Raw genomic sequence first — 934,233 nt, 5'->3', positions numbered from 1 at the left:
GAGAGAGGGAAGAGGAGAAGGGGGGGGGAGAGAGAGGGAAGAGGAGAAGGGGGAGAGAGAGGGAAGAGGAGAAGGGGGGAGAGAGAGAGGGAAGAGGAGAAGGGGGGGAGAGGGAAGAGGAGAAGGGGGGGGAGAGAGAGGGAAGAGGAGAAGGGGGGGAGAGAGGGAAGAGGAGAAGGGGGGGAGAGGGAAGAGGAGAAGGGGGGGAGAGAGAGGGAAGAGGAGAAGGGGGGAGAGGGAAGAGGAGAAGGGGGGGGAGAGAGAGGGAAGAGGAGAAGGGGGGGGAGAGAGAGGGAAGAGGAGAAGGGGGGAGAGAGAGGGAAGAGGAGAAGGGGGGAGAGAGGGAAGAGGAAGGGGGGGGAGAGAGGGAAGAGGAGAAGGGGGGGGGGGAGAGAGGGAAGAGGAGAAGGGGGGGGGAGAGAGAGGGAAGAGGAGAAGGGGGGGGAGAGAGGGAAGAGGAGAAGGGGGGGAGAGAGGGAAGAGGAGAAGGGGGGGAGAGAGAGGGAAGAGGAGAAGGGGGGAGAGAGAGGGAAGAGGAGAAGGGGGGAGAGAGAGGGAAGAGGAGAAGGGGGGGGAGAGAGGAAGAGGAGAAGGGGGGGGGAGAGAGGGAAGAGGAGAAGGGGGGGGGAGAGAGAGGGAAGAGGAGAAGGGGGGGGAGAGAGGGAAGAGGAGAAGGGGGGGGAAAGAGGGAAGAGGAGAAGGGGGGGAGAGAGAGGGAAGAGGAGAAGGGGGGGGGAGAGAGAGGGAAGAGGAGAAGGGGGGAGAGAGAGGGAAGAGGAGAAGGGGGGGAGAGAGAGGGAAGAGGAAGGGGGGGAGAGAGAGGGAAGAGGAGAAGGGGGGGGAGAGAGAGGGAAGAGGAGAAGGGGGGGGAGAGAGAGGGAAGAGGAGAAGGGGGGGAGAGAGGGAAGAGGAGAAGGGGGGGAGAGAGAGGGAAGAGGAGAAGGGGGGGAGAGAGGGAAGAGGAGAAGGGGGGGAGAGAGGGAAGAGGAGAAGGGGGGGAGAGAGAGGGAAGAGGAGAAGGGGGGGAGAGAGAGGGAAGAGGAGAAGGGGGGGAGAGAGAGGGAAGAGGAGAAGGGGGGGAGAGAGAGGGAAGAGGAGAAGGGGGGGGAGAGAGGGAAGAGGAGAAGGGGGGAGAGAGAGGGAAGAGGAGAAGGGGGGGAGAGAGAGGGAAGAGGAGAAGGGGGGAGAGAGAGGGAAGAGGAGAAGGGGGGGAGAGAGGGAAGAGGAGAAGGGGGGGAGAGAGAGGGAAGAGGAGAAGGGGGGGAGAGAGAGGGAAGAGGAGAAGGGGGGAGAGAGAGGGAAGAGGAGAAGGGGGGGAGAGAGAGGGAAGAGGAGAAGGGGGGGAGAGAGAGGGAAGAGGAGAAGGGGGGGAGAGAGAGGGAAGAGGAGAAGGGGGGGAGAGAGAGGGAAGAGGAGAAGGGGGGAGAGAGAGGGAAGAGGAGAAGGGGGGGAGAGAGAGGGAAGAGGAGAAGGGGGGGAGAGAGAGGGAAGAGGAGAAGGGGGGGAGAGAGAGGGAAGAGGAGAAGGGGGGGAGAGAGAGGGAAATTTTTTGAGCTTCAGGCCCCGAGTCCCCCTGCGCGAGGGTGAGGAGGAGGGGGGGGTGGGGGTTGCTAAACACAATATAAAACTCAAATAAATTGTTAATTAATTCCCTAACACATAATTCAAATATTTACCTTACTTCCCTAACACACTGAAAGTGTGGGGGAAAAAAAATCGTGAAAAATCAAGATGGCGGCCACTCACCTCGGTTCAGAAGGATAAGGCCTGCCCACACACGCACCGATTGGTCGACCGGCCAGGTCACCGAAGCGTAGGATTGGCCAATCGTCGAGTCACTCGACACTCGACTGTAGGAAGGAACCCGCCGTCCGATTGGTCGACCTCGACGTCACAGTCGCTAATGAGATGCTAATGAGCGGAAGGCTGAACGTTTTTTGGATACCGCGGGCGGGATTTTTGTGCGGCCGAAACGTAAATACGCCTATGACCGGTCCGGAATCGCAAGCTTTCTTTTGAGGCGACGCGCGCGTCGGTACGCTCTAACTTTCAAACGTATAGAGAACAGACAGACAGACAGACATCGGGACAGAAGAGCCGCTTTATATATATATATATTTTGCTTTTATATTTTTCCTACCATAAAATGATGTACCCAAATGTTCTAACGTGCCAATTTAGATAACTCCTGTAGGTTGTTTATAAAATGAAATTCTAGTATGTTTCCTAATCTTTTAGGTCCGTCAATGCTACGTGTTATTCCCAGTCCAATAAAACAGGCATATGCCCTGTTACCAGGCCTGCCTATGGTGCTTGAGTGTTGGTTGCGAGCAGGTGTGTGAAAACAGCTTGGGTTTTCCTCCCTTTTCTGCAAGAAAAAGCCCAGCCACTGGTGTGCAACTCCTCCCTAACAGTATGGCTGGCATCAGGGTCACATTGTGTATGTGAACCCATACCCTTTTCCCCTTTCACCCCTGGTGCAGTATAGTGGGGCACCGCCATTCACTTTTCAGCATATGAAGTATTGTGTATTTTTTGTACTGATTACATTTTTTTCTGACCTAGGTAATGTGGACTGTAGCATTTATAGCCTCCCTTCTTTTGGGATTGGACTATGGACTCATGGTTGCAGTGGCATTTGCTATTGTTACAGTTGTTTACAGAACACAAAGGTTAGATACAGAAAGATGTTCTTTTGGCTTGATGGCTGATAATTGTTTCTTTACCTTTTGAATTGTGTGCTTTAGTAGTGTATCCTTTGATGTAGTTTCCCTTTTAGTGGCAATGCATGGTCATCTAGTTAGAACCCAGTCTTGATTTCTCACTTAAAGTAGGCATACTGTGGACATATTGCCATAATTCTGCTGGGCTATTGGACAGAATGCTTTTGCAGTAGGTGTGCCTCCCATTGCTCCCATCCAGAGGTGTATTGTGAACATAAGAAAATGTTGAATAGGAAAAGACCAGGTAGTCCATTTTAGCCTGTCTCATACAGTTGTGATTCCTTGTGCATCAGGTCAAAAGACTCCCTACCTCCTAGGTGCCATATAGTCTCCTTGGACAGGTACAAAACCAGATCAAAAACCTATGACTAATTGGGTGGGGGGGGTTAGAATCTGGAAACTTCCTCTCTTGTATCTGTAGGCTGTCCAAACTAGTCCAGGAGACCACGTGGACCCTGACTTGTATTAATTGGTATCTACCTCTAGTATGATACGATCTCCATCCCAGCCAGGAACTGGTCCAGCTTTCGTGAAGGTACACAGTGAATCAGCATTCACTGCACGGGTCGTCTATTCTGTTGGAAAAGATGAATTGCCTAAAAACTTACCTATTTCTTCCCTTGTGTAATTTATACGCATGAACCCTGGTCCTCACCAAACTATCAAATGTAAATAATTTCAGCGTGCACACAATCTAGTCACTTCATTATTTTATATACCTTAATCAAATCAGAACTGACTCTACTCTTCTCTGAAGTATATAGACCCAGCTACTTAAGCCTATCTGGGTAGCTAAAGTGTTTAAACTTTGAATCATTCTTGTGAATGAGGCCTACCCAAGGTCTTGTACAAGGACAAAATAGTATGTTTCGTTTTGTAAAGGATAGTCCTGTGACTGCAGCCCAGTATGCTTTTTGCTTTAGCTATAGTTTCTCTGCAGTAGTTATGAACCTTTAGTTATGAACAATGATACCAAGATCTCTTTCTTTCACTACAGTTCTGTTTTTTGTGTGGTGTAAGTGTGCTTAGTGCTGGTCCAGCCCACATGCATAACGCTGCGCTTGTCTAAGTTTAACTACCCTTTTCCCCTAACGCAGCGAGATCTGCTTGCAGTTGGTCTCTTCCACTGGCACAAATCTTTGTCATCCACAAACTTGCGGATCATTCTCCCAATACCTTCATTCAGATCATTAATATAGGTAGTAAGCGCAAAGACCCCAACACCGATCCTTGTGGGATACCACTGATGGGTCATTCACGAGACCATCCATTATTTTAAACTGGGCAGTGCTCTGGTGGGTGGCCGCATAATTTGAGAGCTGTTGTAATGTTCAATAAATGTGAATTGAATATTTAAAAAAGCACATTCAGCACAAGTACTAAATTAGTGTGGCCCTTTTAAGAGCACAGCTGTTTAAACAGTGAAAAACTGTGTCTATTCACTCACCTAACTTCCCTTCCCGGCCCCCATGTTAGCTAATATTGTTAACTGTTCCCTCTCCTCAGGTACCGTTTCCCCTCCTTGAAATTTGCTGTCATCACTCCCTCCACAAAAAAACTCACCCTTGACACCTCTGTCCTTGCAAACTACCACTCCATCTCCAACCTCCCTTTCCTCTTCAAGTCCTTGAATGTGTTGTTGCCTCCCAAATCCGCGCCCATCTTTTCCGCAACTCCATGTTTGAACCCCTCAAATCAGGTTTCCACCCCTACCGTAGCACTGAAATTCCCTTTATCAAAAGTCACAAATTACATCCACTATGACTGGTAAACTATCCCTTCTCGACCTGTCTGCGGCCTTTGACAAGGTTGATCACACCATCCTCATCCAACGCCTCTCCTCTGTTGTTGAGCTGGGACTGCCCTTGCCTGGATCCATTCTTGCTATCCAGTGGTAACCAGAGTATCCCCTGCAATGGCTTCTCTTCCCACTCCTGCACCGTTACCTCCTGGAGTCCCCCAAGGATCCATCCTTGGTCCCCTCCTATTTCTCATCTACATGCTGCCCCACGAACATGATGCAACATCATCTGAAAACGTGTCTGATTCCGCATGTACGTTGACGACACCACAGCTCTATCTCACCACCACCCTTCTCAACCCCTCCACTGCCTCTGATTTATCATGCTGGTTGTCCAATATCCAATACTGGATGAGCAGAAATTTCCTCCAATTAAATATTGGGAAGACCGAAGACATTGTTTTCGGTCCCTGCCACAAATTCCATTTCCTAGCCATCAACTTCGTCCCTCTCCCTGGCTACTGTCTGAAGTTGAGCCACACGGTTCGTAACCTTGGCGTCCGAGTTGAGCTTCCAACCCTCCATCACCAAGACCGTCTACTTCCACCTCTGTAGCATCGCCTGTCTCTGCCCTGCCTCAGCTTATCTGCTGCTGAGACTCTCATCCATGACCTTTGTTACCTGTAGACTCAACTGTTCCAAAGCTCTCCAGGCCGGCCTCCCACTTTGCACGCTCCGTAAACTTGAGCTCATCCAAAACTCTGCTGCCCGCATCCTAACGCACACCAAGTCCCGTTCACCCATTCCCCCGTTCTCACTGACCTACGTTGATTCCTGGTCTGGCAAGGTGCCAATTATAAAAAAAAAAGTCATCCTTGTTTTAAAATCCCTCCCACAGCCTCGCCCCTCCAGCCCTACAACCCTCCGAGATCTCTGCGCTTCTCCAATTCTGGCCTCTTGCGCATCCCTCATTTTCTTCACGCCACCATTGGCGGCCATGCCTTCAGCTGCCTAGCCCTAAGTTCTGGATTTCCTCCCTAAACCTCTCTGCCTCTCTCTCTCTCCTCCTTAAAACCGACCTCTTTGACCAGGCTTTAGGTCACCTGTCCTAATGTCGTCTTATGTGACTCGGTGTCAAATTTTGTTTGATTACTCTCCTGTGATGCACCTTTGGGCGTTTTACTGTGTTAAAGGCACTTTATAAATGCAAGTTGTTGTAACATTGTTTGAGTGCATCTTGTTTACAGGTTAAGAATTAAATTTTTGAACCATATCTTTTATTTGTACATGATAATCCTTACCAACCAAAACATGTTGATATCTATTTTTAACTAGCATAACAGTAAATCCAAATTCTTTTTGCAGTTCTAAATACAGAATTCTTGGTCAGATACCCAATACAGATATCTACTGGGACACAAAGGCTTATGAGGAGGTGAGAACCCAGTGTCTCGCTGGTAGTTTGCTTTTGGATGAATTGTAAAGTAGATTTGAGTTATTGATTTGCTTAGCTATCAGCTGTTTCAAAGCCTTTAATGTGATGGCAAACGTTTATATTCTAGGTACAGGAAATCCCTGGAATAAAGATATTCCAATCAAACGCGCCTCTTTACTTTGCAAACATTGACATGTATGTGAGTGCTTTGCAGAAAATGGTGAGCAATGAGAAGTTTACAATTAAGTCTTTTTCTAAAAATCATAACTGAGTAACATTCAACATTTTGCAAGTGGTTAATATCTTTAAAAAAAAAAAAAAAAAATTCTTAAACTATTTCTTCTGCACACTTTCAGACTGAAATAGATCCAGCTGCAATATTATCGGCAAAGAAAAAACTTGAAGCAAAAAATAAGCGAAAAGCTAAGTTGGCAGAGGGAAGGAAAAAGCAAGCTATCCTAAAATTGGTAAATATAAATGTCATAGTATGACATTTCTTCTGTTTCAAGTATTTAGCTTTGGAAAGGAGGAAAGTAACTGGTAAGAGGTTTAAATGTGAAGTACCTGTGTCTCTCTTCTGTTCCAAATGCTGCCCAGTCCTACTGACTAGCATTTTGTGACAGGGGATGCACTCCCCTTAGAGCCCCCGTGTCTGCTGGGGGCCATTTTACTCCACCCACTGCAGTATGGTATAAATTTAGGTTGCAGCAATGTCATTTATCGCTCCACCATTGGTGGCCCTGCCTTCAGCTGCCTAGGCCCTAAGCTCTGGAATTCCCTTCCTAAATCGCTCTACACCTCATTCCTCCTTGAAGACGCTTCTTAAAACCTACCTCCATCAGCCTTAATATCGCCTTATGTGGCTCAGTGTCAAATTGTGTTTTATAATCTCCTGTGAAGCGCCTTGGGATGCTTTACTACGTTAAAAGCGCTATATCAATACAAGTTGTTCTCGTCGTTCAGATGTATTTATTTTTCTATCTCGATCTCCTCCATGCAGCTGCTATGGGGTGTGTTTGTAGCTGATGCGCACAATTTGTTTCCTCTTCTCTGAAGAAGTGCTTTGCTTCCATTTACTGCCATATCTGGATGGCACAGCTGAGATCTAGATCTATGGGAATCTGCAGCCATGTCATGCAGAGTCGATGTATTGGAGCATCTGTCTTGACCATATTACTTTTAAGGGGGTTGCTACTGAGAAGCACTCTCAATTTTTGGGGGCAAGCAGCAAATTTAGTTAAGCCAAGCATAAGTTGTTTTTGAATGAATGAAGGCCCCACAATCCATTAGATTTTCAGATGTCTAAAATACCAACTTCTACCATCTTCCTGTCACAGCATCTGCCTATTTCTGAAATTAGTCTAATAACTGGCCACAACCAACATTTCTAGAAACCAATTTCCAGCTATTGATCAACCTTGCTCAGGAAAGAGCTACTTTCTGGACATGTGCCCTCTTGTCCTGCTGCCCTGATGTGTAAACACTGATTTAAAATAATGTTTTGCATTTACATGCATCCTCCTATTAAATATCTTGACTCTCTAAGGATCCACTTTTTAAAAAGTCTGAGACTGAAGACCCCTAGCTTATCAAGTTGTCTCATAGCTCTTTCCTCTGACACCAAGGATCAAGCCACTGTTCTCCTCCGCACTGGCTGTTGGGCTGGGCGACCACCTTGTTCCACTATCCTTGTAATCTTCAGTCCTTTTCTTAATGGATATTCATCCAGCCTTTTCAAAATAACTGCTTTTGTTGAACCTTTTCTGCATTGTAAGCATTTCCTCCCAGGAAATATTAACCCTATATTGTGACTGCAAATAGCCAACTCATTGGCTGACAGTGGTGTCAATAGACACTGTATAGGGGATGGTTTCTCAGAACCTTTCTTTGTTTTACAGAGAAAAGATGCAAAAGCAGTTACAAAGCATGAAATCGTGTCTGAAGAAGTTCCAAATGAAGAGATTCAGAATGGAATTTCAAGTGTTCCAGGTACTGTGGAATATGATGCAAACATTGACGAAGAACCAGCAGCGTTTGTCAAATCAGCAGTTGAGACACACTCCATAATTCTGGATTTCAGCGCAGTTAATTTTGTAGACTCTGTTGGAGCAAAAAAACTTAAAATGGTAAGTGTTAATCTTCTTGATGGGACTTGTGCTGATATTCCCTGACTTTGAGGAATTTTTAAATTTATACTGAATCTGAGATTTCCCAGTGATTTAAATCATTAATAATAATTAGTCCATAGTTGTGCATGTATTCAAAATAGTCAATATTCAAAATGAACACAAAATCAAGTGTAGATTTTCCTAAGTGTTGAAATAGCACATTAAGAGGGTGTAGGTGCCTCCTACAGAGTTGGTAGAATGGCCTGTTTCCATGTTGTAATTTCTAGGGTTGTTCTATGTGGTGTGCTCCGCTCAAGCAGTGGGGCTAAAAGCCCATGATCTTCTGACTCCGATGCAAGAGTGCCGTCACTGAGCAAAGCTTAACACAGTATAGACTGGATGCAGTGGGTTTACTTGACGAGCCATTGGTGAAAGCTATGAGCAACTTTATGGTTCATTTTATATTTCAGTAGTTTGCTTTTATGCTCTCCAGCTCACCAAATTCCTGATTTTCAAGAACCTGAAAGATGATGCCCATCATTCCTTCTTCCAGAAATCTTTTCATTGTTTCCACCAGCAGTGGGTGACCTCTAGTATCTAGCTCAGGTGGCTATTTTTCATGAGTGAGCCTTGATGGAATGGCTGTTTTACTGCGAGGAGCATCACATCTGAGCTGATTGTGCACAACAGGAGTTATTGGATAGTTAGCAGAATCCTGCTTGTTTTTGCCCCTCTAACTTAAGGGTGCTCCTATTGCTGACCTGACTTGGTCTGTGCGGAGTTAACTGAACTGGACTTGGGATGGATCTTGGTCTGTATGCTAAGATACTCAGTGAACAAACCATTGGAAGAGCCCAAACTTGGAGCTTTTTAAAATCCTGTTTAATGGATCAGATCTCAACACTCAAGCCAGTATTTGATCCTGATTGACTTGTTTTGTTTCCTTTTAATGTTACTTTTTCAGATCATAAAGAAATGTGAAGAAGTTGGAATTAATGTCGTCTTAGCTGGGTGCAATGGTAAGTGTAATGCTTTCTAGTTAGAGAAGTTGGAATGTCATACTCGTGCTAGCGTGTGGAATACATTTTGGTTCTGGACATTTTGGCTTTCATTTCAACCGTTACCATATCAGGTATACCGTGTCCAGATTACACTGTGCCTTAACCCCAACTCCAGATGAGTAACCCCTACTGCACCAGTGTGCATACATTTCTTGCATCTTATGGATATTTTTTGTTCGGGACCCATTCCTGTTGAGAATTGGTTTGAAACTGATCATTTCAGTTTGGGTTCAAATGGCTAGGAGCGAGACAAGAGACCTTGATCCCATCAGTCTAGGTTGGCCTCAAACCGAAGACCCTGAGAAGGTATAATGTTTCAAAAAATAGCCATTTTTTGAATGATGGATGAGCCAATAATAGATGGTTTTTGTAACAACCACTTTGGAAAGTATGATGGCTGCACAAATAGTAGTGTTTTTTTTCCTTTATAGGAAGAATCCAAGCTAAATTCAACAGCAAAGTTTTTTATTACTTTATTGTAATTCTGTTTATGTTGAATTTTCTAGTGTCTGATGTACTGCTTGGTTTTGTAGTTTTAACATCCAAATATCTCAATTTTTGTGAAATACGAAAAACAAATTAAATTAATAACTTAATTGTTTGCCCAACCCCCAACCCGCCACCTCCTGAAAATGCACTCTCCTCTCCCAAGTTAACACAGCAGTAAAATGGGGTGATAGAATTAGGCTACAAATTGGCTGGTGTTTCCATTTAGAATTGCAACGTCTGTTGTTCAAGATTAGGTTACCCATGTCAAATAACTTAATAGCTAAAATTTGAATCATTGACTAGTGCAGGTCATTGGACTTGATGTATACACGTTCTGCTTTTATCACCAAGCCTATTCTGCTGACAAATTGTGTCATTTATGTTTAGACCCCCTGCATTATTTTGATTTTTTTTTAACTCTAAAATGTAAGGCTTTATAAAAAAAATTCTGTTCTAATGTATGTTGTTTTACTGGCAGGGTCCGTTTTGGCAGATCTGACTAGATTGGAATTTTTTGACACATCAATTACAAGAGACCTTCTGTTTCATAGTGTACACGATGCTGTACTTCATTGCCAGTATAAAGCATCTTCTGGCGAAATCTCCTTGGAAATATCCTCCTCTTGAATTGGCTGTCTTGAAATAAAAGTGTCTATTGCGGTACTTCAATCTTGAAGCAGGCATCCTCTGGCTACTAGAAAAATTGCTGCTGCTGAAAATATCTTCACATTTTCAAGAATGGTACCTTTTTCAAGTATATTAGATTGGAGGAAATTTAACTCATCAAGACTAGTTCAAGCATTTGTGCCAGATTTATGGATTTTAACTTTTATTCAGTATGGTAAGAGTTTATTGAGACTAGAGAAACTTCTGTTGTGCCTGGTAGCTGTGATTAACCAAATTTTCTCTGAACTATTTTCTGAATTTGCTTTTCATATGTATCTATGTATATAAACTTTTCTCTATTCTTGCCCCTTTTTGTGTTTTTGCTCATACGTAAGTCTCCCCCATCATTGCCCAACCTGCTGCTAGGTCTCTACCACCGCTTGAGAAATACTTCAGAGTATCTGAGCTGAGTGGAGTGCCTTACTTTAAAAAAACAAAAGTCCCCCCCAACCACCCTGCTCCTGTTAGTGTGTGGAGAGTCGAGTGGAACCGCCATGCTATCACTCGTGCATATGCTGCCAGTGAGCAGCTTTTACTTTTTTTAAATACAGTTTGAAACTATGGACTTCAATTATTGCACTCCTTTTATAAATACAGCATTCAAAATATAGTGAAACTTGAATGTATATGTTTTAAACATTTAATTGATGAATTTGGCTGCTGTTACTATGCTTTTCTTTGATATGTTACCAGTTGTAAGTGGCATTTCATTTCAAGTTCAGTCCCATAAATATCACTACTCTTGCGGTTAAAGTAAATGAACACTCCTTCAGCTTAGTCTTGTAGGCTTTGACTAGGTGACTCTCTGCCTCTTCAACCCCCTCCCTCCCTCGCTCAATGTCACACCACTAGAACCTATCTGTACTTCTGCCATATTGCACATAATGTAGATTTATAATCCCACTTATTCTCTTCTGTCTCTCCTGCACCCATGCAGACATCTTCATTCTATAAAAAATTTAACATTAACCAGGTAAAAAGTACACTGCACAATAGTTCCAAAATATAATTCTGGCTAAATCATTCTTATTTGCACTATGTAAAATATATTGTAATGTCAGTTTATTTTCATGGAATTGTGGCACTGATCAAAATGTGGGATTATTTACCCAAATATATTTTCTTTCTCCTCTCCTCGCTCTGCATTTTTTAAGTTCTATTTTAGGTACCCCTATATATCGCATCCCATTCTCTGACTCGGAAGATAAGCAAACCGCTTGTTCCCATCCTCCGGCCTATCCTGCTTTTCATCCAGGTGATGACGAGCAGCACTGCTGGACTTTCCATCTCCTCTTTCAACCCCTCTCTTTAGTTTAAAGTAGTATTGTTGGATCTACTTTTGGGCATTAGAAACTTGACTGACTTTTCCCCTCTTGCCTAGTCAAGGGATGCCTATCCCAGCTGAGGTTCGATAACCCGCAGATCATGCATAAAATGCGGGACCTTTCTGATCAGTCTGACTCTGCCAACTCCGATATCAGGAAGCTGCTATACAGGTGGCATCTTGAGTGCAGTAATACATTCACTTTCATTGTGATGGTGTAAATAGAGTTGATGCTCCTGAATGTTATTGATCTTTTTAAAACTATGAAACCTCATTGAAATCTCTGAATTATGACATGGTCTCTTTTTTTAATCAAAGGAGCTATTTTTCATCACCTTGGGATTTCAGAAGTGACCAGTAGCTTTTTTTAATGTTTGAAGGTCACTTTTTACACTTTGATAAATTTTAAATTAGTAGTACACTATTGGTACAAACCATTGGAGTTATTTAAATTGCACTTACAACCAAGAACCAATAAGAATTTTCAGCAGTGATGGGCAGGTGATCCAAAACAAGAGCGCAGTCAATTTTAATTGCTAGAGCTGATTTGCATTCTGCCCACATGCTAAAATATCTTGAGCAATCTGCTTCACTATTTTTTGTTGGCTTCTGTTCTATTGCCATTTATTGCACTTTTGTTTAATGGGCAAAACATTTTCTTCTTGCACGCAACATATATTCAGCCGATCATGGTTACCAGTTTGGTCTGAGGATTGGTAAGACTTTCTTGGAGGGAAGGAATTGTACTAGATGCACTGCATTGATGGTAATGTTTTGAAACCATTGCTAAAAATACGTGCTTTCTTTTGTAAGTAAATATGTGAAGATGTCTCAAATTGAGCAATGTTGAGTCTTTAAAACTAAGTATTTAAATATAACCAGTGTAAGGTTTTTGTCTCTTGTTCAGACTAAGAAGGTCAAGGATCAAGCGAGACACTAGTTATTTTCTAATTAAAGAATTTGATTTAACATTCAGACATGACAGTTTTTACCAGAAAGAAAGTAAGTAACAACTTTTCTATCAAGCTCAACTCAAGAATGAAGGACTGATCAAGTCCTTTTTCTTGGATGATAGGATTCCTCTCCTACGCCGTCTTGTTCCAACTTTACTTATAGTTCTCCTTTATAAAAAAAATTAAAAAAAATCATTAAAAGCCTGTGTTTTTATATCTTTTTCCAGGTTAGCTGCTTGGCAGAACAGCTTGCTGGTGTTTCTCCTAGTTCCCATGGTCCAGCAGACAGCTGTCTTGTCTTTAGCCTTGTTTATCTGTCATACAGTCTTTCTCTGGCAGTCTGAAACAATGACGAGCTCCATGATGCTTTTCTCCAACATCCTGGACAGTAAGCAAAGACCATCATGCAGTCTGATTTTGGCCAGGTTTAGCATAGTCCTTTCCTCCAGTGGTGGTGTTCTGATGTAACTAATGCGTTCCTCAGCAGGCTATTGATCGCAAATTCATCTACCTGTAATTTTGCCTCAATTGTATTGACTGGCACAGGTCATCCTTTCATTTTCTATTCATACTTTTAACTAATTTCTGCCCTTTTTACAATGTCCAATCGAAGTCTGTCTTAAAAGCAAGTATTAAAAGTCCATACTAAAGTCCAAATTCCTTCACCAATTTTGTGAGCTGATGACTTTTCCTTGGTGCCAATCACATTGATTCTCCATTTTAACAATTCTGGAACTGTGTCCTGTTTAATCTGTGTTCTGACATCTGGACACATCGAACAGCATAAAATACAAGAGCATAACTTAAACTCTAAGGTAGTTGTATTGGTTATTAAACAAATTCCTCAAGGTTGTATTACACAATTGGGAATTACATGATTTGAACACAATTTAATGTTTTTTGAAATGTATTTTTGTACCAAGTATAAAGAAAGAGATTAGTATTGCAAGCTGTGCTTCTGTGTGACTTTGTGTTTCTACAATTTTTATTTTGTTAACGGTTAAATTATTTTTGTTGTTGCTACTTCTGGCTACCCTTAATTTCAAATTAAGGATAACCAGAAGTAGCAACTGCTCATGTTCGACGCACACACACGCTCCCTTAAGTCCAAGGGACGCAGACTTGAATGGATATGGCGAACAACTGGTTTAGCCATTCACTGCCAGATCTGGCTGGACCACATAAAGCATTATTGGGTCCTGCTCTCGTATGCCAAAATTGTTCACTATTCCAGGATCATTCTGGAATGCAAAGATAAACCCCGGCTTCTATTCTCCACTGCTAACCGTCTTCTTAAACTCTCAGCTACCCTCCCCTCCGAAAATAAGTGTGAGGAGCTTATGGACTATGTCTCTAAGATTGAGACCATCTATTCAGCTGCCACTTCCCTTCCTTCCCCTAGCCTGCCAGGCCAAACTTCCTCTAAGGTTCTCCCTAGCCCTGAACTCTCATCTTTCTCCAGTTTCTCTCTCAAATCCGTACTCCTTTTGTCTGAGACCCACTTCCTGCTCCCTCAACTCTATTCCCACCAAACTGCTGACCACCCAACTTCCTATTCTGGCTCCCATGTTAGCTGACATTGACAGTTCTCTCTCCTCGGGTACTGTCCCCCTCTCCCTCATCTGCCGTCATCACCCCCCTCAAAAAAACAAAAAAAAAACAACCCTTGACCCCCTCCGTCCTTGCAAACTACTGCCCCATCTCCAACCTCCCTTTCCTCTCAAGTCCTTGAATACATTGTCGCCTCCTAAATCCGTGCCCATCTTCCCTGCAACTCCATGTTTGAATCCCTCCAATCAGGTTTCCACCCCTGCCACAGTACTGAAACAGCTCTACTCAGTCACAAATTACATCCTTTGTGACTGTGACAAAGGTAAACTATCCCTCCTCGTCCTTCTTGACTTGTCTGCAACCTTTGACACTATTGACCACTCCATCCTTCCCCAACGCCTCTCCACCATCGTCCAGCTGGGTGGGACCGCACTCGCCTGGTTCCATTCTTATCTATCCAATCCTGCTCCTGCATCGTTACCTCTGGTGTCCCCCAAGGATCTATCCTTGGCCTCCTCCTATTTCTCCTCTACATGCTGCCCCTTGGCAACATCATCCGAAAACACACGTACGCTGACAACACCCAGCTCTACCTCACCACCACTTCTCTCGACCCCTCAATGGTCTCTTAAGCTGTCAGACTGCTTGTCTGACATCCAGTTCTGGATGAGCAGAAATTTTCTCCAATTAAATATTGGGAAGACCGAAGCCATTGTTTTCAGTCCCAGCTGCAAACTCTGTTCCATAGCCACTGACTCCATCCCTTTCCCTAACATCTGTCTGAGGCTGAACCAGACTGTTCGCAACCTTGGTGTCATATCTAACCCTGAAATGAGCTTCCGACCACACATCCGCAGTATAACTAAGACCGTTTATTTCCACCTCTAACATCGCCTGTCTCCTCCCTTGCCTCAGCTCATCCGCTGCTGAAACCCTCATCCATGCCTTTGTTACCTCTAGACTTGACTATTCCAACACACTCCTGGCTGGCCTCCCACATTCTACCCTACGTAAACTTGAGGTCTGCCCATGACCTAACTCGCACCAAGTGCCGTTCACCCATCACCCCTGTGCTCGCTGACCTACATTGGTTCCTGGTTAAGCAACGCTTTGATTTTCAAAATTCTCATCCTTGTTTTCAAATCCCTCCATGGCCTCTTCCCCTCCCTATCTCTGTAATCTCCTTCAGCCCCACAACCATCCCCCTGCCCCCCCCCCCCCCCCCCCCCCGGAGATATCTGCACTCCTCTAATTCTGCCCTCTTGAGCATCCCTGATTATAATCGCTCAAACATTGGTGGCTGTGCCTTCTGTTACCTAGGCCCTAAGCTCTGGAATTTCCTGCCTGAACCCCTCTGCCTCTACCTCTTTCCACTAAGACGCTCATTAAAACCTACCTCTTTGGTCATCTGCCCTAATTTTTCCTTATGTGGCTCGGTGTCATTTTTTGTCTGATAACACTCCTGTGAAGTGCCTTGGGATGTTTTACTATGTTAATGATGCTATATAAATACAAATTGTTGTTCTTGTGGGTAAGTAATGAACTGTCATTCTCCAATGTCGAGACTTTTGGTACTGACCAATTTTCTTTTGAAGCAGGGGAAGCAATCGGCACAAATATATGGTGCTTGTTTTGTTGGAACCAGTGACTTTTTATCTTGTTAGAGCTGGATAATGCCAATGACCTAGATATCAACATGGGCACTGACTAGTGAAGTTCTAGCAGAGAATTATGACTCACTGTAGAGGGGTTGGCAAATGAGTGCGGCCAATTTAATCCACTGAGGAGGTACCAATAGATGTATAGTGTTCAATGTTAGATCAGGCAGCCTTACAATTTGCAGTACCTGTCTTTGTAGTGGATGATTCCAAAAATTCAAAGTTATGCGTATCTGGCAAGGCAGAACAGGCTGTGGGTCTCTTTCTCTTGGAGAAAAGGCTGAGGGGTGACCTAATGGAGGTCTTTTAACCTTATGAAAGGTTTTAATAGCATAGAAAGAGTGTTTCCACTTGTGGGAAACAGCAAAACTCGAGGCCATCAGTATGAGTCGCCAAGAAATCAAATAGGGAATTCAGAGGAAACTTCTTTACCCTGAGAATGTGGAACTCCAACCACTCTCTGTGGTAGCAAGTGAATAGTATAGATGCATTTAAGGGAAGGCTAGATAAGCATATGAGGGAGAAGGGAATAGAGGGTTATGCTGATAGTTAGACGAGGAAAGACTGGAGGAGGCTCGAGTGGAGCATAAACGCCGCCATGGACTGGTTGAGCCGAATGGCCTGCTTCTGTGCTGTATCTTCTATGTAATTCTATGAATGTACTTTGTGATGCAGCGAAAGTCATTATTAATGGTGACTTTTTTCTGAACCAAACCAGATTCCATTGAGGTTTGTAGCTTACCTTCAGATGTGCAGCAATTTGAATCAGGGTCATTTCTGATCTTGGGAGACTTTTCTAAAGTCCTGACATTTACCAGGTGAGTAGGTACCTATCAGCAGCTACGTAAACCACAGAACATTTTGTACAGTACTTTTAAGCCCAGCGATTTTATTTTTTTTCCAGACAAGTTAATGACTCACATTTGTTCTATGCAATAAGGCAAGAAGTAAAACAATTGCCAGAACTAGCAAGGAAAGAACTTTTCATAAACGATGCAGAAAGAATGCAAGATGTTTGTCTTTTTTTCAATAAATACTTTAGTTCTTCTCTTGGCCCTATGAAACCTGCTTCTGGTGAAGGATCGGATTCTGTGCCAGAGATGTCAATGTCACTTTGCCACACAATGCCAGACAGGTTTTACATGAAGAATGGCTCCAATCCCAGATACTGCAACTGATTTATCAGAAGGATCAAGTTCAGTTTGTTCCAAAGCTTAAAATGTAAATATACTTGATCTGGTCAAGAAAGAAATCACATCTTGTACTTTAATGGGTAACATAAAATTGTAATTAAACTTTTGTTTTTTTTAATGTTTATATCCCCCCAACAAATATAGTCACAAGCATTGCATTAAGCCAGTGCTTCTATTTCCTTTCCCGAGCAATGCCCCAATGGGGTACAGCAGGGTCCTCGACCCCCAGTATCACTCACTTTGCTATTTCAGTTGCAGAAGATGCACCAACCAGAGCAAAATATTTTTTCCAAAGAAAGGAAGGGAGGGCAGATCACAACTTTTGATCATTTACTAAATTGAGTTAGGATGAGGTAAATAATCCCAATCTACTTTGAATGATTCTGACAGAAATGTTCTTGTGAAGGCTAAACTACTGCTACAAAAGAAAAAGAATTCTCAAATGCCCATTTTAAGCTGCAACTGTGCCTCTGAAGATTTAGTGTTACAAATTTGAATTTTCACTAGATATTCTCTTGGGATCTGTGTCACTTGTCTTTCCAGTTACTAGATGCTGCATCTGTTAAGGTCAGGAGTTTAGGTTACTGCCCCATATCTAGACATACTTGACCTGGGCCTCTACCATTGAAATGCGTTGGTATGTGAACTGGATATTGTAATCTTACATGTGCCATCATGTGTGCATCGCCAACCTTCCAAAAGGCAGACTGATCTGCACTACCTTGAGAGTCCACTAATTTCCAGTGTCTGGCTACTTTACTGTTCTTCCAGCCTCACTCAGACCATATGCCAGGGATTGGCCAACTGAGCTGCCAGTCAAACCAGCCAAATGGATTGTACATTCCAACCCCAACTGGGTGAATGTTTACTGGGATTTTTTTTAACAAACCTCTTATTATCTCAAGACTCTGGACAGATGCTTAGCTGAATTCTAATCTGCATTTCCCATAACCTGTGTAGTAACATAGGAATTGCTAGAGGAAGGTGATCCATAGTGCACAAGTGAACAGGTAGAGGTGGGGCCAGAGGAGTGGCAAGCACCTGGTTGGAAGGTACCCGCCAGTCAATGAAGGTAGGGATCCTGATCTTTGGGGCACAGCTCTCTAAAGAAGAGTGCTTATGGAGTTAGAGATGGTTGGAGTCAAACAACCCATGGGGGTCCGTAGCGACTTTCCAGAGGGTCTGCGAAATAATGAGCGAGGAGACAAATCAGCCCAGATCCCTGCTGCATTATCAGACGCAGGGACTGCACTAAACACCATTGATCGTTGGATAGCAGGATGCACAAAATAAGGATAACGGTTACAAAAGGTTTGTTGAATTCATAGCTGGATAGAGAGACTCACCAGGAACACTGATAGCAGCGAGGAAGGGCTAGTAAATCTTTTCTACAGAATAAAATGCGTATAGTATCTTTTGTTCTGTCATTTGACACATTTCTATTAGTTCGGTGTCACTGAGAACCGGTGATCCCAGTTTGTGTGGGAGTCGATGCTTCAACGGACAGAGAGAAGACAGGGAAACATCGCCTTATTGAGAGCAATCCTGAAGTGAGACGGTTCAAATCAGTGGATGCTGACATCACAGTCAGTGAACAAACAGGTACAGTTTTAGCCCAATAATCTTATATAATGAAACCTATTTAACCAAAGATTTCACAGAGCGAAAGTGAAACTCCCCAAAGCTCAATATTGTTTGAACTATGGGGAAGGCACAAAATGTGAGGCCTGCAGTCAGTGCTGATGTGAGAGCAGCTTCATTCACAGATTGTAGATTATTTCTGTGCTCCCGTGTAACGCTGTGTAATTTCACAGAATTTTATCCACGCCTTCATTTCACTAATTAAATCATTAATGTACAAATTGCAGCTAAACCGTATTAAACTTTAAATTACACAACGTTAATCCTATAACACGGAGGATTCCATAACAGGGAGGTTCCCAAACTGGGGGGGACAAGACAAGGTGATCAGACTCTGCAGTGAGAAGCAGGCACACCCATCTCATTGATAGCTGTAAGTAAATACCTGTTTCCTTAAAAGCATTATTAAAACACACTTTACATGCAGCACTTTCATATATAAAGTATTATAATTTAGATGGGGGGGCTGTGATTACTAATCCATTTGAAAAGAGGTCCTTCAACCAAAATGTTTGAGAACCACTGCTAGAAAGTAGGCAGTCAGCCTTGGAAAGAATGGCAGCTGCAGTGCAGCCTGTCATGGGAGTCTTTGCATCAGAATGTGAATAGACAGATCTTTGGCTGAAAAAGCACTTCCTCCTTGGACAGGATGAACGGAGGGAGCAGCTGCTGGGGTCTTAATGTTATTGCTGCTCCTGACTTTAAAGAAAAATAACTTGTAGGATGTCTAACAGCCTAACGACCAGTGAATTACTTTCAACTCTGAAAAGAAACAAAGACTTGCATTTATATAGTGCCTTTTGTGCTTTACTGCCAATGAAGCACTCGGTCATGTTATTCAGACAACTGCAACAGTCAATTTACACACAGCAAGATTCCACACAAAGCAAATGAGATGCATGACCAGTTAATCTGTTTTTACTGATTTTGGCCAAGGGAAAAATATTGGCCAGGAGATGGGGAGACCACATGATCTTTTTTGAGTAATGCCAAAAAAAAACTTTACATCTGCAGGATCTCAGTTTAATGCCTCAGCTGAAAATCAGGTTAACCGTTACCTACTGAATGTTCCTGATTATTGTCAGACTTCTATATATAATAGCCAGTGATTTCAGAAATCATAAAATTCATAGTCTTCTAAACTGTAAAGAAATACAATCTGTTACTTATCATATGTATGCTATTAAAGTTGTTAAAAAAAAGTCAATTATTTACATGTAATAAATTCTAGTTTAATCTCATTGGCCAACACTAATCATGTGATCTTTCCAATTCTTTGTCACTTTCAGGCAATCTCAATTGTGTAATAGCAATTACATTATTGGCCCAGAAATTCGGGTCGGGGGCTTCCCGCGGGTGCAAGCCCCCGACCTACACTTGCATATCGCGCTGACATTTGAAGACTGGGCCTGCGTGGATTTCCGGTCTGTGGCCCGGTTCAGCTCCCGGCGCACTGTGCGTGCGTGATCCAGCGGCGTACTTAGTGTGATGAGCTGGCTGGGATCACGTGAGCACTGGGCAACCAATGGGAGTTTGCAAAAGTCCATTCATGAGTTAGACATGAGACCTGTCAAACTCATGAAAACTCCGGGCGCCCAAAACAGTACTTAAACTTCAAATAAAAGTTTTTAAAAATCTCACTAATTAAATGAACTATTAATAACTGTAAAAAAACTATTTTAAACAATTATTCAAATTTCTGCAAAAAAAATTTTTTTCAAGAAATCGGGTCCAAAAATACACTTACCTTACTGTAAATTCTTTAAAAATAATAAACCTGTGGAAAAAAAATTCTAACTTTAATCATTAGACCACTTACCTTTTTAAAACTAAGTCCTTACGTCTGCTTTTTTTCATTCGTAAAAAGTGGAGGCCTTCACGCACTGACAAACCTGTCAAAAAAACCGAAGTTCAACGCGTACGCGCTGCCTGAAACGTCGCATGGGAACCGCCTCTTAACCCCTTGGTTCAGAGGAGAGGAAATGCCGGTTTTCCGCGCATGCGCTGTGCATGCTGAAATCCGGCACTTCCAACGGGCCCACGCGTGAGTACCCCGTCCATACTCACGCGTTGGGACCCGAATTACTGGGCCATTATTTGTGCTGCTTGTAAGGAATCTCTGACTGCTGGTAAACACCTATCTGTTCTATATTTGCATTGGCTCTGCAACAATGGAAATAAAGTTTGGCAACACCAGACAGGACGGGACAGGAGCAAGAGAAATGTCAGTTTCAGTCTTTCTACAGTATTTGTGACCATCTCCTCCCTTGCCCAAACTGTCAATGCTGTAGACTCTAGCTCCATGAACAACTATGCATAAAGACACAATCCAACCCTGGTATCTCACTACACTCAACCCCCTGTTTCTAAACCCCTCCTCTGGTATCCAGGCACAGACACCGCCCTTGTAGACTACATGGGCCCATCGCTGCTTCCCACCCTGGCTGCAGATCTGGGCTCTTCTGCTACCTGCCCGTGGCTGTCCAGCTTCCCTCCCAGCCCCAACTCCAGGAACCAGTCAGGGGAGCATTGCCAGCATCTGTGTTTTGGACATAGGCTCTGAATCTGGGTGGGAGATGGCTCAGCAGCATAAGGTCCACAGGAGAGCCCTAGCTGGCAACTTAAAGTAGGATAACCTGAACTTCACCTGCAGTTACTGAAACCCGTAGACAGTATTAGTATCATCGCAAATCTGGAGTTAATAAACTGTTCACAACTGTCTGTCTTAAGTGACTGTCTTAAATGTTTTGCAAAATGGTTTGATTTTGTGTACCCTGTATTACTAGCTGGTCTCTATCCATTTAAATAGATAAAATTAAAAATGACATATTTGCAGGGGGTGAGTGCTTGCCCTTAAACTCGAGGGCTAGCAGCAGGAAGTCAATGAACTACAACAGTAGGGACAAGTGCCTTACTGGGACCACAGACGGGATTGCAGTAAACTTTAGAAACCTTATCCAATCCCTAGACTGCCCTTGAGCAATGCCACAAAAGATCGACTAATATAACAAAATGTTCATAACAATGTTACAAAATCTGACTCTTATATTCTTGATTTGACTTGCACAGGTAGAGAATGTCCTTTGAGGGTCTGAACTGGAAGCATTCACTCTGTTTTATTAAAGTGCAAATGTAGTAAAGCATTTAGAATTTCAGCCTTCAGAGAACTTCCATCTTTAGTCTTTGCTCTATTGACTTCACTGAACAACCTTTCAATATTTCCATTTCCATGGGGCAGAACAAGTAATGCCGAAGTTAATTTACCTAACCAGGGAATCCAAGCAGACCTTGGTTTGCAAAACTTTTTATATGACCCCTGCACTTGTCAACAGGCGATGCAATCATTGCCTCTGGAATTATCAACAATTCATATTCTGTAGTTTCAACTTCTAGCTGTTCCTTGATGCTGTGTAACTGTTCAAAAGAATTTATTACATGTAAATAATTGACTTTTCTTACAACTTTAATAGCATACATATGATAGGTAACAGTCTTCTAAACTGTAAAGAAATACAATCAATTTTATGAACTGTTGAAAAAGTGTAACATCCCCACCGCCACCTGGGAATCCTTGGCCTAAGACCGCACAAAGTGGAGGAGAAGCATCCGCGAAGGCGCCGAACACCTCGAGTCTCTTTGCCGGGAGCAAGCGGCAGCCAAGCGCAAGCAGCACAAGGAGCGCACGTCAACCCAAGCCCCCCACCCCTTCAACCACCGTCTGCCCCACCTATGACAGAGACTGTAGGTCCCGCATTGGACTAATCAGTTACCTGTGAACTCATTTTTAATGTGGAAGCAAGTCATCCTCGGTTCCAAGGGACTGCCTAAGAAGGAGGAAGATGATGATATTTGTAGGCTTCTGACTTATATTTTAATCTTTTAAACTACTTACATGATGAGTAAAATGCTGACTTGTATGCTGTGGCAGCTGGTAAGAATTTAGTTAAGTATCTATTTTCACTACCAGTTTTCATCAACGTTCATCCCGGTTTCCTCAAAAGACTTTATGCAAGTTCTGGCCCACTGGTGACACGGTAGTGGTAGCCTCCTACAACACAGTATAAGGCAAATACATGAAATAAATTGCTCAAAAGCATTGCCAAAAAGTGGTTTTAACAATATTTATAAGCCAAGCTCCAGACTGTTATGAGGTTGTAGTGTAATAACATTACAATGCCACTGAATGCTAGAATGTAGGTTCACACAATGTGATGCAGAATAAAGCAAGCCAGCAAAGACTTCTGTAATAACAGAAAATGCTGGAAACACTCAACAGGCCAGGCAACATCCGTGGAGAGAGAAACAGAGTGAACGTTTCAGGGCTGGGACCCTTCATCAGAACTAGAGAAAGCTGGAGATATAACAGATATTAAGCAGGTGCAGAGACAGGGTGAGAGGGGAGGAAGGAACATACTGTGCTGAGGTAAGAGGCAGGAAAGATAAAATGTTGCAAAGGGGGTGGCAAAATCATACAGCATGAAAAATGGGAGCAGGGGTTATAGTTTGAAATTGTTGAATTTAATGTTGAGTCCAGAAGGCTGTAAAGTGCCTAATCGAAAGATATATTCTTTCTCATCCTCGATATAATTACTTTGTGTTTTCTTCAGAATTAGAGCAAACTTCATCCTGCATTTAAATTGAATTTAAACAAAAAACTTTTTTTTTTAAATGGAGTACACTTTTCCTGGGTCATAAAAGTCTGAATGCCTTACACTAGGCACATTGTTTAACCCTACTGACAAAATTCAGTATCTGTCTAGGATCCAGATTATATGATCTCTAAATGTACATTAATTCATGGTATTCTTAGATGCACAACAATTAATAATGAACAGGGCTTTACCTCTCCATGAATAGTTCTTGAAGTCGAGCGTTAAAATCCTAAATATACGACTAGGTATTTGTATTGTCATTAGATCCTCATAGTTCAATCTATTTTTAAAAAAAGTAAACAAATAATAATTTAAAACTACAGTCACATCAGGGATGGGAAAAAGAGGAATAGAAAACATAAATTTACAATTAACATTGGCTGTAAAACCACTAACACATTCAATCTCAGGATTACTAATGTGCATTTTTACAACAATTGGACCTCACCAATCTACCTATTGCAGATGTATCTGTCCATGACAGCATTGGTAGCAGTGACCACCGCACAGTCATTGTGAAGACAAAGTCCCGCCTTCACACTGAGGACACCCTCCATCATTTTGTGTGGCACTACCACCATGCTAAATGGAATAGATTCAGAACAGATCTAGCAGCTCAAAATTTGGCATCCATGAGGCGCTGCGGGCCATTAGAAGCAGCAGAATTTTTTTTTAAATTCGTTTATGGGATATGGGCGTTGCTGCAGTCCCTGTGGTGAAGGTACATCACAATTTGTAACCTCATGGCTCGGCATATCCCTCACTCTACCATTACCATCAAGCCAGGGGACCAACCCTGGTTCAATAAGGAGTGTAGAAGAGCATGCCAGGAGCAGCACCAAGCGTACCTAAAAATGCAGTGCCAACCTGGGGAAGCTGCAACACAGGACTACATGCATGCTAAAAAGCAGAAGCAGCATGCTATAGACAGAGCTAAGCGATCCCACAATCAATGTGTAAGATCTTAATGATCTCTGAGTTCTTAGAATAGACACCAATAGGCAGCAGCTAGTATGTTTGAGCAATAGATCAAGATTTATTAAGCTTACAGCGTAATATAGTTAACAACAGGCGATAGTTTAATGAGTAGCTCACAGCCCTTGGTCTCTGGAGCCTCTTGGACACAGGTGACGTGGTCTTCAGTCTGCTCCTTTGTTCTCACAGTATGTCTGTGTGAAGTTGTTCTTTGAGTATCGAGGTTTTAACCCTTTTCTTATCAAAAGTCAATTTGGCCAGTGTCAATATATGGTCTTTAACAAAATCACCTTTCTTAATTGGTTCTAGTGGTCAAAATACCATTGTTACTCAGACTAAGGGTAGCATCTTGGCCCCAGTATTTTTCCGACAACTTTACCATGTTCATCATTATCTTGTTTATAGCTCTTCACCCCATTGGAATTTACCTTGGAATTGCCTGGGTGAGTACAGCTCCAACAACACTCAAGAAGCTCGACACCATCCAGGACAAAGCCGCCCGCTTGATTAGCACCCCATCCACCACCTTAAACATTCACTCCCTCTACCACTGGTGCACCGTGGCTGCAGTGTGTACCATCTACGCGATGCACTGCAGCAACTCACCAAGGCTTCTTTGGCAGCACCTCCCAAACCTGCGACCTCTTCCACCTAGAAGGTCAAGGGCAGCAGCCGCATGGGAACACCACCACCTCCAAGTCACACACCATCCTGACTTGGAAGTATATCACCGTTCCTTCATTGTTGCTGGGTCAAAATCCTGGAACTCCCTCCCTAACAGCACTGTGGGAGTACCTTCACCACACGGACTGCAGCGCTTCAAGAAGGTGGCTCACCACCACCTTCTCAAGGGCAATTAGGGATGGGCAATAAATGCTGGCCTTGCCAGCAACACCCACATCCTATAAACAAATTAAAAAAAACCTTGTATCTATCATTTCTAGCTTCCCTAGTAAGGAAGGATATTAGCTCTGATGATGTGGAATCTGTATGGGTAGAGCTGAGAAATACCATGGGGCAGAAAACATTAGTGGGAGTTGTATACAGACCCCCAAACAGTAATGCCAAGGTTGGGGATGGCAGTAAATGGGAAATTAGAGACGCGAGCAATAAGGGCACAGCAGTTATCATGGGTGACTTTAATCTACATATAGATTGGGCTAACCAAATTAGTAACAATACTGTGGAGGAGGAATTCTTGGAGTGTATACAGGATGGTTTCCTGGACCAATATGTTGAGGAACCAACTAGAGATCAGGCCATCTTAAGACTGGGTATTATGTAATGAGAAAGGATTAATTAGCAATCTTGTGCGAGGCCCCTTGGGGCGGAGCGATCATAATATGATAGAATTCTTCATTAAGATGGAGAGAAGTATTTGACTCAGAGACTAGTGTCCTGAATTTAAATAAAGGAAACTACGATGGTATGAGGCATGAGTTGGGTAGGATGGATTGGGGAATGTTACTTAAAGGGTTGATGGTGGATAGGCAATGACAAACATTTAAAGATCGCATGGATGAACGACAGAAATTGTTCATCCCTGTCTAGCATAAAAATAAAACAAAAAAGGTGATTCAACATTGGCTAACAAGGGAAATTAGGGATAGCAAGATCCAAGGAGAGGACAAATAAATTGGCCAGAAAAAGCAGCAAACCTGAGGATTGGGAGCAGTTTAGGATTCAGCAAAGGAGGACAAAGGGATTAATTAAGAGGGGGAAAATAGAGTATGAGAGTACACTTTCAGGGAACATAAAAACTGACTCTAAAAGCTTCTATAGATATGTGAAGAGAAAAAGATTGGTGAAGTCAAGTGTAGGTCCCTTGCAGTCAGAATCAGGGGAACTTATATTGAGGAACAAAGAAATGGCAGACCAATTAATACATACTTTGGTTCTGTCTTCACAAAGGAGGACACAAATAACCTCCCAGAGATGTCGGGGTACATAGGGTCTAATGAGAGGGAGGAACTGAATGAAATCAGTCTTTGTAGGGAAATGGTGTTAAGGAAATTGACGGGATTGAAGGCCAATAAATCTCCAGGGTCTGATAATCTACATCCTAGGGTACTTAAGGAAGTGGCCCTAGAAATAGTAGATGCATTGCTTGTCATCTTCCAAAATTCTATAGATTCTGGAACAGTTCCCATGGATTGGAGGGTAGCTAATGTTACCCCACTATTCAAAAAAGGTGGTAGAGAGAAAACAGGGAATTATAGACCGGTAAGCCTGACATCGGTAGTGGGGAAAGTGCTAGAGTCCATTATAAAAGATGTAATAGCAGAGCACTTGGAAAGCAGTGACAGGATCGGACAAAGTCAACATGGATTTACAAAAGGTAAATCGTGCTTGACTAATCTACTGGAATTTTTTGAGGATGTAACTGGTAGAATAGATAAGGGTGAACCAGTGGATATGGTGTATTTGGACTTTCATAAGGCTTTCGATAAGGTCCCGCATAAGAGATTAGCGTGTAAAGTTAAAGCACATGGGATTGGGGGCAAGGTACTGACTTGGATAGAGAACTGGCTGGCAGACAGGAAGCAAAGAGTTGGAATAAACGGGTCTTTTTCCGAGTGACAGGCAGTGATTAGTGGAGTACCGCGGGGATCGGTGCTAGGACTGTTGCCTCACAGCGCCAGGGACCTGGGTTCGAATCCGGCCTCGGGCGACTGTCTGTGTGGAGTTTGCACATTCTCCCCGTGTTTGCGTGGGTTTACTCCGGGTGCTCCGGTTTCCTCCCACAGTCCAAAGATGTGCAGGTTAGGTTGATTGGCTATGATAAATTGACCCTTAGTGTTAGGGGGATTAAATACGTGGGGTTACGGGGATAGGGTGGGATATGTGTTGGTGTAGGGGTTACGGGGATTGGGTGGGATATGTGTCGGTGCAGGCTCGATGGGCCGAAATGGCCTCTATCTGCACTGTGGGGTTTCTGTGATTCTGTGACCCCAGCTATTCACAATATATATTAATGATCTAGACGAGGGAACTAGATGTAATATCTCCAAGTTTGCAGATGACACAAAGCTGGGTGGGTGTGTGTGCTGTGAGGAGGATGCTGAGAAACTCCAGTATGATTTGGACAGGTTGGGTGATTGGGCAGAAGCATAGCAGAAGCAGTAAAATGTGGATGAATGCGAGGTTATCCACTTTGGTGGCAAAAACAGGAAGGCAGATTATTATCTGAACGGCAATAGATTGGGAGTGCAACGAGACCTGGGTGTCCTTGTGCACCAGTCGCTGAAGGTAAGCATGCAGGTGCAGCAGGCGGTTAAGAAGGCAAATGGTATGTTGGCCTTCGTAGCGAGAGGATTCGAGTACAGGATGTCTTGCTGCAGTTGTATAGGGCCTTGGTGAGACCACACCTTGAGTATTGTGTGCAGTATTGGTCGCCTTATCCGAGGAAGGATGTTCTTGCCATGGAGGGAGTTCAGCGAAGATTTCACCAGGCTGATACCTGGGATGGCAGGAATGACGTATGAGGAGAGATTGGGTCGATTGGGCTTATACTCGCTGGAGTTTAGAAGAATGAGAGGGGATCTCATTGAAACTTGTAAAATTCTAACAGGACTAGACAAACTAGATGCAGGAAGGATGTTCCCGATGGCCAGGGAGTCCAGAACCAGGGGTCACAGTCTAAAGATAAGGGGTAAGCCATTTAGGACTGAGATGAGGAGGAATTTCTTCACCCAGAGAGTAGTGAACCTGTGGAATTCTCTACCACACAAGGCAGTTGAGGTCAATTCATTAAATATATTCAAGAAGGAGTTAGATATATTTCTTAAGGCTAAAGGGATCAAGGGATATGGAGAGAAAGCAGGGACAGGGTACTGAGTTTGGATGATCAGCCATGATCTCATTGAATGGCGGAGCAGGCTCGAGGGGCCGAATGGCCTACTCCTGCTCCTATCTTCTATGTTTCTATGTTTCCCTGGTACAAGCAGTACAAGGCCTTTCTATACCAAAGGGCCCATATCAGCGCTGCCTTACTCGTCTTGAGGTATCCAGACTATCACTTCAATCTACCAGATGGATACCTTAACTCCCATGATTGCTCCCATTTTATGTTCCTTATATTAATTAACTTTTAATTATCTTTGCAATTAGTTTTGTTAAGCGAACTCTAATTCCTACTTAGCATTATAATATGGTTATTTAACAATTTAATCTTCACTCACAGCCTGTGGCTGTTTGTTATCAGAGCTTAGTCAAAACTGCTTCTGACTGTCCTTGCGGCTGCATTTTGAACAAGCCTTAATATTTCCATACCCACAGAGAATTATGGGTAAGGTTAGTTGGTCAATGGCTGCAGTTGAATTTATACATATATGATTCTCATCTACTAAGGACCTCTAAATACCAGTCTTTCATACAACAGATCAGATCAAAGCTCTGCAGTCCTGCTACATCCAGTCGTGAATGGTGGTGGACCAGTATACAACGAACAGGAGGAAGAGTCTCCATGAATACCTCCATCCTCAATAATGGTGGAGCCCAGCACGTGAGTGCAAAAGACAAGGCTGAAGCGTTTGCAAACATCTTCAGCCAGAAGTGTCGAGTGGATGATCTATCTCGGCCTCCTCCTGAGGCCCCCACCATCACAGAAGCCAGTCTTCAGGCAGTTCGATTCACTCCACGTAATATCAAGAAATGGCTGAGCATACTGGATACAGCAAAGGCTATGGGCCCCGACAACATCCTGGCTGTCGTGCTGAAGACTTGTGCTCCAGAACTAGCCACGCCTCTAGCTAAGTTGTTCCAGTACAGCAATAACACTGGCATCTATCCGACAATGTGGGAAAATGCCCAGGTATGGCCTGTCCACAAAAAGCAGGACAAATCCAATCTGGCCAATTACTGCCCTATCAGTCTACTCTCAATCATCAGCAAAGTGATGGAAGGGTGTCATCGACAGTACTATCAAGCAGCACTTACTCACCAGTAACCTGCTCACTGATGCCCAGTTTGGGTTCCACCAGGACCACTCAGCTCCAGACCTCATTACAGCCTTGGTCCAAACATAGACAAAAGAGCTGAATTCCAGAGGTGAGGTGAGAGTGACTGCCCTTGATATCAGGGCAGCATTTGACCGAGTGTGGCATGAAGGAGCCCTAGCAAAACTGAAATCAATGGGAATCGGTGGGGGGGAAAACTCTCCACTGGCTGGAGTCATACCTAGCACAAAGGAAGATGGTTGTGGTGGTTGGACGTCAATCATCACAGCCCCAGGACATCGCTGTAGGAGTTCCTTAGGGCAGTGTCCTAGGTCCAACCATCTTCAGCTACTTCATCAGTAACCTTTCCTCCATCATAAGGTCAGAAGTGGGGATGTTTGTTGATGATTGCACTGTGTTCAGTGCCATTCGCAACTCCTCAGATAATGAAGCAGTCCCTGCCCGCATGCTGCAAGACTTGGAGGACATTCAGGCTTGAGCTGATCAGTGGCAGGTAACATTCGTGCCACACAAGTGCCAGGCAATGACCATCTCCAACAAGCGAGAGTCTAACCACTGCCCCTTGACATTCAATAGCATTACCATTGCCGAATCCCCCACCATCAACATCCTGGGGGTCACCACTGACCAGAAGCTTAACTGGACCAGTCACATACTGTGCCAACAAGAGGTCAGCGGCTAGGCATTCTGCGGTGAGTGTCCCACATCCTGACTCCCCAAAGCCTTTCCACCATCTACAAGGTACAAGTCAGGAGTGTGATGGAATATTCTCCACTTGCCTGGATGAGTGAAGTTCCAACAACACTCAAGAAGCTTGACACCATCCAAGACAAAGCAGCCCGCTTGATTGGCACCCCATCCACCACCTTAAACATTTACTCCCTCCACCACTGGTGTACTGTGGCTGCAGGGTGTACCATCTACAAGATGCACTGCAGCAACTCGCCAAGGCTTCTTCGGCAGCACCTCCCAAACCCGCGACCTCTACCCTCTAGAAGGACAAGGGCAGCAGGTGCATGGGAACACCACCACCTCCAAGTTCCCCCGCCAAGTCACACACCATCCTGGCTTCGAAGTATATCACCGTTCCTTCACTGTCGCTGGGTCAAAATCCTGGAACTCCCTAACAGCACTGTGGGAGTACCTTCACCAGAGACGGAGTGCAGCGGTTCAAGAAGGCAGCTCATCACCACCTTCTCAAGGGCAACTAGGGGTGGGCAATAAATGCTGGCCTTGCCAGCGATGCCCATGTCCCATGAACAAAACAAAGACTATCTTTGACCGCTTTGTCATCTCCCTTACCACCATTTCCCTACCCTCCTCCAATCCAAGCACTGTCACTATCTGCTCTTGGAAACTCTCCCTCAGGATCCGATTTCTTACCCTAAATTTCCCAAATCCTGCCTCTGGCCCTCCACTCAACATAATCCCTCTGCCGCTGTTGATTTGCTGAACAGTTCCCTCTATCTTTGATGTCCTTGTTTCAGCAAACTATCAGAACCTCTATCCCTGCCACCACCCCCCCCCCGCGACAGCCTCCAACTTTAATCCCTCAAATTCGAGGGCCCTAAACTTAAGTGTTCCTGCCACACTACTAGCTTAACCATGTGAAGCTTTGTTCTCGGCAACCAAAACCATCCACTATTCCAAGATTGTCCTGAAAGGGAAAAATAACTCTGTCCCTTTTCTCCACAACCACACACCTCCTTAAACCCCTATCCCCTGCACCCACCACTCTCGCCTCACAGGCCAAGTGCCAGGAGCTCATAGATTTCTTTGTTTCCAAGATTGAGACTATCTATGCAGCTGCCTTTGTTGCATCCTCCCCTTCCCCATACCTGCAGACCTCCTGCCTCAACTCTGCTTGTCCCTGCAACTTCTTCATGATCTTTTCCTGTCCTCTCCAAGTTAATTTGATTTCTGAGACCTACCTTCCTCTCCAGTGATCCCCTTCACACTCAACTCCTTTTCCCGGCTCCCATACTAGCAGATAATGTTAACGGCTTCCACTCACCTTCAAACCCATTTTCATCAACCTACCCTTTACCCATCCATCCTTACCATTACTGCCCCGCCTCAAACATCTTTCCTCTTTAAATGTCCTTACGTATATCATCACCTCTCAGTTCTGTGCCCATCTTTTCTATCACACCGTGTTCAAATGCCTTCATTCCAGCTTCCACCCTTTTCATAGCACTGAAATGGCCCTCACAAAAGTCATGAACAAGATCTTCTCTGACTGTGGTGCTTTATCCCACTTTGGTCTCCAGACAGATTTCAACACTGTTGGACCATGCCTTCCTCCAGCAACATTTCTCCTCCTTGTAGCATCATGGAACTATCCTCACTACCATCTTTCCAAAATAGCCAGCGTCCCTCCAGCAAAGGTTTCTCTTCACTCCCCACATCAACTCCAGAGTTCCCCTCCCCCACCCCCCTTTCCTATCTACACGTTACTCTTAGTGACATGAACCACAGGCACAGCTTCCACATGTATGATACCCAGCTTCATCGCTGCACCACCTCCCTGGACAGCTTCTGTGTTGTCAGACTGCTTGCCAATAGTCTTGAACCAACCTCCCCCCCCCCCCCCACGCCCTGCCCCAGGTCACAAACTTTGCTCCCTTACCATGATTTCAACCAGCTGTCTTGGCCACTAAATCAGACTCACCTGGGCTGTTCATAACTTTGGCTCTGTTTGATCACCCTATATGCTCTTCATTACAATACCTCCCTAACATTGTCTACCTCTACCCTGCCTCTGCCCCTTCACAGCTGAAATATTTCTACATGCCTTTGTCATCTCCAGATTCAACCACTTCAATGTTCTGTTTTCTTCCACCTTCCTTAAGCCCCAACTTGTCCAAAACTCTCCTGCACATATCCTGACTTGCACCAAGTCCTGCTCGCCCAACACTCCCAGCCTACGTTGGTTCTCAATCTCACAATGCTTCAAATTTTACATCTTCATCCTCATCTAGAAATCCATCCATGGTCTTGCCTCACACCACTGCAATCTTCACCAGCCTTATACTCTTCTCTCCTGCTATCGACATACTGTTTCTCTGACTCTGGCCTTTTGTGCATCCACCCTTCCTTCACCCCAACACTGGAGTGACAGAACCTTCAGCCACTTCGATCCTACTCTCTAATTCTTTTCTTGAACCTCTCTGCCTTCAAAAATGTTCTCAAAGCCCATTTCTTCGGCCAAGCTTTTGGTCATCCTTCTGATCTCCCTCTTGACTCACCATCTGTTTCCCTGTCTACCTATGAAGCACCTCGGAACATTCTTTGCTAAAAGGTACCGTACTATAAAATGTAAGTTGTTGTTGTAATAATCTTGCAAGCAGTCTTTCCCCACCAGATCTCATTCTATTACAGTATTTGCTGCTTATTGAAATTACATACAAATCTAAGAATTCTGCATGCAACAGAGGGCAAGCAGCCAAAGCTACACAAAAAACTTAAGTTGCAAATAAAAATAGCTTGAATAAAATTATGTTTGCATGTTCTACTTTTGATAGCTTCCCCAAGTACTTTAATTAACAGTGACATCTGCTGGCAAAGACATGTTAATCTCACAAAGCAGTAACTGGCTGTTCTAAGTTGACAACATTCACGAACAGCATTGAATGAATATAAATTTGTCCAAGGAATTAGATATTTAATGAGTGTTTCATATATCAAATTAATTGGTTTTTACATTTAAACCCAGGGTGTATAATTCCACTTTGGTGACAGTCTATTACATCTCAGTGGCATCTATTAATAAGTGCTTTGAACACAACATAATGCTCAACCCAATGAAGAAAGCTTTTGAGAACAATTTACAGAAACTAGTCCCTGAGGTAAAGGTCTACTACATGAAATGTTGGTCATTATAAATGAGATTGAAGTCTTACAGATGAAATGGGTTCAAAATAAATCCCCAGTGATAGATGGCATTTGTCCCAGAGTGGCATCAATAGACATTGGCTAGGTACCAGTCAAAACATGCTGTCAGCATGGATTCAGAAGGGGAAGATGCTGCTTGACCAACCTCCTCAACTTCTTTGAGGAATTAACAACCTAAGTGAACTGTGATAAGCCGCATGACATGGTGTACCTTGACTTCCAAAAGGCTTTTGTAAAATTTCAACATGAAAGGCTATCAATTAAACTCAAAGTAAACCCTGGGAGTAAGTGAGAAACTGGCTGCAGCATAGAAATTCTGTATTAATTAGAGTAGTTATGTTGTAGTAGGAGAAAGTACTGAGTGGGGTACCTCAGGGCTCAGTACTGGGACCACTACTGTTCCTTAATTTACATAAAAAGGCCTGGATTCAGAAACTCAGTGCTAACGTGGTCAAATTTACAAATGATACCAAACTGGGAGGGGCAACGGAATGGTTCAGAAATTACAGGATGAGTTAGACAAAATATGTAAATAGGAAGAGCAATGGCAGATTAAATTTAATGCAGACAAGTGTAAAGTGCTACACATAGGAAGGAAAAAAAATAAACAGATACTCCATGAATGGTGCGGAAATAGCTGAGGATGAAGCTAAGAGAGTAGAAGACTTAGGCCGACGCTCAGGGGGCAGGTTTGGAGGCAGGACATCCGGCAAAAATCGCAAAGATTGACAGCAGGTCGGAAACCCGGTCAACCCACCTCCAATCAATCTTCCCAAGTGTTGGGTCCCCGATTTGCGCATGGACCCAACCCCTAGCGGCAGGAAGAGGATTATAGCCACTTAAATGCTTAACAGGTTAACAGGCAGTTAACAGGCTTTTTCCAATTTTGACACTTCTACTGCAGGCTTCCCGCCGTCCAGACACCATGCCAGGTAAGTGTGGCGTGTTGAGTCTGCTGTAATTTTTATGCATTGATGACAGCTGCAGAAGTGGTGCGAAGGATCCAATGGTGCATTTCAGAGGTAAGAAAATGTTGGGAAATTCATTTTTAATGTATTGACTTTTCTATAGGTAACAAGTTTTGAATTGTATGTGTAGTCCCACTTCATTGGGAGAAACACTCACCAGTGACAGATCACTTCTGTAACCTCACCTGCAGCTGCCATCTGTTCTAGCCTAATGAGTCACTGGAGAGCCTGGGTGCAAGAGCTCACCTGTGAACAGTGATCGTCAGTGTTGGCAGCACCTCAATGTTGTCAAACACTGAAAAAATCAACTGTCAAAAAAATTGCACTTAGTCCCTTTAAGAAAACCAGCAGATGATACATAATCAAATTAAATCATCTGCCACCGGCTTCCTCTTAATTGGCTGGCAAGCTTGCAAGGCAGGCTTAACAAGGCTAATTGATGTCAAATTACATCTGTGGGCCAGATCTGGAACCTGGAAGACAGCTGACCTGCTGCCAAGCTGCCTCGAAGCATAAAATCGCAGCCCTAGACTCTTGTCTAACCTTGTGAAACCAATGCAGAGCAGCAATCAACAATGCTAAAAGGATGTTGAACTATATAATCGCAACAATAGAATACATGTCCAAGAAGGTAATGATCAAAGCGTATAGTGCTCAGCTCAGCCTGCAACTTGATTACTGTGTCCAGTTCTGCTCACCAAGAAACAAAACACAAATCAAACATTGGAGGCTGTGTAGCGAAGAGCCATGAGGCTGATCCCCAGTGTCAGGGGTCCAAAAGATTGGATTGATTTGGGCTTTTTGATCTAGAAATATTACTTTAAACTGCAAGAGTAGAACTGGGTGCCACAAGTTCAAACTACTAAAGGTAGTTTTGGTGCTAATATTGGGAAATAATTCTTCTTACAAAAGAGTTATCAATGTGTGGAAACTTCCAAATAGAAAGTTGTGGAGGCAAAGATCCTGAAACTGCCCCAGGAGCTGCAGTGGGACATCAGGTATGCTTTGTGCCCCAAAAAAAAACATAACACAAATTTCTATGCCAATATGCTTATTCATTCAACTACCATCAGTGGGCCTGGTAATAAATTGTTACATGGCATAACAGATTATCTGGTCATTATCACATTGCTGTTTGTGGGAGCTTGCTGTGCGCAAATTGGCTGCCACGTTTCCTACATTACAACAATGACTACACTTCAAAAGTACTTAATTGGCTGTAAACACTTTGGGCTGGCCTGAGGCTGTGAAAGGCACTATATAAATGCAAGTCATTCTTTCTTTTAGCATTTCATAACCATAGATGTTAATATAAATATACATCAAATGACTACATGTTAGACAGTCAGAAATTTGACTTTTATAGTAGCTGTATTCAAAAGATGCATCTAAGCCAAAGATTATTCAGTCTAATACATGCACCAACATTCCTAGTTTTAGCAAAGATTAATTCTGAATGTAACTTAATAAGAATTTAAACTTATGCATAAGAATTTCAAGGTCAAAATAAATTGGTTATGGTACTGCATTTAAAAGAAAACTTGCCTCATCATGTCCTAATGATGTTTCAAAGTGCTTTGCAACCAATAAATTATTTTGAGGTGAAGTCACTTATAGGTCAACGTGGCAGTCAATCTGTTCACAGCAAGGATCCACAAACAACAAATTAGATGAACGATCAGTTTCTGATTTTGCTATGCGTTGGTTGAGCAAGGAATTCTGATTAGGACAGCAAGAAAACTCACTGCTCTTCTTTGAATAGTGCCATAGGGTAGTTTACATCCATCCGAACAGGAAGCTTGGTTTAACGTCTCATTCAAAAAGGTGACAGCGCAGCACTCCTTCAATCGTACTCAAAAATCGCAGAATGGGGCTCGAGCCCAAATTTAAAGGCAGACCATTACCAATTGACCCAGAATGATGCAGGGATTTCAGTCAAATTTACACACCTTGTACAAAATTCTGCATTTTTTTTTTACAATCAAGTTATACATAGCAGTTACCAGACTGGTGGATTACATTTTTATTTCTACTGGAACTTGAGCAATACAAAGTTGTGAAAACAATTAAAGTTCATCAAAACTATCTTCATCACATTTGTTACAGTTAGTCAAAAGCACAACTGGGTTACAGAATGCAAATATTAGTCACGCACTAGAAACAAACTAAAGGTGAATTAGTTGTAGGTCATGTATCTTGGAGTAGCACTGAACTTGGCGTACGACTTGATAACTTTATTCACAGCTTCCAAGAAATCTTTCTCAGTAGCAATTTTTCGGCGTGCTCGGATAGCGAACATTCCAGCTTCAGTGCAAACACTGCGGATCTCAGCCCCTGCAAAGAAGTAGAGAATAATATCACAAAGCATGAAAAAATTACTTCACTGTGTTGCTCCATCATTGTCACCATGAAGTGCTCTTGCAGAGCGCCGGAACAGGCTCGACGGGCCGAATGGCCTCCTAAGCTGTAACCATTCTATGATTCTATTTGTGCTAAAGACTCAGTTACCAGGCTGGTCAATGTAATTTTATGCAGGACCTGTATAGCCAACAGATAGGGAGATCTTCATCCCATCTGAAATCCCAGCATCATTCTGTATCAGTTGGTAGCACTCAGCTTTTGAATCAGAAGGTTGTGGATCCCAGAAGTAAAAGGACAGTGTGTCATCCTAGTAACCTCAAGACTTTGTTACAGCCAATGGGTACTTAAAACGTCCACTGAAATAGCATCCAAGATCAGCTGCAACAGATTCTTCATCTATTAACACTTGTAAACATTGAGAGAGATCTAAACATAGAAATGAAATAAAGTGCATACTGTGTGTTTTAAATTGATTTAAAAAAAATTTAGTTTAACCCACCTGTACTATTTGGACACAGTCGAGCAAGCAGTTCAAACCTTATGTCCCTTTCCACACTCATGGAACGTGCATGGATTTTGAAAATGTGAGTTCGGCCCTGAAATGAAAGTCACATGCAACTTATTTCATGCAAACTACAAATTTTATATCGACAACAAAATTTCAGATCTTTATACATTCCAGGTAGGAAAGAATAATGTTCAATTTTACACATTTGATGCTTTCAATCTTAGCAGAAACACGTAAAGGGAAAAGTGGTCGTGCTGGAAATCAGGTGACAGGTACATGTAAAGTGCATCAATATTACAACTGTAGTTATGTATATTTTGTATGGGTCCCGCATTAACACAACCTATATGAAGCAACCGGAGCTCTTTGTACAAGGACAATAGACATTCAATATCGTTTCACAAAATTAGTTTCATTAACAAGCAAAGAAGTAAACCAGAATAAATGCAATCCTTGATAAAAAATCTTAATAAATATCTGAAAAATTGCCAAATACATTTGGAATATTGAGTAAAGTATTTCCATACCTCAAGATCTGGCAAACTGAATTCAATTTTCCGGTCTAAACGTCCAGGTCTCATCAGAGCTGGATCCAAGGTATCAGGCCTGTTTGTGGCCATCAGTACTTTAATATTGCCCCTGGGATCAAAACCATCAAGTTGGTTAATAAGCTCCAGCATTGTGCGTTGAACTTCATTGTCACCACCGGCACCATCATCAAAACGAGCACCTTGGAGGAGAGAGAATAAATTGCTTATCAAATGTTAAACACATTACTACAGGTTTGAAATACAGAAAATAGACTATTTAGCCAATTATATTTTTGGACATGGGTGTGCCACATTATAATTGGGGTGGTCCTACACATCTTATGACAAAAGAGTGTTCAAACAGAAGAGAAGTTTAGGCCCCGATATTGACAGGGCGGGTTGGGTGGAGAAGGAGTTTTGACCGGGAAACCTGGAAGCATGCTGTGGAGTTTTTTTTAAAATTAAAGACAGGATCCCCGCCTGGAAGTCAGCCTGGTTGGCAGGCTTGGGTCCCCGTCGGTTGGGGAGCACTCTGGAGGAGGCCGCAGGAGCAGGTAGGGAGCCTGCAGCTGCTAGTGGGAGTCCGATCCTCGTTCCCGGGGTGGGGGGTGGGATCCAATGGCAGGGTAGCAGGTATCTTGGTGGGCTGGGAGGAAGCACTCCTGCCCTGCCTCTGTTAAACCCAGAAGTGGGCAGGTTGTAGTCAGGTTTGAGATTTTAAATGTTTTTACATCTCACCCGACCCCAACTGTTCTGGGTTAACTTTTTCTGGGTTAAAATTACCCCCTTCGTTGCAATGCATTTGCTTAGCTTTTTAATTTTATCCACTTACACAGGAATGTGGAATTTCAAATCAAATGCACTCATTTTGTAAAAACACATCAAAACAAGTTGAACACCAACAAATTACTGAATGAACACAAGTTCAGAAAGAATTTTTTTTCATTTTATAAAGAGGATTAAAAACTTCTCAAATTAGATCATTCTTTCTTACAACTGAATGGTCAGTCATAAACTGATATGCAGAGTACACCAAGACTTGTTCTACCAAATCACAACACTAAATTACTCATTGAAAAGACTAATTAACATACTCAATTAGTTAACATAGAAGATAGGAGCAGGAGTAGGCCATTCGGCCCCTCGAGCCTGCTCCGCCATTCAATGAGATCATGGCTGATCATCCAAATTCAGTACCCTGTCCCTGCCTTCTCCCCATATCCCTTTAGCCTTAAGAAATATATCCAACTCCTTCTTGAATATATTTAATGAATTGGCCTCTACTGCCTTCTGTGGCAGAAAATTCCACAGGTTCACCACTCTCTGGGTGAAGAAATTCCTCCTCATCTCAGTCCTAAATGGCTCACCCCTTATCCTTAGACTATGACCCCTAGTTCTGGACTCCCCGGCCATCGGGAACATCCTTCCTGTATCTAGTCTGTCCAGGCCTGACAGAATTTTATAGGTTTCGATGAGATCCTCTCTCAATCTTCTAAACTCCAGTGAGTACAAGCCCAATCGACCCAATCTCTCCTCATACGTCATTCCTGCCATCCCAGGTATCAGCCTGGTAAATCTTCGCTGCACTCCTTCCATGGCAAGAACATCCTTCCTCAGATAAGGCGACCAAAACTGCACACAATACTCAAGGTGCGGTCTCACCAAGGTCCTGTACAACTGCAGCAAGACATCCTTGTTCCTGTACTCGAACCCTCTTGCTACGAAGGCCAACATACCATTTGCCTTCTTAACCGCCTACTGCACCTGCATGCTTACCTTCAGCGACTGGTGCACAACACCACCCAGGTCTCTCTGCACTTCCCCTTCTCCCAATCTATTGCCATTCAAATAATAATCTGCCTTCCTGTTTTTGCCACCAAAGTGGATAACCTCACATTTATCCACATTATAGTGCATTTGCCATGTTTCTGCCCAATCACCCAACCTGTCCAAATCGTACTGGAGTTTCACAACATCCTCCTCACAGCATACCCTCCCACCCAGCTTTGTGTCGTCTGCAAATTTGGAGATACTACATCCAATTCCCTCATCCAGATCATTAATATATATTGTGAACAGCTGGGGTCCTAGGACCGATCCTTGCGGTACCCCACTAGTCACTGCCTGCCACTCGGAAATGACCCGTTTATTCCAACTCTTTGCTTTCTATCTGCCAACCAGTTCTCTATCCAAGTCAATACCTTGCCCCCAATCCCACGTGCCTTAATTTTACAAGCTAATCTCTTATGCGGGACCTTATCGAAAGCCTTCTGAAAGTCCAAATACACCACATCCACTGGTTCTCCCTTATCTATTTTACCAGTTACATCCTCAAAAAATTCCAGTAGATTAGTCAAGCACGATTTACCTTTTGTAAATCCATGTTGACTTTGTCCGATCCTGTCACTGCTTTCCAAGTGCTCTGCTATTACATCTTTTATAATGGACTCTAGCACTTTCCCCACTACCGATGTCAGGCTTACCGGTCTATAATTCCCTGCTTTTCTCTACCACCTTTTTTGAATAATGGGGTAACATTAGCTACCCTCCAATCCATGGGAACTGTTCCAGAATCTATAGAATTTTGGAAGATGACAAGCAATGCATCTACTATCTCCAGGGCCACTTCCTTAAGTACCCTAGGATGTAGATTATCAGGCCCTGGGTATTTATCGGCCTTCAATCCCATCAACTTCCCCAACACCATTTCCCTACAAATACGGATTTCTTTCAGTTCCTCCCTCTCATTAGTCCCTATGTTCCACGACATCTCTGGGAGGTTATTTGTGTCCTCCTTTGTGAAGACAGAACCAAAATATGTATTTAATTGGTCTGCCATTTCTTTGTTCCCCATTATAAATTCCCCCGATTCTGACTGCAAGGGACCTACGCTTGACTTCACCAGTCTTTTTCTCTTCACATATCTATAAAAGCTTTTACAGTCAGTTTTTAATGTTCCCTGCAAGCTTACTTTCATAATCTATTTTCCCCCTCTTAATTAATCCCTTTGTCCTCCTTTGCTGAATCCTAAACTGCTCCCAATCCTCAGGTTTGCTGCTTTTTTTGGCCAATTTCTATGTCCTCTCTTTGGATCTGATGTTATCCCTAATTTCCCTTGTTAGCCACGGTTGAGTCACCTTTTTTGATTTATTTTTATGCCAAACTGGGATGAACAAATTCTGTAGTTCATCCATGTGATCTCTGAATGTTTGCCATTGCCTATCCACCGTCAACCCTTTGAGTGACATTACCCAATCAATCCTACCCAACTCGCATCTCATACCATCATAGTTCCCTTTATTTAAATTCCTCCATTTGATAAGTTGTCTAGTTATGAGATTTCAGTAAGGAAACACAGTAATTGGCTTCATTTACACTTGTGTTGATAGTACCAAAGTCTGTTGAAGTAAACAGATAGTTTCCAGATTACTGTCTCCATCTAATGTGACATCAGTACAACCCTCTGCTTTCTATTTACTTATTAAATCTCCTTACACATATCAACTATATTCATATATTTTCAAACCATCAGTTAGCACTGAAACACCCCATTGCTTAAAAAAAAAAAAAAAAATATACAAATACCTCCAATTGCATCAATCTCATCAAAGAATATTAAACAAGCCTTCTTTGTTCTGGCCATCTCAAAAAGTTCACGAACCATTCGAGCACCCTAAATACAATAAAAAGTTGTGTTAATTTTATATTATGCATATCCAGAACAATTCTAGCTGTGCAATAATGTGGTAGAGGTCACCTTTAAGTAATATTTTTCATATATGAAATTACATGAAAGGATTCAGCAAACGATTAGGTACTGTAGCCTCCTTCGCATAGGGGCTTCCGTCCTTTCAGAAACTTGCATTTTAAATTTTCACAAAATAATTTAGAGGGGAGCTGAAATGGGTCATCAAAACTGAAAGTATTGTTTCAATGTCTCGTGCAAAGAACACATCCTCAGAGACAACAGCCCTACCCAAATACTGCATTGGAGGGTCAGCATAGATTATCTCTACAACTACTAAAGTTGGGCTCGGATCATCCACGTTCAGGAGAGAGAGTACTACCACATCACTAGAACAGAAATATATTAAGATATTGGTCTTTACCTCTCCAACATACTTCTGCACCAGTTCAGATCCAATCACTCTGATGAAGCAGGCATCCGTCCGATTTGCTACAGCTCGTGCACAGAGAGTTTTGCCTGTTCCAGGTGGCCCAAATAGCAGCACTCCTTTTGGTGGTTCAATACCAAGGTTTACAAAACGCTCTGGCTGAAAAGCAAACCGACAGCAATTTATTATAATTCTGACTTGGTCGGTATAAATATTTCGCTTCGCAGAACTGGAAGACAAAACTGTAGTAACTATGATGTTAAAATAGCATAAGCAATCCAAAGAAAAAACAAGTGCCCATTTTCCCAGTTAACTGGTTGTTTACATCCCCATTTGCTTGGGGGTGGAAATCTCTCTCTCCCCCCCCTCCACCCCCAAAATATGTTGTTCCAACACACAAAAATACTGACATTACAACACAATCAAACTGGATCTTAAAAACGATTAAATCATATGCAATCCATACTATGCGGTTTCACACTGGACATATACTTACGTGCAGCAAAGGGGTTTCCACAACCTCCCTCAATTTCTCAATCTGTTCCTTGCAGCCACCGACATCGCTGTAGGTCACATCTGGCTTTTCTTCCACCTGAAAGTGCAGAATTAGTTACTTAAACGGATTCAAAGTTACAGTGTAAATACAATTTTTTAAAATGTCTATAGTATTGTGGAGAGGAGGAAAGAGGGTCAAATTATTACAGATCTTTGTTAATTAAGTACCTCAAAAAAAGTCACAACCCCAACTAGTGAATAGTAAAGATTCCAGTATAGCGAGGCTAGTTTACAAAATTAAGGTCATCATTTTGCCGAACAATGATAACCTTTAATGGAAATAACAAACTGAAACAAAATGTTGATGTATTACTAGTTATATAATGCATCCCTCTAGCCATAAACACTGTTCACTCAACATTTCAAGTTTGATTCCAAATTACAACGGCAGACCTCAAGATCGTATAGACATATATACTGACTAGATTTGAACAGGTTAATAACTCACCAAGGTGCAATACTAAACTGGAAAGAATGTGGAGGCCAACTAAATAAGTTTAAGAAATAATGTAACCTATTTTAGAGCTCCATTTATGTATTAGTGCTTTTACTTGGAAAACAGAGTAGTCCTTCCTGACAATAATATTTTGTTACGGTGTTTTTAAAATCAAATCAACTTTTATTGTCATTGTTAGTGCACAAGTGCAGTACAACGAAATGTAGACGATGTCTAGTTAATATTCTCACACAAGGTTTTATTAGAGGACCCTGAAGGATTATAAATTTCTCCATGGTAGGTGTCAGCCGTGGCTCAGTGGGTAGCACCCTCAGCTCTGGGTCAGAAGGTTGTAGGTTCAAGTCCCACTCCAGAGACTGGAGCACAGAAATCTAGGCCGACACTCCACTGCAGTACTGAGGGAGCGCTGCACTGTCGGAGGTGCCGTCTTCCGGATGAGATATTAGAGGCCCCGTCTGCTCTTTCAGGTGGACGTAAAAGATCCCATGGCACTATTTCGAAGAATAGCAGGGGAGTTATCTCCAGTGTCCTGGTCAATATTTATCCCTCAATCAACATCACAAAAAAAACAGATTATCTGGTCATCATCACATTGCTGTTTGTGGGAGCTTGCGGTGTGCAAATTGGCTGCTGCGTTTCCTACATTACAATAGTGACTACACTTCAAAACGTACTTAATTGGCTGTAAAGCGCTTTGGGACATCCTGTGGTCGTGAAAGGCGCTATATAAATGCAAGTCTTTCATGATAACCACTAAAACTGTACTGGAATACAACGAAGTTCTCTGGTTTCCTCTCCTCAGGTACTGTCCTCCTTCCTTTCAAATCGGTGTCATCACCCCCTCCTCAAAAAAACATTTCTGCCCCAGTGTCCTTGCAAACTACCACTCCATCTCCAACCTCCCTTTCCTCTCCAAAGTCCCATCTGCCTCACAACTCCAATCAGGTTTCTGCCCCTGCCTAGGACTGAAACAGCCCTCATCAAAGTCACAAGTGGTATTCTACGTGACTGCGACCATGGTGCACTATCCCACATCATCCTTCTCGACTGTCTGCAGCCTTTGACACAGCTGACCACACCATCCTCCTCCAACGCTTCTCCGTTGTCCAGCTGAGTGGGACTGTCCTTGACTGGTTCCATTCTTAATTATCCAGTCATAGCCAGAGAATCCCTGCAATGGCTTTTCTTCCCACCACCGCACAGTTAACCTCTGGAGTCCCCCAAAGATCTATCCTTGACCTCTCCCATTTTTCATCGACATGCTGCCCCTCGGCGACATCATCCGAAAACAAGTCAGGCGCCACATGTACACTGACAACTACCCAAGCTCTACTTCACCACCACCTCACTTGACTACGCCACAGCCTCCGATTTGTCAGACTGCTCGACATCCAGTCCTGGATGAGTTGAAATTTCCTCTAATTAAACACCGAGAAGGTCGAGGCCACAGTCTTTGGCACCTGCTACAAACTCTGTTCCCTAGCCACAGATTCCATCCCACCTTCCTGGCCACCGTCTCAGGCTGAACCAGACGATTTGCAACCTTTGGCATCCTATGTGGCCCCAACCGGAGCTTCCGACCCCATATCCTCTCCTCTCCATCACCAAGACCGCCTACTTCCACCTCCGTAATATCACCCGTCTCTACTCCTACTGAAACTCTCATCCATGCTTTTTTTACTTCCAGACTCGACTATTCCAATGGTCTCCTGCCTGGCCTCTCATCTTTCACCCTCCATAAACTTGAGTTCATCCAAATATCCTAGCTCGCACCAAGTCCCGTTCACTCATCACTCCTGTGCTTGATGGCCTACATTGGCTCCTGGTGCTCGAACGCCTGTGTTTTAAAATTCTCCTCTTCATGTTCAAATTCCTCCATGGCCTCGCCCCTCCCTAACCTCCTCCAGCTCCACAACCCACCAAGTAGTCTGCATTTCTTCAACTCTGGCCTCTGTCCATTCCCTACTTCCTTCACCCCACCATTGACAGCCCCGCCTTCAGCTGCTTAGGTCCTAAGCTCTGGAATTCACTCCCTAAACTTCTGCTCTTCTCTTTTCCTCTGACCGTCCTTAAAGCCTACCTCACACCTGTCCCAATATCTCCTTCGTTGGCTCGGTGTCAATTCCCGTCCGATTACACTGTGATGCCCCTTGGAATGTCTTACTACAGTAAAGGCACTACACAAATGCAAGTTGTTGCTTACCTGCATCATGGTAACTGTGGGATCAATCTTTGGAGGCAGTGGAATATGGATTTGGTACTTGTTTCGATCCACACTGTAGAATTTAAAAAAGTATTTTAAAATGTGGCGTAGTCTGAAGTAAAATAACTTTATATTGATTATTTGTTGATCAGATATAAAATGAATATTAACAAAATCATGAGACTGAAGTTATCTTAAATTGGACTAATTAAAATGTATAAAATTCTGTAATCCAGTATAATAACATAATACAAGTGGTGCATATCAGCTGGCATCTAAGAAAATGAAAGATTTTGTTCATACCCAACTCTCATTCCTTCCTCAATGTCAGTGGGAGCCACTTGGTCACTCAAATCAACCACAAATTTTGCAAACTGCTTCACATTAATGATGTACTTGGGATCTTCTGAATCTGCATTAATGATCTTTGTACATCTACAAAAAGAAAAAATGCAATCTTATTCATCATTTTATTAAGCTTCAGCCAGTGACACTGGCTTGGATTTATATTAGTGGCAATGCTAGACTCCCTTAAACTAGTTAAACAGCCTCAAGACACATCTTCAGAAGCGTAGCAGTCACACCAAGTGACAACTCCTCCATTCATCCTGCTTGGAAGTTAGGGTCACCCAAATACAAGTACCCCAAAATAGGGGTCAATATTAGAAACGTTTGTGCACTAGATTGGAACTAGCACAACTCAAAACCTTTGGCGGGCAACTTACTCTGGAAAGGCATTTTGCATTTTATTGAATTTCATCAAGTACAGTAAGTTCATACATGCATTCTTCACTTGGGTGAGTGATTTGTCATTTGATGTTTACACTAACAAAGTTATGACAATTTAATATTAAAATCATCGCAACCTGTAGGTGTCAATGAAGACATGGCGAGACTAGTTTATGATTAATTAATTGGCATTTACTGAACTTGCTCAAATACGGAGATTGTTGTTATCTGTGAACCAGAGAGGCTGGAGGGACACCTTTTGAAGGCTGATGTTAGCAACAGTAAAAATGTGGAATATAAGCGGGAGAAAAGGCTCACTCGCATCGTTCCTTTTGGAGTATTTTACCAAAGACAATCAAGAGGAAATCAACTTTCTTACCACCAAGTTCAGGAAGAGGTTTTAATCTAAAAGATAATTCCTCCCACAAAGTTACTTTCTCCAGGTTCAAATGGTTTAATTAGAATCTATGGAGTCTCAGAGCTTGGGAGATTATTAGAATGTAGTCATTGTGTGACTAGTGTCACATCAAACACAGACATTTACATGAAGTTTTATTTCTCTTATGGCATGGAAAAGGGAAGGCTGTCTGTCTCCAAAACTCATGTGCATTATCTTCAGTATTGTGAAGACAAAAATCTCTGCCCCCTACACAGCTCTGCTCTATAAAAGAGTAAAACATGCTTTATTAATAGGTGGTCTATGCTGGGGCAATTAAGTGATGAAGATGACACTGAATTGGTAAGGTTTCTCCATTCTTCTTTGCTTCCAGCAACTATTAGGATTCAATTTATCCCCAGCTGCACTGATCCTGCTCCACAGGAGGCCGCCATTTGGTTCTTTGCTAGCGCAATCCTAAACAAATCCCACTGCCCTAGCCTGGATCTTCCTGTTGTTTATCTACTTTCCCTTAAAATGCAACTGTCTCTGTCTCAACTACTCCCAGTCACAAAGCATTCAATTTTCTAACAACTCTGTGTAAACAAAATTTAAAAATTCTCCTAACGTCTCTTCTCACTCTCAATCACAATTTTAATATGACAACACCTCATTAATGAATTCCCAAGCAGAGGCAATTGTCTTTCCCTATTCACCATATCAATACTCTACATGAGTTTAAATAATCCCAGCATCTCAAATTACAACATTTATCGATCAATAACCTACAGCTTACATAATGAAGCAGGACCACACTGTGGGGAACAAAGTTCAAATATACTCCACCACTATCAATTCACAAGGAATGAAAAACAGTTGAATTAAGGATATATACATGAGTTAAGAGTTCCACGTGACAAGAAAAAGGAAAAATCTCAAAAATATTTAGGAAATTCAGAACTTTCTTCTTCAGTTTGAGGTGGAGTACTTTAGAATTCATACCTTGCAACCTGCAAAGGCTGCTCACTTTGAAGAGTCTGTTTGTCTGCTGCCAGATCCCATAGCGCTGGAGGAGCCAGACCAGTGTCAGACTCTTTGATCCCTACACAAAGGAATTCAGGCTTTAAAAATGTATTAACTTGTCACTTTAAGCAAAGTAAAATTGCATAGTACAAAAAATTGCACATGTAAAAATTCACTTCTAAAAAGATATTAAACCATCTCATTCAGATTCTGATTTAAAAATACAAAACAAAATTACTCGCTACAATACAAGTGATCTCAATCCCTGCCAAAGTCAAATATTTGTAAAATAATATGCTATACATACCTTAGGTAATAAGTAACAAAACATACAAGTGAAGTTAAACATGGTTCAGAGTGGGGTTTCTCAGGAAAGTTTTCAACAAGCCACTGGCATATTATGCCCAATGCAAATATTAGCATTCACAATACTTAAAGCACCATTCATTAAGAGCAGGAAATTTCTAACTTTTTTAAACTAGGAGATTTGATACCAGAGGAATCACAAAGTGCCACGTGGAAGATGAACAATTCATTTTCTGAAATCTGGGATTAGTTTCAAGAAAGGTTACCCCTACAGGGCTGGCAATTCAAGTAACTCAGCAACTTCTCATATTTTCTTCTCTAATTAAACCAGAGCAAATATTGTAAAACATTACCAAATTACAGAGGATTGTAGTATAATCAAATCTAATGAGTGAGAAGTTAAGCAAATCTGCCTAAAACAAAGTTACCAGCAATTAAAAGGGCAGAAGTAATAACAAGTGATTGGCCTGTGTAAACTGAGCAAGTTATATATTTATTGATTGTCACTGTAAGCCAACAACTGTTCTATGAAAAGAAACTAAAGCAGTTATAACACACTTTTAAATGTAGGAAAAGTGGCCCATGGTGCAGGGGCATAAGGAAACAATGATGCCGAGCCAAAGGAGAAGATATTAGGAGGGATGACCAAGAGCTTGGTCAAAGAGGTGGGTTTTAAGGATACTCTTAAAAAGGAGGAGCAGGAGGTGGAGGGGCTTAGGGAAGAATTCCAGGGCATGGGACCTGGGTGGCTGAAGGCATATCCTGCAAAAAGTGGGATGCACAAGAGCCAGAGGAACAAAGTTAAGAGGGTGGGGCACTGTAGGAGGTTACAGAGATGGGGGAGGTACAAGGCTATGAAGGGCTTTAGATACTGTACAAGGATTTAAAATATAGGAGACACTGGGCTCCAGGAGTCAATGTAGGTTAGCAAGGACAGGGTAATGGGTGAGCAGACTTGGTGGAAGATACGACACATGCAGCAGAGTTTCGGATGAGCTGAAGTTTATGGAAGACGGGAGGCTGGCCAGGAAAGCATTGGAAGGAGAGGAAGCAGCTGTTTTTTTTTTTAAAGAAATCTTTTTGCATCTTCCCCCATGCATAGGGGGCCCAAAGGGTTATGGCAGGAGTCAGGGAATGTAATGCCCACCCAATGGCAGGCAGGTGGCAGAATTTCTGGCTGCATGGGGCAGGTGGACACCAGAGATGTGCCCACAGGCCCCATACAAATTAGCTGTTCTCCCGCTGACCCTAGCTGACTGGAAGGTATATGGGGACATGATCCCAATGTAACCATGCCCCGTGGATTTTTGGGGCCTGGATATTTAAGCTACAGTAACCCCCATCAACATCATTCTAAGCTATACAAAAGCATATTGTAAAGTGGGAGCTTAATAAGGAAGTTCTTTATATGTGACCTTCATTCGTGACTGAGCCATAGAAGCCTGCACGTATGAAAGCACTAAAAATAAGCTTTAAAATATATAATATTATGGCAAGTTTGATGTGAAGAATCAGCTTAAAAATAATTCAGTCCTTTGATAAGAGAAAGCAAGACGGATGAAATGCATTTTGGCAGTGGGGTTAGAGTGGTTTACAGGGCTGTTTGAGTGTCTCAAGCGATGCCATAAACCACAATACTTAACCCAGTAGTTGTAAATACCAGCTGACCCCAGTTGGCATTACTTTTTTTTTACAATTAATAGCTCATTCTAATTCAACTTAAATGTTGTGATTTGTCGGTCAGATCAGCCCAAATCCATACACTTGAAGATTAATGCAATTTTGTATCCAAATAAACTATTTGGATCAAATACTATTTACAGTGACAACATCTGTTAAAATACTGCCAGCACCAAAATTTCTTTTGTACGCGTTCTCTCCATCTTGGCTGCTTGAATCAAATACTGGATACAGGCACCCGATAAGCTATTTTCAGGATGTCAGATCTAAATCATGCAAGTAGCCTTTAGGGACTTTTATTCAAACATACCGGTCAGCTCATTAATTTTCTTGAGAAGCTGCTGGATATCATCTTCTACCTGCTTGATTTGCCTGGAATATGTACTCTGACCCTACAAAACAGAAAATGGGATGTACGACAGTCATATCTCTGCAACAAAGCCAGGCACGAGGCTGGCATTAACTAGATATTAGTGCAACAGTACTCATTTTGGCAAATTAAATCTGACGCTCTGGTATGCACTGTCATACAATCCGACTAATTGAAAATCAACAAATTAACTTTTCTAATGATTTTAGGGGCCAGAAAAGCCCTACATTGTTCTAAAAGACCATCCTCAATAAAACTACCATACAAAAACAGATAGAGGCATTTACAACTTTGCTATATTGGGGAGACCAAACGCAGATTGGGTGACCGCTTTGCGGAACACCTCCGTTCAGTCCGTAAGGGTGACCCCGAGCTTCCGGTCGCCTGTCATTTCAATTCACCGCTCCATTCCCACTCGGACCTCACCGTCCTTGGCCTCTTGTACTGTTCCACGGAAGCTCAACGTAAACTCGAGGAACAGCACCTCATCTTCCGATTAGGCACTCTGCAGCCTTCCGGTCTCAATATCGAGTTCAACAATTTCAGATCATAACCTCGGCCCCTATTTCATTTTCACTTACATTTTTCCACTCCTTTCCTTTCCCCCCCCCCCTTTCCTTTTGTTTCTCTCTCACACCTGGCAGCTATCTTTTGCCCTGCCAGTACACTTTACACCTAATCACAGCCTATTACCATCTCGTCTAGCTTCTAATCTCTTTTACTTCTTTTGGTTCTTTTATTCTTTTGTCCGATCGCAGCCCTGCCTTCGATCTAGTTCCTTTTCTCTCCAGTTTTGAAGAAGGGTCACACTGCCTTGGCCATTCTTTAAAGCATGGGTTTTTTGTTTTTGTGGATTTTCTCCTGTCCCCATCTCTCTGAAGTTATTGACTCCTTGCTGCGTTCTGGTTCCACAGCCAACATCACCAGCTCACTGTGTAAACCTGCTGATCCATCAGGGAAGATAGCAGGGGCTCCTTTAGGAATAGTTTCATTCAAATAAGGAACTAAAACTATAAACATTATGCATGCACCAACAAGCTATACATGCGCATCATGTGTTGCACTCATATGCAGTTCGCTGCAATAACGATAGAAAACAGTTAAAAATTTACAATTTTGGAAGAATAGCAAATGAACATTAGCACAATACTTACATAGGTCTTCAGGAGGGCAATATCCCCTTCATCTAATGCTGCAATCAACCAAAGGAAAGTATTAGAAATGAAAAACATTACCAGCAACTAAAATTCACTACTTTTTAGCTCAGTAAATCAATCTAATGTATTTGATGATTGTATTGAAATCCACTTTTAAAAATAAAAATAAACACAGAAAATGCTGGAGATATTCAGCAGGTCAGGCAGCATCTGTGAAGAGAGAAACAGAGTTAACGTTTCAGGTCGAGACCTTTCGTCGGAACTGGAAAAAAAAGCAGGAAATGGAACAGATTTTTAAGCAAGTGTAGAGGCTGGGAAAGGGGGGAGGGGATGAAAGAACAAAAAGGGAAGGTCTGTGATAGGATAGAAGGCAGGAGGGGTTAAGAGGCATGGGGGAAAAATTCAGTATCGCCCCATTTGGGGCGCCATTATCGGCCATGCGCAAAGTTTAGTGCCTGGCGCTAATTATCGCCTCAGACAGCAAACTTGGCTTTTATCGCCCCTGGAGGTGATTGGAGCGCTAAATCAGGTGCTTCACACCTGTCTTAAGGTGCAAAGGCCGAGGAGCGAGGCGCTGAGAGCGCTGGCGAAGCAAGGAAGGACAAATCAAAATGAACCTGCAAAGTACTGCTCAGGCGTTGACGCTCTCTCTCTCTCTCTCAATGCGTGGTGCAAAAATGTCACCAACAAAAAAAGGCAGGAAGCGGTCGCCTTTAAATAGCACTCCCCAGTCCCTTCCTGACTGCAAAACGCTCCCCTCAACCTGTCGTTGCTAGCGGCAGGCAGTAAGGCAGGGGGCGCCACTCAATATCTGGTCCGGGGCGTTGCGCACTCGACTGACGTCACGATCTGCAGACGCAGAAGATCGTGCCGGTAGTGTTTAGCACCGCCGCAAAATGTCTGGTCAATTTCGCGAGCGGCGCAAACATCGCTGCGCCCGGGCGCTAGTTGCTTTGTGCCCCATTAAGGCGCTAACGGGAGGCGCAAACAACTGAATTTTTCCATTAAGAGATATTCAAGGCAAAAGGAGATGGTAATGGGACAGGTTAAGAAACAAAGGATGGCTCTAGATGAAGTGTAAATTGCGCTGGCAGAGTGAAAGACAGACAGCTGCCATAGAGAAAAGACAAACAAAAGGTGTGGATAAAAAAAATATATATTTGATAGGGGCCGAGGTTATGATCTGAAATTGTTGAACTCTATGTTGAGTCCAGAAGGCTGTAAAGTGCCTAATCGAAAGATGAGGTGCTGTTCCTCGTGCTTACTCTGAGCTTCAGTGGAACAATGCAAGAGGCCGAGGACGTTGAGGTCCGAGTGGGAGTGGAGCGTAGAATTAAAGTGACAGGCGACCGGAAGCTCGGGTTCCCCCTTACGGACTGAATGGAGGTGTTCCGCAAAGCGGTCACCCAATCTGCGTTTGGTCTCCCCAGTGTAGAGGAGACCACATCGTGAGCAGCGAATACAGTATACTAATGGCAAGAAGTACAAGTAAATTGCTGTTTCACCTGGAAGGGTTGTTTGGGGCCCTGGACAGTGCGTTGGGGGGGGGGGGGGGGGGGGGGGTGGTGGGGAAGGTATAAGGGCATGTGTTGCATCTCCTGCACAGGAAGGTGCTGGGTGAAGGGGTGGAGTGGAGTGGACCAGGGTGTCGCGGAGGGAGCGGTCCCTTCGGAATGCTGAAAGGGGAAGATGTGTTTGGTGGTGGGATCTCACTGAAGGTGGCGGAGGATGATCCGTTGAATGTGGAGGCTGGTGGGGTGAAAGGTGAGGACAAGGGGAACTCTATCGTGGTTCCGAGGGGGGGGGGGGGAGGGGGAGGGGGAGGGAAGGGGTGAGGGCAGAAGTGCGAGAGATAGAACGGACATGGTCGAGGGCCGTGTCAACCACAGTAGAGGGGAATCCTCGGTTGAGGAAAAATGAAGATATGTCGGAAGCACTGGTATGGAAGGTGGCATCATCAGAGCAGATGCGGCGGAGACGGAGAAACTGGGAGAATGGAATAGAGTCCTTACAAATAAAACCCCAGGGAAAATAAGTCAGCAGTTTAAAATGAAAAGGAGATATACCTGAATTTAAATCACACACAGAGGGCATGAGTGGCTATGGAAGAGAAACTAGACAGAGATATTATGGGTTCAGGCCTAGGGCAGGAGTTGTCTGGTTGGGGGGGCGGGGGGAGATTTAGCTTAGTGGGCAAAGGGAAGGGGGAAGAAGCAGAAGCGGCAGCTGAACAGATGATCTCAACTTTAAATCGATATGTCTACTTCTGTGGATATACAAGTCCACAGGAAGTTACACAAAGGCTTTAGAATGCACCAATCAGGTTTGATCACACCAAAAAAAATGCATTAGAAAGGAGCAAGACTGATCACAACTGTAAAAGTGATGAGCTACAAGGCAAGATTAGAAAGAAAAAAGACTGGCAATTATAGAGCACCTCACTGTGACTCAGAAGTGTCCCAAAGACCGTTGTGAAGTAGTTTGCATGCTGCTTCCGCTTTATGAGTTGAACCTTACAGTATTTGTTGTATGAAAGAATGGTGCGATAACTGGTAAATAGTCTTTGCATCCCATCTCCCGGATAGACCAGGAGATAAATGCTGAGATTTGGCCCATGCCTTCTATAGACAAAAAGAGTAAGTATGTACACAACGTGGATACACTTTTACTTGACACTTATTCAGATGCCACTGAAGTTATTACATATTTGCTCCAAGGTATGACTGACTTGGAAGCCTCCATTTGCTTGCTCAGCTACTTCTACCTATCCAACACGGTCTTTAATAGGCAGGAGGCTTTCAGCACCAAAGATGGCCACCTTCTTTGCTGCACTTTCTACATCAAGACTTAAGGACTCATTCCCCACTACACTCATGGAAACAATGGTCCTCCCAACTACTATGCTCAATCGCAGTATCGCTGAAAAGTACTACAGAACCTTGCTTTGATGCAAGCGGCAGCCCGTTTAAAGTTGCTGGCTCACCCCATTTTTAAAGTCCCAGCCAACCAGCATGCAAGCCTGGCTACATATGCATGTTTTTCCATACACAGGGATCAAATTGAAATTAGTGGAGAGTTTCCCTGCAAAATTTGGTGAGGCCTGTCCTCCCCGTTGCACCATAGGAGAGCGCAGCCCCAAATTTGCTGCCCTTGCAAAGCCAGGGCTCAGGCACAGCCACTGCCGAGCATCGCAGAACAATTTCAGACCAACATTTGCTGCAAAAAAATCAGGAGGGCGAGTGGCAGCAGTTTCTTACAGCAAGTTAAGAGAGTTCATATGGAACTGTTGCATTGTTTCTCCTGCTGTCGCAATACTTTTGTATTAACTCTGAAGCTTATTGTAAAAGCAACAGTTAAAAGGGAACCAGAATTTTGTTCTGGGTGATTTGAAACATTTCTATCAGATTCAACAGGTACTTAACACTCGTAATGAAGAGCAGCACAATGTGCTATAAAAAATGCAAATTCTTCAAGTTCGATAGGTTTTAAAAAAAAAAAAAATGAATTGTTCCTCATTTTATTCAGTTATTATATCTCAGTCCTTCCACAGCACTGACAATAACTGGGGGAAGGGAGTTTAAAGATTAGAAAAACAATGAAATAAACAAAAATCAAAATGCAATATACTGATCAGTGCATTTTCAGAAGTCACAAAATCTCAGTGGCCAATAATCGTAAACCCTTTTCCAAATCAAAAAAAGGCAGGATTACTCCCCCTTAACAGACATACGAAACAACTTTACCAGCACTGCTGTCTCTCCCATTTCTGATTCTGGCAGTTAGATCATCCCTCCCCCAAACACACTACTTTCTATGTTACTCAAAATGATTGTAATAACCTTATGTTTTAATTCAATTACCCATAGAACTCTTACCTGACTGGATTTCTCCCCCCACCCATTTTTCATTTACAACAACTCTGTATACACTCATTTTAGCCAACTGCCATGAATTTGTATAGAGATCTCAAATACAACGCAGTTTTCAAATTTTCTCCCAAGCTTCCATACATTAGCTACATTTATTAGTGTGGAACACTTATGCACAAAATTTACTAAATTTCCCTAATTAGTAGACAATGGAGCAGAGAAGGGAGTGTCAGCAAGTATTCAACTACAAGAAAGCTAATTCTGTTATCACACAGCTTCAAGCAGTGGATGCTGAATAGCAATCGGCAGCAGGAATTCTGCCCGATTTGTCCTTTACCTAACCTATCGACAGTTTTAGCATCCTAATTGCTGTCTGACTGGGGACCAAACCTGATGTCTTCTGGTCTGTACCAGGGAAGCACGTACCCACTAAACCAAAACGCCTTGGCTGCGTTATAATTTAGTGAAGACAAATTAACCCCCAAAAGTTTATTTTTTTTAAATCATATTCTGAATCCTGACAAATCTGCACCAATCTCCTAAGAGAACAGAATCCACAAGTCTAAAAAACAAACGTATTCAGAAACACTAAATCTCTTCATTACAAACTACATCTCCACAACTAGGCTGGGTAAAGGCAGCCACACACAACATAGGTGCCAACATTATCTTTATGTTTGGAGAATTTACATTATGTACAAACAGCAGTGAGACTATCACTTAAACAGAAGGAAATAATGAACAAGCTTGCATTTGTATACAAAAGCAAAATACTACAGATCCAATGTTCCCTCCAATTTTTATTTTAGGTGCGCAGTCCCTTTAAATTTGCTGCACGGTATTGTTTCCAGCATTATAGCTGGTGAGCGGGCCCTCCCAATCGCTGCGCGGGACCTCCCAATCGCTGCGCGACCGAGCAGGTGAACGTCCAGATCCAAGGTCGTCCCATCCTCTGTCATCGAATTACAGTATGCAGACGATGCTTGCGTCTGCACTCGCTCGGAGGTCGAACTCCAAACCATCGTCAACACCTTCATCGAAGCGTACAAGAGCATGGGCCTTACAATAAACATCCGTAAGACAGAAGTCCTCTACCAACCTGCCCCCGCCACACAGTGCTGCCCCCCGATTATCAAAATCCACGACAAGGCATTGGACAACGTGGACCACTTTCCATACCTTGGGAGCCTACTGTCAACAAGGGCAGACATTGACGACGAAGTCCAACACCGCCTTCAGTGTGCCAGTGCAGCCTTTGGTCGCCTGAGGAAGAGAGTGTTTGAAGACCAGGACCTCAAACCCGGCACTAAGCTCATGGTCTACAGAGCAGTAGTGATACCTGCCCTGCTGTATGCCTCAGAGACATGGACCATGTACAGCAGGCACCTCAAAGCACTGGAGAGGTACCACCAACGCTGCTGCCGCAAGATCCTGCAAATCCAATGTTCTTGCTCAGGCCAACATCCCCAGCATCGAAACTTTGACCACGCTCGATCAGCTCTGATGGACGGGGCACATTGTCCGCATGCCCAATACGAGACTCCCAAAACAAGCGCTCTACTTGGAGCTCCGGCACGGCAAGAGAGCCCAAGATGGGCAGAGGAAACGCTCAAGGACACCCTCAAAGCCTCCTTGAAAAAGTGCAACATCCCCACCGACACCTGGGAATCCCTGGCCCAAGACCGCACAAAGTGGAGGAGAAGCATCCAGGAAGGCACTGAACACCTCGAGTCTCTTCGCCGGGAGCAAGCGGAAGCCAAGCACAAGGAGCGCAAGTCAACCCAAGCACCCCACCCACCCGCCCTGTCAACCACTGTCTGCCCATCTGTGACAGAGACTGTAGGTCCCGCATTGGACTCATCAGTCACCTGCGAACTCATTTTTAATGTGGCAGCAAGTCATCCTCAGTTCAGAGGGACTGCCTAAGAGGAGAACATTGCTGCGGATGCTGGAAATCTGAAAAATAAAACAGCACCTGTGGAAAGAGAAACTGAGTTAACGTTTCAGGTGTGATGAAAGGTTATCGAGCTACTGAATATTTCCAGCATTCTTTCCCTATGTTTAAGTGGCAGTCTCACTGCTTTTCATACATAAATGTAAATTCTCCCAACAGTCAGATAATGATGGCACCGATGTTGTGTGCAGCCACCTTTACCCAGCCTATTTGTGGAGATGTAGTTTGTAAAGAATAGATTCAGTGGTTCTGAACACATTCGTTCTTTAGACTTGTGGATTCTGCTCCCTCATATTGCCTGACCTGCTGAGTATTTCCAGCATTTTCTGTTTTTTATTGCATTTATGTACCACCTTTCACGACCTCAGGGAGGTTACAAAGGGCTTCAGCGCCACTGAATTATGTTTGAAGTGTAGTAACTGTTGTAATATAGAGAATAGTGGCAGTCAATTATCGCACACCAAAGTCCCACATACAGCAAGTGCTTAAATGGTCAGAAAATCGGTTTTGATGGTGTTGGTTGAAACATGTTGGCCATGACACCAGGAGACCTCCCCTACTCGGAAACGACATTTAAGTGTTTAGATATAAAGTACATCAAAATAAACTGCGCCAAACTCGCTCCTAATCAGCAAGAGTCGGCCAGAGCCTCACACCAACTCTGCTCCCCAAATCCGCCCAGGTCTTCGTCCCCTCCTTTGCCGCAGCCTCAGGCCTCCCACTGCGGCGGCTTCGACGAGCAGACTCCAGGAGCCGGCCGCTTTAATCCACTCACCCCGGATCGGCTTGTCTTCCTCTTTAGTGTCTTCCTTGGCTTTGCGCTGGTCGGTTCCCAGGTAATCGGGCATTGCGGCGGCTCAGGCTCAGCGAGGACTCGGCCGAAACTCCCACCGTTACACAGCACTTTGCCAAGCCCCACCTCCCAACCTGCACTGCACCGCACCGGAAACCAACCCCCGCTTCCGCTCCGTGACTAGTTGGTCCTGGCGCCGCCATCTTTGAAATAGGCAAAGCGGATAAACAAGACTTGCATTTATATAGCGCCTTTCATGACCTCAGGACGCCCCAAAGCACTTTACAGCCAATGAAGTACTTTTTGAAGTGTAGTCACTGTAGTAATGTAGATATTCAGTGAAACATATTTTTCCTACAGTTCCTATCTAAGCACATACTTATGCTACATTAATTAGGATTGATGATAGCATTTTATTGCATTCCAGTGGAGCATTTAGTAGATTTTTTATGCATTACTGTTCCTTCCAAGTGGATAGTCAATTTGCTGTATATGATTACAGTTAGGTAATATAATTCAATCTTATCCGGCGTATCTCCAGAAATGGCTTCTCTTCCCACCCTACATTCCCCAAGCCTATCTGTGGCCCCCCTCTTTTACAACTGCACGCTGCCCTGGATGTCATGATCCAAACAAATGGTATCAGGCTCCACATGTACGCTCACGACATCCAGCTCCATCTCTCGCGACAACCCCACTGCCTCTGCGTTGTCAGCCTGCTTGTTCAGCATCCAGTTTTGGATGAGCTGCAAATTCTTCCAGTTAAACATTGGGAAGACCGAAGCCATCATCTTTGCTCACGCCACAAACTCCTTATCCTTGCCACCGATTCTGTCCCCCTGCCTGGCTACTGTCTCAGGTTGAAGCTGACTGTTTGTAACCTTGGCATCCTATTTGGCCCCTAAATATGCTTTTGACCCCATATCCTCTCTATGATAAAGACCGCTCATTTTCACCACTGCCTCAGCCCATCTGCTGCTCATCTATGCCTTTTACCTCCAGACTTGATTATTTCCAATGCTTGCCTGGCTGGCCTCTCATTTTCCCCTCCATAAACCTGCTCATCCAAAACTCTGCTGCCTGTAGCCTAACCTCCTCCAGCCCTCCGAGAACTCTGCATTCCTCCAACTCTGGCGTCTTGTGCGTCACCCACTCCTTTTGCCCCACCATTGCCCAGCGTGCTTTCAGTCGTCTAGGCCCTAAACCTCTGTACCTCTCTCTCCTCTTTTGACCCACTCCCCTTAAAACCTCTGACCAAGCTATCAGTCACCCCATCCTCCTTTGGTTGGGTGTCAATTTGTGTCTGTGAAGCGCCTTGGGGTGTTATTCTACGTTAAAAGCGCAATTCTGTCATTCCCAGCAGTATTACTGTAGCATGCAGCCGGCGGATTGCTGCCCGGAACGTTTGTTTGCATTCCCCAGTAGTTGGCTAGACTGGTTCAGCTGTTGCACGGGGAGGGGGTGGAGCGTGCCCCGGAAGTGTTTGTGTGAGCGCAGCCGGCCGGTTGTTGCGTCCATGCGGAGCCGGCGGCGGCGGCTGTTCTCAGCGTTACTGAGCCGGAGCGCTGGCGAGCGGGAGGGCGACTCGTTGGGCTGGCGGCGGTTTTCATGGTCCCGCGAACAGTGCTTGTGACCGGGGAGTGTGAGCAAGTTGACGATGCTGTGCGAGGCGCAGCCGGGCCTAGCCACTGCCGTCTGTAAGCCCCTGCCAGGTAAGAGTTTGCGCCGAGAAAGGGGAGAGGGAACACCCGTTCTTGTCTGTCCCCCGAGAGCCGGCAGACCGAGAGATCAAAGTAAAGTCACAATGTAAGGCTGACAGTGCGCACTCCTACCCTTGCATGCTGCCGGATCTGGCGCTCCCGGGGGGCCCGATTCTCTGTAGCTTGGCTTTAATTTTTAACAAGTGATTTAAACTACCAAGTTGTGAAACATGATAAGTTGCTCGACCTTTAGGATGTTCATCCAAGACCGCGGTAATGTAGTTTGCAGATTATTTGTTGGTCTTCATGGGACTGGAAACTCCAACGAGACTGGTGGCGATCAGTGTCTGAAAGGCACTTCATGCCGCCTTGTGATAAATTTTGCAGTACCAAGGGATGGTTAAATGAAACAAAATATTGTTGCTTTCAAAATGCAATGGGAGGAACTAAAGGTGTGTTTCAACCCGGGTATTATAAGAACTCTAGGGGTAAATGTAATAAATTCAAATTATTGATAACATAGAAATAACTTATTAAACTGAACATATTCACTTTTGAGGCATTCTAATTGTTAAAGCTTGCCATTTGTGTGAATATCATTCCAATTTTAATCAATACGGAATAGTTGAACATATTGCTTTAAAATATTGAGAAAATAAGATAAAGTTCCAAGGCCCCTAGTGGAGAAAATCACCACAGTTGGAAAGAGTAAGACAGAAGAGGAAATCGCTTGATGCCAAGCTTGACTTTGAAAAGCTAAAGATTATTGAAGTAAAGAAAGGGAGAGGTGAGAAGTTCCACAATTTTGAGGTTTTGGAAAAGAATGAGTTGGTGTAGGAGACTGTCCAATGAGTCTTGATTTCAATACAGTAAGGATGTGCGGGGGCAGAGAAGCTTGAAAATGAGCATACTTGGAGCTTCAAAGGAACGAGAAAAAATTTCAGAGGAACGCTGATCACAGTAGTGTTGCTAAAGTAGAAAAGAGATGAACGCTTGCGATGATGAGAAGTTGGAGGCTGGAGGCAGGAGAAAGATCAACTATCAGATGACCAGCTTTTCCTTGTATCCTTTCCGGGATTGCGAGAGAGGAACTGGAAGAGTTTTTCATGGATGGGGCCATTATTCAATTCTTGGTTGGACACGGGCTTTATAGAGAGTTGATGTTGACGGGAAAATAGGTTTTACAAAAGAAGCAGTTTCTTAGAAACAGCTTTAGAAAGGGAGCCGATTTGTAAGTGTTCTTTTTGAGATCAGAGAAGATGGGCCAAGAATGGTGATGGATGAAGAAAGACTAAGGGTAAAGCTACTAACTGAATATTAGGAAGACCAAAGTCATTGTCTTGAATTCCTGTTGTAAAGTTTTCTCATTTGCCACAGACTCCACCCCACTTTCTCAGGATGAACCAGACTTTGTGAAATCTTGGAATCCTGCTTGACCCAGAGCTGAGCTTCAAACCCCACATCCTTTCCACCACCAAGACCGCTCACTTCTACATCTGCAACATTGCTCACCTCCTCCCTACACTGCTCACCTCCTCCCTACGCTCGGACTCTCCGCTGTTGAAACCACCATCCATGCTTTTTGTCACCTCTGGGCTTGATTTCTCCAGTATCTGCCTTGCTCTCTCATCCTGCACTGTTCATAAACTCCAATTTGACAGAACCTGAGCTGAAAAATGCAAGAGATGAGATGGGAAAGGGTGGTGAGGGAGATGGAGGAAGGAAGTGCAGAGTAATGGGGGTGACGAAGGCGAAGGTTAGCAGCAGCGGGGACGAGTAGGCGGAGGGAGCAGCAGAGGAGGCTGTACAGATGAACTAAGATGGGCTAAATTATCTTGTGATCTTTGCAATTTATTTCCTTAAATAAATTTGTAAATTGCTTTGCCCCTTGAATAATAGGTTAATTGAGAGAATGTTCACAATGAAAACAATTTAATAACAAGGATTTACAATTGGTATTTTTTTGCATCAAAACTGAGTATGATGTGATGTACACTTAACCTTACAGTAAATATCTGGCTGGTCAATAATTATTATAAATCCTACCCTGTGAATTTCCATTGGGAATATTAAGTACTGTATCATGGATTGGAACAATTAGTAGATAAACAGGAACTGAGCTAATTAAAATGCAGTGACCTAATTTACCACTTTTTTTCGGTCCCCTTGCTGAGCTATGCAGCAAACAGCTTTTCTAATAAGACTATATTAAAAATAGTCTGCACAAGCCTACAGGCACACGGCAGCTACCATTGAAGGTTTCTAAAATTCTTGATCAATAAGGCTACATTAGCAACATGGCAATTGCTTCTTGTAATGGCATCTTCTGTAGAGATTTTTTAATAACTTTTACTAAAAATGTGGGTTATGTTTTGTAGGTTTCATTTTAAATGCTGGTACAGTTTTAATTATCTGCCTTCAGTAATCTTTCTAAAGTAGTTTTAAACACCACTGCTCTTTGCTTCATAGAAAACACTTGGATCAATACGAAAGAGCTCCTTTACACATAAGTCTGCTCACATGGATATCTAATATTCAGGTTTGCCCTTTTCCGATGCTAAGCCCCAGCCGCTCCTGTAACATTCCAACAGGTTATTTAACAATGCTGAGCCTCCTATATCTGTGAAATGCAAAGATTCACTGTCAGGCCATTGAGCTGTAAAGCAGTGAAGAAACAAATAACTTGCATTTATATAGCAGTAGATGAGGATATCCCAAAGCGCTTCACAGTCAATTCATTACTTTAGGAGTGTCGTTATTGTTGTAATGTTGGGAAACGCAGCAGCCAATTTACACACAGCAAGATCCCACAAACTGCAATGAGCTAAATGTCCAATCAAACTGTTTGATACAAAAGCAAAATACTGCGGATGCTGGAAATCTGAAATCTGAACAGAAAATGCTGGAAATACTCAGCAGGTCAGGCAGCATCTTCGGAGAGAGAAACAGAGTTAACGTTTCAGGTCAATGACCCTTCGTCAGACCTTAAAGTTAGAGATGTAACGGGTTTTAAGCAAGGAAAGGGGAAGGAAAGAACAAAAGGGAAGGTCTGTGATAGGGTGGAGGGCAGGAGAGGTTAAATGACAAAAGGTATGATTGTACAAGGCAAAAGGAGGTGGTAATGGGACAAGTAAAGAAACCAAAAGATGGGTCTAGAAGAGGTGTAAATGGGAATGGCAGAAACATCAACAGCTGCCATCTGAAAAATGGGGGCAGAGGTCATGATCTGAAGTTGTTGAACTCGATGTTCTAGTGATGCTTGGTTGAGGGATAACTATTAGTAAGGACACCAGGAAAACCTCCCTGCTCCTCTTCGAAGTGCAAAGGGATCTTTTTACAATATCATCACAAAGGACAGGCATTGGCTTAACATCTCATCTGAAAGATAATACCTCTGGCAGTGCAACACTCCCTCAGTAATACATTGAAGCGTCAGTCTAGATTATGCACTCAAATCTCTGGAGGGGGGCTTGAACCCACAAACATAGAAACATAGAAGATAGGAGCAGGAGTAGGCCATTCGGCCCCTCGAGCCTGCTCCGCCATTCAATGTGATCATGGCTGATCATCCAAATTCAGTACCCTGTCCCTGCCTTCTCCCCATATCCCTTGATCCCTTTAGCCTTAAGAAATATATCTAACTCCTTCTTGAATATATTTAATGATTTGGCCTCCACTGCCTTCTGTGGTAGAGAATTCCACAGGTTCACCACTCTCTGGGTGAAGAAATTCCTCCTCATCTCAGTCCTAAATGGCTTACCCCTTATCCTTAGACTGTGACCCCTGGTTCTGGACTCCCCCGCCATCAGGAACATCCTTCCTGCATCTAGTCTGTCTAGTCCTATTAGAATTTTATAAGTTTCAATGAGATCCCCTCTCATCCTTCTAAACTCCAGTGAGCATAAGCCCAATCGACCCAATCTCTCCTCGTACGTCATTCCTGCCATCCCAGGTATCAGTCTGGTGAGTCTTCGCTGCACTCCCTCCATGGCAAGAACATCCTTCCTCTGATAAGGCGACCAAAACTGCACACAATACTCAAGGTGTGGTTTCACCAAGGCCCTGTACAACTGCAGCAAGACATCCTTGTTCCTGCGCTCGAACCCTCTCGCCATGAAGGCCAACATACCATTTGCCTTCTTAACCGCCTGCTGCACCTGTATGCTTACCTTCAGCGACTGGTGCACAAGGACACCCAGGTCTCGTTGCACTTCCCCTTCTCCCAATCTATTGCCGTTCAGATAATAATCTGCCTTCCTGTTTTTGCTACCAAAGTGGATAACCTCGCATTTATCCACATTATACTGCATCTGCCATGCTTCTGCCCAATCACCCAACCTGTCCAAATCATACTGGAGTTTCTCGGCATCCTCCTCACAGCACACATGCCCACCCAGCTTTGTGTCGTCTGCAAACTTGGAGATGTTACATCTAGTTCCCTCGTCTAGATCATTTATATATATTGTGAATAGCTGGGGTCCTAGGACCGATCCCTGCGGTACCCCACTAGTCACTGCCTGCCACTCGGAAAAAGAGCCGTTTATTCCAACCTTCAGACTCGGTGGCGAAGGTGAGCAGAACACCGAGCCATGGTTGAACAGTAACTGAGAACTTAATTCTGTGAAAATACCAATAAACTACTCCTAAAGTAGTATATAATCATTTGAGCACATCTGTACATAGGAGTTCTGTCATGTTGGTTATACGGACAAAAAAAGTCAAAATATCCATTCATTGTTCAAGTACTGAGAACTTCTGATTGAAAGTACTAACTTTCCACCACCATTGCATATTGTAGCCACTACTACTGAATGCTATGGAACAACTGCTCTCGAGTTTATTACTGGTTAACCTATTGCCAATCTACTGTATCTAAGAAAATAACACGGCTATAGACTAAATTTAGAAATTACACTGGTGTTTGGGGCTCTAGAACTGAAATTTGGGTTCTTTGTCAATGTGCTCTAGTGTGATACCTAAATGAAATGCTAACATTTATTACATTCCCCAAACAGGCGTAAATGTAGTATGCTAATTTGTTTTGTTTTAGAAATTGAAGGAACCCTGATGAAGATTTGGTCTTGGCTACCAAGACTTAGTCTGAAAATACATCTTTCAGAGAGCTAGGTTTCAGTATTCTGTAAAAATGTACCTCCAGCAACAACAAAAAAATCAAGCACAGTCTCTGCACGGAGAAGTTAAGCTACATAACTTGGGAGAGCAGCCGTAACTCCTGTTTGAGTTTTATGCCTGAGATGTTATAGTAGTGTATTTTGTCTTGGGTTCAGTAAACTCCAGTTTAAGTTTAAGAAGTATCTGGTGATGGGGCATTGCAGTAGTGTACTAATTCTTGGGTTAGACATTGGCCCGGATTTTGCGGTCAGTGGTGAAGCAACGGCGCTTGCTACGCTTGGCAGCTGCCCACAGACTTTTCACGGGTTTTTGAGCAGCAATTTGCCATCATCGGGCGCGTGGTCCAGCGCAGCGCCCTCTACAGGGGACCTGTGGTGTGTGTGTGTGTGTGAGCGGGACAAGCAACAGCGTCAGATTGAAGAGTCCTCACTGAGACACACAGAGGCTAAACCAGGAAGTATAAATTAGAATATTTAATTCATTGTAAACTCATGTACAGAAAGCGAAATAAAGAGAGGTAAAGAAAAATGGGATTGAGAGAGAGCGATAAAAGAGAAAGAAAAGGTTTAAAAAAAAAATTTAATTAAAAAAAAAATCTGCTCTAAGTAAAATTTGAAGGAATGAAACTTCACACTTGTGAAATTAAACTTTCAGTGCCAGAGAGGTTGTTTGGCAATAATTAAGACTTACCATGCCTTTAAAAATTCACTTGCATCTGAATGCACCAACCCTAACTTTTTCTGGCGTGTTTAGTGGGTACATTTTCTTGTCGTTCCTGGGATGTGGGCGTCACTGGCAAGGCCAGCATTTATTGCCCATCCCTAATTACCCTTGAGTAGGTGGCAGTGAGCCGCTGCAGTCCGTGTGGTGAAGGTACTCCCACAGTGCTGTTGGGGAGGGAGTTGCAGGATTGTGACCAGCGACAATGAAGGAACGGCAAAATACTTCCAAGTCAGGATGGTGTGTGACTTGGAGGGGAACTTGGAGGTGGTGCTGTTCCCATGCGCCTGCTGCCCTTGTCCTTCTAGATGGTAGAGGTCGTGGGTTTGGAGGCAGTGTCGAAGAAGGCTTGGCGAGTTGCTGCAGTGCATTTTGTAGATGGTACACACTGCAGCTACGATACGCCGGAGGTGGAGGGAGTGAATGTTTAAGGTGGTGGATAGGGTGCCAATCAAGCAGGCTGCTTTGTCCTGTATGGTGTCGAGCTTCTTGAGTGTTGTTGGAGCTGCACTCATCCAGGCAAGTGGAGAGTATTCCATCACACTCCTTACTTGTGCCTTGTAGATGGTGGAAAGGCTTTGGGGAGTCAGGAGGTGAGACACTTGCCACAGAATACCCAGTCTCTGACCTGCTCTTGTAGAGACAGTATTTGTGTGGCTGGTCCAGTTAAGTTCCTGGTCAACGATGACCCCCAGGATGTTGATGTTGGTGGATTCGGCGATGGTAATACCGTTGAATGTCAAGGGATGGTGGTTAGACGCTCTCTTGTTGGAGATAGTCATTGCCTGGCACTTGTGTGGCACAAATGTTACTTGCCACTTATCAGCCCAAGCCTGAATGTCATCCAGGTCTTGCTGCATGCGGGCATGGACTGCTTCATTATCTGAGGCGTTGTGCTGTCATCAGCGAACATCCCCACTTCTGATCATGTGATGGAGGGAAGGTCATTGATGAAGCAGCTGAAGATGGTTGGGCCTAGGACACAGCCCTGAGGAACTCCTGCAGCGATGTCCTGGTCTGAGATGATTGATCTCCAACCACTACAACCATCTTATTTTGTGCTAGGTGTGACTCCAGCCAGTGGAGAGTTTGTCCCCTGATTCCCAGTACAGCAACCTCACGCCCTTACATGGATTTCAATGCCGAGTCTATTGGCGAGGTTACCAGTGTAGTGAAGGTTGCAGAGGAACAGGGTAAAGCAGACGGCAACTTCTGGATTTCTGCCTTTAACTGCGCATGTGTGGATTCTGGAAGTTGCTGTCCAATTTACCCCATGATAATGGTGAGTGCTGTTAGCCTCACCGTTATTCTTAACACAAAATCAGGGCCACTATGTTGACATCATTCACTGTCCCCTACAGTAACTCATTGTTCCTCTGGACTTCAAAACCAGAGAACTCTTGCCTCCCTCAATCTTTGCTTCCTGCATTCATTAGGCTTTAAAAATCCAAGCTTTGGGTAATCACTATTTCCTGATTTAATCTCTATTACTCTATTCAAATTTGGTGGTATCCTACACTATGAACTTTGGTCCTTGACCTTGGATTGACAGTTCCTCATTATAAAGAAAGGCATTTTGTAATATTTGTATGTATAGCTGTTAAATTATGCATAGCACAAAGTTAATTTCCCGAGCTTTCAACTGGAATGTCAGTTTTTAAAGTTTCCTTTGAGATTGGTTGAATAAGAATATATGTAGCAAGACCTTTTCAGGCAAGTTCTTTTTACTTCCAGCTTCTGTGCTATGTCCGGTGGAACCAGTTGGAAGATGGTTTGAAGCACTCTTGAAGCGACAGGCGAGGAATGTGTCGGCCTCCTTTCATGAGCTGGAAGATGAGAAAGAATCATCATCTGAATCAGAAGATGAGGAATTACAAATAGAGGAATATCCATTGCTGAAAACACTTGACCCAAAGGACTGGAAGGTATGCATTGATTTGTTAAACATTGTTCTAATGGTAGTATTTAAAATCTCTGCCTACCAAAGATAATCTTCAAGTTACATAACACATAACTGTAAGAGTGTGAATGTGCTTTTGCATTCCTAATCTATTCAGCTTGCTTCGTATTTCTTGACCCACTCTGACTCTTTGCCTTATAGCCCTGGCTTGGCCAATGCAATCCTTAGCATAAAATACCTCTATATCCATCTTTATTAACTTCTTTCATTCTTTTAAAACCTCAGATTGTACTTTTTTTGTCTCACCCCAAAAGCATACTTGCCAATGAGAATAGATGTAGCTTCCTGAATCTTTGTTGTTACCCCAGCTTTTGTAAGTCTGGTGACCATAACTGGACACTTTACTGCACATAAGAAATAAAAACAGAAAATGCTGGAAACACTCAGCAGGTCAGGCAGCATCTGGAGAGAGAAACTGTACATAAGACCGTACTAATACATTATAAAGTTGTAATTCTATGGATGGTATTTATGTACCCCAAACATGGATGTAGTTTATATGGACTTCCAGAAGGCATTCGATAAGGTTCCACATAAGAGACTGTTAGCTAAAATTGAAGCTCGTGGAATTGAAGGCAAATTATTGACCTGGTTTGGAGATTGGTTCGGCGGTAGAAGACAAAGTAGGAATAATGGGTATGTACTCGAATTGGAAGGAAGTGACTAGTGGTGTCCCACAAGGATCTGTGCTGGGGCCTCAACTATTCACTGTATTTATTAATGACTTAGATAACATAATAGAGAGCCATATATTCAAATTTGCCAAAGACACACAGATTGGTGGCATAGTAAGTAGTGTAGATGGGAGCATAAAATTACAAAGAGATATTGATAGATTAAGTGATTGCGCAAAACTGTGGCAGATGGATTTTAACGTGGGTAAGTGTAAGGTTATCCACTTTGGACCAAAAAAGGATAGATCTGAGTATTTTACAAATAATGTAGTGAAAAGCTAGGAACAGTGGCAGTCCAAAGAGATTTAGGGGTCCATGTAGACAGATTACTCAAATAATAATTAATATAGTGGTCAGGTACAAAAAATAATCAAAAAGGCTAATGGAATGTTCGTCTATATATCTAGAGGGGTAGAATAAAATGGGGAGAAAGATTTGCTACAGCTATACAAAGCCCTGGTTAGACCACAGCTAGAGTACTGTGTACAGTTCTGGGCACTGCACCTTTGATAGGATATATTGGCCATGGAAGGAAAACAGCGCAGATTCACCAGAATGTTACCAGAGCTCCACGGGTTAAATTATGAGGTGAGGTTACATAAACTTGGCTTGTATTCCCCAGAATATAGATGGTTAAGAGGTGAATTGATTGAAGTTTTTAAGATTTTGAAAGGAATTAATAGGGCAGATAGAGAGAAACGTTTTTTACTGGTGGGGAGTCTCGGACAAGGGGACGTAACTTTAAAATCCGAGCCAGGCCATTCAGGAGAGAAGTTAGGAAACACTTCTTCACGCAAAGCGTGGTGGCAGTGTGGAACTCTCGCCCACAAAAAGCTACAAATGCGAGCTCAATTAATCATTTTAAACTTAAGATCAATAGATTTTTCTAGCCAAGGGTATTGAGGGATATGGAGACAAGACCGGTGGATGGGTTAAGATTCAGATCAGTCATGATCTCATTGAATGGTGGAACAGGCCGAGGGGCTGACTGGCCAACTCCTGTTCCTAGGTTCCTATTTGCCTTTGTAACTGCTGCCCTGGGCAATGATAACAATTTGACTGTTTGATCAATTATTACACCTATATAATTTTTTGAACCTCCTTATTAACCTGCCACATACTTTTAAATATTATTTAATGTCAGCTGTGGCTCAGTTGGTAGCACACTCGCCTCTGGGTCTGCAGGTTGTGGCTTCAAGTCCCACTCCAGGGACTTGAGCACATAGATCTAGGCTGACGCTCCAGTGCAGTGCTGAGGCAGTGCTGCACTGTCGGAGGTGCTGTCTTTCGGATGAGACGTTAAACCGAGGCCCCGTCTGCTCTCACAAGTGGTTGTAAAAGATTCCAAGGCACTATTTCAAAGAGCAAGGGAGTTATCCCCGGTGTCCTGGTCAATACTTATCCCTCAATCAACATAACCAAAAAAAACATTATCTGGTCATTATCACATTGTTGTTTGTGGGAGCTTGCTGTGTGCAAATTGGCTGCCGCGTTTCCCACATTACAACAGTGACTACACTCCAAAAGTACTTCATTGGCTGTAAAGTGCTTTGAGATGTCCGGTGGTCATGAAAGGCGCTATAGAAATGCAAGTCTTTTCTTTCTTTATTTTTGCCATTAATATATTATTTTACATATCTCAATCTTGATCTAACACATTGCCTTTTCCTAGCATGATATTTCCAGTTTCTTTCTTCCCTTTATCCCCACTTGCTAGTATGGTTTCTTCTGGATAATTCTCGTACCTACCCAAAGTTGTGACTCCTGTTTTCAGTGGAACCATTCCATGATGCACGGCACGCTCTCTGCGTGGAGCAACCTAGCAGGAAGGGAGAAGGGGCTCTGCAGCAAAGAAAACGCATGTGTTTTATTTATTTAAAAAAATACTCAAACCAGATGTTTGTAAATATATCTATACTTAACTGAATATGATCCCTTCCACTGTTTGGAATAAGCTACTAACAGCACGTGACTTTAAGCACCAATTAGTTTGATAGGACCCAAAAGGATGCAAGATCACTAGGATGGATTGGAGATAGGGAATGCCAATTAGCTTCTACTTAACAAGCTTTTAATAACATAACCATTTGTGAAAGTATGAAATGTGAAGCAATCTGGCTTTTATTTCCTCTGCTGTTAAGATGATAAGGTTTGGTTGAAGACACTTGTACAGTCAAGGCCCTGGAAATGCACAATATCTTGGAGAAATATTTTCAGTATAGCAGCGAAGGTCGTAAAAATTTCTGTTGGCTTGTAAATCATGAGGTAAATAAAAAGCTATTAAATGCCAGCAACTCATCCTGGACTGAGAGTGGAATGGAGTGGCGTGTCATGGTTTATAGTTAATCTGAGCTGTCCCTCTCTCTATTTCTTTCATTGTTAATTTGATAGTTGATTTTTGTACCTTTTTTATAGAATCAAGATCATTATGCAGTTCTTGGGCTAGCACAGTTGAGGTATAAAGCAACACAGAGGCAAATCAAATCTGCACGTAAGTATTTTTCTGATCTGAATAATTCACTCCCTTTGAGTCCCTCTTATTCTTACATCATTATTGATGTATGTTTCAAGGAATTTAGATTTGTCAATCAAAATGTATTTTTTATTGGACTTGGTCTATATGCAAAGACTTGAAATGTGATTATGAAAATGCTTTGTCAACCCTTTGCTATTTCGGGGGAGGGGAGAACAGTCGTACATTCATTTTGATATAACAACATTATGTGAAAGTGACGCAGTAACACATTTTTATGTACTTGATGTTATTGGCCCAAAAATTGCTGTGGCAGGCCAGCGTACGGTGCCCGTTGTTAGACGTTCCAATGTCCGTTTAACGTTGGCGATACCTTTGCATTGCAAGTTGCTGGAAATGCGAGATGAAAACAGCGCCCCTCTACAGGGCATCTGGGATCTAAATGAACAGGGCAAGCAACTGTGTATCTCCTTAACCAATCAGATTGAAGGATTGTGAAATGAACAGCGCATGGTCTGAACAAGGAGGTGTAAGTTAGAGTGGGTGAATTCAATGTCAAATCAGGTACAGAGAAAGAAATAGAGAGAAAGAAAGACTGGATTAAGAGAGAGGAAAAAAGAGACAGAAAGAAAATCAACAACAACATTTAAAATCTTGAAGGAATGAGACTCCACACTTGTAATAGTTAATTTTCAGTGCCAGAGAGGTTGACTGGCAGTAATTAAAGGGTACTTAGACTGAAATGGACAAGCCCTAACTTTCTGTAGCGAGTTTAGTTTGTATCTACCATGCAAGTACAGGAACTTCACGCCACTCAATGCATTTGAATGGTGACACAGACAGTGAGATGCCGTTTTCGCAAAGCTAATGGTAGAGCGGCACATCCCGGACAACAACTTTTGGATTTCCACATTTAATTGCGCATCTGCCCTCGCCAGAAGTTGCTGTGGTATTTGCACATACATAACAGCGAGCGCTGTTATTTAGACAGCAATTTTTGGGTCATTCTGTTGTGGGTTTGGCCTCATTTCATGAAGACAGTAACCTTTCAAGCCTTGCTTTCGAAAACTTTATTGGCTGTAAATAATATCATTTGTAGGCATTATTTATTTCATAATTCTATACGGTAGTCCTTTTTACTTGAAGGCAATTAAGTAAATTTACCTTTGTAGCATTATCTAAAGTGGATGAAACATAAGCAGCCCAGCAACAGCAATTTGAATTAGAGAGAATCTCACCAGCAAGACTTGGGGTAAAAAAAAATATACATTTTAATTTTGTAATTGGTGACCTCACTGGCAGTATCACTTAAAGGAATTTTAGCTCGATCAGGCTTATTGTCATTGGGGATATAGTCATCAACCCAGGAATCATCCAGCATTGATTCTTTCAAGCTAGGATCCCAGTGATGTCATCAGCATTCATGTTTAAACCAGCAGTTTTCAAATTTTATTGTGTGTGCGACTCCCTTTTAAATATTAGCACAAGCCCAAGGGCCTCCCTGACGTAACTGTCAAAACGCAGTGTCAGCTACCTAAAGAAAAACAGTGATATTCAATCATTGCTGCTACTTTTTTTAATGATTAATGTAAAGCAGCAGAAATAGCATGCTAGTAACATGCAGTATGTCTGGCCCTAGGTGGACAAAGGTTTAGCTTTGTGAATCATCCACGTATAGAATCTAGGGGTCCATGGATCGATGTTTGAAAACCCATACTTTAAACAAATATTCCCAAAAGATTACCAATGTGGGACTCTCAATGATTCAAGTACTACAGTAAACTCTTGTTTAAACGGCACTTTATCATCCGGAATACTTTAATAACCGGCAAAATAGATATATCTCAATACAAAACAACACCTCAATAACCGATAATTTTGCCGAATCCATCCAGCACTCGTTTTGCCGAGTCCGAGTCTCCCGCGGTGGCCGAGTTAGTCAGTGGTGATGGTGAGTGGAAAAGCAGCACGGTGGTAGGTATACCTCTCTGTTACCCAGAATTTTTCATCAACCGGCACCACCCTGGTCCCATAGGTGCCGGATAAGAAAGAGTTTACTGTACTTGAAACAAAAATAAATATTTTGTTTCTACATACGCGCATGCACGCACAAGCCCAAATCTGTCAAGTCACTGGTTTGCCAACATTTTAAAACTATAAAAAATACTAGTTATTTCTCGTGGAGATAATATCTAAAAGCTCTGTAAAGAGCTAGCTATGTATGAGTGGTGCCCATGGAGTTAAGATCTCTGCATGCCACTAAGTTGAGGGAGTTAAGAAATGAATAATACATATTAGACTGGAAACCAAACTGAGTACATATAGAAAGGGTACCTAATCCCTCCTGGCGAGTGCATGACTGATCTCATGGCAGCCTTTGTACAGACCATGGGGACTCGATTCATTCAGGATTGTAAATGCACTCTCCACCAAGCTGAATGTTAAAAACAGGACTTGCTCAGAAATGTATTTAAACAGGCGCAACGGAGATCAATTTTAAGCCACCATATTCTCTTTCAGATAAAACGATGGTATTGAAACATCATCCTGACAAAAGGAAAGCGGCAGGAGAACAGATAGGTGAAGGGGACAATGACTACTTTACATGTATTACAAAAGGTGAGAATTGTACTAGTGTGTGAATTGTAAGTAAACTGTGTGCAAATGTCCTTTATTTTATTGTTTAAAATGAATGTGATGTTGATTTTTTTAAACCCCCTGCTGTAATGTAGAAAACTGTTTAATTTGTGAAAAGTTTCAAATTATATTTGAACTTTAAAAGTGATGGGGAGGGATTTAAATGTGGCTAATTTCATTTGTTGGGTGGGTTGTACCTACTGTTGGGAAGGGACGTGCACTATTCCATTCATTAACGGCATTTTTCCTAATATTTCAGCCAATGAAATACTGTCAGATCCCTTGAAACGCCGAGCATTTGACAGCGTAGATCCTACATTTGACAATGCAGTACCTTCTAAAAGTGAGGCAAAAGAGAACTTCATTGAGGTGTTTTTGGCAGCTTTTGAACGGAATGCCAGGTGAGGGGGCAATCTCCAAATACTCTACTGTGGAAAGTTTGAACATGTTGAAATCTCAGCAATGACTTACTTTTCCATGAATAGATCTGTCGCACGAGTAGAGGAGAGCAAGTTGAATTAAACAGTAACAGCCCAAGCCAAAATGTGCACTTCTGAATATCAAAATATATTGCTTTCACAAATCACACATGCGGCTTTTTAAAAATAGGAATTAAATCTTAATGCAATAGCATTAAATCTTAATGCAAGGTAGCTAGCTCCATTTCGGTGAGAACAGTAAATTTCATTTGAAGAGTTACCGTTAGGAAGTTGTGCTCTTGTTACATTGTGACAGATTGTTAGAGCTGTTGGGAGTTGCAGATTGTGTTCACAGTGGAAGGTTTACGTGTTAGTAATTCCTTATCACAATTTCCGAAACATTTATCCAGTTGTCGCACTGATTTATACAATTGGATAAAAGCTACACGGCTGACGAGAGTGTGTTCCAATTTGGTCAAGCTGATTTATGACAATAGCTTTGAACTTTCTCAGTGTATTTTGGCATTTTAATGCCTAGTTTTGCACTATTCCTAATGTAAACAATAATCATTTGAGTGCATTCAGTAGATTAAATGACTCCCGGACTACAGCTCATTAGCCAATTGGATTAATCTATGCACATCTTGACCTAATGGCCTTAATGTTGACCTATCATTTGTGTATTCCTTTTCCTTCTAATATAGTTAATGAGAGAACTTGGAATCTTCTAGGAAGTGAGCAAATTTATTTAAAGGAGCATGAAAAAAATCACGCTTCTGCTCCTATTTGGTATATGCAATTACGCTGCGTTTGACATCTTTGAAAAGCAATCTCTTTGGAGTTCTAGTGAGAACACTGTCGTGGCTTTGTGCCTGCACCATATTCACAACTCTCCTTATTTTAGCTGCGACTGGTTGGATAACAGATGTCGTTTTAAATCCTGCAATGCACAGCTCAATATCAGACGTGAAAATTCATAATTCGGAGCCAGCCAGCAGCAACTTTATAACTGAGACAGCAATATGTCCAGAAGGACCTTCTGACTGGCAATCTGCTCTTGAGCAGATGTGATTATATTGCACTGTAATTTGATCATGTCTGTAGATTCAAACAGCTTTGTTGCATTCACATAAACATGGATAAAACTGAAATGGTGTAAATGTAATGTTGCAAAAATAGAACTAGTATTACAAGATTTGCTGGTTTGTGGAGGGTGGGGTGGAAAGAGCGTGCTAATTGATCCATTTACCTAGACTCTCAATCTCGGCTCCATCCTTTCAATTTGGGGTAATTTGCTCTTCACCCCTCCGCCCCCCCCCCCCCCCCCCCCCCCAAAATGTAAAAGCCAAACTCCCGCCTTGGGCCTCTACTGATATTAAACTCACTGGTTTATAGTTAATTTGTTTGTCCCTTCCTCTATTTTTGGATAAGGTTATAACATTTGATACCATACATTGACCAGTCAGCATTCCCATTTCAAAATCCAGGTTTACTGCACACCAGACAGTTTTCTGAACTCTGTCCATGTATTCTAGAGATGTTTTTGTAATCCTAATGATTCACGTACCTTATTCAGTGTATTTTTCTCATTTTGGATTTAGCTTCTAGTTGTTCAATTGCACATTGCTGAATGTGGTTTAATACTGCTTCCTTATAATACCAATATTTATTTTTGTTTCTTTTGTAGTATATGAGATTTGTCTTGCATTGTGTTTTGCCTACAATTGATTAAGAAAAATACAAATGTTACTCTTAGGTGGTCCAAAAAGAAACATGTCCCAAAACTGGGCAATTTGAATTCTTCCATCGAAGAAGTAGACTCTTTTTATTCATTCTGGTGAGTTTATTTTGCCTCCTAGTGCACTGTATTTTAGAGGTCAATTAGTGTTTATCCACAAGATGTATGATCTACTGCTACAACAATAACAACAACTTGCATTTATATAGTGCCTTTAAGGTACAAAATGTTCCACGGCATTTGACAGTGTTTTAACAAAGGGAATGAGAAGGTTTTCAAGGGGGTTGAAGACAGTTAGCGAGTGAGATGCAGGGTCTAGGAAGGGAGTTCAACAGAGCAAAGCGTAGGTTGCTGAAAGATTTGCCTCCAATGATGGGATGCCCAGGAGCCCAGCATAGGTAGATTACAACCTTCTCATAGTCATTTCACTATTTAATTTAAGTCTCACTAACCTACCTTCAACCCATAGGTCTGCACTTTTTTTTTCTCGCCCATTATCTCCTCTCCCTCTTCTGATGTATTAGCAGGTTACAGCTCATAGGTTCGAGTTGTCCTTCATTACCTAGGCGGTCCTTATTCCTGCTTGAAGTTTGACCGTGAGCAATACCAGTTACTAGAGTCTACTCTTGATAATTCAAACATTATTTGCTCTAGAAAAGTTTGGGCCTGTAAATGTCCTCATCTAACATCCACACATGTACTTCTGGCTGCACGGCCCATGGGGGTGGTCACTCTGGCTGCCTGCCTGCCTCTCTTCCCGCGGCCCTGTGAGGAGCACACAGTGTCCGTCGGTACACTTGAGGCCTTCCACGACTGGTGGGCACCACAGCGACTGAAGGGTTTGGTGAACACGGGCAATAATATTGTTTAAGTTGGAAGTTTCCTTTGTTTTAGGATTTAGTTTTCTATTAGTTGTGCCCCTTTAAAAGGGGACACTTTTGTTTGATGACACTGGAGCAACCCAGTATCTCCTTATCATTGATTTAAGAAAAGGCATACTTCTGGCTGGAATTGTGACCGGGAACCTTATCTGATTTTCCATGCAGCTGAGGTCAGTTTACTCAGCACAGACCAGCACCTGGGACTTTCCTGATCTTTATTGCTAAACTTACTTACCGGGTAAGCTTGCTGCATTATCAAGAGACACTTCTCTTCTCTTTTAAGCAGTCAACCAGATAATTGTCATGCACTTTGTCTTTCAAGCTTAGTTATTACCAAGGGAAATTATCCATACCTAGATGGATTCTAATCAATTTTTGGCGTTAATTAACAAAAACATACACCTGACATTAAAAATACTGGATGACAAAAGAATAATTTAATAAATTATCAAATCTACACGCCTTATTTCAGTGCAGATGTCTTGAAAATTACTCTCTTAGTCTAGATGTCAGGTTTGACTCCGTGTGGTAGCACTCTCGCCTCTGAGTCAGAAAGTTGTGGGTTAAAGCCCCACTCCAGAAACTTGAGCACATAATCTAGATTGACACTTCAGTGCAGTGCTGAGAGAGTGCTGCAATGTCAGAGGTGCCATCTATCAGATAAGATGTTAAAACTGAGACGCTGTCTGCTCTCTCAGGTGGATGTAAAAGATCCATTGCACTATTTGAAGAAGGGTGGGATGTTCTCCCGGTGTCCTGGTAAACATTTCTCCCTCAACTAACGTCACTAAAAACAGATTACCTAGTCATTTACCTTATTGCAATAAGCAGCAGGGTGCTGTGTGCAAATTGGCTGCTGTGTTTTCCTAGATTAGAACAGTGACTATACTTCACAATTACTCCATTGGCTATGAAGCACTCTGGGGTGTCCTGAGATCATGAAAGGCACTATATACATGCAAGTTTTTATTTATTTCATTGTTTCATAGATTCATACAATAGTACAACACAGAAGGAGGCCATTTGGCCCATCGAGTCTGCGCTGGCTCTTGCGAAGAGCAATCCATTTAGTCTCACTCCCCCCGGCTCTTTCCCCATATCCCTGCAATTTATTCTCCTTCAAGTATTTATCCAATTCCCTTTTGAAAGCTATTATTGAATCTGTTTCCACCACCCTATCGAGCAGTGCATTCTAAATCCTAACCACTCGTTGAGTAAAAAAGTTTTTCCTCATGTCACCTCTGGTTCTTTAGCCAATCACCTTAAATCTGTGCCCTCTGGTTATCGACCCTTCAGCCATTGGGAACACTTTCTCTTTATTTAATCTATCTAAATCCTTCATGATTTTAAAAACCCTCTGTCAAATTTCCTCTTAGCCTTTTCTGCTCCAAGGAGAACAACCCCAGCTTCTCCAGTCTATCCACGTAACTGTAATCCCTCATCCTGGGAACCATTCTAATTTCTCCAAAGCCTTCACGTCCTTCCTAAAGTGTGGACAAAATTCCAAATGCTTCCGAGTGATGTTTTGTAAATTGTGGCAGCCATTTGAGCAACGAGCTCATCTGGCCATCACATGCTAATCACACAATCACAACATTGACTTGTAGCATGACATCATGGACAGTAATCACTGGATGGCATTTTAAGGTTGGCAGCATAATGCGGAAATACATGAAATCAAAAACAAACCCAAAATAGTAAGTTTGAGGCTAGTACATTTCAATGGAATCTGGAAAACTTAAAAATGTTCAAAATGCTATGGTTCCACTGACCGTGCAGTAACATTATATAGAGGGCCAATGTGTAAGTTTAGCTTTTAGGTGAGATACTAGATTACTGCTGTAGTTCTCCGAGTTAAATCTCTGGTACTTGCAAGAATGAGCTCCTCAGCAGCAATTAATGACAATAACTGAATGTGTTGAATCTTGAATATTGCAAATGCAGGGACTTGGGCAATTTCCCCCCCCAACAAATTCTGATAATTTTAAAGGAAAATTGATTCCCAAACAAATATTGCAATGATTTCCTCTCTCTTTTTAATGCAAGAATAATTGAATTCTTCTGCATGTTCTGAAGCTATTGTGTTTCTGTTAATAAGAGGTGTGCTTGTTGTAGGGGTAAGATTATAGATAAGGAGCTTAGTATCTGTCTTTCTTTCTCCCTTCCTCCCCCAGAAAGAACTCTTTCTCCACATGGTATATCAAGTGCTGTTGATCTAGTGGGTAGCACTATTGCCTTCCAGTCAGAAGGTTGTGGTTTCAAGCACTACTCCAGCATGTAATTTGGCTGAGGCTTCGGTGTAATACTCCGTGAGTGTTGCATTGTCGAAGGTGCTATCTTTTGGACGTAACTTTAGACTGAGGCCCCCCAGCTGTTCAGTTAGTCATAAAAGATGCCATGGCATTGTCCAAAGAAGAATAGTGCCCTGACCAACATCCTTCCTGGGACCTTGTGTGCAAACTGGCTTCTGCATTTGCCTATGTAATAAGTAACTGCACTTCATAAAGTCATTCATTAGTTGTGAAATGCTTTAGGACATCCTGCAGACGTGTTAAGCTGCCATATAGATGCAAGTTTGTTTTTTTGTTCTCCTGACTGCAAATGTGCCAGGTGAAATTCAGAGAGTGTTGTCATTGGTACTTGAATGTGCAGCTGTGGGTATTCAGCATCCTAATTGCTATGGTACTGGTTGAGCTTCTAGTTGTACAACATATGATCTCGTCATTTTGCAATATCTTGTCATGTATTTGCTGGATTTGTTTTTCGTCTGCTTCATTGTTAATGCTCAAGTCCGTTATGTTTAGGTATAACTTTGACTCTTGGCGGGAATTTTCTTACTTGGACGAAGAAGAAAAAGAAAAAGCGGAGTGGTATGTAATCTTTCACTCATATCCTTTGGTTTTATTCAATATTTTTTGAAAGCCTTTGGCATAATTCTTCTTCTTGTAGAAACATTGCATGTGAATCCTCCTCTGGACAGATCCATTTGTTCACCAAAAATGCAACTCTGACAATTGAAGCTTCAATGCTGACAATTCATACAAATGAAACAGTTAGAATATTTTTAAAATGAGATGGAACAGTATTTGTCCACATTGAAGGAGGCAATATCCCGGATAGACTTGTTCCCTCCCCCCTCCCCTCCTTTCCCCCCCCCCCCCCCCCCCACTCCCACCCGCCCAACCGAAAAAAACCTGTAGGCAGTGGCCCAAACTGGGATAGGGTTTTCTTTGTCGCATAAGTGCATGTTCTTCCCAAATGGCCAATCTTTGTGTGTGACCTTGGATAGCAAGTTTAGCAGGCTGGTTGACTGTGGGATCATCTGAGCAAGATCCAGTCAGCTGCAGAGCTGGCATCCACGTACCCTCGCTTGTAGTAGGAATTGCTGGGTACAGATCAAGAGCATTAATCCTAGCTGCCCGTGTGTGGGTTTCTTCTCCTCCTCTCCCTGCCTGTCTCTGCGGAGGCCGAGTCCAACTCTGGAGCCTCTGCCAAAGTTTCGGCTCTGTTCAACTAATTTCGCATGGACTAGGGTTTGAAACGTTGATCTTCTCATCTGTACATAATACGCAGCAGATATACCTACTAGGTGAGGTCATGCAGCTTTTATAAATTATTATTTCAGTTTCAACTTTTACCATAGTGATGCAATTATAGATGACACATTATTGCCAACATTGACTTTTGAAAAGATTGGGAACTTGCCAAGTTAGAATTGTACGCATAAGCAGGAGTCATTCCAATCCATGGCACTGTGCGTTAGAGCACCATTATGCCACCCCAAGCCTGATTTAGACTTTTAGCTCAATCCCATTCCTTGCAAAATAATGGCCTGGAATTTGCGGACAGCAGTGAAGCGAAGGCGTTCACCACGGGCCCAGAAGTAAGCTTCACACAAGGATCTTGTGATCTCTGAGTCGAGAACTTCGGGTTTTCGACATTCAATTCAGATCAACAGAGGTTAGTGGGGATCCCCTTGTGCGAGCTGCTGTGACCTCAACAAGCTGTCTAAGCAGCCAATCAAAACGCAGAATTCTCACACAGCTAATAAGGAAGTGAGTAAGCTTTTAAAATTCTAACTTTTTAAATATGTTAGAGAAAAACAAAGATTGGGGTTCTCACATGGGGAAAAGGCAAACCTAAAATAAAGATGAACACTTCTTAATTTTAAATTTTATTAAAATGGATAAATTTGACGCTGCACAAAATTAAAATTGTTTTTTCAGGCCCTTAACCTTTGTTTAGCAGTCAATACGCTGTTAAAACCCCAGTTACAGCTAATCCCTTTGGGTCTAACTTTTAATGGGGAATTTAATAGTGTAATTACTGTGGAAGAGCCAAAGTTTTCATCAGATTCCCTGTCCGAATTCACTCAAGGATCAATGAGCATTAGCAATCTAGTCTTAATGCTTTTCGTGATTTTCTCTCTGCAGCCGAGATGAGAGAAGGTGGATTGAGAAGCAGAACAGAGCAGCTCGGGCACAAAGGAAAAAAGAAGAAATGAATAGGATAAGGACACTAGTTGGTAAGTTGAGATGATTTTTGAAAACTTCTCTACAAGCTCCTGTTAATTTGAAGTTACATTGAAATTGAACTACCTGTTAATTCAATTTTTTCAAGCGTAAAATGTTTCCTGTGCTGTTTATTTAAATTGCTTCATTTGAATTACAATTTCTGCCCCCTTCTGTTCGCTATCATACTCTCAGTTGCACTACCGTGGAGATGTGCTGAGTGGAGGCCAGATAGGACAGAAGGAAAAATTAGTGACTTGGCAATTAGTGCATGTGCGTCTCAGCAACAAGGTCCTGAAATAAGAATGGTGTGGAAATGCCGGTGTTGGACTGGGGTGGACAAATGTAAGAAGTCACACAACACCAGGTTATAGTCCAACAGTTTTATTTGAAATCACAAGCTTTCGGAGCGCTGCTCCTTCGTCAGGTGAAGTGGAGAGATGCCTATAGACACAGATTATATAGTCAGAGAATAAAGAATCTGGCATTATTCTCTGACTATATAATCTGTGTCTATAGGCATCTCTCCACTTCACCTGATGAAGGAGCAGCGCTCCGAAAGCTTTGTGATTTCAAATAAAACTGTTGGACTATAACCTGGTGTTGTGTGACTTCTCACATCTGAAATAAGAAATGGGTGAATATTAAGAGCCTTCATCTTATCCACATGCTGAAGAGCTTTTCAGTAATCTATAATATGACTCTTTGCGAGCCTCATCATCAAGGCAGCCTTTGACCGAGTGTGGCATCAAGGAGCCCTAGTAAAATTGAAGTCATTGGGAATCGGTGAGGACTTGCCACTGACTGGAGTCATACCTAGCACAAAGGAAGATAGTTGTTGGAGGCCAAGCATCTCAGCCCCAGGTCATCGTTGCAGGAGTTCCTTAGGGCAGTGTCCTAGGCCCAACCATCTTCAGCTGCTTTATCAATGATCTTCCCTCCATCATAAGGTCAGAAGTGGGGATGTTACTGATGACTGCAGTGTTCAGTTCCATTCACAACTCCTCAGATAATGAAGCAGTCAGTGCCTGCATGCAGCAAGACCTGGACAGCATTCAGGTTTGGGCTGGTAAGTGGCAAGTAACATTTGCACCACACATTGCCAGGCAATGACCATCTCCAAGAGAGTCTAACCACCTCCCTTTGACATTCAACGGCATTACCATCATTGAATCCCCCACCATCAATATCCTGGGGTCACCATTGACCAGAAACTTAATTGGACCAGCCACATGTAGCCACTGTATTTAAGAGCAGGTCAGAGGCTGGGTATTCTGCATCGAGTGACTCACCGTCTGACACCACAAAGCCTTTACACAACCTACAAGACACAAATCAGGAGTGTGATGGAATACTCTCCACTCGCCTGGCTGAGTGCAGCTCCCCAACACTCAAGAAGCTTGATACCATCCAGGACAAAGCAGCCTGCTTGATCGGCACCCCATCCAGCACCTTAAATAGTTACTCCCTCCACCACCGGCATACCGTGGCTGCAGTGTGTACCCTCTACAAGATGCACTGCAGCAACTCGCCATGGCTTCTTCGACACCACCTCCCAAACCCGTGATCTCTACCACCTAGAAGGACAGGGGCAGCAGGCGCATGGGGACACCACCACCTACAAGTTCCCCTCTAAGTCACACACCATCCTGACTTGGAAATATATCGTCGTTCCTTCATCATCACTGGGTCAAAATCCTGGAACTTCCTCCCTAACAGCACTGTGGGAGTACCTTCACCACACGGACTGTAGCGGTTCAAGAAGTCGACTCATTATCACCTCTCGAGGTCAATTAGGGATGGGCAATAAATGCTGGCTGTGCCAGTGATGCCCAGATCCCGTGAATGAATAAATAAGAAAAAAAAACAAGTAATGTGAATAAGTATAGTGAAGTACGGCATGGTTTGCTCTAGATTGAGAAAGACTAGAACTAGTCAAACACTAATCTATAGATAAACCTTTGTACGTATGTGTGTATGTACTAACGGTGAATATCAGATTTTGGGTATCAGATCAGCTCTTCAGCAACTGGGGTATTGTTTGTATTGCACCAGTCGCGGGGACCTGTCCTTCGGTGTTCAACAAATCTATGATTGAACATAAATAAAGAGCAAGGATAGTTTTGTAGTCTCTGGCGGGTCAATTATTTGTTTAGTCCTCAGAATGATAAATATAATACTAGAAAGACCTGCAGTATATAAGCTGTTTCTAAAGGGATTTTTTCTTATACTAATAAGGTAGGGAAGGACAGGCTTCAGGGAACCTACGTACAATAGGTCTGGGTGTCGGCTTGACTTAGTTGGTAGTACTTTTGTCTCCGAGTCAGAAATTTGTATGTTCAAACCCTGCTCCAGGACTTTAGCACATCTAGGCTGATACTTCAGTGCAGTACTGAGAGTCTGCTATGTTGTTGGAGGTGCCTTCCTTCATCCTTCATATGAGACATTAAATGGCCTGTTCAAGTAGACGTAAAAGGTACCATGGCATTATTCGATGAAGAATAGGGAGTTCTGTGCTAAAGTCCTGGAGCAGGGTTTGAATCTACAAATTTCTGACTCGGACAAATGTAGGTCCCTTACAGTCAGAAACGGGAGACGTTATAATGGGGAACAAGGAAATGACAGAGTAATTAAACAAATACTATGGTTCTGTCTTCACGGAAGAGGACACAGATAACTTCCCAGAAATGCTAGGGAACCAAGGGTCTAGTGAGAAGGAGGAATTAAAGTAAATTAGTATTAGTAAAAAAATAGTACTGGAGAAATTAATGGGACTGAAAGCTGATAAATCCCCAGGGCCAGAGTACTAAAAGAGGTAGCCATGGAAATAGTGGATGCATTGGTTGTCATCTTCCAAAATTCTATAGATTATGGAACAGTTCCTGCAGATTGGAGGGTGGCAAATGTAACCTCACTATTTAAAAAAGGAGGGAGAGAGAAAACAGGGAACTAACATCAGTAGTAGGGAAAATGCTAGAGTCTATTATAAAGGATGTGATAACAGGACACTTAGTATATATCATCGGGATTAGACAAAGTCAACATGGATTTTTGAACGGGAAATCGTGTTTGACAAACCTACTGGAGTTTTTTGAGGATGTAACTGGTAGAATAGATAAGGGAGAACCAGTGGATGTGGTGTATTTGGATTTTCAGAAGGCCTATAATAAAGTCCCACATAAGAGGTTAGTGTGCAAAGTTAAAGCACATGGGATTGGGGGTAATATACTGGCATGGATTGAAAATTGGTTAACAGACAGGAAACAGAGAGTAGGAATAAATGGGTCTTTTTTGAGGTGGCAGGCGGTGACTAGTGGAGTACCGCAGGGATCAGTGCTTGGGCCCCAGCTATTCACAATATACATCAATGATTTGGATGAGGGAACCAAAAGTAATATTTCCAAGTTTGCTAATGACACAAAACTAGGTAGAGTTGTGAGGAGGGTGCAAAGAGGCTTCAAGGTGATTTAGACAAGTTGAGTGAGTGGGCAAATACATGGCAGATGCAGTATAACGTGGATAAATGTGAAGTTATCCACTTCGGTAGGAAAAACAGAAAGGTAGAGTATTATTTAAATGGTGATCGATTGGGAAATGCTGATGTACAAAGGGACCTGGGTGTCCTTGTACACCAGTCACTGAAAGCAAACATGCAGGTGCAGCAAGCATTTAGGAAGGCAAATGGTATGTTGGCCTTCATTGCAAGAGGATTTGAGTACAGGAGCAAGGATGTCTTACTGCAATTGTACAGGGCCTTGGTGAGACCACACCTGGAGTACTGTGTGCAGTTTTGGTCTCCTTACCTAAGAAAGGATATACTCGCCATAGAGGGAGTGCAGTGAAGGTTCACCAGACTGATTCCTGGGATGGCAGGACTGTCGTATGAGGAGCGATTGGGTCGACTAGGCCTGTATTCACTAGAGTTTAGAAGAATGAGAAGGGATCTCATTGAAACGTATAAAATTCTGACAGGGCTAGACAGACTGGATGCAGGGAGGATGTTTCCCCTGGCTGGGGGGTCTAGAATGAGGGGTCACAGTCTCAGGATACGGGGTAGGACATTTAGGACTGAGATGAGGAGAAATTTCTTCACTCAGAGGATGGTGAACCTGTGGAATTCTCTACCACAGAAGGCTGTGGAGGCCATGAATATATTTAAGAAGGAGATAGATAGATTTCTAGACACAAAAGGCATCCAGGGGTATGGGGAGAGAGCAGGAATATGGTATTGAGATAGAGGATCAGCCATGATCATATTGAATGGCGGAGCAGGCTCGAAGGGCCGAATGGCCTACTCTTGGTCCTATTTTTCTATGTTTCTCCTGGTGTCTGGGTCATCAACATTCCTACCTCAACTAGTGTCACCCAAAACAGTTTAGCTGATCATAGGACCTTAGCTGTTGCGTTTACACTGCAGTTAAAAATATTCATGATTGTGAAGCGTTTCAGGACGTGATGTGCTGTGCAAAAGTCCCTTCTTACTAATATTACATATTCATTTCAGTACCATTATTATTTCTGTTTGACAGCCATTTACTGCAGTCCGTACACTTGATATCTCATGTAACAAATGTGTTAACTTGATGGCTAAAAGGAACTGGACAGCCATATAACAATTTCACCCATTTTAGCATCAGATTGGTACAGCACCGAGAGGGGTCATTGAACCCATGAAGTCTGTGTCCTCACATGGCCCAGCCTAAACACACTGCTGCACACTACCTAATATTCTTCAAATAACTAATTCCCTTTTAAAAGAATTTATAGACTCCTGCCTGTTTCTTGCCTTTGTTGTATGTAATTCTGTTGGTCAGTACATCTCTCACACGGAAAGGTACATTGTCAATATATGCCAATGAATTTCTGTCGCATAAAACCTCTTGCAATACTGAAACACAGGATTTTATGTGGTGCTTTGCTTGACAGACACTGCATACAGCTGTGACCCTAGAATAAAAAAGTTTAAAGAAGAAGAAAAGGCAAGGAAAGAAGCAGAAAAGAAGGCAAAGGCTGAAGCAAAAAGAAAAGAACAAGAACAAAAAGAGAAAGTAAGGATTAAAAACTGGTAATGTCTATCCGGTTTAATTCTGAATGTATTACAACTTGATTTCTGCTGGAATGATTTAAAAAGAGATGTCATGTGGGAACAACACGCCACACCAGAACTGTCCGCTGCAGAAAGGCATTTCCTCCACTGGTGCCATCCTACAGGCCGTGGTGCAATATTATGTGGGTTATGCCAAAGATTGCAAATTGGATCAGAAAATGTCTTGAAACTACAGCTCCCCTTTGTGGCCCAAAAAATGCCCTAGGTTTGTCTAGGAACCTTTATACTTCACCTACCAAGACAGCTGAGAAATATATCGGAAGGCAGGGGGAACCATTTTAACAAACTACCAACATTGTTTTCACAGAGATCCAAGACAATATTAGCACCGGATGTTTTGTTTGCTATTTTCTACAGCAATAGCAACTTGCACATAACATTATGTGCCAAAGGTTTTTAATTAAATCCAAAATGAGAGACTCCAGTGAAATATCTCATGGTGCTGGCAGAAGTAGTTTGGATCTTGGAGAGAGCTGTGGCCAGGCAAAGGGGTTTAGAAGGAGAATTCCAGAGTGTAGGACCACAATGGCTGAAGGCTCTGCCACTGCTGATTGAGAAGAGGGAGGAGAACATACACAGAAGCCCAGACTCCAAAACATTGAGACATGGGGCAGGAGGAAATTGCAGAGGTGGGTTGAAGCAAGGCCATGGAGGGATTTGTAAACCAGGATTAGGATTATAAAATAAAAACAGAAAATGCTGGAAAACACTCAGCAGGTCAGGCAGCATTTGTGGAGAGAGAAACAGAGTTAACGTTTCATGTCGATGACCTCTCGTCAGAACAGAATTAAGATTATAGTGTGGAGAAGGAAAAGCAGGAAATTGGATTATAAAATTGATGGAAGAATGCTGAAGAATGGATAGGAACAAGAGAACAAGGCGTGCAAATACATTATTCTCTGAAGGTGTGGGTGAAGGTTGATAGTCATAAAAAAAGCCAACAGCATTTTAGGTTTATAAATAGGGGCATAGCATACAGGGTAAAGAAGCAATAAATTTGTACAAAATCTTGGTTAGCTCGCAGAGTACTGAGTAGTTTTGGATGTCTCATTATTAGAAAGGATATTAATCTCATAGGACATACAACATCGATTCACTAGAATATCACAGATAAACTCTAATTACGAGGAGGGATTGACGCAGAGAAGGCTAAGAAAGGATTTGAGGTTTTTAAGATTATAAAGCATTTGATCAGGTGAATAGGGAAAACTATTTCTTCTGGTTAGAGAATCAGTGACAAGGGGTTATCAATTTAAAATAGTCAGTGAGACTGAAGGGAGAGGTTTTAAATCAGAGATTTGTTGGAGCATGGGATGCTTTGCCACAGGGAGTAGTTGAAGCAGAGATCATTGACCTCTTTCACAGGAAAATTAGATCATCATTTGAAGCGGAGGAAGATGCAGGGCTGTGGGGTGAGAGCAGGGTAGCAGGATTAATTTTGGATTGCTGTAACAAAGAGCCAGCGCAACACGATGGGCTAAAGGACTACCTCCTGTGCCATAAATTTGTATAGTTCTAACTCTGAATGCAGTAAGAACACTGAGGTAGTCCAGACCCAGCCCCTTTCAGTTTTCAATATAAACTGCCAAGCTGCAGTTGCAGAGAGCCTTTGAATGAATAAATGGTTTAATTTTGCAGATAACTACTGGAACCCAAACTAAGATAACACCTGTCTATTATACTACGCCTCCAAACTGGCCACTAGTTGGTTCATTGTCATTTGGCATTGAAGAGTATTTATAGACTTTTGTGGCTCAGGCCATTTGAGCCATGAAACCAAATGGGTTCCCTTTCTTGTTAAAAACATGTACTCGGGAGAGTTGGCACATCATTATCCAGACTTGCAAACCAGTCAGAAAAAGTCTCCTACAACCAACAACTTTGTTGCTCTATCTTCTGGTGGCACATCTAGCTCTCCGAACCAGGAAGGTTGAGCACATAATCTAGGCTGAGGGAATGCTGCACCTTTTGGAGGCACCGTCTTTCAGATGAGATATTAAACCGAGACGTCTGCCCTGTCTCGTGGATGTAAAAGATCCTATAGCACTATTTGAAGTAGGGAGTTCTCCAAGGTGACTTGGTCAATACGCATCCCTCAACCAGCATCACTTAAAACAGATGATCTGGTCATTATCTCATTGCTGTTTGTAGGCCCCTGCAGTCCACAAATGGGCTGCCATGCTTCCCTACATTACAACAGTGACTACATTTCAAAAGTACTTCATTGGCTGTAATGTGCTTTGGGACATCTTGGTCATGAAATGCACTATATAAATGCAAGTCTTTTTCATTCTTTAGTGCTGATCAATATTGTAAATCGGTGAATTTGACCTACACCATCACAAATGTATGGGTGAAGGATATCATGTAAAAACATAGTAATTTTGCTTGAAATGGCCCTCTACAGGCTCAGGAGTATTATGTCACTGGTTGCATTGTGAGAGAACTGAGTAGAGTAGGAAACTGGTTCCAGTCATTGCACCTGAATAAATGATGCAAATAAAAAATGCTGAACAACAAATAATATCTAGCACTCTTGTAAACTTAAGAGTACAAGAAACTTTGTGATAATCCGGCACCGATGGGACCGAGCTGTTGCCGTCCCATCAAAACTGCCGGACAAACCAGCGCTAATGTTAAAACATACGGAAGCTTTTGAGCTCCGTATCTAGCAACAAATCCTGTTGCTTAGCAACAGTTTCTGAACAGTCGGCTGTAGCTTGCAAGCGTCTCTGTAGCTAAGCAACAGCTTTAGCTAGACCTTGCAGAGCCTGACTGGTGAAAAAAAGCAACAAAAAGAAAAAAAACTTACTGAACTGACTCCTGAATTTTGCCGGTGGCTCGAGCATTCCGGACAGTTAACCTCCGGGTAAACCAAAGTTTCCTGTAGTTTTAAATTATTTTTTTATCCTATAACACTTACAAAATTAGAAATTTTAAGACAAGTAATATTGGAATATTGCAAAATACATGATTTAATTCCCTGTGTTATTTAATTTGGGCTTTTATATTGTGATATCCTGTACAGGAATCCAAAATGCACCAGTAAATTTTACTTACACAAACCACTTTACCTCAGCATTAATTTAATGTTCTATTTTAGAACGAAGTTCAAAATATTTCCTTTTTTTATAAAAAAAAAGCAAAAACAGGCTGAATTAGAAGTTGCCCGATTGGCCAAAGAGAAAGAAGAAGAAGAAGCCAGACAGCAAGCCTTGCAAACAAAGAAGGAAAAGGAAATACAGAAGAAAGCAATCAAGAAAGAAAGGCAGAAGCTGCGTACCGTCTGTAAGGTGTGATGAACTATTATTTTAGTTGGCGTGGCTGGTCATTTCTGGGAATTTCGCCATGAATATAAAGATAAATATTCTGACTGAAGCGATTGCCTTTGGCTCCCGCTACAAACTCTACTCTCATCACTGACTCCGTCCCCCTCTCCCGCTGCGCTCTGGGCTAAACCAGAGTGTTCAAAATCTTGGTGTCCTGTAAAGACATGAGCTGAGCTTTAAACCTCACGCCCTTGATCGTCACGAAGGCTGCAATAATGTCCACCTCCACCCCTAGCTCAGCCTCCTGCCACTGAAACCCTTCTACGTGCCTTTGTCATGTGTGGATTTGACTACAGCAACACCCCCTTTTCTGGCCTCCGACTCCCTGCCCTCCATATACTCCAACTTGTCCAAAACTACTGTCTGTGCTCGCCCATCTCCCTGCCCTCGACACAACTCAAGTGTCATCCCCATCTATAAGACCCTTCATGGCCTTGCTGGACTCGGGTGGAGTATAAACACCAGCACAGACTAGCTGGGCCGAATGGCCTGTTTCTGTGCTGTATATTCTATATAATCTTTGCAATCTGCTCCAGCTCTATATTACCTCTTGAAAGCTCTAACTCCCGCCTTCTGTACATCTCCCTCCATCTTCCCTTCACCTGATCATCCTTCTGCCGCTTTATTCCTACTCTTTGAAACTCCCTCGCTGCCTCTGCAGCTCTCTCTTTTAAAACCTTCTCAAAATCTATCTCCAACATAGCCTTCAGTCACCCCTTCTGATCTCTTCCTTCATTGCTCAGCATCTATTTTAGTTGTATGTATTTGTGAATTGTCTTGGTCATGTCTTTATGCTATATAAATGCAAGTCGTAGTTGTTGTGGATTAGAAAAGCCTTTCATTTACAGTTCTGTCTTGTCAAAAATTCCCATCTAAGAAAAGACAACAGCAAAAGGTTGTTTGTCCAAACATGTTCAACCCCTCCCAGTCACTTTCTCATCAAATCACCATATTTCAATCTCTGTTCTCTCCAGACATGCATTTACTTTTCTCTTGAGCTCATTTATACTGTCCGCTTCAATACCTCCCCTGCTAACTATTACACAACTCTTGCCCTAGTGTAAAAAAAAGTGACTTCTCTTCCTTATTTTTTTTTAATTGTGTTTACGCCCTTCGCCATAATGAACAATTTGCTTCTACCAACTTTGTTGATTTCCCCCTTCATGAATCTGAAAACCTTAATTAGGCCACCTCAGAGATTTCTCTTTTCTATAGAAAGCAAGCCCAACTTTAAACCTTTTTATGAATTTAATCTCAAACCTAGATTTATCTTTGTCTCCCCTTTCTCTGTACTATTTCAAAAGCAATGATCACCTTCCCATAATTAGGTGACCAGAACTGCACACTGGACTCCATATGGAACACTATAATGGATACTGGATATGAAGTTGTTTTTCAATAAATCACCACATTTGTTCACCAAACTTCCAGTAATGTCACACATGTGTACTCCTCACCTGAGTGTTGTACTTCTCTGATCTCAGCTGCCAGCTTACAACAGAAAATTGCAATGGATAACAAACTCTAAAGCATAAAGTAATCACTGGCTCAGCTTATGTCGACCCTTTTTTTCGCCTTTACTATAAGGAGATATATATATATATTGTCCACCTACAAGCTTTTAAAAATAAATAAACTGATGACATTAAACATCCACAGCTTGCAGAGTGATCGCAACTAAAGTAAGGCTTTTAAAAACTTATTGACACAAGCAAGAATGTCTGAAGTTTATTATAAAGAGGGCAGTGTCTTTGGGGTTTTAAATCAGTACGTCACGTCAAGCCATCTTTCACCTTAGTTTTCTGTTATGAAGATGCTGCCTCATACTGGGGGTAAAGTTCCTAGGGTGTCAGCAGCTCTAGCTACCCTACTCAAGAGGTCATTCTTTGTCGGAAGCTCAGAAATGTCAGCTGGCTGTTTAGGGCCAGAATTACTAAGCCTGACCCTATCCACACCTGTATACGTTCTAGCAAGGAATAGCAATTAGGAGTGGGAACCAACTGATTTCCCCCCCCCCCCCTCTCCTGCCCCCTTTAGAGATGAAGCACTCAAGACCACCCATAGCATCCTCACCACTGCCTTGGCTATCAGCTAATAACCAGGGATTGAAATTTGGGCCTTCCTGATTTCTTTGTCTCAGCGTTGCACCAGCCAGTGCACTTACCATCTCTGCTTTTGGTCTTGAAATCGCACCCTGCTATCCACGTTCTAGCTATACTGCTGCCACCCCTGTACAAGTAGTTCTGAGAATTGTACAGCATCAACATTGGCATAATGCAGTCATTATCATCACTGCTGACTTAAACCATTGGACTTTCCAGTCTGATTATTGTACTGTAAGAGTGAATCATTCTTTTATTTTTTAAAGAATTGGAATTACTTCACTGATAATCATACTGAAAATGTGAAAATGATGGAAGATGTGGAGAAACTCTGTGACCGACTTGAACTAATGAGGTAAATATTTTTTTTATTTTAAAATTCCTTATCTGCATAAATCCAGGTGAATGATTTGCTATTAATTTATTTAAGTTTATACCTGTGCTCTGTGTCTCTATGAAGTATCCTTGGGAGAGATACAATTCAGGAATTCCCTCAATTTTTCCTTGATGGAAACAAAAACTACAAATAAAAGAAAATAATGCAAATACTGGAAACCTGAACTTAAAACATAAAATGGTGTTTTTAATTACAGGAAACTTTGTGATATCCGGCACTGACGGGCGGCGTGTTGCCGATCTATCAAAACTGCTGGACATACAAAGTTAATGTTGAAGCATACGGAGGTTTTCATCTCCGTATCTGACAACAAACACTGTTGCTTAGCAACACCTTCTAAAGAGTCGGCTGCAGCTGCAAGCGTCTCTAGCTGAAGCTGTTGCTATAGCTACAGACCTTGCAGTGCCTGATTGGGGGAAAAAAAAAGAACGAGAACTAAAAAAACTTATAGAAAACGGCTCCTGATTTTTGCCGTTAGATCGAGTATTCCAGACATACAACCTCCGGATAAACCAAAGTTTCCTGTACTCGGCCTATGCCACAAACTCCGTACCCTCACCACCGATTCCATCCCCCTCCCTGGCCTTTGTCTCGGGTTGAACCAGACTGTCCGCAGCCTCAGCATTCTAATTGACCCCAAGCTGAGCTCCTCGCCCCATATCCTCTCCATTACAAAGACTTCCTCTAACATCACCCGCCTCCCTCCTTCACTCAGTCCATGAAACCCTCATCCATGTTTTTGTGCATTCCCCCTTCTCTTTGCCCCATCATACGAATTCTATCCCCTTCTAACATTCTCCTTGAAACCCATCTCTTTGACCAAGCCTTTGGTCACCCCTCCGAATAGCTTCTTCTTTGGCTTGGAGTCCATTTTGTTTGATTACGCCTCTGTGAGGCACATAGGGAATGATTTTCTACTTTAAAGATGTTATATAAATGCAAGTTGCAGTTTGAAAACCAGAGCAGCAATCTGCTTCACATTAAGTGTGGTTTAACATATGCATAAACTTTAAAATTGTGGCCCCTGGGAACAGAACTGCTGAGTAGGTGCTAACTTTGTTCTTTTATACTTGTGTCCATTAAAGGACTGGATTAACTCTACCCAAAAGTATTTATGTATAATCAATGCTCTAACAATAGCACAATCGGCCCACCGTGGCATTTTGTTTAGTAGGTTTCAATGTGTTTTCATGTTTTCCTTCTTTCCAGCCTACAAGCCTTAAATGAAGTACTTGCATCAAGTACAAGGGATGAAGGCCAAACTGAGATAGAGAAACAGGTATGACGTATAATGTTTTCTGGGGTGGCGTGGGGGTGTGAAAGAGAGCAACCTTTTGCTGCTAACATACTATTTTGACGCATGGATTTTATTTAGGTTAAAGTTATGGATTCTGAACCCTTAAGTCAGGAAGGATTAATAGAATTTTACACTGTGCAGGAAAAAATCTTGCTGATCAAGCTCATGTCCTTTAGAGACTGATGAGGGATAACTGGTACATATGTCTGCATGAAACCTTTCTGATGAAAGTCAATTATGATAGGTAGGACAAGGACATGGAACTGTGTGCAAGAAAAGCTTGGAGAAACTTTCCTTAATATATCTAGATGCTGAGATTCTGCTGTTCCGCCCCATCCTGACGTGCTGTAAATGCAACAATTCACCAGTGTTGGTTAGGTTTTTGCTAAAATATAAAGGCGTGTATGTGAATTTTCAGACTTTGCCCACTTGAACTGCAAAAAAAAATGCTTGTAGAAACAGGAGTAGACTATTCAACCCCTCAAGCCTGTTCTGCCATTCAAACAAATCATGCCTGATCTGTACTTCAACTCATTGCAATGTTACATTATAGTTCCAGATTTGGATTTGAAGAGAGCTTTGTTACACGAGGGGGGAAATACTGCTGGTGATACTGGTGGGAGCAGTTCAGTGTGACAAATTAAGAACATCACAACAGAAATACAGTATATTGATTTGAGTACGTTTTTTTTCTCCACCAGCCCCCAACATATTATTAGTACACGAACTGTACCTAGTGCTAGCACTGATTTACTAACTTGAGGTTGCTAAAGTAAACAAAGTTCAACACATTTTTCCTTGGTCTGTTCTGCTATCTTAACAGTTGGTTTTATTTACATACGAAGTAACTTAATTAGCTGAGCTTGACACTTTTGGGGCATCAATAATTATTGGGCTGGATTTTCCTACCCCCCACGGGTGCGTACGAGGTGTGTACGCATCCATAGGGGCCTCGCAAGTGCCGGTTTCAGGCATGGGAAGCACATGCACTGAAAACCGGCACTTGACAGATCATCCGCCTGCCTGGGAAAAGGGCCTCCGTGGGCAGAGAGTTCCGCTTTCTGCACAACCTCCGCCTGCTGAAATCCTTTCAAAATCTGTATGGCCTGCTTTTACCAGTGTAAGAGTTTTAAAAAATTTATAATTTAAATTTTTTTAGCCCATTAAACTTTTTTTTCAAAAAATTAAATATTTGTTTAAAATACAATAATGTAATTTTAACTCATTTTAAATAGGTGATTTAAATTTTTTTTTTAATGTTTAACTTTTTTAAGTGATCCCCATTCATACTTTTGACAGATCTGTGCGGAGAGACCTGTCAAAAGTATGAAGGGGGATTCCCTTCTTTGATTGGTTCCCCATGGCCCACGTGATCCATGGGGTGCTTGCGATCCGCATGCACCCCTGGGATACCTGGGCCTCTGTGCATTTCGTAATGGAGAGGCCCACGATTGGAAGTCTTGGGACCTACGGAGCCAGCAGGTAAGTGCGTAGATATTTTCCGATTGGAGGCATCCGCACGCAGGAAGCCTCCGATTAGAAATTCAGGGCCATTATTGCCAGTGTGCCTTGGAATTGTTCTGTTTATACAAGTTTAAAATATAGTGAAGTTCAATCAGTAAATTTATAAATATGTAATTTCAGCAATCATAGGCTGCATATGTTTTTTAAGAGTTTATTTTCAGTGTCTGGTCCCTGAGTTTGGTCAATGTATGTATGCCTTCCACTTACTTTCCTTTGGTGGTATCAGGCAATAAAATCATTTGGTGGTAGTTGAACAGGCTACTTTTACAAGTACTTGCATATTGCAGTGCCTTTTGTGTTGCTATGCTATGGTGCCTATTTTTTTAAATGGCAACTATGAACAAAACTTGAACAATACATACTTGTCTTCTGTTCCTGCTTCTCTACTTTGTTTCAAAAGCTGATTCCAACACAAGTGCTGGGTGATAGCACCCGTAGCGGATATAGGAGAGGAAAAGTTGATACTGAACAATTGTATTTGAAAAATAAGAATTTGAGGAAATCCTGACATTGAATGACCATCAATCTAATTCAATTTTAACTTCTTTTAAAGATCCAAGAGGTGAATGCACAGTTAGCAAAAGAGAAGGAGGAAGCTGAGGCGCGAATGCGCCAGGCTACTAAAAGCTCCGATCATGCCGCAGGATGTGGAGGAGGAGGTAAAGCCTGGCTGGAGGATGATTTGCAGCTCTTGATAAAAGGCGTAAATATCTTTCCTGCTGGAACTAATGCAAGGTAATACACGGTGAAAAATGCTGAATAAATAACTATTCTTGTAAGAATGCGTGCCTTGCTGGCTGCAGCTCTGCAACTGTGAAAATCCAGCCTAAGGATTTGTGAGGAAATGAAAATGCTTTTAGAAGCACTGATTTCTAAATGTAAAATTGCAAGTTAAAAGCATGAATCCTTAGCTCTGTACATTTGTTGCACACATTTCTTATGTATGAGGGGGGAATGGTGAATAAAAATACTCCATGTAGCAGCAATACAAGATTAACTTAAAGATTTCCAAAAATTAGGGAATGCAAGTAGTTTGATTCATTGACCCTCTTAACCACCACACATCTTGCTAGCCCTGCTGAACGGTGTGTAGGCATAGACGCTCTAATCATTCCTAGTTGAGGCAAATATTTGTTTTTACTTCTGACTCTTTCTTCCCAACCCACCTAATTTTCTCTCTAACTCAACCTTCAGGAGATGAAAGGTATTATTCCATGGGTGCTGGCACTTCTCTGGAACCTTGTTCACATGACCATTTTTATGTAAGGGTTTGTGAGTGGTGCCATTGCAGCCAAACACTGTCATGTATTCGCCTGATATTCCATGTGTGCATTTGCAGCAGGGAGCACCATAGCGAGACTGCAGACTTGTCAGCATATGAAAGTGAAAGGTTAACATTTTGGTTGGGTCACTTCATCAGAAATGTCCTGTTTAGATAATTGGATGCACAAACACTCCTCATCCCCCATTTAAAAAAAAGTAACACATACTGCATCAAATTTGTTAAATGTTTTTAAAAACCAAAAGTGGAATGCTATCTAGTAATTAATTCCAGTATCATATAGAACTGTTCTTTTTCAGATGGGAAGTAATTGCTAATTTTATTAATTCACACTCAACAAGTGGAATCAAAAGGACAGCTAAGGATGTAATCAACAAAGCCAAGAATTTACAAAAACTTGGTAAGTACTGGACCACCTTTTATTCAATCTTCAGTATAACCTGTTCCACCCATTTGGAAAAAGTAGGAAAGTGGCGATAGGAAAATTGAAAAGCTTTAATCAGTGTTTACAAGGTAAAACATCGTAAGTTGTAGGAGGGGAGAGAGTTATCAAGCAAATGTTGACTAGCGTCTGAGGATAACATTCATGTTATTACCTTTGGATAGTCAGTATTGCTTTGATCAGTTGCAGAGCTGGGCAGTGGTGCAGCATGAAGCCCCAGTGCATTGCAGGTTCATTCCTGAGATTTCTAACTATCTGTACCTCTACTTTGAAAGTAATGAATAGTGTTTCCATGTAGAGACACTCGGGAAGGAATATCAAAAACGCATATGATAGTTAAGAGTTCAGCCGTCAGTTCAGCTTTCTTATTTGGACCATCTTCTATCCATTATAGATTAACAAAAGTGGGTAGCTTGTTAATCATTTCTATTTGTCCTTCAGATCCTCTACAAAAAGATGAAATAAACAAAAAAGCATTTGAAAAATTCAATAAAGAGCACAGTACAGCAGTTGCAGCAGTGGATAAGGTAACTCCTTCAGAGAGATTTGAGGGTAAGAAATTGGCTTTGTTACCTTTTCTTAATTATATCAATCTGCACTGTGTTGACTTCTCAGCATTTATGCGAGTCCACTCATTTACAAACATTCAAAGCTGATGTATACGTTTGGGAGATGAGCAAGTGGAAAGCATAGAGTTTAGATTTAGTTTTTATTTTTGAGGGCAGGAGCGTAAAACAGGATTTGAGATACTATGGATGAGTTTGTAAAAAAAAAACTTCACTTAATTTACAAAATCTTGTTGCACCCGCCCATAACTTGTGTGATCTGCTTCATGGACACAAACAGCTGCTATCCTTTGAATATGTTAATGACATGGAAGCAGTCTCAAGTTTCCTAATGCTGTTCATGATTTTGTACACTGCAGATGCAATTTTCAACATCAGAATCATTGCTATAAAAACTTTAATAACCCATATATTGTGAAATTATGTAGAGAATCAGTGGTAGTAATTTCCTCAACAGACTTCAATTGACTGCTTGAACCACAAGAGTGCAGTGTTGCCATTAAACTATTTAGTACCAGTATGTTACAGGAAAAAAGTCATTTAAGCCAATACGTTATAATGTTGTACAGTACTTTTGACTGACTGATTGCATTGTTGCTCCCAGTGCTACCACCACTACTTCACCCTGGCATTCTATAGCAAAAAATATTCAAATCATAAAATTACCCATTTGGAACGTTAAGTATCTGCAGTTGTACTTCTGGGTGTCTTTCAGTTTAAGTGAACATAGTAAAAAGTTTAATATGTTTGCCATTATACTGTACGGGTCTTCAGGATTCAACAGTGGACTGTTTTTTAACTGAAGGAAAATAAGTTCATTTTTATTATAAAAAAGGAGCCACTCCAATTTTATTTTTTTTGATCAAATATGGCATTGAGTTCAACACACCGGTTTTATGTGCCACCCTCTCCTGAAGGCATCAATTCCCATTGAGATATAAGTTCACGGGCACCCCACAGCCCCTCACCCAAGTAGCCATTCTTCAGGTTGCATCCAACAGTACTGACAAGCTATTTAACTGCAGTTGATACCATGGCTGAGCCGGTTTCTGATTTCACCTTGTAGTCTGCACGTGCACTCGATAATGATCTGACTGATTTCTGCATCCCCCCCACCCACCTATTACCTATCCTGAGCGACGAGGCCAACCTCTGCCACCACAATGGCTGACTTCATCTAATTTAGCACAGATTGGGGATTGAATTTAGTACCATCCTGGTTTGTATGACTCAGTATGCACATGGCAGAGCACGAGCTATTGGAGATTTTTGGCATATCATTTAGCTACCTATACCCAGTGTGCTCTTTGATGTGAGAACATGCACACTGAATTTCAGGCAACTTAGAGCAATTAGGTTACAGCCAATTGCCTACTGAGAATTTGTTTTAAAAAATGAAACCTCATCCTATCAAATTAAAAATGCACAAAGCTATAAGAGAAAAAGGCACTTTCTGCAATGTCTGTTGGTTTCCTTTATGGCCAAAATGTTGTATTGCAATAGCAGAGGTAACCATTGAGCACTTATAATTTGAAAGTTTGGAATGGTTCCTGGCTGGTGGGCCATTAGTATTTTTTCTTTCTCCTTTTAGGGGAATTGGGTTAAGTTCAATTTAGAACAGGTAGTGAAATTCCAATACCTTTCATAATTATGGGAGTTAATCTGGTATGTCCTTTAGTTACATAACCTCAGAGCATACATTGGCTTCTGTGCTCCTGAACCTGGAAGGGAGGGGAAAAAATTCCTGCTCACTACCACTGCTGCAAAGTGCATGGTGGTGGAATAAGTCTTGGTTTGATTGCTACCCTGCACTGGAGTAAGCTGGTGATATTTATGGCCTGGGCTTGCACAAGTATGATCACTTAAGCAGGAACCTGGCATTAAAATGAATCAGCACCTTTAGGAGAGAAAAGGGGTACAAAATTGTGACATCTTGGTTGTTCCATGCTGTTTATTATACCACCCAAAATGCAAATATAGAGATGACTACAAGGACCAAACCCTCACTTTACTGGTTGTAAAACCTTTACAGATGTGAAGAGATGATTTTGTTTTGTGTCATAGTGCCTGGTTGTGACATTAACCCTTGGACAGCAGAAGAACAGAAACTTCTGGAACAAGCACTAAAAACCTATCCAGTAAACACCCCTGAACGATGGGAAAAGATAGCAGCAACTGTTCCAGGAAGAACCAAGAAAGATTGCATGAAGAGATACAAGGTAAGGAAAAATCTAAGCCTGCTCCTTTTAAAAACCACAGAAATTTGCAGCCTTAAATGTATGCTGAGTTAACATATATATTGAAGTACAGGTAGACTACCCTTTATCCAAACTTCCGAAAACCGAAACCCTCTAAAAACCGAAGGTTTTTTCGTTCAGCGCAAGTCGTGCGCACGACTTACGCTGAACGAAAAAACCTTCGGTTTTTAGAGGGTTCCGGAAGTTCGGATAAAGGGTAAGTTGTGCGCGCGGACCCCCGCCAGCCCCGACGACTTACGCTGAGCATCAGCGTAAGTCGTGCACACGACCCCCCGGCCGACTTACACTGAGCGTCAGCGTAAGTCGTGCGTACGACCCCCGCCGCCGACCCACCTTCCGAAATCCGAAATTCTCCAAAAACCGAAACACAGCTGGTCCCGAGGTTTTCGGATAAAGGATAGTCTACCTGTATAATAAAACTTAGACTTGAGAAAGTACCTGCCTTTTTAGATAACTGATTCAAAGGTTTTTAAATCAAGTCTAATGCAACTGATATATACAAAGCATTTTAATTAATCTTGAGTTTAAGTGTAGCTTTGGTCTAAACCTTGCTTCAAGGATCCTATACTATATGCTATGCCTGATTTCAAAGTTGACTTTAAGCTGCCCTATAAAAATTTCTGCATTTTGAACTCTCTGCTCCTACTTAACAGGAACTTGTTGAAATGGTCAAAGCAAAGAAAGCCGCCCAAGACCAAGTTAACACTGCTAGACCGAAGAAATGAGCTGTTCCCACTCCCTTTTATCATTGTGCATGTGATTATTTGATAATAAAATGACAAAACCAAGTATAAATGTCTCACTTTATTTTATAATTAATATAACTTTTATAAACATTTATAGCTGGTGGTATTTATGATCTCAACCAGTACATTGCACTGCAAATTCTGTTGTAATCTGGAAGCTGTTCAATAGGACCTGGAGAAACGAAAAAAAGTTACAAGACATTGAAACCAGCTGCATGCAAATTATTACATAGGTTATCATGTTCACTTACCAACCGCAGCAACTGCAGGGCACTTATCGTAGATATACTTAGTGCATACATCCCTTACTGTTTTGGCATCAACAGCCTGGATCAAAATGCAAAACACTAGTTAGTTTAGTTTAAAACCAAGTGAAGTTATCACACTTTTATACCACATAAAAGTACAGTTGATTGATTAAAAACAATTGCACAAAGGTAGGCCTTAAACTTTTTTTTTGTAAACTTTCTCTTTAAACCCCAGTTAAACATCTGCCCTCTTTAACTCCCCCAACAGCATATGGACCTTTAGTATGTAGACATAATGTTCACTTACATCGATCCTAGCTTCAAGCTCCGGGAGTGGAATCCTTCGATTGTAACACAACATTTGTCTCCCAATATCTTCACAGATTGGTGTTGAACCTGCAAATATTGAAATTCCAAATGAAAACTTTAAACAAACCTAGATAATAAACTCTACAACTAGATAAACCTTGTTTTTACCATCAAGCTGCAGCAGCATGTTTGTTTTTAAGAGATTTTTGGCTCTAGCAACTTCACTCTCAGTAACACTGGTACACAATCTCATCCTGAAATAGAAAAACATCTGAATTAGTGGTTTTTGAAAATCATATAATCTCAATGGCCTATATAGTCGTTGTAGTAGCTCAGTTGACCCCCCAATACTGCTTTCAACATGTATATAAAAACATCCAAAGGCGATATTAGGAGGGGTGATCAAAGAGAAGGGCCTTAAAAGGCAGTGGTTTAGGGAGGAGATTCCACAGTGTGAGGCCTAAGCACTTGAAGGTACAGCCACTAATAATAGGGGGATACACAAGAGGCCAAAGTGTTTTTGGGATGGTGTAGTCATGGTAAGTTTGAGGAGTGAATGCTGTTCCCACAGTAATTTGTAGCTGCCACTTTCAGCACATGACGCACTGATTTTAGTCTACTGTAGTATATTGTGACTACTGTAGGGATCAAAATGGTTGATAGGTGGTGCTGAATATTGCAGCACTTGCTTAAAACACCGTATTACCTCCTGCAGCACTTGTGTAGTGATGACAAAGCCTCAGTATCATTGTAGCAGTCATTTTAATTGATTCCTCACTTTAGGAATGAGAACACTTAGAATAGAAAGAGTAAATAGAATACCTGCCATTTAACTAACCTTATGATCAACATGTTATGCATTAGAGGGATACTTGTTTAAAGCTGAAATTTAGCTTGCTCTGAACTATTTGCTATGCTATCACGAGACAGCAAGTGCTTTAGAAGACATCAAAAAGTTTTGTGTAAATACTATATGGAAGAGTACAAAATCTTACAAAATATTTTAAAGGTTGTGGAGATATTCTATTTATTTAAGACAGCTTTACTTCCACAAAATAAACTCAAAAGTGCAATTTTCAATAAAAGCAGTAGCTTGATATCACCAAGATCACATGAAGATAGTCACCCATGTATACAGTGTATATATAAAGACTTGTGATGCACTACACACACTTACTTACCACTCTCTTTGAACAAAATGCAGCATGTCGTTGATCGTGTTAGACTCACAAACCATGTAAAGCCCCCAAAGACCAGTGTCTGTATAGCAGGTGTTGAATGATTGGAAACTGTGGCAGAGGTTACCCTGGCAAGTGATCTGTGCCATCTTACTGGACAAGTTCTGTTTTTAAAAAAAAAAAAAAAAAAAAATTATTCAGCGAGCCAACTTAATTTTAAACAATATGTAAAGCATTTTTTTTTTTTTTTTTTTTTTTTAAATAGTGGCAATGGAATAGAACAGTTAGGTTATTTTACTCTTCTTTATAGGAAACGCTCTTAACCGGCACCAGAAATCTCTGTTAACCGGCAAAATTCAGGAGTAGGTTCAGGTAAGTTTTACTTCATATTAGTGGCAGTTCCTGGATCTGTGGCTGTGTAACTGGGGTTCGTGCACTTGTTGCTAAGCAACAGGGACGCTTGGTCTGTGGCCGGAGTTCCTGCACATGTTGCTAAGCAACAGGGAAGCCTGGATTTGTTGCTGTGTACGGAGCTCTCGTACCTTTTAACTATACCTCTCTCTAATCCGGACTTCTTGATAAACCGGCACCACGCCGGTCCCGTTGGTGCCGGATAATAAAGAGTTTCCAATTTGGAAGGAGGCAAGGTGTTTAGAACTCGTTAAATACTGACTAAATGGCCCAGGGTGGTGTGGTCTTGATTGCCTGTATACACGCAACAGCCCAAAACTAATGTGATAAATGACCGTGAAATAGATAGAAAAAAAGCTAACTGGTTTGCAAACTGGCTACATAATAGAAAGCAGAAAATGACAACAAATGAAAGATTGTGTTGAGATTGGTAGGATTCTACCAGTCTATTTTGTGCTACCTGCACAGTCAACACTTTCAGGAAGGGAGCTAACTAAATTTGAGAGAAAATTCTTGATGCAGCCTGACATAGTGATAAGACTAGAGAGGTTTAGTTCCCAGTTTCAGGTGTTGGGATTTATCACAATCCATGGAATTCTCATTTTACAGGATGCTCTCATTTAAACAGCACCTAAATATCCAGAATTCTCTATTAACCGGCAAAATTCATACTCCGAAAACACCTCAATAACCGGAAATGTTGCAGAGTCCGAGTCTCCCATGGTGGCCGAGTTAGTCAGCGGGGGTAGTTCTCCAAACTGCCACTACTCAGCTTCTTGGCACTGTCAGAAGTCCGAACACCTCACTAACAGGAGTCTGACTCTGTTTGTTAAAAATAGCCTCGGTAGATAACCCTCTCCGTCATCCGGAATTTTTAATCAACCGGCACCATCCTGGTCCCGTTGGTGCCGGATACCAGAGAGTTTCCTGTAGCTTGATCAGCACTGAAAGCACATTGTATTTTATTGGCCACAATCTTCCTGAAAGCATAAACCTGGAGCCAGTAGATATTCACAAGTTTAAAAGGAGGGTACAAATTATTAATAGGCTCTATAAATCAAAACTATTTTGTGATGAGGTTTTCCTGCTTACTTACCACACCACCACCCAAAGAACGATCCCAGTTACCAATCAGGGTGTTTGCCACCATCAGCGGAATGGTGTCTGCATGTGACCAGCCAACAGCTTCAATAGCAATTGCAATATGAGCCAATGGCATCTTGTCATCTCTTACACGAATCTGTTAAACAAAATCAGTTATCACTTTAATGCAAGTCTGATGCAATTATCTCAGTACAAGAACTGTCCCTAGACCAACTTGACAATCAGTCCATCAAAGACTTGTAAATTTAAATACACTATCTGAATTAAAATCTAAATGTGTTGGAGTTGAGAAAATTGTGCATTTTAACACCGTACAACATAACAGACTAGACTTTTTTGTATATTTTGTATGAATATATACCAAAGGCCCAGTAATTGAAGCAATTGGAAATTCACAGCTATCATCAAGGAATAAGGAGTCCCCAGAGCCAGCAGTCACTCAAACCTACTCTGTTCAATACTTCTCAATCAAAATTCTTAGACAACATGGTTATACTTTCCAATAGGGTGATCCATACAATTCTACAAACTTTAAACACAAAGTATCTAAGTAGTTATTATCAAATAACAGAGGTAGATTTTCTTTGCTTCTTTTCTCTCCCCTCCCACTGGTTGACATTCAGAGTACAAGCTTATACAATGTTGTGCAATCAAGTAAAGATTTCTGTCCATTCATGACTAATAAATTAACTCATTCAGTCCTCCTCCCCAAAATTGCCCTCGCAACGCAGGGCTCCCCAGCTAGTGACTAATAAATTAACTCATTCAGTCCTCCTTTTCCTCGTTCAGTCCTTTGCTTTCCCTATTCTATATCACAATAATACATACATGTGTTTTGCTACATGGGGATAAACAAGACACATTTAAGATTCTGAAGGGGCTTGACAGGGTAGATGCAGAGAGGATGTTTCCCCTTGTGGGGGAATCTACAACTGGGGGCATAATTTCAGAAAAGGGGGCACCCTTTTAAATCGGAAATGAGGAGGAGTTTCTTCTCTTGAGAGTCGTGAATCTTTGGAATTCTCTTCCCCAGAGAGCTGTGGAGGCTGGGTCATTGAATATATTTAAGGTGGAGATAGACAGATTTTTGAATGGTAAGGGAGTCAAGGGTTATGGGGAGCAGGCAGGGAAGTGGAGTTGAGGCCAAGATCAGATCAGTCATGATCTTATTGAATGGCGGAGCAGGCTCGAGGGGCCAAATGACCTACTCCTGTTCCTACGTCTTATGTTCTTATGAGGATAAAGAAGAAAAGACACACTAACGGTTGGGGAAAAAAAACAAAGAGAGGTAGACAACAGCCAGCCAGGTGGCACATCAGCTAGTGAACCACCATGCTACATCATCTTCAAATGGATGCTGCAGATCTGTGCAAGATCACAAGAGTGCAAAGTTATGGTCAGGTATTTCTATATAGAAAGGGAAGAGACAAAGATTGAGCTCATAGCATCAACTTGTCGAGACATAATTGTATAGAGGGGAGCAGGTCACCTGCCTACGTGCTCAGTCTAGCAATAGCATGCAACCTTTGTGAAGTGATTAGATCTTTATGCACATACCTCACTTCCTGTGAACTTACAGGGAGGCAAATCTGGTGTGGAATTACCGTCATAGGTTGTTAATAGATTACCAAAGTGATGCTTTGCCAATTCAACCAATTCATCATGTCCCACTCCTGCAAGAAGGCATTCAAACATCAGTGTTGAAGAAAATGCGCAACTACACTGGCAGACATACAAAAAAAGACATTCAACTTCATCTAAAAATCCAATTAATTTCTGCACACAGAGTACTTTTTACTTTGTAAAGATCATTTGGACAAAAGAAATCTAAGCAAAATGCATGCAACTTAAATACCTGTACCTCAAGTCATTTATTTCTTCCCTCCCTCCTGAAGCTGTTGACTCCTAGTTTGGGTGTGCTTCTGTGCATGCTGATCACCTTCCAGTACCTTACCCAACTGGCTATTATTATGTGAACATGGACAGTGTCAGCAGGCTAATGAATTGCAGGGGGCATTACAATAAAGCCCAATCCTATCCTCAATTGATGTTCACATACGTGCATTTCTAGCAGGGGCCAATAATGATTGGAGTGGGAACCATGGCTGATGTTTCCTCTCCTTAAACCTGGAATACTAATTGTAGCAGCCCTACAGTGCAAATCAGGGATTGAATCTGGGACCTTCCTCGTCTGTATAACAGAATTACACACAGGATAAACCCAACCACTTGGGATGCATCATTTGTGGCAAGTTTAAAAAAAAAGCTACAATGCACTAAAATACTTCAATGAAATTTTGAGTGCACAGATCAGTCACAAGCATTGATGGACAATTCAAACAGTTGCTTTATGTTAAGTCTTCAACAAACAAAAGTCAATCCGATAGCACAATTACTTTAATATAAAACATCAACACGTTTTTCTACAATGATCATAAAAGATGTATTTTTAAGCTTCATATTACTGTCCTTAGTTTATGCTCAAAGAGCTGTATTTCCCAACAAATTGTCTTCTTTATATCCAATAACATTCCCTCCTCTAAGAAAATGTTCATATCAATAACAAAATAAATAAAAATTACCAAATGCACCAAAACCATATTCTCTGTTGCCTGAAAGCACTGTGACTCGTGGGCATTAGAATGAAGCTCATTACTTATTAGAAGAATTGACTGAAAATGTAATAACCTCCAGCAGCAGCCAATACAATCCTCGGTCCTTTGTAGTGTGTTGTGATATATTCCACCAGGTCATTCCGAGTTATAGATCTGTTACAAAGATTATTCCAGTGAGTTTAAAATTAGGAAAAAATTCAAGATGACTATTAAAAAGGAAACAAGTATACATACTTGATGTTTTCTGTAGGGCCCAGGATGGTGCGGCCTAATGCCGTGGTTTGATAGGCCGTTGCATGCAGATAGTCAAAGACTACTTCCTGAAGATTGGTTTCAACTTCTTGCATTTCCCTTAGAATAACTCCTCGCTCACGCTCAATCTCAGCCGCTCCCAAGGTGCTGTTCTGGATAATGTCTGCGAGTATTTCTACAGCTGCATGCAAAACACCAAACAGAACATGGTTTACAAACATAGATTTATTGTTTTAATTAGAGGTTTTTAATGACCAAGTTCTCTTCACTGAATCCTGTAATATTATACAGCTTATCATGTTTTGAGGGCAGAAAAATGATTATAGTTTCTGGAAAACACAACACTGATTACATTCACAATGAATGCAGATTAAAGAGCACATTATTCTTTGTGTGGGAGGGAAAAGGCATCTCTTCCAGTTACTAGTGACAAGGCCTCAAAAGAAATGTAATTTACAGAACTATAGCTCTCTTCAAAATAAGAGAACCTTTATGTTCTATAGCATTCAGGTTCAAAAGCTAATTAAACATTAATTGAATCACCTCTGGGCAGATCTTTAGAAAACGCTTTAGCATAATACACTGTTTGTTCTCTAGATGTGTATGCATTTAAATGGGCTCCCATGTTCTCGATCTCAAGTTCCAGGTCCAGCTGAGAGCGTTTCTTTGTGCCCTGTGGGGGAAGGAGGAAGAATAGGTTTACTGGAAATGTATTGAATTGCGATGAAAGAACAGGTACATACTTTTTCTGGCATTGATGCTGTGTTTGACCCTGACCGGAGCTTCAAACCTAACACCTAGTCCATCGACTGCTTACTTCCACCTCCAAGATATCGTCCTTCTCCAGTCCTCAATCCACCTCAACTGAAACCTTCAACCATCTCTTGATCACCTCCACACTCAACTTCTCCAATGCTCTCCTCACCAGTATTCCAAGTTCCATTCCTCATAAACTACAACTATCCCATATTAAGTCCCACTATCCATTATCCCCGAACTTGGTGAATACTATTGGGCCCCTGCCCCGGCACAAGTTTTTCCACTCCCTCACTCCACTCTCCCTTCTGCAAACCCCCACCCCCCGCCACTCCAGCTTGCTACATCTCTCCCTACCATCAAAAGCCTCCTTAAAACTACCCCTTCGGCCTACTCCCCCTAATTCTTCTCCCTACTCCTACTCAGGTCTGATCCCCACGTAATAAAGCTCCTTTGACATTTTATTACATTAAAGGCACTATATGAGTAAAAGTTGCTGTTGTTGAAGTACTTCATGAAAACAAGCTGAATACACCGATGGTAGGTGTTGTCTTACTTTGAAAGCCATGTGCTCCAAGAAATGAGCCGTTCCATTGTTCTTCTCATTCTCATAGCGGCTCCCTGCGTCAATCCACAGTCCAACCTACAGAAAACAACAAGCTGTACTTCAGGAGGCAACATATAAATTTGAATCAAAGCTAAACAATTTCCACACATCAATACCTAAAGATAAAAATAATCTAGGTTCCCCTAAAAAATAAATTACATAGCCTTTTATTCCAATTGAAAACCCAGTCCAGATGCATTCGCATTACATCCGTGATGTCAGTACGGCACGTGCAACATGCAAGCTGACATCACAGATGTGACACAAGTGTATCTCTGGACCTGATTTTTGGTAAGAAAACAATGGGAAATTGCAATGGGGAGGGTTGCTCTCAAATTTGAGGCGCTATTTTTTTTTATTTTTTATAAACTGATTCACCACACAAAATCTGGGACTTTATCAGTGAAAATAGTTTTGTTTTTGCCAGCGATGCCCACATCCCATAAACAAATTAAAAAAAAAAAAATCATAGTATGGGATAACTATTAGAAAGGTACAGCTGGTTATTGGCATTGATTGAATGATAGCTAAAGGACAGAAAGCTGAGTAAGAGTTAGAGTACATGGATGTTTCTTAGGTTGGCATGGTACAGCTAGTGACATTCTGTGTTGGGGCCTCCCTCATTCAGCATTTATATGAATGATCTGAACATGGGCACAAAATCTGCTGACAATTAGGGAACATGGCAAACTGTCAGGAAGAATGAGACAATAGGAGAAATCAACAGGTTAAGCAGGTAGATATGTGGCAAATATAGTTCTACACCGATAAATGTGTAGTATATTTTGAAAAAAATTGAGAATGGAAAAATACCCTGAACAGTAAAATCTAAACAAGGAACAGTGTGATATTAGGGTACAGATACACAGATCTTTAATGGCAGACTGTAAATGGTAAAAGCCAAAATATGGCAAATGGGACTCTGCTGCAACATAGATTCACTAGGAAGATACCAGCGATTAGATGATATATGTAGGCGAGACACTAAAAGAGACTTGGGCTGAATTCACTGAAGCAGAATAGGTTATAGAGAGATGTAGCAGAAGTGTTCAAAATTATGAATCTGTCTGAGAGGGTAAAAGATTATTTCTATTGGCATTAAAATCAAAATCAGTATTAGAAAAATAGAACAGTGGTTAGACAATTTTTTTCCCCATACAGACTTATTAGGATATGAATATTTTAACACAAATGTCTATTGAAGCTGTCAGTCATGATATCCAATTATATAAATAGTGAAGTGATGCATGGAAATGGAACTAGAGTGGATAGTTTCAATAAGAAAGCTTGCACAGGCACAATGGACCAAATTGCCGCCTCCTATACCAAAATGCATATGATTATTATATATATGAACGAGAGAGAGATAGTTAGATAAAATATACAGTGGAGAAGATGGTTAACGCAAGACAGCAATTTCTGCTCCAGAGTCCAAAGTCCCTGAACGTGCTGTCGCCTCCCAAATCCAAGCCCATCTTTCCCAGAACTCCATGTTTGAATCCCTCCAATTAGGTTTCCGACCCGCCACAGTACCGAAACGCCTCTTAGCAAAGTCACAAAGGACATCCTATGTGACTGTGACCATGGTAAACTATCCCTCCTCATCCTTCTCGACCTGTCTGCAGCCTTTAACGCACTTGTCCACACTGTCCTCGTCCAATGCCTCTCCTCCGTCAGCCAGCTGGGTGGGACTGCACTCGCCTGGTTCCATTCTTAGCTATCCAGTCGTAGCCAGAGAATCACCTGCAATGGTTACTCTTCCCGCTCCTGCACCATTACCTCTGGGGTTCCCCTAGGATCTATTGGCCTCCTCTTATTTCTCATCTACATGCTGGCCCTCCGCCACATTATCGAAAATACAGCGTCAGGTTCCACATGTATGCTGACAACACCCAGCTCTACCTCACCACCACCTCTCTTGACCCCTCCACTGTGTCTAAATTGTCAGATTGCTTATCGGATAACCAGTACTGGATGAGCAGAAATTTTCTCCAACTAAATATTGGGAAAGTCGAAGCCATTGTCTTCGGTCCCCGCCACAAACTCCGTTCCCTAGCCACCGACTTCACCCCTTTCCCTGGCAAAAGACTGTTCGCAACCTTGGTTGCGTATTTGACCCCGAGGTGAGCTTCCGACCACATATCCGTGTCATCACTAAGACCGCCTTTTTCCACCATAACATCGCCCCTTCCTCAGCTCATCTGCTGCTCAAACCCTCATCCATACCTTTAGACAACGCACTCCCGGTTGGCTTCCCATCTTCCATAAACTTAAGCTCATCCAGAGCTCTGCTGCCCATATCCTAACTCGCACCAAGTCCTGTTCACCCATCACCCCTGTTAAGCAAGGCCTCGATTTTAAAATTCTCATCCTTGTTTTCAAATCCCTCCATATCTCTAACCTCCTCCAGACCTACAAGCCTTCGCGATATCTGCGCTCCTCCAGCTCTGGCTTCTTGAGCAACCCCGATTTTAATCGCTCCACCATTGCCGGCCGTGCCTTCAGCTGCGAGGCCCTCCGCCTCTCTAACCCCCTTTAAGACGCTCCTTAAAACCTACTCTGTCATCTGCCCTAATTTCTCCTTATGTGGCTCGGTGTCAGATTTTTGTCTTATAACACTCCTGTGAAACGCCTTGGGACGTTTTACTACATTAAAAGCGCTATATAAATACAAGTTGTTGCTGTTGTTTGAACATTGTGGATATCATTCCTGGATATTCCCAGCTTCGCAGGTAAAAAGAGAATTCTATGTAGCCAAAGACTGGGTCACATCCAGGAGCACTGGAACAAGCAAAATGTGACTATTTTTAAAAAGGAAGCTAAAGATGAAACAGTTAAATTATACACCTGTATATCTTACCTTGACTGCAGGGAAATTATTTGAAACTACGATGACGGAAAGGATAATGGATCATATGGAGAGATAGGAGTTAATTAGAAATAGCAAGCATAGTTTTGGGAGCAGACAGTGATGCTTAACCTATTTACTGAATTTCTTTGAGGAGGTTAAATATCTAGTGGATTGAGTGAGACAGTGAAATGAGAGCGCATTGAATTGGAGCCAACCTATTGGCTTGGATAGGGAATTGGTTAGGGGACAGAGAGTGGGTATGTACTCAAGTTGGCAGGATGTGACTAGTGGTGTCCCCTAGGGATCTGTACTGGGGCCGCAGCTTTTCATTAGATTTATAAATGACTTGGATGAAGGAATAGTGTGCCGTATATCTAAGTTTGCTAATGACACTAAGTTAGGTGGCACAGTAAATAGTGTAGATGGGAGCAGAAAGTTGTAAAGGGACAGTGATAGATTAAGTGAGTGAACTCCATCTGCCATAGTTTTGCTCAATGTGGGAAAGTATGAAGTCATCCACTTTGGACCCAAGAAAGATAGACCAGAGTATTTTCTAAATGGCGAGAAGCTAGGAACTGTGGAGGAGCAGAGAGAAATCACTAAAAGCTGGTGTACAGGTACAAAAAAAATAATAAAAAGGCCAATAGAATGTGAATGGATTATTGTGATGTAAAGCTAGAGCTGTCATTTATAAGTCAGGAGATATAATCCTAAAGTTATATCTGGTCTTGGTTGAGACCAAACTGCACACAATACTCCAGATGTGGTCTTACCAAGGCCAGATATAATTTTAAGATGCTATCTTTTGACATACAAACAACACCCCTAGGCAAGGTATTGACTTGGATAGAGAACTGGTTGGCGGACAGAAAGCAAAGAGTTGGAATAAACGGGTCGTTTTCCGAGTGGCAGGCAGTGACTAGTGGGGTACCGCAAGGATCGGTCCTAGGACCCCAGCTGTTCACAATATATATTAATGATTTGGACGAGGGAATTGGATGTAATATCTCCAAATTTGCAGATGACACAAAGCTGGGTGGGAGGGTAAGCTGTGAGGAGGATGTCGTGAAACTCCAGTACGATTTGGACAGGTTGGGTGATTGGGCAGAAACATGGCAAATGCACTATAATGTGGATAAATGTGAGGTTATCCACTTTGGTGGCAAAAACAGGAAGGCAGATTATTATTTGAATGGCAATAGATTGGGAGAAGGGGAAGTGCAGAGAGACCTGGGTGTTCTTGTGCACCAGTCGCTGAAGGTAAGCATGCAGGTGCAGCAGGCGGTTAAGAAGGCAAATGGTATGTTGGCCTTCGTAGCAAGAGGGTTCGAGTACAGGAACAAGGATGTCATGCTACAGTTGTACAGGGCCTTGGTGAGACCGCACCTTGAGTATTGTGTGCAGTTTTGGTCGCCTTACCTGAGGAAGGACGATCTTGCCATGGAAGGAGTGCAGCGAAGATTCACCAGGCTGATATCTGGGATGGCAGGAATAACGTATGAGGAGAGATTGTGTCGATTGGGCTTATACTCACTGGAGTTTAGAAGATTGAGGGGATCTCATCGAAACCTATAAAATTCTGTCAGGCCTGGACAGACTAGATGCAGGAAGGATGCTTCTGATGGCCGGGAAGTCCAGAACCAGGGGTCATAGTCTAAGGATAAGGGGTAAGCCATTTAGGACTGAAATGAGGAGGAATTTCTTCACCCAGAGAGTGGTGAACCTGTGGAATTCTCTGCCACAGAGGGCGGTGGAGGCCAGTTCATTAAATATATTCAAAAAAGAGTTGGATATATTTCTTAAGGCTAAAGGGATCAAGGGATATGGGGAGAAGGCAGGGACAGGGTACTGAATTTGGATGATCAGCCATGATCTCATTGAATGGCGGAGCAGGCTCGAGGGGCCGAATGGCCTACTCCTGCTCCTATCTTCTATGTTTCTATGTACATCACAATATAAGGATTGATTAAATAGTTTTTTAAAATCGTTTTTACCCCACCCCCCCGAATCATCCACTCTCCGAACAAGCTTCAACATCCCAAGGATTTTGGGGGGGGGGGGGGGGGGAAGAAATTCTTCAGAGAATCCACCACCAACCTCAGTATTGGCAACAGTCAGAGACAGCTACTGTCAAGCTAGAACTCTCTCACACAAACCCTCCTTAGGGAGAGGCAGAGAAAAGCTACACAGAAGATAAAATACATCCCATGGAGCTTCCAGGCTCAATGATCAAGCAGCTCTAATGAACCCATATCAATTCTATCAGACAGCAACTCAACAAGAGCAAAGCTCTTTGCTGGGTTGATCAACCATAACAATTTTTAGGTTGCAGCAAGGCCAATTAATAGTTTCTTTTTAATCTGTAAAGCAACATCATAGGAAATGATGTAATATGATATTATTACATTAGCCAATGTAGAGAAGGAATGAGGATCTGGGGAAATAAACCAAGGGCAGGGATGCAAATAAATTCTTCATTTCATCAGATGAGAGATTCAAGGAGATAGATGCAGCTTTAAAAGACAGAAAGGCACAGAGAGTAAAATCAAGTAAAGTCAAAATGACAGAGCTCATAATAGGTAAGACAGGGCTATGTTCAGCCCATACTTGAAATACCAGTTCAAACCACGATCACTGAACAATTTCAAAACTGTTGTTGTGGATGCGTGGCAAATCTCAGAGAGAGCAGGAAGTTGCCGAAGGCAGAGATGATCTCTAAGAATTTGGAAGCTCAGCTAGATCTAGAAAAACATCTCACGAACTACACTGCACCCCTTTCTCTCCTTGTAGGCTCCTTGAAACTCAGCCACAGGGTAAAGGGCAATCAGCATAAGCCAGGACAAAGACCTCCAGACAACCAGAATCTGAGCCAACATGACAAACTAACTGAAAAGCAAGTACCAAAGTGACAATATTTATGACTTTTTCTTTACATTTTACAGAAATATTTTACTTATTTTCTTGTTATCTTATTGATTGGTTTTAACTTTCCAAAGAAACTTGGCGTTGACAGTGATATGCTCACAGCAATGAAATTTACTTTTGATCTTAATGACGATGATGATGGTTTGTCCATTGTTGTCGATGATGACAGCCTATGATTCACCTCCATTTAATACAGGTTGTGGGTTTTCATATGACTATAAAGTTTGATTTTTGTGAGGAATCTTTTCCCACACACAGGACATCAAATGTCAGAGTGATTTACGGGCTGACCGTTCCTTGATTTCCTTTGGGTTCTCTTTCCTTTGAGCTGGATAGGACTTGTTTCAAGCTTTGTCATGCCATCGTGAATTATCTTTTGCCACTTTTTCCTGTCACAAGCATCATGCACCCATGTGTCAGTTAAGATCCCACAAGTGCAGCCTTGTTGGTAGGGGAGGAGGAGGAAGCCTGCTCTCTATATAGGATACAAGTTGGAGAATCACATTGCTATGTTGGGCAAGTGGTTCCAGGAGGAGGAAGAGTTTGGATGAAGATAACAAGCATTTAGTCAGTGCCTTCAATGCAAGAAATGCCACAAAGTGTTTCACAAATAGATGCAAGGGAAACAGACACAGAGTCCGGAAGGGACAGATTAGGATGGGCGATGGTCACGGAGATGGGTCTTGAAGAAGTTTTTAAAAGTTGAGAGGCAGAATGGCTTAAGGAGGGAGTTCCAAAGCGGCGAACTAGATGGCTGAAAGTTTTGTCACCAGTCATGGGATGAAGGGGGAAATGCACAGAAGACAGGAGTCAAAGGAATGGAACATTCAGGATGGGATACAAGGCTGGAGGAGATTGCAGAGATAGGGTGGGGCAAGGCCATGGAGGGATTTACAGACAAGAACAGAATTTTAAACCTAATGTTCTGGGGGTCGAGGAGCCAATGTAGGTCAATGAGGATGTGGATAATAGCCAAATGGAACTTGGTGTGGGATAGAAAACGTTTGGTAGCGTTTTAGGCAAGCTAGAGTTTATGGAGGATGGGAAACCAGCAACAACAGCCTTATAGTCATTGAGGTTGTCGGTGATACAGGCACGAATAAGGGTTTCAGCAGTGGAAAGTCTTAGAGGTGGAGTCACACAATGTAGATCAGACATCTGGGTCTGCAGACAGTACTATATAAACTGGAACTTTTGAATGTAATCATTTTGTATTTAGTCAAAATGCTCAACGTACTGTTCTTTTAGCAAAATTTTGCTGATTATTTGGCTTTTGATGCCAAATCATTTACATATGGCATTACCATGTCCATAGGTGGTCTGTGGCTCCCAAGGTACACCAACCAAATTGCCACCGAGAAAACATTTGGACATCCTTAATACAGATAATGCAATAAGGTAGAAACATGCATACACTAACCGGCAATTAAATCTCTGGTTACCATAATGCACATACAAAAAAATATTATATAAAGGACAAATACAAAGTACACAAATCAGCTTAGTACCCACTGTACATGTTGGAAGACCAGAGTCTTCAGAGGTCACTCGTAGTCCATTTTCCAGATAAGTGACTTTTGTTTCTGGAATATTCAGAACAATGTGTGCAGCTGTTGCTTGAGTGGCCTGGAATCGATTCCAGTTGTGTAGGATGGGCTGAAATAATGAAGCAAAATGATAATTTGTAGAGAAGCAATATAATTTTAGCAAAATACCATTACAAGAAAGATTTGTAATTGATAATTTCCCTAATTACTTCTAATATACATGATGCCTGTAAAGTCAATTCTTTAAGCCTTCCATCAATTATAACTTCTGTAGAGTCATGCAATACAGTCACATGTATAAATCTAATTGAACCTCATATTTGCAGTTATCTATCTGCATTTCTAAACTATTTACCACAGGAAAATGAGTTGCTTTTTAATCAACCATTGTCATTCTATTACTGTGACCTGCAGCAATACTGAATTACATTTGCGACTTGACCTTACCCTTCTTCCTCACTAACTTGTCAAAATAGCAGAACATGCGTCTGTCCACATAGTCTTCAGTTTTCATTTTAATGAGAAGCCTCTAATAGAGAACATCCTAAGCATGGGAGGTGTTGTCCTAATAAAAATCCACAAATATAGGCTACATAGTGAAGGGTATCAGATTGTTCCCTTTTGCCAACATACAGACATCCAAGAATTAGATTCAGATGTACCGTATTACAGTTTTATATACAATGCTTAAATTAACTCACCGGACAATACTTAACCCAGTTCTAAAGAGATTATTGACCAAACCTGATGAGACACAGCAGGGCCACAGCCCAACAATGAACTGTAACTTAATTTGTACTTGTTGGAGACATCAAAGACTGAGGTAGACACAGATAAAGAAAAAAAGAACTTGCATTTATATAGCACCTTTCACGACTTCAGGACGTCTCAAAGCACGTTACAGCCAATGAAGTACTTTTTGAAGTGCAATGACTGTTATAATGTAGAGAACCTAATTTGCATGCAGCAAGGTCCCACAAACAGTAATGAAATAAATGACCAGATAATTGGCCGGGACACCAGAAGAACTCTCCTGCTTATCTTCGAAAAGTGACAATGGGATCTTTTATGCTCACCAAAGAGATGATAAATATCCAAAAGACAGCACCTCTTAACAGTGCAGCACTCCTTCAGTACTGCACTGGAGTGTCAGCCTAGATTTTGTCCTCAAATTACTGGAGTGGAGCTTGAACCCAAAACTCAGAGGTGAGAGCGTGACTGTCTCACTCCTAGGACTTTATAATCGAGACACAAAACCAAATATTCAAAACAAAGAAGATATTAACCTGTCACCATAGTAGAACTTCAATCTACAATTTGAGCTCAGTCATTGTTACCTCACCGTGTCACTGTAACAGCCCGTTACCCGACCAACCAGTGATTAGGGCCCGAAATAACATGATTTTATGGCACTAAAAACCAAACCTTCCCGTTCCCCGCAACAAATAAATCACTAAATCACCGCCTCGCCTTGGGTGGCTCATATTAACCCCAGGGATGGGGGATCTTAGCTACAAGGACAGGTTGGAGAAGCTGGATTTGTTTTCATTAGAGCAAAGGAGGTTGAGGAGTGATTTGATAGAGGTGTACAAGATTATGACAGGTTTGGATAGGCTACAGGGAAAGGCTGTTCCCACTAGTTGATGGTACAAGGACTAGGGGATACAGATTTAAGGTTTTGGACAAGAGATACAGAGGGCATGTGAGGAAAAACTTTTTTACGCAGCGAGTGGTGATGACCTAGAATTCGTTGCCGACAGAAGTGGTGGAAGCGGAGACACTCAATGTTTTCAAGGAGAGACTGGATAGGCACTTGAGGGAAATAAACTTGCAGGGTTACGGGATAGAGCGGGGAATGGGACTGACTGGATTGCTCCACAGAGTGTCGGCACGGACTCGATGGGCTGAATGGCCGCCTTCTGTGCCGTTATGTCTCTGCTGCACCAATGGCCCCAGATTAAAGCCATCCGCGCGGTCCAAATCTCCAGCTTATCGATGAAAGCAGTTTCCCATCTCCGGGAGCTGTGCGGGTCTGATCTGCTGTGCCAGGCCGAACCTACCTGTCGCTTGCCGCCGCCGGCCCAGTCCCTCCTGAGGAGCCTCTGCCCGGCAATGCGAGCGAGCCGCTGTAGACACGCCGCCATCTTACCGCCGCCAGCCCAGCACGCGCACGTACGGGGGCCACGCACAGGCCGTTCCAATCGATCCAAGGCCCCTTTTCTTCCCCTTCATGGATGGCCAGCCCTGCTTGCGAACTCCGAGTTGCAGCGGTGTGAAGTAGTTCTACCTCTCGTACTCTTCATGTCTGTTCTTCTGGATATACTTATAAAGTTCAAAATAAATAATTTTATTTGAGAGCTGAATAAATTATGCTACTTTAAAAAGTGCACGATAATTTTGTAATAGTTGAGTTTTATTTAATTGGGGGAATAATGTGCCTTTTGTGCATAATGAAAACATTTATATCACAAATATAAATTTGCATTCTGTGGGCAGTATTGTATTTAATTTTTTGCCAGTGCAATACACTGGCCCTGAACTCGCATCTTTCTCCAGTTTCTCTCCGATCTCTCCTCATGACCTCTCCGCATTCATTTTGTCCATGAGACCCACTTCCTGCTCCCTCAACCCTATTCCTGTAGTGTATGTACCTTTAAGAGCCCCTGTATACTGTAATACCGGTAGTGACCACTCGGGTATATAAGCCTGTATAGCGTCTTGTATCTTTTAGTTCACCTCCAGACTTTGTTCAGTAAACACCTGTTAAACCAACTCCTGCATTCCGTGTCTCCATTAACACACGGATACAACAGTGGCGACGAATTGGAAACGGACTTACCTGCAATTCGGTAGCACCTCAAGGAGATCGATTCCTCAGACGAAGGTCGAAGAAGAAAAAAAAACTGGTTTCACCAGCTAGCCGGGCTGGTGGCAGGTACTGCACTAATCCTTCCTGGGCGGTGGGCTGGGGCTCGATCGGGTGGCTCTGCAGCGGGGCCGAGCAGCGAGTCGGAAGGCGGAGGCAAACAGAGACGGAGGGTGGAGCACTCGGGAGACGGCCGGCGCTGCAAAGCAGGTCGGCGTTCGGACCAAGCAGAGGGAGGGAAAAGTCCCAGAGAGTCCGGCGGGAACGAGTCTCCAACTATTAAAAATATCTGTGTAAATAAAAACCACGGAGAACAACGTTGTCAGCGGCAGGAAAGCGCGGGAGGCGCCATTTTTTCTCGGCAGGGAAGAAAGGAAAGCGCGGGAGGCGCCATTTTTGATTTTCAGGATGCCTAAGACTGGCAATATTACTGCTTTCGATAGTAATATAGAGGATTGGACCACATATGTGGAAAGAGTGGAGGTATATTGCACAGCAAATGAAGTAGAGGATGATAAAAAGGCATCGGTACTTCTAAATCTGATGGGCACAAGGACATACGGGCTGTTACGAAACTTAATCACTCCAGCCAAACCGATGGACAAGAATTTTAAGGAGATTGTTGATACCCTACAGGAGCACTTAAACCCAACACCGCTGCTGATAGCGGAACGATTCAAATTCTTCAGGAGGAATCAGCACAAGAATGAAAGTAACGCTGATTACCTCACCGAATTAAGAAAGCTGTCAAAGCACTGCCAATTCGGGGCAGGATTGGCAGATTCTCTACGAGACAAATTCGTCTGTGGTCTCCTAAGTGAAGGAACACAGAAAAGGCTACTTTCTGAGAAAGATTTGACACTGGACAAGGCTTTCAGTGTGGCTGTATCATACGAAGCAGCAGCAAGAGGAGAGATACAGCAAAAGCCACAGGACTTCGGCACCCATGAAATGACACGGGGTTTCGAGAGATGTTATCGCTGCGGCAGATCCACCCATGACCAGAGGGACTGCTGGTTCAAGGACAAAGCATGCAGGCAATGCGGAAAGATGGGACACATTGCACGTGTATGCCGATCTGGAAACAAAAAAATCCACTGACAGAAAAAAAATCAATAAGGAAAAGTACAGAAAGGTACAAATGATGACGGACAGTAGCTCCGAAGACCAGAAGAGCGATAGCGACTCCGGAAACAAGAGACTAAGCTGTCTCAAATTACATAATGTAATTGCCAAAGAAGATTACCAGACCATTTGGGTTACCCTCACGATAGCGGGGTCCCCAGTTAAAATGGAGCTAGATACAGGATCAGCTCTGACCATCATAAGTCGACGGGATTACGAGCGGCTATTTCCGCATATACCTTTGAAAGACACATCCATTATCTTGAAGACATATACGGGGCAGAAAGTATACCCCAGAGGGAAAATAAGGGTGCCTGTTGTATACAACGGCAAGGAAATACAGAAGTTGTATTTATACGTTCTGCAAAATGGTGGTCCACCGCTGTTGGGACGTGAATGGATCAGAAAGATACGTTTAGACTGGCACTCCATTCAAGCACTGACGGTGACCAGTAAGAAAAAAATGATGATGACGTCATACCTGAACGATTAAAAGACATCTTGGCCAACGCCAAAGAAGTGTTTCAACAGGAACTAGGAACCTTGAAAGGCGTCACCGCCTCAATAAAAGTGGAAGATGCGGCAATTCCCAAGTTTTTTAAGGCAAGGCCGGTGCCATAAGCAATTCGTCCAGCAGTCGAAGCAGAGCTGGAGAATTTGGAAAAGGCAGGCGTGTTATCCAAGGTAGATTGGAGCGAGTGGGCAACACCCATCGTCCCGGTCATGAAGAAAACGTTGAATAATGATAAATCTGAAGAACAGAGAAAAATTTGCATCTGTGGGGACTTCAAGGTGACTGTAAACCCGGTCCTTCACACGGTACAGTATTCTCTTCCGAGGATAGAAGATATTTTTGCCTCACTATCCGGAGGGAAACGTTTCACCAAAATTGACTTGGCACAGGCATATCTACAGATGGAGGTTGAGGAGGCCTCTAAAAAGTATCTCACGATAAACACACACAAAGGCCTGTACCAGTACAATCGACTGGTTTTCGGAGTAGCATCAGCTCCAGCTATCTGGCAAAGAGCTATGGAGCAAGTCCTGCAAGGGATTCCGGGGACTCAATGCTACCTAGACGACATCCTTGTAACAGGAGAAAACGACAACGAGCACCTTGCCAATTTGGAGCAGGTGCTCACTAGGCTGAGAGAACGGGGCCTACGAGCAAATTGCCCCAAGTGCGAATTTTTCCAGAAACAAATATCATATTGTGGCCATATAATTAACGAAGAAGGGTTGCATAAGTCACCTGAAAAGATTGAAGCGGTCATAAAAGCCCCAGCACCTGAAAATGTCTCACAATTAAGGTCGTTCCTGGGATTGATAAATTACTATCATAAATTTTTACCGAACTTGTCAACTGTTCTGCACCCTCTTAATGCACTGCTACAAACGGGAGTAATTTGGAAATGGAGCGAAGACTGTAAACGTGCCTTCCATAAATGCAAAGGCTTGATCACGTCCAAGGAAGTGTTGGCTCATTACAACCCATCACTGCCAATCAGACTGGCGTGCGATGCATCCCCTTACGGCGTAGGAGCGGTATTATTGCATAGATTCCCTGATGGCTCGGAGCGGCCGATAGCTTTTGCGTCACGCTCATTGAACTCAGCTGAGCGTAACTATGCCCAGATCGACAGGGAAGCACTCAGCCTGGTGTGGGGAGTGAAGAAATTCAACCATTACCTACACGGACAAAAATTTACCTTGTTGACTGACCATCAACCCCTCATCTCCATATTCAACCCTAAAAAGGGCGTTCCCATTATGACAGCACAAAGGCTACAGAGGTGGTCCCTTTTCCTAGGGGCACACCAATATGACATAGAATACAAAGGATCAAAACAGCATGGGAATGCTGACGGTTTATCGCGCCTACCGTTGCCAACGGTAGAAGAGGCATCTACAGTGGACCCAGTGGAGATGTTCCACTCAACCATAGTGGAATGTCTACCAGTAACAAATTCTACCATTTGAAAAGGAAACGAGAAATGACCCGACTCTCTCACGAGTCTACGATTTAACGGTGAAGGGATGGCCAGCACATGGCGAACCACTGTTGCCAGCCTTCTTGCAAAGAAGAGAACAGCTGTCAGTGTGCCGAGGAACCTTGATGTGTGGATCTAGAGTGGTGATTCCACCCAAACTCCAGGATAAAGTGCTAAAGGAGCTTCACAAGGGGCATCTGGGTGGAGTGAAAATGAAGAACCTAGCCAGAGCATTTGTGTGGTGGCCAGGAATCGATGGAGACATCGAAGAAATGACCAAGAGCTTTCTAGGATGCCAGAAGGTCCAAAACGCCCCACCACAAGCCCCTCTACATCCATGGGAGTGGCCCTCATCTCCATGGCAAAGGGTACACATCGACTTTGCTGGTCCATTTATGGACTCAATGTTCTTAATCGCGGTTGATGCACACTCCAAGTGGCCGGAGGTAATAAAGATGTCCTCCACCACCATGGAAAAAACCATCACAGTATTAAGGACCATATTTGCCAGGAATGGGCTGCCTGAACAGATCTGTTCTGATAATGGACCGCAATTTGTGTCCGAAGAATTCAGGAAGTTCTTAAAAAACAATGGGGTTAAGCACTACACATCCGCCCCATACCATCCCGCCACCAATGGATTAGCTGAAAGGTTTGTCCAGACCTTCAAGAAGGCCATAAAGGCCATGGGTAATGAAGACATAAAACTACAACATAAGGTAGATAACTTCTTGTTTGCATACAGGAATGCAACACATGTGGTTACAAACCAAACTCCCGCCATGATGTTTTTCAATAGAAGACGAAGATGCCGGCTGGATTTGATCAAGCCAAACATCAGAAGGGACGTAGAGAACCGGCAATTTCAAGGCATGAATGAAAGGCCAACTAGAACCTTCCAGATAGGTCAACAAGATTTGGCCCGGGACTACTGTACTGAGAAATGGCAGCCTGGAACTATTTGCACACGACTAGGACCGCTGATGTATACCGTGGACATTGGAGAAAGCATAATAAGGCGCCATGCTGACCAGATCATAGAATCATCCGAAAAGGGACAACCGACACCACAACTCTATACGCCTAATGATGAAGCAGAGATACCCATAGTATCTACCTCCGATCCGGTGATACTGGAACCAGATAACCCGACACTGGCATTCAAGCCGAATCGACCTTGCCAAAAGAACCTACTACACCACCGAAAACTACAACACCACCGAGGCGTTATCCAGACCGAGTCAGGAAGCCTCCAGAGAGACTGACTTATAATTGATTAACTGCAGCAAATGTGTAGATTATTGTTCTTGTAAACATGTTAATTAATGATTACTTAAAATGTTATGTACTAATTATCTAAAAGGGGAGGAATTGTAGTGTATGTACCTTTAAGAGCCCCTGTGTACTGTAATACCGGTAGTGACCACTCGGGTATATAAGCCTGTATAGCGTCTTGTATCTTTTAGTTCACCTCCAGACTTTGTTCAGTAAACACCTGTTAAACCAACTCCTGCATTCCGTGTCTCCATTAACACACGGATACAACAATTCCCTTCTTCTCTTCTTAGGCAGTCCCTCGGGAACTGAGGATGACTTGCTTCCACGTTAAAAATGAGTTCGCAGGTGACTGATGAGTCCAATGCGGGACCTACAGTCTCTGTCACAGATGGGGCAGACGGTGGTTGAAGGGGCGGGTGGGTGGGGTGTTTGGGTTGACGTGTGCTCCTTGCGCTGTCTGCGCTTGGCTTCCGCTTGCTCCCTGCGAAGAGACTCGAGGTGTTCGCCGCCTTTCCGGATGCTTCTCCCCCACTTTGTGCGGTCTTGGGCCAGGGATTCCCAGGTGTCGATGGGGATGTTACACTTTTTCAAGGAGGCTTTGAGGGTGTCCTTGAAGCGTTTCCTCTGCCCACCTGGGGCTCTCTTGCCGTGTCGGAGCTCTGAGTAGAGCGCTTGTTTTGGGAGTCTCGTATCGGGCATGCGGACGATGTGACCCGTCCATCGGAGCTGATCAAGCATGGTCAAAGCTTCGATGCTGGGGATGTTGGCCTGAGCGAGAACACTGACATTGGTGCACCTATCCTGCCAATGGATTTGCAGGATCTTGCGGAGGCAGCATTGGTGGTACCTCTCCAGTGCTTTGAGGTGCCTGCTGTACATGGTCCATGTCTCTGAGGCATAAAGCAGGGCGGGTATCATTGCTGCTCTGTAGACCATGAGCTTAGTGCCGGGTTTGAGGTCCTGGTCTTCAAACACTCTCTTCCTCAGGCGACCGAAGGCTGCACTGGCACACTGAAGGCGGTGATGGACTTCGTCATCGACGTCTGCCCTTGTTGACAGAAGGCTCCCGAGGTATGGAAAGTGGTCCACGTCGTAGACGAGGCCTTGTCGTGGATTTTGATAATCGGGGGGGCAGCACTGTGTGGTGGGGGCAGGTTGGTAGAGGACCTTTGTCTTACGGATGTTAATGTAAGGCCCATGCTCTCGTACCCTTCAGTGAAGGTGTTGATGATGGTTTGGAGTTTGACTTCCGACTAAATTGCTAACCACCCAACTTCCTTTTCTGGCTCCCATGTTATCTGAAATTGTTAACGGCTCTCTCCTCAGGTACTGTCCCCCTCCTTAAAATCTGCCATCATCACCCCTCTCTTCGAAAAACCAACCCTTGACCCCTCCGTCTTGCAAACCACCACCCCATGTCCAACCTACCTTTCCTCCCCAAAGTCCTTGAACATGTTGTCGCCTCCCAAATCTGTACCCACCTTTCCTGCAACTCCATGTTTGAATCCTTCCGATCAGGTTTCCAACCCTGCCAAAGTACCGAAACGGCTTTTATCAAAGTCATAAATGACATCCTATTGTGACTGTGACAAAGGTAAACTATCCCTCCTCATCCTTCTCAACCTGTCTGCAGCCTTTGATATGGTTGATCACTCCATCCTCCTCCAACGCCTCTCCACCATCGTCCAGCTGGGTGGGACTGCACTCGCCTGGTTCCATTCTTATCTATCTAATCGTAACCAGAGAATGACCTGCAATGGCTTCTCTTCCCGCTCCCACATGGTTACCTCTGGTGTCCCCCAAGGATCTATCCTTGGTCCCCTCCTATTTCTCATCTACATGCTGCCCCTTGGCGACATCATCCAAAAACACAGCATCAGTTACCACATGTACGCTGACGACAGCCAGCTCTACCTCAGCACCACTTCTCTCGACCCCTCCACGGTCTCTAAATTGTCAGACTGCTTGTCTGACATCCAGTACTGGATGAGCAGAAATTATTGTCTTCGGTCCCGCCACAAACTCGGTTCCCTAGACACCGACTCCATCCCTCTCCCTAACATCTGTCTGAGGCTGAACCAGACTGTTCACAACCTTCGCTGCTCACAATGCGGTCTCCTCTACATTGAGGAGACCAAACGCAGATTGGGTGACCGCTTTGCGGAACACCTCCGTTCAGTCCGTAAGGGTGACCCCGAGCTTCCGGTCGCCTGTCATTTTAATTCACCGCTCCATTCCCACTCGAACCTCACTGTCCTTGGCCTCTTGCATTGTTCCACGGAAGCTCAACGTAAACTCGAGGTACAGCACCTCATCTTCCGATTAGGCACTTTGCAGCCTTCCGGACTCCATATCGAGTTCAACAATTTCAGATCATAGCCTCGGCCCCTATTACATTTTTACTTATATTTTTTTTCCACCCCTTTGTTTTGGGTCTTCCCTTTTTCCCCCCCCCCTCCTTTTTTTTCCCTCTCTCTCCCACATGGCAGCTGTCTCTCATCCTGCCAGTACACTTCACACCTAATCTGAGCCATCTTTTGTCTCCACTGTCCTATTACCATCTCGTCTGGTTTTGAATACCTCTACTTCTTTTGTTCTATCGCAGCCCTGCCTTCGATCTATTTTATTTCCTTTCCAGTTTTGAAAAAGGGTTTTGACCCGAAACGTTGACTCTAATTTCTCTCCACGGATGTTGCCTGACCTGCTGAGTTTTTCCAGCATTTTCTGTTGTCATATTTGACCCTGAAATGGGCTTCTGACCACATATCGGCAGCATAACTAAGATCGCCTATTTCCACCTCCATAATATTGCCCGTCTCTGCCCCTGCCTCAGCTCGTCTGCTGCTGAAACTTTCATTCATGCCTTTATTACCACTAGACTTGACTATTCTTGGCCGGCCTCCCACGTTCTACCCTACGTAAACTTGAGGTCATCCAAAACTCGGCTGCCCGTGTCCTAATTCGCACCAAGTCCAATTCACCCATCAGCCCTGTGCTCGCTGACCTACAATGGCTCCCGGTTAAGCAATGCCTCCATTTTAAAATTCTCATCCTTGTTTTCAAATTCCTACATGGCCTTTCCCTCCCTATTTCTGTAATCTCCTCCAGTCCCACAACCTCCTGAGCGCCTTGGGACATTTTACTACATTAAATGTGCTATATAAATACAAGTTGTTGTTGTTTATACAGACACCATTAGATTGTCACTAGTAGCACTGCCTATATGGCCATGTCCTTAAATATAACATGTTATGAAATATTAAAGTATTCTCAATTATAAATTAAAGGCATGATTAATTTGGAAGTGTGAAATACAAAATTAAATAATCATTGCATTCTGATAGCATTGATTTAGACACTGGCGTTTAAGTTACGCCGACATGAGTGAGTTTTTTTGGAAGCTCTAGCTTAAGGTAAACAAATTTCGGCAACTTCCTACAAAAGCAAAATACTGCGGATGCTGGAAATCTGAAGTAAAAACAGAAAATGCTGGAAATACTCGGCAGGTCAGGCAGCATCTGTGGAGAGAGAAACAGAGTTAATGTTTCAGGTCGATCATTGACCTGAAACATTAACTGTTTCTCTCTCCACAGATGCTGCCTGACCTGCTGAGTATTTCCAGCATTTTCTGTTTTTATTGGCAACTTCCTAGTAATATTTCAGTGAACCAACCCTGACTGCTATTGCCTGAGGCGCTAAAATCGTGGTTTATGTGATTTTAGCAATTAAGTTGGAATTTTTTGAGGATGTAACTGGTAAAATAGATAAGGGAGAACCAGTGGATGGTGTATTTGGACTTTCAGAAGGCTTTCGATAATGCCCCGCATAAGAGATTAGCGTGTAAAGTTAAGGCACATGGGATTGGGGGGCAAGGTATTGACTTGGATAGAGAACTGGTTGGCAGACGGGAAGCAAAGAGTTGGAATAAACTGGTCTTTTTCCGAGTAGCAGGCAGTGACTAGTAGGATACTGCAGGGATCGGTCCTAGGACTCCAGCTATTCACAATATATATTAATGATCTAGACGAGGGAACTAGATGTAATATCTCCAAGTTTGCAGACGACACAAAGCTGGGTGGGCGTGTGTGCTGTGAGGAGGATGCCGAGAAACTCCAGTATGATTTGGACAGGTTGGGTGATTGGGCAGAAGCATGGCAGATGCAATATAATGTGGATAAATGTGAGGTTATCCACTTTGGTGTCAAAAACAGGAAGGCAGATTATTATCTGAATGGCAATAGATTGGGAGAAGGGGAAGTGCAACGAGACCTGGGTGTCCTTGTGCACCAGTCACTGAAGGTAAGCATGCAGGTGCAGCAGGCGGATAAGAAGGCAAATGGTATGTTGGCCTTCGTAGCGAGAGGGTTCGAGTACAGGAACAAGGATGTCTTGCTGCAGTTGTACAGGGCCTTGGTGAGACCACATCTTGAGTATTGTGTGCAGTTTTGGTCGCCTTATCTGAGGAAGTATGTACTTGCCATGGAGGGAGTGCAGCGAAGATTCACCAGGCTGATACCTGGGATGGCAGGAATGACGTAAGAGGAGAGATTGGGTCGATTGGGCTTATACTCGCAAGAGTTTAGAAGAATGAGGGGATCACATTGAAACTTATAAAATTCTAACAGGACTAGACAGACTGGATGCAGGAAGGATGTTCCCAATGGCCGGGGAGTCCAGAACCAGGGGACACAGTCTAAGGATAAGGGGTAAGCCATTTAGGACAGAGATGAGGAGGAATTTCTTCACCCAGAGAGTGGTGAACCTGTGGAATTCTCTACTACAGAAGGCAGTCAAGGACAATTCATTAAATATATTCAAGAAGGAGTTAGATATATTTCTTAAGGATAAAGGGATATGGAGTGAAGGCAGGGACAGGGTACTGAATTTGGATGATCAGCCATGATCTCATTGAATGGCGGAGCAGGCTCGAGGGGCCGAATGGCCTACTCCTGCTCCTATCTTCTATGTTTCTATGTCAGGACTGCATGCTTTTTGTATTTATTATAGAAGCTATAAATTTGGAACTACAAAATGTATCCAAGCACAAAACGTGCATTACCACAGATTTAAGAACGTTTTTAAAAAATATATATTTTCAATAGAGGTTATGAAAACAGCCTATAAGCACGGAAACTTCCCGCAAATCTTGGGATTTGGCATATCTGTCCGTAGAATAATAATTCATCATAATTTTAAAAAGAGAACTTGGAAGCGTGGGGAATCTCAAACAGATCGGCCGAATTGGTTGGGCAGAATTATAATCTAACCGCTGAACAATGTAACATGTAAGTGCAGGGCAGGGGGTGCAGTCGGCTTGATTCAATGAACAGCTGGATGCAGCACACGTGGCTTGTGGTTTCCGGGTGTCTGCAGAAGCACGTAGAGTGGGGACCTGATCTGGAGAAATTTGCGGATTGCTCTGGCTTTGACTTGCATCTCGTCTTTATGAAGTTACCGTACTCATTTTTTTTAAAGATGGATGTGGAGAACGTGTCGAGGCTTGCGATATGAGAGGCGATGGTCAGAGCGAGGGCTTTGACTGCGTGCCTGGAGATCTGTCGGCCTCCCTCGGCTGCCTGTGTCACAGCAGCGGCTGAAGCCCTGAGTTTCACCCACAGCTACTCGGCGAAGTGCGGCGACGAGAGTGAGCCAGGAGGCGGCATGGCAGAGACAAAGTCCCACTGCCACCCCAGGTGAATCTCTAACCTTCAGCTCCTTTTACTGATCCGATCCATATTTTGTGGCCGTGCCCGGGGGCACCGATTCTCACCCTGAATGCCGCTTTTTAATTTCAGAAATGATCGCATTCTCGCCCACTTTTTTTTTATTACAGCGGCCACAGAAAATTCTGTAGTCATCGAATCGCATAGATCCTGGGTTAATGACATAAACCGGGGATAAAAAGTTGTTCAGAAAAAAGTACTGCAAAAGACATAACCGAATTTTTAAGTACTAAACACATATTCTCTTTCACGGATTTCGTTTTACACTGGCAACTGGTTTAATTTAATTTGTTAAGTTTTATTTAAAGTTATTTTAGTTACAGTCTATTTGTTTATGTACCCATCAGAAGAGTACACTTGCAACCTGTTAAAATATTTTTTTTATCCTGTGCAACTCAGATTTCGGTGCTTAATCCCCGTGAAGGTTTTGACACCGCGTGCAACCTTTTGGGAGGAGTTTCAACAAAGGAATCGACTGTAATTCAGGCTTTCTCTGAGCAATCTGACTAGCAGCCAAGCTGATCCGTCTACCGCACTGTCTTGAGGAATCATTGAAGAAAGTTTGTTTTTTTCAAATCGGGACGATCTAAAACTCAAGTTCGGACTTTGTGTTCCTTAAACGGATCGATTCCTTTCCATTTCCACTGGTTTTTGTTGGAGCGGCTGTAGCCAGTCGCTAGTGTACAACTTTTACCAAAAATAGAGGTGGTGCCGAGACGGAAGGGTGGGGGGAGTTCAGCAATCCCCGAAGAGGCTGGGACGGGGGAGGAATTGCATGTATCTAAACTCCCGGGGAGGGGGGAGCTTTTACAGAGAGTGTTTTATATTTTAATATTCACCTTTTAATTGGATTTGGTTCTAACTGCCTTTAAATCCAACGCAATCAGCAATAATCGTGTCCTTGCAAAATAAAGTTTAAAAAAAAAAGTTACCGGCAAATTTCTCCTGATTAATTCTTCAGTCGTGTCCATCGCGCGATTTTCGACCCAATGTCAAACTTTGCCTAAGTCTGTCCTATTGCATATGGAAACTCAACGAGAGAAGCGTTTTTTGTAACAAAAACAAAGTAACTTTATAGTCTTGTTTCCCAACTAATCTGGGTGCACTTCTTAAAATGCCAAAACGGAGCTGCAGAATCTCATAAGCAACAAAAAATCGCTTGTTTGCTGCTGTTGTAAAGGTGCCTGGAATGCAAATGAAAGCGAGTGATATTGAGGGGGTTAGTTCTATGCTGTTGTTTATTTTTGTAATGGAAGTTGTTGGATGCAGAAAGAATCTCCCTTTGTGCCTCGCACTTTTTTGGGGACTAATTGGACTCGAGCGCTGAATGGTTGATGGGCCGGAGAGTGCGGCGATCACGTGCTGGAGGAGCTGGGCTGAGATCAGAGCTCCGACTCGCTCGTCTGTCACATCATCTGCGGGCGGGAACCACAAGGGGCAAAAAAAAAATACATACAATATATATACACAGTAAGTGGATCAAGTGGGAGAGACTGCGGCGCTGCCCCCTCCTCGACCCGCTCCAGCCCAGCACATCACCCCAGCCGTCGCTCTCACTCGGCAAGGTCCACAATGTTTTCCCTCTCTTTTCTGTGTTCTGCCTTCGCTTCTCTGCTGCTTTTGGAGCTCACCGCTCCTTTTTCGCTTGATGCAACGACGTAAGCTGAGAAAACCATTCCTAGCTTTTGCGGCGAACTTTAATGTTATTGATCGGCTTCCGCGAGAATTAACCGAGTATTTTTTTTATTATGTATACGAGTGTTTTTTTTAACCAATTGGAAAGTTTGTGTCTTCCCCCCCCCCACCCCCACACACATAGCTTCACGTTGTTAATGGCACCAGCGTTATTTACAGCGTGGAGTCGTGGGCTCTCTCTCACACACAGGACGCTGCTTCAGGAGGGAAGCCGGTCTGCCGTGAAGATCTACTCGATAGTGAACACCTAGCATAGCTCAGTGTTACAGTCGCACCACTGGCAAATTAAAGGACGTTTTGTTTTTATTTGTTTGTATTTCTGTTAAATAAATCTCTCTCAAATTGGCCAGTTGATCAAGCGACTCTTGATCGCTCATCTTCTAGGTGGTTGTTTTTTAAAAAAAATCCCCGAGTTGCTAAGCAAGGTTTCCGCAATGCCATTTAAAGTGCAGTTATTGGTCGCCGATTAGTATTGGTGGAGTGTGATTCGTAGCTGCTAGACCGAGTTATACTACCGACTGCGTGGGTTGCAGGTCCCACTGAGGCGCTTGGACCCATGGGCAAAGGCCATGGGGGAGGTTAATTTGCAACATTAGGAGAACGTGGGTAGGAGAGTGTTCGTTTCCTAGAATAAGAATCCAAAGTCTATAAAGCCCCCAGAAGGTCAAGTGGATCACCTGGGCACTTTTAAAATATGGCTTTTGTGCTGGCTGCATTTATATTGCACCTGGTGCAAGGTGCAAGCTTGAAAGTGTTGTTAGATGGCTTCCTGGAGGGGGGTGCCTCATCATTTGGCCATATTGCACCAGTTAGATTGAGATCTGACTTTAACTTTGGAGTTATACTGCCATTTGACATCAATCCGCATCTGAAACTACATATAGACCTTAAAGTGCTAATTAACATTAAATCATTATATGGATAACACAATGAGAGAAATGCGAAGCTGGGATTTTGTATTTTGCACACAATTTAATATATGTTTATAGACGTTTTAGGAATCTTGAACTGCATTCTTAGTAATTATAATGTATCCAATTTTTTTTAGACTGCACTATAGAGCTGAAGGAAACATGGACGTGAAGCTTGAAGAACAGGTTCCTATTGCCAGCAGTCATTATCCTAAGGAAGCCGTGAAGAAACGATCGGGAAATGTGAGCCGAGACTCGAGAGGGAGCACTTCATCCCGATCCTCCAGGAAAAGCTTCAGGTTGGATTACCGCCTGGAAGAGGATGTAACAAAATCCAAGAAAGGCAAAGATGGCAGATTTGTCAATCCCTGGCCAACCTGGAGTGCCCCTGCTTTCACTAACGTGCTGAAGTTTGCTGTGATGGAGAAGGACCACACCAACATCCCAAGTTCAAAAGCGGTGAGTGGTTGGTCCAAATCTAAGTTTGTAAGTTTTTCAACTGTTAGATTTATTAATCGTTTGAATTTTGTAATTGTATTATTATTTGTATTGTATCCTCAAAGAATGATCATTTGAAACAATTAGGTGCAGCATTTTAAAGCAGCACTTTGGTAATGTGCATAATACATAATTTATTTCATAAGCAGGTATTAATTATCTCGGAGTGAGTTACAATCCTCGTGAGTGAAAATGTTAACATTATATGGTAGTCTGGTGGCACTGTTTGTTGGAGGTCTAACATTTAGTCCAGAGAGTGGGAGGTGGGCCTGTTTCGATCCATCTGCTCCGCACAGTTCCTAGTCTGGGTGAGTAGACGGAAGAGAAATCCAAGTTCAGTGGTTAGGTGATGCCAAGCTGAGTTTTCAAAACCTGCAGATCGTAGGAGGAAATGAAGACTGAGGGAGGTAGTGAGTTCCAGTTTTGAATTTGGTGGAAAAAATTGAGTTAAAGTCGGCAACAGAGCGATGAGTTTTGCTTTCAACAGAGCAAAAAAAGAAAGACTAGCATTTATATAGCGCCTTTCATGACCACCGGGCATCCCAAAGCACTTTACAGCCAATGAAGTACTTTTTGAAGTGCAGTCACTGTTGTAATGTAGGAAACGTGGCAGCCAATTTGCGCACAGCAAGCTCCCACAAAGAGCAATGTGGTAATGACCAGATAATCTGTTTTTAGTGCTGTTGTTTGAGGGATAAATATTGGCCCAGGACATCGGGGAGAACTCCCCTGGTCTTCTTTTGAAATAGTGCCATAGGATCTTTTACGTCCACCTGAGAGAGCAGACGTGGCTTCGGTTTAACTTCTCATCCAAAAGACGGCACCTCCAACAGTACAGCACTCCCTCAGCACTGCACTGGAGTGTCAGCCTAGATTTTTGTGCTTGAGTCTCTGGAGTGGATCTTGAACCCACAACCTTCTGACTCCAAGGCAAGGGTGCTACCAACAGAGCCATGGCTGACAATGTTTCTGCCTGGTTTCAAACCAGGAACCTCTGCGTGTTAAGCAAATGTGATGACCACTACACTACAGAAGCATGCCCGGATGTAGGGGGAAGCAACCATGCATATGTTAATGTATTGGAGCTTAGGAGGAAAGAAGAAAATAAAGTTCAGAGAAGCAATAACCATATCCGTATAGATAACAAAGATAAAAAGACAAAAATGCTAGTCGTGGGAGGAGACAAGCTGAAGACTTTACCCTTAATAATTAATCAGATCTGTATTACTCTGTACAGCTTTCCTGTTCAGTAAGTGAATAGCTGTGAAACTGAGTGACTTGTTCTTTTTATAAATAAAAAAAAAAAAATGTTTATTTGTAATAGTTTCCATCTCAAACCTACACCATATCTTTGGATTGGTGGTTTACCTAAAATTAAACTACCCTTTGAGATCATGCTACATGCAGTGACTCATGCTGATTTGCAGGTCGATGTCAAGTTGCCATTTATTTTTGGCCAGAATAGTTCAAAACCAGGAATAAGAAATGAGTATTTCCTCAGTGAACACTATTACTGTATTTATTTCCTGCACATAACCGTTGCTGCTTGAGGCACTGCGCACCACCCGTACCAGTGAAACATAATTCTTTCATTTCACTGTTCAAGTCTTAGAAAAGCCACCTCCGATATAGGAATTGTAATCAAGTTTTGGACAGACCTGGGCTTTATAGAAAGTTCAGAGACATTGAGGAGGTGTTTACATGAAAAAAGAAATTAAGCTTATTGGAGGCAACTTTATCAGTGGAGGAGATATGAGAGTTTCATTTGAGGTTAGAGAAGATAGAGAGGGTAAGAATCCTGCACACTCTAGCAGCCCTGGACACCTCTTTTATACATGTTATATCGGCATAAACACATAGTGCTGTACTGGCATAAACACTTGGAAATTACATGTTCATACAAAAGCACCAATTTTAATACAGTATAATTAACTGTAAACTGATGGGCACATCTAGGTCCAGTACAAAACCATATCCAATTGAAACATCTAGTCTCTTGTGTTTCATGTAGAATTATTTTCTAGTGTAAAAACAGTTGTAAATGCTAATGGCAATCGCATGCACTAGTTTGGAATAATAGAATTTGGATGCTTTATATATACAGGAAACTTTTTTTTATCCGGGACTGGCGTGGTGCCGGCTGATCAAAAAGTCCGGATTACAGAGAGGTATACTTGCTAAGGTATGAGAGCCCCGTACACGGCCACAGATCCAGGCGTCCCTGTTGCATGGCAACAGGTGCAGGAACCCCAGTTACACGGCCACAGATCCAGGAACCCCGGTTACACGGCCACTAATATGAAGTAAAACTTACCTGAACCTACTCCTGAATTTTGCCGGTTAAGAGAGATTTCCAGTTTTTTAGGTGCCGGTAAAAAGAGAATTTCCTGTACTTGGCTGTGCCTTCAGCCGTCTAGACCCTAAACTCTAGAATTCTCTCCCCAAACCTCTTCGCCTCTCCACTTCTCTCTCCCCCCTTTAAAACCCTGCTTAAAACCTACATTTGGTCACCTGTCCTAATGTCTCCTTCTTTGGCTTTGTGTCAAATTTTGTCTGCTAGCAGTCCTGTGAAGCGCCTCGAGATATTTTACTACGTTAAAGGTGCTATATAAATGCAAGTTGTCGTTGATAACATTTTCATTTTAACACAGTACTGCTGCAGGTCATTAAAAGAATTAAAGGCCAAAGAAAATTAAGTATGACCATTGAAGGAAACTTTTCCAAAAAATATAAAAATAGGTGTTTTGCAATTGTTTAGTTATAGCACGTTGACACGCATAGCATACATAGTATAGAATGCATACACTGTGGTGGTGAGTGAGCTTTACATGGTGAGCGGGGCTGACCTCTAGTCATTCCCCTAGCCAATTTATTCCAGTATAGCTATGACATTGGCATCTGCTCGACAATGTGAAAAATTGCCCAAGTACGCTCAGCCCTCAAATAGCAGGACAAATCTAGCCTGGCCAATTACCATCCTATCCGCGTCGTCCCAATCATCAGCAAAGTGACGGAAGCAGACATCAACAGTGCCAGCAAGTCAACCCATTCACCAGTGACTTGTTCACTGATGTTCAGTTTAAGTTCTGCCTGAAAACGTAGCTCCCAAATTCCTAACCGCCTTGATCCAAGGATGGATACAAGAGCAGACTGCCAGAAAAGTCTTTGGCTGACAAGTGGCAGGTAGTATTTGTGTCATATAATTGCCAGGTAATGAGATCTCCAGCAAGAAAATACTAAACCACCCTCCCTGACCTTCAGCCCCACCACCATTGCTGAGTCCCCATCATCAACATCTTGGGGAGAAGCTTTAAGAGTATCAGCCATATCAATAACTTGCTACAAGAACAGAACAGAGGCTGGGTACTCTGCAATGAGTGGCTCATTTCCTCATCCCTAAAATACTCTCCACCATCTACAGGAAACTTTCTGATATCCGGCACTGACGGGACCGAGCTGGTGCCGTAACATCAAACGTGCCGGACATACCAGAGTTAATGTTTAAACATACGAAACTGAGAAGCTCCGTGTGAATCAACAAATCCTGTTGCTTAGCAACAGCTTCAAAACAGTCGGCTGCAGCTGCAAGCGTCTGTAGCTGAAGCTGTTGCTATAGCTACAGACCTTGCAGTGTTTGACTGGGGGGAGAAAAAAAGCAACGAGAACTAAAAAAACATATAGAAAACAGCTCCTGATTTTTGCCGTTCGATCAAGTGTTCCGGACATATAACCTCCGGATAAACCAAAGTTTCCTGTACAAGGTTCAAGTCAGAAGTGTGATAGAAGATTCACCACTTGCCTGGATGGGTGCAGCTGCAAAAACACTGAAGAAGCTCCACACCATTTAGGGCAGAGCAGCCTACTTAATCAGCACCCCTGCTACTGAACCCAATATCCACCCTCTCCACCACTGGCACACTGTGGCTGCAGTGTGTACAATATGCAGTATGCATTGCAGCATCTAGTCAAGCTTATTTTAACAACAGCTCCCAACCCCATAATCTCTGCCACCAAGAAGGACAAGAACAGCAAGATCATGGGAGCACCATCACCTCCAAGCCACAAACCACTCTGACTTGGACATAAACTGCCATTTCTTCATCATGGCTGTGTCAGTATCCTGGAATTCCCTTCTCTTAGAAGCTGTTGAATCCTTATTTGGGTACAGCTTCACAAGTACCAGCTATCCTCCAATATCTCTCCCAAGAGGCCATTATTCATGTGTGAGCTTTGACCAGTAAGTTTCAGCAGGTTATTTAATGGGGAAGTAGAAAAATTAAATTTCTAATGTACAGGAAACATTCCTGAAGTCTACTTGGCAGCAGTGACCATCCTAACAGTCCAATTTGTGATTTAGACGTCAACCTGGATTAAGGGTCCGCCTGTCTGTAAAGACTATCTAAAGTCAACTTCAGAGGTGGTTATTATGGATGGCTTTTGCTGCACTGCATCTCTGTAAAAGGTTTAGTTGGCTCAGTTAAACATGTCAGGTGACAACAATTTGTACAAACAGGCTTTAGAGCAAAGTTATATTTTTTTATCTTGTCCTCTCTGCCTCTAGGAGCTTGATGAAGGATTGCCGATAATAGAACCGTACTTTGTCAAAAACCCGGAGCTGGTAGGAAGTACAGGGAATGGAATCCGAGTGACCTGGTTGGGACACGCGTCACTGTTGGTGGAAATGGAAGGACTGACTTTTCTGACCGATCCCATCTTCAGCCAGCGAGCTTCACCTGTGCAATTCTTTGGACCAAAACGTTTCCGAAACCCACCCTGCACAGTGGCACAGTTGCCCAAAATTGATGCCGTGGTTATTAGTCACACCCACTATGATCATTTGGATTACAATACAGTGCTAAGTCTTAATGAGCGATTTGGGGGTGACTTGAGGTGGTTTGTACCATTGGGTCTCTTAGACTGGATGCAGAAGTGTGGCTGTGAGAACGTAATCGAGTTGGACTGGTGGGAAGAGAACTGTGTCCCTGGACATGATGAGGTCACGTTTGTGTTTACACCTGTGCAACACTGGAGCAAACGGACTGTAACAGATGACAACAAGGTGCTGTGGGGCAGTTGGTGTGTCCTGGGACCCTGGAATAGATTTTTTTTTGCCGGAGATACGGGTTACTGTGTGGCTTTTGAACAAATAGGGAAACGATATGGACCATTTGACCTTGCTGCCATTCCTATTGGAGCCTATGAGCCAAGGTATGTAGATCTTGCATCATTTCCAATTTCTACTTATTAAAAAATGGTGTGTATTAGGTGCTGACTGACATTGAATGGATGGAGAATAATTTTTTTCCTGATTTTTGTCAGAATAAAGTACTTCCAGGTTAGTTCATTTGATCCAGCCCAATAATTAGCTAAATTGATGATTTTACTCCACCAGTGTGAACAATTTGCCACGTAAATGCATATCAGTGTCAAAAAATATCAGCCAAGTATGACTGATTACTGAAAATGCCATTTTCCACAAGGCAGGATGTCACCCTTTCTGTTTCTACAGCACGGCGACAGAGTGTAAAGCCAAAAAATGACTTGTGAGGAGACATTTCCCAAAAAGAAAACATTCCTGGCATCGTGGGCTGAGTACTTCTGAGGTGCCTTTTGGCTTATGTTTTACTAAGTCACATATGTGAGACATGCCTCCTCACTGTCGTCTCCAGCGCCGCCTTATTGTACCACCCAGTATACAGAAATGGCCACCATTCCCTATTGTACCACCCAGTATACAGAAATGGCCACCATTCCCTATTGTACCACCCAGTATACAGAAATGGCCACCATTCCCTATTGTACCACACAGTATACAGAAATGGCCACCATTCCCTATTGTACCACACAGTATACAGAAATGGCCACCATTCCCTATTGTACCACCTAGTATACAGAAATGGCCACCATTCCCTATTGTACCACACAGTATACAGAAATGGCCACCATTCCCTATTGTACCACCTAGTATACAGAAATGGCCACCATTCCCTATTGTACCACCTAGTATACAGAAATGGTCACCGTTCCCTATTGTACCACCTAGTATACAGAAATGGCCACCGTTCCCTATTGTACCACCCAGTATACAGAAATGGCCACCGTTCCCTATTGTACCACCCAGTATACAGAAATGGTCACCGTTCCCTATTGTACCACCTAGTATACAGAAATGGCCACCATTCCCTATTATACCACCCAGTATACAGAAATGGCCACCGTTCCCTATTGTACCACCCAGTATACAGAAATGGCCACCGTTCCCTATTGTACCACCCAGTATACAGAAATGGTCACCGTTCCCTATTATACCACCCAGTATACAGAAATGGCCACCGTTCCCTATTGTACCACCCAGTATACAGAAATGGCCACCATTCCCTATTGTACCACCTAGTATACAGAAATGGCCACCATTCCCTATTATACCACCCAGTATACAGAAATGGCCACCATTCCCTAGAAATACATTTTTTGTGTGGGTGACCATGGGTGTTACCACCCCTTGAAATAAAATGTTTTTTTTAAAATGTAGTAAGCTATGATTTAGTTAGTAAGTGCAGTGCCTAGTGTGGAACTGAAACATATAGAACAGGAAGTCCCCCTGGTCTGATTCTCAGTTTGCTGATCTTGGGTGGCAGCCTACGTGCCCCTTGGATTTGTGGGGATGGGGGTGGCGGGAGGAATTAGCTCACGATTGCTATCTACGGACCTCTGCATAGTGGATAGAAACATAGAAGATAGGAGCAGGAGTAGGCCATTCGGCCCTTCGAGCCTGCTCCGCCATTTCAACGAGATCATGGCTGATCATCCAAACCCTAGCACCCGGTCCCTACACCGACAGCCATCCCACCCAAGCCCTATCCCCGTAACCCCACATATTTAATCCCCCCCTAACACTAAGGGCCAATTTTTATCATGGCCAATCAACCTAACCCGCACATCTTTGGACTATGGGAGGAAACCGGAGCACCCGGAGGAAACCCACGCAAACACGGGGAGAATGTCTGTGTGGAGTTTGCACAGTCACCCGAGGCCGGATTTGAACCCGGGTCCCTGGCGCTGTGAGGCAACAGTGCTAACCACTATGCCACTGTGCTGGGTAAGGACAAGATTGGGCTCAACTGTGATGTTGCAACAGTTCAATCTCCTGCTGACACTCGCTGTGCATGCCCAGTATTTGGAGTGACCTCTTGGGCAAGATATTAGAAAGTCTGTGATGCCAGTAGAATCGTAAATACATATCGGCACCTTCAGCAGAAGAGAACGGGAAAAATCATATTGGATGTTGCTGGTATATAAACCTGCTGCAGGTTTCCCGGCTTCACTCGAGTTTGTCAAATAAGCAGCAAGTAAGGAGGAAGGGAAGCTGGGATACCAGCTGTGGGAATTTCATTCAGTGCCTTTATCAGTTCATTATCTTTCCACAAAATCTCTTGTCACTACACTGAATCGTGCCATTTAAAGAGCAGCAGCCTTGACCTGTGTATAAAGCAAACTGTTGCAAAGAATTATCATTAACTTTAACATTCATTTTTTTTTTTTGCGTTGGTATCAAATTGTAGTACTGATTTGTGAAGTGGTAGGACGGGGAAATCGGCCCTCTTCACCCTCCACTCACTAAGTTGCCAATCACAGCTGTTTTGCTATGAAGGTAACTCGCTTCCCCACAGGGGAGACCGATCAGAGCATGTTCGCCTTGGGCTGGTGTTACATTCCACTTTCTGGCTGGCCCTAAAGTGACATTGGCAAAGGCCTGATTGTAAGTTGTCTGCTTCTTTCTCTGGGGATCGGGTGTGCTGCATGGAGACCAAATTGTGAGAAAAGGGCAGAAAACTAACACTCACCAAAAACATTGTTTTTCTTCAAGTCAAAAGAGTCAGTTTTGACATCATCGAGGGAACTAAAGGGAGAAGCTCAGCAGGATGAGAGTGGAATAGTATGAGTGCTCCAGTGTTCATGTACTTTCCTCTTATCCCTTCTCTTTTTTTTAGATTTACAGCACAGAAACAGGCCATTCGACCCGACTGGTCTGGCCGGTGTTTATTCTCCACACAAGCCTCCTCTAGCTTCCCCTTAACTGTATCTGTACTGGTCATCTCAACTACTCCTTGTGGTAGCAGGTTCCGCATTCTAACCACTCTCTGGTTAAAGAAGTTTCTCCTCCTAAATTCCTTATTGGATTTATTAGAGACTATCTTATATTCATGGCTCCTAGTTTTGGACTGCCCGACAAGTGGAAGCATCTTCTCTACGTCTACCCTATCAAACCCCATCATAATTTTAAAGACTTCTCTCGGGTCACCCCTCTGCAATCATTTCCATTGACTTCAGTGGAAATTCAAATTGGAGAGATGTAGAACGGGGGGCTGATCCGATATCGCCCAAAGTCAAAATGACCCCCATTGACCCTTTGCAGAACCACAATCACATCGGTGCCGGGTGTGAGGAAAGCAAAGTATTTATTCTCTAGCAAAATAAAAACCTGTGAACTATATATTTTGTGAGTTTGGATAGACAGGATAAATGTGATTTAAAAGTTGGCTTCTCCAGTGGCCTCCGCTAGAAGAGAGTTTCTTTGGCCGCGATTTCCTCTACCTCAGCAGGTCTGGTGCGGCCGGGGTCGATGGCGGGTCCCGACCTCGCTGCTGGCTCCAGCCTGCTGCCCAAAGTGATTTTACGTTGATTGGGCTTGTTAAGCCTGCCCAGCGCGTTTGCCGGCCAATTGAAAGAAGCTGGTCTGATGACATCATTTGATGACACGTCATAAGCTGGTTTCCTGAAAGGGACCACGTGCAAATTGATTGACAGTTGTGCTGTCAGTGTCCTACAGCATTGAGGTACTGCAAACAATGACGAGCACTGCATAGAGGTGCACGGCTGCACCCAGGCTCTCCCATGACTCCCTCCATATGCTTATGGACAGAGTCACAGCACGCAGGAAGGTTCTCTTCCCTTCCAAGGGCGGAAGACACCTCCCCAGGACACCAACGCAGCCTGGTTGCACATTGCACAGGAGGACGCAAGCAGGATGTCGCTAGGAGGACCTGGCTGCAGTGACGCAAACCTTTCAATGATCTCAGTAGATCACAAAATGTTACTGCCAAGCCACACCCAACCTCATCCTGCTGTGCCACTCATCACATCCCCATCACTCTGCCTTCCCTTCCACACCAACTTACCTTGCACCTCCACCCATTCCTCTCTATCTACACTATCACTTCCCCCACCTCACTAGCCACCCCTCACACTCACCCTCATCCTAGTCCAATCATACCAACTAACAACACACCAGGGTAGGCACTTGGGTGTTTTAGCCAATGTTCATGTGAAGTTTCTGTTAATGTGCTGTCAAACATTGAAATCTTTATTTTCAACACTTTGCGTTCTTGGACTTATTTGTGTGCACCTTTGGAAGTGGCTTAGTAAGTTCCAGTGAATGGTGAGATATAATGGTACCCCCCACAATAGTCATGAGTGTGAAAGGAATGGCTTGGGCATTGTAGGGATGCTTTATGGTGTTGGTGTGGGGTGGTGCCAAACTGGCACATCATGTGGCAGCCAGGGTGTACAGCGTCAAGTAAAGTAAATCTAGCTATGGTGAAGCAATCCCTGGCGTCCCGGGCAGCAATGTGGCCGGGTGCTGATGTCATGTGCACCGTTAGTTGATTGTGGAGAAGGTTGGTGTTGTTGTTGGTGCTGCTGGTGTGCCTGGTGCTGCTGGTGTTGGGGGCTGATCGTGGTGGGATTCTGAGGTGAGATAGTTTCAAGGGCAGTGATGTGATAGATGGCAGGCAAACTTGAGATGACAGAAGCGATCTGTCATTGGTGAGAGAGGTTGTTCCAATGAGGTGACACTGGATACAGAGTTTACTCCAAACACTTGCAACCTGTATAAAGCTCAATCTGTCTTCCAAATGCAGTAAGCAACAGCTTCTGAGTTTGGAAAGTGAACAGCTATGAAATGGGAGCTTTTATACCACATTTGCAGCTGTCAAGTAGAGATCATTTCATGGTGACACAACCCCCAACCTCATTACCTGACGTGATCCCCGAGCAGCGTGGAACCTGTGGACGACCTCGTAAAATGTTGAGGTGAGCTCAAAATCCTCTTTAACAGGTTGTTAACATGCTCTTAATCACCTAAATTGCCTCCCCTGCCGCTTTGTGTCGGGTCTGTTCAGCGCTGACAGACCCGACATCTGGGAAACTAGCATGGCGGCCGGTTGAGAGCGAGTATGCTACCTGCTGTCCAAAAAAATTTTTCCCACCCGACCTGCCACCAAACTCGCCCGCTGACCCCCCGAAAACTTCCCCCCCTTTGTCTCCATGTCAGAGTAGTGACAAAGACAAAAAACTGTCCTGGTTCATCCTACATATTCTATAAGAGTCGAGGGATGGCAGGAATGACGTATGAGGAGAGATTGGGCTTGTACTCGCTGGAGTTTAGAAGAATGAGAGGGGATCTCATCAAAACTTATAACATTCTAACAGGACTAGACAGACTAGATGCTGGAAGGATGTTCCCGATGGTCGGGGAGTCCAGAACCAGGGGTCACAGTCTAAGGATAAGGGGTAAGCCATTTAGGACAGAGATGAGGAGGAATTTCTTCACCCAGAGAGTGGTGAACCTGTGGAATTCTCTACCACAGAAGGCAGTAGAGGCCAATTCATTAAATATATTCAAGAAGGAGTTGGATATATTTCTTAAGGCTAAAGGGATCAAGGGATATGGAGAGCAGGCAGGGACAGGGTACTGAATTTGGATGATCAGCCATGATCTCATTGAATGGCGGAGCAGGCTCGAGGGGCCAAATGGCCTACTCCTGCTCCTATCTTCTATGTTTCTAAGGGCCGGGATTCTGCTCCTAGTTGTGGTCCCTCCGACATCGCTGGATTCCCCAACCCAGTTTGGGGGGGGGGGGGGTTGTCATTGAGGTTGCAGGGCAAGCTTGCAGCTGAGTTCCTGACTCCAAGCCAGAGCCTATTCCTGCCGCAACAGCAGCCAGAGTTGAGAGAAAAACAGGAACTGATCAAATTTGGCCTTTTTTTTTTAATGCAACATTTGTGACTGGAAGTTTAACTCTCAATCTGTCTAATTTGATCATTTTTCTTGATCACGTGCTAAAAAAGAAAAATGTTCTTTTTGAAAGAGTCCTGTAACAGTGCACTTTACAGTCCCTGCCCCCCATTTCTCCTCCGTGCTTGTAATGATATTCCCAGCAGCTGCCGGTTTATTTTCCTCTCTGCATCCTGGTATGCTTTGGTACATTTTTATTTTTATGTACCTTGCAGATTACTTGCATGCTATGGGATAGGAATTTCAAATGATGGCATGCAGTCGTGCAAACGTAATCCTAGGTTTTGTTCAGTCCTCAGTGGAGCATTTTGATAATAAAAAGGTTCTCATCAGTTGGATCTTTATACTAAACAGCAAGCTGTGAATTCTGAACAGTCGTACAAAATGATTTGCAGTGCGCTGACTAATCTCTCTTTTATAGTCTAGCATTTCTAATCTCTCTTGTTTTATAGTCTAGCCATTCAGACTAGTAAACGGTCTGGTAAATTCAGATAACTGTATTCGTAGTGGCCTCACTATAATACCATGGTTATCATAGAAATTTCAGCACAAAAGGAGGCTCATCATGCTTACGTCAGTGCCAGCTTCAGCTTGGAGCTATCTCCTCCAATCCCATTTACCTGCTCTTTCTCTGTGCCTTTTAATAGTTTTCTTTTCAAGTGTGAGGGACGCTGTTTCATCAACTGCGGTGTCAGCTGTGGCTCAATTGGTAGCACTCTTGCATCTGAGTCAGATGGTTGTAGGTTCAAATCCCACTCCAGAGACTTGAGCATGAATTCTAGGCTGATACTGCAGCACTCTCTCAGTATTGCACTGTCAGAGGTGCTGTCTTTCGGATGAGACGTTAAACCAAGACCCTGTCTGCCCTCTCAGGTGGATGTAAAAGATCCCATGGCCCTATTTCAAAGATGAGCAGGGACATTCTCTGGTGTCCTGGCCAACATTTATCTCTCAAATTCTGCACATATTGGCTGCTGTGTTTCCTACATTACAGCATTACACTTCAAAAGTATTTAATTGGCTGTAAAGCACTTTGGGACATCCTGAGGTTGTGAAAAGCACAATATAAATAATGCATTCCATATTCTAATCCTTTATGCGTAAAAACAATCTTTCAACTTCTCCCTTCGTACTAATCCTTGATACAAATTCACCAGCCAGTCAAGATAATTTTTCACTTTTTTTAAACCTTTCAGAATTTTGAGCATGTCTATTGGGTCTCTTGACCTTACTCCAGCAGTGAATACAGCTCTGTTTTTCAAGTCTCTCATCATAACTATATTCCTCTTATCTTGGCTATTAACCTAGCGAATCAATTCTGCACATTTTTATGGCTTCATTATTCTTTCTACAACGGGGTGTGCAAAACTACACAATTTGCCAACAGTGGCCTAATTAGTGTTTTGTACAGATTCATCATCATCTCGCTTGCATCTGTATTCAAAATAGGTTTGCTTAACATATTTTGTTTATGGTTCCTTCATTACCATTGAAACCATATCTATATCTATCTATATAAATCGGTACTTCTGTCTATCTGTCTATCTGTCATCGCGTGTGCGTTGCGGGTATGCACTCGAAAGTTACAGGGCGTACCTACGCGCGCGTTACCTCCAAAGAAAGCTTACGCTTCCGAGACGGTTTTAAGCGTATTTACGTTTCGGCTGGGCTAAAATTGCGCCTGCGGTATCCCAAAAACCTTCAACATTCCACTCATTAGCATCTCATTATCCGCTCATTAGCGACAGAGTGACCTCGAGCTCGACCAATCGTACGCCGGGTTGCTGGCGTGTGCCGCCGGGCCAATCGGTGCGCGTGTGGCCGGGCTTTATCGTTCTGAACCGAGGTGAGTCGCCGCCATCTTGATTCCAAACTTTTCCTTTCTTTTTCCCGCTTTCTGCGTCTTAAAAAAAAACGTTGCTTTTAAATCACATTGTTTTTTTAAAAAATGATTTAGAAAGTAATTAACTTATCTAATCTCATTAATTTTCCTACCTTTCCCCGTTTTTCCAGGTAGGCCTAGAAGCCTCGGCGTCTCCTCCGCACCCACGCCCGAGCTAGGCACCTCCCGGCCCCACTCGAAGGCTGGAGGGCCGAGCCTCAGCCCAGCGCCGCTAGGGTGCGCGCGCAGCAGGAGCTGAGACGTCTCTCTCTGCCGGGGCTTGCTGAGCGTCCAGCGTTACCCTGGCAACCGGGCCCGCCGGACGTCTCGCACAGCCGCAATCGGCGGTCTTCACCTCGGGGGGAGGGGGGGGGGGTCAGGCCGCGACCCTTGGGGGGGGGGGGGGGGGGGCCGCGCGCGCAGCAGGAGCAGCTGAGACGCGGCATCTCTCTCTCTGGCTTGGTCAGCGTCACGGTTGCCCTGGCAACCGGGCCCGCCGGCCGAGAGAGACGCTGCGTCTCAGCTCCTGCTGCGCGCGCAATCGGCGGTCTTCACCTCGGGGGGGGGGGGGGCGCGACCCTCGGGGGGGGGGGGGGGGGGTCGCGACCCTCGGGGGGGGGGTGCCCGCCGCCCTCCATCCCGCCCTCCCTCCCTTCCCCGCCCTCCCTTCCCCTCCCCTGCCCTCCCTTCCCCCCCCTCCCTCCCTTCCTTCCCCCCTCCCCTCCCCCCGCCCTCCCTTCCTCCTCCCTCCCTTCCCCTCCCCCTCCCCCTCCCCCTCCCCTCCCTCTCTTCCCCCCAGTCGCTCTCTCTCTTCCCCCCAGTCGCTCTCTCTCTTCCCCCCCAGTCGCTCTCTCTCTTCCCCCCAGTCGCTCTCTCTCTTCCCCCCAGTCGCTCTCTCTCTTCCCCCCAGTCGCTCTCTCTCTTCCCCCCAGTCGCTCTCTCTCTTCCCCCCCAGTCGCTCTCTCTCTTCCCCCCCAGTCGCTCTCTCTCTTCCCCCCCAGTCGCTCTCTCTCTTCCCCCCCAGTCGCTCTCTCTCTTCCCCCCCAGTCGCTCTCTCTCTTCCCCCCCAGTCGCTCTCTCTCTTCCCCCCCAGTCGCTCTCTCTCTTCCCCCCCAGTCGCTCTCTCTCTTCCCCCCCAGTCGCTCTCTCTCTTCCCCCCCAGTCGCTCTCTCTCTTCCCCCCCAGTCGCTCTCTCTCTTCCCCCCCAGTCGCTCTCTCTCTTCCCCCCCAGTCGCTCTCTCTCTTCCCCCCCAGTCGCTCTCTCTCTTCCCCCCCAGTCGCTCTCTCTCTTCCCCCCCAGTCGCTCTCTCTCTTCCCCCCCAGTCGCTCTCTCTCTTCCCCCCAGTCGCTCTCTCTCTTCCCCCCAGTCGCTCTCTCTCTTCCCCCCAGTCGCTCTCTCTCTTCCCCCCAGTCGCTCTCTCTCTTCCCCCCAGTCGCTCTCTCTCTTCCCCCCAGTCGCTCTCTCTCTTCCCCCCAGTCGCTCTCTCTCTTCCCCCCAGTCGCTCTCTCTCTTCCCCCCAGTCGCTCTCTCTCTTCCCCCCAGTCGCTCTCTCTCTTCCCCCCAGTCGCTCTCTCTCTTCCCCCCCAGTCGCTCTCTCTCTTCCCCCCCAGTCGCTCTCTCTCTTCCCCCCAGTCGCTCTCTCTCTTCCCCCCAGTCGCTCTCTCTCTTCCCCCCAGTCGCTCTCTCTCTTCCCCCCAGTCGCTCTCTCTCTTCCCCCCCAGTCGCTCTCTCTCTTCCCCCCCAGTCGCTCTCTCTCTTCCCCCCCAGTCGCTCTCTCTCTTCCCCCCCAGTCGCTCTCTCTCTTCCCCCCCAGTCGCTCTCTCTCTTCCCCCCCAGTCGCTCTCTCTCTTCCCCCCCAGTCGCTCTCTCTCTTCCCCCCCAGTCGCTCTCTCTCTTCCCCCCCAGTCGCTCTCTCTCTTCCCCCCCAGTCGCTCTCTCTCTTCCCCCCCAGTCGCTCTCTCTCTTCCCCCCCAGTCGCTCTCTCTCTTCCCCCCCAGTCGCTCTCTCTCTTCCCCCCCAGTCGCTCTCTCTCTTCCCCCCCAGTCGCTCTCTCTCTTCCCCCCCAGTCGCTCTCTCTCTTCCCCCCCAGTCGCTCTCTCTCTTCCCCCCCAGTCGCTCTCTCTCTTCCCCCCCAGTCGCTCTCTCTCTTCCCCCCCAGTCGCTCTCTCTCTTCCCCCCCAGTCGCTCTCTCTCTTCCCCCCCAGTCGCTCTCTCTCTTCCCCCCCAGTCGCTCTCTCTCTTCCCCCCCAGTCGCTCTCTCTCTTCCCCCCCAGTCGCTCTCTCTCTTCCCCCCCAGTCGCTCTCTCTCTTCCCCCCCAGTCGCTCTCTCTCTTCCCCCCCAGTCGCTCTCTCTCTTCCCCCCCAGTCGCTCTCTCTCTTCCCCCCAGTCGCTCTCTCTCTTCCCCCCAGTCGCGCTCTCTCTTCCCCCCCAGTCGCGCTCTCTCTTCCCCCCCAGTCGCTCTCTCTCTTCCCCCCCAGTCGCTCTCTCTCTTCCCCCCCAGTCGCTCTCTCTCTTCCCCCCCAGTCGCTCTCTCTCTTCCCCCCCAGTCGCTCTCTCTCTTCCCCCCCAGTCGCTCTCTCTCTTCCCCCCCAGTCGCTCTCTCTCTTCCCCCCCAGTCGCTCTCTCTCTTCCCCCCCAGTCGCTCTCTCTCTTCCCCCCCAGTCGCTCTCTCTCTTCCCCCCCAGTCGCTCTCTCTCTTCCCCCCCAGTCGCTCTCTCTCTTCCCCCCCAGTCGCTCTCTCTCTTCCCCCCCAGTCGCTCTCTCTCTTCCCCCCCAGTCGCTCTCTCTCTTCCCCCCCAGTCGCTCTCTCTCTTCCCCCCCAGTCGCTCTCTCTCTTCCCCCCCAGTCGCTCTCTCTCTTCCCCCCCAGTCGCTCTCTCTCTTCCCCCCCAGTCGCTCTCTCTCTTCCCCCCCAGTCGCTCTCTCTCTTCCCCCCCAGTCGCTCTCTCTCTTCCCCCCCAGTCGCTCTCTCTCTTCCCCCCCAGTCGCTCTCTCTCTTCCCCCCCAGTCGCTCTCTCTCTTCCCCCCCAGTCGCTCTCTCTCTTCCCCCCCAGTCGCTCTCTCTCTTCCCCCCCAGTCGCTCTCTCTCTTCCCCCCCAGTCGCTCTCTCTCTTCCCCCCCAGTCGCTCTCTCTCTTCCCCCCCAGTCGCTCTCTCTCTTCCCCCCCAGTCGCTCTCTCTCTTCCCCCCCAGTCGCTCTCTCTCTTCCCCCCCAGTCGCTCTCTCTCTTCCCCCCCAGTCGCTCTCTCTCTTCCCCCCCAGTCGCTCTCTCTCTTCCCCCCCAGTCGCTCTCTCTCTTCCCCCCCAGTCGCTCTCTCTCTTCCCCCCCAGTCGCTCTCTCTCTTCCCCCCCAGTCGCTCTCTCTCTTCCCCCCCAGTCGCTCTCTCTCTTCCCCCCCAGTCGCTCTCTCTCTTCCCCCCCAGTCGCTCTCTCTCTTCCCCCCCAGTCGCTCTCTCTCTTCCCCCCCAGTCGCGCTCTCTCTTCCCCCCCAGTCGCGCTCTCTCTCCCCCCCAGTCGCGCTCTCTCTCCCCCCCAGTCGCTCTCTCTCTCCCCCCCAGTCGCTCTCTCTCTCCCCCCCCAGTCGCTCGCTCTCTCCCCCCCAGTCGCTCGCTCTCTCCCCCCCAGTCGCTCGCTCTCTCCCCCCCAGTCGCTCGCTCTCTCCCCCCCAGTCGCTCGCTCTCTTCCCCCCAGTCGCTCGCTCTCTTCCCCCCAGTCGCTCTCTCTCCTTCCAACAACAACATGCCCCCTCAAAAGCCTCGGCACCGCCGGGCACTTCAGCTAGTAAAATATATTTTCTGTAGTACGCTGGTTGCGATGGAAGGTCCCTTAGGATCCAGTTACCTACAGGATTTAATAGATATCAAAACGTGTGATACTCTGTGTTGGATACTTTATCAGTAAGGCCATGTGTGGACCTTTCTATGATTACTTCAATTGCGAAAAACAGCCAATTAATAGATTTTGTCCTAAATGTGAGTTATGCCTGGAGAGAGCATTTTGTGCTACATAACACTAGTGTAAATTGCTGCTGGTATGGTCTGTCACTGGCAATGGTAATGGTGAGCGCAGTTTGAAGTGATGAACACAAGAAACATAGTGGCACAACACTAAAGTGTACTGGTTTGTACACAAATGTTGCCAATGTGCGAGATAAGTCTAATAACAAAACTGGCGTTTCCTCTCCTATTTAGTGATGACCAGATACAGTAATTGACATGAATCTTGTCATTCATGTGGAAATGACTTATGAAATGATACTGGGCGGCCTGCTGGTGGCGCTGTCCAGGGAGAGTATAAATACTCAGGCATGGGCCCAGCTTGCTCAGGACATTCTTTAACAGGAACTAGTGAAGGACACAACTAGATCTCCATGTTGAAAAGCAGTTGATTAAAGCCTTGTTTAATACTTGGACCAAGTGCCTAGTAGTTTTCTTACGTCAGTAATGTTTAATGCTGCCCGTGCAGTTATCAAGTGGAATATCAGTTCATCTCTCCAAAGCCTGGTAAACCCATTAGAAAATCAGGTAGTACTAATATCCCTGGAAAAATGTTTTAAGTTTTATCCCTTCCCTTTCTCTCCGAAAGATGCTGGCTAATGCTGGAGTATGGCTCCACATGAACCCGCAGCCCTCTGGTATCTCTCCCAACTGGCTATTCTTCATGGGCAAGCTTGGACAGTGAGTGTCCGCAAGCTATTTGACTGTGGGAGGCATCTCGGTTAAGTCCAATTCTGTCCTTGCTCAAGGTCCACACGTATTTCAACACGTGTATTTAAAGCAAGGGTTGAGGAATACGAATGAGATTATCCTTTTCTAATCCAGGATGCTAAAGCTAATTGTAGTACTTGTAGCGCTACCTCTGCTAACTCAGCACAGACCAGGGATCAAACCTGGGACATTAATGCTATTTATGGCTCAGCTTCTCACTACTTCAAGCTCACTGAGCGATTGAAGAGCTCCCCCCACCACCACATATATCCCCATGCATGTATATAAAGAATTAATAATGTGTGTTGAACACGTCTAGTGACCGTTGAACACATCTAGTGACCGAAAATCTATCAATGCAGAAAATATTACTCGTTTCTTTTCAAATACAATGGCAGATTTCTGAAAGTTCTGCACAGGAGTCTGAGTGGACTTCTAGAGCACAAGTGTACCAGTTTATAGTTACGTAACTCCGACTGTCCCAATCACTGCAAGAGTATCTCCTGCTTTTGAGCCCCCACTACAGGATTCAAGCACATAATCTAAGGTGACACGCCAGTGAGGAATTGCTGCATTTTTTTTTAAAGAGATGCCATCCATTGAATGAGAAGCTAAAATGAGGTCACGTCTGGCTGTTCCAGTGGTTCGGGTGGGCCTTTAGAATACCACGGCCTTTTTGGAAGAAAAGCAGGGAGCTCTCCCAGTATCCTGGCCAACGTTCCCTCCTCAACAAAGTCCACCCAAAAAACAGTTTATTCCTTTTTGTGGGATGTTGCTGCATTTGCCTACATAACGACAATCATTCTCTTCAAAAATAATTATCAAAAAATGTTATGAGATGTTTTGATGTGACAATGTACTATATAAATGCAAGTATTATTATTTACCACACAGGTCATTTTGTGTGGTCATAGTTTGCATGCTTGCTTTGGTGGTGTTCTTTATTGATGGTAGCTGGGATAGCACACGTTCATTGATTTACTTCATGGGGCCACAAAGTGGACAAGTATGTTCTCGGCTCATATCAGAGTGATGCTTTAAGAACTTAAGGAAGTATGGAGCAAGACAAGCATATTTGGGCCCTTATTCGGACAGCAGTGAACTTTCCTGGAATCCCCTAGAATTCTGGGACTATCAAGCAGATCAACCAAAGTAATGCTGAGGCCAGGAGTGTAGCTAATAATTTGAAGTTTGTGCATGCACTGGCCAACCTGTTACTGATTTCCTCTGTTTCTGTCTCTCTCTGTTTCTTTCTCTGTTGCTATCTCACTCTCTCTAATGAAAGCGATCAAGTCTAACAGAAAAAGGGGAAGTAGTACATCATTATATTCAGTACAGAAATATGCAGCTCCTGCTCCTATTCAATTCGAGGCTCCTAGTTTACCTGTCTTATGTTTTTGTCTCTGCTCCAGATGGTTTATGAAATATAACCACGTGAACCCAGAGGAGGCTGTGAGGATCCACATAGATGTTCAAGCAAAAAGGTCTGTAGGAATACACTGGGGAACATTTGCTTTAGCCAATGAGGTAAGTACTTTGCCTATCAAAGTGACGATTTGTAGACACTATAAACTTCTAACTTAGTGGCTCAAAGTTTATTTTGGTGTTTGATATTCATGTATATTGATTTTTATGTAATTTACCTGAATAGATCGGAGGTAAAACTTGTAAACAGCAGTTGCAATCTCCACCATCTCATCCAAGCAACCATTCCTCAGGTGTGAACCTGGGGCAGTGTGTGTTGACAGAAACATAGAAACATAGGATAGATAGGAGCAGGAGTCGGCCATTCGGCCCCTCGAGCCTGCTCCACCATTTAATGAGATCATGGCTGATCATCCAAATTCAGTACGATAGCAAAATACTGCAGATGCTGGAAATCCAAAATAACAACAGAGAATGCTGGAAAAACTCAGCAGGTCAGGCAACATCCGTGGAGAGAAATTTGAGTTGACGTTTCAGGTTGAAACCCTTCTTCAAAACTGGAAAGAAAATAAAAAGATCGAAGGCAAAGCTGCGATCGAACAAAAGAAGAAAAGGAGACAAAAGGTATCAGAAGCCAGATGAGATGGTAATGGGCCCGTGGAGACAAAAGGCAGCTGAGATTAGGTGTGAAGTGTACTGGCAGGATAAGGACAGCTGCCAGGTGAGAGAGAGAAACAAAAGGAAAGGAGGGGGTGGGGTGGGTGGGAAAGGAGGACCCAAAACAAAGAGGTGGAAAAAATTAAAAGGAAAAAAGTAATAGAGGCCAAGGTTGTGATCTGAAATTATTGAACTCGATATTGAGCCCGGAAGGCTGCAAAGTGCCTCCGATTAGGCACTTTAACCAGCAAAATTCAGGAGTAGGTTCAGGTAACTTTTATTACTTGCCTTCCTCCATTTGTTGCTGTGCAAGCGTATGGCGGCAGCTGTTGCTAAGCTACAGAGACGCTTGCAACTTGTGGCCATTGTTCTAAAGCTGTTGCTAAGCAACAGGGTTTGTTGCTCTCAGCTCCGTATCTTTTACTATAGCGTTCGGTTATCCGGAATTTTTGATGAACCGGCACCACGTTGGTCCCGTCCGTGCCGGATAAAAAAAAGTTTCCTGTATCTTGGAACTAGAGAGCGGTCATCCTTGACTATATCTATTGCAATGCTGAAAGCAGAATAATTTCCACAGGATATTGTAGATGCAATAAATTGGCAGGGTTCATCATCAATTAAGTCAACATCCTCTTTATTATGGGTCTCAGTGTATATTTAAAATTTGATGTGTTATTAGAATTGCTGAGGTGGCAGAGGAATTTAGTTCGATCATTTCCTGATTAGCACCTCCTGTTTCCTGAGCATTTATTAATGTAGCCTCTTCATTTTGAGAGAGAGTAATAAATCAACAGTCTTTGTCTATAATTAAATAATCCTAAGAGCAAGGGACATTCTTCATCAAAATAGCTTCATCTGGAGCTTAATACTCAACCCTTATAATTGTCTGACTCATTCTGTCGTGGGTGTATCTCTTGCAATTACTTATTATTGAATCCAAATCTGAGCAGATTTTTCACTGTCTTCAAAAGGGTTATTTACACTAGGCATGTTCCAAGTTGCTATAGTCACTGTCCCTGTGGTGGATCACATTCACATTTTAATAGGCCTTATCCTCTTCCTACCTTGAGGGAATCTCCAAATTACCCCTCTCCCTCCGCATTGCCTATAAGATTATGGAGCTCCCAAAACCTAAGAAGAGTATAATTTCTTCCTCCAGAATAAACATAAAAATACTGTACCTTTTTAAAAATGCTTCCACTTTGCTGTCATTTCTCCTCTATTTCCCTGAAGGCAATAACTAGGATGTGGTTTCTGAAGGCATTGACTTAGGGTGTGGTTCCTGAATCATTGACTACGATGTGGTTTCTGAAGGCATTGACTAGGGTGTGGCTCCCAAGGTATTCTAGTACAGCTACAACACTGGCATCTATCCAACAAAGTGAAAAATTGCCCAGGTATGTCCTGTCCACCAAAAGCAGGACGAATCCAATCCGGCCAATGAACGCCCCATCAGTCTACTCTCAATCATCAGCAAAGTGATGGAAGGTGGGGGTCAACAGTGCTATCAAGCGGCACTTACTCATCCATAATCTGCTCACCGATGCTCAGTTTGGGTTCCACCAGGACCCCTAGGCTCCATACAGCCTTCTATCCAAACACGGATAAAAGAGCTGAATTCCAGAGGTGAAGTGTGAGTAACTGCCCTTGACATCAAGGCAACATTTGACCAAGTGTGGCATCAAGGAGCCCTAGTAAAATTGAAGTCAATGGGGATCGGGTGGAAAACTCTCCACTGGCTGGAGTCATACCTAGCACAAAGGAAGATGGTTGTGGTTGTTGGAAGCCAATCATTTCAGCCCCAGGACATCGCTACAGGAGTTCTTCGGGGCAGTGTCCAAGGCCAAACATCTTCAGCTGCTTCATCAATGACCTTCCCTCCATCATAAGGTCAGAACTGAGGATGTTTGCCAATGAAGTTCAATTTGCAACTCCTCAGATAATGAAACAGTCTGTGCCTGCATACAGCAAGAGCTGGACAACATTTGGGCTTGGGCTGATAAGTGGCAAGTAACATTCTCGCCACACAAGTGACAGGCAATGACTATCTCCAACAAGGGAGAGTCTAGCCATCTCCCCTTGACATTCAATGGCATTAGCATCGCCGAATCCCCCACCATCAACATCCTGGGGGTCACCATTAACCAGAAACTTAATTGGACCAGCCATATAAATACTGTGGCTACAAGAGCAGGTCAGCGGCTGGGTATTCTGCGGCGAGTGACTCTCCAAGGCCTCTCTACCACCTACAAGACTCAAGTTAGGAGTCTGATGAAATACTCTTCACTTGCCTGGCTGGGTGCAGCTCCAATAACACTCAAGAAGCTCAACATCATCCAGGACAAAGCAGCCCACTTGATTGGCACTCCATCCACCACCTTAAACATTCACTCCCTCCACCACCGGCGTACCGTGGCTGCAGTGTGTACCATCTACAAGATGCACTGCAGCAACTCGCCAAGGCTTCTTCGGCAGCACCTCCCAAACCCGCGACCTCTTCCACCTAAAAGGACAAGGGCAGCAGGTGCATGGGAACACCACCACCTCCAAGTTCCCCTCCAAGTCACACACCATCCTGACTTGGAAATATATTGCTATTCCTTCATCATTCCTGATTCAAACTCCCTCCCAAACATCACTGTGAGGGTACCTTCACCAACTGCAGTGGTTCAAGAAGGCAGCTCACCACCACCTTCTCAAGGGCAATCACGGTTGGGCAATAAATGCTGCCCTAGCCAGCGACGCCCATGAATAAATTTAAAAAAATCATTGATTAGGGTGTGTTTCCTGACGACATTGACTAGGGTGTGTTTCCTGAAGGTATTGACTCGGGTGTGTTTCCTGACGACATTGACTAAGGTGTGTTTCCTGAAGGCATTGACTAGAGTGTGGTTTCAAAGATGCGAGCAGCTCTTTGGTACCTCGCCCAACTGGCTATTCTTCTTCCTCGATAGTGAGTGCTGGCAAGGAATTTGACTGTACAGGGCATCACAGCCAAGTCAGATTCTATCCTCAGCCAATGTTTACACGCACACTTTTCAAGAGAGGTCAATAGATGGCGATTATGCACAGGAATCCTGACTGATGATTTTTTTTCTCCCTCAACCTCCCCCAAGGATAGAGGCACTAAAGCCAACTGCAACGCCTTCACTATTGCTCTGCTGATAGTATTTAATTCAGTATAGCTGTCTGTTTTCCTTCTTTTAAAAAGGTTTCTTTAAATAAGTTGAAGGATGTCGATAGACAAATATTTATGAATCTGATCTAATAGAAATACCCAGGGCATTAGTTCCCTTACACATCTTTACTAAAATGACCATATTTGTTCTGAGTTCCATTTGAGAAAGGAGAGAAACTAAAAAGAGAAGTAAAAATTAATTGGTCAAAAACGCAGAAATAACAAAGTTCCTGTTAATATACATTAAATAGCCACTAGGTTTACAGAATGGATCTGGCAAGTTCAATGCGAGTATCAGTTGCACATTGATGCGCTATCAATTACTCATAAAAGACGGAGAGTTAGGAGAGTAACTAAAAGGCTTTTATTAACAAAGAACAGAGCATGCCTCTCGTGGTTGACTGGTTTCCAAGAAGGCAGGGGGCTGCAGAGCAGTCACCTTTATACCCGGGCGTGTGGGTGGAGCCAGGGGCGGAGCCAGCTGAGGCATGTATAGATACAACAGTGTGCAACAACCACAACAACGGTGAGCAACAATAACAGTGGTTTACCACATTCACCCCTTGTTTAAATTTGAGTCCGGCGGGGTGAAGTGTACTAAAGGTTCGTGTAAGTAAGTCTATCAGGTGGCCTTGTATGCCGTCCTGATCGTCGTGGTGGCGGCGGTGATGGTGCAGCATCCAACGTTGAATCTGGCGTCTCATTGAGTGGTTGGGTGGTCAATGACGGGTCCTGGGGCTGCGGCATGCCGTCTACAGGGGTTGGGTTGTGGGTAGTGGTGGATGGCAATGGTAGTGTTTCAGGGGCACCCGAAGGTGCGAGGTCTCGTATGGAGACTGTGTCTTCCTGCCCGTCCGGGTACGCCACGTAAGCATACTGGGGGTTGGCGTGGAGGAGGCTCACCCTCTCGACCAGGGGGTCCGTTTTATGGCACCTCACGTGCTTCCGCAGTAGGACGGGTCCTGGAGACGTCAGCCATGTCGGTAGCGAGGTCCCCTATGTGGACTTCCTGGGGAAAGTGAACATTTTTTCATGGGGGGTGGCATTGGTGGCCGTACAAAGCAGTGACCGAATGGAGTGGAGCGCCGCAGGGAGGACCTCCTGCCAGTGAGAGGTCGGAAGGCCCTTAGATTTTAAGTTTAAGAGGACGGCCTTCCAAACCGTCGCGTTCTCTCTTTCCACCTGGCCGTTCCCCCGGGGGTTGTAGCTGGTGGTTCTGCTTGTAGCAATACCTCTCGTGAGCAGGTACTGACGGAGTTCGTTGCTCATAAAGGATGAGCCCCGGTCGCTATGGGTGTAGCTAGGAAAGCCGAGCAAGGCGAAAAGGTCATTCAGACATTTAATGACTGTGGTACTGGTCATGTCTGGGCAGGGGATGGCAAACGGGAAACGGGAGTACTCATCAATTATGTTGAGGAAGTACACGTTGCGGTTAGAGGAGGGGGAGGGGGCCCTTTAAAATCGACGCTCAGGCGCTCGAAGGGGCGAGTGGCCTTGATCAGGCTTGCTCTGTCTGGCCTATAAAAATGCGGTTTGCACTCGGCACAGATTTGGCAGTTCCTGGTCATGGTCCTGACCTCCTCGATGGAGTAGGGCAGGTTACGGGATTTGATGAAATGGAAGAACCTGGTGACCCCCGGGTGGCAGAGGTCATTGTGGAGGGTCTGCAGTCTATCAACCTGCGCGTTGGCGCATGTACCACGTGATAGGGCATCTGGGGGCTCATTGAGTTTCCCGGGCCGGTACAAGATATCGTAATTGTAGGTGGAGAGTTCAATTCTCCACCTCAAGATCTTGTCGTTCTTGATTTTGCCCCTCTGCTTATTATTAAACATAAAAGCCACTGAACGCTGGTCAGTGAGCAGGGTAAATCGTTTTCCGGCCAGGTAATGCCTCCAATGTCGCACCGCTTCCACAATGGCCTGGGCCTCCTTTTCGACAGAGGAGTGTCGAATCTCGGGGCCCTGGAGGGTCCTTGAGAAAAAGGCCACGGGTCTCCCCGCCTGGTTAAGGGTTGCAGCTAGGGCGAAGTCGGATGCGTCGCTCTCCACTTGGAAAGGGATGGACTCATCCACTGCGTGCATTGTGGCCTTCGCAATATCTCTTTTTATGAGAGTGAAGGCTGCACATGCCTCTGCTGTCAGGGGGAAGGAGGTGGACTTGATGAGGGGTCTGGCTTTGTCCGCATAGTTGGGCACCCACTGAGCATAGTAAGAGAAAAACCCTAGGCATCTCTTCAGTGCTTTTTGGCAGTGGGGGAGGGGGAGCTCCATAAGGGGGCGCATTCTGTCGGGGTCGGGGCCGATGACTTCGTTCTCCACTACGCAGCCAAGAATGGCGAGGCGCGTGGTGCGAAACATACATTTGTCCTTGTTGTATGTTAGATTCAGCCGCTGGGCCGTACGGAGGAATTTCTCTAGGTTAACGTCATGGTCCTGCTGGTCGTGGCCGCAGATGGTGACGTTGTCTAGATAGGGGAAGGTGGCCTGCAGCGCGTTCTGGTCAACCATTCGGTCCATCTCCCTTTGGAAAACCGAAACCCCGTTGGTGACGCCGAAGGGGACTCGGAGGAAGTGGTAGAGACGACCGTCAGCTTCAAAAGCTGTGTACTGGCGGTCCTCAGCCCTGATGGGGAGCTGGTGGTATGCCGACTTCAGATCAATCGTCGAGAATACCCGGTATTGTGCTATCTGATTGACCATGTCAGATATGCGGGGGAGTGGGTATGCATCTAACTGGGTGTAGCGATTGATCGTCTGGCTGTAGTCAATAACTAGGCGCTGTTTTTCGCCAGTCTTCACTACCACCACTTGTGCTCGCCATGGGCTGGTGCTACCCTCAATAATCCCTTCCTTCAGGAGTCTTGCTACTTCGGATTTAATGAAACTCCTATCCCCGGCACTGTACCGCCTGCTTTTGGTAGCGATGGGCTTACAGTCGCGGGTGAGGTTAGCGAACAAGGTGGGGGGGGAGACTTTAAGCGTGGAGAGGCTGCAAATGGTGCGCGGCGGGCGATTTAAAAGCTGCTGGCTGCAGACTGTGAGTGGGGGGAGGGGTCCGCCGTACGCTAATGTGACACTGTTAAGGTGGCACTGAAAATCCAACCCCAGTAGAACGGCAGCGCAGAGATGGGGCAGGACAAGAAGTTTAAAATTTTTGTATTCTGTGCCCCTTACTGAAAGGGTCACTACACAGTAGCCACCGACGTCTGCTGAATGAAATTTGGAAGCCATAGAGATCCGATGGCGCGTTGGCAGGACCGGGAGAGAGTAACTGCGCACCGTGTCGGGGTGGATAAAGCTCTCCGTGCTCCCGCTGTCGAAAAGGCAGGTAGTGGCGTGGCCGTTTACCGTAATGTCCATCATGGACTTGGACAGTTGGTGAGGGAGAGATTGGTCCAGCGTCACGGAGGCCAGCGTATAGTCGAGCGAGTCGCTGTGGTCGTCAGACGAGGCGGTGGTTGAGTCCGGGTCACCCGCGATTGGAGTTGGAGGCGTCCAAGATGGCGGACAAAATGGCTGCGCCCATGATCCCGATCCCCACGCGGCTGGAGGTGTCCAAGATGGCGGACAAGATGGCTGCCCCCACGGTTCACACGCGGCACTGCTGGCGTTAGCGGTTTTACCTTTGCAGGCGCTGACGTAGTGTCCTTTCTTCCCGCAGCCAGAGCAGGTAGCGTTTTTCGCCGGGCAGCGTGCTCTGGGGTGTTTTGCCTGGCCACAAAAGTAACATTTCGGGCCCTTGGACATCGCTGCAGCAGTTGGTGCCGGGGGTGGCGGTCCCATGACCCAAGGTTGCGGCGTCCATGGTGCGGAGCGTTAGGGGAGAATGCGTCCATATTCCGGTGGGCCGCGTCTAGCGAGAGCGCGAGGGACACTGCCTTCTTCAGGTCGATTTTGCCCTTCTCCAACAGTCTCTGCCGGGAGTAGTCGGACTTGAGGCCCGCAACGAAAGCATCTCGGATAAGTCCCTCCGTGTGTGTCGCGGCCGATACCTCTTTACAATCGCAGGCTCAGCCGAGTATCTGTAGTGCCCGTAGGAATGCCTCCACCGGTTCCCCGGACTGCTGTTTGCGGGATCTCAAGAGGTGTCTGGCATAAACCGTATTTACCGGGCGTGTGTATTGTCCTTTTAGCAGATCGATAGCCGTCGCGTAGGTAGCCGCGTCCTGGATGAGCGTGTAGACTTGGTGGCCCACCTTGGAGGCCAGGATTTTTAGTTTGTTTCCATCTAGTGTCACGGCTGAGGCTTCCAGGTAAGCTTCGAAGCAACGCAGCCATTGTGCGAACTTGGTAGACGAACCCGCCTCTTGAGGGTCTAGGTCCAGGCATGTTGGTCTGAGGGCATGCAGCAGCGCCTGCTGCTCAGCGTTTGGTGCCGTCATTTGCTGCAGCGCCTGCTGCTCAGCGTTTCGTGCCGACATTTTGTTTTTGTTAATAAAATTGATGCGCTATCAATTACTCATAAAAGACGGCGAGTTAGGAGAGTAACTAAAAGGCTTTTATTAACAAAGAACAGAGCATGCCTCTCGTGGTTGACTGGTTTCCAAGAAGGCAGGGGGCTGCAGAGCAGTCACCTTTATACCTGGGCGTGTGGGTGGAGCCAGGGGCGGAGCCAGCTGAGGCATGCATAGATACAACAGTGTGCAACAACCACAACAACGGTGAGCAACAATAACAGTGGTTTACCACACACATCAGTTCCAAGCAGTACAAGGGAACGAGCACCTTAAATAGAGGAGCCCAAAGAAGAACTTCCTACGTTCCTATTAGGTAAAGTATCTGTAGGCCTTGGCCCAGACTGAGGCAAACAAAGGTAGATGTTTGGGGCCTATTAGGAGGCCATTACTAGGCCCCCTTCCTCCGTCCTGGGGCTTTAGAGCCTTCCTACCACAACCCCAGGAATAGGCTTCTTCTGGCAGTCCCAAGGAGCGCCAGCCAGTAAGAGGTGCAACTGTAGGGAAATGGGCCGGAAACCTAGGGCTCACCTCTATACCGGAATTTGCATGCAGCAAGCGTGGAAGGGAAAGCTATGAGCAATCCTGGCGGGGAGGGGAGAAGAAAATTAAAGTCAGTCGGTCGGCCGGCCAGCGCATACTGTCGGTCGGCTGGCCAGAAGTCAAAATCGACCCCACTGTATCTACACTGCGTTTGTCATAGAAAAACCTGGGAAAGGTCTGCTGGGACAGAGCCAGAATATTAGGAAATTCCCACATTAATTCTTGAACTGCAGACCTCTTCCCCCCCAGAGCAAATGTAATCTAATTGATCTATTTCAGTTTCAAAAAAAGCTCTGATTATTTCACTAAAATGCACATTGCACCTATTACAGTTCGTGCCTTTTGAACCTTATTTCCCTAGACAGTGAAGTCCAGAATATTTGTGGACCAAGGCTTTCGGCAATTACGCAGAAATCAAGCCTGCAGTTCTATAAATCAAAACAAAATTTAGATTCATGGCGGGGCCTGATCCCGGGCTGGATGTCTAGACGGGGCCCACTTCTGCCCTTCAGCTGGTTGGTACGCCTGGTCTGACCAGGTGTACTGCCGGCAATTGTGCGACAGGTCTCTCCAAGGGCAGGGGATATGGGTACTCTCTGTCCCTGCCAAGGCCCACGGGAACTCCCGTGCAATGCGCCACTCCGCAAATCCAGGCCCCAGTTTATTTTCCGGCCCTTCTGCTTCATTCCTGCCAGAAGGGTCAAGGATTTTTAGCTTCTGGTTGTTTTGATGATGTATGTGGTAAAGAGTGGAGAAGGGGTGAAAGAGAATGATGTGGAGGAGTTATTGAACCTAACGGTGTCAGAGAGGTGAATTAGCAATGACGGATGCAGCCATTAGCCCAGGATGCTTCAGAAAGCTTGTCAGTTCAACTGTGTTTATGTAAATCCAGCTCCCTCATGGTTTTTATACTCAGCAGCTCTTCACAGCCAGCTGCCCTGATTATGTTATAAGACCTCACTGTTAAAAAGAAAAATCCTGAAAATATACAGAGACGTAAAATATTAAAATGAACTTCTTGATGGAGGCACTGACAGTAAGACTCCCGTTGTGCGGCAGGATGAAAGCATAGAATGCTGACTCTTTCAGAATTATCTGCAGACAACCACCGCTTGGCGATCCAGTGTAGAAATGAAGATTAAAAAGTCTTGTGCCACTCTGCTGACAGCGCACTCACTCAGCTCTGCAGTGATCTCTGTGAAAACAGCGAAACCCGCATCATCGGGTCTCAGGTTCGATCGACACTGGTCACTCTGACTCGAACCTCACCGATAAATTCAGTCTGCTTTCAATTTGGTTGTGAGACAAAGCTCTTGTCCAAGATGAGTTGGTCTATCATGGGCAGGTAGGAAATATTGGCACAAGCAATGTTGCTGCGCTGAATCACTTCTACTGAAGATTACATACTGGGAAGTTACCAATTTCCTTTGGTGGCCTTTGTTGATCTCTACTGGACAGCAGTTGAGTGCAACAGATGACCGCAGTACCCTGACTTGGTGGATGAATTAACCTAATTTCCTATTTGATTGCTATCCAGTGACCCATTCTGGAAAATATATTGACTTCAGGTAAGGAGGCAAACCGGTTTGTCTGTGATGTCTCTGACATAAGGAAACTACTAGGCACTTGGTCTAAGCGTTAAACAAAGCTTTAATCAACTGTTTTACAACATGGAGGTCTAGTTGTGTCCTTCACTAGTTCCTATTAAGAATGTCCTGCGCAAGCTGGGCCCGTGCCAGAGTATTTATACTCTCCCTGGACAGCGCCACCCGTAGGTCGCTCAGTATTATTTCATAAGTCAGCCTTTCATGAATGACTGACTGATTTCAGTGAAAGAAAAATGAAAGGGGAGGCGATGAAGTTAGGGAACCTGTAGAGATTTTGCCAGATAAAGGGGGATTCATGTCAGCTGATTATGTCTTTGGTAAATTTTCATGGGTTTTTAACCAGAGCAATGATTCTCAGTCTGTTGGTGTGGGAGTGGTGCCCCATTGAAAAGTCTGACCTTTCCAGTTCAGAGAGCCCTTACTCCAAATCAGCCGACTCCCACTTGATTCCCCTGATCTGCCACTGTCTCTCACCCACAGACGCTGCCTGACCAGCTGAGTATTTCCAGCATTTTCAGTTTTTGTCTCGCCCAACTCTGCTTGTCTGATAGCACTTGTGCTCCCACACAGCTGGTGCCGGTTTCACTCCTACTCCCCATTCAGCTGCCTCCACTGTGCTCCCATTGCCCGCTCATTCCCATCGAGCTACCACCAGTCCCACTCCCTCTTCTCGTTCAGCTGCTGCACATCCCACTCCTGTTCTTAACAGTAGGCAAGGTGAAAAAGGAAAAATGAAGCTAGAAAGAAAAGATTAAAAAAAATAAAGTGGCATGAATAGAAAAAAGATTAAACAGTTGGGGCTGAGATCAGTAACTTGGCATGTGAGGAACTGTGGCTATGAGCCTGTGTCCTCAGACTCTTACAGCGTATTAAACCTTCTTTGTGCCACATTACTGTCGCCCCTTCTCCAGGACATCAATCAAAACTTATGAAAGGCCAATAGAGCTTTTAATAAAGTCAGTGTGAAGGATTGAAAGAACATTGTCCTTGAAGTGTTTGCATGATTTCAAACAATTTTCTGTAGCTGTAAAGACGGAAAGTTCAGTACGTCAACAACTGCATTCTACTGTAATTACAACTGATTTCTACTCTGTGGGTTTTAAGGCATTTTTGTCAAAAGAAAAGAAAGACTTGCATTTATATAACGCCTTTCACGACCACCGGACGGATGTCTTTACAGCCAATGAAGGACGATTTGAAGCGGAGTCACTGTTGTAATGTGGCAAACGCGTCAAGTAAATATTGTTTGTTTAGTCATAGGGGAAATGAGCCAACTTCTAACGAACATTTATCCACTAAAGTTAATAATGACCACTGGCAGAGGGAAGTGGTTACACAATCTGTACATCTTGGCTTCCAGAAACAGATTAGTACATGTACAGTACGGTATTGCATTTTTAAATCCAGGGCATCCGTTAGTAACTTATCTGTGTTGTAAGGGTGGGGTTAACTGCAAACAACACCATTGTACAAACCTATTATGTCTACAAGTGAAGAATGATGAGAGAATTTAAGTATCAGTTAATACCACTTAGTGTATGTTTGTGGGAAATTGAGTAATTATCTATAGTACAGTCCTGGCAGTAATAAGGGAGTGCACTTTACTTGTTGACGTTTATCTTTGAAGTTATTCCAGTAAGAGGCTGATTTTGAAGGTGTTTGTAACTTCAGATGATGTGTGTTTCTGATACCTCTTGTAATTAGCATTTGGGATGTGCATTTGGTCTGTAAAAAAATTGCATAAATTTTCAGCCCAAACCATAACCAAAAACATGTGAAGACAGTATTTTCCAAATCTCTGGGAGCATTTAAATGGAAACCTGATGCATCGCCATCTCCTCCTCCCTGCGGGTTACTTTCAAACCAATTATTTTTTGCACCGACTTGAAATAAATTGTAGTCTTTGATCGGCTAACACTGCTGGAAGAGTAAATCAAAAATGCTACCTCACAGATTTAATATATTCCCAAGTCTCAGCTCTGCAGTGAAAATCATTCGCAGTGATATAATTTATACAGTTCCCAACAACTTTCTCCTCTGCTTTCTAGATCTGGTGCATGTTAATATGTGATGGCGGAAGCTTTTGCTATATTCGGACTTTTAATTCTTGTACGATAACTTTGTTTAAGGTGGAGGAGGATGTTGGGAAAGAAAGTAGGGTACAGTGACAGGATGGGGGAGGGGAAAAGAAAACATTGGCTAGAAGGATGCTTGTTGCAAGTCTGCTTCTGCTAAAAACCATCAGAATTGGGGATTCCTTATGGCTCGCTGGGTAAAGGACACTGTGGAGTGTGGTATTGAGTCATGTAGACAAGGAAGGTCTCCGGTTTGATCCTTGGTCTGTGCTGTGTTAGCTGATCTCAGGCAAAGAAACCGTCCTCGGCACCCATAAGCAAGGTAGGGATAAAATCAGTCTCGCTCATAGTCATAGAGGACACTGAGCAATCCTGTGTGCGTGTGTGTTTCTGTGCGCGTGTTTGTGTGTGTGTGTGTTTCTGTGCACGTGTGCGTGTGTTTGTTTCTGTGTGTGTTTGTGTGTGTGTGTGTGTGTGTTTCTGTGCACGTGTGCGTGTGTTTGTTTCTGTGTGTGTGTGTGTGTGTGTGTGTGTGTGTGTGTGTTTCTGTGCGTGTGTTTGTTTCTGTGCGTGTGTGTGTGTTTCTGTGCGTGTGTTTCTGTGCGTGTGTGTGTGTATGTTTCTGTGTGCGTGTGTTTGTTTCTGTGTGTGTTTCTGTGCGTGTGTGTTTCTGTGCGTGTGTTTGTTTCTGTGCGTGTGTTTGTTTCTGTGCGTGTGTGTGTTTCTGTGTGTGTGTGTTTCTGTGCACGTGTGCGTGTGTTTGTTTCTGTGCATGTGTTTCTGTGTGTGTGTGTGTGTTTCTGTGCACGTGTGCGTGTGTTTGTTTCTGTGTGTGCGTGCGTGCGTGCGTACAGCGGTCTTCCTGGGATTTCTGCTGGAGCTACAGCAGGAGACTGGCAGAAACTCCAAACTAATTTCAGGCCCTTACTGTTTAAGCTGACACAGGAAGAATGGCTCATTGGGGGAGGCCATTAAATTCCACAATAGCCAATTTCTTCTTCATCTGGTGGATCTGGTACATTTCCAGTCAATTAAATATCATATTTGTTCCTATATTTACTTTAATTTCCTTCCTTTTGGGATGTTTTTGCTTCAAATTGTTATGCAGTTCAGTTGCAGCAGCTTTTAAAGTGGTAATGAATCATATTGCCATCTATTTCAATTAGATCGCGCACTTTTTCCATGCATGAATCCAAATTTCGCAAATCCATCGCATTGCAACTCATAATAAGGGCAATTCTATTTTTTTTTAAATATTCTGGTTTTGAGAATTTGGATATTACCAGTTACTATAGCACTTCTGCACATGGTGGTTCCTAAGGAGTTGGTGCAGTTTTGTTGAGTCTGATTCAATGCCACATAGGAGATTGGTCCACAGGATTGGACGGCATGGCATAGGCGGAGTGCTTCCGCGATGGATCAAAAAATGGCGAAAGCACAGTCAGCATCAACGGTAAAGGGAGTAACTATGTGGAGCTGGAGCAGCTCTGGAAGGAGGTAATTTAGTGAGGTCCTTCGGGGATCTGTGCTGGGACTGTTCCTGTTTATAATGTACTGTATATAAATAACTTGAAAGTGGGAACAGAAATAAAATTTCCCAAGTTTGCAGATGATATCAAACTGGGAGGGGCTGCAAACTGGAAGCAGACTAATCAAATACAGAAGGCCTGGGTAGACTAGGGAGCTAGGCTGAAAAATGGCACATGCATTTATCGTGGACAAATGCAAAGTCATGAGATTGGGAAAGGATAATTAATAGTGTCAATATAAGTGATATATAGGAGACAGTATTGCAGAGGGGTTTATTGGTACTGGTGGTTAGATCTCTGAAACCATAAATGATCCCTCCATGGCCTTGCCCCTCCCTATCTCTGTAATCTCCTCCAGCCCTACAACCCTTCGAGAACTCTGCTGTCCTCCAATTCTGACCTCTTTAGCATCCCCGATTTTAATCACTTCACCAGTGGTGGCCGTGCCTTCAGCTGCCTGGGCCCAAGCTCTGGAATTATCTCCCTAAATCTCTCCACCTCTCCTTTTAAGATACTCCTTAAAACATACCTCTTTGACCAAGCTTTTAGTCACCTGTCCTAATATCTCCTTATGTGGCTTGGTGTCAAATTTTGTTTGATAACGCTCCTGTGAAGCACCTTGGGTCATTTTACTACTTTAAAATGTGCTATATAAATGCAAGTTGTTGTTGTTGTAGAGAGAGCACATGGGATCTTGGGCTGTATAGCCAGAGGAGGAGAACACAAATCTCAGGCAGGGATTTTGAGTTTGTAGAAAGTGCTAGGTCCAGTACAACCTGGAGTACTGCATAAAATGTTGGTCACTGTTTTATGAATAAAACATATTGAACAGGTATTGAAGAAATTGCAGCAATGGGTAACTAAATTGATAGTTGGGTTTAGTCATCTTGAGTTATTAGGAGTGGCAGCAGAACCTGAGAATGTTTGCTTTGGGGAAGAGAAGGCTCAGAGGTGATCTGACTGAAGTATTCAAGATCCTAAAAGGTATAGAAAAGATAAATGTTTAACAGTCACAGATACTACAGCAAGCTTTAAATTTAGAAGATGGAGGTTGAAAGACAGTTTAGGTTTAACTACTTTTACGCTGAGGGTGGTGAATGTATGGAGCAGACTGCTGAGGGAGGCAGTCTGAGCTGATTGTATCAGCAAATTCAAGAAAGAGTTGGATGAGTATCTGGAGAAAAATTAAGAGGGGCATGAGAGCAATCGTGAGATGTGCTATTTCTTAGACACTGGGATCAACCAGATGGACTACATTGTCTTTGTCTTTTTTGGTCCTATACATTCCTATGATGAATTGTAAGTTTTAGAAATCTTTTTCCCAGACTAGCATATTTAGCATTTTCCTTAACTTTCCTTAACTGCACCATTAAAACACAGAAAATTCTCAGAAGTCATATTGGCTGTGATCCATTGTTAGTAACTTCACCTTAATGTCATTAGAAGTTTCTAATTTTTTTTAAATTCATTCATGAGATGTGGGTGTTGCTGGCAAGGCCAGCATTTATTGCCCATCCCTAGTTGCCATTGAGAAGGCGGTGGTGAGCCACCTTCTTGAACCGCTGCAGTCAGTGTGGCGAAGGTACTCCCACAGTGCTGTTAAGTAGGAAGTTCCAGGATTTTGACCCAGCGACAATGAAAGATCGGCGATATATTTCCAAGTCAGGATGGTGTGACTTGGAGGTGGTGGTGTTCCCATGCGCCTGCTGACCTTATCCTTTTAGGTGGCAGAGGTCGCAGGTTTGGGAGGTGCTGCCAAAGAAGCCTTGGCGAGTTGCTGCAGTGCATCTTGTAGATGGTACACACTGCAGACACGGTGTGCTGGTGGTGGAGGGAGTGAATGTTTAAGGTGGTGGATGGGGTGCCAATCAATCCGGCTGCTTTGTCCTGGATGGTGTCGAGCTTCTTGAGTGTTGTTGGAGCTGCACTCAACCAAGCAAGTGGAGAATATTTCATCACACTCCTGACTTGTGCCTTGTAGATGGTGGAAAGGCTTTGGGGAGTCAGGAGGTGAGACACTCACTGCAGAATACCCAGCCTCTGACCTGCTCTTGTAGCCACAGTATTTATGTGGCTGGTCCAGCTAAGTTTCTGGTCAATGGTGACCCCTCAGGATGTTGATGGTGGGGGATTCGACGATGGTAATGCCATTGAATGTCAAGACTTTCTCTTGTTGGAAATGGTCATTGCCTGGCACTTGTGTGGTGCGGATGTGATATACCTATCAATTCCTCCAATAAAAGGCGAAGAGTTACGAAGGTGACTAAAGGTTTTTATTGACTAAATAACAGAGCCCACTCTCGTGGGTGATCCGATCCAAGCAGGAGGAATACCAGCCAGTCGCTCACCTTTATACCTGGCCTGGTGGGTGGAGCCAAGGCGGAGTCGGCAGTGGTCATCCCAGGTATAGCAGTGTGGCAAGAGGCGACCTCGTACCGTGATACAATAGTGGTCAGTGATACAGTTATAACGAACAGTGGTGAACAGTGCTAACTACTAACAGTGATACGATAGTGAACGTGGTTTACCACATTCACCCCTTGTTTAGAATTAAGTCCGGCGGGGTGAAGTGTACTACCAATTCTGGTAGGTCAGTCTGTCCGGAGGCTTCGTAAGCCTCTCTGATCGCCGCAGCGGTGGTGTTGCCTTATCCGGTGCTGGTGCCTTATCCGGTGTTGATGCTGGTGTTTGCGTGGTCGGTGAGGGCTCGTGGGTCCGGCATGCCGTCTACCTGGGCTGAGGTTGGGGGGGGTGGTGGCGGTGTTTCCGGATCGGCTGAGGGTGCGAGGTCTCGTAGGGAGACAGTGTCCTCCCGCCCGTCTGGGTACGCCACGTAGGCGTACTGGGGGTTGGCGTGCAGGAGGTTCACCCTCTCGACCAGGGGGTCCGTTTTATGGGCCCTCACGTGTTTCCGCAGCCAGACCGGCCCCAGGGCGGTCAGCCAGGTTGGTAGAGTGGTTCCCGTAGTCGACTTCCTGGGGAAAACGAACATTCGTTCATGGGGGGTGGTAGTGGCCGTGCAAAGTAATGACCGGATGGAGTGCAGCGCTGTCGGGAGGACTTCTTGCCAGCGGGAGGTTGGGAGGCCCTTAGACTTTAAGGCTAAGAGGACGGCCTTCCATACCGTCGCGTTCTCTCTTTCCACCTGACCGTTACCTCTGGGGTTGTAGCTGGTGGTCCTGCTTGCTGCAATACCTCTCTCTAGGAGGAATTGCCGGAGTTCCTCGCTCATGAAGGAGGAGCCCCGGTCGCTGTGTATATAGTTCGGGAACCCGAACAAGGCGAAGAGGGCATTCAGGCACTTAATGACCGTGCTACTGGTCATGTCGGGGCAGGGGAAGGCAAAGGGGAAACGGGAGTACTCATCAACGATGTTGAGGAAGTACACATTACGGTCAGAGGACGGGAGGGGCCCCTTAAAGTCGATGCTCAGGCGCTCGAAGGGGCGGGTGGCCTTGATCAGGCTTGCTCGGTCCGGCCTATAGAAGTGCGGTTTGCACTCCGCACAGGTCTGGCAGTTCCTGGTCATGGTCCTGACCTCCTCGATGGAGTAGGTCAGGTTGCGGGCCTTAATGAAATGGTAGAGTCTGGTGACTCCGGGGTGGCAGAGCTGGTCGTGGAGGGTCTGAAGCCTATCGATATGCGCGCTGGCGCATGTCATTCGTGAAAGGGCATCAGGGGATTCGTTCAGCTTGCCTGGCCGGTACAAGATCTCATAATCGTAGGTGGAGAGCTCGATTCTCCATCTCAAAATCTTGTCATTCTTGATTTTGCCCTTCAGCTTGTTATTAAACATGAAAGCCACCGAACGCTGGTCGGTGAGGAGGGTAAATCGTTTGCCTGCCAGGTAGTGCCTCCAGCGCCGTACTGCCTCCACGATCGCCTGGGCCTCTTTCTCGACCGACGAATGTCGGATCTCGGGGCCCTGTAGGGTCCTTGAGAAGAAGGCCACTGGCCTCCCCTCCTGGTTTAGGGTGGCGGCTAAGGCGAAGTCGGAGGCGTCGCTCTCCACCTGAAAGGGGATGGACTCGTCCACTGCGTGCATCGTGGCCTTGGCTATGTCTCCCTTAATGAGGGAGAAGGCCGCGCACGCCTCCTCCGTGAGGGGGAAGGAAGTGGCTTTCAGGAGGGGTCTGGCTTTGTCCGCGTAATTGGGTACCCATTGGGCATAGTAGGCGAAAAGCCCCAGGGTTCTCCTAAGTGCTTTAGGGCAGTGGGGGAGGGGTAGCTCCATGAGGGGGCGCATTCTTTCTGGGTCGGGGCCGATGATTCCGTTCTCCACTACGCAGCCGAGGATGGCAAGGCGCGTGGTGTTAAACACGCATTTCTCCTTATTGTAGGTGAGGTTCAGCCGTTGGGCCGTACGGAGGAATTTCTCCAGATTCGCGTCATGTTCCTGCCGGTCGCGGCCGCAGATAGTGACGTTATCTAGGTAGGGGAATGTAGCCTGCAGTTCGTTCTGGTCAACCATCTGGTCCATCTCCCTTTGGAAGACCGAGACCCCATTAGTGACACCGAAGGGGACCCTAAGGAAGTGGTATAGGCGCCCATTCGCCTCGAAGGCGGTATACTGGCGGTCCTCAGGGTGGATAGGGAGTTGGTGGTAGGCCGACTTCAGGTCGATGGTCGAGAATACTTTATACTGTGCAATCTGATTGACCATGTCAGATATGCGGGGGAGGGGGTATGCGTCCAGCTGGGTATATCTGTTTATGGTCTGGCTGTAGTCGATGACCAGGCGGTTTTTATCGCCGGTCTTTACGACTACGACCTGGGCACGCCAGGGGCTGCTGCTCCCCTCGATAATGCCCTCTTTCAGGAGGCGCCGCACCTCAGAGCTAATGAAGGCTCTGTCCCCGGCGCTATACCGCCTGCTCTTGGTAGCGACGGGTTTGCAGTCAGGGGTAAGGTTAGCAAACAGAGAGGGTGGCGGGACCTTGAGGGTGGAGAGGCTGCAGGTGTTACGCGGTGGGCGGTTTAACGTTTGCTGGTTGTTGACTGTGAGTGGGGGGAGGGGTCCACCGTATACTAGGGTTACGCTTTGGAGGTGGGATTGGAAGTCCAGCCCTAGTAGGACGGCAGCGCAGAGATGGGGGAGGACGAGGAGTTTAAAGTTTTTATACTCCGTGCCCTTAACCGACAGGGTCACGACACAGTAGCCGCTGATGTCCGTGGCGTGGGACCTCGATGCCATCGAGATTCGGCTGCGCGTTGGTAGGACAGAGAGGGAGTAGTGGCTCACCGTGTCTGGGTGGATGAAGCTCTCCGTGCTTCCGCTGTCGAACAGGCAGGTCGTGGCGTGGCCGTTCACTTTGATGTCCATCATTGACTTGGACAGATGGTGCGGGCGGGCTTGGTCCAGGGTGACGGAAGCTAGTGTGTAGCTGAGCGAGTCGTTGTCATCTGCGGGCGAGGCGGTCGGGCGTGGTGAGTAAAATGGCGTCTCCCACGAGGTAGGGCAAAATGACGGAGAAGATGGCTGCCCCCGTAGCTCACATGAGGCACTATTGGGGTCGGTTGCCTTAATCAAAGATGGCCGCCCCCATGACTCATGTGTGGGGATGCTGGCCTCAGTTGCCCTAAACAAAGATGGCCACCCCCATGACTCATGTGTGGGGATGCTGGCCTCAGTTGCCCTAAACGAAGATGGCCGCCCCCATAGTTCGCATGCGGCACTGCTGGCCTCTGAGGATCCGCTCCTGCAGGCCTTGGAGAAGTGGCCTTTCTTCAGGCAGGTTTTGCATATGGAGTTCTTGGCTGGGCAGCGCGACCTCGGGTGCTTCTCCTGGCCACAAAAAAAACAGCCGGCGGCCCGATCGCGGATGCCCGATGTCGGTGCCGGGGGTGGCGGGGCCGGTCGGGTCCGGGACGCCGACGCAGAGGTAGGTCCTGGGGGCGGCGCTGGGAAGGGTGCTGTGGTAGGGGTCGGGCCCGAGTCCCAGGGTCGCGAGCAGTACCTGGTGAATGCTTCCTGATCTTGGTGGGCCACTTCCAGGGAGATAGCGAGGGCTTCAGCTTTTTCCATGCTGAGGTCTTTAGCTTCCAGCAGTCTTTGCCGTGAGTACTCGGACCGTAGGCCTTTCAGGAATGCATCGCGGATATTATCTTCAGTATTTTCGGCTGCCGACACCGATTTAAAGTCACAGTTCCTGGCAAGTGCATATAGCGCCTGTGAGAATTCGGCTACTGATTCTCCTGGCTGTTGCGGCCGTGATCTTAGGAGGTGCCTAGCGTACATGTAGTTTACCGGGGTCCGGTACTTCTGTTTCAGCAGGTTGATGGCGGTCTCGTAGGTAGTCATGTCCTCGATGAGAGTGTATACTCTCGGGCTCAGTTGTGCCTGCAGGACACGTAGTTTGGATGCCTGAGGGACGCTGGATTCTCTCAGGTATGATTCGAAGCAGACCAGCCAGTGTTTAAAGTCTGCGGCTGAGTTTGCTGCTCGTGGGTTCAGGTCCAGGTACGGCGGTCTGAGGGCTCGCAGCCAAGCTGGCTGGTGTGGCTGTGCTCCTGGGAGCTGCGCTGGTGGCTCCTCCGCCGGTTGTGACTCGTTGTCGGACATCATTAAATTTAGTCAATAAAATTGATATACTTATCAATTCCTCCAATAAAAGGCGAAGAGTTACGAAGGTGACTAAAGGTTTTTATTGACTAAATAACAGAGCCCACTCTCGTGGGTGATCCGATCCAAGCAGGAGGAATACCAGCCAGTTGCTCACCTTTATACCTGGCCTGGTGGGTGGAGCCAAGGCGGAGTCGGCAGTGGTCATCCCAGGTATAGCAGTGTGGCAAGAGGCGACCTCGTACCGTGATACAATAGTGGTCAGTGATACAGTTATAACGAACAGTGGTGAACAGTGCTAACTACTAACAGTGATACGATAGTGAACGTGGTTTACCACAGGATGTTACTTGCCACTTATCAGCCCAATAAATTCCAGAGCTTTGCCAACAGCCTTAGCAACCCAAGGTTGGCGAGGGGAAAATAACTGGGGTTCTTGCTCCAGATTGCTGTACTGCAACCCTTGCTGTATTGTGGATCTGTGTGGATGTAGGCTGAGGACAGGACCAGACTACACTACGATGCCTTCCCCTTATCGTCTTTCCTGTCTTGGCCTACTCGTGATGAGTGACCATTTGGGGAAGATATTGGAGAGTTGCTGCTACCCATGGAGCTGTTCCCAAGCATGTGTGGAGAAGATTGGTAACTGCAGAAAATTCAGGAAGAAATTAAAGCACAAGGTCATGAATTCCTAGGGAGATTATTCCTATTTAATGCTAAATTTTTATACAGATTCTTTAAAATATGCTTTAATTTCCACTCATGAGACTCGCCACAACTCAAGTGACTTCATGCTCACTTCATTTAGAAACAAAATTCCTACCACAGAGCCCTCCACTTAAATAAAATTATCCCTCCAATTAACGTTCTTACTTGGAAATAACCAGAAGAGACACGCCATAAAAAGTAAAAGCTATTTTTTTGAATTTCTGAACTTTTGACCATGTTCTGGGGATCTGTGTTAAGGAGCAGTTTCACTCCACAAGTTTAATGTTGCTGTAAATGGGAAAGCGCTTGACAACAATATTAAACTTGGAGTGTAAATTGAATGTAAGAGCCCCAATTGACAGCAAAACAGAGGCAGAACCTGTCCTCCAGGGAGTCTCGCCCCATATCACATTGGGGCCTAATGCCAGATTGAGTCTGTGTTTACATCATCATTGCGGTGTTGGCGGGAAGCAATGCTACAGCTACGGTATAATTGCACCCTTCACTGATCACGCTGGTGGTTGGGGCAGTGTGGAGACTCACTTTACACCACTCTTGTTCTAGGCTGTAGTTTTAATTGCAATCTGGCCAGTGTGTGTGTAATAAGAGAATAGTTGCCATATTTATTCATGGGATATTCTTACCCAGTACCCTGCTTACTTTAAATGAGTTTATGACTCTCCAAAACAGTAATTAAAGCTTTTGCAAAATTGCCTGTTTGCAATCACTTCGCTTTCTGTTTAAGCCTGTGGATTTAAAATCATTTTCAGCCTCAACTGAAGCTGCTTTTGGGCCTGGGTAACTGGAGTAATGTAATTATTTTAATTAGCAGGTAGCCTGATGGATTTTGACTCGACCCCACCCAGAGGAGTCAAAAATTGGCCATGAGACATCTATCTATACTTATAGATCACTCCCCTAGCATTAAAAAGCTGCAGGGAATTGTGTATGTATTTTTAAAATAATTTAACTAAATTGAGCCTTCCTAAAGTTCAACTTTATTACAGTTTGCAAGGTCAAATATTTTGGGCGATTTGATTTGCTGTGGAGTGGCACTGAAATGACTGTTTTTGCAGGAAGACTGAGTGAATGTATGCTGCAATATATGGCCGAGGCTTCAGTAGTCCCACAGTCAGTTTGTTTTTTGAAACTGATTGCTGAGTTTCAATGAATTCATCTACTGCGCATCATAACTGATTTATTACTGCTTTAATCTAAGCCTATCCTTCAAATAAATGTTTTAATTTTAATTTAAAAATTGCAAAGGGGAAAGTTTCCTAATATTTCAGGCTGGCTTATGACCCCTGTTGATCATTTTCTGCAGGAGGATCCAGTGGCTCCACAAACCTCTGTGGTTTGAATATTCTTCTTTCGACTAGTTGTAAATTCCTGAATCCACAATTGTAGTTAATCTTTTGACCCTCCTCTGACCACACATCAAAATGCCACTCCAGTCTGCTTTCTTTGTTGGGTAACTTGTCGGTTTCACCTAATACAGACAATGTGCTGTTTTGTAAACCCCTGCTCTCAATCTCCCAGTCTCTTGTCAACCCACTTTATTTCCTTAACCATTTTCTATGGTTTTGCCTTGCTATCAGTTACAGACTACAAAGGTTCTTCTGCAATGAGTAAAAACCACTGACGACACTACCCACACACTGTCACTTGGATACTCCTCAACTATTTTAATAGAATCTCTATCCTTTCATCTCACTGGCACTGAGATGGTTTTTAAATTTTTTTATTTTATTTTCTGTTCCCCTTTCCTTGCCGTTAGTCTTCCCTAAGCTGTTCCTGAGCTATGTAACCAGTCCAAGTATTCTGCCGGTGTCACTTTGCGCAGCCGCTGAGAACTGCAGTAGAGTGTGACTTTGAGAATGACCCCCCCCCCCCCCGGTCCTGTAGAGAGGAGCCTGGCATTTGTTCCATGCCTCCCTCTGATGACAGAGCTGAGTTTGACCCTGCATCCCATCCCCCCGACATCAAAATTACAGATTCATTTTTCAGCCTTTTACCCTGGAAGCCAGCCCAAAACAAATTGGGCCTGAATTTCCGGTAGGAGGCCTCTGAACGGCAAAAAATCTACGAACCTACCTGATGATCCTGGATCCACGGCGACTCGTGCTCCTGGGACTGCAGGCATACACCTGCAGAAAGGCCCAGGTATCCCAGGGGTGCTTGTGGTTTGCAAGTGTCCCTGGGATCACGTGGGCCGGCCCAACCAATCAGAAGGGGGATTCTCATTATGCTTATGGGGATTCCATTTACGTACAGAATCCCCATAAGCTTAATAGGAATCACCCAAAAAATACATGTACACATCACTGAAATAAAAAAAATCATTACATGTTTAAGATTAATTAAAATACAATTTCATTAAACATTTAAAACAAAAATTTAATTTTTTGAAAAATAAAATTTTTTAAGGGCCCAAAAATAACACAAACTTACTTTACAGGTTTTTGAATGTTAAAATGATTTAAACATTTTTATTTTAATATATTCATGCTTACGCTGGTAAAAGAAGGCCCTACACCTGCTTTTACCAGGCGTAATAGTTTCATGGCCATTTGCTGGGCAGTAGTTGGACAAGACGGATCGCAAGTTAAGGATTTTTGTGCATGCACAGCTCGTGCGTAAACCCAGAACTTGTAAGACACTTATGGCTGCGTACACGGTCATAGGCCACGGAAAATCCGGGCCATTATTTCTTCATAAACTCATCCAAAAATGATGTTTTGTCCACTGCCTTTAGACCTTTTGGGGGCCATTTGGGGGAAAAAAAAACAATGAAAAGTGGCTTCCAAGAGGTTTAGGATGACAGCTCATGTGACCTTTCTAGCCAACCCCTCTGATGCAGAGAGCCAGGATACAGGACCAGGCTGCTGTCACACCTGCAATGGTTACATAGCCTGCTGAAGAGTTTTCCTGGGACTCAGAAGCCACCTAAGTTCCAACAGGATCATGATACCATAGCACAGCCAAGCAGCACTGGCGCTCCTTGCCCTCTGTTATCACCTCGGTGCATCTCCAGGATACGTTTAAAAACAGCACAGAGAGGCACCAAGGGTAGGCACAGTGAGAATAAGAATTATCCATTGTAAATATGTGTGCACATCAAAACCACTTTGTGATATGAAATATCGTGTTCTGAACTTAGTCAGCTCTCTGTTTTTTTGTGTTTGAGAGGATGTTCAAGGTTTGTTTGCCACATGCACTTTCCTGCAGGGGTCATTGGATGGCTGTTAGGAGTGGAAATTGTGAATGATTTTCCCCTTCGTAGCCCAGGGGTGCAAGGACTAATTGTAGCAGCCCTATTGCTGCCTTCACCGAGATCAGCTAACTAGGGGATTGAACCGGGGATCTTCCTGCTCTCTATGGCTCATTAACATATGGTGTGTTCATCTGATAACCCATTAGGGGAATATGTTGTAGAAAGTAGATTAAGTAATGGGGTGTATCTGCCTGTACTGACCTTTCTGGGAGGTTTGTTTAAGTGATGTCCGTGCACATCTGCTGTGAGCTATATAATGTAATTTGTGGGTGAGCCGTGCGGCACAGGTGAGCGAGTTTTCTTGTACTGTCCAGAATGCTTGGAGGCAATCATAGCGAGGAGGTTGCTGTGGCTCCAGCTAGAATTCCTGATGGGGAGAGTGAATATTTAGCAGCTTATGTGCCACAATTTTAAAATATTGTCAGTGGCTTGCAAGAAGCTGGTTCTGGTTGGGTAAATAGACTAAATACTGCATTTGACATTTGTGCGATAACAAGTATGTATGTATTGCTGCTCTTGGCCACTCATGTTGTATTGATACTATTAGAGTTGCTGTATAAAGCTAGATGCACAGCTCGAACAAAGGGTTGAGGCAGCAGTTGGTGTAAAAATGTGTAATGCAAAGGGAGATTCTGAGCCAAAGATCATCTTTCCCTTCCTCCCCTCTATTTTCTTCATAGAAATTTGTTCAGCGACGTTGTGCCAAAAAAAAGCTTTTTTTTTCCAAACCTATTTTACTGCTCAAATCAAATATTTTTCAATAAATAAAGAAGACTTCCATATATATATATATATATATATATAGAACCTTCCACGACCATGGGCGTCTCAAAGCGTTACAACCAATGAAGTACTTTTGAAGTGTAGTCACTGTTGTAATGTAGGAAATAATAGTTACAATGGTTACTGATTTTTAGACAGTGCTGAGTGTTGGAACACTGGTGCTTAGTGCCAAAGAGTGAGAGAATGTGGATTCTACACTCCCGTCACCACCAACACGCACAATGCTCAAGGTGATCTGGGATGTCTTTTAATGCACCCTTCCAAACAGTGGTCAAAGGAGGGCATTGGTAAAGAGGTCAGGAATCAAGTTAGTAGGAATCCTTCTTATGGCAGCAAAAACAGGAATTGGGAGAATTACCTTGAAAAAACAAACTGAATACAGCAAAAATGACTTGCCAGTGGAAATTGTAATAGACGGTATATTGAATATTTTTTTTAATTGTAAATGGGGGTGGGGATTTTATCTAATCCTGCAAACTGATCATTAGCGAAAGCAATAAAAGAGTTCCTCTCAGTGGAATTTCTGTGCATGGAATGTGATTGTTTCAAAGCATGTGCTAAACTGCCTGAGCTCTAGCCTTGTACACGGGCAAGAGCCACTGTTGTCTGTGAGCCAAATTTGCCGTAAAGTCTGGCTATAGACACGTTTTTGTAGTTTTAATTCATTGATTCCTGGATCGGGCAACTGCTGTTTGATACAGAGACGCTGGAATTAGACCCTCGCATCAGGAACCATTTATTCAATTTAAGGGCAACAAAGAATTAGCTGCACATTATTGGTCAATAAAGGAGCCTACTATTCTTCAGGAACAATCCTAAAGTCTAAATCTGGGAACAAAATAAGTGAAATTGCATTGTTCACAAAGAGCACAAGCCTTTAAGCTTCTTAACAAACCAGTCATTGTTCCTGAAGGTGGGGCAGGAATTGTAGTAATATACAGTTTTAGTGAGTCATGTTTTATTGCACTGCATAGCATGATGTGCCTTAATTACCATAAAATTAAGACTGTTTAACAAATTGAGCTGTGGACTGTTTAAAAAAGTACACTGTACCTACATAATAATTATTAAAATTACTATTTCCTTATCTGCTCCAGAATTTAATAATATAATCCAGAGAAATATAATTTCTGCACTGTTATTAAGCAATTGCTGTTGTAAAATCATTTCACTGTAATTGTATGTTGCATACAATGCAAGCATGTACAGTAAAATATGATTTTTATTTGTTAATGTATCTATTATAGATTCCCTCATTTCTTCTGATTCTTATTCATTTTCCTGTTTATTAATTCACAATTGAACCTTTTCCTTGACGAAACAGTTAGTTTCAGAGTTGCATGTTTTGTTCTACAGCACCATACACTCGCAGCCCCAGAAATAAACCGCTCCCTACATTGTCTGGACTGGCTTATAAATTTGTTGGCGCCTCGCAGGTATAAAACGGGCGCCTAAGCGTCCAACATCGCGGGCGGCGCGCACTCATTCCGTGCCAGATGTGTGGTGCCCGCCATGTTGGATCGACCTCCTCTGTAGGGGTCCAGGGTGCGTGCCGGCAGTATTTAAAGCGCCTGTTAATATATTTAAATAAAGATCCTACACTTGTAGGACCCTTTTGTGAAATTGGTTTGCCCCAGCACCTGCCTCGCCACATGATAAACTCACTCAGCAATCCATGGCGCTAACAGACAGCAAGGACCCTTCAGCAGCACTATTTAAAAGGCTCATCCACTACATACAATTTAGTTGCCGGTTTGTCCTTGCAGGCTACTAGCTAACTTTTGAGTGTGTTCTGGCCTATTTTCTGACTTCGACAACTGATTTCTGACTTCTAGTGACTGAATGAAATAGAAATTCACATACAGCTGAATAACTGGCTTAAAAACAGTAATTTTGTGGCTCACCGTGCTATTATACCCCATGCTAGAACACCTGCACACTGCACCATGGAGTGAAGAGGTTCTTATTATATTGAGATTTCATCATATTTCAACATCAGGAAGGACTTCAATTGGCCAATAATGTTTGAGTTTGTGTATTAAAACAGCAAATTAGAATATCAGCTACAGTATGAGCTCGTACCAAGCGGGTTATAATAACCAGTGCCTGGTTGAGGAAACAGATTTCTGTAGTATGGGTGATAATTACAACCTAAACAAAATTGTACTTGAATGTGTGAAGAAAAAATAATAAAACCGGTATAGCCAACATGTTGAAACCTGACTAACCTCGTAAGGGGTGACTTCTTTGTGCAATTTTGTTCAATTGGATTTCCTAACAATTTCCAGTATGCAACAGAATACTAAAACGGGGATTTTTACGCTCCTTGGGGTGAGTGAAGATGTCAGTTATGTCAGCCTCGGAGCACAGCTGGATGTAAGAATAAAACTGCTGTTACTCTGCCCCAACAATAAGGGAACATTTCCCCTGTGTATATTGTGTAACAAAATAATAAACCCATTCTTCATAAATCCCTAGAGAGTAGAACAGATTGGACAGTTTTTTTTTATTTCCACATTAATCATCCTTACAGCCTTTTCTGAATCACATTGTCAATTTGTGCTGAAATGTAGGCAACTTTATGCTGTGGACCCACGCTGATTGTGTGAAGCTCAGTTCAAATGGGCCTTTTACAGCCAGCTGAGAGGGAGTTTTTCAGCCCATCGATGTGGACTGGATTTACACCCAGGTTCTGAAGGTGAAAGTGCAGTGTAGTAACTCTATTTGAATAAGCAAAACTTGATCAAATTAATTTTGTTGCTGAAAATGCTTTAGTGTTCTTATGCTGTGGTTATCTGTACCGGCTTTAACACTGGTACCTGCTTTGAGAGCAGTTCCTACAGTCAGCATCAAATTTTACTCCCACCCCCCACACACACGCACAGCACTCTCCACCAAGGGAAAGCAGAAATTAACTGTAAACCCAGAGCTCCCCTCACTGATATCCCAATGCTGGTGATTTTTTTTTTAATATGAGAAGCTTATAGCAAGTGATTCTGGCTCTGTGATCAGATGAGCCATACAGACCTAGGGGTGCAACAGTTGGCCTCAGTGGAAAGGGAAAGTCAGCCAGGATCTTGTTCCTGATCACTCTTCAGTGACTCTTGGTGGAAGTGTGTGTGAATGTCAAGACAGGATCAGACTTGGCTGTGGTGCCTCCCACGTCGATGTGAGTACTAGTGATTTAGGGGAGGTGCGGGAAGGGAACCAGTGCTGATGGAAACATGAACCAAGCAGTTGTGCCATCAGGAGAGGAATGGAGAAACCTGGCAGAGAAAATTGTTAGAACATAAGATTTGAGGCATTTCTAAACATAATGGCCCAGGTTTCGCAGTGATGTCAGCGATCGCCATCATTGCCCCTCTGAAACTGACCGCAACTTCAGGATTTAGTGCATGCACATCTAGACGTGGAAATCCTGAAGTTGCGGTCAGTCATTCACTGCTCTAACACTGGCTGCGCTATGGACCCGCGCCCCCCGCCCCCCCCCCCCCCCCAAAGCCGGCAATCAATGGAACCGACGGAAACTTGAGCTTTTCCACGCTAATATATCACTGTTAAACACCCCATTAAATGTTAAGCCTTGTTGGAATAGGTGTAACTGGGGTTTTAACAGCGTATTGACTGCTAAACAAACATTATGGCCCTGAAAAACTTTTTTTTGTATTTGTGGAATGCTAAATTTCTCCATTATGATAAAAATTACAATTAAAAAAAACTTTTTTTTAAAAAGTTTGTTCACAATATTTGAAATTCTACTTTAACCCCATGTGTATGTCCCAATCTTTATTACTCTGTAACATTTTTTTTTAAAGTGCAGATAATCAGTGCTTTTCATTTCCTGGTTTGCTGCCTGTGTGAATTCTTCAATGTGATTGGCTGCTTAGACAGCTTGATGATGTCACTACTGCATTGCGCTAGGAATCCCCTATTGACAGCGCTACAATCAATTACACGTTGAGAAACCTAAAAGTTTTCGCCACAGAGACTGCGAGATCTCTGTGGGCCGCTTCCTTTGAAGTCAGCGCCGATCGCCATCGCGTCGCTGCTGACCGCAAATTACAGGCCAATAAAATTTAGCCAAAAATAAGTAACAAAATGGTTCTACAGGAAACTTTCTGGTATCCGGCACTGACGGGACCGAGCTGGTGCCGGTCGATCAACACTGCCGGAGAAACCAGCGCTAATGTTAAAACATACGGAGCTTCTGAGCTCCGTATCTAGCAACAAACCCTGTTGCTTAAACAGCTTCAAAACAGTCGGCGCAGCTTGCAAGCGTCTCTAGCTAAGCAACAGCTTCAGCTAGACGCTTGCAGAGCCAGGAATGGAGAAAAAAAGCAACGAAAAGTTAAAAAAAGTTATCTGAACCGACTCCTGAATTTTGCCGGTGGATAGAGCATTCCGGAGATTTAACCTCCGTTTAAACGAAAGTTTCCTGTATGTAACAAAATGGTTACGTGTTTCTTTCCCACATTGTATTTTGATCAGAACGTAAGTACCCAGCTCTTACAATCTGAATGCAAATGTTAAATGATAAACAGTAGAGTGCGAGGTTGATTGTGTGCCTGCACTGTCGTAATATAAATTTGCTGACCGCCTGAGTGATATCCCAATTTGTATCTGATTTGGAAAAATCAGGGCAATCACCCAATGAGAGTACTTTATTTTTGTGAATAAACCACAGGTATTTTTTGTTTTGTGATATCCAAAAGAAGGGTTCTCAACTATGTATCTTGTAATCCCTCCTTGGAATAATATTGGAAAAGTATTGTTATACTAGATGGTTGCTAGGCCAAGGTTTAATGTTAAGCAGTACAGGCTGAGTGAGATATTGGGCCAGAATTTGCTGCCAAAATAATGGCGAGTTTAATGCGCATGCCGCTACTAATGTGTAAATCATCCAGCAACTTGTGGCGAGGAAGAGCTAATTCGTGAATTGCGAATCGCCATAAGTTGCTGGACGATCTGCGCCGCTCCACCGTTAGCCTCATGAAAACGGCAGCTCACCCTCACCGTGAGTTTCATGAAGTTTCTGTATTTGCACATTAATTGCCAATTAAACTCGCTGTAGAAAGTTAGGGCTGCTACTTAACAGCGTAAGTACCTTTTTTTTAATGAGATTTATGTTCCTATAATGCCGCTCAACCTCTCCGGCCCAGAAAGGGAACAATTTAAACTGTGGAGTCGCATTCCTACAGGTAGTAAAAATAGTTGTTAGAGGTTTTTAAAAGAAAAATCATATTTTTCCTTGGTCTCATTTTTCTCTCAATCCAATCTTTATTTCTCTTTCTGTACCTGATTTTACTCTAATTCACTATTTCCTCCTCCATTATTTTTTTTTCTCAATCCTTAAATTAGTTAAGGAGATAGACTGTTGGTCCCGTCATTCATTAAGGTCCCAGATTCTCCGCTGGCCTCGCCGCGCCGTTATCTGCTCACACTTACAGCAACTTACAGGGCTAAAGGGTGAGGGAACGAATCTAACTAACTGGGCACGCCACGAGATGCCCTGCCCCAGCAAAATCTGGGCTATTCTGGTATATCTGAGTGCAATAGTGTGCTGGAGGAGGGAAGAGGGCTTGTGTATAAACTTTGAGAACTGCAAGAATTCTACAGCTCCATAACACACTATGTGCTATAATACATTTTTAATATAGCTCCATAAGGAAGTTGTATTGCAGTAAATGAGCACACAGGCAAACTATGCACTTTTAAAAATATCGCGTGTGTGTATGTTATGCAGTTTGGCCCATGACCTAATTTATGGTTATTACCACTTCATAAATAGCAATTTCAAGAAATCTCTGGTTCATACCTTAGAATAGTCTTGTGGAGAGCTATATTTTCCTTCATACTGAGTATGTTGTAATTAGACAATAATTAATTAGATGTGCATACATCCAGGTGATTATTTTGGCTTGAAGCAAAGAATGATCAACAGTGCTGTCAACACCCTAGAACTGGAACTGATTATTGCCATTAGATTTCAGTTGGAACAGAGACTTTTAGCGTTTGAGAGAAAATAAATTCTACTGAATTATTTCATAATCCACAAACGGAGTGGTGGCAGAGTATCTTGGAGCACCTACATGTAGGCTAAGAGACAGAGATTGATTTTCTCCATTTAAAAAAAATCTCAATTGCGTTGCTGCTGGAAGACACTGAGCGAAGACTAAGGATCTCCCAGTAAGGGTGAGTAAAAATTGGAGGGACATCTCCATGAAACCAGTCACCTATGTCCTGGGTACTGATTAATATTTGTATTGACGGTGTCCTGGAACGAGGCTGCCCACCCAGACGTCTAAGATCCAGGAGGTGTGTGACTCAGAGGGGCCAGCGAGGGGGAAAAAAACTTGGGGTATGGGCAGGGGGACATAAAGAAGGCTCATGTCTTCACTGTAGATTAACGTGCCCTAAAAGAAATTAAGAGCTATTTGTACAGTTTCTGTCTTCAGTTACTGGTGTCACGTTTTGTTTCATTATGCCCTATAAAGTGACATACTCAGGTAGAGATCCATAATGCCAGATCTCTGCCTACTGTCTGCATTCCACATATTTCCACTTGCCGAAGAGATGGGGAGAAACTAGGAGGGAAGGATGTAATTTTTTCCTTCATGCTATTCTACAATGTTCATGCCTGCAGGACGCTCAATGTAATTCACCCCTTTTTATATAGTGAATATCCAGGGTTGCTAGGAGGTCAGCTGAATATGGAAGTTAATTTTAAGGGCATTGTAAGAAGATTCAGTGGAAAGTTCTATGGTCATTTCTGTGCCATTTTCCCGCTTTTGTTACTACTAAGGTTTTCATGAGCCTCTTTGGCAATTGTTCTACTTCCTCCCCACACCCCCCCCCTCCCCAAATAGCTTCATTAGTGCCACCAACGGGATTTCCAAAGGGAACCTTCCAATGTATGATTTTTTTTTGAAGAGGAGGGCTGTGCCAGAGCTGTTCTGTGCCCAATGCCATATTTTAAAATTTTTCTTTGTAATACATGGAGATAATTTATACATTTTTTTCCTAGATTTTTAATTTGTAATCTACAAAGAATAACTTAAAGGGTTAACAAATTTTGAGAGCAACTTTTCAAATTCCTGATCTCTAGACTGCTGGAAGTTTGTCAGAGCAGCAAATGTATTTATTGTTAAAGTTGTGACGCACTTTATATTGTGAAAACAGGAGTATTTGGTTTTGGTGGAATGTTTGTGTTGCAGTGTTGGGGATTACAGTCTGGGAGTTAGAATTAATATCTCCAGAAAATTCTTGTAAAATGTAATATATAATTTTATGGTTTCATAAACAATTGAAATAATTCAGTTCTGAAGTGCATTGTTGGACCAAATGGTGGTGCACCAGATTGGTGTTCCAACGCATTGTGCCACGAAGTGGTAGGACAGAGTTGGCCCCAATAATATCCCATATGGCCAATTGCCAATATCGGCATCAAGGTAGGTAAAGTGTGAAAGCTGGTTATTTCCCCCTTGGAGGGAAAAATCAGCAAGTCAGTGACTCCAGGTTGTTCTTTGTACCTCCTGTCATTTGTCTTAATAATACTATTGGGAAATGGCTTCTTGACCTCTCAAGTGGGGAGTAGAGTGGATCTTAAACCTGAAAGGCCAGAGAGAAAATAAAATTGTAAAAAATGAAGTGTGTATCTTTTAAAAGGTGGCAGTCTATTGCTCATACTGAAATGATAAAATATTTATTGGCATTAATTTCCTTTGTTTAATTGTATGTCTCCATTCTTGACATGACTTTAAAGCTATAATACGAATCATTAAGGAATTGTTTCAATTTCAGTACTACTTGGAACCTCGAAGAAAACTTGAGGAAGCTCGAGAAAGATACGGCTTGAAACCGGAGGATTTCTTTGTTTTGAAGCACGGAGAATCAAAGAATTTGAGTGAGAACGAAGGTTTTCAATGAAAATGCAAACTGATTATAAACGAAGTGTGGCTATCTCACACAGAGCAAGTAGAACTTGGCTCGCCTTTCTGTCAATCATTGTTTTTAATTTTGGGCTGAGCTTTCATTGAAGTGCCATTAGTTTATGAATTGTCACAGTTCTTTAATCCTACTGCACACGTTCTAAAAACAAGCATCACGTATGCTTGCTTTACAAAGTAAATTTCTCTTTCCACCCAAAACTTATGGTTGAAGCTTTGGGTATATCAGAAAACTCTTTACTTCACAAAGTAAGCATATACTGGGTTTGGCTTGCATAATTAAAACTGTTGTACATAATGTTTTTGGTTTTGTGTTTATTAATCAAACTCCAGATAGTGTTTGTTTTTATCAAACTACCAAAACATGCCATTTGGTTGCTGAATGCTTTAGATAAATGTGGGTTTTTGCAGTGTGTCAGCTGCCTAAAGTGAATCCGTGATTGTCTTCCATTGTAGATGCACTCAACCTGCCACCTGCACGTTTGCCAAAAAACTTTTACGATTGCACACTTTTAAATAAATGGATATTTTGAGCATGTGAAATGCATAAAACATTACTGTAACTAAATACAATATATATAAGCAGCTATTTCAGTGCAGCTTGAGTTATGACCTTGAATTTGAAATGGAACGTTGGCCTTAAGCCAAGTGCCTTTTTAATAAGCAGGAATTGTACTGACACTATGATGGATGCATTGGTGGTCAGGCAGATTATCAGTGTGTTTTCTAAACGAACGATCTTGTGGGCCTAAGTCATATGATTGGTAATCATTGTGAAAATAAGAGTATGCTACGAGTCAGGGGAAGATCCAGGACTGGAGGGAGGGGTAAGAGTAGTGTTACCGAGGTGGGTTTTTTTCTTACCCAGTTAATTCAAAGGTGCTTTGCTGTAACCCTGGCTCTGTCTGCTATGCTAATTAACCCTTACATTTGTATTCTTGGCTGTTTTATAAATACCTTGTGTCTCCTCTCGGGCAGGAGATATTTTAAATGATTTTAATCAATTTTCTCGGGGTGGGGGGGTGCTATTTTCCCATTTAAAAAATATATATTAACAGAAGTTTGAATGGCAAATAGTTACATATTTAGTAGCTATTGTAATACTACTTTCCAGTTGATTAACACTTGAGGATTGTGCGGGTGCAAGTATACGCACCATTAGAACTGAGTAGCCACTTTGTCTTTACAAATATTAAATTGAGGCGAAATCTTTTTAATTTATGTAAAAATGTGATGTAAAAATTGAAAAAACTCTAGTTGGTCTCCCAATGACATTGCTCACAGACAAAAATTAAAAAGTCTCTATTTTCCTGTTACTGTGTCTTTGCTTGTCTCCCATTCTGATTCTTTAAGAGATTAAGATTTATTTCTTTACATAAATACAAAGGGAGTAGATTTCCGTGGGGGTTCTCCCGCTCATCCACCGTAACAAAAGTCCACACCACCAAATAACTGGTGCATTATCTGGGCATTCATCCTGTTAGCTGTTTGTGGAAGCTTGCTATACACAAAATGACTGCTGCACTTGCCTACATAACAACAATGACTGCACTTCAAAAGTAATTGCATGGACGTGAAGCATTTTAGGATGTCCAGATAATGTGATAAGGTGCTAAAGAAGAAGAAATTAGAAGGGGTGACCTAAGTACAATGACAGCTCTAATTGCTGCTTTTTATTTGACCCCAAATTTATTTGTAAAGTTGTACTGAAGATATTCTGTTGACTACCAAGATGAACACGCATCATACTGCTGATGTCATCACCAATGTTCCTGTAAAGTCTGTGGGTTGTTTAGTTAATTAATACACAGACTACCAGAGTAACTTAAAACAGGACTTTACTATTCGAAGGTCAGGGCGAATCTGCCCAATAAATCCTGACACAACACTTATATACTGGTGTGGTCACCGTCGGTATTACAGTATACAGAAGCCAAACAAAGTAGTGCCACACCTAAAATAGTTCTCTTAAAGGTGAACGGTTACATACAATAGTTCTCTTAAAGGTAGACGGGTACATACACTACAATCCTCCCTTTTTAGCTTACAACATACTTATTCCCCATTAAACATAACATATAATCAACTTCATGTAAAACAATTCACAGATATAGTCTCTGCGGGAAACAGTTCACAGATTCAGTCTCTGCGGGAACAGTTCACAGATTCAGTCTCTGGTCTTGACTCGGTCCGAACAACATCTCTGTGGTGTAGCCGGTTCACATTTCTAGCGTGACTCATCCAATAGTCTTTCCCTTGGCTTAACAGCTTGAACTTCCGTCCTGCTGAACCAGCAGTGCTGACTTTTACAAACAGCTGGACTGCCTTGGTAATTTTTTCTACTTTCCAACTGATTTGGCCCCCTTCGTAGGGCCCACGTGCATGATCTGATAGAAGTGATAATGATTTAGATGGTTATCGTCTTCTGCTTCGTCTTTTTCTTTTCTGCTTCTTGGAGACTCTCGGGGCTCCCTTATCCGCTGCCAGCTGTAGCGCCACCATCTCCCTATGTTCCTTAGACTTTAAGTGCTTCATCCTGATTTCTGCACTTTGGGAGTTTTCATCACAAGCTGGGCAGACCAAGTCATCGTAATATTCCGTGTCACTCAACAGGTCATGGTAATATTCGGTGTCGTCCTGAGCTAGTCTAGCGAGAGGGCCTGCTACTTCTTCCTTACCCAACTGGACGTTAGCCGACTGTTGTTCCCTCCCTAGACATCTTTCCTGAAGAGACTTCTTCATGCGTTCATATTCATCCCGCTCTTCCTGGGTTTCCTGCCAATCCTTCACTAATGACCTCCCTAGACATCTTTCCTGAAGAGACTTCTTCATGCGTTCATATTCATCCCGCTCTTCCTGGGTTTCCTGCCAATCCTTCACTAATGACCTCATTTGTGATTCCAATACTTCCCCTTCCATCGGGGATTGATTGATCGGGCTATTCAATCCTTCTACTGGAGCAGCTGTTTCAACATTCTGTAGTTCACATTGACGTGATTCAGCGTACTTTCGGCAGCCCCGTAAAATCTGTGTTGCAACCTCAACTATTCCCCAAACTTTTGAGAGCTCCGAACCCCTTCCCTTTGAAGATTGAAGCTCGTGTTCAAATGGTTCCCATTGCAGAGTCTTGTCTCTCAACATATGAAGGAGTTGGCTGACCGTTAACTCTTCCACGGGGACCCTGTGGATCAGAGTCTTCTCCATTTCATCCACCTTTTCCTCCAATGCTTTCACCTTTTTTTCCTCTTGTACTTTGGCTTTAAGCGCTCGGAGAAGTTGCGCCTTGATGCTCTCTAGCTCATGTTCAGGGGCCATTCTTACAGTCTCTGTGTTTCTTACAGTTGCCTTTTCTTTCACTGAAAGAATTCCCAGTTGAATCTGTTCTTCAAGTTGTTGAACCTCGGTCATTGCCGCCTCATATTTGTCTTGGGTTTCCTTCAATATTTTTATGAGTTCTTGGACATCTTGACTTTCATGTTCTGCCATGTCTTTCACCTCTAATTTCTCATCTATGGATGGAACTTCTACCGATGAGTCTGTCTTGGCCTTGAGCTCATCAAGAATTTCCTGCAGCCTTTGGACTTCTTGCTCATGTTCAACCTTTAGTTGCTCATAAGCTTCCACTGAAACTAGCTTTTCGGAGGTTGCCGAGTTAACCCCCTCCAGGATTGTAGCCTGGGCCTGTTCATACTGTTCCTTCAACTTCTCAAACTCTGCTTGTAAGGAGTCGTAGAGAAGAACTGGAATAAAATCCTGGCTTCCTGAAGATTCCTCTTCATTTGCTTCTTTCTGCAAATATTCTAACTCCTGAACATCATAAGGGAGATGTGATCGGTGATTGGTCACGATGGCTCTATGGTCGCTCTCTGCTTGAGCTAGCTGCTTCTGTTGTCTTTCCAGATTCTCCCATTCGGTGTCATAGAACTTTTTCATTGTTTTCATCTCTTGTACGAGACGGTAACTCAATTGTTCTAATTGTTGTCGTAATTTGAAATAAAGCTGAGTCCGAGCTCGGTGTTCTTCCGTCATGGATATGTCCTTAAACTGAACAGACTCAGAATTCTCTGTCAAACTATGTTGTCGTTGTTCGGTGGAGATCTGTTCTGAAACTTTGTTCTTCTCTGGAGCATAAGCCTTTCTGCATGCCTTCGTTTTTCCAACCTTAGTCGGCAAGTCCATTTTAGCCTTGTCTTTCACATTTGGGTTGGTCTTATCGTCATCCGATTCAGAATCTGAGCTGATTGTCTGCACCGAGTCCTCACTCGTTATGGCTTTTAGATAGTGCCATTCCATGTCTATTTTCTTGATCCACTCCCGTCCTAGAAGTGGTGGTCCTCCCTCAGGTAGTACGTATAAGTTCATTCTTGGGTGTTCTTTACCCCTATCTCTCACCTTGACTCTTATCTTTCCCATGGGGTATACTTTATGCCCCGTGTATGTCTGCAATACGAACTTGGTATCTCTTAAGGGTATATGTGAGAATAGCTGGTGGTAATCCCTTCGAGATGTGCAGGTTAGGTTGATTGGCTATGATAAATTGACCCTTAGTGTTAGGGGGATTAAATACGTGGGGTTACAGGGATAGGGTGGGATATGTGTTGGTGTAGGGGATCGGGTGGGATATGTGTCGGTGCAGGCTCGATGGGCCGAAATGGCCTCTATCTGCACTGTGGGGTTTCTGTGGATTTATGACTGATAGAGCTGATCCAGTGTCCAACTCCATTTTCACTTGGACTCCAGCTATTTTTAGCATGACCCAGATAGTTTGTAGGTCAGCTTCCTTACTCACATTGTGAATTCTCAGACTACCCAGCTCCTGGCCGTTTGGGTCTGAGTCCGAATTCTGTTCGTCTGAACTCTTCTAAGCCACCTTGTGTACCTTGTACTTTTCCTGTGATGGCTTCCTTTGGTTGTTGGTCTTCTTCCCTGACCGGCATACCTTAGCTATGTGACCCAGTTTGCCACATTTCCTACATTCCTGGTTCTTAAACCAGCATTGGTTCTGGTCGTGTGTTGTCTTCCCACAACGATAACATTTTGTTGTTGTCGAGGTAATTTGATCCACACTGAGTGCCGCTGTCTTTAGCTGCATTTCCGCAGTTCCCTTCGCTGCGGCTTCGTGCGATGCTGCAATAAGGACAGCCCTGTCAAGTGTAAGGTCGTTCTCTTCGAGTAGTCGCTTTTGCGTTCCTTCCTTTGCCAATCCGCACACGAACTTGTCTCGCAATGCCTCTCAGATTCCCTCCAAACTGGCAGTATTTCGCTAGTCTACGCAGTTCGACCAAGTATTCTGCGTTGCTTTCGTCTTTCCGTTGCGTTCTCGCATAGAATTTGAATCGTTCTGCCAACATCAACGGTGTGGGGTTCAAGTGATCCTTCAGAACAGCCACAATATCATCGAAAGTCTGATCCGCCGGTTTAGCTGGTGATAGTAGATGCTTCAAGAGCCCGTATGTCTTCGCGCCCATCGAGTTTAGCAAGGTTATAGGTTTGTCCTCTTCTATTTTATTGGCCTCACAATAGATCTCAATGCGTTCCACGTACGTGGCCCAGTCTTCTACCTCGGAATTAAAATCGTTGATGTTACCACGCTTAGGCATCTTCCTCTCTTCCTGATAAACACCACGAATTATTGCTTTAAAAATTTTTTTTTTTCAAGATGGCGGTTCCCGCGAAAATGGCGGTTTCCCGCGCTTATCTTCTCTCCCCGCCCACTTCAATGGCAGTTTCCCGCTTCTGTCTTCTTCCCCGCCTAATGGCGGCTTCCCGTGTTTCTTCCCTGGCGGGAGGGGTACACTTTCCCCACGGGCGACGGCCGCTGGCTTTCAGGTTCACAGCCTGCGCGTCGGCTTCAGTGCTTTCCCTTTTCTCGGCAGGGCAACCGGCGCTGGGTACACCCCGTTGACGGCGAACAGTTTCAGCCGCTGGGCTGGCTCTCGCTCAGTTCCCCTTTCTCGGGCTCTGTCTCGCTCCCTCGGCTCTACCGGCGCTGGGTACACCCCGTTGACAGAGAACAGTTTCAGCCGCTGGACTGGCTCTCGCTCAGTCTCCCTTGCTCGGGCTCTGTCTCTCTCCCGCTCGCTTGGCTCTCAATCGCGCCTCCCAGCCCTCTCGCAGTCCGGTGCTTCCCTCCCCGGCTGCGGCTGAGTTTATCTCTTCCCGCGCCTACGTTCCCGGTCGCAGCGCTTCGTGGCTTCGGTCGCTGCCCGGCCTTTTTCGCCGGTCGCGGTCTAGCTGTCTCACGACGCCGTTGCATCCCCCAGCCTGTCTGTACCGCGGCTTCCTTGCTCCACGCTGCCCCAGTCTCAGCGCCTCTGGACCCGACCTCTGTCCGGCTCCTTTCCCCCTCGACCGTGGTCGAGCGCACCGCCCTTATCCTCCAGTTATTCTTTTTACTTTCCCTTACTCACAGTCACCGTGGCCGCCTTGCTTCTCGTGCTGATCGGCTCACTCCTCACCGTGGCAGAAGGGACAGTCAGTGCCCGTTGCTGATGGAAGTCTTTGTCTCTAAATTCTTCCTCCTTTCTAGTTCTGCAGCCTCGAGTTTTCTCCCAGCAGAACGACGAGGGCGGTTGCCTCTTCTCGACGCTCGTTAACTGCTTCGGAAGTATTGTTGCCGCAGGGTATGATCGGACTCGTCGCCACTGTAAAGTCTGTGGGTTGTTTAGTTAATTAATACACAGACTACCAGAGTAACTTAAAACAGGACTTTACTATTTGAAGGTCAGGGCGAATCTGCCCAATAAATCCTGACACAACACTTATATACTGGTGTGGTCACCGTCGGTATTACAGTATACAGAAGCCAAACAAAGTAGTGCCACACCTAAAATAGTTCTCTTAAAGGTGAACGGTTACATACAATAGTTCTCTTAAAGGTAGACGGGTACATACACTACAGTTCCCTCGAATAATTTTTGGATACGCGGCCCATTCAAATTTACACGCATGCAGTTTTTCTATTTAAAAGCTGGTGAGTGGCCACTGTGCGGCTGCGGAGCTTCATGGGAACATTGGTCATCACATAGTTGCATGATGACTTATGCCTGCAACGTGTGATGACTTTAGTGCATACATCCCAGCACTGACTTTCAGTGCAAATTCTGAAGTGAAGCCAGCTTAAGTAAGTTCATTTATTGAAATTGCTCGTCATATTGCTTAAAATCTGTTTAACAAGCTTCTGTCTTGCTGCTTAATGCCGGCTCAAGTAGCTGAGAACAGAAACAAAGTTGCCTCCAAGGTAGAGATGCCAACTCTGTTTGGACATATTCCTGGAGGTTTGATCACATGACATCACGTGATGTCTGATCACATGATGTTCAATCACAAGACACTTTGCAAATATTATTACATTTACTTTATGAAGTAAATGCTAAACATGTTCCACTCTCTCATCCCACTGGGCAAGTAAAACTAATGCCAAATGATAGTGTTTAAGATATAAAATGTGATTTGGGCATGGCATCCAATGTGTGTGTAATATTGTCACCACAGAGAGCACAAGAACCCCCGTTGTAGGTACACCTCGTCTAGACCAGTTGCAAGAGTGAGGGACAGCTTATCTCCACATAGTGGGATGTGGAATTAAGTGTATTACTGTAGCCTTTTTGCTGTCCTTGATTAGTTCTAGAAGCTAGGTTAAATTTTCAGAAGAACTAATTTTCTCCGTAGTTGCCAGGATACAGGGGACAACAGCAAATTGGGAGCAGTGGTAAATGATGAATATCAATGTGCACAAATTCAAAAGGATCTTGACAAGCTCAATCAGTGGGCGGAGAAATGGCAGTTGCAATTTAATACAGGGAACTGTAAGGTTATGAGATTTGGCAGAGGGAAGGTTGATGTGGATTATTTGCTTGCAGTATCAGGAGTAGGAGATTGATCTTGAGGTTTTAGCGGACAAGTCACTACAATCATCAGCACAATGCTTTTTAACAGTCTGGGACCAAACAGAATGTTGGGATGTATAGCAAAGGATATACTGTAACATATAAATCCAGTTACAATCATTTTAAAACTATTTAGCTCCAAGATAACATCTGGAGTACTGCATGCAGTTTTGGCTCCAATATTTCAAAAAAGGATATAGTTATTGGAGGGGGTACAGAGAAGGGCTACTTGGTTGATCAGAACTTAAGGAAATGATGTATGAGGAAACAATAACTACTCGGTCTTTTCTCTCTTGGAAAGAGGAGACTGAAAGGGAATATGATACTGTAGATGGACTGAAGGTTTTCTCCTGCCTGAAAGTTATGATGTTTTTAAATAAGATTGTGTAGATGGGAGAAAAGCCGCTAAACGATTTGGACTTCATGATAACTGCATTACAATTTACAATTAAGTATTTTTAGCTGTGGTTTTGTCTTTTCAAATCCACTCAGAATATCTCAACAAAACAATATATGATGATCAACACTTAGCAGCTTTTGAGCTCCTGCTTCAGTCAGTCTTACTGTGGGTTTCAACAGGGATGAGTTCTAGGATCTACAGTTCATTATTATACAAAGTCTGCATGTTGATTATAGTAGCTTAAAAACTTGTACAAATCAATGCAAACTCAGCACATTAGGTATATAGCATATTTTGACCAGAAGACTTACACCATTACTAAAATATAGCATATTTTTGAAGTATCAATAGTTTCTGCAATACACTGCTTTGATCCATTATTGAAAACTGAATTTTCACATATACCAAAATTACTTGTTCCTTAATAGTTTGCAGTATTTTGGGTCTAGAGGAAGGAAACTAAAAAAAAAGTGTTGTTATACATTGCATCTCTGATAGGCTAATTTATTGTACAAACTCCAGATAGCCTCCCCAAATACCAATATGTTTGAAAGCTATTTGTTCTATTCCAGCTGCGTGTTCCTGCTGGGAACCTACTTATGAGCTTCAAAATGTGGTGGTTCTACTTGAGAATCAGTGTTCTTTTCAGTTACAGCACTTATATTATTTTCTGGGAAGAAACATATAGAAGATAGGAGCAGGAGTAGGCCATTCGGTCCCTCGAGCCTGCTCCGCCATTCAATGAGATCATGGCTGATCATCCAAATTCAGTACCCTGTCCCTGCTTTCTCCCCATATCCCTTGATCCCTTTAGCCTTAAGAAATATATCCAACTCCTTCTTGAATATATTTAATGAATTGGCCTCTACTGCCTTCTGTGGTAGAGAATTCCACAGGTTCACCACTGTGGGTGAAGAAATTCCTCCTCATTTCTGTCCTAAATGGCTTACCCCTTATCCTTAGACTGTGACCCCTGGTTCTGGACACCCTGACCATCGGGAACATCCTTCCTGCATCTAGTCTGTCCAGTCCTGTCAGAATTTTATAAGTTTCAATGAGATCCCCTCTCATTCTTCTAAACTCCAGCGAGTATAAGCTGGTAAAAAAGGCATATGGGATACTTGCCTTCATTAGCCGAGGCATAGAATATAAGAGCAAGGAGGTTATGATGGAGCTGTATAAAACACTGGTTAGGCCACAGCTGGAATACTGTGTGCAGTTCTGGTCGCCACACTACAGGAAGGATGTGATCACTTTGGAGAGGGTGCAGAGGAGATTCACCAGGATGTTACCAGGGCTGGAGCGCTTCAGCTATGAAGAAAGACTGGGCAGATTGGGTTTGTTTTCCTTGGAGCAGAGGAGGCTGAGGGGGGACATGATTGAGGTGTACAAAATTATGAGGGGCATAGATAGGATGGATACTGAGGAGCTTTTTCCCTTAGTAGAAGGGTCAATAACTAGGGGGCATAGATTCAAGGTAAAGGGCGGGAGGTTTAGAGGGGATTTGAGAAAGAACTTTTTCACCCAGAGGGTGGTTGGAGTCTGGAACTCACTGCCTGAAAGGGTTGTGGAGGCAGGAACCCTCACAACATTGAAGAAGCATTTGGATGAGCACTTGAAATGCCATAACATACAAGGCTATGGACCAAATGCTGGAATATGGGATTAGACAGGGCTTGATGGCCGGCACGGACACGATGGGCCGAAGGGCCTCTATCCTTGCTGTATAACTCTATGCCTCTATAATTGACCCAATCTCTCCTCATACATCATTCCTGCCATCCCAGGTATCAGCCTGGTGAATCTTAACTGCACTCCCTCCATGGCAAGAACATCCTTTCTCAGATAAGGCGACCAAAACTGCACACAATACTCAAGATGTGGTCTCGCCAAGGCCCTGTACAACTGCAGCAAGACATCCTTGTTCCTGTACTCAAACCCTCTCGCTACGAAGGCCAACATACCATTTGCCTTCTTAACCGCCTGCTGCACCTGCATGCTTACCTTCAGCGACTGGTGCACAAGGACACCCAGGTCTCTTTGCACTTCCCCTTCTCCCAATCTATTGCCATTCAGATAATAATCTGCCTTCCTGTTTTTGACACCAAAGTGGATAACCTCGCATTTATCCACATTATATTGCATCTGCCATGCTTCTGCCCAATCACCCAACCTGTCCAAATCATCCTGGAGTTTCTCAGCATCCTCCTCACAGCACACACATCCACCCAGCTTTGTGTCGTCTGCAAACTTGGAGATATTACATCTAGTTCCCTCGTCTAGATCATTAATATATATTGTGAATAGCTGGGGTCCAAGGACCGATCCCTGCGGTACCCCACTAGTCACTGCCTGCCACTCGGAAAAAGACCCGTTTATTCCAACTCTTTGCTTTCTGTCTGCCAACCAGTTCTCTATCCAAGTCAATACCTTGCCCCCAATCCCATGTGCCTTAACTTTACACACTAATCTCTTATGCGGGACCTTATCGAAAGCCTTTTGAAAGTCCAAATACACCACAGCCACTGGTTCTCCCTTATCTATTTTACCAGTTACATCCTCAAAAAATTCCAGTAGATTAGTCAAGCACGATTTACCTTTTGTAAATCCATGTTGACTTTGTCTGATCCTGTCACTGTTTTCCAAGTGCTCTGCTATTACATCTTTTATAATGGACTCTAGCATTTTCCCCACTACCGATGTCAGGCTTACCGGTCTGTAATTCCCCGTTTTCTCTCTACCACCTTTTTTGAATAGTGGGGTAACATTAGCTACCTTCCAATCCATGGGTACTGTTCCAGATTCCATCAAATGTTGGATGATGATTAGCAATGCATCTACTATTTCTAGGGCCACTTCCTTAAGTACCCTAGGATGCAGATCACCAGGCCCTGGGGATTTATCGGCTTTCAATCCCGTCAATTTTCCTAACACCATTTCCCTACAAATACTGATTTCTTTCAGTTCCTCCCTTTCATCAGACCCTATGTTCCCCAACATCTCTGGCAGGTTATTTGTGTCCTCCCTTTGTGAAGACAGAACTAAAATGTGTATTTAATTGGTCTGCCATTTCTTTGTTCCCCATTATAAATTCCCCTGATACTGACTGCAAGGGACCTACGCTTGACTTCACCAATCTTTTTCTCTTCACATATCTATAAAAGCTTTTACAGTCCGTTTTTATGTTCCCTGCAAGCTTACTCTCATACTCTATTTTCCCCTTCTTAATTAATCCCTTTGTCCTCCTTTGTTGAATCCTAAACTGCTCCCAATCCTCAGGTTTACTGCTTTTTCTGGCCAATTTATATGTCCTCTCCTTGGATCTTATGCTATCCCTAATTTCCCTTGTTAGCTACAGGTAAGTCACCTTTTTTGTTTTATTTTTATGCCAAACTGGGATGAACAAATTCTGTAGCTCATCCATTCGGTCTTTAAATGTTTGCCATTGCCTATCCACTGTCAACCCTTTGAGTGACATTCCCCAATCAATCCTACCCAACTCACGTCTCATACCATCGTAGTTTCCTTTATTTAAATTCAGGACCCTAGTCTCTGAGTCAACTACTTCACTCTCCATCTTAATGAAGAATTCGATCATATTATGATTGCTCTGACCCAAGGGGCCTCGTACAACAAGATTGCTAATTAATCCTTTCTTATTACATAATACCCAGTCTAAGATGGCCTGATCTCTTGTTGGTTCCTCGACATATTGGTCCAGGAAACCATCCCGTAAACAGTCCAGGAATTCCTCCTCCACAGTATTGTTACTAATTTGGTTAGCCCAATCTATATGTAGATTAAAGTCACCCATGATAACTGCTGTGCCCTTATTGCACGCTTCTCTAATTTCCCTTTTAATGCCATCCCCAACCTCCACATTACTGCTGGAGGCCTATATACCACTCCCACTAACGTTTTCTGCCCCTTGGTATTTCTCAGTTCTACCCATACTGATTCCACATCATCAGAGCTAATATCCTTCCTTACAATTGTGTTAATCCCCTCTTTAACCAGCAAGGCTACCCCTCCTCCCTTTCCTTTTTGCCTATCTTTCCTGAATATTGAATACCCCTGGATGTTGAGTTCCCAGCCTTGGCCACCTTGGAGCCATGTTTCCGTAATCCCAATCAAATCATATTCTTTTACCTCTATTTGCGCAGCTAATTCATCCACCTTATTACGAATGCTCCTCGCATTAAGACACAAAGCCTTCAGGCTTGTTTTTTAACGCTTAGACCTATCAGAATTATTATTTACTGTGGCCATGTTTGATTTAAACCGTTGATTTCTCTGACTGCCACTTTTGTTTTTCTCCTTCCTATCATTTGCTTTTATCCTTGTTGCCCTTTCCTCTGTCTCCCTGCTCAGGTTCCCAACCCCCTGCCATTTTAGTTTAAACCCTCCCCCAGAGCACTAGCAAACACTCCCCCTAGGAAATCGGTCCCGGTCCTGCCCAGGTGCAAACCGTCCAGTTTGTACTGGTCCCACCTCCCCCAGAACCGGTTCCAATGTCCCAGGAATTTGCACCCTCTAGCCACGTATTCATCTGAAATATCCTTCTATTTCTACTCTGACTAGCACGTGGCACTGGTAGCAATCCTGAGATTACTACCTTTGAGGTCCTCTATTTTTTAATTTACCTCCTAACTCCCTATATTCAGCTTTTAAGACCTCATCCCGTTTTTTACCTATATCGTTGGTACCTATATGCACCACGACAACTGGCTGTTCACCCTCCCCTTCCAAAATGTTCTGCAGCCGCTCCGAGACATCCTTGACCCTTGCACCAGGGAGGCAACACACCATCCTGGAGTCTCGTTTGCGGCCGCAGAAATGCCTATCTATTCTCCTTACAATAGAATCCCCTATTACTATAGCTCTACCCCTCTTTTTCCTCCCGTCCTGTGCAGCAGAACCACCCCTGGTGCCAGGAAGTTGGCTGCTGCTGCTTTCCCCTGATAAGTCATCCCCCTCAACAGTATTCAAAGTGGTATATCTGTTTGAGAGGGGGATGTCCACAGTGGACTCCTGCACTACCTGCCTGCGCCACCTACTATGCCTGTTGGTCACCCATTCCCTTTCTGCCTGTGCAACCTTTACCTGCGGTGTGACCAACTGCTTAAACTGTATCCAATCTCAGCTCCAGCGCCACAATGTGGTCTGCCAGTAGCTGCAGCTGGATACACTTCCTGCACACATGGTCGTCAGGGACACAGGAAGTGTCCAAGTTCCCACATAGCGCAGGAGGAGCATACCACGGGGCCGAGCTCTCCTGCCATGACTTACCCTTTAATTAATTCAAATTAAATTAAATCAAATCAATCCCACCAATTACACTACAGTTAAATGATATACTTATGCGCCCTGGTTTACCAACAGTCCCCGCTACACCACAGAGAGAAACCAGTTCTATAGCAGTGACTACATTTTGCTACAAACTTTGTTTGGATAAATAGACACACACAGATAATATCTTCTTAATTCCCAAATTTAAGTAAACTTTTCCAAATGTCTCATGAACATAAATGATCAGCAGATGGATTTCTCTTGTCCAAAGATTAGATATTAAACTTCAATCCATCTCCATTGTTGCTACAGATCTAAAAAGAGCTAGTTCAGTCATATCTGAAAAAAATCTTTATCTTGCTTATTATATATTGTTCAATCATAACCATTCAAAAAAAAAGCAAGAATTCAAGAGTACAGCCTTAACGTTGAAATTCAAATAACGCTTTTAAATCCGCTTCAGCAAGGGCCCTTTCTTGCCTGGATACACTTAAGCGCCTCTCCAAGCAGGTAGTGTGTTCAGTTAGCGTGGTTTTGGTACTTTTTTTTACATTTTAAGATGCAAGTTGAGTTTTTAAACAATGGGAACTGTTTTTTTTTTAAGTTTTCTTCAGTTCAATTTACATCTGTAACTCAATTTGTATGTAACTTTTCTCTGTTCTTGTAGGGACCCAATGGCATGCAGCATCCAAACATCATCTTCAGTTTGTCACAAAGAAAGTATGGGTTCACGAGTTCCATTTGCCCCCTCTACCCATTCCCTGGCCAGGCTGGCTAAAACTTATTATCCAGTTCAGGGAACTATACAGGAGAATGTTTATCACTTACATGTCTTTGCAGGTTATTACAATTAATCATCACCTCTAGCCTCCCACATCAAAAAGGGAATGAGGGCAGCGTTACAGCTTAAATAATTAGACAAAAATGAGAGCATAATCAATCATATTACATCAGTTTACAGTGATTCATAAAAATATTTCAGAAATCCTGATCAGTCACTATACATATTTTAAAATATTGAAATAATTTTCAACCAATATACACAATGGATTTTTAACCTTTCTCTACACCACTAGTTTTTTTGGACTAATGCCTCGGAAAAGGCTATTTGCATTTAAGAAACCATTCGTCCTCTCCTACAGATAATATAGTAACAGCGTTGGCACAAGACCAATTTACATGAGTATTGGAAATGTCTCCTTCAGCATTACCAAAAACAATATATACACACTGAATATAACTTGGTTTGCTAAATTACTGTAACACTTGAGTATTTATAGTCAAATTGACACATTTAGCTTGTATAGTTATCAAAACATAGAATTCTTAGTAACTAATGAAAACAGGTATCTAAGACCGTTTGGTAATAATTCTAGCAACTTGCTGTTTCACTTCATTATCTTGGTGCAACATGAGCGTTACAAGTTTATGAGAAAACGGTGTTGGATTCCCAAGTAGTACAGAATGGAGCGACTCCACTTCATATTCATACTGAACAGAGGCCTGCAACAGATTCAAATTTTCCTTTAGATTTGCCACGAATATCAGCAGTCGTAGAAGAACTTCTTTGTTTACGCAGCTGTCAAACAACAAATGGAGCGACGATGGTGCCTGGAACAAAGTGTAAACGAGTTCACTGCATAGTTTACAAATCACATTTTCAAATAGGGGTCTGGAAAATAGACTTCTGTGTATATTTCCTCTTGGTAAAACACACATGCTAAGTTATTTTATTGTTACTAATTTTATTTATGACACCAGTCATTGAAATGGTTGTTTATTTAATGCAAAAAAGATGTACAAAATGACTACAAATATTATAAAAGCAGAGTTGCAAAGTGTTTTTGAATATTTGCATTTTACAGTGCAATTAGTGCCCATTATCAAAGGTTAAAAATAAAATACAACAGCCAACTAAGAACCTAAATTCACAAATAGGAAGGCTTAGATGGTTCAGCAAGTTTAAACACTAACCCTTTATCTCTAGGATCTGGATTGGGAATGTCCTCTCTTGGACATCTGTAAATGTCCCAAATGCAAGTCGTTTCGGCAGCTAGTCTTTTCTAGACTGTTTGTGGTCAGGGAATCTTGCGCCAGCATTTAATATCCTAATAACTGGCAATCTCACTCAGAACAACCACAATAGGTGTGGCATGAGGGTAAGTTGTGGAGGTTGAGATTAGGATTCATTTTTGGATCAGTTTAAAGGGAACTTTAGCCTACATCTAACCTATTTCAACCAGGGCTATTTCATACACTTTGGATACAAATACATTCCTCATAATGAACAAAAGTAAACAGAATTTTTTTTAACTGTCCTTTTAAGAAACAATTTGGGAAGTTGTCCCAACAATGAAGATGCCATTTGAATTCCTATTTGATTAGGAAACAAGATGGGAAAAGATTCTGTGGATGAAGCCCATTACAAATATATTGCAAGATGCCTGAAATTGGGACCTCTCTGGTTCCAGCTGTCTTTGTTAGTTATGGTAGCTGACGCCAAACCACAGTTATACTTAATTAACTTTGTTGAGTAAGTCCTAACACCCTGAACCAACATTCATAACATGCCTCAAATTTTGACAGGAACCATCCCTCATGCATATACACAGAGTTTCAGGATAAAATATATTACTCTGAGATTCAGTGGAAGCCAGACACCAATGTGCGTGTGGCCAATATTACCAGGCCCAAAACTGGAATAGTCTGTCGACCCAAGATAATTTTGAGATGGTTCATCTTTACAACTCACAGGTTCCCCAAAGCTGTGATCTCTTTTCTACTCTGTCCCTTCTCCATATTAATGAAGCTCCATTTATCATCCAACCCTATCCAATCTTCTCGTAATGATTTCAGTCCATACACATCAACTTCCTTTAGATTTCACCCTTTCAGTGCACACTACCTTCACTCTTAAGTACAACGGCTTAATCACTGTACCGTGGTCTCCTCCATGCCTTCGATGGGGCAATGAAAATCTTGTTTCTTTCATTTCTTCAAAAATACAGGTTTTTCACATCTCCCAAGTGTAACTAATGAGTACACCTGTTACCTTTGATGGTTCAATTGAAATTCTTGGCCTCATCTCAGATTTCAGGAACTTCCACAACTCTTCCCACTTCAAGTTGCCTTCAAGAACCTTTGCTTTCTCTTTCATACTAAACACTTAATTTCCCCTCAACATCTTGCAATTCTCTCTAAAGCTCAAGTGTGTCTGAGACTTCAAATTATTCCCATACCTAGATAGAATTTTCTAACATCTCTCTTGAACTCCTGGACAGGATACAACAAAGAGCCCAGCGTCGGACAGTGGATCCTTCACTCACTTCTCGTCTCCAAGCTCTCTCTTCCCATTGCAATGTTTCTTGCCTTTCTCTATTTAATCAATACTACTTTGATTTTAACACAAAGGTGCTGGGAGGAGGAAAAATTAAAGACAGTATATTTGAAGCTTAGAATGAACAAGAGAAGAAATTTCAGAGCAGCAATAACTATGGTTTGGGGAGGGGGGGGGGGGGCGGGGAATTAAAAACAAAACACACCCATACAAAAATCACAAAAAATATACCTTCATCACTGATCTAGGGGTCAGGGGGGATTGGGGCTTGGGCAGGGAGAGGGGGGAACTGGGGAATGAGGTAGAAGTGGGGCCCGGCATTCCCTGCAGAGCTGGGAGCCAATGGTTTCCCTTCTTCAACTGCCAGTTCTTACACAACAGCTGGTGGCGCAAAACCACAAGCAAAGATACTCAACCACAGGGGACGCAATCTTTATTAGGTAAATGAAAGAACATTTGCAGACGTTACATGATCAAACCTCCAAGAATACCTCCAACCAGAGTTGGCAACCCTACTCACCGCAGGCATGCCTCTTTGCCAAAACCCCTACATGAGCATCTGTATTAAGCAGCTGGTATGTGAAAATGGAATTTGATGTCCTGCACATCACAAGCTCTTCTGCTAAGGTCCTTCCACCAAGCTGAAGACAGATGTCCATCATATATACAAACTCTGAAACTTGTGCTGACAGCTAGAAGGCCTCATCAGCAGGCCAGGTAGGAGAACACTCATATATCCAGGTTTCAATGCCTACCATGATTGGCAACAGCCGCTTACCTCTCTGCAACCCAAAGTCCTGTATTCCAATTATTTGACAGGATATGTTGTGTGAGGAGGATGGTGGCAACAAACTCACATTTTACATGCAACCTTCAGGAAGTTTACTGGCACGTGCTTGTTAGTTGGCTGGTTTTAACTGGTTAATATCCATCAGTAAACTTGTGCACACTTAGAGGTCCCTACACCTTGGTTCTCACCCACCTGCACCTGAGCACCCTGCACATAGGTAAGTGAAGTGAAGGTGCACTCTACTGAGTAAACAGAATCTATACCTGCGTGGCCTTCTCAGAAGACTGGGTTTCCACGCAACTAATCAAAAAGAAACAGTGGTACTAAATCCTACACCCCAATTTTCAGTTTCTCATGCTACATTTTCACTACACTTTAGTATCAATCATTTGGGATGCCAAATCAATATCGGAATTGTAGCATAAACTCAAAATCAACACCGGTAGCAAGACTGCCTAAAACTGTATGTACTTCAGCTGGGCATGTGCTCAACTTTATATATGCAGAACTCTGGAAATGCTGATCTTCACCCCACCAAACCTGAAACAATGTGATTGGACAACATAAGTGAAGATCATTGTGAACAAAGCGTCACATTAGTACCGACGGTACATGTGGACTATTAGATAAGTAGTAAAAGATTTCTATTCAAGTGTCCAGTTTAAAATCAAGCATTCAACTGCAAAATAGCTCTAATTAATAGCATCAGCTTGGATCTTACCTGAGCACAGAGAAGGTCATGAGTTAAGTCTGGGTTTGCAGACAAATTTACCAGGACTTTTAATACCTGAACCTGTTTTTTAAACAAATAAAAATCCATTAAAAGGGCAGTTTATGGAAACACAACTTGTTAACTGTCCATTTACTTTCACCACACTGGATCCCTTGCCCATCATTTCTCCTGATGGGGTGTAGTTCATCAGACATCAGTCACCCTCTGGTACCTTGCCATTATTCATGTGTGAGTCTTCACAGTAAGAGTGAGCAGGTTATTTGAATTGAGGGGACATCACAACCAAGCTGAATCGTGTCCTCACACAACTTCAAACTTCCAGCAGGGGCAATTGGAAAGCTATCAGAACTGGGACCCTGATCAATTTACCTCTCCCTAACCCAGGAATGCTATGACCAATCCTTGCATCCCTACCACTGCCCCAGCTGAGATAAGTGAACTCAACACACACCAGGTACCAAACCTGAGGCCTTCCTGGTCTGTATGGCTTAGCAACTCACGAATAACTCACTGATCATCAGGGGAGGCTCAGCTTACAATGAAACCAAAATATGTTCATCTAAATTTTCATAATTATGCTACTGCTCATCAAGCATTTGCTTCTTCTAAGTTGCATGAACCTTTAATAGAACAGTGTGCAGACATAATTCAGTACCCATCTTAAAGTTATACATTGTATTATTTTAATATAATTTGATTTTATATTGCTTTTTATAGTTAAATAGCCAAATTTTACAGCAATCTGGATACAATTTGATTTTATATTGCTTTTTATAGTTAAATAGCCAAGTTTTACAGCAATCTGGAAGCACAGAAGTAGAATCAGTTGGAGTATAGAAGTTTATCGGGAGCACTCCTACATATCGCCAATCCTTCATCATCGCTGGGTCAAAATCCTGGAACTCCCTACCTAACAGCACTGTGGGAGTACCTTCACCACACAGACTGCAGCAGTTCAAGAAGACGGCTCACCACCACCTTCTCGAGGGCAATTAGGGATGGGCAATAAATGCTGGCCTTGCCAGTGACGCCCACATCCCATAAACAAATTTTAAAAAGCTCCATCAACAGGTGCACTGACTGGTTGACATTTGTTCACAAAAATACAAGACCAGCTACTGATTTTTTCTTTTTCAAATTTAAACTGAAACTTATTGTCGTCAGCAAGATGAAGGGATGTCAGTATTGAGGAATAGAATTATTCCTATTTCAGACATCCAACACCAACATAAAAGTACTCCAAGGTCAGGCCTAGGACAGACAGATGCAGAATTAAGCCCTCTCCACTCTGCCCCAACAATGTGCCTCAGCCTGAAAAGAATCACCCCATCTGCCCCAGAGTGACTTTGTTTTCCATTTTCCACATCAACCATCATGTTGACCTTGATGCCAAAAATAGGACAGTTTTGTGCTCACTAGGAACTAGACTGGAACTGCCCAAATTCACTTAACATAGGACTCTTACAGCCATAAGACAGAGGATACTTTCATCTCATCAGTCTGGGCTCAATTTGAATTCAAGTTCCTGAGTTGGGGGTCAATTTGAACTCAAGTTCCTGAGGTGAAAAGGTCATTGTTCAATTTACTGCACCAACCTGTTTGCCTTAGCTGTCAATTCTAATCAGCTCTGTGCACTGAGTTTCTGATTCCAAGTCCACAGACTTTGTCTAGCTGTTCTTTGGTGGACTTCTCATCTCTTTATGGCCACTATCATTAACTGATGATGGAGGATACATCCTCCAAGCACATTCCAGTTTACTGAGTCCATCACTCTAATGGCAGGTGGAATTCAGATTGATTTGTACTCAGCACATGGATTGTAATGTAGAGGAACACTGATTCAACAATACATAACTGCACAAGTCTCAAACAATTGTTGTCATGCACTGCTGAAATGGCTGCAGGCCTAAGGCCAAGAACTTGAAAATACTATCAAGACTCACACATAATAAATGGCAAGATACCAAATAGCTGCTGGCATATGGAGTATTATATCCCAACTTGAGTTAACACCTTCTGGGAAGATGGTAAATTGGGGCATAAGGGAAAATATTATTCAATGCAGTCCTTCTCCCAGAGTGATTGTGGCACCTAAGTACTGGAGGTTGCAAGACTATCTTTTCAGTTTTCAGTTGAGGCATAGGGCTTAGCAAACCCATAAGAGAAGGCTTATGTCCAGCCAGATATAAAAGTCTGTTAAATAATTTTGGCTAGTCATAACCCAATTTCTAATGGGCGCAAGTATACAGCACATAACTCCCTATAAATATGCAGCCTCACTGACAGAGGCCACAGGATGGCTTGTGTAGAAATGGATAAGTTCAAACAGGTGCAGTAGATGTCTAGGGAGTGTCCTTCTGAAGATAAGAATTGAGAAATGTTACTCGGGCACAGTAGGAGTATCTTTATTCTGCATTTGGCCATGTTATTCCTGGGTACCCAAAGTGGAAGAATGCTACATTCTGGCATTCACCTTGTTAAATCTCCTACACCACTTTGAAGTGTACAAATTATAATCAATGAAACAATGCTGTTCCTTAGAATGCATCATACATATTTTATGAAAGCCAAAATTGCTGCAGTCAGCAAATCATACCTTTACGCTTTCAGTTCCTTCTACCAAGAGCTTAAGAAAGTGAGGAATGGAGTTGGTCATCATGTGATGATAATTATTGGTAACAGAGATATTAGTCAGCACTCGAAGACCAGCTACTTGCAACTCCGAGTTTAACGTGGTGGCCTCTAGGATCTCCAATATTTGAGGGATCCAAATCTATAACAAATATAGTTTTTTAGAATACATTAAGAAAACCATTATCTGCACATTTAATTCACAAGTGAAAAGATGAAACCATTAAAAATGCACATCTTTGTACAATAGTCACTAGATCAACTGCCTGAGATAATCAACTTTCTCTAATCCATACATGTAGGTAGAGCTAGCATCTGAATTCCTACCCTCATTAAGTCCATTAGGCAGCATATAGTTAATGTTCAATACCTTATTTCTCAAAATAACACAAGTATACAGCTCAAAACTCCCTTTATTAAAGCATTAAATATGCAGCCTCACTGACAGAGACCACAGGATAGCTTGTTTGGAAATGGATAAGTCCATACTGGTGTAGTCGGAGAAAGGAACCTTTAATATCTTCCAGTGTATTCTCAAAAACTATAAATTCAGCACAGAAATGTATGGAAACACTACAATTGTACTATTATAGTAAATCATAAATATGGTCCATCTGAAATGGAGTTGTTACTCAGTCATAGTATTATATTTTGAAAAATATCATCCTTCCAGACTCTGAGCAGCCCACCCTTCCCAAATTGGAGTACTTAAATCTGCTGAAAGGGGATTGATTTGACCCAGTGGTGGTGCCGAGCTGATTTTAAGCAGGGATTTTCTAGTCTCGGTGTTATCTGTGAGCTTCAAGCACCATAAAACATAACACAACCTAGGAGCTCCTTGCTGAATAGGTAAATGCACCCCATGATGTGGTACTAAGCCACAAAAACCAGGCAGGCCGCTAGTTCAATACTGCTCTGTGCTGAGTTCACAAGTTTCAACTAGAGCAGCGATGAGGCATAACAAAATTGGCTTCAGTGCAGCAAGGCTAGGGATTAAAAAGCTCACACGCACATTACAGCGGCTGTGGCCAACTTGTAGCTTGCGAGGCACACGGAGGTCTTCTATTCGTCTTGTATTCAAATTGGCAATAGTGCACTCTCTCTGATTAGCTGAAACACTGCAATTATGGCCTGCTTCTGGCTGGGAAGTCACAGAAGTAGTTTATGCAACACTGAGGAGTAACAGCTAGAAGCAACAACATAGCCAGAGGAACGGTGGGGAACAGGAGATGCCATCCAGTAAGGAGCGCTGAGCGGGGTGCAACCGAGAGCAGTGGGGAGTGTGGTCCATCAATGGAGAACTAAGTGGGTCAGACATAGACCATAAAAAAAATTCCATGATAAGTGTTAGAATCATAGAATGATACAGCACAGAAGGAGGCCATTCTGCCCCTCATACCTGTGCCAGCTCTTTGGTAGAGCTAGCCAATTAATTCCACTCCCCTGCTCTTTCCCCATAGCTCTGTATTTTTTTCTCTTCAAGTATTTATCCAATTCTCTTGTGTGGGGAAAGGCCATTATTATGGACAATAATTTGAACAGTAATTAAAATGGAGAACAGATCAAAAGGGTAATGGAAGAGGAAGACTGAAAACAGCAAAAAAAACATTTTTGTGTTTGAGTTCTAGGTGGGAGCCCAGGCAGTGACACACAGGTGTTTAAATAAAAGCTTTTCTTTGAAAACATGAGTTTTTCTGCTAGCTTGGAGATTCTGAAGCAAGATTTCTCTCCCTTTGGTATTATGAATTATGGATAGCTGTTCAATTGTAAGCAGCAAAACTTAAAACTAGCCTGAAAATCTCTCTGGAGCCAAGAGGCCCTTGGAAACTGTGATACAGGCTGGAACATATGAAATTCTTTTAACTTGATAAGTGTGGCAACGGCTGCAAACCTACAGTTCTCACATTAAAGACAATGGCACTCCTGAACTTAAATGACCCAACAACCTCTGTAATCTCAGCAGTAAGTAGCTCTTTGTCAGATGCAATTTATTTTTCTTGTTCTTGAGATTGAAAAGTTGGCCACCCTTACACTATGGCCAAGATTCCCACTCCTGATTCCGACCCTTGATCACTGTTGAAAATAAACATAGTGCAGGAGAAATGGCCTTAAAATGGTGTTTTAAACCACATGAATGAGCTCTGGGGAAAAAAACAGTTAATGCTAAGCATTTTGTAAAGTTCATACAAGCACTTATAGAACAAAAGACACAGCTAGCAGCTGGTTCCAATTAATGATTGGAGCTGATAATCCTAGGTTGTCAAGGTTACACGCCTAGCGATAATGCAGGAGTTCTGTCTAGTTAAGATAAGCAGTACCTGGGAGCAACCCAAAGGAAAGGCAATTTTATCTGGTGCTGTCTGGTTTAACAGGCAAAGTTAAAAGAATTTAACAGCTAACGAACAAATCTTGTTTTCATTGAATAATTAAAATATGCTCATTAGAAGTGCTTGACATGACTGTTTAAGGTGATTGGCACTTATAATGATTCTTTGTGATAAAATGAGTCATCTTGATCGGCCAAACTTTGAAACAGCTGGAAAAGTGTGTGTGTGTGTGTGTGTAAGAGAGAAAAAAAAACAATGAACAAATACCAAGGTGCCTATACCCAGTAAATCATCATGGAATCCAGTTAGACCAGGGATGTGTACTATCACCCACTGAACCCACAGAGGGAGACTCACTTTAAAAAAAAAGAAAATACTTGCATTTATATAGTGCCTTTCACAACCTCAGAACATCCCAAAGCACTTTACAGTCAATGAAGTACTTTGAAGTGTAGTCACTGTTGTAATGTAGGAAACGCGGCAGCCAATTTGCACACAGCAAGCTCCCACAAACAGCTGTGGGTGACTTATCCTCCAAGTTTCTCTTTATTCCTGTCGAAAGTGTCTGTCCTCTGCTCTACTACTTTCAACTACAGTGGATAGATTGATTAGACACTGTGTGGCTCTTTACAGACATGAAACGTCCTACCACCGTGCAGTGGTGTACTGGAGCTCTCCAGGGCACTGTCCACCATAAAGCCCGTCGTGTCTTATTGTTGATATGATAAACCGTCATCTGTATGCTGTTCCATCCCTCTTCCGTAGTCAGTGTAGGGGTGGGAAGAGAAGCCATTGCTGGCGATGCTCTGGATATGATTGGATAGGTAAGGATGGAACCAAGCGAGGGCAATCTTCGTGAGCTGGACAACAGAGGAAAGGTGGTTGACTGTGTCAAAGCCGGAACAGAGGACAAGAAGGGATGATGTAGTACAGTCGCAATCATAAAGGATGTCATTTGTGGCTTAGATTAGGCTTGTTTCATTGCTGTTGCAGAGACTGAGACCTCATTGGAGAGATTCAAACATGCAGATGGGCATGGATTTGTATAGCAACAACATGTTCAAGGAACATTGGAGAGGAAGAGAAAGTTGGAGATGAAGGTGGTAGTTTGCAAGGACAGAGGGGTCAAGCGTGGGATTTTTCAGGAGGGGGATGATAACGACGATTTTGAAAGTGATAGGTACAGTGCCTGAGGAGAGGGAACCATTTACAATGACGAGGGTCAGGAAAGGAAGTTGAGTGGTCAGCAGTTTAGTGAGAATGGGATCAAGAAAGCAGGAGGTAGATAAGATGAGCTTAGAGAGGGCATGAAGGATGTAGGAGAGAAACTGGACAAAGACACGGGTCCAAGCTTAGAGTAGGGGGCAGTGTGGTGGGAGGTTTGACTTGATGGGCAAGCAGAACAGGAGGAAGTAGCAGAGGCAGCTGAATGGATTTCTATGAGCTCCTCGCACATTTTTTGAAGCAAGAGTGGAAGGGGCATGGGAAAGGAATTTAAGGAGGCTGTTCATAGTGGAGAAAAGGAACTGGGCTTTCTTTGCTCTCCAGGATGATCCTGGAATAGTGTGCAGTAGGGGAAGAGTGTGGTCCAATAGTGTTTGATGTGATCCAGCCAGATCTGGTGATGGATAGCTAAACCAGTTGTGCATAGTCTGCGTGAGTGCTAAACAAAACAACAACTTGCATTTATATAGAATTTTGAACATAGTAAAACATCCCAAGGTGCTTCACAGGAGTGTTTTCAAACAAAATATGACACCGACTATCCTTTGGCCCTTCACCATGATACTTCAACCGCCATCGATATGTTTAACCACACCTTCGACCCCTCTGCTGCCCTTATCCCTAGCAGAACCTCTACTCTCCTAGCTAGGTCAATCCTCCTGATCTTCTGTGAACTTGAGCTCATCCAAAACTCTGCTGCCCATATCCTAACTCGCACCAAGACCAGTTCACCCATCACCCTAGTGCTCGCTGACCGACATTAGCTCCTGGTCCGACAATGCCTTGATTTTAAAATTCTCAGCCTTTTTTTCCAAATCACTCTATAGCTTCGCCCCTCCATATTCCTGTAACCTCCTCCAGCACTACAACCCTCCGAGATCTCTGCGCTCTTCCAATTCTTGCGCATGCCCGATTTTCATTGCTCCATCATTGGCGGCTGTGCCTTCAGTTGTCTAGGCCCTAAGCACTGGTATTCCCTCCCTAAACCTCTCCGCCTCTCTCCTCCTTTAAGATGCTCCTTAAAACCTACCTCCTTGACCAAGCTTTTCCTGTCCTAATATCTCCTTATGTGGTTCAGTGTCATATTTTGTTTGAAAACGCTGTGAAGCACCTTGGGATGTTTTACTATGTTCAAAATTCTATATAAATGCAAGTTGTTGTTTTGTTTAGCACTCATCTTCACTCCCTCAAGTCCAAAAATGCAGACTATGCACAACTGGTTTAACTATCCATCACCAGATCTGGCTGGATCACATCAAACACTGTTGGACCACACTCTCCCCTACAGGACCAAGTATGTCCTGTCTACAAAAAGCAGGACAAATCCGACCCGGCCAATTACCGTCCCATCAGTCTACTCTCAATCATCAGCAAAGTGATGGAATGTGTCGTCGACAGTGCTATCAAGCGGCACTTACTCAGCAATAACCTGCTAACTGACACCCAGTTTGGGTTCCGCCAGGGCCACTCAGCTCCTGACCTCATTACAGCCTTGGTCCAAACATGGGACAAAAGAGCTGAACTCAAGAGGTGAGGTGAGAGTGACTGCCCTTGACATCAAGGCAGCATTTGATCGAGTGTGGCATCAAGGAGCCCTAGCAAAACTGAAGTCAATGGGAATCATGGGGAAAACTCTCCATTGGTTGGAATCATACCTAGCACAAAGGAAGTTGGCTGTGGTTGTTGGAGGTCATTCATCTCAATCACATGACACTGCAGGAGTTCCTCAGGGCAGTGTCCTAGGCCCAACCATCTTCAGCTGTTTCATCAATGACCTTCCCTCCATCATAAGGTCAGAAGTGGGGATGTTCGCTGATGATTGCACACTGTTCAGCACCATTCGAGACTCGTCAGATACTGACGCAGTCCGTGTCCATATGCAGCAAGACCTGGACAACATTCAGACTTGGGCTGACAAGTGGCAAGTAACATTCGCACCACACAAGTGCCAGGCAATGACCTTCTCCAACAAGCGAGACTCTAACCATCTCCCCTTGACATTCAATGGCATTACCATCGCTGAATCCCCCACTATCAACATCCTGGGGGTTACCATTGATCAGAAACTGAACTGGACCAGCCATATAAATACTGTGGCTACAAGAGCAGGCCAGAGGCTGGGAATTCTGCGGCGAGTGTCTCACCTCCTGACTCCCCAAAGCCTTTCCACCATCTACAAGCCACAAGTCAGGAGTGTGATGGAATACTCTCCACTTGCCTGGATGAGTGCAGCTCCAACAACACTCAAGAAGCTCGACACCATTCAGGATAAAGCAGCCCGCTTGATTGGCACTCCATCCACCTTCAACATTCACTCCCTCCACCACCGGCGCACTGTGGCTGCAGTGTGTACCATCTACAAGATGCACTGCAGCAACTCGCCAAAGCTCCTTCAACAGCACCTTCCAACCCGCGACCTCTACCACTTAGAAGGACAAGGGCAGCAGACGCATGGGAACATCACCACCTACAAGTTCCCCTCCAAGCCACACACCATCCTGACTTGGACCTGTATCGCCGTTCCTTCACTGTCGCTGGGCCAAAATCCTGGAACTCCCTTCCTAACAGCATTGTGGGTGTACCTACACCATATGGACTGCAGCGGTTCAAGAAGGCGGCTCACCACCATCTTCTCAAGGGCAATTAGGGATGGGCACTAAATGCAGGCCTAGCCAGCCAGCGATGCCCACATCCCATCAATGAATAAAAAAAAAATCCTGGAGAGCAAAGAAAGCCCAGTTTCTTTTCTCCACTATGAACAGTCTCCTTAAAACTCCTCTCCCATGCCCCTTCCACTCTTGCTTCAAAAAATGTGCAAGGAGCTCATAGACATCATTTAAGCTTGAGACCATCCATTCAGCTGCCTCTGCTACTTCCTCCTGTTCCGCTTGCCCATCAAGTCAAACCTCCCACCACACTGCCCCCTACTCTAAGCTTGGACCCGTATCTTTGTCCAGTTTCTCTCCTACATCCTTCATGCCCTCTCTAAGCTCATCTTATCTACCTCCTGCTTTCTTGATCCCATTCCCACTAAACTGCTGACCACTCAACTTCCTTTCCTGACCTTAGTCATTGTAAATGGTTCCCTCTCCTCAGGCACTGTACCTATCACTTTCAAAATCGTCGTTATCATCCCCCTCCTGAAAAGTCCCACACTTGACCCCTCTGTCCTTGCAAACTACCACCTTCATCTCCAACTTTCTCTTCCTCTCCAATGTTCCTTGAACATGTTGTTGCTATACAAATCCATGCCCATCTGCATGTTTGAATCTCTCCAGAGGTCTCAGTCTCTGCAACAGCAATGAAACAAGCCTAATCTAAGCCACAAATGACATCCTTTATGATTGCGACTGTACTACATCATCCCTTCTTGTCCTCTGTTCCGGCTTTGACACAGTCAACCACCTTTCCTCTGTTGTCCAGCTCACGGAGATTGCCCTCGCTTGGTTCCATTCTTACCTATCCAATCATATCCAGAGCATTGCCAGCAATGGCTTCTCTTCCCACCCCTACACTGACTACGGAAGCGGGATGGAACAGCATACAGATGACAGTTTAGCATATCAACAATACGACATGACGGCTTTATGGTGGACAGTGCCCTGGAGAGCTCCAGTACACCACTGCACGGTGGTAGGACGTTTCATGTCTGTAAACAGCCACACAGTGTCTAATCAATCTATCCATTGTAGTTGAAAGTAGTAGAGCAGAGGACAGACACTTTCCACAGGAATAGAGAGAAACTTGGAGGATAAGTCACCCACAGCTGCTTATGTGCATTTCCTGGCAGTTGTCCAAAAAGCAGAATTGAGAGATGTCGGAGCAGATTTCATGCCTTTTTTGTCCTTTAGAAAAGGTATGCAGAGGGACGTACTTATTTATGTAACTTTTCTATTTAATTCATTCATGAATTGGATTAAATCTAGAGGCTCTCAAGCCAACAGCACAGATGTAAAACACATTGAGTGCCTATACACTGTCCAATTTCTAAATATTTTGGAGTTAGTGTCAGCTTAACTCCATTAGTAGAATTCTTGCCTGAGTCACAATGTTATGGGTTCAAACCCACTATGACTTGATCACATAATCTAGGCTGACACTTCAGTGCAGTACTAGGGAGTGCTGTGATGTTAGAGGAGCTGTCTTTCAGATGCCACTTTAAACCACGACCCCACCTGCCTGCTCCAATGGATGTAAAAGATCTCATGGTACCATTTGAAGAGGAGCAGTGGCTTCTTCCAGTGTCCTGGCCAACATTCCTCCCACAACCAACATCATCAAAAGCAGATTATGCGATGACTGATTCATTTGCTGTTTGTGAGACCTTGTATGCAAATTGGGCTGCCACATTTGCCTACATAAAAAAATGACTGCCCTTCAAAAGTAATCCATTGGTTGTAAAGCATCTTGGGACGTCATGAGGTGAAAGGCGCTACGTAAATGCATGTTCTTCTATTCATTACAGTGAGCAGTGGGATACAGAAAATGAGGAAGCAGTTCTACTGTTGAGTTACCACATTGTGAGAGTAGATTTTCCTAGCTCAAACACTGTAATGTCTCATTACCTTCAGCTCTTCTTGGTTAGCAACGTTCATGGAGAGATTATTCAGGACATTCATTGCCTTAACTTTGACTGATGTGACTTCATCAAACAAGCAATTTACAATGACACTGAGACCACCTAGATTGCGAATAAGATCCTGAAAATATAAAGAGAGCAGTCAATTTAAGAATTCGTACTTACAATATATTTTTAGGAAAATCAATGTAGCCTTTGTGTTTTAATATACTATTAAACAAGTAAAGAATGTAAGATCATTTGAAATTCACATCAGCTCAGAAAAATAGTGAATTTTGTTTGAGCAGATGGAAAATTTCTCCAAAATCTGGTATTCCAAGAACAAATATATATACACTAAGTACAGCTATATGATTGTAACAACTTTGTTCTACTTTTTTTTCTCTTCATATCAGAACTGATCCTTAAAATGTGTTTCACTCTTTTTTTTTAAATGGATGGCAAATGCAATTGGGTTTACCTGATTAACAGTGAATGCAGCACTGTTACCTACAGTCACCAGTGCAAGTTCTCGAGTGGAAGCATCAGAGGTCCCCTGAAGTAGGCCCAGAACCACTTGTAAATGTTGCTGTTCCAGGCCGGCAGGAGATTTTGCAAGCAGACCCCCTGGGAGGAGAGGAGGAAACAACACATCAATGCTTTTAAAACAAAAAGACTCCAATCAGTCCCTCATTGTCTTTTACTGCTGAGAAGAGTTATCTCAGTTCTTGGACAAGTATGTAAAAAAAACACAAAAGCTTCTGCCAAAAGCTGGTATGGGTCAAAAAAGCAACCTAAACCGAAGGCTAAAGAAAAATACAATGGTAATGGACATTATAGGAAAGAATTGACCTAACGACCCTAGGGTTAACGCTCTGTACTGTACTGCGTTTAGCTGATAAACTCCAAGCTGATTTACACACCTGGGATGGGGCAAGACAGGATAAAAGGCCGTGAAAGAACTGGCTCAGCAAAGAGTCAGCTCAGCCACATTGCAGCTTTTTTTTTTTGAAAGGCCAGCCTGAGAGTAATATTGGCCCAGAATTTGCTGAAATTTTGTGCTATAGTAAAAGTGCATCTACGTGATTCTTCTTGGAATACCAGATTTTTTCCCCTCTCTTTCTTTCTTTCTGTCCCTGATTTGACATTGAATTCACCTACTCTAATTTACACTTCCTTCTCAGTCCTCGCACTGTTAATTTCACAATCCTTCAATCTGATTGGTTAAGGAGATACAAAGTTGCTTGGCTTCTTCACTCAGGTCACAAACGCCTCATTTCCCTCGCTGCACTGTTATCAACTCGCACTTTCAGCAGCTTGCAAGGGCAAGTCTAACTAACGGTAGATGCTGTTTAATTGTTGTTGGAGATTTTAAAAATGTAAAAAATTAATTTTTTACGTTTCCTTTCTGTCTCTTTTTTCTCTCTCAATCCTTTTTTTTTTTGCACAGCAAAATTTGGCCCATTATGTTGAAGAAACCAGAGACTTCTGATATCTGATTTGTAGCTTTACAGATGTTGAATACTGTAGCAATATCTTAAACTTAATTAAGGACAAATGTATGTATCTTACAAGAACTGTAGAGAGAGAACCAGTGAAGAGTGACGGCAAACTTTAGCCATGTGAAGGAGGGTTTAAAACTGTTATTTTGGAACAGACCTATGAAATGTAAAAGTATCGAATTAAAGTATCTAATCCTCTTATCAACAGGATAAAATGAATACAGTTTAAGTTCTCTTCTCCTCATCAGTTTTCTCCACTTGTTGATGACTCCTTACTGAGGTACAATTTCACAAGTGACAGGACACTTCTGTACTGCATCCAAACAGCCAAAGCCATTATTATGTCAGTGATGATGGCGAGGTCAGCAGGCTACTGAATTTTGTGGAGCAACACGGCTAAGTCCACCAATATCTATACATGCACATCCAGCAGGGGTCACTGGATAGCAGTCCAGAGCTGAAACCTTGGTGGATTTTCTCCTCTTCCCCTGCCTCCCTCATAGTCTGAATTTAAAAATCAATTCCATTCCCCACACAGAAAAATGAAGCTATGTTGGTCCCCATAGCAGCAGTGTATGGCGAGGTCATTTCACAAATTGACACCAGCCACTCCATCCCAACAAAGAGTTAGCTGACCATGATGGGAGACGAGAAATGGCATAAGAATTCCACTGCACTACACATTCATTCAGATTTAGAACTACAAAGCAAAAACAGACTTGTGCCCCACGTCTAAATTTAGTTTCAGCTCCCATATTAATCAAACGGATGTTCAGGAACAGTACCATTTTCTCAACGTACTACTGGATTGAATTACAACTTCCAGGATGCTTCTTCATTGGAAATTTGGAATGGCCCCCCAGATTCTCACCAACTTCTACCGGTGCACCATCGAGAGTATCCTGTCCGGCTGCATCACTACCTGGTATGGCAACTGCACCGCCATAGACCGCAAGGCTCTACAGATGGTGGTGAAAGCTGCACAACATACTACAGTATAGGAATTAAACTACCTGCTGTGCAGGATATCTACCCCGAGAGGTGCTGGGGGAAGGCCCTAAGAATCATCAAAGACGCGAGCCACCCCAGCCACAACCTCTTCGCCCTGCTCCCGTCTGGCAAGAGATATCGAAGCATACGGTCTCGTACCAGCAGGTTTCGAAACAGCTTCTACCCCCAGGCCATAAGACTCAGGAACGAATAATTTATTATTTATTACTGTTGTTTTATTTATTATTACTGTATTTCTATTAGTATTTTTATTATTGCTATGCAATATTTATTCCAATGTTGGGAGGACTCGTAAAAATCAACATTTCATTGTGCAGTACACATGTTTGCTACATATATGACAAATAAAAATTGAATTTTCATTGCTAAAATATGCCAATGTCTGCCTCTCGGGCGTTAAAACGATGTAATTCATGCAAGGCATGTCTTTTTGCTTTTGTATTTCCAGCATTGTTTTTATTTCACATTTACAAACTTTACTTTAACCTGTAATTTATGTTAATGTACAGCCTATGTATTTGGTGATATATGTATTAATCAAATGTAATGAAAACAAAAAATGACGTTACACACTGCTGCTGCAAAAACCACCAGCATATACTGCAGAACAAATTCCACAGCAGAAAAAAGACTGCACAAGACTTTGTTTCAATCCACTGTATCTTCTCCAAAGGCTGCATGTACTTTCCACAGCCATTAGGGTATAACATCTTTCTGTAACTGTGACCATTGAGCATTATCTCTCCTTTCCCTCCTCAAGCTCTTTGCAGTGTCCAATGTGGCTGACCACAGCATTCTCCTCCATTTTCCTCTCCTCCACTGACCAACCTGGACTGGTCAGGTGAGGTTCTACTCCTACCTGTCTGAAAGCAGCTAGCACATCTCCAGCAATGGCTTCTCTTCTCACCTCTGCACTTTACTTCTGGAATTCCATCCCCTCCACCTTCCTCATCTACATGCTGCTCCTTGATACCATCTACAGGCACAGTCTAAGCTTCAAAATGTATGCTGATGATAACCATCTCTCCATCACTTCCCTTGACTTCTAGACCACCTCTATGCTGTTAGACTGACATTAAGTTGTGGTTGAGTCAATATTTCCTTCAACTGATCATCACAGTCATTATTTTAGGCCTCCACAATAAACCATGTCCTGGCCATTCACGCCAGCCACCTACTCAAGCTGAATCAGATTGTATGAATCTATGGTATCCTGTTTGACCCGGAGCCGAGCTTCAAACCTCACATCCGATACACCACTTCAGTCATATCACCTGCCTCTTCCCCAACTAACCTCACTGCTGCTAAAACTACTATCCATGGCTGTGTCATTTCTGGACTCAACTTATTCAATCTCTTCCTATCCTCCATAAACTCCAATTTGTTCAAAACTCTGCTGCCCATATCCTGTGCACTGACTCACTCATCCAAACATCACCCCAATCTTCAGTGATCTTTATTTGCCTACCCCCAACAAATTAATGTTAAAATCCCTCCATGGCTTTGCCCCACCTCATTTCTACAATCTCTTCCCGCCTTATATCACTCTCCCTCAATCTCTGCTGCGCCCCGCTGACCTTTGTAGTTGGCCCACCATTAATGGAACTTCTGGCCTAAATCCCTCCGTCTCTATACTCTTGCCACTTTTTAAAAAAACCTCTCAAAACGCATCTTTTCGACCAAGCTTTTGGTCACCTTTCCTTACTTTTGCACCATGGCTCATCAACCACTGTTTTTACTTTTTCTTCTTCCACCTCACGTGACTTTTTCTGCATTTAAGATGCTATCCAAATGTGAGTTAGTTATGCCTTGCTAGTGTATACAAGCAGGTTTAGTGCCTTAATGCAGGCACCCAGAAAACCATGCTGCCTTCATCTCCAACTAAGTACAAAAACAATTAAGTTTATGCTGCTTCCTCTTCTGCTTGTTTCCTTCCTTGTAAGATGTTCAAATACCCTACAGGACAATGGGGGATGCTGTAGTCAAACGCAACAGGTCAGGATTGAATAATGCAGATGTGAGTGTGGATGAATAATCTGCAATAACAACAGAAAATGCTGTAAAAACTCAGCAGGCCAGGCAACATCCGTGGAGAGAGAAATGGAGTCAACTTTTCAGGTCAAAAACCTTCGTCAGGACTGAAAAAACACAGGAAATGAAACAAGAGTAAAAGGCCAGTTTGGGGGCTGGGAAATGGGGATAAAAGAACACTTCTCTCTCCACGGATGTTGCCTAGCCTGCTGAGCTTTTCCAGCATTTTCTATTATTTCGGATTTCCTGCATCCGCAGTATTTTGCTATCGTACTGAACAATCTGCAGTTCTCCCCTGATTTGAGGATCTTGGAAGTTGCACTTTCCTTCAGGGGGTTTAATGGGATGAGGTAATAGTCCATTATACTGTGAAAGGAGTAAGTTTGATAGGCTGAATGCCCTTTTTTCCTTTCATACTTTATGTAATTCTGCCTCATGTACCCTGTTGAGTGCCCGCAGTACCTTCGTTGTCACCCACTACCTTCAGGCCGGACACTCGGTGTAGTAAGTTCTGCTTCTTCGACTCACAGTCACCGCCGCCTCGCTCCTCCTCCTGGTGCCGGTTTAATGCTGCCAGTTTATACAGCGCGTACAGTCCGCCTGCTGCCGCCAACAGCCCCATGGCCAGCCTCAGTGGCCACTTCCCCCCAGCCACAGCGCCCATTCCAATGTCCGGCAGAGGACTCGCAAACCCACTTCTTGAAGTCAAACTACCACCACACACTCATGCCCCGCCGACAAGGGCCAGTGCGAGAACAACCCTCAATAATCGCCTGGTGCCTGAGCTCGATCATTTTCTCAGCGAGATGTGAAGCCTGAGGCGGCCCGGCTACACCGCGAGTGTGGAAATGGGAGGGACGCGATCTCGGCCAACTGCAAGTGTATCCGGGGTTTATCACACCGACCCACACACACTAACTTGGGAGTTGGAGGACTCGGCAGGTCCTTGAAAGTAGCTGGTCTTTGACACCGAATTAACGAGTGATCACTCGGGCCCGACACATGTCGAGAAGTTCCGTACCAGTTAGCTGAGGTCTTCGCCCCCCTGTGGATCCTGACGGTCCCACCGCCAGCACTCCTGTCTCTGGAGGAGTTGCTCCTGGATCCTCCTGCTATATTAACATAATAACAAGCACAACATTTTAATCTGTAAGATTAAGGTCAGAACATCACACTGACTCAAATTACTTGAAAGTCTCTCAGTTTTCAAACCAACATCCCATTCCTGACCCTACTTATTTTCACAACAAATGCACTAGATACTTCAGAGTCTATCCTTCTGATTCAAGCTGCTGTTGGGCAATCTCTTAAACTGCTATCTAAACCTATTTTCACATCTCAAAAACCAAGCTGCAACCATCTGTAAAAGGGAGACAAAGTTTAATTTCAGTCTTTAACTATGATGGAGACGAGACAAGCTTCTGCCTTTATAAGCTGATGGAAACACGATTAGACCTTTCCATCTCGTATATCTCTTCATGGATGACGAAGGCAAATGGTATGTTGGCTTTCATTGCAAGAGGATTTGAGTACAGGAGCAAGGATGTCTTACTACAGTTGTACAGGGCCTTGGTGAGACCACACCTGGAGTAGTGTGTGCAGTTTTGGTCTCCTTACCCAAGAAAGGATATACTTGCCATAGAGGGAGTGCAGCGAAGGTTCACCAGACTGATTCCTGGGATGACAGGACTGTTGTATGAGGAGAGATTAGGTCGACTAGGCCTGTATTCGCTAGAGTTTAGAAGAATGAGAGGGGATCTCATTGAAACGTATAAAATTCTGAAAGGGCTAGACAGACTGGATGCAGGGTGGATGTTTCCCCTGGCTTGGGGGGGGGGTCTAGAACAAGGGGTCACAGTCTCAGGATATGGGGTAGGACATTGAGGACTGAGATGAGGAGAAATTTCTTCACTCAGAGGGTGGTGAACCTGTGGAATTCTCTACCACAGAAGGCTGTGGAGGCCAAGTCACTGAATATATTTAAGAAGGAGATAGAAAGAAAGATTTTAAGAGAAGGGAGCACCATCTGTGGCTAACTAAGAAAGTAAAGGATGGTATCAAATTGAAAACAAAGGCATACAATGTTGCCAAGATTGGCGGGAGGCCAGAGAATAGGGAAATTTTTAAAAACCAGCAAAGGATGACTAAAAAAATAATAGAGAGAAGATGAATTATGAGCGTAAACTGGCAAGAAATATTAAAACAGATTGTAAGAGCTTCTACAGGTGTATAAAAAGGAAGAGAGTAGCTAAAGTAAACATTGGTCCCTTAGAGGATGAGACTGGGGAATTAATAATGGGGGATGGGGAAATGGCAGAGACTCTGAACAAATATTTTGTATCTGTCTTCACTAACAACATCCCAATAATGTATAATCAAGGGGCCACAGGGAGGGGGGAACTAAAGACAATCACTATCACTAAGGAAAAAGTACTTGATAAAATAATGGGACTAAAAGACGACAAGTCCCCTGGACCAGATGGCCTGCATCCCAGGGTCTTAAAAGAAGTGGCTGCAGAGATAGTGGATGCATTGGTTGCAATATACCAAAATTCCCTGGACTCTGGAGAGGTCCCAGCGGACTAGAAAACAGCAAATATAACACCCCTATTTAAGAAAGGAGGGAGACAAAAAGCAGGAAATTATAGATCAGTTAGCCTAACATCTGTCGTTGGGAAAATACTGGAATCCTTCATTAAGGAAGCAAGTAGCAGGGCATTTGGAAAATCATAATGCAGTCATAAAAGGTTACTGCATAAGATAAGAGCTCACAGAGTTGGGGGTAATATATTAGCATATAGATAGAGAATTGGTTAACTAACAGAAAGCAGAGAGTTGGGATAAATGGTTCATTTTCCAGTTGGCAAATGGTAACTAGTGGGGTGCCACAGGGATCGGTGCTGGGGCCTCAACTATTTACAACCTACATTAATGACTTGGATGAAGGGACCGAGTGTAATGTAGCCAAGTTTGCAGATGATACAAAGATGAGTGGGAAAGCAAGTTGTGAAGAGGACTCAAAGAATCTGCAAAGGGATATAGACAGGCTAAGTGAGTGGGCAAACATTTGGCAGATGGAGTATAATGTGGGAAAGTGTGAGGTTATCCACTTTGGCAGGAAAAATAAAAAAGTAAATTATTTAAATGGAGAGAGATTACAAAATGCTACAGTTCAGAGGGACCTGGGGGTCCTTGTGCATGAAACACAAAAAGTTAGCATGCAGGTACAGCAAGTAATCAAAAAGGCAAATGGAATGTTGGTCTTTATTGCAAGGGGATTGGAGTATAAAAGCAGGGAAGTCCTGCTACAACTGTAGAGTATTGGTGAGACCACACCTGGAGTACTGTGTAGTTTTGGTCTCCTTATTTAAGGAAGGTTATACTTGCATTGGAGGCAGTTCAGAGACGATTCACTCAGTTGATTCCTGAGATGAGGGGGTCGACTTATGAAGAAAGGTTGAGCAGGTTGGGCCTATACTCATTGGAATTTAGAAGAATGAGAGGTGATCTTATTGAAACATATAAGATACTGAGGGGGCTCGACAAGGTAGATGCAGGGAGGATGTTTCCCCTCATGGGAAAATCTAGAACTCGGGGGCATAGTTTCAGAATATAGGGTCGCCCTTTTAGAACTGAGATGAGGAAGAATTTCTTCTCTCAGAGGGTCGCAAATCTGTGGAATTCTCTGCCCCAGAGAGCCATGGAGGCTGGATCATTAAATATATTTAAGGTGGAGATAGACAGATTTTGGCAAGATAAGGGAGTGAAGGGTTAGGGGGAGCGGGCAGGGAAGTGGCTTTGAGCCCAAGATCAGCCATGATCTTATTGAATGGCGGAGCAGGCTTGAGGAGCCAAGTGGCCTATTCCTGCTCCTATTTCTTATGTTCTTATAGATTTCTAGATGCAAAAGGCATCAAGGGGTATGGGGAAGAGAGCGAGAATATGGTATTGAGATAGAGGATCAACCATGATCATATTGAATGGCGGAGCAGACTCGAAGGGCCGAATGGCCTACTCCTGCTCCTATTTTTCTATGTTTCTAAGTGTCGTTGAGACCTAAACCAATTCAGCTGCTCAATCTGTACAGCAGGCAGAAAGTGAGCATTGAGGAAATAAAATCACCTTTTCTTTAGCCAAGGATACACCTGGCAATTAGCATGAAGGCTTTTTTGCCTGCAATCATCATCGTTGATGTGATGATTCTCAAAAATGCTTAAAAATATTTAATTGAAATGATATGTCATATAATCAGACATAATTATTCAGTCATTATTGCAATCTTTCGAATTGTATCTTTGGATTGGAAAATTGCAAATGTCACTCCATTATTTAAGAAGGAAAGGAGAGAGAAACCAACTACAGACTCGTCAGCTTAATTATCAGTTGTGGAGAAGTTACTGGAATCTATCATCAGCAACAGAGTGACTGAGCCCTTGGATAAGTAAAAGCTGATTAAGAACATAAGAAATAGGAGCAGGAATAGGCCATACGGCCCCTCAAGCCTGCTCCACCATTCAATAAGATTATGGCTGATCATCGACCTCAACTCCACTTTCCTGCCCGATCTCCATATCCCTTGATTCCTCTAGAGTCCAAAAATCTCTCTATCTCAGCCTTGAATATGCTCAGAGACTCAGCATCCACAGCCCTCTGGGGCAGAGAATTCCAAATATTGACAACCCTCTGAGTGAAGAAATTCCTTATCATCTCAGTCTTAAATGGCCTACCCCTTATCCTGAGACTATGCCCCCTGGCTAGACACTCCAGCCAGGGGAAACAACCTTTCAGCATCTACCCTGTCAATCCCCCTCAGAATCTTCTATGTTTCAATGAGATCACCTCTCATTCTTCTAAACTCCAGAGAGTATAGGCCCATTCTACACAATCTCTCATCATAGGACAGCCCTCTCATCCCAGGAATCAATCTAGTGAACCTTTGTTGCACCGCCTCTAAGGCAAGTATATCCTTCCTTAGATAAGAGACCAAAACTGTGCACGGTACTCCAGGTGTGGTCTCACCAAGGCCCTGTACAATTATAGCAAGACTTCCTTACTCTTATACTCCAACCCCCTTGCAATAAAGGCCAACATACCATTTGCCTTCCTTATTGCTTGCTGTACCTGCATGCTAGTTTTCTGTGTTTCTTGCATGAGGACACCCAAATCTCTCTGAACACCAACATTTGAAAGTTTCTCACCATTTAAAAAAGATTCTGTTTTTCTATTCTTCCTACCAAAGTGAATAACCTCACATTTCCCTACATTAAACTCCATCTGCTACCTTACTGCCCACTCACTTAATCTATCTATATCCCTTTGCAGACTGTTTGTGTTCTCCTCACAGCTTACTGTTCCACTTAACTTTGTATCATCAGCAAACTTGGATACATTACACTCGGCCCCTTCATCTAGGTCATTAACATAGATTGTAAATAGCTGAGGCCCCAACACTGATTCTTGCGGCACCCCACTAGTTACAGCCTGCCAACCTGAAAAAGATCCGTTTATCCCTACTCTCTGTTTTCTGTCCATTAACTAATCCTCTATCCATGCTACTATATTACCCCCAATTAAAGAGAGTCAGCATGGATGTGAAGGGTAGGTCATGTCTGACTAATCTAGTTGCACTTTTGAGGAGGTCACTAGCATGGCAGATAGGACAGTGTATATGGATGTTGTCTATATGGATATTGATAAGGTTCCATACAATAAATTGTTAGCAAAAATGAAAGTGCACAGAATTGGAGGCAAGCTTGTGACCTGTGTTGGTAATTGCTGGGAGGTTGGAGACAGAGGGCCAGATTTTCAGTGTGCCGTGAGGCAGGCTTTCAGGCATGTAGGGGGCAAAAATCCTGAATTTGGGGGTCCCGACACCATCCCGCCCAAAACCCGCCTCCACGTAAGTTTCAAGGGAGGTGGGTACCCGCCCCGCACTGGGACCCGCTGACCCGAGGCGGGAAGGGATTAGTGCCAATTAACTGCCTGTTAACAGGTAGTTAACAGGCAGTTTTTGGCCTAATCCCTATTTTGAGGGGTGGCATGTGGGATTCCCGACGGCTCCAAACCACGCCAGGTTAGAGCAGGCGGGCCGTCGGGTTGAAGGACTTGGAGGGGTCGCGATGTCGGTGTTCAGGTGAATGATGGGTGCATGGGTGCAAAGGTAAGTGTGTTTGGTGTGTCTAAAGTGTGTAAAGAAGTTTAAATTACCTGTACTTACTTTTACAGCCTTTCTTCCTCTAGGCTTCGGGAATCCATCATTCAGCCGGAACTGAAAGCTGAATGGCTGCGATCTGTCAAAAGTGACAGCCTTCAACTTTGAGTGCCGGTGAGAGTTCTAACTGAGTCTGCATAGAAGAACTCATGTTAGAAGTCAGACTGTCAGTGTTTGACAGCTTCAAACAGCTGTGAAACACTGATATTTCATCTGTCAAAAACTCTTGACAGATGAAATTTCAGTCTGTGACATCACCTGTTGCCGGGTGGCCCTTAATTGGCCTGCTGAGCCCGCTGGGCGGGCTCAACAAGGTCAATCAAGGGAAAATCGCGTCGATTGGCCGGACGTCGATGGAGGCGGGACTAAAACCCGAAAGTTGTAGTCCCGCCTCCTTCCCAACAGCTTAATGAAAATCCAACCCAGAGAGTCAGGATAAAAGGAACATTCTCTGATTGATGGGATGTGACAAGTGGTGTTCCCCAGGAATCTGTATTGGGGCCTTTGCTTTTCACCATATATATTAATGACTTGGAATAAAGGAACCGAGAGCTGTATATCAAAGTTTACAGATTACACTAAGTTAGGAGGTCAAGTATGTTGTGCAGGAAGTTACAAAAGGGCATGGACGGACTGAGTGGACAAAACGATGGCAGATGGCGATCAATGTGGGGAAGTGTGAGGTCATCCACTTTGGATCCAAGAAAGACAAATCAGAGTGTTTTCTTAATGGTGAGAGACTAGGGGCTATACAGGAGTAAAGAGATTTAGGTGTCCATGTACACAAATCACTAAAAGTTAGTGCGTAAGTAATCAAAAAAGCTAATGGAATGTTGGCCTTTATTGCAAAGGGGTTGGGATACAAAAGTGAGGAAGTGATGCTTCATTTGTAGAGAGTCTTGGTCAGACCCCATCTGGAGCACTGCGTTCAGTTTTCGGCACTGAACCTCAAGAAATATATATTGGCCTTGGAGGGAGTACAATGCAGATTCACCAGAATGGTACCAGGGCTTAAAGGGTTAAATTATGAGGACAGATTACATAAACTTGCCTTGTATTCCCTTGAATCAAGATATTAAAAATGATAAAGGGATTTGATAGCAACAGGTAAACTATTTCCTCTGGTGGGGGAATCCAGAACCTGGGGCATAATCTTAAAATGAGTGCTAGGTCATTTAGGAGTGAAATCAGGATACTGGGTCTGTGTCATTAATAAAAGCAGATTGTACTACACTTGAACTTCTACATGTATGTGTATGAAAGTTAGTAACTGGTTAACTAACCCTACTCAAACTTCAAGTTGTTTTGAACAGAATTTTGGTCCTGCACAATGCTTTTTTGGTGCTTGATTTTCTGTGGTGCATAGTAGTATAGGTGTGCTACTGTTACAATGCTGTGTTCGAAGCCTGATCTCTGATGTGTTCAGCTTCATAGGAAGAATTGGCTGAAAAATCCCAAAAGATGTCCACAATCATATTAAACTGGGATTTACAATTTGTGTATTGGGTTTTGTATGTGATGGTGTTTGACTCAATCCTACACAAACTAACTCAAATAAGAAACTGCCACAGCCAATGGTTAACGCGAGTGTAATGCAGTATGGCAAACATTTACTATTAACTCAACATACCTGGAAGACCTCAAGGACTTGACATCAACACATTATTTAACAACTACTTTATTTAATTACATCTATAACATTACACAACTCAGTATCATGTACCATTATACGGTGCAATAGCGGTGATCATAATAAAAGTAACTGATACTTAGTATAAGATAACAGAATCTACATCATTAGTTAAGTTCAACCCAATACGAGTAAGATTCAGTTTCCAAGATTACCGCATGTGTTCAGCAGAGTTCAAAATAGCAATAATATGATTTCAAGTTAACTTTCTAACTTTGATGCGAAAAATATTTATTTCATGTAGAGCAGATTAAATGGAGTGCTGAACAACTCAGTTAGTTTCGATAATGTGCTGAAGAATTTTGATAGAGTGAATAGGGAAAGACTATTTCCTTTGATTGTGGAGTCAGTGATGAGAGGTTATCAATTCAGAGTTATTACTAAGAGAGTGAGGAATTAATTTAGCAAGAATTTATTTAGAGGGTTGTTGAAGCATAAAATGCTTTTCCACAGGTTGTGTCAGAGACCTTGCATCTTTTAAGGAAAAATTGATAAATATTTGAAGCAGAGGAAGATACAAGACTATGGGACGAGAACGGGGCAGTGGAGTTTGCTTCGGATTGCTTTAGCAAACAGCTGGCACAGGCACAATAGGCCTAATGACTTCCTCCTATGAGGTAAACTTCTATGGTTCTATGAAGTTGCTAACATAGATACAACATGTGCAGCTGGTTTATACTCACCATATATATATATATACTGGTGTTAAATAAAAACAGAAAATGCTGGAAATACTCAGCAGGTCACACAGCATCTGTAGAGACAGAAACAGAGTTAACGTTTCAGGTCGATGACCTTTCGTCAGAACTGGACAAAGTTGGAGATGTAACAGGTTTTTAAGCAAGTGTAGGAGCAGGGAGAGGGGGAGGGGAGGAAAGAACAAAAGGGAAGGTCTGTGATAAGATGAAAGGCAGGAGAGATTAAGAGACAAAAGGGATGATGGTGCAATGCAAAAGGAGATGGTATTGGGACAAGTTAAGAAACAAAAGATGAAGTGTAAATGGCAATGGCAGGATGATCAACAGAACGGACACAGTCAAGGGCTATGTTAACCATGGTAGAGGGGAATCCTCGGTTGAGGAAAAAGGAAGACATGTCGGAAGCACTAGTATGGAAGGTGAAATCGTCAGAGCAGATGTCCTCACCTTTCACCCCGCCAGCCTCCACATTCACCGGATCATCCTCTGCCATCTCCAGTGCGACCCCACCACCAAACACATCTTCCCCTCACCTCCCCTTTCAGCATTCCGAAGGAACCACTCCCTCTGCAACACCCTGGTCCACTCCTCTATCACCCCCAACACACCTTCCCCTTCGCCCAGCACCTTCCTGTGCAAGCGCAGGAGATGCAACACCTGCTCTTTTACCTCCTCCCTTCCCACTGTCCAGAACCCCAAACACTCCTTCCAGGTGAAACAGCGATTTACTTGTACTTCTTGCAATTTAGTATACTGTATTCGCTGCTCACGATGCGGTCTCCTCTATACTGGGGAGACCAAACGCAGATTGGGTGACCGCTTTGCGGAACACCTCCGTTCAGTCTGTAAGGGTGACCCCGAGCTTCCGGTCGCCTGTCACTTTAATTCTCCGCTCCACTCCCACTCTGGCCTTTCCATCCTCAGCCTCTTACACTGTTCCAATGAAGCTCAACATAAGCTCGAGGAACAGCACCTCATCTTTTGATTAGACACTTTACAGCCTTCTGGACTCAACATCGAGTTCAACAATTTCAGACCATAACCTCTGCCCCATCATTTTTGTTCTCTCTCTCACATGGCAGCTGTTAATCATCCTGCCATTGCCATTTACACTTCATCTAGAGTCATCTTTTGTTTCTTAAATTGTCCCATTATCATCTCCTTTTGCCTTGCACCATCATCCCTTTTGTCTGTTATTCTTTCCTGCCTTCCATCCTATCACAGACCTTCCCTTTTGTTCTTTCCTCCCCTCTCCCCTCTCCCTGCCCCTACACTTGCTTAAAAACCTGTTACATCTCCAACTTTTTCCGGTTCTGACGAAGGGTCATCGACCTGAAACGTTAACTCTGTTTCTCTCTCTACAGATGCTGCCTGAGCTGCTGAGTATTTCCAGCATTTTCTGTTTTTATTTCAGATTTCCAGCATCCACAGTATTTTGCTTTTATATAGACTGGTGTTTCTGGTTTTCTTTCAAAACTCAGTATCATGTACAGACCAGAGCAACCAAGTACAGACCAGAGCAACCAAGTATATACAATGAAGATATTTTGACAGGTGTGAAGGAAGCAGCATTTTCACTGGACTGCTCTGGCTCACTTCTTAGTGGCTGGCGCCAATGGCGTTGGCAATAATCTGAGAGTAGCATATGTTTTTAGCTATAGCAGGTACATGGCCTTGAAGCATATAAAAGGAGAAAGGTTAGGGAGATTTATAGGGTACATATTACCAACTGGTTCACTAATTTCCTTCCGGGAAGGCTAGAGAACTTGCCACCCGCTGCCTAGCACCATTTTCTCATTAGAAGGCCTCCTCAGGCCAACTAGGGATGGACAATAAATGTAGCCTTACTAGCATCGCCCACATCCCAAGAACAAATTTAAAAAACTCAATTGGATGGGAGGGGGCAGTACAATTAAATTGGACAGAAATTCAATGGTTCCATGCTAACATTTTCATGTAAAGATTTTGGAACTATGGGTACAAATTTGGTGTAAATTGTAATGTAATACATACTTGAAATTATTCTAGAAGTGCAGACATCCTATAAAACCCTCACCATCTGTTATTTTATATAATATAAATAAGATAATATAATTGGCAATGAATCACAAGTTGGTAATTTATAAGCATCATGAACCAAGCTAAGGCTTTTGGATTTGAAGATCAATATGTGAAAAGAATGAGAAACAAAATTAATATTTCAGGTTTCCTACCAACAAAATATGTATGCCACAATTTAAAGTAGGTTGAGTAAGCATTAAAATCAAAAGCTGGAAACCACAATGATAAGCTATGCTTGTGCACACATATGCCTCAGCTGCAACACACTTACCCAAGCAGTGAGGCTAAAATAATTTTCACAGCAGCCTGTTCCAGGAACTAAGGCAGCCTAAAAATCTACATGATGTAACAGTAATAATAGTAAGGCACCTGGGTGTCCTTGTACACAAATCACTGAAAGTTAACACGCAGGTACAGCAAGCAATTAGGAAAGCAAATAGTATGTTAGTCTTTATTACAAAAGGATTGGAGTATTAGAGTAAAGAAGTCTTACTGCAATTATATAGGGCCTTGGTGAGACCACACCTGGAGTACTGTGTACAGTTTTGGTCTCCTTACCTAAGGAAGGATATACTTGCCATAGAGGTAGTGCAACAAAGGTTCACCAGACTGATTCCTGGGATGGGGGGATTATCCTATGAGGAGACTTGGCCTATGTTCCCTAGAATTTGGAGGAATGAGAGGTGATCTCATTGAAACATAAAATTCTTACAGGGCTTGACAGGGTAGATGCTGGGAGGATGATTCCCCTGGTTGGGGAGTTTAGAACTAGGGGGGTCACAGTCTCAGAATAAGGAGTCCGCCAAATTGGACTGAGATTAGGAGAAGTTTCTTCACTCAAAGGGTTGTGAATCTTATGACTGTTCTACCCCAGAGAGCTGTGGAGGCTCAGTTGTTGTGTATATTCAAAACAGAGATCGATAGATTTTTGGATTTTAAGGGAATCAAGGGATAATGGGATAGTGCGGGAAGGTGGAGTCGAGGTAGAAGATCAGCCATGATGTTACTGAACAGTTGTGCTGAGGATGTGGAAAATAAATTGAGTAACGGACCACTCCCTCCCCACCCCTATAACCCAAGTTTGGTGTTTAATTACATTGCCCTGCACTGTATCACACAGACCAGAAAGGTTCCATGTAAGATCAATTTGTGCTGAGGTAGCTTCTCTCATTCAGTCTAGTGTTAGTGCACTATAATTGGCCTCAGCACCATGGCTAAAATCAGACATTAATTCCTACTGGAAAAGTACACAACCATAGAATTATGCTTAGCTGTAATATTCTCAATGATCAAATAGCCAGCCCATACATTGTCTAGACTGACATATGAAGAATGGCTTTTTGGATGAGTTACATGGGGGTTACTGGCAACTGTGAAACCATACCTAGTATAAGTCCATGCCATGAGGAGTGAAATGGGAGGTAAATCTGACATCAGTGGATGAAAAAGTATACTGTGGTTTAACAGTAACTTATGCAAAAATTCAAAAGAAGATGAATCTATTAGCGAATTAATTATATACATTTCTGTCAAATATAATGAAAGTGAAGCTAGGTCAAAGCAATGACGCCAAATGATTTTAAATTCTTTTGGGAGAAAATAAATCGATAACAAAATCATACTGAATTACTTGGTGACGGGGCATTTATTAGGATTAATTTTCTTTAGGAAAGGTCAAACTGAGATTGTTATTTATTAAAGAAGTTATGGGAATTCATGTCTGAGAGGGTCAAACAACTTTTTTTAATTAAAAGAGTATGTAATAATAATTAAGGAGAACTGAGAGTGTGTTTTTCATGTATTTATAAGACATAAAAACATAAGAATTAGGAGCAAGAGTACGCCATACGGCCTATGAAGCCTGCCCCGCCATTCAATAAGGTCATGGCTGATCTTCGACCTCAACTCCACTTTCCCGCCCGATCCCCATATCCCTTGATTCCCCTAGAGTCCAAAAATCTATCTATCCACAGCCCTTTGGAGCATAGAATTCCAAAGATTCGCAATTTATTTATCTAATGATGATTGTCACATAAGATACAAGCAAGAACCATAGGTAAAAGAGCATCCAATAGTAAGTTAAACTATTAAGTGGATCGCTTGTGTCCCAAGTTACCTATCATGCTGGATAGGAATTACAGATAAGTCAAGGCAGAGGCCATTGAGTCCTACTTAATGCTGAAGGCCTGCCATTGTAGACCAAGACATGTTGGACCCTAAATGTAGTTACTATTTAGCTTACTAATGTACTTTGGAACATGCAGCACTCTACCTATTGGTGCTAATCACCTCACTACTATACAATGTTGAACGACGCCATTGGCTTCAATTATACTTACAGGAACTTTGGACATTATTCATGGTTACTATTATACTGTGGGATATGTTGAATCACATCTACAGTTGCATTCCAAAGTATGGTAGAAGGGGAATAACAACCACAAGTAAGGAGCTGTATTCTTTGCATAAGTAGCACCAAGTGGAACAGAGCTAGAGAGCTTTAGAACTTTGCTGGATGAGTGCAGCTAGAAAACAGGGAGGTTTCAGGCAATGAACTAGTGTAGTCCTGTTGGATATACTACAAGACTGTGTGGCGGGGGCAGGTTGGTAGAGGACCTTTGTCTTACAGATGTTTAGTGTAAGGCCTATGCTCTCGTATGCTTCGGTGAAGGTGTTTACGATGGTTTGGAGTTCGACCGCCGAGTGAGTGCAGACGCAAGCATCGTCTGCATACTGTAATTCGATGACAGAGGATGGGACAACCTTGGATTTGGACTGGAAGCGACGGAGGTTGAACAGTTTCCTGTTTGTTCTGTAAATTAGCTCCATTCCAGTGGGGAGCTTACTGAGGGTGAGATGGAGCATTGCAGCAAGGAAGATTGAGAAGAGTGTTGGTGCGATGACACAGCCTTGCTTGACCCCGGTTCGTACGTGAATTAGGTCTGTGGTGGAACCGTTGGTCAGGATCACGGCTTGCATGTCGTTATGAAGCAGGCGAAGGATAGTGACAAACTTTTGAGGGCAGCCGAATTTGAGGAGGACACTCCATAATCCCTCACGGTTGACGGTGTCGAAGGCCTTTGTGAGATCAAAGAAGGCCATGTACAGTGGTTGGTGCTGTTCCCTGCATTTCTCTTGTAATTGACGCGCGGTGAAGATCATGTCCATTGTGCCCCTTAGTGGGCGGAATCCGCATTGCGACTCTGGGAGGAGCTCTTCGGCCACTGGGAGAAGGCAATTGAGGATTCTTGCGATGACTTTCCCTGTGTCAGATAGCAGGGAAACTCCTCTGTAATTACCGCAATCGGACTTGTCACCTTTCTTGAAGATGGTCACAATTACACTAAACATCCGTAAGACAAAGGTCCTGTACCAACCTGCCCCCGCCACACAGTGCTGCCCCCCGATTATCAAAATCCACGACAAGGCCTTGGACAACGTGGACCACTTTCCATACCTCGGGAGCCTACTGTCAACAAGGGCAGACGTCGACGACGAAGTCCAACACCACCTTCAGTGTGCCAGTGCAGCCTTCAGTCACCTGAGGAAGAGAATGTTTGAAGACCAGGACCTCAAACCCGGCACTAAGCTCATGGTCTACAGGGCAGCAGTGATACCTGCCCTGCTGTATGCCTCAGAGACATGGACCATGTACAGCAGGCACCTCAAAGCACTGGAGAGGTACCACCAACGCTGCCTCCGCAAGATCCTGCAAATCCATTGGCAGGATAGGCGCACCAACGTCAGTGTTCTTGCTCAGGCCAACATCCCCAGCATCGAAGCTCTGACCATGCTCAATCAGCTCCGATGGACGGGTCACATTGTCCGCATGCCCGATACGAGACTCCCAAAACAAGCGCTCTACTCGGAGCTCCGGCACGGCAAGAGAGCCCCAGGTGGGCAGAGGAAATGCTTCAAGGACACCCTCAAAGCCTCATTGAAAAAGTGTAACATCCCCACCGACACCTGGGAATCCCTGGCCCAAGACCACACAAAGTGGAGGAGAAGCATCCGGGAAGGTGCCAAACACCTCGAGTCTCTTCGCTGGGAGCAAGCGGAAGCCAAGCGCAGGCAGCGCAAGGAGCGCACGTCAACCCAAGCACCCCACCCACCCGCCCCTTCAACCACCGTCTGCCCCACCTGTGACAGAGACTGTAGGTCCCGCATTGGACTCATCAGTCACCTGCGAACTCATTTTTAATGTGGAAGCAAGTCATCCTCGGTTCCAAGGGACTGCTTAAGAAGAAGAAGACTACCAGACAGAGTTCCAGGAAAACATTTGGTGTGTACTAAAGAGCATCATAAGAGCCAGGACTCCAGACAGAGGGACCAAAACCACCTACTTCTACTTCAGTAATATTGCTGGTCTCTGCTCCTGCTTCAGTTCATCTGCTGCTGAAAACTGCATCTATGCTTTAGTTTCCTCCAGAATGGACTATTCCAAAGCTCTCCTGGCTGGCCTACCATCTTCCACCCTGCATAAATTTAAGCTAATCCAAAACCCTGCTGCCAGTAATTTAACTCACACCATCCCATTCATACATAATCCCTGTGGCTACTGACCTACATTGGCTCCCTATCTAACAACATCTCAATTTTAAAATCCTGATCCTCGTGTTCAAATCTCTCCATGGCCTCACCCCTCCCTATCTCTGTAACCTCTTCCAACCCTATAACCCTCCAAGAACTGTGTTCCTCCAACTCTGGCCTCTTCTGCATCTCCCACTTTCTTCCCTCCAGCATTGGCAACCATGCCTTCAGCTGTCTAGGAATTCCCTCCCTAAAACTCCCCACCTCTCCTTTAAGACCCTCCTTAAAACCTCTTTGACCAGTCACCTGTCCTAATGTTTCCTTCTTTGGCTTCTGTCAATTTTTGTCTGGTTATACGCCTTGGGGCGTTTAACCATGTTAAAGGCGCTATATAAATGCAAGTTGTTCTTGTTATCCAAGCTCCATTTACCGGATTTAAATTAATACAGAAATGCTTAAAAGATTAAACAGTTCCGTCACCATCTGCAAGAGAAAACACAGATTAACCTTCGGATCTAATACCAATTTGAAACGTAACCTTTTTTTTAAAAACTCTAGATGCTTATGGAGCTGCTGTGATTTAACAGCGCTCCTGATTTTATTTCGGACAGGAGCGGGGGTTTGATTTAATTATAGCGCTCTTTATTTATCCCAAAGGAACCGGTCGGATCACTCAGCATGCCTGGCACACGGAATGATTTCAGCCAGTTGTAGATAAGCTTTACGGGCATTGAGGTTCTTTAATGAAAGCACAACACTGAAAACTAATATCCACCCGCACACCTGAACCAAGTGGGCGTGTTTTCAAACTGATCGCATAAACTGCCAAAACCTCTGCCAAATTTCCGGTGGATTTTTTACTTATCACAGAATCACAGAAACCCCACAGGGCAGATAGAGGCCATTTCGGCCCATCGAGCCTGCACCGACACATATCCCACCCGATCCCCGTAACCCCTACACCAACACATGTCCCTATAACCCCACGTATTTAATCCCCCTAACACGAAGGGTCAATTTATCATAGCCAATCAACCTAACCCGCACATCTTTGGACTGTGGGAGGAAACTGGAGCACCCTGAGAAAACCCACGCAAACACGGGGAGAATGTGCAAACTCCACACAGTCGCCCGAGGCCGGATTCAAACCCGGGTCTCTGGCGCTGTGAGGCAACAGTGCTAACCACTATGCCACCGTGCTGCCCCTTATGAGTTGATGTTTTTCAAAAAGTGGACTGTGAATTTAAGAAAAAAATTCTGGTACAATTCATCAGAAGGGCAACAGGGGCCCGTCATAAAGATGAGATTAGAAATCTCTTGGCGCTGAATTCCGGGCAGTCGGACCGCCGCCGCCCTTACGGTTGGTCTCGGCGGTTCAAAGCTTGTTACCATGGCGACAGTATAGGCGCGCTTGCTCAGGGGCGCCTTCCAACCATTGAGGGAGCAGACATGGCCTTCATACCGCACGCAGATCCCGAGTTGAAAGATTACATCAAATCACACTCACTCCCACAGATCTATGAGGTAATTCGCTGGCATTTAAAAACAAATCTGCTTTGTATTTGATACTTGTATTGAAAATAGTGTTTCTCTTGTGTTTTGGCAAATAGAAAACAAATACAAGCCAAACCGAAATTCAATGAAATCACGGCAGAGCATATCTAACCCGTTAAATACAACGTTCAAATTATATTGCTGCCATCCGCCCGTCCCCAGTACAAGTTTCTATCATTCTTGTAGTTTTAATTATAGTTGTATACCTAGAAAGAAAAGACTTTCATTTATATCGCACCTTTCACGACCTCCGGTCGTCCCAAAGCGCTTTACAGCCAATGAAGTACCTTTTGAAGTGCAATCACTGTTGTAATGTAGGAAAGGGTAGCCGATTTATGTACAGCAAGATCCCACAAACAGTAATGTGATAATGACCAGATAATCCATTTTTTTCAGTGATGTTGGTTGAGGAATAAGTATTGGCTATAACACGAGAAGAAATCCCAGGTTCTTCTTGGAATACTGCTATGAAATCTTTTACATCTACTTGAGAGGGCAGATGGGGCCTCCGTTTAACGTCTCATCTGAAAGATGCACCTCTGACAGTGCAGCACTCCCACAGGAGTGACAGCCTAGATTTGGTATTCAAGCCCAAGTGGGATTTGAACCCTCAACCTTTACATTAAAAAAAAATTTGTATATGGGATGTGGGCGTTGCTGGCAAGGCCAGCATTTATTGCCCTTGAGAAGGTGGTGGTGAGCTGCCTTCTTGAACTGCTGCAGTCCGTGTGGTGAAGGTGCTCCCATAGTGCTGTTAGGGAGGGAGTTCCAGGATTTTGACCCAGCGATGATGAAGGATCGGTGATATACTTCTAAGTCAGGATGGTGTGTGACTTGGAGGGGGAACTTGGAGGTGGTGGTATTCCCATGCGCCTGCTGCCCTTGTCCTTCTAGGTGGTAGAGGTCACGGGTTTGGGAGGTGCTGCCGAAGAAGCCTTGGCGAGTTGCTGCAGTGCATCTTGTAGATGGTACACACTGCAGCCACAGTACGCCAGTGGTGGAGGGAGTGAATGTTTAAGGTGGTGGATGGGGTGCCAATCAAGCGGGCTGCTTTGTTCTGGATGGAGTCGAGTTTCTTGAGTGTTTTTGGAGCTGCACTCATCCAGGCAAGTGCGGAGTATTCCATCACACTCCTTACTTGTGCCTTGTAGATGGTGGAAAGGCTTTGGGGAGTCAGGAGGTGAGACACACGCTGCAGAATACTTAGCCTCTGACCTGCTCTTGTTGATACAGTATTTATGTGGCTGGTCCAGTTAAGTTTCTGGTCAATGGTGACCCCCAGGATGTTGATGGTGGAGGATTCAGCGATAGTAATACCGTTGAATGTCAAGGGGAGGTGGTTAGACTCTCGCTTGTTGGAGATAGTCATTGCCTGGCACTTCTGTGGCGCGAATGTTACCTGCCACTTATCAGCCCAAGCCTGAACGTCGTCTAGGTCTTGTTGCATGCGGGCATAGACTGCTTCATTATCTGAGGAGTTGTGCATGACGCTGAACACTGTAGTCATCAGTGAACATCCCCATTTCTGACCTTATGTTGGAGGAAAGGTCATTGATGAAGCAGCTGAAGATGGTTGGGCCTAGGACACTGCCCTGACCGGTGGGCGCCGCGGGGACTGGAGTGCATAATTAATTTGGATAACCAAATTCTAATTTGATTTATTAACGTTTTTGTAAAGGTTTATTAGTTAAAGTTTACTTGTTTATTTTCTGGTCCTACCAAAAGAGGGACACTGCCCTGAGGAATTCCTGCAGCGATGTCCTGGGGCTGTGATGATTGAACTTCAACCACCACAACCATCTTCCTTTGTTAAATTAATTAAATTAATTGAAGTGTTTACTTAGCAGCTGTTCAAAATTAAAGTAGTCATTGAATAAGCATGACATAACAGTGATGGTCAGAATAATCCAGCCAGGCAGCTTAATTCCCCACGCCCCCAACCCCTGGACAAAGGAGGAGAAAGAGAGGGCGTTAGAGACAGGAATTTAATTCACCCTACTTCCTCCGGACACCCCACTTGGCTCCAGTGCACAGGCGAGCTCTTTGGTCAACTGCTCCCCTGCGCCAGGTTGTAGTCTTCTTAGGATTGGAAAGGTAGGACGTGGTGAGCTGATAAGTCGTGGAAGTGTGGTGAGTCCATGCTGACAGTTATGTGCTCCTGGACCATGGGGTGAAGGAGGGTGATCCTTGGCTGCATCATGCAGCTTGCCATGTATAGGTGGCACAGATTCCTGCTGTTGGAAGGCTTGCACCCTGGCTGGTGCAGCCACAATAAACGTTGGCACTAGCATGGACTTGACCGCACCTGGATCTGCGGCCCTAGTCATCAGCTTGATGGCTGGAATGCTGGCAGCTGTCAGACCCAGCAAGGCCTCCGTAAGAGATTGGAAGCCATCATAGAGCCCTCCCGTATGTCGCCCAAAGCCTCGAGCAGAAATTTGTGCTTCCATTAGGGTGAAAAGCCTGACTGCTCCCCGTGACCCTACCTGGGGACCTGCTGCAAATCCTAATGCAGCCGCCACCTGCTGCATTCGTTCTCACAGCTCTAACATTTCCAGCTCCAACATCCCTCAGCATCACTTGGAAGACAGACCTGTGAGAAGCTCCAGGTTCCTGCTGATGGACCTCAGAGTCCTCATGCCCCTCTGATGCGCCACCAGCAGGCATCTCGTCATCCCTCAGCTGTTAGATCAGAGTCCCATGGCTCATCCCTGGCCATCTTCTAACCAGTCTCACCGGAAAGGTGGTGACACCCTACACCTCTTCAGAATCTCCCTTGTTCCCGGAACTGGCTTGCAACATTGAAGAGCTCACCCAGCTTTGATTTGCACACTTTACCTGATGGAACGTGTCTGTGCTCGTCCCTGGAGGAGGAGAGCTGGGTGATGCTGACTCTGCTTGGGGATGGCCTGAAGGTGGAGAGAAGTGTACACTCCCATGCAAGAAGTGAAGTGTACAGCTCTGGCCTAGCATTGCCCTGTTGTGTGCCAGCTCAGTGAGGATAAGCTACACAAAAGGGTTAGAGTCCACGTCCTCCAGCTCCTCTGGATCCTGCTCCCCCTCCCTGTCCACCCCCTTCTCCCCCAAAGTGACTGGCTTCCAGCCCATTAAATGACCTGTGGAAAGAAAAACAAAGGGTTAGAATAGTTACCCTTGTCCCTGTTGGGATGTTGCATAAGGGGTGGGGAGGGGAAGCATTGAGAGATAGCACCTGCATCTGGACTCTGTTCTCTCCCTCTGCCGCCCCCCCCCCCCCACCCAATCCTTGGCCTTCACCACAGAGACAGTGGTGCAACAGCCCAAAATTCCACCGGCTTCTCATGGAGGGTTAGAGAATGGAGGTTTGGGGCTTCTTCTCTTCCCCTCCCCTCCACACCCCCACCCCCCCGAAACCCTGGGTGTTGTGCACAGCCTTGTCTGTAAAGACAAAAAGGGAGAAAAATTAGACTTGCAGCCCATCAGTTTGCAACTGGTCTGCATCATTCTGGGGCCTTTGGCTGCGAGGTTACTGATCAACGAAAGACTTGGGCATAGACACTCCACTGAGCAATTTAAATTAAATTAAATCTTTCTGCCTCTCTACCTCTCTCTCCTTAAGATGCTCCTTAAAACCTACTCGACCAAGCTTTTGGTCACCTGTCCTAATATCTCTTTATTTGGCTCGGGATCAAATTTTGTCAGATAATGCTCCTGTGAAGCAGCTTGGAATGTTTTACTACGTTAAATGTGCTATATAGATGCAAGGTGTTGTTGAATTACTGAAATCTCTTAAAAATGTGAAGATATAGTATAAATATGTTGACTGACTACAGTCATAGAGTTATACAGCACAGAAAGAGGCCCTTTGGCCCATCGTGTCCACGCCGGCCATCAAGCCCTGTCTAATCTAATCCCATTTTCCAGCATTTGGTCCGTAGCCTTGTATGCTATGGCATTTCAAGTGCTCATCCAAATGCTTCTTGAATGTTGTGAGGGTTCCTGCCTCTACCACCCTTTCAGGCAGTGAGTTCCAGATTCCAACCACCCTCTGGGTGAAAAAGTTCTTCCTCAAATCCCCTCTAAACTTCCTGCCCCTTACCATGAATCTATGCCCCCTTGTTATTGACCCCTCTACTAAGGGAAAAAGTTCCTTTCTATCTACCCTATCTATGCCCCTCATAATTTTGTACACCTCAATCAGGTCCCCCCTCAGCCTTCTCTGCTCCAAGGAAAACAACCCCAGCCTGTCCAGTCTTCATAGCTGAAGCGCTCCAGCCCAGGTAACATCCTGGTGAATCTCCTCTGCACCCTCTCCAAAGCGATCACATCCTTCCTATAGTGTGGCGACCAGAACTGCACACAGTATTCCAGCTGTGGCCTAACCAGCGTTTTGTACAGCTCCATCATAACCTCCCTGCTCTTATATTCTATGCCTTGGCTAATGAAGGCAAGTATCCCATATGCTTTTTTAACCACCTTATCCACCTGTTCTGCTGCCTTCAGGGATCTATGTACATGCACACCAAGGTCCCTCTGATCCTCTGTCTTTCCTAGGGTCTTACCATTCATTGTGTATTCCCTTGCCTTGTTAGTCCCTCCAAAATGCATCACCTCACACTTTTCAGGGTTAAATTCCATTTGCCACTGTTCCGCCCATCTGATCAACCCATCTATATCGTCCTGCAGACTGAGGCTACCCTCCTCGCTATTTACCACCCCACCAATTTTCGTGTCATCTGCGAACTTACTGATCATACCTTTTACATTCACATTCTTAATTTAAGAGTCTACTCTTAATTTGAATTATGTTAATTTTGAATTAAAATTGTGCAGAAAAAAAGCACTGGCACTTTTTTTATTGCATAAATTGAATTACTGGATGATTCAACATTTCATGAGCAAAAAACAAAAATTAATGGGCAGACTGTATTGACCTCTGTACCATCATGGGTGGAGAACCAAGCCGAATTTTTCTGATTTCTAAATTACTTCAGTCAGGAATCTACATAATGCACAACTAATTATGCTGTTTGTAGTTTTTTTTTAAACTTCCTTACATTTACAAAAAATTGGCTGGCTTGTTTTGAGTTCACCCAAATAGGTGGATGGTTCACATCATGCAGCAATAATTCTATAAAATTGCTGTTCTAATTACAATCAAATCCAAATAGTTTCTTGTACTCTAATTTTATAAATCCAGTGAAAATCTCTCTGACTTTCAGCTGACTGGCACTATAAAATGGCAGCAGTTTAGATAACTCGTGGTGTCCAGGCCAGTGGCCTGACAGGGTTCCCCTTACCTTGAAGAAGAATGTTTGTGTTAGTTGGCGAGCCCACTTGCCATTTTTCCTTGTATCTTGATGGGTCAGTATGCCCCTGGGCTACTTCCAAGATACACTCTGCATCCCGACAACTTGAAAACATAAGCTGCTATAAATTAATGAACCAAAGGACAAGTCCATTGCTTTTGTTGAAGGGTATATTTTGTTGTAATAAACCCGCAGAATCCAATTCTATTATGAAAAATAGATTTAATACAAGACTCCTAGGTCGTTAAAGTTTAACTGCAAATGGAAGTAAGTTTTCAATTGCAAATGTCAAATTCACTGATCTCATTTAAATGATTTGTGTTGTTGACTGTACACAGTTTAAGAAATAATTAGGATTATTATACTGTATATAGTTGCGGTTAATCAATCTTTTCAAAATTTTGATGAATTACAAAAAATTGAAAATCCTGTAGTAGAAAGTTCATGTCTTTACAGAAATTGCCCCCAAGATGTAAAATGTAAATATATGAATATACCTCATCAGTTCCCAAACTAGTAAGTGAATTTGGATATTTGTTTTTTAATGTATAAGTTTAACAAAGCCCAAACCTTATTAATTAACTGATAAAAATACATATATAGACTGAAGTTTTCAAATTTCACCATTGATGCAATGGGAGAAAGGTGAGGAGTGTGATGATTATGGGACAATTAGCTATGAAAATTACAATTAAGTGAAAGATGGAATTTCTTCATACAAAGAAAACGTACCAACATGTCTGATTGCACTGTTTTTGAGACATGGGGATCTAAGATATAAATAATAAGTTGCTTTGGTGGTAGTTATCGAATGTTGGAGTGAAGACAGTGGTGACAACTTTGTTCGTGTTAGGATGATTAAAAAAAGCTGATTCATTTAGAGATTTTAAAAAAAAATCTGAAATAAAAAGAACATTAGAAATAGATTCAAAGCATATTAACTTTATATGCTTACAGAAATTTCCCTTTCACTGTAAAACACTGCCACCACATTTTTCCTTTGGGAGCCACTAAATGCATTTTAAGACTTTGGCAATAACTGACAAGACTTAGGCTTTCTGTTTTGGGCATTCGCCGGAAGTGCGCCGAAAGTTATGTGCCCGAAAATGGGCAATAACAAATTTCTGCCCCTATAGCTGTAATTGGCTACTAGATGGAAATGCCAAATACCTTCAGAATACTTGGTTGGGATTCTGATGCAATAGGAGAACTAAAAATTCAGGGAAACACATTTTTTCCAGCACCCAGTGAAAATATTTAAAGAATGTTTAAAGCTAGGAAAGTATTACAATAAGATGAAGACCAAATCTGTGCTGTGCCTAAATTCTGTGGCTGATTTTTAAAAAATTACTTTTTATTCCTCAGTAACTGCAGAATCGCAGAAAAATAGAAGCTTTGTCTATTGGGCAAATTGGGATTCCCACTTCTCCCCCTCAAGTGGATGGTTGCCCATTTCCCGACATTTGCCTCACTATTCCCCTCAAACTGCAGGGTGACCACCTCCTGTAGCTCATTCTCTTTCCTTGTGTAGTGTGTGGCGTGGAATGCCTCCAACTGCTCCTCAAGTTCAGTAACTTTGAGCTTGAGTGAGTCTACCTGAAACCCTTCTTACAACTGTGGCTGTTCTGGACACTCGCAGTTTCTAGAACCTCCCACATCATGTAAGTTCCACACAAAACAGTTTTGCACTGTCTTGCTATGATCAAAGGGCTCAAAAACTTAAATAGTTGAATATAGCTTCAAGCCACTAAACTTCAGCGACTCACTCTAGATCAGGGCAACTCCATTTACTCAATCAGCTAGCCTCTTGTAACTTCACTACCTTGCTTGTACGATCTACTTAAATTCACTCAGAACAACAGTCAGGAAAAACTACCAAATCAAAATGGGTATCACTTTCAAACTAGCCAATCAATGAAAAATTGAACCAGTACTTTTGACACTTACTAGCTAGCTTCTCTAATAAACTAGCCCAGTCATTTTCATCACAATTTGCATAAGTCAACCCTATTTAACAACTAATAGTGAAAAATTGTAATTTAATAATTACTGCACCCAGTTCAGGCCAACTCACTCTACTCATTCAGTTGCCTCTCACTGCTGGCTTTTTGCAGCTCCTGTTGACAGATTTTGTATGTGTGTGCGCTGCATCATTAGAGTGGTAGTTTCCACCCATCTTCTATGGAATTACCCAGATGCACTGTGACAACCTGCCCTTTTGAGGTAAAAACAGCAGAGAAAAGTACGAGAAGGATTTTTTTAGTGGTCTATATAGCATATATAGTTGGAATAATTTTTTTGTGTTGCACTGGAGTCATGGAGGATACTTATGAAGAACTTTGATTCTGAACTTGGGCATGGGAGTGGCATCTGCCAGTCAGTCAGGCATGGGTAATGGTGAACAACTACCTATTCAGGGTGCTGGTCATTGGGGTTTGGTGGTGTTGTGTATGTACCTTTAAGGGAATAACTGGTCTCAGACTGCAGTACCGGCAGTGACCACCCCTGTATAAAAGGCGCTAGCAGCCTTCTGTAGTTTCAGTTCCCGATTGTCTCCATTCAGTAAAGACTTGTTATAATCAACTCCTGCTGTCCGTGTCTCAATTATACACGGACATAATATTGGCGACGAGCAGATACAAACTTACCTACAGTCTGCACCACCTCATGGGATCCATTCCTGAAGCGAAGTGAGCAGAGGTCGAGGCCAGAAGGAAGAAAGAAGCAGTAGAAACGGGCGTCGACCGTGGGCATCCGCCCCTGAGTCAGCGGAGTTGAAGATTTGCAGGAGAGGCTGTCGAGAGCGGGGCTTGGTTCCTGTCGACGGTGCTTCAGCTAATCGGGCTGGTGGCAGGTAGTACACTGATCCTTCCTGGGCTGCGGCGGTCTAGAACTCGAGCGGGTGGCTTGCAACGGGGCCGAGCAGCGTTGTCGGGAAGAGGAGAGAGAGAGAGGGTGGAGCACACAGGGCGCGGCCGGTGCTATGAAGCCGGGCAGCGTACAGACCCGAGAAGAGGGAGGCAAGAGTCCCACAGGGTTGTTCCACGATGGGAAAATAATAAAATTAAAAAAAATATTAAACGTGCAGAAAGCCGCGAGGAGCTGCAGGTTGCCACGGAAACCGCGGAAAGCAGCGCTAGCAACAGCGGGGAAGAAGGCAAAGCGCGGGAGGCGCCATCTTAATCCAGCGGGGAAGAAGGCAAAGCACGGGAGGCGCCATTTTGTTAAACCGGGGAAGAAGGCAAAGCGCGGGAGGCGCCATTTTAGATTTCCAAGATGCCGAAGACTGGCTATATCACTGCCTTTGATAATGCAATAGAAGACTGGACCACGTATGTGGAAAGAGTCGAGGTATATTGCGAGGCAAACGGAATAGCCGATGAGAAAAAGGCATCGGTACTGCTAAACTTAATGGGCGCAAGAACGTACGGCCTATTGCGGGACCTGATTACTCCAGCCAAACCGAAGGCGAAGAGTTTTAACGAAGTTGTTGCTACCCTACAGGAACACCTAAACCCTGCACCGCTTCTGATAGCAGAAAGATTTAAATTCCACAGGAGAACTCAGCATAAAGATGAGAGCAATGCTGATTACCTTACGGAACTACGCAAGCTATCAAAGCACTGCCAGTTCGGAGCAGGACTGGCAGATACCCTACGGGACAAATTTGTCTGTGGACTCCTGAGTGAAGGAACCCAGAAGAAGTTACTCTCCGAGAAAGAGCTGACGCTAGATAAGGCTTTCAGCGTGGCAGTATCGTACGAAGCAGCAGCCAGGGGAGCTGCGGAAATACAACAAAAGCCACAGGAATACGGCACCCACGAAATGACACGGGGATTTGCAAAATGTTATCGCTGCGGCAGAACAACCCATGACCAGAAGGACTGCTGGTCCAAGGACAAAATATGCAGGCAATGCGGAAAGATGGGACACATTGCACGAGTTTGCAGGTCTGGGAAGAAGACCAACGACAACAAAAAGGCTACTAAGGAACCGTACAAGAAAGTACAAAAGATGACGGACAGTAGTTCCGAAGACCAGATGAGCGATAGTGAATCCGGGAACAAGAGACTAAGCTGTCTCAAACTTCACAATGTAATCGCAAAACAGGATCACCGAACCATTTGGGTCACCCTCACGATAGCAGGGTCCCAAGTTAAAATGGAATTGGATACAGGATCAGCGCTAACCGTCATGAATCGACGAGACTACGAGCGGCTATTCTCACACATACCCTTGAGGGAGACATCCATCGTCTTGACGACGTATACGGGGCAAAAAGTATACCCCAGAGGAAAAATAAGGGTGCCTGTTGAATACAACGGCAAGAAAATACGGAAATTGTATCTCTACATACTGCAAGATGGTGGACCACCGTTATTGGGTCGTGAATGGATCAGAAAGATAAGCTTAGACTGGCACTCCATTCAGGCAATGACGGTGACTGGTAAAAAAGATGACGATGTCACTCCTGGACGATTGTCAACAATCTTAGCTAACGCCAAAGAGGTATTTCAACAAGAACTGGGCACTCTTAAAGGCGTAACCGCCTCGATGAAAATAGAAGAGAATGCAATTCCCAAGTTTTTCAAAGCAAGACCGGTACCATATGCAATTCGCCCAGCCGTGGAGGCAGAGCTGGAGAATCTGGAGAATGCAGGCGTGTTATCTAAGGTAGACTGGAGCGAGTGGGCGACACCCATCATTCCTGTCATGAAGAAAACGTTAAACAATAAGTCTGAGGAGCCAAGGAAGGTTCGCATCTGTGGGGACTTCAAGGTGACGGTGAACCCAGTCCTTCACACAGTACAATATCCTCTTCCAAGGATAGAAGACATCTTCGCCTCACTATCTGGAGGGAAGCGTTTTACAAAAATTGACCTAGCACAGGCGTATTTGCAGATGGAGGTTGAAGAATCCTCTAGGAAGTATCTCACGATAAACACTCACAAAGGTCTTTACCAGTATCATCGATTGGTATTCGGAGTAGCATCAGCTCCGGCGATATGGCAAAGAGCGATGGAACAAGTCCTGCAAGGGATTCCGGGGACTCAGTGTTACTTGGACGACATCCTAGTGACAGGTGAAGATGACAGTGAACACCTTAACAACCTAGAACAGGTGCTCACTAGACTACGTGAACATGGGCTACGAGCCAACCGCCCCAAGTGCGAGTTTTTTAAGAAACAGATATCGTATTGTGGCCACGTGATTGATGAAGAGGGGTTACATAAGTCCCCTGACAAAATTGAAGCGGTTGTTAAGGCCCCAGTGCCTGAAAATGTGTCGCAACTGAGGTCATTCCTCGGATTGGTGAATTACTACCATAGGTTTTTACCGAATTTGTCCACAATTCTGCACCCACTGAACGCCCTACTACGAACGGGAGTAGCATGGAAATGGAGCAATGACTGTAAGCGGGCCTTTCAGAAGAGTAAGGACTTAATCACTTCAAGAGAAGTATTGGCTCACTACAACCCATCACTACCGATAAGACTGGCGTGTGATGCGTCTCCCGACGGCATTGGGGCGGTACTGTCACATAAATTCCTTGATGGTTTAGAGAGGCCGATAGCTTTTGCGTCACGCTCGTTAACTTCAGCCGAGCGTAACTACGCCCAGATTGACAGAGAGGCCCTCAGCCTAGTGTGGGGGGTGAAGAAGTTCAATCACTACCTGCACGGTCAAAAATTTACTCTCCTAACTGATCATCAACCTCTTGTCTCCATTTTCAACCCTCAGAAGGGCGTACCGATAATGACAGCACAACGGCTACAGAGGTGGTCCCTTTTCCTAGGGGCACACCAATATGACATCGAGTACAAAGGAACTAAACAGCATGGGAATGCTGATGGATTGTCGCGCCTACCGTTGCCGACGGTGGAAGAAGAACTTGCAGTGGATCCAATGGAGTTATTCCACTCGACCATAGTCGAATGTCTCCCTGTGACGAATGCAAACATAGAAAAGGAAACTCGAGATGACCCGACACTGTCCCAGGTCTATGATTTAAAGGTGAAGGGATGGCCAGCACATGGCGAACCACTGCTGCCAGCATTCTCGCCGAGAAGAGAACAGCTGTCAGTGTGCAGAGGAACCTTGATGTGTGGATCCAGAGTAGTAATTCCACCCAAATTGAAGGATAGAGTGCTCAATGAGCTTCATGAGGGTCATCTGGGAGGGGTAAAAATGAAGAACTTAGCCAGAGCGTTTGTGTGGTGGCCGGGAATCGATAGAGAAATCGAAGAGATGACCAAGAGCTGTACAGGATGCCAGAAGGTCCAAAACGCCCCACCACAAGCCCCTCTACATCCATGGGAGTGGCCCTCATCTCCATGGCAAAGGGTGCACATTGATTTTGCTGGTCCCTTCATGGACTCGATGTTTTTAATTGCGGTGGATGCACATTCAAAGTGGCCAGAGGTAATAAAAATGTCCTCAACCACCACAGAAAAAACTATCTGTCTTATGAACCATATTCGCCAGGAATGGGCTGCCTGAACAGATTTGCTCTGACAATGGACCACAGTTTGTGTCTGAAGAGTTCCGGAGGTTCTTAAAGAACAATGGTGTTAAGCATTACACATCTGCCCCATATCATCCAGCCACTAATGGATTGGCCGAGAGGTTTGTTCAAACATTCAAGAAGGCTATCAAGAAGGCTATCAAGGCAATGTGTAATGAAGATATACCCCTACAACACAAGGTGGACAACTTCTTGTTTGCCTACCGGAATGCGACACATGCGGTTACCAACCAAACTCCTGCCATGATGTTCTTCAATCGAAGACTACGATGCCGCTTGGATTTGGTTAAGCCGAACATCAGAAGAGATGTGGAGAACAGGCAGTTTAAGAATATGAATGAAAGACCGACCAGGAGTTTTAAGATAGGTCAACCAGTTTTGGCCCGGGACTACCGCACAGAGAAATGGCAGCCAGGAACGATTTGTACACGGCAAGGACCTCTCATGTATACCGTGGACGTTGGAGAGAGCATTGTAAGACGCCATGCTGACCAGATTCTAGAGTCACTGGAAAACGTCAACGCCACACCACGATCTGATACACCTGGCGATGAAACCGACGTACCAATTGCATCTACCGCAGAATCGGTGATATTGGAAGCAGATGAACCAAACAACGACATTGATCCCGACTCAATCTTGCCAGAAAAACCTGATACCCCAAAGAGGCGTTATCCAGACAGAATCAGGAAGCCTCCTCAAAGACTGAACTTATAATTGCTTAACCTCAACCAATGTATCTAGCAACCGTAATTGTGATTGTAATTAGTTATCATTTAGTTGTTAAATGAATGTTATGTACTGTTTATCTAAAAGGGGAGGAATTGTTGTGTATGTACCTTTAAGAGAATAACTGGTCTCAGACTGCAGTACCGGCAGTGACCACCCCTGTATAAAAGGCGCTAGCAGCCTTCTGTAGTTTCAGTCCCTGATTGTCTCCATTCAGTAAAGATTTGTTATAATCAACTCCTGCTGTCCGTGTCTCAATTATACACGGACATAATAGGTGGGAACAATCTTCTTGGTGCAGTTATGTCAAGAACTACAAGTCTACCATGGGAAGTAAGGGGGAGAAAAAATGACTTTTAAAATGCATATGTAAATAACTGAGAAAAAGAAGGAAGATTTTGGGAAAGGGAGAATAAACAAATAAAGTACTTCCACCTTAAGCAAATACTATAAATCCACCATAGGGAGGAAGGCAAAATATTTATTGTAAATATCCTGAGAATAAGCAGTTGTGGAGAGGGAAGAACAAAGTTAATTGTATCTTAAGTTTTGTAAAATGATAGATAAACAATATTTTGTGCCTGTGAATCTAAGACCTATAGTATGAGAGATCGATTGGTTTATTAAAGCTTGATACAAAACTGTTTTCCCGATTAGCATCATGCCCAGCTGGTTTCTAACAGTCATGTCTACAATGTGACTATTAGGTGAGTATTGCAGTAAAGCTCAAACAGCAATGAGGCTTGTGCTGCAGTGGTCTAGGAGGAGATTTTGTAGTTCTGGTTCATCACCAGTAGTGTTGCACAAGTTGGCAATAGTACCAGCAGTGAACAGGTTCTTTGTTTATAATTTTCGATACTTGGAAATAATGCTCTCAATAGCAACATACTTATTTTCATTCTTAAACAGATTAGGAACAGTATTCAAAGCTTCACCAGCTTGTTAAATCATGCCTCCACCTCATCCAGACACATAGAATAAACAGATTCATGAGATTCACAGTTATCTGGTGTAACTGCTGGTGGATTAGAATTGCTTTGTGAAAGAATTTCATGTGCTTCTTGAAACTGGAGATTGTATTTGCTGAAATGTAATCCCAGGCATGCCTTTCATGACAACTTGATTGGTAAAAACATGATGTAGTGACAATTGTTTAAAAAACTAACACTAGCATCACGTATTACATTATTGTGATGAAAATGATGCACAGATCTTCAGTATCTTTCTCTTGAACAAAAAAAAAGTTTGCCAAACTCTGGTCCAAGATAGCCCAGCTGCAGCTGCTATACTTCGCCGCTGAAGGTGCAGCCTGGTCCTGTTCACTTCCTGGCAGATGTGAAATCACAGGAAGGGAGTGGTAGAAGGGGGTAGGTGTGTTATTGGAGAGACAGCAGCATCATCCATTGCCAGTTCATGCCTGTCCCTGCTCCTGGGTTCAGTGCCACTGTGCCTGCTGATCTGTGGGTGATCAGACCCTATGGCACCAATGACATTGAAGCCCCTATGAATGGTTCTATGTAATTGCTTGGGCATCCTGTCTAAGGAGGAGGTGACATTATGTCCAAGACCTGTACATAGCAATCTGAGCATTCTTAAGCGATGTAACAATTGACATTAGGGTTTCTTCCATGGGTGCCTACACTGCATATTTCTCTGGAGTCACAACATCCTCCAAGGTGGACTGCAGAGTTTCTATTCTGTGCATCAGAACACCACACATGCAGGTTGTAGAATCCACCACATTAGCTCTCCTGTGATGAAAGTTGTGAGGCACTTTCCTCATTGAGTCCAACAACCTATCATGCTCAAAGAACATCCGTCTTTTAAATGCTGGGCCCCAGAGATCAGGATCCTTGCCCTCATCGGCTGTGGATAGTTGTGATGTGACCCTTCGGTCAGCTGCACCATGCTCTTTCTGTGCTACCTCCACCTGCTCCTGTTCACTTGCATTTCATCCTGTGTACTTTGCTCTGTGTTGCTTTCTATATCTCCTAATATGATGTTCTTGCATTTGCCAGGGTGATACTTATTGACTAAGTGTGCTGTAATATGCATAGTGGTTCCTGGTCATTGACCAGCGCCCTAACTTTTTCTGTCACACATAAAGAAACAGGGAGAACAAGTGTCACCAACATCTACTCGCTATAGTTTAGTGCATGATTCTTTGCCTACAATACTGGCTTGACCTGCTACTCAGTGTATGCTTTGATAACAATGAACACATGAATGAATAGAATGACTAAACAACACCTGCATTTATATAGCGCCTTTAATGTAGAAAAGCATCCTAAGGTATAAGGAAAATGGATGCCGAGCCAAAGTAGGAGAGATTAGAAGAGATCATCAAAAGTTTGATCAAAGAAGTGGGTCTTAAGGGTGGTCTTAAAGGAGCGAGGAGAGATGTAGAAGGGGTTGGGGAGGAAATTCTAGAGATGGAAATGGCTGATGGTATGCCACCAAGCTAAAAGATAAGGGGGATGCATAAGAGACTAGAATTGGGGGACAGGAGCTATAGAGTTGGAGAAGGTTATGGAAATAGGGGCCAAGGCCATGGAGGGATTTAAAGGTAAGGACAAGAATTCTTTGATGAGACATTTGAGGGACTAGGTGCCAAAGTAGGTCAGCAAAGATGGAAGAGATGGGAGTCATGGCAAGGCTGGTGCGCCATAGGATACAAGCAGCAGAGTTTTGCACAAGTTGGAGTTTGTGGAGAGTGGAGGATTAAGTGTGGTACAAACCCTCAGCTGGGCAGCCAGGCCTCCTCCTTCATCTCCTGCTTTCTCTTCAAATTCCTATCCCTGATCTTAGAGGGCCTGCTCTTCAATAGTGGAAAGAATGCAGTTTGGCTGAGCTTCCTTCCATTCTCCTTCTTGTTATGCACTCTTTTGTTCTATAAAAGCAGGGGCATGTATACGTAATTGACATTTGCTGACATGATATATATTGAAAGTCATGTATCAGGGTGCTATCCATAGGTAATGGATAAACAGAAACATACATCATGGAGATGCTGTATATGGAATGAGTTGTACCATTTCAGGATCCTACTGAAGGAAGTGGTGTTGGGCAAAGGAGATGATGGGAAGTATAGAGTATGGCCTAATGACTTTCTGGTGAATCTGCACTGTACTCCTCCCAAGGCCAATATATCCTTTCTAAGGTGTGGTTCTCAGAACTGTATACAGTACTCCAGATCTGGTTTAACCAGGGCTTTGTATAGCTGTAGCAAAACTTCCTCCCCTTTATATTCTAGTCCTCTAGCCATAAAGGCTAACATTTCATTAGCCTTTCTGATTTTTTTTGTACCTGACCACTAAATTTTAGTGATCTGTGCACATGGACCACTAAATCTCTTTGGACCTTCACTGTTCCTAGCTTTTTGCCATTTAAAAATAGTTGGATCTATCCTTTTTTGGTCCAAAATGGATGACCTCCCACTTACCTTCGTTGAAATCCATCTGCCACAGTTTTGCCCACTCACTTAATCTATCAATAGCTCTTTTGCAATTTTATGCTCCTGTCTACACTACTTGCTATGCCACCTATCTTTGTCTCATCGACATACTTGGATGTATGGTTCTCTACTATGTTATCTAAGTCATTAATAAATATAGTGACGGTGCTGGAATTGATTTCAATGGTCTCCACCTTGAAGTGGCGTACCCTGCTGCAGTCACGACTGCTCCGAATTTCTTTTCAGCTGCTGTCCTTGTATCAGTAGATGTCATTTAAAAAATAAATGCTTGCCTCTTTTAAGACCTGCAGTATCACACAAATCACCTGCCCCATATTAGGCGAGCACTGATTAGGAGAAGGTAGGCCCACCTGGTATTCACCTTCTTCACATGCAAATGAGCTTAGTCCAGAAATGCAGTGGGATTCAGTGGATTCAAGCCTATTCAAGCCACAAACTACCTAACTTATTTAGGGCTAATAGGGCCATATGAAAATCGGTCCCATAGTGTCTTTGTGACTTGAGATGTGATTGATTTCTTAAAGATAAGTCTCTGTGCGTGGAAACAAAAACATTGGTAGCCTTTGCAAAGGAATGTTGACTTGGCATAAATGCTGGAAAATTTTGTGCATCTCCAAATGAAGTAATCGGGGCCGAGTTTTAATATACCAAATTGGAAACTGATAAGCACTTCCAGTGCCAGTATAAAATCTGATTGCAAAATTAGTCGGGGCATCAAATGGACAGAAACCAAACATTATAGATCTCTACCTAGTTTCCTGACTTTTTTGTTCCAGCTCATAAATGGGCATGAAGTGCAAATAATTAATCAGGAAATCTACCCTCATGTCAAAATACAATGATGATTATCCAGATTATCTTGTAGGAGGTTAGATCAATTCATGTCTGTGTCAGACATGTGCGTCTTCACACTGAACAAACCAGTTAGTTTTCAGAGCAATGATGCTGCAAATTAAATCAAGGAAATGGCCAATTTGATCTATTGGCCAAAGATGCAATCTGATCTTTATGTAAATCAAACAAGCAATTTAAACTTTGCTGCAAGTGTTTTAGTAACCCATACTGTTGTGTCCGTGTATAATAAGACACAGACTGCAGGAGAACGGTACAACAGGTGTTTACTCAACGTGGCTCACACTGGAACTGATCTGTACAGATTACTACTGAGGGCTATATACAGGTGTGGTCACTGCCGGTACTGCAGTATACATGAGCTGTAAAAGATAGTTCCCCCCTTAAAGGTATATACATTACACATACCACGGACCATTTTCTGGCCAGTGGTATGAACAAGGCAATCTGCTCCCAGCCTCTAACCTGTTGTGAAGCTAGGTGTTGGAAGGTGCAAAACCAAGGATTACAATGACTCAATCTTTGATTTTTATTTTACTCTTCCTATCTGTAGGGAGGAAGCTTCTGCAAGCTATCTTCCCTGCTGACCAGGAAAAGACTGGGAAATTGCCATGGAGCAATTATGGGCAAGATCCATATCCAACAACTGCTTGGTACAATGAGTTGGTCCGCCACCATACCCTTATTGGTTGAAGAGATGGACTTGTGGACGGACAATTAACGGAATCGTTCTTAAAATTAACTCGGATGTGAGTGGATACAAGACAAATTTTGCTCCAGTGTAAGATAATCAAGCATCAGAAGCTCAGAATATTCTTTTGTGTTCCAAAATTAAATGGCTATGTAAGGTGGGGGGGGGGGGAAGGTTTTAGTTGTAATCTTATCAAACGTGTTAATATTGTAAACATTTACTTATTGCTGTTTAACTCCATGCTTACATAAATTATTGCAAAGTATCAAGAATATATTATTACAGAAGACAAAAAACTATTCTTTTGTTGTTAGCTGCAGAATTTGATTTTGTCTGTGAACAAGACATTTGCTGTTTTTGAGAGGCTGCATCGTTAGTTATCTAGATACTACTCATAATTTGACCACTAGGTGGAACTGTAAGTCTAACATTGAGCGTTATCAAATGAGCAAGTCAAATTAAAGTTTGTGTATTATAGCTCTTTTTTATGTTGTTGAGTCAAACTATCTTAACCACTGTAAGCCATAACACCTTATATATATGTCTTGATGCAGTAAGAGTGAGATCTCTACGCTACTCCAAGTCTGGCCTCTTGTGCGTCCCCGATTTTAATCGCTCCACCACTGGCGCCTGTGCCTTCAGCTGCCTGGCCCCTAAGGCCTGGAATTCCCTCCCTAAGCCTCTCCACCTCCCTAACTCTCTCTCCTCCTTTAAGACGCTCCTTAAAACCTACCTCTTTGATCAAGGTTTTAGTCACCTGTCCTAATAGCTCCTTATGTGGCTTGGTGTCAAATGTTGTTTGATAATCGCTCCTGTGAAGCGCCTTGGGACATTTTACTACATTAAAGGCACTATCTAAATACAAGTTGTTGTTGGGACAATATGATACACCTTCACTAGAGGTGTTGGTCTCCTAACATAAAAATAACAAAGTTACAAAACAAAATTTATGCTTTTATGCCATTGCAAGTATCGAAACAGTTTGTTGGTGACTTTATACTGCTTTCTTTGAGTGTTAAAGTGCCATAAAGTATAAATGCTGTAATGAATAAATGGCAGAAACCAAATTTGTGGCCCCTATCACAAACTGCGCACCCTTTCCGCCAGTTCCATACCCTTCCTCGGCCACTGTCTCAGGCTGTCTGCAACCTTGGCGTGGTATTTGACCATGAGCTGAGCTTCCGATCGCGAAGACCACCTACTTGCCCAACACCACCCCAGCCTCATTCTATATGCAACTGAAACCCTCATCTATGCTGTTGTCTCCTCCAGAGTTGATTAGTCCAATGTTTCTCTTGCCAGCCTCCCACCCTCCAACCTCTGTAAACTTCAGCTCATCCAAAACTTTGTTGGCCATATGATATCCTGCATCAAGTTCTGCTCACTGAACACCCCTGTCCTTGCTGACCTACATTGGCTCCTAGTTCCCCAGTGCCTCCAATTTAAAATTCTTGTGTTTAAATACCTTAATGGCCTCACCCCTCACTTGTGCATCCCCTTGTCCTTTTGCTCCATCATTGGTGGCCGTGCCGTCAGCGGTCTATGCCCCTATGCGCTGAAATTTCCTCCCTAAATCTCTACCTTCCTTTGCTACTTTAAAACGTCTTTAAAAGCCAACTCATTGACCAAGTTTTGTCAACCCTCTTTATAGCTTGTTCTTTGGACTGGTGTAAATTTTTGTCTCATTACTCCTCTGTGAAGCACCTTGGGATGTTTTTATACATTAAATGCACTATATAAATGCAAGTAGTAGTACTCTAGTGGCTGATCAGAGCCAGTATCAGACAACGTCTTGGTGTTGAGTGATCTTTCCTGGCATGAGTGGGGTCAGGACTGCTAATGGCATTATGAGTTCTGTCCAGTATTACATTTTAAGTGGTACCTGTTACAGATACCCCTCTGTTTGGTTATATTCTTCGGCTCTTATCAATTGGTTCCAAAGTTTGGAGCAAAGCATTGACAGTACATTTAGATCGTGAGATCCCAGATTTTGGGACTTTATATGCCTCATCCCTCACAAAAACAGCAGTGACTTTTCTTCTCAAGAGTGCTGCTTATGTAGTTCAAGCAGCTGCCCAGATGACCATTAAAATCCCTCCTTTACCAGCCAGAATGGAGAATTGGTAGAGTCCTCAAATACATATAATTCCCAGCATTTTCTTCTCAGTGAGTTGGGAAGTCTGTCCAATCTTGGATCTGTGACATTTGAATAAGCTCCACAAAAAAATAATACTGAAGATGCTCACACTACCATTCAGGCAGTGTAAATTCAAATCATTCAGCATCATTTCCACATAAACCATCCTAGTGATAAATAAACAATTGTTTATCTTTAGGAGCCGGGAATGTTTTGGAGACAATATAATACACTATCATTTGCTATTACAGTAGTTGGCTAGTTTTCTGAAGTTATGAGTCGAAGCCGTTATCAAAATACTTGGGTGCTTACTATTGCCAGGGACCCATGCAATTGCGGACATTTCATTAAACGGTCCCACCTGAAACATTAACATTGTTTCTTTCAGATGCTACGTGTTTCCAGAATTCATCTTTTTTTTGTTATCAAAATGTTTCTATATCAACAACCACAAACTTGTAAAACAATCCAAAAAATAATGAATCTTTTCAAAATCGTGCTGCAGGACAAACTAAGTGATGCCAGATATTGTGCAGTAACCTTGCAGGGTCACTAAATACTTGGATTTGTGCAAATTGCTGAACTTCCTTTGGGTGGGTTACAAACCATTTGGAATTCACCCAATTGAAAATATTCCATACTGTAAGACCAAGAGAACCTTATCCAGAAGAGCAACAAGCAAATTAATTACAGAAAGCCTGCAATACTCTTATTAATTCATCAGCCTATCTAATATTTTTATCTTTTAATAGGCGTTGCTTGCAGGGTTATTTGTTCAGTGTCCAGATGATCCATTAATATTTTTGGAGGAGAAAATTAAAGAACTGATAAACCAAAAGAAAGATCAAGCTTTGCTTTTGTGAGTATAAAATCAAATTCAGAATTACCGTTTGCTTCAACCCGTAAGACATTTTTATCGCTACGAGCACCACACCAAGCTAATTGAGGGCAGTTTGGCCTTAGAATGTAACATAGCTCTATTCGGTGCACGCGACTTGTTACTGATTATTCTAGGAAGCCTTCGATCGCGGTGCATTTGCCAAAATAATTAGAATTTGCCAAAATAATTCGAAATTATATTTGACATGTACTCTTCTGCCTATTGCTAAGAAAATAATGTTGAGCCCTTAAAAAATGTCTATGTCCTTTTCCACTGGATTGCTGGAATGACTTTCTCCTGGACACTTTAGCTCGTGAATGAATGTAACAATATCACAGAATCAAGAAGAAATAGTCCTCAATAATTATTTGGAAATGTATATTTTATTTTAAATAATTGCATCAAATAACTTAAATTTTAATAAACTAACTTTTTCTTTTGTTACAGGACAAAGGAAAGCTATCTAGAATTGAGCTGGTAGGTTCTTCAACATTTACAATGTCTACTTGCAGATTTGAGGACAGCTAACATTCAACCATGATCCAGTTTGCAATTTAATTCTGATCAAAGTGTAAAATTTACATTGAACATTGTTTCTTTCAGATGCTATGCGTTTCCAGCATTCCTCTGGGTTTTTTGTAATCAAAATGTTTCTATATCAACAACCACAAACTTGTAAAACAATAAAAAAAATAATGAATCTTTTCAAAATCATGCTGCAGGACAAATGAAGTGATGCCAAATATTGTGCAGTAACCTTGCAGGGTCACTAAATACATGCTTTCAATTAAAACTACAAGTTTTAATTGAAAGCAGTTAAAGCAGTAATTTTGGCTTGAAAAGATCCAAATGTGATTATTGTGAAGGAGCCAAATTCTGTAAAGTGGCTAAATAACTGAAAAGTGCCTGTCTCCACAATTACAACAAGTATAACATTTCTTAGACTTTGCTGTATCTCATAATGGCCCTGAATTTGCGGTCGGTATGACAGCGTATGCGGAAAACCCGAAGTTGAGATCTGTCAATGACGGCTCCGAACCTGGCTGCGCTGTGCCCTCTCCCACAGAGCCAGCAATTAGTGAAATCTCGTAAATCATTGAAACTGACGAAAACTTTGGTTCTTCCGCAGTAAGTACGCTGTTAAATTCCCCACGTATTGACTGCTAAACAAATGTTAAGAGCATGGAAAACTAATCTTAAATTTGTGCAGTGTGAAAGTTGTTCATAACATTTTTCAGAAACATTTCTAAAATTTTTTTTCAAGTTTGTGCATCTTTATTTTAGGTTTGCTTTTTCCCCATGTGAGAACCCCAATCTTTCTTTTGCTCTCTCTAACTATTTTAAATAGTTAGAATTTTAAGGGCTTACCCACTTCCTTGTTTGCTCTCTGTGAGAATGCTGCCTTTTGATTGGCTGCTTAGACAGCCTGTTGACGTCACAGCAGTTCACACAAGTGGGATCCCCATTAAGTTCTGTTGAATTGAATTCAAGGTCGGAAAACCCAAAGTTCTCGACACGGGGATTGCAAGATCCCTGTGTGGCGTGTACTTCGGGGCCAACAGCGAATGCCTTTGCTTCGCTGCTGGCCGCAAATTCCGGGCCAAATTGTTTATTACATTCGTTACAAACCTATTCGGTAAGAGGGCGCCATAACTTCAAATTTATCGTGCCTCCTTGACTATTAATATTATCTGGAATATGGATAGTCATGTGGTATGAACATGAAGAGAAAAAAAGATAAACTTTTCTTTAAGTTTTAGCAGTTATAAGAATGTCAACACCATATGGCATATCCCCAATATAAGATGTTTTAACACTTTTCTTTATTACTCAGACCAAAGGGGGTGATTTTATCAATGGCGACGTGATGGAGGCGGGAAAGCTGCTTGTCGGGTTTTGGTCCCGCCTCCATCGACGTCTGGCCAACCCACGCTATTTTCCCTTGATTGGCCCAGCGGGTTTAGCCAGCCAATTAAGGGAAAGCCGGTGACAGATGACATCAGCGAATGACGTTTCATCTGTCAAGATTCTTGACAGATGAAACGTTACAATGTCAATTCTCCACCCCACAGATATATTGATTTCATTCTTTAGCAATTCCAATCACACCACAGGTCAAACATCCTCCAGCATTTCCTGTTCGAATGCTCTCCTCATTTCCACCTTTGCCCAAGTCATCTTCCTTCTCATGAACCACAAGTGTACGTCCAATAATGGACCTTTCCCTCAATAGATGGAGCATTGTGATGGAGCTCTGTGAAGTCAAACACCGAATCTGTCTTCTAAGGTGAGACATTGGACACAGGCTCACTTAGAAAGCTTTCCTGAGCAGAAAGCAGAAGGCTGCTGCATTTAAGAATGCAGCGGCCATTCTGCTTTCTCTGCGGTGAGATGAGGCAGCTCCGCAGCCTAAAGGGATGAAGTCTGGAGGAAGAAGCAAAGGTAAGTAATATCTTAATAAAACACTTTAGACTCACCTCACACACTTACCTCTCCACACTTGCACTCATCACTCACCTGCACACCGGACATTTCGGCCCCTCCGACCCCCGCAGACCCAAGGCTCGCCTCGCTGACCTTGGCGAGGTTCGGAGCTGTCGGGAAGCCCACACTTTAGGGCTCAAAATAGGGATTAGCCAAAAAACTGCCCGTTAACTACCTGGTAACAGGCAGTTAATTGGCACTAATCCCCTTCCCGCTCGAGGAGACGGGACCCGGCGCGGGTCGGATAGCCGCCTCCGGAGGCGGTTTGGGGTGGGATGGGTACCCAGATTCTGCCATTTTCCCGGCAGTCCTGCCTCCCCAGGGCTGGGAATATCACCCCCAAAATCTCTGAATGTTTAAACAAAAAGAGCAGTAATGTATATTTGCCTTCATTTGCTAATGTTAGTGAAAAACTAGCTTTGAACTCATGTTGACTTTTTTGCTAACATTAGGGTGGAGTATCTCCCCCATAGTATTTGTACTACTTAAAGGAGCAACATTTCCCAACTAAAGAAGTTAGACCAAGTATGAACATACATTCTAGCCTTTTTTTGTCCGTAAAGAAATGTAGTCCACTAAGCTAGGTTAAATATAATGTAAGCCAGATATAGAGTAAAGTTCCCTCTTTATCCCAACAATGCTAATGTGTTACACTAGCATGAATTTTTCCATTTCTACTCTAGCTGTTCTGCATCCCTGTCAAGTGAGACTGCCAATTAGTGCTAAATAAATGCACTCTTGTGCTATGGGCCCATGTCACTAGGAACTGGGTTGAGACAGCCGAACTCATTTCATATAAGTTATTACAGCCAACAAACAAAGAAAACCTTTGTCATGTTTCGAGATTTTTGACTTTTTGGCCTTGTAGAGATTTCAGATTAATTTACATTGATGTTATTAAGGAAAATTCAGCTCACAAGGGATTAAATCTATACAATACACGCTACTGCTAGCAACATGGATCAGATCCAGACAAAGTGATTAGAGCAATGGTATTACATACTACATCAATTTGGGAAAATGAGTTTCAGTAACACATTCCAGCAAGGAAATAGGGTGTGATATTGGAAAAAGGCCACTCCTCACAGAGTGCACTATGGGGTCTTGGCTGAAGAGGCTATGTACATAAGAACATATTAATTGTTAGATGAAAAAAGACCAAAGGTCCGCCTAGTTTGCCTTCCACCATCCTGGTAGTCGCATAATGCAATGATAATGAGTTGTTGACTAATGATAACAATCAGTCTCTATCAGTTAGTCTACAACAGACCCAGACTTGACGCGAGGATATCCCCAGCAGTAGAGAGCTTTGAGAACCATAGGTCCAAAGTCACCTTTTCCTGCCAAGCATGCTACACTTTACCACAAGTCATGTCTCAAATATCTCCTATATGTATTCCAAAATGGTATGTGCCATGTAGGATTCGAGGTGACAAGTTTGAAAGTTTGAACTGACAAATCCCAGGGCATGGTGGTGGGAGGGATGGGTTTTCAGAGGTCTAGTAGTGTTTGGCTTGGACATGGAGGTCCCAAAGAGAAGTGGCCAATAAGTTGGTGGGGTGGGGGGGAAGTATGACTTGGAAGGGGAAAATTAGTTAACTACATCTGTATACTTAGCCAAATATTAAATACTAAAACACAAATCATGGTGGACAAAGACCTGCCTGAGGGAGAAATTGCCAGCCTACAGTGCCATCAGTTGGCCAAAGCCTGCAGTTATATACAGATTCAAAGCAGTTGTTCTTGTATTTGAATCATACAATGCTACATTAACCTTAGAAACTGGTGCTCCAATAAAATGCACCATTGTGGTGTCTTGACACTGCCCATTTCGCCACAGTTAAATCATGCTAATTAATTCTGTACTTGTAGGCCAAGGATAAGGCTATGCTTTGGGTTGTCTTATCCTCATTAGCTGCAGGATATATGGTGGTGAGAGCTTGTAAAGGAGTAAAAATATGGATAGAAATAATTATTTTAAATGTTTTGCTACTTAATATTGGTCAATTTTTACACCCAGTGCTGCATCTTACAACATGCATTGTTTTTTATGTAGATTGTTATTCTTTTAATTGTACTTTTAATATTTTACTCCTTTCTTATGTAGGGATATGTTTATCAATGCTGAATTCAGACAGAGCATGAAAAAAATGATGGGCAGTTATCTAAGCTTTCTCTTTGATCTGGAGTCGGGTGAGGTGGTAAGCAGCTGGTCTTTTTCCTAGAACCATATATAAGACAATAATAGGGTAAGTGTCAAATTAATAATATTTATAATTCACAAGTAAATATAACTTTTAACTTGTCAGCAGCAAAGTCACAAGTCAGTTGTATACATAAATGCAGTCTTTTTAACTAGTCTGAACTGCAAAAGTCACGCCATTTTAACAGACAAGTTTTAAGCAAAGTCCAAGGCCCTTGCCTCAGGCCGGTGAAGGCCTCACTGACGTGCAAAAGTCATGGTCTGATGACGGGAACCCCAACATTATTTTAACCCAGGGCCATAGGACTCGAGCACAGTGCCAGTTGTACCCAGGAAAGCTGGCATAAGAAGGCAAGACGAAGCCCAGGTAAATAAGAAATTAATTTTTTTTAAGGTTTCCCCATGGGCCAGGAAGAATAGGAGTCCTCCTCTGGACCCCACAAGGAGTCCTTGGACCTCTCCTATCCCAGGTTTCTCCCCACGCCACCTCTCTCTTAGCCTAGATTTCTGATTTTTATATTTTTAAAATAAAATCACTGTAGAAATATAGACCTCTTCCTCATTCAGTGTCTGGGCCCCTCCACCGATCCACTCAGCAGCTCACCGTTCCCGTGAGTCTCTGATGGTGGCCACCTGCTGTGCTTGCCTGCCAGCCTCATATCATTTCCATCGGGTTTGGGGCTGTATTATGTATTGAGGCGCAGGAGTTAAAATGGCTCGGGTCTCATGCAGGCAGTTCGAGGTGAGCCTGCAGCTAATCCCGTAAGCACCACGCTCGCCTCGCTCCAGTTAAAATCGGGGCTATGGTCTTTAATAAAGTAGCATGTTTTGAGACCAGAATCAAAATGTTAATTATATACCTTTTCAATATATTTTTGCAGCTTGCTCCAGAATTGTATGAGAAAGCATATTGGTTTTATTCAAACTTTTTATTGAAGAAATGCTTTTGGTGAGTACATTTGTAGGAGCTGTTTGGTGGAAATAAATAAAATCATCAGGCTTGATTTCTGATTTTTATATTTTATATATTTCATAAAGTCACTGGAAAAGATAGACCTCTTCCTTATTTAGCATATAATACACATGCTTCAGGAATACTTCCAGGTTGCCAACATAGAGAATCACCATGGATACATTTGCTTTAAGATGTTTTTGAAATTGATAGTGTTGATATGATTCTCCCTTCAGAGTGCTTTATGAAGGCTGGCTTATCTGTGTGGCATTCATTTATTGTAGTTCCACATAGTTAAGTTTGTTGATGAGGACAACAAGACAAATCACACAGCTTCATTAGGTGTAGGTTATACTTGTTGCCATTTGTCAATCTTCAATTCTCAGTAATTTGACCAGCATCTCCCTTCCCATCTGTGATTTAAAAAAAAAAGTGTGAAGTTCCAATGGATATCCCACTGGCAACAGCAAGCGCTGACAAAATATTCATCATTGGCTGGTCTTAAGAACAAGAACTTGCATTTACATAGCACCTGTAATGTAGAGAAACAACTCAAGATGCTTCACAGAGATGTGAGGAGAAACAGAAACTAAGACAAAGAAGGAAAGGTTAGGAGGGGTGAGCAAAAGAAAAAGTCAGAGGTTTTAGGGAGGGTCTGAAAGGAGGAGAGAAGGGGAGGGGTTTAGGGATAGAATTCTAGAGAGTAGGACCCAGGCAGCTGAAGGCATGAGCACTAATGATGAGATGGGAGAGGGAATGCACAAGACCTGAGTCCTTGCTTGCTGTTCCCACTGAGGCTGCTCCCATTAGGGGCCATAAATATAAGATAGTCACTAATAAATCCGATAAGGAATTCAAGAGAAACTTCTTTACTCCGAGAGTGATGAAAATGTGATACTCGCTCGCTACCACATGGAATGGTTAAGGCGAATAGCATAAATGTATTTAATTGGACATTGGATAAGTACATGAGGGAGAAAGGAATAGAAGATATGTTGATAGGTTGAGATGAAGTGGGTGGGAGGAGGCTTATGTGGAGCATAGACCTGTTGGACAGAATGGCCTATTTCTGTGCTGTAAAATTCTATTTAATCACATGTAATTCTAGTTCTATGTAACTTAGACTTGAAAATCCACAGCTGTTCTGGTATACTCCCGTCATAACTTCAGCAGGAATCCGTCGGAACAGCTGAAAACTAGGTCAGGATCCGGATACGCCAGGTCCCAGACTTGCACTGAAGTTCCTCAGTGGCTTGTTGAGAAGGGCAGAGCCTCTGTCCACCCCAAACATGCCCACTGTCATGCGGTGGGAACAGGGATTCCCTATGTTAGAACGTCCTGGGCCCTTAGTGGGACATCAGAAGGACTAAATTGGCATGGCCTTCCCAATGGGCATACCACTGATTTGCATGATAAAGGAAGAGGAATAGCAGAAGCAGGATACTCTTTGGCCTCAATATTAACCCCCACCACAAGGAATGGGAGAGCGTTGTGGGGGGGTTTTAAAAATGTTAAAACGGGGGTTGTGCCCCAACCCTTCGTGTCGTGCGAGTGTCCCGCTGTTGAGAGGTGGGACACTTCATTAACATATTTAAATCAGGCTCCCACAGTGCAACTGGGAATGTAATTTAAATTTAACAGTTGCCACGCGGGTTTCCCAGAGCTCCGAAAACCTGGCAGTAAAAGGGTTCGACGGCTGCCCGCTCAAGAAGGGAAGTACCTTTTACAGCACCCCCTGCCATGATTGGCAAACCCCAACCCCACTTCAGCCCCAATCTCTGACATTCCTCCCTCTCGCAATGGCGTCTTCCTCCATCCCCCCAAGCCCCGATCTCTCACTCCGTCCCTCCCACAATGGCCTCTCTCTTCCCCCTGCCGGCAGGAAATGGAAAAGAAATCCTAATGAGGTCCTGCCGTTAAATTCAGCAGGACCCTGACCTAACTGGGTTTTCCCCGCACTACTCCGCACCCTCCCCACCTCCCAGTAAATGTTGGGGCCTTAGAGTAAGGAGCCATGGCAGAAGACAGCACACATCTTTTTATACTCGTGCTATTACCCCTATTGATGTCACTGCATCTGCACTTGTTTTATGCCTGTTATTACCTTCAGATGTAGGCAAATGTGCGCCACAGGAAAGTTAGGTGCAAGTTCTGATGGGCAAGATCGGCCTGCAAACCAGCGTAAATTTTGGCATAATTTCCATGTAAATGGGATTGAGTAAATTCCGTGCCTATACAATGGAGCTCAACAAATGTTACATGACAGCTCCACTGCACTGACAGTAAAATCCCCCCTCATGGATTGGAGCAACTAATTTCTTCAAATCTTTTTTCAACAAAATCGCTTTCTCTGTTGGTACTATGACATTTTTGCAATGAGGTTGAAGTTAACACATGGAATAAAGTAATACTGCTCTTCAGTTTTGAGTTGGGATGTTGAAGATCGCGGAGCGGATTTCTCCTTTGGGCGATCGGTGGGCAGAGCAATGATCGGCCACCCGATCACATGGATGCAAGGCCCAGCCCATTTTGAGACCTTAGCCTTATTTGCATTTCATTGCTGGGTTTCTCAGGCATTGGGATTGCTGACAGGCAGCCTACCCAACTGGGGGTGGGATTTCTGCCTGAGATCTGCAATATTTAAAGGCTGAATGCACCTCTTTGTGAGATGCCAAGTCTCCCTAAGAAGAGTTTGTCCTGCTGATTTTCTGTGATTTCTCAGCAATTACTATTTGTTCAGTGTCTCCAAGAGTAAGTTCTGCTGGGTAGGTCTTGCTGCAGCTTCTCCTGCTTCCTCCTTTCTGGGGCTCTTCTTTCTCTGATAATAACTCCTCTGCAGCTGCTGCTGGATCAATATCTTGCCTCAATTAAAGACAACGCTATGTAGGATGCAGCAGACAACCACGTTATGGGAGTTGTGATGGGGGTCTGTATTGAAGGAAACCCCCAGATTTATCCAGGCACCCTAAATGCTCTTTCAACATGCCAATGGCTTGCTCGATTATTGGCCTGGTGCTCCCATGGCTATCATTGTACCGACTTTCAGTTGTCGTTTGTGGGTGATGGATGGGTGTCAGCAGCAATGGGTAGGCCTTTTCACTTAGTAGCCCTTTTCCTCTAATAGCCCATCCTTGGACCTGGTGCTCTTGGTCAAAAATGGCAGAGATGTTGGCCTGATACAGAATGAATGCATCATGGCTGCTACCACGGTACCATGCACACACCTGCATAATTCATAGACTATTATGTGGTGGTGCCTTAATCACCACATGAGTGCAGTCGATAGCAGCGTGGACTTATGGGAGCCCGGCAGCTGCAAATCCCACTGCTCTGTCATGTTGACTGGTGGCATCTATGGGGAACTTGATATATTGACTTGCCTTCGTGAACAAAGCATCCGTCACTTGTTTTATGCAGGTACGTGAAGCCAACTGGCTAACATGTGCCATATTCCCCATTGCAGCCTGGAATGACCATGAAGCCAAAAAATTGAGGGAGACTGTCACTTTGACTGCCACTGGCAGAGAGTGACCAGATGGCACAGAAGGCTGCAGTTTGTTCTGTAGGAGGCTACACAGGTCTGTTACTGTTTGCTGCGAGAACCTGTTCCTCCTTACACATTACTCCTTGGTGAGCTTCTGGTAACTCTGGTCTATTGGCACTATGTGAAGAGTAGGGGCTGCGCAACCCCTATTCTATGTGGTGCTCTGACAGGACCTGATGCTGTCCTTGCTGCTGGTGCTCCTCTTGCCCCACTTTGTCCTCCACTGCCCACATTCGGGTTGCTTCAATCACTCCCATTCATCCTATCCTCAATCACCCTCCTTGAAGGCTAAGAAATTCTGCCAAGAATTTTCAAAAAGCTCTGTTATACTCCGTATTGAAGTTGCAAATCTTTCCACACCATCCAACTAAGAATTTGAGCAGAAGTACTCACCATTTTTTTGTCTGCAGGTGCTTGCCTCTTTAAAGCAGGTTCTTAAATGCCGATTCCAACCTTTACCACCAAGGATTACTGAGTGGTCCTACCAATCCGTACAACAGTTTTAGCCACCAAAAATAACACCCGAGTCCTAATCGTGTCATAGGACCCCAATTTGCATAAATGTATTAGTCTACCACTAGTATTCAGGCAGCCACCTAAGCTGTGGACCCAAGAAAATGATGCCGACAGAAACAGGGCAATAAGTCTTTCCCCATGATTTTTGCAGCACTATCACATTGTTTCCATGATGCGGGAGGCCTCAAAATTCGCCCCGATAGGAGATGCAGTGCTGAGAACCTAAGCATATTGTTTTGGGACAGAAACTGAAACCAGCAGCACTCCAAAGCAGCATCTATTAAAATAGGGCAGAAATCTTAAGTCAACCAGTTCTATTCTCTCCCCCCTCTTGTCGACAGAAATTTGCACTCCTGGCTGATTTTGAAGATCTGTCCCACCCCCTGTTAGCTTCTCCATTTCCATGAGTAGAATTCCAGTGGCCCATTCCTGCATTGTGGTTTAATTTCTACTCCACCCATTAAGAACGTTTTTGCCAGGCTCCTTCCTCTGGCTGACGAGAGTCATCACATAGGTAAGCTGGCATCAAGAAGAATAAAATGCGCACCAACTGACTTGACAATTCTCTGCTCACCTTGCCATGTCTGCTTTCAGGGAACGCCCCTGTTGCTTTTGAGACTTTTTCTCTAAGCACCCCGTTGTGCCTTACACATGTTCGTTCGGTGTAGAGTCCCACTGGGCAACATTGCAACAAGACTTCTGAGACAACATCCATTGCCATCGAGTTTAAACTGCCCCCACTCCGCTAGTAGTCTTTCGCCAGGCCCACCCACCAACTGAGATGATTTTCCTGCACCAGACCGCCTGATTGATTTTCTGACCCTTGATTACCACCATTCCTCTCTCCTTGTCCCCTTCTCCACTCCCCCATCTCCACCCCCCTTTCCTTTCACATCCGCTCCCCTGCCCTCTATCTTCATCTCTCCTTCCCTTCCCTGCCCTTCCGCAGATTCTGTTTCACTTATTTCTTTGGGAATTCTGTTGTGTCAAACTGTCCTAATAAAGTCATAAAACAGATGGTAATTGCATAGGTTCAGTAGAAGCTAGAATTAATATACTGTAATGCTGCAACAATATTCTTTTACCATAAATAATGTATGATGCAGAGTTTCAGCACAAAAACTTACAAAAGGTGCTTTGCTAATGTTACATTGTCCTTGTATATCCTCTGGAACAAAGAATAATTGATTCCCTTTCTCGGGAGATGGTTTGAAACCAGTCCTTGCAGTCCAGAGTTAAAGCAAAAATCTATTTTAATGTGTTTATTGTTTTCTCCACTTCCCCTCTTTTTGTGCCACTCTCCACTGCTGAAAAAGCAGGTGACAAGCAGAGCTGGAAATTCCAGAGTTTTGGGGCACAAATCCAGTAGGAGCAGAGGGGCAAGAATTTGGGGAGTGGAGAGGAAGGGAGTGGGAATGGGGAGTAGGAGGAGGGAAGAGGCAGACAGGAGAAGGAGGGTGGAGAAAGGAGGAGTCATGGATAACAATCAGGACCAGGAATACTGGCTGACTTTATCTCCCTAACCCAGGAGATACTGAGACCAATTGTTATGTTCTTCCTGGAACGTATAAGAGATCATGATCAAACCTGGACCGTGCTGGTCTGTACGGCTTAGTTACTGATCAGAAAATTTGATGAACCATTGGGAAAGCTCTTTGGCATTTTTACTCAAGGCCACTTCTGATCTGAAGATATGCTGAAATCACGCAGTAAGCATCTGTGCACTGAAGGAAGAGAAGGAATGCATTTGTGTTAGATCCTTTTTGATTTCTCTTTGAATTCTTGATGTCCACTGCTGTACGCAACGATTGTGCTGTAATTAACCTTTCAGTGTCCATAAGTAATAGGACGCCAAAACCAATGGGAATTTTTGGTGGGGCTTGGCTGAAAACAGTTAGAGAACTACTGCTTTAAAGCTAAACAATAGAGGTTACATCATGCTAGATTCAGTATTACTGTGCTGTGTATTGTATGCGTACTCTTATTCATTGCTAGGTAAGTCCTTTGCAAGCAATTTTTTTATTTTTCTGCCCTTTTTACTTACAGTGCGTGGAAGGCGTATCTCAGAAATGTAAGAAGGCAACAGATGAAAAAGTTACATAATCTACTAAAGGCTATGAATAAGTATGCACAGAACAAATTAAAAGCGGCATTTAATACATGGGTGAAATGGGTGCAGTTCCGAAAGCAACGACAAGCCTGTGAGTTGAAATGCATTTTATATGATAAAGAACTGGAATTAATACTTCTGTCTGCACATATGTGCTGTATTTTTTGTTTAAATACTGTGTAGTTTTTGAATTCTGCTATCTAACTGTTTACTTAAAGTAAATCCTTAAATGAAAAGTATCTTTGATGCAAGTAAGGCATTGATTCCCAGGAGTGGCAGTGTAAGGTCAGGAAAAACCTAAAGTATTTTTTTCTATTACTAATTTTGTCCTTGCCCTTCTGTCCAGAGGGCTTGCTGAGATATGGCTACATGGGTGCAGACACCCTCCAATGCTTTGATGATGATTTGATCGCCCTCGTATGACCATGTGTGAGCCTAGATAGCAGGCCATTCCACAGTGAGAGATTACACAGGATATACAGTTCAGAAACAGCCATTCAGCCCAACCATTCCATGGCAGCGTTTATGCTCCACTCGAGCCTCCTCCCATCTTTCCTCATCTAATGCTATCAGCATAACCCTCAATTCCCTTCTCCCTCATATGCTTAGCTAGCCTCCCCTTAAATGCAACTATACTATTCGTTCAACCACTCTTTGTGGTAGAGGGTTCCACATTCTCACCACTCTCTGGTTAAAGAAGTTTCTTCTGAGTTCCCCATTTGATTTCTTGATGACTATCTTATATTGATGGCCTCTAGTTTTGCTCTTCCCCACAAGTGGAAACACTCTCTGTGTCTACTCTATCAAAACCTTTCATAATTTTAAAGACCTCTATTCGGTCACCCCCTCAACATTTTTTCAAGAGAAAAGAGACCCACCCAGCCTGTTCATCCTTTCCTGATAGGTATAACCTCGCATTTCTGGTATCATCCTTGTAAATCTTTTTTGCACCCTCTCCAGTGCTTCTCTATCCTTTTTATAATATGGCGACCATATCACAACTAAGCTGATCCTGTCCTCATCTGGCATCCAAACGTGCACTTCCAGCAGGACAAAATGATGTTTCACAATCTATTTACACGCGTACACAAAATTAAATTGATCTATTTCCTACACCGGTGACACCCCTTGATGACTGTGTAAGTTATGTTAGATTTACTTTGCAAGCATGCTCTGTGACAAAATGCTTTCTGAGTGGAAGGTGCAGCTGTGGTGGCAGGAAGATCTGGGGTGCTGCAAGCTTTTCGGTAGTTATGGCCATGATCCTCTGAGTGCAGACATTGCAGTGACAGCCAGCATCTGCTCTCACTCAATCCTTTATGAGGGATGTGCAGCCACCATGAGAGGCAGCATTTCTCAGCATGGTTCTGAGTACTGAAGCAGAGCAAGTAAGCAACCTAACACGAGGGAAGATTTGGGAAACAGTGACCACCGTATTACAAGAGTCATTGTAAGAATAGGAAAAACAAGTCGAGGAAAGAGGTACTTGACTGGGGGAAAGCAAATCATCATAGCGATATAAAAAGACACGTTGCCCAAATAAAATGGAGAGAGAAATTGTCAAATAGAACTGTAAATTACCAGTGGGAAATACTTAAACAGGAGGTGAAAACATAAACATAAGAACATAAGAAATAGGAGCAGAAGCAGGCCATTCGGCCCCTCGAGCCTGTTCCGCTATTTAATGAAATCATGTCTGATCTGATTTTGGCCTCAACTCCACTTTCCTCCCCAGTCCCCATAACCCTTGACTTCCCTGTTGCTCAAAAATCTGTCTATCTCAGCCTTGAATATATTCAATGACTCAGCCTCCGCAGCTCTCTGGGGTAAAGAATTCCAAAGATTCAAGATCCTCTGAGAGAAGAAATTCCTCCTCATCTCCATCTTAAATGGGCGACCCCTTATTCTGAGACTATGCCCCCTCGCTCTAGATTCCCTGACGAGGGGAAACATCCTCTCTGCATCTACCTTGTCCAACCCCCTCAGAATCTTACATGTTTCAAAAAGATCACCTCTCATTCTTCTAAACGCCAATGAGTATAGGCCCAACCTGCTCAACCTTTCCTCATAAGACAACCCTTCCATCCCAGGAATCAACCTAGTGAACCTTCTCTGAACTGCCTCCAATGCAAGTATATTCCTTCTTAAATAAGGGGACCAAACCTGTACGCAGTACTCTAGGTACGCAGTGGTCTCACCAGAGCCCTATACAGTTGTAGCAAGACTTCCCTACTTTTATACTCTATCCCCCTTGAAATAAAGGCCAACATTCCATTTGCCTTCCTAATTACTTGCTGCACCTAAGAACATAAGAAATAGGAGCAAGAATAGGCCACTTGGCCCCTCGAGCCTGCTCCGCCATTCAATAAGATCATGGCTGATCTTGGGGTCAAAGCCACTTCCCTGCCCGTTCCCCATAACCCTTCACTCCCTTATCTTGCAAAAATCTGTCCATCTCCACCTTAAATATATTTAATGACCCAGCCTCCACGGCTCTCTGGGGCAGAGAATTCCACAGATTTATGACCCTCAGAGAAGAAATTCCTCCTCATCTCAGTTCTAAAAGGGCGACTCTTTATTCTGAAACTGTGCCCCGAGTTCTAGATTTCCCCACGAGGGGAAACATCCTCTGCATCTACCTTGTTGAGCCCCTTCAGTACCTTATATGTTTCAATAAGATCACCTCTTAATCTTCTAAATTCCAATGAGTATAGGCCCAGCCTGCGCAACCTTTCTTCATAAGTCGACCCCCTCATCTCTGGAATTAACCTAGTGAATCATCTCTGAACTGCCTCCAATGCAAGTATATCCTTCCTTAAATAAGGAGACCAAAACTGTACGCAGTACTCCAGGTGTGGTCTCACCAATACCCTGTACAGTGGATAATCTCGCACTTTCCCACATTATACTCCATCTGCCAAATGTTTGCCCACTCGCTTAGCCTGTCTATATCCCTTTGCAGATTCTTTGGGCTCGATTTTCATTGAGCTGTGGAGTCGGGCTTGGAGGCGTGCGGGGGTTTAAAATCGCAAAAACTGGCGGGCAGGACCCGCCCCCCCCCTGGCCTGGTTCCCGACTCCGAGCAATTTTAACTCGGGCGCGTCTGATGGTCCCGACTCCGTCCCGCATCCAACAGGCTGGACTGGTCTTTAAGGCCTTTAATAACCACGAAATAGCCTCTATAATCCTATTTTAACAGGTCCTTGCAAATTTAACCCTTTTCCCACGCTGGTGGGAAACACGAATGTGAAACCTGGCGGGAGCACTATTGGATTGCTGACTATCAACTGCAGGTCAACCATTAAAGAGGAGATTTGATCAGCCATCATTTGCAGGTTGCAGGACTTAGTGGTCTCAGGTCTGGGGCAACTTTTAGAAGGCTTAACCACTCCTGTGGAAGGCTGGAGCCTCACACCCATCTCCAGTGTGACCTCCTGGGAAACCCCTCTCTCCACCTTCACTCAGCGCTTCCTCAACGGAGGCATATACCAGAAGCATGGGAGCCATTTATTTCCTTCTGATCTGGGCATTAGAGGAGCTCGAGCACCAGCCGCGGCACCAGCAGAACCAGGAACAACAGCAGCACCTAAAACATCAGCATCAGCAGGAGCGCCAGGCTGCTGCTCACCCACCTGAAGCTGCACAGGCCAGAAGGGGCCAGCGCCTGGAAGTGGCTGGAGAGCATCTTGCTGCACATCAGGGGGGCCATGGGGACCCGTATCTGCAATGGCAGTCCTACTCAGAAGGACTTCCATGAAGGTCTGGTTTCTTTGTTCAATAGATGCCCATCGCTCCTCAAGAGATGTCATTCGATTCTGAACAATGACCATGTTTTCCATACCCTGGCGAATAAGCTCCTCCATGGCCGTAGCCATCCTCTCCTCTACCGTAGCTATCCTTTCCACGGAGGTTGCTATCCTTTCCGCGGTGATGCGTTCATGTGCCAATGACTCCACAAAGGCTCTGCTCATGTTCGCTATGGACTCCTCCATTCGCTCCACACTCGCAGCGACCCTAGAGACAAAACCTGCCAGAGACTCCTGCATCTGTGCCTGGAGTTCCATCACCTCTGATCTTATGGATGGACCCAGAGGCAGAGGGTCGACATGCTGCTGAGCCGAGCTGGCAGAGTCCTGCGCCCTCCCGACTAGGACTCTCCACTGCTGTCCCTTTCTCCACAATCTGCTGATGCTCACTTGTGAGCTGTGATACACCAGGTGACAACACTACTATGTCCCAAAAGTCCCACTGAGATGTGAGTGTCTGCGCTGGTGCTGGGTGCGCTTACTTCTGCTGACGCTGCGCCCTCAGAGGTTGCAGCTTCCTCTGAGGAGTCTGGCTGCTCAGCCTCTTCTTCCTGGCTAGGGGGAACGGATGCTTGTGATGGTCCTGTGGGGGAGTAAAGGAAAGAGTCAGAGATGTGATGCAAAGGCTACATGCACATAGCTTTTTGCAGATGCTCATAAGTCCATCTGTTACAGCTTCACAATCATTATCAGCGACTCATGCAATGTCAAAGAGAGAGATGGGAAACTTTTCTGTCACCAGCTTGCTGTGTTACACCCATCTGTCTGTCCCCCACGCGCGAATCATCCTCTATTCCCATAATTTCCAGGACAGCCTCCTCCCAGGGGGTCAGGTGGGCTATTGAGGCTGTCCCTCCTCCTGTCCTGGCTCGCTCTCTTTTGTTGTGAGCTCTCTTTTCCTGCAATGAGGGAGACAAGTGGAGGTTGAGTGAGAATGAAGGAGTGAGTGTAGAGATGCATAGCATAGATACTTAGAAGGAGACAAAGATGGAGTGAGGTTGCAACACCAAGGGCCCTCCCTGTGTGTTGTCAGTTGTGTTCAAAGCATCAGAGTGATAGGGAGTGTGAGGGCTGCATGGTCGAATAGTTATGTGAATGTGAGCACAGAGAGAGAGGGAATGGGTAAGGGTGCATGGATGTCAGTGTCAAGTGGGATGTGGAGGAAGAGATTGCTAAAGCTGAGTGCTGGTGAGGAAAGGCAATGGGGATCAGATTGAGGGTGATGGGAAATTCATTCTCACTTTTCCAGTGCGCTGAAGGTCATGAAATCTTTTCCTGCACTGTAGCCAGGTTCTGCGGGTGACTCCCAAGGCGTTGACCTCCTCCGCCACCTGCATCCACACTGCCTTGGTCTGAGTGGGAGGCCTCTTCCTCCCTGATGAAGGGAACAGCACCTTCCTGTTGGCCCTAGCCCCATCCACTAATGCCTGCAGTGCCACCTCGTCAAAGCGAGGAGCTGATCTGGCCCTCCCGCTTGTCATATTTGCTGCAGCTCCCTCACACTGCACAGTCAAGAAGCTTGGCAGTCTGTAGAAGAAGCAAGGCTTGCTGTGGACCTTAAATGCAGCAGCAACGATGATGTCATTGGAGGGGACTTTCAGTCATGAAAAACCCATTTGCAAAGGCTTCCCACACGTTGGAAATCAATTGGCCAATTCAGTTAAAATTGCAGCAATCTCCCACATCCATTTAGATTCGTGTGGGAAACACGAAATTCGGATAACACGACATCATCCCGCACCTGAATTAAAATCCCCCCCTTTGAGTCCGCTGCACAACTTGCTTTCCCACCCATCTTTGTATCATCTGCAAACTTGGCTACATTACACTCGGTCCCTTCATCCAAGTCATTAATGTAGATTGTAAATAGTTGAGGCCCCAGCACCAATCCCTGTGGCACCCCACCAGTTACCGTTTGCTAACCAGAAAATGACCCATTTATCCTGACTCTCTGCTTTCTGTTAGTTAGCCAATTCTCTATCCATGCTAATATATTGCCCCCAACTCTGTGAGCTCTTATCTTATGCAGTAACTTTTTATGTGGCACATTATCAAATACCTTCTGGAAATCCAAATACACCACATCTACTGGTTCCCCTTTATCAACCCATCCCAGGAACCAAAAAAAAAAAAAATAACAACAGAAAACGCTGGAAAAACTCAGCAGGCCAGGCAGCATCCGTGGAGAGAGAAACAGAGTTAACGTTTCAGGTCTGGGACCCTTCATCAGAACAGGAAAAAGCTGGAGATGTAACAGATATAAGCAGGTGCAGAGATAGGAGGGGATGAAGGAACATACTGTGCTTTTGTAAGAGGCAGGAAAAATAAAATGTTGCAAATGGGAACGGCAAAATCATACAGCATGAAAAATGGGGGTAAGGGTTATAGTTTGAAATTGTTGAACTCAATGTTGAGGCCAGAAGGCTTTAAAGTGCCTAATCGAAAGATGAGGTGCTGTTCTTCGAGCTTACGTTGAGCTACATTGGAACAATGTAATAGGCCGAGGACAGAGAGATCAGAGTGGGAGTGAAGCGGTGAATTAAAGTGACAGGCGACCGGAAGCTCAGGGTCACTCTTACGGACTGAACGGAGGTGTTCCGCAAAGCGGTCGCCCAATCTGCGTTTGGTCTCCCCAATGTAGAGGAGACCGCATCGTGAGCAGCGAATACAGTATACTAAATTGCAAGAAGTACAAGTAAATCGCTGTTTCACCTGGAAGGGGTGTTTGGGGCCCTGGACAGTGGGAAGGAAGGAGGTAAAAGGGCATGTGTTGCATCTCCTGCGCTTGCACGGGAAGGTGCCAGGAACCAGTCTGGTGAACCTTCGTTACACTGTCTAAGGCAAGTATGTCCTTCCTTAGGTAAGGAGACCAAAACTGTACACAATACTCCAGATGTGGTCTCACCAAGGCCCTATATAATTGCAGTAAGACATTTTTACTCTTATACTCAAATCCTTTTGTAATGAAGGCCAGCATACCATTTGCTTTCCTAATTACTTGCTGTACCTGCATATTAATTTTCAGCAATTCGTGTACAAGGACACCCAGATCCCTCTGAGCACCAACATTTCACAATCTCTCACCATTTAAAAAATACTCTGATTTTCTATTTTTCCTACCAAAGTGGATAACTTCACATTTCTCCACATTATATTCCATTTGCCATGTTCTTGCCCACTCGCTTAACCTGTCTATATCCCCTTGCAGCCTCTTTGCATCCTCCTCACAACTTACATTCCCACCTAGCTTTGTATCATCAGCAAACTTGGATACATTGGGGCAGAAATTCGGGTCAGGGGCTTGCCGCGCGTGCAAGCCCCCGATCTGCACTTACCCGACGCGCCTGCCGTTCACCTCCAGGAACGCCTGGAATTCCTGTTTGAAAGAGAAGAATCCCGGGCAGCGTCTGACGTCACGCCGCCCAGGAGTGCAGCCAGCGCGAAGCCTGTAGCGCGCAGTGCAAGTGAGACACGCCCCTTGAGGTCTCAGTTTAATAGGACACGCCCCCCAATGTTTCTCACAAACTGAAAAGCATTTTTACATGCAGAGCAGCATTTCAAATAGGTTTTTGGTATTTTTATGAAGCTTTTGGTAACTTTTATAAACTTTAAAAAACGTTTACATTATTTTGAAGAATCTGAAGTAGTTTTAAACAGAATTAAAGCAATTTAAAGACTTTTAAAAGCCCTGAAAGAATTTTTTTCATTCCATTTATTTATTTAGCAACGTCGTCATCATACGTGTCTTCACACTGTTCCCTTTGGGGAACTGTATGAAGTGGTGGAAGGACTTATGGCCGTGATTAACGCTCATTCCGTGACCGTAACCATCTTTGAACCAGCCATTAGGGTGGTTAGTCCTATGGCGGGAGGGTTTTACGGGCTCCCACAAGCTATACGAGGAGGGGGGGCCACCCACACCCACGGACGCAAATATCCCACTGGATGTCAACCCAGAATTTAGAGCCGGAGCTCCGACTCCACTTGCCGGGACTGTCTGGAGCGGGGTTCGAAACCCTACCCCGTCTGGCCCAGCGGCGGGGATCCTACTGCTACGCCAAAGGCCCACTCCGATTAGCAACGTGAAATGGCTGGAATGAGCACAATTCACGGCATTAAAAGAACTCACAATTGAACTGATGATGACCTCAGCAATCTCCTCAACGAGGTGGAGGCGCAGCGCCTGCTCATCATTGGTAATGAGAAGTCAAAGGCGCCGCAAAAAGGACAGATGATAGCTTGGTCTTTCAAGTGGCAGCATAGGGCTCCAGTCACGGGGAGGGAAAAGGTGCAGGAAACGTATGGGTGTCACCTTTTGCGCGGAGTGGGCCTTTTGCGTAGCGGTAAGCATCCCCGCCGCTGGGCCAGAAGGAGTAGGGTTTTGAACCCCGCTCCAGACAGTCCCGGCAAGTGGAGTCGGAGCTCCAACTATAAATTCTGGGTGGACATCCAGCGGGATACTTGCGTCCGCGGGTGTGGGTAGCCCCCCCCCCCCTCAGATGGGTTGTGGGAGCCCGTAAAACCCTCACGCCATAGGACTAACCACCCTAATGGCTGGTATGAAGATGGTTATGGTCACGGAAGGAGTGTTAACGTGGCCAGAAATCCTTCCACCACTTCATACAGTTCCCGAAAGGGAACAGTGTGAGGATACGTACGACGATGACCTCTTGCGCAATGCACCTCCTTGGACCCTCAGTCGCAGATGCGAGGGGGCAAATCGTGCAATTGTTAAATTTTTCATTTTATTGACATGTAAAATGTTGGCCCAGTAATTCCGTTCCAAACGCGTGAGTACGGTCGGGGTACTCACGCGTCTGGCCGGAGGAAATGCCGGTTTTCAGCATGCACAGCGCATGCGGGGAAAACCGGCATTTCCTGTCCTCTGAACGAAGGGGTTCAGAGGCAGAACGCGTGCGACTGCACAGGCAGTGCGTGCGCAGTAAAATTCGCCGGTTTCATTCATGCTTTCAGTGAGGTTAAGTCCTTACAACTTACACATGAAAAAAGCATGAGTACAGTTGCTCCAGAGGCTGCGGAGGAAGATATATTTTATCGTGGAGCTTCTGAAAGGCAATATTTTTGTTTGGGAAAGGGAGGAAAGTTATTTTAAGAAATGCTGAGGTAAGTTTTAAAGTTTATTTTTGTTTTTTAAAACGGGTTTTCAGTACTGTAGGTAGAAGGAGCAATTGTGGCTATGTGAATTGAATTTGCTGTGTTTATTAAATGTGAAAATGACTCCAACATTTTTAAGAAAGAAACTTTTCATCAGTAATATATTCTTTTAAGTAATATGTATGTCTGTATATATTCCTTTGCGTATATGTATGTATGTATATATTCCTTTACTTATGTGTATGAATGTATGTATTTAATTATGACTTTCAGAGAAAGTAACTTATTGGAAAATCATAATTAAATACATACATTCATACACAAGTAAAGGAATATATACATATATGTAAAGGAATATATACGGACATACATACATAATTACTTAAAAGAATATATTACTGATGAAAAGTCTCTTTCTTAAAAATGTTGGAAATGTTACATTACTCATTTTAGAACAGTCATATTCACATTTAATAAACACAGCAAATTCAATTCACACAGCCACAATTGCTCCTTCTACCTATAGTACTGAAAACCCGTTTAAAAAAAAAAAATTAAACTTTAAAACTTACCTCATCATTTCTTAAAATAACTTTCCTCCCTTTCCCAAACAAAAATATTGCCTTTCAGAAGCTCCACGATAAAATATATCTTCCTCCGCAGCCTCTGGAGCAACTTTACACATGCTTTTTTCATGTGTAAGTTGTAAGGACTTAACCTCACTGAATCCATGAATGAAATCGACGAAGTTCACTGTGCACGCGCTGCCTGTGCAGTCGCACGCGCTGTGCCTCTGAACCCCTTCGTTCAGAGGACAGGAAATACCTGTTTTCTCCGCATGCGATGTGCATGCTGAAAACCGGCATTTCCTCCGGCCAGACGCGTGAGTACCCCAACCGTACTCACGCGTTTGGAATGGAATTACTGGGCCATTACATTTGGTCCCCTCATCCAAATCATTGATATAGATTGTGAATAGCTGAGGCCCAAGCTCTGATCCTTGTGGTACCCCACTCGTTACAGCCTGCCAACCCGAAAATGATCCGTTTATTGCTACTCTCTGTTTTTTGTCCGTTTACCAATCCTCAATCCATGTTAGTACATTACCCCCAATCCCATGAGCCCTAATTTTGTTTAATGACCTCTTGTGTGGCACCTTATTGAATGCCTTCTGAAAATCCAAATACACTACATCCACTGGTTCCCCCTTATCTATCCTGCTAGTTACAACCTCAAAAAACTAACAGATTTGTCAAACACGATTTCCCTTTCATAAATCCGTGTTGACTCTGCCCAGTCCTATTATTACTTTCTAAGTGCACTGTGATGCGCTATCAATTACTCATAAAAGACTGAGAGTTAAGAGAGTAACTAAAGGCTTTTATTAACAAAAGAATGAAGGTCTGCCTCGAGTGGTCGACCGGTCCAGAATACAAAGGGGGCTGGGGAGCAGTCACCTTTATACTAGGACTTGTGGGAGGAGTCAGCCGAGGCATGTCCAGGCATGTACACAGTGGAATACAAACAGTGGTTTACCACATTCACCCCTTGTTTAAAATTGAGTCCGGCGGGGTGAAGTGTATTAAAAGTTAGTGTATTGGAGTCTCTCCGGAGGTCTTGTCTGCCGCTGTGATCGGCGTGGAGACGGCAGGGGTAGTGGAGCTTCCGGCGTCGAGTCCCGCGTAGGCTGTGGCACAGGCGTGTCGTCCTCGTAGGTGTCGAGCGGGTCGCTGGGCCCAGGCCTGCCGTCTGCTGGGGCTGGATATCGGATCGTGGGGGGGGGTGGTAGTGAGTAGTGGGTTACTGCGGCCCCCGAGGGTGCAAGGTCTCTTATGGAGACTGTGTCCTCCCGCCCGTCCGGGTATGCAATGTAAGCATACTGGGGGTTGGCGTGGAGGAGGTCGACCCTCTCGACCAGGGGGTCCGTTTTATGGGTCCTCACGTGCCTTCTCAGTAGGACCGGCCCTGGGGACGTCAGCCATGGCGGTAGCGATGTCCCCGATGTGGACTTCCTTGGGAAGACAAACATTTTCTCATGAGGGGTGGCGTTAGTGGCAGTGCAGAGCAGTGACCGAATAGAGTGGAGCGCATCGGGGAGCACATCCTGCCAGCGGGAGGTTGGAAGGCCCCTAGACTTTAAGGCTAGCAGGGCGGCCTTCCAAACTGTCGCATTTTCTCTTTCCACCTGTCCGTTCCCCCGGGGGTTGTAACTGGTGGTCCTGCTTGTGGCAATACCCCTAGTTAGCAGGTACTGACGGAGTTCGTCGCTCATAAACGATGAGCCCCGGTCACTATGGATATAGCTGGGGAAACCGAACAGGGTGAAGAGGTCGTTCAGACATTTAATGACCGTGGCACTGGTCATGTCCGGGCAGGGGATGGCGAACGGGAAACGGGAGTACTCATCAATAATATTGAGGAAGTACACATTGCGGTCGGAGGAGGGGAGAGGCCCTTTAAAATCAACGCTCAGGCGCTCGAAGGGGCGAGTGGCTTTTATCAGGTGGGCCCTGTCTGGTCTATAAAAGTGCGGTTTGCACTCAGCGCAGACTTGGCAGTTCCTGGTCATGGTCCTGACCTCCTCAATAGAGTAAGGCAGGTTGCGGGCCTTGATGAAGTGGAAGAACCTGGTGACCCCCGGGTGGCAGAGGTCATTGTGGAGGGCCCGCAGTCTATCGATCTGCGCGCTGGCGCAGGTGCCACGCGATAGCGCATCCGGGGGTTCATTGAGCTTCCCGGGCCGGTACAAGATCTCGTAATTGTAGGTGGAAAGTTCGATTCTCCACCTCAAGATCTTGTCATTTTTGATTTTGCCCCTCTGCTTGTTGTTAAACATGAAAGCAACTGAACGTTGGACAGTGAGCAGGGTAAATCGTTTTCCGGCCAGGTAGTGCCTCCAATGACGCACAGCCTCCACAATCGCCTGGGCCTCCTTCTCAACAGCGGAGTGTCTGGTCTCCGGGCCTTGGAGGGTTCGTGAAAAGAAGGCCACGGGTCTCCCCGCCTGATTGAGGGTAGCGGCCAGGGCAAAGTCGGACGCGTCGCTTTCCACCTGGAAGGGGATGGATTCGTCCACTGCGTGCATGGTGGCTTTGGCAATGTCTTCCTTGATACGGTGGAAGGCTAAGCGGGCCTCTGCCGTCAAGGGAAAAGAGGTGGACTTGATCAGCGGATGGGCCTTGTCCGCATAGTAGGGGACCCACTGGGCATAATAGGAGAAAAACCCCTAGGCACCTCTTCAGGGCCTTGAGGCAGTGGGGCAGTGGGAGTTCCATAAGGGGACGCATCCGGTCGGGGTCGGGGCCGATGACTCCGTGTTCCACAACACAGCCAAGGATGGCGAGGCGGTTTGTGCGGAATATGCACTTCTCCTTGTTATATGTCAGGTTCAGGAGTTGGGCGGTGCGGAGGAATTTTTCGAGGTTTGCGTCATGGTCCTGCAAGTCACGGCCGCAGATGGTCACATTGTCCAGATATGGGAAAGTGGCCTGCAACGCATTTTGATCTACCATCCGGTCCATCTCCCTTTGGAAGACGGAGACCCCGTTGGTGACGCCAAAGGGAACCCTAAGGAAGTGGTAGAGGCGGCCGTTTGCCTCAAAGGCAGTATACTGGTGGTCCTCAGGGCGGATAGGGAGCTGGTGGTACGCTGATTTCAGGTCAATGGTCGAGAAGACGCGGTACTGCGCGATCTGGTTGACCATATCAGCTATGCGGGGGAGTGGGTAGGCGTCCAGCAGGGTGTAGCGATTTATTGTCTGGCTGTAGTCGATGACCAGGCGCTGCTTCTCGCCGGTCTTAACGACCACAACCTGGGCTCGCAGGGGCTGGTGCTGCCCTCAATAATCCCTTCCTTCAGGAGCCGCTCCACTTCGGTTTTAATGAAAACCCTGTCCCCGGCACTGTATCGCCTGCTCTTTGTGGCGATGGGCTTACAGTCGGGGGTGAGGTTAGCAAACAGTGGTGGGGGGGTGACTCTGAGTGTGGAGAGGTTGCACCTGGTGCGCGGCGGGCAATTTGGGAGCTGCTGGCTGCGGACTGTGAGTGGGGGTAGGGGTCCACCGTACGCCATCGTAACACTTTTAAGGTGGCACTGAAAATCTAACCCCAGCAGGACGGCAGCGCAGAGGTCGGGCAGGACCAGAAGTTTAAAATGATCGTACACGGTCCCGTCTACTACGAGTGTCACTACGCAGTAGCCGCCGATGTCCGCCGACTGGGACTCGGAGGCCATAGAAATCCGCTGGTGCGCAGGCAGGACTGGGAGAGAGCAACGCCGCACCGTGTCGGGGTGGATGAAGCTCTCCGTGCTCCCAGAGTCAAAAAGGCAGATTGTATCGTGGCCATTTACCTTAATGTCCATTGTGGAGCTGGCCAGCTGGTGCGGCCTCGCTTGGTCCAGTGTAACGGATGCCAGCGTAGGGGTCGGTGTGTCGCTGCGGGTATCAGATGAGGCGGTGTTGGGGGCCTGCTGCGTTCCGGCTGTCGTCCAAGATGGCGGCGTCCATGATCCCCATGTGGCTGGAGGCGTCCAAAATGGCTGCTGTACCGGTGGTTCGCACATGGCCGGGGAGGCCCAAGATGGCGGCCCGCATGGCCCACACGTGGCGCTGCTGGGGTTCGGGGTGGCTTTGGCCCTGCAGACGTTAGCGTAGTGTCCCTTCTTCCCGCAGCCCGAGCAGATCGCGTTTTTCGCCGGGCAGCGCGCTCTGGGGTGTTTTGCCTGGCCACAGAAGTAGCATTTCTGGCCTTGGGGCACTGCTGTCTGGCCTTGGGACACTGCTGCGGTAGTTGGGCCGTTGCTGGGGTGTGGCTGGGGTGGCACGGCGCTATGAGGCGGTCCTACCGTCTCCCAGGCTGTCATTCCCCGCGGCGTCCACGGTGCAGAGGAGTAGGCATCCATGCCCCGGTAGGCTGCATCCAGTGATAGTGCGAGTTCAGAGGCCTTGTTGAGGTCGAGGTCACTCTGCTCCAACAGTCGCTGTCGGGTGTAATTGGATCTGTGGCCCGCTACAAAAGCGTCCCGGATAAGTTCCTCTGTGTACACGGCGGCCTTTACATCCTTACAACCACAGGCCCGGCCAAGCACAGACAGTGCCTGAAGGTATTCCACGGCCGATTCCCCAGGTTGTTGTTTACGACTCCCCAGAAGGTGCCTGGCGTACACTTCGTTCACTGGGCGCGTGTACTGGTCCTTGAGGAGCTTGATAGCGTCCGCGTACGAGGTCGCGTCTTGGATGACCGAGTACACTCGGTGGTTCACTTTGGAGGTCAGGACATCCAGTTTGTCCTCGTCCGATTTGATTGCTGCGGAGGCGGTCAGGAATTTTTCGAAACACTTAAGCCAGTGAGTAAACTTGGTGGATGAGTCCGCCTCCCGATGATCTAAGTCCAGGCATGCTGGTGTGAGGATCTTCTCCATTATAAAAGTTTGTTAATAAAATTGATGCGCTATCAATTACTCATAAAAGACTGAGAGTTAAGAGAGTAACTAAAGGCTTTTATTAACAAAAGAATGAAGGTCTGCCTCGAGTGGTCGACCGGTCCAGAATACAAAGGGGGCTGGGGAGCAGTCACCTTTATACTAGGACTTGTGGGAGGAGTCAGCCGAGGCATGTCCAGGCATGTACACAGTGGAATACAAACAGTGGTTTACCACACACTGTTACCATGTCCTTAATAATAGATTCTAACATTTTCCCTACTACTGATGTCAAGCTAACTGGTCTGTAGTTCTCCGTTTTCTCTCTCCCTCCTTTCTTAAATAGTGGGGTTACATTTGCTACCTTCCAATCCGTGGGAACCGTTCCAGAATCTATGGAATTTTGGAAAATGCCAACCAAATGCATCCACTATCTCTATAGCCACCTCTTTTAAAACCCTAGGATATATGCCAGTAGGTCCAGGGGATTTATTGGCTTTCAGTCCCATTAATTTCTCCAGTACTATTTCCTTACTAATACTAATTTCTTTCAGTTCCTCATCCTTACTAGACCCTTAGTTCTCCATTATTTCCGGAATTTTTTTGCTTCTTCTTCCGTGAAGACAGACACAAAGGGCTGGATTTTACTCACCGAGACGAGTTGGGGGCTGCCTTCTGGGTTCTAGTCCCGCCCCCAACGACGTCCGACGCACAGACGCTATTTTCCCCTGACTGGCCTTGTTAAGCCTGCCCTGCGGGCTTGCTGGCCAATTAAGGGAAAGCCGGTGTCAGATGACGTCAGTTGATGATGCTTCATACGGGAACGGTAGCGTAGTGGTAATGTCACTGGGCTAGTAATCCAGAGGCCTGGACTAATGATCCAGAGACGTGAGTTCAAATCCCACCATGGCAGCTGTGGAATTTAAATTCAGTTAATTAAATAAATCTGGAATAAAAAGCTAGTATCAGTAATGGTAACCATGAAACTATCAGATTGTCGTAAAAGCCCATCTGGTTCACTAATATTCTTTAGGGAAGGAAATCTGCCGTCCTTGCCTGGTCTGGCCTATATGTGACTCCAGACCCACAGCAACGTGGTTGACTCTTAACTGCCCTCTGAAATGGCCTAGCAAGTCACTCAGTTGTAACTAACCGCTACGAAACAAAATAATAAGAATGAAACCGGACGGACCACCCAGCATAGACCTTGGCACCGGCTACGGACACGGCAACAGCACACCCAGCCCAGTCAACCATGCAAAGTCCTCCTCACCAACATCTGGGGAATTGTGCCAAAATTGGGAGAGCTGTCCCACAGACTAGTCAAACATAGTCATAGAGTTATACAGCACAGAAAGAGGCCCATCGGCCCATTCTTAGGCAGTCCCTCGAAACCGAGGATGACTTGCTTCCAGATTAAAAATGAGTTTGCAGGTGACTGATGAGTCCAATGTGGGACCTACAGTCTCTGTCACAGGTGGGGCAGACGGTGGTTGAAGGGGCAGGTGCGTGGGGTGCTTGGGTTGACTTGCGCTGCCTGTGCTTGGCTTCCGCTTGCTCCCGGCGAAGAGACTCGAGGTGTTCGGTGCTTTCCCGGATGCTTCTCCTCCACTTTGTGCGGTCTTGGGTCAGGGATTCCCAGGTGTCGGTGGGGATGTTACACTTTTTCAAGGAGGCTTTGAGGGTGTCCTTGAAGCGTTTCCTCTGCCCACCTGTGGCTCTCTTGCCTTGCCGGAGCTCCGAATAGAGTGCTTGTTTTGGGAGTCTCGTATCTGGCATGCGGACAATGTGACCCGTCCATCGGAGCTGATTGAGCGTGGTCAGAGCTTCGATGCTGGGGATGTTGGCCTGAGCAAAAACACTGACGTTGGTGCACCTATCCTGCCAATGGATTTGCAGGATCTTGCGGAGGCAGCGTTGGTGGTACCTCTCCAGTGCTTTGAGGTGCCTGCTGTACATGGTCCATGTCTCTGAGGCATACAGGCAGGGCAGATATCACTGCTGCCCTGTAGACCATGAGCTTAGTGCTGGGTTTGAGGTCCTGGTCTTCAAACACACTCTTCCTCAGGCGACCGAAGGCTGCACTGGCACACTGACGGCGGTGTTGGACTTCGTCGTCGACATCTGCCCTGGTTGACAGTAGGCTCCCGAGGTATGGAAAGTGGTCCACGTTGTCCAAGGCCTTGTCGTGGATTTTGTGGCGGGGGCAGGTTGGTAGAGGACCTTTGTCTTACGGATGTTTAGTGTAAGGCCCATGCTCTCGTATGCTTCGGTGAAGGTGTTTACGATGGTTTGGAGTTCAACCTCCGATGCCTGTGCCGGCCATCAAGTCCTATCTATTCGAATCCCATTTTCCAGCATTTGGTCCGTAGCCTTGTATGCTATGGCGTTTCAAGTGCTCATCTAAATGCTTCTTGAATGTTGTGAGGGTTCCTGCCTCTACCACCCTTTCAGACAGTGAGTTCCAGATTCCAACCACCCTCTGGGTGAAAAAGTTTCCCCTCAAATCCCCTCTAAACCTCCTGCCCCTTACCTTGAAACTATGCCCCCTGGTTATTGACCCCTCTACTAAGGGGAAAAGTTCCTTTCTATCTACCCTATCTATGCCCCTCATAATTTTGTACACCTCAATCAGGTCCCCCCTCAACCTTCTCTGCTCTAAGGAAAACAACCCCAGCCTGTCCAGTCTCTCTTCATAGCTGAAACACTCCAACAACAGCCTGACATAGTCATACTCACAGAATCATACCTTTCAGCCAATGTCCCAAACTCCTCCATCACCATTTCTGGGTATGTCCTGTCCCACCAGCAGGACAGACTCACCAGGGGTGCTGGCACAGTGGTATACAGTCGGGAAGGAGTGGCCCTGGGAGTCCTCAACATTGACTCCAGACCCCATGAAGTCTCATGGCTTCAGGTCAAGCATGGGCAAGGAAACCTCCTGCTGATTACCACCTACTGCCCTCCCTCAGCTGATGAATCAGTACTCCTCCATGTTGAACACCACTTGGAAGAAGCACTGAGAGTAGCAAGGGCACAGAATGTACTCTGGATGGAGGACTTCAATGTCCATCACCAAGAGTGGCTCGGTAGCACACTACTGACCGAGCTGGACGAGTCCTGAAGGACATAACTGCCAGTCTGGGCCTGCGACAGGTGGTGAGTGAACCAACCCTCATGAAAAACCTACTTGACCTCGTCTTCACCAAGCTACCTGTCGCAGATGCATCTGTCTATGACAGCATTGGCAGCAGTGACCACCGGACAGTCATTTTGGAGACCAAGTCCCGTTTTCACACTGAGAACACCTTCCATTGTGTTGTGTGGCACTAACACCGTGCTAAATGGGATAGATTCAGAACAGATCTAGCAGCTCAAAACTGGGCTTCCATGAGGCACTGTGGGCCATCAGCAGCAGAATTGTATTCCACCACAATCTGTAACCTCATGGCCCAGCATATCCCTCACTCTACCATTACCACCAAGCCAGGGGACCAACCCTGGTTCAACAAGGAGTGCAGAAGAGCGTGCCAGGAGCAGCACCAGGCGTGCCTAAAAATGAGGTGCCAACCTGGAGAAGCTGCAACATAGGACTACATGCATGCTAAAAAGCAGAAGCAGCATGCTGTAGACAGGGCTAAGTGATCCCACAATCAACGGATCAGATCAAAGCTCTGCAGTCCTGCCGCATCCAGTCGTGAATGGTGGTGGACCATTAAACAACTAACTGGAGGAGGAGGCTCCAAGAATATTCCCATCCTTAATGATGGTGGAGCCCAGCACGTGAGTGCAAAAGACAAGGCTGAAGCGTTTGGAACCAACTTCTGCCAGAAGTGCCAAGTGGATGATCCATATCGGCCAACTCCCGAGGTCCCCACCATCACAGAAGCCATTCTTCAACCAATTCGATTCACTCCACGTGATATCAAGAAACGGCTGAGCGCACTGGATACAGCAAAGGCTATGGGCCCCAACAACATCCCGGCTATCGTGCTGAAGACTTGTGCTCCAGAACTAGCCGCATCTCTAGCCAAGCTGTTCCAGTACAGCTACAACACTGGCATCTATCCGACAATGTGGAAAACTGCCTAGGTATGTCCTGTCCACAAAAAGCAGGACAAATCATTACAGCCTTGGTCCAAACATGGACAAAGGAGCTGAATTCCAGAGGTGAGGTGAGAGTGACTGCCCTTGACATCAAGGCAGCATTTGACCGAGTCTGGCATCAAGGAGCCCTAGTAAAACTGAAGTCAATGGGAATCGGGGAAAACGCTCCACTGGCTGGAGTCATACCTAGCACAAAGGAAGATGGTTGTGGTGGTTGAAGGTCAATCATCACAGCCCCAGGACATCGCTGCAAGAGTTCCTCAGGGCAGTGTCCTAGGCCCAACCATCTTCAGCTGCTTCATCAATGACCTTCCCTCCAACATAAGGTCAGAAATGGGGATCTTCGCTGATGACTGCACAGTGTTCAGCGCCATTCGCAACTCCACAGATAATGAAGCAGTCCATGCCCGCATGCAACAAGACCTGGACGACGTTCAGGCTTGGGCTGATAAGTGGTAGGTAACATTCGCGCCACAGAAGTGCCAGACAATGACTATCTCCAATAAGCGAGAGTCTAACCACCTCCCCTTGACATTCAGTGGCATTACCATCGCCGAATCCCCCACTATCAACATCTTGGGGGTCACCATTAACCAGAAACTTAACTGGACAAGCCACATAAATACCGTGGCAACGAGAGTAGGTCAGAGGCTAGGTATTCTGTGGCGAGTGTCTCACCTCCTGACTCCCAAAGCCTTTCCACCATCTACAAGGCACAAGTAAGGAGTTTGATGGAATACTCTCCACTTGCCTGGATGAGTGCAGCTTCAACAACACTCAAGAAGCTCGACACCATCCCGGACAAAGCAGCTTGCTTGATTGGCACCCCATCCACCACCCTAAACATTCACTCCCTCCACCACCGGCATACCGTGGCTGCAGTGTGTACCATCTACAAGATGCACTGCAGCAACTCGCCAAAGCTTCTTTGGCAGCAGCTCCCAATCCCGCGACCTCTTCCACCTAGAAGGACAAGGGCAGCAGGCGCATGGGAACACCACCACCTCCAAGTTCCCCTCCAAGTCACACACCATCCTGACTTAGAAGTATATCGCCGATCCTTCATCGTCGCTGGGCCAAAATCCTGGAACTCCCTACCTAACAGCACTGTGGGAGTACCATCGCCACACGGACTACAGCGGTTCAAGAAGGCGGCTCACCACCACCTTCTCAAGGGCAACTAGGGATGGGCAATAAATGTTGGCATTGCCAGCGACGCCCTGATCCCATAAACGAATTTTTTAAAAATCTACCGGTTTTCTTGAAGGCACATGAACCACAAATTCTTGACAGATGATTTGACAGTGTTTGACAGCATTGCGGTGCTGTGTCAAACACTGACAATCACAGTTCAAATGTGAGCCCTTGCACCCAGGCTCTCGAATGACTCTCTCCTTTTGATGAAACAGATGGTAGCTGCAGGTGAGGGTACAGAAGCGATCTGTCACTTCTCCCATTGAGGTGAGGCCACACAAACACTTCAAAGCTTGTCACCTACAGAAAAATCTAAACACATTAAAAATGACTTTCCCAACATTTCCTTACCTCTGATACTCACCAGTGTCCCATTGCATCCATCACACCACTTCTGCAGCTGTCATCTGTACACCACCAGTACAACAGACCCACAGCACGCCTCACTTACCCTGGCTGGGTTCTCCGGCATCGGGAAGCCCGCAGCAGAAGTCTAAAAATTGGAAAAAGCCTCTTAACTGCCTGTTAACTACCTGTGTAGCTATAATCCTCTTCCCGCTGCTAGGAGTCAGGTCCCTGTGCAAATCGGGGACCCGACTCCCGGGACGATTGATTGGAGGTGGGTTGGGAATGGGTTTGGGACCCGCTCCCATTCTTTTGACTTTCCCAGCAGCCCCGCCTCCAAATCCGCCTCCTCAGGGCTGGTAAAATCCAGCCCAATGTATTTGTTTAATTTCTCTGCCATTTCCTTATTCCCCATTATTATTTCTCCTGTCTCAGCCTGTAAGGGACCTACGTTTACTTTCGCTAATCTTTTTCTTTTTACATACCTATAGAAGCTTTTACAGTCTGTTTTTATGTCTCTCGCTAGTTTACTCATTCTATTTTCCGTTTCTTTATCAATTTCTTGGTCCTCCTTTGCTGAATTCTAAAATCCTCCCAATCCTCAAGCTTACTACTCTTTTTGGCAACATTATAGGCCTCTTCCTTTAATCTATGTTTAATTTCTCTTGTTAGTCATGGGTAGACCATTTTTTCCGTGGTGTTTTTATTCCTTCAAGAAATGCATATTCGTTGTGAATTATGAATTATTTCTTTAAATGTTTGCCATTGCTTTTCTTTTGATAATATCTTTTAATCTAGTTTCCCAACCTACCTTAGCCAACTCGCCTCTCATATTTACGTAGTTTGCTTTGTTCAGATTTAGGACCCTAGTTTCGAACTTAACTAAATCATTCGAACACAACATAAAATTCTATCATATTATGATCACTGCTCCCAGAGGCTCCTTTACTACAAGGTTATTAATTAACCCTGTCTCATTGCACAATACTAGATCTAAAATAGCCAATTCCCTAGTAGGTTCCTTGACATACTGATCTAGAAAACTATCTTGAATGCATTCCATGAACTCTTTCTCTGCGCTATTACTGCAAATTTGGTTTGCCCAGTCTATATGAAAGTTAAAATCCCCCATGATTACTGTATTACTCCTGTTACATGCATCTATAATTTCCTGATTTATACTCTGCTCGACACTACAACTACTGTTAGGGGTCCTATAAACTACACACACTAGTGTTTTCTGCCTCTTGTTGTTTCTTAGCTCCACCCAAACTGATTCTACATTTTGTTTTTCTGAGCCAAGATCCTTTCTCTCTACTGTCGTTATCCCCTCCTTTATTATTAGGGCCACTCTCTCCTTTTCCATTTGGTCTTGATGTGGAGATGCCGGTGTTGGACTGGGGTGGACAAATGTAAGAAGTCACACAACACCAGGTTATAGTCCAACAGCTTTATTTGAAATCACAAGCTTTTGGAGCGCTGCTCCTTCGTCAGGTGAAGTGAAGAGATGCATATAGGCACAGCATATATAGTCAGAGAATACTGCCAGATGATTACAGGTAATCTTTCTAACTGCCCTTTATCACACCTCGGCAGAGAGACAATCGCAGCAATCAAAGGTGTGAATGGTGTCCAAACAGGTCAGTCAGGAAAACATTACATCAAAGAACAATGAGGTGGGGTCACAAGGGGTCCAATGTTGCAGATGCTGGGGTCTGTATGAAAAACAATTTAAAAAAAAAAAAAAAAAATTTTTTTGCTGGAAATCACAGCAGGTCCAGCCGCATCTGTGTAGAGAGAACAAGCCAATGACGACTTGAGTCTGGATGACTCTACGTCAGGTGGGGTTACATGTAGCATGACATGAACCCAAGATCCCGGTTGAGGCCGTCCTCATGAGTGCGGAACTTGGCTATCAGTTCCTGCTCTACGATTTTGCGTTGTGTGTCTCGAAGGCCGCCTTGGAGAATGCTTACCCGAAGATCAGAGGCTGAATGTCTTGACTGCTGAAGTGTTCCCCGACTGGGAGGGAACACTCCTGCCTGGCGATTGTTGTGCGGTGTCCGTTCATCTGTTGTCGCAGTGTCTGCATGGTCTCGCCGATGTACCATGCTCCGGGGCATCCTTTCCTGCAACGTATGAGGTAGACAACGTTGGCCGAGTCACATGAGTATGTACCATGTATCTGGTGGGTGGTGTCCTCACGTGTGATGATGGTATCTGTGTTGATGATCTGGCATGTCTTGCAGAGGTTGCTGTGGCAGGGTTGTGTGGTGGTGTGGTCGCTGTTCTCCTGAAAGCTGGGTAATTTGCTGCGAATGATGGTCTGCTTGAGGTTAGGCGGCTGTTTGAAGGCGAGTAGTGGAGGCGTGGGGATGGCCTTAGCGAGGTGTTCGTCATCATCGATGACGTGTTGAAGGCTGCGAAGAACATGGCGTAGTTTCTCCGCTCCGGGGAAGTACTGGACGACGAAGGGTACACTGTTGGTTGTGTCCCGTGTTTGTCTTCTGAGGAGGTCTATGCGATTTTTCGCTGTGGCCCGTCGGAACTGTCGATCGACGAGTCGAGCGTCATTTCCCGTTCTTACGAGGGCGTCTTTCAGCGTCTGTAGGTGTCCATCGCGTTCCTCCTTGTCTGAGCAGATCCTGTGTATTCGCAGGGCTTGTCCATAGGGGATGACTTCTTTAACGTGGTTAGGGTGGAAGCTGGAGAAGTGGAGCATCATGAGGTTGTCCGTGGGCTTGCGGTAGAGTGAAGTGCTGAGGTGTCCATCTTTGATGGAGATTCGTGTGTCCAAGAATGAAACCGATTCTGAGTAGTCCATGGTGAGTTTGATGGTGGGATGGAACTTGTTGATGTTATCGTGTAGTCTTTTCAGTGATTCTTCGCCGTGGGTCCATAGGAGGAAAATGTCGTCAATGTATCTGGTGTATAGCGTTGGTTGGAGGTCCTGTGCAGCGAAGAAGTCTTGCTCGAACTTGTGCATGAAGATGTTGGCGTATTGGGGTGCGAATTTGGTCCCCATGGCTGTTCCGTGTGTTTGGGTAAAGAACTGGTTGTCGAAGGTGAAGACATTGTGGTCAAGGATGAAGCGGATGAGTTGTAGGATGGCGTCTGGAGATTGGCTGTTGGTGTTGAGTACTGAGGCTGTCGCAGTGATGCCGTCATCGTGGGGGATACTGGTGTAGAGAGCCTAGACGTCCATCGTGGCGAGGAGTGTTCCTGGTTCAACTGGTCCGTGGGTGCTGAGTTTCTGTAAGAAGTCTGTAGTGTCGTGACAGAAGCTGGGGGTTCCCTGTACGATGGGTTTCAGAATGCCCTCGACGTATCCAGAGAGGTTCTCACACAGGGTTCCGTTGCCTGATACGATAGGACGTCCGGGTGTGTTGGCTTGGTGTATCTTTGGGAGGCAGTAGAAATCGTCGAGCAGAAACTGATAGCCAAGTTCTGCACTCATGAGGATGGCCTCAACCGGGATCTTGGGTTCATGTCACGCTACATGTAACCCCACCTGACGTAGAGTCATCCAGACTCGAGTCGTCATTGGCTTGTTCTCTCTACACGGATGTGGCTGGACCTGCTGTGATTTGCAGCAAAAATTTTTTTTATTTTTTTTTATTGTTTTTTGTTTTTCATACAGACCCCAGCATCTGCAACATTTGACCCCTTGTGACCCCACCTCATTGTTCTTTGATGTAATGTTTTCCTGACTGACCTGTTTGGACATCATTCACACCTTTGATTGCTGTGATTATCCCTCTGCCGAGGTGTGATAAAGGGCAGTTAGAAAGATTACCTGTAATCATCTGGCAGTATTCTCTGACTATATATGCTGTGCCTATATGCATCTCTTCACTTCACCTGACGAAGGAGCAGCGCTCCGAAAGCTTGTGATTTCAAATAAAGCTGTTGGACTATAACCTGGTGTTGTGTGACTTCTTACATTTGTCCTTTTGGCCTGTCTCTTCTAAAAGTCAAATATCCTGGAATATTTAGTTCCCAACCTTGGTCACTCTGCAACCACGTCTCTGTAATAGCTATTAAATCAAAGCCCCCATTTATTTCTATCTGTGCTATTAATTCATCTATTTTGTTGCGAATGCTTCGTGCATTCAGATATAGTACCTTTAGCTTTAACTTTTTTCCCTGATGTTACTTTATTCACTGGTGCCCTATTACCTTTATTCATTTCTCTGTCCCTTCCTGACCCACTCTGCTTATCTTCACCCAGATCACTACTCTGCTCTACAGCTTGATATTTCTCTTACTGCTTTTGAATTTACCCTTTTCTGAATCCTCCCACCACCACCCCCCCTTCGTTAGTTTAAAGCCCTATCTACTGCCCTAGTTATTTGATTCACCAGGACACTGGGCCCAACCCGGTTTAAGTGTAGCCCGTCCCAATGGAACAGCTCCCTCTTTCCCCAGTACTGATGCCAGTGTCCCATGAATCGAAACCCCTTCCTCCCATACCACTCTTTGAGCCACGCATTTAACTCTCTGATCTGTCTGCCCCTATGCCAATTTGCACGTGGCTCAGGTAACAATCCAGAGATTATAACCTTTGAGGTTCTGCGTTTTAATTTCGACCCTATCTGCTCAAACTCCCTCAGCAGAGCCTCATTCCCAGTTCTACCTATGTCATTGGTTCCTACATAGACCACGACCACTGGATCCTCCCCCTCTCACTCCAAGTTCTTCTCCAGCTGCGACGAGATATCCTTAACCCTGGCACTGGGCAGGCAACACAACCTTCGGAACTCCCGGTCGCGGCTGCAGAGAACAGTATCTATCCCCCTGACTATACTGTCCCCTACCACAACTACATTCCTTTTTACTCCCCCCACTTGAATGGCCTCCTACACCATGGTACCATGGTCAGTTTGCTCATCCACCTGGAAGTTCTTGTTCTCATCCACACAGGTAGCAAGTACCTAATACCTGTTGGTCAAAGACAAGGGCCGAGGTTCATCCATCACTACACCCTGACTTGCAGTCACACCCTCCTGTCCCTGACCATTGACAAACTCTAAAGTACTACTTAACCTAAGGGGTGTGACTGCCTCCTGGAACAAAATATCCAGGTATCGCTCCCCCTCCCTGATGCCCCGCAATGTCTACACCTCGTACTCCAGCTCAACAACTCTGAGCCCAAGTTCCTCGAGCTGCAGACACTTACCGCAGATGTGGTTGCTCGGGATTTCGCTGGTCTCCACAAACTCCCACATGCTGCAGTTACAGCACACCACCTGCCTTGCCATGTCTATCTAACATTCTTTATTTATTTGATTAGTTGATTTTTTTTAAACAAATTTTTTAATCAATTATTTTAGTTTTATTACTTAATTTGTTTATCTAGTTTTAGTTACTAATTTAATAAAATAAAGTTCTAGCAGTTTAGTTTCTTAGCTAGCTTAGAAACTAAAAAGAACTGTAATACTCACCAACCATACTCACCAACCAATCACTTACCTGCTGCCCTGTGCTGTCACTCCTTGATTTTCCTGTTTGAAGGCTCTTTATATTGCCGCTGATCCCGCTCCTCTCACTACTGCTCTCGCGCTCTTTATAGCGCCGCTGAGCCTGCTCTTCATGCTGCTGCTCTCGTGCATTTTATAGCACAGCTGATCCCACTCCTCTCGCTGATGTCAACAAATTGGGACGGGTAATAGAAACTGAGGAAGTAAATCAAAAATTACAGAATGAGTTGGACAAAATAAGTATGCGGGCAGAACAGTGGCAGATAAAATTTAATATGGATACGTGCACAGAGGTGAATATAGGAAGGAAAAATAAGTGACACAAGTACTCAATGAATGGTGGTGAAATAGCTAAGGATGCAGCTGCAGAGACTTAGGAGCCTTAGTAGACTTGTCGCCAAACCTGTCCAACCAATATAGAGCAGCAAACAGAGCCCACAGAATGTATAGCCAAAACATTGGAAATAATTCATAGGAAATGCTGATAAACATGTACAGTACTCTGGTCAGATCACACCTCGAGTACTACATCCAATTCGGGACATACGAGAGGCATTCAAGCACTGGAGGCAGTGCTGAGAAGAGCCACAAAACCTATCATCATTGTTAGAGGTCTGATGTATGAGGAAAGATTGGAAAAACGTGGGAGTTTCAGCCTGGAAAGGAGGCATCTGAGAGGTCATCTTATAGAAGTATACAAGGTAGTTGAGGTATGGAAAGTGTAAATCCATAATATTCGTTTAAATTAAACGGTGAGAGTAGGCCAAAGGGACACTGGTTAAATTTAGGGCTGATGTCAGGAAATTCTTCCTCACACAAGGAGTGATCAACAGATATACTACTGGAAGTGAAAACCTTCAACTAATTTAAGATACAATTGAATGTTGCAACGGGAGCACAGTAGGGTGGTTCTTAATGGCTTCTTAATGAATGAAGTTGGGCTGAATGACCATCCTTATCCGTAATTACCTTATGATCTTGTGAACCACGCAGCACCACCTCAATTTAGTAGCCATCAAAGAGAGGTTGGCAATGGGTGTTGGACTTCTCCATTACTTGCCTGCAGACTCATGACTGCACCATGGTTTTCTTTCCGTTCATTTTTCCTTGTCTCTTATTAGTTTCTTCAGCTTTGAGATGCTTTTTGATCTCCAAAGGCTTCCAGAATTTTTTATCATTTTTTTACCATTCCCCTTTATTTGTCTCCATCCTTTTCCATTTTAGTTAGACAACATTTTCTGCTCCGCCACTAGTGTGCATGCTATTAAAATCAGCACCTGAAGTTGTACTAATGGGCTAAATAAAGGGAATTAGGTGCAAAAATATTCATTTGAGTCTGCCTAAAATCTGCCAATAGCTCTTTGGATCCAAATTATGCTGTTAAAAGAAAATCTGGGCTTGAGTGTCAGCAGGCGAATTGACTGAGAGTATCTAGGCTGAGCCTGTCCCTGAGCCTGTCCTTACCCGACATCCAAGTGTGCTCTTTCAGCAGGGGCATTGGATAGTGATGAGCAAGTCTTGGTTGATTTTCCCTTCCTAATCTAAGAAGTTGAATCCAACCGCGGCAACCATATGGCCAGGTCAAGTGCATATTGGGGATCTTCCTGATCCATAAATAACTCACCATTTTAACTTGCTGAAGCATTGGGGAGCCCAATTTATTTTAATCTTGTGGAGGGACTTATTGTAGTCATGGATGCTTGCTGATAATGAGTTAGTGCATAGCTATTTGATCTGTTTTTAAATGATCAGTTTCAACATTGACTTGTGTGGATCTTTGGGGCAACAGAAGTGAGGAGGTACAGCATTCATTATTTCGGAAGCTAACACTGCTGATTGGTTTTCACAGATGTAATTTTGATTAATTATTTAGATTTCTGATCAGTGCCTGGAATATTTCAAATTTTTTACAATGAGAACATCCAGATGATGCTAGGATCTGTTAATCTAATTACAATTATTCTACAATATCTATAGAGCAAATTCCTATGTTGGTACCAGCGTAGGAGTTAAAATACATAGGCTTTGGACATCACGTTCATCACCGGTTCTTTTTCTTTTACACCTTCAGTACTAGATAAGTTTATTGCATGCACAATTTGGCAGGTACCTTTTAACTCGAGGACATTAATTTCTGAATTCAGTAAGGCAGGTTGCTCCAAGCCCATGCCTGCCTGCCTTCCACCGTTGTTATGCAGGTTCATGGCAGTTTTAGCTACTGTTTTCCTCCGATATTGCTAGGCAGACTTTTGTTGGTCGAGTCAACAAATATTCTGCTGTACTGTATTCATCAGAACAGCTGTGCTCGGTTGCTGAGCTCCCACCCTTAGATTTAGGATACACTTCCTCCTATTTCCCACAGCGTACATGCACATGACCGAATGTGCGAACATCCACTGCCATTATCATTTGGATGACGGGGCTCACCTTAGTATATGCTTGGGACTCAAAGGAAGACAACTGTTACTGTGGAAAGTGACCGTAAAAATGCTGTGCCATGCAGTGGGCATCTCCAAGTGAGGCAGTTATCAGTTTGACAGTTTGGGATCTACAAATGCACTCAGATTAGGATGCAGTGCACCCTCAAAATTACCACTTGGAGAGTAGTTGCGCTTTGCCTGCTCCTAAAATGGTGCTTATGAGATTAGAGACTTGTAACCTCCCATAAATGTGGTCTTGTATATATGTGACATTATGAACCCTGCAGTCGCATGTTGTTTTGGGTCACAGCGTTTAAAGCATTTTACTATGTGGCAATCTTATTGTAGGCTGAAATATTGCAAAAATAACCAGTCAGCATCACATTCTTATAATTTAGTAATTTTTTTTTCTAGTGGCAATGAAGCACCTACAGCATGTTAATGATCAGCTTTTGTGCAAGGCCATTTTAAGAGAGTGGAATGCTGTGGCAAAAGAGACTAGAAGAACTCGAGAGTACTTTGAGGTAAATAATACTCAATTACAGCATGCGTTTACAATGTATTTAAATATGTATCCATCATATTTGCAAGCATTCAGTAATACGAATTATCGTTTAAGTCATCTAAACATGCACAATGGCTAGCACAACCAAAGCAAATTGAAAACCACGCAGTGAACATCACGACCTAGAAAGTTGATCGTGCAGTGCTAGTTTGTCAGGCGCTAAACGGACTCCTAAGCCTCCAATAGGTAGGAAGCGAACGTTTATTAAGAGCTGGAAGTACGTGTCCCGCCACACTGTTATCGTCAAGGAAGCAGGTATCCAGGGCCCATGACTGAATGCTTGAAACAGGCGTTGGGCTCTTTGCATATGGACATAAGGAGCCTAACACCTGTTTGAGGCACTCTCTGCAATATTGGGTCGCCCTGAGGCAGCCAATGCTGGCGTCTACTGCATTCAGGAAAATGTAGTTTACATGAGGCCATCAGGCGGTTCTTAAAGGGCCACCGCCAAAAAGGTAAGATTTAAAAATATAGTTATCTGAAACCACATGGCCCGCTGCCGGCCACCACTTCCCACCCCTCCCTCATTGTGACCTCGACCCCCTCCGATCACCACTGCTATCCTCGCCAATCACCAACGCCACCCTCCATCCTCTCCCGATTGCCGCCCCCTCTTCTGGTCACCCTTAATGACTTAGCTGAGAATCGCAGCATCTGACACAGCGGCCTGATCTACCAGTCCTCTTCTCTAGTGAGCTGCATAGGGATGCCCATTAGGTGTTTGCAGCTCACCGGCTCGATGAGGCACGAGGCTCATTATTAGTTGCACCTCGAGATTGTTCCCTGTGTCCCCTTTGCGCCCGTTTTAGGGTGCGCTCGAATTTATAGGCCTATGACTTGACCTTACTTTCACTCATTTGGCCTGCAGCAACCTGTAAACAAAAAGCCTCAACCTTGCCTATGTGTAATGCAACCTAATTGTACACAACTATACAAACAGAAAATACTGCAGATGCTGGAAATCTGATATAAAAACAGAAAATGCTGGAGATACTCAGCAGGTCAGGCAGCATCTGTGAAGAGAGAAACAGAGTTAACGTTTCAGGTCGATGACCTTTCATCAGAACTGGAAAAAAGCAGGAAATGAAACGGATTTTTAAGCAAGTGAAGAGGCTGGGAAAGTGGGGAGGGGATGAAAGAACAAAAGGGAAGGTCTGTGATGGGATGGAAGGCGGGAGAGATTAAGAGACATTAAGAGATATTCAAGGCAAAAGGAGATGGTAATGAACAGGTTAAGAAACAAAGGATGGCTCTAGATGAAGTGTAAATTGTGCTGGCAGAATGAGAGACAGCTGCCGTGTGGGGGAGAAGAAAAAAAGACACAGACAAAATATCTATATATATAAGAGGTGAGGGAGGGGACCTGAGTAGGACTGGAACAAAGAGTGTTCCACATATCCCATGCGGGTTCCCATAGCAACACCTTTGATTTGGAGGAAGTGAGTGGAATCAAAGGAGAAGTTGTTCAATGTGAGAACAAGTTCAGCCAGGCGGAGGAGGGTGGTGGTGGATGGGGACTGGTTGGGCCTCTGTTCAAGGAAGAAGTGGATCGTCCTCAGGCCATCCTGGTGGGGGGATGGAGGTGTAGAAGGATTGGACGTCCATAGTGAAAAGGGGCCGGGAAACTGGAAACTGTTAAAGTGGCGGAGGGTGTCGGAAGAGTCGCGGTGTAGGTGGGAAGAGACTGGACAAGGGGAGAAAAAATAGAGTCGAGATAGGAAGAGATAAGTTCTGTGGGGCAAGAACAGGCTGAAACGATGTGTCTACCAGGGCAGTCCTGTTTGTGGATCTTGGGAAGGAGGTAGAAGCGGGCTGTGCAGGGTTGGGGAACTATAAGGTTGGTGGCCGTGGGGGGGATGATCTCCAGAGGAGATGAGGTCAGTGACAGTCTTGGAAACGGTGGCTTGATGTTCGGTAGTGGGGTCATGGTCCAGGGGGAGGTAGGAGGAGGTGTCGGAGAGTTGGCGTTCAGCTTCCGCTAGGTAGAGGTCGGTTCGCCAAACAACAACAGCACCACCCTTGTCAGTGGGTTTAATGACAATATCGGGGTTGGATCTGAGAGAATGGAGTGCTGCAAGTTCAGAGGGAGGTAGGTTGGAGTGAGTGAGGGAGCAGAGAAATGGAGACGGCCGATGTCACGCCGGCAGTTTGCAATGAAAAGATCTAGAGAGGGTAAGAGGCCAGAAGGAGGGGTCCAGGTGGAACGAGAATTCCGAAAGCGGGAGAAAGGGTCAGCCGTGCGGGGGGAAGACTCCTGGCCAAAGAAGTGGGCACGGAGACGAAGGCGGCGGAAAAAGAGCTCAGCATCGCACCAAGCTCGAAATTCATTTGAGGTGGGGGCGTAAGGGGATGAAGTGCAGGCCTTTGCTAAGGACTGATCGTTTGGGGTCAGAGAAGGGAAGGTCAGAGGGGATAGTGAAAACGCGGCGGGGGTGAGATTGGAAGATGGGATGGGGTCAGAGGAAAGTGAAGGGGAAGAAGGTTCCGGAGGGGCGTTGGTGTCCAAGAGTTGTTGAATTGTGCGCTCCTTGACACCTGAAAGGAAGACAAAAAGTTTTTTGTTAAAGCGCTGGATGAGGCGAAGGATGAAATGGAACTACGGACCAGGACAGCTTTGAGATAGTGAGTCTGTGCTGCTGAAGAGAGAGGTCGAGGGTGTGCATGTGGCGTCGCATTGCATTCAGTGTGGATCTCAGGATGCGGCGAGAGCAGTGATTCGAGGATCGCTGAATATCTTGGAGATATCTGTAGTCCTGGGTAGATCCAAAACATGAAGGGTGGAATTTCAGTTGGAATCCACGTTGAGTAAGTCGGAGCCGGAGACAGTTGCTGAGAAAAGATATGTGGCTGTGAAAGCGAGCTTTGGTAGATACCTGATTAAACACGAGAAGGGAGACAGAAAGCAATGAAGATGAACAAGGTAAAAGAGACAAATGGAACTCCCGTCGGAGAGAAGAGCAGAACTTCTTCAAGGTGGGCATTCCTGGAAGAGAAGTGGCAGTGAATTAAACACTAATACAAACAGAAAATACTGCAGATGCTGGAAATCTGAAACAAAAACAGAAAATGCTGGAGATACTCAGCAGGTCAGGCAGCATCTGTGAAGAGAGAAACAGAGTTAACGTTTCAGGTCGATGACCTTTCGTCATCGTTAATTTGTACACAACTATATATGTTACTGTGTATTTGTAAGTGCAACTTATAAGTACAATCACTCATCTGGATATATAAAATGTATTTATACGAGAGAATCATCAGTGGCATTCCTCACGGATTTCAACAATGAGCATATATAAATAGTGTGCTCCTCACCCAAATAAGAAATAAAATTGTGCTGCTCGAGTATCACAATTGGGTAAATAAGTCAGTGAAGTTAATTTAGTTACATTAATGTGTTAGATAATAGTGTTAGATAAATAAATCCGTGCATTTTAAGTAATTAGAAATGGAATAGATGAGTATGGGATCACTCACAATAAATAATATGTGAAATTATGTACATAAATAGAATGCATATTATATAAAATGTGCTAGTTGATCACCATGGCATTGTTCACAGGTAAGACAAGTTTGAATTTTTGTGCGGGGATGGGAGATCTTCTTCGGGGGTGGGTGGGGAGTGGGGGGGGAGAAGGAGATGGTTGAAAGCTTGCTCATTGGGTGTGAGGGAGATGGGGACCAAAAGTTTGTTCAGCAGTGCGTTACATTTCAGTTTCCAGCTCACTACAAATTAATTTTGGGTCCATCATATCATATTTTATTTATGCATGCCTGTCCTTGGATTTGCTTACTTCATTTCACAGAAATCTGGGGAATTGAAAACTTGGTCAGCATTGGGTGCGAGGCAGGGTCTCCGTGTGGAAGAGGCACAAAACGGGGTCCAAAAAATTCCTTCGCAGAATGTTTTTGGCTCACTGAAAATCTATTTTTCATCCACCATTTAATATTATTTCCTCCATTCGCAGCCGTCCTTACTGGACTTAATGTCAAAGCAAGGCTTTTTGTTTCCAATTTTAATTCATAATGGGTCAAGCAAGTTACGCTTGCTAAAGCTGCTTTATTTCATGCTGTCTTACGTGGACATTTTATGTCTGGTCACTTTCTCTTCCCAGAAATAGATACACGCTCCTTTAACGCCACTCCTGCAACAGAACCTCCAACTCTTCAGCATCAAAGGGAGCAGCATTGTCCACATGTCTCCTCTGTGCCATTGTGAGCATGTAGTCTTCTTCTCTGCCACCACCACAATTTAATGGCACATTGTAGGCCATTAAGAGTTTCTGCCTCACAGGATATTACACTCCTCAATCAACTACGCTACAGGCCAAAGTCTCAATACAAGCTTTTCATATATCACTAGCCTAATCAAATTATGGGCAGGGACTCCTATAGATAAGTATGGCACGGCCCACCTGTTGCAAACTGAGCCATGTGCCAGCTTAATTATTCTCCTAAAATTGTGGCTTAAAGGTCAAACTGCAAATTATTGAGGCAGACTACCATGAATATGTTTCACACAAGACATCAGAACAGCAGCCACAAGATATTATGTTGCTTTGTATAGCTTCATGATTCGACATTTTCTCAAATCTTCAAAATCATTTGCTGCAATTCTCTGGCTATAACTTGTTTTGGACCAGTTTGAGACTAGCATGAAGAAGCAGGCAGTTCCAGGGATGGCGTGATTTGCATTATGGCAATATTTTATTTCCTATTATGACCTTATTGCCTATACTACACACTGCCCTTCAACCCTTTGGTGAATCAATTGTCATTGCCCTGCACATCTCCAAAACTGTTGAAAATGCTTGGAACTGTGCACTTTTAAACAGTTTCTCACCTCCTACCAAATCTATACGAATGTATGAATGTATTAAAACAGCTATCGCCACTCATACCTCACAATCATTGCTTCACTTCACCCTCACAACCTTGCCACTGCTACGACACTCGCATGCACATCTCACGCCTTGCACACACTGACAACTATTCAACTATGGCAGACATATCGCCCAGATACATTGCTCTACACTCACGGACACACTTCCCTTTTTCTTGCAGGCAAATGTGGCACATAATAGGAGGGAGCAATGGCAGACGGGAGGTGGCCAAGCTGCAATACAGAACCTCACTGACCTGGAGGAATCGGTGCTTGACATTATTGGAGCGGCAGTGACGGAGTCCATGGCCGCCAGAGAAGTTGAAGCCGTTGCTGATGATGACGGTATGGTCATACCTAATCCTTCTTTTCACATCCCACTTCCCCCTCATCCCACAATCTGTTCTCACTTACAAGCTGCTGATGGTGTATGCGTGGATATCTTGCTTTCCCCCCCTCCTCTCACCACAACTTGACCCTTGTGCCTTTCTGCTTTCAGATACCCAAGAACTGCCAGCAGGCTAGCCTGTGCCTCATGTTGACCAAAGTGAAGGAGGAGACAAACAAGAAGAAGAAGAAGAGACACTGGCACTGCATTTGACACTCGCAGATGCCAGCTCAGAAAATGGCACTACGTGGAATTTAGAGGGTAATATAGAGGCGGGATCTGCACACACTGAGGCACCCGACATGAATGGGCTGCAGTCAGGCCAGGGGGAAAGGGTAGCTCGGTGCCAGCTCCCTGGAGGGTGAGTTCGTACACGAGTTCTGCTACACACGACTCAGATGATGACCTTGATGGGGTGATCTTCAGAAGAAGGGTGATGGGCATGCACACAGAAATGCTAGGTGCAATGGCAAGCCTGCCAGAGAGCATCTTGTCAGTGTCAAGGAGCATGGAGGAGTCTGGCTCCAATATTAGATGGGGCTTTGCGCAGAGCTTGGAGCCCATGATTTCCAGGATGGAAATGATGGACAACTCCAGGAGAGACCTTGTAGACCCAGCCATGATGCTGCGTGTGATGGGCAATGTCGCGGCTTCCATTGCAGCACAGGCGGAAGCAACCCAAAGTCTTTGTGCTGCAGTGGAAGCACAGATTGCTCTCCTGCAGGCTCAACTTGCTGCCACGCAAGCTTAGACTGCTGCCATCATCGCTGGGTTTATGAGTGTTGAAAGGGGCTTTCAGGGTGTTGCAGCAGGCCAGCAATCTGTCCTCCAACAGATTGCCAGGATTGCTGAGGCGTGCCCCTGGGGGAGTGGCAGTGGGTCTGTGGAGCAAGAACCTGCTGTCCTCTCTCAAGAGGACAGCATTCCTACTCCCATTGCCACTCCGCCATGCCCTTGCCGCTGCCTATCAGCCAGCCAGCCCGCCCAGACTGCTGCCACCCATGCCAAGATGGTGCACTCTACAGCCGGGCCTTCTAGGTCCACAGCTGGTCAAGGTCGTCGTGCAAGGCCATCTGTAGTCTCCCCCACTGAGAGTCAGCAGTCTTCCACCAGCCATGCTACAGCCACTGGGGGAGCACTGCATAGGAGCTACTAGAGTAGGTAAAGGAACACGAATGACAGACAATAAGGGAATGCACAAATATGATTAGTTCATATCTCTTCCTATCTCTGTAATCTCCTTCAGCCCCACAAACCCCCGAGATATTTGCGCTCCTCTAATTCTGCCCTCTTGAGCATCCCTGATTATAATTGCTCAACCTTTGGTGGCAGTGTCTTCTGTTGCCTAGGCCCCAAGCTCTGCAATTCCCTGCCTAAACTTGTCTGCCTCGCTTACCTCTCTTTCCTCCTTTAAGACGCTTCTTAAAACCTACCTCTTTGACCAAGCTTTTGGTCACCTGCCCAAATTTATCCTTATGTGGATCGGTGTCACATTTTTTTGTCTTAAAATACTCCTGTGCAGCGCCTTGAGACGTTTAACTACGTTAAAGGCACAACATAAGTACAAGTTGTTGTTGTTATTGATACTATAATTTTGATTGCATTCGGATAAATTTATGATTTTTGTTTGGAATGTGTATTTTATGGTGGCTCTCATTTCGGCTTTGTGCCCAGGAGGACGCTGTGATGTTCTGTGACAGAGGTATGGTATGATGGGGAAGTGGTGAGCAATGGGGATCTGGGGTTTCATTCACTGGAATCGGAGTCTGATGAGCCGTTCCCGGACAGTCTGTCTGGAACGAGGATTTGCTGCCTGCCTCCTCCCTCCCTCCTCTTTCTCTTTCTCCTCCTCGTCCTCTTCCTCCTTCTCCTTCTCCTCCTCCTCCTCTCCCTTCTCCTCTTAAGGTGGTCCCACAATCCCTGGTGGCAAGAGCTGCGCCCTCATGTTGGCCAGTTTTGGAGCATGCAGCAGACCACCACGAAATGGGACACCCACTCCGGCAAGTACAGGAGGGCTCTGCCCGAGTGTTCAAAGACGTGGAACTGTTGCTTGAGCAACCCGATGGTATGCTCGATGATGTTCCTGGTGGAAGCATGGCTGTTATTATGAGTGCTGGGCACAAGTGGTGGGGTTACAGGAGGGAGTCATCGGCCAGGTGCAGAGCGGATAGCCCTCGTTTCCAAACAGCCACCCTTGGGTTTGACATAGTGGCTGGCATTCTGGACTGGCACAGGATGAAGGCATCATGACTGCTGCCAGGATAGCAGGTATTCACCATCATGATGCGCTGGGCGTGGTCACACCACAACTGCACATCAAGTGAGTGGTAGCTTTTGCGTTACGGAACATCTCAGGATTGGTATACAGTGCCCACAAAGCTATGTGTGTGCAGTCGATGGCGCCTTGTACCATGGGTAAGCCCACTATCCTGGCAAAGCCACATGCATGTTCATCCTGCTTCTCTGTTCAGAGAGAAGACAATGTAGTCCCTTCTCATGGAGTAGAGAGCCTCTATGACCTCCCGGCAGCAGCGATGGACAGTGAACTGTGAGTTGTTAGCTAAGTCTCCCACTGCAGACTGGAAGGATCCACTGGCGAAGAAATTGAGGGCCACTGGGAGAGCCGAGGTCGCTGTTCTGAGGCTGCAGGTCTGGTTGCAGGAGGTGGCAGAGTTCTGTGACCACCTTCTTGGTGAAGCGGAGCCTCCTAACACAGTGCTCCTTGTTTAAGTGGAGATAAGAGAAGTGCTCTTGGATGATCCTAGGTGGGTAAGGCCTCCTGCTGAAAGCCCTCCTGCCCCTCCTCCCTCTGTGAGCATCTCTTCTTCTTTGCTGCCTCCGCTCCCTCTCCCGAAGATACTCGAGCGCAAGGGGGACTGCAAGTAGAGCCCCCATGACTGTGAGCAAGTGGTGTGAGCAGAAGCCTTTAAATGAGAATCAAGGCATTCTCCATTTGCAGCAACACAGCCTGTGGCCTCAGCAACTTTAAACAAGTTTAGAAAGCTGCAAGAGTTGCAAAAACTTAGACAGAGCCAGTCAAACCGAGAAACCATGTCAGGTGCAAGTTGTTGATGATGATCACTGACATGAATCAGTCATTCATGAAAGAAAGACTTATGAAATAATATTGAGCGGCCTGCAGGTGGCGCTGTCCAGGGAGAGTATAAATATTCGGGCACGGCCCCAGCTTGCGCAGGACATTCTTAACAGGAACTAGTGAAGGACACAACTCGACCTTCATGTTGTAAAACAGTTGATTAAAGCTTTGTTTAACATTTAGACCAAGTGCCTAGTAGTTTTCTTACGTCAATCACTTTAAATAGTGCTACTGGGGGCTTCTTCCTGCTGCTGAACGCTTGGTCAGCTGGTCGTGATTAAGAGAAGATGGTAAGTGGAGTGGCGACGTTGAAAATGGCAGATCGTGCATCAAATGGGCATTGCACACTCATTGACGTCACGATTTGTCTCATTTCCATTTCTGCAGCGAGTGCTGGCAACGGCAACACTGCCGACCTGCCGAAAATGATGGCCACCGCGGAAGCAAGCGGAAATGAGTCGGCTGTTATTTTTTCATCAAAACGGGCCTCAATGACTGTGCTAAAACCCCGAATTTCTAGGCCTCCTTATTCCCTAGGTGCCATGTAGACTCCTGGAAGAGGCGAAAGAAAAGATAAAATACCCAAGGCCAATTGAGGAAAATTATCTGGAAAATTCATCTGTGATCCCTACAGGCAATTGAAGCTAGTCCAGGAAACCACATCAACCATGACTTATACTATTTTGTACCTAGCTCTTGTATGGTGTGCTCTCTGCCCCAGTCAAGAACTGATCCAGCTCTTTCTTGAAGGTATACAGTGAATCAGCACTCACTATACAAGCCAACAACTTGTTCTATAAGTCTACTTCTCTGGGAAAAGAAGACCCATGTAACATCTAACCCGTCTTTCAAATGAGACGTTAAACCCAGGCTCCGTCTACACTTTCAGGTAAACTTAAAAGATCCCATGGCACTATTCGAAAGAGAGCAGGGTAGTTTCCTCCAGGTTTCCTGGTTAATATTTATCCCTCAACCAACATCATTAAAATAAGATTATCTGGTCATGTACGTCATTGCTGTTTGTGGGACCTCGCTGTTTGCAAATTGGCTGCAGCGTTTCCCTACATTACAACAGTAACTACGCGTCAAAAGTACTTCATTGGCTATAAAGCACTTTGGGACGTCCTGAGGTCATGAAAGGTGCTATATAAATGTAAGTCGTAGAATCATTGAATAGTACGCACTGAAGGAAGCCGTTCGGCCCATCGTGCCTGCGCCGCCTCTTTCGAAGAGCAATCCAGTTAGCCCCACACCCCCACTCTTTCTCCATATCCCTGCAATTTTTTCTCCTTCGAATATTTATACAATTTCCTTTTGAAGGCTACTATTAAATCTCTATCCACCACCCTCTCGGGCAGTGCATTCCAAATCCTAACCACTCATTGCGTAAAAAAGTTTTTCCTCGTGGCACCTCTAGTTCTTTTGCCAATCACCTTAAATCTGTGCCTTCTGGTTATTGACCCTTCAGCCATTGGAAACAGTTTCTCTTTATTTACTCTATCTAAACCCTTCATGATTTTAAACACCTCTATCAAGTCTCCTCTTAGCCTTCTCTGCTCCAAGGAGAACAACCCCAGCTTCTCTAGTCTATCTACGTAACTGTAATCGCTCATCCCTGGAATAATTCTCGTAAAGTCCTTTTCTTTTATTATTCCCTTGCATAAATTTATACACCTCGTCCTCTCCAACCTATCTAACTGAAATAATTTGTCAGAGTGCACACAATCTAGTCCCTTCATTATTTTATAGAATTAATCAAATCACCCCTAAGTCTATGCTTTTCTAATGTATATAGACCCAGCTCTTTCAGCCTATCTGGGTAGCTAACATGCTTTAAACTGAGAATCTTTTCTGTGGCCCTCCTCTGAACCTATTCCAAAGCCTCAATATCACCCACGCTAGTTTTTTCCCCCAAATTGCTCTGTATGTGTCTAAATTGATGGATAATCCTCTATTGTTTTTCATTATTTCAGAAATCCCACAGAGCTCTGACCTCTCAATTTTTTCCTTCATTTGAATAACCTTTTCTTCTGATCCACCTCGCATCCAACCTTATCTATTATTTTCCTGATGATTTCATACAACATTCATTAGCAAAGCCTATATTACTTCAGTTTCATTTACATTATTTTCAATAAAAGGCAGTGGCAGCTATTTTGACAAAGATGAAAAGTAGTATACTTCTAGTGTTCTGGTAACAATCCCCATCAAAACAACAAAAAGAGTAATTATTTTAATCAAAATAAATTGCCCAATGTGCATTTGAAAATTTTCAGTTAATTCTACCTGTGAGGAGGCCACCAAAACTTGCAAATAATTGTCAGTCATGAATTCTTGGACCTTCCTCCTGTATAGAAAAAATTATGAATTCCACTGTTCCCAAATGTGTATCTGCAGGAATCCTTGGGTTATCTGAGTTTTGTTTTGATGATCATGCCCATTAAGTGAATGGTAAAGCCTTGCAGACTGAATTCCCATCTGCTACAAACTGCTAAGAAAGTAGAAACAGCTGGCCTAGGACTCCGGTTTTAGTTTTTAGTAGCGTTGTTCTTGAAGGTAACACATGAGAGGGAAAGCCCTCAAATAGTCTTCCTTCTTTAAGTGGGACAGAGACTGAAGGAGGAATTGGATCAGCCCTCTACATTGGACAATGTTAAATGGGTTTAATGTCTAAAAGTAAATCACCATGGAAGATTGAAGAGGTGGCTGCAGATATTTTAAAACCATGTAAGCTGCATTGCTTCTCTAATTTTGGAGAGTTGCATCCTTGCTTTTCCGTCTGTTGAGGAGAAAATCTGCAGCCCTTTTGCTGCATTCCTGCTGTAACTCTGGTAAGAATGCACCAGAAGGGCTGGAAATTAACCTAGATATGCTTAGCTCCTGGCCTTGAACAGGAGTTCCTGCTCGGCCTTGTGCAGGAGTTCCTACTCAGCCTTGGCGGGGGTGAAGCCTCCACCTGCCTCGGTCTGCCCAAACAAGGTCAGGGGGGTATGAGGGGGCAGGGATCCCAACACTGGAAGTTCAATTTCACCCCAGCCTCTCAGAGGACAGTGGATTATCAGTGGCCAGTACATTGTTTGAACCTCAAAGGTGCTTATTTTTTGATTTAGTATTAGCCCCCTTACAGTATATGGCCTAACTGGTGGGCAGGCACTCCAGTTGTACTCCCAGTGGCATGGGTGCCTGGCATTTGGATGCAAATCAAGGGATATCCTCCCCCTGAGCTGTGAAATTCTGTAGGGTAAGCAGGTCCCAGGCAGGCACTTGTACTAAAATGCACCTCTCATGGATTTTCGACCCCAGTATCTCTGCATATTTTAATTATTATTCCTTGACCAACCGGTGAATGAAATGGATAATTATGAATTATTATCTAGTTGTGCAATTAATTGGTCAGAATGCTACCATAATCTCTTTTAAGTGGACTGCAAATAGGTTTCCACTAGCATTGTTGTTTTTGCAGGAACTTCAGTGTCAAGGGTCATAGCATTTATAAATATACTAGCTGGGGGAGCCCGGCTTTGCCAGGGCTGTTTTGGGCCGGGCGGTTTAAATCGAGTCCCAGGCTTTGGGGCCTCTCTGTGTCCCTCTGTGAATCTGCTGCCGGGCAACATTTTAAATCGAGTCCCAGGCTTTTGGGCCCTGTCTCTGTCCCTCTCTCAATCTGCTGCCGGGCAACATTTCTACCTTTTAATACCTTGAAAGATGAAAGTGAAAGTACTTATAAAACATTTTTGGTCAATCTTATGTTATTTTTAAAAGAGATACTAACTTTTTCGAAGCTGGATTAGTAGAGTAGTTTGAGCTGGAAGTAGTGAAGCAATGGCTGCCCGATGCCTGAGTTGAAAAGCATTAGTCCCGCCCACAGACGCAGCGATTGGCCAACCATCAGGCGACTGAACTGTAGGATTGGCCAATCGTGCCGGCACAGGATTGGTTGACCTTGACGTCAGTCAATGCTACTTAGCAGATAATGAGTTTAATTTTGAAGGTTTTTTGCATAACGCGCGAACAATTTTTGTCCGGCCAAAACATAAATACGCTTAGGACGGTTCTGGAATCGTCAGCTTTCTTTCGACGTAATGCACGTGTAGGTACGCTCTATAACTTTCGAGTTAATTCAATACAGACAGACAGATGGAATGACAGACAGACAGATGTATCCTTTTATATATATAGATGATCCTCCAGTTGAAAAGTAATCCTTTCCAGATTCAAGTGTATTACTGGCCAAGATGTAATACTAGGCCCAACTATATTCTTCCATTTATGGAAAGTGATTTTTCTGACCCCTAGTATTGCAATTCTAATAGCCTAGCACTAATCCTCATGGATCTGCAGCTCAGACTCGAGGATTGCCAAAGTAAGCTAGTTCAGAAGTCTCAATTTATATTACATAGCAAAGCATTGTCGAATTATTTCCAGGAAAAGAACAATAATTGAGCATCCAAAAAAGCACCTTTACCAAATTACCCTCTGTGCCACATATTCATAGATTAGGCTGCGTTTTAGCTGTTGTGCCTATGAAGTAAGGTGTACAGGCACTTCTCCCTACCCTTGAAATTGATCCCCACCTCCGACCATTTAGGTGGTCTCTGGCTGCCTGAAATACCAGTCCTGCTCACTGGCCAGGTAGTGAAGCTTGCTGGGTTCGGGTGGGCATCCGACCCTTCAAATAGAAATGAGACTCGGGATTTAAAATTGTCCGGGCCTTCCACTGACGACTTCACGGAGTTTTCCCTCCCACTCCAGCCCCCAGACCTGGCACTCCTGTCCCGAATAAAAATTGGTGCTTACCTCCGTCAAAGAGATTGGAGCCTACTGAATGGTCAGCTGTGGGATGATGATTACACACTGAAACCTATGACTCTCTTGCACTTTTAAAATCTCAGAACACTGGTGCAACTAGCTTACCCAAAGCTCTGCTGCCCATATCCTAAGTGACAACAAATTCCGTTCACCCGTCACCCGTGTTCGCTAACCTACAGTGGCTCCCGGTCCACTAATGCTTTAATTTTAAAATTCTCACCCTCATGTTTAAATCCCAACAAGGCCTATCTCTGTAACATCCTCCAGTCCTACAACTCTCTGAGAACTCTGTGCTCCTCCAGTTCTGGCCATTTGTGCATCCTCCAGTTCTTTTGCCACACCATTGGCGGCCATGCCTTTAGCTGTCTAGGCCCTAAGCTCTCGAATTCCCCCTCCACCTTTCTCTCCTCCTTTAAGACTCTCCTTAAAACCTATCTCTGACCTCCCCTATTGTCTTATTCTTTGGCTTGGTGTCAATTTCTGTCTGATTACACTCTTATGATGCGCCTTGGGATGTTTTACTAAGTTTAAGGCATTATATAATGCAACTTTTTGTTGTTGTTGTTCGCTTCCACATGGAGGTAATGACACCCAGCTCTATCTTTGCACCACCTCTCTCAATCTCCCCACTGCCTCTATGCTGTCAGACTGCATGTCTGAAATCCAGTCTCGGCTGAGCCATAATTTTCTTCAGCTAAACATTGTGAAGACCAAAGCCATTGGGGGGAATTTTAACCCCCAAAAATGGGTAGGTTTCAGTCAGGTGGGAAGTAAAAATGAAAAAAATTTCAAACCAAACCCAACCGCCCACTTCCGGTTTTAACAGAGCCCAGTTTTAATCGGGCCCCGGGAAACCCGGCAGTTAAAGGGAGGCAAAGATTGTTGCATGGAAGAGGTAAGTGCCTTTCCAGCACTGCTTGAGGGCCAACAGGATCAGGATTGCTTTCCCCAGCCCACCAAGCAAACTGTTAACCTCCCCAGCGATCTGATGCCCCCACCACCCCTCCCCACCCCACCCCCGTCGAGATCCGATGTCCTCCATGGGCCCCCTGTAATCTTTTTGCCTCCTCCCCAATCTCTCTGGACTCTTCCATGACCTCCCCCTGCTCCCCAATCTCTCCTGCCCCCCCCCCCCCATTGATGTCACTATGATCTCTCCAAGCCCCCTATCGATATCCCCCTCCCGACCCCTGATCTCTCCCGGTCCCCCCATCAATGTCCCCTCCCGGCACCCCAATCGATACTGACCCCCGATCTCTCCCTCCCACATCTCGTCTCTTCCCTTCCTCTTCTCCACTCCCTGGCTGCAGCCTGGTGCCAAAGGCCTACCTGTCCAACAGCCAGCCTGAACAGGATGGCAAAGCTGTACAGTCTTGTTTAACCTGAGGCAATGCCTTGGAATGGGAGTGGAATCACTAGTGAGGATACAGAGCTTTAGGTGGGGGTCAAAGAAGAGGATAGCATGCCGGAAATCCCAAGGAAACTAATATTGAAAATATTGAATCCGGGACAGGGACTCAATAAAATTAACATAAGTAAAATAACAGTAACGAAGAAAATAATGGCACTAAAGAGTGACAAATCCCCACGGTCAGATGGTTTCCACCCAGGGTTTTAAAGGAAGTAGGTGATCACATTGCATATTGCTAGATTGGAAAATTGTACATCACTCCACTTCTTAAGAACGGCGAGAGAGGGAAACCAGTGAATTATAGACCAGTTCACCTAACTTCTATTGTCGGGAAATTGCGAGAGTCTATAATTAAGGATAGGGTGACTGAACACCTTGAAAATTTTCAGTTGATCAGAGAGCCAGCATGGATTTGTGAAAGGTAGGTCATGCCTGACGAACCTGATTGAATTTTTTAAGAGGTGACTAAAGTAGTGGACAGGGGAATGTCTATGGATGTTGTTTCATAGAATGGTTACAGCACAGAAGGAGGCCATTTGGCTCGTCGAGCCCGTGCCAGCTCTCTGCAAGAGAACTTCAGCTAGTCCCACTCCCCCGCCCTTTCCCCATGGCCCTGCAAATTTTCCTACAGGTACTTATCCAATTCCCTTTTGAAAGCCACAATTGAGTGTGCCTCCACCACCCTTTCAGGCAGTGCATTCTAGAACCTAACCACTCACTGCATAACATTTTTTTCCTCATGTTGCCTTTGGTTCTTTTGCCAATCACCTTAAATCTGTGTCCTCTGGTTCTTGACCCTTCCGCCAAAGGGAACAGTTTCTATCTACTCTGTCTAGGCCCCTCATGATTTTGAACATCTCTATCAAATCTCCTCTCAACCTTCTCTGCTCTAAGGAGAACAACTCCAGCTTCTCTAGTCTATCCACGTAACTGAAGTCCCTCATCCCTGGAATCATTGTCAGAAATCTTTTCTGCACCATCTCTAAGCCCTTCACATCCTTCCTAAAATGCGATGCCCAGAATTGGACACACTACTCCAGTTGAGGCCGAACCAGTGTTTCATATAGGTTTAGTATGACTTCCTTGCTTTTGTACTCTATGCCTCTATTTATGAAACCAGGATCACATATGCTTTTTTAACCACTTTCTCAACCTGCCCTGCCTGTCACGTTCAATGATTTGTGCACATATACCCCTAGGTCTCTCTGTTCATGCACCCCCTTTAGGATTGTACCCTTTAGTTTATATTGCCTCTCCTCATTCTTCCTACCAAAATGTATCACTTCACACTTTTCTGCTTTAAATTTCATCTGCCACGTGTCCGCCCATTTCCCCAGCCTGTCTATGTCTTCTTAAAGTCTATCACTATCCTCGTCACTGTTCACTGTACTTCCAAGTTTTGTGTCCTCTGCAAATTTTGAAACTGTGCCCTGTATCCCCAAGCCCAAGTCATTAATATATATCAAGAAAAGCAGTGGTTCTAGTACCGACCCATTGGGAACACCACTGTATACCTTCCTCCAGTCCGAAAAACAACCGTTCACCACTACTCTGCTTCCTGTCACTTAGCCAATTTTGTATCCATGCTGCCACTGTCTGTTTTATTCCATGGGCTTCAACTTTGCTGCCAAGCCTATTATGTGGCACTTTATCAAACACCTTTTGGAAGTCCATGTACACCATGTCAACTGCATTGCCTTCATCAACCCTCTCTTACCTCATCAAAAACCTCAATCAAGTTAGTTAAACACGATTTGCCTTTAACAAATCTGTGCTGGTTTTCCTTAATTAATCCACACTTGTCCAAGTGACTGTTAACTTTGTCCCTGATTATAATTTCTAAAAGCTTCCCCACAAGGTACAGCAAGCAATTAAGAAAGCAAATGGTATGTTAGCTTTTGTTACAAAGGGATTAGAGTATAAGTGTAAAGAAGTCTTACTACAATTATACAGGGCATTGGTGAGGCCACACCTGGAGTACTGTGTACAGTTCTGGTCGCCACACCTAAGGAAAGACATACTTGCCTTAGAGGGAGTACAACGAAGGTTCACTAGACTGGTTCCTGGGATGAGGGGATTGCCCTATGAGGAGAGACTGAGTAGACTAGGTCTATATTCCCTAGAGTTTAGAAGAATGAGAGATGATCTAATTGAAACATCTAAAATTCTTAAGGGGCTTGACAGGGTTAATGCTGGGAAAATGTTTCCTCTGGCTGTGGAATCTAGTCTCAGAATTAGGACTGAGATGAGGAGAAATGTCTTCACTCAAAAGGTTGTGAATCTTTGGAATTCTCTACCCCAGAGAGCTGTGAATGCTCAGTCGTTGAGTATATTCAAGACAGAGGTCGATAAATTTTTGGGAATTAAGGGATATGGGGAAAGTGCAGTTGAGGTAGAAAATCAGCCATGATCTTGTTGAATGGCAGGGCAGGCTCAAAGGCCAAATGGCCTACTCCAGCTCCTATTCCTTATGTTCTTATATGACATCAACTCATCACCCTTATGTATTCCCTTAATGTGTGTCTTTGCCTATTCTACTGATTGGCAGCTATGACTTCAGCTGCCTAGGCCCCATGCTCTGAACGTCCCTCCCTAAACCTTCTACCTCCACCTCCCCCTCCTGAAAATCTACCTGTTTGACCAAGATTTTGGCCACTCCTAATCTATCCTTCGGCTCGGTATCCATTTTTCCCTTGTGACTCTGTGAAATGCCTTCGGACACTTTTTATGTTAAAGGTGTTAGAGAAATGCAAGTTTTTTTTTTATTAGTCCCATGAATGTGGGCGTCGCTGGCAAAGCCAGCATTTATTGCCCATCCCTAATTGCCCTTGAGAAGGTGGTGGTGAGCCCCCTTCTTGAACCACTGCAGTCTGTGTGGTGAAGTTACACCCATAGTGCTGTTTGGGAGGGAGTTCCAGGATTTTGACCCAGCGACTATGAAGGAATGGTGATATATTTCCAAGTCAGGATGGTGTGTAACTTGGACGGTAACTTGCAGGTGATGGTGTTCCCAAGCGCCTGCTGCCCTTGTCCTTCTAGGTGGTAGAGGTTGTGGGTTTGGGAGGTGCTGTCGAAGGAGTCTTGGCGAGTTGATGCAGTGCATCTTGTAGATGATACACACTGCAGCCAAGGTGCGCCAGTGGTGGAGGGAGTGAATGTTTAAGGTGGTGGATTGGGTGCCAATTAAGCAGGCTGTTTTGTCCTGGATGGTGTCGAGCTTCTTGAGTGTTGGAGCTGCACTCATCCAGGCAAGTTATCCATCACACTACTGACTTGTGCCTTGTAGATGGAGGAACGGTTTTGGGGAGTTAGGAGGTGAGATACCTGTCGCAGAATACCCAGCCTCTGACCTGCTCTTGTTGCCACAGTGTTTATGTGGCTGGTCCAGTTAAGTTTCTGGTCAATAGTGACTCCCACAATGTTGATTTTGGAGGATTCAGCGATGGTAATGCTGTTGAACGTCAAGGGTTGGTGGTTAGATTCTCTCCTTTTGGAGATAGTCATTGCCTGACACTTGTGTGGTGCAAATGTTACTTGCCACTTATCAGCCCAAGCCTGAATGTTGTCCAGGTCTTTCTGCATGCTGGCATGGACGGCTTCATTATCTGAGGAGTTGCAAATGGAACTGAACACAATGCAATCATCAGCGAACATCCCCACTGCTGACCTTATGATGGAGGGAAGGTCATTGATGAAGCAGCTGAAGATGGTTGGGCCTAGGCCTGAGGAACTCCTGCAGCAATGTCCTGTTGCTGAGCTGGTTGACCTCCAACAACCACAACCATCTTCCTTTGTGCTAGGTATGACTCCAGCCAGTGGAGAGTTTTCCCCCTGATTCCCATTGACTTCAGTTTTACTAGGGCTCCTTGATGCCACACTCGGTCAAATGCTGCCTTGATGTCGAGGTCAGTCATTCTTACCTCACTGCTGGAATTCAGCTCTTTGTCCATGTTTAGACCAAGGCTGTAATGAGGTCTGGAGCTGAGTGGTCTTGGCGGAACCCAAACTGAGCAATTGTGAGCAGGTCATTGGTGAGTAAGTGCCTCTTGATAACACTGTTGACGACACCTTCCATCACTTTGCTGATAATTGAGATTGATGGGACGGTAATTGGCCAGATTGGATTTGTCCTGCTTTTTGTGGACAGGACATACCTGGGCAGTTTTCCACATTGTTGGGTAGATGCCAGTGTTGTAGCTGTTGTGGAACAGCTTGGCTAGAGGTGCGGCTAGTTCTGGAGCACAAGTCTTCAGCACTACAGCCAGGATGTTGTCGGGGCCCATAGCCTTTGCTCTGTATCCAGTGCACTCAGCCATTTCTTGATATCACATGGAGTGAATCGAATTGGCTGAACTGGTTTCTGTGATGATGTGGACCTCAGGAGGAGGCTGATATGGATCATCCGCTCGGCACTTCTGGCTGAAGATGGTTGCAAATGCTTCAGCCTTGTCTTTTGCACTTGCGTGCTGAGCTCCGCCATCATTGAAGATGGGGATATTCATGGAGCCTCCTCCTCACATTAGTTGTTTAATGGTCCATCACCATTCACGACTGGATGTGGAAGGACTGAAGAGCTTTGATCTGATCTGTTGATTGTGGGATCACTTAGCTCTGTCTTAGCATGCTGCTTCCGCTGTTTATCATGCATGTAGTCCTATGTTGCAGCATCCCCAGGATGACACCTCATTTTTAGGTACGCCTGGTGCTGCTCCTGGCATGCTCTTCTGCACTCCTCATTGAATCAGGGTTGGTCCCTTGGCTTGATGGTAATTCCAGGCCATGAGGTTACAGATTATGGTGGAATACAATTCTGCTGCTGCTGATGGCCTGCAACACTGCATGGATGCCCAGTTTGATGCTGCTAGATCTGTTCTGAATCTATTCCATTTAGCATGGTGGTAGTGCCACACAACACAATGGAGGGTGTCCTTAGTGTGAAGACGGGACTTCGTCTCCACAAGGATTGTGCGATGATCACTGCTACCACTGCTGTCATGGACAGATGCATCTGCAACAGGTAGATTGGTGAGGACAAGGGCAAGTGCGTTTTTCCCTCATGTTGGTTCTCACCACCTGCCGCAGGCCCAGGAAGCTTGGTCAGTAGTGGTGCTACCAAGCCAATCTTGGCGATGGACATTGAAGTCCCCCACCCAGAGTATATTCTGTGCCCTTGCTATCCTCAGTGCTTCTTCCAAGTGGTGTACAACATGGAGGAGTACTGATTCATCAGCTGAGGGAGGGGGATATTAGGTGGTAATCAGCAGGAGGTTTCCTTGCCCATGCTTGTCCTGAAGCCATGAGTCTTCATGGGGTCCGGAGTCAATGTTGAGAACACCCAGGACCACTCCCTCCCGACTGTATACCACTATGCCACCACCTCTGGTGGGTCTGTCCGTTGGGACAGGACAGGACATACCCAGGGATATGTTCAAATGTTACTTGCTACTTCTCAGCCCAAGCCTGAATGTTGTCCAAGTCTTGCTGCATGCGCGCACCGTTTGCTTCATTATTTGAGGAGTTGCAAATGGAACTGAACACTATGCAATCAGCAGCGAACATACCCATTTCTGACCTTTTGATGGAGGGCAGGTCATTGATGAAGCAGTGGTTGGGCCTAGGACACTGCCCTGAGGAACCCCTGCAGCAACATCCTGGGGCTGAGATCATTGGCCTCCAACACCCACAACCATCTTCCTTTGTGCTAGGTATGGCTCCAGTCTAGCGTGGAGTCATCCCAATCATAAGCAAAATTAACATGCTGGATTTTTCACTGCCTTATGCTTACAACAGTAGAATAAAGTCAGTATTGGGCCACCATATTATGGCAACACAATTTCCCTACTCATTTCATGCTGCCCAACTGTGAAAGACGATCTTATCAAAACTGGCTGGAGGCTAATTTTAATGTGAATGTACAAATACGTGTATATGGCAGCACATATGCTCCCATGTTTTATGCTGGGGTGGATCAGTGTTCCGAATGATCATTGAAAACAGGCATCCAAGAAACATTAAAACTTAATTGGTTAAATACCTGAAGGAAAAAAAAATTCAGGGCTACGGAGAAAGGGCGGGGGAGTGGGACTAGATGAAGTGCCCTTGCAGAGAGCCAGCATGGGCGCAACGGGCCGAATGGCCTCCTTCTATGCTGTATCCATTCTATATAACGGGAGTGCAAATTCTCTTAACGTGTTCTCCCCATTTTGATAGCCATGAATTTTAAAGCGTAAAATGGCATTTTAGAATGGACATTCCAAACAGACCTTTTTCTGAACTAGTTGATCTCCATGGTGTTACATATGGGGAGTCAAGACCATTTGTATGTAGTCTTCAGGTGAAGTGGGATTAAAAGGCAGGACCAGGGCTACCCTACTAATTGGATCAGGGCTGCAAACATAATTCAGTCCCTACAAAGGCTTAGATTTTGTCATTTTTATATTCCATCATAAATTCCTATGGCCACATTTATAATGAAAACTGCCACATTAGGCTGTATTTACACCTTCCCAGCAATGGTGGTGGTGCAGCGTCTTCACTGGTGGGAGAGTGTGATTACAGTGTGACAAGATTATGTTGGTTTCTATTATATGTGGAGATAGGAATCTATAATAGAAAAAGTTGACATGTATGATTTTTAATATATTACTAGCATCAATCACGGTCAGAAAATACAGTTTCATAGCAATAGGGATATTTATAGCATGTATGGGATAAATTGGGGCCATTCATTAACCATAACGGAGTCAAATTTCATTTTTATTAAAATGTATTCTGATATTTTTACTGGTGCTTTGGGTGTTAGATTTCACAACTCTGTCCATTATTCTGTGAAAACTGTAAATGAGTGGCCTTTATAATTTATATATAACTGTTTTTAATTTTTATCCTTTACCATTTTTAAAGCGGAGAATACATAGCAGGGTGGTGGACAATATGCACTAACTGGAGATCGATATTATGGGGTAAAATTTCCTCAGAGGTTTCTCCTGAACGGCTGACAAAACTTCGGCCGAATATTGGCAGAAACCCTGGAGAAATGTCATAAACAGGGTTTCTGCCGATCTGCTAAGAGATTGGGAGGATCCCCAAGAAACTTTTACCCGCTGGTAGTTAGCAGTTCTGGGAAGGGGAATTGGGTTTAGCTGCACTTGAGAGCTTTGTTAGCAGTCTATGCTTTGGTAGCACTGGGGGATGACGTGGGCTTTGGTAGCACTGAGGAATGCTTCAGGAGTTTGCAGCATGGGAGATCCTTTGATCTGGCATTACTGAGGAGATGAAGCTGAGGTTTGACACAGCTGGAGGTTGAATGTGAGGTTTAGCTCACTGGTGGATTCCTAGTGTTTTGTCGGCAGTGAAGGGAGAGGCAGAGGGCTGGATTTTTCCAACTTTGGTGGGTCCGTGGCGGGCGATGTCCATGGCGTGTGGGGACCTCGCATCTGTCTCGATCCTGGCCTCCAATAGGATTTTACGTTAAAGGGGGTTCTTAAGCCCGCCCTGCAAGGTTCCTGGCCAATTAATAGGAAGCGAGTCTGATGACGTCATTTGATGACGCGTCATCAGCCGGTTTCCTTAAAGGGGCCATGTCCAAATTGATTTTGACAGTTCTGCTCTCAGTGTTCTGCAGCATTGAGGTGCTGCAAACACTGACAAGCACTGCACAAAGGTGCATGGCTGCACCCAGGCTCTCCCATGACTCCCTCCATATGCTTATGGAGGGAGTCACAGCACACAGAGAGGTTCTCTTCCCTTCCAATGGGCAGAAGACACCTCCCCAAGAGACCAACGCATCCTGGTTGCACATTGTACAGGAGGACACAAGCAGGGATGTCGACAGGAGGAGCAGGCCGCAGTGGCGCAAACCTTTCAGTGATCTCAGTAGATCATGAAACGTTACTGCCGAGCCACACTCAACCTCCTCCTGCTCTGCCACTCATCACATCCCCATCAATCTGCCTTCCCTACCCTACTCCTTCACATCTTTACTCACACCAACTTACCTTGCACCTCCATCCATCCCTCTCTATCTACATTATCACTTCCCCATCTCACTAGCCATCCCTCATACTCATCCTCATCCTACTGCAAGCATACCAACTAACAACACACACGGGCAGGCACTTGTGTGTTTTAGCCAATGTTCATGTGACGTTTCTGGTGATGTGCTGTCAAACATTGAAATCTTTATTTTGAACACTTTGCATTCTTGGACCGATTTGTGTGCACCTTTGGAAATGGCTTAGTGAGTTGCAGTGAATGGTGAGACATAATGGTACCCCGTTCAATGGTGAGGAGTGTGAAAGGAATGGCTTGGGCATTGTAGGGATGCTTTATGGTGTTGGTGTGGGATGGTGCCAACCTGGTGCATCATGTGGCAGCCAGAGTGTACAGTGTTAAGTGAAGCAAACCTGGACATGGTGAAGCCATCCCTGGCCTCCCGGGCAGCAATGTGGTCGGGTGCTGATGCCCTCTGTCCTGTGCAGCATCAGGTGATTGCGGAGAAGGCTGGTGTTGTTGTTGGTGCTGCTGGTGTTGGGGCTGATTGTGGTGGGATTCTGAGGACCAAGGTGAGACAGTAAAAACCATACCCATTCTGATGGCAGGTGAACGTGAGATGACAGAAGCAATCTGTCAATGTTTAGATAGGTTGTTCCAAGGAGGTGACAGTGGATAGAGAGATTACTCCAAACACTTCAAAAGTGCATAAAGCTCAAAAGTGGGTTCCAAATCATTAATACTCCAGCTTCTAAGATTGGGAAGTGAACAGCTGTGAAATGGTAGGTTTTATACCACTTCTGCAGCTTTCACCTATTCACAGCAATCCACAGTCATTAAGAACCCGACACACTTACCTGATGCGATAGCCGCTCTCCGGGAACCTCGTTGAAAACCTTGCAAAATGGTAAGTACATGGGAAAATGGTTCATAACTACCTTTTAATAAGCTTTTAACTATCTAAATTGGCTGACCCGTTGCTTGGTGTCAGGTCTGTTCAGAGATGACAGACTCGACACTTGGGAAACTGACAAGGAGGCGGGTTTACAGCGGACCTGCCTCCAAACCTGCACTCTGAGCACCGGCAAAATTCAGCTGTGTGGGGCTGACAACACTAGTTGTTGGGGGGGGGTGGTTGGCGGGGACGGTTGGCGGGTGCGGTTGGCGGGGATCCCATGTCTGCCAACAGAAGGCCAGATAACGACAGGGGAGCCCAGAAAATACAACAACAGCAACAACTTGCTATAGTTCCTTTAATGTAGAAAACATCCGGAGGAACTTCACAGAAGCATAATCAGAAAAAAATGGATGCCGAGCCAAAGAAAAAAATATTTATTAGGAGTGACTAAAAGCTTTGTTAAAGAGGTCAGTTTTAAGGAGGGTCATAGTAGGAGAGGTGGCGGGGTTTAGGGGGGGGGGGAATTCCAGTGCTTTGGGCCTCAACAGCTTAAGGCATGGCTACTAATGATGGGGCAAAGGGAGTGAAGGATGCACAAGAGGCCAGAGCTGGGGGAGGTTACAAAGCTAGGGAGGGGTGGGGTCATGAAGGGATTTAAACACAGAAATTAAAATTTTAAATTTGAAGCGTTTGGGAACTGAGAGTTGATATAGGTCTCCGCGGACAGGAATTGTCTTGGTGCAGGATAGGATACGGGCAGCAGAGTTTTGGATGAGGTGAAGTTTATGGAGGATAGGAGGCCATCCAGAAGAGCAAAGGAACTCTCAAATATGGAAGTGACAGAGGCATGGATGAAGGTTTCAGCAGCAGATGGTCTAACACTGGATTGGTGGGGACAACACTCAAGAAGCTTAACACCATCCAGAACAAAGCAGTCCGCTTGTTTTGCACTTCATCCACTAGCCTAAACATCCACTCCCTCTTTCATTGGCGTACCATGGCTGCAATGTGTACTATCTGCAAAAATGCGCAACTCACTAAGGCTTTCTTTGGCAGCACCAACTAAACCCGTGACCTGCGTCACCAGGAAGGACAAGGGCAGCACGCCATCGTGTCCAAGTTGCCCTCCAAGTCACACACCAGTCTGACTTGGAAAATTATCACTGTTTTTTCATCGTTATTGCGTCAAAACCCTGTAACTCCCTATCTAACAGCATCGTGAGAGCACCTTCATCACATGGACAGCAGCGTTTCAAGAAGAAAACTCACCACCACCTTCTCAAAGGCAACTAGGGATCTGCAAAAAATGTCGGCCTTGCCAGTGACACCTACATCCCGAGAATAGATTTTTAAAAAGTATTATGGAGGTGGAAGTAGGTGGTCTTTGTGATGGAGAGGATATGGGGTTGGAAGTTCAGCTTGGGTCAGAAAAGATGCTGAAGTTGTGAACAGTCTGGTTCAACCTGAGACTGTGGCTGGGGAGGAGGATGGAATTGATGGCGCGAATAAGGAGTCTATGATGGGGGCTGAAAATGATGGCTTTGGTCTTCCCAGGAAGGGATGGAGAAAGGTTGCAACTTAAGCGGCTGTGAGTGGAAGCTCCATAACCCCAAGAGCCCCCTTGCAGTGCTGGAAAATGTTTAATGACTTCGCTAGGTCAGCAAAGGTAAGAGTGTTTTCAAATGAATAACGGAACAGAGAGCTCACAAAGAAGCACATGGGTATTCCGTGGAGCAGTAGTCAAATATTTCCCTTTAGGGTATCACATTCCACTCACACTGTCCTTTGTCATGGAAGCAAAGTAATTTAGCAGTACTCGTGTTAAATGTCTCACATTCTGTAATGCATGCTAGCAGAATGAGTCTCACAACCTTGCTCCCTGACACCTACAATTATTACCATGCATTCCATGAATCCTAACTAATTGTGACTGCAGAATCCGGAAACTGCAGCAGCCAATCAACATTATGCATTCCTTGCAGAAGAATATAGTACACAATGCCAGGGAACGCCAGGCTACTGGAAGAGAACATAGCGAAATCGGGTATTTGATACCACATGAAGTTGAAGCAATGGCCATAATTGGCTTCCTCTCGACTTCCTGACAGTTGAAGATGGAGATATGGGAGTTTCTGTGCCTTCAGTGTCTTTTTTAATGTTTCTGTGCATTCTTCCATCTCTTCGCCAGCTACCACTTTCCTGATAAGAAATCCACAAAGTAGTTAGAATTCTACTTAAGCACGCCAATGTTAACTACTGTATTTTCCTCCAGAGGCTGCAAGGTAAGACAGCAGAGAACACTGCTGAAGAGTAAGACACCATCCCCAGAGGTCAGCATTGGAACATGCCGTCAAGGAGGCGGAGCCATATTTCAGGCCACGTTGAGAACTCCTGTCACTTGATTTGACAGCCCTATGCGGCATGGTAGTTGTATTTGGCTCTCTGCTGACCCTGACTCTCTGAAGACCATTCCTCATGATCATTGTCAGCTAGTTATATAGAGTTCTGCAAAAATGGTTGGTGGCATCTTGGTGGAAGTGGCCAATCGGGCTACTCTGACTATTAATGATCTTAATATGCCTTATTTCATGCAGTGCTGCTATAGTGTGATTCACTGTGATCCATACAATAGGCAAAGATTCACATATCTGAGTGATGCCATTGGGTGTGCTGCCCCAACTTCCTTTGGGATAAGAGTCTCCATTAACACTTATTGTTTGCCAGAGTACCTGTGTCTTAAGAAACAGGTATACAGGTACCAGTAGTTGGGCATAGAACATCTCCCATGCAGCCAAACTTGCCTGGCATTCCTCCATTGATGCTCTTCCTCTTCTAAACATGATGTCAGATAGGGAGATTCCCATTGGGGGAATCCATTGCTGCCAATAATGGTGTTGGAGGGAGAAAAAATTAAAACAACAGAACGGCTTGTGAGAACCTAGGTGCTAGTAGAAGAAAAATTCAAAAAGTGAATAAAGTATGAAAGATAATCGTTAACTTACTTGGGCCCTTTAAATCACCTATTCCCACAGCTGATTTCCTGGAAATCCAGGATGCCCATTTCAAATGAGTGTGCTTTATACTTGAAATCCTGCATGATAAAATGATGGGAAATAGTTTGCAGGATGATATGCCACTAAATACATAATTAAGTGAAGTGCATGCCTGTTTGATGCAGTCACTTCCAATGCCACTGGTCCCACCCCACTTCGGAAACTATGCTATTGTACAAAGTGTCGGAGTTCCCAAATTTGTTTACCAGATATCCAATTTATGCTGCAAAAAATGGCTGACAATGGAAAATCCAGGCTATTTTGTTTTAATGTAAAGGACACTTTGCTTAAATTCATGATGTTGGTCTAATGCCAGATTTCACTGTGTCTTCCACGTCCTGCTATTTTCTCTCCTTATAGCGCCTGGAACAAGGGAAATTGGATGATGAGAGTGATATGCAAATGGTAACCACGGAAGAGATGAAAGATAATATTTCCCACTTACCTTGGTCAGCAGCACTAAAGGTTGTGTATATATATATTCCTACTTTGTTTGCTTTAATTTTGGTATGTTACATTAAGAGAGTACTTCAAATGCTTTAACAGATACTTTGGGGGAATCAGGTTCTAATGGAAGCGGAGTGGGGGGTGGGGGGCGGGCAGCCAACCCACTGCCAGGAGTCGAGTCGTCCATTTAAATATTATTATGAGGCTGGCGTGCCTCCTTGGTGATCCAGCATTACAAATTTAACTCTGGCTGGTCAGGTTTCCCAGGCCTCGAGGAACCTGCCAGCTAAAGTAAGGCGAGGACTGCTGGATCCAGGAGGTAAGTGCCTTTCCATTTACCTGCTTGATCCAGCGTCCCTGCCTCACCACCACCCCCCCCCCCCCCCACAATCGGACATCCCCTCCCGAGCCCTCCAATTTCCCCCCCCCCCCAGACCTCCCCTCCCCAAGACTTCCGATCCCCTCCCTCTGGCCTCTGACCTTCCTGCTTCGGCCTCTGATCACCTTCCCGGCCTTCCCCCTCTGGCCTTGATGCTCCTCCAGCCCCTGACCACCCCCCGCCCCCGATCCTCCTCCGGTCCCGATTCACACCTCCCGATTCACACCCCCCGATGCACCTCCGGCCCCCAACGCCCTTCCCCCCCCACCCCCCCCAGCCTCCAACCCCCCCAGCCTCTCCAGCTGGCTGGTTGCGGGTGGGAAACAGAGCTTTGAAATGTTAATCAGGCCCTGCCATTAAATTTGACAGGGCCTGCGGGAAACCCGCCCTCCCAGGTTTCCCGACCGCCTTCTAGCCTCCCCTCCCCACTCCCAACTCACCTTAGATTAAAATTTTGGCCTTTATGTCCATAAAATAAACATATATGTAAGTAATCAAAGTCGAGAAATTTTGACCTATTTTGGAAATGGAAATGACACAGTCTGGGTAGTGGGAGGAATTTCAAGTCGAAACCGTTTCTAATACATTCTAGCCACATTGTAAAATTCTAATGGGGAAGGGAGGCATTTGTTCCACCCCACTACCCCCGTTGCAGTGGAGCTCCTCCCAGTGATCAGGCAACAGAAAGTACACCTGCATGATGCAGGTATACACGCCATACGAGTGTCATAAGTGGACCCACAATGTCATTTCCTAATTGCAATGGGAATTAATATCCAAGAGATCAATTGGCATTGGAGAAAGCATTTCAAGTGAAAGAATTTGGAAATGAGAGACAATGAAATAAGTGATTTTGATTGGTTATGGAAAATAGGGGGCTGTAGGAATAGGTGTATTCCTAACCAAATCACTGAGGTCGACTCAGGAGAAACAATCCAACAGGTCTTTAATGAAGGATTTGACGAAGTACAGAAAACAACGAGGATCGATGCAGGAGAGCCTTGGAACAGGTCTTACCCGAACGGGGACACCACGAGGACTGCCTGCAGTCCCGAGGATCGCGTCGTGACGTCATTGCGTTTTCCCGCGCTTGGGGCGGTCACGTGATGTGCGACGTGATGTCATCGTGTTTGCCCGCGCTTAGGGCGGTCACGTGATGTGCGACGTGACGGCATCGCGTTTGCCCGCGCTTAGGGCGGTCACGTGATGTGCGACGTGACGTCATCGCGTTTGCCCGCGCTTAGGGGTCACGTGATGTGCGACGTGACGTCATCGCGTTAGGTCGTGTTCTTAAAGGGGCAACGCCCGTACACATTCTTAAAGGGGCAACGCCCCGTGTATGCAAACTCTATACAAACATAGTTAAAGGGAATTATGTACAGTAAGTAAGAGACACATGGTGGTACTGCTACATACGCCCCCCCAGAATTCGCTTTAACAGGCAACGTCAAATGATGAGATGGTCTGACGAGCCTGTCCGAACGACTCCTGTAATCTCGAGACGGAGACTGTTGGGTGGCTGGCGGGTGGTCGCACTTGGGCTACCATAACGACGATGGGTGGTCTCGGCGGTCGTGCTGTCTCGACTTGGTGGGCGAGGTCCAAATATGTGGTCCGGTAGATGGGGTCTTGAGCGGATCCCAACGTGTGTAAGGGTGAATAAAACGTATTCAGCCCTGCGAAGGACCGTGGAAGCGTGTGACCTCTGCAGCCCGTGGTTCAAAGCGGGCGCCGGGGCGAAACAGCTGGCCGCGTCATAGTGACTGGCAGGTTGGGCAGACTCGGACCATGGCGCTGTCATTGTTGGAAGAAGGTCCCCAGTCTGACGAAATCTGCAGGAACGCCGAACGGGCAATCCAGGAGGAAATGAACATGGGTCTAGGCAGGTTGGTGAACTCGCCGACAGGCAAACGAACTCTTCAGCAGTCGGGAACGCACGGAACGGTGCGTGCCGTAGTGCTACTACGGTAACACAGAAGAGAGTGAACCGTTGCTGTGTTGATCAGCGAACTCTTCGGCAGTCGGGAACGCAGACGAGAGTGACCCGATGCTGTGTTGATCGGTGATCAGTGGTGACAGCAATGTTCGCGTGGCTGATCGCGGCCGCGGGATGCCCGTTGGACCCATCCTCGATGGTCGCAGCGTCAGTAGATGTTTGCTTTTGTTAAGGGGAAAACTGTAGAGAGGGCAGCAACGCTTCTAGTTGTTGATTTAGGGGGAAAACTGCCAGGAGGGCGGCAACGTTTCGCCTTCGCGCCGAAAAGCGTGGTAGAAGAAACAGACCAGCAGGCTGACGGGCTGGTGCGGCGTCGGCGGGGGATGGGTCCTCGTGGTTTGCGAGGGGCGAATCTTCATGGTTTGCGAGGGATGGGTCCTCGTGGTTTGCGAGGGTGGAATCCTCGTGGTTTGCGAGGGAGGAATCCTCGTGGGTTGCGAGGAGCGAATCCTCGTGGATTGCGAGGGGCAAATTCTCGTGGATTGCGAGGGGCGAGTCCTCGTGGGTTGTGAGGGGTGAGGCCTCGTGGGTTGCGAGGGGTGGTTTGCGAGGACTGAGTCCTCGTGGCCTCTCCGCCGGGGCGTGCTCCGATCTTGTGGGCCCGAAAACCTGCAGAACCTGCGCTTGGAAGGGTCTCATACTTGCTGTTCCGTTGGGAGATGTCGAGAAGGCGGACGATCCGTGAGGCGGTAGAGCTGTCGAATACGGAGACCTCGTTGGTCTGTGCCGCATCGATGTTCTTGGCAAACGGGGCTTCTACCTGAATAAAGCACGAGGGCGGTTGCTGCTTCCTGAATTGCGGTAGCGACAGCGAAACGGCTGGTGCTTCCATGGCGTGCTGCTTTTGTGAAAATCGTTCACAAAAATTGGAGTCCGGCTGCGCTTCTTTCGTGAAAAACGTTCACGAAACTCGGGGTCACCAATGTAGGAATTGGTGTTCGTCGGTTGTTGTTCGGCGTGCTCTTCTTCTGTGAAACCGTTCACAGAGACGGGGTTCAGGCTGTGCGCTTCTTCCGTGAAAAACGTTCACAGAGACGGGGTCACCAATGTAAGTATTGATGAATTCCCGTCCTCACGTCGTTGGGTCACCAATGTAGGAATAGGTGTATTCCTAACCAAATCACTGAGGTCGACTCAGGAGAAACAATCCAGCAGGTCTTTAATGAAGGATTTGACGAAGTACAGAAAACAACAAGGATCGATGCAGGAGAGCCTTGGAACAGGTCTTACCCGAACGGGGACGCCACGAGGACTGCCTGGGCAGTCCCGAGGATCGCGTCGTGACGTCATCGCGTTTTCCCGCGCTTGGGGCGGTCACGTGATGTGTGACGTGACGTCATCGCGTTTGCCCGCGCTTAGGGCGGTCACATGATGTGCGACGTGACGTCATCGCGTTAGGTTGCGTTCTTAAAGGGGCAACGCCCCGTACACATTCTTAAAGGGGCAACGCCCTGTGTATGCAAACTCTATACAAACATAGTTAAAGGGAATTATGTACCGCTACAGGGCAATTTTCATATCCCTGCTGCCTCATGTCACAAACAGGCAGGTGCTGCACAAATATATGATAATCAAAATCAGATAACCCCCAAAGCCATTTTGCTACTGTGCACCAGACTACAACCAGTTGCTGCTCCCATCCACCAAACATTGGCAGTAGAAGTTGGGAGGCATACGTTAACAGTCAGGAAAAGTTGGAAGCAGGACTGACGCACTTTTTTTGTAGTTGCGTGTGTGTCTTGAGGCTTAAATGCTTCCACAATTAATGTCCTTGCTGCTATAGGTGCTCGGAAAAATGTTGCCTCCACTTCAAGATCAGTGCTTCCTTTCAGTCTTGACCTTCCAACCCCTCCCTTTAAGATGCTGTAGTGGGGCCATCAAAATCAGCCCTACCAAATCTCCTTCCCCCAGATCGGCGAGCTGCCTATAGGGAGCGCATTTCATGCTGGCAGCTCACCAAATTTATGTAAATGAGGCCTGGCCATGAAAATGACACAAGCCCCAAGCCGATTCCTTCAGGCAGGCACAACGCACACCCAATCCCCACCTGCTGATTTACATTCAAATAAAAAAAATGCCCCCATAGCATTTTCCTTACCTTCTGCAGGTAGATAATAACAAATAAATAGATAATATAGTTACGTAAATAAACCTCTTCAGGTAATGGGGGAAAAAGCTGTTTATTGTTCAGGTACAGAATACAGTCGAAAACCAGGCAGAATACAGAGTGTGTAGGGGAAAATTGAAAAAGAATATAAGAAGGGCAAAGAGAATATGAGAAAAAATTAGCGGGTAACATAAAAGGGAACCCTAAAATCTTTTATAAACATATAAAAAGTATTAGGATAGTTAAAGAAATGGTGGGGCCAATTATGAACAAAAAAGGAAATCTTGTGGAGGCAGAGGGCATAACTGGTGCACTGAATGACTACTTTGAATCTGTCTTCACAAAAGAAGACGATGAAGATAACATTGCAGAAGAGGAGGGGGGGAGTAGACATATTGGATAGGATAAAAATAGATAGAAAGGAGGTGCTAAATAGGTTGGCATTACTCAAAGTTAACAAGTCATCTGATCCAGTTGAGATGCATCCTAGGTTGCTGAGGGAAGCTAGGGTGGAGATAGCAGAAGCTCTGACCATAATCTTTCAATCCTCCTTGGATATAGGAGTGGTGCCAAAAGACTGGAGAATTGCAAATGTTACACCCCTGTTCAAAAAAGCAGAAGGAGAAACCTGGTAACTACAGGCCAATCAGTCTAATGTCAGTGACAGGGAAAATACACCATTGTCAAGAACAAAATTAATTCTCACTTGGAGAAGCATGGGTTAATAAGAGACAGTCAGCACAGATTTGTTATAGTTAAATCGTGTCTGACTAACCTGATTGAGTTCTTTGATGAAGTAACAGAGAGGGTTGATGATGGTAGTGCAGTAGATGTATATATGGATTTTCAAAAGGCATTTAATAAAATGCCACATAACAGACTTATTCAGAAAATAGAAGCACATGCTATTAAAGGGACAGTAGTAACTTGGATACATAATTGGCTAAGGGATAGGAGGCAGAGAGTCATGGTGAATGGATGTTTTTCTGACTGGAGAGAAGTATGCAGTGGGGTCCCCCAGGGATCGGTATTAGGACCATTTTTTGTTATATATAAATGTCCTGGATTTAGCGAGTGCAATTTTGAAGTTTATGGATGATACAAAACTTGGCAACCTAGTAAATAGTGAGCAGGATAGCAGACTTCAGGAGGACATAGTCAGACCAACGAAATGGGCAGACACATGGTAGATACAATTTAATGCAGATAAATATGAAATGATACACTTTGGGAGAAACAACACGCAGAGGCAGTATAATTTAAATGCTACGATTTTGAGGGGGGGTGCGTGAGCAGAGGGACCTGGGGTGGCAGGGCAAGTTGCGAAGGTAGTTAAGAAAGCATATGCAATACTTGGCTTTGTAAATAGCGGCATTGAATACAAAAACAGAGGTCATGCTAAACCTTTACAAATCATTGGTTAGGCCTCAGCTGGAGTATTGTCTACATTTCTGGGCACCACACTTTAGGAAGGATGTCAAGGCCTTGGAGGTTTACCAGGATGATACTAGGGATGAGGGAGTTCAGTTATATGGAGAGATTGGAGAAGCTGGGATTGTTCTCCTTTGAGCAGAGAAGGTTAAGAGGAGATCTAGTAGAGATCACAGAAATACGATCATGTAATTCTATGTCTGTTTTCTTACTTGCAAGTGGGCAAGATTCTGGATATCTAATTCAAAGATCCGATTTAGGAACAGTTTTGTTTAGATCTGCAAATCCCAAATTCAGATTGAAGGAGTAGTACTTTTAAGAGTGTAGCTTCAGGGTTGCGTTATCTGATACTTTACTTGTGGAGAATGGGCAGGGTTACCATCGTCACGCTAAATAGATTATATTTGAGTAAATTAGATTTTTTTAAACCCTGATTTGGATACAAGTTTGAAGTTAACTATTACTTGCAAGTAAGAAAAACGTAACTTGAGAGCTTTAGCTTGCTTCATCAAGCCATCTCCAAGGCTTGATAATGTTGCATTAAAAGATCATGGAAAACACTTACTGAAGATTGCCAAGTGCATTTAATAGTTAAATGTACTGAAGTTGTGTTTGAATAACCATTTTCTAAATATTATTTGCTCCATCCTAGATTTTCAATCAGCTTGGTGTTAGGGAGCTGGCACGATGTGCACAAGTTTGTCAATCCTGGAAAATTATTACACAGACAAGTTCTCTTTGGAGCAAGGTATGTTTAGTGATTGAGAACGGAAATCATTACTAAGAAAAGAAGAAACATCCATTTATATTGCACCTTGTCAGATATCTCAGAAATCTCCTGAAGCGTTTCACATGCTGTGGATGGAGGGACAATTGGAGCTTTCAAAACTGAGATTGATAGATTTTTGTGAGGTAAGTGTATCAAGGGATATAGAGCTAAGGCGGGTAAATAGAGTTAAGGTACAGACCAGCCATTATCTAATTGAATGGTGGAGCAGGTTCGAAGGGCTGAATGGCCTACTCATGTTCCTATGTCACTAGGGCCAATTTTGACTGACTCCGTTCGACATCAATGCAACGGTAGCAACCCAAAATTGGAATTGGGACATTTACCACCCCGTGTATGCTGGCACTCTGACCACTGCCATCTTGGATAGGGTTCTGAGATGGTCGGTATCTGCCTGCCTGTTTTGGGTGGGTTACCACTTATAATATACAGATTGGAATCATATGACATACATAGGATCCCGATTGCAATTTGAAGGTACAAATGAGTGGATTCCGCCATTTGGATCAGGTATTGAGTGGAGTAACCAGCAATCCTTAAAGGGACCGCTGGGAAATGCTCAGAAAACGACCCAGTAAATGTTCAATTCTTTTTTGGTGGGGCCAGGAGGGGCACTCCTGCTCCTCCTGGATTCACAAAAAACTTGGCCCACTGCCAGCCCATCCGAGGCTTCCTCTCCCCACCCCTCACCAGATTGCCTCCCTCCCCCCAAGCTCCAATTGTAAACTGGCTCAGATTGGGAGCCGGCGATTTCCTACCCTCCTACTACCGGCGAGCTGCAGCAAAGTGTCTGCTTGGCACCTCAAGCTCACCAGTGGCATGTAAGTGAGGTCCAGGCCTCAAAATGGCTCGGGCTTCATGGCAGCAATGATGGGTGAGCATGGGTATGCTCTACCCTCCCACCCATGGTGCGCCTCAAGTTAAAACCCCCCCTACTGTTTTAACATGGTTAAAATATGGGAAGACATAACTTTTTAGCAGAGTTCGAGAAACAAATTTTCTTCTAGATGCAAAGAAGGAGGCTTTTTTAACAACGTGAAAAATAGGCATCATGCCAGGTAGATAGAGACAGAAAACAGAGCATCTTCCTGTTCTCCTTTAAGACCCTCCTTAATACCCAGCTCTTTGACCAGAATTTTGGTCACCCATCCTAATATCATCTTCTTTGGTTGAGTGTTAATTTTTTCCTGATTACACCTTGAATAAAGGCACTATATAGGTGCAAGATGTTGTTGTTGAATGGAATAAGACATTTGGAAACCTGTAAAAAATATGTTATCTCATGAGATTAATGTGGATTGTATGATATGATATTGCTATAATTTGAAACATATTAGCTGACTGAAAACAGCCTGATTTTGAATATAATTTCTTTACACAAATCTGTTGGCAACTTTTATATAATGTAAAATTGCTAACCTTTGTGACCTTTGTACAAGCTAAAAATATAAACAAAATTAATTATTTTTCCATTTACTCCAGATATTAGAAATAAAATAATAGGCACAATCGCAAAAGCAATACAATTTTAAGAAATGTTTGACTTTAATGACATTCAATATGGGGGCATTGCCCATGTGATTGATTTTCTCTTCCCACTCTGTATATAAATATGAAAGGAAACATTTTCTGAATCCTAACACAAGTACGCATCAGAGAATTGTGGGGGTGCCCACTGTAACTCGCTGTACATTAATTTCAACAGACAGAAATTGGAGGCAGTTTGTCTGCAATTTTTCCGATATGTACTCATAGCATGTGCGATACCTTGCTATGTGTGAGGACTTTGAAAATCTACCCTGACAAGCAACAGAAACAAAAACTGACACCGTCCATACAAGTCATTCTTTGTGTGATATTGTGATCATAAGGTAGTAGATCATAGCGTAATATATAAAACTGCTGCCTAATGCAAGATGATTTGAAGGCCTGATGATATTATGAAGAAAGAAGACTTGCCTTTATATAGCGCCTTTCATGTCCCAAAGCGCTTCACAGCCAGTGAAGTACTTTTGAAGTGTAGTCAACTGTTGTAATGTAGGAAACGGGGCAGTCAATTTGCGTAGAGCAAGATCCCACAAACAGCAATATGATACTGACCAGATAATTTATTTTAAACATACGAACATATGAACAATGAACAGACAGGAAAAGACCCTCTGGTCCATCCAGCTTGTCCCACTATTTCTGTTGGTTGAGGGATAACTATTGGTCAGGTCACTGGAAGAACTCCCTTGCTCTTCTTCAAATAGTGTCATTTTTTATGTCCACCTGAGAGGGCAAACGGGGCCTCATTTAGCATCTTATCCAAAAGACACCTACGAGAATGCAGCACTCCCTCAGTACTGCACCAAAGTGTTATCTTAGATTGTACTCTAAAAGGGGACACCTTTGTCAGTTTTGTTTGATAACACTGGGGCAACAGGTAGTAATTGTGTTCATCAAAAAGGTAACACATGTGAGGGCTTGGGACACACATAAGAGAAGACATGAGGGGGGACAGATGTAAAGAATGAGATAAGGAGTGGTAAAAACAGTCATTGACAAAATGTTTGCATCAAAATGAGAAAAGTGTTTGACAAGCATACTGAAAGAAAGTGAAGAAATGAGTGGAAGACAAACAGAAAGATAGAGAGGGGAACAAATAATAAGAGTGGAAAAAAATGAAAGGTAGTTACAAGAAGAAATGCAATTTTATTTTTACATTTTTGTCCCTAACCAATGCCGTGGGAGATCAACTAGTAGTAGGAATAAAGGGCATTTCTGTCTCTAGCATACGTAAGGGGTCATTTTCCAACTTTGTGCTCCCAGTGGGGAGCCTCGCCCTCCAGAAGCGCATGTCAGAAATTTCAGGTGCACACTGCATATGCTTATCTGACCATTTGAGTTAATGGTCAGAAAATTGTGCATATGCACACCATGACTTTCCTCCGGCTTCTCTTCTCCACTAGAAACCATCTTTTTAGACCCCTCTCCCCTACCTCCTCTACCCTCACCTCCAACAACAAGTGCGAGGAACTCATGGACTTCTTTGTCACAAAGATTGAGACTATCCGATCAGCTGCCTCTGCTGCTTACCTCTCTCCCTCTAGCCCACCGGACCAAACTTCTCCTAAGATTCCCCTCTGCCCCAGCCCCGAACGTGCATCTTTCTCTAGTTTCTCTCATCTCCCAGCATGCCCTCTCTGAGCTCAGCTTGTCCATGAGACCCACCCCCTGCTCCCTTAACCCTATTCCCACCAAACTGCTGACCACCCAACTTTTCCTTCTGGCCCCCATGTCAGCTGATATTGTTAATGATTACCTCTCCTCAGGTATTGTTCCCCTCCCCTTCAAATCTGCTGTCATCACACCTCTCCTCAAAAAAGCCACCCTTGACCCCTCTCCAAAGTCCTTGACTGTGTTGTCGCTTCCCAAATCCATGCCCACCTTTTCCGCAATTCCATGTTGAATCCCTCCAATCAGGTTTCCGCCCCTGCCACAATACTGAAAATGGCCCTCATCAAAGTCGCATATTACATCCTATGTGACTGTCACCATGGTAAACCATCCCTCCTCATCTTTCTTGACCTGTTTGCATCCTTTAACATAGTTGGCCACACCATCCTCCTCCAAAGCCTCATGTCCATCGTCCAGCTAGCTGGGTCTGCCCTCACCTGGTTCCATTCTTATCTATACTGTCATAGCCAGAGAATCACCTGCAACAGCTTCTCTTCCTGCTCCCGCACCACTACCTCCGGCATTCCCCAAGGACCTATCCTTGGCCCCTTCGTTTTTCTCATCTACACGCTGCCGCTCGGCGACATCACCCAAAAACACGTCAGATTCCACATGTTCCCCAATGACACCCAGCTCTACCTCACCACCACCTCTCTCGACCCCTCCGCTGTCTCTGATTTGTCACACTGCTTGTCCGACATCCAGTACTAGTTGAACAAAAATTTCCTCCAACTAAATATTGGGAAGACCGAAGCCATTGTCTTTGGTCCCCACCACAAACTTCGTTCCCTAGTCACCGACTCCATCCCTCTCCCTGGCAACTGTCTGAGGCTGAACCAGACTGTTCGCAACCTTGGTGTTGTATTTGACACCGAGATGAGCTTCCGACCACATATCTGCTCCATCACCAAGACCGTCTATTTCCACCTTCGTAACATCGCCAGACTCCGCCCCTGCCTCAGCTCATCTGCTGTTGAAACCCTCATCCATGCCTTTGTTACCTCTAGACTTGACTATTCCAATGCCTCCCATCTTCCACCCTACATAAACCAAAACTCTGTTGCCCATATCCTATCTTTCATGAAGTCCCATTCACCCTTCGCCCTATGCTTGCTGACCTACATTGGCTCGCGGTCCTACAACACCTCAGTTTTAAAATTCTCATCCTTGTTTTCAAATCCCTCCATGGCCTCGCCCCTGCTTATCTCTGTAGCCTCCTCCTACAAGCCTTCGAGATCTCTGTGCTCCTCCAATTGTGGCCTCTTGCGCATCCCCGATTTTAATCGCTCCACCATTGGCGGCCATACTTTCAGCTGTCCTGGCCCTAAGCTCTGGAATTTCCTTCCTAAACCCCTCTGCGCCTCTCCTCCATTAAGTCATCCTTAAAACTTACCTTTTTGTTCAAGCTTTTGGTCAGCTGTCCTAATATCTCCTTAAATAAAAACAGAAAATGCTGGAAATACTCAACATGTCAGGCAGCATTTGTGGAGAGAGAAACAGAGTTAATGTTTCAGGTCGATGACTTTTCGTCATAACTGGAGAACTTAAAACCTGCTATATCTCTAACCTTCTCCAGTTCTGACGAAAGGTCATTGACCTGAAACGTTAACTGTTTCTCTCTCCACAGATGCTGTCTGACCTGCTGAGTATTTTCTGTTTTTATTTCAGATTTCCAACATCTGCAGTATTTTGCTTTTGTGCTAATATCTCCATATGTGGCTCAGTGTCAAATTTTGTCTGATAACACTCCTGTGAAGTGCCTTGGGACATTTCACTACATTAAAGGCGCTATATAAATGCAAGTTGTTGTTATATCTGCTCCCCGCAAGTAAGACTACATGCTGGGAGCACAAAGTCAGAAATTGACCCCAATAGAGTACTTTTTCTGCCCTGTTTTTTGTTATTTCACTGATTGAAGCTGATGCCTTTTGTTCTGTACGTCTCATTACCACACTATAACACACTGCATTACTTACTGAGGTAGCAGCTGTCAGAAATCTAATCATTAAGTATGCTCGTTAAAAACAAATTGATAGATGATTGTCAGTAAGGTGATGGCCATTTAGTGGTAGGAAAATGAAAATGTTGGTGTATAGTGTCTGCTTTGAGCACTCTCAGATCAGGTGGCAAAGGTTAGATGCAGAGTAAAGTTTCCCCTAGTCTACCTCAACAATATGCCTTAACCTCAACCTTACTGCACCAATGTGAATTTTTCTATTTCCTCTGCCAGTTATCCTTATGACCTATTTGAATGAGGCAGAAAGTTTACTGCCAATTAGGGCAGCATTGTGCTAGTATCTCAAACTCAGTTGGAACTTAGTGACAACAACCCATATTCACTTGACAAAAGGATTTTTACAGTGAGCAGAGAGAAATATACTCATTTTGTCAGTTCATGCTAGACTTCAACCCAGATTCTATAGGTGAAAGAACCAGTGGGGATAATTTTGACTTTGTGTGATGGTGTAAAATGGGTGATAGCGAATCGGCCGGTGATTGAATTCAACAGAAATAAAAATCGGGAGAAATGTAAAACTGGCTGCTGATTCGCTATCACCTGTTTTACATTATCACACAAAATCAAAATTACCTCCAGTATGTTTTAACTCCCAGTCCCTAATTCTCAATAACCCTAATAAGAAACATACATTTTTTTCTGTTGTACTTACATGTGATAGTGGTAGAGCTCTCACTCTGGGTAAGAAGATGGTGGCTTTCCAGTCCTTGACCGGGACTTAAGTGCATAATCCAGGCTGATACTTGTAGTACTGAGGGAGTGCTGCAGTGGTGTAGATGCTGTACTTTGCATGAGACATTAAACTGAGATCCCACTTGCCTATTTCAGCTGTTCAGGTAGATGTTAAAGATCCTATACCACCATTCAAAGAAGAGCAAGGAGTTCTTGCAGTCTCCTGCTCAAGATTCCTTTATCAACTGATATACCACCTAAAAACAGATTAACTGGTTATTCACCTCATTACCTGGTGCAGAATGACCACTATATTTGCCTACATAATAACAGTTATTGTGTTCAAAAATTAAAGTAATTAATTGTATAAAGCCCTTTGACATAAGATATGAAAGACCCTCTTTAGATTATTGTAATATAAAAATTTGATTATCTTTATGTCTACATGACAATTTACTGTGTCTTGATTCTGAAACGTTTCATTCCAGATGAACTTTTACCCAGTAAGAAAATGTATCGAAGACAATGACGTAGCATATATTCTGCGAAGATACCGCCCTTCTGTCATCCATTTGAGCCTTCGTGGATGCAGCAACATTAGTTGGGCAACCTTCAAAGGCATTAGTGAGTACATTTGCCAGTTTTCATCTCTGCACATTCATTTTTGTTCATGCTTGACGAAGAGATGCCTTCTGGTTAAAGAAAGACCTGCATTTTTATAGCACTTTTCATGACCTCAGGGTGTCCCAAAACATTTTCTCGCCAATGAAGTACTTTTTGAAGTGTAGTCACTGGTGTAATGTAAGAAACGCAGCAGCCAATTTGTGCACAGCAAGCACCCCCAAACAGCAATGTGATAGTGACCAGATAATCTGTTTTAGTGATGTTGGTTGAGGGATAAATATTGGCCAGGGAGAACTCCCCTTCTCCGCTTCGGAATAGTGCTATGGGATTTTTCGCGTCCAACTGAGCAGGCAGATTGGACCTCGATTTAACATCGGTATAAAAGACGGCATCTCCGACAGTGCAGCATTCCCTCAGTGCTGCACTGGAGTGTCAGCCTGGATTTTGTGCCCAAGTCTCTGGAGTGGGGCTTGAACCCACAACCTTCTGACTCAGAGGCAAGAGTGCTATCAACTGAGCCACAGCTGACACCCTTTAACTTCACATTTATCTTCAATAACAATTAATCAAACATGTTTAGACATTGTGGCTCAAATTTTCATCTTCAGTGCCTGGGCTGAACAGCTTCCTTTGCCAGAAACACCTATAAATATTCATAATTTCTGACCCGTAATTGTGCCTGAATTTGGGATGAGCATTCATAACAGGTGAAGCTCTTGCATCCAAGTGCTGAAAATAAAAATGGGACATAATTGTACGGCATCAGGTACAAAGTATTTCCTCCATGATTGCAAAGAAATGGGAGAATCAGTTCTGGAAGTTCAGTTAAAGGTTAAACCCAAAAATGAAAGAGCTCTAAAGCCTATGTAATTGGATCGCAGGGCAATCAATTGCATAGTTGTATAATGCGTCGACCCAAATATAGGCAGCCATATTATAATTAGGCACAAATGATGGGAAATACATCATATGAAGACGGCAACTCCCGGTCAACCCTTCCCTCCTGATTGCTTCCCCCACACCCCTTCCAGACCTATCTAAGGGCTGTTGCTGGTGACACATCGGCCCTAAACTGCAATCCCCTTTGTTGGCAAGCTGTCAGGAGATGCCCATTTGATGTCTGCAGCTCATGTCAGTCTCATGTAAATGAGGCCCAAGGCCCAATATCAGCTGGGCCTAGGGCCTACATGTTCTGGCTCTGGGACCGTTCCCTGAGCCCAGTTCACACCACCAAAGGCCATTGTTCTCAAGATTACTGCTAGTGACACACAGTTAAGGAGAGGAAGGATAGAGGCATCAATGCATGGTTTAAGAAATGATGCAGAAGGGAGGGTTTTAGATTTCTGGGGCATTGGGGCAAATTCTGGGAAAGGTAGAAACCATTCAGGAGAGACGGTCCACCTGAACAGAAATGGTATTATTAGATTGGAGAGGAGGATTTAAACTTGTAGAGAATAATTGTCACCTTCACCGCTTGTGGGTAAACCAGCAGATTGGAAATTAAAATTGGGCGAGTTCTATAACAAGTAGGCAATCCGCTCTGCCAGTTTACAGCCCAAGCAACAAAGGTAAAAATTATCCCTGTATGGTGGGACAAGGAAGAGTGAAGGTAGTTGATGAGCATTGAGGTTCCCAAAATGTTAACTATAGATAAAATAGGCATCATGAATAGCAAAGAGAGGGAAAATAACACAAACCAGACAACACTAGAAAGGTAAAGAAGGAGGAAAAGTGAGACAAAAACAAAAAGTTAGTAAGAGACGAAAAGTAGTGAAGGTTACTAATAACAAGTAAAAGGGCTAAATGTATGTACATTAATGCAAGATGCGTAAGGAACAAAGCTGGGGAACTGGAAGCGATGATTGCTGTAGAAAATATGAAATCATTGTTTTACAGAAACTTGGCTTCACCCAGTGCTTGACAGGAAACTAAGGGGTCGATTGTAACTTGTTTCACATAGCGTTAACGGGCATTAATGGCCTTAAAATGGGGTCGGTGGTCTTGTAAACCCCGATGATGCAGCAGCCACTTTGTTTCCCCTGGTTGGAGAGTCTAGAACTAGGGGGCATAGTCTCAGGATAAGGGATCAGCCTTTTAAGACTGAGATGAGGAGGAATTTCTTCACTCAGAGGGTTGTGAATCTTTGGAATTTTCTGCCCCAAAGTGCTGTGGATGCTCAGTCGTTGAGTATATTCAAGGCTGAGATAGATAGATTTTTGAACCCTAGGGGAATCAAGGGATATGTAGATTGGGCGGGAAAGTGGAGTTGAGGTCGAAGATCAGCCATGATCTTATTGAATGGCGGAGCAGGTGCGAGGGGCCGTATGGCCTACTCCTAATGTTCTTATATGGGTGAGTCTACAGAGGATTATTGACATGGGCTTCTGGCAAACCCATTGAATTCATGGGTGTAGCTCTTGGAATGCCATTGTGGCAGAAAGAAGAGAAGGGCGTGGAAAGAAAGAAAGATTTGCATTTATATAGCGCCTTTCACGACCACCGGATGTCTCAAAGTGTTCTACAGCCAATGAAGTACTTTTGGAGTGTAGTCACTGTTGTAATGTGGGAAACGCGGCAGCCAATTTGCGCACAGCAAGCTCTCACAAACAGCAATGTGATAATGACCAGATAATCTGTTTTTGTTATGTTGATTGAGGGATAAATATTGGCCAGGACACCGGGGATAACTCCCCTACTCTTCTTTGAAATAGTGCCATGGGATCTTTTACGTTCACCTGAGAGAGCAAATGGGGCCTCGGTCTCATCCGAAAGACAGCACCTCTGACAGTGCAGCACTTCCTCAGTACTGCACTGGAATGTCAGCCTAGATTTATGTGCTCAAGTCCCTGGAGTGGGACTTGAACCCACAACCTTCTGACTTAGAGGCGAGTGTGCTACCAACTGAGCCACAGCTGACAGCTGGAGAAGCAGCAGGCTAGAGTCCAGTGACCTGCAGCTGCAGAGAGAAGAGGCAGAAGGAGGGAAGATTCCAGGAGGCCTTCGTCCACTCGAGTGTACAGGTCCAGAACTACACACCTGCAGCTCAGCAGTGTGAGGAAGCTCCGCTTTACTAGGGAAGCCATCGCACTGCTATGTCACCTGGTGCAGTACCAACTGCAATGCAGCACAAGATCACATATGTCCTTGCTTGTGTCTGAAAGTCACTATGGTCCTGAGTATTTATGCCAGGTTTCCTGGCAGCTGCCATGATGCCTTCATCCTGTGCCAGTCCTCAATTCACCCTCTCTTTCGTGCATACTTTTGGGTCAGATGCTGGCTGTTAGAGGACAAAGACTATCCCCTGCAGACTTGGCTCATGACATCTCACAGAATCACAGAAACCCCACAGTGCAGATAGAGGCCATTTCGGCCCATCGAGCCTGCACCGACACATATCCCACCCGATCCCCGTAACCCCTACACCAACACATATCCCACCCTATCCCCGTAACCCCACATATTTAATCCCCCTAACACTAAGGGTCAATTTATCATAGCCAATCAACCTAACCCGCCCATCTTTGGACATCTCTAAGGAACCTGAGCACAGATCCAGAGATGAGGTATAATCAGTGCCATGCCTCCACCCGAGCCCTGATAAAGGCAGACCATAGGCATTTTCAAGCAGTGCTTCCATTGCCCGCATAAGTCTGTAGGCTGCCCCCAGAGAGTCTCCAGGATTGTCAATGTCTGCTGCATGAGGTCTCCATAACTTTATCATCCAGAGGGGCCACCCCATTGAGCCACCTGCGGAGGAAGATGTGGTGGCAGAGGAGCATGAACAACAGGAACACCCAGAAGATGATGTGGAAGAGCAAGACGCACCTATCCTGCCAACCACAAGAGCAGTTTGACAGCAGCTCACTGAGGAGCACTTCAGCTGACTACCTCCTATTCCCCTGCACCATCATTTCCTCCCAACATCAGTCCCAGTCCTACCACCATCCTTGGAGCACCTCTCAACCCAAATACCAGTAGAATCATACAAATTTACAGCACGGAAGGAGGCCATTCGGCCCATCGTGTCCGCGTCAGTCGCCAAAGAGCTATCCAGCCTAATCCCACTTGCCAGCTCTTGGTCCGTAGCCTTGTAGGTTACGGCACTTCAAGTGCACATCCAAGTTCTTTTTGAATGTGGTGAGAGTTTCTGCCTCTACCACCCTTTCAGGCAGTGAGTTCCAGACCCCCACCACCCTCTGGGTGAAACAATTTCCCCTCAAATCCCCTCTAAACCTCCTACCTTTTACTTTAAATCTATGCCCCCTGGCTGTTGACCCCTCTGCCAAGGGAAACAGTTCCTTCCTATCCACTCTATCTAGGCCCCTCATAATTTTATATACCTCAATTATGTCTCCCCTCAGCCTCCTCTGTTCCAAAGAAAACAACCCCAGCCTATCCAATCTTTCCTCATGGCTAAAATTCTCCAGTCCAGGCAACATCCTCGTAAATCTCCTCTGTACCCTCCCTAGCGCAATCACATCTTTCCTGTAATCTGGTGACCAGAACTGCACACAGTACTCTAGCTGAGACCTAACTAGTGTTTTATACAGTTCAAGCATAACCTCCCTGCTCTTGCCTTTATTAGCTGAGGCATAGAATGTAAGTATCCCAATATATATTAATGATCTAGACAAGGGAACTAGATGTAATATCTCCAAGTTTGCAGACGACACAAAGCTGGGTGGGCGTGTGTGCTGTGAGGAGGATGCAGAGAAACTCCAGTATGATTTGGACAGGTTGGGTAATTGGGCAGATGCATGGCAGATGCAGTATAATGTGGATAAATACAAGGTTATCCACTTTGGTGGCAAAAACAGGAAGACAGATTATTATCTGAACGGCAATAGATTGAGAAAAGGGGAAGTGCAACGAGACCTGGATGTCCTTGTGCACCAGTCGCTGAAGGTAAGCATGCAGGTGCAGCAGGTGGTTAAGAAGGCAAATGGTATGTTGGCCTTCATAGCGAGAGGATTCGAGTACAGGAGCAAGGATGTCTTGCTGCAGTTGTACAGGGCCTTGGTGAGACCACACCTTGAGTATTGTGTGCAGTTTTGGTTACCTTATCTGAGAAAGGATGTTCTTGCCATGGAGGGAGTGCAGCGAAGATTCACTAGACTGATACCTGGGATGGCAGGAATGATGTATGAAGAGAGATTGGGTCGATTAGGCTTATATTCGCTAGAGTTTAGAAGAATGAGAGGGGATCACATTGAAACTTATAAAATTCTAACAAGACTAGACAGACTAGATGCAGGAAGGATGTTCCCGATGGTCGGGGAGTCCAGAACCAGGGGGTCACAGTCTAAGGATAAGGGGTAAGCCACTTAGGACTGAGATGAGGAGGAATTTGTTCACCCAGAGAGTGGTGAACCTGTGGAATTCTCTACCACAGAAGGCAGTTGAGGCCAACTTATTAAATATATTCAAGAAGGAGTTAGATATATTTCTTAAGGCTAAATGGATCAAGGGATATGGGGAGAAAGCAGGGACAGGGTACTGAATTTGGATGATCAGCCATGGTCTCATTAAATGGTGGAACAGGCTCGAGGGGCCAAATGGCCTACTCCTGCTCCTATCTTCTATGTATGTTTCTATGTCCTGTAACAGGAAAGGGAGTGTGTTAGTGAGTAGCGGGCTGAACATAAAAACATAAGAAATAAGAGCAGGAGTAGGCCATACAGCCCCTCGAGCCTGCTCTGTCATTCAATAAGATCGTGGCTGATCATTGACCTCAACTCCACTTTCCCGCCCGATCTCCATATCCCTTGATTCCCATAGAGTACAAAAATCTCTCTATCTCAGCCTTGAATATACTGAAAGACTCAGCATTCACAGCCCTCTGGGGCAGAGAATTCCAAAGATTCACAACCCTCTGAGTGAAGAAATTCCTTATCATGTCAGTCTTAAATGGCCTACCCCTTATCCTGAGACTATGCCCCCTGGCTAGACACTCCAGCCAGGGGAAGTAACCTCTCAGCATCTACCCTGTCGATCCCCTTCAGAATCTTGTATATTTCAATGAGATCACCTCTCATTCTTCTGAACTCCAGAGAGTATAGGCCCATTCTACACAATCTCTCATCATAGGACAGCCCTCTCGTCCCAGGAATCAATCTAGTGAACCTTCGTTGCACCGCCTCCAAGGCAAGTATACCCTTCCTTAGATAAGGAGACCAAAACTGTGCACAGTACTCCAGGTGTGGTCTCACCAAGGCCCTGTACAATTATAGCAAGACTTCCTTACTCTTATACTCCAACCCCCTTGCAATAAAGGCCAACATGCCATTTGCCTTCCTTATTGCTTGCTGTACCTGCATGCTAGCTTTCTGTGTTTTTTGCACGAGGACACCCAAATCTCTCTCAACACCAACATTTGAAAGTTTCTCACCATTTAAAAAATATTCTGTTTTTCTATTCTTCCTACCAAAGTGAATACCCTCACATTTCCCTACATTATACTCCATCTGCCACCTTACTGCCCACTCACTGAGTCTATATCCCTTTGCAGACTCTTTGGCCACGATTTTGCCAGCGCTGAGAGGGCGGGTTTGGAGGCAGGTCAGAGGTTAAAATCTTTTTGATTGACGGCAGGTTGTGATCCCGTCAATCCGCCTCCACGCTACTTTACCAAGTGCCGGCTCTGGGAATTCCAATCGGTCCCGTCACCAAGGGAGAGGCACTTAAGGCAGTTAACAGCTTGCACATTGTTGCCCATGATGCAAGGGATGCACTAATCTATGCCAGATTCGCTCAAGTTTATGAAGCAAACACACGTGGCTGCCACCTTCTTAACACACCATACACAATGTACAATAAAGTGTGGGTTCCTATCACTCTCACCACCATCATTACAGATGAAAGGCACCCTGGCACCTCACTGTGACACTTCCATTTCTGGGCACACATAGGCCAACACTTTGAATGTTTGCCATCGCATTTCTTTATTGAAATTGAAATGGTGATGTTTATATTAAAGATGTATTACATCAAAACATCCTTGTGACTATAGATGCTTAATCTTTCTCTTATGCGTGCTTCTACGTGGTGCTTCCCCTGTGGCTTCAGCAGATGTGGAGGCACCTTGCTCACTTTCATGCTGCTCCTGCTTTGACACCTTTTGTAGGCGTCCTTTGGGTTTGCGAGCCTGGGTGGGCTTGGCAACAGTCTGCTCCTCCTGTGGCTGTGCAGGGCCTGAGACGGCCATCTCAGTTGGGTGAGGACTCTGGTGGGGCTCTGACTGAGGGCTCCGCAGTGACATGGTCGTGTGAGCTCTTAGTAAAGATAAATCTTCAATATTTTTTAAATAATACGTATGCAGATCGGGGAGTACTTTGTACCTAAAGTAATGTCCGTTGAGCTATCCTCTTTTAATGCTAATTAAACTCTTAATATTGTACTGAATAGTAATAACACTTGAATAACAGAAACTGCATTATTACATGACCTCAAATTGAATGCCCAAACAGTACACCTTTTGTCATACCTCTTAACCTACCTCTGCACTATAGGACACAGACCTCTAAAATATCAGTCAATATGGGGACACTGAGGAGTTAATTTTAATCTAACTAGGCGGAAAACGGGCAGGTTCGGGTTAGTCACCCATTTTATACCCTGCTCAATTTTACTCTCCATTGAAGTTAATAGAAAGTAAAATTGGGAGGGGGGTAAAGCAGGTGTCTGGTGCAATCCCATCAGTCTCCCACCTGGCGAGTTAGGTTAAAATTACGCCATGACACTCAAAATATGGGACACCACCTTTTCCCAGCATGTATAACATTTTATTGATATTTTTTATTGTAACAAAATGTTTACAAAGCTTTAAAAATAAGACTATAAAATGCAAAACTGAATAAAACATTAAGTTAGATGGAATAAAAACAACAAAGATAAAAATCCAAAACAATGCAAAAATTCACCATCAACAAATTAAGTTTGAGTTAACACAATAGACTGGTTATACACACATAAAAACTCCAGAAGCAATACGGTGACGGGCAGGTAACGAGCGGCAACTGTGCAGTGAGTCCACTGCTGCGATTTTTCACCACCACCTCATTTCCGTCCGGTAGCAGGAATTAAAATTACCCCTATTATGTTTATATAGAAAAATTACTTGAAGCTAAGTTTACATGTTTGAGGTGAAGTGTGCTGGTGAATCTAAAGAAATTGTAGTAACTTGACGGCTGGGATGGACTGTGCCAATCAAGTATCTGCACTATGCCTGATTTTAATTTGGTGATCCTGGGGAGCCTGGAGTGAATAATTGCATATAGAGGGGTAAACTGGCCTAGGACAGAAATGGAGCAGATCAATCCCCTAGTAGTGGTATCTCATCTATGGGGAAATAAGCTGAAAATCGGGATCAGAGTGGATTAGGAGGAGCCCAACATCAAGAATAGAGTGGAATAGGAGGTAACATACCATTGGGACCTGCAATGGGACTGTACAGGACTTTGACACTTGTGCTGGTCACCAGTGCAGTGCAAACAACTCCTGTGACAGTTCAATCAAGCCAGAATAGCAGCAGGTTACTGGTTCAGCGAGTGAATGATAAGCTATACTACAGTCAATTAGAGAAACTGGAAACAGCTGCACTTCCTTTGAAGGAGTTTTGAGACCTTAGCAGGACAGATTGTTGCCCGTTGTTAAAATGCAAGACATTCCATTCAATTCAGGACATTTAAGAGATACAATACAGTCCACTCTCACATTAAGACTTTTAGCTGCAAGCCTAGCTTAGGTATAGCATGCTAATTTGTTAGCTCCTGAATGCTTCTATTGATTACAACAAGGTTTGAAACGTGATCCTCATAAGTTCTTATGTAAGAGTTGAAACATCCATTGCAGCTTTTGACCTTTACTTTATCTCCTTCACACAACTTTTCTGTGACTGTCCCAGCTTTGCTCTCACTTTTCCACTCCGACCTGTGCAATATTTGAGCCAAAATAGCAGTGGTGATTACCATGTTCATTAGCACTGGAAAAATTCTATAGCTTTACAGCTTTTCTATAACTTCTTCCATATTCAGGAGCATGGTTAAACATTTGTTTCATTTTGGCTGACATGCTACATGGGACTGATGCTGGGGCAGCATGAGATGAGCTAAGGCAATCAGAGAAAAGCTGGGACAGTTACAGAGAGGAAGACCAATACATTAAAATACTTGGCTAACAGATCTGAAATGATTGATTATATGGCAATTAAATAAGGGTTTGCTATTTGGTTGCTTCATATGCATACACAAAGAAAAAAATGTTGCAAAAATTCTCAATGCATGGCATAATCACAATTTAGCACATGGCAGGAAGAGTGTATAAGATGCATCGCAAAGTAACAAGGCATTCAAGGTGCTAATTGGTTAGAAAGCCTGATGTCATTTGGTGGTATATTTCGTACTGCTACTGACTGTATGTTTTCTAGATTATTACAAAGAATAAGATACATTAAAAGGTTTCGTTAAAAAAATGAAGCGATACAATAAAATATAGGTATAATTTTTCTCAGTACTAATATGATGCAGTTGTCTTACAAAAAACCTGTGTGAAATTCCTTGAACAATTTGGAATATGCATAATCTGAAGCTTTCATTTTTCATAATGCTGTAATATAACCAAGGCAGGCTAGAAACAAATGATTCTGACATATATAAATGTCTGTGTGAATTATGGTTACATATTCCTTCTATGTGTAGTTCTATTTCATATGTAAAAGGCAAGCATGAAATATTTATACTTCAACGAGTCAGGGTATCCTTCTGATTTCTTCCTCTTCTAACTTATCAGAATCATATGTATCAAAATCTGCTATCGCCTTTTCCTTGGGGCAACCCTCATAATATTTTTTGATGTAGTTCTGCACAGTCCAGCCCTTATACTCATTGGGCGTTGTACACGCAAGGCCTTCAAACTGTACAGTGTAGTGAACCTGCAGCCAGTAGGCCAAGTAGTGGATTTGATAATCACACCTCCATACATTTCCACTAAGAACTAGCCTCTCTATAAAGTACAGGTGCTCCAAGACGCCATATTCAAAGTTGTATAAATTATTCCAAGATAGATCCAGCTTCTTCAGGCGCAAAAGACCAGCAAATGCAGCTGAAATTGAAAAAAAATACAATAACTTTTTCTTGGAAATTACTTCATGTGGAGTTTTTAAAATTTTAAATAAAAACAGAAAATGCTGGAAATACTCAGCAGGTCAGGTAGCATCTGTGGAGAGAGAAACAGAGTTAACATTTCAGGTCGGTGACCCTTCGTCAGAGCTTTTTTTTAATTTAAGTTATTTTGATGGCCTCATCTAATGGAAAAAAGTGCTGTCTTTTTTTTAAATTGCCCCTACATGGCACAAAGTTTGCAAGAGTAGATCCAAACAATTGTTTTCAGTTTATGTTACATCAGGTTATGTTTTATTAATTAACTATTTTCAAAATTTATCAAGTGATTCAAAAATGTCAATGGTATTTCTGAATCAATGCAGCCTAGTTAGGAAAATTCTATACAGACGGAGAATTGTATCTGGATAAATATTTGCACATCCATACTCTGAACGTAGTTGTGATTTGGTTGTTTGCAAACTATGCAGTTTCACCCTCTGTATTTGTTTTAAACCTACATTATAACAATTGCATGTTAAGGCATATGGGAATATTCTTACCAGGATTTATGTATTCAATTGCATTGCTGCTGAGGTTTAATATTTCTAATTCCTTAATGTTCATGAAGTTTTTGGCATTCAATTGCTTGATTTTGTTTCTGGAGAGATCAACTTCCAGAACTTCAGCAGGAATATCGATGGGAACTTTCGCCAGGTCTGTGAAAATAAGAAAATTATGTTAAGCCAGTCAATGTTAAGCCATGATGTTGCACGTAGGAAGTCAAGACCAAGAGCACTTTCAGGTCAAGCAGGTTCGGAGGGTGGGTAATTGGACCAAAGCAGGAGAGGAGGCAGTTGGGAGGTGGTAGGAGGGGAAGTGGGGAGCATAAAAGGGTACAGGAACGGAGAGGGAGTGGAGCGGGGACAGAGGGATGCAGAAAGGATAGGAAAGACAAAGCAGGAGGGGGATGGTAAAAGGTTAGGGAGAGGGACAGGAAGAGGGGTGATGGAGAGGGGAAGGGGAGGGGAAGGAGAGAGGAGGAGAGGGGGAAGGAGAGAGGAGGAAAGGGGGAAGGAGAGAGGAAGGAGAGAGGAGGAAAGGGTGAAGGAGAGAGGAGGATGAGAGAGGTAAGGAGCGAGGGGTGTGCGAGGGCGATGGGTAGCAGAGGACAAAACACTGTTCTGTAGGCAGAAGGGCTCTAGGGCCAAAAAGCGGCTCAGGAAATAGACCAGAAATTTCAGCCATTGTTGGATGTCGGTGGAGAGGAAGGAAAATATAGCCAGCAAGGTTGGGAGGCAGGAGGGCGGGAAGAAGAAAAATGCTGCCAGTGAGGGGAAGGAAAAAGGTGCCAGTAAGGGTGGGCGGGGGGGGAGGTGTGGAGTGAGAGAGAGACAAAAGGAAAGATGCAACCATGGGGGGGGAAGGCAGGAAAGTGCAGCTAGCAATAACAACAGAAAACACTGGAAAAACTCAGCAGGCCAGGGCAGCATCCGAGGAGAGAGAAACGGAGTTAACGTTTCAGGTCGAAGACCCTTCGTCAGCTGCTGCTGGGGGAAATCTATTATATATTTAAAATGTTGACTGGGTGGCAGCATTCCATTTCAAACTGCGTTGAAGATTCTCTAACGGAATACCATTTAAAAGTGTTAACATTTACCTGCAGCGCCACTTAGGCCTGTAGGTGGTGCTATGATAGGCATTGGCCCAGAAATTCGGGCCGGGGGCTTCCCGCGGGTGCAAGCCCCCGATCTGCACTTACCTTGCGCGCCGGCCGTTGAGCTCTGGGCCCCCGCAGTTAGTTCAGTGCATCCCCTGGGATCACGTGGGCCATGGGGAGCCAATCGGAGCAGGGAATGCTCCATTCATAAGTCTGACAGGAAGTGCTGTTAAGACTTATAAATACTACAGCCCCAAAATAGCACTAAATCTTCAAATACATTTTTTTAAAATCACATTTTTTAAATAAACTATAAATTACATGAAATAACTATTTTAAACAATAATTTAAATTTTTGAAAAAAATCATTTTATTTTCTAACGGGGCTAAAAATAAACTTACCTTGCTTTAAAGTATTTAAAAATAATAAACCTGTGGAAAAAATGTTTTAATTTTAATTAATTCACCACTTAACTTGTAAAAAGCAGGCCTTACGCCTGCTTTTTACATTTCTAAATTCTGCAGGCTTACGTTCCCGGGAAAACCTGTAAAAAAGACCGAAGTTCGCTGCGCACGCGCAGCCCCTCCTGCGCACGCGTTCGACCTCTGAACCCCTTCGTTCAGAGGAACGGAAGTGCCGGTTTCCCACGCATGCACAGTGCATGCAGGAAACCGGCACTTCCATTGGGCCTACGGGTGAGTACCCCGTGCGTACTCACCCGTGGAGACCCGAATTTCTGGGCCCAAGGTAAAAAGCAATTGCGTAACACAAGTTATCACAGAAGACCTATATTAACCAAGTAATTCACCATGCCTTTCCTCACAGAAGCCACAGGGTGGCTCAGCATCAGAAAGGTATCCATATATGGCTAGGTGGTAGCCCCTTCACCTCCAGTCAGCAGGTCATGTGTTCATGCCCTGATCCAGAGACTTGAGTACATAATCTAGGCTAACACTTCAGTGCAGTACTGAGGGAGTGTTGCACTGTTAGAGGTGGGATCTTTCAGATGAAAGAAATCCCAAGTCTGCATTCTGGTGGATGTAAAAGATCCCATGGTACTATTAGCAGAAGAGCAGGAGAGCTTTCATGGTAGCCTGGCCAACATTTATCCCTTAACCAACACCACCAAAAACAGATTTGGTCAGTTATCTCATTGCTGTTTATTTGACTTTGCTGTGTACAAGTTGGCTGCTGCGTTTCCCTACATTATGGCAGTGACTACATTTCAAAATTACTTAATTGGCTGTGAAACACTTTGGGATGTCTTGAAGTCGTGAAAGGTGCTAAGTAAATGCAAGTTATTTTCTTCTACATAAAAATCATCTCTTTCTGAGAACTGTTCCTTCTGCAGATGTCCTTCATAATGATTTCTTCTGTTGATGTAAAATGCTATCAACTTTCTTCTTTTGAGGTACCACCCTACACTTGCAGACTTCAGACCTTTCTACACACTCTGTATGAGTAGCGCTCCTCATAAGTTGTTAAGGCTGTTTCAAAGTACATAATTCCAGATCAAAAATTAAATCTCGCACTTTATTGCAGTAGTCTATCTTGATATAGATGAAACCTTGCTATTTACTGACGTCCTCAAGCATTGTCTCTCCAATGATACCCCAAACCAACTAATGCCTACCCCCACCTCCCCATCAAGAATCTTTGCTGGCCCACTGAGTAGACATTCTATTAGCCAGTATTCCCTTTAATGAGAATTAAAAACAACAAATAGAAAGAAACAGCTGGAGGTCTACAGCAACAGTATAATCTATGGGGGAATTTTAACCTTAAAAAACTGGTGGGTTTGGAGCGTGGGGGTAGTTAAATTGTTAAAAATCGGATTCCCGACCTGAACCCGCCCACTTCGGGTTTTAACGGAGGCGGGACGGGGGGGTGGATGGGGTGGGCGACCAACCTGCTCCCAGGGGACGGGGCGTCAATTTAAGTATTGTAATGAGGCTGGAAGCCTCTTTTTTAACCTCCACTTTGCTTTTAACTGCATGTGGACGGGTTTCACACAATTCGTGAAACCTGGTAGTTACAGAAAGGCAAGGACTGCTGGACCCAGGAGGTTAGTGCCTTTACACCTATCTCCTGGATCCAAGGTCCCTGCCTAACTCACCCTCTTCGTGATCGGAGACCCCCTCACGAGACCCCCCAATCACTTCCCCCCCCCCCCCCCCCCTCCCTCCAGCTGATGCTGAGGCCGGCCCCGATTCTCTGGTGGTCGGCCACGATCTTCCCTTCACTCATTCCCCCCCAATCATCCGGCCCCAATCCTCTCTTTCTCCCCCACCTCCCGCACCCCCCCACCTCCCAATCCTCTACCCCCCCCACCAGATCCATTTGACAGCCCAGCCCGACCCGATCCTCAACCCCTCCCCCAATTCAATTAATGGCCCGGCCCCCAATCCTCTACTACCCCCCGCCCCTGCCCTTGTCACCGAGCCATTTAACGGCCCGGCATACCCTCCCACTCTCCTCTTTGCGGCCACAGGCCTACCCGCCCGCAGCCAGCCAGCCTCTCAATCTGACTGGCTGTGGGCAGGAAACTGAGGCGTTGCATGCAAATCAGGCCCTGCCATTAAAGTCGGCAGGGCCTGCAGGAAACCTGGCCTCCCAGAGTTACTCGACCGCCTCGAAGCCAACCCGCCTTCCTCCTTAAAATTCCGGCCTATGAAACTAGAATTTGAATATGAAAGACAGCAGAGATTTTTGGTAGTGATTCATAACTATCTAACATTCATGATCAAAATGATTTAAAATCAAAAACTATAACAGATGAATATTGTTGAGAGGTTTGGATAATCCCCTGCAGTGTCACTGGACCATAAAATAGGCTAAATGTAGCTTCTAGATCATGCGCTGATTCAGCAATTCAAGAAAATAGATAATTAAAGATTATTTCTTTTGTTGGCATAAGTAAGCTATTATACCAAACCATAAACAAAATGAAAGCCATTTGAATATTTTTTTAACCACATGTAAGCCTTTTCAAAGTACAGTACTCTTTCCAATAATATGCTCTGAAGTACCAAAATAGATAACACATTTTTGCTTTGTCCTCAAATGCAGATACTGTAAAAAGCAACATTTACTGCGCCCATATTAAACTACTTAAATATTTGAAATAACAACAGAAAATGCTGGAAATACTCAGCAGGCCAGGCAGCATCCGTGGAGAGAGAAACAGAGTTAACGTTTCAGGTCTGGGACCCTTCATCAGAACTGGAAAAAGCTGGAGATGTAACATATTAAGCAGGTGCAGAGACAGTGGGGGGGGGGGGCGGTGGTTAGGAGGGGAGGAAGAAATAGAAAGAACATCCTGTACTTTTGTAAGAGGCAGGAAAGATAAAATGTTGCAAATGGGAATGGCAAAAATCATACTGCATGAAAAATGGGGGCAGGGATAATTATCTGAAATTGTTGAACTCAATGTTGAGTCCGGCAGGCTGCAAAGTGCCCAATCGAAAGACGAGGTGCTGTTCCTCGAGCTTACGTTGAGCTTCATTGGAACAATGCAATAGCCCGAGGACAGAGAGATCAGAGTGGGAGTGAAGCGGTGAATTAAAGTGACAGGCGACCGGAAGCTCAGGGTCACCCTTACAGACTGAACGGAGGTGTTCCGCAAAGCGGTCGCCCAATCTGCGTTTGGTCTCCCCAATGTAGAGGAGACCGCATCATGAGTAGCGAATACAGTATATTAAATTGCAAGAAGTACAAGTAAATCGCTGTTTCACCTGGAAGGGGTGTTTGGGGCCCTGGACAATGGGAAGGGAGGAGGTAAAAGGGCATGTGTTGCATCTCCTGTGCTTGCACGGGAAGGTGCCAGGTGAAGGAGCAGGGCCGTTGGGGGTGATTGAGGAGTGGACCAGGGTGTCGCGGAGGGAGCGGTCCCTTCGGAATGCTGAAAGGGGAGGTGAGGGGAAGATGTGTTTGGTGGTGGGATCACGTTGGAGGTGGCGGAAATGGCGGAGGATGATCCGTTGAATGTGGAGGCTGGTGGTGTGAAAGGTGAGGACAAGGGGAACCCTATCGTGGTTCTGGGAGGGAGGGGCAGGGGTGAGAGCAGAAGTGCGGGAAATAGAACGGACACGGTCAAGGGCCGTGTCAACCACAGTAGAGGGGAATCCTCGGTTGAGGAAAAAGGAAGACATGAAAGAGATACTGAACAACAATACAGTAAAGTAATTCAAAATTGCAGATTACGTTGTCAAATTATTGGCTTTAGTGCCTCTATGATGGGATACTCCTGGTTGCTTTTCATTGTCTCTTGCTGGAATATACTGGTGTGTGAACATCATGTAAGAACATGAATACCTTGGTATGATGGTCTCCACAGTTTAAGCGCTGCCTAAGGCTCACACATGAAGAGCATCTGGGGATTTGTGCCAAAATTGGGAGAGCTGTCGCACAGACTAGTCAAACAACAGCCTGACATAGTCATACTCACGGAATCATAACCTTCAGCCAATGTCCCAAACTCCTCCATCACCATCCCTGGGTATCTCCTGTCCCACCGGTAGGACAGACTCACCAGGAGTGGTGGCACAGTGGTATACAGTCGGGAAGAGTGGCCCTGGGAGTCCTCAACATTGATTCCGGACCCCATGAAGTCTCATGGCTTCAGGTCAAGCATGGGCAAGGAAACCTCCTGCTGCCCTCCCTCAGCTGATGAATCAGTACTCCTCCATCTTGAACACCACTTGGAAGAAGCACTGAGAGTAGCAAGGGCACAGAATGTACTCTGGGTGGGGGACTTCATTGTCCATCATCAAGAGTGGCTCGGTAGCACCACTACTGACCGAGCTGGCCGTGTCCTGAAGGACATAGCTGCCAGTCTGGGCCTGCGACAGGTGGTGAGAGAACCAACACAAGGGAAAAACCTACTTGACCTCGTCCTCACCAATCTACATGTTGCAGATGCATCTGTCATGACAGCGTTGTTAGCAGTGACCACCGCACAGTCATTGTGGAGATGAAGTCCTGTCTTCACACTGAGGACTCCCTCCATTGTGTTGTATGGCACTACCACCATGCTAAATAGGATAGATTCAGAACAGATCTGCCAGCTCAAAACTGGGCATCCATGAGGCGCTGTGGGCCATCAGCAGCAACAGAATTGTATTGCACCACAATCTGCAACCTCATGGCCTGCCATATCCCTCACTCTACCATTACCATCAAACCAGGGGACCAGAAGAGCATGCCAGGAGCAGCACCAGGCGTACCTAAAAATGCGGTGCCAACCTGGGGGAAACTGCAACACAGGACTACATACATGCTAAACAGCGGAAGCAGCATGCTGTAGACAGAGCTAAGCGATCCCACAATCAGCGGATCAGATCAAAGCTCTGCAGTTCTCCCACATCCAGTCATGAATGGTGGTGGACCATTAAACAACTAACGGGAGAGGGTGGCTCCATGAATATCCCCATCCTCAACGATGGTGAAGCCCAGCATGTGAGTGCAAAAGACAAAGCTGAAGCATTTGCAACCATCTTCAGCCAGATGTGCCAAGTGGATGATCCATATCAGCCTCCTCCTGAGGCCCCCACCATCACAGAAGCCAGTCTTCAGCCAATTCGATTCACTCCACGTGATATCAAGAAACGGCTGAGCACACTGGATACAGCAAAGGCTGTGGGCCCCGACAACAACCCGGCTATCGTGCTGAAGACTTGTGCTCCAGAACTAGCCGCGCCTCTAGCCAAGCTGTTCCAGTAGAGCTATAACACTGGCATCTATCCGACAATGTGGAAAACTGCCCAGGTATGTTCCGTCCACAAAAAGCAGGACAAATCCAATCCAGCCAATTACCGCCCTATCAGTCTACTCTCAATCATCAGCAAAGTGATGGAAGGTGTCGTCGACAGTGCTATCAATCATAATCATAATAATCATCATCAACTTTATTGTCATTGTTAGTGCATAAGTGCAGTACAACGAAATGTAGGCTTGCGGCTCCCGAGAGTGTACATTTGGAGACATTTAAACATACAACATTCATTTGGCTTGTAATACATTAACATAAACATAATAAAGTGCATTGGCAGATGTGCAGGCTTTAGAGTTTATTTGTGGAGTTCAGTAGGATGACAGGCCTGGGAAAGAAGCTGTTCCTAAATCTGGTCGTTCGGGTGCGAATGCATCTGTAGCATCTCCCAGATGGCAGGAGGGCGAACAGACTGTGGCTGGGGTGGGTAGGATCTTTGATGATGGTCCGTGACCTCCGTAAACAGCGTTTCTGGTATATGTGCTCTATGGCCGGTAGCCGGGTGCCGGTAATGCGTTGGGCAGTTTTGACTACCCGCTGCAGGGCTTTTCCGGTCATAGTAGCTACAGCTGCCATACCATACTGTGATACAGTTCGTCAGGATGCTCTCTATTGTGCAGCGGTAAAAGTTAGAGAGGATCAGGGGTGATAGGTTACATCCCTTCAGTCTCCTTAGGAAGTATAGGCGCTGTTGGGCCTTCTTCACCAGAGAGGAGGTATTGAGGGACCAGGAGAGGTCTTCCGTGATGTGGACTCCGAGGAACTTAAAGCTGTCCACCCTTTCCACCACAGCCCCATGGATGTGGATGGGGGTGTGACTTCCGCCTTTGGACTTCCTGAAGTCCACAATGATTTCTTTGGTTTTCTTGATGTTAAGGGCCAGGTTGTTATCGGTGCACCACTTCACGAGATGCTGGACCTCCTCTCTATAGGCTGACTCATCATTGTTGGTGATCTGGCCTACCACCGTGGTATCATCCGCAAACTTGACGATGGTGTTGGAACCATGAACAGCCACACAGTCGTGGGTGAAGAGGGAGTAGAGGAGGGGGCTCAGCACACATCCTTGTGGGGCCCCCGTGTTCAGGGTCAGGGGAGGGGAGGTGTGGTTACCTAATTTGACAGACTGGGGCCTGTTTGTTAGGAAGTCCAGGGTCCAGTTGCAGAGGGAAGTGTTCAGGCCAAGAGTGTGGAGTTTGGTGGCCAGCTTGTTGGGGACGATAGTGTTGAATGTTGAGCTGTAGTCTATGAACAGCATTGTGATGTAGGTCTCTTTACCGTCTAAGTGATTCAGTGCAGAGTGTAGAGCAGTTGTGATTGCATCCTCCATTGATCTGTTTGCACGGTAGGCAAACTGGTGTTGGTCAAGAGAGGCGGGAACACTGGCTTTGATGTGAGCCAGGACCAGTCTCTCGAAACACTTCATTATGATGAGTGTGACAGGTCAATAGTCGTTCAGACACGTCACAGCCGTTTGCTTTGGCACAGGAATAATGGTAGCGGTCTTGAAGCATGTAAGGACTACTGCCTGGGCCAATGACAGATTGAAGATGGCGGTGAAGACATCAGCCAGCTGATCAGCACATTCCTTGAGTACCCGTCCAGGGATGCTATCAGGTCCAGCAGCCTTACGTGTGTAAGCAGAACTTACTCACCAATAACCTGCTCACTGATGCCCAGTTTGGGTTCCACCAGGACTACTCAGCTCCCGGCCTCATTACAGTCTTAGTCCAAACATAGACAAAATAGAGCTGAATTCCAGAGGTGAGGTGAGAGTGACTGCCCTTGACATCAAGGCAGCATTTGACCAAGTATGGCATCAAGGAGCCCTAGTAAAACTGAAGCCAATGGGAATCAGGGGGAAAACTCTCTACTGGCTGGAGTCATACCGAGCACAAAGGAAGATGGCTGTGGTGGTTGGAGGTAAATCATCATAGCCCCAGGACATCGCTGCAGAAGTTCCTCAGGGCAGTGTCCTATGTCCAACCATCTTCAGCTGCTTCATCAATGACCTTCCCTCCATCATAAGGTCAGAAGTGGGGATGTTTGCTGATGACTGCACAGTGTTCAGTGCCATTTGCAACTCCTCAGATAATGAAGCAGTCCATACCTGCATGCAGCAAGACCTGGATGACATTCAGGCTTGGGCTGATGTGTGGCGCGAATGTTACCTGCCACTTAAGTGCCAGGCAATGACTATCTCTAACAAGCGAGCTTTTAACCATCGTCCCTTGACATTCAACGGCATTACCATTGCCAAATCCCCCACTATCAACATCCTGGGGGGTCACCATTGACCAGAAATTTAATTGGACCAGCCACATAAATACTATGGCAACAAGAGCAGGTCAGAGGCTGGGTATTCTGCGGCGAGTGTCTCGCCTCCTGACTCCCCAAAGCCTTTCCACCATCTACAAGGCACAAGTCAGGAGTGTGATGGAATATTCTCCAGTTGCCTGGATGAGTGCAGCTCCAACAACACTCAAGAAGCTCGACACCATCCAAGCCAAAGCAGCCCGCTTGATTGGCACCCCATCCACCACCTTAAACATTCACTCCCTCCGCCACCGGCGTACCGTGGCTGCAGTGTGTACCATCTACAAGATGCACTGCAGCAACTCGCCAAGGCTTCTTCGGCAGCACTTCCCAAATCCGCGACCTCTACCACCTAGAAGGACAAGGGCAGCAGGCGCATGGGAATACCACCACCTCCAAGTTCTTCTCCAAGTCACACACCATCCTGACTTGGAAATATATCGCTATTCCTTCATCGTCACTGGGTCAAAATCCTGGCACTCCGTCCCTAACAGCACTGTGGGAGTACCTTCACCACACGGACTGCAGCGGTTCAAGAAGGCGGCTCACCACCACCTTCTCAATGGCTACTAGGGATGGGCAATAAATGCTGGCCTTGCCAGCAACGCCCACATCCCATGAACGAATAAAAAAAAGAGGTGCAATGGGGCTGTTGGACTCTGAGCACCCTGGCAAGAGAGACAAGTTCAGGAAAGGGAGGAAAAAACTGGCTGAAAAAGATTGTCTAAAAAGATCATCTGGATTTAACTTTTGCTAATTTGGTCATAGCTCAGATTTTGCTAATTGTTTCAATAACTTATCCAGCATTAATTTACATTTAGGGTATTTACAGTAACATTTCATATTAAACATTGTAAATCCTCTATTTAGAAATTCGAGATGCAGGACAAAGGTGAATTTGTGGCAAAAAGGGGATACTGGTTACAGAACAGGAGAGTCCCATCTACAGCAACCTGCTACTGAATACCCTGGAGGGAAAGTCAGCCTTACGGTTGGGATGCCTCACGTAAGGGCCTGAATTAAGCAGTTGGTGATGAATAAGCCCAGACTAAAATCATCAAAGTTGCTGGCACATCAGAAGTTTCTTTATATAGGTCTTTCCATCCAGAAGGCAGATATGTCAGCTGATGAGGAAACTGAGCATTACTTGGAGGCTGGGTATGAGAATACTTGTTCAAATATCCATAGTTTGGTGCCTACCACGATTTGGGTTCCAGAGAGGCAAGCAGATACAACTGAAGCTCCACTGATCTAACTGGTGGGAACACCGTTCAGTGAGGTATACAGTGTCCACAGTGTCAGGAGGATGGTAGAAATGCACACACACGTCTTAAGAGGACTTGTGCTGCTCACCATACCACTCATGCGGAGTTTCTAGTACCTGCTGCCTTTCTAGCAAGGCTCAAACCTGTGCTTATCAATTGTCTAATTACCAGCTAGTGACGAAGACCCTTGGAGGGCGGGTAAGTGGGGTTCTTTGGAGTTGAGGTGGCTCCAAGATGATTTGCCGGATGATGGAAGTTTGGATCTAAGTCGATCCTTCATGGCAGACTCTAATCCAATATTTAAGCCAAGCAGGTATGTCGTACTCCAGTTGTCTGTTGTTAATTGATCGGCCAGCCTGGGTCACAATGGAACCCAATAGGAAAGAGTTGCCACTTGGGGTTGGGATTCTTTCCACTTGGTTCCAGATGACCCTGTTAGTCAATGCTCTAATGGATAGAATGATCCTTGATGAACAAGTAGTACAACACATTTTTTTCTTAAATTTATTCTGAATATTTTAATTAAACCAAGAATAATTGAACTAACGTCAGTTAGGAACATGAAAAGGCTATTTGGCCGATTAAATCATGTAGGCACCCTCATAATCACAAAACAATACCGTTAAGTGCTCTCCTATACCATTGTTTCTTTTGTGCCAGTATGTTCTTTTCCAGTACACTGGCTGGCCATTTTCCATCCTGCAAAATGTAGACATAATACAGTATTGATAAAATTACATGCTAATAAAAACCAGCTGTTGGATTATTTTTCAAGTCGCTGCCTTTCAAGTTTACTTTGGGAGACTGCACATATTGTGTTGTTCAGCAGTTCTCTTTGCAGTGATACAAATAGTGCAATATAACTATATCCAAAATAGGGTCCAGTCCATGTTCAGCATTTGAGCAAGCAAGCATAGATGCCCACAGCCTTCTAACGAGTTCAAAAGCTGCACCACACAAAGACAAAGTGGCACGACTGGTTCTTGCATGATTTTAACCCTATTTATTAGTGGTTATAGTGTTTTCAGAATTTTATGAATATTATCCCTATATTTTGAAGGCTGTAGGAGGTAGGCTCTCACTACTTAGACTGTACTGATTGCAACACAACAGCAATTGATGCAAAGTCATCTTTAAGTTTTTTAAATTAAAGTTTAAAAAATGGCCCGGTGGTCTTCTGAAGTACTATCCTGTCAACAAGCACCTGACAGAATACAGTAGTCAGTTCAAAAATGTCACCAGCATCTGGATGCTGGCATGCAGAGCTCTGTGTTTCCATTTAAGTACCACATACACAGAGCTCTACTTTTTGCCCAATTGGAGAGCAGTACAAAATGGGCAGTACCGTATAACTCAGAGCTGCAGTTTGCAAATTCATATTAGTATGAAGCCATATTGCATCATCAGAGAACTGCAGTAATATTTCTGTATCAATGTAGCAAGCTTGCAGTTTTCTTAATTTATTCCAAGAATTCGATGAATTAATAAATGTACTTTGGCCTCATACATTTTATTAATTCTGCATCGTGCTAGAAATGTTTTAATCTATTTTGAAGATGTTACATGAAAGGAAAGTGATTGTTATTTTTAGTGGACAATAGCTGATCACATTGTGCTGAAAGGATGTAGTCACCAGCTATTAGCAAGTGGACTTTTTAATGTAGAGCTTTATTTTATTCATCTTTAATTGCTGGCCATGAGCCTAATTCAATTTCCTGATTACTAGAAAATTGAAATTATAGCAACTAAATGATAGCTACATGACAAATTGACATTACAATAATAATGAATTATAAAATTAGTTAATTTGTGATCCCATCAGCTTTATGTATTCCTACCACTGTTTTCTTCATGTGCTTGGCCCGGCCATGATGCACTCAGATTCCAATCCCTTCATTAAAGAAAATTGTTTACTGATACAACATCCAAAATACAGATGGTTTTCTTGTGGTTGGAGGAAAATATATGAATGAAGGAAAGAGATAAGTAAGGTGCTTCAGATGATTAAAGGAATTGATGAGGTAAATAGAGAGAAACTATTTCCTCTGGTGGGAGTTTCCAGAACAAGGTGGCATAAAAAAGTTAGAGTTAGGCCTTTCAGGGGTGATGTCAGGAAGCACTTCTGCACACAAAGGGGAGTGGAAATCCGGAGTACTCGCCTCAAAAAGCTGTTGAGACTAGGTCAATTGAAAATTTCAAAAATCAGATTGATAGATTTTTGTTAGGAAAGGGTATTGAGGGTTACGGAGCCAAAATGTGTAGATGGAGTCAAGAGATAGGTCAGCCGCGATCTAATTGAATGGTGGAACAGGCTAGAGGAGCTGAATGACCTACACCTCTTCCTATGTTCCTATGGAGATATGCAGTTCCTGTTCCTTCTCAGCTTGATACCAGAAATTCTTATGTTTTATTTGTTGCACAAAATAAATTTCATACATTTTGCTTAATATTTTAATTATGTAAAGCAAGTATATAATAATGTTAAATAACAACAGAAAATGCTGGAAACACTCAGCAGGCCAGGCAGCATCCGTGGAGAGAGAAACAGAGTTAACGTTTCAGGTCTGGGACCCTTCATCAGAGCTGGAAAAAGCTGGAGATGTAACAGATATTACGCAGGTGCAGAGACAGGGTGGGTGGGAGGGGAGGAAGTAATTGAAGGAACATACTGTGCTGAGGTAAGAGGCAGGAAAGATAAAATGTAACATGGTTGAAGAGACAAGCGGGAATCCTGTCGGAGAGAAGAGCAGAAGTTCAAGGTGGGCATTCCTAGAAGAGAGGTGGCAGTGAACCAAACACTAATACAATAGCAAAATACTGCGGATGCTAGAAATCTGAAATAACAACAGAAAATGCTGGAAACACTCAGCAGGCCAGGCAGCATCTGTGGAGAGAGAAACAGAGTTAACGTTAACGAAAAAGCTGGAGATGTAACCGATATTAAGCAGGTGCAGAGACCGGGGGGGGGGGGGGTGCTTGTTATTTCAGTTTTCCAGCATCCGCTAATGCCTCAGTAGCGGCCCGCCAAATTTCTCGGCAGGCAGTATTAGCGCCCCGCCCAGGCGATAAGCCCTTTGTGCCCCATTAGCGCCCCATTGGAGGTGATAACGGCGGGCACAAAGGAGGCAAATTTCACCCCCTAATGTTTGTGCTACAAATAACTAGAAACCACTTAAGCTTTGCTAGTATAGTTTTTTGATGTAATCTGAACCTCTGAACTGTGTTGCTGTTTTGCATTTGTTATTATCTTTACAATGCTAAATTATTTTAGCCTGAAGTTGAAAAATAAAATACAGCTTTTAATATTTGGAAAAAATGAGAAGGAATTGCTACAATGATTAAAACGTCCACTATCTGAACATTTAAGTAGGATACAAAAAAGCTAGTAAAAATACCATTAATCCCAACTCACATACGATACAAGCTTTAATGACCGAGAGGATTACTCCCTTACATTTTGTTCATGTTGCTGGGTGAGCTCACGTGGTGAATCAGGGACTGGGGTATACCAAACTCGAAAAAGGATCCTGCAAGAAGTGCAGAACCTATAACCAACAGATCAGATCAAAGCGATCCCATAACCAACGGATCAAATCAAAGCTCTGCAGTCCTGCCACATCCAGTCATAAATGGTGGTGGACAATTAATCAACTAACTGGAGGAGGAGGCTCCATGAACATCTCCATCCTCAATGATAGCGGAGACCAGCACATGAATGCAAAAGATAAGGCTGAAGCATTCGCAATCATCTTCAGCCAGAAGTGCCGTGTGTATGAACCATCTTGGCCGCCTCCTGAGATCAAGGCAGCATTTGACCAAGCGTAGCACCAAGGAGCCCGGATAAAATTGAAGTCAATGGGGATCAGGGGGAAAACTCTCCACTGGCTGGGGTCATTCCTAGCACAAAAGGTTGTGGTTGTTGGAGGCCAATAATCTCAGCCCACGACATCACTGCAGGAGTTCCGCAGGGCAGTGTCCTAGGTCCAACCATCTTCAGCTGCTTCATCAATGATTTTCCCTCCATCTTAGGCCAGAATTTACACCTTGGAGTCGGGTCAGGTGCTTGCGGGCTGTGTAGCAGGTCGGAAACGCGATGTTCTGCTCAGCACGTTTTTCAGGGTGACTTTAACTTAATGTCCTCACTTAAAGCAGTCATGCGCATTTCCTGGCCCAGTTAAATGGAGTGGGTCTGATGACATCATCGATGACTTGTTTCCAGCACCGATATTTAAAGCAGCCTTGCATTCAACTCATTTGAAGGTTGCTAGAGGAGTGTGGAAGGTGAAATAGTAAGGTCTGAGTACTGTTCCAAACTATCAATGATGGATACTCAAAGGCAGCATGCTGCACCCCGATTTTCTGATGGATCCCTGCATACTCTGGTGGAGGCAGTGAGAGCACGCAGGGAGGTCCTGTTCCCTGCAGATAGGAACAAAAGACCTCCCAAAGACACCAAAAGGGCCTGGCTGGAGATAGTAGAGGAGGTCAGCAGCAGGGATGTGGTCAGGAGGACCTGGATCCAATGCAAGAAACGATTCAATGGTCTCATGAGGTCAAGAAAAGTGAGTGCAATGCCACACTCATCCTGATGTGCCTGCCACCACATTCCCAAGCCTACTCCTGCACATCATTCCTCACACCAACATACCTTGCACGTCCAGCCATCCCTCTCTCTTTATGTACATACTCACATCCCCACCTGATTAACCACCCCTAACACTCACAATCATCCTAATGCAAACATAGCACGTAACAACACAGAAGGAGGCCATTTGGCATTGTCACCCCACTTTCTCATAGCTACCCTCTACAGATATAACCCATCCATTCCTTACACTCATTCCATCACTCTCACTCAAACTTCTCTTCGTTCCCTCCTTGCAGGAAAAAAGAGCCCCGAACAAGTGGGAGAGACAGTGAACCGGAGGTGGCCCTCCAGTATTCACCCAACTGACACCAGCAGAGGAGTTGCAGAGCTGCTGGCGGTGGGAGACGGAGAGAGGGGGACATCCCAGCAACCTGGTGACAGAATTACATCTCATACAGCCACATGGCACAAAGCAGTCACTCATATGGTGACGGATGTCAGCAGCCAGTGAAATGCCATCATATGCATAATGGTAACGTTATCCATTTTTATTATAACACTTCTAATTAATCTTTACTCTCCCACAGGTCCATCAAGTGGCCTCCCCCTCCCACTGTCCAGCCAGAGGAGGAAGACGACTCCTCAAAGGAACCTCCAGCCTCTGAGGGTGCACTGTCAGCAGACCCAAGTGCAGCCAGTATCAGCGCAGATACGCACACCTTGATGGGTCCTGTGCGAGATACGAGATCGAGTAATGTTGTCACCTGGTGTCTCACACTTCACAAGTGAGCAATAGCAGATGGTGTTGACAGAGACAGCATTGGAGACTCCTCGCCGGAGGGCGCAGGACACTCCAAGCTCTGCTGAGCTGCATGCAGACGTTGAGCCTCGGGGGCCATCGAGAAAGAGGGTGATCTTGAAGGGGCAGCAACAATTGCATGAGGCTCTGGCAGCTTTTGCAGTCGCGATGTCTGCAAATGTGCAGAGAATGGAGGAGTCCATCTCCAACATGAGCACCACCATGTCACAGGCGATGGCAGCGATGTGCTGTTCCATGGAAAGATGGCCACCTGCATGGAGCAGCAAATGCGCCAGTCACATGAGCACATGCTAGCTGTGGACAACAGATGGTAGGTGCTCACAGATCTCATCTCTAGGAGGGATATAAACATAGACTTGGGCGTTCATCACCCCACTGCTGTGCAGCAAGCTGCTCTCCAGCTCCTTGCTGGCAGGGAAGTACGGGTGGCCCATGAGAGGGATGATGGTGAGAGGGGAAATGGAAGTGGGGGTTCTTCTCAAAGCGCTCCCACTTCTCCCCTGTTGCCTCCCTCTCAGTCAGAGCCCCACATGCTTCCTCGGATCCCGATGGCCTAGTCTGCCCCTGTACAGTTGCAGGAGGAGCAGACTTTGGCGGGGCCATCACAGGCTCCAAAACCCAGAAGCCATCTGCCAAGTGTCTAACCAGTCGCAGCAGTGAATTAAGCAGCCTTCCTCTACCTCTGTTGAAGGCACAGGGTTTGCACCTCGTAGAAGCACTTGGAGAAGAAAAAAGACACAAAAGTAGATGCACATGGGTATATGAAAAAATGTTGGTGTTGTGTCATCAAAAAAACTGAAACTTATGTATTTTTTTGCGCCACCTGTCCATTTTTGCCTGGTACCTTGGAAGTGGCTTTGTCACTTGGAGTGAATGGTGAGACATTACTTAACCTTAATCATTGGGGGTTTTTGTGAGAGGAATGGCTTGTTCATTGTAAGGATGCTTTATGTGTTGGTGGGGGTGGGGAAACTTAGTACAGCATGTGGCAGCCATATTGGTGCATTGGAGCAAATTAAGTAAATCTGGCCATGTTGAGGCCATTCCGGGCATCAATGTGTGCCGCTGCTGGTGCCATCTCCACCTCCGGTTCCTCCTCCTCATCCTTCGAAGAGGCGGTGTGCTCTGTGCCTTGCTGCTCCTGCAGCTGCAATCCTCGCTGCTGCGCTATGTTGTGCAGCGCGCTGCAAATGACGATGATTCTGGAGACCTTGGCTGGTGTGTACTGAAGGGCTCCTCCAGATCTGTCAAGGCAATCGAAGCGCATCTTTAGCATGCCTATAGTTTGCTCTATGACACATCTGGTGGACATGTGGCTCTCAGTATAATGCTTCTCGGCCTCAGGCATCCTCAAGGGTGTCATGACCACATCTTCAGTGGATAGTTCTTGTCTTCAAGCAGCCAGCCGGTAAGTCTGTTTGGAGGAGCGAAGAGCTGAGGGAGGGTGGACTGGCGCAGCATGGAAGAGTCATGACAGTTGCTGGCGCACACATGCATAATAATCTTTTTATGGTTGCAGACAAGCTGCATATTGAGGGAGTGGAAGCCCTTGCGGTTCACAAACACTCTTGGGTGATGAGGGGGTGCCTTCATGGCCACACGTATGCAGTCGTTGATGCCCTGCACTTGTGGGAAGTCAGCCAGAGCTGCAAAGCTGAGCGCCCGCTCAGTAACACTGGCATCATCAGTGGCAAAGTTGATATAAGAGGAAATAGTTCAGATACAGTTGAGATACATTCCCACTAGGGGGAAAGGCAGGGCAACTAAAGTCAGGGCTCCCTGGATGACGAAAGAGATGGAGAATATGATGAAGCAGAAAAAGAGCGCGTATGATAGATGTCAGGTTGCAAATACATCCGAGAATCAGGCTATATAGAGAAAGGTCAGAGGAGAAGTGAAAAAGAAAATAAGAGGGGCAAAGAGAGGGTATGAGAATAGAATGGCAGCCAACATAAAAGATAATCCAAAAGTCTTCTATAGGCATATAAATAGTAAACGGGCAGTAAGAGGAAAGGTGGGGCTGATTAAGGACCAAAAAGGAGACCTATGCATGGAGGCAGAGGGTATGGTTGAGGTACTAAACGAGTACTTTGTATCTGTCTTCACCAAGGAAGAGGATTCTGCCATAGACATAGTGAAGGAGGAGGTAGTGGAGATATTTGATAGGTTAAAAATTGATAAAGAGGTATTAGAAAGGCTGGCTGTACTTAAAGTAGATAAATCACCAGGAACGGATGAGATGCATCCTAGGATGCTGAGGGAATTGAGGGAGGAATCGCGGAGGTACTAGGCATAATATTCCAATCCTCCTTAGATACAGGGGTGGTGCCAGAGGACTGGAGAATTGAAAATGTTACACCATTGTTCAAAAAAGGGTGTAAAGATAAACCCAGCAACTACAGGCCAGTCAGTTTCACCTCGGTAGTGGGGAAGCTTTTAGAAACAGTAATCGGGGACAAAATTAACAGTCACTTGGATAGGTGTGGATTAATTAAGGAAAGCCAGCATGGATTTGTTAAAGGCAAATTGTGTTTAACTAACTTGATTGAGTTTTTTGATGAGGTAACAGAGAGGGTTGATGAGGGTAATGCGGTTGATGTAGTGTACATGGATTTCCAAAAGGCGTTGGACAAAGTGCCACATAATAGGCTTGCCAGCAAAGTTGAAGCCCATGGAATAAAAGGGACAGTGGCAGCATGGATACGAAATTAGCTAAGTGATAGGAAACAGAGTAGTAGTGAAGTTTTTCAGACTGGAGGAAGGTATACAGTGGTGTTCCCCAGGGGTCGGTTCTAGGACCACTGCTTTTCTTGATATATATTAATGACTTGGACATGGGTGTACAGGGCACAATTTCAAAATTTACAGATGACACAAAACTTGGAGTATAGTGAACAGTGAGGAGGAGTGATAGACTTCAGGAAGACATAGACAGGCTGGTGAAATGGGCGGACACGTGGCAGATGAAATTTAACACAGAAAAGTGTGAAGTGATACATTTTGGTAGAAAAAATGAGGAGAGTTCATATAAACTAAATGGTACAATCCTGAAGGGGGTGCATGAACAGAGAGACCTGGGGTTATGTGTGCACAAATCGTTGAAGGTGGCAGGGCAGGTTGAGAAAGCAGTTAAAAAGGCTTACAGGAACCTGGGCTTCATAAATAGAGGTATAGAGTACAAAAGTGTGGAAATTGTGATGAACCTGTATAAAACACTGTTTCAGTCCCAACTGGAGTACTGTGTCCAATTCTGGGCAACACACTTTAGGAAGGATGTGAAGGCCTTAGAGAGGGTGCAGAAAAGATTAACAAGAATGATTCCAGGAATGAGAGACATCAGTTACGTTGATAGACTGGAGAAGGTGGGGTTGTTCTCCTTTATAGCAGAGAAGATTGAGAGGAGATTTAATAGAGGTGTCCAAAATCATGAGGGGTCTAGACAGAGTAGATAGAGAGAAACTGTTCCCATTGGTGGAAGGGTCGAGAACCAGAGGTCACAGATTCAAGGTGATTGGCAAAAGAACCAAAGGTGACATAAGAAAAAACTTTTTTATGCAGCAAGTGGTTAAGATCTGGAATGCACTGCCTGAAAGGGTGGTGGAGGCAGATTCAATCACGGCTTTCAAAAGGGAGTTGGCTAAGTGTCTGAAGGAGAAGAAATTTGCAGAGCTATGGGGAAAGGGCGGAGAAGTGGGACTAGCTGAAGTGCTCTTGCAGAGAGCCGGGACGGGCCGAATGGCCGCCTTCTGTGCTGTAACCATTCTATTCTATGATTCTATAATTGGCTGACTTGTGAAACATGGCATTGGTCATCTGGATGATGCATCTGTGGGTGGCTGACTGTGAGATCCTGCAAATGTCTGCTGCAGATCCCTGGAAGGAGCCTGATGTGAAAAAGTTGAGGGCGGTGGTGACTTTGACAGCCACTGGTGAGGCATTTCCACCAGGTCCTCTGGGCTGCAGGTCTTGTTTCAGCAAGCTACAGATGTCTGCAACAACCTGGCGTGATAGCCTGAGCCTCCTGAAACACTGCTGCTGAGTCATGTTGAGGAAGCTCATCCCCTGCCTGTACACCCTGTGTTGGGGGTATCGCCTCCAGCACATTGCAATCCTGTGGTGCCCCCCCCCCCCCCTCTCCTGTAGAGCATCATGTCGTTGAGGAGAAGGCTGCTGTTGTGGTTGCTGGTGTGGCTGCTGTTGGTGGTGGGGCTCATCTTGGTCCGATTCTGAGGACCAAGCTGAGACAGTATAAGCGGCACCCATGCTGATATAGTAGATGGCAGGTAAAGTGGTGATCAGAGGACCAATCCCGCAATGGTCTGATACTGAGTAACAATGTGGTGAGTGGCTTCCGAGGTTTTAGAAATGACCTGCAAACTGCTGACACCTAAATCTGTGGACAAAATGGAGTCAGCAAGAGCCTTTCCATGAGGCAAGTAATGAGGTGTAATGTTGGGAGTATTTATGTGCTTTTCCCAGCTCTCAATGAATGGACTTGCCAATGGCCACTGAGCTTCCACCTCCCCATCACAGGCGAGGTACCCGAGCTGCGTGAATCCCGTGATGCTGCAGTAAAAGTCAAAAGTTGGTGTTAAAAACCCTCTTAAGGGTCTCTCAACAGGCAGTTAATGACTTGAATGAGATCGCATGCCTCTGCCGATCGGGTCGGTGTCGCGCTGTCAAAGCCACCAGAGTTAAATGCGCGAGGTGGCGGAATGATGGTGGGTTCCCAACGCACTCATAATATCCGGGATTTTTACTGCCGACTTGCTCCCAAACCCGCACGCTCGGCAACGGGAGAATTCCGGCCATAAAGTCAGAAGTAGGGATGTTCGCTGATGATTGCACAGTGTTCAGTTCCATTCGTGATTCCTCAGACAATGAAGCAGTCCGTGTCCACATGCAGCAAGACCTGGACAACATCCAGGCTTGGGCTGGTAAGTGGCAAGTAACTTTCGCACCACACAAGTGTCAGGCAATGACCATCTCCAACAAGAGAGAGTCTAACCACCTTCCCTTGACATTCAATGGCATTATCATCGCCAGATCCCACACCATCAAAATCCTGGGGGTCACCATTGACCAGAAACTTAACTGGACCAGCCACACAAATACAGTGGCTACAAAAAAGGTCAGCGGCTGGGTATTCTGTGGCGAATGAATCACCTCCTGACTTCTCAAACCCTTTCCACCACCCACAGTGCACAAGTCAGGTGTGTTATGGAATACTCTCCACTTGCGTGGATGGGTGCAGCTCCAACAATACTCAAAAAGCTCACTACCATCCAGGACAAAGCAGTCCACTTGATTGGCACCCCATCCACCACCTTACACATTCACCCCCTCAACCACTGGTGCAGTGTGTACCATCTACAAGATACACTGCAGCAACTCGCCAAAGCTTCATCGACAGCATCTCCCAAACTCACGACCCTACCACCTAGAAGGACAAGGGCAGTGTGCACATAGGAACACCACCACTTCAAGTTCCCCTCCAAGTCACACACCATCCTGACTTGGACTCGCTGCTGGCTCAAAATCCTGGAACTCCCTACCTAACAGCACTGTGGGAGTACCTTCACCACAAGGACTGCAGCAGTTCAAGAAGGCGGCTCACCACCACCTTCTCAAGAGCAATTAGTGATGGGCAATAAATGCTGGCCTTGCCAGCGACGCCCACATCCTGTGAATGAATAAATTTTAAAAAAACGTAATTTAAATAACGTATTCATGTTTTAAATACATCTGGCATGAGCTCCTGACACCAGTGGGGAAGCTCGATCCAATATGGTGGGTTGCACACCTCCGGCTAGAAACGTGCATGCACTTCCTGCCCGCCATATTGGAGGCTTAGGCACCAGTTAAGCGCCTGAAAAACAGGCCATCAAATTTCTAGGCCATAATCCCCTGTGAGAGGCAAAACAACAGATTAAAAAAAAAACCTTGGTCAATTCATGGAAAATAAATCTGGAATTTTCTCTCTGACCCGTCAAGGGGATCAAAATGAGTTCCAGGTGACCACAGTGACCATGAGGCACATCAACCAATACCCAACCTACTTTTTGTATGCAGTGATATCAGGTACAGTCAGGAACTTGTCCAACGCCCTGTTATGGGGTAGACTGGAAGGAGCATGATGCTGACACTAAAATAAAAAAGTTCCATTTCCTTATACTAATACAGTATAATGTAACATAATATAACAACAATGTGCACAAAAAGAAAGAACTTCTCATTACTCTGCTGCAACAACTGGTAATGATACCAAACTAGGGACATGACAAACTGTGAGAAATAATGTGAGTGACTGCGGGAGAACATAGGTTGAGAGAGTGGACAGATATGTGGCAAATGCAGTTCACCATATATGAATATGAAATAGTACATTTTGGGAAAAGGAACAAAGAATAAAAATATACCCTCAATACTGCATAGGATTTTGGTTTGCAGATACACAATCTTTAAAAAGAGGATTGTAGCCAAGAAAGCCATGCATAGGTAAATAGATTTCCCAATGACGGGTCTGTCAGCGCTGAGCAGACCCAACACGCAGCGGCGGGGCACCCAATTCAGGTAATTAGTGGCTTGTTTAGAGCCACTTAAGAATGATTTTCAGCTTACCTTTTGCATTTGACAGCTCGCCCATGGGGTCCATGCTGGTCTTGGACCACGCCTGTCAAGCTGAGGCGGGAATTCAGTGGCCACTGAATCAGCTGTTGAGTTGACAGCTTCAAATGTAAAGTAAAAGCTCTCACCTTAGAGATATCTTCCCTCAGCCACAAGCTCTTCCTCAGTGCCTTTGCACAACAGATTCACTGTGTTGCAAGTCTTTACACAAGTCTCCATCCAGTCTGACCTCATTACCTCTCTCACCATTGACAGATCGCGTCTGTCATCTCTACTTCACCTGCCATCTATTCCATCAGCATGGGTGCTCTTTATACTCTCTCACCTTGGTCCCCAGAATCCCACCACGATCAGCCCCAACACCAGCAGCACCAACAACAACCTTCTCCGCAATCAACTGATGCTACACAGGACACAGGGCATCAGCACCCGAGCACATTGCTGCCCAGGAGGCCAGGGATAGCCTCTATTTACTTCACTTGATGCTGTACACCCTGGCTGCCACATGATGCGCCAGGTTGGCACCACCCCACACCAATACCATAAAGCATCCCTATAATGCCCAAGCCATTCCTTTCACACTCATGACCATTATGGATGGTACCGTTATGTCTCACCATTCACTGCAACTCACTAAGCCACTTCGAAAGGTGCACACAAATCTATCCAAGAACACATTGGCTGTGATTTCGCTAGCGGAGGCGGAATTGCAGCGGGAGAGGTGGCTGGCGGGTTCCAGTTCCGCTCCCGGCTGCAGCCACTCTAAAAAGAATTTCCCATTAATAGGGCTTATTAATCCCGCCCTGCAGGGTTCCTGGCCAATTAAAAGGAAGCAGGACTGATTGAGGTGCTGCAAACACTGACAAGCACTGCACAAAGGTGCACGGCTGCACCCAGGCTCTCGCATGACTCCCTCCATATACTTCTGGAGGGTGTCACAGCATGCAGGGAGGTTCTCTTCCCTTCCAAGGGCAGAAGACACCTCCGCAGGACACCAACACAGCCTGGTTGCACATTGCACAGGAGGGCAAAAGCAGGGATGTCGTCAGGAGTACCTGGCTGCAGTGGCGCAAACCTTTCAATGATCTCAGTAGATCACGAAACGTTACTGCAAAGCCACACACAACCTCATCCTGCTGTGCCACTCATCACTCTCCGTAACTCTGCCTTCCCTACCCTACTGCACATCCTTACTCACACCAACTTACCTTGCACCTCCACCCATCCCTCTCTATCTACATTATCACTTCCCCATCTCACTAGCCACTACTCACACTCAACCTAGTCCAATCATACCAACTAACAACACACAAGGGTAGGCACTTGGGTGTTTTATGCAATGTTCAAGTAAATTTTCTGTTAATGTGTTGTCAAACATTGAAATCTTTATTTTCAACACCGTGCCTTATTGTACAGATCTGTGCCTACCTTTGGAAGTGTCTTAGTGAGTTGCAGTGAATGGTGAGACATAACGGTATCCCCCACAATGGTAATGAGTGTGAAAGGAATGGCTTGGTCATTGTAGGAACGCTTTGTGGTGATGGTGTGTGGTGGTGTTAACCTGGCGCATCATGTGGCAGCCAGGGTGTACAGCATTAAGTGAAGTAAATCTGGCCATGGTGATGCCATCGCTGGCCTCCCAGGCAGCAGTGTTGTTGAGTGCTGATGCCCTGTGTCCTGTGCAGCATCAGGTGATTGCGGAGAAGGTATTGTTGGTGATGTTGGTGTGCCTGGTGATGTTGGGGCTGATCATGGGGAGATTCAGAGGACTAAGTTGAGATTTTTTCAAGGGCACCGATGTTGCTGGAACAGATGAAGTAGAGATGACAGAAGCGATCTGTCAATGGTGAGAGAGCTTGCTACAAGGAGGTGACAGTGGATAGAGAGTTTACTCCAAACACTTCCAAACTGCATACAGCTCAAAAGTGTCTTTCAATTCCTGAAGAATGCTCAAGCTTCTGACATTGGAAAGTGACCAGCTGTGAAATGGTAGCTTTCATACCACTTTTGCAGCTGTCACCTATTCACAGCAATGGGGAGACATAGAGAACCCGACCTACTTACCTGACGTGATCTCCGAACGATGTGGACCACATTAAAAAAGTGGTAAAATAGAAATAGGCTGGCAAAATGCCATTCGTTTGTCGCTGACCGCAAATTCGGGGCAATGTAATATTATGAAATCCATCATAATAACTTGCACTATATAAATCTAAGAAAAAGTGTGATTATTTTTAATTTAACATCATAATCTATATAGATACATATGTCAATTTATTTGTTTGCATAACCGTCACTAAAATGTGAAAAAAATCAACATAATTTGGAAACAATTTTTTTTCGTATTTTCAACATAGAGTTGCTCAAGTAAATCCTGACTAAATTACAAGGCTTTATTTTGTGGTTATTCACTTTATAAACCTGCAGTTCTTGAACATTTTTTTTTGGATGGGTTACTAATGAAAAAGAACAAACCTAGGTTGGGGTGGTTCCAAAAGTGCAAGACAAAGAATAGTTTTATGTCATTGTATGACAGACTTCTGGAAGATACCAAGTTCCAGGTAATTGTCTTAAGAGCTTGCATTGTATTTAAAGCCACTATTAAGTCACAAATGAAGTGCTGACAGTTCAGCTCAATACTGTTTATAATTTGAAAGTCATACTAACCTTTATTTTGACAATCTATTCTTGACTTTGGGAAAAGGTAGATATTGCATTTTGTGGAATCAACAGCTTTCTGGATAGGTGCCAGGCCCACAGCCTCGCCTGGTCTAAGGTCACCCTCAGCTTCAGGGCAGAGCAAGTTCACATTGATTGTCTTCAACTTATGACCAGCAAAACCTTTTGGAGCTTCACATTTGGCCAGGCTGCCTAAATGTCGTTGGCCAGGGATCTGCAGCTTCCTGATCATTTCGTCTAGTTTACAATTGCAATTCCAGGGGTTGCCATAGATACGCAGGTATTTTAGTTTAGGAATAGGAATAAAAACCTCCTCTGACAAAAATTGTAATTGATTATGTTGAAGTAATAAAGTATTGAGTTCATCCAACCCCTCAAAAGCACCTGGTTCAATACTTGCTATGGCATTTCGTTGTAAGTCGAGGCTCTTCAAATTCTTTAATGTTGAAAACATTGAGTCCTTTAACCTTTTTATCTTATTTCCTGCTAATTGTAAATGAACAACATCCTCTGGCAAATTAGGAGGAATTGTAAGGAGTTGCTTATCTTGACAAATCAGTAATTTCTCATTCTCGTACAGACTCTCAGTGCATATGGTGCTTAGGAACTCGGCAAAGCTTTCGACATGAGTGGATCTCTTTCTGAGGCAATTCTCGCCACAGTTCTTCATTCTGTTTCTGTGCCTGCCATTTCTTGTTTTCATGAACTCTCCTGCTCTACAAAGAAGAAGCAACAAAATAATCCTAACCATTTGCATCCTGACATCCAGCTGGTCCCAATAACCCAGTGATGACTTGATAATATACAAGAATCCAATGAAATTTGAGAGCTAAATAGCCTTAAGTGATTCGGGTTTTAGACTGATTTAAACCAGTTGTTCCATGCGAGGCAGTCTGTAAAAGGAGAAAAAATACACAGTTACAAGATCATTACAGCAATGTAGAAAAACACTGAAGTTCAACAAGTGTCAGAAGTCACATTACACAACACACAAAGTGATAAAGCATCATATTCTCATCAATACATTGAAAACAACGGGTGACATTATCGTCTTGGGCGATAGTGCAAAATAGGCGATAGCAAATCGACAGCCAGTTTTACACTCTTTTCTATTGACTTCAAGAAAACCATACCTTTCTGTTAGCGTCTGTTTGTTGGGCCACATCTACTCCTGGAAACGCTGAGTGGAGCAGGTCTAGTACCTGCTCCGCTCAGGGCAGCCCAATTTCAGGAAGGGGACCTTAAATAGTCATTAGGCCCCTCATCAGCATATACAAGGGGCCTAATGCCCATGTCAGACTGACGACAGGGACGCCTCTAGAGCACCCGAACCAAAATGACGTTGGACATGTTTCTGATGCTGTTTGGGCACGGGACGTTGGCCCCTTAAATTGGACCTCTGGTGCCCCCTTTTCCACCCGGAAAATGGGCACAATGAGATCCAACTTCTACCCCAATATATTGTATTAGTAATATACTTATGCAGTATACTGACTAAAGAAAATGTTGCACTCTAGAAGCCAAAATGTAAAATTTTAATTTGTTATCTAAATGAAAGATTTTGTTAAAAGTAGCTTTTTTTTAAATATAAATTATTGGTCCGGAATTTCCTATAGACTTGCAGCATTGTAAAGGTGCATCTATGTTTTACAATGCAAAAGTTCCAGAAAATTATACTGATAGGAGCTCATTATCATTTGAGGTCAGGAAATTGTGCACAGCTGCATTCTGCAAAGATGTGTGACTGCTATTCAAAGAGCCAGTACAGTTACTTGGCTGATGAGGAAACCACTTGCAGAAAACCTCCCTTTCCAGATTCTACATAGGAATTGATTCTGCAGGAAAGTCCTTTTTAAGTCTCCAGGCCCTCCTTGCCTCCCACAGGAGAATTGTGCAGTCAGCTTGGAAGCAGATGACCTAACTTGCAGAAAACCTCCCCTTCCAGATTCTGTTTTGGAATTGATTCTGCAGGAAAGGCCGCAGTTGTATCAAACTGCTAGGAAAAACAGTAAGAATAAAACTGGACGGACCACCCGGCATCGACCTAGGCACCGGATTCAGACACGGCAAAGGCACACCCAGCCCAGTCAACCCTGCAAAGTCCTCCTCACTAACATCTGGGGACTTATGCCAAAATTGGGAGAGCTGTCCCACAGACTAGTAAAGCAACAGCCTGACATAGTCATACTCACAGAATCATACCTTTCAGCCAACTTCCCAGACTCCTCCATCACTATCCCTGGTTATGTCCTGTCCCACCGGCAGGGCAGACCCACCAGAGGTGGCGACACAGTGGTATACAATCGGGAAGGAGTGGCCCTGGGAGTCCGCAACATTGACTCTGGACCCCATGAAGTCTCATGGCATCAGGTCAAATCTGGGCAAGGAAATCTCCTGCTGATTACCACCTATAACCCTCCTGCAGCTGATAAATCAGTACTCCTCCATGTTGAACACCACTTGGAAGAAGCACTGAGGGTAGCAAGGGCACATCAATGTCCATTACCAAGAGTGCCTTGGTAGCACCACTACTGACCGAGCTGGCTGAGTCCTGAAGGACATAACTGCCAGATGGTGAGAGAACCAACACGAGGGAAAAATCTACTTGACCTCGTCCTCACCAATCCACCTGTTGCAGATGCATCTGTCCAGTATGGTAGGAGTGACCACCGCACAGTCCTTGTGGAGACGAAGTCCCGTCTTCACACTGAGGACACTCTCCATTGTGTTGTGTGACACTACCGCCGTGCTAAATGGGATAGATTCAGAACAGATCTAGCAGCTCAAAACTGGGCATCCATGAGGTGCTGTGGGCCATCAGCAACCTCATGGCCCAGCATATCCCCAACGCTATAGAAAGGAAGAAAGACTTGCATTTATATAGCGCCTTTCACGACCACCGGACGTCTCAAAGCGCTTTACAGCCAATGAAGTACTTTTGAAGTGTAGTCACTGTTGTAATGTGGTAAACGCGGCAGCCAATTTGCACACAGCAAGCTCCCACAAACAGCAATGTGAAAATGTTGATTGAGATTGAGGGAGAAATATTGGCCAGGACACCAGGGATAACTCCCCTACTCTTCTTCGAAATAGTGCCATGGGATCTTTTACGTCCACCTGAGAGAACAGATGGGGCCTCGGTTTAACCTCTCATCCGAAAGACGGCACCTCCGACAGCACTGCACTGGAGTGTCAGCCTAGCTTTATGTGCTCAAGTCCCTGGAGTGGGATTTGAACCCATATCCTTGTGACTCAGAGGGGAGTGTGCTACCAACTGAGCCACAGCTGACTACTACTGACTACTATGATTACCATCAAGCCAGGGGACCAACCCTCGTTCAATGAGAAGTGTAGAAGAACATGCCAGTAGCAGCACCAGGCGTACCTTAAAATGAGGAGCCAACCTGGTGAAGCTACAACACAGGTCTCCTCTTCTTTGGCTGTCCCTCGGAACCGAGGATGACTTGCTTCCGCACTAAAAATGAGTTCTCAGGTGACTAATGAGTCCAATGCGGGACCTACAGTCTCTGTCACAGGTGGGGCAGATGATGGTTGAAGGGGCGGGTGGGTGGGGTGCTTGGGTTGACGTGTGCTCCTTCCGCTGTTTGCGCTTGGCTTCCGCTTGCTACTGGCAAAGAGACTAGATGTTCAGTGCCTTCCCGGATGCATCTCCTCCACTTTGTGCGGTCCTGGGCCAGGGATTCCCAGGTGTCGGTGGGGATGTTGCACTTTTTCAAGGAGGCTTTGAGGGTGTCCTTGAAGCGTTTCCTCTGTCCGCCTGGGGCTTTCTTGCCGTGTCGGAGCTCCGAGTAGAGCGCTTGTTTTGGGAGTCTCGTATTGGGCATGCGGATGATGTGGCCCGTCCATCGGAGCTGATCAAGCATGGTCAAAGCTTCGATGCTGGGGATGTTGGCCTGAGCGAGAACACTGCCAATGGATTTGCAGGATCTTGCGGAGGCAGCGTTGGTGGTACCTCTCCAGTGCTTTGAGGTGCCTGCTATATATGGTCTACACAGGACTACATGCATGCTAAACAGCGGAAGCAGCATGCTATAGACAGAGCTAAGGAATCCCACAACCAACGGATCAGGTCAAAAGCTCTGCAGTCCTGCACCATCCAGTCGTGAATGGTGGTGAACAATTAAAGTACTAAAAGGAAGAGGAGGCTCCAAGAACATCCCCATCCTCAATGATGGCTGAGCCCAGCACGTGAGTGCAAAAGACAAGGCTGAAGCGTTTGCAACCACCTTCAGTCAAAAGTGGCAAGTGGATGATCCATCTCGGCCTCCTCCTGAGGTCCCCACCATCAAAGAAGCCAGTCTTTAGCCAATTCGATTCACTCCACGCGATACCAAAAAACGGCTGACCGCATTGGATACAGCAAAGGCTATGGGCTCCGACAACATCCCAGCTGTAGTGTTGAAGATTTGTGCTCCAGAACTAGCCGCGCTTCTAGCCAAGCTGTTCCAGTACAGTTACAACCCTGGCATCTACCCAACAAAGTGGAAAATTGCCCAGGTTTGTCCTGTCTACAAAAAGCAGGAAAAATCCAATCTGGCCAATTACCGCCCCATCAGCCTACTCTCAATCATCAGCAAAGTGATGGAAGGTGTCGTCAACAGTCCTTTTAAGTGGCACTGACTCAGTTTAGGTTTCGCCAGGACCACTCGGCTCCAGATCTCATTACAGCCTTGGTCCAAACATGGACAAAAGAGCTGAATTCCAGAGGTGAGGTGAGAGTGGCTGCCCTTGACATCAAGGCAGCATTTGACCGAGTGTGGCATCTAGGAGCCCTAGTAAAATTGAAGTCAATGGGAATCAGGGGAAAAACTATCCACTGGCTTGAGCCATACCTAGCACAAAGGAAGATGGTTATGGTTGTTGGAGGCCAATCATCTCAGACCCAGGACATCACTGCAGGAGTTCCTCAGGGCAGTGTGCAAGACCCAACCATCTTCAGCTGCTTCATCAATGACCTTCCCTACATCACAAAGCCAGAAGTGGGGATGTTCGCTGATGATTGCATAGCGTTCAGTTCCATTTGCAACTCTTCAGATAATGAAGCATTCTGTGCCTGCATGCAGCAAGACCTGGACAGCATTCAGGCTTGGGCTGATAAGTGAAAGTAACAGTTCCACCACACAAGTGCCAGGCAATGATCATTTCCAACAAGAGAGAGTCTAGCCACCTCCCCTAGACATGCAACGGGATTATCATCGCCATATCCCCCACCATCATCATCCTGAGTGTCACCATTGACCAGAAACTTAACTGGACTAGCTACATAAATACTGTGGCTACAAGAGCAGGTCAGAGGCTGGGTATTCTGCGGCGAGTGACTCACCTCCTGACTCCCTAAAGCCTTTCCACCATCTACAAGGCAGAAGTGATGGAATACTCTCCACTTGCCTGGATGAGTGCAGTGCATACCATCTAAAAGATGCACTGCAGCAACTCGCCAATGCTTCTTCGACAGCACCTCCCAAACCCGCGACCTCTACCACCTAGAAGAACAAGGGCAGCAGGCGCAATGGGAATACCACCACCTGCAAGTTCCCCTCCAAACTGCACACCATCCTGACTTGGAAATATATCGCCGATCCTTCACTGCTGTTGGGTCAAAATTCTGGAACTCCCTCCCTAACAGCACTGTGGAAGTACAGGTAGACTACCTTTTATCCGAACTTCCGAAAACTGAAACCCTCTAAAAACCGAAGGTTTTTTCGTTCAGCATAAGTCGTGCGCACGACATGACCAGAGTGGCGCACGACTTACGCTGAGCAGAGGGTCAGCGTAAGTCGTGCGCACGACCCCGACCCCCACCGACGACCCCCCGCGGACCCCCCCCCCCCCGCCGACCCCGACTCCCGCCGACGACCCCCGCCGACCCACCCCCGACAAATTTCCCAGTCTTATAAAATACCTTCCGAAATCCGAAATTTTCCGAAAACCGAAACACGGCTGGTCCCGAGGTTTTCGGATAAAGGATAGTCTACCTGTACTTTCACCTCACAGACTGCAGTGGTTGAAGAAGGCGGCTCACCACCACCTTCTCGAGGGCAATTAGGGAGGGGCAATAAATGCTGGCCTTGCCAATGATGCCCACAGCCCATGAATGAATTTTTAAAAATCACTCGATTGAGGGCAGGCCACATCACCAGCTTTTTTGGCACCCTTGCACTGAGGCACCAACCAGTGCAGGAGCTGCAAAATGAAGCAGGAGGCCTGGGATACCCCCTGCTGCCTCATTAAACTACTTTGTTTGAACCTATGTCGTTTGCAGGTCCAGACCAAGCTGTGCGCCACATCCCCAGAAAAGCACAAGAAATCCAGGGCAACATTGAAGGGTCAGAAACCTAGCAATCTGAATGTCAACCCATTTATCCTGATCTTTGCTTCTGGGGAATTGAACGTTTAAATCAGCCCTTTTATGGCAATGTTTATAATGGAAACCCTATCTAAACATGTTAAAATTTATGATAGCAATATAACCTATATCAACACGTTAACACTTTGCACTGATGGATTTTTGATGAACCATTTAAGTCGCTCAAAGTGCATTTTGAACAAAATTCAATTGCTATTTTTTCTTAGAACTTTCTAATGTATAAAATAAAGTCAAAACAAAAGAAAAACTTCAAATAATTACTTATTGCATAATTAAGTTTATCCATTAAATTTTCTTTTGCTTCTTCTGGAACCTTCATTAAAGTTTTACTTGTAGGTCTCAAACTCTCTCAAATGCCTGGGCTTGAACTTGATATTTTTGCCCAGAGCAGTCACACTGAAGGCAGATCCTACAGTCTGAGAATGTACAGTCTGTACAATTTCCCACAATACACAAATGGATTTTAACTTGTTCAGTTGTTGGTGGTAGATTATTGTAGGCCCTGATGCTATTAATTACATGGCATAAACACTCCTATTGTTATAAGACAGCATATCCTCCATCTCTCCATGCGCAACACCAAGAGAGATCTGCTAGTATAAACGGGTCGTTTTCCGAGTGGCAGGCAGTAACTAGTGGGGTACCGCAAGGATCGGTCCTAGGACCCCAGCTGTTCACAATATATATTAATGATCTGGACGAGGGAATTGGATGTAATATCTCCAAATTTGCAGACGCACAAAGCTGGGTGGGAGGGTACGCTGTGAGGAGGATGTCGTGAAACTCCAGTACGATTTGGACTGGTTGGGTGATTGGGCAGAAACATGGCAAATGCACTATAATGTGGATAAATGTGAGGTTATCCACTTTGGTGGCAAAAACAGGAAGGCAGATTATTATTTGAATGGCAATAGATTGGGAGAAGGGGAAGTGCAAAGAGACCTGGGTGTTCTTGTGCACCAGTCACTGAAGGTAAGCATGCAGGTGCAGCAGGCGGTTAAGAAGGCAAATGGTATGTTGGCCTTCGTAGCAAGAGGGTTCGAGTACAGGAACAAGGATGTCTTGCTACAGTTGTACAGGGCCTTGGTGAGACTGCACCTTGAGTATTGTGTGCAGTTTTGGTCGCCTTATCTGAGGAAGGACGTTCTTGCCATGGAAGGAGTGCAGCGAAGATTCACCAGGCTGTTACCTGGGATGGCAGGAATGACGTATGAGGAGAGATTGTGTCGATTGGGCTTATACTCACTGGAGTTTAGAAGATTGAGAGGGGATCTCATCGAAACCTATAAAATTCTGTCAGGCCTGGACAGACTAGATGCAGGAAGGATGTTTCTGATGGCCGGGGAGTCCAGAACCAGGGGTCATAGTCTAAGGATAAGGGGTAAGCCATTTAGGACTGAAATTGAGGAAGAATTTCTTCACCCAGAGAGTGGTGAACCTGTGGAATTCTCTGCCACAGAGGACGGTGGAGGCCAGTTCATTAAATATATTCAAGAAAGAGTTGGATATATTTCTTAAGGCTAAAGGGATCAAGGGATATGGGGAGAAGGCAGGGACAGGGTACTGAATTTGGATGATCAGCCATGATCTTATTGAATGGCAGAGCAGGCTCGAAGGGCCGAATGGCCTACTCCTGCTCCAATCTTCTATGTTTCTATATACACTTTTTCATGCAAAATGAACATTTGCAGTGTATTGTAAAATTCTTTATTATGTATTTCAGGTGACTGTCGAAATCTGCAGGATCTAAATTTATCTGAATGTGCAAATTTAACCGTAAGTCTAAAACTTCTTGCTCAAGCTTCTTAAGGTGGTGATCCATGCTGGGGTATAGCTGCACAACCTCCAGTACCTAGCCCAAGTGGCCATTCTTCATGTATGGAGGGAATTTTAACACTCTCTCCACTCAGTGGGAATGATGCGAGTGAACAATTTAAATGGAAAAGCTCTATTTCCTGCTCTGTTTCCGCTGGTTTTAGATTTTAATGCTGGTGGTTTGGTAGTGGTTGAGGCAACCGCTAGATTCAGGCAATTTTAATGCAATTGGGGCCCCATGAGATCAATGGGAACCTGATTGCATTTTAACCCGGACCTGAGTGGGGAAGCTGCTGTGGCTTTCCCACAAAACCAGGTTGGCCACTGTCAGGAGGAAAAAGAGGCCATCTAAGGTAAGGTTAAAAACTTTCCTCTGTGGAGCCAGAAGGAGCACAAGTTTCCACTCCGGCCCACTGGCTGGCTGCTGCTTTCCATCCATTTGGGCAACTTGACTGCCAGCATAAAGATAAGGCCCGGGCGTTATGAAAGGGAAATCATGTTTGACAAATTTGCTGGAGTTCTTTGAGGATGTAACGAGCAGTAGATGTCGTGTATTTGGATATCCAGAAGGCACTCGATAAGGTGCCACATAAAAGGTTACGACACAAGATAAGAGCTCACGGGGTTGGGGGTAATATATTAGCATGGATAGAGGATTGGCTAACTAACAGAAAACAGAGAGTCGGGACAAATGGGTCATTTTCAGGTTGGCAAACTGTAACTAGTGGGGTGCTGCAGGGATCAGTGCTGGGGCCTCAACTATTTATAATCTATATTAATGACATGGATGAAGGGACCGAATGTAATGTAGCCAAATTTGCTGCTGATACAAAGATATGTGGGAAAGCAATTTGTGTGGAGGACGCAAAGAATCTCCAAAGGGATATAGATAGGCTAAATGAGTGGGCAAAAATCTGGCAGATGGAGTTTAATGTGGGAAAATGTGAGGTTATCCACTTTGGTAGGAAAAATAAAAAAGCAAATTATTATTTAAATAGGGAGAGATTACAAAATGCTGAGGTACAGAGGGATCTGGGGGTCCTTGTATATGAATCACAAAAAGTTAGCATGCAGGTAATAGAAACATAGAAGATAGGAGCAGGAGTAGGCCATTCGGCCCCTCGAGCCTGCTCCGCCATTCAATGAGACCATGGCTGATCATCCAAATTCAGTACCCTGTCCCTGCTTTCTCCCCATATCCCTTGATCCCTTTAGCCTTAAGAAATATATCCAACTCCTTCTTGAATATATTTAATGAATTGGCCTCTACTGCCTTCTGTGGTAGAGAATTCCACAGGTTCACCACTCTCTGGGTGAAGAAATTCCTCCTCATTTCAGTCCTAAATGGCTTACCCCTTATCCTTATACTGTGACCCCTGGTTTTGGACTCCCTGACCATCGGGAACATCCTTCCTGCATCTAGTCTGTCTAGCCCTGTTAGAATTTTATAAGTTTCAATGAGATGCCCTCTTATTCTTCTAAACTCCAGCGAGTATAAGCCCAATCGACCCAATCTCTCCTCATACGTCATTCCTGCCATCCCAGGTATCAGCCTGGTGAATCTTCGCTGCACTCCCTCCATGGCAAGAACATCCTTCCTCAGATAAGGCGACCAAAACTGCACACAATACTCAAGATGTGGTCTCACAACTGCACAACTGCAGCAAAACATCCTTGTTCCTGTACTCAAACCCTCTCGCTACGAAGGCCAACATACCATTTGCCTTCTTAACCGCCTGCTGCACCTGCATGCTTACCTTCAGCGACTGGTGCACAAGGACACCCAGGTCTCGTTGCGCTTCCCCTTCTCCCAATCTATTGCCATTCAGATAATAATTTGCCTTCCTTTTTTTGACACCAAAGTGGATAACCTCGCATTTATCCACGTTATATTGCATCTGCCATGCTTCTGCCCAATCACCCAACCTGTCCAAATCATACTGGAGTTCCTCGGCATCCTCCTCACAGCACACACGCCCACCCAGCTTTGTGTCGTTTGCAAACTTGGAGATATTACATCTAGTTCCCTCGTCTAGATCATTAATATATATTGTGAATAGCTGGGGTCCAAGGACCGATCCCTGCAGTACCCCACTAGTCACTGCCTGCCACTCGGAAAAAGACCCATTTATTCCAACTCTTTGCTTTCTGTCTGCCAACCAGTTCTCTATCCAAGTCAATACCTTGCCCCCAAGCCCATGTGCCTTAACTTTACACGCTAATCTCTTATGCGGGACCTTATCGAAAGCCTTTTGAAAGTCCAAATACACCACATCCACTGTACAGCAAGTAATTAGGAAGGCAAATGGAGTGTTGGCCTTTATTGCAAAGGGAATGGAGTATAAAAGTAGGGAAGTCCTGTTACAACTGTACAGGGCGCTGGTGAGACCACACCTGGAGTATTGCGTACAGTTTTGCTCTCCTTATTTAAGCAAGGATATACTTGCATTGGAGGCAGTTCAGTGAAGGTTCACGAGGTTGATTCTGGAGATGAAGGGGTTGTCTTATGAAGAAAGGTTGAGCAGGTTGGGCCTATACTCATTGGAGTTTAGAAGAATGAGCGGTGATCTTATTGAAACATATAAGATTCTGAAGGGGCTTGGCAAGGTAGATGCAAAGAGGATGTTTCCCCTCGTGGGGAAATCTAGAACCAGGGGGCATAATTGCAGAATTAGTGGGTATCCATTTAAATCGGAAATGAGGAGGAATTTCTTCTCTCAGAGGGTTGTGAATCTTTAGAATTCTCTTCCCCAGAGAGCTGTGGAGGCTGGGTCATTGAATATATTTAAGTGGAGATAGACAGATTTTTGAACGATAAGGGAGTCAAGGGTTATGGGGAGCGGGCAGGGAAGTGGAGTTGAGTCCAAGATCAGATCAGCCATGATACTGAATGGCGGAGCAGGTTCGGGGCGCCAAATGACCTACTCCTGCTCCTATGTCTTATGTTCTTATGTTAAAGTACTCCAGGCCTCAAACTTAGCCTGCGAGTGCCCAAAACTAGCTGGGGGTTAAAATCTTCCCCAGTGTGTTACCATCTTATCTGACCAAATGGCAGCCATTACAGCTTAGCTCAGTCCTATTATTCAGCCAATAGCTGTACACATACACTTTCCAACAGGGGACACTGGATACCAAACAGGAGAAAGGGACTTGGTTGATTTTCTCATACCTAATCCAGGAATACGTAGGCCAATTGTATTGCCCACCAGTATCCCAGCTGAGATCAGATAATTCAGCATAGACCAGGTATTGAAACTGAGACGTTCCTGTTCTACTACCATATCACATTCACCCACTGAGCCATCAGGGGAGCTCTATGCTATTACTTTGTGTATTAAAAAAAGGGATGAAATAGTAACTACAATACAAGTCTGAATTACTGGAGCCATATTTCCTCGGCCATTCTGCCCAACTTCTGCCATAACTCTGGTAGGAGTGTGGCAGAATGGCTCAGAAACAGGTTCAGACTTAGATGCACCAGATCCTGACCTCATTTTGGAAATCCCGCTTGGGCTTGTAAGGGGCCTCCACTTGCCTCTTAGAAAGCCAGTTGTGTTAAAAGGGTGTGAGGCTGGGCATTCCCAATTCCCTGACTCAGATGGACTGGCGTAAGATCTGAGGCTTTTTACCAAGTTAGATGAGACATACTGCTTTCAAAAAGGTGGAAGTGGCCTGGACCCTTGAAATGCGCAAGTTAAAAAATATATATTTGCCCCTTTACACAGGAAGCTGATAGGGATACAAAACAGGCTTTTTTGGAGGTGGGGGTGTCTGGCTTCCCCCACCCCCCACTCAAGATAGCTGGTGGCTGCTGGAGTTTCCAGCAGCATGGGGCAGCCAGGTGCATAAAAAATGCTCATCATGACAGTGTCCATCAATCCCACTGACCCCACAAACTGTGGCACAATTGGGTCTCCACTATTTTCCTGGGGCTATAAGGCAAGTGACCAAAGGAACGCCAGAGGAATTTTGGGCCATCGTTTTGAATTTAAGATAATCATTTTTAACAGCTACTGGGATGTATTGAATTATAATAAGGCTTCTGTTATTCTTCTGTTGTCATCCCTGCCTTGAACCCCCCTGGGTTGAGCCCACAACTACCCTTTGTGCATCTCTCGGCATTCTCCGACAGGTCCATCAAGAAACCCTTCGCTCTCTCCTTATTAGCAGCAACCCCAACTGCCCATCCTCCTCCCTCTCCGACCTTCCCACCCATCATGCCCACAAAGGCTAATTTCTGCAACCGATTTCCTGTCCCACTCACCCTACCCACCATAGAATTACATAGAATCTACAGCGCAGTAACAGGTCATTTGGCACAACTGGTCTATGTTGTAGAACACACTATTTGCTGTAAAAGTTGACCAAATTTTACCATCGTGCTTCACGAGGACAAAGATTGGTTGCTGTGAGAACTTTGCAAAATAAACTGTTTGACTTGTAAGCTGTAAAAGCTGCCAATTGTCTGCTCTGAACAGATATGGAAAACAAGCTTATTGAAGTTCTGTGGGAGCAGACTATTGACTGTGAAATCAGTGGAATAACAGAAACATCTTCAAACTATGGAATGTACCTAGCCTTGCGACTCACAGTTGCCTAATGGACTAGTGATAAGAGGGTCTGAGAAAATATTAATGACCATTATGCCATATAGTTAGGAACACATACGCAGTGGGCGAGTTGCCAAGTTTTGGGTATAAGTGTTATTGCACACTGACATTCAGGGCTATAGTCAATGGTGACCTGGTCAGTTGCCAGTTAAAGTTAGTCACACGTCTAGTCATCGTTGAGTTGACCTCTCATCTGGTGAATAGTATGTATGTGGTTTTGCTTAAAATCACCTGAGCTTAAAGTAAATGATTTTAGATGCTTGCTTGTAATAAGTACATGAATTGAGTACAGTTTGTATTCTGGTAATTACATGTAACCTCTTGTTGATTTTTAAGTAAAAGAAGTTTCACAGATTCATTGGGTTTTGTGTTGTCTGTTCTTCGGGTCTGAACTCTATAAACTGTCAGACAATCAGAACGTTTTACAATGTCAGTGTTTATAGTCCATACGATCTTCTTCCTATTCTAATTACCTCTTCCCACCCTGCCCCGTATTCCTCTAACCCCTTCTCACTCAAGTGTGCATCAAGGCCAAAAAAGCCAACTGCTTCAACCACTCCATGTGACAGCGAGTTCCATTTCTCACCACTTTGTGCAAATAAATTCTTCCTAAATTCTTTATTTGATCTGTTAGCGACTATCTTACATTTATGCCTCCTTTTTCTGAACTCACCCAAAAGTGGAAACAGTCTCTCCACATTGACCTCATTGATTTTCTTCATAATTCTAAAAAACTATATCAGGTCTCCTCTTTTTTCAGAGAAAGCCTGCTCAATTTTCCTTATAATTACAGCCTCTCAATTCTGGTAACATCTTTGTAAATCTTTTCTGCAATTTCTCCAGCACTTCAATATCCTTTTTGTAGTATGGAAACCAGAACTGCACACATTATTCCAAATGTGGTCTATCTATATAAATTAAACATGACCTCCCTGCTTTTATAATCTATATCTCTAGAAATAAACCCCAGTACTTTGTTAGCACTTTTTAATAGACTAACAAATTTTTATGGCTGCAGCGAAAATGCTGCTTGCCCAAATAAAGTAGTGGAAAGTGGCCCTGTTTGAGTTTGAATAGAGGAGGCCTTCAAAAGTACTGTCTAGGCACAGTGAAAGGAAGTAGCCAAGGCAGTTGGTGTCAACTCCGTTATCCCACATATGGCAACTCAGTGTCACAAGATGTTTAGTGACCGTACTAGGTCAGGCAACGGAAGAGGAGCTAGCCACTTAATGCACTTTTACCACTCGAATAACATCTAGAGAAGCACTATTCGGATGCAGCCCTTAAGTGCGCTTTCAGCAATTAGCTGTTGAAGCCAGATAAAAGCAAGAAGAGGGTCATCCAGGAGCAAATTGTAATTCTTTTGTGCAGACCTCCTCTGAAGCATCTGTTAACCTGGGCACTCAGGCACTACAGCTGCATTATGAAAAGGCCCCCTAATTTACATTGAAATTAGGACCTCAATGCACCTAGCACACAGTAGGTGCTCCAACTCGGAATATCAGAGAAGTTTGGCGGGATTTATAGCTGGGCAAACAGATATTTAGCCGACCAAAGCCTTCAGTAGCCCATAATGCAGGGAGCTATTGCCAATGCCCATCATTGCTACAGGTGCTGAGCATTGCATTATTTCCCCAAAGCTCCACATAACAAGACATTCCAATGTCTTGCACTGAAATGCTGCACTGTCAGACTGTGTGTGAGGGAATGGATGTGGCGCTGTAAAAATAGCTGACGTGTCCCTACGGGGAGTAAGCATTCCATTGTACTTGTACTTGTACTGGTTACATATGGCAAATAAAAATTGAATTGAATTGAGTGAATATGGAAAGCTTCTCATCTCATCCTTTCCTCCCAGAATTTCCAAGGCACTATCCTCATAGGAGTAAAGGGTTGCAGCTTTGGTGACCCTCCTTCTGTTTGCATGTGCTGCCTCTTGTTATGTGCAGCCTCCTCCTACAAGCAAATAGAATAAGGACATATGTTGGAAAGATGTGAGAGAAGATTTGTGCCACCCAGGGCCCCAGCCATCTTCTGTGAGTATGTGGATACACAGCATCTGGGTACCTTGTGCTGGCAGTGTAGTTGGTGCTTGTCGCTTGCAACATTTAATGCCACAGGGTCAACACATTGATATGGCAATGTTAGTGTCCAGGAACAACACGAGCATTCCTTTGTATTTAAAAAGATGAACAGTTGGCAAAGTGTAGTGCATTCTTTCTCTTGTGAAGGTGATGATTGGAGTAAAGTGCAGTTCAAATTCAATATACAGCAACATTGTAAAAGTTAGTCACATGTTACTGCACTTATCTTGGCAATCTTGCATAGCCCAGCAAATTTCTTCCTCACCCACTCCTAGGTTTGGGCCACAGATGAGACAGTATTCATTCTCTCTGACACTTCCGTCCCATGCGGGTGGCCCTCCCCTTCAAAAAGAACCACTCTTCTATGCAAAATCTCCAAAGGTTGTGTCACCAAGTGGGGTTGTCCTCACACCTTGTCTGCCTCCAGCTATTTACATCCTGAATCACAGCACTGTTTTAAGGCCAACCAACAACCCTTTAAACCTGTTATGCCTAACAATGTGCTCCTTGACCCAATAACACTCCCAATGCATCATGCACTGGTGCCAGGAGCATCAAATATTTATTGTTACTGAGCTGCCTTTGCATTGTACCACAAGGTCAGCTTCTTGTTCCATTGCACCTACAATGCCTGATGCATAGCAGCCTGAAAGCTGCTGCACTGGGACTGCATTATTCACCTGTTGTGTATGTACCTTTAAGAGAAGAACTGATTCTATACTGCAGTAACGGCAGTGGCCACCCCTGTATATAAAGCCATAGCAGGCTTCTGTACTTCAGTCTTAAGTTACCCTCTGTTCAGTAAATACCTGTTATTATTGTTCTCCTGCAGTCCGTGTATTATTGATACTCGGACACTACACTGGCGACGAACAGGTTCGAACTCACCTGCAGTACTGCATCACCTCACGGGGCTCTTTCCCTGAGAAGAAGCTTCTTGGAGGTCGAAGTCAGAGCAACGGGCGTCGACCGCGGGCAACCGCCCAAGGATCCATCGGAGTTCGGAGAGTTGCAGGAGAGGCTGTGGAGAGCTGGGCTTGGCTCCCCAGTCAAGGTGTTCCAGCAAATCGTGCTGGTAGCAGGTAGTGCGCTGACCCTTCCGGACTGCGGCGGGCTCGTGCTCGATCGAGCGGCTCTGTAAAGGGGCCGTGCAGCGTCGTCGGGATGAAAAGAGAGAGAGAGAGAGGGTGGAGCGCACAGGGCGCGGTCGGTGCTCAAGAACCGGGCAGCGTAGCAAAAACAAACGAGGGGAAGGAAAAGTGAGACGCGCCGAAGCCACGGGTCGCCACCATTACCCTGTAGAACGCTAGGAGCGGCGTGGCAGCAAGGGGAAGAAGGAAAAGCGCGGGAGGCGCCATTTTATTCCATTGGGGAAGAAGGAAAAGCGCGGGAGGCGTCATTTTAATCCATTGGGGAAGAAGAAAAAGCGCGGGAGGCGCCATTTTAAATCACCCAAGATGCCGAAAAGTGGCAGTATCACTGCTTTCGACAACGAGGTAGAAGACTGGACCACGTATGTGGAAAGAATTGAAGTGTACTGCAAGGCAAATGAGGTGGCCGATGGAAAGAAGGCGTCGGTATTATTAAATTTGATGGGCGCGAGAACGTACGGCCTATTGCGGAATTTAATTATCCCAGCTAAACCAATGGACAAAAGTTTTGAAGAGATTGTCAATATCTTACAGGAACACCTAAACCCTACACCGCTGCTGATAGCAGAAAGATTCAAGTTCCATAAAAGAAACCAGCACAAGGATGAGAGCAATGCTGACTATCTTACGGAACTACACAAGTTATCGAAGCACTGCCAGTTCGGAGCAGGACTGGCAGACACCTTACGGGATAAGTTTGTCTGCGGGCTCCAGAGTGAAGGAACCCAGGAACGACTACTTTCGGAAAAGGACCTGACGCTAGAACAGGCTTTCAGCGTGGCAGTATCCTACGAAGCAGCAGCACGGGGAGCTGCGGAAATACAACAGAAACCACAAGAATACAGCGCTAACGAAATGGCGTACGGAGCAGAAAAGTGCTATCGCTGCGGCAGAACATCCCATGATCAGAAGGACTGCTGGTTTAAGGACAAAGTATGCAGACAATGTGGGAAAATGGGACACATAGCAAGAGTCTGCAGGTCGGGAAAGAAAACCAACACTACAAGAACTACTAAGGAAAAGCACAAGAAAGTAAAGAAATTGACAGACAGTAGTTCGGAAGATCAGGAGAGTGATAATGGCTCCGGGAGCAGGAGACTAAGTTGTCTAAAGTTACACAACGTGATCGCAAAGGAGAATCACCGAACCATTTGGGTCACCCTCATAATAGCAGGGTCCCCAGTAAAGATGGAATTGGATACAGGATCAGCCCTAACTGTCATGAATCGACGAGACTATGAGCGGCTATTCTCACACATACCCTTGAAGGACACGTCCATTGTATTGAAGACATACACGGGGCAAAAAGTTTACCCCAGAGGAAAAATAAGGGTGCCAGTTGAATACAACGGCAAGGAAACACAGAAACTGTATCTATATATACTACAAGGTGGAGGACCACCATTATTGGGACGTGAATGGAGCCGAAAAATACAATTGGATTGGCATTCCATTCAGGCGCTAACTGTGACTGACAAAAAGGATGATGACGTCACACCTGGACGACTGTCAAAAATTCTAACTGACGCAAAAGAGGTTTTCCAACAAGGACTTGGGACGCTAAAAGGAGTAACGGCAACGATAAAAATTGAAGATAACGCAAACCCAAAATTTTTTAACGCCAGATCTTGCGCGATCCGCCCAGCTGTTGAAGCAGAGCTGGAGAGTCTGGAGCGTTCGGGTGTGCTGTCCAAGGTGGACTGGAGCGACTGGGCCACACCCATCGTTCCTGTAATGAAGAAATCATTGAGCAGCACGCCTGGGGAGCCGAAGAAGGTTCGCATCTGTGGGGACTTCAAGGTAACTGTGAACCCAGTCCTGCACACAGTACAATATCCACTTCCACGGATAGAAGATATTTTCGCCTCACTATCTGGAGGGAAACGCTTTACAAAGATTGATCTGGCCCAAGCGTATCTACAAATGGAGGTGGAAGAAGCATCTAGGAAATACCTCACGATTAACACTCACAAAGGCCTTTACCAGTACAATCGACTGGTATTCGGGGTTGCATCAGCCCCGGCTATTTGGCAGAGGGCGATGGAACAAGTCCTGCAAGGGATCCCGGGGACCCAGTGTTATTTGGACGACATCCTGGTTACGGGCGAAAATGACAGTGAGCACCTTGCCAACCTGGAGCAGGTGCTCACTAGATTACAGGAATATGGGCTACAAGCCAACCGCCCCAAATGCGAGTTCTTCAGGAGACAAATCTCGTATTGTGGCCACATGATTAATGAGGAAGGGTTGCATAAGTCGCCGGACAAGATTGAGGCTGTAGTCAAGGCTCCAGCACCGGAAAATGTGTCGCAACTGAGGTCGTTCCTCGGGTTGGTGAACTACTACCATAAGTTCTTGCCGAATTTATCTACAATTCTGCACCCACTGAACGCCCTGCTGCAAACTGGAGTAACATGGAAATGGAGTGATGAGTGTAAGCGTGCCTTTCAGAAATGTAAATGCCTAATCACTTCAAAAGAAGTATTGGCCCACTACAATCCAACACTACCAATTCGGTTAGCATGTGATGCGTCTCCCTACGGCATCGGAGCGGTGCTGTCACACAAATTCCTTGACGGTTCAGAGAGGCCAATAGCCTTTGCGTCGCGCTCGTTAACCTCAGCCGAGCATAACTACGCCCAGATTGACAGGGAGGCCCTCAGCCTGGTGTGGGGGGTGAAGAAGTTCAATCACTATCTGCACGGGCAGAAATTCACCCTACTGACTGATCATCAGCCCCTGGTCTCCATTTTTAACCCAAAGAAGGGCGTTCCGGTGATGACGGCGCAACGGCTGCAAAGATGATCACTTTTTCTAGGGGCACATCAGTACGAGATAGAGTACAAGGGTACGAAACAGCATGGAAACGCTGATGGGCTGTCGCGCCTATGGTAGAGGAAGCACCTGCAGTGGACCCTGTTGAGATATTCCATGCGACCATAGTCGAATGTCTACCTGTTACAAACTCAAGTATAGAGAAGGAAACCCGAAATGACCCGACACACTCTCGGGTCTATGATTTGACGGTGAAGGGATGGCCAGCACATGGCGACTCACTGTTGCCAGCATTCTCGCCAAGGAGAGAACAGCTGTCAGTGTGCCGGGGGACCTTGATGTGTGGATCCCGAGTGGTAATTCCACCCAAGTTGAGAGATAGAGTGCTCAATGAGCTTCATGAGGGTCATCTGGGAGGGGTGAAAATGAAGAGCCTAGCCAGGGCGTTTGTGTGGTGGCCGGGAATCGATAAAGAAATCGAGGATATGACCAAGAGATGCACAGGATGCCAGAAGGTCCAAAACGCTCCACCACAGGCCCCGCTACATCCATGGGAGTGGCCCTCATCTCCATGGCAACGGGTACACATTGATTTTGCTGGTCCATTTATGGACTCAATGTTCCTAATCGCCGTGGACGCCCATTCGAAATGGCCAGAGGTCATCAAAATGTCCTCCACCACCACGGAGAAAACTATTGCAGTCCTACGGACCATCTTCGCCAGGAATGGCTTGCCAGAACAGATTTGCTCCGACAATGGGCCACAGTTTGTGTCCAAGGATTTCAGGAGGTTTCTGAGGAATAATGGGGTGAAGCATTACACATCTGCCCCATATCATCCAGCCACAAATGGATTGGCTGAGAGGTTTGTTCAGACCTTTAAAACGGCAATAACGACGACATACCACTACAACACAAGGTGGATAATTTCTTGTTTGCTTACCGGAATGCGACACATGCAGTCACCAACCAAGCTCCAGCCATAATGTTCTTCAACCGAAGGCTAAGATGTCGCCTGGATTTGCTCAAACCAAACATAAGACGAGATGTTGAGGATAAGCAATTCCAGCACATAAATGAGAAGCCAACCAGGAGCTTCAAGATAGGGCAACCAGTCTTGGCCCACGACTACCGAACAGAAAAATGGCAGCCAGGAACGATATGCACACAGCAGGGACCACTAATGTACACGGTGGACGTTGGAGAGAGCATAGTGAGACGCCATGCTGACCAGATTCTAGAGTCACAGGAACAAGCCAAACTCATACGAGCAGGTGCACCTGATAATAAACCCGAAGGACAGATTGCGTCTGCCTCAGAAGCAGTGGTATTGGAAGCTGATGAACCAACCAATGACAATGAGCCAGAATCAACTCCGCCGCAAGAACAGGATACTTGAGAAAGGCGCTATCCAGTCAGGATCAGGAAGCCTCCTCAAAGACTGAACTTATAAATGATTATTTCAGTTGATGTATATAGTACAGCGAAAATTGTAATTGTAATTAGTTATTATTTAGTTGTTAAATGAATGTTATGTACTATTTATCTAAAAGGGGAGGAATTGTTGTGTATGTACCTTTAAGAGAAGAACTGATTCTATACTGCAGTACCGGCAGTGGCCACCCCTGTATATAAAGCCATAGCAGGCTTCTGTACTTCAGTCTTAAGTTACCCTCTGTTCAGCTGCAAGCACGAGCAGAGGGAGCAGCCAGACTTTGGAGAGTGGATTAAAGTGGTGGTCCCCTGACCAGGAAGAGGAGGAGAACGTTGGACCACCACCACCAACTCCACCATCATTACATCAACTGAGGTGCCTGGAGAGAGAGGACAGAGGAGGAGAAGGAGAAAGGAGGCCTACATCAACATCAACCAGGGGAGAGGCCTTTCTATCACTGCCTCCCCAATTTGGCCTTCACTTCAGGAGAGGGAGAGAGGGGAGAGAAACCAACTGCTTGAAAGGAGGGAAGAAAACTTCATCCGGAACATCTACAGGTGGGTGTTATTTGGGGCACTCTCCCAAGACTTTGTATTTTAGGTGGGGGGAGAAAAGAAGAAGCAAGGCCGGATCATCAAGGGGTGTAGTGTGTGTGTGTGTGTGCTCTTGTTAAAAGCTAGGCCACACACACCACTAATTAGCATCCCTTCTATTGCCTGCCCTGGGAGAGCTTGGAGCTGCCCAAGGTGAAGTCCTTAATTTAATTTAATTACATCGTTAAGACCTGTTGCAGGACTAAGCCTGGGCTTCTCCAGCTTTTCCAGGTGAAGACGTCTTCTCCCCCTGCCAGAAGACCACCATCACCAAAGACTTTTTCCATCGGAGAGTGCAACCCTGCCTACACCCACCCACCATCCTGAGTGGCAACACTGCCCTTTGCGGCCTCCCTCCTTCCCACCCCCCCACCTCTCTCTCTCTCTCTTTGTCTCTCTCTGCCTGTCTTTCTAAGGCACCTTAGTTTCATCTATTTTATTAATTGCCAATTGAGCAGAGGGGCGAGGGCTCCTCCCAATTTAAATCAATAAGGAGAGAGGTGTGTCCTCATTTTAATCAGCTCCCTCTGCTCAATAGAGGACAAAAAAATATATATATACACCGAGGCCATTAACACCTTCAGGCCTGTGACTTGGGGTGAGTGTAGCCCTTAAAAAAAGCACCCCAGAATGGCGACTGCATCTTCGCCGGTGGCGGGGCCAGCCGGGACCTATGCGAGAGTGGTAGCCACAGCCACAGCTGCTCCCGCTGTTCCTGCTGCCCCGTCACCTTTTCGATTAATAACAAAAAAGCTTGGGGTGAAGAGCTACACTCACCCCACTATGACCATCGAGGCCTGCGTCAAGGCCATGGCTGGGGTTGTCGGCCCCTCAGCCATCGTCGCGGCCTCGAAAATGTATGGGAAGGCTGTGTTCTTCCTGGGGTCGGAGCGGGCGGTATCCCTGGCTGTCGCCAAGGGGCTCACCGTGGGCGGGACCTTCCTGCCGGTGGATCCTCTCGAGGCCACCGCGCAGAGGATCATTATTTCCAACGTCCCGCCCTATGTTCCTGGTGAGCTCCTCCTTCCCCATTTGCGACAACTTGGGGAGGTGAGGTCGGGGATCACGCCCATCCCGCTCGGCTTCCGGGAGGCCAGCCTTCGCCACGTCTTCTCCTTCCGGCGCCAGCTGTTTATCCAGCTGGCGCGGGAGGAGGACACTGAAGGGGCGTTCGTCGTCCTCCACGAGGGGACCGCCTACCGCGCCTTTTGGACGTCGGACGGTGTGAGGTGCCATGCCTGCAGGGAGGTGGGGCACATCAGGAGGAACTGCCCTGCCTCCAAGGCCGCCGGATCATCTCGTGCGGCCGAGGCTGGCGCCGCCGCCGCCGCCCTTCCCCCCGGATCTGCCCGCGCGTCAAGTACGTCTGATGCGCGGTTGACGTCGGGGGCCGATGCCACCAAGGCCTCCGGCGGGGGGGAGGGAGCGTGTCCGGCCGGAAAGAAGGCGCGGGGAAAAAAGAAGCACCTTAGGGCAGGTCCCCCCGTGGATGGTGAGCCCTTGCCCCTTGAGCCCCTTACACCCGCGCTCCTCGCGGAGTTGATCAGGGCAGATGTGAGCGGGAGGGGCCCCGTGCCCGAGCCTGTGGCCGCAACCGCCGCAGCGGTAATGCCAATACCTGCGGCCGGGCTCGGGCCCGAGGAACCCGACAAACCTGCTCCGCCGGAGGGAGTCGAGGAGGAGGCCTTTGCAGACATGGAGGTCTCCCTCGCTCCCTCCGTGCTAAAAAGAAGGCGCGACCCCCTGGATGAGGAGGAGGACCGGGAGGAGGAAGGTCCCTCCGAGCAGGGGGAGTCGTCGCCCGCCGCGGGTACTGCGCCCCCCCGCCCCCCCAGCGCTGTCGTCATCACCAGTGATCGGCAGGGGTCGCCTGTCCCTCGGGAGGCTGAGGCAAATGTGTCTGTCCAGCACGTGCCTCCCGGGGATGGGGATGAGACCCTGCCCGTGGGGGGGGTTGCGGAACAACCCGCGGCACTAATTGAAGTTGACCTTTTATCGGTGTCGTTACCCCTCGCCGGGTCGGGCAGCCTGGGGGCTGGGTCGGGCGAGCTCGAGGTTAATGAGCTCGCCCAATGCGACCCGGACGTCTCCCAGGGGATGCTCGTCCTGGTAGAGCTTTTAATTCAAAACCCCCCGTCCGCTGGGTCGGAGGTTGGTGGCGGGGAGGAGGATGGCCCCCTGGCTGCGTCTCTGGTGCCGGACGTACTGGAGGAGCTGGAAATTGTTCTCTCCCCAGTTTCTCCGGTCGTTCCGGCGTCTGAGGCGGAGGGGAGCTCTGAACCGCCGCCGTCTTCTGGCCCGGCACCCCTAGAGGAGCCCAGGGAGAAATCCTCTGCCGCCGATCCTGGGGGTGGGATCCGGGCGGAGGCGGGGCTGGCTGGCGCGGCCGAGTCGTTCGCTTCGCACTGCGCGGCGGACGGGTCGGCCGCTGGTGACGACCCCCTGGAGGAGGATGGGGACTCGGTGATGGGCACGGAGGACGATTCGGACTCCAGCGCCGACGTGGCGATGGATGACCTCGTGCCCCTTGCCGAGTCTCCCCTCATTTCCGTAAGGGAACTCCGGGATTTTATGGCCACGTGCCTGGGTCAGCGCAATAAGGTCCGGCTGGCCCTCGACAGGTGGTCGGAGCTGGCGCTGCTCATCGATTCCGTCCGCGCCGCCGTTAAGATCTTGGGCGCGGACGAGGGTGTGAACCCGCTCGAGCTGCGTCGGCTCACAACGTTTCTCACTGGGCTGCTGAGGAAGTGGCGGCGGACCAGCGGCTGCGCTTCCTCGCCCCGTTAGGTGTAGGTAGAGGTTGCACTATGCTTCTGACATGAAGATAACCATAGCCAGCCTCAACATCAACGGCAGCAGGGAGGCGCGCCGCAGATTCAATAACTTCTCGGTCCTTCGGGACGGGAAGTATGCGGTGTGCTTCCTGCAAGAAACCCACACCGTTCCGGGAGACGAAGCCACGTGGCTCCTGGAGTGGCAAGGAGGGGTCAGCATGAGTCACCTCTCCAACAATTCCAGCGGGGTGGCTATCTTGCTGGCCCCGCATTTTCAGCCGGAGATCTTGGGGGTCAAGGAGCACGTGCCGGGCCGCTTGCTCCATGTCACTGTTCGCCTGGGGGGCGTGCCGCTCCATCTAGTGAACGTGTACGCCCCTCAGACCAGTGCGCAGCAAGTGCGCTTCTTCGAAGAAGTGTCCGCTCTCTTGGGCTCCATCGACGTGGGCGAGTGCGTCATCCTCGGGGGGGATTTTAACTGCACCCTCGAGGCGAGGGACCTTTCGGGTCCCCCGCGAAGCCCGACGGCGATGGAGAAGTTGAGGGACCTGGTTGGGTCCTTCGACTTGGTGGACGTCTGGCGAAATCTCCACCCCGACTCCAGCGCCTTCACTAGCGTGAGGTCTGGGGGAGGAAGGTCCAGAATCGACCGCCTCTACATTTCCCGGGCGTTCGTCTCCTGCGTTCCGGCAGCTTCCATGCGGCCGGTGCCGTGCACGGACCACCACCTGGTGTGGGCGGAGCTCGCTCCGCTGCGCGCGCGGGGGGGTCCGTGTACTGGCATTTTAACAACCTGCTGCTGGAGGACGCGCGGTTCCGGGATTCGTTTCGTCGATTCTGGGCCGACTGGAGAAGGAAGCAGGGGGGCTTCCCCTCCTTGAGGCTATGGTGGGATGTGGGCAAGGCTCACATCCGTCTCTTCTGTCAGGAGTACGCGAAGGGGTCGACCAAGAGGCGGGAGGCCCGGGTCGGGCGGTTGGAGAAGGAGGTGCTCGACCTGGAGTCCCGTCTCGGTCAGGTCGTCGAGGACCCGGCCCTGCGGAAGGTGTACGAAGAGAAGAAGGGCGCGCTGAAGGACCTGCAGCTCGTCGGGTCCCGAGGCGCGTACGTGAGGTCGCGGATCCAGCTCCTGCGGGACCTGGACCGCGGCTCCCCCTTCTTCTACTCGCTGGAAAAAAGACGGGGGGTCCGTAAGCAGCTCTTGGGGCTGCTGGCCGACGACGGATCTCTGGTCTCGGATCCGGAGGGAATCAGCGCGGAGACCCACGCCTATTACGGGGCTCTGTTCTCTCCGGATCCGTCCAGCGAGGATGCGCGCAGAGTTTTGTGGGAGGACCTGACGAAGGTTGGCCCGGAGGGCGCCGAAAAATTGGACGCTCCGCTAAGTCTGGCGGAGCTGACCGGCGCCCTCCGCCAGCTCTCTAGGGGAAAGTCCCCGGGGCTGGACGGGCTGACCGTGGAGTTCCACAGGGCGTTCTGGGACGTCTTTGGGGGCGACTACGCGCGGGTCCTGGGGGAAAGTTTGGCGACCGGGGAGATGCCCCTCTCTTGGCGCAGGGCGGTCATTGTCCTGCTGCCTAAGAAGGGCGATCTCCGCCTCCTTAAGAACTGGCGCCCGGTCTCCCTCCTCAGCACGGACTATAAAATATTTGCCAGGGCCATGTCTGCTCGCCTTGGCACCGTGCTGGCCCACATGATCCACCCCGACCAGTCCTACACGGTCCCGGGCCGGACCATCCACGATAACATCCATCTGGTCCGGGACCTGGTCCACCACTCCCAGAGGGCTGGTCTGTCGGTCGCCTTCCTTTCCCTGGATCAGGAGAAGGCGTTCGACAGGGTGGATCACGAGTATCTCTTCGGGACTCTGCGCGCATTCGGGTTCGGGACGCATTTCGTCGCCCGGATCCGACTTCTGTACGCCGCCGCGGAGTGTCTGATTAAAGTTAACGGGTCCTTGACGGCGCCCCTTCGCTTCGGGAGGGGGGTGCGTCAGGGATGCCCCATGTCCGGTCAGTTATATGCCATTTGCGTGGAGCCTTTCCTGCGCCTCTTGCGGAAGAGGTTGACGAGACTGGCTCTGCAAGGGCCGGGCGTGGAGGTGGTCCTCTCGGCTTACGCCGATGACGTGCTCCTCACGGTCACGGATCCCGCTGACTTGCGGAGGATGCGGGAATGCCAGCAGATTTACTCGGACACATCCTCCGCCAAGATCAACTGGGAGAAATGTTCCGGACTCCTGGTGGGTCAGTGGCGGGTGGACTCCCTGCCGGAGGAGTTCAGGCCTTTCGCCTGGAGCACCACGCACCTCCTCTATTTGGGAGTCTACCTTAGCCCTGCCGAGGACGCTTGGCCGGCGAACTGGCAAGAGCTGGAGGCCAAAGTCACCGCTCGCCTAGGACGCTGGACAGGACTGCTCCGAGTGTTGTCCTACAGGGGTCGAGCGCTGGTCATAAACCAGCTGGTGGCCGCCATGTTGTGGTACCGGTTGGTCACTTTGATCCCTCCCCCTGCGTTTGTCGCCAAGATTCAGAAGAAGCTCATCGACTTCTTCTGGGACAAAAGGAAGCACTGGGTCTCTGCCGCGGTTCTGTGTCTCCCGCTTAGGGAGGGCGGTCAGGCGCTGGTGTGCCTTCGCACCCAGGCTGCGACTTTCCGTCTTCAGACGCTGCAGAGATACCTGTACGTCGAGAATCCTCCGAGATGGTGTGCGCTGGCGACGTTTTTCTTCCGCCAGCTGCATGGCCTCAATTACGACACGCAGCTCCTGTTTGCGAAAGTGGGCAGCAGGCGTGCCGGCCTGCGGGAGCTGCCTGTCTTCTACCAGGAACTACTATGGGTTTGGAACTACGTCGCTTCCAGGCGGAGCTCTCCCCCGTCAGGAGCGGCGGCTCTCCTTCGGGAGCCGCTGCTCAGGAATCCGCACCTCCACGAACACGGGTTCGGGCGGCTGGCGGAGGGTAGGGCTGTGGCTGGCAAGGTGACCAGAGTCGGGGACCTGCTCGATGGCGGAGGAGCGGGCTGGATGGCGCCGGAGGAGCTGGCGCGGCGCCTGTCCTGGGCCAACGTCCAGCTCGCGGTCGAAACCATCGAATCGGTAAAAGCGGCACTGGGCCCCGACTCCACTAGGTGTATCGAGGCGGCTCAAGCACGTGGGGTGATCCCGTCCGAGCTTACCCCCGTTCGGACGGAATTCCTCATCGGCGCCCGGCCCCGAAACTCCCCTCGGGAACCGGCGCCTCACAACTTGAGCCGTCTCGAGGAAATACCCTCCGTGCCTTTTCATTCCGCGCGGAGGGGTTTCCTGTACGGGCTGCTCCTGCACACTCTCCACTTTGCCATCTTCGTCTACCGTCCGGACACGCCTTGGCGTGGCGTTTTGCCGACCGGCGGTAGCGGAGGTCCCCAATGGAGGGCTCTCTATGCGGGAGTCCTCCCTTGTTCCATCGGGGATTTGGCCTGGAGGGTGTTGCACGGAGCGGTCCCGTGCAATAAGGTTTTAAGTAGGTTCACGGACTCCCAGGCCGCCTGCATTTTTTGCGGCCTGGAGGAGTCCGTGTTTCACGTTTATATGGATTGTGAGAGGTTGCAGCCCCTCTTTCACTACTTGAAGGGGCTGCTCCTCGATTTTTGGTTGCACTTCAGTCCCACGCTCTTGATCTACGGTCACCCGGTGCGGAGGGGAGCGGACAGGTTGGAGGACCTCCTTGTGGGCCTGCTCCTGGGCCTGGCTAAAAGAGCCATCAATTGGTCCAGGCAGCGGGCGGTCGAGGGGGTCGTCCAGCCGGATTGCCTGCATCTCTTCCGCGGCCATGTTCGCGCCCGGGTGGCCCTGGAGATGGAGCACGCGGTGTCCGCCGGTGCGCTTGAGTATTTCCGCGACCGGTGGGCGCCGCGGGGACTGGAGTGCATCATCAACACGGAAAACCAAATTTTAATTTGATTTGTTAAGCTTTAGTTGAACTTTTGTTTATTTACAGTCGAATTGGGTTTTTTTGGGTCCAAATAAAAGAGTACCCTCTGTTCAGTAAATACCTGTTATTATTGTTCTCCTGCAGTCCGTGTGTTATTGATACTCGGACACTACACCACCCTCCCACCCATTATCACATTTCACTTTAAACTTGGACTGTCTGCAGCCTGGAATTCTGTGTGGCCCTTTGCAGTGCTGCTCTAGAGTCTAATTAGACAAAAAAAGACTGCTCCTGCCAAGTTTCCCTTCTCCATTTCGCTTGCTTGCTTTATTTCTCTACATGTCTCTGTCTCTGATTGCCTTCCATTCCTCGTTTCTCAACACCTATAGAGCTTTTATTTATTCTCTTCTTCATTCTATCTATCTCTCTTGACCTGCTGACCACACAGTGAAAACAATCACAACTAGCCCTTAATTTCCTTAAAGACTGCAACCCTAAAGTTTCCCTACCTGATGGGAGGAAATAAATTTTGGTTCTAATCTCAGTGTCTCCAAATCTGTCTTCTTGATTTTCTCTGATTGTTTGCCAAGGCATCAACCCAGTCAGAATCACAATTTTCTTTTCCCACTGTGCATTCCTTAATTTTTAGCATGTTGCAAACCTACAAACCTGGGACTAGGGTTGATGTCTGGACGAAGTGAATTTAACTTCTGGATTATTTAAAAAGAGATTCTATGAATGATGTTACAATCATTCGTTTATGTTTGTAGGATCATCCATTTCCTTGAATAATCTTAGAAGCCATTTTAAAAGCTGACAGATGAAACACCAGCAATACTCTGGAAATAACATTTGCATTTTCCTACCGGTACCGGGGTGATCATTTCTTTCAACTAGGTACCATAGTTTCCTTAGGTAAAAGAGCACTTAAGTAGAGTGCAAACACTAAGATGACATCAGCATTTTGTACCATAATCCACATATTAATATATGCCATGATGCAAATTATCCTTTCTTGAATGTTTTACATTTGTGTGCAGCATTAGTAACCTGAGCTGTCCCGTTAAGAAAGTAGTATAGATTTTCATCAGTTCTATGTGACAGCTGAAACTTACAAAGCAGGAAACCAGAGTAGCTCTTATCTGGAAATACTGGATTTACTCAAAGGAACTGTAAGTAACATAAGTATATGCATAATAACAGAAAATGCTGGAAATACTCAGCAAGCCAAGCAGCACCCTCCCAGACCTGAAACGTTAACTCTGTTTCTCTCTCCCCAGATGCTGCCTGGCCTGCTGAGTATTTCCAGCATTTTCTGTTATTATTTCAGATTTCCAGCATCTGCAGTATTTTGCTATTGTATAAGTATATGCATATTTACTTTGGAATACTCTTTAAAATTTCCACCTATTTGATTTTTCCCCCCCATTATTTAGGATGAATTTGTGTCTACGGTGTTGGAAATGTGTACTTCACTTCTGTACCTGAACCTGGCTTACACTGCTGTTAGTGATGGTACACTAAGGTCATTATCAAAGTAAGTTGCACCATTACAATTCTCTCATAGCTACTGTACCAGACCTTTACAGCCATATCTAGCTTATCTCAGATAGTGCCATAACCTCTTTATTTCACACTTCACCTCCTGCATTTCCCCATTTTCTTTCTTCTGTCCAATTTAACTATCACATTTATCTAGTAGAAATCCGTGTTGCTCTTTTGGTGCGATCAATAAACAAAAACTGTAACTTAACAAAAATACATCAAATGAAACTTAACAAATTAAATTAAAATTTGGTTGCCAGGGGTGATGATGCACTCCAGTCCCTGTGGTGCCCACTGGTCGCGGAAGTAGAAATCCGTGTTAATGCCATCAATGAACTAATTGGTTAATCTGTCAATATGTACACTTGAATGATGAGGGAGGGGATCCACAGTAATTTTTTCCTCATACTGGCAAAAATTTAACAGTCACGTCACATCAAAAGTAATACATTATGTAAAGGTGCTTTAAGATATTTTGACATACGGGGCAATATATAAATGCTAGTCTTATTTATTGTTATAATTTGGCCTTTAGAGGATGCCAAAATACAAATGACAATTGAGAATAGTATTTGGCCTTGTGTCCCTAATTTTAAGCTTTAGCATTGTGATTACACAGCTCCCACTTTCATTTCAATAGTGAAGTATGCCAGATTGGGTAATTAATATGCACACTGAAAATAATTCAACATTTATCATATTAACAAGCTTTGTTTTACAAAACAGTTGCATCAATGCTGAACAAAATAATACTTTAAAGTAAATCTAATATAACTCCTTATTAATAGATGCCCTAGGAACTTCCATTATTTTCAATTGGACTCTATATTGAAGGCTTTCCTGGCAGGGAATTGGAAATAAACATTCTATAAATAACACTGGATGGCATTAGGTTCAGTAGTTACCAGACTAGCTCTGTTCCAGAAGCACAAGCTCTGCGCTTGGGCTAATTAAAAACTAATGTAAGACTATGATAGTACATTTGTTACAAGACAGAAAACTCGTGTCTCAGACTATTTTTAAATCAAGTTATTCTGCTTCATAAATGTAAATTTTACATTTCTATTGCACTTTTATTTTTGTCACTTTTTTCTTGCCTTTAGTTTGCTCTCCCATTCTACTACTGACTAATAAACTCGAAAGAAAAATCAATGATCTGTAAATCTGCTGAATGGCTGTTTATTGTAAGTTTAAGTGAACAATTTCAAAATACTTGCAATGGAAATGTAACTGCATGTTTCACTCTTCATACATGGCAGTTACATCACTCAATAGTGTTCCGTTTCTGTTTTAATGCTGCCAAAAGCTACAGTTTGTAAAATTCCAACAAGAAAGTTTTGCATGGTAGATGCCTATATTAACTTTCCTATTCTGTGCCTTAATTGTGATGTGACTGAAACTCCCCTACTTCTTTCTTTCCTTTCTTTTAAGGTTCGGTCTGAATCTACAGTATCTGAGCTTAGCATACTCAAAGAAATTCACAAATAAAGGTTTGAATTACCTTGCCTCAGGGAAGGGCTGCCACAGGCTCGTCTACCTAGACATTTCAGGTTGTACTCAGGTTGGTCTACAGAACTTTTTGCTGTTACTAGAAATGATACTCTTCGAGCATCTGTGTGGTTTACGATCCCACCCCAGAGCAGCAGACTGAGTAATGCAGGAAGGGGGAAGGGTATTGAGCTGGTGTGGAGTTACAGAATCCCAGCTGCCTAAAAAAATTGTTTCCTCAGGGTTTTGGCAGAATTCCAGATGGTTTTCAGGCCAGAAATATCCAGTTCCCTCAGACAAAAATCCAGTCTGGTTCTTAAAGCCATATATCCCCTTTTATTCTATCTCATGTTAGTAGTGGTTGTTTGCAAATTTAGGAGCCGAAAATCCATGGCCCTTCTGGTACACTCCCACCGTAAGTCCGGACACTGAGGGTCTGGTTTGGTCCACCCCAAACAGGTTTTCCGATGCCAGGGAGGAACAGCTTGGAGGAACAGCAGCAGCTTGTCTGTCCAGTGAAAGAAGGTGGACCACCCACTCCAGGGGTGTAAGTTGAGCACGCTTTTGGGTCCAGGGCTGAGTCGTGGCCTGGACCCCCAAAGAAATGTTTTCTAAAAATTATTTTGTTTAGCCACACCCACCTCCTCCCCCTCCAAAAGTAGGCAGGCTCCGTCTCAAGCAGGCACTTGTGTGCCCACTGGCATTAATGACCCGTAATTTGCGGTCAGTGGCGAAGCAAACCAATCGCTGCTGGCCCCGAAGAAAGCTGCCCACAAAGATCTCGCGAGAAGTTTGGCTTTTTTGACGTGCAATTGAGATCACTGCAGTTTAGTGGAATTCCATAGCCCGAGCTGCTATGATGTCAACATGCTGTCTAAGCAGCCAATCACAATGCAGAATTCTCAGACAGGGAACCAGAAAGTGAAGAAGCTCCTTTTATTCTGACTTTTTAAAATGTTAGAGAGCAAGACGAAGATTGAGGCTCTCACATGGGGAAAAGGTAAACCTGAAATAAATATGAACAAACTTTAAAAAAAAATGTATTTTTAAAGTTTCTTAAAAATTGTAATTTTCATCATTATGGAGAAACTTGACACTCCACAAAATTAAAATCAGTTTTTCAGGGCCATAACATTTGTTTAGCAGTCAATATGCTGTTAAAACCACAGTTACACCTAACCAACAAGGTCTAACTTTTAATGGGGTATTTAACAGCGATATTACCACAGAAAAGCCCAAGCTTTTGTCAGTTTCACTGATTTCCCTGATTATACTGATTGCCGGCTGGGGGGGTGGGGGCGCAGCCAGTGTTGGAGTAGTGAATGACTGACCGCAACTTCAGCATTTCTGCATTAGGATGCGCATGCGCTACATCCTGAAGTTGTGGTCAGTTTCAAAGGGGTAATAACAGCAAACGAACAGCCCGCAGATTCCGGCCAAAATTAAGTAACCTCCTCCTGACCCTGCATACTCTGGAGAGATCAAGAGTAAAGGTTACCAATAGGCGCAACCCAGATCTTATACTGGGTTACAAAAGCAAAATACTGCGGATGCTGAAAATCTGAAATAAAAACAGAAAATGCTGGAAATACTCAGCAGGTCAGGCAGCATCTGTGGAGAGAGAAACAGAGTTAACGTTTCAGGTCTTTCGTCAGAACTGGAAAAAGTTAGAGATATAACAGGTTTTAAGCAAGTGTAGAGGCAGGGAAAGGGGGGAGAGGAGGAAAGAACAAAAGGGAAGGTCTGTGATAGGGTGGAAGGCAGGAAAGCTTAAATGACAAAAGGGATGCACCCTCCTTTTTGTTCTTTCCTCCCCTCCCCCTTTCCCTGCCTCTGCACTTGCTTAAAACCTGTTATATCTCTAACTTTTTCCAGTTCTGATGAAAGTTCATCGACCTGAAACGTTAACTCTGTTTCTCTCACCACTTATACTGGGATGTTGATCCTGTGGGGATTAGTATCCAGCTCAAATGCTTTAAATGATTCTGATTTCATATTGTGGAGAATGGTTGTGTTTAGCCCCCCTCCCATTTCTCTATACACGACATAGAAACAGATTCTACTTCACTGCTTTGACTGGCTATGATTGTTACTTAGCTACATTTATGTTCTGAAATTGTATGCTTCTTTTAACGGAATGATGTTGGGTTTAAAATCTTGGATCTATCAAGTACGGTTATTTTGCTTCAGTTTATGAATCTCAGTAAATGGTGTGCATAGTATTTTGCCTTATAATCGCCTATGAAGACTGAAAGAAAATGTGCTTGGAAGAAAAATATAATTCCCCAAAACCCAGTCTCCATGGCTTTGGTTTGCAACATGCTAATAATGTGTATTCATAAATATATTTTATGCCAGAGGGAAGAGCTGAATGCTTTTTTTTAATGTGAGCTCTACTATTCTAGCACAAGAAATTGAGGAAGCCAGTTTCCAGGTTTTGTTCATTACAGCCCTCGCAAAAACTTTCAAACACTTGGGACTCAGTCGTTTCTGCTTAGCAGTGTGATGCAAACCTCTCAGGAATTCAAATCACCCAATTAGAGCTCACTTATCACAACAGGCATAGGCAGGAAATAAGCTTCTTGACCCCTAAAACATATTCAAAGATCTGCTGACTGGAAATTTGTGAACTCGAAAAGCAAGATGTGTTTTACAAATACTACTCCAGATAATGGCAGACAGGATATGACAAAGCAATGTTATTCTCTTGCTGCGTTTGCTGAATTATATACCCTGTTAACAAGTTGTAAGGTAAAACGAGGTAGTGTGTGCTTCAATATTTGGAACTACAGTACTTGAGTATTTGGAAACTGCAGTGTGGCTGTAGTTAATTGGATTCACTCTCCCCCTGCCCCCATGTTCTGAATTGCTGGTTTTGCACAACTTTAAGGAAACTGCCTTAACCTTTCAGGAAACTGCCTTAACCTATGTCAGAAACTTGGAACCTTTGAATACATTACATACATGCCAACTTAGAGACTTAGCAAGAGCTGACCAACAGCTTGAAAAAAGCTGACGTGTTAAGAATTCTTAGCTTATGATGTGCGAAAACAAGTAGTTACACAGGCTTTGGAACAAGCCATAATTATACACAATGGTCATGAATTTCCATGGGGTGAGTCTTTGGCATAGTAGTAGCATTCTTGCCTTCGAGTCAGACGGTGTAAGGTTTGAACCCTGGTCCGGAAAGTCCCTGTCCATCTCTAAATTTTGAGTTGATGGAATACTCGCAGGACCATCCCCAGAGCCATTATTTCACAGAGGTGGCTGACATGGTTAATGCTACCAAAATCACCCCAGGACCTGACTTCAGTATAGGAAGAGTTTCATGCATTGGGAGGGCAGGGACCAATGTAGGTTAACAAAGGCTGGGGCAATTGTCAAGTGAGACTTCGTAGGCTCCTACATTTTGGGTAAGTTGGAATTTATAGAGGGTGGAGGATAGAATGCCAGCACTAGAATAATCAACTCTAGCGGTAATAAAAGCATAAATAACAATTTTAGTAACACAGGGGCTGAGGTATGATTGGAGGCTGCAAATGTAGAGGTGGGAGTAAGCAGTCTTTAGTAATGGACAGGATATGAATTTTGAAGCTCAGTTCTGGGTTGAACAGGATGCTGAGGTTTCATATGGCGTAGTTCAACCTGAGTGAGTAACCAGGGAGGGGGTGGAGTCTGTGGCAAGGGAATACAGTTTATGGGGCACACCGATAACAATGGCCTTGGACTTCCCAATGTTGAGTTGAAGGAAATCAAAGCTCATGCTTGACTGGAACAGCTGTTACATTGACTGTGAAGGTCACTATGGCATTAGTTTCTATGAAACAGCATTCTTCCAGGCCACTGTATGGAACATCTGTCAGATAAACAAGTCTGCAGTCATAACTGTATGAAACAGGTAACTGATGCTATGTTCAAACAACTTTATCACTTTCCCAGTGTAAAGGAGTTATCAGCCTTATCTCTGCAATCTCCACTAGCCCTCTGTCCACTCCCAAACACTAAGCTCTTCTGACTCCTGCCTTTTGTGCATTCCCTCTCTCTCTTACTTTTAAACACACCATATAGATGTTAAAGCAATAGTTGTCTTGTTTACAGTCCAGCCAAAGGCTCTGATTTTAACACCGGCTGAGTTTTGGGTGGGTGGGTGGCAGGGTGAGTTAGAAACTCACCCATTGCAGCAAAAAACTGGCCCGGGATATTTTAACTCCCAGGCCTCATTATAATCTCGTGGGTATAATCTCGTGGGTGGGTTTCCCACCCAATTGGCTGACACAACATGCAATAATCCATCATTGCAGCCCTCATGGCTCAAGGCCATAGAATCATAGAATGATACAGCACAGAAGGAGGCCATACAGCCCATTGTGCCTGTGCTGGCTCTTTGAAAGATCTATCCAATTAGTCCCACTCTCCTGTCCTCTCCCCATAGCCCAGCAAGTTATTATTTAATCTTCTTCCACCGCCCTTTCAAGCAGTGCAATCCAGATCATAACAACTTGCTGCGTAAATGTTTTTTTCCTCATGTTGCCTCTGGTTCTTTGGCCAATTACCTTAAATCTGTGTCCTCTGGTTACAGACCTTTCTGCCACTGTAAAGAGTTTCTCCTTATCAAAGTCCTTCAAGATTTTGAACACTCTATCAAATCTCCCCTTAACCATCTCTGCTCCAAGGAGAACAACCCCAGTTTCTCTAGTCTCTCCATGTAACTGAAGTCCCTCATCCCTGGTACCATTCTAGTAAATCTCCTCTGCACCCTCTCTAAGGCCTTGACATCCTTCCTAAAATCTGGTGCCCAGAATTGGCCACAATCCTCCAGCTGGGACCTAACCAGTGTTTTATAAAGGTTTAGTATACCTGCCTTGCTTTTGTACTCTTACGTCTCTATTTATAAAGCCAATCCCCTGGTACCACTCCCATATCTAAGGAGGATTGTGGCCAGATGCTCTGCAATTTCCACCCTCACTTCCCTTAGCATCCTAAGAAGCATCCCATCCAGACCGGGTGACTTTTCTACTTTGAGTACTGCCAACCTTTTAAGTACTTCTTCTTTATCTATTTTTAGCCTGTCCAATTTCTCTACTATCTCCTCCTTTACTGCAACATTATCTTCTTTAGTGAAGACAGTTGTAAAGTACTCATTTAGTACCTCAGCTATGCCTGCTGCCTCCACAAGAAGATGTCCTTTTTGGTCCTAATCGGCCCCACCCTTCCTTTCGCTACCCTTTTACTATTTATATGTTTATAAAAGACTTTTGGGTTTCCTTTTATGTTACCTGCTAATCTATTCTCATGCACTCTCTTTGCCCCTTTTATTTCCTTTAACAGTTCTCCCCTGTACATTTTGTATTCAGCTTGGTTCTCTACTGAATTATGAGCCTGACATCTATCATAAGCTTCCTTTTCCTGTTTCAGTTTAATCTCTATTAGTCATCCAGGTAGCTCTATCTTTAGATGCCTTTCCTTTCCCCCTCGTGGGAATGTGTATAGACTGTACCTGAACTTTCTCCTCTTTGAAGGCCTCCCATTGCTCATTTACTGTTTTACCTACCAATCTTTAATTTCAAGCCACCTTGGCCAGGTCCCTTTTCAACTCACTGAAATTAGCCCTCCTCCAGTTGAAAATGTTCTCATTTGATTTTTCCTTGTCCTTTTTCATAATTACTCTAGATCTAATGATATTATGATCACAGTTTCCCAAATACTATTCTGTTGAAACATGCTCCACTTCATTCCTCAGAACTAGATCCAGCACGGCTTCCTTCCTCATTGGGCTGGAAACATACTGATCAAGAAAGTTCTTGTACACATTTCAGGATTCCTTCCCTCTTTGCTCTTTACACTGTTATTTTCCCAGTCTATATTAGGATAATTGAAGTCCCCCATTATCACTATTCTAAAATTCTTGCATCTTTCTGCAATTTGCCTGCAAATTTGCTCCTCTATCTCCTTTTCCACTATTTGGTGGCCTTTAGTATACACCCAGCAGCATACTAGCTCCGCTATTGTTCCTTAATTCTAACCAAATCGATTCTGTCTTTGAACCCTCAAGTACATTATCCCTTTCTAGTGCTGTAAAAGTGGCGATGATTTCCACGGGTCGGGTGCGGCCAGGGTTGGTGGCAGGTCCCGACCTCGTTGCTGGCTCCAGCCCACTCTAGAATGATTTTACCCTGATTGGTCTGCCCAGCGCGTTTGCCGGCCAATTGAAGGAAGCGGGTCTGATGACGTCACTTGATGACGTGTCATCAGCCAGTTTCCTTAAAGGGACCATGCGCAAATTGATTTTGACAGTTGTCTGTTGGTGTTCTACAGCATTGAGGTGTATCAAACACTGACGAGCACTGCACAGAGGTGCAGGGCTGCACCCAGGCTCTTCCATGACTCCCTCCATATGTTTATGGAGGGAGTCACAGCATGCAAGGAGGTCCTCTTCCCTTTCAATGGGCGGAAGAGACCTCCCTAGGAGATCAACGCAGGAGGACCAGGCCGCCGTGGCGCAAACCTTTCAATGATCTCAGTAGATCACGAAATGTTACTGCAAAGCCATACTCAACCTCATCCTGCTGTGACACTCATCATATCCCCAACACTCTGCCTTCCTTACCCTACTCCTGCACATCCTTACGCACACCAGCTTACCTTGCACCTCCACCCATCCCTCTCTATCGACATTATCACTTCCCCATCTCACTAGGCACCCCTCACACTCACCCTCAACCTAGTCCAATCATGCCAACTAACAACAGACAAGGGTAGCCACTTGTGTGTTTTAGCCAATGTTCATGTGAAGTTTCTGTTAATGTGCTGTCAAACATTGAAATCTTTATTTTCAACATTTTGCGTTCTTAGACAGATTTGTGTGCACCTTTGGAAGTGGCTTAGTGAGTTGCAATGAATGGTGAGACATAACGTTACCCCCCGCAATGGTCATGAGTGTGAAAGGAATGGCTTGGGCATTGTAGGAATGCTTTATGGTGTTGTTGTGGGGTGGTGCCACCCTGGCGCATCATGTGGCAGCCAGGGTGTAAAGCGTCAATTGATGTAAATCTGGCTATGGTGAGGCCATCCCTGGCATCCCAGGCAGCAATGTGGTCAGGTGCTGATGCCCTGTGTCCGGTGCAGCACCAGTTGATTGTGGAGAAGGTTGGTGTTGTTGTTGGTGCTGCTGGTGTGCCTGGTGCTGCTGGTGTTGGGGCTGATCGTGGTGGGATTCTGAGGACCAAGGTGAGATCATTTCAAGGGCACCGATGCTGATGTAATAGATGGCAGGTGAACTTGAGATGACAGAAGCGATCTGTCAGTGATGAGAGAGGTTGTTCCAATGAGGTGAAACTGGATACAGAGTTTACTCCAAACACTTGCAACCTGCATACAGCTCAATCTGTCTTCCAAATGCAGTAAGCAACAGCTTCTGGGCTTGGAAAGTGAACAGCTGTGAGATGGAAGCTTTTATAGCACATTTGCAACTGTCAAGTAAAGAGATCATTTCATGGTAACACATCTCCCGACCTCCTTATCTGACATGATCCCCAAGCAGTGTGGACCCCGTGGGTGACCTCTTAAAATTAAAGGTGAGCTCAAAATACTTTTTAAGTGGTTCTTAACAAGGTCATAATGATCCAAATTGCCTCCCCCACTACGGTGTGTTGGGTCTGTTCAGTGTTAGCAGACCCGACATCTGGGAAATTTGCATGGTAGTGGGTTGACAGCGGGTTCCCGACCCGCTGTCAAAAAATGTTTTTTCACACCCGACCTGCCACCAGACACGCCCGCTGACCCCCCGAAAAATTCCCCCCAGTATCTTTGACCCTTCCCAGTCTTTCCTGAATACTCTGTAGCCAGGGATATTAAGTTCCCATTCCTCAACTTGTTTGAGCCAGGTCTCTGTTATTGCCACGATATCATAATCCCATGTGGCTACTTGAGCCAGCAGCTCACCAACCTTATTTACCATGCTCCAAGCATTGATGCACATGCACTCTAAACCCATCTTAATCTGCCTCGCATTTCCCCTGTCTGATCCCTCCAATTTCTGAACTACTTTTTATTCAAATACTGTTTGTCTCTCCCAGTCCTCTGTGCACTTTATATCTCCTCTCTAATGCTTCATTCTGGTGCCTCTCCCAAATTAATTTAAACCCTCCCCCACAGCACCAGTTAACCTCCCTGTAAGGACATTAGTGTTGTTGAAGTGCAACCCGTCGATCTTGAACAGGTCCCTCTTGCCCCAAAACCGGTCCCAATGCCTCAGGAATCTGAAACCCTCCCTCCTGCACCATTTCCCCAGCCACACATTAGCCTGTCTTATCTTTCTGCTCCTACTCACTAGCACGTGGCATTGGATGTCATCCAGAGATTACTACCTTTGAGGCCCTGCTCTTTAATTTCCTCCCTAGCTCCTGAAACTCTGTCTGTAGGACCTCAACCCTTTTCCTATCTACGTCATTGGTTCCAGCATGGACCATGACTTCTGGCTGATCCCCTTCTCCCCACAAAATGTTCTGCATTTTTTCACTGATGTTCTTTACCCTGGAACCAGGGAGGCAACACACCATCCGAAATTCACGTTGGCGGTTGTAAAAATGTCTGTCTATCCCCCGACCATCTAATCTCCTACGACCACTGCATTTCTGCACTTTGCCCCCCATACAGTCATTTGCCCTACAGTGCCATTGATGTGCTCTAGTCTGCACTTCCCCCGATGTACTGTCACCCTCACATTAAGAGTGCCATATTCCCAGAGGATTCCTGCATTGCTTGCCTCTTCCTACCCTGCCGGATGGCCACCCATTTACTATCCTCCTGAACTGTCTGTATCTGCGGGATGACCACCTCCTGAAATGTGCACTCCAGGAAATTCTCAGCCTCCCATATGCCCTGCCATAACGCTAAACGCTCCTCAAACTCAGAAAGCCTGAGCTTGAGTTTAAGCAGCTGGAGGCACTTCCTGCACATGCTGTTATCCAGGACACATGAAGCATCCTGGAGTTCCCAAATGGCACAGGAATTGCAGGCAACAGGTCTCAGCTGTCCCATCACTTTGCTCAAAAGTCTATCTACTGATGTTATATATATGTTTTTAGTTTAGTATCTCCTTACTCCTAGTTATTATTTCATTATTTTGGTATACCAGATTTTTATTTAATGCAATTCGGATCCCTTTAATGTTGGTATCCTCTTAGTTAATTTTAATCTTGTTCCCTTAGATCTAATTAATGACTGATTATTTACTGTTGTCCCTTGGTTTAAATTACTTAGCATCTCCTTCCCACTCTCACCAAATTCCCATCGCCACTCTGTTTCGTAGATTCACCCAGCTCTGTGCTTCAGCAGATATCCCTCTTATATACACCTTTTAGAAACACTCTAGTTACAACTGGTCAACTACCAGCCACAATAATTAACACCTAGCCAGGGACCCACTTAACTACCACTGACTTGCAGTTTTAAATTAAGAAAATTAGGTTAAATTTCAGTTTGATAACACACTATCTGTACTACTCATCCACTATTTACCACACTCACCAAATTCCCATCGCCACTCTGTTTAACAAGCCACTCCGTTTAGCAAATTCATCCAGCTCTGTGTTCACAGCTGCAATTCCTGTAGCAACACCTCCAATTACTCATTACTAATGAGAAATTACAACTTTGGCGCCATCCACATAGCATACAATACTGCCAACTTTGTCCTTTCAATCTCCAGCAGAATAATTGCAGACAACTCTCTCTCAGGGCAAGCAGCAGCTGTTTAAGAGCTGTTGGCTCGTCCAATTTTTATTGACATACAGCCAACCATTTTTCAGGCCAGTCTTCCTGCTTAGGTATTCCAAGTGCTGGGAGCCTACTTAAATGAAGGGGAGGAGCATGCCCCACAAAATTCAGTGAGGCCAGCTCTTCCTGCTTTCATGAGTAAGTGTATCTGCATATGGCGACTGTAGTCCTGATTTTGCTGGACTCGCAAAATCAGAGATATGAAGTGGAACGGAATAGATAAAATAAGACAAACAGGCAGCAATGTTAAGAAAAGACACAACACAAAGAGAAAGAGACATACTTTTTGTTTTTTCTCCATGAGCAGTATACTGGAGATCAACTAGTATTTTATAAATTATCAACAGCATTCTTTTATTGATTGTTGATTCTCAGTTCATTTTTTTAAATTACATTTTTAACATTGAATACTGGGTTCTTCAGTCTCTACATCTGGGATTTTTCTTTTTTTAGGACTGTAGTGACAGCGGCTGCAGGGCATTCTGGAGGGGGAGGGTGAACAGGCAATGGTCGTGGTCCACATTGGTACCAACGACATAGGTAAAAAGAGGGATGAGGTCCTGCATCAAGAATTTAGGGAGCTAGGTAACAGATTAAAGAGCAGGACCTCAAAGGTTGTAATCTCTGGATTACTCCCAGTGCCACGTGCTAGTAAGTATAGGAATGGGAGGATAGAGCAGATGAATGCGTGGCTAAAGAGTTGGTGTAGGGGGGAGGGTTTTACTTTCCTGGATCACTGGGCCTGCTTCTGGGAAAGGTGGGACTTGTACAAGTCGGACGGGTTACACCTGAACCAGAGCGGGACAAATATCCTTGCGGGGAGGTTTGCTAGCACTGTTGGGGGGGGTTTAAACTAACTTGGCAGGGGGATGGGATACAGAGGGGAGCTGAAATAGGGGGGGATGTGCTGCCAATTATAGAGAAAAAAACAAGTCAGCTTGGTAGACAGGGCAAATATATAAGGGCAAGGCTGGATGGCATCTATTTTAATGCAAGGAGTCTTGCGAATAAGGTGGATGAACTGAAGGTGTTGATAAACACATGGGAGTATGATATTGTTGCTATCACGGAGACATGGTTGAGGGAAGGGCAAGACTGGCAGCTCAATATTCCGGGGTACAGAATCTTCAGGCGAGACAGAGGGGGAGGTATAAGAGGAGGGGGTGTCGCAATATTAATTAAGGAGTCAATTACTGCAGTAAGGAGGGATGATATATTAGCAGGGTCCTCCAATGAGGCCATATGGGTGGAGCTTAAAAACAAAAAGGGAGCAAGCACTTTGCTGGGAGTGTACTATAGGCCTCCAAACAGTCAGGGGGAGATAGAGGAACAGATATGTAGGCAAATCTCAGAGAAATGTGCAAATAATAGGGTAATAATAATGGGGGATTTCAACTTCCCCAATATTAACTGGGATAGTCAGAGTGTGAAAGGCTCAGAGGGTGTAGAATTCTTAAAGTGCATCCAGGAGAGCTTTTTGAGCCAGCATGTAGAAAGTCCTACAAGAGAGGGGGCGGTACTGGACCTAATTCTAGGGAATGTGGCCGGCCAAGTGGAAGAAGTGCTAGTAGGTGAGCACTTTGGTGATAGTGACCATAATATGGTAAGATTTAAGGTGGCCATGGAAAAGGACAGGGATGGGCCGGAAATAAAGGTTCTAAATTGGGGGAAGGCCGATTTTAATAGGATAAGGCAGGATCTGGCCAAAATGGACTGGGATCAGCTACTTGTAGGAAAATCCGCATCGGAGCAATGGGAGGCTTTCAGAAGGGAGATTGAGATCATACAATGGCAACATGTTCCCGTAAAGGTCAAGGGTGGTTCCAAAAACCACAGGGAACCTTGGATGTCAGGGGATATACGGGAATGGATTAGGAAAAAAAGGAGGGCTTTTGGTAGATACAAAAGGCTAAAGACGGAGGAAGCCCTAGAGGAGTACAAAAAGTGCAGGGGGATACTTAAAAAAGAAATTAGGAGATCAAGGAGGGGCCATGAAATAACACTGGCAAGCAAAATAAAGGAAAATCCGAAGATGTTTTATAAGTATATTAAGGGTAAGAGGATAACTAGGGAAAAAATAGGGCCCATTAGGGACAAAAGTGGCAATCTGTGTGTGGAGCCGGAAGATGTAGGAGGGGTTCTGAATGAATTTTTTGCGTCTGTTTTCACTATGGAGAAGGACGATGTAGACATAGAAATAGGGCGGGGGGACTGTGATATGCTCGAACATATTAACATCGAGCGGGGGGAGGTATTGGCGGTTTTAGCTGGCCTAAAAATGGATAAATCCCCAGGCCCCGATGAAATGTATCCCAGGCTGCTGTGTGAGGCAAAGGAGGAGATTGCGGGGGCTCTAACACATATATTCAGGACCTCTCTGGCCACAGGGGATGTGCCAGAGGACTGGAGAACCGCTAATGTAGTACCATTATTCAAGAAGGGAAGTAGGGAAAAACCGGGGAACTACAGGCCAGTGAGCCTAACATCAGTGGTAGGAAAATTATTGGAAAAAATCCTGAGGGACAAAATTTGTCTCCACTTGGAGAGGCAAGGATTAATCAGGGATAGTCAACATGGCTTTGTCAAGGGAAGATCATGTCTGACTAATTTGATTGAATTTTTTGAGGGGGTGACTAGGTGTGTGGATGAGGGTAACGCAGTGGATGTGGTATACATGGATTTCAGTAAGGCCTTCGATAAAGTCCCGCACAGGAGACTGGTCAAGAAGGTAAGAGCCCATGGAATCCAGGGTGCCTTGGCACATTGGATACAAAACTGGCTTAGTGGCAGAAGGCAGAGGGTGATGGTCGAAGGTTGTTTTTGTGACTGGAAGCCTGTGGCCAGTGGGGTACCACAGGGATCGGTGCTGGGTCCCTTGCTGTTTGTGGTCTACATTAATGACTTGGATATGAATGTAAAGGGTATGATCAGTAAGTTCGCGGATGATACAAAAATTGGTAGGGTGGTAAATAGCGAGGAGGGTAGCCTCAGTCTGCAGGACGATATAGATGGATTGGTCAGATGGGCGGAACAGTGGCAAATGGAATTTAACCCGGAAAAGTGCGAGGTGATGCACTTTGGGGGGACTAACAAGGCAAAGGAATACACAATGAATGGAAAGACCCTAGGCAAGACGGAGGGTCAGAGGGATCTGGGTGTGCAAGTACACAGATCCCTGAAGGCGGCGGAACAGGTGGATAAGGTGGTAAAAAAGGCATATGGGATACTTGCCTTCATTAGCCGAGGCATTGAATATAAGAGCAAGGAGGTTATGATGGAGCTGTATAAAACACTGGTTAGGCCACAGCTGGAATATTGTGTGCAGTTCTGGTCGCCACACTACAGGAAGGATGTGATCGTGTTAGAGAGGGTGCAGAGGAGGTTCACCAGGATGTTACCAGGGCTGGAGCGCTTCAGCTATGAAGAGAGACTGGGCAGGTTGGGTTTGTTTTCCTTGGAGCTGAGGAGGCTGAGGGGGGACATGATTGAGGTGTACAAAATTATGAGGGGCATAGATAGGATGGATGCTGAGGAGCTTTTTCCCTTAGTAGAGGGGTCGATAACTAGGGGGCATAGATTCAAGGTAAAGGGCGGGAGGTTTAGAGGGGATTTGAGAAAGAACTTTTTCACCCAGAGGGTGGTTGGAGTCTGGAACTCACTGCCTGAAAGGGTTGTGGAGGCAGAAACCCTCACAACATTTAAGAAGCATTTGGATGTGCACTTGAAATGCCATAGCATACAAGGCTACGGGCCAAATGCTGGAATATGGGATTAGATTAGACAGGGCTTGATGGCCGGCGCGGACACGATGGGCCGAAGGGCCTCTATCCGTGCTGTATTACTCTATGACTCTAAGGTAGCAAAGATTGGGATTGATTGTGCATGCATAATCGCACTGAATTTGAAAAGCTGGAATTAATAAGTTGCAAATGAAATGTGAAAATATTGGAACAAGGGCCTGAAAAATATTGTGCTGGTGAAGCGAATAGGGCCCCAAGCATGCATATGTAATTAAGCTCATCTGTTTGATCAAGCCCAATTGAACTCCCTCATCGTCTTAGACCCAGTGATTCCTCCAACAGAATTCCCTTGTTGATCCCATCAACACTCAAGAGTTTAAACAAAAATCCTCAAAAAAATCAAAAGCAAGGCAGAAATAAATAAAACAAATGTAAACATAGATAATTTTTTGCAACTCTGCCATTTCTCAAAGGCACACACCTCATTTAACTTTTATGCTCATTTCAAGCCTGCAGTGGAGACATTGACATATCAGTCAGAATTCAATTTGTTCCTTAAAATACTATTAAAAACAGTAAGGCCTAGAAATTCAGTTGCGTTCGCCAGCCGTTAGCGCCATAAGAGGGGTAGATTTCGAGCGCTAGGCACTTAGCGTCCGGGCGCAGACCGATCTGCGCCTACGCCCAACTTCAGTTGACATTTAGCGCCGGCGCAAAGTGTTTGCGCGCGCTCAGCTGCGCGCGCAGCTTATGACGTCATTTCGTCGTGCAACGCCGTTTGTGTGCCCCAAACCGGAACTTCAGTGGCGCCCGCCCAATGTGGGCGTGGCGCTGTTAAGAACTGTGAAGTGGAACGCAGCAGAGGCCCTGCGGGCCTCGGGGAGTGCTAATTAAAGGGCACTTACACTGAACTATAAAGGCCAGCCATTTTGCTGCAATGACTTTAGTGCTACGGATTTCTGGACAGAGACCAAGGAAGAGACCTTACTGAATTGGGCCAACATAGGAGAGGTATTTTTGGCTTCTGGCCAGAGCTTGCAAATTTGTCTCATTGTGATTTCACTGTTTGCAAGTATATTATGGGGGCTGCATGGGGTTCCAACCCTCAGTTCCAGCATTATGTGCGAAGGGCTCGCAGACGCTGTGTGAGAGGGGCAGCCATGCCTAGACGCAGAGGGGCCATCAGGCGTTGGCAACGTAGGCCTTACCCACTCAGGGAATACCGCCAGCAGGTGTCCTATCTCACCATGACTGCCGCGCAGTGTGTTAAGAGGCTGCGCTTCAGAAGGGAGGTGGTTGCAGAGATCTGCCAGCTGCTTCACAGAGATCTGCGTCCACAGCTGATGTGCAGGACGTCTCTGTCGGTGGAAGTGAAGGTCACGGTGGCTCTGAACTTTTATGCAAGCGGCTCCTTCCAAGCCGCTGCTGGGGACATAGCGAACATCTCCCAGTTCGCCGTGCATCGCTGCATCCGGCAGGTCACCGATGCCCTTTTCGCAAGGAGACACCAATTCATCTCCTTCCCCATGACCCTAGAGAGGCAGGAGCAGCGTGCAGTCGGATTTGCGAGGATCGCCGACTTCCCCATGGTGCAGGGCGCCATTGACTGCACGCATGTGGCTATGCAGGCACCTATCGACAATGCCGAGGATTGCCGCAACCGGAAGGGCTACCATTCCCTCAATGTACAGCTGGTGTGTGACCACAGGCAGCGCATCCTAGCTGTCAATGCCCGCTTTCCAGGAAGCAGCCACGATGCATTTATCCTGCGCCAGACTACTGTGGCTGACATGTTCCAGGCACAGCCTCCCCCAAGAGGATGGCTTATCGGGGACAAAGGCTATCCTTTGTGTACATGGCTCATGACCGCGCGCCCAGGACCCCTGCTGAGGAGGCATACAACGAAAGCCATTAAGCCACAAGGAACATCATAGAGCAAACGATTGGCGTCCTCAAGCAACGGTTCCGCTGCCTGGATCGTTCCGGCGGATCTCTACAGTATTCGCCGGATAGAATCTCCCAGTTCGTCGTCGTTTGCTGCATGCTGCACAACCTGGCTATCCGCAGGACTCAGGCACTGCCACCTCACGTTGGACCAACACCTCAGGAGGACGAGCAGGAGGAGGAGGAGGAGTACCAGCCCAGGAGGGAGCCACAAGGTCCAAGGGCCGTCCGTCGGCGGCTTATTGAACGACACTTCTAGGCCCCCTGTCAGGGAATGGCTTGTGGCAATGAACGCACCTGAATGCAGCCGCTCCGCAAGCCCTCAGCCGGTTAACGCAACAACCACTTGAAACATCACACATGGACAAGCTGAATAAATAAAAAGCTTTATTGAACAAACTCGGGGCCCTTCCCACATGAAACCCAAAAACAGACAAGACTCCCAAAAAACAGTCAAAAACATATCTCACTCCCACAACCTGGGGAGGAATAACAAAACTTGTCCATCCAAATGGCCTTCATCCTCGGCCTTACCAAGACAAACCCCCCCATAGAGAACACAAACACCCCCATATAAAAAAACATTTGCCTTCATCTTCGGCCTTACCAAAATAAACCCGCCCCCATAGAGAACACAAACACCCCCATATAAAAAAACATTTGGCAACACACTCTACTTTGTGTGCCGAGAGGGCGAGTCCTTGTCCAGGCTTTTCCGGCCCCTGGCCGACCTGCTGCTCCGCCTCAACCTGGGCCCTGTGGGTGTTGCAAGGCTGGGGGAAGGCTCCTGAGGGGCACAATGCGTGACAGCAGATGCCCTTGGGGGTCGGCCTAGACGAGATCCGGCCCTGGAGGGGCCGGCTGCTGACTGCTGCAGCTGTGGCTGGGCAGCATCAGTCTCTCCAGCAGCTCGTCGCAGCTTTGCTGGGGGAGTGACAGTGGCGGCTGCAGCAATGGGGGCAAGCTGGCTGATGCCAGGCGCTCGCTGGTCGCCAGAGACACTGGCAGTCGGCCGGGCTGGCACTGCAGCAAGCGCAGCAATCTGGTGAAGCCCAGACCGCTGTGCTGCAGCAGCGCAGCGGGTGCCCTGGCGATGCGTGCGTGACACAGCGAGTGTGGCAGCAGTGAGTGCCCGTACTGCCCTGGTCTGTGCCCGCATCAGACCAGCCAGTGACTGCACGGCACCACTCATCAACTCTGCACTCGCTGCCTGTGCTACCCTGAAATCGGCCCGACTCGCGTCCTGTGATGCCCTGAATTCTTCGTGACCCCTGGCCTGTGCTGCCCCGAATTGTTCGTGACCCCTGGCCTGTGCTGCCGCAAGTTCTTCTAAACCCCTGGCCTGTGAGGCCCCGAAATCGGCCACACTATGAGCCAGGGACTCAATGGCCTCAGGCAACCGTCCCACAACCCCCATGAACTCGGTGTGCCGACGATCCGAGTCCGCGGACATTTGATCAAGGAGGCGCACCTCCTGGGCGAGGACTGGAGGCCGGACTCTCCCTCTGGGGAGAAGGCCGCCGAGCTGCCCGACCCTTCCCGCGTGGCTGGACGCCACTGGGCCCAGCAACTGCACTCCCCTGCAACACTTCCCCCCCCTGGGGAGAAGGCCGCCGAACTGGCCGACCCTTCCCGCGTGGCAGGATGCCACTGGGCACAGGAGCTACACTCCCCTGCAACACTTCCCCCCTCTGGGGAGAAGGCAGCCGTGCTGCCCGACCCTTCCCGCGTGGCTGGACGCCACTGGGCACAGGAGCTACACCCCCCTGCAACACTTCCCCCTGGCTCTCCTCCAGGCAAGACGTGTCCCCTCCATTGCCATCCCCTGGCGCGGATGAAGGTTCCCCCGATGTGCCGCCTTCCTCTTGCTCCTCGTCGTCCTCCTCTTCCGAGGGACTGACACTCGCAGCCTCAGGGACCTCCTCCTCACCAGCTGAAAGCAGGAAGGCACAAGAGTAGCTTTAGAGTGAGGACAGGGCGTCAGCGAGGGAGGCATGAGTGGTGGCATTATGCGCATTGGTCGGACAGTGGCAAAGGATGTAGATCTGAAGCGCAAGGGGAACGAGAGAGGTCCAAACGCTCATGTCCTTACCATTGGGGCCCAGCACAGGGTCGGCATCTCCAATTGCAATGGGGCCAATCACCCGGGCACCCATGAGTCGACCCACGCGCTCCTCCAGGTCACTGAGCTCCTGGAACTGGGCACGGCCTCCCCCGGTGACAGTCCGGCTCTTCAGATTCTGGGCCAGCTTGGCCTGCAAGAGAAAGGACGGCCTCTAAGTACAGTATGGTGCCCTGTTGTTGTGTGCACTGCCTCCCATGGTCGAATAGCTTGGCCAGTGTGGTGCCCTGTTGTTGTGTGCACTGCCTCCCATGGTCGAATAGCTTGGCCAGTGTGTAAAGTGCAGAAAGTGCTACTGATGTTCATGCCAGTGCCATAGCTGCTGGAGGAGGGCTGGCCATTAGGCCTTTGAGGTCCCTTTGCCCATAATGTGAGGTGCACATGCAAGGATGAGGAGGACAATGGAAAGGGTACTCACCCTGACCAACCGAGTGAGGTCATTAAACTTTTTCCGGCATTGGTCACCAGTCCTGGGGACATCGCTGTTGGCTGTGACCCTCTGGGCGATTTCCCTCCAGGCTCTCCTGTACAGCCTCTTGGGAGCCTTCTTGCCACTGTCCGGGCACAAGATATCTCTTCTCTTCTCCAAACCCCTAAGCAGCACCTTCAAATCATGGGCAGAGAAGCGCTGCGCTCGCTCACGGGCCCTCTGCATCGTTGCTGGCGCTATTTCTCTCCAGCAGCAGTGTTTAGGCCTAGCTGGAGGGCTGCAGTATCCAGGGCATGGCAGCAGACCAAGTCGACCCTTCCCCCTTTAAGAGCTGGCCGGCGCCAGGGTGTCTGCTGTCAATCAAAACATGACTGCACCTGCACTGCGCCCGGCCTCGGCGGTATCAGTCTGCACCGCCGGCTTAGCGCCTAAAGATAGGGGTGCAACGCCAGTTTTAGCGCTCGAGCAAACTCCTTGGCCAAAGCTACTGAATATCGGCGAAGTGGCCTCCACTTTCCGGCGGGCGCAAACTTTAGCGCCCGCCCGACTTTACCGCCCCAAAAGTGGCTATACTGAATTTCTAGGCCTAAGTGTATTTGTTTTGGAAACCTAACTACAAGATTAGACTCTGACTCTGAAAATTGATATTTGAATACAGACATTCAAAAGCAACTCAATAATTATCCCAGGCAGGCAATTTCTGACATATAAGTATCTATGTTTAGTCAAATTAACATTCTTCTGTAATATCTAATCACTTTTTTCCAGAGCTGACCAAGAGCTTCCCAGTGGTTTGAATTTTTGAATAACAGTTTCCATGCATATGGAAAGCTCAGAATAAATTATAGCATCAAGAAATTTATGGCACCCTTCTAGGGAAAATGTAGTGAGGAAGTGAAATCCCTTTTGATAGTCAATCAACTACTAACTGTCTGGTATTTGACAAATCCCAGTAAAGAAGCTGATATCTCTTATCTATAAAAACATTCCACTTAGTTTCTTTTAGCTTGTATGAGTTGTAGCTGCTCCACTTAAACATGTTAGTTTGATTTGTGATTTTTGGATTTTTCATGCTGTTTTTGACCAGCCAAACTGAACTTTGAGCATTATAGCTAATGCATTTCTTTTTTTCTGCTGCTCGGGAGATGGTGAGGTGAGCAGTATTTTGATGACGCCAGGTTAAATGAATGAGCAACTACGCCATCACTCTGGCATCCAGGTGAAGCACCACACAGATGTAGCATCAGTCTCACTGATTTGCGAGAGAGCAGACTGCAGAAGATTAGTAACGCCTTGAAAGCCCCTATCTATTCAGTCCACCAGTCTCCAAGGAAGAGTCTGGATGGTAGCCATTTAAGCTTCAACCAAATCTGCTAACATCGACTCCTGTTATGAGGGTCCAGCTGAAATGTCCTTGGAACTGGCCACACGCTCCAAGGTAGACTGCAGGGGGATGATTCCATAAAGAAAGAAAAGAAAGACTTGCATTTCATGACCACCAGACGTCTCAAAGCACTTTACTTTTGGAGGACATCGGGGATAACTCCCTTGCTCTTCTTCGAAATAGTGCCATGGGATCTTTTATGTCTACCTGAGAGAGCAGATGAGACCTCGGTTTAACCTCTCATCTGAAAGACAGCACCTCCAACAGTGCAGCACTCCCTCAGTACTGCACTGGAGTGTCAGCCTAGATTTTTGTGCTCAAGATTCTGGAGTGGGACTTGAACCCACAACCTTCTGACTCAGAGGTGAGAGTGCTACGCACTGAGCCACGGCTGACACAAGGTGATGCCACACATGCGAGGTGATGCCACACAAGCTGGAAGCAAACTCCTCCATACTCTCAGCCATGGTGCAAACCTTCCAATACCTGGTATAACTGCTTTTGTGAGGCAAGTTGTTTTCTATTCATAGCTGGGCCCGTGAAGTCCGCATTTCTGTCCTCAGCAGAGCTGGGAGAAGCCCTTGCCCTCTGGTGAGCTGTCTCCTGGGCTGTCCCTGCCACCACTATAATTCCTGCTTATTCATGCTGGGTGCATCACCATGTGCAGACTCCTTTAACTCACTCTCTATCCCACTTGGGGTGCCAATCTCTGTGCTAGTGCTTTGATATGCGTGACACTGCATACTCAGGAGGATTTTGTTCCTCTGATGTGTCTTCATGGTCTTGCTGTTGAGAAGGACATGGAAGAAAGAGAAAAAGGACAATAGTTAGGATGGTTCTGAGAGGCTGGGCAGTTGTAGGTGACACACATCACAAGGCAGCTTGATGTAGTCAAATTGGCTGAATGTGTGTTTTTCTGTGCTTCATGAAGAGGTACAAGTAATAGTCAGAGAAGCTGTTCAGATATGCCCCAGCCTCAAAAGCCCCGATGTGCACAGCTCTTGTAGGCCACTTATTTCAAGAACGTGCTGCTCTATCTCTGATGTGACCAAGTGGTTTGCTGGTCCTCCATCAGTCTTACTCCTCTCCATGGTGTTGTTTGCTATTTTCTCCTGCAGAGAGAGAGGGCCAGTGCCTCCCACAAAAGAGAGTGTACATGTGTGGGCTTCTGCTTGCATTGCACATGCTCAGAGAGAGAAGAAGTAAGATACAAGCAGGGTGGGAAGGAGCTGAATGGAAAGCAAGTGGCTGAAGTGTGCAGTAAGGAAGGAGTAATGAGAGCAGCTGCTAATTCTACAAAAGCTACCATGTGAGGCTGCATGTTGAGGGAGGAAGGAAGAAGTGAGTGTGTGTTTGGAATGATTGCGAGAGATGGTGTAGTGCGCACTTGTGATGGGTGGTGACGGAAGTGATGGGGGGAGAATAGTTTTGAATGCCAAAGGAGAGATTATTATCTGAATGGCAATAGATTGGGAGAAGGGGAAGTGCAACGAGACCTGGGTGTCCTTGTGCACCAGTCGCTGAAGGTAAGCATGCAGGTGCAGCAGGCGGTTAAGAAGGCAAATGGTATGTTGGCCTTCATAGCGAGAGGGTTTGAGTACAGGAACAAGGATGTCTTGCTACAGTTGTACAGGGCATTGGTGAGACCACATCTTGAGTATTGTGTGCCGTTTTGGTCACCTTATCTGAGGAAGGATATTCTTGCCATGGAAGGAGTTCAGCGAAGATTCACCAGGCTGATACCTGGGATGGTAGGAATGACGTATGAGGAGAGATTGAGTCGATTGGGCTTGTACTCGCTGGAGTTTGGAAGAATGAGAGGGGATCTCATTGAAACTTATAAAATTCTGGCAGGACTGGACAGACTAGATGCAGGGAGGATGCTCCCGATGGTCGGGGAATCCAGAACCAGGGGTCATAGTCTAAGGATAAGGGGTAGGCCTTTTAGGACAGAAATGAGGAGGAATTTCTTCACCCAGAGAGTGGTGAACCTGTGGAATTCTCTACCACAGAAGGCAGTAGAGGCCAATTCATTAAATATATTCAAGAAGGAGTTGGATATATTTCTTAAGGCTAAAGGAATCAAGGAGTATGGGGAGAAAGCAGGTACCGGGTACTGAACTTGGATGATCAGCCATGATCGCATTGAATGGCGGAGCAGGCTCGAGGAGCCGAATGGCCTACTCCTGCTCCTATCTTCTATGTTTCTATGAGAGGGTGAAGGACTGCTGCCATGTGTTTTTGAGAGAGATGGAGAAATTAAAAGCTTTATTCACCATTGCTACTCTTGTGAGGTAATTGAAGTGCTTCTAGCACTGGATCCAGGTCCTGGGGGTTACACTCCTGAAGCTTATAACCTCTGCCACCTCTCTCCATGTCTGGTGAACATCATATTTGGGAACCCTGCTTCCACTGCTGGGATACAGAGTTTCCCTCCTCACCCTCACCACTTCTAACAGCACCTCGGGTGGCTTTTGAGAATCTGGGGGCTTACCTGCGATTCATTCTTCCCACTACTCCTTTCAAACAGTTTCAAGACAGAACCATTTAGAAGTGAATGACACCTTCATTCAAATAAGAGATGTATTCCCACTTTAATTAGGCCTCTGGAGGGCCCGCCAAAAATTGTGCTAAAGAAGTAGGCAGTTTTCCGTTCATCTACAAATCGGGTGGGAAAACCACTTGTCAGATTTAAATGAAGCCTGGGAGTTAAAATACTCCGGGCCTGAAATTTTCTGCACCAAACGTAGTTTGCGCCTGCCCACCCGAAACCTACCTGGGGTTAATTTCGACCCCAGTAAGTTACTGATTAGCTTAATTATGTGAATTCTGAGAGTTGCCCTTATCAAATCATGTCCCTCCCCAATGGAATTTAATTATGCACACTAAAAAAAAAGGGAAATAAATATAGAGTCTTGAAAATACTGCCACAAGTTATTTTAGTCTGGAAGAAATTAATCTAAAACCAATCTATGCTGAGATTGTCCAGAATCCTTCCCAGAATCAAAATATAAAATTAAACAAAGTTACTTTATCTTAGTATAGTTAACTTGGAATTCATATCAGTCTGTAGGTCTAAGTGGTCTCCTATCGGGTTTAGGGTACATGCTTTTATGTCTGAAAATTTTATGCTTGTTTTTTATCAAAGATTATTTTGGTTAGAATTCAGTAAAGCCAAACTCTTTGTATAAAAGAACCTCAAGTAATGTTTATGTTGTAGGAATAGTATTCCACCGGGATCTATGGAACCAAGCGATAGAGAGCCAAATAATACAACACAACAGATTGGTAAACTAAATTGCTGTTTTATTTCATAAAAATAGAACATACAACCTGTTCCTTTGAGAGTTCTGCATCAAGGCAGTGGAGTGGTCAGTTCCGTGGCGCTTGAGCTCTTTCTTTCTTGGCCCTCCTCCGAGATGAGTCTTCTGTCTTCCCCACCGACTGTAGTGCTGAGAGTCCAGACAAGAGCCTTTTTATGTCTTTCTGATACAGGCAGGCATCAATTGATTTACATGTCTTGTTGCAAATTCCTTTTGTAAGTTGTGCAAAGTCCCTTTGTAACGTGTGCAACAACCAGACATTGCCTCCAGTGGTCTCAAACCGCATGGTTATCTAGGTCCCAGACATTGGCCTGGATTTAGTGGTAAAAATAACGGTGCAGCTATCAGCGTGTGAACATGGAAGGCGTGTAGTTGCGGTACTTATGAGGTAGATACCCACTAAACAAGCCAGAAAAATTTAGGGCTTGTCCATTCCAGTCTAAGTTAACAGTGTGACAACTTTAAATTACTGCCAAACAACCTCACCGGCACTGAAAATTAACTTTTAAAAGTGTGGACTCTCTTTCCTTCAGATTTTAATTGTTGGAGATTTTAAAAACTTAAAACATTTAAATTAATTTCTTAACTTTTTCTTTCTCTTTAATCTCGCTTTCTTAATCCCATCTTTAATTCCCTCTCTTTTTTCGCTTTCTGTACATGATTTGACATTGAATTAACTATTCTAACTTACACTTCCTGGTTCAGACTCTGCGTGCCTCAGTAAGGATTCTTCAGTCTGATTGGTTAAGGAGATACACAGTTCACACAGGTCCCAGTTCCCCTGTAAAGGGAACTGCGCTGCTTTGGAATTCTAATCACCGCAAGTTCTAGTGCAAAAGCCCATAGAAAGTCTGTGGGCAAGTGTAAGTGTAATGAACGGCGTTTGTTCACCGCTGACTGCAAAATCTGGGCTGTTGTGTCTCTGGTAGTTTAGTTGCAAAGTTCTTGAGCAAAGTCTTTTTGCAACAATGGCCACAGGTCCATCTATGACCCATACATTGAGGAGGTAATTTTAACCCCCAAAAACAGGTGGGATTGGGTCGAGTGGGAGGTTAAAAAGTAAAAAATCTGAAACAGGATCGTAATCGGCCACAAACCCACCCACTTGCGGTTTTAACGGAGGCGGGACGGGGCGCGTGACCAATCCGCTCTCAGGAGGCAGGTCAGTCATTGAAACCTTTTAAGGAGGCTGTGTGCCTTAATTTTAAGAGCCTCGGAACTCAGCAGGTAAAAGATGTGAGAAGGGCTGGATCCATAAGTTACGTGCCTTTACAGCACTGCTTGTGGGTCAGGAGGAGCAGGAGTGTCTCCTCCTGGCCTAACAAGCTACCTTGTTAACTCCCCCTGGTGATCTGTTTGCTCCACCCCCCCACGATCGGAACCCAGACCACCATCTCCACTCCACCGTGATCTCTTCCCCCGCCCCCCGACAATGATCTCGCTCCCTGACCACCATCTCGCTCCTTGCTCCCTCTGACCACCATTTTGCTCCCACCTGACCTCCATCTCTCTCCCCTGACTGCCATCTCCATTCCGCGACATCTACCCACCCCTCCCCCACAACTAGACTCCCCCGACCACAATCTCCCTACCTACTCCTGTGCTGTGTCCTTCTGCTGCAGGCTTTCTCAATCAGGCTGGCTGCCTGACTAGAAACCTGGAGAAAAAATTTAAAGGATGTTCAAGAAACCCGTACTACTGGGTTTCCCGTCCATAACTCTTCCGCCCCCCCCCTCCCTCCCCCGCTCTAAACGCGCAGCCCCGTATGTATCGGGACTTGTGTCTCCAGTGGTATTTGAGGTCACAATAATCTGTTCCAGTCAATGCAGTCCAAGTCACATGGTTCCCAAGAAATGTTGAAAAATTTCCCATCGTTGTTAAATAGACGCCAGTGAGACTGTGCGCAAAGATTTGACACAGATGATATGATTAAAGTAGTGAAATGAATTGACCACTATATGTGCAAATTTGGTTGCTAGAAAAATTACCCACTACCTATATTAATTTTAAAAGGACAGAATAAACTCAGGCAGGCATTGTTTTGTTTATGAAATGCATTGCTGCAAACAGAAGCCTAGATGTTTGGGCACTATTTGGGCTATGGGCCCCGACAATATCCCAGCTATTGTGCTGAAGACTTGTGCTCCAGAACTAGCCGAGCCTCTAGCCAAGCTGTTCCAGTACAGCTACAACACTGATATCTATCCGACAATGTGGAAAACTACCCAGGTATGCCCTGTCCACAAAAAGCAGGACAAATCCAACCCGGCCAATTACCACCCCATCAGTCTACTCTCAATCATCAGCAAAGTGATGGAAGGTGTCGTCGACAGTGCTATCAAGCGGCACTTACTCACCAATAACCTGCTCACGGATGCCCAGTTTGGGTTCTGCCAAGACCACTCGGTTTCCGACCTCATTGTAGCCTTGGTCCAAACATGGACAAAGGAGCTTAATTCCAGAGGTGAGGTGAGAGTGACTGCCCTTGACATCAAGGCAGCATTTGACCGAGTGTGGCGTCAAGGAGCCCTAGTAAAACTGAAGTCAATGGGAATCGGGGGGAAAATGCTCCACTGGCTGAAGTCATACCTAGCACAAAGGAAGATGGTTGTGGTGGTTGAAGGTCAATCATCGCAGCCCCAGGACATCACTGCAGGAGTTCCTCAGGACAGTGTCCTAGGCCCAACCATCTTCAGCTGCTTCATCAATGACCTTCCCTCCAACATAAGGTCAGAAATGGGGTTGTTCGCTGATGACTGCACAGTGTTCAGTGCCATTCACGACTCCTCAGATAATGAAGCAGTCCATGCCCACATGCAACAAGACCTGGACGACGTTCAGGCTTGGGCTGATAAGTGGCAGGTAACATTTGCGCCACAGAAGTGCCAGGCAATGACTATCTCCAACAAGCGAGAGTCTAACCACCTTCCCTTGACATTCAACTACACTACCATTGCCAAATCCCCGACCATGAACATCCTGGGGGTCACCACTGACCAGAAACTTAACTGGACCAGCCACATAAATACTGTGGCAACAAGAGCAGCTCAGAGGCTAGGTATTCTGCGGCGAGTGTCTCACCTCCTGACTCCCCAAAGCCTTTCCACCATCTACAAGGCACAAGTAAGGAGTGTGATGGAATACGCTCCACTTGCCTGGATGAGTGCAGCTCCAACAACACTCAAGAAGCTTGACACCATCCAGGACAACGCAGCCCGCTTGATTGGCACCCCATCCACCACCTTAAACATTCACTCGCTCCACCACCGGCATACCGTGGCTGCAGTGTGTACCATTTACAAGATGCACTGCAGCAACTCAACAAGGCTTCTTCGGCAGCACCTCCCAAACCCTCTTCCACCTAGAAGGACAAGGGCAGCAAGCGCATGGGAACACCACCACCTCCAAGTTCCCCGCCAAGTCATATGCCTGACTTAGAAGTATATTGCCGATCCTTCGTCGTTGCTGGATCAAAATCCTGGAACTCCCTCCCTAACAGCACTGTGGGAGTACCTTCACCACATGGACAGCAGCGATTCAAGAAGGCGGCTCACCACCACCTTCTCAAGGGCAATTGGGGATGGGCAATAAATGCTGGTGTTGCCAGCGACGCCCAAATCCCATAAACTAATTTTAAAAAACTATTTGGGTGGGAAGGGGATTCCCTGCAGTCGCAGCAGGGAAGTGAGCAGGCTGTCTCTACCTCTGCTGAAGCCACAGGGGTAGCACCTCATAGAAGCATGCATAAGAGAAAGATGTGGTGTGGAGATGCCGGAGTTGGACTGGGGTGGACAAATGTAAGAAATCACACAACACCAGGTTATAGTCCAACAGCTTTATTTGAAATCACAAGCTTTCGGAGCGCTGCTCCTTCTTCAGGTGAAGTGGAGAAATGCATAAAGACATAGCTTATATAGTCAGAGAATCATGTCAGATGTTTACAGGTAACCTTTCCAACTGCCATTTATCGCACCTCGGCAGAGAGATAATCACAGCAGTCAAAGGTGTGAATGGTGTCCAAACAGGTCAGTCAGGGAAACATTACATCAAAGAACAATGAGGTGGGGTCACAAGGGGTCAAATATTGCAGATGCTGGGGTCTGTATGAAAAACAAAAAAACAGACAAAAAACATTTTTTTTGGCTGGAAATCACAGCAGGTCCAGCCGCATCTGTGTAGAGAGAACAAGCCAATGTCGACTTGAGTCTGGATGACCCTGCATCAGGTGGGGTTACATGTAGCGTGACATGAACCCAAGATCTCGGTTAAGGCCGTCCTCATGGGTGCGGAACTTGGCTATCAGTTTCTGCTCGACGATTTTGCGTTGTGTGTCTCGAAGGCCACCTTGGAGAATGCTTACCCGAAGATCGGAGGCTGAATGTCCTTGACTGCTGAAGTGTTCCCCGACTGGGAGGGAACACTCCTGCCTGGTGATTGTTGCGCGGTGTCCGTTCATCCGTTGTCGCAGTGTCTGCATGGTCTTGCCGATGTACCATGCTCCGGGGCATCCTTTCCTGCAACGTATGAGGCAGACAACGTTGGCCGAGTCACATGAGTATGTACCATGTACCTGGTGGGTGGTGTCCTCACGTGTGATGATGGTATCTGTGTTGATGATCTGGCATGTCTTGCAGAGGTTGCTGTGGCAGGGTTGTGTGGTGTCGTGGTCGCTGTTCTCCTGGAAGCTGGGTAATTTGCTGCGAACGATGGTCTGTTTGAGGTTAGGCGGCTGTTTGAAAGCGAGTAGTGGAGGCGTGGGGATGGCCTTAGCGAGGTGTTCGTCGTCATCGATGACATGTTGAAGGCTGCGAAGAACATGGCGTAGTTTCTCCGCTCCGGGGAAGTACTGAACGACGAAGGGTACTCTGTTGGTTGTGTCCCGTGTTTGTCTTCTGAGGAGGTCTATGCGATTTTTCGCTGTGGCCCGTCGGAACTGTCGATCGACGAGTCGAGCGTCATATCCCGTTCTTACAAGGGCGTCTTTCAGTGTCTGTAGGTGTCCATCGCGTTCCTCCTCGTCTGAGCAGATCCTGTGTATTCGCAGGGCTTGTCCATAGGAGATGGCTTCTTTAACGTGGTTAGGGTGGAAGCTGGAGAAGTGAAGCATCGTGAGGTTGTCCGTGGGCTTGCGGTAGAGTGAAGTGCTGAGGTGTCCGTCTTTGATGGAGATTCGTGTGTCCAGGAATGAGACTGATTCTGAGGAGTAGTCCATGGTGAGTTTGATGGTGGGATGGAACTTGTTGATGTTATCGTGTAGTCTTTTCAGTGATTCTTCGCCGTGGATCCATAGGAAGAAAATGTCGTCGATGTATCTGGTGTATAGCGTTGGTTGGAGATCCTGTGCAGCGAAGAAGTCTTGCTCGAACTTGTGCATGAAGATGTTTGCGTATTGGGGTGCGAATTTGGTCCCCATGGCTGTTCTGTGTGTTTGGGTAAAGAACTGGTTGTCGAAGGTGAAGACATTGTGGTCAAGGATGAAGCGGATGAGTTGTAGGATGGCATCTGGAGATTGGCTGTTGTTGGTGTTGAGTACTGAGGCTGTCGCAGCGATGCCGTCATCGTGGGGGATACTGGTGTAGAGTGCCGAGACGTCCATCGTGGCGAGGAGTGTTCCTGGTTCAACTGGTCCGTGGGTGCTGAGCTTCTGTAAGAAGTCTGTAGTGTCGCGACAGAAGCTGGGGGTTCCCTGTACGATGGGTTTCAGGATGCCCTCGACATATCCAGAGAGGTTCTCACACAGGGTTCCGTTGCCTGATGCGATAGGACGTCCAGGTGTGTTGGCTTTGTGTATCTTTGGGAGGCAGTAGAAGTCACCCACACGGGGAGTACGTGGGATGAGAGCATGTAGGATGCTTTGAAGGTCTGGATCGAAGGTTTTGATCAGTCTGTTGAGTTGGCGGGTGTGTTCTTTGGTCGGATCTGCGGGTAACTGTCTGTAGTGTTCCTGGTTGTCCAGTTGTCGGTATACTTCTTTGCAATAGTCCATTATGTTCTGTATGACGATGGCACCTCCTTTGTCTGCTGGTTTGATGACGATGTTGCGGTTGGTCTTGAGAGCGTGGATGGCGTTGCGTTGTGCTCGGGTGACATTCTGGACTGTCTTGTGAGTGCGGCTGATGAATCTGGCATTGATGCATCTCCTGACAGCTTGAGCATACATGTCAAGCTTAGGGCAGCGACCCTCCGGAGGGGTCCAATTTGACTCTTTCTTCTTCGGTCGCTGCACTGCGGATCCCTCTGTCTGCTGTTCCGGATCATTGATTGTCTCATTGGGTTCGCTGCTGACATCTTGGGATTTGTGGAAGAATTCCCGGAGCCTCATTCTCCTGATGAATTCCTCTGTGTCTGCCGCGAGACCGATGGGGTCCATTTTGGTGGTGGGGCAGAAATTGAGACCTCGGCTGAGAACTTCAATTTCGTCTGGTTGAAGGGTGTGGTCGGATAGGTTGACGATGGATTTCCCTGTGGTTTCAACCGTGGTACCGGGGGAGGCTTGGTTGCTGCTGCTGGTGATGCCAAGTTTCTCAAGCTTCCTGTTCTTGGTGTGCATGTAGGTAGCGTAGTTCCGTTGCCTTGTTTGTTTCGCGGTGTCTCGTAGCTGGTCTGCTGCGTCCTGAGCACAGGCTAAGAACATGGACTCCATCTCGGTTTCGAGGTTGCGGCGTCTGCTGTAGAGCTGGTGTACGAGATGGTTGAGGAGTGTGCGAGAGGTACGACGGCAGAGTCTCTCAGCGTAGTCTGTGTTGTAGGTCGACTTGAGTGGGTTAGTGATCTGCAGTCCTTTCGGGATCTTGTCTGCTTTCTTGCATCTCTGTAGAAACTTGATGTCTGTGTCGATATGCGCGATCTTCTTGGAGATCCTCTCCACTTTGAGCCGGCAGTTTGTGGTGTCGATAGTAGCCATGGTGTGGAGATGCCGGAGTTGGACTGGGGTGGACAAATGTAAGAAATCACACAACACCAGGTTATAGTCCAACAGCTTTATTTGAAATCACAAGCTTTCGGAACGCTGCTCCTTCTTCAGGAGAGTGACTGCGAGATGCCACAAATGTCTGCTGCAGATCCCTGGAAGGAGTCTGAGGCGAAGAAGTTGAGGGCGCTGGTGACTTGACAGTCTTGCGTTTGACAAAGACTCCTGGGTGATGATGGGGTGCCCTGATGGATGCAGTCGATGACGCCCTGCACACATGGGAAGCCAGCCAGAGTGGCAAAGGCCAGCGTCCGCTCAGTAACACTGGTAAGGTGTGTCCACCCGCTCCTCTGGGCTGCAGGTCTTGCTCCAGCAATCTGCAAATGTCTGTGATGACCTTGCGCGATAGCCTGAGCCTCCTTTGGCACTGCTGCTCCATCATGTTGAAAAAGCACATCCTCTGCCTCTATACCCTGTGTGGGGTATCGCCTCCGGCGTGGTGCAGCCCTGCGCTGATGGCCTCTGAAGGTTGGTGTTGTTGGTGCTTCTGGTGTGCCTGCTGGTGTTGGGACTCATTTGTGGTCCGATTCTGAGGACCAAGGTGAGACAGTATAAATGGCACCCATTCTGATGTAATGGATGGCAGGTCAAGTAGAGATGACAGAAGCAATCTGTCAATGGTATGATAGGTTCTACCAATGAGGTGACAGTGGATCCTGACTTTGCTGGAAACACTTGCAACCTCTAGAAAGCTAAATCTGTGCTGACAATGCACTCAGCAACAGCATTTGCTTTAGGAAAGTGACCAGCTGTCAGGTGGGCGTTTTTATTGTACTTTTCATGCTGTGCACTAATGAGGTGGATCAGTGGCCACTCAACTTCAGGTTCACAGATGTGGTTCCCGAGCTGCATGATACCTGTGCTCATCCAGGGAAATTTGAAAGGTAGGGTTGAAAAGACTCTTAAGAGTCTGACAAGTACCATCACCACACGGACTGCAGCGGTTCAAGAAGGCAGCTGACCACCACCTTCTCAAGGCCAACTAGGGATGGGCAATAAATGCTGGCCTTGCCAGCAATGCCCAGATCCCATAAACGAATAAAAAAAAATGTACCTCATAATGATCTCAATTACCTTGACCACCTCTGCCGTTCGGGTTGCTGCTGCGCTGGCAAATGCGCCCGAGGGAAAGGCATGTGGGGGCGGGATGACGGTGGGTTCCCGACCTGTTCCAAGGTTTTTCAAATTTCCCTCCTGACCCACCTCCAATCGCGCCCGCATGGACCCCAGAAAATTCTGGCCTCGGAATGGAAAAAGTAAATTTAAAAATTTGGAAATTCCTTATTTCTCCACCAATTTTGGAATTCCTTTTGTTGTTTTGTTCCTGACAACTACTTTATCATCTGCCTTTCAGTGGGTGCAGATCTCCCTCCCCCACTGCCGCCACAAATAAGGATGTTTCCCATTGAGGGTCCCCTCTCTCTTTCCTTCCTGGAAGACGGTGAAGAGCGATGGAAAGAGGCCATGCTGGTGAGAATTAAACAGTAAAGGATGACACCCACATGCAAGCCACATTCACGTCACACTTATACAGGAACCTTTTCTTGCCTACCACATCTGGCAACTGTATGAATACATCTTCCCCATTTATACATTACTAACATATCATCAACTGAACCTTCCCAGTGCACTGAAAATCGCATCGTTCCCATTCATTCCACCAGATGAAAGCAATTTTCAAAGCTTGTAAAGAACAATGCCTGCATGCACAACAAATTTAGTGCAACCAAAATTTTAATGTAATCTGTTTTTAAGTGAGTGCCTACTAGTTTTGTTCCACTGTACTTCTTCTTGGTGCCAGTGCTTGATATGTGACTTCTTAAACCTAATCTCGTGCTTCTAATATATGCTACCTGAGTGACAAATTGATGCGCTATCAATTACTCATAAAAGACTGAGAGTTAGAAGAGTAACTAAAGGCTTTTATTAACAAAAGAATGGAGGTCTGCCTCGAGTGGTCGACCGGTCCAGAAATACAAAGGGCTGGGGAGCAGCCACCTTTATACTAGGACTTGTGGGAGGAGTCAGCCGAGGCATGTCCAGGCATGTACACAATGGAATGCAAACAGTATACAAACAGTGGTTTACCACACAAATATGCGTTAGCAGTGGTAGTAGAGGAACCTCTTCAGACTAAGATGGCCCTCATTTCAAGGCAGCTAAGATCCAAGATGGACAAACTGCAAGCTGCAACTCTTACTCTGAAGCATGCACAGCCAGGCCCTGCCTCCTTTCTACCACATGAGACAAAGCACTAAAATCTAAGTGCATTCACATGCCACTAGTACTGGGCAATGATTCTGCATGACCTCTGATCTGTGGGAAAGCAGACCTACTGGTATGAATGAGATTAGTGAAGCCCTTGCGAAAGAAAGAACTTGCATTTATATAGCATTTTTCATGACACCCCAAAGCACTTCAAGCCTAGGAATTGTCTTTTGAAGTGTAAACTCTCTTGTTTCATAGGCAAATATGGCCGCCAGTTTTTCACACAACAAGATACCACAAACAGCAGTAAGATAAATGACTAGTTCATCTGTTTTTGTAGGTGTTGATTGAGGAAAACATTGGCAAGGCCACTGGGGGAACTCCCCTGCTCTTCTTTAAATAGTGCCATGGGATCTTTTACATCCACCTGAACAGTTGCACAGAACCTTTGTTTATCGTCTTGTGGGAATTGCCAAATTCCTATCTGAAGTACTGAGACCAGGCAACTCTGGTAATTAAACGATGTTTAATACAAACTGGTGGAAGTAACAGTTAAAACGCAAGAGAACTAAACAACAGGTGTTTGCTTAAGGCTGACTCCACGAGGACTGAGTCTAGAAGCTTCCCCGCTGATGGCACGTCATCACGTTTCCCGCCATTGGGAATGTCACGTGACCTGCGTGATGACGTCATCGCGTTCGGTCTACATCTTAAAGGGACTGCGTTATTTACATACAGCAAACAAATACAGGTACCGATTCACTCTGTTAAAGGCAATTATGTACATCCATATAAGAGTCCCTTGGTGGCTCTGCCACATGCGCCCCCCCAGAATTGTCCTTAACAGTGAAAGTCAATCGAAGAGGAGGTCGGACGAGCCTGTTCGAACGACTCCTATATTCCCGGAGTCGCCAATCGCCATCGCAGCCGTGGGGCATACTGCAGGTTCGGTCTTCCTTTCGCGCAGCTGGTGCTGGTGTTTTTTGGTTGCCTTGGGCATGAAACCGCAGGGCGGGCAGCAGCATCTGGCCTTCGCGCCGAAATGGGCGTGGTAATAACACAAGGCAGATGGTGGAGGCATCGGGGCGGGGTCCCGTGGGGAAGGATGCCTCGAGGCGGCGCAATGTTGCTGCATGACCGCGTAAATAGTATCAGCTTCGGCCGCAAGCGCCACACAATCCGCAGTGTCCGACCGTGCGAGGGCCGCCTGTACCTGCTCAGGCAACTGGCTCAGGAACAACTCCCGAAAGAGGAAACATTGCGGTTCGGACCCGAGGAGTGTGAGCATCTGGCTCATTAACTCCGACGGCTTGGAGTCGCCTAGCCCGGGCAGCGTGAGCAATCGTCGTGCGCGCTCTGCCTTCGTGAGGCCAAAAACCTGAAGTAGCCGCGCCTTAAGGGTATCATACTTACTGTCGGCCGGGGGGGTTTTCCAGCAGGTTGATGATCCTCGAAGCCATGGAGCTGTTGAGTGCGGAGACCACGTAGAGATACCGGGTCTGATCCACCACGATATTCCGAAGCTCGAACTGAGCCTCCGCTTGCACAAACCAGGAGGCCGCCTGTTGTTCCCAAAACCGAGGGAGCTTCAAAGCCACTGCGTTCGCATCCATCGTGTCACTGCGTCTCGCTTCCTCCGCGAAGATTCGGGGTAACCACTGTAGGAATTGCCAAATTCCTAACTGAAGTACTGAGACCAGGCAACTCTGGTAATTAAACGATGTTTAATACAATCTGGTGGAAGTAACAGTTAAAACACAAGAGAACTAAACAACAGGTGTTTGCTTAAGGCTGACTCCACGAGGACTGAGTCTGGAAGCTTCCCCGCTGACGTCATCACGTTTCCCACCGTTGGGAACGTCACGTGACCTGCGTGATGACGTCATCGCGTTCGGTCTACATCTTAAAGGGACCGCGTTATTTACATACAGCAAACAAATACAGGTACCGATTCACTCTGTTAAAGGCAATTATGTACATCCATATAAGAGTCCCTTGGTGGCTCTGCCACAGTCTTATCTGAAAGATAGCACCTCCAACAGTGCAGCACTCCTTTAGTACTGCATGAAGATTCAGCCTAGGTTACATGCTCAAAAACTTGGAGTGGGGCTTAAACTCACGATCGTCTGACTCAAAGGCAAGCATGCTATCATTGGGCAAAGCTCGAGATGCTCGTTTGCAGCCCACCCCCATTAGTTTTAAGGCCATAAGTGTTGGTCCTCTCCAATCTGGTATGCTAGAAGACTATGGCAGTAGTCTAAGCATCCATGGCAGAATTATAGATTGTCTTTAGGGCCTTTGTCAAATGAACATACTAACAATAATGCATAGGAAAAGACGCACTGGTCTATCCCTGTCCCACACAACGGCGATGCCTTGTGCATCACAATACATACACTCCCCACCCCACCCGAAAGCCAGGTAATCTGTGGGAGAGGCGTTAAAACAAATAAAAACCCAGGCCAATTAAGGAAAAAAATCTGGAAAATTACTCTCCAACGTCCTTGGTGATTGAAACTAGTCCAGGAGACCACTCTGGCTCTGATTAATGTTATACAGTACCTACCTTTTATATGAGGTAATCGCCACCTAGCCACAAACAGGTATAATGATGTGATTGAAGGGACACTTCCAGGTGAAGGGACTGTAAAGGGCACTATATTACCTCCTGGGCAACTATGTCAAGCTTTTGAAGTGAAGCACTTCAACATAATGAAAGGAAGGTCATTGTAAGCAGCAGAAGTGCTTACTACAGTGTATATTTAGATGGAATAACTGACTCTTACCTGCCTGAGCTGGTATAGTCATTAAACATGTTGCAGGATACAGCAGCTGTGTGACTGAAATTTTAAATTAGCACTCACTGCCCTATCCATCTCCTACCACTTATCTGCTGCAGCTCTCTTTGAGATCAGCCTTCTGTCCCTTTCAAAGATGGCCTCCCGCCTGTTTCTTACCTCCTGAAGCAGCACTTCAGCACAAGCATCTGCAAAGCAGAGGGCTCTGTACCATACAGCAGTCCTTCCAGATGTTTTTAAGATGAAGAAAATTCTTTACATGCATGCTTGGTGAGAATTGGGTGAATCTGCTAAATGGAGTAGCTTACTAAACAGAGAGACAACAGGAATTTGGGGAGAGTGAGAATTTGGTGAAGAGGAGGAAGGAAGTGCTAAGTAATTTAAACCAAGGGGCAACAGTAAATAAGTAAATAGATAAATAATCAGAATAATTAATTAGACCCAAGGGGTTAAATTATCTAAGTAGAGGATACCAACATTAAAAGATTCTGAATTGCATTAAATAAAAAACTGGTATACATAAATAAAAAATAAATAATAAATAGGAGTAAGGGGATACAAAACTAAAAAATATATATGTAACACAAGTAGATAGACTTTTAAGCAAAATGATGGGACCTATGACACCCATTTTCTGCCATGTGGGAACTCCAGGACACTTCATATGTCCTGGATAACAACGTGTGCAAGAAGTGCCTCCCGTTGCTCAAACTCAAGCTCAGGATTTCTGAGCTGGAGGAGCAGCTGGAGTCAGTGCAGGTCATGTGGGAGGCTGAGAATTTCCTGAAGCGCACATTCCAGGAGGTGGTTAGCCCGCAGCTACATAGAGTTCAGGAGGGTAATGAGTGGGTGGCCATCCAACAGGGTAGGAAGAGGCAGGCAGTGCAGGAATCCTGCGGGAGTGTGGCACTCTCAAACCGATCTTCAGTGCTGAATACCGGTGAGGGTGACGACATTTCGGGGGAGTGCAGTCTTGAGCGCATCCACAGCGCCATGGGACAAATGACTGCACAGGGGGATAAAGTAGTCATAGGGGATTTGATACTCAGGGGGATAGGCAAGCATTTCTGCAGCCACCAAGGTGTTTTTTTTAAAATTTGATCCTGGGATGTGGGCGTTGCTGGCAAGGCCAGCATTTATTGCCCATCACTAATTGCCCTTGAGAAGGTGGTGGTGAGCCACCTTCTTGAACCGCTGCAGTCCGTGTGGTGAAGGTACTCCCACAGTGCTGTTAGGGAGGGAGTTCCAGGATTTTGACCTAGCGACGATAAAGGAATGATGATATATTTCCAAGTCAGGATGGTGTGTAACTTGGAAGGGAACTTGCAGGTGATGGTGTTCCCAGGCACCTGCTGCCCTTGTCCTTCTAGGTGGTAGAGGTCAAGGGTTTGGGAGGTGCTGTCTCAGAAGCCTTGGTGAGTTGCTGCAGTGCACCTTGTAGATGGTACAAGGTTAGTGAGCTGCAGGCACAAGTAGCCACATGGGATTAGTGGCAATAATGGAGATCTGGCTCAAACAAAGGGAGGAATGAGAACTTAATATTCCTGACTACAGAGAATTCAGGAAAGACTGGGAAGGAAAAAAGGGACGGGGTGACGGTATTGATCAAGGTGCACAGAGAACTGGGAGAGACAATGAGCACTAGATTAAAGAATAGTTCATAAATAGAAAGGATCAGACGGGGGCAAATGCAAAGCAGTCTAAGATAGGTTTGGAGTGCAAGTGCGTAAATGACATAGCATGGTAAATAAGGTTAGTGAGCTGCAGTCACAAGTTGCCACATGGGACTATGACATAATGGCAATAACAGAGCTAAAAACAGAAAATGCTAGAAATACTCAGCAGGTCAGGCAGCATCTGTGGAGAGAGAAACAGAGTTAACGTTTTGGGTCGATGACCCTTCGTCAGAACTGGAAAAAGTTGGAGATGGAACAGGTTTTTAAGCAAGAGTAGGGGCAGGGAAAGGAAAGAACAAAAGGGAAGGTCTGTGATAGGATGGAAGGCAGGAGAGATTAAGAGATAAAAGGGATGACGGTGTAAGGCAAAAGGAGATGGTAATGGGACAAGTTAAGAAACAGAAGGTGACTCTAGATGAAGTGTGAATGGCAATGGCAGAATAATCGACAGCTGCCATGTGAGAGAGAGAGAAAAAAAAGATAGGAGCAGAGGTTATGGTCTGAAATTGTTGAACTCAACGTTAAGTCCAGAAGACTATAAAGTGCCTAATCGAAAGATGAGGTGCTGTTCCTCGAGCTTGAGTGTAAGAGGCCGAGGATGGAGAGGCCAGAGTGGGAGTGGAGCGGAGAATTAAAATGACAGGCGACCAGAAGCTCGGGGTCACCCTTACGGACTGAATGGAGGTATTCCGCAAAGTGGTCACCCAATCTGCGTTTGGTCTCCCCAATGTAGAGGAGACCGCATCGTGAGCAGCGAATACAGTATACTAAATTGCAAGAAGTACAAGTAAATCGCTGTTTCACCTGGAAAGGAGTGTTTGGGGCCCTGGATAGTGGGAAGAGAGGAGGTAAAAGGGCATGTGTTGCATCTCCTGTGAATGCACATGAAGGTGCTGGGTGAAGGGGAAAGGGTGTTGGGGGTGATAGAGGAGTGGACCAGGGTGTCGCAGAGGGAGCAGTCCCTTTGGAATGCTGAAAGGGGAGGTGAGGGGAAGATGTGTTTGGTGGTGGGATCATGCTGGAAGTGGCGGAAATGGCAGAGGATGATCCGTTGAATGTGGAGGCTGGTGGGGTGAAAGATGAGGACAAGGGGAACCCTATCGTGGTTCCGGGAGGGAGGGGAAGGGGTGAGATCAGAAGTGCAGGAAATAGAACGGATACGGTCAAGGGCCGTGTCAACCACAATAGAGGGGAATCCTCAGTTGAGGAAAAAGGAAGACATGTCGGAAGCACTGATATGGAAGGTGGCATCGCCAGAGCAGATGTGGCGGAGACGGAGAAACTGGGAGAATGGAATAGAGTCCTTGCAGGAAGCGGGGTGGGAGGAAGTGTAGTTCAGGTAGCTGTGGGAGTCAGTGGGCTTATAGTGAATGTTTGTCAATAGCCTATCCCCAGAGATGGAGACAGAGAAGTCGGGGAAGGGAAGAGTCGGAGATGGACCATGTGAAGGTGAGGGAAGTGTGGAAATTTGAAGCAAAGTGAGTGAAATTTTCTAGTTCAGGTTGAGAGCAGGAAACGGCACCGATACAGTCATCAATGTAACGGAAAAAGAGGTGAGGGAGGTGACCTGAGTAGGATTGGAACAAAGAATATTCCACATATCCCACAAAAAGGCAGGCATAGCTAGGACCCATGCAGGTTCCCATAGCAACATCTTTAATTTGGAGGAAGTGAGTGGAGTCAGAGGAGAAGTTGTTCAATGTGAGAACAAGTTCAGCCAGGCGGAGGAGAGTGGTGGTGTATGGGGATTGGTTGGGCCTCTGTTCAGGGAAGAAGCGGAGCACCCTCAGGCTGTCCTGGTGGGGGATGGAGGTGTAGAAGGATTGGATGTCCATAGTGAAAAGGAGATGGTTGGGGCCAGGAAACTGGAACCTGTTAAAGTGGCAGAGGGTGTCAGAAGAGTCGCGGATGTAGGTGGGAACAGACTGGACAAGTGGAGAAATAATAGAGTCGAGATAGAAAGAGAGAAGTTCTGTGGGGCAAGAACAGGCTTAAATGATGGGTCTACCAGGGCAGTCCTGTTTGTGGATCTTGGGAAGGAGGTAGAAGCAGGCTGTGTTGAGTTGGGGAACTATGAGGTTGGCGGCCGTGGAGGGACGATCTTCAGAGGAGATGAGGTCAGTGACAGTCTTGGAAACGGTGGCTTGATGTTCGGTAGTGGGGTCATGGTCCAGGGGGAGGTAGGAGGAGGTGTCGGAGAGTTGGCATTCAGCCTCCGCTCGGTAGAGGTCGGTTCGCCAAACAACAACAGCAACACCCTTGTCAGCAGGTTTAATGACAATGTTGGGATTGGATCTGAGAGAATGGAGTGCTGCAAGTTCAGAGGGAGATAGGTTGGAGTGGGTAAGGGGAACAGAGAAATTGAGATGGCCGATGTCACGCCGGCAGTTTGCAATAAAAAGATCTAGAGAGGTTAAGAGGCCAGAGGGAGGGGTCCAGGTAGAACGAGAATCCTGAAAGCAGGAGAAAGGGTCAGCTGTGCGGGGGGAAGACTCCTGGCCAAAGAAGCGGGCACGGAGACTTAGGTGATGGAAAAAGAGCTCAGCGCCGTGCCGAGCTCGAAATTCATTGGTGTCCAAGAGTTGTTGAAGCATACAATCCTTGACACCTGAAATGAAGAAAAAAAGTTTTTTGTTAAAGCACCAGATGAGGTGAAGGATGAAATGGAACTGTGGACCAGGACCGCTTTGAGATAGTGAGTCGGTGCTGCTGAAGAGAGAGGTTGAGAGTGTTCATGTGGCGGCGCATAGCATTCAGCGTGGATCTCAGGATACGGAGAGAGCAGTGATTCGAGGAATGCTGAATATCTCGAAGATACCTGTAATCCTGGGTAGATCCAAAACATGAAGGGTGGAATTTCAGTTGGAATCCACGTGGAGTAAGTCGGAACCGGAGACAATTGCTGAGGAAAGATATGTGGCTGTGAAAGCGAGTTTTGGTAGATACCTGATCAAACACGAGAAGGGAAACAGAAAGCAATGAAGATGAACAAGGTAAAAGAGACAAACAGAAATCCCGTCGGAGAGAAGAGCAGAACTCCTTCAAGGTGGGCATTCCTGGAAGAGAAGTGGCAGTGAATTAAACACTAATACAAAATAACAGAGACCTGTTTCCAAAGGCGGGGAGGATTGGGATTTACTAGAATGGTACCAGGGATGAGAGACTTCAGTTGTGTGGAGACTGGAGAAGCTCCAAGTTCCCTTCCAAGTCACACACCATCCTGACTTACAAGTATATCGCCGATTCTTCATCGTCACTGGGTCAAAATCCTGGAACTCCCTACCTAACAGCACTGTGGGAGTACCTTCACCACATGGACTGCTGCGGTTAAAGAAGGCGGCTCACCACCATCTTCTCGAGGGCAATTGGGGATGGGCAATAAATGCTGGCCTTGCCAGCGACGCCCACATCCCATAAACAAATAAAAATAAAAACTGGGGTTGTTCTCCTTAGAGCAGAGAAGAGTAAGAGGAACTTTGATAGAGGTGTTCAAAATCATGAACGGTTTTGATAGAGTAAATAAAGAGAATCTGTTTCCAATAGCAGAAGAGGACACATATTTAAGGTGATTGAAGAACTGGCTTGCCCAGCTTTTTCCAAGAATAATAATTTACACTTTAACAATCTAAAAAGTCTGCACAGAGTATCACCAATGAAACTTCACATGCCACATCTCCTGTCCGTTCAATGATCTCCCAAGCAATGTTGCAAACTGCAACTCTCCGGGCAAGATTATTTACCAGATATATGCTGGTTTTCCAGCGGTACTGAGGCAGGCGGGTCTGGAAAGTCAGGTGGGCTTCATATCGCTGGCTTCCCACCCATTTCTGTGCCCATAGCAACCTTCTGGCAACACTTTCACTGGATGCTGGAAGGTCCCATGCAAATGTAGAAGGGCCTATTCAAATAAGGCAATAAAATTGGAGTGGCGTCATACGTCACATTTTCATTCATTACCACCTTAGCAAGGCTGTGTGCTAGTCATGGCAGCATTTTACTGCGTCCGCTATTGCTAGGGCCAGTGAGTGCAATCGATCGTGCGATAATTGATGCATTCTCTGCTATCAATAGATTTTGCCAGTGTGTTCATAGGCCCCACATTTCATTAGCCCAGCTGGCAGCGGGCCCCTTTTAAAACTGCTGTAGGTGTCTTGAGCCATGCAACAGCAGCGATCTTCGGGCTCCCTCTACCACGGCTTCCATGGCGCCAGTGGAACCACTGCCAACAGCCCACTAAGAAAATTAGCATATGGTTGACCCCAGAAAGTTTGTTGGAGTCAGCAGCTGGTCACCAGCGCAGATGGCTATCCCACCCCACCACACTTTTAATGGCATTGTTGCCAAAACAGAGCATTCTGTCTATTTATGCAGAAGATCAAATGTAGAGTTAATCCTTGTTTGCTGCTTCACAGTTTAAGGAGCATTAATTATAACAAAGAAAAGTGTGTTCCAATTTGCTTGTGGTCAGTACAAATTTTCCAGATTTTCTGTGCTCTCCGCAATCACCAGGCTTAATTTGTTACAGTTGGTACCATAAAAATCATGTTGTTGCTCCACCTGATATGCACAGGTATGATGTGTTCAAGATGATTTATGTCTAGGTTATGTTTCCTATATATTTTTTCTTTTAGATCTCAGTGAAAGGCTTTAAGTCATTAGGATTTTCCTGCAATCAAATTGAGAATCTTGTAATCGACAACATGGCAACTCTTACGAACAGCTGCATCACAGTAAGTGCAGTTTTATTAAATCAACCATATAATGTTAACAGTAATTTAACAGTTTGCTATTTTTACCAAAATTTCAAATAATGCTTTGAAAAAAAGGTATTTACTTACAGATATCAGTGAGATGGATGTGCCTGCTTCTCACACCAATTCTGGGTACTCTGCAGCAACAAATGGCCACTATTAGTCACTTAGTTGGACAATTTTTAAAGGCATCAGCTGGCTGGCCAAGGTGAGTGAGGGCATGAGCCCCGTGCACATGCTGGGATGACCCACCGCCATACTGTCCCACTGGCATGTTCTGTAACAGCTGCACTGTGGGATTGTACGTGTTTGCGTGAACACGTTCAGGCACATGTTTGAAGGGCCCCGCAGGCGCTCTGATCACGTATCAGGAGGATGGCACTGGGTAACAGTGCCAGGGAGAGGAATCAGCTCAACCGGCCGGGAGCGCTCTTTGCAAAGTGAGCGAGAGCTGTGGGCCTCTGTGAGGAGACGGGCCCAGCTGTTGAGAATAATTCGCAAGGACTGAATCGGCGTCCGCTTTATAAAGAGGAGCAGGCTTGTAATCACAGCCAGTCGCGGAACCCCTGGAAAGTCTCCATGGACCCTTAGGGGTCTGTGGACACCAGTTTGAGAACCACTGAAATAGCCAACTGAGGCACTTTTGCTTCCCAAATTAGCTTATTGGCAGCTGCTTTGTTCTTCTCAGCCTGTCTTATTTATTGCCTTATCACTCAATTCTGCAGCAGATTAGATTTTGTTATAATGCTGTGTATGTTGCTTATGGGATGAACATGTAGGACTGTCATCTCCTTTAGTTACTTATGTTGGTTGTCTAATAAGATATATGCAACCAACATCTCTAATTTAGGTATTTATTAGAAACCTTCTCTTAACCCATGGTACAATAACTTACTCTGTTGGCACAGAGGTATTCAGTTAATTGAAGGCGCTGAACACTCATCTTTTGCATAAACATGAGGTTCATTTACTGGGAGATTGTGGGTGCAAAATTGTTTTTTCTCTGGTTTCCAACACCAAATGGGCTGAGGGAACAATCTCTACACCCGATGAGGTCAGCCCGAGGACCGATCGAAATTGGGCCGCATCTGAATGATTGGGGCGAGTTGCTGCTGACGGTCATGCCTCCAGAGGCAGCTCGCCCATGTCAACAGAGTCAATTTGGGCTGGCTGCCTCTCTGGCAGCGACCCTTGGGTAAGTACAGGGAGTTGGGGAGAACGAGAATGGAAGGAAGGTGATTGTGGGCTGGCGGCAGCCCTCAGGAATGCTGTATAACTGGGAGGAGCACTCCTGCTCCTCCTGGCTTCACATGAAGGATTTTTAGAAAAGAAAACCATACCTTTGGTAGCGGCCGGATGTTAGGCTGCATCTACTCCTGGAAAAGCTGAGCGAGACAGGCCAGGTGCTGGCTACGCTCAGGGCAGCCCAATATCAGGAAAGGGCCCTTAAACAGGTGCCAGGTCCCTCATTAGTATGCACAAGAACCCCACTATGGGGGTCCGGGTATTTTTCAGGTGTCCTTGGGGCGTGGGATGTAACATTGCAAAATTGGTCCTTTTTGCCCCATTTTCCACCCAGAAAACGGGCGCAATGAGGATCAATTTCTACCCACTGTATACCTTATATGTTAATATTTGAAACCTGTTGGACCTGACCTAACACTAGTAGACCACTGTTTACAAATGTTTATTGAAAGATTTAAAAAGATGTTTTAAAGACCCTTTCATATTTCCATAATGAATGATTAATTACAAATTACAAAATTTGTTTAAAGAGAATAGCCCCAAATTTTCTTGCGGGCTTTAATGCATTGAGGCACAATGGCATGGGGAAACTCATAAATAGCATACAAATTCAGGCAGAACCCATTTCTACCGCTTTTGTTGACCATTAAAATTTGGGTGGGTTGGCTGATTGCTCCAGCTGCCCTTTCAGCATTGCAGGCATTTAAATAGTACAGAAATGATGGAATGACATCATAAATCCAAATGTCTATAAATTTCCACACCACATGCACTCAGTGTAACTTGCAATCCGATAAATAAGACATAGTAGCTTGCCAGCTGACCCTGTAGGAAGAGCTGCATTTAAAGGTACTGAATTAAAGGATCAGCCATGATCTCATCGAATGGCGGAGCAGGCACGAAGGGCCGAATGGCCTACTCCTGCTCCTATCTTCTATGTATCTATGTATCTATGATTGCTTGGATAACTTACACCCATATCTCATGCATATTTGAGGAATATTTTTGATTTGCAGAGCTACTTAAGTGGACTTCAAAGTGACAGTGAAGAATTCTGGGCACCAATACATTTACGAGCCCCCCACCCATAGTAAAGAATGTATACAACCTGGATGGAGGAGGAGAGGATGAGAAAGAGAAAAACAGAGGGCTAGATTTTCAGTTGCTTGCGCCAGCAGTTAGCGCCTTAAGAGAAGTGATTTTCGGGCGCAGCGCAGTTTGCGCCCCGCCCCAAATTAAGTTGCCTGTTAGCGCCGGCGCAAAGTTTAGCGGCCGCCCGGATGCGCGCGCAGAAAATGACGTCACATCCTCGTGCAACACCCTTTGGCCGCCCCGAATCCAAACTTCAGTCGGACCGCCCCATTCTGCGGCTGGCGTCCAGAGCGTTTGTAAAATGGAACGCAACACTCCCTGGGGAGCGCAAATTAAAGGGCACTCCTCCTGCACTATAAACGGCAGTCTGCATGTGTTGTGTGGAAGGATCCAGTGTGTTGTTGTGAACGGTGTATTTACCACCACCACCTCCTAAAATAAAACACATGCACCCTTCCCCTTTAAGAGCTCACTGGCACCAGAGTGTCTGCCGTGCGCTGCGCCCGAGCTCGGGCGCTGCGCTCTGCACCGCCGGCTTAGCGCCTAAATATAGTAGTGGAACGCCTCTTTTAGCGCTCCACCAACCTCTTAGGGCGAAGCCACTGAATTTCCGGCAACGGGGCGCTACTTTGGGGCGGGCGCTAACTTCAGGCGGGCGCTAAGGTTAGCGCCCCAAAACTGTCTATACTGAAAATCTAGCCCAGAGTGTGGTAGCATTGAAGAAGGATCAGGACAACGCATAACTATTCTCCCTTGACAAATCTATAGGCGCAGGAGATCTTATGAGGAAAGAGTGAGGAGCTGTGCCTATGCAGACTTTAACTCACAAAGGAACCTGTGCCAGTTTCTACACACTGTCCTGCAGCACAGATCAACTACCCGCTCGAACCCCCCCCCCATCGTCTTCCCCCCCTCACAATCATCCCCCACCCTCCCTCCTCCCGATCATCACCTCCTTCCTGATCACCTTTCTCCCAATTCCCCCCCTCCCTCTGTCCCGATCGCCCCTTCTCTCTACTGCCAAGGATGCAGCCGACCCAAATTTATTCTTGTGGAATCAGCGAGTTGCCTCTGGATGCCCAATTGGCATCTACAGCATGCCGGGAATATGCTGATGAGGCCCAATTTCGGGTGAGCCTCAGGCTTCTGGTTTCTGCCACATGCTCCTATTTGAGCACATGCTGCCTATTTCAGGTCCAAAAACTTGCTGAAGCTGATTTCCATCCTTGATAGATCAGCAGGAACCTCCTAAGCAGGTCTCATATTCTGGTTGCTTATACAACTTTTCTATTTGGAATGGAATGGAAATGGCATCCCTAGAGGTGGTAGGCTCAGCTGCTGTAGAGGAGCCTGGAAATCAGCATCATGAGGATCCTGACTCAAAGGAGGCTACCATCCCAACTACCAGGGAAATTCAGAGGCAGATTACTTAGATTAAAGAATTCCCCTGACTAAACTATTATCACTACATCTCCCCAGCCTTCATGTCTACACCAAACCTTTTCCTTTGTATCTCGTTAAACAAACATGCCACTCCCAACCAAACCTCAGAGACTTCATGAACAATAGAGCCAATAGAAACATCAATTTCTGATTTTATTATTATTCCACATAGTTGTACTTCAATGTAAGGCCATGTTTCCTCTGGATTCCTAGATGTATGACCTATTTTGGTGTCTCTAATAGGGACTACTTGAGGGCTAGTGTTGTGGAAACTGATTGGCCGCTCACCTAGAACAAGAGCCTCTTGGTACTGAGTTAGCATTCATCTCATGGCAGCTGAATCCTGAGAAATTCCCAATGTGGGCTGCATCTTGTGTGATTTCCCGGGCAGTCTGGATCTGCCTCCTGCACACTCTTTGAGTCAGCCGAAAGCCTGGCATGTACTATTTGTTGTGTATGTACCTTTAAGAGAATAACTGGCCTCAGACTGCAGTACCGACAGTGACCACCCCTGTATAAAAGGCGCTAGTAAGCCTCTGTAGTTTCAGTTTCCCGATTGACTCCTTTCAGTAAAGACTTGTTTTGTTCAACTCCTGCTGTCCGTGTCTCAATCATACACGGACATAATACTGGCGATGAGCAGATACGAACTTACCTACAGTCTGCACCACCTCCTGGGATCCATTCCTGCAGCGAAGTGAGCAGAGGTCGAGGCCAGAAGGAAGAAAGAAGCAGTAGAAACGGGTGTCGACCGTGGGCATCCGCCCCTGTGTTAGCGGAGTTGAAGATTGCTGGAGAAGCCGTCGAAAGCGGGGCCTGGTTCCTGTCGACGGTGCTTCAGCTAATCGGGCTGGTGGCAGGTAGTACACTGATCCTTCCTGGGCTGCGGCGGTCGCGAACTCGAGCGGGTGGCTTGCAACGGGGCCGAGCAGCGTTGTCGGGAAGAGGAGAGAGAGAGGGTGGAGCACACAGGGCGCGGCCGGTGCTACGAAGCCGGGCTGCATATAGACCCGAGAAGAGGGAGGCAAGAGTTCCACAGGGTTGTTCCACGACGGGAAAATAATAAAAAAAAGAAATATTAAATGCGCAGGAAACCGCGAGGAGCTGCAGGTTGCAACGGAAACCGCGGAAAGCAGCGCTAGCAACAGCGGGGAAGAAGGCAAAAGCGCGGGAGGCGCCATCTTAATCAGCAGGGGAAGAAGGCAAAGCGCGGGAGGCGCCATTTTGTTAAATCGGGGAAGAAGGCAAAGCGCGCGAGGCGCCATTTTAGATTTCCAAGATGCCGAAGACTGGCTGTATCACTGCCTTTGATAATACAATAGAGGACTGGACCACGTATGTGGAAAGAGTCGAGGTATATTGCGAGGCAAACGAAATAGCCGATGAGAAAAAGGCATCGGTATTGCTAAACTTAATGGGCGCTAGAACGTACGGCCTATTGCGGGACCTGATTACTCCAGCCAAACCGAAGGCGAAGAGTTTTAACGAAATTGTTGCTGTCCTACAGGAACACCTAAACCCTGCACTGCTGTTGATAGCCGAAAGATTTAAATTCCACAGGAGAACTCAGCATAAAGATGAGAGCAATGCTGAGTACCTTATGGAACTACGCAAGCTATCAAAGCACTGCCAGTTCGGAGCAGGACTGGCAGATACACTACGGGACAAATTTGTCTGTGGACTCCTGAGTGAAGGAACACAGAAGAAGTTACTCTCAGAGAAAGAGCTGACGCTAGATAAGGCTTTCAGCGTGGCAGTATCATACGAAGCAGCAGCCAGGGGAGCTGCGGAAATTCAACAAAAGCCACAGGAATACAGCACCCACGAAATGACACGGGGATTTGCAAAATGTTATCGCTGCGGCAGAACTAACCATGACCAGAAGGACTGCTGGTCCAAGGACAAAATATGCAGGCAATGCGGAAAGATGGGACACATTGCACGAGTTTGCAGGTCTGGGAAGAAGACCAGCGACAACAAAAAGGCTACTAAGGAACCGTACAAGAAAGTACAAAAGATGACGGACAGTAGTTCCGAAGACCAGATGAGCGATAGTGAATCCGGGAACAGGAGACTAAGCTGTCTCAAACTTCACAATGTAATCGCAAAAGAGGATCACCGAACCATTTGGGTCAACCTCACGATAGCAGGGTCCCAAGTTAAAATGGAATTGGATACAGGATCAGCGCTAACCGTCATGAATCGACGAGACTACGAGCGGCTATTCTCACACATACCCTTGAGAGAGACATCCATTGTCTTGAGGACGTATACGGGGCAAAAAGTATACCCCAGAGGAAAAATAAGGGTGCCTGTCGAATACAACGGCAAGAAAATACGGAAATTGTATCTCTACATACTGCAAAATGGTGGACCACCGTTATTGGGACGTGAATGGATCAGGAAGATGAGCTTAGATTGGCACTCCATGCAATGACGGTGGACGGTAAAAAAGATGAAGACGTCACTCCTGGACGATTGTCAACAATCTTAGCTAACGCCAAAGAGGTATTTCAACAAGAACTGGGCACTCTTAAAGGCGTAACCGCCTCGATAAAAATAGAAGAGAATGCAATTCCCAAGTTTTTCAAAGCAAGACCGGTACCATATGCAATTCGCCCAGCCATGGAGGCAGAGCTGGAGAAGGCAGGCGTGTTGTCTAAGGTCGACTGGAGTGAGTGGGCGACACCCATCGTTCCTGTCATGAAGAAAACGTTAAGCAATAAGTCTGAGGAGCCAAGGAAGGTTCGCATCTGTGGGGATTTCAAGGTGACGGTGAACCCAGTCCTCCACACAGTACAATATCCTCTTCCAAGGATAGAAGACATCTTCGCCTCACTGTCTGGAGGGAAGCGTTTTACAAAAATTGACCTAGCACAAGCATATTTGCAGATGGAGGTTGAAGAATCCTCTAGGAAGTATCTCACGATAAACACTCACAAAGGTCTTTACCAGTATCATCGATTGGTATTCGGAGTAGCATCGGCTCCGGCGATATGGCAAAGAGCGATGGAACAAGTCCTGCAAGGGATTCCGGGGACTCAGTGTTACTTGGACGACATCCTTGTGACAGGTGAAGATGACAGTGAACACCTTAACAACCTAGAACAGGTGCTCACTAGACTACGGGAACATGGGCTACGAGCCAACCGCCCCAAGTGCGAGTTTTTTAAGAAACAGATATCGTATTGTGGCCACATGATTGATGAAGAGGGGTTACATAAGTCCCCTGACAAAATTGAAGCGGTTGTTAAGGCCCCAGCGCCTGAAAATGTGTCGCAACTGAGGTCATTCCTCGGATTGGTGAATTACTACCATAAGTTTTTGCCAAATTTGTCGACAATCCTGCACCCACTGTACGCCCTGCTTCGAACGGGAGTAGCATGGAAATGGAGCAATGACTGTAAGCGGGCCTTTCAGAAGAGTAAGGACTTAATCACTTCAAGAGAAGTATTGGCTCACTACAACCCAGCACTGCCGATCAGACTGGCGTGTGATGCGTCTCCCTACGGCATTGGGGTGGCACTGTCACATAAATTCCTTGATGGTTTAGAGAGGCCGATAGCTTTTGCGTCACACTCGTTAACTTCTGCCGAGCTTAACTACGCCCAGATTGACAGAGAGGCCCTCAGCCTAGTGTGGGGGGTGAAGAAGTTCAATCACTACCTGCATGGTCAAAAATTTACTCTACTAACCGATCATCAACCTCTTGTCTCCATTTTCAACCCTCAGAAGGGCGTACCGATAATGACAGCGCAACGGCTGCAGAGGTGGTCCCTTTTCCTAGGGGCACACCAATATGACATTGAGTACAAAGGAACTAAACAGCATGGGAATGCTGATGGATTGTCACGCCTACCGTTGCCGACGGTGGAAGAAGAAGACCTTGCAGTGGATCCAATGGAGTTATTCCACTCGACCATAGTCGAATGTCTCCCTGTGACGAATGCAAACATAGAAAAGGAAACACGGAATGACCCGACACTATCACGGGTCTATGATTTAACGGTGAAGGGATGGTCAGCACATGGCGAACCACTGCTGCCAGCATTCTCGCCGAGAAGAGAACAGCTGTCAGTGTGCAGAGGAACCTTGATGTGTGGATCCAGAGTAGTAATTCCACCTAAGTTGACAGATAGAGTGCTCAATGAGCTTCATGAGGGTCATCTGGGTGGAGTAAAAATGAAGAACTTAGCCAGAGCGTTAGTGTGGTGGCCGGGAATCGATAGAGAAATCGAAGAGATGACCAAGAGCTGTGCAGGATGCCAGAAGGTCCAAAACGCCCCACCACAAGCTCCTCTACATCCATGGGAGTGGCCCTCATCTCCATGGCAAAGGGTGCACATTGATTTTGCTGGTCCCTTCATGGACTCGATGTTTTTAATTGCGGTGGATGCACATTCAAAGTGGCCAGAGGTAATAAAAATGTCCTCAACCACCACGGAAAAAACTATCACAGTTTTACGAACCATATTCGCCAGGAATGGGCTGCCTGAACAGATTTGCTCTGACAATGGACCACAGTTTGTGTCTGAAGAGTTCCGGAGGTTCTTAAAGAACAATGGTGTTAAGCATTACACATCTGCCCCATATCATCCAGCCACTAATGGATTGGCCGAGAGGTTTGTTCAAACATTCAAGAAGGCTATCAAGGCAATGTGTAATGAAGATATACTCCTACAACACAAGGTGGACAACTTCTTGTTTGCCTACCGGAATGCGACACATGCGGCTACCAACCAAACTCCAGCCATGATGTTCTTCAATCGAAGACTACGATGCCGCTTGGATTTGGTTAAGCCAAACGTCCGAAGAGATGTGGAGAACAGGCAGTTTCAGAATATGAATGAAAGGCCGACCAGGAGTTTTAAGATAGGTCAACCAGTTTTGGCCCGGGACTACCGCACTGAGAAATGGCAGCCAGGAACGATTTGTACACGGCAAGGACCTCTCATGTATACCGTGGACGTTGGAGAGAGCATTGTAAGACGCCATGCTGACCAGATTCTAGAGTCACTGGAAAACGTCAACTCCACACCACGATCTGATACACCTGGTAATGAAATCGACGTACCAATTGCAGCTACCGCAGAATCGGTGATATTGGAAGCAGATGAACCAAACAACGACATTGATCCCGACTCAACCTTGCCAGAGGAACCTGATACCCCAAAGAGGCGTTATCCAGACAGAATCAGGAAGCCTCCTCAAAGACTGAACTTATAATTGCTTAAACTTAACCAATGTATCTAGCAACCGTAATTGTGATTGTAATTAGTTATCATTTAATTGTTAAATGAATGTTATGTACTGTTTATCTAAAAGGGGAGGAATTGTTGTGTATGTACCTTTAAGAGAATAACTGGTCTCAGACTGCAGTACCGGCAGTGACCACCCCTGTATAAAAGGCGCTAGTAAGCCTCTGTAGTTTCAGTGTCGCGATTGACTCCTTTCAGTGAAGACTTGTTTTGTTCAACTCCTGCTGTCCGTGTCTCAATCATACACGGACATAATACTATTAGTCTGAGAAAGCCATGCCACTGGTACTGAGCCCATGTTCAGGGTGGCTCCGATCAACAGGAGGGTAGATCAAATGGCGCCCACCAGAGCCTGAAAACTCTGCAAGCTGTCCCCATGTCTGAAGATGGGAATGTAGTACTATCTCAAGTATGTTCCTCAGGGCCTTAAAAGCTGCAGTCTGTGCTTTGAAGGAGACACTGACTTATCATAGGCCGCATGCTTCACTGATGTCTGCAACAAGGAAAGTGCATCCCTGATGTTGCTGTATGTGTTGACAGTGAACTCCACCATAACCTCTCCCATCTGCTGCACATCCTGGGTTAGGACCTCAGTGTCTCCACATAGGGGTGATATTCTTTTGAACATCCTTCTTTCATAGCAGGACCCACGAGATCTGAACCTGCAGACTCCTCAGCCAAGTGCAGCTGACTCCACGACCTCCACTGGCTCCACTCCATTTCCCATTCTTCCAGTTCCCTCATGCTCTGCAAATCCCAGTACTACTGAATTACTTATTATTTAATCTTTAGAGAAAACAAATTACATTAGCAGAAAACAAATTATATTAGCATATTAACTACCTTTCCTATTTTTCTTTAAACGTGTGAATATACTGGGGTTGATACTGGGGTTGAACTGGCCAGTTCTGATGAAGGGTCATCGACCTGTAACGTGAACTCTGTTTCTCTCTCCACAGATGCTGCCTGACCTGCTGAGCATTTCCAGCATTTTCTGGGGTTTTTTCCAATTTCTTTTTCTGGAATATCCTGAAACAATTAAAAAATTAAGTCAAAACTTTTAAAAAGAGGGATTCACAGGATTGAAGAGCAGATAAAGGGGCGAATGAGAGGAAATATGATCTAGCATTATAAATCGCTCCAAGGAATGGATAATGTAGATAGAAACAATTATTTAACTTGGACTATGAGCACAGAAATAGCAAACGTAAGTGTAAAATTAACAAGTCTCAGGTAGGAATTGATTTTAGGAGGGTTCCACTCCCCACAGAGTAGTCAATGTGTAAAATAGATTTTCAAGTAATGCAGCTCATGCTTTGTCAATCAACACTTATTTAAAAGAGATAATTAGAAACAGGATTGTCGGTTACTAGGATATAATTAATTCTGAGCTGTAAGAATCCTGCAAACATCATGTCAAGGAAAGACATGACCAATGTAGGAATTAAGTGCAACAAAATTGAAGCAGTTCTGTCTTGCTCCAGCTTTGTACAGGTTCCTTTAATTCAGTCACTAGTCGTAAATTCCCAAAAGTTCCACACTGTTTTCGTTGTAATTTCAGGTAATTTCTTAGGCAAAATAGAGCGAAAGCTATTTTTGCTGGTTTTCTGTCCCAAAATTGACTCCCCACCCCCAAAATCATAAATTATGAGTGCGAGTGGAGCTACAGCTCTAAGTTTCTTCCTTTTACACTCACAATGCACACAGGGTATATTATACTGAAAATTACGAGGCACAGCTGTTGCCAGATAGCTGAGGCAGGCAGAAATGAGTAGATTGTGAGGCTCAAGAGTGTAGAGTTTCAACAGCAACTTTTGCACCTGGGAATTACTTTTTCCAGTGATTTTTTCTTAGCATTTGAAAGGATTCGCAAATTTCATGTCTCCCCTGAAGATTTACTGGAGAAACCCTGGCTGGACTGAGTTTAAAATCCAGGGCTCCAGGGCCCAACAAGATGGCTACAGTCAACCTCATGGCCAAGGCCTGCAAAGTTCAGGTTTGGACTGACAAAGAAGGAATGTTCCAGAAATTAGAAGGCAGACAGGCCTTCTGCATTTATGTATGAGAAGCAAACAGTGGCATTCAGGCCTCTGATTAAAACCCATCAAGGCCGTTTGCGCAGATAATCAACGGGTAATAGCTGCATTCAGACCTTCGTTAGCTGACTTCAACACTGTTTGGAAACGATCAACGGGGCATTAAAACTGGAATGGCCCCATCACAAGACCAGTTACACAAAGGAAAACACTTTTGGGTGTCAGGAATGACCCAGGTTCTGCCTCGCCTCGCCACCAGAGGGCACCATGAACTCTTAATTGTGTCCTTCTTTATTCCTAATTGTACTCACCTGTGCATGGTTATATGCCTACTATTTAAGTGGTGCTTAGTTTATGTTCATTGCTCAGTCTTGAGTTTCACTGCCTTGTGATTCCTCTTGCCGGCCTGCTAGCCTGTATCTGTGCTGTTGTTATTTTGTTTATTTCAAGTAAAGTCTATCTTTGTTTTTGCAACCTAACATCTGCCTCAGTTTGCCTTCCTGCAGTTGGGTTCACCAAGTTCCATTTCTCACAGCAAGACTGAGCCAAAACATGGACCCAGCAGAGAAGGACCAATGGCTACGACAAGTCTTTGAACATCTACAACTGATCTTGGTTGAACTGCGGTGCCTCGCCACGTCATTCTCCCGAAGCCAGAAACAGCTGGAGGCCCTCGTCATTGCTTTCCATCAGAGCCAGAGTCAGGTGACCCAAGCTACTCCAGCACCGTTACCCGCTCCTCCGGTTTCGCCTCCCCCTCTGAAAGAACCCCGATTACCTGCACCCGAGCGCTACGACGGTAACCCAGGAGGATGTCGAGGCTTTCTAACCCAGTGTTCCCTGGCTTTCCAACTGCAAGGTTCATTATTTCCCAGTGACCGTTCCCGAGTAGCCTACATCATTTCGCTACTCACCGGCAAAGCACTTACCTGGGCTACGGCCGTCTGGGAACAGCAAACTCCGGCATGTTCAAACTACCAAATTTTCTCTCAGGAAATGAGAAGGGTCTTTGATCATCCTGTCAGTGGGAGAGAGGCATCTAACAAACTGCTTCGGCTTCGCCAGGGGGCTCGTAGCATTGCGGACTACGCTATTGAGTTTCGCACTCTCGCTGCAGAGAGCCAATGGAATTCGGAGGCGCTCATCGCCACTTTTCGCCACGGTCTCACGGATGAAATCAAGGACGAACTGGCTTCCAGAGTGAGTGATTTGGAGTCTCTCTTTGATATCTCCATTCGAGTGGATAATCGTCTCCGTGAGAGGCGAAGAGAACGCCACTCCTTTTTCACCCCGCTTCTGGAGACAAGAGCCTTCCCTGCTTCGAAGCCATCCGAGAACCTCCGAGCCATCTTTGACTGATCCAGAGGAGCCCATGCAGTTGGGAGTAACTCATCTCTTGCAGCCTGAACATGATCGCCGAATGAGAGAGGGATCTTGCCTCTATTGTGGGGAACCGGGCCACTTTCGCTCTTCTTGCCCAAAGTTGGTGGGAAAAGCCAGGGTTCATCCAGGACGGAGGGACCTGAGATGAGCGTAGCCATCCCTCCCGGCCCCACTGTTTCTAGAGTCCTGCTGGCATCCTCCCTTTTCTGGGGCAATCAACAACATGATCTTAAGGCCCTGGTGGATTCTGGGTCCGATGGTAACTTCATGGATCTGGGTTTAGCTAAACAGCTCAAGATTCCCCTGACCCATCCTGATCACCCCCTCACTGTTGTCGCCCTGGATGGAAGACCCCTGGGCTCCGGAACTATTCACCATCTTACTGGCCCCCCTGTGTTTGGGCGTGGAAGGACAACATTTCGAGACCATCCAATTCTTCCTTATCCACTCTCCCGTGTTTCCATTAGTTCTGGGTTACCCTTGGTTGGCCTGCCATAATCCTCGCATGGATTGGGCCGCCGGCCGGCTTACGGAATGGGGCTCCGCCTGCCATACCACCTGTCTTCGCTCCAAGTCTCCTTCCCAGCCCCAGGAGTCCCCATCGCACTCTGACTTGTCCCGAGTGCCTCCTGAGTATGAGGATTTAAAAGAGGTCTTCAGTAAGGTTCGAGCCACACCACTTCCCCCTCATAGGCCATATGACTGTGCCATTGACCTCCTGCCTGAGACATGCCCACCTAGGGGTAGGATCTTCTCCCTTTCTGCTCCAGAGACCACTGCCATGGAGGATTACATCCGTGACACCCTCGCCGCTGGCTTCATCCGTCCGTCCACCTCTCCTGCTGGTGCCGGTTTTTTCTTCGTGAGTAAGAAAGATGGAGGTCTCCGCCCCTGCATCGACTACCGTGGCCTTAACAGGATTACTATAAAAAATCGTTATCCTCTTCCGCTCATGTCGACAGCCTTCGAGCTACTACAGGGAGCCACAGTCTTCACAAAATTGGATCTCCGCAACGCCTACAACCTCAACTGCGTCCGCGAAGGGGACGAGTGGAAGACGGCATTCAACATACCTACTGGGCACTATGAGAACCTGGTCATGCCCTTTGGATTGACCAACGCCCCTGCTGTGTTCCAGGCGCTCATCAACGACGTCCTCCGAGACATGCTGAATCGCTTTGTCTTTGTCTACCTGGATGACATTCTCATTTTCTCCAAAACTCTTCACGATCATGTCCAGCATGTAAGGCAAGTCCTGCAATGTCTGCTTAACAACCTCTTGTTTGTCAAGGCTGAGAAGTGTGAGTTTCACGTTTCCATGGTTTCATTTCTGGGTTTCATCATCTCCAGCGGCAACATCCAAATGGACCCTGGCAAGACCCAAGCTGTCCGAGATTGGCCACCACCCACCTCTCTCAAACAGGTGCAACGTTTCTTGGGGTTTGCTAATTTCTATCGGAGATTCATCAGGAACTTCGGCACCATTGCTGCCCCTCTCAACGCCCTCACCAAAACCGCTTCCACCCGGTTCAGTTGGTCTGCTGAGGCTGCGCAGGCTTTCGAGGATCTCAAGCGGCGCTTCACGTCTGCTCCTGTCCTCGTGATTCCGGATCCCTCACTCCCCTTCATTGTCGAGGTGGATGCCTCTGATATAGGAGTGGGTGCCGTTTTGTCCCAGCGGTCTAACGACAACAAACTGCACCCTTGCATCTTCTTTTCTCGCCGACTCACTCCTGCAGAACGAAACTACGATATTGGAAACAGGGAACTACTAGCAGTTAAGTTGGCACTGGAGGAGTGGAGACATTGGTTGGAGGAGTCTAAACACCCGTTCATTGTCTGGACAGACCATAAGAATCTGGCCTATATCCAGGAGGCCAAACGGCTTAACTCTCGTCAAGCTCGCTGGGCACTGTTTTTCAATCGTTTTGACTTTGTCCTGTCATATCGTCCAGGATCCAAGAATCTCAAGCCTGATGCTCTCTCCAGGCAATTTGATCCACCCGAGCGGGAGAGACAACCAGAACCTATTCTTCCAACTTCTCGAATTGTAGCACCGGTTCGCTGGGGGATCGAGACGCTGGTCAGAAAGGCGCAACAGAGGGAGGCAGACCCTGGCAATGGCCCACCAGGTCGCCTTTTTGTTCCCAACACGGCACGCTCACAAGTCCTGCAGTGGGGGCATTCGTCGCGACTCACCGGTCATCCAGGATGCTGGAGTTCCTTCGCAGAAGGTTCTGGTGGCCCACCATGGAGAAGGACATAAAGGCGTTCATGGCAGCTTGTGCCATTTGTGCACGAAACAAGAACCCTCGATCTCGCCCCCAGAGTTTGCTGCATCCTCTCTCCATTCCCACCCGCCCCTGGCCACACCTCTCTGTGGATTTCATCACAGGCCTTCCACCATCTCAAGGCAACACTGTCATTCTGGTCATCGTGGATCGCTTCTCCAAAGCCTGTCGCTTTCTGCCCTTGCCCAAGCTTCCCTCAGCCCAAGAGACAGCCGAGCTCATGGTCCAGCATGTTTTCAGGTTGTTCGGTTTGCCTCTTGACATCGTCTCTGACTGTCGTCCACAATTCGCCTCCCGGTTTTGGAGAGCTTTCTATAAGCTCATTGGTGCTACTGTCAGCCTTTCCTTGGGTTTCCACCCTCAGTCTAACGGTCAAACGGAACGGATCAATCAAGACCTGGAGACGACCCTGAGGTGTCTCGTGTCCGCTAACCCTGCGACCTGGAGTCGTCACTTCGTCTGGGCTGAGTACGCGCACAACACCTTGCGCTGCTCCCCCACAGGAATGTCGCCATTCGAGTGCCAGTTCGGGTTTCAGCCTCCACTGTTCCAGGAGCGGGAGCTCGAGGTGGGGGTTCCCTCCGCGGAGAAGTTTGGCCAGCGCTGTCGACGGACCTGGAGGAGAGCGCGGCTGGCCGAGCTTCTCGGCAACGACAGATCCAGGCCAACAAGCGGCGCAGACCGGCTCCTTCATTCCGTCCTGGTCAGAAGGTCTGGCTTTCTACGCAGGATCTCCCGCTGCGAGTGGAGTCCCGCAAGCTGGCGCCCCGTTTCATCGGTCCCTTCACGGTGTTGAGGAAGGTCAACCCGGTGTCCTACCGTCTCCAGCTGCCCCGCTCCATGCGGATTCATCCTACCTTCCATGTCTCCCGGCTCCAGCCAGTGGCCATCAGTTCCCTGGCGCCCGCCACGAGGCCTCCTCCTGCTCCCCGCATCATCGAAGGCCAGCCTGCCTACACGGTCCGTCGCCTGGTGGACTCTCGCCGGGTTCGCGGGGGCCTCCAGTTCCTGGTGGACTGGAAGGGATATGGTCCGGAGGAACACTCCTGGGTCCCGGACCGGAACATCCTGGATCGCGATTTAGTGCAGAACTTTCTTCGTCGTCGCCATGGACCTTCTGGGCGAACGTCAGGGGCCGTTCCTAGGGGGGGGGGGTCCTGTCAGGAATGACCCAGGTTCTGCCTCGCCTCGCCACCAGCGGGCACCATGAACTCTTAATTGTGTCCTTCTTTATTCCTAATTGTACTCACCTGTGCATGGTTATATGCCTACTATTTAAGTGGTGCTTAGTTTATGTTCATTGCTCAGTCTTGAGTTTCACTGCCTTGAGATTCCTCTTGCCGGCCTGCTAGCCTGTATCTGTGCTGTTGTTATTTTGTTTATTTCAAGTAAAGGCTATCTTTGTTTTTGCAACCTAACCTCTGCCTCAGTTTGCCTTCCTGCAGTTGGGTTCACCAAGTTCCATTTCTCACAATGGGACGTTTAAAAACCGATTAACCGGCCATCCAGGTGGATGGGCCCAGAACGGTTTCCTTTGTATAGACTTCAACACGTCCAGGTCAGACAAAGAAACAAGCTGATCTGGCGAGTGATAAGGGCTCCCAGAAAGGGGTATAAGTAGTCCCTCGGGAAGCCATCTCTCTCTCTCGCCTGGACTCCGGTGCCCTGCCTTACCATCAAGAAGATAAAGACATCGGCAGGCAACGGGGCATGGAACAGGCGTTCTAACATCCGAGACTGGTGAGCATAAACTTTCTGGCCCATCGCAAGACAACTTAGATAGGTGTAAAGGGTGGGAGTTAAGGGGATTGCTAAAATTGTCATTTTAATCATTTTCCCTCGATGTGTCCGTTTCTCCTCCCCCGCTAAGTGTAATTGTGTTACATACATAGTGATTTTTCTCTGTATAATGTTTATTTTTCTCTATTTTTAATAAACATTGGTTTTCTTTGCACCAAACCACTGGTCTCGTTTTGTTTATATCGCTGCTCGTAATAAGTCCGGTGGTCAGAACCAGAGGGGAAGCGATTCGAACCGCACGGGGCTGGAGCAGCTCAGATACGCCTGACTGGCCAGACACAAACCCCAAATCAAAACCCCCTACACATTCTGCCTACACAAACCTGTGAAACTACTGGGTGATTTTTGACCCCCCCCAATCTCAGAAGCACATATGGCATGTGTTATAATGTTACCCTTGTTGCTATTATGGAGGAGGAGGTGGAGCACAAGATGGAGCAGTCAGGCAGCATTTAAGGATTTTCAGCCGCACCAGAGATTACCTTCTCCATTGAATATATTACATAGGATTATATAGAATATACAGCACAGAAACAGGCCATTTGGCCCAACCAGTCTATGCCAGTGTTTATGCTCCACAATATACAAGCAGCACAGGTCATATGAAGAGCGGTCATATCCCTGCATTGCTCTCTTTATGGCTATGTAGGTGACTACTGCAAAGGGGTGCAAAGTTTCCGGTAAATTTCCGGAAATTTTCCACGGGAAGTTTAGCTTGGGAATTTTGCCCAAAAAAGCACATGCTAGCATAATATTGTTTTTTTTTGTATTTCTTTTTTTCCCCACAGGTCCTCTTAAAATTACTAACAGAGATGGAATCTTAATTATTAAGGAATTTCTTAATCAATATATGTTTATCTTCTTACTTGGCTTGTTTTAATAATTACAAGTTTTGTGTGTGACTGTGAACAAATGTGTCCTGATTGGTTGGATGAGCGATTAGCTCCCTCTATTTGTAATATTTGCATATCGAATTGTGATTGGCCTGCAGGCATCTGTAAGACTGCTATAGTTTTTTTAAGATCCAGGTTAGGGGTCCTGAGGGAAGTCATTTTGTTTTCTGCTGATGTGATGATGCAGTAAGTAAATCAGACTTTATACCAAATAAACCAGTTACTTGTTGAACTCTGTTGTCCTTCAATTTAAAATATACAAAATAATACACTATTGGTGATGTAGCGTCGTGTGTGTACAGGTCATGCTTCCATCACATGGAGCATCAGCAAAAATGTACTCACCCTGTTGCAATCGCGCTGATCGACCGCAGTTCGACACAGAGATGAATGCCCTTTATTTCTCTGCATAGAACAATGCCACATTTACCATCGGATGTGTGGAAGCATTTTACCCCAGGCATTAAAGATGGAAAGACTGCGTACATGTGCAAACACTGTAGAAAGCCATATGTAAAGAATGCCACCAAGATGCAGCAGCATTTATCCAAATGCAACAACTTCACTCAAAGCTCACAGCAGTCAGCCCAGAGTTCCTCTGCTTCCATTCAAGAAGATGATGGTTCTCATTCAGCATCAGGCTCCTTATCATCAGCAACTCCTGGCCCACTTGGAAGGTTCTTTGATACAATGGATAACCATAGCCAGAAGAATGCAGATGAGTGCCTTGCTTGAGCTGTATATGCAACAGGCTCACCCCTCATGCTCACAGCCAATGTGTACTGGAAGAGATTTTTCAATGTTATTCGCCCTGCATACTGTCCTCCCACCAGACATGCTTTGTCTACTTATTTGCTGGAGGCTGAAAGCTCAAAGAAATGATAGCGATGGCAGACTGTGTTGCAGTTATCTCAGATGGGTGGTCAAATGTACGAGGGGAGGGCATCATAAACTACATCGTCTCCACTCCTCTCCCAGTGTTCTTCAAGAGCACAGACACGAAGGACAACAGACACACAGGCACATACATTGCTGATGAGCTGAAAGCGGTCATCAACGATCTTGGATCACAAAAGGTCTTTGCAGTAGTTACTGACAATGCTGCGAATATGAAGGCTGCTTGAGCTCAAGTGGAGGAGGCCTACCCTCATATTACGTCTATTGGGTGCGCAGCTCATGGGCTTAACCTGCTCCTCAAGGACATCATGGGTTTGAGAACCATGGAAGCACTGTACAAGAGAGCCAAGCAAGTTGTTAAGTATGTCAGGGGAAAACAGGTAGTTGCAGCAACCTACAACTCCAAGCAAATGACAAAGAACAAGAACACCACACTGAAGCTGCCCAACAACACTAGATGGGGTGGTGATGTCATAATGTACAACAGCCTTCTGGAGGGTAAGGAGTCGCTGCAAGAAATGGCAATATCCCAGTCTGGGGATATGGAAACCACCATCAAGAAAATACTGCTGGATGATGTGTTTTGGGAGAGAGTGGTTAGCAGCCTTAAACTACTCTCACCAGCAGCATCTGCAATTGCTCAGATTGAAGGAGATGACGCTGTCTTGTCAGATGTTCTCAGGCTTTTTACTGATTTAAAAGAACAAATCAGCATTGCCCTACCCACATCCCTGCTGCTCAAAGCAGAGGAGAAGGCAATTGTTCAATTCATACAGACGCGTCAAGAATTTTGTGTCAAGCCGATTCATGCTGCAGCATACATGCTGGACCCAAAGCATGTTGGGAGACCAATACTTTCTGGAGAACAGATCAACAGCGCTTACAGTGTGATTTCTACCCTCTCACACCATCTCAATCTGGATGTGGGCAAAGTGCTGGGAAGTCTGGCAAAGTTCTCTACCAAGCAAGGTCTTTGGAATGGGGATGGGATATGGGAATCATGCAAGCATATCAGTGCACATACCTGGTGGAAGGGACTTTGTGCATCTGAGGCCCTGTCACCTATTGCATCAGTGATACTCCAAATCCCACCTTCATCAGCAGCCTCTGAACGAAACTGGTCACTTTTTGGGAATACGCATACAAAGGTGCGCAACAGGCTGACTAACAAGAGAGTGGAGAAACTGGTGGCTATCCGGGTGAACCTACAACTTATTGAGCCAGATACAGAAGTGTCCACCACACAGCTAGACACTGACACAGAGGAGGAAATGGACACGTCAGAGCCAGAGTCAGAGAATCAGGAGGAGCAATGAGGAGTAGAAGACTCAGAAGACTCATAAGTAGAAGACTCAAAGGGACAAAATAAGGACAAATTACAGGCTAAATAAGCTGACGCTCTTTTTATTTTATTTTAGATGGGTCTTTTTTGTGGGGGTTCAATAAAGTTCAAAATTATAACCTAAATAAAGTTTTGAAAGCCTGTTTTTATTTGTATGGAACAGTATGTCTATTTTGACGACAAAGATAATATAAGGGTCAGAGACAAAAACCATCAGTGTGCAAAAAAACTCAAAATTCCCAAAAATTCCCATGGAAAGTTTCCTCTTTTAAAAATTCCCAGAATTTTGCAACCCTACTACTGCACTCTATTTTTATGGCACAGGCTCGTTTCAGGCAGCCATGGGGATTCTACCTAATATCAGCCAGCATGCAGTACAGGTACACATTCATCAGATGATTGACACACTTTACAAGGGAGCTGGGGTGCTCATCGCCATTGGTATCATAGCAAGGTAATGGCGAGATTTAGGGTCATCCAGTTTTACAGAGTTGCTGGCTATCCCAAGGTCCAGAGTGCAATCGATGGTACCCACGTTGCTTTCTGACTCCTACAGAAAACCCCCTCAACTTGCTTGACAGGAAAAGCTTCTATTCCTTAAATGTATATTGTGTTTGACAACATGCAGAGAATCCTCTTCTCTTTTTCTTCTTAGGCAGTCCCTTGGAACCGAGGATGACTTGCTTTCACACTAAAAATGAGTTCTCAGGTGACTGATGAGTCCAATGCGGGACCTACAGTCTCTGTCACAGGTGGGGCAGACGGTGGTAGAAGGGGCAGGTGGGTGGGGTGCCTGGGTTGACGTGCGCGCCTTCCGCTGTTTGCGCTTGGCTTCCGCTTGCTCCTGGCGAAGAGACTCGAGGTGTTCGGCACCTTCCCGGATGCTTCTCCTCCACTTTGTGCGGTCTTGGGCCAGGGATTCCCAGGTGTCGGTGGGGATGTTGCAATTTTTCAAGGAAGCTTTGAGGGTGTCCTTGAAGTCTACAAGTCAATATGAGATATGTTGTGTCACAATGCTTTCATACTTCAAAATTTGGCCTCCCTTGACCTTTTCACAGAAGAAAATCATGTCAACGTCTGTTTTTGGGTGAAAGGGCCTACCCACTGCTCACATTAAAAAAAATTGTTCATGGGATGTGAACATCGCTGGTAAGGCCAGCATTTATTGCCAATCCCTAATTGCCCTTTAGAAGATGGTGGTGAGCCGCCGCCTTGTATTGCTGCAGTCCGTGTGGTGAAGGTACTCCCATAGTGCTGTTAGGGGTGGAGATCCAGGATTTTGAACGAGCGACTATGAAGGAACAGTGATATACTTCCATGTCAGGATGGTGTGTGAATTGGAGGGGAACTTGGTGGTGATGGTGTTCGCATGCATCTGCTGCCCTTGTCCTTCTAGGTGGTAGAGGTCGTGGGTTTGGGAGATGTTGTCGAAGAAGCCTTGGCGAATTGCTGCAGTGCATCTTGTAGATGGTACACACTGCAGCCACGGTGCGCCAGTGGTGGAGGGAGTGAATGTTTAAGGTGGTGGATGGGGTGTCCTGGATGGTGTGGAGCTTCTTGAGTGTTGTTGGAGTTGAACTCATCCAGGCAAGTGGAGAGTATTCCATTACACTCCTGCCTTGTGCGATGTAGATGTGGAAAGGCTTTGTGGAGTCAAGAGGTGAGTCACTTGGCACAGAATACCCAGCCTTTGACCTGCTCTTGTAGCCACAGTATTTATGTGGCTGGTCCAGTTAAGTTTCTGATCAGTGTTGATTCCCAGGATGTTGATGGTAATGCCATTGAATGTCAAGGAGAGGTGGCTAGAGTGTCTCTAGTTGGAGATGGTCATTGCCTGGCACTTGTGTGGTGCAAATGCTACTTGCTACTTATCAGCCCAGCCTAAATGTTGTCCAGGTCTTGCTGCATGCGGGCACGACTGCTTCATTATCTGAGGAATGGAACTGAACACTGTGCAATCATCAGCGAACATCCCCATTTCTGACCTTATGGAGGGAAGGTCATTGATGAAGCAGCTGAAAATGGTTGGACCTAGGATACTGCCCTGCAGAACTGCAACGATGTTGTGGGGCAGAGATTATTGGCCTCCAACAATCACAACCATCTCCCTTTGTGCTAGGTATGACTCCAGCCACTGAAGACTTTTCCCCCTGATCCCCATTGTCTTCAATCTTGCTAAGGCTCCTTGATGCCACACTATCACGAGATAGGCTGGTCATGTTCTACAAAAGGGTCGTGAGACTGAGCTGGCCCTCCTCTCATGGCAGCTTGCTTCTGGGCATCTAAGTGTCACCTGTGGAATTCTGGGGAGGATTTTATGCCACCTATTCAAATCAAGTATTTGTTTTCTGTTTGTTTTCATTGAGAAACTCAAAGCAATAGCGCTGACTGACTTTTATTATGCTTTTTTAAAGGCCATGGTTTCTTACTTTTACAACCTCACTGCAGTTTCGCTTCTTGCTACTCCTCACATATCTGATGCAGCGATTAAAGCACTTGTCCATGGGAAGAGGATTACCAAGATTAAAATTGAAGGTTTGACAAATTATGTAATTTCTTACTTGCATTAAAATCTCTTACAAATTGCTTCTTAATCAGAAAAGGAGCATCTTGGACTATAATTCTGCTGTTTTGCCACAATAGGTAATAAACATATTGGTGATATATCCTTCAAAATCTTCAGCAAAGCTTGCCCAAACTTGAATCACATCTATGTGACAGACTGCCCGAGGATTACAGATATCAGCTTGAAATGCATATCAACACTGAAAAATGTCGTTGTGTTGAATATTTCAGACTGTATAAGGTAATAATGTTTAAGAAATTGTCATTTATTTATGTCCTGTCAATAACATACTAAATTCTGTCTTTCTATTCATAAAATGCCTTTTAATCATAGTCTTTTATATATAGTTTTGTGTTAAAGAGCGAGAACCATGGCACCTCCTAACATTTCAGAGTTTATATAGATTAGCCTTTCTAGCGCCAGCATATTCTCGGAACTCTTGAGTGTACCGCTTCCATTTTTCATTGGATTGCTGACCTCGCAGAATTAGCTAATCAGCACATTTCTTGTGAGTGCCCCATGCAAGTTTGGACAAATATGGGAGCTTGTTGGTTGCATGGCTGTGATATCCAGCACAGCGGCAGCTCTTGAAAGCTGCTGCCATTTATGCATGATGTACAGATGTTTCAAACTCAATTTGTACAACATTGAGGAGAGAACACTGAGGACTGCATCATTTACAGATACTGACCTAGAGGTGCTATGCAGCAAATAGCAGTTGTCCTTTTTGAGGCTGTGGGGAATCTCCTGCAATCAGGACAGCTGTGTGTAATGCATGGATGGAGACAGAGTGAGTTAACAGACACCCACATTGTACGAGCAAATGAGGAAGAAGGCCTCAGGGAAGTAAGAGTACCGAGCATTTGCTCACTCAAACTATATGGTCACAATATACATGCCACACAGCATTTATTACCAACCTGGTGCAGCATCACTATGGCCCATTTACAACGCACTCAGGTCACAAATCCGACAAATCCCCAGTACCTGATGGCCTACATCCTAGGGTTTTAAAAGAGGTGGCTGCAGAGATAGTGGATGCATTGATTTTGATCTTCCAGAATTCCCTAGATTCTAGAACAGTCCCCGTGGATTGGAAGGTAGCAAATGTAACCCTGGTATTCAAGAAAGGAGGGAGAGAGAAAACAGGGAACTATAGGCCAGTTAGCTTGATATCAGTAGTAGGGGAAATGCTAGAATCTATTATGAAGGATGTGGTGAAAGGGCACTTGGAAAATCACAATATGATTAGGCAGAGTCAACAGTTTTATGAAGGGGAAATTGTGTTTGACAAATCTATTAGAGTATTTTGAGGGTGTAACTAGCAGGGTAAATAAGGGGGAACCAGTGGATGTAGTATATTTGGATCTTCAGAAGGCATTTGATAAGGTACCACACAAGAGGTTGTTACACAAGATTAGGGATCATGGGATTGGGGATAATATATTAGCATAGATTGAGGACTGGCTAACGGACAGAAAATTGAGAGTAGGAATAAATGAGTCATTTTTGGGATGGCAGGGTGTAACTAGTTTCTTCCCTACTCATTCACTGGCTGACACAAAGTATGCGCTGCAGTATGCTGTTTGAAGGAAACTGGAAAGGAACATATGTTAGAATACTGCTTGTATTCTAACATACGTTCCTTTCCAGTTTCTATAGATGTCTACAAAGAGGCTGACCCAGAGATCGATGCCCACGATGTATCCAGGACCTCAAAGTACCCTATGTCAATCACTCCAACTGTGGCAAGCAGCAGCACAGATACATCCACTCCACGAGGTTCAATCAATGAATTGCAGGAGGGAGCAGTGAATGAATCAAAGAACATGAGTGAGGTCAAGGAAGTGGAGGTAGCAGTGGAGGAACAGGAACCTAACCCTTCAGCTGCAAAACCCAAAGATTATAATCTCTCAGGGCCTGCATACAAAAAATTCTGCTAATCAGTGCCAGCATTTTGTGAAGTAATTGTTCCAAGCATCCTGCAATGTCTGGCAGTAACTGCACCTCCACTTGCTTCTCTGCTCATTGAGTGGTTTCCCATTCACATCTGTACAGTGGGCCACAGCGTTTGCTTTGATTTGAACTCTGGGGCAGAATTTGGGTAGGCGGGGTAGTGAGGTGAGTGCCAAAATGCAGACAATTTGAGACCCAGGCTATTTTAACTCCCAGGCCTCGTTTTAATTTGACGTAGGTTTCCCACCCAATTCGGTGATACAGTGGGAACCTGCCCTCTTTCAGGGAGCAATTTCCAGAGAGCTTGCAGAGGTCTATTTAAAGCGAGAATCACTTAAGACGAGGTTGAATTCCCTTCTGGCTGATTACGCAGTTTTATTGCTGGAAAAGAAAATTGCTCAGAAATGAGTTGCAGGCAAGCTCCTAGGTTTTCTGAAGTCTCCCTGGAGGTCTACGTAGATGAGATGAGAAGGAAAGTTCTACCTCCAGCCAATGGGAGGAGAATCTCTAAACATGATGTGCACCAACCTTGGAGAGTGATTGCAGAGATCGTCAGCTCAGGAGCACCATCCCTAGAATGCAGTGCATGAAGCACTTCAATGACCTCATAAGAGTATCGTGGTGAGTACAGCTCTTCCTTTCTCCTTATCTGTCAGTAACACATGGCAAGAGTCCTTTCCCCCCTCTCCAGCACTGAACAATTCTATCCCCCTCTATCACATCCTTCACCACCTCTCACTCTCATTCCAAACACACTTCACCTCTTCCTTGCTCACTTCACAGCAGCCACTAGCAGCATTCTCTTCTGACCTGGTAGTCTTTGCACAGTCATCCGCTTCTCTCATGGCTCCTTCCTTACTTCACACTCCAAACATGTGCTTTCCATTCAACACCTCCTCATCTTGCTTGAATCTTGCTTCATCACCCTCTCAGCATTTGCACAACAAGCAGAAACTTCACACATCTACAGTCCTTTGTAGGAGACATTCACCAACTCTCACCCTCTCTTTCTGCAAGAAAAAACAGTGCACAACACAAGGGATAGGAATAAGATGGGGGGAGGACCAACTAATATCATGAACGTCCCTGAGCACTGGAAATCAGTGGCTCCACCAGAGCTGTCAGAATAGGAGATTTCAAGTCCGTGTGCTTATCTCTGACAATTATTTGCACGCCTTCATAAACCTCAGAAAAACGCACAATCTGACAGCTTTAGTACATCAAGTTGCATTGTGATGCCTGTCATCTGCTATTGTCTAGCCTTTCAGTGCTATATTATCGCTTTTCTCTTTCCTCTAGGTCCTTCTCAGTAGCCACAGCCCACAGACGAAGACACCTCAGAGGAGTGCAGTCCTTCTGAGGAGGTACCATCACGTGCTGCATCATTCTTAAGCACCAGCACAGAGACTGGCATCCCGGCTAGGTTAGAAAGTGAGTTAGAGGAGTCTGCACATGGTGATACACTCATACACTCAGCATTAATGAGCAGCAGCAGGTACTGGTGGTAGAGATAGTCCAAGAGACCGCTCACTGGAGGACATGGTCCTCTACCAGCTCTGCTGAGGAGGACAGAGATGAGGACCTCAGGGGCCCAGCTATGAAAAGAAAATTGCTTGCTTCACACAAACAGTTACATCAGGTATTAGAAATCCTGCCAAGTATTTTGGCACCATGGCTAAAAGTGTGGAGGAGTCTGCTTCCAGCCTGTATGGTCATCTTACATGACATTAACATTCTGCAGGCTACCTTGAAGTGTATGGACACCTCCAAGGATGCTGCAGTTGAGCCCTTTTGACATCTATTGTAAAAGTAATGTACTGGATTGCTCTGGCAAATGGCATTGGTGACCACCTTAATGCAGCTATGCACTGCAGAATAGCAGATGCAGGTGATGCCCTTGCAGCAGCCTGGAAGGATCCTGTGGCGAACGAAGTTAAGGGCATTGGTAACTTTGACAGCCACTGGCAAAGCATAGCCTCCTGGTCCAGTAGGCAGTGGGTCCTGCTGCAACATGCTGCATAGATCAGCAACAGCCTGCCTGGTGAAGCACCGCATCCGCATGCACTGCTCTTCAGAGATATCCAAGAAATAGACTCTGGCCTATATACCCTGTGGGATGGTTAAGGCCTTCTATGATCAGCTCTGCTCACATGCTGTCTTTTAACAGGCCTAACTGCTACTTATCCTGGTTGCTGAGGCAGCGGCTACTGCTCCTCTTCCTCCAACTGTTCTTCCATCAAAAGAAATAAAGCAAAAATAGCACCCACGATAAGCAGTGAGTGATTAATCAGTGTAAATAAGGGGGAAAAATCTGAAATAAGCAAATCCCAACACACATATCCTAATGATCTGACTGCCTGCAGGTGAGTGCCCCTTTAAATACTCCTTCCAATAATGTCAGTCAGTTTACTGAAGCTAATCCCGTTAGGTTTTACTTACAGTAATAGGTTTGCTGCTGGGTCTGAGCTGCCCAGTTAAAATTGCATGGGGGTCCTAATAACGTCATAGAGAAACATAGGAACAGGAGTAGGCCATTCAGTAGGACCCCAATTTGCATTTATTCATAAGGCACTCGCCTATTTCCGGTGGGTGCGTTTGTCACCTGAGTTAGCTCCTGAATTAAAATGACGACCGGTGGGTTTTTGGCAGGAACAGGGTGGTAAATTGATTTTTGCGATTTTAACCGCTCATCTACCCCATTCCCACGAGACAGTTGGGTTAAAATGAGCGCCTTTATATACATTTGGATAGGACTGCTTGTGCATTGGTGGATCAAACATTTAATTGAAGGTTTCGTCGATTAGATGTAACCAGATAATTACACACATTATTTAGAAGTGTTTCATGTGAGATCTCTCAGTACAACAATTTTCTCAGATTGAGAGAACTAATTGGATAAGAAACAAGCCTAAGTCCTACTTTCCCAATTTTCTGACCCTAGAAGATAATGCTGCCAATGTAGCAGTAAAGGAGGAGGCAGTAGCGATATTGGATAGGATAAAAATAAAGAGGAGGTTCTTAAAAGTTTGGCAATCCTCAAAGTAGAAATGTCGCCCTATCCAGATGGGATGTATCCTAGGTTAACGAGAGAATTAAAGGTAGAAATTGCAGAGGTTCTGGCCACAATCTTCCAATCCTCTTTGGATATGGGGGTGGTGTCAGAGGACTGCAAATGTTACACCCCTATTTAAAAAAGGGAAGAGGGATAAACCTGGCAACTATAGGCCAGTCAGCCTAACGTCGGTGGTAGGGAAACCTTTAGAGACAATAATCCGGGACAAAATTAATTGGCATTTTGAAAAGTATGGGCTAATAAATGAAAGTCTGCATGGATTTGTTAAAGGCAAATCATGTTTGACTAACTTGATCAAGTTCTTTGATGAAATAACGGAGAGGGTTGATGAGGGTAGTATGGTTGATGTATATATGGACTTTCAAAAGGCATTTGACAAAGTACCACATAATAGACTTGTTAGCAAAATTAAAGCCCATGGTACTAAAGGGACAGTGGCAACTTGGATACAAAATTGGCTCAGGGACAGAAAGCAGAGAGTAGTGGTGAATGGTTGTTTTTCAGACTGGAGGGGGTTACATAGGATATACAGCACAGAAACAGGCCATTCGGCCCAACCTGTCCATGCCGGCGTTTATGCTCCACTTGAGCCTCCTCCCGTCTTTCCTCATCTAACTCTATCAGCATAACCCTCTATTCCTTTCTCCATCATATGCTTATTTAACTGCCCCTTAAATGCATCTATACTATTCGCTTCAACCACTCCCTGTGGTAATGAGTTCCATATTCTCACCACTGTCTGGGTAAAGAAGTTTCTTCTGAATTTCCTATTTGATTTTTTGGTGATTATCTTATATTGATGGCCTCTGGTTATGCTCTTCCCCACAAGTGAAAACCTTCTCTCTCTATCTACTCTATCAAAATCTTTCATAATTTTAAAGACCCCTATTAGGTCACCCTTCAGCCTTCTGTTTTCAAGAGAAAAGAGACCCAGCCTGTTTTTTTCTTTCTTGATAGATATAACCTCGCATTTCTGGTATCATCTTTATAAATCTTCTCTGCACCCTCTCCAGTGTCTCTATATCCTTTTTATAATATGACGACCAGAATTGTACACGGTACTCTAAGTGTGGTCTAACTAAGGTTCGATACAAATTTAGCATAACTTAACTACTTTTCAATTCTATTCCTCTAGAAATAAACCCTAGTGCTTGGTTTGCTTTTTTTATGGCCTTGTTAACCTGTGTCGCTACTTTTAGTGATTTGTGGATTTGTACTCCGAGATCCCTTTGCTCCTCTACTCCACCCAGACTCGCACGCTTCAAGTAATAAGTGACCTCCCTATTCTTCGTACCAAAATGTAATACCTCACATTTATCTGTGTTGAAATTAATTTGCCAATTATATGCTCATTCTGCAAGTTTATTAATGTCTTCCTGTAATTTGTTGCAGCCCTCCTCAATATTGACTATCTCCACCCACCCAATTTGGTGCCATCCGCAAATTTAGAAATTGTGTTTTTGATTCCAAAGTCTAAATCGTTAATATAAATTGTGAACAACACTGATCCTTGTGGAACACCACTTACCACCTTCTGCCACTCTGAATAGCTACCCTTTACCCCTATTCACTGCTTTCTGTCTTGAAGCCAGCTAGCTATCCATGCAGCTACTTGTCCCCTGACTCCGCATTCTCTGACCTTATTCATTGGTCTATTATGTGGTACCTTATCGAATGCCTTTTGGAAATCTAGATAAATTACATCTACTACATTAACCTTGTCTACTCTCTCTGTTACCTCTTCAAAAGTGAGAGGTAACAGTGGTGTTCCCCAGGGGTCAGTATTAGGACCTCTGCTCCTTTTGATATACAGGACATAATTTCAAAGTTTGCAGATGATACCGAACTCAGAAATGTAGTAAACAATGAGAGGATAATAACAGACCTCAGGAGAACATAGACAGACTGGTGAAATGGGCAAGACACATGGCAGATGAAATGTAATGTGGAGAAGTGTGAAGTGATACATCATAGTAGGAAGAATGAGGAGAGGCAATGTGAACTTAATGATAACATTTTACAGGGGGTGCAGGAACAGAGAGACCTTGGGATGTATGTACACAAATCTTTGAAGGTGGCAGGATAAGTTGAGAAGGATGTTAAAAAGGCATATGGGACCCTTGGCTTTATTAATAGAGGAATAGAGTACAAAATCAAGGAAGTTATGCTAAATTTTTATAAAACACTGGTTAGACCTCAGTTGGAGTATTTATTGTGTTCAAATCTGGGCACCAAATTTTAGGAAGTATGTCAAGGCCTTGGAGAGGGTTCATAAGAGAGACTGGAGAAGCTGGGGTTGTTCTCCTTAGAGCAGAGAAGGTTAAGAGGAGACTTGATAGAGGTGTTCAAAATCATGAATGGTTTTGATAGAGTAAATAAGGAGAAACTGTTTCCAGTGGCAGAAGGGTCAGTAACCAGAGTACATAGATTTAAGATGAATGGCAAAAGAACCAGAGGCGACATGAGGAAACATTTTTTTGCACAACGAATCTGGATGATCTGGAATGCATTGCCTGAAAGGGTGGTGGAAGCAGATTTAATGAAGTATCATTCAAAAGAGAATTGGATAAATACTTGAAGGAAAAAAAAATTACAAGACTATGGGGAAAGAGCAGGGGAGTGGGATTAATTGGATAGCTCTACCAAAGAGCCGGCACAGGCACGATAGGCCAAACTCCTGTGCTGTATCATTCTGTAGGAATTAACACTGCGGGGTTGGGGTTATTGTCTCTGGCCAGTCAGAAGCCTCTGAGCTGCTCCAGGGACCCCCGTGCAGTTTCGAAGCGCTCCCCTATTCCTGGTTCTGACCGCCGAACTTATTCGGTAGCAATGTAGACAGAAAACGTGACTCATGGTTTGGGTGCAAAACAGACCAGTATTTAGTGAAACAAAAAGAAAGAAACAACTTAAAATAATCGATACAGCACTTATGCCTGGTACAGCACTTTTACTTAACGCAGTACACTCAGTGTCCACTAGAGCGCTCCTTGCTCAGTGCAACACTCCTTTAAATACAGTACTTTAAAACAGCTACACAGTGTTCACCACAGCATTTCTCTGCTTGGTGCAACACCCCTTTTAAATACAGTACTTTAAAAACAGCTACACAGTGTTCACCACAGCATTTCTCTGCTTGGTGCAACACCCCTTTTAAATACAGTACTTTAAAAACAGAACTCAGTGTTCACTATAGCGCTTTTCTGCTAGTGCAACACCGTCTTACTTAAATACAGTTTCAATACAGAACTCAGTGTTCACTATAGCACTTTCCTGCTAGTGCAACACTGTCTTACTTAAAATGGGGGGGGGGGGGGAGAAACGGACATAACGAGGGAAAATCGACTAAAATCACAGTTCTAACAAAATTCCCACTTAATTCCCACCCCTATACCTATTCTAAGTTGCCTTGTAAAAGGCCAGAAAAATATATGCTCACCAATGAAAACGCCTTCTCCGTGGCCTGCGATCTTTGATCTTCACTGCCCCGAAGTAAAAACACCCCAGTATTTTAAAAGTAAACTGCTGGTGTTCCACTTTTTCAGGCAGACTCCCACGTTGTAGAGGGCACAGAGGCGAGGCCACCGAGAGAGAGATGGCTTCTGAGAAGCTATCTTTTATACCCCAATTTGGGGCCGAAATGTTCCTGCCCAGATCCGGATGTATCTGGGCTAAAACAAAAAGAGATCCAAGCTGCCCCATTATCTAGGATGGGTTTGGATGAATTACCCATTCGTTTAAACTGTTCCTTTTCTCAGTTTAAATGTGTCAGTCGTTGTCTGTGAATGGGCTTTCGAATAAAGCTGCAGTGGTTTGAATGTGTCTTCATTGTCTGTGATGGGCCATTGAATAAAGCTATTTCCTTGATTGCTTGAGTAAATAGCCTTGAAGGTATTGTAAACAGAAAGTCATTGTCCTTGTGGTCAGACTGAAACCAGTCTCAAGTGGTTAATCCTTTGTGTAGCAGTTTCTGTAAACACATTGATTGTCTCTGCAGGGAGGGGGAAACTCCCTGAACTGCCTTTGATTGGCAGTCTAGTCAGCCATCTTTGATCTTCACCTTTTTCACAGACACACACACAAGCTGCCTTTTCAAGTCCTTTGTCTTTTGCCATGCGGTCTGGCGGCCATTTTGATCCCCTGGATTTTTTAAAGGTATATTACCCAGGTATTCTTTAATCAAAAATTAATCTTCAGAACTGTAGAAAATTTCAAAATTATTGCGAAATCCTACAATTCTATTCGCATGATCGTCATGTGATATTGGTGAGGACCATTGGAAGATCTACCCTAGCAATTCATAAAAGATAGTAAAAAACTGATATTATTTTGCAATTGTTATTGCTGTAGTCATTCTAACATCCATACCAATTGCAATGTAGTTTATGTCAAATCTCACAACAAAATGAAGATATTAATAGGTGGAAAATTAGAGCAGCGTGTTTCCAATTTCTCAATAGCTTCACTTCTGTTAGGGTAGATTTGTAAAATCAGCCCTCTTAATTCTTAACCTGTTACAAGCAATTTTTGAACATACTTGTGTTTAGCAGAGCTCTGCGTCAGTAATGGAACCTCACATTTTCTTTCCGTAAGAGAGAAAGACTTGCATTTATATAGCGCCTCTCATGACCCCATGATGTCACAAAGCACTTTACAACTAATGAAGTACTTCTGAAGTGTAATGTAGGAAATGTGGCAGCTAATTTGCACACAGCAAGCTCTCACAATCAGCAATACAATAATTACCAGATATTCATTTTTATGATGTTGGTCAAGGGATAAATATTGGCTAGGACACTGGGGAGAACACCCCTCTTTTCTTCAAAATAGTGCCATGGGATCTTTTACGTCTACCTGAGAGGTCAGACGTCATTTAAGTGTATAAACGATATATGTCCAAAATGCACATACAATGTCTGAGAACCTATATAACCACTTTCAAATCAGAGCCTGAATGCTATCAATAATTGTTCTTCTCTTTTTTTCTTATGGCGTTAAAGGAAGTTCTAATTCCTGGAGCAATGGTACTGCTGATTTTTGTGTAATAATTGTAATAAAGAGACTAGTAAAATTCTCACGTTCAGATCTCCTGTCCACACCCCCCCCCCCAACCCAATCCACCCCCAAACATGGTAATAGGGCAATTCAACAGGTCTACTACCCTGTAAGTTGTAGCATTAGTAGAGGCCTGTGCTGCCCTATCAGTTTGTGAATAGTAGATTACATGAAGGGAATCTAATGGGGGGAGCAGAACTTAAAGTGGAAGTGAAGAAACAGGGATAAAAATACAAAGGTGATAAAGGGGAAACTTATTCAAAAGTTAAAAACAACAGATTTTTAAAAACATATTCTTCATTATTTCTTTACTGGGGGATGGGGAATGTTAATCATTTATTTCCTTCCATGTGGGAAGCACCTGATTTTGTGCTTCCTGCTTCAGAAACAGCAAGAAAATTATGGCTCCAATTGACCATCAATTGCATTGTAAGTTTTCCTTTAAAAAAATAGTCTAAGTTTTTTAAGATAGTTTGTTTTTGCACAAATACTTCAGGATATTGTGAAGACTTATAATTAATTATTTCAAGTTGTGTTAATTTGTAAAATCATGAACTTAGAAGACTTATATTTTGCTTCACTCTCTAGGAAGTATTTTATACTAAATGTATTGTAAAAGCCTTTGGTACAATGATTGGTCCTTGTGCCTCACTCTATAAATACTACTGATTTCGAGGAACAGCACCTCATCTTCCGATTAGGCACTCTGCAGCCTTCCGGACTCAATATCGAGTTCAACAATTTCAGATCATAAGCTCGGCCCCCATTTCATTTTTTCTTGTAATTTTTCCACTCCTTTTCCCCCCCCCCCTTTCCTTTTGTTTCTCTCTCACACCTGGCAGCTATCTTTTGCCCTGCCAGTACACTTTACACCTAATCTCAGCCTATTACCATCTCGTCTAGCTTCTAATCTCTTTTACTTCTTTTGTTTCTTTTATTCTTTTGTCCGATCGCAGCCCTGCCTTCGATCTTGTTTCTTTTCTTTCCAGTTTTGAAGAAGGGTTCGACCCAAAACGTCAACTCAAATTTCTCTCCACGGATGTTGCCTGACCTGCTGAGTTTTTCCAGCATTTTCTGTTGTTATTTCGGATTTCCAACATCTGCAGTATTTTGCTATCGTACTGATTTCCCATCAGTGTTTTCAATATCCTTTACCAGGCTTGCCACCTCAGAAGCACAGGGCTGGATTTTGTGATTGGAGGTGAGTTGGAGGCGGGACTGCTGCTTGTCGTGTCAATGTCCCGCCTCCATCCTCACCTGACCATTCAGAGAGATTTTCCCCTGATTGAGCTTGTTAAGCCCCGCCCTGCGGGCTCAGCAGGTCAATTAGGGAAGAAGTCACTGACAGATCCGTCAAAGTTAGACGTGCTATCTGTCAAGACTTCTTGAAAGAAGAAATGACAGCATTTGACAGCTCTGTGAAGCTGTCAAACACTGACATTCTCTTTAGTTTGATGAGTCTTTGAGGTGAGGACTCATCAAACATTGCAAATTTGTAAATTTCAGATGTCTGATGGATCGGAGGGTCCATCAGCCATTACCTGTAATTGACAAGGAGGATGTCCGCTTTTCCCATCCAGCGCGGCTAAAGGCTATGGAAGGAAAACAAGGTAAGTGAACACTTTTTTAAACTTATCACTCACCTTGCATATTTACCACTCCACACTTGCACACATCACTCACCTCTACACCTTACTTCCAGGTGCCTCTGACCACCGCAGACCTCCCTCCTCCAACCCAGTGGGGTTCTCCGAGGTCGGGAAGCCTTCACCTGTGAAGGTAAAATTACTGTACACTAATCCTTTTTTCTGCCTGTTAACTACCTGTTAACAGGCAGTTAAAAGGATTAAATGCCTTTCCCACCTCCAGGAGACGGGACCCGAAGCTGCACATCTTCCCGCCTCCTGGCAAATGGGCACGGAGGCGGGATGGGGGCAGGTTTGCCATCCGCCCCCAATTTCCCCGATTTTACCGGCTGTCCCGCCTCCATGCCCGCCTCCTCAGGGCTTGGAAAATCCAGCCCACAATGTCCCAAGGCTAGGGCCATTGCAGCAGTACCTTCACACCATTCTCACCATCCTCATTTTTGCTGATAATTATGTCATAATAAACTCAATTTTTTTCATCTTTTCTTACAGCTTGATATGGTTATTTAAAAATGTTTACAAACAAATGTGAAGACTATGGGCCCCAAATCACATAGGCTAGCGATCTCAGGAGTAACGCTGGAATGCGCCTGCCAGTGATTTCCACCACCTGAGTATACAGGGTCAGTGGTAGGTCACCCAATTTAAATAGGACGCAGACCTTTATTTCCCTCCCCCACATCCACAAGAACTGTCACTGGCTACCCATTCCCCGCCTACTGCATGCAAATGCCGGCGTAGTGGTGGAGCATGGGTTCTTGGCCCATAGCCCTTCTGTCTGCCCCTCTTACCACCCTTTACCAGGTGAAACTTTGCGAAGATCCCTGGGATTAGATGTAGGAAGGCCCCAAGGTCTTCTAATGGAGAGAGAGGGCTTAGTACTGGTTCCCTATCACCGCAACCTCTCACCTACTGAAGGCCTCAGTCTTGGCTGATGCCTTTAGTAGAAGTAAGCTGGGGTAGTGGGTGGAAGTCCCGCCTAACCCTGTTGAGGAAGATTAAGGGAAATCCAGTCCATAGTCTCAACTCTGGATTGTAGTTGTGATGTTTAGCTGCTAACCTAGCCTGTGCCTTTAAGCAAATCCAGGTAATGATAACTACTTACAAACTGTGGAGGGCAGTTTATAACTGCTTGTAAATTTCAGGCTCTTCATGTCTTAAGCTTTTTTTTAAGATTGCTTTGCACCTACAGCAATTTGTGACGTGTGATGGATACTTTATATAAATAGTAGATGTATGTGTACATGAATAACATAAATATGTTTTGTGTTGTAGTATCACTGATGCAGGCATAAGATACTTTGTGGAAGGACCTTCAGGTTCAAAGCTCAGAGAACTAAATCTGAGCAACTGCATCTATATTACTGATTTATCTGTGCTGAAAATCATACAGAGGTAAGGAAATACAATATTTTGGTTATCAATATGAATAAGCAATTCATGTTTCCATTTACCTTTACAGCAAATTGATAACTGTGAGCATTTAGCATGTATGATTTGCAAGAACTCCGTTTTTACATGCAAAAGCTAAGAAACCAGTCAATAATTGCATTACAATCATTTTATAATAACATTTTAGGGACTCTATCATGGCTTGAAAAATAATAAATCTAAAATTGCAGACGGAGGCTTCCTGTGGCCGAATGCCTCCGATCTGCAAGAAAAGTACGTGCCTACCTGGTGCCTCCATATCTTCGGACTCTTGCGCTCCTGGGCCTCCAGGTGTACGCCTACGTAAAGGCCCACGTATCCCAGGAGCACATGTGGTTCGCAAGCGTCCCTGGGATCACGTGGGCCGGCCCAACCAATCAAAAAGGGGGATTCCCATTATGCGTATGGGGATTCTATTTACGTACAGAATCTCCATAAGCATAATAGAAATGACATAAACACACACTTTCAAGCAACCTAAATAAAAATAAATCATCACATGTTTAAAATTAATTCAAATACAATTTAATTAAACATTTAAAATAAATGTAGTTTTTTGAAAAATAAGTTTAAACATTTTTAAAGGGGCCAAAAATAACCTAAACTAATTTTAAAGGTTTTTAAATGTTTAAATGAATTAAAAAATGTATTTCAAGATTTATTTAAACCCTTACGCTGATGAAAGAAGACCTTACGCCTGCTTTTACCAGATGTAAGAGTCTCGTGGGCATTCCCTGGGCAGTAGTTGGGCTCTTTGCCAGCGAATGTCCATTTCCTGCGCATGCGGATGATCTGTCAAGCTGAAACTTGACATCGCAAGTTCCGCATTTTCGTGCATGCACATCGCATCCAGAAACCCGGAACTTGCAGCATACACGGTCATAGACCCAGTAAAATCTGGGCCATTATCTTGTCAGATCCAGGATAATATCATTGGTTTTGATATCCTTCTCATTGCACACAATGCAAGTGACACTGAGATAAAAGTTGCATACCTGTTCCTAGCATCATTTGATACTGGCGGAAATGCTTCCTGTTTGCAGTCTGCAGCCTGGCGAAGCCATTTAGGGTTATATCTGGACTTAGGAGTAATATTTTGAGTTTTTTCTGTTTTGGTGATATACAGAGATGGACTTGCATCTGACGGCCTGAAGGATGATCAGGCTCATGAGAAATTTTTACCCCTACCCATATTAAGGAATTCTTATTCATCAATATGGACTCCCCTATGGAGATTCCTTTGTTCGACATATTAATGGAAGAGGAGGAAAACAGCAGGGAGGAAAGGAATGTGATGCACATCTGAGGAGGATTCATCCCACCAGGTATTACTCCACGCAGAGTTTGTAGACCATGCAGGTCTTATCAAGGTCTAAATGAAGAGCTCTGCATGAGAAGAGTAAGGTTCACTAAAGAGCCAGTAATTGCTGCAAAAAGACCGGCAGTCAAGATCATCCCATGTAGAGTCAACTGGCCTCCTTCTGTGCTGTATCATCCTATGATTCTACGATCTGCCCAAGCAGCTCTGCCAGTGGCTGTGAAAGTTACCACTACACTCAGGCCTAGAAATTCGTGAACGCCACAAAAGCTGCCACTACGGGCTGGTTTTAACGGCCGTCGAAAATGGTGGCATTGGCAGAACTGAAAAATTGGCGCTGAGGACTAATTAACATTAGCCCAGTGCTAAACCCACTGTGCAACGGCGTCTTGGTGGCGCTCGTGGTCGTAGCATCATTGCAGCAAGAACAGCCTGCTCTGAAAGCGACATCAGTAGGATAGGCAAAGGCACACACAAGACGGTCACTAAGGGAATGCATAAGGCTGATTAGTTGATTTCTTGATGTCATATTGGATGGATAGATGTATAAAGTTGGATTCGAAAGTTTGTTTTGTGGTGGCTTTTATTTCAGCATTGTGGCCAAGAGGTGCTGTGATGGTCAGTATCAGAGGGAAGGTAAGGTGTGGGATAAATGTTGAAAGGGGAATTGGGTTGTGGTCACTGGTACCGCAGGCAGATGATTCCATCCCAGATATTCCAGCCAGAAAGGGGCTGTGTCTGGGTTGTATACTTCCTCCTCATCTGCTTCCACCTCTTCTGCGTCTTCCTCTTCTGCGTCTTCCTCTTCCCTCTGCGATCAGATGCTGGAAATCTGAAATAAAAGTCTGTCTGCTGAATGCTCGCTTTTCAGAGCAAACCTAGGACCCAGCACTGAACTCAGTGCTACGGTCGAAGTTCGCAGACGTGGCGTCAAGTCGGCATTGCACGCCGACTGACGTCCCGTTCTCTTCATTTATATCTCCAGGGCCAGCGCTGCTATTGGCAGTGCTAAGGCCCTCACCAGAATAGCGGCCACTGAGTCCCACGCCGGAGAAACCACTAGAGTGGCGACCGCCATTTTTCGACCGGATCGCAGAGAAAACTCATAGGGGTAAATGGCCCAATTTCTAGGCCTTTGTACTCAACTTTATCCTGGTCTGTGGAAGCTGCAGTAATGTTTAGCCATAATACCAGGTTCTGCTTGTGGGTGGCAGACAGTTTGCCCAAGATTAGGTTGTCATGACTTTCCCTGTACTTTAATAGAAAGTCTATTAAGGGCTAATGAATGTCATATTCTCTTTCTTTTATACCTCTTAAAGTCTCTTGATTTATCTGGCAAGTTCCAAGATCACTAGTGCAAGCTATGACATCTCCTGATGCCTGATGTTGTCCTATTTGGACAAATTTGCCTGCAACAAGTTGTACTGAACATTGGAGCACAGGTGATCTGCAATCCATTTGGACAACTTGTTGTAGTATGTCCATTACTACTGCAGCTGAGATCAACTAAATTTGGAACCAGGAACTTTCTTTTACAATACCACACCACTTGGAACATTTGTCCACCGAGTCATTGAAGGACTCAACTCAGATTCATTAATAGGCTCTAATTTGGTCTCTTGAAGAATCACTTCCACCTTGTCATCAAGCAATCTCAGTAAAAGACATCAGGCCTCTTCATGTCTGGATCTCAAGGCTTCTTCCATTTGGCCTATTGAGAGCTTCCAAGAGTTATTTTCTCAAGTTCTTATGCATGTTGCTTTTCTTGGCCCTGAGAAGCCCAGGACAACATGAAACCTACTTTTAAAAGTTCAGAAGCTAATAGAGATAGATGCAATGAAAAATGTTCTCCAACATCAAAAAGATCAGAGGGCTGTACTCAAAATATTTCCTGATTCAAAAATGAAGAGTTGCTTCTTGATCCTTAGTCAGGTCAACTTGTAAAATTATATATTTATAATTACCTACATTTGGGCAGGAGTTTCCACTAGGTTGTGTTGTTTTTTTCAGCGCAATTCACCCAAAATCAGTCAAATCAGCGCAAAAGGTTGAGGTATTTTAAGCGCAAATTACGCCCAGCGCAAATCGAGTTTCTGTGAACTTTTGTGCTAGTTTAAAAACATTGCACTAGCAGCCGGGCCCGCCCACAAAACTGGTCACGCCATCAGATAGAATTAGAATCAATCACCATTGCTAGTTTCTGTAATGTATGTACCTTTAAGGGAGAGAACTACTTTTTACAGCTCCTGTATACTGTAGTACCGGCAGTGACCACACCTGTATATAAACCCTGAGTAGTGATCTGTAGAGTTAGTTCTAGAGTAACCCTCATTCAGTAAACACCTGTTGAATCGTTCCTGCAGTCTTTTGTCTGATTATTGAAGGACAAACATTAAGATACACGGATCTAACAGTTTCCGCTAATTGTGCCCATTTGCGGGCCTTTGAGGAGGCTCTTAAAATTAAGCTGTTTTTTAGGTGCAAGTACACTAATTTTAAAAGCTTTAAAATATTTTTTTTAATTTACTAAGAAACTGACTACTGTCTGCTAATGTAACTAGTAAATGGTTCTGTATAGTTTTTAACGTCATTTTCAGCTATTTAAAATTGGGTTACTCACAAGTGGTGGACGAGACACACTGATTAAAAATAGTTATTTTTTTGTGATAAACCCATTTTCAGCTGTATTAATAAAACTGCACCAGGTTACCACTCTTAAATATATCAAGGAATATTTTTTATGCAAAAATTCTATAACACTGCCCGATTACGGTGTTTCATGGAAAATTTTACATTTGGCAATATGCAAATGAGTGAGCGGAAACTTGAGCAAAATAAACTTCTTAAAACTAGCGCAATTTTGAGTGTAATTTAAGTCTGAATTGCTGATTGTATCCAAAGCGGAAATTCTTGGCCATAATATAGATAAATATCTCCTAGTATTATGATATCCAATCATATGCTATAATTCCTCATGTTGACTATCATAGTAATTTTTGGCCCATATCATGGTACCCTCAATGTGAAACCATGCTCAGGATGATTGAAGTATAATGGTAAGCACATGGACACAGCATTTTAAAAAAACTATTCCGGAGACAGTACTTATGCAGATGCTCATAAACTGCTCTATGATAATAAAAACAGAAAATGCTGGAAATACTCAGCAGGTCAGGCAGCATCTGTGGATAGAGAAACAGAGTTAACATTTCAGGTCTGTGTCCTTTTGTCAGAACTGGAAAAAGTTAGAGACATAACAGATTTTAACCAGGTCTATGGTGTTAGAGGAGCAGAACCTTTCAATTTAATTATAGCCTTATAGTCATTCTTTCTGTGTGTAATATATATATGGAATCGAAAACCTGAATTACTATTCAAGCAACAAATTTCTGTGTTAACTTCTGCTGATCTCTTTTATATTATTAATTGTTTCCTAATTGGTTTACTCGTAAAGCATGGTATATTACAGAATATATTTGGTAAATATTATTTTGATAACTTAGTCGTGAAATCTCAATATTTCTCTCAAATGTTCCAGATGTATTCAACAAAATGTTGAAAAGTAAAGAACAGTTTAACCTCAGGACTATGTTAAATCAGTTTTAGTTCTTACCATGAATTAAAGAGCAAAATTTCAGTTGAAGATATATTATACTGTAGTATCCAACCTTGTATCCATTTTACTGCAACTTTTTCTTTCAGGTGCTACAGTTTAACTCATCTGAGACTACGTTACTGTGTACGCTTAACTGACAGTGGGATGGAGTGGCTAGGAGGCTTACCTGCTCTGACCAACATTGACCTAACAGGAGCCAATGTACAAGAACAGGTTAAAAACATTTTTCTAAAATAACAGTATTTATCTAAAAATCCATGTGGCATCATACTCAAAACAGCAACCTTTATTATAATATATAAAGGTCTAGAAAGGCCTAGAAATTCGGGGGATTAGCGCTGGCCGTTAAGGAAAAATGGCGACTGCCTCGCTTCCACCCACTTCCGATGGGTCCTGCAGCGGCTGCCATTTTGGGCAGGACAGCAGCACTGCCGATGCCTGCGCTCGCTGCAGATACTTAGATTAGGCAGATCATGAGGTCAGTGAGTGTGCGACGCTCACTTGACGCCCGATCAGCCATTTTCACTGTCCCCACTCCTCTTAATCATGACCAGCTGACTAAGCGTTCAGTAACAGGAAGGAGCCTCCAGCAGCGCTATTTAAAGGGATCATCATCACCAACTTGCAGCTGACACGGTTTTTCAGTTTGACTGGCTCTGTGTAATTTTCTGCAACTCTTGCAGCTTTCTAAACTTGTTTCAAGCTCCTGAGGCCACAGGGAGTGTTGGTGCAAGTGGAGAATGCCTTGATTCTCATTTAAAGGCTTATGCTCACACCATTTGCTCAAGGTCAATGATGGTGAATGTATGCTATCCTGGCACCAGTCATGATGCCTTCATCCTACGCCAGTCCGGTGTGTCTGCAATCTTCCAGCCGCCACATCAAACCCGAGGGTGGCTGCTTGGAGACAAGGACTATCCACTCCGCAACCCCACCACTCCTACCCAGCACTCATATAAGGACAGCCATGCTGCCACCAGGAACATCATCGAGCAGACCATTGGGGTGCTCAAGCAACAGTCCTGCTCCCTTGACCGATCAGTAGGAGCCCTCCAGTACGCGCCGGAGCAGGTGTTCCATTTCGTGGTGGTCTGCTGCATGCTTCACAACTTGGCCATCATGGCCCTTACCACAGTGATTGTGGGATCACCTTAGGAGGAGGAAGAGGATGAGGACGAGGAGGAAGGGAGCAGGCAGGCAGCAGATCCCCGTTCTGGATGGGCTGTCCGTGAAGGCCTCATCAGACTCCGATTCCAGTGAATGAAACCCCAGATCCCCGTTGCTCACCACTTCCCCATCATACCATCCCTCTGTCACGGAACATCACAGCGTCCTCCTGCCACCACAAAACAAACATTCCAAACAAAATTAATACATTTATCACAGTCCAATCAACATTACAATATCAACTAATCACGCTTGTGCAATCCCTTAGTGCCTGTCGTTCGTGTGCCTTTTCCTACTCTAATGCTGCAATGCAGTCCTCCCCTAGTGGCTGCAGAATGGCTGGTGGAAGGCTGCTGACTCTAGTGGGAGAGACTACAGATGGCCTTGCAGGATGACCTCAACCAGCTGTGGGCCTAGAAGGCCCGGCTGTAGAGTGTAGCACCTTGGCATGGGCAGCAGCAGTCTGGGTTGGCTGGCTGATAGGTAGCGGCAAAGGCAATGGCGGAGTGGCGGTGGTGGGAGTAGGAATGTGGTCATCCTGAGAGAGAACAGCAGGTTCTTCCTCCACAGACCCACTGCCACTCTAGTGGGGTGGCGCCTCAGCATTCCTAGCAATCTGTTGGAGGACAGATTGCTGGACTGCTGCGACACCCTGAAAGCCAATTTCAACACTAGTAAACCCAGCCACGATGGCAGCAGTCTGAGCTTGCATGGCAGCAAGCTAAGCCTGCAGGTGAGTAGTCTGCACTTCCACTGCAGCACTGAGACCTTAGGTTGCTTCCGCCTGTGCTGCAATGGAAGCTGCGACATCGCCCATCACACTCTGAATGTCGTCCAGCATCATGGCTGGTTCGGCAAGGTCTCTCCTGGAGTTGTCCATCATTTCCATCCTGGAAATCATGGGCTGCAAGCTCTGCGCAAAGCCCCGTCCAATGTTGGAGCCAAACTCCTCCATGCTCCTTGACATTGACTAGAGGATCTCTGGCTGGCTTGCCATTGGACCTAGCATTTCCATGTGCATGGCTATCACCCTTCTTCTGAATGCTGTCCCATCGAGGTCATCATCTGAGTCCTGTGCAGCAGAGCTCATGTATGAACTCGCCGTTCGGGGAGCTGGCCCCTGATCTACCCTCTCCCCCTGGCCTTGCTGCAGCCCACTCATGCCTGGTGACTCACCGTGTGCAGACCCCCCCTCTATAATACCCTCTACATTCAATGCAGTGCCATTTTTGGAGCTGGTGTCTGCGAGTGTTCGATGCAGTGACGGTGTGTCTTCTCCTGCATCACTCTCCTTCACAACATGAGGGACAGGCTGGCCTGCTGGCAGTGCTTGGGTATCTGAAGGCAGAAAGGCACAAGGGTCGGGTTGCGGTGAGGGGAGTGGGGGGGGAAGCAAGATATCCATGCATAAACCATCAGCAGCTTCTAAGTGAGAAGAGATTGTGGGATTAGGGGGAAGTGGGATGTGAAAGAAGGATTAGGAATGACCATATCATCATTATCAGCAAGGGCTTCAACTTATCCTGTTGCCACGGCCTTGGTCACTGCCCCTCCAATGATGTCGAGCACGTCATCCTCCAGGTGACTGAGGGTCTGTATAGCGGCTTAGCCACCTCCTGTCTGCCACTGCTCTCTCCGATTGTGTGCCACCTTGGCCTGCAAGAGAAAGGGAAGTGTGTCAGTGAGTGTAGTGCAATGTGTTTGGATGATGTGCCTGCCATAGTTGAATAGCTGTCAGTGTGTGCAAGGTGTGATATGTGGGTGTGAGTGTTGCAGCAGTGGTAAGTTTGTGAGGGTGAAGTGAAGCCATGCTTGTGAGGTATGAGTGGTGATAGCTAGAGATTGTTGGTAGGTGAGTGATGGGGGTGTGGTGCATTGAGCAGTGTGTGAGGCTTGTGGTGCAGATGGTGAGATATGGCATTTGCTGAAGCCTTCACTCACCTTGACTTGCTGTGTGAGATCATTAAACTTCTTTCGGCACTGGATGGCCGAATTTGGGACCACAGTGCTGGCTGTCGCATAAGCGGCTATCACCTGCCAGAGCCTTCGAGAGGTGTGTGGTGAGTGCTTCCTGCCAGTTTGTGGGAAGAGGACAGCCCACCTCCTCTTCACGGCCACAACCAGTGCCTCAAGAGCCACGTCGGAGAATCTGTGGGCTCTCTCCCTGTGCTGAGGCTCCGCCATGTTTTCCCACTGAAGTCTTCTAGCTGAAGTTGTGAGTGGCTTGACAGTGCGGTGCTGTAGCATCAATGCACCTCCCCTTTAAGTATTGAATAACGCCTGTGCCAAACCTAACAGGGAATTAGATTGGACCCAATAGTGGCCCACCTGTTGAGCGGTAAGCCAATGAGCAGCGGTTTTAGCGTTGAGATCAAGACTGCAATCATGTTAATGAGGACTGAGCATGAATTTTGCATGCTACCTAAACCATTTTGACCTACCTGATTCGATGATGGTAATGCTGTTGAATGTCAAGGGGCGGTGGTTAGACTTGCGCTTGTTGGAGATAGTCATTGCCTGGCACTTCTGTGGTGTGAATGTTACCTGCCACTTATCAGCTCAAGCCTGAACGTCGTCCAGGTCTTGTTGCATGCGGGCATGGACTGCTTCATTATCTGAGGAGTTGTGAATGGCGCTGAACACTGTGCAGTCATCAGCGAACATCCCCATTTCTGACCTTATGTTGGAGGGAAGGTCATTGATGAAGCAGCTGAAGATGGTTGGGCTTAGGACACTGTCCTGAGGAACTCCTGCAGTGATGTCCTGGGCTGTGATAATTAACCTTCAACCACCACAACCATCTTCCTTTGTGCTAGGTATGACTCCAGCCAGTGGGGAGTTTTCCCCCCGATTCCCATTGACTTCAGTTTTACTCGGGCTCCTTGATGCCACACAATCGGTCAAATGCTGCCTTGATGTCAAAGGCAGTCACTCTCACCTCATCTCTGGAATTCAGCTCCTTTGTTTGGACCAAGGATGTAATGAGGCCGGGAGCCAAGTGGTCTTGGCGGAACCCAAACTGGGCATCCGTGAGCAGGTTATCGGTGAATAAGTGCCGCTTGATAGCACTGTTGATGACACCTTCCATCACTTTGCTGATGATTGAGAGTAGCCTGATGGGGCGGTAATTGGCCGGGTTGGATTTGTCCTGCTTTTTGTGGACAGGACATACCTGGGCAGAAAACCACATTGTCGGATAGATGCCAGTGTTGTAGCTGTACTGGAACAGCTTGGCTAGAGTCACGGCTAGTTCTGGAGCACAAGTCTTCAGCACAATAGCTGGGATGTTGTCGGGGCCCATAGCCTTTGCTGTATCCAGTGCGCTGAGCCGTTTCTTGATATCACGTGGAGTGAATCGAATTGGCTGAAGACTGTTTTCTTTGATGGTGGGGACCTCAGGAGGAGGCCCGAAATGGATCATCCACTCAACACTTCTGGCTGTAGATGGTTGCACATGCTTCAGCCTTGTCTTTTGCACTCAAGTGCTGGGCTCCACCATCATTGAGGCTGGGGATTTTCATGGAGTTTCCTCCTTCCGTTAGTTGTTTAGATCTGTTCTGAATCTATCCCATTTAGCACGGTGGTAGTGCCACACAACATGATGGAGGGTGTCCTCGGTGTGAAGATGGGACTTCGTCTCCACAATGACTGTGCGGTGGTCACTGCTACCAATACTGTCATGGACAAATGCATCTGCGACAGGTAGATTGGTGAGGATGAGGTCAAGTAGGCTTTTCCCTCGTGGTGGTGGTTCTCACCACCTGTCGCAGGCCCAGACTGGCAGTTATGTCCTTCAGGACTCAGCCAGCTCGGTCAGTAGTGGTGCTACTGAGCCCACTCCCCCCACCCAGAGTAAATTCTGTGCCTTTGCTACTCTCAGTGCTTATTCCAAGTGGTGTTCAATATGGAGGAGTACTGATTCATCAGCTGAGGGAGGGCGGTCGGTGGTAATCAGCAGGATGTTTCCTTGCCCATGCTTAACCTGGAGCCATGAGACTTCATGGGGTCTGGAGTCAATGTTGAGGACTCCCAGGGCCACTCCTTCCCGATTGTATACCACTGTGCCACCACCCCTGGTAGGCCTGTCCTGACGGTGGGACAGGACATACCCAGGGATGGTGATGGAGGAGTTTGGGACATTGGCTGAAAGGTATGATTCTGTGAGTATGACTATGTCCGGCTGTTGCTTGACCAGTCTGTGGGACAGCTCTCCCAATTTTGGCACAAGTTCCCAGATGTTGGTGAGGAGGACTTTGCAGGATCGACTGGGCTGGGTGTGCCGTTGCCGTGTCCATAGCCGGTGCCGAGGTCGATGCCGGATGGTCGGCCCGTTTCATTCTTATTATTGTTTTTCGTAGCGGTTGTATACAATTGAGTGGCTTGCTAGGCCATTTCAGAGGGCAGTTAAGAGTCAACCACATTGCTGTGGGTCTGGAGTGACATTGGCCATATCCAATTTCTAGGCCAATGTTCTGCACAGCAACTTAACCAGCTCCTTCGGCATTGATAGCCTCCCTCATCCACTTCCTCCTGCTGCCTCTCACAACTTTCACCTCCCCTCCCGCCAATTACCATGCCATCTCCAAGTAAACCTTATCACTGTTATTTGTCAGCAGCACCCCGCAACCACCCACCTCTCTTAACTCCAACACCAAGCAATTCCTCCTCCCAAAGCGTTCACAACCTGCCACAAGTCAAGTTTATGGTCCCACTGTTGCCATAACCAGCACCATCCTCGAAGTGCTTCCACATCTCTTGACCCTTGTTCCACATCTCATGACTCCCCAATTCAACCATACCCCAACACCCCATCTCACTTCTACCAGATTCTGATATCCACTTCCCAGTGCTCCAACAACCACATCTGGCAATGCTGCCACATCCCACACCCTTGTATTCTTCCCGAGAGCTTCCATAATACCTCTTGCTCACAAAATCTAGGGCCACCCTCCCAACCCTAATAGATCCTCCAACTGCCACTACTGCTGCACACAGTTCCTACAAGCTACCTCCTCTCTGCAACCTGGAACATCTTCCATACCATTTTCCACTGTATTTCATGCTTTAAAGAAAAATGAGACAACTCTTACTTAATGGAACATTTTATTGTTTGTTACATAGCATACAAGTGTATATCCTCTTGCTCACTTTGAGCAATACCATGAGCGATCCACTCGTAATATAATAAAGAATACAATATACAGGTGTACTTTTAAAAAGCCATGGAACACGATCCCAGTGTAACTGGCGAGATCGCACCTGCCAGTGCCCTCCAGCGCTGACTCTGCTGGAGTTTGCAGGGTCAGCGGGAAGGCACCTAACTTGCATCGGGCGAGCGGGTACACATCCCACTATAATCGCATTTCTGGCATCTGAGTTTGGGGATGAGGGTTGCACAACCCCTTCTGCCCCAGGTCCCATGCCATGCTCTTTTGCCCTGTGTGCACACAGGGACCCAACCTCATTTTTTAAAAAAATCAGGCCATTCTGCAGGGTTCCAAGTGCAGATGGAGCTTCTGCCCTTTCCAAGCCAGGCCAGAAAATCTCTGAAATGGCAGAGACCCGGTGGAACCGTCTCCCTACAGATTTCTTGCAAATTTTACCAGACTCATACTGGAGTTAAGGTGGAAATCCAACAGAACTCAAATGGTTTTTCAGGGCCATAGACTTAAAGATTAATTCAGCAACTGATGACCCTATTCACCGTACAAAGCAACTAATGGTACTTTCAGCTTCTAGTTTAAAGCAGAATTGAGCCTTCTTGTAAAAGGCTTGATCAGTAGCTTAATAAAAGTATGTAACCAGTTGTAAACTTACAAAGAGGCAAAACTGTTGGATGAAAAGAGAGAATTGGTAGGAAATTCTCTCATTATATGCAATATTTCATTTTATTATGTACTAACATTTTTGCTTTTTAACAGTTTTAGCCTGTAGTGAGCACTTTTATTGAGCAACTGGCTACAAGCTGCTTTAACTTTAAGTGTTCCACTGACTCATTACTTTTGGAGACCTTGTTTATTCTGTGGTGTAGCTGAGGCTTTGGAATTTGCAGCATTGATGTTGGATGGCAAATCTGCTTCTCTAATTGTGTGCCTGTAATACCAGGATATTAGGCAAAATATGCATTACTTTCCATTAACTTTCTATTTAAACTTAAACCTGCAACTTAACTTGAAACACCAAACCACATGAATAGTAAATTAAACTTAAGCAAAAAAAAAACTACTGAGATGCCAGTCAAACTTTTTAAGTCACCGTGGAGAGCTGGTTTCTTTGTACTGACACATTGTACAAAATATACAAACAACACATTTTCAATCAATCCCAAAGTGCAGAATGCTAGCTTCAATATTCAGAGGTCACAAAAATTCTTCCACTTCTTATAGCTTCAATGAAATGTTCTGTAGAAGAGGTGTAATTGAAGCTTATTTTATTGTGTCAAATTTTGGAAACTTAACAATCACTACTGTAAGACATACAGGCCTAGGGGGGAAAATTCATGTGGTTTGCACCACATTAGCACCAGGAGATGGCGCTGAAATGCAGTTGACAGGTGTAATGACAGCTGATGCCAGTCCCGGCGCGGCATGCCATGTCAGTGGTGCCGGTAGCATTGCCGGTAACCTCGATCGGCAGGGAAATTGCTATGATGGAGATTGTGACGTCAGTGAGTGTGCAGTGCTCACTGGACGCCCGATCTCCAACATTGGATTTAGCTACTTACCTTAACGGAAGCGCAGAACAACAACAGGGAGAGCAGAAAGAAGGCTGCAGCAGAGATATTTAAAAGCACCATCCCCAATCAGCTGGACCTGGCAGGGTTTTGAATTTTCAGTCCGTTTGCTACTTCCTGCAACTAAAACAGTTCTCTTTAGTTATTTCAAGTTTTTTTGATGCCAGGGAGTGTTCATTCAAGTGCAGAAGTCACTCATTATTTGTTAAAGGCTTCTGCTCACAACACTTCCTCACAGTCATGGGGGCTGCGGGATTACCTCAGGAGGACGACAAGGCAGAGGAGGACGAGAAGGAAGAGGGCGAGGACGAGGAGGAGGAGGAGATCGAGGAGGAAGAGGACAAGAGGAGGAACAGGAGGGAGGGCGGAGGCAGCGAGACAATTGGCCTTCTGGACGGGCTGTCGATGACTGACTCATCAGACTCCAATTCACATGAATGAAATCCCAGATCCCTGTAGCTCACCACACCCCCATCATACAATCCCTGTCTCATGGCGTATCACAGCATCCTCCTGGGCACAAAGGTGAAATGAATGAGACCACAAAATATTCCAAACACCATTAATAAACATATCTATAAACATATCACACATATGACATGAATTCTAATAACTAATGATCCTTGTGCCTGCCATAGTTGAATAGCTGTCATTGTGTGCAAGGTGTGAGTGTTGCTAGGTAGAGATTGTTAGTGGGTGAGTGCTGGGGGTGTGGTACTTTAAGCAGTGTGTGAAGCTTGTACAGATGGTGGTATGTAGCATTTGTTAAGGTCTTCAATCACCCTGCCCACCTGTGTGAGCTCGTTAAACTTCCTCCTGCACTGGGTATGGGACCTGGGGACCACAGTGTTGCCCGTGATGTGGTGTGCCATTTCCCTCCACATAGTCCGGCAGACTTGTGGCAAGGGCCTCTGCCAGTTGGTACAGGACCACCTGCCTTCTATCCACCGCTAAAACCAGTGCATTCAAAGCTTCCTCAGAAAACCCCAGGGCTCTCTCCCTGGGGCAGCGATCTGCCATCAGCATTTGTAAATAAGTGCTCCTTCTCTTTGTCCCGCTTCTTATTGTTGTTGAAGCAGCTGTATACCCAACAATGCTGAGAATGAGGTGCTGCCACATCAATGGACCTCCCCTTTAAGCAGTGAAAAAAGCCTGTGGCAATCATTATTTGCTTTTAGACTACACCTGATATTGGTCCATCTTTTCAGTGTAATGCCAATGAGCTTGGGTTTTTAGACTAGATTTATGACTGCAATCATTTTAATGAGGAGTGAAGACGAATTTTGCGTGCAGTCTAGACGATTTTCACCTAGTGCTGCTTAACCATTTTTAGTCTAAACACTGCCCATCCCTTGGTTATAATGAATTTCTAGCCCTATAAATTCAATCATACTGCCCCCGTTTTACATGGCGGGCGGCACGTGGTGCCTATCCCATGCCGTAAGTGCACCGCCCACCATATTAGATCGGGCTGCTCCATAGGCATCCAGGACATGTGTTGCAAGTATTAAAAAGCCTCATTATAATGTTAAAATAAGGGCCCTAAGTTTGTTGTAGCACCCCTTTGGGAAATTGGTTTGCCCCAGCGCCTGACTCACTACGTGATAAACTCACCCAACAAATCATGGCGCTAATAGGCAGCTCATCCCGTTTATATAGGTTAGTTGCTGGTTTGTCCTCTTACACTGCTGGTTAACTTCTGAGATCTGCTTTGGAAAGAGTTTATTCCAGTCATGGATGGCCTGGTAGGTCTGCCTTTAGGACTGGAGGGGAAGCAATGAAGAAGATAGGGGAGAGCAGAAGTATCTGGGAGAAGAGGGAGGAGGAGGGCACTGAGCAAGAGACCATATCCACAGCGATGAGGCTGTAACAATGGGGAAAATTTTAACCCCAAAAAATGTGTAGGTTTGGGTCAGGTGGGAGATTAAAGTGTAAAAAATCTGAATCCCGACTCCAACCTGCCCACATCCAGTTTTAACGGAGGCAGGATGGGGGTGACGGGCAACCAACCCGCCCCCAGGAGATGGGTTTGCAATTTAAATATTATTATGAGACTGTGTGCCTCATATTGATCTATGATTTCAAAGTTAACTCTGGCCAGCCAGGTATCCTGGGTTTTGGGAAATCCGCTGGCTCAAGGGAAGCAAGGACTGCTGGATCCAGGAGGTAAGTGCCTTTTCACTTACCTGCTGGATCCAGTGTACCTGCCTCGCCAATCCCCCGCGATTGGACCCTTCCAATTGCACCCCGACCTCACCCACGAGGCCTCCAACCTCATCCTCGAGACCTCTGACCACCAGCCTCCCCCCCCCCCCCCCCCCCCCCCCGGCCTCTGATCTCCAACTCCAACCCCCCCCCCTCAGTCTCTGGTCCTGCAGACCCCCGGCCTCCGAGCCCCTCCACCCCCACTCCCGGCTGCGGCCTGGTGCCAAAGGCCTACCTGCCCAACAGCCAGCCAGCCTCTCAATCGAAGAAAAAAATCAGATCCTGCTCCTAAATTCGGCAGGGCTGGTGGGAAACCCATTCTTCCCGACCTCAATCCAGACCCCCCACTCCCTCCCTGCCTCCGAGTAAAAAGCCAGCCCAATGAGTTATCTGCTGCAGCCACAGCTAGAGCCCTAAACTAATGCATGGACAGCACTGTCTGTGGCTATCAAGGTGACTGTGGCCCTTAACTTTTACGCCACAGGTTCATTTCAGGCTGCAGCAGGTGACACCAATGACATATCACAGTGTGCTGTGCAGCGCGGTATCGGAGGAGATTGAGACTTTCTATACCAGGAGGAACAATACATAACATTCACTATAGACAGAACAAAGCAGGACGAGGGAGCACTAGGCTTCTCCTGCATTACAAGCTTCCCCAGGGTGCAAGGTACCATTCAGGCAGCTTTCCGAATAGAAACCGATACCACTCCCACAACGTCCAGCTTGTTTGCGATCATAAGCAGCGCATCATGCAGGTCTGTGCCCGGATTCCTGGCAGCTGTCATGACTCATTCATCTTGCGCCAGTCCTGTGCCACCTTTATTAAGAACATAAGAAATATGAGCAGGAGTAGGCCATTTGGCCCTTCGAGCCTGCTCCGCCATGGCTGATCTTCTACCTCATCTCCACTTTCCTGAACTATCCCCATATCCCTTGATTCCCTTAATATTCAAAAATCTATCGATCTCTGTCTTGAATATACTCAATGACTGAGCCTCCACAGCCCGCTGGGGTAGAGAATTCCAAAGATTCACCACCCTCTGAGTGAAGAGATTTCTCCTCATCTCAGTCCTAAATGGCCGACCCCTTATTCTGAGACTGTGACTCCTGGTTCTAGACTCCCCAGCCAGGGGAAACATCCTCCCTGCATCTACCCTGTCAAGCCCTGTAAGAATTTTGTATCTTTCAATGAGATCACCTCTCATTCTTCTAAACTCTAGAGAATATAGGCCTAGTCTACTCAATCTGTCCTCGTAGGACAATCCCCCCCATCCCAGGAACCAGTCTGGTGAACCTTCGTTGCACTCCCTCTATGGCAAGAATATCCTTCCTTAGGTAAGGAGACCAAACCTATACACAATACTCCAGGTGTGGTCTCACCAGGGCCCTGTATAATTGCAGTAAGATGTCTTTACTCTTATACTCAAATCCTCTTGTAATAAAGGCCAACATACCATTTGCTTTCCTAATTGTTTGCTGTACCTGCATGTTAACTTTCAGTGATTCGCGTACAAGGACACCCAGGTCCTTCTGAACACAATATTTCCCAATCTCTCACCATTTAAAAATACTCTGCTTTTCTATTTTTCCTACTAAAGTAGATAACTTCACATTTCTCCACATTATATTCCATTTGCCATGTTCTTTCCCACTCACTTAACTTGTCTATATCCCCTTGAAGCCTCCTTGCATCCTCCTCACAACTTACATTCCCACCCAGCTTTGTATTATCAGCAAACTTGGATATATTACATTTGGTCCCCTCATCCAAATCATTGATGTAGATTGTGAATAGGTGAGGTCCAAGCACTGATCCTTGCAGTACCCCACTAGTTACAGCCTGCCAACCTGAAAATGATCCGTTTATTCCTATTCTCTGTTTTCTGTCCGTTAACCAATCCTCAATCCATGCTAATATATTACCCCCAATCCCATGAGCCCTAATTTTGTTTAATAACCTCTTGTGTGGCACCTTATCAAATGCCTTCTGAAAATCCAAATACACCACATCCACTGGTTCCCCCTTATCTATTCTGCTAGTTACAATCTCAAAAAACCCTAATAGATTTGTCAAACACGATTTCCCTTTCATAAATCCGTGTTGACTCTGCCCAATCCTGTTATTATTTTCTAAGTGCCCTGTTACCACATCCTTAATAATAGATTCTAGCATTTTCCCTACTACTGATGTCAGGCTAACTGGTCTGTAGTTCCCCGTTGACTCTCTCCCTCCTTTCTTAAATAGCGGGGTTACATTTACTACCTTCCAATCCGCAGGAACCGTTCTAGAATCTATGGAATTTTGGAAAATGACAACCAATGCATCCGCTAGCTCTATAGCCAACTCTTTCAAAACCCTAGGATGTAGGCCATCAGGTCCAGGGGATTTATCGGCTTTCAGTCCCATTAATTTCTCCAGTACTACTTTTTTACTAATAATATCTTTCAGTTCCTCATTCTCGATAGACCCTTGGTTGTCCATTATTTCCAGGAAGTTTTTTGCATCTTCTTCCGTGAAGACAGACATTTGGCTGCAATTTTCTTAGCGGTGTCAGGATGGGGGCGGGTCAGCTGGTTTCCGGGTTCCAGTCCCGCCCCCAGCAGCCTCCGCTCTGCAGACATGATTTTCCCTTGATTGGCCTTGTGGGCTTAACGGACCAATTAACAGGAAGCGGGTCTGATTACATCATTTGATGACACGTCATCTGCTGATTTCCTTAAAGGGACCAGCACAATTTTATTTTGACAGTTGATTTTTCAGTGTTTGACAGCATTGAGGTGCTGAAAACACTGACAATCACTGCACAAAGGTGAACACTTGCACCCAGGCTCTCCAATGACTCCCTCCACATGCTTATGGAGGGAGTCACAGTACCCAGGGAGGTTCTCTTCCCTTCCAAGGGTGGAAGAGATCTCCCCAGGGCACCAACTTACTGTGCACCTCCACCCAACCCTTTCTATCTACTTTATCACTTTCCCATCTCACTAGCCACCCCTCACACTTACCCTCATCCTAGTGCAAGCATACCAACTAACAACACACAAGGGTGGGCACTTGAGAGGTTTAGCCAATGTCCATGTGAAGTTTCTGGTAATGTGTTATCATACAGTGAAATCTCTTTTTCAAAAAGTGCCCCTTATTGGACAGATCTGAGTGTTTATTGTGAAGGGTCTTACTGAGTTCCAGTGATTGATCAGTCATAATTCTCCGCCACCCCCCCCCTCCCCACTATAGTGATGTGTGTGCATGGAATGGCTTGGACATTAAAGGGATGCTTCATGGTGCTGATGGGGGATGGTGTCAACCTGGCGCATTATGTGGCAGCCAGGGTTTACAGCATCAAGTGAAGAAAGTCTGGCCATGGTGATGCCATCGTTGGCCTTCCGGCTAACAATTTTGTCAGGGGCTGATGCCCTGTGTCCAGTGCAGCATCAGATGATGGTGGTGATGTTGGTGTTGGGGCTGATTGTGGAAGGATTCGGAGGACCAAGGTCTGATTGTTTCATTGACTCCAATGTTACTGGAACAGATGGCAGCTGCAGGTGAGATGACAGAAGCGATCTGTCAATGGTGAGAGAGGTTCTCCCAATGAGGTGGCACTGGACATACAGTTGGATTTAAAAACTTGTAAGCTAAAGAAATCTGTATATGTATTAAAAATGCAGTAACCAACATTTTCTTTGCTCTGAAACTCACCATGTGCAACATGGCATCCTTGACACCACTTCTGCAGCTGTCATCTTTTCACAAACATCAGACCAAACTCACAACATACCAGGTTGAGCTGGCTTGTTCCCCGAACAGCGGGTAACCAGTGGGGGAGAAGATAAAATTACAAATAAGTCTCAAAAGACTCTTAAATTGGCTCTTAACAAGCCATTTAAGTACCAGAATTGTCTCCCCCACCGCTTGGTCAGTTCTGCGCTGACAGACCCGACACCTGGGAGACTCGCGTGGAGGCGGATTGACAGTGGGTTTCCTACCCGCTGTCAATCTTTGCGATTTTGACAGCGGTCCCACCTCCAAACCCGCACTCTGAGTGCTGGCAAAATTCTGGCCATAGTATTTGTTTAATTTCTCTGCCATTTCCTTATTCCCCTTTATAATTTATCATGTCTCAGCCTGTAAGGGACCCACATTTACTTTCGCTTATCTTTTCCTTTTTACATACCTATAGAAGCTTTTGCAGTCTGTTTTTATGTCTCTCACTAGTTTACTCTCATATTCTATTTTCCCTTTCTTTATCAATTTCTTGGTCCTCCTTTGCTGAATTTTAAAACCCTCCCAATCCTCAGGCTTACTACTCTTTTTGGCAGCATTATAAGCCTCTTCCTTTGATCTAATATTATCTTTAACTTCTCTTGTTAGCCACGGTTGGACCACTTTTCCTGTGGGATTTTTGTGCCTTAAAGGAATGTATATTTGTTGTAAATTATGTATTCATTATTTAAATGCTAGCCATTGCTCGTCCACTGTCATACCTTTTAATGTAGTTTCCCAATCTACCTTAGCCAACTCACCCCACATACCTATGTAGTTTGCTTTGTTTAGATTTAAGAACCTAGTTTTGGATTTAACTAAGTCACTTTCAAACTCAATATAAAATTCTACCATATTATGGTCACTCTTCACTAAAGGCCCATTTACTACAAGGTTATTAATTAACCCTTTTTTGTTGCACAATACTAGATCTAAAAAGCCTGTCCCCTAGCTGGTTCCTCAACATACTGATCTAGAAAACTATCTTGCATACATTCCATGAATTCGTCCTCACACTATTACTGCAAATTTGGTTTCCCAGTCTATATGTAGATTAAACTCCCCCATGATTACTGTAATACCCATGTTACTTGTGTCTCTAATTTCCTGATTTATACTTTGCCCTACATTACAACTACTGTTTGGGGGCCTATATAAACAACTCCCACCAATATTTTCTGCCCCTTGCTGTTTCTTAGCTCCACCCAAACTGATTCCAATAATCTAGGCTAAATGCAACTCAAAAGTCTTTGATATCTTGCTACATGTATTGCAACCATTCTTTTCATTTTTATTGCTTTTGTTTGTCAGAGTTTGTCAGGTCTTGGTAACAACAACAAGTTAAGGGAACTCACAGTGGCAGAGTGCTCAGGAGTCATTGATATGGGATTACAGGTAAATATCATTCCTGTTGTCAGAAATGTATTATTATTTAGATTTAATCTATGCCTGATAGGAAGATTTGTTAATATTGTTCTACTTTGTTATCCTACTTGTCTGATTGCATATTGTAACCTACTTTATTTGCAATTTGTTGCATCAAATGGTTTGCTAATTTGTGAAATAAGGTGAACCTAGAGTAGTGAACACTGAATCCATAGATTCTTCCAAAAAGGAACTCAACAATTTTTTTGTTGCTGTGGAGGTAAAGGGCTATAAGCCTAAAAGGCCGATTTTAACCATACCTGCTTGGCAGAAACCAGGCGGGCAGCCAGCTAAAATTGTCCAGGAAATTTACCTGCTGACATCCAGCTTTGTTGTCGCTGTCTTCTATTTTAACTTGCTCTTCTGAGCAGGTGGCAAGGAGCCACGGCGGAAACCAGCGGGATCCTTCTTTAAATATGTAGATCGGTGTCCGATTACGTCATTGGGGTCTGACTGCAATTTTAACTGATGGCCATGAGTGGGGAAGCCATTCTGGCTTTCCTGCCATGTGAAAATAATTGGACACAGTACAGTTTCTGTTTGCTTCTCTCTCTCTGGAAATGCCCCATTCAGAAGCTAGGAAGTACAAAAAGTTACCTTGGAACAAAATCAAATACAAATATAGCTATCAGCCAGGATTCAAAGTTCAGGCACCTGATAGAGACCTTAATACATTACAGCCACTTATTCAAACGATGGCCTAGAAATTCATCTCAGGCGGCGGTGCGAAATGGATGCTATCGGATTGGCCACCCATTATATGCAGCACCTGATATTTAGTTCCATTGACTGCAATAGAACTGAATATCAGGCGCTTCGTATAATGGGCGGCCGATCCAATACTGCCCTTTGTGTGCCACCGCCCGAGACGAATTTCTATTTTTACTGATGGTCTTTAGTCATATCTATGCAACCCAGCAATTGTGAGAATACTTGCAGTAAGCAAAATATAATGACATTTTTAAACTTTAAAAAAAATGTCTTGGGTTTTAGTCTTTTCGCAGTTAATTGGAAATTGTCCACATTATTCAACCAAATGAAAAACAAATGAATGCTATTACATTCTTCACAGTGAGACTGTTGGTATTCATGCTGTTAATACCTACCTACAGTAAAGTTCAGATTAAAGTCTGGATAGCCGACAACTGTAACAAGAAATAACAACAGAAAATGCTGGAAAAACTCAGCAGGTCAGGCAACATCCGTGGAGAGAAATTTGAGTTGACGTTTTGGATCGAACCCTTCTTCAAAACTGGAAAGAAAAGAAAATAGATCAAAGGCAGGGCTGCGATCGGACAAAAGAAGTGAAAGAAACAAAAGAAGTGAAAGAGCTAGACGAGATGGTAATAGGCTGAGATTAGGTGTAAAGTGTACTGGCAGGGCAAGAGATAGCTGCCAGGTGTGAGAGAGAAACAAAAGGAAAGGGGGGGGGAAAGGAGTGGAAAAATTACAAGAAAAAATGTGTAATAGGGGCCGAGGTTATGATCTGAGTCTGGGGGCAAGAGATTGGGCTTGGTAACACCTGTTTTTTGGGCGCGACGAGTGCCGTTAGGGATTCAAAATGGAGTCCTTGGCATGTGTGCACACTTCTGACGCGAAGCGCGCCGGATGCCATCTTGGTAAAGACGATAGTGCACGTGCAGTTAATGTCCGCTAGAAGTATACAGAGCAGGCAGATCATGACGTCAATCAACAGCATGCTGATTTGACGCTTACACTGCCATTTTGGTGCACTAGTAGGCGTTCCACTTGAAATCGAGCATGACTGGGAGAATAAGCAGAGGCAACGCAGAACAGGACAAGCTACTAGAAGAGGTTGGACGGGGAAAAGGGCTGTTAGGGCCTCCTGCTATCTGTCCAGGGTGTTCAGGGAGTAATTATCCTGCTTGAACCTCAGCAACAACCAATGTTTGAGACACCTGCGCTTCACTAAGAAGATAATCACGAAATCTGCCAACTACTGCAGCCATAATTCCAACCTCAGAGCAGGGCAAGGGCCGCATTGCCAGTGGCTGTGACGGTGACCGTGGCTATGAACTTCTATGCGTAGGCTCTCTATTCAAAGAGAGATAACTTCATTTAATTCCCTCTTGCCAGAGACAAGCAGGCAGAGCAAGTTCGAAGGTTTGCAGGCTTCCCCATGATGCAGGGTGCCATTGACTGCGTGCACATTACTTTGCGGGCATCGCATGTCAACTCTGCCATGTACTGGAATCGAAAGGGATTACACTTCCTAACATGCAGCTGGTGTGTGACCATAGGCAGTGGATCATGCAAGTCATTGCCCAGTATCCTGACAGCAGTCATGGTGGCTTCATTCTGCGGCAGTGGGCTGTGCCAGCTGTATTTCAGCCACCTTGGCAAACCAAAGGGTGGCTACTGGGTGACAAGGGCTAACCGCTGATGACGTGGCTCATGACTCCGGTTTGCAACCCATGCACATGTGCGTTGCATGCATACGATGAGAGCCATGCTGCCACAAGAAATGTGATAGAGCAGACCATTGGCATGCTGAAGCAACGATTCCGCTGCCTGGACCACTCTGAAGGAGCCCTGCAGTACTTGGCTACGAGGAGGAGGAGGAATAGGCAGACGTGGAAGAGGAGGAAACGGAACAGGAAGAAGAAGAGGAAGGGAGGCAGCAACCTATACAGCCCCTTTCTGCCCAAGCTGTACATGAAGAACTAATTCAAGTGCGATACCGGTAACCTCAACCCCAATTCCCCATTCACAAACAGTCCCACACTCCTTACCTTCCCTCTGTCACTGACCATCATATCATCCTCTTGGCCACGATGCCAACACAAAATAAACCAAATTTATAAATGAAATCATGCCATATCGCATACAAACTTAAACTCATCACCCTTGTGCATTCCCTTAGTGCCTGTCTTCTGTGTGCCTTTGCCTGTCGTAGTGCTCATACACAGTGCTACTCCAGTGGCTGCAGCATGGCTGGTGGAAGGCTGCTAACTTTCAGTGGCAAAGACTGCAGATGGCCTTGCAGGACGACCTCGAGCAGCACTGGGCCTCGAAGGCCCAGCTTCAGACTGCACCATCTCAGCATGGGCGGGAGCTGGCAGACAGGCAACTGCAAGGGCACTGGTGGAGTGGCAGGGGTGGGAACAGGAATGCTGACATCCTGAGAGTGGACAGCAGGCCACTCCATGGAGCTACTGCCACTCCCCCTAGTAATCTGTTGGAGGAAAGATTGCTGGACTGTTATGACACCCTGCAAGCCCCTTTGAACACTGGTATGCACAGCCATGATGGCAGCAGGCTGAGCTTACATGGCAGCAAGCTAAGCTTGAATGAAAGTTGTCTGAGCTTGAATGGCAGCAAGCTGACCTTGCATGACTTCAGTGTGAGCTTCCACTGCAGCACTCAGACTTTTCGTGGAAGCTTGTGCTGCAATGGAAGCTGAGACATCGGTCATCACATGCTGCATTATGATTGGGTCCACAAGTGTGTTGATGGAGTTGGCTACCAGTTCCATGCTGGAAAGGATGGGCTCCAAGCTCTGCGCAAAGCCTTGTGCCAAGTTGATGCCGGATGCCTCCATGCTCCTTGACATTGAGCGCAGGCTTTCTGGCAGGCTTCCCTATGCACCAATCATTTTGTTGTGTACACCCATTGGCCTTCTTCTGTAGCCTGGCCCATTGAAGTCCTCATCTGAGTCCTCTGCAGCAGAGCCCTCCTGCACTCTCCTTGCCTTCTGCCCTGGCTGCTAAGCACTTGTGCCCGGTATCTCACCACGTGCAGATCCTGCCTCTAATCTATCCTCTAAGATACGTGCAGTGTCAGTATCTGAGCTGGCAGCTATGAGTGTGAAATCAAGTGAGGGTGTGTCTTCATCATCACTTTCTTCTTGGTTTTCCTCCACTGCCTGGCCAGGTTGCACTTCTTGGGTATCTGAAAGGAAAAAGGCACAAGGGTAAGTTTGTGGTGAGGCGAGGGGGGAAAGTAAGATGTGCATGCTTACACCATCTGCAGCTTGTAAGTCAGAAGAGATTGTGGGATGAGGGGGAAGTGGGATGTGAGAAGGAGCATTAGGTATGAGGATACCGTCATCTTCAATGGATTCAGCTCCAACGCTGGCCACGGCCTCAGCAGTGGCCCTTCCAATAATGGCCAGCACTGTCTCCTCCATGGGGATTAGAGCATGCAGGTGCGCCTCTCCTCATCCAGTTAGTTCCTGCTGCCTCCGGTTGTGCACCACCTTCTCCTGCAAGAGAGAAGGAAGTGTGGCAGTGAGTGTCATGTAGTATGTTTAAGTGATGTGGCTGTCATGGTTGAATAGCTGGCAGTGTGTGCAAGCTGTGAGATGTGGGTGTGAGGCTTGCAACAGTGCTAAGTGTGTGAAGGTGAGGTGAAGCATACAAAATTATTACAGGGCTTGATAGGGTGGATGCTGGGAGAATGTTTCCCTTGGCTGGGGAGTCTAGAACCAGGAGCCACAGCCTCAGGATAAAGGGTAGGCCATTCAGAACTGAGATGAGAAGAAATTTCTTCACACAGAGGGTGGCGAATCTTTGGAATTCTTTACCCCAGAGGGCTGTGGAGGCTCAGTCATTGAGTATATTCAAAACAGAAGTCGATAGATTTCTGACTAGTAAGGGCATCAAGGGATATGGCAATAGGGCCGATGAATGGAGTTGAGGCAGAAGATCAGCCATGATCTCATTAAATGGCGGAGCAGGCTCGAAGGGCCGAATGGCCTACTCCTGCTCCTATTTCTTATGTTCTTATGAATGTTAGTTATGAGTCCTGATTGATAGAGATTGTTGGTAGGTGAGTGATGGGTTGTGGTGAATTGAGCAGTGGCTGAGGGTAGTGGTGCAGTTGGTAGGATATGGCATTTGAAGATGCATTCACTGATCTTGACCACTTGTGTGAGGTCATTAAATTTTTTTTGACATTGCATCCAGGTCCTTGGGGTTGCACTCCTGACATTAACCTCTGCGGCTATCTGCTCCCACTGCCTTCTCACCATGAGTCTGGAGGGTCTCCTGGCCCCCTGCGGATCCAGGACATCTCTACTCCTTTCCACCTCCTCCACCAAGACCTCCAGTGCAACGTCAGAAAACCTGGGTGCCCGTTTTCTCCCACGTTCAGCCATTTTTCTCCCTTTCCCAGGTCAGATTCAGTTCACAAAGGACTCCCAATTGCGGCGGGGGGGGGGGGGGGGGCGGTGGGGAGTGGTCCGATGGAGATTTTGGGGTCCCAATCGAGGGGGTTTTCCAATTCTGGTCGGGTCCTTTTCACGGTTTCCCGATCGTGGGGTGGGGTCCTGATCACGAAGGTTGTCCCAATCGTTTGGGGGGGGGGGGGGTCCTCGATCGCGGGGAGGTTTACAATTGCGGAGGGGGACCCGATTGCGGTGGGGGGATGGTCCCGATTGTGGGGGGGTCCAATGGCGGTCAGGGGAGTCCCGAAGTTGGGGAGGGGGGGTCTGATGGTGGTCAGGGAGGGAGCAGATGGTGGGGTGTAGCAGACAGATCGTGGTATTTACTGGGTAGCTTGTTGAGCCTGGAGGAAGAGTGAGCTAGAAGAAACGTCTTTACACAGAGGGTTGTGGGAACGTGCACTGTTTTGCCGCAGGGAATGTCTGAGGCAGAAATCATTGCATGCTTTAAGGGAACATTGGATAAATATTTGAAGCAGATGTGAGTACAGGGCTATGAGGAGGGGGTGGGGTACTGCTATTAATGTTTACTGTTAGAATCATTGTTCATGTAGAATAATTTCAAGCACTTTCAATAATATATAATTTCCCAAGTAAGGAAGCAGGAAATTTCCTGGACCCAATCCAAAGCTAAAAATTGCTTCAGTACTTGTAAAGTCTCAATCCAAATTAATGCTGCTTTCTTTAGAGATTCAGATCAACATGGCTTGCTGTAATTAGAATGGAAAAACAATCCATCATATTAACCTCCATCGCTTAAAAAGCTGAACTGGGCATACTGATACAGTATGTGATGTGATAAGTAGACTACCACATACACCCAACTACTTCAGTTGATGAAACTTTATCAGGCACTTTTACATTGAAAGGCTGCACTGATTAACAGGAACTGTAGGACACTACCAGTGTTTTGGGCGCATATTAGAAAATGACATTCTAGGCTTAAGCCTAACGCAACCATAAAATGGGACAAAAAACTGAAAGTTCTCCCCTACTTTACCCTGCATATTTTAGTTTGTGCCTTAGCACTAAGATCAGACAGCATAAATATTTTTACTTGCAGTAAATCCTGCTCATAATTCCCCTCAAATAATTTGCACTTATTTTCAACCGATAGGTCAACATACAATGCTTGATCTTTTTCTTGTAAACCACCATTTATTTTAGTAAAATATATTGTCTGTTGCAGGAAAGAAAAGGGCATAATATTTGTTTCTTTAGTACATTTACACTGCAACAATAGCAACAGTGCAGTTTTGCTTTGCACTAACATTACAGTGTCAATGAAGTTTGAATCTGCAGTCAGGACTTGACCTGGCATTGGAGTGAAATGAAATGAAATTCACTTGAGGGACAGTTTGGGCCTTACCACCCAATTTACACTACACAAGTTTAACATTGATATGAAGCCGAAAGTGCATTGCATTGATGCGAAACTTGTAGTGCAAATGTACCTTTTGTTTACTCGTGTAAACGTATATGGATGAAATGGCATCTTTAGGTTGTTACTTTAGATTATTGCTTTCAATTTAAAAATAAGTTTCCAAACATGTATAAATTTTAGTACAGGTCAACTATCCCTTATCCGCAATTCCGAAATTCGAAAAGCTCTGAAAACCGAAAGTTTTTTCGTGGAGCGTCTCTCGGTATTTCCAGTGTAAAAGCTTGAGCAGCTTGCACGGGAGTTTGCAGATTACTGCGTGGCCGTGTGCAACTTTGAGGAAACATTGCTGTTGACTATTTCTTTACCTAGCCAGGTTCCATCACTAGTGGTGTAGTTGTAGGGTAAACCCGACGGCTGCCTCTTGTCCATTTATAAACATTATTATCCGTTCTGAAATCCGAAAAATTCCGAATTCCGAAACACATCTGGCCCCAAGGGTTTCGGATAAGGGATAGTGCACCTGTACTAGCAAACTGCTGATAGCAAAAGATAGACAACCTGTAATTTACAGAACCTTCAGAAAGCTAACTTTTTTTTTAAATACTGCTAATTTAATCAACTAGCAATCTGGATATCAAACAGTTACTTGTAGAAAGTATTGTATAAGTGTTAAGTTTATTTTTTTAAACTATCTCTTGCATGAGTTTGTCTAGAACCTGATCTTTAATTTTGAATTGTTACAACTGTTCATATGGTGCGAAATTACATTGTATCGCAAAATCTCAGAAGAGTCTAAATAAGTATAGTCTAGACAAACCTATCTATAGAAATAGTTAAGAAAGGGAGAGAGAGATTCTTGAGCAGTTCTCATTCAAATTTACTAAAATTATTGTAGAACATTGACAGTTCCCATGGGGAATACATAGGAACAGGAGTAGGCCATTTAGCCCCTCGAGACTGTTCCACCATTCAATGAGATCATGGCTGATCTGTGACTTAACTCCATACACCCGCCTTTGCCCCATAACCCTTAATACCTTTGGCTAACAAAAATCTATCAATGTCAGATTTAAAATTAACAATTAACCTAGCATCAACTACCATTTGCGGAAGAGAGTTCCAAACTTTTACTACCCTTTGCGTGTAGAAGTGTTTCCTAATTTCACTCCTGAAAGGTCTGGCTCTAATTTTTAGACTATGAGGGAAAAAATCGGTACCTTAGTGCCTCCCGTCAGAGCCGGCAGATGGCGCTAACAGGGCGAGGCGAATCCAACACCGCACGCCAAATCCCACCCTCCACAGCACCGCCACTAATAGTTAACGACGGGAGCCTCAACGCCAGGTGGATCGTGACATCAGTGAGTGTGCAACGTTCACTGGCCGCCCGATCTGCAAAATTGATTGTTGCCACCTACCTTAGCGCCTGGTGTAAACAGCGACAGGCAGCCACTCAATCGGCCTTCCGGAAGGGCGGTCCGTGACCGCCTCATCAGACTGCGGATCGAATGAATTAAACCCAGAACCCCGTTGCTCACCACATCCCCATCATTCCATCCCTTTTGCAGGCCATATCACAGCGCAAAGCTGAAATGAGACACACCACAAAAAAATCCAAACTGAATTAATAAATTTATCAAAAATCAGTGAACACATATTTACAACAACAATATTAACTATTCACCCTTGTGCAATCCCTTAGTGCCTCTCGTTACTGTGCCTTTGCCTACTCTAGTGCTCCTACGAAGTGTTGACCCAGTGGCTGCAGCAGGGCTGGTGGAAGGCTGCTGAGTGTCCATGCGGGAGACTTCAGATGGCCTTGCAGGACGCCCTCGACCAGCTCTGGGCCTGGAAGGCCCGGCTGTAGACTGCACCACCTCAGCATGGGCGGCAGCAGTCTGGGCTGGCTGGATGACAGGCAGTGGCAAGGGCAATGAAGGAATGGCAGTGGTGGGAGCAGGAATGCTGACATCCTGAGAGAGGACAGCAGGTTCCTGCTCCACTGACCCACTGCCACTCCCCCAGGGCAGCACCTCAGCATCTCTACCAATCTGTTGGAACACAGATTGCTGGCCTGCTGCGACACCTTGAAAGCCCCAATAAATGGTGGTAGACCCAGCCACGATGGCAGCAGTCAGAGCTTGCGTGGCATCAAGCTGAGATTGCATGAGAGCAGTCTGAGATTGGATGCCGCCAAGCATAGACTGCATTACAGCATGTGGTAAACCACTTTTATCGTTCACTATCGTTACACTATGGTTATCACTGTTTATATCGTTACACTATGGTTATCACTGTTTACACTGTTGTATCACTACACAAGGTCACCTCTTGTCACGCTGTTATACCTGGGCTGACCACAGCTGACTCCGCCCATGGCTCCGCCTGCTTGCCCAGGTATAAAGGTGGTCGACTGGCTGGTATTCCTCCTTGTTGGACCCGATCACCCACGAGGGTGGGCTCTGTTATTTAGCCAATAAAAACCTATAGTTACTATCTTAACTCGTCGCTTTTCATTGGATGAATTGATAGGTATATCACAGCACTAAAACGTTGTGTCGCTTCTGCCTGTGCTGCAATGGAAGCTGCCAGATTGCCCATCACATGCAGCATCAGGTCTGGGCCACCACTGTCTCTCTTGGAGTCTACCATCCTTTGCAGACTGGAAATGATGGGTTCCATGGTGTGTGCAGAGCCATGTGCAATGTTGGAGGCGGACTCCTCCACGCTCCTCATCATTGCTGAGAGGCTCTCGGGCACCCTCGCCATTGCACCTGTCATCTCCGTGTGCATGCTCATCACCCTTCTTCTAAACGCCTCCCCATTGAGGTCCTCATCTGAGTCCGGTGCAGCAGAACTCGCCCTCTGGGGAGCTGGCCCCCGAGTTACCCTTTCCCCCTGGTCTTGCTGCAGCCCATTCGTCCCCAGTGCATCACCCTGTGTAGATCCCGCTACTAAACTAGCCTCTAAAGAACGCGTAATGCCAGTATCTGAGCTGGTGCCTGTGGGTGAAACATGTAGTTTGTTCTTCCTCCTCCACTTCTCCCGCCTCGCTCTCTAAGATGTCCTCAGGGACAGGCTGCTCAGGTGCTTGCTCATTACCCGAAGGCATAAAGGCACAGTAGTTGGGTTAAGGTGAGGGGAGGGGGGCAGGAAGGGAGAAATGCAAGCATACAGCATGATTAACTGGAAAGTGCGAAACGCTTGTGGGGTGAGGGGGAAGTGGGTTGTGAGAAGAAGGAGCGGGAATGAATATACTGTTGTTGTCCCCAAGGGGGTCAACGTCGCCGGTGACCACAGCGCCCACCACCTGGCGCCCGATAATCTGCAGCACTCTAATTTCCAGCGCAGACAGTAGTTGTGTGTCAGCTTGTCCCCCGCCTGTGCGCTCCTGCTCCCTCCTGTTGTGAGCCACCTTGGCCTGCAAGAGAAAGGAAAGTGTGTGAGTGAGTGTGGAGCAATGTGTTTGGGTGATGTGCCTGCCATAGTTGAATAGCTGTCATTGTGTGCAAGGTGTGAGATGTGGGTGTGAGTGTTGGTAGGTGTAGAGATTGTTGGTGGGTGAGTGCTGGGGGCGTGGTGCTTTGGGAAGTGTGTGAAGACTGTGGTTCAGATGGTGGTATGTAGCATTTGTTGAAGCATTCACTCACCCTGACCACCCAAGTGAGGTTGTTAAATTTCTTCCTGCACTGTGTGTGGGTCCTGGGGACCACAGTGCTGCCCAAGATGTGCTGCGCTACCTCCCTCCACATGGTGTGGATGACTTGCAGCGATGGCCTCCTACCACTTGCTGGGTAGAGCACTGCCCTCCATTTCTCCAACACCAACGCATCCAGTGCTTGATCACTGAATCTGCGGGCTCTCTCCTTGGGGCGTGGATCTGCCATGAGTACACCTGCTTTAGTCCTTGACCTGCTGCTGCTTGCTGAGGCAGCTGCACAGCCAGCAATGCTGAGAATGAGGTTCTACAGCATCAGTGAACCTCCCCTTTAAGAACTGGAAAAAGTCTGTGGCAATCATAATTTGCGATTAGACGGCACCTGATATTGGTCCACCCTTTGATAAAACATTAAATGAAACTTAACAATTTAATTTAAAATTTGGTTGGCCGGGGTGATGATGCACTCCAGTCCCCGCGGTGCCCACCGGTCGCGGAAGGCCTCGAGCGTGCCGGTGGACACCGCATGCTCCATCTCCAGGGTCACCCAGGCGCAAACGTGGCCGCGGAAGAGAGATAGCACCCTTTGAGTGTAATGCCAATGAGCTCAAAGATTTACATTGGCGCTCCAATCATTTCTTTGAGCAGTGAGCATGAATTTTGCGTGCAGTCTAAAGGATTAGCGCTTGGCGCTAATTCTCCAACTTTTCTAATTTGACCGCCCATTCCCGGGCTATAATGAATTTCTAGCCCTCTGTCCCTAGTCCTAGACTCCCCAACCAATGGAAATAGTTTCTCTCTATCTACCCTGTCAGTTCCCCTTAATATCTTGACAATTTTGATCAAATCACCCTTTAACCTTCTAAATTCCAACAAATACAACTCTACTTTGTGTAATCTCACCTTGTAATTTAATCCTTGGAGTCCAGGTCTCATTTTGCACTCCCTCCAAGGCCAATATATCCTTCCTAAGGTGTGGTGCCCAGAACTGAACACAGTCTTCTCGGTGTGGTCTAACCAGGGATTTATATAGCTGTAGCATAACTTCTACCCCCTTATATGCTAGTCCTCTAGATATAAAGGCCAGCATTCCACTAGCCTTTTTGATTATTTTCTGTAACTATCCATGACATTTTAATGATTTATGTACATGGACCCCTAAGTCTCTTTGGACCTCCACTGTTTCTAGCTTTTCATCATTTACAAAGTACTCTGATCTATCTTTTTTAGGTCCAAAGTAAAGATAGGGTGACTGAACACCTTGAACATTTTCAGCTGATCAGAGAGAGCCAACATGGATTTGTAAAGGGTAGGTCATGCCTCACAAACCTGATTGAATGTTTTGAAGAGGTGACTAAAGTCCTCACACTTGCCTACATTGAAATGTATTTTTTTCCAGTGTTGTCCATTCACTTAATCTATCAATATCTCTTCGTAATTATATGTTTCCCTCTACACTGCCTACAATGCTGCTTATTTTTGGGTTATCGGCAAACTTGGATATGTGGCTCCCTATTCCATCATCTAAGTCGTTAATAAATACTGTGAATAGTTGAGGCCCCAACACAGAGCCCTGCAGGACACCCCTCGTCACATCCTGCCAATTAGACTACATACCTATTATTCCTACTCTCTTCTGCCACTCAGCCAATTTCCTAACCAGGTCAATAATTTGCCTTCAATTCTATGAGCTTCAACTTTAGCTAACAGTCTCTTATAAGGGACTTTATCGAATGCCTTCTGGAAGTCCATATAAATAACATCCATAGACATTCCCCTATCCACTACTTTAGTCACCTCTTCAAAACATTCAATCAGGTTTGTGAGGCATGACCTACCCTTTACAAATCCATGTTGGCTCTCTCTGATCAGCTGAAAATGTTCAAGGTGTTCAGTCACCCTATCTTTAATTATAGACTTGTAATTTCCCAACAACAGGCTAACTGGTCTATAATTCCCTGGTTTCCCTCTTTCACCTTTCTTAAATAGTGGAGTGACACGCACAATTTTGCAATCTAAAGAAATGGTTCCTGAATCGAGAGAACTTTGGAAGATTACAGTTAGGGCATCTCCAATGTTCCCACCAACTTTCTTTAAAACCCTGGGATAGAAACCATCTGGTCCTGGGGATTTGTCACTCTTTAGTGCCATTATTTTCTTCATTACTGTTATTTTACAGTGCAACAAGCTACTGATCCACCAGTTACTGATTGATCCTGTGATATCACTGGAGCACTGCACATGGCAGTAACTTTTTGTTGCTATTTTCACATAAACATGGTTTTCATTTTCTACTGTGAAATATTACTGTGAAGATTGTGAAAATAAAATAAATCTCCATGGGACCATTTATTTCACCGATTAGACTTCAAGTATATAACCTACTAAAAGTAAACATTTATAACATATATAAAATGTGGAAGTTATAAGTTACTCTTAAAGCCTAAGAACTTTTCATACTAAGAACAGAAAACTATAAGAATTGATGCAGTCAGCTGAAAGTAATTTAGAGGACAGAACCACAGTTCCGATTCAGAATGAAAAGCAAACATTTCCATATAAACCATCAAGGGATAGTATTTTACACTATGTATTAATAGAGTATGGCATTTTCCAGAATTTGAGGTTTCCTTAGTCATAGAGTTATACAGCACGGATAGAGGCCCTTCGGCCCATCGTGTCCGCGCCGGCCATCAAGCCCTGTCTAATCTAATCCCATATTCCAGCATTTGGTCCGTAGCCTTGTATGTTATGGCATTTCAAGTGCTCATCCAAATGCTTCTTAAATGTTGTGAGGGTTCCTGCCTCCACAACCCTTTCAGGCAGTGAGTTCCAGACTCCAACCACCCTCTGGGTGAAAAAGTTATTTCTCAAATCCCCTCTAAACCTCCCGCCCTTTACCTTGAATCTATGCCCCCTAGTTATTGACCCTTCTACTAAGGGAAAAAGCTCCTTAGTATCCATCCTATCTATGCCCCTCATAATTTTGTACACCTCAATCATGTCCCCCCTCAGCCTCCTCTGCTCCAAGGAAAACAAACCCAATCTGCCCAGTCTCTCTTCATAGCTGAAGCGCTCCAGCCCTGGTAACATCCTGGTGAATCTCCTCTGCACCCTCTCCAAAGCGATCACATCCTTCCTGTAGTGTGGCGACCAGAACTGCACACAGTATTCCAGCTGTGGCCTAACCAGTGTTTTATACAGCTCCATCATAACCTCCTTGCTCTTATATTCTATGCCTCGGCTAATGAAGGCAAGTATCCCATATGCCTTTTTTACCACCTTATCCACCTGTTCCGCCGCCTTCAGGGATCTGTGTACTTGCACACCCAGATCCCTCTGACCCTCCGTCTTGCCTAGGGTCTTACCATTCATTGTGTATTCCCTTGCCTTGTTAGTCCCCCCAAAGTGCATCACCTCGCACTTTTCCGGGTTAAATTCCATTTGCCACTGTTCCGCCCATCTGACCAACCCATCTATACCGTCCTGCAGACTGAGACTACCCTCCTCGCTATTTACCACCCTACCAATTTTTGTATCATCCGCGAACTTACTGATCATACCTTTTACATTCATATCCAAGTCATTAATGTAGACCACAAACAGCAAGGGACCCAGCACCGATCCCTGTGGTACCCCACTGGCCACAGGCTTCCAGTCACAAAAACAACCTTCGACCATCACCCTCTGCCTTCTGCCACTAAGCCAGTTTTGTATCCAATGTGCCAAGGCACCCTGGATTCCATGGGCTCTTACCTTCTTGACCAGTCTCCTGTGTGGGACTTTATCGAAGGCCTTACTGAAATCCATGTATACCACATCCACTGCGTTACCCTCATCCACACACCTAGTCACCCCCTCAAAAAATTCAATCAAATTAGTCAGACATGATCTTCCCTTGACAAAGCCATGTTGACTATCCCTGATTAATCCTTGCCTCTCCAAGTGGAGACTAATTTTGTCCCTCAGAATTTTTTCCAATAATTTTCCTACCACTGATGTTAGGCTCACTGGCCTGTAGTTCCCCGGTTTTTCCCTACTCCCCTTCTTGAATAATGGTACTACATTAGCGGTTCTCCAGTCCTCTGGCACATCCCCTGTGGCCAGAGAGGTTCTGAATATATGTGTTAGAGCCCCCGCAATCTCTTCCTTTGCCTCACACAGCAGCCTGGGATACATTTCGTCCGGGCCTGGGGATTTATCCATTTTTAGGCCTGCTAAAACCGCCAATACCTCCTCCCTCTCGATGTTAATATGTTCGAGCATATCACAATCCCCCCGCCCTATTTCTATGTCTACATCGTCCTTCTCCATAGTGAAAACAGATGCAAAATATTCATTTAGAACCCCTCCTACATCTTCCAGCTCCACACACAGATTGCCACTTTTGTCCCTAATGGGCCCTATTTTTTCCCTAGTTATCCTCTTACCCTTAATATACTTATAAAACATCTTAGGGTTTTCCTTTATTTTGCTTGCCAGTGTTATTTCATGGCCCCTCCTTGATCTCCTAATTTCTTTTTTAAGTATCCCCCTGCATTTTTGTACTCCTCTAGGGCTTCCTCCGTCTTTAGCCTTTTGTATCTGCCAAAAGCCCTCCTTTTTTTCCTAATCCATTCTCGTATATCCCCTGACATCCAAGGTTCCCTGTGGTTTTTGGAACCACCCTTGACCTTTACGGGAACATGTTGCCATTGTATGATCTCAATCTCCCTTCTGAAAGCCTCCCATTGCTCCGATGCGGATTTTCCTACAAGTAGCTGATCCCAGTCCATTTTGGCCAGATCCTGCCTTATCCTATTAAAATCGGCCTTCCCCCAATTTAGAACCTTTATTTTCGGCCCATCCCTGTCCTTTTCCATGACCACCTTAAATCTCACCATATTATGGTCACTGTCACCAAAGTGCTCACCTACTAGCACTTCTTCCACTTGGCCGGCCACATTCCCTAGAATTAGGTCCAGTACCGCCCCCTCTCTTGTAGGACTTTCTACATGCTGGCTCAAGAAGCTCTCCTGGATGCACTAAGAATTCTACACCCTCTGAGCCTTTCACACTCTGACTATCCCAGTTAATATTGGGGAAGTTGAAATCCCCCATTATTATTACCCTATTATTTGCACATTTCTCTGAGATTTGCCTACATATCTGTTCCTCCATCTCCCCCTGACTGTTTGGGGGCCTATAGTACACTCCCAGCAAAGTGCTTGCCCCCTTTTTGTTTTTAAGCTCCACCCATATGGCCTCATTAGAGGAACCTGCTAATATATCATCCCTCCTTATGGCAGTAATTGATTCCTTAATTAATATTGCGACACCCCCTCCTCTTATCCCTCCCCCTCAAGATTCTGTACCCCGGAATATTGAGCTGTCAGTCTTGCCCCTCCCTCAACCATGTCTCCGTGATAGCAACAATATCGTACTCCCATGTGTTTATCAACACCTTCAGTTCATCCACCTTATTTGCAAGACTCCTTGCATTAAAATAGATGCCATCCAGCCTTGCCCTTATATATTTGCCCTGTCTACCAAGCTGACTTGTTTTTTTCTCTATAATTGGCAGCACATCACCCCCTATTTCAGCTCCCCTCTGTATCCCATCCCCCTGCCAAGTTAGTTTAAACCCCCCCCCAACAGTGCTAGCAAACCTCCCCGCAAGGATATTTGTCCCGCTCTGGTTCAGGTGCAACCCGTCCGACTTGTACAAGTCCCACCTTTCCCAGAAGCAGGCCCAGTGATCCAGGAAACTAAAACCCTCCCTCCTGCACCAACTCTTTAGCCACGCATTCATCTGTTCTATCCTCCTATTCCTATACTCACTAGCACATGGCACTGGGAGTAATCCAGAGATTACAACCTTTGAGGTCCTGCTCTTTAATCTGCTACCTAGCTCCCTAAATTCTTGATGCAGGACCTCATCCCCCTTCCTACCTATGTCGTTGGTCCCAATGTGGACCACGACCTTTGCCTGCTCACCCTCCCCCTTAAGAATGCCCTGTAGCCGCTCAGTGACATCCATGACCCTGGCCCCAGGGAGGCAACAAACCATCCTGGAGTCACGTTTGCGGCCACAGAAACGCCTATCTGTTCCCCTTACGATAGAATCCCCTACCACTATTGCTCTCCCACTCTTTTTCCTCCCTTTCTGAGCAGCAGAAGCGTCCCTGGTGCCAGGAAGTTGGCTGCTGCTGCTTTCCCCTGGTGAGTCATCCCCCTCAACAGTATTCAACTTGGTATACCTGTTTGAAAGGGGGATGACCGCAGGGGTCCCCTGCACTTCCTGCCTGCCTCTGTTGCTCCGCCTGATGGTCACCCAGTTTCTTTCTGCCTGTGCAGCCCTACCCTGCGGCGTGAACAACTCGCTAAACGTGCTATCCACGACCCTCTCAGCATCGCGCATGCTCCAAAACTCATCCACCCGCAGCTTGAGCGCCGCAATGCGGTCTACAAGTAGCTGCAGCTGGATGCATTTCTTGCACACATGGTCATCAGGGACACTGGCAGCGTCCCTGACTTCCCACATGGAGCAAGAGGAGCAGAACACGGGGCTGAGCTCTCCTGCCATGACTTACTCCTTTAATTAATTAAAAAATTTATTCAATACCCCAGTTACAGGTATACTCTAGGGCACTTTATTTACCAACTGTCCCCACTACACCACAGAGACCCTAGAAATTTAACACCACAGAATTCAAGCTTGTATTGAAAAGAGAGAAATACTCACCAACCAATCACTTACCTGCTTCCTGCTGACGTCACACTTGGATTACTTTTTACCTCTCTCCCAGAACCTGGATTGGTATGCCTCGCTGCCTCGGGCTGCTCTTTATGTAGCTCTCCCGCCTCTGGTGATCCCGCTCAGGTCCGCTGCCTCTCGGGGCTCTGGGCCTCGCTGCCTCGGGCTGCTCTTTATGTAGCTCTCCCGCCTCTGGTGATCCCGCTCAGGTTCGCTGCCTCTCCGGTCTCGGGGCTCTGGGCCTCGCTGCCTCGGGCTGCTCTTTATGTAGCTCTCCCGCCTCTGGTGATCCCGCTCAGGTCCGCTGCCTCTCCGGTCTCGGGGCTCTGGGCCTCACTGCCTCGGGCTGCTCTTTATGTAGCTCTCCCGCCTCTGGTGATCCCGCTCAGGTCCGCTGCCTCTCCGGTCTCGGGGCTCTGGGCCTCGCTGCCCCGGGCTGCTCTTTATGTAGCTCTCCCGCCTCTGGTGATCCCACTCAGGTCCGCTGCCTCTCCGGTCTCGGGGCACTGTGAAATAGCGAAACAAAATCCTGGTTGGGTGGGGTGTTTATGAACTAAAGTGAAATTATGTGTGTATAAAAATGCTAAGCCACAATTATCATCTATTCATAAACTTACCAAAAGTTGGATAAAAGTAGTTCCAAATCTTTAGGGTTCTTTCTACCAATCTTTGATTCCCCACCATATGTTGTTAGGAGAAGTGTGTAGAAGGAGAGAGAATTATGCTATAAAGCTATTCATCTGCCAGCTGAAAGAAATATTAAATTTAGTGGATTTAACTAAACTTCCTATAATCACACAATGGTTTTTTTTCATAAATATTTATGTACAGGAAAGAAAAAGCCATAATATTTATTTCTTTAGTGCATTTATTTTAATAAATATGTGCCATTTTGGGTATCCTACTTTCAAAAGTTAATTGAAGCATTGGAGAGGGTTTGGAGAAGAACAGGGCTTAAGATTAAGTTAAGGAGACCGATGGAGCTGAACTTTTTTATTGGAGAAAAAAGATAGAAAGATGATGATGTAGTTCTGTACAATACGGAATGATATTTGAATTTGAAAGCAATAATATAAAGTAACAACCTAAAGATGCCATTTCATCCACATACATGTAAACAGGTCTTTTAGCTCGGACTGTGCAGAAATAGAGAACACCGGCTCAAAATCAACAAGTTTCAAGTGAAACAGAAAGTTATCAGAACAAAACCCCAGAGTAGTGGATATATGAAGCGGACTACCAGCAAAAGCAATTGATGCTGTGTCCATTAATTTCCAAATAAGTTCTAGATAATAAGGCCTGGATTTTAGCCCGGAGTCATGTTCCATGTGGGAGTGCTGTTTTGAGGTTGGGAAAACTGGAAGAAAGAGTTTCCTGAAAATCCAGCAGTTTTTAACTGCAGAGCTCCTTTAAAAATGTTTTTGTCGGTTTCCCGCCCACAGGTAGCCTGATTGACAGGCTAGAGGCCTGTCAGGCAGGGACGCCTGCAACACAAGGCCGCAGTTAAGGAGAGCAGGTAGATCTAGTGTGGGGGAGATAGGTTGATCGCAGGGGGGGTCCAGATCAGTGGGGTGTCCCAATTACGGCGGGTGGGTTGGTCCGATGGTGGTCGGGGATGGTTTTAAACACAGTTTAGGTATGTGCAGCATGCTGAGAGAGCAAGAGACAGGCTGAAGAGTCCAGGACAGCAAGACTTGGTCAGGACGGGTGAGTGCAGCCAGAAAATCTCTTTGATATATCGAAATCAATTTCAGTACAGTTTTATGCTAGGAAGTGGATCAAGCCAAATCTTTGATATATTGAGATATTGGATAACAATTTGATAAATCAAGACTTCACTGTAATTGGGAATGCAATAAAATGTTACAGGAATAGGTATAGACTGAAATAATCAAAGCATGGAACAAAATGCTTCCTGTGCTGCTGGTGAGGAGATATTATATATGGAACTAGCTGGGGAGCCCCGCGTTGCGAGGGAAATCTTGGGGCGCTTGGTCTCCCTGCCCCTGTGTCCCCCCTCTCCCTGTCATGTCCTCTCCCTGTCCTATCCCTCCCTCCCCTCCTCTCCCTCCCCTCCCCTCCTCTCCCTCCCCTCCCCTCCCCTGTCTCCCTCCCTCCCCTCCCCCACCCACACAACTACCCTCCCGCTCCCCCACTCCCCTCTGTCCCTCTCTCCGGCCCCTCCCCCTGCCTAGCGCCTGAGGTCCGGTGCGGTTGCGTCCCCCCCGCGATTTCCCGAGGCTCTCCCCCCCCCCCCCCCCCCCCGCGAATTCCCGAGGCTCGCCCCCCCCCGCGATCTCCCGAGGCTGTGCTGGCATCACGGGGGCCGTGCGCATGCGTGCCGGCGTCAAGGCGGCTGCGCAACTGTCGTGATGGGGTGGCGGGCCGTGCGCATGCGTGGTTTCAAGACCGCCGGCGTGCCCCGTTGCCGGGGTAACGGGGGCCGTGCGAATGCGTGCCGTCGTCAAGGCGGCCGCGCAACTGGCGGCCTCTTTTTTTTAAACTCATCAGCTCTCCCCCCCCCCCCCGCGATTTCCCAAGGCGCTCCCCCCCCCCGCGATTTCCCGAGGCTCTCCCTCCCCCCCCCCCCCCCCGCGATTTCCCGAGGCTCTCCTCCCCCCCGCGATTTCCCAAGGCTCTCCCCCCCCCCCCCCCCCCGGCGATTTCCCGAGGCTCTCCCCCCCCCCCCGCGATTTCCCGAGGCTCTCCCCCCCCCCCCCTGCGATTTCCCGAGGCTCTCCCCCTCCCCGCGATTTCCCGAGGCTCTCCCCCCCCCCGTGATTTCCCGAGGCTCTCCCCCCCCCCCCCTATTAAATTGTTATTTAATTCCCTAACACATCATTAAAATATTTACCTTAGTTCCCTAACACACAGAAAGTGTGGGGGAAAAAATTGTGAAAAATCAAGATGGCGGCCACTCACCTCGGTTCAGAAGGATAAGGCCCGCCCACACACGCACCGGTCAGGTCACCGAAGCGTAGGATTGGTCAATCGTCGAGTCACTCGACACTCAACTGTAGGATGGCACGCGCCCGTCCGATTGGTCGACCTCGACGTCACACGGTCGCTAATGAGATGCTAATGAGCGGAACGCTGAACGTTTTTGGGATACCGCGGGCGGGATTTTTGTCCGGCCGAAACGTAAATACGCCTATGACCGGTCCGGAATCGCAAGCTTTCTTTTGAGGCGACGCGCGCGTCGGTACGCTCTCTAACTTTCAAACGTATAGAGAACAGACAGACAGACATCGGGACAGACAGAAGAGCTCTTTTATATATATATAGATATAGCAGGCGAAGGATGAATAGTAGAGACATTGGATGATTAAATAATGTAGGTGGGATGGAGCCTATGCTATGTAGATTCTACTTGGTCTGTGGAAAGAGTACGCTTCATGGGCTGAATAACCTTTCCACTTTGCGATTTTTATGTTATGTCATTGAGATCTGCTAAACACTAAGGAGCTTGTATCAATCACATAATATTATTGATCTGGTCTGAAGACTACTCCACCATGCCCTGATTTCACAATAAATCTGTTTACAATAGAAAAAATAAAAAAAACAACTGGCTATGGATTCAGCAACAAACAGTTTTGTAGTGCATTCAGGTGGTGTCTGGTACATGGTGCAGGTTCCTAAGGGATTGGGAAAATAATTTAGAAAACAAAAGGGGGCACAATATACAAAATTAGGATGGAGGCTGTAGGATTTTGCAATAATTTCAAAATTTCCTACAGTTCTGAAGATTAAGTTTGATTAAAGAATACCTGGGTAATACCTTAAAAAATCCAGGGGTATCAAAATGGCTGTCAGACCGCATGGCAGAAGACAAAGGACTTGAAAGAGCAGCCTGGGTCTGTGGAAAAAGGTTCCAATCTGCCAATCAAAGGGGAGTTCCCACCTCCCTGCAGAGACAATTGATGTGTAGACTGCAGTTTCAGTTGACCACAGGACAATGGCTTTGTTTACACTAGCCTCCAAAGCTGTTTACTCAGCAATCACAGAAAGACATGTTTTTTTCAAACCAAGACAGCTCCATTCAAACCCATCATTGATTAATGGAAACACATTCAAAGCCAATCCCAGACAATTGAAGAGACATTTAAACTGAGAAAAGGAACAGTTTAAACGAATGGATAATTCATCAAAACCCATTACAGACACTGGGCAGTTTGGATCCCTTTTGTTTAGCCCAGATACATCCGGATCTGGGCGGGCTCCAAATGGGGTATAAAAGATAGCTTCCCAGAAGCTCTCTCTCTCTCTGGCCTCGCCTCCGTGTCCCTCTACAGCGTGGGAGCCTGCCTGAAGAGGTGAAACACCAGCAGTTTACTTTTAAAACACTGGGGTGTTTTTCATTTCGGGGCAGTGAAGCGCAGGGCATGGAGCAGGCATTTCCAGTGGTGAGCATATATTTTTCTGGCCTTCCACAAGGCAACTTAGGATAGATATCGGGGTGGGAGTAAAGTGGGAATTTTGTTAAGAACTGTGATTTTAGTCGATCTTCCCTCGTTGTGTCCGTTTCTCCTCCCCTATTTAAGTAAGACGGTGTTGCACTGAGCAGAGGAAGTGCTTCAGTTGGACACAGTTCTGTATTTAAAACTATTAAAAGTGAGTAGCTGTTTTAAAGTACTGTATTTAAAACTGTATTAAAAGGAGTGTTGCATCAAGCTGAAGTGCTGTGGTGAACACTGTGTAGCTGTTTTAAAGTACTGTATTTAAAACTGTATTAAGAGGGGTGTTGCATCAAGCTGAAGTGCTGTGGTGAACACTGTGTAGCTGTTTTAAAGTACTGTATTTAAAACTGTATTAAAAGGGATGTTGCACCTAGCAGAGAAGTGCTGTGGTGAACGCTGTGTAGCTATTTTTAAAGTAACTGTATTAAAAGGGAGTGTTGTACCAAGCAGAGAAGTGCTGTGGTGAACGCTGTGTTTCGATATTAAAGTATTGTATTTAAAGGAGTGTTGCGCTAAGCACAGAAGTGCTTCAGTGAACACTGTTCAGCTGTATTAAAGTGCGGTTTTTAAGTAAAAGCCACTAAGCTAAGGTGCTGTAGTGCGCAAAGGGTTTTTAAGTAAAAAGTGCTGGATTTAAAATAAAGGAGTGTTGCACTGAGCAGGGGGCACTCTAGTGGACACTGAGGGTATTGCGTTAAGCAAAAGTGTTATACCAGGCACAAGCTGTGCTGTATCGATTTTTAAGTTGTTTCTTTTTGTTTCAATAAATACTGATCTGTTTTGCACCCAAACCACGAGTCACGTTTTTCTGTCTACATCGCTACCGAATAAGTCCGGCGGTCAGAACCAGGAGGAATAGGGGAGCGCTTCGAAACCGCAAAGGGGGTCCCTGGAGCAGCTCAGAGGCTTCTGACTGGCCAGAAACAAATAACCCCAACCCTGTTAGCATGTGCTAATTCCTGACAAGGCTTACTTTTTAATTTTTGATACATAATATTAGCATTTATTGTTTTATTTTGTGTTCAAGAAATTCTACAATAAGATGGTCGATCTGGAATACTTGGATATCTCTCATTGCCTCTTAGTGTCTGATCTGAGCATGAAGACGCTGGCTTTCTGTTGCAGAAGGCTTATTTTACTGAAAATCGCTGGATGTCCAAAGGTAAATTCAAAGAGCTTCAACTAATGGAAATGTTTTTTTTATTAGGGTATCTTACCCTCCCTTTTTCCTGTTTTCTCCCCTTATTAGTCCGTCTTGAGTTATACAAATGCTTCCAAGAGGGCTACATGGTTAACCTGATCCCAGACCCTTATCAATGCTATTCTTGGCCAGCACAGATTTCATCTTCTGACCTCCAACAAGGCAGCTGATCTCCATTTGGAGCAGGTGGCAAACATGTGGCTGAAATGCAACTCTATGCAATAGTTAAATGCAATAGTTAGTTTCTTTCCGTGCAGGCTTCTCGTCCCTATCCACGAGGTTTCTACCTTATCGACACCTAGACCAGATAGCTTCATGTTTCCTTCACATAAAAGGCTACAGCCCCTCCCAGTTTGTCTTTTCTATCTCTACAAAGTAAAGTGTGTTCCTGTAAATTTACTCAACCCATGTCATTGTTGAACCAAGTCTCTGTGATGCCTATGATATTATAGTCTCTCTGTCCAGCAGGGACCTTCAGTTCTCCAATTTTATTCCTAATATACAATTAAATAATGCTACATTTGGGAGTGGCCTTGCATACACTGTACAGGCCTGGTATCCCATCACCTCTTGGATAAGAATATATTCCAACATTAAATGGTGAGCTGAAGTGAGAGTGCGAGGTTCATGCGTGGGATTAGAAGACGACTAATAAGGAAATAAACAAACCAGCTAAATGGCACGATTAGAGCACAGAAAAATTGAGCAATTTATGCCAGAAATTTACAAAAATATAGTATTTCGGTGAACCAAATAAGGGTAATGTTTCCCTTGGCTGAGAATTGTTTCAGCAATATTCATCTGGAAAATGGTAAAATGTACTGGTTTTATGGTAGCAAGATAAAGCCACAGCCAGGAATTTCCTCTAAGCTGGTCCTGCTCCACCACCGTAACTTCACTGAATCTACAACAGAAATCCCATTTAAGTGGGGTATCTGCTGCTCTTCTGGTAAAGTTAAGGCGCCGGGGTAGGAGTAGCTCTGAGGAAAATTCCCAGCCTATGTCCTCTAATCTAAAACAAAAAGCAAAATACTGTGGTGCTGGAAATCTGAAATACAAACAGAAAATGCTAGAAACATTCAGCAGGCCAGGCAGCATTTGTAGAGAGAGGAACAGATTTAATGGGCTAAACTTTAACACCTAAAAACGGGTATGTTGGGATCGGGTCAGTTGTTAAAATGTTAAAAATCTGAACCCCAACCCTCCTCCAACCCGCTCACTTCTGGGTTTAACGGGAGGCAGGTTGGCAATTTAAATATTTTAATGAGGCTGGCAGCCTCTGATTTAACTTGCTTTGCAGGTATTACAGTGACTGGCTGAGTTTCCCAGGCCTCGGGAAACCCGGCAGCTGAAGGGAGGTGAGGACAGCTTTGGGGAGAAGATAAGTGCATTTACAGCACTGCTTGTTGGCCAGGAGGAGCAGGAGTGCTTCCCCCAGGCCACCAAACTCCACCCCCCACCCCCCCCCCCCCCATCAGACCACCCCCGCCGTACAAAGACCACCAGGATCGGACCCCCCCTCCAGGTCAAGGATCGGAATCCCCCAACACCAGGATTGGAGCCCACTCGCAGATCGGACCCTGCTCCCCGGGTCGTGGATTGGACCGGCCTGATCCGCACCTGTTAATATACTGGCTAATGTCTCAGGTTCATTGTCCTCTACTCGGAATCAAGCATTATAGGATCACTTAGTAACAAATGATTATTTTAAAAAACACATAGGCCCCGATTTTAAATGGGAGGCGAGAACAGTGTGTGCAAGCACCAAAGTGGACGGTGCACCCGGAGAGTCTGAGGCTCTGGAAGCCCGGCTGATCTTAACGGCAGGGCATCATTTACATAAATGTTCCCAAGTCCCGCCCTAATCCGGCCTCCTCTATCTGGCCAGCGGGTGGAGTGGCAATTTGATGGCAAGAGGCCGCAGCCGGGGATCGTGGAAATCGTTCCTGGCATTTAGCGGGAGGTAGGGTCTGAAGGTGATCAGGTGGGAGATGGTGCAGAGGCAATTGAGAATGGGGAGGTGGGGGGGGAGTTCCACCGTGATTAGGGGGAGGCCTGAGCTGGGGAGGCCCAAGGACACCTTGTGGTCCCTGGGGGAAGCATTCCTGAACCTTCTGGTCCACAAGGAGTTCTGACAAAAGTAATTTTTTTTAACTTACCTTGGCCTCTTCAGTACCTCCCACCGTGGTTTTGCCGTCAGGCTCCAGACAGTGCGGGACTCCCCCCCCCCCCCCCCCCCCCCCCCCCCCCCAAATCGCAGTGAAACTCCCTTTTCGTTAAGATCACCTCACAGCACCGATGACATCATCAGGCCGTGAATTTTGAATTTAAAGTAAACCCCCGCCTGCCCTTAGCGGGAGCCTTGGCCAACTTGATAGTTGGCGAAATTAAAATGGTGTCAGGTGGGAATGGAGCGACCTCAGGCCAGTAAGTCAACTTGGCCTAATATTAACCCCTCCCACGCAACATTCTCGCTGGGTGACGGGGGGTTAAAATTGAGGCCATTATTTCAAAATTCTGACAAAAGGTCATCGACCTGAAACGTTAACTCTGTTTCTCTCTCCACATATGCTGCCTGGCCTCCTGAGTATTTCCAGCATTTTCTGCTTTTATTTCAGAGTTCCAGTGTCCACAGTATTTTGCTTTTGTATAAAATAAATAATTTACATTTGTATAGCGCATTCACAACCTCAGGAGTGGTAGTGACTCATAATACAGGGAAAGGCAGCAGTCAATTTACGCACAGCAAGCTTCCACATACAGCAATGAGATGAATGACCAGATAATCTGTTTTATTGATGTTGGCTGAGGGATAACTGTTGGCCAGGACACCAGAACTCCCCTGCTTTTCTTTGAATAGTGGCATGGGATCTTTTGTGTCCATCTGAGAGGGCAGACGGGGCCTCGGTTTAACATCTCATCCAATAGACAGCACCTCTGACAGTGTAGCACTCCCTCAGTACTGCACTGAAGTGTCAGCCTTAGAGCATTATGATGATTGTTTTAATAAAATGTTGTATTTACAAAATGAGTTTTTATTTTTTGTTTTGTTTTCATCGATCCATCAGATTACTGACTTAAGCATCCAGTACCTAGCTGGGGTTTGCCATTATATTTGCTCCTTGGACATCTCAGGTTGCGTCAATCTTACTGATTCAATATTTACATTCCTAAAGAAAGGCTGCAAAAAGCTACGGATTCTTAAGATGCTGTACTGCACAAAGATCACTAAGTAAGTATAATACACCCTAGTATGATTATTATAGGCCTGAAGAGGTCTCCTGCATTTTCTTGTGTTTATGCAGAGAGAGAGAACAAAATCAGAGTAAACAGAGAGAATATAAATACCCAGACTGAAAATAGAAGAATAGGAGTTTGACCAATTGCTTTTAACCTGAGAACGAGCCTTTAAGAACAGACAGTGCCAACAGCAGTACATATCTCCGTGGCACTTCTGAAATAAAATAAACATCTCAGAGCACTTCAGAAGGGGAGAAATGGACACCAAGAAGGAGGAGGAAAGGTGGAGGAAGAGGGAAAGAGCAAAGAGATTTTTTTCAGGTTTTTGAAAGCAGGGCGAGTGGTAGTAAGGCAAATTGGCTTTGTGATAGAGTTATAGAAGTGACGTACTGACTTAAGAAATGTCTTTCTGTGATGTAGTAAAGTAGTAGTAATTGGCACTAACCATAGACTATATGGTGGGTCTTAATTTTTCTCTGGATCTGGTACCTCATTAAAAAATATATCTAATTTTATAAATATGTTGGTATCCTAACTGGCAGTCCAGATACATACATTTTCATAAATTAAATACCAGATGTAGCATTGAAGTCTAGTGGAGAGGAGGGGAGGGGGTAATGACACAGTATTCAGTACTTCTATATTATTCTTGAGCACCATAATACTCTGAAAAATCAGGGCAAGAGGACACTAATGGCATCATGTGTACAAGTACGTGGAATAACTTTTGAGGAGAGAAAGAAATGTCAACGGGTGGGGGTGCAGGCGGGAGGGAAATCCCCACGGAGAGCTCAGTGCGAGTCTGGGCCACTTTAACTCCCAGGTCACTTTTAAATATTGCAGCACTGTCTCCTGCCCTAAACTGGCAGGATTGATGTCAGGGCCAGCAGGCGGAAACGGGAAATTGGGTCTAGAGCCTTAAGAGGCCAGGGACTCAATATAATGTCAGTGCTAGGCAAAGGCTTTGGCAGCCGATAGAGAGGCATGGCCAGGACTGCGGGGGCCCAAGCACTCCTTGCGGGGCCTGGGGGTAGCACTCCTGGTCCACAAGGAGTTCTCACAAAAGTAATTTTGCAATGCTTACCATGGCCAACTCTGGCTAGCCAGCCAGCGCCTCCCGCCGTGGTTTGGCTGTTGGGTTGTACACTATGCAGGGCTCCCCCGATTCAACATTAAAATCACGTTGTGGTACCGATGACGTCATTGGGGTGCGACTTTTGAACTTAAAGTAGGCCCCTGCCTACCTGAAATGGCGTTGGCGGGAACGGAGCAACCACAGGCCGATAAGTCAACTCGGCCTAATCCTAACCCTTCTTGCTAGGCAAGGGAGGTTACGATCGAGGCCTTAGTGTCAGTCTGATCAGTTTGAAGAGAAGAACTGCTGAATACATTAGTTTTACCCCCACCCAAAATTAGAGGGTCCTGCAATGTAGCATTCTCTCCATTCACTCCACTAAGGGCTGTAGAGACTTGCTAAAAATAGTGATAGGTTGGCACTCCCACCTGAGCTACCAAGCCATTAACTAAAAGGAGATTTTCCTCCAGTCTCCTACAGCAGTGCAAATTCAATAGGGCAGGATTTTGCCTGGTCCATTCCTGGGTGTCTGACCCTGGAAGTAACAGTGGCTTGCCAAAGGGTGCTACACTTGGTGTACCTTCCAGTTAGATGCAGTGGAACTCCTTTAGGTGGTATGAATGCTGCTATTATGGGAGACACTTTACAGATCCCATCTTTTGGTTTGAATAGTTTTACATACAAACATACTGAACAACATATATAGAAATATTAAAAAGATGGGAAGAAACCATCCAATCCATCAAACCCACCCCTTTCAGGCATGGTGCATACATGTACACCATTTGTCCATTTATCTGCTGGTTTTCCTCTCTCTAACATATTCTCTTTGGAGAGACAACAAAACCTGAAGCCAATTTAGGGAAAAACTCTTGAGAAATTCCTTTCTGACCTATCACAATCAAGCAATCCAGGAGACCACAAAACCCATAAATCCTTCTAATCCTAGCTAACTTTCATATTACCATCTCTAATTATAAATCTCTTCCTCCCTCAGGAAATTGCTGAACCATTTTTGAAGGACTGCAGGAAATTCATACCCACCGCATGATTCAGTAATCTGTTCCAGAGGATGATGACTCTCTGAAAGGAAACACTTCCTAACTTCTAATCTAACTCCCTGCTCATGTGTTTTATATGCATGCCCATAGTTCTCCCATTCCTAGCCAACTCAAATATTCTATCCAACTGGACAGAATCTAATGCCTTCTTCATTTTGATTAATTGTATCAATGCCCAGGTGCTTCCCCACATGATCAGATAATATCCCAGGGTCACTGCTAAAGACTAAATCTAACATTTTCCTTAGTATGCTCCCCAACATGTTAAAAAGTAGTTGCTGACAGTATCAACAAATATTTCTGCCTTGCCTCCCATTAAACTTGGCTGCCCCCGCTCCCCCATCCATCAGTCCATTTAATAGATAGGCAATTGAAATCCCCCATAACACTACCAGATGTTTTCTAATTTGTTCATTGTTCCCTGTCCTGCTGGGCATATTTACTTGGAGACCAATAACAGGTGCCAAGGTTCAACTTGGACCAATTTTCCGATCCCAAACTGCATCAGCTCCTTTCTGTCGTGAGCTATTTAGGAGAGTTGGGCTTTACTTTTTCCATATGCTGTACTCATAGGGTTGAGGAGGTTATTACAGGGGAACTACTGGTTTTGCTATTTTCATTCGGAGACAGCTAAACAAGAAAGAGAGAGAGAGAAAGAGGTCAAGGAAACGAGATAACAACAGAGGAGTTGAAAGCAAAGATAGACAAGAATAAATTACAAAGCTTCTAGAGAGTTAGCAACAGAGTACACTTAAAAGTTTAAACTAATTTGGCAGGGGATGGGGAACCCGGAAATAGCAGAGAGGGGCAGAAATGAGATCGGAGGGCAGAGAGATATAAACAGCAGTAAAATTAGGAATATCCCAAAAATTGCAGGGACCAGATTGGGGGGAAATAGCAAAAGTGACGAAGGAGGTATTAAATTGTATGTACGTCAAGGTCCGTGGTGTAACTAATAAGGTTGGTGAGCTGCAGCGCAAATTGCTACATGGGATTATTGCATTAACAGAGACATGGCTCAACAAGGCCAGGAATGGGTTCTTAATATTCCTGGTTACCAAGTATTCAGGAATGATAGATAAAGAAAAAGAGGAGGGGGCGTGGCAGTATTGATTAAGGATGATGTTACTGTTCTAAGTAGAAAGGATTTGCTAGATGATTTGAGGACTGAATCTATTTGGCTTGAGTTGAGGAACAGAGGCTAGGGCTGTTACATTGTTGGAAGTTTTTTTTATAGAGCTCCAAACAGTGAGAAGGAGATAGATGAGCAAATTTGTAGGCATGTAACAAAAAAAGAGTAGTAATATTAGGAGACTTTAATTACCCTAAATAGACTGGGATAAAACATAGTGCTAAGGGTAGGGAAGGAGAGGAATTTCTGATATGTGCATGGGAGAACTTCCTCGATCAATACGTCTCCAGTCTAACTAGGAAAGAAGCAGTGTTGGATCTGGTTCTGGGAAATGAAGTAGGATTAGTGGAGTGTGTTACAGTAGGAGATCATCTAGCTAACGGTGATTAAAGTAATTATAGAAAGAGATGGTAAAAATGCTAAATGGAGAAGAGCTAATTTCAGTGATTTAAGAAGGGACCTAGCACAGATAGATTGGAAAAGGTGATTGCGGGTAAAGCAATAATGGAGCAATGGAGGGCATTTAGGGAAGAGATAATTCAGGTACAAACTAGGCATATTCCTTTGAAGGGAAAGGGTAGAGCACCCAAAGCTAATGCGCCCTGGATGACAAAAGAAATAAAAGTTAAAAAGTTAAAATAAAACAAAAGGGAGGCTTATGGCAAATGTCAAGAGCAAGATTCAGTTAATAACCAGGAAGATTATAGAAAGTACAGGAAGGAATTGAAAAGGTTAATGCAGGAGGCAGAGAGGTTACGAGAAAAGATTAACAAGCAACATTAAATTGAACCCTAAAACTTTTTATAAATATACTGTATAAAGCGTAAGCGGTTTGTTAGGGAAAAAGTTGGGCCTAATAAGGACACAAGGGGAAATCTTCATGTGGAGGCAGAGGACATGCAAAAGTATTAAATGAGTACGTTGCATCTGTCTTCACAAAAGAAGTGGATGATGTGAAGGTTACAGTAAAAGATAGGGAAGTTATGGACAGGATAATAATAGATAGAGAAGACGTACTGAAAAGATTAACATTACTGAAAGTTGATTAAGTCACCTGGTCCAGATGGAATGTCCTAGGTTGCTGTAGCTAGAGAAGATTGGAAAATGATGGTCAGAGCCTCCTCTATTTCCTCCCTTGCTTCTCTTAACAGCCTGGGATACATTTCATCTGGGCCTGGCAATTTATCAACTTTCAACGATGCTAAACCTCTTAATATTTCCTCTCTCACTATGTTTATCTCATCTAATATTTCACAATCCTCTTCCTTAACTACAATATCTGCTTTGTCCCTCTCTTTTGTGAAGACAGATGCAAACTATTAATTCAGAACCATACGCACATCTTCCGCCTCCTTACCTTTTTGGTCTCTATTAGGCCCTACTCTTTCTTTAGTTATCCTCTTGCTCTTCATGAATTTATAAAACATCATTGGGTTTTCCTTGATTTTACTTGCCAATATTTTTTCATACCCTCTCTTTGCTTTCCTAATTTCCTTTTTCATTTCACCCTGCACTTTCTATACAGATCTAGGCTTTCTACAGTATTTAGCTCTCGGTATCTGACATAAGCTTCCCTTTTTTGTCTTATCCTACCCTGTATGCCCCTTGACATCCAGGGGGCTCTAGATTTGGGAGTCCCACACTTTTTCATTGTGGGAACATATTTGCTCTGAACCCTCACAATCTCCTCCTTGAATGCCTCCCATTGCTCTGACACTGATTTACCTTCAAGTAGCTGTTTCCAGTCCACTTTTGCTAAATCACATCTCAGCTTAGTAAAATCGGCCTTTCCCCTATTGAGAACTTTTACTCCTGATTTATCTTTGTCCATTTTGCATAACTACGCTAAATCTAACTGAATTATGATCACTACCACCAAAATGCTCTCCCACTGATGCCCCTTCTGCCTGCCCAGCTTCATTCCCTAAAACTAAGACCAGAACCACCCCCTCTCTTGTTGGGCTTGCTACGTACTGGCTAAAAAAGTTCTCTTGAATGTATTTTAAGAATTCTGTGCCTTCTATACCTTTTATACTGATTCTATCTCAGTTAATATTAGGGTCGTTGAAATCCCCTACTATTACTGCCCAATTGTTTTTGCACTTCTCAGAAATGTTCCTACATATTTGCTCTTCTATCTCCCTCTGACTGTTTGGCGGTCTATAATACACTCCCAGCAGTGTGATTTCCCCTTTTTTGTTCTCCAGTTCAACCCATATGGCCTCATTGGATGATCTGTCTAACATATCATCCCTCCTCACAGCTGTAATTGTTTCTTGAACTAATATTGCAAACCCCCCTCCTTTTTTGTCCTCCTATCTCGTCTGAAAACCCTGTAACCAGGAATGTTGAGCTGGCGTTCCTGCCCTTCTTTCAGCCATGTTTCAATAATAGCTATGATATCATACTTCCACGTGTCTATCTGGGCCCTCAGCTCATCTGCCTTATTCACTGGACTCCTTGCATTGAAGTACTGCCATTAAACACTGCCAAACTCCTTTGTTTCCTCTGCCTTCCAAACTCACTTTCTAATTTTCTGCCTTCTATTTCCAGCTTTGCTTCTCTCCCTTCTGAATCTACGCTCAGGTTCCCATCCCCTGTCAAGCTAGTTTAAACCCTCCCCAACAGCACTAGTAACCCTACCCCCACCACCACCCGCGAGGTTATTGGTTCCGGCCCTGTTGAGGTGCGACCACTTTCCCCAGAACCAGTCCCAATGCCTCAGGAATCTAAAGCCCTCCCTCCTGCACTATCTCTCCAGTCACACATTCATCTGCTCTATCCTCGTATTTCTGTACTCACTAGCACGTGGCACCGGGAGTAATCCGGAGATTACAACCTTTGAGGTCCTGCTTATTAATCTCTTTCCTAGCTCCCTAAAATCTGCCTGCAGGATCTCTTTCCTCTTTCTACCTATATCGTTGGTACCGATATGGACCACGACCTCTGGCTGTCCACCCTCCCCCCTCAGAATGTCCTGCAGCCGCTCCGTGACATCCTTGACCCTGGCACCAGGGAGGCAACATACCATCCTGGAATCACGTCTGTGGCCGCAGAAATTCCTGTCTGTTCCTCTAACTATTGAATCCCCTATCACTATTTCTTTTCTCATCTTCCTCCTCCTCCTCCCCCACATCCCCACCCCCCGCATACAGCAGAGCCACCCATGGTGCCGTGGACTTGGCTCTGGCTGTATTCCCCAGAGAAACCATCGCCCTCACCAGTATTCAGATCTGTTAGAGAGCGAGATGCAGTCAGGGGATGCCAGCACTACCTGCCTGGTCCTCCTGGTCTGTCTGGCAGTCACCCATTCCCCCTCTGCCTGCAAACTCTTAAGCAGTGGGGTGACCACCTCCTGAAACGTGCTATACACGTAGCTCTCAGCCTCACGGATGCACTGCAGTGATGCCAGCTGCTGCTCAAGCTCCAAAACTCGGAGCTCGAGCTCCTCCAGCTGACGACACTTCCTGCACATGTGGTTATCCAGGACACGAGAAGCATCCTGGACTTCCCACATGGCACAGGATGTGCATTCGACGGGACTGAGGTGCCTTGCTATGCCTCTATTTATTAGACTACTAACTAAACTTCTTAGTTAAACACACTATCCTAACTTAGAGAGAAAAAAAACAAAATTATTTACTCAAATTTAACAAGAACCACTGAGATACTTTTTTTTTATTCGTTCGTGGGATGTGGGCATTGCTGGCAAGGCCAGCATTTATTGCCCATCCCTAATTGCCCTTGAGAATGTGATGGTGAGCCGCCTTCTTGAACTGCTGCATTCCGTGTGGTGAAGGTACTCCCACAGTGCTGCTAGGGAGGGAGTTCCAGGATTTTGACCCAGCGACGATGAAGGAACGGCGATATACTTCCAAGTCAGGATGTTGTGAGACTTGGAGGGGAACTTGGAGGTGGTGGTGTTCCCATGCGCCTGCTGCCCTTGTCCTAGGTGGAAGAGGTTGTGGGTTTGGGAGGTGCTGCCGAAGAAGCCTTGGCGAGTTGCTGCAGTGCATCTTGTAGATGATACACACTGCAACCACGGTACGTCGGTGGTGGAGGGAGTGAATGTTTAAGGTGGTGGATGGGGTGCCAATCAAGCAGGCTGCTTTGTCCTGGATGGTGTCGAGCTTCTTGAGTGTTGTTGGAGCTGCACTCATCCAGGCAAGTGGAGAGCATTCCATCACACTCCTTACTTGTGCCTTGTAGATGGTGGAAAGGCTTTGGGGAGTCAGGAGGTGAGACAGTCGCCGCGGAATACTCAGCCTCAGACCTGCTCTTGTTGCCACAGTATTTATGTGGCTGGTCCAGTTAAGTTTCTGCTCAATGGTGACCCCCCAGGATGTGGGGGATTTGGCGATGGTAATGCAGTTGAATGTCAAGGGGCGGTGGTTAGACTCTCGCTTGTTGGAGATAATCATTGCCTGGCACTTCTGTGGCGCGAATGTTACCTGCCACTTATCAGCCCAAGCCTGAACGTCGTCCAGGTCTTGTTGCATGCGGGCATGGACTGCTTCATTATCTGAGGAGTTGTGAATGGCGCTGAGCACTGTGCAATCATCAGCGAACATCCCCATTTCTGACCTTATGTTGGAGGGAAGGTCATTGATGAAGCAGCTGAAGATGGTTGGGCTTAGGACATTGCCCTGAGGAACTCCTGCAGCGATGTCCTAGGGCTGTGATGATTGACCTCCAACCACCACAATTATTGTGCTCGGTATGACTCCAGCCAGTGGGGAGTTTTTCCCCCCGATTCCCATTGACTTCAGTTTTACTAGGGCTCCTTGATGCCACACTCGGTCAAATGCTGCCTTGATGACAAGAACAGTCACTCTCACCTCACCACTGGAATCCAGCTCCTTTGTCCATGTTTGGACCAAGGCTATAATGAGGTCGAGAGCCGAGTGGTTTTGGCGGATCCCAAACTGGGCATCAGTGAGCAGGTTATTGGTGAGTAAGTCGCGCTTGATAGCACAGTCGATGACACCTTCCATCACTTTGCTGATGATTGAGAGTAGACTGATGGGGCGGTAATTGCCCGGATTGGAGTTGTCCAGCTTTTTGTGGACAGGACATACCTGGGCAGTTTTCCACATTGTCGGATAGATGCCAGTGTTGTAGCTGTACTGGAACAGCTTGGCTAGAGGCACGGCTAGTTCTGGAGCACAAAGAAACTAAATATTAGATATCTCGATACTTAACTTAGAAATCTCGGATTCTGTGACTCCACTCCTTCTTTTGAGTTGGACGTGAGAAACCGTCTTCCTCCTCGCCACCGAATTCCTAGTAACACCAAATTCTTCCACTCTGTTTGGATTCACCCAGCTCTGTCTCCAAGCTCTGTGCTCAAGCTTTATTCAGATTGGGACCCTAGCACACTAAGCAGTTACCACGGCAATCCTACCAGGATTGCCCTGGCAACTGTGCCGACCTACGTGAAACACGTGCTGCACTCGTTAAAATTAAATCGAGGTTCTAATTGCAGTTTAGGACCCTGGTTTACATGTAGTCATGAGCCCCCCACCTTTCTACAGCGGGAGATTCGTCGACCTCGATACTCATTAATATCACAGCCGCCAGGATCGCTATTTCATTTTTTAACCCCTTGCCTGACCCATTCTGCCCGTTGGAAGGCTGTGGTGGGGCTTAAAATCTAGGCCATTGAATTAGCATTTCATCTCTGGGACGTGGGTTCCAAAACAGCCATGATTTGTGCTGCAAGGGCTTCATTTGAAATAAATCTGGACAGTCTCAAACCAGTTCCTGGTGGGTGCAGGTCCACAGGACAAAACTGTTCACTATTTGGCACTAACCCAGCAGTCTCAACAAAGATGATTTGTGCAAGAAATAGTTTAAGCTAAGGTTATTGGGGGAGGGGTGGAAAGAGAACAGCAAATGTAGCTTTTCTCTGCATCTGGTTTCACTATATCTTAACCAGAAAATGTAAAAAGGCTTTCCCCATCTAGAATGAATATCCCTCACTGCAATAAACACAAATAATTCTGTACTGAACATTGAAACAGATAAGGTACCACCCAATCCCGCCAGGGTTCCCTTGGCAACAGTGCCAACCTGCATGAAGCACATGCTGCACTAGTTAAAATTCTCTTCCATCCTCCCTCCCTCCATCCTTTAATTTGTACTACGCATTTCACTAGAGCATTTGTTTACTGCATCTAATAAGTGTTTTGTTTTTCTAATTTAGACAAGCTGTCAAAGCAGTAAGTAATATTCCGCAATTGGAATACAGTGACGAAAATCCACCTATTTGGTTTGGATACGACAGCCAAGGGAACCTTCTGGTCACCAACAAGGAGGAAGATGAAAATACACAAAAGGCTTAATCATTAGATTGCTATGAATGCCAGAAATCCACATATATATAACTTATATATTTTTAATTTAATAATTTGTAGGCAGAACCTTTAACTATGACCTATTGATTACCTGGGCAGCAAAAAATAAACTTCACAATGAAAAGTCCAAGATAGCACTGTATTTATTGTTGTGGGAAGACCTGACTAATTTAAAGAAACCAAAATCATCTTAAATAGTATACACATAAATTATTATAATCAAAGCTATGTCAACATAGAAGATAGGAGCAGGAGTAGGCCATTCGGCCCCTCGAGCCTGCTTCGCCATTCAATGAGATTATGGCTGATCATCCAAATTCAGTACCCTGTCCCTGCCTTCTCCCCATATCCCTTGATCCATTTAGCCTTAAGAAATATATCCAACTCATTCTTGAATATATTTAATTAATTGGCCTCCACTGCCTTCTGTGGCAGAGAATTCCACAGGTTCACCACTCTCTGGGTGAAGAAATTCCTCCTCATCTCAGTCCTAAATGGCTTACCCCTTATCCTTAGGCTATGACCCCTAGTTCTGGACTCCCCGGCCATCGGGAACATCCTTCCTGCATCTAGTCTGTCCAGGCCTGACAGAATTTTATAGGTTTCGATGAGATCCCCTCTCAATCTTCTAAACTCCAGTGAGTACAAGCCCAATCGACCCAATCTCTCCTCATACGTCATTCCTGCCACCCCAGGTATCAGCCTGGTGAATCTTCGCTGCACTCCTTCCATGGCAAGAACATCCTTCCTCAGATAAGGCAACCAAAACTGCACACAATACTCAAGGTGCGGTCTCACCAAGGCCCTGTACAACTGCAGCAAGACATCCTTGTTCCTGTACTCGAACCCTCTTACTACGAAGGCCAACATACCATTTGCCTTCTTAACCACCTGCTGCACCTGCATGCTTACCTTCAGCGACTGGTGCACAAGAACACCCAGGTCTCTTTGCACTTCCTCTTCTCCCAATCTATTGCCATTCAAATAATAATCTGCCTTCCTGTTTTTGCCACCAAAGTGGATAACCTCACATTTATCCACATTATAGTGCATTTGCCATGTTTCTGCCCAATCACCCAACCTGTCCAAATCGTACTGGAGTTTCACGACATCCTCCTCACAGTACACGTGCCCACCCAGCTTTGTGTCGTCTGCAAATTTGGAGATACTACATCCAGTTCCCTCATCCAGATCATTAATATATATTGTGAACAGTTGGGGTCCTAGGACCGATCCTTGCGGTACCCCACTAGTCACTGCCTGCCACTCGGAAAACGACCCGTTTATTCCAACTCTTTGCTTTCTATCTGCCAACCAGTTCTCTATCCAAGTCAATACCTTGCCCCCAATCCCATGTACCTTAATTTTGCAAGCTAATCTCTTATGCGGGACCTTATCGAAAGCCTTCTGAAAGTCCAAATACACCACATCCACTGGTTCTCCCTTATCTATTTTACCAGTTACATCCTCAAAAAATTCCAGTAGATTAGTCACGCAGTCAAGTAAGTTTCTAACATTTAACCCTGGTATTTGTTCCTTTGTAACATGTAAAAATAACAAAATAGTATACTAGTCCTTCAATTATAATCTAATGACCATTGCAAAAAAAGCATACTTGCATACTCTGCAGCATTCACTATTTTGAGAGTTCAATGGGTAATGGTTAAAATGGGGGCAGGAGTGGTGAAAGATAGGGAAGAAAACTCTGGATACAGTAACGAACTGTGTATGGCAAGCATTCCATATTAAACTGATCATAAGGTTGAACATTATAGATTTCCAATTGTTGTATTTTTTAATTATATACGTGTGCACATAAGCTAGAATTTAAATTGTGCAACACTGGATTTTCTTCTGCTACACACATCGTTTATTAGTCATTGAGCTATTAAAGTAGTTCTAGTAATGAAACATCCAAAAATTATATTGCTGCAACACTATGTTCAAAGTATTGCTTGTCAGTTTTGAAAAGATTTGTTTAAACTACTTTTGTAGAATGTACACATTTCAAAACAAACTGACAAATAAAGGACATGAATTATTCAATAACAAGGTTTGCGTATGAAATTTCATTGCATGCTTTTAAATTAGAAAGATAGTAATAAAAGTAAAGAAATACTTGCATTTTTATATAGCACCTTTCACAACCTCAAGACGTCCCAAAGCGCTTTACAACCAATAATCAAATGCATAGTCTGTCATAAGTTTAAACAGATAGAAGAAATCATTTTCTTTTCAATAGGTACACTGTGGTTTAAGTTCAGGGCAACTCTCAAAAGATACAAGATTAAAATTGGATCTTACTTATGTTAATACTACATATTTTGTAGCTATATTATATAGTATAGTGAAACCTGTAAACTAGGGACGCCCAAGGGATTTGCATCAGGTGTCCTTTATTTGCAGGTGTCTTTATTTTCAAAATGGTCAATGTATGTACAGTAAACTGGATGAGCCAAATATCCCGAGATTGGCTGTAACTCCTGCAGCGTTCCTTCTTTCTTTCGGGCTCACCTGGGATTGTGCCTAATTCTGGAGCCCTGCCAATGGGATGTAATTTCAGTTCTATTTTCTGTTTGTTGTGTATTCCAGTTCATTGCCATCCTGGGGTCCTTTTCCATTGAGGGAGGGATGTCCTGATCCTGGGATCTGCTACGTTGGCAGCCTGCACAAGGCAAGCTGGCTGGTGTAGGGCCGGAGTGCCTGGGAGATCCCAGCCGAATTAGGGGCTTAATGGGCTGCAGACCCCAGTCTGGGACCCCCTCCCTCCGTGTGCTGCTGATGTTTGAAGTGCTGGGGGATGGGTAGGGGGCTGTTAGCAACTCATCAGTACCTGACATTGGTGGATTAAGAGGTGATCCTCCACTCGCAGCTTTACATTCTCCCGCTCTCTCCAGCCACTCGCACGTTTTCGATTGGGTTTTGAGTGCTGCACTTCGCTCAGCTTGTGCATCGCATCCGTTGCTCGCTGTCTGACTGGAGCTTACCTCCTCCACGGCCACTTTCACACTCTGCACCCATGCTCCCCTGCTCTGCACTTAATACTGTCTTAAATTAGAAATGTCCGCTAACATTTGAGAGGAATGGAAAAAAATGAATACCATCACCTGAAGGTGGATGGCGCACTGCTCGACAGACTGAAGCTTGAAGGATTTCCCAGTTAGGGTTGCCAACTCCAGCATGAGGCATTCCTGGAGGTTTGATCATGATGTTCTGACCACAAGACATCTGACCATGCAACAACGCATGATCACGTGACATTTAATCACATGACTATTACAATGTAATTGCATTTACTTTAGAGGTTGGGTCTCCTGTACTTGAGTACCTTTGCTCGTGGTTTCGTGCCAGCAGCTGTGGTGGGAGAAGTTCCAAGAACCAGGAGGCCTTCCATGAGCAGGTGAAGAGGGAAAACCGAGAAATTACAGCTCAGGAGGCCTTCAGCCCTGGTGCTCTCTCCTTTAATGTCCAGATCCTTTTCAGATATTTATCCCCTTCCCTTTTATATTAAATATTAGCCTGTACCTCAATGGCTACATGGTAAAGGATCCCACAGTCCAATAGTCCTCACTTTAAGAACTTTCCCCCTCCCTTCCCAGTGTTCTTCCACTTTACTGGCTGCTCCTCTTTCAATTCTGCTCCCACTCCATGTTGTTGCTGCTGCAGTAACAACAGAAAATGCTGGAAAGACTCAGCAGGCCAGGCAGCATCCGTGGAGAGAGAAACAGAGTTAACGTTTCAGGTCTGGGAGATTTCCAGCATCCGCAGTATTTTGCAATTATATTGTTGCTGCTGCACCTGGCTCTGCAAACAATGATGGTGCCCCACCACTTTCTCCCCTCCCAACTCCTAGTCTCCTTCATTCCCCTAGACCCCAGTCTCCATCTCCCGGAGCCCCCATTCCCTAATTTCCATCTATTCCCACCCCCCAATTTCAGAGACACTCCCATTTCAGACCCTCTCCTGAATGTCGATCCCCGCGATTCTCGACTCTCCATCCTCCTCCCGACTGCGTTCCATGCGGGCATGGTCGGGTGATGTCACAGAGCCGGGGTGGGGGGGTGTGGTGCACTGCAACAGGAAATTTAATGCATTGATCAGCACGTAAATAACCTTCATTAAAAACTCCAGTGATCACCAGGGGCTTCCATGTTCCATGTCGGGAGATGACCGGTCACTCCGGGAGGGTTGGGAGCCCCATGTCTGGTGCAGTTCCGGCTTTTGTGGAATGGGAGATCTTTACCCAGCATCCATAGCAGCAGAGAAATCGCTCTATCCCTGGGTTAGAGCCGTGCAAGCATTCAATCCCAAAGATAGAGTGGTTTCTCTGCCGCTAAAGACATCCCCATTTCACACAAGCCATTTTTTCCCCACTTGTTGCCAACTTGCACTTATCTGCGTGTCCCATGTTTTAAGTTGCAAACAGACTTGGTGCCTTGAAGGCTGTCTGTTGTTTGTAATTTGCGAATGTCCATGGTTTCAAGTTCTTTGGGACGGTCAATAAGTGTACGTTTTTTGCAGGTATCCAGTTTGTATAGGTTTCACTGTAATTCGAATACATTCTTCATATATTTACTGATGCTTAACCCAAGTGTTATCTGTAGCTTTTGTAAAAGATCAAACAAGTTTGCAGCAACATAAATTTTAATAATGAATCTGCAATATGGCAAAAGCCGTTCTTTAAAAAGTATATTTGTGGGTACATATTTAGTAAAGTTAAAATCACAGTATAGGTCTAGGATTGTGATTATACAAAAAGGTGACCGTGACCAGTACATTCACTGAACAATATTATCAGCTTAAGATTTTATTCCATGTTTATTTCAAGAAATTAAACATTGTAAAGTTGAAACACAAAAATCTGACAAACATTTGACAATTAATAATTCAGTTCTAGACAATTTTTTGAAGAGTTTAAGATATTAAGGTTACACAACAAACATGATTACTTCAACTGCAACAAAATGATGTTAAAGTATCACAAGTGAATCTGTAACAATTATACATGGACACAAAATTGAGACTCATCGATAATGAAAAAAAATCCACAAGTTGTATAGTAAGGACTCATTACAATGACTTTAGTTTGAGAGATTCAATCCAACTATGACTTTTTATGTTCAGCATGCCACGCACTGCATGAGCCTTGATTAAATGTGCACCTTCTCCTCTACCATTCAGAAAAGCTGAAATCCCAGAGGAAAAATGCATTATTTATTGAAGCATGTAGAACAGTACTTTTTCTACTTCACCTTACAAATAACGTTTGTATTGACTGGGTTCATTCTTTCTGTAACACAAGCACAGATCTGTCAAGTCTCATTTGTTCCAAGTAACAGTCACTTTTTTGCAAACCTCTTTCCTGCTGTTTTGCTGTATATTAAAGTATAGATGTCATTGCTTCGCTTAAATAACCTATTTTCAATAGTTTCATTTTTGGACTATTATTTTAAGCCTGATGCGTTTTTTAGAAATAACACAAAATGTGGCTTGTATATATTTATTTGTAGGGTTTGTGTTGTAGAAATAAAGTTAATTTTGACAGGAACAGAATAAACTTGAAACATTTCAAACACTAGTTCAGTTATAAACAAATTAAAGCAATATTTTATATGTCTATCTTGCAGCTGGATAATTAGTAACACTTTAGAATTTTTTTTTTTTAACATTACTGCCCATATTAAGAACATAAGAATTAGGAGCAGGAGTAGGCCATACGGCCCCTCGAGCCATTCAATAAGATCATGGCTGATCATCAACCTCAACTCCGCTTTCCTGTCCGATCTCCATATCCATTGATTCCCCATGAGTCCAAAAATCTATCTATCTCAGCCTTGAATATGCTCGACTCAGCATCCACAGCCCTCTGGGGTAGAGAATTCCAAAAATTCACAACCCTCTGAGTGAAGAAGTTCCTCCTCGTCTCAGTCTTTAATTACTGACGCCTTATCCTGAGACTATGCCCCCTAGTTCTGGGCTCTCCAGCCAGGGGAAATAACCTCTCAGCATCTACCTTGTCAATCCACCTCAGGATCTTATATTTCAATGAGATCACCTCTCATTCTTCTAAACTCCAGAGAGTATAGGCCCATTCTACACAATCTCTCATCATAGGACAGCCCTCTCATCCCAGGAATCAATCTAGTGAACCTTCGTCGCACCGCCTCCAAGGCAAGTGTATCCTTCCTCAGATAAGGAGACCAAAACTGTGCACGGTACCCCAGGTGTGGTCTCACCAAAGCCCTGTACAATTGTAGCAAGACTTCCTTACTCTTATACTCCAACCCCCTTGCAATAAAGGCCAACATGCCATTTGCCTTCCTTACTGCTTGCTGTACCTGCATGCTAACTCTGTTTCTTGTACAAGGACACCCAAATCTCTCTGAACTTCAACATTTAATAGTTTCTCGCCATTTAAAAAATATAGGCCTAGAAATTGGGTATAGCCCCGCTTGAGGCGTTAGAACTGGCGATGCGCAAAGTTTATAGCCAGACGAGAGTTATCCGCGCCTGGCGCGATATTGGGTTGCATCGCCCCCAAAGGGGATTGAGGCGCTAAATCAGCCGTTGCACGGTGCTCTTAAGGCGCAAAGGGTCAGGCGCTACTCAATTTCGACGCGGACGGGCGCAGCGCAGGTGAACTCAATTACGGCAAAGCACGAGACCTGCAGGCGCCGGCCGGCTCTTAAAGGGGCGGGTCAGTCAGACTGAGCTTCAACACCCAACGCCCTGTAGGCCTCAGATTCGGCGCTCGCCCTTGTCTGGTGGTATAAAGTTGTTCATTATGGAGAAGGTTAGGCAGAGAGCAGAGCGCTTCAGCACTGAGGCTCTGGACCACTTGGTGGCTGCAGTTGAACACCGGCGACAGGTCCTGTACCCGGATAATGGCAAGAGGCCAAATCAGAAGGCTTATCGACGATCTTGGAGGGAGGTTGCTGTGAGGGTCAACTCCAGCAGCATGGCGACCAGGACCCCTGTTCAGTGCAGGAAGAAATTCAACGACCTCACACGGATCGTTAGGGTGAGTGATGGTTTACCAAACTTGTGCTTCCCTCCATCTGCAGCTGACTTCGGGCACCCTGCTGCAATAATGCGCCACTGGCCATCTGTCAGTATGCACCCATGGCCCTTTCTGGGCAGACACATGGACAGATGTCTCAAGGCCTCATGTAAGGGCTGTTGCAACATGGGGGGCATGCGATGATGTCTCAAGGCCTCATGTAACAGAACCTCCCCTTCTTTCCCCTGCAGTCCAAGATGGCGCAGATTAGAAAAGAACAGCGTCGAACCGGTGGCGGACCTGCACAAGTGGTCACTCTCACGGATCTGGAGGAGAGAGTGCACCAGATACTTGGAGGACGTCTGTCTGGTCTAGTGACCACTGCATCTGCCGACCCCATTACCGACAGCGAGGGTAAGACTCTCACCTTTTCCACCTGTTGCCTTCCACTTGGTCCCCCCGCCAGCATGCATCCTCAGTGTGCAGCCATGTCAGAGCCATGCCGAAATCTGGCATGCCTTTCAGCAAACCTGTCCTTTTGCTAAAGCCACTCTTCCACCTCCCTCTTTCAGATGAAGCAGCACCAACTCGGGCTCAACGCGCTGAAGCTGCCAGTGCCAGTGCCACCGGAGGCGAGGACCAGGAGGAATCCGGACCAGCCGTTGCAGAATCCGGGGAGCTGAGACATCTGCAGACTGGGGATAGTAGTCCCCTGGAGGGGAGGGGGGAGGGGGTGGCTCTGAGGATGAACCAGTTGCCGGACCAAGCGGCATGGAGCAACGCAGGGGGGATAGGCAAGTTCGGCCACCGTCTCCCCGCAGGGCAAGGCAGGTCGTCATGACTGCTGCACAGAGTGCAGATGAGGTCCGTCGCCTGGCAGAGATGAGCAAACAGGCCTGGGTCAGACACACGGAGCTGATGGCTGCAGTGGAGAAGATGCCTGAGTCAATAGATTCATTGGCTAGTAGTATGTTGGACTTTGGGGCAACAATGGAGAGGACTCTGCAGGGCTTTGGCGCGACAATGGAGAGGACTCTCCAGGTGTTCGGGGAAACAATGGACAGGTCTATCCAGGGCTTCGGGGCCACAATGGACAGGACTATCCAGGGCTTCGGCCCAACAATGGAGAGGACTGTCCACGGCTTTGAGTTGGCAATGGAAAGGACTGTTCAGGGCTTCGGACAATCCCTGGAAAGGTCTGTGCAGGGCTTGTCCGAGGCAGTGGAGCGGTCGGCTCCTGCCTTGTCCGAAGCCATGGGAAGAACTGTCCAGGCCTTCTCCGAAGCACTGGCACCTGGCACACAGGTCCTCACTGTTGCCACGCAGTCAGTTGCTGGGCTCCTCCACAGCCAGATTGACGCAACGCGATGTCTCACTGCAGCCACCCTCTCTGCATCAGATAGGATCACCCCGGGCCCTTCCACTCCCGTACAAGGCCAGGAATCCGTGGAGCCTGCGATTGTGGCGGATGAGCCGAGCCGCTCCCCTCAGATAGCCAGTGTGTCGTCCGACCATGGTGCAAGTGTCCTCTCTCGTCAGGAGACCATTGCACATGCCAGCGCTGGGACGCCTGCATTGCAGCTGCCACCACCTGCAGCCCACACTGCTTCCAGCCATGCTCAAAGCAAGCATCCTGCGTCCGCACCCTCCAAGCCCAGAGGTCGGCCAGGCCGTACCTCAGGGGCTTCTGCGCTTCCAGTCGGCAAGCGTCCCCCAGCCTTGAGCCCGCCACTGGGATGCAATTACGTAGGAGCAGCAGGGAGGGAAGGGGCCGGGCGCGAAAGAGAAGTCGTTCTCCCTCAAGGGGCCAGTTGTAGAGGGAGGTGCTGAGACGTTTGTTTGTCCAAATTCAAGGACACCCTCACCTGCTGTTATAGTTGCGGATTTTTGTTGAGTTTTGCTGCTTTGCCGAACAGGTCACATTTATTTTTGGAAGTTATGGTTTCTGCTCACGTTACGTTGTTTAGCTGTAATGAAAGACTTTTGTGTCAATAAACAGAAGTTTCAATGTTGCTTGGTGCATGTGACTACTTTCAGTGATGCTGGCATGCAGAGGCCCTCAAACATCCAAAGTGCGCATGAGGTAAGACTCTCATCATTCCGCCACAGGGGTGTCGAGACGAGTCCAGAGGAGCCTCTGACGTATGGACCTTCCACTTTCAGCAGCCCTTCCATCTTCCTCCTCCTCCGCCTGCTCTTCCTCCTCCTCCTCCTCATACTCCGCCTGCTTGCGCAGGGTCCAAGGGAAGGTAATGAATGGACGCGTTCGCCTATAAAGGGCATCTGTCACTTGCCGGATGCAACAGCGGACTGCAGCCTGAGCGGCAGTCGCATTGTCCCCAATGGCTGACTGAAAGGATCCGTTGGCATAAAAATGGAGGCCTTCAGTCAGTGTAGCCATCACGGACAGAGAGGTTCTGCAGCGTTCACGCGGCTGCAGATCCTGACCAAGCAGGTGGCACAGATCAGTAACAATGTCCCTCCAGATTCGGAGCCTTCGCAAACACTGCTCCTCCGACGTGTCAAGGCTTGTCACCTGCTGCCTAAAGACCCTCGCAGCATCCCGTCGGATTGGCCGACCTCCATTGCCCCTCCTCCTTCTGGCCAATCCCGGCCCTCTCTCCCGCCGTCTCTCTGCCCCTTCACAGTGTTGGGCGATGAGGCCGTCGCCCTCCAAACAAGCTCCCATTCCGATGCCAGTTGGTCAAAAGGCTTTTAGGTGTAGTGCTGCAAGTGCTTGGGACAGGGTTGAAGGTCCCAAGTACTGTAAAGCTAAATTCCCAGAACTCCGCTCCACATTAGCTCGCCAACTCTCTCTAGCAGCGATCGCAATGAGCAGGCCAAGTGGCAGAAGATTCTGCACTAGAGCTGTCCCCTTTAAATAGCGCCGCCCTACTCCGAGAAGGGCCTGTTAGCCCTCCCTCGAACTGTCACTAATAGCGCTGGGCGCTAAGGCTCCGGGTGCCACCCAATATGCGCTCAGGCGCTCCTAAAAGGCGTTGCACACTGAAATGACGTCATGAGCTGCTTGCGCTCGCGGGCGCGCGCAAACACTTAGCGCAGGCGCTAAATGTAAGTCAATTTCTGAGTCGGCGCTATCCTCATAGCGTTCGCCCCAACATAGGGCTTCGCCCCAATTCTAGGTCTCTTTAGGCGCTCAGCGCCGGCGCTACCAACCCAATTTCTAGGCCGTACTGTTTTTCTATTCTTCCTACCAAAGTGAATATCCTCACATTTCCTCACATTATGCTCCATCTGCCACCTTATTGCCCACTCACTTAACCTGCCTATAGCCCTTTGCAAGTTCGTGTCCTCCTCACAGGTTACTTTCCCACCTAGCTTTATCGTCAAAAAAACTTAGATACATTGCGCTCGGTCCTTTTATCTTAAGTCATTAATATAGATTGTAAATAGCTGAGGCCCAAGCACTGATCCTTGTGGCACCCCACTAGTTAGAGCCTACCAACCTGAAAATGACCCGTTTATCCCTACTCTCTGTTTTCTATCCGTTAACCAATCCTCTATCCATGCTAATATATTACCCCCAACCCCATGAGCCCTTATCTTGCGTAGCAACCTTTTATGTGGCACCTTATCGAATGCCTTTTGGAAATCCAAATATACATCATCTACTGGTTCCCCTTTATCTACCCTGCTAGTTACCTCCTCAAAAAATTCTAATAAATTTGTTAAACACGATTTCCCTTTCATAAAACCATGTTGACTCTGCCTAATCATATCACGATTTCCAAGTGCTCTGTTACCACTTCCTTAGTAATGGATTCCAGCATTTTCCCGATGACTGATGTCAGGCTAATTGGCCTGTAGTTCCCTGTTTTCTCTTTCGCTCCTTTCCTGAATAGCGGGGTTACATTTGCTACCTTCCAAACTGCTGGGACCATTCTAGAATCTAGAGAATTTTGGAAGATCACAGTCAATGCATCCATTATCTCTGCAGCCACCTCTTTTAGAACCCTAGGGTGTAGGCCATCGGGTCCAGGGGATCTGTCGGCTTTTAGTCCCATTAGTTTCCCCAAGTACTTTTTCTCTGCTGATATTAATTACTTTAAGTTCCTCACTCTTATTAGCCCCTTGGTTTCCCACTATATTTGGTATGCTTTTTTGTCTTCTGCTGTGACGACAGATACAAAATATTTGTTTGAAGTCTCTGCCATTTCCTTATTCCCCATTATAATTTCACCTGCATCAGCCTCTAAGGGACCAATGTTTACTTTTGCTACTCTCTTCCTTTTTACGTATTTGTAGAATCTCTTAGTCTGTTTTTATATTTCTTGCTAGTTTTCTCTCGTATTCTATTTTCTCCCTTTTTATCAATTTTACTTAAAAGGAATGGAGGTTGCATCCAAGACTGTCCATGGAAATAACATTTTATTTACAAGCTATTTGAATATTTACTCAAAGGTGAAAAAGGATTAAGGATGTTTTGGAAAGAGTGCAATGCTCAATGCTCTTCAAGACACACTAAGCAGGTATGAAATAAGTTTAAAGATCAAAAATAGGATTTGATATGAAGGATGGCGATGTGACACAACACACTGCAATACAAAATCAGTGGGGCATAAGTTAGCGCCTGCTGTCCACTAGTTTCTGATCAGGTGAAAATTATCTCTGATAAATTAGGATTGGAGAAAAATTGATGAGAATATATATTTCAAATTACTCAAAAATACATTATTCTAAAACTTAAGTGATCAGCACCCTTTGAAAAAATCAGTTACAGAATCATGATTAATTTTGAAGCTGAAACAAAAACAATAAATGCTGGAAATTTAGATAAAACTTTATTTTTTTATTTTTTACACAATTTATTTTTTCAAATAAATGATTTTAAATTATTTTTAGCAAACCTTCATTTTATTTCCAAAGGTAAAAATAGCAACTAAATAATATTCTGCATTATGTTGTATTTACTTAACTGTGGTACAAAGGGCACACATTTATTTCTTCATATAGTTAGCTACAGTGGGTGAGAATGGTTATAATGCATTTTTAAAAGTTTTCTTTGTGACCAACAATATGGAACATCCCAGTGAAACAAATACACTTTTATTTGCTTGATTATTCCCCTTTATTGTTCAAGAAAGGTTGGTTCAGCAAAAGAAGAAACAATATCTTATTACAGTTAGCCACTATGTTGAACTGAATTGTTTAAGAATTTTTCAAACGGAGCAGCATTGACAATACATTACAGTTTCAACTGTGAGAAAGACTGTTGTAAGCCACTCAATACCTGTGCTATTTGTTGAAACAACATAATGTACCAAAATTAATGAATAGTTTCTACTTGTTGCATGACATTGGTTTCACATATTTCCTTGTGGAATGGGGCAGTTTTTTTACATGTTGGTCTTACAAAAGATGGAAGATAACAATTCAAACTAAATTAATGTTTGTTCTATATGGAGAGTTTTTTTCACACCTAACTTTAGGTTTATTCTTGTAAAGGTTCATCTTACCACAAATAGTTTGGTGACCTTGTTCTGTGCTGCTGTCAATATCCTGCAAGTGAATCTCAGGACTGACCTCTACCATGGCCCCTGATAACTGCAGCTCAGCTCTTAGGGCTTTGGGCACTTTTAATGTGATAGAACCTGCCAAGATAAAGAAGACTTTTAGAAAGCACGAGAAATCTCATACATACACTCCATGGAGGTAAAAACATAAGTAAACACATCTTAAAAAAGTCAATACCCTAGTCCACGTGAAATGATACATATTAGTGCAAATAGTTTGTACACATGTCTGTCCAAAAATAGTGTCACAGGTTAAAATACTGCTTTGAACCAACAATTGCAGTATCTTCCTTCAAGCAGTAAGTTGCAAAATATATTCTAAGGATGATATCATGAGGGAACTGGTTTCTAGCAATGAACATATATTATTAAAGGAGCAGTATGTCTTAACTGAAATGTAAATTTTAGAAATTAACAGAGAAATATTCCTTAATACGCATCTAACAGAAAAACAACCACCATATACATTGGGATCCCCCAGATGAATTGCTGGTCTGTGCCATGTTAGCTGGTGGAAGGACAGATACACTCCAACCCTGGGGTACTGCAGCCAATTGTAAGAGTCACTTTCACGTTAACTCTGTTTCTCTCTCCTCGATGCTGCCTGACCTGCTGAGTGTTTCCAGCATTTTCTGTTATTTCAGATTTCCAGCATCCGCACTATTTTGCTATTGTATTGGAGAGTAAGAGATCAGGTTCTCATGCAAAAAGCATTTTTGGCTCTAGTCCAGTGCTTAAAATATAATTCTTGTTGACATTATGATGCCCACTCAAAGCAAGCGGATGGCTGGATTAATCATGCACCAAGCACTCAGCCCAAAGTATGCTGCCACATCTGCAATGCAGCCTGTAAAGCACGGACTCCACCACTTACTTTTTAAACCTCTTAAATCCCTAAAAACAGCACCTCCACCTAGGTAGTTACCATGGGGATAGGCTTCGCTTCACTCACATAACTCTGGCATGTTTTCTCACCAACTCACTCCCAGAACTATTTTCTTACTTCCTGCTCATCCTTTCACAACAAGTAGATTGTAGGCTTCTCTTTAGGGTGCTCTTATGTTACCTCCTTGTGCTCAAAGGGTCTCTTCATTTTCAAGTGAGAAGGCTGCATATAACCATCAGCAGTGATCCTGTATGGGTGGCATCTCAGCCAACCTATGACACCTCATCCACAATGAGGAATAGATTCTCCAAATAATTGGGGTGGATGAAGCCCATTGAGGGAATGGGCAAGGGAGGTCTTAGCGGTTTTATATCAGTCCACCAAGATAAGTATTCAGTTCAACATCATATTCTTGGAGGCACCTAACATTCAATGAATGACTCGGGCAGCCATTTTCTCTTTCTGTAAGTAGTCTCCTAAGATGAAGAAGCTGGCACCAAGGAGGATCAGGAAAAAGTCCCATTAAGACTTCAGACCCAACCAGCACCAGCCCAGACACATCCACTTTGGGGGAAAACATAAGAGTGTCATCAGGGAGTACTGGGTGAGGGACTGAGCATCAGTGAGGAGGAGCAAGTCAACATGGCAGCAGATAAGCAGCAACTAGAGGAGTGAAGGGAGAGGGGGTCAGACAGGAAGCTGGTGTGGGACCCATGAATTTGTAACTTACAGGGGCTGCATAGTGTGCTACACTGATTAATCAACAGAAGTCCCTTGAGGATCTTCAGACCTCCCTACATGGAATGGCAGACAACATACAGCACTCCTGCTCAAATATGTGTAAGCATGCCAGAACATTTCAGGAACCTACTGAGTACCATGGACTGAATGGCAACTCCAGGGCACCTTGTTGAGCACTTTATTTGCAATTTTGCTTTCAGAGCCATGCACCAAAGGAATGCTGAAAAACAAGCAGCAGCAGAAAAAAATAAATGCAGTAGGTAGAACACACAAAGTTCAGTTTGGCAGGTCAATAACAGCAAGAAAAGCACAGCAGCCTAAAATTCCTGGGGTCAGAAAGCAGCACATTGCCCGTCCTAAGGGCAGAAATTTGGGGCAAAATCTAGTTCCGCAGGTTTCCACCCAGTTTAACTTCCATCTGGGGAGGGGAGGGAGCGAATAAGTCTATCACATGTCTCCTCCCTCCACATCAAGGGGACACACTGGGCTACCTCAGGTATTCCATCCATTACACCTTTGTTTGGCCTCTACAGAACTCTCGTCAGCTGAGAGCTGGCATGAGTTCCTTTAAAGTCCCAGGAAAAGCCCCAAGGTAATTGATCCTGGAAGCGATTAATGGCCTTTATTATGGTGGCATTTAGATTCCTAGCAGAATAAATATTAGACTTTATCTTTCGCCCTCGTTCTTCCACTAGCAAAGCACCATTTTGCTGCTCTGACTTGCACCAGTTGTTGCGGACGGGCACTTCTTTCAGGCGTGGGTCACACCACCACCCGCCCCCGCCCCGAATATCTTAATGACCCCATACCAGCAATTTGAGACATGGTCAGTGTCTACGGGTGGCTGGGAGTTCCGTTCTGCCGCACTGCTGTTGCTGGAGCGGGACTCCCAGAACTTCAGGGCCCAAGTGACAAAAATCAGTCATGATCGCTTGTAATTATGGGCTTTTGGAACAAACAGTTCGGAGACCTTCCAACACCGGTTTTCTATGGGCACTCAGTGAATCAGATGCTGCATGAAGAAGAACACAGAATATTAATTGTGGGAGTTACAATGAATTAACAACATTTGGCGCCACGAATGAGGCCAGCACATGCTAGAAGCACTGCCTCAAAAACTGCCAAAACTTTTCCTCCTGTGGAACCTGGAGTTCAGTGTCAAGTGCACTGAGGCCTGCCTGCTCAATTCACAAGCCTAGCTCACTGCCAGAAGCCTAGCATGCTGCCAAGCGCAACATTGGAGAATTGGCCCTTAGGTTCATTCTGTTACATATGCATGTTGAACATTCATACTGCTTCATTGTAACTACCCAAGTGGTACAAATGTACATTTTAGGAGATTTTTTAAAAATACCACCCTTTTCCACCCCATCAGAAAACAAAATTAACAAAGGTTTCTCAGCTAACTTTAAAGTCTACTGGGAATTAGAGTCCAGTTACATTCTTAAGTCTAGGGATCTAAGATTAGGCTTAACCTCTTCAAAAATAACAGGACCTCCAACAATACATTCCTTGCTGCTATAACAACACTCAGCTGCTGTCAGATCCTACATTGCCAGACCAGACTGCAGAGTCTCAGCAATGGGTAACCAAACATATCGCTTAATTTAGCGCTGCCATGACAAAATGGTAAGAAAATAAAATGTTCCGAGGCTACGTAATGATGAATATCTGTGAGGAGTTAAGCTATGGGATGCTTTATTCAACATATAATTGACAACAAGAAATTAACTGGATTATTCTTGAGCCGCTTTAAAAGGAGGCTCACTTACTAAAACTGGAATATATATCACAGAATCTTTCAGCACAGAAAAACACCATGGGGGTCATTTTAATTCCAAAAAACGGGCGGGTTTGGGTCGGGCGGGAGGTTAAAGCGTTAAAAATCCGAATCCCAACCCCAACCCGCCTACTTTCAGTTTTAACGGAGGCGGGATTGGGCGGGGAGCCAACCGGGTTTAACTGTGGCCGGCTCGGGTTCACGGGCCTTGGGATTCCCGGCAGCTGCAGCAAGGCGAGGACGGTCTCGGGGGAGCACTCCTTGTGGGCCTGGAGGAGGAGTGATTCCCCCTGGCACCCCAAGCTCCACGACCATTAGCCCCACCCACCCTTTACAAACTCCCCCAGGATGGAACACCACTGGGGTCGGGGATCGGCACTCCCCCCACGTCGGGGATCTGACCTACCTGGTTTTGCGGCCAGTCAGGCCGATTTCCGGACGGGGAACTTGTCAATGACATCAGACGCACGCTGTGGCGTTCAATCTCCACAGCGTGTGGGGAAACCCAGACTTCCGGTTTTCCCGCACGCTACCGAACCCCCTCAGCTCCCAGCGGGACTGCAGGTAAAAATTCCGGCCCATGTGTCCCATCAAGTGTTTTTCTCCACATGAGCCATCTAGCCTAATTCCACTCTCCTGCTTTTAATATTTCTCTTTTTCAAACAACTAATTTTAAGAATTCATGGATTCTGCTTCAGCAACAATTTGTGACAAACTTTCCAAATTCTAACCATTCTGTGTAAAGAATTTTTCTATCTCCCCCCCCCCCCTTTAATTCTTTCTTTGATGATCTTAAAGTTGTGTCCTCTCGTTACTGTTTCGCTGACTTATGGGAGCAAACTTGAAAAGTTCCATCAAGTCCCCCTTAACCTTCTCAGCTCTCGTGAAAAAAGCTGCAACTTCTGAAGTCTCTCTTCATAACTACGGCCATTAATTAATCGCAGTTAACTTCTGCGATTAACATGTTCTTTTTTTAAAGATTTATTTGATTTAACAAGCATTAATCACGGAAGTTACATGGAGAGTACCGGCATTAATGAATCGTGCTGATTTGACGTTTGGGGTGCAGCCAGGTGCATATGACCAGGTGCACGTCACCAGCATGGGTCTTGGCACAAGATAAAAAATTAAGGCACTTTTCTGTTGCCTCAGTCACTATGTAATGCTCGGAGGGACAGTAATCTTTCTATAGTCCAGAGCAGATAGCAGTCAGAAACTTCAACTTCACTGTTTCATCTTTACCATAAACCTTCCCACCTTTCACCAAGTTTGGATGCAGTCGAGGAGACCGTGTAGAACAAACAAAGGGAGGCTTTTCACTTGGGGAAATTCTTCTCATTGAGAATTTTAGCACAGAAGCAATAACACTACGGCCACTTCTCCTGTCTTGCGAGATCAGATTACTCATTTGCGGACGAGCATTTCCTGCAGTCAGTTTATTTCCAAAGGCAAATGCCTTACTTCTTGTATTGTGCGCCAGATTCTAGATTTATAACCACAAGGTCATGTACTGTAGACACACATTGGGGAATAGTGCTTAAACTCTGCTTTACATTTGATTGATAGTGTACTGTATCACTAGCAAAATGTGCCTTACAGATAATCACCCTCAACATCATGACTAACAAAAATAAAAGTGAATTTTAACAATAAGATCACATTTTATTTCAGTGACACCCTTTGTAGTGGAGGGAACAGCCCTGATGACTAATTGACCCAAAACCAACAGTCCCAAACACTGACTGCTCCGCCCACCTCGGGTCTCTCCATTAACCTTCACCTGGAATAGCTTAGATCTGAACATCAAAAAAGCCCAAATCAAAAGTTTAATTATCTGACTGGACAACAACAACTTGTATTTATATAGTGCCTTTAACGTCCCAAGGCGTTTCACAGGAGTTTATAAGACACAAAAATTGACACCGAGCCACATAAGAAATTAGAGCAGATGAGGTAGGTTTTTAGGAACGTCTTAAAAGGAGGAAAGAGAGGTAGAGCGGTTTAGGGAGGGAATTCCAGAGCTTAGGGCCTAGGCAGCTGAAGACACAGCCACCAATGGTTGAGCGATTATAGCCAAGGATGTTCAAGAGGGCAGAATGTGAGGAGTGCCGATATCTTGAGGGGTTGTGGGGCTGAAGGAGATTACAGAGATAGGGAGGGGTGAGGCCATGGAGGAATTTGAAAACAAGGATGAGAATTTTGAAATCAAGGCATTGCTTAACCAGGAGCCAATGTAGGTCAGCGAGCACAGGGGTGATGGGTGAATGGGACTTGGTGCGAGTTAGACACGGGCAGCCGAGTTTTGGATGACCTCACGTTTACGTAGGGTAGAACGTGGGAGGCCAGCCAGGAGTGCATTGGAATAGTCAAGTCTAGAGGTAACAAAGGCATGGATAAGGGGTTCAGCAGCAGATGAGCTGAGGCAGGGGCAGAGACGGGCAATGTTACGGAGGTAGAAATAGGCAGTCTTAGTTATGCCACGGATATGTGGTTGGAAGCTCATTTCAGGGTCAAATATGACACCAAGGTTGCGAACAGTCTGGTTCCGCCTCAGACAGACGCTAGGGAGAGGGATGGAGTCAGTGGCTAGGGAACGGAGTTTGTGGTGGGGCCCAAAAATAATGGCTTTGGTCTTCCCAATATTTAATTGGAGAAAATTTCTGCTCATCCAGTACTGGATGTCAGACAAGTAGTCTGACAATTTAGAGACCGTGGAGGGGTCGAGAGAAGTGGTGCTGAGGTAGAGCTGGGTGTCGTCAGCGTACATGTGGTAACTGATGCTGTGTTTTCGGATGATGTCACCAAGGGGCAGCATATAGATGAGAAATAGGAGGGGGCCTAGGATAGATCCTTGGGGGACCCAGAGGTAACGATGTGGGAGTGGAAAGAGAAGCCATTGCAGGTGATTTTCTGGCTACGATTAGATAGATAAGAATGGAACCAGGCAAGTGCAGTCCCACCCAGCTAGACGATGGTGGAGAGGCGTTGAAGGAGGATGGAGCGGTCAACCGTGTCAAAGGCTGCAAACTAGTCGAGAAGGACGAGGAGGGACAGTTTACCTTTGTCACAGTCACAAAGGATGTCATTTGTGACTTTGATGAGAGCAGTTTTGGTACTGTGGCGGGCGGAAACCGGATTGGAGGGAGTCAAACATGGAGCTTTGGGAAAGATGGGCATGGATTTGGGAGGCGACAACACAACAACAACAGCAACAATGTGTATTTATATAGCGCCTTTAACATAGTAAAACATCCCACGGCGCTGCACAGGAGTATTTTAAGACAAAAAATTTGACACCGATCCACATAAGGATAAATTAGGGCAGGTGACAATAAGCTTGGTCAAAGAGGTAGGTTTTAAGGAGCGTCTTAAAGGAGGAAAGAGAGGAAGCGAGGCGGACAGGTTTAGGCAGGGAATTCCAGAGCTTAGGGCCTAGGCAACAGAAAGCACGGCCACCAAAGGTTGAGCGATTATAATCAGGAATGCTCAAGAGGGCAGAATTAGAGGAGCGCAGATATCTCTGGGGTGTTGTGGGGCTGAAAGAGATTACAGAGATAGGGAGGGGCGAGGCCATGGAGGGATTTGAAAACAAGGATGAGAATTTTGAAATCGAGGCGTTGCTTAACCGGGAGCTAATGTAGGTCAGTGAGCACAGGGGTGATGGCGAACGGGACTTGGTGCGGGTCAGGACACGGGCAGCTGAGGTTTGGATCACCTCAAGTTTACGTAGGGTGGAATGTGGGAGGCCAGCCAGGAGTGCGTTGGAATAGTCAAGTCTAGAGGTAACAAAGGCATGGATGAGGGTTTCAGCAACAGAGGAGCTGAGGCAGGGGCAGAGACGCACGATGTTACGGAGGTGGAAATAGGTGGTCTTAGTTATGCTGCAGATATGTGGTCGGCAGCTCATTTCAGGGTCAAATATGACACCAAGGTTGCGAACAGTCTGGTTCAGCCTCAGACAGACGCTAGGGAGAGGGATGGAGTCAGTGGCTAGGGAACGGAGTTTGTGGTGGGGACCGAAAACAATGGCTTTGGTCTTCCCAACATTTAATTGGAGAAAATTTTTGCTCATCCAGAACTGTATGTCGGACAAGCAGTCTGACAATTTAGACACGTTCAAGGACTTGAGAGGAAAGGGAGGTTGGAAATAGGGAGGTAGTTTGCAAGGACGGAAGGGTCAAGGGTTGGTTTTTTTGAGGAGTGGGGTGATGACGGCAGATTTGAGGGAGAGGGGGACAGTACCTGAGGAGAGAGAACCGTTAACAATGTCAGCTAACATGGGAGCCAAAAAAGGAAGTTCGGTAGTCAGCAGTTTAATGGGAATAGGGTCGAGGGAGCAAGAAGTGGGTCTCATGGACAGGATGAGCATGGAGAGGTCAAGAGGGGAGATCGGAGAGAAATTGGAGAAAGATACGAGTTTAGGGCTAGGGCAGGGGAGAACCTTAGAGGAAGTTTGGCCCAGTAGGCAAGGGGAAGGAAGGGAAGTGGCAGAGGCAGCTGATCAGATGGTCTCAATCTTAGAGACAAAGAAGTCCATGAGCTCCTCGCACTTGTTGTTGGAGGTGAGTGTGGAGGAGATGGGGAAGAGGGGTTTAAGAAGACGGTTAGCAGTAGAAAATAGTAGCCGGGGGTTATCTTTGCATTCCAGAATGATCCTGGAATAGTGAGCAGTTTTGGCAGACAAGAGTAGGACCTGATAATGCTTTATGTGGTCCAGCCAGATCTGGCGGTGAATGGCTAAACCAGTTGTCTGCCATATTCATTCAAGCCGGAGTCCCTTGCACTTGAGGGAGCGAAGATGTGGGCCATACCAGGGGGAACGGCCAGGGTGAGAGAGAGAGAGAGAGAGAGTGTAAGAGTAATTGTTTTAATAGGGACTAGGGCAGCAAAGGTGGTGGTGAGGGTGTGGTTGAGCAGATCGGTAGCTGCAGAAATGTTGTGGTGAATGGAGGGCCAAAGGCTGGACAGTTGGGATATCGTAAGTGCAGCTGTAAGGGAGTTGGGAAGAGAGTTTTTTCCAGACACAGAAGGAAGTAGGGTCGGGTGGGGGAAGGGGGATGTGGGTGGAAAGCGATACAAGGAGATGGCTTTATCTTCGATTGACACGATGGGAGTAGCGAGGCCATGAGGGATGGCGAGGTCAAGGGGGTGGCCGTGAATATGGGTTTGGGAGTTCACACGGAGGGCGAGATTAAGGGAGAATAGTGAACTCAGAGGAAAGAGAGCATGATGAATTAAGATGGAGGTTGAAATCACCGAGGATGAGAAGTCGTTCGGTGCAGAGGCTGAGGGAGGAAAGCAGTGAAGATATCTTGGTGATAATATTTTTATCATACTTGGATGGGCGGTAAAGAACGACAACTTTAAGTGAGAGGGGTGGAACAAGGAGAGATGCTCAAAAGGAGGAGAAAGTTCCGGAGGAGTAGGGGGACAGACCAAGGTGTGATTTGGTGAGGAGAGCCACACCGCCACCATGGCGGTCTGGGCGGGGCAAGTGGTGGAAGGTATAGCCAGGCGGGGAGGCTTCATTTAAGCACAAGATGTCATCACCCCTCAGCCAAATTTCTGTCAGAGCCATAATGTCAATGCAATCATCCACGATAAGCTCATAGATGGCAAGGGCCTTGTTTGCAAGTGAACGGACATTCTGCAGGGAGGGTCGGTGATGGCCGATCCACTGCCAAACTCAAGTTACATAGGCCTGGTTATGTAGCAATTATAGGGATGTGTATTTCCTGGTAGTAGCAAGAAATAGGTTGGTGACAATAGTAGGGAGTCCAGAGTTAAAGTCGGAGGTCCCGTGGACAGAAAAAGTTGACAGTTCAAATCCAAGCTGCAGATTCCCCATTAGGTAGTTGTGACTTCTTTGCAGCATCTCACCTTCTTGGGTTAGCAAATTCACAATTCCCAGCTGGCTGATGTAAATATCTAAGTCACCCTGTTGTGTGGAAGCCTTTAGACTGCCATCTGAGGAATCTACAAGTAAACAATTAAGCACTTTAGTTGTTGGCATTTCATTTGTACTTGACAATTCCTTAGAAAAATAACTGGGCTTGTATCAGAGGTTCTTCTGATATTCAAACTCCCCTAGCACCTTTAGTAGAATGCTAGCTGGAGTTCGTCAATGCTTGACTAGCAAATCATCTCAGGGGAAGGGAAGAAAGAGAGTAAAAGGGCAGGGACGGAAATCAGCAAGATGACACATTGAGCCCTGCAAAATGCATCATGCTCAGCAAGCTGGTGGCTGCAAGAAAGTCTAACGTGCAGACTATCTGTACTCGCCAATGAAGGAAAACAGTAAGACGGCAAATATGGAAGAAAGATCGTTTATTTTTGGCACTAAATTTATTTTCCATGGGGCTGCGACATAACTCCCGGAAAATTTAGATTTTTAACACTTTATTTTGTGAATTTTCCAGTATTCTGAATTTACAATAATTTTAACAAGTACATTACTCAATATTTTTGAAAATGAGAGAATATTGGGAATAAATTACTTTTTCTTAGTATTTTAGAAATTCTCTCTCCCATTAGCAGTAGGCAATCTATTGCTGGAAGAAAGTTTTAATTCATTTTCTTTCTTTAAAACAAAAATTGCCTAATATGAACCCCATGATCATCAGATCATTTTAGTCAGGACCTCGGGCCACAGGCAGCAAGTTTAAAACTGTAGAACACTCCTTTCAAATGTGCCCCCTCCTCACCCCATCAATTAGCAATACATTGTATTTCTATGGGGATCCAGCAGCATGCTCCCATTGAAAAGTTTTTAATTTTTACATAAAATTATGCATTCTGGTTAACTATAAAAAAAAACGTTTATACTGTACTTCAGAATTGGGTTAAAATGTAAGTGGCATTTGGATTTTCAAACAACTAAGCAGGCCACCACTTCCCCAGACCCTAACTCACCAATCACTCCCACGTTCAACACGCCAGATATATCCAGTGAGACACCACAAACCCTCAAACTCTTTACTCAGTTGACAGACAATCCTCCTAGTTCATAAGGACACTCTTCTGTTCAAGCTGACACTTCTATTTCTTCAATTAAACTTGGCATTCTTCTTCCACTGCCCTTATTCACACCAATAGTCTTCTTTCACCCACCAGCTCATTCTGGCCCTTTCCCCCCTCTTCAATCCAGTTCCAGCTGGTACATTTCTTCCACCTCCTCCATTTGGGGCAGCATTTGACCAAGTGTGGCATCAAGGAGCCCGAATAAAATTGAAGTCAATGGGAATCAGGGGGAAAACTCTCCACTGGCTGGAGTCATACCGAGCACAAAGGAAGATGGTTGTAATTGTTGGACGTCAATCATCACAGCCCCAGGCCATCGCTGCTGGAGTTGCTCCGGGCAGTGTCCTAGGCACAACCATCTTCAGCTGCTTCATCAATGACCTTCCCTCCATCATAAGGTCAGAAGTGCGGATGTTCGCTGATGACTGCACAGTGTTCAGTTCCATTCACAACTCCTCAGATAATGAAGCAGTCCATGCCCGAATGCAGCAAGACCTGCATGACATTCAGGCTTGTGCTGATAAGTGGCAAGCAACATTCGCGCCACAAAAATGACAGGCAATGACTATCTCCAACAAGCGAGAGTCTAACCGCCACCCCTTGACATTCAACGGCATTACCATCGCTGAATCCCCCACCATCAACATCCTGGGGGGTCACCATTGACCAGAAAACTTAACTGGACCAGCCACATAAATACTGTGGTTACAAGAGCAGGTCAGAGGCTGAGTACAGGAAACTCTCGTTTAAACGGCACCTAAATATCCGGAATTCTCTAATAACCGGCAAAATGCATACTCCGAAAGCAACACCTCAATAACCGGAAATGTTGCCGAGTCCGAGTCTCCCGTGGTGGCCGAGTTAGTCAGTGGGGGTAGTTCTCCAAACTGCCACTACTCAGCTTCTTGGCACTGTCGGAAGTCTCTGTAGGTGAGTACCCAATTATACTGCACATTTCTTGATTTTTAAATTTTTGTTTGTTAAAAAATATTCTCAGTAGATATACCTCTCCGTTATCCGGAATTTTTAATCAACTGGCACCATCCCGGTCCCGTCGGTGCCGGATACGAAAGAGTTTCCTGTATTCTGCGGCGAGTGTCTCACCTCCTGACTTACCAAAGCCTTTCCACCATCTACAAGGCACAAGTCAGGAGTGTGATGGAATACTCTCCACTTGCCTGGATAAGTGCAGCTCCAACAACACTCAAGAAGCTCGACACCATTCAGGACAAAGCAGCCCGCTTGATTGGCACCCCCTCTACCACCTTAAACATCCACTCCCTCCACCACCGGCGCACTGTGGCTGCAGTGTGTACCATCTACAAGATGCACTGCAGCAACTCGCCAAGGCTTCTTCGGCAGCACCTCCCAAACCCGCGACCTCTACCACCTAGAAGGACATGGGCAGCAGGCGCATGGGAACACCATCACCTGCAAGTTCCCCTCCAAGTTACACACCACCCTGACTTGAAAATATATCGCCGTTCCTTCATTGTCGCTGGGTCAAAATCCTGGAACTCCCTCCCTAACAGCACTGTGGGAGTACCTTCACCACACGGACTGCAGCGGTTTAAGGCGGCGGCTCACCGCCACCTTCTCAAGGGCAATAAATGCTGGCCTTGCCAGCGACGCCCACATCCCAGGAACAAATTTTAAAAAACTCTTCTCCCTTTCCCCACCACCCCAGTGCAATCTAACATTCTTTTCCCCATAACCCCCTCAGTTCAAGTCAGCACTTTCTTCCATACCCGCTTCAGTTTTTACTATAATTTTCTTGCCATAAGTATAGTAACTGCAGTCAGAGTCTCACCAAAATATCGGTCGGGATGGGAATAGGGCCACTAACGGATAGACAGGATAAAATCACAGGCAGTGATAGTGAAATGGCAGAAATATTTAATAATTACTTTGTTTCTGTATTTACTAGGAAGATAGATCAGGTGAATGTGACATCAGTAGCTGAGATTAGAAATGGTATAACCAATTTTAAAATAAAGAGGATAAATATTAAATAAACTAATCAAACTCAAAGAAGATAAAACCCTCTGGACGGATTGCATCCACGCATTTTGAAAGAATCTAGAGAAGTGATAGCAGAGGCACCATTACACATATTTAATAATTCGTTAGAAAAAGGTGTAGTGCCAGAGGACTGGCAGATAGCCAACATTATTATACCTATATTTAAGGAAGATAGAACATGTCCAGGGAACTATAGAACTGTCAGCTTAAATCGGTGGTGGGAAAAGTAATGGAATCCCTACTAAAGGAAAAAATAGAAAAACATCTAGAAACCAAAAATATAATAATAAATAGCATGGATTTCAAAAGGGAAAGTCTTGTTTGACCAACCTCATTGAAGTCTTTGAAGAGGTAACAAAGAGAGTAGACAAGAGTAATGCAGTAGATGTAATTTATCTATATTTCCAAAAGGCCTTCGATAAGGTGCCACACAACAGACTAATGAATAAGGTCAGAACATGTGGAGTCAGGGGACAAGTAGCAGAATGGATAGTTAGCTGGTTGCAAGACAGAAAGCAGAGAGTAGGGGTAAAGGGTAGCTATTCACAGTGGCAGAAGGTGGAAGTGGGGTTCCTCAAGGATCAGTGCTGGGACCACTGCTGTTCACAATTTATATCAACGATTTAGACTTTGGAATCAAAAACAAAATTTCTAAATTTGCAGATGACACCAAATTGGGGGGAAATAATCAATACTGAGGGGGACCATTGTTCCCCATAATTTTTGGGGGGGCCACGCAGCCCCTTTAACAGGCTGCGCGACCTATTCAAAAGTCCGTGCATGTGTGGTTTTTTTCAATTTAAAAGCTGGCTCACCGGCTGTGTGGGACCCCTGGAGTGCTGCGCAGTCTTAAAGGGAACATTGAGGGGGACTGCAACAAATTACAAGAAGACATTCATAAACTTGCAGAATGGGCATATTATTTGCAGATAAGTTTCAACACAGATGGGTGTGAGGAATTACATTTTGATAAGAAAAATCAGGAGGTCACATATTACAGGAAACTTTGTGTTATCCAGAGGCTAAATGTCTGGCAAGCTCGAGCCACCGGCAAAAATCAGGAGCCGTTTCGTTAGGTTTTTTTTCTTTTCGTTGCTTTTTTCTCAACAGTCAAGCTCTGCAAGGTCTGTAGCTAAGCAACAGCTTCAGCTAGAGACGCTACAGAGATGCTTGCCGACTGTTTAGAAGCTGTAGGGTTTGTTGATTCACACGGAGCTGAAAATCTCCATATGCTTCAACATCAGCGCTGGTGTGTCCGGCAGTTTTGAGGGAACGGCAACAGCTCGGTCCCGTCAGTGCCGGATAGCACAAAGTTTCCTGTACTTGGAATCTAAATGGGGTAGAGGAGCACAAATACACAAATCACTTAAAGTAGCAATGCAAGTTAATAAGGCCATTAAAAAGGCAAACCAAGCACTAGGGTTTATTTCTAGAGGGATAGAATTAGAACCTTGGTTAGACCACACTTGGAGTACAGGAAACTTTTTAAAAATCCGGCACGGATGGGACCGACGTGGTGCCGGTTCATCAAAAATTCCGGATAACCGAACGCTATAGTAAAAGATACGGAGCTGAGAGCTCCGTATAAAGCAACAAACCCTGTTGCTTAACAGCTTCAAAACAATGGCCACAAGTTGCAAGCGTCTCTGTAGCTTAGCAACAGCTGCAGCCACACCCTTGCACAGCAACACATGGAGGAAGGCAAGTAATAAAAGTTACCTGAACCTACTCCTGAATTTTGCCGGTTAACCGACATTTCCGGTCATTTAGGTGCCGGTTAATCGAAAGTTTCCTTACTGTGTACAGTTCTGGCCGGCATATTATAAAAGGATATAGAGACACTGGAGAGGGTGCAAAAAAGACTTTGAATCAAATAAATTTATGGCACTGAAGAAGGCCAGTTGGCCCATCGTGTCTGTGCCAGCCGAAAAATAGCTATCCAGCCTAATCCCACTTTCCAGCTCTTGGTCCATAGCCTTGTAGGTTATAGCACTTCACATTTAAAAAGTACTTGGATATGCACTTGATGAGGGTTTCTGCCTCTACCACCCTTTTAGGTAGTGAGTACCAGACCCCACCACTCTCTGGGTGAAAAAAGTTCTTCTCAACTCCCCTCTATTCCTTCTACCAATTACTTTAAATCTATGCCCCCTGGTTACTGACCTCTCTGCTAAGGGAAATAGATCCTTGCTATCCACTAGACCCCTCATAATTTTATACACCTCAATTAAGCCTCCCCACAGCCTTCTCTGTTCCCAAGAAAACAACCCCAGCCTATCAAATCTTTCCTCAGAGCTAAAATAACTTACAAGATTAATACCAGAAATGCGAGGGTAAACCCGTCAGGAAAGGATGAACAGTCTGTGTCTCTTTTCTCTTGAAAAGAGAAGGCTGAGGGTTGACCTAAAAGAGGTCTTTAAAATTATGAAAGGTTTTGATAGACACAGAGAGAGTGTTTCCACTTGTGGGGAAGAGTAAAACTAGAGGCCATCAATATAAGATATTTAAGATTGAAATCAAATAGGGAATTCAGAAGAATCTTCTTTACCCAGAGAGTGGTGAGAATGTGGAACTCGCTACCGCAGCGAGTGGTTGAGGTGAATAGTAAAGATGCATTTAAGGGGAGGCGAGATAAGCGTACGCGGGAGAAGGGAATAGATGGTTATGCTGCTAGAGTTAGATGAGGAAGGATGGAAGGAGGCTCGAGTGGAGCATAATCGCCAGCATGGACTGGTTGGCCGAATGGCCTACTTCTATGTAATTCTATAATAAAAACATGAAGTCAATACTTATAGCTTATGTCTGTAGTGTACCCTAGATAATATCAAAATTTATTTGATCTTAGCCTACACAGCTTTTCCATTGTATGACCTTTTCTTTAATACCTTCCTTCTCTGTGCTTATAACATTTGTTCATCTTACCCTCCAACTCCAGTGCATTCCCCCCTCCCTCCAGTCTACAATCAATGACGGTCTTCAGCAGCCTCACCCCTACTCTGTAGAAGTCCCTCCCTAAACCCCTCTGCTCTGTTACTTCATCTGCCTTTAAAAGCCTCTTCAAAACCTTTTCCCCCCAACCACACTTTGTCATCTTTCCTATCCTATTACTGCTTGGCACCTGCTCCTCCTTTACGTAGCACCTTGGGGAATTTTATCATGTTAAAGGTGTTATATAAATGTAAATAAAAAGAAACAAAACTGCTACCGGTTGTGTCTTTCACCATTTTCTGTTTTAGTTTTATATAAATGTAAGTTGTTATTATTGTGGAGAAATGACTGGTCACTAATAGAACAACGTTACTGTCATCTATTGAATGCAGCTGATCATAACTTGACCAAAACTAGTGTCATCTCCTGATGCTTAGAAACATCCAGCAGCAAAAAAGTTGATTCCTGTCGTACTTTTTAAGCTACAAGCGGAGCAGCTGGAATTACGGAGAGTCTCACCAAACCTGAAGCCAATATTTGTAACAGATCTCTTGCATCCCTAGACTGCTTCAGTTAATAATGCCAAAATGTATTCAGCCTTGGTCTGGCCAATCGTTCACATTGATATGACCTTCTCCTCAGTACCTTGCTTCTCTACACTTATCCTTCCTGCCCTCCTCAGAAAGAAGAATGGCTACTGGAGGAAACGCAGTCTGCAAAGTTGTAGCAGCACTTTTTTTAAAAATTCTTTCATGGGATGTGGGCGTCGCTGGCAAAGTCAGCATTTATTCCCCATCCCTAAGTGTCCTCGAAAAGGTGATGGTGAGCTGCCTTCTTGAACCACTGCGGTCTGTGTGGTGAAGGTAATCTCACAGTGCTATTAGGTGGTGAGTTCCAGGATTTTGACCCAGTGACGATGAAGGAACAGCGATATATTTCCAAGTCAGGATGATATGTGACTTTGATGAGAACTTGGAGGTGGTGGTGTTCCCATGCGCCTGCTGCCCTTGTCCTTCTAGGTGGTAGAGGTCTCGGGTTTGGGAGGTGCTGCCGAAGGCGGCTTGGCGAGATGCTACAGTGCATCTTGTAGATGGTACACACTGCAGCTATGGTACGCCAGTGGTGAAGGGTGTGAATGCTTAAAGTGGTGGATGGGGTGCCAATCAAGCGGGCTGCATTGTCCTGGATGATGTCGAGCTTCTTGAGTGCTGTTGGAACTGCACTCATCCAAGCAAGTGGAGTATATTCCATTACACTCCCGACTTGTGCCTTGTAGATGGTGGAAAGGCTTTGGGGAGTCAGGAGGTGAGCCACTCGCCGCAGGAGATGGTCATTGCCTGGCGCAAATGTTACCTGCCACTTAACAGCCCAAGTCTGGATGTTATCCAAGTCTTGCGGCATGTGTGCACACAACTGCTTCATTATCTGAGGAGTTGCGAATGGAACTGAACACTGTGCAATCATCAGCGAACATCCCCACTTCTGACCTTATGATGGAGGGAAGGACATTGATGAAGCAACTGAAGATGGTTGGGCCTTGGACACTGCCCTGAGGAACTCCTGCAGTGATGTACTGGGGCGGAGATGATTGGCCTCCAACAACCACAACCATCTTCCTTTGTGCGAGGTATGACTCCAGCCAGTGGAGAGTTTTCCCCAATTCCCACTGATTTCAATTTTATTAGGGGTCCTTGATGCCACACTCGGTGAAATGCTGCCTTGATGTCACTCTCACCTCACCTCTGGAATTCAGCTTTTTTGTCCATGTTTGGACTAAGGCTGTATTGAGGACTGGAGCGGAGTGGTCTTGGCGGGGAACCCAAACTCAGCAGGTTATTGGTGAGTAAGTGCCGCTTGATAGCACTGTCAATGACCCCTTCCATCACTTTGCTGATGATTTAGAGAGTAGACTGATGGAGCGGTAATTGGCCAGATTGGATTTATCTTGCTTTTTGTGGACAGGACATACCTGGGCAATTTTTCACTTTGTCGGTTAGATGCCAGTGCTGTTGCTGTACTGGAACAGCTTGGCTAGAGGCATGGCTAGTTCTGGAGCACAAGTCTTCAGCACTACAAGCTGGGACGTTGTCGGGGCCCATAGCCTTTGCTGTATCCAGTGCGCTCAGCCGTTTCTTGATATCACGTGGAGTGAATCGAACTGGCTGAAGACTGGCTTCTGTGATGGTGGAGACCACAGGAGAAGGCAGAGATGGATCGTCCACTCAGCATTTCAGGCTAAAGATGGTTGCAAACGTATCAGCCTTGTCTTTTGCACTGACGTGCTTTGATCTGATCCTTTGGTTGTGGGTTCGCTTAGCTCGGTCTATAGCATGCTGTTTCCGCTGTTTAACATGCATGTAGTCCTGTGTTGTAGCTTCACAAGGTTGGCACCTCATTTTTAGGTACACCTGGTGCTGCTCCTGGCATTCTCTTCTACACTCCTCATTGAACCAGGGTTGGTCCCCTGGCTTGATGGTAGTGGTAGAGTGAGGGATGTGCCAGGCCATGAGGTTACAGATTGTGGTAGAATACAATTATGCTGCTGCTGATGGCCCACAGCTCCTCATGGATGCCCAGTTTTGAACTGCTAGATCTGTTCTGAATCAATCCCATTTAGCGGTGATAGTGCCACACAACACAATGGAGGGTGTCCTCAGTTTGAAGACGGGACTTTGTCTCCACAAGGACTGGCGCTGATTACTCCCACCAATATCATCATGGACAGATGCATCAGCGACAGGTAGATTGGCGAGGACGAGGTCAAGGAGGTTTTTCCCTACTTGACCTTGTTGCTTTTCTCACCACCTGCCGCAGGCCCAGTCTAGCAGCATATATCCTTCAAGACTCGGTCAGTAGTGGTGCTACCGAGCCACTCTTGGTGATGGACATTAAAGTCCCCCACCTAGAGTACATTCTGTGCCCTTGCAGTCCTCAGTGCGCCTTCAAAGTGACGTTCAACATGGAGGAGTACGGATTCATCAGCTGAGGGAGGGCGGTAGGTGGTAATCAGGAGGTTTCCTTGCCTATGTCTGACCTGATGCCATGAGACTTCATGGAGTCCGGAGTCAATGTTGAGGATGCCTAGGGTCACTCCCTCCCGACTGTATGCCATTGTGCCATCAGCTCTGGTGACTCTGTCCTGCCGGTGGGACAAGACATATCCATGGCTGGTGATGGAGGAATCTGGCACGTGGCTGAAAGGTATGATTCTGTGAGTACGACTATGTCAGGGTGTTGCTTGACTAGTCTGTGGGACAGCTCTCCCAATTTGACAGGGTAGATACCGAGAGGATGTTTCCCCTCGTGGGGGAATCTAGAACTAGGGGGCATAATTTCAGAATAAGGGGTCGCCCATTTAAAACGGAGATTCGGAGGAATTTCCTCTCTCAGAGGGTCGTGAATCTTTGGAATTCTCTACCCCAGAGAGCTGTGGAGGCGGAGTCATTGAATATATTCAAGGCGGAGGGGGACAGATTTTTGAAAAACAGGGGAGTCAAGGGTTATGGGGAGCGGGCAGGAAAGTGGAGTTGAGGCCAAGATCAGATCAGCATGATCTTATTGAATGGCGGAGCAGGCTTGAGGGGCCAAATGGCCTACTCCTGCTCCTATTTCTTATGTTCTTATTTTGGCACAAGTCCCCAGATATTAATAAGGAGGACTTTTCAGGGTTGAGTGGGCTGGGTGTGACTCTGTTGTTTTGAATCCCATGCCTAGATCGATGCTGGGTGGGCCGTTCGGTTTTATTCTTATTATCCTTTGTCACAGTGGTTTGGTACAACTGAGTGGCTTGCTAGGCCATTTCAGAGGGCAGTTAAGAATCAACCACATTGCTGTGGGTCTGGAGTAATATAGACCAGACAAGGACGGCAGATTTCCTTCCCTAAAAAGGACATTACTGAACCAGATGGGTTTTTACGACAATCCAGTAGCTTCATGGTCACCATTACGGATACTAACTTTTTATTCCAGATTTATTTAATTAACTGAATTCAAATTCCACAGCTGCCATGGTGGGATTATATATTCACATCTATATGAACCACTATATTGCCGTACTTGTTACTTGGAGATATACTGCCATTCCTTCATTCTGGCTGGGTCAGAAATCTTGGAATTCCCTACCTAACACTATTGTGGGAGCACCAATCGCCACAAGCCCTGTAGCGATCCCAGGGCAATTAGGACTAGACAGTAAATGACACCATAGCAATATTCTTCAAATCTTAACAGAATAAAAAATGCTGGTGCTGTTACAGTCAATCATTTTAGCATATGCACCAGGCTTAATCCGAACATGGTGATCTCCATTTCACAACCCCATATCTATGCAAACTGGATAGTATTGTACAACACTTCACCCAATCCCACTGTAATACCACCACCAAATTCTTAATAGCAGTATGGAAACCTGATGTGAGCAATGCAAATCTATATGGAAATCCGAAAGTAAATAGCAGCATAATGCTTTATTTTGTAACGTCATACAAGAGAACAGTGTATACTATCTGAATTTTAATTTTAGTATGTGACCATTTTTGAGCAGAGTGGTATCAAGCATAGCCTAACAAATGTTGACAGGCCCAAACTGTTGAGCTAAAATTCTTCATGGGTCAGATATGATTTAATATGTATTAAAAAAATGTGCTGGTAACACTTCCTCCTCCAACACCACAAAAAAAATCAACTCCACTTGATTTGAAGTCTATCTTTTCGTTGCCGAAGATGTAACTCAACAACATTTATAAATCAGCCCCAGGGCAGAAAAAGATTAGACATCCCAAGGTTCAACCTACATTAGAAGTTTAGCCAAAGTAATAGATCAATGACAATGTCAAGTTTTACCATCACCATACAGTAAAGCAGTTTCAAACTTTTAAAAAGGTTTTTAGAAATTACAATGAATATTTGTGAAACGGAACTTTGGAAATGTGATGGGTACATTTGTATGATCAAAGAAACAACATTTACTACTACTGTCTCCCTCCATTTTCTGTATGCATATCCAACACGTGATCAATGGCACAAGAAAGTCCATGCATTTTTTCTAAACCATAAGGCTATTATCATATTGGTTTCTTACAATGGGAGTGTATTCTCCATGTGCTGTTTTAGTGTGATGCACCACAATGTGTATAGTGCAATCCCCACCACCTTTCTCAGAAGAGTGCCAAACTTCCTCTACTGAGAGAAAGAAATGTCTCACCAGTTATTTTCCTTTTATGGAACACTAACAACACAGAAAGCATATCGTTTTGTTTATAAAGAACTCATTGCTTCTCAGTATTTTTAGATTAGAACCATGCATATACCTTCAGTAGCAAGAGTCACCAGGAGGCACTAATTGAAACCGTTGCCTTTCATGTTTGAGCGTGTAACTTGCCCACAGCGGCTCAGAGATCTGACCGCTGCAGCAAATGTTCTCTATAGTTCAACCATAATTAAAGTTATGGTGGAATTATTCTCTTATATATAAACTGGAACTAGTATGAGCAAAGTGGGAGAGCTTCTTACCTACAGTAACAGCACCTGCATCAGTCTGAATAGTAACATTTCCTGTACATGGAAGAATACAAAAAAAATTGTAATAGAAAGTCTTTTGAAGAAAAAATATTACTATAAGTTTATAGCTTAGTAACAGCATGAGAATTCTGATTAGTAAAACAGAAAACCGGTGTTAACTTGGCTGTATTCCTTTGAAACTCGCAATAGAACAAAAATGTAGAAACTCTGCTACATAGATTAACAATGACTCCACAAAGGCTCTGCTCATGTTCGCTATGGACTCCTCCATTCGCTCCACACTCGCAGCGACCATGGAGACAAAACCTGCCAGAGACTCCTGCATCTGTTTCTGGAGTTCCAGCACCGATGGCTTGCCTTCTGAGTACCCATTTTATTCTCAATCTTTCTTTATTAGTAGTTAGACAGAGATAATCTTACAAGAAAGCTGCACTTCAAATAATTGGCTCAAGAAACAGGTGTGATTTGTAGTTTAAAAGGTTGCTCAGTGCTAGTCTAATGTCTACTGATCGATAACTACTAGAGTATATTTGTAAGATTATAAAGAACTATTTGTTGGTAATCAATTTAGAAAGTTTGTTCCATGTTGGGAGCATTACTAGAACTATTTTTCCCATAGAAAACTAAAAATAAACTGTGTATCTACAAAAAAAAAGGTTGCTTCATGTGTAACAGCAACGAGTATCACTAGATAGAGAGAAAAAGAAACAGACAGTTTAAATAAAGGAACAACTATTATGTCCGTACTTCATTTCTGTCTGGAAAATGTATTAGTTAAAAGACATTATACAATGGAAATTTGTGTTTAATCTCAAATAATAGTTTTACATTTGCAAGATCTTTTTTTTTGGTATCTGGCAAAGGTCCAAAACCATTAAAGCACCATCTGAATTGTTTAAGACTTTACATTTGGGTATTCTGAAAGCTTCTCAACAGAAGTTTTAATATTTAAAATCACAGGAAGTCCTGTTGATTTATCTTGCATGTTGGATACACAAGTCAAAAATCTATAAATGGTTTTATAAACAAAAACTTCGGAATATGGCAAATTCGAAACCATGTAATTTCCAGACCAAAATTAATGGGCGTTTCATTTTTAAGTGTATCCGATTGGTTACAAAGACCACAAATAGCTAGACTGTTAATAATATTAGATTCCTTCTGGAGAAAGTATGGCCCACAAAGATGAAAATTTGGTTAAGCAAATGGTTAAGGCAGCCATTTAAAAAAAGTGCATGATAGCAAAGTCTTGAGTTTGATTAAATTCTGCAAATTATAACATTCACTATTTTGCCTTTTTAAATGCTGCATGTCTACCAGATTAGAAAAAGTAAAGTTCAACTAAAAAAAAAAATTGACTACATAAAAGAGAATTTAAATAAAATATATTTTTTTAAAGAGAGTCCCTCAGGACTCCAATAGGTTAAATCAGTGATTCTCAAACTATGGGACGTACCTTCTGGAGCCATGGGTCCTTCCAACGGGAAGCACAAGTATAAACAAACTGAAAAAAGTATTGCCATTTGCATTTTTCTTATGCGTCCGAATGTGACTTTTACACAATATTTTGTATGGATCTAGGTGTATGGGAAAGTGCACAAAATGAATACCGCAATGTGAGTGACCCATGATGAATAATGTCAAATGTTCTGCTCGAAGATGCCTTCAACTTCATGCATGAACAAAATGACGTGTCTCTGTGAGTGTACTCAGCCACAATGTGACCCAATAGTGGCCGGGCTGTGGACTGAACCAAATGGGAGCACTGCACTAGGATTGACAAAACATAGCAAACTTTCTTCAGCATAAATTTCCAATAGAGTATTAAAAAAAGACTTTCTGCTGTGACCTTCTTGAGAAACTGTGAAGCTGACACAAAGTTTTTCCTCAGAGGGTAGGGGTAAGTAGCAATGCTTAGAGTGAAACAAAATATTTTAATTCTGACATTTTGCCTTGCATTGTTTTTATGAAATGTCATATCAACTGTAATGCAAGACAGACCAGTACTTATTTCAGTGGGACATCACTATTCGATTTACATTATTGCATTCTTGAGTAGCCTGAACGGTTCTCAAATGCACAGGAACTTTCAGCTCAGATCTCAATGAACAAATCAGGTCTGAATAGTCTTCTTCTTAGGCAGTCCCTCGGAACCGAAGATGATTTAACTCTGAATAGTAAACCTACACTTGCACTGCAAAAAATACAGTTTGTATACAGGGAATAATATGATTTGACTAAGATTTTACATAACTAAAGGATTGCATTTTCACCATGAAGTTATACCTAGATAAAGAAATGTGTGCAAGTGCAAGGTCTCTGATTTTAGGTCCCTCACATCATCAGAGAGCAGCAATGCTTTCCTCCAGAATGTAGTGAGGAAAAAAAACAAATGTGTGTGAACACAAAAGATTAAACACTTTAAAAAAAAGCAAAATATTGCAGATGCTGGAAACACTCAGCAGGTCAGGCAGCATCTGTGGAGAGAGAAAAACGTAGGGTTAATGTTTCAAGTCAATGATATTTTGTTAGAACTGATGAAAGGTCATCGACCTGAAACATTAACCCTACGTTTCTCTCTCCACAGATGCTGCCTGACCTGCTGAGTGTTACCAGCATTTTCTGTTTTTATTAAAGATTAAACGCTAACAGATTAATACCAGATGATTTTCTCCCACACTCTTGACAACATTTTTATGGGAGAACACAGCTGAAGACATTCAAACAAATCATCAGTGTTCAATACCAGAATAAAAGTGTACAGTTCAGTGTAGTAAGTCTGCTATAAAAAATCACTTCAAACACAGATTTTTATCTTGCAATCAGAGATTACTAGATACACTCCAGTAACAATCTCAGTGAGGAATTCATATGTTGGAGGAGGCTCTTAATTTCATGAGTGTAGTCTCAAAATTTTCAAGACATACTACAATGCATCACTTGAGCAGCTCTTTAATACACAAGTCAAGGAGCTAGGTTTAAAAACTAAGGGGGAAAAATTCAGTTGTTTGCGCCTCCCGTTAGCGCCTTAAGAGGGCACTAATGGGGCGCAAAGCAACTAGCGCCCGGGCGCAGCGATGTTTGCGCCGCTCGCGAAATTAACTAGATATTTTCGGGGCCGCTAAACACTACCGCCACGATCCCCTGCGCCGGCAGATTGTGACGTCAGTCGAGTGCGCAATGCCCCATTAGTGCCCCGGACCAGATATTGAGTGGCGGCCCCTGCCTTATTGCCTGACGCTAGCAACGACAGGTTGAGGGGAGCGTTATGCTGTCAGAAAGTGACTAGGGGAGCCCTATTTAAAGGTGACCGCTTCCTGCCTTTTTTTGTCGGTGACATTTTTGCACCATGCATTCTGAGAGAGAGAGAGAGAGAGAGACTTCTGGAGAGATTCAACGCTGTGTGAAGGAGTTTTGAGTACTGAGCAGCACCTTGCAGGTTTATTTTGATTGGCCCTTCCTTGCTTCGCCAGCGCTCTGATGTAGCGCCTCGCTCCTCGGCCTTTGCGCCTTAAGGCAGGTGTGAAGCACCTGATTTAACGCTCCAATCACCTCCAAGGGCGATAAAAGCCAAGTTTGCTGTCGGAGGTGATAATTAGCGCCAGGCGCTACATTTTGCGCACGGCCGATAACGGCGCCCCAAATGGGGCGATACTGAATTTCTCCCCCTAAGAACTCTAGAACAACTGAGCACATTACTATCCCAAGCACTATTACACTGAACAACAGAATGTGAGGTCAGATCTCAGCTGTGACAAAAAGCAACTTTTTCACACAAGAGGCAGATAGGAGGATAAGTCACTCAGAGTCACTACAAATGCCTACTGGGTTCTCCCATCTCAGACACTTCCCAATCCAGGATCAGCCTGAATGCAATCTATTAAATTTCCTATGAAGCTGCTTGCTAGTACTCCCATAGCTGACCTCAGTGTAGCAGATCCATGGTGAGAGGGAGCTTCCAAAATGGTGGGACTCAATAGGCTGGAAAAGAAATTGCTACATTAACAGTACATCTTGCAAGCAAGATTTTGTTTTCAGAATATCTGAATGGGCAAAGTATGTTCCCTCGCATCATTCATGTCCTTTAAAGCCAAGAGAGACCTGGTGCTCCTGCCAAATGCTTACCAAAAACTCAGATTCTGGTTTTATTTAGAAATCTAGTAATTTCTTTCATATGGGTATGAGTGGGATGTTTACCAAGCTGACGCACAAAGTTAACTAACCCCTTCACTCTCTGCTCTGCAAGATAAAGTGCTGTAAATTCTGAATTCCAGTCAGATGCAGTTGAGATTGCTATATGGATTATGTTCAAAATGTGTAGTTAATGGAAAAATGTAAAGGCATAGAAAATTTGTTGACTTGACCAAATAATGTAACACTAGAATCCTGCAGAATATAACTAGCAACGAAACCCTTGTCTCAAATGTGTGACCAGCGCAGTCTGGTTGACTATAATTTGTTCTTTTCTAATTTATGTAGCCTGAGTAACCAACTTAGTTTTGAGCAAAATTTGTGCTGCCTGTTCATTTACATGATTGCAGTGCTGATCTCAGCGCTAAACGCGCTGCTGTTTGGCTTAGCGTTCAACGGGGGAGGGGGGGGGGGCAATATCATGTGCAGTTTACTGGCAAATAAAGTTTGGCCTAGGCTCTCTGCACTACTTAAAGGGGAGGTGCTTTGCTGCAGAAGCACCGGTCAGTCTAAAAGAAGCCATGACCCAACAGCAGAAGGAAAGGGCAAAAAGATTCTCTGATGCGGCACTGGAAGCCTAGGTCCTGGGGGTTCGAAGATGCCGTGAGGGCCTCTACCCACACGGGAGCTGGAGGCCTTCAAGGCTGAACACAAGGAGGATCTGGGAGGAGAATGCTCAAGCCGTCACTGCAACGAGTATTGTCCCCAGAACCTGGATCCAGTGCCACAAAAAGTTTAATGACCTACGAGTGGTCAAGGTGTGTGAATGCATCATCAAATGCCATATCCCACCATCTGCACCACAAGCCTCACACACTGCTCATTGCACCTCACCCCCATCATTCACCTACCAACAATCTCTAGCTATCACCAGTCATACCTCACAATCATAGCTTCACTTCGCCCTCACACACTTACCACTGCTGCAACATTCACAACCACATCTCACACCTTGTGCACACTGCCAGCTATTCAACCATGGAAGGCACATCACCCAAACACATTGCACCACACTCACTGACACACTTCACCCAAACACATTGCACCACACTCACTGACACACTTCACCCAAACACATCGCACCACACTCACTGACACACTTCCTTTCTCTTGCAGGCCAAGGTGGCGCACAACTGCCGGGAGCACCAGCAGACGGGTGGAGGGCAAGCCACAATTAAGAACCTCATGGACCTGGAGGAAGCAGTGCTCACAATAATTGGAGGGGCAGTGACAGAGTCCGTGGCGAGTGGGGAAGTGGGAAGCATTGCTGATGATGACAGTATGCTCATACCTGATTCTTTTTCTCACATCCCACAATCTCTTCTCACTTACAAGCTGTTGCTGATGTATGAATGGATGTCTTGCTTTACCCCCTCCCTCACCACAACCCGACCCTTGTGCATTTCTCCTCTCAGATACCCAAGAACTGCCAGCAGACCGGCCTGTCCCTGAAGTTCTAGAGGAGTGGAGCGATGGAGGAAAAGACACATGGTGAGTCACCGGGCAAGAGTGGGCTGCAGCCAGGCCAGGGAGAAAGGGTAGCTCAGGTGCCAGCTCCCCGGAGGGCAAGTTCGCGCACGAGTTCCGCAGCACAGGACTCAGATGATGATCTCGATGGGGCGACCTTCAGAAGAAGGGTGATGGGCATGCACACAGAAATGCTTGGTGCAATGGAAGGCCTGCCAGAGAGTCTCTTGTCAGGGTCAAGGAGCATGGAGGAGTCTGGCTCCAACATTGTACGGAGCTTTGGCAAAGCTTGGAGCCCATGATTTCCAGGATGGAAACGATGAGCAAATCCATTAGAGAACTTGTGGACCCAAACATGATGCTGGGTGTGATGGGCAATCTTGCAGCTTCCATTGCGGAAGTGACCCAACGTCTCAGTGCTGCAGTGGAAAGCGCAGACTACTCTCCTGCAGTCTCAGCTTGCTGCCACGCAAGCTCAGACTGCTGCCATTGTGGCTGGGTTTATGAGTGTGGAAAGGGGCTTGCAAGGTGTCACAGAAGTCCAACAATCGGTGCCCCAACAGATGACTAGGAATGCTGAGGCACTGCCCCAGGGGGATTGGCAGTGGCTCCGTGGAGCAATAACCTGCTGTCCTCTCTCAGGATACCAGCATTCCTACTCTTACCACTGCCACTCCGCCAGTGCCCTTACTGCTGCCTGTTATCCAGCCAGCCCAGACTGCTGCCGCCCATGCTGAGGCGGTACAGTCTACAGCCGGACCTTCTAGGTCTAGAGCTGCTTGAGGTCGTCATGCAAGACCATCTCTAGTCTCCCTAACCGAAAGTCAGCAGTCTTCCGCTAGCCATGCTGCAGCCATTGGGGGAGCAATTCATAGGAGTACTGGAGTAGGAAAAGACACACAAAAGACAGGCACTGAGGAAATGCACATGGGCGATTAGTTGACTTGGTGCTTTTGATTTGAATTTGATAAATTTATAAATTATGTTTGCAATGTGTGTTTTGTGGTGGCTCTTATTTCAGCTTTGTACCCCGGAAGACACTGTGATTATCCGTGACTGAGGGATGGTAAGATGGGGAAGTGGTAAGCAACGGGGATCGGGGGTTTTGTTCACTGGAACCGAAGTCTGATGAGGCGCTCACGGACAGCCCATCCGGAATGGGGATGTGCGGCCTGCCTCCTCCAGTCCTCTTCGAGGTGGTCCTGGAACCCGGGTGGCAAGAGCTGCGTGTTCATGACAGCCAAGTTGTGGAGCATGCAGCCGACCACCATGAAATACCCGCTCTGGTATGTACTGGAGGACTTCCCCCGAGCAGTCAAGGCAGCAGAACCATTGCTTGAGCACCTCGATGGGTCTGCTCGATGACATTCCTCGTGGCAGTATGGCTGTCGTTATGCGAGTGCTGGCCCCGAGTGGTGGGGTTGCGGAGGGGCAGATGCAGAGCAGATAGCCATTGTCTCCGAGCAGCCACCCTTGGGTTTAATGTGGTGGCTGGAAAATTGATGGCACACCAGACTGGCACAGGATGAAGGAATCATGACTGCTACCAGGATAGCAGGCATTCATCATCATGATGCATTGGGTGTGGTCACACAACAACTGCACATTAAGTGAGAGGTTGCCTTTGCACTTAGGGAACATCTCCGGATTGGTATGCAGTGCCCCCAAAGCCACGAGTGTGCAGTTGTGCAGTCGATGCTGCCCGGCACCATGGGGAAGTGCGCTATCCTGGCAAAGCCACATGTGCGCTTGTTCTGCTTCTCTCTGTTCAGAGAGAAGACAATGAAGTCCCTTCTCCTGGAGTAGAGAGCCTCTATGACCTCCCTGGACAGCGAACTGCAAGATGTTAGCTATGTCTCCTGCTCCAGACTGGAAGAATTTGGTGGCGAAAAAATTGAGGGCCATGGTGACCTTGAGGTCCACTGGGAGAGCCCTCGTCACCCTGTTCGGAGGCTGCAGGTCTGGTCCAGGAGGTGGCAGAGTTCTGTGACCACCTCTTTGGTGAAGCGGAGCCTCCGAATACACTGCTCCTAGCTTAGGTGCAGGTAGAAGAAGTACTCCCTGAAGACCCTAGGTGGGTAATGCCTCCTGCTGAGACCCCTCCTCCTCCCTCTGTGAGCCTCTTGTCCTCTTCTTCGCTGCCTCCACTCCATCTCCATGTTATACTCGAGCGCGAGGGGGACTGCAACTAGAGCCCCCATGACTGAGAGCAAGTGGTGTGAGCAGAATCCTTTAAATGAGAAGCAAGGCATTCTCCACTTGCAGCAACACTCCCCGTCACCTCAGCAACTTTAAATAACTTTAGAAAGCTCCAAACAGTTGCACAGCAGCAATCAAAAAGCATGTCAGCTTGAAGTTGTTAATGATCCCTTTAAATAGTGCTGCTGGGGGGTCCCTCCTGCTGCTGAACGCATGGTCAACTGGTCGTGATTAGGAGAGGGCTTTAAATGGAGCAGCGACACCGAAAATGGCAGAACCGCGTCAAATCAGTGCTACACATTGATTGACGCCACCATCTGTCTCACCTAAATTTCTGGAGCGAGCGCAAGCAACGGCAGCGCTACTGACCTCCGCAAAATGGTAGCCGCCACAGGACCCGCCAGAAGTGAGGCGGCCACCATTTTTTCAGCAAAGCCAGCCTTAACGGCTGACGCTAAAACTCTGAATTTCGTGGTCATTATGTTTTAAATATCAAAGAACAAAGAGCCATGCTTCTCAGTGAAAAACTGTAGCCTGCTTTGATTTGCAGCGTAAATGGTTCAATATGTAATTTCATTCTGTAGTGATTTCTTATCAGCAGTGGTAAAGCTGCATGTTAAAAATTCACTACATATTTCGTTCACCCATGGTCACGAACGTATGTCAGAGGAAAACTTTACATCTGATACACTTAACTCTCACCCTGCTGAATGAACAAGAATTTCATAGAGTTAGCATTGCAAATGCAGTAACTAGTACTTTAAAAGAATGATTTTCTTTTCTTTTGCAAGTTTACATATAGCTGCAAGTTTTCTTTTGTCTAAACATGGACTGTCATGGAATACAGCGAGAACTGTTTTCTTTTATTTGCATCCCAGAAAAGAGAGTCAATCTACATGATTTTTCCAGCAATGCACTGTTTCCCAATTTATCAGCATCTGTGATAATGCTTTAAAGAGGTAGGAGGGCCGACTTTTCACTGCATTATGCCCCACGTGCATCTATTTCCAAAGCATAGCAAAGTGGTGGAGATCCTTTGTATTGATCTCCGCCTACTTCATGTGCACTTCCGGAAGTGGGTACAGGCCTTCCAATGTTCCAGTTTAAGCAGCATGACGTCATTGGGGCCTGCATGCGGATTTCCTCCATTTCCGTCGGCTGCAGGTCATGTGCTGAGAGTGGCTGGAATTGGGTTATCTGCTTAGCAACGCTGCATTTCAATTGCTCAGTAGTTTAAACGGAGAGGCAGCAACTTCAATATAAAATGAGAAATTGGCTACTGAGGTGAGAAAACGTTAAAATTTGCTGATGCAGTGGAGCTGCACTGTGTGCAGGAGCTGCCAAAAAGAGATGTACTCCCAGCCCCCTTAGCACTATGAATATCCCATTGGGAATCCCTTTATACATACGCTACTTGGAGGAAGAGGAGGAAGGTTTGGATGGCAGGGAACTGAGCCCTCAAATTAGGGTTGACAACTCTGGTTGGAGGCATATATATGGAGGTTTGATCATGTCACACCCTGACCATATGACGTCTGACCCGAACTACCATTTCACAATCTCCCTGATCCCCCAACCCCAAGTCTCCCTCTCTCCCCAAAGCCCGACTCCTGAGCTCCCCCGCCCTGCCGGTTCTCTACTCCCAGGGCCCCGGTTTCCCGGCTTTCCAATGTTCCCGATACACCAGCCTGTCACGGCTCTCTGCGGAGGCGGGATATTTAAATCACAAAGATCTCCTGGGCTGCGAGCAGGATCACTGCTCACTCTCATTCATACTGAACAAATATAATCCGATCACTTTTCGTGGGCAAATAAAAAAATCATGCAGCGCCTTTTATCTTTGTATCTGAAACATTACATTCAGAAAATATAAATACAATTTGAAACCCTGGCAAGTGATGCTCCAAAATGAAACTACTACAGGGTTTCAAAAGGCAAGGTGTACCTGCGCAAAATGAATTAAATGTTAAGTAATGCAGCCATTCATTTCGAAACAATTGCTTGTGTTTAGACACAAACCTGAATTGCTTACCCGAGCCACAACAGCTCCACCACGTGCTGCAACTGCTCCTGGCCTTGCGCACTCAGTACACTCAGGCAGTAGCTCCCTCCAATACAATGTAACTTCCGGAAATGCAGCAAGCAGTGGTGGGGGGATGAATTGGCTGCAGCGCCAACACACATTCGTTAGTTAGCTTTGATTTACCAGGAGGCAGCAGCAGTGCTGTGCAACATGCTGCTGGATTCCAGGAGTGGCACGAAGCCGATAAAGGCTTTGATTTTGTTTTTGCCTTGGGCTCTTTCCAGAGGGCCAGTGGGGACATTGGCAAAATCAACCAGTCTGTTACATATAATAGGTTTGCCAGAGCAAACAACTTCACCACCCATGGATACCAGGGACCAACATACCCAAGTCCTAGCTTTCAATCGAACGGCAGGATTCCCAAGAGTCCACAGTGTTCAGCTTGTGTGTGACCATCTCCATCAGACACTGCAGGTCAATGCTCAATTCCCAAGCAGTAGTCATGATTCATTCGTCTTAGATCAGTTCACTGTGCCACATTATTTGCTGATACCCAGCAAGTTAAAGGTTGGATCCTGGGGGGACCAAAGATACCTGCTGATTGGTTCACTTGACCCCCTCAAACATCCCTGCACACTAGATGAGCAGATATAATAATATGTATGCCTCCAACTGATGCATTATCTAGTACACCGTAGGTAAGCTGAAAGAGTATACACGGTGCTTTGAACCAATGTCTGCTGAATTCTCCATAACATTGCAATTGAAAGAGGCATCCATATGCAGCAGCTGCATAAGAACAAGTGAAGGAAGTGGATGAGGAGCCAGAGGAGCTACAGGAGGCAACAGCATAAAACACTTCTGGCAGCTAAAAGACCAATTCACCATATGGGTGCTGGGAAAGCACAGGAGTGAGATCCCCCAGCCAGCTTCTTCTGCTGTAGCTGTAGAGATAGAAAGAAGAAAAGCGATGTGAGCAAGTCCTCATAACTTATTGACAAACATCTTCACTGAAAAGCTGGCATGGAGCTGCTGATATATGGAAACTTGCAGATCAGTGATTGTGTGACTGAATAAAGATGGAATGTAAAGGAAAAATACTGCACAGAGCCTCAGCTGGGACCATGTCTTCTCCATCTCCTGCCTTCTCCAAGTCCCATCCCTGAATTAGGAGGACCTGCTCCTCAAATGGGGTCGAAGGATGCAAGGTTACTGTTCCCCCTCCACTTGTGAGCATCTGTCTCCTGTTTTGTGTTGCCTTTTTCTACAGAAGCAGAAGCATACATTGATTATGTGACATTGGTGACATGGATTCTCCTTACCCAACTTGTGAAGATGCTCTCCATAGGTATATTGAAGACAGAAAGCATGCAGATGCTGCTCAATGGAAGTAGTTGGCACTGGTTGTGTGAGGCAGCCTTATGCTTAAGGCAGTGCTGTGCAAGGAAGGTGCTGAGCAAGTGAAGGAATGCATAGGTAAAGAAAAGGAGATTATGATATGAACTAATTGCTGGATACTACCTTGCCCCTCCTGGTGAGGTCAATGGTTTTTTTGCAACACTGCAGCAACATCCTCTGAATAGTCCAACTAGCATTGATGCTGTTCACCACTTTCTGTCATGCTCTTCACCCCATTGTCTTAGAGATCCTATGGCCATCATGGGGAAAGATTAGTGTAAGAATATGGGCTTTTGAGGGTATTTTGAAGGACTATTCATTGCAAGAGTTAAATGACCCTAAGCTTTTCAGAGAAAAACTTCTTTCTGCAAAAAACACATGTATTATGGCTAGAAGAGAACATGGGAGACTCAAAGCTGTCTCATTTTTAACTCATCTCTCTTCTCTGAATCTGGGAATACACAAAGCTTTTGTAAACTGTTAAAATATAAATCAGAGAAATGTTGAAATAATGGCCCTGATTTTGCAGTGGTAATGATGCCAAAACTGTCAGCGTTCGCCATCATTACCCCTCTGAAACTGACCGTAACTTCAGGATTTAGTGCATGCGCAGATAAACGCGGAAATCCTGAAGTTGCGGTTAATCATTCCCTGCTTCACCACAGGCTGCGCTGTGGAATTCCCCATAGCTGGCAATCAGTGAAATCACTTGAACTGCCGAAGACTTCCCCTTTTCCGCTCTAATAGCGCTGTTAAACACCCCATAAAATGTTAAGCCTTGTAGAAAGAGGTGTGACTGCTGGATAACCGCTCTGGCCCTGAAAAACTAACTCTATTTGTGGAATGTCAAATTTCTCCATTACGATAAAAATTACTAGAAGTAAAAAAAATAAAAAATATATCTTTAAATTTTTATTTAAAGTTTGTTTATGATATTTCAACTTTTACATTAGCCCCATGTGTGTGCCCCAATCTTTATTTTGCTCTCTGTAAAATTTTTAAAAAGTGAATGATAAAAGCTGTTTTTCATTTCCTGGTTTGCTCTCTGAGAATTCTTCAATGTGATTGGCTGCTTAGACAGCTTGATGACATCACTGCTGCTGTACTCTGGGGATCCCCTTTTGACAGTGCTACAATCAAATTAAGGTCAAGAAAGCTGAAGTTTTCGCCACAGAGATTGAGATATCTTTGTGGGCAGCTTTCTTTGAGGGCAGCGGTGATCGCTGCCGCTTCATTGCTGACCGCAAATTCTGGGCCATAATCAATTATAAAACCTTGTTACTAATTTTTAGCATCAAGCTTTGCTATAGTTAGAACACTTTATTATCAAGGCTTGGGTGCGTCATCATCATGGATACGGAAACCAAGAATATAAAAAGCTTGTGCTAAGGCTAAAAAAAGCAGACATTGGAGGCACAAGGCCTTTGCCTCAAAACAGAACTTGCGGGGATCATGATTGGGTAGAATGAGGTGTCCGGAAGATACATGATTGGATGGATCTTTCTGTAGTTCCGGTTCTTGGGGTATATCCTAGAAGGTTTGGGTCATTCTCAGTATAGAAGGGTCAGGAAGGGCACTGATCTGGTCAGGCTAATATAATTTGAATTTGTAGTTTGTAAACTGCTGCTCAAATACTGTAAGGTATTATGTCTCACTTAGGCTTAAATAAAATCATAACTGTTACCAATATGGAGTCAGCTTTGAACCATTGAACAGACAGTCCAAAAGGGACTTCCAATTTTCTTACAGATTAGGTCGAACACCTTTTGGAAATCCATGTACACTATGTCAACTGCATTACCCTCATCAACCCTCTCTGTTACCTCATCAAAGAACTCAACAGAGATGGTTGATGAGGGTAATGCAGTTGATGTAGTGTACATGGATTTCCAAAAGGCGTTTGGCAAAGTGCCACATAATAGGCTTGCCAGCAAAGTTGAAGCCCATGGAATAAAAGGGACAATGGATACAGAATTGGCTAAGTGAGATAAACAGAGAGTAGTGGTGAACGGTTGTTTTTTGGACTGGAGGAAGGTATACAGTGGTGCTCCCCAGGGGGTGGTTCTAGGACTGCTTTTTTTGATATATATTAATGGCTTAGACGTGGGTGTACAGGGCACAATTTCAAAATTTGCAGATGACACAAAACTTGGAAGTAGAGTGAACAGTGAGGAGGAGAGTGATAGACTTCAAGAAGACATAGACAGGCTGGTGAAATGGGCGGACACATGGCAGAAAAGTGTGAAGTGATACATTTTGGTAGAAAGAATGAGGAGCGGTCATATAAGCTAAATGGTACAATCCTAAAGGGGGTGCACAAACAGAGAGACCTGGGGGTATGTGTGCACAAATCGTTGAAGGTGGCAGGGCAGGTTGAGGAAGCAGTTAAAAAGGCTTACGGAATCCTGGGCTTCATAAATAGAGGTATAGAGTACAAAGGTGTGGAAATTATGATGAACCTGTACAAAACAGTGGTTCGACCCCGACTGGAGTTTTGTGTCCAATTCTGGGCACCGCACTTTTGGAAGGATGTGAAAGCCTTAGAGAGGGTGCAGAAAAGATTTACGAGAATGATTCCAGGAATGAGGGACTTCAGTTACGTTGATAGACTGGAGAAGCTGGGGTTGTTCTCCTTAAAGCAGAGAAGATTAAGAGGAGATTTGATAGATCATGAGGGGTCTGGACAGAGTAGAGGGAAACTGTTTCCATTGGCAGAAAGGTCAAGAACCAGAGGGCACAGATTTAAAGGTGATTGGCAAAAGAACCAAAGGCTACGTAACAAAAAACTTTTTTATGCAGCGAGTGGTTAAGATCTGGAATGCATTGCTTGAAAGGGTGGTGGAGGCAGATTCAATCATGGCTTTCAAAAGGGAGTTGGATCAGTATCAGAAATTTGCAGGGCTACGGGGAAAGGGACTAGCCGAAGTGCTCTTGCAGAGAGCCAGCATGGGCTCGACGGGCCGAATCACCTTCTTCCATGCTGTAACCATTCTATGATTCTAGGTCACTTCTTAGCTGCACTTCCTGCAGCAAGATTTGAATAGCTCCAACATTAAAACAGGAGGCCCTCTTTCTCCCCAGATACCTCAGGCAATTTTACAAATATCCAGTACAGCATTAAACTGTTACAGGCCTTTAAGAAACAGAATTTCTTGGATATTTCCTCCAATAAATTTGCAAAACAGCAACAATGATCAAATCTTGGCTGTAGAGTTGTTGTACCCATGAGTTCTAATGATACTAAAAACAGTAGCCTGCACATTCAGTTTGCTAGAATCAACACATTTATGGATATGGTTAGCTGAATCTTGTATCCCTATTGCATGACTAAATTCATATACCATGCCACAGCTAATTAGGAATGGTTTGCAATTCCAGCATTATATATGAATCACTGCTCCACAGCTGCAACACATATGTTTTTCTCAACAGGCATAACAGTAAGCTCATAGATAGCAAGCTATTAAGGAAATTCCCCATTCCAGCCTCTTCTTGGAAACTCTACAGTTTACATCTTTTATTTCCACAAGGCTTGTATAATTTGCTTATGTCTGTGGAACACCTGATCTACCTTCTTTCCATCTGTGAAGTAAAATACTACAAAAATGCTACTTCAGTACTCAAAAGGTTATCCTATGAGCACTAGCTATTTGTGACACCATTTACGACTTAATATATAAAATCCTTACCGTGAATGTTTCCAAGTTCAATATTACCACTGGAAGAAGACAGATGTGAAGATTCAGCATAAATGTACTTTGTTTTTAGTGCACCATCAGTGGTGGAAATATTCATGGTTGTTCCTTGAAGTTTTTCAATTTCCACAATCTGGAGAGAATGCAAAGGGTTTGATCAGATACAAATGCTATTCACTAGGAACACTATTCCTCTCCTAATTAAGCAAGGTCTTTTATTTGGGTCTTCACTCTGTTAATGCCATAAACATCCATGCATTTGTGCAGTGGCAGGATAGGGATATAATGCACTTGTGCACCAATGAGCTGCTTCACGTAGTAGTAAAATGCAGACTAAAGCCTCTTATTTTGTAACGGAATTCACAATGTTGATCAGGTTATTAAAAGACACTGAAAAGGGAAGGTTAATTCTCCAGAGAGAGAGAATAACAATAAATAAATATCAGAAGGCGAGTCAGACCAGGTTACACTTGTCTGCGTCCCAACACCTGCTAATATTGGGAGTTGGAGACTTGTCTGCTCTCTTAATAGTGAATGGGTGAGTGGAGAGAAAGCTGTTCACTAAAAGCAAGAGGTGAAGCAGTTAAAAATATTTATATCAATTCTCCATGTGATTACTTCCATCTTTAAGCTGAAGCTAGCTTTGTTTGGGTTGTAACACTTTTGTATATTCCTGGGTCAAGTATGTGACCATACCAATGGGGTCCACAGTGTGGAATGAAAGGGTATTGTCCCTTGATGGCAAAGAAGCTACTGTAGTTGCATAGCTCATCCTCATTAGTGGTGTGATCTATGCCAAGCAGTCCAGTAAATAAAACACTGGAGTGAATCCTAGTATCTATTTTCATATAAATTTTGTTGGCCAGGAATGGATTGTTTATCTTACATTTCAAGCCTGACTCCAGTGCATTGTGAAACCTGCTGCTTAATAAAAAAGGATTAATTTAACTTACACCTTTATTAGAGGTCTGTATATCTACATTTCCATAGATTGTTCCCAGGCAGATCACTTTCCCACCTCTGCTATGCACTTGGACTTTATGGGCCTGGATAGCATAATGGACAAAAGGAGAAAATTATACATTCACCCAGGAACAAAGACTTCAAATATACATCAATATTCCCAATGCAATGCAGCAAGCTAATATTTATTATAATCCCAAATTTTCCTATCAGATTTTCTTCAATTTTAATGTTTATAACCCGATATCCTTAAGATTCAACAGTTTAAAAAAAAGTAATTGAGCATTACTGAAAATTAACCAGATGCAGCCATGGCCACAATATATGATGTCCAATGTCTTCCCAACACAGAGCAGCAGATCGGTCTGATCTGCTGTACTGTAATCCTAACATTTAATTTAATATGGAGCATGGCATTGTTAAAATGTCAGTGCCTCCACATTACAACTCCAGCTTCCCATGGGGTACAAGGAGTTTAGGTGCTGCTACTCCATGCAATTTTGATTTGTTTTCTGTGAGATCAGTGTATTGGGGGTCTGGGAGGATATTGACAGGCCAAAAAAAAGTGTTCAAATCAGAGAAACAAACTAAAACAAGGAAAAGAAAAACACAAACGGTTAAGAATTAAATATGAGTCTCAGAACCAGAAACCTGAGAACATGAAATGTTAAGATCAGTAAATCAACATCCTGCTAGTCAGGAGCATAAGGAAGATTGATTGTGACAGAGCGTGAAAACAGCTGAAAAATAAAACAGCACACTCAAGTTTCAGTCAGCAGGCACTAGGGTTGATGCGGGTAGGAAGAAAACGTGGATTAAGTAAAGCACGGGTACAGATAATTTGGCAAAATATTTTTTTAAATATAAAAATTGTGAGGGGGAGGGGAGAGAGTGCATGAGGTGGAGAGAGAGGAGAATATAGGAGAGGAAAAAGGGCAACGAGCCAGAATTAGTTAACAATCTTATGGTAAGGGAAACTCTTGCAAATAGTGACAAAAATATGATTACATTTATTATTACAGGTAGACTATCCTTTATCCGCACTTCTGAAAACCGAAAACCACTGAAAACCGAAAGCTTTTTTTGTGGAGCGTAAGTTGTGCGCACGACATAACCCGAGTGGCGCCAAACATGACCCGACGCAGCCGATGCTTTTCTGACCTGATTTGCGGGCCAGCTTAGCGTAGGAGTCAGCCGATATCCGGCTTTCCCACAACTGGCGGCGGCAGTCGAGCCCCAGACCCCCGCTAAGGCAAGGAATTCAGATATGGAACAGGGGAAGCTGTAAACAGACTGGGAGCGGAAGCACAGAGAAGCAGGAAGGGGAATGAGACATGGAGCAGGGGGAGCTGTAAACATAAGAACATAAGAAATAGGAGCAGGAGTAGGCCAATCGGCCCCTCGAGCCTGCTCCGCCATTCAATAAGATCATGGCTGATCTGATCCTAACCGCCAATCCACTATCACAGAACCATCTCCTGAATCTAACAGAATTAGACACACGAAATAGGAGCAGGATCAGGCTACACGGCCCCTGGGCCCGCTCCGCTACCTACAGGGCCATGACCGATCCGAACCTAGACTCATGTCCAAATTCCTGCCCGCTCCCCGTAACCCTTAATTCCCTTTACTTCTAGGAAACTGTCTATTTCTGTTTTAAATTTATGTAATGATGTAGCTTCTACAGCTTTTTGGGGCAGCATATTCCATGGACCTACCACCCTCTGAGTGAAGTAGTTCCTCCTCATCTCAGTTTTGAAAGAGCAGCCCCTTATTCTAAGACTATGCCCCCTAGTTCTAGTTTCACCCATCATCGGGAACATCTTCCCTGCATCCACCCGATCGAACCCCTTCACAATCTTATATGTTTCAATAAGATCGCCTCTCATTCTTCTGAACTCCAATGAGTAGAGTCCCAATCTACTCAACCTCTCCTCATATGTCCATCCCCTCATCCCCGGGATTAACCGAGTGAACCTTCTTTGTACTGACTCGAGAGCAAGTATGTCCTTTCTTAAGTATGGACACCAAAACTGTACGCAGTATTCCAGGTGCGGTCTCACCAATACCTTGTACAACTGAAGCAATACCTCCCTATTTTTATATTCTATCCCCCTAGCAATGAAAGCCAACATTCCATTGGCCTTCTTAATCACTTGCTGCACCTGCATACTAACCTTTTGAGTTTCGTGCACCAGGACCCCCAGATCCCTTTGTACTTCAGTACTTTCCAGTTTCTTGCCATTAAGATAATAACTTGCTCTACGATTTTTCCTGCCAAAGTGCATAACCTCACACTTTCCAGTATTGTATTCCATCTGCCAAATCTCTGCCCACTTACTTAGCCTGTCGATGTCCCCTTGCAGGTTTTTTATGTCCTCCTCACTCACTACTTTCCCTCCCATCTTAGTATCATCTGCAAACTTTGATACGTTACACTCGGTCCCCTCCTCCAAATCGTTAATATAGATTGTAAAGAGTTGGGGACCCAGCACTGACCCCTGCGGAACACCACTAGTTACTGATTGCCAGTCTGAGAATGAACCATTTATCCCAACTCTCTGCCTTCTGTTAGATAGCCAATCCTCTATCCATGTCAGAATATTACCCCCAATCCCGTGATTTTTTATCTTAAGCAATAATCTTTTGTGTGGCACCTTGTCAAATGCCTTTTGGAAGTCTAAATACACTACGTCCACTGGTTCCCCTTTATCCACCGTATACGTTACTTCCTCAAAGAACTCCAGCAAATTTGTCAAACATGACTTCCCCTTCATAAAACCATGCTGACTTTGTCCTATTAAATTATGATTATCCAAATGTCCTGTTACTGTCTCCTTAATAATGGACTCCAAAATTTTACCTACCACAGATGTTAGGCTAACCGGTCTATAGTTTCCAGCCTTCTGTCTACTGCCCTTTTTAAATAAGGGTGTTACATTAGCAGTTTTCCAGTCTGCCGGGACCTTTGCCGAGTCCAGGGAGTTTTGGAAAATTACCAATGCATCCACAATCCCTACCGCCACTTCCCTCAAGACCCTAGGATGTAAGCCATCAGGTCCAGGTGATTTATCCGCCTTGAGTCCCATTATTTTACCGAGTACCACTTCCTTAGTGATTTTGATCGTGTTTAGCTCCTCCCCCCCCCTTTAGCCCCCTGTTTGTCCAGTGGGAGTGGCAGCACAGAGAAGCAGGAAGGGGAATGAGACACGGAGCAGTCGCAAGAGGTAGCCTGAACTTTTAAAATTTATATTAAATACAAATACTAATTACCAAATTAATTTAATGTTCAGAGTTTCCCAGTCTGAAATAATACCTTCTGAAATCTGAAAATTTCCGAAAACCGAAACACAGCTGGTCCCAAGGTTTTCGGATAAGGGATAGTCAACCTGTATTTATGAGAGGGAGAGTAAGGCAAACTTTGAAGGGATAACAAATGAATTGACCACAGTAAACTGGGCCGAGCTGTTAATGGCTAGACCGGCAGACAAACAGTGGAAGATAGTCAAAGAAGTATTTGATACGATACAAAACCAGTACATACCCCTAAAAGGCAAAGGCTTCAATTATGTAGTTCAGCAACCATGATCAACAAATCTGGCAAGAGGCAGCATCAAGTTAAAAGAAAGTGCTTAAACAAATGAAAGGAAAAGTGGAATTCCAGCAGACTGGGGGGAGCTATAAAAAGCAACAAAGGGATACAAAGAAAGTAATAACAAGTGCAAAAAGGAAGCAGGAAAAAAAACTTATAAAGGACATAAAAGCTAACAGCAATTTTTTTATAAATTTATTAAGAGAAAGAGTGGTAATGGGGAATGTGGACCTATTTAAAGACAGATGTAAGCGTGACTATAATGGGCAATAAGGAAATGGCAGACTTGTTAAAGGAGCATTTTGCATCCATTTTCAAAGTTGAAGAGGACAAAATACTAGCATTACAAAATGAACCTAAAAATAAGTTAAGGAGTGGAATTTGGTGAATTTAATATAAGTAACAAATGGTATTTTAGAAAATAATGGGAATTAAGATAGACAAATCTTCAGTATCAGATGGCTTCCACCCCAGAATAGGTGAGGAAATTGCAGATGCTTTAATCATTAATTTTCCAAAGCTCTCTAGATTTACCTTTGGATTAAAAAACTCTCCATTATTTAAGATGGGAGGGAGGGAGAAACTAGGTAACTACAGTCCCAGCAGTTATGGGGAAGTTATTGGAAGCAGAGACAGAGTGACTGAGCACTTGGACAAGTACAAGCTGATCAAAGAAAGTCAGCATGGATTTGTGAAAGGTAGGTCATGTCTGACTAATCTAGTTGGATTTTTTGAAGCGGTCACTAGCATGGTGGATAGGGGAGTGTCTATGGATGCTGTCCATACAGACTTACAGAAGGCATTTGATATATTTCTGCACAAGATATTGTTAGCCAAAAATAAAAGTGCACGGAATTAGAGGGAACTTTGTGACATGGGTTGATAAGTGGTTTTGAGGTAGAACAGAGACAGCAGGGATAAAGGGCACATTCTTTGATTGGTGGGATGTGAGAAATGGTATTCCCCAGGGATCTGTACTGGTATCTCAACTTTTTAAGCATATATATTAATGACTTTGATGAAGGAATATATCCAAGTTTGCAGAAGTCGCGAAGTTAGGAGACACAGTAAGTTGTGCAGATGGGAGCAGCAAGTTACAAAGGGTCATAGGCAGTCTAAGTGAGTGGGCAAACCTATGACAAAGATGAGAGAAGCAAGAGATAGATCATATTTGCCAACTTACCATAAGTAATGCTGTAGGTTATTCACTCATAGCACACACATGCACATTTATAAAATCAGTAATCAGTGCCTTTTGTCCCTGTGTGGGGGGTGGCTCTGGCATCTTGAGGCTTGGTTGTGGTTGTCTGATTGCAGTGAGTGGGCAGCAACAACAACGTTAAAAGACAATAAGGGGTCGGATAACACGTGCTGGATGTTAGGAGCTCCAAAGTGGGGAAGGAGCACTATTGATAAAACTATCACATATCTTGGAAGCAACAGCGGAACCTACCTTGGAGATCAAACTTGAAAGATTCAATCAGAGGCAAGTAATATTAATAGGTAGATTTAATTATGGTACAAAAACATGATGGCAATAGTGTTACAGGAGGAAGTAATTGTTACTTGACAGGAATTGCACACAAGGAACCAAGACCAAGTGTAGTCTTTTGGTGAAGAGGAGTTAGAGGTTGGGAATATTTGGACTAGGACATACAGATGTAACCCATTCCCAATTCTAAGGTCATACGTTCTGTCCTTATGTTCATATTTCCATTGTAACTTCCTATGTTCACAATAAAACTTATCACATTGTAATCACACCATCCCAGCAGTGGTAGCACTGCAGCCCCACTGCTGAGGAGCAGGGTGTACTTACATTGTAACAAGTTTACATAGACAGTTTCCATTATAAATCTGGACGTAAGAATATATAAATGGAAAAAAGTTGACAGGAAAGACATGCACACAAGAGCCTGGAATGTGCGATCAGCGGCGAAGCGAAGGCGGTCAGTTTCAAAGGCGGAATGACAGCGAACACTGCCAGTCCGCCAGCATCCTGACTACAAATTCTGGGCCAAGATTTTTAATAGTTTATAGACAGATTGGTAGAACAGGTATATATAGCCACAATTCTATGTTGCTAATCATGCACTTCGCCACCAAGAGTTTAAGTTTTGCCTTCCACTACTTTTTCCCATTAAAAACAAACCCCTAAAAGCGTCCTGTAATCGGTCCATCTATATTTGAGTAATTAGCTCATGAGCAACACAGTTGAGAGTTGTGCATGTGAGCTTTATTAGTGAAATAGAAATGGATTTTATTTTAATAAACATCCAATTAAATGCATGATCCATGGAGTTTCAGTTCTGAAACAGAAGCCTGCTAGTAGTGTTATATTTTATTGACCTGCTGTTTCCTTTTTTTGTAATTACACTCAAAATCTAAATACAGAAGTTTCATGCATTGTCCAGACAGGTTAAAATTATACCTTATTTAAATAATTACATAAATTAAATGCTTTGTGAGCTCACAAGGATGGCGGTGATATCAGTACAGGTATTATGACATTGTGAAGACAGAATGGAGAGTTTATGTTTCATTGACGAACAGCATCACTAGTGGTCTATAAAAGGTTATTCTTCTGCCCTCATCTGTACAATAAAGGACTTGGAAAAAGTAAGTTAAAACACTGAATGAATTTTTGAAAAAGTTGTCACTGACTCTCAGGACATTTTCTGCTAAAAACAAAATATTTCAAACTAGAACCAAATATCTTCAATTGGTATGGCTTAATTTTCTAAAATGATTATATTAAAACCAGCATCAAATTCATTTTCATGATGGCAGTCTAGGTTTTTCAAAACTATTTTTAAAAATGGCAGCAAGGGCCTAAAAAAAAATACACTGACTGAGTTACAGCACTGGACCCCTTTGCTGGGACCCAGGTTGGAATCCCAACCTAAACCAATGTCTGATCTCAATAGCTAAAAAAATTAAGTTTTGCCTGCTCTTCGTGGCACCGGCAGTTGGAGCATCTTGGCGCAGAGGAGCACTCCACCTCACAAGCAGAAAAAAGAAAAAACTATTAATCATCAGTCAGACCCCTCATACTACAGGAAACTTTTTTTTATCCGGCACCGACGGGACCGACGTGGTGCCGGTTCATCAACAATTCCGGATAACTGAAAGCTATAGTAAAAGATATGGAGCCGAGAGCTCCGTATAAAGCAACAAACCCCGTTGCTTAGCAACAGGTTCAGAACAATGGCCACAAGTTCCAAGCGTCTCTGTAGCTTAGCAACAGCTGCAGCCACACCCTTGCACAGCAACAGATGGAGGAAGGCAAGTAATAAAACTTACCTGAACCTACTCCTGAATTTTGCCAGTTAACCGAGATTTCCGGTTATTTAGGTGCCGGTAAATCGAAAGTTTCCTGTAATCCACCAGACTAGATGAGTTTAGTTAAGGTTACATCAGAAAAGGATGTGTTTTCACTCCTGATCCCCATTATGGAGTCAAGGATTCTGTTGAGAGATACTGGGCTTCCTTCTGTTTCATTTTTCAATGTTACAACTAGGATCGCAGTGAAGCATAATGGTGTACGTGTGCTCAGTGAAGTATAATGGTGTACGTGTGCTCAGTGAAGTATAATGGTGTACGTGTGCTCAGTGAAGTATAATGGTGTACGTGTGAACTTTTTGGATTGATTTCACTACAATTGTGAAAAACATCAAACAATACAACTATACATTGTGTCCTTCCTAACTTTGGCTATATCTAAAGAGATCATTTTGAACTATATAACATTAAGCTGTAATATTTGTGGTTACTGAGGGTGGTGTTAGTGGGAGCAATTTAAGAGAACCATGTCAGAACTTGAAAACTTGTTTGATTTTTCCTATTGTGTACTGGTAACAACACATTAAATAAGTCTAGTGACAACACTGTTTAATGATAAATGAACCTACAACTCTCTCACCAGAATAAATATTGATGTAGTTGAAAAATATTAGAACAATAAATTCTTGTAGAAGATATTGGATTGAAAGCCCTGCCTCCCATCAGCAAACATAAAGCGGCACTGATGCTGAAGAATTCCATGGCCCAGATTGGCTTCCCTCCCAGCTGAACAGCAGAGTTGTGGAAAACTAGCAGAGGACAGGACAAACAGCAATGGTATTAGTATTTTAACTTGCAGTTAAAACATAAACAAAAATCATGACTCTAGTCCCTGGGTACTGCATGCTATAAGTCACAAGTTTATTGCAAAAATCCTAAAACTAAGTGGAGCAAACACCCTTTTTTTTGGTTATCCCACATAATTATCAGCCAAAAATATGATTTTCAAACACAGTTTCTGATGCAAATTTTGTATCTATTCTCATTTGTATGTAAACCATGCCCCCTCGTGGTAAATTCCTGTAATTTAGGTTTAACTCAACAAGTCAGTCCTGTATGAATGTACTGTGGTACGTTGTTTAATCAACAGGTGACTTAATTCAGCTCACATTTGAAGTATTCCTGACAAATTGGAACATCATTTCAAGATTTACAAAGGGGTGCTTTCAGTATCAAATACATCCCCATAATAGTTTATATATATATATATTTATTTATTTATTTTTAATTGTCCGCCATTCTCCTATGAGGAGAAATTCTTGGGGTAGAATTTTCTGCAGCGGCAACATCGGCAATGTACGCTGTACATTTTGCCGTTTTGTGCACCAATCTCACCGTTGCTAACTTATTCCAAAATTTTCTGGTTTTCTAATTAGAATAAATGAGCTTAAGGACAAATCAGCAGTGGCTCAGCCAATGGCCAATTCTCTAACATGTCTCCTTCACATCTGCACATCCAGCACAAACTTCAGGCAATTTCAGACAGTGCATAACTGACCTGTTTGGTTATTATTTAAATACAAAAGGATTTGATTTCCAAAATCAATTTGTTTTGTGAACATTGTGTATTGCTTAGGTAATGACGCAAGTCACTTTTGTCACTTCATAAATTTTCCTGGGACTTTTGTGCCCTAAACCAGGCCCTATGACCATTACAATGAGACATCTTCAGGCAATTCCCCCACCCCCCGCCACTAATTTCCTTTACCCACTAGCAGCCTGCTGGAGACCTGCCATGTGAATTCTAAAAACCATTCAGCTGGAGTATGCAGTAGGTCCGTTAGCAAACAGCTCTCATTGTGGTAAGAGGCATCAGCATCTTGTTCAGTTCTCAATAGCAACCCAGCTTTAGTAATACAATATCAGCCAAGGATTGTTCTGCACACAGACAGGTACTGAATTTTTATATTACGAATATCTCCAGTTCAGCAAGTGGGATGTCCTGTTATACTATCACAACAATTTGCTGCTCCAACACAAGTCAGTTAAGCATCTCTTTTCAGCCTTACAACCCAACAATTTAAATTGCTCTACCATTGGCAGCCGTGCCTTCAGCTGCCGAGGCCCCAAGCTCCGGAATTCCCTCCTTAAACCTCTCTGCCTCTCTCCTCCTTTAAGACGCTCCTTAAAATCTACCTCTTTGACTATCACCTGTCCTAATATCACCTTCTGTGGCTAGGTGTCAAATTTTGTTTGGTAACGTTCCTGTGAAGCGCCTTGGGACTTTTACTACATTAAAGGCGCTATATAAATGCAAGTTGTTGCTGTTTTTGGTGGGTGAGGAGAGAAAGACAGACTTCTCCTAACTAATAAAAGATCTTTAGTAACTTTTCCTTCAAATTTTGGAGGTCCTTTACATTGAAAGTACACTCTCCCTTTTAAAAGGAATATTCTACATTAGCCCAAGGTATTTTGGCAACCTTGTCAATTAAACTCTAAGCTAATTCAGCTCCTTGAAGTTGAAAAGCTCAGTAACCTTGAGCCCTTCGTTGCCAGAGAATCACCTGCAACAAGGCTTCTCTTCCCGCTCCCACACATTACCTCTGGTGTCCCCCAAAGATCTATCCTTGGCCCCCTCCTATTTCTCATCTACATGCTGCCCCTTGACGACATCATCCGAAAACACAGCGTCGGTTTCCATATGTACGACACCCAGCTCTACCTCGCCGCCACCTCTCTTGACCCCTCCACCATTTCTAAATTGTCACACTGCTTGTCCAACATCCAGTACCGGATGAGTAGAAACTTCCTCCAACTAAACATTGGGAAGACCGAAGCCATTGTCTTCAGTCCACACCATGAACTCCGTTCCCTAGCCACCGACTCCATCCCTCTCCCTGGCAACTGTCTGAGGCTAAACCAGACTGTTCACAACCTTGGTGTCATATCTGACCCCGAGAGGAGCTAGATCAGCTCCCAACCACATATCCACGCAATCACCAAGACCGCCTATTTCTATCACCATAACATCACCTAACTCCGCCCCTGCTTCAGCTCATCTGCTGCTGAAACACTCATCAATGCCTTTGTTACCTCTAGACTTGACTATTCCAATGCACTCCTGGCCGGCCTCCCATTTTCTACCCTCCGTAAACTTGAGGTCATCTAAAACTCTGCTGCCTGTGTCCTAACTCGCCCCAAGTCCCGCTCACCCATCACCCCTGTGCTGGCTGACCTACAATGGCTCCCGGTTAAGCAGCACGTTGTTTTTAAAATTCTCATCCTGGTTTTCAAATCCCTCCATGGCCTTGCCCCTCCCTATCTCTATAATCTCCTCCAGCCCCACAACCCTCCGAGATCTCTGCGCTCCTCCAATTCTGGCCTCTTGCGCATCCCTGATTATAATCGCTCAACCATTGGTGGCCGTACCTTCAGCTGCGAAGGCCCCAAGCTCTGGAATTCCCTCCCTAAACCTCTTTGCCTCTCTATCCTCCTTTAAGACGCTCCTTAAAAGCGATCGCCCATCTGCCCAATATCTCCTTAGGTGGCTCGGTGTCAAATTTTGTTTGATAACACTCCTGTGAAGCACCTTGGGACGTTTTACTACATTAAAAGGTGCTATATAAATGCAAGTTGTTGTTGTTGACGATGTCATCATTACTTGCCTTCTAAATTAAAATGCTCGACAAATGAAAAAAACTCTCAAATAAACAGTTCTTTGAGAAAAATTGTTTGTACCTTTAATGAATTCAGGATACTGTGCCCCTTCTCAGTTTCCACATAGCAGTTATCACACTCCATTTTTTTAATTTTAACACATCCTTGATGAAAGGTGCTAATGTCCAGGTCTGAAAACAGAAACATAAAAGTTTCATTGAATATTTTTTGTCAACCAAGTCACAACATACTAAACCAGATATTTACTTATCCTAAATGGATGGCACATTATGTAATTATAGTGCATTTTATAAAAAAGATCAAATATTTTCCATAGTGCAGGACTAGTAATATCTACTTGAATAAGGATCCCTACAGTGTTAATAGAAATATTCTCTGTCAGAGACCCAGAATGGCTTAAAAAGGAAAGGGTACAGATAATTTGGTCCATCCCTTTTAAAGGCAATGTACTGCTTATCGTATCATCTACTCTAAGCTACCCATTTAAATTTGAGGGAACGTTCTGCCTAAATACACTATGATTGACAAATTTAATCAACCAAAGCTCAAATTCCACAATCAACATTAAAAGCTGCATGAGAACCATGGTGTACTTTTTAACTATCCCTAAACATCATGCATGTAAGCATACTATTTAACTTGAACCATGAATCCCTAACTAGAGGACACAAATACAAATTAACAAGCAACAAACAAAATTGAGCCAAAATGTTCCGTCCTCCTCATAAAAATGTAATGGACCTGGGTCAGCTTGGCCCTATAGTAGAACCTTCATCCGAGTCAGGTCATGGGTTCAAGCCCCACCCCAGCGACTTGAGCATATAAACAAAAAGCACTAGATGCTGAAAATCTGAAACAAAAACAGAAAATGCTGGAAACACTCAGCAAGTCAGTCAGCAGCAGCGAAGCGGTTCTGACAAAGGGTCTACAATAAAATGTTAATTTATCTGTCCTCTCCACAGATACTGAATGACTTACTTGATCACATAATCTAGGCTCACAATTCAGTGCATTATTGAGGGAGTAGTGAATTGTCAGAGGTACTTTCTTTCAGATGAGACTTTAAACTGAGGCCCCAGCCGCCTGTTCAGGTAGACATAAAAGATCCCATGGCACAATTTGAAGGAGAGCAGGGGATTTCTCCAGGTGTCCTGGCCAATATTTATCCTGCAGCTAAAACAGATTATCTGGTCATTTATCTCTGCTGTTTTTAGAACCTTGCTGTGTGCAAATTGGCTGCCATATTTCCTGCATAACAACAGTGACTACACTTCAAAACTACTTAAATAAAAACAGAAAACGCTGGAAACGCTCAGCAGGTCAGGCAGCATCTGTGGAAAGAGAAATAGAGATAACGGCCACGATTTTCCCTACCTTGGCGGGTCGGTGGCAGGTCTCAGACCCGCTGTTAGCTCCATCCCAGTCTCCAACATGACTTTCCCCTAATTGGTCTTGTTAAGCCCACCCAGCAGGTTTCCCGGCCAATTGAAGGAAGTGGGTCTGATGACATCATTTATGACGCCTCATCAGCCGGTTTCCTTAAAGGGACCATGCGCAAATTTACTTTGACATTTGTGCTGTCAGTGTTATACAGCATTGAGGTACTGCAAGCACAACGAGCATGGCTACACCCAGGCTCTCCCATGACTCCCTCCATATGCTTATGGAGGGAGTCACAGCATGCAGGGAGGTCCTCTTCCCTTCCCATGGGCGGAGGAGACCTCCCCAGGAGACCAATGCAGCCTGGTCGCACATTGCACAGGAGGGCACCAGCAGGGATGTCGTCAGGAGGACCTGGCTGCAGTGGCGCAAACCTTTCAATGACCTCAGTAGATCACAAAACGTTACTGCATAGCCATACTCAACCTCATCCTGCTGTGCCACTCATCACATCCCCATCACTCTGTCTTCCCTACCCCTACACATCCTTACTTACACCAACTTACCTTGCACCTCCACCCCCTCTCTATTTACATTATCGCTTCCCCATCTCACTAGCCACCCCTCACCCTCACCCTCATCCTAGTCCAATCATACCAACTAACAACACACAAGGGTAGCCACTTGTGTGTTTTATGCAATGTTCATGTGAAGTTTCTGTTAATGTGCTGTCAAACATTGAAACCTTTATTTTCAACACTTTGCCTTCTTGGACAGATTTGTGTGCACCTTTGGAAGTGGCTTAGTGAGTTGCATTGAATGGTGAGACATAACGGTATCCCTGCAATGCTGATGAGTGTGAAAGGAATAGCTTGAGCATTGCAGGGATGTTGTTGTTGGTGTGGGGTGGTGCCAACCTGCCGCATCATGTGGCAGCCAGGGTGTGCAGCGTCAAGTGGCAGCCAGGGTGTGCAGCGTCAAGTGAAGTAATGGTGAGGCCATCCCTGGAGTCCCGGGCAGCAATGGGGTCGGGTGCTAATGCCCTCTGTCCTGTGCAGCATCAGGTGATTGCGGAGAAGGTTGGTGTGGTTGTTGGTGCTGATGTGCCTGGTGATGCTGGTGTTGGGGCTGATCGTGGTCAGATTCTGAGGACCAAGGTGAGAGAGTATGAAGTGCACCCATGCTGATGGAATAGATGGCAGGTGCAGTAGAGATGACAGAAGCGCTCTGTCAATGGTGGGAAAGGTAACGAGTTCGGACTGCATGGAGACTTGTGTAAGGACTTGCAGCATCCTGAATCTGTAGTGGAAATGTAGTTTAGAGATGCAAGTGCTTAAGGGAAGATATCTGAATCAGCTGGGCGCTTTGAGTTGATATTTGAAGCTGTCAACTCATCAGCTGATTCAATGGCATTGACCTCCTGCCTCAGCTTCATTGACAAGGTCTAGGCACAGCGGGAAAACCGTAGGAGACCTGTGAAAGTTAAAAAGCTGAGGGAAAAAGCATTGTTCAGTGGCTGTAAACAAGCCACTAATGATTTGAATCGGGTCCCCCGCTGCTGCCTGTTGGGTCTGCTCAGTGCAGGCAGACCCGACATCGGGAAATACAGGTGTGCGCATTTTGACAGTGGGTGCCTGACCCGCTGTCAATCATTTTATATTTCACAGCTGACCCGCCACCAATCGGGTCCGCTGAGCTCCGGCAATATCGCAGCCAACATTTCAGTTCGATGACCTTTCATCAGAACTACTTCAGCTACTTCAAAACTACTTCACTGATTGAGCATCATTGAGGATGTGAAAGGCGTTATATAAATACAAGTAGTTTCATTTATTTCCACTGGTGTTTTTTATTAGCTCTTAAAATTTCTCTGTGGTACCGTTCCAAAAAAATCATAAACAACTAACACACTTTTTTTATATACACATGGAAATAATTAAAAGATCTATGAAAGAAAACAAGAGAGGCAACACAAACAGCAATAATCTGAGAGTAGTGCACTTTTTCCTGTATTGTGTGCAGTTTTGGTTGCCTTATCTGAGGAAGGATATTCTTGCCATGGAGGGAGTGCAGTGAAGATTCACCAGACTGATACCTGGGATGGCAGGAATGACGTATGAAGAGAGATTGGGTCAATTAGGCTTATATTCGCTAGAGTTTAGAAGAATGAGAGGGGATCTCATTGAAACTTATAAAATTCTAACAGTACTAGACAGACTAGATGCAGGAAGGATGTTCCCGATGGCGGGGGGAGTCCAGAACCAGGGGTCACAGTCTAAGGATAAGGGGTAAGCCATTTAAGACAGAGATGAGGAGGAATTTCTTCACCCAGAGAGTGGTGAACCTGTGGAAGTCTCTACCACAGAAGGCAGTTGAGGCCAATTCATTAAATATATTCAAGAAGGAGTTAGATATATTTCTTAAGGCTAAGGGGATCAAGGGATATGGGGAGAAAGCAGGGACAGGGTACTGAATTTGGATGATCAGCCATGATCTCATTGAATGGCGGAACAGGCTCGAGGGGCCGAATGGCCTACTCCTGCTCCTATCTTCTATGTTTCTATGTTTGCAGTAATCGCTTTTGGATTACAAAACAGAAAACAAAACAGAATTTTACTGAAAAGATTCGACTCCCCCCTTCAAAAAAAAATCAGTGCAGTTCAGATAGTTTCACAAAATGCAGATAATTACTCACCAAACTTCAGTGGAGTTACCAGATCAATGCGAGTATCGCTGCTAACGTTCTCTGAACTCACTACCATCTGTTTGAGAGCCTTGTCATATTTGACCAGAACATCGTCCAAGTTCTCCCCTCGGTTGGGGGAACTGACCTCCACGAAAGCGCGGTCAGCCGCAGGATAGCCGTGCGGGTCGAGCGGTTTCACCGTCACGTCGCAGGGCAGGCGAACCTTTAAAGAGCCGAAAGGATCGACCAGCAGGGTCCAGCGTCTCAGCGTGCTGCCCTTCGGCTTGGAGCCCAGGCGTCGAGTGGCGGACACCGACCTCCTGGGCGTCAAATGCAGAAAACACCGGCTGCTCGTCCCGCCGCTCTCCGGCAGTAAAACCACTCGACAGGCCCTGCTGCAAAACACAACCAAGGAAGTCATGCTGCAGCCCGAGGAAAAGAGGAATAATCTACGGCCCAAATCATCCGCCTTCCCTCGTCCTCGCTCTCCCCTGTCGTCTGTCAAACTGCTGTTGTTGTTGTTGTTGTCGTCGTCGAGGACAGGGAGAGAGGGGGCTGCTGGGAGTTGGAGTCTGCGCACTGGCGCTCTCACCGCGTTCCGCGGGTTAGTGACCCGACTGCAGACGACAAATCCCACAATGCAGTGCACGCCCTCGCAGCTGGCCAACCATGACACTGAGCAGTGAAGGCGCTGATAGACGACTAAACCCCCACATAATTCAAGCCAATCTATGGAAAATAAACTTGATTTTTTTTTTAATCAACTTTTTAGCAGTGTAAAATTCTGTGGAAGGGTCTACACCGAAATGTTTTATTTTTCAAAATACTGACCCACCTCAGAATGTTCTGTTTTAATAGTATAAGGGATAGTTGGAGAGAGGTTAATGCTTACATATATATATGTAAAATATGTATTCATGTAAAATTAATTCGTCTTTAAAAGTGCACATGAGGGGCGGTTTTATACTCGATGGAATCGTTATTGTTGGCCATGTCTCCAGGAGGGGTTGTTTATTCTAGTGGCTTGCTATTGGTCCAAAGTCACCTCTTATTAACCAATGGATGGGCAGGGATAAAGAGAGGTGTTGCCATGGTAATGGCGATTGCTGGATGCAAACTGGGAGAGATTGTGGATCGAGACACCGACCGCCCTCGCCTGAGGCAACGCGGCTCCTGAGGTACACCTGAAGGGCCAGGGCTGGAAATGTCGAAGGCGAATAACAAGCGACAGTAGGCCCTCATTACATGTTTACAGTGCCAGCAAATCTCTGCTGCTGCCTCCTAACTCGCACCAAGTCCCCTTCACCCGTCACCTACATTGGCTCCCCTGCCGGCGACGCCTGGATTTTAAAATACTCATCCTTGCTTTGAAAACCCACCATCGCATCGCCCCATCCTATCTCTGTAACCTCCTCCAGCCCTACAACCGATGTTCCCTCTTAATTTATTTTTGGGTGCTCGGCCCATTCAAATTTCCGCACATGCGTGGTTTTTCCATTTAAAAGCCGGTGTGCGGCCTGCGCGGGACTGCGGCCGTGCAGCTTAACGGGATCAGGAGGCCCATCGTGTCTGTGCCTACAAACCCTCTTGGATATCTGCGTTCCTCCAATTCTGGCCTCTTGTGCTTCCCCCACTCCCTTCACCCCACCATTGGCGGCCGTGCCTTCAGCCCTCTATGCCCTAAACTCTGGAATTCCTTCCGCCGCTCCACCTCCTCCTTTAAGGCTGCGCTTAAAACCTACTTGCTTGACCAAGCATCTGGTCACCTGCCCTAATGTCTCCTTCTTTGGCTCAGTGGCAATTTTTTTGTCTGATTGTCTGTGAAGCACCTTGGGACATTTTACCATGTGAAAGGCGCTATCTAAATGCAAGTTGTTGTCCATCCCATTCACTGCAAGTAGGATAAGTGAAAACTAGGTGGCAAAAATTCAGACTCTCCCCCTTTGGGGCGCTAACTTCACCGGGGTGCTAAACATTAGCGCACCATGCCCAAAATTCACTGGTAGCGCCCCAAGAGGGAGGAGAGGCGCTACTGTAAGCACTCCCCCATCCCTCTTGGGGCACTACCAGGGAATATCGCGGTGCAACGTGCCGTCTCGCCACGGTACTGCAGGCCTCCCTCCCCTTATTAAAGGGGAGGGGGGCCTAGTGCAGCGCGACCCGGGGCCCAGCACTCAAGAGGAGTGCGGCTGGCACCCCACAGGGGGGGGTGAAGAGGAGGCCGGGGATGGCAGAGGGGACAAGCGCTGGCAGGCGGCCAGCAACAGAAATGGCTTCCCGGCACCTCCCCTTTAATTATCGCTGTCCCTGCCGCACGTATGCCCCCCTGACCCAGTCGGACGTAGCGTCCGGTGGTAAGTCGGGGCGCTACCGAAGTTCGCAGCTGGGGTGCGAGCAGGGCACTGCGCACGGCGATGACGTCATCATCAGAGGTGCAGCACCATGGGGCGCTTACCAGTTACCGCTGCTGCTAACCTCCTGCTGAATTTTGCGGGAGCCAGCAGTGGTGCTGCGCCCGGGCGCTAGTTGCTTTGTGCCCCATTAGCGCCCTCTTAGGGCACTAACGGGAGGCGCAAAGCAACCGAATTTTGCCCCCTATATCTCTTGACTGTTGTCCGCTTTTACTCATTGTCCCTAGCTATCCTGGGGTTTGTATATTATCAAATGTCTGCACGTGTTAATTTATGTAAGAGGCTCAGGTTTACAAGATAAGAAACTAACTAGAAAATTGTGTTGAGGTTATAACCAATGCAGTTTTGAGGGATTGAGCATCTAGGATTGGGCCAGCGGATATTAGGACTAGAGTTATGGGTTACTGGTTGGCATTAGAAGTTGTGGTTAGGGTTAGTGGTTCGGGTTAGGATTAGGGCGTTCGGGTTAGTGATTGGGATTAGGGTTTGGGGTCAAGATTAGGGTGGTAGGGTTAGAAACCGCTATTAACATCGCCGTTGTTTACTAGACGTGTCATTTTTAAATTTAAGAAATAACCATGGGGGGTGGACCAGGAAATTACACTGCTGAAAACTGGTTTTCTTCCAGTTAGAGAACGGCTGACTGGTGTCATATGACAATGAGGCAGCTCGGTGTGAATTGTAACAAGAAGTGGGGGTCCATGCCTTGGATGCAAAATTGCCCAGCTCCTCCAGGCAGAGTTAAGAACATAAGAACATAAGAATTAGGAGCAGGAGTAGGTCATTTGGCTCCTCGAGCCTGCTCCACCATTCAATAAGATCATGGCTGATCTGATCTTGGCCTCAATTCCACTTCCCTGCCCGCTCCCCATAACCCTTGCCTCCCTTACCATTCAAAAATCTGTCTATCTCCACCTTAAATATATTCAATGACCCAGCCTCCACAGCTCTCTGGAAAAGAGAATTCCAAAGATTCACGACCCTCAGAGAAGAAATTCCTCCCTCATTTCCATTTTAAATGGGTGCCTCCTTATTCTAAAATTATGCCTCCTAGTTCTAGATTCCCCCACGAGGGGAAACATCATCTCTGCCCCTTAAGAATCTTATATGTTTCAATAAGATTCCCTCTCATTCTTCTAAACTCCAATGACTATAGGCCCAACCTGCTTAACCTTTCTTCATAAGACAACCCCTTCATCTCCGGAATCAACCTCGTGAACCTTCTCTGAACTGCCTCCAATGCAAGTATATCCTTCCTTAAATAAGGAGACCAAAACTGTACGCAGTACTCCAGGTGTGGTCTCACCAACGCCCTGTACAGTTGTAACAGGACTTCCCTACTTTTATACTCCATTCCCTTTGCAATAAAGGCCAAGGATCTAGTACCGAACCCTGGGAAAACACCACTGTATACTTTCCTCAGTCCAAAAAACAACCGTTCACCACTATTCCCTGTTTTCTGTCACTTAGCCAATGTCGTATCCATGCTGCCACTGTACCTTTTATTCCATGGGCTTCAACTTTGCTGGCAAGCCTATTGTGGCACTTTGTCGAACGCCTTTTGGAAATCCATGTACACTACGTCAACCGCATTACCCTCATCAACCCTCTCTGTTACCTCATCAAAAAAACTCGGATCAAGTTGGTTCAACATGATTTACTTTTAACAAATTGGCCTGCCAGGGCTTGCCCTCCAAATACTGACCAATCCTTGCCCTCCAAATACTGACCAATCCTTGCCCTCCAAATACTGACCAACCCTTGCCCTCCAAATACTGACCAATCCTTGCCCTCCAAATACTGACCAACCCGTGCCTTCCAAATACTGACCTATCCTTGCCCTCCAATACTGACCAATCCTTGCCATCCAAATACTGACAGATCCTTGCCCTCCAAATACTGACCAATCCTTGCCCTCCAAATACTGACAGATCCTGTCCCCAATACTGCCAAAGACTCCGGCCCCATAATAAATGCAGAATTATGGCCTTATCCATTACAGTACTTCCAAATCCTGCCTACAATTCACTTGGATCCCTCACCATCCTTTTTGAACCCTTCAATCTGTTTCCCCAATGTTCCCTCACCTCAGAACCATCATTCCTACTCCCATATCCTACAACCCCTTCTCCTTGATGCCAGAACCAGAGACTTTGCTTCTCAATACTCCCACATTGTAAGACCCTCTCTGTTACTTCCAAATCTCAAAACTTGCCCCATCACCCAAGCCCTCAGACTCCCAGTCTCCCCTATCAGGCCCTAGAATACCACTGACACTCCAGGATGCCTGTCCCACATTTCCCATACCTATGCTGCCCCTCCCCCATACTTTCATCTTTACCATCATTAATAATGATAGAGATGACTGGAGCCAACACCTCATTCTCTGGTTCTAGTTAACTATGTTTATTCTCCTTCTTGTCTCCAGATCGGTCTTCTAAAGGATGAAAGGATGAGGTTCTGCTGAGGGAGTTTGAGGAGCTAGGGTCTAAATTAATAAGCAGAACCACAAGGGTACTAATCTCTGGATTACTACCTGAGCCACGTGCAAATTGACATAGCGTCAAGCAGATCAGGGAGTTAAATGCATGGCTCAAAGAGTGGTGTGTGAAAAATGGGTTTCAATTCATGGGGCACTGGCACTAGTACTGGGGAAAGAGGGAGCTGTTCCAGCGGGACAGGCTCCAATTAAACCGGGCTGGGACCAGCGTCCTGGCAAATCGAATAACTAGGGCTGTAGATCGGGATTTAAACTAAAAAAAAGGGGGGGTCAGGTGAGGGGAAATTTAGAAATCTAAAGAGAACGGTCAAGGCAAACAGCTGTTACAAGTATTGCTGAAGAGGGGGCACAAATAGAGATAAATGGGTTTGATTTAATAGCCATTACAGAGATGTGGTTGCAAGGTGACCAAGGTTGGGAACTAAATATTCCAGGGTACTTGACGTTTCAAAAAGACAGGCAGAATGGTAAAGGAGGGGGAGTAGCCCTGATAATAAAGGATGACATAAGGACAGTAGCGAGAAAGCATCTCGGCTTGGAAGATCAGGAAGTAGAATCAGAAAACACTGGTAGGAGTAGTATATAGGCCCCTAACAGTAGCTATACCGTTGGACAGAATATTAATCAAGAAATAGTAGGAGTTTGCAATAAGGTAATGCAATAATCTTGGGGGACTTAATCTTCATATAAACTGGACAAATCAAATTGGCAAAGGTAGTCCGGAGGACGAGTTCATGGAATGCATTCGGGACAGTTTCCCAGAACAATATGTCATGGAACCAACCAGGGAGCAGGCTATTTTAGATCTTGTATTGTGTAATGAGACAGGGTTAATTAGCAATCTCATAGTAAAGGATCCTCTGGGGCAGAGTGATCATAATATGATAGAATTTCACATTAATTTTGAGAGTGACTTGCCTAAGTCCGAAACTAGAGTCTTAAACTTAAATAAAGCCAATTACATGGGTAAGAGGGACAAGTTGGCTATGATAGATTGGAAAAATAGATTAAAAGGTATGGCAGTAGATAAGCAGTGGCTAGCATTTAAAGAAATATTTCATAATTCTCAACAAAAATACATTCCATTGAGAAACAAACTCCACGGGAAAAGTGATCCAACCGTGGCTAACTAAAGAAGTTAAGGATAGCATTACATTGAAAGAAGAAGCTTATAATGCAGCACGGTGGCATAGTGGTTAGCACTGTTGCCTCACAGCGCCAGGGACCCGGGTTCGAATCCAGCCTCGGGCGACTGTCTGTGTGGAGTTTGCACATTCTCCCCGTGTTTGCGTGGGTTTACTCCGGGTGCTCCGGTTTCCTCCCACAGTCCAAAGATGTGCGGGTTAGGTTGATTGGCTATGATAAATTGACCCTTAGTGTTGGGGGGATTAAATACGTGGGGTTACGGGGATAGGGTGGGATATGTGTTGGTGCAGGCTCGATGGGCCGAAATGGCCTCTATCTGCACTGTGTGGTTTCTGTGAAAAAAAAAAAAAAAAAGAATAATAGTAAGCCTGAGGATTGGGAGAGTTTCAGAAACCAGCAAAGGTTGACCAAAAAATTGATAAAAAGGGAAAAAATAGAATATGAGAGAAAACTAGCAAGAAATGTAGAAACTCTTACAATCTGCTTTTATAAGTATGTAAAAAGGAAAAGAGCAGCAAAAGTAAACGCTGGTCCCTTAGAGGCTGAGACAAGAGAAATTATTACGGGGAATAAGGAAATGGCAGAAACGTTAAACAAATATTTTGTATCTGTCTTCACAGTAGAAGACACAAAAAGCATACCAAAAATGGTGGGAAACCAAGGGTCTAATGAGGGTGAGGTAATTAATATAAGTAGAGAAAAAGTACTAGAGAAACTAATGGGACTAAAAGCTGACAAATCCCCTGGACCTGACGGCCTACATCCTAGGGTTCTAAAAGAGGTGGCTGAAGAGATAGTGGATGCATTGGTTTTGATCTTCCAAAATTCCCTACATTCTAGAATGGTCCCAGCAGATTGGAAGGTTGCAAATGTAACACCGCTATTCAAGAAAGGAGGGAGAGAGAAAACAGGGAACTACAGGCCAGTTAGCCTGATATCAGTCATCGGGAAAATGCTGGAATCCATTGTTAAGGAAGTGGTATCAAGTCACTTAGAAAATTATAACATGATTAGGCAGTCAACGTGGTTTTATGAAAGGGAAATCGTGTTTGACAAATTTATTAGAGTTTTTTGAGGATGTAACTAGCAGGGTAGATAAAGGGTAACCAGTGGATGTAGTATATTTGGATTTCCAAAAGGCTTTCGATAAGGTGCCACATAAAAGATTATTACACAAGATTAGGGCTCGTGGGGTTGGGGGTAATATAGTAGCATGGATAGAGGATTGGTTAACAGACAGAAAGCAGAGAGTAGGGATAAACTGATCTTTTTCAGGTTGGCAGGCTGTAACTAGTGGGGTGCCGCAAGGATCAGTGTTGGGGCCTCAGCTATTTACAATCTATATTAATGACCTAGATGAAGGGACCAAGTGTAATGTATCCAAGTTTGCTGACGATACAAAGCTAGGTGGGATAGTAAGCTGTGAGGAGGACACCGAGTCTGCAAAGGGATATAGATAGACTGAGTGAGTGGGCAGTAAGGTGGCAGATGGAGTATAATGTAGGGAAATGTGAGGTTATTCACTTTGGTAGGAAGAATAGAAAAACAGAATATTTTTTAAATGGTGAGAAACTTTCAAATGTTGGTGTTCAGAGAGATTTGGGTGTCCTTGTGCAAGAAACACAGAAAGCTAGCATGCAGGTACAGCAAGCAATAAGGAAGGCAAATGGCATGTTGGCCTTTATTGCAAGGGAGTTGGAGTATGAGAGTAAGGACGTCTTGCTACAATTGTACAGGGCCTTGGTGAGACCACACCTGGGGTACTGTGCACAGTTTTGGTCTCCTTATCTAAGGAAAGATATACTTGCCTTGGAGGCGGTGCAACGAAGGTTCACTAGATTGATTCCTGGGCTGAGGGCTGTCCTATGATGAGAGATTGTGTAGAATGGGCCTATACTCTCTGGAGTTTAGAAGAATGAGAGGTGATCTCATTGAAACATACAAGATTTTGAAGGGGATTGACAGGGTAGATGCTGAGAGGTTGTTTCCCCTGGTTGGAGTGTCTAGAACTAGGGGGCATAGTCTCAGGATAAGGGGTAGGCCATTTTAGACTGAGTTGAGGAGGAATTTCTTCACTCAGAGGGTTGTGAATCTTTGGAATTCTCTGCCCCAGAGGGCTGTGAATGCTGAGTCTTTGAGTATATTCAAGGCTGAGATCGATAGATTTTTGGACTCTCGGGGAATCAAGGGATATGGAGATCGGGCGGGAAAGTGGAGTTGAGGTCGATGATCAGCCATGATCTTATTGAATGGCGGAGCAGGCTCGAGGGGCCGTATGGCCGACTCCTGCTCTTATTTCTTATGTTCTTATTCCCAGCACCCTTTTCATCCTCACCCATTCACCTTTGAAATTTAAAGCCAACTCTAACTGAAACTCCGACCTGTACAATATCTGTGCTCACTGTATGGCTATCATTCAGATTCCACTACCTTGCCAGCAGCAACATTGATCTCTGGTACCACACTGCTGCTTCCTTTATACTGTAATCTCTTTTTTTTCACAATTTTTAATACCTCCCCACTGATACATTAACCACACTCCTGTTCACCCCCTTTCTTTGTTTCAATGTAAATCTTCCTTCTTTAATCTGCATGCCACGAACACACCACCAAGCCCTATCCACTCCCCTCATCACCCTGTCACGACACCACCCGTTTCACTTCACCACTGGCACTTTCTGACTCTCCAGGGTCGCATAACTGTTTGACCTGGCTCCAAATTTATCTGAATGACAACATACATTTTAATTTTATTTATTTCCAAAAGTTATTGCCAAAACCTCTTCATCTCCCAGTCCCTGAACCCCAATATCCGAATCTCCCAATCCCCCATTCTATGCTTGCCATATCTCCAACCCCCACCCCACACTCTCCGGCTGGAATTCTGCCGCCGCTCAGAGTGCAGCTTCGGAGGCGGGTCTGCTGTCAAAATCTAAAAGATTGACAGCGGGGCGGTTTCCCGCTCTGAACCCGCCTCCTTGTAAGTTTCCAAAGTGCCGGGTCTGTCTTCACAGACCCGACACCAAGCAGCGGGCCAGCCAATTAACATCATTAAGAGGTAGTTTAAAGGTATTTAAAAAGAATTTTACCAGGTACTTACCATTTTTCCAACTTTTCCAAGAGGTTCCCGTCGCTCGGGGATCACGACAGTGTGTCGGGTTCTCAATGACTCTCCATTGCTGTGAATAGGTGACAGCTGCAAAAGTGGTATGATCAGTAAGTTCGCAGATGACACGAAAATTGGTGGAGTGGTAAATAGCGAGGAGGGAAGCCTCAGGCTACAGGACAATATAGATGGGTTGGTCAGATGGGCAGAACAGTGGCAAATGGAATTTAACCCTGAAAAGTGTGAGGTGATGCATTTTGGGAGGACTAACAAGGCAAGGGAATACACAATGAATGGTAGGACCTTAGGAAGGACAGAGGATCAGAGGGACCTTGGTGTGCATGTACATAGATCCCTGAAGGCAGCAGGACAGGTAGATAAGGTGGTTAAGAAGGCATATGGGATACCTGCCTTCATTAGCCGAGGCATAGAATATAAGAGCAGGGAGGTTATGATGGAGCTGTACAAAACGCTGGTTAGGCCACAGCTGGAATACTGTGTGCAGTTCTGCTCGCCACACTATAGGAAGGATGTGATTGCATTGGAGATGGTGCAGAGGAGATTCACCAGGATGTTACCTGGGCTGGAGCGCTTCAGCTATGAAGAGAGACTGGACAGACTGGAATTGTTTTCCTTAGAGCAGAGAAGGCTGAGGGGGGACCTGATTGAGGTGTACAAAATTATGAGGGGCATAGATAGGGTAGATAGAAAGGAACTTTTCCCCTTAGTAGTGGGGTTAATAAACAGGAGGCATAGTTTCAAGGTAAGGAGCAGGAGGTTTAGAGGGGATTTGAGGAAAAGCTTTTTCACCCAGAGGGTGGTTGGAATCTGGAACTCACTGCCTGAAAGGGTGGTAGAGGCAGGAACCCTCACAACATTCAAGAAGCTTTTAGATGAGCACTTGAAATGCCATAGCAGGCTACGGACCAAGTGCTGGAAAATGGGATTAGAATAGACAGGGCTTGATGGCCGGCACAGACACGATGGGCCGAAGGGCCTCTTTCTGTACTGTATAACTCTATGGGGGAAAAATTCAGTTGTTTGCACCTCCCGTTCGTGCCTTAAGAGGGCGCTAAGTGGGGCGCAAACCAACTAGCGCCCGGGCGCAGCGATGTTTGCGCTGCTTGCGAAATTAACTAGACATTTTGCGGCGGCGCTAAACACTGCCGCCACAATCTCCTGCGCCGGCAGATCGAGATGTCAGTCGAGTGCGCAATGCCCTGGTAGCGCCCCGGACTGGAAATTGAGTGGCGCCCCCTGCCTTACCACCTGCCGCTAGCAACGACCGGTTGAGGGGAGCGTTTTGCAGTCGGGAAGGGACTGGGGGAGCGCTATTTAAAGGCGACCGCTTCCTGCCTTTTTTTGTTGGTGACATTTTTGCACCACGCATTCTGAGAGAGAGAGAGACTTCTGGAGAGATTCAATACTGTGTGAAGGAGTTTTGCATACTGAGCAGCACTTGGCAGGTTCATCTTGATTTGCCCTTGTATCGATTTAGAAGAGACTGTGGGGGCTGCACTCTGAGCTCTTTCCCTGGGTCTCTCCATTGTTCTTTCCAGCAGATTTGATGTACAGGTCTCTCCAGGCTGAGATTCAAGGCTGCAATGAGCAGGATGTGGATGGAGACCAAGATCAACCCTCCCCTTTAAGATAAAAACAGAAAATGCTGGAGAAACTCAGCAGGTCAAGCAGCATCTGTGAAGAGAGAAACAGATTTAACGTTTCAGGTCGATGACCATTCATCAGAACTCCCCTTTAAGAATTGGCCGGTGCCAGTGTGTCTGTGTTCCATTGCTGACTGACATCACATGAGCTTCACCAGCGCTCTGAGGTAGCGCCTCGCTCCTTGGCCTTTGTGCCTTAAGACAGATGTGAAGCGCCTGATTTAGCACTCCAATCACCTCCAGGGGTGAAAAAAGCCAAGTTTGCTGTCGGAGGCGATAATTAGCGCCAGGCGCTAAACTTTGCGCACAGCCGATAATGGCGCCCCAAACGAGGCGATACTGAATTTTTCCCCCCTATGACTCTAAAAGCTACCATTTCACAGCTGTTCACTTTCCAATGTCAGAAGCTGGAGTCTTCAGGATTTGGAAGACACTTTTGAGCTGTATGCAGTTTGGAAGTGTTTGGCGTAAACTCTCTATCCACTGTCACCTCCTTGGAGCAACCTCTCTCACCATTGACAGATCGCTTCTGTCATCTCTACTTCACATGCCATCTATTCCAGCAGCATCGGTACCCTTGAAAAAATCTCTCCTTGGTCCTCAGAATCCTACCACGATCAGCCCCAACACCAACATCACTAGGCACACCAGCATCACCAGGCACACCAGCAGCAGCAACAACAACACCAACCTTCTCCGCAATCACCTGACAGGACACACGGCATCAGCACCTGACCACATTGCTGCCAGCGATGGCCTCACCATGGCCATATTTACTTCACTTGACGCTGTACACCCTGGCTGCTACATGATGCGCCAGGTTGGCACCACCCCACACCAGCACCACAAAGCATCCCTACAATGTCCAAGCCATTCCCTTCACACTCATCACCGTTTGGGGGGGAACGTTATGTCTCACCATTCACTGGAACTCACTAAGCCACTTCCAAAGGTGCACACAAATCTGTCCAAGAAGGCAAAGTGTTGAAAATAAAGGTTTCAATGTTTGACAACACATTAACAGAAACTTAACATGAACAGTGCCTACCCTTGTGTGTTGTTAGTTGGTATGATTGGACAAGGATGAGGGTGAGCATGAGGGGTCGATAGTGAGATGGGGAAGTGATAATATAGAGAGGGATGGGTGGAGGTGCAAGGTCAGTTGGTGTGAGTAAGGATGTGCAGGAGTAGGGTAGGGAAGGCAGAGTGATGGGGATGTGATGAGTGGCACAGCAGGATGAGGTTGAGTGTGGCTTTGCAGTAACGTTTCGTGATCGATTGAGATCATTGAAAGGTTTGTGCCACTGCAGCCTGGTCCTCCTGACCATATCCCTGCTTGTGCCCTCCTGTGCAATGTGCGACCAGGCTGCGTTGGTGTCCTAGGGAGGTCCCTTCCGCCCATTGGAAGGGAAGAGAACCTCCTAGCGTGCTGTGAGTCCCTCCATAAGCATATGGAGGCAGTCATTGGAAAGCCTGGGTGCAGCCGTGCACCTTTGTGCAGTGTTTGTCAGTGTTTGCAGCACCTCAATGCTGTAGAACACTGACAGCACAACTGTCAAAATGAATGTGGCCATGGCCCTTTTAAGGAAACCGGCTGATGACGCGTCATTAGATGACATCATCAGACCTGCTTCCTTTTAAGTGGTTGGGAACCTCGCAGGGCGGGCTTAACAAACCCCACCAGGGTAAAATCATTTCGGAGGCCGGGATCGACACAGCTGTGTGGCCGGGACCCACCACGGGCGTGGCAAGCCACAGACCCGCTGAGGTTGGTAAAATCCAGCCCTCCACGTCCAGATCCCCCGCTCCATTGCCCATTTAACCATTATTAACCCCTCATTTACCCCAGCTTCATCGTGCATCTCTCCACCATTGTGGAAAACTTCCATTGTGCACCATCTTGAATATTTTACCAGCAAGTATCCGTGAGTGATATAATAATACCAATAATGGAATTAAATGTAAATTATAATACTGCACTTCATTAAAATACCACCAGGTGGCAGTAAGTGCTTAGGGTAATAAATGACTTCTGCATTTATGTAAGCAATGGGGCTGATGATGCAAAGTTCAGCAACCATTGTGTTGGTGCACCAGGTGCTAGCATCTGACATTATGTGGTGCTTAGGCCTGCTAAGCAGCTGGTGCACAGGGAATGTGAGAATGTCATCATACACGATGCTGATTAAGACCCCAATGTTTACTTAGATAAGTGGATGCCCCCACAGTGGGACTATACTGCAGAAGAACAGGGCCGTTCTACCTGGTGTCCTGGCCAATATTTACTCAACCATCATCACTAAAACAGATTATCTGGTCATTATCACATTGTTGTTTGTGAACGTCCTGAGGAAGTCTTTCTTTCTTTTCAATGTGCCGAAACAGCACTCCAGAGACTTGGCGCCCTTATGAAATGGCACAGCATGGCATGCCACTTCCCATATGTTTGGTCCTTCATCTTAAGTGGGATGACTTGCAACCCGTAGTTGCTCAGTTTTCACCTGTTTCAATGCTTCGACGTTCTTTCACTGTTAACCTTTTATAGAATCATAGAAATTTACGACACAGAAGGGGGCCATTCAGCCCATCGTGTCTATGCCAGCCGGAAAAGAACTGTCCAGCCTAATCCCACTTTCCAGCTTTTTGGTCCGAAGCCTTGTAGATTACAACACTTCAAGTGCGTATCCAACTACTTTTTAAATGCGATGAGGGTTTTTGGCTCTACCATCCTTTCAGGCAGTGAGTCCCAGGCGCCCATCACCCTCTGGGTGAAGTTCTCCTCAACTCCCCTCTAATCCTTCTACCAATTACTTTAAAACTATGCCCCCTGGTTATTAACCTCTCTGCTAAGTGAAATAGGTGCTTCCTGTCCACTCTATCTAGGCCCCTCATAATTCTATACACCTCAATTAAGTCTCCCCTCAGCCTCCTCTGTTCCAAAGAAGACAACCGCTTTTTTACTGTTTTGCAAGAAATGAACTGAATGAGAGCTTCTTAAAGCTACACCCCATCTGATCTGTTCCTGTTTCCCTGCGAATATTTCTCTAATAGCTACTGGTACTATATAGAAAGAACACATCCCTTTTTATTTTAACAGTTTGTGCTTTTTTTTAGTTAGAGCAAGTTTTAATTTAAAGAACTGCTAGTGGCAGATAATTCCCCGCCCTGATCTCTGTGTGCTCCCAGCACTCAATGAGCTGTATGTTGGGAATGTATTTAAGTTAATGGGGTGTTTTATTGCAAGAAGTCAGTGCAATATGCTACAAGCACGCACAACACCCAAGGAGCAGATGGCCCTGGTACAGAGAGACCACATTATTGGACCCAATATTCCAAAGACAAGGCGTTGGTCAAACCATGCAGTACTTTTAGCAACTCTCAACCATAGAGGTTTAATCCTTTAAAGACTGAATGAAAGAAAGAAAGATAGAAAGTCTTGCATTTCTATAGATTCTCTCACAACCTCAGGACGTCCCAAAGCGCTTTAGAGCCAATAAAGTACTTTTAAAATGTTTACTGTTGTAATGCAGGACTGTAGTAGACTTTCAGCGCCAACTTTTGTCAGTTTAATCCAAAAACTTTCTGTAATATTAAACATTTTTATTGTATATGTTTCTTTAGATTTGGCATACATTGCAGTTTAAAAAAATTAATTTTTGTTGATGAAAGTAGATTGTGAAAGTTGATAAGAAAGTTTCATATTCAGAAGAATTGTAGAAAATTGTTGTGGATCATTGGTTGGCCATCGGGACATGAAATTCGATTTGAGGGGGGAATTCAAGCCTGTGGATCAGGCCTCGCAGCCGGGTCAAGCTGATTTCAGTTTCGGGCAAAAGCGAGTACTAACTTCACTTAAAAAATATATACTTTTAGGTTTTTTTTCAACTATTTTTCAGTTCAAGGCAACACTTACTTTTCATCCACAAATTGTGATAGTGTGAGAACTGCTCACATATGTGCTGCTACCCAGTGTCTTTGTACTGGGTCTGCATGCTGACTCTCACAGGCAAAGCACAGCATCACTGATGTGCTTTGCACTTAATGTTACTGTACCAAGCATTTAGCACTGTAAATGCCAATTACAGTGCTACCTACAGACACAACAGGTACTGCAAATAAACATTGACATTTTTATTAATGGATTTTGCATAGACAGCCTGACATTCAAGTTTTCAATACATTTTAATATATAATATAGTTTTTGCCCCTATTCGGATTGAGATGTTCTTTGTGGAATGGGTAACAAGAACAACCTAAGCCATTACTTATGATTAAAATTTTCATTTATAGTTTATTTTTAAATTTCCTGGAAACATGTTTCGTTTTTGTTTTAAAAACCTAGTAAGAATCATGAGAATAAAATGAATTAAATGTTTTCCGGTGAAAACTGGAGAAGTTCTATGTTACCAAAGGCCTGCAGAGAGCCAACACCACAGCATTTAAGTGGTGTGGCTAACCCCTCTGACCCATTTTTCGCAAACCTGCTGCTGCCTAGGTGGTGATATGCGCACCACTAAGGTATGTATCACTGATGCAGATACTGCTTGGATTTTTGCTGCAATTTTTAGTCATCTCAGCAAGCAGACAGTTTCTTTGCCACTGAATCCTTCCAGGCACTATTTGGATGCCTTTGCTATATTAGTTAGGCCACAGCTCATATAAGCACTGTAGTCAGCCACTAGGAGGATATAAGAAAGAAAGAAAGAACTTGCATATATGTAGCGCCTTTCACGACCTTAGGACATCCCAAAGTGCTTTATAGCCGATTAAGTACTTTTTGAACTGTTGTAATGTAGTGAAATATAAGGATGATTAGGGTCTGACCCTATTGATTTTATTCTTAGCTGGTTTATTTGTTTTGGGATTTTTTTCCCCTTCCTATGGGAAAACCACTGATATTTTCCCTCCTACCCAAAAACCTTGAAACATGAACACGTTAATCAAAAACATATTTGCGAAGTATTACTAAATATTTTTTATGGCCTTATTAACCTGCATCGCTACTTTTAGTGATTTGTGGATCTGTATCCTCAGATCCCTCTGTTCCTCTACCCCATTTAGACACTTATTTTACATAAGAACATAAGAACCTAAGGTGTAGGAGCAGGAGTAGGCCATTTGGCCCCTCGAGCCTGCCCCGCCATTCAATAAGATCATGGCTGATCTGATCTTGGCCCCAACTCCACTTCCCTGCCCGCTCCCCATAACCCTTGAATGCCTTATCGTTCAAAAATCTGTCTATCACCACCTTAAATATATTCAGTGACCTAGCTCTCTGGGGAAGAGAATTACAAAGATTCACGACCCTCTGAGAGAAGAAATTCCTCCTCATTTCCGATTTAAATGGGTGCCCCCTTATTCTGAAATTATGCCCCCTAGTTCTAGATTCCCCCACGAGGGGAAACATCCTCTCTGCATCTACCCTGTCAAGCCCCTTCAGAATCTTATATGTTTCAATAAGATCCCCTCTCATTCTTCTAAACTCCAATGAGTATAGGCCTAGCCTGCTCAACCTTTCTTCATAAGACAACCCCTTCATCTCCGGAATCAACCTCGTGAACCTTCACTGAACTGGAGAGGGTTCCAAGGAGTATGTGACCTCCTTATTCTTCCCACCAAACTGTATTACCTCGCACTTATCTGTGTTGAAGTTCATTTGCCGATTACACGCCCATTCTGCAAGTTTATTAATGTCTTCCTGTATTTTGTCGCAGTCCTCTGTATTAACTAGAGCACCGAATTTGAGAGTATTTCACTTGAAAAATATAGATTGTAGATAATGTCAGACCCTTTTAGAAGTTTCAATAATTATACAATAATTTAGCAACTCCAATGCATTTAAATTGATGTATTACAACACATTCTGTTATATTTCTCACTGCATTTATAAATAAAAACACAAAATATTGAAATTATACAAGATTAACCAGCATCAGAAAGGGAAAAAAAAGTTGGGGGGAAAAATTCAGTTGTTTTGCGCCTCCCGTCAGCGCCTGAAGAGGGCACTAACCGGGCACAAAGCAACTAGAGCCCGGGCACGGTGCCGCCAACGCCTCCAGTGAAATTCAGCGGGAGGTTAGCGGCGGTGCTAACCGTTAGCGCCCTGTGGTGCTGCACCGCCAGCGATGACGTCATCTCCATGCGCAGCGCCCCGCTCGTGCCCTGGCTGCAATCTTCGGTAGCGCCCCCTGATTTACCACCGGACGCTATGTCTGACGGGGTCAAGGGGGCCTACCTGCGGCCAGGGCGGCGCCATTTAAAGGCGAGGTGCCGGGCAGCCATTTTTGTTGCTGGCCGCCTGCCAGCACCTGCCTCCACTGCCGTCCCCGGCCTCCTGACCCACCCCCCGCGGAGTGTCGGCTGCGCTCCATGAGCCCAGCATTTCTCTTGAGTGCCGGGTTCTTTCGCCGGCACTCCGATCCCCAGTGGCCCAGCTGGGCCCCGGGTCTCACTGCGCAAGACCCCTCCCCTTTAAGAAGGGGAGGAAGGCCTGCAATACTGCGGCACATAGCGCCGTGATATTCCCTCACAGCGCCCCAAGTGGGAGGCGGGACGCTTCCAGTAGCTATGGGGACGCTAATTTTTCCGGGGCGCTAAAAGTTAGCACCCCAAAGAGGGCACAACTCAATTTTTCCCCCCTAGATGTTTCATATGTTATTCTTCACACTCATTATGATGAAGGGTTGCACTCAAACTGTTAATCATTCTTTCTCATTCAATGCTGATCAACCTGCAATGTATACTGTATCTGGCATTTTCTATTTTTGCTTCAGACTTTTTAAAACCCCTGTTAAGTGCATTCTGAACTGGCCAAATCAGATAAATTGCATGGAATTATAGGCTTGTTAGTTTAAATAGTTTAATACCTATTTAGATTGGCCAAATCAGATAAGCAATTCACGTGCCTTTTATTCAGACATCGGTATGGTAGAACAATATCAAACTCTAATTATGTGAGGCCATTCAAAAGCATCGAATGAGAGCAAAGATAATAGCCCTGAACTTGCGGTCGGAGGCATACCTCTGGAGTATGCCTCCGACCCGTGAAACATCTACAAACTTACCTCCTGGCTCCATAGCTACGGAGAGTTCGGGTTCTGGGCCTCCAGGCGCACACCTGCATAAAGGCCCATGGATCCCAGGGACGCAGGTGGTTCGGAAGCGTTCCTGGGATCACGTGGGCCAGGTCCTCCAATGAGAAAGGAGGATTCCATTGCAGTCATTTCCGAACGGAATCCACTAATGACATGCAATGGAATCCTCAAATAATTAAACAATTTAGACAACTCTAATAAATATAAATGTTACAATTTTAAAAGTCCCTTCATTACACCAAATACAATAAAAATTTAATTTTTTGAAAAATAATTTTAATCTGGGCCAATATTTGCATAAACTAATTTTAAGTGTTTGTGCATCATTTTTAATTGTTAAATTTTTAATTTAAGATTTATAATAACCCTTAAGCTGGTGAAAGCAGGCCCTACGCCTGCTTTTACCAGCCGTAAGAGTTTCGTGGGCAGTACAGGAAACTTTGGTTTATCCAGAGGTTAAAAGTCCGGAAAGCTCTATCTACCGGCAAAATTCAGGAGCCGTTTCCTATAAGTTTTTTTAGTTCTTGTTGCTTTTTTTTTCTCAGTCAGGCTCTGCAAGGTCTGTAGCTAAGCAACAGCTTCAGCTAGAGACGCTTTTAAGCTGCAGCCGACTGTTTTGAAGCTGTTGCTAAGCAACAGGGTTTGTTGATTCACACGGAGCTGAAAATCTCCGTATGTTTCAACATTAGCGCTGGTTTGTCTGGCAGTTTTGATGGGACGGCAACAGCTCGTTCCTGTCGGTGCCGGATATCACAAAGTTTCCTGTAATTGGGCAAATAGCAAAACTCTGCACCAGCGAAAGTGATTTTTCCAGTCGGTTTGTATGATCTGTCAAGGCGTACCTTGACAGATCGCAAGTTCCGGGTTTTCGCGCATGCGGAATTCTGAAAGTTGCGGGGCCTTTCAGAAGGATTATGATGGCGTACGTTGAGCACACGCCGGCAAAGACACCACAAATTTTGGCCCATGAAATCAGAGCCATGATGAGCTACAAGAATATAATTTATAACCTAATCAAACCATGACTTCAATAAAAACTTTGGCCCGTATTTTCCGATGCCTACAGGTGTGTATGCGCTGTGTACACACCCGTAGGGACATCGGAAATGCTGGTTTCAGGCATGTGAAGCACATGCGTTGAAAACTGGCATTTCCGGGAATCTGTCAAGAATCCTCACAGATCGGATGCCTGCCCTGGAGAAGGGCCTCTGCGGGGGGGAGAGTTCTGCTTTCTGCAGAACCTCCGCCCGCTGAAATCACTTAAAAATCTTACGTCTGGTAAAAGCAGGCGTAAGGCCTGCTTTTACCAGCATAAGAGTTTAAAAAAGTAAAAACAAAAGTTTCACTCATTTATAATTTTAAAATACTTTTAAAAATGCTAAGTTTATTTTTAGCCCCATAAAAAACTTTAATTATTTTTTTCAAAAAATTAAATTTTTGTTTAAAATCTTTAATTTAATGTAATTTTAACTCATTTTAAAAACGTGATTTAAAAAAAATGTTTTTAATGTTTTAGTGTCTTTTTTCAGTGATCCCCATTCATACTTTTGACAGGTCTATCTGTCAAAAGTATGAAGGGTGATTCCCTTCTTTCATTGGCTGACCTGGCCCAGGTGATCCCAAGGATGCTTGCGAACCACATGCACCCCTGGGATACCTGGGCCCTGTGCATTTCGACTGTGGAGAGGTCCAGGATCGGAGATGGCCGGACCTCGGGAGCCCTCAGGTAAGGGCGTAGATTTTTTCCCGATAGGAGGCCTCCGCACGCAGGAAGCCTCCTATCGGAAATTACGGGCCATTAGAAGTCATAGACATTCTGCCCATTAATACCACTCCTTCTACAAATATGTATAATCTATCCTATCATAGTAATACTCCACCTGTTTAATTTAATTTACTCTGCACAAATACTCTTCTGATCACCAAAGGTTATCAAGCAAAATCGTTTCCACCCTATACTCCTCTCTTCAACACTGGCCTGCTGTCTTCCACAGATAATTTGCTGACCCACCACATATATCTTAAAGTGGAGTTGTTAACTTATGGGATAAACTGTCAGTGTATGGTGAATTCTGTGGAAAGTTTTGAAAAAGAAATGGGTACTTTACTGAGAAATTAGTGGGATACAAACGGCATCAAAGCAGGAGAAAGATAAAAGTTGTTAGTATGGGTCCTAAATGAAGAGGCCACAGGCATTTGGGAGTAATTTTAACTTTCGGCGATGGCGTAAAGAGAGGATATTGGATCAGGCACCTGTTATACCCCCCCGCCCGATTTTCCTTTCCATATTTTATATATTGCACTTTTTAATATTCATATTCCAGGAGAAATGAGTGAAGAGGAAAATCCTTTTTCTAATGTATCTGAAGACGAGATTGATGAAGATGAGGAGGAAACCATCACAGCTGTACCTCCACCAGTAGTCCTTCAAGAGGAGGAACCTGTAGATGTGACTACAAGTCCTGCCTTTCAGTGCCTGGATGAAGTAAGTTCTCTTCTATATTTACACTCGTTGATGTCCTGTGGCGTTGTACATAAGGGGGGTAATTTTGCTTGTCCTGAATACTGCACTTGGCCCAGACTCCCTGGGGGTAATTTTGACTTTGGGCAATTGTGTAAAATGGGTGATAGTGAATTGGTAGCCCCTTTTACATAATCTCTCGACTTTTATTCCTAATGACTTCAATGGAAATAAAAATCAGGAGAAATGTAAAATGGGGTACCGATTCGCTATCACCCATTTTACACTATCGCACAAAGTCAAAACTACCCCCAGGGAGAATAGACCATGGGCAGTATTCAGGTCAAGCAAGGTTAGAGGGTGGGGGTATTATTAGACCCAAGTAGGGAAGCGTACGGAGATGGCGGCGGGGAGATGTGGCGTGGATAAAAGTAAGATGGGGAAGGAGGAGCAGGAGACAGGGAATGGGAGGGGAGGATGGGTAAATGGAGGAGGGAAAATGGTAAGTAAAGTCGGGAAACGATCATGGCGGGGGTAAGAGGATGATGCCGGTAAATTATCTCTGGGGTGTCAGCAAGCAAACTCAGTGGGAGGTAACCGACAAGCATTCTCAGTTCATGGGAGTGGGATCAACAAACAATCTCATCGGGCGTGGGGGTTGGGGGTGGGTGGGGGGGGCGGTTGAGAAAGCAAACAATGTTAGTGGAGGAGAGGCAGCCAACACTCTCTTCAGGAAGCGGATTTGAAAACAAATGCTGCAGTAGAAGGGGCTGAACATCAAGTTATGTAACTCTTGGCCGGCTCCACCAAAGAAAGTCAAAGGCGGCTGGACAGGGGAAATCCAGTAAACTTAGTTGCCGATCTCTCTGCTGGAGGGAGGACCTTGTCCTATCTCTGCCATAGCCAGTTTATTACTGGGAGTAAGGGCTATACTTTGTTTATCAATGTGGGGGGACAGCATTACAGTTTATTGCAGATGAGAAAAAGTTACAGGAAATTGCTGTGTAGCCACCTCCTTGACCTTGCCTTCTCTTGCGGCTTCTCTACTGCAGTGGTCTTAATCATTGACAAGACCATCTCCAACCACTTCATTTTATCCCTCGCCCCTACATCTCCCTACCCCTTTCCAAATTCACTTACTTTTGCATCTACCCCTTTGTGCTTTAAATACGTTAATTACTTTTCAATGTAATGACTTATGTAGGCAAATACAACACCCATTTTGCACACATCACGATCCCACAGACAACGAGACAAAAGACCAGTTAATGTATTTTGATGGTATTGGTTGAGGGAGTAATTTTGGCCCGGATGATGGGAGAATTCCCTGCTCTTAAATGACATATATGTAAATGGAATAAACCACACACAATTAACCATATATTGTTTGCTTTATTATAGAAATATTTGTTTTGGCAGCTTTACAGTGTTTGTAACAGGTCTCAGTGCTTATAGTAAATGCATCATAATGAGAAGAGTTAATATCCAAGTTCAGCTTTTTAATACATCTTTCAAAAACAGTATTGTACAGTACAGTTAGTTTGATTCTTTCAGTGGCACTCCTCTAATAATTAGCCAGATTTACACCAGATACAACTCTCTGGCCTTACTATTAAACTGCTGAGTACTTAGTAGCAAATTAATATGTTAACATTGGATGAGCATTCTAATAACAGAACATATTGAGTGTAACTAGTAGAAAAAATACTTGAAGCTAAAAGAACCTTTTTGAATATTTATTAGTATAGCACAAAGTTACTAATTACATTCCTATTGTCCGCTATAATGAGAATGCTGTTGAAGTCATGAAATGATTAATCAGTATTTACAGTTTAACCGCTGAAGCTAATTTTTGCTAAATTTCTTTCATATTTATTTTTCACTGAAAAGCCTATTTGATTTACTTAAGTATTTACCTGAAATTCCCTAAAAAAGGATTAGAAAATAGATGCATTCGAATTGTCTCCATCCAGCTTTTTAAAAGATGAGGGGTAGAAATGAATTTGTGTCCATTTATGGGCTCAAATTTGAAGCTGCATAGGCAGCCCGCACCGTGACTGGGAGGTCCAAGGCATGCCCAAAATTGGGCCTTGGGCCTCATTTCAATGTATCGCATGTTGCCAGTGCCTGTTGCACCTCAACTACACTCATTAATAATCAGTAGAAATACTTTACACCCACATATACATATACTTCTTTTACATAGTCTCTTTTCTGTCTACAACAACTTGCATTGATATCACAGTTTAATGTCCCAAGGCGGTTTACATAGATATAATAAGGAACAGATGCTGAGCCCTGGAGAGATGACCAAAAGCTTGGTTGAAAAGATGGGTTTTGAGAAGGTTTTTAAAGGTGCAGAGAGAAGTGGAAAGACAGTGGGGCTTACGGAGTAAGTTCCAGAGAATACAGATGAGACAGCTGAAGAACCTGCCATCGATGTTAGGGAAAAGAGACAGGGGAAGGCACAGGAGGCCAGGGTCAGAAGACTGAAAGGTGTGGGAGAGTGTATAAGGCAAAGATGGGGCAGAGCAAGACCTTGGAGGGATCTGAAGGTGAGTGCGAGGATATAAAATTTAATACATTGGAGAATCAACAAGAACAGGATGATGGGTGATTGGGATTTAATGTGGAACAGAATATGAATGGCTGGCATTTTGACAAGTTGGAGTTAATGTAAAGTGGATGATAGGAAATCAGCCAGGAGCCATTGGAGAACTCAACTCTAGAGGTGACAAAAGTATGCAAGAGGTTTTAGGAGCTGTAGGTAGGGGCAGAAGTGGAAGTAAGCAGACTCGGGGATGAAAAGGACATGGGGCTTGAAGTTTAGCTCTGGGTCAAGCGGGACACTAAGATTTTGCACGATCTGGTTCACCCTGAGTCAGTGGCTGGGGATATGGTTGGAGTTGGTGGTAAAGGAACAGAGTTTATAGTGGGGTTGAAAATGATGGCTTCAATCTTCCCAGTGTTTGGCTGGAGGAAACTTTGACTCACCCATGACTTGATTTCAGAGAGGCAGTTTGACAGCATGGAAGTAGTCGTGGGGTCGAGGGAAGTGGTAGAGAATTAGAGCTGGGAGGCACCAGTATTATAGATTATGTTTTAAAATAAAGCTCTTAAAAGAAGTTGCATAGAGAAAGTTTTCCAATAGTATTTTTATAATCTTTTGGACACTTTTATTGTTGGCACGTACCTATGGTACAAATGCTTTAGGCCTGATGAGCATTCTTACTGACTTAAAAGCATGGCGGTAGCCATTCAGAGATTCACTTGGTGTATTGTACCAAGTGCCCCAAAAAATCCCATTTCGTATGCCCTTGTAGTTCTTTTTATAATATTTGCCATTGAGGTTGGCAGACATGCAAGCATCAAACCACCAGCCAGAGCTGTAATAGGCCCCGCAGTTACCCGAAGGGTACTTGTCATTATCTTTGTCTTTGGTGGTGAAGTATTTTTGATCATGGTTGTAATTCTTGTTGTAATGCATTGCATCACCAGCTGTGCCAGAGTAACCATTAACTGTCAGGCGATAATGGTGATCTTCATCTGCAATGGAGAATTGATCGTATTTGGCATATTCTTGGATGCCATCCCAGTCTTCAATTTCAATTCTCAAGATCATGTCCCTGGATTTTGTCAAAAAATGTATTTTGTCATTTCCCAGCCAAAATTCTGCTGATAGGTTCCCGAAACCGTTTTTGTACTCTGCCCAGGTGCGATTAAAATTGACGCTACCATCTTTGCGAGACTGCAGTACTGTCCAGCCGCCATCCAGAGTTTTCATATCACAATAAACTGAAAAGCTTTTGTCAGAGCCTCTGGGCATTTCATAGATGCCATTTTTTCGATATCCCAGTTTGTAATGATCTGAGCAATCTTGAGCTATCCATTGTACCGCTGAAAGAAAATATGGAAATAGGTTATTAACCTCACCTTTTGTACCAAAAAATGAGTTCAGCTTGAACTGTTTGCTATTAATTGGTATATATTACTGTTAATCTTTCACAACATTAAATACAATGCAGCTTGAAAAGGGAAAAGTTTTATTATGAATGCTTTTTAAACAAGCAGATCTCAGTCAGATGTTAGAAAATAATATATATTCTTAATTGACAGTGATCTATGTTTTAGCTGTGTTTCAAATTGTAGGAATTCTACTTTCCAAACAGTGAAATGATTTGGAAAGCAAGCAAGGTTGAATTACACATTGGGGCCAAATTTTAAAACATTTTTTCAATTTTTTACTAACAATTAATACTGTGCCAAGAATGGCCCTTTAACACGGGCATAACTGAACTCCTGCATTTAGGGAAAAACAATAAAGGCTATTTCCACAATTAAATATTAACAGAATGTGATGGAAGCACTTTGATGGTTTCTGTGCCTCAAGATATTATTTAATACTAATAGTTTCATTTCATAGTTAATCTAAAAAGGAAGCATTTCTTTTGTAAAGAAAAACTGTTATGATCATGCTTCATAGTAAAAGTTTGAACATTACAGTACTACTAGAACAGATATGTTTAGCAAAAGCAATATGCATGTCTAGCCCTTCTCAGTCATTTGTTTCTTTTTAAGTGCTTTTTTTCATATTAACTATATTTTTTTCTCTTACCGCCCTACAATCTGATCCTGCCCGCTGCTTTTGGTCAGAAGATGATGGAGCCAATGCAAATGAAGCCCCTTGTCCACACAAATCCCCCCCCCCCCCCCAAGTTGAAATTGTGTCTTAAGATCAGCTAGTCTTTTACACTTTACTGACATTATGACTGTTGGGTGAAAATAAATTCACATCTAATCTGGGAGAAGAGTCTCAGACCCCGCGGTCTGTGCGAGCACCTTCTCCCCGATCAACAAAATTCACAAGCTTATATACAGTACAAGACTGGAGCACACTGATAGCCGTTATTACATTACTTATTCCTTGGCCAATCCGGCCCAATTATATTCCTTCAAAAACAACCTAATTATAACTTTACATCGTTAGCTAAGCCCCTTCTTTCAGTTCTGTCTTTTATCTAAGTTTGTCCAGTTATCTGGATCGCAGGGTCCATTCTTGCTTCATCGTGGCTTCGGCCGGTCTGAGTCAGTGACTCGTGATTGGACATGGCTCAAAGGTTAATCAAATATACCCTACATACATCCGCGTGACAGTTGTTACTTCGTAACCCGATTGTTCTGCAAATGTTAACCTTGTTATTGCAGCTTCTCATATCTCCACATGCTTAATCACTTTTGTAGTTCAGTTTCTGACCATCTGTTCCATTTGTGGTTTCAACCGAAACTAGGTTGTCATGCTGTGTCGTTTGACTGCAACATTCAACTGGCTCAAATCCCAACCCTTCAATGACATAGAGCATTGTAACCACCCTCAAGATCACAATATTGCCAAAACATTCTGTATGAAAATTAGCAATTAGAGCAAGGCAATTACATAGAATTTTTTTATAAGAAAACCTGTCTCAGCGTCTCTTCAGAAATGCAATTTTTAATTTTAATGTAAAAATGAATAACATGCTAATATAATGTGCAAACTGTTTACGTTCAAAAATATTTAAATTTGTACATGCTTTGATGAAAGTCACAAAAAATGTCTGAGTTTGTGATAAAACTGACATTAAAATTAATCAAGTTGATGAAATTTTTAGATAAGGCCAATACATGCATTATTGAAATATTTAATTTTCCATCAGTTCACTGTTTTAAGATTAGCAGGAAACTTCCTACTGCTTAGCAGGAGTCCAGCTTATCGTTGTTTTATGATTAAAGAAATTGTGAGCATAAAGAGTTCAATCTTCCTATGGTATTTTCTGTTGTAATATTACATTTGCTTTAACCGTTCTTTCAAATCTATGGCTCCAATTACCAGTGTAAGTGATCAGAGAGAATCTTAAAGATTGGTAGCGGTACTCAGTGCAGATGTAAATCATGGAACTCCCAGCCCTGGTTATGATAATTGGCTTGACTCGAATGCCCTGGTTTGTTGCGAGTTCAAATATAGCTTAAAATAATATTCTGCTGGAAGGTGGGTTATAGCAAAGGAAATCTATCCGCTATAGTTGCACTTAATTTAACAAAGTGTTTTAATTTTCCTGCTCCCATAACTGAAGAGTTTACCATTCTGTCTACATGCTTCTATGATGATGCTTTGTCATAGAATCACGAAGCAGTACTTTAATTTTATGCTTTTCCAACAGCCTTGGGAATAGAATTCCTGACTGCTCTAAATTTTGTTACCAAAATAAGCTCGGCAATGCTTTCCAAGTTATTCCGAAAGAACAACCAGCCAAACTAACTTTACTTAAAAATTGAAAGGGAGTAAGGATTGGAAAATATGTCACACTAGACTTTTTAATCTATGGACAACATTGTAATAACTACTTAATAAACACAAAATGCAGTGATAAGTATTTTACATACATTTCTCCTATTACTGTAAAACCTAGTGGTATTTTAACCTGAAGTAACCTTCAAGTTGTGAACTCTTACTACTGACTTTATTAGGTAACAAAGCTTTACAATTTATAGTACATATAAGCTCCTTGATTCAAAATATTGCATTGTTTAATATGTCCATTCTAAAATGCTAAAATTTCAAGTTTATATCTATTTGGAATGGAAAAAGTAATTTAAATGCTTGAATAATCTTGGAAACTAATTTTGACTTTATGATAGCAGAATTGATAAAGGTGGAAAAATTACTCCTGCTTTAATAGCATAAAAAATGGTATTATTTATAATTCTGTACTCTATATTCCACACACTGATTAACTTACCTGGCGGTTGACCTAGAGCTGCACAAGTCGTATAGCACTTGTTGTTCAATGTATTCACGGTGTAGTTAATATTTGAAAGCTCATTGTTAATGTAGTGCAAAACAGTGTCCATATTCAGAATACTCCTCTCTTCCAAACGACCCTGAAGCACATTGATCTGGTTTCTGGCATTCCGTAATGAAGCTACCAGCTTGGTAACTTTCTCCTCCAACACCATTATCCTGTTGTCATCGTCCTTCCCATCTTCTATGCTTTCAATAGCTTGATCACGACTGGTAGGCTTTTTCTGTTTTTCTTCCAGCCACCTATTCTTCATCTTATTTACTGTTGCTGTTAGACTTCTTACCTCTTTGACCGTCTTTTTGAGGAGTTTTGCCTCCTTGGGCAGCTGAATGGTGAGAGGCGGAAGGTTTATCTGATAACCACAGACTTCACCTTCATCGCAGTCTGCGGGTTTCAGCTTGATGGAACAGGCTCCATTTCTTTTTGTTGGATTCTTGAATCTGCTGGTTTTGTTGTATCCCACAGGAACCTCCAAACATAGTAAAAATCCAACATTCAGGAGAAAGAGTGCAGCTGCAGTCTTCATTATTTCTACAAAACTTTCACAAACAGTGAAATATGTGAATGCTTTATAACGATTGTAAAATAATGCTGTGTTGTGGTCAGTACTGCAGCACTGACTAACAGGGAAGTTAGTGCTCAAGCTGCTAGGGTTACTAATACTGAACAATAGGTGGGCAGTTCAGTTGTGAAATCATATCCGTCAGTCTTTAATACTGACAGTAATTTAGCCTGCCTACGCAGATTGGAAATGCATTACCTCAGTTACATACAGTATGGTGTAACATTTTATATTTACGAGCAAGCTCGCTGTTGTTTTTCTGCTTTAAATGTGCATAATACACATTTCTGTTGCAGACAAATACTTTAAGAAATGCATAACATTACAGGCATGTTCCATTTTTAGCAGCAGCATTCTTTAACTCTTGTCAATCCAGAGATTTTTGGGGGTGGATAAGAAAAAAGTGTGCAAGCTATTTAGTATTTTCCCTCTCGAATACTTGCAGACCTAACTGTTGAGAGGGTGGGAAGCTGCCATACTCCCAAGAGTCTGCCAATGTAGCTCTGTAACTGCTTACTTGGACATGCATGAGAGCAGCCTGAGGTGACACCACTCCAAAACATATATTTTTTTAATTAACCATTTTTCTGTTTGTGTGACAAAAACTCCTAACCTCAGCTTGGTACAACCCTCAGTGAAGCGACTGAGGTCTCACTAGCGTTCTTGTTGGCACAGTAAGCAACAGACCAAGCTAGGGGTGCAGGTACTTAAAGGTAGATTTTATAAATTTGCTCTCCCAGCATTGAGCTTCACGCACTTCGAGCATATATCAGGAATTGAGGCGCTGAGGTCAGCAAGCCCTGCAGAATTTCCATCGGTTAATTTTAATGGTTGAAACATTCTGTGAGGCCTCCGAACCTCCGTGCCCAAATTCTTGAAATGCATTTCCAGTGCAAAAGCTATGCACTAGTGTACGATTTGGTAAGTTCGACCCTTTAGATCATTAAAGTGGAGAGTGCAGATAGGAAGGACATAAAAAGATAAATGTGCTTCTGGGTGTTATATATAGGGGCACAATACAAAAGCAAGAAAGTGGTGTTGCATTTGTTCAAGACTTTGGGTGAGCCACAGTTGAAGTATTGGGGTCGATTTTCATTGACCCGTGGAGTCGGGATTGGAGGCGTGCGGGGGGTTAAAGTCCCGAATTCGGGGGTCCCGACACCTCCATGTAAGTTTCAAAGGAGGCGGGTACCCGCCCCGTACTGGGACCCGCCTGCCCGAGGCGGGAAGGGATTAGTGCCAATTAACTGCCTGTTAACAGGTAGCTAACAGGCAGTTTTTAGCCTAATCCCTATTTTAAAGCTTGAAGTGTGGGATTCCCGACGGCTCCAAACCACGCCAAGTTAGAGGAGTCGGGCCGTCGGGTTGAAGGACTTGGAGGGGTCGAGATGTCGGTGTTCAGGTGAGTGATGGGTGCATGAGTGCAAAGGTAAGTGTGTTTGGTGTGTCTAAAGTGTGTAAAGAAGTTTAAATTACCTGTACTTACCTTTTCAGCCTTCCTTCCTCTAGGTTTCGGGAGTCCATCATCTAACCGACACAGAAAACAGAATGGCTGCGAACTGTCAAAAGTGACAGCCTGCAGCTTTCTGTGCCGGTGAGATTTCTAACTGAGTCTGTGTAGAAGGACTCAGGTTAGAAGTAAGACTGTCAGTGTTTGACAGCTTCAAACAGCTGTGAAACACTGATATTTCATCTGTCAAAACGTCTTGACAGATGAAATTTCAGTCTGTGACGTCACCTGTTGCTGGGTGGCCCTTAATTGGCCCGCTGAGCCCGCTGGGCGGGCTCAACAAGGTCAATCAAGTTAAAATCGCGTGGATTGGCCGCATCTCGATGGAGGCGGGACTACAACCCCGAAAGTTGTAGTCCCGCCTCCTTCCTGACGTCTGAATGAAAATCACCCCCATTGTGTGCAGTTCTGGATACCACATTGTACAAAGAATATTAGATCCCTAGAAATGGTACAACAAAGATTCGCTAGAACAATACCAGGAATAACAACAACTTGCATTTATAAGTGCCTTTACCGCAGTAAAACATCCCATGGCGTTTCACAGGAGTGTAATCAGAGAAAAATTGACATTAAGCCAAAGAAGGAGATAATAGGATGGTTCGCTCAAAGCTTGGTCAAAGAGGTAGGTTTTAAGAAGCATCTTTAAAGGAGGAGGGAGATGGAAAGGTTTAGCAATGAATTCCAGAGCTTAGGGCCTAGATGGCTGAAGGCACTGACTCCAATGGTGGGGCGAAGGAAGTGGGTGATGCACAATAGGCCAGAGTTGGGTTAGGGTTAGGGTTCTTAGAGGGTTGTAGGGCTGGAGAAGGTTACATAGATAGGGAGGGGTGATGCCATGGACGGATTTGAACATGAAGATGAGAATTTTAAAATTGGGCATTGATTGACTGGGTGGCACTGTAGCCAAGTGATCACAGGATAGATGGGTGAACAGGACTTAGTGAGAGTTAAGATACGGGCAACAGTGTTTACTTAAGAAGAAAAACATGAAAAATTGTTTTATTTTAACTGCGACAGTAATGGTTAAAAGGATCCTAAGAAAGGTTTTAAAAATTATGAAAGGTCTTGAGAGGGTAAATAGTGAAAGATTGGGCTGAATTTCCAATCGGAGGCTTCCTGCGGGCGGATGCCTCCAATCAGCAAAAAATCTACGAACCTACCTGCTGGTCCCAGATATACGGAGGCTTCCGATCCTGGGCCTCTCCTCTTGGAAATGCGCGGAGGCCCATGTATCCCAGGGGTGCATGCGGTTCGCCAGCGCCCCGGGATCACATGGGCCAGCTCAACCAATGGAAAAAGGGAATCCCCATTCATACTTTTGACAGTTCCGTATGCACAGAACTGTCAAAAGTATGAATGGGGATGACTACAAAAATGCACCAACACACTGAAATAAATAAATAAAAACCATTACATATATAAAATTAATTAAAATGGCATTTAATTAAATAGTTAAACAAAAATGTAATTTTTTGAATTTTTTAATATGTTTAAACGGGGTTTAATATAAACTTATTGGATAAGGTTTTTAATTTATAAGTGAGTGATAAAATCTTATTTTTCTATTTTTTTAAACTCTTATGCTTTATGCTGGTAAAAGCAGGTCTTACGCCTGCTTTTACCAGGCGTAAGAATTCTATGGCTTTTCAGCGGGCGGAAGTTGAGCAAATAGCGCAACTCTCCACCCGCAGAGGCACTTTTCTTGGGCATGCGTTGGATTGCTTCGTATGCCTAAACCCGGAACTTGCGCGGTCTCTATGGGCGCGTACACACCCGTGGGGGTCGGAAAATATGGGCCATTGTTTCTACTGGATGCCAAATCAGTAACAAATTCAGAGTTATCACTAGAAGACAGAGGGAAGGCAGAAGGAATTTTTCATTCAAAAGGGAATTGGATAAGGATTGGAAAGGAAGAATACAAAATATAGAGAATGGGCAGGAAAATATAATTAGAGGCACAATAGGTCAAATGGTCTCCTTTTGTATCGTAATTTCTATGATATGAATTTGACCAATTTATGTAAAGTGCACTGAAACATTGGCCCCGATTTTAAGTTTGGGACACATTGGGAGCGGGGATGATCCAATAGCGCACAAGAAACCTGGAAGTAAGTTCAGCGCGTCTGCCAGTGGCTTTTTAACTCAGCCACCTCATTATCATTTTACTTCCGGGTTTCCTTTCCAATCAGCGGCAGTGGGCTTCGACCAGCAGGCTGCGGGTGCTGTTGCTGGTGATATTGCTGGTCATCTTGGTCCTCATCTGAAGTCCAATCTAAGGCAGCATAAGTGGCACCCATCCTGATGTGATAGAGCAAACCTCCAAAGTGTAGAAAGTAACCTCTCAGCCAAAGTACTGTGAACAAAGCACTAGCAGGTAAGGAAGCAGCTGTGAGGACTCAGTATTTATTGGCATATTTGCATATGTTGGCATATATGAGATCCCTTGCTTTCACTGGCGAGTTTCAGGGAGGCCGGGAAACCCGTGGACCTGACATTAAACTCAAAAGTGTGTTGACATATTGCTCTAATTGAGCGATTAACATATGGTAATTGACAACTTGCTCTCCTGAGGGGGTTGCGCGCACGCAGCCTAATGCATTTGAGTGAAATGCAGAAGTCAGCGGTTGGAGTCGGCTTCCCTTTGCGCTATCAATTTCACCGGTTTTAACCCCTCACCCGCGCCCAAACCCACCCGTTCCTGCAGATTAATATTCAGCCCATAGACCCTGTACAGTTGTGCAATATAACAAAATCAATCATAATATTAGCAGCTTTGTTGCAAATTTAACTTAATACACCATGTGAATATTCTATGGGAAATGCTGTTGAAGTTAAAAGTGATCAATTCACACTTGTTAGGCTGCCTAAGGTAGCTCGTGTTGATTTCTCAATACACTAACCACTTGCATGCTATGATCTCTGATAAGACGCATGTTACTAATGGACAAATCCTATGACATATCACATTAGTTTGACACCCACTGCTACAACACATTTTCGTACAGATTCCAAAGCTAACCTTTTAAAAAGGTTCTGTTGGATTAATAAAACCACACTGTCATTTGCTTTTTGTATTTGGGGGGGGGGGCGCGGGGGCTGAGAAATGTCATCTTATACTATCTGAAAGATTTGTACTTTTTCATTCCTTCTTTCCAGGTGCTATGCAATATTTCTATAACTGAAAGGGCAGACAAGTAACTTGGATCCCAGGCCCTTACTGTTACCATGTGTAACTGACTGCTGAGAAATGCACAAGAGTGATCTGAATTGACAGAACAGTTTGCTTAATTTCTTCTTGTATCTGCTCGTTACCTCCTTCAAGGGAGTTTCCAAGTGCGACTAGAAACTTGGAGAAACCTAGGTCCAAACGTGCAATTTAGCAATCCCAGCACAAACTAAACTAATTATATAATGGGTCAAGTTCCACCGTCATAAAGTCACTAAACCACATTTAGAATTTTTTCCCATACTCTTTCAAACTGAGAAAATATATGAGGAACTATCAACTTCCAGGCATTCAAATATTTATTGAAACAAGCATTTTTCTGACTTGTGGTTAGAACGACAACGAAAAATGGTGACATTCATTTAAGGAAGAAAGCCTCCCTCCCCCACCCCACCCCACCCCCCTGGCCCCCCATGATTTACTGAAGGATCTCGAAACAGAAACTTCTAAGCATCTGGAACAATTAACAGAACAAATACAAACCATCTGATACAAATTCTCTGGCTTGAAGAAAATGTTGCTATGGTTTTCTGTACAAACAAAGCAATTTAATATTGCCTGATTTTAACTATAATCTGAAAATGTTTATTGACATAATGGAGTAGATTTTCAAAACTGGGGTTACAGATCGCACCGGCCATTGAATCATGGAAATGAAATCAGGTAGTTTACATAACAGGCAGCTGATCTACAACACCAGGTTTACGCACAGCGGCAGGTTGAAAATCTACCCCAATGTGTTACTTCATTGAACCTTTTAAGCACAGTACTTTAAATCTCATAACTGAATACAAAGTAATTGATATTGCATCCTGAAATGCATCAGAATCTCATGTGCATTAAGTTGATTGAATTACCACATTTATCATCCATTGACTGCAGGTGTAAATTAAACCTCAAAATGGCCTATTTACTTCACCCTCTTTGTAAGGACATTGCAGCAATAGATTCAAACTTCACCTTTATTTAGGAGCCATCCACCGCTGTTTGTTTTTAAAATAATTCAGTGCTGTTTTATTTACACATTTTTCCATCCTCCCCGCACACTTTTGTAAAACACATTTTAGATTCTCTCTTTTCCACTCTTTCTCGCCCCCTCCCCATCAGAGAACTCTTTGTACTCTTTTGAAAACGATGACAATTTAAAGAGAACTCCTTATTAACTGGCATTTGTCTCAGCAATTTTGCTGAACCCTTTTATGGAAATATATCTGCTTCACTCAAAATGTTATTCATTACACAAAGAACTGAAAATAGCTCAAGTACAAGTCTAAATATTTAGATTTATGGCCATTAAAGGATTGAACTGGCATTATTCCAGAATTAGGTCTTCACTCCAGAAACATACCTTCCCAAAACTTCTGGCTCTGTGATTGATGGGAAATAAAAAGGTAAAGAGTCAGCCTGGATGATTCCCAACACATTTCAAAAATGACCATATTTGTATAGGCCTGGTTCTTGAATTAATATTTCTGGGTACAATCAAATAACTTTAAGTGGGAATTGTTACCCTGTTTGAACTTTGGGATAACAAAAACTTGCATTTATATAGTGCTCTTATGATAAAGAAATGTTTCAAGGCCCTTCACAAAGTGGCACAGGGAACTAACACTGAGCCAAGAAGGAAGAGATTAGGAGATAAAAATTCGATTAGGCCCGAAAACGGGCGCAAATATCGTGATGCGCGATCGGCCCGCGCCCGTTGAAAGTAATGCAGGCAGCACGTGGCCTTTGTGGTGCCTGCTAATTGGCATGATTGATGCGTGTAGCCCAGCGTGGCTGAGTGCTCAGTGGGGGGCTGAAGTTTGTGCGAGGCTAGCTCTATTTAAAGCTAGCTTAAAGCTCCACTTTTAAAGGCAGTCTGCACCTCTTAAAGGTGAGGTGTATTCTGCATTCAGCAGCTGCTGGGAGTGCTTGTCAAGCCAACTGGTACTCAGTAATGGCTCAACAGATGGAGAAAGGCACAAAGGTTCTTGGACACAGCACTAGAGGCCTTAGTGCAGGGGGTAGAAAGGAGGAGACAGATCCTCTACTTGCAAGGGACCAGAATGCCCTCCAGACACACAGTCAGAAGGCTGTGGGAGCAGATAGCCGAAGCGGTCACTGCCAGCAGTCTTGCCCCAAGGACCTGGATCCAGTGCCAAAAGAAGTTCAATGACCTCACACAAGTGGTCAAGGTCAGTGAATGCATCTTCAAAAGCCGTCTCCCACCAACTGCACCACTAGCCTCACACACTGCTCAATGCACCACACCCCCATCACTCACCTACCAGCAATCTCAATCAATCACGACTCATACCTCACATTCATAGCTTCACCTTGCCCTCACACACTTACCGCTGCTGCAAGCCTCACATTCACATCTCACACCTTGCACACACTGCCAGCTATTCAACCATGACAGGCACATCACCCAAACACATTGCACCACACTCACTGACACACATCCCTTTTTCTTGCAGGACAAGGTGGTTCATAACCACAGGCAGTAGCAGCTAACCGGTGGGGGAAGAGGAAGCCTGCATATCCTGACCCAGCTGGAGGAGACTGTGCTCGACATTATTAGAGGGGCTGTCACTAAGACCGTGGTGATCGGCAAGGTTGAAACTATTGAAGAAGACGATCTGCTCATATCTAACCCTCTTTCTCACATACCACTTTCCCCTCATCCCACAATCTCTTCTCACTTACAAGCTGCTGATGGTGTAAGCATGGATATGTTGCTTTCACCCCTCCCCTCACCACAACTTTGTGCCTTTCTCCTTTCAGATACCCAAGAACTCCAGCCTAGCTAGCCAGTGCAGGAAGAGCAAGAGGAGAGTGATGGAGAAGAAGAGACACCGTAACTCGATCTCACACTCGCAGGCATCAGCTCAGAAACTGGCACTGCACATACTTTAGAAGGTAGCATAGAGGTGGAATCTGGACATGACACAGAAATGCTTGGTACATTTTTGGCTAGCCTGCCAGAGAGCCTGCTATCACTGTCAAGAAGCATGGAGGAGTCCGGCTCCAACTTTGTACAGGGCTTTGCGCAGAGTTTAGAGCCCATGATTTGCAGGATGGTAGTGATGGGTAACTCCATTGTGGACCCAACCATGATGCAGAGCCTGATGGGCGATGTCTCAGCTTCCATTGCAGCACAAGCGGAAGTGACCCAACGTCTGAGTGCTGCTATGGAAGCTCAGACTTCTGTCATGTAAGCTCAGTTTGCTGCCATGCAAGCTCAGACTGCTGCTATCGTGGCTGCATTTACCAGTGTGGAAAGGGGCTTGCAGGTTGTCACAGCAGTCCAGCAATCTGTCCTCCAACTAGGATTGCTGAGGCGGCACCCTGGGGGAGTGGCAGTAGCTCCGTGGAGCACGAACCTGCTGTCCTCTCTCAGAATGACAGCATTCATACTCCCATCACTGCCACTCCGCCAGTGGCCTTGCTGCTGCCTGTCAGCCAGCCAGCCCAGGCTGCTGCCACCCATGCCGAGATGGTGCAGTCTACTGCCAGGCCTTCTAGGCCCAGAGCTGCTCGAGGTTGACCTGCAAGGCCATCTGCAGTCTCCCCCACTGAAAGTCAGCAGCCTTCCATTAGCCATGCTGCAGCCACTGGGGTAACACTGCGTAGGAGCACGAGGACAGGCAAAGTGCATTTCCAGCTGGAGGAGATCACAAAAACAGGGTGGAGCAAAGATACGGAGAGATTTATAGACGAGGACAAGCGTTTTTAATGTATTGTGTTGGGAGACTGGGCGCCAGTGTAGATCAGCGAGGACAGGGGTGGTGGGACTTAGTATGAGACAGGATACAAGCACTAGAATTATGAACGTTGGATTTAATGGAAGGTGGAGAATAACAGACCAGCAAAGAGAGTTTTGAAATAGTCAAGTGTGAAGGTGACATAGTAACCCCAATTTTAACTAGGGGTAGGAATCGGGTAGGCAGGAGCTAAGGCGGGCGGCAAATCGTCCTGACCTCGGCTTCGTGAGGCCTGTGCAATTTTAACTGTTAGGCCTCATCTGCATGCCCCAGGGAGTTTCCCGCCTGAAACTGGCAGGAAGTGGCAGCTGGCCGACGGGCAGGAGCACAATTCGGATGGCAGGAGGCTGCCGCCAAACTAGATTGGGGGTGGGGGGCACATCAAGGGAGGCCTAAACTTTCCTTGTGAGACTCGGAGGAGCACTATGCTTCCCCAGCCTCACAAGGAAAAAAAGTATAAAAACCCTTTTGGTCCTTTTCGGGCCCCGACTCCTCTTCCTGCTAAGTTGCCCTGGTGGGTAAGCCACAGCTGCTTCTCCGCTCAGGCCCAAGGTTAAAGTAGCAGTCGGAGTCCGATCTGCATATTTAAAGAAGGACTGCGAGTGTCCTTACCTACTCAAAAGAGCAGTTTAAAATCATACCCTATAGGACCCAATGGGGAAACATCAGCGGGTGAGCCCCACAGGCAATTTTAAATGCCCAGTTTACACCAGGCAGACAGGGTTAAAATCACTCCAAGTGTTTCAGCTGTGCAAGGCTGAGTTAGGGGTGGAGGCGGACAATGTTGCAGAGGTGGAAATAAGTGATCTTCATGATGGATAGGATGTGGAGTTTAATGCTGAGCTCAGAGTCAAACAAGATGCTAAGATTGCAAACAGTCTGATTCAGTCAGAGAGTGGCCAGGAGTAGTAAGAGATTGGAGTTTTGTGATGCGGGCTGACGAAGATGGCTACAATTTTCCCAATGTTGAGCGGCAGGAAATTATGACTTACCTGGGACTTGATGACAGATAAACACTGAGGGGTCAAGAAAAGTAGTGGAGAGGTAGACCTGGTTTCATCAGTGTACACGTCGCAGTTAATGTCACCGAGCGGCCGCATGTAGATCAAGAAGGGGAGAGGCCAAGGATAGATCCTTAGTGGCAGAACAGTGGAGGAAAGAGAAGCTATTGCTGGAAATGCACTGGCTGCGTTTGGATGGATAGAAATCCAACCATTTAAGGGTCATCCTGCAGAGCTGGACAATGGAGGATAGGTATAGGAAGAAGATTGGGGAGGATAACGCACCGCAGTCACAGAGGGTAGTCTAAGGGGGTGATTTTAACCTAACTCATGTAAACAGGCGACCGATCTGATTGTGTCAGTTTCCCACCGGGGTGCTAGGTTTAACATTACCCCTTAGGTTTCTGAAATGCCAAAGCTGCTTAAAAATTCTGCACACTGGTCCTCAAAGCAGTTGCATGCTGCATTGTTTTCCAGCGTGTTTGAATACCAAAAGTGAATGCCTGATACTTTTGAGGGTTTTCTAAGAGTAGAGGTCATTGAGGTCATTTTAGTTTATAAAGAAGGAACTGATCTTAAGATTGTTTCAGCCGACCACAACAAGAAAAAAAACCAAGTGCGTCAGCTGCCTAGGACCTAATCTCTGGAATTCCCTCCCAAAATCTCTCCGCCTCGCTACCTTTCTTTCCTCCTTTTTATGTGGCTCGGTGTCAACTTTTGTCTGATAATCCCATGAAGCACCTTGGGACGTTTTACTACGTTAAAGGCATTATATAAATGCAAGTTGTTGTTGTTGTTGCCTTCTGTAAAATTAAATCCCAGAATAGTGCATAGTTGACTGTTTTGAATTTGAAGTATTTTATTGCCAGAAATGACTTCATCATGCAAACAATCTTGCACTAGAACAACATACTAAAATATATTTTGGAAGACAGAAAACTAAATAAAAATTGATGACACATTTTAGTTTTCAAGTGGATCCTATATTTCCAACTAGTTCAGAACAGACCAAGAGACCATTTGTCACTTTCTCCAAAACAACTGTTTCTTGGGAAAATCTAGTCATCCTGGATGTCAGGGTATAAACATTAATTCCAAACGCCTGCAAGCAATAATTCCTAGGACAGCAGTATGTACATCAGGTCACGCTGTTATTTCCTGTAAAGCAATGATGGAGCTTTTTTTTTTCTTAAAATACTCCTAACAGTTTCTTTTGTACTAAAAGTTAAAAAAAATTCATGAAAACAAATTTGCTCTTTGCGCTCGTATGCCAAAGCAATGTTATGAACTTTTGACATTTTCAAGCTGAACAAATGGAATTTTCTGCTCTAGGACAGACTTGTATTTGAGGAACTGCAGTACTTCAAAATGTGCTGATCCTTCAGGAGACAAATGTACAAAATAGTACAAATCCTAGCACTTCAGACACATTAACCTTTGGTAGAAAATTAATAATGAGGTCTGCCTTTTTGTATTATTATTCAAAATTAGCTGTCAATGATCTTAATCCATATAGAGGCTTAAGATTTCCAGGCCCCTCCCCCTGGTTCTTGGCACATCTGGGCACAGTGCTGAAGAACTGTTTGGGAATGCACTCTGCAGCATGCCCTCCTTTACCCCCACCTGTATGGGGGCAGAGCGGACCCATAAAATGATATTTAAATCAGAGAAATATAGCTTCCGCTGTGCCTGCTGATATTTGCCTTGCAGATACCAAACACAAGGACTGCCTGTTAAGTCTTGGCTCCCAGCGTTCAAAGGTCAGCCGAGGGGGACTCAGAGGTTTTTTTGAAGATGGACCCTCGCAATTGCACTCAGAGCATGATCATGAAGAGGCCCCAGAAGCAGCAGCAAGACTTTAAATTTAAAAATTAACCATTTTCCAGGTAGCTTGGAGGCTGCCTTCTTCCTTTTCCTGAAGCAGACTCCAAGCTCTGCCTCAACAAGTTTCCAGTCCCAGTTCAGTGCAAGTGCCTGGTGGATGCTGGGAACTCTGTTACCAGCATGCAGATAACTTAGGATCGAAAGTTGGTCAGAGTCAGGGAGCATCTCTGTGGTGGGAGGATGTCACCCCAATTGGAAAGCCCTTTCCTATTGTCTATCTGTCTGCAATTGAAACTGAGCACAATACCAAATGAAATTTGGAGAAATGTTTATATTGTTGGAAAATTAACCGTGTATTGAGTTTCATTCTGCTCCATCATTAGGACTCTCACAAACCCAAGAACAACATACATTCTGCACTGTGGGCATTGAATATTAATGCTTAAATTTCTGATGAAAAAACTCACTACCCACCAACATGGTGATGGACTGTGACTGTGCTGCAGTCTTTTCAATAATACTAAATGGATTTTGTCCTTTGTTGTAACAGGACTATACATTTTTGGCAGTTCTGAATTTCCCTTAATTTTTTACTGTCAGCTATAACAGCTGCAGCCCATTGTGTCAATAGCCTCTACAACTAAGCCATGACCACAATTCCATGGTTGACTGGGTTGTACTAGTGCACATGGCAATACTTGAAATTTGTGTGTAAATTTGCAGGAATAACAATACAGATGGAATGGCCAATTACTCACCAAAACATCAGACTAATCTGTTTTCACTCCCTTAAATTATTATTGTTCCTAATATGACTATTTTAAATCTGGTTATTTGTACAAATTTAACATTTGGCATAGGGACAAACAGATTAGAGGATTAAATTCGTGGCTCAAACAGTGATGTGGGAGGAAGAGGTTTCAGTTCATGGGGCACTGGCACCAGTACTTGGGAAAGAGGGAGCTGTTCCGTTGGGACTGACTCCACTGAAAACCGGGCTGGGACCGGTGTCCTGGCGAACCGAATAACTAGAGCAGTAGACAGAGCTTTAAACTAATGATGTTAAGGTGGACAAATGTAAGAAGTCACACAACACCAGGTTATAGTCCAACAGTTTTATTTGAAATCACAAGCTTTTGGAGCGCTGCTCCTTCATCAGGTGAAGTGGAGAGATGCATAAAGACACAGCTTATATAGTCAGAGAATCATGCCAGATGATTACAGGTAATCTTTCTAACTGCCATTTATCACACCTAGGCAGAGAGATAATCACAGCAATCAAAGGTGTGAATGGTGTCCAAACAGGTTAGTCAGGAAAACATTACATCAAAGAACAATGAGGTGGGGTCACAAGGGGTCAAATGTTGCAGATGCTGGGGTCTGTATGAAAAACAAAAAAACATTTTTTTTGCTGGAAATCACAGCAGGTCCGGCCGCATCTGTGTAGAGAGAACAAGCCAACGACGACTCGAGTCTGGATGACCCTACATCAGGTGGGGTTACATGTAGCGTGACATGAACCCAAGATCCCGGTTGAGGCCGTCCTCATGAGTGCGGAACTTGGCTATCAGTTTCTGCTCTACGATTTTGCGTTGTCGTGTGTCTCGAAGGCCGCCTTGGAGAATGCTTACCCAAAGATCAGAGGCTGAATGTCCTTGACTGCTGAAGTGTTCCCCGACTTGACAGATCAGGTGGAGCCCTACAGTACTCACCAGCCAGGGTCTCCAGAATCATCGTGGTCTGCTGTGCACTGCACAACATCGCACTGCAACATGGCTTACAACTACCTGAGGAACACGTGGTTCAGTGCACAGCCTCCTCAGAAGAGGAAGAGGAGGCGGCAGATGAGGGACACCTTGCAGAGGCGAATGTGCCAGTTCCACCAGCATGCGAGCACATTGCTGGCCGTGAGGCAAGGGATGCACTAATCCATGCCAGATTCAAACACATGTGGCTGGCACGTGGAAATCAGTGTCTGGCCGACCTTCTTAACACACCATACACCCTCTGTACAATAAACTGTGGGTTCCTATCACTCTCACCACCATCATTACAGATGAAAGGCGCCCTGACACCTCACTGTGACACTTCCATTTCTGAGTACACATAGGCCAACTCTTTGAATCTTTGCCATTGCATTTCTTTATTACAATTCAAATAACGATGATAATCTTCACTTTGTATTACATCACAACTCCCAAGTGAATACCCTTGTGACTATTTGTGTGTTAGCTTTCTCTTATGCATGCTTCTACGTGGTGCTTCCCCTGTGGCTTCAGCAGATGTTGAGGCACCTTGCTCACTTTCATGCTGCTCCTGCTTCAACAACTTTGGCAGGTGTCCTCTGGGTTTGGCAGCCTGGGAGTGCTCGGCAACAGTCTGCTCCTCCTGCGGCTGTGAAGGGGCTGAGACAGCCATCTCAGTTGGGTGAGGAATCTGGGGTTCTGACCGAGGGCTCCGCAGTGGCATAGGAGTGTGAGCGCTTGGAGAGCAGCCCACACTTCCTTGTTGTCGACCACCAACATCCCTCTCATGGGTCGCCCGCACTTCACTGCTAGCAAGTAGCTGGAGAGCACCTTGCTGCACATCAGTGGGGCCATGAGGACCCGTCTCTGTGCTGATAGTCCTCATAACGGGGACGTCCATGTACCTCTGGTGTCTCTCCTCAATAGATGCCCATCTATCCTCCATAGCAGACCATTATTTAGAAGAGTCACCATGCTCTATTGAGTCTGGCGAGTTATGTCCTCCAAGGAGGTTGCCACCCTCTCCATGATGGAACGTTCATGCGCCATTGCTGCCAGCACGACATTGCTCATGTTAGAGATGGACTCCTCCATTCTCTGCACACTCGCAGTTACAGTGGTTGCAAACCATGTCAGAGACTCCTGCACTTGTTGCTGAAGTTCCAACACTGCTCTCTTTCTGGATGGCCCCAGCGGCACAGGGTCCACATGCAGCTGAGCAGAGCTAGGAGCGCCCTGCGGCCTCCGATGAGGACTCTCCACTGCTGTCCCTGTCTCCACCATCTGCTGATGCTCACTTGTGAGCTGTGATACACCAGGTGACAACACTAATCTATCTCGCGAATAACCCACCGAGGTCCGCGTCTCTGCGCTGGTGCTGGCTGTGCTCAATTTTGCTGACACTGCGCCCTCAGAGGTTGCAGCTTCCTCTGAGGAGTCATCCTGCTCTTCCTCCTGGACAGTGGGGAGGGGGCTCTCGATGGTCCTGTGGGGGAGTAAAGGCATGCATTAGACATGTGATATTAACGTTGCAGGCACATTGAATTGTGCAGATGATCAGGACTCAATCTGTATGAACATGAGATGCCATATCAGTCACTCATGCAATCTAAATGAGAGGGTTGCAAATCTATTCTGTCACCAGCTTACTCTACTGTGCCCATCTCTCCGTCCCCCACTTCCAGCTCCTCAGCACCTCCGACGATGTCGATAGCAGCCTCCTCAGCGGTGGTCAAATGTGCAATGGAAGGTGGCCCTCCTCCTGTCCTGCCCCTCTCCCTCTTATTGTGGGCTCTCTTTTCCTGCAATGAGGGACACAAGTGGAGTTTGAGTGAGAATGTTGGAGTGAGTGTAGAGAATCCCTAGCATAGATGCTTAGAGGGAGACAAAGATGGAGTGAGATGCCAATACCAAGGGCCCTTCCTGTGCGTTGTTAGTTGTTGTCACTGCCATAACAGTGATGTCGAGTGTGAGGGGTGCATAGTAAAATGGTGAAGTGATTGTGTACCTAGAGAGAGAGGGATGGTTAAGGGTGCAAGGGATGTAAGGGTAAAGTGGGATGTGCAAGAGTAGGTTGACAATGCAGAGTGCTGGTGATGAGAGGAGATGGGGAGCAGATTGAAGTTAAGCATGATGTTATACTCATTTTTGCTGTGCGTAGCAGGTCATTCAACCTTTTGCGGCACTGAACCCAGGTGCGTGCACACAAAGCCCTGGCGCTAACCTCCTCAGCAATTTGCAACCAGGCTGCCTCGGTTTGCTGAGGAGGCTTCCTCCGTCCATTTGAGGGGAACAGTACCTCTTGACGCCCTCTCACTCCCTCGGCAAGAGCATGGAGGGAGTCATCATCGAATCTTGGAGAGACCTTTGGTCTTGAAGCAGTCATTTCGCTATGTGCCGCACGGAGAAACATCAGAATAGGAATGAAAAACAAGGCTGCAAGGGCCCCTTAAATGCAGCTGGATGGAAGACGTCAGCAGAGGCGAGCAGCAGACCTGAACCCACTGATTGGGCTGGGTAGTGCACTCAATGGGCTTAATCAGCCCAATTAAGGCAAAATCATTATTTCAGAGCGGATTAAACCGGCAGCAGGACCGGAACCCGCCGAACAGCCAACCCAACTCCAACCCGCCGCCGAGGGTAAAATCGCGGCCCTTGTGTCTGTCTTCATGGCAGAAGACGCAAAAACCTTCCCGGAAATAGTGAAGAACCAAGGCTCTAGCAAGAATGAGGAACTGAAAGAAATTGGTATTAGTACAAAAAATAGTACTGGAGAAATTAATGGGACTGAAAGCTGATAAATCCCTTGGACCTGATGGCCTACATCCTAGGGTTTTGAAAAAGGTGGCTATAGAGATAATGGGGTCGATTTTCATTGACCCGTGGAGTCGGGATTGGAGGTGGCGGGGGGGTTGAAGTCCAGAATTCGGGGGTCCTGACACCATCCCGCCCCAAACCCACCTCCATGTAAATTTCAAAGGAGGCGGGTACCCGCCCTGCACTGGGACCCACCTACCCGAGGCAGGAAGGGATTAGTGCCAATTAACTGCCTGTTAACAGGCAGTTTTTAGCCTAATCCCTATTTTAAAGCTTGAAGTGTGGGATTCCCGATGGCTCCAAACCACGCCAAGTTAGAGGAGTCGGGCCGTCAGGTTGAAGGACTTGGAGGGGTCGAGATGTCGGTGTTCAGATGAGTGATGTGTGCATGAGTGCAAAGGTAAGTGTGTTTGGTGTGTCTAAAGTGTGTAAAGAAGTTTAAATTACTTGTACTTACCTTTACAGCCTTCCTTCCTTTAGGTTCGGGGAGTCCCTCATCTAACCGGCACAGAAAGCAGAACGGCTGCAAACTGTCAAAAGTGACAGCCTGCAGCTTTCTGTGCCGGTGAGATTTCTAACTGAGTCTGTGTAGAAGGACTCAGGTTAGAAGTAAGACTGTCAGTGTTTGACAGCTTCAAACAGCTGTGAAACACTGATGTTTCATCTGTCAAAACGTCTTGACAGATGAAATTTCAGTCTGTGACATCACCTGTTGCCGGGTGGCCCTTAATTGGCCTGCTGAGACCGCTGGGCGGGCTCAACAAGGTCAAACAAGGGAAAATTGCGTGGATTGGCCATATCTCGATGGAGGTGGGACTACAACCCCGAAAGTTGTAGTCCCGCCTCCTTCCCGACTTCGGAATGAAAATCACCCCCAATGGATGCATTGGTTGTCATTTTCCAAAGTTCCATAGATTCTGGAATGGTTTCTGTGGATTGGAAGGTAGCAAATGTAACCCCACTATTTAAGAAAGGAAGGAGAGATAAAATGGGAAACTACAGACCAGTTAGCCTGACATCAGTAGTAGGGAAAATGCGAGAATCTATTATTAAGGACGTGGTAACAGGGCACTTAGAAAATAATAATAGGATTGGGCAGAGTCAACACGGATTTATGAAAGGGAAATCGTGTTTGACAAATCTGTTAAGAGTTTTTTGAGGTTGTAACTAGCAGAATAGATAAAGGGGAAGGAACCATTAGATGTGGTGTATTTGGATTTTCAGAAGGCATTCGATAAGGTGCCATATAAGAGGTTATTAAACAAAATTAGGGTTCATGGGATTGGGGGTAATATACTAGCATGGATTGAGAATTGGTTAACGGACAGAAAACAGAGAGTAGGAATAAATGGGTTACTTTCGAGTTGGCAGGCTGTAACTAGTGGGGTACTGCAAGGATCAGTGCTTGGGCCTCAGCTATTCACAATCTACATCAATCATTTGGATGAGGGGACCAAATGTAATATATCCAAGTTTGCTGCTGATACAAAGCTGGGTGGGAATGCAAGTTGTGAGGAGGATGCAAGGAGGCTTCAAGGGGATATAGACAGGCTAAGTGAGTGGGCAAGAACATGGCAAATGGAATATAATGTGGAGAAATGTGAAGTTATTCACTTTGGTAGGAAACATAGAAAAGCAGAGTATTTTTTAAATGGTGAGAGATTGGGAAATGTTTGTGTTCAGAGGGACCTGGGTGTCCTTGTACACGGATCACTGAAAGTTAATATGCAGGTACAGCAAGCAATTAGGAAGGCAATTGGTATGTTGGCCTTTATTACAAGAGGATTTGAGTATAAGAGTAAAGATGCCTTACTGCAATTATATAGGGCCCTGGTGAGAACACGCCTGGAGTATTGTGTACAGTTTTGGTCTCCTTACCTAAGGAAGGATATACTTGCCATAGAGGGAGTGCAACGAAGGTTCACCAGACTGGTTCCTGGGATGGGGGGATTGTCCTATGAGGACAGATTGAGTAGACTAGGCCTATATTCTCTAGAGTTTAGAAGAATGAGAGGTGATCTCATTGAAACATACAAAATTCTTACAGAGCTTGACAGGGTAGATGCAGGGAGGATGTTTCCCCTGGCTGGGGAGTCTCTAACCAAGGGTCACAGTCTCAGAATAAGGGGTCAGCCATTTAGGACTGAGATAAGGAGAAATTTCTTCACTCAGAGGATGGTGAATCTTTGGAATTCTCTACCCCAGAGGGCTGTGGAGGCTCAGTCGTTGAGTATATTCAAGACGGAGATCGATAGATTTTTGAATATTAAGGGAATCAAGGGATATGGGAATAGTGCTGGAAAGTGGAGATGAGGAAGAAGATCAGCCATGATTTTATTGAATGGCGGAGCAGGCTCGATGGGCCAAATGGCCTACTCCTGCAATATTTCTTATGTTCTTATGTCAGCACAGTTACTTTACCTGCAATAGTATAATTAAAACTATTGCAAGCTCTGATACAGATTTAAGCCTCTTGTTTTGCAGCATGATAGTTGACAATTAAAGGATTGTACATGAATTGATTGGGTCTAGCAACCAGTCAATAATCATTTTAAAACCAATTACACAAGCAATTAACAACAACAATAACAACAAGTTGCATTTATATAACCCCTTTAATGTAGAAAAATGCCCCACTATGCTTCATAAAAGTGTAATCAGAAAATGGATGCCAAGCATTGTGTTTTAAAGAGGGTTTTAAAGGAGAAGATTTTGATGGAGAATCGGAAGAGTTTATGGTGGGAATTACGGAGTGTGGGACATAAGTGACTGAAGGCATTGCCACCAATGGTCGGACAAAGAGAGGCTGGGATTCACAAGGCTACAGTTGGAGGAATAGAGGGGATTGTAGGTCTAGAGATGGGGGTGGAGGGGGTTGGTTGAGGCCATAAAGGCATTTAAACATGAGAATGGGAATTTTAAATTTGAAGCATGAGCCAACGTAGGTCAATGAGGATAGAGGTAATGGGTGAGCAGGACTTGGTATGGGTAGAATACAGGCAGAGAATTTTGGATGAGCTGAAGTTTATGGAGGGTAGAGTACAGGAGGCTGCTCAGGAGAACAATTAAATAGTCAGGTCTGGAAGCGACAAAGGGATGTATGAGGGTCTCATCGGCCAATGGGTTGAGGTAGAGGTAGAGGTGGGCAATATTACAGAGGTGGAAGTAGTTGGTGTATATGATGGAGAGAATATGGGGTCTGAAGCTCAACTGGAGGTTGAGTAGGAAATGCAAATGACTCCGTTTTATGTGGAACATATTTGGCTTGAAATATCAGGTAGTTGGTTTATTTAGGGGATGTTTACCAGTTTTAGTATTGTTTTAGATAATATGCGGTCAGATTTACTTGGCTTTTCTGCCTGTATCCCTCGATAACTCTTGCAGGAGTCCATTAGAAGTGCTCGGCAAAAGGACAAGGCCTGGATACGCCAAGTGCTGAACTTAATTAGGAAATCTTGGTCAGCCTTATAAGGGACGGAGCCTCTTCCCACCCCTAACAATCATGTCAGGGTGGTGGGGCCAGAGGCAGGAAGTCTCTACGCTGGGAGGTCCTACTTCCTGAGCCATAACGGGCCAGATGTAAGACCAGAGGAAGGTTCATGTAGTCAGATGAGACATACTTCCTCCAGAAGAACCCGTCAGGGGGGGTGGGGTGAGGTCCAGGCAAGGGAAGTGGCCTGAAAGTCGGTTGATTTTTTAAGTTTAGTCCCCTTAACCAAAGGCCTGAGGGGAGGACTGCATGAGGTCTCTTTGGCGAACACAGAACTTTCTGTCAGCAGGGAGGGGGAGTGTCTTCAGGATTCACCCATAGTGACGTGGGCATTCATCAACCCCATGCAAGAGAGATATTATCTCACTGACCCCACAAAATTTATCAAGATCAGGGCTGGAGGGCATCATCAGACACGATCCCAGCATAACTGCTAGGATTGCAGCATACAGATTTCCGAGGCCTGTATGTTTGCCAGTATTACAAGCACAAAAATTTGATTTTATTGTGTATGACATTGTGACAAGCTATTAAAGATGGAAATATTAATAATTTTCTTTCTCCACTAATACTGATTAGATTGGGTAAGAAGCAACAATCATGAGATGTGATTTTTTTAATATAATGCAATACACTATTACTCAAACATAACTTTCTTTTCTAACTTTCAGTTGTTTTCTGCTGGAAAACTCCCGGGAACTCAAGTTGGCCAATTGAAATCCAAATACATATTATTACATGAGGCTTTGAAAAGGTACAGCATTATTTAACTGATTATTGCTAATCAATAACTAATTGTTGCATTGATCATTATTTTATGTTGAAAGCCTTTCTGTATGTCCTTGGGGGAATTCTCTTTACAGGCCAGTATCCAAAGCTTGATCACCATCAAATGCTTGAATTATAAATGTTACTGGGACTTGATTTTTCCTGTGGTCAGTGGGTAAGCAACTCCACAGATCTTTTTGCGGGTGGAACTTCCATCTGCTGCTATGCTTGCCACTGACCCATCCCAAATCCTGGGAATCGGGTCATTTGATTAATCGGAGTGGCACAGTAGTGGCTCCTGCCTCCCTGTAGAGGTAGAAGTCAGAGCCATACCATGCCGTTCCAGAACAGGGTTCCTGAGGCCCAAAGAAAAAGGGACGAAAATGTATTCCTTTAAGGGAATGGAAAGGGACCCGGGTCTTTGCCAGGGTATTCATCTGTTAGTTACATGGAGTGGAAATTCAGTCTCCACCCCACTGAGATCAATTAATTAGATTTACTGTAGCAATTGGGCCTTCCTAAAACTAGAATATTACATTCTGCTGAACCTATCAGGGTGATCTGGGCAGAAGATTTTGCGTAGCGCTGTTGTCTTGCAACATAAACCGGCGGGGATAAGATGCACCTGACCCCTCTGGCTTGTTCCAAACTACTTCTGGTGACATCAACAACATTAGTCAGTTTGCTGTGCACACTGCGATCTGACAGGTCACTAATGCACTGTTTGCAAGGCGTCAACAGTTCGTTCACCTTCCCATAGAGGCTGACAAGCAGGAAGAAAGAGCACTGGGATTTGCCCACATTGCTGGATTCCTGCAGGTGCAGGGCATCATAGACTGCACACATAGCCAAGCGTGCTCCCCATCACGAACCAGCACTGTTTCTCAACAGGAAGGACTTCCATTCGCTCAATGTTCAACTTGTTTGTGACTACAGGTCGTGAGTCATGCAGGTCTGTTCCTGGTTTCCTGGGAATTGTCATGACGCTTTCATACAGCGCCAGTCCTCAATACCCCCTCTGTTGTACCCACAACATCGGGTGGTAGGCTGGCTGCTGGGAGACAAAGGCTATCCCCTCGCCAACTGGCTCGTGACTTCTGTCGGGAACTCGGGCACAGATGCAGAGTGCTGATATAGTGAGAGACATGCAGCAACATGGGTTCTGATTGAGCAAATCATTAGTGTCCTGAATCAGCGGTTACAACTGGACAGCTTGGGAGGGGTCCTTCACCGCAGCCTAGAGTGAGTGTCAAGATTAATAATAATTTGCTGCATGCTCCACAATCCTGCTATACAAAGGGGAGTTGCCTTGAAGAGGAAGAAGTGGAGCAGGAAGATGAAGAATAGGATGAGGAACCGGAAGATGCCGAGGAAGAACATAGGGCACCAGTATTGTGAGCTGCCAGAGCTGTAAGGCAGCGTATTATTGAGGAGATATTGGGGTGGAAATTGCGGTCGGAGGCTTGCTGTGGACAACCGCCTCCGAACTGCAAAAAAAGTACGCACCTACCTGATTGCTCCAGACCTTCGAAGACTTGCGCTCCTGGGCCTGCAGGCATACACCTGCATAAAGGCCCACGTATCCCAGGGGCGCATGCGGTTCGCAAGCGTCCCTGGGATCACGAGGGTTGGCCCAACCAATCACAAAGGTGGATTCCCATTATGCTTATTCGGATTCAATTTACGTACAGAATCCCCATTAGCATAATAGGAATCCCCTAAAAAAAACACTTTCACAGCATTTAGAAAAAATCATTACATGTTCAAAATTAATTAAAATACAATGTAATTAAATATTTAAAACAAAAATTTAATTTTTTGAAAAATAAATTTAGACATTTTTAAAGGGGCCAAAAATAACCTAAACTAATTTTAAAGGTTTTTGAATATTTAAATCATTTAAAAAATGTTAGTTTAATATTTATTTTAAACCCTTATGCTGGTAAAAGAAGGCCTTACGCCTGCTTTTACCAGGCGTAAGAGTTTCATGGGCATTCGCTGGGCAGTAGTTGGGCAAATAGCCCATACCCTGTGCCAGCGAATATCCATTTCCTGCGGATGGGTACGATCTGTCAAGCTGAATCTTGACAGATCGCAAGTTCCGGGTTTTCGCACATGCGCATCGCATGTGGAAACCCGGAACTTGCGGGGCACTTACAACCGTATACGCTGTGTGTATGCTGTCACAGGCCCTGGAAAATCCAGGCCATTATCCTGAACCATGTCCCCTTGGCCTGAGCACCAACACTGCCTCCTTCCATTTGACCCAGTCCTGACATCTACCATATCAATGCCCTCAAACAGAAGAATTTCTGAGTTTATGTATGCTCACTTTTGGAAAACTCTAAAAATGATCTCTGTGGCAATTACTTTTGCCAGTACAGGTAGACTATCCTTTATCCGAACTTCCGAAAACCGAAAACCTCTAAAAACCGAAAGTTTTTTCGTTCAGCGTAAGTCGTGCGCACGACATGACCAGAGTGGCGCACGACTTACGCTGAGCAGGGCAGAGGGTCACAGAGTTCCCTCCTGGGTAGGAGATTGCAGGCCGAGCCGGGCAGTGTGAAGGAGGTACCGGGAGAGTGAACCCAACAATACAGCGGCCGGTCCGATAGCTGCAGCGGCCCGTCCGATATTCTTTTCTCCCCCCGACCCGACCCGCGGCCCGTCCGATATTCTTTTCTCCCCCCCCCCGACCCGACCCGACCCCCGACCCGTCCGATATTCTTTTCTCCCGACCCGACCCGAACCGCGGCCCGTCCGATATTCTTTTCTCCCCCCTGACCACCCCCCCCCGACCCCGACCCCCCCCCACCCCCGGACCCCCCCGACCCCGACCTGAACCGCGGCCCGTCCGATATTCTTTTCTCCCCCGCCACCCGACCTGATTTGCGGGCCAGCTTAGTAGGAGTCAGTCGATATCCGGCTTTCCAGAGAAGCAGGAAGGGGAATGAGACACGGAACAGTCGCAAGAGGTAGCCTGAACTTTAAAAATTTATATTAAATACAAATTTCCCAGTCTTATAATAATACCTTCTGAAATCTGAAAAACTCTGAAAACCGAAACTCAGCTGGTCCCAAGGCTTTCGGATAAGGGATAGTGTACCTGTAATATCCTTGGGGATTCTCCCGATTACCGTAACTTTGGCAGAACACCTGTGGAAATCCCGTTTACATGTCCGTCTGGGGTTTCTGTGATCTTCTGCTGAAGTTATGCCCACCAAACGGGAGAATCCCCAAGGAAATTCCGGCATATCTCTTGTAAGGGAGAAACCATACTATGAACGGCAAGAAGCTGTTTGTTTGCCAAACACCATATGCATGTTCTGAATTTTTGCGATACTGGATTCAAGACACTTGCAGCTAAATCGTGTCCTCATGATATAGTTAGATATAGTTTTCTAGACCAATCAGCATCGTGCTGTGCAAACAACACCACATGTTGGGTGTCATTGCTGGGAATTAATTAAAATGCCTCAGAATTTGCAGCGTTTCCATCTGGGCAATTTCTGTCTAAGTGCTTATAGTGTCATTTGCAAAACAGGTATGGAGGAAGCACTCTGCTTTGCAACAGATTCATGATCATTTCTGACACACAATCATAATGGCCCGTATTTTGCAATCGCAGGCCTCCCGCGTGTGGAGGCCTGCGATCTGGAAAAATCTACGCCTTTACCTGAGGGCTCCCGGGAACCACACACTTCTGACCCTGGGCCTCTCCAAACTCCAAGTACACAGGGCCCACGTATCCCAGAGACACATGCAGTTCGCAGCATCCCTGGGATCACGTGGGCCATGGGGAGCCAATAGAAGAAGCGAATCTCCCTTCATACACTTGACAAGAAGACCTGTCAAATATATAAATGAAGATCACCCCAAAAACATTGTAAAACTTTAAATACTTTTTTTTTTAAATCACATGTTTAAAATGACTTGAAATTACAATAAATTAAATATTTTAAACAAAAATTTAATTTTTTGAAAAACATAATTAAAATTTTTTACGGGGCTAAAAATAAAATTTTTTTAAAGTTTTTTTTTTAATGATAAATCAGTGAAAATTAAAAAAATTTTGTTTTACTTTTTTCAACTCTTATCCTGGTAAAAGCAAGCCTAACGCCTGCTTTTACCAGGCGTAAGAATTGTAAGGGTTTTCTGTGGGCGGAGGGTCTCCAAAAAGCGGAACTCTCCGCCCGCAGAGGCCCTTCTCCAGGGCAGGCGGAGGATCTGTCAAGACCATTCTTGACAGATCGGAAATGTCGGTTTTCAGCGCATGCGCAGTGCATGCCTAAAACCGGCATTTCCGATGTCCCTACGGGTGGGTTCACAGTGTGTACACACCCGTAGGGATCGGAATATCTGGGCCAATAAGTTTACTTATAGTGCATGGGGATCATTTGTTGTCTTGTACCATATACTTTGACAGTTCAAACATACCTGTACTTTCTTTCTTAATGCAAATCATTTGATTTTCTAAATAGCAGCTGTTGTCTTACAATTTATATTTTAAATCATTTTACTCTTTTCCAGTTAGAACTTTTGAAAGATTCTGTGCAACATTCCAGATAGTTAACTATATCCTGTAGTTTGTTTTCATTTTATGCCTTTCTATATTCTTTTTGTAATATAAATTACTTTCATGTAATAGCTTTATAACTGGAAAAACTTATTTTATATGTTCAGGAAGCAGGAGTCCGAGATCAACTTATTGCAGGATATTAAGGTCTTTACTGTTGAATTGGAGCACCAAAGGCAGGAGCTGGAAAAAGCTGACCAGTTTCCTGAGAGCTATGATACAGAGGTCAACAAACTGAGGCAGCGGCTGCTTCATTTTCAGAATGAACTGAACCAGACAGAAGAGCGCAATTCTCAGCAGAAGCACAGAGCTATATAGTAAGAAGCTATATTGTCCTGTCCCATTTTATTTGGTGATATTAAGCTCATACTTTGCTGCGTTACATGTGGTGGGATCTTCCACATACAAAACTGATAAAAGGTCTGTCGTCATCAAAAAAACCCATTTACAACTGTGCTAATCTATGTATTTGTAAACATGGAGATAGACTGGCATTAACCAAATATTTTTTTGGATTAAAGAGGGAATGGCACCATTATGACCTCTGCTATCAATCAGATAGTTGCAGACAACTAAATATTGGCATCCGCTGTTTATTTGTGCAGATTTTTTGCGTTGTTGAAAGTGACATTGATGACATTATGGAAACAGTAGCTTGTACTTTCTGAGCTGGACAGTGTGAAGAATATAAATAACTTCAGTGGGAATGCATCATCAATTTGGTGTGTTTCACCTTCAATTGTACATGTTAATCTAGTTACCTGGCAACATATGGCTCAATTACTTCTCGAATGTCATTCTTTGTTGAAATAAATATGCAGGAAAGTCTGCAGAACTACATAGGAGAGACATAAGGATATTAAAGTTATTCAATATTCTTTATAACTATCTCTTTTTAAGAGTATTCACTCCTTTCGAAAATCAAAGAACATGAAGCAATGCTCTTATCCACTTGAGGCGCTGCTTTTAATGTCATGTAAACCTGAACTCCCAAATACTTCTACTCTTCCACATTGCCCAGCCTTCCTCCAGTCAAAGCATAATTACGTCCAGGAATTTCCTCAGAGCAGCTTTACTAACTTCTCTAATAAGTTCTTTTTATTTATTACAATATCTCCCATCTTGCTTGTAATCAATTCAGGATTTACCTCCTCCCCAATATCTTTCTCTTTTGTAAACACTGATGCAAATTACTTGTTAATTATCCCTGCCAATTTCCATTTATCCTCTAATAACTCATTATCCACTCCTCTCAGGGGGTCCCACCTCGCAGATAATAAATTTCTTTTTATTGATACGTTTGCAGAATACTGTTCTTTTTAATATTTTGTTAAGATTCTCCCCATATACTCCCTATTTTCTTTCCTTATCCCTCGCTTAGGGTAGATTATCATATGGGCAGAAAATCCTCTCCATTGTGTTGTGGTTAGATTTGTTTTTCCAGCAACATGGAACTAGGCAATAAATCAACAAATGAATCTTTTAAGAACTGACATGCATAGGAATGAACAAAAGGGAATTTCTTCCAACAGTACAAAACACATTTGTTAAAAAGTGTAATGAACGGTCAAGGAAAGGTCAAAAAATTGGACTGATTTCAAACTACAGATTTAAGTCAATGTGCAACTTTTAAAATGTTCCATGCTTGAAGGCAGCAAATGTTATGACTTGGATTGTAAAATGTTTTAGTTCACAGTGAATAGACAGCAATTGCTGAAGTAATACTGGTGAAAATTATAGATGTTTCCCCCAATGTGGAACTGAATCATAGGGTGAAACATTCAACTTGTACTGAAAACAGGCACACAATGGGCATAGCAACCACTCCGCATGCCTAATAACATCAGCGAGAGGCACGAGCCAAATTGGTGTTGTGCCTCAGTTGATTATGATTGGCGAGCTTACAGTACTACTCGTGCTGTGTATTGGCAGCTCACCGACAAGGGGGGGGAGGGGAAAATTGGGTGGATGCGACGCCAATTAATGGCAGTCTGCACCTCTTAAAGTGGAGGTCCACTTTGTGAATCATTTCTTTGAGTCATTGTTGTAAGGTTAAGATGGTGGCTAGAACATGTTCTACACGGGCACCCCGATTTTCAGACATTGCTCTGGAAGTCCTTGCGAAGGTGGTGATAACGAGGAGGGAGGTGCTGTTTCCAGCCAACAGGAGAAGAGTGCTGCGGCAAATAGCCTCGCTGCAGTGGTCAGAGGTGGCACAGCAGGTTAATGCGAGAAGCATTGCGATCAGGACCTGGCTGCAGTGCAGCAAAAAATTCAGTGATCTGACCAGAACTTTTAAGGTAAGACTCCACCTCACATCTCTCTTACTCTCTTCCTAGCCCTGCGACACCTGTAGCCTCAGCACTCCCAAGGCTTCTCTCCCCCACTTCTCATCACTCTCCTACAATCACAGCAACATATTTCACTGAACTTCCTTCTGCTGCTATTTGTACACTCTGCACCTGCTACTGTCCTCATGATTATCTCCCTCATTTTCCCACAACTGTGGCTTTCACGCTTCATCCACACTATTCTACCCTGACACACACATCTTCACAACCTTTCAGCAGACGACACACTAACACAATCCCTTTTTTCTTCCAGGCAAGTTGGCACACAATACCAGGGAGCAGACGAGAACAGGAGGAGGGCCACCATCCCTTAAGGTACTGTGCCCATTGGAACAGGCTACAATGACACTAGTGGGAAGAGGATGTGTCTGGAGCATTGCAACTGGTGAGGCTGGAGGATAGGTTCCGCAGAGCATTTGTCCACTTTACCCTTTGTTTCTCTGCTCACTGAACTCTCTCCCTCACACACTCTGCATGACAAAGTGGTGTTGCTTTGAGCTTACACTCATCTGTCTCTGCTAAACTTTGCCACTAACTGATAACCCTTAACCCTCTCTGCTCTTTCTAGGTCCATCAGAAGTAGAGGGCCCAGTTGCAGAAGATTAGAAAAGGACAGCTCTCTTGAAGACACACAGTCATGCAACCTTACCCTTGCAGGCACCAACTCAGAAACCGGCACCACGCCGAGTTTAGAGAGTCCATTAGAGGGGTCTGCACTGGTAGATTCACTGAACATGTGTGCAGGATTAAGGGCAGGGTTATAGGTTGACCCAGAAACCTGCCCTGGATGAATAAAAGTCAGCCAAGTCAATATGCCGTCCAGCGCATTTCCGATGCAGCTTGGACGTGGTGAATGGTGGTCGACCATTAAACAACTAACAGGAGGAGGAGGCGGCTTCATGAACATCCCCATCCTCAAAGATGGCGGAGCCCAGCACGTGAGTGCAAAAGACAAGGCTGAAGTGTTTGCAACCATCTTCAACTAGAAGTGACGAGTCGGCCTCCTCCTGAAGTCCCCACCATCACAGAAGCCAGTCTTCAGCCAATTCAATTCATTTCACGTGATATCAAGAAATGGTTGCGCGCACCGGATACAGCAAAGGCTATGGGCCCCAACAACATCCCAGCTGTAGTGCTGAAGGCTTGTGCTCCAGAACTAGCCGCGCCTCTAGCCAAGCTGTTCCAGTACAGCTGCAACACTGGCACCTATCTACCTGACAAAGTGGAAAACTTCCCAGGTATGTCCTGTCCACAAAAAGCAGGACAAATCCAATCCAGCCAATTACCGCTCCACCAGCCTACTCTCAATCATCAGCAAAATGATGGAAGGTGTCGTCGACAGTGCTATTAGGTGACATTTACTCACCAATAACCTGCTCACCAATGCTTGGTTTGGGTTCCGCCAGGACCACTTAGCTCCAGACCTCATTACAACCTTGGTCCAAACATAGACAAAAGAGCTGAATTCTAGAGGTGAGGTGAGAGTGACTGCCCTTGACATCAAGGCAGCATTTGACTGAGTGTAGCATCAAGGAGCTCTAGTAAAATTGAAGTCAATGGGAATCAGGGGGAAAACTCTCCACTGGCTGGAGTCATACCTAGCAAAAAGGAAGATGGGTTGTGGTTATTGGAGGCCAATCATCTCAGCCCCAAGATATCACTGCAGGAGTTCCTCAGTGTGTCCTAGGCCCAACCATCTTCAGCTGCTTCATCAGTGACATTCCCTCCATCTTAAGGTCAGAAGTGGGGATGTTTGCTGATGATTGCACAGTGTTCAGTTCCATTCACAACTCCTCAGATAATGAAGCAGTCCGTGCCCGCATGCAGCAAGACCTGGACAACATTCAAGCTTAGCAAGTAACATTCGCGCCACACAGGTGTTAGGCAAGGAACATCTCCAACAAGAGAGAATCTATCCATCTCCCCTTGACATTCAATGGCATTACCATCACCGAATCCCCTACCATCAACATCCTGGGGGGTTACCATTGGCCAGAAACTTAACTGGATTGGCCACATAAATACTGTGGCTGCAAGAGCAGGTCAGAGGCTGGATATTCTGTGGCGACTGTCTCACCTCCTGACTCCCCAAAACCTTCCCACCATCTACAAGGAACAAGTCAGGAATGTGATGGAATGCTCTCCACATGCCTGGCTGAGTGCAGCTCCAACAACACTCAAGAAGCTCACCATCCAGGACAAAGCAGCCCAATTGGCTGGCACCCCATCCACCACCTTAAACATTCACTCCCTCCACCACCGGCATACCATGGCTGCAGTGTGTACCATCTACAAGATGCACTGCAGCAACTCGCCAAGGGTTCTTCGACAGCACCTCCCAAACCCACATGGGAACACTGTTTACAATCAGCGGTCTAATGACCTTTTTAAAATGGTGCACACAGAAATTTGACTTGGACATTACATAGTATTTACAGCATAGAAACAGGCCATTAGGCCCAACAGGTCCATGCCGGTGTTTATGCTCCACAAAAGCCTCCTCCCATCCATTAACATCTCCCTCTATTCCTTTCAATCTCGTGTGTTTATCTAGCTTCCTCTTAAATGCATCTATGCTAGTCACCTCAACTACTCCTTCTGGTAGTGAGTTCCATATTCTAACCACTCTCTGGGTAAAGAAGTTTCTCCTGAATTCCCTATTGGATTTATTAGTGACTATCTTATAGTTATGGTCCCTAGTTCTGGTCTCCCCCACAAGTGGAAACATTGGGGGTAATTTTAACACCAAAACAGGTGGTTGGGGTCGGGTGAGATGTGAGATAAAAACTTCCGGTTTTAACGGAGGCACAACAGGGGACAGGCGACCAACCTGCCCGCAGGAGGCAGGTTGGCCATTTAAATATTATAAAGAGGCTGCTTGCCTCAGATTTAACCTCTTCCAGGTTTAACCCTGGCCGGCCGGGTTTCCCAGGCCTCAAGAAACCTGGCAGACAAAGGGAGGCGTGGACTACTTTGTAGAAAAGGTAAGTGCCTTCATAGCACTGTGCCAAGGGAATCCTGTGCGCATGGGCACAGAACCAGAAAATCTCCCCTCTTTGCCAAAGAGTTTAATTGCTTCATTGTTCAATGTTGATGTGGTTAGAAGAAGAAGGGTGGGAGGAGGCTCGTGTGGAACTTAAACACCAGCATGGATCTGTTGGGCTGAATGGCCTGTTTCTGTGCTGTAAATACTATGTAATACCAGTACTTTATTAGACTCACTCTTCTTTGTGCCATGGCTCAGTTGGTAGCACTCTTGCCTCTGTAGGTTGTGGGTTCAAGTCCCATTCCAGAGACTTGAGCCCAAAAATCTAGGCTGACACTCCAGTGCAGTACTGAGGGAGTGCTGCACTGTTGGAGCTGCCGTCTTTTGGATGAGATGTTAAACCAAGTCTGCTCTCTCAGGCAGACGCAAAAGATCTCGGCCTAGAAATTGGGTATAGCCCCGCTTGAGGCGTTAGAACTGGCGATGTGCAAAGTTTATAGCCAGACGAAATTTATCGCCGCCTGGCGCGATATTGGGTTGCATCGCCCCCAAAGGGGATTGAGGCGCTAAATCAGCCGTTGCACGGTGCTCTTAAGGCGCAAAAGGTCAGGCACTACTCAATATCGACGCGGACGGGCGCAGCGCAGGTGAACTCAATTACGGGAAAGCACAAGACCTACAGGCGCCGGCCAGCTCTTAAAGGGGCGGGTCAGTCAGACTGAGCTTAAACACCCAACGCCCTGTAGGCCTCAGATTCGGCGCTCGCCCTTGTCTGGCGTTAGAAACTTGTGCATTATGGAGAAGGTTAGGCAGAGAGCAGAGCGCTTCAGCACTGAGGCTCTGGACCACTTGGTGGCTGCAGTTGAACACCGTCGAGAGGTCCTGTATCCGGATAATGGCAAGAGGCCAAATCAGAAGGCTTGTCGACGATCTTGGACGGAGGTTGCTGTGAGGGTGAATTCCAGCAGCATGGCGACCAGGACCCCTGTTCAGTGCAGGAAGAAATTCAACGACCTCACACGGATCGTTAGGTTGAGTGATGGTTTACCAAACTTGTGCTTCCCTCCATCTGCAGCTGACTTCGGGCACCCTGCTGCAATGATGCGCCAATGGCCATCTGTCATTATGCACCCATGGCCCTTTCTGGCCACACACATGGACAGATGTCTCAAGGCCTCATGTAAGGGCTCTTGCACCATGGGGGGCATGCGATGAGGTCTCAAGGCCTCATGTAAGGGCTCTTGCACCATGGGGGGCATGCGATGAGGTCTCAAGGCCTCATGTAACAGAACCTCCCCTTCTTTCCCCTGCAGTCCAAGATGGCACAGATTAGAAAGGAGCAGCGTCGAACCGGTGGCGGACCTGCACAAGTGGTCACTCTCACGGATCTGGAGGAGAGAGTGCACCAGATACTTGGAGGACGTCTGTCTGGTCCAGTGACCACTGCATCTGCCGACCCCATTACTGACAGCGAGGGTAAGACTCTCACCTTTTCCACCTGTTGCCTTCCACTTGGTCCCCCCGCCAGCATGCATCCTCAGTGTGCAGCCATGTCAGAGCCTTGCCGCAATCTGGCATGCCTTTCAGCAAACCTGTCCTTTTGCTAAAGCCACTCTTCCACCTCCCACTTTCAGATGAAGCAGCACCAACTCGGGCTCAACGCGCTGAAGCTGCCAGTGCCAGTGCCACCGGAGGCGAGGACCAGGAGGAATCCGGACCAGCCGTTGCAGAATCCGGGGAGCAGAGACATCTGCAGACTGGGGATAGTAGTCCGCTGGAGGGGAGGGGGGGTGGCTCTGAGGATGAACCAGTTGCCGGACCAAGCGGCATGGAGCAACGCAGGGGGGATAGGCAAGTTCGGCCACCGTCTCCCCGCAGGGCAAGGCAGGTCGTCATGACTGCTGCACAGAGTGCAGATGAGGTCCGTCGCCCTCCAAACAAGCTCCCATTCCGATGCCAGTTGGTCAAAAGGCTTTTAGGTGTAGTGGTGCAAGTGCTTCGGACAGGGTTGAAGGTACCAAGTACTGTAAAGCTCAAATCCCAGAACTCCGCTCCACATTAGCTCGCCAACTCTCTCTAGCAGCGAGCGCAATGAGCAGGCCAAGTGGCAGAAGATTCTGCAGTGGAGCTGTCCCCTTTAAATAGCGCCCCCCTACTCCGAGAAGGGCCTGTTAGCCCTCCCTCGAACTGTCACTAATAGCGCTGGGCGCTAAGGCTCCGGGCGCCACCCAATATGCGCTCAGGCGCTCCTAAAAGGCGTTGCACACTGAAATGACGTCATGAGCTGCTTGCACTCGCGGGCGCGCGCAAACACTTAGCGCAGGCGCTAAATGTATAGTCAATATCTGAGTTGGCGCTATCTTCATAGCGTCCGCCCCAACATAGCGCTTCGCCCCAATTCTAGGTCTCTTTAGGCGCTCAGCGCCGGCGCTACCAACCCAATTTCTAGGCCCTCATGTTATTATTTCAAAGAAGAGCAGGGGAGTTATCCCCAGTGTCCTGGCCAATATTTATCCCTCAATTAACATCACTAAAACAGATTATCTGGTCATTATCACATTGCTGTTTGTGGGAGCTTGTGTGTGCAAATTGGCTGCCGTGTTTCCTACATTACAATAGTGACTACACTTCAAAAGTACTTAATTGGCTGTAAAGCGTTTTGGGATGTCCTAAGGTCATGAAAGGCACTATATAAATGCAAGTCTGTCTTTCTTTCTTACTTTCAGTCTCATAGGAACATAAAGTATGGCGTGAGAAAAGATCAGTTGGCCAATTAGATCTTTACTTCCATGGATCATGTGCAATTTGCTTGTTCATGGAGGTGCAGAAAGCAGTCCAGACAGGACTGCTGTACTTCGGGCATGGAGCAAACCTGTAGTGTACCCTGCGGACCTTATGCTATAATACAAGGTCAACCCATAATAAATATTTGATGCTCAGCACATGATGTGCCGGGAGTGCCACTGGGTTAGGGAACAGATTATAATATGCTCTTAAAGGGCTGCTGGTTACCCTTAAAGCTGTTCTGTAGCTCAGGAGGAAAAGAGAGGAGGCAGACAAGGGTGGGAGGGAGAGAACTTCCAATTTAGTGACAAAGTTTAGGAGGTCCTGCAGAGCAGGATGGCTCTTTTAGGTAAGGGTCACAAGTCCACAATTTGTACCTCTGTAGTGCTGCATGATTGCTGACTGAGCTGTGGACCAACATACACAACATGGCACTCTAAGGCCCCCTGAAATGGAGCCATCATTGGTCGGGGTTGAAGAGTAGGATAAGGGATTAACTTGGGATTGATGAAGAGCGTCAAGGAAATTTATATTTGCGAATCTTCAGCATGGCAAGATGTTCATTATATGCAGGGTTGACTATATAACTCAATTTCCCCTCCCCATTATATACTTAACATGGTTGGCTTCCACAGAAATGAATGGAGGGTGGTTTACACTAAAAATATTACACTTAAATTACATATACTTAAAAAAATGAGATGATATTACTTTGGCTGACTGGAGCTCTGATTAGAAGCCTGATGAACAGACTGTCATTCTTATTTTGCTTTACACATGGGTCTTGCACCAAAGTTAACCCTGAGAAGTCTGCAGGGTTACATTTGGCTACATTTTAGAATTGTGGTGCATAGATTTATGCATTTTAATTATTGGAGCAAAAGTAGGTTTTTGTTTTCTTACAGAACGATAACTATGGTCAGCAAGGGCTTAGTGATAATGCTGTCTACAAGTTTATATCTATATATATAAATAAGTATGTCTCTCTGTCTGTCTCTCTGTATGTCTCTCTGTCTGTCTCTCTGTCCGGCTATGCAATCAAAAGTTATAGAGCGTACCTACACATATGTTATATCAAAAGAAAGCTTATCATTAGGGGACTCTCATAGGCATATTTACTTTTTGGTCGGACAAAAATTGTGCCGACGGTATCCAAATAACGTTCAAAATTCCGCTCATTATCCGCTCATTAGCATCGAGTGACGTGAAGGTTGACCAATCGTACAGTTGAGCGACCCGACGGTCGACCAATCGCTGCGTCACGGGGGCGGGTTCATTGCGTGTGCGGGTGAGCCATCCTGGAGTCGAGTGACGTGACGATTGACCAATCCTACAGTTCAGTGACCTGACGTGTATGGGTGGGCCTAATGCTTCTGAGTTGAGGTGAGTGGCTGCCATCTTGATTCCAAACTCTTCATTTCTTTTTCCCACTTTCTGCATGTTTCTTTTCAAATCTAGATTTCCAGCAAAAAAAAAGTTGCTTTTAAAACACAAATTGTTTTTTAAAAAAGTTAATTAATTTGTAAATCTTTTCTCTAACCTCTATAATTTTCCTACCTTTCACCGTTTTTGCAGGCGGGCCTCGAAGCCTGGGCCTCTGTTGCCCAGCCATGCCCGAGCTACGCACCTCCCGTCCCGCTCAACAAGCGGCCCGCGATCGCCGCCATCTTTCTAAAGGCTGGTGGCGCGGGACTGAGGCGAGCGTAGCCATCGCCACCATCTTAGTAAAGGTGGGCGGGGCGGGAGTCAGCGCGCGTGTCAACGTCGGCCCAGAGCGCGAGCGAATCGGCGGTCTTGAAGCCGGCTCGGGCGGGTGGCGGGGCTCGGGAGGGCGGGAAGGGTTACCCCGGCAACCGGGCCCGGCCCTCTCTCACAGCCTCAAGCCGGCTCACGCCCGTTCCCGGGGCTTGGCTCCAGCGCAGACCCAGCCGCAATCGGTGGTCTTGAAGCCGGCTCAGGAGGGCGGGGCTCGGGAGGGCGGAGAGTGGGGCTCGGGAGGGCGGGGGGCGGGTCTCGGGAAGGGGGGGAAGGGTTACCCCGGCAACTGGGCCCGGCCGTCTCTCACAGCCTCAAGCCGGCTCACGCCCGTACCCGGGGCTTGGCTCCATTTGCAGCCGCGGGCCACTCACCCTCTCTCTCTCCTCCCCTCTCGCCTCTCCCCCTCTCTCTCCCCCCTGCCTCACCCTCTCTCTCCCCCTCTCTCTCCCCCCTGCCTCACCCTCTCTCTCTCTCCCCCCCTCCCCCTCTCTCCCCCTCCCTCCCCCTCTCTCCCCGCCCCCTCCATCCCCCTCTCTCTCTCCCCCTCCCTCCCTCCCCCTCCCCTCCCTCCCCCCTCCCCTCCCTCCCTCCCTCCCTCCATCCCCCCTCCCTCCCTCCCCACCTCCCTCCCTCCCCTCCCTCCCTCCCTCCCTCCCTCTCTCTCTGCCCCCTCCCTCCCCCCCTCTCTCCCCCCTCTCTCTCCCCCAGTCTCTCTCCCCCCTCTCTCTCCCCCAGTCTCTCTCTCCCCTCAGTCTCTCTCTCCCCCCAGTCTCTCTCTCCCCCGTCTCTCTCTCTCCCCCAGTCTCTCTCTCTCTCCCCCAGTCTCTCTCTCTCTCCCCCAGTCTCTCTCTCTCTCTCTCTCTCTCTCCCAGTCTCTCTCCCTCTCCCCCAGTCTCTCTCTCTCTCTCCCCCCAGTCTCTCTCTCCCCCAGTCTCTCTCTCTCCCCCAGTCTCTCTCTCTCTCTCTCCCCCAGTCTCTCTCTCTCTCTCTCTCCCCAGTCTCTCTCTCTCCCCCCAGTCTCTCTCTCTCTCTCTTCTCCCCCCAGTCTCTCGCTCTCTCTTCTCCCCCCAGTCGCTCTCTCTCTCTTACCCCCAGTCGCTCTCTCTCTTCTCCCAGTCGCGCTCTCTCTCTTCCCCCCAGTCGCTCTCTCTCTTCCCCCCCAGTCGCTCTCTCTCTTCCCCCCAGTCGCTCTCTCTCTTCCCCCCAGTCGCTCTCTCTCTTCCCCCCGTCGCTCTCTCCCTTCCCCCCAGTCGCTCTCTCTCTTCCCCCCAGTCGCTCTCTCTCTTCCCCCCCAGTCGCTCTCTCTCTTCCCCCCAGTCGCTCTCTCTCTCTCTTCCAACAACAACATGCCCTCAAAAAAGCCTCGGCACCGCCGGGCACTCCAGCTAGTATATATATAGATATATATACAACTTTTCATATAATTGGGTGCAGTTTTAAAATTGTGTAGCTCGCAGAAAATGTTTTCTAAATACTTTTTAAAGCACATTTTAATTTAAATTCAGTTGTGCTGGAAATATTTCACATTGTGACATTTATTTTTGGTGCAAAATATGTTGCCTTGCTACAGAATAACAAAACATCAGTCTTGAGGGATCAAAAGTTCCTCCCCTCTGTTCCTGAAAAAATGTAACTGAATTGCTTCAATATGTCTAATAAATAACTTCATGGCAAGGCAGATTGACACCATGATATCCAGATTTCAGTGCAATTAGTCTGCAAGAATCTTTTTATGTATTTTAGGCATTTTAGGCTCATAGCTATTTGAAAAGCAGCAATACAGCCTGATTTGCCCTCCTATTTATATATCAGAGTCCATTATCCTATTCCAACTAAACCATCCTGGAAGGTTGAAGTATGCTTAGAGGCATTCTCAGCCTACGGTAGAGTGGGCCAAAGTTTTATTTTAAATAGAAAAGTAATTACCAACATTCATATGTGACGTTCAGTCAGCTTTTCTATAGAAGATAATTTAAATTTGAATGGTTTGCAAATTATGGAAAATAATAATGCGAGTCACCATTTTTGTTGAATCTGATTCCACTCCATTCAGAAGAATTTAGTTACAAAGTTTGTTTACAGTATGGAAGAGATCATATTTTACCCCCACTTTTTAAAAAAAACCAAAATGTTTTTAATGTGGTTACAAAAGAACTTTCCCATTGGTGGGAGGACTTTAGAATCAAAAGCATACTGTTCCTCATATCCACTGTTCCTCGTCCTTATGACTCATTTGAGCTTTTGTAACATTGTAAGTTTACACATGCTTGAAAGACTTTTCCACTTATTTGCAGAGTCAACCCAATTTAAACACTAGAGCCCCCAATGAATGACTCTATTCCACCAGGGAAGGATTTTAGCCAGCAATGGTTCACAAGATGCTCCATGGTTTAGATAGCTTCTCCACAGTCGCATGCCGTGCTAACCTTCACTTCCCAATTAATTTTTAGTAATGAACAGTGATCTGTAGCACAGTTAGAAATAAAGAAATAACTTGCATTTATATAGTGCCATTCATGGTCTCAGGACAGCCAAAAGCGCTCTAAAGCCAAGTACTTTTGAAGTGTAGTCACTGTTGTAATGTAGGGAAACAGAGCAGCCAATTTGCACACAGCAAGGTCCCACAAACTTCAATGAGATAATGACCAGATAATCTGTTTTTTAGTGATTTTGGTTGAGGGATAAATACTGGCCAGGATACCGAGCTGAAGTGTCCTGCTTTTCATCAAATAGTACCATGGAATTTTTACCTGAGACAGCTGATTAAATTTGTCTGCTTATTGCAGAAAAGTCCCGTTTCAATAGTACAATCATTATGATGGGATTGCGATGGAAGGAGCACAAACCAGGCCAGGACCCGTATACACCAGGTTCTGACGTTGCCCAGGAGTTTTTTTGCACTTTGTTGGAGGCGAAGATTCCATCCAACCCAAACAAGGCCACGGAGAGTGCGGGGTCAGTGACTCCCAAGTCCATGAGTATAAACAGTGCTGGCCTGGGTAATGCCAGTCAGGAATTGGCAGCTGGTATACCTAGAAGGAGGAGGCCTACCAGTCCCTGAGTAGCTGTTGTGGGGTCCACATTGAGGTTCCAGGCCTGGGTCATGACCTGGACCCCTAAAGAGGCGAAAGAGTCACAACATTTTTAGAGTGGCCCCCTTGGCTATGGGGCTACTGGAGACACAGTCAGGAAATTTACAGGGTGAGGTGGGGGAGGGAAAAGAGTGCAAGGGTGCCCAATACCAGTGCTGCATTTTGTGGCCTTCTCAGGCCCACTGCCTTTATTTAAATTGGGTAATCTCCTCCTGAGCCTACACACTCTGGCAGAGTCAGCAGCAGAAATTATTGGGAAGAATGATCCTGGTGTAACTATTAGGATTGCTTGTCCACATATTTTTGGGCCCTGTATTTTATACGTATAATCATGAAGGAAACAGAAGGAACTGTAAGGCAAATTATGAATGTTGAAAAGCTTGGATTAGAAACATTGTTGGTTAAACATGGAGCTATAATCTGGTTTGAGTGTTTTAGTTTATGTGATATACATACATACATATATATTGTCATATTGTAATTTTTTTTGCCAATGTATTATTGTTGTTGGCAATGGTGCACTGGCTATGCTGAAACTGCCTCCGTGGCTGAATAAATGTAGTTGTTTTAACCACATCCAGCCAACTCCTGTGCCTAATTGTGAGAGGAAGAAATAGAAAGACTTGCATGTCTACTGAAAAAAATATAAGCTAGCTACATAAAGACAAACCCTATGCTGTGGAGTACCTAGACCTCCAAAAGGCATTTGACAAAGTTCCACACAAAAGGCTGTCAGTCAAACTAAAACTATAGGGATTTAGTGTAAATACTGGAAATAGATCAAAAATTGGCTGAGAGGTAGAAACCAATGAGTACTCATTAGGAGAGTTATTTTGGGGTGGAGGGAGTACTAAATGGTATGCCCCAGGGTTTGGTGTAGGACCACTACCATTTCTAGTTTATATAAATGACTTGGATTCAGAAACTCAAAGCAACATGCGAGCTACAAGAAGTCTGTGGATTGTGGGAGACCAGAAGAGTGTGAAGTTTAACATCAATGGTGTTGTGTATGTCCCTTTAAGGGAATAACTGGTCTCAGACTGCAGTACCGGCAGTGACCACCCCTGTATAAAAGGCCCTAGCAGGCTTCTGTAGTTTCAGGTTCCAGGTTGTCTCCATTCAGTAAAGACTTGTTAAACCAACTCCTGCATTCCGTGTCTCCATTAACACACGGATCTAATACTGGCGACGAGTAAGAAACGAACTTACCTGCAACTCGGCAGCACCTCAGACAACGTTGTTGAAGGTCGAGACCAGAGAAAAGTAAAAAAAAAAATCCAGAGAGAGTCGAGAAACGGGCGTCGACCGTGGGCAACCGCCCTCCAAATCAAAAATATTGAGGGGTGCAGGAGAGACTGTCATGAGCCAGGCTTGGTTCTTCAGTCTGTGGTTTCCCAGCTAATCGGGCTGGTGGCAGGTAGTGCACTGATCCTTCCTGGGCTGCGGCAGGCTAGAGCTCGATCGGGTGGCTCTGCAACGGGGCCGGGCAGCGAGTCGGGAAGCAAAGAAAGAGAGAGAGGGTGGAGCACACAGGGCGCGGCCGGTGCTTCGAAGCTGGGCAGCGTTCGGACCTAAGAAGAGGGAGGGAAGTGTCCCAGAGGGTCCGCTCCGCGACGGGAACGGTTCTTTAATTAACGGAGCAAGTATTGAAGCGCGATAGAGAAGTGAAGATACCGCGGAGAGCGGCGTTGGCGGCAGCGGCGGGAAAGCGCGGGAGGCGCCATCTTAACTCGGTGGGGAAGAAGGAAAAGAGCGGGAGGCGCCATTTTGATCCATCGGGGACGAAGGCAAAGCGCGGGAGGCGCCATTTTAGATTTTTAAGATGCCAAAGACTGGCGATAGCACTGCCTTCGATAATGCAATAGAAGACTGGACCACGTATGTGGAAAGAGTCGAGGTATATTGCGAGGCAAACGAAATAGCCGATGAGAAAAAGGCATCGGTATTGCTAAATTTAATGGGCGCAAGAACGTACGGCCTATTGCGGGACCTGATTACTCCAGCCAAACCGAAGGCGAAGAGTTTTAACGAAATTGTTGCTATCCTACAGGAACACCTAAATCCTACACCGCTGCTGATAGCAGAAAGATTTAAATTCCACAGGAGAAATCAGCATAAAAATGAGAGCAATGCTGATTACCTTACGGAACTACGCAAGCTATCAAAGCACTGCCAGTTCGGAGCAAGACTGGCAGATACCTTACGGGACAAATTTGTCTGTGGACTCCTGAGTGAAGGAACCCAGAAGAGGTTACTCTCAGAGAAAGAGCTGACGCTAGATAAGGCTTTCAGCGTGGCAGTATCGTACGAAGCAGCAGCAAGGGGAGCTGCGGAAATAGAACAAAAGCCACAGGAATACGGCACCCACGAAATGACACGGGGATTTGCAAAATGTTATCGCTGCGGCAGAACAAACCATGACCAGAAGGACTGCTGGTCCAAGGACAAAATATGCAGGCAATGCGGAAAGATGGGACACATTGCACGAGTTTGCAGGTCTGGGAAGAAGACCAACGACAACAAAAAGGCTACTAAGGAACCGTACAGGAAAGTACAAAAGATGACGGACAGTAGTTCCGAAGACCAGATGAGCGATAGTGAATCCGGGAACAAGAGACTAAGCTGTCTCAAACTTCACAACGTAATCGCAAAAGAGGATCACCGAACCATTTGGGTCACCCTCACGATAGCAGGGTCCCAAGTCAAAATGGAATTGGATACAGGATCAGCTCTAACCGTCATGAATCGACGAGACTACGAGCGGCTATTCTCACACATACCCTTGAGAGAGACATCCATTGTCTTGAGGACGTATACGGGGCAAAAAGTATACCCCAGAGGAAAAATAAGGGTGCCTGTCGAATACAACGGCAAGAAAATACGGAAATTGTATCTCTACATTCTGCAAGATGGTGGACCACCGTTATTGGGACGTGAATGGATCAGAAAGATAAGTTTAGACTGGCACTCCATTCAGGCACTGACGGTGGCTGGTAAAAAGGATGACGACGTCACTCCTGGACGATTGTCAACAATCTTAGCTGAGCCAAAGAGGTATTTCAACAAGAACTGGGCACTCTTAAAGGCGTAACCGCCTCGATAAAAATAGAGGAGAATGCAATTCCCAAGTTTTTCAAAGCAAGACCGGTACCATATGCAATTCGCCCAGCCGTCAAGGCAGAGCTGGAGAATCTGGAGAATGCAGGCGTGTTATCTAAGGTAGACTGGAGCGAGTGGGCGACACCCATCGTTCCTGTCATGAAGAAAACGTTAAACAATAAGTCTGAGGAGCCAAGGAAGGTTCGCATCTGTGGGGACTTCAAGGTGACAGTGAACCCAGTCCTTCACACAGTACAATATCCTCTTCCAAGGATAGAAGATATCTTCGCCTCACTATCTGGAGGGAAGCGTTTTACAAAAATTGACCTAGCACAGGCATATTTGCAGATGGAGGTTGAAGAATCCTCTAGGAAGTATCTCACGATAAACACTCACAAAGGTCTTTACCAGTATAATCGACTGGTATTCGGAGTAGCATCAGCTACGATATGGCAAAGAGCGATGGAACAAGTCCTGCAAGGGATTCCGGGGACTCAGTGTTACTTGGACGACATCCTAGTGACAGGTGAAGATGACAGTGAACACCTTGCCAACCTAGAGCAGGTGCTCACTAGATTACGTGAACATGGGCTACAAGCCAATCGCCCCAAGTGCGAGTTTTTTAAGAAACGGATATCGTATTGTGGCCACGTGATTGATGAAGAGGGGTTGCATAAGTCCCCTGACAAAATTGAAGCGGTAGTTAAGGCTCCAGCGCCTGAAAATGTGTCGCAACTGAGGTCATTCCTCGGATTGGTGAATTACTACCATAAGTTTTTGCTGAATTTGTCCACAATTCTGCATCCACTGAACGCCCTACTACGAACGGGAGTAGCATGGAAATGGAGCGATGAATGTAAGTGGGCCTTTCAGAAGAGTAAGGACCTAATCACTTCAAGAGAAGTATTGGCTCACTACAACCCATCACTACCGATAAGACTGGCGTGTGATGCGTCTCCCTACGGCATTGGGGCGGTACTGTCACATAAATTCCTTGATGGTTCTGAGAGGCCGATAGCTTTTGCGTCACGCTCGTTAACTTCAGCCGAGCGTAACTACACCCAGATTGACAGAGAGGCCCTCAGCCTGGTGTGGGGGGTGAAGAAGTTCAATCACTACCTGCACGGTCAGAAATTTACTCTACTAACTGATCATCAACCTCTCGTCTCCATTTTCAACCCTCAGAAGGGCGTACCGATAATGACGGCACAACGGCTACAGAGGTGGTCCCTTTTCCTAGGGGCACACCAATATGACATCGAGTACAAAGGAACTAAACAGCATGGGAATGCTGATGGATTGTCGCGCCTACCGTTGCTGACGGTGGAAGAAGAACTGGCAGTGGATCCAGTGGAGTTATTCCACTCGACTATAGTCGAATGTCTCCCTGTGACGAATGCAAACATAGAAAAGGAAACACGAAATGACCCGACACTCTCCTGGGTCTATGATTTAACGGTGAAGGGATGGCCAGCACATGGCGAACCACTGCTGCCAGCATTCTCGCCGAGAAGAGAACAGCTGTCAGTGTGCAGAGGAACCTTGATGTGTGGATCCAGAGTAGTAATTCCACCCAAATTGAAGGATAGAGTGCTCAATGAGCTTCATGAGGGTCATCTGGGAGGGGTAAAAATGAAGAACTTAGCCAGAGCGTTTGTGTGGTGGCCGGGAATCGATAGAGAAATCGAAGAGATGACCAAGAGCTGTACAGGATGCCAGAAGGTCCAAAACGCCCCACCACAAGCCCCTCTACATCCATGGGAGTGGCCCTCATCTCCATGGCAAAGGGTGCACATTGATTTTGCTGGTCCCTTTATGGACTCGATGTTTTTAATTGCGGTGGATGCACATTCAAAGTGGCCAGAGGTAATAAAAATGTCCTCAACCACCACAGAAAAAACTATCACAGTCTTACGAACCATATTCGCCAGGAATGGGCTGCCTGAACAGATTTGCTCTGACAATGGACCACAGTTTGTGTCTGAAGAGTTCTGGAGGTTCTTAAAGAACAATGGTGTTAAGCATTACACATCCGCCCCATATCATCCAGCCACTAATGGATTGGCCGAGAGGTTTGTTCAAACATTCAAGAAGGCTATCAAGGCAATGTGTAATGAAGATATACCCCTACAACACAAGGTGGATAACTTCTTGTTTGCCTACCGGAATGCGACACATGCGGTTACCAACCAAACTCCAGCCATGATGTTCTTCAATCGAAGACTACGATGCCACTTGCATTTGGTTAAGCCAAACGTCCGAAGAGATGTGGAGAACAGGCAGTTTCAGAATATGAATGAAAGGCCGACCAGGAGTTTTAAGATAGGTCAACCAGTTTTGGCCTGGGACTACCGCACAGAGAAATGGCAGCCAGGAACGATCTGTACATGGCAAGGACCTCTAATGTATACCGTGGACATTGGAGAGAGCATTGGAAGACGCCATGCTGACCAGATTCTAGAGTCACTGGAAAACATCAACTCCACACCACGATCTGATACACCTGGCGATGAAACCGAATCGGCGATATTGGAAGCAGACGAACCAAACAACGACATTGATCCCGACTCAACCTTGCCAGAAGAACCTGATATCCCAAAGAGGCGTTATCCAGACAGAATCAGGAAGCCTCCTCAAAGACTGAACTTATAATTGCTTAACTTCAACCAATGTATCTAGCAACCGTAATTGTAATTGTAATTAGTTATTATTTAGTTGTTAAATGAATGTTATGTACTGTTTATCTAAAAGGGGAGGAATTGTTGTGTATGTCCCTTTAAGGGAATAACTGGTCTCAGACTGCAGTACCGGCAGTGACCACCCCTGTATAAAAGGCCCTAGCAGGCTTCTGTAGTTTCAGTTTCCAGGTTGTCTCCATTCAGTAAAGACTTGTTAAACCAACTCCTGCACACGGATCTAATAAATGGGTGTTCAGCCTTAGAGGGAGTTCAGCCTTGAGGTGCCATTGTACAGGAGAGTGGTTCTAAACAACACCTTTTCACTGTGGAGCAAGAGACTGTTATGAATCTTATGATCCATGAAGAAAGACTGGATGGCCAGCTGGTGGCGCCGTCCAAGGAGTATAAATACTCGGGCGTGGGCCCAGCTTGCCCAGGACATTGTGTAAACAGGAACTAGTGAAAGATAACTAGACCTCCTTGTTTTGAAACAAGTTGATTAAAGCCTTGCTTTATACTCGAACCAAGTGCGTAGTGAGTTTTTATTACATCAGGGACTATCCATGGGGCTGAGAGGGAGGTAGACTGCAATAATAGGAGAGTAGTAGGTGTGGGGGATTTTATAGTCAGGGGCTCATCCGCTACATAGTTGCTGGTTTGTTCTTTTAGGCTGCTGGTTTAATTCTGGGAATTTTTTTGCCTATTTTTTGCGTTCTACAACTGAGAGTATTTTTTTAGTTCCATTCCTGTGGAACCAGGAGGACCAGATGTGTTACTCCCACCTCCACAGCACTGCTGCAGGCCCACGTCCACCCACCTCCTCCTGGAATTTCCTCCACCCCCCTCTCCCAAGACTTACCTGCCAACAGCAGAGCCAAATTCTCCCCCTTACACCAGGCCAGCTGCCTCAGGAGGCACAGCAGTGCCAGTAGCTGGCCTCTGTTATTAAAATGGCGCCCGAGGCCCAATTTCGAGTGAGGTTCTGGCTATTGGCTTTTCGCATATGCTTCCAACATTTTGCCTAATTTAGGCCAGCAACTGCACCAAAAGCAATTTCTACATATAAAAGCTTTGAAGCATGGAACACATCCCATTTGAAGCCTTTACCCTGTAGCCGAATTATTCAGCCCATCTATTACTGATCAATCAAGTTGGGTTTTTTTGCACTAAAAAATTTGCATTATTGAATAATTTGAGTTAAACAACATAAATAAAACAGCAAAGTAATAATTAGTACTATTATCAGATAATTCAAATTAAGTGACTTTGCATTAAGTGTAGACTGTATTTCCTTTTTGTGATTAATAATGTTGCTATTATTTAACCAGATTGAATATTATGTCTGTTTTGTTACAGTTTAAAAGATGAACTGATAATGTTTAGAAAAGACTTTGAGAGACTACCAAAAGCTGCAGTGAGTTTTTAAGCCTACAACTCATTCTCTTCAAAGAACATGCTTAAAATTTTGTGTTGGGATAAGTATAATGAATAATTTTACTTGATCCATATATTAGTTCTGTGTTGTTACAAGGTCCCCTTGTGTCAGGGGCGCTCGGCCCTAGGTTACTCTGTCAATGATTCGGCTTGGCAATCCCAATTGGTTATAACAAGGCTTTATTGTAACATGGTGTGTATCAATCATATACACCATATTCAAGCAACAATTAACAGGAATCAAGGTTGGTATTACCGGGTCCGAGTCTCTGGACAACGGTGCAGAGGTCTTGTTCAAATCTGCTGTGTTTTGTTCTGTTTGTGCTCTTTCATTTATACCCCTTTCCTTAGGGCATGCATGCCCTTGCATCAGCCATAACTCATTGACTCCACTCTATCTAGTTTCAATCAACCATTATCTTACACAGACTATGGTGTCCTTGTTTGTCTGGAATTGTGACCTCCCTCTAATCAATTGTCAAAGCATGCAATTAAGCTGTTGTTAACGAAGTTAAGGCCATCGAATGCCATCTAACAGTTAACAAGATTATCTAACAATAATTTACAAGAGTTAATTAATTATATTTCAATTGTATAAAAATGGTTACGTATTCATATTTCAACACTCCCAACTTGAGGGAGAAGAACTTCTTCTGATACATCACTATTATTCCTTCCAGGTGAAACAGCGATTTACTTGTACTTCTTGCAATCTAGTATACTGTATTCGCTGCTCACGATGCGATCTCCTCTACATTGGGGAGACCAAACGCAGATTGGGTGACCGTTTTGCGGAACACCTCCGTTCAGTCCGTAAGGGTGACCCCGAGCTTCCGGTCACCTGTCATTTTAATTCACCGCTCCATTCCCACTCGGACCTCCCCGTTCTTGGCCTCTTGCATTGTTCCACGGAAGCTCAACGTAAACTCGAGGTACAGCACCTCATCTTCCAATTAGGCACTTTGCAGCCTTCCGGACTCAATATCGAGTTCAACAATTTCAGATCATAACCTCGGCCCCTATTACATTTTTACTTATATATATTTTTTTTCTTTCCACCCCTTTGTTTTGGGTCTTCCTTCCCCCCCCCCTTTCCTTTTTTTTTCTCTCTCCCACATGGCAGCTGTTTCTCATCCTGCCAGTACACTTCACACCTAACCTGAGCCGTCTTTTGTCTCCTCTGTCCTATTACCATCTCGTCTGGTTTTGAATACCTCTTAATGTCTCTTTACTTCTCTTTTGTTCTATCGCAGCCCTGCCTTCGATCTATTTTATTTCCTTTCCAGTTTTGAAAAAGGGTTCACCCGAAACGTCGACTTTTAATTTCTCTCCACGGATGTTGCCTGGCCTGCTGAGTTTTTCCAGCATTTTCTGTTATTTCGGATTTCCAGCATCTGCAGTATTTTGCTATCGTACATCACTATTATCGTTCCCTTAATAAAGCTACCATTTCATGTCTATCTACTTTCTTATTTAAGCATTTTATAACACCTCTAAGCCAACAGACTAAAATGAGTAAAACCCCCAATACCACAATCTGGGCGACAATTAAAGATTCAGATAACAAGCGGTACCACGGATGCTGGCCTGTATTATATACTGTCTCCCATCCTGCGTGTTTTCCTACTTGTTGGATTTGTCTCTCAGCTGCCTCATTTGTCCTAAAGCATGTATAGGCCTTCTAGGCTATATCTTAAAAGAAAATAATACGGAAAGATAGTCACTCAGCCCACCAAGCCCATTCCCTGTAAGGACATGTACAGTCTGTCTATTATAAATTGTCCAAGTCAGTCAACAAAGGGTTTCAAACAAAAGTTTTTTTCTGATGGTCTAGTTGCAAGTTCAGTGTTACTCCACTGTAGAGGATCATGTAATGCCAAATGTTAGCCAGAATGCATGTGTAGAAGTAATTTTAAAACTGACAACAGTTCTCTGTAAACAGTTCTCTGTAAAGGATTTATTGTCTGTAACTAATTAATTTTGTTTGGAAAAACAATCGCTAGTACACAAATACAGTATTCAGATCACTGCCAATTTACATGATACACAAATTATACTGAGTCACATTAGTCAGTGGGAATACAGAGGAGAGAGAATCAAGCCTGAAATTCCTGCCATTTAAATATAACTTAAATACCCTTGATAGCCAACAAAATATAGCCTTTAGAATAGACTAGATAGCCTCCTCCTCCAATATATTGTTCATTTTATTGCAGCAGAGGCTCCCTCTGGCAAGCTTGGTTCCTCTCTGACTCTCATTGTTATCAGTGATATACTGGATCTCATCAAAAGTGACAGTTCTCTTTGGTTAATGGCATCATTCTTTACAAAACAGTTAACTTGCCATCTGAAGGACGTGCAGCAACCAAATCACTGACTGCAGATGGAAATAGAATTAGACAGTGGGCTGACAAATGTTTTATCATCTTCAATGCTGAGAAGAGTAGTTCATTAACTCTCTGAAGAAAGCTTGATCATGATGTTAACCAACCACTTCCATTCTATGAGGTTATCACGCTCTGCTCAGTTACAAACATTCGTTCCTTGGTGTGTAATCATATCTAGTCCAGGCTAAGGTAACAAGAAACAAAGACAGGTAGAACTACTGGTAGAAAAGTGGGAGTACTCAAGAAAGATTGGCTGTGCTCATTACTGTTAGCAATTTCAGTGCAGTACAAAGAGAATATCCCACCAGTGATTCATTACCATAGCCCTGTTTTTCAACCTGAGGAAGATCCAGGCCTCAGACATGGCATAATTCCAAGTCATACACATAGGTAGTCTTAATGAGGACTTCCTACATATTGTCGGTAGCTCAATTGGTTGAGTGCTAGTCTTGGGCCAAGAAGGTTTCAGGTTTGAATTTTATCAAGTGGATAAAGTGATATGGAGAGAAAGCAAGAGACTAGGCAATACTTTCCACACTGTTGCAGTGTCTCTTCACTGTTTGGCAATAAAATGGAAAGTTGCATATTCCCTAATGTCTAATAAAGTCAAGTATCTGCTGGTAATCAATAAATATTATTAATCAATATCTATATTGTTAATGGTTTTCAAAAGCTTTTAATTGTGTTAAAGACATATTTTATTCCTGGAGCTATGTTTTACTTTTTTGACTTTGTTTTTGTTTTGTTTTTTGCAGGATTTTGAAAGGAAGACTAAAGCTCTGAGAGAAAATTGTATTGAACTAAAGAGAGAGGTTTCACAGAGGAAACGTGAAATCAAAACATCAAAAGAAGAGGTGGAAAACAAAATTGAAGAAGTGAAAAATGTGCAAAAAGAACGGGAAAAGAAAGAAGAAAATGAAGAACGCCTGAAGGTAAGAATGCCACAAGTTGCTCTTTTAACATATGCATATTTCTTGCCTTTATTGGATTATCTGTGTTACACTTCAGAACCATTATAGCTATTTGCCTTATCGTGTATTGCTAAACATAAGTATCGCCACATTAAACCTCTTGGCTAATGTTAAAACATAAATTTTACAATCACTTAAATCTGACAAGTAGGTCAGCTAACTATTTACAATTATTCTACTGCTTAGATGGTGATTTTTTTTTTCTAACCTACAATAGCCCTGATTTTAACTCGGGGTGGGAACTGGGTGGGAGAGGGCCGAGGCGTGCGGTAAACCATCTTGACCTCAGCAGTGTGAGGCCTGGACGATTTTAACTCCTAGGCCTCATCTGCCCTTATCTTAGAAATACATCCAAAGATGCTTCTCAGAGGCATAATCAAAAAATGAAATATTAGCAAAGGTGACCAAAATCTTGATCAAAGAGATGCATTTTAAAGAAGGTTTTAAAGAAAGAGGGAGGCAGGAGGCAGATGGGTTTAGAGAGGGAGTTCCAAAGTATGGTGGCGTGAAGGGAGGAGGGGGATGCACAAGAGGCCAGAGTCAGAGAAACAGAAAGTTTGGTGAGGGGTTTACAGAGATAGGGAAGGGCGAGGCCATGAAGGGATTTAAACTCAAAGACAAGAGTTTTAAACTGGAGGTGTTGGGAGATTGGGAGTCAATGTAGGTCAGCAAGCCAAGAACGACAAGTGAGCAGGACTTGGTACGGGATATGATATGTAGTGGAGTTTTGGATGAGCTTAAGTTTACATAGCATGGAGGAGTTGAGGCTGGCCAGGAGAGTATCGGAATTGTTGAGTCCTGAGGCTTCAGTAAGGAGCAAAATGTCACCATCCATGAGCCAACTTTCAGTCAAAGCCAGGATGTCAATGCAATCATCCACAAATAGATAGTAGATGGCAAGAGCCTTATCCGTGAGTGAATGGGCATTCTGGAGGTAAATGTGGAGAGAGCCGGGAATTGTTGATCCGCTGGCAGAGTCCAAGCGGACAGTGGTGAGTGGGGTGAGCAGGGTGGAGGTTGCTGAGGTCAGCCTCCAAAGGACACGTTCTGTGAGAAGATCAACGAGAGAGGAGCATTGGGAAGTTGGAGTTGCTGTTCATAAGGAAGCAGTGACAGGTATCTCGAGGGCCTTTCAGAGTATGCCAAAAGAGGACGTGTCTATACCTCAAACATCAACTGATTTGTGTTCTCTCGACAGATGATGCCTGACCTACAGTGTTTCTAATGTTTGCAGTTTTTATTTCAGAAATATTTTGCTTTTTTATATATACAATGAAATAACCCTGGGGAAACAGGCAGGGTTAGCAGAAGGGGTGGAGCTTTAAGAAGCTCTCAGTAAGCTTGCTTCTGCAAAATAGCCATGCAGTTAAACAGCTAAAGATCAAGTAAGCACTGAAATAATTGGAAACAAACACAGCAATTCTAAACGTCCAAACAAATAAATTCACTTTAAGAGAAAAGATCCAACATGACAAAAGCCTTTTTATATGGGTGTGTGGCGCAATGCTCAAACCTCCAAGTGCCTTAATAATTGCCAGGGCCTTAATGAGCCTTGTGAAACACTGGATGCATAGACTGTCAGTTTCAGGGCCACATTATGGAATACCCTGCACACTGGGCGCTGACCAGGCCTCAGTGTCCCATAAAGCGGGACATAGACACCTGATGCACATGAGCATTATGGGCACTGAGCTTTGCATTATTGGCCCTGCATTGTTTCAAACATCAATAATAAATTTAAAAGGTGGCATTCAGCCTGCAGATAAAGATCTCAGCCTCAATTTTAACTCGATGTGGGAATCGAGTGGATGGGATCAGGGCAGGTGGCAAACCATACTGACATTGGCAGCGTGAGATCCGGGCAGTTTTAACTTCCGGGCTTCATCTGCATGCCCCCAGTGAGTTGCCTACCTGAAACTGGTGGGAAGCACCAGCTGGCTGGCAGGTTGGAGCAAGGTGCAAGGTGAAGTTTTCAGGACGGCCTCGGAGTCGGGTGAGGGGTTACCCGGGACAGGGGACGCCTAAACTTTCCTTGTGGGGTGTTGAGCAGCACTTCTGCTCATCCTGGCCCCACAAAGAAAGTAAAAAAAAAAAGTTTAAAACTTTTGTCTTTGAGCTTCTTCTGGTCGAGTCTCCTCTTCCCGCTATGTTGACCTGGCGGGGAAGCCGCAATGGCTTCCCCGCCCAATCCCATGGTAACAATAGTAGTCGGAGCCCAGTCTACATATTTAAAGAATGGCCCCATCGGTTTCCAGCAGTTGTCCTTCCTGCTTGCAGAAGAGCAGGTTCAAATCGAAGACATCAGGAAGAGAACAGGATATCAGTGGATAAGACCCCAGGGTGATTTTAACTGTCCACCTGCCACTGGACAGGCAGGGTTAAAATTGCCTCATTCATTTTTGTATTAATAAAATAATAGGCTAGTTGACGTTAATCTAAACCAGTTCTTTTTAATGTGACCAAAACTTCCTTTCTAAGTAAGGCAATATTTCTAAAAGAATATTGATAGAAACATATAAGATCCTGAGGGGTCTAGACAGGGTGGATGTGCAGAGAATGTTTCCTCTTGTGGGAGAATCTAGAACTAGGGGTCACTGTTTAAAAATAAGGGGTCGCCCATTTAAGACAGAGATGAGGAGAAATTTTTTCTCACAGAGGGTCGTGAGTCTTTGGAACTCTCTTCCTCAGAGGGTGGTGGAAGCAGAGTCTTTGAATATTTTTAAGGCAGAGGTAGATAGATTCTTGGTAAGCAAGGGGGTGAAAGGTTATCGCGGGTAGGCGGGAATGTGGAGTAATCAGATCAGCCATGATCTTATTGAAAGGCGGAGCAGACTCGCGGGGCCGAGTGGCCTACTCCTGCTCCTAATTCGTATGTACGTATGTAGAACATAGTTTAGCCACAGGTCGATGTTGATGCACTGTGTTCTTCTAACTACAGTAATTTCAGTAATCTGCGGAAATCACATAAACTGTTTCCCAATACGTAACAACTTTAATCCATTTTTTTCCCTATCTATAGATCGATCTGGTCCAACTGCATACTATTCCTGGCCAGCTGGCCAAAGATATACAGAAAATAAACCGCAAAAAAAAGTATGTTTTCTTTAGGAAATTGCAAGCAAATGGTTACAATTTGCACTTAAGTGATGATGAGCTAATTTGCAAGAGGGTAGCAAAGGATACAATTATTTATCATTGACCACATGTATTTCTTGAATCATGCTCGTTTTCTGAAAACTGACGTGTTTACAGGAAGTTTTTAATGTTGTAATCAGCATACTTTGCTAACATTTTGCAACATCTTGTTTGTAACAGAGGAAACGATTTGCAATTTTAACTCCTAATGCCAGATACAACAACGTGGACAAAAATTGCAGCAACTTAAAATTTGAGTTCAGTAATTAGCAACACAGAATAGTACATTCTACTCATTTTAATTTTTTTTTAAATGTACCCTTATTCTGCCAGCAGCTCCAGAGAATTCCAGACTCTCTGGACCAGCCACCTTTGAGATTTTAGCTCACTCATGGTGATACAGGTAGACTATCCTTTATCCGAACTTCCGAAAACCTCTAAAAACCGAAAGTTTTTTTGTTCAGCGTAAGTCGTGCGCACGACATGACCAGAGTGGTGCACGACTTACACTGAGCAGGGCAGAGGGTCACAGAGTTCCCTCCTGGGTAGGAGATTGCAGGCCGAGCCGGGCAGTGTGAAGGAGGTACTGGGAGAGTGAACCCAACAATACAGCGGCCCGTCCGATAGCTGCAGCGGCCCGTCCGATATTCTTTTCTCCCCCCGATCCGACCCGACCCGAACAGAACCGCGGCCCGTCCGATATTCTTTTCTCCCGACCCGAACCGCGGCCCGTCCGATATTCTTTTCTCCCCCCCCGGACCCCCCCAACCCCCCCCCGACCCCGACCCCCCCCCCCGGCGCCCCCCTCGGACCCGACCCCGACCCCCCCCGACCCCGACCCCCCCTCCCGACCCCGACACCCCCCCCGGACCCGACCCCGACCCCCCCCCCCCGGACCCCCCTGACCTGAACCGCGGCCCGTCCGATATTCTTTTCTCCCCCCCCAACCCCCGACCTGATTTGCGGGCCAGCTTAGTCGGAGCCAGCCGATATCCGGCTTTCCAGAGAAGCAGGAAGGGGAATGAGACACGGAACAGTCGCAAGAGGTAGCCTGAACTTTTACAATTTATATTAAATACAAATTTCCCAGTCTTATAATAATACCTTCTGAAATCCGAAAAATTCCGAAAACCGAAACTCAGCTGGTCCCAAGGCTTTCGGATAAGGGATAGTGTACCTGTATTAAAAAATATGGGGTATTGCTCTGGCTCTGTGCTCAGTGTAGCCATTACAGAGACCTGGCTACAAGCTGGGCCTGTCTGGCAGCTAAAGGCTATAGGATCTTTAGAAAGGAGAGGGAAATTGGGAAAGTAGGAGTAGCAATATTGATAGGGGAATTTTCACATGACAAAACGGGTGGGTTGGAGGTGGGGAAGGGGGGTGGCGGAGAAGTTAAAGTTTTAAAAATCTAAATCCCGACCGCAACCCGCCCACTCACCTTTTATTCAGGCGAGGCGGGGGGCGGGCAGCCAACCCGCTGCCAGGGGAAGGGTTGGCATTTTAAAAATTATAATGAGGCCTGAAGACTTTGCTTTAACCTGCTGTGCAGGTTTAATTGCAGGCGGCCGGGGATCCCAGGGCTCAGGATTCCCAGCAGCTGCAGCAAGGCGAACACAGCCTCGGCAAGCAATCCTGGTGGGCAGAGGGGAGCAGGAATGCTTCCTCCAAGCCCCCAAAGCTCACCCACCAGCAACCCACCCCTCCCTGGGGGTGGGGATCAGACCCCCTTCCTGGGGATCAAACTCAGCCCCGGGGTTGGGGATCTGACCCCCACCCCCGGATCGAACTCAGCCTCGAGGTCAGGGATCCTCCCGGGGATCGCAACCCAGCCCCGGGGTGAGGAATCAGACCCCCCCCCACCCCCCTGGAGTCAAACTCAGCCCCAGGGTCCCCCTGGGGATCAAGATTTCCCCCGGGGCCGTCGATCGGTCCCCACACCGGGTATCAAACTCAGCCCCGGGGTTGGGGATCGGACCCCGCCCCCCCCCCCAGGGATCGCAACTCAGCCCCGGGGTCGGGGATCATCCCCCCGCCAACCCCCAGAATCGCAACTCACCTCCGGAGTCGAGGATCGGACACCCCTCCTCCTCCGGGGATCGGGTCTTCCCCCCTGGGTTGTGGATCGGACCGCCCTAGGTTCGGAACCGCACCCCCCTCCCCCTTGGACCCAGCACCTATCTGTTGATGTGGCATTCTGGTAAGCCATGTTGCCCACCCGACTGGAAGCCAGCCTGTCAATCATGTTGATTACCGGGCGGGCAACCCGCCCATTATGTCATACACACGCTGTGTTTTAGGAAACCTGGGCTTCCCAGTTTCCCACGGTCTACCGGCCCCCCCCCCAACAGCAGTGGAAAGAAAGGATTTCCGTAAGGGTAAACAGGCAGTGGAACCAGTATGGGTAGAGCTAAGGAGCAGTAATGGATGCATGTTTCTGGTTGAAATTGTCTACAGACCTCCTGACTGTAGTGATGTATAAATACAGAGAGTTTAATTTTCACATAAACTGGGAGGAGTAGAATAGCTCAAGTCGTAAAGACGACAAATTTCTAGAGCATATTTGAGCCAGTTTTCTGGAATATTGGGCTCAATTTTCATTGGGCTGTTGAGGCGGGATTGGAGGCGTGTGGGGGGTTAAAATCGCGCAATCGGGGGGCACGAACCCATCCCACCCCCAACCCGCCTCCATGCCAGTTTCAAAGAAGGCGGATACCCGACCTGTGCTGGGACCCGCCTCTCTGAGGCGGGAAGGGGATTAGTGCCAATTAACTGCCTGTTAACAGGTAGTTAACAAGTAGTTTTTAGCCTGATCCCTATTTTTATCCCTGAAGTGTGGGATTCCTGATGGCTCCAAACCACGCCAAGTTAGCGAGGTGGACCGTTGGGCTAAAGGGCTTGGAGGGTTCAAGATATCAGTGTTCAGGTGAGTGATGGGTGCATGAGTGCAGAGGTAAGTGTGTTTGGTGTGTGTAAAGTGTTTAAGTAAGTTTTACTTACCTTTACTTACCTTTACAGCCTTCCATCCTTCAGGTCTCGGGAGTCCCTCATCTCACTGGCACAGAAAGCAGAATGGCCGCGAGCTGTCAAAAGTTGCAGCATTCAGCTTTCTGTTCTGGAGAGATCTCTAAATCAGCCTGAGAGGAAGGAATTAACTTAGGGCTAGATTTTCGTGGAGCCGTCAGGTGGGGTTTCAGGCGTGTGGCGGGGGGGGGGGGGTAATCCCGAGTTTGGGGGTCCCGACACCATCCCGCCCAAAACCCCGCCCCACGTAAGTTTCAGGGGCGGCGGGTACCCGCCCCGCACTGGGACCCGCCGAAACCAGGCGGGAAGGGATTAGTGCCAATTAACTGCCTGTTAACAGGTAGTTAACAGGCAGTTTTTAGCCTAATCCCTATTTTGAGGGGTTTCGTGTGGGTTTCCCGATAGCTCCAAACCACGCCAGGTTAGAGCAGGCAGGCCGTCAGGTTGAAGGAGTTGGAGGGGTCGCGATGTTGGCGCTCAGGTGAGTGATGGGTGCATGAGTATAAAGGTAAGTGTGTTTGGTGTGTCTAAAGTGTGTAAAGAACTTTTACTTACCTGTACTTACCTTCACAGCCTTTCTTCCTGTAGCCACCGGGAGCGCATCACTCAGCCGGTACTTAAAGCTGAACGGCTGCGATCTGTGAAAAGTGACAGCCTTCAGCTTTGAGTGCCGGTAAGAGTTCTAACTGAGTCTGTGCAGAGTGACTCATGTCAGAACTCAGACTGTCAGTGTTTCACAGCTTCAAACAGCTATGAAACACTGATATTTCATCTGTCAAGAACTCTTGACATGAAATTTTAGTCTGTGACGTCACCTGTTGCCGGGTGGCCCTTAATTGGCCTGCTGAGCCCGCTGGGCGGGCTCAACAAGGTCAATCAAGGGAAAATCGCGCGGATTGGCTGGACGTCGAAGTAGGCGGGTCAAAAACCCGAAAGGGGAAGTCCCGCCTTCTTCCCGACAGGTTTGGGAAAATCTACCCCTTAGTGTACAGATTGTCAGTGTTTGACAGCTTCAAAGAGCTGTCAAGCGCTGATATTTCATCTGTCAAAAGCTCTTGACAGATGAAATGTCAATCTGTGACGTCACCTGTTGCCGGGTGGCCCTTAATTGGCTGGGCGGGGCTCAACAAGATCAATCAAGTGAAAATCACGTGGGTTGGCCACAACTCGATGGAAGCGGGACTACAGCCCCAAAAGTTGTAGTCCCACCTCCTACATGCCTCCAGTATCAAAATCCAGCCCATTATGTTTTAGAACAGACAAGGGAGCAGGGCATACTAGATTTAGTAATGAGTAACAAACCAGAATTAGTTAACAATCTGACGGTAAGGGAACATCTTACAAATAGTGGCCATAATATGATTGCATTTGATGTTAGGTTTGAGAGTAAGAAGCGAGAGTCACAAACCATGTTTTTAAATTTAAGGAAGGCAAATCTCAAAGGGATGAGAAATAGATTGAACACAGTAAACTGTTAATAGGTAAACCTACAGACAAACAGTGGGAAGTATTCAAAGATATTTTTGGTACAATATAAAACCAGTACATGCTCCGAAAAGGCAAAAGCTCCACTTGTGCGGCTAACTTGGTCCGATCCCCAAGCTATTCCAGTACAGCTACAACTCTGGCATCTATCCGACAATGTGGAAAACTGCCCAGGTATGTCCCGTCCACAAAAAGCAGGACAAATCCAATCCAGCCAATTACTGCCCCATCAGTCTACTCTCAATCATCAGAAAAGTGATGGAAGGTGTCATTGACAGTGCTATCAAGCAGCACTTATTCACCAATAACCTGCTCACTGATGCCCAGTTTGGGTTCTGCCAAGACCACTCGGCTCCAGACCTCATTACAGCCTTGGTCCAAACATGGGCAAGGGAGCTGAATTCCAGAGGTGAGGTGAGAGTGACTGCCCTTGACATCAAGGCAGCATTTGACTGAGTGTGACATCAAGGAGCCCTAGTAAAACTGAAGTCAATGGGAATCGGGGGAAAGCTGGAGTTATACCTAGCACAAAGGAAGATGGTTGTGGTGGTTGGAGGCCAATCATCACAGCCCCAGGACATTGCTGCAGGAGTTCCTCAGGGCAGTGTCCTAGGCACAGCCATCTTTAGCTGCTTCATCAATGACCTTCCCTCCAGCATAAGGTCAGAAATGGGGATGTTCGCCGATGACTGCACAGTGTTCAGCACCATTCACAACTCCTCAGATAATGAAGCAGTCCCTGCCCGCATGCAACAAGACCTGAATGATATTCAGGCTTGAGCTGATAAGTAGCAAGTAACCTTTGCGCCACACAAATCCCAGGCAACGACTATCTCCAACAAACGAGCATCTAACCACCGCCCCTTGACATTCAACGGCATTACCATCGCCGAATCCCCCGCCATCAACATCCTGGGGGTCATCATTGACCAGAAACTTAACTGGACCAGCCACATAAATAGTGTGGCAACAAGAGCAGGTCAGAGGTTAGGTATTCTGTGGCGAGTGTCTCACCTCCTGACTCCCTAAAGCCTTTCCACCATCTACAAGGCACAAGTAAGGAGTGTGATGGAATACTCTCCACTTGCCTGGATGAGTGCAGCTCCAACAGTACTCAAGAAGCTCAACATCATCCAGGACAAAGCAGCCCACTTGATTGGCACCCCATCCACCACCTTAAACGTCACTCCCTTCACCACCAGCGCATCATGGCTGCAGTGCGTACCATCTACAGGATGCACTGCAGCAACTCGCCAAGGCTTCTTCGGCAGCACCTCCCAAACCCACGACCTCTGCCACTTAGAAGGACAAGGGCAGCAGGAGGATGTTGTGAAACTCCAGTACGATTTGGACAGGTTGGGTGATTGGGCAGAAACATGGCAAATGCACTATAATGTGGATAAATGTGAGGTTATCCACTTTGGTGGCAAAAACAGGAAGGCAGATTATTATTTGAATGGCAATAGATTGGGAGAAGGGGAAGTGCAAAGAGACCTGGGTGTTCTTGTGCACCAGTCACTGAAGGTAAGCATGCAGGTGCAGCAGGCAGTTAAGAAGGCAAATGGTATGTTGGCCTTCGTAGCAAGAGGGTTCGAGTACAGGAACAAGGATGTCTTGCTACAGTTGTACAGGGCCTTGGTGAGACCGCACCTTGAGCATTGTGTGCAGTTTTGGTCGCCTTACCTGAGGAAGGACGTTCTTGCCATGGAAGGAGTGCAGTGAAGATTCACCAGGCTGATACCTGGGATGGCAGGAATGACGTATGAGGAGAGATTGTGTCGATTGGGCTTATACTCACTGGAGTTTAGAAGATTGAGAGGGGATCTCATCCAAACCTATAAAATTCTGTCAGGCCTGGACAGACTAGATGCAGGATGGATGTTTCTGATGGCCAGGGAGCCCAGAACCAGGGGTCATAGTCTAAGGATAAGGGGTAAGCCATTTAGGACTGAAATGAGGAGGAATTTCTTCACCCAGAGAGTGGTGAACCTGTGGAATTCTCTGCCACAGAGGGCGGTGGAGGCCAGTTCATTAAATATATTCAAGAAAGAGTTGGATATATTTCTTAAGGCTAAAGGGATCAAGGGATATGGGGAGAAGGCAGGGACAGGGTACTGAATTTGGACGATCAGCCATGATCTCATTGAATGGCGGAGCAGGCTCGAAGGGCCGAATGGCCTACTCCTGTCCCTATCTTCTATGTTTCTATGCAGGGCAACACCACCACCTCCAAGTTCCCCTCCAAGTCACACACCATCGTGACTTGGAAGTAAATCACTGTTCCTTCATTGTCGCTGGTTCAAAATCCTGGAACTCCCTCCCTAACAGCACTGTGGGAGAACCATCACCACACAGACTGCAGCGGTTCAAGAAGGTGGCTCACCACCACCTTCTCAAGGGCAATTAGGGAGGGGCAATAAATACTGACCTTGCCAGCGACACCCAGATCCCATGAACGAATAAAAAAAAAACCATGGTCAACAAATGAGGTAAGAGACAGTATTGAGTGCAAAGAAAAGGCTTACACAAATGCAAGAAAAGTGTCAAATTCATCGGGCTGGGAGAGCTATAGAAATCAACAAAGAGATACAAAGAAAGTGATTACAGGTTCAAAAAAGGAATATCTTTAAAAAAGCCTGCACAGGATATGAAATCTAAAAATAAATGTTTTTAGAAATATATTAAGAGAAAGAGAGTAATAAGGGGGAACATGGGCCCATTAAAGACAAATGTAGTGAGAGTATAATGGATAATAAGGAAATGGCAGACTTTTTAAATTAATACTTTGTATCCGTTTTCACAGTAGAGGAAGAGGAAAAAATACCAGTGGTACAAGGAAGCTAAAAATGTCAAGGGGAGGAACTTGGTGGATTTAATATAAGTTAAAAAATTGTAATGGAGAAAATGATGAGATTTAAGATAGATAAATCTCAAGGACCTGATGATTTCCGCCTTAGGGAATTAAAAGAATCGTGAGGAAATTGCAGATGTGTTGGTCATAATTTTGCAAAGCTCTCTAGATTTGGGAATTGTGCCTTTGGATTGAAAAATTGCAAATGTCACTCCATTATTTAAACTGGAGGGAGGGAGAAGCCAGGAAACTAAAGACCTGTCAGTTTAATGTCAGTTTTTGGGTAGTTCTATTCAATTTCTCAAACTGCCATGGTGGAATTTGAATTCAAGTTCTTATTGGATACTAGTCCAGTAACATAACCACTAAACTACTGTACCTAGTTACTGGTCCGAAAGTGCCAAACAGGACAGCCCCCATCACACCCAGCAATTCCAATCATCAAAGGGTTCAGTTATGAGCCTCCAACACATGCCCACAGTCTCCTTTTCTTGTCTCCACATTTTTTTGCTAGACAAAAGTTTTCTTCCATCCAAAATTTTATGTGCTTCAGACTCAACCAGTCATCTTTAAGTAGCTGATTTCCTGTTAAATAGTTGCTGAAACCCTTTCTTGCAGTCCTTTATATGTAGCAGCAGCAACCATTCTGAAAACTCAGCTGGAAGTTCACACTGCATACCTAATTTGACCAAACCTGGATGTCACCAATACCTTTGTAGCCTGTTGCCATGAGGTGCCGGGGAAAACCCAGGCATGAATCTAGTTTTCCTTTTCTCCTACAGGAAGATGATAAAGACTCTGCTCGATGCTTCCACTCTTAATACAGGCCAGATCAGGAACTCAAAAGAGTTAAAAAGTAAACAAAATGAGTTTGTTAGATGAAACAGTAGTTGGTTGCACTTGTGTGGGTTCCTCACATTAAAATCAGTGGCAATTGCAAGAGCTTATGCGTAACCCATCTTGTTTGGCACAAGATTTGTTTTTATCGTTCTCTTTTTCTTCCATTGCTTGTGAATGAAATCTTGCGTAGGGATATGTTAAAGTATCTATTTATTTATCCTGGTAATTTATTAAGATGATATAAAATGGCAGAATAAATGATTGCATTTATAGTGAAAATTCTAAAACTTTGCAGTTGCAGTTTGTTAAAATGCGAATGTTCTTTTTTACCTCAGCAATTTGGAGAAGGCAAAAGCTGAAATAGATGTGGAATACAATGAACTTCTTAATTCTATACAACAAATAGAAAATAAATGCAGAATGATAGAAGATGAGAAATTGGAGGTAATGAAAGAGTTGGATGAAAAAAGGGTTTCACTGGACAGCAAGGAGCAAGACTACAACCAGTTAGTTAAGCTGACTGAGTTGGGTAAAGAGAATGAATCTGCATTAATGGGAGAAAGGTTTGTAGTGAACACTGAACATTATTGTCCCTCCTACCATAATAATGATAATGGACTATGTGTTTATCTGTATTTACAAAAATAAAATGTGAATGGTAATTCCTTGCTGGGGTAGAACTGGAGCTCCATGTGATGGAGAGGACAGGTCTCATCTGTTTTTTCTGCATGTCATTTCCTAAGCTGGTGCAGTTGGGAGAAACTGCTCAGCAAGTTATGTCTTACTTTTTCATCTTTATTATCATTCCCTTTTATGCACAATTCAGTTTTCTCTTGCTACATCTAAGATCTGATGAAGCAATCTTTCTACAAAAGAAGGATGCTCATTGTTTAAACCTGTCACTTGAAGAGGGGGCTAAAAATCCTCGACCCATCCAGAAGGGCTGAAAATTGACACCAGCATCACCAGGAGTTTCCTGTGACCTTTGTTGGGAAAGAGTTTCTGCCCGCCCCAAACAAGGCCATGGACATTGAGAGGGTGGGGATGGGACTCCCAAACCCGAGATTGCTACATTGCTGGCCTCTCAGGCATGGTGGATCCTTGGCATCCAGTATGCCCAATGAAAGGAGGCATACCAGCTGGTAAGTTTTTTTTTTAATAGTTCTTAATGTGGCCTCCTTACAAAGGGCACTGCACAATATGGAACTGAGCCAGTCTCCAGATTATCCTAGAACAATGACATGTGAATACAACAGGCAGGAAAACTCCACATGGTCCATCAAGCCTGCCCCATACTCATGCTTCCAGCCTCATTATAATATTTAAATTGACGTTCTGCCCCCTGGGAGCGGATTGGTCACTTGTCCCCGCTCTCCCCGCTCCACCTCCATTAAAACCGGAAGTGGGCGGGTTGGAGGCGGGATCAGGTCAGGAATCCCATTTTTAACAATTTAAATGTCCCCACGCTCCAAACCCACCCGTTTTTTTAGGGGAAAATTCTGGCCTATGTTTTTATAGTAAAAACTGGAATTTCTAAACATTTTTGTAAATTAGTTTACTTGCATTTGAGTACAATGGGGATCTTTTGAGAGAGTGATAACATTTCTGCCTCATTAATTCATTTACATCTTGGTAACATGAATTCTTCTTGTTGGAGTTTGATTACAACAATCAACAAATGCATCCAGTCAACCCCTTTTTCAATCTCAACAGAGCTTCCCTGGACTTGCACCTGCGTTACATCCAAACAGAGAAGAAAATATTGTCTGACACAGTGATACTGAAACAAAGAGAGAAGGATCGAGAGCTCCGAAAGATGAAGAAAAAAGATCAACAGTTGAAGATTTCACTTGATTCACTGGCATATGTTGAACTCATCAATGAAAGGGTCAAATCACAGGTAAGTTTCAGTTAGATCTTTGCAATCTGTGCATTTACCTACCAGCTTAAAACTATTTGGTTAGTACATCTCATGGATACATAAAAATAGAGGTTATAACATGGAAACAGACTATTTGGCCCAACTAGTTTATGTCCACGGATGCTGCCTGACCTGCTGAGTGTTTCCAGCATTTTCTGTTGTTATTTTAGTTTATGTCACTGTTTAGCCTCCATACGAGCAAATATTTCTAATCACATTTATCCACCCTGATTCCATATGACTTCAATTGTCCTTCATCCACCTATCCAATCTCATCTTGAATGTTGACATAGTTTCTGCCTCAACGACTAATGCTGGTAGTGAATTCCACAGCCTCACCACTCAGTGTAAAGAGGTTTCTCTTGTGTTCTGTTCTAAAACTCTTACATTTAATTTTGTATCCATAGCCCCTTGTTCTAGACCTCCCACAACCACTGGAATCAGTTATTTCTATCTGCCCTGTCTCATCCTTTCATAATTTTACATAGTATTACATAGGCTGGAATTTTCTGGGGTCCGTGCGGACACAATTGGAGGCAGGTCGGGTAGGAAAGTTGAAATAAGTTGGAGCGGGTCGGGAAGCACCCCCACGCGCCTTTCCCTCGGGCGCATTTGCCGGTGCGGCAGCGACCCGAACGGCAGCAGCGAGCAACCTAATTCAAATCATTATCAGCTTGTTGTTAGACCTTTAAGCGCCTTTTTTAGTCTACCTTTCAAATTTCCCTGGATGAGCACGGGATTCACGCAACTCGGGAACCACGTCTGTCAACCTGAGGCGGGAATTGAGTGGCCATTGATCTAGTTGACAGCATGAAATGTACTATAAAAGCTCCCACCTCACAGCTGATCACTTTCTTCAGGCAGAAGCTGTTGCTGACTGCATTCCCAGCACAGATTTAGCTTTCTACAGGGTGCAAGTGTTTGTAGCAAAGTCGTGATCCAGTCTCATCTTATTTGTAGAACCTATCACACCATTGACAGATTGCTTCTCTCATCTCTACTTGACCTGCCATCTATTCCATCAGCATGGGTGCCGTTTATACTGTCTCACCTTGGTCCTCAGAATTGGACCACGATGAGCCCCAACACCAGCAGCACCAACAACACCACCGCCAACCTTCTCAACCACCTGATGCTGCACAGGACAGAGGGCATCAGCGCAGGGCTGCACCTCACCGCAGGTGGTACCCCCAACACAGGGTATACAGGCAGAGGATGAGCTTCCTCAACATGACTGAGCACCAGTGTCAAAGGAGGCTCAGGCTATCGCACCAGGTCATCGCAGACATTTGCACATTGCTGGAGCAAGACCTGCAGCCCAAAGGAGCGGGTGGATACGCCTTACCAGTGGCTGTCAAAGTCACCAGCACCCTCAACTTCTTCACCTCAGGCTCCTTCTAGGGATCTGCAGCTGACATTTGCGGCATCTCAGTCAGCCGCTGACAGATGCATCACACAGGTCACCGATGCCCTCTTTGACAAATCAGCCAATTATATCAACTTTGCCACTGATGAAGCCAGTGTTACTGAGCGGGCGCTCAACTTTGCCACTCTGGCTGGCTTCCCACGGGTGCAGGGCATCATCGACTGCACACGTGGCCATCAGGGCACCCCATCATAACCCAGGAGTCTTTGGCAACCGCAAGGGCTTCCACTCCCTCAATTTGCAGCTGGTTTGCAGCCATAGGAAGATCATCATGCATGTGTGTGCCAAATTCCCTAGCAGCTGCCATGACTCTTTCGTCCTTCGCCAGTCCACCCTCCCTCAGCTCTTTGCTCCTCTAAGACTTTCCGGCTGGCTGCTTGGAGACAAGGGCTATCCACTGAAGACGTGGCTCATAACACCCTTGAGGAGGTCAAGTACTGAGGCCGAGGAGAGATCTAATGAAAGCCACATTTCCACCAGATGTGTCACAGAGCAGACAATAGGCATGCTCAAAATGCGCTTCAGATGCCTTGACAGATCTGGAGGAGCCCTTCAGTACGCATCAGCCAGGGTCTCCAGAATTGTCGTGGTCTGCTGCGCCCTGCACAACATAGTGCAGCAGCGAGGATTAGCGCTGCATGAGGAGCAAGGCATTGAGCACACAGCCTCTTCAGAGGAGGAGGAGGAGGAGGAGCATCAGCTGGAAGACGCGGAGGAGCAGGAGCTAGAGGAACCTGCGGCCCAGATCTCTCCAGCAGCCGAGCACATTGCTGCCCGGGAAGTCAGGGATGGCCTCATTCCTATGTTCCTGTCATGGCCAGATTTACTTAACTTTACGCAGTACACCCATATGGCTGCCACATGCTGCACCAGATTGGCACCACCCCACAGCAACACCATAAAGGATCCCTACAATGACCAAGCCATTCCTTTCACACTGACCACCATTGCTGGAGGTACTGTATGTCTCACCATTCACTGCAACTCACTAAGCCACTTCCAAAGGTGCACACCAATTTGTCCACATCTGGAACGTGGTGAAAATAAAGATTTTTATGGTTGAGATCACATTAACGGAAACTTGACATTAACATTGAATAAAACACCCAAGTGGCTACCCTTGTGAATCTACTTGTGTGTCATCTTTCTCTTACGTGTGCTTCTACGAGGTGCTACCCCTGTGGCTTCAGCAGAGGTAGAGGCAGCGGCAGCCTGCTCACTTCCCTGCTGCGACTGGACCTGCCCAGGTAAAGAAAATTCTGGCCATAATATTTACAGCACAGAAAAAGGTCATTCGGCCCAACATGTCTATGCCAGAGTTCATGCTCCACTTGAGCCTACTCTCATTTTTCTTCATCTAACCCCATCAACATATCCTTCTATTCCTTTCTCCTTCATGTTTTTATCTAGCTTCCCCTTAACTACATCTATGCTTTTCGCCTCAACTGCTCCTTGTGGTTGTGAGTTCCACATTCTAACCACTCTCTGGGCAAAGAAGTTTCTCCTGAATTCCCTATTGGATTTGTTAGTGACTATCTTATAATTATGGCCCCTAGTTCTGGTCTCCCCCGCAAGTGGAAACTCCTCTGTGTCTACCCTATTAAATCATTTTATAATCTTAAAGACCTCTATCAGGTCATCCTTCAGTCTTCTATTTTCGAGAGAAAAGAGCCTCAGCCTGTTGAATCTTTCCCGATAGTCAGTTCTGGTATCATTCTGGTAAATCTTTTTTACACCTTCTCCTTCTTTGCATCTTTATCCTTTTTATAATATGGAAACCGGAACTGTTCACAGTACTCCAAGTGTGGTCTAACCAAGGTTCTATATAAGTATAAAATAACTTCTGTGCTTTTCAATTCTATCCCTCTAGAAATGATCCCCAGTGCTTTGTTTGCTTTTTTTTATGGCTTTATTAACCTGCGTCGCTATGTTTAGTGATTTGTGAATCTGTACCCTCAGATCCCTCTGTTCCTCTACCCCATTTAGAAACTTAGGGCTGGATTTACCCGGGTCTCACCCGGGTCTCCACAGTGTGTGTGCAACGTCAGGGGTGGGTTCCCTGCCAGGAAGTCAGCCTGATTGACAGACTGGTTTCCAGCCGTGCGGGGAACTCGGAGAACGAGGCCGCAGGACAAGGTAAGTGCTGGGCCCAAGATGATTGGGAGCCGTCCTATCCCCCGGGGGTGGGGAGCCCCGGGATCCCCAGCCACCTGCAGTAAAACCTGCAAAGCAGGTTAAAGTAGAGGCTTCAGGCCTTATTATAATATGTAAATTGCCAACCCGCCTCTTGGCAGCGGGTTGGCAGCCCAGCCCCTCCCCTTTCCTCCTGAGTTAAAGGCGAAAGTGGGCGGGTTGGGGTCGGTGTTCACATTTTTTCAACTTTCACTTCCTCCCCCCCACGCCTCCAACCCACCCGTTCTTACCTCTGAAAATTCCGGCTTTTCCAGGGAGTAGATGGCCTCCTTATTCTTCCTACCAAAATGTACACCTCGCACTTTTCTATATTGATGTTCATTTGTCAATTATTGCCCATTCAGCAAGTTTATTAATGTCTTCTTGTATTTTGCCGCAGTCCTTCTCTGTATTAACTACACCCCCCAATTTTATGTCATCTGTAAATTTTGAAATTGTACTTCCGATTCCCAAGACCAAATCATTTATGTAAACAGTGAACAATGGTGGTCCCAGCACTGATCCTTGTGAAACACCGCTTCCCATCTTTTGCCAATCTGAGTAACTACCTTTAACCCCCTCCTCTCTGTTTTGTAGTCAGCTTGCTATCCATTCTGTTACGTCCCGATTCCACATGTTCTGACGTTAATCATGAGTCTGCTATGCAGTACCTTACCGAAGGCCTTTTGCAAATCCAAATATATTACATCATTTAGATATCGTCCATATCTCATTGGACATTTTTTAATTTGTTGATCCACATTTTCATATTTTACAGAAAAGCACAGTTTAGAAAAATTAAAAATTCGGTATGTGTCACCTTCAGGCAGGTTTTATCACCTGCAACTTGAGCACTGGTATGACCAATCTTTTGCCTAGGTGTAAAAGTCATTGCTATGACTTTTATAGTAAACAATCAGTGCACAGAATGAAATAATTAAAATCTAGCAAGAATTGCTGGAGAGCCAGAAACATTTTGAGGTGTAGCTGATCTGTGGAAAGAGAACTCTTCTTTCAACAATGAGTTAGCATAAATCCAAGCTATTGTAGTATAATAGATGGCATTTCCAAGCTTACCCAGCCACTCTGCTCAGTCAACCAGTCGCCAGTTATTTAGGTACTCAACTTTTTAAAAAATTCATTCATGGGTTGTGGGTGTCGCTGGCAAGACCAGCATTTATTCCTCATCCCTAATTGCCCTTGAGATGGTGGTGGTGAGCTGCCTTCTTGAACCACTGCAGTCCGTGAGTTGAAGGTGAGTGCGGTTCTATTCTGCTTATAACCTAAACAATAATGTTATTTCATGCAATTTATGATTGGCTGTGTTTTGTACACACTTTAATTTTTTTCAATTTCTTTTACTGCAGGTGGAATCTTTGCCTAATGATGGGGCATTGTTGGAAAGGAGAAATGAACTGGAAAATGAAGTTAAAAGTCTCAAGCGAAAACTAGCAGACCAGGTAAGCTGTCATTTTTTAAATTTGTTCTTGCGATGGGAGTGTGCTGGCAAGTCCACATTTATTGCCAATCCCTATTTGCCCCGAGTAGGTGGTGGTGAGCCTTTACCTTGAAACCTTGCAGTCTTTGTGGTGATGATAGCCCCAGGATGGTGGTAGGTAGGAAATTCCAGGATTTTGACCCAGTAATAAGGAAGGAATGAGGGTGAATTTTCACAAGAGTTCTCCCAAACATCTGCCATAATTTCAGCAGAAGAACAGTGGAAACGTTGGATCATGCTGCTGTTGTCCTTGGTGGTAGAGGTCATGGGGCTGGGAGGTCCTGTTGAAACAAACTTAGTTAAGTTGCTGTAGTGCATGTTGTAGGTATTACATACTGCACCCACTGCACTGGTGGTGGAAGGAATGGACATTGAGTCCATTTACAGGGGCGCCGATCAACAGAACTGCTCTGTCTTGGATGGTAGAACTGCTCTGTCTTGGATGTTGTTGAGCTGCTTGAGTGTTATTGGACTGCATCCATCCAGATTAGTGATGACCATTCCATCACACTCTTTACCTGACCTTTGTAGATGGTGGAGAATTTTTGAGGGGTCAGGAGGTGCGCCACTCATCTCAGAATACACTGTCGCTGTCCTCCTCTCATAGCCATGGTGTTGACATGGCTGATCCAGTTAGGCTTCTGGCTATTGATGATCCCTAGGATGTTGGTTGTTGTAGACTCAGCAATGGTGGTGCTATTGAAGGTGAAGAGGAGGTGGTGGTATTTTCTGCTGTGTACATATTTAATATTTCTGGAAACATCACACATAGTGGTAGCCAAACTTTATTTTCTTTTTCTCATCAATTTTCTCTGTTCCCTTCCTCTCCTTACCGGGGTACAGTTCCACGAGCATCAATGCCCCTCCAACAACTTCCTCTAACTTGCCAATTATCATGTGTGACTCTCATCAGTGTCAGCAAGCTATTTGACCATGGAGGGTTCTGGCACCACAATCAAGCCTGATCCTGTGCTCAGCTGCTGTGTATACAGACTCACTTCCAAATTGGATCACTTAGATAGCAGTCAGGTTTGGGAACCTTTTTTTTCCCCCCCTTCCTAACCAAGAGACATTCTCGCAGTTGTGCTACTGTACCAGCTGAGATCAGCTCAGCACAGACTTGCGATTTAACATGGGACTTTCCTGATCTGTATGGTTCAGCTGCGCAATGAGCTTGTGGGTTTGTAGAGCAAAAATGTTGATGTTGAATTATCATTTGATTACTTAGAAAATGTGCATATATGATCTGCAAGAATCATTTTCTAACCTTTTGCAATGATTAAGTCCGATTAGTAGAATGCACTGACCCAGTAAAAATTTCTAACAATGCCCACGTAATAATCTGAAATAATAAAGCGAAAGTTACGCAGCACTGCGCCCAGAGCACTAAAGGTGAAAATTTACCCTACACCATCTTGTTGTTTACAGATAATGTACAGAAAAATGATAGCAAACTTCTAAGGAATAACACAAGAATAAATTTCAGTTGTATTAGTTCTATTAATTGGACTTAATCATTGCAAAATTATAGAAAATGATTATATCATTATTCTTGCATCGGTATTATTGTTGCCACCCAGATTTCCCCACGTTTTTATTCTTTTCTTTTCTAAATTGGATTCTGTAAAGGGTATTTGAAAATCCAGAATTTGAAGGGTTCCTAGAAAGTGACGAATGCGTTTATTTTCCATGTATCTTTGTTATTACAGCAGGTGAGCTAGCATAACTATTGTGGAGTTGAAAAAACTATAATCTGGATATGCTGAGTCCTGGCCTTGCACTGAATTCCTGCTTGGCCTTGTGGGGACGAATTTTTTACCCGGCCCAAACACAGCCATCCGTGTGGGAAGGTGGGATCAGGGGCTCTCAATGCCAGGTGTTTCCGCAACCCCAGCCTCTCAGAGGACCAGCAGCAGAATACCCAGCGAAATCAGGCATACCAGGCTGCCAGATGGTGGTTGTGGATCAAGGCATGGATCCCTAAAGATTCGAGAAGATTTTTAAAAATAATTTTTAAACCTGTCCCCTTACAAAGGGGACACAGAGTGGGGAGGGAATAGAGGTTTAAGGAGATGGTTGGTAGTGGAGAAAAGAGCCCAGGGGTTATCGTTTCTGTCCAGGATAATCCTGTAGTAGTGGGCGGTTTTGGCAGAAATGAGTGAGGCCTGATAATGCTTGATGTGGTCCAGCCAGATCTGGTGATGGATGGTTAAACCAGTTATGCACCATATACACTCTCGTCTGCACCCGTTGGACTTGAGGGAGCAAAGATGGCGGCCAGATGGCAACGACTGGGATGGGAGAGAGTAAAGATTTTGCTGGAGACAAGGATATCAAAGAAGAAAATGATGCAATGGTTGAGCAAATCAAGAGCGGCAGAAGAATTGCGGCTAATGGATGGCCAGTGGCTAGGGAACTAATAGTTTGAAAGTGTAACTGTAAGTGACTTGGGGGAGCGTTTTCCCATGGTCGGAGGAAGTGGGTAGGGGCTGTGGGATACAATAAAGTGATCGAAGATAGTGTTGGCTGTGATCGAGACCAATGGAGTAGAGAGGCCACGGAAAATGCAAGGTCGAGAGTGTGGCAGTGAATATGGGTAGGAGTGTTAAGTTAAGGGAGAGGTTAAGGGAGTACAGGATGGAAATTAATTCAGAGGAGAAAGGGCAAGGGGCCAAATCCACCCACCTGCCAGTGTTCTTGTTATATCCCTCAATCCTTTCTCCCTGCAGAAATACATCCACTTTTCATCTTCAGCCTTGTCATACATTTTGAGTTTATAGGCTAGAAATTTTCTTAGGTTGACCACCACTAGTCACTCCTATAAGTTGACCTCATGTCCCCTACTATCTAGAGTGTGCCGTTTTCCCTCTAATATCTAGAAAAACAATAACATCACCCAGGGAACATAACAGAAATTTTTAATTCCATACATCACCTATTGGAATCTGTAGCATCATCACATGAATTCTCCTTTCTCTACACAGGTCTGACTGAAAAAATGTTTCTTATTAAATTAAGAGACAGGCTTCAAACCAACCAATGGTTTTAGTTACATAAGGTAGATGAGCGAATAGTACGCAGTTTCACTAGACTCCTCAATATATAAAATAGGATACAACTCCCTTTCTCTCTAAACATGGATCCTAAAACACAACCAATTAATGGGCCAGTATTTCCGGTCCCAACGCGTGAGTACGGACGGGGTACTCACGCGTGGGCCCGTTGGAAGTGCCGGATTTCAGCATGCACAGCGCATGCGCGGGAAACCGGCATTTCCTCCAAGGGTTTCAGAGGTCCAACGCGTGCGTGCAGGACTCTGCGCGCACGCGTTGAACTTCCTTCTTTTTGACAGGTTTGCCCGTGTGCAAGGGCCTGAACTTTTTACACATATAAAAAGGAGGCGTAAGGACTGGATTCTTGAAGGTAACTGGTCTATTATTTAAAATTATTACATTTTTTCCACAGCTTCATTGTTTTTAAGGACTTTACAGTAAGGTAAGTTTATTTTTAGACCCGATTTCTTAAAAAATTATTTTTTTCAAAAATTTTATTAATTGTTTAAAATAGTTTTTTAAAGTTATTTATAGTTTATTTAACTATTGGGATGTTTTTTAAAATTTTATTTAAAGTTAAACTAGTCTTTTGGGCGCCCGTACTTTTCATGAGTTTGACAGTCCTTACTATCAAACTCATGAATGAAGTTTCCCCTCCCCTGATTGGCTGCCCAGTGCTCACCTGATCCCAGCCGGCACATCGCACTAACTACGTCGCTGGATCAGGCAAGCACATCGCGCCGACATCTGAACCGGGCCAGTGACAGGAATTCCAAGCAGGCCCAGGCTTCAGATGTCGGCACGCCGGGTGAGTGCATATCGGGGGCTTGCACGCGCGGCAAGCACCCGACCCTAATTTCTGGCCCATTAGCTTAACTCTTCCTGGCTAAGTCGGTTCAGGCTTTTAAACCACGGGCAGCCTAATAGGTAGGCATTTTCAAGAGTTGATGAAGCTTGCGATCCTTGACATCGGAAAGGAAGAAAAAAAGTTTTTTGTTGAAGCGTCGGATGAGTTGAAGGATGAAATGGAAGGGTCCTGATGAAGGGCTCGACCTGAAACATTGACCCTATTTCTCTCTCCACGGATGTTGCCTGGTCTGCTGAATTTTTCCAGCATTTTCTGTTGTTATTTCGGGCAGCCTAATAGGTGCTGGCTATGACATTCACAAATACTCTGACTGCCTTGACTTTTTCTGAGAACTGCCAATATCAGTCTGAGGTGAAGTCTCAGCCCATTAAGCTGTCAATTGCAGAACGCTCCAGATGTTCAGGGCCTTTTCAAAGGATGCAGAAACACTTGTCCATCAAAACCATGTCACGGTTGAGGGTTTATCCTTTAATACGTGATTAGGGAGCCTCCAGAAACCTACCTGGCTGCATGCCACGCTGTTTGAACTGAATAGACTGAAACCTCAAACAGCAAGATGTTGCAAAGTTACTTCTGTGAGGCAATAACTTATTCCTCTCCCAGGCAACTGCTTGGAGCTGATAGTTTTTGCTGACAAGATGCTCTGTGTCATCTTGGCAATGAATGCTTTATGTGCTGGTTCTAGTACAGTAATACCAAAATGCATGTTTTAAAAAAAAACAAGACAGGCAAAGATATAACTTTTTGCTTCAATGACCTTCCCTGGGAACCTGTTCCATAAGTGTAAAAAGTTCTGCTTGATTTCTCTTCTTTCTCTTAACTTTTTAATTTTTAACCTGCATCCCTGGTATTTTAAATCTTTGCAACAACTTGCCTGGATCAGCATCGTCATCCCCCTTCCTTAACTTTTCTTCATAATTTAAATCTCTGTTTCTCTTCTTGGTTTCTGGCTTCTCTAAAAGACAATACTCCAGATAGAATCTGACACTTATGCAGCAATGGCATGACCTTGTACTCTGTCCCTCTGCTAATTCAGCCCTGCAACCTATTTACCTTTGTTATGACAGTCAACAGCTGTGCTCAAAATTTCATTTATTCACAATAGCATAGAAACCTCTTTCCTGATCAGCACATTTCCATTAAATGCATACTTTTGGATTTTGTTCTCAGAAAATATGGAACTCTTTAACTGAGAAATTGTGACTTTTCATCAAGTTTCATTTACTTCTTCTTAGGCAGCCTCTCGGAACCAAGGATGACTCGCTTCCACATTAAAAATGAGTTCTTAGGTGGCTGATGAGTCCAATGCGGGACCTACAGTCTCTGTCACAGGTGGGGCAGACGGTGGTTGAACGGGTGGGTGGGTGGGGTGCTTGGGTTCACGTGCGCTGCTTGCGCTGCCTGTGCTTGGCTTCCGCTTGCTCCCGGTGAAGAGACTCAAGGTGTTCGGCGCCTTCCCGGATGCTTCTCCTCCTATTTGTGCGGTCTTGGGCCAGGGATTCCCAGGTGTCGGTGGGGATGTTGCACTTTTTCAAGGAGGCTTTGAGGGTGTCCTTGAAGCGTTTCCTCTGCCCACCTGGGGCTCTCTTGCCGTGTCAGAGCTCCAAGTAGAGCGCTTGTTTTGGGAGTCTTGTATTGGGCATGCAGACGATGTGACCCATCCATCGGAGCTGATCGAGCGTGGTCAAAGCTTCGATGCTGGGGATGTTGGCCTGAGCAAGAACACTGATGTTGGTGCTCCTATCCTGCCAGTGGATTTGCAGGATCTTGCGGAGGCAGCGTTGGTGGTACCTCTCCAGTGCTTTGAGGTGCCTGCTGTATATGGTCCATGTCGCTGAGGCATACAGCAGGGCAGGTATCACTACTGCTCTGTAGACCATGAGCTTGGTGCTGGGTTTGAGGTCCTGGTCTTCAAACACTCTCTTCCTCAGGCGACCGAATGCTGCACTGGCACACTGAAGGCGGTGCTGGACTTTGTCATCGACGTCTGCCCTTGTTGACAGTAGGCTCCCGAGGTGTGGAAAGTCGTCCACGTTGTCCGAGGCTTTGTCGTGGATTTTGATAATCGGTGGGCAGTACGGTGTGGCGGGGGCATGTTGGTAGAGGACCTTTGTCTTACGGATGTTTAGTGGAGCACAGGGGTGATGGGTGAACAGGACTTGGTACGAGTTAGGATGCGGGTTGCAGTGTTTGGATGAGCTTAAGTTTATGGAAAGTAGAAGATGGGAGTCCAGCCAGCAGAGCATTGGAATAGTCAAGTCTGCAGGTAACAAAAGCATGGATTAGGGTTTCAGCAGGAAATGGGCTGAGGCAGAGGCGGAGACAGGCGATATTATGGAGGTGGAAGTAGACGGTCTTAGTGATGGAGAGGATATGGGGTTGGAAGCTCAGCTCAGGGTTTAATAGTACGCCAAGGTTGCAAACAGTCTGGTTCAACCTCAGTGGCCAGGGAAAGGGATGGAGTCGATGGCTAGGGAACGGAGTTTGTGGCAGGGGCCAAAGACAATGGCTTCAGTCTTTCCAATGTTTAATTCAAAGAAATTTTTGCTCATCTAGTACTGAAAAGCAACCTGACAACACAGAGGTAGTGGAGTGGTCGAGAGAGGTGATGGAGAGGTGCAGCTGGGTGTTGTCAGTTTACATGTGGAACCTGACGTGTGTTCGGATGATGCTGCTGAGGGGCAGCATCTAGTTGAGAAATAGGAGGGGCCAAGGATAGAGCCTAGGGGGACTGCAGAGGTAACAGTGCTGGGGTGGGAAAAGAAGCCATTGCAGGAGATTCTCTGGCTACCACTGGATAGATAAGAATTGAACCAGGCAAGGGCAGTCCCAAATCAGCTGGACAATGAAGAAGAGGCGTTGGAGAATGATGGTGTGGTCAACCGTATCAAAGGCTGGGAGGTTGGAGATGGGGCGATTATAGTATAACTATAACTTACTTCAACTCATTACAAAACAGACAGAAAAAATAAGACTAACTATAGTACTTCCTAATCTGAATTTTTGTTAACAAATGAGTTTCCATTGTTAACAGCTAAAATGATTGGTAATGAGATGAGTGCTTCACAAAAAGATATCTGCAGCAAAGGGTTCTAACTATTGTAAAAAAATCTTTTATTGTTTTCTGAAATGTGACTGTTATACAATTTTATACCAAATACCAGTTTTATTTTATGTGTGCAGCTTTCGCTAACTGAGCTAGAGGTTCATTTGTTACATAAGCGTATGCTTGAAGAAGATAATCTCATCACAGAACAAAGACGTGCCCGTGAAGAGGTTGTAAATCTAACTCGTCTAGCCCAGATCAGGTCTGATGAGAGAGATCAAAAAGCAAGGGATCTTATGAATATTCAGGTGCCTCTGAATTGCTAATTTCTCATTCTCATTTTATAAATGATATTTAAAAGTATTGGGAATATGGGTACCGCAGCAGCATTTCTTTGTTTTATCTTTATATAAATTAGCCGGAAATACAAGATATATATTATTCAAAAAAAAATTGGTGTACGCTCCTTTTGAAGAAGACAAGCAGGGCAAAAAACATCAGAGGGCAAATTCAGCAGCGAAGGTTTAACGTTTCTGAAACCATGGAATATTAAGGCCCAATATCTATATTTTTTACAGAATTATAAGGATTAATTTTAATCCTGCCCACCTGACAGAAACTGGGTGGGTGGGCAGTTAAAACCGCCCAGGGGCCTAACCTGCTGAAGTCTCACCGTCTTCCCCCGGGTTCTCCTATTAACCTACTCATCTGAGCAGGTGAGAGGAACATCTGTCGGAAGCCAGTGGGATTCTTCTTTAAATATGCAGAACAGGCACCGATGACGTCAATGGGGTCCAATGGTAATTTTAACTGGAGGCCTGTGTGGGTAGAGGAACCGAGGTCAGAAGAGGTTCAAAAAGGTAAGCCAGTGCTCCTCCAGACTCCACAAGAAAATTTTAAGCCTTCCCTGCCCCGGACTTTACCCCCCCACCACCGCCCCCATCCCAACCTTGAGGCCCTCCCAACCACTTATCTGAGTTCCGGGGACCATGCCGAGGAACCATAGAGCTTCTCCAAGCCCGAAGTTTTCATGTGGGGCCTGGTCCACAAGAAAAAATGACTTACCTTTTCCGCCCTCTTCTGGGCCTGCTGATATGAGCGAGGCAGGCACCAGGCGCCTACTTTACGACACAAAATTAAAGGTCTGATTGATGTCATCACTGAGGCCTTCCCCTGCCTGTGGTGATGGCCTCCCGAAACCCGGGGGTATAAATTCCAGCCAGCATGAGTGCGCCATCAAACCCCCGCACACACCATTCTCGTCAGGTGCGAAGGATTAAAATTGGCTCCAGAAAAAGAGAGACAGAGTGGGGAAACAACAAAAAGACAAAGAAATGCAGACAGAAAGAATTATAGCTTGGTAAACAAATAAATTACAGGAAGAAACTTTTTTTAAATGCTGTTTGTTCACAATATCACAAGATTAATTTGTTATTTTATATTGTTTTTAAAATAGCAAAAGCGTGATCGAACTATAGAAGAGCTGAAAGAAGAGAAACTGGCCTTACAGGATTCTAAGAAGAAACATAGACACTTGCTGATTAGGTAAGGATTTTTTTTTTGTATGAGTCATTTTATCAACGATTTCATCTGTTCTTAAAATCTACCCTTCAAGCGTACCTGCTTTAAGAGAAAAGAATGTCAGTGTGTCAACACTTCCTTTTAAAAATGAGTTAACAAATTAAATCCAGTTATTTTTTTATCATTCTTATCAATAATTTCAAATAAACAATTAAATGTGGAAGCACAAAATATATATTTATAACACTTACGTGTCTGTCATCTATATCAGTTACATTTTTTGTCCATCTATTAAAATTGTTTTTCTCCTTTCTAATTGATTACTTTCCACTTTTGTTATTTATGCAGCATATTACACAAAATCTTTCTGCCCAACTTTAGTTTTCTCACCAATCAAATTACACCCAAAAAATATCTATACAATCATATTGCAGCAAAATAATATTATCGAAGATAATTTTGGCGTAATACTTCCCACCCAGACAGACTAAGAAAAAAACTTTCGTAATACTAGTGCTTGAGTTCTGAGATCAATTCGGAGTCAAATGGAAGGCAGATAACTTATACTTACATTTAAAGCACACTGATGGAGTTCACCTCCCCAAGCCTTGGATTTAAAATCAAGAGGTCTGCACCCTGCCTCACACCCACCTCTTGCCTATACCTGTATTCCACTCCTATACTCCCCTGCCACATGCCCCAAACCTCAGTCTGCATCTATCCTTACCCTAAACCTCAGTGCCAGCCTTCACTCTGACTCATCTCCCTCAAACCTGGTTCCAAAAGACAAACAGCCCAGCTCCATCTTGAGCCTTTGATCAATGCACAGAAGATAGGCTAGTGCCAGTTACATTTCTCATACCATAGTCATATTTTAGCTAAGTTTGTATCCTGGCTATGATATATGTATCTGTAGCTTTTAACGGATCTCAAATATATTGCAACTATATAGCTCACAGTAATTTCCATGTTTTTATATTAGATCTATTAAAATAAAGAATTGTGTTCCAGACTGTCTCAGACATAGCTGCAATGCAATAACCTGAGGGATGGAATACTGAACGATCTCAAATAGAGTAAAAAATTAGAAATATTATGAAATATCTTTTCATATGTATAAATATTACATAATTGACCCTGATTACTGAAAAATAAACCAAGTAATGTCAGAACCCACAGTCACAATTGTGATATATGAAATTTGGCTCAAGAGTGCTTGATAATATATTGAATGACTCGCCATGCTAGAAAAATATTTAAATACAATGATAATGATCTAAGTGCACACCAATATATATATTGGATGAATAGTCTTACAAGTATTGACTCACATAGACTGTCACTGCCACATTCAACCAAATATTCCTAAAGTCAACTAGGAAACAGATCAAGGGTGCAAATAACTTTCTGCATATATTTTCTCTAAAGAAAATTATGGTTGTCACGTGCCATTTTAGCCAAAGGAAAACGTTAATGTTCTGCTTTGTGTTGTAGCCTAAAAAATTTTGTTAAAGTGTATCAGATCATCAAAAATGAGAGAAACAAGTACGTCAATCTCATACAAACTGCAGCACAGATATCTGCAGAAATGCGGGAAAAGATCAAGATTCTACAGAATGAAATGGAAATTCTCAGGACCACTACACTGCTCAAAGACAGGTAAATTCAAAATATAGGATCTAAACAAAGGGAAACTGTATTGTGTGAACAAGGTACACAACTGTGTTTTGAAATAGAAACAAGAATATATTGTCATTTAACAGACAAAGGCTAAATGTGAATAATTTGTGGTCGTTACCTCTCGTGCCATGCACTGACAGTTTCTATTTTATTTGTAAGGTTACAATTTTGATAACATTGTATATCAGTACAAAAAGTAAAAAGTAAATTATTTTCATCATATTGCCACACCTAAAAATGCCTTCAAATGTTATTCAGTGTTCTTCACTGATGTGAATCTTCCATATATGAACTGCATGAGATAATCAGTTCTTAAAGTTTAATTAAAGGGGCCTCCGGGAGGGCCTATATGCTATTTAATGATTATCTTAAAGGAAAAAAATCTAGCACTTTTTCACATATCTAAAAAGCATCGCAAAGCATTTCACATACAATTAATTGCTTTGAAATGTAGCAGCCATTTTGCGCATAGCAAGAACACATAAACATCAATTAATCTGTTTTTGGCGATGTTGTTGGAGGGAGGAATGTTGGCTAGGACATCAGGAGAACTCCCTGCTCTTCTTCAAATAGTGTCATAGGACCCTTAACTTCCATCTTTTAGAGCAAGCAGTCATGGCTAAAAATTCGACGGCGCACGTTTTTCAGACACAAAACGGGTACCAAAGCATCCAATATGGTGGGCAGGATGCGCATGCTCATTACGAGCCGGAAGTGTGCAGCTCGCCATATTGGATCGGGCTTCTCCGTGGATGTCTAGGGCGCATATCGGAACTATTTAAACCAATGAAAATGTTGGTCTTACACTTGTTGTAGTGACATCAGCGACATCTCACCATTTTCAGTCCACCGCTGTGTGATAGAAGTCATCATGGCTCCCCACACCAAATGGAACAGTTACATTTCCCCATGGACAGAGTGAATCAGGACAAGAGAACACTAGGCTTCGCCCACATGGCAAGTTTCCCCAGGGGCCAAGGTGCCATTGACTGCACCCACTTTGACTTGCATGCTCCCCATAACCAGCCTGGCATCTTTATCAATTGAAAGGGATTCCACACCCTTAACATTCCGCTGGTTTGCACCCACGGGCAGCGGGGATGTCTCTATGCCGGTGCTTGTGCAAGCAAGGTGCCGTGACACAGTTGGTGAAGAAGTGGCAGCAGTTGAGGCTGTGGTTTTTTTATTTTATTTATTCATTCATGGGATGTGGGTGTCACTGGCAAGGCCAGCATTTATTGCCCATCCCTAATTGCCCTTGAGAAGGTTCTGGCAGCTAATTCTTCAGTAGGAGAGCCTAGGTGGTCATCAATGTGGTCAGCTTCATCCCACCTATTGTATCAGAGTTCCCCATACACTTTCTCTTCTAGAGATGAAAAAACAGCTGTAATAAATCTAGTTTAATTCACTTTGAGCAGGCGTGAATTAAGAAAATTATAGAAATTTAAGAGAAGAATTTAGATTTTAGATAAGCATTTTTGACATTGCCAGTCATACCTAAAGTAATTAGTTTGAGGTATGTATGGGATACTTGCCTTTATTAGCCAAGGCATAGAATATAAGAGCAGGGATGTTATACTTGAACTGTATAAAACACTAGTTAGGCCTCAGCTAGAGTACTGCTTGCAGTTCTGGTCACCACATTACGGGAAAGATGTGATTGCACTAGGGAGGGTACAGAGGAGATTTACGAGGATGTTGCCAGGACTGGAGAATTTTAGCTATGAGAAAAGATTGGATAGGCTGGGGTTGTTTTCTTTGGATCAGAGGAGGCTGAGGGGAGACCTAATTGAAGTATATAAAATTATGAGGGGCCTAGATAGAGTGGATAGGAAGGAACTGTTTCCCTTGGCAGAGGGGTCAACAACCAGGGGGCATAGATTTAAAGTAATTATTGCTGCAGGAGTTCCTCAGGGCAATATCCTAGGCCCAACCATCTTCAGCTGCTTCATCAATGACCTTCACTCCATTAAAAAGTCAGAAGTGGAGAAGTTCGCTGATGATTGCACAGTGTTCAGTTCCATTCACAACTCCTCAGATAATGAAGCAGTCCGTGCACGCATGCAGCGAGACCTGGACAACATTCAAGCTTGGGCTGATAAGTGCCAAGTAACATTCGCGCCACACAAGTGCCAAGCAATGACTATCTCCAACAAGAGAGAGTCTAACCACCTCCCCTTGACATTCAATAGCATTACCATTGTCGAATCCCCCACCATCAACATCCTGTGGGGGGTCACCATTAACCAGAAGCTTAACTGGACCAGCCACATAATTACTGTGGCTACAAGACCAGGTCAGAAGTTGGGTATACTGCAGCGAGTTACTCACCTCCTGACTCCCCAAAGCCTTTTCACCATCTACAAGGCACAAATCAGGAGTGTGATGGAATACTCTCCACTTGCCTGGATGAGTGTAGCTCCAACAACCCTCAAGAAGCTCAACACCATCTAAGACAAAGCAGCCCGCTTGATTGGCACCCCATCCACCACCTTAAACATTCACTCCCTCTACCACCGGCATACCGTTGCTGCAGTGTGTACCATCTACAAGATGCACTGCAGCAACTCGCCAAGGCTTCTTCGGCAGCACCACCCAAACCCGCGACCTCTACCACCTAGAAGGACAAGGGCAGCAGGCGCATGGGAATACCACCACCTCCAAGTTCCCCTCCAAGTCACACACCATCCTGACTTGGAAATATATCGCCATTCCTGCATCGTCGGAGGATCAAAATCCTGGAACTCCCTCCCTAACAGCACTGTGGGAGCACCTTCACCACACGGACTGCAGCAGTTCAAGCCGGCGGCTCACCACCACCTTCTCGAGGGCAATTAGGGATGGGCAATAAATGCTGCCCTTGCCTGCGATGCCCACATCCTGTGAATGAATTTAAAAAACGCTCCATATGAAATCAATGGAAATGAAAGTTAGGCAGTTTCAATAACGGGTGGCCAATCCACAATGGCAGTGTTATGGCTATGCTGTAAATTGAAAATCTACTTCCATATGCCTGTACTCGAGGATTACTATGGCTATTTTCTGTGAATGTCAATGTTTTAATATTGAGTTGTGTTTCATATCTAGCCCAGAAGCTTCAATTTTCTTAAAATTTGGAAATGTAAACTTAAAACTCATCTGTTCCGGGAGAGAATAAAAGGCCTCTTCATTTTTATATGTACAATTTTGACACTGATTTAGCTTTTGTGGTACAACCCCAGTTCTACAGTCCCTTTTTTGAACTTTTACTAAAGTGGACACAAATGCCATCTTGCTACTTTGAGAATAAATGCAATTATTTTACTCTTAACAATGCTGCTGATACATACCTTAGTCATGGCAATGCTCAGCTACACCCCCATTGCCAGTGCCAAAAATGAATTACCCGAATGATATTACTTTTTGTGCGCCAAAACATAATTTCAGAAGCATCTGGAACTGAGCTGATTTTTTTCCACTGATATAAAATTGGCCTCACTATATTACATAGCACCCTAATTGCTCATGTATACATTATATGTGACTCAAAATAGATTATGTTATTCATCTGTGCAATTTAATCTGATATCCATCACAGCCAGCTGCAAAAATACAAGCTAAAGCACTCCAACAGCTACGTCATCAGAGATAGCCTGCGGAGGGCTATTTGCAAAATCGACCAAGTGGCTCGAGAAATGGGAGAAAAGAGAGAAGGACAAAAGATAAAAATTATCAAACTTAGTGCTATGATTAACCAGTCTGAAGAGGAAATGATAAAGCTACGAAAAAAATATGAGACTGTTGTTCAGAGTCGCAATGAAAGGTAATCTGTCAAAATAGTTGTCAACTATATATGAATATTTTTAATTATTTAACCTGAGATAGATCATAAAAAGGAGGAAACCTAGTTGACTTGGTAATGTAGTGTGAGAGATACTTGCTGCATTTTGGCCCGACTCTGCCGAAAGATCAAGAAATGTCTTTGAATAACTGACAAGCACTAGGAGTGCTCTGTGAGGTCTGAAGTCGGATACCACATCCTAGGTAAAATTGAGAGTTCTGGATAGAAAAGCAAAAAGGGTTAACAAAACAGGAGCAAAGGGGGAATTTTAAAAAGGAAATTATGTAGAAATGTACTATTGTAATACACATACCACTCATTTCCTTCCCCTTTCTCACTACTGTAACTACTACTTTCCACTAACTATAGCATGTATTTTCTTTATTACTACTTGTAGCAAAAAGTAGCTGCGAGTATAAAGTGGTTTACTTTTCCACTAAAATAACAAGTACAAAAAAATACACCTGCACATTACAAGCTACATGCTTACATCATATGACAGTTTCAAACCTTTCAGGTTGGGGAATATTACAGATGTCCCAATATCTTGATAACAACAACAACAACTTGTATTTATATCACGCCTTTAATGTAATAAAACGTCTCAAGGCGCTTCACAGGAGTATTTTAAGACAAAAGATTTGACACCAACCCACATAAGGAGAAATTAGGGCAGGTGACCAAAAGCTTGGTCAAAGAAGTAGGTTTTCAAGGAGGAAAGAGAGCTAGAGAGGTGGAGAGGTTTAGGCCCGGAATTAGGGCCTAGGCAACAGAAGGCACGACCAGCAACGGTTAAGCGATTATAATCAGGAATGCTCAAGAGGGCAGAATTAGAGGAGCGCAAATATCTCGGGGGGTGGGGGGAGGGTTTGTGGGGCTGGAGAAGATTACAGAGATGGGGAGGGGCGAGGCCATGGAGGGATTCGAACACAGGGATGAGAATTTTAAAATCGAGGCGTTGCTTAACCGGGAGCCAATGTAGGTCAGCGAGCACGGGGAAGATGGGTGAATGGGACTTGGTGCGAGTCAGGACACGGGCAGCCGAGTTTTGGATGACCTCAAGTTTACGTAGGGTAGAATGTGGGAGGCCAGCCAGGAGTGCGTTGGAATAGTCAAGTCTAGAGGTAACAAAGGCATTGATGAGGGTTTCAGCAGCAGATGAACTGAGGCAAGGCGGAGACGGACGATGTTACGGAGGTGGAAATAGGCAGTCTTAGTTATGCCGCGGAAAATCACAATGAGAGTTCCTCAATTAACGTCATACTGGAGACTGCCCATTCTCCTCCATTATTAACAATGTGCTAACAAGATCACATTCTCAGAAATCGCACATTTCAAAGCTGCATTTGCTGCAATTTCATTAGCAGGTAGTTATTGTAGAGAAAACAGGCAGTTTCCTGTTTTTCATTACAAGAGAAATTCCCGCCCCCCCATATATTACTGAACAATTTTAAATGTAAAAAATGTTATTTAACTTCACCCCCAAGTCTTGGCTGCCATTGCATTACCTCCAATAAACTCAATCATATTAATCTTGAAACAGTATCAGGGTGACATCAACATCAGAAACAGGAAATTATCTGAGATTATTAATAAACAACAGAGCATAAAACACCATGTGGGCATTAACAAATTATATATTTTGCTGAATTCTGCAGCTGAACCTTTTTCTAAATCAATCACTAAGTAAGTTAGGATTTGTAATGCAATATCCAGGACCTTTATTCTGATTAAAGATTCAATATTTTTAACGATACATTTTTTCAGTCTATGACTTTTATCATGATTGGTGTGATTATCCTTAAAATAATATTTTTTAAATGTTGTTATATATCCTAATTAGAACTAATTGTAATACGAAACCGCATGACTAAATTGTATGGGTTATTCAATAAGACACTGAAACATTAAATATTCTCCTTTAGTATAAATTAGTCTCGTTTGTAATCTGTGTTTAGCTCACAGTGCATGAGTGCAAGTTGGAGGCAGAAGCCGGCGTGCCCAATTCACTGTCCTCTGGATTTAAACATTTTTACATGTTTTTAGAAGCCATGCTACAAGTCTCATTACTTCTCAAATAATACAATGGAATTGCATGGTAATAGCTTCCATGCTGAATCTTACGATTTGGGTGAGGTCCTCACTGCTCACATGTGAAACGGGTACAAGATTGTCCAAATGGCCCGGCTTTTAAGTGTTGGCTTCTTATAAATGTATAGGGGGAAAAATGTGGTTGCTTTGTGCCTCCTGATAACGCCCTAAGAGGGCGCAAAGCAACTTAGCACCCGGGTGCAGCGCTGCACACGCCTCCTGCGAAATTCAGCAGGAGGTTAGCGGCGGTGGTAACCGGTAGCGCCCTGCTGTGCCGCGATCTTTGGGAGCGCCCCCTGAATTACCGCCGGACGATATGTCCGATGGGGTCAGGGGGCCCTACCTGCGGCCGTGAAGGCGCTATTTAAAGGCGAGATGCGGGGCAGCCATTTTTGTTGCTGGCCGCCTGCCAGCACCTGCCTATGCTCCCATCCCCGGCCTACTGAACTGCGCCCCCTCCCCCCCGCCCCCCCCCCCCCCGCGGAGGGCCGGCTGCGTTCCAAGAGCCCGGCTCTTCTCTTGATTGCCGGGCTCTTTTGCCGGCACTCCCGATCCCCAGGGGCCCAGCTGGGCCCCGGGTCGTGCTGCGCAAGGCCCCTCCACTTTAAGAAGGGGAGGAAGGCCTGTAATACTGCGGCGCATAGCACCGCGATATTCCCTCGCAGTGCCCCAAGAGGGATGCGGGGCAATTCCAGTAGCGCCTCGCTTCCCTCAATTTCCGTCACAGGAGTGCTAATTTTTCCGGGGTGCTAAAAGTAGCGCCCCGGCGAAGTTAGCGCCCCAAAGGGGGCATTATTCAATTTTTAGCCCATAGTATTTTCAGTGTTGTTTGGAAAAGTTTGTATTATTCTTTATTTATACAGTGAAACCTGTATAAACGGACACCTGTTAAAAATGGACACTTACTGAGAGACCCAAATAACTTAAAAGGTAACATATACAAAAGGCACTCTGAAACTACAGACAGCCTTCAATGCACTAAGCCCATTTACAACTTAAAACACAGGACACGAAAATCAGCGCAAGGCGGCAGCAGGTTTTGTGAAAAAACAGCTTTTGTGGAATGGGGAGCTCTTTACCCAGCATCCGTAGCAGCAGAGAAACTGCTCTATCTCTGGGATTGAATGCTTGTACAGCTCTATCCCAGGGATAGAGTGGTTTCTCTGCCGCTATGGATGCTGGGTAAAGAACTCCCATTTGACAAAAGATGTTTCTTTCAGAAAGCCCGCTGCCACCTTGCGCAGACCTGCATGCACTGGCCTCACCAACCTTCTGAATCAAAGAAAATACATGCGAACAGCGAGAGGGGCCATCCTTTCCTGCTCCAACACCACGCCCATGCACCCTTTCAGCAGCTGCTGACAGTTCCTCTCCCCCTGACTCTGCCATATTCTTCTTTCCCTTGGCTTCTGATGATGGATCTGCTTCTTTGAGGAGCTTTAGCTTTGGGAGTGAAGGTGGATGGCTGTCCCGAGTCTCTGCTGCTCTATAGAGTGATGGACAGGCCTGTGAGTCCCAGTTATCAGTCAATGTTCCTGCAGACTCACTACTCAACCAGAAAACTGCAGTTTCACTGCTGCACTTAATGTGACCTGTTGTGTTTTCCCTCCCAAATGTTCTCAATCCACTCTAAGACTTGCCTTTGGAAACTTCAATATACCGGCACAAACTGCCATCACATTTCCCCCTTTTTTTGTTCTGTGACTGCCCTAATGCTGGCAAGTAGAAATGAGAAACACAGTTCATTACTGAAGTTACACTCTGCTCCAAGTGAGAGTGGTTTGAAATGAAATGGGAATTTAGACTGCAAAACTGTTAAGTGAACAGAGCTGAAGGTGGTAGGGGATTCTTAGCATTGTTGCAGCTGATTAGGTGCTGATCATAATCTCAGCTGGTTCTTCAAGATTGTGGAGAAACTGTTTACAGTACATACAATGGCAATTTTGAAAATAAGGATAACTGCAAAAAAAGGACTCATGATGCCAGTCCCTAAGTTGTCCGTAATTTACAGTTTCACTATATTGCCTTATCAGGATTTTCATTGGTGCATTACTTTTTCTTGCTATTTAGGATTGATATTTTGTACTGCATGACCTACTTACAACTTATTTGCCTACAGCAGTCTTACTTTCAGCTGCTATTTCACTTGCAGGAAGAAAACTGGGTAGGATTTTAGGGTTCCAATACTGCTCCTTAGGAGGAGAAAGAGCAGTACTTGAAGGGACAAGAAAAGCAGGGGCAAATTTACCTCAGGCACTTACCCAAACTTACCCCAAAACTGCCATTGTTAGTCCAACCATAGCTAACAAGATAAGTTAAAGATAGTATTAGATTAAAGGAAGAGGCTTATAATGTTGCCAAAAAGAGTAGTAAGCCTGAGCATTTGGAGAATTCTGGAATTCAGCAAAGGAGGACCAAGAAATTGATAAAGAAAGAGAAAATAGAATATGAGAGTAAACTAGCAAGAGACATAAAAACAGATTGTACATCTTCTATAGGTATGTAAAAGGGAAGAGATTAGCGAAAGTAAACGTAGGTCCCTTACAGGCAGAGACAGGAGAAATTATAATGTGGAATAAGGAAATGGCAGAGACATTAAACAAATACTTTGTATCTGTTTTCACGGAAGAACATACAAAAAACATTCTGGAAATAGTGGGGAACCAAGGGTCTAGTGAGAATGAGGAACTTAAAGAAATTAGTATTAGTAAAGAAATAGTACTGGAGAAATTAATGGACTAAAAGTCAACAAATCCCCAGGACCTGATGGCCTACATCCTAGAGTTTTAGAAGAGGTGGCTACAGAGATAGTGAACGCATTGGTTTTGATCTTCCAGAATTCCCTAGAGTCTAGAACGGTCCCCGCGGATTGGAAGGTAGCAAATGCAACTATTCAAAAAATGAGGGAGAGAGAAAAAAGGGAACTATAGACTAGTTAGCCTGCCATCAGTAGTAGAGAAATTGCTAGAATCTATTATTAGGGACGTGGTAACAGGGCACTTAGAAAATCATAATATGATTGGACAGAGTCAACACGGATTTATGAAAGGGAAATCGTATTTGACAAATCTGTTTGTTTTTTGAGGTTGTAACTACCAGGGTAAATAAGGGGGAACCAGGGGATGTAGTGTATTTAGATTTTCAGAAAGGATTCAATAAGGTGCCACACAAGAGGTTATTACACAAAATTAGGGCTTATGGGATGGGGGTAATATATTAGCATGGACTGAGGATTGATTAACGGACAGAAAACAGAGAGTAGGAATAAACGTGTCATTTTCGGGTTGGCAGGCTGTAACTAGTGGGGTCAGTGTTTGGGCCTGATGTATTTACAATCTATATCAATGACTTAGATGAGGGGACCGAGTTTAATGAATCCAAGTTTGCTGATGATACAAAGCTAGGTAGGAAAGTAAGTTGTGAGGAGGGTGCAAAGAGGCTGCAAAAGGTTATAGACAGGTTAAGTGAGTGGGCAAGAACATGGCAGATGGAATACAATGTGGAGAAATGTGAGGTTATCCACTTTGGCAGGAAAAATAGAAAAGCAAAATATTTTTAAAATGGTGACAGATTGGGAAATGTTGGTATTCAGAGGGACCTGGGTTTCCTTGTACACAAATCACTAAAAGTTAACATGCAGGTACAACAAGCAATTAGGAAAGCAAATGATATGTTAGCCTTTATTACAAAAGAATTGGAGTATAAAAGTAAAGAAGTCTTACTGCAATTATATAGGGCCTTCGTGAGACCACAGCTGGAGTATTGTGTACAGTTTTGGTCTCCTTACCTAGAGGGAGTGCAACAAAGGTTCACCAGACTGATTCCTGGGATGGGAGGATTGTCCTATGAGGAGAGACTGAGGAGACTAGGCCTGTATTCCCTAGAATTTAGAAGAATGAGAGGTGATCTCATTGAAACATATAACATTTTAAGGGCTTGAAAGGGTAGATGCTGAGAGGATGTTTCCCCTGGCTGGGAAGTCTAGAACTAGGGAGTCACAGTCTCAAAATAAGGGGTCGGCCATTTAGGACTGAGATGAGGAGAATCTTCTTCACTCAAAGGGTTGTGAATCTTTGGAATTCTCTACCCCAGAGGGCTGTGGATGCTCAGTTGTTGAGTATATTCAAGGCAGAGATCGATAAATCTTTGGCTATTAAGGGAATCAAAGGATACGGGCATAGTGCGGGAAGGTGGGTTTGAGGTAGAAGATCAGCCATGATCTTATTGAATGGCAGAGCAGGCTCGAAGGGCTGGATGGCCTACTCCTACTCCTATTTCTTATGTTCTTATATTCTAATTAAATCATAGCTGATCTGAACCTCAACTTCATCTACCTGCCTTAGCTCCATATTCCTTGATACCCTTACCTAACAAAAATCTATCAACCTCGGTTAAAAGCTCCAAATCTCCCAGCATCCACATTCTTTTGAGGGAGAAGATTCCCAATTTCTACTACCCTTTGTGTGAAAAAGTGCTTCCTGATTTTAAGATTCTTGATTCCCCCAAATAGTATCTACCCTATTGGATCGTTTTAACATTTCAAACAACTTAATCAAATCGCCCCTCAATCTTCTATAGTAAAGGGAAAGAAAGTAAGTTTATGCAACCTGTCCTCATAATCTAACCCTCAAAGACCGGTATCATTCTAACGAATCTGCACTACACCCCCTGCAAGGTCAATATATCCTTCCTGAGGTGCGGTGCCCAAAACTGAATGCAGTGCTCCAGGTGGGGTCTGACCATGGCTCTGTACAGCTGAAGCATCACTTCCTCCCCTTTGTATTCCAGATGAAGACCAACATTTCATTAGCCTTTTTGAACCTCTCTACCAGCTTTTAATGATGTGTACTTGGATTCCCAAATCTCTTTGCTCTTCTACAGTTCCTAGTTTTCCACCATTTAGAAAATACTCTGATATTAGTTATTATAGATTTCATCCTGTGCTTATATGGTAATATATTACCCAGACTGAACCACGACAAGCCATGTCACATGAGAACTAAGCAGAAAAGAACCAGCGAGTTCTAGTTCCTCTGGTGAAAATGTAAGTGTTCAAGTGAGAAAGAAAAAGTTACAGTTTTCACCATACTCCTCTAGAACTTAAGTATCTAGAATGTTGTAGGACAAACCAGGCAGAAGATTTTAAATATTAATAAGTAGCTGACTGTACTGTTTGGGATGAGTTTTTTGTTTTCACGTAGCTGAGTGACACTGATGTTTCTGCCAGGATCAGAGAGGATGTCTATGAGGTGCTTTGATGTTAACATTGAACACTTTAGCTACAGTCAGTCCATTGGTCATTCACAGACCACAACGAGTGTTCAGGTGCTGGCCATTGAACCCACAAAATTAGGAATAACTTCCATGGGCAGTGTTACACCAATGATAGCTTCAACAAGCACTACGAATCTGCCATGGGAAATACAGGCAAAAATTTTTTATAATTACATAAATTAATAAGAAAAAGAAGGAAAGTTTGAGGAGGGAAGAAGGAAGAACAAACAAATAAAGTGCATAAATACAGCCTATTATGTTAATTTTAATTACTGGTTAATTTAAATCTTTTTAGTGCTGTGATATATCCATTGCTAAATTTGAAATACTGGATAATTCAAATTTTCCAGCACAATGAAAAATTACATCTTTTATACTGTAACTAAATGGGAATAAGAGGTTTTGGGAAGGAAAGAACACAGTTACTTGAATCTAAAGGCAGTTTTGTGAAGTGGAAGGTAAATGTGAAGCCAACAGGAGTACTCCTGTTTCTAAGCCTCTAAACATCACAACGTTCAAGTTGGCTAAAAGACCTGTAACAAAGAACTGAACAAATGAGAGTCAGGAAACAAGAAAACAATAATCTGATGCAGTGTTTGTGTCTTTTTTGTTTATAGAGGAATACATTTGATTGAAAGAGAAGAGGAAGTTTGTATTTTCTATGAGAAGCTAAGCATTCAGGACTCATTGATTGGTAATGGAGATGTGGAATTACACAGTATGGAGGAGGAACTACGATTCTTGAATATTCAGCTGGCAGAGGAAAAGAGACAGATTGAAAAGGTTTGCAAAGATGTGCCAAGTAAACATGAACTGGAGTCAAACTTGACCACGTTACTGGCACAGGTAAGAAAAGGATAAATTCAGTAGTTTTTTTGTTACTGAAAAGGACAAACTTGTTTGAGGATATTTATAAATAAAGTAGATAGTGAAACGTGGATAGTGAAATATTTGGATTTTTATAAAGGCCTTTGACAAAGTCCAAACTGAATGACTACTAATAAAAACCATGGGAATTCAAGATAGAAGATAGATTTAGAAAAATAGGAAACAGAGTACTCAGGAAGATGTAGTATAAGATTGGGGGAGGCTAGAAATCAGAGGGCTGTATCCTCTGATGTGAGCGATCTGGTGGTCTCACCCCATTAAAGTGGATTAAAGGGTTTTAGGGTTCTACATGGCAACACATACAGTGAGAACCCTAATTAGTGTCTCCTTTAACCAGAGTGCAGTGTGAAGAGTTTGTTCTTCATTGCAATAGTGACTACAATTCATAGAAACATAGAAGATAGGAGCAGGAGTAGGCCATTCGGCCCTTCGAGCCTGCTCTGCCATTCAACGAGATCATGGCTGATCATCCAAACCCTAGCATCTGGTCCCTACACCGACAGCCATCCCACCCAAGCCCTATCCCTGTAACCCCGTAACCCCACATATTTAATCCCCCCTAACACTAAGGGCCAATTTTTTATCATGGCCAATCAACCTAACCCACACATCTTTGGACTGTGGGAGGAAACCGGAGCACCCGGAGAAAACCCACGCAAACACGGGGAGAATGTGCAAACTCCACACAGACAGTCACCCGAGGCCGGATTTGAACCCGGGTCCCTGGCGCTGTGAGGCAACAGTGCTAACCACTATGCCACCGTGCTTCATTGGCTGTGAAACACTTTGGGTTGTCCTGAGGTCAAGAAAGCCACTATATAAATGCAAGTTCATTCATTGTAGTTTTAGTTGTATAGCTCTTAATTTTAGGGGATGAAAAGTGTGCAAATTGCCGGGGTGCCCAAAGAAGAAAAGGGAGAGTGGCCAGTGTATTACCTCACCTGCGCTGCTCAGTTCACTGAACTTCTTGTGACACTAGTCTGCATTTCTGTGGGTGAAAGTTAGCACTCCGTGTCATCGTGCAATACTCATATACAGCATCATGGATTACAGTAAAGCATTACACATCATAAATGTGGCACTTTGAACTGTCTGTCTAATTATATTTGACATTTTCTTTTGCCCTTTCTGCCACAATGTGATTCTGTTCTATAGACCTTATGTCAGTACTACAATTTCTATGTGTGTGTGTGTCACCATTGTTTCATTGCTGAAGTTCCAACATAGCAAAAAATGTGCATTACTTTGCCAGGCTCGGTCTGGAAGCTATAATGTAGTAGCAGAATCTCAGAGTGAGTACTTGTAGAATGATGAGAAGCTAAATTACTTTGCTCTCCTTGAAGTAAAATAGTTTGCCAAATTGCAAAATTTTCACACTAATTTGAAATGGAACAATTTTAATTAATTTTGTAAAAATAATTTCACCTGGAATTTCTCCAGGCTTTCTATCAATCTTGTGCCATAGTTCCAGTGGGAGATTGGGAACAACCTACGGAAATTTTACCCATCTGTAAAATCACTGTTGAAGAAACATGCTCATTTGTGAGTAATAATTCGATACGTAAAGTCAATGTCCAGACAGAATGGCCAATCAAAGCCTTACCTGCCCGATGGGAACAGAGTGGACAGGTGGTTAAAATAGCGGTAGAGTTCTTACTGCTGTGTTCCTGATGCACTTCTGCCTGCCGCCATCTTAATCGCACAGTTTTCAGAGTCAGGCGGCGGTCTTGTAAATACATGTAAATCTGGGTCCTATGATACAATTAGGGCCCCAACGCCATTTTTACGTGAAATCGAGGAATTCTTGTCTCATGTCCAATCGGCCAGTAAAACCAAGTGAGATTAGTCTCTCTGACCTACTATTTATTGGGGCACTTACCTGCAGGTCCTTGGGTCACAGGATATGTGTTCCATTGTGCTGTTTGGATTGCCAGAAGAGTTTCCAGCTCCCGGATTACTTCATTTTTTGCCTTGCTTAGTCTCTGTAAGCTTTATCTGCTTATCATGTGTGCTATTATTGCCAGTTTCATTTGGATGGATGAACAGTTGGAGGATTAGGAGCAAGCAGCACCAGTTGTGCCTATTAGAAGACAATGGGTGAGGGAGGCTGCTCGTAGGAGGCTATAATCAGCACACATGGTGTACAGACTAAGATTCACTCTTGGACCTATCCAAGGAATAGTGCATCAGGAGGCTGTGCTTCTCCAGGCAAGCAGTTGCAGACCTCTGTATCCTCCAGCAACAGGACCTGCTTGCTGCCTGATGGAACAGGTGACCATACTTTGCAAGTGGCCGTCAAATTCACCACAGCCCTTAACTTCTTTGCTTCTGGCTCTTTCCAATCTGTTACAGGGACATCAGCCACATCCCCCAGTCTGCCATACACATAAGCGGATCACCAATACCTTGTTTGCCAGGACTGACCTGAACGTCACCTTCTCCATTGACCTCAACAGTTAACAGGAGAGCGCTCGGGGATTTGCTGCCGTGGCTGGCATCCCTCACATCCATAGCGTCACTGCTGCACACATACTGCCCTCAGGGCACTGGAATACCAGCCAACAGCCTTTGTAAATAGAATAGGCTACCACACCATTCATTTCCAGGTAGTGTCCGATCACAGAAACAGGATCATACAAGTTTGTGCAGGGTATCCAAGCAGCTGTCACGATGCATTTATCCTGCGACAGTGTACCATTCCCACAATATTCAACCCTTCCAGCAGAACTGCTGGGGCACAAGGGATACTCCCGACACATGTGGCTCATGGCACTCCTCCGGAACCCTGCCACACATGCAACACAGATATAATCAAAGCCAGGGCACCACCAGGATCATTACTGAGCACAACATAGGGCTGCTCAAGTAGACATTCAGGTGTCTTGACAGATCTGGGGGCCCCCTACAATATGCCCGTATCATAGTGTTCTGCTGCATCCTGCACAACCTATTGATACAGAGAGGCCTACATTTGGAGGAGGAACAGCAGCAGCAGTCCTCATCAGACGAGCAAGACCAGGGTGAAGGCAAAGAAGCAGCAGAAGGAGGGCCACCTCATAACATTGTAGCAAGAGACGAGGAGTGTGAATTGCTCAGCGATTCCAGTGACCTGCTCACCCCTGCCCTGCAAATTATACAAAGTCCTTTTGCATTAACTGTCCCTGTTACATCTTTCACCACCCCCTTAATCATGCATCACATAACATTAAAACCATTCTGCCAGCTTCCACATCAATGACATACTGACAATGCAGACTCAGAAACTGCTGTAAAACCACACAGCAGACCAAAGTGCCAAATATGATAAAGGTGATGAATTTAATTCCCAACACAATGGCCCAGTAATTCCTCTCTGAACGCGTGAGTACGGTCGGGGTACTCACGCGTCTGGCCGGAGGAAATGCCCGTGTTCAGCATGCACAGCGCATGCGGGGAAAACCGGCATTTCCAGTCCTCTGAACGAAGGGGTTCAGAGGCACAGCGCGTGCGACTGCACAGGCAGCGCTTGCGCAGTGAACTTCGTCGATTTCATTCATGGATTCAGTGAGGGTAAGTCCTTACAAGTTACACTTGAAAAAAGCATGTGCAAAGTTGCTCCAAGGCTGCGGAGGAAGATATATTTTATCGTGGAGCTTCTGAAAGGCAATATTTTTGTTTGGGAAAGGGAGGAAAGTTATTTTAAGAAATGCTGAGGTAAGTTTTAAAGTTTAAATTTTTTTTTTTAAACGGGTTTTCAGTACGGTAGGTAGAAGGAGCAATTGTGGCTGTGTGAATTGAATGTGAGAATGAGTGTTCTAAAATGAGTAATGTAACATTTCCAACACTTTTAAGAAAGAAACATTTCATCAGTAATTATGTATGTATGTCCGCATATATTCCTTTACGTATATGTATGTATGTTTTATATTCCTTTACTTATGTGTATGAATGTATGTTTTTAATTATGATTTTCCAATAAGTTACTTTCTCTGAAAGTCATAATTAAATACATACATTCATACACATAAGTAAAGGAATATATACATACACGCAAAGGAATATATACAGACATAAAAGAATATATTACTGATGAAAAGTTTCTTTCTTAAAAATGTTGGAGTCATTTTCACATTTAATAAACACAGCAAATTCAATTCACATAGCCACAATTGATCCTTCTACCTACAGTACTGAAAACCCGTTTTAAAAAACAAAAATAAACTTTAAAACTTACCTCAGCATTTCTTAAAATAACTTTCCTCCCTTTCCCAAACAAAAATATTGCCTTTCAGAAGCTCCACAATAAGAAATATCTTCCTCCGCAGCCTCTGGAGCAACTGTACTCATGCTTTTTTCATGTGTAAGTTGTAAGGACTTGACCTCACTGAAAGCATGAATGAAAGCGGCGAATTTTACTGCGCACGCGCTGCCTGTACAGTCGCACGCGTTCTGCCTCTGAACCCCTTCGTTCAGAGGACAGGAAATGCCGGTTTTCCCCACATGCGCTGTGCATGCTGAAAACTGGCATTTCCTCCGGCCAGACGCATAAGTACCCCGACCGTACTCGCGCGTTTGGAAGGGAATTACTGGGCCAACATTTTACATGTCAATAAAATGAAAAATTTAACAATTGCACGATTTGCCCCCTCGCATCTGCGACTGAGGGTCCAAGGAGGTGCATTGCGCAAGAGGTCATCGTCGTACGTATCCTCACACTGTTCCCTTTCGGGAACTGTATGAAGTGGTGGAAGGATTTCTGGCCACGTTAACACTCCTTCTGTGACCATAACCATCTTCATACCAGCCATTAGTGTGGTTAGTCCTATGGCGTGAGGGTTTTACGGGCTCCCACAACCCATCTGAGGGGGGGGGGCCACCCACACCCGCGGACGCAAGTATCCCGCTGGATGTCCACCCAGAATTTATAGTTGGAGCTCCGACTCCACTTGCCGGGACTGTCTGGAGCGGGGTTCGAAACCCTACTCCTTCTGGCCCAGCGGCGGGGATGCTTACCGCTACGCAAAAGGCCCACTCCGCGCAAAAGGTGACACCCATACGTTTCCTGCGCCTTTTCCCTCCCCGTGACTGGAGCCCTATGCTGCCACTTGAAAGACCAAGCTATCTGTCCTTTTTGTGGCGCCTTTGACTTCTCATTACCAATGATGAGCAAGTGCTGCGCCTCCACCTCGTTGAGGAGATTGCTGAGGTCATCATCAGTTCAATTGTGAGTTCTTTTAATGCCGTGAATTGTGCTCATTCCAGCCATTTCATGTTGCTAATCGGATTGGGCCTTTGGCGTAGCGGTAGGATCCCCGCCGCTGGGCCAGACGGGGTAGGGTTTCGTAACCCTGCTCCAGACAGTCCCGGCAAGTGGAGTCGGAGCTCCGGCTCTAAATTCTGGGTTGACATCCAGTGGGATATTTGCGTCTGTGGGTGTGGGTGGCCCCCCCTCCTTGTATAGCTTGTGGGAGCCTGTAAAACCCTCCCGCCATAGGACTAACCACCCTAATGGCTGGTTCAAAGATGGTTACGGTCACGGAATGAGCGTTAATCACGGCCATAAATCCTTCCACCACTTCATACAGTTCCCCAAAGGGAACAGTGTGAAGACACGTATGACGACGACATTGCTAAATAAATAAATGGAATTAAAAAAAATCTTTTAGGGCTTTTAAAAGTCTTTAAATTGCTTTAATTCTGTTTAAAACTACTTCAGATTCTTCAAAATAATGTAAACGTTTTTAAAAGTTTATAAAAGTTACCAAAAGCTTCATAAAAATACCAGAAACCTATTTAAAATGCTGCTTTGCATGTAAAAATGCTTAGCAGCTTGTGAGAAACATTGGGGGCGTGTCCTATTAAACTGAGACCTCAAGGGGTGTGTCTCAGTTGCACAGCGCGCTACAGGCTTCGCGCTGGCTGCACCCCTGGGCGGCGTGACGTCAGACGCTGCCCGGGAGTCAACATTTTAAAACAGCAATTCCAGGCGTCCCTGAAGCTCAACGGCCGGCGCGTCGGGTAAGTGCATATCGGGGGCTTACACGCGCGTCAAGCCCCCGACCCGAATTTCTGGGCCATTAATTGATCTATTCATTTCTCACCCAAGTGTCAACCCATAGTACCTTTCTTATAAGAAGGTTACCTAACTCTACTATACCTACGAAGTGGTCCCCTATTGCCCTCAAAGAAACTGGTGGAATGTTGCTGTTGCTCATGTGGGGGCCTTCAAGATGCTCGTGACTGGTAACTTCTGGGTGCTTGCGCCTGTGAGGCCCCGGCTGGAGACTGCTGCACCTCGACTGCAGCCAGGACAGTCTGGTTCAGCTGACATGCTGTCACCATGGCTGGTATTTGTTGAGGGGGTGGTGAAGGAGCAGACATACTGACATTCTGAGAGGAGGCAACACATACTGCTCCCTCGCGTCACTGCCATTCCCGTGGGGCTGAGGCTCATCACTTCCACTGATCTGCAGGAGAGCAGACTGCAGAGGATGAGTGACCTTGAAAGACCATATCCATTTGCTCCACCAGTTTCTCCAAGGTGGACATCTGCCTCTCCAAGATGGAGCACAGGTTTGAGCTCAGAGTCTGCACGGCAGCCATTTGATCTTCCACCAAAGCTAGCATCAGTAATGGTGACCACGAAACTATTGAATTGTCATAAAACCCCATCTGGTTCACGAATGTCCTTACCTGGTCTGGCCTCCAGACCCACAGCAATGTGGTTGGCCCTTAACTGCCCTCTGAAATGGCAAGCCACTCAGTTGTAACAAACCACTACGAAAAACAATAATAAGAATAAAACTGGACGGACCACTTGGCATTGACCTAGGCACGGGCTTCAGACACGGCACACCCAGCCCAGTCGATCCTGCAAAGTCCTCCTCACTAGCATCTGGGGACTTGTGCCAAAATTGGGAGCGTTGACCCACAGACTAGTCAAGCAACAGCCTGACATAGTCATACTCACAGAATCAGCCAATGACTCAGACTCCCCCATCACCATCCCTGGGTATTTCCTGTCCCACCGGCAGGACATACCCACCAGAGGTGGCGGCACAGTGGTGTACAGTCGGGAGGGGGTGGCCCTGGGAGTCCTCAACATTGACTCTGGACCCCATGAAGTCTCATGGCTTCAGGTCAAACATGCAGCAAGGAAACCTCCTGCTGATTACTACCTACAGTCCTCCCTCAGCTGATGAATTAATACTCCTCCATGTTGAACACCACTTGGAAGAAGCATTGAGGGTAGCAAGGGCTTAGAATGTGCTCTGGGTGGTGGACTTTAATGTCCATCACCAAGAGCGACTTGGTAGCACCACTACTGACCGAGCTGGCCGAGTCCTGAAGGACATAGCTGTCAGTCTGGGCCTGCAGTAGGTGGTGAGAGAACCAACACAAGAGAAAAACCTACTTGACCTCGTCCTCTTCAATCTACCTGTCACAGATGTATCTATCCATGACAGCATTGGTGGCAGTACCGCACAGTCCTTGTAGAGATGAAGTCCTGTCTTCACACTGAGGACACCTTCCATTGGATTGTGTGGCACTACCACTGTGTAAATGAGAGAGATTCATAACAGATCTAGCAGCTCAAAGCTGGGCATCCATGAGGCGCGGTGGGCCATCAGCAGCAGAATTGTATTCCAACACAATCTGTAAACTCATGGTCTGGCATATCCCTCACTCTACCATTACCATCAAGCCAGGGGACCAACCCTGGTTCAATGAAGAGTGCAGGAGCATGCTAGGAGGAGCACCAGGCATACCTCAAAATGAGGTGCCAACCTAAGGAAGCTGTAACACAGGACTATATGCATGCTAAACAGTGGAAGCAGCATGCTATTGGCAGAGCTAAGCAATCCCACAATCAACAAATCAGATCAAAGCTCTGCAGTCCTGCTACATCCAGTCGTGAATGGTGGTGGACAATTAAACAACTAACGCCAGGAGGAGGCTCCATGAATATCCTTATCCTCAATGCTGGCAGAGCCCAGCACGCGAGTGCAATATACAAGGCTGAAATGTTTGCAACCACCTTCAGGCAGAAGTGCCAAGTGGATGATCCATATCGGCTTCCTCCTGAGATCCCCACCATCACAGAAGCCAGTCTTCAGCCAATTCGATTCACTCCACGTGTTATCAGGAAATGGCTGAGTGCACTGGATACAACAAAGGCTATGGGCGTCGACAACATCCCAGCTGTCATGCTGAAGACTTGTGCTCCAGAACTAGCCACGCCTCTAGCCAAGCTGTTCCAGTACAGCTACAACACTGGCACCTACCCAACAATGTGTAAATTGCTCAGGTATGTCCTGTCCACAAAAAACAGGACAAATCCAATCCGGCCAATTACCGCCCCATCAGTCTACTCTCAATCATCAGCAAAGTGATGGAAGGTGTCATCGACAGTGCTATCAAGTGGCACTTACTCACCAATAACCTGCTCACCGATGCTCAGTTTGGGTTCCGCCAGGACCACTCTGCTCCAGACCTCATTATATCCTTGGTCCAAACATGGACAAAAGAGCTGAATTCCAGAGGTGAGGTAAGAGTGACTGCCCTTGACATCAAGGCAGCATTTGACCGAGTGTGGCACCAAGGAGCCCTAGTAAAATTGAAGTCAGTGGGAATCGGGGAAAACTATTCATTGGCTGGAGTCATACCTAGCACAAAGCAAGATGATTGTGGTTGTTGGAGGTCAATTATCTCAACCCCAGGACATCGCTGCAGGAGTTCATCAAGGCAGTGTTCTAGGCCCATCCATTTTCAGCTGCTTCATCAATGACCTTCCCTCCATCATAAGGTCGGAAGTGGGGATGTTCACTGATGATTGCACTGTGTTCAGTTCCATTCGCAACTCCTCAGATGATGAAGCAGTCCATGCCCACATGTAGCAAGACCTGGATGACATTGAGGCTTGGGCTGATAAGTGGCAAATAACAGTCACGCCACACAAGTGCCAGGCAATGACTATCTTCAACAAGCGAGAGTCTAACCATCGGCCCTTGACATTCAATAACATTACCATCGCCGATTCCCCCACCATCAACATCCTGGGGGTCACCGTTGACCAGAAGCTTAATTGGACCAGCCACATAAATACTGTGGCAACAAGAGTGGGTCAGAGGCTGGGTATTCTGTGGCAAGTGTCTCACCTCCTGACTCCCCAAAGCCTTTCCACCATCTACAAGGCACAAGTTAGGAGTGTGATGGAATACTCTCCACTTGCCTGGATGAGTGCAGCTCCAACAACACTCAAGAAGCTTGACACCATCCAGGACAAAGCAGCCCATTTGATTGGCACCCCATCCACTACCTTAAACATTCTCTCCCTCCACCACCAGCACACCGTGGCTGCAGTGTGTACCATCTACAAGATGCACTGCAGCAACTCGCCAAGGCTTCTTCGGTAGCACCTCCCAAACCCGCGACCTCTACCACCTAGAAGGACAAGGGCAGTAGCCACATGGGAACACCATCACCTGCAAGTTCCCCACCATCCTGACTTGGAAGTATATCGCCGTTCTGTCATCATCGCTGGGGCAAAATCCTTGAATTCCCTCCCTAACAGCACTGTGGGAGTACCTTCACCACAGGACTGCAGCGGTTCAAGAAGGCGGCTAACCACCACCTTCTCAAGGGCAATTAGGGATGGGCAATAAATGCTGGCCTTGCCAGTGACGCCCACATCCTGTGAACGAATAAAAAAAAACAGCTCGGATAAGCCTTCCCCAATGGTCATGGCTTTTCCCAGGCCGATAATCACCAGGGCTTACTGCTCTCTTTGTGTCTGGGCTCTGAAGTCTAGTACTCCTTCCCTGGCATTACTTCTCGCATTTGCATTATGTGCTGTATTGTCCTGCAGGCAGTGAGGGCGAGAGTTATTGAGTGGTTGTTGAAATGTTAAGTGGAAGTGTAGGGCTTGTGCATATAGTGCATGTGTTGAGGACTGAGAAAAAGCAAGATGGAATGAGGATGGCGAGATTATGAATGTTATAAATGTAAAGCCAAATGTGTGAAGTGAGAAAGGTGTCCTAGGAGGAGTTGTTGGTTGTGCAAATGGTAGGACATGAAAAGCACAGGCTGTCTAAAAAAGCTTCGGTGGCCAGAGCTGGAGCTGGCCAAGAAATCAGTTCTTTTGAATCCCGCTGAAAAAAATTACACGAGCCAAGCAGGTCTCCAGCAAGTCTCTGTCAGCATCTTGAAGGAAAATGGTGTTAGTGTGTGGTGTGAAGTGAGCAAAGGTGTAGGGGGTGGTGTGGGGTGGCGCGTACGCCCAGTCAGTTATGCCTCTGACTGTTTATGAGCGGTTTGAATCGTTCCCACGCCCCTGGGTTCTAGACACCGGACTTAGGTACAGGCGGTGATACAGAAAAGACTCGAGTAGACAGGTGGTTGGATTTAAGCAAAACCAAGATTTTTATTGAAGAAGAAATTAACACAATCTTGTGAAAAGTTACTAGTATAAACTTTACAAGCAAAATACAAAATAACTATACTTATACAGGGAATGGGGAACACACGGCACATCGAGGGTAAACAAACTATCTTAACAATCCCCTTCTCCTTATCCCACCCCCTATACCTAACCAGATTAAGCTATGAGGGGTCAGAATTCATGCTCACCAATCAAAAGATCTGCTGAATTCAAACCAGCGGTGGGGTTTGGGGTTCGCTCTTTGTGCTCTCTGGAGCCTGCCGTCGTCACGTGGTCTCGGGGTGCTGCAAGGGCGTTGTCCAGGTACAAGTACCCCAAAGTTAAAGTCTCTGCTTGGGTACTTTACCTCGCAGGGATGATGGTTCCTCTTCCTCGGCCGGCAGTTGGAGTTTGCATGAAGATAGTCGCAGGTCAGCTGGACTGAAGGCCCGATTATTCGAAGCTTTTCTTCAATCGTCTTTCCATTCATCTTCTTCACCACCTCGCCTCAGCGCATCCCGCCTCGCCTGGCCTGGTTTGTCCACCGGGCGTCCCTGATGGAATGGGGAAGGCACAGGCAGTGGCCGGGCGGTAAGCACGGCACGGGGGAAGAGCAGTAGCCACGAGGGCGAGGGGCCGGAGCAGGAGCCAGGAGCAAGGGCAGAGAGCAGAGAGAGAAGGTTGCCAGTGGGCCTACAATTATACTCCTTCGGATGGCCCTTATCTGCGCACCAAATCAAGTTAGTTCTTTGTCCCAATCTTGGCGGGCTATTTTAAATAACGGTAGCAATCTACACTAACTGGTTTAGATGGCCGGTAATCGCATCTACTGGCCTGATAATTGACTTGTTTTATTATTAATACATCTTAATGGGCCTGTCCAGCCTCGCTGGCTTCCTTAAGCTGTTCCCGATTATTTATGCAAACTGCATGATGGCCTTAACCATAGGCCTAACTGGGTTTTGATCTGTCTCCGATTTGGTCTAATACATAATTCAAAGTCCTGTCTGGTTTTCAAAAATGCAACGTCTCTCTTCGCAGAAACTGCAGCTTTGGTTTCGATTTCTCCACAAGCTGCCTGTGCCGCAGAGTCCAAGTTTTTAAAATCTCACAGGCTTTCTGCCACGAGGCGCGGATGCCATCTTGGGTACCCTTTTTAATAAAATGTCCACGCAGAGTCCCTTTTGTTAAAATAACCTTTGGGGAAATGTAGAAATTTTGCAAATCTTACACTCCCCCCTGTGATACTAAAACTTGCTTGAAGTATCATTCTTACCAGGTGAGCAAAATTTTTCTGACCCTCCATAGTCAACCTTCCCCTGTAATTACCTATCTAATATACCCACGACACATGCACTTCCCATTCCGCGAAAATGTAGTGTACATCAGCATACAGAGAGCAAACTGCAGACTTTACACACATCCAAGCATGGAGGGGGTCCAACACCCCTGCACCACTTGGTATACATACAACTTTATTAAACGCGTCGCAAAAAAAACCAACAGAAAAACCTTTTATTAAAAACAACAAACACAAAAAAAAACAACCTTTAATCAAAATACAAGGAAAAGACTCAAACAGGCATATCTCCCTCCACCTTTACATAATGTTACTTCCAGATCTTCTGGTTACGGAATTCTAACAACTGACCTTTTCCCTTACATTGAATGCAAACTAGATACAACACTATCCCTAACTGGCAAACCACGAGAATGTGGGAAGCCAGTCTGATCCAGGAAGGGACCTCTATGTGATTGAAAATGTCCCACCAGGGTGGAATCACAATATCCAATATCTTTTTTTTTATTCATTGATGGGATGTGGGTGTCGCTGGCTAGGCCTGCATTTAGTGCCCATCCCTAATTGCCCTTGAGAAGATGGTGGTGAGCCGCCTTCTTGAACCGCTGCAGTCCATATGGTGTAGGTACACCCACAATGCTGTTAGGAAGGGAGTTCCAGGATTTTGGCTCTGCGACAGTGAAGGCACGGCGATACAGGTCCAAGTCAGGATGGTGTGTAGCTTGGAGGGGAACTTGTAGGTGGTGATGTTCCCATGTGTCTGCTGCCCTTGTCCTTCTAAGTGGTAGAGGTCACGGGTTTGGAAGGTGCTGTTGAAGGAGCTTTGGCGAGTTGCTGCAGTGCATCTTGTAGATGGTACACACTGCAGCCACAGTGCGCCGGTGGTGGAGGGAGTGAATGTTGAAGGTGGTGGATGGAGTGCCAATCAAGCGGGATGCTTTATCCTGAATGGTGTCAAGCTTCTTGAGTGTTGTTGGAGCTGCACTCATCCAGGCAAGTGGAGAGTATTCCATCACACTCCTGACTTGTGCCTTGTAGATGGTGGAAAGGCTTTGGGGAGTCAGGAGGTGAGACACTCACCGCAGAATTCCCAGCCTCTGGCTTGCTCTTATAGCCACAGTATTTATATGGCTGGTCCAGTTCAGTTTCTGATCAATGGTAACCCCCAGGATGTTGATAGTGGGGGATTCAGCGATGGTAATGCCACTACAGGTGTCACTCACCCTGTCAATACAGGTGTCACTTGACCTGTCACTACAGGTGTCACTCGCCCTGCCACTACAGGTGTCACTCGCTCTATCACATATGTACTGACAGGGCGAGTGATACCTGTAGTGACAGGGTGACTGACACCTGTATGTGATAGGGTGAGTGACACCTGTAGTGACAGATCGAGTGACACCTGTCATGACAGGGTGAGCGACACCTGTAGTGACAGGGCGAGTGACACCTGTCATGACAGGGCGAGTGACACCTGTAGTGACAGGGCGAGTGACACCTGTAGTGACATGGCAAGTGACACCTGTAGTGACAGGGCGAGTGACACCTGTAGTGACAGATCGAGTGACACCTGTCATGACCGGGCGAGTGACACCTGTAGTAACAGGGCGAGTGACACCTGTAGTGACAGATCGAGTGACACCTGTCATGACAGGGCGAGTGACACCTGTAGTGACAGGGCGAGTGACACCTGTAGTGACAGATCGAGTGACACCTGTCATGACAGGGCGAGTGACACCTGTAGTGACAGGTCGAGTGACACCTGTAGTGACAGGTCGAGTGACACCTGTAGTGACAGGGCGAGTGTCACCTGCAGTAACATGGTCAGTGACACCTGTAGTGACAGGTCGAGTGACACCTTAGTCCCTATCTCTACTGTTTTCTGCTCTAGTGTAAAAATGTTTCTGCGAAACTATAACGGCTTTGAGTATTTTGGTAAGGTGTTCAGGGAGAGGGGGAATTTCGTAGCCAAAATGAGCTACGTACTTTTGCAAATCCGTAAAATTCTCCTTCACAGTGAGGTGAACAGTGGAGGGTTCAGGAATGGGGACAATTCGCTCCTGGGCCACTTGAACTTCTGCCTCGGGTTTAAAACAGAAGCTGCTTTCACTGACCGGACACCAGCTATGCTGTCCATGCTGGTAGTGGGACGAGCCGGTGGTGACACAATATGTCCCACCTCCTATATATGCAACCTACAGGGGAACATGGCCTTGTGCCATTGCCTCCATGGTACAATTTATAGGCTTCGTGCCAGCAGCTCTGAACCCACACTGCGGTTTGGAATAGGCATTCAAGTGCTGGGGACACAGGATTATGTGTGCTCCCCGGCTCCGACACCCTGAGAGGTCAGTACCTGTCATAGCGTGCTCCCACTTAATGACGTACGGCGGGACCGCTGTGAAACTAATGTGTGCACCCCCTTGAATGACTCCAATGTTCTCAACCCTGTATACCGGCGTGGGTCAGGCTGTCCTACCCATGACCGGCATCCTAACTACTACTCCCATGATTGTGTGGTTGGACCGCCCACAATCCACGGGGACTGGATAGGCTTCGGAGGCTAGCCGGAGTTGGCATGGGCTTAATGCATTCTCAAAAGTGTGGAGGGCTGCGTGGTGCTTGTTGCTAATCCAGGAGGGGACCAAACCCTGTTTTAAATCCTCCAGATTACTGCGGCCCTTGCCCAGTAACCACGCCCCGTATAACACGCACACCTCATTCTGCGCAGCCTGGTCAGAAGCATTTCTGTCCTCCCTTATGAGAGCATTTACCGTCTTTGCGTGCTTTTCCAACTTGGCTATGATCTCCTTTAAATGGACCGTCATGGCCTGGTCCTCATGCAACTCCGAGCCCACTACCTTGTTCTCATCCAGTAATATCTTCTTTAATTGTGTTTTTAAACCGTTTATCTGGGTCTGCAGCTCTATGTCATCCAGACTGTCGATGACAGAGGACCCAGTATTAAACGCAGTAAAAACATCATTCCATACTCCCCTTCTTTGCCTCCCTGCATTACCCAAAAACTCTCGGTGTGTGGTGTAGAGTTCGGTTTTGTCCACGTGGGCGAAATCGAACTCGTAAAACTTCTTGAACATGTCCTTTAATAGGGCCTGGTATAGCTGCTCTGTTTCTTTGGGACACCACTCCGGCAAATGTACCTCAGTGAGATTTAAAATCACGGAGGCTACCGTGTAGTGTACCCCCTGGTACAGCATCTGATTGGTGGGGACTAGTACCAACCCATTCCCTGGTCCCTTGGTGGTGGCGGGGCAACCTTCCCTGGGTAACCTCGCCGCCTGCACCGTGGGCGGGGGCGGGTTACTGTAGTGTATGTAACCTGTACTACCTTAAGAGGATACCTTAAGGTGATGGACTACTTTTTGATGGCTCCTGTACATTGTAGTACCGGTGGTGACCACACCGGTATATAAACCCTGCGGAGCAAAGTGTATCTCAGTTCAGCCCTGACCCTCAATCACTAAAGACCTGTTTACTTACTTCTGTAGTCTGTGTCCTGTTATTCAGTATAACTGCATTTGAAAACACAGACTCAACAGTTACCAGCTCAGTGGCATTGACTGGGATCGGGGAGTATGGGACCGCACACGCCTTCAGGCTGGTATCCCACTTGATCCCCTCCCCGGCGTCTTGCCACTGTCGGTGGAAAAAGATGGATATGCCTGCAGGGCAGACCTCCTCTGACCCCCACATACAGATATAAATCCCTTGGTCCGGTTCCCACCACTTGTCCCAACACACACTTAATCCTCTATGAGTCCCTGTAATCATCCGGTGGGTGTTGTTCCCCAACCGTTCCCACTCGACTTCGGGGTTCCTCATATCCTTGCTCAGCTTCCTGAGCCACCACCACCTATCCAGTGGAATGTGTCCTTTACACGTTAAACATATTCGCTTTCCAACAGTGACCCTGACCCTCGTGGTAACGACCCGTACCCTGGGGCACAGGAGGGAGGTCTTCCCGTACGTGAATCCGGTTTGGCTGGAGTACTGAGACGAATTGGACCCCAGCCATCCTGGCCACCTTCCCTCGTGGAAGTAGACGGCGGTCTCCTCCGCATCCCGTTCACCGCTTCCATCGATCGCTGTGGGCGCCTTGTCTCCCGAGCACCCGTAGATGTGGGAGTCCTGGACGTCGCCTCGTCTTCCTACGCTCATCCCAATCAGGGCGAATAGGATCACGACACCCTTCATCCTGAAAATCTTTCTGCAAAAGATACAAAAACACGCAGCCAGGTCCCCAAGAGATTCTCTGGCTTGGTGAAGCATGGTCGGGTCCCGCGACCTCGACCCCAAATATACACACGCTTAGCAGATTGCTTACTTAAAACTACCCATCACCTTATTTAACTTAAACTAAAACACCCAAGCTTAAGCTAAATAATTAAACTTAACAATAAACACTAACCAAAACTTAAACTAAAACTATATACATCCGCCGCCCGCCTCCGGGCGGCCAGGCTAATCCCTGGTCAGACTGCGGCTCACGGCCACCTCCGGCGTGACCGCACCGTCCTTCACTGTTGGTCCCTCGCAGCCTGTGGCTGCTGGCTGAGGACCTCTGTCCTTGGACCTTTCCCTGGCTTGAGGGGCGGCCCTTGGTAACTGGAGGGCTGGTGACCATGGCTTTCTCGGCTGGGGCGTCCCTGGGGACGTTCTGGGGGCCTTGACGGGTGGGTCTTTCTTGGCTGCTGGGCCTTTAACCCGAACCGTTGCTCCCTCAGGCTTGACCCCTCCCGAACCTGGGCTGGGGGCAGGTAACTTTTCGCAGCCTGCTGCTGCGAGCTGAGAGTCTCCGCACCCAGGTCCTGTGGCTGGGTCCGGGGCAGGGTTTTCGACCTCAGGTCCCTCCCTCGCTATACCTGGGTTAGGGGCGGGGTTTTCGCCCTCAGGTCCCTCCCCCTCATCTGGATCCCAGAAGAGTGGGGGAGTGTCCCAATCGATGAGCGGGATGGTCCCTCCCTTTAAGCAAGCCACAGCGCCTGCCTGTGCAGTCTGTGAACTCGCTCCTGCTGCAGGCTGAGGATCTTTATCCTTAGCCCCTTTCCCAAATGGCTGTTTTCCCCTTTCAGGAGTAAACAGCTTACACTGGTTGATATGAAACCATTTTGTACGCCGGGGCATCTTCACGTCGTATACCATGGGGCTGGCTTTATCTACAATGCTGTAGGGCCCCATGTACAATGGCTCCAAACTCCCCACTCGGGCATAGTTTCTCACCATGACCTGATCTCCAACCTCCCACTCGTGGTGCTTTCTGGGTTCGAGCAGCAATTGGTTACTCCAATGCTGCCTTCCCATGTTCCCAGCCGTCTGCTCATGGACCTGCTTCAGGTGCTCAAAGAGGTTTCGGGCGAACCCGGTTGACCTCTCTGAGCTGACCCTCCGTGAGCACCGGGGCTAGTACATGGGCGGGGGTCCGCATAACCCTGCCAGTCATAAGCTCGTACGGGGAATACCCCGTGCTTTTAGACTGGCTGGCCCGGATCCCCAGCAACACCAACGGTAGGACTTCGGCCCATTTACGGGGCGAGTCCACCGTCTCCTTCCTTAACCTTTCCTTCAAGGTCCGATTCATACATTCCACAATCCCCGATGACTGCGGGTTGTGGGCCACGTGCCATTTCCCCTCAATGCCTAACAGCATAAGGGTGTTCTGCATCACCTGCCCAGTGAAGTGGCTCCCTTGGTCGGACTCCACAAACTGCGGTAGTCCCCACCGCGAGAACACTTCCCGGACCAGGATCCTGGCAGTACCCAGAGCTGTGGCTGTTCTGCAGGGAAAGGCCTCTACCCACTTGGTAAACACGTCCACTAGGACTAGGCAGTACTTATAGCCTCCCTGGGCGGTGGGCAGGGGCCCGATGTAGTCGACCTGTATCGACTGCCATGGTCCCATAGGTACCTTCCTTTTGTGGGGGTCAGGGTTGTTCGCAGCGCACACAAGACAGCCTGCACAGAACTCGCAGACATCGTCCCTGAGTCCCGGCCACCATCCCGCCTGTTCCACCCGCTGCCAGGTGGTCTCAGGCCCGGGGTGTCCCGCTCCTGGACCCTCATGGGCCAGTTGAAGGAATTCCCTCCGGTGCTGCTGCGGCACCACCCACTGTTCCCCCCGGAACAGCATACCCTCTTTAACGGAGAGGGTCGCTGTGCCGTATGGACCTTCTATTCCCTTTCCCTCAGCAACTGCGCTGAGGACGGGGTCTTGGGCTTGGACCGTCTTAAGGCCCGGGGCTAACGCTACCCCTACACTCCCTTGGGTCCCGTCCCTACCTGTGACCGATGCCATGGGTCTGGACCCAAATGGGTCCCAGAAAGTGCCTGTGCGGGCACCCTCCTTGGCGAGCAAGTCAGCCTGCTGGTTGCCTTGGCCGCAGGGTTCTGTGGAGGAATGGGCCTTCACCTTGTGAATGAAAACCTCCCCTTCCTCCCCTACTGCTGCCAGGATCTTTTCCAGCAGGGTCAGCGGAAGTGTATCCGCGGCAGGACCAGATGGCCAGGTACTCCGTACACGAATTGCACATGAACATGCTGTCCGAGCAAATCGTGTAGGGGGTGGGGAAGATTTTGGGGTGTGTAACAATGTACACCACCACGGACAGTTCAGCCTGCTGGGCGCTCATGGTGCTGGGGAGCTTGATCGCCAGGGCAATGTTTGCCACTGGGTTGTAAACTCCACACCCCGTGAGACGCTCGCCAGCAGATACTGTGCTGGAACCGTCTACATAGATCTCGCGGCCTGTGGGATGTATCCCGGCCCGTAAACCTATGTTTACTTCCCAAACCCCTTCAATGGAACACCGATGGGCTGTTCCAGGATATACCAGGTTGGCTGCGAGCTTTGGCTCACAGAGACCCTTCACCTTCAGATCCATCTGCGAGAGGAGCAAGGTCCAGCGGGCAATGCGGGCACTGCTCACTGTTCCATCCTTGATCCTCCCGTCCAGAAGCATCTGGGTGGGTGAGGAGGGTGATGGGAGAGGTGCCTGTGAAGATCAATGATCTTTTCACAGCCCAATGTGTGGCCAAAAGGTGCCGCTGACAGTTGGAATAGCTCCTTTCCACATCAGTGAGTATCCTGGAGGAGTAGACCACCGGCCGCAGCCAGCCATGCCGCTCTTGGAGCAGCACAGCGCTCAGGCTGTCCCCGCTGGCTGCTACCTCCAGGAAAAACTCTTTCCCCCCATCTATGGCCCCTAGAGCTGGCGTGGTCTGCAAGTCTTTCTTGAGCCTGACAAATGCTGCCTGGCAACCCTCATCCCAAAGCCACTCCACTCCCTTGTGTAGGAGTCGGAGCAGAGGGGCTACGGTGGCTGCATAGTCCTCAATGAAATCTCTACAGTACCCGGTTATCCCTAGAAACGACCTCACACCCGTTACTGTGTTAGGGACCAGTAGTTCTTGTACCGCCTGCCTCCTAGCCTCATCTATGGCCCTTTCTCCAGCGCGCACGGTCAGGCCGAGGAATTTCACCTCCTGCTGGCCGATCTGCGCTTTCTTGGGATTTACCTTGAAACCCTTCCGCCCTAACAGCTCCAGCAGTTCGGCCAATAGCGGGCCATGCTCCTCTTTCGAATCAGTGAACAGGAGCAGGTCATCCACATATTGAACCAACTGTCTGGGCTGGCTAAAATCCTTCAAACTGTTGGCCATGCACTGATGGAAAATGCTGGGGCTGTTGTGGAAGCCCTGAGGCAAACAGTTCCACGTGTACTGTTGCCCTTTAAACATAAAAGCAAACTTGTACTGATCCCCCCTCCTTACAGGGATAGACCAAAACCCATTTGAAATATCCAGCACCGTGAAAGTGGTCGCGGATGCTGGAATACTCCCGATGAGGTCGGCAACTGCTGCTACTGTGGGTGCGCAGGCTGGGATGTTACTATTGAGCACTCGATAGTCCACCGTGGCCCTCCAGGAATTGTCCGGCTTTCTGACCGGCCATAATGGAGAATTCACGTGGGTAGCTATCGGTCTCAGAACTCCCTGCTGCACTAACGAGGACATGGCTGCTTCCATGTCCGGTTCTGCTTCCCTGGGGAAGTTATACTGTTTCTGTGGTCGGGCCATGGGGTCCCCGTCTATGCTGACCTCAAACCCTGTGACCCTCCCGCAGTCGTGCTTGTGAGTGGCAAATGTGGCCAGGTGGGCCTGCATAAATGCCTGGAACTCTGGTGGGGTGTTGCTCACCATGAGCCTGAGGTTGGAAAGATAACAAGGGAAAGCATCCCACAGCCCCAGCCCCAGCCCAAAAGGCCCCTCGCCCTCGTGTTTACTGCTCTTCCCCCGTCCCGCGCTTACCGCCCGGCCACTGCCTGTGCCTTCCCCATTCCAAGGGTTTTTGCACTCCTTCCGCCAGTGACCGTCCTTCCCACACCCGTAACAATTGGTCTTGGTGTTGGGAGGGTTACTCCCTTCCTGGTGCCACTCTTTCCTACCCGGTCCGGGTTTTACCTCATGCAGCTTTCCCTTGGGTGGGTGTGCATCGGCTCCCTTACCGTTTTGTAAGCCAGAGTGAGCTGCCTAATTACCGTAAGTTCGGTGGTCTGGGGAAGTCGTTTCTCCTGTGTGGAGAAGACGATCCAGCTCTCAGGGGAAACCCCGCAGACTTTTGTGGACCGGCTGTGGCCGGTGTACCGGAGGGCCTGTCCGGGGACGTCGGACCGGGCGTTCCTTAACAGGGATTCCCTGGCCCATTGGCTCCGTTTTTGGGGTCGAACCAGGCTTCTGCCTTGGCCCGGACCTGTGGCAAGCTGTTTGCCACCAGGCAACGGAGCCAATGGGCCAGGGAATCCCTGTTCAGGAACACCCGGTCCGGCGTCCCCGGACAGGCCCTCCGGTACACCAGCCACAGCCGGTCCGCAAAAGCCTGCGGGGTTTCCCCTGAGAGCTGGATCGTCTTCTCCACACGGGAGAAACGACTTCCCTCATCCATCCCCATGGCCTCCAGAACCGCATCTCTAAGCTCCTCATACCCTCACTGCCCCCTTTTGCACTCGTCAGAGAGGGATTGGAGGAGACTACTCGCCAGGGAGAATAGCAGCATTTTGGCCTTCTCAGCGTCATCGCAGTCGTTGACGCTGGCTGTTTGCTCTACTTCCCTGAAGTGGATCGAGGGGTCTCCCTTTTCGGAGAGCCTCGGGAGATGGTTGACCATGGCCCTAAGCTGTTGGGTGTTAAAGGGTAATACGAACTGGTTTTGGAGGGGTCCCTCAATGTCGCCATTGGCGGGTGGGCCGAACCTCCGATGCCGTGTTGGACACATCGGTCCCGGCTCCGACCTCTCTGGCGGGGGTTGCTCTACCTCCGCCTCCACCCCCCCTTGCTGCCAAACCTCGCTGAAACTTGGCGCTACGGGTGGTGGTTGTGAGGTCTCCTCTCTCTCAACTGGGTTGTCCCTAGACACTACCGGTGATGTTAGAACTGCCCTCCCCTCATTCCCTATAAAATCTGCCTGGCCTGCCTTTGGGCTTATGAGGCACACCATGCCTTTTGCCTTCCGGAGGGCCCGGCTCAGATTTTCTATCCTCTCTTTACAGGGGCCGTGGTCTGCCTCCTCAAACCCCTGTTCGCTCGCTAGCTTATACGCTGCCTTTACCTCCTGTACTTTCTCTTCCTATTCCCTAATCTGCCTTGCCAAGCGGGTGTTCTTCTCCTGCAACCTTAACTCATTTCCCTTGGCCTCGGTGACTTGGCACCGTAGGTATTCCAACTGGGCCTTGTGTTCTCCCACTAAATGCACTCTCTCCTGATTCAGAGCCTGCAAAGTTACTAATAACTTTCCCCCTGCAAGAGCCTTATCCTGGATCTCCAGGGCTGACTCCCTTAATTCGACTGCCTGTGCTGCAACGAGCCTGTCCAAAAGCTGGACCTGCTTTTTAAAACACATCAGCCAAACTGCCTTCTCTAAGGACTTCTTGTGTTCCTTTCCCTCTGTCCTGGTTCGCTCATCCGAACCATTGTCTACAGCATCGCAACCTTGTTGCCGGTGTCCTGCCGCGGTCGCCATTTCTGTAGGGGGTGGTGTGGGGTGGCGCGTATGCCCAGTCAGTTATGCCTCTGACTGTTTATGAGCGGTTCGAATCGCTCCCACGCCCCTGGGTTCTAGACACCGGACTTAGGTACAGGCGGCGATACAGAAAAGACTCGAGTAGACAGGTGGTTGGATGTAAGCAAAACCAAGATTTTTATTGAAGAAGAAATTAACACAATCTTGTGAAAAGTTACTAGTATAAACTTTACAGGCAAAATACAAAATAACTATACTTATACAGGGAATGGGGAACACACGGCACATCGAGGGTAAACAAACTATCTTAACAATCCCCTTCTCCTTATCCCACCCCCTATACCTAACCAGATTAAGCTATGAGGGGTCAGAATTCATGCTCACCAATCAAAAGATCTGCTGAATTCAAAACAGCGGTGGGGTTTGGGGTTCGCTCTTTGTGCTCTCTGGAGCCTGCCGTCATCACGTGGTCTCGGGGTGCTGCAAGGGCGTTGTCCAGGTACAAGTACCCCAAAGTTAAAGTCTCTGCTTGGGTACTTTACCTCGCAGGGATGATGGTTCCTCTTCCTCGGCCGGCAGTTGGAGTTTGCATGAAGATAGTCGCAGGTCAGCTGGACTGAAGGCCCGATTATTCGAAGCTTTTCTTCAATCGTCTTTCCATTCGTCTTCTTCACCACCTTGCCTCATCGTGTCCCGCCTCGCCTGGCCTGGTTTGTCCGTGTCCGCCTGGCGCAATGCCGGGCGTCCCTGATGGAATGGGGAAGGCACAGGCAGTGGCCGGGTGGTAAGCGCGGGACGGGGGAAGAGCAGTAAACACGAGGGCGAGGGGCCGGAGCAGGAGCCGGGAGCAAGGGCAGAGAGCAGAGAGAGAAGGTTGCTAGTGGGCCTACAATTATACTCCTTCGGATGGCCCTTATCTGCGCGCCAAATCAGGTTAATTCTTTGTCCCAATCTTGGCGGGCTATTTTAAATAACGGTAGCAATCTACACTAACTGGTTTAGACGGCTGGTAATCGCATCTACTGGCCTGATAATTGACTTGTTTTGTTATTAATACATCTTAATGGGCCTATCCAGCCTCGTTGGCTTCCTTAAGCTGTTCCCGATTATTTATGCAAACTGCATGATGGCCTTAACTATAGGCCTAACTGGGTTTTGATCTGTCTCCGATTTGGTCTAATACATAATTCAAAGTCCTGTCTGGTTTTCAAAAATGCAAAGTCTCTTCACAGAAACTGCAGCTTTGGTTTCGATTTCTCCACAAGCTGCCTGTGCCGCAGAGTCCAAGTTATTAAAATCTCACAGGCTTTCTGACACGAGGCGCGGACATCATCTTGGGTACCCTTTTTAATAAAATGTCCACGCAGGGTCCCTTTTGTTAAAATAACCTTTGGGGAAATGTAGAAATTTTGCAAATCTTACAAAGGAAGAGGTGAGTGTGCCTGGAATAAGAAAAAGGTGTTGCAGTGTGCTGAAGAATGTGATGGAGGGGAGCACATTGAGCCGTGGTTGAAAGGAGTACGTCAGTGAATTAGCACTACAAACCCTATCTCTGAGTCACACTCAGTGTTGGACCATGGGAGTGCTGAATTTACCTGACATTGACAGTCAAGTAAGTGAAAATTCAGCATGCAGCTAAGTTATATTGTAAGCTTCTTTTGTAGGGTCACCTTTCTAAATGCAAATGCAACAAAAAAAAAATCCAGTTTTAAGTCGCAATAATAAATTGTGCCTTACTGCAGAGTGGGCACGCTTGTTGTAGCTCTGAAAGAGTTTGTTTGTCTGAAAGAGTTTGAGAGCATGCAGCCTTAGTCACGGTGTCACAGGTTCAGAAGAGATTAAGTGGCACGCATACTTTACTGATTACTCTGCAGAAGGAAAAAACTAGCGAACCTTATCTTGGCAGGCTTCTTCGGGCTATTAAACAGTTTTCTCATCTGCTCCCTTGACCTTATGATTTACTGCTATATCCAAGGGCCTCCTCCCAAATTGAGTACGTATCTCTGGAGAAGTTCCCCTGGAAACCCAAACAGGACAACCCTTTTTTTTTTAAAATTTGTGTGGGACAAAATATATTTTTGAATGTAGCCGATTTCACAATTGATTGCATGTTTCTCTACTGTTGTACTTGGAAAGCCCCTTAAAATACAGATGGCACCCAGACTGTCACTTGTGATGAAAGAACCAGCTTTTCCCCACACATGGTCAGAATTTTTCAATATATTTCTTTGTCACGTCTGTTTTTCCAGAATTGAGAGAGAAATAAATGTTTGCCTTGTTTTTTTCCCTGAAGATAAAACATATTGACGCTGAAATTCCAACAGAATAATGGTGCCATTGAAACTAAGGTGGGTCTTCCACCCACCATAACGCCGTAGTCTTGACGCTGCAATTTAAGATGGGGTCAAGTAATTAGAATATGGAGAAGCGTGCAAAGTGTGTAACTTCAGCCTGCAACACCTCAGATACACTGGGGCAATGGTAGAAAATAATGAAGGAGCTGGAGCTAGGCCCCTGAATGGCTGGCATGGGGTGGGGTAGTGGGGGCATAAAATAGAGATGGGAAAGACCTGTGCATCATCAAAATATAAAACCTACTACTGCTTAAAGAGGAAATGACAGCATGGGAGAAAGCAGGCATCCTGGCAGAGAAGGATGACAGCCATATTGAGGAAACAAGCAGCAAATCTAAGGGAGTCTGACCTACAAGCCCTCCTTAAATATGGTGTGGAGAGAGGGGCTGTTTGGAGTCAGGGACAGGAAACCTGCCAAAAATGTGGCATGCACTTTGTGGCAGGATGTGACTGTAGCAGTGCTTACTGCTTCCTTGACCGTGTTGCAAGAAGTTCAATTACATCACCAGAGTGGCCAAGATAAGCCCCTGACCTTTCCTAGCAGTCTCTTTATATGTGTAGCACTCCTCCTTTCATTACCCACTTGGTGCTCTAGGATTGTACTCTGAACCTTCGATCCCTTCTCCCGTTCTGTTTCACTTACTACCTTCAAATTCTACCTTCCCTCTTGGTGTGCCATGCATGATCAAGCCTCTCTAACTGACCATTCACAATCCTTGATTTTTTGCCCCTCAAATATCCTGATGTGTCAAACTGTTCTTACAAAATCCCAGCCTTCACCGCAATACCCGTGTCGTCTCCTCTCTTTCCCAGGAGAAGTTGGCCCATAACTGGCAGAATCTCAAGAATAGATTTCTGATCCTAGGTGAGGAGATCCTGGGGAGCCATGTGGGTGAACCTATTGGGGAAGGAGCTGTAGAATGCTATTGGCAGCTGCAGGTTCATCTGGACCACCTGCAGTTTGCCTGTATAATGGTTTGGGTGCACAAACACAGCAGCAAGATACATGAATGGGCACTTCAAAAGCTAGAGGAACTGTCACGGTAGCTGAATAACAGTACGATATCTCTACATTTTCACTTCTTCTAAATAGTCCAACGCAAGTAGCCTTTGAGCAGAAGGAGGAGGAAGAAAGAAGCAAGTGATCTTCCGCCTCTGCCCAACCAGGCGCATCGTCTGCCCACTCACTGTTTGTCACTCACCAGTTCAGAAAAATCCACATGGGGGGGGGGGGGGGGGGTGCAGATAGTTCTGTTGAGGCTTTTTCACTGGGTGAGACACAACACACGAGAGTGCCAGAGAAGTCAGAGGTGAAAGGAGGATCTGACATTGGGAGAGGAGGCTCTGTATCAGACAGTTGCTGACTCCAAAGCCTGAAGATTCAGAACTCTGGGGATCTGTTCTGAAAAAAAGGATGTTGGATGAGCATCACAATCACATGGAGATGCTGAGGACCACAGACAGATCTCAGGGGTCACTGCGGAGTCCTATGTCATTCTCAGTGCCCATATCCAAGATGGATATGACACAATGTAGAGCTACCTGGAGCAAATGGTGCTACCAGGGACATCTGCATCTGTCTCCCCTGACAGAGAAGCTCCAGACCAATCAGTGCATCCAAATTAGATGCTCTTATCACTAGCCGTCAGATTGAGGGACCAGTTGGAGAGAACAATGGCAACCATCTTCTGGGGGATTCAGAGCACCATCTTTCACAGTCTGCAGGATCTAACTACTACTAGCTCTGCCCTCCCACTGATCAGTGGGCATTTAGATCCAGCTATTGCCCAACTCTGTGATGTCGTCCTCTCTCCTGATAAGAGTTCATGTTACTTTTTCAGCCAGCCTCCTCAGGTGCCTGCTCAGGTTGGTGGCATGATACAGAACCAGGCTCCCCATGCACCTGCTGAATAGTCCCACGGCACTATTTGAAGAAATGAAGGGGAGTTCTTTTGGTATCCCTCAACCAACACCACCAGAGACTGATTAACTGGTCATTCGGCTCATTGGTGTTCGCAGAACCTTGTTGTGCATAAATTAGGTGCCTACTAAACAACAGTGACTACAGCCAATTAATTACTTTTGAAGTGTAAAGTACATTGGGACGTCCTGAGGACATGAAATGCATGATTTTCCACTGTGCGTGAAACCCTTCTGGGGGCAAGGAGACTCAGAAAATTTTGTTCAGTGAGTTGGTAAGGAGGAGGTATAAATTTAGGATCAGTAATAAAAGCATAATGGAGGAACTTAATTGATTTTTTTTCAAGTAAAGGACTATTAAAATATGAGATGCATTACTGCTTTTGAAGTCAAATTAATCACGGCACTTAAGAGGGAATTAGGTGAGCACGTGAGTAAAAAGAAAGGGTACAGGGAAAGAGCAAGAAATAGGATTAGAGCAAATAGCTCTGATACAAGCATGATGGGTTAAATGGCTGATTCTTGATTCAGCAGGAAGTAGAGAAATAGAGGCAAAATTTATCACTTCTCTATAAGGGGTAACAATTCCACTCTGTCACTCCTGGGGAGAGGGGGGTGCTTGCCATTAAATTGTGCAGTTCCAAATGATGATTTTCCATCTGTTAACAGATGGAAAATCTTGGGCTAGAAGTGCACAATTTTACGACTTACTCTCCCAGTGCATGACAGGAGTGGTGCAATGAAATCTTTTCACTTGCACATCCACGTCAATAGATACTAATTAGGCAATAAAGAGTCACGTCACTAATATACGTGGTTAGCTGGATGAGCAGATGTATTATTAAAAATCAGACATCAAACAATGACATGATTGCAATAAGCATGATTATAAATCATGAAGGGATGTTTGAAAAATCAAGACTGCTTGATAGGACTTCCATGTACAGGGACACTCTCCAGTGTGTTATGGTTAATGATTGTGTTTGAATTTTCCTAACCTAATTAAGTTAGTGCCAGTTCAAAAATGGGCTGGACATTTTGATCGTTGTCTACTGACCGTTACGTGCTGTATATACTTTGATCTTTTGTTGGTGTCCTAATTTTACAATCTTTTCTCTAACTATTTCCACTGCAGCTTGCACAGTGTCAGGACAAAGTCCAAAGTCTTGAGAAGACCTTAGTGGACCCTTCAAGTGAGAACAGAGCGCGATTATTGGGAGGAGATGATCCATCATTTGATGAACTTAGCAAAAGAGTCGATGAGGTAACAAGCAAGTCCTTGAAGATTATGTCACGCAAGCTGTGGTGCACAAAACATCATCACCTCTTGAACTCATAAAAAATTCTAAATGGGAGCAATTCAAAGCACACACTGTTGGTATGGGAAACGAGGATGAGTTTGTTCAATGCAACAAAAATTTCAAGTGGGTTATATTTACAATCAGATAAACTAAGACCAATTCTGCAATCCTGGAGAAAAGGGTCCTGAGCTTGCATTGTGCACAATCATATTATAGTGTCATCAAGTGTCAAAGATTTATTTCAGACAAAAAAGTAACTGAAAAGGTATAAGAGATAGAACTGTATTGAACTTTGGCACTTTTGGACTGCAATCATCTTTTTCGATCCTGTGCATTCCTATGTAAAAATGGTATGTACCATAAGAAATAATATTGGCATTTACGTTAGAGAGTTATTAATTGTACACTTAATTTATTTAAAAACTAATTTGCCCAAAAATACTAATTGGAATATCCTGCTTGAAACTTTTAAAATAATCACCTAATTAGAAAAGACTGTGCTGAAAGAGCTTTTAGATCTGCAAAACTGCTTTCACAATTATACTGTGGAGCAACTGATAAGTTATGAAAAAGACAGAAATAACACGTTTTCTTATTTTGTCCCTGAATTCTGTCCATACAACATACCCTTCCAATTTGGAAGTTACTGTCAACACTGCCTTAACAGCAGCTGCGAGACTTTCCCACCACTCAGTGAAGAACTAGGCGTTCTGCCCGTCTTCGTAAGGACCATCTTAGATGGGGAAAATAGCATGTTGGAAATCATAGGCACGGACTTGCATCCCAAAGCCCTGTGGTGCGGCATGTTGGAGCGTCAAAGCATTGAACCACCATGTTTTTAAAAGATCTTAAAAAGGCACTTGTACTGTAATTGTGGCATTCTGTAAAAGCTTTTGTACAATGTCTATTTTGCAATTGTATAAACAGCTGAGGTTAAGGTGGATGGATAATTTAATGGTTTGTATTATACTGGAAACAGAATTGCAATGCCCATCGATAGCCTAATCTTGTTAATAAAGTCCAGCTGTTGACTAAAGTATGAAAAAGATCACAAAAGTTATTCTGGCAACTTTAAGCCTGGTCACAAATTACAGATTGCTTATTGAAAACAATGCCAATTTTTTTTTGTATGCTTTCTAAAACATTTTCCCATAGTGTTACATGAATACGGACACCGATGGCATATGTTTGGCAAATGTTATAGCATTATTACTTAGGGAAATGTCTCCGCATGGAGCTGATCACATGAAGAGGATCCAGCTTAGCATACCATGCTGCCAAGACACTCTTCCCCAATTAAGGAAATTGCTCAATCACCAGCTGTCCATTTCCTTTATGTAAAACAAAACTGTAAAAATACAGACAACAAGAATATGTTAACATCCATGTCAACCTACAAAACTACATAGAATTTACAACACTGAAACAGGCCATTCAGCCCAACAGGTCTATGCTGGTGTTTATTCTCCACATTAGTCTCATCCAACCTTACTTCATCTAACCCTATCAACGTATCCTTCTATTCCTTCTCCCTCAAACCTATCTAGCTTCTCCTTAAATGCATCTATGCTATTTGCCTCAACCACTCCATATGGTAGCGACTTCCACATTCTCTCTGAGTAAAGAAGTTTCTTCTGAATTCCTTATTGGGTTTATCAGTGACTATCTTATAGCCCCTAGTTTGGGATTCACCCACAAGGGGAAACATCTCTTCAAATCTACCCTGTCAACCCCCCTCATAATTTTAAAGACCTCTATCAGCTCACCTCTTAGTTTTCTCTTTTCTAGAGAACTGAGGCCCAGACAGTCTTTCCTGATAGTTGTACAATCAGATAAACTAAGACCAATTCTGCAATCCTGGAGAAAAAGGTCCCGAGCTTGCAATGTGCATTCTGGTATTCTCCTTGTAAACCTTTTTTGCACTTTCTCCAGTGTTTGTATATCCTTTTAAACTAGCAAAAGCTGGTCAACAGTGTTAAAAATGCTGATAACTCAAAAACTGCCATTTTGAACTTTAAAATTTTTTTTGGTTACAGGATGCATTTTGCAATATTTATAATTTTTCCTGTTTTATTATTTCGTTTGCTCTTCACAATCATTCGGTTAATTCAACCCTTATCTCCATCACTGCAGTTGGAATTGAAACTGACAGGAAAAGAGGAGCAATTATTGGAAAAGGATCTTATCGCTGAACATGTGACCCGCCTTTCTGAACGAATTAGCGTCAAGTCGATGAATGGGAAACAGGACACACTGACCTTAGCAAAAAAGGTACATTGAAACACTAAACTTGTACAGTGCTAAATCTTGCTCAGAAAAAATAACGCAGCTTTTGAAAATGTTGGTGTGTTTGCAACAGTCATTGTAATAGAAACATAGAAGATAGGAGCAGGAGTAGGCCATTCGGCCCCTCGAGCCTGCTCCGCCATTCAATGAGATCATGGCTGATCATCCAAATTCAGTACCCGGTCCCTGCTTTCTCCCCATACCCCTTGATCCCTTTAGCCTTAAGAAATATATCCAACTCCTTCTTGAATATATTTAATGAATTGGTCTCTACTGCCTTCCGTGGCAGAGAATTCCACAGGTTCACCACTCTCTGGGTGAAGAAATTCCTCCTCATCTCAGTCCTAAATGGCTTACCCCTTATCCTTAGACTATGACCCCTAGTTCTGGACTCCCCGGCCATCGGGAACATCCTTCCTGCATCTAGTCTGTCCAGGCCTGACAGAATTTTATAGGTTTCGATGAGATCCCCTCTCAATCTTCTAAACTCCAGTGAGTACAAGCCCAATCGACCCAATCTCTCCTCATACGTCATGCCTGCCATCCCAGGTATCAGCCTGGTGAATCTTCGCTGCACTCCTTCCATGGCAAGAACATCCTTCCTCAGATAAGGCGACCAAAACTGCACACAATACTCAAGGTGCGGTCTCACTAAGGCCCTGTACAACTGCAGCAAGACATCCTTGTTCCTGTACTCGAACCCTCTTGCTACAAAGGCCAACATACCATTTGCCTTCTTAACCGCCTGCTGCACCTGCATGCTTACCTTCAGCGACTGGTGCACAAGAACACCCAGGTCTCTTTGCACTTCCCCTTCTCCCAATCTATTGCCATGCAAATAATAATCTGCCTTCCTGTTTTTGCCACCAAAGTGGATAACCTCACATTTATCCACATTATAGTGCATTTGCCATGTTTCTGCCCAATCACCCAACCTGTCCAAATCGTACTGGAGTTTCATGACATCCTCCTCACAGCATACCCTCCCACCCAGCTTTGTGTCGTCTGCAAATTTGGAGATACTACATCCAATTCCCTCGTCCAGATCATTAATATATATTGTGAACAGCTGGGGTCCTAGGACCGATCCTTGCGGTACCCCACGAGTCACTGCCTGCCACTCGGAAAACGACCCGTTTATTCCAACTCTTTGCTTTCTATCTGCCAACCAGTTCTCTATCCAAGTCAATACCTTGCCCCCAATCCCATGTGCCTTAATTTTACAAGCTAATCTCTTATGCGGGACCTTATCGAAAGCTTTCTGAAAGTCCAAATACACCATATCCACTGGTTCGCCCTTATCTATTTTACCAGTTACATCCTCAAAAAATTCCAGTAGATTAGTCAAGCACAATTTACCTTTTGTAAATCCATGTTGACTTTGTCCGATCCTGTCACTGCTTTCCAAGTGCTGTGCTATTACATCTTTTATAATGGACTCTAGCATTTTCCCCACTACTGATGTCAGGCTTACTGGTCTATAATTCCCCGCTTTTTCTCTACCACCTTTTTTGAATAGTGGGGTAACATTAGCTACCCTCCAATCCATGGGTACTGTTCCAGAGTCTATCGAGTTCTGGAAGATGACCAGCAATGCATCTACTATTTCCAGGGCCACTTCCTTAAGTACCCTAGGATGTAGATTATCAGGCCCTGGGGATTTATCGGCCTTCAATCCCGTCAACTTCCCCAACACCATTTCCCTACAAATACTGATTTCTTTCAGTTCCTCCCCCTCATTAGTCCCTATGTTCCCCGACATCTCTGGGAGGTTATTTGTGTCCTCTTTTGTGAAGACAGAACCAAAATATGTATTTAATTGTTCTGCCATTTCTTTGTTCCCCATTATAAATTCCCCTGATTCTGACTGCAAGGGACCTACGCTTGACTGCACTAATCTTTTTCTCTTCACATATCTATAAAAGCTTTTAGTCAGTTTTTATGTTTCCTGCAAGCTTACTTTCATAATCTATTTTCCCCCTCTTAATTAATCCCTTTGTCCTCCTTTGCTGAATCCTAAACTGCTCCCAATCCTCAGGTTTGCTGCTTTTTTTGGCCAATTTATATGCCCTCTCTTTGGATCTTATGTTATCCCTAATTTCCCTTGTTAGCTACGGTTGAGTCATCTTGGTGAGCATTTTGCGGCTACTTATCAATCATGTTGGTTACATTAAGAATTTTACAATTAAATATCACTATTTTGGCACTATCTTGTAATATGCATATTTTTATGGGAATCAAAGTTTATGAACTATATTAATCACTGTCCTTACATCTACAGAGTTCAAATGTAGCTGAGACTGGTGGGATGCAAGCCTCCTCTAGCATCTGGCTATAAGGATCCTAAATTAAATGAATAGTCTCAATCAAGCCAAAAACTGTGCTTAATTTAGCAACAATTGGCATTCAGTTAGCAAGCTCAGAGATGATATAGGATGCCTGGTGTGAAAATATAAAAATGTCATAATGGTGCAGCGTTCTGCATCTAGCCATACTATAACTCACTGAAAGAGTATTTAATGCGAACACTGGGTGCCTGAAATGGAAAGTGTTCCATCACCCAACGCCCATAGGACTCAATTTGATGAGCACCAAATTGGCACAGAAGGTTTTTTAAAGGCAGAAAAAACAACACAACAGTGGCATTTGTGTACCAGTGTACTGAAATGTTTGGTAGTTACCACCCATGATTCATCACCGTGGTTTTCAATCTTAGAAAAACAGATTTTTAAAAACTGCCATCTGAACTCTTGCTAAAACCAAACCACATGCTAATTGGCATAGGGAGAAACAGATCTAGAAAGTGAATGCATGGCTGAAAGAGTGGTGTCAGAAGGAGGGATTCCAGTTCATGGGACACTGGCACCAGTACTAGGATTGGAAGGAGCTATACAGGCTGCGCCTGAACCAGGCTAGGACCCAGGCCCGACCAGAAAAGATAAATAGCACTGTGGATACAATAGTACCCCAAAGTTAAGGGGGGGAAAAAGGGATGAGAGCAAAGGTCACCATACAAAATAGAACAGAAAAGGTTATAGGAAGTAATAAAATGCCTGATTAAAATAAAACAGCAGTAATAAAAAATAAGAACATATTAAATTGCCTGTACAGCAGAGCATCAGCAACAAAACGGGCATTTGGAGCCAATAATTAGAAATGAGGATATAGATGTACAGGAAACTTTCTGGTATCCGGCACTGACGGGACCGAGCTGGTGCCGGTCGATCAAAACTGCCGTAGAAACCAGCGCTAATGTTAAAACATACGGAGCTTCTGAGCTCCGTGTGAAGCAACAAACCCTACAGCTTCAAAACAGTCAGCTGCAGCTTGCAAGCGTCTCTGTAGCTAAGCAACAGCTTCAGCTAGACCTTGCAGAGCCACGACTGCAGAAAAAAAGCAACGAAAAGAAAAAAAACTTATCTGAACCGACTCCTGAATTTTGCCGGTGGATAGAGCTTTCCGGACATTTAACCTCCGGATAACCGAAAGTTTCCTGTAATAGGAATAGTGGAAACATGGCTGCAGACAGGACAGGATCGCCAGTTAAATATTTCAGTCTATAATGTATTTAGTAATGATAGGGAAGGATTCGTGGGGTAGCTGTGTTGACTAGATGTAACATGATGGCAGTAGCAAGAAAGGACATTTTTAACAGAGATAAAAACTGAATCCATATGGATTGAGATTAAGGATAGCAAGGGATCGGTCACACTATTAGGGGTAGAGTACAGAGCACCATATAGTGGAAAGGAATTGGAGAGAAATATGTAGCCAAATATCGAAAATGAATAAAAATTATGGGGGGTTTCAACCACCCCCAAATATACTGGCAGGGAGAGGGAGTGAAAAGGGAGGAGCTGGTGTTTTTACAGTGTGTACAAGACTCCTTTCTAAGCTAATATGTAAAAAAAAGGGAGGAAGCAATGCTAGACCTAGTAATGGGAAATGAACTGGAACAGATAGAAGTATGCGTGGGAGAACACCTAGGGAGTAGTGACACAGTATAATAAGGTTTAAGATAATGATTGAGAAAGATATAGCTAGTGCAAAGTAATAGATTGGAAAAAAGCCAACTATGAAGATGGAGCTAAGGAAGGTAAACTGAAGAAAAATGTTGACAAAGAAGTAGAACAACAATGGCCAACATTTAAAGGAGAGATCAATAGAATTCAAAAGAAACATATTCCACTAAAAAATAAGAACAAGTTAGCCAAGAATGGATAAATAAAGCGGTGAAGATAAAGAATATAAGTACATAAGAAATAGGAGCAGGAGGCGGCCATTCGGCCCACTCCACCATTCAGTAAGATCATGGCTGATCTTTTACCTCAGTTCCATCTTCCCGCACTATCCCCATATCCCTTGATTCCCATAATATCCAAAAATCTATCGATCTCTGTCTTGAATATACTCAACGGCTGAGCATCCATAGCCTTCTGGGATTGAGAATTCCAAAGATTCACAACCCTTTGAGTGAAGAAATTTCTCCTCATCTCAGTCCTAAATGGATGACCCCTTATTCTGAAATTGTGACCCCTAGTTCTAGATTCCCCAGCCAGGGGAAACATCCTCCCAGCATCTACCCTGTCAAGCCCTGTAAGAATTTTATATGTTTCAATGCGATCACCTCTCATTCTTCTAAATTCTAGGGATTGGCCTAGTCTCCTCAATCTCTCCTCATAGGACAATCCCCCCATCCCAGGAATCAGTCTGGTGAACCTTCAATGCACTCCCTCTAAAGTATATCCTCCCTTAGGTAAGGAAACCAAAACTGTACACAGTACTCCAGGTCTGATCTCACAAAACTAAATCAATGGTGAACCCGAGAATGTTGATGGTGGGGGATTCGACAATGGTAATGCCATTGAATGTGAAGGGGAGGTGGTTAGTCTCTCTTGTTGGAGATAGTCATTAAATTCTTGTGTGGTGTAAATATTACTTGTCATTTATCAGCCCAAACTTGTATGTTGTCCAGGTCTTGCTACATGCATGCATGGACTGCTTCATTATCTGAGGGTTATTATTTATATGGAACTGTAGGAACGGAAGTTCCTATCCAAATAACGAATTCCAACGCAGATAAACGAAGTAATCAACTTTTAATAAACTCAATACTTTAACTTTTAAACTACAGGAGCAAAGGTCAGCAGGTCTGTTAAGGTCTCCAGCCTTTCTCAGACTGCCTTTAAATACTGGAACCTGACGTCATCACGTTTTCTGCGCCAACTGGGGGTCACGTGATTGGCGTCATCACGTGAAAATACAAGAAGCTGCATACAGCTTAAAGGTGCAGTCCACAACTGCACTACAGAGTGTTTAAAGGAATTATTACAGGTTGTTCAGTGTCTCTTGGTGGTTCTGCCACAGGCGCCCCCCCAGAATTCTCTTTAACAGACAGCATCAAACGTGCAGGAGGTTTAATTATTCTGCCCGAACGACTGCGAACTTCAGACGCTGGATCGATAGCAGATGGACCAACATTTGGCTGTGTCTGAAGAGGTACATCTGGGGTGGAGGAAACCGTAGCAGAAGGTGTAGATGAGGATGAAGCCGAAGCAGGCAATTTAATAGTAGGCCGCTTCAGGATTGGTCTAGTAGCCAATGGCGGTCGTCCACGGCGAGGCGGCTGAGCAACAACCACCGGTTCACTCCGATCCAGATGGGCTGGTTTAAGTCGGTCGATGGAGATGGTATCCGATTTACCTCCTATTTCGATCGTAAAATATTTCTCTCCCGTTGCAATAACCCGAAACGGTCCCTCATAAGGTGGTCTGAGTGTATCTCCATGAGCATCCCGCCGAATAAAAACATAATCGGAACTCATAAGTTCTGCCGGTACATGAGGCTGATGTAGATCGTGATGTGAAGTTGGAATAGGCAGAAAATTCTTTGCCGCCTCTTGATGCAGAAGAAGCTGCTGCGCAGGCGACCATGATTCTGTATGTGGAGGGAGGAAATCCCCGGGTACTCGAAGCACCTGACCGTATACTAATTCAGCCGATGAAGCCTGGAGGTCTTCTTTAGGGGCTGTACGGAGGCCTAGCATCACCCAAGGGAGTCTATCCACCCAATTGGAACAACGCAAACTGGCACGGAGGGACGCCTTTAAAGAACGATGAAATCTTTCACATAAGCCATTTGCTTGCGGATGGTAAGCGGTGGTACGATGCAGCTTGGTACCCAAGCCCTGTGCAACTGCATTCCATAATTCTGACGTAAATTGAGGACCACGGTCAGAGGAGATATCAGATAGCACACCAAACCGGGCCACCCACGCTGAAATAAATGCCCTGGATACGTCTGCTGTGGTAGTAGCAACTAAGGGAATCGCCTCTGGCCACCTGGTAGTACGGTCTACTATTGTCAGGAGATGCATAAAACCCCGCGAAATGGGGAGGGGGCCCACCAAGTCCACATGTACATGGTCGAAACGGCGTTCAGGCACTGGAAAGATGGCCCTTGGAGCCTTCACATGACGATGAACCTTTGACTTTTGACAGTCCACGCAATTGTTTGTCCAGTCACGAACATCTAAATGTATCCCCTTCCAAACAAACTTACGGGACATAAGTCGTTGTGAAGCTCGCATCCCCGGGTGTGATAAGCCATGTATAATATTAAATATCTTCTTACGCCATTCGCCTGGCACAATTGGTCGGGGCACTCCCATGGATATGTCACACAACAGCGTGGTTCCTGCTGATTGGAACATAACATCGGCTACCTGCAAGCTAGAAGGCATGGTCCGATACGCCTGAACTTCAGGGTCCGTCTGTTGTTCTTTCGCCAACCCGACGTAATCAATTCCCAGGTGAATTGTCTGGACTGGGGCACGTGACAGGCAATCAGCCACAAGATTATCTTTGCCAGACACGTGTCGCAAATCCGTTGTAAATTCAGATATGAATGTGAGAGGACGCTGTTGTCGGGCTGACCACGGCTCCGCCGTTTTGGCCATTGCAAAAGTAAGTGGTTTATGGTCCACAAATGCTGTAAAAGGACATCCTTCTAACAGAAAACGAAAATGCCGGATGGCCAAAAACAAGGCCAGCAACTCTCTATCAAAAGTACTATATTTTCGTTCATTTTTACGTAATTGGCGGCTAAAAAAGGCCAATGGCTGCCACGTACCATCCACCCATTGTTCCTGCACTGCCCCGATGGCGTAATCGGAGGCGTCGGTAGTGAGGGCGATGGTTGCGCCCGGAAGTGGGTGTGCAAGCATAGTTGCAGCTGCCAATGCCGCCTTGATTAGACCCCACTTGGAGTACTGTGTGCAGTTCAGGTCTCCATACTACAGGAAGGATATTGTAGAACTGGAGAAAGTGCAGAAAAGATTTACAACGATGTTACCAGAATTGAGAGGATACAACTATCAGGATAGATTGAGCAGACGGAGGCTTTTTCCTCTGGAAAAGAGACTTGGAGGAGACCCAATACATGTCTTTAAAATTGCTAAGGGGTTTGATAGAGTGGATGTGGAGAAACTATTTCCACTTGTAGGCGAGTCCACAACAAAGGGGCACTAAAAGTGAAGAATTTAGGAGGAATTTCTTTACACGGAGTGGTGAGAACATGGAACTCAGTGCCTCGTGGCATGGTTGAGGCAGATAGCTTTGATGCATTTAAAAGAAGGCTTAATGCACACATGGGGGAAAAGGGAATAGATGGATTTGGAGATAGGGTTGGAAAAGGTAATTGGAGTGGGAGGAAGCTCGTGTGGAATATAAATACCAGCATAGGCCAGTTGGGCTGAATGGCCTGTTTCTGTGCTGGGTCCTGTGCAATTCTATATAATTCTATAAGATTACTATTTTGAAGTCATTAAAAGTATCTGTTGCTTTTAAAGAATACATTTTTCCAGCTACACAAAATGGAGGCCACAGTGCATTATGGAATTTATTTTTCCATGAATTCCTTATCAGGGCTTTTGTTATGACATATAGTAATCTTGTGGTTAAAATTTGTTGCCTTTTTGAAACTATCTAGCCTGCACAGCTTAAACCCGGGTTCCCCAGGATGTAAACTGTGCATGGGTGACAAACAAAACTTTGCAATAGAAATTCTGTATTACTTGGAGGTGAATCATAGAATGATACAGCACAGAAGGTCATTCAGCCCACCGTGCCTGTGCCGGCTCTTTGAAAGAGCTTTCCAATTAGTCCCACTTCCCTGCTCTTTCCCCATAGCCCTGCAATTTTTTCCACTTCAAGTATTTATCCAATTCCCTTTTTAAAGTTATTATTGAATCTGCTTCCACCACCCTTTCAGGTAGTGCATTTCAGAGCTTAACTCGCATCGTAAAAAACATTTTTTCTTAAGTTGCCTCTGGTTCTTTTGCCAGTTACCTTAAATCTGTGTCCTCTGGTTACCGACCCTTTTGCCACTGTAAACAGTTTCTCCTTATTTACTCTATCAAAACCCTTCATGATTTTGAACTTCTCAATCAAATTTCCCCTTAACCTTCTCCGCTCAGAGGAGAACAACCCCAGTTTCTCTAGTCTCTCCTCGTAACTGAAGTCTTTCATCCCTGGTTCCTTCTCAAAGGCCTTGACATCTTCCTAAAATGTGGTGCCTATAACTGGCCACAATACTCCAGCTGGGACCTAACCAGTGTTTTATAAAGGTTTAGCATAACATACTCACTTTTCTACTTTATGCCTCTATTTATAAAGCCAAGGATCCTGTATGCCTTTTTAACAGTCTTCTCAATGTGTTCTGTCACCTTCAAAGACTTGTGTATGTACACCTCCAGATCTCTCTGTTCCTGCATCCCCATTAAAATTATATTAAAGTTTATATTGTCTCTCATCATTCTTCCTACCAATCACTTCACACTTCTGTTAAATTTCATCTGCCATGTGTCTGCCCATTTCACCAGTCTGTCTCTGTCCTCCTGAAGCCTATTACTATACTCTTCATTGTTTACTACATTTCCAAGTTACATGTGATTTGCAAAATTTAAAATATTGCCCTGTATACCCAAGTCCAGGTCATTAATATATATCAAAAGGAGCAGTGGTCCTAATACCAACTCCTGGGGAACACCATTGCACACTTCCCTCCAGTCTGAAAAACAACCGTTCACCGCTACTCTTTACTTTCTGTCCCTTAGCCAGTTTTGTATCCACAGAACCACTGTCCCTTTAATCCCATGGGCTTCAATTTTGCTAACAAGTCTATTATGTGGTACTTTATCAAACGTCATTTGAAAGTCCACATAAACAGCATCAACTGCACGACTCTCATCAACCCTCTCCGTTACTTCATCCAAGAACTCAATCAAGTTAGTCAACCGCGATTTGCCATTCTGGCTTTAATTTATTAACCCATATTTTTCCAAGTGCCAATTAATTTTGTACCGGATTAATGTCACCAAAAGTTTCCCCATCAGCAACTTTATGCGGACTAGCCTGTAGTTGCCGGGTTTATCCCTCTCCCTTGTTTTGAACAGGGGTGTAACATTGCAATCCTCCAGTCCTCTGGCAACACTCCCATATCAAAGGAGGATTGGAAGATTGTGGCCAGAGTCTCCGCAATTTCCACTCTTACTTCCCTTAGCATCCTAGGATGCATCCCATCCGGACTGGGTGACTTTACTACTTTGGGCATGGTTGAATATTTTATCTGTGTGTATCTGAAAGAGAACACAAAACAAGATCAGCAGAGAAAATTAACTTAAAGGAGGAAAGTCCTAGTAGGACTAATACCATAAACGTTTACAGCACAAAAGGAAGCCATTCATGTCTGTGCCAGCTCTTTGCTCGAGCAATCCAAAACTAATCCCACTGCTCTGCTTTCTCCCAATAACCCTGTACCTTCCCTGTGCTTCAAATATTTATTACATTTTCCCTCAGAAAATCCAATAATCTCTGCCTCCACCATTGCCTGTGCCAAAGCATTCCATGCTCCAACAACCCTCTGGGTAAAGAAATTTCTCTTAAGCTCTCTCCTCACTCTCAGTAACAAATTTAAATTGATGACCCCTCATCACTGACTCCCCAACCAGAGGAAACAGTCTTTCCTTATCAACTCTATCGAAACCCTTCATGATTTAAAAAAATCTATGAAAATTCCTCAGCCTTCTCTGTTCTGTTAGAAATAGTTCTAGTATCTCATGCCTCTCCTCATAACTACAGTTTCTCATCCCTGGTATGGTCCTATTGAATCAATGCTGTATGCTCTCTATGGCTTTAATGTCCTTTCTAAAATGGGGTACCCAAAACTGGACACAGTACTCTTTTGTACAAAGTTATCATTTTTACTTTACTCTTATATTCTATGCCCCTATTTATATAACTTGAAATGCTGTTGGCCTTTCCCATGGCTTTATTTCCCTGCTCTTGTACTTTCAAGGAATTATGTATCTGATCCCCTAGCTTTCTCTGGTCATTCAGCATCTTTTCATTGAGTGTATACTTCCATTCCTTGTTTTTCCTCCTAAAATGTAGTACCTCACACTAATCCACATTAAATTGCATCTGCCACCTGTCTGCTCACTCCACTAACCTGTCTATGTCTTTTACAGTCTTTCTTACTGCCAAATCCCCCCACTTTTGTATCAGGCAAATTTTGAGGTTGTGTTCACTATACCTAAATCCAAATTATCTAGATGGTATACCGAGAACAAAAGTGGATCCAACACTGATCTCTGGGATATACACCTTCTCCAATCTGACCAACACCCATTTACCTTAACTCGATGGCCGAGAAATTTGATCACACTGCATCCGTAAAACAGGAGCCTAAGGGTCCAATATGCTGGGCAGCGGCATGCGCTCATTTAGCGCCACCCAACATATTGGATTGGGCTCCTCCATAAATGTCCAGAGCACAGGCCAGGAATATTAAAAAAGCCGCATTATAATATTTAAATAAGGATCCTAAACTTATTGTCCCAGTGCCCGACTCACCATTACTCAGCAACTTGTAGCGTCAACAAGCAGAAAGGACCCTGCTGCAGTGCTATTTAAACCGCTTATCCGCTCCATACAGGTTAGTTGCTGGTTTGTCCTGAACACTGCTGGTTAACTTCTGGGTGTTTTTTTTGCCTTCTGCTAATAACTTTTTGCTGGTGCTGAACAGCTTTGCCTGCCTTCAAAGCAGCTTTATGGCAGTCATGGGTGGTCCGGTAGGTCTGCCTTTGGGGCTGAAGGATGAGGGGGAGCAGCCAAGCAGACTGGAGCTAACAAGAGCAGCTAGGAGAAGAGGGAGGAAGGGGGCACTGCGCAGGAGACCATACCCACAGCAGTCATCCAGGGAGCACTTCTCATACCTTAACTTCACTGAGGAGCAATGTGTCAGGCACCTTCGCTTCACCAAGGAGGCTATCACCGAGCTATGTCATTTGCTGCAGCCACAAGAAGTTTCCAATCCGGGCATGGACAGCCCTTCATTTTTATACTGCAGCAGGTGACAGCAGCGACATCTGCCAGCTTGCTGAGGTGATTGAGGCGTTCTGCGCCAGGTGGAACAGCCACATTGCTATACCTATTTACAGAGCAAGGCAGGATGAGAGCAAACGAGGCTTCACCATGGCATGGGTTGCACCCACATTGTCTTGTGTGCTTCCTATCACCAGCCTAGCACCTTTATCAATTGGAAAGGATTTCACTCCCTCAACGCACAGCTGGTTTGTAACCACAGGCAGCGCATCCTACAGGTCCGTGCCCGGTATACTGGCAGCAGTCATGACTCGTTCATCCTCTGTCAGTCCTTTGTGTCACTTTAATTTCAACCAGGCTGGCAAGTTACAGGCCGGCTACTGAGCGACAAAACATGGAAAGCCCTGCATTTAGATATTATACAAGCAGGAGCTCTTTGGTAGCAAGGACAGATTTTTTGATCAGTTTCACATTGCTCCTTGACTTTTGTCCAGTACACTCGCATTTGTCTTTGTCGGAGGTTAAACAGGTTAACTCTCTCTCTTTATCCAAGTCTTTCTGAACTCTTGTAGATATTTTTTAAAATACTACTGTTCAAATTACTTTGCACCACTTATAGCCAGCAGCAATTTCAAATATCCATCTGAGCCAGTGAAAAACTGACCAGGCGACATCTCTGGTTTCAACAAGTTTTTAAAATGGCCTTTTATTTTAGTGAATTTGTCTGTATTGGAAGGATTCTCATGCGATTTATAATCCAAATTTGCAGGTGAATGAAATACAAGGAAAGGTCAAGGGTGTTACACGAAAGATGATGGCTGTGGTCTCTGAGCTGTCTATGCAACAGGCCAATGCTATGCAACTCCAACAGGATGTCAGGGATAAGCAGAAGTTCCTGGAGTCATGCCACCTACGGCTGGAGCAGGGTATGGCACCGAGTGAAGAGTGTGAATATGAGTGGCAGAAAATAGTGCACAAAGACTGCAGACACAAATTGGAGAGTAAGGCGAAATCCAAGGTATGAATCCAGCTGGTCGTGTCAGCTATCAGGAAAAAAAAATTGTTATGGGAAGAGTAGATGCTATTTAAGGTACAGTGGCCTAGAAATTCGGGTGCATCCATTTATGGGTACACGGGGCGGTGGGGGGCACAGAGTATGATTCCTGCTCCTGAATAGTAGGCCGCGATTTTGCCGGCGCTCAGCGGACCAGATTGGTGGTGGGTCAGCTGTGAAATTTAAAATGATTGACAGCGGGTCAGGAACCCGCTGTCAAAACGCACACACTTGCATTTCCCAATATCGGGTCCGCCAGCGCTGAGCAGACCCGACAGGCAGCGGCGGGGGACCCAATTCAAATCATTAGTGGCTTGTTTACAGCCACTTAATGCTCTTTTCCCAGTTTTTTAACTTTCACAGGTCTCCTACGGGTTTCCTGCTGTGCCTAGACCTTGTCAGTGAAGCTGAGGTGGGAGGTCAGTGGCCATTGAATCAGCTGATGAGTTGACAACTTCAAATGTCAACTCAAAGCTCCCAGCTAATTCAGATATCTTCCCTTAAGCACTTGCATCTCTAAACTGCATTTCCACTACAGATTCAGGATACTGCAAGTCCTTACACAAGTCTCCATGCAGACTGACCTATTATCTCTCCCAACATTGACAGATCACTTCTGTCATCTCTACTTTACCTGCCATCTATTCCATCAGCATGGGTGCACTTCATACTCTCTCACCTTGGTCCTCAGAATCTGACCACGATCAGCCCCAACACCAGCATCACCAGGCACCAAACAACCACACCAATCTTCTCAGCAATCACCTGATGCTGCACATCACCATGGCCACATTTACGACACTTGATGCTGTACACCCTGGCTGCCACATGATGCGCCAGGTTGGTACCACCCCACACCAACAACATAAAGCATCCCTGCAATGCCGAAGCCATTCCTTTCACACTCATCAGCATTGCGGGGGGTACCGGTATGTCTCACCATTCACTGCAACTCACTAAGCCACTTCTAAAGGAGCCAAGAAAACAGTGTTGAAAATAAAGATTTCAATGTTGGTGATAGGAACATTGGCTAAAACACACAAGTGCCTACCCTTGTGTGTTGTTAGTTGGTATGATTGGACTATATGAGGGTGAGTGGGAGGGGTGGCTAGTGAGATGGGGAAGTGATAATGTAGATAGAGAGGGATGGGTGGAGGTGCAAGGTAAATTAGTGTGAATAAGGATGTGCAGGAGTAGGGTAGGGAAAGCAGAATGATGGGGATGTGATGAGTGGCACAGCAGGATGAGGTTGAGTGTGGCTTTGCAGTAACTTTTCCTGATCTATTGAGATCATTGAAAGGTTTACACCACTGCAGCCTGGTCCTCCTGATGACATCCCTGCTGGTGCCCTCCTCTGCAATGTGCAACCAGGCTGTGTTGGTCGCCTGGGGAGGTCTCTTCCACCCATGGGAAGGGAAGAGGACTTCCCTGCGTGCTGTGACTCCCTCCACAAGCATATGGAGGGAGTCATGGGAGAGCCTGGGTTCAGCCGTGCACCTCTGTGCAGTGCTGGTCAGTGTTTGCAGCACCTGTGCTGTAGAACACTGACAGCACAAATGTCAAAGTAAATTTGCGCATGGTCCCTTTAAGTAAACCGGTTGATGATGCGTCATAAATAACATCATCAGACCCGCTTCCTTCAAATGGCCTGAAAGCTCGCTGGGCGGGCTTAACAAACCCAATCAAGGGAAAGTTATGTCAGAGCCGGAATGGAGCCAACAGCAGGGCCGAGACCCGCCACTGACGCGCCCGCATAGGACCCGCCTTGGTAGGAAAAATTGCAACCGTATAGTTCGAGGAGCCCCAGATATTGGGCCTCGTGCCTCATTAACATCAAGCTGGGGTGGAGGAAGTAACCCTCATGTAAGTGTAGACCCCGTGGTGGAGGGAGGGGGGAGGGGGTGAAGAGATTTCAGGTCGGGGATAGAGTTTGCGTGTCTCGGGGGGTGGGCAGGTGGAAGGGGGCGGCGGCGGAAAAGAGATTGCAAGTCTCGGGGGCGTGATCGGAGGCCACAGGGGCTTTGTTGCCTGGAGGGGGGAGCAGGGGTAGTGGCAATTATCGGGACGGGTTAGCGACGGCAAAGGGGTAGCAACAGCCGGCAGTGGCCCGGGGAGCGCTCCTGCTCCTCCTGGCTCCACATTTAGGTTATGTATGAAGTCCTTCCTGCCGGTTAGCGCCACATTCTGCAATATGTGTTCAGCACGTGACGAGTGTCGCGCTGGGGTGTTCGAAGATCGTAAATGGGTCCTTATTCAAAATGGCGGGTGGTGCATTTCTGGCTGGAAATGTGTGCGCTTCCTGCCCACAATATTGGAAGCTTCGGAAGCTGTTTCGCGCCCGAATATCTAGGCTGTTATTCTGCTTTTACTGCGTATGGCCATGACATCACTTTTATAAAATCCTAGCATTTATTTAAATCGAGAGATGTGTTAATACTGTTCATTATATTATTAGACTAGAAAATCAATAATAACTATAATAGTAGCTGGTTTGGAATAATCAGCTTAATTATACTACAGGTAGACTATCCTTTATCCGAACTTCCGAAAACCGATAACCTCTAAAAACCGAAAGTTTTTTCGTTCAGCGTAAGTCGTGCGCACGACATGACCAGAGTGACGCACGACTTACGCTGAGCAGGGCAGAGGGTCACAGAGTTCCCTCCTGGATAGGAGATTGCAGGCTGAGCCGGGCAGTGTGAAGGAGGTACCGGGAGAGTGAACCCAACAATACAGCGGCCCGTCCGATATTCTTTTCTCCCCCTGACCCGACCCGAACCGCGGCCCGTCCGATATTCTTTTCTCCTCCCCCCCGCCCCCCCCCCCCCCCCGACCGATATTCTTTTCTCCTGACCCGACCTGACCCCAACCACGGCCCGTCCGATAATCTTTTCTCCCCCCCCCCACCCGACCCCCGACCTGATTTGCGGGCCAGCTTAGTAGGAGTCAGCCGATATCCGGCTTTCCAGAGAAGCAGGAAGGGGAATGAGACACGGAACAGTCGCAAGAGGTCGCCTGAACTTTTAAAATTTATATTAAATACAAATTTCCCAGTCTTATAATACCTTCTGAAATCTGAAAAATTCCAAAAACCGAAACTCAGCTGGTCCCAAGGCTTTCGGATAAGGGATAGTGTACCTGTAGTAATAGAGGTGAGAGATCCATTGCTAGGATATTTTTACTATCAGTAAATCCGATGGCCTATGTCTAAGAACCATCTCCCAGAATTCAACACAATGTCAGAATAACTTATTAAATACCCACTAGATGCAACCGAGTGCACCACCAATCCACAATAAAGTATTTTTACATCATTCAGTATTCAGCAATTGCATTAAAAGTAAACAATGAAGACACTTTTCCCCATTTTGTTCCTAAATTAGGAAGCTGAAGAGGAAAAGCATTTATTGCCAGGTGGAGTCTTTACAACAGCTGAACCACGACCTAATGCATATATCCCAGATGGTGACTGTGGACTGCCTATTCCACACCCTTATGGAAAAATGGTTCCATTTAAACCCAGTGAGCCCAGTGCACACATGCGACATTATAGAAAACCAGTCAACAAACCCATTGAAATATGATATTGATGTTACCTGTATCCTAAAAAGCATTACATTAATACTGTAACAAAGTCCACCTACAAGGAGACATATTTTTCAGTGCTGAATAATCAAAGCATCTAAAAAATTAAATTGTTTACAAATTGCTAACTGTTTTTGAAAGTTTTTGATTTGTTGGTAAAGTATAATTTTCACAAATAGTTTTATTTTAAGTTAAGATAGATTTGCATATCTAAGCCAGTTTATATTGATTAAACTCTGACACTTATTATACTGAAATTAGATTGTTTCCCAAGATACTTTTATTTTCTTTGGTAAAATATACCGAATTGTAAATGCTGCAAACAGATGCAAGATGCCAATAAACTAAACCTAATTATTTTGCTACAAGTATGTCATCGCTGTGGAAGGTGGTCAATTATAACTCAAGTGCTGTTTTCTGAAGCTACTGTGCCATGTTTTGGAAGATTGTCAGTGAAAAGGATGTGTTAACCCGTTATCTTATTAAGCAAACAATTAAACCACAACATACAAAATTAGCACAATAAGTGTGGTGAGTTTTGCAGTTCTTCAGTGTTCCATTTTCTGTCTTCATCTAATTCAATGTTATAAAATAAAGGGACTGTAATCAGGGAAATTTTACCCATTCCTTGATGGTCCTCTTTAATTATTAAAAAAAACTTCCAATAAAATATGCATTGTTTTCAAGAGATCAACTATAGAGAAGATTTTTTTAAATTCTGAATACCTGAAGAAACACTCCTACTACATAATGAATGATTGCAGTTGTTGCAAAAGTCATCCAGGCAAATTTTCTGACCTAAACGACGACATCAACTAGTATTTATATTGTGCCTTTAATGTAGAAAATGACCCAAAGCGCTACACAGAGGTGCAACCAAAATGAATTCAGATGCGCGCCCCTACTGTACCAGTTCAATATTTTATATTTCACCCTAATTAGCAGGGCCACCTGGAAATAGTACATTGCATCTGGTGGGAGACAGAGGGGAAAAACAAAGATAGAGAGAGAAACAGCCATAGAGATGGAGGACCAGACATAGAGAAAGGAACTGACATACATTGAGAGAAACAGACAGACAGAAAGAGAGGGATATGAAAAAAGGAGATTTCACTCCATCAATCAGCTGGATTTTAACTACAACCTCCTCCACAGAAAAAATAAATATCTAAATCAGTACAATGGACAAGCACAGTACATGAAAGCACTTTTATAGGTCTACATTGGAGTGGCAGCCAGCGGCATCTCACCTATACAGTATTATTTTTGAAAGACTCTTACAAGTATTTTTGAATCTGTTGCCATCAATGTTTAAAAAATATATAATTTTGTTCTCGTTTATCACCTGTACGTTGGCAAAAAAAATACTTTTTGTTGTTCATTGCCTATCTGTGGCTCTCCTGAAGCATTTGCTCTTTTTCTGCTACTCCTGACTTCTGGAGCTAGACGTCAAGTTTTTTCTTTCATATTTTAAATACATAATTAATTGTGTGATAAAATTATCAGAACTTAATGGTTGAGGCACCAATTGGTCCAATGTCCCGCACTCGAGGGAAAAGGAAAGAAACTGCGTAGAAAGGGAAGAATCCTGTAATGAAATAAGAGAATTTGCACAAGAGTCCTGGAATGCATTTGTAAAAATGGTGATTTGTGAGGCTTCTGCTGGTTCTCTGGCGTAACCATCAATCTGAACCCACAGACAGTTTGATGTGAACAGTCTGGGCAAAGAAATACTCCCTCACAAAGCCTCCAACACCTTCCGAACACCGAGTAAAGCTATGGGAAACAAAGCAGGGAAAAATGCACGAGAGGCAAACTTCCAAGGGCTCTGTGACCTGCCAGCATTGGCTCAGTAGATCTTATTCCTCCTTCAGACTGAGTCCTGGTTCTTAAATAACTATAAAGATTATTAAAAACTGCATAAACAAGGAGCACGGGGCAAAACAGAAATTGGCTGTGTTTCAGCAGGAATTGACCAAAATTAGAGCTGGGGTTGCATTGTTAGAGGAGATTTTGTCCAGGGTAGAACAATGAGAGTCTGCCTTGAAAAATGCCAGCAGTGAATAATAGTCTGGATGATTTGGAAAAATCACATCAAGACAAATAATTTCCATTTTACAGCTCTACTGGAGCAATTGGAAGGATGCAATACCACAGCCTATCTCAAGGATACATTACTCAGGCTTCTAGGGTTAAAGAATGTCTAAATATGAAAATTTGAGTGTGCACGTCATTCACTGCAATCACAACCAAACCCACAACATGATCAAAATGCTCGAGTTTCAAGACAAGCTGCAAGTTGTTACCATTCACAGAAGATATCTTAACCATGAAGAAAGCAAGATACTAGCAAAGGATTTCCCCCCCCCCCCCAAAAACAGCTTGAAGATGTTAGCCCATCAGCACAAGAGACATGATACTCTACATCATTTGTTGTTTTGAGCTTTGGGCTTGGGGGATTATTAGCTTGAGGAAAGAAAGGAAGCAAGCCTGGGTAGCTGGTTGATGAAGCCATAACAATCAATCTGTAGATGGTTCCTATATAAAAAGGAAAGACATACACGTGTCTAGGCATGCATCAAGAATAATGATGTTTGTGCCTAAAGGTTTGAGTGCTTTGGTCCACAGGATAAAATCCTAGAGCAATTTTCCTGAACAGGAATTGGGGTTTGTCCCTATGAGATGTTGAGGAACCAATTTGAAGTCAAAAGGTAGACATACAAGGGATAGGTTTTGAATAGGCAATGTAGTTGGAAGGATCCACAGCAAGACTAGGATAAAATTGATTCTATATGAAGAAGGGAAAATTTGTGTTTTGAGAAGAGACTAGTTCACTGTCTACCTCAGATGAGAATGTCAGAGATGGGGGGTGAATCCTCCTCAATCGCCTTCTCCCAGTGGCCGAAGAGCTCCTCTCAGAGTCACAATGCAAATTCTGCCCACTAAGGGGCACAATGATCTTCACTGCGCGTCAATTACAAGAGAAATGCAGGGAACAGCACCAACCATTGTACATGGCCTTCTTTGATCTCACAAAGGCCTTCGACACGGTCAACCGTGAGGGATTATGGAGTGTCCTCCTCAAATTTGGCTGCCCTCAAAAGTTTGTCACCATCCTCCACCTGCTTCACGACGACATGCAAGCCGTGATCCTGACCAACGGATCCACCACAGACCCAATTCACGTACGGACCGGGGTCAAGCAAGGCTGCGTCATCGTACCAACGCTCTTCTCGGTCTTCCTGGCTGCAATGCTCCATCACACCCTCAGAAAGCTCCCGCCCTGGCGACAAGGCCTTGGACAACGTGGACCGCTTTCCATACCTCGGGAGCCTACTGTCAACAAGGGCAGACGTCGATGACGAAGTCCAACGCCGCCTTCAGTGTGCCAATACAGCCTTCGGTCGCCTGAGGAAGAGTGTGTTTGAAGACCAGGACCTCAAACCTGGCACTAAGCTCATGGTCTACAGAGCAGCAGTGATACCCGCCCTGCTGTATGCCTCAGAGACATGGACCATGTACAGCAGGCACCTCAAAGCATTGGAGAGGTACCACCGCTGCCTCCGCAAGATCCTGCAAATCCATTGGCAGGATAGGCGCACCAACGTCAGTGTTCTCGCTCAGGCCAACATCCCCAGCATCGAAGCTTTGACCACGCTCAATCAGCTCCGATGGACGGGTCACATTGTCCGCATGCCTGATACGAGACTCCCAAAACAAGCGCACTACTCGGAGCTCTGACACGGCAAGTGAGCCCCAGGTGGGCAGAGGAAACGCTTCAAGGACACCCTCAAAGCCTCCTTGGAAAAGTGCAACATTCCCACTGACACCTGGGAATCCCTGGCCCAAGACCACACAAAGTGGAGGAGAAGCATTCGGGAAGGCGCTGAACACCTCGAGTCTCTTCGCCGGGAGCAAGCGGAAGCCAAGCACAGGCAGCGCACGTCAACCCAAGCACCCCACCCACCCGCCCCTTCAACCTCCATCTGCCCCACCTGTGACAAGAGACTGTAGGTCCCGCATTGGACTCATCAGTCACCTGCAATCTCATTTTTAATGTGAAAGCACGTCATCCTTGGTTCCGAGAGACTGCCTAAGAAGAAGGAGTTTACTGTCTACCTCAGATGAGAATGTCAGAGATAGGGGGTGGGAGTGCGTGGGGGGCTCGTAACTCGCCATAGTAGCCCTTTTGAGCAGTTCACAGGCTGGGATTGCCAATGGGGAAAAATGAATTTGGAGGGAAGGACAAAAATTCTGGGGGGAAAAAATCTTTGTTGGTGGTTGAGATTTTGGGGTGGTGTTACTTTTAATTTTCCCTATTATTTAATGTATATGGTGCTTTTGCTCTGTTCAGGAGGGGCTACAGGTAGTTCTCATGGTTAAATATAACCTCACATAGATCAAGGAATGGAAAACTGAGGATTTTAGCTTTAAAATACAGAATTATGGCAATCATTAATACATGTGTTAAGCTAATCCCTTGGAATGTGAAGCAAAATCTGATTAACGTATATGTCCCTACTATTGATCAGGCACAATTCTTGATGTGGTTTCCTCTAAAAGTTGGACAGTTACCCAACTTCCATTGACTATAGATGAGATTTTTAATCTTATACCAGATCAGCTACTGGTCCATTCCTGAAGAAGTGTAAGGATTCTGGTGAGAAGCCTAAAGAAATCTATCAGTATTTGGCAGTGAGCTGGGCCTGTCATGTGTAATCCCAAGTGATGTGATGGTATAGACTATGAGGTAGATTTTGCCAAACCCGTCGGGAAGGTGGGACTTCCCCTTTCGGGTTTTTGACCCGCCTACTTAGACGTCCGGCCAATCTGCGCGATTTTCCCTTGATTGACCTTGTTGAGCCCGCCCAGCGGGCTCAGCAGGCCAATTAAGGGCCACCCCGCAACAGGTGATGTCACAGACTGAAATTTCATGTCAAGAGTTCTTGACAGATGAAATATCAGTGTTTCATAGCTGTTTGAAGCTGTGAAACACTGACAGTCTGAGTTCTAAGCTGAGTCATTCTGCACAGACTCAGTTAGAACTCACACCGGCACTCAAAGCTGAAGGCTGTCACTTTTGACAGATCGCAGCCGTTCAGCTTTCAGTTCCGGCTGTGTGATGCGCTCCCGACGACTACAGGAAGAAAGGCTGCTAAGGTAAGTAAAAGTTCTTTACACACTTTAGACACACCAAACACACTTACCTTTGCACTCATGCACCCATCACTCACCTGAGCGCCGACATCGCGACCCCTCCAACTCCTTCAACCCGACGGCCCGCCTGCTCTAACCTGGAGTGGTTTGGAGCCGTCGGGAATCCCACACGAAACCCCTCAAAATAGGGATTAGGCTAAAAACTGCCTGTTAACAGGCAGTTAATTGGCACTAATCCCTTCCCGCCTGGTTTCGGCAGGTCCCAGTGCGGGGCAGGTACCCGCTGCCCCTGAAACTTACGTGGGGTGGGGTTTTGGGCAGGATGGTGTCGGGACCCCCAAATTCGGGATTCCCCCACCCCCCCCACGCCTGAAACCCCGCCAGACGGCTCCCCAAAAATCTAGCCCTATATATCCATTATTGTCCATACCACAATGTTTATTCAATAGTTGTATTCAACTAGATCATGGCCAGTGGTCAATTACTAATTAGTTGAGAAGAGATACAGAATCAAGGCAATGGAGCAGAGTAGCGATGTTAGAAACTAGGGGTGCCTAAAAATGTAGATAGCCCAAGCAGCTACAAGTTGCTATGTATTTTTGAAAGGGAAAAAAGGTATAAAGCAACAGCTATTGAACACTGAAAGCAGCGCAAAATCATAATTCATGGGAATGTAAAAGTTCTGAGAGAAAAGTTCACAGTAGAAAAAGGGAGTAAATCATAGACCTTACTTGTGAAGGTCAGAATGGTGAGATAGCGACTGGTTAATGTGCGACAGCTTTGACTGGGGCCTTGTACTTGCTGGGTTAAGGGGGAAGAGAGTAAAAAGAGATAAGATGGATTCCAATGGAGGAACCTTCAAAATGTAAAAAACAAGGATGAAGTAGAGACCCTCTGTTGGGAGGGCTTTCATCCTAACACCAAGACAAAGAACTTAAGCTGTCATTGGTTGATGAAGTTTTGGAGGAACCTCTATAGGTTAAATGGTCTTGTCAATAACTTGGCCTCAGGCCCACCCCTAAAAAGAGAATAAAAAGTGACACCCCAAGGGCTTGCACACAGACTGCGGAAGGGAGAGCCGAACAGCTGGTCGAACACTCTCGAGTGATCCCATGCTCACCATCGAAGGCCCTAGAGAGAGAGGCCAGAAGCCAGAGAACTGTTCACGCATCCCAGCCATCTGTTTGATTGGGTGCGGTACAAGCTGCTGGTCACGGTCGTATGTTTTTGCTGTATTACTGGTGTGTTATATTCCATCCTAAACTCTGATTAAACACAATATAACCACCATATTGGTTTGCACTCGATCCTGTTTACCAGAGATACGTGAATCTCGACAGCGATTTGGGTAAAGTTAAGCAGAGTGTGACAGGAAGGGACAGAGAATTTAACGGTAAAAGTGCATCAGTGAATAAGGTGAAAGCAGGGAATAATGGTAAACAAATTAAATTGAAGGCTCTTTATCTGAATGCACAAAGCATTTGTAACAAGATAGATGAATTAGTGGCACAAATAGAGATAAATGGCTTTGATCGAATAGCCATTACAGAGACATGTTTGCAAGGTGACCAAGGTTGGGAGCTAAATATTCCAGGGTACTTGACATTTAGAATAGACAGGCAGAATGGAAAAGGAAGTGGGGGGGAGGGGGTAGCCCTGATAATAAAGGATGACATAAGGACAGTTGTGAGAAAGGATCTTAGCTCAGAAGATCAGGAAGTAGAATCAGTATGGGTGGAGATAAAAAATAACAAGGGGCAGAAAACACTGGTGGGAGTAGTTTAGAGGCCTCCAAACAGTAGCTATACCGTTAGGGTATTAATCAAGAAATAATAGGAGCTTGTAACAAAAGGTAATACAATAATCATGGGGGACATTAACCTTCATTTAGACTGGGCAAATCAAATTGGCAAAGATAGTCTGGAGGACGAGTTCATGGAATGCATTCCAGTTTTCTAGAACAATATGTCATGGAACCAACCAGGGAACAGGCTATTTTAGATCTTGTGTTGTGTAATGACACAGGGTTAATTAGTAATCTCATAGTAAACTATCCTCTGGGGAAGAGTGATCATAATATGATAAAATTTCAGTGAGTTTGAGGGTGAAATACTTCAGTTGGAAACGAGAGTCTTAAACTTAAATAAAGCCAATTACATAGCTATGAGGGGAGAGTTAGCTAAGGTAGATTGGGAAATTAGATTAAAACGTATGACAGTAGGTAAGCAGTAGCAAACATTTAAAGAAATATTCCAAAGTTCTCAACGAATATACATTCCATTGAGAAATAAAAACTCCACGGGAAAAGTGATACATCCGTGGCTAACTGAAGAAGTTAAGGATAGTATTAGATTAACAGAAGAGGCTTATAATGTTGCAAAGAATAGTAGTAAGCCTGAGGATTGCGCGATATTAGAAACCAGCAAAGGATGACCAAAAAATTGATAAAAAGGGAGAAAATAGAATGAGAATAAACTAGCAAGAAATATAAAGAGATTGTAAGAGTTCCTACAAGTATGTAAAAAGAGAGTAGCTAAAGAAAGCGTTGGTCCCTTAGAGGCTGAGACAGGTGAAATTATTATGGGGAATAAGGAAATGGCAGAGACTTTAAACAAATATTTTGTATGTGTCTGCAGAGTAGACGACACAAAAAGCATACCAAAAATAGTGGGGAACCAAGGGGCTAATAAGAGTGAGGAACTTAAAGTAATTAATACTCGAGAAACTAATGGGACTAAAAGCTGACAAATCCCCTGGACCAGATGGCCTACATCCTAGGGTTCTAAAAGAGGTGGCTACAGAGAATGTGGATGCATTGGTTGTGATAAATGTTCCCTCAAATTTTTTTTTGTACTGAGCGGGCCACGAACTCCTTTGAACGCGACCTTTTCGTCAGTGAGCATATTTTACAACAACTAGTTACAACAACAATGTTTACAACAGCCACTTAAAAGCATATACGTAGTAATGCCATATTGCCACCCCACTGTCTCAAATCATGAGACAATCAGACATGGTTCTATACAAGTTTAATATAACTTCTCTGCTTTCAAAATGAACCCCAATGCTTTATTTGCACTTTTATGGCTTTAACCTGCGTTGCTACTTTTAATGATTTGTGAATCTATACCCCGAGATCCCTTTGCACCTCTACCCCATTTAGACGCTTATTTTCCAAGGATTAGGTAGCTTCCTTATTCCTCCTACCAAAATGCACCACCTCACACTTATCTATTATTGAAATTCATTTGTCATTTACGTGCCCATTCTGCAAGTTTGTTTATGGCAGAATTAATTAAAAGCTTTTAGTTCATCGTGTACAAACACTATTTAAAAAAAACTCGTCAGAAATGACTGGGATATAAAAGAACTGCATAATAATGCAATAATGCTTCAGAAACGTCACTCAGTTACACAGTTACGTATCGACAAACAATCCTAAAGCCCAAGGTGAGCTGAAAGAGGCATATCTATTCGTGCAATTTGTATTAATTTTAAAGTTTTCAATGTATTAGCCAATCCCTCATGTCACTATAGCAGTGGCTGCACAGGCAAGCAGGAGCAGCGGCTTTCCTATTGCGTTGACGTGCTGTACGTCCACACAAGTAATTTGAATATTAATCACAATGCAATCAGACAACTAACAAATATAAAATGCTGCAGTTCTTTAGTTCACAGTATTAAAAAGAATTGATCAAAAACAGGTATCCATATTTTCAACTTCAATCACTTCCATTAATAAACGTTGTCTTCTTGAACCAGCACCCCCCCATGTAACATGTCAGAAATGCAGCACTTACTCAGAAGTGCAAAAAAACCATACACAATTTGTGACACCAAATTAAAAACAAAAAGCAGGAAAAGCTATGATTTAACAGAAATAAACATGTATTTTTCTTCCTGGACAGGAGATCCAATCAGACTGACTTGGAAACTAATATGGTGATGTAACGATGTTAATTTACAAATTTCGCTTTGAATATTTTTCTCTCATTCTCCACAATATTAATCCCCGTTATTGAATTATTTTAGGTACTTCACAATTAAATAGCAGGAAACAAACTTCATTATACTCTCAATTTTTAATCTCCTATTTCAAACATTTATAGCAAATCGAAATTGTACATTATCAGTTTAATCAAAGTATTTTCTGTGTCTTTCTCAATAAACAAATAATAGTTTTTTCTAAAGTAGCTTCTTGCAATTTTTATACATCATTACATAACTCTTGTTTCTATTAACACTCCACTAAATGTTTAAGAGGAAATCTATATTTACATTATTCCTGGGACTTGTTCGGACTATAGAACAGACAAAATTAAATGGTTTGTGTTTTTCCCTTTTTTTGGTTCTCTTCCTAAACGTCTTACTGATTTTTTTTTTAAAGTCAATAAAAAGTCATTTGTAACTCCTACAAATCCTCCCCTGACCTTCCCGTCCTCAACAGCGTGGTTGCATGTTTGTATAAAGCTACTCACTTCAGTTGATTGTTCAAAATCAAATATTGAGAAATTTCAATTTTAAAATGTTTTAAGCAATTCAGAGCCTCTTTAAAAGTGTTTGGACTTCAAGACCTGGTTGAAACTCATTTAGATGAGGGGGAAAATTGATTTTTGCTTGTTTCTTCCAAAATCATATTCGAAACTTAGAAGGGGGAGAAAGTGTTTTTAGCACTCATTTTTTGTGAAAAGTTTATTAAAAATCTTTAAATTCTTTCAAGTCTCATTGCAGCGTTGACAGAAGAAGTTGCTCCAAGTTTTTCTTTCCTTCTTCAATGCTGTCGTTAAACATACAACCAAAAATAATAAACTCCAATACCAAATGGAGCTCAAAGAAGAAAGTGAATAAAGTGGTTAAACTTCCTAAGCAGGCGGTAAGGTTATCTATCCCCAACCTTGGCGATGAGTTGGGATCAATTTAGGAGAAGTTGTTTCCTCTTTTTCTGCTGCCGTTCCCTCCGTCTCTCAGACTCTGAGGTACAAACTGGGCACAGACTTTTCCCCTCTCGCGTAACGTGATTTAAATAACCCTGAAACTCTTTCAAAAAGGGGACAACACCTGGCAAAATTTAACTGGAACTTAGCCAATCAATCCCTAAAAAGCCTTAGTTGATGCATTTGAAAAAGTTATTCCTTAAAATAAACAAGGTTGCTTAGTGAAAAGCCATCATCCAGGGGATCTCCCAGTCATCCAAATAGCATTAACCCACAATTTGAAAAACCATTAAAAAAAACACTAATAGAAACGGTAGAAAGTGTCAATGCAAATACAAAGATTATTTCCGCTTGGAAAATTCTGCACACTATAACTATCTCCAAATGCAAGTCACAGAATCAGCAGTCCTTTGAAACTGACAATCCATATATACTAGGGTCTATCTCTAACAGACACATTGTTTAAACCAAGAATATGTATGTAAATAGTGACCAAATATCTTGTACTAACGGAATAAACAATCTACTAAACTTGACATTTCCTGTACAATGATCAGTCTTGTAAGAAAGCATGAAATAAGAGAGACCATTTTGCCCATCAAACCCATTCCTTCGCTTACCATGTAATATTCCACTCTACTGTACTCTCTACCCAACCTATTTAATCTGAATGGTCTGCAAAGTTTCTCCTTATCCCAAAGTAAATCAAGCAAAACTGCAGAATATCTCACTAACCTACCTTCCTGCAGGTGACATGGTATGACATTTCCAAATAGCCAAAAGCTCAGGAACCATTATATTCCACAAAGCATAAGATTACTGTTATCATTTTTAAAAAATTCATTCACAAGATGTGGGTGTTGCTGGTAAGACCTTATTTACCCTCATCAACCCGTCAACATTCCTAACCAGATATTAAGATCAACTAAAATAGTTACATGACATAGCTTAACTGCTTTATCTGGTAGTCTATTCCATGTGCTCAGAGCTCAGGGTGGAGGAGACAGTCCTTGTAATCTGAAGATTAGTTAGAGGTTGGTTAATTTTACACTCAAATTCTCTAGCTTCTGAGCTCATACTCCAAGTTAAGAAAGTTAAATTTACATTATATATTGCTCTGAGCATTTTTAAACCTGAATCACCGCTGGAGAGTCGACGGATCTCAAACATCGGCAACTTTTTATGTTTTACAGAGTCATGAAGTCGCAGAACTGTAGTAGAAATCGACTCCTCGAAGTACAGTCTCAGGTGCGCAAACCTGTGCATCCTGTTCATGTGCAATAACATGAGAGTTAATATTTTGCCAATAATTCAGCAACGGTAAACAAATACAAACACACAAGGATATTTCATTGGACTGCACTTGTATTTTAAAAGTCTGGAGCAAAACTTGTAATTGGGGAAAGGGATAAAAGCCAGGACACCAGTAGGGTGCTACAATTGGCCTTTGTAGGGCTGGGTTCAGAAGGAGAAAAATGGGCAGGGTTCCAAATCCTGATCGCTCTCTAGTGTTGCTGGAAGCGTATGTGCATGGTGTTGGGTGAGGACAGGATTAGGTTGAGCAGCATACCGACTCTCATTGCCAAGGCTAACACATGAATAATGGTCACTTGGGTGTGGTACCAGAGGGCAAACAGAATCCATGGAACCATACCCCACAAGTTATCAACAGTTTTAGGAGGGAAGAAAATTGGTATGAAAGAAGAAAAAAATATGGTCATGAGAAAATGTCATTGTCATGTTAAAAATATGAGGCACATTTTTTCCCAGATTTGCTGCGCTACCTAGGTATTTAAATCAGATTACTGATTCTGTGATGAATGGACAGATGACAATTGTGGTCTATATATTTGTGGGGAAATTTGATTTTCTGCAACAGGAGAAAGTAATACTCATGAGTAATGTAGATTATTTGGGAAAAACCTTTCAGAAAGCATGTTTTACTCCATTCTCTTGTGATTGAGCAAGCTGGCAAAACCATCTTCCTACATTAGAAGTGGCAAATGGTAACAGCTTTACACATTTTTGACAGACGGATGATTTAATTTTATGAATGAGTTACATAAACAATAAACTTAAGTGAGAAAAACAGGGGGAAAAAATGGACAAATTTATTTGATTCAATAGAAATCATCAGGCAAATAACTGCTGCCTTAAATTCAGCTAAAAAGACAAGTGTGTGCAACATACTGGCATTGTAAAAAAAACGCACATCAAAACGCAACAGTGCATCAATGTTAAAAACATATCAATTCCTATAGTTCCGTACATTCCTTTTCAAATCAAACTTCACACAAGTTTACATGCTGAAATAAGATGTAGCTTTGTTATCATGGGAAATCACTTTCACAAATGGGAAAAAACAAAAACTCAAGCACTGGAAGTACAAGTGAAAGAATCCATCGTCACTAGTGAAGTACTGTATTTATTCTGTAACTGCTCAACTCCTAGGGGAACTTCTAGTCTTTAAATTGCTACCAGAATGATGCATTCTTTCCAACCAGCACGGAAGACTGAATCTTAGAAATTAATTGCCAATTTCTCTCACTGATTAGATTCACTGTGAACTGGCAGTTATATACTATGTACTGAAGCAGACAGTAGAATATCAACTGCACGCATTCAAGATTGTGTTCACTAGAGATTTTGTTTCTACTACATTAGATGCAATGTTTTCTTGTTATTCCTAAAGCATTTCAAAGTAAATAATACTTTTCGTCTCATCAATACATCACCCATTAGAACAAGGACCTTATGCAGAATCATGTTTCAAACACTGTAGATACTACACCATCCACTGTTAAATATTTCAAACGACAGCCATCTATGGACGTATATTTAATCAGTAAATACATAATAGCATTATTGCAAATTTTAATTTTTTTTAAATGAGAAGTTGAACCTGCATTAAGGTGGGTGAGCTAAAATTGCACTTATTAATGGCAAATACTACGGGCAGGATTTTCATTGGGCCGTGGAGGCGGGTTTGGAGGCGTGTGGGGGGTTAAAATCCCGAAATTGGGGGCCCCCGACACCATCCCGCACCCAACCCGTCTCCATGCCAGTTTCAAAGGAGGTGGGTACCCGTCCTGCACTGGGACCTGCCTCCCTGAGGCGGGAAGGTGATTAGTGCTATTTAACTGCTTGTTAACAGGTAGTTAACAGGCAGTTTTTAGTCTAATCCCTATTTTTAATGTTGAAGTGTGGGATTCCTGACGGCTCCAAACCATGCCAAGTTAGAGGAGGCGGACCGTCGGGATGAAGGGCTTGGAGGGTTCGAGATGTCCGGTGTTCAGGTGAGTGATGGGTGCATGAGTGCAAAGGTAAGTGTGTTTGGTGTGTGTAAAGTGTTTAAAGAAGTTTTATATACCTTTACACACATTTACAGCCTTCCTTCCTTCAGGTCTCGGGAGTCCCTTATCTCACCGGCACTGAAAGTAGAATGGCTGCGAGCGGTCAAAAATTGCAGCATTCAGCTTTCTGTTCTGGGGAGATCTCTAAATCATCCTGACAGGAAGGAATTAACTTGGAGTACAGATTGTCAGTGTTTAACAGCTTCAAACAGCTGTGAAACGCTGATATTTCATCTGTCAAAAGGTCTTGATAGATGAAATAACAATCTGTTGCCGGGTGGCCCTTAATTGGCCTGCTGAGCGGGCTCAACAAGGTCAATCAAGTCAAAATCACGTGGGTTGGCTAGAACTCGATGGAGGTAGGACTACAACCCCGAAAGTTGTAGTCCCACCTCCAACCCGACTCCTCAATGAAAATCCAGCCCTACACGTTATGAACATTTTATGTTTATTTTTTTCCATTCCTACCACTGCACATATTCTTTCATTTGGGAACACAGAATGGACTCAGCCACAGATTCCTCCATGTCCACCGTAATAAGCTGGCAGGTGGTTTGAACATAGTCGTTCTCTTTGAAATTCATCGCTCTAAATAGTACGTTGGAGCAGCTTAACATAGAATCTGAAAAATCTCAAGTCAAGTCAAGAATTGCAAGTAGAATTAACACTTGCAATTAAGTGGAATCCATACCTACATGGTTGAGAGACAACCTGCCCTCTGTCTTCACTAACATGTCATGTTGCATGTTATCTTAGTCACTTTTACAATTTTACATATAGCCTTAAACAAAACCAAAAAAATCATAATAACTCGATAGTTATTGTCAGTATTGAAGATTTCCCCTTTAATGTATCTTCACAGCTTCAAACTTTATCATTCTATTTATTTTCAAGACCAAGAAGAATTAATGTTTGCTTCAGTGCTACTTCCTCCACAAACTTTGCATCCACATTCTCCTGCTCTTCAAAAGGATTTAATGCTGCAAAGAGAAATAAAATCCGTATTTATTAAGCGTACAACTAGTGAAGGAAAGGTGGTGCAGCCTGCTGGACTCCAGCATGCAGTGCCATAAAGTGGTGGGATGTGGGTTTACATCGACAGTTCCTCAGTGTGGGTTACCCATCATGTCATTGCGGCAAGTAGCTCAGAGAAACCAGGCATGTCCTTACAGGTAGAGAGTCATAAAATAAGAAATAGGAGGAGTAGGCCATACGGCCCCTCGAGCCTGCTCCGCCATTCAATAAGATCATGGCTGAACTTCTACATCAGCTCCACTTTCCCGCCCTATCCCCAAATCCCTCAATTCCCTTAGTGCCCAAAAATCTATCGCTCTCAGTCTTGAATATACTCAATTACTGAGCATCCATGGCCCTCTGGCGTAGAGAATTCCAAAGATTCACCACCCTCTGAGTGAAGAAATTTCTCCTCATCTCAGTCCTAAATGGCCGACCCCTTATCCTGAGACTATGACCCGTAGTTCTAGACTCTCTAGCCAGGGGAAACAGCCTCTCAGCATCTACCCTGTCAAGCCCTCTAAGAATTTTATACGTTTCAATGAGATCACCTCTCATTCTTCTAAACTCGAGAATATAAGCCCATTCTACTCAATTACTCCTCATAGGACAGTCCTCTCATCCCAGGAATCAATCTAGTGAACCTTCGTTACACCTCCTCCAAGGAAAGTATATCCTTCCTTAAGTAGAGAGACCAAAAACTGTACACAGTACTCCACGTGTGCTCTCACCAAACTCTTCTCTTTACGCTTCGACTCCAACCCTCTTGCAATAAAGGCGAACATACTTTGGATTAAGTAGACAAAGATACACCAAAGGCAGGCAATCATACTTGCCTTGATCTTCCACTTCTGTTAAGATTCTTGCTAGGTAAGTCAGTGGCAAAAATTCAGACTCAAATGGAGACCGTTCCCTTATGCAAAAATCTTTTGATTTCTAAAGAGAAATGACAAAAATCACTAGTTTAATCTAACTGTATGGAAAGATTGTACTGTAGCATAATTGTAAAGAAATATTAAAATAATTGCTCCAATTAAGCCAATGCCAAAGTATATTGCTTTCACACACCAGGACCTCTTAACAAGCATTATTACAGTTGTATTTCATTGAAAATAAATTACATCCCATGTATGCATCAACTCGATTGTGGTACAAATTACACTGCCATCCAATAAACTTGACAACCCATGCAGCCACACTTACAAGTATAAAGTCAAATCAGGCATCAGAAATCAGTTCCTAATTATTCTAACTGTTCATTTTAAAGGACTGAACATTTTTTGGACTACAGTACAAATAGAACAAAGAGCAAATACATTAAACTAAGAAATACTTAGATTTGCACTAGCTGCAAATTTAAAAACATCTCTGCACACAAATATATACACAGTATAATATCCACATATACAAAACTCATTATATATAGTTCACTGCAAGGCACGTACTCTCTTTGATTACGTGACATTATCTGTATGTTACTTCACTTTGGATGAAAACATTAAGCACTTCCAAGTCAGTGGTCAAATACATACTGAACCTCTTTTACTCTATCCCAAATTATGCCTCAGTCCCAGCCTCAACCTCAGAAAATCATCACATAAGACCCACTGTTTAGCCATTCCTAATAAGCTTTAGGTCAAACCACAAAACTTTCTGTAATTTGCCACTAATTAGCAATTAGTCAGAAAAGCTAAATGAATGAATAATATTGGAATCAGAAAAAAATCACTCTGGTGCAGTAACAGTTGCTTTTCTAAGGATAAGGTTAAGGAAGCTTTGTCCTACATGTAGCCAGCGCTGTAACCTATCTGGGGAATGCTGCAACTGGGCGACAAGAGTAAGAAAGATATCCCGTCCCTCATCTTAAATCCATAAATATACCTCCCACCGAAGAGCTTCTCCCAGAGTCGCAATGCGGATTCCGCCCACTAAGGGGCACAATGGACATGATCTTCACCGCGCGTCAATTACAAGAGAAATGCAGGGAACAGCACCAACCGCTGTACATGGCCTTCTTTGATCTCACAAAGGTCTTCGACACCGTCAACCGTGAGGGATTACGGAGTGTCCTCCTCAAATTCGGCTGCCCTCAAAAGTTTGTCACCATCCTCCGCCTGCTTCACGACAACATGCAAGCCATGATCCTGACCAACGGATCCACCACAGACCCAATTCACATATGGATCAGGGTTAAGCAAGGCTGTGTCATCACACCAACGCTCTTCTCGATCTTCCTTGCTGCAATGCTCCATCTCACCCTCAATAAGCTCCCCGCTGGAGTGGAGCTAATTTACAGAACAAACGGGAAACTGTTCAACCTCTGTCGCCTCCAGTCCAGATCCAAGGTTGTCCCATCCTCTGTCATCGAATTACAGTATGCAGACGATACTTGCGTCTGCGCTCACTCGGAGTTCGAACTCCAAACCATCGTCAACACCTTCACCGAAGCGTACGAGAGCATGGGCCTTACACTAAACATCCGTAAGACAAAGGTCCTCTACCAACCTGCCCCCGCCACACAGTACTGCCTCCCAATTATCAAAATCCACGACAAGGCCTTGGACAACGTGGACCACTTTCCATACCTCGGGAGCCTACTGTCAACAAGAGCAGACGTCGATGATTAAGTCGAACACCACCTTCAGTGTGCCAGTGCAGACTTCAGTCGCTTGAGGAAGAGAGTGTTTGAAGACCAGGACCTCAAACCCAGCACTAAGCTCATGGTCTACAGAGCAGCAGTGATACCCGCCCTGCTGTATGCCTCAGAGACATGGACCATGTACAGCAGGCACCTCAAAGCACCGGAGAGGTACCACCAACGCTGCCTCCGCAAGATCCTGCAGGATAGGCGCACCGACGTCAGTGTTGTTGCTCGGGCCAATATCCCCAGCATCGAAGTTTTGACCACGCTCGATCAGCTCCGATGGACGGGTCACATCGTCCTCTTGCCCGATACGAGATTCCCAAAACAAGCGCTCTACTCAGAGCTCTGACACGGCAAGAGAGCCCCAGGTGGGCAGAGGAAATGCTTCAAGGACACCCTCAAAGCCTCCTTGAAAAAGTGCAACATCCCCACTGACACCTGGGAATCCCTGGCCCAAGACTGCACAAAGTGGAGGAGAAGCATCCAGGAAGGCGCCGAACACCAAGTCTCTTCACCGGGAGCAAGTGGAAGCCAAGCGCAAGGAGCGCACGTCAACCCAAGCACCCCACCCACCCGCCCCTTCAACCTCCGTCTGCCCTATCTGTGACAGAGGCTGTAGGTCCCGCATTGGACTCATCAGTCACCCAAGAACTCATTTTTAGTGTGGAAGCAAGTCATCCTCAGTTCCGAGGGACTGCCTAAGAATAAGAATAAATTCACCTCCCACCAAAAAAACAAGAAAATGTAAGTGTGACCAACTAGTGACTATTCCTTTGGTGGGGTTAGTGTAGGCAAGCAGGATCTCGGGCTCCAAGTTGACAACTGCAAAAGAAGACGGGAACCTTCTTCACAGATTTGGTAATCCAATATAATCCTTAGCCAAACAGGACTGCAGTAATCCAGGACACTGCAGCTGGATGACATGCCAGCCTGGCTGGAGCGAGAACCTGGCGAGATGAGTAAGTCACCGGGGGCTCGGATTCTTCTCTTACTTAGCTCCATATAACCCAGCAAGCAAAAGATAGGGTGATCCTAGCTGAACAGGCAGCAGCATGCTTACTGAGTCCAGTGCTCTGTGTAATCTGCCCTGTTGTCAAGTTATTCCTAAGCTTTCTGGATTTAGGTAAGTGGAATGTATCCCTACACGCAGAGTGTGTGTGCATGCAGTCCATATCTGGAAAACAAGCTTTGCCCACAGTAGCTTGATTTGGAGACCAATCATGGTGGTGCGCGCATCCTGGGAGGACAGAACACACTGAACAAGAGGACAAGCAGTGGGTTCTTATGTATGCATTAACAAACTTTACTGCTCACCTGTTGGGTGCAAAGTTTTTTCAGGAGGGATTCCACGTAGTTCCTAGCAATGCAGGATGAACAGACTGGATGATCCCAGAGGTGACAGATCTTCTGTCCAATAATCTATAATACAGAACATACCATTGGTTCAAAGTCCAATATTAATCCAATAGCTTTTGCAGCATTTTTACAAAATTTCACTTAAAATTTAAACAAAACTTTTGCAAGTGGCAACCATCAAGATTTGCCAAATTAGTTCAGAAATCCTTTCACTGAGCTTTTAACTCAAGTGTTAACCAAACAATTAGACTGGTAGAGGTTGCTCCCCATCTCTCTTTTTATTGCAGAAGGCACTTACTCTCCGGTTCTACAAACTTAGCTCAGTTGGTAGCATTCTTGTGTCAAAGTCAGAGGTCTGAGTGTTCAAGATCCAATCTAGAACATGACTGCAGAATCTAGGCTGATGCTTGTAGTTGTGCTAACATTAAAGATCAAGTTGAGTTTAGGTAGAATGTTACCTCATAGATTGAGCAGATGGGTTAAAGTAGATTGTATATGGCTAGTAATAGGAATGGGTTTCATTGACTGAAAAGCCTTTTCTCATTTCATGTTTTATAAAAATAGTGACTTGAGGAGTTAGAAAGAAGTGAAGTGAAGAGAACACACCATCTTTGAGATGATCACGTACCTCTGGAATTCTTGTCACAATGCTAAACTTGAACCTTTCATTTGTCTCAGAATTATCAAGTTCTGGAAAGTAAGAAAAATATATACAATCAAAAGTAGTCCTAATTGCATTTGTAATTTTTTTTTTTTTTTTTTTTTTTAAAGCAACAAGTTCCATTTACCAAGAAACACCAAAAATAAAATAAAAGGTGCCGATATCAAGAATTGCATTTCTTTAGGAATTTAATTCCCTATTATTACTAATGGTCCCAGAACTGATGCATGCTAAAGTGAACTGTGAAGCAGAAAAGTGCACAAGGGAATAGAAGCATTAAGCAACAGAACAATGGCAGCTGAAATATAAAATAACAAAAAAAGTGTTAGATATAGGAATGGTAGATAGTAATTTAAAAATTTGAAGGAGAAATAATGCAGGGATATGGGAAAAGAGCGGGGGAGTGGGACTAACTGGATTGCTCTTCGAAAGAGCCGGCGCAGACTCAATGGACTGAATGACCTCCTTCTGTGCTGTACTATTCTATGATTCTATGGAAATACAGTCCAAATGGAGGAACATGAATAAAAGAATTTAGTGATCCAGGTAAACGCCATTAAAATTCAACTTGCAGGTATATAAAAAAAATCAAATCAAAAAGGTTAATGATTCACTTTACATCCATCCAGTGTGCACCAATGACCTCAGCTCCCCTGTATATCCACCCTACTGAGGTACCAGAGAAGGAGGCTTCCCATTTGCCCTGGCCATAGAACCCTTGACAAAATACGTCAGTGTGAACCAGGCATCCAGAGTATTAACAGGAGGGACAACAGGAGGGACTGAACAGAAAATATCCCTGTACACTGATGACATACGATACGTTACCAACCCAATTATCTCACTCCTTAGCATCTTTCAAAGCATTAAAAAAATTGGGATAGGGCCCACTGTGTGAATGAAACTTTTACCAATTAGATACACACTGGCATTAAAGGTGGATTACCACCGTAAGCTCCTGATTTCACTGACTGATGGTCAAATAGCAACCTGATAGATCATATATCTCAAGCTTCAAAATACAAGTCAGGTTTATTAAGAAGTAAAATTAAACAAAAGAGCAAACACAAACCCCCAGTGATTACACTACAGAAATATTTTATTTCTTGTCACTTCTTTTAAAGTAATAAAACGTCTCAAAGTTCCAGTAATTCTCATAACTTTGCACATCTGGGAGAATCAAGTAGTGTTCCAGCTGCAGCTCATCAACTGCTTGACAAAGCAGAGATTCACGACAGAACTTTCATACTGAATTTCAGAAATACACCCCATTTTGTTTTGAAATCCAAACTGGGACAAAAGGAATATTCAAAAGGTAACTTTCACAATTTGTCAAAAACCGTGATTATACAAAGATAGTTAATGCTCACTATTAATCAGAGCTGACCCACTTTGAAATGTTTCTTAGTGACAGAGCTCGCAACCAAATTTGGTTTCAAAGGCACGGAGACAGCCTGATAAATATTAGCTAAACAATCCACTCCTCCTCAGGACAAAGCAGTGCTGAGCATCTGGTAAACAGGACCCCCTTGTTGGGACAATCACAGTTAATAAACTGGCTCTTTGTCATGTTTAATGTAACCAGCCAACCATTCTAGACCAAACAAGGAACTATTTAGGAGAAAACCATATACTGTAAATCAACATGAAAATAACTCCCTTTCAAGCAATACCATTACATTAAACACTAGCAGGGGAGCCCGGCGTTGCCAGGGCAATTTTGGGCCGCGCGGTCTCCGTGCCCGTGTGCTCCCCCTCTCTGTCCCTCTCCCTGTGCTGTCCTCTCCCTGCCTCCCTCCCTCCCCCACTCACCTCCCCCCTCCCTGCCTAGCGCCGGAGGCCCAGTGCCGTTCTGATAGCGGCCGTGCGGGGCCTAGCGCTTGAGGCACGGCCGGGCTGTCGGGCCGAGACGGACCCGTGCCGAGCTCCCTCGCGGATCGCACGGCTGACGGGCGGCCGCTGCCACTCCCCCGACCGCTGTGTGTGTCGGGCCGAGCAGTTGCGAGGCACAGCCAGAGTGAGCCCAACTTACCTGCCGGTGTGGCGGGGCGGGAGCGGGATCAGGAGCCGCAATGTGGGGGTTCCTGTGGGGATGGAGCTCCCCCGCGGGAGGCGCGGTTGACGGTCGGTCGCTGCCAATGACCCGCCCGCTGCGTGGAAACTCACCTGCCGCTGCCGGAGTCGGAATGTGGGGGTTTCTTTGGCTGGTGGTGTCCCTGTGGGGATGAAAAAAATGGCGGCGAAGTTTAGGGAGACTGGAGCATTAGGTCCCGCCTGTGACGCACCGATTGGTCAAGCATCAGGTGAGTGAACTGCAGGATTGGTCAAGCAGCACGTCACTCAACGCAGGAAGGAAGGGGAGGTGGGGTGGCTATGTTAATAAAGGAAGGCATCACTGTAATACAGAGAAATGATATTGGGTCAAAAGATCAGGATAATGAAACAGTTTGGGTGGAGATAAGGAATAATAAGGGGAAAAAAACTAGTGGGCGTAGTCTATAGGCCTCTGAACAGTTGCAACTCGGTTGGACGGAGTATCAATCAGGAAATAGTTGAGGCTTGTAATAAGGGAACATCTATAATTATGGGGGATTTTAACTATCATATTAATTGGACAAATCAAATTGGGCAGGGCTGCCTTGAGGATGAGTTCATTGAGTGTATTAGGGATGGGTTTCTTGAGCAGTATGTAACTGAACCGACCAGGGGGCAAGCAACCTTAGATCTGGTCCTGTGTAACGAGACAGGATTAATTAAAAATGTCCCAGTAAAGGATCCCCTTGGAATGAGTGACCATAACATGGTTGAATTCCATATTCAATTAGAGGGTGAGGGGGTTGGATCTCAAACAAGCATGCTAAGCTTGAATAAAGGAGACTATGAAGGTATGAGAGCAGAATTGAGTAAAGTTGATTGGGAAAATAGATTAAAGGGTAAGACGATACATGATCAGTGGTGTACATTTAAGGAGTTATTTCACAACTTCCAAAAAAAATATATTCCACTGAGAAGAAAAGGGTGTAAGAGAAAAGACAGCCATCCGTGGCTAAGTAAAGAAATTAAGGATAGTATTAGACTAAAAACAAGGGCATATAAGGTAGCCAAATCTAGTGGGAGGATTGGGGAAACTTTAAAAGACAGCAAAAAATAACAAAAAGATTGATTAAGAAAGGGAAGATAGATTATGAAAGTAAATTAGCAAAAAATATAAAAACAGGTAGTAAGAGTTTTTATAGTTATGTAAAAAGAAAAAGGGTGGCTAAAGTAAATGTTGGTCCCTTAGAGGATGAGACCGGGAAATTAATGGTGGGAAATATGGAGATGGCAAAAACACTGAATGAATATTTTGTATCAGTCTTTACAGTAGAGGACACTAAGAATATCCCAACACTGGACAAACAGGGGGCTATGGGGGGGGGGGGGGGGAGAAGCTTAACACGATCAAAATCACTAAGGAAGTGGTACTCGGTAAAATAATGGGACTCAAGGCGGATAAATCACCTGGACCTGATGGCTTACATCCTAGGGTCTTGAGGGAAGTGGCGGTAGGGATTGTGGATGCATTGGTAATAATCTTCCAAAACTCCCTGGACTCAGCAAAGGTCCCGGCAGACTGGAAAACTGCTAATGTAACACCCTTATTTAAAAAGGGCAGTAGACAGAAGGCTGGAAACTATAGACCGGTTAGCCTAACATCTGTGGTAGGTAAAATTTTGGAGTCCATTATTAAGGAGACAGTAACAGGACATTTGGATAATCATAATTTAATAAGACAAAGTCAGCATGGTTTTATGAAGGGGAAGTTATGTTTGACAAATTTGCTGGAGTTCTTTGAGGAAGTAACATATAGGGTGGTGGATAAAGGGGAACCAGTGGACGCAGTGTATTTAGACTTCCAAAAGGCATTTGACAAGGTGCCACACAAAAGATTATTGCTTAAGATAAAAAATCACGTGATTGGGGGTAATATTCTGGCATGGATAGAGGATTGGCTATCTAACAGAAGGCAGAGAGTTGGGATAAATGGTTCATTCTCAGACTGGTAATCAGTAATCAGTGGTGTTCCGCAGGGGTCAGTGCTGGGTCCCCAACTCTTTACAATCTATATTAACGATTTGGAGGAGGGGACCGAGTGTAACATATCAAAATTTGCAGATGATACTAAGATGGGAGGGAAAGTAGTGAGTGAGGAGGACATAAAAAAACCTGCAAGGGGACATCGACAGGCTAAGTAAGTGGGCAGAGATTTGGCAGATGGAATACAATACTGGAAAGTGTGAGGTTATGCACTTTGGCAGGAAAAATCATAGAGCAAGTTATTATCTTAATGGCAAGAAACTGGAAAGTACTGAAGTACAAAGGGATCTGGGGGTCCTGGTGCACAAAACTCAAAAGGTTAGTATGCAGGTGCAGCAAGTGATTAAGAAGGCCAATGGAATGTTGGCTTTCATTGCTAGGGGGATAGAATATAAAAATAGGGAGGTATTGCTTCAGTTGTACAAGGTATTGGTGAGACCGCACCTGGAATACTGCATACAGTTTTGGTGTCCATACTTAAGAAAAGACATACTTGCTCTCGAGTCAGTACAAAGAAGGTTCACTCGGTTAATCCCGGGGATGAGGGGATGGACATATGAGGAGAGGTTGAGTAGATTGGGACTCTACTCATTGGAGTTCAGAAGAATGAGAGGCGATCTTATTGAAACATACAAGATTGTGAAGGGGTTGGATCGGGTGGATGCGGGGAGGATGTTCCCAATGATGGGTGAAACTAGAACTAGGGGGCATAGTCTTAGAATAAGGGGCTGCTCTTTCAAAACTGAGATGAGGAGGAACTACTTCACTCACAGGGTGGTAGGTCCATGGAATATGCTGCCCCAAAAAGCTGTCGAAGCTACATCATTACATAAATTTAAAACAGAAATAGACAGTTTCCTAGAAAAAAAGGGAATTAAGGGTTACGGGGAGCGGGCAGGAATTTGGACATGAGTCTAGGTTCGGATTGGTCATGGCCCTGTGGGTAGCGGAGCGGGCCCAGGGGCCGTGTAGCCTGATCCTGCTCCTGTTTCGTGTGTCTAATTCTGTTAGATTCAGGAGATAGTCCTGTGATAGTGGATTGGCGGTTAGGATCTGATCAGCCATGATCTTATTGAATGACGGAGCAGGCTCGAGGAGCCGATTGGCCTACTCCTGCTCCTATTTCTTATGTTCTAATGAGAGGTAGGATTGGTCAAGCGCTAATGAGTGGATTTTTGAGTAATTTTGAACGTTTTTTGTACACTGTCCAAACAATTTTTGTGTGACTAAAAAGTAAATACGCCTACAAGAGTCCCCTAACGATAAGCTTTCTTTTGATATAACAGATGTGTAGGTACGCTCTATAACTTTTGATTGTATAGCCGGACAGACAGAGACAGAGGCCTAGAAATTGGCCTGAGGCGCCCAAGCGGCGCAAAGTTCGCTTGTGCATTGGAATTTGCGCCACGATCGCCACAAATTCAGTTGAAGTGCCCCTAGAGGGACACGGGGCGAGGCTTAAGGCGCTCCGCGTCCCTCTTAGGGCGCTGAAACTGAATATCGCAGCGCAACGCACTGCAGCACCACACGCTGTGGTACTGCAGGCCTTCCTCCCACTGTTAAGGGGGAGGGGCCTGCAACAGCGCGATCCCCGCTCGCGAGTGCCGGCAAACGAGCCCGGCACTGAGAAGTGCCAGGCTCTCGGGAAACAGCCGGCAATGCCACACGGGGGGGGGGGGGGGGGGGGCGGTTTAGGAGGCCGGGGACGGAGGTGCTGGCAGGCGGCCGCCCCGCACCTCCACTTTAACTTGCGCCGCTGCCGGCACAGTAAGGCCCCGTGAACCGGGCGCGGGTAGCGAACGGCGCAACTGCGCCGTTCGCTACCAAATATCGCAAACGGGGCGCAAATGGGGCACTGCGCACACCGATGACGTCATCGGTGGCGGCGCAGCACAAATGGCTAACGCCACCATTAGCGCCCCTGCTGATTATCGCGGGAGGCGCAGCCAGTGGCGCTACAGCCACTGGCTGCCTCTTTAGGCGCTAAGAGATGGCGCTACTCACCCAATTTTTCCCCCATACTGTTAAAATATATATCTCCCGATACAGACACTTGGGACTCTTGAATTAGATGTCATTTCACCTCCACTATCCTGCTCAGAAGAACAATACTAGTATTAAGCATTGTGAAGAACTTATATCGTTCATATAACTTAATAACAGTGGTGGTATAATTTGCTGACAGTGCTCAGGATTAATTATTTTTATTTCACTTCGTATATTGTACAGCTCTATAAGGTGCTCTCTTATTCACCTCCTTTCAAGACTGAAGAGTCCAAATTATTTTAACTTTACCTCATTACTTAATTTGGAGTACTGCGGACCTGCTTGGCCAAGCATTAGATTATCAAGGCTACCACAGAGAATTCATTTGGTTCCAAACTTCCATCAAGTCTGCCATCTCGTAGCCACTTTTACCACAAAGAAATTCTGGTTACTTCTCCTGAGTATAATCACCAGTTGGTCATTAGACAAAGGGCAAGTGCAGGTTTGAGCCCTGGCTAGCTGAACGACAGGTACAGCGATTTCCTCATCAAGTGGCATGGCAGGCAGCAAAACTCACCATAAAACTTGGGAGTCCATTGCCGCCTTACCACAGCATGGAGTCACACCACACCCATGAAGCAATGCTTTCACCAGTTGGCAGTAAACAGCTCCAGCAGCTGTGGATTGCCTCGCCACCACTGCTGAGAGGGGGCAATTACAACATGGCAAGTTTAGTTAGCAAGTTTCCATTATAAAAGGGCAGAATGTATGACTTTAAAATGGCAACTAAAATACATCCGAGCACCTTGGTCCAATTAACTGCGCCCCCCGCCACTTCACCTGAAAGCTACACTTGGGGCTGGATTTTACCAGCCCTGAGGAGGCGGGTTTGGAGGCAGGAACCCGCTCCCAACACGCCTCCACCCAATCTTCCCAGGTCGGGTCCCTGATTTGCGCAGGGACCCAACTCCTAGCGGCGGGAAGAGGATTATAGCCACCACAGGTAGTTAACAGGCAGTGAAGAGGCTTTTCCCAATTTTTTGACTTCTGCTGCAGGCTTCCCGATGTTGGGGAACCCCGCCAGGGTTAGTGAGGAGTGCTGTGGGTCTGTTATGTTGGTGTTTGGATGACAGCTGCAGAAGTGGTGTGAAGGATGCGATGGGACAATGGTTCGTATCAGAGGCAAGGAAATGTTTGGAAAGTAATTTTTAATGTGATTAGATGTTTCTGCAGGTGACAAGCTGTGAAGTGTTTGTGTAGCCTCATCTCATCGGGAGAAGTGACAGATGGCTTCTGCAATCTCAGCTGCAGCTGCCATCTGTTTTATCCTAAGGAGAGAGTAATTGGAGAGACTGGATGAAAGGGCTCACCTGTGTACAATGATTGTCAGTGTTTGACAGCACCTCAATGCCGTCAAACACTGACAATTCATCTGTCAAACAATTGTGCTGCATGTGCCTTTAAGAAAACCGGCAGATGAAGCGTCATCAACTGACGGCATCGGACACCAGCTTTTCCTTAATTGGCTGGCAAGCCCGCAGGGCGGGCTTAACTCGGCCAATCAGGGCAAAATACTGTCTGTTCGTCAGATGTCGCTGGGGGTGGGACTACAACCTGGAAGGCAGCAGTCCCGCCCCCAACTCGTCTCGGTAAGTAAAATCCAGCCCATGGTCTCAACTCCCCGGAGGTAATTTTGACTTTGGGCAATAGTGCAAAATGGACGATGTTGGATCAGCTGCCCATTCTACATCACTCTCGTTTTTCATTTCCATTGAAGTCAATAAACTTAAATATGGAGCGTAGACTGATCAGAAATCCCACAATTAAATGCTTTGGGGTCCAGCAATTGCTCAAACTATAAGATAAAAGAGGACGATTGTAGTAACTTTTAGGCTCAGAAAAGTGTAGCATAGCAAGAAACAAGAGTCAGAAAGTAAGTATATTTTGTTAATGACAGACTGTTACAAATTAGACTTTATATTCCAGCGGAGTAGGGTAAATTCTCTCATTTGACGTAGCATACAGATCAACAAATATTTATGTACAAATAAAAATGTTACTCCAAAATGCAACAAAGTGCCAAAAATCAAAATCAATCCTCCCCTTCTCAAGTCTATGACTATGAATTTATGTTACAGATACTTGCTTTTATTTGGTATAGAGCAAACCACAATTTAAGCAGCAAGCATACGGAAAACTCGAACAACCAAAGGCAGCAAGGTCAGAAAGCTTGATGTCATTGTGGCTGGATACCAGCCCAGCTTTCCTTTCAGTTAACTTCCAGATGTCAGGAAGTATGGAGTTGTAACTGGAAACAATTTTTTTTTTTTTTTTTTTAATAAATGAAAATATACTGCAGATTGTTTGATTAAAATCACTGCACAAGCTTTCCAGTAAAACTGTACTACTTCTGGCTAAGCAAATTGGGGAGAAAATACATTCAAAACAAAATTAACATTCTCCCCCAAGCCACTTCTCAGGCTGCGAGGATGTGCAGGTAATCTTCTCATGACTCTTTCTCAATGTGGCCATCAGAATTGTGCAATTGAAAATTTGTTTGAAGAAATGTTTAAAGTACAAGCATTTTAAATCCCCTTTATGCTAGTGAGCCAAGGTGTGCGAGGTCACCAACTCTCATGACTACATTTTTTTTTTTAAAAGTATGAACTACAGTATATTATATCTCCAATAAACATTCTGGATATTGCAATCTCTGATTGAATGCTGTTTATGTCTCTCTCACTATAAAACATATAATTTGAAAGTTTTATTTTGTAATCCCCAAAATGGATTTCTGGTTTTCAAAGGGCTGACATCTTTACTTTAAAGCTCATACAATACACAGGTTCTTTGCAAAGCATTATACCAGCTGATGTTAAGAAAAGTACTAGGCACTTGGTCTAAGCGTTAAACAAAGTTTTAATCAACTGTTTTACAAATTGGAGGTCTAGTTGTGTCCTTCACTAGTTCCTGTTAAGAATGTCCTGTGCAAGCTGGGCCCATACCTGAGTATTTATACTCTCCCTGGACAGCGCCACCAGCAGGCCACCCAGTATTATTTCATAAATCATTTCCACATGAATGACGAGATTCATGTCACCAGCCATATGCTAAAGTTATAGAATCATAGAAATTTATGGCACAGAAGGAGGCCATTCAGCCTAATCTCACTTTCCAGCTCTTGGTCCGTAGCCCTGTAGGTTACAGCACTTCAAGTGCATATCCAAGTACTTCTTAAATGCGATGAGTGGTTTCTGCCTCTACCACCCTTTCAGGCAGTGAGTTCCAGACCCTCCACCATCCTCTGGGTGAAAAAAGTTCTCAACTCCCCTCTAATCCTTTTACCAATTATTTTAAATCTATGCCCCCTGGTTATTGACTTCTCTGCTAAGGGAAGTATGTCCTTCCTATCCACTCTATTTAGGCTCCTCAATTTTATACACCTCAATTAAATCTCGCCTCAGCCTCCTCAATTCCAAAGAAAACAAAGCCAGCCTATCCAATCTTTCCTCATAGCTAAAATTTTCCAGTCCTGGCAACATCGTCATAAATCTCCTCTGTACCCTCTCTAGTGCAATCACATCTTTCCTGTAATGTGGTGACCAGAACTGCACACAGTACTCTAGCTGTGGCCTAACTCGTGTTTTATACAGTTCAAGCACAACCTCCCTGCTCTTATATTCTATGCCTTAGCTAATAAAGGAAAGTATCCCATATGCCTTCTTAACCACCTTATCTAGCTGTCCTACTACTTTCAGGGATCTGTGGACATACACTCCAAGGTCCCTCTGTTTCTCTACAACTGTCAGTATCCTACCATTTATTATGTATTCACTTGCCTTGTTAGCCCTCCCCAAATGCATTACCTCACACTTCTCCGGATTGAATTCCATTTGCCACTTTTCTGTCCACCTGACCAGCCCATTGATATCTTCCTGTAGTCTACAGCTTTCTTCCTCGCTATCAGTCACACGGCCAATTTTTGAATCATCTGCAAACTTCTTAATCATGCCCTCTACATTGAAATCCAATTCTCAATGATACTTCGTTGGTAGCTCTGTGCTGCTCACCGGCTCCATGGAAATGAGGCTCCAGTCCAAATATCAGGGGTGCCTCGGGCTTCACCATTCAGGCGCAGGGGTCAAACCCTGCGACCACCAATAAGTGCACCCAAATTTCTAGGCCAATGTGATCACCTTAACTACACAATCAGACCACAAGACCCTTGTGAATAGAAAAACGGATACTTTGTTGAATGACAAACATTTGTTTTCACTATTAACCAAATATACTTGGCATTCTAAATTCTTTTTAGTTACATTTTGCAACATAGCTGGCTCAAAATATTTGAATCTTGCAAAAATAAAATGTTTTTCCATTTTCCTTGGATCGATCTGTCTGTCTGTCTGTCTGTCTGTCCTTCTGTCCTCTGGTGTGCGTCTGTCCGGCTATGCGCTCGAAAGTTATAGAGCGTACCTGCGCGCGCGTTACCTCCAAAGAAAGCTTACTGTTCCGGGACGGTCGTAAGCGTATTTACTTTTCGGTCGGACGAAAATTGTTCGCGCCTTATGCAAAAAACCTTCAAAATTAAACTCATTATCTGCTACTTAGCATTGATTGACTGACGTCAAGGTTCCACCAATCCTGTGCCGTCACGATTGACCAATCCTACAGTTCGGTCGCCTGATGGTTGGCCAATCGCTGCGTCTGTGGGCAGGACTAATCATTTTCATCTCAGGGATGTGGCAGCCATTGCCGCAAGCTAAAAACCCCATTTACTTCCAGCTCAAAATCTGCTGATCCGGCTTCAAAAAAGTTAGTATCTCTTATGTTATTTTTAAAAGATTTACCAAAAACATTTTATAAGTACTTTCACTTTCATCTTTCAAGGTATTAAAAGGTAGAAATGTTGCCCGGCAGCAGATTGAGAGAGGGACACAGAGACAGGGCCCAAAAGCCTGGGACTCGATTTAAAATGTTGCCCGGCACCATATTCACAGAGGGACACAGAGGCCCCAAAGCTTGGCACTCGATTTAAACCGCCCGGCCCAAAACAGCCTTGGCAAAGCTGGGCTCCCCCAGCTAGTACTGTATAAAGAGACATCTCAGTAACAGACTTCGCTCTGATACCAAATTTGTGAGTGAGGTGCATTCTCTTACTATTTCAGCTAATCACACCTCTCTCCCCCTAACTCAGCAGGTTGCTTATTAATTGATCAGCGGATATATTCTTCTCCTTCTCACTATCCCACTCTCAGTATCAGATCACTATAAGCTGCACTTTTTTTTTTTGATTAGGATCAGTCTACGATATGGCCATCAATGTTGTTCCATGAGCTGTCAACAGAGGTGTCGGGACAGATGTGTGTACGTGTCTCTTCTGGCCCCCATGCTCTCCCACACACAGACAGGAGATTCTAATATGAAGTGCTTTCAAGACTAGGATTTCAATCTATAATCCTCTGAAAGGGAGTCTGCATCCTGTTAGCAAATCAATTACCCCTCACCAGTCCAAATTTCTCTTTAGGACTGCAGTCTAGAAATGTGATTAGTATTCTTTAAAACTAGCGTTACATTTTGTGCCAGCAAGGTCAATGAAGATATTTGTACAACTTGGACCCACGCGAAAGGAAGCACGCAAAGACACGTTGAATGTGTTTATATATCTTTAAACAGGATATCCCTTTATCACATTTGGTATTGCATTATTCAACTCCTGGAAAAATAACCAAATGTGCAAAGTGGAACAAACAGTGTCAGATGATTTATTAAGATCACCTCTTAACTCAAACATGTGGCGTTAGAAAGCTATATCATGTTTGTCATTCAACAAAGCATCAGTTTTGCTATTCACAAGTGTCTTGTGGTCGGATTGTGTAGTTAAGATGAACACATTGGCCCAGAAATTCAGGCGCGCCTACTGGTGGTTGCAGGGTTCGATCCCTGCGCCTCAAATGGTGAAGCCCGAGTCGCTCCCGATATTTGGACTCGAGCCTCAGTTCCATGGAGCCGGTGAGCGGCACAGAGCTGCCAACGAAGTATAATTGAGAATTGGGCTGCTGCACTGTAAGTGAGGAAGGGTGGGCAATCAGGGCGGGAGGTAGTAAGTGAGGAAGGGTGGGCAATCAGGGCGGGAGGTAGTGAGTGAGGAAGGGTGGGCAATCAGGGCGGGAGGTAGTGAGTGAGGAAGGGTGGGCAATCAGGGCGGGAGGTAGTAAGTGAGGAAGGGTGGGCAATCAGGGCGGGAGGTAGTGAGTGAGGAAGGGTGGGCAATCAGGGCGGGAGGTAGTAGCGACCAGTTGGTGGGTGTTGAGTGGTCTGCATTCTTTTAATGTGTGGTCAGGAGGGGCCTTCTTGGACCACTAAATTCCGTATGGTGAAGCTACTCCCACAATGGTGTTAGGTAGAGAAGCCCTGGATTTTGACTAAGTGACAAGGAAGGAATGGCGATATATGTCTAAGTCGGGATGGTGTGTGACTTGGGAGGGGTACTTGTAGGTGATGGGGTTCTCATGCACCTGCTGCCCTTGTCTTTCAGTGCAGGTTGCGGGTTTAGATGGTGTTGCCGTAGAAGCCTTGGTGAGTTGCTGCAGTGCATCCTGTAGATAGTACACACTGCTCCCACGGCACACTGGTGGTGGAGGAAGTGGATGTTTAATCTGGCAGATGGGGTGCTGATAAAGAGAATTGCTTGGTTTTGAATGGCATTGAGTTTTTTGATTTGACAGTATTCCATCACCCTCCTGACTTGTGCTTTGTAGGTGCTGGAGAGGCTTTGGGGAGTTAGGAGATGAGCTACTCGCCGTAGAATACCCAACCTCTGACCTGCTCTAATAGCCTTGCGATTATGTAGCTGGCCCCACCTAGAAAGTTCACCTTACGCTACAAACAAACCACACATTTTAATTGCTTTCTGTGAATTCACAACCAGAGTTCCTTTAGCACAAAATGTGAAATGTTCACAACCAATGTTTCTGCAGTGCAACTAAAAGGGGTGGGACATTAAGAGACAGACACCTGGGGTCAAATGAAGATCTTACATCAAACTTTGCTTTCAGTTTATGGTGCTAGGTTAGCCTGGTACTTGGATTATTAACTTGTAAATCTTTCAAAGGTATACATCATCCTATATACACTGCACTGGCAGACAAAACAGTGCTGTTATTTTTATAGCAAAGGTTAGTAATTCTTGTATGTTGTCAAACACAAGGCAGGCTTTTCATCATATCAATAATGTTCATATATTGTATTTTGTATGAGGAACAACTGTTATAATGTATGAATGTTACAATTACTGCTGTGTAACGAGTAAAATTTCCAGAGTGTTTCAATGGAAACCACTTCATGAGTATTGACAATGAAATACCACTTTCACAATTGAGATAATGCAAAAAATAATCTATTGTTTGGGCACTTACAGAACAGTTCAGAAGTTGTTTTTTTCTGGACAAACCCTTCTGAAAGCTTCTTGCAGCTTCTGTGAAGAGTCATGTCAGAGACGTGCACAGCCGGCTTCTTAAAAGCATTTGAAAAAACTCTAGGATATTTGCACACCTCAGTAGATGGTAGAACCATAGAAACTTACAGCACAGAAGGAGGCCATTCGGCCCGTCCTGCCTATGCTGGCACTTAGAAAGAGCCATCGTGCTCAGTCCCACTTCCCTGTTTTTTTGCCCGTAACCCTGTACGTTCCTCATCCTCAAGTATCTGTCGAACTTCCTTTTAAAATTATTTATGGATTCAGCTTCCACCATCTTTTCAGGTACATCGTTCCAGATCCCGACAACTCAGTGAAAAGATTTCTCCTCATCTCCCCTCTAGATTTTTTGCCAATGATTTTAAATCAATGACCTCTGGTTATTGACACACGCGCCAGAGGAAATAGTTATTCTCTATCTACGCTATCAAAACCTCTCATCATCTTGAAAAACTCTAATAGGTCACCTCTTAACCTTCTCTGTTCCAAGGATAAAAGGCCTAACTTTTCCATTCTCTCCTCATAACTGAAGTCCCTTATCCCTGGTTAAATTATGGTAAACCTCCTCTGTACCCTTTCTAAGCATCTTTCCTGAAGTGTGGTGCCCACAATACTCCAGCTGAGGCCTAACCAGTGATTTACAAAGTTCTAACATGATCTCTTTGCTTTTATATTCAATGCCTCTATTTATAAACTCAAGTAACCTATATGCTTTTTAAACCACCTTATCAACTTGCCCTGCCACCTTTGTGTATATGGACACTCATCTACACTTTGCCAGTTATAGTTTACTGTCTTTCCAGATTAGTCATCCCAAAGAGCAGCACTTCACACTTCTCAGCATTGAACTTCCATTTGCCATGGTTCTGCCCCTTTCACCATCCTGTCTCTGTCATCCTGAAGTCTACAACTATCCTCATCATTATCTACTACGTTGCCAAGTTTCAAATCACCTGCAAACTTTATAATGCTGCTCCCTACATCAGTGTCTAGGTCGTTTAAAAAAAGTGAAAAGAGTATTGGACCCAAAACTAACCTTTGGGGGACACCACTGCAAACCACCTCCCAGTCTGAAAAACATCCATCCACCACCACTCTGCTTCTTGTCACTGAGCAATTCCATGTCCATACCGTCACTTTCCCCTCAATTCCATGGGTTTCCTCTCCTTAACAAGCCTCCTGTATGGCACTTTGTCGAATGTCTTCCGAAAGTCCATATATGCATCTACTGCACTACCTTGATCAACCTTCTCTGTTGCCTCATCAAACAATTTAATCAAGTTAGTCAGACACAATTTTCCTTTAGCAAATGCATGCTGGCTCTTCTTGATTAACCCATGGCTTTCCAAATGAAAGTTTATTTTCTCCCTGATAATGGTTTCCAATAACTTCCCCACCACTGACGTTAGGCTAACCGGCCTGTAGTTTCCCGGTTTATCTCTCTCCCCTTTCTTGAATAGTGGTATAACATTAGCAACCCTCCAGTCCTCCGGCATTACTCCTGCATCCAATGAAGATTGAAAGATTGTGACCAATGCCTCTGCTATTTCGACCTTTGCTTCTTTCAGCAACCGAGGATGCATTCCATCCGGACCAGGTGACTTACCAACTTTCAGTAATGCTAATCTTTTCTATCTATTACTATCCTGTCCATAACTTCCCTTTCCTCTTTTAGTGTAACCTTCACATCATCCACTTCCTTTGTGAAGACAGATGCAAAGTGCTCATTTAATACTTTAGCCATGCCTTCTGCCTCTACATGGGTCCTTAATAGGCCCAACATTTTCCCTAGCTAACCTCTTACACGTTATTTATGTTTATAAAATGTTTTAGGGTTCAATTTAATGTTGCCTAGTAATCATTTCTTGTAACCTCTCTGCCTTCTGTATTAACTTTTTCAATTCCCTCCTCTACTTTCCATAATCTTCCTGGTTATTAACTGAACCTCGCTCCTGACATTTGTCATAAGCCCCCTTTTTTCAGTTTTGTTTTAACTTTTATTTCCTTTGTTATCCAGGGCGCATTCGCTTTGGATGCTCTACCATTTCCCTTCAAAAGGAATATGCCGAGTTTGTACCTGAACTATCTCTTCCCTGAATGCCCTCCATTGCTCCATTATTGCTTTACCTGCAATCACCTTTTCCAATCTACCTATGCTAGGTCCCTTCTCAAACCACTGAAATTAGCTCTTCTCCAGTTGAGCATTTTTACCTTTGATATTTTCTGATCTCTTTCCATAATTACTCTAAACTAAATTATGTTGTGGTCACTGTTAGCTCGATGATCTCCTAATGTAACACATTCCACTTGCCGTACTTCATTTCCCAGCACCAGATCCAACACTGCTTCCTTCCTTGTTGGACTGGAGACATATTGGCCCCGAATTTCCGATCGGAGGCTTCCTGCGAGCGGATGCCTCCGATCGGGGGGGGGGAAAAAAAAAAAAAAAAAAAAATGGGCCTCTCCTCTTCGAAATGCGCAGAGGCCCAGGTGTCCCAGGGGCACATGCGATTCAAAAGCGCCCCTGGGATCACGTGGGCCAGGCAAACCAATGGAAGAAGGGAATCCCCCTTCATACTTTTGACAGGTCCGTACACACAGAGCTGTCAAAAGTATGAATGGGGATGACTGCAAAAATGCACCAACACACTGAAATAAATAAATAAAAACCATTACATATATAAAATTAATTAAAATGCCATTTAGTTAAATATTTTAAATGAGAATTTAATTTTTTGAAAAATAAATGTAAATGTTTTAAAGGGGCTAAAAATAACCTTACCTTATTGCACAGGTTTTTTAATGTTTAAATTATTATGATGTTATTTTAAACTCTTATGCTGGTAAAAGCAAGCCTTATGCCTGCTTTTACCAAGCATAAGAATTTGATAGTCATTCAGCGGGTGGAAGTTGTGCAAATAGCGCAGCTCTCCACCCGCAGAGGCACTTTTCTTGGGCATGCGGGCGATCTGTCAAGAATGAAACTGGCACTTGCGCGTCCCCTACGGATGTGTACACATCTCGTACGCACCCGTGGGGGGTCGGAAAATCCAGGCCAATGATTGAGAAAGTTCTCGTGTACACATCAGAAATTCCTCTCCTTCCCTACCCTTAGCACTATGTTTTTCCCAGTCTATATTAGGGTAATTAAAGTCTCCTAATATTACTACTTAATTTTTGTTACATGCCTTTGAAATTTGCTAACACATTTGCTCATCTATCTCCTTTTCACGGTTTGGATCTCTATAAAAAAATCTCCCAGCAATGTAACAGCTCCCCCCCTCTGTTCCCCAACTCAAGCCAAATAGATTCAGTCCTAGAACCATCTAGTGTATCCTTTCTAGTTAGAACTGTATCATCCTTAAATCAATAGTGCCATGCCCCCTCCTCTTTCAGTTATTCATTCCTGAGTACTTGGTAACCAGGAATATTAAGAACCCATTTCTGGCCTTGTTTGAGCCATGTCTCTGTTAATGCAACCATGTCATAATCCCATGTGGCAATTTGTACCTGCAGCTCACCAACCTTATTAGCTACACCACGGACATTGATGTACATACAAGTTAATACCTCCTTCGTCACTTTTGCTATTTTCCTCAATCTTTGGAATATTTCTATTTTTACTGCTGTTTATATCCGTGTCCTCGGACATAATTGCTGCTCCTTTCTGCTATTTTCGGGTTCCCCTCCCCCATGCAAATTAGTTTAAACCCTCCCCAACACTAGGTCACAGAGCAGCAGAGAGGTCTGGGAACAGGCTCAAAAAATGAATAGAGGAATAAAGAGAAATCTGAACTAGTAAAATGGCAGAAAATCATTTTATATTAGCAAAAAAGCTGTTATTTAACAATATTATAATTAAGTGATAGAAACACTTGAAAACGAAGCTGGTAGTCATTTCATGCTTCACAAGAAATAAGTAATGGCTCCTTTAAAAATATAATTTTGCCTGTGTAGAACAGTTTCCTTACAGCAAATCAATTTGTATTTAGATATTTAAAAAAAGGATTTAAATTATTTTACCTTTGAGTAGCCTGGTAACAAATCGTTCTGTTGGATGCAACACTCCAAGATCAATATAATGCAGTAGGGTGTGTAAAGGAAGGCATCGTACACCAAGGATTATGTGAATTGTATGATAACCTGTATTAAAACCAGAGGGGAAAAATTCTATATTTATTTAAACCAAAAAGACAGGATTTACAATCAAGCACATTTTTTATGTTTTTTCACAAAGCCCAGTATGGTAAAATACTTATTTCCTTTAAAGAAATAATTCATAATTCTCAACGAATATACATTCCCTTGAGGGAGCTGGAAAAGTTGTAAAACCGTTACGAAACACAATAATAAGAATGAAATCGGCATTGACCTCGGCACCGGCTACAGACATGGCAACGGCACACCCAGCCCAGTCAACCCTGCAAAGTCCTCCTCACCAACATCTGGGGATTTGTGCCAAAATCGGGAGCTCTGTCCCACAGACTAGTCAAGCAACAGCCGGACATAGTCATACTCACTGAATCATACCTTTCAGCCAATGTCCCAAACTCCTCCATCACCATCCCTGGGTATGTCCTTCCCACCGGCAGGACAGACCCACCAGGGGTGGTGGCACAGTGGTATACAGTCAGGAAGGAGTGGCCCTGGGAGTCTTCAACATTGACTCTGGATCCCATGAAGTCTCATGGCTTCAGGTCAAGCATGGGCAAGGAAACCTCCTGCTGATTACCACCTACCACCCTCCCTCAGCTGATGAATCAGTACTCCTCCATGTTGAACACCACTTGGAAGAAGCACTGAGAGTAGCAAGGGCATAGAATGTACTCTGGGTGGCTCGGAGGCAGAGCTACTGACCGAGCTGGCCGAGTCCTGAAGGACATAGCTGCCAGTCTGGGCCTGCGACAGGCGGCGAGAGAATCAACATGAGGGGAAAAAACTACTTGACCTCGTCCTCACCAATCTACCTGTCGCAGGTGCATCTGTCCATGACAGCATTGGTAGCAGTGACCACCGCACAGTCATTGTGGAGACGAAGTCCCATTTTCACACTGAGGACACCCTCCATCATGTTGTGTGGCACTACCACCGTGCTAAATGGGATAGATTCAAAACAGATCTAGCAGTTCAAAACTGGGCATCCATGAGGCATTGTGGGCCAGCAGCAGCAGCAGAATTGTATTCCACCACAATCTGTAACCTCATGGCCCAGCATATCCCTCACTCTACCATTACCAACAAGCCAGGAGACCTGGTTCAATAAGGAGTGTAGAAGAGCATGCCAGGAGCAGCACCAGGCGTACCTAAAAATGAGGTGTCAACCTGGGGAAGCTGCAACACAGGACTACATGCAAGCTAAAAAGCGGAAGCAGCATGCTATAGACAGGGCTAAGCAATCCCACAATCAACAGATCAAATCAAAGCTCTGCAGTCCTGCCACATCCAGTCGTGAATGGTGATGCACCATTAAACAACTAACGGGAGGAGGAGGCTCCATGAAAATCCCCATCCTCAATGATGGCGGAGCCCAGCACGTGTGTGCAAAAGACAAGGCTGAAGTGCTTGCAACCATTTTCAGCCAGAAGTGACGAGCGGATGATCCATCTTGGCCTACTCCCGAGGTCCCCTCCATCACAGAAGCCAGTCTTCAGCCAATTCAATTCACTCCTCGTGATATCAAGTAACGGCTGAGCACACTGGATACAGCAAAGGCTATGGGCCCCGACAACATCCCGGCTATCATGCTGAAGACTTGTGCTCCAGAACTAGCCGCGCCTCTAGCCAGTACAGCTACAACACTGGCATCTATCCAACAATGTGGAAAACTGCCTGTCCACAAAAAGCAGGACAAATCCAATCCGGCCAATTGCCACCCCATCAGTCTACTCTCAATCATCAGCAAAGTGATGAAAGGTGTCATCAACAGTGCTATCAAGCGGCACTTACTCACCAATAAGGTGAGAGTGACTGCTCTTGACATCAAGGCAGCATTCGACGGAGTGTGGCATCTAGTAAAACTGAAGTCAATGGGAATCAGGGGGAAAACTCTCCCCTAGCTGGAGTCATACCTAGCACAAAGGAAGAAATAGTTGTGGTGGTTGCCCCAGGACATTGCTGCAGGAGTTCCTCAGGGCAGTGTCCTAGGCCCAACCATCTTCAGCTGCTTCATCAATGGCCTTCCCTCCAACATAAGGTCAGAAACGGGGATGTTTGCTGATGACTGCACAGTGTTCAGCGCCATTCACAACTCCTCAGATAATGAAGCAGTCCGTGCCCGCATGCAACAAGACCTGGACGATGTTCAGGCTTGGGCCGAGAAGTGGCAGGTAACATTCGTGCCACAGAAGTGCCGGGCAATGACTATCTCCAACAAGCGAGAGTCTACCATCACCAAATCCCCCATCAACAACTTCCTGGGGGTCACCATTAACCAGAAACTTAACTTGACCAGCCACATAAATACTGTGGCAACAAGAGCAGGTCAGAGGCTAGGTATTCTGTGGCGAGTGTCTCACCTCCTGACTCCCCAAAGCCTTTCCACCATCTACAAGGCACAAGTAAGGAGTGTGATGGAATACTCTCCACTTGCCTGGATGAGTGCAGCTCCAACAACACTCAAGAAGCTCAATACCATCCAGGACAAAGCAGCCTGCTTGATTGGCACCCCATCCACTACCTTAAACATTCACTCCCTCCGCCACTAGTGTATCGTGGCTGCAGTGTATACCATCTACAACATGTACTGCAGCAACTCGCTAAGGCTTCTTAAGTAGCACCTCCCAAAGCCCGCGACCTCTTCCACCTAGAAGGACAAGGGCAGTAGGCGCATTGGAACACCACCACGTCCAAGTTCCCACCAAGTCACACGCCATCCTGATTTAGAAGTATATCGTCGATCCTTCATCGTCGCTGGGTCAAAATCCTGGAACTCCCTCCCTAACAGCACTGTGGGAGTACCTTCACCACACGGACTGCAGCGGTTCAAGGCGGCGGCTCACCACCACCTTCTTAAGGGCAATTCGAGATGGGCAATAAATGCTGGCCACATCCCATAAACGAATAAAAAAGGTAACAAAAGGTATGGATGAGGGTTTCAGCAGCAGATGAGCAGAGGCAAGAGCAGAGTCAGTGATGTTACGGAGGTGGAAGTAAGCGGTCTTGGCGATGGAGCGGATATGTGGTTGGAAGCTTATCTCGGGGTCAAATATGACACCAAGGTCGCGAACCATCTAATTCAGCCTCAGACAGCTGCCAGGAAGAGTGATGAAGTCAGTGGCTAGGGAACGGAGCTCGTGGTGGGGACGGAAGACAATGGCTTTGGTCTTCCCTACATACAGTTGGAGGAAATTTCTGGTCATCCAATACTGGATATCGGACAAGCAGCGTGACAAATCAGAGACAGTGGCGGGGTCGAGAGAGATGGTGGTGAGGTAGAAGTGGGTGTCGTCGGCGTACATGTGGAACCTGACGTCGTATTTTCTGATTAGGTCACCGAGGGGCAGCATGTAGATGAGAAATAGGAGTGGGCCAAGGATAGATATGAAGAATTCAACAAAAAGCTGCATGAGTATATGCATTTAAAGACAATGTAAAATGTTATAAAAATAAAAGAGTGAACTCTGAGTGCAGAGGCAGTACTACAAAAATGTATTATAGGGGAAGAAATGCAATCATACATATTTTTTCCATTTGTTGTGGGAAAGATTCCAATTCTGCCACCGTGCAGTAGTGTCCTTATAGCCACACCAAGAGACTTACTCCTCTGATCGAGGCCTCCATCTGAGATAATACCCTTTTCAGATGATTATGAACTTGCTGTGTATTTCCAGCTATTTCTGTTCTTTTATTTCAGATTTCTAACTTCTTTCAGGATGATGGATAGGCTGTGTAGTGGGGACTCAGAGTTGCTGGCTTCAATGCCCAGCAATGTGTTATCTGGAAAGACCAAATTCTACATCACCATGTGTGGTGGTTAAGATGGGAAGGAGAGGTTTTTTTTAGGTCAGAGTTTGAAAGCTTCTTTATGCCCCAGAATCTGCAAGAGGTCCATGCTAGGAGCTAAGGAAAGGTGATGTGAAAGATTACTTATGCGTAATAAGAGGACAATTTCAAATTAAATTTATTCCAGCTCCGATTGAAAACTGGCTCCAAAAACTGTTTGAGCCAATCAAGGTTCATGGGGCTATGTAAGTTGTTACTGTTATTTACTCCAATAAAAATGTAATTCAAACCCATTAAATGTCCTGAACAGTCATTTATGTGCGCTAAAAATTCTAAAGCAGATCAATGGATCTCATCATTTACTGACAGGAGGATGTAATTATAGTGTGACAAGTTTCCATAGGCAGTTTCCATAAGAAATATGGACACAGATAATTTTATAATGGAAAAATATATAAAATAAGGACAGAAAAGGAGTTTAAAATGGAGACAGAATTGCTTCTGCACACCCTATTCCAATCATCAACCTTCCTTTCACCTGGCTTCATTTGAAGACTACCACAGAGGATTGACTAGTCTTTCTAAACTAGCTCGAGAGTTCTACTTATTAATTAACACACGTTACCTGGTGGAAGAGGTAAAGAAAGTCCTTCAGCAGCTTCCAAAACACGAGCCATCATGTGGAACACAACAGACTCTGCAGAATTTACTTTCCCTCTGCTGGACCTACATAAGTGTTAAAAAAAAAAATTGCATTTAACAGTTTTCTCAATTTACAAAGAACATTAAAGGCAATGGGGTGAAATTTAACTTTGACGGTGGGCAGTAGCACATCGGCCGCCCGTTATACACACCGCCCAACTTCCGATGAAAAGGAAAAATCAGGCCTGGGTGTATAATGGGCGGCTGATCCAATATCACCTGTTTTGTGCCCCCGCCAGAGTTGAAATTAACCCCCAGTATGTGATTCTAGTAACGCACAAGGATTCCATGCATTAAATTTAGTTTGTATGGCTTTTTGTTGGACAGAAGTTATTTTACTCTGCTAGGGCCATCTTCTAAAGTTTATGCAACAAAATTATCCAACACTTCTCCCCCACCACCTCAAAATAAAATCAATGAAGCTAAAACTACTGGGCAAAGAAACCATGAACAATGCTAGAATTTTACTAATTCTCTAATCCTCTTCTTACTATTAGAGAATTTGTAAAATTAGAGAATCCTCTACTCTTGTTGACCTTCCTACCCACTGGGGGCTAATCTTGCGAATTTCCACCACAAAGATCACCTACTTCCACCTCATAACATTGGCCATCTCTGCCTTAGCCCATCTGCTGCTGAAATCCTAATCTATACTTTTGTTACCTCCAGACTCAACTATTCCAATGCTCGCCTGGCCCACTCCCATCTTTCACCCTCCATAAATTTGAGCTTTTCAAACTCTGCTGCCCATATTCTAACTCGCCGAGTCCCACTCACCCATCACCCCTGTGCTCACTGACCTAAATTGCATTCCGGTCCACCAACGCCTCAAATTTAAAATTCTCATCCTCGTGTCCAAATCCCTCCATGGCCTCACCCCTCACTATCGCTGTAACCTCCTCCAGCCCAACAACCCTCAGACGAGGACTCTGCATTGCTCCAGCTCTGGCCTCTTAAGCATCTCCCCACACCCTTCGCCCCATTATTGATGGCCATGCCCTCAGCCATCCACACCCCAAGATGTAGAATTCCTTCCCTAAACCTGTCCATCTCTCTCCTCCTTTAAACCTCTCTCTTTGACCAAGCTTTTAGTCATCCCTTCTTTGAATAGAGTAATTTTTGTCTGATGATGCTCCTCTGAAGTACCTTGGGACATTTTCCTACATTAATGGTGCTACATAAATGCACGTTGTTGTTGTAATTAGACATGCAAGATTAAAATAAGGTGACTCACATCTGTGTACCAGCGTTAAATGAGCATCTTATTTTATTCCACATAAACTTATAAATTGAGGTATTGTGGCTACAAAATGTTTAGGTCTATTCTGGTACTTTTTAAAAAAAATAAAGTTTGTTTTAAATTAACATTCCTACAAACAAAATGAAAGTGAGCCCTTACTGGTCATCTTCTGCTCCCATCTTCCTTCAAATGTGGTTTTAATGTAACAGGAGCCACAGGAGGAAACTTCTACTAACCCTATCTGACACACACATATTCTCGATGGTCTGCATACCTACGTCCACGTTCCAATTTTAGCACCTCAAGTTTCAAATTCCACTTTTTAAAAAACGTTATATTATAACTATTATAGAAAAGACTTGACCTACAATTTTAATAGCCAACTATTAGTTTTCTCAGAATTTTTACTATGAATAAAATGAATATTCTTAGTCTTCACTTGATAATGTGCCACATTTGGTGCTACAAATTGTTCTGCTTTAAAATGACCATCACTTACAAGCACAGGATGTGGGTGCCGAGGCCGTATTTTTTCCATATCGTATCTGCAATCTGCCGGATGCATTCAAGCTAAAGGAAAGGACAATTTATCACAAAATTATTCAACGTCATGACATGAACACAAGTTTTATGATCCTGCAATTTTTCATTAAGATTGGTGCACAGTGGGTTTTGCAACTGCACAAACATCGCACAGCCAACCCCATCAGATCTTCCAAAGCCAGCCCTCACTGCATATACACAGCGAGCTTCTGGCCTGGCCTAAACTTCACACTGGAAGCTCACCAAATGGAGGAGGTGGAATGTCCATCGCATTAGCTCTACAAGGATTGCAGCTGGCATTTAAAGGCAATGTGGGATCAATAATTTTTGGTTGACTGACCAAAGAGAGTGTGTGGAGCAAAAAGGAGTTGCTGGCCAAATCCAGTGGATCATAAAAGAAAGGTGGAGTCAGGAAACTGAATCTGTGACCAAGCAATGGAGGGATGCAGCACCCAAACCCTGTTTGATGATTGGAGAAGTAAAGCTGTTACTACATGATGCAGGAGGATTAAACATACAAAAACAAAAAAGGTGTAAAAAATAAAACCATCAGGTCCATGAAACTGCCCATGCAGCAGACCGTAACCTCAAACCCCAATCACCCACACCCAAGCAAGGTGGTCTCAGTAGAGGCAATCGCCAATTCAGGAAATTCCTCACTGACCACCTAAGGCAATCAAGCAACCTCCATACCATGATTGCCCATGTCGTATCACAATCTAAACTAGCGAGTTACCCCTTTTTCTAGCAATGATTTCTTATCTCAGAAACCTGGCAATTTCTTTTTTTTTTTTTTCCCAAATATAAAAAGGACCAGTCATCCTCTACCTCGTGTTGTGGAAATTTGTTCCAGAGAGTAAGGATTCTCAGTGAAAAGGCATGTTTGCTTAAATCAAACCTAACTCTGCGTATGATTTTATAGGCATTACCTCTCGTCCTGCCATCCCTATCCATTTCAGTGTCCACTTGGGACCCGAGAAAGATAGATCAGAGTATTTTTTTAAATGGGGAGAAGCTAGGAACTACGGAGGAGCAGAGAGATTTATGGCTCACTAAAAGCTATTGGACAAGTACAAATAAATAATTCAAAAGGCTAATGGAATATTGGCCTTTATCTCAGGAGGGCTGGAAATGGAAGTTCTGGTGCAGTTATATAAAGCTCTGGTTAGACCCCAGTTAGAGTAGTGTGTTCAGTTCTGGGCACCGCACCTTGGAATGGGTGCAGCGCAGATTCACCAGAAGTGATACGTGGGCTAAAAGCTGTGGTAAACCACTAATCTGCCTGTACAGAACATGTCTGGGCATGCCTCAGCTGGCTCCGCCCCTGGCTCCACCCCTAAGCCCAGGTATAAAGGTGATTGACCTCCAGTCCCCCTGGCTTTAAGGATCGGTCTACCAGCAGAGGCATGCTCGTATTCTTTTGTTAATAAAAGCCTACTTGTTATAAGTTTATCTCTTAGTCTTCTGGAGTTATTGATGGCGCATCAAAAGTGTTACATTATGAGGACAGGTTATATAGATTAGGCTTGTATTTCCTTGAGTACAGAAGATTAAGGGGTAATCTAATTGAGGTTTTGAAGATGATTAAAGGATTTGATAAGGTAGATAGAGAGAAACTAATTTCCTCTGGTGGGAGAGTCCAGAACAAGGGGGCATAACCTTAAAATTAGAGCCAGGCCATTCAGGGATAACATCAGGAAACAAATCTTCACACAAATGATAGTGGAAATCTGGAACTCCCCCCACCCCCCCCCCCTAAAAAAGCTATTGCAGTTAAGTCAATTGAAAATTTCAAACCTGAGATTGATCGACTTTTGTTAGGCAAGAGTATTAAGGGTTACGGAACCAAGGAGTTAAAATACAGATCAGCTAACTGAATGGAGGAACAGGCTTGAGGGGTTGAATGGCCTACTCCTGTTCCTATGGAAGTTGCTGCTGTTGTTGATATTACGGATGATCTCCGTTAGCCTGGAAGGCGGCACAGGAAGAAAAGTTGATAGAGGAGATGACCCAGAAATATAGGACTGCCAGTGGCTATGTCTCAGGTTGGCTGCAGTTGTCCTTAAAGCAGATCACACAGCTCTGTACCTTCCACCTTACTCACCTGGAGCATGTGGAGTCAGCTGTCCTCGATCACTGCCAGGTAGGTGAATCAAGGCTTGCCGATATGGAGAGTGGTATAACAGCAGATGCAGCCTGGTGCCAGCTATCTCCCTGGCATATTTTATTTCATCTTGTACAACTTCAACCATAAAATACTGTATTTGGGGCACTCCAAAAGCAACCCCCGACTTCCCAACCTCTTTAGCATGCAGTTAAGTGACTAGTCACTCCCTATGTTGCAATGAAAGTTTGTATTTTAATAGCCTCAGTTTATATATTTCTTCTTTTACTCCCTCTGCTTAGCCCTTATAAATGCTTCTATTATATCAGCTTTCTAGAGATTTTCCAGCCAATATTCAGTTGTTTTCATTTCTACATAAACGCTCACTTCTCTGATGCCACAAAATATTCAACATAAAAGAGCCTCTGCCCTTTTAGGGCCTTCTTAATAGACTAAGCTTCTCTTTTCACCCACTTCATAGAGTGGTAAAGCTTATTGTGCAATTCTATTTTAACAAATGGTGAAATTATGTAAATTTAAATGTGTCAAGAGCACTTCAGCTTGGTGCAATTGTTGGTCCTTGTAAGACCATTTCACATCTGGACAAGTTCAGAAAATTTGTCGTGAATGCTCTTTACATTGTATCTTTCTGTTCCTGATTCCCCCTTCAAAATAACCTGAACACAGTTTAGCTGTGCTAAAATACCAAACTGTGACATGGCAGGAAAATATCCAAGTGCTTTATAACTTATAACTGTCTAATTAGTATTCAACCACTTAGCGTTAAAAGTAAAGAAAGCATCACAAACCAAGTTCACCACATAGCTGTTAACTATCAGGTCAATCTTCTTCTTTCCTATACAATGAAGATATTTCAGTAGATGTTCCTTCAGTTTCTCAACCATCTATAGGAATGAAGATATTTATGACAATTAACTCAGGCATTAAATTTTTTTCACTATTTACCAAGTACTAGCAACAAAAATTGCAATGAAATAATCTGTCATTTTGCAACCAAAACAGTGAGCAGCTCGACACTGGTTTTTAACAACAGTACTGTCCCCACCGCTTATAAGAAGGCACGTTCGTGCAAACCCGATTTGCCTGTTATATGCGATGGCCGGTATAACGTGGTAGCGCTATACTGCATTTTGAAGAATGTAGAGAGATGCTCATCATTAGACATGTAATACTGAAGGTCACAGAGTGCAATATAAACTGGATCTATGACGAAGCTGTGCAGCCTGGGCAAAAGGTATTAAGGGTAGCATTCAGCCAAACTGATGCACGTATTTGACCAAGGACACCGAGCTCCGCAGCATCAACTCACCCTGGCTGCGGTCATCAGGAAACTGAAGGGAACAGGACCCGTCATTCAGAAACAAGTCATTCCCCATGGAATTCTCCTTCACCGATCAACCAGTTAAACAACCCAAATATCTAATGAATTTCACTTACACATCTGCCATGGAAGATTAACCCACTTAACGAGGAGCGAACTAGTGAGTAGGCAAAGCTGTTTCTGCTTAAAATAAACAGAACACTTACGACACCATAACCGTCAACTTTGAAACTGATGTTAATGCAAATGGCTAATGCTTAACGCTTTTTGGCCGATATAAGCGACTGCCCGTTTTAAATGTGGGCATTAAGTGGTGGGGGCCGTACTTAGTGACGCACACAATAATTTTTTTCAATGAATCATTCAATGTCTAAAATACTACAGTAACTAGTCAATGGTCCATCAGTTTTGTGCACATTAGTCTATATGAGGAAAGCTAATAACTTTCGTTGTTTCACAAGAAAAATCAAGAGAGATTGTACCAGTCAAACCCTTTTTGATATACCCCCTTGTACCTGTATTATCTCAGTAATAGTGCATGACTAGCTGTACTGGTCCAGGGAATTAAGGATAAGCAGATCAACCTGATGGTTAAGACTCAGGCAAAATCTATTACTATATAATCAAGAATTTCTACCGTTTCAGTCACAACCATGATTTTTCTGGTCTTTTGTAACCTTAGTTTAAAAAAATCCCACAAACTTTGAAGGGGAGGGGGAGGGATCTCGAAACTGCCTGATGTTGTTACAGGTTAACTGTTTTACAGGCATATGCTCAACCAAGTTGTAATGTATTAGTGAGTGAAAGGAGAGCTGTGTTTTCAAGGCATAAATTGTAGTGCCAGCATATGCATCATATTTTATACAGAATGGCAGGTTACATGTGCCCCAGGCAACAAATCTGTGGGCATCGATGAGGATTAAGTGTGAACTCCATCTACTATAAATTACTTCATAAAAGAATTTTTCAGTACAGGTTTGTTGTTTAAATGAAAAGCTTGAATCAATTTTTATTACTTTTTCCTTCTGTATTCCAGCATACAATATACAGAGTACACCACCACCTGGGCCCCTTACCAGTCCTATTAGCACCATCTGCTGGCAGTCTTCTTCCTGAAACAAGGGAACCGCTGGCTGTTCTGTTATTAAAAGAAAAGTTGATGCACTCGTTAACCTTTATTCAGCTACACACACCCCTAGTTATAAAGGAAAACTGCTACACGTTTTTTTTCCCTAAATTAATTGCCAAGGCAAAACACCTGTTCCTGTTCAAATAACCTCTGTGTTCTAGGGTGTGATTGCCTGCAAAGCAAATATTTTGCATGTGTGAAAATTCAAAAGGAAAAATGTACATGTGAAATATCACTTAACAACTGCAAGAAGTGTTTCAAAAATAATGCAAAACATATGATTAAGGATCTTATACCCATAGTATAAAATCAACATCTCATTTGTGATGGAAAGTTTGACTCATTTATCCATTGTAAAAAGACGGACAGTCATTGCTTACTTAAGCCTTACGAGCAGTTACGCTAGAAGTATAGCACTGCAAATCCATCATCAGTGAGGGATATAATCTCTATACAAGCAAAATCAATCCATCTTTTCCTACCTGAGGGCCATGTATCCACTTTTGAAAGAATCCTGCACAAATTAAACCAGAACTTAAGCATCCTCAAATAACCAGCAGACTGGTCAATAAGATAAAATTAAAATCTAGGCCATCAATTTCCGTGGAAGCTCTCCCACTCGTTTACTGTAACTTCAGTGGAAGAGCCGGAAACCCTGGGAAAACTAATTTTTCCGGGGTTTCTGCGATTCGTCTGCTAAATTTACAGCGGGTGAGCAGAAAAATCCCTGTGGAAATTAATACCCCATCAATATTCTTAAAAAGTTAGAAAATTTCACTTACGTTTTGGCATTTTCTAAGATATTTCTGAAGTGCCTGCTTGCCCTTTCATCTACTTTCTGAAATAATTGAAAAAGCACTTTTAGAAATCAAATTCAAACTGTTAATTTTACAACAAAGTAAGAGCGCTGTTATAACTTGGGTTATAAGGCTCTGGCAGGTCCACACATGGAGTATTGGTTTGGATTCCCACATCTGGTGATAGATATTGAGGATCTGGAGGGGATGCAGTGGACACCAGCAAGAATTATAACTAAAGTTAGATTTCTTATTTACTTGGATAGGCTTAAACAGTTTGCCCAAGATGAATAACCTGAGGAGATATGACTGAGGTTTTCAAAATTATGAAAGGATTGAATGTAGTGGATTTGGATAAGATATTCAAAGTGGATAGTAACATTTGCAGATGACATGAAACTTGCAAATGTAGTAAACAATGAGGAGGATAGTAACAGACTTCAGGAGGACATAGGCAGACACATGGCAGATGAAATTTAATGCAGAGAAGTGTGAAGTGATACATTTTGGTAGGAAGAATGAAGAGAGGCAATATGAACTAAATGGTACAATTTTAAAAAGGGGTGCAGGAACAGAGAGACCTAGGGGTGTATGTAAATCTTTGAAGGTGACAGGACAAGTTGAGAAGGCTGTTAAAATAGCATATGGGATCCTTGGCTTTATTAACCTGCTCACTGATGGTTCCGTCAAGACCACTTGGCTCCCGACCTCATTACAGCCTTGGTCCAAACATGGACAAAGGAGCTGAATTCCAGAGGTGAGGTGAGTGTGACTGCCCTTCACATCAAGGCAGCATTTGACCGAGTATAGCATCAAGGAGCCCTAGTAAAACTGAAGACAATGGGAATCAGGGGGAAAACTCTCTACTGGCTGGAGTCATACCTAGCACAAAGGAAGATGGTTGCGGTGGTTGAAGGTCAATCATCACAGCCCCAGGACACGCTGCAGGAGTTCCTCAGAGCAGTGTCCTAGGCCCAACCATCTTCAGCTGCTTCATCAATGACCTTCCCTCCAACATAAGGTCAGAAATGGGGATGTTTGCCGATGACTGCACAGTGTTCAGCGCCATTCACAACTCCTCAGATAATGCAGTCCATGCCCACATGCAACAAGACCTGGACGACATTCAGGCTTGGGCTGATAAGTGGCAGGTAACATTCGCGCCACACAAGTGCCAAGCAATGACTATCTCCAACAAGCGAGACCGCCTACCCTTGACATTCAACGGCATTACCATAACCAAATCCCCCACTATCAACATCCTGGGGGGGGGTCACCATTGACCAGAAACTTAACTGGACCAGCCACAAATACTGTGGCAACAAGAGTGGGTCAGAGACTAGGTATTCTGCAGCGAGTGTCTCACCTCCTGACTCCCCAAAGCCTTTCCACCATCTACAAGACACAAGTAAGGAGTGTGATGGAATACTCTCCACTTGCCTGGATGAGTACAGCTCCAACAACACTCAAGAAGCTCGACACCATCCAGGACAAAGCAGCCCGCTTGATTGGCACCCCATCCACCACCTTAAACATTCACTCCCTCCACCACCGGCGTACCGTGGCTGCAGTGTGTACCATCTACAAGATGCACTGCAGCAACTCGCCAAGGCCTCTTCGGCAGCATGTCCCAAACCCGCAACCTCTTCCACCTAGAAGGACAAGGGCAGCAGGTGCATGGGAACACCACCACCATCCTGACTTAGAAGTATGTCGCTGATCCTTCATCGTCGCTGGGTCAAAATCCTGGAATTCCCTACCTAACAGCACTGTGGGAGTACCTTCACCACACGGACTGCAGCGGTTCAAGAATGCGGCTCACCACCACCTTCTCGAGGGCAATTAGGGATGGGCAATAAACGCTGGCCTTGCCAGCAATGCCCACATCCCATAAAAACGAATTTTAAAAAGTACAAAAGCAAGGAAGTTATGCTAAACCTTTATAAAACATTGATTAGGCCTCAGCTGGAGTATCGTGTTCAATTCTGGGCACCACACTTTAGGAAAGATGTAAAGGCCTTAGAGAGGGTGCAGAAGGGATTTACTAGAATGGTACCAGCGATGAGGGACTTCAGTTATGTGGAGAGACTCGAGAAGCTGGGGTTGTTCTCCTTAGAGCAGAGAAGGCTAAGGGGAGATTTGAGAGGTGTTCAAAATCATGTTTCCAGTGGCAGAAGGGTCAGTAATCAGAGGACACAGATTTAAGGTGATTGGCAAAAGAACCAGAAGCAACATGAAGAAACATTTTTTTGTTTTTTTACCTTTTTAACCCTTATGCACCACCCCTCCCCACGGCAAACTCTCAATGCCAAGTCCAATATGACCCAAAAGTTCAAACAATGAAGCAGAGATCACACAGACAGGATTCACACCAAATGGTCAGGTGGGTACTAACAACACATTACTCGAGTAACACCCGATGAGAGGATACATGAGAAAAATCTATCCCCCTGCACTAAAGTACATTGGACTTGCTTAATATTCCAGCAGAAACAATTAAAATGAGTACCTTCTATTCAGAGAATCATACAAATAAGCAATTCATTTAAAATATACATACGGAGGCCAGAAAGCTGTTCCTCAATAAAAAGCTACCAGCTATGACATGACCAGACTTGCAAATACATTTTCTGAAGTCAGGAAATACTAAAAACACTCAATAAAATTAGTATATAGAAGTTACAATATGGAAATAGTCTATGTTGGGGACATACATATGTAGCCATAGAACCAAGTTAGCTGCAAGAAGATTTTCCTTCCCAGAGGATTATTGATCCTTGGAATAGGTTACCAGCTCATGCAGTCGGTGCAGATTTGCTGCAAACATTCAAAAGGCAGCTGGATAAGTTCCTGGAGAAAGCAGCCATCACAGCATACAAAGGGTAGGTAGGATGTTGGGTGATGTACCTCATGGTCATGGTTATCTCCTGGAACTCGTTTATCACCTCCTTTGGGGGTCGGAGAGGAAGTTCCCAGAATTCTTTTTTCCGTAAATTGGTCCAGGGTTTGTTTTGTTAAAGAAAAAGCTTTTTTTAGCTTCTTACAGGAGATTGCATGGCTATTGGTGGCTGGGGAGTGTTGGGGAGTCATGTTGTTCAGTAACTACACGATTGAATGGGACACACTCGATGGACTAGCTGGTCTTTTTACCGTCCATCTTTTTCGGATGTTTATCCTTCACACAAGCAGTGCTCCTAATCCACGTGCCCACCCTATTCCTATATCTCTTTACCCACCACCTACCCAATTCATTCTTAAATATTGACATGGTCTCTGCTTCAAACACTAGCTCCAGTAGTGCATTCCACAATCCTCACAACCCCCCCTCGGTATAAAAGGTTTCTCCTGATCTCTCCTCTAAATCTCTCATGTTTAATCTTGATGTTTTTGTTCCACCTGCTGTCCACCTTTATGATTCAGTTAATTTTGTTAACAATGCAATTTTACTTTTCACATGCACCATCTGACAGAACACACTAGGAGATAAGTTAGCTACACAAAATTAAAAGTGATCAAGAAAAAAATTGTCCTGGTCTTCCAGAAGTTGAGACAATGCCCCTAGAAATCCACAGGGTCCGAATAATCAGCCAGGTCCCAGCCCAGACCTTGAATTTCCATCAGTGTGTTTTTGGGACAAAACTCCATATAAAAGGAAGCAGTTTGGGAAGCAAAGGAAACCTTTACATGGACAACTCAAAAGAGCTCCACGTAAGCTCGAGGAACAGCATCTCATCTTTCTATTAGACACTTTACAGCCATCTGGACTCATTGAGTTAACAATTTCAGACCATAACCTCTACCCCTATTTTTTCAGGTGGCAGCTGTGGATGATTCTGCCATCCCCATCTGCAACATTTAAACCACTCCTGCCTTTCACCCTATCACAGACCGTCCCTTTTGTTCTTTCCTCCCCTCCCCCCTTTCCCTGCCTCTGCACCTGCTTAAAATCTGTTACATCTCTAACTTTTTCCAGTTCTGACAAAAGGATCACAGACCTGAAACATTAACTCTGTTTCTCTCTCCACGGATGCTGCCTGACCTGCTGAGTGTGTTTCCAGCATTTTCTGTTGCTATTCCAAAGAATGGCTTACCTGCACTGTTTTTCCTGCTCCTCCTTCCCCCACCAGGCACCCAAGAAGCACCCAAAGGTGTCCACCGTTTCAATTCAAATTAGGTGACCACCAACTTACAGAATATTTACAGCACAGAAACAGGCCATTTGGCCCAACAGGTCTATGCCGGTGTTTATGCTCCACATGAGCCTCCACACCTCTTCATCTATAACACTATTGCATGTAACTCAGCTATTTAAAAATGGTGAGAGAAGGAAACCAGGGAATTATAGATCAGTTAGCCTAACATCGGTTGTTGGGAAATGGCTAGTCTATAATTAAAGATAGGGTGACTGAATGCCTCAAAAATTTTCAGTTGATCAGTGAGATTTGTGAAAGGTAGGTCATGCCTGACAAACCTGACTGAATTTTTTAAAGATGTGACTAAAGCAGTGGACAGGGGAATGTCCATCGACGTTATTTATATGGATTTCCAGAAGGCATTTGATAAAATCCCACATAAGATACTTTTAACTAAGGTAGAAGCTCATGAAATTGAGGGCAAATTATTGACCTGGTTAGGAAATTGGCTGAGTGGCAGGAGACAGGCAGTAGGGATAATGGGTAGGTACTCAAATTGGCAGGTGGTGACTAGTGGTGTCCTGCAGGATCTGTGTTGGGGCCTCAACTATTCACAGTATTTATTAATGACTTAGATGATGACACAGAAAGTCATATATCCAAATTTGCCAATGACACAAAGGTAGGTGGAATTGTAGGCAGTTGGATGGAAGCATAAAATTACAAAGGGATATCGACAGATTAAGTGAATTTGGGTAAAACTGTGGCAAATGGATTTCAATGTAGGCAAATGTGAGGTCATCCACTTTGGACCTAAAAAGGATAGAAACAGGGTACTTTCTAAATGGTGAAAGGCTAAAAATAGTGAAAGTCCAAAGAGACTTGGAGAGTCCAGGTACATCGATCATTAAAATGTCATGAACAGGTACAGAAAATAATCAAAAAGGCTAATGGGATGCTGGCCTTTATATCTAGAGGACTAGAATACAAGGGGGTAGAATTTATGCTGCAGCTATACTAGACCACACCTGGAGTACTGTGAGCAGTTCTGGGCACTACACCTTAGGACGGATATATTGGCCTTGGAGGGAGTGCAGCGTAGGTTTACCAGAATGATACCCGGACTTCAAGGGTTAAGTTACGAGGAGAGATTACACAAATTAGGGTTGTATTCCCTAGATTTTAGCAGGTTAAGGGGTGATCGGATCAAAGTTTTCAAGCTATTAAGGGGAACAGATTGGATAGATAGAAACTACTTCCACTGGTTGGGGATTCTAGGACAAGGGGGCATAGTCTAAAAAATTAGAGCCAGACCTTTCAGGAGTGAAATTAGGAAACACTTCTACACGCAGAGGGTGGTAGAAGTTTGGAACTCTCTTCCGCAAACAGCAATTGATGCTAGGTCGTTATTTTTAAACCAAAGCTATTAAGGGATATGGGTCAATGGCAGGTATATGGAGTTAGGTTGCAGATCAGCCATGATCTCATTGAATGGCAGAACAGGCTCGAGGGGCTGAATGGCCTACTCCTATGTTCCCATCAACATACCCTTCTATACCTTTCTCCCTCATGTGCTTATCTAGCTTCCCCTTGAATGCATCTATGCATTCATGAGGAGTGGAGGTTCCCAACACCCACACTGCCACCTGCAAGCTGTGTGTATTTATGGAGCCAATACTTTCTTTCCTAAAACCATTAACCTCGCTTTACAGATTCAATAAAATTATTCAAGATCAATATATGCTCCTGATTTTAAAATAGTTTTATTAAAATTAAATGGCACCTACAAGCCACTTTCAAAGGTTTCCAAAAAGTGTTAAATTGCTTACTGGTTACATTAAAAACTATGAATGCTCACTAAAATTGTCTTACCATTTCTGAAAATAGCTTTGCTTTGATTCTTCTCAAGGAACTATTATTGTACCGTGGGCTATGTAAATTTTCTAAATTCTTCACAGATTCCACATTCCTGTTCAGCTCTTCCCAAAAACCTTTAAGATTTTGAATCTGGAAAGGGAATGCATACACTAGTAAAAATATTGACAAGCAAATAATCAAATACTGTATAATATAACAACTCCAGAGTGGCAAACAACTTGCATTTATATAGCACCTTTAACTAGGTGCTTCACAGGAGCGTTATCAAACAAAATTTGACAGCCACATAAGGAGATATTAGGGCAGGTGACCAAAAGCTTGGTCAAAAAGGTAGGTTTTAAGGAGTGTCTTAAAAGGAGGAAATACATTACATCACTTAAGTCACAAATAATAGTCATACCAACATCTGACCCTCAAACTGCTAAGCTGTACGCTTAGAGGATCTGGTTAGTTTTCAGTGAAGCAAAGAGATTTGCCTTTGTGTGTGTTGGGGGGGGGGGGGGGGGGAGGTGGAGAAAGAGGAAACAGGGGAGAACTGTCAGTCTAACAGACAATATGTGCGACTGAATCACAGTATAGTACTGTGAACCAGAAGTCACAAGAGAGTCTTTAGCACTAACTAATTGGTTTTCAAACTGTGGTCCACAAACCCTAGAAGTCTACAATGTCATATTTCAATTCATCAGAGGCCAGGCGTACTGCACACCATGAGCACCATCTCAAGAATTCTGTATTTTTCTTGATTTGTTGATACACTAGCTGCCATGTATTTTAATAAAAACGCTTTCTCCAATGGTGGCACCGTTATCCTATAGTTAAGGGACAGTCTTTCGGAAGTTATGGCAGATCTTTTGGGAGCACTTCAATATTTACCATGGGTCACCAGGAGTGTTAAATGGCTTACCGGGAGACGCAAAGTCATTAAAATAGTGAAAACAATGTTTACAGTTTTATTGTGAACAGTCGTTGAATGCTTAAAACTATATCTGCATTATACAGTAGTCTCACCTTTTTTCTAACAGGTTGTGAAATATTTTCTGTACTGTAGGTTACTCCAGGAATTTCCTATTGATAATTGGAAAGAAATGATTAGCTTCCTATATTTAAACATAACAAAAGGTACAGTATCTGCATATTTTCAAAAACAGTTTCAATTTTGTTTTATTATATGCAAGATGTCTTACCCCATCCCAGTTAAATAAGGATGAATATGGTAGCAGTTTATCAATGGTGTTTGTCTCTGAGATAGCTTTCCTGTACAAAGTACCTGAAACAAATTCATTTTGAACACAGATAAAAGTTTTACCAGAGAACCAAAACATTTGTACAATTTAAGAAAAAATAATCAACATGAAGTGAAATATGGAGACAAGTTTTTTCTGATCTGCAGCATTATTTACCATAATATAACTATTCATACAAACTTAAGTAACACTGGAAAGTAGTTAGTCATTGACTGTGGTGTCTACTTAAGTATGAAAATGCATGTGGATTTTACTGAAGTGAAAACATCGATCCAGAGTGATGACACACTTCTCATTTACTGGTCTCACATCATTTACAATAGAAAATATGAAGAAGGAACATTTGATAGGTGGAAGTGAATTATGATCAAATCAAACAACAAAGGACTCAAGCAGGCTTATTTAGCGACTGGAAGTAGATTGAAGGACAGCAACAGTCTCTCATCCGAGCGGGAAACTATGTCGCTGTCCTTAAATCTGCTCCCAGTCTATTATTTTTTTAAATCTCTACCACTGCCATTGGGCTATAATGCAAAATGATTCAGGACCTTTTAGAGTAACTAGGTTCTTCTGGGCAGTGAATTACAACAAAATGCTCTCCTTAACTGTATATACAGGAATTGTTACATATTCACATGAGTGCATTAGCGGGTGGACTGAGGAATGATATGTCCTGTTCTCAGTCATTGGATTCAGCTTGCTTCTTGCATTACACTCAGAAAACGTGCCTCTGTCATGTGGAGCATTAGGAAAGTGTGCACACTTGTTCAGCATTACATACCTGACCCAGTTTACAAGTATTAGAAAATTAACATTTTGGAAGCCACGTATCACAGAACCATCGATTAAATTTCTTGATATTGTCTCTGCTTTTCAACCAACATGCTTTATATCAATAATATTTTTATTAAAGACAGATTACAATCTATGATCCCTCAAAACCATTCTGGGGTTAGTTGGTAATAGGTTTTAGCACCAAAATAACAATTCTTAGAATTTACTCTTACCAAGGATGAATTCCTGGATAAGATCACAAGAGCCAGAGACAGACAAACCACACAGCCAGTGAATAATCTGATGGAGGAAAAGTCAAATCAAAAATTAAAGGCAGGACAAATTTTCAATGTTTTATTTTCCTAACATTCAAATATATAATTGACCTTTTTATATTAAAAACATATTTACATACACTAGCTGATCTTCCTTGGCATTGCTCACATCTAAAATATTGAATGGAATTGAAAGTGATCTACGTAATCCCTTATTTGTACTTTGCTCTCTTTGCTATTTATATTTTTTTAAATGTCTTCTCTAATATTTGATTATCCTCAGTTTACTTTTGTACTCAATGTATTCATGCTTCTCTGAGGATTCTTTCTGTTGCTTTGAAAAGGTTTCCTACTGCAAAATTGCATTTATCTTTATATGTAACAAACTGCATAGGCTTCTAAATGATGTGCTCATCTATTTGCAGCATACATGATGATTGTTCCTTTTGTTTTTAATTAAAGCAATTAGTATGTCCAATGCATTTGAAAAAGTGAGGGTTTGAGCAGTGAAATCTAGGGAGTGTCTGGGCACAGGAGTGAGGGGAGGGAGCAAGTAGTAAAATCTGGGGCTAGAGGAGGTTGTGGTGCTCCAGGCAGAAATGCTCTTATCAGGGGAGAGAAGAAGGAGGAATGGAGTTTATATATGCAGCGAGAGTGGATTGAACACAATTTGTAGATTGGGAGAGAAGATGACGGAGAGGGAGTAGCAAAGTGTGGTGCTCGGGGCTGCTGTATATAGGATGGAGGAAGCAGGAAGTTTATAGCAAGCAATGGCTTCCGGTAGTTGTAGTCTGGTTCCTTGGCATGTTGCATCAACCTTGCAGTGCAATTGTGCTCGTGGTATGAAAGATATTGGGCCGCTTGGCGACTTGTCAATGCTGTAGCGCAACAGTGTGTCTCAGAACATCAATCTTAAGCATAGCAGCCCGAGTCGTTAATTATCGAGAAAGAGTACCGCAGGCCCATAATGTTCATAGGTGCAAGGTGGGCAGTGGGGAGAAGGGGGAGTTGTTGGAGCAATTGGAATATAGGATGGGTACATTTCGGAGTTTGCAATTTTTTTCCCTCTGAATTGTTGAATTTTGTGTGTTTGTTATAAGTGTTATTTTTAGGGTTATATAATGGGTGGGAGTCTGTTATGGCAACTTTCTTAAAGTTTCTAGTTGCTGGAAGGTGTTTAGATAAGATTGCACATTTATTATGCTTTATTCACCAAAATAGAAAATAATTATAATGAATCATAGAATCATAGCACAGAAGGAGGCCATTCGGCCCATCGTGCCTGCACCAGCACTTTCAAAGAGCGATCCAGCCAGTCCCACTCCGCGGCTCTTTCCCCATATCCCTGCAATTTTTCTCCTTCAGGTATTTATCAAGTTAGCCGCCAATCTATTCTCGTACTGTCTCTGCCCCTCTTACTGCCTTTTTCACTTCTCTGCACTTTCTGTATTCAGCCCGATTTTTCCTTGTATTATCAAGCTGACATCGGTCATAAGTCCCCATTTTCTGCTTCATCCTACTCTCTAAATCCTTCAGCATCCAGGGAGCTCTGGCTTTGGTGGCCTTCCCTTTCCCATGCGTGGGATTGTACCTGGACTGTAACCAAATCATGTCCTCTTTAAAGGCCGCCTATTACTCCATTACATTCTGCTTGCCAGTCCTCGACTCCAATTTACCTGGGCCAAATTCCTCCTCAATTCACTGAAATTATCCCTCTTCCAGTTAAGTATTTTTAATTCTAGATTGCTCCTTGTCCTTCTCCATAACTAATCTAAACCTCATGATACTATGATCACTATTCCCAAGATGCTTTCCCACTGTGACATTCTACTTGACCCACTTCATTCCCCAGGACTAGATCCAGCAATGCCTCCTTCCTCGTTGGGCAGGAAATATACTGATCTGCCTCTTCCTACTCTTCCGAGTGGCCACCCACTTGCTATTCTGAACTCTATCTGGCTGTGGGATGACCACCTCCTGGAACCTGTGATCCAGGAAACATTCAGCCACCCGTATGCCCTGTAGTGAATCCAGCTGCCCCTCATGCTCAGAAACCCTCAGCTTGTATTTGAGCAGCTGAAGGCACTTCCTGTACACATGGGCCTCCGGGACACATGAAGCATCCTGAAATTCCCACATGGCGCAGCTGTCCCTCCATTCTAATTTGAAACTTAAAAAAAAAACTCCCTAGATACAAGGTGATTATTTATATAATTGCTGTTAACTAGGTCTAAACTATTTTAATATATTAAATTACACTGTTATTTTTCTATTTGTTCCTCAAAGCAAACAAAAAAAGGCTTAAAACACTTAGCTAATAAGAAAATTGACCAATGGCTCAATGTGGACAAAGATTTAAAGTAGTCAATACAAGCAAGAAATATTATAAAGATATCGTTTTCAAAGTTTCAACTATTTTGTTTTAAGAACAGAGCCAAACCAACCGCCATTTGAATGGCAGATGCACTTACCTACATGGGTGCATCAATTTAAAAAAATCATAAGGCCTGGGAGAAACTCGAATAAATCAACACTAATCCAAACATGATAGAGTAAACATTACAAATTCACACATCCAGCATGGAGCTTTCCCTAATGTGGAACATTCGGGCCTAGAAATTCATCTCGGGCAGTGGCACAAAGCGGGCGGTATCGGATCAGCCGCCCGTTATACGCAGCACCTGCTATTCAGGTCTATTGCAGTCAATGCAACTGAATATCAGGCGCTGCGTATAACAGGCAGCCGATCCGATAACGCCTGTTTTGCGCCATCGCCAGTGACTAATTTCTAGGCCTAGCTGTTTGGGCAATGAAGTTAATGAGACCCACAGAATTAGCTGTCCATTTTAAGCTGCTCACCAAGAGCACAAATTCATAACATTTACCCTTGTTGTATACCTCAGTGCACCCTGCATAAACCAGACCCTTGCTCAAAAGTGACTTCTGGCTAAAAGCAAAGGGATGCTACGATTAATTTGTAAACCAAAGAATACAACTGCAGTTTGCAAATATTCAGTAATATTATTAAACAGAGCAACATTTTATATTTTGTTCCAATGAGGTGTGTATATCGGATTAGATCAAGACTGTAGTCCAGTACTGTACCTGCGTTTCGGTTTCTGAATTGCTCTGGAGATACAAGACTGCACAATGCATCGCTGCGAGTTGATGGCAATCCAGTTTACTGCTGTGCATGAACAACATCAATAACAGTGGGTCGAGGTCAGCTTTATACATTTTCCCCAACTGGCAGTCCAGTAGCGAGTCAGACAATGACAATATATAGCGTTGGCGATTCCAGGGCTTCACTTTGGCATCTTTGCCTAGTAAACATAGAGCTTATTATTCTGGTTTAATAAAATCATGGTCATTCAGGAAGAGGAGGAGGCCATTCAGCCCCTCAAGCCTGCTCTGTCATTCAATTAGATCATGGCTGATCTGCACCTCAACTCCATTTTTCCACCTTTGCTCCATATCCCTAGCCCTAGATATCCAGATTTCTACTACCGTGTGGAAAAAGTGCTTCCTGATTTTGTTCATGGCTCTAACTTTAAGATCGCGTCCCCTTGTTCTTGATTCCCCCATCAGAGGAAATAGTTTCTCTTTATCTACCCTATCAAATCCTTTAACATTTTAAACACCTCGATCAGATCACCCTGAAATTTTAACAAAATTGAATCCTCCCTTAAAATAATTACAAACATCATGAACAGATCATTGAATACATTCCTGCAAAATGTATGGCCCATCATTAGGCCAACTGAAACTCACAATTGATCCTATTCAGTCACTTACTCAAGTAAGCAACAACCAGATTTAATGGTAGGATGAACCTTATCCTTTGCGTCCACTGTAGCTTTAAATGACGCATAGAACCAAACTCTTTGGGCTGGATTTTACCAACCACGGCGTGTCCATGGCAAGTGACGTCGGTGGCGGGTCCCGGTCTTGCTGCCAGCTCCAGCCCGCTGTCCAAAATGATTTTCCCCTAATTGGGCTTATTAAGCCCATTTGCCAGCCAACTGAAGGAAGCGGGTCTGATACCCGTCATCAGTCGGTTTCCTTAAAGGGACCATGCACAAATTAATTTTGACATTTGTGCGGTCAGTGTTCTACAGCATTGAGGTGCTGTAAACACTGACGAGCACGGCACAGAGGTTCATGGTTGTACCCAGGCTCTCCCATGACTCCTTCCATATGTTTATGGAGGGAGTCACAGCACACAGGGAGGTTCTCTTCCCTTCCAATGGGCGGAAGAGTTCTCCCCAGGAGACCAACGCAGCCTGGTTGCACATTGCACAGGAGGGCACAAGCAGGGATGTCATCAGGAGGACCTGGCTGCAGTGCCGCAAACCTTTCAATGATCTCAGTAGATCACGAAAAGTTACTGCAAAGCCACACTCAATCTCATCCTGCTGTGCCACTTATCACATCCCTATCACTCTGCCTTCCATACCCTACTCCTGCACATCCTTACTCACACCAACTTACCTTAGACCTCCACCAATCCCTCTATCTACATTATTAATTTTCCATTTCACGAGCCACCCCTCACACTCACCTCATCCCAGTCCAATCATACCAACTAACAACACACAAGGGTAGGCACTTGTGTGTTTTAGCCAATGTTCATGTAAAGTTTTTGTTAATGTGGTGTCAAACATTGAAATCTTTATTTTCAACACTTGTGATCTTGAACAGATTTGTGTGAACCTTTGGAAGTGGCTTCGTGAGTTGCAGTGAATGGTGAGACATAACGGTACCCCTCCCCCTCAATGGTGATGAGTGTGAAACGAATGGCCTGGACATTGTAGGGATGCTTTATGGTGTTGGTGTGGAGTGGTGCCAACCTGGCGCATCATGTGGCAGCCAGGGTGTACAGCGTCAAGTGAAGTAAATCTGGCCATGGCGAGGCCATCCCTGGCCTCCCGGGCAGCAATGTGGTCGGGTGCTGATGCCCTGTGCAGCATCAGGTGATTGCGGAGAAGGTTGGTGTTGTTGTTGGTGCTGCTGGTGTGCCTGGTGCTGCTGGTGTTGGAGCTGATCGTGGTAGGATTCTGTGGACCAAGGTGAGATAGTTTTAAGGGCACCAATGTGGATGTAATAGATGGCAGGTGAACTCGAGATGACAGAAGCGATCTGTCAATGGTGAGAGAGGTTGTTCCAATGAGGGGACACTGGTTAGAGTTTACTCCAAACACTTGCAACCTGCATAAAATTCAATCTGTCTTCCAAATGCAATAAAGCAACAGCTTCTGAGCTTGGAAAGTGAACAGCTGTGAGATGGGAGCTTTTATAGCACCTTTGCAGCTGTCAAGTAATGAGATGCTGCCATGGTCATACAACTCCCAACCTGCTTACCTGATGAGATCCCCGAGCAGCGTGGACCCCATGGGTGACCTCATAAAATGTAACGGTGAGCTCAAAATACTTCTTAATGGGCTGTTAACAAGGTCATAATGACCTGAATTGCCTCCCCCGCCGCTGCGTGTCAAGTTTGGATAAACAAGACCACCAGCAAGTAGAAAGGATGAATTTGCCAAAAATAAATACTTTGCTGAACACTACCACAGGAATGACAGTTTATAACTTTATTGCCTCAGCAATCCCAAAAAGAACTTTAACATGTTTTGACCCAGCAATCTCTCAAAGTGATTTTATTTTATTGAAGAAAAGTTCAACAACATTACAACTAACCTGGGCTCTATGGTGCGGCACAGCCGAACAATTAAAAAAGTGCCAGGTTTAATTCCTGTCTGCCGAGCTGCCCCCAGGAATCCGGGTGTTACAATTGCCCTCAGCTATTTCAGGTTATTTCCTCCCCATTGCCACCACCACCACCCCCCCCTCCAAAACCACCATCAGCTAAGAGAGTAGGAAGGCACTTGGCTCCCAGACTTCAGGCAAACCTCAAAAGTGTAACCCATTAATCACCAGGAGGTCCTGCATGAGCAGCTCAAGGGAGACTTGCTTACCATTCAGCACCCGCCTGAACCAACGAGACTGCGAGTAATGCCTACAATTCTCCACATGAAAGAGTTCAAAGTCCTACCACTATCGTACAGTGCCGCACTGTAATCACAATGCCAATCCACCCAACAATGTGACTGTTGAGAAATGTCTTTAAGTTTAAAATTTTTTTACGAGGCATACTTAAGGTTATATAAAACATTCTTACCTGACAAAAACAAACTATGACAAGCCAAATAAGGGTGTGGTGTATTAATGAGGTGTAAAAAATATCCAGGCATGTAAACGGCTATATAATAACCTATAAAGAAAATAAATGCATTATAATCATTTTACAAGGTTATTTCAATTTATACCATGGGCTAAGTTAAATGCTTTAGTGTCCAATTATTAAATTACAGCGTACTCCACTTAAACCTGACATGGTTTGTCCAGACAATTGGGGAGCCACATCAGAAACAGGTTTCCCAAACCAAACACATTTAAAGCAATGCATACTTCATTGACCATAATGGACAGGGACGTCAATTTATCTGGTCATTTGGAACTTGAATTAACTGTAATAACATGTAGGCAACTAAGCCAAGATTTGATTGCATCTGGAATCATTTAACTCTCTCTGCTGCTAATGAAATGGTACATGTTACTTCTTCTGGAGTTTGACCACTTAATAGCAGAGTTTCACCAAAAATCTGCAGTTTGCACACACATGTATTCTACATCAGAAGTTATTTGGATGATTGATTAAAATAAAGATAAGCATTATATGGATGCATTTTTAAAGATACAGAATAGCTATCATTCCTTTCCTCCAAGACCCCAATGGTGCTCGCGATGACCCATCTTGTAGGGGCATGTCCCTCATTGTAGCGCTGCTGCTGCTCAGCCACTCTTATTCAGATCATTATCCACTGGAGCACGGAGTAGCTTTCATCATCTGGAAGCCATCGCAGAAGTGATTTTCTTCCTTGAAGAGGTCAGGGAAGGCCAAATTTCAACGGGTGATGACAACTTCCAGCATAGGATCCGCTGCATGTTGCCACACACAATCTATGCATGGCGGGAATGGAAGCCCTTCCTGTTGGGAGGTAGGGGTGTTCTGTGGAAACTCGCAAAGCAATGTGGGTACCAGAGATTGCACCTGGACTGCCCTATCTCGGCGCCTTTCTGTGATGCCAGAAGGTGATGAATTCCCCAGCTCTCCTGTAAAGTTAGTCAGTCACCTAGCAAATGCATGCCCATATTACAGCCTGGCTAATATTAAACATCACATGTGGCTGCCTGAGAAAGAGCCTGTGCCATAAAAGTTGAGCGTAGAAAACACATTCTTAGCCAGAAAGAGCACAGGCAGATAAGCATGGCTACAGGTCCCGATGCAGGTGACAGACCTGCCCTATTGCCTCTTTGGTGAAGTACACTCATACACATTGCCTCATGTTGGCCTGGGCGAGAACACAGATGTTGGTGCGCCTATCCTGCCAATGGATTTGCAGGATCTTGCGGAGGCAGCGTTGGTGGTACCTCTCCATTGTTTTGAGGTGCCAGCTGTCCATGTCTCTGAGGCATACAGCAGGGCGGGTATCACTACTGCTCTGTAGACCATGAGCTTGGTGCTGGGTTTGAGGTCCTGGTCTTCAAACACTCCCTTCCTCAGGCGACCAAATTCTTCGCCGGGAGCAAGCGGAAGCCAAGCGCAAGGAGCGCACGTCAACCCAAGCACCCCACCCACCAGCCCCTTCAACCACCGTCTGCCCCACCTGTGACAGAGACTGTAGGTCCCGCATTGGACTCATCAGTAACCTTTGAACTCATTTTTAATGTGGAAGCAAATCATCCTCGGTTCCGAGGGACTGCCCAAGAAGAAAAGACACATCGCCTCAGTAAGGTCTTCATATGACTTGCACTGCAGGTATATTCTATAGGGAATGGCCTACTCCTATCTTCTATGTTTCTATGTAATATCCGATGGTCTGCATCCTACTAAATGCTGCCCGACTCCCCTTTCCTCCATCCTGTGCAACTCCTCCACGATAATGGCACAGGAGGGTATGCCTATAGAAAATGCCATGCCTACTCCCAAGCCCTGACTGTGGGTAGGATGTGGGGTGAAAGTCTGCTTGTGGTCTTACCCAGTCAGAAGCACTGAGGAGCAAGTCCCGGTCTGCGTAGGCTCTACAAATATAAAATCACTGCAATAAGTGTTTCCCAGCTGCCGATATTACGACTGAAACTCTCCAGACTCAGAACTCCTCACTTTTGCCCGCCTCAGACAATCCTGGCAACAGCTGCATCTTATAATTCTTGGTCTAAGTTATCCTGAATGCATGGTGAGTGTAAAAGCAGGAAATTCTCTTTAATATAATTAAACGAGGGCACTCACGACTCGACATGTGGATTGTGGGAAGAGTCAAATTGCAAGGGAATGGGGTGGGGGTGGGGGGAGAGAAAGGAGGAGTAATTTTATGTTAGAAAACTGGCGGAAATGGTTTTGCCTAATCTTCCTGGCACAAAAATGTACTTGCCCTAATCAGACACAGAAAATATGCAGAGAAAGGCAAGGAAATGTAGCCCTTGTATGTTTAAATAAATCTACATAATGTGCAGATTCTCTGATCTATAAATATACCATCAGCGTACCAATGTTTATGAAGGTTGGTTCACTTATATGGGCACATTCGGAAGCCTCCAAGGAAACAATAAATGTTTTTCTCCAACCTGTAAAAAAAAGTTTAAAAAAATTAAAATGTGACCAGTTCTGCACTCTCGAGATCCATTCAGGTTGTTTAGTGACCCAACTCTTTATTTATGCTAGGGTCATATACAAATGCAAATCAAAACTTTTCAATTTGCAGGTTAAGGCTGCTATGCATTTCATAACACTGCATCAAACCATTCTCATTAAAAGAAAATTCCACTTAACTTGATCACAACTCTTTTAAAGTATGGAGGGTCAAAATACCCAAATATTTGAAACATCAAAAGGAATAGTCTGCACTTTTAATTTTAGAAAAAAAAGGCCTTCCAGGAAATGAATACTGTAGGTTCAAGTAACATTATATATTTTAAACAAGGCTAGTCAATCCTGACTTGGGAAAAAAAAGTTCCAAAATTATCTCAAATAAAAACTGAAAATGCTGGAAACACTCAGCAGGCCAGGCAGCATCTGTGGAGAGAGAAACAGAGTTAACGGTTCAGGTCAGTGACCCTTCGTCAGAACTATCTGTTCCAAAATGATCTGTTCTGTAACTGGTTTACAATCCCTTTAAACATGTTGAAAAGACTAGGCAGCCCAATCAATAGCAAACGCAACAGAGCACTTGCTGCAAGTCTGATGACCATTGCCTCAAATACCAGAATGCTCCAATATTGAGAGACAGTTTCAGACCAGCTTTCCAGGTGGAATACCACTTTAAGGCAAGAGAAACCGATGGCCTTACTTTAAGGGGGCATCCTGCAGGTCGACAGTAGAGCAGCTATGCTGGTGTTTATAAAAAATCTGCCTCAGTCTATCCTGCCCTCCCGAAAATGAAGAAAAAGACTGGCCGAGTGCCGTATAGTCAAAAAGGAGAGAGAATTGTTGGGTGGTAAAAATTTACAGTAAAAAAAATTGAAACCAGATTTACCATGAGGCAGAAGAATCACCGAATAAGTGAATTCCTGCTCATTTCGTACAGGATGGCTGTAGCACACAGACATGGTACCTACAACAACAACAAATAAATGATAGAAGTCATGCTTTCTACCCTTGATTTTAACCTGCATACATACAAACCCCCATTCATAAAAATGAGATTCTCCATACACAGAAAAAGCTAAATCCCCACATACAGATTATGCTAGATTTTCATGCAAAAAAAAGGCTCCCGCACATTTGCAAAAAGATTCAAGGCCTGCCCCCTCCCAGTGTAATGCTGGACTGAGGCAGGGTTTGCAGAACATTACAATTGCTGACAATGAGCAAGACTGAACTTTCTTAAAAGCTCTCTTTTCCAGTTTCTCCATTAATTTTAATTTGTTTGCCCACTTCTGTTCAGATAGGATTTCTGCATTTCTCTGCAAAAGACAAATGTTAATATTTAGTCGACACAGGCCAAAAAGTGCAATATCTCCACCTGGTGGTATGCAGATGGTACTGCAGATAGTCCTTATTTTTCATCTGCAAAATTATTCTGAGAGCCAAAACTTTAAGTTAATGCTATGACCAGTGATGAATTCATGAGACTACAGCAACTGTTTGCCTTCTAACATAAGTCAACATTTGGGAGAGTTTTGAATCAGCAATGGAAAGAAGTGAAAGTTGCCTCATGTGACTATGGGAGCATTAAAGGTCATCACAATCTTCTGAGTTACAGTTAGCGTCACTCGTAACGGAGCAGTTAGTCTATCCACACCCACCTCAGATTACTCTACGTAAATCTAAACTAAATAATTTTGTATCCCCCCTATTTTGGGAGGGGAGAATGAATAAAGAGGGCATGGGAATTACCTTGTTACCCAAAGTGATGGATTGCACTGTTTTAGATCACTCGCTAATCAGGAAACTCTTAAGTAACATTGTTGGAACACGTGTATTTCACGACATACAAAAAAGTTAAAACAAATCGACCTGCTTATACTTGCTACCTGTATGATTTGTGAAAACTTGCAGATTCAACGATGCAGAAGATTCCTCTTCCTCTTGAAAATGATTGTACCCAAAATTTACAAGGCTGAAAAAAGACAACACAATGTAGTTAAATGGAGGAGACAGTCACAGAACATTACAAATTAAATTTACTCATCTATTTACAACGTATCTAACAAGACAATCGTGATCCTCTTTTTGTGCAACAGGCATTATATACACAGTTCCTCCCAGGGGACGTGCAGTGCGTAAAAGGTACGTTACATCTAAGATTTGTACAGGATCGAGAACCTATGCTTGCTCCTCCCTTAACCCGACACATTTATAAACAACAGAAAATGTGGGAAATACTCAGCAGGTCAGGCAGCATCTGTGGAGAGAGAAACAGAGTTAACGTTTCAGGTCTGGGACCCTTCGTCAGAACTGGAAAAAGTTAAAGAATCAACAGATTTTTAAGCAGGTGTAGAGGCAGGGAGAGGGGGGGGGAGAGGAGGAAGGAACAAAAGGGAAGGTCTGTGATAGGGTGGAAGGCAGGAGAGATTAAAGGACAGAAGGGATGATGGTGCAAGGCATAAGGAGATGGTAAGGGGACAAGTAAAAAAAACAAAAGATGAGTCTAGATGAGGTGTAAATGGCAATGACAGAATCATCAACACCTGCCATGTCAAGAAAAATAGGGGCCGAGGTTATGGTCTGAAATTGTTGAACTCAATGTTGAGTCCAGAAGGCTGTAAAGTGCCTGATCGAAAGATGAGGTGCTGTTCCTCGAGCTTACGTTGAGCTTCATTGGAACAGTGTAAGAGGCCGAGATCAGAGAGGCCAGAGTGGGAGTGGAGTGGAGAATTAAAGTGACAGGCGACCGGAAGCTCGGGGTCACACTTACGGACTGAACGGAGGTGTTCCGCAAAGCGGTCGCCCAATCTGCATTTGGTCTCTCCAATGTAGAGGAGACCGCATCGTGAACAGCAAATACAGTATATTAAATTGCAAGAAATAAAAGTAAATCACTTTCACCTGGAAGGGGTGTTTGGGGCCCTGGACAGTGGGAAGGCAGGAGGTAAAAGGGCAGGTGTTGCATCTCCTGCGTTTGCACGGAAGGTGCCGTGGGAAAGGGTGTTGGGGGTGATTGAGGAGTGGACCAGGGTGTCACGGGGGGAGTGGTCCCTTCAGAATGCTGAAAGGGGCAGGGAAGATGTATTTGGTGGTGGGATCACGCTGGAGGTGGCGGAGGATATGTTGAATGTGGAGGCTGGTGGGGTGAAAGGGGAGGACAAGGGGAACCCTATCATGGTTCTGGGAGGGGAAGGGGTGAGAGCAGATGTGTGGGAAATAGAATGGACACAGTCGAGGGCCATGTCAACCATGGTAGAGGGGAATCCTCAGTTAAGGAAAAAGGAAGACATATCGGAAGCACTAATATGGAAGGTGGCATCGTCAGAGCAGATGCGACGGAGACACTGAGAGAATGGAATAGATTCCTTACAGGAAGCAGGGTGGGAGGAAGTGTAATCCAGGTGGCTGTGGGAGCTAGTGAGCTTATAGTGAATGTTTGTCAATAGCCAATCCCCAGAAATAGAGACAGAGAAGTCGAGGGAGGGAAGGGAAGACTCAGAGATGGACCATGTGAAGGCGAGGGAAGGGTGGAAATTGGAAGCAAAAAGTGAATGAAATTTTCTAGTTCAGGGAGAGAGCAGGAAACAGCACCGATAGTCATGAAAAGGAGGTGAGAGAGGGGCCCAAGTAGGACTGGAACAAAGAATGTTCCAGATATCCCACGAAAAGGCAGGCATAGCTAGGGCCCATGCGGGTTCCCATAGCAACACCTTTTATTTGGAGGAAGTGAGTGGAGACAAAGGAGAAGTTGTTCAATGTTCAATAGAGAACAAGTTCAGCCAGGCGGAGGAGGGTGGTGGTGGATGGGGACTGGTTGGGCCTCTGTTCAAGGAAGAAGCGGAGCATCCTCAGGCCATCCTGGTGGGGGATGGAGGTGTAGAGGGATTGGACATCCATAGTGAAAAGACAACATTTGGGACCAGGAAACTTTAAACTGTTAAAGTGGCAGAGAGCGTCAGAAGAGTCGCGGATGTAGATGGGAAGAGACTGGAAAAGGGGAGAAGAAAATAGAGTCGAGATAGAAAGAAATCAGTTCCGTGGAGAAAGAACAGGCTGAAACGATGGGTCTACTAGGGCTGTCCGGTTTGTGGATCCTTCCAGGTGAAACAGCAATTTACTTGTTTTTTTGCAATTTAGTATACGGTATTTGCTGCTCACGATGCGGTCTCCTCTACACTGGGGAGACCAAACACAGATTGGGTGACCGCTTTGCGGAGCACCTCTGTTCAGTCCGTAAGCGTGACCCCGAGCTTCCGGTCGCCTGTCACTAATTCTCCGCTCCACTCCCACTCTGTCCTCGGCCTCTTGCACTGCTCCAACGAAGCTCAATGTAAGCTCGAGGAACAACAGCTCATCTTTCGATTAGGCACTTTACAGCCTTTGGGACTCAACATTGAGTTCAACAATTTCAGACCATAACCTCAGCCCCTAATACTTTTTCCACATGGCAGCTGTTGATGATTCTGCCATTGCCATTTACACTTCATCTAGACTCCTCTTCTGTTTCTTTACTTGTTCTATTACCATCTCCTTTTGCCTTGCAGCATCATCCCTTTTGTCTTTTAAGCTCTCCTGCCTTCCATCCTATCACAGACCTTCCCTTTTGTTCTTTCCTCCCCTCCCCTCCCCGCTTTCCCTGCCCCTGCTTAAAAATCTGTTATATCTCTAACTTTTTCCAGTTCTGATGAAGGGTCATCGAACCGAAACGTTAACTCTGTTTCTCTCTCCACAGATGCTGCCTGACCTGCTGAGCATTTCCAGCATTTTTGTTTTTATTTCAGATTTCCAGCATCTGCAGTATTTTGCTTTTGTACATTTATAACCAAGATCGCTGGTATTATAATTGGAAGAATGCACATCGGTAGCAATTGTGCCAGGTTTGTGCCAGAGCCCATTAACAAGAACATAGGACAACTGTTACAGATTTTGTTCTTTAACAATTAATTCACTGAGAAAAAACAAAATATAACAAATATAGCCTACTGAAGCATGCTGCTGAAAGAGTTCAAAGAAAATGTTAAAAGTACCTGTTGTAGGTATGATCTTCCTTATTCTTTAAAACATGTTTAACCCCCACATACAAACAAGATACATCACCCCACTAGGAAAATTACCTATGGGCCATGTCTAAGAATGTTACACCCTGAATAGTCAGTAATTAGGTGATGCCAAGCTTGACTTTTAAAAGTCTGTAAGAAGAAAAGAACAAAAGGTAAGGAGTTTTGAAGTCCTGAGAATAAGTCAAGAATTAGAAACAGTGCAATGATTCTTGATTTTAACATAGCGGTGGCAGGGGGGGGGGGCAGGGAGAGACTATAGCAGGACAAATCCAATATGGCCAATTACCGCCCCATCAGCCTATTCTCAAGGTGTAGTCAACAGTCCTATTAAGCAGCACTTACTCACCAATAACCTGCTCACCGATGCTCAGTTTGGATTCTACCAGGACCACTCAGCTCCAGACCTCATTACAGCCTTGGTCCAAACATGGACAAAAGAGCTGAATTCCAGAGGTGAGGGAAGAGTGACTGCCCTTGACATCAAGACAGCATTTGACCGAGTGTGGCATCAAGGAGCCCTAATGAAATTGAAGTCAATGGGAATCAAGGGGAAAACACTCCACTGGCTGGAGTCATACCTAGCACAAAGGAAGATGGTTGTGGTTGTTAGAGGACAATCATCTCAGCCCCAAGACATCACTGCAGGAGTTCCTCAGGGCAGTGTCCTAGGCCCAACCATCTTCAGCTGCTTTATCAATGAACTTCCCTCCATCAGAAGGTCAGGAGTGGGGATGTTCGCTACGATTGCACACAGTTCAGTTCCATTCGTAATTCCTCAGATAATGAAGCAGTCCATTCCCGCATGCAACAAGACCTGGGCAACATTCAGGCTTGGGCTGATAAGTGACAAGTAACATTCGCACCATACAAGTGCCAGGCAATGACCATCTCCAAAAAGGAAGAATCTAACCACTGCCCCTTGACATTTAATGGGATTACCATTGTCAAATCCCCCATCAACATCCTGGGGGAGGGTCACCATTGACCAGAAGCTTAACTGGACCAGCCACATTAATACTGTGGCGACAAGAGCAGGTCAGAGGCTAGGTATTCTGTGGCGAGTGATTCACCTCCTGACTCCCCAAAGCCTTTCCACCATCTACAAGGCACAAGTCAGGAGTGTGATGGAATACTCTCCACTTGCCTGGATGAGTGCAGCTCCAACAACACTCAAGAAGCTCGACACCATCCAGGACAAAGCAATCTGCTTGATTGGCACCCCATCCACCACCTTAAACATTCACTCCCTCCACCAACGGCGTACAGTGGCTGCAGTGTGTACCATCTACAAGATGCACTGCAGCAACTCACCGAGGCTTCTTTGACAGCACCTCCTAAACCCGCGACCTCTGCCACCTAGAACAAGGGCAGCAGGTGCATGGAAACACCACCACCTCCAAGTCACACACCATCCTGAGTTGTGAAATATAATCGCTGTTCCTTCATCGTCGCTGGGTCAACATCCTGGAACTCCCTACCCAACTGCACTGAGGGAGTACTTTCACCACACGGACTGCAGCAGTTCAAGAAGGCAGCTCACCACCACCTTTTCAAGGGCAACTAGAGATGGGCAATAAATGCTGGCTTTGCCAGCAGCAAAAATCCCAAGAATGAAGACATTTTTTTTTGAATATTTAAAAATATAGGACAGCACATTTACATCTTGAGGAACAAGACAGAAAAGTTCAGAAGAGCACTGACCATAACTATATGGACAAAATAGACAACTATGATTGCCCGTCATTTATTTTAGCCCTCATCTACTGACATACAAAACAAAATGTGGGTTTACAACCAGCAAGCTCTCTAATCTTTAGTGCCAAGATAAGAGCTTGTGAAGTAATTGTTTTGAGTGAAATTAATCGAAGCTTAAAAGACCACCTAGACTCATAGGGTTGAGATATCAATTTAATTAGAAATAACAACAGAAAACGCTGGAAAAACTCAGCAGGCCAGGGCAACATCCGTGGAGAGAGAAACAGAGTTAACGTTTCAGGTCGAAACCCAGCTTCAGAACGGAGAAAAAAAAGCAGGAAATGAAACAGATTAAAAGGCCAGTTTGGGGTCTGGGAAATAGGGGAGGGGAATGAAAGAACAAAAGGGAAGGTCTGTGGGGGTGAAGAGACATTAAGAGATATTCAAGGCGAGACGAGATGGTAATAGGACAGGTAAAGAGACAAAGGATGGCTCTAGATGAAGTGTGAAATGCACTGGCAGAATGAGAGACAGCTGCCATGTGGGAGAGAAAAAAGGGGAAAAGGCACAAACCAAAGGTGTGGATAATAAAAAATATATAATATAATAGGGGCCGAGATTACGACCTGAAATTGTTGAACCCGATATCCAGTCCAGAAAGCTGTAAAGTGCCTAATCAGAAGATGAGGTGCTGTTCCTCGAGCTTACGCTGAGCTTCCGTGGAACAGTGCAAGAGGCCACGGACAGTGAGGTCTGAGTGGGAATGGAGCGGTGAATTGAAATGACAGGCGACCGGAAGCTCGGGGTCCCCCCTTACGGACTGAACGGAGGTGTTCCGCAAAGCGGTCACCCAATTAGAATAAAATTCAAATCCCAAATAAGAGCAATTAGAGAAACAAAACATGCTTTGCAGGCACGTTTTGTAAGACTCCACACCTTGGAGTGCTCTGCTCCCAACTGCTGGCCCCCAGAGGTTGACAATAGCCAGAAGCTAGAGAAGGTTGACTCTCAGGGAACTTGGGGAGTTGCTGATTTAGTATTCCATCTAGACATAGGTCACTGGCACAGAACATTTTAACAGGTTGGAGATGTGGCACATGATGGACAAACTGCTTTCAAATGGCATAATAAGCCTTCATAGAGAATTTCTTAGGTTGCAAGCGAGGGGAACCTGTCCATTAGAGTCAGAATCCTGATGTGCCTCAAAGACTAGAAGATTCAAGATCCAGGTCTTCATTGTGATGTCTCACTAACCAAGGATGATTTTCATCAGGCAATTCGATATGACCAATATGGTTATCGTGGGCTCAGAAACAAGACAGCACCAGCCACTTGAATTGTGTGTGATCTTGTCTCGAGTAGCTGATGCATCTCTCTCCAAATATTTTCTGTCTCTAATATGAAGGGGAGTAAAGGAAATGCATAAAAGGAACCTCCCCTCCCCTGTATGTAGAGGTTAAACAAATGAGAAATAATTATAATTGATAAAAACAAACATTAGTGGCCGGTTTTAAAAAATCTCATCCGATAACTTTACAGGGTATAAACTACATGTAAAATTATATGTACTAAATTTTTATAAGTAAATTCATATAGCCCAAGATCATGCTTGTATTCTCAGTATTGGTGGGAATATTTGGATAAAAATGGTAACTACAGGTTATATGTAAAGCAAATAGTAATCACAGCCTACCGTAATCTTGTAACTGTTAAAGAGAATCCAAGAGGAAATGAAAGCTACCATGGAAGAAAGAAAGAAATGTCATTATAACCAGTTTCATAAAGATAATTTATCACTAACTGGATGTGCAGCAGATAACAACTACAAAGAAAAAAATGGGAAGAACTTCCATCGTTAAATACTCAATGACGTTCATTTATTCAGTTATAAAGCAACATAAACAAATCTTCCAAAAGCGAAACATAGGCACATTGCTTAATGCAGCTTCGTGACAGGCCACTTCTACAGAACTAAAGAAGAACTCTCAAGATTAGTGTAACTTCCTTAAAAATCAGTTCCTGAAAATAAACACCAAGTAATTTCTCTTGCCTCTGCTTTTCTCCCTCCCACCCCCAAGTCCATTTCCGAAATATTTCTGATTAAATAGAAGTAATTTTCAGAAGTATTGACCCCTCCTGTACAGGGCCTTGGTGAGATCACACCTGGAGTACTGTGCACAGTTTTGGTCTCCTTATCTAAGGAATGATATACTTGCTGTGGAGGCGGTGCAACGAAGGTTCACTAGATTGATTCCTGGGATGGGAGGGCTGTCCTATGAGGAGAGATTGTGTAGAATGGGCCTATACTCTCTGGAGTTTAGAAGAATGAGAGGTGATCTCATTGAAACATACAAGATTCTGAAGGGGATTGACAGGGTAGATGCTGAGAGGTTGTTTCCCCTGGCTGGAGTGTCTAGAACTAGGGGGCATAGTCTCAGGATAAGGGGTAGGTTATTTAAGACTGAGATGAAGAGGAATTTCTTCACTCAGAGGGTTGTGAATCTTGGGAATTCTCTGCCCCAGAGGGCTGTGGATGCTGAGTCTTTGAGTATATTCAAGGCAGGGATAGACTGATTTTTGGACTCTAGGGGAATCAAGGGATATGGAGATTGGGCGAGAAAGTGGAGATGAGGTCGATGATCAGCCACGATCTTATTGAATGACGGAGCAGGCTCGAGGGGCCGTATGGCCTACTCCTGCTCTTATTTCTTATGTTCCACTGTGAGGGACTAAAATTAACAGGAGTACAGATACAATGGCTATGAGGTTATTGACCAGTCTGCATTTGGGGAACCAAGATACAGTACGATTTCCACACTAGAAACACCAGCTGTTTGTTTCATTCTACATCCTTTACATTTCTTCACTCACTTTCAGAACTCATTAAGGAGCTCTCAGTTCTTCTTACATAATGAACATCTCCTTCTGATCTGTTCCCATGGCTTAGTCAGAAGATAAATACAGATGAGGGAGGCCATCACACAAAACAAACAATGCCCTTCACAATGTTATCGAACTGTATCCTAAACAAATTTAAAAGTACCCAGGTAGCGATCATTCTGAATAAGTTCTTCCTGGCATCAGTCTTAAATTGCCCTTTCAGTGGTTTTAGTTTTTGCTTGTTCTGGTGACCTACCGAGTGCAAAACAACGCTCTCTCTATATCACACATCTTGTATATTCCTATAAGAAGATTCCCTTTCAGTCACTTCTTTCAAAGGTTGAAGAGCCAGTTTCATATACTTCAATCCTTTGATGCCTGGGACCTATCTAGTCATGCAGATTGGCACTTCACACACACCCTCCTGATTAAAATTAACAAGTCAGGTGAATGGCGAAAATGTTGAATGACACCTTCCTACTCTTACAGCTATTAAAATCAAGTCCACATACACCTTACAGCAAATATTCACTCCAGGCAATTAAACGCGGTGGTGTTTAAATTCTCAATTTTCTGTTGCAAGATAAGTTGTGCCCCAAAGAACTAACAAAGTATTTTTAGAAATAACAACAGAAAATGCTGGAAAAACTCAGCAGGCCAGGGCAGCATCCTTGGAGAGAGAAACAGAGTTAACGTTTCAGGTCGAAGACCCTTCGTCAGAACTGGAAAAAAGCAGGAAGAGGGATAGATTTTAAAGCAAGTGGGGGCTGCGAAAAGGGGGAGGGGATGAAAGAACAAAAGGGAAGGTCAATGATAGGATAGAAAGCAGGAGAGGTTAAGAGACATTAAGAGATATTCAAGGAACAAAGGATGGCTCTAGATGAAGTGTGAATGGCCCTGACAGGATGAAGGACAGCTGCCATGTGGGAGGGAAGAAAAAGCCCAGACGAAAGTGTGGATTAAAAAATAAATAAATAAATAAAAAGGGAAAAGAAAAAAAAAATATATAGGGGCTGAGGTTATGATCTGAAATTGTTGAACTCTATGTTGAGTCCAGAGGGCTGTACCTCGGGAGCCTACTGTCAACAAGGGCAGACGTCGACGACGAAGTCCAACACCGCCTTCAGTGTGCCAGTGCAGCCTTCGGTCGCCTGAGGAAGAGTGTGTTTGAAGACCAGGACCTCAAACCCAGCACTAAGCTCATGGTCTACAGGGCAGCAGTGATACCTGCCCTGCTGTATGCCTCAGAGACATGGACCATGTACAGCAGGCACCTCAAAGCACTGGAGAGGTACCACCAACGCTGCCTCCGCAAGATCCTGCAAATCCATTGGCAGGATAGGCGCACCAACGTCAGTGTTCTTGCTCAGGCCAACATCCCCAGCATCGAAGCTCTGACCACGCTCGATCAGCTCCAATGGACGGGTCACATTGTCCGCATGCCCGATACGAGACTCTCAAAACAAGCGCTCTATTCGGAGCTCCGGTACGGCAAGAGAGCCCCAGGTGGGCAGAGGAAACGCTTCAAGGACACCCTCAAAGCCTCCTTGAAAAAGTGCAACATCCCCACCGACACCTGGGAATCCCTGGCCCAAGACTGCACAAAGTGGAGGAGAAGCATCCGGGAAGGCGCCGAACACCTCGAGTCTCTTCGCCGGGAGCAAGCAGAAGCCAAGCACAGGCAGCGCAAGGAGCGCACATCAACCCAAGCACCCCACCCACCCGCCCCCTCAACCACCGTCTGCCCCACCTGTGACAGAGACTGTAGGTCCCGCACTGGACTCATCAGTCACCTGCGAACTCATTTTTAATGTGGAAGCAAGTCATCCTCGGTTCCGAGGGACTGCCTAAGAAGAAGTAGTAGTAGAGTGCCTAATCGAAAGATGAGGTGCTGTTCCCCGAGCTTACGCTGAGCTTCAGTGGAACAGTGCAAGAGGTCGAGGACGGTGAGGTCGGAGTGGGAATGGAGCGGTGAATTAAAAAGTGACAGGTCACCGGGAGCTCGGGGTCCCCCTTACGGACTGAACGGAGGTGTTCCGCAAAGCGGTCACCCAATCTGCATTTGGTCTCCCCAATGTAGAGGAGACCACATCGTGAGCAGCGAATACAGTATATTAAATTGCAGGAAGTACAAGTAAATCGCTGTTTCACCTGGAAGGGGTGTTTGGGGCCCTGGACATTGGAAAGGGGGGAGGTATAAGGGCGTGTGTTGCATCTCCTGCGCTTGCACGGGAAGGTGCCGGGCAAAGGGGAAGGGGTGCTGGGGGTGGTAGAGGAGTGGGCTAGGGTGTCGCGGAGGGAGCGGTCCCTACGGATGCTAAAAGGGGAGGTGAGGGGGAAGATGTGTTTGGTGGTGGGATCACGCTGAAGGTGGCAGAGGATGATCCGTTGAATGTGGAGGCTGATGGGGTGAAAGGTGAGGACAAGGGGAACTCTATCGTGGTTCCGGGAGGGAGGGGCAGGGGTGAGGGTAGAAGTGCGAGAGATAGAACGGACATGGTCGAGGGCCGTGTCAACCACAGTAGAGGGGAATCCTCGGTTGAGGAAAAAGGAAGACATGTCGGAAGCACTGATATGGAAGGTGACATCGTCAGAGCAGATGCGGCGGAGACGGAGAAACTGGGAGAATGGAATAGAGTCCTTACAGGAGGCGGGGTGGAAGTGTAGTCCAGGTAGCTGTGGGAGTCAGTGGGCTTGTAGTGAATGCTTGTCAATAACCTATCCCCAGAGTTGGAGACGGAGAAGTCGAGGAAGGGAAGAGTTGGAGATGGACCATGTGAAGGTGAGGGAAGGGTGGAAATTGGAAGCAAAGTGAATGAAATTATCTCGTTCAGGGTGAGAGCAGGAGACGGCACCGATACAGTCATCAATGTACCGGAAAAAAGAGGTGAGGGAGGGGACCCAAGTAGGATTGGAACGGAGTGTTCCACATATCCCGCGAAAAGGATATGTTTCGCAGAAACCCACGAATTTCAGATTTCCAGCATCCGCAGTATTTTGCTATTGTAAAAGTATTTTTAGAACACAGTATATGGTTTATTCTGGTAGCGAGCTGCTCGTGAGCATGGATTGCACCCAGAGGCGTGTCTGATGGGTCCTTACCTATACAGAAATAAGACTGTTATGTCTTAACATTGCTGTAAAATAATTTTACAGACTTACTTACACCACATATATTTTAGTGGAAAAAAAACACAAAATGAATTAGCCATTTACAATAGTGGGCAGTTCAAAAATGCTAGAAAGGGCATAGATGGCAGATATAAAGTACACAACTGACTTACCAACATTTCATAGTTCCTGTCGGGGTAAAACTGGATGCACATCAGAACTGCATTGCTTTCCTAATTAAAATAAACAAGTCATTATCGTCAAGGATGTCTCTGGGTTGTGGAAAATAAAACATGCTACTGGAGTCTAATTTTACATGCAAACCATGAAACACTTGCTATACATAGCAAAAGGACATTTTCATAACTACAGCTGTAGATCGACTGGCCTCAGTACTTTAACATTAATACAATAATGCAAACTGTTGCAGTGTACATTTTATCCAATTTACTAGATGTAGTGAAGCCATTCAACTGCAAAACTACCTAATGCTCTACAAGTGCCTTTCTGTCATGAAGCTGTTAAATAGTCCATTTAAACTTCTCTAGTAAAAAATGCCATACCTGTACAATATTACCTCGGTTACAGGTTCAAACACAAGCAAAGAATATACAAAATCACACTATTGGGTTGGTCATATTTTGTTACCAGCAGAGAAATTCATGGCTCATTTATATTATGAAATCCCCGAGCAGTTTTCGTTGAGCCATACAAGTCAGGTGGTCCCATTGGCAACACAAGTGCTATAATTAGCCTCATGTACCCATTGAAACAGCTGGATTTCTCTCGCTATTGTTATCCAGTGACGTATGTTGGAAAGTGTACATGGACAGAATAACCTGCTAATGTTCAATGTCTGTGCACATGCACAAACAGCCACGAACATGAAAGGCTGCTGGTACCAATGGAATTGTGCACCAGCACATTAAATGGAAGGGAAGGGGAAAATATTTTTTTCTTCCCTTTGAATCTAGGGGCGCGATCTTGCCAGCCCTGGGGAGGCTGGTATGCCAGGAAAATGGCAGAAACTGGGGGTGGGTGCCCATCCCGCCCCCGTGCCATCTTGCCAGGAGGCAGGTAGCCAACCCGCGCCGGGTCCCGTCTCCTAGAGGCGGGAAGGGGATTACAGCCACTTAACTGCCTGTTAATAGGTAGTTACCAGACAGGTAAGAGGATTATCCCCATTTTTCCAACAGAGGCGCGGGCTTTCCGACGTCGGGAAACCCCGCCAGGGTCACCGAGGCGAGCAGTGGGTCTGCAGGGGTCAGAGGGGTGCAAAAGTGCGCTGTGAAGGTAAGTGATGGGTGCAAGTGTGGAGAGGTAAGTGTGTGAGGTGAGTGAAAAGTGATAGAAAATGTTTACTTACCTTTGTTTCTTCCTGCAGGCTTCAACAGTTGGGGATGCGGAGAGTCTCACATCTCACCGGCAGAGATGACAGATGGCTGTTGCATTCTCAGATGCAACAACCATCTAATTTCTGCTCACAAAAGAGGTTTGATGAGTCTTGAATACAAGAACTCATCAAACAACAGAGAATGTCAGTGTTTGACAGCTTCACAGAGCTGTCAAACGATGACAATTCATCTGTCAAACATTTTTGACAGATGAAACGTCATACGCTGACGTTCTCTGTAACCGGCTTTCCCTTAATTGGGCGGGCTTAACGAGGTCAATCAAGGGAAAATAGCGTGGGTTGGCCAGAAGTCGATGGAGGCGGGACTAAAACCCGACAAGCAGCAGTCCCGCCTCCAACGCGCCCCCATTGGCAAAAATCGCCCCCTAGGTGTCAGCACCCTCACCTCAGAGTCAGAAGGTTGTGGGATTCGAGCCCTACTCCAGAGACTAGAGCACATAAGATAGGCTGACACTCCAGTGCAGCCCTAAGGGAGTGCTGCACTGCTGGAGGTGCTGTTTTTTGGATAAGACATTAAACCTAGGCCCAATCTGCCTTCGCAGGGGGATGTAAAAGGATCCCATGACACTTTTGGAAGAAGAGCAGAGTTCATCACGGTGTCCTGGTCATTAATTATCCCTCAAATAACACGGTCAAAAACAGATTATCTGCTCATTTCGCTCACTGCTGCTTGTGGGACCCTGGGTCAAATTGCAACAATTAGTTACATTCTATCCCTTCATTTAATCAAATATTTTATTTTTTTATTCCAACAAAACATAGACACTTGGGTCAAATCATTTTTATTTTACCTTTTCAACAATACAGAACAGCCTCTGTCCCTGTGTATCCCACTGTGCCCACAAAAAATCTTCAGCCATAATATCTTTGGGAAGTCGATCAGGATTCTGAACAATCTAAAATAAATTTAAAACAAATGCATGTTGCCAGAAAACAGATTTAACTGCATCAATATGGCAGATGATTTAACTATATCAAAATTATTCACACTCTGATGCGTTTTATTCCCTGGGAAAGGTTTCTTTTTGCTCAGAAGCTATCATTGGCTGGTGCAGGAGGGAGGATATTCACAGAATTACAAGTCTCACAACTGTCTAGCAATTTTTTTTTTTAAATTGATAAATTATAGCTATATGTTGCAATACCATGATCATAGCAATGAACTTGAACTAGGATGTGAAGTTGCAAAGTACTTTTTGATCGTGGTCAGCTCAGCCCCTGATAAAAGCCTGCAGAATAGTTTCTAAATCCAAACAGATCTCAAGGGGTGTAGTTCACTTTGATCTTTCCACACAAGTATATTATAATGTGTGAAGACAGGTAACATCTGAAGCAGGCTATAAAACTGTAGGCAGATACAATTCCCAAGCAGCATTTTCCAAGAAGCTAAATACCAGACTCCACAATTAAATAACGGCTGGCTTTGCCCAACTTTCTTCCTGAAGCATGTTTCCGCTCCACTGCGCAGTATCCTTGCAACCTCATACTACAGTTCCAAAACATCTCGCTTACCACTCGGTAACCTTCTTCAACAGCCACTCTTATGTGAATATGCTCAATGCCTAAACAAGAAAAAAAAATTTAAATCAATTTTAGGGTGCTCAGTTTTTGACGGACATGCAAAATTGAGTTTAAAAAGACAACAAAATGGAGCTTGGACAGGATTCGATATTTAAGCGTGAAAGTGTTCAAGGGCAACAAAATTAAAAATGCAGGTACATGAATGGGGACACTGTAGTTACGGTGATGTTACATAAAACACTCACTACTCTCCCTTGGCGTTATGGTAAGTCAAAAGATAACATGTTTCTTTAATTACAGGGGCACTATACTATATAATGCATAATGTATCATTCTATTAAGGTCGAGCAGCGTTTAACTGGCTACAAAGCAAGCATATTAGGAGGTGAATCGGAGACCACTCCGGCTGGTGATGGAAGAGGCTTCAAGGCGATTTAGACAAGTTGAGTGAGTGGGCAAATACATGGCAGATGCAGTATAACGTGGATAAATGTGAAGTTATCCACTTCAGTAGGAAAAACAGAAAGGCAGAGTATTATTTAAATGGTGATAGATTGGGAAATGTTGATGTACAAAGGGACCTGGGTGTCCCGGTACACCAGTCACTGAAAGCAAACATGCAGGTGCAGCAAGCAGTTAGGAAGGCAAATGGTATGTTGGCCTTCATTGCAAGAGGATTTGAGTACAGGAGCAAGGATGTCTTACTACAGTTATACAGGGCCTTGGTGAGACCACACCTGGAGTACTGTGTGCAGTTTTGGTCTCCTTACCGAAGAAAGGATATACTTGCCATAGAGGGAATGCAGCGGAGGTTCACCAGACTGATTCCTGGGATGGCAGGACTGTCGTATGAGGAGAGATTGGGTCGACTAGGCCTGTATTCACTAGAGTTTAGAAAAATGAGAGGGGATCTCATTGAAACATATAAAATTCTGACAGGGCTAGACAGACTGGATGCAGGGAGGATGTTTCCCCTGGCTGGGGGGTCTAGAATGAGGGGTCAGAGTCTCAGGATATGGGGTAGGACATTTAGGACTGAGATGAGCAGAAATTTCTTCACTCAGAGGGTGGTAACCTGTGGAATTCTCTACCACAGAAGGCTGTGGAGGCCAAGTCACTGAATATATTTAAGGAGATAGATAGATTTCTAGACACAAAAGGCATCAAGGGGTATGGGGAGAGAGCAGGAATATGGTATTGAGATAGAGGATCAGCCATGATCATATTGAATGTTGGAGCAGGCTCGAAGGGCCGAATGGCCTACTCCTGCTCCTATTTTTCTATGTTTCTAGATTGGCAGCTGCTCGTAGATGCCCAGCTCCAGGTCAAGCTGCAAATGACTGACTTTCTTTCTCTGTATCTTTTTAAAGATAACTGTTCATCATTAGGTTCCCCATCTTTTCAGTTGCGATTTATTACTGTTTTAGGAATGCAATATTTGAACCAATCAGGTGCAGACTTTGAAAATAGCACTTTAAAAGTGTGTCAAACATGCTAGAGGTACAACTTTTGTGGTATAGAAAAATGACACACCAGCATACAAACCAAAACAGAAATAATAACAAAAATAACAACAGAAAATGCTGGAAACACTCAGCAGGTCAGGCAACATCCGTGGAGAGAGAAAAACAGAGTTAATGTTTCAGGTCGATGACCCTTCGTCAGAACTGGAAAATGTTTAGAAATGAAAGAGATCTTTAAGCAGGTGCAGAGGCAGGGAAAGGGAGAGGGGAGGCAAGAACAGAAGGGATGGTCTGTGATAGGGTGGAAGTGGAAGGCAGGAGAGATTAAAAGACAAAAAGGATGATGGCGCAAGGCAAAAGGAGATGGTAATGGGACAAGTTAAGAAACAAAAGTTGGCTCTAGATGTGGTGTAAAAATGGCAATGACAGAATCATCATCAGCTGCCATGTGAGAGAATTAATTTTTTAATTTTTTTTTAATAAAAGGGGCCGAGGTCATGGTCTGCAATTGTTGAATAAAGCTAGGTGGGACAGTAAGCTGTGAGGAGAACAGAGTCTGCAAAGGGATATAGATAGACTGAGTGAGTATAATGTAGGGAAATGTGAGGTTAGTCACTTTGGTAGGAAGAATAGAAAAACAGAATATTTTTTTAAATGGTGAGAAACTTTCAAGTGTTGGTGTTCAGAGAGATTTGGGTGTCCTCGTGCAAGAAACACAGAAAGCTAGCATGCAGGTACAGCAAGCAATAAGGGAGGCAAATGGCATGTTGGCCTTTATTGCAAGGGGGTTGGAGTATAAGAGTAAGGAAGTCTTGCTACAATTGTACAGGGCCTTGGTGAGACCACACCTGGAGTACTGCGCACAGTTTTGGTCTCCTTATCTAAGGAAGGATATACTTGTCTTGGAGGCGGTGCAACGAAGGTTCACCAGATTGATTCCTGGGATGAGAGGGCTGTCCTATGATGAGAGATTGTGTAGAATGGGCCTATACTCTCTGGAGTTTAGAAGAATGAGAGGTGATCTCATTGAAACATACAAGATTCTGAAGGGGATTGACAGGGTAGATGCTGAGAGGTTGTTTCCCCTGGCTGGAGTGTCTAGAACTAGGGGGCATAGTTTCAGGATAAGGGGTAGGCCATTTAAGACTGAGTTGAGGAGGAATTTCTTCACTCAGGGTTGTGAATCTTTGGAATTCTCTGCCTCAGAGGGCTGTGCATGCTGAGTCTTTGAGTATATTCAACGCTGAGATCGATAGATTTTTGGACTCTAGGGGAATCAAGGGATATGGAGATCGGGCGGGAAAGCGGAGTTGAGGTCGATGATCAGCCATGATCTTATTAAATGGCGGAGCAGGCTCAAGGGCCACATGGCCTACTCCTGCTCTTATTTCTTATGTTCTTAACTCGATGTTGCGTTCAGAAGGCTGTAATGTGCCTAATCGAAAGATGAGGTGCTGTTCCTCGAGCTTACGTTGAGCTTCATTGGAACAGTGCAAGAGTCCGAGGATGGACAGATCAGAGTTGGAGTGGAGCGGAGAATTAGAGCGACAGGCGACCGGAAGCTCAGGGTCACGCTTACGGACTGAACGGAGGTGTTCCGCAAAGCGGTCACCCGATCTGTGTTTGGTCTCCACAATGTAGAGGAGACCGCATTGTGAGCAGCAAATACAGTATACTAGATTGCAAGTACAAGTAAATCGCTGTTTCACCTGGAAGGAGTGTTTGGGGCCCTGGACAGTGGGAAGGGAGGAGGTAAAAGGGCAGGTGTTGCATCTCCTGCGCTTGCACGGGAAGGTGCTGGGCGAAGGGGAAGGGGTGTTGGGGGTGATAGAGGAGTGGACCAGGATGTCACAAAGAAATAATGACATTTGGAGAAGAAATACAATAGGATTGGGAGACAATTGTGTTACATTGCACAACTGGAGGAACACAGGTGCCTAAATTATCCCCATGTTTTCAATCAAATGTGCCTTCTATTATTGTACACTTTTCTATGCACACTATTAGGAACATTCTCAGCAAATTCAAATTATCAATTGTAGCTGAGCAAAGCTTCAACTTCAAAGTCATTAGTAAATGATCCTAATAAAATGAAAAGCATATATCTACTGATCAATTTACATACCAAATGCAATAAATTTATTCAAAAATAATGGGACCAATATTTGTCTCTCATAAACAAACAGAATAAATCTTGCGCTAAAATTGGCTTTTCTTGCCCTCAGAAGTCCCCCATGTCACACAGGATATTCCAAATCCACGCCAGTCTATAAACACCCATTAAAATAAATGAGTGTTCCAGAGTGACTAATTTGCCTCCCCACCCCACCCCTCTCATTAGGAAAGGCACTTGGGCCTTAATTTTCAGCCTTCTCACAACTGAGATCAGTAACTCTATGGGGTTAATTTTACTATAACCGCGGCAGTTTTCAGGGTGTCCAAATAACCCACTCTGGAGAGGCGAGTCTGTAATTATAATATTCAAATGATGCTCAGTTTGTGATATTTTCACAGCAGTTTGAATTCAACGCCTGCTCCATGGATTTCCCAGGACTCAGGAAACCCAGCAGCTAAAGGGAGGCAGGAACAGTGGGATCCAGCAGGTAAGTGTTTTTATATCACTGCTTGTGGACCAGGAGGAGCAAGAGTGTTTCCCCCCACCCCCTCTGCTGCGATTGGCTGACTTGGCCACACCCCCCCCCCCGCAAACCAACAATCTCGCCCAGGTCCCTCTCACCAACCGCGTAATGTTTCTCGGTCACCCCTCCCTCCCAACTTCCAGTCTAACCCCCCTCACCAACATGCGGCAATCTTGCCCAGTTGCCGGAGACTGACCCAATTGCGGCCTTCTACTGCTGGCTTTCCCGCCTGGTAGTTGACCAGCCTGTTGATATGGCCGGCTGCTGGGTGGGAAACAGAGTAAAAGAAATGATGACAAGGTCCTGCCGTTAAATTCAGCAGGATCTCCGCGGTCCCAGCATTTCTGGGTATCCCCCCCGCAAACACGCTCCCGTGCTTCCCTCCCCGTAAATATCGGGGCCCGTGTGCGGAGAAAATTGCACAAAACTACATCGTACCACTCGGTGATACGAGCACACCTTGGTGCATTCGACTCAGCGTGGTCCCACAACTTACATCGGTCCTCTGAAACTACCAGCAAGTGGCTTTCAGGAAATGGCCTCGTATCTGAAGCAGGATAGAGGAACTGCAAAAATAAAAAATTTTTAAAAGAGACATTGTGAAACTTACAAGCATGAATATCTTTTTTTAAAACTAGTACAGTTTGATATACAAGTTAGTGGCAGTGGCAGGCAAACATTGCCTCAGATGTGCAAATGTACAGCTCTCCAAATAACATATTAAACAGAACAAAATAAGGTCCATCTTTTCAACAACAAATGGAGAGCCATCGAATTCTTCACGTGAGCATAAACAGCGAGTCTTCCCAGGTTATTTTTCTACATTACAACACAGTGACTACGCTTCAAAAGTACTTCACTGGCTGTAAAGCACTTTGGGACGACTAGTGGTCGTAAAAGACGCTATAGAAATGCAAGTCTTTCTTTTCATTTTTTTAAAATTTGACCAAGTTCTACAATTGAGAAACAAACTTCTTCTAAAACTTTATTATAGGTGCTCCAACATAGATTTGCGACTAATCAAATGCTTTATTACATCTCAAACCTCTCAAAGTGGTTCACATACTCCGAATTACTTTGAAGCGTAGTAATTGCTGTTAGGTATGTAAAGTTATACAAATACCATCATTCCTCATTTATGCGTAGTTAGCTGAGGCTTTTCCCAAGATACAAGAGCTGTATCTAGCTTTCTATTCAAATCACACACAAAAGCAATACATGGGATCAACCAGAAAAGGGCCAACTAAAATAAAGAAAAAATCTCCAAAATTCCTTTTTGGTGAAGGTAATTAGGGAATGAAACATCTTTGCACTCTTGACGCCCACTGTCAACACCAAACACTGCAGTCAGTGACAGCAGAGTAAAACCGATTCTACACTGCCCCAAAAATTCCAGTCTTTGAAGAGCATCCTTTACTTCAGTAGGGCAATTTCAAATTCCCCACACCAGCCATCCTTTCACGAAGGGGGATTTTGGTTAAATTATGAACAGTTTGCTCCCCCACTCACCTTGTGTATCACCCATTGTAGTATGAAGTCATCCAGACTAGAATTTTTTGCTCCCAATTCCTCCCGAGTTTGTTTATCTCAGCCAGGACAACATTTTGGGTACAACAATTGGCCTCAGTGACCCTGGGCTAGTGGGAGGAGAGGAAAAAGGGGGGGGGGGGGGCGGAGAAATGAGTGAGGGTTCCTATTGCTGACTACTACTATCCAGTGACGTCTGTTAGAGTGTGCATGTGTGTGGGCCTCAGGCAAGGGCTGATTAGGTTTATTCAGTATCCAAGATCACACAAAAGTAAGCTTGGGGAAAGTATCAAAGGACTGCTGGTGCCCATGGAACCATAGCATGGCATGACTCAGTGCTTTCAGCTGGAAAAATAAAAAGCAGTTTTCATGTTCTGTTCAGTAAAGGAGGAGCAGCTTATACGTTTACGTCTCTGTACCGAAGGTCCATTCTCAGCTCCCAATCCCACTGACCAACAAAACTCTAGCCACCAGCATAAAGACCCTGATACCAGGAAAAACAGAGTGTGTAAATCCCCAGACCAATCGCTCGCATCCCCTTTCATGCAAGCTGGATCAGCAAGTACAGCCTCAGCTAATCTGCCAGTTTCTGGAATAATTCTTGGCAGTGTCAGCAGGAGCACTCATTAAAGTACTAACTCGGTCAGCAGACCTGATTATTGTAGCTGTGACCCAGAACAGGAGTCTCACATAGAAAGAGGTGAGCACTAATGCTGAAATTCACTCAAATGGAATATATATATGCAAATTCTCCTTCACTGGAATAACAGGGATCCCACTCCTGAACAGTGGAAGCAGCATACCGCACACCCAGAGGAAACAGGAAAACAATAAACTTGCCAGCAAATGCAACAGCTTCCCCTAGAGGGGGCAATGAGCCCCAACACAAGTTCAGAGTGCCCCCCCCCCCCCCCCGCCACGGGCCGCTTCAACATACTTGACCTCAACAACAGCATCCTTCCGCTGCAACGAGCCATTAACATTCTTAGCTGCCCAACACCCATGCCAGGACCCGCAGCCCAATGCCACCCATAGGTGCCCAGGCCCTACAACCCTCAAGCGTGCCAAGCCCCAAAGCAAAGATATAACAAGCACGACACAGCTCTCCACTACACAAAAGGATGTTTCAGACAAAATTGGACATTCAAAGCCTGTGAATTCAACCGCTTCCTGGTTCGACAAGTCACACAAGTAACTGTGCCCTTTTTTTCCCCCCACAAACTTAACTTAAATCAGGTGCAATTCTGGTGTAAATGGCAGAATTTCTGGATCAGCAGCTTTTGCCCTCATTACCTTGTCATGTATGCACCACCTAGGAGGCAGGCACATATTTTGGCAGCAGGCAGTTCTACTGGAATTTAGCGGGTCTGTTAAGATGTGAAACCCTGGCATATCTGACTAACACCCAAAATTCCAGGCCCCTATGCCAGAATTACACCAGTTTTGTACCAAAAGTGACAGAATTTTGGGCCCTGTATCTGTAGATATATCTCTACCCATCTCAACATCGATCGCAATCTGGCACACTTACCAACCAGATGCCACAGCAAAACCCTGTGCATGTATATTGGCACCACAAGGCATGATTCAACTTTAAATCCTAATAGTTTTATCTCAACAGGTCAGATGAAGAACATTGGGGTAAGGCTATAATGTGTGTATATAGAGACTGTACCATAGTTAAACAATGAGCAAGACTAAACCTACAATGAGTAATCTAACATTCTTCTTTGCTCGGCCATCTCCAGATACAAATAAGAGTACATTAAAACAGTCTGACAAAACTTAAGATGGACCCCTGGTAAGTTTTTTTTTTTTTTAAATCGCTTATGGGATCTGGGCGTCGCTGGCAAGGCCAGCATTTATTGCCCATCCCTAATTGCCCTTGAGAAGGTGGTGGTGAGCCGCCTTCTTGAACTGCTGCAGTCCGTGTGGTGAAGGTATTCCCACAGTGCTGTTAGGTAGGGAGTTCCAGGATTTTGACCCAGCGACGATGAAGGAACAGCGATATACTTCCAAGTCAGGATGGTGTGTGACTTGGAGGGGAACTTGGAGGTGGTGGTATTCCCATGCGCCTGCTGCCCTTGTCCTTCTAGGTGGAAGAGGTCGCGGGTTTGGGAGGTGCTGCCGAAGAAGCCTTGGCGACTTGCTGCAGTGCATCTTGTAGATGGTACTCACTGCAGCCACATTACACCGGTGGTGGAGGAAGTGAATATTTAAGGTAGTGGATGGGGTGCCAATCAAGCAGGCTGCTTTGTCCTGGATGGTATTGAGCTTCTTGAGTGTTGTTGGAGCTGCACTCATCCAGGCAAGTGGAGAGTATTCCATCACACTCCTTACTTGTGCCTTGTAGGTGGTGGAAAGGCTTTGGGGAGTCAGGAGGTGAGACACTTGCCACAGAATACCCAGCCTCTGACCTGCTCTTGTAGCCACAGTATTTATGTGGCTGGTCCAGTTAAGTTTCTGGTCAACCCCCAGGATGTTGGTGGTGGGGGATTCGATGATGGTAATGCCACTGAATGTCAAGGGGCCGTGGTTAGACTCTCGCTTGTTGGAGTTGGAGTTACAATAACTCAAAGCTAAACATCAAAATGAAGCCTGAAATAAACACAGAAATTGCTGGAATCACTCAGGTCAGGCAGCATCTGTGGAATGAAGCCATCTTCTCTCTCAATTTAAAGAAAAACTTGTGCTTTATCCTAAAAAAAAATTATTTCCCATTCACTTTTGCAAAGTAAAAGATGATGCAGAATCCTCCATGATGTTGAATATGCCTGGCCGTTGTGACCCAGACAGAAATCTGCCTTTTGTCTGAAATAGCTATCACCTTAGCTGGTCAGATCCTGCTCGGGAGGAACACTGCCTCTGCATCTTGTGATTAATGCCAGCAGTGGCACTAAAACAGTTGGCACTTATAAAGACAAGGATAGCCATCACCATAACTATAACCAGAGCCTGCTGCTGAAACAGAGGCCCCACCCACTGTGCAAAGTGGAGACCCAATAATAAGTTACGGAATTTATGTGGAAACCTTGAATTCCTGAACTAGGTCAGCCTCCACAGTAAAAAGTCTTGAGCCCTTGTAGCCAAAGTATACATGCTAACTGCAGCAGTAATCTAGGTTTGCACAATTCCATTCAACCCAGCTTGGGTTAGCAAGCATTAGGGCTGTACTGGCATCAATCTGGGCCTCAGTGGTCAGAATGGAAATGAAATTCACCCATTGCATACAGTGTATTCCCCACCGTGACTCACATGGAAGACAGTAATTATGGGATGAGACCTAAACATTCTCGTTGGAGAGGCTTCCTGGACATAGGTTTAACAGGCTAAGCAGCCAGAAACAAACCGAGAACGATGCAATAACTTGCATCTGATAGAACCACTTACCCAACAGAGAAGGGATTCATATTTTATTCAAACCCACATAAAACAGAAATTCTACAAAACTGACCATCTCTTCTGAATCAAGCACACCTAGCATGAGTGGCGATCTGCCGAATAAGGCCTATAACCAGCTATCTCTGACCATGTTCTAGTCACCCTGCAACTCAATCACAAAAAAAACTATTCCAAAGCTGGACCTAAGCCACAATCTCCTCTGTGACCCAGAGTCCATGTCCTTCCTGCAGGTGAAGCTCACCCACTATATACTGGAGAATGGTTAAACCCACACCTCCCCAAAGCTAACTTTGTGAAACACAGAGACCATGTTCAGTGTTCACATTATTGTCTTCTCCTCTACCAAAAAGGAGAACATCACAAACCCATAAAGATAGGAGATCTATACTGCCATGAAAGTCACCACTAAGACAAAAATGAGACCCGACATAAACCAAAGGAGTTCCTAGATACACTGACCACAAGTGGATTCTGAACCTGGCACTAGTCAAGAAGCCAAGCTAACTCTTCAACAAGGCCAGATTATGTCCTTCCAATACTGGTAGAAAAATACCAGCTAATCTAACATGACATATTCTGCCACATCAAATTAAACATTTCCTCCAAGATCTGGTCACGTTCAAAAACATTCCAATGTGGGCCAACTCTCCTGTGACTGCATCTCCACTCCCCAACAGACCCACGCAAAACATTTTGATCCTCTGTACCATGTCTCCCTCCCAGCCAAAGAACAACAAAGAAGCTTGAAAAAGGCCAAGAATCCCAGATAACATGAGGAATGGAATCACAACTACCACATTCCATAGAATGTGCAACGGCCAGCTCAGGATAAAATAACAGGGCATATCAATTCTTCATTGATAGTCCCTCCATCAGTTATCGTGCAGAGAAAGGTACAGTGTCCAGAAATGCACATTAATAAACACATTCTGATCATGTTCCCACAACCAACCATTCCGGGAAGAGAAGCCACAGAAAGCAGGCCAGGCCTGTGCCAACCTACTGGACTGCAAGCCCGCCTGCAACACTCAGGATACTGAAATTGTCACTGCTAGTTGTGGTGGAGAGGAGCCAGGCAGCCTGCAGTCTTTCTCTCGAAACCAACAGAACTCAAAACACTTCCCATTCATATCCTAAAGTCAGAATGGGGCCACAGACTATTCATTTATACTTAAGAATTATAAAGGCATGCTTAAAGAAATCTTAATCTCTCTCAGCAACTGACGAGTGCACACAATTTTACAGGAGACAGACTTTCTACAAACACAGTCAGACAAATTTAATAACAACAGAAAATGCTGGAAATACTCAGCAGGCCAGGCAGCATCCGTGGAGAGAGAAACAGAGTTAACGTTTCAGGTCTGGGACCCTTCATCAGAACTGGAAAAAGCTGGAGATGTAACAGATATTAAGCAGGTGCAGAGACAGGGGGGGGGGGTTAGGAGGGGAGGAAGGAAGGAATAGAAAGAACATCCTGTACTTTTGTAAGAGGCAGGAAAGATAAAATGTTGCAAATGGGAATGGCAAAAATCATACTGCATGAAAAATGGGGGCAGGGATAATTATCTGAAATTGTTGAACTCAATGTTGCGTCCGGCAGACGTTGAGCTTCATTGGAACAATGCAATAGCCCGAGGACAGAGAGATCAGAGTGGGAGTGAAGCGGTGAATTAAAGTGACAGGCGACCGGAAGCTCAGGGTCATGCTTACGGACTGAATGGAGGTGTTCCGCAAAGTGGTCGCCCAATCTGCGTTTGGTCTCCCCAATGTAGAGGAGACCACATCGTGAGCAGCGAATACAGTATATTAAATTACAAGAAGTACAAGTAAATCGCTGTTTCACCTGGAAGGGATGTTTGGGGCCCTGGACAGTGGGAAGGGAGGAGGTAAAAGGGCAGGTGTTGCATCTCCGGCGCTTGCACGGGAAGGTGCCGACTACCTGTACCACACTATCAACTGTCTTTGCAAGTCTGCTCTTATGTTCACAATACACCAGTGTTAAAATGCTTAAGTCACGAGGTGCGCTGTTAGCCATTACACAAATGTTGATTCCAGAATTGCAGACTATGATATGGTAGTCTTTCATTACTGCACCCTTTGTGCATACAGTGTCTAAATGCACCCGCTGCCAAGATAATTAGAATAACTGCTTTCAAACACAATGGCTGAGTTAAGGAAATTAAAGGCGGGGTTTGCCAAGGTTAAACCTATTAAAACTCAAATATAGACACAATAATAATGAAAAGCCGCTGGAAAATCAAAGTACAACATCCAAAGTATATATCACTAAAGCTAAACATCCATGCCCACTAAACGCTATTCCTTTTTTTTTTTGACTGGTCACACAAGTATCCCCAAGATTTGAACCTGAAAATTTAGAAAAAGCATTAACAAGTGCTACATTTCACACCACTCCCTCTGGTACTCTTTCCCCCAACAAACATCGAGACCAGAAAAAAAAAAGTTGTAAACTTTTTAACATGCTTCATTAATTTTAAAAATATAAATCAAACCTACTGCAGGCTAATATGTTTGTTATTACTTAAAGAATATCAAAAGACACAGGTTTCCCTCTTGTATTACTACTATCCCAACTAGGTCACAAGAGGTTTGAGAGATTTAATCGTAAGGTCCTTTTTATCCTAAATCCTATAACTGTTCTTCACTGTACACACATTTGCTGATCACTGGCTTTCGTTATATTATCCTCTTACTGAACACTCAATTTTTAAAGAAGTTACTTTCTCACCCTCTTTATATCATGAATAATTTCCAGGGGAAGTCGCTGGGCAGTCCAGTTCACAGGCCTCTACCAATGCTGCTCAGTAACGAATCACGCAAGACCACTGACCCACTAGGACTCTCCCAACAGTTTTGGAAGGAGCACTTCTGGTTCTGCTTTTCACCTTTGACCTGGCTAATGGACTGAAAAAAGTATCTGAGATTTGTAGGTGAAAATCTACCTCCCATCACTGAGGCCCAAAACAAACAGCAAGGGACACTGCTTAAAATGCCACCCGGCCTGCTAACTGCCAAACATTTATTATAAAGCTTAATAAAAACAAAATTAAGGGAACAATTAGTGATAAATACCTGAACTCTGACATGAGAGTCAACGGCTTTTAAGACTTTTGTATTATTTACTGGATGAATTTCAATCAACAAGGTCAAACATCTAGATACTGCAACAAAAGTTAACAAAGGAAAACAGTACAATAACATTAGTACTTTCTCAATACGTGTCCTACTGTTTAAAAACTGTAATTTGTTTTCTACAAAAGGCATTTATGTAGTATTGCAATACAGTATAATTTCACATAAAAATCAAATAGGTCACACATTTAAAATACTTCCAAGACATATTTTCAAGTAAGCAGCATAACTGACCAAAAAACATTCTTTGATGTCCCCACACCATGCACCATTCCCTATCCGAGATAGGAGCTTCCATGCCTCACTGCTCATGAACAGTCCACGGTGAAATCTATACCTAATATTTGATTTTTAACTGCAATCCCTATTTATGGAGATTTCCAATAGGCAGGTAGCTCTGGAAAAGAAAAATCCACTGCGCATAAAGCAGTGGTGAGATTTAAAGTGTCTCTGCACCTAATATAACTACAGTAAAAAAAAATAAAGTTAGTAACTAATTTTAATCTTTTAGATCTTATTTGTGATACAAATGCAAAACTTGGAGTTTGACTTTTAAATGTGGAATTTCTACTCAAAACCAGAGAGTGACTTGTGTAATATATTCATTATTACTGTTGCTAAGGACCCACTTCAAAGTTAAATACTAAATACCATCTACAAAACCACTTGCCTTTCACAAAACATTAAATAAGGAAAATTCATACTAATCATGAGAATAGTTACTGCAAATTGCAAAAAAAAAGCCCAACTAGTAGCATTTTTGCATAGAAACAACACAACTACCAATCAACAGTCTGAGGAGTGTGAACTCAGAATACTTTACCAATCCTACCATACTCCTCATACCTCTGCTAATAGAACTAACAAATATCCAATGGTTGCTAGAGCACCTGGCGGGATGAGGGAGAGGAAAGGTAGCCAGCACCCTGTTTCATATTTTAGGACTTTGGGCAATCATGGGAAGAATCTAGTCCATCAAGGTAATGTTAATCCCACTCAACTGCCTGCTACTTATGTCTATGGAACACTCTTGACTCTTGCGATGGGCTATCTGCTCATCTCCTGCTACTCACCATGCAGATGAGTATTCCTGTAACATAGATTCACATGGCTCTGCTATTATAACCCAGAGAAACTGTGCTCACACATACACAGATGCAAAACATATTCCTACATGGACTCCCTTCCTGGTGTACTGAAAATGTTTTCAATGCTGGGATCCACCCTGCCCACTGAACTTACCTAACCTAACCATTTAGCAGAAGCAATAATTTAAAAATCCCAATTCTTCATCTCCTCTCCCAAGGGCTTGCAATCTCTCAACCTACCTTTTCCTAACCCTCTCTGCTGAAATCATCGCAAGATGGACCACGGTTAACTACAATGATCTGTCACTATTCTTCGCAGACCTCAATCACAATAGCATTAGATCCATCAGACATTTGCTGACTCCACCTATATCTGGGTGTTTCAGGCCTTCTTACCCTATCCTTTTCGGTCCGTGTGCATGATATTTTAGATATTCAACGCCCTTCCGACACCTGTAAATGTTTCATTGATGTACAATACTGAAGGAAGTTATTTTGTTCATAAATCACGGCATGGACCAGATGGGCCGAATGGCCTCCTTCTGTGCTGTAGATTTCTATAATTCTATGATATGCTCTGTATAAATGCTTAGATTACAAAGAAAATCCTCTCTGCTTTTATCACCACTTATCATTGCTTAAATCTTCCTTTCTCGTGCAGGTTGAAAATCCTCAAGTTCCAAAACTCTAATAGTTGTGCTTTCATAACTTTCACTCTCAATAAGAGAAACTGTTAAAATAATTATAATTCAAATGAATGGTTTGACCAATCATATCTAATATTAAACAGTAACAGATCTGATGCATCAGATGGTTTCATTAGAATTTAAATATACTTTTAATACAACAATGAAGTGAAGTCTATTGGAGTTTATTTTTGTCATATAGCATTGTAAACCATATCCAATTATTTGAACAATATAAAACCCTTTAGAAATCTCAACTGAAATACAAAAACAGAAGTAAACCACAAATCCATCAACTCAAATCAATCTGTAATGACACTATCTTGACAGGCTACCAGTTGACGATACCTTCAAGAAATGATCAAATGTGTGTTGGGCCAACCAATCACCATTTTCTGGCTATTAGCAACAAAGCATTCGCCCAACACACATCATCTCAGTGAGGGCAATTATCATCGAAAGCTTCAAAAGGATTGTTCAAAAAACAAACTCGGTTGATATTTCATTTCAAAGTTTTAATAATGTTTAGTTTAATAATAACTATACATAACAATGTTTAAAATACCTGGTCTGAATGTTTCGATTGGTAAACCACTTCCAGTAAACTGCAGAATACTTACAGCTAATAAAAAGAATATCAAGAATTATTATTTTCTTAGAAAAAGCAAATTCACTTGAGAAAGAAAGGTGAAGCAGCTCAAATTTAAACAAGTCAAACTGTAATCTTAAGGTGCACGGCTAGAATTCTGATACATGATCACAGTATAAAAGAGTCTCATTGCCAGAGTAGAAACTGATCTCACTCACCCAGCAGTGTTCTTTCCATGTTGACAGAGCAACTAATCAAAGACACTTCTTTGTCAAAGATATACAGCAGCTGGGAATACAAATGAATAGCAACGTAAGAGGGAAAAATCACAGCAAAGCTTCTACATTTTGCTCAAAATAGGTTGTAAACATAAATTGTGTTTACCTTGTTTTGTTTATTGTGAGGATCATATATGCCAATACATGTGGTTCCCTTCTTACCCTTTAATACAAAAACATTTTTACTACTTTCATATTATCAAGCAGTACTTTTTTGACAGACAGTATTTGAAACTGCATTTCTTTTGAAAACTTTTACCTTGGTTATAACTTTGTTGTGATCGATTTGAATTATCTTTGCAAGTTCTGAAAATGAAATCCCTGAGCCTGAAGAGTCCATGCTAAATTTACCATATTAGGGCAACAAATGTATTGCATATTATGCAGCAAAAATATATGATCTTAAATATTACTCTAGTAAGTGAATCAATATAACATACCTTACAAAATTCTTGCATATGGCACAAATTTTCTGCTACCACAATTATTAATAATAATTTACATCAATGTTTACAATGTTAAAGTGTTCTGTAAAAGATAATGCTGGCAATTTTATGTCAACAGTTATTCGTCACAATATAATCAGACTCTGGCCACCAGATGGTGCAGTGGCGTGAGCCTCTCAGTAAACTCCAGCAGTTACTTTATTCCCCCCCACCGCCACCCCACCCAATTTTCAGGTATTTTCTTGTAGATCAGGTGTTTAGAATCCATGTTTACACCCAATAAACGGGGCACACAGAATTCCTTTACCCGTTTGCAAGCTCCCACCTACCACACAATTTTTAAGAGCCTTTTCAGCCATTTATCACGTTTTTAAAACATACTTTTTGGGTTTTTCACATGTAAACAGCAGCCAGGGCACTCTTGCCAATTTTCAGATCTCCCTACCATTTCAAGCCACCTGATCTCAGATTTGGACCTACCTGAATCCCAGCTTTCCCTGGTTGGCGTCATGCCCCGACATCATAACCCATAGTCTCGGACTTGAACATGTAACCACCAACCCCAAACCAACCCTGTGACCCTAACCCCCACCTCACATTTACTTGCAGCCTTCCTTTTCCCCATGAGTTTTTCTCCCATCAATTATTCTTCATAGTGGCCAAGGCATTACTGATATTTTAACTAAAAGGAATGATTAGAAACAAATAAACCAATATGGTATTAACTGTTTTAAGAGCTTCAGCAAACTAAAGAGCCTTTTAGTTTTCTGCACCAATATTTACGGTCCGCAAATACATGATGGCTCAGAACACTTTGGAAAAGTAAACTATTGGTAAAACTGGTAAAAGCCAATTTGCAGCCACTGGGGCACGAAACAGTGGCAGCATGCATCTGCTGGTCTATGAATTTACTGACTCACTGCTGTCCAGTTCTCCACTGAATCTGCCAGTGCCCCACAAGTGTATTAATTCAATGATGCCCACTGCTTTCAATTTCTTAATTTGCTAATGCCCTGCTCTATGAACTTATTGATTCAGTAGTACCCACTGCTCCATTAATTGTTATGAATTCACTGGTACCTGTTTAGATATGCTGCAATGTTCATCAGTAATCTTTCATTGCCGTCAGTGAATCACAATACATGTGGTTGGTATGGGTTCAAGTTTTCTTGTTAGAATTGTACGGTGTCAAAAAGAGCATTTTGTTCTAATTTAAGTTCTCCAGGTTATTCTGTTATTTTGTAATCTGTTACTGCAACAGCTGCTTCGATTGTCCACTGATTTGGGGTATATGGTCATCACATACTTTGAAGAAATGGAGATAAAATTCCTCAACATTGTACAGGTCTTGACTGCCCACCCGCAACGCCATGGAGGAACATCTAATATATTGTTAAGAATCTTGGCGCACAGACTGCACTTGTTGTTGACAAAGGTTATTTCTTGTAATATTTAACTCAACATTTATATTGGAGATTTACAATGTAAACATTTATAATGGGGAAACTTTATGTAAAGATTTTGTCATCATGGTTTGCTCATAAGTGTATCAATCAAATCACTGAAGATGCTTTTTGAGCTATTTTCCTGTGCTATTTTCTTTTAGTAATTGATATTTTTGCCCAGAGCAGTGACTCCGCAAACTACAGGCAGATCTTACATCAAGCAGCGCAATTTACCTGAATGCAATACAGCATTCTGCAACCCAAATTATAGAATTCGCATCTCAGTCACTTAAAAAAAAAATTTTTGTTTTTCAAAATTCTTTAAAGAAAATCTAGACAACAAATTTTAAAAGATTTATTTGGGTAAATTTTATATTATGTTCTTTTAAAGCAGAATGCATGTGTAAGAGAGACAGTGGGTCGGATTTTGCCAGGCCCGAGGAGGCGGGAATGGAGGCGTGCGGGCAGGCCCGACCCCCGCCTCCATGCAATTTTCCAAAATGATGGCGGCGGTGGTGCAGCAGCAGCATCTTGCAGAGGCCCAACCAGCGGCAGCAGTACACGAGAACATTGCTGCCCGGGATGCAAGGAACGCATTCATCTTGGCCAGATTTGCTTAGCCTAGCCAATCAAGCACTTTTGCTTCGCAGCTTCTTACCAGAGCATCGACAATGGCCAGGAACCAGAGGATTCCTAGCACTCTGACCACCATACTGACAATTGCAAGTAATCCTAAGCCCTCAATGTGGAAGTCCCATTTGCGAAATGACACACGCCACAACTGCAACAGTTGCCATCAGAATTTTTATTTACAATAACCAACTGATGGCATTTCACCCAAGTGACTACACTTGTGACTATTTGTGCAGTATCTTTCTTTTACGCGTGCTCCTACGTGGTGCTTCCCCTGTGGCTTCAGAGGCCCCTTGCTCACTTTCTTGCTGCTCCTGTCTCGACACCTCTGGCGGGCATCCTCTGGGGTTGCGAACCTGTGAGGGCTCATCAACAGTCTGCTGCTCCTGCGGCTGTGCAGGGGTTGAGACGCCGATCTCAGTTGGGTGGGGATTCTGGTGGGGCTCTGACCGAGGGCTCTGCAGTGGCATGGAAGTGTGAGCGCTTGGAGAAGAGCCCCCACTTCCTTGATGTCTGCCACCAACTTCCCTCTCATGAGTCAGGTCCCCCCTCCGCGCTTGCAAGTGGCTTGAGAGCACCTTGCTGCACATCAGGGTGGCCATGGTGACCCGTATCTGCACTGGCAGTCCTACTCAGAAGGACTTCCATGAAGCTCTGGTTTCTCTGTTCAATAGCTGACCATCGTTCCTCCGGAGATGTCAGTCTATTCTGAACACTCACCATGTTTTCCTCACTCCGGCAACTTACTGCCTCCATGGCCGTAGCCATCCTTTCCACGAAGGTTGCCATCCTTTCCGTGGTGCTGCGTTCATGCGCCAATGGCTCCACAAAGGCTCTGCTCATGTTCGCGATGGACTCCTCCATTCACTCCACACTCGCAGCGACCCTGGAGACAAAACCTGCCAGAGACTCCTGCACCTGTTCCTGGAGTTCCAGCACCGCTGTTCTTCTAGATGGACCCAGAGGCAGAGGGTCGACATGCAGCTGTGCGGAGCTGGGAGAGTCCTGCGCCCTCCGACTAGGACTCTCCACTGCTGTCCCTGTCTCCACAATCTGTTGATGCTCACTTGTGAGCTGTGATACACCAGGTGACAACACTACTCTATCTTGCGATGGTCCCACCGAGGTGTGAGTGTCTGCGCTGGTGCTGGGTTGGCTGAATTCTGCTGACGCTGCGCCCTCAGCGGTTGCAGCTTCCTCTGAGGAGTCTGGAGACTCAGGCTGTTCCTCCTGGATAGTGGGGATGGGTGCTTGTGATGGTCCTGTGGGGGGAGTAAAGGAAAGAGTCAGAGATGTGAGGCCAAGGTTACATGCACATTGCATATTGCAAATGATCATAAGTCCATCTGTTAAAGCTTCAGAATCATTATCAGCAACTCATGCAATGTCAATGAGAGATGAAAACTATTCTGACACCAGCTTTCTCCGATGCACCCGCCTATCCATCCCCCACTTGCGCATCGTCCTCGAGTCCCACTATCTCCAGGACCACCACCTCCCAAGAGGTGAGATGGGCTACTGAGGGTGGCCCTCCTCCTGTCCTCGCTCTTTCCCTCTTATTGCGAGCTCTCTTTTCCTGCAATGAGGGAAACAAGTGGAGTTTGAGTGAGAGTGAGAATGAAGGAGTGAGTGTAGAGAATCCATAGCATAGATGCTTAGAAGGAGACAAAGATGGAGTGAGTTGGCAAGACCAAGGGCCCGCCCTGTGTTTTGTAAGTTGTTTTCATAGCATCACAGTGATAGGGAGTGTGAGGGCTGCATAGTCGAATAGTTAGGTGAATGTGACCATAGAGAGAGGGGGAATGGGTAAGGGTGCAGGGATGTCAGTGTCAAGTGGGATGTGGAGGAAGAGGTTGCTAAAGCGGAGTGCTGGTGAGGAGAGGTAATGGGGATCAGATTGAGCGTGATGGGAAATTCATACTCACTTTTCCAGTGCGCAGAAGGTCAGGAAACCTCTTCCTGCACTGAAGCCAGGTTCTGCAGATGAGGGACAACGAGTTGACCTCCTGGGCCACCTGGGCCACCTGGATCCACACAGCCTTGGTCTGCTGGGGAGGCTTCTTCCTCCCTGAAGGGAAGAGCACCTCCTTATTAGCTCTTGCTCCCTCCACCAAAGCTTGCAGGGCGACATCATCAAATCTGGGAGCAGACTTAGAACATCCGCTGTTCATTCTGCCTCCAGGTCCCTCTCACTGCAAAGGCCAAAAGGTTGGCAGTCTGCAGAAGAAGCAAGGCTTCTTGCAGACCTTAAATGCAGCAGCAATGATGACTTCATCAGAGGCGAGTTTCAGACTGTAAAAACTAATTGGGCCATGGGTTCCCACACGCTGGAACTCAATTGCCCAATTATGTGAAAATCGCATCAATCTCCCACATCGATTTGGAATCGGGTGGATAACACAAAAAGCGGATGACACGACCCCAGCCAGCCCCAATGACAAAATCCAGCCCAGTGTCTTTCTTCATCCTAATTGAAGTTCCTTTATTAATAAAGTTGAATTTTGAAAGAAAATAACGGTGCTAATTATTACATGCTTAATTAGAAAAAGTAAACATTCTAATTGCTGGCACTTGTTTGGAGGGCAAAAGTGAAAAAAAATAGCGCAAAATGGGCGATAGTGAATCAGCAGCCTGTTTTACACCCCGTCCGATTTTCTTTTCCATTGAAACAGGCTGCCAATTCATTATCACCCATTTTGCATTACTGTCAAAAACCAATTTCTTCCCCAAAGTCTCTAACTGACCTTAGGCATTGCCTATATGTGCCCCACCAAACTGATTGCTTCCTATCTCAAATCAATTTTTCTTCCCCTTGCCCAGTCTCTTCCTACCTAAAGCCGCGACTCTTCCGACGCCCTCCGCCACTTTAACAGTTTCCAGTTTCTTGGCCCTAACCATCTCCTTTTCGCCATGGACGTCCAATCCCTCTACACCTCCATCCCCCACCAGGACGGCCTGAGGGATTTCTGCTTCTTTCTTGAACAGAGGCCCAACCAGTCCCCATCCACCACCTCCTCCGCCTGGCTGAACTTGTTCTTACATTGAACAACTTCTCCTTTGACTCCACTCACTTCCTCCAAAAAGGTGTTGCTATGGGAACCCGTATGGGTGCTAGCTATGCCTGCCTTTTCGTGGGATATGTGGAACATTCTTTGTTCCAGTCCTACTCAGGTCCCCTCCCTCACCTCTTTTTCCAGTACATTGATGACCGTTTCGGTGCTGTTCGCTGCTCTCGCCCCCAAACTGGAAAATGTCATCAACTTCGCTTCCAATATCCACCCTTCCCTCACCTTCACATGGTCCATCTCCGACTCTGCCCTTCCTCCATTTCTCTATCTCCATTTCTGGGGATAGGCTATCAACTAATATCCACTGTAAGCCCACAGCTACCTTGATTACACTTCCTCCCGCCCTGCTTCCTGTAATAACTATATTCCATTCTCCCAGTTTCTCCATCTCATCTGTTCCGACAATGCCACCTTCCATACCAGTGCTTCCAATATGTCTTCCTTTTTCCCTCAACCGAGGATTCCCCTCCACCTTGTCTGTTCCATTTCCCGCATTTCTGCTCTCACCCCTTCTCCCTCCCAGAACCATGATAGGGTTTCCCTTGTCCTCAGCTTCCACCCCACCAGCCTCCACATTCAATGGATCATCCTCCGCCAACGCCAGTGTGATCCCACCAACAAACACATCTTCCCTTCCCCTTTCAGCACTCCGTAGGGGCCATTCCCTCCGTGACATCCTGGTCCACTCCTCAAATCATCCCCAATGCCCACGCCCCTTCCCCGTGCAGGCAGAGGAGATGCAATACCTGCCCTTTTACCTCCTCCCTTCCCACTGTCCAGGGCCCCAAACACTCCTTCCAGCTGAAACAGCGATTTACTTGTACTTCTTTCAATTTAGTATATTGTATTCGCTGCTCTCAATGCGGTCTCCTATACATCGGGGAGACCAAACGCAGATTCGGTGACTGCTTTGCGGAACACCTCCATTCAGTTCGCAAGCATAACCCTGAGCTTCCGGTTGCCTGTCATTTTAATTCTCCGCCCCACTCTCACTCTGACCTCAGCCTCCTACACTGTTCCAATGAAGCTCAACGCAAGCTCCAGGAACAGCACCTCATCTTTCTATTAGGCACTTTACAGTCTTCCGGACTCAACATGGAGTTCAACAATTTCAGATCAAAACCTCTGCCCCCATTTTTTCCAGACAACAGATGTTGCTGATGATTCTGATATTTCCATTTTTACCTCCTTTAGACCCATCTCGTTTCTTTACTTGTCCCATTGTCATTTCCTTTCGCCTTGCACCATCATCCTTTTTGTCATTTAATCTTTCCAGCCTTCCACCCTGTCGCAGATCTTCCCTTTTGTTCTTCCCTCCCCTCCCTGCCTCTGTACTTGCTTAAAACCGGTTATATCGCTAACCTTTTCCAGTTCTAAAACATCATGGACCTGATACTTTAACTCGGTTTCTCTCTCCACAGACGCTGCCTGACCTCCTGAGTGTTTCTAGCATTTTCTGTTTTTAATTTCAGATTTCCAACATCCGCAGTATTTTGCTTCTGATAAAACAGGAAATGGTTCTACCTTCCAGGTGTACAGGACACTGCCATTCTTTTCAACATTGACAATTTGCAACTCTGTTCTTGAAGGGCTGGTAGATTCACCTAAAACAGAACCCAGGAAAAAAACACATTTTACAAGTTGGCTTAAATAAGTAAAACGCAGCTAAAAATGGACTTAACAGTATAACAGTATGCGGATTACATGAGTGTGTTACTTCTCGCAGTTACACAGGAACCAATTTGAATCTATTTGCAAGTATCGGCCGACGGATCAGAGTTCACACGTTGCAAAAGAGAAGTCAAAGTTTTAAACATCATAGCTATGCTAATTAGCTTTTACTTTTCAAAAGTTTTAAACTCGATCGAAAGTTCTGTACGTGCTGCAAATGGGTGTTAGTCAAAATTTACTGTAACCAAACTAGGATTTTTTTTTAATCTGCACATTATACCACCATTTTATTAAGTAGATTTATTGTGGCTTACCATTTTCATTAAGAGGGGTCAGTCTGCACTTCAACAGCCAAGGAACAACCTCATTCTGAATATCAAATAAAAGGTTTAATGTCAACATTGTCAACAAGCTTCCCCCACCCCATTAAACAAAAGCAAAGGGTTGTTGCAGTGCCTCAGGACTTTTGTCCAATTTCGGTGACAATTCAGAGAAGCGCCGCCAGCAAGCGAAACAACCACAGCCTGAGTAACGGGTGACTGGAAATCCAAGTTTTGTTTAGTTGTCACACGCACAGAAGCTGCTCAGCGCAGCAACGCAACCACCGCCAGCGCGATGTTCCTCCTCCTCGCAAACCTAGCGGGAATTCTCCAGCGCGCCCCCTTTTACCGCCGTGCACGCAGCGGAAAACTCCCGCGGGAGCGAGCGAGCGGGTGCGCTCACACACCCCTCCCCCCGCCCCCGCGGGGAGGCGCGCTCCCACCGGGACACGCACACACTGTGACACCGGCCGAGCCACAGCGATTTGCTGATTCACAAAAAGGCAAGAAAACAAAAACACTCGTTTGTGATTAGCTAAACACGCTGCCAATCTCCATGTGCTGCGTGAGCGCGGCGAGTAACCCAATCCCATTGAGTCTCCGACGTTGCTTTTTAAGTTTCGGATAAGGGAACACAAATTAAGAACAGCAACTTGCATTTATATAGCGCCTTTAACATACCGCACAGGAGCGTTAGCAAACAACATTTTACAACAGAGGGATCAGGACAGGTGACCGAAAGCTTGGTCAAAGAAGTAGGTTTTAAGGAGCGTCTTAGGGAGGTGATGTGCAAGAGGCCAGAATTGGAGGAGCGCAGAGATCTCGGAGGGTTGTAGGGCTGGAGGAGGTTACAGAGATAGGAAGGGCCGAGGCCGTGGATGGATTTGAAAACATGGATGAGAATTTTGAAATCGAGGTGTTTCTTAACCGGGAGTCAGTGTAGGTCAGCGAGCACAGGGGTGATGGGTGAACGGGATTTGGTGTGAGTTAGGATACGGGCAGCAGAGATTTGGACAGTATACATTATAAACTAAGAATAACCGTGAGTGCACATTCTCAGACCTTCCAACTGAACCTGATTTATGAACAATCAGCTGCATTTTTAACTACATTTTCCTTTATTTTACTGCAATGTTTTGCATTAAACATAATAAATTAAGGTTATGTGACAACACAAAACTGGGAGCCTGAATCCCCAGCAAATTTGATTACACCTTACAGCTTCAACACTTGATGGACTCATCACCCTCAAAAATTTCCTCAGGTTGGAAGGTCTGCATTCTAGAGTTGTCGGGGTTGGTGGCTTTGCATGTTCTACACCTTCATTGGGCTCATTGGCTGGTAACTCATTGACAAATTAATTAACCCTGGAACTGGGTAGAGATGTTGGTTGGTCAACTGTGACTGGCTGTGCTGAAGGACTATCAATTGCCCAAACCTGCTCTAGAAGCACCTACTGGAATATGACTATGATGATTATGTCAGGCTGTTGCTTGACTCGTCTGTGGTACAGCTCTCCCAATTTTGACACAAGTCTCTAGATGTTTCGATAAGGTCCCGCATAAGAGATTAGCGTGCAAAATTAAGGCACATGGGATTGGGGGCAAGGTATTGACTTGAATAGAGAACTGGTTGGCGGACAGAAAGCAAAGAGTTGGAATAAACGGGTCGTTTTCCGAGTGGCAGGCAGTGATTAGTGGGGTACCGCAAGGATCGGTCCTCGGACCCCAGCTGTTCACAATATATATTCATGATCTGGACGAGGGAATTGGATGTAATATCTCCAAATTTGCAGATGAGACAAAGCTGGGTGGGAGGGTATGCTGTGAGGAGGATGTTGTGAAACTCCAGTACGATTTGGACAGGTTGGGTGATTGGGCAGAAACATGGCAAATGCACTATAATGTGGATAAATGTGAGGTTATCCACTTTGGTGGCAAAAACAGGAAGGCAGATTATTATTTGAATGGCAATAGATTGAGAGAAGGGGAAGTGCAAAGAGACCTGGGTGTTCTTGTACACCAGTCGCTGAAGGTAAGCATGCAGGTGCAGCAGGCGGTTAAGAAGGCAAATGGTATGTTGGCCTTCGTAGCAAGAGGGTTTGAGTACAGGAACAAGGATGTCTTGCTACAATTGTACAGGGCCTTGGTGAGACCACACCTTGAGTATTGTGTGCAGTTTTGGTCGCCTTACCTGAGGAAGGACGTTCTTGCCATGGAAAGAGTGCAGCGAAGATTCACCAGGCTAATACCTGGGATGGCAGGAATGACGTATGAGGAGAGATTGTGTCGATTGGGCTTATGCTCACTGGAGTTTAGAAGATTGAGAGGGGATCTCATCAAAACCTATAAATTTCTGTCAGGCCTGGACAGACTAGATGCAGGAAGGATGTTCCTGATGGCCGGGGAGTCCAGAACCAGGGGTCATAGTCTAAGGATAAGGGGTAAGCCATTTAGGACTGAAATGAGGAGGAATTTCTTCACCCAGAGAGTGGTGAACCTGTGGAATTCTCTGCCACAGAGGGCGGTGGAGGCCAGTTCATTAATTATATTCAAGAAAGAGTTGGATATATTTCTTAAGGCTAAAGGGATCAAGGGATATGGGGAGAAGGCAGGGACAGGGTACTGAATTTGGATGATCAGCCATGATCTCATTGAATGGCGGAGCAGGCTCGAGGGGCCGAATGGCCCACTCCTGCTCCTATCTTCTATGTTTCTATGTGAAGAATGGCCACTTGGATAAAGTCCTGGGGATATACAAACAGCAGAAATTGTGAGGGAAAAACAAATTTTTTAATGCATTGTGTCTCATGGAGCCAGTTGAATTCCTCAAAAGTTCAACAAAATGGATATGGCCTGCATATTTTCGAGAGTTGGTTGTGAAGGGAAATTTTGCCCCTTGTGTTTGACCCAGAACCATAACCATTGCTGAGGTAAACCAGATTAACTGCCTTGCTAACTTTTTTCTGTCATTAAATGTAGGAAGGAAGAACGGCTTGTAAGTGATTAAGAGAAATATTTAATACAAAAGCTTACACACTAAGGACTACACTAATAAGGACTACAAATGTAAAACACGTGACATTGCAGTATAACAAAATATCAAAATTGGGGACTATATGAGCATTGGTAAAAATTTGGTTCTGCTTTGATCAGTTGTGAGCATGCAAAGGGTGTGACAGCCTCTGCCATGTCATCTGACTGTATTATAAATAAACGGAATTACGAAGGTTGCCTAGGGGAAAAACTGAATTTTTTGATCACTATGCAATTGGTGCATATTAACAGGCAACATTTGTGTCTTAAGGGTGTGTTTTCTTCATTTTTTCAAAAACAGGTTAAATACTCTTATTAGATTTTAACAACTCAATCAAAAATTATAAATATATGTGATTTTGTTCTGGGGCATTTCATCCAAGATTATTTCATTCGCCGGAACAACAGAATACTGGACAATCACAAAGTAACTGTAGTAACTGATTAGGTCATGAGGCCTTGGTCAAAGAGAAATGGGGATAGCCTTTTCGGTCTGGCAGGGCAGCCCACAAGCCTGCTCTAGAGACAAGCTGAGTGGCAATATGTCATAGATCGTGTGAGCACAGGACTGACTTCAGTGAGAAGTTTGAGAGAGGTCCAGAAGACACGAAAAAGAGCACCAAGGTAACGCAGGAATATTACTGTGAGGTAGCAGCAAGGGACAAAAATAGAGATAAAGTTAAATGGCAGTTGATGTATATCTGCAAAAAGAGAACAGAGAAAATATTAAGAAGAATGTAGCAAGAAAGTTGATGCATGTGAAAATACCAGTCAAGTGCAAACTACATTACACTTGCCATGACGCTGTAGCGCGGGAAGGAATTTCCATGAGTCAAGTCACCTGTCTTAGTTTACATCGCTATCGTGTTTAAAGGCTTAACTCACACATAATAGGTGGGCAAAGAGTGGAACAGATGGTGGACCTCGCAAGAGTAGCCTTAAACTGAAAATGAAGTGAAAACTATGGCATTAATAGGAAGAGATCCACTCAAAGGCCTTGAACCTAGGGAAATTGGGCAATAGATTGGGCGAAGGGGAAGTGCAACGAGACCTGGATGTCCTTGTGCACCAGTCGCTGAAGGTAAGTGTGCAGGTGCAGCAGGTGGTTAAGAAGGCAAATGGTATGTTGGCCTTCGTAGCGAGAGGGTTTGAGTACAGGAACAGGGATGTCTTGCTGCAGTTGTACAGGGCCTTGGTGAGACCACATCTTGAGTATTGTGTGCAGTTTTGGTTGCCTTATCTGAGGAAGGATGTTCTTGCCATGGAAGGAGTGCAGTGAAGATTCACCAGGCTGATACCTGGGATGGCAGGAATGACGTACGAGGAGAGATTGGGTCGACTGGGCTTGTACTCGCTGGAGTTTAGAAGAATGATGAGAGGGGATCTCATTGAAGCTTATAAAATTCTAACAGGACTAGACAGACTAGATGCAGGAAGGATGCTCCCGATGGTCGGGGAGTCCAGAACCAGGGGTCAGAGTCTAAGGATAAGGGGTAAGCCATTTAGGACTGAGATGAGGAGGAATTTCTTCACCCAGAGAGTGGTGAACCTGTGACATTCTCTGCCACAGAAGGCAGTAGAGGCCAGTTCATTAATTATATTCAAGAAGGAGTTAGATATATTTCTTAAGGCTAAAGGGATCAAGGGATATGGGGAGAAGGCAGGGACAGGGTACTGAATTTGGATGAGCAGCCATGATCTCATTGAATGGCGGAGCAGGCTCGAGGGGCCGAATGGCCTACTCCTGCTCCTATCTCCTATGTTTCTATGTGAATGGACCGACTGGTGTCTACCATATTAATCATATATTCTATGATTTATATCATATGGCCGAACACCATCAACATGTTCATAGATACTGATTGTGCACAAGTTCTTAGGATAAGGGTAGATTTTCTGATCAGCTGCACTGGTCGCACTAGGCACAGAACAGGATGAGCATGTTTTCTGCCCAATTTCTTCTGCTCACAATTTTCCAGCCAGCTGTATTTTATGTGATACGGTACTAGTGCACATTTTATGTCAGAGCCTCATTAAGGCCCAGAGCACAAACAAAAATATTTAAATTAATCCCTGGCACCATTTCCCAGCTTTGGCACTAAGGTTGCACTTTTTATCTTCAAAACCCAATCTGAAGGGGTGCAGGGGAAGCTCCACATGTGATGGGGCACTTAAAGGACAATAGACTTTGGGGGGGGGGGTTCCAAATGTTTACTTGACTTTTTAGTACTGGATTTTTTAAAATTAGAGTCCTTTGCAAAGTTTCTGAAATTTTCATTAATAATGCATACTTGCCGAATTTTTTACTGGACAAAACTCAGTAGGTTTGTTTTTAAACACCACCAAAAATGATCCTTTATTATCCACTTTGTCACCAGAAAACAAGTGAAGAATTTACAGGACTTCAACAAAACAGGAACATATGAAAAAAGAAGGCACATGAAAAGGATTTCTTTCAATACCAACTTTCATAGGAGCCACAAAGCATCTAGGTATAAGCTGCAGAGTCCTGCGGCACATCTATTTGCCAATGACTTTCTCCTTAGGCTTTGGGTCAGCAGAGAGACAGTTGCAGACCTTTACCATCTGCTGCAAGGGCGCCTACAGCTAATCTGCAACATAAGCATGGCACCACCAGTGACAGTCAAGGACACCACTTTACGCAATTAATTCTGCCTCCAACTCATACTAGTCTAACACTGCTGTATTAGCTAATGTGCTGCCTGCACATGTATCAAACAAGTGGCTTATGCGTCAGTCAGCATGGCTAGCACTTCCAACTCCTTTCTCACTGAAAAGTAACATGACAATGACACAACTGCTCAATTTCTTCTTTGAGCTTTTGGTCAGCTCTCCTAATACAGTAAACTCTTGTTTAAACGGCACTTAATCATCTGGAATACTTTAATAACCGGCAAAATAGATAACCGGTAATCTTGACGAATCCATCCAGCACTCGTTTTGCCAAGTCCGAGTCTCCCACGGTGGCCGAGTTAGTCAGTGGTTTTTATTTTTGTTTGTGTTAAAAATTGCCTTGGTAGGTATACCTCTCTATTATCCAGAATTTTTCATCAACCGGCTCCATCCTGGTTCCATGGGCGCCGGATAAGAAAGAGTTTACTGTATCTCCTTCTTTGGCTTGGCATCCATGTTTGTCTGATTATGCTTCTGTGATGCACCTTGGGACATTTTTTCTATCTTAAAGGCGCTATATATATGGAACTTGTTGTTGAATCTACCATTGGGAACGTGCACCTACTCCCTGCAGGTCCCTGGACTTAAAAAAGGTGTGTCTGGAGTGATCTCTGGATGATCAGCCATGATCTCATTAAATGGCGTAACAGGCTCGAGGGGCTGAATGGCCTACTCCTGCTCCTATCTTCTATGTTTCTATGTTTCTGGGGAAGCCCAGGAACCCCTCCCAGACATGTCCCCAAACTGATGTTGGGCCTGAGGGGAGGCAGAGGAAGAAATGCCTGCCCCTGCCCCTGTAGAACTTTGCCAGTGCAGCTCTCAAGGAAACATAAACCTGGTGGAGAGGGGTTGCACCACAACTGCTGGTCTTCTGCTGCTTCTGAGCCTGATGTCCACAACAAAATGAAGTGGAAATTCTAGGCTCCCATCTGTATTCCAATCTGCTTTATGAAAATATGACTGACTGGGCTAATAATGTGCTCTCACCTCAAAAGAAAGCTGATTCCCAGTACCTGGCAGCGCTACCTTCCATACATATATAAAATGTTACAGGAAACTTTGGTTTATCCGGAGGTTAACTGTCCGGAATGCTCAATCCACCGGCAAAAATCAGGAGCCGTTTCGTTCGTTTTTTTTTCTTCTCGTTGCTTTTTTTTCACCAGTCAGGCTCTGCAGGGTCTCGCTGAAGCTGTTGCTAAGCTACAGAGACGCTTGCAAGGTACGGCCGACTGTTTAGAAGCTGTAAGCAACAGGGTTTGTTGCCAGATACGGAGCTCAAAAGCTCCGTATGGTTCAACATTAGCGCTGGTTTGTCCGGCAGTTTTGATGGGACGGCAACAGCTCGGTCCCGTCGGTGCCGGATATCACAAAGTTTCCTGTATATTATTAAAAACAAATTGTAAGATTCAATTTGAAATATTTCCAGGAGGTGGCACTGTTCTCTGTTATTTTTCTCTGTCTACCTAATGGAAATTGAAAAAAATCTTTTAATCCAGTATTGGCTAGGCTAGTAGCAGCCTTTTGGACTGGATCATGCTATCAGAAATGTGAACTAAATAAGTGATAGTCACCTTAAAGTACAACTATAGGATGAGAGTATTGCATGAGAAAAATATAAGCAAAGAAGACATTGCAAATGACTTTGCAGAAAGGAAAATCAACAGAAAGTAGTTTTACCAAAGTGTTGGTGTGGGTACTTGCCATATCCAGAATCAGAGTGACTTAAGTGAAAATGAAAGAGTTTTAAAAGATTTGAGACCCAAAAAGCTTTTTTAAAAATCTGCTAACCAATTGTCCAAATGCTAGTTTTCATTGGAATGGAACTCAAAATTAAGTGTGTTTGTAATCTCTTGCAGAAGCTTAAACACATTTTTCTAATATGTTGCGCCTGCAATAGGTAACAAGTAGAGATTTAAAGCATAAATGGTAGAGGTGGTCACAATGAGAAATGCGACACAGTTTAGTTTATTATGTTTTCTCCGCTGGTCCAGTGAATCCATAGCCAGACAAAGTTCCACTTTGAATGGGTAACGTGTATAAACTTTCCAACACTTTTGCATGAGGAAGCAAGGAAGGTTACCTGAAATATCAGTAACAAAGGTTTAATGCAAAATTATTGACTGAGCTAAGCAAAAATGTTATTTTACATTATAGTGCATGTGTACCTTTGCAAAGTACTCCACAGAGGTAGTTGATTTTTTTTTAGATTTTTGATAGTGATTTTAGGTAATAGTAATGAGGGCATGTGGCCACTGGGAATTCACAGCACTGGATGATGGTGCAGATATTTGGGGTGGTGAGTTAGGGGACAAGGCATATGATGGGATATCATCCAGCAGTCAATTGGTTGAGGAATCTAGTCCCATTATAAAGCTTTTCTTTTTAGTTGTATGTACCATTTTGGTTGAGTTAATATTATTATTTAAATCCTGATTTACTCACCTTCTAGCTGGAGATTGTTGTGATTATTTAAAGCCTTTTAAATGGAATGACCTTGCTGAATGACTCATTGCCCTTGTACCCATATTTAGAGAAATGTTCAATACGTTCCTTGCTTTTGCAGTTTCTGCAATCAAACCCAGAGCCTCTCGTCCACCTCAGTGCCAATGCCAGGCTGCACCCTGAACAGCACAGCATCTCCCAGATCTCACCTAGTAATATGTCTTAGGTACTGCAGATATTAACTCACATTAATATTATAAACAGAAAATGCTGGAAATACACAACAGGTCAGTCATTAGCCAAAAGAGAAATATATGTTAATGTATTGAGTGAGACTCATCGTCAGAAGTCACTCAAATCTATAACGGTTCATTCAATGCTTCCCAACAATGGACAAGAAAATGCAGTTTAGTTGTGAAAAAAATTATGCTGTGACTGCTGCCACGGCATCTCTCCCCGCGCCCCCCCCCCACCCGCCAGACCTGGATCACGCTCTCCCTCTCCTCCACCACCCCCGCCCTCCCGCCCTCCCCAGATCTGGATCACGCTCTCCCTCGCCTCCGCCCACCCCCCCACCCCGGCCCAGGATCACACTCTTGACCATGAACGACAGTGAGTTGATTTCTGGGAAAGCCCGGCACATGTGCAACATGTGACATCATTGGACTGGACGAAAGCCAGAAGTCATGACACTGTCACTGTTCACTTCGTACCCAATAAACCTGTTAACAATCCGTGACCCACACACAATGCCCCATCAGTCACCGCAGCTCTCGCCCACAGTGTTTAGTTTGACGGTGTGGGTACTTGAGGTTTTCGGTCGACCCGTGATGTCATCTAGCACACGAGCCGGGCCACTCGATGATGTCATTCTCAGCGCATACACTTACAATGACATCACCCTCACCTGTTCTCGTTGAATGAAATGTGCCTCACTAAACCAACCCTGCAGCTCAAATTATGTAAAATAGTCAATGCTGTGGATTTGTCAAATGCAGCCTCAGAGAAACAGATACAGGCCCCCCGCCTGATCTGGCATTGCCCGTTCATGGGGTCACATTTTTGAAGGGGGTCACATGTCAACTTGAACTTAGCGTCGGTGAACCGCTCAGCAGTGGGCAGTGTAAAGTCTGTGGGTTGTGCAGTTAATAAATACACAGACTTCAGAAGTAACAAACAAACAGGTCTTTACTATTCGAAGGTCCGGGCGAATCTGCCCCAGCAATCCTGCCACAACACTTATATACTGGTGTGGTCACTATCGGTATTACAGTATACAGAAGCCAAACAAATAGTGCCACACCGAAAGTAGTCCTCTTAAAGGTGAACGGTTACATTCAATAGTTCCCTTAAAGGTAGACGGGTACATACACTACAATCCTCCCTTTTTAGCTTATTACTTACTAAGTCCATAGTGAACATACATTCTAACATATATACAGGTTTATGTAAGACAGTTCATAGATTCAGTCTTTCCGGGGGTTTCCGGATTCTGTCCGGATAACGCCGCAGTGGTGTTGTCATTTCAGGCGGGCTAGGAGGTGCTTCTGGCAAGGTCGATTCGGCTTGAAAAGCCGTGTCAGGTTCAGCTGACTCCGGTATCACTAGATCGGAAGTAGGTGTTCTGGGTATCTCAGTTTCAACATTACCCGGATAAGGTGGTGAAGTCGGTTGCCCATTTGTGGCGGACCCTATGATTTGGTCAACATGGCGCCTTATTATATTGTCTCCAATGTCCACGGTGTACATCAATGGCCCCAGCCTTTTCCCAATAGTTCCAGGCTGCCATTTCTCAGTACGGTAGTCCCGGGCCAAAACTCTTTGACCGATCTGGAAAGATCTAGTGACCCTGTCGTTCATGCCCTGGAATTGCCGGTTCTCTACGTCTCTTCTGACGTTTGGTTTTAGTAAATCCAGCCGGCATCTTAGGCGTCTATTACAGAACATCATTGCGGGAGTTTGATTTGTGACCGCATGTGTCGCATTTCGGTATGCCAACAAAAAGCTATCCACCTTATGTTGCAGACTTATATTTTCATTACTCATGGCCTTTACGGCCTTCTTGAAGGTCTGGACAAACCTTTCAGCCAATCCATTGGAGGCGGGATGGTATGGGGCTGACGTGTAATGTTTAACCCCATTGCTCTTTAAGAATTTCTTGAATTCTTCGGACACAAATTGTGGTCCATTATCAGAACAGATCTGTTCCGGCAGGCCATTCCGAGCAAACATAGTCCTTAACACTGTGATGGTTTTTTCCGTTGTGGTGGTGGTCATCTTAATTACTTCCGGCCACTTGGAGTGGGCATCCACCGCTATTAGAAACATCGAGTCCATAAATGGACCAGCAAAGTCGATGTGTACTCTTTGCCAAGGCGATGAGGGCCACTCCCATGGATGCAGAGGAGCCTGGGGTGGCGCGTTCTGAACCCTCTGACATCCTAGGCAGTTCTTCGTGATCTCCTCTATGTCTCCATCAATGCCTGGCCACCACACAAACGCTCTTGCTAGATTCTTCATCTTTACTCCCCCCAGATGTCCTTCGTGCAGCTCCTTTAGCACCTTCTTTTGGAGTTTGGGTGGAATCACCACTCTAGATCCACACATCAGGGTTCCTCGACACACTGACAGTTGTTCTTTCCTCTGTGCAAATGCTTGCAGTGTTGGTTCGCTCTGTGCTGGCCATCCCTCCACCGTTACATCATAGACTCGTGAAAGAGTCGGGTCATTCCTTGTCTCATTCTCAATCATTGAGTTAGTTATCGGTAGACACTCCACTATGGATGAGTGGAACAACTCTACTGGGTCCACTATACTCGCTTCTTCTACCATTGGCAATGGCAAGCGTGACAACCCATCAGCATCTCCATGCTGTTTAGACCTTTTGTACTCAATTTCGTATTGGTGTGCCCCAAGTAACACGGACCACCTTTGTAACCTTTGTGCTGTCATGGTGGAAACGGCCTTGTTTGGGTTGAATATGGACACCAACGGCTGGTGGTCTGTCAGCAATGTGAACTTTTTACATTGTAGGTAATGGTTGAATTTCTTCACGCCCCACACAAGACTGAGGGCCTCCCTATCTATTTGGGCGTAATTTCGCTCCGCGGGTGTCAATGATCGGGACGCGAAAGCCACTGGCCTTTCTGAGCCATTTGGTAGCCTGTGCGAGAGTACTGCCCCAATTCCGTACGGGGAAGCATCGCAAGCTAGACGAAGGGGTAATGCTGGGTTGAAACGAGCCAACACTTCTTCAGAGGTAATCAACTCCTTGCTTCTGCGAAAAGCCTTTTTGCATTCTTCACTCCACTTCCATGGTGTTTCTTTCCGCAACAGGTCATTCAGCGGATGCAGCACCGTGGATAAATTTGGCAGAAACTTGTGATAGTAATTAATCAACCCCAAGAATGATCTTAACTGTGATACGTTTCCTGGAGCGGGGGCCTTCACGACCGCTTCTATCTTTTCAGGTGACTTATGCAGTCCTTCTCGGTCAATGACATGACCGCAGTATGAGATCCGTTTTTGGAAGAACTCACACTTCTTGCGATTAACCCGAAGGCCATACTCCTTCAACCTGGTGAGTACCAGTTTCAAATTCGTGAGGTGTTCTTCCTCATCTTTTCCCGTGATTAAAATGTCATCTAAATAGCACTGCGTGCTTGGAATTCCTTGTAACACCTGTTCCATGGCCCTCTGCCAAATTGCTGGCGCCGAAGCTACCCCAAAGACCAGTCTATTGTAGCGATACAAGCCTCTGTGAGTGTTGATGGTGAGGTACTGGCGTGACTCCTCCTCAACCTCCATCTGTAGATATGCTTGAGCCAGATCTATTTTCGTGAAATGCTTCCCTCCAGCCAACGAAGCAAAGATATCTTCAATCCGCGGAAGCGGGTATTGTACCGTGTGAAGCACCGGATTCACAGTAATCTTGAAATCTCCGCAGATACGGACCTTCCCCGGTCCCCCTGGCTTATTACTCGGTGAGGACTTCATGACGGGAACAATGGGCGTGGCCCACTCACTCCAGTCCACTTTTGACAGAACCCCTGATCGTTCAAGTTCTTCCAGTTCTGCCTCCACAGCTGGTCGTATTGCGTAAGGTACCGATCTGGCCTTAAAAAACTTTGGGCTTGCATTTTCTGCAATCTTAACCTTTGCTTTAATACCTCGCAGTGTTCCCAGTCCTTGCTGGAATACCTCCTTAGCTTCGTCCAATATTCTGGACAACCGTTCAGGTTTGACATCCTCTTTTTCGGAATCCACCGTCATGGTGTTTAGTGACTGCCAGTCCAATTTTATTTTTCGGATCCACTCCCGTCCCAGAAGTGGTGGTCCTCCCTCAGGCAATACATACAGGTCCAACCGGTGATGATCTTTATCCTTGTATCTCACCTTGACTTCTATCATTCCGATGGGGAATACTTTGTGCCCCGTGTATGTCTGTAGTACTAGTTCCGTATCCCGTAGTGGAATATGCTTGAAATTTTTTTTATAGTCATGCTTATTCATGACCGTCAACGCCGATCCGGTGTCCACTTCCATTTTTACTTGGACCTTTGCAATCTGTAGCGTTATCCAGATAGTTTGTCGGTCAGCTTCATTGCTCACGTTGTGAATTCTCAGACTGTCCAGTCCTTTGCATTTGGAGTGTGAGACCGACTTCTGTTCCCTCAGACTCTTCTTAGTCACCTCTTGTACCTTTCCGTACCATTTTTGTGGTGACTTCTTATTGTTGTACGTTGCTCCTGACCGGCATACCTTAGCTATGTGCCCGATCTTGCCACATTTCCTGCATTCTTGGTTTTTAACCCAGCATTGATTCTGGTCGTGTGTTGTCTTCCCACAACGGTAGCATTTTGTTGTGCTCGAAGTAATTTGGTCCACCCCTAGTGCCGCCGCCTTTAGCTGCATTTCCGCCGTTCCTTTCGCTGCGGCTTCGTGCGATGCAGCTATGAGGACAGCCCTGTCCAGTGTGAGGTCATTTTCTTCCAGTAGTCGCTTCTGCGTTCCTTCTTTGGACAATCCGCATACGAACTTGTCACGCAGTGCCTCTGTCAGATTCCCTCCAAACTGGCAGTATTTCGCTATCCTACGCAGTTCGACCAAGTATTCCGCATTGCTTTCGTCTTTCCTCTGCGTTCTTGCGTAGAATTTGAATCGTTCAGCCAGCATCAACGGTGTGGGGTTCAAGTGATCCTTCAACACTGTTACAATATCATCGAAAGTCTGATCTGCCGGTTTAGCTGGTGAGAGAAGATGCTTCAACAACCCGAATGTTTTCGCACCCATCATGTTAAGTAAGGTTAAAGCTTTTTCCTCCTTAGCTATTTTGTTAGCCTTACAATGTATCTCAATACGTTCTACGTACGTGGCCCAGTCTTCTATCTCCGAATTGAACACGTTGGTGTCCGCCCGCTTAGGCATCTTTCTTTCCTTGGGTACAACACAAGTATTTCTTCAAGTATTCTTATTTATTTGTTTATTTCTAAGATGGCGGTTTTCCCGCGAAAATGGCGGTATCCCGCTCTTTCCTTCTCGCCCCGCCCACTTCAATCGTCTTCTCCGCCTAATGGCGGCTTCCCGCGTTTCTTCCCTGGTGGAAGGGGTACGCTTCCCCCACAGCGGACAGGTTCAGCCGCTGGGCTGGCTTCCGCACAGCTCCCCTTACTCGGCTCTGTCTTTTCCTCCCGCCTGCACGGCTCTACCGGCGCTGGGTACCCCGTTGGTGGAGAACAGCTCAGCCGTTGGACTGGCTCTCGCGCAGTCTCTCTCCCCTTGCTCGGCTCTGTCTCTCTCTCTCACCCGCACGGTTCCTGTTCGCCTCCCAGCCCTCTCGCAGACCGGTGTTTCCCTCCCCAGCTGCGCTGGGTTTCTCTTCCCGCGCCTACTCCCAGTCTCAGCGCTTCGTGGCTGCGGTCGCTGCCCGGCTTTTCCCGCCGATCGCGGTCCGGCTGTCACCCGACGCCGTTGGACCCGACTTCTGACCGGCTCAGCTCCCCCTCGACCGAGGTCGAGTGCTCTGCCCTTATCCTCCGGATACTTCTACACCTTCCCCTACTCACAGTCTCTTCGGCCGCCTTGTTCCCTGCTGATCGGCTCACTCCGTACCGTGGTAGAAGGGTAGTCAGTGCCTGTTGTAGATGGAAGCTTTTGTTGCTAAAGTCTTCCACCTTTCTCCTGCTGCAGCCTCGTGTTTTCTTCCAGCAGCACGATGAGGGCGGTTGCCTCTCTTCGACGCTCTTCTTGCTTTGGTAATCTTGCCGCAGGGTACGATCGGACTCGTCGCCACTGTAAAGTCTGTGGGTTGTGCAGTTAATAAATACACAGACTTCAGAAGTAACAAACAAACAGGTCTTTACTATTCGAAGGTCCAGGCGAATCTGCCCCAGCAATCCTGCCACAACACTTATATACTGGTGTGGTCACTATCGGTATTACAGTATACAGAAGCCAAACAAATAGTGCCACACCGAAAGTAGTCCTCTTAAAGGTGAACGGTTACATTCAATAGTTCCCTTAAAGGTAGACGGGTACATACACTACAGGCAGGTGTTGCCTGAAGGCACCATTGTCGATTCCTACCATCACTCTGCTGATTCAAAAACAAAACACTGCAGATGCTGGGAATCTGATATAAAATGCTGGAAACACTCAGCAGTAGGAGAATAGAAAAAATAGCAAATCAAGCAGCATTTACAGAACGAGAAACAGAGTTAACGTTTCACGTTCTGATGAAAGGTCATCGACCTGAAACATTAACACTGCTTCTCTCTCCACAGATGCTGAGCATTTCCAGCATTTTATGTTATATTACTCAACTGATGATTGGGAGGAGGACAGGGCAGGCCATACGTGGCCATGTGAGAGTTATCTTGCTTTTCTAGGTGACCCTCCACATTAACAGGTAGATGCCATTGTCATGGCTGTACTGGAGCAGCTTGGCTCGGGGAGCGGCAAGCTCTGATGCAGGGATCTTCTGCGCCTGACCTGGGATATTTGCCGTGTCCAGTGCTCTGGGCCACTTCCTTGTTGCATGTGGAGTGAACCAGTGGAAATAATCTTTCACTAATTTAAAAAAGGGGAGAGGGATAAACCTACCAACTGCAGGCCAGTCAGCCTAATGACGGTGGTGGGGAAACTTTTAGAGCCAATTATTCGGGACAAAATTAATTGGCATTTGGAAAACTATGAGCTAATAATTGAAAGTCAGCACAGATGTGTGAAAGGCAAATTGTATTTAACTAACTTGATCAAGCTCTTTGATGAAGTAACGGAAAGGGTGGATCAGGGTAGTGCTGTTGTGTATATGGACTTTCAAAAGATGTTTGATAAAATACCACATAATAGACCTATTAGCAAAATTAAAACCCATGGGATTAAAGAGCTGCTTGGGTACAAAATTGGCTAAGGGACAGAAAGCAGAGAGTAGTGGTGAACAGTTGTTTTTCAGACTAGAAAGAAAGAAAGACTTACATTTATATAGCTCCTTTCACGACTACCGGACATCTCAAAGTGCTTTACAGCCAATGAAGTACTTTTTTGGAGTGTAGTCGCTGTTGTAATGTGGGAAACGCGGCAGCCAATTTGCACACAGCAAGCTCCCACAAATAGCAATGTGATAATGACCAGATAATCTGTTTTTGTTATGTTGATTGAGGGATAAATATTAGCCAGGACACCAGGGATAACTCCCCTGCTCTTCTTCGAAATAGTGCTATGGGATCTTTTACGTCCACCTGGGAGAGCAGACAGGGCTTAGGTTTAACATCTCATCTGAAAGACGGCACCTCCGACAGTGCAGCACTCCCTCAGCACTGCACTGGCGTGTCAGCCTAGCTTTATGTGCTCAAGTCCCTGGAGTGGGACTTGAACCTACAACCTTCGGACTCAGAGGTGAATGTGATATCAACTGAGCCACAGCTGACTGGAGGGGAGTGTGCAGTGGTGCTCCCCAGGGGTTGGTAGTGTGAGCGCCATGTGTTCTCTGAACTCGGCAATGTGAACACTGTGCATTCTCTGAACTCGGAAGTGAGTGCTCTGCATCATCTGAACTCGGTAATTTGAGCACTATGCGTTCTCTGAACTCGGCAGTGTCAGTACCATGCATTCTTTGAAATTAGTAGTGTGAGCACTGTGCATTCTCTGAACTCGGTAGTCTGAGCGCTGTGTGTTCCCTGAACTCGGTAGTGCGAGCGCTGTGCGTTCCTAAACTTGGTAGTGTCAGTGCTGTGCGTTCCCTGAACTCGGTAGTGTCAGCGCTGTGCATTCCCTGAACTCGGTAGTGCAACCGCTGTGTGTTCCCTGAACTCAGCAGTGTGAGCGCTGTGTATGCTACTAACACGGGAGTGTGATCACTGTCTGTTCTCTGAAAGCAGTAGTGTTAGCACTGTGAGATCAGTAGCCTGCCTGACAATGACTGGATCAAATTGCACATTGCAAAGACCTTGAATTACTCTAAGCAGACAAGATCAAATTACACATTCCAGACAAACTGTTGGGTGTGCTTGTCCTCCAAGGGAACCAATCTGCTCCAACCCACTTGTGCTGCAAATAGACACAGCCAAAACATTAAGCCATTGCTTACCTGTGTTCAAATTACAGCCTCAGTTGATACTTATACTTGGATTGCCACAGATGATGAAACCTTGTTCTGGGTGTCAGATACAGCATCGAGTGGAGGTGAAGTCCCCAACCCATAAGAAGGAGGGAAATTTCACTTAAAATTTCAGTTTTCCAGCTCAGGTCATAAAAGAAAGGGGAAAAAAACATTTTTTATTATTTAAAGGAGAAGCATTCATGGAGAAATTGAAAGCAAAGGAGTTAAAATTAAAAGGAGGGAATGTGGCGGTACCACTGGTTGTCCCTTACATTGAGACACATAATTCCCTTTAACTTACCTAACTGTATGTACTTAACTTACTTATGTATGTATAATAACTTACCTGTTGGGGCTGTTGCCCCTTTAACTTACCTGTTGGGCCGTTGCCCCTTTAAGAGGCGACCTAACGCGCTGACGTCATGCATCACGTGGCGCACGCGCGCCGGCCGCCGGCCCGACTCGGTCTTCCAAGATGGCCGCCGGCCCGACTCGGTCTTCCAAGACGGCCGCCGGCACAGCCCGGCCTACTGCGACTTCGGCCGCATCGGCCAGCTGACGGGAGCGACGCGATCTTCCGCCCCCGCGGCAAGCACCGGCACAGCCCAGCCTCGCGACCTCGGCCTCAACGGCCAGCCTCCGTACCGGGAGACGCGCTGACGCAACGACGCGGTCACGCAACGCCACAAGCGCGGGCAAACGCGGCGACGCGATCACGTGATGTCCAAAGCGCGGGAACACACAGCAGAGCGTGATGACGTCATCACGCTCCCCACAGGACTGCGAACTCATTCCTCGTGGAGTCCCCGCTGGGACAAGACCTATACCACGGTGCTCCTACAGTCAGCCATCTTACCTGCCATCTTGCCTGATGTAATTAGTCTGTTCCTGTAAATAAACAACTTGTTAATAGTTCCTCGAAGTCAAACTCTCTTATTTAGTGGCGATCTACTTTAACCGCTACAGGAATATGATAATAATAAAAAGCTTAAAATTTCAGGTTTTCAGTCAGCACACCTCTGAGGGACCTGCCATTTTAAATATACTCCTTCTAGGCATTTAAGACCACTATGAATACTGATTGCAAGATGCTCACGCTGGTAAAGGTAAGAGTAAGAAGGAAAGAACTTGTATTTAAATAGTGTAACATTTGCATATTGAATTATCATTGGCCCACAGGCATCTGTAAGGAATACCTATTATATTCACATGTGATCACATGCTGAGTTGTCATTGGCCTGCAGGCATCTGTAAGGACTACTATTGTTTTGAAGACCCAGGCTAGGGGTCCTAATGCCAGGCTTTACCCACTGTACTGCTATGAATAAGATCACAGACCTAATGCTGAAATAAAGAGTTAAACTGTAATACTCTGTTGTCCTGCAAGTTATTATTTTTATGCAAAGTGTGTAAAACAAGACATGGTGTCAGAACAGGGATTTGAAATGGACATCGTTGGAGCTCCCTTGCCTCGAATGGATTGGGGATCTTTGAACTTACGTGGAGAATGGCGCAAGTTCAAGCAGCATGTGGAGTTGATGTTCTCGGGTCCACTGAAAAGCAAAGGGGAGGAAGAAAGATGCAGCTACCTACTCCTGTGGATCGGAGAAAAAGGGAGAGACATTTTTAACACATGGTCTCTCACCGCGGATGAAGCAAAGGTACTGAAAAGTTATTTTGACCGTTTTGAATCATATGCGATACCCAAGACAAATACGATATTCGCTAGGTACAAGTTTCAGGAGAAAGTACAAGGGGCTAGTGAGTCGTTATGAACAGTTCGTGACTGAGTTAAAACTGCTGGTAAAAGACTGTGAATATGCAGATAAAGATGAGATGGTCAGAGACCACATCGTGTTTGGAATACATTCAGCTAAAGTAAGAGAGAAACTTTTGAATGTTGGGTCCGGGCTAAAGCTATGGACATAGCTAGATCGCACGAGATAACCCAAGCACAGTTGAAAACCATAACCGGCGCCACGAGCAGCTCACATGAACAGACAGTGCACGCAGTTAATAGACACACACCAAAGAACACCACCCAGAGAGAGTGTTTCAGAACAGAGAGAGTTCTAAAAATGAGCGACACAGACATAAAACGCTTCAAAAACTGTGGATATTGTGGAAACAAGGGGGAAAAGGAGCACTGCCCTGCCAAAGGAAGGCAATGTGCTAAATGTGGTAAACGGAACCACTTTGCTAAAGTTTGCAGGACTGTTTTGGGATTAGCAGTACACACAGTGAGTGACAGCCAAATGCCAGATAGAGAGCCAAATGCAGAGGAAACGTTTATTGATTCTGTGTCACAGAAAAAACAGATTTCAGAGACTGAGCAAGCCTTTGCAGATATTGAGATAGGAAAACAGGGCACAGAGCTTAGGTTTAAACTAGACACTGGAGCTCAGGTTAATGTAATTCCTCTGAGTGAGTATCACAGCTTGAAGGATGAGTGTGAGCTACAGCCCACCTCATGCAGACTGACCAGCAATGGGGGTGAGCAGCTCATTGTAAAAGGCACATGCATGATGAAATGCAAATACAAAGAAAGCGACATGATGTTGGACTTTTACATTGTTGACACTCGAGCACCTCCAGTGCTAGGTCTAAAGGCATGTTTAGACATGGACCTCGTCAAGCTAGTGCTATCATTGACAGCACCAGTTGAGAAGAAGACAGTCATGGAGGAGTTTGCTGACGTTTTCAAAGGAATCGGACTATTCCCAGGTGAATGCACTATTCACCTTGACCCAGCAGCAACCCCTGTGGTTTGCCCACCGAGAAGGATACCCTTTGCTCTACGCAGTTGCCTGAAGGAGGAGCTGCAGAGCATGGAGAATACAGAAATCATCGTCCAGGAAACAGAACCGATAGAGTGGGTCAACGCCTTAGTAGTGGTTGAGAAACCACGTACAGGCAAGCTCAGAGTCTGTCTCGACCCCAGAGATTTGAACAAGGCTATCAAACGCCCTCACTACCCTCTACCAATGCTAGATGACATCACACCCAAGCTAGTGGGAGCACGTTACTTCAGTGTAATGGACGCACGATCAGGATACTGGACTATCAAGCTCATGGAAGAGTCATCTAAGCTAACAACGTTCAACACACCATTTGGACGCTACCGATTTCTGCGTTTACCATTTGGTCTTATCTCAGCTCAGGATGAATTCCAGCGGAAGATCGACGAAACCTATGAAAGCCTCGACGGAGTAGTCACAATCGTAGACGACATCCTCATCTATGGCAGAAATAGAGAAGAACATGACAGGAACCTCTGTGCGATGCTACAAAGATCACGGGAGAAAGGTATCCGGCTCAACCCTGAGAAAAGCATAATCGGATCCACCGAGATCAGTTATTTCGGGCATCACCTCTCAACTGATGGCATTAAGCCGGATCCAGAGAAAATCTCCGCCATCAAGAAGATGGAGCCGCCGAAGAACCGCGCAGAGCTAGAGACAGTACTAGGCATGGTTAACTACTTAGCCAAGTTTGCCCCGAGCCTTTCCGAAATCAACGCACCCATGCGTCAGTTGCTCAAACAATCCAATGAGTTCCTGTGGGACAAACAACATGACACAGCATTTCAGAAAATGAAAGACCTAATCACCAGAGAACCAGGACCAGTTCTTGCCTACTTCGACCCCAACAAAGAGCACATACTACAAGTGGACGCGTCAAAGTACGGACTAGGCGCAGTATTACTGCAAGAAGGAAAGCCCATCGGCTACGCTTCCAGATCTCTCACAGACAGTGAAATCAACTATGCTCAAATCGAGGAAGAGCCATATGCAATTCTGTTTGGATGTAAGCGTTTCCACCAGTACGTCTATAGCCGACAAGTCATTGTGGAATCCGAACACAAGCCCCTCGAGTCAATCATGAGGAAACCACTAGCCGCAGCCCCACCAAGGCTACAGAGAATGATCCTTCAGCTACAGAAGTACGACTTCACAATCATTCACCGTCCAGGCAAAGACATTCCTGTCGCAGACATGCTCTCCAGAAAGTCTCTTTGCTACCAGGACAGCAGCCTCAGTGAAGGCATGGATGTGCAGGTGCACATGGTGTACAACAGCTTACCTGTGAGTGACTCAAAACTGAAGGCGATCCAAGCAGGAACAGAGAAAGATGCACAACTCACACTGCTGAGCAAAGTCATACATGAAGGATGGCCTGAGGAAAGGAGGAAATGCCCTCAGAGCATATCTGAATTCTGGAACCACAGAGACGAACTGTTACAAATCAACAGAATCGGCTTCAAAGGGGAGAAAATCATAATTTCTACCAGTCTCAGAGAAGAGATGTTGACAAAAATTCATGCTGGACATATGGGCATGGAAAAATGCAAACAAAGAGCACGTGACATTATGTTTTGGCCCGGAATGTGCAAACACATTGAGGACATTGTCGGAAAATGTTCCATTTGTCTAGAACGCCACCCATCAAATGTCAAAGAGCCCATGATACCTCACCGTATCCCAGACAGGCCCTGGCAGGTCGCGGCAACGGATCTGTTCACATGGAACAACGAGGACTACATAGTGACTGTTGATTGCTACAGCAGATTTTTTGAACTGGACAAGCTTCACAGCACCACATCTGCAGCTGTGATCCACAAACTAAAGGCAGCCTTTGCCAGGCATGGCATGGTAGAGACTTTAGTCTCAGACAATGGCCCCCAATACAAATCAAAAGAGTTCGAGTCATTTGCCAAGGCATGGGATTTCACACATGTCACATAGAAACATAGAAGATAGGAGCAGGAGTAGGCCATTCGGCCCTTCGAGCCTGCTCCGCCATTCAATGAGATCATGGCTGATCATCCAAATTCAGTACCCTGTCCCTGCCTTCTCCCCATATCCCTTGATCCCTTTAGCCTTAAGAAATATATCCAACTCTTTCTTGAGTATAATTAATGAACAGGCCTCCACCGCCCTCTGTGGCAGAGAATTCCACAGGTTCACCACTCTCTGGGTGAAGAAATTCCTCCTCATTTCAGTCCTAAATGGCTTACCCCTTATCCTTAGACTATGACCCCTGGTTCTGGACTCCCCGGCCATCAGGAACATCCTTCCTGCATCTAGTCTGTCCAGGCCTGACAGAATTTTATAGGTTTTGATGAGATCCCCTCTCAATCTTCTAAACTCCAGTGAGCATAAGCCCAATCGACACAATCTCTCCTCATACGTCATTCCTGCCATCCCAGGTATCAGCCTGGTGAATCTTCGCTGCACTCCTTCCATGGCAAGAACGTCCTTCCTCAGGTAAGGCGACCAAAACTGCACACAATACTCAAGGTGTGGTCTCACCAAGGCCCTGTACAATTGTAGCAAGACATCCTTGTTCCTGTACTCAAACCCTCTTGCTACGAAGGCCAACATACCATTTGCCTTCTTAACCGCCTGCTGCACCTGCATGCTTACCTTCAGCGACTGGTGTACAAGAACACCCAGGTCTCTTTGCACTTCCCCTTCTCCCAATCTATTGCCATTCAAATAATAATCTGCCTTCCTGTTTTTGCCACCAAAGTGGATAACCTCACATTTATCCACATTATAGTGCATTTGCCATGTTTCTGCCCAATCACCCAACCTGTCCAAATCGTACTGGAGTTTCACGACATCCTCCTCACAGCATACCCTCCCACCCAGCTTTGTGTCGTCTGCAAATTTGGAGATATTATATCCAATTTCCTCGTCCAGATCATTAATATATATTGTGAACAGCTGGGGTCCTAGGACCGATCCTTGTGGTACCCCACTGGTCACTGCCTGCCGCTCGGAAAACGACCCGTTTATTCCAACTCTTTGCTTTCTGTCCGCCAACCAGTTCTCTATCCAAGTCAATACCTTACCCCCAATCCCATGTGCCTTAATTTTGCACGCTAATCTCTTATGTGGGACCTTATCAAAAGCCTTCTGAAAGTCCAAATACACCACATCCACTGGTTCTCCCTTATCTATTTTACCAGTTACATCCTCAAAAAATTCCAGTGGATTAGTCAAGCATGATTTACCTTTTGTAAATCCATGTTGACTTTGTCCGATCCTATCACTGCTTTCCAAGTGCTCTGCTATTACATCTTTTATAATAGACTCTAGCATTTTCCCCACTACCGATGTCAGGCTTACCGGTCTATAGTTCCCCGCTTTTTCTCTACCACCTTTTTTGAATAGTGGGGTAACATTAGCTACCCTCCAATCCATGGGTACTGTTCCAGAGCCTATCGAGTTCTGGAAGATGACCAGCAATGCATCTACTATTTCTAGGGCCACTTCCTTAAGTACCCTGGGATGTAGATTATCAGGCCCTGGGGATTTATCGGCCTTCAGTCCCATCAATTTTCCTAACACCATTTCCCTACAGATACTGATTTCTTTCAGTTCCACCCTTTCATCAGACCCTATGTTCCCCGGCATCTCTGGGAGGTTATTTGTGTCCTCCTTTGTGAAGACAGAACCAAAGTATGAATTTAGTTGGTCTGCCATTTCTCTGTTTCCCATTATAAATTCCCCTGATTCTGACTGCAAGGGACCTACGCTTGCCTTCACCAATCTTTTTCTCTTCACATATCTATAAAAGCTTTTACAGTCAGTTTTTATGTTCCCTGAAAGCTTACTCTCATATTCTATTTTCCCTTTCTTAATTAATCCCTTTGTCCTCCTTTGTTGAATCCTAAACTGCTCCCAATCCTCAGGATTATTGCTTTTTCTGGCCAATTTATATGTCCTCTCCTTGGATCTTATGCTATCCCTAATTTCCCTTGTTAGCCACGGTTGAGTCACTTTTTTTGTTTTATTTTTATGCCAAACTGGGATGAACAAATTCTGTAGCTCATCCATTCGGTCTTTGAATGTTTGCCATTGCCTATCCACCGTCAACCCTTTGAGTGCCATTCCCCAATCAATCCTACCCAACTCGCTCCTCAGACCATCGTAGTTTCCTTTATTTAAATTGAGGACCCTAGTCTCTGAGTCAACTACTTCATTCTCCATCTTAATGAAGAATTCGATCATATTATGATCGCTCTGACCCAAGGGGCCTCGTACAACAAGATTGCTAATTAATCCTTTCTCGTTACATAATACCCAGTCTAAGATGGCCTGATCTCTGGTTGGTTCCTCGAGATATTGGTCCAGGAAACCATTTCGTAAACACTCCAGGAATTCCTCCTCCACAGTATTGTTACTAATTTGGTTGGCCCAATCTATATGTAGACTAAAGTCACCCATGATGACTGCTGTGCCCTTATTGCACGCTTCTTTAATTTCCCTTTTAATGCCATCCCCAACCTCCACCTTACTGTTTGGAGGTCTATATACCACTCCCACTAATGTTTTTTTCCCCTTAGTATTTCTCAATTCTACCCATACAGATTCCACATCATCAGAGCTAATATCCTTCATTACAATTGTATTAATCCCTTCTTTAACCAGTAATGCTACCCCACCTCCCTTTCCTTTTTGCCTATCTTTCCTGAATATCGAATACCCCTGGATGTTGAGTTCCCAGTCTTGGCCATCCTTGAGCCACGTTTCTGTAATCCCAACCAAATCATATTCGTTTACCTCTATTTGCGCAGCCAATTCGTCCACCCTCAAAGTAATGGCCTTGCTGAAAAAACTGTCCAGATTGCAAAAACACTCATGGACAAAGCCAAAGCGGACAAAAGAGACTCCTACATCAGTCTCCTTGAGTACTGCAACACTCCGGTTGACAACTTCAAGTCACCAGCACAGCTGTTGATGAGCCGCATACTTCGCTCAATCCTTCCAAGCACCAACCAGCAGCTGCAGCCAGAGGTCGTCGGTTGCAAGCAAGTGCATGCAAAACGTGTACAGAGACAGCGACACCAAAAGAGATACTATGACAGGTCAGCTAGACTACTGCTGATGCTGCACAATGGAGAATCCATCAGCATCCAGGAGCATGACTACTGGAAGCCAGCAGTCGTCATCCAGCCAGCTGACACTGAGCGATCGTATCACGTCCGCACCCCAGAAGGACAGGTGTATCGCCGCAATCGCAGGCAACTCCTGAACACCAAGGAACAACACCATCATTCCGACGAGAGGATCAGTTCAACAGAGTGTGATGAACAGAGCAATACACAAAACACATCATACTTACCTGAACATAAACCTGATCCTGAATTGTTGACCGATTCAGGAGCATGCTCAGTTTCATACCACACAAGGTCGGGACGAGAGGTCAAGCCTAGAGTTATCCTTGACTTGTGAACTGTCAAAGGGTGTAGGCAGATCGCTGCCCTAAAAAAAACTGTACATCGTTATTGAAACATTGAGATGTTTTCAGTGCTAGTTAAATGCTGAGTTTACTTATATGTTTATGCTACCGAGAACATTATGTAGAAGAAAGGTTTAAAAGTAATGTATAACATTTTTCTTTTAAAGAAAGGGGATGTAACATTTGCATATTGAATTATCATTGGCCCGCAGGCATCTGTAAGGAATACCTATTATATTCACGTGATCACATGCTGAGTTGTCATTGGCCTGCAGGCATCTGTAAGGACTACTATTGTTTTGAAGACCCAGGCTAGGGGTCCTAATGCCAGGCTTTACCCACTGTACTGCTATGAATAAGATCACAGACCTAATGCTTAAATAAAGAGTTAAACTGTAATACTCTGTTGTCCTGCAAGTTATTATTTTTATACAAAGTGTGTAAAACAAGACAAATAGTGCCTTGCACATGCTCAGGACATCCCAGCCCTTCACCACTAATTAATTACTTTTGAAGTGGAATCACTGTTGTTATGTAGACAAATGTGGCAGCCAATTTGTGCACAAGGTGCCACAAACAGCGAGAGAAATAAATGAACAGATAATGGCCTGGATTTTGCGGTCAGCTGACCTCGAAAAAAGATGCCCACAAAGATTAAGCAGGCTCTGGAACGTCAATCTCCCCTATTCCAACGTGACTTTGAATCTGGCGCCATCTATAGGGGATCTGTGGCATCCAGCAACAGGCAGGCTGATCAGCCAAACAGACTGAAGAATTCTCACAGACAGCATACCAGGAAGTAAAAAGCACAAATTATAATTCACTTTTTAATCATTTTAATCATAGACAGCAAAATAAAGAGTGAGACATACACATGGGATTAAGGTAGAAGCTGAAATATTATAAACAAACTTATTAAAAATCATCAAATTTTGAAATGTTATTCTTAGGGAATGTCAGTCCACACTTATAAAATTAGTTTTTTAGGGCCAGAGAGGTTATTCAGCAGTAATTATGACTTAGTATGCCATTAAAAACTCAGTTACACCTCATTCAACAAGGCTTAATTTTTTCAACGGTTTCTACAGCGAGAATCGTGAGTAAAAAGTTGCTGTTCACGTCAAATCACTGATTCTGTGTTGATTGCATCTGCGAAGACTGCAACAGCGCACCCCTGTGGAGGAGCAGGGTATCACTGACAGCAACATCTGGATTTCCGCATTTAACTGCGCATCTGCGACGCCAGAAGTTGCTGTCAGTTTTAAACAGTAATGTCGGCGAGTGCTGACACTTTCGCTATCATTACAACTGCAAATTCGGGGCCAATGTGTTTTTGGTGGTGGTTAGTTGAGGGGTAAATGCTGACCAGAACACTGGCCGAGCTCACTGTTCTTATGCCGTGAGATCTTTTCTGTTCAAGCAGATGGGGCAGCAGATTAACACCTTATCCAAAAGATGGAGTCATTCTGGGCTGTTTTGTTTCCTAGAATAGCAGTGATTCTTTGAATTTAATATTGATTTTTAATAGAATATTTCAGTAGATCTACATTAAAAATAACAAGAAGTAAACATCTGCATCACTGCACTCAACTTTCTTCACAGACTGCTGAAGACACAGTGTTTATGACATGCAAGTTGTAAAACGATAAAACAGGTCTGTGCTAGTCCTTCTGGATTTCTTTGCACAACCTATTTAACCATGTTCAATCAAGGAATGCAAAAGTTTGAAGCCAAATAATTGCCGTTGATTGCCTGTTCAGAACAGAATTCTGTTGAGGAAATCTATATTATGTAAGAACTTATTGAGTTGCTTTATTCAGAGAATCCGCAAACACAGACAGGGTGTTATTTGGGTGCTTGAAGGCCTTTAGATCATTCCAGGAGAGCTAGTTACACATCCTTTAAATGTTTGGCCTGCAGCCAGTATTTCGACACACAACTTCTGCTAAATTTCTGCTAAACCACAGAAATGTAGTACCCCAGCTTCAGTAGAACTAAGCTCAGCACTGTTGAAAAAACATTTCCAATTTCACGTGTAACAAATAGGTAACCTATTTGTGTCAAATATGTTTTCACATTGTGTCATCCATGAAAACAACCCGTGAAATAAAAGTGGTGTGTTATTGTTATGTCTGTTTCTGGCAAATTATCTCTTTCTATTCTCCAACTGCTGGCATTAAAACTTGTTGATTCACATTCCTCTGTGCAGCTCCTGTGCTCCTCCCTGAAAAGAGTATCAATGCATGGTAGCAAATGTAAGAGGATCCCAAAGGTCTGACCACATCATTAGAATCATAGAATAGAATCATAGGGGGCAAAATTCGGTGACGCCCCTTTGGGTGCTACTTTTAGCGCCCCGAAAAAGTTAGCACCCCTGCTCGGTAACTTCAGTGGTAGCGCCCCAAGCAGGAAGGCGGGGCCCTACTGGAAGCGCTCCCCCTCCTTCCTGGGGCGCTACCATTGAATATTACGGTGCTATGTGCAACAGCACCACGTGCGTCGGCACGTAGCGCTGCGGTACTGCAGGCCTCCCTCCCCTGATTAAAGGGAAGGGGCATAGCACTGCGTGCACCGGGGCCCTGCTGGATCACCGGGGAGCGGAGTGCCGGGAAAACAGCCCGGCACTCAAGAGGAGTGCTGGGCTGACTGATTGCGACTGGCACTCCGCATAAAAGAGCAGAAGGGGGCAGTTGCTGGCAGGCAGCCAAAAAATAATGGCCGCCCGGCACCTGCCCTTTAATTTGCGCCGCCGCGGCCGCAAAAACGCCACCCTGACCCTGTCGGACATATCGTCCAGCGGTAGGTCAAGGGGCGCGACCGAAGTTTGCGGCCCGGGGCGTGAGCGGAGCACTGCGCAAGGCGATGACGTCATCGCCAGAGGCGCAGTGCCGCAGAGTGCTACCGAATACCGCCGCCACTAACTTCCTGCTGAATTTCGCAAGAGGCATTAGTGGCACCGCACCCACGCGCTAGGGACTTTGCGCCCCGTTAGCGCCCCCCCACCCCCAGGGCATTAACGGGAGACACAAAGCAACCCAATTTTTCCCCATAGAATCTTACAGCACAGGAGGAGGCCATTCGGCCTGTTGTGTCTGTGCCAGCTCTATGAAAGAGTTATCCAATTTAGTCCCACACCCCTACTTTTTCCCCATAGCCCTGCAAATTAGTTCTCTTCAAATACATGTCCAACTGCCTTTTGAAAGTTCCTATGGAATCTGATTCCACCAACCACTCAGGTAGTGCGTTCCAGATCATAACATCCCTCTGTGTGAAAAAATATCTCCTCATTTCCCCTCTAGTTCTCCTGCCAATTATTTTAACTCTATGACTTCTGGTTGCTGACCCACTTGCCAGAGGAAAGAGTTTCTCCCTACTTGCTCTATCATAATTTTTAATACTTCTATTAGGTTTCCCCATAACCTTCTCTGCTCTAAGGAGAACAATCCCAGCTACTACAATCTCTCCACATAAATTAAGTTTGTCATCCCTGGTATCATCGTGGTAAACCTCCTCCGCACCCTCTCCAAGGTCTTGACATCCTTCCTAAAGTGTGGTTCCCAGAATTGTGCACAATACTCCAGCTGAGGCCTAACCAGTGATTGGTAAAGGTTTAGCATGACTTTCTCACTTTTGTATTCAATGCCCTATTTACAAAGCCAGGTATCCCATACGTTTTTTTAACTGCTTCATCAACTTGCCCTGCCTCCTTCAAGGATTTGTGAATATGCACCTCCAGGTCCCTCTGCTCTTGCAACCGCCTCCCCCCACCGCCCCCCGCCACTCAAAATAGCACCATTTAGATTATACTGCCTCTCCATCTTGTTTCTCCCAAAGTGAATCACTTAGCACTTATCTGCATTAAATTGCATCTGTCACGTGTCTGCCCAGTTCACCAGTCTGTCTATGTCTTCCTGAAGTCTTCTACTATCCTGCTCACTCTGTTGCCAAGTTTTGTATCATCTGCAAACTTCAAAATTATGCTCTCTATACCCAAGTCCAGGTCATTTATATATAACAAGGAAAGCAATGGTTCTAATACCAACGCCTGGGGGACCCCACTGCATACTTCACACCAGTCAGAAATACATCCGTCCACCACTACTCTCTGCCTCCTATCCCTTAGCCAATTACATACCCAAGTTATCACCATGTGCTTCTATTTTCTGCATAAGTCTGTTATGTGGTACTTTATCAAATGCCTTTTGAAAGTTCATGTATACAACACCTACTACACTATATTCATCAACCCTCTCAGTTACTTCATCAAAGAACTTGGCTAATGGCTGTGTTACTAAGACTACTGAAACAGGACCACTGACCTAAATCTATAGCTGACAATCAAGAGATCTTTTATCTTTATTTCCAAGAAACATGGGGTTCAATACTCATCTCTGTTGGTGGCAATCGTGCATTGGTGGGCCGGAAATTGCAGCGTACATACTGCCCCATTCGTGCCAGTTAAATATGCAAATCTGGGCCCTATGCTCACAATCTGCCCAATGGACTAGAGTGTTGAGTGGCTGAGCCAGTAATCAGTAAAGGGACCACTGCAGGCCGCTCTAACAAAAAGCAGAAAAATGCTGTGTCACTGATTTTTGTGGGGCTAAGAATGACATGAATGTTGCTCCTCGCGCCACAAAAATCTTCCCACCAGTTTTGAGTTCCTCCGTGATCCCCTCTCATAATTGCATCCCCCTCCCTTTAAGATCCTACTTCCGATCGGTTCGATAGACCATGCGCTGGATTTTTTGCCCCCCTTCTCCACATTCCCACCACCCCCCCGCCCCTTCCTGCGATCGGCAAGTTGCCTGTTGCCCGACTGATAGATTTGGTTTTATATTTCCAAAGCAGAAAAAACTGCAGATGCTGGAAGTCTGAAACAAAAACAGAAAATGCTGGAAACACTCAACGGGTCAATCAGCATTTGTGGAGAGAACCAGATGAGTTAAAATTTCAGCCGCAGCTCCTTTGTCAGGCGGGAATTATTACAGACGAACAGCATTTTAAAAGGAACAGAACAAAGGGAAGGGGGAGGGAAAAAAGCACAGCCAGCCACACAATAAAAGAAATAGAATAATCTGTAAAGTGCTTAAGTGGAAAACTGAAGATGCTTACAATGCTGAGGTGATGGTCACAAGAGATTATAGGTGGCATATAATGTGCAAAATGAAACATATTTGCAAAATACAAAAATGTGTGAGTAGCTGAGGAGGCGGGGATAAGCCGAATAGAAATAGAATCATGAAAAACTGGTAAATCGGAACGAGCTCAGAAGCCTTGGGATGTTTTACTAAAAGAAAAAATAAGAAAGACTTGCATTTATATAGCACCTTTCCCGACATCCCAAGGAGTTTTACAGCCAATGAAATATTTTTGGAATGCAGTCACTGTTGAAATGTGGGAAACGCAGCAGCTAATTTGCGCACAGCAAGCTCCCACAAACGGCAATGTGATAATGACCAGATAATCTGTTTTGGTGATGTTGATTGAGGGATAAATATTGGCCAGGACACTGGGGAGAACTCCCCTGCTCTTCTTCAAAATAGTGCCATGGAATCTTTTACATCCACCTGAGAGGACAGACGGGGTCTCGGTTTAATATCTCATCTGAAAGATGGCGCCTCCAACAGTGCCACATCCCTCAGTACTGCACTGAGGTGTCAGCTTAGATTATGTGCTAAAGTGGGAAAAATTGGGTGGCTTTGCGCCTCCCATTAGCGTCCCCTAGCACCTGGGCGCGGCGCTGCTAACGCCTCCCGCAAAATTGAGCGGGAGGGTACCGGCGGTGGTACCTGGTAGCGCCCCGCGGCGCTGCGCCTCTGACGATGATGTCATTGCCATGCGCAGCGCCCCACTCGCGCCCCAGGCGCAAACTTCGATATGGCCGACAGGGTCAGGGTGGTGTTTTTGCGGCCGTGGCGGCGCAAATTAAAGGCCAGGTGCCGGGCGGCCATTTTTTTTGGCCACCTGCCCGCACCTGCCCTCTTCTGCTTTTTTATTCAGGGTGCCGGCCGCGATCGGTCAGCCTAGCACTCCTCTTGAGTGCCGGGCTGTTTTCCCAGCATCCCGCTCCCTGGTGGTCCAGCAAGGCCCTGGTGCGTGCACTCTAGGCCCCTCCCCTTTAATCAGGGGAGGGAGGCCTGCAATACCGTGGTGCTACGTGCCAACGCGCGTGGCCCTGTTGCAAATAGCGCCGTGATATTCAATGGTAGCACCCCAGGACAGAGGGGGAGCGCTTCCAGTAGTGCCCCGCCTCCTGTTACCACCTTATTTACGGCGCTGGGGCGCTAACATTTTCGGGTAGCGCCCCGGTGAAGTTAGCGCCCCAAAGGGGGTGCCACCGAATTTGTCCCTTGAGCCGACAACCTTCTGAGTCAGAGGCGAGATTGCTACCACCAAATCTCGGTTCACATAGTTGTTCTTTCAACATTCAACTTAGCTCCCTTGCACAATCCTGCTTCATGTCTATTTCTCTATTCAATTCCTTCAATTGTGTCACCCACACTCACAAAAATATTCTTAAAATCAACAGAAGTAAAGAAGAGGAAGTGAATCATAATTCTTTGCAATTGTTTGAAAGTTAAAGGGGTACTGAAAGTGAATAATACTTTTTTAATGGCCCTGAAATTGCAGCAGGAGACCGAAAGAACCCCTGCGGAAATTTAGTGCGCAATGCTTACTAGATTTTCTGTTATTACAAAATTTAGAACGCATTGAGAGGAGATAGATCCTTTGAGAGATTCTTCAACTTAAAGTTCTAAAACTACAACATTTCTTTCATCACAAAAGATCTTTTGAAATGTTCCCATTTTGTGTAGGAAATCCTTTCCCATATATTGCATGGTGTATTGTTTGTATTGTTCTTCTTTTAAAGTGCTTCCCCTGCATGTGATCAACGTATGATGGTTTCTTGGTATTTTTTCAAAGCGATGCTGTCTTAGCAGAAGTTAATGCAGATCAAGCCACATGATACCATTCAGGGAAAGCACATGTTACACACACAGGGGTCGATTTTCCTGGAGCCGTCAGGCGGGGTTTCAGGCGTGTGGGGGGGGAAAATCCCGAATTCGGGGGTCCCGACACCATCCCGCCCAAAACCCCGCTCCACGCAAGTTTCAGAGGCGGCGGGTGCCTGCCCCGCACTGGGACCCGCCGACCCCAGGTGGGAAGGGATTAGTGCCAATGAACTGCCTGGTAACAGGTAGTTAACAGGCAGTTTTTGGCCTAATCCTTATTTTGAGGGGTGTCGTGTGGGATTCCCGACGGCTCCAAACCACGCCAGGTTAGAGCAGGCGGGCCGTCGGGTTGAAGGAGTTGGAGGGGTCGCGATGTCGGTGTTCAGGTGAGTGATGGGTGCATGAGTGCAAAGGTAAGTGTGTTTGGTGTGTCTAAAGTGTGTAAAGAACTTTTACTTACCTGTACTTACCTTAACAGCCTTTCTTACTGTAGGCGTCGGGAGCGCATCACTCAGCCGGCACTTAAAGCTGAATGGCTGCGATCTGTGAAAAGTGACAGCCTTCAGCTTTGAGTGCTGCTGAGAGTTCTAACTGAGTCTGTGCAGAAGGACCCAGGTTAGAACTCAGACTGTCAGTGTTTGGCAGCTTCAAACAGCTGTGAAACACTGATATTTCATCTGTCAAGAACTCTTGACAGATGAAATTGCAGTCTGTGACGTCACCTGTTGCCGGGTGGCCCTTAATTGGCCTGCTGAGCCCGCTGGATGGGCTCAACAAGGTCAATCAAGGGAAAATCGCGCGGATTGGCTGGACGTCGATGTAGGCGGGTCTAAAACCCGAAAGTTGTAGTCCCGCCTCCTTCCCAACAGCTTCGGGAAAATCGACCCCACAGACTGGCTGGAATTTTCCTTACCTGGGCGGGTCGGGTACGGGTGGTCACCATGGCGGGTCGCGACCCCATTGCTGTGTCCATCCCGCTCTAGAAAACGACTTTGTGCCAATGGGGCCTATTAAGCCTGCCCTATGCGTTACCCAGCCCAATTAATGTCATTGATGACGTGTTTTCAGCCGGGATATTTAAAGGAGTCACATTGCATTTGAAGGTTCTTCTAGGAGTGTGCAGGCAGTGCACTACAGCATTGGAGTGCTGCAAGTACTTTGTAAATGACTGCACAGAGGCGGAGGGCTGCACCCAGGTTCTCCGATGACTCCCTCCATATACTTGTGGAGGGAGTCAGAGCACGCAGGGTGGTCTTCGTCCCTTCCAATGGGTGGAAGGGACCTCCCCAAGAGACAAAAAGAGCCTGGTTGGCGATTGCAGTGGAGGTCACCAGCAGGGATCGGTTCAAGGAGGACCTGGGTGCAGTGCCGCAAACGTTTCAATGATCTCATTAGATCAGGAAAAGTGAGCACAAAGCCACACTCAACTTCATCCTGCTGTGCCTCTCCTCACATCCCCATCACTCTGCCTTCCCAACCCTACTCCTGCTCACCATTACTCACACCAACATAGCTTGCACCTCCACCCGTCCCTCTCCCTCTATCTACATTATCACATCCCCATCTTACTAGCCACCCCTCACACTCACCCTCATCCTAATGCAATCATACCAACTAACAACACACAAGGTGGCCATTTGGCATTGCCACCCCACTCCATCATAGTCTCCCTCCATCACTCTCACTCAACCTTCTCTTCTTTCCCTCCTTGCAGAGAGCCCACAATAAGAGGGAGAGGGGGGCGGTGGCCTTTCATCATTTGCAAACCTCACAACAGCAGTGGAGGCTGCTTTAGAAATATCTGGAGTTGCTGAGCAGCTGGAGCTGGGAGATGGAGAAAGGGGGACATCTCAGCAACCTGGTGACAGAATTACATATCATACAGCTACATGGTATACATCAGTCACTCATATGGGGACTGATGTCAGCAGCCATTGAATGGTCATCGTGTACATAATGGTATCTGTACCCATTCTTCATATGATAATTTAACTAATCTCTTTACTCTCCCACAGGTCCATCAAGAGCCCCCCCACCCCCCCGCCCACTATCCATGAGCAAGAGGAAGACGACTCCTCAGAGGAGCCTCCAGCCTCTGAGAGCGCACCACCAGACATAAGCGCACCCAGCACCAACGCAGATACACACACCTCGGTGGGTCCCATGCGAGATAGAGTAGTGTTGTCACCTGGTATCTCACAATTCACAAGTGAGCAAGAGCAGATAGTGGAGACAGGGACAGCAGTGGCGACTCCTCGCCGGAGGGTGCAGGACACTCCCAGCTCTGCTCAGCTGCATGTAGACACTGAGCCTCGGGGGCCATCCAGAAAGATCCTGGAGGAACAGGAAGAAGTGCAGGAGGCTCTGACAGGTTATGCGAGCGCAATGTCTGCAAATGTTCAGAGAATGGAGGAGTCCATCTCCAACATGAGCACCGCCGTGTCGCAGGCGATGGTGACTGTAGGTTCCTCCATGGATAGGATGGCCACCTGCATGGAGCAGCTAATGTGCCACTCACATGAGCACATGCTATCTATGGGGAATAGATGGCAGAGACTCATAGACCTCCTCTCTAGGAGGGATGTCAGCGTAGACATGGGTCCTCATGGCCCCACTGATGTATAGCAAGGTGCTCTTCAGCTCCTTGCTAGCAGGGAAGTGCGGGTGGCCCATGAGTGGGATGACGGTGAGCGGGCACATGGAAGTGGGGACTCCTCTCAAAGTGCTCACACTTCTCCCGCATTGCCAGCCCCTCAGTCAGAGTCCCAGATGCTTCCTTGGACAGCAATGGCCAAGTCTACCCCTGCACAGTCGCAGGAGGAGCAGACTTTGGCGGGGCCATCACAGGCTCCAAAACCCAGAGGATGTCCGGCAAAAGTGTCTACGTAGTTGCAGCAGGAAAGTGAGCAGGCTGCCTCTACTTCTACTGAAGCCATAGGGGTAGCACCTCATAGAAGTACGCGGAAGGGAAAGATGACACACAAGTAGATTCATAAGGGTAGCCACTTGGGTGTTTTATTCAATGTTTATGTAAAGCTTCCGTTAATCTGCTGTCAAACATAAAAATCTTTATTTTCACCACTTTCCGCTCTTGGACAGATTTGTACGCACCTTTGGAAGTGGCTTAGTGAGTTGCAGTGAATCGTGAGACATAACAGTACCTCCAGCAATGGTGATGAGTGTGAAAGGAATAGCTTGGTCATTGTAGGGATGCTTTATGGTGTTGGTGTGGGGTGGTGTCAACCTGGCTCATCATATGGCAGTCACATGGGTGTACTGCGTAAAGTTATGTAAATCTGGCCATGATGAGGCCATCCTTGGCCTCCCGGGCAGCAATGTGCTCGGGTGCTGGTGGGACCTGGGCTATATGTTCCTCCAGCTCCTGCTCCTCCTCGTCTTCCAGCTGATACTCCTCCTCCTGCTCCTTCTCCTCTGAAGAGGCTGTGCACTCAGTGCCTTGCTCCTCGTGCAGCGCTAATCCTCTCTGCTGCGCTATGTTGAACAGCAGACCATGACAATTCTGGAGACCCTGGCTGGTGCATACTGAAGGGCCCCTCCAGATCTGTCAAGGCAGCTGAAGTGCATTTTGAGCATGCCTATTGTCTGCTCTCTGACACATCTGGTGGAAATGTGGCTTTCATTATATCTCTCCTAGGCCTCAGTACTTGGCCTCCTCAAAGGTGTCATGTGCCATGTCTTGTGGATAGTCCTTGTCTCCAAGCAACCAGCTGGAAAGTCTTGGAGGAGCGAAGAGCTGAGGGTGGGTGGACTGGCGAAAGGACAAAACAGTCATGGCAGCTGCCAGGGAATTTGGCACACACATGCATGATGATCTTCCTATGGCTGCAGACCAGCTGCACATTGAGGGAGTGGAAGCCCTTGCGGCTGACAAAGACTCCTGGGTTATGATGGGGTGCCCTGATGGCCACATGTGTGCAGTCGATGGCGCCCTGCACCCGTTGGAAGCCAGCCAGAGTGGCAAAGCCGAGCGCCTGCTCATTAACACTGGCTTCATCAGTGGCAAAGTTGATATAATTGGCTGACTTGTCAAAGGGGGCATCGGTGACCTGTGTGATGCATCTGTGGGTGGCCGACTGCGAGATGCTGCAAATGTCTGCTGCAGATCCCTGGAAGGAACCTGAGGTGAAGAAGTTGAGGGCACTGGTGACTTTGAGAGCCACTGGTAAGGCATGTCCACCAGCTCCTTTGGGCAGCAGGTCTTGCACCAGCAATGTGCAAATGTCTGCGATGACCTGGTGTGATAACATGAGCCTTCTTTGACACTGGTGCTCAGTCATGTTGAGGAAGCTCATCCTCTGCCTGTATACCCTGTGTTGGGGGTATCGCCTGCAGCACAGTGTAGCCCTGCGCTGATGCCCTCTGTCCTGTGCAGCATCAGGTGGTTGAGGAGAAAGTTTGTGGTGGCGTTGTTGGAGCTGCTAGTATGCCTGGTGCTGCTGGTGTTGGGGCTCATCGTGGTCAGATTTTGAGGACCAAGGTGAGATATTATAAACGGCACCCATGCTGATGGAAGAGATGGCAGGTGAAGTAGAGATGAGAAAAGCAATCTGTAACTGGTGAGAGAGGTTCTGCCAATGAGGTGACACTGGATGGAGACTTTGTTGGAAAGACTTGCAACCTGCAGAAAGCTAAATCTGTGCTGGGAATGCAATCAGCAACAGCTTCTGCCTAAGGAAAGTGATCAGCTGTCAGGTGGGAGCTTTTATAATACATTTCATGCTGTCAACTAATCAGCTGGAGCAACAGCCACTGAACTCCCGCCTCAGGTTGACAGACGTGGTTCCTGAGCTGCGTGTTTCCCATGGGCATCCAGGTAAATGTTAAAGGTAGGATTAAAAAGGCACTTAAGGGCCTGACAAGTACCTCTTAATGATTTGAATTAGGTCGCCCGCCTCTGCCGTTCGGGTCGCTGCTGCGCTGGCAGACGCGCATGAGGGAAAGGCGCGTGGGGGCGGGATGACAGCGAGTTCCTGACCCACTCTGACTTATTACAAATTTCCCACCCAACCCGCCTCTGATCGCGCCCGCACGGACCCCAGAAAATTCCGGCCAGATGTTTTCCCTTTTTATTGTTTACACGGAATAACTGGCCTAGAATATCGATAGGCAGGAAGGGGGAGGCCACATCCTAATGTGAGTGCTGGGATGTGCCCACCTCTGCCCTCTGCCTCTGACCCTGTCAAAGTTGTGGGGTCAAGGGGAGGGGTTATAAGTAACGGACCTTTGTCAGTTTGGGGTGCATCTAGGGCAACCCACAGCTGAAATGGTCACAACACCAGCTGAAGCTAGCTGGGCTGGGGGAGGGCCCAAAAAGGGAAGAGGCTATGTCAGGGGAGACACAGAATATTAAAAATAAAATTGGGGGTGTCTCCTGTCTCCATGTCCCCATTCGGCAAGATAGGGTGTTTGGGATCAGGAACTCCTACTTAGGGAGGCAAGCAGAGGCTCGACACTTACAGAACCATTATGGAAAGTTCACCCAGCGTTCCTGAGTCTCAGTGGCATTTGTGGCCATTGCAGTGAACTTCCATTGAAATTATGGTGGGAGTCCTCTGGTTGACCATGCATTTTTGGCCCCTGACGATATGATGAGTCCAGGCTGTAGGGCCTCTGCCCACCCCTACAAGGTTATTGACTTGTGGTTGAGAGGTGAGTTCTCCCACCTCAGTCATCAGTCGGGTCCTGAGGTTGGGTTAATGCAAGTACGTCTGGTCTTATTAGGTATATTTTCTAACAGAGGGGGATGTGGGGATAACCTGGAAACCCGAACATGAGGGGTGTAATTTTTATTTTTAATATTACAAGCGGCCCCAGGCACTTTGTTAGGGGGGGGGCGCAGCGTTGGAGAAGCCACCAACCTCCTACTTCAGCAAACTTTGGCCACTGTTTCCAACCTCTTTGGTGCATGAAGGGACACTGGGATGTGCCTCCTTTTGGCCCGACCAGTTCCAGGGAGCAGTGAGGCGAGGAGGAGCCCGGTATAAAAACCGGCGCGAGCACCGAGGCCCAACCAGTTCCAGGGAGCAGTGAGGCACACCAACTCAGCAGCGGGGAGAGAGGTAAAAAGTAATCAGAGTGTGACGTCACCAGGCAGCAGGTAAGTGATTGGTTGGTGAGTATTTCTCTTTTTTAAACTTTAACTCTGTGGTTTATAGTTGCGAAGGCCTTTTCTGGTGTAGCTGGGACTGTTGGTAAACCATACAAGCGCCTTAGAGTTTATCTTTAATTGGTGATAGTGAATTAATTTAAATTAATTAAAGGGTAAGTCATGTCAGGACAGCCCAGCCCCGTGTTATGCTCCTCTTGCTCTATGTGGGAATTCAGGGACGCTGCCTGTGTCCCTGATGACCATGTGTGCCAGAAATGCATCCAGCTGCAGCTACTAGCAGACCGCATTGCGGCGCTGGAGCTGCGGATGGATGGGCTTTGGAGCATTCACGATGCTGAGAGCGTCGTGGATAACACGTTTAGTGAGGTGGTCACACCGCAGGTAAGGGCTGCACAGGCAGAAGGGAAATGGGTGACCATCAGGCAGAGCAGTAGAGGCAGGCAGGTAGTGCAGGGGACCCCTGTGGCCATCCCCCTCTCAAACAGGTATACCGATTTGGATACTGTTGAGGGGGATGACTTACCAGAGGAAGGCAGCAGCAGCCAACTTCCTGGCACCAGGAGTGCTTCTGCTGCTCAGGAAGGGAGGAAAAAGAGTGGGAGAGCAATAGTGGTAGGGGATTCTATCGTAAGGGGAACAGATAGGCGTTTCTGTGGCCGTAGACGTGACTCCAGGATGGTTTGTTGTCTCCCTGGTGCCAGGGTCAAGGATGTCAATGAACGGCTGCAGGGCATTCTGAAGGGGGAGGGTGAACAGTCAGAGGTCATGGTTCACATTGGGACCAATGACATGGGTAGGAAGAGGGATGAGGTCCTGCAGCAAGAATTTAGGGAGCTAGGTAGCAGATTAAAGAGCAGGACTTCAAAGGTTGTAATCTCTGGATTACTCCCGGTGCCACGTGCTAGTGAGTATAGGAATCGGAGGATAGAGCAGATGAATGCGTGGCTAAAGAGTTGGTGCAGGAGGGAGGGCTTTAGTTTCCTGGATCACTGGGCCTGCTTCTGGGGAAGGTGGGACTTGTACAAGTCGGACGGGTTGCACCTGAACCAGAGTGGGACAAATATCCTTGCAGGGAGGTTTGCTAGCACTGTTCGGGGGGGTTTACACTAAAATGGCAGGGGGTTGGGAACCTGAGCAGGGAGACAGAGGAAAGGGAAACAGGGATAAAAGCAAAAGATAGGAAGGAGAAAAACAAAAGTGGCAGTCAGAGAAATCAACGGTTTAAATCAAACGTGGCCGCAGTAAATAATAATTCTAATAGGTCTAAGAGCGTTAAAAAAACAAGCCTGAAGGCTTTGTGTCTTAATGCGAGGAGCATTTGTAATAAGGTGGACGAATTGGCTGCGCAAATAGAGGTAAACGAATATGATTTGGTTGGGATTACGGAAACGTGGCTCAAGGATGGCCAAGACTGGGAACTCAACATCCAGGGGTATTCGATATTCAGGAAAGATAGGCAAAAAGGAAAGGGAGGAGGGGTAGCATTACTGGTTAAAGAAGGGATTAATACAATTGTAATGAAGGATATTAGCTCTGATGATGTGGAATCTGTATGGGTAGAATTGAGAAATACTAAGGGGAAAAAAACATTAGTGGGAGTGGTATATAGACCTCCCAACAGTAAGGCGGAGGTTGGGGATGGCATGAAAAGGGAAATTAAAGAAGCGTGCAATAAGGGCACAGCAGTCATCATGGGTGACTTTAATCTACATATAGATTGGGCCAAACAAATTAGTAACAATACTGTGGAGGAGGAATTCCTGGAGTGTTTACGGGATGGTTTCCTGGACCAATATGTCGAGGAACCAACCAGAGATCAGGCCATCTTAGACTGGGTATTAGGTAACGAGAAAGGATTAATTAGCAATCTTGTTGTATGAGGCCCCTTGGGTCGGAGCGATCATAATATGATCGAATTCTTCATTAAGATGGAGAATGAAGTAGTTGACTCAGAGACTAGGGTCCTCAATTTAAATAAAGGAAACTACGATGGTCTGAGGAGCGAGTTGGGTAGGATTGATTGGGGAATGGCACTCAAAGGGTTGACGGTGGATAGGCAATGGCAAACATTCAAAGACCGAATGGATGAGCTACAGAATTTGTTCATCCCAGTTTGGCATAAAAATAAAACAAAAAAGGTGACTCAACCGTATCTAACAAGGGAAATTAGGGATAGCATAAGATCCAAGGAGAGGACATATAAATTGGCCAGAAAAAGCAATAATCCTGAGGATTGGGAGCAGTTTAGGATTCAACAAAGGAGGACAAAGGGATTAATTAAGAAAGGGAAAATAGAATATGAGAATAAGCTTTCAGGGAACATAAAAACTGACTGTAAAAGCTTTTATAGATATGTGAAGAGAAAAGGATTGGTGAAGTCAAGCGTAGGTCCCTTGCAGTCAGAATCAGGGGAATTTATAATGGGAAACAAAGAAATGGCAGACCAACTAAATATATACTTTGGTTCTGTCTTCACAAAGGAGGACAAATAGCCTCCCAGAGATGCCGGGGAACATAGGGTCTGATGAAAGGGTGGAACTGAAAGAAATCAGTATTTGTAGGGAAATGGTGTTAGGAAAATTGATGGGACTGAAGGCCGATAAATCCCCAGGGCCTGATAATCTACATCCCAGGGTACTTAAGGAAGTGGCCCTAGAAATAGTAGATGCATTGCTGGTCATCTTCCAGAACTCGATAGACTCTGGAACAGTACCCATGGATTGGAGGGTAGCTAATGTTACCCCACTATTCAAAAAAGGTGGTAGAGAAAAAGTGGAGAATTATAGACCGGTAAGCCTGACATCGGTAGTGGGGAAAATGCAAGAGTCTATTATAAAAGATGTAATAGCAGAGCACTTGGAAAGCAGTGACAGGATCGAACAAAGTCAACACGGATTTATAAAAGGTAAATCATGCATGACTAATCTACTGGAATTTTTTGAGGATGTAACTGGTAAAATAGATAAGGGAGAACCAGTGGATGTGGTGTATTTGGACTTTCAGAAGACTTTCGATAAGGTCCCACATAAGAGATTAGCGTGCAAAATTAAGGCACATGGGATTGGGGGCAAGGTATTGACTTGGATAGAGAATTGGTTGGCGGACAGAAAGCAAAGAGTTGGAATAAACGGGTCATTTTCCGAGTGGCAGGCAGTGACTAGTGGGGTACCGCAAGGATCGGTCCTAGGACCCCAGCTGTTCACAATATATATCAATGATCTGGACGAGGGAATTGGATGTAATATCTCCAAATTTGCAGACGACACAAAGCTGGGTGGGAGGGTAAGCTGTGAGGAGGATGTCGTGAAACTCCAGTACGATTTGGACAGGTTGGGTGATTGGGCAGAAACATGGCAAATGCACTATAATGTGGATAAATGTGAGGTTATCCACTTTGGTGGCAAAAACAGGAAGGCAGATTATTATTTGAATGGCAATAGATTGGGAGAAGGGGAAGTGCAAAGAGACCTGGGTGTTCTTGTGCACCAGTCGCTGAAGGTAAACATGCAGGTGCAGCAGGCGGTTAAGAAGGCAAATGGTATGTTGGCCTTCGTAGCAAGAGGGTTCGCGTACAGGAACAAGGATGTCTTGCTACAGTTGTACAGGGCCTTGGTGAGACCGCACCTTGAGTATTGTGTGCAGTTTTGGTCGCCTTACCTGAGGAAGGACGTTCTTGCCATGGAAGGAGTGCAGCGAAGATTCACCAGGCTGATACCTGGGATGGCAGGATTGACGTATGAGGAGAGATTGTGTTGATTGGGCTTATACTCACTGGAGTTTAGAAGATTGAGAGGGGATCTCATCGAAACCTATATAATTCTGTCAGGCCTGGACAGACTAGATGCAGGAAGGATGTTTCTGATGGCCGGGGAGTCCAGAACCAGGGGTCATATTCTAAGGATAAGGGGTAAGCCATTTAGGACTGAAATGAGGAGGAATTTCTTCACCCAGAGAGTGGTGAACCTGTGGAATTCTCTGCCACAGAGGGCAGTGGAGGCCAGTTCATTAAATATATTCAAGAAAGAGTTGGATATATTTCTTAAGGCTAAAGGGATCAAGGGATATGGGGAGAAGGCAGGGACAGGGTACTGAATTTGGATGATCAGCCATGATCTCATTGAATGGCGGAGCAGGCTCGAAGGGCCGAATGGCCTACTCCTGCTCCTATCTTCTATGTTTCTATGTTTCTAGGCCATCATCTCCAGTCATGGTTACTCAGCAATACTGGTAGATAGTGACACATCTTACATGACTGTACAAACACATTACTAAAATGGAGTACATCACAAACAATGTTCTAGGACAGTGGAAAAGTTGGAGAAAAATGTACACAACATTTCAATTTATCATCCTGATCAAAAATGTAAAAGTGGTTACTTCACAATTATTATAATGAACAATATCGTGCAATGAATAGTTAGTTGGTCATTGTCAAAACAAAGATTCTCATACTGGTTGGAAACTGAATAAAATTTTCCTTGGCTGACTTGGGACACTCTATTGGCTATTGTATTGAGTAAGATGAGTAATAAGTGACTTATTTAGCTAACGTCACTGCATTTTGTGTGAATTCATTTATGCTGTATCTGTGACCATAGATAATTATTTGTTCTTTTTTGTTTATAGTCTTTTTCCCTCACTTCACCTGTCGGTTCTTGTTTTATTGCTACGGCCCTTTTCTTGGCTGTCTTTACAAACTTCTCTGTGCCAACAGGTTGTGTGCACTTACGGGGAAATATTCCTTTATGTTATGGCCCTGAATATCCAAAGTAATTTCCGCTGATCTCCTGCTGTAACTCCTGCAGGACATTGGTGGAATACTGGAAAACAGCAAGGATTTTCCCGCTTGCCTTATAAAGGTGGAACCTATGTCCACTCCATACAAGACAAATGTTCTCTATGCTAGGAGTTCCCACTTCCCTGGCTCATTCAAGTCCTTGTGTAGAACCGGATGCCCAAATGAGATAAGATATACTGGTCTGCAGATGGGCATAAATGGGCACCAATGTGGGGGTTCCAAGTCAGAAAAGTGGCCTGGACATCCGAAGAATGCTTTCTTTTAACATACCTGTGTAAAGGGTGTCAAAGGGAACATGGCTAGGGTCGGGGGGAGCATGGGAAACACAACCCCTACCGACCCATGACAGGCAGACTGTCATTGGATTTTCTGGCTGCATGGGGATACACCTGTGTAGGGCTTGTGCCTACCTGCCTCAAACAACTTAGGTTCTGCGCCATCGACCCTGCAAACTCTGCTGGGGCCGTGCTTGGAGGCACCTGCAGATTTTCAGGACCTATCTAATCATCTCTTTGCCATGGTACAACATTTTATTTTCATGAGGTATTACTATCTGGAAACCATCCAAAAACTGAAAAACTCATTAGATACGTGGGTGATTCATGCGTCAACCAACTCTGGAATGGAGACCCATAATCATAAGAATATGATCTGCAGAACTGGGTCAGTATTTAAAGTGAAGTATTTATTACACTTTTTTGTTCATTTCAAAGCATGCAATACAAAAATGCAAAGATCAAAAGAACAACCATAATAAATGGATTAGCAATAACTAGAACTGCTGACCCACTTTAGTGCATTGCTATCGTTTGTTCATCCACATCTCCATCTCTAACCACTCTTATTCCCCATCTCTCTCTTTATTCCTCCCTATTCAATGAAGTAAATTTTTGTCTCACCCACTAGGTGATAATCCAGCGGAGCAGATCCCCCACCTTTTATAGAACCTACCTGACTCTCATTCCATTGAAATCAATAGAATTGAAGACGAATTCTGGTGAAGGTGGAAATGTACCCCAAAGTCTCCAAGATTCCACAACCAACAACCAGACATTTCTGAGATTTTCCTCCCATCTGACCTATGACATCACCTTTTCAACCACTCCCATTTGTTCCCGATCACTTCCTTGGACCATTGAATTATTGTTTATTATAATAATTAGATGCCATATTATCAGGGTGCTGCTTCAAGACAACTGTAACAAGGAGAGATGTGTCAAAAAATTAACCTTGGTGGCTCCTGAACTCACACAGAGACTTGGAGGAATTTATATTAACCACTCAAGCACTGCAGATGACTTTACTCGTCCAGGCACTGTGGGCTACTTAGATGTACATTTATTTGACAGCCTTATTCAATGAAAATTTGTCAAATATTGATTTGGTGACATCATAGTCTTCCAAATCTGGAATTTTGATTGGCTGAAAGATGGCCCTTAAAGGCAGCTTAAACTTTTCTAAACTTGCTCCTACCTTCAAAATGGACGTCATGGCCAGAGAAAGAAGAAACAAAGGAAAATATTCTAAACTGAATTTTTAATTTTTTTTTAGGTTAGAAAAGATAGGATAGGATGGAATGGGGTAGGAGAGGACAGGATGGGTTAGATTAGTTAGAAAAACTAGATCTGAAGAAAGAATACAGTTTCTTCAAAAACACTTCAATAATCATCATTTAATGACATAATGATTAGAAAATTGTATTTCAGTGAGTACATGTAGGGAAAAATCACAAATGAGAGTACTGTAATCAATGTAAAATCCATCAACTCACTATCCTTAGAAAGACAAACATTTTTGATGTAATGAGAACCATTGTAGGAATTAACGAATTCCTACGAATAACTGAGATCGACACAGGAGAGCAATTAAACAGGTCTTTACTCAAAGGAGATGCCACAGGGACTGCCTGGCCAGCCCCGAGGTTTGCGGCGTGACGTCATCGCATTTGCCCACGTTTTCCCGCGCTCTTAAAGGGGCCACGCCCCGTACATGCAAACTCTATATACAAAACACAGTAATGCCTAACACAATGGTACAGGTTTAGGCTGGTGTTAGAACATCGTTAAAGAGAATTATATACAGTTATCCAGAGTCATTCAATGGTTCTGCACATACGCCCCCCAGAATTCGCTTTAACGGACAAAGTCAAACGGTGAGGGGGGTCTGAACGACTCCTGTACTCTCAAGGCGGAGGCTGCTGGCGCACAGGAAATCCGCGCCGAGGAGGGGCTGGGAAACTTTGGCCATAACTAACTCCCAGTGAAAACGTTGCCCCCCGAGACACAACTCCACTCGCCGTCTGCCAAAGGTCCGAATAGTTCCGCCATTGGCCGCTTCAAGGGTGGGGCCGTGATTCCCCGTCTGCACATCGAGGGCGGACGCAGGTAAAATGCTGCACTGTGCTCCGGTGTCGCACAGAAAATGATGACCAGAGAGAGTATCAGTGATGAACAGCAATTTTCCCGCGTTGCCAACCGCCATCGCAGCCGCGGGGTGCCCGTTAGAACCGTTCCTCGGTGGTCGCAGTGTCAGTTGTTTTTTTGGGGGAAAACTGCAGGGAGGGCGGCAACGCTTCGTCTTCACGCCGAACTGCGCATGGTAGAAACACAGCCCAGCAGGCTGACGAGCTGGGGTGGCGTCTGCGGGGGATGGGTGCCTCGTGGCGGCGCAGTCCTGCCGAGTTACAGCGAAAATTTTGTCTGCCTCTGCAGCGAGTGTTGCGCAGTCTTCTATTTCAGATCTGGCCAGGGCAGCTTGTACCTGTTCAGGCAGTTGGCTGAGGAAAATCTCGCGGAATAGGAAACATTCCCGTTCTGAGCCCAGGAGTGTGAGCATTTGGCTCATCAACTCTGAAGGCTTGGAGTCCCCGAGCTCGGGCATAGCGAGTAATCGACGGGCACGCTCCAATTTTGTGAGCCCGAAAACCTGCCGTAACTGCGCTTTGAGGGTTTCATACTTGCGCTCTGTTGGGGGGTTTTCGAGGAGGCTGACGATCCGAGAGGCGGTAGAGCTGTCGAGTGCGGAGACCACATAAAGATATTTGGTCTGATCCGCATCGATGTTCCTCAGGGCGAACTGGGCCTCGACCTGAATAAACCACGAGGGCGCTTGCTGCTCCCAGAACTGCAGTAGCTTTAGTGAAACGACATTTGCTTCCATGCTGTGCTCTTCTTTTGTGAAAACGTTCACAAAAACGGGGTCACCAATGTAGGAATTAACGAATTCCTACGAATAACTGAGATCGACACAGGAAAGCAATTAAACAGGTCTTTACTCAAAGGAGATGCCACAGGGACTGCCTGGGCAGCCCCATGGTTTGCGACGTGATGTCATCGCGTTTGCCCGCGTTTTCCCGTGCTCTTAAAGGGGCCATGCCCTGTACATGCAAACTCTATATACAAAACACAGTAATGCCTAACACAATGGTACAGGTTTAGGCTGGTGTTAGAACATCGTTAAAGAGAATTATATACAGTTATCCAGAGTCATTCAATGGTTCTGCCACACCATTATTGATATCAACAGATTGAAATGCTCAACTGAATTTTCAGAAAAAGCAATCTAAGAGCTTACATTTTCACTCTAATTATAATTAAGAAGACAAAGGTTTGCTTAAAGGGAGTTTTTTTCCCCCATCGCCCAACTGAACAAAGTTGCCGGATTCAAATATTGCATATCACCCCCGCATATAGTCCAAGCAGTAGCATTCAATATTCCCAGAGCATTCAATAGAGTATGTATGTCACTGAGGCCTTATTACAAGACTGGATTCTGTGGTGTATCTGGTGAACTGTTTAATTATGTACATTTCTCAAAGGTCATCATGATCATAGGACACTTGCTGTCTTCTTGAAGCTCCTATTCTGTTGCTCATGTTTGTCGATGGCAAAGTGGTCCTGGTCAAAACTGGTGTTAGTTTTGCTGGCACTATCGACAGAGTGGTTAACGCTGCATCTAAAAAACAAGTAACAAACCAATCATTGCAGGAAAATATAAACAGACTCCGACAACGCCTCACAAATTGCATGTTATCATCAATATTGGCTACTAAGGCAGGCAACTGTTCTTCAATAAATTCTACAAAAATAAAAAAGAAATGTAAAGTTTCTATAACCATTCAGTATTAAAATTTAAGCATAAAATAAATGTTATTTTGTATATGAACAAGTTTCAGTACTTACTAGCAGATTCCTGCGGTATTGCTCACTGGAGGACACGCTGTTGTAAGGAAGAAGGTGGGAGATGGGCCCATAGACACTGAAGTAAATGTTTTTTGATTGTTTCCTGGAAAATGTGAGAGCATTACAATTTTCTTATGTGATGGACATTTCACAGGGCCAATTTTCACTGGGCAGGAGGGACAATCAAAATGGCAGCTGTGCCCGCCTCCAGCCTGACGGAAGCAACCAGTTGAACATCTAACCCTACATGTGTGAAATGAATGCACACCAGACACAATATATTTATATATCTACTAGAATGTACATGACATTGCTTATGTTGGGGGTCAGAAGACTCATAGGATGTAATTGGGCTATTGCAGTGGTGGAGCTGACATGGTGTTTAATCTGTTTACAGAGTTCCTGCGATCGTACCTAACTGCAATGGCAGTGGGCAGCCAGTCTCAGTGTGCCCAGGGTTTTAAAGGAGGGGCCTGGACCTGAGAAGATGGAGAAAAGGCAGGAGGATATCAAGGAGTATGGAGCAGAGGCAGGTAAATGGAGTTGAGGTACAGATCAGCCATGATCTAATTGAATAGCAGAGCAGGCTGAGGGGCTGAATGGCCTCCTCCTCTTCCTAATGTTCCAATGTTATGGATTTTTGCAGGAAATAAATATGTAAAAACTTTATTTTAAAAATGTAATTAATTTATATTTTCTAATTTTTAATAAGTATTTGTGCAGCGGTGTTTAGTGTTACAGAAATGTTTTGCTTAAATTTAGATAATTTATTCAGAACTTTCCTCCCAAACTTCAGTAACGGTAGAGTCTTTCCAGAACGTGATTATATGATTTGTTTTCTTTTCCTGGTTGTTTATGATTTTGGCATCAACATAAATAAAAGAAATACAATTAATGTAACAATTTAGAATATATTAAAAATATAAAGACATGTTCCAAGTATTTTAACCTTCACTGGTTTTTCTACTCAACTGTATCCATGTTCCGCTGTCATACTGTACTTTTGTGAGATCAGCTAGTATTTATTGTTTTTGCTCTTAACGGTTCCAGTTATTTTCATTGCTCCGAAAAATGGTTCCCTTAAGGTGGTGGGGGATGGGTAGTAGAGTGCCATCAGTAATTTTTCATCAATATATAGGAGTTGAGGAGGTGACAGGGGTTACAAACAGCATGCCAACCTTGCTGTCAATTATAACAAATTTCTGGAAGTGGTAGGCACAGGTGCATGGTGGGAGCTATAGTCTGCTACCTTGTATCGTCACCTGACAAGCCATATGAACTCAAGGCTTAGGCTTCTCACAGGCCTCCAATTAAAAATATTAAGAGGCATCTTAAATGCAGAGAATGCTGTTACATACATAAGTTTAATATTTCCTTTTAAATTTTGTCATTTTTAATGTCCTTATTATACTACAAACCTTATTTTCATTAATAAGTCCTCAATTTAAATGAGAAACCAGATTACTCGCTGAAAGGATTTTCAAAGATTTTGCTGACTTTTCATGCCTGGTTCTTCTTTGTCTCCATTTTTAAAGTCATATTATTTTTTTTCCCATTTTTGCATCTCCCCTGCCGCACACCATTCCCTGCACAGGAGATTTGTTCACAGGCCATAGCCAATGCTGCTCTTCCAGGGCTTGAATATGTGCAACAATGGCCAGTGTGAGATATTCTTCAATATCGCCCCTCACCTGACGGAAACCTTCCAGCCTTAACTCCGTGGCCCATTCCATGTGAATCACTGGTAAAGAATCTACGTTCTTTGTTTCTTATTTCTTGTCAATATTCCCTGTGAATTTTTGCCGTCCTCTCCTCACCTGAAGGAATTGAACTCCTTGCTGGGGGTTTAATTCTACAGGTACCAATTGCCCTATGAAATCTTACCCAACTGGCCAATATTCATGAGTAAACCTTGACGATGAGTGCTAGATGGCTATTCTACTGCAAGACAGCATCACGGCCCACTTCGATCCCGTCCTCGTCTGACAGACACACACTTGCACTTCCAGCAGGGATAGCTGGACAGTGATCAGGTTCTCTAACCCATAAGCTGTGTCGTGACTTTACTCCTGCCGCTGTAGTAATCAGCTAACGCAGAACAGACCAGGGATCAAAATGGGTTGTTATTCACTGGATAAGCTCCCTGAGCCATCTTTCTACTCCATGGCGCATCATTCAGGAACTACAAGCCATCATTGCGCCATGTAAGGGGTCGTTTTAACGAGCTTGTGGTGTGCGAGATCGGTTTTTGATTTCACACTGCTCGTGAGCGGTTCCGAAGCGCTCCCCCCTCACCGGTTCTAGACACTGGGCTTATTGCCAGACCACCTTGATGTGTTGGCCCAACTTGTGACTCGGAAGACAAATGGATCAGGTGAGACAAGGTAAGTTTTAAATCAAAGGTATCTTTATTTTTAAGGAGAATAAAACATAGAGAATGAAGAAACAATGCAGACAAAAATCATGAACACGCCTCTCAATGGGAACTAAAACTTAACACACAAGAGTTACTTTGACTATCATAATACATCAATTCTAGATCAGCGATATAATAAAACGGGGGTGGAGAAAGCGCACGGCACAACGAAGGATGAATAACACTCCCGAATTACAAAGCCCTTAATATTAAAAACCCTCCCGTCTCTACAGTATACCTAAACTAGATCAGCTAGGTGGAGTTGGGCCTCTATGCTCACCAGGGTTTTTAAAACTGTCCTTGACCTTGGTGCTCCTGTATCGTCCAGGATCTTCAATCTTCCTTATGGGACTGGCTCCTGAACCTGCTCTCCTGCTCGAACTTGTAGGCCCTCCGTGCTCCTTGAACCTCACCAGGGTTTTAAAACTGTCCTTGACCTTGGTGCTCCTGTATCGTCCGGGATCTCCAATCTTCCTTATGGGACCGGCTCCTGAACCTGCTCTCCTGCTCGAACTTGTAGGCCCTCCGTGCTCCTCGAACCTCACCAGGGTTTTTAAAACTGTCCTTGACCTTGGTGCTCCTGTATCATCCGGGATCTCCAATCTTCCTTATGGGACCGGCTCCTGAACCTGCTCTCCTGCTCGAACTTGTAGGCCCTCCGTGCTCCTCGAACCTCACCAGGGTTTTAAAACTGTCCTTGACCTTGGTGCTCCTGTATCGTCCGGGATCTCCAATCTTCCTTATGGGACCGGCTCCTGAACCTGCTCTCCTGCTTTAACTTGTAGGCCCTCCGTGCTCCTCGAACCTCACCAGGGTTTTTAAAACTGTCCTTGACCTTGGTGCTCCTGTATTAAACTGTGTTTTTTTTTCTCTTTTCCCCCAACAGTTATACTGTTTTCTTGCCCTTATCTTGGCACCAAATTAGGGGTTTTCTTTTGTTAAAGTAATGGGCAGGCTGCTTTGACAAAAGCGGGTACTTTATTTTAATGTCTTGTAAATGAAACTAATGGGATCTGTCCTGTGTCCCTCTGAGTTTAGTACAAATAATGGGTCTTGTCTGTGCTCTGTGATTTCAGTGATGGGTTTACGTTTTGCTAGCAATTAACACACCTTGAGGTGTAAATACTTTTGTTTTGACTTCGTTACTACTGTAACCATTTTATCATATCAATTGCAGTCAGTTCTGGAATCTTCTAATCGGTGGTGACTCAGGTTTCTTTAAGATACTGCAGTGGTATGTCCTTCTGAAATGAGTCATGTGATCTGCCAACTCCATCTTGTGTTCATAAAATGTGGCCATTTCAGGGGTTTTACAATGTAGACTGTATTTTCCTGGATTTTTGCGAATCCTACAGTCATTATAGTGCAAGGTGCATTGGGAAAATGTGCAATGACACCGTTCTTTCTCTCTGACATTAGTGCAGCATTATCACTGCCGAATGCTTCCCACGTGTTTTTTTTCCCCGCAGCCTTGTCACGTGTACCTGTGAAGCCCTAACCCATACTTTTATCAGTTCGAAGTTTGACTTGACCATTCATAAACTTCAGGTTATCCAGAATACTGTGGCCTATGTCTTCGCCCGCACTAAAGCCCACATCCTCATTATCCCTTTGCTCACCGAGCTCCACTGGCTTCCTATGTCCCAGAGAATCGGCTTTAATCTTCTCACTCTCACCTTGAAATACTTCCCCAATCTAGTCTCTTCCTTCCTCTGTGAGTCCTTGCAGCCCTGTATCACCTGCACACTCTCCAGTCCTCCAAACCTGGCCTACTTCCTGTTCCCCAATATCTCGGCTGCACCATCAGTGGTTGCTCCTTAGCAACCTTGCTCCTGCTCTATGGAACTCCCTCTATCAACATCACTGACTTGCTACTTTTCTCTCTGCCTTTGAAATCTTCCTCATTAACCATGCTTTTGCAGCCTTAATTTTCCCACCCAGCTCAGTGTCCATTCGCTATCCACTCTCTCTGAGATATCTCTTTGTACATAATGAGTGCCATGGTGTGGAGATGCCTGTGTTGGACTGGGGTGGACAAATGTAAGAAGTCACACAACACCAGGTTATAGTCCAACAGTTTTATTTGAAATCACAAGCTTTCGGAGCGCTGCTCCTTCGTCAGGTGAAGTCTTCGAAAGTTTGTGATTTCAAATAAAACTGTTGGACTATAACCTGGTGTTGTGTGACTTCTTACATACATAATGAGTGCTATAGAAATACAAGTTCTTGTTGTTTTTGGCTTCATCCCTTTTCACTAACACCACCACCCCTGCAAAGTGCACTTTGATGTGACCCCTCTCCCTAAGGTGTCAGTCTTGGCTCAGTGGTAGCACTCTCACCTCTGAGTCAGAAAATCATGGGTTCAAGACCCGCTCCAGTGACCTGAGCACATAATCTAGGCTGACACCCCAGTGTAGTGCTCAGGGAGTGCTGCGCTGTCGGCGGTGCCATCTTTTGTATGCGACATTAAACCACGGTCCAGTCTGCCCTCTCAGATGGATCCCACAGCACCATTCGAAAAAGAGCAGGGGAGTTCTCCCCGGTGTCCTGGCCAACATTTATCCCTTAACCAAAATCACTGAAAGAAAACAGATTAATATTGGCCCAGAAATTCGGGTCGGGGGCTTCCCGCGGGTGTAAGCCCCCGACCTGCACTTACCTTGCGCGCCAGCCGTTGAGCTGTGGGCCCCCGTGGAATTCCGATCCAGGGCCTGCTCCAGCTGCCGGCACGCAGTGCTTGTGTATCCCAGGGGCGCAGTTAGTTCGATGCGTCCCCTGGGATCACGTGGGCCATGGGGAGCCAATTGGAGCAGGGAATGCTCCATTCATAAGTCTGACAGGAAGTGCTGTCAAACTTAGAAATACTACGGGCCCCTTCTTCTTACAAAACATCACTAAATCTTCAAATAAATTTTTAAAAAACATCACATTTTTTAAATAAACTATAAATTACATGAAATAACTATTTTAAACAATAATTTAAATTTTTGAAAAAAAGAATTACATTTTCTAACAGGGCTAAAAATAAATTTACCTTGCTTTAAAGTATTTAAAAATAATAAACCTGTGGAAAAAATGTTTTAATTTGAATTAATTCACCACTTACCTTGTAAAAAGCAGGCCTTACGCCTGCTTTTTACATGTTTAACTTCTGCAGACTTACCCTCCCGGGAAAACCTGTAAAAAAAAACGAAGTTTGATGCGCACGCGCTGCTTCCCCCGCGCACGTGTTCGACCTCTGAACCCCTGCTTTCAGGGGAACAGAAGTGCCGGTTTCCCGCGCACGCGCAGTGCATGCAGGAAACCGACACTTCCATTGGGCCTATGGGTGAGTACCCCGTGCATACTCATCCGTGGAGACCCGAATTTCTGGGCCAATATCTGGCCATTTTCACATTGCTGTTTGTGGGACCTTGCTGTGTGCAAATTGGCTGCCGGCTTTCCTATATTACAACAGAAACCACACTTCAAAAGTAACATAGAAACATAGAAACATAGAAGATAGGAGCAGGAGTAGGCCATTCGGCCCCTCGAGCCTGCTCCGCCATTCAATGAGATCATGGCTGATCATCCAAATTCAGTACCCCGTTCCTGCCTTCTCCCCATATCCCTTGATCCCTTTAGCCTTAAGAAATATATCCAACTCCTTCTTGAATATATTTAATGAATTGGCCTCTACTGCCTTCTGTGGTAGAGAATTCCACAGGTTCACCACTCTCTGGGTGAAGAAATTCCTCCTCATCTCAGTGCTAAATGGCCTACCCCTTATCCTTAGACTATGACCCCTAGTTCTGGACTCCCCTGCCATCGGGAACATCCTTCCTGCATCTAGTCTGTCCAGGCCTGACAGAATTTTATAGGTTTCGATGAGATCCCCTCTCAATCTTCTAAACTCCAGTGAGTACAAGCCCAATCGACCCAATCTCTCCTCGTACGTCATTCCTGCCATCCCAGGTATTAGCCTGGTGAATCTTCGCTGCACTCCTTCAATGGCAAGAACATCCTTCCTCAGATAAGGCGACCAAAACTGCACACAATACTCAAGGTGCGGTCTCACCAAGGCCCTGTACAACTGCAACAAGACATCCTTGTTCCTGTACTCGAACCCTCTCGCTACGAAGGCCAACATACCATTTGCCTTCTTAACCGCCTGCTGCACCTGCATGCTTACCTTCAGCGACTGGTGCACAAGAACACCCAGGTCTCTTTGCACTTCCCCTTCTCCCAATCTATTGCCATTCAAATAATAATCTGCCTTCCTGTTTTGCCACCAAAGTGGATAACCTCACATTTATCCACATTATAGTGCATTTGCCATGTTTCTGCCCAATCACCCAACCTGTCCAAATCGTACTGGAGTTTCACAACATCCTCCTCATAGCATACCCTCCCACCCAGCTTTGTGTCATCTGCAAATTTGGACATACTACATCCAATTCCCTCGTCCAGATCATTAATATATATTGTGAACAGCTGGGGTCCTAGGACCGATCCTTGCGGTACCCCACTAGTCACTGCCTGCCACTCGGAAAACGACCCGTGTATTCCAACTCTTTGCTTTTTATCTGCCAACCAGTTCTCTATCCAAGTCAATACCTTGCCCCCAATCCCATGTGCCTTAATTTTGCACGCTAATCTCTTATGCGGGACCTTATCGAAAGCCTTCTGAAAGTCCAAATACACCACATCCACTGGTTCTCCCTTATCTATTTTACCAGTTACATCCTCAAAAAATTCCAGTAGATTAGTCAAGCACGATTTACCTTTTGTAAATTCATGTTGACTTTGTCCGATCCTGTCACTGCTTTCCAAGTGCTCTGCTATTACATCTTTTATAATGGACTCTAGCATTTTCCCCACTACCGATGTCAGGCTTGCCGGTCTATAATTCCCCGCTTTTTCTCGACCACCTTTTTTGAATAGTGGGGTAACATTAGCTACCCTCCAATCCATGGGTACTGTTCCAGAGTCTATCGAGTTCTGGAAGATGACCATCAATGCATCTACTATCTCTAGGGCCACTTCCTTAAGTACCCTAGGATGTAGATTATCAGGCCCTGGGGATTTATCGGCCTTCAATCCCGTCAACTTCCCCAACACCATTTCCCTACAAATACTGATTTCTTTCAGTTCCTCCCCCTCATTAGTCCCTATGTTCCCCGGCATCTCTGGGAGGTTATTTGTGTCTGTAAAGCACTTTGAGCCATTCTGAGGTTGTGAAAGGCGCTATATAAAAGCAAGTTCTTTCTTAGCATAATTAATATGTATTATTTCATCTTCCAGTCTGTTAACCCAACACTTTCCAGATTTGTATAACGACTTACAGAAAAGCATTTTTTGTTTTTCCGGTTGAGGTAATATTAGGCCTTCCGGCTTGTACTTTTGTCATTTAATTTAAGATGATGTGTTTTGGTGTAATTTTGTTTTTCATTGCCTCTTTTTATTTTGTTGTGATTTTTAACAATTTTTTTACCTTATTTTCAGACTTTCTTGCAGCACTCCTGTTAAAGAAATGACACAAGATCCTCATTTCACATCTTTTGTAATACCATTAAATAACAACATATGAACTGGTTTGCCCTTTGTCACTATGGGGCAACATGTTGGCCCTGAAATTAGGATCGGGACCTTGCCGCGCGTGCAAGCCCCCGATGTTCACTTACCCGGCGCGCTAACATTTTAATACTGGCCCGCTTGAGGTCCTGCCGCGCTGTGCGTGCGTGACCCAGCGGCGTACTTAGTGCGATGAGCTGGCTGGGATCACGTGAGCACAGGGCAACCAATGGGAGGTTGCAAAAGTTCTTTCATGAGTTTGACAGTAAGAGCTGTCAAACTCATGAAAACTCCTGGCCCCAAAACACTACTTAAACCTGAAAGAAAATTAAAAAAGCATTGCACTACTTAAATGAACCATAAAGAACTCTGAAAAACTATTTTAAACAATAATTTTAAAATTTGAAAAACATTTCTATATAAAAAATCGGGGCTAAAACTAAACTTACCTTACTGTAAATTCTTTAAAAATAACAAACCTGTGGAAAAAAAAATTCTCAATTGTATTAATAGGCCACTTACCTGTAAAACTAAGTACTTACGTGTGGTTTTTCAATGCGTAAATACCGGAGGCCTTTACACACGCGCAACTCTCTAAAAATAGAGGAAATCCAAGTCGCACGCGCTGCCTGATACCGCACACGCGTTCAGCCTCTTAACCCCTTGGGTCAGAGGACAGGAAATGCCGGTTTTCAGCGCATGCGCTGTGCATGCTGAAAACCGGCAATTCCTCCGGGCACACGCGTGAGTACCCCGTCCTTAGTCACGCGTTGTGCCTGGAATTACTGGGCCAATCTCCCTCAGACAGTCCTCATCTTCCAAGTGTCTTCCCCGCCCCTCACCTTTCAGCATTCCGAAGGAACTGCTCCCTCCGCAGCACTCTGGACCACTCTTCCATCACTCCTAATACCCGCTCGCCTTCCTCCGTACCTCCCCATGCAAGCACAGGAGAGGCAACACTTGCACTTTCACCTCCTCCTTTCCCACTGACCAGGGCCCCAATCACTTCTTCCAGGCGAAACAGCGATTTACTTGCACTTAATTTCAATGTGTATACTGTATTCGCTGCTCGTGATGAGGTCTCCTCTACAGTGGGGAGACCAAACGCAGATTGGGTGATCGCTTTGCTGAACACCTACGTTCAGTCTGCAAACGTGACCCTGAGCTTGCCACTTTAATTCTCCATCCCACTCTGACCTCTCTGCCCTCAGCCTCCTACACTGTTCCAATGACACTCAATGCAATCTCAAGGAACAGCATCTCATCTTTCTATGAGGCACTTTACAGCCTTCCGATCTTAACATCAAGCTTAATAACTTTACATCTTAACGATCACTCCCATTTTCTCAGACAGCAGGTGCTGGTAATGGAGGATAGCTGCACCAGAACCACTGGGAATGGAGGAGGTGTGGGCTGGTGCTTGGGAAGGGAGGAGGTGAAAGTGCAAGTATTAGGAGTGATGGAAGAGTGGATCAGAGTGCTGCGGAGGGAGCAGTCCCTTTGGAATCCGCTATTGGTACACGCCGGCAAGGTGGTCCGCACCCCTAGGGTCTACCCACTTTTCTCCGCCACATTTCCGGGTCACAGGAGCCTTATCCTCTTTGCCAGATTTCCCATGCTTTCCTCCCCCTCTGCTATTCTGCTGCATTTACACCTCCTCTGGACCCATGTTTTGGTTCTATATTTGCCACCACTGTAACATTGGGGAGAATGTTAACCCCTAAAAATGGGTGGGTTTGGGTCATGTGGGAAGTAAAAATGTTAAAAATCTCAAACCCGAACCCAACCCGCCTCGAACTCGCTCACTTCCAGTTTTAACAGGGGTGGGCGACCAACCCACTCCCAGGAGGCGGGTCCCTCATTTAAATATTTTAATGAGGCTGCGTGCCTCAGATTTTACCTTTCCTTCAGCTTTAACGCTGGCCGCTGGAGTTTCCCCAGCCTCGGGAAACCCGGCAGCTAAAGGGAGATGAGGACTGCTGCGTGGAAAACTTAAGTGCTTTTCCAGCACTGCTTGTGGGCCAGGAGGAGCAGGAGTGCTTCCCCCGGCCTCCCCAGCAAACACGCAAACCTGTAAACCTCCCTCGTGCAATCCAATGCCCTCCCGATGTCCTCCACGGGCCCCCCCGCGATCTTCTCCCCTCCTCGCCCAACCCCCCTGCGATCTTCTCCCCTTTTCCCCCAGTCTCTCCCAGCCCCCCATAGATGCACCCCCCCCCCAACCCTGACCCCCGATCTCACCCTCCTTCCTCTACACTTCTTGGCTGCAGCCTGGTGCCGAAGAGCCACCCGCCCAACAACCATCCAGCCTCTCAATCTGGGGGAAAACGGATTTCAAAAATGGTAAATTCGGCAGGGCCTGAGGGAAGCCCGTACTTCCGGGTTTCCCAAATGCTAAACTGCCCCCCCCCACCTCCCCCCATGCCCGCTCCCTCCCCGCCTCCCCATAATTATCAGGGTCATTAACTCTGTTTTTCTCTCTCCACAGTTGCTGCCTGAACTGCTGAGTGTTTGACAGTATTTTCTGTTTTTATTCTCAATGAGGAACTTGCAGTGTGGGGAAATGCAGGTTCTTTTTTTTTATAGTTCTTGCAACAAAGTCAACTCAATTCCAGTAATCTGCTAAAATGATTCCGTTGTCCTGTGGTATATCAGACTGTTTGTTTAGTCATAATGAAGCTCCTTAAATTTATTTATCCAACTGAGATCACACTTCTTTGTACGTTTTATCTCCTCAAATTTAAAATGCATTTTTCTTCTCATCAGAAGTCTTTTGACTGTTTAATACAGCCAAACTTCAGTTGGGACTAGGAGGGTGTGTAAAACTAAAATCTATGCAACATGCTTTCTGATACAATAAAGGTCTAAACTTATCAAGTAAACATGCGCTAGGATTATCTTCACAGTTGCAGTGTTCGAACAGGGTAGGGCTTCTCCTGGCAGGATTCCAACTACAAAGGGAGCCAAAAATTACCTGACCACAAAATTGCAGCGACTGGGTACTTAAAGGTGCAGTGGTGTCCCAAGGATCGGAACATCAGCATCTTGGTAGGCCGTGGCAGAGACCAAGGAGGTTAGTGGGGGCCGGAATGGAGGGAGTGGATGTTGCTACAAGGCCCTCTCCCTCCATGATGGGACCTCAGGGCCATTACCTCCGCTTTCTGGGATCTATCACCATCTTCCCGATGACAGCTGCGGGAAGTAGTGGTAACACAGGCAGGTGAGAGGAAAATCCTTTGGGCACCTGAGCTCTCTGCCACCATTTCTGTGCGGTGGACCGGAAGGGGAGGCTAGTGGCAGTCCCAATGTGGGGTGGCGGGAGGGAAATACACCTGAGATGGAAATAGGATTCACCGCTCACATTTTCATTCGTTGTCAGTTGTGGCTCAGTTGGTAGCACACTCGCCTCTGAGTCAGAAGGTTGTGGGTTCAAGTCCCACTCCAGAGGCTTGAGCACAAAAATCTAGGCTGACACTCCAGTGCAATACTAAGGGAGTGCAGCACTGTCAGAGGTGCTGTCTTTCAGATGAGACGTTAAACCAAGGCTCTGTCTGCTCTCTCAGGTGGATGTAAATAGATCCCATGGCACTATTTCAGAGAAGAGCAACAAAGTTATCCCCGGTGTCCTGGCCAATGTTTATCCCTCAATTAACATCACTAAAAAAAAAATTATCTGGTCATTATCACATTGCTGTTTGTGGGAGCTTGCTGTGTGTAAACTGTTTGCCGCGTTTCTTACATTACAACAGTGACTACACTTCAAAAAGTACTTCATTGGCTGTAAAGCGCTTTGGGGCATCCGGTGGTCACGAAAGGTGCTATATAAATGCAAGTCTTTCTTTTCTTTTTCATTCTCTGTTGCAACCCTGCCCGATTTCAAGCAGGATTGTGGAGCAGAATACTGGCCATAATGCGTAGCAAGTAATACTGAAAATTACTATAAGAGTTTATGGGGGCAAAATTGGGCTCTGTAGCACCGGTTTTTTGGGCGCTACCAGGCCTCTTAAACTATTAAAATGGCGTCCATAACGCGTGCGGACACATCCGATGGGCAGTGTGCCGGACGCTATATTTGTAAAGGGGTTTGTTGCCCGCGCACCTAACGACCTCCAGCAGCATGCAGAGCAGGCAGATCATGACATCAATCAACGTGTAACGCTGATTTGACACCAGTGCTGCCATTTTGGAGCTCACGCTGTAGCTTACGCCCTCTCTTAACCTTGTACAGCTGAACACGACATTAAACAGCATGAAGGACCCCCAACAGCACTATTTAAAGGGATCATGAACTACTTACAGGTTAGTTGCTGGGTTATTTCTTCTGGCTGTTGCTACAATTCTACATGTTTTGGTTGCTTTTCCATACTTGTTAAAAGTTTCAATAGTCTGCAGGGAGTGGTCGGGCTGGTGCTGAAGTACTTTTTTGGTGACTTAAAGGCTTGTACAGAAACCAGTTGATTCCAGACATGGGTGGAATAGTAGGGCTTCCTCTTGGCATTGAGCATGACTGGGAGAATGAGCAGAGGCCACACAGAGCAGGACAAGTTGTTAGAAGATGGAGGAGGAAGAGGTGAAGAAGGGTTCTCAGCAGGAGGCCATATCCGCAGAGGATGTTTAGGGAGCAGATCTATTGGAGAACAGATTGCTGGAGTGCTGAGATTTCCTGGAAGCCCCTTTGTACACTGGTATCCAGAGCCATGATGGCAGCAGTTTGAGCTTCCATGGCAGCATTCCAAGATTGCATGGCAGCAGTCTGAGTTTCCACTGCAGCACTCAGACATTGGGCGGATGCTGCTTGTGCTACAATAGAAACGGAAACATCAGCCATCAGGCACCGCATCATGGTTGGCTCCACAGGTGTGCTGATGGAGGTGACCACCCGTTCCATGTTGGAAAGGATAGGTCCAAGCTCTGCGCAAAGCCCTGTGCCAAGTTGGTGTTGGCTCCTTTCCCACTCCTTGACATTGAACACAGGCTTTTCAGCAGGCTTCCCAGTGCACCAAGCATTTGGGTGTATACACCCATCAGCCTTCTTCTGTAGCCTGGTCCATCAAAGTCCTCATTTGAGTCTTCTGCAGCTGAACTAGTGTGCGACCTCACCCTCCAGCAAGCTTGCACCTGCTCTATCCTTTCCCCCAGCCTTTGCTTCAGCGCACTTATGTCCTGTGCCTCACCACATGCGGACCTTGTCTCTATGCTATCCTCTAAATTACATGCAGCATCAGTATCTGAGCTGGTGGCTGCGACTGTGACATTGATTGACGGTGTTTCTTTATCTTCACTTTCTTCTTGTTCTTCCTCCACTGCCTGGGCAGCTTCCAGTTTTTGAGTATCTGAAATGAAAAAGGGACAAGGGTTGGATTGTGGTGAGGGGAGAGAAGAAAATACGAAGTGCATGCTTACACCATCTGAAGCTTGTAAGTCAGTAGAGATTGAGGGATGAGGGAGAAGTGGGATGAGATAAGGAGGATTAGGTATGTGGATTCCCTCATCTTCAATCACTTCAGCCCCACCAGTGGCCACGGCCTCAGCAATGGCCCTTCCCATAATGGCCAGCAATATCTCCTCCATGCAGTTAAAACATGCAGGTGCACCTCTTCCCCTCGTGTTAATCCTTGCTGCTTCCTGTTGTGCATCACCTTCTCCTGCAAGAAAGTGAGTGTCGTACAATATGTTTGGGTGATGTGGCTGTTATGGTTGAATAGCTGCCAGTGTGTGCAGGCTTTGAGATGTGGGTGTGAGGCTTGCTTGGTATGAGTCCTGATTGATCGAGATTGTTTGTAGCTGGGTGATGGGGGTGTAGTGAATTGAGCAGTGGCTGAGGCTAGTGGTGCAGTTGGTAGGATATGGCATTTGAAGAAGCTCTCACTGACCTTGACAACTCATGTGAGATCATTAAACTTTTTCCTGCACTGCATCCAGGTCCTTGGGGCTACAGCCCTGTCATTGACCTCCGCAGCTATCTGTTGCCACTGCTTTCTGAGCACTCACTGGAGTTTAGAAGATTGAGAGGGGATCTCATCGAAACCTATAAAATTCTGTCAGGCCTGGACAGACTAGATGCAGGAAGGATGTTTCTGATGTCCGGGGAGTCCAGAACCAGGGGTCATAGTCTAAGGATAAGGGGTAAGCCATTTAGGACTGAAATGAGGAGGAATTTCTTCACCCAGAGAGTGGTGAACCTGTGGAATTCTCTGCCACAGAGGGCAGTGGAGGCCAGTTCATTAAGTATATTCAAGAAAGAGTTGGATATATTTCTTAAGGCTAAAGGGATCAAGGGATATGGGGAGAAGGCAGGGACCGGGGTACTGAATTTGGATGATCAGCCATGATCTCATTGAATGGCGGAGCAGGCTCGAAGGGCCGAATGGCCTACTCCTGCTCCTATCTTCTATGTTTCTATGTTTCTATGTGTCTGGAGGCCCTCTGGCCCCATGAGCATACTGGATATCTCCTTCTTTCCACCTCCTCCATCAAGACCCCCAATGCAGCATCCGAAAACCTTGGTGCCCAGTCTCTCCCATGATCAGCCATTGTTGATTATTCCACAGCACAATATTCAGAATGATCTCAGCACCACTGGCAGCCACAATGCACCTCCCCTTTAAGAGGTGCAGGCTAGCTTTAAGCAGCGCTCGGCACTAACGACATTGGGCCACGGGGAGCGCGGGCTGCTCGCAGCAATCATGGAAATGAGCAGGCAGAATAAAGTTGCCATCCTGCCTACATTACAATCAACGGGCGCGGGTTAATCATGTAACGCAATCCCTGCGCTGTTTTGGGATTATCCAATTTAACCCCCAAAGAGTTCAAAAATATTATCCTCAAGACATTAAAAATGACTATAGCTCTGAGGTATTGAATCAGCTCGAGGAATTAGAGCATCGCTTTGTACACGATAAGAAGTGTGTGGATTAAGTAACTTGAGTCATCAACCAACACAATTTTTCCTGTTGAGTATTATATGACTTATACTTCTGGGAACACACGTAGCCACTGAGTGTTTGAAGCCCATTCAAAACTATCCATACATAATGAGGATGATGCAAAAGCAAAATACTGCAGATTCTGAAATCTGAAATAAAAACAGAAAACGCTGGAAATACTCAGCAGGTCAGGCAGCATCTGTGGAGAAAGAAACAGAGTTGACGTTTCAGGTCTATGACCTTTCATCAGAACTGGAAAAAGTTAAAGATGTAACATGTTTTAAGCAAGTACAGGGGCAGGGAAAGGGGGGAGGGGAGGAAAGAAGAAAAGGGGGGAGGTCTGTGATAGGGTGGAAGGCAGGAGAGATTAAATAACAAAGGGGATGATGGTGCGAGGCAAAAGGGGATGGTAATGGGACAAGTAAAGAAACAAAAGATGGGTCTAGAGGAGGTGTAAATGGCAATAGCAGAATCATTACCAACAGCTGCTGTCTGAAAAAATGAGAGTGGTGGTTATGATCTGAAATTGTTGAGCTCAATGTTGAGTCCAGAAGGCTTTTTTAAAATTCATTCCTGGGATGTGGGCGTCGCTGACAAGGCCAGCATTTATTGCCCATCCCTAATTGCCCTTGAGAAGGTGGTGGTGAGCCGCCTTCTTGAACCGCTGCACTTCATGTGGTGAAGGTACTCCCACAGTGCTATTAGGGAGGGAGTTCCAGGATTTTGACCCAGCAACGATGAAGGAACGGCGATATCCTTCCAAGTCAGGATGGTGTGTGACTTGGAGGGGAACTTGCAGGTTGTGGTGTTCCCATATGGCTACTACCCTTGTCCTTCTAGGTGGAAGAGGTTTGGGTTTGGGAGGTGCTGCCGAAGAAGCCTTGGTGAGTTGCTGCAGTGCATCTTGTAGATGGTACACACTGCAGCCATGGTACGCCGGTGGTGGAGGGAGTGAATGAGTAAGGTGGTGGATGGGGTGCCAATCAAGCGGGCTGCTTTGTCCTGGATGGTGTCGAGCTTCTTGGAGCAACATTCATCCAGGCTAGTGGAGAGTATTCCATCACACTCCTTACTTGTGCCTTGTAGATGGTGGACAGGCTTTGGGGAGTCAGGAGGCGAGACACTCGCCGCAGAATACCTAGCTTCTGACCTGTTCTTGTTGCCACAGTATTTATGTGGCTGGTCCAGTTAAGTTTCTGGTCAATGGCGACCCCCAGGATGTTGATGGTGGGGACTTCGGCGATGGTAATGCCGTTGAATGTCAAGGGGCGGTGGTTAGACTCACTTGTTGGAGATATTCATTGCCTGGCACTTGTTTGGCGTGAATGTTACCTGCTACTTATCAGCCCAAGCCTGAACATCATCCAGGTCTTGTTGCATGCGGGCATGGGCTGCTTCATTATCTGAGGAATTGTGAATGGCACTGAACACTGTGCAGTCATCAGCGAACATCCCCATTTCTGACCTTATGTTGGATGGAAGGTTATTGATGAAGCAGCAGAAGATGGTTGGGCCTAGGACACTGCCCTGAGGAACTCCTGTAGCGATGTCCTGGGGCTGTGATGATCGACCTCTAACCACCACAACCATCTTCCTTTGTGCTAAGTATGACTCCAGCCAGTGGAGAGTTTTCCCCCCGATTCCTATTGACTTCAGTTTTACAAGGGCTCCTTAATGCCACACTCAGTCAAATGCTGCCTTGATGTCAAGGGCAATCACTCTCACCTCTGGAATTCAGCTCCTTTGTCCATGTTTGGACCAAGGCTGTAATGAGGTCTGAAGCCGAGTGGTCTTGGCGGAACCCAAACTGGGCATCAGTGAGCAGCTTATTGGAGAGTAAATGCTGCTTGATAGGACTGTCGATGATACTTTCCATCACTTTGCTGATGATTGAGAGTAGACTGATGGGGTGGTAATTGGCCGACTGTAAAGTGCCTCATCGAAAGATGAGGTGCTATTCCTTGAGCTTCCATTGAGCTTCATTAGAACAGTGTAGGAGGCCAAGGACAGAGAGGTCAGGGTGGGAGTGGAGCGGAGAATTAAAATGACAGGTGACCGGAAGCTCGGGGTCACACTTGTGGACTGAATGGAGATGTTCCGCAAAGCGGTCACCCAATCTGCGTTTGGTCTCTCCAATGTAGAGGAGCCCGCATCATGAGCAGTGAATAAAGTATACCAAATCGAAAGAAGTAGAAATAAATTGTTGTTTCACCTATAAGGTGCATTTGGGGCCCTGGATGGTGGGAAGAGAAGGCATCTCCTGCACTTGCTTGGGAAGTTGCCATGGGAAGGGGGTGTTGTGAGTGATTGAAGAGTGGATCAGGGTGACGTGGAGGAACGGTCCCTTTGGAATGCTGAAAGGGGAGGGGAAGATGTGTTTGATGGTGATATCACACTGGAGGTGGCGGAAATGGCGGAGGATGATCTGTTGAATGCGGAGGCTGGTGGGGTGGAAGGTGAGGACAAGGGGAACTCTATTGTGGTTCTGGGAGGGAGGGGGAGGGGTGAGAGTAGAAGTGCGGGAAATGGGACGGACATGGTTGAGAGCCATGTCAACCACGGTGGGAGGGTATTCTCGGTTGAGGAAAAAGGAGGACATATTGGAAGCACTGGTATGGAAGGTGGCAGCGTTAGAACAGATGCGACAGAGAAAGAGAAACTGGGAGAATGGAATAGAGTCCTTACAGAAAGTGGGGTGGGAGGAAGTGTAGTCCAGGTAGCTGTGGGAGTCAGTGGGGTTATGGTAGATATTGGCCGACAGCCTATACCCAGAAATGGAGATAGAGAAGTCGAAGGAGGGAAGGGAAGACTCAGAGATGGACCATGTGAAGGCGAGGGAAGGGTGGAAATTGGAAGCAAAGTTGATTAAATTTTCCAGTTCGGGGCAAGAGCAAGAAACGGCACCGACACAGTCATCATTGTACCAGAAAAAGAGGTGCGGGTGTGGTCCTGCGTAGGACTGGAACAAAGAATGTTCCACATATCCCAGGAAAAGGCAGGCATAGCTAGGACCCATATGGGTTCCCATTGCAACACCTTTTATTTGGAGGAAGTGAGTGGAATCAAAGGAGAAGTTATTCAATATTCAATAGAGAACAAGTACTGTGGTGGTAGATGGGGACTGGTTGGGCCTCCGTTCAAGGACGAAGTGGCGAGCCCTCAGGCCATCCTGGTGAGGGATGGAGGTGTAGAGGGATTGGATGTCCATAGTGAAAAGGAGACGGTTAGGGCCAGAAAATTGGAAACTGTTAAAATGGCAGAGAGCGTTGGAAGAGTCACGTATGTAGGTTGGAAGAGACTGGACAAGGGGAGAAAAAATAGAGTCAAGATAGGAAGAAATCAGGTCCATGGGGCAAGAACAGAGTGAGCATGATACTAACTTGGTTATAGAAAGCCTCAATGCAAATATTCTGGCCTACATTTAACAGCTTAGGAAGGAAAGTAGTATCCCATACTTACTGCAAATAAAAAAATGGTAGCTTTGGTAGAAAGGGTATTTTGACAGTATTACACTGTATTTTCAGCAGAGGTTTAACAGAGTGGTAAAGATCATTCTTAAAGGTTTCTCAGCAGGGATTATTGCTCAAGAGAGACCCAAAAACAAGTTATATTCTGACAGTTGCAGAACTATTTGAAAAGGAGGTATATAAGACAAAAAGGTAAAAAAATGAAAATAAAACTCAACCTTTTATCATTCTGCAAGCAGCATCTTTAGAAGTGGCAAAAACTACAGAATAACAAAAATTAGACAGGGAAAGAGCAAGTACACGAGCCACTCAATTTTCCAGTCCCTAGTCACCTAAATCCTCTTTGTGGTAGTGCTACAGCTGAATGGAAAATTCAACCATTTTTTTACTTGAAGTTTTAGATGGGTCTCAATTGGTAAATTCAATCTGATTGATGTTAACTGCTGTTTCTTTTACAGGACCTTTTTCCTTTTATCTTGTTAGCCTGCAGGTAAAGCTTATACACGACTTTCTTTCGTTGCATCACTATTAAATGTAACAACAATTTTCTCTTCAGGCTGTGAAACCTTTGACAAACCTAATAATTTTAGGGCTTAAGCTAATTATGGATTCTTTGAAGGAAATGGTTATATTATTTTACAGGTTTCAGACAGGTTAACCCAGCTTTCATAAATTATCCAGTGGTCAATTCAAGAAAAGCACAATCAGAGACCTTGAACAGTAAGAACAAAAATACCCCAGATGCTGGAAATCGGAAACAAAAACAGAACCCGCTGGAGACACTCAGCGGGTCAGGCAGCATCTGTCAAGAAAATATGAGTCAGTTGACATTTCAGAACTCTTCCTCATAACTGAAAGTTATTATAGATGAACAGCATTTATGAAGGAACAAAAGAAGAAAGCTTGAACACTATGTCTGCCCATTTGCTTTACTGAAGATTGGTACAAAGCATTGGGAAAATCTTAATAAAGTGGGCTAAAATAGAACCAAGCAATGGTTCAATAAATGAAAAGAAAGACTTGCATTTATATAACGCCTTTCACGACCACTGGACATCTCAAAGCCCTTGACAGTCAATGAAGTACTTTTGAAGTGGAGCCGCTGTTGTAATGTGGGAAATGTGGCAGCCAATTTACGCGCACAGCAAGGTCCCACAAACAGCAATGTGATAATGACCAGATAATGTTTTTTTTGTTATATTGGTTGAGGGATAAATATTATAAATATAAATATAATTAAATATAAATATTAATGTAAATACCTAGAAAGTTAAAAGAAATTGGACTCACGCAGGTCTAAGTTCAAAATTTAACGTGGACTGACATTTACACTTGAATTTCCCCTAAAAACAAGCTTTTCCCATTTCAGATATGTTATCTGTGCGTGAGAGAGTAAACTGATGGGGCTCTCCTTTCTTGAGCTGCTGAACTACAGCTCCTGGTGGGCTAGGGAAAGTAGCTTGATGACATCTATGGAATATCAGCTGAGGAGAAGAGTATACGTGATTCGCTGCAGATGTCATCTCAAGAGAGTTGCATTTAGGGATTGAACCTGGGACCGTCCCATCTGTATGGCTCAAGCTATTCATGGATAAACTCACTGAGCCTTCAGAGAGGCCTAGCTCAGCCATTTTGATTGCCATGATTTGTTGGGATAGTATTTTTCGTGAGATCCAATGATTTTCCTGTTTTCTTTTTGTAACTTGTTGGACCAAAGTATGTCTTTCTTCTCCATGAATGATGGCATTATTGTAACCTTTGGTTTAGATGCTATATGTTCTACACTTCACTGCCTGTGTACTGTAGGCGACACATTAACGAAGGTCAAATGGCTCATTAACAGTCACTGAGGTGATAAATCAACATAGCTTCATCTAACTGCCATCGGATGGCTTACTTTATGCCAATTACTATGCTGAAATGTGGATATTATCGTTCTTACAGATTGGAGGTAACTATGCATGGTTTGTACATATTAACCACAGCTTGCTAGCTCCATATAGTATGATTCCCCCTCCCCCGCCCCCAGTTGTTTATGCAAAGGCAGTGGTTTTGGGATGAGGTGACAGAATGACCAAACAAAACTAATAAAATTGCTTTAAATTGCAAATTCATCTCATTCTGATAATGTGATTGTTTCAGAATCTGATTTTATTACACCCGATGTTTTTAGGGTATCACTGGCAAAGCTGCCATTTATTGCCCAATCCTTGTTGCTCTAAGAAAGTGATGGTGGTAGGGACTAATTTCTTCCCCGTTAGCATAGTATTTTTGACAACTGATCTTTGGATGGTCCATATCTGTAATTACTTTAAATCTACAGCATTCTATATTAATGCGTAAATAAGGTGAAATCACAAAAGTGTTATCACAAAATATCCTTTATATTTTTGAAAAAAATGTACAATGAGCTGTAGATTTTTATAAATTGTACTGCTGTTTTTCATTTCCCTTGTACTTTAGCCCCTTACTAAAAACCATACCCCATTTTATTCATTCAATTATGTATTTAAAAAATGTGCAATGCAGAAGAAATGAAATTCGATGCATAAATGAATTTTTATCTTTTATTATGAATCTCAAATAGTCTGGGGCCAACATTCTTCTGATTGCTAAAAATGGCCGAAAAGCATATCTTCAACCGTTTTAATGAAACGCTAATGAAATGTTGAAGCACATGGCATTCTTAAATTCCAAACGTGAGAAATGCAATTTTGTTATTGGCAACAAAGGAAATGTCAGCTCGTCACTATACACCTAAACATTGATATTTTCACGCCTTTGAAACAGCTGTCATGCCACTTGACTTTGAAAGATTTTGAAAAAGCTGAGCTGTGGAGTAAGCAGTTGCAGTCAAAATGGCTCAACAACAGCAGTGAAAGGTCAGGTTTAATGACAAAACTCTGCAAGTGCGAGTAATTATCATGGTGTAACAAGAGTATATTTTTAGGAGGAGAGGGCACCACCCCCCACCCCCACCTTAACTCCAAGCTTCCCCAGGATACAAAGAAGCACAAAATGTGGCATTATGTCTCTATAATTCCGTTGATTTTGTAAAAGGTCATAAAGAAAGTGGCACAACTGAAAACAGCACAAAGGTCAGAGATGAATATTACTATAAAGTAGTACAGAGGAAATGTATATGCACATGATGAAAAGTGGTAGTTGCAATTGGAAAAGATATATGCAAATATGCTGCACTGATACAGAGAAATATTAGCATGAATGTAGCAAGTAAGGTATTGATTATACATATTACATTATACATGCAGAGAGAATGTGCTGCTGGACAGTCCTAATGCATTATCCAAATGTACAGAGCAAGGCGCTCTCAATGGACCACTAGCATATTTGAAAAGCACCACACAGCTGAACAGTAACCATGACTACTTGTGACTGGAAGGCTGCTTCCAGTGGGGTTCCACAGGGCTCAGTACTAGGTCCCTTGCTTTTTGTGGTATATATCAATGATTTAGACTTCAATGTAGGGGGCTTGATTAAGAAGTTTGCAGATGATACAAAAATTGGCCGTGTGGTTGATAGTGAGGAAAAAAGCTGTAGACTGCAGGAAGATATCAATGGACTGGTCAGGTGGGCAGAAAAGTGGCAAATGGAATTCAATCCGGAGAAGTGTGAGGTAATGCATTTGGGGAGGGCTAACAAGGCAAGGGAATACACTATAAATAGTAGGATACTGAGAACTGTAGAGGAACAGAGGGACCTTGGAGTGCATGTCCACAGATCCCTGAAGGTAGCAGGACAGATAGATAAGGTGGTTAAGAAGGCATACGGGATACTTTCCTTTATTAGCCAAGGCATAGAATATAAGAGCAGGGAGTTTATGTTTGAACTGTATAAAACACTAGTAAGGCCACAGCTAGAGTACTGTGTACAGTTCTGGTCACCACATTATAGGAAAGATGTGATTGCACTAGAGAGGGCACAGAGGAGATTTACGAGGATGTTGCCAGGACTGGAGAATTTTAGCTATGAGGAAAGATTGGATAGGCTGGGGTTGTTTTCTTTGGAACAGAGGAGGCTGAGGGGAAACTTGATTGAGGTGTATAAAATTATGAGGGGCCTAGATAGAGTGGATAGGAAGGACCTATTTCCCATGGCGGAGAGGTCAATAACCAGGGAGATAGATTTAAAGTAATTGGTAGAAGGATTAGAGGGGAGTTGAGGAGAACTTTTTTCACCCAGAGGGTTGTGGGGGTCTGGAACTCACTGCTTGAAAGGGTGGTAGAGGCAGAAATGTTCATCACATTTAAAAAGTACTTGGATAGGCACTTGAAGTGCTGTAACCTACAGGGCTATGGACCAAGAGCTGGAAAGTGGGATTAGGCTGGATAGCTCTTTTTCGGCCAGCACAGACACGATGGGTCGAACGGCCTCCTTCTGTGCTGTAAATTTCTATGATTCTCACTAGAAGCACAGTTACAGATATCGCCCAGGATGAGGAAGCACAGGGTGATAGACTAAGCACTGATGGGGAAGTGGTGGATAATGGGCCAAAGGGTACAGGGCAGAGGCCCAGCATGCTGAGTATTTCCAGCATTTTCTATTTTTATTCCAGATGTCTCTTAATCTCTCCTGCCTTCCATCCTATCACAGACCTTCCCTTTTGTTCTTTCCTCCCCTCCCCCCTTTCCCTGCCCCTACACGTGCTTAAAAACCTGTTTGATCTCTAACTTTTTCCAGTTCTGATGAAGGGTCATCAACCTGAAACGTTAACTCTGTTTCTCTCTCCACAGATGCTGCCTGAGTATTTCCAGCATTTTCTGTTTTTATCCCCAATATGCAACAGTGCCTCTGGCTTGAGTGATATAATAGAAGACCTGTATTGCAGACCTTACTAATACAAGCCACAGATATAGTAGGATCATTTATTATGAATGCTTACACCCCTGCTATAAAAGCTGTGGAGTCAAAACTCCAAGATGCAATTATGACTGTCTTCATCTCATTTGGAGAATGATTGCAGATGTGATGTGGAAAACTTTGCATTTGAAATTTAGCATTGCATGTTTACTTTGTGATATATAGTCTGAGTGATTGGGCTGGTTGAATCCCTTTATTTATGTGTATCAGAGAGAGAACACAAAAACACAAATAGCAGAGTGTAGTGGCGCTTCTTAGTTTCCAAACAGGCAGCCACTGAGCTGTGGGGCTGTTAACAACGAGTAGACGCGTGTCGAAATAAAACGTTCCCAAACGTAGCTTTGTCTTTTAAACTGTTTACTATAACACTTCACAAACGGAATTACAAAGCAAACACGTATAAACGAATACGGTCAAAAAACTGTATTGCTCCAAACCTCACAACTTCTGCCTCCTTCAGCCACGTGGAGTTTAAACTGTAAAATGGCTGCATACCATGTGTGGCTTAAGGACTGTACCATTGTGGCAAGAATGAAGGGGGTGTCTTGGACTATACTACTGGAGCAAGAAAATAGGGGGTTTCTTAATACAATAAGTCAATCAGGTAAATTAACTGTATTATGCTATTTAACCAATATTTTAAAGTATTTTCTTAAGCTTTTATGGCTCTTACACAGAGAAAGGGCTAATCTAAGAGAGGGAAATCCGAGATGGACTGTACCAACATTTGATTAAGATAGGGAAGTCTGAATGGAATTTCCCATCTGCCCTGTGCTAATTTTTTGATGGAACTGGAGTGGGCAGAGGCAGGAAATGGCTTGGCAGGCATATGTAACTCATGACAGCAGCAATTCTGTATCATCATATAGGCCTGCACAAGTGACAGTAGCTACTGTTTCTGAAAGCACTGAACCCGCAACAATTACAGCACCAAAGACCCATGACACTGATGCAGGTCCATTAAGACTAGTCACAGATACACTTAGTGGCCTCCTGTAAGCACTGCAGCTCCACAGTCAAAATGCAACCAGCTACTGTGCTACTCCTTCAACCAGGAGAACAGGAAGTAGCATCCACAACCAGCACAATAAAGTTCATGCACTTCCAATGTCCCTTGCATTCTCCCGCTTCCATCTTCTTTTAATCCACTACAAAACATTTGACATTACCTTTGTCAGAATGTTACCTCTACCACCTAGAAGGACAAGGGCAGCAGGCGCATGGGAACACCATCACCTCCAAGTCACACACCATCCTGACTTGGAAATATATCGCCGTTCCTTCATCGTTGCTGGGTCAAAGTCCTGGAACTCCCTCCATTAACCGCACTGTGGGAGTGCCATCACCACAGGGATTGCAGCGATTCAAGAAGGCGGCTCACCACCACCTTCTCAAGGGCACTTAGGAATGGGCAAAAAATGCTGGCCTTGTCAGTGACGCCCACATCCCAGGAACGAAAAAGAAAAAAAGAAAACTGTTTATTCACTGTTCGCACTGTGATAATGCCACTCACACGGCCTTGGCTTCATTATCTCGCTAATACCTGGTTTTAATGTACCCCCACGGCTACAGAATCCTGCACAAGTTCCTCATTAATGACTTTTAATAAGGCAGTAAAAACTTAGCTAACGTTTTAAAAAAAGATCAACTTATCATTTTTTCTCCTCCTTTTGAGGAATGGGAATGCTCAGAGCAGAATTAAGCATTGATAGTTAATCCATTGGTGCTGTCTCCTGACATTCCACTACTCATTAAAACAATCAGATTATGGGGCAATATGATAGAGTTCTGAGGCTGTGGAATTCACTTCC

The 934,233-nt window shown here is 45.0% G+C and overlaps 12 protein-coding genes and 1 pseudogene across 31 annotated transcripts in view; 5 read left to right on the top strand and 8 right to left on the bottom strand.

Moving 5' to 3' along the window:
* Positions 1-13,449, top strand: part of slc26a5 (solute carrier family 26 member 5) — a 90,078-nt gene extending 76,629 nt beyond the window's left edge. For all 5 annotated transcript variants that reach the window (XM_086010445.1, XM_086010446.1, XM_086010443.1 and 2 more), the window contains 7 exons: positions 2,566-2,672; positions 5,830-5,899; positions 6,027-6,119; positions 6,256-6,366; positions 7,798-8,025; positions 8,972-9,026; positions 10,036-13,449. In XM_086010445.1, coding sequence (XP_085866571.1) covers positions 2,566-2,672; positions 5,830-5,899; positions 6,027-6,119; positions 6,256-6,366; positions 7,798-8,025; positions 8,972-9,026; positions 10,036-10,184 — 813 coding nt within the window. In that variant the 3' untranslated portion in view covers positions 10,185-13,449. The remainder of the gene's footprint in view (positions 1-2,565; positions 2,673-5,829; positions 5,900-6,026; positions 6,120-6,255; positions 6,367-7,797; positions 8,026-8,971; positions 9,027-10,035) is intronic.
* Positions 13,450-33,565: 20,116 nt separating this feature from the next.
* Positions 33,566-57,139, bottom strand: psmc2 (proteasome 26S subunit, ATPase 2). Its single transcript, XM_086010442.1, has 12 exons — positions 56,959-57,139; positions 50,358-50,395; positions 49,144-49,225; positions 46,827-46,926; positions 45,023-45,154; positions 44,720-44,792; positions 42,001-42,096; positions 41,499-41,663; positions 40,975-41,062; positions 37,387-37,589; positions 36,851-36,947; positions 33,566-36,324 (listed from the first exon to the last, which is right to left on the bottom strand). The coding sequence occupies exons 1-12, from the start codon at positions 57,029-57,031 to the stop codon at positions 36,167-36,169; spliced, it is 1,305 nt and encodes a 434-aa protein (XP_085866568.1). The 5' UTR covers positions 57,032-57,139; the 3' UTR covers positions 33,566-36,166.
* A 1,286-nt stretch (positions 57,140-58,425) lies between these two features.
* Positions 58,426-98,921, top strand: dnajc2 (DnaJ (Hsp40) homolog, subfamily C, member 2). Of its 2 annotated transcripts, XM_086010432.1 has the most exons (17): positions 58,426-58,688; positions 66,264-66,454; positions 69,579-69,654; positions 72,157-72,255; positions 72,533-72,674; positions 74,449-74,529; positions 78,116-78,181; positions 79,745-79,836; positions 84,749-84,870; positions 88,073-88,222; positions 90,627-90,715; positions 91,967-92,036; positions 94,132-94,313; positions 95,160-95,260; positions 95,744-95,854; positions 97,933-98,087; positions 98,780-98,921. In XM_086010432.1, the coding sequence occupies exons 1-17, from the start codon at positions 58,634-58,636 to the stop codon at positions 98,849-98,851; spliced, it is 1,854 nt and encodes a 617-aa protein (XP_085866558.1). In that variant the 5' UTR covers positions 58,426-58,633; the 3' UTR covers positions 98,852-98,921. The 2 variants fall into 2 exon arrangements, with proteins under 2 accessions (XP_085866558.1, XP_085866559.1); XM_086010433.1 differs by lacking the exon at positions 74,449-74,529.
* Positions 98,918-115,943, bottom strand: pmpcb (peptidase, mitochondrial processing subunit beta). Its single transcript, XM_086010434.1, has 13 exons — positions 115,736-115,943; positions 113,641-113,784; positions 106,302-106,388; positions 105,533-105,662; positions 104,972-105,170; positions 104,811-104,890; positions 103,680-103,795; positions 102,115-102,258; positions 100,611-100,771; positions 99,598-99,683; positions 99,428-99,516; positions 99,124-99,199; positions 98,918-99,044 (listed from the first exon to the last, which is right to left on the bottom strand). The coding sequence occupies exons 1-13, from the start codon at positions 115,817-115,819 to the stop codon at positions 98,980-98,982; spliced, it is 1,461 nt and encodes a 486-aa protein (XP_085866560.1). The 5' UTR covers positions 115,820-115,943; the 3' UTR covers positions 98,918-98,979.
* A 498-nt stretch (positions 115,944-116,441) lies between these two features.
* napepld (N-acyl phosphatidylethanolamine phospholipase D) lies at positions 116,442-183,486 on the top strand. Of its 6 annotated transcripts, none has more exons than XM_086010435.1 (6): positions 116,442-116,610; positions 126,411-126,628; positions 129,402-129,723; positions 134,324-134,970; positions 148,840-148,954; positions 182,025-183,486. In XM_086010435.1, exons 2-6 carry the CDS (start codon positions 126,453-126,455, stop codon positions 182,148-182,150), a joined length of 1,386 nt encoding a protein of 461 aa, XP_085866561.1. In that variant the 5' UTR covers positions 116,442-116,610; positions 126,411-126,452; the 3' UTR covers positions 182,151-183,486. The 6 variants fall into 6 exon arrangements, with proteins under 6 accessions (XP_085866561.1, XP_085866562.1, XP_085866563.1 ...); XM_086010437.1 differs by lacking the exon at positions 116,442-116,610 and adding an exon at positions 127,058-127,218 and having other exon boundaries at positions 126,541-126,628; XM_086010436.1 differs by lacking the exon at positions 116,442-116,610 and having other exon boundaries at positions 126,264-126,628; positions 148,840-148,911.
* Positions 183,487-188,863: 5,377 nt separating this feature from the next.
* armc10 (armadillo repeat containing 10) lies at positions 188,864-230,987 on the bottom strand. Of its 2 annotated transcripts, XM_086010430.1 has the most exons (8): positions 230,896-230,987; positions 224,494-224,547; positions 216,914-217,004; positions 211,830-211,975; positions 211,356-211,490; positions 203,205-203,381; positions 200,597-200,668; positions 188,864-197,359 (listed from the first exon to the last, which is right to left on the bottom strand). In XM_086010430.1, exons 2-8 carry the CDS (start codon positions 224,545-224,547, stop codon positions 197,099-197,101), a joined length of 936 nt encoding a protein of 311 aa, XP_085866556.1. In that variant the 5' UTR covers positions 230,896-230,987; the 3' UTR covers positions 188,864-197,098. The 2 variants fall into 2 exon arrangements, with proteins under 2 accessions (XP_085866556.1, XP_085866555.1); XM_086010429.1 differs by lacking the exons at positions 216,914-217,004; positions 224,494-224,547; positions 230,896-230,987 and adding an exon at positions 216,355-216,905.
* Positions 230,988-232,435: 1,448 nt separating this feature from the next.
* fbxl13 (F-box and leucine-rich repeat protein 13) lies at positions 232,436-534,366 on the top strand. The gene is made up of 22 exons (XM_086010428.1): positions 232,436-232,606; positions 253,087-253,193; positions 253,662-253,691; positions 257,806-257,899; positions 258,783-258,850; positions 264,960-265,114; positions 293,327-293,436; positions 320,365-320,469; positions 327,017-327,112; positions 333,548-333,683; positions 377,615-377,667; positions 398,479-398,579; positions 400,019-400,148; positions 441,079-441,177; positions 463,293-463,413; positions 463,522-463,684; positions 476,447-476,566; positions 481,623-481,749; positions 496,716-496,799; positions 519,277-519,411; positions 522,519-522,682; positions 532,164-534,366. Exons 1-22 carry the CDS (start codon positions 232,532-232,534, stop codon positions 532,300-532,302), a joined length of 2,412 nt encoding a protein of 803 aa, XP_085866554.1. The 5' UTR covers positions 232,436-232,531; the 3' UTR covers positions 532,303-534,366.
* lrrc17 (leucine rich repeat containing 17) lies at positions 341,402-400,257 on the bottom strand. Its single transcript, XM_086010427.1, has 4 exons — positions 400,089-400,257; positions 369,492-370,396; positions 344,341-344,496; positions 341,402-343,781 (listed from the first exon to the last, which is right to left on the bottom strand). The coding sequence occupies exons 2-4, from the start codon at positions 370,258-370,260 to the stop codon at positions 343,429-343,431; spliced, it is 1,278 nt and encodes a 425-aa protein (XP_085866553.1). The 5' UTR covers positions 370,261-370,396; positions 400,089-400,257; the 3' UTR covers positions 341,402-343,428.
* On the bottom strand, positions 481,882-487,476 carry LOC147105744 (uncharacterized; annotated as a pseudogene).
* Positions 534,367-536,940: 2,574 nt separating the features above from the next.
* fam185a (family with sequence similarity 185 member A) lies at positions 536,941-596,862 on the bottom strand. Of its 3 annotated transcripts, XM_086010424.1 has the most exons (8): positions 596,309-596,857; positions 592,294-592,403; positions 581,672-581,764; positions 580,713-580,851; positions 565,737-565,778; positions 554,136-554,231; positions 544,792-544,926; positions 536,941-537,500 (listed from the first exon to the last, which is right to left on the bottom strand). In XM_086010424.1, exons 1-8 carry the CDS (start codon positions 596,718-596,720, stop codon positions 537,385-537,387), a joined length of 1,143 nt encoding a protein of 380 aa, XP_085866550.1. In that variant the 5' UTR covers positions 596,721-596,857; the 3' UTR covers positions 536,941-537,384. The 3 variants fall into 3 exon arrangements, with proteins under 3 accessions (XP_085866550.1, XP_085866552.1, XP_085866551.1); XM_086010426.1 differs by lacking the exon at positions 554,136-554,231 and having other exon boundaries at positions 596,309-596,862; XM_086010425.1 differs by lacking the exon at positions 565,737-565,778 and having other exon boundaries at positions 596,309-596,861.
* A 504-nt stretch (positions 596,863-597,366) lies between these two features.
* ccdc146 (coiled-coil domain containing 146) lies at positions 597,367-759,063 on the top strand. 3 transcript variants are annotated; one of them, XM_086010420.1, is made up of 19 exons: positions 597,367-597,477; positions 616,545-616,705; positions 644,119-644,201; positions 648,899-649,108; positions 668,896-668,953; positions 672,116-672,292; positions 675,351-675,424; positions 683,999-684,226; positions 685,377-685,563; positions 690,550-690,642; positions 697,785-697,955; positions 699,104-699,192; positions 700,663-700,827; positions 704,426-704,650; positions 712,651-712,879; positions 740,063-740,191; positions 742,362-742,499; positions 754,668-754,916; positions 758,336-759,063. In XM_086010420.1, exons 2-19 carry the CDS (start codon positions 616,550-616,552, stop codon positions 758,534-758,536), a joined length of 2,862 nt encoding a protein of 953 aa, XP_085866546.1. In that variant the 5' UTR covers positions 597,367-597,477; positions 616,545-616,549; the 3' UTR covers positions 758,537-759,063. The 3 variants fall into 3 exon arrangements, with proteins under 3 accessions (XP_085866546.1, XP_085866547.1, XP_085866548.1); XM_086010421.1 differs by having other exon boundaries at positions 597,367-597,529; XM_086010422.1 differs by lacking the exon at positions 697,785-697,955.
* Positions 618,054-624,357, bottom strand: fgl2a (fibrinogen-like 2a). The gene is made up of 2 exons (XM_086010423.1): positions 623,458-624,357; positions 618,054-620,578 (listed from the first exon to the last, which is right to left on the bottom strand). Exons 1-2 carry the CDS (start codon positions 624,044-624,046, stop codon positions 619,875-619,877), a joined length of 1,293 nt encoding a protein of 430 aa, XP_085866549.1. The 5' UTR covers positions 624,047-624,357; the 3' UTR covers positions 618,054-619,874.
* An 11,656-nt stretch (positions 759,064-770,719) lies between the features above and the next one.
* On the bottom strand, positions 770,720-862,561 carry gsap (gamma-secretase activating protein). Of its 5 annotated transcripts, XM_086010414.1 has the most exons (31): positions 862,089-862,557; positions 861,628-861,707; positions 854,618-854,674; positions 854,452-854,521; positions 854,210-854,266; positions 851,811-851,899; positions 844,285-844,354; positions 839,678-839,727; positions 838,957-839,061; positions 836,925-836,984; positions 832,454-832,497; positions 825,892-825,977; positions 824,892-824,969; positions 823,906-823,983; positions 821,477-821,569; positions 818,404-818,621; positions 815,257-815,323; positions 814,190-814,272; positions 814,014-814,070; positions 813,000-813,134; positions 806,980-807,035; positions 806,680-806,711; positions 806,145-806,206; positions 804,536-804,631; positions 801,579-801,649; positions 799,763-799,863; positions 795,220-795,339; positions 777,624-777,685; positions 776,954-777,058; positions 773,832-773,931; positions 770,720-772,961 (listed from the first exon to the last, which is right to left on the bottom strand). In XM_086010414.1, exons 1-31 carry the CDS (start codon positions 862,174-862,176, stop codon positions 772,861-772,863), a joined length of 2,571 nt encoding a protein of 856 aa, XP_085866540.1. In that variant the 5' UTR covers positions 862,177-862,557; the 3' UTR covers positions 770,720-772,860. The 5 variants fall into 5 exon arrangements, with proteins under 5 accessions (XP_085866540.1, XP_085866541.1, XP_085866543.1 ...); XM_086010415.1 differs by lacking the exon at positions 824,892-824,969; XM_086010416.1 differs by lacking the exons at positions 770,720-772,961; positions 773,832-773,931 and adding an exon at positions 779,823-779,872 and having other exon boundaries at positions 776,955-777,058; positions 862,089-862,561.
* Between the last annotated feature and the right edge of the window lie 71,672 nt (positions 862,562-934,233).

Source organism: Somniosus microcephalus, chromosome 17, assembly GCF_052327205.1.
Source record: "Somniosus microcephalus isolate GS21.2 chromosome 17, FLI_Smic_1.0, whole genome shotgun sequence".
Lineage (NCBI taxonomy): Eukaryota > Metazoa > Chordata > Chondrichthyes > Squaliformes > Somniosidae > Somniosus > Somniosus microcephalus.
The sequence above is the reverse complement of the archived record's forward strand: the minus strand, read 5'-3'. Positions and strand labels throughout refer to the sequence as shown.

What these genes read in the sequence shown, in the direction of transcription:
- psmc2 (XM_086010442.1), bottom strand. Translation starts at nt 57,031, where the DNA reads ATGCCCGATTACCTGGGAACCGACCAGCGCAAAGCCAAGGAAGACACT. An exon ending in GAAAATTAATGAGCTGACCG is followed by an intron (nt 46,927 to 49,143) that starts GTATGTTTGAAT and finishes TCCTTTGTGTAG; the next exon opens with GGATCAAAGAGTCTGACACT. An exon ending in TGGAAACCCCTTTGCTGCAC is followed by an intron (nt 41,664 to 42,000) that starts GTAAGTATATGT and finishes TTTGCTTTTCAG; the next exon opens with CCAGAGCGTTTTGTAAACCT.
- dnajc2 (XM_086010432.1), top strand. Translation starts at nt 58,634, where the DNA reads ATGCTGTGCGAGGCGCAGCCGGGCCTAGCCACTGCCGTCTGTAAGCCC. An exon ending in GCTTTTGAACGGAATGCCAG is followed by an intron (nt 72,675 to 74,448) that starts GTGAGGGGGCAA and finishes TGTTACTCTTAG; the next exon opens with GTGGTCCAAAAAGAAACATG. An exon ending in GACCGACTTGAACTAATGAG is followed by an intron (nt 90,716 to 91,966) that starts GTAAATATTTTT and finishes CCTTCTTTCCAG; the next exon opens with CCTACAAGCCTTAAATGAAG.
- pmpcb (XM_086010434.1), bottom strand. Translation starts at nt 115,819, where the DNA reads ATGGCGGCGTGTCTACAGCGGCTCGCTCGCATTGCCGGGCAGAGGCTC. An exon ending in CCGGCGGCGGCAAGCGACAG is followed by an intron (nt 113,785 to 115,735) that starts GTAGGTTCGGCC and finishes TCATTATTTCAG; the next exon opens with CCCATCCTACACAACTGGAA. An exon ending in GGCCCTACAGAAAACATCAA is followed by an intron (nt 104,891 to 104,971) that starts GTATGTATACTT and finishes TCTTTGTAACAG; the next exon opens with ATCTATAACTCGGAATGACC.
- napepld (XM_086010435.1), top strand. Translation starts at nt 126,453, where the DNA reads ATGGTCAGAGCGAGGGCTTTGACTGCGTGCCTGGAGATCTGTCGGCCT. An exon ending in AAGTCCCACTGCCACCCCAG is followed by an intron (nt 126,629 to 129,401) that starts GTGAATCTCTAA and finishes AATTTTTTTTAG; the next exon opens with ACTGCACTATAGAGCTGAAG. An exon ending in ACATCCCAAGTTCAAAAGCG is followed by an intron (nt 129,724 to 134,323) that starts GTGAGTGGTTGG and finishes CTCTGCCTCTAG; the next exon opens with GAGCTTGATGAAGGATTGCC.
- armc10 (XM_086010429.1), bottom strand. Translation starts at nt 216,556, where the DNA reads ATGGGCGCTGTGGCTGGGGGGAAGTGGCCACTGAGGCTGGCCATGGGG. An exon ending in CTGCATTCACTGTTAATCAG is followed by an intron (nt 211,491 to 211,829) that starts GTAAACCCAATT and finishes TTATATTTTCAG; the next exon opens with GATCTTATTCGCAATCTAGG. An exon ending in AAGGAACTGAAAGCGTAAAG is followed by an intron (nt 200,669 to 203,204) that starts GTATGATTTGCT and finishes TTTAAAAAACAG; the next exon opens with GTTCAGGTATTAAAAGTCCT.
- fbxl13 (XM_086010428.1), top strand. Translation starts at nt 232,532, where the DNA reads ATGGCCTTCATACCGCACGCAGATCCCGAGTTGAAAGATTACATCAAA. An exon ending in CACTCCCACAGATCTATGAG is followed by an intron (nt 232,607 to 253,086) that starts GTAATTCGCTGG and finishes ATCTTTTAATAG; the next exon opens with GCGTTGCTTGCAGGGTTATT. An exon ending in AGCTATCTAGAATTGAGCTG is followed by an intron (nt 253,692 to 257,805) that starts GTAGGTTCTTCA and finishes TTTCTTATGTAG; the next exon opens with GGATATGTTTATCAATGCTG.
- lrrc17 (XM_086010427.1), bottom strand. Translation starts at nt 370,260, where the DNA reads ATGCAAATGGTTAGGATTATTTTGTTGCTTCTTCTTTGTAGAGCAGGA. An exon ending in AATAGATTGTCAAAATAAAG is followed by an intron (nt 344,497 to 369,491) that starts GTTAGTATGACT and finishes TTATTTTCACAG; the next exon opens with ACCTGGCGAAAGTTCCCATC. An exon ending in AATTGAATACATAAATCCTG is followed by an intron (nt 343,782 to 344,340) that starts GTAAGAATATTC and finishes TTTCAATTTCAG; the next exon opens with CTGCATTTGCTGGTCTTTTG.
- fam185a (XM_086010424.1), bottom strand. Translation starts at nt 596,720, where the DNA reads ATGACTTCCTTGGTTGTGTTTTGCAGCAGGGCCTGTCGAGTGGTTTTA. An exon ending in GGTAACTCCACTGAAGTTTG is followed by an intron (nt 592,404 to 596,308) that starts GTGAGTAATTAT and finishes TTCTGTTTTCAG; the next exon opens with ACCTGGACATTAGCACCTTT. An exon ending in TGAACTTGGAAACATTCACG is followed by an intron (nt 565,779 to 580,712) that starts GTAAGGATTTTA and finishes TTCCATGTACAG; the next exon opens with GAAATGTTACTATTCAGACT.
- ccdc146 (XM_086010420.1), top strand. Translation starts at nt 616,550, where the DNA reads ATGAGTGAAGAGGAAAATCCTTTTTCTAATGTATCTGAAGACGAGATT. An exon ending in TGACCACGTTACTGGCACAG is followed by an intron (nt 712,880 to 740,062) that starts GTAAGAAAAGGA and finishes TTTCCACTGCAG; the next exon opens with CTTGCACAGTGTCAGGACAA. An exon ending in AGAGTAAGGCGAAATCCAAG is followed by an intron (nt 754,917 to 758,335) that starts GTATGAATCCAG and finishes TTCCTAAATTAG; the next exon opens with GAAGCTGAAGAGGAAAAGCA.
- fgl2a (XM_086010423.1), bottom strand. Translation starts at nt 624,046, where the DNA reads ATGAAGACTGCAGCTGCACTCTTTCTCCTGAATGTTGGATTTTTACTA. An exon ending in AGCTCTAGGTCAACCGCCAG is followed by an intron (nt 620,579 to 623,457) that starts GTAAGTTAATCA and finishes ATTTTCTTTCAG; the next exon opens with CGGTACAATGGATAGCTCAA.
- gsap (XM_086010414.1), bottom strand. Translation starts at nt 862,176, where the DNA reads ATGTTGACATTAAACCTTTTATTTGATATTCAGAATGAGGTTGTTCCT. An exon ending in GACCCCTCTTAATGAAAATG is followed by an intron (nt 861,708 to 862,088) that starts GTAAGCCACAAT and finishes GTTCTGTTTTAG; the next exon opens with GTGAATCTACCAGCCCTTCA. An exon ending in CTCACAATAAACAAAACAAG is followed by an intron (nt 854,522 to 854,617) that starts GTAAACACAATT and finishes TTGTATTCCCAG; the next exon opens with CTGCTGTATATCTTTGACAA.